Here is a 1,153,433-nt window from a genome sequence, read left to right on the forward strand (position 1 = left end):
TTTAGGGAAAGTCTTAACATTAGGTACTAAACGTCTTCCAAAACTGTTTTCTTTTTCCTTCTACTTTTCTAGGTCCTTTGTACTCCTACATAACTTTCAAATTTCAATATCCAATTCTTCATTTATAGCAAGTATACACAGACCTGAATTTTTATATATACCTTGTGTTTTCTAATCCTGCTAAATTCAAGTATAAGTTCTAGGGGCTCCTAGAGATTTCTTAGTATTTTCTCTGTAGATGATCATTTCATCTACATATAAAGATTTTACTTCTACCTTGCCAATCCCATCCTAATTGTGTCATTTTATTGCCAGACTATTTTGGATTGGGCCTATGTTTCACAGTTTAATGGACAGATGAAGAGTAGGCATATCTGCCCTTGTTCCCCACCTTAAGGAGAAAGCATTGCATCTTCTCCATTCATATAAGGCGTTTTTGCTCGAAGTATGGAGTACATGTCTTTGATCAGTTGAGAAGTTTCTGTTCTACTTCTGGTCTCCTGATAGCTTTTAGCACGAATAGCTGTAGAATGTAGTCCAATACTTTTTCTCCAACTAGTGACAGGATCATATGGCTTTTTCCTTTCCTCTGTTAAAATGATGACTTATGGGGGTGGCTCTTCCAATGCTGAACCAACACTGCCATCCCTATAATAAAATCACTTTCTACATACTACCAGATCTGACTTCTAATAGTTTGTTTTGTTAAACAAATTTCTATCTATGTTCATACTTTTTTCCTCCTATTATCTTTATCCAGATTTAGAAGTAGCACAATGTTGATTTCCTAAAATGAGGGGAGAAGTGTTCCTTCTTTTTTCTGCTTTAAATGTTTGATATAATTTATCAGTTAAAATGTATATGAGCCTGCTGTTGTCATATAGGTAGGTTTTCCAGCTAGGAATATCCTTTCTTTAATAGGTGCCATTCAAATTTTATATTTCCTCCAGAGTTAGTTTCATTAATTTGTCTTCCAAGGTACTTCTTAGAAGTTGTCAAATTTATTTCAAAAAAGATTTTTGTAATATGCTCTCTATATCCTTTTAAATTCTGTAAAATCTGTGGTAATGTCTCCTAGGTCTTGATATTGTAATTTTAAAAATGCATAATTGATATTGTGTAATAGAATGAAAAATTCTAAAGGAGCAGGGGAAGTGGGAGGGGTAAGGGAAAGGAAAGAAGGGAAAAGAAAACATATGAGAAAAGGAAAAAATGGAAACAAAGTCTTTGCAAATAGGGAAGGGTAGAAGGGGTGAAGGGAGGTCAGGGGAAGGGGAAAACATAATAACGAAGATACTCCTATAATGGTACAAGATCCCAGTGATGAATGCAACTGTATTTTATACCTAAAATGTATCAATAAACTTAATGGGAAAAAAAAGAAATTCAGATGGTCAAATACAGGAAAAGCCATCTAATCCTCAAACTTGTTTTTTTTCCCCACAGAACTCTAAATCTTAAAATTGTCCTTAATGGCAACCCAGAACCTACAGAAATGTATTTTACTTTTGGTACTAGTGATTGAATCCAGAAGTTAAGCGCTCTACCACTGAGTTACATCCCGAGCCCCTAAACTGCAGACACAACCTGGCCTTTGGGACAGCTTACTTGAGCTAGTAAAGGTGACACATCCAGAGTAGGCATCAAAGGCTAACATGATTAGGTACCAAAATACACCCCCCCAAATGTCCCAGGCATCTGATTTGGCCCAAGGAATTTAATATTTCCATATTTTAGTTTACTTCCAATTCTGGGCTTTGTTGGCTTCTTGTTCGAAGAAAAAGGTGGGGCAGTCAGGCACTGGTTAGTTTTTGCTCTGTTTTCAAAATCCTCTGGCTTTTTCCCCCTTTAAATTCTCTTTCTTCATGTGTTTTTTGGGAGCTCTTTCTTTTTACTGATTGCACAAGGCAATTTTTTGGATATATGGACTGAATACATGACCAACACTTAACACAGTCGTGCTTTCCAGGCTGGGGCCTTTGAGCATAATAATCCTATCAGAAAACATTCAGGACCATCGTATGCCATGTCACCAACACTGGCAATTGCTGCTGACCCTAGAGGGTGTATGATTCAGCTGTGTATGGGGCACAAATAATATCATCAGGAGATAAATCTTCAGCATAAACTTTCTTTAGGTGAGGTAGAAAGTAATTCAGCTTTACCATGCTTTACTTTCACACATTTTGATAGCAGTGACACACAGTGGAAGGAGCTTCATAGTCATCTCCTAGGTAAGAAACAATCTGATTCTTGGCAACAGTGATGATAGTTAACAGAGAGGAGGGCGAGTCTACCTGTGTACGCATGGAGCTGCTTTCTGAAAGCAGATGCCAGGAAAATTCAACTTCCTTTTTTATCAAATTTCCTGTTATGTTGCTCACACATTGCTTTCCAGGAGAACCAAATGAGTCCTACTGCCTTTTTTCACTCTGAGCGGATGTCTCTTTATACTGCTTTTCAAAGAAGAGAGACAAACACACAGAAATATAACTTGCTTCCTTTGGGACCCCAGAAGGTGGAGGCATCTGTGGTTCTCTGAAGACCAGAGAAGGAACAGCCTGAATCCCAGAAGAAACCGAAATCTTAGAAGGTGCCACATCCCAGAATCAGCCACATTTCACAGATCTTGGTGGGAAGGCTGGTTAGGAAAAAAAGAATTTCTGCACAACCGTATGATTAGATGAGACTTGTTTGAAATCAGTCCTATCAGTAGGCCAGGAGGATACGACTGTAGACTGTGTAGCTGAAGTTTCCTGCTGTCACCACAGTGACACTTGACACAGCCTTTGGACAACTTTCCCAGTAACAACACAACCCTGTCATCACCCTGCTTCTCCTCCCTTGGGATAAGTAGTAATTTCCATTCTCTGGTTTGACTTCAGAGTTACCTGGAGAAGATTTAACAAAAAATACCGATTATCTACCTCCCGCCCTAGACTTACTAAGTCACAGGATCTACCAATGAGGTGGGGGTGTTTGATAATTTTAAAAAATGCTTCAGCTGAGAATTATTAGGTTATTCCATTGATCTCTTCCATGAAACAGAAATGTCTTTGGTGATATCATTGCTGGAAGTGTCCCGCCAGAGATTTGTCTAGGGTTGGGACAGAGGGGTTGACTCTGATGAGAAATGGGCAGGAAAGGAGCAGAGGAAAATGCCAGCAACTCTGGATGTCAGAGGACCAAGAGAACCATGATGAAAAGCAGGGCTGAAGGCAAGGAAGATTGGACAAAAGAAGAAGAGAGGCACAGATAGATAGACAAAATTCATTTATCCCATGGCTTTGCCAAGGCAAAACTAGAAGAGATAGAGGGAGGAAGAGGAGGAGAGGGCAGTTAAATTAGCTTCTATACCTCCTAGGTTGGGGACTAGGTGGTGTCATTCAGTACGGAGACTGAAAAGGACCTTGGCAAATTATTACTCTCAAAATTTGTTTGATTGTAGGTATACCACCTAGGGAAAAACTACCTAGGATCTTTATCGCTTTCAAGGGAACGAACAATCTTCATTAACCTACTGTGGTCCAGTAATAGGAAAGAATTTCTTGTCTTTTTAGACTTTAAGGTTTAATAAAATTCCCTTTTGGAATATGGTCCTCAATTTTACAATTCTGTGTCACTAAATCAACCCTACTCAGTAATTCAATGCACGTTGGCAATTTACATCCCAAAATTTAACAGTGCTTCATTGTAATGCCAGGTTGAAGCAGAGGTCTCTGTGTATCTTGGTAAGAGCAGAAAAATCACAAAGAGCGATCATAAGCAGCGTGAAGCAAAAAGCTAAAGTCAGAGGAGCACCTGCTTTCCTGATGAGGAATTTTAGAAAATCAGCACTGTGGTTGTTGGTAGATAAATTTTCTTTCATATATGCATATATATATATATATATCAACTCCACTAGTTGTTGATTTTAATTGCTCTTATGTATTTAATTTCTCAGACAGGCTTAGACCACTGAAAATAATGATTTCAAGACACATTAAGAAAGTATCACCTCTGAAATCAGACTTCTTAAAACAGACAGGGTCTTATATTAGGAGAAACAAGGCTACTTTCCCTGGCCTCACCAATCTCTTCTTTCTTCCATGTCCAGATCCATTATGGCCCAAATCTGGGGCATATTCTTCCTATTGGCTTCTCCCTGATGGCAGCATGAGTGCATGGCAGGAGTTCTCAGAGCATAGCAGCTTCCCCTGGGCCCTCTGCTCCTCCCTTTGTCTTGCTATATCCCTGTCAGTCAGTCTTTACACCATTTGCCCTTGAGAGCAGCCCTGGACTGAAGGCTGCCCCCGGTCACAGCAGGGAGAGAGCCAGCCCACTCTCTCAGAGAAGTTATCCTCAAAGCATGCGGTTGACCTACTTTTTATATTTCAGAAGCACTTTTCTATACTTCAGTTTAAAAGCTTAGAATTCTATTAACGTCAAGCATGTGGATCTAACAGGCTTACCTGGGAAGTTTTCCTCTGGAAGTAGGAAGTGCTTCTTCAGCATCAGCAGGCATCACTTCTGCTGGGTCACCATGATGGGAACCTCTCTCTTGCTGGGGCAGTCTGTCCATCATTGGATACTTGGAAAGTTCTTCCCAAGAGAGCACATCTGGTGTTCTATCTGCGAGGAGCCCAAGTGTTCCCAAGTTTTCAGCTTGCCAGAGGCCATTCGTCCCTGTAAGCAAGCAGCAGGACCCAGGACTTCACTTGGCAGGACCAAAGGAGCCCAGTCCCTTGCCCTTGTTGAGGACCCTGAGAGTGCTCGCATTCAGTTTCACATCTCATCTCCTACCCCACAAGTCCGCTTACGACGTCTTCCGCCATTTTATGTGTGCCATCTTGGTGCGTTTTCCTCGTAGTAAACCTCTCGTGGTCCACAACACCTCATCTGGAACCATGACTTAACTCTTCCTTTAGTCCCCAGAACCTAGCTCTTATCAAGGCAGAGGCATTTAAAACACCTATTTAATCAATTAAAAAAGAAACACATTACTGAAGATTTGAGAATAGTATATGGGAATTAGCATGTGGGAAAGGACACTTTAAAATTAGATGTCATGGTGCACTTCTCCCAGTCCATCAGGTCCCTTCTGGCTGTCTTTCTCCTCAGCCTGTTTTTGTGTTTGTTTGTTTTTGAGACAAGGTCTCATTATGTAGTTCAGGCTGGGCCTTGTGCTCACTCTGAAGCCCAGGCCTCCTCAGCCTGTGTTCACAGGACCAGCGTCTCCTGTGTAGAGTCAACTTTGTCAACAGCTCTTCTCCCCTCGTCACTCCTCTTTGTTCTTCCCCCACTTTCACTGTAAAAATCTTTCAAAGATGCTTGTGATGAAGACTGGTTTTGACAGCAATAAGATGACACTTTACCATTACATTTATTGCCCAGGCTTATCTGGAATGCCTGAGATTGGGCACTGGGGTCACAGGGATGCCCCGCCGTGCCCAGATGGTGTACTTTTTTATGCCCCATTTTTCCTGTCTTTTGCTTCCAGTTGTTTTGTGTTTTCATTTTTTAGCAAACTTGTAAGCAACATATAGTAAGACTTTTCTTCTTAATTTAATGTTATAATATTTTCCTCTTTATTACAACATTTTATCTTTTCACACTTGATGTAATTACTGATGGATTTAGGTTTATAGTTACCACCTTCTGTGTTCTATTTATCCGTGATGTTTTTGTTTCTTTTTCTGTTCTCTATTAATTATTTTGTAATTTTTCATTTATTATTTCATTATACTCTATTAATTTCAGATTATGTATTTCCTTCTATTCTTTCTGTGCATATTGTAGAGTACCAAGTGCATTGTTCATTCATTAAAATAAAAATTGACTTAGTTGTACTGAGTAATCACATTAGTGTTGTGTTAGTTCACTTCCTAGTCATTGAAAATATGTTCAAAAACTTTAAATTTTAGCATTTGTGACATATGGCTTTTTGTATTATTGTCACCATAAATTTTAATTTCATATATTTTAAACTTTAGAAGACATTATTATTATCATTTTATACATTATTGGAATTCTTTTCATTTTTTTTATACTTTTTTTCCTTTTAGTACCTCCTGGCACTTCTGTATTTTTGGCTCAGTTCATGTTTCTTTTGCATGAAAAACAATCATTCCAGTTGAGAGAGGTGTAGTGGTAAAAAAAAAAAAGTCTTTATCTGAAATTTTTGTGTTTAGTTCTATGTTGGCAACTACTTTCTTTTATTATTTAAAATATATAATTACAGGGGTTTTTTTTAGCTTTAGTTATTTATACTAAGAAATCAGTTGTCCATTTTCTTGTTACTTTCCAGAAGATAATATGCCTTTTATATTCTCTAGCTAATTTAAAGATTTTTCTCATTGTCTTTAATTTGGGGCTATATGTTCTGTTAGCTTTCTGTCACTATAATGAAATACCCAAGGCAGTTCACTTACAAAGAGGTAAGGTTTATTGTGTCTCATGGCTCTGGTGGTTTTAGTCCAAGATCAAGTGGTTTCATTGCCTTCTGTCCAGCACATCATTGTGGGAGTGTGGTGGAGCCAACTGCTCTCCTGTAAGCCAGGAAGCAAAAAAGAGGAAGAGACCAGTGTCCCACAAAGCCCTTCCATGGCGGGTTCCCCAAAATAAGGACCTTCTCTAGGCCCCATTTCCTAAAGGCTGCATTACCTCCCAATGGAGCCATCTGGGCACCACGCCATTAAACACATGGACTTCTGGGGAATGATTGTCTAAGCCATAACACTGGTCCACATGTAATTTTCTATGTACTTCTACTGCCTGGGTATAATAATTAAAAAATATATGGCTATTTTTATCACTTTCAGAAAATTCACAGCCATTATTTCCTCAAATATTACTTCAGTCCTCCTTCGTCTTTCTTCTCCATTCCTGGGACACATATAATACACTTATGATATGATAGACCTTTCATCATACCCCATGATTCTCACGTCTTCTGCTCTTTTCACCTATTCTCTCAGTTCCCCTTTCTGTGCTTCAGTGATGATGCCATCCACATCACTGATCTTCTTCCTAGAGGTGTCTAATTTCCTTTGAAACATGTCTGTCTTCATATTATTTTCAGTTATTATATTTTTAAGTTTTAGAATTTCCACTTGGCTTTATTTTAATAGATTTCAGTTCTGTAGTGAAATTCTCCACCTTGCTGTCTGTTTTCTTGAAATCTGTTAATAACAGTGAAAGTCCAGGTGTCTCAACTCATTATCATTGCAGTCATTTGGAGGTATGTTTCTTTTGTTTTTTCTACTCTTGTTCCTCCTTCTTGATATATCCTATCTCTTGCTATGTCTTCTTATTTTTTTATTGAATGCTATAAATTTGAGTACATCCATATATGGGAAAAATTGTGCAGGCTCTGATTGATGTTATCTCCTTCCAGATAGGATTTTCTGTATTGTCTGATATGGAAGTAGAATAGGAGCAGATCACTTTTATTCAGTTGGGAATTGGATTGATTACAGATGTTTCATGACTTGTGATGAAGTTATATTCCAGGATTCCATCGTAAGTTCAAATCTACCAAACAGCTTAGCTTAGCAGCACCAGCACACAGAAGAGTATCAGTTGTTCCCCCTCATGACTGGATAGCTGACTGACAGCTGAAGCTAATGCCACAGCTTGGAATCACAAGCGAAGACCATACCACATAGCACTAGCCAAGGAAAAGACCAAAATTTAAAATTTGAAGTATCTTTCCTGTGAAATATGTGTCACTGTGATACTCTTGCAAAGTGGAAAGTTGTAAGTCAAACCATCATAAGGCAGGGACTCTCTGTACAGCCTAATTTCCAGTCCTTTTAGAGTCTAGTTTGTGTCTAGGTTTCCCCTACCTCAAAAATAGAGGCCTTCAGGTGTTTCAAGGACCTCTCTACTTTGTCAGTTTTTATTTCCCCAACATCATAAAGATGCCGATATCTGTTTAGTATCTTAGCCTTTTGTAAGCCCCTTTGTCTTAATTTCCCTGCATATTTCTCCCTCCATGTCTCACATTCAGAGAATGTGTTGAGGGCAAAATGACTGGGACTGTTGGATTTAGTTGTCTTCACTTTCCTTCACTCCAGGATCTTGGTATTTCAGGTCCTGACTACTTTGGTAGGATTGTGTGTCTAATCTCTTTCTCATTCCTCATGTAAGATCATCAGCCTGTGGGGTTCGGGCCCATCTTAAATCCAGGATAACATCATCCTGAGACCTTCACCTTAATTACACTTACAAGGACCCTATTTCCACATAAGGTCACATTTGCAAGTACTAGATGTTAGGATTTAGATACATCTTTTGGAGGGATAGTATTCAATCCATTAAACTCATACAGAAGTTGAGAAAATGAAAAACTTTTATGTCAACAAATGTTGGCACCTTGGGCTGAATTGGAAGAACAAGATACGAGCCTAAGAATCACGTACTCCTTGGATGGACTACAGAAGCTTGCATGCTTCTGATAGGAAATGTGCTAAACAATTATTTTATTTCTTATTAAGCTTATCTTAGCTAAGGGAACCTGATCTCATGTCAGCTGGAAGGATTCTAAGGAGTGACCTTGGTCTATAATAGTTTAGGGCTGAATGTGGATCCATTAATTGCTACACAGAATACTTATTTCCTCCCAGAGGTAAAGGCACTGCAAGTTCCAGGCCATAGCTGGATGATGACAAAACACAACCTTCTACTCCTCTCCTGAATATGTACTTCACTGTTACGGGTCGATTGTGTCACGGCTCCCAAATTGAAGTATTCAAGCCCTAGCTCCTAACACCTTAATGGAGATAGAGTGGCCTTGTTTGGAGATAGATTCTTTACAGAGGTGATGGAGTTGAAAGGAAGTCCTTAGGGTAGTTCTAATACAACATAACTGGGAACTTTATAAAAAGGTGAGATTCAGAGCCAGACATGCACAGAATGAGAAAGTCATGTAAAGATGAAGCAAAGATCTGAGTGATGCCTCTACAGCCGAGGAGCACCAAAGATTACAAGCAAATCATCAGAAGGCAGGGAAGAGAGATGGAATGGATTCCCTCTCATGGCCCCAGGAGGAAGCAACCCCACCAACACCTTAATCGCAGACTTCTGCTCCACAACTGTATTAGTCACTTTCCCTTTTCTGGGACAAATACCCGACACCTGCAGCTTATGTGAGGAGAGATTCATTTTGGCTTATGGTTTCAGAGAGCTGAACGCCTGGATACTGGCTCCAAGGAAGAAATGACATGACATGGTAGGTGGTTTGTTGGAGGAAAGCTGCTCAACCCATTGCAGGCAGCAAAAGAAAAGAGACAGAGATAATAATACGCAGTTCCCAGTCACACCCCTAGTGACCACTTCTTCCAACCAGACCCCATCTCCTAACAGCACATTCAGCTATGAACTCATCAGTGAATGACTCCACTGATGAGTACAGCACCCTATGATCCAGTCACCTTCCAAAAGCCCCACCTCTGAACACATAAGGCATTGGGGTGACAGCTAAACCACAACAACCACCGGGGAGATCTAAACCACCACAACAACTTTTAGACAACAAATTTCTCTTTTGATGAAGTCCAGTTCATGTGTGGAAAGACACTAATACACCTACCTTTTTGTTTTTCTAATTCTAGGGGTAACCATTTCCTCCCTTCATGTAATATTCAGAAATGTGGCCATTTAGGCAGGGATATGTTTTTCTTCTCTATACATTATTTAGTCATTTGGGCTTATTTTTCTGATGTGGCAACTTATTATTGTTGACACCACGCCAGCAACTTGTCAGGTGCTATGCTACCAGCTGTCACCTGAGCACATAGTTCTCACATCTCCCCAGTAATGAAGGAAGTAGGAGAGCATCTGCCGGGGTGAATTCACTCAGAATTTGTAATTCTGGAGGTTAATAAATTATATCAGGTTAGATAGGAGGGAATTTTGCACACAGTTCATGGCATAAATTACATTTCTGGAAAATTTGCTGGGATAGCTCTCATTACCAATGCTACATTTGCATGTAGAGAGACAAGTAGTTAAAATAATCACAATCCTGCCATGTTATTTATTGAGAGTCAGATCTAGGCAAGTCTTGTAGTGGTTTATGGTTGGCTGTGGAACAAGCTGCAAAGCAAATGCACTGCCAGTTACCTCTGTGTGGAAGTGAAAACTGTCTGTGACACATTAGGCCCTTAGTCCTAAAATTAGAAAAGTCCGCCTCTCAGATGGTATATTCTTTCATGCACAGTGAAAAGCACTGGAGACCATTCAGGGTGTCTGCCATGGTTTGAATGTTTCTCCCCAATTTCACGTTGGAAACTTAATGTCCAGATGTGTGTGTTAATGCCATTTGGGGGGGGGCCTTTGGCAGGTGCTTGGGTCATGAGGGCAGCTGTTAAAGGTAATGAAAAGTGAAATAAATAAAAATTATATATAATACATATGATAATATAATGATGTATATAATGATATAATAAATAAAAATGATATATAATGATAAGTAAAAGATTTTATACTACATAAGATGAAATATTCGATAATGACAAATTAGTTCTTCTTCACTAGTCACTTGGCTTTGAAGGTAGACTTTCCCCAGGTTCCTGTACCCTCTGCCAAGCTCCTGAGGTACAGATGTACAGTTTGTCCTTGAGGGAGACTGCCTGATAGAAGAAACAGCCAGGCACGCTTCTGAGCCCATGTTTCCTGTCCCTTGAACCCAGGCCTTTTAGAAGTGGGGGTGGGGAGAGCAGAGACAGTGATTGCCAGCCAATTTGTTTTGTGCTGTTTTTTGCAGTGCTAGGGATTGAAGCCTGGGCACTGAGCTACATCCCCAGTCCTTTTTCACTTTTGCATGTTGGCAAAGGCCTCTGGAAGTCCCTGAGTCGCCCAGGCTGGCCTCTAACATTCAGTCCTCCTGGCTCAGCCTCCCAGACTGCTGCGATTACAGGCACGCACCACTGTGCCCTGGTGCCAGCCTTGTATTTTAGCAGGGATTTCCTCCCTCTGTGTCACCACTTTTGAAAAGATGCCTGAAGTGCTTTCCTTGAAATGTGAGGCCAGGACAGAGTCACCAAACAAGGTTTTGGGTGGTTCATTTTTGACAGAGAAATATATATTTTTCCTGCTTTGATCAGTCTTTGAAGTTTCAAGCTCCTGATTGCATTAACACGACACACATTATCTCCCATGTTCAGTAAGAAGTTCTTTCAAGTCCTGACAACACCTACCATCTGCTAATGTACATGTTTTCCCTGCGGTAATCAATCAGGGTTCGAATCAACAGTTGTTTCCTTTGTTTAGTGGTTAAGGAAAACCTCATAATGCCAGTTTCCACCAATGCCACTCATTCGTAGTAGGCATCTGTTCTAAGGGACCATTGGGAAATCCTGGAGCTGGAGTGATAGAGGTGTTTGCGCAGGCTCTTCAGCTTAGACTTCCAGAAACCTGTGAACAGTCACCAAGAAACCATGTTCAAACTATGGTGCCTGTCTGTGAGAGTTGGGAAGGGGTGGGGTTCACAGTGCTCCCGCAGGTGACAGGGCTGCACCCAGAGGTAGGAGGGGGAGCAGCCCTCACTGCAGTATGCCTGAACCGCGCACAACTCTGAGCAGCATAAGGCCATCCCTCTGAGTTTTGCTGTCCACTCCCGAATGTGTAACCATGCTTACAAGCTTTTAGTATCACTTCAGTCTTTCCACGTTCTCAAAACGCCAGGTCTGCTTGCCCTGGCCCAGTGGCTAACAGTTCAGCATCAGTAGTAGCCAGGGTAAGCGTTGCCTCCTGCGTTACTTTTCATTGCTAGGACAAAGTACCTGACATAAACCAGTGGGGGAGAGGTTTATTTTGGCCTGTGGATTCCGAGGTTTCAGTCCATGCCTGGCTGGCTCTATTGCTTTAGGACTTTAGTGAGGCAGAAGTGTCACGGAGCGGGTTGGAAAGAGTCAGACAGCAAAGGGCCAGGGATGAGCGACACAGTCCACAGGTACGTCCCTGGGGACTTGCAACCGCAGCTGGGCCCCACCTCCTGATGGCCCATTCAGCGATGGACTCATCAGTGCCCCGTGATCCCATTACCTCTGAACACGTGAGCCTTTTGGAGACATTTCTGATCCAAACCATGACACCTCCCAGCTCCCTTTGGGCCACAGCCTCTTTACTCTCTCAGTTTCCTCGGGTGCGATGCTTGATGTGTAACATTCAACCCCAAAATCTCAGTGCTCCAGCACCACAAAAGCCCATTTCTTTGTCAGGCCAAGCCCACTGGAACTGAGTGAGTTTGGAAGGTCCTCTTCCGTCTTGAAGCTCTGCAGCCAGCCCATGTGGCCTCCCTGCCTGCTACCCTGACTTCTACCTGAAGCGAAATTTCTGTTCCTTGCCCCTTGACCAGATCGAGACCTCTGTGGTCTGGGAAATGGGAGTGAATGCACAAACTTCCGGTGGGTCATGATAACCTCTACTACAGGCCCCATTTATATTTCATCTGGATCCAAGTTAGTTTTGTACATCAAAGAAATCATTGAATGGATCTGTTTCAATTTCTCCCAACAGCTTAAGCTTTCCTTCATCTTCTCCTCTCACTTTCCTCCTCTTTCTTCCATCCCTTCACTTCCTCTTCCAGGCTTTGCTGGATGCAGCTCTTGCTTCCTACCCCTAAGGTGGTTCTCACTGGGAGAGTCACGTAGTGAGTTTCCCGAGTCTGCGCTGTGTACCTAATCTCAGTGGCTGAGTCCACCTTGAAAAACCTGTTTCTTAAACCTGTGATACTCACATCTGAATGTGTAGCAGCATCCCTGGGAGGGATTGTTAACACACAGAGTCTTGAGTCAGTTTGAGGATAGAAAATTTATTTTTTTAAACAACTCCTAGGTAAGGTTAATGCTGCTTGTTTGAAGAATCATGGACTTGAAACTGAACCTGCATTTGGGAAGCATGCTGTCTGTGTTTCCTTGGACTTCTTACTGTCTAGAAATTGACACTTTCTTTTTCTTTTTTTCTTTTTTTTGGTACTGGGGATCAAACTTGGGACCTTGCGGTTGTGAGGCAGGTGGTAGAACCACTGAGATAAATCCCTTATGAGTCTTAACTACATTTAAAAATCTTTTTTGAGTATGGTCAGATACTTTCGTTATTTTTAATTCAAAGGCTGTTGAAGTAACTATTAGGTAATGTAAAAAACATTCCCAATCTGACAGTTTTTTTGGTATGGTGACTATTCAAAAAATTCTGAAAGGATTTTCAATATTTTGCCAAACACCTATTTTTCAAAGCATAACTGTAATCCATAACCATAATCTATTGTTCATTTTCTATATTGAGATGGCAATTGTTAATTCAAGGAAAAATATTGCACAGAATATATATACCATCACTTATTAAACTGAACAGCCCCTTTCTGCCTTTCAGCCTAATCCATCTCTTTTTTCCTGGTGTTGGTGACTTTTCACTGTGCAGTGTTATGCATGTATGATCTCCTTGTGTGGAAACATCTTGGGCTACGTTTTCTAGGGTGACATGAGGGGCATGAGCATTATTGGTCCTGTTTCCACTTGCTGTCACCACACTTTACAAAATGAAGTGCCAATTTATGAGCTATCGTGGTGGCAAGTAGCCAAAATGGTGCCTTTCCGTTGGGTAATGTCTATGACAGGATGGGTTTTGCTGTCTGTCTTTTATCTCCATGCATCTTTTCCTCTGTCCCGAATGTGGAAGAGCGCTCCATGGGATAGGTGTCTGCGGTCTGATGGCTTCGAATTTCTCTAATGACAGAACTGAGTCAGGAGCAGGAGCCATTCAGCTGGGGACAGTGGGGCAGAGGCTCCTGTCTGGTGTGGTCGAGGGAGGAGAGCTCTCACTCAGGTGTGTGATGTGGCATGCTCAGGCTCCCTGTGGACCATCAGAAAAATCCCATTGTTCACCTAAGCCTCGTGCAGTCCATTTTCACTGTGGCAAATGTGAGTATCGAACAACTCTAAATTGGCACCAGATGGCTGATCCCAGGGGATGGCAGCCACATCTGACTCATGAGTGTGTGCTCAGTCTCAGGAGTCCATTTTGGTCCAAGACTGGTACTGTGGGGTTGGAACTGCAGGCCCAGTAGAGGACTCTGTATTTTGGATTCATTATCACTTTCATGACATATGTCTTTTTGTGTCTTTCCTATCTGCCCACATTTAAATTCATTCAACAGGGGGGCCAAGGATTTAGCTCAGTGGTTCCGCCACCTGTCTCAAAAGCGCAAGGACCCGAGTTTGATCCCCGGTACCAAAAAAAAAAAAATTCATTCAACATTTATTGAATCTTTGCTATGCATTAGATTTGGAAGAGAGGATAAAGATAAAAGTAGCTAATGTTTGTGTTCTTCCTACAAACTTAGAAATGCTATCACATGCATATATCAGTCTTTTGGATATGATGTGGGCCCTGCTCTCAAATAAATTAGGCTGACATTATAAAATGCCTTGTTTCACTCAATTCTGGAGTTTGAGCAAGAGGTAGAAGTGCTAATGCTACAAGGAAAGCAGGATTATAAATGATGATAATTCTTCAAAATGGCAAAATGGATGAGACTTCACGGCTCACATTAATGGATGGTTTCACATGAGTGGCTGTGTGTTTCCTAGTAAACCAAGAAAAATATTCTATTCAGAAAAATGAAGAATTGAGATGAATGACAGCTTTTCTTGCCTATTTGAATTTTTCCTAATTTACTTTTTTGCTGAGAGAGGAGCACTGATGATGAACCACAAAAGGGATGGGTACCCGGGGTCACACGGGTTTGCTTTGGGGCTGCCGGGAATCCTTCTGTTTGGATTCACTGCTGTGATCTGCAGCAAAGAGAGCATGTCATTTTAGCTCTGGAAATAGTGTTTAATTCAAGGTGAACAAAAAACGAAAAATTGAGCGTCTGTCTCTTCTGAATATATGTTGTTTTTGACAAACTCTTCCTCTTTATTCTGTGGTTCAGATGTGCTTGGGTTGCCTGGAGCTACACGAGGCGCCTTGATAATAACTCTTAAATTAAACCTCTCAGGCAAAATAACAAGGGCAAGATTGTAGGACATTTGTCTTGTGGTACTTAGGAAACAAAAATGTATTTTGTTAATATGGATAAGATAGAGTGTGCACGACAATGTATTATAGTGATTTTCCTCTGTAATTGTGATAGTGCCACATCTCAGTTTTCAAATGTGCACAGGATTCTGGTTGCTGGGCCCTAGACTGAACCCCATGGAAGGAAGGGGATGGGCTTGCTTGGCTGCCTGGTATTTGGAGAGAGGTCTGTATGGCAATCAGCCTTGGCAATTTGCAGATGACTCCTCAGATTGGGAGAACTTCAGTGTGTTGAGTAAAAAAAAGGAGGAACAAGGTCAGTTTCTCCATGAATGGGATAATAATACAAAGGAAATATCATTTAGCACATCATACTGACCTTTAGAATTCTTCCAGGTCCTGTATATCAGCAAGGACAGTCATTGGTTTGCAGCCAGTAATCAGGCAGTCGGCCATAAGGTGGGCTTTGCTAAGCTGTCACATATATGTGCACTTATACCTCCAGAGAGGGACGGTGCCAGGTTCCTTGTTTATGCCTGCAGAGCAGTCCACATGCCACACGCACCTCCTGAGAGCCAACTGCAGGTGCAGGCATAACTGTGGTGCTCGCAAAGGCTGTCGTCAGAGAATGCACAGAAGGAGCCCTTTTCTGTACCTGTACAGGAGACAGGTAGTCACTCGTGGGTAGGTCTGGTTCTCTGGCCAGAGAAGCCTCCAGTGGTCTCTTGGTTCACCACAGTCCTTTCATTTTACTCAGCGTTATTATTTCTTTGGGTACCACCACTTGAACACCACTGGGAAACACCATGGCAGAGGATAGATCCTTGGAGGAGATGAGGCTAAACTGATGCTTCACGTTCATGAAAGAGAGTTCCAGGCAGAGGCTGCAGCCCATGAAAAGGAGCAGGGCAGGTGGTGCCCTGACACCTCAGGGTGGTGTTGATGTAGGTGGAGTGACAGGGGCAGAGCAGAGGAGCATGGGAGAAGTGAGCAGTGGAGGGGTGGGAGCTTTGTGAAGCGCGTTAGCTTCCTCCCACACTCTGAGTACAGCCATTGAACAATGTGAACAGCTGGCTCTTCTGCTGGGTCTGGTTACAGGGAGAACAGAGGGCAGGAGTCCGTCAGCTCAGAAACTGAGCGAGCAGCTTGGATGGTTTTGCAGGGATCCAGGGCAGACCCGACAGAGGTCTTGCCCAAGACAATAATAACCTTTCATCAATCCAATCTCTTGCAAGTTGCAGTGCACTGCAAATGGTGATTTAAAAATATACCTGAGCAGATTACTTATACAAATTAAAATCAGACCTCTAACTATCTGCCAGAGCAATTGAACAAATTATTGATTCTTTAATTTCAGGCCACAAAGAAATCATTACATGAAGTTATGAGGGCTTAGGTGAAATTTAAAGAATGTTTTGGTACAGTTTTTAAGAGTAGATTTTGCTAGTCAAAGGAGAGTGCTGTTTGCCATCATCAGAAATGGGTGGAACAGACAACAAGATCTGACAAAGGAAGAAAAACCTCTTCATCGTTCATGGTCACGGGGGATCTAGTTCTTAGTGTACGATGGTGGATCTTTATGTAGGAATTCGTGCACCAGCTGCAGTTTTAGGCTCTTTTCCCTCTTGCCTTTAGGGACTATTAATCCTAATGCGGCACCCTGAAGTTTATGCGCCTGTGGAAACTCTGAGTACTGCTGATGTTGGAGGAGTGCAAAAACATTAGCTTTGCACTGCTCTCCTTTTGCATTTTGGAAGTTAGGGCTTGGGCCATAGTATATTTGATTTCGAGCCATGTGGCAGTGGAATTTACCAAGTCTTGATGAAGGTCTCAAGTGGTAACATTGGAGTTTTCTTGCATTTGATCAATTTTGGTGCCCAAGCCAAAAAGGGCTACACAGGTGGCAATGGCTAGGTGTGATTTCAGGGTGAGCAAGGCCCTCCTAACTGGAAGAGCGCTTGCAGAGAGTGATACCATGGTCTCTTATGAGGGTCTTCAACAACAGTGTGCTTAGCTCAGAGAGGTTAAGAGGGGTTTTACCTGAAGAAAGGGAGGTGAGACATGTGGACTTCATATTCTTTTTCCTGCCCTGTTATTCCATTTTTATGAGCTTTTTGTTCAGCCCAACACAGTATCTGTCTTAGTCTTTTTTCAGTTGCTATAAAGAAATGAGGTTCACTTAGCTCATGATTCTAGAGGCTCAAGAGCATGTGCATGGTGCTGGCGTATGTTTGCTCTGGGGAGGGTCTTGCTGCAGAAGCTGTAACAATGGTGTGAAATGAGCAGGTGGTGCATGTGGAAGACAGGCTCAGAAGAGGTGCTGGCTTCCTGTATAACAGCCCATTCTTGCGGCAACTCACCGAGTCCGGTGGGATCTGCATTAATCCCTTGGACGGGTGGTGTCCCATGCCTAAGCGCCACGCCCTAGGCTCCAGCTCTAAAATGTTCTACCATTTCCCAACATTGGGAGATCCTTTGGGGACCATGATTCTGGAACGTGAATCTATGAAGGTACATTCAAACCATACCCAAAGCATAACTAAGTCCAAAAGAATAAGGTTTTTGAGAATAAGCTTTTGAAATTATAATAAGCTAGAAGCTCTCTGAGGTAAAATTTTTTTTACTCTGTGGTAAAATTTTAATTAGGAGGGCCAGGAGGAAAACAACCACTGACTTGCTACTTTCAGGTGAAGTCGCAGAACTACCACATTTGTTACTCTTTCTGTATCTTGAAGACAGTTTTAATTACTAACTAATTAGGGGGTGGGAATGGAGACTTGTCATTTTCATTATTCTCTTGGCACACATTGTTCATAATTTTTGGCTTTTTGCATAATAGTAAAGGGCACTTCAATCAAGGTTTTAAAAAGAGGGCATATTTTGGAGGTAGATTAAATCAACATTTTATTTCTTGTCTCAGCAAAGATATGTGTCATCTTTGAGTGAGGATCATGACCACGAATAGGTTTTATAATCATCTCTGGATCAATAGGTAAGAACTAAGCATGGAAATAAACCAGAGCTGAAATCTCTTGGGGGAGATAATTATTAATTTTTACTTAGAAGATAAAGGTTTGATAAGGCAACAACTCTTGCTGTGGGCTTTGGAGATTATAGGATGGGGTAAGAGATTGGGTCTGGTAAGAGAATTTGCAATAGAGGGGACAACAGAGAAAAGCCCATGGCACGTGAGGTTGTTCAATATTTATTCCTTCTAAAAATTTCTGTGGAGGGCTGTTGGATGCCAGGCATCGTTCAAAGCTTCTGTAGGAGCCAATTAGATGGTCAAATTCCTGCTTTCCTGGGGGCCTTCTTCAAGTGGAAATGTTCTGAGAACATGAAGAAGCATCAGGAAGTTGACACTGGACTTGTGGGTTATGTCGTGAGGCCGTGGTGAAAGGATTTTACATGACAGGCCAGAAACCCGTGCTCTGGCCTCTGGCCTGCTGGCAGCAAGGACTCACAGGTAACCCCTTTGCTAACTGGCTCTATGGCTCTAGCTTTTGGTTTCCTTCAAATTTATAGGGCCTGAGCCCCGAGTGTAACTGGGTGTTTGTTTGTTTGTTTTTGTACACCAAACACTTTATTTCCTAAGGGTCAGAGATATGCGGACTCTTTTGTACAGGTCTAGAACTCATCCACGGAGGGCTACCAGGAAAATGAACTGTCTGCAAGAAGTATCTTATGAAGAATAACTTTGTTTAGCTAAGAAAAAAAAAAAGTATTTAGGATAGTTTTTAAAATTCAGGGTAGGACTAGCTGTCCATGAATTTTTTCCCATTAAGTTTATTGGTACATTTTAGGTACACATTATGATCATGTTCATCACTGGGAATTTGTACCTGTACATGACATTTCTTGGTTCTTGTTTTTTCCCCATTCCCTTGTCTCCCTTCCACCCCTCCACCCCTCCCTATTTACAACAATTTTGTTTCCATTTTTTTCCCGTATTTTTTCTTTCCCTTCTTTCCCCCATTTTCCCTTCTCTTTCCTTTTCTTCCTATTTTACGTTATGTATGATACATTTTGGTCCTCATTTACACTTTCAGTTTCTCACACCAGAGAAACTATTCGCTATTTACACATGTGTGTCCTATTTATTGCACTTAAAAGTATGGTCTCAATGTGCATCCATTTAGCTATAAATGTCTCTAGTTTCTGATTTTTTGTGGCTGAGTAGTACTCCATTTAAGAGAAAAATCACATCTTCTTTATCCAGTCAGCAGTTGATGGGCACTTGGGCTGTTTCCAAGTTTTAGCTTGGGGACTTATTTTTGAGAGTGAGCCCCATAAAGTGCCTCTCTTGTGTCTGCATAGGTTTGCAACACTGATGTTCTGCAGCCTAAAGATTGAGGACAATCCCCTTCCACTCACTCCCCACCATGAGAAACTAAAGGGTGCTTTGAATGAAAACTAGGTAGGATGTGGAAGCCAGTTACATTTCTTTGACAGTAGAGCTCATGAACTGAGGTCACCTATCTCAGTGACTTAGTCTGGAGTGATTGATCTCAGAGATTTGGCTGGACCACGGAGAGGACTTCACAGTGGTGTCTGGAAGAAAAGATGGGATGTAGAATGTCAGTCCCTTGGGCGGATTCTATCACAGATTCACAACCGCTAGGTCCTCCTTGAGGAGGTAGGAGCAATCTAGAGGGAATGGTGAGTCACAGGAACTATCGCTATTCATTTCAAGGCAACAACTCATGACCCCCAGGCCTGTTCTGTTTGCCTTTCCAATCTGATTCACAAACAGGCATGGAAGAAGGAAGATAATGAAGGGTGAATCAAGGGTAGATGGGAACAAAAGTGAAGACTGGAAAAATGGAAGGAAAGAGAAGAAAGATCTTTCTGGGACTGAGGGTCCCCGGTGAAGGGGAGCTGCTGGTTTAAGAGGAACTAGACTGTAGTTTTCTCATCTTAAAAGGTGTCAAACATTCCCTTCATGGGTTCTTTTCCTGCTACCCTTTCTGTGTAAAATTCAATTTCATGTGGCTTGCTTGGTTACTTTCCTTTCTTTTTCTTCTCCTTCCTTTTCTCCTCCCCATTCCCCTCCTTCCCCTCCTTCCCCTCCTCTCCCCCTCCACTTCTCCTTCTTTTTCCTCTTCCTCTATTTCCCCTTCCTCTCTTCTTCCTCCTCCTCCTCCTCCTCCTCCTCCTCCTCTTTTCTTCCCCTCCCTCTCCCTGTGTCTCCAGTCTAGAAAGAAGGCAGGTTCACTAAGGAGTTAAAGAGTTTTGGTTGTTTAGATATTAGGCTAATCCAGGTATTTCTATATTTCAAGTTATCAGCAATCCTGAGTATACTTTGCTTTTCTCACCAGAAGCTGTTTTTAAATTGTTACAGTTAGTTGTCTACTGTCTCACTGGTGATTTTTATTGTGTTAATCATGTAAGACCCTCCTATAAGCAAATTCAGGATATGCTTTTTCACATTTAAGGCAGCAGTAATTAGGCTCAGATTTGCTGAGCCTGTGAGAATCCCATAACCCAAGTGATCTTAATGGTGTCTTAATGTCCCAACTCTTCTACTCCTATGTGTGAGGTCACCAATTGAATAAAGGACACAGTTTCGACATCTTAGTGCTTATTGAAGTTTGGAAAATGCCCCCTAATGGTGGAAGGTTTGTGATTTAAAAAAAAAAAAATCTAAATGAGAAACAGTTAAACATTTGAACCTGCAGCACTGCCCCAATGTATTTGAGTATTTTTTGGTATCTTCCTACATCAGGTACCTTGAAATATTCCCAGGTAAATGCTCATGTAAAAGGAAGTAAGGATTTTATGGATGGCAAAACCTTGTAAATCTTAAAACAGCAAATAGAAATGGTCAATGGTCTATAGTCAGAGAGGTATTGGTATTTTGTCTTTGAAGATGTTTGCATCCTCTGATAGAGACATAGTAGTATTTTGGGTTTATTTTAGAAGACTTTACATTAAATTTATTTACTACTTTATAGAGTCTTATAAAACACCCACTTCCTGGAATGGAGGTTGATTTTATTGGTGTTACCTCTGCATATAATTTCTGATAGATAGTCTGAATAAAATGAAGAGCGAGCCAAAATAAATTAACCAAAGCATGCTATTATCAGTGTCTCACACAGCTACCTTGATTAAATTTTCCCCCACTTCAGAGACCCAAGAACCATCAGCTGGCCTTTCCCTGGAGGTCTTTGCTAGACTTCGCTTCTGGTCTCCAAATGCAAAGCTTCCTTCCAAGTCAGTAATAATAAAATTCTCTGTTAGTTGATTCCTCTTGTATGTGTGTAGGCCTTTTTCACTGTGAGACAATTTCCGACTGGAGACTCACCTCGTTACTGTTGTGTGAGCGGTTTATTATCTCAGTAACTCTTCCCCCATAATCACACAGTCCATTTTTACACCACCACACTTATTGCTCACCCATTTTGGGCCAGGCATTGTGTCAGGGCTTGAAGACCTCCAGATACCTAGGATCACCCACAAGTTGCTGCTTTCTGCTAGGACATCTGCAAAGCAAAACAAAAAGTGCTGACAACATGTGTGTTGAGGATATAATGGAGACAATGAGTGAGGGTAATAAGAGGGTCTAAACCAGATCACAGCATCAGAGAACCCTGCCTAGAGGCAATAGCATTTATCATTATTATTATTATTTATTGGGTACCTGGGATCAAACTTGGTTCCTTGCGCTTTCAAGGCAGGCAGGGTAACCACTGAGCTAAATCCCTGGCCCAAGGCAACAGCATTTAGTCGAAGGCATGAGGGAAGAGTAGGAGTTAAATGGTGGCAATGTGTATTGTAGAAGAGCAGATCCTGAAGACTTTGTGGAGTGGCCACTGGTTTGGCATGGGTGGAGGGCAGGAGTGGAAAGAAGTTGAAGGAGTTACCATGGATACACTTTGAATTGTGAAGGCTCTTGAAATTTGAACTACATTCCCAAAGATCCTAGAAATGAAAAGGAATGGAGTGGCCACGTGACTGGATGGATGCTGCAGGAGGAGAAATTCTGCATCATGTAGATGACAGGCTGGAAGAAATTATCCTATGGAAAGGGAAACCATTGCACTTGCTGCGGCAGTAATCCCGGGGGGAAGAAATACAAGCAGAGATGCTGGAAACAACTGGTCTACCTGGTGACCCATATAGGCAGGGACGCCAGGAGCAAGGGTTCTGAATGATTCCTTCTGCTGTGTGGGTGGGGTTGCAGAGGGTAGGTTTACAGGGGTTAGAGGGAAATGAATGCAGGGGGTGAGAGATTCAGCGGAGAAGTCAAAAGGCAGTCTCACATTTGAGTCTGAGTTGTGTTCCATCAGTCAACAGTGCATGGCTGAAATCCCTGACAGGACGGCACCAAGCAGGAAGTGGAGAGGTTTGAGGAAGATCAACACTTAGGGAGCGAACAGGGAGAAGACTCCAGGAAAGGAGACAGCAAGGAGACGGAGGAAGAGTCGAGGTTGTTCCAGAGCCTTCGTTCATACCCCACATTGCTCATGGGGGGCCCTGGGCCTCTCTTCTGTACTGCGGGTTCCATTTTCTCCTCTCTTCCCGGTTGCTCAAGAAGAACAGAATAGACTGAGGCAGGAGGGTCATAAGTTTGCTGTCAGCCTGGGGAATGTAAGGAGGAGACCCTATCTCAGCATTTAAAGAATAAAGGCTGGAGGTGCAGATCAGTAGTAGAGCTCTTGTCTGGCATCTGAGAAGCTCTGGGTTCCATCCCTACTACTGCAGGAGGAAGAATGAATATCTTTCATTCTTTTTTTAAAAATTAATTTTATTGGTACATGTTAGGTATACAATATAACGACAGTCATCATTGGAAATTTGCACCTTTACATAATCTCTCTGGTTCTTATTTTTCCCCCCTTCCCCTGCCCTCCCTTCAACCCCTCCATCCCTCCCTATTTACAAAGACTTTGTTTCCATTTTTTCATTTTCTCATATTAATTCCATTCCCTTCTTTCCTTTCCCCTACCCCTCCCACTTCCCCTTCCCCTTTGCCTCTTTTTTTCCTATTTCAAATAATCTATTAAAACTTTTAGTCCTTATTTACACTTTCAGTTTCTTACACTAGAGAAAGTATTCAGTATTTACACATGTGTGTCCTATTTATTTCACTTAAGAGTATTGCCTCAATGTGCATCCACTTAGCTATAAATGTCTCTAATTTCTCATTTTTTAAGGCTCAGTAATACTCCATTTTATAAAAAACCCACATTTTCTTTATCCAGTCTCCAGTTGATGGGCAATTGGACTACTTCCAACTTTTAGCTATTACAAACTGTGCTACTATGAACATGGGTGCACATATATCACTGTGGTATGATTCTTTTAATTCTTTGGGGAAGATCCCCAGCAGGGGAATAGCGAGGTCAAATGGGACTTCCAGTCCTAGTTCTTTGAGGTATCTCCATACTGATTTCCACAGTGGTTGCCCCAGTCTACACTCCCACCAGCAGTGGAGCAGGGTTCCTCTTTCCCCACAGCCCTGCCAGCATTTGTTATTGGTTGATTTCATGATAGCAGCCATTCTTTCTGGGCTGAGGTGGAATCTTAGTGTTGTTTTCATCTGCATCTCTTGATGTTGAACATTTTTTCATATGTTTATTTGCTATTTCTACTTCTTTGTCTGAGAAATGTCTGTTCATTTCAGATGCCCATTTTTGGATTGGGTCTTTAAATTTGGGAGGTCTGAGTTTTTGAAGTTCTTTATAGATTTTAGATAGTAGACCTTTGTCTGAGGAACAGCAGGTGAAAATTTTTTCCCACATTGTGGGTTGTCTCTTTGCATTGTTGGTGGTTTCTTTTGCTGTGCAGAAGCTTTTTTTTTTTTGGTAGGAGGGATCGAACTCGGGTCCTTGCACTTGCAAGGCCGGTGGCGGAACCACTGAGCTACATCCCTGGCCCTATGCAGAAGCTTTTTAATAGGAAGAGATCCCGTTTGTTGATTGTGCTAGTTCATGGGCAACTGAGGTTTTGTACATAAAATCTTTTCCTACACCAATGTCTTCAAGAGTTCTACCTAACCTCAGCCAGTTCAGCATTTCTGTTTTAATATTTAGATCTTTAATCCATTTTGATTTCATCATGGTGAGAGATACAGGTCTAGTTTTAATCTTTGGCAAGTTGAAACCCAATTTTTCCAGCACCATTTATTAAAGAGGCTATCTTTCCTCCAGCGAGGGTGTTTGACTCATTTGTCGAAGATGAGGTGGCTGAGTGTGTCTGGAGTTGTTTCTGCATCTTCTAATCTGTTCCACTGGTCCTCAGGTCTGTTTCTTTGCCAATACCATGCTGTTTGGAAGTGTTTCTTTCCGCTGTACAAGTCCCCGAATTTGGTTCACATTCTCTATAATGCTGGAAACTCTCTGAGTGGCCTTGGGTAGCCTAATGAACCCACCACTCTGACTGCTGGTTTTATACTCTAAAGAAAGACTATTTCTTCTTAGTCCTAGGATATCATTAAAATTACTATCTAGGAGCAAGTTGGGCATACACAATTCTGATCGCCAAGAGCTATTTATACATGTGCTCATATTCTGAAAGGTACTGAACCACATATGTTAAATGGGTGAAGTGTGTGAAATGGGCATTATATCTCCAAAAGGTACTATTAAAAAAAATAAAAAGAAGGCCCTGTGCAGTTGCTAAAAAGTGGAGCTCAGTTTTGAGGAAAAATGTAAGCCAATAAAAATTTGGGGACTAGGTACTTTTCCTATGTAAATTATAACTTTTCTCAATCACTGTACAACATGAAATCCACTTTCACACAAGGTGATGGAAAATTAAATCACCTTGATATAATTTCATTCCTCAGCATTTGTTTTTACCAAATTTTCCCAACTCAGTTTTTCCAGGTGTAAATGTGCTTGTAAACTTTCTTTTGCTTTTATTTGCCCCAATTTTTGCTACATTAGCAGAGCTCTGGCTCCATTATCCTGTGTTATATTCTTTGAGAACAGGCACCTTTCTCTGACTTCTTTATGCTAACCTATTATCTATGGGAGATGATCAATGAGTATAGAGTGAGTGATAAATTTATTGCTTCCAGTTTATCAGCAAAACGAATAGTCGGTTCTCCAAAGATTCCAGTTCTTCTGCTTGCTATTTCTTTTTCAGAACCTGAGGAAATAAGAATATCACATTCTAAGATATGTTGGTTTGTGTGAACATCCAAAGAGAGTTTTTTTAATCTAATAAGGCATGTATCCAAATTTTACTTATTACTGTAAAGTTTTTTTCCCCTCTGGATATATTTAAAAATTACACAACATTGCCCTTCAGCATTGAAATCCACAATTTTTATAGACATGAATAACTGAGTTCTAAGTCCATTTCTTTTTAAAGATAGCTCCCTCAATTTCAGAAAATTTCACCTTTAAGCATATTTAACCCAAACAAGTGGGTTAAATAAAATTTGAAATAGATATACAAATACGATTGCCAGTACTATTGTATTTTAACAATCTTTTCATAAATTATTCATTAAAACAGGTATGCATGGGAAACAGGTCTAGTGGCCCCAGAGAGAATAGTATCTGTATGAGTTTTTTCTTGCTGCTATAGCAACCTCTGCAGACTTAATTTCTCAAAACACTGTCATTACAGTTCTGCAGCTCAGAAGTCTGTAAAGATGCAGTGTTTCAGCAGGGTTGCATTTCTCCTGCAGACTCTAGTGGATAACCCACATGTGCCTGTCCTAGTTTCCAGAAGCCAGCAATATTTCTGGGCCAGTGACCCCTCCAGCCCACAATGTAGCCCTGCCCACTCTGATTCCATTGTCATTTCCCCTTCTCTGACTCTGTCCCTCTTGGCCCTTGTGATCACTTTTGGCCCATTTGGGTTACCCAGGTTAATCTCCCCTTCTCAAGTTCCTACTCCAAGTCACAAATGTGCGCAAGCTCACGCATTTTCATGTGTTTTAGGCATTAGGATGTGCACATCTCTGAGGCTCCCTCATTGAACCTACTGGAGTGTCCTTAGGACAGGTGTCCAACCGGAAGAGGTTCCCTGGAGCTGGGTGACCTGCGCTCAGAAGGGCCTGACTTCGTCTCCTTTCCTTCACTTCTGTCCCCAGTGGTCCATGTATCTCTGTCTCTCTCCTTTCTCCCCTTTCAATTTGCACGTGCCTTGTTTGTAGTCGTTTTGAAAGGACTGAAGCAGGAGTGATGATTATGCACCTTGAATATATCAAGGGGATATACAGCCTGTACATGATAACATGAACTGTCCATTCTGGCTGAGTTATGAGACAAGATAGGGGAGGATGCCTGGGATCCTGGAAGCCTGAAAAATGCCCCGTTGGGCTCTCAGCGGCAGGCATGATAAGTAGCCCAGTGCTATAACTCCATCGCAGTCCCAGAGCAAATGCATTATATTGATTTTTATGTTTAAAAGTCTCATCTACTCAAGTAGCATATTTGATGTTACAAGTACCATTGAAATAAGCTAAAACTCTAACAGGTCAAACAGGTCCTCCAAGATACAGAAACAGTTGTGACAAAACATGTAACTGTCTGCAAGTTTCCGTACACATGTATTGACTTCTCCATTAGCCTCTTGGTTTTTCCTGGCTTTCAGTAAGCAGTGCAAGTGCTCCCATTCCATGTAGGGCTGCTCGTTTAAAAAAATCATAGAAGGGCCTGGTGCTGGAAAATTTCTTCTCACAATGTTTATCTGAAGATGTGAGAGTTTCTAGCAGAAGAAGAAAAGACTGCTGTGAATAGTTAAAAATCATTTAAATCAAAATCAAGGCAAGCTTTTCTCATTACCAGTAATTTTTATAGAGTAAAAAAATGACTTCATTCATCTATTATTTCAAAGATTGTTCTAAGCACAATGGTGAAGTATTTCTCCACCTTGCCTTCCCTGTTTTTTGTTTGTTTTGCTTTGTCTTTTTCATCTCTGCTCACCTCCTAGCCCACTTCTCCAGGAGCCCAGGGCTATCATGCAGTTTCAAAGTCTCCAGTCCCCTCATTCCCCACGTGGAGACTCACCTGGATTTATCCTCCTTGCTGATCTCTTCCTTTCCATTTCCAGCCTCTTCCATGATGCTTCAAAAAGGTCTTTTCTTAAGAGCATTATCATCAGGTTCCCACCAGTTTTCCCTGTCTCTGATAACCTGTTTCTTGCAAAGGTACTTTCCTGTTTTCCTCTCTGAGACAGCTAGAAATGCAATGCTTTAACGAGAGTTTCCCAAGGTGAATACTTTAGAACACATTTCTTAGCCTGTTAGTAGTTGCCACATGAGGAATATGTTCTATTTGTCAAATAAGCCTGATAATTTATAATATGTAAAAACAAAGTATCCCAAATATCTTGTCTGTTGTCATTTGATACAGTACTCCCCATCATGTAGTCTATAGAACTAGGGTACCCGAGAGCACATTTGGAAGAAAGGATCTTCAAAGATGAGCTGTCTCCCTCAGTGGTGAGTGGTGTGTGTTAGGGGCAAGCAACACCAGGTGAAGCGTAAAAGCTGCCGCTCGTGTATGAGTAGAAGGCTTTCAAAGCAAGGCTTAGAAAACTTGATCTCAGAAGAAGGGAAACTATTGTTGAGAGCATTTCTACATAAATTTTGGGGAAAGATCATTTCATAATTGCAGTATGACTGTAGCTGTCTGAGGGTCAATGTCACCTTGCTCATGAGCTTGCTATGGCATGCAGAAACGTAGCTTCATTTTGCTCTGGTCACAGCTGAGGCCTCAAGGGTCCCGTGATGCTGTGTCCCTCAAGATAGCATCAGTTGAAGAGATCCTGGTTCTTTGAGAACTGAGCAGTAATCCAAAAAGAAAAAGGTTTCACTTGGGGAGGGACACATTCCTTGTCAGACTTAACTATCCCAGCCGCTACTGTAAGAATGCTCTCCGTACATTCTCCTCAAAAGAAGAACCTCGTGGCTTAAGGTCTCCATCAGCTCCTCTTATACTTTGACCGCCACACCCTAAGTCACCCCATACTCCCTCCAATATTGTGTGCACCTAGTAAATGATGGCCAGCTCGGAGAGTCCTTGTCTTTGCCCACCCTGAGGCACTGACCTCCTGGCCACCTGAACACTTTGAAATTATACACATCTCTATTGTCTTTTTTCTCTTTAGCCCTCACCATCCCCCTTTGCAGGTGGTTGGAGGATTGATCGCCCTCTGTTAAACTATGGATTCATTTATTGAAAAATGAGAACAAGTCTACTTTAGGTGAGGCTTGGTCTTTCAATAAAAAGAGTTAGAAAAGTTGACTCAAATATAAGCAAAACAAAACACAACACAACAGTACAACAAGCATTGGCTCAGGATTGACCAAGACATTCTACCATAGCCATTGGTACATCATGTTTCTTTTACCTGGCTCTGACTTCTGCTTCCTTGGCTTCATTCTTAAGACTCCACGTGGGGGTCTTTGCTAGCTTCTGGCTTGTATCTTTTTTATTCCTAAGGTAAAGTTGGAAAGAGCTCTTTGCATTTCATTGGTTCTGATAGGATGACATGATCCTCTATGAACCAATCACAGTGACCAGGGAGATGCCATATTGATTAAATCTGGAGGAAGGGCCTCTTCCACCCATGCACATGGTCAGAGAAAAATCTTGGCATAGTTACCAGAAGCACAGTGTGCTTGGTGCTTAGCGATAGACAACAAATGTGCACTGCAGCTGAGAGGGAAACATCAGCCAGCATGTGTTTTGGTCTCTGAGTATTTGAAGCAATTCAATTTTACAGCTGAGTACAAAGTTTTTACCAAAAATTCTCCCTGTGGATTAGCAAGTTCGTGCTGCAGTTATTACAGAAAATAGATGAGGAAAAAGATCTCATCAGGACATGAGTGAAGGTTATCCTTGGAAAGTATGAACAATCAAAATGCACTTCATATAGTGTGAACCAGAGCTCTGTTCCTTACTAGGTTGATTTCCATAAGGGTAAGGACCTTGTCTTAACTTCTCAATCAGCTGAATGCTTGGTGCAGAAGAGTTGATTAGAAGACCATTGTGCACTGAATCAATATATCTGCAGAAGTTACTGAAGGCATGATTGCTTTTTGGTGCATGTCCTAAGATGCTTGAGAAGTCTCATATCAAGTCAAAAGGTAAACTCTTTTGGATCACACTGTAATCACAGAGGAAATGGTAACTGGATAAATTATTTGGTCATGTGTCTGAGGATTGTGGATATTGGTCTGGGAGAAGTCTAGGAAAGGAGGACCAAGGCTGGATCTTTTTAGGTTCAGTGAAAGAGGGGCCCTGTCTAGCTGTCTAAGTCTGATTGGGCTGCTATCACAAATTACCGTGGACCAGGTGGCTTATGAACTACAAAAATTTGTGTCCCAGAATTCTAGAGGTTGGAAGTCCAAGATTAAGGACCAGCCCGGTCTGGCTCTGATGAAGGTTTTCTTCTGAGTTGTAGACTTCTCACTTTAACTGCATGTGGTAGAAGGAGCAAAGAGGACTCTGATCACCTTCCAAAGGCCCTACCTCCTAATACCATCACCTTAGAATTCCAACATACGCATTTTGGCGACCACAGACATTCAGACCATAGCTTCAGCTCACCTTTGTGTAGCTTTCCTCTTTCGGTCACACTAATCCAAGCCCTCTTGGCCTTCCCAAACTTTGGGCTGTCTCTTTTCAACTTAGACAGGTTCTGTTTGGGGTTCTCTCCCTACCTCAGGCACTGTGCTGTTGAGATCACGTGGCTCATCTTGATATTTTCTTCTACTTGGGCCTCACAGTCCTAGGCAGAGCTTTGTCCAAACCCCTGATGCCTATGATTTATCCAGTTTTCCAGACAGTTCATGTGGGAGGGTGAAACTTGGGCCAGCCCTTTGTCTTCACAGTGAATCTGTTGTGACTGGCTGGGAGGGCGGGGCTAAGGAGGTCAGCTGGGATGGACAGAAGAAACAGGCGAATCTGACTGGCTATCAAGGTCTTCACTCAGCCAGATACAGCTTCTCTTGGTCCTCTGATAAATGGCATTGAGTAAATGTGACCTCATCTGGTGCCACAGAAGAGTGGCCGAGGCTTGGTCAGCTGAACCCTGGCTAGGAACTTACCCTGTCTGTTCCCCATGCTCCCATAAACACCTCCTCTTTTTCCATGGTCAGCCAGAGTCAGCCACTCATATTTGGAAGACCCACTGTTTAGCTGAGTTACAGTGATCTGACAGAAAAAATAGGATATCACTTTAGTGAATAAAGAGAGGTTACATTTAAACAGCTGACTCCAATAGATTGAAGTCCTCACTTACACACCATCTGTGTGTTGTAGACACATGTTGAAGACCAGAGAAAAGTGAAAGCATGAATTATTGTAGGTCTTATCTTTTCCCATGGTCAACTATAATAATTTTCCGTTTGAAATGAAAATCTCCATCTCCAGTCTCGTGATCATTATTGGATATTTTAATAACCTATGGCAGCACTATACAAATCATATTTTCTGGACAAGTTTGTAGGCTTTGTCAACATTTCCATAGATGGACTTTTGTAATCAAGGTATAGTATGTGGTAAGTTGATAAAAGAATTTCTTTCAGAGCAGACTTGGAAAAGGCATCAAAAGTTAAATGTGTACCAATATGCTTGTAATTCATTCTTTTGAAAGATGAGCAGATTTGATGTAGTGAAGACACCAGGGACTTTTTTTGTTTGATAAATGTCTGTCTTTTTAAAGCAGTGTGGGGGAACAGTGGCTTGAGGTGGGAATCCTGCTAGACTCCAAGGTGAGTGCTACCTGATCCACCTGGTAGGAAGCGGCTCCCAGGAGCCAACTAGATAAGATGTGAGCTCGTTAGGTGTGAAGTGCTGTCTGATATAAAGTCCCATGACTTCTTGCCTTTTTAACAGAAAATAACTGGTACATTTCTCTTAGCAACAGGCATTAGATGGTGAGATCTTTTATAAGTTTTTTTGTGTGTTTATTTGTACTGGGGATCGAACTTGGGACTTTGTGCTTTTGAGGCAGGCGCTGGAACCACTGAACTAAATCCCCGGCCCAGATGGTGAGATGTTTATGGACAGGCAAGAAGCTACTTTGTCATGTAAGCCTTGGAAATAGGGAGTGAGAGAGGGAATGAAAAACTCAACAAGCAAATCAATGGATGAACTATAAACCTTATAGGGAAGATACTCAAGTAGCTGTTGCTTATCCTTGCAAGACATTTTGAAAATGTTTTAAAACTAATGTCTAAATTCAAAACCATTATAGCAATAAGTAAAAATTTCACTGAACTTTTTGCTATGGGAGAAGAAAAGTAGATTTCAGAGTATAAATTTGCTGGATGAGATCTTGGAAGTCTTATTTTGGCAATAGGGGTAACTGAGAAAATGAGCTTCCCCAAATCCTTTATTAGGTAGTGAAAGACTTCCATGGGTTGAATATTTTTGTCACCCCTAAATCCAAATGTTTAAATATTACTTACCAATGTGATGGTATTAAGAAGTAATACATTTAGGAGGTCAGTTAGGTCATGAAGATAAAGTCCTCATAAGTGGGATTAGAGCTGCCTTAGTTTGCTTTCTGTTGCTATGAGGAAATGCCCAAGGCTGGGTACTTCCTAAAGAATGGAAGCTCGAGGTTCTGAAGGCTGGGAAGCATGATTCTGCGTCTGTTTGGTGTCTGGTGGAGGCCTTCTTACTGCATCCTAAGAAGGGTGTCACAGCAAAGAAAGAGACTGTGCTAGCTTGTGAATGCTTCCTCTAAGTCACTAATGTCATCATGGTTGTCTTACCTTGATGACCTTCTCATCCTAATTATCTAGCAAAGTCCCACCTCTGAATGTCAACAACATATTAATTTGTGGATTAGCAACAAGTGAAATCTGGGGACACATTCAAACCATAAGAGTGCCCTCATGGAAGGTACCCTAGAGAGCTCTTTTCTCCCTTTCTACTACATGAGGAGGACACAGTGAGAAAATGGCCATCTACAAACCAGACTTGGAATCTGCCGGTGCTCTTATCTTGGACTGCCCAACCTCTAGAATTATGAGAAATAAATGCACATTGTATAAGCCAACCAGTATGTGTGTAACAGTCCAAACAGATTAAGCAAAATGTTTCAGTTTAGAAGTCCACTTTAAAGGACAGAGGGCTGTGACAAGACCGAGATGCTATTACATGTATGATGTGGCCAGTGTTGCCAGTAAAAATCTGGGGACATTTACAAGGTATGGGCCACTCTGCTTCTCCATGCTGTAAATGGAAAGTTGAGCAGTATTCTCTGCCTATAAAATGTTTGGCTCTGAACAGTTGCCTGGGCTTCTGTATCCCTGCATAGATACTTTGCTACTGAATGTGGACAGGAATGAAGTCCTACAGTGACAGGCTTTGTTGTACTGATGCTACCTCAACCCTCAACCAAAATGCAAAAAGGCAGGGTTGACTCAAGATGAAATATAGGCGCAAGTAAAAAGATCAAGTGACAGACGGGCCTGTAATCTCAGCACTCTGGGAGGCTCAGAGGAAGATCCCAAGTTTGAGCCCAGTTTGGGCAACTTAGTGCCTTAGCCAGAGCTGGGAATGTAGCTCAGTGTGAAGAAACTATTCAATCCCCAATATTAAAAGAAATGTACAGGTATAAGAAGAGAGAGGCCTGACAATAGTAATTCATATCTGCAAAAACAAAAACAAATAGTTAAAGGTCTCCAAATCTAAAAGGATTTAGATGTTTAGCTGATTCAAGCTTAGGATGCATTTAGAGTCTGATGTAACAATTGAATAAACTAAAAGAAAGCTGAATGAATTAATCAGGCTCAGGGTCTGAGAGACCTGGTGAAAGAAACTTAAAGGGAGAACAGACACAAGTTCAATATAGGAGGGAACTTTCTTACTATTTATCCTATTGATTAGGCTGACTTAACTTGGTGTGCATCCCTGGGAGTTTGTGAGCAGCTGGGTGAACATCTGTCAAGGATGTTGCAGTCTTGCTTCTTTGGGGTAGGTGGCTCCAAGTTCTCATCTAATTCAAGTGTAAGAGTCCAGAGTGTAACATTATTCTCCCGGTCCCACCACTTGCTCTATGACCTTCGATGATTCGTGTCACCCGAGGCCATCTGTCTTGATTGTAAGACCAGGAAGATCAAATATATCTCTCATGAATTGTTTTAAAAATCAATTTAAAAATGCACAGCACAGTTTATAAAATAGTACTTGGCACATGTTAATTCTTTAAAGAAATGTTTGTGTTTTCAGAGCTTCCTGGTTTTCCATCTGTGACAACTCATTCAGGAGTAGGCATATGACCTCATAACAACTAATGAGGTACCCTGAGAATTTTCCCAAAGTTTCTTGGAGTTACCCTTGCTTAATGGATTTAAGGATGAGGGGACAAATTTCCTGGAGATGTTATTACATCTGAACTGAGACTAAAATCAGGACAGCTGGAGATGGAGTTGAGAGCTAAAGAGAAACAAGCCCAGAATGACTCTGCTCCTTGAATCCAGCTGAGCCTGAAGCTTAATGAGTTCTAGACTTTTCATTTACATGTGTCAACTGATTCCACTTTGTTTCCTGCAGTCTGGGTCAGGGTTTTAGTCACATGCAACAAAAGAATGGTGACAGATGCAGTGCCCAAGAGAAACACTCTCCTGTCCTTAGAGTTTTATCGTCATTGTTTAATGTGACACCAAACCTGGCATCTCCTCGTCCTTTTTTCCATGCACAGAGCCACTGCTTTTCCTAATTATTAACCTTTCCTTAGAGTCCAGGACATCTGGCTTTGGTACATCAAGGACATGTTGACCTGAAAAGTCCACTTGATATTTTTGGCTGCTTTCAGCTTAGAGACAGAATCTTGAAGACTACAGCTGCATCTTATTCAGTTCCCTGTGAGGTGCCAAAGCTTAACCAATAATGAAAACCTAACATGTTTTCCAGCTGACATCAGCTCTGGCCCATGGAGGTGGACGCCAAGTGAGTCCCACGGCCAGCAAAAGTTGGAACAGGAATGGAAATGCTGAGGCATGCTTAGGCACAAGGCAGATTCATGAGAGTTTTTCTTTTTCTTTTTTTATGTTACATTTAAGCTATCGCCTATTTGATAATTAAGCTAGCCCTGTCCTGCTCCAACATGGGTTAAGGCTGAAGTGAAATAGCATTGAGGTTATAGTGCCATCATCGAGCAAGGTGGTTATTGTCACTGCACTGGCTCTTACTGACACCAGCTGGACTTAGTGACCTCTGAGATGCTTCTGATGAGCTCCAAGGAAGCAGGTGAGTGTTGGTACACATGAACCCAAAGTCTGGTGGCCAAGCTGCTGGAGGAAGGGCTCTCAGAGTCTACCTTTCCATGGATTTTGGTCTTTCCATGCCAATGCTCTTCCCAGAGGCAGCTCCTTCCTGTTAGTGTTGTATAGACCCCCTGCAAAAGCAAGAGGGACCCCCCTACCCAAAATCTGGCTTGGATATCGAGGTTGCTGACTCTCCATTGTGAAGGTTGTCAGAATCAGAATGGAGTCAGTTGGTCAAACTCTAATAGAAAATAAATGAAGCTGAGACTTGAGGGAGACCTCATACATATGCTCGATAACAAGAACTATCACAAAACTGTAAAGTTTAACATGAACTTTCGCAAAAGATTCTGCCAGAGGTATAAACTTGCATGAAGACCACCACAACTGTACGTGGAACCTACTTTTTGCAAAGATATATGGCTGGCGACTACTGTCTAGTTTGGTCTGATGCTACCCTTGCTATTGATCCTCCTTCCTGAATATAACTGATTCACAATGACTTATGTAACCCTTTTCTTTCTTTCTTTTTTTTTGTATTAAATTCTTTTATTGGTACATTGTAGGTATACAACACAATTACATTTCTCATTGGGAATTGTACCTTTATATAATGCATCTTGGTTCTTAGTTTTTCCCCATTCCTAGCCCTCCCTTCATGCCCTCCACCCTTTCCTATTTACAAAGACTTTATTTCCATTTTTTCCATTTCTCATCATTTTTTCCTTTCCCTTCTTTCCTTTCCCTTGCCCCTCCCACTACCCCTACCCCTTTGGACCTTTTCTTCCTATTTTACATTATCGATTATTCATTCTAATCATTGGTACATTTTAGGTATACAATATAATGACATTCATCATTGGAAATTTGCACCTTTACATAGTCTCTCTTAGTTCTTATTTTTCACCATTGCCCAGCCCTCCCTTCAACCCCTCCAGTCCTCCCTATTTACAAAGATTTTGTTTCTAGTTTTCCATTTTCTCATATTAATCCCATTCCCTTCTATCCTTTCCCTTAGCCCTCCCACTTCCTTCCCCTTTGCCCCTTTTCTTCCTATTTCACATGACCTATTATACATTTAGTCCTTATTTACACTTTCAGTTTCTCACATCAGAGAAACTATTCGGTATTTACACATGTGTGTCCTATTTATTTCACTTAAGAGTATCGCCTCAATGTGAATCCACTTAGCTATAAATGTCTCTAATTTCTCATTTTTTTATGGCTGAGTAGTACTCCATTTTATAAAAAAACCACATTTTCTTTATCCAGTCTCCAGTTGATGGGCATTTGGGCTGTTTCCAAGTTTTAGCTATTAAAACTGTGCTGCTATGAACATAGGTGCACATATATCACTGTGGTATGATTCTTTTAATTCTTTGGGGAAGATCCCCAGCAGTGGAATAGTGGGGTCAAATGGGACTTCCAGTCCTAGTTCTTTGAGGTATCTCCATACTGATTTCCACAGTGGTTGCACCAGTCTACACTCCCACCAGCAGTGGAGCAGGGTTCCTTTTTCCCCACAGCCCTGCCGGCATTTGTTATTGGTTGATTTCATGATAGCAGCCGTTCTTTCTGGAGTGAAGTGGAATCTCAGCGTTGTTTTCATTTGCATCTCTCGAATGACCAGTGATGTTGAACATTTTTTCATGTATTTATTTGCTATTTCTACTTCTTTGTGTGAGAAATGTCTGTTCATTTCAGATGCCCATTTTTGGATTGGGTCTTTAAATTTGGGAGGTCTGATCTTTTTAAGTTCTTTATAGATTCGAGATAGTAGACCTTTGTCTGAGGAAGAGCAAGTGAAGATTTTTTCCCACATTGTGGGTTGTCTCTTCACACTGCTGGTGGTTTCTCTTGCTGTGCAGAAGCTTTTTAATAAGAAGAGATCCCATTTGTTGATTGTTTGTGCTAGTTCACGGGCAACTGAGGTTTTGTTCATAAAATCTTTTCCTACACCGATGTCTTCAAGGGTTCTACCTAACCTCTGTTCCAACTGGTTCAGAGTTTCTATTTTAATATTTAGATCTTTAATCCATTTTGATTTGAGTTTAGTGCATGGTGAGAGATATAGGTCTAGTTTTAATCTTTGGCAAGTTGAAGCCCAGTTTTTCCAGCACCATTTATTAAAGAGGCTATCTTTCCTCCAGGGAGGGTGTTTGGCTCCTTTATCGAAGATGAGATGGCTGAGTGTGTCTGGCATTGTTTCTGCATCTTCTAATCTGTTCCACTGGTCCTCAAGTCTGTTTCTTTGCCAGTACCACGCTGTTTTTATCACAGTAGCTTTGTAGTAGAGTTGCAGGTTGGGGATTGTGATACCCCCTTCCATGTCTCTGTTACCTAGAATTGCTTTTGCTATTCTGGGTCTCTTCTTGCTCCAAATGAATTTTTGGATTGTTTTCTCGAGGTCTATGAAGTATGCTGCTGGGATCTCAATTGGAATTGCATTGAATCTATATAGCAGTTTTGGAAGTATGGCCATTTTCACTATATTAATCCTTCCTACCCAGGAGCAGGGGATGTCTGTCCATTTTCTGATATCATCTTCAATCTCTCTTTTCAGAGTGCCACAGTTTTCAGAGAAGAGGTCTTTGATTTCTTTCGTTAGGATGATTCCTTGGTATTTCAGTTTTTTTGGATGCTATTGTGAAAAGAATTATTTTCCCTATTTCTCTCTCAGTGAGTCTGTCATTGGTGTAGAGGAAAGCTACTGATTTTTGTGTGTGGACCTGGTAACCAGCTACTTGACTGAATTTGGTTATTAAGTCTAGAAGACTTTTTGTGGAGTTCTTGGGGTCTTCTATATAGAGTATCATGTCATCTGCAAATAATGACAATTTGACTTCTTCATTACCTATCTTTATTCCTTTTATTTCTTTCTCTTATCTAATTGCCGTGGCTAATGTTTCCAGAACTCTATTGAACAAGAGTGGTGATAGTGGACATCCTTGTCTTGTTCCTGATTTTAGAGTGAAAGATTTCAGTTTTTGACCATTTAGTATGATATTGGCTGTTGGTTTTTCATAGATGGCTTCTATCAGTTTGAGGTAGAGACCATCTATTCCAATTTTTTGTAGGGTTTTTATCATAAATGCATGTTAGATTTTGTCAAATGCTTTTTCTGCATCTATGGAGATAATCATATGGTTTTTGTCCTTGGCTCTATTGATGTAGTGTATTACATTAATTGATTTTCGTATATTGAACCATCCCTGCATCCCTGGGATGATTCCCACTTGATCAGGGTGTATGATCTTCTTGATGATCTTCTGCATTCTGTTTGCCAGTATCTTATTAAGGATTTTTGCATTTATGTTCATTAGTGAGATTGGCCTATAGTTCTCTTTTTCAGTTGGGTCTTTCTCTGCTTTGAGGATCAAGGTGATGCTTGCTTCCAGGAATGAATTTGGGAGTATTGCTTCCCTTTCAATTTCACTGAAGAGTTTAAACAGTAGTGGCAGCATTTCCTCTCTAAATATCTTGTAGAATTCAGCAGTGAAGCCATCAGGGCCCGGGCTTTTCTTAGTTGATAAGTTTTTAATTACATTTTCAATTTCATTGGTTGATATTGGGTTGTTCAGAGTTTTTAGGTCTTCTTCATTCAACTTTGGTAATTCATATGTATCTAGGAATGTGTCCATTTCTTCTGTGTTGTCCATCTTATTGGTGTATAGGTTCTGGAAGTAGGTATTGATGATCCTCTGGATTTCTGCTGGGTCTGTTGTCATTTCACCCTTTTCATTCCTAATTGCATGGATTTGGGCCTTTTCTTTCCCTTTTCTGACAAGGTTGGCTAAAGGTTTGTCAATTTTGTTGATTCTTTCGAAGAACCAACTCTTGGCTTCATTGATTTTTTTTGTATTGTTCTCTTAGTCTCCATTGCATTGATTTCTCCTCTGATCTTTATAATTTCCTCCCTTGTATGAGCTTTGGGGTTGTCCTGCTCTTCTTTTTCTAGAAGCTTGAGGTTCAGCATCAGGTTGTTTAATTGGGCTCGTTCTGTTTTCCTAATATGCGTATTCAGTGCTATGAATTTCCCTCGTAAGACTGCTTTCATTGTGTCCCATAGATTCCGATATGTTGTATTGTCATTGTGATTTAATTGAAGGAACTGTCTGATTTCTTCTTTAATTTCCTCTGTGACCCATTGGTTATTCAGAAGTGTGTTGTTCAATTTCCACATGTTTATGAAATTTTTTGAGTTTCTTTTGCTATGGATCTCCAATTTCATCACACTATGGTCTGATAATATACAGGGGATAACTTCAATTCCTTTGCACTTACTTAAACATGTTCTATGTGTGAGTATGTGGTCTATTTTGGAGAATGAACCATGTGCAGCTGAGAAGAATGTGTATTCTGCTTTGTGGGATGGAAGACTCTGTAAACATCTGTTAAGTTCATTTGTTCAAGAGTTCAATTGAGTTCTAGTATTTCATTACTTATTTTTAGTCTAGTTGATGTATCTGTTTGTGACAGTGGAGTGTTGAGGTCCCCCACTACAATTGTATTAGTGCATATATGACTTTTCATGTTCATTAGTATTTGTTTTATATAGTTGGGTGCACTAATGTTTGGTGCATAGATGTTTATGATTGTTACCTCTTCCTCTTGGATCCTTCTCTTTACAAGGATGTAGTGTCCTTCTTCACCTCTCTGAATCAGTGTTGGTTTGAAATCTACTTTATCTGCCAAGAGGATAGCTACTCCTGTTTTTTTCGGGTTCCTGTCACATGCAGTATTGTTTTCCACCCTTTAACTTTCAGTCTATGAGTTTCCTTTTGAATTAAGTGTGTTTCTTGTATGCAGCATATTGTTGGGTTTTGCTTCTTGACCCATTCTGCCAGTCTATTTCTTTTGATGGGTGAATTGAGACCATTAACTTTGATGATTATAACTGAAACGTATTGACTTGTCATTGCCATGACTTTTTCTTTTTGTTGGGTTCTCCCCCTTTACATTTAATTTCTTGTCATGCCAGATGGGTTCATTCTGCTTTGCTTCCTGGGGTTGTGATCCTCAATGTCTGTTCCTAGGCTATTGTGTAAAATTATTTGGAGTGCTGGTTTGGTATTCACAAAGTTCCTAAGGTGCTCTTTGTCATGAAAGTATCTTATTTCTCCATCCATTTTGAAAGATAGTTTTGCAGGGTACATCAATCTGGGTTGGAGGCCGTTTTCTTTTAGGGCTTGGAATATGTCACTCCAAGCTCTTCTTGCCTTGATGGTTTGTGTTGAGAAGTCTGCTGTGATTCTGATGGGCTTTCCTTTGTATGTGATTTGTTTCTTTTCTCTGACTGCTTGGAGAACTTTGTTCTTCTGTTGTGTTTCTGGAATCTTAACAATTATATGCCTATGTGTAGATTTTTTTTGAGCAAGGCTATTTGGAGTCCTATATGCTTCACTTATCTGTATGTCAAGCTCTTTTCCCCTGCTTGGGAAGTTTTCTGCCATTATTTCTGTGAAGAGGTTTTTTATGTCATCTCCACTCTCTCCTGTTTCTTCATTGAGCCCAATCAGTCTTATGTTATTCTTTTTTGCATCATCTAGCAGCTGCTGGATTGATTTCTCATGTTCCCTTATAATTTTGAAGCAATTTTTCTTTTCCTGGTCACTAATTGCAATCTTATCTTCTCTATCTGAAATTCTGTCCTCACATTGGCTCATTCTGCTGTGTAGACTTTCAATGGAGTTTTTCATGTCCTGGAAATCTGTTTGCATCTGTTTTATGGATTCCATTTGTTTCTTATGTTGGGATTCCATCATGTTCCTGAGCTCCTCTGTAGATTTATTAATCATGTCTTGCACTAGGGGCACCATTTCTCCTGTTATCTGAGAAATTATTTCTGATTTCATTTTTTCCAGATCCCCTTTTGTTTCCAGTTCAGTGGGTCCAGGTGGTTGAGTATCAGAGTGTTCCATCTCATTTCCCTTTGGGGTTGCTGTAGGTGATCTGGAAGTCTGGTTTTGAGACTTATTTATGTGTTTTCTCATTTTGACTGGCACAGGGGGCTGTTAGCGCCTGCACAGATTACCTCCTCTGAGCTGGGTGGGGTGGGACAGGGGCCAGGAGCAGCGGTAGGGATGGTGACCCAAAAGCCCTTTCCTGTGGGCTGGGAGCAGCCAGAGGGATGGTGGCTGGGAAACCCCTTCCTCTGGACCAGGAGCAGTGGGATGGTGGCTCAGAAGCCCTTCCCTCTGGCCCGGGAGTGGTGGGAGGGATGGTGGCCTGGAAGCCCCTTCCTCTGGGCTGGGAGCAGTGGGAGGGATGGTGACCGGGATGCCCCTTCTTCTGGACCAGGAGCAGTGGGACGATGGCTCAGAAGCCCCTACCTCTGGGCCGGGAACAGTGGGACTCAGTACCTTGGTCTGGTGGTCTGGTGTCCTCTGCCTCTTTGTAGTGTGGAATCAGGTGACTGCCTGTCTGCAGCGGGGTGATTCGTTCAACCCTTTTCATTTTACCTCTAGAATGTCTTCCCTTCACTTCTTGGTTATGCCTGTATGTATTCCCGTAGCAGTGCTTATTCCTAAGTGGACTAGTTATCCTTAGAGAATCTCTCTGTTTGTTATTTAAATTGACATGAGGCACCAAAAGAATTGGGGCAACGGTCTATCACTTACACCAGGGCCTGACTCCCAGGTGGAACTGGGCAGGTACAAGCAGGTCTAGGGTTGGCATGGGTAGAACAGAGAGGTTTGGTTTGGCCCTTTCATAAGTGGCTAAGAGACAGAACTGGAAAAATCTTCTTGCCCATGGGAGGTTAAATTTCTCATGTGTGCTGAAGGAGGGGTGAGCACAGGATTGTAACAGCCTGTCCAAAGGTAGGGCACAAGAGAAGGCAGGGTGAGAACTACAAGAAGTCACCAGGGAAAGATCAAGAATAAGGTCAGACTCTTTACACAAGTAGATACAATCTTATCTAAACAAAGTACGTTAGTTTCCTAGGACTGTCATAACACATTACTACAAATATGGTGGCTTCAAATAACAAACATATATCCTTTCACAGTTCTGGAGGCCAGAAGTCAGATGTTAAGGCACTAGCAGGGCTGGCCCTTTTGGCAGGATCTGAGGTAGAGTCTATTCCATGCCTCTTCCCAGCTGTTGTTCGCTGCTGACGACCTTTGGCTTATGTATCGGTTCATGATCTCCAGAGGAACAGAAGCAATGGAAAACACATGTCTAATTATGCAAGGAGATTTACTAGGTAGACTTCCGGATCAAAGCTGGGGGAGACCACCATGGGCATCTACACCATGGAGGGCCAAAGGATGCAGCAGCCACTCAGCTCAAGACGATGGAAGCCACAGAACAAGAGGGATCAAGGAGGCAGCTGCGGGCAAGGCCTGGAAGCTCCCTGGAGAGTCGCTGGTGTGAGTCTGCAGTGGAAGCTGAAGAAATGGGAGACTGATGTCCAAGGGTGATGGCAGGAAAAGACACAGCCATTCAAGATTACTGGAGCTTTTCAACAATGTGCCAACTGCCTTCTTCTCCCCCTTTATTCCATCTAGGCTACAAGCCTGTTGGTTGATGTGACCTACAGTGTCTCTGGAGACACCCCACAGAATTGTGCTTCATTCATCTGCTAAGCACTCCATAATCCAGGCACACACTGGTCCCTCCCTCCATCTTCACTTGGCCTTCTCTGTGTCTCAGTCTTACAAGGTCACCCTCCTTGGATTTAGGACCCACCCTCATCTAGTATGACCTCATCTCTTCTCTTGATTACAGGTGCAGAGACCTATTTGCAAATAAGTGTCCATTCTGAACTGGCTGTATTGTATTCTTTTTTAAAATTTATATATATATTTATTGGTACATTTTAGGTATAAAATACATCTACATTTATCATTGGGTGTTTGTACCAGAACATGATGTATCTTAGTTCTTATTTTTTCTCCCATTACCTGTGCACCCTTCACCCCTCCACCATTCCCTATTTACACAGAGTTTGATTCCATTTTTTTTTCTTTCTCATAATTTTTCCTTTCCCTTCTTCCCTTTCCCCTTCCCCTCCCACGATCCCCAAACCCTTGGACCTTTTCTTATTTCAAATTATCAGTTAATCATTTTAATCATTTTCATCCTTATTTACACTTTCAATTTCTCACTCTAGAGAAACTATTTGGTATTTACAAGTGTGTGTCTTATTTATTTCACTTTAAGCGTATTTGTGGGGGGGGCGAATTCAACTTAATGTGCAAAGTGAAAGCACGTCATTGTCACATTTAGAAACGTTACCTTCTCCATCACACTTGCCACCCCACTGAGGTTTTGCTTTCCTTAAATGAGACTGGAGGGAACTTTCACGGATTCTTGGGGTCTTCAGGAAAGACATGGCCCTTGAAGAGAATGGAAGCCTGGTGAATAGTTTGCACAAAGATAGAGCAGAAGGGGAGGGAAGACAACAAAACCAAAGACAGAGTAGATGTTGTTGAGTTATGCAGCAACTACGATGTCACTCGGAACACAAAGCATTGGGCGATGGTTGTGTTTCACTCGATCCTAGACATGTGTGGCGTAAATAGTCTGATAGTTCACACACACACAAATAACAAGTGCAAAAAGTCATGGAGAAATTTTCTTAGAGGATTGGGACTGGAACTCCTAAGAGGTCATTTACAGAAGAGGAAGAACAAGATGTTTGGAGCAGACTGGTGAACAGGCAGGTGCAGCATCACAAAGACCTATGACAACAGGAAAACCAAAAAGATGTCAACTGTGCCTCACAAAAAAGAACAGGAAAACAAAACATATATGCTGTCAGTGTAAGTGATACTTGTGCATGGAACATGCAATTGTCATGTGTGAAGACTGCTTGGGTGGGACAATTGAAGCAAAGATTATTTCTGTAGTGGACTTTTGTTTGTATTTACATTGTAATTCACACCGCACAGGTTTTTATTTCTGATGTTATCTTTCAGGTTTTGTAAGCAAGTAAACAGCTTATGTGAAAATGTTGATGTTTAGTCCTAAACTCGCAATACATATTAAGAATTTAATACTTTGTTTTATTGATATTTTATATTCCTGTTAACTACACATTGCATAATAGAACAAGAACCTCCCAACAAAAGGGCAAGACCAGTGAGATGTGAAGCATGTCCTACAAAAAGGCCAGGGAAGCAAAATATATGTGCTGTCAGTGTGATACATGTGTGTACAGAACATGCTGCTGTCATGTGTGGAGACTGCCCTGGGTGTGATAATTGAAGTAAAGATGATTTTTCTTGTAGAGTTCTATTGGTGTTTTCATTGTAGTTCATATAGGAATTTATTTCTGTTGTTATTTTTTTAGACTTTGTCACCATAGAACAGTCTGTGTTAAAAATTTTGATGCTTTTTTATAAACACTCAATAAATATTAAAAATTCAATACTTTATTTTTTGATTTTTTTGGGTTAAGTACTCATTCTTTAATATAATAAAACTGATAAAATTAAAATTAATAATTCATGAATAGAAATATTGTGAAGAATAAACATGGATATTATACACCAACAACAATGGGCCTTTGTCACAAAATTGGCCTTATACTCTGCTTAATCATGCCTCAAGCCAACAAGCCTCCAATTTACGCCCAGCTACAAAATTTGCTAGCTATGTGGTGTCACTGTACCTGTTCCTTTTATCTCTAAATTAGGGCCAATTCTACCCAAGAGCGAACAGGACAAGGAGAACAAGCGGTCATGCACTGCAAAAGCTGTCACATGCGGGCCTCATGTAGGGGCTCTCTGTAACCCACTGGCATGAGCGTGAGCCACATGGCCCTGGTTTACAGAGGCACTTGCTCCATTTGTGATGGTCTCAGGCCAGGCTCTGTCCTCAGAACCATCCGCATCCTGGGCCTGTCTCCTCTGATCCTCTTTTAAGTGGACACTCTATCCATGCCCACTCTCCAACTTTCAACCCCAAGGAACAAAGCCTAACTGTGCTTCTCTCGTTCAGAGTCCCAGGTGCATTTCCAACTCCCCACTGCAGCATTCTCCCAGAATTTACCATCAGCATCGGTGACTTCACAGGTCCAGATGGAGTGGATTTTCTCTCCTGGAAAGTTTCTCTCCTAAGGATGGGTTTTCTGCTGCTGAGCTTCTACCCACCCAGACTCACATCTCAGAGGGAGCTCTAGGGGCCCACCTTGTTCATCACATAGTAGCCAAGGGCTGTCTCGATCTACATGGGCAATATTTCACACTTGTTTTGCTTGTTTTACCTGCCCTTCTCCTAGTTCAGACCTTTATGTGCTTTCTGGATCATTGCTCTCTAACGTTGCTAGGGCTCACCTGAGAAACTTGTGAAAATACCGATTTTGATGGAGGAAGGCTGATGTGGGAGTCGCTTTGAGTAAAATCGTTTGAAGTTATTGCCACTGGTGAGTTCTCAAAGCACGGCCCCCCAGACAAGCAGTGTCCACATCATTTGGGAGGTTGTTGGAAATGCGTCTCGGAATTGTCCAGCCGGAGACTCTGTTTGAACAGGCATCTGGTGATGCTCTGTGGGTGATTCTGGTGCATGCTGGAGTGTGAGACACTGGCATAGATCCTACCCCACAGCCACCCCACACACCCTGGAGTCTTCATAAAGATGATGGAAAAAATCGTCACTGTTTCCGTGTTTCTTCTGCTCCTAATGTAAAATGAAAAGCATCACATGCTGTTTCCTGTCCCTTTTTGGTACTACCTGCATCTCCTCTCTTCTCCTTCCTTTTTCCAGAGATTTCTCCATTGGTAGTTTATCAAGTCTCCTCCATACCGTTTTCCAGGTTGTCCAGCCAGGGACACAGCTTCCCTCTCCAGTTCTCACTCAGGGCTGGTGCCTTATCCATGGGTTGGAGCAGCGCCTCTCAACTGGAACTTTGCTTTCTCTCCAGGGACACTTGGCAGAATCTGGAGACAGTTTTGATCATCACAGCTGGGTGTGGTGGTGTGATAGGTGCCAAGTGGGTAGAGGCTGGGAATCCTGAGAAGGAGCCTTCTGCACACAGAACGGCATCTCAACCCTGCCCTTCCAACTTAAAAGAATGATCCAGCACCCGCCAGTTAAGAGTGCATTGGTTGAAAAACCCTGCAGTTGAGCAGTACGAGTGGCTTCTACTTCTTCTAACAAATTGTTGTCAGCACCACCCTGAAGTTTTCTGTCTGTTATTCTAGAACAAAGTACCACAACATAAAAGGTTATTATCTTCATTTTACTGAGGACCCAGGCAACCTAGTATTTAAACGTTTTAAAGATGTGTGATGGATACTAATATGGTCATTGTTGAAGTTTATGTTGAATATTAAATTGTCTTACTGAGGCCTAAACTCTGCTTAAAACTCCATGTTCACCATTTCCTTTTGGGCTAAGGGACTTGGGAGATTTCATTTCTCCTTCATCCTCTATAGCCAATGTGACTTCCGGTCAAGGCAAGTTACTTACTAATGAACCAAAGAAGAGACTAAAGCCTGATGTCTGCCTTGCTGGTCTGGAACTGGGCGTCTGTGTCAGGAAGCACAAGAGGGCTGCCATGTGGGATGAAATATGTATGGTCCACTGCTTGGAGCATCCCATCATTAGTCACATTTATAAGCAAATGGAGGTCCTGGTCTCTTTACTTTTTGAGGCCAATGACAACCTAGCACAACCCAGAATCCCCTTGCTATTTAACTCTACAGGTTACCAAGCACGGTTTGCATTGAGGTGAGGTGATAGCTATGAGTTTCTCTTGTTCGTCAGGATGGTTCGTCTTGGTTGTCAACTTGGTTGGCTTGATTAGTAAGACATGCTTAGAATGTGTCTGGTGGGTCACAATGCTGTGATGCTGAGGACTATATCTGGTCCCTTGCCTCTTCTTCTGTGGCTCTTCCTTTGTCCTCTGCTTCCCTGATGCCATGAATTGAGCAGCTTTCCTCTGCCATACTTGTGTACCATGCAGTTTCTGCCTTGGAGCTAGCTCACCATGGACTCAACCTCTGAAACCATGAGCCCAAATAAGCCTTTTCTTCTTTAAATGATATATGTCAGATATTTTGCACCCCCTCCCCCCAAAAAACCCCAGTAAAGGGTGATGAATGCACCCACAGAACCCTCTCTGAGGTGTACTTTAATGAAGACCCTGGTTTGATCACAGGAAAGAAATTGTTTCTAAGAGCTAAACAAGGCCTTGGGGCCCCAGAAACTCTGATCCCTTATTGAAAACTCACCAGTGTCCTGTGTGAAATCTCTGGGGCAAAATGAACTGGACAATTTCAAGATTTTCTGAGATAATCCAGTATGCAGCACAAATTCCCTAACTTCTGGGCAGAATCTGAGTAGCACCGGTGCCCAACATATGTTAATGAAATAGCTCTTGGTTTTAGAGAGTTGGGAGTTTTGAGAGACCAGGATTAGTAGGCTGCCGCAAGGATGGAGGTCAGGTTGGTCTTGATTAGCTGGTTGGTCGGTACGAGTTTCAGTCCTCTTGTCTGGACCACAGTTTCGGAGTGTCCGGAAAATGCTGCTGGTGTTGGCAGGCTCAGGTCTGGGAGGAGGCAGATCTCTAAAACACCATGTGTCCCTTGATTGCTTGACTTCATTTCCTCCCCGTATCACACAGAGGTTCCAGCCCAGCCTCTGGTCTTGAGACAAGGGTAGCTTGTGAGGTTAGGTGTCGGTTCACCGCCTCACCTCGGCCTTTTCCCTCTGACATCTCAGGTGGAGGTGAGCTCACCATCTGGAGTCTTTGTATTTGGCTAGGGAGAGACCTTGGCAGCCGCAGGGACACGTTTGTAAACGGTGGTTTCCTAGGCAGGAGTTACGTGATTTCCCCCACACCCATGTGAGAATACTGAGTGTCCCCAGACAGCCAGTATCCAGACACAGCTCCCAGGAACAAGGGGACAGTGTCAGACATTGAGAGTAGCAAGTACAGAGAAACAAGACAGTCCAAATGCTTTGAGTGTTTTGGAGCGGGTTGGTTTAACGCAGCTTTGCACAATGTATGGGTCACCTCTTGTTTATCTTCCTCTTGGATAGCACCGAGCATGATGTGACATCAGTGTCATTCTGTTTGTTATAAACCTGACGTTTTGTTTTCTAAAGCACGATTGCTAACGAGGATTGAAGCATTAATGTGTGGTATTACAATTGAATCAGCATTAAAAGATTTATAAATGTTAATATTAGTCATATTGGTGTAGTTTAAGTGTTCTTTAATCAGGCCTCAGTGATCAACACTGTTATGTTAAAATAATCCACATGGTTTTCCTAACGATGCCTGGATTTTACATCTTATTAAGGGCACTGGATGTATTTATTATTGACCCTACAGGCCAAATTGGAAAACAGTTCATTTCTCCCCCCTGTTGCTCTGAAAAATCACCATTCTCATCTCAGTAGGATGACCCAGGGTCTGGATGCTTTGGCAGACTTAGGAGACAGCCAGGTCCCAGAGGGAGTTTTATTAGCACGAGGAAAGCAAAACCAAAGGAAGGTTTCTTGCCACTTGGGACTTTTATTCAACACATCCCACATTACTAGCTTACAGACCTTCTTTGCCAAGGGGGCTTCAGCCCATTTCACAGTTCAGGTAAAGCTTCATTTACCTGCTTATCTACCTACTGATCATACTTCTTCCCTCCATCCCCCTCTCCCTTCCTTCCCATAATTACTTTTCATCAACCTTTTCCCTTTCTCTGTTTACATCTGTCCTCTGTCTACCTATGTGTATGCATGTATGAAAATAAAAAAGGATTGGGTTGAATAACTACAAGCACTTTAACTTTCCTTTTTTCCTCCCCAACCTCTGATGCCAGAGGCTCTGGGTTGAACTAGTGGATCACACCCTTGCATGATGTGCCCTCACAGACAGCAAAGACATCCTTGGTCTCCAAGAGTTTGTTAATGTGGGCCATCCATGGAGACTGCAGATCATAAAGGTAATAGGCAATTCCTGCTGGAAGGGCTTTCTTAGCACGGGCATTAATTCCCCTTTGCAGGACTCTGAGAGAGGATTGCTTCCTTTTGCTCACCTCTGGAAAAGTTGACCAGCTGTTAGGTTATGGATAGCAATGTCTATCCCATGCCCTCTGCCTTCATGAACTTGACAGTTTGACTCTATGACACAGACCAAGTGCCAGCACTGTCCTCAATGCTACATATTTATCTCTCCCTAGAGGGGTGAGGTCATTTCTTTGCGGGAACCCATAAACACGAAGTCCTATAGTAAAGCAACAAGGTCCAACTTATATGTAATTTGTAGGAAAATTCATATGCCAATTTCTTTCTGCTGCTTTATTCTGGGAATCAACATTTTTATTTCCAAAGATAGGCATGAATAAAGTATCCTGTTGTTAAATTTGGAGAAGGAACCGTTGTTGTTAGCCTTTGAGTGGAATTAAACCACATAGAGTGAATGGGAGCAAGTTTTAAAGGAAGATGGCAGCCAATTTCTTTTGTTATTTATTTTTTTATTTTTTCCAATAACAGTTAACATTTACTAGGCACCTATGGCCTCAGTCACTTGCATCTAAAGAGCAAAGCTAATTTACCCACAGCCCGTGTTCTTTGAAATGGTTAGCCTTGTTTCGTAGCTCTGTTAACCACTAGTCTTTAACATTAAGCTTCAAGTTCAATTTTAATCATCTAGTCCATAATTGTCTACTGCTCCCTGCCACACGAGCAAAAGAGTTTGGGGTGAGTAAGGTGAGCAGTTTACATTTTCTGTGGATACTTCAAGTAATTGGCCCCAAAGTGAAATTATTGAGTTGGCCATGTAGTGTTTGAGGGCATAAAACGTGGAAGGAAATTGACCTGTAGGAAGAGTTGGTATCCAAGAATGTGTGAATGTGTGAAAATCCTATAACTTCACTTCAACTGGCCTAAGATCCTGAGTCACTAGATGGTCAGAAGATTAGATACAGTACAAAAGGAACAAACTGATGTACATTGATCCTAAAATCCAAAAACAAAGTTTGTACAGGATGAACAGCAAATGAAAGCGCTTCTATCAAAGCAAGATCTCACATAGGTCATTTTTATACATACGTGGACATGCGCACACCCACACACACACACACACACACAAGCAAGGATGTATGTTTTGTAGGATAGGTCCTTGGAAATAGACATTCTTTGCAAATATGGATGACAGATCAATTGTAATTTATTTTCTTTTAACACTGTATCATCATAAAGAAAACTGGTATAAATGAAAAAATCTATTTCAAATATCTACATCTAAAATTTTAGGCAGTGAAAAAGCACTTTGTTGACAAGGAGTGTGGAATGATGTATGTTAATCATCAGAAACTGCTGAATGCCTTGTTTTTAGTTGCCACTAACAAATTCACATATCAGAACGAACAATACTGCTAAATATCCTTTTTTTTTCCTGTTTTTTTTTGTGTTAAAACATACTGGGAGAAAGAAAAGAAAAGAAAAACTGGAACTCCATACATCTTTCAAAAGTCTGAAATTGAAGCAATATTTAGAACCATAGATGAGGAAACACAGCGGCGTTGGTGTAATATACACAATGCGGTTGTCTTCTTTAATCTGTAATGTACATCAAATACTTTACAACAATGCATTAACAAAAAGCAAGAAATATCTTGCTGTACAGAGGAACCTCGGTGAAACTTGAAGCCTAGAGTCACAACAGATGGAGAGAGTAAACGGAGTGTGAGAAGCCGTCCCCCATAACGTGTGTAAACTCTTCTGTCTTGTGCTTAACGGTAACCTCCCCGCCTGCCACCCTGACTGTCCTGCCCCCCTCCCGGGAGCCACATTCAGTATAAAGCACTTTTTATCCTCTACAGCTCAAACTAGAAAGGCGCTGCACATGGTCAGATCTAGGATTGCTTTAGCTTTCTATTGGTCTCCGAGTTAACTCTCAAGGCATTTAGTTCTCTAAAATAGCACTTAAGATCTCCTTACTGGTTATCACAGCCTTCCTATGGAACAGGCTTTGACAAACTAAATTTGCAGAGAAAAAAGAAACAGAAAAAGGAATGTCTCGTGGTAGGCATGCACATGCATGGTTCCCGGAGCGCCCTGTGCCCGGCTGCTCACACCCAGGAGTCGGGGGAGGCTGGGTAGTGGCTCGTTTCATAGTTCAGTTCACTGTAGGGGCGGGCAGCGGAGTAGAAGTCGACGTAGTTGCCGGTGGACTTGAGGCCCAGGTGCATGGTGTACTCGCTGGCCGGGGGGCGGTGGTGGGCCTGGTCCTCGAAGAAGGACTCATCGTAGTTTCTTGTGGAATTCTGAAACGGCTGGTAGGTCTCATAGTCTTTCCTGCTGGGCTCCTGAGGGACAGGCTGTGCGGACACCTGCAGGGAGAAGGGCCACACAAGGTTACCTTCTTCAAAGACAGGCTCTGAAGCTGGGGATGGTGGTGCAGCCTGTAATCCCAGCAATGCTTTGGGAGGCTGAGGCAGGAGGATCACAAGCCTGAGCAACTGAGAGACTTAATGAGACCCTGTTTCAAAATAAAGATAAAATTAAAAAGGGCTAGGGATATAGCTCAGTATAAGGGCTATAGGTTCAATCCTCAGGGCTGCAAAACTGAACAACATGCCCTCTGCCACAAAACTCCCCAAACAAAAAGGCAGACCATGAACCTGCATCTGCTCTCTGAATACTGCCAATGGCCATGGCCTTTCCTTCTTAATTTTATTTTATTTTTGAAATGTACATACTTATGGAGCGAAGTGAGATAACCTGACCTATGTAAACAGAGTGTCATGTTCGAGTCAGGGGAATTGACATTTCTGTCTGTCTCCTGCAGCGATCATCATTTCTTTGTGTTGGGAACCTTCAAACTCCCCTCTCCTAAGTCTTCATAAAACTTTCAGGAAGCTATGTTGCACGGTGCCCACCCTACTGTGCTGCAGAACACTAGCACTTGCTCCTCCTATCTGACGGGGTTCTGGTTCCTGTTATGCGCCCCCCCCACACACACTCTGTCACTTCTTCTGTGAAATCAACTGTAAGCTGAGAGCATGCAACACTGGTGCCTGGCTTACTCCCTGGACACAATGAGCTCTAGTCTTATCCATGTTGCTGCAAATGACAAATTTCCTTCTTTTTGTGGCTCAATAATGTCCTATTGTGTAATAGCACATCATTCTCTTTAGAATTGGTTCCTGAGCCCACGTGCTATCATTATCCATAATCCTTTTCTTTACTGTTAGTGCAGTAAAATGACATACAATTGACCATTTTAACCATCCTGAGGCATGAAACTCAGTGGCATTAAGCAAGATGGCAGTATTGGGAAATCATCATCACCACCAATTTCCATGACTGTTTCATCATCTCAAACAGGAAGGAGTCTGCACTTGTTAAATGTAAATCTCCATCCTCCTCCCATCCCCTAGCAACCTCCACCCTACTTTGTGTCTCCATGAATTTGCCCTTCTAGGAGTCTCATGTACGTGGAGTCACACAGTATTTGTTGTTGTGTGCCTGCCCTTTTGCACTCAGCATGATGTCTTCATGGTTCATACACATTGCAGCATGTGTCAGAATTCCCTTCTTTTTCACAGCTGAATAATATTCTCTTATATGGACATACCGGATTTTGTCTATCATTCACCTATGGATGGACATTTGGTTTCCTTCTACCTTTTGGCTATTGTGAATTATGCTGCCAGGAAGATGGGTGTGCCAGTACATGCTTGAGTCTCTGCTTTTGGTTCTCTAGGGTATGTGTACCTAGCAGTGATTCAAAGGGTAATTCTAAGTTGAACCTTCCAAGGAACCACCAAATAGTTTGCCATAATAGTGACACCAGTTTACTAGATAGGTTTTTTAAATTAAAGAAGTATAGACTAGAAGCTATAGAATGTGAGTAGTTTATTGTCATCTTCTTGTATTTATTTTGGTGTCATGCTCACAGAAGAGTTACCCTACCGGTGCAGAGGGATGACACCAGGTGTCTCACCTTCAAGTGCACACAGGCACTGAGGCTCCCCTGGCTTCCCCGTCACACCTTCCTAAGCAATGCTGGAGAACAGGGTGTTTCCTAACTTGCTTCACATGAGAACGGACTGAACTCCAGGACTCTGTGAGACTAGGAAGCTTCTGACTGGGGAGGGGAGGGGAGAGGGTTCTACAGAGATGACTCCTCAGTATTTCCTGTTTATGTTCTTATCATCTGCTGGCTACTGTCTGATGTAGGGGCTTAGAGGAATCAAGGGATTACAGAAGCCTTTGAGATACATGGAGTCAGGAATGAGTTCCCCTGCTTGAGAGGAAGACAAAGAGTGTCCGTGGGCCGATAATGTATATATTAGCATTTGCATCTGGGAGTTGAACCAACTCTTCCCCTTCCGATTGCCTCTGGGTTCCTTGCCGAGTACCCATCCCCAAAGTGAGCAGAGCCTCCCAAGGGATAGGGAGAAGGGGACCCCCTACAGCAGGGACACATGAAGCCCTGCTAATGTGCAGTCACTGCGGAGGGGGTCTGGCCTGAATTATGAAACACTCCTAAAGACATACCGTTTGATCATTTTCTAGCAGATTTGGTAATTCTCTATCAGTTTAACTCTAGAAATTGGCCTAAGTTAATAAATAATGATTTGTAATTAGCATGGTATGTGGACGTGAATGCCTTTAATGGACCACTAGTAACTCTTCCCTCAACTAAGTGAAACCCCATCTTTTATATGTAATTGATTTACACTCACGATCGACCAGTTCTGCAAAGTAGTGCACTTCATCTCAACAGCTGTCCAGTTTGCCCTGCACTTCTAGTTAGTAGTGTCTGAATGAATGAGGGTGCTGTCTCCCCACCAAAGTCCAAATGTCCATAGAGCATAAATAAACCTTTGTTAGCCCAAGAGCCTGAGGATGAGAGGGACATTTGGGATTAAGCCGAAATGTCTGCTCAAACCAGGTCTCTGACTGTGTGCACAGGTGGGGTGCTGTTTGCCATTCCTCAAAGGGGTGCACACCCCCTGGGGATGTCTCCACTCTGACACTGGGCTGCTGTCCAAGTGTGGAGCACACAAAGGAAAACCTGTACTAGGAAAGAACTAGAACCTACTAGAACTAGTATGTTTTAATTTCAGCAAGCCCCATATTTACTTGTTTAATCCTCAAGGGCCATATATGTACATGTATGTCTGTTTATATCTACATCTGTGTCCTCTATCTTCCTTCTTATCATCCATCTATCTAGCCTTCCGTTTATCCATCATCCATCCATCCACCTATCCACCCATCCATCCACCCACCCAGTTTCCATTTATAGGTGAACAAATTAAGCTCAGAGTAGTGAAGCAGCTTCACCATGGTGAGTGGTGCTTTGGCAATGGAATTAGAGAATGTGTGTGGCTGACCCTAAGGCCCATGTTGTCTTTACCACACTAACAGAACCATGGTTGCTAAACTTGGAGTGCGGTCCTCACTCAACTGACTGCAGGCCCTATGATAAGAAAGGAGGTCTGTGGATAAAGGAAACCAAAAGGAGGTGCATTTTTTTTTTTTTTTTGTGCTGGTCTCTGTGGCCAGAGGATGCAGTGCTGAAGGCAGGAAGGTCCTGGGGAAATCACTCACAAGGCTATGGCTTTCCTGCAGAGTGGCTGCTGGTTTCACTTTTATGGACAACTTGTTTCAAAATTTTTACTGTTGTCATATTGCCTCTGGTTGGCAGATGGTTTGGAGTTGGGCATAAGCTTTCTAGACAAATCCCTTACTTCGTCATCTACAATGTATATGGGAAGCCACACCACCTTCTCCTGAGGTCTAGCGCCCCGTCCTGAATGTGTGCAGAACACACCACCTAGGGTGATGGATGGTGTGGCCGAGGTTGCAGGGACTGGATTTGCTCACCCATCTGGTGACATGAGATTCAGCTGACGGAACACATCACAGGGGAAATGCTGGCTGCAGTTTATACATTTCTCTAGGGGAATATCTGAAAGCATTCAAAAGTTGGCAGATGAAATGCTCCCAAATATAAGCCCTCCCCATAGCATAGCTAATAATAGATGCATTTAAAGAATATTGCACAGTTTGCATAAAGCAGATGTCTATGAAGGAAGCAGAATGATGTTCCTGTGCAGCACTGGGTATTTCTAGATTTGGATGATGGCTGGGATCTAGAGAAGCCCTGGTCTTCCAGGAGCCTGAGGCAGTTGTCATTGGCTTCACCTTTAGGCAACCTTTCTTCCAGGACGGGGAAGGATGACCAGCAGCGCATGTGGGGTTAATGGGGCCCACACTGTGCTTGTCCCGTGTTCCTGTTTCCATGAAGTTCCCTTCGTTGAAATTTCCCTCAATCGTAGAATGTTTATTCTAAATTCTGAAGGATGGATCCAAAGACTTTCCAACTCCATTAGCGCACTAACAGAAGACTTCCTTGTGTGACTTCCCACCACATTTGCCAGTGCAGTGGGCTGGATGTAGTTTGTTGCCTCCCAAAGTCCCTGTGCTGGAAGCTTGGTCCCTTGGGTGCTGTGGTCCAGATGGTGCAGCCTTTAAGGTTGGGTCATGGTGGCACTGCCCCGGATGGGTAATGCTGGTTTTGCAGAGTGAGTCTCTTCTGATGAGAATGAATCTTTCTAAAGCATGACCCTACTATGTGCTTGGCCTGTTGTGATCTCCAAGGAAATCATAATTTCCTTGGAAAGTTTGAGTGGGAAAAAACTCTTTGATGGATATTTGAAAACACTGCTTGATTTTAGAATAGGGCAAACAGCCCAGTTACTTGCATTCCTTAGCTGGTACCCATGAGGGCTTATCAATGACACCAAGCTAGGACCACAGGACTCAGCTCTGCCTGAGACCTCCCAAGTGCTAGCAAGGATGTGGAACTTGTTTGAATTGTGTGTGTGTTTCCATAGCCTTCTCAGACTTCATAAAGTACAGTCCGAGAATGCCGGGGAAAAGCAACGCCCGGCTGAGCTCACTCTTGTGTCGGGAAAACCATCTCAATGCACTGATTCTCATTTGAGCGACTGCTCAGAATATTCTTAATCATGTGCCCCCCAGAGCCATTGTGGACTGGCGTCTGAATCCAGATGGGAGGCAGTTTCTTGGAACCCACCGTGACCTTACTGTGAGATGCCAAGGATCTCTGGGCCTCTCCAGCATGTGTTTTCATTGCCAAGGTAGCAGGATTCCCTGGAGATGAAAGCTGCTGTGGAGTACTCTGACTGCTGATGGCTTTCTCACAACCCGAGGAACTAAAGACTAATCTTCCACTCCTGGATGCAAAAGTATATCCTGACAGTTCTCTTGGAGAGCTGAGACAGTTTGCTCACTGCACTTACCGAATGTCATGGTATTTGCCACCGGAAAAATGGTTGATTTCCATAAAAGGAGTTGGCATTTCCAATACATTTGTGACTGCTTTTCTTTATGTTTAGGAAGGCATGTTGGCATATAAATAGTTGGGGCCGCTCTGGTGACCTCCTTTCTAGTGCTCAAGACCCAGTTTATTTATTCATTGGCTTCTCTGCTTTTAGCAAAGACCAGAACTGAGGGGTGGCTGATTAGCTGTTAGTGACATGTCAAGCAGGCCATGGGGCCTTGGTTTTACCAGGGGGTCACAAACACCAGGTGTCATCCAGAGTGGCTAAACATGGATTGGAAAATGAAAGGTAAAAGGCCAGCTCCTATGCTGACGATCATGCCTCCTGCGCACGGGTGATTAGAGGAAAAAATAATGTAAGGTATAAGGGACAGTTCAGTGACCTCCCTTGAAAATGGTCCTGCACAGATACCGGTCACAGGACACTGCCAGCTGCAGGAGCAGGACAGCAGCTGTCCCAGAGGGTGTGAAGGAGCCGCCCCAGACACTCACTTCCTCTGTGTGTTTCCTTTCCTCTGGTTCTTCGGATTAGGTACTGGCTTTCCAACTTACCTTCTCAGCCTAACTTCCCTGAAGTAGGGTGCCCACATAAGACACCCTTAGAAGCTGGTCTAGAGGGTTATTTGTGGGAAACAGCTAGGAGGAGCCACACTTGCTAGGAAGCCCATCTTGCAAGTGAGAGGAATGCAAGGTTCTTGAGGCAGAGGCTGTGGCTCTTTGCTGTCCTACTTCCCGTGGAACCACAGAGAAAATGAGTCGTCAGTGAATGTTGAATAAAATGCACACAGACAAACAAACACAAACACCCCACACCCACACCCAGATTGGTTCTTAAGTGCTGTAAAGTGCTCCTCAATCTTGAATGAGGCACGAAGCACTGAGTAATTGTTAAAATGCAGCTCTGCTGTAGGAGAGCTGGATGGGTGAGTGTGGGGCCCCCGGAGCCTCCTGTGCTTGTAACAGGCTCCATGTAAGGGCTGTGCTCGTTCCCCAGTCAGACTCTGAGGAGTGCTAACAGCAGCAGCAGCAGGGCACACTCAGGGTATTCTGTGTAGCTGTTTATATGGAATTGACGTGTCCATGTTATTGGTAACCTCCATGGATATTGAACGCTTTCTTCCTAATCAAAGTTGGCAGCATAACAGGAGCTGCTCATTACCTGCCCAGAAATCAGGCAATTGCTTTCTAGGGTCTGGTACCTTACACTTGGCTATTTGGGCAGTTCTTTTAGCTTCACACCTATGAGTCCATTTTTTCATTACTATAGCGAAACACCAGAGACTAGGTAGCTCTCTAAGGAAAGAGGTCTAAATAGATCACAGTTCTGGAGAGTCAAGGGCACAGTGCTGGCACTGGCTTAGATGTGGTGAGGACCTCGTGGCCGACGGCATGAAGTGATGTAAGGTAGATGTCACAGGGCAAGGCACAAAGTGGAGCGAGGGAAGGGCTCCTGAGTGAACTACCTCAGGGTCCACTGAGAAGTGCTCTGACCACTTACAAGGGTCCCAGAGACCTTCCCCAAGGCCAAACTTCTAAAGGTCCTGCAACCTCGACACTGGAGACTGAGACAGAGCCTCCAGGGTGTGAATGCCCGAGGGACAAACCGCATTCAGATCCCCGTGGTGGCCCCGTGGTGGACAGACGTGAGCCCAGAGCCTCAGGGAATGTTTGTTTTCAGTTCTGGATGAATATGGCATAGAAATTAATCTATTTTTTAAAATTCTAGGTCATTTCACTGTCCGAAAACAGAACATAGTCGTGCTGCCACTCCTTTACCTGGTTGTGTTTGATGTCTTCTGCGGGTGCACCATATGAATTCCTATACAAGGTTGAAATTCCAGTGTTCTGAGCTAAAAGCAAAGGAAAGCAAAAGAAAATTAGCCAAGGAAGCAAGATTTCAAGTGAGGAATGAGGGTTATGGAGGCAAATTCCTGCCCTGGAAAAGCTCAATTTCTCACAGACCATTTCAAATGGAAGAAATTCTAGGGTCCTGAGCCTCATTTCACATACAGATATACAGAACAAGGAACAGTTATTTTATAAACTCGCAAAGCTGTCAGCCTCTTCCAGTAACGTTCACATTGCAGACAGGGTCAGGGCAGGTGCAGCAAACAGATGGTCATCTTGCAAGTTTTATTGCCTTCTTTCCTACTGAAAACTGGTGGGTAATAAAAGCTTGTCACCTGCACTGAAGCATGCAGGAGTCTGTGTCAGCAGCCTAGTTTTTAGCTGGAGAATGACAAAAATAAAGTTTCTAATCTGAGCTCACAGAAGTGCTTGATCATCTTCCAGACAGCTCATTTCTTAAAGGCCCTGAGGACAGGCAGAGAGCGCCCCCCAAATGTCTCCTGCACTCCTGGAGGGCTGCAGCTTTGGAGTTCTGTTGGAGCAAGAGTCCTCAGCCTGCCTCTGGCCCAGCGGAGAGCTGGCTGAAAGGAAAGAAGGAAGACCTGTCACTTCCAGGGTCCTGGAAAAGGGGTCTACCTGCTACTTTCTCACCTGCAACCCCTGAGGCACATGCCATAGGTCCAGACAGGGGCTCGGGGTCCTACTTCCCTCAAAGTTGCTGAAAGGTCATGGTCTAAGAGTGTTCTGGCAAGAGCTGTTTGTCAAGTGTCAATGGGACATAAAAACCAAAGCGAAACAACCAACCTCAAACCTCAAGAAGCAGGAAGGGCTTATCCTTTGTGTTGTGATTTAGATCTGAAATAGTCCCCCTAAACCTCATGTTTTCAGGGGTGGACTTCAGATGGTGATTGGATAATGGGTTTGCTTATCTACTGAAGAGTTTGTGGAGGAATATGCTCTTAGGAGGTGGGGCCTGGTCAGAGCAGAGAGCTCACTGGGGCTGTGACTGGGCAGAGTGTGTCTCATTTCCTGGCTCCTCCCTTCTCTCACTCCACTTCCTGGCCGCCATGATGTGAGCAGCTTTCCTCTGCCACACCCTTGTACCATGCTATTTCTGCCTTGGAGCCAGCCAACCATGGAATGAACCCTTTAAAACTGTGAGTCAAAATAAACCTCTCTTCTTTAAGTTGTGGGAGTCTCATATTGTTTCCCGGTGATGGGACAGTAACTAAGACACTTTGCTTCCAGAATGTAAGGCATAATGAAATGTAATCACAATGCGTCTAATCTGCCAGGGATCAGACTGCTAGACACACTGAGTTAGCACAGCCTATCAAAGCTTAAGTTCACGCCACCCATGATTATTGCCTAGAGGCACATAATAGCTGTGTAACAAAACTCCTCTTAGGAAATTTAACTTAGAAAGTGAGGGTGAAAATCTTCAGTCTGCTATCTTTTCTAGTTCAACGTACATCACTTCTGTCTGTTGTATTGTGGACATTACTATCTCTCTCCTGAACCACTAAATCCTCCATGATGGTCCAGCTTCCTATCTACCCAGCTCTGCTCCATTCACTCCATTCCTAACAGGCAGAAGTATCATGGAGTTGTACAAAATGGATTACGCCACTCCTTCTTCTTCTGATGCTGCAGTGCCCTCCACCCTGTGACTGCTCCTCGCTCCACGTGACTGACCCCTGTCTAACTGTCCACAGCATTTCTCTCCCTTTTCTCTCCTTACAGAGCCCTAGCTACTGCTTCTGCTTCCTACACTGCTAAGCCAAGTTTGTATGGCTTCAGGGAGGTGGGACTTGCTCATCTTTCTCCCTGGGACTCATTGGACTGGCTGCCTCCTTGTTAGTATTTAGGTATCAGCTCTAATGTCTTTTCCTTGCCCAAGGCAGGTATTAGGTACTGGGTCACAGCGCCTGACATCCACAGCCTAAAGGAGGAGAGGTTTAATTGGGCACACAGTTTTAAGGGATTCAGTCCATGGTTGGCTGCCCTATGGCAGGACCAGCATAGCAGAGGGGCATGTTCATCTCACGGTGGCTGGGGAGTAGAGCAGGGGAACCACACCACAGAGGAAAGGACCAGGGAGCAGATATAGACCCATCAGACACACGCAGAAGTGTGTGCTTTGCTAATCCCCTGCGTGGCTCCTGAGCCTATAAAGTTGACAATTAAGTTGATCCAACCTGTCAGGAAAAGTAGCTTTGCTACCTGGCTTCCTCTGGCCTCCTTACTCTGTTTAGCTTCTTCCTCCTATGCAATGTCCTGCTGCATTACCCTGTGAGGTGACCTTGTGGATTGCCTACCTTCACCTCTAGACCAGAAGCCCCACGAGGACAGGGACTTTGTGTCTTGTCACCTTTGTGTATATCTGCAGAGCCTAGGACAGGCCTGGAATCGGCAGGTGCTCATGGACTAAGTGCTCTCTGTGCTGAATAAGTGAATGACTGAAGACAAAACCCACTAAAATCTGCCTGCAGGGCTATCATTTGATGATTGGCAATGTCACTTCAAGGATGAGGTGACCTTTTTGTCTGTTGCACTTATGGGAAAGTAGGACACTGGCACCACTCTACTCTTGGTCTCCCTCTCTGTTGTGTTTGTGGCCTCCGAGCAGAAGGTGTTCTCGGGAAGTTCTTTGCTGAACCTTCCCTGTTAAAGACGACTGTGAAGTTGAGGTGGAGCCACCCTGGCATACACATGCAGCAGAGGCCTCCGCGGATGCTCTGCCTGCTCTGTCTGAGTGAGGGGTGGACTCAGAAATGTTTCTTGCTTTTTTGTCTCATCCCTGAAGACACAATTCCCAGCTGAATCCACACTGGAGATTAGAATGGCTTTAACAGGCACATGGAGAGAGAGAGACTGGCAAAAACACCACAGACCTGATGAAAAGCATCTGGGAAGCTCAGACGGGAGGGCGAGGTTCCTGAATAGAGTTAGAAGTCAGGCCCCGTAGCTCAGGGATCCTGCAGCCCTGTGGTGAGGCAAGTTTCCACACACCAGAGGTTCCTAGGCAACCATGACCTCAGAAATAGCTGTCAAAACTGGCACGCCTGAATGAACAGCGGATTCCAGCTCCCTGAGGGCCTCTTAGTGCAGTGAGACTCAGAGGGGGAACACATTCAAGGGGCTTCATCTAAGCTGGGAAAGGAATCCAGAACAGGAGGGTAGAGGACCTCAATTTCTAGAGCTAAGTACAGACTAGGACAGCTCAGGTGAGAAAGTGCTGCCACGTTCAGCTCACATGGGGTGCATTTTGGGGCTGAGGCCTCCCCTGGCTTCCGCACAGCAGAGAGCTCGGGACCAAGGCAGACGGCAGCATTTCAGGTAGCTCCAGTGCACTCAAGACTCTGTCCCTTTGATTTATTCCCGAATGAGAAAAAAAAATTATTTTTTTGATGTGGAGTCCACAAGAAATCTGATTTTTCAGGTAAATATCTGAATGACGAGAATTTGCTAAAGGGCTCTGGAGCAGGCTTGGCAACTCAACCTTTCTATTCCTGTGAGAAATGCTGGCTCCCAACTTGCTTGACCGGGGACTTAATTCATATTGCTAGAGAAGAGGGCGAACACAACCTCTGGCTCCATCACCCTCGCTGACACCTCACCTCTGCCGTCATCATGGTCACAAAGCCACTGTGATGGCCACTTCCTTCAACAGCACCACCATTGCTGTGACAATAACTAGCTTTTATGAGCTTACGAGGAACTGTCCCTATAAACATATTCAATAAAGATCTTAATGTTCTTCTGGGCTTGCTACATGATTGAGGGTGTAATTCCGAATTACACTTTTAAGTAAGTTAGAGCAAAGCTGCTTAAGCCTCTAAATAAGTTTGAAGAATTACATACCTCTCAATTACATATATCTCAATACCAGAGTTGCCCAACCCCTTGCTCTTTCCTAGAAAGACCGAACATCAGAAACATATTAGATTTTGTGTTTTATTATGTGTGCAGGGCACAATCATGTGGCCTTGGAACTAGTTCAACATAAACACACTCACATTTAGAAGCCTTCTGAATGATTCTACTGGTTCAGAGGATTAAAGGGCAACACTAAACTTCAATGATAACAATGCCATCGATCTCACAATTATTCTTGTCACCATAACTGAATTCAGCATCTCAGACTTTGCGTGTTAAGACCACCCAGGGCCATAATAACCACAAGGTGAGTAGGTAAGGTGAATTTGGTGGCACTGCCCATTCAGGGTAATCAGTCCAAATTAGATCCTCTACTGAATGCCTCCATTCCAGAGACAGAGGATTTAGACCCACAACTTTATTTGTTCATGTTCATCAATGACTAGGGCAACATTCATGGGGGAGAACAGTGAAAGAGAATGATAAGTGATGGCCTTGCCATCAATTCAGTTCTCGCTTTCAAGGGACATTGCAGGAGCAAGGGCGAAGCACTCCCTTGTAGGGTCTGCGTGTGGAGGCAGAATGTGGACGGGGTGGGGATGAAAACCATCTTTATTATACTTTTCTGCATGCAGCTGTGCAGAGTTATCATGGAAACTCACTGCTGCTGGGGGAAATACATTTGCTATTAGAAAAATTTATCTTAGCCATCCTGGGTTTGGAAGACATTTTAATAAATCATCCAATTTGTCTATTCTGCTTCCCTGCAAATCTGCATGTAAATAATATCAGAGAACTGTGCCCAGTGCTTTCAAGATGCCCTTGATAAGAGGATCCCAGCATGTGCTTAGCGTTGTGCCTGTTGCACCCCAGTTTTATGGATGATCTAATCTGAGCCTGTTCCCTTGAAGCTTTTTTGCTCATAGTGTATTTCCAGGAGGGACAGATCTCCATGTCCAGGTGGCGAAGAAACATGTGGGTCCCTGGTTAGAAGCTCATGGCTCTGAAGTTCTGCTTTTAAGGTATAAGCCCCTCTATAGCAACATCCCCACAGGTCAGAGATATACAGAGACCCTGGAGAAGTCTGAATGCCCCAAGGAGAACCATGTGGAGCAGACGGTGAATGGAGCCCAGGCGTAATTACCAGACAGGAGGGCCAGGGCGTGCTGGGCAGGGAGCTGACAGGAGTCGTGCACTGATTTAGGCTTCCCTAGTGTCCCAACTGGGGAGTAAAAATGAACCAATGAGGAATGAAGGGCAGAAAAGAGTGATGCCTTCCCACAGAAACTCTGCTCATCAGTTCTAATTAAGCTTCATAGACGTTTGTTAGTAAATGGTTGGCATTATGCAAAAGGAGAAAATGTCTCAATGGCTCTGAGGGATTTAAGTCTCTCCTCTCCCTTCCCTTCCCTTCCCTTTTCTTCCTTTCCCTCTCTGGCCCTCTGCTTCTATTCTCTTTCCCTTCCCCCCATGCCTAAAGGGCAAGCCTAACCATACTACACCCACCATCTTGGAGTCTCCTCCTCCATGGGTTGTGCCAGTGAAGAGAAATCTGTGGTGATGCCTGTGTGCATATGAGCTGAACAAGCAGGAAGGAAAGATGGTGATAAAATGTGTGCAGAGAACCTGTTCCCATAGTTCTTGCTAGGACTGAGGTGCTGACTTTAGATACCTCCAGCTTAATGTCCTCAGTTCAGCGCATGGGGATGGTGGCTGTCAACATTTCCAGTGACCTGACAGCTACGGAGTCCTCCTGGGCTCCAAAGTGTGGTGTGCATCACAAAGCCCCAGCCTTCTGCCCTGTTCCTGCCCACCTGCTCCACAGGGGCAGAGGTGCTGGGGTGCCTCACCTGTCATGGCGTCTTTCCTGGAAGTGTGTTCGCCTTTAGTTCCATGGTAAGTGGCGTTGCTGCCAGTGGACTCGTAGTCCGTTTTCCTTTCTTTGAGGCTGATCGTTTCCCGAGGTGAAGCTGGGGCACTTGCTGCATAAAGAAACGAGAAGGATGACTTCCTGTGCCTCTGTCTCATTCCTTAGCACGTGTATCTTTTCATGCAGATTGTTAAGGTCATAAATACTCATAGCTCAACATACATCAATATGTATGCATGGATTCCTTAATTTTTTTTGTAGATTTTGCTCTTGTCCTTATCAGCTTCCTTCAGTCTGTGACAAACCAGTGTTTTGTAGTTAAGGGGGCATATGTGACCTGGAGATGGGCAGTGAAAGATTGCAGTCTGGGGCCATCTTCCTTAGAGAGAAATCCTTTGGAGACATGAGCGGCCCAACGTACCTGCAGCAGTTTTAAGAATGAGACCAATCTCATTTCTTTCTTTCTCTTTTCTCTCTCTTCCTTTCTCCCTCCCTTTATTTTTAAATTAGATGTGTTTTAGAGGAGCTATTATAGCTTGAGTATCCCTAATCTGAAAATCCAAAATCTGATCATTGATGTGATAGGTGGAAAATGCCACACCTGACCTCATAAGACAGACTGTGGTAAAATGATAAAAAAAAAAACACTATATAAAATTACCTTCAGGCTATGTATATCAGGTACATAGGAAGCATAAATGAATTATGTGGTTAGACTTGGGTCCTAGCCCCAAGATATCGCATTATATACATGCAACTATTCCAAAATTTAAAAAGAAAGACGAAAAAAAGAGAAAAGAAGCAGAAATCAAAAACATTTCTAGTTTGAAAAAGAGATATTCAACCTGTACTGGTATTGAAGAATCCATGATTAAAATAAACGCAATTTGACATAAATTTTGAGACACCTGGAAATGGCTCTAAAGGAAGGCATAAGGAAACAACTGCGCCAAAGGGAGACTTGGGCTGACAGCACCCAGCTCACCAAGTTTCTCCCAAGGTGGCCGGGGCAGGACTGAGTGAACTCCCTTTTATGCCAGGGCACCTTTGCTCCAACTCTTTGAGGGAAACCCCAACAGGCTCTTGTACACACTTTACATTTCAGCTACTCGCTCTGCCAGCCCTCTGTGTCCCCACTTCTAAAGAGATGGGCTGTAGTCCAAGGAGCACCCTCCCACCCATGCTGGGGGAATTCTGTGATTCTTTAGCAGACTGACAGCAGAAACAGAGAGAAGCTGAACTTGAAGTTTATTTGTCTTGGGAGATGGAATGGATTGATAGCAACTCATAGCCCTGTGGCTGTGAGGTGCCAGAGGAGGGGAAGCGTTCCGGGTTGGGGACCAGCCCCCTCATCCTCCTGGGGGTGTGGGACATTCTGGGTTGCAGCCAGCTCAACCTGAGCTCAGCCCAGGACCAAAGCTCCCCTGGGACAGCACCACCTCTTGCTCATCCCAGGACTTACATGGAATTTAGGGAGCCCTGGGTCTGGATTCTCAGTGGAGGATTCTCAGAATGCAAATTTAACAAGTTAAAGCCAGGATTTCCTGGGGGAAACTCTGATTTGTAGCAAAGAGCCCTCTTTTCTTTGCTGGTGTACAACTCCCTTTTTAGCCAAGCCTTGGTTAACCTTTTGTAACATCAATCCCACGGTGTGCAGGGTCCCTCCACCCCAGCACCCTGGGCCTGCCCCTACCCTGAATGCTCCCCTGTTCTCATGTCTCAGTCATGGGTTGTGTCTGTCTAACTCAGCGTCTTCTATGGAGAGAGCCCTGTGCAGGCCACCTTGGATAGCAGAGATGGGAAGCACGTATCATTCCTGAACCGGGGGGCCCCAGTCCAGTGAGGAAAGGGACGTGTAAAGAGATGGACATTTTCCAGCCCTGGCTGCTTCGTAGTGATAGGTCTCCCACTACCTCAGCAGCTGTTATGTATTGTAGCTGCCCTCTTCCTATGGTGCCTTGGCCCCTCCCCTGTGTGACGTCATGCCAAGATGGCTGCTCCCACTAAAGAATAAACCCTTCTTCCCAGCCTGCCCCTGTTCCCGCCTAGAGAGTAACCTAATACTCGCTCACCTCCTACCACCTAGTGACATCACCGGCTCCTCCATTCCCTAGTCACTACCTCACTCAACCCCACCTCAGCCCCTACAAAACCCACCCCAGTCTCTATAAAAGACTCTCCCTGCCCTGGCCATATTGCTTTTGTCTCTCCTTTGTTCAGAGACAGCCCGGCAGATCTATTCCCCTAATAAAGGCTTGTTGTGGCCTGGTCTGGTCTTGGTCTTTGGCCCTTTTACCTGACACATAGAAGGAGCTCCGAGACTACTGAAACACTGGTACTGGAGCCTCATCAACACCAGTGGGGCTGCAAGGTCTGGGTACCAGGGTAGAAGAGCCTGCAGCACCACTGGCCCAGGCACAACTGACATCACAGTGATGTGGCCCAAGGCCTGTGTGGGCCCAGCTGTGTGATGAGGGGAGAAGGTGGGACAGGACAGATCAGGCCTGGGAGTCGGCCATCTCCACCCTGGGAGGGGGACAGAGGGCGTGAGAGGCGGAGACTACAGCTCATTAACACTGGGGGTCCAGGGGCACAAAGGGGCCCCTCTGCAAGGACAACTGAGTCCCCAACAAGCCTCTGACCTGGCTGTGCCTTGTCCACTCCCTGCCTGTTCTCTCGGCACCTCACTGGCCTCCTCCTCCTGCTGCTCCGCTCCTCTCCTCCAGGAATGTCCTCCACTGTCCTTGAGTCTTTGCTCTGGGTCTTCCCGCACAGAGGCTGGCCTTTTAGGAGCCACCACTGTGCAGTCATGAAGGGATAACATTTTGGAGGCTCTTGACCAAAGCTCTTAAAATTAGAGCCTAATATCGCACAGAGGGTGGTGTTTATGAAGCCTCGCCAAGTGTGTAATTATCTCCTGAGACTTCACCCGAGGCGCTGCTCCCAGCCCCCAGTAAATCAGGATTAAGCTCTGGGAGAAATCAAATCATGCCAACAAGTGTTTAGTAGGTGTTCTTGGTGTGCCTGGCCTGGGAAACACCAAGCAAGTGCTCGCTGAATGGTTGCCTGTCGCCAGCTTTGCCTGGCCCCAGAAGAGGGCACTTGCATTCCCTGGTGCCTTCCCACTTACTCCATCAGCCCCGTTCCCTGGCATGGCTTGGTTTGCTGCAGTTCTGAATAATGAGAGCTTTTAAAGACACCCTCCTTCTGTTCCTCAGACTCAGTGTTCTTTGTCTTTCCAAGTTGGCCCCAGAATTTTGGAGTAAGAAGAAAAAGAGGCCACCTCTGTGCTTCTCTGGTGACAGGGAGGCTCCTGATTCTTTTCTTTTGGTACCAGGGATCGAACCCAGGACCTTGTGCTTTCGAGGCAAGCTCAGCACCACTGAGCTAAATGCCCAGCCCTCTTGATTCTAAACTAGGTCTGGACTAAGTGTCCTAAGCATCCATGACATCCCAGACATAAAAGCTTCCACGGCCTGGGGGAAGGCATTTTATCTCAGTCCAGAGTGCCCCATTCACTTACGGCTTTCCTCAAGATTCTGAGTAAACTTTTACAGTAGACCTCAGAGACCAGAGGCTACCCCAATGCCACGCTGCCGGAGAGTGTCCTCTACTGAGACCCCAGAGATGCTCTTTCAGGAAAAACAATCTTCTCAGCAAAGGGAGGGCGGGGCAGAGTGAAGAGCAAGCTGTCATAGAAAAGCTAAGGTATCTGGGTGCATCTGGGTGCATCGCATCCCACAGGCATCCTTCATTCTCCGAGGAAAAGCAAAATGCAGAAATTGAAAGAGAAGTTTTAAAGAATGTACACCGAGTAAAAGAAGAGTAAAATCTATGCCACTTATGTTGCGAAACAATGTGTTCACGTTTTACCTTTCATTGTTTCCTTTGGTCTTTGGCATGGTATAAAATGACTGAAAAGCATGTAAAGTATTTTTACAAAGAAAAAACTTAAGCAATAGGAATGTGAAAAAACTAGAAAAATTTAAGTGTTACAAGAAGAATTTATCAATGGCTGTAGGTGATGATAAAATGCTAACTGGATATGGAATAGTTAGGAAAGCTTCCATGACAAATGTCAAACGTATTCACACCAAAGGAGGAAACGGCACCTCCTGTCTTCTTTACTCTCGTGTTCCAATTACAGAACAGAAAATGCTACTCAAAGTTTAAGTTTCAAAAACTGCCCATGGAAACCCTGCTGTGCAAACCTGGAGAGTTTCTGGACAGTCGTTTCTCCGGCAGGAAGGTTGGTGATGGGCATTTCATGCAGACGGAAGCTGCTGGAGAGAGATTCGCCCTGACTGCATGCACACACACTCACACACACACACACACTCACACTCACACACACACACACACTCACACTCACACACACACACACACACAACTGCCGACGGCATAAAAGGAAACAGAGTCTCTTCCTATTTCTGGCCGGGCTCTGGATCAGGACGCCCTCCTCTGTGTGGGGCTCAGGAGGGAGGCCTGGGCCACCCTGGCGCCTCTTACCTGAACGGTTGTTGGGAGACACGCGCACAGGGGAGATGGAGGGCGTGCGGGAGGAAGAGTAGGGCCTTTGCCGGTCCCTCTCGATGGTTGACGACGAGGCTACAAAGTGATACTGTGACCATCCATCCTGCAAAAGACACACGGCTCCTGTTAAACGGGAAGGCAGAGCAATTCTGCCCCTCTGGACATTTCTGAGTCCCGGGCATTTGAATTTGCAAAACGTTTCTAGTTGATGTCAGAAGAGATTACGGAGCCACGGATATCATCAGGCCAACGGAGAGGCAGGAGAATGCAGACACAGCCTCCTCCCGCAGCCTGACTGCTTTTAGCTCCTGCTTTCTTTCCCAAATGTGAAGTAAACGGTCTCTTTGCAAACCTTTTTCGGCCAGAGGCTTTTATTAAATGCAATTATGATGCTCAGAATGTCAGGCCACCCTGAAGATGTCTAACTTTGCTACCTGGCTGCAGCCCTGTCCACCTCCTCCTGACCCCCTTGAGTCTTCCTGAAGTGCTCACTTCTGTCCATACAACCAACCCGTGAGCAAGTGCACAGCAGAGCCATCTTCCCTTCCCACCCACCTCCCTGGCCAGACCGTTCCAGCCTCCTACTCTGCCATAGACACCACCTCCTGTCTCTGGGTATTTGCATACCCCACTGCCACACCTTCTAGTGCCCCGCAAAGCACACTTTTCAATTTAGAGCATGTTCAGAACACATTTTGCCAACCTTTATTAGTTTCCGAACACCCAGCTAATATATGAAAAGTGTACATACCATTTTTGTGATAAAAACATATAAATATATAATGAATCATTCTGTGAATTTAGAAAGCATAACAAAGGAAATAATAACAGCAAATAAGACCCCCCAGAGAGCTCCTGTTGATATGTCCCCATATTTAAATTCCAGCCTCTTTTAAAATTTAATTGTATTTCTATCAAAGTAATGTGTCAAATAGTATTGGTATTATAATGAAGGAGATCACCTACTCCACTCCTAGTTCCTGCTTCCCAGAGAGAACTGGTTCCAACTCATTTAGATTTGGGGGTGGGGGGTGGCGAGGTGAAGTGATGTTTAGTCTTCTAAGGGATTCAGTGCTTTTTAAGGAGTCATTGCAAATATTATTAGATGAAAACTAATAAAGAACATACTTCATACTCATTTCAACATCCATGTCTCTGTCTAATTTTCACTGGTCTTGTTCTACTTGATTGGTACTATAGAGCCCAAGATGAGAAGTACATGATTTTATTTATTTTCAATTTAAATAAGATGACTTTATTAGTGCTTTTTAATCTATGATAATTACCTTCAAAACACTGGTCTAACTTATCGTTTAACCTAAAGGTTTTTATTAGTACATTGTCCATAACAATAGCATTCTTCATGGGAAGTTGGTGCAGGGACACAGCACACCCTAATTCTTTTGTTTAATCTCCATCCCCTCCCTTCCCTGTCTCCTCCCTCCATCGCCTGATCCCTTTCCCATATAATAAAGATCTTTCTATTTCCTATTTACCTTTTATTTTGCTTTTTATTTATATTTTGAGTTTCTCATATAAGAGAAACCATGCGATATTTAAGCTTATTTCACTTAACATTAAGGTCTCAAGGTGGATCCATTTCCCTGCAAATGACTCAAGTTTATCTTCATGGCAGAGTAGTACTCCACTGTGTGTGAATATCACATTTTTAATCCATTCACCTGTTGATGGACATATAGCCTACTTTAAATATTTAGCTATTACGAATTGTGCTGCTGTAAACATCAGCATGCATGGGTCACTGTAATACGATGTCTTTAACGCTTTGGGGAAGATACCTAGAAAGGAAAGAGCTGGGTCAAGAGGAATTTCTAGTTAGTTTTTTGAGGAATCTCCATAGTGGTTGAGAAGTACATTATTTTAATACCCACTACCTAGCACTTACTGGGTATTTACTATGTCATAAGAGTCTCTCAGCATCTCAAGAGGTGGAAGATATCATTATGCTGATTTTACCAAGGAGGGACTTGAGCTTTTGGAAGCGCTACTCTAAGTCAAAAAGTAAGAAGTAAAAAACGCTATTATTAAAATGTGATGAGCTAGTAAGTGTGTGGAAGAGAAAATAAAGTGGCGTCGGGGGAGAGAGGCTCTGAGTGGAGAGCGCTGGGGTGGCTGCAGATGGGGATGTGCAGGGGCTGGGACCTACACCCTGAGCACAGCGGCCGGGGCTTCCAAGCCAAGGGAAGGACAGACAGGAAGGCATGGGTGGAGACAGGTGTGGCTCAGGCGGGAACCTGAAAGGCTCCTCTGACTGCGGTGGAGAGGGAACAGGGACCAGGAAGGAAGAAGCCTTCTGAGTGTGGAAGAAGGGGCTGGGGACAGAAGCTGCAATTCCACCAGAGAGGGAGAGAACACACTGCCTCCCTTGGGGGCTGGTGGGGACTGAGGGAAGACTGGGGTCCACACCAGGGGCTCTGCTGATGAGTGGGCTGAGGAGGCTGAGTGGGAGCAGTCCAGCCTTCCCCACCTTCTGAGCTAACAACAGGGGACCACAGGAGCCATTTCTGGAGGCAGAACAATGGAGAGAAGGAGCCAGGAGGGAAACTAAGGCTGCCTCTGGGACAGGTGACGTCAGAGAACCCTGGGAGACCCTGGGAAGAGGGGACCAAGAATCAAGCAGACTCCGCAAACCAGGACCTCAGGAGCTGGAGATAAAACTGGGGTTGAGCATATACATATTACTCAGTGCAAAAGAATGGATGGAATGTTATGAATGAATGCAAAGGAAGGGAAGCAGAGGACAGAAGGAGTGAGCCCAGGACATCCTAGGAGTTAGGAGGTGCAAAGAGCCAGAGAAGCTTCCAAGGAGGCTGAGGGAGCGCTGTGAGTGGGGGGAGAATGAGCAGGTGGGACGTTAGGCAAGACCAGGAGAGCGGACTGTAGAGAGGGGAAGGAGACAACCAGACAGCCAGGACCAAGCGCTCACTGGCTCTTGGAAGATGGAAGCCACAGTGATGGGAACACACTGGCCAGCCTGGCAAATGTCTAACTCCAGAGGGCTCAGTAGATACTGCAAACAGATGAGGGGAAGACCGGAAGGACAGCCAGCCTGTGGCAAAGTGCTACTTTGAAGGGGAGAAAAGTGGGGCTTGAAATGAGCAAGGGATCCAGTGATGTATAATAATCCCCTGAAAGGGGCATCACAATCCCCAACTTGAAACTATACTACAAAGCCACTGTGATAAAAACACCCTGGTACTGGCAAAGAAACAGACCCGAGGATCAGGGGAATAGATTAGAAGATGCAGAAACAACTCTAGACACACTCAGCCACCTCATCTTCAACAAAGGAGCCAACCACCCTCACTGGAGTTTCCTCTTTAATAAATGGTGCTGGAGAAACTGGATTTCAACCTGCCACAGATTAAAACTAGACCCATACTTATCACCATGCACTAAACTAAAATTGAAGTGGATTAAAGATCTAAATATTAAAACAAACATTAAACTTGCTGGAAGATAGGTTACGTAGAACTCTTGAAGACACTGGCATAGGAAAAGACTTTATGAACAAAACCTCAGTAGCACGGGAACTAGCACAAAGAATCAACAACTGGGATCTCATCCTATTAAAAAGCTTCTGCACTGCAAGAGAAACCATCAACAGAGCTAAGAGACAACCTACAGTGTGGGAAAAAATTTTTAGCAGCTGTTCCTCAGATAAAGGACTACTATCTAGAATATATAAAGAACTTAAAAAAATCAAAACCCTAAAATTTAAAGACCTAATTCAAAAATGGCATCTGAAATGAACAGACATTTCTCAGACAAAGAAGTAAAAGCAGTAAATGAACATATGAATAAATGTTCCATATCACTGGTCGGTCATTGGAGAGATGCAGATGAAAACAACACTGAGATTCCACTTCACGCCAGAAAGAATGGCTGCTATCAAGAAATCAACCAATAACAAATGCTGGCAGGTCTGTGGGGAGAAAGGAACCCTTCTCCACAATTGGTGGGAGTGCAGACTGGTGCAACCACTGTGGAAATCAGTATGGAGATACCTCAAAGAACTAGGACTAGAGGTCCCATTTGACCCAGCTATTCCCCTGCTGGGTATCTTCCCAAAAGAATTAAAAGAATCATACCACGGTGATATATGTGCATGCATGTTTATAGCGGCACAGTCTTTAATAGCTAAAAGTTGGAAACAGCTCAATTGCCCATCAACTGGAGACTGGATAAAGAAGATGTGGGGTTTAAAAAAAAATAAAGTGGAGTACTACTCAGCCATAAAGAATGAGAAACTAGAGTCATTTATAGCTAAATGGATGCACACTAAGGCCACAGAGAAATAAATAGGACACACATGTATAAATAATAAGTAGTTTCTCTGGTGTGAGAAACTGAAAGTGTAAATAAGAATCAAAATGTATAATAGATCATGTGAAACAGGAAGAAAAGGTTTAAAGGGGAAGGGGAAGTGGGAGGGGTAGGGGAAAGGAAAGAAGGGAAAGGAAAAAATATGAGAAAAGGAAAAAATGGAAACAAAGTCTATGTAAATAGGGAAGGGTGCAGGGGGTGAAGGGAGGGCAAGGGAATGGGGAAAAATAAGAACCAAGATGCATCATGTACAGGTACAAGATCCCAATGGTGAATGGAACTGTGGTGTACACCTAAAGTGTACCAATAAACTCAATGAAAAAAAATCCCCTGGAGGACACTGTGGCACTTAGTGTGCAGCTGGGGATGACTCAATACGGAGGAAGAAAACACATGATGCAGGGGAGAGAGGGAAACATCGCAGGAGGAAACAGGGCTGATAGGTTTCACTGAATGAAGGGGTCACTGGCCACAGATGAGAGGAAGTAAGTGAGGTCATCTGCTCAAATTAAGGATGGGTAGGAACTTAGAGAACAGAAGAGGAGCAGGGAAGGGAAGGGTGGAAGGAGAACAGAAGTGTGGACTGGTTCTAGAGGTAAGGGGGCAGCAAGGTGGCAGTGGCCGGGCGGCTGGGACACTGCCCGAGGTGCGTGGCAGTGCGTTTAGAATGAGATGAGCCATCAGCAGGGCTGTTTGCTGTTCTCCTGCTGCAACCAGATGCTGTGGGGCAGGTGTGGAGTGGGCAGAATTAGAGGAAGCTGCCAGGAAGTAATGTGGAGAGTGACAGGGACAAGGGACAGCCGTGGAAGCCCATGGGCTCTGCGCTGAACAGAGAGGGAAGTGAAGAACTGAGGGAGGGGAAGGAGGGGAAGGGAGTCGGTGGAGGAGACAGCCAGTCAGAGGCTGCTGGAATCACAGATGCTGGGGCTTTCTTGAGGTAGAAGAGAAAAGAAACTTCTCAAAAGAGCAATGAGGAACAAGGAGGGGCACCTCCGCCACCTCCAGGGCTAGGGGCACAGGGGTGAGAGGAGAGAATGAGAAGAGAAACAGCACTACGCGAGGGCTGGGGAGTGTCCTGAGCTTTCTAAGCATTAGAGGAAGAAGATTAAACAGGAGGGCAGGTAATGGGCACAGAGTTGGCCACCAGCAGGGCACGCGTTGATGAGGGCAGAGGGCGGGTGCGCAGGAGGAGGATGGGCTGCTGCTGGAGTGCCTGGCTGTTCAGAGCTGACCAGTGCTGAGCCCAGGGACCTCGGGGGACCTGGGAGGCTCTGGTTACGGGTGCTCCCTGGGGCGATGAGGACTGAAGAATGTAAGGCATAGATGACTCCTCCCAGAGAAAATGTCTCCACTGGGATTCTGCGGGTCTCCCCGAAATTCCCTGGAGAGTGGTGGCAGGGACAGGTGAGGCAAAAGTGTGTGCAGTTGGCAACTGTTTCAAAGGTGGTGCACCCGCCACTCATATAGGGGAGGGTTAACATTCGTTTTATCAAAGTACCCCTTTATTTTAAGGAGAACGCTTCGTTGACAGAAAAATCCTAACTGTAGCCAAAAGAAGGCAGATCACTTTATGTTTGTTTCAGCGGCAATTTCAAAGGTACATTTTGAAGTTCTACATTGACCAGGAAACAGCTTTACTCAAAACCTGGCCTGGTTGAGTCATGAGTAGGTGATGATATTCTCATTTTACAGTAAGAACACTGGCTAGTATTTGGTAAGTCCCAAGACATAAGTAGAGAGTAGATACGTAAACGCAGGACAAGTCTAGGTTGGGTTTTACCCAGCACGACATCAGTGGGTTCCTCAGCATCTGTCTCTCTCTTGAACAGGTGACTGGGGACATGTGTTGTTCAGCAGTTCAGATTTCATGACGTTTAGGATATATTCTGACCAATAAGTGCTTCCCTCTCTGGAAATGTCAAGGAAGTGGATGTGATTACAAAATTGCTAATGAAGGAACTGTTGCGAAGACATCCCAAAAAGCTTTGAAACCCTTCATTATGCCCAATCCCGAGGATGCTAAGGCGCGACAGAAAGGAGACCCTGCATGTACCTCGCCTGCCTGTGGAGGGGAGCACGGGGTGAGCAGGTCCCTAAGCACGAGGAGGAGAGGGGAGAGTGCTAATAGACACCGAGAACACCCCCCCACACCCCGAGTTGGACACCTCTGCGCACGGCCACTTGGCACACATATGTGGGCACAAACTTGGAACAGAGGTGGGGAGAGGGGAGCTTCAGGAACTGGCCAGGAAGAAGCTTAATTAAAGCTCTTGATTAGACCAGTGACCCAAGCCACAGCGGAGGAGCCTCAGGAACAGCTGGAAGAAGAGGTGATCTGCAGCCTTCTCCCTCTCTGTTCATGGACACCGTGAAGTAGCACTTGCCCAGCTATGGAATTCAGCACCGCTGCATTCAGCAGTGCCTGGGAGAGACATTCACATTTTGGTTCTGATGATCCATGCTTGCAAATGTCACGGAAACTAGCATAACACTGGCTGCTGGAGACTCGGATGCAGCTGGGTCAGTGTATAAATCAGTGAACACTCACACACACATAGTTATGCTGAATAATTAGCTACCCTGAAGGCCCATCTCATGGCTCTCCAGGTTTTACTGTATGAAATTTTTGGTCATTCAATGGAAAAAATGTTTTGCTTCCTAAATAAGAGGAGAAATGAAGATACATTTTCTTTGGGAAAGCTATTGGTAAGCTAACGTTCAATTTCTCTCACTAGCCACATATTTGGTATCTAGGCAGCTCGCCATCAATCTATTATTCATTTACTTCCCACTGTCACTTAGAAAGGCTTGAATGTGGTTTACATAAGTATGTACAACTCTGGCACATTATCTTTTCAATCCTTATTTGCCTCTTTGATCGCTATTTTTCCTTGTTAAAATTTTAATTGCCTGTCAACCAAGGGTTTATTTGTGAATTCTGTTAAATTAGGTTCTTAGCCAGGGTTCCCCTTTGCAGCATCCCTGTGGCTTGCAGGGGTTAGTTACGAAAGCACAGGGAGAAGAATGGACCATGAATAGCCACAGTAACCAGGGAAGGGCCGTTAATCCTCAATATTGATGATAAGGAACTATTTTCACGTCTATGGCTCAGCAGCCCTCTGGCCGGACGACCCCAAAGTGATGCCCTTCAGCTCATGACCCAGCTGAGCCGTCAGAACTGTGATATAATATCTGTGCCTCAAATTGGTTTTTATTTTTAACACATGAAACTTAAAACTGGAGGCTGTTAAATTGTTCCAAGCAGATAGAGATGGAAATCCAAAGAGAAGAGGAGTTCAAAGTCATTGACTCTGAATTGTCACCAGGAATCATCTGATTTTCTTTATCATACCCTTTTCCTGTCCGTCCACCAGTTCTGGCTTCTGTGCTGAAGTTTCTGATGTGTTTTCTTTCGAAGTTTATTATTCCCTAAAGCCACAGTCTTCCTGTTGACATTTCCAAGAGTTCAGAGTGCAAGAGGACAGTCACAGCCCTTCAGTGGCAGGGTCTTCACAATGGCTGGGTCATGGCCACCCTATTTAGTTCCTCCAGAACTTGAGAACTGTGAGGCCTCTTAAATGATACTCTCCACTTGATATTTTTAAACATCCAGCAAAAATCTCCAAGCAAAGTGCTATTACCGGGGAGACTTCCATAGCAGAATTCAGATGAAGGGGCCAGCCGGCATTCAGACTGGCTAGGATGACACAAGCTTGTCCCATAGCTTCTGGTTCTGGAAACCGTGCATGGCATTCAAGTCAGATGATCACAGGGGTTGTTGGGTGCTAGTGCAAGGGATGAGCTAGAGCTGTTTGTCTAGGCTCAGCACTACTCTTGGGAATACATTCTTCCCACTGGATGCATCACCTGGGGTCTCAGCAGAGAGAGGTGGAATTACTCTGCCATAAAAAAAGATCAACTTGAGTCATTTGTAAGAAAATGGAGGGGCCAGGGATTTAGCTCGGTGGTTCTGCCATATTCCTCAGAAATGCAAGGATTCAAGTTCCATCCCCGGTACCAAAAAAAAAAAAAAAAAAAGAAAAGAAAATGGATATACTTTGAGACCATAATGTTAGGTGAAATAAATCCGACACACAAGCTTAAATATCCCATGGTATAAATAAAGAGCAAAATAGAAGACAGATGATAGGAAGTGGGGAGATGGATTTTCCTCAGAAGGGAAGGAGCTCAAGAGATGGGGAAGAGGGAGGAAGTAGAAGGAAAGAGAATGAAAAAAAGAATTAAGATGTGTTATGTGCGCCACACAAGGCATGTGCACATTATATACTGCAAACATACTCACAAAAATGAAAAAAAGGCATGAGGAGTCTGCACCTCTCTCCTGGATTCTAGTAGCATTACAGTTACAGGTAACTCTGTTTTGCCTTTTTCCCTACAACTCAAGGGCAACAGGACTCATGAGCTTAGGGAGTTTTAAGAAGTGATGCCCGGGTGCACCCTTGAGATTCTGCTTAAACTCTTCTGCCGTTGTTCGGCGTGGGGCCCGAGATCACTCTCTGCAGGAACCCTCCTTCTCACAGCTAACGCTCCTGGAACACCGGGATTGCCTTGGAAATGGTTTGCCAGGTGGGGCTGACTCCTCATTGGAAATCGCACAACATTTTTAAGGTGCTAAAGCTGAGGAAGCCCTCAGTTCCTGTTCCCTTTGGGAATGTCAGAGAAGATGTTCTCAAACTTGACTGCTATGAAACCAAAAACAGGAACAACCCCGGGCATAGGGGCCACGCCTGGGCTGAAGTCCCCTCACACTGCTCAGCCTGTGTCGCTGAGCGGAGGCGTCCCACAGCACCTTCTTGGTTTCTACCTGTCGAATCTTACCTGTTCTGCTCAGTCTTGTGCCCAACAAGCGGGAGGCAGGCAATGCATGTCCGTCAAATCATTACTGCTAACTGCACCGTGCCTCTGAGCCTCGGGGGACTTCTATTAATGCAGCAACAGCCTTCTTTCCTTCTGCTGACAGACAGAATGCTTGTGCATCATGTATGAGGCCGTGGCCATCCATGCTGGCTCCAGCTGTGCCTAAGACAGAGGTGCCTCATACATACGAGCTGGATTTAATGATTTAAGAGGATGCTGTTAATTATTGTAAAATGAAGTGCTGACCCCATCACTGGTTTTATAGCCAGCCTCTGTAGTTCTTCCACTCTGCTGTTCTACAGCAAACGAAGACGACCAGAGCCTTATGATTTTATTTTCAATTTTCGCTTAGAGCAACCTCATCAGAATGCTCTGGTGCTGCTGGTCTGTCTTTCATGACACACATGCAGGTGGGTTGAAGACAGGGTTAGTTCAAATAGTACCAAAAAATAGGGGCCTTCAGCTTTGCCTGTTTTGCAGTTGAAGCTGCAATTTCTCTCAGCTGCCTGGCTTTCAGTGCAAAGGATATGAACTCGCCTCCTCTTTAGGGAATCTTGAAAGGAATTTTGAAGCATCATTATATCTGCATATCTGACCCCAGGTTGGTGCTGATTCTGGGAAGATCTCTCTGAGCACACAGCACTGCCCCCCCATTTCTAATGACCCTTGCATCCTGCAGCACAGAAAATACAAGTTCAGGCCACAGCAACACTCAGTGCTCCCCAAAATAAGCCTGCAGGAAAACCAGGAAGAAAGAACAGGAAGCGAGAGCAGATCACCCTTCTGATTAGATACATTCCACGCTCTTTCAGAGTCGGGCCCCGCTGCCCACACTTACTGCCAGAATGTGCCCACTTGACCGAAGGGGCTGGTTCCTGAATGGGTCACCTTGTGGGACCATTATCAGGCTGGGACAAGGATGACATAATCACATTCCCGAGCGTGCACAGCAAGCGGCCAAGAGGGCTGGAGAAAGTTGGGGGATGGAATGAGAACCACTGGTGTGGGATTGTGCACCGTCTCCTGCTGGTCCCCGAGCAGGGAGCACGGGATAAAGGAGGGTACTGATGAATGGGGGAGAAAGGGGGGGATTGGGAGCAAAGCCGGCTCCATCCACAAAGTAAAGAATTGACAAAGGTGGGGAGAGAATGAACGTCTCAAGGGTGGCTAAAGTAAAAGTGATTAGGGAGGAGGGGGACGGATATATACCAAAGCCTCACTGATGAGATGAGATTGAGCAGGGAACGGGCTTTGGAATGACTATTTTGTAGCCACTGACCTCCGCTTCTGAAAGAGACCGGGGTGGTGGAGAGAGGCAACCCAGAGAAAAGTCGCAGTCGGGTAAGGAAACATTGACATTCATCACAATTCTGTTTCCAGACTAAGTTCGGGTAAGGTTGTCTTCTCTACTTAGAATTCAGAGCCAGCAGATCTTTCTTCTGGTGAGGGACATCTCTGACTTAGACACAGGGTTCGGTAAATAATTAACCTTGAGAGGGAACAATGATTTCTATTGGTAGTGGGGATATTAATTGGAATCTAACCTAAATAAAGGGCACTGATGGCTAGTGTGTGGTCACTGGCCTTTTTCTGTTTTTGAAGCAGCGGTGGAATTTTCTTAATCTAGGAGGATTTATCTGGTTGCAAAACGAGGGTTTCTCAGTGGGCCTACAGAGACGGGTGCTGAAGTAACAAATACAAGTTGGTTTTTTGGGGTTTTTTTTTTTTTTTTGCCTTAGCTGTCCTTGAAGGCTCCACAGCCCATAAAGCCTGTCAATTCTAATTTTCCTTGAGTGACTGGAGATATAAAGAAAAGTGTGGTGAAAATCCTTTGGGCTTTTAGCAGCCCAAGCTCATCTGCTCATCAGCCTCAGACACTTAGAGCTCACCCACTTGCATTCACAGACAAGAGTTCTTCATCGGGGACCTATTTTTCAAATCAAAGTGAAAACAGGTTGCTGGTATCTTCCAGGAAGAGAGCTAGCAGGGATGCTCTGCTCACCTATGGAAGACTTAATTATTCCACAGTGCGCCAGGCACGAAGCTATGAGTGTAATCACACTAAGTAGAGGAAGAAAATATATAAAAATAAGTGGTAGCTACACATCCTCCTTAATTCAATAAAAGTGATAGAAAAACGGGAGTAGACTATGCCCATGCACTGTCTGGGTGATGGAAGACCAAGCCATATTTTGCCCATCAGTGAAACCTTCAGGTCCTCTTTGGTGTAATAAAAGAAATTTCCATCTATTTTTAAGGTAAACTATTTACTAAAGATTCATTTAAGCTAATTCCATCAACAATTCCAAAAGCCATTAGAGCTAAATATTTAAACTAAATTTTAAGGGCCAAAAGGGAGTATTTGCAGTTTAATGCAGAAATAAATACCACCTGACATAACAGTTGCTTTCATTAGTTTGTTTTTTCAGCTCTGTTGCTTCTAATGAAATTTAATTAAGTTGATTTGGATGCTAAAAGGTACAGTATACACAGAGATAGGGGTCTTCCGTGGTATGTCTTTTAAAAGCCAATGCTGTATAATCCATTTATGAATTGCACTTGACCCAATTGGCCTAGTTCAAAGGCACCAATATCACCTAGAAGATTTGACAAGTTGGAAAGAAATGTCTATAATTCAGTTGAAGAAAGCAATAGCATTGTTAACTATCAGGAGTTAATTTGTATCAACAGGATGAAAAAAAAGAGAGCTTGGGAAACTGAAACAAAACCAGATCAGTCCTCTTATTTCCCCAGTGTCACTTCTGAGATCAAAGATCTGACTCGGATGGGCTTCAGCTGAGCCTTTTGTGTCCCAGTTAATACTGTAAAATTAACTTTGGAAACGAAAAATAAAAACGTCCAGCCCGCAGCTTTACAAATCCAAAGTGTCTCACATCATTGGGAAGAGTCAGCCATGTTTCATACCTGTTCATATGTGGTTAACAAGCTCGAAGCCCAGCTTGGTAAAGAGAAGTCCCGGGAAGGCTGAAACAGGTAGGGATGCGCCCCCTGTCGGGCCCAGACTCAGGTAGCCACCTGGGTGCTTTCGTGCAGTCAGCACTAACAGGTACCTCACACTGAGCGAGGGAAGACAAGAGAGGCGTGTGCTCTGGACAGACAGAGAGGGACAGACATTTAAACATGGCCATGCCATAGCCACTTGCAGTAAGAGCCATGATGGATGAGTCCAGGTTATTATGAGGGATTGTTACTGGCCTCAGGGAGCTGGAGAGAGTTAAGGAGATTTCCTAAAGGAAGCAACAGTAAATTGAGACAGAAACAGGGAGGGTTGGAGGGAGAGAGAGAGGGGAAGCCAAGGAATTAACCCAAATGCAGGTGATGCAAAGGCCCTGGGGCGGGTATAACTTTATGCCTACTGAGGAAGATAAGGCATGGAGAAAGGGTGGTGACACTGAGGAATGGAGCTGAGGGGAGAGTAGGAGGAGATGGTCCTAGAGTGGTGAGAGGACTTTATGCTGAGAGAAACTGGACACTACTGGAGAGTTTTAATCAGGAGACGGGCAACATCAGATTTGAATTTTAAAAAGTGCACTCCAAATGCTTAATGGAAAGCAGACTGAAGATGGTAAAGATGACTCCACAAGAGCAATTAGGCAAGAGTTGTCCCAGGCCCTTGGGTTACGGAGATGGAGGCAGATTTGAGAGATATTTAGGAAATAGAATGAACGGGTTTGATGCTAAACATAAGGAGACATTGACTAGATAATTCTGTTTCTGAAAAGAACAACAAAGTGGTTTTCTGAGTGGGCAACAATGGAGGAAGAATGGGCTTGGGGATGATACTGAGGGCTGAGGGTGAGGTGTGTGGCCAGCCAGGGCCTTGCAAGCTGTCTGGCTGGAAATGTCACAGAGCTGGCTGTGCGCCAGAGCCGATACACCTGCAGAGTGCAGGAGTGCGGACCCGAGAGAGAACTCAAAGTGGAAGCCAGTGGCACCCAAATGTGTTGAAAATGATGTGAGCAGATACATTCATCTATTTTAGAGGAATCAGGTGTGAAGCAGGGATGCCTCAAGGCAGCCAGGAGGCTCCAAAAGAGACAGAGAAGAGGCAGATGGCAAGGTGAGAAAAAGATGAAGTGCAGTGACAGGGCCGGGGGGACACTGTTGGCCGAAGGAGGCCAGGGCGGGGACCGGTGTGCCCAGCCTGCTTCCTCCTTTTCTCGGACAGGCACCTGGACAAGATGGCCTCTTATGGCCACGCAACAGAGACCGGGCCAATGGAGCCGAGGATTCAGGCATGCACTTTGCCAGGGCTGGCTGGGGCCCTCACACCACGCTGGAGCCGCAGGTGAAGGGGGAGGCTTCTGAGCATCCGGGTGGAGAGGGGCTGGCCACCCGCTGGACAGCTCTCCGGGATGGCTACCTGAGCAGGAAAGCTGACTTCTGTGGAGCTGGACGGTTAGACATTGAGGTTCCCACTGTGCAGCTGGGAGTGTCTCCTGCTCATCAACTCACACAGAGAGGGGAGAAGAGCAGCACTGCCCCTAGAGCAGTGGGAAGGGTGGGAAGCCTCCCGGAAGCTGACTGTGAGGGCCAGAGTAGAGAAGGATGCTCAAGATGGGATGTTCCTTTCATAAAGTCAGAGGCACAAAGAAAAATGCTTCTGCAGAGGAAGAATCCAGGGGGAGAGGCAGAGGAAGCAGCAGGGAGGAAAACAGACACATCACAGTCCCTACTCAGAGCAAAGGACTTCAGAAACCTGGACCATCAACAGCGGGGAGAACCCTCACACATTTACATAAATACAACTAACCTAAGTTGGCCCCGATTTGTTGAAAACCATTATATCATTGGGCAAAGGTGACCCATTCTGGATATTCACTTCTGTATTTCCGGAACCTGGAAGAGAGACAAGGACAGCACAGGTACTCAATAAATATGTGCTGCATGAAGGTGGAAAGGGCCATTTCCGGGGAGGTTAGGAGGACCTTGCTGAGAGGAGCCGCGTGGATCACACAAGGAGATGATGCGGCCTAGCAGGCCCCAGCACAGAGGGAAGCCCAGTTGATGTGCCTTTTGCTTTTGATGCTATGATTTCACCAGCGGTGAAGTGGAACATTTCAGCGAGCGGAGCAGAAAGGGGTTTTGCAGAGGACAGCGTGGGACCTGTGGCACAGCAAGCCCCATCATGGGGGTCTCGGCAGCCTGCCAAGGTCACTGTGCTCAGACGGCCGCAGCAGCCGTAAGACACACCCGGGCCACTTCCACATTCTGGACCTCGCTCCTCCCCTCAGCTACTGCTGATGCTTTTTATGTTGTTCAAGCTACGAGAAACAGTCTGGAAATCTCAGAGGTCTTCTTCTCCTGCTGCCTTAGCCTCTGTGAACAGCACCAAGGAGCCACAGGTGTGGGCTGGTGGTCAGAGTTGAAGCCATCTGGGAATTCTGGTTGAAGCCTTTCCAATGAGACAGAAGAGCCACAAGATCTCTCAAGAAAGTGCAGTTTTTATAAAGACTGAGCTCAGAGAGTCAAAAGGACTGCTGATGTTGGGGCACACATGACATGCACTTGGTGGCTAAGAACATCTCGGCAGCCTTTTTGTTTTTGTTCTTCCATAACAGGAACTCTGCTCTTTGGTTAGGCCACCAGGCAGAGATATCTGGCCGTGCCTGAGAGCTGCAGGGAACGTCTCTAGGTGAGAGCCCTCCCTCCCTCCTCGCTTCCCATTGTCTGGCACGGAGTGGACTGAGGGCAGGTGACAGTGCTGCAGATGGGGACAGCTCTCTGAGTGGACAGCAGCGAGGGAGGAGGACCTGTACCTGTACCTGTACCTGACTCTGACTTCGACTCGACTTCGACTCGACTCCGACTCCGGGAGGTGCAACCTCACACTTTGACTGTTACTCTTGGATTTTCTGGCCCAGAAGTACGGGAGATGACCAACAGACTCCAAAGATGTTCCTGTCCCAATCCCCAGAAACGGTGAATTTGCCACCTTCATCAATGGGAAAAGGGACTTTGCAAGTAAGACTAAGTCACAGATCATTCTGAGTAGATCAGTGGGCTCACTGTCATCACAAGGGCTGCTCCTTATAAAAGAGACTTTTTTTGGTGATGCCTTGTCTCAAAACTAAATAAAAAGGGGCTGGAGGGTAGAGCTCAGTGGTAGCACACTCCCCAGCATGCCAGGGTCCAGTCAGTACTAGGGGAAAAAGGAGGTGGAATTCAAGAAGTCACAGTTTGGGAAGGTAGTGTGAAACTGGGGGCAGAGAGAGCGGCAGAGGTGTTATGGTGCTGGTTTTGAAGGTGGAGGGAGACACCATGGGCCAAGGCATGCAGACTATCCCTGGGGGCTGGAGAAAGAAGGAAACAGATTTGCTAGAGCACACCTGGAGGTCATGCATCCTTACCACCAATTTGATTTCAGCCCAATAAAACCCATTTTGTATTTCTGGCCTCCAGAACTGTCAAATCACACACATGTGGTTTTTAAGCCACTGAGTTGGTAGGCATTTGTTAGTAACGCAACAGGCAGCCAATGCAAAGGGTAGTGACATTTCTAACTTTGAGTTATGTTCACTCTAAGGTTTATCAAACATCGGGTCTTAGAATTGTGAAAACATGCAGATGATTACATAACCGATTAGATACTATGAAAGGATATTAATGTGATTTTCCAGATTTTCTCTTTTGGCTGGAGCCCCAAGCCAGCAGATGAGATGTTCCACAGCCCACACCCTCAGAGGAAAGTACTCAGGCATCCACTGAACTTGCAAAAGTGCCAGACCAGATAGGGTTCTGCAGGATTAATGTGTGAGCCTCCTCCAGGTGATATGAGACCTGCTTTTGGATTCTCTAGAAGTGGAAAACAGTCTCCCTGGAGGTAGACAGTGGCTGAGATCCCCTGCCCCACCTCTCCTGAAGCCCAGAGAATAAACTTGACCATGAGATCACTGGGCTTGGCAGGTTTCAGAGACTCTTGTCTTGAGTAACATTAGCAGGATGATACGTGATTCCGTGTCAGAGATGAACAGAACACGGCACTCAGGAAGCTCAGGTTTCGGGTCCACCTGCTGCACTTATGCATAATTTCATAATCACAATTTTATGCTTCCTTATAAACAGCACTTCTTGCATAAAGTACAGGGACGTGAACGTGCATCTATCTGGACTGTGCACAGTGCAGTAGCAGAAGCCTGAGGCTGATGGTGGGCTGTGAGCAGCGGGCTTGAGGAAGCCAGGCCAGGTGTCCACACGCGCACACACACACACACACACACATGTGTGCACATGCAGGGAGGTCCTCAGGAGGAGGTGGTACCTCGAAGCAACCACACTGCCCCCATGGGAGGAGCTGGCATGTGGGGACATTGCCCAAGGCAGCATGGACCAGAGCCAGGGGAAGACTGCATTGGCCAGTTCAGCTCTCCTCATCATGGGTCCCCCTCCTGGCTCAGTCTGACTGGGGGCACTGGGATGGGTGATGGCACAGCCATGTGAGAGAGAGGAGAGAGATAGAGAGAGAGAGAGAGAGGGAGTGTTGACCATGCTCTGTTAGTTACTTTTCTCTTGTTGCTGAGGCACAATACCTGACACCCAAAGTTAAAGGGGGAAAGGCGTATTTGGCTCACAGTTTGTAGAGGTTCAGTCCATAGTTGGCTGGCTCCACAGCAGTGTGGCACAAGGCAGAGGAGAAATAGTTCATGGCACCCACCCAGTAGCAAAGCAACAAGGGAAGCTTAACAACATCCTTCTGCCCCTTTTATCTTATCCAGACTACAGGGATTAGGGCGGCTCCCAACCAATCAGTGCACTGGTTTAGTGATCACACACCCTGAATCCCAGCATCACACACTCTAGATTCTGCCACCTCTGACCACATGAGGCGGTGGTGCGGGACATCTAGACCCAAACCATAACATGCTCTCTCTTAAGCAAATTAAGGTCCTCATAGAAGTAACATCACCCAGTCTGCTGGGATCCACCAAAAAGGAAGAGGGTAAATTTGATTTAATCATCCCAAGCAAAAATGTATGCAAACGTACTGAACTTTGTACTTCCTGATCCAACCCCTTTTAAAATGCCTTTGTCTCTAGAGTATTTTTAAAGGGTTTGACTCAGAATGCTATGGATGAAAGCCTTGTGATGGAGTGGAATTACAGAGGAAGTGTTTAATTGGGGCCCCTTTTGCGGATTTCCCCAGACCTGGGGCTGTATCCTAGCAATAGCTAGAACTTAGTCACTTCTTGTTCAGCAGCTGCCATGTGTATCGATTTCCACTTCTGCACAATTGATTTTTGCTTCTCTTCCCATTTGTGCTTTTGTTTTTGGACAGCTATCATACGATGAGTGTCTGAGAATTGCTTTTGAGAGGTCAGGGGACCTCGTGAAGAAAGACAAGAAAGACCTTTTTTGTCAGTACAAACCTCAGGTAAGTGCCTAGATTTATAGGGGAGAAAGCACCACAGCTGAGTTTAACCTCGGCGGTCTCACTTTCTACCCCACCCTGACATCAAGGGATTTAGAAAAGAAAACATTTGAGGAGCCACACTCGAGAACCTTGAGGACTGTGGCCATGAGGTTGTTCTAGAATCTGGTCCACAGTCTTTACGTTTTTCTAATCATCCTTGGTGAAGCATTTTGCAGCACGTTAAAATGATGAATAAATTCTTGGTAAGTTCTTTGATAAAATGACAGCTCTATATTTAGTAGTTTAATTTATTTCTCTAGAGGATTCGCTCCTTTTCTGTCACTATCTTAGATGCACAGAAAGTAAAATCCATTAATTCTCAAAACAGTAACATGCTAAGGGAGTAGAAAGTATTCCTTGCTCTTCTTACTGCAAAGCTGTGTGATCAAAAATTTTCAATTTTGATTTTGTTTTGTTTGGCCCTGATGATATTCCCAAATAGATTTCTAATTCTCACTGGGACTTGGTGCTGTTCTTTACGTGTCCGGTAGAGGAGGTGATGAGGGGATGTTAAGCACGAGCCATAGCTTTAGTTTGCAGGACCAGGCTGCAGGGCCCTCCTCACACTGGCTGGTCTCCCGAAGCAGCGAGAGCTGACACAGCTGCATTCATGCTCGCATCCCTGTGACTCGGATACTGGAGGAATCCACAGGCATCCTCTTACCTATCCATAATTACTTATCGATTTCTTATTTTGTCAGGGCGGCGGTGGTGAGAGCCAATGCAATGAACACAATGCAGGGAGAAAAGAGGGCCCTGTGCGAGAGAGGCTGTGATGGGCAGGAGTCCACTCCTATCGGAGCTCATTCTTCGCCCACAGAACGGCCCCTGCAGCCTGAGAGTCCATCTTTCCTGACCAGGAAGGGAAGGACATCTGCAGATTAGTTTCATGTTTTGTTTCTTGCATCAAAATGGCAATAGTGAGTACAGTCGCATCATTCAGAGGAACACGACTCAGTTTCTAGCACAGGCAGACTGGCTTTGCAGGAGGCATCAGCTCACTGGGCAAGATACTGATGTTTCGAAGGGCAGGGGCACAATCCCCAAAGCACCAGGCTGTGAATATGGGTGGGGGAGAGTTAAGCTAATGTTTAACCTCACTGACTGTCAGCAAGAGTTTGGTTCTGATGTTTGATCTGTCTTTGATGGGATCCCTGTATTTATGAGCTAAAGATCTGAATTCTCATAGAGATACTGAAAAGATTCTGCTCTCTCTGAAGACTTTAAGTTTCTTAGAAGAAAATAATTGAGCCTCAGTAATATAACTTAAATTCTGCAAAAGCCATCTCCAGTTGACAATGGACACTGCCTGGTTCCTTCCATGGTAAGCTTGCAGGGTTTACTTAGTAAGCCTACTTAGGTTTTCTAGGAAAGCATCCCATGGAGAAGCAAGAGAATGGAAGAACAGAAGGGCGTCCCCTCTTTCAGCCCTAACACTCAGATGGTGCCCTGAGGCTTCTGGCTATTCCTTCCTCTTGATCCCAGATGGGTCAGTCTGGGTCTCAGAGGTCAAAGCAGGGCTCCTTGTACCCAAAGCTCCATGGTTGTCCTTTAAGGCAGTTACCCTGAGGAGGGTCCCATGGCAGGACGTGAGAAGGCATGGAATGACTCAGGTTGGTGCTGTGGTTGTTCCAGAAACCCTCCAGAAGATCCCTACAGGCTGTGGGGCAGAGTCACATTGAGACTCTGAGACCAGGTTGTGGGTATGGAGGTGGAAGCCGGCCATAACAGTGAGCTGCAAGGATGGGATGATGTGTCCATTAGAACTTATTAAGGATGGGTCACACAGTAGAAAGATGTCATGGGAGGTGACAGGGGAACTTGCTGGCTAGCTAGCCTTAGGTCACTCTTACCAAGCAGGAAGGATCCACCAGCCAGTGAAACCCTGGCATCTTCTCATATGAAACTCTGGAGGAACCGCTGACAACAGGGAGGCTGTGCATGAGTAGATGTGGGGGTGATGAGAAACCTCAGACTTTCTTCTTCATTTGGGTATGATCCTGACCCTGCTCTACAAATACAAAGAGCCTTTAATGGAGCAGTGCCCAGCCATAGAGAAGGATAAATCTGAGTCATTTGTAGGGAAATGGATGGCTCTTGAAACCATAATGCTAAGTGAAAATTACTCAGACACAAAAGAGTAAATATCATATGGATTCTCTAATACGAGACACCCAAAACATAAGTAATTTAAAGAACAAAAGGAAAGAGAGATGGCAGGACAGAGGAGGTAGACTGTGGAGACGGGGAGCGGGCCTGGGGCAGGAGGGAGAAAGGTGATGCAAAAATGAACAAGATACGATGTGTCCTCATTTCTCAACGTGGATGTAATTACTGCGCATCGCAAAGGTATACTCGAAAAAACAGTAAGTTTTCTAAGTGAACAACAGCAAAAAAGTTCATGCCAGGGGCCAAACCAGCTTACATTTTAAGTGACTACTGTGTAAATTATACTTTAAAGGGAAAAGGGGCCATGCAAATTTTAACACCAAGGCCCACTACCAAATTTGTATTCAGGAAGGCTCACTAAGTCGGTCACCGACCTAGTGCCTCATGAAGACCAATAAAACCTCAATTCATGTCTTTTGGGGTTGAGATGAACTTCAGTTTTCCATGTCATTAGTCTGAGGATTGTATCTTTATAAGAAACTGGTATCTGAAAGTAGAATTTTGAATTTTTGGAAAGAGTAATTGAAGCAGTTGAGATAATCTAAAAATTATGATTTTTTTTTCTTAAAGTTAAAAGCATCTGTTTTTGCCAAAGACTCAGGTATGATTACTTTCTTTTACTGTATCCCTATTTCCTAGCACATATGAAATCTCTTTCAAGAAGCACTGCTTATTTTCCCAAACAACCAAGTATTACTTATTCAACCTTATTTCAGAATTGATACTAATTGTGGTAGAGGTGGAGGTGAGCATCATTGTAGTTTTTAGGAGGAATGACTTGTAGTGTAAGTTCATGGTACAAATTCTCCTGTGGTAAATATTTGAACCCCCAAAAGGAATTGTTTTCTACTAACAGTACATCTACACCTACTATGATCATTAAATACTATAGTACCACAATGCTGCAACATCTTAGCTTTAGGTCCAAAATATATTCATAGTACTTAAAAGTCTTTCTTTTGCTTTTTAAAACAACTATCTATTCAAACTCATCTGCTCCATAATTATTTCAGATTAGTAAGAAGTGACCTTAGTTCAGATCCAAGGAGAGGTCAGAAAAATGAATTCAGAGGAGGTGACGTCAGAAATGCAGGGAGAGTGAAGACTCAGACAGGCCGAGGGTGGGCGCCCACTCATGGGGAGGTCTCGGGGTGAAGGAGGGACAGCACAATGGGACACAGGTGGGCACAGCGGGGTAAGGGGGTCAGCCCTGCAGGAGGAGGGACAGCCATCGTCAAGAAATCAAATAATAACAAATGCTGGCCAGGCTGCGGGGAAAAGAAAAGTTTCTACACTGTTGGTGGGAATACAATAATGGCTGTGGAAATCAGTACAGAAATTCCTCAAATTCTAAAGCTAGAAATTCCATTCAACCCAGCTATTCCCCTTGTAAGTATCTTTCTGAAAGAGTTAAAGACATCATATTACAGTGATCCATGCATACCCATGTTTATAGCAGGGAAATGTCTTAATAGCCACATCTCAGAAGTGGCCTATATGTCCCTCAACAGATAAATGAATAAGGAACAGGTGATATTTTCACACAGTGCAGCACTATTCTGCCATAAAGAAGGTTAAACTTGAGTCATTTGTAGGAAAATGGAGCCACTTCCAGACCGTAAAGTTAAGTGAAATAAATCAGATGCACAAGCTTAAATATCACATGGTTTCTTTCATATGAGAAACCCAGTGTAAAATAAAGAGCAAAATGAAAGATAGATACTAGGAAGTAGGGAGCTCGATCTTTCTCAGATGTGAAGGCAATCGGGAGATGCCTGGAGGGGAGGAGGGATGAAGAAAGAGAAAGGAGGTGTGTTGTGTGCACAAACCAACTCCACACAAAGAATGTAATCGCTGCTAACATGGACAAATAAAAAAACCCCAAACCAAAAAACAAAACTTCCTGGTTCCTTAAAAAAGCACAGTAGCAGTGAAGAGTGAGGGGATGATGACAAAAGGAGATCCTGAACTCAGACCTCGAGCTGCCCGGGGAGAGAAAGGCAGGGACAGTGTTTGTCAGGCAAATGGCCCCTCAAACGTGGACGGCCAGCAGCGACTCCCACAAGTACACCAGTTTGCAGTCGCAGAGCATCTTGCTAAGTGCTGTCCATCTCAGGCGATCAGTACCCTGGCGAGGCAGCGGGGGTGGCGTTTACCTCAGACACAAGGCCGCCAGGGGCTGGGCAGGGCTGGGCAGAGATTCGTGGTTGGCACGAAGGGTCTGTGATGCGGGGTCGACCACTCTGGTGCCTGAAGCAGAGGGAAGATGTGGCGCATGGGGGCCCAGGACTCCAAACCTGCCGGGCCCTGAGTGCAGGTCCAGCTGCCTTGGGAAAAGAAGCTATTGGCATGCGACTGGCCACAGTCCATGTGAAGAGGATGTGCAGTTTCCTGGAGGCTGCATCCAGAGTGGCTGCCCCTCAGGTGCAGAAAACTGGATTCCAGACACCCCAGCACGTCTACCAGCACTGGCCGTGAAGCCTGGAGAACCAAAGGTGCTCTCCCTGTGCCTGTCCCTCACCCAGAGCCACCTGTCAATTCTTACACTGATGGGCTCTGTGTCCAAGTGACTTGCCCAAAATCACACTGCGAGGCTGGGCCTTGGGCTCTGGCTCTGGGTCTCTTGATTTTTAAGTCCTGTACCTCCTTGTGCTTGCTCCAAATACCATCAGTCTGATCGCCAGCTCTGCTAGCAGAGGATGAGTGGCCAGCCCCGGGAAGCACAGCCTCCCTCTACCTTCCCTGGCTCACATGAACCCAGAAGAGGACACTCATCCAGGGAGGTCACACCGCCAGTGGCTGTTGATGAGCCTGTGCACCTATGGGACAAACAACAGCCCCTTGAAGGCTGTGGCCATGCCGACGTATTGGAGCTCTGCATGTCTGCCCTAGAGAAGGGATGACTTAATGGAGCCAGCTAGCTTCCAGACCAGCAAGGCTGGCACGAGAATTCAGCTTTGTTTGCTATGGTTTTGGAGGCAAAAGTTACAGCTCACAAAATTTGTGCTTCATACAAGTGAGAAACCCTGGGTAATCACAGCCACCCTAAACAGAACAGCATGCTCCATGAGGTCATATTTGCTACTGACATTAAACTTATTTGAACAAAAGGGAAAGCTTTGTGGAGTGGAGACCGCCGTTCTCCTGTCACACACTTTTCTGCCCATTGCCTGGTGTCTGTTGCAGAGCTTGGCACAGCTGTGGGGCTGGGTTCTAGCTCCTGGGTGTGAGCCGGGATTTGGCAGCTTCTGCATCTGCTGCCCTCCTTCACCCGCTCTCTCCCCGGGGCTTGACTTGAGAGGGGAGGAGACAGATACCACTGCCCGCACTGACTGGAGCAAGAGCAGCCCACTGGCCCAGGACCTCCTGCTGGCCCAGCTGCTGCAGCTTCTCAAAGATGTCTGTTCAGCCGGGCGTCTAAGCTTTTGAGTTTCTCAACCAGTTCATTTCCTGGTGATCTAGTGCAGATAATTAAGGTATTGCACAGTGGTTTGTACACAATAATGTGTATATTCTTTTATTCTACGCCTCTCACCAAATTTATGTTCTTTCATCCAACACCAGCCATCCCAAGGTCCCCAACCGTGGTGACTCATCATACCTTATTTCTTCAGTGAGCTTGTCTGCAAGTCCAGAGCTCTAAAAGCCCATGCACTTCTGATCTCCTCTTTCACCCCACGTCCCATCCGTTCCTAAGCCACAGTTTCCTTTTCTTTATGAAACATCCCTCTGGGGCAATAAAGATATTTTATAGCTCTCTTCGTGCTTATTTACACTTACAGACTTTAAAACACTTGCAGAGTTCTTTTGCTTGCCAATGACAAGCTTCTCCTGCAATTGTTTATTTCCCCTGAGAAGAGTGAACCCAGAAGGTCCGGCCTCACTCCGGCTGAGGTTCAGGTAACACACATGTGTTTGGGTTCCCCAGGTCTCACGAATGAGCACAGTCAGTGAGAACACGCACCTAGAAGGGCCTCCCAGCTGATGTCATGTGTCTCTCGAGGTCAAATCCAAAGCTGATGTGCCGAGTCTCCAGCCTCCAGGCCTGGGTCCAGGAGGACAGAGCCTGTTTCTCTCATGCACGTGCTGCAGCCTTTCCAGCTTCCACCTCTCCCTGATGTGTTCCCTCACCGCAATGCCTTTAGCTTTGACCTTTGAATTATGCAAACTGTAAACATTCTTCAAGATTTGGCTGTATAATTTTCCTTCCTTCAAGTCATGCTGACGGGTGTGTCCGTTCTGAGGCCTGTGGGATGCTTGCCGTGTTTTTAAAAAAAGTTACAATAAAAAACTAAAGGAAGTTTTACTACTTATATAGATAAACTATCTTGCATATTTTCTACAGAGCCGAAGAGAATATTTCTATAGTCAGTGTAGCACAGGCAAGCTAACCATCTGGACACCCAACCTGAGGTATATAATTTAGAATCTAATAAAGTTGCCAGTAATTATTCCATCTTTTATTTTTACCCACAGTAGCTGCTTCCATGTTTGAAATTTTCTTTGGAATTCTTCCTTTGCAAAGCTTAACAAATAGATTTGAAGGACAGATAATTAAAAGGTATGGATCAGACATTTTTCAATGGCGCGCGAATTGCAGATGAAACAATACAAGAGGATGAATGGACTTGGTTTTCCCACAGAAGGACTTTTCAAATGGAGAATGTTTTCGAGCTTTCAGCCCTGCTATTAGCAGTACTTATGGCATCAAGTGCAAAAGCCCTTGTTTCATTTCACAACTGCATTAATATGGAAATGATAAAGAGCAGCTCTTTCAAAATTCTTTTTGTTTGTACCAGGGATTGAACTTGGGGCCTTGCACTTGTGAGGCAGGCGCAGTGCCGCTGAGCTACATCCCAGCCCTGTCAATGTTTTTAAATCATGGGTCAACTAAAAATATCACCACTGATGTCCACAGCCCCTCTTCCTTGACTCTCTTCACATGGGAACCATCTTGAATCATCTGTAGGTCTTGCATTTTAGTTCCATTAAATTCCTGTCAACACAATCTTATTTTCATGCAAAGAAAAGATGATTACACATTTTGAACTCTACTACCAACATAGGAAGAAAAACTAAGGTAGAAAAATCACTCTACTCCTCAACAAACAGCTTGCATAGACTCTAAGAGCAGTTTTCCTCCCATGCACGGAAATATGAGCAGGTTCATTTCAGCAAAGAGGAATCTGGAACCTAGAGAAAGTGATTTCTTTGAGGCAGTAATATTTCTTTAAGCTTCTAGGGGCACTGAGTCAGAACCACCAGCTCCCTTCTAATTTACAGCATGCTCTTCATGTCTGGCTGCCTGTTTAGCCCAAGGACCCTTTCCTGGGAGGAACCTCATTTGGCTTCTGGAGGAGTCCAAGAAGGAACTAAGCAGGAATGCTGAGATCTGAATTTCAAGTAAAATAGAGCAGAACACAAAACATTTGCTCATCCTAACATGCAAAATGTTCAGAGAAGGATATGACCGGTTTAGAACACTTCTATAATAGTTAATTCCCAATCTTCACTCCAATGAAACATACCACCTCTTACAGAAAAGGACAACTTTGAAGGAGAAATAGAGAAGCCTTATAGATAAGCCTTAGTTAAGCCTTATAACCTTAAAGTGCAAAGTAATGAATGCTTAAGGGAAGTAGGAGGGTCTTGGGGGAAATCTAGAAATATATAATTTAGTAGAGTGAGTTATGCATTTACCTTTTCCCATTGGCTTAGAAGAAGACAAAATTTTCCACTGGCAAGATGGTCTCCCTACAATGCGGCCCCACACCCTTGCCCAAGGAGTTGGTTTCGGGTCAGGCTGGAGGATCAGGCTGCAGTCAGCAATGACTGTGGTGGTCCCTTCTCCATGCACAGGCAGGTGGCACCAAAGAGATGCTCAGGCAGTGGGTGAAGGATACCCATGTGCCCTTCCCCAGCCTGAATCCTGGCACTTCTCCCCTGTGTATCCATGATGTTTTCTACCACTATTTGTTAACTCAAATTTAAACCACCCACACTCACTAGACTGATAATGGCAAATAACAGCTTCTAGGAGATATTTGTTAAATATTTCTTTCCTCCTAATCAGAAAGGAAGAGTTGCACATCCTTTATTTAGCAGCATTTGGAAATGAAGTGTAGAATCCAAATCTCAAGATGTGGTGGCATTTTCATCTTAAGATTTTATTTTTGAACATTGAGGGATGAAGAATCCCTTCACTGCATGGTGTGAATTCTTGCCGGTGTTGCAGGAGTGTACTGGATATTTGGGAAGCCTCTCTGTGCTCTACGGTAGCCAGTGGGTATCTCTTTCCCTTCAGGCAACAATGTGAAGTTCTCAGGAGAGAGGGACACGGGACAGGCTACCCGGTCTTCTACTTAGTATTCCTGGGCTACAACACCACTAGACTTCCTGAACTGCTTTTTGTAATCTTTCTGTCTCCTCTCCAAAACTGACAGTTTTGGCTAAGTTTCTCATGAGTGTGGGTCTATTCTGTCCAGAAGGCTCATGGCTCGTGGACCTTGGTATGTGTTTAGGAGACCCAAGGTGAGCCTTTTATTTATTTACTTATGCTTCTTTGTGGATCCTCATTTCAGTACCCGAGGCTGTTTGCCACGTGCTCTCAGTATGTGTGACTCCTCTGCTTATGGTCACAGACTGTCTCGGGCACACTGGGTCTGGGTTCTGCCCGTGTGCAGCTCATAAGCTGAGGAGGCGAAGCAGACCTTACCTTCTTGTACAGACTCCTCAGATCTCGGTACTGCCACATGCTGTTGAGGACCTGAGATGCGGCCTTGACCACTTTCGGAGAGTGCCTGACAGAGAGAAGACAGGAAGTGTGATGGTGAGTGGCGGGTGGGCTGGCACGGATCCCACTCAGCAGGAAGTGTCAAATCCACATCCCTGGCTTCTCTGGAGCTTTGCTTCTCAGCTGGGGAGTACAGCACACTGTCCTGGCAATTCCCATCCCTGTTCTTATCAGCACACCCTTAGGGTGAGAGACAGAAGATACAGCAGTTTGGCAAAGAATTTTAAAATTGCAAACACAAGAGTAGGAGCATTTAGTGTTCAGATGTAGCATTTGACTACAGAATGGAACAGGAAGAAATAAAAACTAGTGATTAGCAGGGCCCCATTCAGGAGCTTTGATGGCGTGTTGTGCAACACTGAGTAGTGAGAGAAAAGGCATCCATTGCTTGTACGGCAGCCCGAGGGCACACATGGTGCTGGCTCTGCACCCCGTGTGATCATGGGCACCTGATCTCCACTGCTGCCAAGCCCAAGCACAAGAAAACCAATGTCAACATGCGCACACACTTTCCCACACCTTCGGGGGAAGCATGTGTGCAAGTTGCTACAAACAGAGCCGCGGGTACTTCAAATTCTGTTCTCTGGTCCACAGTGCATAGTGAGAAACCGAGGCCAGAGAAGCACGTGGAGAGAGCTTCTTAGACTTTATTCAAGACACACCTATGAAAACACAGCTAAATGTTTTGTCCCTAGCTCCAGGTCCAATCTCCATCTCAAAACAGAGAGTAGGTCAAAAAAATTCATGTTGATTTAAAGCAATCAGATTCTTGGAAGTTACTTTGCCCAGTGGTCATCAATGCTATTAAGTACCAGGAAATTCTTTATTCTAATGGTTTCACAACCAGCTGCACGATTCTGTGACTGCCACTGACATTGTGCTGTATCTTAGGGGCTAGCTCACTTGCACTGTGAAGGAGCAGACAGTGGGGAGTCATGGCTTTGGGGGCTGTATATTCTTGGTGGCAGTTGCTCAACTCCGCCACTGCAACATGATCATCAATGTATTCCAAAGAATGAGCGTGGCTGTGTTCTAATGAAACACAATTTAAAACAAATAAGAAGTGGGTAGGATCTGGCCCTTGGGCTGTAGTGTGGAGGTCTGGTCCATGTGATTGGTGACTCCAGGTATTGAGCATGGTATTGTCTTTCATGAGGACTTGGCCATGATGATCAGCCCTGAAGCTGACAGGTATGCAGTGGCTGACAGACCCACCAAGCAGAATAGCTCTGAGGCTGTGAAATAAAAAGTGAGCAGATGGTAGAGGGGCCAAGCTGAGGTTGGATTTGAGAGTCAGAGCAAATACACACTTCAAGGATGTGCATTTCACAATGACATTATGGGATGCCAATCCACAGCCCATATATTGGCTGCCAATCCACAGCCCATACATTGGCTGCCATCTTCTTGGTTCTTCATATTTGCGATTTAGAGCAACTCAGTCTAAAGCTTCAACCATTTACTGAAGGGCAACAGTAACTGTCACTCATTATTTCTGAGATGGAAATCAACTTTGGCTTTATTAGTTATCTTGATTATTTGAAAAAGAAAAAAAACACACAGAGTTCCCATAAATCTCATTATTTTCTCTAGGAAAGATTAGCTATATTAAGGTAATATTATTTTACTTTACTAAAATGAATGGTTGTGAAATTATTTCAAAATTCATGATAGTATCATGCTCCAAATGTAATTTCAAATTCCTTTCACTGAAAGACAGAGACGTTTAGACCTCTTCTTTGATACAAATAAAGGTACATTATATTCTTATATAATCAACACTGAACAAAGATTAAAGGCTCTGTTTTGTTACATTTTGTTATTGTTAGCTAGAAATTTGTCTGTGACAATAGTCACACAACCCTGGAGGAACGTCTATTAGTATTCAGGTAGTGATAGTGTACTTGAAACATTTAGCATACAAAAATTCTTCTGACATGGTGTAATTTTTTTCTACTACTTCTCACTTAGTTACAAAATAGAAAGAGGATGAATGTGTAATGAATAGCAGGATTTAACCTCTCAATTGAAATGTCAATTTACACAGTAGTATAATAACATGTGAAGGTCAAAGAAACATTACTTTGTTTCTACACTTTAATTTTGATCTATCTCTTGGACCAGTACCATAAAAACTTCTACTGAAAAGAATGTAACTATTGATTGAAGGACTTGAACAATTGAGTGTTTCTAATGTGACAAGTGATTATAATCTAAACCACAAAACAGTTCTTTACTGACAAGTAACAGTTGAGACCGTTAATAGCTTTTCTGTCTTATGACAAAATACAGTGACACATTCAGCACTATTTCCCACATAACTGTTAAAATAAAAAATGCATTCTTGAAACAGGCAGACATGATAGAATGTCCATAACGGGTATTTAAAATGATGTGGAAAGAATAAGTTATCAAGACTTTCAAGCAGCGAGTATGAGACTCCTGTGAGAGTTAATAACAATTACATGGCCCGATGTTCCCTGGACCTGTCAGCCCAGGGGTGGCTGAGGACGTCAGCTGGTGTGATTCCTCACAGCTGTTCAACACGGCCATGCCAGCCCTGGAATCCCAGGACACCGGTCCCATTGGCTGTGTTCCAAGTCACGTGAGCGATGCGGTCTCCACACTGACTGTCAATTCTCCTGTCTGACTCATTAACATCACTGCATGTCTTGCATATATTGAGAGATGAAATATATATGAACATTCAAATGGGGAATCACAGCTAGGCATATTTTTTTTCCATCTGTGTTTTTACAATTCCATCTCAAATAAAAACCAACTAGGAGTTTAACTTATTTCTGGAAGTAAATATTTAAGAACAATTTAGAGTGGACGTATTTGCAAGCATTTTATAAATTAACTAGGCTGATTGGATATTCCTGCCATTTCTAATTATTGAACCATCCCCAATTCCAAAAATTCTATTTTCAATAAGGAATTTTTATTTTATTAAAATATTTCTAGACAGTCATGGGAATCTCAATGCCTACTATCATAATCCAATTGTGTGTTAAGTGGTGAGATTCAAGCTAAGATTTGGAGCAATTCTCTTGGATTCATTTTAAGAGCTGTGAAAAGCAATAACCATACTGGAGAGTAGGTAGGAAATGAGAAGTTATAAAAACCTTACTTTGGTCCTCAAATCAGTATATAAAAAAGAGAAAAACTACATGGGAAAATGGAGTACATTAACTAAGCAGGAGAACTATAACTGAAAAGATGCTTCATTTAGCCTTATTCATCACTTCTTATTAAACCCATAAATCCAGGCTGCTGACATTGGAAAAAAATGACTGTTCCATAAAGAAATTTTTAGTCAAGTTAAAGGATATTTCTGAGATCATCGGTAGTGAAAAAATGTCTTCCCATTAACAAGAATAAAGTTTGGATGAGACCTAACAGGGCCATTTCTGGATTAGCAACAGGGATGCACACTACAGTATTTCATAGACCATCTCTTCCAATGGTTTTGAAATAGTTTCACTAAGTAGTTTCCTTTGAGGACAGGAATGATGAAGGCATCTCTGCTCTGTGGGGTCCATTTAGTGACGCTGACTACACAGAGAAGTCAAAAGTCAGAGAGAATTAGTGAACACTGAACCACTTCCCGGCTCTCGTCTGACACTGAGAGAAAGTACTGTAATTGTTTAATGCCCCCTGAAGAGAGACAGATATGATGGGGTGTTTTGTGGACTCTGGGTTATTGTGTATCTACGTGTTCATGCTTTAGAAAGTATTACTGTATTAATGTTCAATGCGCAAATCAAGGAAGCACTTCAATTAGAGATTGCAAAGGTTTACTGAAGCCATATAAAGAAGAAAACCATGTAACTTCCTTCCTACATAGTATAGCGTTAATATATGTAAAACTTAAGCCAAAGTTACATTGCACAATTATTCTATGAGCCTAATGGAGCTTCTCTACTTGATACAGGAAAGCATTGAAATTTTAATGCTGGATTGTTGATTGGCGCTATTTGGAAGTCTCAGGGTGCTTAAACAGAAATCAGGAAACTTATATCCTACATCAGCAATATCGCGAATTAAATGAAGTAATGAGAGAATTTCCAGAAAGTCTCCAAGTGCATTCCTCACCGTCTTTAATAATGAAAGAAAAATTATTTAGCATTTTGATGTAAAGGAATGGGGGAGCAGGGAATGAAAAGTCAAGAGGCAGACAGACCCTTGATAACAAAAGGTTTACTCTTTTAATCTTCTTTGATTACACTGAGAAACTTCCAGGAGGCAAAATTTAATTAAGGTTAGTGAAGGTTTCTGTAAAAATTGACAGCTCATTGATGTACTAGCACCCTGGCTGCTGAAGATATTTTTCAGGTATATATATATATATATATATATATATATATATACACACACATACACACACACACACACACACACACACACACACACAGTAAGACACCTGGCTCTTAAATCACATTAGAAGACATTCCCATTTGTGGCAGTACAATGGCCTCAATGCCACATCTTATGTCTTCTTATTCCATTTCTCCCAGAGCCCTCTTTCCTTGCTACTCTCTTCTTTCTACCTGGGACATTGCTATTCATCCTTTCAGACTTTATTATTAAATATTGCAGGAACCATGTTATGAAAGCCTCTCCTTCATTTCTAGATTAGAAAGTATGGCCATAGTGAGTTGTAAAAAATTAAACATTAGCCCTACATCTCATAGCTCATAAGAAGTGTGCTGGGTTGGAGCCGCATTCTCTCTGAGTACACTGCTCCTCTCCTGTGTGCCAAGTCGCCATGCAGAACTGAAGAGGCACAGAGGCAAAGGACGGGGGTCCATTAGCACATGGACCTGCAGCCACAGAGGGACAATAACAACAGGATACCTTCATGTGTCCAGGCTAAGCTAGTGGCTGTCTCTCCCATGTGGAAGGGCCACATCAGCATGCAGGCTGCAATGTCAAGTCTACCTTGTCGGTCTCCATGATGTAAGTTGTTCATCAGGTTAAAATCACGAGTAAGATCAGCTTTCACGGTGGGGTGGGAGGACTGGAAACCATTTTCCATTTCCCTTCTCCTGATTATGGGAACAAATGCTTTCCAGGGACATTCAACAATGCTACCCACAATCAGAAAAGGACAGACACACTTAGAAACAAGTCTACCAACAAAGAGATACGAAGTCACCAGGTCACTTACTTATCTCCTTTGCTTTTGGAGATGCCGACCAACTTCTCGATGCCGCCAGCATCCCGTAAGGCCTTGGCATTCTCCATGTTCTTGGTGATCACTTCATGTAAGGTGCAGCAGACCGCTGTCACAGTGTCATCTGACATGGTCTTGCTGGCTGCGTTGTTGCTGTTATTCCCACCGGGAAGTCTGTGGACCAGGTCTCGCATGGCGTATTTGCCTTTGGAAAAGAAAATGAAGGGAAGAGTTGAAGAGAAGTCAAGGTGGAGGAAGAGAGCAGAGGGAGAGATGGGAACAGGGAGAGGAAAAGAGAATGCAGGGGGCCACATGAATGCACAGTTTTTGATTTCCTACCACTAAATGTTCTCTATGGGGTGATTTCAAACACATAATGCCAAAAAAAAGTACAGCTATTCCATGGTATCCATGGGCCAAGGCTACCAGGAATCTCCTCACCCCAGTGGTCACCACGTCCATGGATGCCCAACTCTCTTTTGTAAGTGGCATATGAACAGCCTTACTCATAAGTTCAGTCATCATTCAATTATTTTTAATAGTTAAAGCAGTGTAAATAGTTGTTATTCCTTATTTTTGTGAAATAATGACAAGAAATAGAAGTATGTGCATGTTTAGTATAAGTGCCATTTTCAAAGAATATTTCTGATCTGCAGTTGGTTGAATCCAAGGATGAAAAACCCATGGATGTGGAGGGCTGACTGTCTTTCCTTATAGGCAATGTCTGGACTTGGGTACCAGAGAGATGTGCTTTGAGTCAATGCTTCTAAGCCTCAGGATTTTTCCAATCTGTAAAGCAAGAATGATAATGATACCTAATTTACAAGATTATTTTCCAGATTAAGTGAGCAAATGTACAGAAAACATTTGACATATATGATTAACAAAGACACAGGGCTCGACAGATGTTAACTAGTAAGTTCTTGATTGATGTATTCACTAAAGTCAAGAATATGTAGCAATTCTAACACAACCCTCAAAGACAGCTTAACAGATGCTATGGTGGGACCTATCATATTTAGCAAGAGTCAAACCACAAGTAGGCGGGGAACATGATCACATATGTGAGTTCTGAGCTCTGCAAAGCAAAGAGAAACCCTGAAAGTGGGGGAGAGGAGCCTGACAAATACCATCTAACAAGGTGTCCTTTGTATTCCAGTAACCTTGTCTCTCATGGAATTTTATTGTATGGCTCTATAATATAACATTTACTAACATGGCGTGTTTTTCTTTGTGTGAATAATAACATAAAATCCAACTCTGCTGCCTTAATTCACTTTATCATTATTAATCTTGCTACTCCCAATGATAAAGGTACTTAACAATGGCATATTTATGGAGTACTTTTCATTTACAAAGCACTTTAGGCATTGCCAATGATTCAACAAGGCAATTAATTTATCCCACCTGCAGCTTCCAATTCTCCTCCTTTAATTTACTTCTGGAAGTAGGCAAATGGATTCTTGCAGCAAAGTTGTCTATTCTTACATTTTTCAGGTAGAATTGGCAAATACACAAAGTTTGATCCCTGCTTGTCTTCCATACCCCAAGGAGACATGTGTAGCCAGAACCTAAAAGCTATTTGAGATATTTTACCCCCACCACATCTCTAAGTGATAGCTCTGGCTAAATTCTCTAGTTACACTGCCTGGGGGCAGGGAAAGAACTGCACAGGTATAGGCAATGTGTTAATTGTCGGCAGTGATAAATAAAGCATAGCCCCTTGTAATTTTGGTATCTGCTCCTATCCTATGTTTAGGAGGCTTATTTTAACTTGGAGAGAAAATGCTGATGTTTAAATTACTGAAATAGAAAAGTGTCTTCATTCACTCGATGATAGCAGCGGAGGAAGTGTGACAAAATGGTCTGCCTGAAAAAAACCCCAAATGTAGCGTATTTATTTTCTAGTGACAGCACTTAAAGAGGCTTGGAGAAGATACTTTTACATGGATAGGACTCTGTGCAACTGGCTTTATCTGTTTGTCATCAAGTCACACTCAGCCCTGGCTAAGAGTTTACTTCTGCTGGTGACAACACGCTGGCGACTGTGAGTTCATTAACCCCCATGAGGCGGCAGAAGGCAAATGTGAGATGCACAGAAGCCAGAAGATAGATGTGTTCTTTTTTCTTTGTCTTTATAAGGGAAGGGACAGAGGAAGGACAGCACGATTGAAAAATATTTCACCCATTACGCATATGCGGGTGCTCACACTCTTGACTGGGCGTGGAGGATTGCTTTTGTGACCTTGGGCATTGGCAAGGTTGGAAGAAAAGTGAGGACCAGGACAGGGTTTGGCGGTGGCATTCCTCAGTTCTGCCTGCTGTTACCACAATTAAAATTGTGTCAGGGAAACCCGAAGGTGTGGCTTCATCGTGGGCTCCCCAGCTGTGAGTCCTGAAGGGACACAGCTGTCCCTATAACCCGCAGGTGGCACATCACTACCCCGAGGAGCAGCCTCTTCCCCTCGCACTGCACAAACTGCAAACAGTGTCACTGTCCCTGTGCCCACACCATGCGGAGGACCAGGAGTCCTTCCTGTGTGCAGCCTCCCACTCCTGGACCGCTGGGACAATGCACCGCAAATAGTTTATTCCTAATATTTCCAGTGGAGTTCGCTGACATTTTGTTAGCAGTTGGATACATTCCGTTTAATCTATTTATCAAGACAGATACATTTTTGCCTATGTTTCTGATCATCTGAAGGAAGAAACAAATCAAGTAAAATTATTCCCTAAGGAAGAAGACCTCTTGGCAGGGTTTGTTAATTATTTGAGGGCATAATTTCTTTAGCCTTTGTTTATGTGCTGAAAAAAGCTGTCTTCTCACATTGGAATTTGAATCTTCACAGGAATTTTAGGTAGCAAGGAAAGCTTTTTATCTATTTCCAAGTTTTTAGAAACTCTGAGATTAATTGGAAAAAAAAAGAAAATATGGAACATAGAATAATTACAGCCACAAGGGACCGTGTTCAGTGTGCTTGTATTGGCAGCTCTGGAGGATGGAAATTCATCCTTCTGCATGGGGCTTGTTAGGGAGGCTTCATAGGGCAGGTGGGTGTCTAGGATTGGTCTGTCGTTCGGGGAGCAGCAGGATTAAGTTGCTGTTTTAAAAAGAGAATTTGGGTGCATTAAGAAGAAAAATTTCAGTACAATATGATTGAAGGTGGGAGAAACATGTGCTTATTTTATTGACAATGAAGTTCTCTATTCTGAAGTCCTTTGGAAATTATCAGCACTACTATGACTGTCAAGGTAGCTTGTCCCTATAACTGTTCCATGTCCCAGAGTTTCTATTTTCCACAGATTTCTAAACACTAGAAAAAGCTAAACAACCATTCTTGTTACCCAGTAAGAATTTTGGCTCCTCTTTTCTCTCATCCGGCAGCCACTTGTGGGCCACTGAGACCTGAGATTTCTCTCAGGGTAAAGGAGTTCATGTCCTTTTGTGTTTCAGCAGCAGTATGAAGGGGCGAGTCCAGTGGCCCCAGCTTTATTCTCAAAGCTTAACACCATCAAGGTAAAGTGTTGATTCCTTTTCTTTTTGGAGCAAGGAATGAGTTCTTCTAGGGTGAATGAGGCGGTGGCTGGACCAGCAGGTGGACACCATCTCTCTGGGAAGACGAAGGGACAAGCTGGGGTTCTCCAGGGGCCAGACAGTTCCAGGGCCCGGAGCTCAGCAGTGGTGCCGGGGGCAGGGGACGCTTCATGGATGCAGGGCAGAGCATGGAGCACAGGGCTCCCACCGTGGGGGCATGTGTGGAGCTATTATACATAATTTTGGGGGAAAAGTCGTTTCACAATTAAATTATGATCCGGGCTGTCTGAGGCCTCAATGGTCCTGTGATGCTGTCATGCTCAGGGGCAAGATTGCATCAGCTGAAGACACCCCGGTCTTTGAGAACCGAGTAGTAACACAAAAGGAGAAAAGTTTCACCTGGGGAGGGACAGATTCCTTATCAGCTCAGCTCATCCCACCTACTGTTGTGAGAACGTTTTTTCTCATCTCACAGTGCTAATCAACATCAGCGCCTCATTTACCTAAGATCCTCATTAGCACAAAATCTTCATCATCATAGGATTAGCACCACCCTCCGAGTCTTCCGTTGCTCCCTAGGAACCAAGCCAATAAACAGTGGCAAGCTCGGAGTGCCTTTGTAGTTGCCCGCTCTGAAGCACTGACCTCCTGGCCTCCTGTATACCTGGAAACTACACGTCTCCATTGTCTTCAGCACTCACTGTCCGTCCCCTTTTCTGGGTAGTCAAAGGATTGATCACCCTCCAATAGGGGCACCGAGCGAGCAAGCGGAGGGAGGTGCAGGTCTTAGGATGAACTGCCCAGGCCCCCAGCAGGGGTGGTGGTGCCAGCTCTCTCTTCTGGATTTAATTCGGTTTAACAATAAGAAAAGGGCATGCTACTGACTGAGAACCCCAGAGTGATTCCCGCCGATGGTACAGGTGGCAGGCAACTGGAACAGTTCAGGATCCAAACAATGAGCCTCTGTGACCACAAAGAGGTGGCCATGGTGAGGTGGAAGACAGGACAGCAGACCTGATGGAGATGCCAAAGATGGAATGGGTGGGGCTTGGGAATGTGCAATCTCGGGGTAGGGAGGGAATGCTGGTAGCAGAACTTTGTGCTTGTTGAAGGCTCCTGTCTCTGTGTTGGGTCTGTGATTGTTTCTGTTTCTATTCTGGACTAAGTCTATTTCTGTACTTCTGAGGGCTAACACTTAGTCTCCCGATATGCAGCAGGAATATTGAGTCATGGTTTTATGGTCTGACCATCTGCATGCTATGAGGTGACAGACAACAGCGAAGTGACTTGCATCCCTTTCTGCTCTGATTATGGATTTCATTGCATCTCACAGAGTTCTTTGTGAAGCTCATCTTTCCTGTGCACCATTCTAAACTCAGACGCTGCAGACTGATTAGAGAAAGGATCTTTTATTTTTAAGGTCAGGTAGAATATAGTGAGCAATCTAGGATCAGCTTCCCCATTTCTAGAGCTGCTAAAACTGCTCTACACATATTTGCTGAGATGCTCTGAAATTTTTAAAAACTATCTTTGCAGTAAAAATCACACCACACATATTTATGATCTCACCCATTTTAAATGTATCATTTAGTGATGTTAAGTAAGTTGATATCATTGTGCAACCACCAATCATATACAGAACTCTTCTCACCTTGCACAACTGAAATTCATACCCGCTATCAATAACACCCTCTCTCTATCCTTCCCTCAAACCCCCATTGTATTTTCAGTGCATATAAATTTGGCTATTCTAGGTTCCTTACATAAATGAAATCAGTGTTTGTCTTTTGGTGACTGGATTATTTCACTTAGCATAATGTATTTAAGGTTCATTATGCAGCATGCTTGCGGTGTACAAGCACGTGTTCACCACATTCTGCTCATTCATTCATCTGTTGATGGAAACTGCGTTGCTTGCTTTGCCGCTAGTGAATTACGCTGCTATGAGTGTGGGTGCACAAATAGCCTTTCATTGTCACTTGTGCCTTTCAATCTGAAGTTAGTTTCTTGTAGACAAGATGGAGCTAAATCATTTTTTATGCACTCTGAACATTTCCGTCTTTGCAGCATTCAACCATTTTCATTTAAAGCAAGTACTGATAAGAAAGGACTTAATTTCTTGCATTTTGCTATTTGTTTTCCATGTGCCTCATTTCTTGCCTTACTACATTACTGTCTCTTATATTTAGCTACATTTTTTTTGTGGTGAAATTTTTTTTTTTTAAACAAAGTTACCAGGGGAGAGCACAAACGCAGTCCCCCACTACCGCAAATTATGCAGTCGAGTTTCCCGCATGTGGTGAAATATTTTAACGCCCTCCTCATTCTTTTTTCTGTATGTTCTGTAACTACTGTGTGTATGTGTGTGTGGGGGGCACACATACATGTGTGGCTATCATGGGTATTACATTTATCATCTTAAAGCTGTGACACTCAAATCTGTATCAAGTTAACTTCAGTAGCATACAAAACCTCTTCTCATTTATAGTTCCATTGTAAACCTATTAGTAACTGATGTCACAAAGTCACATACTTGTATAAGTGTCAAAAATGATCATTTCTGTTTTAATGTAGTAGTCCCTGAAATTATGTAGAAAACAAAGCGTGGAATTACAAACTGATGTTACTACAAAAATGTCTTACAGGCTAATAACTTTTCCCCAGTGAAACATATTGGTCTCATAAATTATGGAGAAAAAAAAAGCAGTGGAATTATAAACCACAATAATATTAGCTTTTATAATTGCCTATGCATTTATTTTTACACAGGTATTTATTTTTTCTTATAACTTTGAATTACTACCCAGTGTTCCTTCATTTCTGCAGGACTTCTTTAGGATTTCTTATGGAAAGTTTTAGTGGTAATGAACTTTCTTAGCTCTTATTTATTGGGAAATCTTTTAAATTCTCTTTCACTTCTGAAGAACATGCTTGATGGATATGGAATATTTGGTTGATAGGTTTTTTTTTTCTTCTAGCATTGTGAATATATCAGCACACTGCCTACTGACCTCTTTTGTTTTCGATGAAAAATCTGCTAGAATTTTATTGAGGATCTCTTGTATATGATAACTTGCTTCTGCTAGTTTCAAGATTCCCTCTTTATCTCTGCCTTTTGACATTTTGATTAGAATGAGGTTTGGTGTGAGTTTCTTAAGCCTCATCATATTTGGATTTTGCTGAGCTTCTTTCATATTTAGATCCATGTCTTTCATCAAATATACTAAGTTTTGAGCCTCTATTTTTTGTAATAATTTCTCTACCCCTTTCTCTCCTTTTCCTTGTGAGTTTCTCCCTGGTATCCCACAGGTCTCTTTGCACTATTCCTTTTATTTAATCTTTTTTTTTCTGTCCTTCAGGATCAATAATTTCAATTATCTTGCCTTCAAGTTTGTTGATTCTGTTTTCTGCCTGCTCACTCAAAACTGCCTTTGAATTCCTTTAGTCAATTTTGTCATTTAAGTTATTATATTTTTCTTTTTCATTTCTTTTTAGGTTTTCTGTCTATTGGATTTCCATATTGTGTTTATACATACTTTTCTTGGCTTTTTCTGTGTCTGATTTTAATTATCTGAGCATTTTTGAGGGAGTTATTTTAAAATCTGTGTCTAGTAGGGCAGCCATCTGGCTTTTCTCAAGGAGAGTTCCTAGTGGTCAGTTTCTTTCCCTTGACTTGGCCATACTTTTCTATTTCTTTGCAGTCCTTGATTGTTGTTGAAAACTGAAAACTTGAGTCTAATGAGGTAGTAACTCTGGAAATCAGATTCTCCTTCCTCCGAGTTTGCTACTTTTCTCTTTTTGTTTGTTTTGATTGTGTCATGCCATCTCTGTACTGAGGAGCAACCTATGGTATAGGTTTAAGGTTTTTGTAGACATTTTCTGAGGCTATGTCTTTCCCTGGGCCTGCAAGTGACTTTCTAATAACTCCCATATGTGCAACTGATTTGAACATTCTAGTTTTTAATGACTGGCTTCCAGAAGAAGAGAAAAGTAATGAATTGGGGGAGGGTGGGTGCCAACCTTTCAAATCTCCTGGAAACCAGTTGGGGCAAAGGAGAGGGGCTTGCAGCCATGAAGTGTGTGTGGGCCTGCATAACAGGGGTGCCTACCTCCGGCTACGTTTCTGTGTTGGGATGGAACTATCTATAGAAAAGCACAGATCCCCAGTATGTGGATGATAGGGTCCTTCATGCCAGGCCTGGATTTTGCAGCTGCACGTAAGCTGCTTTAGAGCACATCCTCACTTCCTGCCACAGCTGAGGGCTGGGTAGCAACTGCTGAATCAAAAGCTGACACTGATCCACATTAACCAGAGTTTACTGTTTCACTGAAATTTGCAACTCTTCTTCAGTACACACCAAAGTTTCAGAACAGTTGTGTCAGACAGATTCTGTGCACATGATCGTTGTCTAGGTGAGGAGACAGGTTTCTGGTGATTTCTCCTTCTACATTATCCCTAAGTCCTCTCCCTACTCCAAGTTTACTTTCTTTAAATGGCTGAAGATATAAGAGTGGAAAGCTGATTTCCCCACAACTGGGCATAGGCAGGTAAGTGTGCAAAGAGCTTTTCTCCCTGTGTAATGGGAGCTGTCAGTTTTCCAGTGCTCTGCTGACAGTCACAGCTCTACCTGCAGTATAGTGGGAACTTTGTATCTCTCTCCTCTGGGAACTGTCTGGAGCTCATTTTATCACAAACCAGTCACTTGTGCATTATGATGATATCTAATTTACACTAATAGTCTATCATCAAAGGGGAAAAATATGCAAAAGATCTGTATTCTAACACTCGTTTCTGCAGCTCACAGACCAAACTGGTGAAGCACTGAGAAAGATCCTGTTTGGTTACTGAACAAATGTGAATGTTTCTTGACGAGGGAAAGATCTCTTTTCTTGTCTGGACGCCTCTGACCTCTGGGCACATGTAGAAAATTCTGAGTCCATGATGCTTTGCTTTTCAACTGAAAACAGATGCAATATTTCTCAGCAATAAAAAAAGAATATTGCATGCTACAAACCACCCCCATCTCAACAGCATTGTACCACATTAGAAACACCAATTGGAATAGGGTACCTACTGTAAGATTCTATATATGTTGTATTGTTGAAATAACGGAATTATAAAGATGGAGAACAAATCAGTGGTCGCCAGGAGCTTGGGATAGTGGGGCAGAGAGTGACTGTGAAGGGTGGTTCCACAAATACCGCTGGGTCAATGGGACAGATGTACAACATATCTTGAAGGCTGTGATGGTTACACAAATCTACACGTGATGGAAGGACACTGTGCTGTACAAACGTATTGCAATGATAACTTCCTGATTTCAATATTTTATCGTAGTTACATAAGAAGTAAACATCAAAGGAAACTTGATAAAGGGGGCATAGGGCCTTCCTGTGCCATCTTTGCAATTTTCCATGAATTTATAATTATTTGAAAATAAAAAATTATAAACTAGAAAAGTCCTACTGAAACACAGAATTGTGCCAGGGATTTATAAAATTGATAACGAACTGTGTTGATATTGGATGTTAATAAACTTTAAAGTTGGTCCCCTGGTTCAACCCACATTGGACTTGACAAGCATTACAAAAAACAGCGCATGTTTAATAGGGTTAAATTCAGTTATAAACTCTCCCTGAGTTCTGCAATTCACCCAAGAGACTGACGGGATTTTTCAATGTGTGTATAAACATTTTCTGTGTCAAGAGATTGGTGTAACCTTTATATTCTCTAGATGAAATTGATAAATGGAGCTCCTGGTTTAATTGCCTTAGGTAAACAATTAAGTCTCTCTATATAACACTGCAACAGAACTAAAAACATTTCAATAAAAGCATAGCCTCAGAATGCTTTAAGTTGCTGGTCCTTTGGGAAAAACATTTCTCTCACAAAAGCTTTTTTCCATGTGAAATGGAAAGAATTTAACAATGAATTAAATTAATGTCCTTGGTCACTAGGCTAAAAATTGTGAAGCACAGAATTACAAGCTGATATCAGATTTGCACAGACAAAGGAAAAAATAGTGCCAAGATGCTCCAGGATCTTTAAGAACATTTGAAGACGTTTCAGTATTTGGTATTTAAGGTAGAAAGAGTTTGTTTTAACCAAGCTGAACCTTGCAAAATCAGACTGGTTTGGTAATTTTAAGGTGAAAACAGAGATGTGTCTTCTCCCTGATTCTATTATGTCACAAATCTTTTGTTAGCATAATCTATTTTACACAAGACTTTGTTTATTTCCTCATTTGTGAATTAAGATGGACTGTGTAAATTCCTAACTTTGGTTTTATTTGGTAGATAAGCTGACACTATTGTTTTAGATGATAAAAATGTAAACAGGTGCCCATCTAGATTGAATTTTAATAACACATTTGAAATGGTTTGTTCTTTTTAGCTTTATATCATTCTAGAAATTCTGTTAACTGAGTCATTCCATTTAACTTCTTTGGGTAGAATTTTTAACGTCTTCTTTTTGCTTGAACACTGGTCATGAACACGTGCAGACACACACATACACTTCAAAGATCTGTAGATCTGCAGCTGTTTTGACCTTCTTAGTGTATACATCCATGTCGCCACCCATGAAACACAAAGGGGGAGGGAGGGCTATGGGGGGATGGACATCGTGAGCTTGTGTGAGTCACAGGTAGCTTTCTGATCTTGGCTGACATCCTGAAGCTCTGGCATATGATAATATCACTCTCAGGTACAGCTCTCCTAGCCTGCTCTACATCTGTGACAAAACTGAACTCAGGGGGCTGTGTTTAAAAGTTATCCATAGTATGATTAATGGATGCTTTATGCATTAGAATTCTATGGCTGCTATAACAAATCAGCAGATACTGAGTACTTTAAAACTACACACATTTATTATTTAGCATCTCTGTAAGTCAGCAGTACCAGATGGGTCTCACTGGGGTAAAATCATGGTGTGGACAGGGCTGCATTCTGGAAGTTCTCCGGGAGCTCTCCATTTGCTTGCCTTTTCTGGTTCCAAGAGACAATCTACATCGGTAGGCTCTGGCTTTAAAGCTAGCAGGAATGTCAGTGGAATCCTCACTCTGACTCTCTCACACTGCTCTGACCCTCTTGAAGGCGCCCTTGAGCCTTCTTCTAATTTCAAGGACCCCTGTGTTGACACTGGGTCCAGGGGAAAGTTCAGTTCTCTCCAACTCAAGATTGGCAACCTTAATTCTCCTTTGCCAGGCAAGGTGATACATTCACAGGTTCTGGAGATTAGACTAGGATAGCTGTGCTTCTGCCTGCTACACTCTACTGGTACAGCAGTTGTAAAATAATATGAATGTGCCTCTAGGATAATGGAATTTGTTTCTGTTTACAAAGGAGACTGTATAACATACAAATATCTAGATTATGCTGATATCTTAAAGAAAATAATACAAGATATTTGGGGGTGATCCATAAGTTACAGAAAGTCTGAGGAGACGTGAACCTCATTTGACTTGGGTTATAATGCCTGCAAATAATGAACTGCTAGAAAACTAAAATGTGTTAGAACCTTTATACAGTTTGCCTAGTGTTGATGAGTTTACTAATAAGGTAGAGAAAAGACTGGTGGGCTTTTTACTGCAAATGTTACCAAATGTGGCGTACAAAAATAATGAAGCATATCAGTCCCCTTCCCCATCACTTGGATAAAATACACAGCACCCAGAACATAAAGAAGGGGTTTAATTTGCCTCATCATTCCAGGGGATTTCGTCCATGGTCCACTGGCTCCAGACAGAAACATCACTGTGGAAGGCACTGTCGGGGTAAAGCTGCTTAGTTCATGGCAGTTGAGAAGCAGATGGGGAAACAGTGGTAAAGAAAAGAGACTGGGAGGACAGACAGTCCCCAAGGTTGTGCCTCTGTGACTCACCCAGATACATCAAGAAATGTGCTTTCCTCATCTTCTGGGTGGCCCCCAAGTCAGTCAAGTTGACACTTAAGCTCAAATGTCACATAAAGTTGGTACTGAGTTTTACCCTTGGTAAAATGGCACGCTGATCTCTGAATATACACTCTGCTTTCAACCAGAAACTGTATGTGCCCAAATAGCAAAGGTTTTTCTTCTCACCAAAATACTCCTACTTGAGATCTTGTCAGTTTGGGGGTGTTTTTGTTCATCCTTTCAATCACTTTAGCAAAATTTCCTCACTTGTGAAAATCTTTTAAATTAATAATTTAGCAAAAGATCCTTACTTATGAAAATGCTAGAGTTCTTAATAACTGATGAGGTTTTTTTGGGTTGCTGCTTTATTTTAAATATTATCACTCTGAACCAAGCAGAAATTAACATTTTGTCTCCAGACAATCAGGACTTACTACATTCATATCTTGTGTCCCTTGGTAGTTCTTTTTGAAATTGCCTTCTGCAAATCCACAACCCATAGCAAAAGTAATAAACTTAAAAGACTCTTTAACATGTATAACATTTGGGGCTTTCCAAGACACCAAACATTTTTTTCTGTCTCACCTTACAAAGGATGAAAATATAATTAGATATGTACAGCACTCTGTAGGTTTTAATGTAACTTACTACCATGGAGAGCACTGTCCTGTTCATATGGATCCAACACAAAATGGCATGACATGAAAAAAAAGAAGCTCAATTTCCCCTTAATTATGATGAGTAAAACATCATCCTTGTGATACCGCTTCAGCAGCGATGGGCCTTTCACACAGACAGAAGCACTGTCCTGTCACACAATGGCTCAACAGCAACCATTCTTTTAAGAGAAAGATTTCATTTATAGATCTTGAAGAGCCACATCAGTAGGCAGTAACCCTGCCATTGGATGAGACACAGTGCAGACCGTGGAGATTGCTCAGGGCCCTTTTTGTTCACAGGTCTATACTTGGTCTCATTGGAGACCATGACTGAGTACTTAGGTATGACACATGCCTCACCTTGATGTTATTGGCTGTGATGTGTATGTGACCATAGTTATCCACCCTTATCAGCACCAGGTGGTTTTGATGTTCTTCTCTCACCAGCCTAAATTCCTGTGCTAAAACCATGGCTCAGCCATTGTGTCTTCTGGAAGAAGCATCCAAGCAGCCCGATTAAAGGGCTCTTATAGGTACCCTTGACACCTACAGGCTTAGCAGGGCATGGTGGTGCAGGCCTGTAATCCCAGCACTATGGGAGGCTGAGGCAAGGGGATCACAAGTTACAGTTCAGCCTGGGCAACTGAGTGACTTAGCAAAACCCCTTTATCTGTGATTCCCGTATGTGGCCATCTGATTATCTGCCCGATCCCCATAACCTATAAGCTACGGTAACTCTGTGCTTTGTTAATCTACTCGTGGAGGGCCAGTTCCCTTGCAATAACTTTAAGTGAAAAATCCCTCTCTCTTTTTCATGCTTTGTTTTCCCATCTCCCTTTGACAAACGGGGAAGTGGAGTTGGTGGCTCCAGTCCTCCAGTCCAATCCCAACAGTCCTTTCCCAGAACTGGAGCTGCCATCTCCCTCTGCTCTTTGCGGCTGCCGGACTGGAATAAATATTTCATGAGATGCTTTATTTTGTAAACGAGGTTTTGTTTATGTATCCTATTGTTTTAACTGATTAGAGATTTAGTGAGAGAGAGAGATATCAGCTGGATCTGGTGAATCCAATGGTTGCCATGGGCAGAGATTAAGACAAATTGTAGAGAAGATGCCAAAGTTCTTGATGCTTTCTTCTAATAACTCTGATTTACAAAAAACAAGTAGTGTTATAACACGTGTGAGAACCTTTCTCATATGACCAAATTTGTAAGCAGTTGGTCTGAAGAAATGATTCAAAATTAACTCAACTTGTGAAAAGAAACAATATCAAATGAAGCGGAGTCTGAGAGGTTTACAGCACACGGTATGCAGTTCTTTCAGGAATTATTACCCCAAAATAAATCACCTATTTCATCTGTTCGGAAGACAGAAAGAATTGTATTTTCAGCACCTCGAGGTCTCACACAGGGGAATTCACTGAATTAGATTCTGAGAAATCTCTCACTGTTGAAGCGTCAAGAACTGTAAAGCAATGAGTAGGAACGGGAGCATGAAGGTGGCTCAGATAGGCATATTTAACTAGCACGGGAAGGATTCTAAAAATAAAAAATGCAGTTAATTAACTGGTTTGCTGAAGCACCTTTTTGAGCTAGAAATAAATTGATTTTTGAGAAATATTGAAAATGAAACAAGAAACTGAGATAATACATTTTAATAAGATTTAAATAATTTGATTAAATATTAAGCATGATAGCCAAAAAATAATTACCTGAACTCACTGCCTAATTTTAGCAGAATAGAAGTAAAGATGAAAATTTAAACTTAACTGATTCTAGCTTCAGGGGAGAAAACTATGAAGAGCTTTTTATTTTTAGGTCAAGAATGTTATCTATCAAAAACCAACAATCTCTCTCCTAAGACAAAAATGTTAGAAGACAATGCTTCCTGAGAAAGCTGAGATCAGTATTTCCACAAGAAAAGTTTGTTTTCTGTACTAAAGTCTGAAATTCATTCTGTGACCCCAGGACCTTGGGATAACATAGTGATGACTGCAAGTAGCCTAATGCCGAATTATAAAATCTCATTCCCTCATTCTTGGCTTTTCAAATTGATTCACACCTTTGCCAAAATAAAATAAGCCTTAATTACTGATACGGGAAAGGGAATCATCTAGAATTTTCTTCATGTGCTACTTCTGGCAGGTTGCATTACATAGTGGTCTAACTTTTTCATGAACATTCACATTTATTATTTCTATTTTTGCTTTATGTCACCCTGGGTGCATAAAAAGGGTATGTGCAATTTCCAGTTCACAGAGAAGACAAATGTGGTTCAGAGAGGTTAAGTGGCATGTGCCAGGTCACACAGCTGTGTCCTGAGCTTTGGCATGGAAACTCTCCTCTACCCTTGTGCTATCTTCTCTCTTTCTTCTGAGCTCTTTTCAGAGGTATGGCCTTTCCCACCTATGTGATACTTCTCTGTCCTTCATTTCTTCCACCAGTCATTTTACAAACATTCATCAAAGTTGTACCCAGCTAGCTGGTGGATCTCATTTCAGTTTCCAACAATATTATAAACTAAGGACAGGATGACACTGAACACCTTTTGACTACTGGTAAGCTCACGAACAGCTGAGCTAGGCACTTAGACCATGCAATGTAAGATGCAGTAGTGCTGTGACCTTTCAGAACTGAGTTCACACTTAGTCTTGCTGCTCTTGTTACCCACTTCTGTGACAGGTGCTCGAATAAAAGTTCTACAAGATGCTGCACTAGCAAGGTTTTCATATAACGGAAGTGTGGGAAATGCTGTACATGATACTCAAGTCTGACTTACAATGTATCACCAAGTTTACTTCTAATTAGCAAAGTGGAGGATCTGTGTTGTCTAACAGACAAAATGTAGCCACCTGGTTAACTTAGTTTAATCCAGGCTTCCTCAAACTTGTCTGAAGAGAGAAAACCTTTCCCCTCTCTGGAGAACTGGCATGCTGAGAGCCTCACTCTGAGTCACCCTGCTTTCCTCAGTACTATACCTACTATCATGCTTACCTTCGATCACTGGGTACCCACAGATTTTTACCACAGAAGAAACTGTAATCCATAGCAATTATTATTTTATAATATTGATTAAAAACCAGAATTTAGTGAATCACTTTGACTGTGAAAAAAAGATGAGTAAACACGGGTCGTATATTCGAAGCACTGGCCGACAGGAACAGGTCACCCTGTGCACACCTTACTCCCGAATACATCTGTCTTGTTTTGATTTCAAACATGCTTCCTTCCTCTGATTTCACAAATTTGTGCCTTGGCCACAGAGGACATCGAAGCGGGATGCTAACAGGACTTTAAGGTAGGTGAAGTCACATGCTTAAGGCCACAGAGCAAATACTGTCCAGAGATGAATGTGAGGGGTCTATCTCTGCAGTCCAGGTGTAGTCTAGGCTGGGAGCTAACAGTGCCCGAAAGGAAGTGAGCAGCCTGCTGCAGTTTGGGATGACAAGAGGGGGGAAGAAGGCAAATGGTTAATCAAAGGGCAAGCTGCTGCACGCCCTGAGGTAAGGAGCCAGGCCAAATGTGATGAGTCCAATTCAAGTATATAAATTCCACCTGCCTGAAGACACCTGCAGCTCTTTTTAAATTTCATGAATAATTAACGGCGTTCCTTTGAAGGCCTATAATGGTAACATGTCTCCTTTGAGAGGCGGTTGCTGTCTGTAGAGCAGCCATCTTTGCTGTCCTTAGCAAAGCTCTCTGCCTGGTCTGTGGAGCGTCCAACTGAATGTCTTTCTTCCGGGGCCATTCTGTGTGTGGAGCAGCCAGCTGTGTTTCTTTCCTGTGATAAACTTTTATTCTGTTTGAGCCTTGGAACTGGCCCATGGATGAGTTTCATCATATAGGTGGCTAAGAATCCACGCTAGCCAGTGACTTCATAAACTAGAGACATAAATAGCTTTAAGAGAGACATATCATTTGCCTAACATTTCATCTTGCTCCTTAGCCAATGAGATGTTCATGGAAAAAAATCCCACTACAGATTCTCAAATGGAGGAAATTCACTGTTCAAAATCCATGTAATTTCTTTGTCAAAGTTGATTTTTGTCCAGGTAACTACACAGCCCAGCCAAGCACTGGTTTCCAATAGGCAACTCTAATTCTATTTTTAATCACTGAGTTGAGCTGTGAGTTCCAGTGAGTCTTGTGTGGTTTTGGGGGATGGGTTCCCAGGGTACCATTTTGTTTAATACAGGGCCCGCAGGTGAACCTCTGGGGACAGGAGCCCAACACAGGGCACCGCTGGCCCAACTGTCCCTCACCCTCAGACTACATAACCAGGTGCCCAGATACCGGACCTCAGTTTCAGGGCAGGGCCTGAGCTCATTACAAGCTCCCTGTCCCGCATATGCTTAGGAGATGCTCCCCTAACCTAGCTAGAAGAGGATCTAGAGCAGCCTTTTCCAACCAAAGGAATACTAACTTTTTGAAAAAATGCCCTCATTTTGAGATTGATATTTAACATTAGCAATTTATAAAACTTGATGTCTAGATTAAAGCTTGTTTAGTGTATTCCTGTGGATTTAATAATTTTTTTTAAGGATAGAGAGATTTGGCATCTTTTATATTTTTATAGTACACAGAATTTCTCATTCAAGAGAAAGAGCTTTAGAACCCAAAGATATTGACAAATTATTTTAATAAAAGTTAGTTTGTGTTTGAATATTTCCCTGAATTCCCTAGCTAATGAACACAGTGCTCTTACGAACTGTTAGGCTACATAATATTGCCCGCTTCTTTGTTAATTAACCACAGTGGACATTTTGAATAAAACTGTTAACATTATTAATTTATCCAGAGTTCCAGCACTTGCACTGTAGGATTCTGTTGCATGTATAAAACTGAAATTTAGTAGGATTTATATCTGATGAATCTAAAAACTTCAATGAGAGTTTTTTTTGTACTATGGTAAAAAGATAAGTAAATATTTTAATTATAGGAACTATTCAGAACTAGGTAGGTAGAAAAAAGATGAGGTGTGAAGATGAAAAATAAAAAGAGATCAAATAAATATAAAAGAAAAACAAAAATGAGTTTAGAAGACCAAAAATGGATCAAAGTTTATTTCCACTAACCCTTTTCAATCAAAATGGCTAAATATTAAATTTGAGCCCAGCTGACAACCCACTTATTAGAAGCAATATTTAACACCACAAAATTCTAGGAAAGAAAGGAGTTGAACAGTCCTATGGCACTTTATTTATTGTGGTGGGATTTCACTTGTTGCAAAGGAGAAAGATACAATGAGCAGAAGAGATTGCATGGGAGACTTTTTTTAAAAAATCAGGAAGATGTTAGACACAGGATAACTGCAGACATAATCAAGATGATGTCATACTGGAGTGGGGTGGGCAGCCAGCCCAATGTGACAGGGCTTCTTATAAAAGGGAAAAACCTGGATTCAGAGATAGATGCACAGAGGGGGATGAAGACAGAGGTCCGGGTGATGCTTCTAGAAGCCAAGGATGCCAAAGATTGCCAGGAGCCAGGACAGACACATGGAACACATCTTCCCGGCCCTCAGGAGGTGCCAACTCCTTTGCTACCTCTACTCTCCAAAACCATGAGACAATACATGTCTACGTTTTACCTCATTTCTTCAGTGGGCACTTTGTTATGGTCTCCCATAACACTAACACTAGCAAACTAACACACTGCTCCACTTGGGATTAGGTACATGTTTAAAGCAGCCACTGTGAAGAGAAGACTGCAAATAGCAGCTAACCATCCTCTGTTCTATTTGACAAATATTCACCTATCATCAGTCATGTGTTCTTTCATGTAATCTGTCATTCCATGTTCAGCACCCTTTGAAATCTCCTTGAATGACATCTCCATTAGCCAAATATTTTAGATTAGTATTTAAGACAAAAAAGCAAAAGCAAACTAGCATGAATCAATACAAATCACGATGGGTGAGCCCATCACACTGGTGGCTGAGATCACTGCCACTGTCGCTGTGCCCAAGAGATCCTGCTCCAAGTCCCTGGAGTTAACTGAACATGGACCGCATGAGACCGCAAGCTGGGGACCCTTTCTCTAGAAATTCCTTGACAGCAACATGGAGGCCGCGTGTTTCCGTGGAGATAATCACCACCAGGATTGGGAATGGAAAAAATGTCGGATTTTGCCGTAAAGCGCCCTTCTCCCTGAGTCCCTGCATGAACTTTGGAAGAGTTAATTAGACGGCTCTCATGATCATAAACGCCTCTGCAAAACCATGATTTTCTCAGGAAAACGAGAAAGGTGCACAAGGGTCTTCGCCTTGGGAATGAAAGATCACCCTCAAGTAGTTCACTGCTTCAGAGAAGTCGGGGGAAAGCCAGGGCCATCTCTGCTGCCCAGGAAGATGAAGTCACCAGAGGGGCTGGGCCAGGTTCTAGAGGAACACAGGGAGTAACTCAAGTCCATGCAGTTGATGAAACTATCACTTGTATTTTTTACTCATAAAAGGCATTGTGCTGGGCTGTGGGTTTACGACAATTACCCACCAAGGGATTCTCTCTCTCGCTCTCTCTCCCTCTCCCTCTCTCTCTCCACACACACACACACACACACACACACACACACACACACACACACACACTCATGCTGTAATTTTTATTCATTGAAGTCAATAAACCATAGGAAGATTGATAGGTGTAATTGCTTCTTATGGTGGAATTGGTCTAGACATACCTTATTACAACTTTTTATATTTTAGTCCTGGCAGAATTGAATGCAGAGCACAAGGCTGTGTGCCCCACTCTGCTGACCATATTGGCAGCTGCCCTTGCTCACCAGAGGAGCAGCAGCTCTCTGAGACTGCCCGACAGGACCCCTGCAGTCTGGTCGAAGGTGCCCTCCTCTCCTAATGTTGTGAATATTCCATAGGAGTTGGTGCTGTCAGGGTTAACTCCTGCTGTTCTCACTTCCTACATGATTCATTCCTTTGCATGACTACCTCACTCCTCTAGGCTAGTTCTGGAGTCAGTGTCTAGGAAGGGTTTCTAAAGCCCTCTTCTCTTAAGGCTTCTTCAGTGGCTCATTCATCGCCCCAAATTGTCGCTCACCTCTTGGTTAGCTGGAGGAGCTGTTCATCTCAGCATTGCCCTCAAGGCAAAGAACACAGGTGCCACCTGCACTCCCCGGATGTCCTGCATCGAGGCAGGCCTTCCCCCAAACACAGCCCCAAATGATGCGTCAGTCCATCTCTGCATCCACTTAGCCATGCACAAACCAACTAGAACCCCATGCAAAAAACACCACAGCAAGCTCTGGTCAGCCCTGTCAAAGGAGCTGGTAAGATGGGAATGGAAGCCTTTCCTGAATGACAGTAGCTGCCTTTAGAGATTTAAACGATCCCCTGTCAGTCCTAAATTTAATGTCATGATGCTTTATTTCCTCATAAAAATCTTGCTCGCTTATATTCCTTGGTAATACGTTTGGTTGCCTGGGAAACCAGAAGAGTCTGTGCGGTAAGAGAAATAGTATTTAGGAGAGAGTTTACCACAGCAATGTTTCTGAAGTATTCTCCCATAGGGCAGTCTTCCATCCCGTGATGGACAACATACCCACCCGAGCTGCTGGAGCAGCCGCCCGCCCTGGTTCCATGGTTACAGGCAGGTGGAGTACCTATGGTGACCCACGTGCAGATCTGTTGGGGGTCACCTCAGCCCTGTGCCCAGCTAAAGTCATCTGGCTGGGTTACACAGTGGCTCTCAATGGATTTTCAGATATGTGGGGACATAACTGTATGTATTTAAAGAGACAGGAAGGAATGCTGGGAAGAGATGGAATTTTCCAGGTGTCCAGGGCTTCTTAGGAGATGTCTGTACAAGATCTGGTGCAGGGTTCCCCAGCCTTGGCACCAGGGATCTGCACACTGCAGGGTGGCCAGCAGCATCCTTGGCCTCCAGCCACTAGGTGTCAGTAGCAAGTAACTGTCCCCTTTTGAGAGCGACTGCTCTGGGCGCTCAGAGGCGAGACCAGGTAACTGCTGGCCACCCGAGCAGGCGAGTCACCTTCTGAAAGTCAAGTTATGGATGCTTGGGGAGCGGGAAGGAGCGTGTCCTGTGCGGAAGTCTCCTGATGTCTGGTCTGTACTACTCCCGGGGCCTCAGTCGCCTAAGAAGCTCCCGGAACTTCGCGCCTCATGGGCTTCTGGAGGCTTCCGAGTGATTAGAGGGGCGGGCGGCAGCTGTGATCTGGTGTAACTGACACAGTACAAATTGCTTGTCAAATTTCTCTCACTTGTTGGCAGAGTGCAACCGTGGGAACATGTACACAGAGAAAAAGAAATGTCTAAACATGCAGAGGCAGACGGCGCGCTAACTCTGAACCTGAGGAATGGAGATGCCAGGTGTGCTGTGCTGACTAACTCCCAGCCGCCCCGGAACACCACCGTCCTCCCTGGGAGGCGCTGGTGAGCGAGCCCTCGAGCTACACCCCTTCGGCCTGGTTACTGTCTTCCCTGCTTTGCAAGCGTCGGCCTCCCGTACCCAGAAGGCTTCCTGAGATTCTTGTCCATTCTCCAGACACCCAACCCCGCCCCTCGTTGCATGCTCCGTGGTCAATAAATAACTGGGTGCCATGCTAAGTAACGTAAAATGTGCTTTTTCCCTAAAGAGAAACTATCTCACCATTTCAACCTCTTGGAAGTTTCTTCCTTTACACAGACTTGTGAGGCACATGCAATCTATAGTGTTAGTGAGGGTACATTCTGCTTTTCATATGTTGCTCCTCGGTGCAGCAACCTGACTAGGGAACCAAATCTTATCCGCAGTGAACTGCTGAGGAAGCCAGTCTGAGAAAAACTATTCTTGTGAAGCTAGAATGCTGTTCCTGGTGATAACGGAGGGTGTCCATTAATAACTGACTTGAAATGGCCAGGGCTTGATTAATAATCTTTGTCCCTAATTCCAATTTAGGACCAACCAGAGAAAGCAGAATATATTCTCCTATGCAGTCACATAGGGTACTCTACTCCTACTTTGCCTGCTTCAGCTTCCATAGGTTCCAATCAGGGCTCATCTGAGACCTTTCCTTTCTTCTGCTACTGTATTTACTAGGTTCATGCCTTTGGGTCTCTGGCAAAATTCAAATGGTGGTGTGCCTGACTCAGTTTGCTGTAGCAGGCTCAGCAGGGATAACCTTCGCTTTTCTCCTCTGGTTGGTGTTTGCTCATTTCCACATCACCCTCTGTACCAGGAGGAGCACATGTACACTCTTCAGTACATGGCCCAGGGGACTGGTGCTGTCCTCAAGGGCTCAGTGGGGCTGTTTATTGAAAAATACTGCCATCTCTGTGATGGAGCATGACAGCCAATGCCCAGATGGCCAGTGGGTGGCTCTAGAGAGTAGAGGATGAAGAGAGATACAAGGCCTTCTTGAAAGTGGAGAGAATTTGGATGAGAGATGGGCAATTAGCTATATGGATTTGGGCCCAGAGCCACAAGCCTGTGAAGAATGAAGACATGACATGGCTCCCTGACTGATGGAGCAATCTTGGTAGGAATGTGAGACGCCTGACAAGAAACTTGGCCTTCATGACAAGAGCTTTACATTGTCAGCCACTGCTCCATCTCATGTTCTGGGAATTTGTCTTGATCATGTTTACAGCTCTTAGAAGAAGAATAGGAGTAGGAAAATATAGACATTAGACACTAAAAAGTAAACTTATGTGGGATATGACCATGTTCTTCTAATAACTGGGAAATCAGAATTGCAAAGGCTTTTCTGAGAATTCAGTCTTGAGTAATTCCTCTCATTTCCAGAATTATTATTATTTTGGGTATGGACCCTGTAATGTCTGTTTCCCATGTTCACTTAACAAATTACACACATTGACAGTCTGATATTTTGTTGATTTTGGACTCCTTTAAAAAGGCAAATATAAGTGACACTGTCAGTCTTCATATCCCAAACTGAGAATAAACTTCAAAAGTAACATGGGATTTTGAAAATATTAGTTTATTTTTTTTTCATAACTGGAAGCTGTGCATTTAATAAGCTTTGTCACCTTGTATGTTTCTCTCCTGTGAACTCTCTCCACACGTAAAGCATGCCCTGGAATCCCAATGTTTGTGAATGTATAAATGTGGATTCAGGTGGGCTGGGGCTTGGTCTTTACTGCCTGAGAACAGAGATTCTAGGGAGTAACAGAGTGGTGGAGATAACAGTGGGAACACTGGACCCCAAGTGCTTGTTAAGTAAAAAGGAATTTTAGATGATCATTAGCTTTGTATTATCTGTGTTGCTGCTTCCCCTCGATATCATCTGGCCACCTATCCATCACGAAACAGAACAACTTTCCAGATGCATGTATCTTTTCAGTCCATGGAGAACTAAAACTGTACCTCTGGAATCTCTTCCTCATTGTCCCTACACACACAGCTGCGACACTGAATCTGCCTGCACGTCTGACTGTCTTCATTAACATCACTTCATTATCTTTATGAGCATCATTTCCTATTCCAAGAGATCCTTGCCCAAGCAAATAATTTGACTGTTCAATGCAGAAACTTGTGGAAAGCCCTATGAACTTTTCAATGGAAACTGTCAAAGAATAGTTTGTAGCCTAAGACTCTGAATTCTTGTTTCTACCATTACCGAATGTGGTAAGTCCTAGCATTGAAAGGCCTGCCTTGGAACCTCGGCTTGGGATTCTCAACATAATCTCATTTATCCTTCCAAGGCACTACCTGAGCTCCCTCAAGTGCTGTGCAATAAATCCAGCCTTGTGTTGGAGACATTTGAGGGTCAGCTGTCCTACCACTGAGGACCATTTTCCCCCTCACTGGGAACTCAGATATGAGCATGTGAGGCAGCTAGCTTTTTGTGCTATCCCTTCATTATTATGCTATACATTTACTGCATAACATATAAAGTTTGTATGTTTTCATTAATATGACATTAATTTTGGTCTTCCCCTCCACAAAACTTGTATTCTCAGTTGCTTTATTTCTTTGTGTTATGATAAACTAGACTCAAGTAGGGCAGTGGCTAGTTGAGCTGTAGAGTTCATCAGAGCCTCCTAAGGACATGACCTAATATATGCAATTTAAGCTTCAGAGGAATTAGAATAAGGAATGGATGACAGCTATGATGTGCTATAAACTTACTACCAGGCCAGGTTAATCTCAGATGACTAATCAATTTGGTCTTCCTAGAAACTTTAAAGGTGCATTTCTCTTTTTCTTTTCCTACTATTTTTTCCTTCCAAGCTTTGATGATTTTGCAAGTGGAAGCAAGTTTATCAGAGAAGTCTGAGAGGAAATAAAAAGCTTAAGTAGTGCTATGAGTGCAACAGATGGATTTCAGTGTCTGTAGGAAGAGGTTGAGCTCTTTGGTATAAAGAAAAGCACGTTCAATACCAAAGAACGAATTCGACTACATCCGATAATGCACTCAAATCCGCCCTGAGAGTCCTCATCTCCAAGGATTTGCCTGGAAATATGCTTTCTGCCTGAGATTCTTCATGGTTCCCTGGAGATGCCCAGCAATAGCTGTGTTCTGTGAGCACCATGTGGGTGAGGCGGAGTTGACAGCAAATCGGAGATGACCCTCTCCCCCTAAAAGATGAGGTCTAATGGAGGGTCATGAAATGTATTTGATCCACTTTGTGTTCATGTTTTGAATTTGTTTAGGTGAGCTGGTTTGGGTAATTAAAGCCTAGAGTTCTTAGGAGTTTTTTCCCCTCTCAAAATAAAGGAATAGCAAATGGACTCTCCAGTCTTATCAAACTCTGCACAGGTGCAGGAGAAGGTAATTACAGGCACTCCAGATCGCGCGACTGTGTCAGCGCAGTGTGTTCGTTAAGTGTCAGCACTTGCCCTCATGATTCCATTACTCGCCAGCAGGTTTCTTGGAAGGACAGACGTGAGGCCTGAATATAAAACCCAGGTGAAAGGAGAGCATTTCTTTTTCAGGAAAAATTAAGCAGCAGCCTAAAAAAGAATTCTTCCTCCAGTAAAACTGAAAATAAAAAATGTGCTTTACAGAAAAGGCTTCATCACCATAGCCTGGAGATAACTTAATATACTGAAAAATTTGAATCTCTTTCTCACAGAGCAGAGAGGCTGAGGAACCTTTCCCTGGGAGATGTGGGGGACCTAGAGCCGCCGTGGGAGAACATCAATGTGAAGGGACAAAGCGTGGGCTCTGCACTAGGGCTGCTGCCACTGTCACCCCCAGGAGAGCAGGGCTGGCAGGGAATAGACTCAGGTCTGCCCTGAGCCCAAGTGTTGTTCTAAGTGCTCCATCATTTCTGTCTCATAACATTCTTAGGAGATCAACACCACTGTTCTCTCCTCTCCATTTAATTTTAATTTTAATTTAATTTAATTTAATTTTTTTGGTACCAGGGATCAAACTCGGGACCTTGCACTTATGAGGCAGGTGGCAGAACCACTGAAGTAAATCCCCAGCTCTTCTCTCTATTTTCGCCAAGAAGAAATAAAGGCACTAGAAAAAAATAACTAACTTGTCCAGGGATTCAAACTAGACACTGTACAGTGTCCAACACTGAGCCAGAAATAAAAGATATGAGGTGTGATAAAAAATATGGCATCTTTAGTTGCACCACTGTGGCTGCCACCATGTCCTGAATCAATTCAAATCATTTACTTCTCATGGTCATTTTGATTTTGGAGAAGAGTCAGAAGTTACAGGGGTCCAGATGCAGTGAATAAGGTGGATGAGGATGCACCATAATGTGTCTATGGGCCTGGCTCTCCATTGGATGGAACTCAGCAGCAATACTCCTTCTATTTTATATCACAACTTGTAATGACACTCCTGAAAGTGGACCTCCAGAGCTACTTCAGAAAGTGACAAGAGTGAGGGAATAAGTGTGTTCTAAGCAAGTATTCTGAGAGGGATTAATGGCAATGTGTCTTTTACTATAAGAATTTAAAAAATACTCAAACATTCACCGTGCATTTCAACCACACCTCAAAAGTGAGGAAGGTCAGCGCTTCTGAGAAGCACATTCCCCGCCCAAGCATCATTGTTCCCTGTGACCTTCATCAGAGGCTCCTGCAAACCCCAGACTGTAGTTTGGGTTCCCTGGGCTCAGCTGTCTTGTCCCCTCCTCTCAGCTGGTCCCCACCCTGGCTTCCATCTCCTTGAATCCCCCACTTCTCTTGGAAGACAGGGCTTGTTTATTTTGCCTGGTATTGTTGTAAGTAGGAGTTTAGAGCAGTGATGGCGAATCTTTGAGAGACCGAGTGCCCAAATGCAGCCCTGAACCCACTTATTTATCACAGAGTGCCAACACTGCAGTTAACCTGAGTGCTTGGCTGCTGGGGCAGTGCTGGACTTGGCTCCTGTGCTAACAGAGAGGGCTCTGTGTGCCTGCTGAGGCACGAGTGCCATGGGTTTGTCACCACTGGTTTAGAGCATTTGCTCTGTAAAAGTTGAAAGTTGTGAGAGAATAACCTTAATTTAACATTTTTTAGATGGCTCGGGGTCTTTTGGAGAGCATCATCTATTTATGTATATTCTAATAATATTCTCATAAAGAGCTTCGATTCCACAGTAAGTGACACTACTTAGTTCCGTGGTTGTATTTACACGAAGAGTGGTTACACGCCATCCCCCCAACCCCAGCCACAGTGTACTCCTGCTTCATTAGCTTCACACACTCTAATGTTAAGCATTAGACCTGGAGCCCTGGTGTGCTTTCTGAGAGCGACACCCAGCCTCATGGCAGTGATGTGCCTGGCTGAATCTCGGCAACGGGAAGAATTCTGTCTTCTACCCGCTATATGTATGCTGCTTTGATCTAGTTCATTTTCTGCACCATATGCTTGATTGAGGAACAAAAAACAGTGAAAAGGTTTGAGAAGTTAGGACTAAGAACACGGGACAAGTCTATCTAAACAGCTCTCCCGTGTCTTGAATGGGTCCACTGGAAAGGCACACAGATTAAATTAGAGAAAAAGCTTTCTCTGAGACTCCCTTATTGAAGAAAGACAGAACTTTCTGTGAATAAACCTGCCATAAAGCCTCTCTGGGGAGCATCCCCCCAGGAAGGAGATCGATCCTTATACTGACACTTGAATGAAAACAACATTATCAGAAGGCACCGTACTGCTATTTAGTCCACCCTCGAGCCCTACATATGCCTGCCTTTTCTAGGAAGCTGGCCTATAAATCATCGCCCCTGGTTCTTCAGTGAGTTACTTGTTCCTGAGCTTATCTGTGGGAATATGAGCAAGGCTTGTCTTTTCTCTTGATAATCTGTCTACTGGCAATTAATTATAGGCCATCTACCTAACCCTGTTAGGATCTGAGTTGGTAGAGGAAATGTTTTATTCCCAACAGTCTGATGCCTGGAGCTGGGTGTCCCAGGCCTGAGCTACTCAAAGAAGCTACTGCCAGATTGCTGTAGAAGACAGCTGGGCTCAGTAGTACTATGCTAAGTGGATTCTGGCTTGAGGGAGAGAAAACCACACAGGGAGGAGCATGAGACAGAGGCAGTGGTTGGCTACCAGCCTACACCTGAGAAGGCTGTGGATGGTTATGGAAGCACATTGGTGAGCCCAAGCCATGTAACCAGAGAGGACTGGCTCATGGGGTACATCCGTGTTTGCTGGGGAAGGGGTGGGATCCACCCGCAAAGCCATGGTGGGTTTGAACTGGCTTCTGCCTGCAGAGAAGTGGCTGCCATGGTCACAGCACATATGGTAGTGTGGGTTCTCAGCACTTACACGCTGAATGGCTTAGATCTAGTGTCTCCCCAAAGTCTCATGTGTTCATAGGTGGGGATTTTGGAAGGTGATTGGCTCTTGGGGGGTGCTAAACTTCTCTGTGGATGAAACCATAGATGAGTGCACATCTGAATGTGCTGTTAGGAGGCGGGGCTTGGGGTGATCACTGGCGTGTGACCGGAAGGGCGGATTCCCCCTCCCCAGCTCCTGCTTTCTGTCTTGCTTCCTGGCCAGCATGACCTGAGCCTCCTCCACTATGCTGTTTCTGTTTTGGAGCCAGCCAACTATGGGCTGAATCCTCTAAAAACTGTTCCAAATAAACCTCTCTTCCTTTAGGTTATGGGTGTCGAACACTGAGTCCCAGTGGTGAGAATGTGACTAAGACGCCCGTAAGCAAGGAGTTCCAGTAGGTTCTTGCATTTAACTGTAGCTCCTGGGACTCTGGACGGTGGAACTAGGCAGGAACATCTCCCATCATCAGGCCTTCACTATGTTCATGCCTGAATCAAGGTGAGCTATTTGAACAATGGTTTTCACTCCTGAGAATAAATTCTTCACCTTTCAGTATTATCAGGGAATCTTCTTTTAAACTGGGAATCTACACAAATGACCGGTATTGAATCACAGCACTTAGCAGGATGCTTTGAATATAGTAATCACTCAGTTAATGCTTACTGACTGAATGAACTCAGGTTACTACTGAAGAATACTGGACAGTAAGTGTAGAATAGGTCAATTTAAATGAACCCGAGAAACATTATAAATTTCTGCTTAGTGCATAATAGAACATCATACAATTCATATAACTTATTTTAAAACAGTGGTATGGTTGCCCCTCCAAATCAGTTATGTATTTTAAATGCATGGTCTTCTTGCACAGTCTTAATTGCACTTGGCCCTAGTTTCTCTATGGGGGGTTTTGAAAACCTTTGTAAAGAATAATCTAGAGCTCAGTGAGCAGGACTCCATGAGAGTGAGCCAGCAGCCTCCTTCCTAGGAGGAGAGGGTGACCTCGTGAGAGCTCACACACTGCTGGGTAGATACCTCGTAGCACCGTGCATCAAAACTGTCTGCGAAGCTTCTGGAGAAAGACTGAAGTTCAGAGCTTGTGTCAGAGCAAGATGCACATGCTCTGGGGTACAGGCAGAGCATGCATCATTCCAAATACCTCTGGAGGTGGTTACATGCTGAGTAGCTTTTCCTTCCTCGGTGTGAAGTCCTGCTTTGTGTTACACCACCATGACATTTCTCCATGTGCGATCATGACTGCCCTGCTTCACACTGCAGAAAGTCATATACCTTTGTCTCCACACTCCCTTCAGCACAGGACAACTGTCCCAGCACTGACATCCAGGCTGCCAAACCAGGAAGCAGCCCCACTGGGACAGTAGCGAGGACTCAAGAGGACACAGTTAGTTTGAGGGGGTACACTGATGGCTTAATAAGGTGAGTCGTGCAGAACATCAATACTGAAAAGCTGGGCCTCAGCTATAAGCAAACGCATGTAAAAAAAAATCTGTTGGGAATTTGAAGGCAGAGCTACCATGATTTGAAGACAAAATCAGAAAGATTTTCCATCCTGCATGAGTCATGAAAATCTCTGAAAATAGCTTGGGTCAAAAATCATGTCCTTATAAAAACTCCTGTGGTATACGAAGATATGTATAAGATTAAGGCAATCATTCACCCATAGCCAACTAAAACTCGAATGGGGCAAAAGGACTGAGTTTCAAAGAAATGGTGGGGCCGGGGATTTAGCTCAGTAGTTCTGCCTCCTGCCTCACAAGCGCAAGGTCCTGAGTTCGATCCCTGATACCAAAAATAAATAAATAAAAGAAAAGAAAAGGTAACCTCTGCGTTTTACACACACACACACACACACACACACACACACACTCCTTACATAGAATTGAAAAAGAAAGAGGAATTAAAATACTTTTTTCCACCTAGAAAATAAGGTGAGCTTGACTACGAGCTAGCTCCAGTGGTTCTCTGGCAATTAGATTTATACGCCTTAAAGCATTTTCCTCACCACAGGCTATTTTCACTTCTAAATGTTTGACAAAGTCTCCTGCCAAGATCTGCAAACAGCTGAAAAACAGAAGATAAATTCCCAACCAGAGCATTTGTATGGGTGGCGTGGAAGGGAGGTAGCTACCCTTGCTGCATTTATAAAGGTACTAGCAAGGAGGAGGCATTTCCATTTATTTTCATTATAATATACTCCATAAATAAATAAGTTGGCACTTCACAGACGGGCCTCCAAAACAATTTCTGCCACATGGAAAACCGAATGAGACACAATGGCTAGGTGTGTGGTCCAGTTCACAGGGATTCATCAAGTCCCTGAAGTGCTACACATACACACACTTCACAGATGAAAGCTGCAGTAGTAAAATGTGACCATCCAGAATAATGAACCCAAGAAAATAAAAGTAAGACAAATAATACCCAACAAGGGAGTCTAGGGAACTGCATGGGAGCCAAGACCTCCCGTCTGTCTGAGCTGACTCCCTCTGCATTATTTTTCCCGGGGATGAACCAGAAGCCACGAGGTCTCAGTTGTAGTTTAGGCACAGGCTCATGTTTAAGGGTTGTATTTAAACCAGTCAGACAACCCTCACAGTACTTCACCATATGACCTGCAGATTGTGCTAAAATTATGTGAGCATATGTGGTGTCAGATCTTTTCACAAAGAAACAACATTATCACTTTTTTATTCAAAAGTAAAAAAAAAATCAGACAAGAAACTTGTCTTTGGCTACCTGGCCACAGAATGCCTGTCCACCTGTGGCTAGACATTTTATTTTAAGATGGGACTTCCTGTAGATGTTTCTGTATTTAGAAAATTAACATAATTGGGATGGCCAGGGATTTAGCTCAGTGACACTGAGCCTGCCTTGTAAGTGCAAAGTCGTGAGTTCGATCCCCGGTATCAAAAAAAACTAACTTGAAAATTAACATATTCTGTCCAGGACTTTAACATCTCTTTTACTGCACTGACAACACAAATGATGTCTCAGTCCTGAGTTCTAAACTAACATTTTCAGCTTCCTACTTAGCATCTCCCCTTTCATATCTAATAAACATTTCAGACTCAGTCCAAGATCAGACTTCTCTTTCTACCATACTCCCTCCCCTCTATCCTTTCCCTACTTGCAACATTCTCTTCTCCATCCATCAGCATGTTCTGGTGCTTCCAACTTTAAAATTTCTTTCCCATCTCCTCTGCTACAGCCTCAATCCAGGACACCATGATTTCTTTCCCAGACTTCTGAAGTCAAGCCACCACTGGTTTCCCTCTTTATCTTTGTTTTAGCATCCAACTGGTGGCCAGAGAAGACGTTAATGTAAATCCAGTCATGTTCTCTCTAGATAAATCCCTCAGAGGGAAAATACAGATTCCTTGCCTGGGCTTAATGGCATTCCTCACCTGCCATTAGGGCCTCTGACCTTCCCCACTCACTCACCATGTACACCAGCCCTGACCTTGTTCCTATTTTTGCTGCAGGCCATGTCCCTTCTGCACCAGGGATTTTGTCCTGTCTCTGAGCTGTGTAACGACAAGCTCGGGTTTCCTGCTCAGGAATCATCTCAGTCTCCTGACCACCACATTCAGCGTTTCTTTCCTCTTGTCACTCTGCAATCCTTTGTCCAATTTTATTCACATGTAAAGCAGAAAGTAAAAATGATTTGCTTGCTTTTGAAACTCTTTTCACCACTAGCCACCAGCTCCATGAAACTTTGATATTGTAGTGAAGTTTGCACATAATAAGCACTCAATAAATACTGGCCAGATGAAGGAATGAACAAATGAGGGAAGTGAATGAATGGATAAGGAAATAAATTAATTCCACATTTTAGATGCCAACAGACAAGGAGAAAATGATGCTAAACCTTTGAAACATCCATCTTACTCCAGCATCTTGGCAAGTGAATTAAACAATCCCTTTGGTCTTCTGTGTTATGACAGCTGAATCATAGCACTTCCAGTCTGAAAGTTGGACTTCTTTATATTTAATTATTCCCGGGGAAGTTTTAAATACTGCACGCATTGTCCCAATAATGATCCTCTATATGTGGATAAGAAATTATGATCTAGCATAAAATTTGTACTCTGGTCCTAATTAGCTTCAAATGTAAACCTTAAATCTTGCCTGCTGTTTCACTCATGCATTTGGCTGCTTTTCTTTGGGTTAAGTTCCCTCCAGGGAGCTGCAACTCAAAAGTGGCAAGCACCCACATTCAAGGGAAAGACACAGTTTCCCAGCATTAACCTTTGGCTCTGTGTTATGATGTCAAGGTCACAGCTCTGGTTCTGTCAAGGTCACACAGGGTTACACGGGGGAAGTGGTCCCCCAGGGGAGTCCGAGTGCAGTAGGGCCTTCACCAAGCTTGACAGGGGCGTGCAGCACATGTGTGGGGGCTTAGAGAACCCACTTCAGAGTGTCAACTTCCTATGCACTGCTTGGGAATGTGCCCGCCTGCTCTTTCACGATTTCCCTTTTCTCGATTTACAAGACCAAGTCCGCACTCCCCCTGTTCCAGAATGGCATGGGATGAACCAGGGCACCACACAATGCCCTGGTCTGCTTTGCAAAGGGAACAACTCTAGCAATGGATGATTCATCTTTTTTTTTTTTTTTTTTTTTTTTTTACCAACAATGTGGTTGCCAATTCTTTACCTTCAACGAAATCAAAGGGGGACGAAATCAAGTTATCAGTTAAGAGATAAAGAAAAGTAACTTCTGATATAGATCCCAATGAGATATTTTAAATGAAATGCATAAGAAGTTCAAAGAATCAAGTGGCATTATGTTTTTTATTAACCTCAACCCTTTATTTCCACACATAAAAATAATTTGAAAGGATCTATGAACCTAAATATGAAAGACTAAAACTATAAAACTTCAAGAAGAAATTATAAGGGAAAATGTTCATGAATTTAGAATAGGCAAGAATTTCCTAGGATACAAAACACATGATGTATAAAAGAAAAAAACTGATAAAATTCCATCAAAATTTAGTACTTTAAAAGACATCATTAAGAAAAATGAAAAAGAGTCCTTGACCAGAACATATTTATAATGCATATAACCTATGATCAGAATATATAAAGAACTCTTACAGCTCATTAATAGATAACCCAATTAAAAAGTAGACACAAGAAGATGATAAATAGCCAGTATAGCACAAGGAAAGGTGTGCAACACTAGAATCAGAAAAATACTGGTCAGTACAATAACAAGATTGTATTATATACTCATTAGGGAGATTAAGTTAAAAGTTTTTTTTTTTTGGTACCAGGGATTGAATTCAGGTCTTTGGGCTTGTGGGGCAGGTGGCGGAACCACTGAGCTAAATCCCTGACCCCTAAGTTGAAAGTTTTAAAAAAACAAATGTCAGCTTAGGGGTGAACCATTTAGAGCTTTCTAATACTGCTAATGTGAATGTAAAATGATATAACTATTTTGGAAAACAATATAGAAATTTCTTGTATTACTGTTAAGAATCAACAGTTCTGTTCTTAAGTTTTTGTTTAAGAGAAATGAAAACACTTGTTCACAATAGATTTGTACATATGGGTTGACTGTCCCTTATCTGAAGTTCTTGGGACCAAAAGTGTTTCAGATTTTGGTTTGAAATCCACTTGATCTGCAAAGAGGATAGCTATTCTTTTTTGGGGGGGTTTCCTGTTGCATGGAGTATTGTTTTCCACCCTTTAACTTTCAGTCTCTGGGTTTGTTTTTAAATTAAGTGTTTCTTGTATGCAGCATATTGTTGGATCTTGCTTCTTGACCCATTCTGCCAGCCTATTTCTTTTGATTGGTGAATTGAGACCATTAACATTGATGGTTATAATGAATACATATTGACTTATCATTGTCATGACGTTTTCTTTTTGTTGCATTCTCCCCCTTTGCGTTTAGTTTCTTGTCATGCCCGATGGATTCATTCTGCTGGGCTTCCTGGGGTTGTGATCCCCATTGTCTTTTCCTAGGATATGGTCTAAAACATTTTTTTTTTTTTGTACTGGGGATTGAACTTGGGTCCTTGCGCTTGCACGGCAGGCAGCAGAACCACTGAGCTAAATGCCCGGCCCTGTCTAAAACTTTTTGGAGTGCTGGTTTGGTATTCATGAAGTTCCTAAGGTGCTCTTTGTCATGAAAGTATCTTATTTCTTCATCAATTTTGAAAGATAATTTTGCAGGGTACATCAATCTGGATTGGAGGCTGTTTTCCTTTAGGGCTTGAAATACATCACTCCAAGCTCTTCTTGCCTTGAGGGTTTGTGTTGAGAAGTCTGCTGTGATTCTGATGGGCCTTCCTTTGTATGTGATTTGTTTCTTTTCTCTAACTGCTTGTAGAATTTTGTTCTTTTGTTGGGTCTTTGGAATCTTAACTATTATATGCCTATGTGTAGATTGTTTTTGATCAAGGCTAGCTGGAATCCTATATGCCTCACTTATCTGTATGTCAAGTTCTTTTCCCCCTGCTTGGGAAGTTTTCTGCCATCACTTCTGTGAACAGTTTTTTTATGTCATCTGCACTCTCTCCTGCTTCTTCATTGACTCCGATCAGTTTTATGTTACTCTTCTTTGCATTGTCTAGCAGCTTCTTGATTGATTTCTCATGGCCCCTTACTATTTTAAAGAAATTTTTCTTTTCCTGGTCACTAATTGCAATCCTACCTTCTATATCTGAAATTCTGTCCTCACATTGGCTCATTCTACTGCGTAAACTTTCAATGGAGTTTTTATTCTCCTGGAAATCTGTTTGCATCTGTTTTATGGATTCCATTTGTTTCCTATGTTGGGAATCCACCATGTTCCTCAGTTCCTCTATTTTTTTTTCTGTGTCCACTCTAGATTTATTAATCATGTCTTGCACTATAGGCACAATCTCTGCTGTTATGTGAGAAATTATTTCTTATTTCATTTTTTCCAGATCCTCTTTTGTTGCCAGTTCAGGGAGTCCAGGTGGTTGAGTATCAGATTGTTCCATCTTGTTTCCCTTTGGGGTTGCCTTAGGTGATTTGGAAGTCTGGTTCTGAGACTTGTTTATGTGTCTTCTCATTTCAACAGATGCAGCCTGCTGTGCCTTAGTTGAGGCAACTTTTTGCTTGCCCAGTGGTCTTCAATTCTCAGCAAGCCACAGAGCTGCCTTTTCTCTGCTGCTCACCAGTACACTAATTCTTGGGTTCAGAAAGGTGGCCTTCTGGATCCCTGAGCTGACCTGTTGTTTGGGTGGGCTTCTGGCTGGGGCCTGTGCACACTTGGGATGGTATCTAGGTGAGCCACTGGCTAGGTCCCCTATGTAGCTATTGTCTGGGAGGGCCTTTGGCTGGGGGCTGTGCACCCCAGTTCCTGTTGTGTGAGCAGGCTTCTGGCTAGGGTCTTGTGCACTTATTGATGGTATCAGGGCGACCCTCTAGCTGTTGCTTGTGTGGCTGTACAGCTCTCTTCCAGGCAGGCCTTTGGCTTGGGCCAGTGTGCCCTAGCCTCTGGGGTCAGGGTGAAGCCCTGGCTGGGATCTGCTTGCAGCCATGCTGCTCTGGTCCACACCACTGATCCCCCAACTAAGGTGGTCTGGTGGGCCTTTATTGCAGAGATTTTCTTCACTTTTTTGGTAGGCTTTAATTTTCATCAAGGGGCCTTCTACTTTTCATCAAGTGTTCACTTCTACTCTATCTTCTCAAGCTCAGAACAATGTCCTTTAAGACCCCTGCAACTCTGTGGTATGGATCCAGGTAATGTGTCGGCACAGCTGGGGTCAGAGGGGAGGCTGCTGGTGCCTGCAAGGCTCACCTCCTCAGTGCTCTGGGGTGGAGGTATGGTGGCCGGAGAGGCTCAGCTCCTCGGCCCTCTCTCAATGGCATTATTAAGGAAAGATCTTTATGCTCTTCATCTTAGAATATGAATGATGTTCCTCAGTTTTTAAATGAGAACAGAACACTGCAGAACTCTGCTTATTCAAGCAATAAATAATATTCATTTTTGAATATATAAATTGATTGGGGAAAGAAGGCTCATCCATCTAAGGAGCGCATTTCCAATACAATATACTTTTTATATTTAATAATTTTAATCAAGATTTATGATATACATATTATGTTGATTAACTGTATTCTGGTAATAACTACAGCAATAACTTAATCCATAAGACAATTTTATACACAGCATGGTACCATAAGTATTAAAATTACATTTTAATTTGTATATATTTTGTTTGCAGAGAGAATGATCAATAAGAGACTATCAGCATAAAATACATTAATTTGGGTAAAATTTGGAGGTTGTGGAAAGGTCACATGCTCAGGGAGCAGAAGGAATGATGTAGAATTTCTAACATAATGAAGAATTTGCTCACATATTATTAAAAAGCATGATGGAGGATGTCAAACCATTGAGCTATTCAGATTTCTTCAATATTTAAAAAGAAGGACATGTCCGTTTTATTTTTAAAATGCCATGTGGAAATATATTCTTGGAATATAGTGTTTGTTGTGTGTGGAGGGTGGTAAATAGCTATGCAAAAGTCTTTTAGAAAGTTAACAGGGAAAAATCATGGCACATCCTTGTTCTCAGTGATTCTGTCAAGGATTCACAACCCTCAATTGACGGAGGCCCTTTCCAGCCACCCTGGGGGTCTGGTGGATCCTGGATAAGAACAGGGAACTTCCTCTGGTAGAGATTGCTTGGAGGGGGCACAAGCCAAGGGAGCACCAGCCAGAGAATACTGTGACTCCAGAAGTTGGGAAAGTAGGGCGAAGGGGTTTAGGTGATGAAGGGAAATATAGCCCCTCCTAGGGGTGGGAGACAGTGTGCTCACAACCATTTCGTTCTCTTCCCCTTCCTCAAGCTCACTTCAGCAAGCTATGTGGCCATTCTTAGGCACCTATCTGAGCCCTCTCACTTCTGTGTTCAAAATAAGGACTCCCACATGCCTCTGAATTCAGAAAGAAGCTGAGCAGAGACTGGACTCTTATCACTGGATAATTGGATACAGACTGGATAACAGATGTCATCTGTGGAAAGCCCTGAACCCAAAGACTTCAGAACAAACCAGTGGCTGGGAACTTCTCACCCACAGGTAAGAAGCAAGAATGTGAAAATGTGAGAAGAGACGGGAGTCACCAGAGCTGCACAGAGCTGTGTCTCCCTGAGAGACAAGGACATCTCACCCATTCACAATTCAGGATGGAACCAGCCTATGACTGTGTCAGTCTCCCACCCCCAACCTGGGTCCATCTGGCTTTGTTGCCTCTGTGACTAAGACCATGCCTGTCTGTCTTTATCAGAACAAAACAGGGACGTAGTATTCAACCCTGAAAATGCAGCAGAATATGTAAGGGAAACAAATGGTAAAGTCTGTGTATAGTTCAGTAGTGTAGTTCCTACTCAAGCCAGCTGACTTGTTTGTCTGGTTAGTGACTTGATTTTTCCTGTGCTTCGGATTAACCAGCAGGAATAGTGATTGTGGCTGTGGCTCTCACTACCCCTTGCCTGCAGGTTGCCCTCGGAAGCTTCCCTCCCATCCCAGCACCTTGGGATCCTCCTCTCCATCTCTGCCTGAAGATACTCCCTCGGGGGCTGGGGTGGCCTTTGGAGCCACCTGGGAGGCTGAAAGAGCAGGGTAGCCAGAAGTTCTGCCTTAAGCCAAAGTGGGAAGAAAACAAAGCCTGACTCACTCTGTCCCTTCCCATTTGTGTCTAATTACCACAGATAAAATCATGTTTATGCAGAGGAGGTCATTTACCCATGTAAGATGAGCTTTGTCGTAAGTCGAACTTATTACTGAGTGCCCAGCACTCCTCCTTGGCATCTGTTTTTCAGAGATCATTGCCATCCCAGTCCAGAGGAGCACAGTCACGTGGTTGCAATTTAAAACATTGATCCACGGGGCCCCTCCGCTTTGTAATTTACATGTTTTGAACTAATTCGAGTCTTTTACCTGATGAGAAGTAGATAACTGAATGATTCCCTCATTCTCCCCATGAAGATGCTCTACTCCTTTTCCTTCATTCAGCAAACATCCTTGCCAAGGTTCAGCACTTACCCTATCTGCTACCTCTTCTCCCTAAGCCTGGGTCGATAGTGAGAAAACTTGATCCCAATATTGCTCTTTTGGGTGAGTGGGTTGTTACAGTAGAGGGTAACACATGACCCGGGTGGGGCAGTATCAGCCCACTGAGGAACACTCCATGCAGACCACTGTGTGACCCCTTGGGTCTCCCCACTGTCCACCATCCCTTAGTGGATGAGCAGCCTGCCGAGAAAAGCAAGGTGAAAACTGATTGCCAAGGGCACCAGTCAGCTCCTCTCACTGCCTGAGGCGGCTCCACAGCAAATCCCAAGGCCATTCTGAGGAGCTCTGCCCTTACAGCTGGGGAAGGGGGCATGGTGGAAGAGCTGCTGAAATATCCTGTCCTGAAGACTCAAAAGCAATGAAAGCACACACTGTTGCATCTCCTCTGTACAGCAAAGAAAACATATTTTAGAAGTCTTTCCAGTTTAAGGCTTAAGAGAGCAGCAAGGAAGCCCAGTCAGCCATCCATATTCCCATCCATATTCCCAGTTCCAAACCTGCAGATTCAATAACAGAGGACTGAAAATACTGACAAGAATCGCATCGTACTGAACATGTAACCCCCCACCCCCTGTCACTATGCCCTAAGCGGTATTCCCTGAAATAACTACGTACACAGCATTGACATAGTGTTAGGTGTTACCATTAATTTATGAAGATGAAAGTTTATGAGAGGAAGTGAGTAGGCTCTGTGCAGATGATGCTGTCTTATGCAAGCAACTTGAACGCCCAAGGATTTGGGGACCCTCAGGGCCTAGGGACTAATTCCACGCAGATACAGGGGACAGCTGTATTTGGGAAGTGAGAGGTAACTTTAATGGTAAAAAATACTGTAGTTCACAGAAACGTAATGCACTTTTTGGAGCATGGTGAAGACAGGGTTGTATCTTGAAGTATTAATATGTTTGGGTTTTTTTTTGCTCATTTTTATTCTCCTTTGCTCGCACACTGGAATACCAAGAGCCACCTTTCTCTTCTTAACCATACTTAAGGGGCAGAGTATAGGAGGGAGTATCTGGACTTGCTGAGGCTTGCTTGAGGCTTTCCTGTTTCACGGAGTTGCTAAGACTGGAGCTTGTGGGTGTCTGAGGGAGGACAGCAGCAGCCCCAGACCTGAGGGCAGCCACATCCCTGAGTGGGAGGAGCTTGGACACTTGCAGTCCTCACCTTTGGAAGGACCCAGACTTCTCCATAGCCTCCCCTCTCTGCACGCTGTTGTCAGTGTCACACTTGGGTTTAATATGCTCAATGAGCTCTTTAAACCTGTCCTCTTGATTAAAGTGGTCTTTGAATATGAAGGGCTTTATAAGCAGCAAGGTAAAGTTACAATCCTTTGCTAAACTGAAGAGGTTCCTGATATATTCATGTAAGCCAGTATTACGAAAGATCGTGTGTGTGTTGAAAACAAGGTATTAATAACCCCTAGATATTCCTATTATATATTATAACATATATTATTAAATATATAGTCAATATATTATATATGACCTATGTATACACATTTATGCAACAATTAAACTTTGTTTTGGCTATGGATATTAACATCATCAGTGGCAATGTCTGCTGAAATTACCTATTCACTCAGGAGCATCTATTCACTACATATAATAATACAAGGAGGGAGTTTGGATCAGTGCAATTTCTGGAGAAAAACTGTTATCTTTTATGACCAAAGAATTGGAATATCTCAGAGAAAAATGTTTAAGTTTAAACTTTAACCATGAAATCAAAATTGGAAGGAGATAGTTTTCTAGGAGATAAGCAAGATTATTTTTTTTTTAAATCTAGGAAGGATTTTCCAGTCTCTAAATCAGTAATTCTCAAGCTTGAATATTTTAGAATCCCAGAGGGTGCCTTAACATAAGTGTTAATATTGGGGTCTCTCTTGGGATGGGCCCTGGGGAGCCTGTGTATCTAAGGTTAAGAGCCACGTTCTTCCCAAAGCACTTTTGGTCTGCTTTGGCATGCATAACCAAAGCAAGGTAGGTAGTTCTATTTTTTAGGGGCACTGTGATGGTAAGTTCCAGGTAAGGAAGAAGGGTGAGTTGGGTAGGTCTCAACTGTAAGAGAAGCTGTGGGTTATAACTGTAACCTGATTGAAAATAATTAGGAAAATCTATATATGGGAATAAATCTTGGCTTGTGAGATCACAATATTATGACTTCAGCTTACTGTGTGTTCAAATAATACTTAAAAAGTGTCTCCTGGACACCAGAACAGCCCTGTGCTAGGGACTGCAGCAGCACAGGGGAGAGACGGTGCGTGCCCCAGCGGGTGAGCACAGGTCCTAGCAGACAGAAGGTGTGCAACACGTGCCACCATCGCTGCACAATACAGTGCTCAGCAGAGTCAGGGCTTTCAAAAGAAAAACACCAGAAGTGAAGTCAGAGAAAGACACTCTTCTGGTTTCTAAGGGGCTCTTCTTCTTCCTAGCTTGGCTAAGGTGCTGACTCCACTGCAGCTGAATAATATGGACTCATGTGAATGCTGCACACAGTACTGAATCTGGAGTACACCGATAAACATGAAAGGTTCAATCAGGGCAAAAACTGGAGTTGTTACAGAAGGATTTTTTTTTTTTAAGTGGGGCAGGAATTTGTCTTTGAAGATGGATAAGGCGAGACTAGGAAAGGGAGTGAAGAAGAGATCGGGGTGGGGGATGTAGCTGAAGGGATGGCGTTGGACTGAGAAAGGTATCTGCAGGGACGGAGGGGACAGTGTCCAGTTGGAAGAAAGGCTATGAACTTAGAAATGGTAAGGATGGAAAATGGACAGAGATGGTGGAGGCAAAATTGTTTCAGCCTTGAAAATGTAGTGATGTTTTGACCCCAGAAGATGGCAACTGAGCTGCACAGAGGACAGGGGGATGCAATGGAGGGAGGGGAAAGAAAGAGGAAGAAAGCAAACTCTTTCCTGGCTCAGACAACTGGTGACTAGGCTGGCCACAATTGCAAAGGCTCTGCAATATGTAGCTGCTTGGTTTCCCCACCAAAACGTAGGCTGAATACTGATCAAACTGCTGTAGCCTCTGAACTTCGGGGTAAGCTCGATTCCACCAAGGTTAAGATATGCATTAGATCAATCCAGTCCTCCACCTTAGTGACCCAATAGAACAAATAGGATATTATTTTCTGGGAGTAAGGAATTATTTCATTTAGTCTGTTATATTATTTTAACACAAAATTCCCGGCATACAATAATAAGACATGCAGAGAAGCAAGAAAATATGAGTACAAATTAAGAGCACAAGTAGCCACTATAATCCAGGTTTTAGAATATGTACAAGAGACTTTTATGTGTATTATACATGTTAAGAGAGTAGCAGTAAGATGGACAACATGTGAGAAAAAAATGGAAAAATTCAGCAGAGAAATGAAAAGTACAAGAAAAAACAAATGGGAATTCTAGAATTAGAAAATATGGTATCATAAATGAGAGATTTACATAATGATCTTTACAGAGGTTTGGAAATAGGATTTGAATTGAAAGACAAATTTCTAGATCATTTCTAAAGCATGAAGTGAAAGAGAAGAATTCAAAATCTTGAATGGAGTAATTGAGACCTATGGAACAGTGTCACATAATGTAACATACGTGTAACCGTAGTCCCTGGAAGACAAAAGTGAGAAGGGGGTGGAAGAAATAGAATGAATAATCATCAAGAATATTAGACCCAGGCTGCATAAGAATGGACATTTGGGGGAATAATGCTAGGAATAACTAACTCCTTGTAACAACAATGAAGACAAAAGTCAATGGAATGAAAATAAAAGGAAAATTGTCTCAAAATCCTATAGAACATCCTCAGATATCCTTATTAGCTGAAAGCAAAATAAAGCTATCTTCAGATGAGAAAAGAAACAAAATTTGAGGTAATTAATTATCAGCAGACGCACACTATAAAAAAGTGTGGAAGAGATATTGTACCACATTTGTGAATTCTACACAATTGGTAGGTGGAAAGAAGAGCACCAGAAATAAAACAGGAGGTCTTCAATAGGACAGACCCTTAAAGGAGGGGATTGCTAAAAGGGTTGGGGGAAGGAAAATGGAAGGAGCAGTAGGAAAACTGTGGAAGCTGCATCTTAGGAATCACGATACACAGGCATTATGGAAGAGAGACACGCCAACTGGACTATGAAGCAGAGTCTCTTTGGGAAAAACTATTCTACTGAACAAATTTCAACATCAGGATTAATTTTGTGTCATTTGCATCAAGTGAACACTGAGTGTTCCTTCAGGGGAGCCCCTTACATGGGGTCAGCACAGCAATGGTGACATGGAGGGAGGCTGAGTGAGGAGGGCAAAGAGAAGGGACTTGGGGAGGACACCAGGGTCTGCGCTGGGTTCGACTTCCTGTGGGCTGGGACGGAAGAGGACAAGCAGAGGATACGGAAGGAGAATTCAAGGGACTCTGGGAAGACGTTTCAAGAAGACATTCTGAAGGATTTACTGCTTGGGGATAAAGACCAGGAAGAAAATAAGTCAAGGTTTTGATTCCTCTGTCACTGGAAAAATGGGGGAAAAAGTAAGATTTGGAAAGTACAGTTGATGATGAGTTGGAAGTTAGAACTATTGGGTTTCTAACATTTCGAGAATAATAAGGTCACTTTAAAGATGGTCTGACTCACCAAGACACTCGAGGTATCAGTCCACGGACCTAATAGCCAATTAAAAATTTAATAGCACCACTTTCTATTTCGTGGCTATAACTTTTCTTTCTGACAAGTAAATTAAACTGTTCTTGTCTCAAGGTGAGGACAATGGGGGATTTTTATCTTCTGATCTATCTTGCACATTGAATAACCTCTAACGTTGAAGTTGCAACATCGACTCTGAAATAAAATTAGCACATTGCACATTAGCATATGTCTGCATCAGCCCAATCTGTACTGTCCCAAGCCCTGCTACCTACATCACATGACAAAGATGGTACGATCTGGAGATGTAAAGGACATCATGCATGTTAGCACACAAATCATTCTTTAAAAAATTATTCTACTCTTCAAAGTCACTCATGTTACCTGGCATTGTGTAAACATTTATAATGAGCACAACAGAGCAAGAACATTTTACTTTAAATTAGAGAAATACCTAAGCTTTTCTGATAGACAGTAAACCTTCATGAATTTTCTAGTGTATAAGGGAAAAAAAAAATCTCTGAGGTTCAACCATGTTTCTTGAAAACACCTTTGGGACATTTTGCGGTGTTGGTGCTGGGAATTAATTACCTGATTGTTTGCCTCGCCTCTCGTCTTACTAAATGTCCTGTTGATCCCTGTCTGGCATGAGAAGGAGAACAAAATTTCTGTTCTTGATATACTGGGTTCGGGAACAAAATCTGCTTTAGCTGCTTGTGTCATTTCACAGACCAGCACTCTCTTTTGGCTTCAGGGGACTCCACCCATTGCTGGGACTGCTTCTCCCCTAACTTCCAACTCCTCCTTGGGTCTCTGCTGACCTCTCTGCTGGTGGTTTACTGTGCCCTCCTGCTGTTCATCTCTTTGTCCTCCCCGTGGCATGTGTGTCCACCAGGGCTGTGCACTGCCCATCTGGCCCACATCTTTCCTTAGCTGAGTGCTCTGCTCAAGACCCCACATGATAAATATAACCACACACACCAGGATGACTAAAAGAGGACTCATCTTTAAACTTTTAAACTCTGTTCTAATCCATTATTTTTAGTATTAGAGAGTAAAAACTACCATTTCTTCCCACATGGTTAAGACTTTAAATTTTTTTTTTTTTTTTTTTTTTTTAGCAAGGGAAGAAGATGGCAAACCACACTTTGAAGGGAATCCAATTTAAAAACATTGTCCTGCTAAAACATTATCCTGTTAAAATCCTTTTTTCTATATTTAGAGTTCCAAGATTTGGTTGGGGTATTTGATGAGGGCCATTTCATTTCCCATTCATTTTCTTCTCTAAAGCTTTTTGCTGAAATAGTTTGGCCAGGCATAGAATAAATACCTAACTGGTCAAAATAAACTTGGATGCCTCTCTCCTCCTCCGTCTCTGTCTCTGTCTGTCCTCTCTCTCAATCACTGTCTATTTCTCTATCTATCTCATCTACCTATCTCTTTGGAGGCCTTTAAATTGAGGTCCTGAATTTGAATCAACTGGAAATTTCTCAATTTTGCCTTTTCCCTACATGGGGGATTTCCAAGGAGGAATCATTAAAGTCTCGTTCAATAAAATAGTTGTTGGCTCTGATTTATTTACAACTCCCCTTCCAGGGAATTCTTATCTTCCAGGCCCAGCCACTAAAATTCCCCAATAGGTGTCCAGAGTTAATTAACAAAGAGCCCACGGCCTTGCTGGAAGGGGAGGCAACATTCAGGAGATGAGGCTCTGGCTTGAGAGATGAGGGCTCTCACACAGCCACCTAAACTGAAGATGCAGAGTTTTGGTCAAAGTACAGAGTTTTCGGCCTGTTAGAATTTGGCTTCTGAAGTCAAGTTATTAAAACGAGCTAGCAGAGAGTACTCTGATAGATCACCTTGCCTGGAAATCAGACTTCTCCTTAAAATACTAATTGAAATTGTATGTGTGTTAATTAAAACAACATCTGTCCTGGGCTGAAGAGCATGTTCTGAAAGGCAGAGAAGAAGGTAGGTTTTTAAAATTTCCTCATATTACTTAATAAAGTGAAGCTCACACTGTCCCAGGAGTAAGAACCATGCCTGCATCCCTGGGTGACATGAAGGTTCCTCCAGCCTTTCCTCGGGCATGGATGGACCAGGGTCAAGAGCGTGGGTACAGAAGTGCTATGGCATCATGTGATGAGTGACTATCAAGGGCTCCTGTCCCCAGCTGGGGGGCCTGTTGTCCAGGGAATAGTGTTCTATGCAAGCCACTGGCATAAGATGGTTTTTCCAGGAGTTCCTGGGTGTGCAGCATGGTATTCCAAATGCAGACAGGATGATGCTGAGGTTGAATTTCATTCCTAGGCTGTGGAGCTCAGACACACCTCAGGGAATGACTTTCTGAAGGGGAGTGATTCTTCACAGAGGTGGGGGGATAGCTGTAGGCAGCTGTTTATTCCCTAAGGAACATGCTCTCATGATTAAGAGTTTGGGTAAAAATATGTTCAAAGTTTGGATGAAGATAAGTATTACCAGGTCTAGACGTCCATGGATACATCGCTCAAAAATTCAGCTGTAGGATCACTGCATGAAATGAATACAAAGCTAAGCAACATGAGGACATAATGAAGATGTACTCTTCCTGTTTTTATTGCCCCCACCTTAGTTGTGCAAAGGAAAATACTTTTGTTACTGAAGTACAGACCTGGCACAGGGGAGGGGTGATTGTATTCTCTGGACAGCATTTCCACTTTTCTTATTCTAGACTGGACAGATACAATTTCTACCTGAATATTTAAAACAAGTTGGAACAGGAGCAGAATGCTAAGAAGGACTGATTTTCCACTGAGCTCTGAGCCCCCAAAAGAATGAAAGGGATGATGTGAAAGCTCTGTAGGGAGAAAGGAATAACAATGGATTTACTGCCTCAAAAGTAATTAACTCTGAGAAAGAAACTGCCCTTATTTTGTTCATGATTTCTTCAGCATGGGGAATGCACAAGAAGTGTACTTCTGGGTCCACATGAGGACTTTGAATTCTTTTCTCTTCCGTCTTTCCAGGTCCATATGGTAGAAAATGGCCTCATCCTGACCCTCGGAAAAGTCAGGTTCTGTCTTCTGCCCCTTGGAAGCTGGAACAGGGGAGAAGAAGTTCCCTGGACTGAAAGAAGCTGAGCTAGAAGGTTAGCCAGATGTGGAGAATGGCTCATATATATGAATGAGTTGGGGAGTCAGTGGGAAAGCAATTCTTGCAGACTTAGAAAGGAGGTGAATGAACAGTGCAGTGGTCACAGAAGGTGAGAAAGAGTCCGGCACAACACAGAAGGATGAGGCAAAAGCACCCGGCCACTGGGCAGGGCCGGGCTCATGAAGTGGTTGACAGGTTTTCTCCTCAGCCTAGGGAGGCACACCAGGGAGTGGAAGGTGCACATGCTTCCCAGTCCTGGCTCACATGCTAGGAAGTATGGCAGGCAGCTGACACCCAGCCAAGACAGGGGTCTGCTCTGCGGGCTCTGCCAACTCTCCCCGCAGAGGTGTGGTGGCCCTGCCAACACCAACGTCTGGCAGTGATTGAGTCACATGCAGAAAATGCAGCTATTTCCCACCCAATCTCAAATTCCTTTCAAAGTAGCAGCGTTGGCAGCAGCAGCAGAATACATTTGCTTAGAGGCCTGGGCTTGAGGGAGCATCTAAGCTGAGCATCTTTCTTCCCTGTTTCTGGACACCTTGGAAAGAAGTGGAAAAAGACATTCCCTCAGCTCCTTCCTCTCTCCCCTTGGGAATCCTCAAGTCTTCTCTAGATCTGGTCTTCTCAGTAAATAAATAACCCGTGCTATTCCTCCACCAGTTAACTTTCAGCAAATACTTTCAACAAGTATCCTCAGTACTTGTTGTGGGCATACCAGAGTTCTAGGTGCGATATGACATAGATAAATACAACCCTAACCTTAGTCAGATTCCTCTCTGGCTGTTTTAGTAGGGAAGGATGAAATGCATACATGATAAAACTAAGAGACAATGCAAGGATGAAAGCACACGCGGAAATAAAGGGAAGGAAGGAAGTCTTAGTAAGTAGGTGTTCCCAGCAGAGCTCTGAGTTGAAGGCGCATCAGTCCTCAGGAGGGCCTCTGTGAGCTGGGATCTGAATAAGTGGGAAGCCAGTTAGTGCTCTCGTGGCTTTAAGGTTCTTGTTTTGTTGGCTTGAGTTTATTTGTTGGCAGAAAAGTGTGGCTTTGGGTGCAATAAATGCCTGCCATCTGCGTCGGGAACTGTCCAAGTGCTGAAGTGGGTAGGCTCGCTAAACTGGAAGTGATACAATATTGTTGGGCCTTCTCACTGAAGTTAATTATTACCATTCTTTTTGAAAATCGTTCCTACTCAGGAAGATAATGAACACTTTTGAGGTTTCACCGAAATGTATGGATGTATATTAACCTTGGCTACTGTGCCGTGTCACTAAGAAGAACGTAAAGATCTAACTATGGGATGTTTATCACCAGCTCACAGAGACAGACACACAGCCATGGAAAGAGCCCAGATGAGAAGAGAGAGAAAGCACAGTGTGCTACATTCCTGTTAGTGCTACAGCGCACTTCTCAGTAGACAGAACAGGGCAGGGTGGTTCTTGTTCAACAGCTTCTTTGGAGTTTTCCAAGAAAGAGAAGCCATTCCTTCACTGCAATTGCCGAAGCCAGCTCACCCCTTCCTCAAGTAACACAACAATCTAGGGAGATCTGTTATTTACCATCCAGAATCAATGATGGAAATCCTGGCTGCTTTCTGACATTCTGAGTGCATGCCTACCTCTAGTGCATTTAATGAGAAGGATGAGATAGCTTTTAAATTATTTATTGATGCAAAATCCTTCAGTTAATTTTTTATTTAATTTGCTTTCCTAGGGTTTTGCTGACTTGGAGTTCATTTTAAGACCAGAAAAACCTAGTTGAGTTATTAATTCAGCAGACATTAATTCAATCCCAACTACAGATCACACACTGCATGGGGTATACTGATAAACAAACAAAACCAAGTTTCCAGCCTTCCATGGGATCACAGTCCACTGGTGGAAGGAGGCTTAGAAAAAAAACAACTAGTATTATGTTATACACAGGTGCTCCTAGATGTATCATGGGGTTAGGCCCCAATTAACTACAGTAAATTTAAAATATTGTAAGCAAAAAGTGCATTGCATACACCCTGTCTGTGGAACATCTTAGGATGCACACAGCACATGAGAGAATATGAGTTGTTTCTCCCGTGACTTCGTGGCTGGCTGGAAACTGCCACTGATAGCCACTGCCCAGTGTCAAGAGGCTCAGATTGCATGTCACTATCCTGGAGAAAAATGAAAGTTCAGAATTCAAAATAGTTTCTACTGAATGCATATTGGAGTTGAGAAATCATAAGTGGAGCCACCTTAAGCCAGACTGTGTATGTTAGAAGGTGATCAGTGCTGTGGATACAAATCAAGCAGGGCAAGAGAGTGGGGGTAGCATGTTAAGTTTGGTGTCTCATCCATCTTCTCTTGGTAAAGACCTGAGTGAGATGAGGCATGAGCTGCAGATGTCCAAAGGAACAGGACTTCCAGCAGAGGGAGCAGCAAGTGCAAAGGCCCTGAGGCAAGGTCTTGGTTCCTGTGATGAAGGAAGCACAGTAAACCAGTGGCCACAGCAGAGGTGCTGATGGTAAGAGGCACAGAAGGTGAGGATGCAGAGGTGAGAGGGAGGTGGATTTGATAGAGTTTTATGTGCCTGGAAAAGTCTGAATTTTGGACAGAGATGAGGAGTGTTTGGGACACAGAAATGGTGTTTTCCAACACATGCTTTGGCAGCACCACTATGGCTGCTGCCATGACAGCAGACTGTGGAGGGCAAGGGAAGTCCTGGGGGAGTGGGTGGGAGGCCAGGGTAATGGCCCCAGGGAGAGTTGCTGGCAGTTCCAGACCAGGAAGAAATCCAGAAAGATAAAAAAGTGTCAAGATTCTGGGAAAATCCAGAGGGAAGACTAGATTTGTTGAAGGATAGACTATGAAAGCGGGCTGTATAAGAGTCAAAGAAGACTCTAGAGTGTTTGTCCCGGGCCCCAGAAAGGACAGCTGGCCATTTGCTGTCCTGGGGAAGCCTGTGGAAGGGCCAGGCCTGTGGAGTTGTTGTATTTGAGATGCTCATTAGAAATTAAGTGGTGAAGTTGGACTGACAAGTGGCCAGGAGACCTGTGTGGGAGTCAGCATAGAGATGACTTTGAAGCCACGAAACCCGAAGAGGCCACCAAGGCTTTAGGTAAGAGTTGACAGAAAGGAAAGGGAGTCGATGCTTCATCTCTTTTCTTGTTGTTCTTGGTTGGAAGTCATTGCATCTTTCTTTTTAATGTCTAAAGTTCTGTATAGCACTTTCCTACAAAGGTCTCTACTTTGATGCAATGTTTAAAGTAAAAGAATTAGCATAAGTCACATTTCCTTCCTACTAAATAGTATCGAATGCTCTCTTAATAAATTCTGCTCTTCCCATTCAAGTGAGAAAAAATTACTGACTCTGTAAAGCCGGTGACTTAGATATTTTCACTTCTCTTTCTAAGTGACTGGCTCCATTTCCTGTCTGGTGACATTTGATAGTAAAGGCTTAATTTAACATGGGCAGTAGGGACCTCCACTAGCTAACTGGATTTTGAGAAAGAAGAGATGCCTATGAGCTAGAAAACCAATCAATAGTTCAGTATTTTGTTATATTTTAATCCACCAAAAGAAATAAAACACATAAACACACAATACCTAGCAGTTAGTATCTAGGCAGTAGACTGATTAGCTATTGATTTTTCCTCTATGTTACAGAAGAGATAGGATTTTATTGGAAGCACCCACACTATCCTGTCTGAAATAACTGCAAGAAGAAGAAAAATGTCTATGGAAAGGGTACTTTATCTTTTTAGCTAATGGCTTAGTTTAAGTATACAAAACAAAATTCACAAAAATTTTAATTAAACATAAACTAAGTATAAATATCAAACTGAGTTTATTTCCTGCAAGCATAATGACTAAATGTTTATTGAACATGGATTTGAAATCTGGGTTCCACTGTGAATAAATAAATGGCTGAAATCCTGCAAATACTTTGGTTTTTACTGGAGGATCCGATGGGTAACGTGCAATCGCAAGAGAAAAAATATCTGGTTTCCAGACCACAAAGGGCTTAGTGTATCATATCTGGGCTTCCAACTGCCCCAGGAGTGGACTCTGGCCTCTTTGTGCCTTTCTACCTCTGTCTCCTAGGTCCCTAGAAGCTCCAGATCAGCTGCACCTTGGCCACGGTGGGTGGCTCAGTTTCTCCACTTCCCAGCTTCCAGATGCCACCCATGGACACCTGCTACCTGTAGCCAGCCTCCTCCATACCAGATGCCTACCCATGGGGACAATGGTCCATGGTGACTTGTGCAGTTTCCCAGCAGGACCCTGAGGGTTCCGAATTCTCTAAGTGTCTATCAGCCTTAGCCTGAGCATCATTCTACCTGCAGAAAGAGGCACCGAATGCCTCTCTGACCTCCCAATACTCGCCTTTCCAGATACACAAGGCCCATTCAAGGACTGGAAGCCACTGGCTCGCTCCCATCTCCCACGGCAAGATCCCCCTTCAGATTGGGTTCCTCTGCCCTTAAATATCTGCATGGCCAGCCCCTCTCCCTCACCTCCTTTCAGTCTAAACCCAACCACCCCTAACTGGAGCTCTCATTTCAGATCACAACCTTAAATTGGATGTCCACATACAGAAGAATGGATCTGTGCCTCACACCATATACAAAAGTCAGCTCAAACTGGACTGTATGCTTACATATGAGACCTGAAACTAAAACTCCTGGAAAACACAGGGGAAAACTATGGAAGATTGGTTTGGGCAAGCAGCTGAGAAATCTATGGAAAGAAGGCAGCTTGTGGGAGAAGGACAGAGAGGGCCTCCTTCTTGGGTCTGAGGTTTCCTTGGGTGATGAAATTTTGGGGAACTGGACAGAAGAGGTGGTTATATTACATTGGGAATCTACCAGATGCCACTAATGGTGTACACTTAAGAATGGTTAATTTTATGTTATGCGAATTTCATTTAATTAAAAAACATGACAGTCTCCCTCACCCAGCTGCATTCTCCCCCTGCAGAACTTTTTCACCCACTGGGGGATTCATTTGTTTACTTATTGCACATCTCTCTCTCTCTCTCTCTCTCTCTCTCTCTCTCTCTCTCTCATATAAATTCCAGAAGGACAAGGCTCTGTCCGGCTCATCAGTGTAAATCTAGGCCTAGAACAGGCTTGACATAAAGTAGGCTACGAATAAATATTTGTCGAATAAATATGTATTACCACCTTAATGCATCATTAATAAAAGGTTCTCAGTATTTCCTAGGGAAACAACATAAAAAACAACAGGTAAGAAGCCAGTATGTTCTCATGCAAAATACACTGAAAGCACACATCCTGTGGGAATTCCTCAGCTCATCACATGGGGAACAAGAAGCCTGACAGAGTCCAAAGACTGAGATGACGGGATTACGGGCTGAGTGTTGTGGTCACTTCTAATTGTCAAGGATTAAAAATGTCAACAAACTGCAATTTTCCTCAAAATTCTAAAAGATCAGTCAGCTCTTTGGATTTAAAGCAAGAGAGCTGGAAAACACAAGGCCTCTCATAAATGCACTATTCCTGCACCTTTAAGTTCTGCATCTGAATTCAATCACATATATCCAGCAAGACATGTTTTCATTGAAAAGCCAAGGTTCTGTCAGCAGAAAACGTACCAATGAGCTCCTTATTTCTGACATCCAAGGCCATGTTCCGGAGCGCCGTGGCCACTGCACACACCACACGGTCGTTGTCTATTCGAAGCAGCTCCACAAGAATGGGCAGGCCTTTCTCTTTCCGGACAGCAGCTCTGATATACACTGACCACTGCCAAAAGAGGGAAGGCAAAGGATGTCAGCAACAGAGGCAGATAGTCCTCTGCGTGAATGGTTCATGTGGGCTTTCAGACGGCTGTCTACAGGAGCCAAGAAGCTGAATTATCAAGACCTGGTTATAGAACAGGTGGAATTGGTTAGACATGGCTTGAAACCTTTTAACTTTGGTTTTTGTCTTGAACATATGACAAATCAATGAATCACACTTCGTTTCTCTTGTGACCAAGACTTTAGTACTTGAGTTTGAAAGCCATTTGTGGGAAGTATAGGCTTAATGTTTTAAGGTATCAAAATTTGGGACAGGGAAGACTCCCCATGGATATTACAAGCAATAAGAAAAAGAATCCACCAAAAAGTAGGAAGTAGAATGGGCTGGATATGCATGACTTATTTTTCTAAAGAGCTATGAATTTGGAAAACATGCAAAGGAGTAAGTCCTTTGCTAAGCAATGTAGAGTAAATACAACTGAAAAAGGTAGCAGCAAGGAGAGGCAAATATGATACTGAGAATCAAAACAGAAAATTGCAAAATTGGTTTAAAAAACATTAAGATCAAAATGCATTATGTCCCGGGAAATTACTCAGTGTCTAACTTAAGACACTGAATTTATTTTGGGTTGGTGATTGGTGGCCTTAACACATGGCCAATGCTTCATAGTCCTGATTCCTGGCAGCAGCAGGAAGATAAAGCATTCAGATCGGATTCACTTAACAAAATGTAGACAGGGCTGCTTTTCAAACACATGCACATATGCTTTAGAGCCTTCTGTAGTGTCCCAGAGAAAAGTGTGAGACAGAAACATCGACAAAGGGTAAGGGTTCAGTCTGCTGCAATTTCATTTCCAGTCTGAGCGAATCACATTTCTGGAAGGAGGTCTTGGATTCCAAGGGAGGGAGCGTCCTCCTGGGGACCAGGCCTTCCCCCCACCCCACTGGGCCCTCTCCACCCCCCTCCCCCACAGGGGCAGGCACCCCAGAGCTGGCTCTCACCTGTGGCAGGCAGGGAGCCCCCTCTGGCAGTGAACGTAGGGCATACGCCATGCCTGCCACATCCTCAGCCCAGCCCTGCATGAAATATGAGATTAAAAAAACAAACAACTTCATCCCATCCTACGTTAGAAGAAGTCACATTCACAAAGTTTCTTATCACCATCACCCAACAATGCACAGTTTTCTCCTTTCTGTGTGTCAAGCTCAGGAATCTTGAGGTGGTCATCAAGCAGATAAAACTCAAGAGGGTAACTCTTGGTTGCAGGGAACTATTTTGCAGCCCCACTGTCAAGGAGCAAAGAGATGGATGCTCAGGAGTCTTAGGTATGGAAACGCATCAAGGTTTCAAAGCTACTTATTGAGATTTGGGTGTCTGGGTCTGACACTCCTTCCCAGAGAGCACAGTGCTTCCAACAAAGCATCCAGTCAACATGCTGGAAGTGGCTTTCTCTGGACACGCCTCCTTAGGCTATGACTTGTGTCCTCTGGGTTGCAAGGTCCAGCCCATAACAGACTGGAAGCCTGAGCTTCCTCGGCCTGCTGGTGGTTGGGCATTTCCCTAAAACTAGATGGGGAACACAGTACCAGAAAGAGGTTGGAAATCAGACTCTGGGGCCACACGGATGTGTTGCCAGTGGATGTGACACTGGGGAGGGAGCTGGGCCTCCTGAGTGACGACAGGGAATGTCACAGGCAACCTGAGGCTAGTGAGATGGGAGCCTTAGGGATGACTCCTCCCCAGCCCCCTGCAACTGGCTGGCATTTGTCATCTCTTCTAATTCTCCAAACCTCGTGGAGGTTGACAGTCTTATTTTATTGAAAGAAAATTTGGATACTGAGTGTTAAACAACTTGGCCATGGAGTCACCTGGACCCTTTTGCTCCATTTCTGCTTTTCTTTATACTGCTGACATTACTCCCCACTTGCTATTGTCTCATTCCCTCCTGCCTCATCCTCTGCTCAGACTCCCAGGCAGTGCCTTGTCCCCCCTCCATCCTTCCACACAGACAGGAGAACTGGCCATCTCTGAAATGAGCCAACAAAGGATGGGCACAACTCTGCCCTTGGAAGTCCAGCCATTAAATCCCCTCATGCCGGATGGGAAGATGACTTGGAGAAAAGATGTCTGGAGAAAATAATGACAGATTCTTAGCTTTGACAGGAACTGATTTGTGAATAACAACAACAATAAAACAGCAGGTATGCAGAGCCCTCAGTGTGTATGAGATATAGACACACATCTTTGGTATGGGGAAATGGTAACAGTGACATGTTCTCCCTAGGTGAAGAGGGATAAACAGACAATGCATTTGATAATTACATTATTGATACATAGAAAATAACTTTTATTTTAAAACTGTTAGTTGTGTATGTTTATGTGTGTATGGAAGATTTCCAATATTACCACAGTATATGGTGACTCAGAATAAAACAAAGGGGGTTGAAAATTTGCATAAGTGTTCTTGCCATTCAAAAACGTCTGCTGGTAATGCTCTTTAAGGTATGTGACCTATCCTGGAGTATGTCACATGTATCCCATCTGTGGTACTCAGTAAGGAGTTAGAAGGGAGGATGCAGAGTACAGAGGCAGGTATTTGAGAAATGGGGTGATGTAGAGAAGAGTGTACATAAGTCATAGGGGCTGAGGTGGAAATCTTGGGGCTGAATCTTGATGTTCTGTAAAGAGATCAAGAAGGGCATACATTGAGCAGCCAGTGTGGAGGGAATGGAAGTCAGGTATGGAGCAGGATACTGGTAGGAAGATGAGCTCATGAGCTCAAGACAGGCTGCTCAATGGGTGCAACAAAGAGAAAATAAAAGCAGCAAAGGGAAGAGGAGGAGAATGACAAAGATGAAGTAGAGGAAGAGGCTGAGGAGGAAGAGGACCTGGCCCAAAGAAAAACATCGTAGGAACTAGACTCTGGCAAAATGTTTTCACAATGAGGGGCTCAAGACGATCAGGATCCCTTAAAAGATCTCAGCTAACTAACACTTACAACGTCTGCCAGGTACTGTTGTAACATCTTCCAGGGGCCAGAGTCACTCCCATTTTACAGCAGAGAAAAGAGAGGCATAGTAAGGCAAATGCTCAACCAAGTCTTGAGCCTAGGAAGCCCAGTTTTAGAGTCAGTGTCCATGATTGCTAGTTTCTTCTGCCCTCAGACATTGACTATAAAAGCTCAGGGTCCATAGAATGCCTTACAAATGAACACATTAACCTTGGTCTTCATTTTACTGTTTTTGGTTTCAAGTAATTCATTTGGCATTCCACTGAACTCCTGAGTTGAGGACCACCGAGCATGACTAATGAAGCTACTGGGCCTTTTGACCTAGAGTCTTGAGAACAGCTTGCTCAGACTTAATAGATCTGGTCCAAGAAACCATGTATAATTGGGATTTCTTATTTGTGACAGGAAAGGAGCAGGCATATTTGCATGTGACAGAAAACGCCCTGAGCTGGTAGATGCTGTACTCCTCCTGGCCCACATCTCTTCTGAGGGAGATGGTTGGGCCATTATCTGGTGTTGTCAGAATGGGAGAGAAAAGAAAGCAACAAAAGCTGAGTGTTTAAGGCCAGAGGGCACAGGTCCAGGTGAGAAATGGGATATAATTGGAAGGGGTCAGAAGAGGTTAGAAATAATTTCCTCTCTCCTCAAGCTCCCTGCAGCACTTCCAAGCTGGGGGCAGAAGGCAGTTTTAGAAGGAAGAAAGATGAAGAGCATTGTGAGCCACCCCCCCCACCCCTGGAAATGTCCCTGGAAATCACCACCCCGCTGTGGGTGATGATGAAGTCCCCTTTGGAGATGGTAGGGTGGAGAGCAGAGAGCAACTTTGCTGCCTTTCTTGGGCTACAGAGGAGGCTGAGCAAGGTCAAGCGAAGTCTCCAGGCTCATCCTAGGTAGGTGCTTGCTGGGCTGGAGGTGGGCCCTGTGCCCTGGTGTGGCAAAGGATAGCTGCGTGTTTCATGGGCTTGAATGAGTGGTGCATAAGTTCACTGAGGAAGGGGCCAGGATCCAGTGCTGCAGAGGGGTTGCTTGGCCAGGAGGCACAAGAATGATGGGCATGGAGAGGACGTGGCTGCTCCTTGGGTTGCCCAACTGGGAGGGAGGGAGGTGTGGGCCAAGAGCGTGGTGGACTGGGACATCCACGTGTGTCCTGACCAGGTGGCAGAAGATACACACCATTCCTGACTGAGAAATGGAATCAGGTCATGACCCAGTCCCCATCCCCTCTGAGGGGTGCCAGCGTGACCCCCAAGTTTAGCTTCCACCACACAGGGAGGAGAGGCAGAGGGCTGACCACAGAGCAGTAGTCATGCCTGAAGCCTAAAGGGACTGCGAAACAGCTGAGGTTGGTTGAATTTAGAAATGTTTAGAGTAAGCACTTTTTGTTTGTTTTTGCATCAGGCAACATGAGGGCTCAGAGACAAATTAAAAGCAAATTCCACAAAACAATGTTAGTTGCACAGAAATACGTGCCCAATAAATTTCCTTGCTATATGCATCGAGATCTTGGTGACAAAGTGAAGTTGGTAACTTTTTAACCCTTTACACCCAGCCTGTCTCAGTCTTACATGGATTTACAGGCACTTTACTTTAAAAACTCTCAGCCTGTGTTTTGTTCTAAATAAATATAATTCTGCACTGCAACTTCCATATCCACACCCTCACCTCAAATAAATAAATTTAAGAGAAAGTAAAAAGGTTTAAAGGAATGTGCACTTTTTACTAGAACTGTGTACTCATGTGGATTCTGGAAGGTGTTGTACAGCTTTTTGATTTGACTGTAGGGTTATAACAATGGGGTGCATAAATTAGAAACTTCTAAGTCACTGGCTTTGGAAGAGATACATGTATAATACATTTATTCAGTCAGACTAAAAAATAAAGTATGAACTCTGACTTTCTTCCTCTAATTATAGAAAGTTAAATAATGTATTACCATGAAAAATATTTCTAATAAATAGAACATACCCCCCCCCAAAAAAAAACTCTCAGCATGGCTATAAACACAACTAATGTCTATAATTTTTGCAAAAATCTCTCCCTTGATTAAACTGAGGCAATTATATTAAAGCTGATTTATGCTCCTCAAAGAAGATTAGCAGTGTAATTTGTTTGCCTCTTTTGAAATCCTAATAATTTGCTAAATAACTAAAGATAATGTTCACTTTTAAGTACAAAATAATTTCTTCTGAGGCTGAACCCATTATAGTGCTAAAATTCTCAATTTGTTTATTAATTTTCTATTCTTTAAAAAGACACTTGCTTCAGGAGTACAGTTTGCTACTTACTGTTTTTCTGTGAGATGACCATTTTCCACTGACTTTATTAAATTAGCCATTTCCCCAGTTATTTCTTTTGAAAGAAACACACTTTAAAATCTAACTCTTCTGAACATAATCTAAGCATTCTGAAGCATTTTAACATTTTGTAGTGTCACAAGGCCACAATGCAGGAGTCCTATGCTATAAAATGAGAAACACATGGAATTTGGTACAGATTGCATGAGATTCTGAAATTTGCTTGTGAATTTACTTGCAATACCATGTTGTTTAGTGTGGTATTACAATCTCATGATCAGAGGGCAGAAAGTATCCCTCTCTTGAAAAACTATTCACTGAGTCTTATTTTGGTGGCAGTTTATTATAGAAATGCATAAATAATCAGAAACCATGTGCTTTAGATGCATGCCTCACATTATTATCTGAATCAGGGAGTTTTCAAGTTGACAAAAACACTGTAGTTGGTGGCTGCTATGAGGTTTATGAAGTAATTGAATGGTGTCAGCCCCAGGCCAGCCCTTCCCATGCCAGGGTTTCCATGCAATGGATGGAGGATTCCTGCCTCAGCTTTTTAAATTCAGAGTTATAGGACTATACATATTTGCTTTCAAAATTCCAAAATTTATTTTGAAAAGTGTTATCTCTAATCAAGAAAATTAGTGGAGAATGTGCTTCTATTGGTTAAACAATAAATCAATTTAATAAATGCAAATGTTGGTTAAGGTAATAGTAGCTACTGTATCTTTAAGTGTATGTTTTAAGTATTTTTTCACTTTGATTTTCAAAAATGTGTTTTGTTAGTGCAAAGAATGAATTTTATTGCATGTATTCATTCCAAGCTGAAAAATTAATGAAAATATTAATGTCCAATTAATTGCTGATTGAAGAGGCCTTTCCATGGGCCTTTGTGGTCAGAGCAAGTTTAAGCAAGAGCGATGCCCCTGAAATACTTCCTGTACACATAAGGACAAGTATACCTGTTCTTCTGCTCTCAAATTAGCTCAACGATCAGTAATTTTCAATTAAAAATTGTTTTAAAAAATGAACCTCTTTGAACACAGCAAGGTTACCAAACATTGGAGGTGTCTTCCCTGTGCACAGCTGGCATTTAGAAATGTCTTCTGGGGAATTGAATGTGACCCTTTTCGATGCCGGCCTGGTTTGGTATGAGGCTGAGGCTGTCCTAGATCTTGTTCAGCACCTCCTGCCTTTCCCTCACTTAGGTGTTGCAGGCACAGGGTGCTGAGAAGGTAAGGCAAATAAGACAGAGGTTCAGAATGCAGCTGCCCAAGCCTGCCCTCTAACAGTGGGTGTGACGGAGACAGGCTCGGCCCACCCTGTGTGTGCAGACAAAGCAACAAAAGTTCAGTTGTTTTCTTTCTCACTTACTAGACATCAAGCCAGAAAGCTTTTTCTTTATTATACCTAGTTTCTCTTTTTAAAAATACATCATGGGCAGATGGACTCGATTTCATGTTTTACTTGGAGCTAGAAAAAAAATTCATTTTGGGAATATTATGCAATTTTTAAAATTTTGATGGTGGGGAAAGGGAAATCTGAATTTGTCCTCAGAGCAGTCTAGAGGCCATTATGTTGAGGAAGTCTTCCAGTCCTGCAAGTATCAAACCCAGTTCTTGATGAAGCCTCAGATAGTAAGGGAACCATAATTCTATTTTAATAAGATAGTGTCTTATCTTGTAACACAAACTGAATGTATCATCAAATCTTTGTCTCATTAGAAAAGGAAACTTTATTTTTCATGCATCTGGATTTAGACGACCTTACTGAAAATCCTTTTTCATTGGTGGTGTATGGTGCTAGGAAAGAATTTATCTGCTGGAGGTTAGGAGTGGAGTGAAGATTGTAAGTAAGGACAAATAGGTGTGATATTCATTTTCATAGACCACTTTTTGCTGTTGAGTTTTTTCCTTCTTGTTTCTTACGGCTGGATGGTAATGACGAGAGTCCTCTTGGGAGTTCCATGTTAAAGAGAGCAGAATGGCTCTTAGGCGAATCAATTCTTTCAAAGCTCCCTGCCTTTGACCCCTGCCCTTTCCTGTGACACCAGAGGAAAGTAACTCCTGTCTTCTACATTTGGAACATAATTGAAGATCTCTTTGTTATAGCAGCTAGCATAATCTCTAAATAATAGTCTATGCTAGCGTAGTTAAAGGGATTCTAAATAACTGAAGCCTAGCCCTATCCATCGTGGCTGGAATGTGCTTCCTCCCTCCTCACCACTTCCTTGTTGGAATGACCTCAGGGATACCCTGGAGCTATACATCCTCCTATCACAGCATTTGTAATGGCTTGTTGAACTCTCTGCCTACATGTTTATTATACCATAAGGGAACCAAGTCCTATTCATCTCTTTATCTTAATTGTCTTCCATTTTCTGGCCTACAATGGGAGATTAAAAATGTTTAATTGATGAAAGAAGATGTCTGGTTGATTTACAACATCAAGTGCTTTATTATTTAGGAACAGCACTCCCCACTGAAAAGATCTATGCAAACAGGGTCAAGGCCACTGCTATCATTAATGGGACCAGCAAGTTCTAACCATGTCCACAAGAGTACTGCTAGGGTTTAAAGAGGCTACATGCTCCACTGGGAGCCTAAAGTCAAATAAATACCATAATCCTGTGGCCCTTGGGTATGGCACTAGAACCTTTAACTTAAGGCAGATGCTTGCTTTTCTCCATGACTGGAAGAGAAAGACACCAAGGTGGTAAGTCCTAAATCAGCACTGCTCTAATCATATTTCAACTGAAGGTTTATCTTAGAATCTCCCTCTGGTGTGGCCGCTCTGGTGGTTAGGATGTCCATTCCCAGGTTAGTCTAGGTCTGAAGCAAGACTCAAGAGTTTCATGTAGAGATACATACATTTACAACTGGTCTAAGTGTAATTGGCAGCCTGGAAATTTCCTTTAGGAACACGTTGTTTGATACTGAACTGGTTGATACTAACCCTAAACCAGTTTAGAATGTGAAGAGCCCAGCAGGCCCCCAGGTTTCTCCAGCGCTCCTTGGAAGCACCCTCCTTTCTCACTGGTCTGAAGTGGATGGGAAGTGCGCTGTCCATGGTGCCGACGGGAAACACCCTTCCTTTTTACAGGGCCCGTGCCTGTTATTAATTGGATGGCTTTTAAAATTTTTATTTTTATTACTAATTTTGAGCACTTTGATTAGGATTTGTCTTCTGTAGTTTATTTACATTTCTTGTTTCGGGGATTCTTGCATCTGTGAGTTTGTGGTTTTCATTAAATTTGGAAAAGTTTCAATCATATTCCTTTAAGTGTTTTCTTTTTCCTCTCTTTATCTCTTCTCTCATTTGGGGACTGCAATTATGCATATATCAGGCAGCTGATGCTCACTGACAAGCTGTGCTTTTTCTTTTTGTCTTGGTTTTTCATTGTGGATAGTTTCTACTGTCTTCAAGTTCACTAACCTTTTCTTTTGCAATGTCTAATTTGGTGTTAATTGCATCCCAAGTATTTTTTATTTCAAACACCATTTTTTAACACTAGAAATTTTATTTAATCCTTTTCTATATTTTCTATATTTCTATTTAACTCTCTGAACTTGCGAATGCAGTTATAAATAATTTCATGCCTGCTAGTTCTAACATCTCTGTCAATTCTGAGCCAGTTTCTCCTCATTATAGATTACACTTTCCCTTTTGCTTGATAAAAAGGTAATTTTCAAATGGATATCAGACATTCTTAATTTTAATTTGTTAGGTGCTGGATATTCTTGTATTCAAGAGTAACGCTTTCCAATTTTAGTATATATGCTGCTGAAGTGAGAACAGGAATATCATTTTTATTCCTAGTCTGTATGGGGACATAGAGTGCAGTCCATTTATTTGGCAATTGTTGTTTCTTTTGGGTCTTACTTTTCTGACTCGGTAGGAAAAACTAGAGCATATTTAGTGTAGGGCTAATTATTCACACTGAAGCAAGTTGCTTCTTCATACTCTACCAAAGGGCACACAAATTATGAGGTTTTCCTGTCTGGCTCTTGGAAACACAAACTACACTCACCCATTGTGAGAGCCATATATCACTGTTCTTATAATTTCAGGTCGTCCACCCCAGCTTTGGACATTTTCTTCATGGATGTGCTGATAGTTCACTGATATCAGGGGAATCCTCTTTGCAGTGTCCTATGTCAGGCTTTCTTCTCATGGGCATTCTGACCTATGAGCTCTGGTCACCATGACCTCTTCAGATTCCCAGCTGCAACTTGTAGATGCAGTTCATCTGCAGGCTTCATGGGCTCTCAGGCCTTGTGCTATGGCTTTCAATCTCTCAAAGCAGTGATCTGGGAATCATAGGGCTCACCGTCTTCATTTCCTGTTTCTCAGGTTCACTACTCTTCATGGACTAATGTTTGGTATCTTACAAAAATCCACTGCTTCATCTATTCTGATTTGCAGTTATTGTTTCTTTTTTCCTTGAAGGAAGGTTAGTTTGGCATCTCAACTGGAAATGAAGTTCCTCTAGCTCAGCAGTTTCTAAAACTTCTGAACAGAGATTTATAACTTAGGACTTCAGAAATAAGATTGTCCAATGACAGTGATGAAATCAAGGCCAAGCTCTCAAAAACTAGATCTATCCTATAGTTCACTTGGATGTGCATGATATTTACAACACAAACAATTTTCTGTGTTAATACAACCTCCTATATCTCGCAGACAAGAAATTGCTGGGGTCATGACTGGACTTTGGGCATGCCCCTTCCTGTCTTCTGCTGACTGGGAGGGGCCTTTCTTGTCCTGCTTCAGGCTGGTCATATGACCTCTGAGGGTACCACCCCTAGGATCTTGCCACTGGGGCAGGGTCCTCAAATAACAGTGGTTTTTTTTTTTTGGCTCTGGTTTTTACCCATTAGGCATAATGCTTCATGACCCATCTTCACCATAATTTTTCAAAATTCTGTTTCTTTGCATTTATACCTCATGCTTTGCCTCATGCTATTAACTAGGACAAAGGCAATTTGTCAAATACCTTTGACAAAGATGTCAAACGATGATTCTTTTATTTGTTGCACTCCACCTATCTGCCCTGGTTCACTTTCACCATGACACACTATGTGCTAAGCTATGCCATGGTCAGTGTCCCTCTCTAGACTGTTCTCTCTGTCTCTAAGGACAAGTCTCAAATTTCCCAGTTCTTTTACACAGTTTATTCAGTTGGATCATATGGTCAGGAATTCTGTTTCTTTCTTCACGAGATCTATGTTGCTATCATGTCATCTTTTTGAATATTTAGAGATCATCATCTTTTTTATTATATCTAATTTTCAAAATAAATGGTCAAACAACACTCTGAGAATAGCCATAGTCTAGTTGTAAAACTGATAATACTAAGATACCTAAAATGTTTGTTTTCATAGCCAGCACAGCTGTATTTCTACAGTTCCAGCCCTGGGATTTCATAAAGCTCAGTTATAGTGAAAATAATCCATAAACAAGAGTTGAAAGAGCATTCCATCACATTTTGGAAATCTTCAAACTACTATATCCAGTTGATTTAATATTTTGTTTGCAACAAACAAAATCACCACACTGTAAATGAGAAAAAGTTAACTGAAATCCAAGCCAGCTATGAAGAATATTTATCCTCTTGCTTCTGCATAATGCCATTATCTTCTTCTTCAGATGCTCATAAACCAAGCCATGAGTATTTTAAAGTTTAAAAAGTGTTTGGAGCCCTTATGAAGATTAGTTTGCTAGTCACTTAGTCACAGAAAAACTGTTGCAGGCCCTTCCCATAAAAGGAAGTTATTGTTTCAGATCATGAGGTCCATAAAATGCTGTCTCCATGCAAAATTCTGGTGTTTTACCTCTACATTCTTGTTTGTTGGGTCGTAAAAAGTTGAGGACACTAAAAAAATACCACTACATTTTGACAGATGCTATAAAAACGCATTCTCTGAACTCTAGATTTCTGATGGCGACTCTGTCAGCATGAAAGTCTGTACCATTATACATCCTAAGTCAGGATTTTGATCATTCAAGATTTTTTTGAAATTATGTTTTTTTCTCAATTTTTATTTTTCATTAGTACATGTTTATAGTGCATAATGATTACATTTCTTTTGGTGTGGGGAGTTGCTACATGAAATTATGGCTGTTAAAGTAAAGACTTTTTCACTTGGTTTGTGTTTGAGTCATTCTCAATTTCTTGAAGTCATAATAATTTATCAGTGTTTGGTTTAATCAAAATTTTCAATCTTCTCTAAGAATTGTTCACATTCCTTCCCATATAATATAGTAAGTTAATAAATTATACCATACTTTGTGCTAATGTGATCGTGTACAAGCTTGCATATTTGTATTTTGGTAAGAAACCTCTTATGTAGGCATGCATATATTTATAAACACACAGAAATACTTGTTAGCAAGCCCCATTTGCCTAGAATTATTAGGCAAGCAGTACTTACAATACCAACATCCTGAGAGTCAAAATTCAACTTTGGTCATTGGGATATAAACGTTTCTAAAATGCTTTCTATCCTGCAAAATTTACTAGTAATAATTTAATATTTTCTTGGTGACAGAAAGTCATCAATATGACTATTAATATAGCAGATATGGTACAGCTCTTGGAAGACCTCTGCTATTTTTCTCTTCTTGAGTCATTATATTTACTTAAAAAACCCTTTGTCATTTCTCTTTTCCATCAGGGCATCAACTCTTGCTTCTATGGTACATCTTAGGTATGTGTGCCTGCTTAGTTAGAAGTGAACCTCCTAGAATTTCTTATTTGTTACCTAAAATCTGATGTGAACAGGGGAATCCAGTGGCCACAGGTGCTAAACTGTGTCTATAACAGGACAGCCCTGTGATGTTGACTTGGCTCTTCCAGGATCTTCTGCCTCTTTCTTTTCTTTTTTCTTTCTTTCTTTCTTTCTCTCTTTCTTTCTTTCTTTCTTTCTTTCTTTCTTTCTTTCTTTCTTTCTTTCTTTCTTTCTTTCTTTCTTTCTTTCTTTCTTCCTTCCTTCCCCCCCCCCTTTCTTTTTCTTTCTTTCTGCCTCTCTCTCAATAGTCTCTATTTTGAATGGAAAAATTTATAAAATAAATATCCTCTGGATACACAGGCATGGATCCTATGCTGGGGATAACTATGCTGGCCCAAATTCATTTTTGTGCTGAAAACAGTCAGCAGAATGCTACCTCCAGAAAGAGCGATCCTCATACTTCTTTCATAACTGACATTGTGTAACCCAAAGCAGGAGAATTTGAAAAATATAAAAAACAGTCTCTTACTCCTCATATCTAAAAACTCAGATATACCTCAGCAGCCTTCCTCTGCCGACCCAGCTGCCCTGAGACCTTATGCCCAGGAGCCGACCCAGGACATTGGCCATTGTGGCCTGCAGGGCTGGGCAGCGCTACTGAAATCCTCAGCCTCCTGGGCATCCTTAGTCCAGACCCAGAAAAAAAAAGTGGTTTTCCTACGACTCCTTCCTATCATTTTTATATTACATATTACACTTCCATCAGAATCAAAGAACCAAGTCAAGGGTCATAAAATGGGATCATCTGAGGATGCCTGGCTCATAAGTTTCTACTGACCGATAGATGTTTGTAGAGAAAGACATGTGGATAGATGATTTTGTCAGCAAAGCACAGGCCAAATAGTGGGGTTCAAAGAGATAAGTGAGACTGGACTGCTCACGACGGGTGCAGGCACCAGACTCCCTTCCAGGGGACAGTCCTAGGAGCTCTGCATGGGCCTGAGGTGCAAATGCAAGAATGCATAATTGCTGACACTCATCTTGAATCTGGTGTTTAGATGCAGAGCAGTCCTTAACTTCACGTTCACTAATTGTTGTTCTGCACTATTTAAGGTGTTGATAATTTTGTTCCATGTAGTTTTGGTTTCAGACATTATATTTTCAACTCTAGAAGTTTGATTGGGGTATTTTACATATCATTCCTATCTCCTCTCAAAGTGTGGAACATATGGAATACAGGGCTATAAAGCTGAGGTATTACGTCAAAACTGTCTAGAGCCCAAAGGCCTTGCTTCATGTTTAAATCGTGACAATAAGGACCCAAGTAACTCTCAAGGAACGTAATAGCTGGAAAAATAACAAAGAATGTCTCGGAGTAGCACGTTTGATTTGCCACCATCATATATGGGTCAGAACCACCCAGAGCCCACTTTTCCATGACAATCCAGTTAGCGACACGAGGCAGGGGAGTGGGGTGGGGACTCGCAGCATGTGTGTGCTCATGGCCCCACACAGTGACAGCCCCTTGGGCCAACATCTTGCTCCCACCCTTGCACCCTGTGCCATGACAGAGCACGAGGTTGATCTCTTTTTAAGATGACACAGATGAGCCCCAAGAGGTGACATCGATGCCCAGAACAGGCAGAGCCTTGGTTTGATGTGGGAATGGAGTCAGAGCTTCCTAGAACTGAGCTAAGCTTAAAGGGGCCCAAGATCGGAGGTCTACTTCAGAGAACTGATTTCTATGATGACCCCATCCTGGCTACCTGAGGTCACGGCCCGCCTGCTGTGAGGCTGCTTTTGAAACTTTTCTCCACCAATCTGATTGAAAGCAAGAGACTTCTGCACTTCCAGTCCCTGGATGCTTTGGGTAGAAGCACTGGAGATGGCTTAGGGTCGGGAAGGAAAGGGACAACTGGGTTCATCCTGGAGAGAGGAGCCTGCTCACGTGTCAGCAGATGGCTACACAGACTTTGTCAGGGGCTGGGCCCGAGAGCCCCGATGTCACCAAGGCAGAAGGAGGTGCTGTAACTGCACTGCCATGCGGGAGATGAAGAAACGACAGAGGAAAAGAGAGGGAGGCGAGGAGGAGAAAGCAGACATCAGAGGGTGTAGGCAGAAGCGCACGCGCGTGAAACAGCAAGGCTGAGGCTAGTCTGTGTGACAGTGTGGCCCTGAGCTCCTGAACATTATCTGCGGCTATGTGTCAACGCTGACACCATTTTGAAGAGGACAGATGTCAGAGAAGAGAGTGATTTATGAGTGTTCCAGACCCTGAGCTTGGATAGTACGTGGATGGAACATGATGGCAAAATAAAAACCCTTTTTATTTTCTCTCTGGACAGTTTCCCCATGTGTCTTCCTTCTTCTAACAGCGGTCACACATTTTTACGTAGTAAGACCTCCATGACCGTACTTGGGACTCTTTGTTACAGTGAATCACTTCTACCCAAACTAAAGGCTCTGAGAAGTTCTGTGAAGATCAACACGAAACACTGTAAGTCTGTGAAGGTTCAGAGAAACTGGCTCTCTCTGTCGTCTCGCGTCATACATCTGCTCTAACGTTTTTGCCACAGATGACAGCAATATCCTTTCCTGGAAGCTGTGACTTAAAAATGCAAGGGGTTTTCTTCTTTGGGGACTGGAACTTGGTACAGCAATTTAAGCATTCACATGGGTTTTGATTCAGGATGTCTGGAGATCCACCTCCTTAACAGGCAGTAAGAGAGCCTTGAAAACATCAACAAATCACAGTCAGGCCTGAAAGTGGAGCAGCTCAGCTGTACACAGAGAACACTAAGCATTTTACAGCATTTTCAGTGACTGTACTCTCATCTACTCCTCCGTGTTGATGATGGTCTTTAAGGACCCCTGAGATCATAAGAAAACATCTTTAAAGTGATACCTTCCTAAGTCCAAACACTCAACGTACTAATTTTTTCTCTAATGCCCTAAAATTCTTTACCAGAATTGCTTTCTCACAACTACACTTGTATCATATCCTAAAGACTCGCTCATCATTCCAGATTTCTTTTGTATTGCAATGAACTAGCCATACCTTCCAGCTCCCTGCAGCCAAGTTCTGCAGGGCGCCTGCTGCCCCTTCCAGCGTGTCTGGGTTTGAGCACTCAGAGAGCAGCGTGAGGTAGGGTTTGACTATGGATGGGTGCCACAGCATCTGGATCCCTTTTGGTGGTTCTGCACAGTCTGGAAGAGGTCCTACTCCATCCCACTGGTGGAAGAAAAACGAGAGAGTAAACACCTTTAACATCTTCATGCTCCAGGTGTTGCCTTCTGCACACATCACAGGCACACATCACAGCATCTGTAGAACATCAGTAGCACAGATGGTCAGCAGTACGAGGGCCACCCTGGCTAGAGGGCCATTCTTGCTGCAGGGAGCTTATGGCAGAGGAGAAGGGGACTGAAGGGGACTGAAGCATGCGCAGAAGTGACTGGAACCCCAGCGGAGGGGTTATACCGCCTGAAAGGACTTCTAACACAATCTACTCTAAAGTGAGAGCGCAGACAGGTTAGGGTGGCTGGGTAGCAGGAGGCTACAATCAAGGAAACATCTTTTATAAATAGCACACATCAGCTGTTGCATGGTAGCTACCAACACTGAAATGCCTTCACTTCTTATATAGAACTATGGTTACTTATGTACAATTCCTATGCCTAACTGTGATCATTCCTATATAATTAGTAAGATGAATATCTGTTTGACTTTGGGTACCATCATTGCTTCCGACAGACAAATGACAGAATGAATGAAAGATGGAAAACTGCAAAGGTTTATTAGATGCATGGACATGAGCTGCAGGCAAATGTAGATTACATAGTAATCTTGATAGTTAAATTTGCTCTGAATTGGATATAATGAATAATGGGGGAATGTGTAATTAAAAATTAATTATACATAATTTCTGAAATTATGGCTTATGGGCACAAAAGAATAAGCACATTAAAAATAACAGTTATGAGGACTTTAGCAAGTTATCATTTGGAAAAATGATAACAATAAAAGTTACATGAACAAAGTATGGAACTTTATGCCTTATTATAAAAAGCCTGTTAATAATAATGAAAATGCATTACTAAAATGTTTCTTTCTTTTTTCCTATATTTTAAATTTATCATTCTTATATTTTTAAGAATATTAAAATGGAAATGATTCTGATCTTTGATTACATGAAGTTTTTATCCTTTATAAAAATAAAAAATGAATATAATGAGGATAGAAATAAAATATACTGTATATTTAGAAATAATATAGCCATATTCACTTCTGAGAAAAATCATAGTAAAACAAAACAATTTTTTATAATTTAAAGGTGGGAATACTAAGCTATTTAGCTTACTTATGTTCCTTAATAATTACTTAAAATATAATGTAAATATATACCCTACACTTTCTCGCAGATATTTTATGTACAAACATATGTATGCAGGTGTATATAAATGTGGGAATAAATGTGAAAACAAAACTTTATTTCACAATCTAAATTCCTTAGTTTTGAAAATTTCACTGGAAAAAATATAAGGTTGTCTCCTATCCTTGCAACACAAAAATGGAAATGTTACTACAGATACTATAAAGTTATTTAACTGCCACAAACAATTTCAGAATGTCATTATTTTCCAAGAGAAAAATAAAATATGCCTGTCTTCTTCTCAATTATAACATAGCTTAGTTTAGGTCAAAGGCCAGCCATGAATGAACATCCTGTGGACAGACATTGGACAGCACATTAGGGCATCATCAGTGAGCTTGTCATTCAACTGCAACTTTGTAACAAGGTTGTAAAATGACTGCACCTGTGAACAGCCTATCTGCCTATGAAGCCAGCACCTGTCTTATAAATATTAAAAATAAATTGAATCAGCCCTGTCACACAGCACCTGGATCATTATTGGAGACTTAGTTACTGAACTTCCCAGAAAGACAGCACTAGGAAATGATAGCAGTCGTTTTGTGGCTTTGTCAAGCTGGATGATGACGCAGTAGCAACAGTGGCTTCCCAAAGGAAACCAGTTTCTGGAGGGAGGTTTTGTGCTCATATAACAAGAAACAGGAAAACATTTCACTCGTTTTTTTTTTTTTTTACTTTCAATTTTTACTTTGCCATCTTCTTCAACATCTAAACTGCCATTTTCATATAAACATCTAATAATATCCCAACAAAACAGAATATGAACTTTCAGCTCAGCATGGATGAGATTTCTGGTGTGCACGCTAATGTGACTGCAGGAGGCTGACAGCAGTTGTGATCAGGAGCTCACTGCAAAGTGACAGCTCAAGTCTGAGGAGAGTGAAGAGCGGCCATGTTATTGTTTACTAGGTACTGTCCTGTACCTTTCTAACTTTTTCGAAATAAAGCAGGATACATGGTTAAACCAAAAGACAATTTCCTTCTGCTCTGACAGATCATCCACGTAACTCTTCGGTACTTTTTATTACAATCATTTCTTAATGGTTAACAAGAGGATCTGAAGGAAGTAGAAGCACAACTATGGATATAGAGCAGCTAGGCATGGAGGCCAAAGAGACTTCGCTGTTTCAGAACATTGATGGTGCCTAGAGAAAAAGAACGATTTCAAAGCCAGACAATGTATCCGACATGTATCTAGGTCCTTTATTCACATTTTTATTGGCTGAAGTGGCGGGAGGTATCAATCTCCACGAAAAAGAGCTTTTCTCCAACGAAAATGGTTGGAAGTCGTCTTGAAGGGTCCTATTAACACAGTGACACCCCAATGTTATTTTGTCTGGCTAAGCAGCTTTGGAGAAGGAAAGGGTGATGGTGAGGAGAGGATTGACTGGTGTCGGTGAGATAGCTCTGCACAAGCAACCCTTTCCTTTTTGTTTTTGTTCCTATTTTTCCCATTTATTTATTTACTATTGGGCATAAACCTAGGGTCTTCACACTGAGCTTTATCCCCAGCCCTTTTCTGTTTTTCATTTTGTGATAGGGTCTTGCTAAATCTCTAAATTGCCCAGGCTGGTCTCAAAACTGCCGACCCCCTTCCTCAGCCTTGCAGGGTGCTGTGATTCCCGTGTGCCTCACTGCCCAGGGCTCACCGGCAAACTCTTAATGCGAATGATTTTCTAAGTGAGAACTTAGGAGAAACTGTGCAATGTGAAACTCTTTTACCAAAATGGAGACAATTCATTTATAGGATGTTTCTTTTCTAACATTTCTACAGAACTGGATCACTGAGTGAAGGCAAGTAGTGGATAAATATTTAACACGTGAAAAATACCAGCCACACAGCTATTTAGCTCTTTAGAGCATAGGATTACATTCATAAACCTTTTGTAAACTCTGTTCTTGACCATATCTTGAACCAAAATTTCTTTAAGAGTCTGAAATAAGAAAATAATAGAGTAACATGCTATGGAGTTAGGACAGAGAAACTTCTGTGTTACAAAGAAAATGGTCCAACTAAGGAAACAAAGTATTTGTGGGAAATCAACATGGGAAAATCAGAAGAATATTTCTAATATATCTATCTGTATGATCAGGTTTTCACACACATCCATTCCATGGGCTACAGTTTAAAAATCAAGCTGAGTAGACAAAGGGAAAACAAAATTAGGAGAAGAAAGGTATTTGTCACTTAAAAAGGCTTTTCATGGGATTTCATCATGTTCTCCTCCTTCCCCAGAGTTTCTCTCTCTCGGCTGGAGAGCTAAGTGAATGTTCTGAAATTTCGTATGACATGTTTATTTTTATCTGTCACTTTTTAACAAATAAAACTCACAAATGTTGTAGCAGTAGTAGATTCTTAAGGTAGCACTTAAATGTTCAGATTATTTTGTATGGGAGGCATTCAAATGCTGCTAAGCAGGTAAAATACCAGAGAATGTACTTCTAGTGTTAACACTCCTCTTACTCATTGTCTTATTTATAGGAATTTAGGCTTTTACACACGTATTTAGAGTTCAAAAAGCTAATAATTAAGTGGGTTATAGCCAAAAAAAATTTTTTTTTGCTGATATAGTAAGCAACAACAAAACATTTCCTATTAGAGAACCCTCTCCCTACACATGACCTTCCTGCCAGGAAACTCCATTGGGGACAGGTTGGTAGACAGCAATGGATGCATGGAAAATTCTGTGGACTGTACAGCACAGAATAGTTTTTGTCACTTCCAATATGTCAATAATATATTATCAGCAGTTTCTTGACTGGCTCCACATGTATGGCTGTACAGCTAGCACTGATTTAAAAAAGTCAAACCATTTATTACATCCAACTTCTAAAATTGTAGAACTGAAAGTATGTATTCTCCCATCCAGAAGGCAATATTCAAGAGAATAACAAACTTTCCAAGTTACACATTTAGACATGATGTTTTTTGATATGGTTGTGTTGACTATTGCAAGAAATGTCAGCAAGAATGGAAACAGTTAAGATGTGTTATGAACAACTCCCCACAATGAATGTCATCATGTACAAACATGGGATAATAAAAATAACAAGTTAAAAAAAAAGGGCAGGGGAATCCCAGCTATAATCAAGACAGCAAAGTAAAAGAGGAGCACATCCCTCCAAAGAAATGCCTGCTTAAGAAGGAAGCAAGAGTAGTGCTATCTTCAATGTGTGGATGGGTTATGGGTCCTGGGGTGAAGTTGGATAGAAGTAATAACTTCTAATATTTAATACAGCACAATATACAGCAGTTGACAACAATCACTTGCATACTTTAGAATAGCTAGTAAATAGGATTATAAATGTTCTCAACACAAAGGAATGAAAAACGTTTGATGTGACCGCTATACCAATTATGTTGTCATCATTGCACATTACACATTTGTATTGAACTATTATACTGAACTCCATAAATGTGTATAACTATGTGCAAATTAAGAATTCAAAAACATTAAAAATACTTTCGGTTTCCTTACAAGGGCTCAAATTCAATTAAAAAAATTTCTATCTCAGTTGACTAGAGGATAGAATGGTGAAAGACATTTGCTCCTTATATGAAGAGAATTGCATAACCTAGGGATAAAAGTCAGGAAGTGAAAAAAATACAGGTCAAGACATCGATATACTGCTGAGCATGGTGATGCACACCTGTGATCCCAGCACTCAGGAGGCTGAGGCAGGAGGATCACTGTGGGTTTGAGGCCAGCCTGGGTTACATAGTGAGCTCAAGGCCAGCTTGAGCTACATAGTAAGACCCTGTCTAAAAAAAAAAAAAAAAAGGATACGGGTATAGTTTACAAAGTGACTCTGTAAACCCAGAGTCCCTTGTGGTATGGACTCACGGGATGATGTCGTTACTACCTTGGTAAGAGGCCCTGTTGAATGAGGAGCAGAATTACAGCTTCACCTCCCCCACAACTAGTTTACAAATGGCCCCAGCCTCTGGTCTCCAACACCCAGGGCTGGGTACCACAGGGACAAATCAGGAAGCATTTGCTGAGGGGGGACAAGACTTCCGCTGGGAGAAGTGTTAGAATCCAGGAGTTCTCTTCCAGGGGTGTCAGCCAGGCAAGGCTGCACTCAGAAAACAACTTTTCCTGATGAGCTCTGTCTCGGAAACATAAGCAGCAAAGACTGATCCTGCCACCTGCATTCAGTTCAGTCCCCAGATTTCTCTACCAATTAGGATGCCTCACGGCCACTACAAAGGCGAGGGGTAACTTTTTAAAAAGGAGCTTCAGTGACACAAACAACAGACAGGAAATGCTGCAAGATAAAGGGAGGGAACCTGCAGCACCAGGGGAATACTCTCCACTTTAAGATCCCCTTCTTCCTTCCCAGGGGAAATCGCACATTGCCAAATAGAGGCGAAGAGGTCTCTAAGTTGGTAAACCTGGAGGCAGAGTTTTTGGTTTAATTAGGCTGCAGTCAGCACTAAGTACTTTGGGAAAAAAACCAATCAAATCCCAAGTCCGTCATCTGTCTGCTGCCCTTGCTTGGCTTGCTCTGAATGGCAGAGAGACAGGTGGTTTTGTCCACACAGCGTTTCAGGACCCCTTCCAGCCTTTGGGGGTGGAGTTTAGAGGAGACCGGTCTTTAAGTTTCCAAGTAACAGAAGAGAAATGATTCTTCGTGTTGATTCTCTGGAGTTTCAAAAACAAGGGCAGCTCAGGTGTGTGAATTCCCCAAGCCCTGCTCTGCAGCCCCTGAGGCCCCTGGGGCTGAGACTGCATGGAGAGGAGGGCTGGTGGTCAATCAGCTCGGTGTCAGAGGTGCTGCATTCTCTGCAGGCTCCCTTGCAGAAGGCAGAGGATTTTAGCATTTGAGAGATTCAAAAGGAGCATTAAAGAAGAACTGGGATCCAGTGTTTTCTGTTGGGCTCACCTGTCCCTTCTCTAGTCTCTGTGATGGGACAGATTGGAGTGGCACCACTGTCATGGGGAATTCTCTCTGCTCCTACCATCCCATCCTCCTCTAGGGAAACCTGGGCTGTGGTCCCCCTGTGGTCTGGTTTCTATGTCCCTGATGTGCCTGTGTCCTTCGGATAACCCTGTGGTTTTGTGTGCTCGGTGATTCATCTCTGGCAAGACAGTCTGGGCTCAGCTGGGCTCAGATGGGTAACAGGGGGCAACTGTGTAGGTCTGCAGGGATCTTGGGAAGAGGTGCTAAGGGAGTCTGGTGGGCAGACGTCAGGGATGCTGATTCCTATGATGAACAGAACAGACCCACATCAGAGAATTATCGGCCTGAATACCTCCTGTGCCGACGCTGGCAAAGCCTGCTCTAATGGTCTGTGACAGCGAGTTCTGACATGTGGACTATGAGGTGGTAACGTGTGATCAGGAACCCAAATGGAACAGCTGAAATAGAGCTTTAAGTCTGCAAACTTGCCTAAAGTAAAAGACCAGCACTTTTAGTGCAACTGGAAGGAGAAAGAATTTAGTTCATGGGTAGAAGCAGTTGCTGCACAGGACTGCAGCAGATGCGTGCAGGTGCGTGTGGCTTGTAGCAGGGTGAACCAACCAGCTCCCCACCTGTGCCGGGGCAAGGGCCAGGCGAGACCAGCCTGGAAGCAGCCAGACGAGCAGGCGAGTGAGCAGCAGCTGAAAGAAGCAGATGGCTAGAGAGGAAATGGCACTGAGCATGGAAAGAGAAAGGGTGGTCACAAACAGGGAAAGGAAAACTGTATGGATAAAAGAAAAGGAATGGGTGACAGGAGGACATGAAAACCTAAGAGCATCCATGTCGAGAAGGCAAATCCATAAGGTGTTAATAAAACACCAAATCTATACACTTCAGCTGTCACTGACAGTGATTAAGATTAATTTTGTTCTGTGTATCCAAAACCTCAAAAAACATTCATTTGGCCTAGATAGTTCATTTTGAAGAATGCATCCGTAAGACACGATTAAGGAGGTAAGAGAGATTTAACTACTCAGATGTTTATTACAGTTTCTATTAGTGAAAGTTTGGAAACAATCTAATTTGCAAAGAAGAGGGATGGGCTCACCAGGTAATGCTCATTCTTGAGACGGGGCTGTTTTCCAGAAAGAGGTCACCCTGCGTGCAGTGACAAACTACCCTAGAAGGTCGAAGCTTTGTACTCATCTATGCCTTTGGCATCTCTAACCTAAGAAAGAGGCTGAAAAAAGAGCAAAATGTTCTCTCTTCATTTGACTACAATGCACTAATTTGTGAAGCAAAGATTATTATGAGAGAAAATCTATCAGATAAAATTACTGGAGCAAAATCACGTCTGGAGTCTGTGAATACATATATTTTTAAGCTATTTAAATTTCAAAAACTTAGAGACAGGCTTTGATTTCTCATGGATCCTGCTCATTTTGTTTGTTTTTTCTCAGGAGGCTTCTCCGTTCAGGCTGGGCTCTCTGCGTGGGCCTTGGGCCTAGGGCTGCCCTGGCCATGGTCAGCACTAGGAGGATAGTATTCCGTTCTCCGGGGCACACTGGACACCATCACAGGGTCCTGAGCCATCACAGGGTCCTGAGCCATCCAAATCTCCTTACATTTTCAAAAGATGCAAAAAGCAAATGTAGTAGTTGTATCTCCTTGCACTTTCCTGGACTCAGTCCTCAGCATGGTGCCTGCCCTGAGCTGAGAGGCTGCTGGCACAAAGCCCGGCTGAGGGCCAGGATCCTTCCTGGCAAGGCTACCTTCTTGGCACAAGACATGCATTCTGCTTGGGTAGGTTTTGCCTGAAACAGGCTAGGGGACCTAGGAAATTCTTATAATTCCAACAGACACCGAGCACAGTCTTGGCCACGAATGAGTTTGCCAAGTCCTTTCAGACCAGAGGGTGAGGCAGGCAGGTATCAAACACAGCTGCACTTGGAGGCTCAGTCTGCAGGCTCTGGTGGTTTGAATAGCAACCATTCTTGAAATAAAAGCAGGAATATGACATACAGAGGATGATGAAACAATGCAGGGTGTGTTTACGTAAAAAGACTTATTACACGAAAAGACACCTTGCCATGAATCCCCTCGAAGTACATCCTCTCACTTGGAATATACTTATCCCAGCATTCTCGGCACTTGGTAGAGCACTTCTGGAAGTCCTCGCTCACGAGTGTCTTTATAAGGTGTGATCAAAAGAACAGTGACTGCTGCTGCCAAGTGCGATCCAGGGAAAGGCAGCTCGTAAAACATTACGGTGTGTCATCACCCATCTGTTCACCAGACCGGTTACTGTACGACTGCTGGCTCTTCCCCAGAGTCCAAATGACCACGAAAGGGAAATGGTTTTAATCAGTTCGGGACATCCAGGCAACCACGACAGCACAGCAAGAGACGCTCGTGAAAGAGGATTCCAGAACTGCACAAAAAGTGGCAAGAAGGTAGGATAAACGTGTTCAAAGCAAAAGGGAGTGTTTTGAAGGGGACTAATGGCTTGTATTTCACTGGAATAAATAAAAATTTAAATATTCACTGCATTTGTTGATAACACCTTGTACTTTTGTATCATAGACAAATCCCTCTCAAGGATTTGGAAGGAAACATTTTTGGGATTTTTCTTATAACTAAAGCCGACCTGCAGAATGGTATAGTATTTTTCTAAGGTTCAAAATACCAATGCTAAGTGTAAGAGTCAACATAAATTTATAGACTAGAGCAAGCTCTGGGGCCGACATTAAACAAACGGTTTTCATCCCTTTTGCTTCCTGTTACAACACTGGCTCCTTTGTCATCTACGTCGATATCTACTTCTGTATCTGGATACCCAACATGTTTTTATACGGTGCCCTCTCCCTTTGTATTACACATTTGCTCTAATACTAAAAGGTCTTTAGAAACCCGACTTGCAGGGAGCTGGGCGGGCGTCTCAGCTTGGTCGCTCCGAGTTCTGTCTCCAATACCACAAAGATCAAACGAAACAACAACACCACGACTGCCCACAGCAGAGCCCAAGACACTGATGATATCCGCCCAGCTTCAAAGCTGGAAACCTAGAGCTCTCCAGAAGCCCTAGTCAAGTTAAATCGGTTTCCAGGCCTTGAAAATAAGCCATGGTTCAGGTGTTGGCAAAGATGGTCATCGCTCATTCTAAGAGGCCTGGTAATGTTTCCATCGCCCACTCTGCTGCAACCCGTTCAGAGCGATGAATGGGGGCCCTGACTGCCTCTTACTGGGAGCAGCTGCCTTGAATTCCTGCAGACTCCGTGTCTCTCACATTGCAAAGGTGACTTGCAAGGCACTATGGGAAATCCCTGCTCATTTTCTCAGGAGACCCAAGGCTCGCCCCAATGCCAACCTTCCCCAGCAGGTGGCGCCACCTAGATTTACTTCTCTCCCATGCAGCGACCTGCTGGATTTGGTAACATCCTCCTATTCCTTTCCTTCTTTCCCTCTGATATTCTGTCTTCTCTCCTCCCCTAAACTTCAAGACTTTCAGCTTTGCCTCCTTCCCATCAGTCTTTCCATACAAGATAGTTTCTACTTTTGACTTTTAAACTACATTGAACTTGATAAATTACACTAAATGGTTTTTCAAACAAGCATAATTGTTGTCTGTTTACATCCTCATTAAGCTTGATACTGAATTTTCTGGCACTTCAAAAATAGTTTTGTATTAATTTATAGCACATTGAAAAGCCTTTCAAAACTATCATTTGGTTGAAATCATAACTTTGAAGCTTCTTCATGAATAACAATATTGCAATGCATTTTGACTTATGGCAGTTTCAGCAAAACTTCCTAAAAGAAATACTTTTCTCCCTTAAAAGCTATCATAAGAAAAAATGGGACAAATGAATCATAGATTTTCATTTAGACTTTTTGCGAAAATCGTAACATTCTATTAATAACTACTATACTCAACTTGGAAAACAGTGTATCAATGTCAGAAAATATTGCTCGAGGGCAACAGTATCCTAAGTCTGTGAAATTTCTCACACAAGGCTCTACAGAGGGGCTGCTCGGGAAAGAAGGGCTGTATATGGGCGAGCGAGATTCTCAAATCACCCTTCTCTTTTGACTGCCCATTTCTCGGAACCCAATCATCTCCTCCTGCCCTCCGTGTAAGTAAGGGTTTCTCGGCAGCATTGAGGAGGCCAAGTCAACCTCAGAATCTTGCTAGAGTCACCCGTGACCAGCACTAGAGCCAGGACAAGGATGAAACAGTGCGAATACTGGGCACAGAACCCTGAAATCAGAGTGAGTTTAACCTCAGCGAAAAGTTTCTCAGCCAGAGCTAATGCTGTATTAGTGCAACCCCCAAATTCGCTTCCAGAGTTGCCTGGATTCCCAGGAAACTGAGTCCTTGGGTCTGGGTGAGACCTGGGGTGTTATCAAGGGGCACTGGGCAGCAACACGCTCCTGCAGAGATTCACGCCTCCTGCCGTCCTCCACGGTGTGATGCACATTTCCAGGGAAAGCTGTGAGGGTACCGGGCCCACTGCGGCAGAATACAGCAGGAAGTAAGGCTGGAATGAGCTGCCAGCTCTGGCCAGCCCATGCTGAAGCTGATCTGAATGTGAGGCTGCTCAGAACCATGACAGTGCGGCTCCCTGAAGGTCCGGGTGCAAACCCAAGGATGGGCAGGACCAGCACACCGGCAGCACTTGGTAATGTCCAGTAGACGCCTGTGGGCAGCTCTTTGCATCCCCTGGTGGAGGTTTTTAAGTGGCCTAGAATAACAGCTCAATCCTTATAGGGCCACTCCCATTAGGGAGAAGATGAGAGACACAGATCTGAGCAAAAGGAGACAAGGTGGGCAGGGTTAGCTCTCAGGGGCAGGGCACCCTCACCCAGGAAGAGTGCGGACCTCGCACTGAACACGCGTGTGCAAGCTGAACATGTGGAGCCAGAAGTCGTGGGAGGAACCCAGGTGAACCTCGGGAGCTGCAAACACCTCAGGACCCAACCCAGAACTGCTAACATTGATGCACTGGAGGAAGACTCAGGAATTCAATGTAAGAACACATTGCTAAATAGGGTGTGGTGCTGCCCAGCTGTGAACCCTGTACTCTGGGAGGCTGAGTCAGGAGGATCACAAGTTCCAGATCTGGGCAACTTAGTAAGAGCCTATCCCAAAAGAAAAGAAAAACAAAAAGGGCTGAGCAAGTAGCTCAGCGTGGAGGCCCTGGGTTCCGTCTCCAGTACTGCAGTAAATAAGTAAATAGATAAAAAAGACTAGATTCTCATTCATCTTGATTTCTAAAAAAATTAAAAGAAATCCTTTTCCTCCATGTAAAACTATTTCTCAAATGCTTTTCAAAATACTGTGCTGGCTGGGCATGGTGGCATACCTATAATCCCACAGCACTTGGGAGGCTGAAGCAGGAGGGTTTCAAAGAGTTCAAGGGAAGCCTAGGTTACATAGTAAATTCAAGGCCAGCCTGGACTACACAGGGAGATCCTGCCTCAAAAAACAAACAAATAAAAAATTACTGTGCTCGAAATTAAACAAATACTTTTGCATATTTATCTGGAATTCAAATGCTGGTGACAGGGAGAGCTGTGGGTTCTGTCCCTTCCTCAGGCAGATCCTAGATCCTGGGTCAGCATCATCCTTAGGGGTTGTGTGACCACAGGGTCCAGGGATAGCTGGACCTGTGACCCCCATGGCCAGGGGAGATCACTGGATGTGGCTGGATGTGTCCAACCTTTGTGTCCCCGTGGGGCTGCAGTGTCTGTGAGCAGCTGGACATGTGACCCACCACAGTGTCTGGGGACATGGGGAGTCCCCTGTGGCAGAGTCGGGGCGACAGCAGAATGGCAGCTCTGTTCCACCACTCCCTTTCCTGGGCTGGTGAGGCACTCAGCAGAGGTAGGCGGGGCTGTTCCCATGCTCAGGAGGCAGCTACCTGTCAGCCTTGTGCATGGCAGTAGAGCCCCGAAGCCACACCAGGTGAAGCCCCTCCATTCCCATGGAAGAAGCCCCCTTTCCTGCAGCAGTGCCCTGAATTCATCTAAATCATCCCCCACCGCCAAAGTTCTGAGGTCATGTTGTTTGAAGGGCCGTGGATTCTCTTATCCCGCTTCCAGGGGTGAATGCCAGACTGTACAACCTCGAGTTTGGAAACCTGCTGTCATATACCTGCTGGGTTTCCTTCTCCACCTCTCCTACTCCGTGCACCTCCTCCACCTGCAGGGCAGGCAGACACACAAATCCACACACGGCAGAATTGGTGCCAGCCCTACCTATGCCCTAAGAGCTGCGATGTCAGAGCTGCCTGGTGCTAGGATGGCTTTTTTCATATTTTGAAATTTCCTATCTTGGCTCAGCTGCAAGACACGGAGGAAGTTATTTAACTTCCACCTTCTCAGCTGTGCAGTTCCTGCAGGAAAACTGTGCAGGCGCCTTCGTGATTGCAGAGCCCTGCGTCTATATATACGGATGAAATAGTCAAGTGCTAACGAGGGAAGGGGATAATTGCATGCAGCTGCGAGTATCCACCATCACCTGATCCTGGGATTTCTTTTTCTTCTTTTTCTTGCCCCAGCACCCAGAGCTCTCTGTGTCTTTGCCGTTGGCCTCACCACAAAGCAGCCCGTCCAGCTCGTCTGTGCCCATGTGCTGTCCCTGAGACGTTTCTGCTGCCAGTCGGTAGGAGAGGTTCCTTAAGATGCACACACAGTTTTCAACGGTCTGCAGAGCGGAAAAGGAAAAAAAGAGGAAACAGGAGGAATCTGTAAGAACCAACCAGTGCTCCACTCCTGCACGCCGGCAAAGCGATCCGCCTTCCCCCCACACTTCTCTCCCCATGATTTTTGCTCCTGCTCCTACAGGCTCTCTTGACAGCCACCATGCAGAGAATTTAGAGTCGCTCCCCGCAAAGAACCGACTTATCAGTGACAATGACTTCTCTCAACATCTGTCACTGCTGATTGAAATGAACTTGGGAGAGGGGAGGAATTACAAGCACAGTGGTCCCACACTTCCTCCACTTACACACAATGCCTGCATGGGGCTCGGGGGTCCGAATCATGAAGAGCACAGTACTAGGTTTTGGTGAGTGCTGGTGGGTGACTCTAACTTGTGCCATCTGCCAGGGCATTTTCATGGTACAGAAAGAAGCAACAGGTGCAAGCCAGGGCTGTCCCAAGAAAGGAAGGGGTGTGGTCACAGGAGATAGGCTGCATCCTGTTGTCTTAGCAAAGGGATTCAATAGTGGCGAAGGGTGTGTGTCGTAGGGCTGGGCATCTGCAGAATCCTCGGCCTCCGACAGCTATGTGACTCTGGATGGTGCACCCGCCATTTCTAAGATTCGGGGTCCTCTTCTGCAGTGATCACAGCAGGGCATTCCCGGGCTGCTGTGTGGATCTGTGGCTGGGGTTAATGTGGGATGCTGGGCAGAACCCCCCAGCGTGTCCATGCCCCAATGGCTGGAACCTGGGAATGAGCGAGGCTCGGTGCAAGGGGAAATTAAGGCTGCTGACTGACTGACGGTCAGATGAGGAGGTGATCTGGATTACCCAGGACGCTGGCAGCCTCCAGAAACCGGGGTAGGGAGGAAACGGAGCCTCCTCCAGAGGCTTCATAAGGGACCAGCTCTGATAACATCCGATTTTAGCCCAACAAGACCCATTTGGGATTCCTGCCTCTAGAACTGTAAGACAATAAATGTGTTGTTTTTTTTAAACAATCCACTTTGTGGTCATTTGTTACAGCAGTAACAGGAAACTAGTGCATCATAACAGTACTAGGAAGAACAGTGAGACTGTAGAAAAGGTTGAGTAAGGGTCTGCACTGTTACTAATGCTGGGAGACAGCCCAGTTTGGAGAGCCAGACATGCTGTTTAGAACCATGGGCTCGGCTGGGCTTCTCCTGACTCTGCCGTTTAATCAGCTGTGTGGTCTTGTGCAGAGTGCAGAATCTCTCTGTGCCTCTCCTTCCACCTTTGAAGACAGGGTGTGATGATCAAGCATCAGCTCCCTGGGGCGACTGTGAGGCTGAATGAGTTCTAGACATAGCTCTGGGAACGGTGCCTGCTGAAAAACTATTTGCTGTCTCCTCCGAAGTGGAGTGTGGAATCCGGGAAACACCAGTTCTAAAAACTTCTGGTTGCCAAAAGGAGGGGCCAAAATCAACCTGTCGCTTGATGCACATATGGACTGCTGGACCCACCGTGGCCCGTGTTTATTATTACCTATGGCTGCCGTCATGCTGCAATGGCAGAATTAGATAATTGTAAATTAAATATAGTGAACCCTTGACTTATGAACTCAATTGGTTTGCAAGGGCTGGTTGTAACTCAAGTTGGTCAATGAAGGCTCAGGTTCCTCTACACAGCCTTCAGAGTCTCTCTCCTGTGTACAGGCAGATCTCAGGGTCCTTAGAGAGACACTGGCCCAGGATTTCTCAGTTAACCTCACACAGGAAAGGATGGTGTCATGTTCTTACCAGAGCTCTGTAAGGGTTAAGTCTGTATCTGAGACCATCTGGAAGCACAAACAGCTGGCTTTTGGGTGGTAACTCAAGACTTTGTTCATAAGTTAAAACTAAAATTCTGGTTGTAACCCAATTTGTTTGTGTGTCTGGCTGGTGGTAACTCAAGGGTCTGCTGTACTTGTGATTGGTGTATCACCCGCCAAGCCTGCAGCATTGATCTTGTGACCATCTGCAGAGGAAGGCTGCGAGCTAAGACCTGGCACCAGGGGAAGAGGGAAATAAAATACCCAATGTTGTAAAAAGGGCAAATGGTGGGGGAAATTAAAGTGAGCTACGTTTTTTTTTAAAGATCATGTCAACTTGGTCGTCATTTTTAGACATCTGTCTGGCCCCTGGCATTGAAGGCAGGAAACTTGATTCTATCCTACAGAGGGCTGTAGGGGGCTCTGACATATTCTGGCAATTCCTGCAGTCCCAGTTCTGGGCTGGAAGGCTGGGGGCCTCGGGATCTAATCCCCCACCTGATTCCCTTTCCTGGCTGGAATCCGGTAAAAGGCAGCCTGTGTACCTTATTTGATTGTGGGGAGAGAAAAATGCGCTCAGAAAATGGGAATCTCAGGATTCCTCTCTGGACCCTTTGCCATTCTAGACCTTTCTTGTAGGATTTCCAAGGTTTCACAGGCTGCTCATCCTACAGGCTTTGTGTCAACTTGATTTCCCCTCAGCATCAAAGAGGAAACCCAGCACGAAAATAGGTAAACACAAAACGATGCACGACAGACAGAAAAGTCTCTCAATGAAAGGAAAATGTTATGACATAAGTCAGAGCGATTTTTAAATCAGCTCAAAATGATTTTTCTTACATCAAAGACGGGAGAATAAACTTCCTTCTCCTCCAGCTGTTGTCTTCCCCAGGGGCTTCGCCATTCTTTTGTTTAACAGACTTTTGGGGCCTAAATCTGCAGTTCGGAGAAATGCTTCCTAATCTACCTACAGCTGGAGATGATCAAGGAGGCAGGGGGAGAAACAGGGAGGGAAGGACAGCCTGGGACTGAACTCCTGCCTCCCACTGAGCTTCCCCAAGTGTGGCGGTCTGGCCTGGTGCAGCCAGGTTCCCAAGGCAAGAGCTCTTTTATAAAGGAATGGGGCAAAGAAAAAACAGGAAGGAGCCAGGAGGCCGGCACAAGGCAGTGGCAGCTGGTGGCTTTGCTCACCACATCGACAGCCATTCCCGTCAACAGCACTTTCGGCCATTCCTCTTGGTCACCAGGGTCATTTTGACGCCTTATTTTCTGTTAGAAAGGGCTAATTTGGAAGTCGTCTGTAGAGTGCTCTACCACATGTTACCCAGTCAACAAACTGTCCCAATTACAGGAGCAGAGGTGGGAGCTCGCACGGAATCCAGGCTCCTTTATTCATTAACTTCTCTGGCCTTAAAGAGAACACCTCCTTATTTTTTCCCCTCTAACTTGTCACTGCGAAGACTCAGAAGTGCTTAAGCAGAGGGCTGAGTGGGAAATTATGGTACAGTAATAATACGTTGAAGCTCAGTAGCACAGTGCAGCCAGCAACACGCTGCTGAGTAATTGGCCGCCTCCGATCCTGTCAATAGCCCGGGCGTCCAGTGATGCTCATCCTCCAGGTCTCAGCGCTGGCATCACTTGGGCTGGAGGTGGGGAGAGCACTGTCGCACTCCATCCAATGCCAGTTCCATGCTCTTCCTACCCACCAGGGACGTCTGGGCCTTTTGACTCCAGCCCTGAAACACCCAACAATTTCAGCTTCCTCTTTGGGGGGAAATGTGGATATTAGAACAGACAATCTCTACAGTCTTCCAAGAGTATCGAACATGTGACCAAATGAGACCTCAGAGGAAAGAGATGTCTGTGCTTTGGTTCTCAAGCCAGGCTCCGGAAGATCGCCTCTGACCCCAGAGTTGGTGGCAGGGGAACACAGCCAGAGCATGAGGCTATGGACTTCTACTGTCCTCAATCTGTGAGGTCCAGATGACACTAAAGCTCTTCTGCATCCATCCTGGTAAGAGGCTGAGGGTCCCCGTGCCTCAGTCTTCCACTGCTGTGAATGCTCCGAAGCTCACACTGCGGCTTCCATCCATTACCTCCCGTAGCTCTTGTAGAGGTCATTTGTCTGTTATGCTAACAGGGCTCTGTAAATACTCAAGACATTTTGACTGGTCACTGTTTTAGGGATTAATTTTCCTGTCCGTGATATTGAAAGGTCTGAAATGGTCCTTAAGGGCTTCTACCAAAGAGCAATGCTTAAGTCTTGATTACATTATATTCCATCTTTGGAATGAACAGCATAAGGTAAATGAGTGGAGCAAAGCCAGGGAGCAGGAATATGAAGGCAGCTGTGTCTGGGACTGCAGCGAACCTGCACTCAGATGTCGCGCAGGGCATCTCGGCTGGAGTCTTTGGGGAGTAAGGCTCAGGCAGAAGTGGTTTTCTAAGTTTCTCGGTAACTGTAACATGTGGCCAAAGTGGAGAAGTGCTATGCTAACTCACCCACAAGGCCACTGAACAGCTAAGTGAGTAGAATCTTTCTTACTCCTCTTTATCTGAAATGTCAACTACTGTACATTATGGCAGAATCCCAATTAGTGCACTTCAAAGCTCCGTCTGCAGAGGCAGGTTCTTAATCCAGATGTACCAAGAGTCATTCTATCATTTTTAAAGGATCGCAGACCAGGGGACTGGACAGGTCTGCAGATGTAGTCACCAGTGCTCCAAAGGCGATTCTGACTGAGCCTGGCTGCAGACCACAGGCTACAGGGCAGGTCCACAGCCAGGGCCAGTTTTACTCCTGGCAGGACACTTGGCCGGGGCTGGGGACAGTGGTCTGGTACATGTGGGACGGCTGGGGTGGGGCCTCCACCTGTGTCTGGTGGTACAGGCTGGGGGTTTGCAACACCCCACAATCCCCAGTCCCTTAGTTGGAAGAACCATTCGGCCCCAAACGTCAGTCAGGGTGGGTGGCTCATGAGGAGCTTATGAGTGAAGCACCACGTTTATCACACGTATTCCTTCACAAGTTTGGGTACCTCTGTGCTTGTGTCAGGATATTATGAAATTATAAATTCATATTGAGTATGAACTGAAACTAACAAGACAAGGTAACCCAAACCCTGGAAAAGTCCTTTCCATCTTTGACTTGTGAACGAAAGCGTAAATAGACATCGATGACCAATCATGTTGGTAGTTTCACTAATTTAAAATAGCACACAATATAAGGTATTTTGTTCTAAAAAATTAACTTTTAGGAATATAGGATTATTCAAATCTTGGGCAGTTTTAACAGCCCCTTTTTCTTTAAGAGTGGGTGTTATAAAATAAAGCCAGATGCGAAGCATTCCCACCTGCACCTGCAGCACCTGCTGTTCTTGCTCATGGCCAGTCGAAAGCTGGGGTGCAGCTCGTGCTAAGGCTTCGAGGGAGGAGGAGGCTCACAGGGACGGTGTTGGGGTTATGTGGGAGACCAAGCCAGAGCTCAGCGCGGAAGCACCAAGGACTGGCCGCATCAGCGCTCCACCACTGTGAGCTGTGCATCCATCCCTGCCCCACGGGATCTTTATCCTCTGTGAAGCTCCCTCTACAAGCTACCAACCCCTTTACCAACCTTGCTGTCGATCTCACTGCTCCCCAGCGCAGACTGAATCACATACAGCAAGGCGTCTGTGAGTCCGTCACACTCCCGCATCCTTCTGCGGGCCTCCTCTCCGGCCGAACTCACGTTCCTGCAAGACAAAGAACACATCAGCGACCCTCACAGTGGTCACCCAGGGAATGTCCTGCTAGTGTGGAAGAAAACACATTTTCTTTTTGCACAATGTTCACTCAAAGTATAAATTCAATGAATAGAGATGGCTTCAACAAACACATCCTGAATTGAGGAGAAAACAGATATCTGTATTATAACTTGTGAAGCAGAGAATGCAGAATTCCTAGCATGGTCTGTCAGGGTCCTAGGATTGCTGAGAATGGGAGACTTGCAGAAAGTCTTCAAGGTTCACATCATTTACAATGGGAATCACGAGCTTTTTGATTCAAAGTGCTCTTCTAGAGAAGCCTGAAATGTTCCAAAGGCAGAACTTCCACCTTACTGAAATACCTTAGAGATTTAAAAAGTTAGATACACTTACCTTAGTTCAGCCAGAAGTAACTTCTAGGAATTTATTCTAAGGACATAGGGTTCTGTGACAATTTGCCACTGGGGTGTTGTTACAGCTTGTAACTAGATATCCCTGGCAAGTCTCCTGAGGTCCTAGGTGGGGCTTTTCAGAGGTGCATGGATTTAGAATGTGTGATGCTGGGATTAAGGGTGTGTGGTACTGAATTAGTCCATTGATTGGTTTAACATAGTTCTGGGTGTGGATAATGGGAAGACCCACCCTCAGTGTGGGTGACACCACCCAAAAGACGGGTAGCCTGGAAAGGATGAAAGGGAGAGACAGGCTGCTGCCGCCACTACCTGCTGCTCATTGTTTGCTGCTTTGCTGCCTTCTGCCTGCCCTGCCCTACCATGGACTGTTTCCCCTCTGTGATGCCCCTCTGCCATGCCACCCTGCCTTGGAACCAGCCAACTATAGACTGAAATCTCTACAAACTGTGAGCCAAAACAAACTTTGGCTCCTTTAATGTTGAGTGTTGGGTATTTTGTCTCAGCAATGAGAAAAGTGACCAAGACCAAGATGTTCATGGCATCTCCTATAGGATGGAATTGCTTTAAGCTCTTTTCTGTACTACACACCCCGAGATAAGGCTAATGGAAGGGGCTTGTAGCACTGGAACACACAGCCATGCAGTACAGAGATCTTCTAGCCCCAAAAGACACCAGATATCCTGGTTGGTGGTGACTCCTTGGGTTGCTGCTAGCTACTTGAAAGTATGTTTTCCCCTCCTATCCATGGTTAGGGTTTGGCTTCAGCAGAGAATTTCTTCAATGGCTATGGTCAACACAGAAGGAATGCTGGAGAAGTTGACTTAATGGCAGTTACAAAAGGACTGGGAGAACTTAGAGAACATGGAGGAGGTGACACGGAGTATTCTCTAGGTAGGGCCATGGTTTGCAGACTTCAGAAGCCCCCGAGGGACCTGAGGGGCAGGCAAAATAGAGTGTTGGACTCCATCCTGGAGTCTGACTCTGAAGGTCTGGAGCAGGGTCATCATTTTCATCACCTTGGTGATTCACAAGTTGAGAGTGAAGCTCTTGCCGGACGGGGAGGATTTGGCTGAGGGAAGGAAATGGTCTTTGCTGATGACTGGGAAAAGCAGCTCCCAAGAGTCTGTGAACTTGGACAGAGGCTGGAGACACAGAACGGAATGGATCTCCAGGCCACCGCTATGAGTGACATCGGTAGCTTTTCATTTCCTTCTCATAACATCTCTAAGTGCTATGCACTTAATTCTATTTTACTGATGAAGGAACTAAGCCTTAGAGAGGTTGTGTAGGGATGCAGGGCAGAGAGCAGAGGAGCTAAAGCAAAACTCAGGCCTGGAAAGGAGGAAGGAGCAAGGAGTTCAGCCTGATGGGGAATGAGGATGGGGAACTTTTCATTTTGGATTTTGGGGAAATTAAATACAAGAAAACAGGCCTAATGCTAAAAGGCTACTCGACATAAATATTTTCCTTGATATCTAAAAAGCTGCCTAGGATGTGTTAAAAGAGGATCTAGCCATATTTTAATGTAATACTAGGAAAGGTTATTCAATTTAAATTAGGAGTTTTGGCATTTGCTGATCCTAAAATATAAGCAAACCCCTTTAGGTCCTTAGATAATATGGCTAGGCAAATATTTACAGTGTTTTTAACATAAAATTTTATAAATTCCATCTTGTGGCAACCTTTGTGCAAGCCTCCTTTCTTTCTGATCCCTGGTGCAGATAGGGTGGGAGGAGGAACTAACTTTCTATTAGGAAAGGGTGGTAAGAGGCATCATAGTATTATTTAAAATTAGAAGGCTGGCCCTTATAAAAGAGTACTTCAGAGCATTTCTTCTTGAAATTATTTACACCAGGTTGAGCTCTGAGGCTGACATTTGTCAAAAATTCCGATCAGACTTTCCTGGCCAGAAGACTACTGGGAGACAATGTGTGACTACTTGTGAATCTGTCTAGTTTGGTGGACTAGCTTTTCTGACTGAATTATGGAATTCAGATTTAAAAACATCTTTAGGATACTCCTGGATACTCATGTCTAAAATGTCCTCTCTCCCTTCCTTGACTGAACTCAGCCTTTGCCTTGAACATCCTTACAACAGGGTCAAGCTGCCTCCTGCCTCACAAATAGGCCTTGTAATGATCAGCCCTACTTTCATTGATGATCAATAAATGTCCAGGCCAATCCAGAGGAAAGAACAGAATGAACAGCTTTATCAACATTAGACACTGTCGATGTCAATTCCAGCATTTTTCTTGACTATTCAATTTTCCTCCAGAAGTTAAAAGTTATTAATTGGCTATCATATTAAATGGGAAAGATATTGAGAAACATGAAAGATTAATCAGTTAAGGCTCAGCAGTGACAGGGAAATCATACACGTGCGTTCACACATGCCCTTATTGCCTATATGTGTGAGGAGGCTCAGTATATATTTTTAAACAGATACAAGTGTATATGTGTCTCTTTTCTATGGGTAAAAATTTCCCACCAGCCTTCCCACTCGAGTTTCCACTTTCAATCAACTATTGCTGAATGTGTGAAACACATCATAGAACCCTTGGTTTTTGCTCTGAATGTGAGGAAGGTTTCTTGCCCCTCTCTCTTCCTCTCAAACACAAGATCTATTCTCTCAACTATTATTCTAAGCTTTTTATTGTCATTGAAGACTTTTGATTAACAAATTAAGGTGCACGGATGTCATGCTTAAAATATAGTCATGGTAACAATGTATTATAAAGCAAAGCACTGTAACCCTAACACAGCTCAAACTTTTCTTCTACATGTTTACTATAATCTTACTTGCATGCTTCACTGTTTAAAAATAAAAACTCCGGTAATGTTCTGGGGTGACCACTGAATGGTTAGTTCTAACCATGGTCCTAAGCATTTGACAATGAGCTAATATGCAATCTAGAAAGTTCCTGCTTTTGATTTTTACCTAGATCATCTTCCAGGCAACACGGGAGAGGTGATTTCCATATCTGGCTTGAAACCAACACGGAACACAGCAAAATTCCATGCAAAAACAGCATTAAAATAAACACCTGTTGACTCTCTGTTAAAAGTGCAAAGAATATGTATCATATGTAATCAATCCTCAGAAATAATCTTTACAATCTTCATCAAGTTGTCAGTTGATACAGCATTTGGAAGTTTCTGTTTAAAGTAATTCTATTCACTTTTTATCTAATTGGTGAAAAATGAGACAGTTTATGTCTATATCTCTCAGCTCAAAGAGCAGTCTCCTCTGTTCCAGCGTAACCAGTTGAAGGGCTTCGTTCCCTACTGTCAGTGCTGTTGGACAGAGCCCAGGCCTCTGCAGGTCCTGGGCTGGCTCCTGAGACCACATACCTGCTGGAGGGGTGGAAACCACACACCTGCTTGGAGGGCAGCGGGGAGCACATCTGACTGTTTTTGGAAAGAGATGTTCCCACAGCAAAGCAGAGACCTGAAGCCACATGCTCAGCACAGCCTCGATGCCAAGCTAGCAAGGGAGGTGAGAGAGGAGACAGGATCCACAAGAGATGACTGGGGTGCTGCCCCCAAGTCTGGGGGTACCCGGGACAGCTGAGGGCCTCCGAACTCTGCACCTTGGAGAAGCAGAGGCTGCCTGCAGTTCTGCTGCTGCATTGGGCCCTGCCCGGGACACCCTGCCTTCTACCTTTAAGCTGTGTGCTCAGGCCACTGCGGGCCTTGACTCTGCCAGAGGCCCTCATACTCTGCCCTTGTATAGTCGGTGTCCCAGGTGCTCCCCAAGATTCTGGGAGGACAGGCGGGGAGCATCTTCTCAGTGCTTCTTTGCCCCTCGCTCCCCATTGTGTGGCACACGTAGGAGCTCACCGAGTGGGAGAGCATACAATCTTCTCAGGCCCCTTTCCTTCTGGCCCAGAAGGGTCTTACATAGGGCAACTTTCCCCTCCCCCCGCCCGGGCACTTGTGGCAATGTCTGGCACCTGGGGACATCTTGGTTGTCCTAACCGAATGAGTTGGTGGTGGGACAGGGGTGTGTACTGGTGTGCAGTAGATGGGGCGGCCAGGGCTGCTGCTGATCACTCTGTTCCACTCAGCCCAGGTCCCACAGCACACAAAGGCAGCGTGGAGGCATGTGAGGGGCTCCCTTGGGGATGTGGTTTGTGTCTCCTCAACATTCAGCTTCCACTTAGCCCAGGGCTTCTCAGACTTCTGCTGCATTGCAATTGTCTTTCACCTTGAAAAGACAGAGGCCCAGGACCCTGTCCTGCTGCAGGGAGCCGGGCCTCAGTGGGTCCTGTTGTCCAGGTGCGGCTTACATTGGCCAGGCCGGGAAGCTCAGTCTGAACCCACAGCTGGAAAATCAGCACCAGCAAATGAAATATTCATTGACTGACCAGAAGCCACGTAATGGTCTAGTACAGGGTGCTACATGACTTATGGGCTCTGAACAACACTTGCTGGGCTTCTCCTAACCAGGTGGAGGCATGGGGGTCCCCACTAGGACAGTGATGGCATTTGGACAAGGGGCCACAGGCCTGGTAGTCAACCTGTGAATGACTGAAAACATCCCTCAGCTTGTGAGGGAAGATCTCGGTACAAAATAAATATGGATCATCCTGATCCCTTGACTATGTAATTATCTCTCTCCGCAGCTAATGAATTTATCACCGATTATTGGGTGCTCGTATGTGGAGCATCACACCCACCACTCACCCGTGAAGTGTGCTTGCTTTCACTTCAGTGAAAAATACTAAATTGTAAAGGGATCTTCCTATCCATGAACTTCTAAATCAAGGGCCAGAAACTTTTTCTGTAAAGAACCAGAGAATAACCGTTTTAGCTCTTGGGATTGCATTACGGCTCTGTCATTTCTCCTGCTTTCAACCACTTTAAAAAATACAAGCCCTTCCACCTGCAGCCATACAGAAAGAGGTCCTGCTCAGGATGTGGGGATGGGCCAGGGGCTGCCTGTCTCTGCCCTGGCTTCTCCAGGGAAGGGGTCTCTGAGCACTGACACTCTGTCAAAGTTTCGTATATTTTTGTATCATGCATGGTGTTTGTTTTTTCCCATGATAGAAGTACAGAGTTTTCATCTAATTCTGAGGCTGGGCCAAAAAGTCTAAGAACTAATCAACATCAGTGGCTGGAGTGGCCCATTGGTTTCCTGACTCGCGAGTCTGGGCTGCAGAAACCAGGTGGATGCATCTGCATGGTGAAGTGCACATCCGTACTGTGTCTTCCATGAGGCACAGGGAGACTCAGCCTGTGGGTTCCAAAGCCACCCAGCCCAGTGGCTGGAGCTTTCCAGCTGGGCCAGGTGAGTGATCACCATGGCAACAGTCATCCAGCCAGGCCCCTCCCCAGGGGCAGAGTCGCAGGGGCTTGGGGATAGCGTGGCCTCACCAAGCTGGTCCCTCCCTTTATTCTTCACTCTGAGAAGCTACCACTGAAAAAATCTAGGGGTGTGGGTACCAGGGTGGGGTGACACACTTGCCATCAGTGTGCATGGCCAGGCTGTTGCTGGATGTAACTCAGAGCACGCTAAGTGTCCTGGCTGAGACACATCAATGAACTGCTGTGAAAATGCACTTTGTAAGGCAAAAGCACATCGCTGTAGGTGTTTTCTTTTTGCTCAGCAACGAATGAGCCGATCTCATTAACACAAAGAGTACTCCCAAATGTGTGGGCATCGGTCTAGTGCAGATTGCTGTCCTGCTTTGTTGGTATCCTCTACTTTTGCCAGAAGAGGCCCTGACAACCTGCCTCTGCAGCTTCTGTGGACGGGAAGCGGCATGTTGGTCTTCTTTATCTGCCCTAGAAGTGAGTACAGAGGATCGTAAGGCAGCTTCTTAGTCCTGCTCGAGTGAAGACTGCAGTGAGGCCTCATTATTTTAAGTGAATTCCCAGAACATTATCTGAAACACAAACCACGAGTAGCAAGCAGTATGAACTGTTAGGGTTAGCCACGCCTCCGTGTACTTTTAATGGGTGAATAATGCAAGGCTGAATTTGCTCGAAGAGTTCCTGACTTCTCTCTCTGAATTTGTGGTATCTCAGCACAGCCAAGTCAGAACAATTTCTGGAGAAATAAGTTTCCCTCATTTTTTTTTAAAGATTAGCACAATCCTCCTGTTTGGATTACTATGCACCTGACTGTCTTCTCCCAAGGAAGGCAATTTCTTTATAAATTAGGACAATGATGGCTTGGTAATTGCTTTGCTGAGCTGCAGGGACAGAATGCCTCGGTGGCCAAACAGCTTCCTACTGGGGCAGTCAACCCTCTGCAGAGCGGTGGTCACTACATTCACCTCCTACACTCCCCAATCCCCTGGTAAATGTAAGCCATCAGAAGGGGACAGATGAGCTCCCCCCTTGCTGGAGATTACACACTGCCTCTGTGTTAAGACTGCCTGGATCCACGCCTTCTGGAGCCAGCCATGCATCAGGGAACATTGTTCCAGAGAAGCCCAGAGCAGAAATGGAAATACCTGAGTTAAAAGATACCCTGTCGCTGTCAAGTACTACCTAGGGTTTTAGCTACATGATTCCAATTAAAACTGATGGCCGCCACAGAGTTAACTGCTCTATGAAATGTCTGCTGAAAGCTTCCCATTGGGCTAAATTACAAGGAAATCAGAGGGAAAAAGGAGTGAGTGTAGTGTGGCTAAGACCATTAACTGTGTTCTAATTGTGTGTGTGGTCCTCTGTGTTCCTCAAGCACTCTCGTGTCTTGCACAGTTAGTTGTTCTTTCCTAGCTGGTCCTGTACTCTCTGGGCTTTGGTTATTTAGTGACCATTTCTGGAGCTTGGAGAGGCGCCATGTGGTCCAGTCCCTGGGTCAGTGTCCATCTGTCCTGTATTCGACTAATGCCCACAAAGTTACATTCTAGCATATTTATAGTGGGTTCAGAAACTCAGTACCTCATACCTGGCAACTTCAGCTTCTCATCAAGCGCACCCACCATAGCCAGAACTACCAGCTATGGCCCAATTATAAATGCAGCAAAAAGAAAATGTCACAGGGCAAAAGCAAATTAACTTCAAAAAGGAAAAAAAAGCCCAGTCTTTTGTTTCTTCTCTGCTAATCCAAATTATTCTTATTAACCAGATGTAATTTCATATGAGATGTCGTAAAACCTCAGTTTTAATGCATACATAATAAATTAATATGCTAGGACACATGGTAAAATAGAAATGCAATATTCACTTCACCAAGCAGGTGGCTTCCAGGAAAACAAGCTCAATAAATAATGAGTCATGCTGATGGGATCCAGTTCACTGCATTTCAAGTCCTCATCTTCTGAGAAATGGAAGAACAGAATTGAGTAACAAGGGATTATCAGTAATTGGCTACCTGGCTTTTAAATGTCAGATTGCAGGTTTGAAGACTTTTGAGCTTTGGCATCATGCAATGGATTATTAATAGCTGTTAATAAAACAACCATTTCTAACTTTCATTTTCAATTCATTACTTAATTCCCTATATGCAGCCATATAATCTTTCAATTTACTTATTTGTCGGAAATTTTTAATAAACTGTACTTCAAAGGCTTATTAATGCTGGGAATCCGTGTGGTTTTGTATTAGCTTATCATCTAGATGGTAAGTTTTCCTCGGGGCACATTCCTGATTTTTGTGAATGCTTTGATCACTCACTGATAACTTATTGAGTACCAGTATTAACCACTGAAAAATGGAAAGCATATTGGGTGCAAAGAAATCTTATTCTCTCTTTTTGGGCAACTCTCCAGTCCTCCCAAGGATCCGTGACATGATCAGAATCTGTAGCCACAGGTAGGGAAGGAAATACAAAGACCCTGTGCTCTGTGGGTCCAGGTCAGTCCCTGCTGGTGTCCTTCCCTCTCCATATTTTTGGTCCTTGTGACTGTGTGTATCCCTCCACATCCACATGCTGAAATCCTGACAGTGTGGCAGTACTGGGAGTGGGGCCTTCTGGAGCTGATTAGGTCACACAGGTGTGGACTTCATGAATGGGGTTAGTGTCATTGTAAAAGGGACTCCTGAGAGCTAGCGGCTCTCTCTGCCTCCACACAGGAGAAGTCAGCTTGGAAGAGAACTCCTATCAGAACCCAGCCACGCTGGCACCCTGAACTTAGACTTTCAGCCTCCATAAGTGGAGGAACTTGTGGTACTTGGACGAAGCCACTGAGCCTATCGTACTTTGGAATGAATGGCACCTGAAACTGACTAAGATAGTCTTCCTACATTTCTTCTCTAGGAAAAAAGCTTCTTAAAACTTGTGCCAAAAATGTTAATAAAAACAGTTCTTAGGTCAAAACAGCCTAAGTCCCCTGTTCAAATTGGAAGGAAGTGATTAAAAATGAAAACCACCTTGACTTAAATCTCCTAGAAATTTACCCATCTTGGCAAATTTCTATCTTAGAAGTTTTGAAAACTCCCTTAGTGGTCCTTTCTATGGGACAAAGAATTTGATAAATGGTAGAAAATCCAGACTCTACTAACCTGGCCATAGATGACTGCGCTAGGAGAATACTGTACTCTACAAACAAACTTTTTGACTATTGATTAGTTAAAAGAGTGGGGAAGGTCTATGGTTCACTCTTTGTTTGAAATAAAAATACTTAGTGTGAAAGTGATGAGGAACGGAAAGGAGGAAGAAAACCTATCAGTTTATTCCTATACTTCTTATAAAAGAAAAATATAGAGAAAGCTCAGTAAAACTAAGATTACTTGGCTTTATCTTCTGAAAAAGAGGGAATATATATTTAATCTTAATTACTGAAACAGGTGCTAGAATTTCTGGAAGGAATTTCTGAAAGACTTACTAAATGAAAGGAGGGAGTTGACTTCTAAAGAGAAGTACCAATAAAATCTTTCTAGTTTATGCACGGGAGGGAATTGTACTTAGGAATAGTGGTGCAGAAGTCAGTAACAGCAACTCAAAGTCTCTACATTTTAAAATCGAGGCTGCCATAGCAACCGTGTAGTGGGTCTGCCTTTTTGTTCTTCATTTTGCTAGTGAGAATTTGGAAGATGTCCCTCCACGCCTCCTGCCCCGCTAGCTGAGTCCGAGGTGAACGCAGCTACTGGTGTGAGGGGCTCTGCAGATGGAAGTAAAGTTGCTAATAAGCTGACCTTAAGATATGAAGGTGATCTTGCGTTATCCTGCCAGGCTCCAAAGGTAGTTGAACAAACCCTTAAAAACAGAAGAGGAAGGCAGAGAGATGCGGCCCAGGAGGAGCAGGGAAGGAGGAGGGCTGCCATGATGGTGTCAGAGGATGAAGAGGGCCAGCCGTGACCAGGGAATGTGGTGGCCTCTAGAATCGGAGAACAGGTCCTGGCCAGCACCCAGCAAAGAAATGGGGCCCTCAGTCTACATCTGCATGGAGCTGAATTTGCCTGAGGCTGCAGTGAGCTTGGAAGAAGATCTTCTTCAAGTTTCCCGTAAGAGACTGAGGGCCAGCAGCCCAATTCCAGTCTTGAGCAACTCCAGAGAAACCAACTGAGCCTCATGGACCTCGGATGTACAGAACTTGAGGTAATAAACTTGTACTGTTCTAAGCCATTGAGTTGGTGGTAATTTGTTATGACAGCAAGGGAAAGCTATGACACTCACATAAGGCAAAAAACTCCACACAGTTATTTTTTGTAATTGATTGTTTGAACATTTCTGCTCGGGTGTTTAAAAAATTTAGATAAGCTTTCTGTTTCTTCATTTGGGTGCATTGTAGATGCTCTGAATAAGAGAATGAGACGTAGCCATTAGGACTTTTAGATGCCTCTTGGTGCAGGAATGGTAATCTAAATAAGTTTCTCACCATCTCTAGCTACACCTAAGAGTGACTTTCCTTGGTTTACTGCCACCAGATGGCTTGCGCTCAGTATGAGTGGAGCGTAATGGCACCATTGGGTGCACAATTTCCTTTTACTGCTGTAGATGTGAAGGGAGCAATGCTTCAAAAATCCAAGAATTATAAAGCTGCATGGAAAGGTCAACCTCCAAAGACACTTTGAGGAGCCATCACGCAACATTAAAAACAGGTCACAGGATGGCCATCAGAGCTGAGTTCCACTGCCTCTCCCTATTGCACTAAACAAGTGCTATGGCCAGAGGGCTTTCAATGTCTGCTACTGCTTTGTCACTGTTTTAGTTTTGAGCATGGTGGTGATTTTATTTAAAAACTGTACACTTAGCCAGGTTGGTGGCCTCCTTGCGAATAGCCAGAGAACAAAGGAAGACTTCTGTCCTCCACTGTCCACCAAGGATGTTCAGATCTCACCAGTCTTAGCACCTCACGGTTCTCAGAACTCTGGCACACACTATTAAATGATGTCATGGGGAAAATATCAAGCCATCGGTATGTCATAGAAATAATCTAGAAAACAGCAGCTAGAAACTCAATATTTTTCTGAAGCTTATCTTAATATAATTGCCCTGATGACCAACCCTTTTACATGTACTAAAATGGAAAGATTTTAGAGATATGTTGCTCAGCAAAGAAAAAGCAGTTACAAAAATACAGTAGGTTCTCATCTTTTGTACAAAATGGGTGCAGGAAAAGAATACTTATATACCACACAAATGCTATTAGCTATGGGACTCACAGATCTAGTGATCAAAAGATTTAATTTAATGCACTAATTTGCTAGAAATCTTCAGGAAACACATTGTACTCTTTTAATTTTAATCACAAAAATCATATTTTTATAAAACGTGCTAAAATTTAGATATAAAGTGTTAAGGTTACTCCAACTTGGAGAACTTTAGAATTGCCAGTCTTAGAACACTCGTTCTGATCTTTTATTCTCCATGGACACATCTCAAGGACACCGTGGCCATCACTGACTCCCTTGCAGCACTGGCTGCTCACCGTGTGGGGACACGGGGCAGGCTGTGGGTCACATGCAGTTACAGGCAAGCCAGCCTCAAGGGCCCTCTGCCCTCCTGCTGCTCAGCACCAGGGCAGAGGGTGGAGACACCCACCTCTAATTCAGTGTCCGTTAATGCTAAGGTCTCAGGGTTTGAGTCCCTAGAAATCCATATGCTGAAACCTAATCTCCAAGGTGATGGTGTTAAGAGGAAAAGCCTTGGGTTAGGTTGAGGGTAAAGCAATCATGAATGGGATTAGTGCTTCTATAAAAGGCTTAAGGATCTTTTTTGTCCCTTCTACCATGCAGTGACACAGCAAGGTGGCCCCATCTTAGGGGCAGAGAGTGAGCCCTCACCAGACACAGAATTTGCTAACACCTTGATCTCGGACTTTCCATCTTCCGGACCTGTGACCAATAAATTTTTGTTTCTAAACTATCCAGTCTGTGGTGTTGTGTTGTTGCAGCCTGAACAAACAGAGTCAAGCTTTTTGTTTGTTTTTCATTTTGTTGTTGTTGCAGTTGTTCTGAATTTCCTTCACTGGTGAATAAAAGATGAATAAAAATAGTAAAATGATAAGCTGCCACATGGTACACGTGTGGTTACGAAGATCAAGAGATGCAAGGGGAGGAAATGAAACAAAAAAGCAAGGGGGTAAAAGAGGAAATAAAAATGTAACGGGGAAAAAGAGCAGTGGTGTTGACTGGAACTTGATTTGGTGTTTTCCTTCCTGGTTATGTTGTCAAGCAAATCAATGCTTAACTCGCTGGGTAGACCTGGGCACTGCTCATCCTTGACTTCTTCCTTTCCCCTCACACCCACCCAACCAGTCAGACACCGTATCAATCAGCTCCAACTTCATCAGGTCCAGAATCCTCCTCTGTGGCTGTTGCCCGTCCAAGCCTACCTCCTGCCTCCCCATGTCCTCCTGCTGCTGCACTTGGTCCTCACTTCCCAGGGAGCCCAGTGCATAGCTGCAGTGACTCTGCAAGTGTACAAGTCCGCCTCCCCAACACCTTCCACTTCATTCCAAGGCAGGGCACCGTCCTTACCACAGACCTGGCAGGAGGGCTTCCTCATTCAAGATCCCCTTTCACGATTCTCATGCCACTTGCTGCTTCCTTCCTACAGACCCATAAAGGCAGAGAAAGCTCCTTTCCTGCCAGCCAGGTCACCAGCACTGAGCACAGCACCTGGTTCAGAGCAGGCACTGGATAAATGTGTGCTGAATTGAGAAGACTTCCCAGTGGAACTCCAAACAAATCCCAGAAATAGTACACATATCTCAAATTTATCTGGAGGGCTTGGATGGTAGAATCCAAGAGACACAATACTCCATTCATTACTTGATTTTATATTTATTAATAAATCTGTATCAGCTTTGTTGGTGACATGTTCCTCTACCTGCAAGAACTTTATTAACTTTGATATGTAAAATCCAAAATTATGAATTTTTCATACCAGGATAATCAAGAAGTTGTATCTACTATGAGAGATGAGGAATGGAGTCAGAGGAGGGAGAAAGAAAGGCGGGGGAAGTTTGTACCTAGTAGTATACAGTAGGGAATGATTTGGGAAAATATCCTATAAGTAGTATACAGATCTCACATATGTCAGGAGTTGCCCCTCTTTTCTTTTCTATGTCTTTTCATGTCCAAGAACAAGGTTAATCCTGACAACTCACTGGGGTAACAGCCTAAAATCTTCATTTACTATTTCTGTGTAACACATGAAAATCCCCCACCTCTTTCAGTGTGGCCAGGGAAAAGGACAGATTCAGGAGATAGGTTCACATGACTGTCTTCAAAGTACTCCCAAGCTCTTCATGAAAGAAACCATACTCCTGGGCTTTTCTTCTTTCAAAAGGAAAAAAAGGGTAAAAACATTGTTTTGTCCATTTATTTGTCTTCTATTGATTAATTTAAATGCAAGTTTACCTGATTATTTTCTAATTATTTTTGCAAACCACATGCTGAAGTTGTTCCCTAACATTACATGTGCTAATGAAGTTCAAAGTTACTTATAAGCCTAACAATGATTCTCCAGAACTAAGAATCGAGGAAACATCTGAATCTGTATTTGTCAACTCTTCCAGTTCCTACGGTGATGCCAAACTCCCATGGGAAGAAGGGGCAAGAGGTCAGGCTTATTCATTCTCCACTACAAACCAAGCAGACAACATGCCATGAGGAGAAAGATTCAGAAATAGTCTTTGCAAAAGCTCAGCTCAGAACTCACCTGCAAATACTGTTGGAGAGAAAATTTAAATAGGTATACTGGATTAACCAAAAGAATAAAATAGGACACACAGATGCACACACGCACACACATCCTGGAAATACACACAGAGAAGACTTAACTAGTTTGCCTCTGGGTTGAGAGGGTAAGGGACAAAAGGCTCATTTGATTTCTTCTGTTTGGTTCGGTTGCTTTTAGATTTCATACACACAAGGCTGTTATTTTTTCATTTTGTAAAGTGTCAGTGGATACAATAATAGAAAAGGTCAGGGTAATTAATGATAATTGCATGTTAATGTGATTGACTTTACCTCTTTCCTAAGTGCTTGGAGTTCTCTCTAGAGGGTTCTTGTTGAACAAAAGAGCTAAACTAGAAGTTCAGGGCTCCGGTCTTTGGAACACAACTTCGATAAAAATATACTTTAGGGATGCTTAATGATTCTAAGAATAGTTGGAGGTCTAATAAAGATTGCCTTTGAATAGTTTTGAGTCTGAAGATGCAAGGAGGCAAGTAATAGGACAAATGGGCAGCCATGCAAGTTGACAAGATGAGGAAACCTCTAATGGGGGATAAGAAAAGCCAACTAGGTGCCCAAGGCCAGCTGTGTCCGCATCGGGAGCAGGCAGGTGGCAGAAGGCCCATCTCTTCATCCATGGCCAACTTGGGTCTGGGAAGGAATATGCAGGGCTTCTTGTGATTGATTTCTTTGTCTGTCAGACAGATGATAAATGGGCAAAATAAAAAAGTGAAAGAAGGATGAAATGAGGCCATGTTAATGTTCCGCAGCTACAAAAAGGAAATACGATGGAAAGCCAGCAATAGAACATTTTCCTGCCGCCTGCTCCATCGTTAGTGGATTCCATAGGGAAATTAGAAACAGACCAGATAACATTCTTATCTCCAGCATGTTGCAGGAGTTTTTAAGTAAGAGTGTGGTGTTGGACTAACGAGCATTCTTGAACAGCCAGGAGAAAGGAGATGAATAGTAAGAGGAGCACACTGGGAATATATCCAGGCCCTGCTGTGGCAGGTCCGGTCTTGGGTAATAATGTGAATATGGATACTGCTTGCATCTATGAAGCATGGAGGTATCTTATACCCCATCAGACAGCCTGGGGTAATGGAAGGGCTTTGGTGTCCCATTTCAACTCTAATTATCTGCTGACTTTGGAAAACATCCTTGGCCTCTTGGATCCTCAGTTTCTCCATCTGTAAAGTGTGCTAATGCTTCGGGAAGATTAGATGAGGCCAGTTGTAATAAAGAGACCTGTAGGGTCCCTTCCCCCTTTATCACTTTTCCCCTTGATTTATGCTTACTTGGACATATGTGTCTGAGTGCAGGGCCAAGGGACTGACATTAACAGAGAGAACACAGAGGTAAAGAGCTTCATGCACTACACAGAAGTCCATTATATTAGATCACTTAATGTCTCAATGCCTTTTGGGGGACACGAACTTCTTTTCCTTTCTTTTTCTGTGCAATGCTCCAGGATTTCCTCTCCTTTTCCTATATACTTTCTTCTGTGTCAGTTTCCTGGGACAAATTTCCAAAAACTAGATGGCTTTGCAAACACTTATTGTCACATAGTTTTGGATGCTCCAAGTTCAAGATTAAAGTGTCTGCAGGGTTGGCACCTTCTGAGGGCAGTGAGGGGATCTTTGGCATTCTTGGGATTGCAGGAACATCACCCTGCTACCTGTCTTCATCCTCACAAGGTGCCTTCCCTGTGTCTGGGTCTTTGTATCCAAACTTTCCCTTGTTATAATGACCATGGTCACATTGAGCTAAAACTAAAACCCATGCTAACAACCTCGTTTGAAGCTTACATCAGCAATGATCCTCTTTCCAAATAAGATCATATTCTGAAGCACTGGATGTCAGAAAGGCAGCGTAATATAACCCACTGGAGTCCTCAGTAGTGACAGCGACTGGTGGGTGACGAAGCTGTGGCATCCTCAGGTTGACATCTCATGTCGGGTGAAGTTAATCTAATAGTCCCCTTGGGGGCTGCCTGAGTCAGTGATATAGGTGGGGACGTTGCAAAATCTTCAGATTCCAACTTTCTCAAAGAATAGTCCCCAGGTCTACACTAGGGAAGTTCCACAAGCAGATCTTTAACTCGCCATTGGCCCCAGTTGGGAAGCCAGGATCCCTATTCAGCATTCATAACAAGAAACAGGTTAGTTACTGCCACCTGTCTGTTTTGTTTGCCTTAGTTTTCAACTGGTCCTGAATCTGAGAGAAGAAAAGGGTGTGTTCATTGGACTGGATGACCAGATCCTAATATACCCCAATGAGGAGGCATCAATAAGGCAGCAGGTGCACCGGAATGTTCAGGAAGGTTCTGGAAAGCCTGGAGCTCCCACTGCCTGTGCTTTACATCCAGGCTGCCTGACAGAAGCCTGCCTCTCCCTATTTGGACCCATTGGCTGCTACTTCCTCTCCAGACTCCTCTGGTGCCCCTGTATCCTGTGGGAGGAGGGGTGGAGTGAGTCAGGTTGAGGGTCACTATGGCCTACAGACATAAGAGCTGTGGAGATCCTAGGCCCTTCCCTTCTGTCTGAAGAAACAGAGAAGATGAAGTCTTAGGGACATCAGGAGTCATTTGAGTGGGTCAGAAGACTCTGGGACTACCTTTCCCCAGAAGGAAGGGCCTCCAGTAATCCAGGTGACAAACTGCCTGTTTCACTCCAGTACTTGAATCCTATTGCTGAACAGACTTTCCCAAGGAAAGAGATGTGTATAAGAGCCAGCATCCAAGGTGAAGAGGAGGACCCAAAGCTCAGCCCCTGGCTGTCCCTTGGTCATTCCCAGCACCTCTCAAGGCTTTCATTACAATTGCATGATGGCTGTCTCAGCATAAAAAGCCAGTAGCCATCTGTTAAAATGTGTTTGCTAACAGTAAGGCCTTGTGCCAAAAACTTTATGTGCATGTTCCAAGGGCCAGCACTTCGGTGAGGCCAGTGAAGTCCTCATCTGAGTGTAAAATTTAAGAGGAGGATGATTAATCTCAGTAATTATCATGACTAATACCTGTGTTTTAGTATTGTGGTAAAATGCATGCAAAATTACCATCATAACCATGTAAAAATATCTAGTTTAGCAGTGTTAAGTGCACTCACATATTTGTGCTAAATAATGCTGTGCTATTTTAGTGTGATAATCTTGCATCAAATTAATGCAAAAAATCCATAATGAAGCTATTATCAAAATGTGAAACAAAGGTGGAATCTAATGTTGCACAGTTTACCCCCCACCTCCCCCCTGCCTGACCCTTGTCCCAGTCCTGCTTAACTGGCCCAGCCTGTCCCTATTTACAGATGGAGAAACGGAGACCCAGAGAGGTCACTTCAGGGACCCACAATCACACAGTTAGTGGGCTTCCACTTCCAAAGACATCTTGTATCAACACTGCACTGTTCTCAAAGTTCTTACTGCAACTCATAGGACACAGTCTGCAACCAGTAAAGGGGGCCAGTGCTGTCCTGGCCCCCCCAGCTCAACAGTCCCCTTGTCCCTCCTCCACCTCTGCAGTCATCCTGTGGGCACATCTGCCTTTCTGCAGCACAAGGAACATCGTGTCTTTTCGTTAACCAAGCTCCCATGGCTCCACATAGTCCACCAAAATAAGGAGACGGACTCCAGGTGACCTTCCTTCCTGACACTATGTTTAACAGTCTCCTTCCTGTGGGCTTTGCCCACACTGAGCTTCCTGCCCAGCCCCAAATATGTACTGTGCCCCTCCTGCACACAGGTCCTTTTGCCTGGACCTCCTTCTTTGCCCCTTATCTGCACACTCTCCCTCACCCGCAGAGCTCTACAGGAGGGATCCATGGGTCCCTAACCCAGGGCCTTCCCACTGCCCTGCATGTTTTCCTTTCCAGGTACTTCATATCCCCATTATGCACCATGGGTCAGGTTGCACTCTATTCTTGTAGACCAGAAGTTTCATGTTTAATTTGTCTTTGTCTCTATGGTCCCTGGCAGGGTCCTGGGGACATACTAGAACTTCAACATATGTTTGTGCAGAATAAGACACACTATTCATTTATCAAGCTGCGAATTTGCATCTGGCCAAGCAGGAGACCATGAGGTGGCTATGTCTGTTTTAATTATTTAAGAAAGGGGCAGCCTGCTGTGCAGGTGAGCACTGACGAACTGATTCCAGGTGAGAAGAGCGATCTGCCCACACTCTGAAAGCCCTGTTTGAAATCTCGACTCATAGCTCTCTGTAATGTGCTCCAGGACAAAGTACTACACCTCTAAGTTTCTTATTTGAAACTGGAGAAAAACATAACATATCATTTATAAAGTTGTCCTGAGGGTTAAGGTGTGAACAGAAGTATTAAAGAGTTAATCTGTCCTTTAAGCACTATAGTGATGTTATTGATTTTTCAACTGCATGGAAGAAGGATTGCTGCCTTCAGATGAAGTGGAAGAGGAATCCAGAATCATAAGAAGAGGAATCCAGAATCATAAGAGCCAAAAGCACTATGAGATCTGCAAGGACAAAATGTCCAAACCAGCTGGTAACAATGTCTGAGAGAAAAGATATTTGGTTGTGTGACAGAACTAATTGACGTGGTGGCTTAATTTAACAGAGATATCAAAAGAAGCCCGTATTGGGAAACAAGTAAATAGGTGAACTGAATCTCATGTCCATACTGGTATTCATGCAGGTGACCATATTTCTACAACTGGGAAGATTTTATAGCAACCAGGAGAGTTGCAAGGTTCCTTGCTGCAGTGATAATTAGACAGGATGGGTACTGGGTAGGCAGCACAGCAGCAAGAGGACTATTCATGGATTCATGGATTCATTCAGGTGCCAAATATCCTAGGAAAGAGCAACTGATGATGATAAAGACACGATCTTCACCTACTCTCGAGTGTAGCCTGCAGAGTGGCCGGGATCCAACACACAAGCGCACAGGTAAAGGCATTGTTCCAAATTACAAGACAAAATGGATCAAAAGCTCAGAGTGTTGAAAAGACATCAGAGAAGCCCACGAGATATGGGAGGAAAATGTCAAGGGAGGCCTCTCCAAGAAAGAGTCATTCTGACGGAGATGGGAAGGGAGAGGCGAGAATAAGGCTTCTGTGTGTTGGGAGACACGCGTGAAGTCCCCGAGACAGGAGAGGACACAGGTGTAGAGCAGACATGATGAGGTCACTGCCGACACACAGTGCAGGAGAGGACAGGTCTCCCCAATGGGCTGACCTGGGGGCTTGGGCCCAGCTCCGTCCACAGAGCCGGGCAAAGTCCTTTTTCCTCAGGACTCTTGGAGAGTGACAGAGAGGCAACTGGCCACAATAATCCAGTAGTTAGGGGAAAAGCCTTCTGTGGAATGGAGGAACAAGGGAGAAGGAGGCCACGGGTGGAAGAGGGATGAGCCTGCAGCAGAAAGGGCAGTGGAAATGGACACAGCTCAGAATGGCAGGGAAGGGCTGTGGTAAGGAGGTGGGCAATTCCTCAAAAAGCTGACCATGGAAATCTGCACCACCCAGCAATTCCTCTCCCAGGTGTGCGCCCTGAAGAACTGAAGCAGGCAACACAACGACCGTACACATTACTAACAGCACAACTCACTGTAGCCACGGGTGGACACAATTCAGTGTCCACGAGTGGATGGATGGGGTTGTCTGTGTGAGTATTCAGCATGGAAAGGAGTGAAGCACCGAAACACACAACACGGATAAATCTTGAACACTCTATGCAGCCCAAGACCATGTATTGTATGAGACATGTAGAACAGGTAAATCTATAGAGACAGAGGGCAGATGGGTAATGGCTGGGGCCTGGGGAAAGGGAACAGGGATAACTGCTTAAGGGGTGTGAGGGTGTCCTTTTGGGGAGATGAAGATCTTTTGGAACTAAACAGAAGTTGTTTGCTCTGTGGTTTTTCGGGTTTTTTTCGGTACTGGGGCTCAGACTTAGGACCTTGCCCTTGTGAGGCAGGTGCAGAGCCACTGAGCTAATCGCCGGCCCTGCTCTGAGTTTTGATGTACTGAATTCCGTGTTGTTCACTTTACAATGGTTAGCTGTATATTATGTGAACTTCACATGGTTTTTTTGTAAATCAAATAGAGAAAAAGTGAAGGGAAGGAAATGCCCAGGAGGTGGAGAGTCATGGCACAATCATTGGGCAGAGTCAGGTTTTGCGCCTGGAAAGATTCACTCTCAGGCCAGGCGAACCTGATCTTCATGGTTCTTTGTGCTCTTTGACCTTTGACTTCTCCTGAATTAAAGTCTTTGAGCTCAGTAAGTTTCCAAAGAAAGAAGAAAAAGCCGGGAGGGGACAAGTGAGGGTACCTCTTCCCTGACAGGATCCCTGCCTCCGTGGTCATGGGGTACCTGGGCACCGGCATGCAGGGCTACTGTCCTGGGCCCTGTGGAGGCGTGGGGGCTGAGGGTCTCCCCCGAGCCCCCAGCCCAACCTGGCTGGTGCTTGAGAGCAAACAAGAGCATAATCTGTCTGGACGACCGCCCTCAGAGAGGAACACGCCCTGGGGAATCTTAATAAACTGCACCGGCCCGTTGTGAGACTCTTACAGCAGCTCCGGCTGGGGAGATTCTGCTTTGCTCATGAGACAGCACAGGTCTCAGTCTATGTCAGCTGCACAGGAAGGACGGGTCAAGGACAAATGGCATTTATCTGTGTTTCTTATCGAGGATGACAGTGTTCCCTGCAGAGGAGGAAGAAGCACAGCTCCTTTCTGCTCCAGAAAGGAGCTCATCAGCGATGTCTTCACACATGCCAAGGAGGAAAACTGCCCTTCAGCCCCCACCAGCTGCCCAGCAAGGACTAAAGCCAGCTTCTTCCATTCAGTGGCAAACAGCCACACACTACGCCCCCTGGCAGGCCTTAAAAGGATAGGCTGCTTCTTCCTACTTGAAATAATTCTTTTTGGCAGTGAGCTCCATTTGCTCCAAACACCTGACCCACACTTGTGCAAAAGAAAGGGCATTATGCAGCAGTCCTGCAAACAAGGCTTTCATTTGGCAGGGCCTCGTTTGTTTAAATAAATTAGCCTACAATTAGCAATTACATTGTTGGTCCAAACTAAGGTCAGGGGGAAGCAACCCTGGAAAAAACCATGGTCCGGATGTGAAAGTCCCGAGAGGATTATTAAGGAGAATTATGGGGGAAGATTAATCAGTTACCTCTTCCTGGGTATTGCCATTCTCACATAAAATCCTTGTGCTAACACAGCTACTTTCTGGTAATAAGTTACCTTAAGAGAAATGTAATTAGTTGTAGAGATTCATTAACTCTAGCCGCTGCATCAAAGGCACAGCGTCTTCCTTGCTGGTTTAGAGCTTGTTAATGGGAAATAATGGTGTATCTGTACCTCTGCCAAATGTTAGCGAAGGACATGGGGTTAATCTGAAGTCCTGGTGCATCTGTCCTTTTACTTAGCAGACTGAACAACTGAAAAATGAATTCATGCACAGGCAGAGAGGCACAGCGTCCTGACAATCCAGTGCTGAAGACTGCCAGCTCATGTGCACACATTATGACTAAATGTTGCTGCTTCGCTTAAATCTTCCGGAGGCAAGAACATGCAAAATGAGCGTGAATCCTGGACAGGGCGGTCCACCCTTTGGCTCTTCTCTACTTTAGGAAAACTTTTTAATTGGTACTTCCAGAAGAGTCTGTCAGCTCAGAACAAGAACTTTCTCATACGAATTAAGGAATAATGAGTTTCTCTTCTAGGAGCTTCCTGATGCTGTGTCCACAATGAACAACTCTCGATGACACGACGTGACGATCCCATCACCAAAATGCTGCCCTGGGCTCAGCAGCACCACATGGGGTCAATGCTGATTCCTTCTCCTCCCTCCAAGTGCGCTCTGTGACCCACCCCTCTGCTGCCTGCCATTGGCAACCCACATTGGAAGACCCACAGCGCACTCCTCCATGTCACAACTCCAAAGGATGACAAGCGCAGGGATCCACCCTCCTGACCAGCCTGTGCCACACCTCAGCAGCCTGCCACATGCCCCAAAGCAACCAGGGGACTACTTTACATGTAACACAAGAAAGTCACTAACCCAGGAAAGCAGAACGGCAGTGGACACTGTTCTTTTGTTCCAAATATTCTTGGTTAACCAAGGAGTAGTGGAAATTTACTCCAAATATTCTTGAATAGTTAAGGGTCCACTAGAATGAAGAAAAAGAGTATGAAGAGACAGCAGTGCAGTGTAGACAGGGGCATCTAGCTGTCTACTTGGCACGCAGGACAGCGAGCAGGAGGCCTGTCTCTGAATTGGTGCATTTTGAGTGTTTCTGTCTCTACCATTGCTAATGTTTCTCTTCCTCCCAGGGCAATCACACTGCAAGTTGCAGCCTTTCTTCGACGTTAATGAGGGGGCCTCTGTTCCATGTGCACCCCGCTCTTCTGTAAACTGTGCTCGTCTCATTGGCTGTTTGATCCCCACCCTGGTGCTCACAGATGTTGGCCACAGTTGCTTTAAAACAAGCCACTTTGAAAAGGGAAAGGAGAAATGGCGCGCAAACGGATCTGTTAAAATACTGGAGGGGCTTAATAGGTAAACTATACATGCAGCTGTTTGGCAGGGGCATTCTTCTTCAATTTATGGTTAACAGGCTTGATCCTTTGCTCCTCTCCTGAGAGACTACTCTGTATGCAATGTAACGTGGTTTGGGAGGCAGTAGGAAGAGAAATCTTATTTTTAATACAAAGAATTTTAAGAAGAAACCAGCTTTTAATCAGAGAGTTAATGTCCTATAAAGCAATGTTTTATAAGAATAAATATTAAACACTATGATATGCCAATTGGGAACACACTGAATCTGTTTTAAAGATATAGTAATTTGTTCATATTAATATAAAGATCTGAATATTTATATTCTAAGAGAAAAAATGAGGATTTATATTGAAAAGGTAAAATTTAACATATTTGTCCCTTTAAAGAAAGTTCATATTTATAACCATATCACAAAATATATAACAAAACAGGTTTTAGTTAGAACTTGTAAGTTTTCATAATTAAGAAAATCACATTTTGGAAAAATAAGTGATAGAAACTTTAAGATGGCCACAATGGAGTATTTTATATTGATCATTCATATTTAAGATGAAATCATTTCCTCTCACTTTTTGTAGCTTATGGAAACAACATACTTAGGATGAAATGATTCCCCATTACTTTTCCTTAGAATGTAAATGCTAGGAAAAATTTTACACATTTATAGTTAGTCCTTCTGGAGGGCAGAAAGGTCTGCTGAAAAAATTGAAATATAAAGCTTTTTCAGACCTTTCTTAATAGAAAAGATAAGGAAATGTAAACTCCTGAAGACAAATTTCAAGGGATACAAGATATAAAGCATTCATCAGTTAAAAGCAGAAGCATCTTTATGTGTAAAAAACCCCAATGTGTCAGTAAGAGCTGTGGTTGGCCATCAGTAGATGAATGGATAAAGAAAATGTGATATTTACACAGCGGATGGAGTTCTACTCAGCCATAAGGAAGGATAAACTGGAGTCCTGTGTAGGAAAATGGATGTGCTTGAAACTAATGTTAAATGAAATGCATCAGACACACAAGCCTAAAAAATCACATGGCTTCTCTTACACGAGAAACCCAAAGTATAAATAAATTAAAAAGTGAAATAAAGATAGATGAATAAGAAACAGGGAGATAAAACGTTGGCGAATGGGAAGAGGGCTACGAGATAGTGGGAGGGGAAGGTGGGGAGGGAAGGCCATGGAAAAGAAGTAAGATGTGTCAGGTACGTGCACTAGCTCCGCACGATCATTGCAATTATTTGTACTGCAAACCTGAGCTAATAAAATAGAAAAACAGCCCTGTCTTTGGAGGCATGAACTAAGGGAAACGCCTGCCCACTGTCCGGTGCAGGGCCGTGTGCTGCGGGCCTGGATGTGTCCGGCTGCCTCCCAATGACAGCATGCAGAGCGCCAACCGCAGGCTCCATGGACATGCTCTTTGCTCTGCAGCACGGCACGGCACGCCTCCTTCCAGAGGCCCAAAGCATACCCGCCCAGAAGGCAAGACTTCTAGGCTGGTACAGTTCCGTCCTCTGGCTTGGACTCCACCAAGCAGCTTCCTGATTCCAGAGTGGCATCCGAGGAACTCAGTCTATAGAGTGAAAGTGCCGGTGAGAGCTTTGGCTTCGGTGTCACCCATGAAAACACACCGCTCCGATGACGGATGTAGGATGCCGCCGATGGATGGGCCCTGACAGCCACCCCGCATCTGTCCTCCTCACACCAAGGCTCCGTTTCCCTCATCTGGTCCCAGCCTGTGATGGAGTCAGCAGCAGCAATGAAGCAAACTTTCCTTCCCGGAAGATTCAGCTCCCTTAAAGGACGGCCAGGCCAGGAGCTCTCCACGGCTCTCCTTGAGCTCTGTTGGAATCCAGCTGAGTCCACTGCCTGCCCTCCCTCCCTCCCTCCCTCCCTCCCTCTCTCCTTCACTTCAGGTTAAACCTGAGTCTGTTTGATGGTTCCCCAGTTCTTCAGGATTCCTACCATTTTCCCCCGTCCAGTGTTGTCCCTAAGTAAATATTGTGCATGGATTGCTAATTCTGTCTCGGCGTCTGCTTCTCAGAGGATCTGAACTGAGCCAGGTTCTCCCTCACGGTGAGGGAACATGCGTGCATGGGGAGCCCCTTGTCTGTCTAACACGGTGGTGTGGGAGGAAGCAGCTGCAGACCAGGCAGCCTTCCTTCACTCGCTAGTTGTGTGTCTTGGGAAGTTACTTTTAATCTGAGCACCCACTTCAGAATCTTCGGAGTTCCTGCCTCGTTGGGTTTTTGGAACAGCTTCACTTGCCATATTACAGAAACAAGATTAGGACAGGCTTTGAGAAGGTGCTAGGTCAAAGCTGATCTCTTCCTAATGGTCTTACAGCTTCTGTGGGTGCAGTGTTTCACCAGCAAGGCCGGCAGCCACGCCCTAGAGCCTAGTGTTCAATGGGGACGCCCCAAGTGGCCACATCTCACCTGTGTCCCTGACTTAAGAATGCTGGGGATCGGATTGGCTGGAAAAACTCTGTTAGGCTCTGCACTTTCTTTTTCAGCTCATGGAAGACCTCTAGGCCAAGCATTCCCTTTGTAGCCGTGGAAACCGAGGTTGAGTTTGCTCTGGAACAACGAAGAAGGTGCGGCAAAGTTGGAGTCAAATGTGGATCGAAAGTCATTTCATACAAAATTAATCAAATTAAACTACTTTATCTTAAACTCTCAAAGAAATTATCTTTTATCATTAAGCTATTGATTTCATCAAAGTATAAGACTTCAAAGGATGCACTCTTAATAGCTCTTACATTGCCATAGAAGGAATTCCTTGACGTTCTCTCAGTAACTCTCTCTTCTGGGGAGAGCAAGGAGGCAATGAAGGTGTCAGCTTGTGTGCGGAGTGCTTTCAATACACTATTTTTACAACCACTTCCACTCGGAAATACAAAATAAATATTAACATTAGCTTTTCTTAGAGAATAACTATAAGTCTTATTTACATTATGTACTGAAGCAAATATGTTCATACTAGTCAATATGATCTTGCTCTAAGAATGTTTTAATTTATTAAAAATTATTTCTCAGGGCCAGGGATTTAGCTCAGTGGCACCGCACCTGCCTCGCAAGCATAAGGTCCTGAGTTCGAACCCCAGTACCAAAAGAAAAATACTTCCCAAAGTGAGAACAATGAAAGTCAACACAGTATCAGTACAGGCTGAAATGTATCTTCCTAAAATGCACGTCCTGAAGTCCTAATCTGGAGTCTCCCAGGAAGTGGCTGTACTTGAAGGAAAGGTCTTTACAGAGGAAATCAAACTGCTATGAAGTTTTATGACCCTAATCTGATCCAACTGGTATCCTTATGAGAAAAAGAACATTTGGTCACTGATGCTTGGAGAGATCTTAAGAAGAAGCAAGGAGAAGGCAGAAATCTGTCAGCTGAAGAGAGGAGCCTCAGAGAGCCCGCCATCCCCCAGGACCTGTACCCCAGACCTGCAGCTTCACACTGGGGGAGGACAGCTCCTGTCTCAGCCGCACGGCTCATGGCAGTTTTCATGGGAAGCTGAGCAAACTAATGCAAGTATAACCACGCCTTCACCTGACCCAGCTGGGGGGACTGGGCTAGAAGGTTAGTGCCCCAGGGGGCTTTGAGCCTGTCCACCAAAGGGCTGTGATGGGCAGAAACCACTCTGCCCCATGAGCTTCTCAGACCCCTGCTTCTTGGCTCCACTGAACTCTTTCCTTCCTTTAGAAGAGGACCTTCACTACTGAGTCATGCCTCAAGAAAACCGTGTCTCTCTACCCATCCACGGCCACAATTTCCCTTTCTAAGACTCTGAATGAAAGCTAGGTGGTACACACCTGTGATGCACACCTCTGGGAGGCTGAGGCAGAAGGGTCAAACCTCCATCTGGTCACAGGTAATGTCTGTACCTGGGATGTTCAGGGAGTGGCCTCAGGTACAGATGGAAACAGGTACCTGTCTGGACCTCTTGTCTGCTCTGAGGCACTGTTTTCGGACAGGACAGGTGGCTTCTTGAGTTATTTACTCATTTTTCCCATGATGCATCCTCCAATGGCTGCTGGCTTTGCAGATCCATTTCTGTTAGTGATTGGGGTGACTGTTCTCATTTCCTGGCACTGTCAGAACCAAGTATAACAAAATTTGTGGCTTTAATAACAGAAATGGATCCTTTCACGGCTGTGGAGGCCAGAACTCTGGAACACAGGCATCAGGACCACCACACCCCCTGGGAAGGTGCTGGAAGGATCTGTTTCCCCTTTCCTTTGTGGTCTCCAGCTTTGGTGGTTTCCAGCAATCCTTGACTATCCTTGGCTTGTTGCTGCATTCCTCCATCTGTTCCTGTCTTCTTATGCCCCCCCTCCCCTGGGAAGCTTTGGGTGTGCATATTCTCTTGTAAAGATGCCAGTTCTTGGAATTAAGACCCCCTGACCCAGCATGACCTGATCTTAACTAATTATATCTCCAAACACCCTATTTCCAAATAATTCACATTCCAAAGTTATAAGTAGACATGAATGAGGGGTATTTAGTCAACTTGCCACATGACTTTAGCTTCAAGCAGTTCCCGGACAGAGCCAATCCACCCTCACCACTTAGAGTACAGGCCATGGGCCATTAGTCCACATTTTCAGTTGTGGATGATGGTTATACCAGCCAAGAGTTAAGGGAAGTATTTGATTATACTGATTGCACAACAAAACAATCTTGAGCACAGAAATGAGTCTATTTCGAGTTCTAAACAGCCTGACTCAGGCCATCTGAAGTCATTTCCCTGGAGCAGTCTTTCATTAGAAAATGAAGAAGAAAAGATGAACAAAATAGCCTCACTCATATTTCTGTTCTAAAACTTTCTAACCATTTGCTACATTTATTTGAACCATATTTTAAGATAGCTTTGATTAAACATTAAAGCTTGAATGTGGCAGAACTGGAGCAAAAGAAACAACCAGCAAAGGGGAAGAAATGAAGGCGGGCAGGAGAGTGTTGGGATGCGGGAGGGGGTTGTAGGAGGAAGCCCTTCCCTGTCCAGGGTCCTGATCCCTTCCAGCTCTGATGCCTGCTCTCTTACTCCACAACCCGGCCAACACCAAATCCCTCCTCCAACAAAATTTAAGAGATTTCTTTTCCCACTTCTATCCTTTCTTTTTCGGTGAGTGACAGATACTACAGGAGCAAATCGATCTGCTTCAAAAAAATTCCATTTCCTACCCTCAAATGAATTTTAAATGGAAAAGGACTAAGGGCATTAAGTTTTCATTTTGTACTTCACAGGTGCTTACATTTTTGCTATCTCAATGTGTCATGACTCTTCCTACCAGGACTGTCCCCGCCTCATGAAAGAAGGCAGAGAGAGAAGCAGCCCTTCTCCCTGGGATGCCTCCCGGGAAGGGGGCTCCTTCTAGAATCAGGGTGGGGCAGAGCCTGCCATCAATAGCGGACAATCTCCAAACCACAGGAAGGCACAGGGAACCGGACGGAGTCTGTTAAGAGTACGAAGTTATCTAAAGCTAGGGTTTGCCAGCTCCTCAGCTTTTGCCTTACTAGAGCACAAGCTTAATTTCCTCACTTAAGTTCCTTTCCAATGAGCTTTTTGGACATTTGAAAGCAATATAATTTGCATGGTTAAAATTTATGTTTTCCTCTCTGAGAAACAAAAAAAGGTGATCTCCTTTAGAATAGTCTTTGCTTAAATTCTTATCCTTGGTTTCTTGCCCTGAAATGACACAAACAAGTTCAATTCTGCTAGGAACAAAAATCAAGACTAATGCTTTCCAAAAATAATCTAAAATTACTTTTACCTGCCATATGATGCCCCTGGTCCTACTGGGTTTAGGAAAGACTATTCTAGGAGAAGAGTTTTATTATATTTTATATTTTATTTGATTTATATATTCTTGATAAGATAGTTACAGAAACTAGTCCAAAATATCAACTCATCTTAAAGTCATCAAAGAATGGAGTAGTCTAAGTCCTGGAAAAGTTATGTCAACATGATTGTCTAGAATGCTGCTTTAAACACAGTCTGATCTTTTGGAAAAAGGCATCCATAGCTCTAATCTACATGAAGATTTAAGGCGAAGCTAACTGCCTAACTGTATGCCATTCCATACTTAAATCTTGTCTTAGTCCATTTTCTGTTGCTGTAACAAAATGCCTGATTCTGGCTACTTTATAAAGACAGGACTGTTATTTGGGTCACAGTTTTGGAGGCTGAAGGTCCATGATTGGATGGTCCCCTCCTTTTGGTCTCTGGTGAGGACTTCAGGGCATGTGGCATCACAATGGTGGCAGCATGTGTGGAAGAGATCACACAGCAAGATGGCAGGCTGGAAAGGTTCAGGGGCCACATTTCTTCTTATTACATTAATCAGTCTCAAGGGAACTAACCATAGCACTGTGAGTACCATGTTAATCCCTGCTGAATCAGTCACTTTCCAGTAGGCTGCACCTCTTAAAGATCTCTTTACCTCTGTACATTGCCATACTTGGGACTGAATTTCCAGTATGTGAATGCTGGGGGACAAATCAAGGCCTAAGGAGAGGAGCACATAAAGGAAGGGAGGGGGAGGCTATAGTGGTTAAGTGCAGCTGGTCAACTTGACTGGCTTGGGAACTGCCCACCCAGGGGATTAGTAAAGCACACTTATGAGCCATGGAAGGATGACCTTGGGTGCTATATCTGGTCCCTGGCCCCTTTCTCTCTGGCACTGTTCCTCTGCTCTGCTGTCCAGACAGCATGTACTATGCATCTTTGCTCCACCCGCCCCTTACACCATGATGTTCCTGCCTTGGAATGAGCCAACCATGGACTGATTCCCCCAAAACAGTGAGCTGAATTAAATCTCTCCTCCTTTAAGATGTGAGTGTCCATGTTCATGTTGTGTCTCAACAACATGAAAGCTAATTCAAAGGAGAAGAAAAGAGCTGTCATTTAAATGGAAGGCTGGCCAAGTGATGCCACTCATTAACTATCAAGAAGCAAATTAAAAGAACTGAGACACAGAAGAATGATGCTCGTACATCAGGTAGTTTGTTGGTTGCTGTGTATGCTTTTAAGCACAGATTTGTTGCCAATCTAATATCGTATAACTTTATATTGCTTGGCTGTGGAGTAGATAGTGTGGATAAGAATTAGGACGTGGTTCAAGTCAAGATGAGTCTTCATGACTTTCTAAACATGAGCAAGTCAATTTAATGAAAATACAACAATATGCAGTGGTACCATGGTTCACGAACTTAATTCTTTCCATGATTCTTGTTGCAAACTGAAGTGGACAAGAACCAGATCAAATTTCCCCATAAAGTCAACACTGAATTTGATTCTCATCCCATTCATCTGCACACAGCCGAGTTAGCCACTCTTTCCCAGTTTCCTCCTGCACTATCCTGGTTGTGGGATGGGTGGGACAGGAGAATATTTGCTGGGGTAGCTCATGGGTGTCGCTTTCTTCCATGAAGTTCCATCACTGTCTCCCTGGTCCCCCTTGCATACACCAGGTGCTCAGCAAATGCGCACAGGATAAAACTGCTGGAAAGCAGAAGCAGCATAGGAAGTAATTTCTTTAATAAAGATCTAGGAGTTGCTGGAAAAACCAAAAATGAATTCACATACCAAGATGAAAAATCTTTTAGCATGAGATACCACATGCAGATACTTGGGTGTGTTACCAACACACTCTCAGTAAATGGAGAGTAATAAAAATTCATCAAAACTTTACATCCTCTAGTTTTCATTTAATACATTCATTTTGGCCCCTTCTGGGGCTATTTTCTTCCTCTCCCAGTCCATCCAAGCTATTCATCAGTGTGGAGTGATTTGATTCATAAATACATTCAAATAAGAGAGGAGAAATCATGTGTCTTTCTGACGGAGGGAAAATTCTTAACGAGTTAGAAGGGAAATTGACGTTTCACTACACATTGAGGGTTTTGCTTCATCTCTCATATGACAGATAAACTCGGAAATGTGGTAAATCACTAACCATGGTTGTATCTTGGCTACAAACACCTGATTTTGGCTACAACACACTCTTTCCAAACAAGACATCCTCCTTGTTTGCTCTCTGTGATGTGGTCACTTCCAGCCAGCAGCAGAAAGCAGTGAGGGTTGGGCCTCTGTAGAGAATAATAGGTGTCATCCTGTTCTCAACTAACCTTGTTTCAGGTCACGTGCTTGATGTCAAACTCAGTCAGAAGACTTACAGAAAGGGAGCCCATGACATGTTCTCCTCCACAATGCGGACTGTACCCTTAGAATGCCAGTGCCCCACATGTATAAATACCGAATAGTTTCTCTGGTGTGAGAAACTGAAAGTGTAAATGAGGACTAAAATGTATAATAGGTAATGTGAAATAGGAAGAAAAGGGGCAAAGGGGAAGGAAGTGGGAGGGCTAGGGGAAAGGATAGAAGGGAATGGGATTAATATGAGAAAATGGAAAAATAGGAACAAAATCTTTGTTAATAGGGAGGAATGAAGGGGTTGAAGGGAGGGCTGGGCAAGGGTGAAAAATAAGAACCAAAAGAGACTATGTAAAGGTGCAAATTTCCAATGATGAATGTCATTATACTGGTACTAAAATGTACCAATGATTAGAATGAATAATCGATAATGTAAAATAAGAAGAAAAGGTCCAAAGGGGTAGGGGTAGTGGGAGGGGCAGGGGAAAGGAAATAAGGGAAAGGAAAAATGCTGAGAAATGGAAAAAATGGAAATAAAGTCTTTGTAAATAGGGAAGGGTGGAGGGGGTGAAGGGAGGGCTAGGAATAGGGAAAAAATAAGAACCAAAAAAAAAAGAATGCCAGTGCCCAACATCAGGAAGACATAATTATGCTATTATATTAGTCAGACAGAAATGCAGCTGACAGAGCTAACCAGGTCTTTCCAGACTACACTTTTACAATTGATTTGCAGACATTTGCTTCCATAGACTTTCTCAGGAGCAATGACAGGTTGTGGATGTACAGGATGCTAGGAAGGGAAAATCTACTGGGAATAGGTCCAAATAACTGAAATCAGAAAAAGCAAGCTTGGAAGGTTAGTGGTGCCTACACTCTTAGCTTTGGAAGTTATATTTCTTCAGGTGAGACAAGAGGTTTCTGATGGATAAGCGAATTTAAGAACTAATAAAATAGATGCCGCAGTAAGTATTTTGGAGAACTGTAAATTTGGCTTATACTAGAGATTATCTGGAAAAATCATATCAAAAGTTCATTATTTTGTGACCCGGAGGAAAAGCAAAATTGTCAGAGGATTCCTATTCCTGCCTGCGAATGTGTGTAGATATTCGGGGGTCTCAGCTATCTATCTCACTCCGAGCACACGCATCTGTACAAGTACAGGTGCCTTCTCAAGAATGCGGCTGACAGCGGCACTATGAATATTCATGAGATGATTATTACTAATGTCACCGAGGTGGTTCTGCCATTTCTCAGCACAGACTGGTTTTTATACCTAGGAAATGATCAACTGCAGGAGAAATGGCAGCTTTGAGCCAGCCTGGCTAAAGTAATTATGTACCTTTTGGTTTTAAAGCATAGATTATTTGACCAGGTGTTTTTAGCCCCCTCTTTTTTTGCCCCACCCCATTATTTACTTCATCTGGGAGATTTCCAACTTTGGTACGAAATACAACATTCTTAGAGGTACAGGTTCTAGGGTTTAGAATTATATTGATTATCACCTTCTTTTCAGAGAGTAAACATTACCTGAGCCATAACGATGGTTCAAAGAAACCTCAGTAGATTTCTGGGATCTGATTTTTGTAAAAATGCATTAGGGGAGAATTATCACACATTTACAACTTTCAGTATTTAAAAGAAGCATTTAATACAACAAACCTTATTTAAGAGCTATTTCTAAGAACTATAGACTCTAATGTCATGTGGGAAAAAACAATAAAAATAGCTACTGGTGACAGTTAACTAGATCCCCACATATCTGTTACAGACTCTTCCCAATCAACTGCCTGCCTGGTTATTGTACGTGAATGGCATCATTCCAAATGACTACGAAATATCATTTTCAGTTAGGAAGGTGACTTATTTGAGGTTGGAATGAAAATGTTTATTTTTGGCCCTAGGCCTAAGAAATCATGTTAAATGAGTCCACCACTGCTGTAGGTGCAGAGTAGCGGGAGATGATTACACCTTTCCAGGGCATGATTAGAAATGTTTTTCATTAGCTTCATATGCTCCACTGCCACATCAACATTGGCAGAGAAGTCTGCTCCTTAGGAAAATGGGACTTAAAGTTGTGGAAAGTGTGTGTCTAGCAGCAGGCAGGACACCAGGGGAAGGGGACAAGCAGAGGCCCCCTGCCGTAGGACTGACCTTAGGCACCCAGTGGCATTGCGCAGCACCTGTGATGAATGCAGCTGTATTTTCCGATCATCCTGAAGAGGTGAATTTTCCCAGCCTGAATGAGGGATAATCACCGCATTGGTCAGCACTGCCAGGGCGTCCTGGATGATTGGCATTTTGAGTGCATCACATGACGAGAGGTTCCAAAGGACTCCTGCAAGAGACACAAGGAGAGCTGTTGGGTGGCTATGGATCTTTCTCATCCAAGAGGTTTTTGCCTTATTGGAGTTCACAGCACTGGCCAGAAGGTGTGGGCATGAGTGCTAGAGGTTGACTTTAATTTTAGACCACCTGTATGAACTCATTAAAAGCAGGCTGGGGAAATCTGAGCAGTGGACAGAATAAGTGTGATGTGATTATCTCTGTTTCATTATGGAGAGAAAGGTTGTGAGATCTGATTGAATTGCAGCTACCTACCAGGGTTTGGTTCACTATGAATACAAGGGACCCAGGTTCCCAAATTCTAGGCAAGACCAAAGAGACAGGACGAGGCCGGAAGTTATTTGAAATGGTCCAGCAGATTGTTGTTTACCCAAGTATGCACATGTGGCCTACCTAATTCACCTAGCCTCCACATGTAAGCAACATGTAAGCAACTACCATGGAGTAGGACTGTTTGAGAACCCAGCATCACATCAGATGACAACTGGTTCACAAAGCTGTTTAAACATATTATCACTCGGACAGCTTTGTCATCTCTCTAAAAGTGCTGCTCATAGAGGACCCACAGCATGTTCTTTAAATGATGAAAAAGCAAGCAGGAGAAAGCTAGGGCATCTTGGAATGAATGGAGTACAGTGGCAATTAATGTGGACAAGAGCAAAAGCAAAGATTTTGGACACACGGGATGTTTTAGGTTTTTAAATTTGTGTTTTCTAAAATGATCTTAATTCTATGAAAAGCCGTAAGTATTGTACCTATACTATAACATCACTTGACAATGCTTTGAAAATAATTATCTGTTTTTTCAGAATAATACAAGTAAAAGAAAAAGGAAAAGAAAGAGAACATTATTCTGTTGCTCTATTACATAAAGCTTCCCTAGTCCCTCAGACTAAACAGGCACTGCCACTGCAGTTACCAGGGATAGAATACCATAGTTGTTTTAGAAAAGTGACTTCTAGCTTATTTTATTCAAGTTATTTTAATCATGCGAAATTTTGTTTCATCTACTATGTTTTAATGGAATATACAGGACACCCTTCTTTGTGAAACTGTTATTATTTTCTTGCATTGCACATGTTGAACTCACCAAGGGTACCAATAATATAAATCTGACAGTTAACTAAATAAGTGACTACAAAAGTGAGTTCAAAGCTCTGTAAAAATATGGCTATAGAAATGAATTCTTAAAACTGTCTTTTGAAATAACATTTGCTGGGAGTGTTATTGAAAATGAACATGATGGAAATAAACATTTTTTTCAGTTCCTGTTATGTATAAATCAATCCTTTAGAACAGGAAGTCAACTTGAGGGCAAATCTGGTCTATTTTTATAAATAAAGTTTTCTTGGAACACAGCAATGCCTGTTTATTCATATATTTTCTAGGTCTGCTTTTGTCCTTAAAGGAAAAGTTGATGATTTGTGACACAGACTGTATGGCCCACAAAGTCTAAAAATCTACTATCTGGGCTCCCTTAGTTCATGGATCATTTTCTACAAACTGTTTACATGTTTAGATTGATAGTTATTGAGACCCTAAATTGAGCACACAAAAATTCTCAGTGGTACACAGGATACGCTCAAAATATATTCTGATTTGTACTAATTTTGATTGCTAGCAATATTACCAGTTGCATTTACCGTTATGAAAATTAAAATGTCAAGCTGTTTATTCAACTATTAAGAAATGTTTTACCAAATTCTGATTTTATAGGTAATGGAAATGTTTGCTTTCACTCATTTACAGTCTCATGAAAATGTTATTTTTATAGCAAAATAATTGAGTTTTAACAATGCATTAAAAAGAAATTTGTAGTTACCTTAGTATTTGAGGATACCTTTTCAGAATTTCACTTTCAAGCATTTGTGTGTCCTTCTAAGCATTCTATGCAGACATAGCAACAAAACATGAATTGTTTTCATTCCCAAATCCTGATTTGAAAATACTGTCATGTGAACATTGAAGCTTGTAAGTAAATGTTTTAATATATGACCAATATATTTTGCTATAAAATATATTTCCTCTAAAAACTAAACGTAAAACAGAAAATTTGTGTTTACATGGAATGAGTATAAGAATCTGAGTGTGCATCTGCGATCCACAGCTTCATCCCAGCTTAGTGGAGCTATGATCTTCATCAAGCACAACTTTATCACCTGGATGAAGAGTTGGCAATGTGTGTGTCATGTGGTAGTATTCCTGTTGCAGGAATTCTGTGAACCAGGTGCAGAGAGCCCTCAAAACCTCAAGTTGTGTTTAGATTATCTAGACATGGACAAAATCTTGAGTGTAGAAGCAGTAGTCCCTGGGGATAACTGAGACAAAGGTTGGTATGTCCGGCAGAAGTTAAAAGTGGGAGACAGCTGGGAAGGCCATGTTTGTCCTGCTAAATACACACACGTGTGTACACACACACTCATGGGTGAGGGAAGAGACTGGCAGAGAAGACGAGACATATCTAGGCATCCTCCTGAACAAATGGAAAACACCAGTTTGCTAAAATTTCTCTTCACTCCTTCTTCCCTTTCTTCTGTTGTGTTCTAAGATACACCCACATATTACTTGATATTCCCTTCAAATGGAGGAATCTAATTCTTCTTCCTAGGACTCACTTCTGACAGTAAACATGGCGGGAGGTCATAAAACCTGAGAGAAGGTTGTAAGAAAGGTACTGCTGCTTCCTCCAAGTTTGCTCTCTGGGATTGCTTATTTGGAGAGAAGGCAACATGAGGGCTCTCAAGCAACCTTACAGAGCAGGGACTGGGTGGAGTACTGAGGCCTGTAGCCAACAGTTAGACGAGAGTGCCATTTTGGAAATGGACCTTTCAGCTCTACTCAAGCCTTCCAATGACTTGAATCTCATGAGAGACCCTGAGCCAGAATCACCCACATTGGTTGCTCCTGGATTCCTGACATTTAGATACTGTGTAAAATAAGTGTTGGTTGTTTCAAGCTGTTAAATTCTGGGGTTGAACTTGTCATGCAGCAATAGATACTACACTTTCCTTCTCTCCCAAACTCCCACACTCTCTCTTTACCCCTTTTATCTTTCTCGTCCTTCTTTTTCCTAATTTTTCCCCGGTTGGATTTCTACAACACTTTTCCTATTGCTCCTCTCATTACCTAGATCTATTTGTTCTCCTCTTCCTTCCAACTCCCCTCTCCTCTTGCTATATTCCACTGCAAGAGCACAAAACACACAAGAAGGAGGAGCTGAAGTCTGTATTGAAATTTAAAATGGTCTTAATTTCAATGACAAATATTTAGTTTTTAAATATGTATCATTCATCACATATACAACTTATTAGAAAGCTAAATACTTCCTTCAATTTTGAATAATCCTGCCTTAACTTCCCATTGGAAATCTAACAAATTGATACTTGGTGGCTCAAAGAGCACAAATTTCTTTTCTTTTTTTTTTTTTTTTTTTGGTACTGGGGGTCGAACTCAGGTCCTTAGGGTTGCAAGGCAGGTGGCGGAACCACTGAGCTAGATCCCTGGCCCACAAATTTATTTTCTTACAACTGTGGAAGTCAGGACTTTCACATGAGCTGGTGGGGCTGCCCCCACCCTGGAGGAAGCTCTTGCTGGGTCTTCCTCATCTGGTCCAGCTTCTGGAATTCCTTGGCGAAGCTTAGCTTCTACCCCACACCTCTGACTCTTAACCTTCTGCCTCTCTGTCATAGGAATTAGTGATTACACTGAGCTCACCTAGAACATTCAGCATAGTCTCACCTTCTCCAGACCTCTACTTCAATCAAAACTGCAAAGATCCCTAATTCAATCCCACTGTGTAAGGTGATGTTCAGAAGCTGTGGGAATTTGGCTGTGGACATCTGTGGGGAACCATTATTCAGTCTAATAGAAGTTCCCTTAAAACACTATTTTACTTAATAAAATTAAATTTATGATGGCTTTTCCTTAAATCTCTAAGTTCATCTTGAATCAGAGTCCTTCTTTCATTTAGTGATACTCTCATACATATAAAGCACTTACTGTATGCCAGGTTCTGTTGGATGCAGAACGGACAAACCAGGGAACAAAACTCCCTGACCCGGATCCATGCAAGACCATAACTCTGGCCATTATGTTCCAATCACAGCAGCCTCATTTCTTCTCCTTGAATACCCAAGCTCATCTGTACCACACATCTCTGAGGCTAGCTGCTTCTTCATTCTGAAACATTCTTCCCTAGACCTTTCCATGGCTAATCCTTCTGCTGTTCACATCTCCTTTCAATGTGATAAACACAGAGAGGCTTATTTGGACCAATCCAAATTACCTCCCAAGCAGTCGGTGCCAGCTCTCCTATTTTACTTTCAGCAGAGATGTCATTGCCAATTAGTATTTTTCATTACTTGTTGATTTTCTGTCATTAGTCACTGTTCCTCTCCTCAACAGGGTCCCAGCTGTGAGATGGTAGCAGACACTTGTCTGAGTGTTCAGGGCGTGCAGAACACCCACACACAGTGTGCCCAGTGTACAGGATGTGCTCTGACACCCAGGAGGAAAGCAGGAATTAACAACTCTGTGGTCTGACCTTCACCGGATGCCATGGGTTGCAAGTATTGAGCATTCTTCAATTATTATAGCGCTAGCAAAATGGTGTAATGAATTGAGAGAATAAAACAGCAGATGCAAAATGTAATTTTACAGACAACATACCCACATGAGAATATAAAAATGTGATCTACTTAAATAGGATTATATATCTTGTATCTAAGAGATTCTATTTTTAGCCAGTAGACAAAAATTGGTATCACTGCAAAACACTAACAAGTTTAGCCCTACAAGGCTTAACTCTAGTCCTTTGTTTGGGCAATTTTTCTATATTAACTCCCTGATACGTCTTAAATTAGTCAAAGTAATACTAAAATTTCAACTTTTGGAAAAACTGTGGAATACACTGAATTCACAATGGGCTTCAGCATCCATAATAAATTTCCCTGGTCATTCTTATCAGAAGGTGACAAAAATGTTTTACTGTATTTACGTTTATGGTCACTAGCAAATTTTTATTTGCCTGATGAAGATATGCTAATTTCTTTGAGATAATATGTAATAAAATTGTTTTATAGCATCTTTCCCTGAACTGTATGCATTCAATAGCTCCTTTTTATCAGTGTAAAATTATTGCTGTTCCAAATATAATTTTGACAGTACGTTTAGTTGAGAAGACATTTAAATATCTAATTATGAACACTAAATATATTTAAAGATAGTTTATTTTTATTTCAGGCATAAGATAACTCTTTTCCTTAAGACTATCCATATTCATGAGCAGTAATTGGTTTATTAAAATTTCTTTAATAAAATCTTAATTACTTTCATTTGATCATTTATTTTGTTTTGATAGAGGGTAATTGTAGTTTCCTGAAAGAGATGAAGACTATCCTGGTCTTAAAAAATTAAGAAAAAAAACCTTTATTAATAGCAAGTCTTAAGTTACAGTAAAATCAAACATGGCCTCAGGCTTATGCAAGGCTATTACAGCCTCTCACTTGCTTTCGGCTGCTAGAAGTAAAACCCAACCCTCCAAATGAAAGTTTCAAAGAAAGTTGGTTTAATTCATTTTAGATAAATGTTTTCTAAATTTTATTAAAAACCAGTAAATTAGTGAAAAGTTCATGTATTATGAGGACCTATTTTAAGCCAATTCGTCATTTATCTTGAGAGCAATGGTTTGTGAACCTAGGGAAAGCCAGAGGAAAAAGATGAATGAGACCAGAGGTCAGTTAGGCCTACTTGGTGGCAGTGAGAGGGAGACGGGGTCTCCCACCTCTGCCTTTGTTATCCCCTCCTTGCATACCCTAGCCCGTGGGTAGGCTCAGAGGGGGTGATTAAAGTCTGGGAACCATGGCGCCCTGAACGCAGGTTGTGTTGTATGTGCTGTGTGTGTACCTGCTGTCCTTGTGAACACCTGGACACACACAGATTCCCATTCCCCACCTGCGCCCAAGGAGCAATGACCCTCAGGGTACGGCTGGGAATTGGGTTTGTCTTGAGAGTCCTTCTAGATGTGAAAGATTCACATGTGACACCCATGCAATGTCTTTATAAATAAAGGTATTTATCGTGAGTCTACGCTAAAGCTTATCAAAATGTTGCTACAGCCATGGATAACTCCCCAGGTCAGAACTTTCTGAGCTTTCCTTTAGGAGTCCCAGGCCTGGTTAAACAAAATAAATGACCCTTCACTTCCCCTCCATGACATTCTCAAAGAGGAAAGGAAGTGTCCTGCACAGTGGGAAGGAGGTGGAGGTTAATCCTTTTCCAATTTCACCTCACTGAATCACTGTCAGCTGAGTGTCTCAGGAGAGCAAGGGGATGAAAAGGCTGCTGGGGGTGATAAATGTGCAGGTGGAGGGGAGAAGGATGGGCAGTCACCACGAGCAACTCAAATCCCATCCCACTACCGCCACACATGGACTCTGGTCCAGACACAGAATGGTTTTTAAATAATCACACAGACATAAACGCTGAGATTTAAACAGGACTGTTCTTGCTTATTTTCCAAATGGCTATAGAATTTAATTCCAGAGAGGGTGAAGAGTGAATTGTTCTTTTTTGTAACCCAGATCTTTGCTGTTACACAGCGAGCAAATTCTGGCCTAATCTCCTTAAATCTACCTGGTTCCCATGAGATGTTCTAATTGCTGAGGTTCTAAAGTAATTTTGTGGAAAGACAGAACCATTAATATTGAGGTTGTCTTTCTCCAAAGCCAAAACTGATCCCAGTAACACTCTTATATTCAAATTTGTGCACCACTGGCACACTCTAAATATTTAGACGAAGCTCATATGAAATTAATAGAAGAGGCCCATACATAGTTTCAAAAACTATTTTCAATGTTTTCAGAGGCTGAATTAATTTAATTTAAAATAAAACAATTTTACACATAAAAGACTATGGCTTTTTCCTAAAGAAAGATAAAAGACTCAATATCTATGGACAGGCGTGTTGGCACATGCTTGTAATCCCAGCACTCAGGAGACTGAGGCAGGAGGACAGTTTGTGCTACATAGTGAGTTCAAGTCCAGCCTAAAATATATTAGTCAGTCTAAAAACAAAAACAAAAATCCTTTAGGTATTTATGATCTTGCCATTCTAAGTTGGTGTATGCATATCTTAGTTTTTTTTTAAGAGTTCTTCCATTGAAAGTTTACAATAAAAAAGTAACAGGCAGATTCCATTCCTGGAAAATAATGTTTGTCTCCAATTGGCAACAAAGAAAGGCAGCTACTATGTAAGAATAGAAAAATTCTCTTCACAGTAATCTTTCAAGTAATTGTATATGAAAATAATTTGTAGCCATTGTTGGTAGTAGCCATCTGTGAGAATCAGAGGTTCACCTTTGATCACAACATTTTATGAATGAATCATAGAACTCTGTATTTCTCAGTTCCCAGTGGGCCAACAGTTAGGAATAAAAAATTAAGTTCGCTTAACTACAGTCTCCCTCAGGGACCTCTGTAAAATGCCATCAAGCACCCAGGATGAGTTTAATAATCTCTGGTACGTGGCTTATAGCCATTAACAATCGTGTTATTTTATCTGACAACTGTATTCCTATATATGTTGAACAAAGTGATTTCTTATAACTTGATTGTGTTTCTTGGTAGGATTTTGGTGCCTTCAAGTTACAAGAATTAATTAACTTGAATTTACCCCTTTCATAAGTGGCAGATTGCAAGGGAGAGAGAAAGGTAGGGATTAGGGTTCATGTGAGATTCAAAGACAAACACTCCCATTATTAAAAAAATGAGTTGCAGGGAGTGACACCATGCTAATTCACACCTTCTGGGCCTGGGGTAAAGATTCTGGTGTGGATATACTTTGCCATCGCTATGTTGAACAAAGCTAAGACCAAGAAACAATAACCTACTTGCTTGCTTGTGCAAATCCCAGCGTATGGAAATTCAGACTACAGACTAAATGGCAAGAGCCATCCTGTCAGGCTCTCCCCTTCCTGCAGGCCCTGTCGAAACACTGCCCCATCCCAGCAGTTGCTCAGTTTGCAAAACCCACCTAAAACCACCCAGCCAATGAAGCATACAATACTCTGCACCATTTCACCCATTTGACATTATTTCTTTCAGGCTAGAGAGCCCAGGCCTTTATGGACATAAGTCTGATAAACTTATCTTTATTGATGAACAGATTTTTCCTGCTGGCCATTTGAACAGTTGACAAACTACATAAATTACTGAACATGGATGATCTGCTACCTTCATTATCATCTTTCTTAAAACCTGACAAATTCCTGAATGTGCAGGGGGATTCATTAACCATGAGGTTGACATCTTATCTGGGGGCCAGACAGCGGATATGAAGTTGCCGGCAGCTCTACTGAGTGCTATAACCTTGAGGTCACACAGCCCACTCACATCTTGCAAAGCACCAGCCTGCTATTCCAGACTCTGAGTTTAGAGTGAGGAAGAATATATAAAATTATATAGTCTTATAAAAAATGAGATGGCACTCATCTTGGGATATCTTTTTAATACTATTTATAGCACATTTACCTCATTCTTCCTGTTGGTGGCAAAATAAAAAGAGTGACAGGAATCAAAGACAGATGCTTCAATTCCAGCTCTCACATAGTCAGGACTAAGTAGGTGCTCAATAAATGGATGAAAAACCAAGCGACTGAAGAGGGAGAGTTATTGAGTCATGCTGACTTTAAAGAACAAGAATCTCAAATAATTACAGAAAATAGCTGGGCTAGGTGTTCAAAATAAGATCCCATTGAAAATAACTTTTAAAATGGCCAAGAATAGCTCACAGTGTTGAGTTCTTATTACACTCTAGGGTCTTTGCTATCACCTTGCATGCACTGACTCGTGCAGTTCCCTTTGATAGATGAGGAAACTGAGCCCAGAGAAGTTGAGTCACTTGTGCAAAGTCATTCATCTTGTAGGTGAAAGTGAAGGTCAAGTGTGAATGTGACCATGATGCATATGCACAGTAAGTCAAATGTCAGGCACAGCCATTTGCTGCTTGAAATGGAAAGAGGTGCTGTGGTTTGCAATCCTTTGAAGCAAAGTGCATGAACACAAGAGAATGTTCTGCTTTTCATCTATTGCCAGTTTCTCTTTAGCCTCAGGACATGTAGCCCGAGAAATTTCAAGAAGTCATTTGAGTTCCCAAGAATGAAGAACATTCAGTTTTAAAACTACTTTTATAAATAAGTTTTCCTACATTTAATTCTGCTTACCTCTTCCCTAAAAGCAAAACAAAACAAAAAAACACAGATACAATCTTCCACGGCAAAACTGAACAAACACCAGACTGAGATGAGGAATAACTTTAACACTAAATTTTCCCTCCAATCACCACATTCATTTCAGAAGGAGGTCTCATTTTCAGTTAAGCCCTCATTTACCACATCACTTGTGCTATTTAAAAAATCCTGATTACAACCATAGGAGATAGCTGTTGCTAGAGGTTTTGTTTAATAGATTCATAACTAGAATGTAAAGAATTTACTGAAAAAAGCTTCCAAGGATGGGCAACAACCAAGAGAGACAGAACTGGGATACAGAAATAGGCATCACAGCCCAAAAATATTGTCACTTAAAGACATCTTTCTTGGAAAATATATGATGACAGTAAGAACATCAAAAGTCAACTATACTTTCTCTTGAGCACCCTCAAATTTATATTTCTGAATTTCATTTCCTAACTCCAAAAGTGAGCATTACTTGTCACAAATTTTCCTCCAAATGTATTCTCTTCCTTCTCAGATTCTGCGAACAAATTCTCTACTCAAATCAGAAATTTAGGGACACTTCTTGTCCTTGTGTCAGTTTTTAAGGTTTTAGTTTTTAGCAGATATTTTGTCAATACCCACGAAAACAAGGTATTGCTAGTTAGGCTGACGAATACATAAAAGATGAAGCAAAGCCTAACTAAGGATATAAAAAGCAAGTATATTTGCCCAGTAAAAAATGAAACTTACTCTACAGAGCTGTATGTGATAAAATCCAGTGTTAGAGATCATGCCATGAAATTACAGGTAACAATGTAGTTCTAGGAGGGGACCCCAGAAGGTTCTACAGCAGGGTGGATCTTGGGCTGGCCTTTGAAGGGTGAGCAGAATTAGGGTCTGAGACAGAGACTTTTAGGGGTCTTGTAGCTAGGCTTGTAGCTAGGAATGGGTAACAGATAATTAGCCTAATTGTCTTTGAGCTCAGTGCTACAGTGGATGCCAAATAGAATGTTGTGCACAAAAAATACATTTCTCAACAGTCAGAAGGATGCCTTTTACTTGGACAACCATGGCCCCACAGTAGAAAATGGTTATTCTCTCCATCATGGGGAAATCGGGGAAGCTATCGGCCTGGTCTTAATCTCTGGAAATTTGGCCATATTTTTTTTTTCAAGAGCAGTCAGAGTGACAAACCATGGGAGCTGCAAGCTATTATGTTTAGTCTTGGTTAATTCTATAGAGTTCATCACTATCTGCTTTTCCCACTGTAATATCCTACTGACGAGCACAGAAAACGTTATGACTCAAGGAACATGGTTAGGGAGACATAATTTGGATGTCACTTGGCTGGATGCTGCCTGGACTGGGTGCAAGGGAGGAGAGGCACAGACATAGGACAGGGGGAGGAAGAGGGCTGGCTGGAGTCTGGGGGCTTCATACGGGGTGTTAACTCGGACATGCCCATTAGGCATCCAGGGGCGATGTTAGGAGGCAGCTGGTGCTCTGAGTCTGCAGCCCAGCTCTGAAGATAAAAATGCACAGTCCTCAGCGATTAGGTGGTATTTAAAGCTGCAGGAGTGGATGAAGTCACAGAAATAGCGTTCAAATACAGAGCCGACAGCCCAGGGCTGGTCCTAAGCACTGCTCCATGTAAGAGTGTGAGGGTGAAGGCAGTCTGGCAGAAAGAAGAGAAGCATGATCATATTTTAGTTTCACAAACTATTAACCTTGGGACGCTTTGTGTGTCCTACATCTCAGCAGACACTTCCTCCGGTCGTTGCTGAGAATTTTAATATCACAAGTAACCTGGAAGTGTAAGTTCTCCTTTTATTGTAGACACTGACAAAAAACTGAGCTGCAATTTTCATTTAAAAGCATCTGTGTCAGGCCCATCAGTGGGCTGATTGAGGACAAACGGAAGCAAGTCAGCCAGTCGATCATTAGGGCAGGGGCTCAGTGACTAGAGGCAGAATAAATGGCAGGAAGGGATAAAATCACTTAGTTTAGGTATTTCCTGAATCAAAACTGTAGCAACATAAGCAGAGCATGGCAAAGCATGCATAATGGTAAAGCCTCTATTATGACTGGAACGTAAAGTGTAATAGGATTTTCAGAAAACAATTTAGGGAAAGTGACGATCTTGCTTATTTAAATGCTGTGTGACATTCGACAGTACTCCTCCAGGTAAAAATCACAAAATTGATAAAATGACTTTGGGAGATATTGTTGAATATGCTGAACACATGTAATACATTTATCTGCTGACTAACCCTTAGGTGAATATCACAACAGTACAGTTTCCAGAGAATTGAAGCTGACTTTTACTGAGTCATTATGCTAAAATTTTGCAGCTGGTGTTAGGATGCTTCATCTTTTTTGACACTAGTGGTTTCTCTGTATGAACACATAGAGTATAAAATAAATTTTATTCTATATTATAATTCATCTTTACTGAAGTTTAAATGACAAAAGTGGTTGTATTGGTGTATATTTTAAAGTTTTTTATATAACAAGTCTTATTTTTCTCATTATAATATCAATACATGATAACTGTAAAATCTTCAGTCTGTTAAAAAAATGAAAGATATAGTAAAAAAGAAATCCACCCATAGACAATCAGATTTTGGGGAATATGATCCTGTTTATCTCTCTAACCTTATTATACACTCACATGTGATGTCACAGAAACAGAATCACTTCACACATGTATTTTGTTAACTTGTCTTCTTCATTCAATATATGCCATGGATGTATTTTGATAGCAACAAATATCTAGCCACATCTTAATTTTCTTTTGCTTAAATTCTTTTATTGATCCATTTTAGGTATACAATATGTTAACATTTATCATTGGGCGCTTGTACCTGTACATGACGTGTCTTGGTTGTTATTTTTCCCCCTTCCCTGTGCTCCCATTCAGCCCCTTCACCCGCCTCTGGCCTCCTGGCTGTGCTGCTACCTGGTTCCACACATCTTAATTTTTAATGCCTGATAATGGCCTATTTGATGGACCATTTTTTAATCTCAATTATGCATTGACAGACATTTAGGTTTTTAAACTTTTTTTTGGCTGATATTGACTCTTTTTTTTTGCCATAGCAAAGGATAGGTATATTTATTTTTTATTTATTTTTTTTGTATTAAATTCTTTTATTGGTACATTGTAGGTATATGACTTTTACTATGTATCAGAGAGTGTTTTAGCTGCTTGTCTTATTTAAACTCATCTGCTTTGAAGAAGGTTCTGAATAGATCCTCAATATAGAATTCTAAAACTTGAATCATTCAGTAAGGAGCATGGATGCTTTAGATATTAAAATGTATCGCCAAAATGCTACTTTACAAGAATTTTCTCATGCCAATTTCATTGAATAATGCCGATTTTGAAGCTCTGCACTAACATGGGTGCTAGCAAATGTGTTCATGTTTGGAAACTGAATAGCACAAGTGGCATCTCCTTCCCTTTGGGATTCCTCTTAATTAAACTTCCTGTTATGAGCATCTTAGCTGCTCACATGCTGTTTTCTGAAATGCCAGTACATACCTGTTGTTATTTTATTTCCGCATTGGGTCTTTCATTGAGAATAAATATGTAAATAAAACCGCTAAAGGTCACAGAGTGGTGGGCCTCTGAAGAATTTAGAAAGTACAAGAACTAGTACTGATGCCTACAATCTTTCTTTTTCAAAATCTTCCTGCACAAGCGCAAGGACCCAAGTTCAATCCCTGGTACCAAAAAAAAAAAAATCTTCATATTTTGGGACTCTTAGTCTATTGACACCTACATTTCATTTTTCACACTTGCCTGAAACTTATTTGTTTGCTACAACTAATCCTACTTTAAAAAATTTTAGGGCACAGTTGTCTTTGCTGTTTCCCACTGACAGGGTTCTTCTGTCTTGGCATCCAGGAGAGAATAAACTTAGGCAATTATAAACACAACTAATGTGTCAAAGTTTCTAGAAATATGTAGCCTCTGGACATATATGTACACTACTTCTGATGGATATTAACATTTACATTGTTTCAATGGCAAACTCTTATCTCTGTTGTCAGAGTCCAAGGGTATAAAGCTGTAAGCCACTTTTGTAAGTATATCCATGTGACTGGTTTATAGGTTCATGGTGGCAGCACCGATATGCTTGATAGAAGATGAGTTCTTACTGATCCTTCAAATTATTTTGATTTCTTTCTCCAAACCACTACTCTGTGAAGATAGATTTCCTTACCCTGGTTTATGGTAATGGGAATTCAAGATCCACTTTATCACTAATTGGACTCTACTGTCATGATTCTGATTCATTGTTTCTAGTTTAAAATAACCCACTAACCTAACTGTTCTCACCACCTCTGTTTATCTCAAGGCAGGCTACTTATTCCAGTCCATCATGTAATCACTGTAAGACTAATGTTCCTACCCTGCAGGAGGGATTCATGTTTTGCCCTCCTCAACAGCCATCTGTTTGTCCCCATCATCCACATACTTAAGAACGAATGACACAATAGCATCTAAAACTCCAAGTTTGTAAGACTTAAAGACATATATTTTTTATGCAATCTCTTAATAAACTCCTAACAAGAGTAAGGGTAATAATATTAAAATATAACCTCTCCTAGGGCTGAGCTAATGAGTTACGGTACATCATCCTGTGGTTATAAATGTTATAAACAGATGGAGTATACAGTCCCATGGAGATGGGTGAGTATCACATCGTGTAGCTAAAACTCAACAAATCTTCTTGGTTTTCAGCAGTTGACGTAAAGTCTCCAAAAAAAAAAAAAAAAGAGTAGAGTGGAGATGATCTATTCTTCATACTAAGGGCGGTCCTTGTGCTTTAATTTCTATGTGTCTAGACAGGAAAACTGAGGTTCATTTGTAAAATCCCAGGTACTCAGTTTTCAGTTTCAGTCTATAATCCCATAAATGTCCAACACTGACTTGTACTCAAGATTCATTCTTCTTAGAAAATTTTAAAAAATAGAAAAAAATTCTTGGTTTACTCAAGGCAGTAAGGCACTACTTATTTGTGATGCCAGACTTTCCTTAACACAGAAATTAGCCAAATTATGTCTAAATGTATGTATAAAATACCTGCACTGCAAATTGGTAGGGAAGCTTTTATCTATCATATCATGGAGAACTAAAAATATTGAAGGAAAGTGAGATTTTTGAAAAGCATCAGTTTTTAGTCTTGCTCAGAGCTATCAGACCCACAATATACCCTCATTAAATTATAGGGAAGTAATATTAGATGGAAAACTTTGTATCATCTATTCAAATTATGAAAAATATTTTGCAGGAATAACCTTTGTGATCCCTGATATTGAATTGTTCTTTATGGCAACAATCAGAAAGAGGTACCAATTATTTCTTCAGATGAATTATGGTTTGTGATGACAAAATCATATCATCAGATGAAAAATATCCTCAATGCCATTACAGGAAAAACTTTATCAGTTAATTTTAAAACCATGCCAAGTGTTTTGTTTATACTACCAATGTACATAATGGTGACACTAGTTGATCCCCGACAGCTACTAGCATGGTGGCCAGTATATGGTGGCGTAGATGATGCTACCATCATCTATAGAGGTGTAGATGGTGCTGATGAAGGCAACAAACCTGAACATCATATGGTTTCTTTTATGTGGAAACCCAAAATATGTACAAATTTAAAAGCAAAATAAATGATAGATAATAAGAACAGGGAGACAGATCTTTTGCAAAAGGGCAGGGGATCAAGAGTAGGAAGGGGGAAGGAGGGGAGGGAAGAGGATGAAAAAAGAATTAAGATGTGTTATGTACACAGACCCACTGCCCACCATGAAAGTAATCATCATGTACTGTAAGCATATACTACTATTAAAAATGAAAAAACAAAACAAATTTTAAAAAAAGAAATAGAAGTAGAGAAGGAGGAGCTGAAGAAGACAAATGTTGGCCTAGGATTTAAGCTGGATTTATACTGTTTGAGATGGAAGTGCTTCTTCTCTCAATGCTCACTTCAGCTGGCAACATTGTGAAGACATTCACTACAGACACGTTAGCATACTGTCACCCAAGATGAATACAACTGGCAAGGTCTCACTATGAAATCAAAGAGAAATCAGCAACCAGTGAGCAGAGCCAAAGCTGGGGCCGGTCTAAGCCTTTTTCTCAGTAAGCTACAAGAAGAACATAACAATGGATAGACAGCTCCATATGGGGGATACTGGAACAGAGTTTCTAACAAACTAATCCAAGAGTATATTAGGCAGCTTTTTGTTACTGGGATAAAATACCTGCTATACAATTTAGAGGAGGGAAGGTTTATTTGTACTCATGGTTTCAGATGGTTCAGTTCATGGTTGGCTGGCTCTATGGCAGAGACAGCATGGCAGAAGGCACTGATGGAGGAAAGATGCTTATCTTATGGTAGCCAGGAAGCACAGAGAGAGTAGGTAGGAGCTGGTGACAGACACACCCTTCAAAGGCATGCTTCCAGTGACCCCCCTTCTAATAGCCAGACAGCTACGAACTCACCAATGGGTTAATCCACTGATGAGATCAGTACTCCCACAATCCAATCACCTCTCTTGGCCCTGACTCTGAACACTACTGCATTGGTGTGGGGGGGTCAGGTCCTAAAATACATGTCTCTGGAAGGCAATTCATATTTATATCCCAATAAAGAATCACTTATTAAGCACCTATGATGTGGTGAATTGAGCAGTGTGGACACAAATATGATGTGAAACTGCCCCTGCCCTCAGGGAGCTAAATAAAGATTAGTGTCTATGATAGAGAGAGATGATGTGAAACATCTGCAATATATTCTCAGTGGAGAGTGTCTCCTCTCAATCCTAGTGGGAGGAGTATCACAAATAACACCTCCTAAGGAAAGCACTATTGACGAAACAAAGGCCAGGGCAGTTGAGGCAGCCTGAATTATTTGAGATGAGAGAAGTCTTGGAACCTCATGGAACTTTACTCTTTTTTACAGTGAACATAAAATTTGAATTATATAATACATACATTTTTGTTGTTCACATTAATTAGACCAAGAAGGATCACAGCATTTAATCATTTCAATCTGGAAAAGAATGTAATGATGGTGATCTATTTATTGAACAAGGAAGACAAACAAAATAAGTTCTTGACCTTATATTTAAATGTAGCTGTTAGAAAGACATGTCTTACTGATGTTTCTGAGACTATAGAACTACAGCAGCTCACTGCTAGACAATTCTTAGATAAAATTACCCTGCTGAGATGGCTACTCATTGGGGAGATAATAGTGGAGCAATCAGCAGATAAGTTTACAAAGCTTGATTAAATTATCTCAGTTATAATCTCCTGTATGGACGTATATCAAGGTAAATCATGTGGGCATTGGTTTTTAAAACATTTTTTTTTAAAATATAAGAGCATTGTATTATGTTCTCTAAAATAATAGTATTATTTAAAATACAAACTATCTTTAAATATTCATATTTAACACGTAATATGTTAACATGTTAAATTTACATGTAATAGTGACCTCTATAATTCATTCAATAGTCTATTCTTTTCACAAAGGGATGGTTTTTCACAGAAGATATGGTTTTAAAAAGTCATTTTCTGACTTTCATTCCTAAAATTTAGTAAGTTTGAAGTATAAGAATGTATCTACCTTATACCTTACATTAAAGGCTTTCAGAATAGACAACTGTGGATAATGTTCAACGTTTAAAAAAATACATAATTGGCTTAGAGAGCACTTTTGCATTCTACAATGATTCTGTGCATTCTGGCCTGTATTTGTATTCTGTGTAAACAAGGAAGAGCTTTTAGTTAGGGACAAATGACATTAATCTTTTTAACATCTCTTCATCTTATCATGAGGATGGCAATAATGACATACTTTTCTTCTACTGAGAATAATGAACCAAGGGCTCTGCTCTTTAAGGAAATTACAGCATTGACCTTCATTGAAGGAAGGCTGAGTTCAGGGCACCAATTCTATAACTAGCAAAGAAAGTAGTAACATGGTCTTAAATGTAATGCATTTAGGATGTGGAATTCTGTGTTGCTATGTATAGTAACTGGAAGTATAAAGAAGGCCCCTGAGCTCACATAATGGAGCAACTCTATACTATGGTACCTGGAAGGGGTATGTTTGTCCTTAATGTCCTCTTTAGGTCAGATGTGGGGCAGGGAGGGACCTCAACTGGCCTAAAGGATGAAGCCTTTCTCATCTTTGTCCAAAGGCTTACAGGGGACACTTCCTTGATCCTGCCACCTTTATGCAAACACTGCAAATATGAACTGAATCCCTCGAGAACCAAACTGAAATATATGGACTTGGAATGACGTGAACCAGCATGGCTAATCCATGGATCAGGGAGTTGCCTCACATTTGAGGGAGCTGGTGACTGTTCAGCGCTGAGACCAGACACACACAGTGCCTTTGGCAGCCTGGAGACACGGGGCTCACAGAGTCTGCTCCAGGCTGAGCATCCTTCATCTGAGAATCTCAAACAGAAAATGCTCCCAAATTGGAAGCAAACATTTGAGTGTGAACATGATGTTATAAGTGGAAAATTCCACACCCGACCTTATGTACAGGATGCAGTCAAAACACAGGTGCACAACACATAGTTTATTCAGCATACCTGAGGGGAAAACGAATCTCCCAGCTCCCTTAGCTTCACTGCACAAACTCTATTTCATGCATGGAAATGTGAAAGTCTCTCCAAATAAGGTGTATAAGGTATATATGAAACATAAATGAAATTTTTGTTTAGATTTGAGTTTTATCTCCAGGGTAGCTCATTAAGTGTATGCAAACAGTCTTAAATATGAAAAATCCACAATCAAAAACACTTTTGGTCCCAAGCATTTCAGATAGGAAATACTCAACCTATAGTATGCAAACCGTGGAGGCTTTGGGCAAGAAAACTCCTAAGAGAACCGATCCGATTGAAAACCAGCCATTACACACTAGAAACAGGATGCAGTGATGGGAAGGGTGGACTCAGGTACTGCAGGAGTGGTGTTACTTGAAGCAGTCCTGGCCCAGCAACCCGAAACATGGCTCCCCCTCAGGGAAAGAGACCAAGATGGAAAAGGCTTTCTCTGTGATGCTTGCAGCCTGAGGAGCACTTCTGGGATTCTTGTACAAACTGTAATGCAAAGGGCAGTGAGCCATTCTTTCTCTCTAGCCACATACAACATCACAGCTACTGCCTCCTGGGGGCTCAGTGCAGACACCTGTGGGGTCCTTTGCCCAGAAAGCAGCAGGGGAGACCTTGGACAGCCACCAGAACTGCACTTGAGAAGCCCTGTGGAGCAGCAACAATCAGCAGGGTCAGGAGACCTGAAGCTCTCTAGGAACACTGCAGAGGCCCACGTGAGGCCTGTGTATAAAAATAATGCACAAAAAATGACAGGAAGCTGTGGACAGTCGTCCTTCAGTAAGGAACTTCATCTGTGGAGCAGAGCAGCCAGAAGGACCACAGAAGGAATGGAAATGCACGAAACCCCCAAGGGCTCCTGAAGTGGTGTATGTATATTGGTTTGTGCACACCTGCACACACAGACCTCTATGTGCACACCTGGGTGTGTATGTGTGTGTCTGTGTGGGCATGCCTGTATTGTGCAACATGCTTCCATGTGTGTTTGCCTCCCTGTATGTTCACACCTCTGTGTGCATACCTGCGTGGGTGTGCACACCTGCATATGCAATCCAGTCCCTGCTCTTTTAGAGAAGAGAGGGATGGATAGAAGACACTTGATGCTTTAAGTAGACTTTTCTTGACCTCTACCTCTCTCTTCCTCCATCCCCATCTAGGTGACTTTGTTCTTCTGCAACTCACAGGAGCCCTCAGAACTCTAACTGTAGGTAACATCTCTTCCTATCCACAATCTCACTGCTGGTGGTCTCCTCTAAGGATTCATTAATTCTATAAGACAGGCAACAAAAGAAAGTAGGGACAGCTAAAAAGGCAAAACAATATCAAGGATAGCCGTGGGCTGGAGTGTTTGTAAATTTCATGTCAGATAGAATTTCTGAGGCCTAATGATTTTTTTAAAAAGCGAATTTGCATAGATATAGCTGTTTCCATAGCAACCCAGACAGTTTTATTACATAGCTGCCCTAACACAAGTATTTGCCATGCTACCTAAAATTGGTGAGGGGTGTTTCTGGAAGTAACGAGACTTTTAATAAAACCCTGCTGGTTGGAGGCTGATCAGCAAATTCTGGAGAAGTATTCCTTTCCAATTACTGATTGTGGGGCTCATTTAGCCAGACTTAATTCTTGTTTGGGGGACAGTTCCCATTTTGGGACCACATGATTCTTTCTTTCAATCCTATTTTCATTAGATTCAAGTTATAAATACCTAGCCATGCTCAATGTGAAGTTTTTCCGTGACAATAAAATTTCTCATCTGAGTTTACACACCCCGATAACTAAGTTAATAGCAGGGGCAGTGTTGCAGAAAGCTATTAAATGGATAAATTGTTCAAAAAGTCTAAATGATCCATGCTGGTCTCATAAGCACAACTATGTGTTAAATACAAATTTCTAATTTCGGTTAATGCAACAAAGTGTTTGGAAATCTCCTGAGGGTGATGTGGAAGATAAAGTACTTTAATACCGTTCTACTCACAAATGTCCTCATCTTAGTTACTTTCCTCATCACTGGAACAAATATCTGATACCCACAACTTGGAGGAGGAGAGGTTTACTTTGGCTCACGCTTGTAGGCCATGGTGGGCTGGCTCCAAGACAGAAATGGCACAGAGGAGAAAAAGCTACTTAAGTAAGGCCTGGCATCAGAAAGCCAAGATGGGAGGAGCCTGGGTGGGAGACAGACCTGCCTCTAACCAGGCCACATTCCCAAGCAGCAAGTCAGCTACTAGAGCCTCCAAGACTCAATCACCCCTAAATACATGAGGCTTCGGGCACATTCTTGATCCAAACCATAGTAGCCCTCAGTGAAGGATGCATGTGGTGGGGTGTATGGCTATTACACAACTCAGAAATGCCCCTGGGGTCCCGAGCAGGGAGAATGGCATCTATTGTCAGCATAGACGAGGTGAAGAAGGTGAGGAAAACTCTCCTGCAGTTGTGGATCCACTGCCCGAGAAAAGCAACTGGATTTAGTTTTGTGTTCTTTCCTTCTCTTATTTTAAACTTTTTTTTTCTTTGTCGCCCTAAGCATGTTTGGAACCAGTACAAAATGAAACATCGGCTACATCAAGATTATAAAAGCACTTAAAAGGCAAACAAATAACCGAAACAACAAAAATTGCTAGAGTTAATGTCCAAGATCTTTCCTTGTTAAAAAAGTTTTCTGAATGCTTTGAAATCTGCATTTCTCAGCCCTAGATCTCCAATCGTATTACTCCTTCTTGCTAACAGCAGAAGGAAAGAATTTTGGACAACGTATGAAGGACAAAGGATCACTCTTTGTAACTATAAAAAAATCCCTTGACATAAAATCTGAAGACTGGAAAGAGCCTTTTATAGTATTGATACTTGTGAATGCAAAACGTAGTAAACTGCAAGCCAGAGTAGAGTGCCCCCTCATGCTTCCTTTTAATTAAGTAACTGCACACACAGATAAGCTTCAGAAATTACTGGTGAGTAGAGCAGGTTTGCCTCTTGAAAACAAAACTGAGTTTATGAATTAAAATTCATTCTCTAAAAAATTCAACATGCATGAAAGTCACAGAAAATATAGTGGCACTTTTTAAGCTAATACATATGATTATTTTAAGCACTAAATGTGTTTGCTATGGAAGGCAGTACTCAAAGTGCTGAAAAAGTACTTCAAGGTTTCATGTTTTTTCAATTGGTTGAAAAAAATCTCCAAACTTTTCCGTTGGACAACTGTCATTTGCAAAGTAGATTAATCCTTTTAAGCTAATTCATCTTCCTTAATTAATCCAGGTACTACATAGTTAGTAGTGGGTACAAATTTTTTTTTCTCATCGAAGAGGACACTGCTGATGCTGTGAGTGTGTTTAGCAATATTTGCGTGAAGAGTGTCAAGTTATGCAGAGTCTTACAAGCACCTCCTCATTCATTACTCCTCCACTCAAAAGTGCATGAAGAGCATCACATTCAAAGGTAGATATGGGTGGGGAGAAAAGATCATGTCCTTCAGAGAGGCAGCATTGGGTTTGGATGCAAGGACGCAGGTGATGGTGGGCGTGCAGAAGGTGCAAATGCGTGTGCATGTGTCTGGATGTGTTTGCAGGAATGCAAGCAGCAGGGTGACTCCGTCTAAATCCTGTCCTGTGAAAGGACTCCTGTGAGAGCTTACACCTATGACTTTCTTGACTCATGTTTTCTTTTCCTGCCACTACTACCTGCAGGCAGAACCCATGCACATCTTTAAAATCTGTTTCAAATACTGTTTTCTTCATGAAATCTTTGTCAATCTCTCCATTGGAGACTGCATCCTCCTCTGAGCTCTTTCTCAGTGTGCATCTTGCAGAGCAGGCATCCACCCCTCTCTCGTACTCCACTGGCCACTCCTTGAGGACAGAGCTTGGGTTTGCACCATTTTTATATCATTGATTGCAGCGCTGCTCAGGCACACCTTGGGATTGTGGGTAAGAAAGAAGGATGACAGGAAGACCAACCACGAAGTGTGATTTCCCGCTTCCTGGGGATTACAGATCTCTTAGACACGGGATCCTTGCTAAGACATTATTTTGTAGCGACTCTTCCTCCAGCCATACCCCTGTGGGGCAGTGCATGTGGCTGATGGCCTGGAGCTTCTGTGATGGAGAATACACCAGCAGTGACGACAGGCACCCACTGGAAGGGTGACCACTGCATGAAAGTAGCTTAGCACATGTGAGAGTGAAGCTGCTCCTTGGCCAGGCTGGTTTCATCCTCTAAGGCCCAACTAAGCAGGAAGTTTATTCTGGATGCTTCACTGAGAATAACAAATAAAAACATCTGTTGGGAAGGAAACCAGGTGTAGGCAAGGGATCTAGACATTCTGTAATGTGCCCCTCTCCTCCAAGATTCAGTGGGGATTTTTGTGCTGTGTTCATTAACACTAATGTGATTTTTGTGATTATTGTAGAGCAAATAGAGCAAAGTCTCAAATATAATTAAGGAAAAGTGTTTCTAATTAACTTGTAACTCGTGAGTCACAAAGTAGAGCCACAAATCAGTTAAGCATTGTCAAACCTAATGAGCAAAAAGTGCAGCATACATTTCAATCTTGACAAATAAACAACAAAAAACACTCCTACCGGTACTTTTGCTTGAACCTTCATAAAATTTCGGAGTGCTCAGAAACGTAAGTCTAAGTAAGATCAGAAACACCTCATGTCCCCAGCCATAATGGTCGTGGAGATGGATAATGACAACTTCAGGTGGCTCAGGATATTGCAACATTTCACGCTGGCCGTGTGTGAAATGGATGATGACCGCACCACATGCTCCGATGGGGGTACAGAGGGTTTTGGTGAAACCCCAAGAAGTTTTGCACGGGAGCAGTGGACCATAATAATTGCAAGCCTCACCCCAGATAGCAGCAGCATCAGTAACAGTTGTTTACTGCTGGCTGTAAGTTGGGGGGTATTACATGCAATTTCAGTCATATTCATTTGAAGCTATTTCATTTTTCTCGCTTTCGTTCAAGCAAGCATGCTAGCATATGAGATAACCTCAAATCCATCCTAATCTGCAAAAATGATAAATGGGTTAAAATTTTTCATTGGATAATTTAGTTTGTATCAGCAACAGATTGTTTCAGCATCTCTCAAGGTACCTGTCTCCTAAGCACCTCCCCATGGTGTCCCTACCAGAACTTTGTGTTGTGACAGCAGAAAATGCTGATCCTCAAACATACATGATATTAAGAACCACCAGAGGCTTGTACTAAGTGTGTCCATTCCTGAACTATTACTACAGATGTCTTGGGTACAAACATCTCTTTATTTGGTCAAGTGTCTCAAAGATCTCCTATGATCAGGAAATGGGCAAATTATTGCTATAAATCAAATTGGATCTAGGAAGAGAGGACTAGCAGTATTCCACAGACCAGCTATGTCTAAGCAAGCCTCTTACATCTGACCCATCAAGTGGATTCAAGGCAACAATAGACATGAAGGCAAACAGGACAGTAATTGGCAAGTGTGGCTGTTCAGGAATGTTTATTCTTTCTTGTTACAAATGAAATGCAGAGAAGGGCTGGGGATTTAGCTCAGTGGTTTTGTTGCCTGCTCCGCAAGTGCAAGGACCCAAGTTCAATCCCCGGTACCCCCCCCCCCCAAAAAAAAGAAATGCAGAGAATACCTTAGTTCTCATGTTAGGCACATTGAAGAGCAATAAAAATGGAAAACACAGTAAATGACATGCACAGATGTCTAGAAACATCCACCATGCTATGCCTTGTGGCACAGTTAATAAAGAAAGAAGAAAAGATCAACTTTTCCAGGCATAAATATCAACACTCCCTGCTTGGTTCCAGCTGAAACCTGTCCATGGAGAAATCTGGTTTCTCATGTGTGTGAAGCTATGGCTGTGAGCTTAGAAGCTATGGCAGGCAGAGGGTGGCATGTCACCCCTCTGCTGCTTCCCTGCCTGGGTGGGAGTAGCACGTGGGTCCACAGCTCTACAGCTCCTACCACATCTCCTCCTTCAGCTGCCCCAGGTCCAAGCCCATGTGCATCCTTGGGCACAGGGCACCAGCTTTTGGGCATCACTCCTAAAGATGAAATGCAACCAATGACAAGCAGAAAAGGGATGTAGCTTGTCCCCCAGGGTGCCAGTTGGTCCTTGACCGCCTGGGCTGCACATCCAGTTTTTCTTCCAGTTTGCTGCCTGCTGACCAAGGTCAACTTTCAGCCAGCCCATTGCTGGATGCACAGGAAAAGCCTTTCTAGCTCCCACTGTAGAGCTGGGTTGAATCCAGATAATAAATCCCTTTTCCATACCATTCATTCATAGCGCTTCTGTCTCCCTGATCAATCCATGGCTGATCAATCCAATCACCTGGTGATGGGGCTAGGGGTGCCCTCTACTGCCAAGACATAGCATTGTGAGATGGTGCCAATATCTACAATTCCACTTTTCAAAAGAAGATACAATAGGCATAGACAAACCTCCATTCAACTGGTAAATGCTTAATACCAAGATTAACCATTGTCTGGACTTTTTCTTCTGGGTTGAATTTCAATTCACAGATCATGGACACTTGAAGCCACAGTGATGCTTCTTGACTGACTGAATCCAAGGAATCTCCCTTTACTTGTCTTCCTCTAGATGCTATCGTCCCTAGAATGGTGGTCCCTCAAGGTACTCACATTCTCCCTCCCATGACAAAAGGGATGTTGCAGATGGGAGGAAGTTGTGAAGTTTGAGATGGAGAGATGATCCTGGAGATGATCTCGTCTTCACCAGTTGGGCTCAATCTGCCACACAGCTCCTTAAAAGCAGAGGATCATTCTTGGCTGTGGTCAGAGGAAAATGTGACTAAAATGGAATGACCAGAGATGCAGTGTGGCTGGCTTTAAAGACAAAGAAAGAAGTCACAAGCCAAGAAATGTAGGCATTTTTTTAGAGGTTGGAAAAGGGAAGGAAATGGATTTTCCATAAGGGTTTCCATGTTAGCGCTGGACCTGGAAGGTCCCCCAAGGGCCAGTCTGTCAACCTGTGGTGCTGTTGGAAGGTGCAGAAATTTTAGGAGTTCGGGCCCAGTGGAAAGTTGTTGGAGGTGAGCTCTTGAAGGGCATACTGGGACCCCTGCCCCCTCCCCTCTCTCTGCTTCCTGGACATCATGAGGTGAATACTTTTCCTCTGTCATCTGTTCCCACTCAAATGTGGTATCTTATCACAGGCCTAAAAATAATGAAGCCAAATGACCATGGACTGAAACTTCTGAAATCATGAGTCAAAATTAGCTTTTCTGATCTCTAGCACTGCGTGGTCTTGCATTTGTGCTGTTGTGAGCTATTGCATTTGTGGGGATTTGTTACAGCAGTGATAGGGAACCTGTACAGACTTTACAGAGTTCTTGCCACAACTGCAGCAAGGGTTGGCTTGTGGCATACACCTGTGCTTGGGATGACTTCTCCTAGGGCTGTGATGCTTTGTCTTCCGAATCTGGTGGGCAGGGAACAGTGCTCACATCCTTGAACGAAGCAGTGAGTTGGAGTTGGAGGGAAATACTGCATCTTCTCGGGCCATGAAAGTATGCAGCCAATTCTGGAGCGAGGCAGCCCAGGACTCAGCTTCTAAGAAACTGGCCCCTCAGAGACACAGGAATGCCACTGGCTGAGATTGTGCAGAGCAGGAAATCTGGGGAGGATGGTTTTACATTTACTTAACTTAGGAATTGTAGACTTTGAACTTGAACACACAATGGCAAGAGATATTGATTTTTTGACTTTCATTCCTTTGAACTTTAATGTCTTTGGACTTCAACATGAAAGGGAATTTAAACTTTGATTTTCAATTTCTCCTTGGGAATTTGATATCTGGTAGTTTATATTAACATTCAGGGCATCTCTACATTCTGGCATTTGTTATTGGAATGTCTCTATTCATTTTTATCTTTGCATTGTTGCTTAATTCTACTGTGGAATCTCTAATATGCTGTTAGACAATGTGGCTGGATATTACTTGAGATAAGAAATAAAATTAGGATTTAATTTTAAATTATGGGACCCTAGTGACCCTGAGTTTGATTTAAATAATTTTCTCTTCTGACCCATTTCAGTGCCTTCTGGTCTGAATTGCTAATCAATTGATCCCCCAAATCCCATGAAGATGGAAGAAAGATCATCTGGACAAACTGCTCAGCTCCTGCTTGGTGGAGAGCAGCCAATGCCTCTGGGTGATCACAGAAAACAGGGGAAGAGGAAAACAGGCTGGAGGTTATGGGTGGCAGGAATGCTTCTCCTCTGTGCCAATGACCCCTTCCATGTGAAGTGTTTAATGCTGCGTCATTCAGGCTTTCCTTGAATTAGCAAGCTCACTTGGCTGACAGACCCACAGCAAGGCCTCCAGGCTGGCTTCCATCAGCAAGATAATATTTAGTAATATTTACTACAAACCGCGCAGAACTCATGTAGGGAAGAGGATGTTATTTACTGGGGCTATAATGGAATAAGGAAGAAAAAGGATGTAATTCAGCAGATGAGAAATTTCATCACATTTCTCCACAAGACAGAGACAGACGGAAGTGAGCTGACTGGTGGAGCAGAAGGAGAAGCCAGCTCAGCCCGGGAGATGCACAGCGGCGGCTGCATGCCAGCTTTCTTAGGAACCTAAGAAAGAGTCATCCTCAGAGACGGCAGGCACATGGGGTGTGGAAATGGGAAGGGAGACTGCAAAGGGTTGGAAAAGACAGTGCATCACCCTCTCATTCTCCAGTCCCATGTGAGTACGAAGAATTCCCGGGAGCCAGGAAAGTGCCACAGCCTCCCTCTGCGCCAGGCAATTAACCAAGCTGACAACTCAGTGGAGTGGCCAAAGACACTGATTGCATTCGAGAGAACTCAAAAGTTCTGTGGATATCACTCTTGGAGAAAAGCGCTCCTAACTAGACCCTTACAGGACTCCTCGCCCTAAAGCTCACCCCTCCTTCTCACGTGGGACAAAGCTTCGCTTCACAGTTAACATGCTTAACTTTCTGTCTTACAAATAAGTTGTATTAGATATTGAGGTTTATATGAGATATTGAGGTTTACCACATATGTAAAGTAGGGCTGCAAAATCAATGAGAAAGGCCCACAGAAAAACAGAAAAACTGACACTAGAGAAGACTGAGATAATTTATGCTATACAAGAAAAATATCTTTGGAGCATCTCTTAGAGAAATTCCTGAATAGTTTATATTCATAAAATGAAAGTAGAAGCTACAAAAACATGGAGGTCATTTTTCAGAATTAAAAGAAAAGAGTATAGCTTCCATAGCCTCTGCCAAGAAAATAAAAGCCTTATACATCCGTTGGGGCAAATAGATGTGAGAAATAAATGCCAAGTATCGGAGAAATCACTCAGAAGTTATATGATAAAAAGACAAAGCACTCCAAGTTATACCAGAAAGTATAAGAGAGAGGAACAGTCCAAGAGGTTCCAAATATGTCTAATTCCAAAGTGAGAGGACAGAAAAGGGAGGCTTGTGAATCATTGTTTATTTATTTACTTTTTTTTTCTTTTTTGAGTCACAGTCTCACTATGTAGCTCAGGCTGGCCTTGAACTTGCTGTGATCCTCCTATCTCAGCCTCTTGAGGGCTGGGATTGCATGCGTGTGCCACCCCCCCAGCTGCTGCTACTTTTCTGTAACTGAAGAAGGTGATGCCTTAAACTGAAAGTGTTCAGTACCAACAAATTCAGAAAAAAGCATTTACTTAGATGTATCATCATATATCACTAGAGATTTTATAATATAAAAGACAAAATTATAGAAAATATTCCTGAGGAAATAATTTTCTCCTCCAAGTTCCCTATTTAGTATATTTAGTGTGTATATATGCATATATACACATATATGTATGTATGTATCCGTCATGCGTGGGAGTTTAAGACTGACTTCTTTCAGGTTTCATCTCCTGAGTGCCTCTTTTGAGGAACTTGCATGAATTCCCTTGCGAGTGCAGTTCTGACCCAGGCCCATGGGGCAGCAGGTCTAGACAGAGACATCCAAAGGTGCTCCGGGCTCAGGGTCCTGGGAGGAGATCACGGAGAAGAGGGAATGGATGAAAATTGGAGTCCTGGATAAGGCTGGGCCAATGGCTGCTGCCTCGATTAAAAGGAAAGATCACTGGGTGTACAAAGCAGAAGGTGGAAGGATACTCTCTAGGCTCGGAGAACCAGAGCTGTCAAGGATATCTGCTTTGAACCCAAATAAAACTTATTTATCAAGTTTTATGGTTTAATAAAAACTTTTATTATAATTTGTATAGCGCTCAGAAATCTGTAGTTGGGTATTTCAAAATTTAGGTCTATTATTTCCATATTTAGAGAGAAAAAAATTGTATTAGTCAAGCCTGAAGGATGGGCAGTATTTCTAATTAGTTTACTTGCTCAGGAGCATTTTGAGTAATGGCTAGTGCAGAATAGCTTCAGCTGGATTTAAATAAAATTCTGATCATCATCTCACAGTAATTATTGCACAGGAAGAAAATTATTTATTGCAAGGCCTAATAGGCAGGGGCAAAATATGTTCCACCGTGAATAGATGCTGTCTCGCAGATGGGCAGCTGTTTTTTTTCAGCATGTATGTTTATGTGTTGAATGGAAATACTTCAATTTTAACATTTTATTATTGTTCAAATGGTTTGCCAAAAAAACATTCAATAAATAATTTAAAGCTTTGCCAGATCATTTCTTTCTTTCTATTATTTATAATTTGGCATTCTCCATACCTTAAGTCCCTCTGAATAGACAGCTAGGTCTTCTAAAATTTCCTTTGTTTAAAGGAAAGCACTAAAACTGCTATTTTTAACTTTGTATTTGTTTACAACACACCCTAGTTTATAAAATATCTAAGGAGGAATTTGCAGAGGGCTTCACTGTCGCTCCCCCTGTAAACTTGCAGTGGATGTGAATTCCCATGCAGGTTGCTGGGTGAGGAGGAAGAGAAGGCAGCGGACATGCTGTTCACCCCTCAACTAGAGGGGCTTTCTGGGTGCAGCCATTCTTCCTCACTGAGCTCTGCATCAGGTCTGCCGGAAAATCACACAAAGGCACAGTTGTAACATTTAAGTCAGGATTTTATTTAACTCATGCATGGACATCTAACTTAATTCTCAAAAGGATATGCAGCAGTTCCTTGTGACAGAAGATGTGAAGTGAGCCTTTTTTCTCTTGCATTTACCTCTACCCTCCAGAGCCAACGACCCTCTTGCTGCTCACCTAGAAAGTTTATAAAACATGAGCACAGTGGCCAGGTGGCGCTTCTGAACATTTTGCAACAGTGATACACACTTCTGATCTTCCAGGGCAGAGCACGGCTGACCATGCGACAGGTCCTGGCCTAAGCATCAGTGTGGCTTCACACACCGGACACCTGGAGAAATTCACACTTGAGGAATGGATAAAGCTCCTGCCTAGGGTCACACAAGAAGGCTTTCTATAGGAACCAACCCATCAGACTGGGCCAGAGACAAGAGTCTCAGAGGAAGAAGAAACAGAATAAAAGAGAAGGGAGATGGAAGGTTTGATGACCATGAGGTTAAACTGTATAAATTTCCCCAAAGTTCTGTAGGAACCAACAGAACCCAGGCTAAGAGCTCACTAGCAAGTGACCATGGGCTGGTGCTGCAGATGAAGATGACTCATGCTACGGTTCTCTGAGGTGAATTCATTTCACCTCAGGCAGTGGAGTCAGCCTCATTCACATCATTGATGCAATAACCGATTAGAAGTCAGGTGGGTCTTGCAGGTTTACAGGCACCTCAGATTTTTGCCACTATGGAAATGGAGAATTTTGGTTACCAGATTGGCTCACAGCAATCAATCGTGTCTTTGGCACTAGAATGTCCTCAGAGATGCCATCTCCCTATGTCCTTCTCTAAGCAGGTGGCTTGGACCTAAGATACGTGGCTGTTGTTCAACAGCAGCCATGACTAACTCCAGGTACCAGGAACTCCAGCTTGCCACAGTGTTTGGACAACACGTTTGTTTTTGAGGAAGGCAAGATTCCTGCCTGAAGTTCAGCCGAGCACAACGAGACCCTGCATGTGGAAAGGCAGAGAACACCTACTGAGGTAGCATCCACTGTCACTCTTGATCGATTCAGCTGTCACAGCATTTATTCTAGGAGGGGAGAGAAAGAGAGCTTTGACCACTAGCACAAACTGATAAAAAAAAAAACAAAGCCACTGGGTCTTGGTGTGACCATGGGGACAAACCTTCGATCTTCTCGGAGAAGCTAAATAAGGGATGAAGTTCTCTCGGTCTGTGAGGTCCGAGTGGGCTCCCTGCAGCACAGTCTTTGCTGCTGAAGAAACCTTCCTGACATTCTGAACCGGTCATTTGCCTCTAAGATTTCCAAACGGACTCACATAGGGATTTCTGCTCTTGCCCTGTGCAAGGTAGGCGACCTCCAGGGTCTGTCAGAAGCAGCGCTGAGGAAGTGGTGCAGATGCCATCAGTTTCTTTCCTGCTGCCCCAGTGTTAGCAGAGCACAGGGCACAAGGCTGTCCTAGACCATGTCAGGTAGTGGGCACTACATTTTCTTCCCTTTTTAACTCCTTAATAATCTGAAGTTTTCAATGTGGCTGAGTTTTCTTGGTAATGAGATGAGCTACCCAGGACAAAGGCTCTATATTGGTGTACGCCAAACTTTTACCAAAATTCAGTTTTTTCTGAAGTGTAAAACAGAGGCACCGGGTGTGCAGAAGGCTCTCTGCTGGGGTTCTGTTCCTCTGGATTTGTGTATCCATGGGCAAGGGCTTAGTGCAAGGGCTTCATGTTTCCATTACACAGAGTGGGTCTTTTTTCTCAGAGGCATTTCCAACTTAGAACTCATGAAATTAAGCATGGGAATTCATGACCACGATGCTAGGGAACTTTCCAGTAATGTAACACATCTCAGAACTGTCCTAGACATCCAATATGTGACAGATGATAATTTTACCTTGCCTGATCTATGTTAGTTTGTCATAAAATATTAATAATATGGTAATGCTTAACAATGTTTTTTTTTTACAAAGACAATTCTCTACTTACAGAAAGAAGAGAAAAGAAAAGAAAGGAAAAATACAGGCCTAGTTGTGATTCAGCTAGACAGAAATGTGGCAACTTCAAAGGGTAAAAAATTTAAAAATTATGCTGAAGCTGGGAATTGACCCAGTACTGAATAAATATTTATGATACTGTGGCTTGTGCAACACATTTTTACAGATCAATTTGCATATACTTCATCAGCATAGATAGAAAGACATTTTAGAATTGAGACAGAAGGTATGTGGGATAGTGGATATTTAAAAGATCTTCAGGACAGTCAACTTTGCAATCCACTTAGCAATACCAGCTTATAATGGTGCTTTTGTAAACCAGAAACCACATACCATCTAGCATAGTACAACTGAGAAGAGGAAGCATTAGAACAGTTTTGAATCCCATATCAGGGCCATCTATATCATTAGCATGCCAACAAATAAAACTGCAATCAACAAATGAGACAGTATCAAATTAAAAAGCTTCTGCACAGCAAAGGAAATAACCAACAATATGAAGAGACAACCCCCAGAATGGGAAAAAAACCTGCCAGCTACATATATATTCTAGAATATATAAAGAACTCAAAAAATTAGATCCCCTTAACACAAAAGACTCCATCAAAAAATGGGCAGGTGAAATGAATAGAGACTTCTCTGAAGTACAAATAGCCAATAAATACATGAAAAATGTTAACGTTGCTGGCCATTAGGGAAATGCAAATTATAACAACATTGAGATTCCACCTTACTCCAAACAGAATAGCTATCATTAAGAAGTCAAATAACAACAAATGCTGGCAAAGTTGCGGGGGGAAAAGGAATCCTTCTATGTTATTGGTGGGAATATAAACTGGTACAACCATTATGGAAATCAGCATGGAAATTTCCCCAAAAACCCTCCAAAATTCAAAATTTCATTTGATCCAGCTCTTCACCTACTAGATATAAAATCATCGTATTACAGTGATCCATGCATACCCATGACTAAAGCAGCACAGCTCATTATAGCTAAATCTTGGAAGCAGCCTTTGTGTCCATCAACAGACAAATGGATAAAGAAAGTGTGGTATTTATCCACAGTGGAGTACTACTCTGATATACAGGATACATTTGAGTCATTTGCAGAAAAATGGATGCAACTTGAATCCATAATATTAAGTGAAATAAACCATACACACAAGCTTAAATTTTGTATTGCTTCACTTATATGGAAAACTGAAGTATAAATAAAAGGAAAATAAAATGCAGCAAATAGGAAACAAGGAGATAGATCTTTTGCAAATGGAAAGAGAACGAATACAGGGAGGGAGGGAGAGGAGGGGAAGGGACACGGATGAAAAAGAATTAAAATGTGTGTAGTACACATATCAACTCCTCACAGTAAATGTATTCATCATGTACTAATAAAAAAAGTGAGGGTTGATAGCAAATCGCTAATGTTTCCCACGTCACCGAGCATTCTAAAGAAGGTGCGTGTGCTGAACACTTTAGGTGTTCTCATTCATTAAACTCTCCTGACTCTCTAAAGCACTATAATTATCTCCATTTTACAAAAACCCAAACCCTATGATCACGAAAAGACTTTCTCTCATGTTAACTCTCAAAAAATCCCTTAATATGTAGTAATACAACCTTGTGATTTTGAGTAGGCATAAATATTTTACTTAATAAGTTAAATTCTAGGTACAATAAGCTCTCCATTGTTAACCACACTGTAAACCAGAATATATACTTTATTACCTATAACTCACATGCCTTGTCTTTTTACCAATTATTTTTAGTGTTATCCTAATAATGGCCCGCAGGTATTGTAAAATGCTCAGCTACTTGTAAATCAAATGACGAGGACTGAAATGTGATCAGAGAGTGTCAGTGAGGGCTACATTTACAGGACTTTAATTCTGCAATATGAGCAATCCATGTGTGTTACATTCGATTCTACTGTTCACTCACTTGAAAACATAAATTGAGACTGCCGATGTTATTAGCACTCTGACAGTCCCCAGGCTGTAACATTTGGTCTGCACCCTCCCGACGGGGCTGGATAACAGAAAATGTACCGTGGGGTAGGTCAGAATGTCCAGTACCTGGAGATCCTCACCTGTGACCAGCTCCTGGATCTCCAGGTCTGTGGTCTTGCGCAGCAGCCTCACAAGGGCCGGGATGCCACCGCAGTTTTTCAGGGCAATCTTGTTATCGTCGTTGGCCTTGCCATACACCAGGTTTCTCAGAGCTCCGCAGGCACTACGGTGGACTTCGGTCATCCGATGGTCCAGCAGGTCCACCAGGAGCTGGATACCTCCCTGCCTCCTTATCTGAAAGAGCAAAGAACAGCACTTTGGCCTCAGGGAGCAAGGTCGCACTGTCGAAGTCCAAAACATGTTTTTTATAAGAAGTCTCTGCCACAATTAATTGCACCGAACTGAATGAAGGTATAGAATACGAAAAGAAAGCAATTAACCATTCTCAGATTTTATTGCCTGTGCTTGCTTTAATATCCTACCAATAAAAATTTAAATGTATTTTTTCAAGCTATAGAATTTCAGAAAGGTGATTTTAACTTTATAATGAGCGTCTCAGACATTTCTTTCTTTAAAAATATGCCATATACCCATGGCATGCAACAGATGGAGGCGGAAAAGGCATTAGAATGAGGCCTGCTCCTCAGACTAATTTTAACCATTGTCTTCAAAGGCGGGGGGATTGGTGTAGAAAATGCTGAAATTATGCTTTTTAATAGGGAAACATGCCAAACATTTGAAAGGAAGCAGAAAAACTGGAAGAAGGGACGTAGGAGTTTTATCCCTGAAGGTCTGGAAACCTAGGGACGTCACCCACAGTGAGAGACAAACCGGTGAGGCCAAGGGTTGATTAACAATAACAAAAATCACATTACATTTTAGTTTTTTTTATTGGAAGAAAATTTTAAGTTTTTATAAGTAATTGCAAAATGATTTTGCAATGTGTTTCCAAATACATGTTCTACTTACTGCCCTTTGGTATCGGGACCAGTTGTAAAATGCAAACTGGGAAGAAAATGAAGTGGCTCCTTAATGCACACATCATTCCAGGAAGCCTGAACCCTTGTGCATTTCCCTCGGAAAGACAGCATAAGTCACTCAGCAATGTCATTCTCTTTTCCTTTCTCTAAACTTCAGTGGTCTCCAGGGATTGAAGGATCGGCACTCTGTCTACTTAATTGTTGTTGTTGTTGTTACTGAAAACTCGTTCATTCCACAGACATGCAGGACACAGGCAAATCGCCACATTCTCTCAATGGAGCTCAAGTGCCCACTTTTCACTGTGACTCTAGCCACACTGCTTAAAACGGCCATTTTACTGTCATGTTACAGAAGTCTTCAGAGTCCTTGATGTGTCCTAATTTGTTATATTTATTGTTATCATCTATTGTCTCCTATCCAAATGCATATTCTGGGATGCCTGGTCTTTTATTTTGTGCTCTGGTATATTCTCATTCCTAACCCAAGTGCAGTATGTACCAACCCCATAGTAGGTGCTCAGTAAATACTGTCGAATGCTTAGAGCTAATTAATACATTACTTGGTGAGATATTAGAAGTTCTCAGATTCGCTAAAACTTTGCTTTTCAAAATTGCGTAAAAATGTTTTTAAAAGGGAAGAAGAAAGCCTTTTGTGAAGAGTGAAGATTTTATCCAGGGAGCCGAGTCTGCCTCACACACCTAGGGTAATTTGCTGGCTGCCTATAGGAATTATTGTCATTCATCAAGAACATGCCCGCAGAAAAGAAAGCAAGCCTAGCCGAACTCACGGACCCTGAAGCCTTCGCCTTGAAAACAGTGTGTGCATCGCACCTTCCACGAGAAAAGTCCCCCTGAAGGAAGTGGAAAGACTGGGTACCGCATGGCTGGGATGGTATTTGCCTCCTCTGTGGGGTCTACACAGTCTGCAGAGGTGCGGGCCCCTGGCAGGCGGCTCCAGGGAGGAGAGCAGAAAAAGGAGCCGGAAAACAGCCTTGCTGACTTAGCGTTTTACCCAGTTTCCTATGGTTGGCGTCCACCTTAGAGAGATGAAGTTGTGTTGGTCTATGTGCGGCACAGACTAGATGTGTGTGCTGCACATTCATCTGTTTTACTGCTTCAGCCAGTTTGTTATAACACCTCAGAAGGGATACTCCATTTGCATTAAAAGGTCTAACTGTGGATGCCATTTTTTCTCATGTGTGTGTGTCTGCATCGTGTGCTTCACTTTAGGATTCCTTGGACTTAAATTGTGAATGATGATGAAGCCATTTAAAAAAGAGGAGGAAGTAAATCTATTCTTCAATGAATCTATCAGTTATATATTAAAAGCAGATGATGCAGTAAATCGATAAATCAGTCTATCTGTCCATATCTCTATATTTTAGCTGTCCTGGATATTATAATTAATATGTCTAATTTATGATAATATATTTTCCATTTATATGACTTAATAAATTAAGATACTAAAATATTATTCCAACTCATTAAGAGGGAAAATGAATTCAAAATGAATGCAATTTGAATTCTTAATAGTATAATGAGAACGTGGTGTTTTCAGTTTGACCCTAATTAATGCCATATACCCGAATTTACAATGAGATCGGAAGTTCTATTTTAATCTACCTAGGGAAGCACCAATGGGACAATAAACTTTTTTTCATCTGCTCTTATTTGCAGTCAGTAGACCATCTATGTGCAAAAATGCTGCTGAATTTTATCAAAGAATGAGAGAATCATCCCATTTCAGCTTTCTGAAGCCAAACGTTAGTCAGAGTTGATATGTGAACATTGGCATATGTGGAATGGAAAAGCCAGGCCCTTGGTTCTTCCTCCTTGTCCTCTGACAGTACGGGGGACGCCTGGACCTGGATGTGCAGTCCATGTCCTCCTGCAGGCCATGCAGGGGCTCCTGCTGCCCTCATCCCTGTCTCTCAGCCTTGCTTCTCGCCCGCCTCCCTCTAAATTCTCACTCAGCCCTGCTAGTTTCTTGTAACTAACCTGAAACTTTTTATTTAAATTTTATTCCTTAAGTTTATTGGTACATTTTTGGGGTACATTATGATCACATTCATTATTGGGAATCTGTACCTGTACATGATATATCTTGGTTTTTATTTTTCCCCATTCCCCTTCTCTCCCTTCAACCTCTCCATCCCTCCCTATTTAAAAAAGCTTTGTTTCCATTTTTCCTTCATTTTTTCTTTACCTTCTTTTTTTTCTCCCACTTCTCTTCCTAGTTCCCCTTCCCCTTTGAACATTTTCTTCCTGTTTCACAATATCTATTTTACATTTTGGTCCTCACTTACACTTTCAGTTTCTCACACCAGAGAAACTATTCGGTATTTACACATGTGTGTCCTATTTATTTCACTGAAGAGTATGGCCTCAAGATGCATCCATTTAGCTAGAAATGTTTCTAGTTTCTCGTTCTTTTCGGCACGACATCTTCTTTATCCGATCTTTCTCTTGGTGGTATGCCCTTAAGGTTACTTCTTCCTTTTACATGATTTGATGTTTCTTCTCAGTGCTGCATAATATTCCATTTTTCTATTTACATTAAAGTATATTTATCCACTCATCTACTAAAGGACATCTTGGTTGGTTCCAAGTTTTGATAGTTATGCACAAAGCTGTTATAAATATATGTGTGCATGTTTTCATATGGGCTTAAACTTTCAACTCTTTGCACAAACACCAGCATTTGATTGCTGGATCCTATAATAAAAATGTATTGAGTTCTACTGTCTTCTGCAGTGCATGCCATGTGCATTGTCATTGCAAGGAGAGTTCCCGTGACTCCATGTCCTCATCAACACTTGCCGTTGTCGGTGCTTAGATCTAAGCCATTCTGAGATATGTGTGGCAGCATCTTATTGTGTGTCCTGCTCTTTTTAAGACTGCATGCAAGATTCAGATTTATTTTTATTAATGCAAAAGATCGAATGAAAATCAATGTCAAAATACAAATGGGAAAATGGTAGCTTTGGTTCTGAACTGAACAAATCTCTATCTGCCACTTTCTTGGACCTAACAGAGTGAGAGAATGACCAGAAAGGGCTTTTCATACATGACTGGAACAGGCAGTCTTAGATTTGTTCATTGTTTAATTCTTTAATTCTTTGATAAGTGACCGACTTTTTCAGTCATTGCCATGTCAATAGCGTAGAACTATTTTTCTGTTTAGTTGTGGACACCAGGGAATTAACTGGTAACTGCAGTCCAGACTTGATATTTGCAACTCATTTCAGAGTAGGATACAGTTGTTTCTTCCTTACCTTTTCCTTAAAAGGGAGACTATATCTAATCTAAAACAGGAAACAAATGGATAGGTGATTAAAGTATTCAAAAAATGCAGCTATTGTCCTTTACGGTACCCAGTATCGCCTTTTACAAAAGTGTGGTCTCCACTGTGCCTGCCTGGCAAGCTCAAGTTCCTGAGTTCAATCCCTGGTACCAAAAAAAAAAAAAGAGGGAGGTCTCCCCACTTAATGAATTCACTATTCTTAACATAATCTTATGTATTAAGGATAAAATACATTTACCAATAAATTGGCTACTACCATTAAATTGATATCAACATCAATGAATAATTTATGGTATTTCCAATTATAGTAGTGTTGGTGTGTACATGACAGTCTTCATAAAATCACAATTATAATGATGATATATATATATATAGGGTCAAAAATGATTATAACAGCTTGCAACACAACTTCTTTTGGGAGGTACTTGGCTTTATTCGTATACTATAAATGTTGCTTTAAAGATAGTGACACCCTCAGGACATAGCCTTCTAGGCATTTCATAAAAACAAAGAGATTTTGGGGAAGAGGGAAGAATTTGGAGCTGGGCTACAGACCAGAGAGGAAAAGCTGGAGCTGCCTGTTGTCAAACTTCTTATTGATAAGAAAAGAACTTTTTGGTAACCATTTATGTGGCCATTGGGATCTATTTCATTGTAAGCAAAATGGATGTACCTTTGGGCTCCTGCGTTAGTGTTAATAAAACTAGGGGCCTCAGACTCAAAGTAAATTTAAATAATAGTGTGCATGCCAATTGCCATATAGCCGGTCACACACTCCGTAGATACCACGTACTGAAAGGCATCTCACTTCACATATTTATGAAACTCAAGGCACAGTGTCTGGCAACTGGTTTATAGAAAAAGCTATTAAAATGAAACACTTTGACTTACTGACTATATTAAATTCACCTGTTACTTTTCAGTGGTGTCATTTTGAAAAACAAAAGATGTAGTTGTTATATAGTCATCATTAATATTGAAAATTTAAATAATTTTCTCAGTTTAAGAGCTATTGGAAGAAACAAAGTTTGTGGATCCAGAAACACAGGCTGACTAAATCTCACTTTCCAACTGTAATGTAGAAATCACAATTATTGGTTTGTAAAGTGCCTATTTTACGACACTGAATCCTGTCATAAAGTCATTGAAACAATCAATGATTCCTGAGACTCTGAATTGGTATGTGTCACTTCTGTGTAATATGCAAGTACACTTCATAAAGGCCAAATGTCTCTATGCTTTAATGTAAAAATTATTTTGGAGAATTCTGAGAAAATTGAGAAAATCTCACTCTCTCCCTCTCCCTTTACCACTTACCCCTAATTGTGTAAAATGACTTCCTTTCTCCATTCCATTGGTGAATGAAGAAGGACAATGTTTCCTTTAAATTATACACTGGAGAGAGGGGTGTATAACACTGAAGGTTACTGGTTTTTGAGTTGTGCTCCAGGGTCTAAATCCTAGCTCCTTCAATTAAACCCATACCCCTACATCAAGTTCCTTAAATGTTCTTAACACATGAACAAAATGTGGACCAATCTCATATGATTGTTTTCAGGACTAAATGAGATTTCAAATGTGAATTGTTTAACAAAGTGCTCAATAAATACCATCTATCAAGGAACTATTCACTGGATCAACTTGCTAAAGGTCATTTGTGGTTGACTTATTATCTGGTCAATATATGAATTAATTTAATAATATGCTAATATAATGTATAGCAGCCAGTAAAAGGAATACAATTCAGAGTTACAACTTCATAAATTGGTTTTAGTTTATAAACCATATATTATCTAATAGATCCCGAATCCCATCTGGTATATAACCAATAAGGCTAAATAGAAGATACATTTATTCTAGAACAAACTGCATGGAACACTGTTGTTGTCATTTAAGAATTTTAAAATATGTTCCATCAATATTGCCCTAATGAGATATTTTGCTAAATATATTTCAAAGTACAATGAATTAATTTATATTTTTAAAAAAGGAGAATAATACGTTTTTTTCCTATTGGTACCAATTGATAAAAGTTTTTAGGAAAAGAAGACATACTTTTCTGAAATGTACACTTATTAAGTAAAAAAGAGGGCTGTTTTAAATTTTATTGACAAAGTAGTTTCTAATAAACAGAAGAAAAAATGAGATTATTAGCAAATGATGCACCATAAGGGCTTCAATGACTTGGAAGTTTCTACTCTCATGCTCATTTTCCCAGATGCCGCCCATGTGCCCTGGTGCAGGATATTAGGGCTTAGGTTTCAACTCTATCATATCTAACAGAAAGTTTCAGGTTACAAAGTTTGCACTTCAGTCCTGCCAACCTTAGAGATTTGACAGAAAAGGCAGATGAGACAATGTATTAGAATATATATGGAAAGGAAGAAAGGAGCCTACAAATAAATCATTATCGCTATTTTACTTCTCTTTCTTTATGAATAGCCAACCTAAAAGCCCCATCATGCCTAGAACTTTTGTCACCATGTACAAATTTCAAACTCTGGTCTGACCTCATGGGCACGCCCTGGGTTGGCTGCCAGATAAACCATTTGGCGGGAACAGTTCCCCCATCACCCAGTCAGCTCTGCAGGCGCTCCCTAAATCAGTCAGGTTGACAATGATGCTTCACTGTCAGGATCCTAGGAGGGTTTCACTTTTTAATGACACTATGTTGATGGCACCACACTGCATATACTTCTCTTCACACAACATTTTGTGGTGACATTTCCCAAGTCAATATGTTAGTGATATTTATCCAAAAGCAAAGTAAGCTTGGTTGCTCACGGGTTTTTTTTTTTTTTTTTTTTTTTTTTTTTACCATTCTTTATCTAGTTTCATGTTGGTAGGCAGCTGTTTGCTTCCAAAGGTTTGTTTATACCAGCAATGGTGGTGGAATGCAGTGTGTGCACAGCTAAAATGTTCTCTAGAATCAACACTTTGGATTGGTGGGTTGGATTTTGTCTATGTCTAGCCAAAAAGTTGTACTAATCTACCTTCCATTAGCAGTATGAGCTACCCTGTAGATATTATCCATTGCTAAATCATTTTTTTAATTTAACCATTTTATTGGATGCAAAATGATATCTCTTTTTAGTGTTAATTTGCATTTTCTTGAGTATGGGTAAGGTTGAGTCTTTGAATAAACTCTTCAGCAAAGAGGTGGAGAATCTACATGGACCAAATTAGAGGGTGTTCCTGAGTAACATAAAAGAAAACATTAATAAATAGAAAGAAATGCCTTGCTCTTGAGTGAAAAGAGCACACATCGAATAGGCAGTATATTTTCCAAAATTTATTTACAGTCTGAACATAATTTCAATCAAAATTAAAAAGACTACTTTTGGAACAATGTCTGACAAAATAATTCTAAGTTTTATCTGTAACCTTATGGACAAAATAAAAACTAAGACTATTCAATAAGGATGAAAGCAAGGGGGATTTTTTTTTTTATTATCTGTATTTTACAGAAAGCTTCAAAGATTCCAATATTGTGGTACGGAGATACATGTGATAGGGTGACGTAGCGGAAGAGAAGGGATGCCCAAACGAAAGCACTGTGTGACTCCAAGGCCTAATCTGATGTGTGGCAAACAGCAGAATTACAAGCTCATGCTGACAGATTGAATTCTATGAAAAGGTCACAAGGAAGGTGACTAGGTATCTTGGACATTCCAGAAATTTAAGAATTAAAAATACTTAATAAAGGCAAAGTTAATTTCAATGACTATCAATGTGATTTCAAGGATGAACAAGGAGTTTTGAACACAATAAAAGAAACAAGGTATTTCCAAAGCTTAATAATAACTGTGCACAGATAACAGCTATTGTTCCAGCTTTAGTAACCTATTTGTACTAATTTGAAAAGTTTAAGTGAGATTCTCATATATTCTCATGGGGGATCTCGTGGACACGATGAGATTAGGATGTCCTTCAGGAAGTGCTCCAGATGCTCTGATTCTCTCTCTCTTACTTCCTCCCCAGCCCACACAGAAAGAGGCCAGTGGGGCAGCACTGCACAGGTTCACAGAGGGGATTTAAGGGATCATGTTCGATGTACTGAAAACAAGTAATCTTCTAGTTCTTGTCTTATTTTAAAAATTAGTTCATTAGTCATGTCCTTTGAGTTTAAACATCTATGTTTTTAGACTAACCATTAGTAACCTAACATTTCATCTCTTCATTTGGAAAAGATGTAATCTAGTATATGTATTATGTGTAGTAAGGCCAACTCCCTATGTTGCTCCATACCTAAAAGGGAATTCTGGATGAGCTTGCATAAATTCTCAAACCACAAACCCCACAAGGTGTATATTTATTACTCCAATTATTGGACAATTACTGAATCTTCTTGGAATGTAAACACAAGAAGGCCACACATATTACCCCCAAAGCTTTCATTTGCAAGGGTCTGATAACGCTCACCTGACAAACATTTCTTGAGTGCTTTTAGAAGAGGGTGAGGTAGCCAAGACCTTCGTTTAAGGAGCCAAAAAATCTATGGAGCAGTCAGAAATTAAGTAAATAAACTAACAAAGATGTACATATGACCATTTCAATAGTGACAGTCAGATGCAGACTTATCTGAAAGAAGACTAGCAGTTTTCTAGTCATCATTTTCTATTCTTTCTCTTTAAAGAAGATCAGCCATATATATAAAGATCTTCAATGCCCGTGCCCTTCCAGGTGCTAAGAACCACACAGAAAGCAGCCAGAAAAGAGGGTTGGGGGTGGGTGATGGAGTTGGAGTGGAAGGGGTTGGGGGATTTCAGGAGAGCCCCCATGCCTGGGGAGAGCGATGCAGGGTCCCAGAGATGGAGGGTCATGGGGAGGAGCCAGGAGAGCAGGGTTGGGGTTGGGGCTGGAGTTAGGGTGCAGAGGGAGGGAGAGAATGGAGGAGGGAGAGCAGCTGAGTCGGGGGGCTGAGCTGCAGGGTTGGAGCTGAGCACGTCCAATCACTGCAGGGCACTGGGCTCACTGCGGGGCAGGCAGGAATCCGAGTTGCCCTAACTCACCGGGCTGAAGACTGCTGCAGGCACCTTGGGGAGGACACACGGGGGCCCAGATTCCAGAGCTGCTTGGCAAATAGGGCGGTAAATTGGGTCTGACCCAAAGAAAGGAATCACGAATGACTATGATTTTTGGCTTTTCATTTTTCATACACAAGAGCATTGGTAATCATTGTAACAGTCATTTTTGCTTGACTGACAGATGGCAAAGCATTTATGACAGAGTCCTTTATCTAAATTTCTATTTTATTATCTTACAAAAGCCTACATTTTAGAATTTGCTGTTATTTTGCTTATGCAAAACGGAAAAATAACATCTTTTGAAAATATAAAAATTAGGCTAAGTATTGACGTAGAAATAATAGAGAAGTTAGTTTACATCTTAGTCCATGGTTATAAAAACGGTAAGTGCTAAAGTAAAAGTAACACATTCCACCAAACGGAATTATGATGGTTATGCAGATAACACTTTTCTAAGCCTCATTTTATTTTTAGATTACATGTCTTTTCTAAAAAAAATAAGTCACTTTGAGTTAAGATTTTCATTAAAGCTACAAAAATTGTACAGAACTACAATTTGTTTTATGATATGAATTGCATGATTGAAAGTGTCTTCTTTCCATGCACACGTCACTGTCTTGCTCTTTAAGAGTATGAAACATCGTATATGTTCTGAAGATGTATTTTCTTTTGCTTTGAGTAATAGTCAATACTTAGAGGTCTAAATTCTGGGCAAGAAAATAATTCTAATTTTGTTCATTCTAATTTTGTTAAATGATGTTTATTAAGCATTGGTCAGTATTTTCTTTTCAGAATTCTATGGTTTAGTGAAGAAGAAATAAGGGCTATGTAGCTCACAAGAAAGCCTCCAAATCAACCTGTAGAGGAACTGGGTGGAGTCAGCGCCTCTGGAAGTAATAATCGTTGAACTATTTAGACTCTATAGTGCTTGGGGTGCAGTAGGTCCACACCTTTTGAAGTGGAGGACACATACGGTAGGGCTGGAGGAAAGGGTTGGCAACCCCGGGTAGTGCAGTGGTACATCTTCTTGGGCCTTAAATTTACCTAAAGATTGAGGAGAATATTCTTTAAAAATAATCATATTGGGAGGCTTTATTGAGTAGAACATAAGATTCATGGGACATTTAAAGAAAAAGCACAGAACTTCAGGGAATGGCACGCTTGGAAAGAGGTTGTTTGGCCAGCAGCATCTACTTCCTGCACACATGAGGTCCGGCTGGGAGGAGGGGGTGGGGAGAGAAGGCATCTGCTGCACAGACCACATCCCAAAGGAAGATGCGGGAGTGTTAGGGAAGCTAGAAAGACAGCAGACTCGATGGCACTGAGAACCACATAAATGTGGAGATATTGGAAGTGGTGGTATGCAGGGACCTATATATGGCTTCGAAGTGAAGCCACAGAGCCATGACAAGGAATTTGCAAGAGGGCTCCAGAACAGATACTATGAATGATCTAAAAGTGTTCCTTAGATAATGAGCATATTTTAGGTTTTTCTTGGCATATAAATATTACCAAATACAGGTGGAGGTTTCCACATCTCTCAACTGTTTAAATTGACTCTGATTTCTTCTTGTCCTGGTAGCCCTGTACTCTGAGCAATGGTAGAGCCCGTCTGGGATTCTCCTGCCCACGGGCTCAGAGCGTGGAGGCTGCAGGCAACCCAGAGGAACCGAGTCCTGAGCAAGAGGAAACCAGACTTCACCCCGCAGTGCTTCCTGGGGTTGCCCAGAAGTTCTGCTAGACTCCAATATGGTGACCAGCCCTTTGGAGGATCCACAAAGTGGAACACGTCGCCCTTATTTTCCTCCATGTTTCTATTGAACACAAAGAAATCTGTCGGTGGGGAAATCCATCTGCAACACTTCGTGTTGAAATATGAGCTTTTCGATGGTGCTGCTCACCTGCTTAAATATGATTCACTCTTCATTTTGTCTGTTACCCCAAGCAGAACATTTATACAACACTTGGATCTTGATGTAATAAGAAAATACACTTGTTTGGTGCATCTGTGACCTTTGAAATTTAAAACATTATGTACTAAAAAATTCCATCAAGTGAACTCCAGTGCATCCCCAACCTATGTGCCATTCTGGAATGAAGAAGAGATTTTATTCCAGACACCAAATGAAAGGTTACTGCAGGGATCCTGATGCTACGAAACCCTTCAGCCACTTTAAAGGCAGTAGTATAATTACCCATATCAACAGTTCAATACACACACATACATATTGTACAAGGTGATAGATATAGTGATACCTAGCATGTCTATAAACATATATGCATATTAAATGTATATGTATTTAAGAGAGACAACAAAATTCTTTACCTTTTTTTCTCACCAAAATGAAATTCATTCAGTTCTTTAAATTTCAATTTTCTTTACTCTAATTTAAAATTTCTAGCATTTGTTCCCTTGTTCTTATAACTCATCCCTTGTGGGGTCACAGTCCTGCTACTGTCCAATAAATAAAACAGCCACAGAGGTGAACACAAGTCCTCTTTCTTTAAATTGATAACTTCAGCTCAAAGACCTTCAGTTCTGGGGTTTAACAGATTAATGCCTGCAGCCCACATTATAAAGAGGAAAATGCTCTGATTTCACTCTATTTTTAGACCTTGGCTCTTGGCAGGGTTTATCAATAAACTCTTTTAAAAATCTTTAATGTATGAAGTCCTTGGTTCTAAAAAGATCAAGTTTCCTTCTTTGCTGATTCTCCTAATTATGCATTTAATACTCTCTGTATAAATGTCTTGGCTTGCATTTTGATTCTTTAAGAGACTTCAAATAACTCCCATGTGCTATTGCATGCCATTTCCCCCCTGACTAGAACCAGGCAGTGGTCACACTCTCGGTTTTACCTGACTGGTAAAGGCTGAGAACCCATACTAAAGCAAAGTCAAAAAGAAGATATTTTTTGGTTTCATTTTGTTTTAAAATTCTATACACACACAAATCAGCATCATTTATTTTAAAAACACGCATAATCAGCAGATGTCAGTCCCTGCTGAAAATCTTGTAGAGATTCCCAGCACATCCAGGAATTATTAGCCTTGGCTTCCAGTCTGGCGAGCCTTGCCCCTGGTCTTTGTCTCCATCTCATCTTTCTCCCTGACTTGACTTTCTCATCTTTCTCTTGACTTTTTTCTCCCCCTCCTCTGGGCATCTGGAAGTTGCGGAGCAGCTCGGAGGTTCTCCTGGGTCTGCAGAGCAGTTTCCTTCCACTCTTCGAGGTCAGCCGTCAGTGCCAGAACTCCCACCTCCTACACCTTCCCTCTACTTGCTCTACCCCTCCTCTAGATCCTGTTACGGCGCCCATTGGACACCTGGTGTTTTTTATGTACAGTGGACCCTCAAGTCATGATCAGCTTGACATACACAACTTTGGTTAGTTAGGTTAACAGAAGATTTCTCTACCTCTTGTTATCTATAGCATGTACCCAGGTAAACATCCAGACCTCAGCTGAATTGACTGAGTTACAACCAGTCCTCAGGAACTGATTTAGTTCGTAAGTCAAGGGTTCACTATACTTATTTACTGACTTTCTGTTTCCACCCTTGCCCAGAGGGATTAAGCACGGTGAGAACAGAGATTTGTCTGATTCAGCCAACACTAAATTCCCCAGGGCCAACAGGGGTGCCTGGAACCCAGCGGAATCTCATGCCATCTTTTCATGAATGTAGCTTTGACTATGGACTTTGAAATTGTAAAATAAGGCCAGCTTGCATAGTCTATTCTTTAGGAGAAATGTCATATACCAAGCAAAGTAGTACAGAACAAAGACTTCTGGTGTCTAAGAAGATATCTTAGAACCTTAAAATATTAAACAACCATGAATATAATAACACTAGTCCAGGCAACCATTAGGCATGTTTAGAAAATGTTTTTCTCAGAATTATCTTTGCATTTCATGAAGGGAGAGTAATTTTTCCTACAGTAAAAGCCAACACTATGTATAAAATGCTTCTATGCTATGTACACCTGCATCTTGTTTATAGAAGCTGATGCTGAATATATTAGCTAATTATAGATATGCAGATATCCTGTTTTCCTTATGCAAAAATATATAAAGGCATGTGAAATAGTGTTGCACTCAGGCCTATGGCTGAATATCCAGTTTCTATTAGGTGTACTTGGGTTAAAAGGTAAAGAGATAGGTAAAAGTCAGAACAGTAATGGAGATTATTCATAATTCAAAATCTTCACATTTGGCTGTCACTCTTCTGGATGGAAGACATTAAAATAGAAAAATTTGAATTGCAAAAGAAATTATCATCTATTGATTCATTTCTTAAGGTATTCATTGCAGAAAAAAATTAAATCTAAAGACTAGGAAAAAGGGGAGAGGCATTAGTTTTGGTTTTTCTGACAGGTAATATGAAAAATTGTGGGCCATTTTCATAAGAATACTTGGAAACTGCTTAACATATAACCAAGAACATGTGGTTATCGAGAGGGAACAGATTGGTCATAAAGCCAGCCAACTAGTCAGAGGGTAACACTGTGCTTGAGGCAAAGAATCTAGAAATTTCTCCGAGGAAAGAAAACACCACAGAGAAGAGATAATGTAGCTTCCCTGGTTCCCCAACACCATATGACGTCCGTGTATGTTATATAGCAATGGGAAACTAAGGTTGTAATGGAATAAGGGTCTTATTGTGGATTATTGTGATGAGTTCAATGGAATCATGAAATTCCTTTTAATACGATAGAAGGAGACAGAAATGCTAGAACCAGAAAGATGACAATGTGGTGAAGACTCAACCAGCCATTGATGGTTTGGAAAATGGAAGGTCCATGAATGAGGACAGGAAACTTCTAGAAGCTGCCAAAAGCAAGTAAACAGATTCTATATTAGAATTTACACCAGGGAACATAATCCTGCTAACACTACCCCAGAGAGACAATTTTTGGACTTCTTATAGCTCCCAAGCTATAAGGTAATAAATACTTTTATATAGTATTAAGATACTAGGTTTGTTGACTTTATTATAGAAGCAACAAGAAGCAAACACACAAGGATGTCATATGGGGTTGGGGAACCCTGGGAAGCTATGCTACCCCTTTTCTGTGAAGATGCTGGGTAGTCAGGTTATGTGCTCATGAGCAGCACTTCAGTCTTTATAACAAGGCTGTTGCTATTCTCAGCACAGCTGCAGAGAGCCCGGAGCTCCTATGCACAGTCATTGCAATGTCGAGTTGCTGTCTTTACGGCCATGACCTAGACATAAACCTCTCCTGCTCTGGCCACTAGGACTTATTTGGCTGCTGGGTGAGGTGTAGCCACAAATGATATAGCCAAATTTAAGTCTGGAAGGACTATAAAAATCTTAATATCTGCTATGCCTAAGGAGTATCAGGACAGGACATTCATTGCTCTTTGTCTGTTTTCATAACTCAATGACCAAGCACTGGCCACTGGCCACAAACCAATGTTAAGTAATTTTCTTTTCAGGCAATTTCAGTAAGGCAACAGAGGGTCTTGCCAAGATGGCAGTTGCACCCTGTGTGGGTGACCCTTCCACACATTCTCAGTTTAACTAGTATCTCTTTAGACAATTCATGCCAAATGATATTTGGAGTTAACTTTCCAAAAGTATTCCTCAAAACCCCTTCACAAGTGTTCCTTCTCCATCAGCTTTGCATTTCTCTGAAAGTCTTACTATTCCGATAATGAATCAGAGATTGGGCCCAAGCAATCAGTGGAGAAGAAGAAAAAACATCGGAAGATTCAGGGGCCCCTGTGTGCATCCAGTGGGCACCTTTGAGAAAGCCAGAGTTCTCAAGCAAATCCTCATATTTACGCAGAGCCTTGGAGCATGCCCTTTTTAGGGCAATGCTTCCTGATGCTCTCCAAGGTCTAACAAGTCTCAGGCCTCACAGGTCCCCCAGGGATGCAAGCACACTTTACCAGTGCTGAGCAGAAAGCCGTTAATCACTGTTCAGAAAGGAAATGGCTGGTGGTGAAGTCCAGGAACCATGGTTCGCATCCTGAGGTTGTCTTTCTGTTGTCCTTACTGCCTTTGCCATGAACTCCAATCTCTTTGGGTATTTGTTGCGGTTTAGGTAAAGGAACTGATGATCATTATGGATCCGAAGCATCCAAGAATGTGCAAGGTGTTCTTCCGCTGAGGACCCTGAAGCCTCCTTGTGGTTTGGGACCACGTTCAAAAATGGATCACTGGATTGGCCCTACCCTTCCCTTTTCCTTGCTTCCTTCCTTCCTCTTCTCTCCCTCCTTCCCTTCTTCCTCTTTCTTACTTTTTAAAATCTTTTTTCCTTTTTCTTTTCTTTTTTTCTAGTGGATCTTAATATGTCCAGATATAAGATGTAATTTCTCTAGAATTCAAAGAGTCGTACAAACTGTTGTATTTCTTAATTTCAGGGTAGAATTAAAGGAATGCTGTCTCATCAGCTGGAAAATATTTTTAATTCTTCACGTTTTCCTTAATGGGTCAGCTCTGGAGGGTTTCAGAACTGACAGGCAGGCCTCAGCTTGTTTCAATTCCGTCCGCCTTCTCCTTTGTAATTTTTTTCTTTTTTTTTTTTTTTGGTACCGGGGATAGAACTTGGGACCTTGCGCTTACGACGCAGGCGCCGGAACCACTGAGCTAAATCCCCGGCCTGCCTTCTCCTTTGTAACGGAGTGGCCATTACATCACCAACCCTGAAGGCTGGAATATCTTTAACATTAGTAAACTTGTCTCTTTTCTTGGGTAAGAGTAAGGGAATTAATATAACTTTGTGTGAAAAATTTTAAAAATAGATTTCATGATCTAAAATTAACATTGTAAAGGACAACTGAGATTGGGTTTTTCTCAGAAACTGGGATTGAAAATAAAAAACTTCTCCTGATTGATGGCAGCCCTGTAGACCCCCGCTGTCCGCGGAGCATCCACATTCACTTGGACTCTCCTGGCTGCTGCGTGAGCCATGTGCAGCCCCAGTCCATTTACACCTCAATAGTCCAGAGTCAAGCGAGAGCACCTGACGCTCTGCTCAGACAAGCTGTGCGTGTAGCAAGTGCTCTGAGATGGGGGACCCGCCCCTCTTTTTCCAGAGACGCTGCCAGCCCCTTCAGATTGCTGGGTCCGGGGCTCTCACTGAGTATGCACAGTGACAAGCGGCTTAGGCCCCCAATCTCACCACACCCTCATGTGGACTCGCACTGTGGCCCGTACAATGGTGTGTCTGGATAGGAAAAAAGACCTTTTGTCTTTGAAGAGTGCAGTCCTTCCGTACACTGGTTAGGTGTAGCTACACTGATTAAGCCCAGGAAGTAGAGCTTCTCCACCCATTGCCCTTAAATTGGTCTTAATAGGCGGCATCAGATCTCTGCCGGGAGTGACAGGATAGCCACCAGCCCTGTGGCCTGAAGGGGGGACACCTGGCTGCTCTTCCTCACCCCCTTGCACTGTACCTCCTTCCACTCTACCTGCTCCTTTCCACTACTACATGAATTGAATAAAAGCCTTTCTCCAAAATCACTGTTTCATCTCTTTCTGAGCCTCCAGCTGGGTCTAAATTAGCAAAGTTAAACATAAATCACATTTTCTAGAACATTGCAGAGGAGCGAAGAACATCAATTCTGATGTCTTTTTTCTCCCACGGTTTTAAAGTTTTCTCACTGATGGACAAGGACACAGATGGGGGATGAGTGTCCTCTCCCAAAGATGCCCATGTCCGGACTCCTGAAACCTGTGGCTGTTGCCTCACTAGCAAGAGGACTTTGCTGTGTGCTCCATGAAGTCACAAAAGTCCTTACAAGGAAAAAGCAGGACTGTCAGAGCCCTCCAAGGGAAGCGGCAGAGGAGGCAGAGGTGGAGTGAGGACCTCAAGCAGTGCGGGCAGCCTCTAGAAGTGGGAAATTCAAGGGTACAGCTTCTTCCCTAGAGCCTCCAGCAGGGGCTTTAGCTCGAGGAGAACTGACTTCCGACTCATGACCTCCGGGACTACAGACGAATCTGTGCCACACAGAGCAACTGTGTGTAGTCATTTGTTATAGTTGCAGCAGGAAATTTAAAACAATACTCAGTGTCCCCCGGCTACGTGTTTTTCCATTTCCTTAATAACCATACAAACATCTCCCTTTAATTTAACTTCATTATAACATGAAGAAATATGAGGGTCCTGAGCCAAGCATGGTGGTGTAAACCTGTAATCCCAGCACTCTGGAAGGCTGAGGTAGAAGGACTGCAAGTCCAAGTGACTTAGCTACTTAGTGAGAAGAAAGCATGCCTCAAAAAGTAAAGAAGAATATGGATGTAGCTCAGTGCAAAGGCTCTGGGTTCAATCCCTCATACAGCAAATACACAGAAAGAAAGAAAGAAAATAATACAAGAAATATGAGTGTCCTCTCAAAGGGTCTCCCCAAATCAGCACACCAACTACTGTTTGAGTCAAAGTGAATATTTCACCCTATTGGATCGAGGCATGACCACAGATCCACCCCAGTTGGCTCCAGCCCTCCTTGTTGCCACTTTTCAGGATGATGACAGGGTTGGAGGAAGCATGGATAACTCCACCTTTTGGGCTGGGCCTCACCCACCACTGCCTTTACTAGGCCAGGTCACAGACAGATTAGAGGCAAAAGCATTGGGCTGTGCCATTACCATCTATGAGTTAATTCTTATTACAAAGAACTCTGACATCCTTATTCACTGAAGGATACCAGTCTTCGGGCCATCTCATCTGAATAGCCCTGGTAATAATTTTTACTTGAATCTTTGCTATTTATTGGAAACATTGCCCATTTCTTCAGTCCCGAAACCTCTAGGGCCCATGGCCCTTTGGACGTGTGTGGAAACAATGGATGCAACCAAAGGAGAGCAGATTTCTCTTTAAAGAGGATGTCCTATTGGGAGGCAAACGTATCCATCTCTGCTCCATCTATCTGCAAACAGATATTAGCATTCTACATTTGCTTTTTATATTTTTAATATGTTACCATTTATTTCCTTGTAAAAGCCTCAGTTATCTCTGTTTATTTAGTAAGAGCCAATGGAAGAAAACTGATCTCTTTGCATCAAGAGTGCTATACAATACAATGCTGCAAGTCACCCCGAATCCTTGACACATGCAGGAGACACATTCCCCCAAAACAGTTCCCATTGCACAGATGAGCAGTTGTGCAGTCTCAGACTGAAAGTGGCCTGGCCACCTTGATGGCTTCACAGATTCATCTTTATCCCTTTGTTTTTCTCCATGTTCGTCCTGGACCATCTCCACAAACAGTCTAAAGTCTGAGTTCCAATAGAACCCTGGACGCCTACCTGCATGGCTGGTGCTATCAGCAGCTGTGAGCCCTGGAAGAGTGAAGGGCTGGGAGCTTCGGGAACAAGCAGCACCCCAGAGTCGGGTCACTCGGTCTTCCGCACTGCACAGTCACACTTCTCGGCAAAGTCAGGTAGATGTAGATGGCAAGAGGCTTGAATCTAAACGTTAGACTTCTCCTCCTCACACATAGCTGTGTGTCTAAAGGAGCTGTGGAGGCTAGGCTCCGGAAATGTGTCGTAGGAGGAACTGAGAGAAACAGGAGGTGGGCAGCTAAATCCACGGGCCAAGCCCTCCTGAGGAGGAAGAGGGGCTAATCTTGGAATATCACGGGTTTTCACCCCTGGACGGGTCCCCCTTTGAGCCTTGACTGTATAGAAATAAAGCTGGAGACTGAAGGTACAAAGAGCACCTTCTGGGTTTCACTTAGTTATTTTGAGCCATATGGCAAACAGAAGCACTATAACAGGAGTGGTGACAGCGCCTTTGATCTGCCATGGGATTTGAAGAGTCCCACGTGAGTGGTGGCAGCAGCCATGGCTGATGGGAGAAGACGGAGGGTGACAGGGCCTGCTGAGGCTTGGTGGCACACAGTGATGGCGTCAGTGTGCTTACAGCCACGCAGGAGGGAGCAAGCACCTGGCACAGCACCAGCCAATGCAGCCACCATTCCCTCCCACAGCTGCTAGGCTTGTTTCTGGGCAGAGATATTGTCCTTGTCATGACTGGAAACATGTGTGTGTGTGTGTGTGTGTGTGTGTGTGTGTGGTGAGGCAGAAAGTGGGGGGTGATTCTAGAGTTTACCAGTGGAAAGGGAAAATAGTGAAACATAGTTTACTAAAATCATCCACTGTTACGTAAATAGGGAAGGGTTTAGGGGTGAAGGGCGGACAGGTAATGGGGAAAAAATGACACCCAAGATACATCATGTACAGGTACAAGCACCCAAAGATAAATGTAAATGTATTATATACCTAAAATGTACCAAGAAAAGAATTTAAGAAAAATAAAATAAAATAAAATAAAATGGTCCACTGAAAGAGCTCTAATGAGTATTATACAGCTCTGGGTTTCCGTTGAGACAGAGTTCCTCCTTTCATGATGTGATTTCAGGAAAGCAGCCCCTCCCTCATCTAGGCTTTTAGCCTCCACCGTTTCAGTTGCCTGTGGCCAATTGTGGTCCAAAACAGAAGGAGCGCTGTACACCGATATATTTTGAGAGCGAGACATATCACATCCAAATGACTTTTATTATAGCACATTGTTAAAACTGTCTATTTTATTACTGGTTATTGTTGTTAAACTCTCACTGAGCCTAGGTACCCTGAGACCATAATGTTAAGTGAAATATGTCAGCCACAGGAGCTTCAGTATCCCATGGTTTCTCTTACCTGACAAACCTAAAATATAAAGAACAAAATAAAAGACAGATAATAGGAAACAGGGAGACAGATCTTTCTCAAATGGGAAAGGGATCAAGACATGGAGGAAGGAAGAAAGGAAAGGAGGGAAAGGGGATGAAAAAAAGGAATTAAGATGTGTTACGTACATGTAGTAACTCCATACAAGGAATGTAAACATTATGCACTGCAAATGTGTACTAAGATAAATAAATAGATTTAAAAATAAATTGAAATTTATCATTGCTGTGAATGTGTAGGGAAAACACAGTATGTCTAATGTTCACCAGCACTATCAGAAGTTTCAGGCATTCACCGGAAGTCTTGGAACATCGCCACCCCCATGGGCTGGGGGTGGGCTATGCGTCTCTTAGAACAGTTAAGTGTTACTGTTTAGCACTATGCTGTCACTCAAAGTCTCATGCACTGAGGGCTAGGCTTTGGGAAGGTGCACAGATCATGGGGCGCTGTATCTATCAGTGGAATAGTCTACTGATGAGTTCACAGCTGACTTCTTGTTAAGAGGTGGGCAAAGGGTGTCACTGGGGGCTGACCTGGAAGGGTGCGTCTCCATCCCAGAATTCTCTCTTGCTCTCTGCTTCCTGCCCACCTTCCTCCCTTTTTGGCTGTACTGCTCTGCCCTGGAGCCGGTCAACCATGGGCAGAAGGTGCAAGCCAAAAAACCTCTCCTTTCAGTTGTGGGAGTCGGGTCCTGTGTCCCATGGGTGGGACAGTCACTAAGTCTGAGAAGAGGAGACTGTTCTCATGCCACCTCTCCAGCTACACCCTGCTTCTCACCAACAGGATAGACATAGCTGAGACGAAGGAAAGGAGAACTCTGGGAGGCAGTCGGCAGGAAGCCTTCTATTCTGTGCAGAGTGATACTTGACCACTGATCAGTGCTGTTACTGATTTTCATGATATGAGGGAAACAGAGAAGGGTGATATTTATGAAGACAACATTTTACTGCTCCTATGTTTCATCATGATCGATGAAGATGGTAAAGATCTATACATGTAGAACATAAAAATGGAGAGTGCATTTGTATTCCATATAAAAGAACAGGAAATAGTTGGTAAGTGATGTTTTCTTCCCTGGAAGATAGGAATGAGAGTACTGGCTTACACACTATGTTTTTTTTTCTTTCTTTTTTTTTTTTTGGTATCGAGGATCGAACTCAGGACCGTGTGCTTGCGAGGCAGGTGCCAGAGCCACTGAGCTAAATCTCTGGCCCTTGGCTTACACTCTATGGATGACAGTGATGGAGAAGACAGCAGTTGACTTCCATAGAATGACATGAAAGAGAGGCCAGGAAGCTGGTGAGATTTGCGAAGTTCCCTTGGGATTTAAGAGGAATGGAGATAGGAGCTGCCATTCATTCCTCCTCGTGCTCCATTCAGCTGACACGGAGTCTCAAAGCTGACCAAGCCCTTCTGAAAATGGTATTGCCATTGCAACCTTGTGCCCTTTCACTGTCATCATTGTCCTGGGAATGGGCAACTTGTCTTCTTATATATATGTTAATGTTAACAGAGAACATCCACTTCAATCATATGATTCTTTCTTTTAAACAGTCTTAGAAATTGAAGACACCCTGTGCCAATCCACAGGACATACAGAAACCAACCCATACATGTAATTAAATGAAAACAAGAGAAGCGTTAATGCCTACTCAGTGTTTTACTTTTTAAGCAAGAGGCAAATTAATTAAGAAGGACTGTAAGTGCAGAAGAATAATTAGAATTTTGAAGAGCTCTTTGCAAATATATTTCTTTCTTTCACTTGCATTCTGGGTTTGGTTAAGAAATGCATAGCAGCTACTAAGTGAGAAGAGTCCTCTTACAATGATGGAGCTTTCCTTGAAACACTTAAAAACACCTGTAAAGCTGAAGTGCACCTCATATGGAAGCTATGTGATAAAACATCTGTGGTACAGTTCAGGTACAAGGACACTTTTTTTCCAATGAGATTCTGATACTGAACATCTGCCTACTAAGTCAACTGAGCTCTCATTCAATTCGGGGGTCTCCTCTTCACGGTGTCTCTCTCCAGCAATGTCAAGCATTTCCAATATGGTACATGCTGGATCCAGAGAATAGAAGCATTCCACACTGGATTTAGAATGAAATGAAACAACGGCCTTCAGGAAGTTGGGAAAGTGGTCAGGGGCTCAAAGCGGCAAGAGGAAGATCATTTACATAGGGTGGATTAATGAAAACAGAGGTTGCAGAAATAAAAGCAGACATAAAACTGAGGAAATCATAGACAGGAGAAATGTGATTCACAATCCATGCACAATCTCACATGGTACGGAGGTTCCTTGTGCTGTTTCTATTAGTACTTTGATAAGATGTTCTTGCTAGCTCTGTGTACTAGGAAATCCTGGAGAAGGTTTGGAAGGGCAAAATAGAAAAGGTAACAGATAAACAGGGTGCCTTGTCCTTGGTTCAGTGATCTAGAGATTATTTTTCACTTGGAAACAAGACCTAAGCACGGTGATTCAGCAGTAATAAGCAGTAAAGTGTTACCAGGAGGAGGGAGACTAGGGTTTTTCTGCAACTCTCCCGAAGATTAAAGAAATGGAATGACTGAAAGGTTAGCTCAAAAAGTAGAGTTGTATATAAACTTGGACTACGCCCTTGATTGAGAGCTAGTGCTTCAGCTAGAGGTCTTTTTATAAAATATGAAATAAGATAAGGAATGTACCAAGGAGACAAAGTATGGTAAGAAGCCCCGGGCTGGAGCCTGGCTCTGCTCTTGAGATGCATAGGCGAATGGACTGACATTCAGACAGGTCCCTTGCTTCTTTTGCTCATTATTGGAAAGATTACAAGCCATTTTTAGGAACTGGGCAGATTAAAAATGAAGATCTGCTGGGATAGACGTGAAGGATGGTCCAAAGAAGGAATAAGGTTAAAATAACCCAAAGTAAAATTGAGCGAATCGAGCCCAGAAACTTCAGAGATGAGAGACACCTGCTGTATCAATGCTCCCAGGTCATGGCCCAGTTTCCAAAGGGACTCTTGACTTCCCTCTCTTTTGCAAAGCATAGCTTGTGCACCTGGTGGTTTTAAGCAGGCATCACCTCTCAACGCAGGAGAGCTAAATATCCCCACAAGATCGGCAGGAGTCTTTCACTTCCATCTACTTGGTAAAAGGGCCTTGTTCCAGTTGTGCAGAATTAAGCCTCACCATGGAAAACTGGTCCTGGCCCCTTCCTGTCTCCGTGATCCCAGCCTTCTGGAGCAGGCTGGGAACCAGCTCCAGCCCTCAATGAGCCTGCCCTGCTCACCTTCCTCCCCCTTCTGCCTCCTTTGCTGCTGCGGGTGGGAGGGAGAAGGAAGTATGTTCCCTTGGACAAAGGCAGGCTATGAACGCACCATCTTTTTTCTGTGGATCGGTCTTTGAATGTTGCCAGCCTAGCTGCATGTCTTCTAGTGCTTGAACCTTGCTTTATCTACTCCTTGCTACCACAGCCTTGCACGAACCTGTCTGCATCCTGTACAGCCCTACCTAAGTCTCTTCTCTCCCCCACCACTTTGCCATGGTCCACCTTCCTTGAGGGGATCTTGACCTTGAGAAGTTACAGTCTTCAATCACAAGGTCTCACTGTACCCATGTCACCTCTCCTCCACGCTCCTGCAGCACAAGGAGAGCTGCCAGCTCGGAGACACCCTGGGAGATGACACCCTTCCTTTCTGGCTGCCTCCTACAGATTTCAGGGCTCTTCCCATCTTCGTGTCCAGTCTTCCTCCAAGTGTGGCTTCAGCCTCCCTCCCAGTTCTGACATTAAACTTGTCAATGGACAAGGCCACCAAACTAGTGAGGTGTTCACTACCCTTAGAGAGACTATTGGAGTTTTCCTATCAAGACCTGGGTCTTTGTTGAACTTTGTCCTGGTAAAGATCAACTCAGTTTTGAGTGGGGGACTACAACTGCTGAGGTCTCCATTCAGGGGCCTCTGGGCCAGGAGAAGTGCTGCTCTGGCCCCCCACGGAACTGTCCCACTGACACCCGAGGCGGCCCTGCCATCTGGGAGCAGGGTCTCTTTCCCACGAGACTTCTATCTCTTTAGCCTCTGGGATAATCGCCACGCCCAGGTTGAACTTCTGGGAGGCCTGTGAATGCTAGGACTTGCGCAGGACAAGGAAGGAAAGGAAAGAGAGAAGGGAGATGGAGACTAGAGAGAAAAAACTACGACAGAAAGGGTGTCTGCGGCACGGAAGGGAAGGGCAGACGGCCACCAGCCCCAGGCCAGCTTGCTGCTCTGTCCTCGCCGCCTGTGTGCCATGGAGTAAAAAGGGCCACCGAGTCTTTGTCCCCACTGTTCGCTTTCTCCGCAGGCGGAAGGACCACGCCTCTGACTGCCCTCCGCAGGGACACACACCTCGTGGAATCGCATTTGTCCTCCTCGGCTGTAACCGCGCCCCAGCCCGTTAGCAATACTGCCTGCCTGTTCTCTCCTCGGCTGAGGGTGACACACGGCCCTTTCCCCGGCCGGCACACTGTGCCATCACTCTCGTCCTGCCCCTCCATCACCCTTCACCCGCGAAGGACCGAGCCTTCAGGACAATAAAAGCAACGGATTGGGCTGTCTTCTTCATGCACACGGTGGGCGTGCCCGGCTGTGACTGACGGCTCTCGCTTGGTGCAGACCACGCTTCACAGCCCTCCTGGGCCTCAGGGTTGTCATCTCCGCCAGCTTCCTCCTCTCCACAGGGCAGACTCCGCCAGCCACCCAGAGAGACGGGGTGCGGCTCTCACTGCACGCCTCTCACTTCCTGCTCCTGCCCTGGCTGCATTTAAGCCTGGGGAGAGCACAGATCTCCTTGGAAGCAGTTCTTAGGACCCTGATGCTATTGGCGACACGAATACCTCACCTTTCTGAAGCACTTGTTCTGCTTGGGCAGTTTCCCTGGTTCTCTGGGAGCCATTTTACAGTCTGGATGTCCAGGCTCAGGGAAGCCAGGCAGCTGGCTCGAGGTCACAGGGCTAAGCAAGTATTTCAGTGGCCCCAGATTAAACGCGGGCCGCCAGGCTTCAGAGCCCTCGCTAGGAGCTCTGTGGAATGCTGCCTGCCGATACCTAGCAACTAAGTACAGGCTCTTTTTAAAAAATGTGGAACAATTTATGATGAAGGAAGAGAGGAAATCATTCCAAAGCAATCCTCTGAAAAGATGGATAGCACCTTTTCATGAACTATATGAGCTAGAAAGAATCAAGAAGAAAATAGAAATTATGCAGTACTCCAAGGGTAGTAGTTTCAGTTTTTTAAACATACGTAATGGTTTAAATTGGTCTGAGTAAAATTAAAATTATGGGGAAGGGGAAAGGTATGCATGCTTTTATACCCAGAAATCAATTCCTATGTTCTGATTAAAGAAAGATAATGACAAGTTATGGTCACACATATGGAGAGGGTGAAGGAGAGGAAGAGGGGGAGAGAGAGACAGAGACACACAGAGAGGACACTAAAGGAGAGATATAATTCAATCCGAGTCCTTTTTCACAAGTTATAATGGATGTGCTTTAGATTAATATTTTTTTTTGGCAACTTCTGATTTTTAAAAATTTAGTGTAAACGTTACTGTAGGAAGTAGGTAGCTTCCCTGACTCTGTGAGGCTGGATTTGAAGTAACTTTAAGTCTTCTCTGGGTGTGGATTTATCTTTTTGTGTGTTTTACAGGTGGTACTATAATTTCCTATTTACCTATCATCTCCTGGGTAGGTTATAGATTCCATCAAGGTAGGTTCTATACATTAGTAATATTTGGGCCCCCTACTACCATAAACCAGGCTAGCAATAAACATTTTTTATTCCCACTAAAACTGATAATTTCTTTTGTTTAAAAATGAAAATGCCTTATAGGATTTGAGAAGATATGGAAGTTGGGAAGAGGTTCGTGTGAGGTATGTAAAAACCATCAGGACCGGTCTGCTCAGCAACAGTCAGTATCTTGGACAATGTACGTTCACTACGTAAGATCTTCAAACACCTCTGTTGACTATCTGATAGTGAAGCTAATTTTTCATATAATAAGAAGTGATCAGGTCAAAAGTCTAAACTGAATCATTAGCCTTGATGGTACTGGCCATTTCTGTCACAAAGAAATGAATACTTGTCAATTTTCTGCTGTTTCACATAATAAAGTCTGAGGTTTTATTTTTTTTTTGGAGGGGCCTGTCGTTTAAGTGAATTGCCCTGTTTAAAAGAAAATACATCATTAAATTATTCGGACATTTATATTCTTACTAAATTAGTTTACATTTTCATTTAATGTAATTGACTTACTAATCTATAATAAAATTTTAAAAATCCCTTTTTGTCACTTGAAAATATGGAAATACTTTTAATCCTAGGAGACATATTACCTTGAATGCCGCTCCATGGAGCACGGATACACAAGTGTGTTCCCTCTGCACCCAGCTCTCTGCATGTGAAGGTGAGTGTCCATCCCCTGCCTGCTCTGGTGTGTGCTCAAGAAGTGGGGAAAATGCAGGAAGGAACAGCATAAATGCACTGAAATTGCTGCAACCCATGAACGCACTTAGAATTATCCCCAAATCAATGGAATGTTCTTAATGCTCTTAACTGAGGATGGATTGTCAGACAGAATGAAGGAGTTACGGAAAATACTCAAATGCTACCACCCTCAAGGTACCTCTCCAAAGAGGCCTGCAGTCTACGACCATAAGCAAGTTAAGCAAGTTTCTATAGCTAATAATTCCTCTGTCTAAAACTCAGTCTACTGTGACACTGCCTACAGCTTAGGAGACATTGCAGATGGCAAGTGTCATTTAAATATTACATCTACCCATGCCAATTGTGCCTCTGCCCATTAGGGCAGGAGGACCCGCCTATAACTCAGATGGCTCTGAAAACAACCATACCAACTTAGAATATTAGTGGCAATAATCAGACCTCCTCTTCACCTCTTCTGTTTCTTCTGCTCTCATTAAGTTTTCTTCAGCTGATTTTCTTGCGATCTTAGCTCAGACTGGCTGTGAATGATTGCCTCTGTGATTCTCTCCAGTTGCAACTTTGAGACCCTTGCTGACCTTCAGAATATTGGTAACGAAGTCCCCTGACCCAGGCCAGGACACTCAGTAGGACGAGAATTCCACCTGAGTGACTGGAGATCGTCAAGCTGGACTGTGCTCCCTGCTCTTTCTCAGTTCCTCCTCAGGCTAGAGGGTAGCCCAGAGACTGTCAAGCCCAAGTCCACAGAGCAGCAGGAGAAGCCAGGGACTGGGCCTTCATCTGTTGATTCGTGGAAGTGAATTTTTCACTTTGTACCTATCAGACTTGACATCATTTTAAACAAAACTGGATTTCTTGGCTTCATTATATAAAACTGTACCAAGCACTGTAATTAAGAATGAGAGACGTATGATTTATGACTCTCCACATATAGGAGATTAATTCTGCCTTTTGCTCAATGGCCTATCCATTGTGTGAGCAAAGTCAATACCAATAATGAAATAGGGACTGAAGGGGTAAATCAATTTGATAAAATGCAATAGAAAGACTGGAGGACTGAGTAAATTTGGAAAGGCTCGTGCCTGCAAGATTAGTATTTGGACAACAGGTAATTACGAAAATCAATACCTGTATATTGAAACATGACAGGCAGCCATCCGTCACGCAGCGAGAACCAATTACTGGCCGTCTGGGCCCTCAGTTAGGATGAGAGAATGAAGGAGGCCTGAGCAGAAGCCTTAGAGTGGCATCTGTGTGTGCACGTGCATGTGTGTGCATGCGCACACCTCTCCACGTGCCTGAGCTCTGCACTGCGCACTCTGGGTTTGACTGAGGCCTTCTGCACAGGTGCTGTTCCTCCAGCCCCTCACTGACTCTGACCTCAGGCCCTCAGCTGCTCTCAGGCGTCACCTGAGTCCGCACCGGAGCCTCGCTCTCCTCCCATCCGCCTCTCAGATGGAGTGAAGGCGTGCCCTCGAGAACACCAGCCCCTGCTCAGGTGCCAGCTGCCCGAGAGCACTCCACACAGTGAGCGGTGACCCCGGGGACCTCAACAGCACCCGTGGCAAAGTGAAAAAGTATGCGCACACAGACACACACTGGTGTATGCACACCCTCACAAGATAGACATGATGTTAGTGTCTTAATTATACTTTTGTCCAGAACAAATGGACAAGTGGATATTCCACCACTAAGCAATCTGCATTCACGAAGTCACTTCATTCCCACAAATCCCACAATTAGGGAATTGGTTTCTCTGTTACAAAGACAGCAGAAGCGGTTGCAGCTGACACTCGGATCGCCTCAGCGAAGACTGGCAAGCAGGCGAGGTGGCTGGGCGACGGCCTCTATGGCATAATGGATGTGCTGGCCACCTGTCCTCAGCCTCCTTTGGCCACGGGGCACTGAGGGTCACCCTGACACAGCCACAGGTCGGTCGGTGGTCACCTGTAGGAACGCCTTGCTGCTGAGAGGCCTCAGGTCAGCCCATGGAGTGAATACATGAGCCAGTTGGATAAGCAACTTCAAATGCCCGGGGCCATGATCTGTCTACAGCCTAAGAGGGTGACTCCTCATAATAAAGAATCTTGCTCTATTTTCTCATGTTTGACTCCTGACAGTTTTTAAGCCCCACTCCTCCCGCTTTGCCTTCTGGCCCCATCTGAGCAAGAGTTTGAGTGATTCCTCTTGTGCCACCAGTGGGCAAATCAAGCCACACAGGCCCTGTCCACATGTGTGAACCCATGCCCTGGCCACTGTGGAATCCCAGCAAGTTACCGTTCTGCAACTCCTGGAGCCATCTGTCCCCTGGCTGCCAGTGCCCTGCCCATTCCTGAAAGCCTCACCGACTTTCTGCTCACCCTTTTTCCACCCTCTTGGTGTGCGGGTGATGTCTCCCTCAACACTAGACTGAAAGTGGGGGTCTGTCCCACTTCTAGAGGAGCACCACGGTTCTCCTGCACCAACTTCCTGCCAACAGCGGAATGGAACCCTCTCATGTCCGCCGGAGAAACCCTCAAAGCTGTGATCTTCAAATCATTACGTGTTCCTGTGTGAGCCCTAATCCAAAATCTGTCCTTCATTTTTTGTGACCATTTTATGTTCTATTGAAAACAGGGAATGCCTAAGATGAGTTCCAAATGGAATAAGACCTTAATGTATTTTATGGAAATGGAAATGACCTTAATGACCAATGGAAATGATCAATGTAAATGACTTTAATGTATTTTAGATCATTTTAAGAATAAGTATTTTATGGCTAGGGATTTAGCTCAGTGGCACCATGCCTGCCTCGCAAGTGCAAGGTCCTGAGTTCGATCCCTGGTACTGCAAAAAAAAAAAAAAAAGTGTTTTACCACATTTTAAATTTAAATTTACTTTAAATTTACTTTAATTGGTGATGGTTTTCTGGGTCTCAACTTTGGCATAATTGACATTTGGGGCTGGATAATTCTGTATTGGGGTGTCTGCCCTGTACACTGTTGGATGTTTTGTACTCACTAGACAATCTCAAAATGTGTCTAGCCTTCAAATGTAACTAAGGGGCAATGTCACACTTGGCTGAGAACCGTGACTCTCTATATTCATTTTATAATGAAATGTGACTTCTGATAAGAATGGGTGTAAGTCAAGTCCTCTATAGTCCCAGCGGAAGACAGAACAAAGATGATGAACTGCATAGCTACATGCACCCAAATGCAAGTAAGCAAAGTCTATCATAAATTGCAATTATACCTTCAAATCTCTTCTTTACACTCTTACACTAATTTAGACTCATCTTCAAAATTGCTTACATGCTATGGAGATGACTTGTTACAGTTTATGAAATCTTTTTTTAAAAATTTGATTACTCAGCTGCTTGCATGCAAATGCTTGCTCCTCATCTTGAAAAAATCAGAGTTAGCTGCAGTGACCACAGTGATTTTGTGGAAACATTACACACCAGCACCATCATGTACTATGCACTTCAGAGCATTCCAAAAGCATGGAGCCTGCTCAGAATCATTGATGTGGTGGACACAGACAATATAGGCTCTTTAATGGATCACCAATATCCATATTATAGCGACTGTTATCTTTGTAAATGGCTCAAAACTTTTGGCTGTAAGACAAATTCAATTTACTGCCTAAAACCCCATTTTATCAGTAAGTTCTCCAAGAAGGACAGGACAGAGCATATATACTGACTGAAATCTGAACAGATAATAATTGATGTTCTGTGTTGTTTTAGAATGTATGGGCAGCGGTTTGTTGGAGAGATGGCCCTGGGTGAAGGAAGCGAAATCACACAGTGCGTGGCACCCAGCATTCCGCGATCTCTGCTGATCCTGCCACGAACTGCTGGGCTCTGTGTATTCAAATAAACACACAAGAAGGAAGCAGGCATGGATGTGCCAGTTAGATAAATAGTGCATTACTCCAAAAAATCGAATGCTCTTAATTGGACACCATTCGTGTGAGGGTCCAAGCCTCACTCACCTCAGCTTTGATTTTATTGTCTCCGAAGCAGAGGTGCTGTAAGTAGGCTGCGGCATTAGACTGGACAGAAGGAAACTGATGTTGCAACATCTGGATCACTTCAGGCAGTTCTGGGTCTCTCCATCCAAACTCTCTGAGCAAAAGGAAAACAGGAAATATGAGAAAACCTCTACCACTCTGACAACCCAGGGGTACGGCACTCATGCAATGTAGTCAATATTTACGAGGAAATATTTCAGAATGGTTGTTCTGGTTTTCTTATACACAGATCTATTTAAGAGAGAACCCCCAAAAAGATCCCGAGTACGTAGCTTTTCAGTGTATATGGTATCGATCATATAAATTACACAGGTAATTTTTTGCTATGTTTTGAGACAAGCTCTTGCTCTGTAGTGCAGGCTGGCCTTGAACTTGTGCCAATCTCCTGCCTCAGCCTCCCGAGTGCTGGGATTACAGGCATGTGCCACCATGCCTGGCATATATATGTATAATTTTAAATGTGTCAACTGAAGTTCTATGTTTATGGAGACCATGAAAAAACAACTTAAAATAGCACATGGTTTTTATGAATATATATCTTTTTCATTTGGGCTTAAATCTATCATTTATAGAGATCACATTTTTCTAATATTTCTGCAGACTGAGCCACAACATTTAGTTAAATTATCAGAGAAGAGAAAATATGATTGGATGGGTGCAATGCAAAACACTCTGATGGGTAATTTAACATCATTATTTTTATTATTATTTTCAAAATCTCTTGTAAAAAATAGAGCAATACCAGCATGGCAAAAAGGAAAATAAAGTATCAAAAAAAGAAAGAAAAGAAAAAAAACTGATTCTCTACATGATTCTCTAGAGAAAAGAGCATACTATAGCAATGAGACAACTTTATAAGTGGAAATTATTTATTTAAAGAGCTTATGCACAGAATATGAACAAATTTTATGGACCGTACATTCTCTTAACCGTACCCTCCTTTTTACAGCTGAGCTACTCCAAGAACTTGGTTGTTTATTTAATCTTAAGAAATATGCTCTAAAATATTTAAGTCTATTCAAAAACCAAGCTTGATTGCACCGTCATGAAAACAAAACTTTTGTGAAATCCCTTGGCTCAACCAGTCAGACTCTGATGTGCACAGGTCCAATTCTCTGGATTCTATTCTTACAGCAGGGAGCCAGTTTTGCAAAGAGAAATAAAAAAGCAACCTCTAAGGACACAGATAAAAACCTGACCCACAAGCCACAAAAGGGTTCTATTTATCTGAGAGATGGGCCAGGGGAGAAATGAGATGGCTTTGGAGCGAGTGCTCCTACTCTTCACTAAACAATTCTTAACTGTCTGTCCTGCTGAGGCTGGGTCACTGCTGTCATCCAGGCAGAGGAGCCATGAAAAACAGGAGGGCTTGACAAAGGCTAAAAGTTTCCTCATCGATTCTAACCTGTTCTCTTTATCTTTCCTTCAGCACATCCGGTAGAGCTGTCACGAAAACCTTGGAACATATCAGTACTTCCTTATAGCAGGCGAAGACAATAAGAAATAGGATGATTTTTTAAGTGGCTCAGTTTTTATTGGAAAGATAAAGCATTTGATTTCATGTGTGTTGAGTATTTAGTAAATCTACATTCCACTCTAGGCAGACGCATGCACGTTCTCCAGAAGGCAAACAACACACTAACATATTAGCTGAGGGCCGGGGATTTAGCTCAGTGGTTTCATCGCCTGCTGCGCAAGCGCAAGGACCTGAGATTGATCCCCAGTACCACCAAATAATAATACTAATACTACTACTACTAATAATACCATATTAGCTGAGAAAAGCCTTAAGTGACTGTGGACATCAAGTTCCTTCTTGCCATGTGATCACAGTAGAAAACAATTATGGACTGAAAACTGTGACGGTGGTGTTTCGCTTGAATTTCATTTCCTTTTTTTCTCTTTTTTGCTTGATTCCAAACCATTTCTGCCACAACAAGATAGCACGGTTCTCCTCATCACAGTGGCTCTCTAAAATATTTTTCCGTATACAAATTAAGTTAAAATCTACAGAATGTCTTTAAATTGAAATTGAGAGAGCTCTGTGAAGATACTGATGGCTCAGGTGAATCCAGGTAAGCTTACGCCTTTGGAAAGTGATTATTAGTAAAGACCTCCTTTCTGTCTATTTATTAACCAGATAGTAATTGCTTTATTAGGCAATAGCTTATAGGGCATATATCAAGAGCTCTAGGAGAGAAACCTTAGGGACTCTTGAACATCTGTATGGACAGGTGCACAACACACATGCAAACCCTAAACTCGGATGGGTCAGATGAACATTCTGAAGAATCTCGAGCCCAGTAGAGATCTAAACTCCTCACAGATTGGGTAAAAAGGGCCATTACCAGATCTACCCTGTTCCCCACCCACAAGCCTCTGAAGTCCCAAACACTCCCCTCCATCCCCACTTCCGTCCTCAAAGACTTAATTTTTCCTCTGTGCCGCATCTACCAGCTGCCAGTCAGTGTCCCTTCCGCCTCGCTGCTCTTCCCACCTACATCTAAACACGCCAACTGGAACTTGATCTGCCACTTCCTTACTTCCAACCCCCAGTGACTCCCATTTTCCTAGGATATTCCTAGGGCCTTCTCTTCCCACTGGACATACCCACCCCGCCTCAGTGGCTGTCCTCTTGCCACCCAGCTCCTCAGTTCCCCACCCTGGCAGCACAAGTGGACAGGTGGGCTGCTCCCTCCGACCTCTGGCTCTTGATAACAGTAGTGGCATCACAGCTTTTGGCACCCAAATAACCCAAAGAGTTCAGAACCAGAACATCTGGCTTTGTACCGCCTGCCCTGTAAATACAGGATAGTCTCATAGTCTTGGCTGGCTTTGGCTTCCACAAATCAAACAGAGAATAATAACCATGGATCTCACAGGACTTTCTTTCAAATGACACCATAAAATGACATATGTGTAAGTGCTCAGTGAAATGTTCGGAGATAGAATATATACTACTGTAAGAATGGTATATATACTACTGGAAGATTAGAATATATACTACTGGAAGAATGGTACGAGGAGTTACTTTTTCTTTGGAATTCACATAACACTGTTTCATTTTTTAAAAAAGCCTCACAACCTTTTACTGACTTATATCCACTTGGACATTATACTTACTTGAAGTGATGCAAGTGTAAAGAGAGACACTGCCTTATCTTGTGGTGAAGTTTGCTATTTTGAAACAATATCCTTTCCTCCTACTCCCCCTTTGGAGGAGGCTGCTCTATTGAGCAGAATTCTCCGAATGTTATCCAGATGCGATTCAAATCCTGCCGCTCCTGTGAACTCTCTCTGCAGCCTGGGGCTTGTGTCTGTGACCTCCCTGCAGCTGAGCCCCCATGGCTGGTACAGGAGGCGGGGATGGAGCGGACACTCACTTAATCCACCTGTCCTGGAGTCCCTCTGGAACTCTGGGATGGTTGGCAATCACAGATGCAGCTGACATGCACAGTGTGGCCCCCGACAAAGGTCAGGTGTTTCATATAATTAAAAAGAGAGAAGAGTAAAAAGTAAGAACCATCCATAATTTCCAAAGAAGCTGAACTCAACGTTCATTTGTTACTGGGCTTCACCTTAGAAATGTTAATGGAACTGGAGAATATGCAAATGTAACCTTTTCTCCACTGAAACTTGTCACATAGACCAACAATATTGTGACTAATCCCTCACTCATATATGGAGTGTCTGAGCTGCTAGGGTCACAAAGCCTGGTACAGAGCTAAACAGCAAACAGTTTGAAATTCTTCACAATGTTATGCTGGCACAGAATCCAAAGAGCCAGTGGACTGTCACGATATTTGACCGAGTTCCCTAGGGAAGAGGGTGCACGGGCACCCTGGGGATCCTCATAAATTTAGAATTTGCTTTTCAAAAACTTTCACGTGGAGGGGACAGTGTTCACTCTGCAACCTTTAACGCCTTCCGTTGGGGGCTCAGCAACTCCATGGACATTACCTAGGTGCACGGAAATCTCAACTCTTCATAGTTGAAGAACTATGGAACTGTAAAAGTTGTAAAGACCATACTGACTTTGACGTCTACATCCACAGTCTTGAGATAAGCTGTTTTGTTTCTATATTGCCTTGAAACTGGGAAAATTGAAGGATGCTGGATAGAAGGAAGTTAGGCAGAAGGAATTCTTTAATAACGAAAAGGAGATATTTTAGTTCTTGTTGACCAAAAGGCTCACAAGGGAGTCTTCTGCCAACATGCGCCCAGCTTCAGAGTGGCTTTACAGGCAGCCTTGCCAACAGGACAGAAGCTGACAGAGGAGAGAAGGGACGTCCTTGCTAATTAAGTGAAAGGTCAGTGCAGAGAGCCACAGGGGATAATAAGAGGCCAGTGTGGCAGAGATGGGCAGTGGATCAAGGCGGGGAAGGCCCTGGGAATGCCAGCTTCTCTCTCTAAGGACAATGGGAGCCAGTGAGGGTCTGAAGTGAGCAAAAGGCAGAGTCCCACTGGCAGTTCAGAGGGAAAAGATCTCTACCTGACCACAGGAGCACTTTGATGACGGTTACACGGATGCAGGCCTAAAAGGGTGCATTGTTGCATTTGAGTCATACCCGGATGAAGCTGAGCTTATGAAGGACAGCTCAAGCCCTGTGGCTGAGAGACTCTGAGGGGAGCGGAAGCAGGCATGGGAGGGCAGCTGCTGAGAAACGGGGAGTCTGGGTGCGCATGCAGGCACAGCTGGTTGACCCCTGATGGGCGCATGTGGAGAGAGGAGAGACAGAACCCCATATCCCCCCACATAACCTGTGCCCCCATCACTGGTTCAGGCCCAGCCCGGGGCCAGAGGAGCAGGTGGGGCAGCTGTGCTACCTTTTGGGGACTGGGGTCTAATACTGCAGACAAAGGAGGAGCAATCTGAACTAGCAAGTCTGTTACTGGTTGCTGAAGTACAGAGAAACAATAAAATAATGAGAAAATCAGTTATTTCAGAACTATAATACATATAAAATAGCTGCCAAGCAGTGGCTTTTCCCAGTTCATTAGAAATCGAGAAGGAAAAACAATGAAAAATGATTATCAAAATTTATGCTATTATTTATCATTTTAATCACGTGTAGTTTTATTATCAATGAAGACCTAAGTATCCTAAAAGACCATTAGATTACCAAGGATCATACCAATTATATCATAATAACCTGTACTGTGTAAATTAACTTTAAAATACTATTTATTCATTAATGCTACTGGGTGATTTTTCAAGAAAAATATGTTCCAGCAAGAAAAATTACCTTCACACATACACCAATGAATAAAATCTACTCCTGTCCTAACAGGTCCTGTTTGGTGACAATGGTCCAAGGGAAAAGGCTGAAAATTAGTACCCATCAAGTTTACCTGAGGATTTCCAGGAAAATGTTTATATTCCACAACTAAGCACCAATTTTAAAATTAACAGTCCGTGGTTCTCATAGAAAACCCCTTAGACCTGTGAACTTCAGGTGGGAAGAGCAAGGAAGGGATTTGATGTTTATGATGCCCGCAGTCAGAGAGTGGGGGGGTCTGAGGAGTTTGGTCAAGTTTTTACTTCGATGGTGTCAGAGAAGAACAAAGCTTTGCCTTTGAGTTAGATTAAGAATTTGAAAAAAAATCACAAAGGTCTTATTCACCTTCAGAATATTACACACATATATTATGCATATGCACACATATGCATGTCTATGTGGATGCATATGTATTGTGTATGTGCACAGATAGCATATATACAATTTATACACACATTTACATAATGCACATAAAGACTTATATTTTTCCATGGAACTTAATGCACTACAAGTACTGTGTCGAAGTCATAGATGAAGCACACTGTGCTATAAATAAGGTGATCATATATCTGGCAGTCATCAGTAAATCCTAACAATGTCCTGCTTGCTGAGCCTGTCTCTGAAGACTTCTGCACTTTGGCAGGACTCACGATGATACCGGAAGGTGCATTCTAATCACTAGAACGCTGCATCTAGGATGTCTGGCTTTCAGAAGTGAGGACCTGGCCTGTGGCTCCCTAAGAGTGCAGGGCTGAACACATACTCAGGGCCGATTGTAATGACAATACTGTAATGACAGCTCTGACCATGACATTGTAAACAATATGCATTGTTGATTTGGGGCGGGAAAATCTTTGTAGCTTATTTCACACAAACAAATTCATCTTTATCATCCTATTTTAGTTTTCCAAAGAATGCCAACTCAATTTATTTCAGATAACACCAGAAGAAATGTTTCTTTAAAGAAAATGTTAATGGAATCTAATAGAATTTCTTCTACTTTGGTGTAAAATTGGGTCATTCTGCTCTGCAAAGCTTCCAGCCTCTAGTCCAAACACTGGTTTTTGCTTTCAGATTATAGTATGCAGAGCTGTCTAACAGAAAAGCACAGCATTTAAGAAGGAGGCAGGTCCCTATCTTTCTTGATTTATGAATTAATTTCCTGTTGAACACAGGTCAGTGAGATGGTATTTGGGAAGAATAAACTTCAAAAGCGAGTTGTCAACCATGTCAGTTGCATCTATCTGAGACCACTGGCCTCTCACCTGTGGTTGGACAAAGTTGATCTACTCATAACAAGAAAGACTCCATACCACAGGGAACTAGGGTTATTTACAAAGGATGGTACTGGAAGAGATCTGCAGGATTTGGCTTGTGTTAAGTGCTCTGGGGCAGATGCAAGCTAGAGGAGCTTTTGGTGAAGTGGGTCATCCAGGATGTGGGCAGACCATGATGTGGTGTCTTGAGGAATCTCCTCTAGGAGGAGGGAAGAACAGGGCAGTGCTCAACACACGACTGACAGAAACAGCAGATGCACCCGCAAGGCAAACAAGTCGTGTGGTCATTTCTTTGTGGTCTGGATGACATTCATGTTTTGTCTCTGTTTAGAGATGGTGATGGAGGGCCTTGACTTTGTCAGATCTAACACAGGCTTGTGGCCTTGTCTGAGGCTGGCAGTGGGGAAAGTGTTTGCGTTCAACAGGAACGTCAAGACCTGCCTGTGGTACAGCTGGCTCTGCAAAGCCAGCACTCACTCCTGCTCTCATCAATGGGCATGGGGACCCCCACAGACCAGATGGGGGTGGGGGCTGGAAGGCAAGGGGAATGGCAAGGAGAGCACAGTGCTCACCACCCCTGCAGTGTCCTTCCAGGGTTATACCCTGTTCCAGCACGATAAGCAATACAAGTTAAAAATAAAAAGGAAACAAGAAAGGAAGGAAGGAGGGAAGGAGGGGAGGAAAGAAGAAAGAAAGAAAGAAAAAGAAAGAAAGAAAGAAAGGAAAGAAAGAAAGAAAAAGAAAGAAAGAAAGAAAAAGAAAGAAAGAAAATATGTTACAATAAAAATCTTCAGTTGTCATAGTATCTTGAAGTCCCTGGTGGCTGGGATAACAAAAATAGAGAACAATTTTTATCCAATCCTAATAAATATTTCAAGAGGAAAAAATAATGTTGATCGGAATGTTTCACATAGTGTCTCTAGAATAGGCTCTTGAGTCAGTTGACCATGTCAGACTAGCTGTGAGATTTTCAGCAAGTTTGTTTGTTTTTCATTTTGTTTGTACTGGGGATTGAGCCCAGGGCCTTCATACCGAGCTACACCCCGTGCCCTTTTTATTTTTTATTTTGAGGCAAGGTCTCACTAAGTTGCCCAGGCTGGGCTTCAATGTGATCCTCCTGCCTCAGCCTCCCAGAGTGCTAGGATTACAGGTGTGTGCCACCCTCCCCCATTCCAGCAATTTTTTTTTTTTAACACCTCCAGGCCTCTACTTTCTTACTAGTAAAATGAAGGCTGGACATGGTGGTGCACACCTGTGATCCCAGCACTCTGGTGGCTGAGGCAGGAGGAGAGCTGAGGATGCAAGGCCAGCCTGACTACATAGTGAGTTCAAGGTCAGCCTGACCTAAAGACCAAAATCCTGTCTCAAATCAATGAAAAGAAATAAAAATAAATAAATGAAGACGATAATACTGCCTAAACGTCATGAGATTATTGTAAGAATTATATAAAACAGCAAATGCAAGAAAGCACAGCTCCTCACATGTAAAACTTGACTGCTGTGACCGGCAGTAAGCATCACCAACCAAGAGCTAACCGGTAATGAAGAAAGCGACACTTGGGAGGAAAGGGAGCCAAAGAAGCTCTTACACCCCCTTTTCTAGGCGCTTCTCTATATTTCCAGATGTCCTATACTGGACATCTCAGAGTTTAAAGACTATTTTATTTGTTTTCGGGGTTTTTTCCAAAAAGAAGAAAAGGAAATCAGCCAGTTGTTTTGCTTCCACAAGACCCTGGTGTGTCTGTCTAACTCCTTTTTTGTTTTGTCTATTTTGAAATCCGGCAGACATCTAGTCTGACACTTTAGTGCAGCTCTTGACGGGTGGCATCATAGATTACATTGTTTCAACCTGAAATACATTAGGAATGGGAGGAAGCTGTGGAATGCTGGTGTGTTTAACTGCTAGGACAGGAAAACAACAACAATTTCCATCGAATTAGGTCTATGGTTATTAACGGCCATGTCAAAAAAACAACCCTAACACATCCAGCCATCAGTATTGTTTTCAGTTTGCCTTTAAAGAAATTCTGAGAAATATATGAGTCTTTTTTCTCATATTTACTTTTAATAAGCAGGAAAAAAAAGAACTTTAGTTTCTGTGCAGCCATTCACCATTGCTTTCTTTCTTTTCCAGACATTAAATGCAAAGAATGCCATAGCTATTTTCTTTGATCATATTTCATAGTAGTTTTGATATAAAATTATTAACTTTCCTCCATGCCCATCACTGGATTTTTCTAAATATAAAATATGGAGGATATTTTCATACATCGGTGTGAATAAAACAACCAACAATGGATATTTATTAGTAGTAGTTCTGCAGACCGTGAGTCAAAGGGGTGCGTGAAGGCAACTGAATACCACTACTCTAGGTGATTCTCACAGCTGTGCGAGTGAATAAATTAGCACGCTTTTTTCTAAAGAGCAATATAATAACGGCAAAATTCATTGCAAGGTGATAGTGTCCAATTACTTTCAACTTCTACCCCTTTATAGGTCTTAGACTAGGTTCTTTTTTTGTTTGTTTTGGTACTGGGGATCAAACTTGGGTCCTTGTGCTTGCACAGCAGGTGGTGAAACCACTGAGCTAAATCCCTGACCCTTAGACTAGGTTCTTACTGCATCCTCTCAGTAGGATGGTTGTGATTAACTTGAAAATTAACTGAAAGTTTGAAATTAGTTTAAAGTTACTTTCTGTTATTGTTGCTGTGTAATTTAAAATGAGCAGAGGGGTAGACAGGGCAGGTGGGGGAGATTTGGCTCCCAGAAAAAGAGCAAGCGAAGGATAAATACCGGTTTATTCATGCCGGTAACAAAAGCAAACATTATTTGCATTTCTCTTTGTGTGACGTGGAATTGAACACAACACAGGAGCAAAGGTTTCCAGCCGCCTGACTTTGTAAAACTCACAAAGTTCCTGACTTTATTGACTCACATGGCCTTTTGGGTCTCTGTAAATGTTTCATGTCCCCCTGGGCCAAAAGACATACATGACAACTCCATTTGCTAATGCTTAGGCCTGAGCAGCCTGAGAATGATCTATGTCCCATCAGTTTAGTGCTTTCAGATACTGCACAATTTCTCAAACCTGGGACTCTGACAATTCCATCTTCACTTTTCTTCCCTATTTTGATTGGCATTTGCTTTTTATCACAGAAATTCTGGAAAGCCAAAGTCTGGCAAAGCTATGATATCATCAAAAGGAATGTAGCACATCCAATTTTGAAACTGAACTTGAGCTCATGATTCACTCGGTGCATGCAACAGACACTGATCCCCATCCCTGGAAAATGGAAAACATCCCTCTGAGTCCCTGAGTTTGCCATGTGGCTCTGCGACACTGTTGGTACAGAGCTGGGGAGTGGGGTGAGTGAATGGTCCCCACCATAGCCAGGAAAAGATTCAGCATAATGAACAGTTCCTGGATGAAGGGCAGGTCACTCTTAAATGAATGGAGGTTGGCTACCAAAAGTTTAAATTTAGAATTTCAACTAAGTGACTCAGTAGGTAGGTCAAATGAACATAAACATTTGTCTTTTGAAAAAGAGATTTTTAGTCGTTTCTATTTCCTTTTGTAAATGTTTGGAAATGTATTATTTTATGACTGCAAAAGACTTACGTCTTAGCATTCCTTAATGATCTTTATATATTTAAAAGATACAGTGCTTGCAACAAAATTTGTGGAAAATACTAACTTTTTAAGACTCCCCTCCCCAACACACACAGAGTAGTACAGTAGGATCATGCAACACTCATAGCAAAAATGCCACTTTAGTGGCAGTGGTATTACCAAAAATAGTTGTTTTATTATATTCAGCATACTCTTCACTGTATAAAGTTGTTCTTAACGTCTTCAATTTTGCATTTGATCTTAAGGGACCTCTGTCCTACCCATTCTTGCCCTTTCTCCAGACCCTCCGTTGGGTCGCTAGGGACTTAAATTGCAGAATGAGAAACCACAGGAGGGACATTCGACCCCAAGAAAGCAAACAAATTCAGTGATGTGAAAACCCCACTCCTGGACGAGTGTAACAACTTAATTCTTTGTAGCTGTGATGCACAGGAGTGGGCAGAAATTGGAAGGAGGTGACACATTGCCCCCCACCTCTAGAGAGGATTGCAGAGCTTATGGTCAGAGTTTATCTGCCGTACACAGCACTCCTTCGCAAAGAGCAGTGGAGTAACTGCCTCTCGTACAGCAGTCAGTGTAGTGGGAGCTCGCTGTGCTGGGTGTGTTTGCTGTGTGTGGGGACCTCCCCTGTGCTCACTGGGGTGGCTCATCACTGACCCCATCTATGGATGCAGATGGGACAGAGCTGTGTGGCAGAAGCCCTCTTGTCTGAAGCCCAGAGCCGATCAGATGGTTGAGGCAGAGTTACCATGCAGATGGATGCTTCTCAGAGACCACGCTCACTTATTATTATCACTTATATTATATGACTTATTTTACTGTTACTTATGGTAAGTATTATAATCCATTATTTCTTTCATAAGCCAAGACAAGTTGGGCACAGGAATGATTGTGTACCCCTCAGATATTTCCCTGGAGTAAGGTACCATTCACCTGACACAGGATCAGCACCAGGTGCATTACAAACCTTTCAACTGCAATGTGTCTTCCTGTTAGACCAAGAGTCGTGAAATTTAAGGACCATGAGGACAGTGACACAGTGATCTCAGGTCACTGACTTTACAAAACAGTAACATGGCTTTGCCAAAAACCATCTGTGTCACGCTTTCTCTGTATAATTTCAGGTATGTTGCTGTAAGGATTCTAGGGTCCCGGATCAGGTATTGGAGCAGAGACTAAAAAGTCCTAGCTGGAGAAATAACAAAGCTCCCAACTGAATCCTAAACGACATCCTTCAGGGCTTCCCTGATCCAATGCCTACACTGCGCTTGGCTTTACTCTGGGCCTTGCCCTCCAAATTCCCTCCAAATTCATGTCCTGTATCTCTGGCTTTTGCAAGTCACCCATCATTCACTCAACAAGTGACTCTGATGTTCAAATGAAACAGAGTCCAATATCTATTTCTGTAGATTGTGCTATCTGTTGGTGCCATAAATAGAACCAGCTAAAGCAGTTTCCATCCTTGGGTTATTGTACTGATCTGAGTGTTTTCCTGTTTAGAGTTCTCCAAAAGGGACTGAGTATGGCAACCAAAATCTGCTACTTGGATCTGATACAGATATACTGGTACCTCCGTTCATAAACTTAATTCTTCCCATGATTCTGGCCTCATTTGCTTGTACAACCAGAATTGTGGGATGGAAAGAATTAAGTTCACGAACTGAAGTACTACTGCATTCTCTTTAAACACAATCTGATATAAAAACTCTTATCTTTCTGTAACCTTAATTCGTTCATCTATTTCTATTCATTTAGCTGGTGTTATATATGACCCTGGCAAAAACTACTTAGTACTTTCTATTAAAACCTACTGTAATGATCAGAAAGATGCTTTACATGGAGTGGGTATTCAGAAAATAATGACTATCTGGTCATCAAATCTAGCAAGGTAATCTTTAACTTCGGCTTTTAAATGTGCATAAATTACATATCATTCAACTGTAATTGAATCTTCATTTCAGATCAAGAATCATGTCATTTAAGAAATATAAGAAACTCACATAATGAGACCATTTAATGTATGTGGTCTTGGTAGCTACTCAATACACTTTAGTAGTCAATGTACTTATCTTCCCAACAATTCCGTGAGTTTCGTTCTATATTTTTTCTTTTTCTTTTTTTTCTTTGTTTTGCTTTTTGAGACAGGGTCACTATACAGTTTTGGCCTCAAATTCACTCCAAGCCTTTTGTTTTGCCTCCCAAGTGTTGAATTATAGGAGTGCACCACCATACCCAGCAATCTATGGTTATTTCAGCTGTACAGATGAAGCCCTTGAGCTTCAGAGAGCATAAGTGACTTCCCCCAGGTTGGTAAAAGCAGGCACCAGAGCCACCCCAGGCTTCACTAAATCCATGCCTTCCACTTCCTGCATGAAGCAGAGCCCATCCCACATGGCTGTGGATCCCAGGAATGGTTAAGGAAGCCAGATAAGATCCTTGAATTCATCCAGGCACAAGACAGTGACTGCATCACAGGTGGAGTGGAAGACAGTGTTCCTGTGCTGCCCCAGAAAACTGAGGACTCCCAAACCTTGCATTGGCCTGTAGAGTTCTGGCTGGTCTGAGCATCCGAGGTGAAGACTGCACAAAACCCCACAGAAAGCTCCACTACTTCACAAGGAGCATACATTTCCTAGAATTAGGAAATCATTCAGATTCATTCTACACCAGTGGATGTAAAGATCACGAAGCAGAAGACTCAGTCCTGGATTTTTTAACTTTAAGGAGAAGTGTGAAACTTATAAAATACTTCTCTAAGTTAGGAGAAGCAACTGTTACTCTTGTTTGCATTTGAAAATACCTATGATTGATAGCCAGGACATCAGCTGTAAGAGGTATTGCATTAGGTCAAATACATTTGAATTCAACCCAACATCTTTATTTCTCTGAGTACTGAGTGGCTTGGACTGTTGTTGTTATTTAAAATTTGTATTTCGAGCAATGCCAGAGCTAGAAGTTCGGGGATGCATTTTAAAATGCCTTCCCTTTATCTCCTATGATGAGGTGTCATCTCTGAGATTTTTCTAAATATCTTTTGACCTATTTTTGTTTTAAGATGTTATAATACTTGAGAATTTAAGTTTACTGTCTATTGTGTGAGTTACTGCTTCCTTTGCTGTGAAATAAAAGGGAAAGAGGTTTGCATCTACAGCACGAGGGGGGAATCAACACTGAATCTTACCACGTGAAGAGTGTCACTGCATCCAGACTGCAGCGAGGACTCGCCAGACCTGAGCTTTACTGAAGCCTCAAAATGAGATACCTGGCCAGGTATGATGGCCCAAGCCTGCAATCCCAGCACTCCAGGAAGTGGAGGCAGGAGGTTAGCAATTTCTGGCCCCACCTGGGCAACCCCATAACTTGGCATGACCTTATCTCAAAATAAAAATTTAAAGGAGTTCTGGGACATTTCTCAGTGCAGAGGCCTGGAGTTAAATTCCTAATACTATGGAGAGAGAAAAAGAGAGAGAAAATGATGAGAGAATGTATATTATATATGATAATTTCGTCAGCTGTTTGCGTTTTTAAAAATCATACCTCTTAGATCCCATTGAAGGGAAGAAAGAGGAGGAAGAGGAGGAAGAGAAGGAAAAGGAGGCAAAGAAGGAGAAGAGGAAGAGGAAGAAGAAAGGAGGAGGAGAAGAAAAAGGAGGAGGAAGGGACGAGAAGGAGAAGAAGGAGGAGAAAACAGACCCTAGAATGAAAGCCCTAGAGGTACCTGAAAGCAGTTTCTCTCTGCCTTTCTGTTGTCCTCCTGTCTCTTGCAACTCACTCTCCTGTAACATAAGCCACGGAAACCAGAATTCCCCTTCTTCAAAGCAGATCATAGAAACTGAATCCCTCTTACCTGAGGTCAGCCATAAAACTAAAAAAAAAAAAAAATTACTCTAATGTTCTTTCACCTTTCTGTATAAGAGCTGTGTGGTGATTAGGGTGGAGTGTCAACTGCTGTCAGCTTTGGGGTCACCCTGGGGGACTGTGAAGGAGAGGTCTGGGTGTGTCTGGTGGGTCATGGAGGTGTGTCCTTGGGGAGTGAGTATGTCTGGTCCCTCACCCCTTCCTCTCGGACAATTGTTCCCCTGGTCTGCTTCGCAACTACCATGAACTGAGCATCTTGCTCCTCCAGGCCCTTCTGCCATGATGTTCCTGCCCCAGAGCCAGCTGACCACAGACTGAATCTCCCAAAACTCTGAGTCAAATTAACCCTCTCCTCCTTTAAGTTGTTGGTATCAGGTATTATATCCAGTAATGGAAAAGCTAATACAAGCTGGCTATGAAGAAATCCTCTAATCCACTTTGTCTGACAGTAGGTCATAATACCCCCATTTCAGCAGGGGTCCTGCCCCATTCCCTAGAGGACACTGTATGAAGAGGTCAAGGAGGATCGAGAAGAGATCTTGCTGGGTCCCCCGTCTATGGCCATTAGCTCATATCCTTTATGGTCAATCAAATCTCTACATGGTTGTCCCTACTTCATCAGACCTAAGCATAAAAGTGGGAAGTTCACCCTGGATCTTTGGGTCTTCCCCTCGAAGCCTCCTACATTATACAAAACCATGATAAAATATATGCGTATGCTTTTCTCTTGTTAAAGCAACAGCCTTGATCCATTACACTCTGTAGGAGAGGAATCAACCCTTTTCTACCCTTACAGCTCCTCTCTGTGGCAGTTGGGCCCCAATCTATTTCCAAACATCATGCTCAAAGACCAGATTTCATGTCACATTGGCTTCACACAGAAACCAGCCTGAACTTTAGACAGGCCAATGTGTGATACAGAAGCTTACTGGAATCCCAGCATTTTTCTTTTGCAGCTAGAAGCCAGGAGAGTTTCAAATAGTTTTCTGAGAAATATTTTCCTAGAACTAAAATCACCAGAATATTGTAAACATAAAGAAAAACTCAATCTTGTGTAATTTTCTCTGAAATGCAAAAGCCATAGTGTTGGCAGGGCTGTACAGGTTATCCAGTCTAGCAGGACACATGGTTATCTTGGAAGAACACAAATATTTACAAGGGACCGCTTCCTCACTAAAGCTGGAAAAAATACTGGGGGTAACAGACTGGTTTAAAAGTACATCCGAGCACCCAATCCGTCACAAAGGCTATCCATTCACATTCCATCCCGTCATATTCCCGCTGCTGCCATGGCCAAAGCCTCATTTCTCATGCTTTCAAAAGCACAATGGCTGTCTAATGGGTTCTCACTGCAGGCTGTGGCCCTGTCGCTTTATCCTGCCCTCCTCCAGCCTGGGAAGCCTTCTAAAGGCGGCTCTAGCATCCCACTGGCCTCCCAGCAATCCCCACTCACCCTCTGTGGTTCACAGGGCTTGGCTCCAGGACAGTCTCACGTTCTGGCTGCTGCCTCCTCCTCCAGTGGTACAGCTTGCTCTGTGCACCCTTCTGAGCAAGTCTGTGCCCAGATCCAATTGTGTGTAGCTCCCTGAGCATGCCACGCTACGCCCTATTACTTCCTCCTTTGCTCATCTGCCTCATCTCCCAACTGCCTGGCCAAGCCATGCTGCCGGAGTGTCAGCACCTGTAAATGTCCTTTCCTTCTGACAGAGAGGGCGACGCTATTTCTAGGCCACGTAAGTGTAAAGGCACAGACTTCAAATACCATGTGCATCAGGCCAGTTTGGAGAAAACATTATCTAGGTCTTGGCACCACGGAGCCTTCCTTGGCCTCTCTTGCAGCAAGCAAGCAGCATCTGCAGCACTAGTCACACTGGAACTTTACATCTACTGTGTAACTGTGTAATGATGCTTCCTCACCGAGCCAGTAACTCCAGGGACCTCAATTCTTAACTCATCACTGTCTGTAGTGTCTAGCTCATGGCTTTGCAGAGAGCGGGCCCTTAAAGAACACACCAAACTCTTCCACGGCAAAAGCATCTCAAAGATAAAAATGATGACAGAAGGTATGTACTCAATACTAAATGTGATCATCGCTTGTTCTCTTGCTTGTCATATCTCTTTGATCCCGTTCATTGATTTACCAAACATTTACAGAATGCCAATGAGGACAGGAAATCATATAGAGTTACAGGTCCCCAGGAGCCAGGGTCCTCTAGGAGTCAGTGAGTAAGAGCATGAGTTATATTCAAGAGGCGTAAGGGCAATGTCAAGGTCAGTAAACAGGGCTTCTCTTAGACTCCGCCCTGGTGACCTTTTGGATCAGATAAATCTTGGTTGGGGTGGTGTGACTTGTCAACTGGATGGGTAAACACTACCTAGCAGGTTAGTGAAGCTCTGGGTGTGGCTGTGATGCATAGGCCTCCAACTGAGGAGGGAAGACCCACCCCGGATGTAGTGGTACCAACCAATAGGCTTGCAGCCTGCACTGAATAAAGAGGGAAAGAAGGAAGTCTTCCCTTTCACTTCTTTTTGGGAGCTCCAGTCTTCACTGCTGCCTTTGGATGTTTGTGTCCAGTTTCTTCAGCCTCCCAGCACAGACTCTGGCCTCCTGACATGAACTTGTACCAAACTGCAGTGAGCTCCAAGTCTTTGACGATCAGCAGGATCCTCTGGCTGGCATTCACATGGCGGTTTTGCATTCTCTCATCACCCATTCCCCAGGCAGCCTATCTAGAAATTCCTTTATATAATCATATACACATTTATACTCAATCTGCATCTCTAGTGAACCCTGACCCAGGGCAAGACAATGTCCTACATCACAACCTGTTTAGCAGCATCCCTGGCATCTACCAAGTAAGGTCCAATAACATCTCCTCCACTTATGTCTGCAGATATTGCCAAGTGTCCCCTGGGGGTGGGGTGGGGTGGAGTGGATCAACTGATTAAGAACCATTGATGTAAGGTCATTAGTAAGGTCCAGGACACCAATTACCCTGGTTATATTAGACAGGGTTTTGTGAACCTGCTTCTTGTGGATAGTATTGCCAAATGGTAGGGAGAACTTCTTGTAGTGGGTCTCAGTGAGTTTGGGCCTGAAATGTGAGTGTAGTAGACAGTGTACACTAATAACCTCTAGTTATCTTTGGTTCATGGAACCTAAGAAAATGTTAGCCACTGGCTTGGCATGGAGCATGGGGAACCAAATGTGATGGGGGTGCAGGTGGAGCGGGGCTTCATGGGAAGTTCAGCTACTCTTAACAGCAGCCTGGTGTCTGAGGGGCCTGCTCAGTGCTTGGTGGATCTTGTTGAGAGGATGAATGGATGCCTGTTTTATGCAGTTTCCTGATAGGGAGCTCTGCAGTGTATGCACATATTTGCAAGAAAAAGTGGCTGAGTGTCCTTGTGCTAAATGACTCTTTGCATGCATTTTAACACCGTTGTCATTCTCTTATTACCCTGTCAGGCCCTCTTCCATCAAGGAATCGAGCTGGTGTAGTGTTTTCAGTTGTTACATTCCTGGGGTGACTAATGCTCTTCAACTGCTCTGGTGTCTCAATCAAACTTAGATTTCCCTGAAAGTCAGATCCTTTCAGCATAGCATCCGTGAGCGCTGTGTCGGCGGGAAGCCAGACTGGTACCTTAGGCTTAATGGATTTCCTCTAATAAACCCCAGACATCAGACTAGCACAAATCTTTCCCTTTAGGGAACCTGGCATATGCTGCAAGCGTGACTATGTGCACAGGGCAGGAAGGCTACAAACATGTAGCTGAAAAGGCTGGAGAACTGGCAAATAACAGTGCTCAGACATCTCTTCTTTCCTCTTCCTAGCAGCACAGTGGCTTCTATCTGGTCCCCCAAAAATCTTTAAAACACTACTCCTCACAGGCATTTGCTCAGGTGCACAAATGGCTCAGTGGATTATTCAGGTAACACAGAAAATTCTCACAAATGCTGAAAAAGTCCTCCTCCAGGACAAGAGAATCTGCACAACACTCATCTTTATTAGACTAAAAGGACACAATCTTATCAGTTTCACTTTGTCTACTCTTTTTGCTTTCACACTAAAAGGTTTTTGTTTTCTGTTTTTGTTAATTGAATGAAGTTATGAAAAACATTATGAAGGACGGTTTAAGATAAATTTCCTAGAGAGGAAGAAAGTGGTTGTATCTGAAGTTGGGGAATTTAAAAAATAAAATCTCCAGAATTTTAGTTTATCTTTATCAGCATTCCTAAATTTCAGTTTTAAAAAGTCTTGCCCAAAGTGCATATAAACAGCAAAGTTCTGTACATTCTTTATAATCTTTTTTCCCTACCTTTGTAACTCCTGATTTCCCTCTGCATCCAAAAGAAGAGCTCATCAGGGGAACTTGTGTCTCTCTCCTGCTCTTCACCTAGCCTATCATTTGAATCAGCATATTCTTTCAAAAGAAGGTAATGTTTCACGTGTCAACTTGACTAGGATGGCTAGAGCACCCAGTTATTTAATGGAACTCAAATGTAGGCATGGCCCTGAAGGTGTTTGTTGAAGTAGGTGCCAACTATAATCAGCTGACTATGAGTCAAGGAGGCTCACAGTCATGTGGGTAAGTCTCATCCGGTCATTGAAAGAAGAAAAGCTGAGCTTCGTGGAAGAAGAAATTCTGCCTTTTGACTGTAGAATTGACTTCTGCCTGTTTACAACTTAGCAGCCTCACCTACAGATTTCATTTCCCACAATGTAGTGAATTCACTCCTTAAAGTCAATCCCTCTCTCTCCTCTCTCTCCACACACACACACACACACACACACACACACACACAATGCATATATGGACACATATATAACATATCCTATATAATATATATGAAACATACACAGTCTGTATCTATCTATTGGTTCCATTTCTTTGGAAAACCTTGACAGAAACAGACATCTTTCTTTTAATTTTTTTTTTTTTGGTGGCTATTAAAAGGAAGTAGTGAAAGAAAAGAGGAATCCTTTATCTCACATCTCAAATGACTCTGCTGATGCCTGTATCAGGTGCAGTGGGAAACCGAAGAATCTGCCAGTGATGCCCCTGCCCTGGACTCACAATTGCTCTTCACATTTGTGAGGTGCAGTTTCATTCCCTTCCTATGAAGTCGGGCTGACTTGATCGATCTGCTTGCACGAACAGAACATGGCTCAGAGCCCAGGTCATAAGACGTCATGCAGCTTCTACCTGGGTCGCTTGGGATTCTTACTCTTGGATCTCAGCTGCTGTCCTTTGAGGAGACCAAGCCATATGGAGCAGGTGTCTGGTCAACTGTTCCAACGGAGCTCCGAGTTAACAGCCAACCTCAACTGCCTGCGCAGGAGTGTGCCATCTGGGACATCCAGCCCTTTGGGGCCACCACATGACTGTGGTCCATGGATATCTTACTGCATCCTCATGAGACTACCCAAGAGAAATCTCCCGAGATAAGCCCAGTCTACACAGAGAACCACCAGAGGTCGTGACCCATTGTTCTTCCCAGCCACTAAGTTTGGAGGTGTTTTGTCATACAGCCATAGGTAACCAGGACAAATGGGAATAGCTTTTGTTATATTTTGGTTAAGTCATGTTTACGTTTGTTTTAACTAAGGATACTATTCACCTACATAATGAAAAATAATTTCTTTTTGAAACTGTTGAAGAAGAGAATTCAATATGTCAACAGATCCTTAATTTTGTTAAACTTTTCCCCATAAGACAGGCATAAAAGGTCTGAAAAGAGTCAACTTGAGACCAATTTGGGAGTATTGAGACTGTGAACCAAGAGGGAGCCTCATCTCATGCTTATTTGTTAATATTTTAAAATGGATAAAAACACCTTTAGCTATTTGCAATTGTCCTAAAATGGAGTTGTTGAAAATACTCCTGCCTAATTTTACTGACTCTTCTTTGCTTTTCCACATGGAGTATTGCAGGTGGTGAGAGAGAAGATACAGCAGGCTGTTTCATTAAGCTGAGATGCCCTTCCTGGAAGAATGTGTTCATGTCTCATATTGACTGCTTGGAAATGGTGCAGGTAGGAGGCAGTGAACAAAAGAAGAAAACAGAGGAGGTTGGCAAATGTAGTTTACACTAAGACTCATGAAGAGAAGTTAAAACTACAGAATGATATTTTTTATGGTTAGATTCTTTGGAAATCATGGTCCATAAGATGCTATTAAGTAAAAAACTGTCACTGTAATGTATAAAATAATGACAATTTAAATTTGTGGCTTCTAATGGGCTTACCTTATATACCAAGAAAAGGCCACAAGGTAGCACATAAAAACTCAATGAAAAAATAAAATTATTTTTACAATATGAAATATTTAAGAAATCCATGTAATATGTATTTTACATGTGTAAAAAGAGGACACCAAATAATCTGGAGAAATCAAAGGGAACTAAGATGATCATTATATTGGCAGTCAGTAGGAAAGTAACATAAACTTTAGTATTATTGGGAAGCAGATGAGTTAAAGAATCCATAGAAAAGTTATTAAATTGATTCCTATGTTCTAATCACAGTGGGCCCAGAGCAGGACCCTGAGGACTTTAGCTGTGTCTAGCTCCTTGTATGCAGGTAGATGCCAAGCAAGGGCTGACATTTTCAGTACTGCCTATAGCCATGGTCACGTGTATACCGTATGTACTTATACATCATCTCAGCTCAGAGAGGACTTTAGGTTGGCTTCTTTTCCAATAAAAACAATTATTAAAATTATGGCTTTTAATATACAGGCAAAATGACACAGTTCAGTGTCGGAGGCTGTGGCCCTGGGCTCCTGCCCCTCCCAGCTTTTCACAGATCCAGGCTATGCCTCGGTATTACCCCCAAATCAGACAAGAGGACGGACGAGCTTGAGCCTCTTTATATTCTGAGAGTTCCTTCCTCCAGAACCTGCTGACAGAATACTTTGTTTGTTATTTGTTGCCTGCTGACATTGTGCTTAGGAGCTGGCAAGCTACCCAGCGTCCTCCTGGCGATATGCAATTGAGACTGACAAAAACCCAGTTATAAAATCCACCAGCTGAAAAGGCGGTTAACTCTCCCATGCACAGAGTCACTTAGCATTTTCACACGGCCTCTGTCTCAGACACGAAAGCAGCCTCTCAGTATCCAGCTGAACAAACCAAGGGCCATTTGTTTCTCTGGCTTTTGGCAGCGGGACACCCTTAGGGCGAAGAGTCCATGGTCTCATCCACAATGTCTGCCCCGAGGCTGGAGTAGGCTGCACGGGGACCTCCTGCCACTGCAGCCCTTGTTCTTTCCAACCTACAGCTGGTGCTGGTGAGTGGGAAGAAAGGGAAAGTGAGGCATCTAATGTACGTCAGAGTTTTGTGTGTGAATGAATGGACTCTCAATTTTCCCATTACAGGAAGTCAACATGGAGCTGAAATAATGGCATAAGACACCATAAAACAACTTGATGATTGCTTAGAGCAACAGTGGTAGACAATTACTTAAAGATTAAAAGCATAAATCAATCGAGAAATCAAGGGGTGTTAAAGCATGTCCATGTATCGCTTAATTCATAGTTCACCATGAAAGATATAAGTTTGATAGGTGTATATTAAAGAAACAAGAACTGACCTCAAATGGAGCCACTTATGCTAAAGACCTACATCACCAAACCGAAGCCAGAGTTGTTTACTTGTAATATCTGAACTGAGAAATAAGGAGTGAACATGCATTCAAACCCATAGATAGACCAACTTAAACACACAAACAGAAAACAAGAAAATCCCAAAGACAACCACCACCACCACCAAGAGATTCACATTAACCCATCGAAAAGGGAGCAGGAAACCTGAGCTAGCATAACAGGTAGACCATCAGCTTCAATCCATATAGGGAAGGTAGCCTGATGATAACTAACCCATCTTTCACACTGTACAGTTTCCTTGTTCCTGCTAAAGTTTCCTTAAAACAAAACAAAAAACTGGAACTCCTTTCTGTCTTGTCAACTGGTTGTTGCATGGTTCATGAATCCATACTAAAAGCCAATTAGATCTTTCAAAACACATTTACTGAAATTTTTCGTCGACACACATTTTCCATTCAGGACTTGCTGAAGTCCTGATTTCTTTGATCCCTCCAATTCTTTTCAACCACACAGGCTTTCAGAAACTCTTCCTTGAGAAAAAAATGTTCTCGTTAGAGAATCAATTATTTTGTTTACATATGGCCTGCCATGCATCAGAAGGAATCTCTAAGAGCTCAGATAAAACCCTAACATTTTAAGGGTGAGAGATACATTAGGAGAAATTTTTACCAGAAATTAGAATGCAGGTTGTAGGATCATCATTAGTATGTGGATACGATGAGAAAATACCTCTTCCATCTGGGCAGCTCAATCTTGCAGGTGACTCTATTTTTAATTTAATTGACCTCACATGGATCAATCCGTTTGGGTTTATTCCTGACTTCAGAATCCTGTTGAGATCTCTAATATATATTTTCTATGATACATTTTAGCATGTAATTTAGCTTTTAATTACAGCCATGAAAGAGAATGATCAAAGAAGGCTATGTCCATAGAGTGGAATAATGAAGGCTTATAAATATGTTTAAAAAGAGTAATAGCATGGGCAATATTCAAGAAATAATAGTCAATGAAGAAAACCAAGATAAAGTTTACACTGGAAATATGATCATAAATGTGTAGTGGAAGAGAGTGAGAAGAAAGAAAAAGAATGGACTAAGTAAACAAAGAGAGAGACTATAAAAGGACTACAGAATAAATGAAAACATGAATAGTGTTATGCTACTGATGGGGTGTCACTAGCAGCTTGTAAAATATACCTTTCTGTTTTCCAGTGTGAGCTTTGAATGCATGCCTTTAAAGTCGGCTGCTGTAGACTATAGTCTGTGCCTACACCGACTCTACACTTTTGACAGCTTACTTCCTTAAATACCAAGGAGTCTTCTCCCAGTGTGATTTAGGGGTTTTGTCCTCTCTTCTGAACACACCACAGTTTGTACATGTGTCTGTCAGAAGCTGCTAACAATTGGGCACAGTGTACCAGGGATAGTGACAGCAGTGGCCCTCAACCCCTGGGGTGGTAGCTTAGGCTCTCCCTTTCCCAAAACGGGGTCTTTCTATCCTTGTGTCTGAAATCATGTCCCTCTGATGGCTTTTGATTGGTAGCCTCATGTTCATCTTAGAATGAACTAAATTTATATGTTCTTAGGAGAATGTGTGACTGACAGCATTTTGATCAGTCTTAGTTTTGGTTATCAAACTGACTGAAATACTTGTTTTGGTCCCTGGCTTTCATCTAATATATAGTCAAAAATATACAGGGACTCATCAGTTTTCCAAAGGACAGTTACTTGGGATTATGAGTTGAATTTTATCTCCCATGTTTGAATTCTGAAGTACCAGAATTTGTGAATGTGAGCTTTTTTGGAAATAAGGTCTCTGGAGGTGTAAGCAGGTTACAAGGTTGTACAAGATTAGGGTGGAGTCTAATCCCAGGACCAGCACCTGCATACCAAGAGAGGCCTGCGTACAGAGAAGACAGAATAATGACAGGCAGAGGGAGAAGGCCCTGTGAGTAGAGAAGCAGTGGAGCAAGAAACTAAGCAGTGTTAAGGACTGCAACCCCCAGGAGCTGGAAGACACAGGGAGGGCTCTTTCCTAGAGCCTTTGGAGGGGGTGGCCCCGTGGATCACCTGGCTGATGTTTTACCAGCCACACAACCTGGTACTAATTCATCAGGCAGCCCTGAGATACTAATATACTAGGAAAAGTGCCATGATACATATTCTTACTATTTTCATCAAACAGATATAAATGACAAAGCCTTTACTTCAGAATATACTTTCAAAGTATTTTAACTGTTACTATTTTGAGTACTTAATTTTTTTTTGTTAAATTCTTTCATCGGCACATTTTAGGTATACAACACAATTACATTTCTCATTGGGAATTGTACCTTTACATAATGCATCTTGGTTCTTATTTTTTCCCCGTTCCTAGCCCTCCCTTCACCCCCTCCACCCTTCCCTATTTACAAAGACTTTATTTCCATTTTTTCCATTTCTCAGCATTTTTCCTTTCCCTTCTTTCCTTTCCCCTGCCCCTCCCACTACCCCTACCCCTTTGGACCTTTTCTTCCTATTTTGCATTATCGATTATTCATTCTAATCATTGGTACACTTTAGGTATACAATATAATGACATTCATCATTGGAAATTTGCACCTTTACATAGTCTCTCTTGGTTCTTATTTTTCACCCTTGCCCAGCCCTCCCTTCAACCCCTCCAGTCCTCCCTATTTACAAAGATTTTCTTCCTATTTTTCCATTTTCTCATGTTAATCCCATTCCCTTCTATCCTTTCCCCTAGCCCTCCCACTTTCTTCCCCTTTGCCCCTTTTCTTTCTATTTCACATTACCTATTATACATTTTAGTCCTTATTTACACTTTCAGTTTCTCACACCAGAGAAACTATTCAGTATTTATACATGTGGGTCCTATTTATTTCACTTAAAAGAGGAACCCTTCTCCACTGCTGGTGGGAGTGCAGGCTGGTACAACCACTGTGGAAATCAGTATGGAGATACCTCAAAGAACTAGGACTGGAAGTCCCATTTGACCTCATTATTCCACTGCTGGGGATCTTCCCCAGAGAATTAAAAGCATCATACCACAGTGATATATGTGCACCCATGTTCATAGCAGCACAATTTGTAATAGCTAAAACTTGGAAACAGCCCAAATGCCCATCAACTGGAGACTGGATAAAGAAAATGTGTTTTTTTTATAAAATGGAGTACTACTCAGCCATAAAAAATGAGAAATTAGAGACATTTATAGCTAAATGGATGCCCATTGAGGCGATATCTTGAGTACTTAATTTGATACTATCTTATCCCATGTCCTCTTCTCTATTAATTTTCAAACAAATACAAATAGATTTAATTAAATAATGTTAATATTAATAGTAAATATGAAATAAATAGTAATAGTGAAAATATATTGAGTGTCTGGAATGTATCCAGCCTTGTGTGAAAGATTTTATATATAAATATTTTATATATTATATATTACATATTATGCACATGCACACACATAGGTCTTATATGTACAAATAAATGTTTTACATATGCTTATGTATAGACATAAACTTTCTGATCCAGGATTTGATTTTTTTTTCCTCTTAGGGTCAGCTAATACATATTCTTGGTTTTGCAAACCATGTGCTTTCTGTTGCAATTTCTCAACTCTGCTTTTCTCCCACCAAAGTGGCCTCGGGCAAGTTTTAAGCAAAAAATCATGGCTGTGTTTCAATAAAACTTTATTTACAGAAATAGAAAAGGGCACAGTTGGGCTCCTGGGCTGTAGCTGTTGAGTCCAGCTGAAATCATTTGAGAAATCTACAGTTTAAGAGCGACCTGAGACAGTCACACAGTTAATACAACACAGGAGGCGCTGGAACTCCAACACAGTAGGAATCACCAGAATCCACTGATGTAATCACCCAGCTACAATATTTCATGGCAAGAATAATTTCACACTTTCATCAAAAGTATATTGATTGAGTAATGAGCTTCAAAAAACTCTTCAGATACCTATTTGTCTTGATAAAAAGTAATGTAATGACATGTCAGAAGCAAAACAAAGACAGACTAAGTTGAAGTCAAAAGAAAAATTGTTGTAAGTGTTCTAAATAGCTTACATACCTGTCAGAAAAGATTTAGGAAATTCAAATTAGAATTCAGAGTTATTGATTGTGAGCGTTTCAAGCACTTGGTGAGCAAGACCAGAGAAATAATGCAAAGGAGAAAAGAGAGAAAACAGTAATTTAAAAGAGTCGGTGAGAGCTTGATGTACGTCTCAATGTTTCCATCAGTTTTCTAGCTGAAACAGCAGTTAAAGGATTTCTTTAAAGTTCCTGGAAACACAGATGGAATGGTGCAGTGTGATGCCCTGTGATGTCAGTTCTATTTCCAGGGGACAATCCCCCGCACTGGATGTGGCGTTCACTCCTTGTCACAGGGCACCCTTTCAACATTTATAGTGCTTTTCTGGATCTTTTTATTCCTTAACCAAGAATTCTCCAAACTCTATCAGTGTTTGACTGGGTGCCAAACCATTCACAGAAGGCAGACGAACATTACACTTTGCAAAATTAAGTGAAAATCGTTTAGCATCACTATATGCACCCCCCCCATTCAGCTAGTTCAGGTTTCTGTGACTGAGAATACAGGAAACTCGTCTTAATGACAGAGTTTTAGAACTTTTTAACTGATTTGAAAGCGTTGAGTAAACAATTTTGCCTTCACATTACCACAGCATGAAGATGGTGCCTCTCAGATTCTTTGAATGGATAACTTTGCCACAAAAGGCACACGTGACTACCACTTGGACTTGTTTTAATTCTAAGTAAATGGAGTTTATTTTCCAGAATTCACCTTTAGTGGAGTATGCTGAAATCACACTGGGTTGATTGGTCCTTGCCTCATTTCCGTAATCATCATCAATACACATAAAAGCATAAATAAAGTATAAATAATTACCTCCACAAATATACTTAGAATAGGACATAAAGCTGCAGACTGCCACAGCATTTAACTCTCTCTTGTAATAAGCGGCAGAGACAAATAGAGTTAAATGGGTTAATTAGTCAGAAGTGGCTACTTTAATCACAGTAATGAAAGTCGGACACCGATGGTAGAAGCAGCCTCGTTACAGGGTTACCTGGGCCTTCCTGGCAGAGTATGCAGGGGATGGTGGCATCTTGAAAACATTGCGTAACTGATTACATCTCTTCCTCCCCTTTACCTTTCATAATTAGCTGCACACTATTAAGTTAATGCACATTTATCTACAACAATTCAAGTCAGACTGTGAGAGAATCTTTCTAGTCTATAATTACACTCCAGCTTAATTAGCATAATTTCCACTGCACATATTTAATAAAGAAGCTGCCATTATGGGCTGGGTTCCCATGTGGAATCTCTTCCAGGAACATCACAAGGAGAGACAAATGCCTCCTACTAGGGAACAGCCACAAATGTAGGGAGACAATGGAAAGCTGGCTTGCAGTGGATGGAGAATGTTAGGAAGGGAGCTTCCCAGGGAGGGGAGCAGACGGAAGGAGTCTCCCACCCAAGGGCATGGGAGTTCCGGTCTCCCCACCCTAGTCCCCGAGCCCTGGGTGACTTGGCTATGGTTCCATGTGGGGCCAGGATTTGACCCCTCTGTCTGCAAAAGTCCGAGGCGTAAAAGTGTCTCTACTACAGTTCATGTTGGATCTGTCTCTCCAGAGGACAGCCAGTTGAGTGCCTGCAATCCAGCCACCACTAGATGTCACCAGGCATTAACTGAGACAGATAAATGAGCCCTTTAAGAGATTTTTATTAACTTGGGAGACCCTGAGCTACTGGGTCTCTTACGATTGATTAAAACAAGAGGGAACCAACCTCTCTGTGCAGCCCTGACATGGCAAATACATACTGTGTGATTCAATAAGATGGCACAGATTCTGGAGTTCTGACAATTCTGTTTGGATAATTATCAAAATCTACCAACATAAAGGGAAGTCTCTACTTCTAGCAGCTCATTATGTTTTACACGACCATCTAACTATTAAAATTAATTTACAAAAGAAGGTTTTACCAATGTAGAGGGGGCTAACCTTTTAATCAGCTCCCTCTTTTTTTTTTTTTTGGTACCAGGGATTGAATTCCAGTCTTTGCGCTTGCAAGGCAGGCGGCGGAACCTCTGAGCTAAATCCCCGGCCCTCCCTCTTTTTTTTTTAATTGATTTTTGCCTGTTTTGGGTTTGCAGTGTTGAAAGGAACAGCAGCAGTGGTGTGAACATGAGGATGAGCCATGGAAAAAATAAGAAATCATTTCAGTCATGCAGAAAAACTTTACTAGGAGAACTAGAAAGGAATCAGGTGGATCAACTAAATGACTATGAAGCCCCAGAATGGGTGGCTTTGAGTGTGGAAGTGGCAGAGGCAGAAGGGGACCTGGAATGACAGTGGTTTCTATAGAAGCCGCTCTCTGCATCATTTCAGGGAAACCCAGTAGATGCCTGGAGACATGGGGCCCGTGTCCTCTCTGTGTCAAACATTTCCTTTCCCAGATGTACATTTAAAAAATTAAAGCCTTGAAAGAACCATGCTGAGCAGATTTAAACAGCAATTTTAGGCAGGTATCTATTTACTTTCTCAGTCATTCAAAGTACAATTCAAAAATAACACAAGTGCACAGAAACCATTATTACACTATGAACACTAAACTGAATTAAAATGGTATATTGTAGAGGCTCATCTGTGTCATTGCAAGCTGTATTTTTTTCCCCCCTATAACTCTTTTCAGTCATTTAGCATTGATGTGCCTGTAAACACTTATATGTGTGCTTGTGTCTTCAAAATTACGGCAAAGCTTTTTTCCTTTTAAAATAAAATTTCCGTCTCCATGAGCAGTGTGTGTCCTGACCCTCTTAATCTTACACTCTGGCAAAAGTTTTCCAACAGTATTCTCATGAGTGTCCAAAGAGATGGGGGAGTTAGTTAACTTGGCTGAACTTTTCTCATTGATGAATTTAATGTTCCCTCTGCTCCTTTTCAGTATTTCTGAAAACTTTTCATTAAAAAGTGCAACACGGCATGCTGTGGCACATTCCAGCTCCTCCTGGACTGCGGGTGAGGCTATGGGCCAAGTCCATTTGCATCCTGGGACTTGGACTGCTTAGCTATAGGAGAGAGGGATGACAGCGTTTGGCCTGGGGTGGCAGAGGAGGGGATGAGGGGAGGGAATCAACTTGCTCACAGTGAGGCTCACTCCGAGACCGTAATACTCAGGTTGAACTGTCTTCTATCTTCAGTTGTCTCTGTGCCTTTGAAAATATTAGAGAATGTTTTTGTAACACTCTGGGACCCTCACATCTGAGAAATCTCTCTTTCACAATATATTCTGGTCTATTATAATGGAAACATTAGAAACTAGTTTTCTCTGATTCTTGACCTTGACCTAAATACATGCAACCTCCAACTTTAAAGGAGCACATAATCTCTTCACTTTAGAAAAACCCAAATTTCAGCCTAAACTTAGTGTCCAGACCTCATATCCCACTGGACCGCATCACATAGGTAACCAAAGCCATGGTAGTAGTGTCTGGTGAGCTGACACGGATTTATATGTTTAACAGAAAGAAATCAGAGCTTCTGGTGTTCCAAAGGTCACGGGTAGGTGAAACTGGCAGTATACGGTTGGCATAAATGTAAATACTTACAAAAATGGTGTTCATTTTGAAATCGCTGCCAGAGGCCCCTCTAGACTTGCACTTTGGACCCCTTCAGAATGGTTGTTACAGGAGTAAGTGCTCCCCCTCAGAATACGCAGGACAGCAGCAGTATGCACATTAACACAACAAAAGCCAAATGGCAGACATACTCTGAAAGATAGATAATGCTCCACAAACTCTCCCTTACAAAAAACATTCTAGAGGTTGAAAATTATAAAACCTTGAGTTGCACAATCATGTTAACCTTGGAAATATAATCACTTGACACTTATTTTTGAAAATCTTTCACCAATTCAGAGCTCCAAGTCATGGACAAAGTTCCTTCACAAGCAACTCGAATTAAACTGGTATCTAAGCCCTCAATTTTGAGTTCATTTTCCACAAATGCTGGAATTTCCTGTAATTAGTTTCTTCTAGAACTTCCCCCAAATGGAGCTTTTTATTTTTGCTCAAAAACAAAAGTTTGAGCATGATACAATTTTCTCCTTTACATTATTTCTGACGTTCTAGCAGTCAACTCTTAGTGGGCATATGCAGAAAATCACACATTAACTAGTGCGTTATGTAATTAACATACAGTGGCTAATAACTACTGGTGAACCACTCTACATAACAACCATGCAACGAGGCAGGTACATGATTGTATTTCTATAAGCCTATTAGCATACATTCAAAGGAAAACAATGTTGAAAAAAGAAATCCAGCCACTGTAAGAGTCAGTCTGTAAGAATTCTCACGCTTTTCCAGGGTCAGATTTCTGGCCGAATTGATTTCTACTCAACAGGGAGACAATAGATAATGCAATGCTCATAAAAAATACAGGATCCCTGCTTCGGCACATGGTACCATCAGAAGCAGTATTAGAGAGGATCAAGCTCTTTTCTACCTAAATCAGTGTTCAACATTAGACTTCTGGGCTATGTCTCTTAATACTGCCTTTGTTTGGCATTATTGGATTATTGCAACTCAATCCTTAGCCTTATTATGGCAAGAAAGCTTAAAATAACAGTTAAGAAGTTCAATAACCATCAGATAGAAAAAGCTAACCAAATAATAGTCTGTGTGGATGTGATGTGGAACCACACACAAAAATATTTATTGACGTTTAATTGTACGAAGTGACATGCTAATTATCATGCTTTAGCACCTAGCAATAAAATAAAAAATATCTGGGAGAATAAAAGGAACATGTCAGTCATTATTGTCACTATGAACTTAGCATGATTTTTCAACATTTAAAAAATAATTAGCCACTATATGAAATATTTGCACTTCAACCTAGTTTACACACACCCAATCACACGCCAATGTGCACATAAAATTAAGTGAAAAATAAATTATTCTTACTGCAGTAGCTGCATTTTGATAGGTCCTGGTCTGATTTGTTCCATGAAACTATTTTTTAAACATTATTCCTGACTGATAAAAACATTTTACTACTCACTAATGGGTAACAATCAGCAGTTTGAAAAAATATACAGATATGACTATGTATATATGTAATCCCCCTCCAGATACAGATACTCTCCCTAGCTTTGACCACACAACATTCTAGCCACTTTCTGAAGTGGTTCTGGAAGTCCTCTTTCATGTCTTTATGAGATGTGATCAAAAAATACAGTGAGTGCTGCTGCCAGGTGCCATCTGAAGGAAAGGCAGGCCTGTCAACATATGACAGTGTCCTCAGCCATCTGTTCACCAGCTCTGGCACTGTGGAATGTCTGGCTCTTCTTCAAAGTCAAAATCACCACAAAAAGTAAACACGGAAGCAACTGCAACCACACAACTAAAGACACTCGAGAAAGAGGACTTCCAGAACTGCCTTAGACTGGCAGGAACCATGGGATAACTGTTTGAAGCAAGAGGGATTAATGGGAATGTGTGTCTTCTGTAATAAATCTAAAAATTTTCAATATTCACTGTTTTGTAAATCACATACCATATGTCAAATGTTTGTAACCATCTGGGGCTGGATATGTAAATTGCGTGACAGTGTGTGTTTGTGGGTGTGTTTCTCCATCTTGTGAACTGACCATAATTTACTTAAATATTTAGCTATTTGTAAGTAGATATTTTTAGCTATATGTAAGTAGTTTTTCTTCTTTTGATTTTGCTACAATAAATAACAATGGATTGAAAATCTTTAGGCTAAAAATTAAATAAATAAAGGCTAAAGTTAGACCAAGGAAAAGAGCTTTCTTTGATGATTTAAATTTTAATTTCTTGATTTACTGAGCATTTCTCCTTCCCTTCCTCCATACATACGGCATACTTCTCGAAGGTAAGTGAACATGATGAAGAGACAGTGATATTGACAGTACTGCCTGTGCTCACCTGGACATCCATGTCCCTTCTCAGGATGGGCCTCACTGCCATTATGAAATATTTTATATTTAGATGAAGGTAGAATGACAGGCTTAGATGATACACTGGAAAGAATTGTGTTATCTCCTTGAATACTTCATATCATTTACAAATATGCTCTAATTACTAGATGAATCCTTATCCATCTTATCCCAAGATGGTTCCTTACCTGAATTGACCAATGAGCAGGAGGTAGAGACAGAGAAACAGAGAGATGACACTTTACTCTGAGACAGGCACCATCCTTCTTAACATAGAGTCACAAAATTTTACTGGTAGAATACAAATTGGATGTCCTAAGTTACAATTCCTAAATTATCTTCATAATGGAAACTGAAATAAAGAAATATTTCATGGAATATTTATAAAATATTATGAAAGATTTCTTTAAAATTTTAATATCCATTTCTAATAAAATAGTCATAATTCTTAAAATGACAACTCTTGAAAAATAGATTAGATGATTTCTATACTAAAATCTATAGATTAATTCAGCAAACAATTATAGCAATGTGAGATTATTTTCCTCTCTGAATTCTATCATTTCTTCAGCGGGGCACTTGTCACTTGCTGGAATCATTACTCCACGGCTACTCAAAATTTTATACTCATAATTATGATGCAATTGGCTAGCATTGAATAGCTGGGGAAATTAGACAGCAATGTCCCTTTGTCAAATCTAGGAGGTACTGATTTGAGTATATTATTTTTGGAAAGACAAATAGCTCCACATCAAGGCTTTGCATCTATTTTGTATCAAGACTCATAATGAAAATATATTTTAGACTCACATATGCCACCTACACAAGTCTCACATCCTTCTAAAACACTCAAGTGAACCAAATTTTCCTTACAATGGATATTATAATCGATTCCAGTCCATCCACTCTTTTAAGTACTTGTAAAAACCCTTTAAACTGACAACGACTCAGTCATGGTAGTCTCCAGTTGGAAAACAAAGTTGTATTAGTTCTGTCAGGCCGAAGGCTCCCAAAATGCAAATCAACTGTCTCATAAAAACATCATCAGCTTTGATGTGGGTCACTTAGACTCAAACAGCTATCTTACTCAAATATGTAAGGGCAAAGCATCTATTTTCAAAATTCAGAGAAAAATACTAGAATTATAACCATGAGTACATAAAATTAGCAGTATATTAACAGGGAGGTTAGCTCTAGGGCCAAATCTGGGCCACTCACTGTTTTTGTATGGCCTAAGAGGTAAAAATGGCTTTTCCAGATATATATTAACAATCAATTTGATAATAAGAGACACTAGCTCTGAAGTCTAGTAAGTAAAATGTTATCTCCCTAAACCCCATTCTGACTGATGGACCTGTATTACCAATCATCATTGTTACTGAGTGTGTATTTTTAACTTCATCGATGACAGCTTTGTGAAAAGTTCTTTCGTGTTCTAGTCGTACAACCCGCTGGCCCCAAACTCCCAGTCCACCTGCCTCAGGTTCCCACGTAGCTGTGATCACAGGCAGGGACCGCTGCAGCTGGCTCTAGATAATATTTTCGATTTTTTCTTTTGGTCCACCAAGCCTAGAATATTTGCTATCTGGTCCTTCCCAGAAAGCATGCTGACTTATGCACCCGAGTGGCATTTTGAAACGGTTATAATTGTTCTCATATAGTACTGTTGACTCAGAGATGGGAGCTGGCTTCAACCTTCGCCACACTCTGGCACCCAGGTAGTTGCAGCAGGTGTGCAACTGGCTGAGCACAGGACCCGCTCCTCCTGTGCTCCAGGCATGACTGTCGCGTGGCTCCAGGGAAAACCCTTCCTCTGAAGAAGAATTCCTCTCTTTTAGTTAAGGGAATGCATATATCTTTGTTAAAAATAAGTTCGCATTGTTTTATTAAGAGCCATAAGCTCAACGGAAACTTGGGCTTTTCATCCAATAAAAGTGCTTCTCACCTAATTCCCTGGAAGTTTCACACCTCCGCAGTGAGAGACTCTCTCCTTAGTGAACCTGGAGGTAAAATGAGTAGCTCTTGTTTCCTAGGCAACAGCTACTGCCTTTCCAATAACTGGCACTTGTGGGCCCACGGAAATGGTATTACAGAGCAACCTCATGTTTATTGCATTTAAGAAATTCTGCTTCGTTTTGTTGTTAACACGAAGCAGCATGGTTTAGCTTCCTCTGTGTAAATTTTATGCCAGAAAAAAAAGTTTTGCTCCAGCCTCATACATAGTAAGTTTCCCTAAAATGATCTTGTGCTCTTTTGGATATTAAGATTTTAAAATTTAGCACAGAAAAGTCACACTTTGAATGAATAAATAGGTTTCCTAGGGAGTATTTATGCTTTCTGTTTTTAATTTTTTCTACTTGATGGCTCCCGCTTCATTCTTTCTTCCTCTACTGCTGTCATAAATACTTCTCTTTAGAACATGGTTAAGCAGAAAGCTTAAACATCAATCCACATCAAGCATTCATCACTTGATCTCAAAGTAACTAGGGGCTGAGACAAGGTACATCTTATTAGTACAGTCACTGACAGTTCTACTTAGCCTATAAGCAATATTTCACAACTTTACAAAATTTTTAATTTTTCATGACATATGTTAAAGTCTTGTTTCCTAAGGCCTTTGGGTTTATGCATGCATGAAGAATTGTATGACTGCTTTGGGCTTTTATTAAATTTTTGTTGACTGTATGTCTGTTTTAGTAAAAACTAATAACTTTTTCATATGAAACTACCATCATATTAAATCTCCATTTCACATGAATACACAGTGTAGTAAATAACTCGCATCAGTAAAAATGTTAGGCAAGCCTGAGGCAGGAAAAATTCATGCTCAACACTATATTAAAATATACTTTGAGAGTAATTATAAAACCAAAACCAAAATAAAACATTTCTAGAAAAGGGTAGTTGACATAAAAAAAAGACAAGACCAAAAAGCAAAACACATTAAAAATTTCTCTGGAACAAGGTTTATCTTAAGTTTATTTAATATGGCCTTGTCATACAAATTAAATTAAACATGATTACTGGAGATAGATTACAAGCCCACAGAATTAAGCCTAATAATGAATGATTATCATTCCTTTTTATGAAATGCTACATAGCTGAGTTGTGAGCCTCTAATGAAAGATAACATTTTTTATCTGAGCAAAGGTTTACTGTGAAAACAAAGAGTTTTATTTTGTTTTGTTTTGAGATAGAGTCTCACTATGTAGTTCAGGCTGGCCTTGAACTCAGGGCAATCCTCTTGCCTCAGCCTCCCAGGTGCTGGGATAACAGGTGTGTGCCACCACGGCCAGCTACAGAGCTGTTTTTGAAGGACAAAAAATGAGCCAGGTCAGAACTGCAGATCTCCAAAACAAGTTCTAAAAAACATTAACTATTTCTTTGTCTTTAGTCAATGCGTATTTCAATACCTTTCTGTAGAAAGGAAAATAGGAACTGTGGGCTTTTCCAGTATTTGGTCAGCCCAGGATATTTCAGCAACCTTATGAGTTATGAGCAAAACCTTGTGGGCTTGCCCTGGTAGGGACCCTGGGAGCACTGTAAGGCAAGCAGATGCTCAGTAAGCACCATATCTCTCCATCACACCACATACGCTACGCCTCCGCTGCTTCCCCGCTGCTGTCTCCTATTCCTCCTCAGCTCTGCACTGGAGGGAGATGACACTTGGAAGCAGCTAGAATTAAAGACTGAAACGCCTTCATATTCCAGATTCTACTTTGTACCAATCCACGGGGGAACGTGTCGAGCAAAACTTGTTTCTTCAACCGACATTTTACTAATTGTGTTTTCTAGACTATTTAATGTCAACAAGAGAAACACACAATTTGTAGATTGCTGAATATCTGATTTTAATTCCCATATCATTTTTGGCATACGACATAGAAAATACAATTAAGGCACGGTCTAAATTGTTTCTTTAAACTCAGAACAACTTTATTTACGTAATGATTTTAAATGGTGCAACCTTTCCAAAACACAAAACAATGATGTGCTGATTTGAAACAAGTAAATCTTATCTCAAATTACAAAACAATGTGTCCTGGGAGGTAAATCGCCCCAAACCCGTACACGTAACTGCTCATCTCCAGAACTTAATGTGTTTTCACATGAAAATAGTGTCCTCGCATGAAAATAGTGTCCTTGCAATGTAATTATGAATTTCAAGACAAATCATTCTGGATTTAATGGGCCCTGAATCTAAGCATTTGTGCACTTACGAGGAAGGAGACAGAGATGTGAGAAGCAAAGATACACAGGCATCAAGGCCACAAGCAGAGGTTAGAACCATGGAAGCTGACAGAAGCCAGGATGGATCCTTCCCGGGGCCTTTAGACATGGGTCCTGCTCATGGCCTGACTTCAGACTTCTGGCCTCCAGAACTGTGAGAGAGCATATTTCTATTGCTTTATCCCATAGAATTTTGTGCTGATTTGCTATGACAGCTATAGGAAACTAACACACTATGTTTCTGAAGAGGAAAAGCACGGGATGAAAACACCTCATAATATGTACAACAATCTAAAAGCAGACCCTACACCTGTGCCTAACTTGTCCTTGCTGGAGCCTGGGCAAAAATATTTTAAATATCATCCTCACATCACAATGTAACCATAGAATTCAATAGAAGCATTGGTTCTATAACATAATTTCTGAATAAAGCAGCTTTTGCATTAGTCTGTGTTTGCAGGACATAATGAATCCATTCCTCGTGGGGAGCTGGCACCCATGCATGACACATCTTAATTCTTTTTACTTCCCTTTCTCCTGCCCTCCCTTCCTCTCCTTCCATCTCTAGGTCCTCTTCTCACTTGCAAATCTCTATCTTCTAATAAGCGTTTAAAACTTTCATTTGTACTGAAAACAGAAACTATGACTTTTTCTCAAGTTTATACCTTATTTCTTCAATGGAGAATAAATAGTGGATTCAGAAAAAAAGCTAAACTCACTTGATACCCCCCAAATGCAAGAACTTATAACACTTTTGCATCCTGGAGACTCCGTGGCCAGAAGGACCCGTGGCTCTCGGTCCTTTTGGCTGTGACATGAAAAACACTGGTGCCCACTGCTCTTTCCCCCACTACGGCCAGCCTTCCCCAGGACCTCCCCTCTCAGAGCCAGTGCACGTACAGCTCTGCCTCAAAGTTCACCTACTCAAGTCTCCTACCTCACACCTCAGCGTCCGCCTCTCTTCCTAGCAACACTGTCCCGATGTCTCTGTTCCACTTCAATCCCTTCTCAAAAACACTGCATCCCTCTACCATGCCTCCCAATGAGATTACTCTCCCTAAGCTCAGTTCTCATTGTTCCTGCCCTGTGTGAAAGGGTTTGGCCCCCACTTGGTGTTGGAAGTTTTTCGAGGTCCTTTGGCCCCCTGAAAGAGACAGTGGGAGCTCAGATTCTCCCTCTGTCTCTCTTGTATTTCCTGGCCACCAGGTGTGCAGTGTGCTCTGCCACTTCCTCTCTCACTCCCTCCTGCCAAGATGAGCCACTACACTGCCAAGTGTAATGATGCCACGCGTCATGGGCTGAACTCTGCAAAGTTGTAACCAAAAGTAACATTTTCTCTCCAGAAGCTGATTGTCTCATGTATTTGTGATGGTGACAGAAAGCTGACCGACAGTGTCCATCACCCAGTTGTCCCCGCTGAGGTCACCAGGATGCTACAGGCTGAATATGGCATCTCTACCAAAAGCCCTGCTGAGGGTTACTTGCCCATGCAGCAGTGCTGGAAGATGTTTGGGCCATGGGCACCAGGCCCTTGTGAATGGATGGACACCTTTCTTGTGTGGGTGAGTCCTCAGCTTTGGAGGACCGGGTAAGCTGTTGTGAGAGTGGGTTGTTGTAAAGCAAGTAGCCCTAGTGTTTGGTGACTTCTGCATATCCTTGCCTGCCCTTCACCACGAGCTGAAGCAGCCAGGGCAACAGGTTCTTAGACTTCTCAGGCTCCTGCATCATGAAGTAAAATGAACCTTTCTTCTTATGAATTATCTGGCCTCTGGTATTTCATTATAGCAACAGAAAGTGGACTAAGCTTTTCCTTTCCACATTTCTTTCTTTCCTTCCTCTGACTACTCACTAAGCTTCCTTTGGAGGTTTTCTCTTTCTTTCTCTCTCTCTTTTTTCTTTTTTATTAGCACAGATTTGTGATGCATAATTACATTCACTGTGTGTTGGTGGCACATGTATATAACACATCTTAATTCATTTCATCCTCTTCCCTGCCCCTTTACCTCCTCCCTCCATTTCCTGGCCCCCTTCTCAATTGTAAATGATCCATCTCATCTATTTCCCTGTTTCCTATTATTTATATTTTGTTTTTATCTTAATTTTATTTATACTTTGGGTTTCTCAAATAAGAGAAACCATGCAATATTTAAGCTTGTGTGTCCGATTGTTTTCATTTATCATTATGGTTTCAAGTGCATCCATTTTCCCATGAGCGACTCAGATGTATCTGACATTTCATACTGCTGTGGCTGACATACTAAACACCACAGGCAGGGTGTCTTCAACAGCAGAGATGAATTTCTGAATGGTTCTGGAGACTGAAAAGTACAAGGTCAAGGTCCCGCTGGGTTTGATTTCCCTGTGGGCTCTCATCCTGCTCTGCTAGGCCATCTGATTCTTGTGTCCTCACAGGGAGAGGGAGAGCTCTCTGTGTCCTCCCTGTTATGGTTTGTGTTTAGGTGTTCCCCCAAAGCCTCATGCAGATGAGGTGGGACTTTCTTTTTCAGAGGTAGTTGATACTGGAGTTAAGGGCATGTGATTATTAAACCACTACATGTGAGTGATTAGTGAGGCATGGCCCCAATCCCGGTAGTCCGAGTAAGATAAAAGGGGCAGAAAGATGCTGTTGAATCTCTTGTTACCTTTGCCTCCTTGTGTGCACCACGTTGTTTCTCCTGTGCGATGCTTGTTTGTCATCCCAGCCTCAGAACCAGCCAAGGACTGAAACCTCTAGGAACAGTAAGCCAAATAAACCCCATCCCCTCTAACTTTGGGTGTCGGGTATTTTGTCTTAGCAACAAGAGAAAAGTAACTAACACAGAAATTTGGTACCAGAGAAGTGGGGTCATTGCTGTGACATTACCTGGTCATGTGGCTCAAAAGCCTTTGGAACTGGCTTGTAGGAAAGGGAAGAGTTAGGAAAGATCCAGAGGAGGCTTTGGCTACAGAGGTAGCACCGGAATGCCTGAGGCTGTTTTTTTATGTGAGATTTTGATCAGATCTCAGAAGACCAGAAATCCAGTAAAGACCATGGTTGGGAGGTTTCTGCTGGGAAGAAGGGCTGCATTGGCTGTTACACTCCAGATGATGTGTGTTATGGCTTGACAGAAAGTTTGTCTGCATTTTGCTCATGTTCAGAGACTGCCTGAGACTGAGATTAGGGGTAGTGGACTAATTAATCTTGCAGAAGAAATTTATTTATTTATTTATTTATTGGTACTGGGGATCGAACTCAGGTCCTTGTGCTTGCGAAGCAGGCAGTGAAACCACTGAGCTAAATCCCTGGCCTGCAGAAGAAATTTAAAGGCAGTCGCATATTGAGGTGGTGGCATGGCTAGTGTTGGGAGCTTTTAGCCAGATCTATGTTGAGAATCAAGAGCAAAGAGCCTAGCAGAATGATTGAAAATATTTTGAGTTTGGCCAGAAAGGAAGCTCTAGTATCTCCAAAGATAGAGCAGAGGAGATCTTGATTGCTGAGAAGGAACCGGAGAATAGAAAAGATGGCCTGAGGGCATCACAGGAAGCAGCAGGATTCCACTCTTTGCAGCCTCAGAGTTGTAAGGGTAAAATATTTTGCTCAAAGAAGAAAGCCCTAGAGCACCATGTTCCAGAATGGCGGGGGCCTAGGGAAGTTGTACCAAAATGGCGGCTTAGGAAAGTTGTTCCTCAGAAATTGGTTGATAGGCATCGGACCCCTACAGCCAAGAGAGGGGCAAGATTGGCTACTCCTGTTCCAGCTGGCAGCAGACCTGGGGATCATCCATGTAACAATGGTTTTAGGTGCATGCAGAATGGAAGAGTTGTGAGGTCAGGAAGGCTTCCACTCAGATTTCGGAAGAAAGCCTGGGCAGTGTGCCCGACAGGGCAGTGTGTGAAGCTTTGAGTGTGACACCAAAGGTGCAGTGGAGGCCCCAGAAGTTTGGAGAAGCCAGGAACATGGATTATCTGAGGAAAGCTGCAAGAAAGGAGCAAAGCTGGCTCAAGAGAGAAGCCTTGGAAGCTACAACCACTGGAAGTACCTTAGGGGTGGAGCCACTCAAGCCCTTTGGAGTTTACAATGTGCCACAGATTGTCTGAGATGCTGGAAGCGGAACTGTGGGATTGAATGTTTTCCCTACTGGATTCTGGACTTATTTGGTCCCATTCCTTTGTATTCCTCTGTAATTTTTGGAATGGAAATGTCTACCTCGTGCTGTTAAATGTTGGAAATGTTTGACTTTCTTTTCATTTGTACAGAGGCTTGCAGCTAAGAGTTTGCCTTAAATCTCAGAGGAGACTTTGGACTTGGACTTTTCAGCAATGCTGAAACTATGAGGATTCGGCAACTCTTAGAGATGGACTGAAAATGCTTTTTTGCATAAAGGATGTACATGAGTCTTTGGGGGCCAGGGCTGGAATGCTATGGTTTGCGTCTATGGTTTGTGTTTGTGTCTATGGTTTGTGTTCGTGTTTATGGTTTGTGTTTGTGTCTATGGTTTGTGTTTGTGTTTATGGTTTGTGTTTGTGTCTATGGTTTGTGTTTGTGTCTATGGTTTGTGTTTGCGTCTATGGTTTGTGTTTGTGTTTATGGTTTGTGTTTGTGGCTGTGGTTTGTGTTTGTGTTTATGGCTTGTGTTTGTGTTTATGGTTTGTGTGTTCCCCCAAAAGCCTCATGTGGATGGAGTGTGGACTTCCTTTTTCAGAGCAGCTGAATCTGGAATGTGAGATGCTGGGGTGAAGTGTGTGTGATTACTAAGCTACTACATGTGAGTAATTAGTTTTGCACTCCCCCATCCTGGTAGTCTGAATAAGATAAAAGGGGCAGGAAGATGCTGTTAAATCTCTTGTTACCTTTGCTGCCTTGTGCATTCCATGTTGTTTCTCCTGTGTGATGCTTGTTTGCCATCCCAGCCTCAGAGCCAGCTGATTATGGACTGAAACCTCTATAAACTGTAAGCTAAATAAAATCCTTCTCCTCTAATTTGAGTGTCAAGTATTTTGTCTCAGCAACAAGAGAAAAGTAACTAACACACTCCCCTTTTGTTAGGACACCATTCCTATCTGGTTGAGGCCCAATATCCACCCCGTGACTTCATTTAACCCTGATCATCTTTTTCAAGGCCCTATTTCCAGTACAGTCTCTTGGGGCAACATGTAATGTAGGGCTTTTGGGGGATAGGGTGGGTAAGTCAGTCCAAAGCAGCAGAACAAAGTGTTTGCCAGCAGGATACTCTTTTACATACCCCACTGCAATTACCAAATACGTTCTGTTTTGCCCCCAAGAGCCTCTTCCTCTTCATTTCCCCAGAAGATCTCACTCTGCCTTAGCCTTGAAGACCTTCATACCAGATAACTGCCCCTGCAGACTGCTCCCCACTTCAAGTATCTTCAAGTCTGAGGATACAAGGAGCAAACTGAGGAGAGGGATGCAGCCAGTTTGGGAAATGATGCCTCCATCCAAGATGGTGGCAAAGCAACCTCCTTCTATTGCCCAGAATGCAGCTCCATAGAGAAAAAGAGATCAGGATTTACTTTTGATTTAGCATGGGATACATTCACCACACCATGTGAAATCCTCTCAATAAATTAATGACCCTGTCGGTGGTCTATTGCAAAAAACTGGATATCAAACATTTTATCTTTGGGGCCTTTTAAGGGCAGAGGTTTGCTCCCTGGGGCAAATGTTGTTTTCCCCTTTCAGCAATAATTACACAAGTTCTGGAGGAGAGAAGATCAGTGGATGAAAGGAAAGGTCAGGTATGTTTACATCATGGACTAAAAGAGGTCTGGGTAAGCCAAGGTTTACAAGTTTTTTGAAAATGTTCCTTTATCTGTCTGAGGTTGTGCCACAGGAAAGGCGTTAGTGCTACTGAAAGCAAACAATTATAGGAAACAGCACTGCATGAAGTGATAGCCAACAGCAAAAACTTCAAGGGCTGCCAGCCCTGTGGACCGAGGCTGCTTTGCTGGAGTACGCATCGGTATGATGGGGCTGCCATGGCGAAATAGCACAGAATGAATGGCTCAGGCAACAGATGTTTGTTTTCTTGCATCTCTGGAAGCCAGCAGACCACGCTCAAGGTGGTGACAAATTTGTTTTCTCTGAGGGCTCTCTCCTGGGCTTTGGCTTAGGATAGCCATCTCCTCTCTAAGGTCTCAGGGGTCTGTGTGCACATGTGTGTGCCTGTGTGTGCACATATGCTCCTGATACATCCTTTGTGTCCAAATTTCCTCCCCATAAAGACACTAGTCAGACTGGGTGAAGGTCCATCCTAATAGCGTTATTCTACCTTGATCACCTCTTTAATTACTTTATCTCTAAACACAATCATATTCTTTTTCTTTTTTTGGTACTGGGGATCAAACTCGGGTCCTTACACTTGTGCAGCAGGCAGCGAAACCACTGAGCTAAATCCCCAGCCCAATCATATTCTGATGCACTAACTCACTGAGCGCACTAACTCAGGAATTTTGGCAGAGTGCAATTCACATAATTCCTAACATACCACCTGAAGCTTAGTTTGAAACCACAGTCATTTATTTTGCTCACAAAGCTGATTTGGGCAGGCATCAGCGGGATGGCTTTTCTCTGCTCCAGGCAGCACAAGTGAGGAAACTCACTGGGAGATGGAGGATCCTCTGTCAAAGTGATCCCTCCCACAGCTGGCAAGCTATGGGTGGTTGGTCACCAACTGGGCACCAGCAAGGGGACAGGGACTAGGATCTTGGTTCCTATTAGCATGACAAGTCAACAGCAGGAGGTGTTCAGAAGGAGGCAGTTCACACCTTTTGTATGTAGCCTTTCTACCTTAGCACACAGCAGAGCAACCAACAGGAAGTAGATGCTAAATAATCCCTGGTTGTTGAATGAGTAAAGAAGTACTCACTAGGGAGACTCTAGAGGGCTGGGAGTTGACAGCTCTTCCTCCCAGAAGGAGCATGTGATTTCATGGCCTGAGGAAGAGAATCAAGTGTACTTCTGATTCGCTCCCAGCCCTGTCAAGGCCAATGCAGTAGCCTCGGTTTACCAAGGACCATGGCCTCAGGTTCCCATTGGGCTGCACACAGCTAATCACTGGCAGCTCTGTCCCTGTCCCTGCTAGGCAATTAGCACTGATTCAGATCACCCAGGCAGGATGATTTACATATCCTTTTTGAATCAATTAGTTGTGATCAAAATTAGGCTTTCATATGTAAATTTAAATCTTGCATTTAATATTTACAGGGCAATGAACCAGGAGTAAATGTAATACTTCTACATTATTGCTTTTTTATCTTTAACTGTTTACACAGGTTTAACTTCAATAAATTTAAGTGACAACAAGCAAGTCTTTGCTGCTCTGCCATCCTCAAAATGGTTCATCTTTGCCAGAGGATTTAAACTCCAAACCCAGGAAAACTTGTAAAGTGTGTCCCAGCCCAGCACTTCCCCATCCTCAGGACTTCTTAAGATGAAAGTCTGAAAAATTAAGGCCCCACAGGCACCGCAACAAGCTCAGCTGATTTAATCCTCAATAGCTGGTCTTATCATGCTTCAAAAAATGCTTTGATACCTTCACAATGACTTGTCAACTTTTACCACAGAGCTTATTCTTTATCATATTTGCTTGAATTCTGAGTAATTTCCAATTAGCCTGCTTAATCCATTAGTTAACTCTCAGGAAGATCCTGTGCATTTAGGAAGATGCTGTATGGATTATTTCCCCCCAGGAATTGAACTGAAATCACCTGCCCATGCCTAGCGTACAAACAGACTTCTGGTACCTTCTGTGGGAGTAGTGGGTGTTATGAAACCAGAGAGGTGTATTGACTTCCTTACTGCTGTGGACACAGGGGACAAAAAAGGGACAGGAATCAATACATTTGGAATTAAAAATTGAAGAGGCAAAGCCCTACTGAGGTCCGAGTCGTGTGGAACACACCGAATCAGCCCGCTGCAGACAGGCAGGTCTGCACACGCCCTACTGAGGTCCCAAGTCTCATGGAACATGATGAATCAGCCCGCTGCAGACAGGCAGGAGGTCTGTGCACGCCCTACCGAGGTCCCGAGTCATGCAGAAAAGGCTGAATCACCCCGCTGCAGACAGGCAGCCACCTGGTTCCACACTACAAAGACTCAGAGGACACCAGACCACCAGACCATGGTACTGAGTCCCGCTGTTCCTGGCCCAGAGGTAGGGGCTTCTGAGCTGCCGTCCCACTGCTCCTGGTCCAGAGGAAGGGGGTTCCTGGTCACCATCCCTCCTGCTGTTCCCAGCCCAGAGGAAAGGGCTTTTGGGCCACCTTCTGTCCTGCTGCTTCTGGCCCAGAAGAAGGGGCTTCCGGGCCACCATCCCTCCCACCGCTCCCGGCTCAGAGGTAGGGGCTTCTGAGTTGCCGTCCCACTGCTCCTGGTCCAGAGGAAGGGGTTTTCCAGCCACCATCCCTCCAATTGCTCCCAGCTCACAGGAAAGGGCTTTTGGGCCACCATCCCTACCGCTGCTCTGGGCCCCTGTCCCACCTCTCCCAGCTCAGAGGAGGTAATCCGTGCAGGTGCTAACAGCCCCCCGCCCCAGTCAAAATGAGAAAACATGTAAATAAGTCTCAAAACCAGACTTCCAGATCACCTACAGCAACCTCAAAGGGAAATGAGATGGAACACTCTGATACTCAACCACCTGGACCCACTCAACTGGCAACAAAAGGGGATCTGGAAAAATGGAAATCAGAAATAATTTCTCAGATAACAGGAGAAATGGTGCCCCTAGTGCAAGACATGATTAATAAATCTAGAGAGGAGCTCAGGAACGTGATGGAATCCCAATGTAGGAAACAAATGGAATCCATACAACAGATGCAAATAGATTTCCAGGACATGAAAAACTCCATTGAAAGTCTACACAGCAGAATGAGCCAATGTGAGGACAGAATTTCAGATACAGAAGATAAGACTGCAATTAGTGACCAGGAAAAGAAAAACTGCTTCAAAATTATAAGGGAACATGAGAAATCAATCCAGCAGCTGCTAGATGATGCAAAGAAGAATAACATAAGACTGATTGGACTCAATGAAGAAACAGGAGAGAGTGGAAATGACATAAAAAATCTCTTCACAGAAATAATGGCAGAAAACTTCCCAAGCAGGGGAAAAGAGCTTGACATACAGATAAGTGAGGCATATAGGACTCCAAATAGCCTTGATCAAAAAAAAATCTACACAAAGGCACATAATTGTTAAGATTCCAGAAACTCAACAGAAGAACAAAGTTCTCCAAGCAGTCAGAGAAAAGAAACAAATCACATAGAAAGGAAAGCCCATCAGAATCACAGCAGACTTCTCAACACAAATCATCAAGGCAAGAAGAGTCTGGAGTGACATATTCCAAGCCCTAAAAGAAAACAGCCTCCAACCCAGATTGATGTACCCTGCAAAACTATCTTTCAAAATGGATGGAGAAATAAGATACTTTCATGACAAAGAGCACCTTAGGAACTTTGTGAATACCAAAACAACACTCCAAAGAATTTTACACAATATCCTAGGAACAGACATGGAGGATCACAGCCCCAGGAAGCAAAGCAGAATGAACCCATCTGGCCTGACAAGAAATTAAATGTAAAGGGGGAGAACCCAACAAAAAGAAAAAGTCATGGCAATGACAAGTCAATAAGTTTCAGTTATAACCATCAATGTTAATGGTCTCAATTCACCAATCAAAAGAAATAGACTGGCAGAATGGGTCAAGAAGCAAAATCCAACAATATGCTGCATACAAGAAACACACTTAATTCAAAAGGAAACTCATAGACTGAAAGTTAAAGGGTGGAAAATAATACTGCATGCGACAGGAACCCGAAAAAAAGCAGGAGTAGCTATCCTCTTGGCAGATCAAGTAGATTTCAAACCAACACTGATTAAGAGAGATGAAGAAGGACACTACATCCTTATAAAGGGAAGAATCCAAGAGGAAGAGGTGACAATCATAAATATCTATGCACCAAACACTAGTGTGCCTAACTATATAAAACAAATACTAATGAACATGAAAAGTCATATAGGCACTAATACAATTGTAGTGGGGGACCTCAACACCCCACTGTCACAAATAGATAGATCAACTAGACTAAAAATAAGTAATGAAATACTAGAACTCAATCAAACTCTTGAACAAATGAACTTAACAGATGTTTACAGAGTCTTCCACCCACAAAATCAGAATACACATTCTTCTCAGCTACACATGGGTCATTCTCCAAAATAGACCACATACTCACACATAGAACATGTTTAAGTAAGTGCAAAGGAATTGAAGTTATCCCCTGTATATTATCAGACCATAGTGCAATGAAATTGGAGATCCATAGCAAAAGAAACTCAAAAAATTTCATAAACACATGGAAATTGAACAACACACTTCTGAATAACCAATGGGTCACAGAGAAAATTAAAGAAGCAATCAGACAGTTCCTTCAATTAAATGACAATGACAATACAACATATCGGAATATGTGGGACACGATGAAAGCAGTCTTATGAGGGAAATTCATAGCAGCGAATACTCATATTAGGAAAACAGAACAAGCCCAATTAAACAACCTGATGCTGAACCTCAAGCTTCTAGAAAAAGAAGAGCAGGACAACCCCAAAGCTCATACAAGGGAGGAAATTATAAAGATCAGAGGAGAAATCAATGCAATGGAGACTAAGAGAACGATACAAAAAATCAATGAAGCCAAGAGTTGGTTCTTCAAAAGAATCAACAAAATTGACAAATCTTTAGACAACCTTATCAGAAAAAGGAAAGAAAAGACCCAAATCCATGCAATTAGGAATGAAAAGGGTGAAATTACAACAGACCCAGCGAGGATCATCAATACCTACTTCCAGAATCTACATGCCAATAAGATGGAAAACACAGAAGAAATGGACAGATTCCTAGATACATATGAATTACTAAAGTTGAATGAAGAAGGCCTAAAAATTCTGAACAACCCAATAGCAACCAATGAAATTGAAAATGTAATTAAAAACTTATCAACTAAGAAAAGCCCGGGCCCTCATGGCTTCACTGCTGACTTCTACAAGACATTTAGAGAGGAACTGCTGCCACTACTGTTTAAACTCTTCAATGAAATTGAAAGGGAAGCAATACTCCCAAATTCATTCCTGGAAGCAAGCATCACCTTGATCCCCAAAGCAGAGAAAGACCCAACTGAAAAAGAGAACTATAGGCCAATCTCACTAATGAACATAGATGCAAAAATCCTTAATAAGATACTGGCAAACAGAATGCAGAAGATCATCAAGAAGATCATACACCCTGATCAAGTGGGATTCATCCCAGGGATGCAGGGATGGTTCAACATATGCAAATCAATCAATGTAATACACTCAATCAATAGAGCCAAGGTCAAAAATCATATGATTATCTCCATAGATACAGAAAAAGCATTTGACAAAATCCAACATGCATTTATGATAAAAACCCCACAAAAAATTGGAATAGATGATCTCTACCTCAAACTGATAGAAGCCATCTATGAAAAACCAACTGCCAATATCATACTAAATGGTCAAAAACTGAAATCCTTCATACTAAAATCAGGAACAAGACAAGGATGTCCACTATCACCACTCTTGTTCAATATAGTTCTGGAAACATTAGCCACAGCAATTAGACAAGAGAAAGAAATAAAAGGAATAAAGATAGGTAATGAAGAAGGCAAATTGTCATTATTTGCAGATGACATGATACTCTATATAGAAGACCCCAAGAACTCCACCAAAAATCTTCTAGACTTAATAACCAAATTCAGTCAAGTAGCTGGTTACAAGGTCAATACACAAAAATCAATAGCTTTCCTCTACACCAATGACAGACTCACTGAGAGAGAAATAGGGCAAATAATTCCTTTCACAATAGCATCCAAAAACTGAAATACCTAGGAATCAACCTAACAAAAGAAATCAAAGACCTCTTCTCTGAAAACTATGGCATTCTGAAAAGAGAGATTGAAGATGATATCAGAAAATGGACAGACATCCCCTGCTCCTGGGTAGGAAGGATTAATAGAGTGAAAATGGCCATACTTCCAAAACTGCTACATAGGTTGAATGCAATTCCAATTGAGATCCCAGCAGCACACTTCATGGACCTTGAGAAAACAATCCAAAAATTCATTTGGAGCAAGAAGAGACCCAGAATAGCAAAAGCAATTCTAGGTAACAGAGACATGGCAGGGGGTATCACGATCCCCAACCTGCAACTCTACTACAAAGCTACTGTGATAAAAACAGCATGGTACTGGCAAACAAACAGACCTGAGGACCAGTGGAACAGATTACAAGATGCAGAAACAATGCCAGACACATTCAGCTATCTCATCTTTGATAAAGGAGCCAAACACCCTCCCTGGAGGAAAGATAGCCTCTTTAATAAATGGTGCTGGAAAAATTGGGCTTCAATTTGCCAAAGATTGAAACTAGAACTATATCTCTCACCATGCACTAAACTAAAATCAAAATGGATTAAAGATCTAAATATTAAAATAGAAACTCTGAACCAGTTGGAACAGAGGTTAGGTAGAACCCTTGAAGACATCGGTGTAGGAAAAGATTTTATGAACAAAACCTCAGTTGCCCGTGAACTAGCACAAACAATCAACAAATGGGATCTCTTCTTATTAAAAGGCTTCTGCACAGCAAGAGAAACCACTAGCAGTGTGAAGAGACAACCCACAATGTGGGAAAAAATCTTGACCTGCTCTTCCTCAGACAAAGGTCTACTATCTCAAATCTATAAAGAACTTAAAAAGATCAGACCTCCCAAATTTAAAGACCCAATCCAAAAATGAGCATCTGAAATGAACAGACATTTCTCACACAAAGAAGTAGAAATAGCAAATAAATACATGAAAAAATGTTCAACATCACTGGTCATTCGAGAGATGCAAATGAAAACAATGCTGAGATTCCACTTCACTCCAGAAAGAATGGCTGCTATCATGAAATCAACCAATAAGAAATGCTGGTGGGGCTGTGGGGAAAGAGGAAGCCTGCTCCACTGCTGGTGGGAGTGTAGACTGGTGCAACCACTGTGGAAATCAGTATGGAGATACCTCAAAGAACTAGGACTGGAAGTCCCATTTGACCCTGCTATTCCACTGCTGGGGATCTTCCCCAAAGAATTAAAAGAATCATACCACAGTAATATATATGTGCCCATGTTCATAGCAGCACAGTTTGTAATAGCTAAAACTTGGAAACAGCCCAAATGACCATCAATTGGAGACTGGATAAAGAAAATGTGGCTTTTTAAAAAATGAAATGGAGTACTACTCAGCCATAAAAAATGAGAAATTAGAGAAATTTATAGCTAAGCGGATGCACATTGAGGGAATACTCTTAAGTGAAATAAACAGGACACACATGTGTAAATACCAAGTAGTTTCTCTGGTGTGAGAAACTGAAAGTGTAAATGAGGACTAAAATGTATAATAGGTAATGTGAAATAGGAAGAAAAGGGGCAAAGAGGAAGGAAGTAGGAGGGCTACGGGAAAGGATAGAAGGGAATGGGATTAATATGAGAAAATGGAAAATAGGAACAAAATCTTTGTTAATAGGGAGGAATGAAGGGGTTGAAGGGAGGGCTGGGCAAGGGTGAAAAATAAGAACCAAGAGAGATTATGTAAAGGTGCAAATTTCCAATGATGAATGTCATTATATTGTACACCTAAAATGTACCAATGATTAGAATGAATAATCGATAATGCAAAATAGGAAGAAAAGGTCCAAAGGGGTAGGGGTAGTGGGAGGGGCAAGGGAAAGCAAAGAAGGGAAAGGAAAAATGCTGAGAAATGAAAAAAATGGAAATAAAATCTTTGTAAATAGGGAAAGGTGGAGGGGGTGAAGGGAGGGCTAGGAATGGGGAAAAAATAAGAACCAAGACGCATCATGTAAAGGTACAATTCCCAATGAGAAAAGTAATTGTGTTGTATACCTACAGTGTACCATTAAAAGAATGTTATAAAAATAAATAAAAATTGAAGAGGCCACTGAACAAATACACATTAGATTATTCAGAAATTTCTAGAAAATAGAAAATAAGTAAATCACACAGAAAAACATTCCTTAAGTAGAGTTTTATAAAACTTTGGAAAATATGACCTCAGGTTGATGCCCGGCTGATGTAGGGTTCTGTGGAATCCTGACTACCATAGTGCTTCTCTCGTTCAGTAAGTTTGTCCTGTAGTTTCAGACCTTCATCATACAACTCTTCTTCTAACGCTCAGTGGTCACCATACCAAGACGCCCCCTCCAGGTCCCTGCTGGTACCAGGGGGGCACAGCAGGCTGCTGTGGCCACCGGGCTCTTCTCAGGAGAGTGATGTAATTTTGCACAAGTCCGGTACTCTGCATGTGTAACTCCTTAGCCACACAGTGAGCGTGAGGCTCAAGGTGTGCGCTTGCACAAGCTGATGGTAGGCAGAGCCAGCACGGGGCGGCAGCGTTGGGCAGGTGCCCACAGCTGGGAAGGTGACAAGCAGATGTCGCCGGGGGCTTTGGGCTGCGGCTGTGCCACCTCTGTTGCTTTCACTGAGAGCTGAGGCGAGCTGACAGCAGAAACTGCTTCTTTTATGTCACAAGGGGCTGGGGGCACAACAAAGACCCTCTCCTTGACCAAACTTGGGTCAGGCAGCCTGAGACCTCTTCTCATCCCGGTTTCAATCCTGGCCTTGTCTTGCCGGATCCAGAGAATTGGCAAGAATCTTACAAAATTAGTTCAGTCACCAATCCCCACTCTAGATTTCTTATCTCTCTCAATCTCTGGTCAAACTCCTCATCCTCCACTGTGCCTAGGTGCTGTCTCATCCCCATCGAATACCTCTGGGGAGGGTCCTGCTAGATCAGTTTAGCAGAGAACACTCCTGCCCTGGATATCTCTTCTCACTAATGTTCTACCCACTGACCCGCTCTCCTTGGCTTTCCCAGATTCAGAATGGAGCCCAGTCCTATACTGCAGTGTCTCCCCTAGTGCAACACTTTCTGGATACAATCTGGATTTACTGATTTTACTACTGTCCAGCCCTGGTTCCCTTTCACAAGCTAAAGGCTTTCCTGAACAAGTACAGAAGAGCACAGCAGAAGGGTAAGTCTGACTCATTAGTATCTCACCATGAGCACTGGACCTGTGCTTTTCACCTGCAGAATGGGCTTCCTCCACCCCCAAGGAAGTAGCAGTATTACAGGGAAGGAGGTCTTGACTATAAACACAGGTACAAGGCCTGCATTCTGACAGCCTGCCGGACAGTAGGAATACACATTCTAGATCATCCATCTCCAAGATATCTGCACGACCACATAAATATACCCAGCTCAGTAAAATTTCAGGTCTCCTTATATTAAATGGGATGTTTCCTATCTCAGAATGATCTCTCTCTCTCTCTCTCTCTCTCTCTCTTCTTCCCCACCCCCCGCAAACTCTACTTGAGTGTGGACCTTTTAATCTCTGCTTAATAAAACCCTTCTCATGCCTCTTACTGACTAGTCTTGAAAATTCTTTTTCTGTGACAGGAGTCAGTGAGCCTCCAAACATTCTATGTTTAAATTCCTCATCAAAGCTTCTGGAACCTTTGAGATCCATCTGGTGACAGTACCATGTAAACTTGCCACCCACCTTAGGCTTCAAAAGAGAAAGGAATATTTGGAGTGTCCATAGACGAGACACTCGTTGATAGTGGAAGTGTATTTCTTAGAAGATCTTTGATGGAAGAAGAAGAAGAGCTTTTGGAAGTCTAAAAAAGAACATGAAACAAATAAAAAATCGTGACTTCAAGTATCAAACACAGAGCCTGTTTTGGAAGAGCAAACAGAAGCCACAGCTTGAGGACCCAAGCTGGCATCATGCTGGTGGACAATAGCACTCTCTCTGGACCAGGGGAAGAGTTCTGGAAAAGGGCAGTACAGGCATACTAGTGTGAGCTGCTGGAATCATGTTTTCTGACCAAAATCCAGACAGAGGGCAATTTTACCCCAGGGATTTACCCTAGGGAGGGGAAAGCTAACTATTCTACAGCCTGGTGTGACTACAGTCAAAGGAAGAGAAGGACAGTTGTGTAGGGAGAGGACCCGAGTGTAAGCTCAGTCCCCAGTCCCCTCTTCTCCTTCTTCCTCTCCAGCTACTTTAAGCCCCCAGGTAACTTTCCTGCTACTCACAGAATTGAAGGAGGAAGCTATAAATTGAATTTCTTTGAGAACCCTGGGGGTGGGCACATATAAATGATAAACCTGATGTGATTCTAGAAGTAATTAAGGATACACATCATAATGCGTTATATGATAGTATTGGTGGGTACAGATAAATAATGATGTTACAGCGTAAATGCAAAAGTAACATTACAAATCAGAAAGGCAAAGGTACTGGAAAAATAAGGGCTTTTCCAGCAATTGATAGTCATGTAAGAAAATAGATCCTTAACTCACACTATACACAAGAATAAGTTGAAGATACATTTAAAAATCTGTAGACTTGTCTTAAATATTTTATTAAGAAAATAAGGGAGAATGATATTATCAATTTAGGACATGGAAGGATTCCTTAGACAAAGAGAAAATAATTTGAATACATTAAATTTTTGATGTTAGAAATTAACAAACATGTTACAGGTTGAAAGAATATATCAGAATCTAAATGACATCAAAAATGTAAAAATTTTTCATATATATTAATAATGGCTTTCACTTACTGAGTTAACTCCATTCATATTTTTCATGTGTATTAATTTATCATGAACTTAGAACAATTCCACAAGGTTGGTACTGGTCTTATTTTAAAGATTAAAAAGATTACAGAAAATAAAAATCAGGTTTCAGCAAATCACATGGCTGGTAGACTGTGAATCAAACCAGGTGACCTCATTCTGACACTGTCATTCACAACCCAACAGTAAAATGGGTTGTCGACTCAAGTAATTCACTCAAGTCGACTCAAGTAATTCACAGACAATTATCCCGAACACATGCAAAACCTCAGTGATGATCAGCAAAATGCAAAGTGAAGTAAACAACCCATCAAACTGGCAAAAATTTAAAAGGTTGGTAGGGGTTGGCACATACAGAAAAATAGGAACTATCATATACTAACGATGGGAACATGAAAGGAACAATTATTTCCCACAAAAAATAGAAGGCAACTCTTAAATTTGAAGGTGGCCCTTCCTCTTGTCCATCAGTTTTAATGTCTTGTAAAAACTCTTCCATATTTGCCTAAGAATACAAGCTCAAGGGTAGTCATTGATTGCTAAAAATCCATCGGTAAGAGCACAGGGATCCACCTGGATTCCACTTGGAATCCAGAGAAATTACCAACCAGACAACAGATAAATGCACAGTGGTCTAACCATGCAATGAAATGTTACAAGGAGGAGAAAAGGGAATGAAATATGTACACATACTTCCAGATGGAGAAGGCTTAACCATAATGTTGAGTCAGGAAAGTAAGTTTTTCTGCATCAAAACAGTGGATCTCTATCTCTGGTTGTATAGTATGATGCTGTGATGGTTAATTTCATGTGTCACTTAGGCAAGGCCCTGGTATCCAGATACTTGGTCCAACATTATTCTAGATACCTACATACTCTAAATACTTCCTGTGAAGGTATTTTCAGATGGGATTAATGTGTGAATCAGTAGACTTTAAGTAAAGCAGATTATCCAGAATGAGGGTGAGCCTTATCCAATCATTTGAAGCCCTCAATAGGAAAAAAAAGTACCCTTTTAGAGAGACCCATCATCCCTTTGGCCCTGAATTCTTCCATGGGTCTCCAGCCTGCTGGGCTACCCTGCAGGTTCTGGACTTGCCAAATCTCACAACTGCCTAAGCCAACACCTTAAAATACATTAGTCTCTCTTTACATTACATATCCGTGCTTTTGGTCCTATTTCTTTGGGAAATCCTAACACAAATGCAAAGATTTAAAACACACAAGGTGGTTTATGGGCAGATGCATATGTGAATAGCCTCCTTGGAGCAGTGCAAGGTGGTCACCTGCTTGATCCTCAATATCCACAAAGAGGGGTTCATGTGCAACCTTTGCCGCTTTGCTAAGGGCTGGTTTGAAAAGTCATCTCAATGCACCAGAGCAGGGGACAGGTCTAGACATTTCTGAGAGCTGCATTTCAAGTGAATTTCATTTATCAGGAAAGTGAACACACCTCATTTTCTAGCATACAAAGAGGAGTTGATTTTTTTTTCAATTATAATTTGAACCAGTGGACTAGCTCTGAAAACTATACAGAAGTGTTACATCAGAATAAAAACCCCACATCAGTCAACTGGTAAAAAAAAAAAAAAAATGAAAATTATCCATTTTTTGAGCTGTGCTTTAAAAATTTTTATTTTGAAAGAGGAAATAATTTATATTCTGATGTGAATTATAATTTACAATGTGATTTTTCATTGTGAATTAGAGAAAAATATGCCATCCTGATTTCTGGACCATGTCTGACATCATTCAGGTATGACAAATAATCAGTGCCTTCTAAGTTATTATACCACTGTAGGCAGATCGACTGCTGCAGGTCATTTCTCTTTTTGCACCAAATATTATAACAATATTTTAAGATGATATAGCATGAGAACTGCCTGCTGTATATTTAAAATCTTATGAGATTAGGATGCCAAAAGAAACACAAACACTAAATGACATTGATATACTGACAATCATCTACATCCATATTCTCCTTCATAAAGAAACAGCTCATAAAATGTTTTCTACTACACTGTCAAGGAATCTTTCTAAATAAGACTTGGGAAAACAACTGTTAATTAATTTCAGCACCTTGTCAATTATGCTAATAAAACTCTAATTAAAATCATTGTGATGTAAATCAGTCTTGTATGTGTCTGTGTGTGAATATGAGATGGTTATGAACTCATGAACTTATGCAGCTGCCTTGGTTGTATGTAGATCTGTTCACATCTCTGGTTTTATCTTCCATAGCACTGGACAAATGAATGGACAGAATACAGTACTGTATCTAAGGTACCACAGAGGTAAGCTAATGGATACCCCCTCTGGAAATTAAAGAATCCCGAGACAGAAGGGGAGTAAGGGCTAGGAATTAGCTTTCTAAAGGGAATAATGAAACAGTAATAGTACATTTTAGAACTTAGCCATTTCAAGTTAATTATATGAAAGTCTACAATGAAGGAAAACATAGCAGCTCTTGGGGTGCAAGATGCAAGGGTCCCCTGCGTATGTAAAGGATGTGTAACTTCAATTGCTGCCAAATTTGAAATGCTGGTGAGCCAATCAGCTTTCTGTCACTGTGGTAAAATAACTGAGGAAATCAATGTAGGGAGTTAGGGAGTACAGGTTCATTTTGGATTGTGGTTATGGAAGGCTCAGTCCATGGTTGCTTGGTCCTGTGACTCTAGGCCTATGATGAAAGGGGGGGGTGGGGAGAGAGAGGGAGAGAGAGAGAGAGAGAGAGAGAGAGAGAGAGAGAGAGAGAGAGAGAGAGAGAGAGAGAGAGAGAGAAACAGAGACAGACAGAGAGAAACAGACAGACCGGAGGGGACTAGGGTCCTGATACCCACTTCTTTAAGGGCATGGCCCCAAATGACCTAACTTTCTACCATTAAGTCCTACCTCTTAAAATTCCACTATCTCTCAGTAGCACCACTGGCTGGTGACCAAGCTTTCACTACATGGCCTCTTGCAGGCAATTTAAGATCTAAATCACAATACCCAATAAAGCAATTACGTCCATTGGGTGATTCCTCTGGACAGGACACAGTGTCTGAACTAGGAGGCTGCCTGGTGGGGACAAAGGCAGTACACCAGGAAGTAGACAACACTGAGAGTGTTGTGCTATGGTGGGGTGCTTCGTCTCGTCCCGATGGAGAGTCAGGGTGGTTTTCTGGAGGAGGGGATGGGATTGGAATGCAGTGCTAAAGTTTACAGGGTTGGCAAATGGGCATTTCACACCATGGCATTTTGCCTCTGTGACTACAGCCCAGCCTTAGGGGAGGGGGCCATAAAAGCAGAGGCTATGGTAGAAACAGAAGCAGGAACATGACATAATTGGACTTGAACGTCATCCCAGAGAATAAAGATTTATGTTGAGAGTTCTCCCTCTTTATTGGCCATGAATTTTCTAGGAGGCTGTTGCCTTGGGTTGTAGACAAGAAATGTTTGGTATCAGGCTTCTAACTGCCCAGCTTCCTCACCGTGTAGGGAGAATATAGGATGGGGGCAAAGAGAGCTGGGTCTGCACCTCCAAAAGCAAACCTGATTCCAACGATCAGGTGTCCACGGGGATGGTGACACAAACGCTTATTTTCAATGTGCACACCAGACATCAGCGTGACACCAGCTTGTCAGGAGTCCCAGAAGCTGGGAAGTTAACGAGGAAAATGCAAATCCCCAGCTTCTCCATCCTCCATGTGCAATTAGCGAGCCCATGTATGTCTAAAAAGCGAGCTTGGGAAAATGATGACCCACAACATACTTGTCTATAAATCTGAAAATTCTGTAATCAGGATCTCACCACTGCTAAATCCCACCGCAGGAAGAAGAAAACTCTGAAACCTAATCCAAAACAGAGGCAGAGTGCACGGCAGTAAATCTCTACATTCATAAAAGCACTTGGGTTCGAATCCTCATTTCAGGACCAGATAGGCCTGATGTATGTGTTCTCTCCAGCAAAGCCCCACTGAACCTGGCTGGCCTCCTCTGTCGGAGGAGTCCTGCTCCTAGTGATTTATCCATCCTGTCCTCAGCAGGTTTAACTCCCAGGCTGCCTTTACTACTACAGTATGTGCCTCAAGCAATCAGTCACAAGAAACCAGGATGTAAATGAACCTTTATGCTCACATTCTTCAAAGAAAAACAAATAATTCAAATGAGATTGAAAAAAATGGTCTGTTCAGGAAATAAACAATGTTCACAAGTAAATACAGTTATTGATACTGCGAAATGTGGCTGCTCAGAGGACCATCAGACAAATGAAGAGAGGAAGAAGTTAAGTTGCTTTTAAAGGAGAGGCCCTGGTGCTAGCCCTGTCTGTCAGTGGAAGGTCCAGGGTTGAGGAATCGGGGTTCTAGTTTCTGATCCCAGCTTTATAGTTTTGATGGACAGAAAGCATCCAAGGCACAACTTTGGAAGCAGCAGGTGCTTTTTGGCTCAATCCTAATTTCAGCCACCACTGCGGGGGACAGCTCCCTAGAGGTCAGATGGACACCTGAGGGCCTGTCTTGCACTTCCTGTTGCCTGGAAACCTGCACCTGCACCCTGTGGGGGTTCATTGGTCTGGGTCGCCTCCTTGGACCACCAGAGGTGGCACCGTGGATGGTTCTAAGGAGCACCACTGAGGGCAGCCTCTCTCGGTGCCCGGGGGTGACCTCCAGCAGGCTACCATCTCTCCTCTGTCACTCTCCCTGCTGGCTGGTGTCACCCTCCGAAGTCCTCATCTCGGCTTCTGCTCTTAAAGATCCCAGCTCAGGATGGCAGAGAACCTGATCCCCGAAGCCAGTGAGTAGGGTTTCGAGAGGGGCGACGGAGGAGCGACCTTGTGCAGGAGCACAGGAGGGCAGCCTGGGTGGGAAGCGGTGCCAGCTGCTGCAGGTCAGGGTTTGCCTCAGACCCCTGGGCATCGCTGGGACCTCAGAGGTGTTTCGTGTTTCCAAAGCCACCAGCACCAGTGGGGTGACCCTCTGAAAAAACATCATTTCCCACCTTGATTTCTTGCAAACTACAGTAAAATATGCACTCTCCTTTACGCCCAGAACACACACACATCACAAATGCGCCTGTTTCCTTACTAGATATTTAGTGGACATGTAAAATACTGAATACACATTGAATATATAAAGATCACCAAACATGATTCTTTCTACCTGTGAATTTTCTAAGCTGCCACATTGTGTTTTTCCCTCTCTCCTCTCCGTGTTTTACAGAGTTGATTTCGCAGTCCCCAGAATAGGTCACAGCCCTTAATCTGGAAATTGCTAGGCTACATTCATGTTCCTGGGAACCTGAATGAACCATTCATCCTCTCTGTAACTCACTGCCTTGTTTGATAACATAATGAAGAGAAGATGAAATGACAATGGAAGTCTTTTCTGCTTTTCAAAAGCATTTATAATTCTATGCCAAACTCATAATAAAACGCTAGGCTATATTCTATATTCCATTAATTTTAATAGTTAGCAGATGATACAATGCAGATAAAAAACTGTTATGTATTTTTCCAGAAAATATGGTTAATAAGATGCTGTATATTCTTTTAGTAATACACTTTACATTCAGAATTGGCATATAAATAAAATGTTACAAAATAGTTGCAAGGATATCTCTTTAGCTTAATCTCTTAGTGCACTGTAAGTCTTCCTTTTTCAACAAAATTATCGGCTGTGTTTCTTCTGCCACATTCTTCTTGCTGAGCTGCCTTGAAAGGAAGCTATGCATGCCCTGTCCTTGTGAACCCCAGCCTAAGACCCCTCCTCTTGCTATCGATGTCCTGCTAGTCTCAGCTCCTGAATGCCCCCTTCAACTTCTCCAGTCCGGTCCCGTCCCCACGCCCCTGCTTCTACCCGAGCACGGATCTCATTGGATCACTGTGCTGCTGTTAGTTTGTGTGCCTCTCACTTCAAGAAGGGAACCCATGTATTCATCTTGGCATCCAGAGCACTGACGCTGTAGCTGGTGCAAAGCAGGGGATGATGCAAATAAAATCAATCCTGTGCTTTCAATTTCCACTGAGACATTTGCATGAACTCACAGTCTAACCTCAGGCCCAGGTGCCACTTCCCTAGGCCAGAGGAACTATTGAGCAGCACGAGTGAAAACATTCCACACTGTCCAATTCCACCGCATGGGCATCCTCTCTTATCAGACTGGGATCAGCCCAAAAAATCAGCTGTTGGGCATGGGGAAAGAGACTCATGGAAAATCACTCACAAAGGAGCAAGGCATTGCTCTTCCAACAGGTCTCTGTATCATGAACAGAGGCGCATTCTCCTGTGGGTTCCAGAAGAACAGGCTCCAGGGGTAACACTCTGGGCACATACACTAAGGAATGAGTGCCACACGTTTCCTGGGAATATCTCCATTCCTCCCTGGCTTCACTACATTCACGTGTAGCAATTTCCTCCATTCACATGCAAAGATTCACTTTCTTACTGCATAAGTCCCTTTGAGCGACTTAAAGGGCTTCCTTCCCTTGGACTCAATTAGATGCTCCATGAGAACAATGTAGGCTATTACTTTAGTTTATAACTGCCTGGGAGATGTCCCACAGGATGCTCATTGCCGAGTAAGGGCTAAACCTAACACGCTTAGGACTGTATCTTTCCTCTCTTTACTTTGAATGTGTCCCTCCAGCCTGCGACCATATATTCTCTACTGTTCAGTTTCAATAATGAAAGTGATTTGCCTTTCATTATTTCTACTTCTACCATGCTTTTAGTCCTTGAAAGAACTATCACTTTTACATTGAGACTTGTACTTCAGCCATAGATGAATGACCTCAGATAAATAAACACCCACAATTTCACTGTGTCTGCTGAAGAAATGACCTCAGTTATAGCCATATTTGACCTTCAGAGGAAGCTTTTAACAAGATATGAAAGAATTATATAAAAGGATACATTTCAGTTTTGCCTATTATCCCTCCTTTTTTGTGATCTCTGAGGTCACTTGGTGCTTTGGTCTGAGTCTCATTCTCATATCCCTCTTCTACATTAAAAGGGGTGAATTAAAAGCTGAGTCTTTTTATAAGACCTTTCCAATTTTAACATGAAGTCACCTCAGTTGTTCTTTAACTGAGCATCGTGACATCCTCAAGACATACTGGGCCCCCAAGAAGGGACCTGTAAGGACAGCTGGTTTTGAGAAGTTCAATTCAACTCCTGATTTTAGCAGAGTCCTAGGGAGTGAATATATCACCTCCATCAGAGTCTTGGCAGATGATGGCAGACTGCTGGGGAGTGAGAGAAGCTGAACACATGAAGAGAAATGGTCGTGCAGTCACCCTTCAAGGAAAGGCATGTGTCCTCACTGGCCAAGGGCTGTCCTGCCAGTCCTATGCTGAGCCCCTGAGACAGGCCAGTGATTCCCCTCCACACAGGTGGGGTCAAGCGAAGGCAAACAGTCTAATTGGGGGCCACTTCTTCCCACAAATCCAGTTCTCCTCTGAATTTTCCTTTCTTCTTATTTAAAAAAATACAGAACGCTCTTTCCAAGGGACTATGTTCCAGGATCCCCAGTGGATGCCTAATAGCTTAGACAGTACCATGCCATAAACACTGTGCCTTTCCCTAGATGTACGTATACAAATTAAATCCCTTCTCCATTTAAACTAAGCATTTATGGCACACAGTGGCCTTGGCCTTTGCAGTTTGAGATGTGATAGCAAAACTAGCATGCATTTCTTTTTCCTTCTCCACAACTTCCTGGAGAGAAGATTCATTCCTAATGTGCATCTCAGCACCTTCAGCATAAAACCTCTTTCCTTTCTTTTACTAAAGTCGAGAATTGTCATCTGTGCACTGAAAGCAAACTCTTTATTCTCCCCTTTGGCATATCCAAATCACCAACATGTCCACTGTATGCTCTGGGGCCATGATTAAATAAAGTGAGAGTAACCTGGACACCAGCACTGCTATCCTGTGACAGTCGATTTTTGATCCACACAGCTGCTCAGTGAGTAACAGGAGGGGAGTGTGTGCAGCGCGATTACGCGGGACACAGCGATGATTCACACACCAGGTGCATTTCATCATGATTTTCAGAACGCTGTTCAATTTGAAACTTAGAAATTGTTTATATTTGGAATTTTCCATTTAATATTTCCACACCTCACTTGACCGCAGGTAAGAAATTGCAGAAAGAGAAGTCGAAGATAAAAGAGGACAACTGTGTCATATTTTCCTATGACCCCAGGGTAGAAATCTAGTAAATTCCGGGCCAGCACTTGCCAATTCCAATCCATTACACAATTATTTCCCAATGAGTCTCCTCAACACGCAGCCTTGCACATGCCGTTTTCTCGCTCAAAGCTCTCCGTGGTTTCCCCTTGCTTAAATGGGGAAAACAAAAACCAAAGTGAAAAACTCTGGTCTTCTGTCTGTCTCATTTCGACCTGCTCTGCAGAATTCTCTTGGGTCCTGTGTCAAACTATTCTCTTTTTCCCCCAAGACATCTATATTTACAACTCAGTAGCTCCCAAATTCTCTCAAATATTTGGTGATGTAAAATGAAGAATTACATATCTGCTACAAAGTAGACAGTTGACACATGTTGAAAGAATGATGACATATGCATGTCACATAGAGACACAGTATCTTTTTTCTGATGACTTACAACACTGTATCTTAGATCCACATTCTTCTCTGGGTTTCCTTTACAATTTTTACTTGATATACTACAAAGTATATTTTCCAAATTAAAAAAAAACTCATACCTTGACCCATCCTACTGATTCTGCTCCTCCTTTCCTGTTTCGGGCTCAGTTTATGGCAGTGCTATGTTTTTCCAGTTGTCATGAAAAATATCAAAACTATCCTCCATTCCAACTTCCCATATACATTTCTAAAATTATCTTCATGAGATCAATTTCAACAAAATCTTTCACTCACTGAGTATTACTATTGCAGGTTGAGTTAAACTTTCCCAATATCCTAATGTTGAGGTCCTAACTTCCAGTACCTCAGAATATGACTTTATTTGCAAATAGGTCATGACAGGTGTATTTAGTATGAGGCCCTACTGGAGTGGCTGCCTGGCACGCTGATGTAAAGGCAATTCAGGCACAGACAGGCACATAGTGAGAGGAACTTCAGAAATCGAGTGCTGTTGTCAGAGCCAAGGAACCACTAGAAGCCAAGAGAGGACTGGATCAGACTTCCCTAGGCTCTTTAGATGGAGTGTGACCCTGAGATTTTGACCTCAGATTTGTAGCCTTTAGAACTAAGAGACTATCACTATTTAGCATGTAATAGTTGTTTGGTTTGGCAACCATAAGGACACATGTATGCTAAGTACCAGCCAAGGTGCTGAGGTCTTTCTCAAGACTTTCTCCAAGTCATCTACTGCTCACTAGGGCCACCGAGGCATCCAAGATGTGCCAGTTAGTAATGATTATCAACTTGATTGCATTGAACGTCTCTTGGAAAGATGACTGTATTGTGAAGGCACTAACTTCACCAGTGGTCAACCTTATTGAGGAGCTCATAGCTGAATGGGTTCACAGGAGGTGGGGCCCAATTGGAAGAAGATCATAGAGGCCTGATCCTGGGGATTATGTGGTCCTGGGACTCTTCCTCTGTGGTTCTTTTCAACCCACTCTGTTTTCTCAACACCATGAGTTGAACAGCTTTCCTCCACCATTCTTTTCTACCATGATGTTTCTGCCTGGGAGCCAGCCAACCACACACTGAACCCTCTGCAACCATGAGTCAAAAATGAACTCATTCTCCTCTAAGTTGGGTATACCTGGTATTTTATCTCAGCAATGGAAAGTTGACTATTACATAAAGCTAGAGGTTCATATAATTATCACCCCATTTTACAGCTTTGGAAACAAAGACAAAAGCTAAGTATCTAGTCCAAGGTCACCCAGATAATAAATAGCAGATCAAATCCAAAGATCTATGAATCTTAGTGCAAATTCATAAGCACAATCTTGCCTGTGGAACAGCTCTCTCATCATGACTCCAGGCAGGGGCAATGCCAGTCAGGGACTCTCATACATTTCACTGCACCATACCACAGGGATTATATTTAAGATTGTCTGTAAAGTACTCCTTGGAAATGTGAATTTGAAAATAATTCATTCCATTTTAGATAAGACCATATTCATAAAAAGGTCCCAAAGGGAATCTTATTTTTATCTAATTTATTGGATGTTATTTAAAATAAAATCTCATAAACATGTCTAACATGCTTGGCTGCACATTTTTTATTGTTTCTTTTCTAATACAAACATAGTATTAATCATGTTAAAAAATGTGCAAATAGTAGAATTAAATTCTAAAAATATTTCACACTTTATATGTATTCTTAATAGTGAGCAACTGAGGGAAAAAACAGCATTAAACAACCCAGGCATTTATTACTTATTTCAAAGAATGGAATTATGTAAACTGATGGACACAGAACAGAACTATCCTTTTCTTTAAGTACTAACCAAAGGAAAAAATGATTCAAAGAAATACATGCTGCTTTCTGAAAAATGGTATTTCCCAGGACAGAGTTAAAGTGACTTCTGCAAAGTCATTTCCTTGTGTCAGAAGGAATATTAAAGCAGCACAGACTAGAATTGGTCTGCAGCAGTAATTCTCAAAGTCTGGTCCAGGAAGCTCCTGTAAAGATATCTCCAAAATTAGGAATATTTTCATAGTAATACACGATGTTGACTTTGTTCACAGTGGGTCTGAAGCTGGACATAATGGTGGTAAAACTGCTGGAATCTGAACATAAACCAAGCCAGCGGCATCAGACTATACTTGCACCACTGAATTTTTCACCACCATAGTCTTGCAAGGTTGGGGTAGGGGAACAGCTTCACACTACAATGTCCTTCACGTAGCAGTTAAAAGCGATGAATCTTATGAAATCACAACCCTGGAATGCAAGTCTTCTTAATATTCTGGGAGATGAAGTGGAACACACACGAAGCACTTCTGTTTGGGACAGTTTCCTCCTGGGAGTGTATCTGAGTGCTGACTTGTGATGTGAATTTTCCACTTTTTCATGGTCACTGTTATTCAGGCTTGGGTATTCATAAGCCATTTTCTTGGAGATGAACAAAGTGAGCTTCTTACTTGAAGGGGAATAACTGGCAGTGACTGTTGTTAACAATAAAGTGTGAGCTTTCACACAAACAAGGAAGGTTGGGAAATCAGTCTGTGGGCTTGAGCTTGAAAATTTCCCAGTACTTATATAAAGACATTCTGATGTAGTCATTGGTAATATTAACAAGTGTGACTTTAAAAAAAAACTGTAAGATGAACGATGCAGATATTTAGAAGACCTACAAGAAACTCAGTGTGACATGCACCAATGTCACACGTGGTCTTCAAAGATCTAATTATGACATTCAAGATCTGCCTAGGAGAGAGGCATAGATTTTAAGTAACAGTAAAAAAAATGTCCATTGCTAAATTTTCACCATTCCTTTAATTTTAAACTAATCTTTAAGAAAATAAAACTTACAGAATTTTTGTATAGTATAAAAGAATATGCACAATTATTTCAAAAAGCTTTGAAAATGTTCTTCCCTTTTCCAATTATGTATGTGTCTCACCATATTTTCTGCATACACTTTGAACACAAATTTTTTTTTTTTTGGTTTTTTTTGGTACTGGGGATCAAACTTGGGACCTTGCACTTTCGAGGCAGGTGGCAGAACCACTGAGCTAAATCCCTGGCCCCGAACAAAATATGTTACAACAGACTGAATACAGAGGAGATAAGGGAATGTAGCTGTTTACCATTAAGCCAGATATTCTAGATGTTTGCAACATCATAAAATAATTCTTCTCATCTGCGGAAAAACTTAGGTATTTTAAATGAAATATTTATATGCATACATAATGGGCTTAGATTTAACTTTAAAATGAATACTTGATGGAAACATAGAATCAAATATTTAAACACTGATTTTAATATCCAATGTAATAAGTCTTAATAGATGTAAGTCACATAGATCAGAGCTGTGTGAAGTCTTCTATAATTTTTAAAAGTGTAAAGGAGATCAGGAGACCAAAAAGTGTGCAAACTCCTGACCTAGTGGGTTTGAGTGGGAACAGTGGAAATGATTAAACTACGGGCTGCAGTATGCATGAGTCTGGATTTTATCCCAGGACTCAGGAATTTATTCCACCCACTATTGTCTGACAGATTTCCAACAGATCACATTTTTAGTATTTTCACTTCAAAATTCACGATGATAACTGAGGCCCAAATGAAAACACTACCATCCTAAAGTTATGTGCCCATTAGCACCTTCAGCACTGGGCTGGTGGAGAGCAGCAGTGGTGAGCACTGCCTTGTCCTGTCCTGTCCTCTGCCTTCCCCAGGTGATTCCACATTCCAAAGTCAGGAAATTTTACATGAAGAACCAGCCAGACATGGAGCCTTCATCCTCTGCCAATAGTTTTAAAATTACAATAAATCCTCAAGTAATGTATGCCTGTCCTATTTCATAAGTAGATGTTAAAGCTTGGAAATAAATGTTATCCAAATCCTTTATATTTTGCTTTAAAAAATATGCAGATAATTAGATTTAATTACATCCATCTTTGAGCTAGTTCTATTAATTCTGATCTTGGTTTCTGGTGCTTGTATCCACAGATTCTTAAGAATTGTATCACGATTCTTAAGTGACATTTTAAAAATGCTCATCCACTGCTTATTTGCTCAGTTGGTATAGAAATGTGGTTTGGAGCATGGGCTCTAACTAGGAACCCAAACTCCATTATCTATAATCTGAGTGATACCGAATAGGTTACCCATGTCTGCATGCCTCTGTTTCCTAGGCTATGAAATGGGCGTCAGCTTTTCAGAGGGTTTTGTAGGAACTAACATGAGTTACATTTGTAAAGACTTTAGAACTGTGGCTGGTGACTAGTGCTCACTTCTTAATTACACAGTTAACAAAATATATTCACTTGGGTCATCCTGTTATTCCTAGTCCACAGAAATCTGTGTGGTACAAAAGTAAATGCTCACTCTGGATATAAGCTGCAAAGAGACTCGTTAGTGAATAATTTTATTAGAGAAAAATGATAGAGATGTATATCAAACAACTATTTATTTTGCCCATTTCTTAACTTTAGTGTATTTTATTTACCTACTAGTTCTTAAGGCTTGAACTGATATTTGTGCACTGTTTTGTCTAAATTAATTGTTCAACTTGTAGAGGTTTATCTACCACTTGTGGGTTTCTAATAGGCAAGTCTGTGCCTGTATATATCACACTGGGATGCTGGTACTGCCATCCTCGTTTTAGTTGAAGAGAATGAGGCTTAAGAAAACGACTTGCCTGGAGTTGTAAAGTTCAAAGCAGCAGAATGAAGACAGACCTTGAACTTTCTGAAATCCCAATTTCACACAAGTCACGGAAGCAAGTTTGTTGTGATGGTTCCCCTGGAAAGCAACAATCATTCGTATTCACACCTCTCACGGCCTTCTGAGGATGCTTCCATTCCGTGTGCTTGTTATCTAGAGAAGCTATCATAATCCACTAGCAGGATCAGTGTCTTGCCTAGGCAGAACACTTATAATGGCCATGATATTCTGCCTTGCTGTGAAATTTCCTGCGTTGAGATGTGTCTGATCTGTTAATGAGGGCACGTCCGGATGAAGACCACTCAGAACAGCAACTGTGACACCACAGTGGAATCCCAGGAGCCTTGGCCAGGGAGGAAGAGACTTGGCATTTGCAGGTGAAAACCTTGGATGTTCAGATTGCTTGGATCTTTAAATAATCCTGGGGCTACTGAGGGAGATTCAGCAAGGGCAGAAGGCACTGGTATAAAATAGAGTCCATTGGTGTTTGGTATTTTTTAATTGATTAGTTAGAAACATACATGTGACTACATTAACTATTAATACTGTGAATATACTACACTTGATATTTTCAAAGGAAATGTAATCAGCTTTCCGGGATGTTGTGGCTCATTTGCACATACCTAAGTTTGGTGATCTAAGTGCTATGTACTCGTAATCTCTAGGAGAGAGATCCTTTTTAGGAGAGATCTCAGTACATCCATAACACAGCAAATTAACATTCACATCCCCTGCATGGGAAAACAAGACAGGATTCCCTGTTTTGGGGAGAAGGGATTCAGTTTGGCCACTGGGATAAAAGACTAGGCTAGGGGTCACAGGGAAGAGAACTGTGGTTGGGAACCAGACCTGCCTCCAATGAAAGGCAAGATAGACGGAAAAAGCACAAAGTCATTACAGCTTGGAAGGCGTAAGCACAGGAAACTATGAGATGTGACAGAAAAACTGTGGTGAATGGTCAAATTTTAAAACTATATTGGGCCAGGGATTTAGCTCAGTGGTTCTGCCACCTTCCTGGAAAGCTCAAGGTCCTGAGTTCAATCCCCGGTACCAGAAAAAAAAACAAAACTATATTACAGTAAGAGATACATTGTCATTAATCCCTCTCAAGATACTCACTCTCCCTCTGATCACACTTATCCTGTCTTGCTTAATACTTCTGAAGCAGTTCTGGAAGTCCTCTCTCGATGCTGTTAGTTGTGCTGTCCTGACTGCCTCATGTCTTGAATTGATTCAAAACATCTACCTTTCATGGTCATTTTGACTTTAAGAAGAGCCAGACACCACAGGGTGACAGGCCCAGAGAATAAGGTGGATGCAGACGAAGCATCACGTTTTAATGAGTTTGCCTTTCTGTTGGATGGTGCTCAGTAGCAGCATTCGGTATGATTTTTTATCACACCTCATAGGCAATCACGAGAGAAGACTTCCAGGTCTGCTTCAGAAAGTGGCAAGAATGATGGAGGAAGTGTTTTTGAGGAGAGAAGGAGGATTCAGAGGGGCACTAATGGCAACATGTCCTTTGATACAATTTTGGATTTAGACAGGCACTATATATTTGGATGAGCCCTCTTATTTTGGTGACCCTCTGGTCACTGTTCCTCACAAGTGACCTCAGAGATACCCACTGTTTAAGCGCTCACGGTGTACGTCCAGTCAGAGGTTGGCAACACCCACCTCCTGGAGTGAGAACAAGTCTGGGCTCTCCACTGAACGCAAACCCCTCCCCTGCCTTCCTTCCATCCTCCTTACTTTTCAGACTTATCAAATAAAAACACACAACTCCTGATTAAATTTGACTTTCAGATAAACCACAGTTTTAGTAAAAGTATATTCTGTGTAATATGTTCGACACTATTAATTGAGAAATGTATGCATTGTTGATCTCAAGCTCCAACTTAACTGGATATCTTGTGTTTATCCAGCAACCCCAGCTCTTTCTTAGTATAGCAGGGCTTCTGTTCTTCAAAGCAGTTCAATTCCTGGTCCTGTCCCCTCAAGGGCACAGACTTTGGGACATGGAAAGGAGGAAGGGAGCTATCTGCAGATGACAAGGTCTGTGGCACGATCCTTTCCAGGGATTAGAGAGCATCAGAGAAGCTACTGGGGAACACAATGAAACAGTGAAACTGGAACCCATGTCTTAACATCTGATCCTGTTCCGTCTGTTTCCTCATTCCCAGGGCCAGTAAGTGGGAAACGGCTTTGTTATTCACTGGAGGAGCTGAAATGAGCTAGGAGAGAGACAAAGTATTCCAAGGCATGTGGTTCCCAGACTGTGCGGTAAGGGGTCCAAGGATGTGCATCCTTGCATTTTAAATGCAATATGGACAACAGTGAATAACTTGGTTTTTTTTTAAGACTTCCCTAAATGTAGCTGTTATGGTTTAGAGATAAAATGTTCCCCTACATGCTCTCGTTTGGAAGCTGATTGGATCATGGCAGTGCTGTATTCATCAGTTGATGCATCCATGGATGAGTTCACGGCTGAAAGTGCTGTCAGGTGGTGCAGCCTGGCTGGAGTTGGGTCACCAGGGTGTGACCTGGAAAGGTGGCTTCTTGTCCCTAGCTCCTCCCCTCTCTCTCTGCTTCCAGTTGCCATAGGATGAGCAGCTGTCATCCACCTGGGTCCTTTAGCCACGCTGCTTCTGCCTTGGGGTCAGCCAACCATGGACTGAAACTCCTGAAATTCTGAGTCCAAATAAACTTCTCCTACTTTAAATTGTGAGTGCCTGGCATTGTGTTTTAACAACAAGGAAAGTGAGTAGGACAACTGCCATGTTTTTGTTCCTGACAGCCCCCCAAAATATTATTTTTCCCCTGAAATTTCATTGTTGAGAAAAATCACATTTCTAGATTCTTACTCCTTCCTCAGCCCTACCCTAAAGTATGCATTCTGAGCAGGCAGGGAGTAGCTGAAAACAAATCTTTTGCTTTGATCCTAAGATGTTCATTTTCATAATACAATTGCACACTGTAATTCTTTTCCAAGCATCAAGAACTTTGCCCCTTTGTGTCCCTGTCTACCCAAAGAAGAAGAAAGGGTTGTGGTCTTTGGAGACCCCATTGTCTTTGCTTCTCCTCGCATCTTCACGATGGAAGTGACACTTCTGGATCACGGTGACCTTTCACTGATCTGTTATTTTCTTTTTCAGTCTGGATTCAATCTCAATGATTGAGTGGATCCTCAGGACAGGGGGCAGATCACAGGAGGGGGCGGGGCGGGTAGATTACCGTCCATCACAAGCTTGTGCTGAATTCACTTTTCTCAGCTGGGTTTCTGGAGTTTTCATTGTGAATATCTGACATCTGCCTTTTGATTTGGATAAAATTCCTCACCCAAAGGTTGGGTCTTACTGCTCTGAGAAGTCTGAAAGGAAGGGGTGGTGTTTCTCAGGGCAGGTGGAGCTCTCTTCTCTCTGCAAGTCCAGAAAGGAAGAGACCACAGGGACAGGGTCTCTGTCCGCCTTCCGAGCAGCCCCCGCCTGGAGACAGTTCTTACGCCGAGGCTTGGCTAGGCTGTAAGTGGACAGGTGCGTGTGCCATGTTTCCAAAGTGGACCTTGTTCTCTATGCCCCACTCCTTGTGCTACTTAGCTCCATGGGGCCATCACGGAAGAGATGAAGGAATAATGTGCACTCTCGTTACAGGCGATGCTGGAGGCAGGTAACAAATCCCAGGAAGGACTAAGGACACCAGCTGAAGGATAACTCAGAGAGAGCAGCAGGGAGAAAAAGAGGCCTTCGGCTTGCTCTGAAGAGAGTTCACCTGCTGTCCAAGCTGAGTAGTCATGGCACCATCTCAAGCATGGCTGCTGCTTCCCAGCTCTGAGATGCCATCTCTGACTACTGACAGCCACCAGGTGCACAGAGAGCTTCTGGACAAAGGAGGGTGTTAAATGCAGCATGTGCCACCTTGGGTAGAAGGCATCACCTGGCAGGATCCATGAATGCAGAGAAACTAGGAGGAGAAGGGCCATTTCACGGTCCCCTTTCTCCTCTGAGAAACCTCCTGTCCCTCCTCCTCAGTGCCACGTGCCCCAGGAATGTGTGTGTCCAAACTTACAACAAGAGCTGGGCTTTGAGCCCTGGCTGAACTTGTGGGCTTGGTCACTCCTCGGGCAGTTTCAGGAAGTGCCTCGTGTGCACTCTCTTCAATCACGCAAACATCTTCAGCCTGGGGATGGGTAGACTTTTTCCACAGAATGCTCAGTCCAATCCCTGGCACTTAGCCGATTTTCAAATACACAGCTGAACTGAGCTATAATCAGATATTAGAGACATACATTGTGACCTAGGTAGGCAGAAAGCTGATTCCTGAATATTCAGCCTCATGGTGCAGGTTGACCCTGGAGCCCACAACGGTGCTGAGCACGTGGGGAGCAGATGGCGTCAGTGAATTTCGGCTCTTCCCACTGGCTCTTCTGACTTGGCCAAGTCACTCAGTGGCTGTTGCCTCAGACCCTGCTTTGTCTATAACACTGGTGATAAAATCAGTCTTTGCGCTGGGCTGTTGTGAAGACTTGGTGACATAATAAATGCAGACAGTGGAAGTGGTTGTCTGCTGCACAGTAAGTCATCAGTGAGTGTTAACCACTGTCTACTGGTCATGATGGGATGATTTCCGCTTCTCCTTTGTTCAGAAACATACTGTAAGACACAGTTTCTCCTGACCTTTCTAATTTCCATTGGAAGGGAGGGTGTGGCAATCGAAATGACCCTGGGTTCCTGCTCTTTGTATTTTCTACAGTAACCTTGAATTGGTCACTTGGGAAATCTCAGTGTTCTTTCTCAAATTAGGGCACGGCATTTGACCTACTACTAGATGTTGAGGATTAGTACTTTATAAAACATTCTTTATAAAATGTTGCACAGTGAATAATTTTGTTGTATTGTCTTCCTTACATATGAATGCACTGATACTCAAACACACACCACACACACACACACACACACACACACACACACACACGACCACTCCCTCCCCACAGCAGGCGTGTCTTTCTTTTTGATTCCTTCAAGGCTCAGATAAATGAAGTTCTCCTTCCCAGGCAGATCCAGGTTTTTGCAGATCTGAAAGTTATGTAATAATTTTGGCTTCCTCTATAAAAATATAAAATTATAGAACTATAAATACAAAGTTATTTTTAAAGCCTGTGTAATTGAACTGAGATGGTGACACAGATAGTAGTGGATGGGAGGGTTCCTGCCTAGGCCAAGTGGACCAGGTGTTTCTCCCCTGTCTCTATCCTGCCCATCTGTCACATGTCACCCCCTGACCATGTGGCTATCTCACCCCTCTTCCTCCAACTACTTCCTGTCCTTTGCCAACTCTGCTCTCTGCAGGTGAGTTCGCCTCCTCTGGGCCATGGTGGTCAGAGTTCAGCCAAGCTGTCTCCCTCTTTTTCAATATGTGTCATGCGTATTTGGGGGCACAGGAAACAATACCCGGAAGCGATGTTTTCAGAAGGAAATCTCTCCCTGACCTTCTTCTATTCTTGTATCTCTTTTTCTTTTCAGCTTTTATTTATCTTGGTTTTCAGTCCCTCCTGAGGAAAGCCACAGAAGCTAGAATTCCTCTTCCCCAGAACAGGTCAGAGAAACCCAGAACCTCTTTTCCAAAACACCTGGTCATAAAACCTAATGTTAGGGAACTAGGGAATAACCTTATGTTATTCCCCCTTCTCTGTCTTGGAGCTGGCCATAAAGAAACTTTCTGACCCGCCTAGTCAGACAGGAGCTCCGAAGGCTCCTACTTCAGAAGGGCCCTGTCCCATGCCCTAAGGAAGGGATGCCACAGAGCGGGCAAGAAGAATCAGCAGACAGGCCTTGCTGGGCTCCCCAGCCAGTCTATCACTGCTACCTCAGACTGTTTGGCCCAGTCATTTTTCTGTATTGCTGTCCTTGCTTCACTGAACCTAAACATAAAAATGGATGGTTCAACCTGGGCCTCTGGGTCCTCAATGCAAAGGCTCCTGTTACATAAAACTATTACCACATATGCTTTTCTCTTGTTTACCTGACAGCCGTGACCCCTTATGTTAGGCAGGAAAAGGATCGCCCCTCTTTCTGCCCTAAATCTCCACCCATGCTCTCACTCTGCTGGACATCTCCATGTGCCACCCACTAGTCCCAGCTCGATGAGGAGAAGAGCTAAGTTTAAGAATTGCCATGCCACAGTTTCATGCAGCATGCGGGGCTCCGTGTTTTGGATGAGTGAGTGAGTGATTGATTGATATTTCAGCATCCCAGACACTCCGCTCCCAGTAAGCAGTCTTAGGAGGGTGTCATTGCTGTGATTTTGTTCTCCAGCCCCTAGTGATTTTCAGAGCTGGTGATTTAACATTGACAGGGCTTTTAATGGAGAAACTGATAAAGACGGGCAGGTGGTGGTGGGTACTGAGAATATGATTTTCTTGCGCTCATGTGAGAGAGGAGTAGGACTGGTAAAGTGAGAGGGTTGGCACTATCTGAGGCCGAGGATGACCCACAGGAAGGCCTTGAGGTAGAAGTGAGGTCAGTCCACTCTAGGTTCTGAACAAAGACCAAGAAGGCTGGCTCACCAGGAGCAAGAAGAAGGTAAAGGGAGATCCAGGCAGGTGCTAGACCATGCAGGTTATCAGGTCTGTGGTGGGTGCTCCAAACTTGACCTTAAGCATACTGAGAAGGGAGTGGAGAACTGGAACAGAGGGTTGGCATGGTAGTTTCCATAAATGAAGAATCCACGTTCTCTTTGCAGTGAGAGGAATGAATCAGAAGGGGGCAAGACCAGGAGGATGGGGAGTCCAGGGAGGAAGCCCTTGCAGTACCAGAGGCAAAGAGCGAGGCGGAAGAACCTGGAGGAGCAGTTGGAGATGAGCGCGTGGACTCCAGACAGAGTCAGCGGGTAGGTGTGAGCGAAGAGATGCTCTCAGTAGATATTATTGATGTGCTACGGCTTGAATGTTCGTCCCCTCCAAATTGCATGTTCGATTTCAACTGCTGTTGTAACAGGATTAAAAGGTGGCACAGTTAAGAGGTGATCAGGCCCTGACCACTCTGCTCCCAGGAATGGATTAACACCATTATCATGAGAATGGCTTGGTCGTCATGAGTGGGCTCATTATGAAAGGCGAGTTTGGGCCGCTCTTCTGCCTGTCCACCATATATGGACACAACGAGAAGGCCTTTGCCAGATGCCAGATCCAGCCCCTTTACCTCAGACTTCCAGGCCTCCAGAAAGGGGCGTCCACACATTCCTGTTCATTACAAATTATCCAGGCAGTCTCAGGAGTTCTGTTACAGCGGCATAAAAGGGAGTAAAGTATCATGGAAGTTGAAGAATAGTCCTCTTCTTATCTTCTTTCCCACCCCAGTCCCAAGCCACAGCTCGTGACGGAGCACTCCTCACATAGATCCCTCTGTCACACTCTCATCTTTCTGCACCCTACATCTGCAGTCCCAACATCTTTGCCTCCAAGCTGTCCTCATCCTGCAAGGCCTGATCTGTAGTCATCTGTGATTCCCCAACTGACTGCTTTCTCTCTGCTTCGCTCCATTCATTATATGTTTTTGGGAATTTTAAAAGCAATTAAGCAAGGCATTAGAACCAATCCTATATGATTCATCAGTGAGTAAGAAATCCATAACCTTTACCATAATCTTCCTGCCTTGGAGCCAGCTGACCATGGACTGAACCCCTGGAAAGTGTGAACCAAATGAAACCTCTGTTCCTTCAAGTTGTGGTGTCTGGTATTTTGTCCCAGCAATGAGAAAGTGATTTATACATTTCTATACCTTTATTTGTTTTACAACAGATTAGAAGATGAAACCTTCTCCCAGAACATTGTCAGGGAATCTTTTTTTTTTTTTGGTACTCAGGTCCTGCGCTTACACAGCAGGCGGCGAAACCACTGAGCTAAATCCCCGGCCTGTCAGGGAATCTTTTGCAGCACTATTAGAAAAACAGGCCCTGGTGGATCCAGGAATATTCTTATTCCTACACCATTTTCAGTTGCAAAGATACTGGAGTCATCATTTATCCATTGGTTTAAGAATCAAGTTATTTGTCTCTCTGTTGCCTTGGAAACAGAAAGACTTTGTTTCCTCGCTCTGCTGTCTTTTCAGAACTCACGGGTTGCCCCTGGGCCCTGTTATGCAAGGCCAAGCTATGTTTAAAATGTCTGCATTTGCTTTAATCCACCTGTGCACGAGAAGCTTTGATTCAGTAATCATTTACCATTTTGCTGATTCAAAACGCCACATGCCTCTGAGGTCTGGTTCACATTGTGCCCCAATGGAAAGGCACAGAGAACCAAGTTTAGTCTTGAATTCATGCAAACCTGACACCTTCACCAGGATGGTCCCTGCTCTTCTGTGTGTCAGGCAGCGAGCTGCCTGTGTCTGGGTGCGGAGCTCACCTCTCAGCCTGGGTCAGGACCCAGTTCCAGATGCACATGTGGAAGCGACAGCTCTCCTCTAGGATGGACCCTGAAGCTGCCGGCTAAGTTCAATGACACCAGCTTGCTCAAAGTGTGATCCCAAAGCATTTTCCTGAGTTGCCTTCTGCTTCATTTATTAGTCCCCACGAGAAATTAATCTTTGTGGCTATAGTAATTTCCATATCCTGCACCCAGAAATGTTTTCTTTCCTTCTTTCTCTGCTTCTGAGTCATTAATGGAGTGGGGGAAGAGATCAAAGGCATATGTCCCTGAGGTCACACCCAAAGCACACAGTGGGGTGTGTGTGTGCTTGCCTGTGTGTGTTTGGGTGTGTGTACATGTGGGCCCAGGGTGCAGAACTAGGGGCCCACTGGGGAGCCACCAGGTCTTATTCCCACCTAGACACTGCCCACTTGAGGCTCCCCTGGGAGTCTATTCTGAGCACACAACAGGGGCCAAAGGGCTGAGGAAAGTTTCACTACTCAGGTGCTGCCTGCATCTTAAAATACGTTCTTACTAATAACAATTAGCACTGCATTAATTCAGTGCATAGTGAGATCATCTTGTGCTCTTTTGGACTGGTGTTTACTAAACAGTTTTATAGAAAGAATCATGGTTTTATTATAAAAGATCAGTATAACCATGAAAAAGAGTATGGACCAGAGAAGACTTTCAGTACTTTTAAACACAGACATTCATTATATGAAGACTTATAGTGTTGCCCATTAAAAGCACTGCTTCAATTACTATACAGATTCTGCATAATTAGTGTTTGCTATGCTCTGAATGTCTGTACCTCCCATCAAATTCATATGCTGCCATGCCAATCCCTAAAGTGATAGTGAGATCGAGCAGATGGGGCCTTTGAGAGTTAGTGTCCTCACAAGAGGTCCCAGAGAGCCGGCAGATCCTCTTATGCCATGAGGGCAGAGGACAAGTTTGCTGACCTTGAACCAGGAAGCTGGTCTGAACCAGACATCGAGTCTGCTGGCATTGATTTTGGATTTCTCAGTCTCCAGAACTGGGAGAAATAAATTTCTCTTGTTTATAATTCACTCAGGTTAGGGTATTGCATAAGAGCTGCTCAAACTGACTAAGACAGTGTTTTGAATCTTACAGCTAAGATTAACTGCCTGCCTCTGCTTAGATTACAATTCACTTTTCTTTTTGGAAAGAAGCTATCTGCTTATTGCATTTGCAAACAAGCTCTAACTTATCAAATACTGATTTAAAAGCAAGGGTCAATGAACCTTTTCTGTGAATGGCCAGATGGTAAATGTTTAAGGCTTTGGAGGATAAACTCTTTCATCTAGTGGGCTGAGCTACTGTGGTGCTATGAGAGCAGCCACAGCTAAAACATCAACATGTGAGCATGACAAGAAGGGTTTATTTAAAATACCAGGCTGGAGGCCACACTGGATCCTCAGGCTGTAGTTTGCTGAGCCTGATTTAGGGAAAGTAGGTTCATGGCCCTTAAATTGAAAATTGGAAATGGAGTACATTAAAGGTGAAATGTAGGTTCATTGCTTACCTATGATTTGGTTTTATTTTTATTTTCAAAAATAATGTAGCTGGGCATAGTGGCACATGCCTGTAAGCACATGATTCTTGTAGGACAAGGTAGGAGAATTGCAAGTTTGTACCCAGCCTGGGCAACTTAGCGTCTTAGTGAGACCCTGTCTCAAAATGAAAAATAAGAACAAGAACTGGCCATGTAGCTCAGTGCAAAGACCCAGGGTCCAGTTCCCAGCAGCAAATAAACAAATATATAAATGAATTAATTCAGCTTTAATCAAGGCAAAAGTAATCAGAAGCAATGCATGTTGATACAAAGCCAGGAACATTTTTTCACCGTTCAGAGCTTCCCATGCAGATGTACCACAGTCTGTTTTCATTTATTAACAAATAGTTGGGTCCTTTCAAGGGCTGGGCCCTGGGCAGAGCAGAGGCTGGAAAAAAATAACCCGCATTCACCCCAGCAGGGCCCCGCCCTCCAGAACCCGGCGCTCTGGGCGTGTTGCTCCTTACACCCCAGTGCTGGGCCAGGCCTGGCGCCCAGTAGTAGGTGTTCAAAGCATCTTTGTTGGCCAAGGGACCTGCTGACACATCTGAAGTGAACCCTTAGCTCCCCCACTTCATTTCTCCTCCTGCCTTCACCGCTTCTACTTATAACACTGTTTTCTAAGGTTCAAAACCCGAAGTCATCCTTTGTGGCAGCTCGCAGACTCATCCCTTCGTTCCATCCCACGAGTTAAGGCCACTGTAACCTTCCTGCCAAGCAGCTCCCGTCTGGGTCTGTCAATCATCCCTCCCTCCGCACCCCTGGAGCCGTGCCGGGCTGCCAACGCAGCCCCTGCCCTCTCCCCTGAGTCCCGCCGAAGCCGAAGGAGCCCCCAAACCCCAAGTGCCTCCTCCTGCAAGCCAGACTCACACCTGCACACCCCTGCCCGCACCCCACACACTCACGCTTCGCCCCTTGCACACCTGCACACGTTCAGACTCTGCACACACTCACAATGCTCTCAATCCTCCTCCTCTCACTCTCACAAACTCTTACACACTCAAGCTCAACCTCTTGCACATTCCGGCCTACACACGTCCCATAAACCCTCATCCACTCTTGCACTTCATACAATTTCACTTTCCTACACATTCATGCCCACACTTTTCACATACACACCCCCATAGCACACTCACGCACACACTCAGAGCCAGCCACACTGCCCTGTCACTTGCCTTTTCCCCACAGTCTGTAGCTCTTCTAAATGCCTTTTTGCTTGCTGTGCTTCGCCTTCGCAGAACACCTGTGCCTCCATTTCAAATGCCTTAAAACCGGTTGAAATTCATCTTCCTCCATGAATTAGGGACCCGCGGGTCCTTATCCCCCAACAAGATCAGAGTTCACTTTTTAAAATCAAAGAAGCTTGCCTTCCTACTCAAATTTAGCTATCCATTTAAAAAGTTCAGTTTGAGCAGCGCAGATGGGCAATGAGCTGCTGCACCCTGGTTGGCTTCCCCGGAGGAAATGAACACCTTGGTGGTCGGTGGGGGAAGGACGGTTGTTTCACACTGACCAGGAGCAGCTGGTAGTACTGTCAGGGAAATACAGGTCATCCTGCTACATTTAACTATTAGATAAGGAGAATGAATTCCTGTGCAAGAATGTTTCAAATATTTTAAAGAACATACTTTAAAATTCTCTCATTGTTTATCAAAAATTCCAATGGAACAAGGTGCCATGTATCTTAATCTGGTAACAAAGAATTTCTTAATCATTACTTCCCAATTTTTCCATTAGATTGTGAAAACAATAGTTGAGGAATGAAATACATCAGTTCAGTATTTTCAAAACTCTGCTCTTTCTTAGGTTCTCTGTACCAGAAAGATTAGTAGATTCAGGGATGAGTCAATATGGCAACTGTTGTAATAGGGAGAATAGCTTTTTTGCTATCATTTTATTAGTTTAAAATGATTCAATTTTAGAGCTAGCAGAGATCTTAAATTACTTTATACTCCACATCTGAAAAATAGTAAAGTAATTTATGGATAATTCTGTACTGCTGATCTCATTTTTTGTCAATATTTCTTCACTTTTGCCAAAAAATAAAAAATTTCATTTCAAAGCAATTTTTATTTTACAGTATTCACTGATGGTACAACCTAGCACCATGACTGGGAAACAGTAACTAATGATATTTTGCTTGAAACAAATGTTTAATATATCTGAATAAACAGGTCAAACAAAGCTCAGAGATCAACTGATTTTTTTGTAGTTAGGGAATACAGAAATGCTCATTTTCAACTTTCTTCCCTCAATAATTCTGAGAAAGAATTAATTTTGTTAAGTGTTCAATTCAGAAAACTGGTGTTTGGTGTTTCTGTTCAGTGACAAAGTCGTTGGTCTGGATCAGTAGGGTTTGCTTTGGCTAAGCAAATGGCTAAGCAAATGATCTTCTTTGGTTGGCTCTGTACAGTAAGTCTGACAGCAGAGTTTGACTTGTGTGAAAATATACATAACACTGGGTTGATGTGCTCAGAAATCTTATAGCAGTAGGTAGAAATTATTTTCATATCATGTTCTAAACATTTATTAATATGGACAATTTTTGACCATTACCTACCTGGACTGTAGTGTTCATAGAATTAAAAGGCATTTATCTCATTAATTATTTCTTTTATAGTACTTTTTCTGAACAAGAATTGTAAAGATTAATTCAATTCCAGAACTCAATTAAAAGATTACAGCTAAGGAAAAAATTAAAAACAAATATCTCTGGAATACATAATTTGGATCTTTTTTTTTTTTTGAAATGTAGAAAATCAGGATCAACGTTTTTCATTTATTGAACACTTACTATCTATCAGATATATTCTAAATACCTTAAATGCATTCTCTTTCTAATCCTCAAAAGGGTTCCATGATGTAGGTGTTATTATTTTTTACCCAATTAACACGTTCAGAAACTTTGGGTCAATGAGGTTTATGACTTGAACTAGGCTGTAGCTAGTTAGTAGCAATCTAGCTTTGAACTCAGTCTTCTGTATATCTGATAGGGTTAACAGTGCACCAGTATCTTTCAGAAAAGGCATTTTTAATCTATAAGTGTGATCATTTCTATAAAAGCCTAGGTGTTTAACCTGGGGTTCCTAGGTTTCTGGTCAGAATTCTCCTCTCCTCAAATAACCCTCACGTTATTCTACAAGTGTGTACATCTATGCAATGCCGGGAATATGGAGATGCCCATAGCTTGCATCACATTATTTGAAGAGTCCAAGATCTCAGATGTAGTACCAAATGGAATACGGTACTAAAATATTACCTGGTTGATGTTTCTTTGTACCAGAGCCCCTGCCAAAGCTGAACGGAGCCCTGAGCTTAGCAGTGGGACAAAATCCTTGTCCACCTGTCAGGAAGCACATTGGGGTGCTCAGAGGGGCTCAGAGATGCTAACAGAAGTCTCTGCCTCCTCCTCATGCCCACCTAAACCCTGGCCTCTTTCCTCTGTGAGAAAGCAGAAGTAGTCACAACCATCCCCTTTCCCTTCTATGCTAAATCCACTCCTTCTGCCAAGTGCAAGAACCTTACTTATAACCATTCCCTCTCTCCTTGTGGTTGTTCCCAACAGCAAAAACATGCTCTAAAATGCCTTAGTGCCCAAGTTCAAGACCAGCCTGAGAAACTTAGCAATTTAGCAAGAATTCGTATTGAAATAAAATTTTTTTAAAAACGATGAGGACATAGCTTAGCAGTAAAGCAATTGTGTAGCATTGTAAGACCTTGGATTCAATCTCCAGTACCACAACAAAAAGAAAGAAGGAAAGAAAGAAAGAAAGAAAGAAAGAAAGAAAGAAAGAAAGAAAGAGAGAGAGAAAGCAAGCATGTACTCATGGATACACTATATGAGTCTGCCTCATTTTTCCTTCTTTACTAACCTTGCAAAAAGTATCCACAGAGGAAAAAAAAAAAGTATCCACAGAGATGCCTGTGACCATATCAATATTCATATAGTAATAATGATAAACACCAAGGTAATGCGAAGCACTGCTGTAAGCATTTGACACACATTAACTTAATTATTCCACACAACAACACTGTAATTGCTGATAAAATAAGGGATTTTATTATCCCCAGAGAGCACTGGAACAAACTGAGTCACAGAGACGTGAAGTTAGTAGTGCAAGGACACAGCAGGTGGGAGCCCGATTTGAACTAGGGTAGCTCATATTTCCAACTGCATGCTGTCCTGCCTTTCTGAGTTTTATGTACACTCGATGTCTACATTTCCATGCCCTGAGATTAATAAGTAAATCAGGGTTTTAGTGTCCTACTTCCCAAATTGAGTGCTGCTCACCTCGGTGGTTAGTTACCAGCCCTCCCGTCCTGGTCATCTCAGCAGGAACTCCCTCAAGGCTGCCCCCATCCCTAGCTGCCCTCTTCAGCGGCCCTCCAGCACCCAGCACTCTCTGGATCTCCTCCTTCTTCCGTGTTGGCAGCACCTCACTTCTCTCTGCCAAATCCTTTCTTCAAAACCCTTTTTGAGCTTTGAAGGTTCTTGTCCATTTCTCCAGCTTGCTAGGAGATTGCGCTCTCATGGATTCATTTGCTGAGGAGGCCCAGTTTTCTCAAGCATTCCAAGCCATCCCCTGGGCCCCAAGTCCACATTTCCACTTGGATGGTCAAAATGGACAAATGCCAGCCTTTGCCATTAACCTCTCCTGCCGCCTAACCTGGGCATCTCCTGGAGCTACTCATCTCATCTCAGGAAATGGAATCTCCACCTGGCCCTTTAGCACACCACCACATTAGCTGTTCTGGTCTCTTTTTCCAGCACTACAAATCCAATTTATCAGCAAATTTTATGGGTTCCATTTTCAGGATATGGCCAATTGATGGCATCTCATAACCACCCATTCTGCTAACTTAGCACATAAGTTGTTTCCTTCAGACCTCAACAACAGCAATGCCTTTTATGGAGTGTCCTTGGTTCCAACCTGTCCCCATTCTACTGTCTCTAGAAGCCACAATGATCCCCTCCAATTTTCTATCTTTCCACATTGGCAAAAACATTTAATACTTCCCATCTCATTTATAACAAATCCAGAGTCCTAAGGATATCCTCCAGGGTCTCCCCAAAGTCTGGCCCTTTGCTAAAGCTGCCCACCTTCTGCTCTGTTCTGTACACCCTGATCTGTTCAGCCACACTGACCTCACCTTGGTACACATTTACCAAGCAGACTGTGCCTCAGGGCCCTTGCATTTCCAATTCCCTCCAGCCCAAAGACTTTTCTCCAGGTATCTACTGGATTACACCCACCTCTGGTTCCAGTCTCGATTCAATATCACTTCTACAGAAAGGTTTCCCCACCACCTTGTGTCAAGCAACACCCATCTTCATCCCCAGTCTCCTTACCTTTGTTTCCATCTACTCATGACTCTATTTATCTGTTTCATACCTCTTTTCTCTTACTACTATGTAAGCTCCAGAATAGAAATTGTGTGTTTTTCAATACCTGGAACAACACCAGGACCATCTTTGACAAGTAAAGATGATTAAATTCCTAATTCATGATTCTGATTAGAGATTTGTCATTACATGCAAGACAAATATGTGTGAATTAAAATGTACATTGGGCATACTATTTATATACTCTTCCCAAGTCATTGGCCACATTTTGAGAATACATCCATGGTTACATTCAGTTTGTCATGTGTTCACTCTGGATTTTCTTTAACTTATGATTAGAACATTTTAGTGATGATCTCACATGTTACTCTGAAATGGATAACATGCTTCGTATTCCTGCCATGCTGTCAGGGCTGCTTCAGTAAAATCAGAGTGAAGCTGCCTGCACACAATCACTGGCTCGTGCGTTCAAATGCGAATCCCATCTGGGGTGGCTCTGAGGCGGAGGGGTTCCAACACTGTAGGTGGGGTTCAGATCCAGGCAGTGAGGACCTGCTCACCAGTCACAGGTCTCATGCAGTTGCCCTCATGCTCATTACAGCATGTTGGATAACCCTTGTATGAGTTCAGTTGGCAGGTTTTGGTAGGAACGGAGCTGTTCCTTGAAAATATTAATATATTTCACTTTCACTCACATTAGAAAAGTTGCTTCATCTTCTAGAATTTAAGATTCCCCTAGCTTCATCTTCTGAGTAATTTGAGATTTCTTCTTAATTTCCTCTGTACTGACAGATATTCATTTCATAATACTGAAAGGCAGATTTTTTTCTCCATTGTGAAGTAGCAGTGCCTGACTGTTGGATAACATTTTATTTGGAATTATAAAAGCAACATGTATTCATTATAGAAAATTTTAGAAAAAAGAGAAAAAATTAAAACCTATAGGAAAACACAAAGACAAGATTAAGAAATCTATAATCTTATCCAGAAAGTATCCAGTATTAAAGACTTTTCCTGTTTATATGGCTTGCCTTTTAAATGTAATACGTGAACTCGAATCTTTCATTTACCTTTGAGCATTTAAAATATAGCTGTATTTTGACACAATTATATTGCAGTTAATATTGAGCACATTGGAATGATGACTAAGACTTAGTTACCCAAATTATAAATGAAGAGCAAAATAAAAGACAGGTAATAGGAAGTAGGGAGGAAGATCTTTCTCAAATGGGAAGGGGATCCAGATATGGAGGGAGTGAAGAGGAGAGGAGGGAAAACGGAAATGAGGATGTGGTGTGTGGGTGGACCGACTCCAGCAAGGAATTATGTACTGTGAACATGTACTAATAAAAATAAGAAAGGTGGCTTAACTGATTTTTTTTTTTCGAAAAGAAAAGTTGTCTCGGTTGTGTTATTTTTCCCACCAGGTTTTTTGATTATCTACATATTGGTGCCTTTCTGTAGACCAGCAACTATGCCACAGCTTTCAAGAAACCTCTGGGGGTGAGGAAGTAGTACAGAATACTGATTGCTCAATCAGCTGAATAGCTGAGAAGGAAAATGTATCTTAAAGTGAATTTTAGAAAAGCAGCATGTAGTCTTCAAAAATATGAAGTGACACCAATTCCTAGGATTAAAGGTACAGAATTTAACACAGCTTTATGTACTGTGCCTTTTTGAGTTTGATAAGCAGGAAGATATTTTCAAAATCTTATGCAATAAATTATATTTTTTCATTTCAAAATTCACACACAACATTCCCTTTTCCTCAGAGAAATGCAGAGCTTAAAAGGCATTTCAAAAATCAGCTCTACCATCTTTCTAATGACATGCAACATATACCCAAACTGATAGTGGATGCACCACCAAGCAAAAGAGAATTAAAACAGTATGAGCTATCAGAAAAGCAGATGTATAATGGTATTATTTTATAAAACAGCAATTTTAAAAATCAGTAATGTGGTGCTGTACTAAATGAAATTTAATTTCCCGTTCTTTGTCACTCATACGTGTTGTGTCAATCCTAACGATTACTGGGTCACATTTAATACTACATTCGATGGACCAACCACTGAGTTCCATGGTAGGGACGGTGGCCAGGGCTCAGGGTCTGTCTCTAACCCTTGCCCAGGTGATAATGAATCTGGCCAAGGTTTGAAGGTTACAACAGGTGCCACCAAGTCAGAGACAACAGCTGTGACTAACTGCTAGCACTACAGCCTTCTTTGTCATGCCTATGCATATTGATCTTTAAGAAAGCCCCACCATCTATAATCACTGTAAACAGCCATCCCAACTTATGACCTTATTAACATGAGGCAGTTTGATAATGATGCAATAAAAATGTGAGGTTGGAACTGTGGGAAGCTCATAAAAATGCAAAGTAATGCAATGAAGAAGGAAGTGAAAGCATGTGAGGGAACAGGCTGCTCATTTCAGAAGAGAGGGGAGAAACATAAAATCCACACACAGGTACACAAATGTCATGCATGTGCTTCTTGTTCATTTTCCCCTAGAGTCTTCAAACATCAGAGTTGGCACAGAGCCCTAACCTCCCGTGTCTGATCCTACAGTAGAGGTGGTTTCCTAAAGCTCAGCTCCATTTCCCCATCCCTTGTGGTAGTGACTGGAAGCATGATAAAGACACCCCATCGTCGGGGTCAAAGACGGCCTCAGAACAATGTAAATGTGGGAACTGGGTATCACTCTCTGCACACGGTGTCCTCGGGTGGTGTCCTGTTCTGTCCCGCCCCTCCCCACACCTGCTTCTTCCATACTGGGTACCTTCTGCCTCCCTGCAAGTACCCGGCTTTCCCCTCTGTGTGAAACTCGTCATGAACCTCACTTAGGAACTGGCTCGTCTCCAATCACCTCATGCAGTTTGCTCTAGAAAGCCTTCCTACTTCCTGTCCACATTAAATGCTCCCCTACCATCAGAGCCTAGCATTTTCACACCATGTGTTACAGGATGAACGCTGTTGGCCTGTCACTTTCCCACAGGCATCCCAGTTTCTTGCAGACATGGATGTGTCTTCCCCATCTTGGTAATTTTAATGTTATCCCACAGAATCTCTGTTGACATACTTAAGGCGCCCTTGCATAATAACATTATGTAATAAGCATTTATGAGTTGCCTCCAAAAAAGATTAGTGACAGAAAGGCTCTGTCTCACACAAGAGTTTCATTTGAGTGTCACTTCTGCATATATAAAAGCAGCAAAATGACACTGGATTGATTCAGGCTTTCAATATTTTACAGAACTGTTGTGTGCTATATATTTCGAGTGGCCTCTTGATGCATTTACTATGTAAACGCTTTCATTCTGACAGCTATTGGAGAAAAAGTGCTTCATTACAAGAAAGAGACAAAGATGTGTATGCCATTGGGCTAAATCTATATTCTAAGACAAAATGAATTCCTACACAATTACGAATGTTCTCCGTGGCAGGAGATTCTGACAGAGAAGCAGCCAGATCCCAGCCAAGAATAAGATTCCAGTCCCCAGAAGCAAAGGGGGCCACTGCAGTAGAGCACGTGCCTGGCCTGGGGGTGCAGAGCTGCGCCTTCAGGACAGGGCTTGGCCCAACAGGTGGACTGTTTTAGATGTTTGCTGACGACTATCCAGGTTTCTCCAGGGCCTGCAGGGGCTGAACCTACTTCTGGGCACAGAGGGATCTAGACAGGTCCCAGTAACCCTTTTCTCACATTGTTATGCCAAGCACCAAGACCCCAAACAACTACAAATAATAAAATCCAAACAACTACAAATAATAAAATCCAAACCACTGCAAAGGTAACCTTCCCCATCAGATTAAAAACCTGCTGCCTAATACCAGCACACAGGCTTACTCTCTGGATGCAATAGAATGTTTTCCATGTCAGACCTTGCATATCATTCTCCATGTGTAACCACTTGAAACAGAGCAGCTGGAGAAACCTTGAAGTACAAACTTTTAACAAGCAATCATAAGGACACTTTTTTTTGTTTGTTGAAAATTACCAAAGGAACTTTCCCCATCAATTGCAATGACAATCAAAGGAATGCATGTCCTCTGCCTGTACAAAGAATCTGGAGTATTTGAAAATATCTCCCTTGGCTCCTCTTTTGCAATAATAATGAAGAAATGAAATGGTATCATCTACCCTAACAAGGTCGGGGGCATCTCAGGTTACTGGCAGGGGAGAATTCTGGCTTTCTTGAAAAGATGAAACACGAAAGTCTTCCCAGTCTGAGGGCAGCCTGCCACGGCCTCCACAGTGTGCCATTGAGCATGAAGAGAGTGACAGGATGGGAAAGTGGATAGTCGGCCATTGTCTCCAAGGGACTCCAGACATTCTCCTCTGCTGGGTATTAATTGAAAGAAATCATTTGTTGTGCAGCTAAAATAGTTTGCTTCTGAAATTTGCTAAGGAATCGGTGGTGATTTCTCAGAAAACTCAAGGCCAAGTTTAATTTTTCCGGCTTTCAACCTAACACATTATCCTTTTTTTCTAAAGAGTGAAAGTCTTAAATGGAAATCAAAGTCTGTCGCCGAAGAACTGACCCTTTTTGCCTGAACCAGGGTTTGAGTAGAGCCAAGGCTCTGCTGTTTCCTTTCTTATTTCTGAAAAACTGGTTCAAAGGTCAAGCCTAATGGAAGGATTCAGAAGTTTTATTTCTCTTTTCTAGGCTTAATGAAAGGCTTAGAGCTTGACCTGATAAAAGGTAGATTATGAAGCATTCTCAGTTGCTAAAGAATTTCTATGTTTTTTTCCTTTAAAATAATCATATTCATATAAAGTGTCTTGCTATTTCATTAAAACACACACATATATACCCACAGATACATATATTCTTCATTTCCTATAACAATAAAGCACTAATTGCTTTTTCCTTTTTCATTGAGTGATCATCAAGGCTATTATTAGTACACAGATGATCAAAACATGTATCATTAAAGTACAGAATTTTGATATGCAATTATGAAGCATAAAATATAACATCTTTTAATGAGATGGATGTGGGGTTTAAAGGATTCATTTATTTTCAGCAGTGAATGTCATTTATTGCTAGAATAAGACAAGTTGACATCAACCCATTCCTATTTTTGATTTCCATCCATGCAAATATTCTAAACCTTTCTGTTAATATGCAGCAAGGGTATGCACGAGTGAGAGAGGTTGTCTGTTCATTGTGAAGAGAGTGCAGAGAAACTATGAATGGGACATAGAAAGGGCATTTGGGAAGGGCACATTGTGAGATCAAACACTGGTGGAAATGAGCCCGGGATGCTGCCTCATGCTGAAAGCTACTGGCCTAGAATTTAAGGAGTGTAACTCCTACTGCAGTACCACCACCTAGGTGTATCTGGGTTTCTCTTCTCACTCCATGGGTTCCTGAAAGCAGCTGTCCACCCCTTGTCCCTGGCCCTCTGAGTGTTCAGGCCCAGATGAAGGGTGCTCAGCTCCATAACACAGATGAGAACTGTCAAGGTCTTTTACTAATGAGGAAGAAGGAGAACAGCTGGGCAACAGCGACTTTCCAATCAGAGCTTCTTAAATTTTAATGTGAAAGCAATCTCTACTACAGGTTCTTGTTAAAATGTAGGTTCTGGTCTGAGGTTCTGTGTTTTTGACAAGAACTTCCCAAGCACAGTGAGCTGTGGAGAATGGCCTTGAGTCTGTCCCCATGCCGATGAGGTGTGCTTGGCTGAATGTCCTGAGAATTGTTCATTTGAATGGTAAAGAGCACACACCATGTGCCAGCCAAGTCATGAAGACTGGAAACATGCCCAAAGTGGCTGCCTCCATGGAGAGGGTCTTGGCTGCAGAGGTGCTGTGGGCTGAGTTAACCAGAGAAGACTGGATGTGACCATTACTCCGGGTCTCACAGCGCCAAGGGCAGACAGGCAGGGACAGAGTGGGGAAAGATCTTACAGCAAGAGGAAGAAAGGCCATGGCAAGGATGAGCAGCTCTGGGGTGAAGCACTCAGATCCCCTCAGCAAGCTGAGAGAGGCTCAGCAGCAGAAGAAAGAGACACTGGGGATTTGTCTGGGGATAAGAAAAGCGAAGGAATTGTTCAAAACCTTGGAAAGGCATGAGGACAAGTTTGACTTTTTAAAGAGAACAGAAACTGCAAAATTTTAACACAGTAAATGATGTTAATTGAAAATCTATTCTGTATTGTTTCGAAAAGAAAGTTTACATTTTGTTGGTCTTTTTTTTTTTATCAACTTCATCAAACACCTGGATTCTCAAATTCAGACTTTTGATCAAGTAAGACAAAGGCAAACAGTCCTGTGTCTCCTAATGCCACTCACTTCACAGTGTAATTCAGAGCACATTTACAGGGGACAATAATGTCACTGCTTGATTTCTAATTTCGGCAATAAAAGAAATGTGGTGGCGAGAGATTTCTCTGATTAGGAATTAGAGATTCTGACTTCCGTGTGTACGGAGGTCATTTTGAGTTTTGTTAAAATACAGACTCAGGCGTGGCTCACAGGAGGTGGGGCCTTGGATTCTGCATTTCTGACCAATGCCCACATCTTTGGAAAGCAAGGTTCTAGAGAAGTTGCAAACAAGTTTAAGTTTTGGTCATGCCAATGTTTATTTTTTAAGTATGAAGATATAGTACATTTCAATGTGAAATTCAAAAATGTAATAGAGTCAATATTTTGAGTGATTTTACAATGAAGGAATGAAATAAAAAACAATGATTATTTTATAGAAACAATTTCATTCCCGTAAGTGGGCATGTCTAATCTACCCAAACACTAGTGCCTTCTCATAGGAGACTCCTTTGCTTATATGTATAATGATGCATTTGGAAAGTTATGAAAATGCCCTTTTTCAAAATCTTATTTTCTATAACCTATACAAAACTTTCCAAATTTAGCACGGATAAATGGGCTACGTGAACTTTCACATTGCATTTTATTTTTAGAAAATGTAAAGCTTCATTAACATTATTAAGAGTGAATAAGAGGTCATATTTCATAATCTTGATGATTTAAACACCATTTTAGCCTGCTCCTGGATAGGTCAGAGGAGCTCAGCCCTGAGCTTTCACAGCAGCGCGGCTAAGATGAGCTCTGCTACCAGCACTAGCAGCACAAGTTTCACCTTTGCCATTTCCCCCGTATTTGTTCCAACTTGCATTGCTGATATTTCCTTATGTCCAATATCTCTTTGCAGATTGCATTTTTTTGTACCAGGGATCGAACTCAGGACCTGGCACTTGCCAGGCAGGTGCAGTGTCACTGAGCTAAATCCCTGGCCCCTGTATTTTAAACACTATACAAAATTTACCTTCCATAAAGGTGTATCTATCCAAGCCAAGTGTCTGGCCAGCCAGACCAGCCTCCCTCTGGGCCTTCTCAGAGAAGCTATCATGCCCGAGGGTTCCCCTTCGAAGACCCACAGGCATGGATGCCTGCAGAAATGCAGCACAGCTAAGCAACCCTGGGGTTCACACTGGCCCCGAGGCAGTTCACCTAGGGGCTAGTGAGTGGTGTGGGCTGGCAGCAGGCTCTTTCCAGTCACCCCAGACACTCACGCATGGCTCTAAAGCTAGCCTCTTGTGAGAGTCTGCTAGGCCTGCTGTCACAAGGTTCCACAGCCTGGGTGGCTTCAACCACAGGCATTTATTTCTCCACAGTTCTGGAGACTGACGGCCAAGGTCAAGGTTGCCTCAATTTTGGTTTCTCCTTGCTTGCAGGTGGGCAAGATCTCACTGTCCTCAGAGGGGCTCATTCCTGGTGTCTCCTCCTATTCTTATGAGGACCTCAGAGGCATTGGATTAGGGCCTCACTCTAATGGGCTCATTTTAACTTATCGCCTTTTAAAAGACCTTATCTCGAGATACCTTCAAGTTCTGCATTCTTGGGGCCTAGGATTTGAACAAAGGAATTTGAGGGACAGATTCAGCCCCTGAGACCTCTTTCGGACAGGCTAGAATTCGTTATACTGGAAAGCGGCACAGCAGGGGAGAGATGCAGGGCCAGGGAAGAGGCGAGAGCCAGAAGGGCAAGAGCAGACTGGGCAAGGGAGTCAGAGGGAGCCGCAGGGTGGCAGGAGAGGGAGAGGCAGAGGGACCCAGAGCCTGCACCCCAAGGTTCTGCAAGGGGGCCAAGTACACGCTCATTTCTCTGTGCCATGCTCAGAGTTCCTGCCCAGGCCCCAAAGCTACTTCTGTGTCCAGGCCCGTGAGCTGGTTTTCAATGAGGCCTGCCTGGCCAAGGCTGCTGAAATCATTTCCTGCCTCTTTCATAGCCCTCTGGAAACCTACAACAAGCTCCCATTGATGGAGATCACCAGAGTGCATTCTCATTCCTGCAACTTGTAAGTGCTCACTGCAGTGAATGAGCCGATGCAGGGTGGTACACACAGAGCTTCAGTGGGGAGCAGGGCCTGAATTACAGACACACAGCACTGGCACCGGCAGATGGGCCTAGGGGCCCCAGCACACTGTCTGTTTCGCCTTCATTGCTACTAAAGCAACAGTGTAGACGAATCACACACAAGCTCCTTTCCTGTGGAAAAATGAAAAGTCGCCGTCATGCAGTGACTTCTACAGAGCAGGTCCTGTCAGTATGTGCTTATGTGCATGTGTGCATGCATATGCATGCATATGTGTGCAGATGTAGGTATCTGTATGTCTGTATGCATCTGTGTGAATATACATAATCACACTGCTTAGCAGACTCACACAGTGTTTGTGTTGCTAAAGGCCGCATTTACAATATGAGTGCTATTGCCTGTTACTTTCAATCTGATTTATGCTAAATTTCAATCCGTTCATGTCACAGTCATCCTCAAAACAAAGGACAGCAGACACGTTATGAAGCCCCCTGCAGAAACATGATGGTTTATCTAAAGAGGCTCATGCTTTATGTTTTCCTGTTTGATGTCAGAAGCACTTTACAACGTTATAGATGTTAATTGCCATTTACCTTAACGAGTTCTTTTCTAATATAACCAAGCCTGGCTTGAAATACTGCAGACATCTAGAGACAGAGGAGTCCTGTGGGCCCTGGGAGAAATAGGATTCTTTTTCTGCCTGCTTTCTCCATGTTGGTTGGAAGCTTTCCGATTTAGGGCCTCTGTGGTGAGTAACTGCCTTCCTCCTCAGTGTGAGGGGAAATTAACCCCAGCAGAAGTCATGAAATGCAACTTTGGCTCTAAAAGCAGTAAGTGTGGTAGGAACAACTGAGGTTATTAAATAGAATTATGTGGTGGCTGGTATAAGCAGTTACTATGGGCAATTTTAAATAAAAATAGAGTAGACAGTTTTCACTTAAATTCAATTTATTTTTAAGTTTATATGATTTCAAATATGATTATTTCCTATTTATTTCCTAGTTAATAATCTAACCTCATTTCCCATGTGTAAGTTTTCAGTATCCAAAACAGTCCCTGGTAATTTGGATTTATAAATATTTGTTGAATGAATAAAGATATCTAACATTGATCACCATGAGGCATTATTTCTTGAATAATATGAATAAATATTTTTATTCTGGAGAATGATATTATACCATCTAATTTTAAAAGCTATTTTATATTTATGCTTTTAACTGAATCTTATGGTTATGATATTTAAGTGATATATTTTTATAATACATTATTGCTATTTTGGCTGGATTCTGAGAAAACATGGGCAAGAGATTAAAGAACTTACTTAGGTACTATATTTGGTCAGCAATAAGGGAGGAAGAGTAGTGTAATGTTCTCCTTTAAAGTGAACTTTGGAGCTTTCTATGAAGCAGTGGAAGACATTGTTTCAAAAATAATCATGCTGAAGAACCATGGGATTACTTCACTCATTCTACCTCCCTATAGCTTCCTCTTCCCTCCTCCATACAGCTTTAGTTTCTGTCTATCAGATGCGGTGCCTAGCTAGCATTTAGGTGGCTCTTACCTTTTTTATTGTGGTAAAATATATACAACATAAAATTTACCATACTTACTATTCCTAAGTGTAAACTTCAGTGCCATTCAAGTGTACACTTCAGTGGCATTCACTACGCTGTACAACAATCACTCCATCTCCAGCATATTTTCATCATCCCAAACAGAAAGTCTGTAGGCATCAAACACTAACTCCTGTTGGTAATCACTTTCCCATTTTCTGTCTTTATGAATTTGACATTTTAGGTACCTCGTGTAAATGTAATCATACAATATTTGTGCTTTTATGTCTGGCTTATTTCACTCAGCATAGTGTCTTTGAGGTTTACCCACACAATGGCTGAAAACAGTGATAATCATTTATTGCTTCCTAGTTTCTTTAAGCAGGAATCCAGGGCAAAGAGGAGTATGGATGGTCATCTCTGCTGCATGATGTCCAGGAGACAACCTGGAAGAACCAAAGGCTCGACGACATGGGGGATTTGCTTCAAACATGGCTGAATCAACATGGTGGGCAAGTCGGTTCCTCACCATGGTCCTGCCTGAGTTTTCTCAGAATGGTGACCTGACTTTTCTACTTCCTAAGCCACACAAGTCACTCTACTGGGTGTACAGGCCAGCTCTAATTCATTGTGGGACAGGATGACACAGGATGTGACCCTCAGGAAATGAAGTCATTGGGAGCCATCTTTGGAGGCTTGTTACTTCAAACGTTATGGCTGTGAATTTTACGTAGTATGCTGGGTATTGGGAGATTCTTTCAGAAATGATTAAGACAGAATTTTATTGCTTCTGTGAAGAACTGAAAATACTGAGAAGAAAGGCTATAGTTCTAGTCATTCACTCAGTCATCAAAGGCATTCAAAAGGGAATATCCTGGAAAAGTAAAGGCCAAGATTTCATTTTCCCATTTATGGGGACATATGTGAGTATCCCAAGCTAATTTCATGTTATGCCCTTGATCAGAGAAGCAATTGCTCCCTCACTGTGGCTTTTAAGTCAGTGGTTTCCAAACATATGTCCTCAAACCAACTTTGATTTTTCATAACGTCACTTTTTTCCATTGAAAAGACTGTCCTACATTCTGAGGTTATTTCATGTCTGCCTTTCCTGTGTATTAAGTGGTTGGAGGTGATCCTTTGCAAAGTAAAAGACTGGCTCCCCCATGCTAGTGTCCACCTACCTTTGAAATGCAATTGGTATTTGAATTCAAGAAATGTTGGAAACCACTGGACTGAGTTCCAAAGACAAGGGAACCACCCCAGGGTCTTACTGTAGCATCCTTCAGAACAGAGCAGCTTACAAGGTAGACCGAGGCCCTCACTATAGGGGTTGATCACAAATGACCCAGTTATCAAACACTGTGAAAGCTTCATCAGGGCTCTAAAGGGGTCCCCAAGCTGTTGGCCCATGGACGATGCACCACAATGAAAATCTAAACAATAGAAACAGGTAAGAACAGAGCAGTGATTGAAAAGTCTTTAAAAAAACTGTGTAGCTAATCCAATGAAAAAGTGATGATACTTCTCTCCTCTCAACCTTCAACGCACTTTAGTACACAGCACACTCTATGTGTGGAGAGGCACAGCCCACTGAACTTTCTGTGGAGGTACTCTCCTCCTTCTCCTCTTTCTTAATCTCTTTCTCATTTTTGTGATCGAATTTAGTGGCTGGTAGAGCACACTTGGTTCAGTATCCCAGTTAAAGTAGCTGAAAATGATCTTCAGTAGATGAAAAAATTAAGTCACTGGATTTGTCAAACTATAACATATCATGAGCAAAGGAATTTCAGTTTAAAATGTACTTTTTCTTACTATAAAATGATAATTTTCTTTCTATTGATGTCAGTGCCTCCAAATTAACGGCACTATTAGCTGCAAAACATCAAGAAGCAATGGGAATTAATTTCCATTAGTTAACAACCGACAGTCAACTACAACTTACCTTGCAAGACATTAAATGTTTTGAGTGCTTCATTTTCGTCCTCAATTAAATGTTCACTATCAAATGGGGATGAAAAGTAGCTGATGATATCAAGCCAATATCAATAGGGGTTTGCACACAACATGGCCAAAGGGGAGCTCAGATTTTCGCTTCTGATGGGATAAACAATGATGGCTTTGAGAATGGATTAATTGAAATATACTAAAAACGAAATAGGTTTTCGATTGTAGTATAAAGGGAACAGGGAAGGAGGGACGTTCTTTTAATTAGGAACTGGCCAAATTATTTGAAAAGCTTAGAGTATCCTGAATAGTACATGAGTCCAAAAGGTTCACAACCATGTAGATTCCCACCAAACACATACAGCCACAACCAGAAGTGTGCCCTTCAAAAACCTAGCTATTGTGACTCATTTGTTTTTCTATATAGGAAAGGGCTCTGTGTTTTTCTAACTTTACAAATGTATTATCTCAGTTTTTAATGCCCTATCAATGTTGATAAATAGAAAAGACAGGAAATTAATATCTTGTTATGATGTGTCCTCTGTATTACTAATAATCATGTGTTTATGCAAATTTTACAGATCTTATTTCTGGTTAAATGTCCAGAGAGCCCATACATAAATGCATAATATGTATATTTATACATATTTGTGTATATGCATACATACATACATACAAATACACGTATGTATGTATACACATAGTGTTTTGGTTATTTATAGGTCATAAAGACTGATCATGTGTATATACACAGATATATATGCATACATAATATATCTATACATATAATCTGTGTGTGCACATTTATTCACCCACATAATACATATATACACATATAATCTTCTGCATTTATATAAAATTAAGTGTAGGACTATTACGATTATCCCCCAAAAGACAACCCTGAAGAATGGTTGGCCACAGGCGCAAATTCTGTCATCTGAACTGTCTTGGCTTCCTTTTTTCTACAGGGGCTCTCACTCATGGGAACCAGCCTCGGGTAGCAGGGCTGCTGACCTCAGTTTCATAATCTCATTCAGGGCGAGACTCACAAAACTTTGCTTTGATTCTTCAGAGGCACAAAACCTCCTTTTGATTCCTTTAAAACCACTTCCCAAAACTCTAAAAGGTGTCAAGTGGGAAATTAATGGGAGCACACAGATGGTAAATAAAATCTGCACATAAAATCAGAGCATTTAGGGTCCACAACTTCCTTTCCAGTTTGCAAGCTGGTCTATTTCTAAGAGATTCCAGAGAAAGGAGCTTCCTTAGTTTTGGTTCTCAGCTTGTTTTGCGGGGACACCATTATTCATATTCACTCCTTTTGAATTGTAAACATTCTGATAATTTCATTCAAGTGAGGATGAAGACTCGCTTCTCTCACCTACAGAGGACATCTCTTCTCATTTGTAGATTTACACAACAGAATCATTACAAAATGGTGCAAAGATTGGTTTCACCCGCTAGACCCCAACTCTGTTTCCAGTATGAAAAGGTCCCAATCCCATAGACACTACATATGCATCACACACACGTCCTGCACAGGGTCATCATAAGATGATGAACACAAGCGCGATGCAGGAAGGCTTATGAACTACTAGCTGCAGTTTCACACAGTGTAGTGATGATATTGCAAAATAATTATTATTTTACTTGAGAATCCAACACACTATTCCTTTAAACTACCAACTATTTTTATTTTTATATCATCATTGTACTTAGGATTTATAGAAACCTCAAAATTAAGACTAAAAGTGCTGGAAATATCATAGAGTTCTGACTTCTACTGATCCAAGATACCTCTGATCCTGGATGATATCATCAGATTTTCCCTCATCTGTTTGCCTATTTGGAAAAACTTTTCATGATAACTTATAATACGGATATTCTCAGCTTTCTTGAGTCAGGAGAAAGACAATATCTTTGTTCCTAGAACTCAGAGTACAGTTGCCTTTAGGTAGAAAAGCTAAAGTAAAGCTCTGGAAAGACAGTATTAGTTTATAGAACAGATTTACCTGTAGGTCATTAGAGATATGAGTTAAGCAACCAAGGACATCTTAGCTCTGGGGTTCATAATGCAGACCAAACACGAGACTCCCACAGCCACTCCAAATGGAGCTCATGAATACAGCAACTCTATGGTTAGGGAGTTAGGGAGGAAGAGCTATCGAGAAGGAGATGTGCAGTTAGTTAGCCTGGAATTGGCTTTTCCCCAAGTGATACAAGACAGTTCAAAGGTATTTGGTCCTCTTTAGAGAGCTGGAGACGTGGGTTTCACAGACGCGGCCATGAGTAGGTGGGACCCCATGATGAGCCTTTGAACTTGGGGTAGAATTGGCATTATTGGTAGTACATGGATGAGGAGGAGACTTTCCCTAGAGGAAAACCTGTGTACAGAGTCATACAAAACAAAGAGGTGAGCCATCACAGTGAATGGAGAACCTGCTAACAATTCACCGATTTACTGGCTAACTAGTGCCTTGTGTATGGATACTCATCCTTCGAAACTGCCTCTTTCCAGACCCTTAACTACATTGTGTCCTGGAAGCCCCAGTGCCAGACCCTGCCTCAGTATAAATGAAGTGAGGGTACAGTATTAGAAATGAGTCCACAGCTTACATAGGCAGCTGGTTACTCCTCTGAGTGGTTTTGAAGACATGAAGAAAAATATTATTCTACGTACAGAAAAAAAATCAACATTGTTTATGAATACTTCTTCCCCATAAATTGATGAAAGGGATTTTGCAAAGAATTGGTTTGCAAAACAAACAAAAGGGCATTCTGTAGCGAAGCTTTCTCTTCCATCTTCCGTTCCCTCTTTTGGCTCTGAGGTCTGAGTCCTCCTCTTCCCAGTTTCCTGCTGGCCCAAGCTCGGTCCTCACTATACCTCTCCCACTGCTGCTCTCCAACAGGAAGTGCTCCAGGCAGCTGCTCCTAGTCCTCTTCTTTAGCCTTCCTACCAGAAATTCTGGGCCTGTACATTTTTCCCCACTTCCTCTGTGGCTCTGACTCCCAAGCACTGTTCTCAGCTGAAATTGAGGTCCTCTTGGGGGCAGGAGTCAGGGATTGCTGCAGAAATGGGGGTGGTATTAGGAACCAAAGCTAAAATGCGTCCTCCTCTATGCCAGGAAGTAGTTCCAAGACATTAAGGTCTTAATATATTTCATCATCATTGTAATTTCCTGAAGAGGTTACTTTCATCATTTCCACTTTACCTCACAGACACTGAGGGCAATGTAGATAAGATCATGCCCCCAGTTCCAATTTGGTAAGAATCCTTTTAGCCTCGTGTGTGATGGCCTTCACAGCACAGGACACTTCTACTGTTCCCCTGGGTGCGGGATGGGACAAGCTTCAGGGCTGGGCAAAGTCACTCCCTTGATGAGAGAGAGAACACTGGAATTTCTCCTCACATATTTTACTACACAAAGGAGGAAAACGAAACACTGTGACAGTTCTTCTTGGTGCTGGCCTTGGGCCTGCAGCCGGTTGCACATTTCGGTCAATGGCACGTCTTAGCAGGAGCTGTCATGTGGAGCAGTTGCTATAGACACCGCTGCTGGCTCCTCTCTTTGCAAAGGGAACCCTAATGCTGCTGATGTGTGTTCGTCCACGTAGGCTTTGAATCATACCATCTACCTTAACACTCCCAAAATGAACAAGATAGAACTAATAATGTAAATATGTTCCAAAGCCAGAAGTATAGCCAAGCGTGCTATCTCCCTGTGCCTGGAGTCATCAACACCAGCCACGTTAAATAGGAAACATGGAATGTTATACTCAGGTCTAAATTACTGAACTGCTTTGGTTATTATAAAGAAAGATGATCATGGTTAAAAAGCAAAATGAAATAAAAACATTGAAGTGTTATTCTTTAAAATACCCCATTTTAAGTTCTACCTTTAGTTGACAGTACTTTTGGACTATTTACAGTATATTATAGGCCAAGACATGTCTAGTCAGTTGAGCAGTGACTTAAACTAGTGTCTACCCAGAGCCTTATACTGTGACTTTATTCGGGAATAGGGTCTTTACAGATGTAACTAAATTAAGATGAGGCCATATGGGTTCACAGGGACACTAAATCCAATGAATTGTGTCCTTAGAGGAAAACGAGGAGATGGAGGGACAGAGTTGAAGATCACATGAATAGAGAGGAAGGTACTAAAGTGATACAGCAACAAGCCCAAAACAAAACAAAACAAAAAAACCATCTAGGGCCACCAGAAGCTGGAATAGGCAAAGAAGGCTTTTCCTCTCAGAAGATCTGGAGGGAAAGCAGCATTGCTGACATCACCATTTAAGACTTTTGGCCTCCAGAACTGTGAAAGTTTAAATTTCCTGTGATTTAAGGCCATCTAGTTTGTGGTAATTTGTTACAGCAGCAGCTATGTTCTGAATACCTGTTTCATCTCCAAATTCATATGCTGAAAACTAACCAGCATGTTGGCGTTAGGAGAGAGGGAAGTTTGGGAAGTCAAGGGAGTGGAGCCCCCACAAGTGGGGTTAGTACCCTTCTAAAAGAGTCCCCCAGAGCTGCCTGCCCTTACACACGAAGGGAGAAGCTGCCATCTAGGAAGAAAGGGCTGTCACTAATGATGCAATCTGGTCTCTCTTAGATTTGACTTTCCTAGACTTAGAACTATAAGAAGTTCATTTCTCTCACATATAAGTCACCCAACCTGTGGTATCTCTGTCATGATGGTGCAAACAAGCTGAGAGGAGCCCTAAGAAATCCGTGCATATGGAGGTGCAAGTTGCCATTTTATCCTGATCATGGACAGACAGGGACATTCAGAGATACCACCCTTTGTGAGCCCCAAGCCCGCTGAACTTGGCCTCAGTGTTTTAAATGGGTCCTCTCCTCTCTGCTTCCAGCCCTCTGTTCTCTCTAACTGCTGTCTTTGCTTAGAAAGGTTTTTCTGTATAAATAACTTATATCCTGGAAGGCTATGCCAGCCCCTCAACCCCTCTCCTGTGCGTCTTTGCTTGCATCTGTCTTACTGATTCGGTGCACCATGGCCATTTGTGGATAAATCTTTCTCTCTCACACAACTTGGAAAGCTCCTGAAAGAACGAAGATGTGTTCAGCCTATCGTCAAATCTGCAGAAGCCACCCTCAAACCTTTCAGAACAAAGGCACCGGGAGTACGCCTAGTGCCTTCAGACGGAGCTGGAGGGAGCGCTCCAGAGGATGCAGAGCCACGGCGCTCTGCACTGGGCCAGCTCTGGCCATGCATTAGTAAAACCTCACTGAAGACAAACAGATACCTCTCAAATCACCAAGAGACTTGGAGCAGTGACTACAGTAACTGTACGGGATAACGAAGTTAGGACTCAGAAAAGATCCCTACAGTACAAATGATGGAATCACCTTACAAAAAGTGAACACAAGGGGTAGGGATTTAGCTCAGTGATTCTGCTCCCTGCCTCGCAAGCACAAGGTTCCAAGTTTGATCCCCGTTACCAAAAAAAAAAAAAAAAAAAAGAAAAGGTGAACATAAAGCCCCTTGTTTAATTTGAAAAGAAAATTAAAAATTTGAGGTAAGGATATTTGATTCATAGCTTTGAAGAATTTATATTGAAAAGAAGTGGCATCTTGCTTAATTGGACAGTTAGTATTGGTACCAGTACTCATGATTCTAGCTAGAAACACAGGATTAGAAGTTAATCAGATTTGGATTCAATATGTAACTCTCTGAGTCTCTCCTATGTAAAAAGGCATTATAGAAAGTCATGTAGAGGCATTTGGAAAGGATTCAATTAAATAAAAATATAAAAGTTTAACCGTGAGCTTGGGCCATATTTCTAAATTACAGTACCTCGGTTTACGAATTTAATTTGTTTCACGATTTTGGGGAGGATAGCCACATTCATGTTCGTGGAGTTTGCAAAGGGAAGCAAAATTTTGCTGAATACTTCTTTCGAGAACTGAGCTGTCTGCGAACAGAAGTATTCGTGAACTGAGGTATTAATGTAATTTTAACTGTCATTGTTAATATTATCCCTGTTATAAACATTGTCATCCTAATGTCAAAAAACCCCACAAGGAGCCCGGGCTGTTACCAGGTAACATTCTTTCTATGCTTGTGTGTGTGTGTGGGGGTGGACAGAGTCTGGGGGAGACTGACCGCTCAGGCAGGGACGGAAATGACAGCTCAAAGGATTACAGGAGCTGGGGGCTGTCCTGGATGCTGGGGTACCTGACCTCAAAGAAGTCCATTCTTTGGAGTAGGAATCCAGGGAATTCATGAACTTTCAAAGCTCAGAGATAAAATGGAAAAGTGAATTTAGATGCATATTTTGCATAATATATATTAGGGAAATGTGAATTTTTCTGAAAAGAAAAAATAAGATGTTTCTAGAGTCGTGAGTGGCCAGCTGCTAGACAGGCAGAGATGCAGTGGGCTTGGGGTGGCCTGGTGAATTAAAGCCTTACAGGCGTTTTTCACACTTGGAAAGTGTTTGCACTGTGGATCCTGCATGTGTTCCTCTGACACTTCCTGTTATATGCAGGATCCAGGAGCATTTGAGGTGAAGAGCAGACTCTCCAGGGATTCCCTACCCATGAGAACTAGGCTATGAGGAATATTACAGGTTTTCATTGCAAACACTTCAGTACTGTTATTTAAGTTACATAATAAATTATGTAGTGATACTGTTTAAACTTTAAGATATAAAATCTCTTCTTTAAACTTTTTTAAAGCTTTTACCATTGTGAAAGCATTTTTACACTATATTTTGCTTCTTGAATATTCAATTTACCATCAATTACGTGAGTATATCAAAAATTGATAACAGTAAATGTATTGTATACCTAAAATGTACTAATAAAAAAATTTAAGGAAAAAAAATTCACATTAGTGAGTAAACTATTTGACTTAATATATAAAATTTTATAAAAAATAGCATTTTAAATACATTACTGAGGTTTGCTTAATGATCAAATATTTGGAAGCAATACTTTTTAATGAGATCTAATAATATGATATTGAAAATAAAAGAACTTTTAGTAATATTTCACAATGGGAAATAAAATATAGTAGAAATGTACATATAATTTTTTTAAGTACCTAATTTTACATTATTGATAAAGTTTTGTGGCTTTGAAAAAACACAGCTCCATGGAGGACACATTTAGTTGGGGGCAATTAAAAATGCAGTTGATGACTGGGGCTTAAAATCTGCATTAAAATGTGCCATTACATGGATTTTTCTGTTATGACGAATAACAAAAGTAAGTTTTATTGTAAACCATAAATGCCATGAATGAGATTTCTTTTAGCACATTTGAAAAATTGCTTTTGGGATAGTGTACAACAATGATTTCCACATCTTGAAAAGGGATTAGTCAAACATAATTTGAAGATGCTGTGACTACTATAATTTACATATTATGCCATTAAAATGTTTTTGACATAACTTTTCTTCTTTTAGAGACAAGGACATTTATAATATATTTAGTATACCCTGTATATTAATTTTGTTTTATATATTTTTCTACCTCATTAATCAAATTTTCAAAATAAGAATGTTATTATGACCTTATTTCCAACATCACTGACACCATATAATTTAAGATTTATTTTTTACTTACGTGTTTAGAAACAACAGTATACAGAACTCAATATTTGATGTAGCATCCAGAACTGTGTTAGCTATGTCAAAAATTCTAAACAGATTCACATTTCGTGGAAGATAACACTTAATTACAAAATAAAAGTGTTCTAGGAAATGTGGTCATAAAGTGAATTTTATATGTATAAAAAAATCATTATCCCAGTGATTGCTGACTTTAAAAAGAAAATTGGATTTTACCATCTCTTCGGATAAAATGTTTCTGTGCATTCCTTATTGGGATGGGCAGCTGATAGGAAAGGGAGAAGACCAAACTTTTGCCACATGGAACTGAGCCAAACATCCACAAGAAAGTGCAGCCCTTCAGCACCAGTCCTTTTATATCCTGTGGTTCGGAGTTACTCAAAGCTCTGCTTCTAGTTGGATGACTTCAAATTCTTATATTTAAATGCTGCATTTGCTTGAAAATTTTGCACTGAATAACACTAAGACTTTTGATAGCGATAAGAAACTGGTATGCAGTTAAGATGAATAAGGTTGTAAATTGGAAAAAGAAATAAAAGAACACAACAAAGATCGCAAAATAAGCAGTTATCAGGGTGTTGGAGCTACTTAGGCAATGTTCTTCACATTCTTTCCAAATCCTGCACATTGACACCTGGCACTAACCATCCACAATCATAAGCCGTGTGGGACCTAAATGCAGTATTTCTTTTTGTTTCTCCCTCTCCCTCCCCCCCTTTTTAACAAGGAATCAAACATACTCATGCCAACACACACTCCAGTATGGACTCTGTTGTATGTGCTAGAAATGGGAGTGATCACCGGTGCATCAACCTGGCAGCAGTGTGGACTTTGGGCACTCATTTCACACCCCTGCCCTTCATTTGAGGCAAAACTATGGGATATCAGAGTTTCTTTCCCAAAGGAGGCTCACGTCAAAGATGGAAGTAGAGTCTGAAGACTGTGATGTGCTGGAAACATTTGTTTCCAGTGGTAACAAGGTCTGGTGTTTAATGCCTTACATGGTCTGGCGTTTAATGATAAATAAAACTTCAACATATTCTCTCAGGTATACGTATATATAAAAGTATAAAAAAGTAAAAAGACTAAAAAGTATAAAGCATAATTCATAATGCCAAAGTAAGTAGGTGTGGGCCCTGGAAGTTAAGCACAGCAATATTTAGCACTATTTACCTGGGAAGAATCAAAATTCGTCAGTCAAAGGAAAATGAAAAAAAAGTTGTCTTAAAAGAAGTATTATATTTTGGATTTTATTTTTTAGATTTAGCACATTTTTCCACTAAGTAATACTTTAGCATGTTTTTAATAGGAAAACTCTAAGAGAAGGGCATTATTGTATTTAATACTCTATTTGTATAATGCCAGGTTTATTCATATCACTTATATTGAGGCACAAAAATCCAATGCTGGTTCTAGACACGGTTCTCTTTGCTTTGTCTGTATGTGTGAGCTTAGGATAGCAGTATGGGTTTTTTACAACGGACACATAATGCCAATAGCTGGCATTCTTAAAAATAATAAATTTATAATTCATGCAGCACTCATTTGCATACACATTTAACACATACAAAAGATTAGTGGTCAAAATTCTCTTATTCATTCAACATTACCTATTATTGTTTCTCTTTTTTTTTTGGTTCATAGCAAGCACTCAATAAATACAAATGATATCTATAACTCAAAATAGTAAGATCTGTGATAATATATTGAAAAAAGAAAGTTTATAAAAGTGACAGCAGTATAAAATGGGAAGAATATTCCATTTAATGAAATACAATGTATTTAACACACAGTATAACATGCAGAAACTAGGCTGTAGCTGGAGAAATATAAATGTGGTTTCTTACTAAGCCCATTCCCCTAATACAAAAATATAATGTCTTTCCCTTGGAGATAAAATGCTTACTCTAAATTTAAATATACAATGTTAAATATAAGCAATAACAATTCAATGATATATTTTTCTCTTTTAGCACTTCCTAAGACTTTACTTTTGTTCTACTTTTATATATTTTCAGTATTGTGTTAAGAAAAATTGCTTTAAAGTAGAGTGGTGAAACATTTTCTGAAGAATATTCTGATAAGTGTTAGCTATGCCCACAAGCTTAATTCTGTTCATGATTGTGGTCGCAAACCGAACTGGACAAGAACCAAATGAAATTCCCCAATAAGATCAACACTGAACCTAACCATTCAATTTGTTTCAGCTCTTGTTCAATTCGGTTTGCTATTAGAATCGTTGAAAGAATCAAGTTCATGAAGAGAGGTACCAAGTGCATGCCAAGAATACTTAAATACACAGGGCAGATTTCAGAATCATGAGTATAGGTTGCTGTTAAGATTGAAAATCTGGAAAACCAGTACACTGAGCACTGCAGATGCAAGTTATCTTCTGATTTCTAGCAGTTAACAATGAGCATTTACTGCAATTCAATTTTACAATGAAGGTTATATGAAATACAATATTTAGCAAGGAGTTTCCAAGTGGGTTTGATTTGTGCTGAAGTGCCATCTCAAAGAATACTATAAAATGATCCCATTCTGCTTTTTATGTTTGTAGAAGTGATTTCTTTTTGCAAAAGGATATATGTAAACTCTTTAGTACACTGAATAGGATCTGAATGTTCTGTCAGTGAAATTTCCTTGAGATGAATTTCACATCTACCATCAGAATTAAGGCATTTGTCTTTGCATACACATATACCAGAAATGTGACCTCTGTACAGTGTTCACAGATGCAGAAAAAAAATATATATATATGTATCTTGGGACTCTATCTGCATAAATACAATGGCTATGAATCTAACATCATTTAACTCTACAGGGAGTCAATTTCAACTTCAGAAGCCAAACATCCTAAATCCTCTACCACTGCTGGAAAAAAAAAAAGGGAAAAATAAACCCCATGATAACAATTTCTTTAATATACCGTGTTCAAGTTTTTATCAAGCCCCAAACAACCTAATCCTAATATTTACTTTCAGACACGGAAAAATGAAGGTCATATGGAATTTCTCAATTTTCAACTTCTAGCATACCTTGGGAGGTGTACCCTTTACACCAACAAGTAGAAATTACCCGTGGTGCCCACACATGCGTCCACGGAGATGGCAACATACCTAGATACCAAATGATATCAAATGACAGGATCTTCTGTCTCTTGTCATCAGTTTTTGCTCCATTAAAGAAGGTTTCTCTGGGTCTTATCAAATGTCTGAATTCGCCAGTACTTTCCCGCTGTTCGCATCAAAAGATGTTGATGGTTTGACACTGACCACAGAAGACACCAGTTGCCCACCCTAGGAACCCATAATGCTCCATATCAAACAACGGCCACCAAAAGTCACATTTTTCATCCTTTAGTACTTAGCCAGTGCCACGAATGCAGTAATGCAACGCAAAGAAAGGAAGAGAGAAAACAGAAACGTATAATGTGTGCTGTTACAAACTCTCTTCAGACATCACGAGAAAAAGGGTTTTACTCACCTGGGGTCTTTCTGAATGCTGTCAATGGATGGGGACCTGGCCAAGGTGGCTTCGGGTGGGAGGGCAGGGCCAGATTTGCTGTAGGGAGACTCCACGGAGGGACAATACTGGAGCTGTCGGTAGGGGTCCGCGTAGCTGGAGGCCGGGCCCGCGGCGTAGCTGGCCCTCTGGAAGGTGGCTGCAGAGCTGCTCTGAGGCCCGTGCTGGCTGCCTGTGCGCTGCAAGGGGATGGAGTCCACACCCGGGGAAGATGGGGCTAGGGGAGGAAAGTAGGCACAAAGTAAGACACTGAGGACCTGCTCACGGAAACGGCTCACCAGGTCTAGGTGGGGGGAGAATCACACACATAAAAACAATAGGGGTTTGAAAGAATGAAAAGAATTAGTCTGTCACATCTGCACCGATATATTCAATGCTATCCAGTTAAATGATACTCAGCATGGTATTTTGGAAGCACACCTTACAGGGACAGGAGGCATGCAACTGTTGCGTGTATATTGCTAAGAAACCACCACAGGAAGGCGTATTCATCTGGAATATAAATTCTGTGAAACTGAAAGCCAGCCTGGGGAGAGGTGCTGGGGTACAGCACTTGTCCAGCACATGTAAGATCCTGGGTTCCGTCCTAGAATAACTCAGAAGTAAAACCCAGATGAAATATAGAGAATATTTTATAAACAACCATGGGCAGTTTTTTGAGTTGATAAAATTCAGAATGCATTCAGGTAACATTACAATAACTGTATCAAGGGTGTAAAATAAATTTAGTATTGAAGTAATTTTCCTGCATAGAATGAAGTTGGAAAGGAAGAGGAAGTGTGCATTGAGGATGGGTGTAGGCAGAGGTGGGCTCCTGTTTCCATAACTAGCACCAGAGCATCCCATGCAAGGTGTTATGGTTTCTGTACAGTAACTTCCCAAGTAAAGGTGGACGGGATCAAATGCACTGGGTTAAATGTAGGCATGTGGGAGCAGGAGGAGAAAACTAACCCATCTGCAGAGCAGATCAAATAATGAGCTGATAGGTCTTTTCCAAAAATATTTGCATCTTTTCAGAATGTCTAGGTGGTTTTGAGATTTTATACCAGTTGCAAAAATCAGCATGGCTATTTCCACACTCAATCGTATTTTTTGCTTTCCTTCCTAGAGCCTTTTTAGACCATTTCATGTCACTATTAATGCCTGATCCTCAAAAGTATTTAATATTTACAGCTTAATTGACATACACAATGAAAATCATAGCTTTTCTATCAGTAGAATGTGATCAGTTATCTACTGCTCCAGCAATGGTTAGCCATGATCAATATCACATGGCACATTTATTTTCTGGTACTGGAGGTGAGTATGTATGCAAAATATAGCCAGTGTCTAGATACATTCACCTAGACCATAGGTGTTCTCTATGGACTTAGATTCCAACTGTAAATCCCCCCCACAATTATGACTCTTACACATTTTGAGTCATGTCACATTGAGAAAATAAGTGTTAAAAGATGTTAAGGAAATTGTGCTGAAATGGCAAAACGTGGCCGAGGGAACTGGAGGAATGCATTCTAATGCTGAGAATTGATTTTTAATTGGGAATTAGGAGTTCAGGACTTCTCTTTTCCAATGAACATTCAACACTCCATTTTATAATAAACAAAATTTAGGTTACATGATACAATGAAAACTACAAAGAAACTTTAAAGTAAAACTTTCCAAACAAAATAGCCAGAGAAGGAGTATTTGGAAATGATGAAGGTGGGCCTGATGTGTAAGTTTCGAGAACAATCGTAGTCCAATAAACATTAATCGCACAATTACAAAATATGCCTTATGCCTTTCTTGAGTTTAAATATTTTCTCCTAAATATTTCTAAGGGTTCTGATACAAACTCACATTTTCAAATTTATATACTATGTGCTTTATATATGGTGAAAGTAGTTTAAAATCAAAGCAAGTGCACAGAGGTAAAAAAAAAAATCCATTGTCTACAAGAGTTGTAATAAGATACCCAGAAAATCAAGGATGAAAAGAGAAAACCAAACGTGTGTCATTTTTCACAGAAGTGCAGTTTTTAATAAATTCAGAAAACGAAATACTAATGTTTAATCTTGCTGAAAATAGTTTCCGCAAAAGCCCCTATCTGGACAAAAGTATCTGTTATTAATACATTACACACAATGGATTAACAGGAAAGCAGGATAAAGTGAAAGGGACCAGGAAATAATATTGAAATCTAAAAAATTCACATCTATCTATTTAGAGAGATAACTAAGAAGAACAATCTATCTACCCACACACAAAACCTCTCAAAGGAGTATAAATTAAAAAGAAACTATAGTAAGATGGGAGGAGTTCGAGAAAAACACTGACAAGCAGCAGATGGAGATGTGAAGAGTTTAAGGTGGACTGGGTTAACATGTGGAAATAGGATGTGACACTCAATTAAGCAGTAACAGGAAGATAACATCTCAGTTGTAAGAAAAAAAACAGAGGAAAGCTTCATAACGTCAGGTTTCTATTTGTTCTTTACTTTGGTCTTTTTCGGGAAATGTCATGGAGATCTTTCAGAGGTTGGCTTCTAAAGTTAAAGAATTCTGGAGCTTTCCAGTTCTTCATACTGGAGAAAGTAGCTGAGCTCTTTAAGCTACAGTTTCAAAGTTATTTGTTATGGCTTCTATCTAAAATGTTCCCCCAAATTCCTGTATTCAGAGGTTGGACTTTTAGAAGGAAATTGGATTAATGGGGCACTATACCCATCAGTGATTAATACATCAGTGAGTTCATAGCTGAATGTGCTCTTAGGAAGTGGGGCCTGGTTGAAAGTGGGTTACTGGGGCTGTGACCTGGAAGGATGTATTCTGGTCCCTGGCTCCTCCTTCCTTGCTCTGCTTCCTGGCCACCATGACATGAGCATTTTTCCTATTCTAGGCTCTTCCACCATTCTGTTTCTACCTTGGAGCCACTAACCATGGACTGAACCTGCCAAAATTGTGAGCCGAAATAAACTTTTCCTCCTTTAAGTTTCAGGTGTCAGTTATTTTGTGCCAGTGACCAGAAAGCTGACTAATAATAACCAAAGTCAGCAGAATAGCTTCATGGAACCACTGTTTGATTTAAATGTATCAAAAACATAAAGTACCTAATACAGAGAAAATGTTAAGTTACTGAGTCATAACTACCACCATTATCAATGCTGAAGTCAACAATATTAGACAAAGGGGCTGTGTGTATGGCCTCATGGTGAAAGGTACTGGTTCTGGGTATCAGATAGCCTCTTCTTGGTTTTAGGTGCTGTTGTAAGTCCTTTAATTGTACAGACTCATAGTTCCTCCAACAACCCCACAAGTGGGTAAAAACATGATTCTTACCTACAAATGGGAAAACAAAGCACAGAGTGATTAAGCCATGTGCCAGAGATTGGCTGTTATCTAGTTGGAAAGGGACTCAAGTACTTTTTTGGTCTTCAGATTTTATACTTATAACCACCACAGCTGCTGAATTCGGTTTAAAACCTCAAAGATGCATATTATTTAATGACTAACCCAGTGAGAAAACTTAGCAAAATGATGAGAAGCCTGAAGTTAAGGGAAATGTCTAGTAAAGAGAGAGAAGATGGGCTTAAAATAGAAATTAGTCACCTAAATATTAGACTGAAAAACAGTTACAAATTGGTAAGTAAACTAATTGTACTCTCATTGAATAGAATTTACTTAGATATTCAGGAGAAATACACAGAAAAGTTGATGCCAAAGCATCTAACATTGTTTATTTTTTAGAAAAATCATAGACTAACAATACATATAACTGTCTTTATTTTAAAACTGTTTTGAGTGTCAGTTTTATTAATGATATCACTGTATTATGAGAAAAGGAGTTTGGGCCATGAAATCTTTCAGGGATAAACTACTTTCAGAGAGATCATATTTTAAGAACCCACAATCATTTCCGCAGTTATGTCTTCAAGCAATGCCCCTTCAGGGATATTACTCCTCAATCCATGGCTTAAACTTCTTTTAGGTGACAATCAGTAAGACAGTTGATGAGAATTTCAAAATATAAAATCAGAATACAAACTTGTACTGCTCAATTAAAATAAACTAGAGACTGACCAATGCAGTGAAAATAACACAAAGCATCAATATGAAGGAGGAGGAAAACTATTAAAGAACAGATTAATAATCATATAGAACAAAATGTGTGAGCATCTAACATCTCAAATCGACCATCAGCAATGTAACTACGTAATCCCTTATTTTTTAAGTATATACAAAAAATGATCTCATGAATCCATGGCATCATTGTTTATTTTCAATGCATAAGAAGTGTCAATAACTCATATATAGAAAATGTTAAATAAATGAGATATCATTGTTATTAATTAGCACTAAAGTGCTGAAACTGATATTTTAGGGTTTGTAAGTGCAGCATGGGGGTGAAATTCAGGTTCAATTCATCCTTTCTGCATGAACTATTCAGGTCTTGGTGTGACTTGGGCAAACCAGGCCTGCCCACTGATACAGATAAGTGAATGCTGAGGAAAGACTTTCCTTTAATATATTTTCCCTTAATTTCTGTCCACTTAAATCTTTTCTCTTATTGGAGTTTTTGAGCTCCACTGACCCTCTCCCAGCACTGCTCTATCCAACTGAACCACCTTTCAGCAAACATGTGAAGAAGGGGAAGGTGCTTCATCAGCTTTGCAAACACATTCCTGCCCTCTCTGGCTCTGCAGACAGCTCCTTCTCCCCTCAATAAGCTCTCAGAACTCAATGAACTGTGCCACAGGTCTCTTTGAGGAGATTTGACAAGTGGGTTCTTCCGCAGCTGACCTGACACTTCAACACACACCTATGCTGTTGGTGAAAATTATCTTTTTGCTTTCTGTACAGCCACACACATAAAGTCCTAGTTTATCAAGGAAAAAGAAAGAGATGCTTTATGTGTTATACTGGAAAGAGGGGGTGATGCATTGTTTTAATAAAATGAAACACTCTGCTTTATGAATGATGGTGACAAGCAAAAAAGGGCAGAAAAATGGAATAAAATATAAGAACCTGGGCACATAGTAAGAAACTTGTTGCAAGGAACATAAAGCAGGTTTCAACAAAGGGAAAGAAACACATTTTTGTTTTTGTTTTGCTTATCTTTGCATATATTCCCATGTACAGATAAATATGGAGCCATAACACACACTTATATGTGTTATCTAGATATATGCAAAATAAGCAGGCAACAAGGTCATTAAACAATGTTTCCACCACAAGCTCAGAAAATAGGGACAGCCTAAACAATGGCAGGCAGTGGGTGGAAGGATGTGGCAGACATGCCCTCAAAGAGAGATTAACTTCATTATTTCAGCGATAGGGACTCTTAAACTCCCTCCATTGTTGTTGTCAAGAACTGCAGGGTAAACATCTTTCAATTTTCTGCACTTGTCACAGACTCATCCATGCTAACCTCAATGGAAAAATATACAAGGGAGAATTTAGTATAATCTTTAATTTCACATATTGCTATTCTCGTGGGAGAGACATTCATTGCATGATTTGTAGTAATGGAGTCACTGGTGTTGATGTTGTTTTCGCTGCTTTTATTGGAAAAGACAGCACTGAAAATGTCAGTAGAGGGTTCACGCCCACACCATTGGGTCTCAAACTACATGTGAGAGTATGTGGATAAATATATTGTTGATGTATTTGAAAGAGAAAAGGATGTAAATTCCTATCCTGTTTCCATGGTTTTCTCCTTGCTATAGTCAAAAGTAATTTGAAAATTCAAGCTCTTCATTAACTACTCACAATATAAACTAATAAGAAAAACAGTAAATGACTAATAGAAGTAGGGTCTTTCTCATATTCAGCAATGGCTACTATTTTATTAACATTATAGCTATGCACAGTGTAACAGATGTAGGTCTTCCCAGTTTGGTATAAAAATTGAAATGTGAACAATGAATGCATAAAAGGAAAAGCAAAAAAATCTCCACGTTTAGTCCTGTATACATATGCTTTTATACATATTTGTATGCATATTCAATGCTATATATGTTGATTTCCTCTAATTTTTCATGTGTTTGATGGGAGTTATTCTGGATGATGGCATGGCCATGCTCTTTCAGCATCTGAGCAGATTTTCTGCTCTGAATGGAAATGCCTACATTGTCTAAAAACAAGGAAAAGGTAATAAGTGTTATATACATTTACAGACTCCTATGGTGCCAGCCACCATCATATGAGCTTACACATATGATCTCATCCAACACTCACACAGTCCAAGTGGCAGGTCAAGTTCAGGTAAAGGGCTCAGTGCACAGGGTAAGAACTAAGGATGACTATCTGACTCCAGGGCACCTGCAGAGGGGGTGCCTCTCTGATCTACACGTGGGCCCTTGACATGGCAGAATGCCCAGTTAAGTCAGCCCACACACTCTGAAACGTAGTATGTTTGGCAGAAAGGTAAAGACTAAAAATTAACGTGAGACAGTGCATCTTAAATCTTATTGCCTAGGTAATTTACTTTGATTTAGTATTCCTCAGAATCTGTTTTGCCATTTTCTTTGGCTTCTTCTTCAGAGAGAAATGAAACAAGATTGCCTTTTACTGCAAACAGAATGGACCCAGATGGACGTCCTTAGATAGAATTTTCCATAAAAGTGGAGCTGGGATGGTTGGGTGGGGAATGTTAATGTATCCATGGTGGATTCAGCAGGGCAGAACAAGAGGCTGAGCAGACCTGTCTCAGGATGACAGTGAGGAAGGCGGAGGAGAAGGCGTGCTGGTGACTCCAGTAAGTTTCCTAGCTGCCCCCTCTGGATGGTATGGACTTGTCACAGAGCCTCACAGGAGCTTAGCTCATGGAGACAGCTGGAGGCATGAAACAGTTGGCTAAAGAACAGAATTAGCCCTGGAAAATATTTGCTCCCCGGTTCTTACACTCAAAATTCCTTCCTATCAAGTAGCTAACAGTATGTAGTTGTGCTGTAAAAGGCCTGTTATAGTCTTCATGAATCCAAATGTTCACCTGTTGAAGAAAGAAGCCCCAAAGAAACCCTAAGAAAGTGCTCAAAGTAGCTTAACTGGTCGAGGCTCTGAGATTCAGGGGCACAGCCTGGAATCTGGGGGACTGGAGACCACAGGCGCCATGATACATTTTATTTAGAAAATAAGCATTTCCATTTCAAGTGAAATCCATGTGGTGATCCTGACCTTGTCATTTTTCTATAAACTTAAAACATCTAGATGAGAGTAGTAACTAGAGCATCTACAAACTAAAGCAGTAACATACATAAGTAATAGAGCTTTTTAGGTATTTTCCTTGATTGGACATGTCTGGTGTTTGGAGAGAATATGCTAATCTGTACTTATGGTTCCATGGTGGCGAGTCTTCTTCCTACATTCCAGCCTGGCATCGTATTAAGCCCCACTCAGTGTTTAGCTGACATCTCATCTTCAGCTTTTAATTCTTTTTAATATTGTCATGCTTATTGATGTAGCTGAAAGTATCAGGTGGCACATCTTCCAGGGAACTGGAGTGTATCTGTCAGAACAAAGCCAACTGTATCATTTTTCAGTATGTACAGTTCTACTTGGCATTAATTAACTTTGTCCTCATTCTTCATTTACACAACAACATGAGTTGCAATATTTTAACTTATCAACGAACTTCTCTGCTAGCAACTAGTATATATCTTCAGGTACAACTAGACATTGTATTTCCACCATTTAAAGTGAATTGAGGGCCGGAGATTTAGCTCAGTGGTTCTGCTGCCTGCTTTGCATGAGCAAGGTTCCGAGTTCAATCCTCGGTACCAAAGGAAAAAAAAAAAAGTGAATTGATATAGTTAAACAACTGAAATTTTTTTTTTTTGGTTTTCAGATAATACTTATAATTAGGCTTATTTAAAATTTATGATTGGGTGATAATATGTCTGATTCTGGACTAAAAAAGGTGAATATTTTCACCTTTATAGAGGATCTCATTTGACTTACTCTAATGAGAAGTACTCAATTTTACAGCCTGAAGTACCAATATTTAATTCTTAATAAACTGTTAATAAGACATCCTTTTGTGGGATCCAATTATGATTTTAATTGAAAGTCTTTTGATACTAGACCATTACTTATACATTATGGAACAATAATACTAAAATTTTATAAATATGAGGTCTTATGTAATCACTTTATAACTCCATTAAGTATTGGCTATTCTTGCAGAGAATCAAATGTTTAAAAAAATACTTTCTTCACATGTGCAAATACTTTCACTGCATTCTTTTTCTTTGCAGTACTTGCCAACCTCTTGAAGATATTTAGTGGGGTTCTCCTTACAAGCCACTGACAGTTCTTCCTTTGTTACACGTTGACACTCGCACAAGAGAAGCTGCTCTGTCAGCACCCCACTTACCCCAAAGGAATCTCTGTGGTACAGGGTCATGGCAGACCCGGGCCAACATCCCTGGCTTAGAAAGATGTGCTTAAAGGGTGCCAGAGTTCAGTGTACGTGTTGATTAAATGACTTCTAAGTGGTCAGTCATGCATATTTTTGAGTTTGAAATAAAAATTCCTGTTATTTTGTTTCTGCTAATAGACTTTTCCATAGCCATTCACACATTCCTTACTGTGCTGTCCTCCTGACTGCAGGCTCCCGATCTGAAGGCAGCATCGCAGATGAAATGTGCATTTCCGCTAAACAGACACCTTAGTCAACACTGTGCCTCCGGATGTCTCATGGCACAGGCAGTTAATGCCCAGGGACCAGGCTGAAGGTCCTGGAGAAGCACGTGTGCCATTTCTGCTGTGGCTCAGACTTCCGCCTCCCCATCCATGGAGGGTGGGCTCCTTCTCTGTCACCTCTCGCCCCCTTCACTGCCTCTGTGATGAAAGAGTGGTTTGCACAGCTGGTGACGGGCACTTTCTGAGAGCCCTGCTGACCAAGGACATGGTAATTCACAGAAGGACCCTTCCCCCTTCTCTAAAGTGGCCAGATCTCTAGGGCTTTTGTCTCCGTTGCTGTCCTTGGGCAGGGCGGGGGGCTTTACTTTCTGCTCCCTACCACGGCACATTAGGGCCCACAGGCTGGAAGAATTTTCACACCACTGGGATCCTGCTGGCCTGGGTGGAGGAACTGGGCTGCGGTCCTGTCCTGCAGTGGCAGGGGTGTGGGTGGGGTGGTCTGGGTGTGACAGTGGAAGAGTTAGGTCTACGGTGGGGACAGAAGACCCCTCTGTGCGGTGTGTTCCACATCCTATGACACAGCATAGTGGGGGCTGTGCCTGCTCAGCTTCATCCAGTCCTACCGATTCCAGTGAGGTTATTCTAGCTTGCATATCTCACCACCCCTAAACCTGCAGCAGAGGACAGAGGAGTAGTTGGACTTGGATCTTCCAACAGGTGCGGAATGTTCCTAAACACCTGTCCCTGAAGTTTCTAGCGAGGTTAGATAGCTTCTGGTTCAAGAAAGCAGAGAGGGCCTTTCTGAATCCCCAAAGGTAGACTGGGGGCTTCATTTGAATTGGTGCCTGAGGTTTCAATTAATCTCCACGAGAAAGTAACAGGCAAGGGAGGCTTACTGAGAGCAGGAAGGAGGAGTCCAGAGGGGGATGGAAGATGCTGGCAGGAGGGGCAAAGCCACTTGAGACGCCTTTTGGTGGGGAAGCTCAGGAGCTTCACCACAACCTTCAGTGTCTGAAGATCTCGCCTGGCCTCCTCTGTGCAGCCCTCTCCCTGAAACCTGCTGCCCAGAACAGCTTAGTTCTCAGGTTAGCTCCATGCTGTGGGGCCGTGGGAGGCCCAGGGTTAAGGGCAGCAGGGGCAGAGAGAGCGGCCATGGAGTGGGACATGAAGCTCCGGACAGCGAACTGGCAGAGTACAGCTGGGGCACTGGGCTACCAAGGATGGAAGAGGTGTGAGCACTCCTGCCCACTCCCCGCTGTCCCCCATAACTGGAGGCAGGGACTTCAGAGGGCAGGAGCAAGAGACAGGGGCAGCTAGATCCTTTGTTCTGTGTAGGGCACAATGTTGAGCTACTTGTTACCCAGCAAGGAAAGACGCAGCATGCTGCTGAGTGCTCTCATTTTGTCAGGAATATTCACTGATTCTTTAGGACTTTCCCATACATTGTCAGTCAATCTTGTACATGTTTGTGTCTTTCTCTGAGACTAAACAAAACACAATTAAGGCCATGGAGTAGATTTTGAGCTTTTTTGGATCTGCCAGAGCACCTAGCACACAATGTCTTCAACAGATATTACTCAGTTAACAGGATCGCTAAAGCATTGAATCTCCACAGATGCAGATGAAGATGTGCATTTATTTTATTTGTAAATGGTGATGTTTAGAAACATATGGTCTGCTATGCCCAGGATCTATTCTGACCCTGTGTGGGTGTGAAGGTTTAGAGACTGAGTCCACCTAATCTGTGTGACCTTGGACAATGGCTCTGTGCCTTAGTTTCCTGATCCATAAAAGGAGCAACATAATGTCATCTTTATCCTGGGGTTATTCTGCGGATTAGCAGATCTATTCGAAGCATTTAGAACAGCTCCAGAAAGTAGCTATGTGCCTGGACTTTTGTTATGCTTGACTAACTTTACTTTCTCACAGTTTTAATTCAATGCACAACTGGTTATTCTCTGATTATTGAGACATCTTCCACTTTTCTTCATTCCCCAAAGTGGACTTGTTGGTGGGAACCATCTGGTTTTCCACTACCCTGTCCTAGTCTTCTGAAGGCTTGTGTGAAATGCTCCAGTTGGAAATGAAGGAGCTCCTGCTGGGGCCTTTTACTTAAGAACAGAAAGATAAGACTAGTTGGTCAATTGCTTCAGCCACCAATCTGAGCTAACAGTCAGGTGTCCTAAACACTACAAATCTAAGCATCTTTGCAAAAATCAGTCCTCTTCTTCCAAAGGACATCTATCTACCTGGTAACCGCTCCAGGTCTGTCCAGTGGTCTCCAGTGTGGGTTGTGCAACACAGAGCACATGAAAGATGACTCTGTCACATCTTGCGAAGACACCTTAGGATATTTCCTTATATCTATTTTATAACTATTTTTAACTTCAGCTTTTTTATAATTTCTATCTTCAGGTATATGGTATTCTAAACAAAATTTAATATTGCATAGCAGGTTATAATATGTAAGCAAAAGTTACACACACACCCTTCCCCCAATAGTAGGCTCTGGCAGAGACCATTTCCAGCACAGAAAAGTGTGAGGACTTGAAGGAATCAGGAATGGATGTGCAAGGCCCAGGCAGGTCAGGGAGAGAGCATGCAGCTCATGGTTAGGCGCTCAAAAAGGTGGCTTCCCTTTCTCCACAAGTTTCCCAAAAGTCTATCCATATACTTCTGGAATTTTCCATCGTATTATATAGATCATCGTATTTTCTTAAAACTCTCCCAAGTTCAAAGGCGGAGGTTGACATCAGGTTTCGGACACTTGGATGTCACAGCCTTGGCAGCTCCTGGAGCAGCCCTGGGGGTGGACGGGCCTTCTCCTTGGAAGAGCTTTGAGGACACCGTTGCCTGGCCTCAGGGAGAAAGTAGGAAAAACACTGTTTGCTCAGGATGGCTCTCCAGGGATGGCTCTGGACAGGGGCCAGCAAACTGCTCCTGCGCAGGGTCAGGGAGGACACAACTGAGGCTGTGCCAGTCGGATGGTCTCTGCCATGGCCTCTCACTTCTCACCTCTTGCTGTGATGCCCAGGCAGCCAGGGGTACACAGAAGAGTGCGGGCCCGGGCTGTACACCAACGCTTGACGTCTGGACCCTGGGATTTGTATTTCATGTCATTTTCCCCACCCCAAAGCATTATTCATCTTTGGATCTTTCCACCAACCATTTAAACATATAACAATCATTCTTAGCTTTTAAGTGCTACAAAAGTAGGCAGTGAGCTAGATTTGGCCATTTGCTATTGCTCCCTGACCCCAGGTTTCGAGAAAACACCGTCCGCTATTTTTAATGTGTCATAGATGAATTAAATTCTTCTTTCTTATTGTAGCCAGTTTTCATTAAACTTGCAGAAGTTTATTAACAAGAGATAATTCTAAGAGCATATGAATATGGAACAGAGAATCAATAAACCTTGTTGTTGTCAGTTTTTATTCAAATTAGGTATTGAATGTCACTGAGGTTGTTACCTCTTTTTTTTTAACAAGGGATGCATGGAAATATGATTACCTTAGTTGATTATATGCAAAAACTCAATGTTCAACTAATTCAACTCCAGACAGAAGTGGATCCGGCAGGCTGAAGGTAAGAGAAATCTGGGAGAACAAGTGGGTATTCCTTTTCATCTAAACCAGGATATGTATTACTAATACTAGATGGCATGTATGATCTCAAAAATAAATAAGAAGTGTTTTGTGTCTCCCTTCTTATGCAGCGAAATTGAAAAATTTAAAAATCAATAATCAACTATAAAAGTAGCTTAGCTTGCCTGGATTTAGCATCACATTGCAGTTCAACAAAATTGCTACACTGCTGCCGGGATCTTTGTGCCAAGCTTTGGAATGAGTGCCAGCTATCCCACATGTGCCCGGATGGAAAGGAGAGAGCCACGCTGCCCAAAACCCAGCAAGGCCATCACCACTGTCTACTTAGCCATGTGAAGCTTTATAACAGATGAAATTATTGATGTTTTTAAATTGATTTAAAAAGTTGATTTTATAGTTGAGGTAAGTATTCTCTAGCAATATAATCGTGACATTAGACCAGTTACTTTGCAAAATGGCTATGCAGCCTGGAAATCACTTGTCCTTCTCCATGTACCCCACGGCTGTGTACAATTAAAAATACATATTTAATCCAGAGGAGGGACACAGTTGACTGAATCATATGCATTTGCCAGCATCCGCCCTTTCAGCAATAATTTCATATGATTCAATCTATTAGTGGGCATGAATCATTCTAGATATGTTACATTTTTATTAAATATTTTCCCCCAAGCTTGCCAAATAGGTAGACCACACCATTAAAAAACACTTACCATGATCAGGCCTTTGCATTTTTATGTCCTGTATAATGGCTGTGTTATATTGGAATACTTAATACTCATTCAGTAAGTTAGTATGGATTTATGCGGCACTAGTATTTTCTTTTAATTTTTCCTGCTTGACAAAAGAGGTTTACCATCCTCACTGCACTTCTATCATCCAGCGTATGCCCAGGCAGACAGGTGCAGGGGAGTCATATTGTGTTCCCACCATTATTAGCACGGACACTGATGGCAGAAGCAGGTCCCAGTGATTACGGGAAGAGTGCTACACACACACACACACACACACACACACACACACACACGGAACCCCACTCACCTGTGCTCGTGCGGTAGGTGCCCGTGTGTGTGGGTGGCAGAGGGTCTCCTTGGCTCTGGCTGAGACTCCTCATAGGGGGCTTCTGATAGACGCGGTCTTCATAGATGGGGTCTATGTGGTGTTCTGGGGACTGCAGGGCCCGAAGCTCAGGGCCCAGGTGCCCATGCTGGCTGCTGTACGAGGCTCGGGACCCAGCTGAAATGGATTAACAGGGTGCATTAAGGCTCAGCTAACATTCAAGCCACATCTTACCCAACAACATCTGAAGTTTTGAGGGGGTCAGAATGATTGAAATATGCACAGAACCAAATGCAGTGATGGCAGAGATCCGAGCCGTCACGCGAGTCAGCTTATTGGCATCCTCCAGCTGCCCTGCTCTGTGCCCAAAGCCGATGTCACTGAGAGGGTGGCAATGTTCCCCAGATAAACCCACACCGAACAGGAGCAGAGAACATCGCTTTGCTCAGGGCCCAACGGACATAACTGGGTTCCTCATCGAAGAAATCAGGTGCTCAGTCAACCTGAATGACCTCTTCTTATTTCATAGCCCTTCAGCTAAAACTGTACCACTGAAATTATTTTAAAGGCTGAGCAAATGAATGAGCCACAGTGGCTTAGCCATCCTGATGTTGTTCCTGAGAAGTGGCCTAGAATCTGTTTCCATCAGCACTTCCTGGGACAGTGGATGAGCCCAAATGTTTGGACTTAACAGCAGCCTAAATCCCAGAGAGAAGCCGATATCAAAGAAAAAGATGTGTGAGCTGTTTTCCTTTACTCTGACTCTCCAAATGGAAGCATTTGCATTTAGCTGTCCTCTTTGGAAAGACACAAATGGTTGTCACTAACGGGTTTGTTTATAAATTGAGGCTACAAGTCATTCTGCTTCCCAGCATTTGTGAACTCTTGCTGTGACACTTCATGCATAGTATGGAGGAAAGTGTCGCTATGAAGGACAGGAAAATGTCTCCTGAAGCAGTCTCTGTGCTTCAGAAAGTGACTTTTATGAGGGACACAGGGTGAGCTGAAAGACAGCAGAGAAGACACCGATTAAAAGCCAATATTGAAAGGAGAAATGGCAGGGGAACTGCAGCATGAGACAGACTTGGGGCAGCCAGGAGAAGCACTGTCTCTCCATGGACAACTGATGACACATGCGAGAACCAAGGAGAAAACAGCTGGCCGTACGAATGACCCTGCTGTGAAATCCCCCAAACTAATACCCATGTGGCCCATCGAGCTGTAAATACCAACCAACTTCAACAGCCTAGATCCTGAGCTCTTCATTCCAGCCTCAAGCCACAGGGTGTTGGAATTCTTTGCACTTGATGGGGTCTGTGACAGCTCCTCATCCATTCAGTTTGTTCAGTGCCTTCACCAGAGGCCACTGGAAAGCCAAAGTCTTTAAATACTTAACAATAGTGCTGTTTCTTCATGAACATATCTCCAGATAGGGTGAAGATCCTCATGTGGCCCATTTGAGTAAAAGGCATTCAAAAGTTTTCAAATCACTGACACATAAATGTTTACTGGTGCGTTTAGCACAGGCTGCATTCTATTGCAGTAAACAGAAAACCTTTCTAAATGATAGGGGCAATGCTGAGAACTCTATGAATTCCATATTAATAAAAAGCACTGAATGCTTTGAGGAAAGGAAGGAGGAGGGCAGGCAAGTTCCTTACCTTTCTCTTTGCAGTAATTAAATAATTTCTGACTTAGATAGTGTTGAGGTGAATGATAGATGTGAAACAACTGTTTTGCATAATGAGGGTTGCTGTATCTGATTTATTGAATGCCAACATCACACTGAATATTATCCATGCTTAGATTCTCCAGGAATATATTTACGGACAATACACCTTGAGTTCTTGCTGTCAATTCTTACTCCTGAAGTTCTGATAATATTCTAAGGATTCAAAAGTGTAAAAAAAGGGGGAACAAGTGGTTAGATCAAAATGTTGTGTAGTCAACCATCTCTGGTAGATTAGACCGGTAACTTTATCATCATTGCTTTATTCTAAGGCTCAAAAAACATCCAATGATGAACAAGTGGAAGAGCTGCTGAATTTCAGCGACATGATCTTAGGCCGTATGTGAAAATCCTCTTGTTACAAGCATTTACTAGGTACTAGGAACTTTTTATAAGCGCTATTAATCAAATTAATGACCATGAGTCCTAGGCAAGGCGCAAGCTTTTTAAGGTAAAGTCTACATCTGTGGCTGTCATATTTTCAATCTACTGATATCGATAAAAGAATTTTATGACTAAAATTATTAAGTATTTGAAGAGTATACTGTATATTTTTGTCCTCATAGCTTGCTGCTGGCAAAACTATAAGCTCATGGTGTTTCCCTGGGAAAACATTTGTGGAAAATACAGTTGTGCATTTCAGCATTATGCAGAGTGCTGAATGAGCACAGGCATTTTAAAAGCAGTGTTATGCTTCATTTTATCCATTGTGGTCAGGTTTCAATACTTCATGGGTGGTCAGAGGCATAGAGAGGACTAAAGGACAGAAGAAAGGCAGAGAAATCAAAGGTTAAAAGTGCCACCGCTGAAATGCATGTCTTGTACCGCCCTTGCTCAAGAAAGACTATGTCCTCAGATCCCTACTAACAAGGTCTGCTTTGTCTTGGGAAAATTCAAGCCAAAGTTTCTTACAAGCCACTTCTGGGAATATGTACCCAAGTTTCTCTAGATGGCGTATGTATTTGCTGATTCAAAGAAAATGTACGTTTCTTTAGTAGGGATTTTCTTTCATCGTTATGGTCTATTTGACAGTCCTAATCACTGCAGTGGACTCAAAACACCACTCATGAGCTTTTACATCCGTGTCAGGAGCTAGAATGGCACTATTATAATAAGAAAAGTGCTGAGGGAACTTTGACTTGGTCCAAAGAGTCACAGATGTCAAGGCCCAGTGTTCTTGCCAATTATTCTGGTGGAGAACAACTCTGGGAACTTGACCTTGGCCACGTTGAGGCTCAGAACCTCAGAATGGCAAAGTGGCTTTGAAATACGGATGGGTCAAAGAGAAGACCCAAACCACGGCGCTGAAAACCTCCCATCATTGCAGTCATATCCTGTGAGAAAAACGTCTGTTTCAGTTTCAGCAACAACCTCAGCATTAATATTTCAATTCTAGCATGTGTTTTTGCTCTTCCTATTTCTTTTCTTCACATTTCCAAGAAGGGGGGTTGAGAATTCAGGCATGGAGATTTTCACAGACAATTTTGTTTCTGAAAATGGGTTTGAAGACTCATGACGGAAACGTAAGCACTCAGCTTTCAGGATGCAGAGAGTTCAAGAAGGCCCCAGGATGTCAGAACTGCCCCGGATGGGCTCTGTGCACTTTAAGCTGCCCCAGCACTGGGTATGAAGCAGTTTCTCAGACCTGGGGCCTCAGAGCCAGCTCTTCGCTGCTGCTGGGGCTGATCCGAAGGGACGCTGGGACAGCACAGAACCCACGAGACTGCTGACCACTTGACAGAGGTGCGGGTTTGCAGGGAGAGAGGACAGACTTCAGTGCTGTGACCGAGAGGGAGACAGCCATTCGAAGGTCTCAAGGGACTGGGAAGACTGGTCAACAGGAGTAGCAAGAAACCGGAGACACCCCTACTTCTGGGTTGGTGCCATTGCTACAACTGAAGAAAAATTAAGCATCTGATGTTATTACCCTCCAATTCATAATTTCTCCCTTTATTCAAACAATATCATTTATACGAGTGACTACTACATAGAAGCCCAACATGGCTCACAGTCAGATTCTGCGCATGAAAGGTGGCTTCAGCGTGTTAATGCATAATGTTCAAAACACTGAAGAAAACAGAAGCAGATTACAGGATACTTTGTGATTTCACTGCTGCTTTTGTGCTAGTTTGCCCAAAGAACTTGTACTAAGGAGACATGAATTTTGCCCCAGATACGTCTCTCATCAGCTGGGTGAATTAAAGCAAATAAATAAAACTCTTTGAATCACAGTTTTCTCAAGAGTAAAAAAGGTGACATAATTATATGCATTTGGACAGCCTGGGATTTTGGGGGAATTTAGATGAGAGCATATGTAAAAGTGCTTTGCAATTAATAAGGTAACGTAAAACAAGCATTCTCAGGCCACTGGATTTTAGAATCGAGAAACACGTCATCTTTTCCATACATATTTTTTGATTTAAAAATGATCAAATACTTAATAAACTATCCGAATTTCAAAAGCAACGTGGAGATTTCAATTTGGAATGTCCTAAACAAAGATTTTTCTCATGATTTTGTGAAATATTATTGCAAAATATAAAACTTATGTTTCTTTTTCTTAGGAAAATATATGTTGCTTTCTAATGGATAACTGCAAAGAATGCAGCAATGAAGGAATCCAAAAGGAAGGAAAATGTTGAGATTAGTGTGAAAAGATGGAATTCTTTTTAGAATCATGTAGGGCATAAATTACACTTTCATGTTGAAGATAACAAAGCCTTGCTAATTCAGTAAGAAGCCAGCAACCGACATGCAGGATACTCTTGACTTGGAAAATAATGAAGAGGCCGAAAGGGCAAAAGAATGGCTCCCTGCCTGGTCTGTCAATCTTTCATACCATATTTTCAATGGGTCAGAGATTCCAACCAGCTAGACTCACTAGACCAGCAAAATGGAACATTTTTCATTTTTAGAACGATTTCTACAAAATTTCTGTGCACTAGATTTTATGTGTATTGTTTATGTGTGCCAATTCATACCCATTCATTCATTCATTCACTCAACACATTTACTGAGTCTTCAGCAGCCTCTAGGAACTGATATCATGTGATCAAGATAGACAAAGACCCTAGCTTTGAAAATAAGTGAGTCCCCACATTCAAGCAGGTGGAGATAAAGGTACAAAGATGTGTGGTAGGATATGAAAGGGGTGACAAAACATCAGGAGGGTGTACTGTTTGGGTAGTGTGCTTTAGAAGAGTTTTTTGAGCATCTTACATTTTAGCAGAGAACTATACAAGAAGACAGGCTGAGCCCCACTGAAGAGAGATCTGTATCTGCCTCAGACAGAGGAAACCAGCAGCAACATCAAAGGCCTCTTGTGGGAGATTCCACTCAGAATAGTCTCAGAAGTGAGTGTAGTAGTGTCTGTTTAATCCACATTGTCTTTTAAAAGAAATATCAGTAAGTATATGGACTATTCCTGGTTCATATTACAATTGAGTGTCACGGCCAGATTTCTTTACTGCTCAAAATTTCACAATCACAGCTGCCACACTCATATCGAAAGGATTTCATTCAGTAGGAGATGGCACATAACAACCATGCGGGAATTGCATAACTGATGGGTTAGCTCCAAGGAACTTCATTTTCTTTTGCATTGCATTTCCATTTCCTAGAATAATGAGTAATTCTCAAATGTTAGTTTATTCTGGGGAAGGGCTGCTTTGTATATAAAGCTTCTGAGAGATTCCGAGTGAGCCAGTACAAGTGAGGCACAGCGATGCAGGTTTCCGTGAGTGCCCAAACCTCCCGCTCTGTGAGGGACCACTGTGAACCTCCACATCGTGCATGATGAGAAGAAGAGGAAGCCAACTTAGAAGCAAAAAGTCAGCATCTAATGTTTCAGTGTTTGTTTGTTTGTTTGGTATTGGGGCTCGAACTTGGGACCTTGCGCTTGCAAGGCAGGCGGCGGAACCACTGAGCTAAATCCCCAGTGTCAGTGTCTAATGTTAAACCTTCAAATGACAATTTTTTGGCTTTATTCAAACAATTTCATTTATTTCTGTTAGGCCAGTTATTTTACTAAGTACAACAAAATGAGTGTATTCTGTTTTTCATGGGGACCTATTCATGATTTTTAATCCTTTATGATCTGTGATTTGTAACTTCAATTTAATGCAAATCCACTTGCTTTTACGAAGAAGTAAATTTTTGCATGGTTTCCTTTTGAAATATTAATATTAGGTTGCAGTTCAGTTTTAAACGTTTATTTGCAAAGAAAAAGGAGGAAGAGAATGATCTAAATGACACAGCCGTAGTCATGAGGCAACAAACAGACAAAGTGTTTGTGACCAGGTAACAGAGATACAGCCTTTCATTTCTGAGAAAAAAAACTATCTTCAGAAGAAAAAAGCTATACATTTCTATGAAGGAAAATCTAGCGTAGAATCTAGGAATGCAGTTTCTTAAAATATTATACAATCTGTAATCCCAGCACTGCGCAAGCCTGAGGCAGGAGGACTGCAACTGTGAACCCAACCTGGGCAGCTTGGTGACTTAGCTACACTCTGTCTCAAAATCAAATACTAAACAAGGGCTGCGATGCAGCTCAGTGTGAAGGCCCTAGGCTTCAATCTCCAGAACCAGGAGGAGGAAAAACAAAACAAAAATCTTGTGAAATCTGTGGGGAGCAGCCCTGCTCTGGGAGAGCTGCTGGCCTTGTCATAGTTATTTTGTGGACTCTGAACCTCTTAAAAAGTTTGGCTTGATGTCTAAATATCCTTAACTCTAGGAGAATAAGTGATATCCTCATATCATCACCTTTACAAATACAAAAACTAAATGCCGTGTTGGTTGGCAGGATGATCTCACAAAGGAAAGTTGGTGAGAGATGCAACTGTAACACCTTAGATCTGAGAAACACCTTGTCATGATGAAACCGACCTCAAAGGAAAGCACAAAAGCTGTGCCCACTGCTGCTTCAGAAATGTATCTAAGCAAGCAAGTGAAGTGGCTCCTTCCACTACAATTGACTGTTCTTAGTCTTTACTTTTGCTTCTGACTTGAATCGAATTCCAAAATCTAACTCCTACTCCTCTACTAACTCATAAATTAACCCTGAAGGACTCCAAAGTATTTCCCTGTGTCTTCAAAGCCAAGTTTAGGACCTGAATTTCATTTGCAAATGAGCCCTAATCCGTTGAGTTCATCTGACAGCATATTTCACATTGTTATACATGTAAAAATTCAGTGGTGCCTTGGTTCATGAACTCGATTCTTTCTACAATCCTGGTCACAAACCAAGTTCGATAAATTCAAGGTTAGGTTCAATGTTGACCTTTTGAGGAACTGTGATTTGGTTCTTGTCTAGTTTGGTTTGCGACCAGAACGGTAGAAGGAATTGATTTCATGAACCGAGGCACCACACTATGTGGACACATTTCCCACACAGGCTAGGAGCCATGTTTCACACTGATGTTTGGAAGCAAAATTATTAATTCATATGTATTCAACGATAAAGTTGCATTATAGCCTAATACTTTCAATGTGAGGATATAAAATGATTCTACATCATTTCAATTTTACAAAGAAAAATGCTCTCCTAGTTCATCATTCCATAAATCCTAGATTTTCATATTCTATGCTGACTTAGTTCACTCTTGTCACTGTCACTGAAGCCTTGACTACTTTTGTAGTCTCTGGTAGTGTACACAACACAGTAGGGTCGGTTCCTGTAATTTTCTGGATGAGTTTTCCAATACAATTTACTGTAACTATTAACATGTTCATGCCATACATGCATGACTGCCCCATTGGGCATCTTGTACCCCCTGATGGGACTGTCCCCATGCCACCCTATGGGACGTATGTCATACACGTACCGCCAGTGGTTCAAGCCAACAGGAATGAGTTAAACAACCTCATCCTTTTACCAGATAAATACTGTAATCTGCTGTGATCCAAGTATGTTCCAGTGAGAATAATTTACTGGACAAAATCACTACTCAGGACACAGCAGTAACTGGGTCCCTGTGCTCTCATCTCTTGAAAGGATTATGCCCCTTGCTTGTTCTTGTACTTTCTTTCTAACCACAAGCATTTCTTCCCCAGCTTTTAGGAAAACAGGCTTCTTTTGTTCAATTCTTTCTGCTGCAGACGGGCATTTGGAAAGGCAGGAGACAGTAGTAATGGGATATAACAAGCAATGTAAAGTCCAAAATCTGCATTCACAGGATGGACCATTTCCATTTTTATTTTCAGCTGAAGGTCCTGTTGCTTCCTTGCCTATCATGAAATGGATGGTATAATATCATGTCACAACTCACACTCAGCTCCAATTTAATGGGGAGCTTGTGGGAGCTATTTGTCTAAAATACCACTGGTACAGTGGAACACACTATGCCAACAGTGGTGGTGTGGCACCTGTCCCTGATAGCTGCTTTCGGTTTCTTATCTCGGGCAGTAGCTCCAAGTGTAGTCCACATGTTATTTGGTGTTTCTCAAAGTGCCATGTGCGTAGGAATGCCCTGATTGGAATTCAGGTTCTGACTCAGGAGGTTTGAGGAAAGGTCTGAGCTTGTGCATCTCTAACAAGCTCCCGGGACAAGCTGGTGCTGCGTGCCTTTTCTGAGCAGCCAGGAGCTGCAGGTTTAGCTGTGATTATGCATCTGACCGCCAGAGGACTGCAGCTTTGGCACCGGCCTGAGCCCCGAGGCAGAGATATCAATGCCACAGTCTCCCTGAGGTCCTGAGCAGACAGAAGTAGCCTGAATAAAGGCCCAGGCCAAAGAGCAGCTGGTGCTGGCCACGAGGGTGGGCCTCAGCACAGGCTCAGCAGCCCAGCTTGGCGGGCACACACTGAGGCAGCCATGATGACAGACAGGAGCCTCTGGGGCTGTTGCAGAGATCCTGGCCTTAGCTCCAGCTGGCCAGGCTCACACCAGGGGGCCACAAAGGCTCATGCAGCAGGCTGGCATTTGCCAGAGTCACTTCTAGGGAGAAAGACTGAAAAAAAGCATTATTCCATCAACAGGATGGACTTTATGGATGGACTGGCTCATTTCTGCTGTGAGTTTAGTGTTTCTCTAGCGATTATGGGAAAGTTTGTGTCTAGAGTTCCTAAACTGCCACAGTGAACACATAAGCTAGGCTCTGTGCTTCTCCTCCCTAGAGATAATGTGTGTGGGAGACTTTCTGAAAAACTTTTGAGGTGAGCGGCCCACTCCAGACCAGGACCGAGAAATGGGTCCAGGGAAGGGGAATGTTTAGTCACTCTTCAGATGATTCCATTAAGTTACCTGGCTTGGAACATCTGGGTCAGGTCTGATAGATGTGGGGCAAGATGCAAGATCTGAAGAAGTACACGTTGAGGTTTGGCCCTTAGCAGGCCTTGTAAGCCAAGGGTCTAGAGCATCTCCAGGAACATCCATTTTGGGATGTGGAGTTGGGGGCTCCCTTTGGATGGAGATTCGGTTTCTGCAGTTTGCAGGAAGGCAGCAATCAATGCCTTTGAGAGCAGGGAAGGGAGAAGCTGGATTTTGTCCTCAGCTTGCCACACTGCAGGCTGCAGTCAGCCTCTTGCTGGGGAATTCCTGGGAGCTGGGGCCTGTGGCCATTCCGATTGGGCAGGGCCTTTCCTGCCTCTCCTTGCTCCCTTCCCTTCTGCAGGTCTCTGGAAAGGGCCTTTGGGCTGCATCTGGTGTATCCTTGTCTGCGGAGGGACTTTCTGAGGGGCAGCTCCTCTGGGGCTGGAGGTGGCCCTGTGTTCTGTCCTGGGTGTGGATGTGGGGATGGAGTCAGAGCTCTGACAAGTGTGTGTGTGCTGTGAACTTGGGAATCTTTGTAAAAACAGCTTCTGATAGAACCTGGTAACGCTCTACCCAAGCACCCCAGACCCTTCTTAGCAAGACTGGGTAGAATCAAGGAAGGGGGATTTCTGAATTATAATATCTTTGTAGAGAAGGGCAAATAATTAGATTTCAGACTCGTAAAGTCTTTGGACCTGTGAGTGTAAAGCAGTGCAATATGTGAAGGTTAATTTTTACCCGGAAGGGGCCTGGTATTTAAAACTGGCTTCAAAGCCCATCTCCTACCTGGCTGGAGTAGACCGAGAATTTCAGTGCTTGCTATCTTCTTATGGTCCCAATTAACTACGGGTGCAAAGCAATCTATTATTTGGTGCTTTCTTAATTATCTGCTCACCACAGTTTTTAATGGCCAGTCTCATATTCACACACATTCTCTTCTTTATCAACAGGGGAATAAAATTCAATGACTGTCATTTTATCTCTCAACAGCTGCTTCTCAACACCCTGTCCATGCCACACTTGAACAGTGCATCTGGAGTCTGGCTTCCAGACCTGATTATTATCAATACTGACGGATTCTTCCAGGGAGAGAAACCAGATCATGGTGTTCCTGTTCCATCTTGTTGTTACACTGAGAGGCAAACAGGACAGTGAGAGAGACAGACAGACAGGCAGGCAGGCAGGCTGAGTTTTCCAAGGAGGTGCATTCTATTTTCCCAAATGCTGAGTGCTGGAGGAATTAAAGCCGAATTTTCCTGTTGGATTATATGGCTTTTACCCAAGAGCAAGGGTGGAATTCTTAACATAGGGACAAGGAGAAAGCTTTAGCCAGACAGAGTAGGCTTCACCATGCAGTTTTCTTCACAAATTTGGTGCAATATTTTGAAAAAGTATTTCAACTCAGACATTTTGCACCTCAGCATCTTAAAGAAGAGACTTTTTGCTCAGATTGCTTTAGATCTACCAGTGACAGACGGGACAGATAACCTTTCAAAATTCGGACATTTAGCTTCCAAAATGAAAAGTTAAAATGCATTATCTTTGTATCATTTTTCTGTAGTGTTATTTTTCAACACCCACAGAGTAGCCTTGGCAATAATTTCAGAAGAAAAAGATAGCATTAACTCTCAACAAAATTTATAGGGAGAAAATGACAAATAAACTGCTAAATAGATGAATCATTCTCTATATTTACATTTTATAACTCTTCTACATCAACATTTTACTAATTTTTGTTATTTTGCTCAACATAAATTTTGGCATATATAAAAAGAGTTTGAGAAGAGAGGAATTACACTGTATAATAAACAGTGCTGGGGAGATTAAATTTGCTTTGGATTCTTTTCATCTCAAAAGTTTTAATATCTGTGTATGTACATGTGCATTGTAAAGCTCTGTTCATTTCTGGGTTATGCATGCATAACTGTCATTGGGTAGTGGTTGCGGTCAGTAAAATGTTAATTCTCTAATATCACACATACTTGATGATGTCGATCTTAGCTAAAACTCTCCCAGCCATTTCTCAGGAGCCATCTTTATCTGAGGAAGACAGTATGAAGCCACCCACTGGGATGGTACCCAGTGATTGGAGCCATGCTCCTGGAGCCTAGACACTCAACTTGTGTTGATTTTTCCATTCAGAAAAACTGCAATGCATTTATAAGAATATGACCAGTGTGAAGGGTGCTGCATGTGTCTATGTGAGCAAGTGAACTGACTGCCAGGGTCTGAATGTTTGCATCTCCCCAACATTCTTATATGATGCTAAGGGGGAAAGGCTTTGAGAGGCAATGAGGTCAGAGATGCAGAGCTCTCAGGAATGGGATCTGCGAACTTACAAAAGGGGCCCCAGAGAGACCTCTGCCCCTTCTACTATGTGAGGACACAGAAGACAGACTGAGATGGGTCTCACTGGATAAAGAATCCACCAGCACCTTGATCTTGAATTTCCTAGTCTCCAGAACTGAGGGAAGTAATTTCCATTGTTTTTAAGTTTCACAGCTTACGATATTTGTTATAGCAATCCAAAAGTGAGACACTACCATGTAGTTGTGGCACTTTAGAAGGTCATGCAGCACTTGGGAAGACCTGAATGTGTGTGTGTGTGTGTGTGTGTGTGTGTGCATGTGCATGTTTCATCCTAAAGAGATATTGCATTGACTTCCGTTTCGTACTGCTGAAAGAGAAGCTTACCTCCTAAGGGAGGTTTTGACTGCATTACCATGTTGCCAGTCCAGACATAGACTGTTAAAGCTGAATTGCGGAGCATCAGGACACACTGCTAATTCCAACTTCAGCGTGAGCTCCCCCTATATAGTGACCTAGCAGCTGTGTGTTGGGGACCATCTAGGACACCGAACAAAAATATCTCTTTAAAGATATTATATTTACAGGCTGAGTTGATCAGCCTCTGTCTGTCTGTCTGTCTGTCTGTCTGTTCCTGGAAAGGTCTACAGTACACTGTAGGAGATGTGTAGACATCCAGGGCAAGGTGTTGCCTATTCTCATGATCTCTTAATTCTTAACCTCTGCTGCTTGCTCTGTATGTGAGCCTGTGAGACAACATCCTCAGCTTTCTAGGTCTGTGTGCAAAGGGCAGCTCAGCCCTAAGGAAGACAGAAAACTATTTTCCAAAGAGCCGTGAAACTCAGAGGTCGGGCAGAAGGCTCTTTCTCTTATAGATTTTCAATACTCGTGGAGCCAAGTTTTTCTGTTAACTGTTTCTAATTTCTAGACATTCTGCTCACTTCAGGGAGAATTTGTTACCTTCTTTTATTGTCATTTCACTTTGTACTAACAAAGACGTCTGGATATTGGTGGACCATAATCATTTCATCTACTGACTAGCTTTACCAGAATCAGTCATACAATTTGTTTAAATTCACTGACTGAGGCATGGTCCGGGCTCAGAAATCTGCAGGGTACTCATTTTGTACCCTGAAGGACCTCAGATGCCCAGTACTTTAAATGCTTTTCTCCTTTTACTTGCAGGGAGACTCGAGATACTTTCTTCTTGGTATTAAAGTTAGGTGCCTTAATGTGGATGGGACAATAAATACATTATGTAGCTCTCTATGGGATTAGCCTTTAGAGATTTCAGATATTTCAATTTTAGTTAATCTACAGTGAATGTGTGTGTGAAGATCTTGGCATCCATGCACCACTGACTTTAAATTTAGAGGCAAGAGCCCTGAAATGAAGGATAAACCCCACCCTGTTCCAGCACCAATAAAATTTTCCCCAGCACTGGGTGCTGGGACCCAGCATGGAGCCACAGTCCTGGCAGCCGGTCAAAGGAGGGCTCTATGTGTGTCTGAGTCTCCCTGCTCCCATTCTGCAGTTCCTTTTGTCATTCTACATGGTGTATAGAAGCAGTTCCCACTAGAATACTGATTGTTATCACCCCCGTCAGATCTGCAGGCTTAAAGAAAACGAGACAAATTCTCAGAGTTCAGTACCAGCAAACCATGGCACTGTTCACCACATAACCCATTTCTCAAAGGGAACAAGATACTGCCCGGGACTTGGTTCATTTATGGGGTCCCCAAACTAGTCCTCTTTAGTTTCCCATATACCCACAGCTTGCCTTCAGTCTCTGATTTCTCACACATTCCTGGTACCCTTATGCACAGGTCAAGAATGAAAAGCTGATATGAACTTCCAGATGATTTAGTCTTTCCAAAAAAATGGGCTCCTTACTTAAAAAAATGTGGTGGGATAATGCTTTGGTTTGTATGTGGCTTTCACGCACAGGTCATGGTTGGAAGGCTGTCCCAGTGCGGCAATGACAAAATGGGAGGAGCACAAGCTAAGGAGGTCACTAGAGGCCCTGACTTGGCAGCGACTAATGCAGTTGTTGGGGAATCCCATTTAGTTCTTCAGAGAAGGGTTGTTATGAAAGGCTCCTGAATCTCTCTGCCTTCCAGTCTTGCCGTGTGACCCATCCTCTCATCACAACGCCCTCTGCCATGTAGTGACTCAGTCACAGAGACCATCAGAAGACAAAGGAGATGAGGCCATCAATCTTGGATCTTCAGCCTCCAAACTGTGCTAACTGAACCTGTCTTTTCTTCATAAGAAACTAACTTCAGGTATTTTGTTATAGCAACAGAAAATGAACCAATGGAGATAAAATATTTTACTTGAGAAAACTCAGTGCCTCTGAATGTAGCCAGACTCCTCAGAGTCAGTGCTGGAGATCAAAACTTCACATTGGATTCAGCCTTAATATTCCTGGCGCTCCGATCTCCATATTAAACCCAACAAGATTCATAGCTCCTCTACGTATTCATTCACAATGAATACAGGACTTTCTCTAGCTCTCCTTCACTTCTATAGCACCTGTCACAAGTAGTCTCTTAAACCCACCCTGAAATGCTGCCTTTCTTCAGCAAACCTTCCCTTCCCACCTGGGTGTGCCTTTTCCTCTTGAGAGTCCCTCAGGCCTGATCCTCTCCCATACTCCAAGCATGCTATATGACTACATGCTACAAGCAACTTCTTGGTTGATGTCATTCCTACTCTCCTTCCAGTCAGATAAGTTGCTTTGTAGGTTTCATCTTCTATTTGAATTCCCATTAGAGCCTCATATTATGATTGTCCACAGTTACAAGAGTCATAATTTATAGAGTTCTCTAACAAGCGGGCCACTTAGTAAACAATGGGCAGGTACAATCTCATATGGTCTTTGTAAGACCATGTAGAACTGTCACAGCATTGTTATCCCCACTCCAGAACTTCTCTCTAAGAAGGCCCCTCTGTTCTGCAACAGGTCAAGTATGATTTTACTACAGATCCTCTGGGGCAGCTGCTCTCTCTGCCTCAGATATCCTTCCAGACACCCATATGCTGTCCTTTCTCCTTCTTTCCACTGTAGACTCAAATGTCATCTATCCTGGTGAACTACCCTGGCCTCTCCCCCGACCTCCTGTCCCCTCTTTCTCCCTGACCTCTTCTCACCATCTGCTCCTAGCTGCGGTAGAACATGAGCTCCAAAGAGAGCACCAGGGCTCTGGCCTCTGATGTTCACAGGTGAGTGTCCAGCCCTTAGAAGAGTGTCACGCAAGAAACAGGTGCTCAGTGAATGCTTGCTGATCTAACCAAACTGACATAGGTCACAGAGGAAGGAAGTGATGAACCAAGATACCCACTCACACTTATGTAGCCCTAAAACTCAACTACTGCCTTCTGAATTATTTGGGAAACTCCATGGACTACAACATCTCTTTCCTCCTCATCTGCAATTAAAGATATTCCCTTTTTTTCTTTTTTTTTTTTTACTTTTCCTGTCCTTGACAATGGAATTACCCAGACCCACTTGGATTGGCATCAACATTCACAACCATTAACTTTCTCATGCCCGGTCCTCTTTCCCTTCTTCTCAGCCTACTTCCTATTGTCCTTTTCTCCTGGAACTTCTCTTTACTACCCTGCTAGTTGGTATATGTTGTTTCTTGTATACCACATCCTCTTTTTATTTTATGGTCTTATTTAGCTGTGGTATGTCCTCCAAATACTGTATCTTTCTAGGACAATGTGCAGAGGAGATGAATCTTCTGAGTACTTGCAAGTCTAACAATATTAGATTCTCCCTTTACGATGGATAATTGGCTATGTATGGATTGAGAATGAGAATTACTTCCCCTGTGAGCTTTCTGAGCAGCATCTCATTCTCTACAATATTGTGACTGCTAAGTCAGGTGGAGTCTGTTGTTTCTCTCCATAGACTTTAGGGTCTTCTTTTATCTTGGTGCTTTGATATTTCACAATGTGGGATAAGGAATGCTGTGCAATGCAAGCAGAGGGTGTTTCCCATGTAGGCTTGTGCACTCGGCGCTGAGGAATTCTTCCCTGTGGGTTCTTTGATAATTGCCTCTCTCCACTCTCTCTGAGACTGGTAATATGGTAGATCTCAGAGACTTGTCCTTTATGGCTCTTTCTGCATTATTCTCATGTTTTCTGTCTCTTTCCTTCTATGTTCTCTCTTCTGAGTGATTTCCTTAACAATTTCCCAGTCATTCTATCATATTTTTAGCTTTGGTAGTTATATTTTGACAGCCTAGAAAGCTTTTTTTGTTCTTTGATCCTTTCGCATACCATCTAGCTTTTATTTAATAAACTCAAGATCTTCCTAAATCCTCTTCAACACCAAACCTAAAGTTTTTGCTTATTTTTTTAAATCTCTTCTATCCCAGAAATTATCTGTGTTTCTTTTGTGACACAATTTATTTCTCTATTTTTGTCTTTTTCATGCCATTAATTTTCTCCTGTTCCTCAGTAATCCTTGTGAATCTGTCATATTTGAAGGGGAAAAAGACTGGAGGCAGCTTCTTTTCACAGTGTGAATAGAAGTGTCTCCCACTAGGCATTGATCCTAACTTAGCTTGTGATGGGAAGGGAGAGGTGTACAGGCTGACTGTCCTCCCCGGGAGCACCATGCAGGAGAGAGATCCATCCTACAAGGTAGAGAAGACAGCTGTGCAGGGAGTCCAAGCTTCTGAGGAGGGGCTGGAGTCGAGCAACTTGGCCAGTGACAATGCAAGGGGTCTCTGTGGCTGGGAGAGCTCCCTAGTGAGGTCTCCTTTCAAATGTCATCTGGAAAATCCCCTTGATGGGGAGCCTCTGCCTTAGCGAGAAGGTTAAGATAGTGATCAATATCCTAAGTTGACCACATTCTAACTAGTACACCCAACTGGGATTCTTCTTGGCCTTTTTTTAAGTACATACTTGTGCATGTATTTTACTTTAACTGATGGTGGAGTATCTAGTGCTTGGGTGAGCAGAATGTTAATGAAAACTGTTCAAGAGCTCATCTATGGGCACTTGAAAGACCAACTCCAGGAAATGAGGTTTAAAGGGGCAGCAAGAGCCAGGTATCACACTGCCTTCCGACCTGTCCCAGGACCTGTGTGGTAAACAGATTCACTCACTACCTGAGTAAGTGATGCTTTCTTTGGGAACCCAATGCCAGATATTGCAAAGCTCTCATCTAGGATTAGGCATTTTTTGTTTTCTTTCCTTCCAACAGGTGCACATGGAAGCCCTAGCCAATCAATAGATGGATCTGAAATTCCCAAATATTCAGAATTCATGGTTTATAAAACACGATCCACTCTAATACTAAGAATTTAGGTCCATTTATCTGGAGTTCAAAATGGACATGCCTTGACCACATAAATTTCCATATTAGGTTAATTTTAATTGAAATCATTAGCTAAGAATTTATATTTCATTCACTTCATTTTTATGTCAAAGTGAGCTTCTAGTGTTTGAAAACTTACATATTTATAACCCAGACTTCTGTTTCTATCAGGATTAATGTTGTTCTAAACTGTGAAAGCACCACATTATTTTCTTTGCCAAAGTGAACAAAATTTGGTACTGGCAAAGTCACACTCAATGGGATGTCAACACAGTCTTGAGATGATTTTGCTTTCTTCAAAACCACATATGATTTAAATAAGTTAAAAACTTGTATTGCAGTTCTTTGTCCTTGGCATTTTCCTACACTGACATAAAGATATGCTCTACTCACGTTTCATGTGTGTTTACAATCATGAAGACTCTGGACTCAAAGAGAACTAGGTTCAAATCACATCCCTGTCATTTCTAGAGAAAGAGTTTTGGGCAAGAAATGCATTGTCGATGAACCTCAGCTTCAAATCTGGGGTATGGGTGTAAAAATTACACTTGCCCCATTAAGTTATTGGAGAGATTCCATGACGTAAAATGTGCAGTGTCTGTTGTTTACTATAGTTCTGGAAACAATAGTCACAGCAATTAGACCAGAGTAAGAAAAAGAATAAGAATAGGAAATGAAGGAGTTAAATTGTCATTGTTGTGGATGACATGATTCTCTATATTGAAGATCCCGGAAACTCCACCAAAAGACTTCTAGACTTAATAACCAAATTTAGTAGAGTAGCTGGATACAAGATCAACACTCAAAAATCACCGTCCTTCCTGTACACAAATAACAGACTCACTGAGATAGGAATTGGGAAAACAACACTTTTCACAATAGCATCCAAAAAAATGTAATACCTAGGAGTCAATCTAACAAAGGAAGTAAAAGACCTCTAATTTGAAAACCACAACATACTGAAAAAAAGAGATCAAAGAGGATATCAGAAAATGGAAAGATATCCCTTGCTTTTGGGTAGGAAGAACCAATATAGAGAAAATGGCTGTACTTCCAAAACTGTCATATAGATTTAATGTGATCTCCATCAAAATTTCAACACCATATCTCACAGAATTACAGAAAACAATCCTAAAATCATTTGGAACCAGAAGAGACCTAGAAGAGCAAAGGCAATTCTAGGCAACAAAGGCAAGGCAAGGGCTATCACAATCCCCATCTTGAAACTATACTACCAACCTGCTGTCATAAAAACAGCATAGTACTGGAAAACAATAGACCTGAGGATCAATGGAGCAGAACAGAAGATGTAGAAATAACTCCAGACATACTCAGCCACCTCATCTTTGACAAAGGAACCAAACACCCTCACTGGAGGAAAGATAGCCTCTTTAATAAATGGTGCTGGAAAAACTTGGCCTCAACTTGCTGAAGATTAAAGCTGGACCAATCGATATCTTTCAGGCACTAAACTAAAATAGAAATGGATCAAGGATCTAAATATTAAAACATAAACACTAAACCTGCCTGAAGATAGGTTAGGCAGAACTCTTAAAGACATTAGTGTAGGAAAAGATTTCATGAACAAAACTTGGTTGCATGGGAATTATCACAAAGAACAAACAACTGGGATTTTGTCTCATTAAGAAGCTTTCGCACAGCAAGAGAAACCACCAACAGAGTGAAGAGACAACCCACAACCTGGGAAAAAATTTTTTACCAGCTGTTCCTCAGACAAAGGACTACTATCTGGAATATACAAAGAACTCAAAAAGATCATACCCCCCAAATTTAAAGACCCAGTCCAAAGATGGGCATTGGAAATGAACTGACATTTCTCAGATGAAGAAGTAGAAACAGCAACTAAACATATGAAAAAATGTTCAACATCATTGGTCATTCGTGTTATGCAAATGAAGACAAAGCTGAGATTCCATCTCATTCCAGAAAGAATGGCTGCTATCGTGAAATCAACCAATAATGAAAGCTGGTGGAGCTGTGAGGAAAAAGGAACCCTTCTCTACTGTTGGTGGGAGTGTAGACTGGTGCAACCACTGAGGAAATCAGTGTGGAGATTCCTCAAGAAACTAAAACTAGAGGTTTCATTTCACCCAGCTTTCCTCCTTCTTGGTATCTTCCCAAAAGAACTAAAATCATCATATCACAGAGATGTATGTACACTCACGTTTATAGTGGCACCATTTGTAATAGCTAAATCTTGGAAACAACCCAAATGCCCATCAACCAGTGATTGGATAAAGAAGATGTGTTTTTTAAAAAATAAAATGAAGTTAAAAAAATAAATAAAATGAAGTACTACTCAGCCATAAAGAAAGATAAACTAGTCAGTTATAGCTAAATGGATACACCTTGAGACCATAGTTTTAAGTGAAATAGATAGGTCATATATGTGTAAATACCGAATTGTTTCTCTGGTGTGAGAAACTAAAAGTGTAAGTGAGGACCAAAATGTATAACAAATATTGTGAAATGAAAGAAAATAATCAAAGAGGAAGGGGAACTAAGGGGGGGGAGGGGGGGAGCAAAGGAAAGAAGGGAAAGGAAAAAATGAGAAAAGAAGGAAAAAAATGGAAACAAAGCTTTTGTAAATAGGGAGTGGTGGAGGGGTGGAAGGATGGAAGGGAGGGAAGGGGAATGGGGAAAAATCAGAAAGATACATCATGTACGGGTACTAATTTCCAATGATGAATGTGATCATAACATACACCGGAAATGCAGCCATAAACTTAATGAATAAAAAAATGTGCAGTGTCTGGCATAATGCCTGGCATAAAGCAAATGTTTTATAGTGCAATATGTTTATTCAGCATAATTTTATTCATCATTAATATTTAATATCTTTATTCATTAAAATAAATAAACTTAACCCTTAATCTATGAAAAATGAAATTAAGCAACCTTTTGGTCAGAATATTGTAAACATTGGTTATGTTTTTTCCTTAGCCTTCTTTTTCTATTGTTTTTAAGCAATCATTGTTGAATTCTCCCTCTGGGTAACGACTGGGAGTTTTAGTAACTTCAGCTGGGAGTAAAGAAAGACAAGCTCAGGGGCTTTCTGTGTCCCTGACCAGCTTCCCTGTCCATCTGTCCTCCACACAGCTCCCAGGACAGAAGATCACACCACTGGCCTGTTGGGAAGATACCACCACAAGCCCTTCACTGTGAGCCCCTCTCCTGCATCTCTCTCAGTCCTCCTTCTGTCAACACCACTGCCACTCACTTTTGCCGAAAACACTGATTTGCCAGTTGCTTTTGCTCCACTGTTTACCATGCACGCACCTCAACTTTCTGCATTTGTCTCAGCACATTTCTACTCGTTCCTACTTTATGGCTCAGTCTTGGGACCACCTCCCCAAAGGAAATGGGTGGCCGTGCAAGGTACCCCACTGACATGGCCCTCTTGAGTCTTCCCATTATAACTAAACCCCGCCTCATTCTACACCGAGTTTGGGACACAGGGAGCATGCCTCCTTATCTTTGTATGGCCAGCAGAGAAACTTGCATCTTCTGGAACTCAGTAAATTTGCTCTGTGTCTAAAGCAGAGCTGCATGACTTCTTCCATGGACATCTCAGACTGGATGGTGGGTACTTCCAAAGAAGCAATTACTGAGCCTGAAAATGCAAGTTCTATCTACACAAGGTATGATTTCCAGTAAGGTGGGTGTTTACATTAAAAAAAAAAAATGTTAGAGTAAAAGACACATTGTCATTAGTCCCACACAAAGCACTCCCCTTGCTCTGAACACAATTATCCCACTGTTTTTGCCAAGTTGTGAAGTGGTTCTGGAAGTTTTCCTTCACGAATGTTTTTAGTGTATTGTTGTGGCTGCCTCAGTGTCCTGAGTCAATTCAAAACATCTGCCCTTGGGAGTCATTTTAACCTCAAAGGGAAGAATCTAAAGTCTCACTGCACCAGATCCAATAAGTAATGAGGATGCAAACATCGTAATGTTTTTATTTAACAAAAGTTGCCAAAAACATTTTGAACTGACTCAGGACATTGAGGTATCCATGAAAAGACACTCATGAAAGAGCTCTTCCAGAACTGCTTCAGAGAATGTCAAGAACGATGGGATAAATGTATGTAAGGCAAAGGGGGAGGATTGTGAGCGGGATTAATAGTACTGTGACTTTTATTGTAATAGTTTTTTAAAAAATTAATTTAATCATTGATGATATGTTTTGACCACACCTAGATATTACCTTATTTTATGTCCAAAATTGTAAGAGTAAATATTATTCTGATCTCTTTTATGAGGGGGCAAATTGAGGCAGGTAGGCAATGTGTCTGAGGTTAGGAAGTGCTGTGTAAAGCATGTAACAAGGAAGAGCCAGGTGTCCACAGGCACCACTGTGCAATGATGGAGGTAGTATTAAAAAGGAAAAGGAAAGCTACTGAGAGATCTCTGGACTCTGGTGATTGAATATGTAAGAAATTATACTTTTCTAGGTTTAATCTGGACTTCGCCATTTCCCCAGAGAACTGGAACTCTGCAATCTAGCATAGATAGGGTCTGGCCACTGGTAAGATTTAGTGGAAAACGCAGATGTGGATATCCTGACCTCTGCTGCTGCTGCTGGGAACCCTCATATGGAATGTGGAATATCTGGAAATGCTCGTAGCTAAGCAAAACTGGTTCCTTGAAAAAACTTCCAGTGCCTGTCCAGCTGTCCACTTGTCATGCGCACTTTGATTGTGAAAGGCAGCTGTCATGCATCCCAAACCCAGATCTTACGCACTGCCTCAAAGCCCACCCAGTGCCCCCGGCAGCCCGCCCCATCTCAGTCAGGGGCCACTGCACCCTGCTGTGGGCTTAGTGGCATCCTTGTGTCCTTGTGCCATCAGCTCCCCGCCCATGGGAAAACCCCACCAGCTCTACATATATGCCCAGCGGCACACAGCTTTTCACCACCTCTGGTGTGGTCCTCCTGGCCTGGGCCGTAATCACCTCTTGCTCAGCTTATTGCCGTCATGCTCAATTTACAGCCTTGCTTTTGCCTTCAATCCCGAGTCTGCTCTCGGCACAGCAGCCGAGTAAAGCTGAGATCATACCACTCTCTGCTCCAGCCCTCAGAGGCCCATCACTGTAGCACAGCCAGTGTCCCTCGGTGCCCATCAGTACTCACCGGGCTTCCTGATCTGGCTGCCCACCCCCATCCCACTGGGCAGGCCACTGACCTGACACCAAGGCCATGTCCTTGACTGTGCATTCCCCGGGCTCCTGTTGAGAAGCCTTTGAACCTGAGTTTCCTTCTTTTCAGGACATCCATTCCCCAGATATCCACAGGGCCAGCCTGCTCACCTCTTTAAGTCTAACTCAAAAGTCACCTTCTAATTAGGGCTTTCCCTTAGCATCCTACCGGAAGTATTTATTATTACCACTATTATTATTATTTGGTGGTGGTGGAGATTAAATACAGGACCTTTCTCACACTTGGCAGGTGTTTACCATTGAGTTGTTATTTTATTTGGAGACAGAGTCTTGCTAAGTTGCCCAGCCTGCCCTAGACTTTGAGATCTTGCCTCAACCTCCTGAGTAGATGGGACTGCAGGGATGCACTGCCTTGCCTGGCAGGAAGTATTTATTCTGATGACTTTTTTCATCTTCTCCATTTGAAACAAAGCCAGGGATCACAGTTGGTATTGTATCTCCAGGGTCTAAATCAGTGGCAGTACATAAGAGATACATAATGAACAATCATGAAATGAATTGATTGTTAGTGAAAGCTGCTATCCTGTATTGATACTTCCTAATTCTTAGTGATAGATCTTCTAAAACACTTTTAATCCAAAAGCCACTTTTCAGTCTTGACATAACTTGCTCTTTCAACTAGCAAGCCAGGTGGCTCCGCACCTTGGGAGGCCTGGAATGGTATTAGATGTGGAGTCTGAAAGTTACAAGATTCCTGATTTCACAAACTCCACAGCCCCTCTCCTGAGCCCCAGTTTGCTATTTCTAAATGGGACATACAAGCTCATGGGAACCAAGTGTTTATACACCATTATAGAATAACCTCAAGCTCAAAATGCCAGTAGCAATTTGTTAAAAAAGTCTTTAAATGAATATTTCAAAGCATTCATCTTAAACAAATACATTCAACATTGTAAGTATCCATTGTAGCTCTAAAATTAAGGTTCTTCAAAGGCATGTTGATTTTTGTTTTCTCTCGCCAGGTAGCAAAATCAAATATTGTCAGGAAAAGAATCTGAGGGACAGATGGAAACGTGGAGGGAAACAAAGGCACATGAGAATGTGTGGGTCAACTGAAATTCTTTTTCTGGCCAAAAGAAGCTTCCTTGCTGGGGATTTAGCTCAGTGGTTCCACCGCCTGCCTCACAAGTGCAAGGTCCAGAGTTTGATCCCCAGTACCAAAAAAAAAAAAAAAAAAGGAAGCTTCCTTTCCCCTAAGCAACCAACTGTATACACCTGCGTGGTGTACACACAGACATACACATCCACACAGCCCTGCACACATACACCCATCCCTTTGACACGTGCACTACAGGCAGTAGAATGCAAGCAGTTTTTACAATGCATTTACTCCTAACCCCATTGCTAGTGTCACTGATTTAAGGAGCAGCTTGGCTCACGGCTATTCCATTCCAACTCCTACAGCCTCTCCTTCAGACCCAATGTACTCAGCCACGTGGCCAACTCCCTTTTCTCATGGAAGTGATGCTGAGGAACATGCACACATCTACCATACGTAACCAGAGGGAGGAAGAGCTGGCAGAAGACTCGGGATTTCTTCTACCAGGTAAGTACAGAAAATGAAACCGGATGCCCAGAGCCTCAGTTTCCTCTTCTCTTCGGTGACTAAGTGTGTGCCGTGGGGCTTCCGTCTCTCCCAGCCCTGACCACATGGCGCCTCCTTGACACGATCTAGAAATTTATGTGACAAAGTTTTGGTACCTGTTTCCTAGGACACTCTTCTAACCAGATTGTTACTCCTGACTCCCTACCTGATAGATATTTTGGTTCTGGAACAAGAGTCGGCATTAACTACTGTCTATCTCTAAAACTGTATGCTACTGGGAGAGACAGTGCGGGAGGAGACTATTTTCAGCCCAGCAAACGTACCCAGTATCATTTCCTGGGCAGCCCACATCCTGTTAAGCCAGGCCCCTCACACTGGCAATCACTGTGCTGAATTAAAGACGCCCTTGGCCACCTGCCTGGTGCCTGCAACAAGTTCCTTTTTTATCCTATTTATCTTCACAGTCATCTATTTGTGTCAGGAAAAGACACAGGAGCACAACATCTGTTAGCAGAGTGACACCGTTACCAAATACTTCCATAAGGCAAGGAACTGGCAATAAACCCTAGTTCCGCGTCAGGTGTTCTAGTAGACACAGCATCCGTCTGTCCACAATGGTGTCTGGTTTGGGGCGAGCATGTGACGCAAACAGCAAGGTTCACCAGCTCAGCCTGGTCTGGGCGTCCCCTCTTCTGCACCAGCAGAGGAAAGCACAACCCCCCCCCCCCCCCCGCCAGCCTAGCTTCCACCTCTCTAGAATAAAGCAGTGAAGAAATTCAAGGGGCTTTGCTCCTGGTTACTTTTCCACTAGTACTGAAACCTATGGAAGTCGAATGTCTAATCTTGAAAAACTCCTACTTTCTCTGACAACTAGATACTGGCAACTAAAGGTGACACCCGAATGTTGTAAGTGTTACTTGCTTCGGCCTCTTCAGAATACAGTCAACAGGTCTGTGTGATTCTTTGCTACATGTGCCTTATTTTTATGGTTTAGTCTTCAGACTGGAGAGGGAGGGACAGTGGGAGAGAGCAGATGGTAGAGGTCAAGACAGCCGGACACGTCCCCCAGTGGGCAGCCACTGACAGACACAGTTTAGGAAAGCTAAGCAGGGAGTCCTCGCGGGGAATGCCCAACACCAACAGCCTGTGAATACTGCACCTCGGCCGACCCAGGGCCCAGCCCACCTCCTTTCCGTGCCCTGGGCGGCTCCCCTCCCATGCGCCCAGGTGAGCCTCGCCAGGTGGCGGCGCCCTTTACCTGCCAGGCTGCCGGGCCTCTGGAGCGTGGCCGTGGCATACAGCTCCTGCGAGTGCTTGCTGTACTGCTCGGACGCGTGCACCAGGCGCTTGGTGGGCGACAGGGTGGCGTAGGTGCCGATGGTCGAGCTCAGCTGGTGGATGGGCGAGGAGGAGATGGTGGACTGCACGGTGGGGGGCGAGGTCACGCGGATCGGGGACAGGCCGGCCGAGGACACGACGATGTTGATGGGCGAGCTGGTGCTGTAGGACTTGGCCAGGCGGCCGGGCGACTGCTTGGGCGAGGAGCCGCGCGGCGCAGCATAGGCGGCGCCCTCGGGGGCCGAGCCTCCGCGCTGCAGCTTGGTGGGCGAGCCGCCCTGGGGCGCGGCCAGCGGGGAGCCCCCGCGCGGAGGCGCGGGCAGCGTGGAGCTGGAGTAGTAGAGCGCGGCGGCGGGCGGCGCGTCGGGCAGGTGGAAGGCGCTGCCCAGGCTGGGCGCGAACGGCTCCCGCGGCGGCGGCGGCGGCGGAGGCGCGGGCTCGGGCCCCGCCAGGTGGCCGGCGCGGCTCGTCGTGCCCTGTGCCCGGGAGAGGAGAGAGTTTAGCCGGGGAAGCAAACGGCCCGACCCCGCCGCGAGGACGACCCGGGCGCACGGGAGGCTCGGAGACCGGAGCCCACCCCCTAATCTTCCCGGGCCGGTGCCTTTCCCGGCGGAGAGAAACTCAGCCAGCGCAGCCAGCTGAGGACAGGAGGGAAGTCACGTCCCACCAGGGAGACAGGTGTGTGCTCGCAGGTCTGGGGAGCTCCCGGACCGGCAGTGGCATTGCATTACCTGCACCCAAAAAGACTTCAAAAGGCCACTCAGCGGGCAACCGTGATCTCCCTCAGGGCACTCCCTGTCTGTCTCCACGAACAATTCGGGCATTAAACATCCACCCCCCGTCATTTCGTTGGATAAAACTGGCCAAGCTGCACACTTATCTAGAGGACATCAGGAGTAAGCGTACTTAGAATTTATTCTACCGCTAGTATGTTGTAGATTCTTTGGAGAGAAGAAAAGTTAAACAGACAGAGGGAGATATAAAAACAACAACAACAAAAACTAAGCCAGAAGGACTAGGCTTGTTTTTTTCAGGACTTAATTCTAGAGGAGTCAGAGCGATCTTAAATGAAAAGCCTAAAAAAGCCTCCTTTTCTAGATTTTAACACCAAGCTCTGCCTCTTTCAGCACCGCTCCTCCTCTCCTCGTAGCTGGGTTGTAAGAACCCCCTGCAGCTGTATCTCCGGACTGAAAAGCCTGTTGCCTCTCATTTATTTACAAGAACACAAAAGACAAGGGCTGGGCTGGAGAGGGAAAGACAGTTGGAGGGGAAAGCACTTTCTTTGAATCATCCAGAGACAAATTTGCATTCGAATGAAGTTACTGTATTGTCAACTACCGCTGGGCAGGAGGTCTGGGATCTTCCCTGCTCTCCCCTTGGGGAAGAGGAAGGATTTTGAGAGCCTGCTGGTGTGAAAAGTGGCCAGGACCATACAGAGTGAGAGCGAAGCCGGCAAGTAGGGTGTTGGAATGAGGGGTGCTGGTCGGGTGGGAAGGGGGGAGGCTGGCGATGCTCCCCATTTAAGGTTTCAGTTCTGCCTCTCCCTTGTGTGGGCGTGGCACGTCCAGAGGGGAGGCTGGCACTGGCAAGGGCACAAACACAGCATTGCAGATGGTCCCTGGGATGTCCGGACCAGGGGAAGACCCGAGGCATTCGATGAGCAACGTCAAAATCCTCTACTAGCAGTGTTCCATGAGAGGGACACAGGACGTTTGTTGAAAGACTGTCCCAGTGTGTGCTAATTTGTTTATACTCTAGGTATACAGGATGTCTATATTTAATACATTTAAATACACGCATTGAACATTTTAACCCACACCGCGGTTATTCTGAGCTTATCAGTAGGAGTGAAAACAAAATGTAAACTCTATGATTTTGTCCAGGGAAATGTCTCCAGCAATCAGAACAGCTGAAACTACAGGAATTTTTGTTGGGGAATGAAGGAAAGAGTGGTGAAGAAAACCATCCCAAAGACTTTGGTGATGAAGGCTTTTATGTTCAGAGGATGGTGAACAGCTGGGCAGAACCTGTGTGCTCCCCCTAAGCCTCAGGGAAGTGGTCCAGCACCACACAGAGAGGCTTGCAGCCCCTTTCCAACACGAGTCCTGAGCACAAAACAGAAGTCTGGGTTTCTCAGATTTGGTTAGCTCACCTATATCTCTATCTAGCTATAGATACCCGTAACTATCTTTGTCTCTGTATCTCCTATCTGTCCATCTCTCTATCTAAACTCAACACCTATTACATAGCTTAGCCATTTAATAAGAATCTCTGAATCTCTGAAGATGGCACCCAAGCATGAGGCTTTTTGGAACCTCACCAGGTAATTGCAAACCGAATATGACAGAAGCATGAGAACCAGGGCTCTCTGGAGCAGTGGATTTTAGAAAGGTACTGGAGGGAGCCCCAGCAGCAAGATCACCCTACCTCTTGGGGGGGGGGCCCAGGATAGGGGTTTTAAGAAGCTTTCCAGGCAACCCTGGTGTTCCCCAAAGTTTGTGAACCATTGGTAGAAGAGACTCTGGTTCAGAAGGCGTGAAATGGGCCTGGGGGTTCATTTCTGACAGGCTCATGGGGCAGATGCAGCCGTCTGAGAAACTGCACTAAGCTATAGACCTTTCTGTTCAGGATTTCTACTGGGGCTCCCTAAGGACCAGGGCCTTGGCAACGATCAGCCATGCAGAACCCAGCTGGGAAGCGATGGAAAAGGCCCAACAGGCATTTCTGGAAACCCTTCCTAAAGAGGAGAATGGTGAGAAGGAAGTCAGATGAACTAAGGGGAGCGCCCTGCTTACCACAAAGTCAACTTCTTATGATGCCGTGGGAATACAGCATTAATAATCGCCCTATAATGCATTAATGATGCCATTACCAAATAAAAATTGTAATCAAATAAATACTAACTTAAGTATCTGATTTAGTTAATAATTTAGTAGTTTACCAATTTAAAGTAAAACGAGTAAATCAGTATTCGTTCTCTTATTTATGTATTTATTTGATACTAGGAATCAAACTCAGGACCTTGCATCCTTGAGGCAGGCACGGTGCCACTGAGCTAAATCCCCGGCCCTGTTCTCTTATTTAAACATTGGAATATAGGACCTATGTCTCAGGAAAACTTTGGATGACTTTTGCATATACTTTCTCTTTTAGACTGTTGGAAATTCTAGTCATACAGTGCCAACTCTCTGAGTAAGTATCTAGCTTCCTTAAATGGTCCTCAAAATGTAGATGTTTTGAGAAGTGTCACACTAGCTTCAGACATTTTGACAAGTGATGGTGACCAATTCAAAAATCTTTCCGATATTGTGAAACTGATTGAAAGATCTTGGTGAAATTTTGTCAGTGATTTTTTTTTTTCAAACATGGAAAAAGAAAGAAAAAACAAGCAACGAAAACTTACATACTCTTTAATAGTATAAGGGGTATTGTTCACTCCGTGCTAAAATGCAGCTCTAAAAACACCTCCTGAATCCATCTGTCTAAAAAGTTGTCATATAGCAAAGACAATGGCCAGGCATACGGCAGCAGGGCCTGTAGATTTACTGCTTCACAGGATCCTTTCTAAAACAGCTCATTCCAGCATGGCAGCCTCTGGACAAGCAGGCCTACTGAGTACTTAAAATGTGTACAGCAGTCAACCGAGTAACTAAATTTTAGTGTCCATTTACTTTTCATTAATTCAAAGTCACCTAGCCACACGTGCCTAGTGGCCATCTTATTGGGCCATCCAGCTGTGTATGACTGGCTGCCATTTACAATACATGTACAAGTGCCATACCCCATTTCAATGGTTTACATGGGAATCAATGCAAAAATACGGTTTTTGAAATTTGTTTTGTTACATCATTTGAACTAAAACTATAACCTTTTGGGAGAAATTTCCACTTGTGCATTCGTTTCTGTTCCTTGTCATTATACAGCTTCCTTTAGTAACTCTTAGCCAGTTGGGGGCACATAGGCTATACTTCAAGCCTGCTGCACAATTCACAGAACAGTTTATTATTACCTATTGCTGGATTAGAAATAACATGAACAAATATCCACAGGTAGAATTTAATCCATTTTACTCTCATGAAGGTTTAATTCTACCTTAAAACTGTATTAATACAATGTAATCATAAATCCAATTTGAAAGGTAAACTTCAGGCTAATTTTCACTTCATTTAAAGAATACTATACATATTTTCCTTAAGAATTTTGGGAATGAGTGTGTATATATAATGAGAATTGAAATAAATTCATTATTTACCAGGACTCCTTTAAAACAAAAAAAATGATATAAACATTTTTAGAACTACTTGGAGCAGTTTGGGCACCAGTACTGCTGTTGGTCACACAGTAAGGGCTACTGGCAGGGACATTTCCTGTTGGTGCCTTCAGTCTCAACCCAAAGACTACTCTGTCTTTCCCTTGCCTTCAAAGCAGGGATCCATCTCTGAAATTGACAAGGAAGCAAAACATTCACAGACAAGCAGCTCTCTTGTGTAGATGTTCTGATTAAATGCTTATCAATAGACCACGTTTGAGCACATTCAACACAGTTCTCTTTTCGCTTGGCGTTGTGGGAAATTCATCAAGAAAAACAGGAAACATTCATTCATCAAATCTTTTAAAGTTAAATATTATATAAGTTTCAGGTGAGGTAAGAGTTAGGATCTAACATAGTTGTGACTTTTATATTCTGTGTATACCTATTTTTGTGCATAGCATACTTAGTGGCATATTGAGGACTCTTGTGTAATTGTTCTGGGATTGTTTAAAGGGGAGGATGTATTTCCCAACTGAAATGGGAAGTCAGGCAATACATACATTATTCCCAATAGCCTTCAACTAAGAGTTCTTAAGCTCCAGTACACTCACTAACTCAAAAAGCCACTGACAAATGCTAGCTATATCTGAGGTACAAATAGGAGGGATGCTCCTAAGAGCTTTCAGCAGTTCTCTTCCATGGATCATTTTGCTTTGACATTATTCTGGAGCTCCATTATAGTTGCATCTTTATTTGTACAGCCTACACTGCAGCTCACAAATATGATACTGTTCTTTTTTGGGAAGAATGAGCTGAACCCCTGAAAATACGGAGCTTTTACAGTGGAGAGTGGCCTCCGTCTCAGTACGAAACACAGTTGCTTCCTGATCGTCACAAGACTCTTATACAAAGAGAAGAGAGATGGCAGAGAGGTCACAAGGGGACAATTTTTGAAACCTAAAAACTTATTTAATCCTCATTCTTTGGAGATCTGATGGTGGCTGGCAACAAAAGAAAACAAAACAAAGCAAAAGCAAGAAAGGAGGAAAAGACCCCCTACGCTTCCAGTCAGTTAATGAGAGACCTGACAGCCAGCAATCCTTAAGGAATCTTGACTTCCAATCACATGTAAGCTGTGTCACTGAGCAAAACCACAGTTTATAAAGCAGATTCATGATTTACAGGCAGCCCTTGTAAAAACACATTTAGATCTGCCAAATTTCCTGAAATGGTCAGCAAGGGCCCAGGCTCCAGGACAGGAGGGAGACTTGCCTGGAACGCTCGGCAGCCAGGCCAACAATGTCAGCATGGAGAGTGGGAGTCCCTGGTAGGTGGCTTCCCAAGGGCTTGCTTAATGACTCGCCATCAGCAGTCTGCCCTTCCATTTACTGCATTCATCCCTTCCCGTTTTCCTGTGGTTGCTGCAGACTGACAACCCTCTTGCTAATGGTGTCCCGTTGTAGATAGCATTGGCTATCTGATGGGGAATGAGGTCACTGTTGGCTGGAATGCTCCTTGTGGGCAGGCACAGGTCATGAGAGGAAGAGCTGGAGGACACACTTCAAAGGAAGGCAGAGCCTGCGGCTCGGGGCCTCAGAAGAGGCCAGCACCGAGTGCGGGAGGGGTGAAACTGACCTCTGAGGGGACTTTCTCAACACAGAGGGTTAAGTGGTGACAAAGTGGGGAGGGAGGTGAAACAGTGATGGAAATGTACTCTTCCAGGGTTCAGGAGGCCAGAAGAGATTCTGCGTACTAAAAGGACATTAAGAAAACATCTTGGAACAAGTACATTTCTGACTGACAACAACCTAGTAATGCAACTCTGTGCTGCTGAATCACCGAGAAACCACTGCACTTTTGTAGATTAAGTTTGTCTACAGCATCATGATTGCACATAAATATGGACAAAGTCACTTACTCTCAGGAGTCTCATGCCAGAAATAATCACCAACTCCAAAAGGCAAAGAATCTTATTTAGGTAAGATGCAAAATGTTCCAATAGTAATATAGTGCAATTAAACTGAATCTACATCTCAAAATAAGTTGCATTCCCTGAACTTACTTCCTGGGATGCAGTATCTTTGCATAACTACCAAGGCTCACAAGATTTTAATTAACTTCTTTTTATGACTGTTTCAAAAGGAATGCCACTTATTAATTCAAAAGGAAGAAACTCGGTACTATGAGGAAGGTCTGATTTTAGAACTAGTCAAATAAAGTCATTAGTCACTCATCTCATTGAAAAGAGATACTTTATGCACAAAGTTTTCCCTTCTTCTATGAAGTCATTACTGCTTGAGATTGTCATGGGCAGTGAGGAAACCAGGGCTGGGATTCCAGCTGGTGATATTGCACTGGCACTGAAAAGTGGTACCCAGAACACAGTATACTTTAGTACTGGACAACAAAGGCACTGGGCAGGATTTCTTTCCCTCAGATGAGAACATCTCAGTTAGAAAGGCAAGAAGGAACAACCTTGGGGATAAAGATGGGGACCATAGTCACTGCTCCCTGTTTGCCCAAGGAAATGGTAGGAGCAGGAGGGGAAGCTGGGTGGAGAGAACTCTGCAAATCTTATTCACATCATAATTGTCCCTGCCAGGACGAGGGGGCAAGTCACTAGTACAGACACAATGGTGTAGATTTTAGCATTTTTAGAAACCGATTTTTCCTTTCTTTTAACTTCCCTTTAATAAAAATTTGATAAGGGGCATCACCAATAAATACTCTGAAAATTGTTTCATATGGTCATTTCTCTGATCTCCCAGTGGAAAAAAATACAGAAAAAAATTAAATCAGTGACATAAGGATGCTATGCAAACTTATCTTAAAGAACCCATAAAGAGAGGTTTCTTGATGTCCACTCTTTCTTAAAAGCTACGTGAGCACTGGCAAAAATATACTACATAAGATTTTTATTTCAGCAAAAGGCTCCCTTAATATAACTTTAATAATCCAAATATTTGCTCAGAACAGGAAACATCATAGTAAAGCACAGACACACCCTCCTTGTAATGAAAAACATTTCACTTGTTTAAATTAAATATACCGGACAGAGAAAGTAGAAGAGGAAGTTTTAAAGATAAGCAAAGCACAGGGATTAACAATTGGCAGTCATCTTAAAGCTCTTAAAACAGATATCTTGCCAGTTGCCCACAAATATGCCACGAAAAATATGTAACATGGCAGGGTTTCTGCTCTAAATGCTACATGATACATGTATTCTATAAGAAATATATCTCCGCAATTTTGATTTCCAAGTTTACAGTGAGTTTTCTCTTGAAAATATTACCTAAAGTGCTATTATGGTAGTTGTCTCTGTACCATCATGGGAACTTATTGGGAAAGTGATTGTTGGGAACTTTCTCCTCTGTGGCATATGGGATGCCACAGTACCTCACTACCATCCACACGATTCTCTTTCCCTCATCCTTTACACAATGTTCTAGCACTGCAACAATCAACACATCACCTCTGGCAGAAGTGAGCTGATGGTGTATTTATAACCGTGACATGGCATAAATGAAGACTTTTAAGACATAAAATTCAGCACGACATTCAATAGATAGCCAAGATCAAAAAGAAATGGCAGTTTCGTTTCTCAAAAAATCTTCTTGCTTTTCTAGAATACCCAGTGTTATAGAAGTTTATTTCAGAGAACTATCATTTAGTTTTCATTTCCTGGAGCTCGCAGGTCCTTTTTCTAAGAATACAATTATATACACACTTCTGTTCTTCCAGAGAACATGTGAATGGTCTAAAAATCTTTTGCTTTCTTACTACATTGCCAGCGTTCCATCTACAGATGTGTACTTGGATATTTCTTACATATTTTTGAGGGACAAACTGCTTGGTAAGACTGCTTCATGTTTAGATGTGTGGTGAAACCCTCCTTTGTACAGGGGCTTCCCCATGACTGAACTCTTATATTCAGCATTTCCTAGAATCTGTCGGGAATTTTACCTGAGTACAAGTGGACAAAATCTGGAGGAGAGCCAGCTTATGTGTCCTATATCGCACTCAGAACCTGTGCAGTATAATTACAAATAATCTGGTTGGCGTTGGAGGAACCTGAGGAATATTTGGTTAATCCTGGCCCAGGAGACAGAGGAGACAGAGATGAATTCTGCATGGGTGTGGCTCTTGTATCCCATTGGATTAATGGGATGAAACAAATTTCTATGCAGCTAACTCTAGGACATGACACGAGAAGTGACAGAGTGGTGCTTTCAATGCATGAGGCAGGTCATGTTGCTCCTTTCCTCAAAATTCTCCATGGGTTCCTGGCTGCATTTTGAGTTAAAGGAAAGATCTGCACAATGATCAACTTTGTCTCCCAATACCTTGCAAACTCCTGTACCATGCTCTTGCTGTCCTGGCCTCCTTTCTGTTCTGTCAACCCCAAGCGCCCTCTCTGGGAGCCACTGCATTTGCCGGCATCAAGTCTGGTAGCTCCTTTGTTTAATCACGTCAGTCCTAAGTCTCTTCCATGAGGTCCCATATCACGTGTGCCTCATCTTGGCCTTTGAATCCTGCTTTTCATATTGTGTCTATTTCTTTCCCAGAGAACCTACCATCTTCTGCTGTACTATGCAATGTAATTAGCCACCATGCCAATTCTCTGAGTCTCTGTTCCTGCTGTCTTAAAGACAGGAATCCTGTGTGTTTTCTTTCCTATGTGATCCCAAGCACACAGCTTCATGGCATCAATGACCACGCAATAAACATCTTGACAGCCCCAAAGAATAACTGAGAGTTACAGAAACGTGACTGGAAGAGCAGCTGTGTTCTGATCTGGGCTCCCGAGAAGAGCCAGCATTGAGGCAAACGTTGACTGGGTGAAGGAGCCAAGGGTGGACTAATAATCTACACAGCCCATTTAGAGGCTGGCACAGCGAGCTGCTGCTTAGCCAGCCAGACAGAAGAGGGGAAAGAATAACCGTGAACGGGCTCATGTCATTTCCTAGGAGGGCCTGCCGGTCTAGTGGGAAGGGTTGTACACTTGCTCTCCACCCCAGCTTCACAAACTCAAGGAAGGGGTTTAATGAAGAGGATCATCAGAGAACTGAATTTTATGGCAATTTTTTGTGACTTGAAGTTTTGCTCTGAAACAGTACAAGGGGACAGTATAGGTTATGTGAGCATCACCAGTGCTCTTTATAGAACCTGGCAATGGCCATTCAATAAACAATATGTTTGATAAACTAGAGCTTATCAAAAATTGAAATTAGAATCTTGAACATACATGATACTTCTTTGAAATTACATTTAGACACGATTTGTGAGCCAGATAGAAAACCACTGGCTTTACTTAAAATTACACGTTTTTAAGCAACAACAACAAAAATGTTTTTGTGTTGGTTGACTATTGACCTTTAATTGGCTTGGCATCTGTTAGTCATAACTTAAACTTTACCAGCCTTGTGGCACTTTATAACTACAGGATATTCTAAAAATTAAGCTAGCTTTGAAGGAAACACTTAACATTCAGAATACTAAAACGAATGTATCATGGGCTTTGAAAAACCACTCCAAGATCAGGATGGTGGAGACATTATTAGAATGGGATGTGGCCTCCCTTCTTCCAATGGCATAAGCAGAGAAAATGCTGGTTCACTGCTTCAACATTTCTCTGGCATTGCTTTGAAGTCATAGGTACTGCAGGATGCTCAATAAGACATGCTTTGCATACAACAGTTCGCAGGTGAAGAAAATCAGGGTACCAATATCCACCACCGAACTACATGAACAAGAGTTCAGACATCCAGCAACGCACTCAATCCTGCTAGTTGAGTGCATGAGAACATTTCAACATCAGGTGTGAGCATTCGACTTGCTCATCCTACACGTGCTTGGTGAGTCTTATGACAAACTTTACCTCAGACTCAAGTTCTAGCCCTCAGCATGCACATTTATTGATGCCTTACATCTATAACTCTGATGACAGCAAATATATATCTTTGATATTTTTACATCTTAATGAGACTTTCTGATTAAACCCTAAAGCAGAATTTTAATGTGAGGTGAAGGGACAGGCCCTTTGTCCCTCAGTGGGATGCTGTTTTCCTATAGCTCAGCATCACAAGGTAAAAAGTTACAAAGCAACATGTGGACAAGGTTGTTTGAATAAGGCAGTCACTATTTCTGAAAATATTGCTAAGATGATAATTTAATCATTAAAATGCAATGAAAAATTTTAACTTATCCTTCAATAATGTTAATGTCACATATATGAGTGTGGTGTGGCTGCCCCAGGCCACTGTGACTTTCCCTGTTTCTCACTACTCTGTAGACTTTTCTTGAGGGCATGCATGTAGTCTGCTAGGTGCTGTACATGCAGAGATGAAAAGGCCCATCCTCCAGCAGCTTGTGGTTTCATTGTAAAGACATATGGGTAAGCAGCACGAACGGAGTGACAGATATGGATCAGGGGTTACAGGAGCTGGTGGAGGGTAGTAGGGCTGGCGAAGCTTATTGGCAAAGATAGTGCCTACAAAAGCACCAGAAATGAAACTAAGCTCATCAGCCTAAATGAGTGGCTTGTGTGTTGTCAGGAACAAAAGCAAAGAGATTCAAAAATGCCTTATGCCACCAAAAAGAAGTTTACATCGCATTAAACAAGATAATCCCCCAATATATTAACTCTGGTGGACTGATTAACTATATCTTGTAGCCCCAAACCACAAAACCAAAATATCAGGCAGCTACATGTTACAACTTTTAGATCTTTTTTGAAATGACTTCCAGATTAACATTGGGTCCTTTTTATCAAAAATTAATTTCAACTGCATATAATAAATGTATGCAGTGATACTATAAGAACAACTGCATGCCTTAAAAAATAATTAAGGACACATTTCAAGGTCAAAGCTGACAAAGTGCAACTATTTCTAAACAATCACAATTATCTGCAGAATAGTTCTGTATACTTCATGACACATTTATGCTATGTTCCTTGATATGGCTAACCCCAAATAAATACATGCCTTTTTTAGGAGAAAATAATACTTAGTATTTTTCTTAGATACACACACACACTCAGAAGTAATGTCACACATCACACACAGACACAGATATAGTAATAGGTGCCCATTTGCATATTCACAAGCTAAATATATACAGTGTGCACAGCATGAGCAACTGACATATTCCTGAAGAAAATGTGTTTAACACTCAATGTTACTCCACAATCCCATTTCAGTGCTCCTTGCCTTCATTCACAGCTCCAAGGGGATGTCTGTGAGTCTCAGGCCATGCCTACAGGCAGGCAGGCTGTGTCACCATGACCCTTGCTCACCCGGTCCCTGGTCCCTTGCTGCCCAGGGACATTACTCAGCAAAGGCACCTACCTGGCTGAAGCTCTGGCCAGAAGCCCGGGCTTGAGTGCTGCTTCGGGGTGGGAGCTGGGAAGGGGCTGTGTCGCCCAGGGCCAAAGTCTGGTTGCTATGGTAGCTGGCCGGATACTGGAAAGACCCTTCAGGTTTGGAATTGAGCTGAAGTGCACTCTGGGAGAGCAGGCTGGGCCCTGCATTGAAAGTCATTTAGAGCAGTCAGTGGCAGTCTCAGTGAAGCAGAAATGACATGTATTATTTATTGAGAGTAGCCTAGAATTATCACATGCACATGATTCCAGCCATCTATGCTTTAAATTCTGAGAACTAAAATGACCATATAATTTGTCTGCAGCTCTCAAATAAGATTTTTTTGGGCAGTTTCAAAGTTCTCCAAAGAGTATATTTTTCAAATGATCTCATCCTGACCTACATAGAGACATTTCTTAGGAGAGAAATTAGTTAATCAAGTAGTTATTTTTGGATCAGACAGTATCAGAAACATGAAATAATGTAAGAGTCTACTTTTTGGGTACATCTTAATTGTGTTAATGTAATTATATCTCTCTCTGGATGACCGGATGCTAAAATGCCCACAATGTCTGAATCAGTGACAAATTCTATCACATAAATAGTGATGTGAGACCTCAATGGCAGAAGGGTAGACAGTGTTTAAAATATCAATAGCTTTTTATAAAATGTAGAATTCTCCCTGACCTCACATAATCTCTGATGAGTAGTTATCGTGCCATCTCGGCAATGCTCAGTAGGAGAACAAAGAGAAGATACAGAGTTAAAATTGGTGCTGCTAACGTGGCTGATATTGCAGGGAAGGCCTTTTAATTTCATTACACGTTGCATGTGAAATTGTGTTTTACTTTCTCATGTTCTATTTAGATGGGTGGATCCTTATAAAGTTTGCCTATTGTATTTTCAGTCACATTTTACCAAGTTCCTTTAATACTCACTTTGGGGACTAAAAGGTGCACAGAGGGGTGTAAATATACTTGTCCCATTGTGCATGTTCACAGGGACTGAGGTAAGAAAGCTGAGTTAGGGGGAAGGAAAGTCAACAATGTAAGGCTTTTTATGTTTCTCTATACCATGGCGGGAGCCTCCTCTTTTTTTTCATGGAAAGTGATATGCACATGAACTATAGCATAACCATTATCTTCTTTGTTTTAGATAATAATGTCATTTCCAGTCAGTGTGAGCAATTTCAAGTTTTTTCTTTTTCTTTCTACAAATAGAACAAAGGTTTATATTTTAAATGGCACCCTAGATTTGACGCAATGTGCACCACTCTTGAATAAAAATAGAGTGTGTGTTCTCCTTTTAATAGCATCAGTTTGAGTGATTTTTGCCATTTAAGACCTTCCCTTTCCTCTGGTGCCCTGCTGGTACTTCTAAACAACCCAAAGATCCTTTTCATTTTATCATTGAATATCAAATGATATGATGTTTAACTAACTAGGTAAGACTTGCTATTTTGGAAGCAACAAATTATTAAAAAAATTCAAGCAAGTGTATAAACGTGTTTCTATCCAGCCCCAACTTCATCATGAAGGGTACAACAAAACCACAGTTGTAATTCTTTTCCTTTCCATTGAAAATATACAGTCCCAAGAAAACAGTATGTACCAGATGGTTAAATCTCCAATAGCCTGCCCAAATCCTTAAGTCTGTCCTGGCGGCTTCACAGGCCCCATCACCAGACATGTGATGTCTCTGTGGAGAGGTTCACTGGGAGTTTCACTCCGGATGCCCGGGCCACACTGTCCCCACTACTGTGGTGGAAGTGCCAGGCAGAGTGAGGTCAACGGGTGGTCTCCATGGTTCAGGCAGTGAGAAGGCTGAGATATGGAAGAGACTTTGGAAGGCAAGGAAGGAGATTCTGTTGGGGTGTGGCACATGGGGACGAACTGAAGTGGGAGAGGAGGGAGAAGAGGAGGAGGAGGAGGGCACAGGAGGGCAGTGATGAATCTGGTCTCCATTGAAGCTCACATCTTGATAGAGGACACTGAGCTATGACAGAAGAGCAAAGGCCCTTTCCGGTCCGTGGTCACCACCCTACCTGGAAACCGCGGGCTCCCACCGTGGCTTGCTTTATGTAGCTCTTGGCTCTTTCCCTCAGGACAGTCCCTCTGGACGCACTGGCCTGCACTAACCATGCCCTCCCCATGACAATGGCCCATGAGGGCAACAAAGGTTACAGTAGATGCCACAGAAGTGCCCTGGCTGTGGAAATGCCGATAGAATGAAGTCAAATGCAAGCTTTAATTCTTGTAGTTTAACAGAATCTATAAAGATAAATAGTTGCATTCCTTTATTTGCCTAGTCATCTGCCTTTCACGGAGATAATGTGAATTTGTTCTAATGAACTTAGCAAGCTAAGTACTTGGTGTATGCTGAAAAGATTCGTACAACTACGGTATCTCCAAAAACCTATAAACGGCATTTGTGCACGACTTTTAGATGGCAATGTAAAGTCACATTTCAAAAGAATTTCAATTAAAATATGGCTTATTTGCTTCTGAAAAATATCATGGAACAATCAAATCTGCTTCTTTTATAGAATCAGTATATATTTGATCAATACTCAGTGAAAACAAACCAAGATTGTCTATCTCATTACTTTGCTCATATAGCTCAAGGACTGAAATCTAGATGTACTCTGACAAAAGTAATTGGCACAATGAGCAATAAATCATCATATCGCAACACTGGCTTATCACCTGGCAAGGACAAAACAATCAGGAAAACAGCCTAAGCCCTTTATGCATTTTAGAGTGATTTTCTCCACTGCTCACTAGGTTTCAAATCAACACCATCTATGGGTTCAATTTTGGAGGGCACAGACACATTAAAATCTGAAAACGGTTAAAATTATAGGCCATTTCTTAATTACTTTATAATGGAAGCAAAATTTTGCATGTAACTATCTCTTCATTAGTTTTATTAACATTACTGTGCACTGAAGTAGAAAGCGCAAATTTGCCAAACATTTGAAAAAGCATTTATAGTTTTGAGGCTTTAAATTATGTGTATATATTTTCTTCTTCAGAACCTTTGCCTTTACAACAAGATTAGAGGTTGAATTAGGCTGCCGTCCTGAGGAAATGGAGCCCCTGAGCCGGAAGATGGGCCATGTTGGGGAAGGAGAAAGAGGTCGGGCCCTAAAATTCCACCCAGAGGAATGGAATTAATTGCTCTAGAAAAAAATGTGAACTAGGAGAGATGTTGGAGCATAATGTCCTTGTTGGCCACAGACACTCTGTTGACCTTTCTGGATTTTCCTCATCATGGGAGAGACTTCAAATCTGATCCAGGCTCTCAGAGTCTTTGGGTCAGAGAAAGGAGGGGAAACCAATTCTAGAGAGTGATTAAGCTCAGGGCAGTCTTCTGGACTCATTAGCCCTAAATGGACAAAGGGGAAAAACTCCAAAGAAACTACTGGTTGATTCTATTAATCCTATGAAGATGTATGGAGCAAAGATTTGGAGTATAATACCAATGTCTTTAAATACACGAATTGATTAGAGACTGCACAGCAACTTGTGAAAAAAAATTGTACTTGTATCTTTTGCATTATTCTTAAAAGTGAAACTAGAGGAATACAGAGGTTAAAGTAACAGCTAGTGCCATATATTTGGTAATCTGAGGATGAGACAGATCTTTGCCTTCTATCTCCAAGTCCAGGAGCTGTTACTGCTTTTTAACCCCAAGGCACTATTTAAGTCATAAGTATACACACATCAACACTTTAAGTTGGAAAAAGACTTCCTAAGTAGAGATACCCTTGTTTGCAGCAGAAGTATTCATGCCTCGAACTGCTTCTTAGAGATCTCAGGTATGGGGCAGGGGGAGCTTGCTCTCCAGTACTAGAAGACCAGATGCTCATTACGAAATTCTGACCCATGTATAGGACACATCAACATAGACACTGCACAGTCTCTTCTGATTCAATGAACTAGGTCTTTCAGAGTTTCCATGGCCATGTGCACTTATTCGCTTGCACAGATTTAAAGGGGTCTTATCTTGGACTGATAATTCTTGCCTATTTTAGCTGAACATCTGTCCCAGCACATAGAGAATGTTAATTAAGCTACACATTATGTAATAGTACAGGAAAGGCCAGAGGGCTCCAATGTGGCCTTCCCAAGCTGTTAATTAAATCACAGTCCCGTTAATGGAGTGACAGGGTGTGTGTTGAGAAAAAAGAAAACAGGACTAGAAGTCAGTGGATCTTAATCTTAGTCCTCCTTTAAGTCTATGTCGCCATGGATGATGATGATAATGGTAACATTAATAACAGCAAATCTTTCTTTTCTCTCTTTCCTTCCTTCTTTTCTTTTTTCTCTCTTTTCTTTTCTCTCTTTCTTTCTTTCTTTTCTCTTTCTTTCTTTCTTTTCTCTTTCTTTCTTTCTTTCCCTCCCTCCCTTTCCTTCCTTCCCTTCTTTCCTTCCCTTCCTTCCCTTCCTTCCCTTTCTTTCCTTCCTTCCTTTCTTCCTTTCTTCATTCCTTCCTTTCTTCTTTCCTTCTTTCCTTTCTTTCTTTCTTTCTTTCTTTCTTTCTTTCTTTCTTTCTTTCTTTCTTTCTTTCTTTCTTTCTTTCCCTCCCTCCCTTCCTTTCCTTCCTTCCCTTCTTCCCTTCCTTCCTTCCCTTTCCTTCTTTCCTTTCTTCCTTTCTTCATTCCTTCCTTTCTTTTCTTTCCTTCTTTTCTTTCTTTCTTTCTTTCTTTCTTTCTTTCTTTCTTTCTTTCTTTCTCTTTCTTTCTTCCATTTTTGTGGTACTGGGGATTGAACCTGGAGCCACTGTACTAAGCTATACTCCCTTTTAATTTTTACAGAGACAGAGTCTTGATAAGTCCCTACATTGCACAGGAACATCTGCAGTCCTCCTACCTCAGCCTCCCAGACTGCTGGGATCACAGGCGTGTGCCACCGTGTTGCCTCCTGCTCCTTCATATTGAGTCCTTATTCAGTTCCAGGGACTGTCCTAAGCAGCTGACACCGATGAACGAGCTGGCTTTTCACAGCGTCACAGAGAGGAAGGTGTTGCTGTTCTCTTCTGCTGTTGAGGGTACTCAGGGTTTCACTGGCCAAGTCTGGTCTCACAGAGTCAGTGCTGGGCCTGGGATTCAGGTGCTCCAGGCTAACTGGAGAGTGAGTGTCCTTCACCACACTTTACCTCATCCCACTCTGCACATCTTAGATTCTCCAAATTTGAGCAACTAAATGAGACAATGGCTGTGATGGTGGAAAAATCTAAACTGCCAAATTAATGTCAGTTATTACTAATATCATCTACTTACTTAATTCCATAGCTACATGCTCTGATAATAATGAAACCTTGATTGGGCTTTGTTTGTCCTGAAAATCTTATTATAGTACTGTCCCATACATCACCTATTATTTTCTTTCAACACTCTGTGAGCCTGCATTTTGCAAAGAAGGCGTCTAACACATCATTCCTTAAGACGGCCCGCTGGTTGCAATAAAAATAGAAAACAAATAAGCTTGTAATATTAGAGGCAAGAGATGGAAATTAAAATCTTTTAGCATTGAAAGACAATTTTCCCTCTTCTCTCACCCTGAAATTCTTCTCTTTGCCAAACTCAAAACTTATTCTCAAACTTCAAATGCTGTTTAAATGTCACCTCCTCCATGCAGCCTGCCCTGATACCTGGGGAAATGAAGCCAGCCCTACCATGATACCTTAACAGTAATGAGTGTTGACCTTGTATCCAGCTACTCTACTGAATCTGTCAATTAAGTCCAGAAGTCTTTTGGTAGGGTTTTTTGGGTCTGCTATGTAAAGTATCATATCATCAGCAAATAATGACAGTTTAACGTCTTCCTTTCCTATCCTTATTCCTTTTATTTCTTTCTCTCTTCTAATTGGTGTGGCTAATGTTTCCAGAACTATATTGAACAGGAGTGGTGATAGTGGGCATTCTTGTCTTGTTCCTGATTTTAGCGTGAAAGTTTTCAGTTTTTGACCATTTAGTATGATGTTGGCTGTTGGTTTTTCATAGATAGCCTTAATCAGGCTAAGATAAAGACTTATTCCAATTTTCTGTAGGGTTTTTTTTTTTATCATGAATCAGTGCTGGATTGTGTCGAATGGCTTTTCTGCATCTATTGAGATGATCATGTGGTTTTTGTCCTTGACTCTGTTAATATAGTGTATTACATTTATTGATTTATGAATGTTGAACCATCCTTGCATCCCTGGGATAAATCCGACTTGGTCAGGGTGTATGATTCTCTTGATGACCCTCTGTATTCTGTTTGCCAGTATCTTGTTGAGGATTTTTGCATCTATGTTCATTAGGGAGATTGGCCTGTTGTTCTCTTTTTGTGTTGGGTCTTTCCCTGGTTTGGGAATCAAAGTAACACTTGCTTCCAGGAATGAATTTGAAAGTATTGCTTCCCTTTCAACTTCCTTGATGAGTTTAAAGAGTAATGGTGTTAGTTCTTCTTTAAATGTCTTGTAAAATTCAGCAGTGAAGCCCTCCGGACCTGGGCTTTTCTTTGTTGGTAAATATTTTATTACATTTTCAATTTCACTCCTTGTAATTGGGGTGTTTTCTATATCTTCTTCATTTAACTTTGGCAATTCATATGAATCTAGGAATCTGCCCATTTCTTCTGTGCTTTCCATTTTATTGGAGTAGGGGTTCTCGAAGTAGGTATTGATGAACCTCTGGATTTCTGTTGGATCTGTTGTGACTTCACCTTTTTCATTCTTAATTGCATGTATTTGTGCCTTTTCTTTCCTTTTTTTGATAAGGTTGGCTAAAGGTTTATCAATTTTATTTATTCTTTCAAATAACCAACTCTTTGATTCACTGATTTTTTGTATTGTTCTCTTAGTCTCCATTGCATTGATTTCTGCCCTGATCTTTGTAATTTCCTCTCTTGTATGAGCTTTGGATTCATTATGCTCTTCTTTTTCTGGGAGCCTGAGGTTCTGCCTTTGGTTATTTATCTGAGTTTTCTCTGTTTTCCTAATATGGGCATTCACTGCTATGAATTTCCTGCATAGAACTGCTTTCATTGTGTCCCAAAGAAGTAAAAGCAGCAAACAAATATATGAAAAAATGTTCAACATCACTCGTCATTCAAGAGATGCAGATGAAAACAACATTGAGATTCCACCTCACCCCAGAAAGAATGGCTGCTATCAAGAAATCAACAAATTACAAATGCTGGCGGGGTTGTGGGGAGAAAGGAATCCTTCTCCATTGTTGGTGGGAGTGTAGACTGGTGGAACCACTGTGGAAATCAGTATGGAGATACTTCAAAGAACTAGGACTAGGGGGGGTCCTGTTTTTTTTTTTTTTTTGGTACCGGGGATTGAACTCAGGACCTCACGTTTGCGAGGGAGGTGGCGGAACCACTGAACTAAATGCCTGGCCCTAGAGGTCCCATTTGACCCAGGTATTCCCCTGCTGGGTATCTTCCCAAAAGAATTAAAAGAATCATACCACAGTGATATATGTGCACCCATGTTCATAGCGGCACGGTTCATAATAGCTAAAGCTTGGAAGCAGCCCAAGTGCCCATCAACTGGAAACTGGATAAAGAAAATATGGTTTTTTTAAATAAAATGGAGTACTACTCAGCCATAAAGAATGAAAAACTAGAGTCATTTATAGCTAAATGGATGCATATTAAGGCCATACTCTTAAGTGAAATAAATAGGACACACATGTGTAAATACCGAATAGTTTCTCTGGTGTGAGAAACTGATAGTGTAAACAAGGGTTAAAATGATTAAAATGAATAATTGATAATTTGAAATAGGAGAAAAGGTCCAAAGACAAAGGAGTGAATGGAGGGGAAGGGGAAAGGAAAAGAGGGAAAGGAAAAACTATGAGAAAAGAAAAAAATGGAAATGAAATCTATGTAAATAGGGAAGGTTGGAGGGGGTGAAGGGTGCACAGGTAATGGGGAAAAAATAGGAACCAAGATACATCATGTACAGGTACAAACACCCAATGATAAATGTAAAGGAACTGTATACCTAAAATGTACCAATAAAAGAACTAAAAAAAAAAACAACAAAAAAACCCCAGGAATGGGTCAGACTCCAAGAGACTTGAATTGTTTAGCAAATGCTTGTGCACAGGTTCACCCAGCAACAAGTTCACAGGTAACAGGATGAAAGCAGAGGTTGGTGACGTGTAAGGCGATGGGAGCAGGATGCCGTGTTTAAAGGCAGCAGAGACTATGGAGCAGGGATTTCTTGCATTGCAGAGAAAGCAAATCTTCAGCAATTGAGGAAGCCACTTCGTGTGTAAGGAAGGCATCAGGGATGGAAAGGACGGTGCATAATTAAGAGACATATTTAAGGAACACCTTGGGACTCAGTACCTGAGCAGAGAGGAAGTAAATGAGAGTATAAAATAACTCAACAGCTTCAGTGGATCGCTGGAAGAATGATTCCATCCACACTGGCAGGTGCCAGGCAGTTTCCCGTAGGGGGTCGTTCTCTCCAGTTAACCAGCCAGACAGCACTGTGCTGACAGACAGTGCTGTGTCAGGCACCCACACCTCCAGATTCTGAATGTTTCCAGGTGATTTATCCGGAGTTGCTGTCTCTGATTTGCTTTGGTTGGACATCTTTCCCTGAGCATGACAAATATGAAATAAATGGGCAGGAGAAAGCAGAAGCTGTTCGTTTGTGCATTCCCCAAGGAATGACCAGTAGGAGGTGTGCCCAGGGGACCAGTGTTTGAGGATTACTTTTTAATTATGGATTTCGAGGAGATGCTAGGAACACATCTGGTAGACAGAAAGGGAACCTGCACTCAACTTTAATACTGGTTTTAATAGAAACTGACAAGTTCAATCTTTCTAGGTCTTCAATAATTTTCCAGATTAAATTTTGATGGTACACAAATGAAATTTTAAGTCAGAGACGTAGCCATCAAAGTCATCAATAAAGCTAAAGCCACAAGAACAGGAGAAGGTCTCCAGAGAGTAAGATTTGTAAAGTTAACTCCAAAGGATTCTTTTAGCATTAATAAAAATACACCAAAAGATAAAAGCTAATAGATTTGGGTGATGTCACGAAGAGGAGCCCAGTGGATGTTTTGTGAGGCTGTTAATTCAGGGAAATCTGAAGAATAAATAATAAACACACAAATTGAGATGAGTATGTTCAGGGCTGGACATCTCACAGTGATGGCCTCGATTAAAATGTATGTTTTTCAAGAATTGTGGATATTATTTATTCTTAGGATAAACTGATTCCTGGAAAATGAGTTAAAAACTTATTTTTATGTAAGCCATGAAAAGAAAGCAATCCAAGATGCACACACATCTGTAACTGACAAGCAATTTGAATTCATTTATACCTTTTTTTTGTGGAAGGTTAGAAATGTTTGGAAGGTTTAATTTATTTAAAATGAGAGCAAATTTGTAGAGCAACATCAAATAAAGAGGAAGGGAAATATTTTGTAGAATATATTATTTAAGGATAGAGAAAAACAGGGGTGATTATATCCAAAAGGATTATTATATATTCTAAAATCCATGACAAAGTTGTTATTTATAAAATATTGAACAGATTTAAATCTATTTGGAGTATGTTAGTCATTACTAACTACGAATGAGCTCTGGAGAACAAAAAACAGTGAATTGGTTTAAACCACTATTCATCAGCATCATTTACAGCAGCAGTTTATTCTTGATGGGTTCGAGAAGAACTTGTTAATTTACAAACTTATTCAGAATAAGAGATAGCTGGTGGTGATCCACTACTGGTTGTGTTTCCTGAGCTTTGTCAGTAGCATATAAGACTCACTGGGAGGAGTCCCACAGAAGAGGCTCCCTGAAAACAGTGGCCCAGCCCATCCACCATTCCAAAACTCAGCCAAGGGGAAGGCACTAGGGTTTGCTCCGCAAGGAAGCTTAGGGTTGCTGAGGCTGTTGGATGCGAGCAGATGTGCTTTTAAGTTTCACGTCTGTGCCTCTGTCTCCACAACATCTACTTTATCCAGTCAGTCGCTTTCAATGAATGTATCATGCTTCAGGTGAAGATTAAAACTTTAATAGACCCAGGAATGTAGAATTACCCATTTAGGTTTTAAGCTGATTTATATTAAAATGATGTTATGGGCTTCCTTATTGTGAGTTTTCATTTTGACTTAGAGATGGCTAAATCTACAATTGGTAAAGTGTTCACGTTGCGCAGCAATTCACTGTTTCTTTAGATCTGTACACAACTGAGAAAAAAAGACTTATTAGGCAAACATGTATGTCAAATGTATAAGTATGGTTTGAAATGTAAGATTGTACATGATATTATAGTCATCGAATGGTATTTTTATAGCTTACTCCAGCTCCCAACTGTTTGTTTCCTTATAGTTTTATCTTTAGATTACTCATCATTAAAAATCAATGTAGCACAAACAGTGGGAAAACATTATATATATATTTGTAAATAAATAATCTAACAAGGGTAGCTTATCTGCATCAACAATTATGAAAAGAAATAGAAAAATCATACAAGTCAATTTTGAAGAAGACAAAGCTACAATTGATGTGTAGGCTTACATGAGTGTAGTCTCAAACAATGTTAGACCAGGATACTGTGCAAAACTTCTGGAAAGGAGATTGTCTTACTTGGATTTTAAAGCCTGGACTGAAAGCATATGTTGAGTAATTTCACCAGGAAGGAGCAGTCTGAAGAGTGGAAACCTAACTCACATAGATGCAGTTCCAGGAAGTGGATTCTCCAGAGGCCAGGCGACAGTCCCTGGGTTGAGAGAACTGGAATCCAGGATTTCTACCCCTTTCCAAAGCCTTTCCACCCTGTTGCATCTGAGAACCTGGTTTCCACCATAATGGAGGCAAGCAGCCATTTCTCCCAAACATAATTTGTATGTGTTGAGCCAATTATCATGTTGATTATTATTCTTTTTATGCAAACTGAGACTAGTTTGGTGTTGTCCTTATCAAAAATTATGAAAACTGAAAATAGCCCCTTCCTCGGACACCTCCTGTTGTTAATATTATTGTATAATTATATATGAAGTTATATTTTATAACATTTTAATAATGTGAACTCTCAATAACTTTCTTGTGAGTTAAGTATATTCATAGTAATGGAATGAAAACAAAGTATAAATCCACAGTGAACAATATTATTTACCTCTAGCAAACAACATGATTATTCTATTTGGATTCTCCTATTCAGAATGGTAACCTATATGATTGATTCTTGATTTCTTAAAATATATTCTGACTTGAAAACTCAAAATAAATGCATTATTTTTGAAAACCATTAATATTCAAAATTTATAAGCTCTCAAGATTTTCCTCCTCCTGGAATGGAGAAATTATCCATACTATGGCAGAAATTCAATGTTTTAATATGCACAGAAAAAAATACTGTTTCAAAACACAGTATTAAGTAACTTGAACTGTCTGGTGGTAAAATACATAAGTCATTCTCCCCAAAGCTATGCTTTGTATTGCTGATTTTTCCCACTCTATTTTTGATATCTGATTAGCTATATTTTTGTTAATTATTGGCTCAGATATAATCAGCTTTATTTCTAAGTTTTTATCTCCAACGGTGCATGGATTAAATAAATTACTTAGTCCATGTCAGTTTAGGCCAAGTTATGGGTTATGTCAGAAGCTAATGGCTGCAAATTTTGGTCAGTAAATAGTTTTTCTTGGTATTATTATGTTGTGTTTTGTTTTGTTTCACTAAAGCAACAGCAGTTTCTGAAACAATTCCCCTAGTGACTCAGTGACACGTATTTGTTAGAATTGAAGTTACACAGACAGGAGTTATGAAGAAGTGGCAGGGTGGCAAGGCTGTACACATGATTTACATATTGTTTAGAATAGCGCTTTTAAAAAACACAAAGTGCTGGAAAACATAGTCGTATGATGGCATAAAGTCAATATAGCAGAGCAGTTACTGCCTGCCATGGGATGCAGAAGATGGGGTTTTTGTGATTTAGAATTTATTTTCAGCAAATCTTGAAAAGGAAAAAGAGCAAAAGCTTTAAACACAACAAATTAAGTACTATGTGTTTAGAGCTTGAGATTGCTTTCCATTTTCATATTTTTTTCAGTCTGGATTTAGACTTATTTAATGTTGTTTTAGTCTCTTTTGAGTTCAGATTAAGAGATTGGTTCTCAAGGGCAGGGTGCCAGGTCCAATTTAGCATTAGCTAGCTCATGCTACTCTGGCTAATGAAGCCATTGATTGAATAATCACAAGGGACTAGCAGAATCTGATGTCTCTCCCTAATTTGATAAAATTTGTCAAAGAGCCACTACATATCTATTTGTGGGACCAAGAACATACACATGGTACACTGTAGCATGATGGGGTGATGACTCTCTTTTCAGTCTCTACTCACTCCTTGTCCATTCTTCCTATAGACTAGGGTGACTTGCTCTTTGGCCTCTGATTGAGTTTGTCAACAAGAGTCATGGGAAGGAAATCGGGGGACAGGAGAAGAAAGAGTTTAGAAGCCGGTATACCTTGCTGTCTCCATGCAGCTGGACCATGCTGGAGTGAATTCCTCAGCTCCTCTCCAGGTCTATGGGTGGAGAGGGCTACTTTCTGCCTGCTGCTATTCCCTGAGTATCTCAGCACACGCTCTCTTCCCCTCAGCTTGCCCATTCAGAGGTAAATAGTCTCTTAAATAAATTCTCTTCATTAAATTCTAGAATACAGTCTATCACCCATCTGGATTGTAACTATTCACATACATAAAGCAATTAAGATTATTATTTCATGAACCTTTGAATCCTGGATAACAGCAATATTAATCCTTCAAATTATACTTATCTACCCAGTATTTTCAAACTATTTCTCTAAATTTTACTCAGTGACTTTAGTCTCAAAGTGATTCTGAAAATGTTGAAAGCAAATATTTAAGCATAAAAATATTCCCTATCTCATTGTGGTTCAGAAGCCCAATGGAAAGAATTTTGGTATGGCATTTTCATTATCTGGTACTTTCTATTTGCACATTTTGTTTTGTTCCTTGTCTCTATCTTTAAACCATAATTCAGAAGCTTATAAAAGGTATAATCAACAAAAATCCTAGGGATCTTCAAATAATTCAGCACATAAGTATATAAAATGACTCATCTTTCTGAAAAATAAAAATTCAGCAGTTGAGAAACATGTTTGTAAAAAGCCCCACTGGAACATTTAACTTTCCTATGATAATAACACACCATTTATAGGTGACATTTGCAGTGCTGGAGATGGAACCAGGGCCTCCAGCATGCTGGGCAAATGCTCCACCACAGAGCTAAATCCCCAGCCCTGTAGGTGACTTCTGAATTCATGCTGCAGGGAACATCAGTGAACTCTAAAAATTATTTCCATTTCACTTAGGTGTAACAGATCTTCTCAACTAAGAAAGCTTGTTATTACCATTTGACTACAATAAAAAAACATGTATTTATTCCATTTTACTGGTTTGTGAGCATTTATCTTTTCTAGTGTATTATTTATATTATTTTATCTCATTACTGTAATCATTTCTATCTTTCTAGTTTCTTTTTATTTATTTGTCTCTAAGATTTCCCTAAGCCAAGTACAATATTCTTTCATTTTAAAAATAAAAACATTAAGATTTACTAAAATACAGTTGTTAATGATGCAATGTTCTTGTTTTATTTGCTTTCTAAATTGCATGTAATTTTCTTTTTTTGCTTTCCTTTTGATTCAGTAAACATCCAGAAGTATATTTCCTGTTTTTAATGAGGTCACATTTTTGGCTTATTATTTTCTTCTTTACTTTAATTTTAGTGAATTATAATCCAAGAGTGTAGCCTTTCTATGTGATGGCTTTTATCTTCTCGGATCTGATCAATTTTCCCCTAATATATGTGACAAATTTACAATGTCTCTCAATTGATAAAACTTGAAAATTTATTTGATACATTAACTTTTAAATTACAACTGTTTGTAGCTCTTTTATTGAGTAGTCTGTCTAAATGTGCAGTTAAATGTTCACCATCATATTTTTCTTCAACTTCTTATTTTTTGTCTGAGTATCAGAGTCTATGTTATTTGGTGCCTTTCTGTTCATTAGATTTATTGCAGCTTTATAAATTAAGATTGTTTTACCACTGAACTCCCCTCTCTGGCCATGATTAGTGTGTTTCTAAATCAAATTCTACTTTACTCACTCATTTTTCTTGTTCTACTGTTTGCATTCACTGCATTTGCTGTTGCCATTTTTTTCTAGTCCTTTCATTTTAACATTTATCTCATTAAGTGTGTTTCTTATAAATATTATAAGTTTTTAATCTTTTAGACCAAAATTTGAATTGTTATTTTTATAAAAGAGAATAATTAAATGTGCTTACACATAGATCGATATACTTAAAAGCCTTCTGTTTTGTTTCTCTTCCACTCCTTCCTTTTCTGTATTTTCCACCTATTAAAGGTTATGTTTATCCTAAACCCATAATCAAGTGTGGTGCATTATTTATATAAAAGCTGAGATAATGGGTACCATGCCCTCTTCTTCCCTGGAAGGGATACAATTCTGCCTCTGCTTTCCTTACTGTCTGATGAGTTAGGCACATTGGTTTCAAATACTACTTCAGTGAACTTCCACTGTAGCTGATCTTACAAGAGAAACATATTTAATAACTCTGAAGAAGAAGGAATAACAATTTTATATTTTAAATATAAAGTATGGAGAATTAGTATAATACCAATCATGCATCTTTTGAAGTTTTACTGAAGGGATGTATGTGGACTTAAATAAATCTGGATTTTCACAGTGACATTATCCAAAGAATAGTAAGGTTAAGAGATTATGGAGAAAGTGAGCTAGTATGTAAATGAAATGGTTTGTAAGATGACTCTAGAATCATAATCATATCTTTTTATATGGCAAAATTTGATGTGTATTTGAGGAAATTTTATTTGCGTTAAGGTCTAAGATGCTCCACTGATTTTTGGTACAGAAATTACCAGGGTACTATAGATTCTGATTTAATTTTTAACCTTTTGTGGAATTTTGTTAATTCTAGAGAAATTTATGATTTATTAAAAAGAGGCTCATTTTAATCCCTAACATTTTTCATTTCTATACTTCAACCACTCTGGTTGAAAAATATCTTATTAAGTGAAGATAAGGAAATCTTTAAATATTCTATTGGATTAATATTTTATTTTTTAAAAATACAAGGTTAAAAATAAAAACACAGGGAGTTACTGCATATTACTGTAGAATAGGACTAAGTAGTTAATTATATATATATATAACATCAATTCTTTTGTATTTTGTTATATAATTGCAGATTTTAAAGATCTGTACCATTAATGGTCCATGTGAGAAAAGCAGAGGTAATTAATTTTAAGGCAAGCATTTTGTTGATTAAATAATTATACGAGAGGTCATAAATGTGTTACTCTAGATGCTGAAGATGGGTTGGAAAAATCTAGAGAGATCAAGTGCTAACCAGAGGTTATAATTTAATGGGAGTCAGGGTCGGGTATCATAGGGAGAGAGTAGCAGAAAATGGAAAGAAATGGATAAAACAAGCATAAAGCATCTGGAGGCTTATAGTGGTTTGTGTATTAATTATATTAGAAAATAATAGCACAGTACACCGATATTTTGCAGTCTTCACGCATGACTGCCATTTGACTTACTTTCACCTGTTGAATAATCCTGTGGGTCAAGTATTCCTGACTCCTGTAGTGATCGAATGCAGGAATCCACCAGCTCCAGACCTGTGGTCAGCTCATCTTCGATATCTTTTTGACCATCTAAAAAATAATATTTTAAAGTGGTGAGCAAAAACACAGGATGAGTGAACACAAAAGCTTTAGGTTAGCTGTTCACAATCAGAAGTGTCCTAACCAAATACAGCAGCTCCATGAAGTTCTCATTAGAAACCACATTGTTATTCTGGAAAACTAACATTAAAGCCAAGGCCTGATAATTTCATGTACCCTTGGACAACATAAAATTACTAGATAAGCAAGAGAACTGAATTCCCCCCAAATGGTGAACATTATGACAATTTCACTTAATTTTCACTGTCATTTTTTTCCTATACAATTTGATGTCTTTTTCTAAAGCTCATAGCAAAATTGATCAGCAGATATATGCAGACATAAGTGCAGGTAACCAGCAAGAGGCTGTACTTTACCTTGTGACTGCCAATGAAACTGCTCTTCTGCTGAACTGTAAAAGAGAGAACACACAGGTATAATGCATTGATTACAAAAGCAAAGACTAAACTGTAAGAGACAAAGGTGCATTAGAGTGGTAAGGGTGGTTCCACATCATTTCTTAAATTCCTCTCTGGGACGACTGATTCCATTTTAATATAATCTTAATTTCAAGCCATTTGCTGTATATTGTTACCTGTATAATTCACAGGTATTAGCACGTTATAGATGGGCATTGTTCAGTAAATTTCAGGAAGACAGCTCATTAAAAGAAATACCAATTGGCTCATTTTTTAAAAAATCCACTGGTTATGTTTGTTTCTTACAATATCTTCTGTGCACATGCAGCTTTACACAATTTTATTTATTTTAAAATACGAGTCTAAAGGGTGTCACATAGGAAATAACCATCTCTTTTTATTACAAAGAAGATAAAATGAATCTTTGCCTTCACTTCGACATTTCTTATGACCATTTCCTTTCAGTTGATCATTTTGGGTTAAATTTATGAAATTTAAAAATAATAACACTTTACCACCAATTGAATATATGTTTCCAAAATTCTCACTTAACAATACATTGTATAAAATAATCAGCTAGGAAAACTTGTTCACACATATGAAATGCCAATGATATTGTCCAGAGTGGAACAGGTAGGAGACATGGATTTATTTTGAAGGTTGCATTAAACACAAAAGAGATGAATGGATTTAAAGTTTCTACATGTGAACACTTTTGTTTTATATGCAGACACTTTCTACACAGTCCTTTTTTAATATGTTAGTACTTCAGAAGAAATCTAACAGATACCATTTTGGGAATGGTTTTCTACACTTATTTCATCAGATCTTTTCGTCTGATCAAGCAGCCTGTATGAATAGCTCATCAGTTCCTCAGCAGCAAGTAGATTTTAGATCTTTAATCTGTACTTAAGAGGTGGCTTCTGAATTCATTTACAGGAGAAAAAGGAAAATCTGGTATAAATCAATGCTCAGAAAAGCCATGATTGACATAAATGAATAAAAGAATAGTCCCTTAAGAAACACATGCCTTTTATAGGGTATCTTGCTCCTGAGGCAACCCATATTAACAAACTGGAAAATGATTTTACAATAATAAGAGCTACAGAATGAACTGATACATAAAATGAGAACTTTACAAATTAAGTCCCATGCAACTCTTTCTCGCATAAGATATAGCATTAGATACATAAAAGCTATATCTAACTATATAGTAACCCTTAAAATAGAAATCTTTACAATTACAAGGCAGGTTCACTTAGTAAGTGGCCTTTAATATATGGCAGTTCCTCTTAAAATCCAAGAATCACCACAATAAGACTGAACCTTACCCATTCTAGCTATTTTAATCTAATCATTATATTTCAAGGATGTGAACAGCATAATTTTAAGTGTTTAAACATCAATCTCGTTGGTCATTTGAAAAGGCTGAAGTAGAAAGTAGGCATATTGATTCCAAGATTCATCTGCAGCAATATATATATATATTTATTATATATATATTATATATATATATTATATATATATATAATATATATATATATATATATATGTTAGGTCCCACCAGAAACTTACAAGATTGGAAACTCTGTAGGCTGGGCTAACAATCTTCTATGATGATCCTTACATGTTGCTAACTTTGGAAACCAGCAGATAGCATTTTTATTAATGTTCTACTATGAATTTAGAGCTGCCTTATAACATTATTTTTCTATATTTTAAGGCTGGAAAAATCTCAAGATGGTATAATATTTTAAGTGTATACATGCCATGGATTTATATAGGGGTAGAAAATTGTAGTGGGCTGATCAATGGCCTTATTTCCCTGAAAGATGAGTTGAAACCATAACCCTGAAACACTTTAATGGTAACTTACTTGGAAAAAGGTTTTTTGCACATGTAATTCATGGGTTTCCGCTGAGATCATCCTGGATTATCTAAGAGGGTTGTAGTTGCAATGACTAATGCTTTTATAAGAGACAGAAGAGGGGACCCACACAGGGAAGGAGGGCACGTAAAGATGGAGGCACAGATTGGGGCGATGTACTCTCAAGCCAAAGACTGACTGAAGCCACCTGTAGGTCCCCCTGATTTTGAACCTATGGCCTCTAAAACTGGGAGAATAAATTTCTATTACTTTAAGCCAACCACTTGTGGTAATTTGTTATGGAAGCCCCAGAAAACTGGTGCAACATATTTTCTGATACAATAAGAATGTTCTCATGTTAAATCCTCCAAGATTTGCTAATATCTTTTATTACTACATGCCTTTACAGTTATAGCTATTTACTACTAAATGCTCACTGTATACCAAGATCCTGCTATTTCACAGCAACCACAGGTCATTTTTGTAGATGGGACTTACAATGTTAGACAGCTTGACCACACAGCTCTTAAAAGCTCAGCAGAGATTTAAATGAATCTGTCTAAAGTGCAGACTCCTCATTCACAGTCCCCAGTTATGGTAGAAACCTTGCTTGGGTTATCACCCAGCTAAAGCAGTACAAGTAACTGAGGCACTGGAAGTCATTCCCAAGGCTCAAGAAAGTCCTGCTCTCCTTTCCTCCAGGCATCCTGACAATTACACTGCTCAGCCCCTTGCAGGAAGATGGGGCAGCGCAAAGCCTGTGAGAGGAGAGGCTGTGTGACGTTTTCATGCTGTCTCTCTTCCTTAACTCTGTGCTAATAAGGGTCCCTGAGGAACCACACAGAATGGAGACTTCTGCCAACCCACAAAGAATGGCAGAGCAAGAGTGAGAGATAAACCGTGTCTATATTAAAACTCTGAAGCTGCAGCACTGCTAGATTCTGTAGAACAAATGTGACAGTGACCAATAGAGAAATGCACATTCATATCAGTCTCATTCATGTGGCATTTCCCGCTTGTCAACTTCCCTTTCCACAGCACAGAACTGGATGAAAATGTCCTGGGCAATCCTAGTGCGAAGAAGGTGGAACCACTGCTTTAGTTCAACCTTTGGGATTTGTCTGCTCCTCTGCAATAATGGGTGATTTTATGTATATGGCTTCATATCCTGCTAGTATATAATATTTATTTTCCTTTTCATTTCTTTCAAAAGTATTTCAATTTTATGATGCAACAGAAACAAGAAGAAACATTTTTTATTACAATTGGCAATGAATATAAAACTATCCTCTCAAAGCAGGGCACCTTCCTTTTGGGCAGACAAAAATCATTTATCATTTCAGTGGTTTCCTTGATTCCTTTCACACAGTTAAAATGCATTAAAAAGTATGACTGATCATCATAGAGAATAGAAATCTCAAGACAAAGCTACTTTGGATTTTATTTCTTCAGTTGCACACTTCACTCTCTCTGCTAGGGGATTCTACACAATCACATGTTTTATGCAGTTGATTTATTCCTTTAAAATTACTCTAAGGTAGATGCTTTTAAAAAAGCAAACAAAGTATTCGTATAATAAACATGAATCACGCTTTTGTCTCAGAACTCTTCTATGAGCTGTTAGGAAGCACCGGTGGTATACCTTTGAGTTACATAATCAATGTAATATAATATAATGGAAAAGTCACTTTTGAAGCTGTTCTAACTCACTTCATATTAAATTTCAGAAAGCAATTTTGTGTGCAGTGCTGCAATGCTGTTTCTTGAAATGGAAATCACCTCTAAAGAATCACAAATAACATGTAACCCTTAAAAATACACAGACATTTGACATGTTAAGTAGGGATTTTAGAGAAATGTATTTAAAGCATAATCCTAAAGGCTAACACCTTGAAGGCTCTCTCTTTGTACCAAGCAATATTCTAATGGACTTACAGTTCATCTTCATAACCAAAATCCTTTCTTTTCTTTCTTACTTACTTATTTTTTTTTGATGCTGAGTTGACCCTAAGATCTCCTGGATGCTAAACACCCTGCTGCTGGGCTACACCTCTAGCTGAGTATGGCAAAACTTGGGAGAGAAGTAATGTTTCCCGTTTTATGGAAAATGAAACTGAGGTGAGCAGATGCTTAGGAAGTTGCCAGAGGTCTCGCCGCAGGCAAGTCAAGGAAACAGAATATGAGCTTGGGTTTCCACATTTTGAACTTTCTAGTCACACATTTGGATGCATGGAAATCAAACTCCTATGTGACTAAAACTAATAATATAAATCAAATTGAAGAAAACAACATATTTGAGAGAAGACATTGCTAAAAGGATATAATTTACAAGACATTCACTTCAAGAACATATATGTAACTCCTACAAATCAATAAGATAAAGATTTTTAAAATTAAATAAAACGAGAGGCCAACAATTGTGCACAGCTCATATGTAATAGAAAAATCAAGAATGGGTGGCCATTGAACAAAGAATTGAAAAATAAAAATTAAACACAAGCTACCTCTTTACACTCCTCACACTGTCCACCAATTTGAAAGCCTAACAGAACTAAGTGCTAGCGAAGAAATGGGAAAATGACTCATATATTCTACGTAGGAGAGGAAATTAGACAAACACTTGGACAAGCCATAAGGCAATTCCTGGTAATGTAAATCTGAATACTACTTGGCAGTTAAAATAAATTAGGTAGATGTAAAACATATGGAGTTCTCAAAACTTAGATGTAGAGAAAAACAATTCAAGTTCCACATAAGATTTGTACCATAAGATCTCAATTACACGGATTTTACACTGACTTTACACTATTGTGTATAAACACACATATATTATATGCATAGAAATATGCACACATATCATATGGATATAAATATGTGGATTGAAAAGATACCAAATTCATGACAGTCATGACCTGGGTGAAGGAGAAATGAGTGTGAGGAAAGAGTAAAGAGGAAACTTCCTTTGATTTTAATGATTTTATAAAAACTGAAGCTAAAAACTTTATTAAACTAAAAGCTTTTATAAAAACTTCAGTCATTCAGACAAAATGTTAGCTTTAATTAAAAAATATCTTTGGTAGTTCAGAAAAAACCCATAGTTCTTGCATTTGGAAATATGTTTAGTTAAATGCTCATATAACTTGATGAATTCCCTTCTACATAATATGCTTATCATTATTAGAATCACTCATAATTGTAACTAGAATGATGCCAAAATTTCTGAAAAATATAAGTACAAGGGATAGGGAAAACTAATAATTAGAGATATAATTTCTTTTCTCCCTGCATTTCACATGTGAGAAAAATGACAAAAATCACTTTTTTTTTTTGGTACCGTGATCAAACTTGGGTCCTTGCACTTGTGGGGCAGGTGATGGAACCACTGAGCTAAATCCCTGGCCCTACAAAATCACTTTTACAGTGTTTCAAGTTTGAAATAGTTTGAACATTTCTAGTAAGCAGCTAATAACTTCCAAGTTCCAAGGGCATGAAGTTGGGCAGAGGGAACTAGTTTAAACAAAGAATTGCCTCTCAGTGGCTACAGAAGTGATTCTCACCCTGGTCATTTCCAGTGCGACAGTCTTACACACCTTCAGGCTACTACTACTACTACTGCTACTACTACTACTAAATATATATATATGAAAGTTCAGAGAGTTTCCTTAATGTCAGGAGAAGACAGAAAGCAAATCATTACTTCTGTTACTCTGTCTCTTATGAACCTGCTCAAATACATTTTCTTATTTTCTTTTTCAACTTTTTGATGCCCAAAGCACTGATCTCAAACATGTGGAGATTATTGCTCCCCAATATCTTTCAAAATGAAATAAAGAAACAGAACTATGAGTTTTCTGTGAGTTGGCTTTCAAGTTAAGCAGTGTTCCTAAAACATAAGCCAGGGAAACTGTTGTAAAATGAATTGCTTCCAAATGAATGTTTGATTTTAGCCTACAGTGACAAAGATTCTTATACTGATGATATCCATCCTGACCTTGTATTCTAAAATCATTTTTAGTAGCTAGGTTTGCAAGCAACAGCTTACGTAAATAGGCAATGGCTGTGAAATAACATGACCTTAGTCAAAATCCTCAAATGCTGCAGAGGTGCAAGGTGTGCAGTAAAAATGATAAAAGGTGGTCCCCCACCCAGATCTTTGCTTTAGGCCACTGCAGCTCCTTTATAAGTGCACTTTGTCCAGTGCTCTATAGTTTGGGTTGATGAATAACCCTGTTTCCCACAGAACATTTTGTGGGGCTGGCTTACCTTTAGCCTACTGCCTTTTGGCCTCTATAACTTTCTGTGAAATATTCACAAATGGATGCTGTAATAGCTCTGCTGTACAAATGGCATGCCCATTTCTTTCTGAGAGCATATATCTTCTTTGTGATTTAACTATTTCCATCAAAAAATAGAATTTTACAGTCATTATAAACACTTCTACAGGGCAACCATGGACAGCAATCGAACCACAATGCTGCTACATAAGACTATGTGTGTGTCAGTCCAAAGTGTGCAGTATGGAGCCAGGCTTCCTGGTCTGGAATTCAGTGCTGATTCCTTCAGCCTAGAAAGCTATGGGCAACATCAGCACTCTGCAGTGGAGACACTGGGTGAACTGGATAGGTCCTTTAGTTTAGGTGATTTTATGTCAGGTGATCTGAGTGGTTGGTCCATCTTGAGGAAATATTGAACTGTGTAAATGGTTTATAAATTAAGATTAATCATGAGTAAAAGCATTATGAATGATCAACATCACTAATTATAAATTAATTATGGCTTACTATAAAATGTGTGAGATAGGACTGAAAAATATAATGGATGTTTAAATTAAAAAGTGTCTTTAGTGGCACTGTCCTGGCTGCCTTGATATCCTCTTTCAATTAAAAACATTTTCTATTTATGGTCATATTGACTTTGAGGAAGAGCTAGAAGTTGCATGGTGCCACATGCAGTGAATAAGGTGAATGAGGACACACTGTGATGTTTTTTACAAACCTGCCTTTCCACTGAATAGCACTTGCCAGGGGCAGTCATCACATTTTTTTTAATCACACTGTATAAGAATATTCAAGAAAGAAGACTTCCAGAACAGCTTTAAAAAGTGAAAAGAATGATGGGATAAGTGTGTTCAAGGTGAGGGGCAGCATTTGGAGGGGGATTAATAGCAATGTGTCATTTATTGTTCTATTTTTAAAAATGTAGACATGGTTTACTTGTTGATTACCCTGTATGTATCACAGAGTGCACTTCAGGCCAGCGTAGAGGGTCAACAAGGCAGCAGGTGTGGGGAAATGGGAAGAGAGGATATTAGTAGAATACTCAGAAATAGTGGATTCTGCATCTGGGCTGCCCAGTCATGGCAGTTCTGGGGAGAGCCAGAGGGCTGCCTCAATACCATCAGTAAGTACACACAGATCATGGCAAGCAGCCATGTGGACCAGAGTGGTGTGGCCACAGGCAGAAACCGCCAGGGCCTGCCCAGAACCGAGTGGCTGGGGAAGACAGGGCCAAGCCAAGGGCCTCTCCTGGAAAAGAGCTGCACAGGCACACTGAAACAGCCAGTGGCTCACCTCAATACCAATGGTAAGCACATAGAGACCCTAGCCAGAAGCTTGCTCAGACAGGAGGGACTGGGGTGCTCAGCTCCCAGCCAAAGGCCCTCCAGACAAAAGCTACATAGTGGGGCAGGTGCTAGACATAGGCATGCCTAGATACTATCCCAATTGTGCACAGGCCCCAGCCAGAAGCCCATCCAGACAACAAGTCAGATCAGGGATCCAGAAGGCCACCACTCTGAACCCAGGAATTGGTGTGCTGGTGATCAGCAGAGATAAGCAGCTCTGTGGCTTGCTGAGAATTGAAGACCACTGGGTGAGCAAAAGTTGCCTCAACAAAGGAATAGCAGGCTGTATCTGTTGAAATGTGAAAACACATAAACAAGGCTTAAAATCAGACTTCCAGATCACCCAAAGCAACCCCAAAGGGCAATGAGATGGAACAGTCTGATACTCAATCACCTGGACTCCCTGAACTGGCAACAAAAGAGGATCTGGAAAAAATGAAATCAGAAATAATTTCTAATGTAACAGCAGAGATTGTGCCCATAGCATAAGACATGATTAATAAATCTAGAGCAGACACAGATAAAAAAAATAGAGGAGCTGAGGAACACAATGGAATCCCAACATAGGAAGCAAATGGAATCCATAAAATGGATGCAAACAGATTTCCAGGAGATTAAAAACTCCATTGAAAGTTTACACAACAGAATGAGCCAATGTGAGGACAGAATTTCAGACCTATAGGATTGCAATTAGTGACCAGGAAAAGAAAAATTTCTTCAAAATAGTAAGGGACCACAAGAAATCAATCCAGCAGCTGCTAGATGATGCAAAGAAGAATAACATAAGACTGATTGGAGTCAATGAAGAAACAGGAGAGAGTGCAGATGACATTAAAAAAAAAACAACTGTTCTCAGAAGTAATGGCAGAAAACTTCCCAAGTATGGGAAAATAACTTGACATGCAGATAAGTGAGGAATATAGGACTCCATCTAGCCATGATAAAAAAAAACACTTCACATAGGCATATAATAGTTAAGATTCCAGAAACCCAATAGAAGAACAAAATTCTACAAGCAGTTAAAGAAAAGAAACAAATCACACACAAAGGAAAGCCCATCAGAATCACAGCAGACATCTCAACATAAGCCTTCAAGGCAAGAAGAGCTTGGAGTGAGGTATTTCAAGCCCTAAAGGAAAACAACCTCCAACCCAGATTGATGTATCCTGCAAAACTATCTTTCAAAACTGATGGAGAAATAAGATATTTTCATGACAAAGAGCACCTTAGCTTCATGAATATCAAACCCATACTCCAAAAAATTTTAAACAATATCCTAGGAGAAAACAATGAGGAAGCCCAGGAACAACCCCAGGAAGGCCATCAGGAATGATAAGAAATTAAACACAAAGGAGGAGAATCCAACAAAAACAAAACTCATGAGAAGGATAAGTCAATGCATATCAGTTATAACCATAAATGTTAAAGGTCTCAATTCACCAATCAAAAGAAATTGACTGGAAGAATGGGACAGAAAGCAAGATCCAACAATATGCTGCCTACAAGAAACACACTTAATTCAAAAAGAAACTCATAGACTGAAAGTTAAAGGGTGGAAAACAATATGCCATGCAACAGGAATCCACCCCCCCCCCAAAAAAAAGCAGGAGTAGCTATCTTCTTTGCAGATCAAATGGATTTCAAACCAACACTGATTAAGAGAGACAAAGAAGGACACTACATCCTTGTAAAGGGAACAATCCAAGAGGAAGAGATGACAATCATAAATATATATGCACCAAACAATAGTACGCCCAACTATAGAAAACAAATACCAACTGACATGAAAAATCAAATAAGCACTAATACAATAGTAGTGGGGGACCTCAACACCCCACTGTCACAGATAGATCAACTAGACAAAAAATAATGAAATGCTAGAACTTAATAAAACTTCTGAACAAATGAACTTAACAGATGTTTACACAGTGTTCCACCCTACAAAATCAGAACACACTTCCTTTTCAGCAGCACACAGGTCACTGTCCAAACTAGACCGCATACTTGGTCATAAAACATGTTTCAATAAGTCCAAAGGAACTGAAGTTATCCCCTGTATATTATCAGACCACAGTGCTATGAAATTGGAGATCAACAGCAAAAGAAACTTCAAGAATTTCATAAAAACATGGAAATTGAACAACAATGGGTCATAGAGGAAATTGAAGAAGAAATCATACCGTTTCTACAATTAAATGACAATGTCAATACAACACATCAGAATCTATGGGACATAATTAAAGCAGTCTTACAAGGGAAATTCATAGCAGTGAATACTCATATTAGGAAAACAGATGCTGAATCTCAAGCTTCTAGAAAAAGAAGAGCAGGACAAACCCAAAGCTCATACAAGGGAGGAAATTATAAAGATCAGAGGAGAAATCAATGCAATGGAGTCTAAGAGAATGATACAAAAAATCAATGAAGTAAAGTGTTGGGTCTTTGAAAGAATAAACAAAACTGACAAACCCTTAGCCAACCTTATAAAAAAGGAAAGAAAAGGCCCAAATACGTGCAATGAGGAACAAAAAGGGTGAAATTACAATGGACTCAGCAGAAATCCGGAGGATCATCAATACCTACTTCAAGAACCTATACGGCAATAAGATGAGAAACACAGAAAAAATGGACAGATTCCTAAATAGATATGGATTACCAAAGATGAATAAAGAAGACAAAAAATTCTAAACAATCCAATATAATCAACAAAATTGAAAATGTAATTAAAATCTTACCAACTAAGAAAAGCCCAGGCTCTGATGGCTTCACTCCTGAATTCTACAAGACATTTACAGAGGCACTATTGCCACTACTGTTTAAACTCTTCAATGAAATTGAAAAAGAAGCAAAACTCCCAATTCCTTCCTGGAAGTGTCACCTTGATCCCCAAAGCAGAGAAAGATCCAACTGAAAAAGAGAACTATAGGCCAATCTCACCAATGAACACAGATGCAAAAATCCTTAATAAGATACTGGCATATAAAATGCAAAAGATCATCAAGATGATCATACAACCCCTGCCAAGTGGGATTCATCTCAGGGATGCAGAGATGGTTCAACATACTCAAATCAATAAATGTAATACACTATATGAAGAGAGCCAAGGACAAAAACCATATGATCATCTCAACAGATGCAGAAAAAGCATTTGACAAAATCCAACATGCATTCATGATACAAACCCTATCTCAATCTGATAAAAGCCATCTATGAAAAACCAACAGCCAATATCATACTAAATGGTCAGAAACTGAAGCCCTTCACAATAAAATCAGGAACAAGACAAGGATGTCCACTATGACCACTCCTGTTCAATATAGTTTTGGAAACATTAGCCACAGCAATTAGAAATAAAAGGAATTAAGATAGAAAATGAAGAAGTCAAATTGTCATTATTTGCACATGACATGATACTCTATTTAGAAGACCACAAGAACTCCACCAAAAGTCTTTTAGACTTAATAATCAAATTCACTCAAGTAGCTGGTTACAAGGTCAACACACAAAAATCAACAGCTTTCCTATACATGAACAACAGACTCAATGAAAGGAGAACTGGAGAAACAACTCCCCTCACAATAGCATCCAAAAAAAAAACTGAAATAGCTAGGAATCAACCTAATGAAAGAAATCAAAGACCTCTACTCTGAAAACTATTGCACTCTGAGAAAAGAGATCAAAGGTGTTATCAGAAAACGGAAAGACACTCCTTGCTCCTGGATAGGAAGAACCAACATACTGAAAATGGCCATACTTCCAAAGCTACTGTATAGATTCAATGCAATCCCAATTGAAATTCTAGCAGCATACTTCATAGACCTTGAGAAAACAATCCAAAAATTCACTTGGAACAAGTAGAGACCTAGAATAGCAAAAGCAATTCTAGGCAATAAAGACAAGGTAGGGGGTATCACAATCCCCAATTTGAAATTATACTACAAAGCTACTGTGATAAAAACAGCATGGTACTGGCAAAGAAACAGACCTGAGGACCAGTGGAACAGATTAGAAGATGCAGAAAAAACTCCAGACACACTCAGCCACCTCTTCTTTGACAAAGGAGCCAACCATTCTCACTGGAGGAAAGATAGCCTCTTTAAGAAATGGTGCAGGAAAATTTGGGTTTCAACTTGCCAAAGATTCAAACTAGACCTATTATCTCTCATCATGCCTTAAACTAAAATCAAAATGGATTAAAAATCTAAATATTAAAACAGAAACACTAAACCGGCTGGAAGAGAGGTCAGGTAGAATTCTTTTTTTAAAATTTTTTTTAAACTTTTTAAAATTTTATTTATTTATTTTTTTAGAATTCTTGAAGACATTAATGTAGGAAAGGTTTTTATGAACAAAGCTTCAGTTACCCCTGAACTAGCACAAACAATTAAGTGGGATCTCTTCTTATTAAAAAGCTTCTGCACAGCAAGAGAAACCACCAACAGTGTGAAGAGACAACCCACAATGCAGGAAAAAATTTTCAGCAGTAGTTCCTCAGGAAAAGGTCTACTATCTAGAAGCTATAAAGAACTTATAAAAATCAGACCTCCAAGACCCAATCCAAAAATGGGCATCTTCAATGAAGAGACATTTCTCAGACAAAGAAGTAGAAATAGCAAATACACATATGAAAAAATGTTCAACATCATTGGTCTTTTGAGCAATGCAAATGAAAAGAACACTGAGATTCCACCTCATCCCAGAAAGAATGGCCACTATCATGAAATTAACCAATAATAGATGCTGGCTGGGCTGTGGGGAAAGAGGAACACTGCTCCACTGCGGGTGGAAGTGTAGACTGGTGCAACCATTGTGGAAATCAGTATGGAGATACCTCAAAGAACTAGAACTGGAAGTCCCACTTGAACCAGCTATTTCCCTGCTGGGTATCTTTCCAAAAGAATTAAAAGAATCATATCACAGCAATATATGTGCACCCATGTTCATAGCAGCACAGTTTGTAATAGCTAAAGCTTGGAAACAGCCCAATTGCCCATCACTTGGAGAGTGGATAAAGAAATGTGTTTTTTTAATAAAATGAAGTACTACTCAGCCATAAAGAATGAGAAATTAGAGACATTTATAACTAAATGGATGCACATTGAGGTGATACTCTTAAGTGAAATAAATAAGACACACGTGTAAATACCAAATAGTTTCTCTGGTATGAGAAACTTAAAGTGTAAATAAGGACTAAAAGGTATAATAGATAATGTGAAATAGGAAGAAAAGCTGCAAAGGGGAAGGGGAAGTGGGAGATAGGGGAAAGGAAAGAAGGGAAAAGAAAAATTATTGGAAAAGGAAAAAATGGAAACAAAGTCTTTGTAAATAAGGAGGGGTGGAGGGCGTGAAGGGAGGGCAGAGGAAGGGGGAATAAATAAGAACTAAGATTATGTAAAGGTGCAAATTTCCAATGATGAATGTCATCATATTGTATACCTAAAATGTACCAATAAAATTAATGAGAAAAGTTCTGGGGAACTGGGACAGTAAAGTCCTCATGTCCTCTTAGTGCGCACTCTCTGTAGCTGTGAAATGCAGGAGAGTGACACCACCAGCACTGTGTGACTTTTGCTATGGTTTGGACATTGAATGACCTCCCAGAGGCCCCTACGTGAAAGGCTTGGCTCTCATGTGGCTCTAATGGAAGGAAGTGGAACCGTGGAAGGTCCATAGGTCACTTGGGCCCCTGTGGGGATCGTGGGACTATGGCCCCTTCCCCCTCTCTTTTGTTCCCTGACTCATGAAGTGCAAGGTTCAGCTGCACTGCATGATCCTGCCATGACGTGTTTTTCCACACAGGATCAAAGCAGTTGGCCCAAGTGACTGTGTTCTGGAACCTCCAGAACTGTGGGCACGGATCATCTTTTTCTCCTTATGTGTTACTTGCCTCCAGTTCTTTGTTACAACATTGGAAACCTGACTGACATAACTGTGCAATGGGCTAGGCACATTATAGATAAGTGCACAGAACTGGGGGAACTGCTGCATTAAGACACAAATTCAAGGTACTTCTGCAGATAGGACCAAGCAACTTCCAACCAGTCACTTCCTGTCTTGAAGACTTGGTTTCCTTATGGTAACTGGTTGGTACTATTCCCATAAGGATATTATGAAAGTTAAGTATGTAAAGCTTATGAAAACTGTAGAACAGGGTCAGGAACATAGAAAGGACTACCCACTTAGCCCCGACAAGAAGAAACCAAAATTGAGCCATTGCTATTAAAAGCAGAACAGAGGCCTGAAAAGAACACCCAATTCACAGAGCTGAAAGAAGTTCAGCTTGTTGATCATATGAATTCAAGAGGTCTATACTTGGGACCAACTAATACTGTTATATACACGTCACAGGTCTGCAGAATTTATATTGTGTATCTTTTCTCCCCCACTAGAATGATGAAGAGAAAAGCCTGTCTGTGATTTACAGAGCAAAATGATTTGCTTTTAAACTGTAAGTTTTCCAATCAGTGCTGCACAGGATGCCTCTTCTGGCAACTGCCATCCTTCTTGCCACAATGAAAAAGGAAAAGACCATTTCCTCTTTTCAAAACCATGGGAGAGAATAAATCAGACTCAAATTGCTATTATTAATTTCTTTTTAGTTGGAGGCAGAGGAAATCCATATTCTTAAGCTAATTTTGTTGGTGCTGGAGACTGACAAATTATCCCAGCAATTGATACAGCTCCATGTCTCCCACACTGCAGCCTGGACGCGTGTGGCTCTTGTGTTTATCAGAGCAACATGGCATGGTCACGTTTGGGAGCGAGCCACCTAGAGCTAAACAAGGGAGGAGGAACATGCACTCCTTTGTGTTTTAATTCCTTCAAAATAAGTATCTGATTCCTAACAGCAACAGAGAGTTAACCCAAGGCCCAATAATCCTCAGTGTGCTATCTGCACAAAAGCCAATCTCTGACCCTGGGAAAGAAATATATTCAAGTTTCTCTTCTTTGTATTCTTTTTGTAATTTTGGGGTTGATTGTAGTTATATTACAAGAGATGTATTATGTATAAAATTCAGTACCAGGAGCAGCAACCAGTGGTATATTATAAAGTAGAAATATCTTATGTTAGACATTCTTCCATTGTTTCCTGGGAAACTTCTCATGCATAGGCTAGGAATTATTTTTTAAAATAATTATAGTAGTGCACAAGAAATTTATCAGAGTAAAAGCAACATTTCCAACCATATTAGAAAACACCGTGCCATAATATCTTTGCTGATGGGGATTCAAAATATTGGAATATAGTAAGCTGCAATTCTAGATGGCCCAGGATATTGTTCATCAATTGACCAGTGGGATTTATAACATTTTAAAGTGCTTTCCAAATGAAATAATCTGTGTAGTTCATGAGTTAATGTGACAGAATAACACATATTTACATTGATAGATAAACAGCATTACACATGGTTCCACTGACAGTTCAGATTTAGATGTTGATTCACTTGAACTTTTCCGTCTCTGATCCTGAGACTATGCAGAGAGCTCACTGTATTTTGTGGCTGGCTCATTTGTAAGTGGTCTTTGGTGGGAGAGGAGTAGTGAGTGTGTTTGCTCAAGGTTTGGAGATGTTCCAAGTTTCCATCTTTTACATCTTTTGCACAGAAAATTTTTGTTCCTCAAATCATCCCTGATAAATCATCTTAGTTAAGATAGATCCCGGACTTTTGGGGCAACTTCTGGGCAAAGGAATGGAGGAGACGTGTGTGTGTGTGTGCACGTGTGTGTGTGTGTGTGTGTGTGTGTGTGCGTGTGCTCCACTCTTCCTCAAAGACACACTGACTCACTCACACCTCTTTTTTCACCTGCTTTTATTTTCTATGTATATTGTTTATTACAAGTATGTCAAACCTTGTGCCTTGTATTTTACTGAAACCCATACGATTTTATAAATATGAGGCTAACTCCATTTAGAAATTTATTTTTATTTTTTTCCCATTAAGTGTATTGGTACATTTTAGGTATATAATACAGTCACATTCATCATTGGGATCTTGTACCATTACCGGAGTATCTTGGTTCTTATTTTTTCCCCTTCCCCTCCCCTCCCTTCACCCCCTCCACCCTTTCCTATTTTTGAAGACTTTGTTTCCATTTTTTTCCTTTTCTCATATTTTTTCTTTTCCCTTCTTTCCCTTCCCCTACTCCTTAAGACCTTTTCTTTCTATTACACAATATCAATGATACATTTTTAAAAGTACAATATCCACAGATTTTACAGAATTTAAAAGCATATAGAAAGCATATTACAAAAATCTTTTTTGAAGTAAATTTGACAACTCCTAAGAAGTACCTTGGAAAACAAATTAATGAAACTGACTCTGGAGGAAATATAAAATTTGAATAGCACCTATTAAAGAAAGTATATTGCTAGCTTGAAAACCTACGTATATGACAACAACAGGCTCATATACATTTTAACTGATAAATTATATCAAAAATTTAAAGCAGAAAAAAGAAGGAACACTTCTCCCCTCATTTTAGGAAATCAACATTGTGCTAATACTAAAACTTGATAAAGATAATAGAAGAAAAATGTATGAACATAGATAGAAATTTGTTTAACAAAATAAACTATTAGAAGTCAGATCTGGCAGTATGTAGAAAGTGGTTTTATTATAGGGATAGCAGTATTGTTTCAGCATTGGAAGTTCTACCCCCAAAAGTCATCATTTTAACAGAGGAAAGGAAAAAGCCATATGATCCGGTCAGTAGTTGCAGAAAAAGTATTGGACTAAATTCTACAGCTGTTCATGGTAAAAGCTATCAGGAGACTAGAAGTAGAACAGAACCTTCTCAACAGATAAGACATATACTCTGTACTTCCACCAAAAACACCTTATATGAATGGAAAATATACAATGCTTTCTCCCTGAGGTGGGGAACAAGGGCAGATATGCCCACTCTTCATCTGTCCATTAAACTTTGAAACATAGGCCCAAACCAGAATAGTCTGGCAATAAAAAGAAATAATTATCATAAGATTGGCAAGGTAGAAGTAAAATCTTTATATGTAGATGAAATGATCATCTACAGAGAAAATACTAAGAAATCTCTAGGAGCCCCTAGAGCTTGTATTTGAATTTAGCAGGATTAGAAAACACAAGGTATATATAAAAATTCAGGTCTATGTATACTTGGTATAACTGAAGAATTGGATATTGAAATTTAAAAGTTATGTAGGAGTACAAAGGACCTAGGAAAGTAAAAAAAAAAGAAGAAAAAAACAGTGTTGTAAGACATTTATTACCTAATTTTAAGACTTCCTCTAAAGGTGCAGAAATCAAGAAAGTGTTGGTGTAAGGAAAGACATATAGATAACTGGAATAAAACAGAGAATCTAGAAATAGAACCACACATATATGGTCCAGTGAGTTTTGAAAGATTATTTAACATTAACATTTTATAGAACATAAACTCAAGAGTAGAGGAAAAGATAGTGTTTTCAGCAAATGGTACTAGAACACCTGGTATCCGCATGTAAAAAAATTAACCTCAATCCTGTATTTCATACATAAAAATAACTTGAAAGGGTCTATGAACCTAAACATGAAACACTAAAACTATAAAACTTTAAGAAGAAAGTATAAGGGAAAATGTTCATGAATTTACGGTAGGCAAGAATTTCCTAGCATACAAAAAACATGATGCATAAAAGAAAAAAATTCATAAATGATATTCCATCAAAATTTAGAACTTCAAATGACAACGTTAAAAAAATGAAAAGTAGTCTTTAAACAGACCATATTCATAATACATATAACCTATGACCAGAATATATAAAGAACTCATTAATAGACAAACCAATTAAAAAGTCAACCCAAGAAGATGATAATCATAAAAATACTAATCAGTACAAAAACAAGATAGTATTATACACTCATTAGGGAGATTAAGTTAAAAGTTTCAAAAGAACAAATGTCTGCTTAGGTATGAATCAGTTAGAACTTTCTAATACTTCTAATGTGAATGTAAAATGATAAAACCATTTCGGAAAACAATATAGAAATTTCTTGTATTACTGTTAAGAACCAATAGTTCTGTTCTTAAGTTTTTACTTATGAGGAATGAAAACACATGTTCACAATAGATTTCTACATACAAGTTGACTGTCCCTTATCTGAAATTCTCGGGACCAGAATTGTTTCAGATTTTGGTTTGAAATCCACTTGATCTGCAAAGAGGATAGCTGCTCCTGTTTTTTGGGGGGGTTCGTGTCATGTGGAGTACTGTTTTCCACCCTTTAACTTTCAATCTATGAGTTTCTTTTTGAATTAAGCATATTTCTTGCATGCAGCATATTGTTGAATCTTGTTTCTTGAGCCATTCTGTCAGTCTGTTTCTTTTCATTGGTGAATTGAGACCATTAAAATTGATGGTTATAACTGATATGTATTGACTTATCATTGTCATGACTTTTTCTTTTTGTTGGATTCTCCCCCTTCTGCATTTAATTTCTTGTCCCATCTGATGGATTCATTCTGCTGGGCTTCTTGGGGTTGTGATCCTCATTGTCTTTTCCTAGGATATTGTCTAAAATCTTTTGGAGTGCTGGTTTGGTATTCATGAATTTCCTAAGGTGCCCTTCATCACAAAAGTATCTTATTTCTCCATCAATTTTGAAAAATAGTTTTCCAGGGTACATCAATCTGGGTTGGAGGCTGTTTTCCTTTAGGGCTTGAAATACATCACTCCAAACTCTTCTTGCCTTGAGGGTTTGTGTTGAGAAGTCTGCTGTGATTCTGATGGGCTTTCCTTTGTATGTGATTTGTTTCTCTTCTCTAACTTCTTGTGGAACTTTGTTCTTCTGTTGGGTTTCTGGAATCTTAACTATTATATGCCTATGTGTAGATTTTTTTTTTGATCTAGGCTAGTTGGAGTTCTATATTCCTCACTTATCTGTATGTCAACTTCTTTTTCTCTGCTTGGAAAATTTTCTGCTGTCACTTCTGTGAACAGTTTTTTTAATGTTATCTGCACTATCTCCTGTTTCTTCATTGATTCTGTTCAGTCTTATGTTATTCTTCTTTGCATCATCTATCAGCTGCTGGATTGATTTCTTGTGGTCCCTTACTATTTTAAAGAAATTTTTCTGTTCCTAGTCACTAATTGCAATCCTATCTTCTATATCTGAAATTTTTTCCTCACAGTGGCTCATTCCACTACGTAAGCTTTCAATAGAGTTTTTAATCTCCTGGAAATCTGTTTGCATATGTTTTATGGATTCCATTTGCTTCCTATGTTGCAATTCCATCATGTTCCTCAGCTCCTCTATTTTTTAAATCTGGGTCTGCTCTAGATTTATTAATCATGTCTTGCACTATGGGCACAATCTCTGCTGTTATGTGAGAAATTATTTCTTATTTCATTTTTTCCAGATCCTCTTTTGTTGCCAGTTCAGGGAGTTCAGGTGGTTGAGTATCAGAGTATTCCATCTCAAGGGGCTGGGGATTTAGATCAGTGGTTGTGACACGGGCCTTGCAAGTACAAGGTCCTGAGTTTGATCCCCAGTACAAAAACAAAACAAAACAGAGTATTCCATCATGTTGCCTTTTGGGGTTCCCTTAGGTGATCTGGAATTCTGGTTTTGAGACTTGTTTATGTGTCTTCTTATTTTGATGGAGTGGGGGGTGCTGGTGGCACCCACTTGGCTCATGTCTGTGCTGGGGGGAGTGGTACAGTGGCCCAGAAGCCTCCTCCTGGCCCCTGGGAATGGCTTACCTCCTCTGAACTGGGGGTGGGGTGGGATGGTATGGTGGCCCAGAAGCTTCCTCCTGGACGCTGTGAGTGGTTCACTTCCTCTGCACTGGGGATGGGGGGTACGGTCTCTCTTAGAAATTTAATGGAAATACATGCAAAAATTGCTTATTTCATAGGAAAGAAATGGAGTTTTTTTAAATTTTGGCTTCCAACATATGATTTTTAACAATAAATTTTAATTTTAATGCCTTCTTAGAGCAGAAATGGTATAATATTCATGTGTGAGAACTCTTTCGGTTTTATAGGCCCTTACCTGCTGAAGAATAATCACAGTCTTTTTTCTTCTTTGCATCACTGGGAATTAAACTTAGGACCTTGCGCTTGCAAGGCAGGCACAGAGCCACTGAGCTAAATCCCTGGCCCTAATCATAGTCTTTTGACCGTGAGAGCCATCTGAAACTGCCTGGTTTTGTTAGAAAGTTTAATGAATGAAGAAATTCCCATAGCAGGTCTATTCATAGTTCCCAAAGGCTAGAAATAACCAAATATCCTTCAATAAGTGAGGGGTTAAGCAAACCATACTAAGGAAACATATTTAGCAATAAAAAGGAATGGCTTGTTGATGTATGCAATAAACAAAACTCTCAAAGGAATTATGTTGAGTAAAAAGATACATTTTTGAAATATAAAATTAAAGAATTGGAGAACAGGTTGGTGCCTGTCAGGAGTTAGGGACAGGAGAGGAAGTGTATATTTAAGAAGAGGTAGGTTGAGGGAGATTTTATGTCCTGGAAAGATCCTGAATCTTGACTGTGGTGGTAGTTACCCAAAGACACTATGTGATAAATGTGCATAGTACTAACCACAGACACATACACACACACACACACACACACACACACACACACACACACAGATGAGTGGACGTAGAACTTGCAAACCCCATGAATTGTACCAATGTCAATTTCCTGGTTGGAAAAGTGTGCTGCTTATGTAAGATATTGCCACCGGCACGAATTGGGTGAACTTAGAAGTGACTTTCCTGTGTAGTTTATTCTGCATCTTCATATGAATCTACAATTATTTCCAAATAAAAAGCAAAAATAAAAAAATAGTAGAGTATGGTTTGGCAATGCTTCATTTACTTTTCCCTGAATTGATATTTTTATATTCAAGATATTACTCAAATTTTCTCATATAATAATTGAACTAGAGTAAAACAAAGATTGGAAGTAGTGGAGAGAACAAAGAGAAAGGAAGGAATGGAGACGGAAGGAGGATAAAGAAAAAAGAAAACACTGCTTATTCATTTTGTTCATTTCCTTTTGTTCTTCATTCTTATCAGCCAAAGCTCAGGGGCTCTGCTCTGGCTCATTTATGCTCTGTTCTGTGAATGGAGAGTTATGCCTGCAACATAATACAACAATTCCAGTGTCCACTGTCAATCAGATGCAAGGAATTGTGCTGTTGCTGAAGGAAAACTCACTCATTCTGTCTCAGCTTTCCTGCTCATGGAGATGCAGTATTCACATCCATTGCCGTATGTTTTCAGGAACGTGTAAAATGATGTTTTGGCTTACAGTACTAGTGCAAAGCCCACGCCTTAATGCACACACTGTGAATCCACGAGACCTCATGAAATGTTATCCATTGGCTCTCTGGAAGTATATCATTAAAGCTAGGCTGTTCCCTGGCTGCTGCTCTTTCTGTTAGTTTGCAGGGTTTGGGGTACAGCAGAGCCAGTCTGCTTGCATGTCCCCCAATTTACTATCTGACTCTTGGAAGCTGGTCCCCTTGGTTGATAACTTTTGTCTGTTGTTTTCTAAATTTTTTGTAGAGAAAATGAAGAGGGCAGCTGTGCCCATCCTGAAGTTCTCTTTTTAGTAAAGAATGAGGATTTGAGTGTGAAGTCTCATTAAACAAATGCACTACCAGTCACAGCCATAAAAATCACTTAAAAAGCCATGAATTGAAAAATCTACTCATGTTCTTAAGGTTTCTAGAGAACATCTTCCCAGAAATGGTTGTTGAGATCCTTTATACCCATTTATCCATTCACTGTTGTAAATGTTCTTTGAAACTCACTCCCTCCATTTCCTTGGAGGTTTTTTGTTGTTGTTGTTGTTAAGTCTTGACTAGTGGCATAAAGAGCTTTGCTCCTGAAAGATAACAGTAACTTCTTCGCAGCAAGGTAGTACTCCATTGTGTGTAATACCACATTTTCTTTATCCCTTCATATTTTGATGTGTATACAGGCCACTTCCAAGATTTAACTATTATGAATTTTGCTGCTATGGACATAGGTATGTGTCTATCACTGTAACATGATGTCTTTAATTCTTTCTGGAAGATACCTTGAAGGAGAATAGCTAGGTTGAATGCAATTTTTATTTAAAAAGGATAAATTTGAGTCATTCATAAGAACATGGATGCACCTCGAGTTCATAATGTTAAGTGAAATAAATCAGACGCATAAGCTTAAATATTGTATGGTTTTTTTTATAAGAGAGATCCAGAGTTTACATAAATTAAAGAGCAAAATAAAAGATAGATAGGAAATGGCATGAGGGAGTGGGGAAGTGGACATAAAAATAATTAAGATGTGTCACGTTCATGTACTAATATATACTAAAAAAGTAACTGCCAATTGACAAAGATTCTCTCTGTCCATTTATCAAAATCCCTCTTTACCCCTTGGTATTTTCTCTCAATAATTTTCCACTCAGAAAGGATCCTCCAGCTAGGTTTATGTCTGTACTGCTGCTCTCCGGAAATTCTTAATTTTGCCTTTGAGCTGTTCTGCAAGGGAAATCTGATGGAGCAGTGGCTCATGGGTGTGAGGGGTAGAGCTCGGCACCACATTTGTGTCCTCTGTTTCTTGCTGCCTCTTTCCCATAGAGCATGGGGCCCTCGTGTATGTGGGAACTGAACAAGACTGAAGGCAGGCGGAAGGCAAGCACATTAGGCTGCTGCTGTATAAACAGGACACTGACAGAACCAAGAGACCATGCTTTGCCTTGGAACCAGAACTTGCTGAGAATGAAAAATGGAAGATCAAGGACCAGTATCATTTCCTCTCTTATTCACGCTCCTTCCCTGTGTCAGCCAACCATACAAGCTGAAAATGATGAGCTAGAAGGAAGTTATGGAACTGCAGTTCCATTTCCTGTTGGATCCCTCTTACTTGTCAACAAGAGAACATAGGTAGAATGTGGGCATAACAGAAAGTGAAATAAGAAAGTCAAGGCATTATGTGCAATGTTTTCACTGCAAAAATGAAATACATGTGCACATAAGGCTCTGAAATAAGAACTCTGTACTGTCAGTGATTCTGTGCACAAGTTAAATGCTCTTATACATGTAATTAATTCTCAAATAGCAAAACATGAAGATGAGTAATAGGATTCATGGTAGTAATTTAAAATTTGATTTTTTAAAAATTAGAATTAAATAGTAAGTTGAGGGTTACATCATGAAACAAACAAAAAGGTTTTATTACTTTTTAATAATTGTTTTTGGTAGTACCAGGGATTGAACCCAGGTCCTTCACAATGAGATACATCCCCTACCCAACTCTATTTTTTTTTTTTTAATTTTGAGACAGAATGTCACTAAGTCACTAAGTTGCCCAGGAATGGGAAGGTCTCTGCCCCAGCCTCCTAAAATGCTGGGGCTGCTGGCCTGTGTCACCATGCCCAGCTCCATGGCATCTTCTCCCTGTTTTTGAACAACAGGCCCCATATTTGCTTTGGGCATTATCGACTCTGTTAACATGCTCTACCTCCGATGGCCACTGTGGGAATTACATGACAACGCATCTGAAGGTCCCTGCTGCAAGTAGGATACTAAGAAATCCTCCCAGCTTCTCTTCAGCTTCACTCCACCTCACCGCCTCTCTTCTGATCTTTAGGTGTGCAGGGATTCTGTCCAAATGAATTATCTCCAATGTCACTGGAATCTGATCACAGCAATCGTAGTTCTTGGTCTTTTTTTTTTTTTGGTACCAGGGATTGAACCCAGGACCTTGCACTTGCGAGGCAGGCAGTGGCACCACTGAGCTAAATCCCCAGCACAGCAATCCTAGTTTTAAAGCTGTCAGTGACCCCTTTCCCAATGTGGAGGTGGCTGAGTGTGTTTCAGGTTCTTTCTGTATTTTCTACTCTGTTCCATTGATCTTCAGGTCTGCTTTTTTACCAGTACCATGCTGTTTTTATCACAGAAGCACTGTAGAATAATTTCAAGTCAGGGATTGTGATGTCTCCACCTTGTCTTTGTTGCCCAGAATTTTTTTTTTTTGCTATTCTAGGTCTCTTCTGATTCCAGATGGATTTTAGGAATGATTCTCTCGTTCTGTGTGGTATGCTAATGGTATTTTGACTGGGATTGCATTAAATCTGTATAACAATTAGGAAGTATGGCCATCTTCACTATGTTGGTTCTTCCTACCCTCGAGCAAGGGATATCTTTCCATTTTCTGATATTCTCTTTGATCTCTTTTTCCAGAGTATCGTATTTTCAATGTAAAGCTCTTTTACTACTTTTGTGAGATTGATCCCTAAGTATTTCATTTTTTTTGATGCTCCTGTGAAAGGTATTGTTTCACTAATTTCTCTCTCCATGAGTTTGTTATTTGTGTACAGGAAAGCTATTGATTTTTGAATGTTGAGTTTGTATCCAGCTATGCGATTGAATTTGGCTACTAAATATAGAAGTCTTTTGGTGGAATTTTTGAGGTCTTGCATGTAAAGTATCATGTCATCCAGGAACAATGATAATTTCACTTCTTCCTTTTCTATCCTTATTCCTTTTATTTCTTTCTCTTGTATGATTGCTCTGGCTAATATTTCCAGAACTATATTGAATAGGAGTGGTGACAGTGGACATCCTTGACTTGTTCCTGATTTGGGGGGGAGAGCTTTCAATTTTTGATCATTTAGTATGATTTTGGCCGTTGGCTTCTCATAGATGGCTTTTATCAGATTGAAGTAAAGACCATCTATTCCAATTTTCTGCAGACTTTTTATCATGAATGGATTTTGGACTTTGTCAAATGGTTTTTCTGCATCTATTGACATGATCATGTGATTTTTGTCTTTGGCTATGTTGATATGGTATATTACATTTATTGATTTGCATATGTTGAATCATCCATGCATCAGTGGGATGAATCCTACTTGGTCATGGTATATGATCTTCTTGATGATTTTCTGAATTCTGCTTGCCAGTATCTTATTGGGATTTTGGCATCTATGTTCATTAGGGAAATTGGCCCATAGTTCTCTTTTTGGTTAGATCTTTCTCTGGTTTTGGTATCAGGGTAATACTTGCTTCCAGGAATGTTTTGGGGAGTACTGCTTCCCTTTTAATATCATTGAAGAGTTTGAAGAGTAGTGGCATTAGATTTTCTCTAAATTTCTTGTAGAATTCAGCAGTGAAACCATCAGGGTCTGGGGTTTTCTTTGTTGGTAGGATTTTAATTACATTTTCAATTTCATTGACAATTCAATTTCAATTTCACTGGGTTATTCAGAATTTTTATATCTTCATGATTCAGCTTTGGTAATTCATAAGTATGTAGAAATCTATCCATTTCTTATGTGTTTCCCATCTTATTAGAATATAGGTTCTCCAAGTAGGTATTGATGATCTTCTGGATTTCTACAGGATCCATTGATTTTTAACTTTTTCATTCTTTTTTCTGGTACAGGTGATCGAACTTGGGTCCTTGCACTTGCCCAGCAGGTGCCGAAACCACTGAGCTAAGTCCCCAGTCCAACTTTTTCGTTCTTAATTACATGAATTTGAGTGTTTGCTTTCCTTTTTTTGATAAGGGTGGCTAAGAGTTCATCAACATTTTTTAATCTTTGAAAGAATCAGCTCTTCAATTCATTGATTCTTTGTATTGCTTTCTTAGTCTTAATTGTGTTCATTTCTTTCCGAGCTTTGTAATTCCCTCCCTTGTACAAGCTTTCGGCTTGACTTGTTCTTCTTTTTCTAGACATCTGAGGCTCAAGATTAGGTTGTTCATTTGAGCTCATTCTGTTTTCCTGATATGAGAATTTATTGCTGTAAATTTTCCTCTTAGGACTGCCTTCATTGTGTCCCATAGGTTCCGGCATGTTGTGTCAGCATTATCATTAAATTGTATATGCTGTTTAATTTCATCTGTGACTCACTGGTTGTTCAGGAAGGTGTTGTTTAATTTCCATGTGTTTATGCAGTTCTTGTGGTTTCTTTTGCTGTTGATTTCCAATTTCATTGCACTGTGGTCAGATAATATCCATGGGATGATTTCAATTTTTTTGTATTTACTTAAACATGTTTTATGGGATAGTATGTGGTCTATTTTGGAGAATGTCCCATGTGCAGCTGAGAAGAATGTGTATTCTGATGTTGTGTGTGTGTGTGGGGGGGGTGAAATACTCTGTAGACATACAGTAAGTCCATTTGTTCACAGGTTTGATTCAGTTCTGATATTTCTTTGTTGATTTTTTGGTCTGAATATTTGTGGCAATGGGTTACTGAGGTCCTCCATTACAATAGAAGAAAGATAGCCTCTTTAATAAATGGTGCTGGAAAAAGCTGTCTTTCTACATGCTGAAGACTAAAACTAGACCCATGTCTTTCACAATGCCCAAAACTAAAATCAAAGTAGGTCAAAGATCTAAATATAAAAACACGGGAGGAGTCTGCACAGCTGGTTCATGGGGGCTTCCTCCTACATGGTAAGTGCAGCCTCTACTCACTTCACTGAATGTTGTCTTCCTTAGAATCGTTGTATGACAAAGGGGACTATAACATTTTATTATACTTGTGTCATATACAGCAGGACTGGAATAATTAATCACCTGAGTGAACAGTTTGATTTTTACAGCTTCATTTGGAAAAAAAAAAAATCACAAATCAGTGCCTGAGTTCTCACACATGCTACTTTATCCTTGTCTTACATATGAAATGAATACTTTAAGGAGACTTGTTATTTAACAGTATGCTGTAGAAAATTCATTCATTAAAAAATGCAACTTTTTTATACATCTAAATTTACATATGGCCATTTTTAAATCAAGATACACCATGATCCAAGAGAAAACCATACTAAGAAATATCATTCCCTGGTGCATGCGTGTGTGGGGGGGGGTGGGGGTATGGTGTGGTGTTCACATATAATGAAAACCTATCCTTTTCAAGTACCACTACTATTTTCCACTTGACAGCAATTGCCTCTTGTTTTTCAGCTGTTGTATTCTCTCCATCCTATAAACTGGAGCAAAGCAGTTTTTCTCCCCCTAACTAAGGCTCTGCAATTTTTCTTCCATTCAAACTTTCTCTTCAATGAAACATTGTTTTCACTTTTAAATGTTCCACGACGTGTTCCCAGTGGCTTCTAGTTGGGGATAACTGTGAGATAAATAAGAGCTCCCCAGTGTCCCTGGGCACTGCTGCGTCTCCTCCCTGCTCTTGAGGTTGCCCGGTGTTTGTTGAAGGGAATGGGGCAGACAGAGCAGATCCAGAGTCAGCTCTGATGAATCCGCTAAGGGGATTCACAGCCAGCGAGGACATCCTTCATATTTTTAATTTGTTGATTTAATCTGGCTGGCAAGGAACCGACAAAATCCTCATCACCTAATGTGCTTAATGGTCTAAATGAAATGAGTTGGTACTGTTGATTTACTTCCTGTTGGACCCATTTTGGCGTCGGGCAGGCTTACATGAGCCCTGCTCTCAGAAGGCGCAGCACAGCAGAGGACGCTTGGAGTTTTGTACAAAAGTAAAATGATGGAAGAGTCTGTAGGAAGTGCGTTCTCACTCTTCTCCAAAGACAAGTCATTATCAACCTACAAGAAAACCATACTGCAACCAGGAAGAGACAACGAGCAAAGCAAATGTAATCTCTCTTTTGTGTTAGTTGTAACAGTGATGTTGATCGGCATTTTTCCTATGAAAAATAAAGTGACATTTTTCTTTAACCGTTTTTAATTTAATATGAAAGCACAGACACAGAGAAGCAAAATGTTGATGTGGAACAGGAAACAGAATAAACCAATTGTCCAGACTGGTAAAACATACTTCTTTTGCAGCATTGTTATGTGGTTAACAGTTGAAAAATAATGGTGTAGGTGTGGACAATTTAATATACGTCTTTAAAAGGGTTAAAGAGAATAAAAATTATGTTTCCTTTTTTGTCTCCTTTGATCTTCACAATATAGGAAAATGCTAAAAAATCAAGTCCTGTGGACATTGAGAATTTTATATAATTATCACAGTATCATGGGAAATAACTTCATTTTCCTCCACAGTGAAAGACACAGGATGTCAACCTACAGAACTGATGAAAATGTGTTTTTTTATTTTGCCATTATCTACTAAAGCTCTTTTCTATTAACATATTCATGTATGTGTTCATACACATGTACCCCACCACCGCCACTATCAACAAAAACAGAAACAGCACTCTTTCTGTCTTTATTTAGAATTTGGGACAATATTTTGTGTCACAAATAGAGAACAGAAATGCCAGTATTTATCATTAAAGTTATTTCATAGAAAACACAGTTCTAGTTAATCTGGATGACATAAACTATGCATAAGGGTCATACTTTATATTCCCTTTTCTTTTCTCCTTTTTGGAGATTCAATCAAGAACCTGTCAAGCTATAAATATGAGTTGTGTGTTCCATAGGGATAAACACCATATTGTGCCTCGCTTTTTTAAGGGCACCATCATTATTTACAAGGCAGACTAAATCTATACTACTGGTTGAGAATTAGAAATCCACAGAAAGGTCAGAAAGTCAACCACAGCTGTTAAACTAATGCCCTAAAGCTCTAGTGTGGAAGTTAATCCAGGGTAAACAAGTCAAACTAGTTAAACTAAGTACACGTAGGTGAAAAATGCATGCCAAATAATTTCTCTCCACTTCCTTCACTGAAAAGAGATGTAAATGTCTCCCCTTTCTGAATCTGAACTGGCCAGGGCATAGTTTAGACCAGGGACATGCAGCATTGTAACTTTCTTACTTCTTCAGGCTGGGACTTAACAGATGTACAGCTGTACCTACTCTTCATGAGAGAATGTCCCTTGTTGGAAGCCACCCTCTAAACAAGAAGTTTGGCAACTTCCTGACAACCATATTATAAGGAAGCCCAACTAGCCAGGCAGAGAGACAAGGGCCATAGAGCAGAGCATTCAGGTACCAGTTATATGAAAGAAGCCTTCTTGAACTCTCCTTTTAAGCCTAGCCTGTAGAGCAACTGACCTCCATTAGTGCATGTGTACTAGAAGGCCTCTCTACAGATGCCCTGCCTGGGTCCCAGACCCACAGGCTCCTAAGCAAGGAAGATGGTGTTGTGAGAGCCATTGGCCATTGGGAAAATTTGTTTAACAGTAACAGATAAGCAAAACATTGTGCACAGTGTGGAGCATTCTCAGGCAGCCAACAATTGTCCATGAAGCTGATCAAATGTTTGGCTTTCAAATCTGCAAGGCATATTGCATTTCTGGATTTTATTTCTAAGGAAAAGATGATTGGAACAAGACAGGGCTAATCAGTTCCTATCTGCTTCATTGCATTCTGAGCTAATTACGATGCTACTTTATTTAATGCGTAACCAAAATTCGAATGCACACTAAATGTACTCCATACTATGAGTTTCTGAAGTTGAGATTTAAAAGAGGTTGAATGATTAAGTCTTGTTACCTTGTGGAAAATTACAGTTTGAAATAGAAACAACATATAAACTATAAACTAATAGTTGCTCACACGGACAGAGTTTTAGATTAGCATAAATGAAGTACATGAAGACATGGGCTGGGAAAAAATCCAAACAAGGTGAACTTCACCACAGCAGACACTCTGGCAGAAATGCAGTTTGGGCCAGATCTTGAAATAAATTATTAGATAAAGGTAGATAGTAGGAGGGAGAGGAATCCCACTATAGTAATGACATGGGAGATTTCTAATATGAAACAAAAATGAAAGAAAAATTAAAATCCATCACTTAAGTTTAGCATTTCAGTGGGTGGGGTTGCACCTAAAAATTTGATTCAGCCTGCGAAGTGGTTCTTGCAGTCTTGTGGTGCAGAAGGGAGGGATGAGGGTGGTAATCAATTTCAACAGCTTGGTGACATTGCAGATATTTTAGAAAGAAAGAGTCTTTCTCATAGGATAAATCAAATACAATAACACCACCCGAAAAAGCAAAGAAACAGGGATACTGTAGGAGCAGCTTGCTCTAGATTTATTATTATGCTAATTCTCTAAGTGTGCATGAGTATTTGCAACCATAGATATTTTAATATCTTAGATGTCTCTAGAAAGAAGCCTGTGGAAAATCTTACTTCATGAAATTTATAGGGAAAAAGCAACTTCTGTAGAACAAGTAGGGGAAAAAAAACTTCTGTGAAACAAAAACAAAAACATAATTTATGTGTATTTGCTCCACATCAATTTTTCATGGGGGCCTTATTTTAATCCCACTGTACCACCTTCTTTTAAGACCATCACATATATAACAAATACTTGCATTAAAATAATTAACAGTAACATAAAAGTACTGAGCATCATTGGCCAAAAAAAGGAGATGTAAATTAAACCCAAAATAAGATACTGCTTCACATCCACTTGAATTGATATATATATATATATATATATATATATATATATTTTTTTTTTTTTTTAAGTTGACACTACTAAATGTTAGCAAGACTGTAGAGCTACTAAAACTCAAATACATTGTTGGGGGAAAGGCCAAGCAGTTTATTTGAAAACTGAACATATGTTTGTGCAATGATCTGAGATATTTTATTTATTGATATATTTGTTATTTTATTTATTCTTATCCAAGTTATTTTCCCAAGAACTCCAAATCACACATATTCAAAATAATTTTTACAAGAGTGCTCTTAGCAGCTTAATTCACAATTGCCCCAAATTGGAAAATGTTCCAATATTTATTAGTAGGAGAATGGATAATCAACCTGTATTACATCCATACAATAGAACACCATTCAGCAGTGCCAAGGGCAGAACTGCTGATGCATGCAAGAACAAGGAGAAATTCAGAAGCTTCATACTTGATGAGAGAAACTTTATGCAAAATAACATGTCCAATTTTTTTCTATCAAACATGAATTCTCAAATGGGCAAAACTAATGTATGTGGGGAAATACAACAACCAACTAAATAAGCAAAGAACCTCAGCTGTGGTAAGGTGGGTTTTCCTGGGAAGAAACTAACCAACTCCCTGGAGTGATGGTATAACGTTACACCTGGTTACACCTGGACAGAAGTTTAGGTTACATGTTTGTATGCACTTGTTAAAATCTGTGGAATTGTACCCTTGAGATTTCTTCATTTCCTTATATGTACTTTACTTCAAAGGAAAAAACATTGAAACTGACGTTCAATATTGAGCTCTAGTTGACATGCATGATAGATAACATGTTTAAGGTGAAGTAAGTATACCAATATTTTCACTCTGTGTGGAGTGTAGCAAAAACTATAATGGAGAAGCACTTGAAAGAGATAGATAGGCCCATGGTTATGTGACAAATCAAGCATACTAAACTGTTAATGGTAAAATGTAGGTTACAGGTATATGGCTATTCCTTGTTAGATTCTTTCAACTTTTCTATATGTTTAATTTTTCTTTTAAAATCAGATGTTGGAAAAGAATTACCTACTATATTAAAATATGGCAAATAACGAATCCCATATTCCTGGCTCCATCATATTGTCATGTTACATGGTGCATCTGAAAGGAAAACATAAACTTGCCCAGTAAATAGTTTGCATAGTCTAACCTAATTGCATAGCTGCACAGAAAATGTAATATGCACAAGTACAGTATACATATAGATAATAATCAGCCAAATGCTTGACATCAGTTTTCTCCAGTCACTCTTCAAATAATGCACTTTAGTTTACAATATAAATATCAGAGATGTTCAGTGTCAGGAGTGGAAAGGCTTTCTTGATTGACGGGCATGTAGGAGTTGGCAAACTTTTTCTGTAAAGAGCTAGATATTTCAGACTTGCAGTGCAAGGTTTCCACCGCAGTTAAGCAACTCTGGGCCTAAACCCTAGAACATGGGCGTGGTCACATTCCCATACAAGTGTATCCATAGAGACAGATTGGGCAGATTTACCCTTGGGCAGTAGTAGTTTGCCAGCTCCTGTTCTATGGGACCATTAATTTACTTTGCAACTTTACGTCGTAGATGCCATAGTATTTGTAACAGGGACACTGGGCTCGTAGTATATTTAATGAGTACATTAACCTTAATTTTCCAAGTCTTCCAATTCAATAACTTCAGGACCATAGTTCGTACCTGAAGATTTTTTTATGGATTTTATTTTATGTTTTGTTTTTAACACGCTGGTTTCTGGTGTGGGTTGCTTTGGACCCGAGTTCTTGCTTTCAGATTCACTAGGCATCAAATGTTCACATTTCCTGGTGGGTGGAGCACTTTCCAATGGAAACTTCAGTGACCACGTATAATGACGATGATGCGGATAAAGTAATAGCTGTGAACAGAATGAAGAAGAGTGAGGGGAGAACATGCATGGAGAAAGGAGACCTGGCAGGACAGGTGTGTATGACAGGCTTGTTGGTCACAGGCAGGTGAGACTCGCTCTCTTGGTGAAGCGTCGTCCTCTTAGGTGCTGCCTGGTGCGAAGAGCAACCACTGGAGATAAAGTTCCTACTTCCAGGAACGGACACTGTTGAGGTCATGTGGGAAAAGGACCACCTGACAACAGGTGAGTGGGAGAGAAAGTGCCATGTTATAAGACCTTTCTAAAATCAGAGCTGCCTGAGTTGGCTTTTACACTTGGGGATGGGGAAAGTGCACCATCCCTAGAAGTAATCAAGAAGAGACATAATCACGTCTAACCAGGTATGTTTATTAGAGAAATTTCTCAGTTAAGAGGAGGCTTTGCAATGCAGAATCAGACACATAAAGTCACAATTTACAAATTCAGTTTGATACTGGAAGAGAGAAAAGATTTGATTATAGAAATTTAATAACATAAATGTTACCCTCAGAGTGCTGTATTTTTAAGTATTTTTAGTGTAACTATATTTCTTTATATAGAGTTTAGGGGAAGGCCGTGGTCAGTGCCTTTCTGAAGATGTTCACTATACTCCCCTTATGTTTTGATTAATTTATAAAACAAGAATGAAATATTATAAAACATCCAGCCCTTCACCTCAAATTAAGGATTAAAATATAAGGTATTTCATTTAGAAAATGGAATTTTAAAAATGTTCCCATCATTTTTGCTGCCAGCTTTAAAATGACAAAGCTCTTTTAGTTGTTTTTTTTTTTACATCTCTCAGGAATTAAAGATAAATAACAGGAATAAAAGAACTATAGCACCATCCAATTTTTTTTGGTTGGTGGTGGTATTGAGGATTGAACACACGGCCTTCACAATGAGCTAAATCCCGGCCCTTTAAAAATTTTTAAAAGTTTGAGACAAGGTCTCGTGGAGTGACCACATTGCCTAGGCTGGGCTCAAACTTGTGACCCTTCTGCGCTGGCCTCCCACAGGGCTAGGATTGCAGGCAGACACATCTGGCTGGCTTAAATTGATTGTCATGATTGCATCTTATTGATTACTTAATTAGTCATGCCTTATAATCTGGATTTACATGTAAGAAGCGTGGATATCTGGAAGTACAGGCTGGCCTCTTCCACTGAACTTAAGTATGCTTGAAGTCATATGTTTTCCTAATATTATGACATGAACTCACTACTTTGTAAGAAAGTTCGAGAGCACCAACTGGAAATACTGAAGCATTATAAAAACCCAACAATGTGTCTTTCGCTGTGTGCATTTTCACTCTATTACTATCACTATGTATTTTGGGATTTATAAGGATGAGTCACCTAACTCTTTCCTGGTGTTTGTGCATTACTGTGTTTTCATGGCAGGAATTCCCAATTCCATGTGAAAGAAACCAAGTTGGGTTTATGGGACTCCTGACTTTTGAGAGAGCATCTTCTGAGGAGAGTATAAGTAGAGTTCAGGACATCTACCAATCTGTGCCCACCACGGTATAGGAGAGGAGGGAACAGCACCCCTGTCCTCAGGTCCACAGGAATTCAAGGACCAGGTGTCTCAGTTACTGTTCTCCTTGCTGACACAAAATAACGGGCACTCAAAGTTAAAGGAGGAAAGGTGTATTTAGCTCACAGTTCATAGAGGTTTCACTCCATAGATGGCTGGCTCCAAGGCAGAATGGCACATGGCAGAGGAGTGTTGCAGAGGAGAAACAGGTCATGGTGGCAGATAGGAGGTAACAAAACAAGCAAGGGACCTTCACAGCATTTTTCGGACCCTTTTATATTATCCAGGCTACTTAAGGCAGGCAGCACTCACACCCTCAATCCTAGTGCCCTTGATCCTAGCATTGTACCATGAATGTGAATCAGTTCCAGCTTCACACACTCTAGATTCAGCCACCAATGAAAAAGCCCCACCTGTGACCAACTGCATGAAGATTTGCAGGGAAATCTAGACACAAGCCATACCAGGACAGTGCTGTAGCTGGGAACCACATCTAATAAGCTGACACCAGTAAGTGTTGGGAACGATTTCATGCTAAGCAATGCCACAGGGGAGCTGGCATGTGAGATGGTCTGCAAAGGTTGAGAGGGATTTAGATGAGAATGGTGATAATAGTAGATAGATGCAGCGAAGGTCAGAGCATTTCATGCTGAATGAGGACTGAGTTTAAATCCACAGGACAAGTGTGAGACAGGGACAGTGTCCTGCTGTGCCTAGAACCAAGATGACCTTGGAGAAGGAAGCTGAGTGAGGGGTAGGAGGAGAAGGTCCTGCATGACCAACTGGGGCCAGTTTGCAAGAAATCCTAAAGGCCAATATTTGGCAAATAGTTTGGAAATACTCGGGTATCACTGCAGATGACACAGTGGCCTGATTCAAGAATGATTTCAAAGGATTTCCCGCAAGTGCCTGTACAGGAGCGTTGCAAGCTTGTCTGCAGCTGAGCCTCTTCTGAGGCACCAGCTTGCAAAATATGTGGCTGCACAGTTCACTGAGGGCTCAGTACAGGCTGCTGTGCAGTCTCTCTGCTCAGCAGGCTTAGGTGCAAATAGTGTGGTGACCACAGTGTGGAAGACCCTAAGAGTCTGTCCCAAACTGGTGCTGAGCAGTCTGGCTGGGAAGGAATGTTAAGGAAGATCTCAAATGTCCAGCAAAACATCCAGGGGCCTGTTGCCAGACTGGACATACAAAACTGGGCAAACAGGATGTTATCCTCAAAGGATTTCAGTATCGTGAAGACAATCCAATAAAGAAAATACAACTCAAATGTATCAACTATATATTTAATTTCTGGTTCACTCATTCATTCAATCAACAAGTGAATCTATGCATGTCTACCATGTACTCTCTTAGCTGCTGAGGATTCCAAGGCAAAGATACAAAGAGGTGGCAGGACGAATATAGATTCAACAGAGATGATTAGGGTGGCTGTGTGGGAAAGGTTCCAGGAACTGTTTGGGAAAAGCCAATTTCTCATACAAGAACTATAAACGGTTTTGGGAATACACATGGTTCCACATAAAAATATGTACCCAGGATGGAGATGTAGCTTAGGGATAGAGTGCATTCCCAGCATCACTGAACCCTGAGTTCAATCCCAGAGCAACTCCTATCTCAGATCTGTATCTAATTTCACCATCACATGTGACAAAAGGTGTGAGTTTTAAAAGCTTATTAAAATGAATGAGAAGATTTTAAAAATGTAAGGAGAAACAGGTTACCAAGGAAAACACTACACTTTGTGCTCTACAGATTAGGAAGGAAGATTATTTGAGTGGTCTCATAAACAGAATAGATTATTACTATCAATGCCCATACTTAGTTAAGAGCAGATAGTTTAATCAGTATCTACAAAAACATATAAATTTAGTCTTTTCCAAACTTATGTTTTACCTGCAACTTAGGATAGGTTTTACTTTTAACTTAGGATAGGATACTTAAAGGACTGCTTCTCTTTCTCCCCATGTGTTTATCGGTTATACCGACCAACAGGTTACATTTTGGCAGATTCTTGCAAGTGCTAATAATTTTCACCACCCATCAACTTCCTTCTCTGCCCTCCTCCCCTACTTTCACATGTTTTGGGGGTCAGGGTTTCGATGTATATAATGTGCTTGTATTTGTCCCTCCATTACCCTGACACCCCTCCACCTATCTTTTATTCCTTCCCTCTTGTCTAAAATAATCTCCCTTCTACTTTTTTTGTCCTCCCTTTTAGATTCCACTCCATTCCATTCCAGTGCATTCCACTCCATTCCATTCCATTCCACTCCACTCCATTATGGGGAACATTTGATATTGTCTTTCTGAATCTGGCTTATTTCACTCATCAGGATGAAGATCTCCATTTCCATCCTTCAAGATGACACTGGAAGATGGCAAGACCTCCAATGTTCATAGATTGCAGAGTTAATATTGCCAATATGGCCACATTACCACATGTGACCTACAGATTAAATGCAGGGCTCATCAAAATACCAATAATGTTCTCCAAAGACATAAAAATTATCCTAAAATTCATATTGAAACACAAAAGATCAAGAATAGTCAAAACAATCCTAAACCAAAAGAGAAAAGCTGGAGACATTAAAATACTCAATTTCAAATTATACTACAAATTCATAATAACAAAAACAGCATGGTACTGGACAAAAACAGACACACAGACCAATGAAATAAAATAGAGGACATAGGAACAAACCATCTTATTGCAGCCATCTTATTGTGGACAAGGGAGCCAAAGATATACAATGGAGTAAAGACTGCCTCTTCAACAAACTGTACCAGGAAAACGGGATATACACTTCTAGAAGATTGAAACTAAATCCCCATCTCTGACCCTGAACAAAGATCAATTCAAAAAGAATTGAAGACCTACATGAAAGACCAGAAACTTTGAAACTGCTCAAAGAAAACATAGGTGAAACACCTGAAGTCATAGGTACAAGAGAAGACCACCTGAATAGGACTCCAATAACAGAGGAAATAACAGCAAGAATCAACCAAGGGAATGGGGCAGCCCACTTTCTGGTCCCCCTTCTATCTCTCTTAGACAGACACTATCTTTCTCTCAATACATTTCCCTACTTTTAACCTCCATCGTTCCTAGGATTCATTCTTTGATTTTGGAGAACAGGAACTCATGCTTCAGGTACCTAGCAGGTTTGGGAACTATATCTATTTCCCTATCCCATGTTGGAGTTCTTCCCTGGAGGGAGATTACTGGATGGAGGTAAGAGTTTGCATTTGTTTCGTAAGTTCTGACTTTCTGGTCTTTCTGCTTCATGATTTCTAACTTTTTGTTTCATAAGTTCCAGTTCTGGTCTTTGTTTCATAGATTTCTGGCTTTTGCTTCAAAACTGTCTTAATTTTAAGTTAAAGAAAACCAAATGGGGTAACATCAAATTAAAAATTCATTGCACAGCAAGAGAAAAAACTAAGACAGTGAAGAGATTTGCTTCTTTTATGGAAAGCTTACTCTACATGTCATTCATCTTTGTGTTCTTTATTCTTTCCCCTAAGAATCGCACTTTCACACTTGTTTATGTGAAGGTCAAGCTATGTGAGCATTTCCTGATGCCATTCAACACGTTTGGATTTGTATCCAGTTTCTTAGGGAGCGGCATAGCCTGTCAAGGGAAATCCTTGTGAGGAAAGTGAGAAGGTCCCCAAAGACCATATGGCCACAGGGCATGGGTCTCCTGTGCAGGGTGAGGGCAGAACCCCCTCCTTAGCCACAGAGGGAAAGCCAAACAGCCTTTCTTTTTCATTCCTTTAAACTGTCATTGATGAAGTACACAGATGAGGGGGGATACACAAATGTGGATTGTTCCACACTAATAATTCGAATTATGGTCCAAAGTGGACCACTTTAAAGTTGAAGGAGGGGGATCTATCTAGTCATACTAGGATAACTGGCAGAAATCAGCACTATCCAGAGCAAACCAGGAAGAGAATCCTTTCCTTTTAGATAACCAAAAGTCCAATTTAATGTTACTTAGGTGGTCATTTGCCCAACATAATATACTTCCCCTCATTCCTGCCTGTTCTCTCATAGATTCTAATATGTATTAAACAGTGACTTTGCAACTATCCCAGATGATACAGGGCATTGTTCCCGACATCAACGTTCTCTGTGATCAATGTTTCACTGTATCTTTAGAAGAAATTGTGTATGCTTTTATTTTCCTCAAATTCAATTGCAAACTTTCCCAGCCAACTGACTGCATGGAGCTTTGGCTCTGATAAGTTATGATCCTGGGGTGTGAGTTTTTAAAGCTATTTAATAAGACAGGTTATTTACCTTGAGAATATTGGAATGGTTATGAAAAATCTTGAGCAAATAGAATGTATTTCCAAATACTTATATACTACTATTGAATGAGAACAGACTGGCTGTAGAGAATCCCCAAATGAGAATTACTAGGAAAGAATCTAACTTTATATTCAGAAGTTGAGAAGGTTAAAATATATTTTAATTTCAAAATAATGTTTGAAAGCTCCAAATATTAGAATTGTAAAATATAGTAACTAATATTCAATGCCAGAATGAATATAGAGGGCCTATTTGTATAGCCTTACATACTTATGATAAAGTACAAATATGTCAAGAAATGTGATGCAGGAAAAGATATGAAACCTCCAAAAATTAAAATTTAATTTCCAGGTATCACAGACAGTGTTATTATTGAAGCTACTATTTAATCTATAAAATTATCAAGTTGTATTTTAGCTTTATAGGCTAAATTTAAATATAGTGCAAATATTATTGTGAAGAGGGAGAATCTATTTTGTCAATGTCTGATTAGCTTTCATTGAAAGACAGAAAATAGAAAATAACTATGGTTACCAGAAGATAGAATTTTAGGCCTAGAAGAATGTATTTTCATTCATCTAAAGAGCAGGGAACATGTTTTTATTAAATAGGGTTTTTAAGGATGATAATTTTACTTTGATGCAAAGTTAAAAATAACACTATCAGGATCATGTTTGGTAATTATTTTTCATTTGTTATTGACATGTATGTCATGGCATTAATACAAAAAAAACTAGTGATATTTTAGAATTTTTCTTACAACTGTGTATAATCTTGCAATGCATAATTTCACTTACACTGATATAAATGTAAAACCTGCTCATCAAGCCATTTCATTATTGATCTCACTATGTTTACAATTAAAAAAAAGAAAAATGCTTAAATCTCTAACAAAGGAGTTGAAATCCTCTCTCATTGGACCAGGGAAGCGCTGGGGGATGTTTCAGCTCTGTCACACCAGTCAGAGAGTCTTCTTCCTTAATCATCAGTTAATGTGACTATTAACAAGATATTTCTTCCCATATGTGCTTCTATTAGCATAATTCTGGGCCCTAATTACTTTATGCTTTTTTTCATCTTTAAATATCTGACATAAAAATTGCAGTAGCAAATAGGCCGGTGAGGCTTTCCAATCTAGTTTTTTTCCGCACTTGTCAGAGATGATATTCTTTTCTGTGCCTCTTCATACACTTTTTAAACTACTTTTTTTTTTTTTGGCTTAAATTCTTTTATTGGTACATTTTAGGTATACAATACGTTTACATTTATCATTGGGTGCTTGTACCTGTACATGATGCATCTTGGTTCTTATTTTTTTCCCCATTACTTGTGCACCCTTCACCCCCTCCACCCTTCCCCATTTACGTAGACTTTGTTTCCATTTTTTTCTTTTCTCATAATTTTTCCTTTCCCTTCTTTCCTTTCCCCTTCCACTTCCTTCCACTTCCCCTACCACTTCCCCTACCCTTCCTATTTCAAATTATCAATTATTCATTTTAATAATTTTAAATCTTAAGTTTAAAAAATGTGATATACATACATGGTAAAATTTTAGAAATTCAATTGAAAAATTAAAAAGTAAATCACTTAAAATCCCATAAGTGAGAGAGAATATTTGTGGACATTTCTTTATACTATATTCCATTTCTTCTAGTTAATGTAGTTCTCAGACTATTATTGGACAAAATATAAAACCATAGCACTTTTTAACTAGCTACTGTTTTGTTAGCATTTCTCCCTGAATTTATTCCTTGGTAAAATAATTTATAATAGCTATAGACCAGATTATTATGAATATACTGCAAAATTCAAATTTTCTTTATATTTTAATGTTAACTTATTTCCAATTCTGAATATATATATTTAATAAACAACACATCAGACTATGTGCACATAAGTATATATTTCTAATAAATATATCTGTAGAGTCGTGTTTATTTTGGACAAATTTTTAGAAATGGCACTGAAATTATTGGAAGAAAACAATGAAACTATTTTAGTGTTCTTGACTCATTTTATAAATTTCTTTCCTAAAAATACTCTTTACAAGTAGTCTGGCAAAGATTCAAGTACAAATTGGATAAGGGATTTTTAAAGTCTGAATTTAGTATTAAGAATTGAGCATAGGGCTGGGGATTTAACTCAGTGGTTCCACTGCCTGCCTTGCAAGCACAAGGTCCCAAGTTCGATCCCTGGTACCAAAAAAAAAAAGGTCAGTTTAAGAATTGAGTATTGAAATTCTAAATAAGTAAGTTTCCTAATTGCATAGAATAGATGAAATATAAAATCAAGAAGTTATATACATAGATTAGGTCCAAGGAGATATGATGTTGAATAATATCCAGCTTTTAGAAAGCATACAATAAATGTACTTTTTGTCAGCCCTATTTTCCTCAAGAGAACATTAAAGCAACCTTCCTCCTTCCTAAATATTAAAAACTCCATACGTATCTATCTATAATTTACTTAATTTGTTTTATGCTGATCAGATTCAATTAAATATAGTGAGAGTGAATAACTGGATTTTTCATGAGTTGTTTCCTTCTTCATAATAATTATTGTAGATGAGTATTCCACAATAGTTCCATTAGTTGTTCAAATCTTGAAGTCTGTATAAAACATCTCAAATTTGAATGTAAATTATATGAGTATAAAACTCATTTAACAAGAGTTCAATTTCTCCTATTTATTTATCTGTTTGTTCATTTGGTTGGTTGGTTTTGAGACAGGGTCTTACTGTGTAGTACAGAGTGTCCTTGAACTCACTAGGTAGTCCAGGCTGGCTTCAAACTCATGACAATCCCCCTGCTTCAGCCTCCCAATTATATGTATGTGCCACCATAAAAGGCTGTCTCTTTGTTTTAGTAAGGAGATAAGCATCCAATAAGCTATAACTTTTAAGAACCTCAAAAAGGGTAGTATATATGTAGTACACAGAAACAAATTATTCTGTTTAACAGAAAGGGAAATAGTATATGAATGTTTAAAAAATAGTTTATATATTGATATTTTTATGTAATTAATTTTTATATTAAAAAGAATATAGATATAGCTACAGCTATAGATATGTTTTTATTAGATTTTCAACTTAGAATCTTTTGTGAATACCTAAAAGGATTCTCTAGTTTGTGGTAGATTTGGCCTAGTGACTCAAAATTATGAAAATACACTGATGTTGAATAAATAAACACAGAGAATTGTTAGTGTTCTTAGAAACATTTGGTACAATACCTAAATGATATTTCATTTACTCTTGATAAAAGAAGAAAGTTAGTTTGAGCAACTAAGTTTTCGTTATTGTATTTAGAAAGTAGTTGGGGAAACCTGATTGTTTTTCCTGAAGATTTTCTCAGTGCTCAAGAGATGAACATTGGTTAAACTTCAGATGCACTGGGTTCTAGTTTTGAACCAAAATCATTTCTGAAATTTAAGATGGAGTCACTGATTAGCATGATTATAAAAGGAAATACATTCTATTTTATTGCATTGTACATCTTATTGCATTGAAAATATATATACTTCAAAACGGTTTAGGGCCGGGGATTTAGCTCAGTGATTTCGCCACCTGCTGCGAAAGTGCAAGGACCCGAGTTCGATCCCTGGTACCCAAAAAAAAAAACAAAAAAACCCCTTTTCTTTCATTTCTCAGGAGAAGAAGGAGGAGTAGGGAAGGAACAGAATAAACAAAAAGTATGTTGGTTTTACTGGCATTTTCCCACAGCAAGTACATGGAAGAAAACCCACTGATGTGACCCAATGAAAATCTACTGTTAGTATAAAGCTGGCGTACAAAACAGGTCACCTGTTTACCACAACAAATCCAGACTTTGACTCTGACTTCAGTCTCCAAAAACATGTGTGTGAGTATATGTGTGCATCTTTATATATGTGTTGATACACACAGTTAATTTAAATTCTTTAGTTAAAAATGTTTCCTCAGAAATTTTATGTTTATTTTTTTCTGTATTTGGTTGCTCTACTTTCTTACACATCTGTATCTTCCCTTAAGTTGTAAATTATTATTCCAGGAAAAATAAATATGACATGAAATTTACCAGCATTCTAAACAATGGAAACAATGTTCCATGGAAGGAAACTCTTTTTAAAATTTGGAAGTCTATAAATCCAGGTTCAACCTCAGTATCTATTTTAAACATATGGGATTTTTCACCACTATGAGTTTTGGGTTTCTTTGCCAAGTTCTCATTATAGTATCAGTGTTATTGGATGCACAAGAACAACTTGGCATTGGCTATTAATCATTTATTCCACCTTGGCAGCACCTGTTTATTGGCTGCTTTATAATGTCACAATTTCCTTTATATGTGTGGATAAGAAAAGGGATTAACTACTCTCCATCAGCAGTGTAGACTGCTGGCTTTGTTTAACTCGGTTCAGAAACATTAAGTTGAAAAGGTACTAATGGGGTTATGATGGCACTGACCTAAAACTGAGATTCAGGAAAACCAAGACACTTTGAAACACATAGCAGAGAACAAGTAACTGAGTCCACTGTAGATGTGAAAGGGCTTCCACTAAACTACCAGGCTGCTAGAGAACTCCTCCCACATGACGGCTTTGAGATTCTATCAATACACAATGCATTTTCTCCAGACTTTTATTCCCAAAAATCATTGACTGAATTGTTTTTCCACAATGGGCAGCCTCAAAGGAACTGACAAGGTGGGTAAACCAGGAGAAAATTGTGAACATTCATGTAAACCAAACGAGTCTGTAAACAGCTGGTCAAACACTCCAAACACTCAACCAGTGTACATTCAGTTGCTCTTAGGCCCCAGTGGCTGTGCTCATGCTGAAAACAATGGAAAAACCAGGAAGCACACGAGGAAGGGTGGCCAGTACCCCGAAGTGAAGACCAGCGATCAAATCTTCCTAAAACTCTGTGATCTGCAGAACTGTTCCCTGTTATCTTCTGAGGTGTGCGTGGCTGCTGGAATCTGCAGATGACAGCAGGGCAGGGAGAACTGTGAGCTGTACCCCAGCCCTGTATGGAGTTCCATGCCTCAGGCACACTGCACAATGGGGTCTGGCAAGAGTGGCGTGTGGGATCGACGGAGGGTAAACAGCCCCACTCAACCCCATGTGAATGTAAGAACTTCTTGCTCTGAAAGCCTAGAAGGAACTCTGTTGTCTCAGGCTGCAGGATCACAAACACAGTGGCCTCCACCAGCGGAAATGTATTTTCTCAAGCATTCTGGAGGCTGAAAGTTTTAAATCGGCTGTTGGCTGGACCATGTCCTCCCGGGTGCCTCTGTGGGAGAGCTTTCCACTTAGGCTTGTGGTGGCTACCAGCCACCCTCAGCGTTTTGTGACTTACAAACGCGTCACTTCAGCTGTGACTGTGTGTCCCACCTGGCACTGTTCTCTGAGGATCTGTGTGTCCCCCTCTTCTTATAAGGACCCCACCCATACTGGACAAGGGCTCATGCTCATCCTGCAGGATCTCATCCTAACTGGATTACATCCACGTTGACCCCACTTCCAAGTAAGGCCATGTGGCTTCTGAGAATTAGACTTCAGTGTATTGTTTTAGGGCACACAGTTCACCCCCAGTAGGAACTCAATAGCAGGTTACATCTCCCTTTCCCTGTGGCTGTGACAGGAGTCGGGGCACTGCTGCCTGGCTTTGCCTAATTTGTTCCATGTGAGCTTCTCCAGACTTTTCTAGGGAGGGTTCCCTCGGGGAAGATAGGTGCACACTAAGACCTTGCCTTAGTGAACAATGGGAAAATAAAGTTAAAGTCCACCCCAGGGGCCTCAGTCAGAGGACAACATTTGATCCAATGGTCTAAACACAGGGCTTTGAGGTGGAACAACCAGAAGGCAGCATTAAAAAGAAGTGAGCATTGTAGGATACCTGTAGATTTTTAAGAAGTCAGGCAACAAATTCTATAAATAACAATAAAAGCCATTTTCCAAAATAAAACTTTAATTATTCTCAATCGCTGCATGTAGATGTAACTGTGTTTAAATGGAAATTTGCAGATGGAAAGTGAGATGGGAACTTCCGTGTGGATTGTCCATGAAGCGGCTGTGCGATTCATGGTGGTCACCCATGATATTAATAATGACTGTAGCTCTCCTGAGGAGGGGAAGATTGGGATTTCCCACCCTAATAGGAGAAGAGGAACCATGTGACATCCTGTGGCCAATGAGATGTGGGAAGGGGCGCTGTGCTTTCAGTGATTCTGGGAGATGACACTGTGTGTCTTCAAGCAGAGTGAGACTATTTGAGGTGACTCAGACTCTTCCTTTGAAATGGAAAAATTAAAAGGTGAAAGGCGTGATGTCTGGCTGCAGATTTAGGGGCTGAAGGGGAGGTGCTTGCCTAGGACTCAGTCTGTACCTCAGAACTGGAGAGAACTAGAGAGCAAGGAGGTGGAGTCCCTGGCGTAGCTCAGTGGCACTGCACCTGCCTGGCAAGAGAAAGGTCCTGAGTTCGATCTCTGGTACAGGGAGGAAAATCTAGTGTGGCCCGACTACTAATCAACTGAAGGGACACTAGGAATGTTGGGATGGGCTTAGGTGCCATCACCTAACATCAGTTTAATTTGTCAGACACAGAGCTCTGCAGTGAGGTCACAGGGGAGAGCACAGGGTGGCCATTGCTGGGGTGGATGAATCAGGTCGTCAGGCAGAAAGCAACAACCATCCACACAGACACAGGTATTTGAACACGCCACGAAGTGAGCAGGGGTCGCCTGAGACACAGGGGCCACTGGAGGAGTCTCCAACTGAAGGTGTTTGATGGACAGTTCAGATTGGACAAGCCATGGGCTGGTATTGTGGAAAGCAAGAGAAAGAAGGGAGAAGCAGAATCTTCTAAGTGGAGAAAATGAAGAGCTGATTCAATCACTGTGTGGAATCACACAGCTGCAATTTTTCCCTAACTGTGCATATCTAAGGATTAGCCTTTCTGTTCAACTGTTATTATTATTGATATCACTTGGTATTAAATGGTATATATGAAGCTAGTAAGAATGTATTACATTAATAATGACCAATGACTTATAATATCATCAGTTTGGATAGTGAATTTATGAATTTAAATACTAAGCTTATTAAATAATTACTTAAAATTATTCAGAGGGTTAAAATTGTTTTAAAAATTCAGTAGCCAACAGATGGGCCACATCCATCTTTCCCACAAGCCAGAAAAAAAAGACAACATCATGATATTTTCATGTCTCAGAGATGTTAAATTTCATGGATCTATTAACGTTTTATTGTTTGTATTAAATATTTTTAAGAGAATTATGTTATGGTCCAAGTAGTGCTAGGCAAATGCAAGTAGAAAGATATAATTTTTTAAAACTTCGAGGTCAGAGGTGGCTCATGGTGTTGTTCATTCCCACATCTAGCGCTTTGTGGGTCCAGTGGCTGGCAGGCGCCCCAGGCAGCATGTACCATGGCCCGGAGCTTCAGTCACGGCCTGGAGTGGGTTCCACCTAGAGCCTGACGTGCCTGGGGACTCCAGGTGGGGTCCTAGAGCTGAGTGGGAGTGGCAGCCACTGCCAAAGCATGAAGAAGGGGTAAGGCTCAAGCCCCCCATGGTGAACTGGCTCAGAAGTTGAACTCAAGATGCCATTAGTGAAAAGAAACATTGATCCTAGGCACTTGTGCCACTCAGCACTGACTAGGGGCATTAAGGTGAACTGGAAAGTGTAGCCTAAGTGCTTCACGTTTGGAATCAGAGGCCAGATAGGCATTTTCTAAGCGGTTTGTAGAAATTCAAAAATAAAGAGGAAAACACAAAGTATCACAGCAAAGTGGAACAATAGTTTACTGCCCTGAAATTAGCTTATTTCCTGGCAGTTTTCCTACTTGAGAGAGTGAGAACCTGGACTTAAATTTAAAAGGCCTCTGGATAGAATAAATAAGCCCATGTGAGAATCCAGCAAAAAAAAAAAGTCATGCCAGGGATTTAGCTCAGTGGCACTGCGCCTGCCTTGCAAGCACAAGGTCCTAAGTTTGATCCCCAGTACTGCAAATAAATAAATAAATAAATAAATAAATAAATAAAATTTAAAAAAAGAAAAAGAAATATACTGGCAGAATGGGTCAAGAAGCAAGATCCAACAATGTGCTGCATACAAGAAACACACTTAATTCAAAAAGAAACTCACAGACTGAAAGTTAAAGGGTGGAAAATAATACTCGATGTGACAGAAACCTGAAAAAAAGCAGGAGTAGCTATCCTCTTTGCTGATCAAATGGATTTCAAACCAACACTGATTAAGAGGGACAAAGTAGAACACTACATCCTTGTAAAGGGAAAAATCCAAGAGGAAGAGATGACAGTCATAAATATATATATATGCACCAAATACTAGTGTGCCCAACTATACAAAACAAATACTAATGGACATGAAAAATCAAATAAGCACTAATACAATAGTAGTGGGGGACCTCAATACCTCACTATCAAAAATAGATAGATCAACTAGATAGAAAATAAACAAAGAGCTGGGGATTTAGCTCAGTGGTTCCACCACCTGCCTTGCAAGTGCAAGGTCCTGAGTTCAATACCTGGTACCAAAAAAAATAAACAAATAAACAACGAAATAGCAGATCTCAGTAAAATAGGAACAAATGAACTTAACAGGTGTTTACAGAGTGTTCCACCCCACAAAATCAGAGTACACATTCTTTTCGGCTGCTCACGGGTTGTTCTCCAAAATAGACCACATACTTGCTCACAGAACATGCTTAAGTAAGTGCAAAGGAACTGAAGCTATCCTCTGTATATTATCAGACCATACTGTGATGAAATTGGAGATCAATAGCAAAAGAAACCACAAGAATTTTATAAACACATGGAAATCGAACAACACAATTCTGAATAACCAATGGGTCACAGAAAAAATTAAAGAAGAAATTAAACAATTTCTACAATCAAATGAAATGTCAATATAACATATAGGTATTTGTGGGACACAATGAAAGCAGTTTTATTAGGGAAATTGATAGCAGTGAATACTCCTATCAGGAAAACAGAGCAAGCTCAAATAAACAACCTGATGCTGAACCTCAAGCTTCTAGAAAAATAAGAGCAGGATAAACACAAAGCTCATACAAGAGAGGACATTATAAAGATCAGCAGAAAACAGTGCAATGGAGACTAAGAAAATGATACAAAAAAACCAATGAAGCAAAGAGTTGGTTCTTCGAAAGAATAAGCAAAATTGACAAACCCTTAGCCAACCTTATAAAAAAAGGAAAGAAAAGGCCCAAATCCATGTAATTAGGAATGAAAAGGGTGAAATTACAATGGACCCAGCAGAAATCCAGAGGATCAATACCTGCTTCGAGAACCTATACCCAATAAGATGGAAAACACAGAAGAAATGGACACGTATGAATTACCTAGATATGTATGAATTACCAAAGGTGAATGAAGAAGACTAAAATTCTAAACAACCCAATATCAATCAATGAAATTGAAAACACAATTAAAAACTTACAAAATAAGAAAAGCCGAGGCCCTGATGGCTTATTGCTGAGTTCAACAAGAACTATTGCCACTATAGTTTAAACTCTTCAATGAAATTGAAAGGGAAGCAATACTACCAAATTCATTCTTGGGAGCAAGCACCACCTTGATGCCCAAAGCAGAGAAAGACCCAACCGAAAAAGAGAGCTATAGGCCAATCTCACTAATGAACATAGATGCAAAAATCCTTAATAAGATACTGGCAAGTAGAATGCAGAAAATCATCAAGAAGATCATACACCCTGACCAAGTGGGATTCATCCCAGGGAGGCAGGGATGGTTTAACATATGCAAATAAGCTCATGTATTAAAGTACGATGCATATAAAATAATCAATTAATGCTGCTTTCAGAGCCTGTTTACTTTTACTTTGATAATTCAGATTTGATGATATGGTTTCCAAACATTTGTGCTTCCAAGAATTGAAAGAAGTAGAAAGAACATAATAGAATGAGGCATGTAACTAAATAAATAGTTTATCAACTAAAACAAATAGTTTACAGCAAAGGAAGAATTGACTAAGATAAAATTGAAGAACTGAAATAACATAAAAACTGGAAAGAAGCCATTTAGTGTAAAGGAAATTGTGTGTTGGTCCAAAGTCTTTGTAAATAGGGAGGGATGGTGTGGTTGAAGGGAGGGCAGAGGAATGGGGAAAACATAAGAACCAAGAGAGATTATGTAAAGGTGCAAATTCCCAATGATGAATGTCACTATATTGCATACTCAAAATGTACCAATAAAATTAATTAAAAGAAAATTTTTTAAAATTTCACTGACAAAACTAATATTGAATAGTAAATAATGCTTCTCCTATCCTTACATTGGTTGAAAAATATTTCTTATTATAATTCTGACTCATTTTGTAAGAAAACACAAAGAATAAACTGAACATTAAAATTGTCCAGGTATCCAAAATGTTATTTAAAATTAATTTTAATCAAAATGCAAGAGAAACAAACCTTTTGAATGTTGTTATAAAATTTTCCATTTATATACTTTAAGGTATATGCACAGATTGCAGATCTGATTGTATAGAAAAGAAACCTATGCTTTTGTCTCATTAATGATTCATTGTCCTCAGATCTGAAAGCCAATTAATTGTCCGTTTGGAATGAATCGTGACTTTGTGGTAGAATTTGGCATCTTCATTCAGGCTTGGACAATAAATACATTTGATGGCATTGTCGCTGCCAAGGCTGCATTGTTCCTGGATGTTCTAGTGCCTGACCAGATTGCCACTGGCCTTGCATCAAGATGACAGTCCCTCCCCTTTAACATGACCACCCCACTGGGAGGCAGCCCAAGACCGCAGTGGTGGAGGTGGGGACTGCTCATCCTAGGATCAAGACAACAGAAAATATCTGGCTACTAATGGCTCTGCTGCCTGAAAATCAACCTCGAGAGAAGTGACCCAAGTCAATCTGTAGCACTGATGTCTCAGGCTCTGTTACTTGCAGCTGAAAGCATCCAAATAGGAAATTAATATTTTTTTTGATGTTATTTATCTCTATGTGGAATGATATTATTTACTGCTCAGTTACCTCTTATATGTATCATTCACTAGAATATTACATCCCTGGGAGTGAAGAAAGTTCTTACCTCATTTGCTGCTGCATTTCCAGTATCTACCACCACATCCATCACACAGACATTGAATAAACACAGGCTGTACAGAAGACAGATGTCCATGGATTTTCTGATTGTAATTTTAGCCCAAGGAACTCAACATCTGCACAGTTGCCAGACAATATGGTCTGCCACAGTGTTCTTCCAAGGGATTTTGAAAAGCCCTGTCTTTTTTAGAATTAGCATAAACAGAGTGCTAGCAAAACCCGTTGCAGCTCTAGCAAGGTCTGCATCCCTGCATCTTCTTCTGCTCCCATTCTGTGCCTTCTGCAGGCCCTGGCTCCAAACGCTCTCTCCATCTACAAAGCATTTCTAAAGTCATTTCTATCCAGCAGGCTGCTTCCTACATTTCTAGGCCATGCAAGAAACCACACTAGTGAGGTGTCTTTGGTTGCATCAGGGGCAATCCTGGGCCAGCCACAGGTGCTACTGGTTCAGTTTGACAGTAAAATCTATAAAGATGTTTTTCTAAATGCTCCTGGGACTAAGATGTCAAGCTGTATGTCACCCTCTGCCAGGGGACAGTTGTGCCCACGGTGATGGGGGCAACGGTTAAACTCCAAGAAGACTCACCTGTCGGACGGAATCAAGTAGCTAATTACCAAATGCATTCATCCAGGTTTGCTAATGCAGTACTCAGAGCACACCAAGCTTAGCAAGGTTATTGGTAGGGCCTTGTATTATAACTTAAAGACAAACAAGCGTTTCTGGAAAAAGTCTGATTCCAAATGTAAAAATATGTTCCAATGTGGCCACTGATGGACAGGTTCCTTCATGTTTTTGAAGAAAAAAAATTATGTGTTCAATCATTCTCAGTATCACGGAGCAAATTATGTTCAAGAGTCTCCTTTTTTCAGACTACCAAATCATGATATGCTAGTAGTGAAACTCTAACTTTTGAAAATCAGTTTTATTGGTATATTTTAGATACACATAATGAGCATTCATCGTAGAGAACTTGTACGTGTACAGGATATATCTCGATTCTTCTTTTCTCCCATTCCCCTCCCTCCCTTCAACCCTTCTTTCCCTCCTTATTTACAAAAGCATCGTTTCCATGTTTTTTCCTTCTATTCTTTTTTTCCTGTTCTTTTCTTTCCCTTCCCTCTCTCCTCTCCCTTGCTCCCCTTCCCATTTGAATATTTAATAACTTTAATAACTACACAATTTATGTTTTATATAAAATAACCATATCCCACAATCAAGAGATGTAAATGTAAATGTATATTAATGTAAAAATTAATCAGAGATAACTTGTTGTTCATGTGTATATCCTAACTGGTACCTGCAGTATTGTCCCTTTAACATGACTGTCATTTGTTTTGTTTTTTTGGTGTGTTTTTTTTTTTTGTAGTACTGGGGATTGAACCCAGGCCCTCTACATTCCAGCCATTTGTTTGTTTATTTGTTTTTGGCAGGGTCTTGATAAGCTGGTAAATTGCCACGGTAGGACTTGAACATGTGATCATTGGACCTCAGCCTCCCAGACTGAGGACTCATAGGCATGCACCACCATGCCAGGCCATTACTGTCAATATTTTCCCTCCATCAGCACATTAAAATGTCCATATTTAATACAGGCAGCATAGTCCCCTCCCATCACACTACGTTTGTAGTAGAACCACCGTGAGAAACAGGAACCTTAAAGCCACATGAACTACAGTATAATTCTTCTCCAGCTATGTTTTCCCAAAGACTACAATTCCTAACATACAATTACGTTAGGAATTATAATATTACAGTAGCGACAGACTAAAATACTAAATTCTAAGGGTTGTTGAGGCCCAGGAAAAGAGTCCACAGAGTATGGTGCTTCAGTGTGCTGAGTCCTCTGAAGCAAAGTCGCTCTGACTTCTGTTCACCTTCTATCTCTTGTCATCCTTTCTCCTCAGGACTGAGTCTTAGAAATCAGAATTCCTCCTCCACAAGGCAGGTCCCAGCAACCGAATGCAAGACACAAAACTGAGCAAGGGCCCCCTCTCCCTTCCTCCTGCCCCTTTGAAGGTCCTCACTCAGTGGGAGGAAGAACCTGAACACACAGACCGCTGGGAGACCCCACTCGTTCCACCACCACGAGAGACGCCCCTGTCCCCTGACATTTCCATCACTGTCCTTTCTTCATCCAACTAAGAGAGAAACGCTTTTCTCTGTGTCTTTGGGTCTTCATCTCTGTAGTCTCCCTTGTTGCACAAAACTTTGAGAAAATAAACTTATTACACTTTTCTCCTATTAACCCATCTTTTGTTATAGGAATGTCATATCATTAGGATGGGCGATGAAAAGTATTGTGTCTTTTGACTCCTGTAGGCAGTTTATTACAGAAGGCAAAATCCACATTTATTTTTATTTGTGTGGTTCTCACTCACATTCAGAATCTAATATATTTGCCTAAATCCTATAATATGACTACTTTTCATTTGAAACAGAAAATGGATTAAGACTTAGTTGGATTGAAAAACACAAGCGAGTGAGACATTCTTCCATTTACAAAACCAAACGAAGTGGCATATCCTTCTATTTAGCATTAGCTTTTCGTCCTTTATATTTGAACAAATACAACTGGCAGCCACAGAATCCCAGACTGTCTTGTTCTGTTGTTTGCTTCAATAGTGACACATTCCATGGTGATTACAAGGATAATCCTAGGCATAATTGTCCATGTTAAGGCTAAACACGCTGGAGGGAGAAGCTTTTCAAAAATGAAGTATTTATCCTAATGATGTCACATGTTTGCAAGGATAAGGGTTGTTCCAGCCCCCTGGGCTGAGCATGCAAGAGTGGCAGAGGCAGCATGAAAAGCAGGGCTACAGAGCAGCAATCAAAAGTGCAAATGCAATTCGGTATTTGCTTTTGAAGTCCTAATCTTTCAACAATTACGGCTGATATAGTTTTACTACAAGCCTCTGAATTAAAGAAGGCTGTATACTGGTAAACAAAAATGTGTTTCATGGTCCAGAAGGAGAAACTAGGTTGTCACGGGAAAATATACCGCAAAATAAAAGTACAATTTTATGATTTTTATTTAAAAAGTATACAAAACCAGTATGACTTATAAACCTTTCCAAAAATGCCAGGTAATGTGAAATTATTTAGAAATTCAAATATTTTAGTTCACAGAACTTTTAATAATCCTATGGCACAATTTTGGTTTTTTAAAGTGAATGGAAACAACGTTCAGGGAGAGCTGGAAAATTGTTGGAGGGTTGCTCCTTCTCTCAAAAAGTTTATTTTTTGTCAGTCAGCTCTGTTAAAACAAAAAGAGCTTTGGGGTTTCAAATACCATTGTCTGACAATATCTCATCTGCTTTTTTTTGGTACCAGGATTGAACTCAGGACCTTGCCCTTGCCAGGCAGACATGGCGCCACTGAGCTACATCCCCGGCCCTCTCATCTGTCTTTTAGTAAGTCGAAACACAGACAAATTTTGCCAGGCATCTCGATGTTCAGGGTTCTGTGGATTCTATCTGGCCTAAGCAGCTTGTGTACCAACAACTGTTCTGATCTGTACCCAGCAGTGTACACAGTATTAGCCTCTTGCAGCAATGTGAACTTCTCCCCTAAGAGTTCATTTAAATGTCAAGACATCTGGAGCTTGAGGCACGCACAATACGTGTGCATTTTTCTTTGAAGTGCCCTTGGAAAGGCATCAGAACATACCCCTATTCCATTGATCAGGTTCAGGCTGAGGAAAAGCTTCCTAGAGAAAAGGCTAACCTCCCACCCATCAGTGCTGCACCTCAGGCTCTTACTGCCCTGAAAGCCAGCGGCATCATCTCCATTTCACTCTCGAGAGGATGGAAGACACTCATCAGCTGCAGACCCACGTGCAAAGGGAGCTCCAGCTGAACCTAGACCTTCCAGATCTTCAGAACCTGTGCCCTCTGGATGATTACTCTTCTCTTTGTTTTTTTCTGGTACTGGAGATTAAATACAGGGCATTCACACTGGCTAGACCCCTAGCTGTTTCTATTTTATCTTTTTATTTTGAGAAATGGTCTCAATGGGTTGCTAAGTTGTCAAGGGTGGAATTGAACTTGTAACCCTCCTGCCTCAACCTCCCACCATACTGGGATTGCCAGTGTGTGCCACCATGCCTGGCTGTAGAACCACTCTACTGACGAATCATCAGCTCCATAACAAATCAGCATGGGAATGGTGGTGACAGTTAATATTAGTGGCTGATTTCTAAGCCTAACACCATGGTATTTACAGTAGTGTCAGCAGCCAGAGCATTATCAACTGTCCCAGTATTTTGCAAAGCATGTTAGCTCTTTTTGAGGAAAGGACACTTTAAGGATGAGGAACTACACCATGTCTAGATTTAGTTAGACTTAGTCACAATGGCGTGTGTCCCACAATGCTCCATTCATCAGAAAATTCATCACTACTTATTGTAAATCACATGGGGTTTAACCCAAAATATTAGAGACTCTGAATATCAAGGAGTCAGGTATCCTTTATAATAAACAGAGATGGCTATCTGAAAGGCTCTATTCTAGTTTTAGGATTTTCAAAGACTATATAACCCAGTTTTATCAGTTGTGATATATTCCCTCAAAAGAAATCTTTATGGAAACAAATCCAGGGCTTGGAATATTGCTCAGAGGTAGAGGACTTGCCCAACATGCCTGACACCCTGAGTTCAATCCTGGCACCACAAAACAAAAACACAACAAATAAAAAATTAAATTTTTCACTTGTGAAATTCAGGCATTTTATTTCCAATCAGGTGAAAATATAATGTGAATATCTTGTTTTCCCATATACACTTGTATGCTTTTGAAAATCATTCCACTGGTTTCTGCTGGATTTATACTACTCTGCTTGATACTCCTGTATTATTTCATAATGTGTAACTTTAAAAATGGAAATGGGAATGCAATTTTACATGGAGAATTGAGCATCTTTCTCTTGTGGAGGAAAAAATTACTTACCCTGTCATCATTAATCCTTTGTATGCTGGTATAGTTTAGATCTAGAATGCCTCTCCAAAAGGCCGCTGTATTCAGAGGCGGGACTTTTAAAGGGTGATTGGATGGCTTTAGGCTCCTCCTCTCCCCCTGCCTGTTGGCTGCCATGGACTGAGCGCCTTGTCCTCTGCTACGCCTCTCTGGTGCCCTGTTTCTGGTTTGGAGCCAGCTGTCCATGGGCTGAAATCATGAGCCAAAACAAACCTCTCTTCCTTTAAGCTGTGGTTCCTGAATATTTTGTCTCAATGACAAAAAAGTGACTAAGACACAAGCTTTAATATATTCAAAAGAAATTACAGACAGAATTACCTATCCTTAGTAGCAAACTTTTTACTTCACTTTTATGTGGCTTCACTACATTTCCTATTATATTTCTTAAATGACATCAGTATTCTGGTTACTTAAAAAACATATTTAATGTGTAAAAATAAATTTTATTTATGTTCAAATGAAGCATATTCTTTGTTTATAGGAATCTTTCACTTACACCATGCTATGTACTCTTAAGATGCAGTAAAATAGAATATACACAAGCAGAGATTTTGTGCGTGTGTGTGTGTCTTTGCTTTTAATGCTGTTGAGTTTTCCTTTTTTCTTCTTCTTCTTCTTTTCCTTTTTTTTTTGGTACCGGGGATCGAACTTGGGACCTTGCTCTTGCGAGGCAGGTGGCACAACCACTGCGCTAAATCCCTGGCCCTCCTTTTTTCTTTTTTGGGGGGGTGGGGGGAGTACAGAGGATTGAACCTAAAGAGTGCTGAGACATCCCCAGATTTTTTGTTATTTTTTGGGGTCTTGAGACCTTCTTGCTTCAGCTTCTTGTGTAGGTGAGATTACAGGTGTGCACCACCACTCTAGGCTTTTTTTTTTTTAACAAGAGTAATCTTTTGGATATTTCCTCAAAAAAAAATAGAGAATTTCTGAGCATTGAGAAAATGAATATTGTCAAATCAGGTAACTCTTCTATTTGTATCACAACATTTAGGATGAAAGAATTTCTTTGTCCAAGGTCTAGTCTGGACAGGCAGGGAATGAATTTGAGGGTCCTGTTCGGTTTTAGGGTTGGATTAGGAAGAATGCAGGGCACCGGATTTTCAACCCAGTCACAGTTGATAATGTAAAAGGCCAAGCAGAGGCATGAAACATGGTGTTGAAGGGGGTACAGGAAGCTGCTTTAGTCACACGCAGAGTAGGAAGAGAAAATCAGTAGTATTTTCTATTTTTGTTTCCAAAATGACATTTTAGTTATTGTTATTTTGCCAGGTAATGTAATCACACTCTTCTCTGGACCCCTTTTAATTTTTTTTTTTTTGGTTTATTTAATTTCAGGGTGTGTATGCTGTGATCAGGATGATTCTGTTGTTAGTGGAGATAATTTGTGTAAGCCATGCATATTCCTGTGGAACACAAGCTGCACACAGAGCTGACATGCATGTGTCTCTTAGGATGAGACTGATCTCCATTTACATTTCCAAGTGTGCCCCAGGAATTTTGATGAAATGGCAAGAGGTGACCTTTAAAGTCTCTTTTCAGAGACAGCTTAGAAAGTTCTATGAGAATCAGTTCCTCCTCCCTTTTCCCTTCCGCCTTCTAGTTTTTGACGTGTTGGTTTAAAATCAATCATTTTGTCATTCAAGAAGCAATCATACATTTCTAACAGCAGAGAAAATAAGGGCAGGAGAAAAGATGACTTTTTACTTTAAATAATACTAACTGATGCTTATCAAGGAAGGTTTGTTCTGCTCAGAATTAAAGTGATCATATGTAATAAGAGTTAAGCATTTTGCTTTCCATCCAAACCAAGAATACTTGTTCAAGTGCCTTTGAAAAATAACATAAGAGTACTTATGCTAATAAGATTCTGTCAGCATAAATCTTCCCCATTGGCAATGGGAAAATATTTATTTTTATTTTATTTAGAAACAAAATCTTTCATGTGCCATGAGAATGAATACTTCTAAATTAATACAATTAAAAGCAGTGAAACTTTAGCCATTGGTATGCATTAGTCTTTGTATGACACAGCATTCATAAGACTGCAAATTATATTTTAGTCTTTACTGAATTGGGCAAATAAGGACTTACTAATTTTCATAACTCATTTATAATCTAATGCAATCATCTGGCCAGTAGGTTTTAATGGGTTCTTCTACTTCTTGCCATGTCTTAAGGGAGAAAGGACCATGTTCGATTTTCCTCCTTGCATCAAGGAGACAGAGTTGGTGCTGCCAACGTGTAAATGTGCTCAGTTGTGCTAGCCTGCTGTGGCAGGGAGGGCATGGTGGAGACGGATGGTTTTGGGGACACGCCCAGCGTCACCTTATTCTCCATTCATAGCAGCATGAAGTCAGACACAGAGGTATGTGCTATGATCCAGTGGAAAGCCAGATCATGTGGGACTGACAGAGATTCACCACCTACTACTGAAGTAGTTGCACACTTCTACATCTCAATCTCAGTACTTTTGGTCTTAGTTGCTTTCTTCACTGCTGAGACCCAACACCAGACACCCACAAGCTAAAAGAGGAAAGTTCTATTGTGGCTCACATTTTGTACAGGTTTCAGCCCACAGTCAGCTGGCTCCAAAGCAGGGCAGCATAGCAGAGGGCCATGGCAGAGGAGACACAGCTCATGATAGAGTAGCAGGAAGCAGAGAGGGATCAAGGGAGAAAGAAGAACATAAACACTTCCAGGTCACGCCCACAGTGTCAGGTTTCTCCACCAAGCTTCAGCTCCCAGCATCACATCCAGCTAAACACTCATCAATGGGCTAATCTAGTATCACACACCCATGATCCAGTCCCTTTCCCACAACCTCACCTAAGAGCACATGAGGCTTGGAGTACATCTAGATGTAAACCACCACTGCCAAAGTGGCCCAACACATTGTCTGTTATTAAATACCTTATCATAAATCACTTTTTCCACATACGTTATCTAAGGTAAACACCTAGGAACTACTTTGTACAGACAATCTCAAAACTTGAAGTTTTCTTCCTTAACTATGTAATAGAGAGAATATGTATATGGCAATTAACACGAGGCATTGCATTAATCCACACAAAATTCTCCATAGTATTAGTCATATTTTTAAAATATTTGAAGAGGAACTATTACTTTTACCCATTTTGTTTTTATTAGTATAGGTTTGCATACACAATAATCACATTCATTTTGGGGAACTGGCACACACACAGCACGTCTTCATCATGGTTACTTCCTCCTCCACCCTCAGATCCCTTTCCCATCTCCACAAAGTCTACCTCCCTTTTTGCTATTGTCTCTCTTTTATTTTGTCCCTTAAATTATTTATATTTTGGGTTTCTCATATAAGAGAAACTATGTGCTAGTGTGTGTCTCATTTCACTGGCATTATCGTCTTAAAGCACCTTCATTTTCCTTCAAGTGACTCAAATTTATCCTTCTTCGTGACTCACTAGTTCTCCTGGTGTATTTATACCACATTTTGAAAGAGGTGACATTATTTGTTCAAGGTCACAGAGCTAATTACTGGTGATACCAGGACTCTTGACTCCAGGGTTGGCATTCTTCCCACTTTAGTTTCTAAAGAAAACTGAATATTCTTTGAATCTGCATTAGTCAAGAAGACGCAAGTGGACTGCAGCTCCTCAGAGATGTGCTGGGCTATTATTAAACTGTGAGCATCGGGACCACTCTGGTCATCCACAGGAGCCCTACACAGCATCCCCCAGATGAGACTTTAGCCCTCACTGTGGGTGACTTCAAAACCAAACCACAGGGCAGATCAGTGTCATGCCTGCCTTGCTACTGGGACATCCACTTCTGTTCTGCATCTGCTGTCCACTGAGGTCCCCGTCTCCTCTCTGACTGGAGCTTGAATGTTGCAAGTCCCTCAGAAACTCAACAACCACGAGACCCAACGAGAGGCGGAGCAGAGCGTGACACTATCATAGGCTCTGGACTCTGAGCCTTGGGTTTCAACCCAGTCCCAGCTCTTCTAGCTGGGTATGTTTTCTTGTCATGGTAACAGTGTAGACCCAAAGGAGCTGCTGCAAATCCGATGCTGGCCTGGACAATTTGGCAAGACTGTGTCTCAAAACAAAAAGAGCTAAGATAGAACCTAGGGGATGAGCACTTGTCTAGCTGTGTGCGAAGCCCTCAGTTTACCTGTCAGCATTGAAAAAGAAAAGATTAAATGAGTGAACATCATGGATTAAATGAGTTCATGATATCAATATGAAGTGAGTTTACCAAACACATAAAGAGTCAAACTAAAGAACAGTGAGTTTCTTGCTTTGTTCATTGCTCAGTCTCCAGCTTCTAGGAGTCTATGGAATGAAGGTGGCCCAAGTAAGTGTGCTACATGGACATGAATGAGTGGAAGAGTGAAGGATCCACATCTCACCTGCACGGGGACCTGTATATGCACACAGGTGGCAGAGGGCACACTTCCAACCTCAGCTCACACCGAGCCCTTTCACAAGGTCCTCAATGTGGTATTAAATGCACTGCAAACCCCAGGAGTGAGGACAGGCCAGTGGGAGTCATTCCAGTAAGATAAGGTAGGGTCAAGGGTTACTAGTGAATGTCTCAGCTATTACACCTATACTTGTCTCAAGCTGGGATGGTTTTGTGAACTTCTGATTGACTTTTATTTGGGCCATTATAAAGCCTGAGACAGCAGGTCAAGGTCACTGTGGAATGTGCCACTTCTGCTCTCCCAGTGAAACCCACCCAAGTCATCTGGAGCGTGTTTTGGCATCTTTTTTTTTGGTACTGGGGATCAAACTCGGGTCCTTGTGCTTGCGCAGCAGGCGGTGAAACGACTGAGCTAAATCCCTGGCCCTGTTTTGACATCTTAAGCAAGTATCCCCAAATTATTCCCTTTCAAAACTGGAATTAATTTTCTGCATAGTTCTGCCAATGCTCCTCATAAATAAAAAAGTCATAAAATGACATTTAAGAAAGATTCAGATGTTTGCACTCAAAGTTTGGTAAAATTATTTCCCAAGAAATGATTTTAGATAGAAAGCAATAAAGATGGGGTCATTGTTTCTGGGAGAGGCTGCATAGCATCTATATTAATTCTGGGTGACACTTCGAATTTAATGCAGGAAAAAAAGCAATATTAGTATCTCTGTTCTATCATTATTTTTTCTTTGGTACTTCTTAACTAGGTTATTTTGATGCCTATGGCTGGACTGATCTGGAAATTTGTCACAAATGAGGACAAGGCCAGAAGTTAGCTGGTATTTATTGATCAGACCGTGGAGTTTTCAGGGCCTCCATAGACCACTGCTGATCAGGATTTGGCCTCGGTGCTGAGGAATGAATATCTCCACTGCCGCAGCCCCTATAACCCAATGGCATCTGATGACACTCATATTGTGCCCTGCCATAGCAAAGAAAGGGCACAATTCCTGGCCAAAACCAAAGTGATGTGGTTAGAAAGGTCACAGTTTCAATTCTGATGTCTAGGGTTGTTTATTACTTGTTTGTGATGCTCCCTCAGGCATAGGACTCAGGGGAATGGCTCTTTCTCTTTCTTGTAGGCATAGCCTGGTTTTCTGGCATTTACTTTGGATTTGACCTGCTGAGAAGCACTGATACATGCTGGGCGTCTCCTCTCTACTGGGGTGCTGGCTTTGGTCTTTCCCAGTTTCTTGTCCTTTGCCACCCATTTCCTGGTGGGGCAGCAGATACAAGTCTGATAGTGACAATGTTTATTATTTGTAGCCTCAGGCTTTATTCTTAGAATACTGAAGTTGTATCTATGGAAGAAAGAGTCTACTTAATTTTTTTAGACAAAGAAATCAGCATGTTATAGAAACAGGCTATGATGAAGAAAAATATCAACATGAATCTAAAGCAAAAAAAAGAAATAAAAATAAAAAGTGAAGTTAGAAATATAAATGAATACATTCCATTACCGAGGTCTTGGAAACTAACTTATTTTTATGTTATGTCACCTTGATGTTGATAGGGAAATCAGCAGCTATGGCTCTAATCCATGGGTTTTGTAACACTGGTTTGCAGCAAAGAAATCACAGGGTAACCAAACGGGAAAAAAAGACAATAGAATTAAACATCCAGAAACCATCTCTGTTTTGCGTAAGACTTTGCATGGTTGCTCTCTTATCCCAAATTCGCATCCTCCCCAATCTTGATACTAAGTGTGGGCTATACATTAATCTTACTCCTACATTTAAAACTCATTAAAAATCTGTTTGCCATTCCTCTCAAAGATTAATCACGCAAGTCCAACGTAATAGCTTTGGCAATTTTAATGCTCCCGCTCACAATTCAAGTGTACTGTAATTACATTATATTGCTTCTGGACAAGTTAGAAAATGTATTCAAATAATAATACTATTTTTGGTATCTGATGCACTCTTAGGAATATCCCTTATGTTAATTATCTACAAAAGTTGAAAATGAACTTATAAGTGTCTTCATAAGTAAGAGTAATCCATCCATCCATCCATGCAGCCATCCATCTTTTAAATTTAGTCACACAAAAATGCACAAATTCACAAAAAGGAATAATTACTTTCTATCTTTCTGTTCTGCATGTGTATTTTTAGGGTTTTTTTTGGTACCGGGTATCGAACTCGGGTCCTTGTGCTTGCGCAGCAGGCGACGAAACCACTAAGCTAAATCCCTGGCCCCTCTGCATGTGTACTTTCAATAAAAAATGACACCAGAGATCTCAGTTTTTGGCTTCCTCAGGTGTATAAATATGCACACGATGGTAACATGCCTCTCAGCAATGTAACTCTAACTACAATAGTCATTTGTAGTTATTTGATCCTAGTAAGTTATAGAGCACAATGCTACCCAGCAACACACACTGTCTACCCCCCAGGTTTGGGCTTCCTCTTTGCTAGGGGTTGGGAGTGATTAAAGCAAAGAAAAAACTCTGGAGATAGCTGTATGAGACACCCAAGAAAACATATGCAGATGTGTTTTAAATATAAAAATAAGTTCTCTTTAAGCATTTGTCATTCTCTTTTATTATGCAATGAGCAAACATGTTGCTTCTATTTATCAGATTTTAAAAAAGGAATTGGAAAAGCACTGGGCAAAGGAGGCAGTTGTTTATGAACCTTAGCTGTAGCTAAACTTTGGTAGTTAGGCAAGTGTTCCATATATATAGAGAGAGGGTGATTCCATATATACATATATATAAATAATACATAAATATATAAAAAATATATGTGTGTATATATATATATATAGAGAGAGAGAGAGAGAGAGAGAAAGAGAGAGACAGAGAGAGAGAGTTTATTTGAAATAAAATAGACAGATTTCTGGTTTCTTTTTCCATTCTTTTCTGAATCATGAAGTAGACTCTACCAAAACTGCCAAATTTAGTGTTAGTTTCAAAGCAATTTAATTGGTCACTTTTTGTCAACTTTTGTTAACTAGTGGTGACCCAGTATTGAAACTGACTTCTAGGAATATACCTAAGGGATATAATTAAGAAATTAAATTGCAGCACTGGCCCCACCCCTTCGGCACAGAGGGGCACCAACACACGTCCCCTCCTCCCCGCCTCTGGCCACTGGGCCAAGCCAGCACTTGGATCCACACCACAGAGGAGCAGTGGGTCAGAAAAGACATTGATCTGAGCTCCAGAAGATAGAACAGAAGTGAACAAGAGAAAGAGGCCCTCTCTCAGGCTCATTGATTAAAAACTGAAGCCCACTGGAAAAGTGAAGAAAATCTCTGCAATAAAGGCACACCAGACCACCATAGTGAGTAAGTTGTTGGGATCACCACCTCCCATTGGAACCTGAACTAAGTTCAGGGAAAAGGCAGCTGGAACGTGCAGTAGAACCTTGCAGAGTTCAACCCAACAGGCGGTCAGAGATCCCAACTTGGGCCTTGAAGGCATAAATCAGCCTGAAACTCAGGGGACAGCTGCTGGCTTGCTGAGACTAATTGACTTAGATCTGCACACTGCTGCCAAGCTGTTTATAGACAGCAGAGACATACCCTGAGGGAGGCCCTTTATTTTTATTTTTTATCTTCAAAGTAATTTTTTCTCTTATTTTTAATATTTTCTGTAATTTTTATCTATTTTAATTTTTTCTCTTTTCAAATTTTTCCCTTCTTTTCTTTTCTTTTTTCCTTTTCTTTCTCTTTCTCTTGTGCTCTCTCTCCCACCTTGTTCTTAATTTCTCTCCCTTTTCATTCTCCTTCCTGTCCTAATTCAAATTTCTTTTTTTCTTAATTTTTCCTTCACTTGATTGTTATTAGTTTTAAAGGAAAGTGAATATAATTTCTAGCATCCCTATTGCTGTTAGGCTGTTCTGTTTTTTTTTTTTTTTGGTACCAGGGATTGAACTTGGGTCCTTGCCCTTGCAAGGCAAGTGGCAAAACCACTGAGCTAAATCCCCAGGCCCAGGTTGTTCTGTTTTTGTGTTTGTTCTTTCATTCTGTCTTCTCTTCTTCTCTTCAACAGCTTCCTAGAATTTGTGTGATCTTCCTCTGCCCTCTGGCCTCACTTCTGACCTTTCCCTATCATACCTATCTATCCCTCCCTCCCCAACTCCTTCTAAGTCTCCATCCGGAAGAATAAAGTTGCTATATTGAAGAGTTCATTCACTATAGACATATTCTGGGCTGGTCCTCAATTTTGATTTAATTACCATGTTTAAAAGTAATAGATTAATAACTACCACAAATTGTCATTTTCTAAACTGTGCTTCATGCTCTTGTTGTTGCTGATTGTATCACTTGGGCTAAGGTGTCATGACTGATCGAATCAGTTGTCCTTCCTGGTATACTGAAATCATGATGTCCTAAGAGTCATTAGAGACTCAAAACCTAGAGGTCAAATATATCTGGAAGGCACTTCTGAGAAACAATCTTTCCATAAAGGTTCTAAATGCAAGCAACAAAGATACTTACAATACGCAATATTGAAGTATCAACCCAGGAATTAAACCAAAAACAGTACCAACAACAAAAATAAAAATGAGAAGACACCTATGCAAGACACTAAATCAGGCTGCCAGCTCACCAAAGTCAAATTATGGGGGAAATGAAGTGGAAAAGTCTGATAATCAATCACCTGGACACTCTACACTAATGACATAAGAAGTAACAAAACAGACGAATGAAGCTCTAGAAAAATTCAAAACAGAAATAATTTCCCAGATAACCACAGAGATGGTAAGCAGAATGAAAGACATATTTAGAGCCTCTAGAACAGAAACATATGAAAAAATAGATGAGCTCAGGACCATGATGGAAACCATGAATGCCCAGCATAGGAAAGAAATGGAATCCACGAAACAGATTCAAACAGATATCCAGATTAAAAACTCTACGGAAAGCATCTGCAGCAGAATGAGCAAATGTGAAGACAGAATATCAGATATAGAAGACAGGATTGTGTTCAGTGATCATGAAAAGAAAGATCTCTTAAAAACAGTAAGGGACCATGACAAATTGATCCAGTGACTCCTAGATGATGCAAAGAAGAATAATATAAGACTGATAGGAATCCATGAAAAACCAGGAGAAAGTACAAATGACATTAAAAAAAACTTCACAGAATTAACATCAGAAAACTACCCAAATAGAGCAAAAGAATTTGACATACAGATGAGTGAGGCATATAGGACTCCAAATAGCTGTGATCAAAAAAACTCTACACCTAGACATATAATAATCAAGATCCCTGAAACCCAACAGAAGAACAAAATACTACAAACAGTTAGAGAAGAGAAACAAATCACATACAAAGGGAAGCCCATCAGAATCACAGCAGACTTTTCAACACAAATCCTCAAGTCCAGTAGATCCTGGAGTGAGGTATTTCAAGCCCTAAAAGAAAACAACCTCCAACCTAGACTGATGTATTTTGCAAAACTATCTTTCAAAATTGATGGGGAAATAAGATACTTCCATGACAAAGAACACCTGAGAATTTTCATGAATACCAAAGCAGCACACCAAATAATTCTAAACAAAATTCTGGAAAAAGAAAATGAAGTTTGCAACTCCATAAGGCCCAAAAGAGCAAATCCACCAGGCAAGGCAAGAAATTAAAGGGAGAGAGGAGAAATAAAAATAAATAAAAGAGCCAACAACAGGAAAATAACATGACAAGAATAAACCAATTCATATCAGTCACAACCATCAATGTTGAAGGCCTCAATTCATCAATCAAAAGACATAGACTGGTAGAATGGATTAAGAAGCAAAACGCAACATTACACTGTATAGAAGAAACCCACTTAGTTCACAAAGAAATTCATAGACTGAAAGTAAAAGGATGAAAAACAGTTCTCCACACAACAGGAGCCCAGCAAAAAGTGGGGATAGTTATCTTATTTGCAGACAAAATAGATTTTAAACCAAAACTAATTAAGAGAGACAAAGAAGGCCACTACATTCTTGTAAAGGGAACAATCCAAGAGGAAGAGATGACAATCATAAATATATATGCACCAAATACCAATGCCTCCAGCCATACAAAACAAATATTAATGGACATGAAAAACCAAATAAGCACTAATACAATTGTAGTGGGGGACTGCAGTAGCCCATTGTCACAAATAGACAGATCATCTAGACAAAAAATCAACAACAAAATAACAGAACTTAACCAAGCTCTTGAAGAAATGGATTTAATAGATGTCTACAGTGTTCCACCCCACAAAATCAAAATATACATTATTCTGATTACAGAATACACGGGCCATTCTCCAAAATAGACCACATGTTAGCTCATAGAACATATTTAAGTAAATGCAAAGGAATTACAGTTATCCTCTGTATATTATCAGATAATAGTGCAATTAAACTGGAGATCAATAGCATAAGAAACTGCAAGAATTGCACAAACACATGGAAATTGAATAACACCCTCCTGAACAACCAATCAGTCACAGAGGAAATTAAAGAAGAAATTAGACAGTTTCTACAATTAAATGATAATGCCAGTACAACATACAGGAATCTATGGGACACAATGAAAGCAGTTCTATGAGGGAAATTCATAGCAGTAAATGCCCATATTAGGAAAACAGGGCAAGCTCAAATAAACAACCTAATGCTGAACCTTAAGCTCTTAGAAAAAGAAGAGCAAGACAAACCCAAAGCTCATACAAGGGAGGAAATTGTAAAGATCAGAGCAGAAATCAATGGAATGGAGCCTAAGAGAACAATACAATAAATCAACAAATTGAAGAGTTGGTTTTTTGAAAGAATAAGTAAAATTGATAAATCCTTAGCTAACCTTATCAAAAAAGGAAAGAAAAGACCCAAATTCATCCAATTAGGAATGAAAAAGGTGAAGTCACAACAGATCCACAGAAATCCAGAGGACCATCAATAACTACTTCAAGAACTTGGACTCTAATAAAATGGAAAACACAGAATGGACAGATTCTTAGATATATATGAATTATCAAAGTTGAATGAAGAAGATATAAAAAGTCTAAACACCCCAATTACAATCAGTGAAATTGAAAATGTAATTAAAACTTTACCAACAAAGAAAAGCACAGGTCCTGATGGCTTCACTGCTGAATTCTACAAGACATTTAGAGAAGATCTATTGCCACCACTCTTTAAACTCTTCCATGAAATTGAAAGGGAAGCAATACTTTCAAATTCATTCCTGGAAGCAACTGTTATTTTGATTCCAAAACCAGGGAAAGACCCAACCAAAAGAGAGCTACAGGCCAATCTCCTTAATGAATATAGATACAAAAATCTTCAATAAGATACTGGCAAACAGAATACAGAGGGTCATCAAGAAGATCATACACCCTGACCAAGTCAGATTTATCCCAGGAATGCAAGGATGGTTCAGCATATGTAAATCAATAAATGTAATACATTATATTAACAGAGTCAAGGACAAAAAACATATGCTCATCTCAATAGATGCAGAAAAAGCATTCGACAAAATCCAACACCCATTCATAATAAAAACCCTACAGAAAATTGGAATAGATGATCTTTATCACAAGCTAATAAAGGCTATCTAAGAAAAACCAACAGCCAATATCATACTAAATGGTTAAAAACTGAAAACCTTCATGTTACAATCAGGAACAAGACAAGGATGTCCATTATCACCACTCCTGTTCAATATAGTTCTGGAAACATTAGCCACAGCTATTAGACAAGAGAAAGAAATAAAAGGAATAAAAATAGGAAAGGAAGAAGTTAAACTGTCATTATTTGCTGATGATATGATAGTCTACCTAGAAGACCCCCAAAATTCTGCCAAAATACTTCTAGTCTTAATTGACAGATTCAGTAGGCTAGCTGGGTACAAGGTAAACACTCAAAAATCAATAGCCTTCTTGTACACACATAACAGACTCACTGAGAGAGAAATTATGGAAACAATGGCACCCCCAAAAAATGAAATATCTAGGAATCAATCTAACAAAGGAGACAAAAGAACTCTACACTGAAAACTACAGCACTGTGAAAAAGGAGATCTAAGAGGATATAAGAAAATGGAAAGAAATCCCTTGCTCATGGGTAGGAAGAATCAACATAGCGAAAATGGCCATACTTCCAAAACTGCTATACAGATTCAATGCAATCCCAATTGAAATCCTAACAGTATATTTCACAGAACTAGAGAATACAATCCAAAAATTCATTTGGAGCCAGAAGATACCTAGAATAGGAAATGCAATTCTAGGCAACAGAGACATGGCTGGGGTATCACAGTCTCCAACTTGAAACTATACTACAAAGCCACTGTGATAAAAACAGCATGGAACTGGCAAAGAAACAGACCCGAGGATCAGTAGAATAGATTAGAAGATACAGAAACAACTCTAGACATACTCAGCTACCTCATCTTTGACAAAGGAGCCAACCATCCTCACTGGAGGAAAGATAGCCTCTTTAATAAATGGTATTGGAAAAACTGGATTTCAACCTGCCAAAGATTAAAACTAGACCCCTATCTTTCACCAAGCACTAAACTAAAATCAAAGTGCATTAAAGAACTAAATATTAAGGCAGAAACACTAAGCTTTTTTTCCTTAAATTCTTTTATTGGTACATTTTAGGTATAAAATACATTTACATTTATCACTGGGTGCTTGTACCTGTTCATGATGTATCTTGGTTCTTATTTTTTCCCCCATTACCTGTGTGCCCTTTACCCTCTCCACCCTTCCCTATTTACATAGACTTCATTTCCATTTTTTTTTCTTTTCTCATAATTCAGAAACACTAAACTTAGGGGAAGGTAAGTTAGGTAGAACTCTTGAAGACATTGGCATAGGAAAAGATTTTATGAAGAAATCCTCAGTAGCATGTGAATGTCCACAAAGAGTTAATAACTGGGATCTCATCTTATTAAAAAGCTTCTGCACTGCAAGGAATAATACCAACAGAGCTAAGAGACAACCTACAATGTGGGAAAAAAACTTTTACCTGCTGTTCCTCAGACAAAGGTCTACCATCTAGAATATATAAAGAACTAAAAAAAATCAGATCCCTCAAAATTAGAGACCCAATTAAAAATGGGCATCTGAAACGAACAGACATTTCTCAGACAAACAAGTAAAAGCAGCAAATAAATATATGAAAAATGTTCCACATCACTGGTCATTCCAGAGATGCAGATGAAAACAACATTGAGATTCCGCCTCACTCTAGAAAGAATGACTGCTATCAAGAAATCAACCAATAACAAGTGCTGGCAGGCCTTTAGGGAGAAAGGAACCCTTCTCCATTGTTGTTGGGAGTGTAGAGTGGTGTAACCACTGTGGTAATCAGTATGAAAATACCTCAAAGAACTAGGAGTGGAAGTCCCATTTGAAGCAGCTGTTCCCTTGCTGGGTATCTTCCCAAAAGAATTAAAAGAATCATACTACAGCAATATATGTGCACCCACGTTAATAGCAGCACAGTTTTTAATAGCTAAAACTTTGAAAGAGCCCTATTGCTCATTACTTGGAGAGTGGATAAAGAAAATGTGGTTTTTTAGTAAAATGGAGTACTACTCAGCCATAAAGAATGAGAAATTAGAGATGTTTATAGCTAAATGGATGTACATTGAGGTGATACTCTTATGTGAAATAAATAGGACACACATGTGTAAATACCAAATAGTTTCTCTGGTGTGAAAATACTAAAAGTGTAAATAAGGTTCAAATGGTATAATTGATAATGTGAAATAGGAAGGAAAGGTAAATGAGTTGGGGAAGGATAGGGGAAAGGAAAGAAAGGAAAAGAAAAAATGAGATGAGGAAAAAATGGAAACAAAGTCTCTGTAAATAGGGAAGGGTGGAGGGGGTGAAGGGAGGGCAGGGGAATGGGGAAAAAATAAGAACCAACATACATTATGTACAGGTACAAGATCCCAATGGTGAATGCAACTGTATTTTATACCTAAAATGTATCAAAAAACTTAATTTAAATTAAAAAAAAGAAATTAAATTGCAAATATGTTGGTTATTTTCTTCATTTACTCTTTAGATATTTTCTGACTGCTTATAATCTACTTAGACCTTTTTAGGCACTGGAAAATGCAGCCATGGACAAGAGACAAAAATTTCTCCATTTATAGTTTGGCAAGAAAGATAATAAACAAATAAATAAGTAAATAAATATATAGAAATGGCAAGGTAATAAAAAGGTATTAAGGATAGTACTGTTAAGGATTCAAGTCTAAAAAAATGTGTGTTGGAGGAGGGTCTCCTTTAAGCAGGTACTTAGAGGGAATAAGGAAAAGTGATCATTGTGAAGAGAATCCTGGGTGTCTGCAAGGATCCTGAAGGGGAAGAGCACTTTTACCTGATGAGAAGGCAGTGAGCCTGCTGCCCAGGGGTGATGATCATCAGGAGAGGAACTGAGTAGGTCACTAGGTTCCCAATCTGTGAGTAAGCTGCCTACTGCCAGCCTTTCCCATTTACTCCAAGAGACCTCGGCAAGGAGCTGATGTAGAAAGTGAAGTGATCCGACTTATGCTATCAGGCTGATGCCTGCGCTGAGTATGGTCTATTGGGGAACTGAAGCTGCTGGCCAGTTGTGAGGAAAAGTGACATGCAGGTGAGAGAGCACAGTGGACCAGGGGAGAGAAGTGGTTCATCCTGAGTAGATTATGAAAATAAGGGTGATAAAATTGGTGATTGCAAAGAAATGAAATTTAAGGGATTAAAAAGAGTCATGCTTGCTTCATGAACTTTATTAACTGAAATTCCAGGAATATTCAATAATGAATTTAATGTAATGTTCAATAATTTTGTACATGGTGGAGCAAAGACAGCCAAAGTTCAGACTAATGACATATAAACTTTATTTAATGAAATAATAACATAAAACCCAGTAATGGTATACATTTATATTGAGGGAGAAATAAAGACCTTCCAAGATAAGTATAAACTGAAGCAATTCATAAGCATTAAACTAGCATTGCAGAAAATACTTAAAAGGAATCTACATAAAAATATCCCTTAGTTATATTCTCAGAAGTCCATTTCAATACTGGCTCACTACTAGTTAACAAGAAGAGAAGTTATTGAGAATTAAGAAGGACTCAAAGATTAGAAAAACAACAACACCACAAAAATTAGTACATACCTTTCTATGATAACTGAATACATATGGTATTAATTCTTCATTTAAACGACGCAAACAGGTAGACTGGATTACAAAACAAGACCCAACTATTTACTGCTTGACAGAAACACACCTCACTAGCAAAAACATAGAGGCTGAAAGTGACAGAACAGAAAAAATATTCTATGCAAAAAAAGCTCTCAAAAGCAACTGCAGATGCATGCAAGAGTAGCTGTACTTATGTCAGACAAAGCACACTTCAAGACAAGATTAGTCAGATGAGACAAAGGTTGCTATGAATTGGTAAAGGGAATAATTCACTAAGAAGATATCACAATTGTAAATATATATGCACTGGACATCAGTGTACCTAATTTCATAACACAAACACTGCTCATCATAAAGGGACACAGGTCCAAATAAAATAATAGTGGGTGACTTCAATAAACCACTCTTACCAACAAATAGGTCATCCAGACCAAAAATCAACCAACAAACATCAGAGTTAAACTATAAAATACTTTACTCTCAGTACTTCACAAAACATGCTTGAAAATAAGTAATATTTTAGGACCTAATACAATCCTTAACATAAAACAACCCAAAATCAGCAACAAAAATAATTTCTTGCATGTTATTAGACCATAGTGGGATGAAACTAGAAATCATTGGCAAGAGAAACCACAGAAAGTATACACAAACACAGACTGAACAATTCACTTTTGAAGGATCAATGGGTCATTGAATAAATCAGAGGGAAAATTAAAGATCTTTAACATCAAATGAAAATAGAAATACAACAAAAAGAATTTCTGGGATATGGCTAAAGTAGTTCTAAGAGGGACATTTACAGCTATGAGTTCTTACATCAAAGAATCAGAGCGATCTCAAATAAATAACCTAGTCATGCATCTCATGGTCTTAGACAAACAGAGTAAACCAAACCCAAGAGAATGAAAGAAATAACAAAGATCAAAGATAAAATTAATGAGAGTCTAAGAAAACAATGCACAAGATCAATAAAACAGTTCATTTCTTTGAAAAAATAAACAAAACTACTAAATCTTTACTTAGAAAAATAAGCCCCCCCAAAAAAAGCCCCCAAACAAACCAGGAGCAAAGACTCAAATCAATAAAAATAAAGATGAAAACCAGAAGAATACAACAGATACCATAAAAACTGAGAAGATCATTAGGGGATAATTTTAAGACCTTTATTCTAATAAACTGGAGAATCATGAAGGGATGAATTTCTATACACACATGGTCTACCAAAACAGAATCAAGAGGATACAAAACACCTAAATAGATCAATAACAAGCAGTAAGATTGAAGCCATAGTCTCCCAAGAAGGAAAATCCCAGGACTAGCCAGATTCACTGCTAAATTTTAGCAAACCTTTAAATAAGATATAACACCAATGTTCTCAAAGTATTCTGTGAAACAGAAAGGAAAATGACACTTTCCAACTCATTCTACAAGGCCAAGAATACAACAAAAAAAGAAAACTAAGGACCAATTTCCTTAATGAAATAGATGTAAGAATTCTTAATAAAATATTGGGAAACCAAACTCAAGAACACATCAAAAATTCATACATCTTTATCAAATTGGCTTCATTCCACAGATGCTAGGACAGTTCAATATACTGAAAATGGATACTGCAATGCACTATATAAATAGAATCAAGGATAAAACCACATAATCATCTCAACTGATACAGAAAAAGCCTTTAAACAATTCAATACTTGATTATGAACACTTTCAAGAAACTGAATACTGAAGGATCGCTGTGTAACTTCTTTATAAGCACTCTGAAGAAACTTGATATCGAAGGATCATTCCTCAATATAGTAAAGGCCACATACAACAAACTCACAACCAAGATCATTCTGAATGAAGAATAACAAAGCATTTTCTCTAAAACCAGGAAGAAAGCTAGACTGTCCACTCTTTCCACTCTTGTTCAATACAGGTTTTGAAATTTTAGCTAGAACAATTAGATAAGAGAAAGAAATAAAAGTAATATAAGTAAGAAAATAAGCCAAATTACCCTTGTTTGAAGATGATACGATCCTATAGAGGGAAAAACCTAAAGACTCCAATATTTCAGAGCTGATAAACAAATTCAGCAATGCAGTAGCACACAACATTAACATTAAAACATCAATAGTTCTTCTATACATCAATAACTGACTAGCTGAGAAAGAAATCAGGGAAAAATTCCATTCACAATATCTTCAAAATTATCTATGTATCTGTCTAACCAAGGAGAAGAAAGACCTCTACAACGAAAAATTTCAGAACACTATAAAAGAAATTGAAAAAGATAACAGAAGATGGAAAGACCTCCCATGTTCATGGACAGGCAGAATTCATATTATTAAAATATCTATATGACCAAAAAGATTCAACAGATTCAATTTAATGCTTATAAAAATATCAATGAAATTTTCACAGGATAAGAAAAGAATCCTAAAATTCACATAGAAACACAAAATACCCAGAAGAGCCAAAGTAATTCTAAGAAAAAAAAGCAAGGCTGGATGTATCCAAAAGCTGCTTTCAAATTGTGCTATAAGTCCATAGTAACAAAAACAGAATGATGCTGGCAAAAACAAACAAACAAACAAAAACAGACACACAGACAGGGGAACAGAATAAGGACACACAAATAAAGTCATGCTATACAGTCATTTTATTCTGAACAAAGGAGCCAAAAATAGACACTGAAGAAAAGACAGCCTCTTTTACAAATGGTGATGGGAAAACTGGATATCCACTTGTAGGAGGTTAAACTAGATTCCTGCCTCTTGCCCTGTACAAAAATGAATTCAAAATGAACCAAAGACTTAGGTATGAGATCTGAAACTTTGAAAATGCTAAAAGAAGACACAAGGGAAACACCTGAAGCCATGAACCAGGCAAAGATCTCCTGAACAAAACCCCACAGCATAGAAAATAATAGCAAGAGTCAACAAAGGGGACTACATCAAATTGAAAAGTTTTTGCATAGTGAGGGAAATAACCTACAGAGTGAAGAGACAACCTATGGAAGGGGGAAAAATCTTTACCAGCTATTTTTTTCAACCGAAGATTAATATCAAAATATATAAAGAACACCAAAAAAAGTAACACCAAGAAATAAAATGGATTAATGAATAAATGGGCAAATGAATTGAATAGACACTTTTCAAAAGAAGTACAAATGGCCAAATATGTAGCATCTTTATCCAATGGGGGAATGCAAGTCAAAACTCAACTACCTTTAGTCAGAATAGCTACTATCAAGAATACAAAAAAAAAAAAAAGATAAATGCTTGTAAGGACAGAAGAAAAAAGAACCATTCTATTCTGTTGGTGGGAAAGTAAATTAGTACACATGATGGCAATGATGAAAATCAGTATGGAAGTTCCTCAAAATCTAAAAATAGAGAAGCCATTTGATGTAGCTATGCCACTCCTTGGTGTACACTTGAAGGAATTAAAGCCAGCATACTGTAGTATACCTGAAATCCACCAGTTTATAATTGATAGATAAGTGGATAAAGAAAATATATTAGTTATACACAATGGAGTATTACTCAGCCATTAAGAACAAAGTCATGCCATCTGCAGGAAAATGGATGGATCTGAAAACCATCATACTGAATAAAATAACTAGATGAAGAAAGACAAAAGTTTCACATTTTCACAACCGTTATTGCTTACATTGCTATTAATTTATATAACTGTCCATCAGACAATATTAAAATATTTTCCAAAAAAATCAATCTTCTGCTATGTATACTCATTCAGAGATTTTCTTGAAATACTAAAAATATTCCATACTGGACTGTTCTTTTTTGCATTCTCTTTCTGTGCCTAATGACAGCTTCACAAAATTGAGTATAATTAATAAGTTGCTTCCAATTATTATGGATGGGTACGCACATTTTGGCAAGTTGTAAAAAATGGAAACATAATAAATGTGGGAACTGTGCACCTGGGTGTCCTCAGGTGATCTGTTGTCTAGTACTTTTAAATACAAGCATTAAGCAGACAGACAAAAGTAGGGCCACTTTCCGGCCACCTTTATTCTTGACACTTACTCAAAGGAAGTTCACTTTTTTTTTTAAGTTTACTTTTGATTGTGTGGTTCCTGATCTGTAATTATTTCATCTGCAGCTACTGAAAAACCTAGAGCTGTAGCTCAACATCTGTTTCCTCATCCAAAATGGCCAAGACCCAATTAAAAATATGAAACCCAATTAAGGCGATTAAATCAACTTAGTAGTGATCCATTTTAGCTTTTCCAAAAATACTGGTGAAAAGATGACCAAATCTATCTGGAGTTTGCTGTCATTTCTTGGAATTTCATTATAAAAATGTGGGTGTTGTCACAATAGACTTGGCTTACTCCCACCCGAACACAGTTGAAGACAACAGTCAACTTTAATCTCCAAGGGGCAGATGGCCATTTTTGGATATTCTTCCCTAAGAGCAGATTTTATGAACATAGACCTGTGGTACAAGTAGAAGTGAACTTAACACAAAACCTTTTTTTTCTCATTTAAAGTGATAAAACAATTTTTAAACAAAAGAGAGAGTTCCACGCTACAGCCATCTACCTGGAAGCAGCATCTTATTTTCATGCACTTTTACAAAAGCATGCCTCTGGAAGTGACAGCTGCAAATTTATTTTGCTGTAAAATATTCCTATACTCAATTCCTGAGATACTCATGAGCTTGCTATGGTTTATATACAATCTGTCCTGTCCAGAAACACATACTGAGCTCTGATCCCTACTGTGAGGTATTAAGAGGTAGACACATAATCTAACTGTGGTATCTATAGGCAGGCCTTTGGAAGGTGATTCAGATTAGATAAAGTCATCAGCAGAGCCCCCTTTAGGGAGTCAGGTGGCTTTACAGGAGGACAGAGAGGGACCAGATAGACACACATACACACAAGTGCTCCTCGTTTCTTCCATGTCTTTCCCTGTACCACCTTAAGATTCTGTCATACAAATGTGGCCACTCAACACTGAACTAGAACCATGAATGGAAATAAACTCTCTTCATAACATACCCAGACGTTACTGTGTTATTAGCAACAGAAAATGGACTGAGACAGTGAAGGAAACATTTTCAAGACCCAGGGCAGTAGTGGTTCTGTGAGACTAACAGTAGGAAAGCGGGTGATGCCTTCTCTTCCCATTATCTATCTTCCCACCCACCCACAAAATCTATTTCTTTTGACAACCTCTTTGGGAGAACAATATTCTACATGGTGGTGAGGTTTCCACACATGCGTGTAGTAAATAAAAAACATGATACATGTACAATTAATCAACAAAGAAAACTGCACTGTGTCCCTCTTTCCAGGTAAGAGTGTAGTGAAGAAGTTGTGCTGAACCTAGCAAAAACACAAATCCAGACCAGGGTTCTTCTGCCCTGGAACTATGTGGTCCTGCTTACAAGAGAACTCACTTCAGTCCTACATTGAGCTTCTTTACAGCTTCAACTAGCCACTTTCCCATTACTGAGACAAAATATTTGAGAACAACAAAGTAAAGAAAGAGAGGTTTATTTTGGCTTATGATTCCAATGGGTTCAGTCTAAAGTCAGCTGGCTGTAAGGCAGAAATGGAATAGTGGAAAGGCCTGGTGGAAGAAAGCTGGTCATCACTTTGTAACCAGGAAGCAGAAAGAAAAAGGGAGGGGCTGGGAACAAGAATACACCCTTCCAAGCTATACCCTCAGTGACCCACTCCCTCCAACAAGGTCCCACCTGTGAACATGAGACTTTAGGGGATATTTTAGATCTAAACCATAAGAATGGCCAACCTACAGGGCTGTGCACGCATGCTTGTCTGTGGGGAGCCACATGTGGCTCTGAATGTGCATAAGGTCACTCACTGCCCACCACACAATGTTGCTGTGTGGTTGATGTCTGGCCTGGTTCCTGGCAGATGGGCAGTTTCGAGGAGTTTCTATGTCCTTGTCCCACGTTGGGTACAGGTTGTGCCTACATCCGAAGCTTACACGGACCTTTTCACTCATGAGGCCCTTTGGGATAAATTGCTATGCTGTAAGTGTCTGTGCTTGATTTATTCTGCTTTGCTTTGATTACAACCTCATATCCAGTTTAAGTGAGGCCTGTCCATACTCAGAATATTCAATGAATATAAATATTTTTAACATGTGCTAGCCTTTTTAATATAATTTTCTTTTCTTTTGTTTGTATTTTTTTGGTAACAGTAAATAACTGGACTACATATCTATTTTTATTACATTTTTAAAAAGGTGATCTTTGCTCCAGAGAGTATCATTTTACTTAGAAAAATTTTACTGCTACTTAAGTGGTAAATATTGGGGATTTAGTTCTAGTGATCAGGGAGGCAATCTTCAAATGAATTTTGATAAATTAACTGTATTATGTAACTAATATTCATGTTTTTCTTATACATGCAAAACTATTTGAGACTTCTAATAAATGTCTTTAATTATATAACCTGTATGTGTTAGTTTTAGAGGGGAATAAGGATTAAAGAGAAAATTTTCCTGCCTTAAATTTAGTTTAAAATAGAACAAGATAAAAAGCATGCTTTAGCTTTTAGAGATACTGTCTATTTTTCCTCTTGATTAAAGCATTTATAAATTCCATCCTCTTCCTACTTCTCTCCTCCCCTCCCTCCTCCTTTTCTTCCTCCTCTTCTCCCTTCTCCCTGTCCTTCTTCTTCAAATTCAAATTGGAGAGTTAAAAATGTGTCATATAAATTCAAACCTGGAAATCACTACAATAAGAAATGGCAAAGACAGCAGAGAATGACACTAAGGTATAATTAACCATAAAACTGCATTATTCCCATATTTCCAGGGTGACAATCTTCAGAGCAAAGTGGTCCCTGGCCTCGGAATAAGTGATTAATGTTGTAGGATTGTTCAAACATTCCCATGAGGCTTAAAATTTAATGGTAATACTAGTTCATTTCTTGAAATTCCAAATGGACTTCTTTCAAAGTTTTTATTCCCTTATTTTATTGTTTTGGGATCTGTTTGTTTTCCAATTTATTATTTTGGGGTTGTTTGCTGTTTACACAACTCAGAGCGTAACCTGTAACACTGAGGTACATCCCTAACCTTCTCTTTTAAAATTCCTTATTTTGAGACAATGTCTTGCTAAGTTGCCAGGCTGTCTTTGAACTTTTGGTCCTCCTGCTTCGGCCTCCCAAGTAGATGGAATGACAGGCCTACACCATTTTTTTTTTATTGTTTCTTGCACTTTGTTCAAGTAATTTAAATTCCTGAATTGCTAAGTACGCTGTTAAATTTCTGACTTCTGTGTGGTGACTTAGTCATTCAGCCACTTGAAAGTTTTACTCAGCTCATTTTCAGTAGGCTTTCTCTTCTCACTCTTGGGGTTCCTGCATGATCTGGTTTGTAGAAGGGGCCTCCAGAGGTGCCACACTTGCCTATGCTGTGGTCCTAAGGGTCTCAGGATATGTCTTCAGCTAAACTTGCTCAGCTTGCAGACATGTGTACGTTTGGGCTCTGCTTTCAGACAGGTCTAGGGCCTGGGGTTCTCACAGAAGAACGTGTCCCCATCAGAAGTCCCTGAGATGACCCTAAAATATGTTAATCCCACACCAGTAATCAGAGAATTTCTAGCTCTTTCCACCATCATGGCTGCTCTGCACTTTTAGGCACTGTGCAGAGAGTCAATGTAGCAGCTCTGATCTCATCCTTCCTGGGGCCATGTCCTTCCACTGGGAGAAACAGCACCTCTTCTCTTCACTCTAATCCATGATCCTGCTAACCCACTCTCCTTGGCACAGGAAAATGTACAGCTGCTGCCTTTATTGGAGCAAGAGGACACTGAAACTGGATTCACTCTCAGACAAGTCTGTCAATCAACTGACAGTGTTCCTCACAGCAGGAAGTATTACATCACGGTAGCTGACAGAAGACAAGCTCTAAGTTTTGACTGTCAGAGTTCAGAAATTCCAGTCACATATTCAAGTCCAGTTATCCAGAAAATTCTATAGCTCTGTAGATTTCCACTTACGACATTTTCAGCATATTACTTTTCCTCAGAGAATTTTAAATATTTATATAATTATCCATTCTTCAGCACACTTTTTTCAATGTTCCGTTTTCAGTGCCATTGTGGTTGTTATGGTTTCTATCTAGATGTTTTTTATGTGCTCATAGGTGGGGCTTCTGGTCAGTGACTGGATTATGGGGGTGTGACACTCATCTGTCAACTAGTCTATTGATGAGTTTATAGCTACATGTGATTTGGGAGGTAAAACCTGGTCGGAGGAGAAGGGTCACTGAGCATGTGGCCTGGAAGGAGGGTCTACCGCTCTCTCTCTCCCCTTGATTACTCTCCTCCTCCTGTCTGCCATGCCATGAACTGTCTCTCCTCTGCCGTGCTGCTCTGCTTTGCTAACAGCCTACTACAGACTGAAAGCTCTACAAACCACGAGCCAACCTAAGCCCTTCTTCCCTTCATTTGTGGGTGTCAGTACTGTGGCTCAGCAACCAGAAAGTAACTAAGACAGTGGCATACTTTTCCTGTTTTGGCCACTCTGCCCCCACAGTCAGGGGTCACATGTTGTTAATCCCAGGGTTTTACTGTCTGTCTCTTGCTTCCTCACACTGCTACCGCCTGGTTCACCACTGCCTGGACCTTCTGGCCTCTGTACATCCCCTGCGGGACCCAAGCCCTTACAGGACTACCCGAGGGTGTGGTTTACAGCTCTATCCTGCAAAGCTCCCAGACGCAGCCCCAGTGCACCCAACTCGCTCAGTACAGCAAACAGCAGTGCTATGCTACCCCCTCTGCTCCCCCACTGCTTTATTAAATGGAGTAGTTTTAGGATAGTTTTAGATTTAGAGAAATATGAAGAAGATAGTAAGGAGTGTTCCTGTATGTTCCACATCTAGTTTATCCAACTCTCAATCTTATAGTGACATGGTTTATTTGTCATGATTACTGGATGCATACTGATATAGCATCATTAATTAAAGTCTTTGGTTTATTTAGATTTGTGTGTGTTTCCATATGTGTGAGTGTGGTGCTATGGATTGAACCTATAGCCTTTGCACCGAGCTACATCCTGCCATTTTTTAAATTATTTTTTGAAGTTTTGAGACAGGGTCTCTTTAAGTCACTAAATTGCTCAGACTGGCCTCAAACTTGGGACCCTCCTGCCTCAGCCTCCCAAAGTGCTGAGATTACAGGCATGAACCAGCACCCTCAGCTAGATTTCCTTTGTTTGTAATCTAATGTACTTTATCTATCTGCTCCAGGATGCCATCCAAATTTCTGGATTATACTTCATCATCATATCTCTGAGGGTCCTTTAGCTGTTGATAGTTTCTCAGATATTGCTTGTTTTTTCTTTAATTTTTATTAAATCTTTTATTGGTACATTGTAGGTATACAACACAATTACATTTCTCATTGGGAATTGTACCTTTACATAATGCATCTTGGTTCTTATTTTTTCCCCATTCCTAGCCCTCCCTTCACCCCCTCCACCTCTCCCTATTTACAAAGACTTTATTTCCATTTTTTCCATTTCTCAGCATTTTTCCTTTCCCTTCTTTCCTTTCCCCTGCCCCTCCCACTACCCCTACCCCTTTGGACCTTTTCTTCCTATTTTGCATTATTGATTATTCATTCTAATCATTGGTACATTTTAGGTATACAACATAATGACATTCATCATTGGAAATTTGCACCTTTACATAGTCTCTCTTGGTTCTTATTTTTCACCCTTGCCCAGCCCTCCCTTCAACCCCTCCAGTCCTATTTACAAAGATTTTGTTCCTATTTTTCCATTTTCTCATATTAATCCCATTCCCTTCTATCCTTTCCCCTAGCCCTCCCACTTCCTTTCCCTTTGCCCCTTTCTTCCTATTTCACATTACCTATTATACATTTAGTCCTTATTTACACTTTCAGTTTCTCACACCAGAGAAACTATTCGGTATTTATACATGTGTGTCCTATTTATTTCACTTAATAGTATAGCCTCAATGTGCACCACTTAGCTATAAATGTCTCTAATTTCTCATTTTTTTGTGGCTGAGTAGTACTCGATTTTTTTTAAAAATCCCATTTTCTTTATCCAGTCTCCAGTTGATGGGCATTTGGGCTGTTTCCAAGTTTTAGCTATCACAAACTGTGCTGCTATGAACATGGGCACACATATATCACTGTGGTATGATTCTTTTAATTCTTTGGGGAAGATCCCCAGCAGTGGAATAGTGGGGTCAAATGGGACTTCCAGTCCTAGTTCTTTGAGGTATCTCCATACTGATTTCCACAGTGCTTGCACCAGTCTACACTCCCACCAGCAATGGAGCAGGGTTCCTCTTTCCCCACAGCCCCGCCAGCATTTGTTATTGGTTGATTTCATGATAGCAGGCATTCTTTCTGGAGTGAAGTGGAATCTCAGCGTTGTTTTCATTTGCATCTCTTGAATGACCAGTGATGTTGAACATTTCTTCATGTATTTATTTGCTATTTCTACTTCTTTGTGTGAGAAATGTCTGTTCATTTCAGATGCCCATTTTCGGATTGGGTCTTTCAATTTGGGAGGTCTGATCTTTTTATGTTCTTTATAGATTCGAGATAGTAGACCTTTGTCTGAGGAAAACCAAGTGAAGATTTTTTCCCATATTGTGGGTTATCTCTTCACACTGCTGGTGGTTTCTCTTGCTGTGCAGAAGCCTTTTAATAAGAAGAGATCCCACTTGTTGATTGTTTGTGCTAGTTCACGGGCAACTGAGGTTTTGTTCATAAAATCTTTTCGTACACCGATGTCTTCAAGGGTTCTAGCTAACCTCTGTTCCAACTGGTTCAGAGTTTCTATTTTAATATTTAGATCTTCAATACATTTTGATTTTAGTTTAGTGCATGGTGAGAGATATTGGTCTAGTTTTAATCTTTGGCAAGTTGAAGCCCAATTTTTCCAGCACCATTTATTAAAGAGGCTATCTTTCCTCCAGTGAGGGTGTTTGGCTCCTTTATCGAAGATGAGATGGCTGAGTGTGTCTGGCGTTGTTTCTGCATCTTCTAATCTGTTCCACTGGTCTTCAGGTCTGTTTGTTTGTCAGTACCATGCTGTTTTTGTCACAGTAGCTTTGTAGTAGAGTTGCAGGTTGGGGATTGTGATACCCCCTGCCATGTCTCTGTTCCCTAGAATTGCTTTTGCTATTCTGGGTCTCTTCTTGTTCCAAATGAATTTTTGGATTGTTTTCTCAAGGTCCATGAAGTGTGCTGCTGGGATCTCAATTGGAATTGCATTAAATCTATGTAGCAGTTTTGGAAGTATGGCCATTTTCACTATATTAATCATTCCTACCCAGGAGCAGGGGATGTCTGTCCATTTTCTGATGTCATCTTCAATCTCTCTTTTCAGAGTGCCATAGTTTTCAGAGAAGAGGTCTTTGATTTCTTTCGTTAGGTTGATTCCTAGGTATTTCAGATTTTTGGATGCTATTGTGAAAGGAATTATTTGCCCTATTTCTCTCTCAGTGAGTCTGTCATTTGTGTAGAGGAAAGCTATTGATTTTTGTGTGTTGACCTTGTAACCAGCTACTTGATTGAATTTGGTTATTAAGTCTAGAAGACTTTTGGTGGAGTTCTTGGGGTCTTCTATATAGAGTATCATGTCATCTGCAAATAATGACAATTTGACTTCTTCATTTCCTATCTTTATTCCTTTTATTTCTTGCTCTTGTCTAATTGCTGTGGCTAATGTTTCCAGAACTATATTGAACAAGAGTGGTGATAGTGGACATCCTTGTCTTGTTCCTGATTAGACGTTGCTTGTTTTTGATGACACTGACAGTTTTGGTGAGTGGTGATTGGTTGTTTAATAGAATGCCCCTCTGTTGGGATCCATTTGCTGTTTGCTTTGCGCTTCCGCTGGCAATCCGGGTTTTGGGGAGGAAGAAGGGAGAAGTGAAATGGCAGTTTCACTGCAGACTGACAGGAGACAAACTCCCAATGCGGCTTTTCCTTGTGGACGCAGATCTTGACCTCCTTGCAGGTGAGGTTTCCCCTCCTGTTTTCACAGTTCCCGGTGCTGACATGTACTCATCACATGGCGCTGTCTGTGAAGTCCTTCCTTTATTATTTGCCTTCTTTTGTCCTGTATTCCCACATCAATCCATGCCTTAACTGCCCCACCACACCCTCTCTAATAAAGAAAACATAACGTCCTCCTTTAAATCTCTGCCGTTCATTGGAAACATGATGGTGTTCTTGCATGTGTAATTGAAATAAAACAACAGTATTGATTAGCGTACATTTTCAATGTAGGTCTAAGAAGTAGCAATGATTCTTACCCTCACCTGAAGCTTGTCCAAACTCGAGCAGTTAATAAGTAAGTGGAAAGGCAGGGATCTGAACCTAAGGTATTTAAAGAGAACACCTATGTTCATATCGTTGTTCTCCTTCCATTACTGGGTCAACGCAGAGAAATAAGATGATGCCCACAAGATGTGTACCACAGTGCTCAGTAATTATTATTTGCCCTGACACTGAAACATGGAATTCAGGGTGGCATATCTCACAACCTCAGGGGCCCCAGTGGCTTTGTGACAGGTAACATAGATGGAACATTTTATGGGAAGTAAGAAATTCACCCTCCTTATCTGAATAAAGGCATGAAAACAATATGCGTTCCAAGGCATTGAGGGCTTACATTTTTTTTACAAGGCCCCATGCTAAGCATGCTATCATTCTAATGTAGAAAACATTTTTATTCCTGAAAATACATTTCCAGGGATCAAATTCCCCCGAATTACACAACTAGCACGGGCAAAGTTGGCTTTCACTCCTGAAGTCTCTGTCTCTAAATCATATCCTGACCATGACTGATTCAAAGTCTATAATTTAATATAGTATCTAGCTTTTAATTTAATTTTCTGTTTTTCTTGTTAAACCATTTTAATATGCACTTTAGCCTTTTTCCCCCATGGAGAAGAATGAACCCACGTCCTCTCACATGCTAGACAAATGTTCTGCCTCTGAGCTCTGTCCCGTCTCCCAACCCTCGATATGCTTCTTCTAATCTAAGAAATGAGCATAAACAAACTGAATGTTTTCACTGCATTTAAAATGTTTCTCCATTTTTTATTTAACAAGGGGAAAATAGGACTGAATATACTCAGAATGTATTTTATTCTTATTTTTAAAAAAATCACAGTGATGTTATCAATGTTTGTAAATAACAAATTCCAGGAGGGGAACATTGCTTTTAATAAAGATATTTACCAACAACAAATGCTAAACAAATCAGGAGGACATACAGCTAATTAGTGTGTCCCTTTCTATCTGAGGAACACATATTAACTGACTTTTAAAAGCTCAGACAGTTCATTCTCAAAAGGCCAAAAACTGGTCCATTAAATATCATGCCAAAATCCTTCCGGGGAAAACTGACATAGGAGCTTATTGTCATTGTAAAGAATTAATTTACAAGTAGGAGTTACCAATGCCCAAAAAAGTCACTCTCGAGAAGAATAAGACTTAGGTTCACTACAGCTTTAATTCCCAAACTAAAGCCTCAAGGTTCTGGAATTTGGGACTGTGCAAATATTAATGTAGTTAAGATGTATCAATTTATGTCTGTTTCCATTTTGTTTGTAATAAAGGCTTGCCAGGCCACTTGTCCATCCTGTAAAATCATATATAGAAAAACTCAGCCTTTAATGTATTTTAGGAAGCAAATATCATAATATGCAAAGATATCTTAAAATCAAGTTGAATTTCTTGTCTTTAATTTTAAGTGTCAACGAAGCTAAAAGAGTCTTTGTGAGAGGTCTTCATTTTACAGAATTGCTTATTCATCCTATTGTTTTTCCCCCAGGCAGATTCTCATTTAACTCTTATAGTTACTGTACAGCTTTATGGATAATAGAACCTTTCCTATAGTATACTCTTATTTTTATAGCTGATGCGATAACTACCAGTATCTTCCAATAAAATTTTCTCATTATTCATCATAGCTTTGATTCAAATTATTGGCATCAGTACCATACAGATTTCATTACTTTAGCATTTTGCTTTTATAATTGAAGGGGAATTTTATTTCTCATTAACATTTTCCTGAAATCTTTCAGTTTCATTCATTGACTTTTCAAGATAAATTTTAGATTAATTTTTCTTTTTACGGCTTTGCCTCACCCTTAATGAATTGATTTTAAATTGGAATTGTATCGAGTCTGCAAGTGTGTTTGGGAAGAACTTACATCATTAAGTGATCAGAATTTACATAAATTATGTCAACTGTACTTTTCATTTTTAATCACTTCTATAAGTTTCTGGATTTTTATCTGAAGCTAGTTGTTTGAATTAACTTTTAAGAATGTTATGGTTTTGAGATGTTTTTTCTAAGTTTTGAGATTTTGTACTGTTAAACTTTCTAACAATTTCTTATAGCTGGGACTGCTATCAATTTTTATATCACACTATATTTTCTAATTTGGAAAAGATGTACAAAATGAAAGTATTAGGCTGGCCAGCAATTATGTAACTTAAAGTTCAGTTTCAGTACAGACAGTGAGATGGATCAAACCAAAATGCTCCCCAGCCTCATGTCTGAAGAGAGACCTTTATGGTCTAAATTGGAAAAGTGCCACTTCCCCTCAAAATTTAGTGGTATGGGGCCGGGAATTTAGCTCAGTGGTTCTGGTGCCTGCCTCCCAAGCCCAAGGTCCCGAGTTTGATCCCTGGCACCAAAAAAAAAATTTAGTGGTACGGTAAAGTACTCAGTAGAAAATACAGAATGGATTGGCATATCTCAAAAGCTAAAATAAGAGGATTGCTTTAATAACTAGATCATTTGACTACAGAACGTAAGGAGAGTGGATGACAATAACACTCTCAAAGATTTTACAGTGCTCAACAGAAGAAAGCCAATTGGTGGATACTCTTCTTTCTTTCTTCCCTTCCTTCCTTCCTTCCTTCCTTCCCTCTCTCTCTCTCTTTTTTTTAAAATTTTTTTGTACCAGGGATTGTACTCAAAACCTCAAGCTTGCCAGGCAGGTGCTGTGATGCTGAGCTAAATCCCAGGCCCTAGAAGAGAGCAAATTGGGAAGAGGCAGGGCAGAAATAGTAAAATCAATAAAAAGCAGTAGTGGCTTTTAGCCCCTTCCTTGCACTGAATACCCATGCAGTTCACTGTAAGTACTACAGTTTCCCTAGTCCAAGCAATAAAGACATAAGCAGCACACACACAGCCTCCCAAGGACATGCGAGGAGAAGCAGAGACTGATTTCTGGAGGGGTCAGTATTATCAGTGGCTTCCAGAGAAAAGGAGGAGGTCCTTCTAGGTTTGTCCTCTCCACTTCTCAGGAGAAGCTAGGCGTATAACTACCAAAAATAGGAGGAGATGGTGCCATCACTACTCCAAAGAAAGATGTTCATACCCATGCAAAGCTAACAACCTTCCTGTAGCTCAGTGACAGAAAGACAGAAGGAAGGATACGGGCAAAATACTGCAACATGACAAACAACCAAGCTGGGAACTGGGGAGGAGGTTAGGCAGGTGTCACTGTGAATATCAGGACAAGGTCTGAGATCAGAGTGTGGAAGCAGAGTTTCTGGAGGGCCCACTGTTATTCCTACATGGACGCTGGTCATAGACCGAGGGAACAGGGCGTAGTGAAGTCCTCCTGAAGCCGCATTAGGCAGTCAGAGCTTGCCCTTTACCTTCTTATACTCTGAAGCTTTTGCAGCTTCACTTCTAGTCTGGCTGGAATTTAACCACCCTTTTTACCTTGGTAACCAGCAACCAAGCCCCTTAAGAGTAGCATTTTATGCTGTTTGGAAAAGAGCATCCAGAAAAAAATACCCACACATATCACTATTTGCTTTGCATTCCAATAGTCTAGAGAAAAACCGTGAACCTTTAAAACCACACATTTTTGCATTCTATCCATGTGAGATTAGGGAAATCCAACATAATTTATATGGATTACATTTCAATTACTTATGCATACAATTATTTATGTATCTACTAATTAAATTATTTCTTAGCCCTAACTTCATGCATTGGAGCAAGTTTTGTGACCCTTTATCCCCTCTTTCCCCAAATAAGCAAGGCTTATCAAGGATCTTCTAATCTAGTTAAGAAAGACAGAAAAGAAGTTAAATATTGTACAATAATAGAAAAAATGTTCTTACAACAGTAAAGCTTAGTATTTGGAAATGATACTGCGAGAACCCAGAAGGTAGAGAGAATAATAGCTGATTGGAAAAGTGAGAGGTAAGCAGACATCTTAAGGGAGGTTATGCTGGCCTTGGCTTTGGTCCCTGCGGAGCCTTCAAAGGCAGTGGAGGGAACTGGGGGTTTTCTTGGACGGAATAGCAGAAAGAGTACCAGGATGGAGTGCCAGAACCCATGTCTGCTCAGAGACAGCACAGCCAGGGCTTGGCTTGAGGCATCACTGTGAATACTGGATGGGAAAATAAATGCATTCTTAGGAGGTACTTTTGCTGAGCATTCTAACTGCAATTGCTCCAGCCTGTGACATCTTGTGCATTTAGTCTGAGCCCCTTAGATTGAGCCTCATTAACTCCAAAGTAGCCTACGGCTCCTCTTTGCAGCTCTTGTTGTCTTTCTTACCAGATCCCTATCACGGTTCCCTGGGTGAGTTCTCAGCAACTGCCTGTAGACAGCTGCCCCTCATAGGTTCAGCACGGTACAGGCTCATATCTGCAACATTTGCCGTCACCCGCTTTTGCATTTCCCCTGGAAATGTCCCTAAGTAAACCTGGAGCTGTGCTGCCTCCGTGGGGGATGATACTCTTCACCCCCAGCCAGACCTCTACCACCAGCCCTCTGAGAGAAAGAAATCAGCATCTTAGGTGCCACCCCCGCTCTCTGGAGACTTTGATGAGCCAGTCTGGCTCAGAGGCTTTACTTCCCCTTTACTGTCTGTGAACTATGTCAGATGTTGGCAGAAACGGAGAGGGTGCCAAATTGACGGCAGTTGCTTTTTGCCAACCAGACCAAGGGATTAAATGAGTTGTCAAAGCTTGTTCAAGTAGCCATATTCTTAGGAATTAAGTTTAGGATTTTGGATCCTCCAGGAATAGTGGGATAACAAATTCTTACTCTGTTTTATCAACTTACTCCCTTCAAGTAGCAGCCAGAGAGGAGAGTTACTAACATCCAGTGCATCACCATCTTTAATTGGTTGGCTTTAATAGTATTTACTGTGTGCTAAATTAGGGTTACCAAACATTTTTTTAGGCTCTTGCTCTCAAGAAGTTGAGAGGATCTATATCTAAATCTGTCTGTCTGCCTGCTTGTCTGCCTGTCTGTCTGGCTGTCTCTCTATCTGTTGAGAGAACACTCACCACCGAGAAGGAATGTCAAACTTAATTTCCTAATATTTTCCAATGTTACCAAGGCAGCCTGTGAACCTAAGACACTGAGGTCTGTGTCGTTGATCTTATAAACATGGGGGAGTTCTCTGAGCTCTCACACACATGGCAGGGAAGAGGCATAATGAGCATGACATATTCTTCTACTTTCTACATCTAACAAGAGGGTTGCTTCGAGCATATTATATCCAATCACATAAAGGAAAGAAATAGATGCCTTCATGTTGCTAAACCTAGCTGGATACAAACCAGACGATTTGGGGGATTAATTAACTTGGAAAATCCATTTAAGGACTTGTAACTCTATCAATAGTCTTACATTATTAATGACTTTTCAGAATTTCCCACTTTGCCGTTCTGTGATCACCTATAATCACCAATGAGGGTTATTCCTTGGACAATTTACTAGGTGCCAGGCTATGTAAGTTGCGTACACAGTTGCACTCAAATGTCTCAATGACAATGAAAGATAGATATTATCATAGACATTTTATGTGAGGAGGTGAAGGCCCAGATGGCTGGAGATACTTTCCAATGGTCCCATGTGGCACGTGGAGGCCAAAGTGAACACACACATGGCTGATTCCACAGCCCCTTGCATTACAAATTCCACATCCCACACAACCAACAATCTTCCCCATCTGACCAGCTTCCTCCTGTAATAATAACATGAATTCCCTTCTCAGTTGGGGAATAGCCCCATAGGCAAATGTTTATGGATACAGCAAGAGACATACACTAAACTCACATGATGATTATTAGATTTAATTTAATATATAGCCTTAAACACTTACAAATTGTAAAGTACAATATAAATGTATGGGATTTTAAAACTCCTTTTGGTAAAAATAATATTAGACAATTGCGTACTAATGAGATAACAGTTGTATGGTTAGAATTATTTCTGTATTCGCCTTTTCCCTACAAGTAAATTATAATATTGTGTTGGAAGGAAATAGATCTTAACACTAAATTGCCTGAAGAAAACCCCTCCTTTTTATACAAGGATTCCATTTTTAACATAAAAAACTGGAAATTCACAATTGTGAGTATGTAAGAAAATGACAGGCCTTCAGTTATGTTTTTTTCTTAGTTAATTGGAAAAAGCTGAAGATCAAGAGTGAAATGGCTAAATGGTATTGAATGGCTATTCTGTGAATTCTGTACCACAGCTTTATAAGTAGCTCTTTTATATTATATATTTCACGTTTTATCATCAGGTCATGATCTATACCACAGTTTCAGGATAATTAACTCCCATAAACCTTTAGTAACTCTCAATTCTATGATACCTATTCTTAAAAACACATTTTTTTAAAGGACCATGAGGATGTAGTTTTAGACAGGAAAGTAAAGTCAACCCATGGGAAAATGTTTATGAGCTGCACACATTCATCCATCTCAACTGTACCGCAAGCCACTTCTTACCAGTTTCTTTCCATTCTGGTTACAACGATCTATGATGAATTTCTTTCCATGAGGTTGTGACATGCATTTTCCTTAGAAAAGTTGGGGTGGGGCAAAGAAGACATCGAAGTACATGGTGAGCCACTAGAACTTAACTCTTGTCTTGTTCTTAGGGATGTAAGATCTAACAAATAAATATGACAAGGCCACATAGTAAGAAATTTGTTAAATAATTCAGCTTTGAATGATAGTCTTGTTTTAAATTCACTCGAACAACAATAGGAGTTTAGTAAGAATGTGTAGGAGTGTTTTTCATTTCCTGCTTATATAAGATTCTCACTCCAGACTTTTGTCATATTAATGTATGTGTGTGTGTGTGTGTGTGTGTGTGTGTTTGGTTTTACCTATTTCAAAGAAGACTTCAAATTCTTTTAAATTTCTCCCACTTTGTTCTATCTATCTATTTATATATCAATTTTATCACAGATCCACTACTTTTGCTATGCTTGGGGGACATATGAACTTGTTATCTATTTTAGCAAGGTAGTTTTTATAACCACTGATTGAATGTAAAATCCTGTATTTTACTCCGAATTCTGAAATTGCCTGTGTCCCCTGCACTTCCATAAAGTGCTTTCATTTCCTGCATGAGGTCTGTGAAATCTGGCAGCGTGACTTTTAGAAGACCACATTGCCATTGTGCTGGCTTCTCAGCCTTTTAAGCACTGTGTCTTTGGAACACTTTGTCAAAACACATCATAGCAACCACATCTGTTCATTTATTTGAACCAGAGAAAGCAGCTTTTCTTTTAAGATCTTCTTAAATCAGGCATATTGCTGCTTGATTACTTCCCAAAGGTATAAGCCATCATTCCCTGGCAGCCTGAACTTATCATTGACCTGTGATAATTATGCATTTTCTTTCAGTCCTGTGAAATCTGTACTGGTCTTTGAGTGTGCTGGCTCCTGAAAGCAGTGTTTGTCATCGCCAGTGCAGTTAATCATGAACTTGGTCTGTTTCCCAGGATCTGATAAACTTATCTGAATATAAAAATGCACTTATGATTAAAGTTAAGGGTAGGTAACATTTGATAGAAATATAAGCCCCATGCTATCTTCACAATTTTACTGTCATCAAAGCAAGTTTCACCATATCAACATTTAAACAATGCTTGAAGAAATTCTGCTACGTGAAATACTAGCAGGGAAACCACACTTGGGATTTTAACCCACCAAGGCCCTCTGAGCAACCTTGGGTAATCACCTCTTCCTGATTCAGGTTTCCACCAGTAGAGTGCAGACTGTATTGTATTTGTGTTTCCTGTGTTGTCATTTTAACAGGCTGATGGTAGAATCTTGCCAACATGCTTCTCCCACAGTGTACGTTAGATGCTTTAAAAAAAAATCTCCCTGTAGACCTCCAGCATATTACTGACTGAAGCCAATTAAGTGAGTTTTCTATTCTGTTGAAATTATTCCAACCTGTTTCTGCTCACTAACCCTCCATGCATATTTTTTATGTTTCAAAAATATGTGTGTAACTAAATAGGTTAATTTTTAAAAAGCACACAGAACTTGAGGTAGGTAAACAGAGTACCTGGAAGGCAGGTGGGTAAGGGACAGTATGAATGCCAAGTGAGCTGAACCTGCCGGGAAGACCTGCAGACCTAGGGAGGCAGGGTGTTTACTAGAGATATTTTTTCCAGCTGATGTCATAAGAAATGAAGGTAGTGGGCAGTCAAGCAGAAGAGCATTGTGAACTATACTGGACCTGGAGGCAAATGGGGAAATGTGCTGTTATTCACACTCATCAAATTACACCCTCCTGTTGGGAAGCAATTGGAAAGTTGATAAAAGCTCTACAATCAAAAGCTCACAATTACACAAAGCCTCACACTGGCCAGGTCCTGCCAATACTGTCGTTGACCTTCATAAACCCACCTGGCAGGAGACTCATGGACAGTTGTAAAGGACACAGTAACATAAAGGGACAAAATAATGCAGGGTCACAGAACAACACATAACTATTTGTTTTTACTTACAAATCGAATGCACTCATATCTTGGTAGCCAGCTGCTTTGAACCCATTGGATTTGGTACTTGACACATTTTGAGGTGAAAATTTTTTCTCCAGTACTCATTGTCTGATTGATACTTGATACCCAAGCCAGAACTTGTTGGTGTTCATTGCCTGGCAATTTGATGCCATTTCCAGCCAAAATAATTGGTTTGGTACTTTTATTTTTTGGCACTTGTTGCATCTCTCAGAACCAATTAGCAACAAGTACCAAGGTACCATTGTGTGTTATTCATCATGGATTGTCTGTTTTAATTAGTATTTTTACAAACTGCCTTAGTATGCTGTCTTGACTGAATGACATTTGGGTTCCCTTGCAAGTTGTGTCTTTGATCAATTCCTCATCTGCCTCATCTTTAAACTTGATTGGATCAGCTGACATTGAAAATATTAATAAAAGTGAATCAAATAGAACTGAATGAGTGTTTCATACCAAGGAAGACTGAGTATTATTTAATTGTAATTGTCACATTTGCGTGGATTGGGTTGGGATAGGGAATATTTTCCTTCCTGTAGGTCATAGCCAGAAAGGTGGAAAAACCACTGGCTGAGAGAACCCAAAATAAGACACAGGCATCACAAACCCAAGCATCCTTGTGAGCTCCAGAATGCACACCTTAGGAAGTTCTGAATGATGCCATTTGCTTCTGAATTGCTCTGCATAGCTTTTTGACTGTAAGGCTTAAAGAACAGCAAATACCCTTGGGGTTTGGAGAAAAGTACTTGATCCCTTGCTACTGACTCTTGGAGTCTTTGACACACTTTTTTTTACCAGTTCAATAGGTAAATGGAAAGTCTAACTCTTTCCCATCACTGAAGCCCAGACTCACACATTTATTGAGTAGTGCAGACCTCGCTGTGACAGGAGTGTGTGTTTGGGGTTCCCAGGATCCTCCCTAGGCACACTCCAATCCATCACATCTCCACTATTTGAGAAGCTTCCGTCTCCCATATATCACTTCTACAGACAGCAGTCTGGACAGTGAGGTCTCCTGTGAAATTCCCCCTTGCCCCTGCACATACATATCTGAATGACAAACATTCTGAAGACCGACCCCAAGAATATTCATGGTTTGATGGACAGAGATTGCCTGGAATGGATCCATATATTCATCCAGTAAGCAAAGAAGTACTGAGAGTCTTTCTTGTTCCAGGCAATGTTCCAGGTGCTGGAAAGGGAGCAGTGAAGAAGAGAATCTGAAATCTCCATTCTCAAGGTGATCTCAAGGTGATGACACCAATGAGGGGTGGGTAATAAACAGGTGAATGTAAAACAGCATGCCAGAGAGAAACAAGTGCTAGCAGGAAAAGTGAAGAGGGAATGGTGGGCAGAGTGGCAGGGATGGGAGGATGATGTTTTAATGTGGTTGATGAGAGGGAAGGCCTGGGTACCATGAATGGTGGTGGAATCTTCTAGCAAATGAGATGTCACTGATGACAGAGCTTGGCTGGAATCTTCAGGAAAAGCCAGGAGATAAAGATGCTAGAGCACAGCTAGGGCATAGGCATGAGGATGGCATGCGGGAAGGGAGTGAGCAGAAAGAACAGGAGGCCAGGTAGCAACAGGGCGAGGAAAGAGCAGACAGTGTGTGCGGGGTCATGCAGATAACTGTAAGGCATTCGGCATTTCTCAGAGATGACAACCTACAGACAGGCCCTGGCTGGAAGATGATGTGGTCTGACTACCTTCCTGCAGCCACTGAGCAGAGTTTGTGGGTCAAAGGCTGAAGCAGATAGAGGACCACCGTGGTGGAACCCAGGTGGGAGCAGAGGAAGCAGAAAGAATTAGCTGGATTCTGGATAATATTTGCTATTAGAGCCAATGGGCCTCATGAATGAACCTACAATATGGTAAAAACAAAATTGTGAGTCAGAGATATGACCTGAGTTTTCACATCTGTGCGTCTGGAAGTAGGGAACTGTCTTCCCTGACTAGAAGAAAGCTGCCTTCTTGGGAAGATGAGGAGGACGAGATGGAAGCTTTGCTTTCAGTGTGGTTGAGTGTGAGGTATCTCTGAGGCTTCCCAGGGGCCACAGGAGTTAGGAGCTGAAGAGTGCATTGGAGAACTCAGGGCTGGAGACAGATATTTGGCACTTGGCAGCAAGCAGATGGCATTTAAAGCTGGAGTGGACCCAAGTTGTAGATCTGTTTCATTTTGCTGCCCAGGGTTTGAAAAAAGAGGAATTGTGTGCCTTTAGATGGAGCATATAATGTCCAATTTCTATGCCATTATTCTTCTCTTGTCTGATTCTCATTCTACTTCATTCTACTTCATTCTCCACCTCTAGAGGGGAGAACCTTGGTTTTGATAGTTCAGAGATGCATGGTTTTGGCACAGAGTCTGATATCAGAAAATGTCTGGCAAACGAATGGTTTCTGGTACAAAAAAGTGGTATATGCTCAACACAGAAAAAGGAAAGTCAACTCCCCAGAGAACACTGGAAGATTAGAAAATGAGGGAGGAAATGGAAGAAAAAAATGTATGTATGTTTTACTACCAGGCAGATGGGGTGGAAGGAAACTAGAGGGTAGTACAAGTGACTCAGGAGGGAGGAATTGAGAGTGGTGGTTGAAACCAGGCACTGAAGTAGAGATTAGAACCCAACTGTGCCAACATGGCGGCACAGGGCTTCTTGGGCCATGCTTTCCAGTTGCAATTCTTCCACTTCCATGAAGCTGTAGTGGCCCAACTGAGGACTACTCCACATTCCACAGGTGCAACAAGCTCTCTAACATTTCCTCAGCTTTGATCGCACTCTTCTCTGTGCCCTTTTCTCACAGTCTTTGGTATCTTACTTGATATTCAGAAATCTAATTAGTTTTGCATCTGTAACCTCCCATTATTACTTCACAAAGCCTAAAGGATCTCTTACGTTATGTTACATATAGCTATTACTGGCTTAGAATCTGCTTCATGGCTCCTATACCCCTAGCACTAACATGATGTCTGTGTACAAGCTACTCAAATTACATTATGTTTGATGTCACACAGAACGTAGAAGCAGAGAACTGCAAATGATACAGCCTAACTTTGTCATGGGAATGTGCTCTATCCAAAGGAAATTAGCACTTACTCATTGGGCAAGGTAGCATCTATAACCTGCAGAGCACAGTCTTCGGATTATAGCATATCCGAGTAACAAGACACCAAGATGAACTATGTCCAACTCCATGTTTGATTTGGTTTTGATTTTGAATTTCACGTTCATAAAGGAATCTTTCGATTATTAATTTAATTGTAGATCCTATGTGCTGTAAAATGCTCACAGTTGCTGAAAGATCAATACTTGGTGAGTGGATATGCTCTCCATTTCGAAAAGACACTTAAAACTATGAGCTATGATTTAAAAATTAGTTTTCTTGTTTTGGATAGAAGTAACTACAGTTAACTGATTTTGATAAATTAACAAAATGATCTCTACAAGCAAAAGAATCAGAACCTGGAAAAGAAGTGAAAAAAAGAAAAAATTCTGGAATTTAATTATTTAGACAATATATCACTGTATTCTCTGTAGGTTACGAATTTTAGGGCATTCAAAATAATCCTAGGATACGGAAGCATCTTATAATCAAACTGAGAACACTATAAATGATAGATATGAAAAATACATAAGGCTGTGTTGATGTCTAACTGAAAAAAATAGATAAAAGTAACTCAGAAAAATCAGTAGTGTCTGAAAGAGACAGGGAGGATGTTAGCTAGGCTTAGAATGATGGGAAATTCCAGGATAATATAAACCATAATAACAAATAAGTTTCAGTCAGTATCACCATATGCCAAACCCTGTGTTTTTTTCATAGAGTATCCAACACAATCCTCATAGACTCTATAAAAGATTGATATATTTTTACCTGCACATAGAGCCCATAAAGTGATCGCTTACAGAAGGTAAACAGCACAAGGTTAATTAAACTGGGAGTCAAAGGCTGATCAAAATTTAAACCAAGATCTGTTTTCACATGGCATGCACTTCTACTTTACTATAGAAATCCTATATTCCAGAAACCGTAGTTATCAATAATAATGTTACATATTTTATTCCATTATTTGAACTATTCCAAAATATAAACAATAATAGAAGGTTTTCACAAGTATTATGGGGAGGAAGCATGAACTCATTAATACCAGACAAATAAAAATAATTCTCTTCACAAAAATAAAAGCAAAGATTCTACTAAAGATAGTAGCAAACCAAACAGCAGTGTATACAATGAAAAGCACAATGTGTTCAAGAGCCTTGCTCACAGTGTCAGCCGTCTTGACTTTGAGGGTATTCAATCTTGTCCTCTAGAGCCTACCACACATTCTAAATAAGGGATAAGTATAAAAAATACAAAATGCTCACTATTTACACTTGCCTTTCCAATACATGTATGAGAGAACAAAGCAGCAACAAATATATCTTCTACAACTTTCCAAAAGTAGGTCATATAATGTACATAAAAATGATTACAGTTTCTCTTTAAGTTGGCAAGAAAGGCACAACCTAAGTGGAGGAAAATTCACCATCAAATATTGTAGTGTCTAGAATGGGTTTGACAAAAAAGGTGAAAGAAACATAATATTAAGTTTAAAATTTGTATTCATGCAGTGAAACCCAAAAAGAAATATTTCATGCACTCAGAACAAAAGGTTATAAATGGGAAGACAATATTTCTAAAGTAGTGTATTTTACCAGAAGTGTGTGTGTGCTTAATGCATTCCCAAATATATATCTATTCAGATTCTATTTTTCATTTGAAAAGTCAAGTCTAGATGAATCTGAAAGAATACCTGCAGAAATCTGGCAAATCTTTTAAAAATTAAAACCTATCAATACATCTTTTAAAATAATGAGCCTGTTACGAGTACATGAACATTTAGTAGGGTACAGCTGAGATCTAGATGACATGATAAACGTATGATAACATATATGACATTATGTGGTTAACAGTAATACTCAGCAAATAAGACATCCGAATAAGATTGTGTATTAATATTTGAAGGAAAATAGATCACTGCCTCATATGATATTGAAAATATGTCTCCAGAGACCAAATACGAGACAAAATTTCAATCAACAAATACTTGTGAAAGTAGCTTAAAATATACGAGGCCATTGCTTTTATTCCATGATCTTTCATTGAGAAAGATCTTGCTAAACAAGATGAAAAGGCAACAGTTTAGTAAATACAAGGATACCATCAACAACTTAAACTAGAAAAAGGGATAGATGGAATAAAAAGAGAGAGGAGAAGGAAGTCATGTTGCTTCCTGCCTGCCATGCCATGGTGTTTCTCCTCTGCCATGCCCCTCTGCCTCTACAAACTGTGAACCAAAATAAACCTTTCTTCCTTTAAATTGTAGGCGTTGGATATTGTGTCACAGCAACAAGAAAGCAATTAAAGCAAAGAGGAAGAGAAAAAGAGAGATGGATTATAAAGAAATCAACAGTCATCACTAGTTTATCTCCAGTGGTGCCAAACATAAAGAGTCTTTATTATTACAATGCGAAATTATCTTTTGAAAAAAATTTCTAATTTAAAATACATTTCATCATGATAGTCCACAAATAATTTGAAAATTGAGTGTAATTAATCAACTGTTGAGTAGCAATATTCTGCTACTTATTCCTTATGAGTAGTTTGAAATATAATTTATAGTACTCATAGTTATCAGAAGCAGCTGTCATATATAGCAGTAGCCCAAAGCTTTGGATAGCATGTAAAACTCTTCAGTTCTTTTAATGTCTCTATTTATGTTCACATAAAAACAACTCTTGGTTCAGTGAAAACAAGAAACAATTTAAATATTTTTACTCACTTGTATATACGTAAGATTTTGTCTTCTTTATCAAAACATTCACCACCAAATACTGAATGACAATATAAATGGTGATGTTGGAAATAATTTAAAAGAGAGAAACCAAGGCAATGCAGCCATTGTAGTTTTTACTTTATAAAATATAAAATTAGGTTTCTTTTGCCTGTTCCCCATTTTATAGTTTGATGTTACAATGTATGCACACACAGACAATAAAAATTCAACAATAGAAATTCTCAGTATAATACTGTCTTCTATTTTCAGAATCGAACTACTTCTAACTTAAATATCTGACCATATTATCATGTTCTTGTGATCTTTTCTTTCCTACTGCATGAGTAAAATTTGATTACTTCAGAAAATACTGACATTCTCAGTGTTTTAACTTTTGGCTTATCTTTGAATCATGCACTATAAATATACTTTTAAAAATTATCTTTAAATTATTTCAAAAATTTTAATGTTGCCTACTTTTAAGCAACACTATCCTTGAGATGAATTTCATGTGTTATTTATGCTTTTTAAATAGGTATTTAACTATTAAGATGAAAATGTCCAACCGGGGCCGCCACCAAGCCATCTCCTGACACTCCACCCTTCTGATCTATCCCCTCTCCTCCCATAGTCCCTGTTGTCAGTAAACTGCTTCCCAACCTTATGGCTTTGTCCTTAGAATGTTATCTGGAATCCGACACTGTGGAATCTTTTCCAGCTGGAATTTATCACCCCACGTACTCTCCCTGGGTTTCCTTGAGGTTGTTGTATGTATCCACTGTTTGTCCTTCCCTTATTGCTGAGAAGTGTTCCATGGTATGAATGTACACCGTGTAAGCATTCACTTGTCGTGGAGCATCTGGCTTGTTTCCAGGTCTGGGTAATCATAAGTAAATCTAGTGTGAGCAATTCTGCCATAAACACAGGTTTTCACTTATCTAGGATAAATATCCACAAGTCAGATTCTCATCCAGACAATAAGTTTGTGTTTATAAGAAATTACCAAACTTTTTCAAGGCCAGGAGCATTTTGCATTCCTATCAGTAATGAACAAGAGTTCAAGTCTGTCTACATTCTTACCAGAACCTGGTGCGGTGAGTTTGTTGCTGTTGTTTTAAAATTTAGCCATCATCAGAAGAGGTGGTGTTCTCTCCTTTGTGGCTTGTAGTTCCCCAGTGGTCAATGAGGTTGGACATCTTCCCATGTGCTCATTTGCCATCTTTCTGTCCTTCAATTCCTCTCATTTTCTACTGAAGAGACATTTCTTGATGGTGTTGCTAGATACAACTTGCAGGATATAAAAATTAGGCCAGATTTGTTTGAATTTCTTATGCTGTCAACTCATTTTCTTTTAAAGAAATTCACTAAATATGATCTGAAAGTCATAAGGCAGGAATGAACGTGTGAATAGAGAAAGCCTTTCAGAACACAGTTTCACTTCCCAGGAGTGAAATGAAGACAGAATGAGTCAGGAGGTGCATTGTGGGTGAAGCAGCCTGGGGTGCAAAGAGGAGCAAAGTTGGTGAATGACAATGTAGGGAGTGCTGCCACATGGCTTCCCCATTCGCACACATTTATTCTCTATGCAAGCTCTCTGAGGTGTCCTCATGCACATACAGTTGTCATTCATCTTATTTAGAGTCTTTTCATAAACAAGATTTGTTATTAGGATGACATTTGCTCATCTGCAGGCACAGCTGTGTCTGAAATGAGAACCAGTGGATGTGTACAGACACTGCAAATTTCGCTCCCCACTGTGTTTATTCCAATGTACCAGGTCTCCACCTGTTCTAGCAATGGCTCAGACTACCAGTCTAGAGAGGGCTGTGTAGCCAGCCCAGAGTCAGCCCCAACCAGTGCTGCAGGAATACAAAACCCTCATGCGAATGTATGCTTAGGCTTGATATAGGGACATCTCAAGATAAACCAAAGTCTAATTTCTTAGGGTCTTCCTTTCTACTTTATTGTGTTAACATTTGATTTTTGGTACACAGAGATTACAACATCCCTTTTGACACTCATAGTTAATGAGATTTTAAAAAATTTATACAATGGAGTACTACTCAGCCATAAAGAAGGATGAATTTGAGACATTTACAGCTAAACAGATGCACCCAGGGACCATACTCTCACGTGAAATAAACTGGACACATATGTGTAAATATCACATCGTTTTTCTGGTGTGAAAAACTGAAAGTGTAAATAAGGACCAAAATGTATCATAGATATTGTGAAATAGGAAGAAAAGGTTCAAATGGGAAGGGGGGTAAAAGAGGAAGGAGAGGGAAAGGAAGGAAAGGGAAAGAAAAAAACGAGAAAAGAAAGATAAAATGGAATCCAAGCTCTTTAAATAAGAAAGGGAAGTAGGGTAGAAGTGAAGGGAATGGGAAAAAATAAGAATCAAGATATATCACGTCCAGATACAAATTCCATATGATGAATGTGATCATCATGCATATTTAATTGTACCAATAAACTTAATTAATAAGAATAAAATTTCCATATGAAAAATGATTCACATGTTTTTGAAGCCAGATATTAACAGCCATATATTTTAAAAAATGGTTCAAAATTGTTTTACCTACTAAAAATTGTAATATACTATGAGAAATATGGTAAATTTTCTCTTTGTGCTGCATATGAAACATAAATCCTAAAATGATACATAAATTTAGTTTCCATACCTTTAATTTATTTCATAGCTTTTGAAATTAAATCAATTTATTATGCCTGTTAGTTTTGGCCAATATGGGCTAGACACAAACTGTAAGATATTTAAAGAGTTGTTAAATATTGGAATGATCAAAATGTCAGACAGATTTATTGAGGACTATTTAAATATCTCAAGCCATTTCATTTTGAATTTTATATCCCATTTTTGTGCCTGACAACAAATACTAACTTTAAGAAAGAAACAAACAGGGCTGGAAAAGTAGCTCAGTGGTAGAGGATTTGTTTAGCATTTGTGAGGTCCTGGGTTCAAAACTCAACAAGTACTGGAAAAACAAACGAAAAGAACAAGAATCTCCTGTCTCTCTTGTCTCTGCTCTCTCTCTCTCTCTCTGTCTCTCTCTCTCTCCTTTTCTCCCTCTCTTCCTCCCTTCCTCACTCCCTCCTAAATTTGTTTTGACGCTGCTGAGACAATGTGAATCCTCAAAATGTTAATAAATGTATCAAGATGTATGGCCATAGTTTGACCAAAGCCTTGAATAATTTCTAGTAAACTCTTTCTGTGAGATAAAATATGTAAAATAAATGAACATTAAATAAAAACATGAGTCTGTTTATGATGGGAACTGTATGACTGAGACATCAAAGCGCAGGGTGATTTTGACTATCAATTCCAAGATTTTCTAAAAAGCAGAAAGAGTGAAGTTTTAGAAGGCCTGAGGCTTTTTACAATGCCGCAGAACTACAATCCTGGAGACAAGTACCAGTATCCCGGACTCAGCTGCCCCGCTACTAGCTCGTTGCCCCAGTGACAGCTGGCCACCTCCTGGCTCGCTTGGGAGCTCACCTGGATGACAGAATTTGGGAAAGTTATGAGGCTGAGTCATTTACTGCAGAAGTGGTAACAGTTAAACAGCACTGATGGGCATCATGACCCATTCTAAGCAGTTTTCACACAGGATCCCATTCTTTCACCCACACTAGGAGGTAGGTACATTTTTACCATCATCCCCAACTTATGTGGATAAGCTAACTACAGCATAGAGAGGTTAAATCATTTCTTCTGGGTCCCAGAGCTGGGAGAGAGCAGAGCTGGGATTGCAACCCAGGTGGTCTGGTTCCAGACTCTGAAATCTCAACCCTACTGTGCTGTCTACAAAGACAGACGTGCAGAGCAACCAGCCTGCACATCCCTGTGAATTTTCCGGGAAGGTGGAAGGCTCCCTGCCCTGTCATCATCACAGCCTTTGCAAGAGCTTGGTTCCCAGTCAGAGCAGAAACCCTGGCAGCAGTTACTGAGGCCAAAATGGAAAGAGGCTATAGTGACAAGTCTGATTTCCAAGCAGAGTCCCAGTCAATGTTTGAAATCACATATTTTAGACAGAATTCAGCAACTTGGCCACTACGTGTGATGCCTTCTTTCTAATTACCATCGAACATTTGGTGCTCTAGACACTCTGCTGCCACTAAACTACTGTGATTTCATGCATGAGAACTTGCTTCGCAAAAATGTTTTCAAAAAGAACAAGGACAGCAGTCAAAGATGATCTTGACCTTTGCCATCTGAAGCATGGGGAAAGGAGCTACTGGGTACCTCGACTTGGCAGATGGAAGCTGGGTCTAGCACCTGGGTGTGTACCTGGAGCCACCTGGAGCTTTCTCACACACCTACCCTCTCTCACACATCGCATACCTGGTGGACGGCATTCACAAACCACATGCATGGCCATGTGATTTCACTCAGATGCCAAAGCATCCCATAAGCTGGGGAAAATGGCCATTCTTGTAGGCTTTTCCTCAGAAAAGGCTTCATGGCTTGAAAAGGTGAGAACATTAATTCAGTGTTATATAAGACATGAATGAGCTTCTAAATCGGTATTCCTCACTTCACCAAAGGCTGCATTCTTCATTCCCTGGGGTCTCGGAGTTCAGCATGTTTTCTCCAAAGGTATGGGTATTCATTACAAATACTCCAAAGTATGTATAAATATCTGAAAATGCATATGCAGATATCTGTACATATGTCTTCGGGGTAAATTATATATTGAGTGTTTGAAAAAAATTCCGATTGCAAGGATGAAAGCAGATGTGAAAATTTCTGACCTTTAAACAGATGTGAGCACCTCTGATGTTAAAGATCCCATATAGCTGTGCATTTTAAAAATTTAATTCCTTAAAGAGACACATTAACCTTTAAATTTATTGTGATCTTATATGCAAAGGCATCTTCATTTTCTATACATCTGTGCAAAACACAGACAACTATAATATTGCTGTTTTAATGGAGCTATCAAAGTGTCTAGAAGTCATTTATACCGATCTATAATTTATGTGCCAAAGCAAGTCTTTGACAGGAGCTGCTACCTTACTTAGCTTAATTTCAGTGAACTATAAGTACCTAACAGTATAGAAATTCCATTACACAGAACTCTAATCTTCAGACTTAATCTGAATGAAGTTGTACTTAAGGTCTTATCTCAGAAAGCAAACCATTATTTTAAGGAAGCTTTAATTTGGATTTACTAATTTTCAGTAAATATAAATATTCTGCTTATGAAAAAAAGTAAAGGACTTGAAAAAGGCTAAATGTATAAGTATTCGAGATCATTCAGAATTATGGATGTCTTAATTATTTTTACAATATACATTTACATATTTAAAGAGTTTTAAAATATTACAATGATCAAAAAACTGCTCTATAATATATGATAAAATTTGGGCTTAAGAAAATTTATCTAGATTTAGAGGAATATTAATCCCTCAGGGAAAAAAAAATCAGTGATCCTTAAAAGGCTATTAGTTTTCAGAATGTCTTGACTAGCAAGCTTGTAAACCTCCCAGGGGACGGACACTAAGATCAATGCTAACAGATAAGGTAACTATATGAAAATCTTCAAGGGCCAGGGATTTAGCTCAGTGGTTCCGTTGCTTGCCTTGCAAGCACAAGGACCCGAGTTCGATCCCTGGTACCAAAAGAAAAACAACAACAACAACAACAAAAATCTTCTGACACTGAAGATGGAGTCACTCTATTGCTATATAATCAATCATGATGGAACATCTGGTCTCATACAGCTAAAGACAAGGACAAATCACAGGAAACTTTGGAAGCTCAATTTCATCAATAGCCATTACTACAACATTCATCTTATCTGCAGAAGGGAGATTTCTGATCTATAAATGTCTATCATCCCAGAGCTCAAATCTCAAATACTTGTGTGTGGTAAAATTTTGACCTGAAATAAATATAAATAATTTTCAAAGAGGTGCTGCCACCTTTTGGCTGCTCTTTCGCGAAGCATCCTCTTATTGAAATTTTGCCTTGTGCATGAGAAACGCTCAGTTGAAAGGGCTGTGAAAATAGCAGAATAATAAGCAATCCCATTACATCTCTTATTTGGATGACACCCACTATTTTTTACAGGTTTCCAAAAAGATTCGTTTTATATGAGGCATTTTTTCCAAGTGTTAATATGGCAGTCGAAAAGATCCATTTCAGAAATGGAGAAGTATCCCGTGTTTTATTGAGGTGAGGCATGTTAACGCTCTGCCTATCATACCAATGGAGACAATAAAAAGTAACTTTATTGTATTGAGCAAATGACCAGTTTTCTACTCAGACTCAACGTTTCATTTCATCACTGCTCATCTGTCATGTTCGTGAATACCGTTTTACTAGTCTCACTGTTTACATAGTAGAGGTCATGTCTCTCTTTACTGCTTTACTTATAAGTTATTTAAAATTTCTTTCACTCCTAACAAATTCATCTGGTTTAGGGTTGAAAGAACAGATGACCCCTAAGGAAATAATTTACTGACTGTAATTATTATAGTTAAATCGATAATTATAAGAGTAGCTTGCATAATTTTTAACAACTTCAATAACCCTGACTTGAAATTGGATATAGTTTTGAAGCCAAGGATCATCTTCATTCTTTATTCAAATATTTAAGGAATTAAAATACTCATCACAATTTCCCAAATGCTAACAATTTCACTTTAAAAAATTGGCTGTAAGGAATGTTCAGTAGTATTGCTAATGTTTGCAGGATTTCTTTTATCGCCTTTAACATTATTACTTACAAAAATTGATAACTTTAAAATGAAAGATGTAAGAGTTCCCAAAATGCGCCTGCAGCCTAAATGAATAGAATCCAAACGTGTGAGCCCGGGTCTGATTCAAAGGACCTAGGCAGCGGCAACTTAACCCAGGTTAGGAGCATTAACCCTGAGCTGCCCTTGCACGCACAGTGCAAGAACAAGTGGAGATCATTGCCCTGCAGGTCTGCAGAACAGGGCTTTAGGCTCCTCAGTTGCAAGGGGTACTTTCACATTTCAGGGTGGAGCAGGGCAGGGCTGGCACCCAGGGTTCTGCTTTCCCCCTACTTCTGTGCTCCCACTGCCACCTCCCTCCTGCTTGCTGCAGATGAAGGCTTGAAGCTCAGCCCTTATGTGACTTTTTCAACAGTTCTGACCCAGGCAGCCCTTGCTGACTCCTGAGGAAGTGTAGGGACACAGATTCATTCCCCAGCTTCCCTCTTCCTCACAAACCCCATGCCTACTCCACCGCTCCCCAACCCAGTGGCCCCAAACATACTTCTCCTCCAAAGGACACTGCAGCAGGCAGCATCTCAAGTCATTCCCTGTGCTAGTGCTCCAAGTCCTTTCTTCTCCTCGTCTCTCCTCCATTCTGCCACATTTTCTTATTTCCACACTCCATGTCCTTCATCACGTCCATTCTGAATTAAACACAGGTGAACACAACCCCTAACATGTCTTCCCATTGTGTCTCCTTACTTTAGAAAAACAGCATCATCGATACTCTGCCAAGGCTATTTTCTACATGTATTAATTTACTATTGTAATGCATGGAAAGCAGCAGGCAGCATGGAAGTGTACATGCTGACCCCAGGACACTCAGGAAAGGACCCGATCCAGATGGTGGGACAGGCTCAGCGCTGGTGAGCTCACGGTCACAATGGCTCCGCTGAACACACATTTACTTTCCATCCTAGCATGATACAAGCCATCAGATTTCATTGTAAGATTTCTTCATGGGATTGTTCTGATTGGAGTTGTTCTTTAGGCACAGGATGCATAAACTAGGACTGACCTGGAGAGGTGACACTGGTTATGCTGCCTTTCATCAGAAAAGGCACCCAGGAGGTTTAGAGTTTGCCTCCCTCCTGAGGTCGGAACTCAGATGAAACACTGCACATGCACACGATGCACTTGGGAGAGTCTGGTGTAATTTGGAAAGGCAACACATTCCTTCATTATTGTCAGTACAGGGAACTCAACAGGAAGCCTCTGCATACATACCGCATTCTGAAAGTTTTGAATTCCAAGTTCTATTTTCCCATAGAAACAGCATTATGATGATGATTAATTCCAAGCTCTGCTGATAGTATCACTGCAGTATTTAAGGGCACTATTTGGACTACACGAAGCAGTGAGTGTGCCCAGGGCTCTAAAATGCTGGTGACACAGATGACAGGAAATGTGGGACCCACACCTGGGGAAGGAGAAAGAGTCAACCCCACGTGGCTTCCAGAGCTTTGACTGCCCAGCGTAGGCACAGCAGTGGGCAATCCTCTGTGGGATTTTTGTCTTTTCCCCAGCAAGATTCTATTCTTACACTCAAAATGATGCTGGCACTTAACATTGTTACCATTGTTCCCTTGTGCACAGCACGGGGATTTTTATGTTTCAGTAATGCTTTGCACTTCTTAAGAGTTATTTATTCATTTTTGAGGCACATCTTTTAACAATGAGGCTTCACTCCATAGACTTCCCGATGACAGTGTGTGGCATCTAAGAGAAAATTGCACTGATAGATTTGTCCATTGTGTTAATGGCAGAACCAGTCTGAGACCTAAACATGATCTTTTGTTTAAAGATATTTGAGTCCTTTGAACATTCTCCTTTCCTATGAATGTGGATACATTAAAATGCAGAGTCCAAGAGATTTAGAGTCCTTTCCATGGCACACACAGAGTTCTTAAAATAGAACAATTAAATGTCTTATTCTCAGACATATGGCTTTATAGAATTTTACAGCAGGAAAAGGCTCTGCAACTCCTGGAACCTAGTGTATTCTAGATATCCAGAGCCATGAATGCCTGTGAGGGTTTAGGGAAATCAATGAAATATCTACAGAAAATGTTTTCAGTCAAAGTTCAGTAAGTATTTTCATGGTGTTCAGATACCCTGGAAACCCACTTAAGGATGCCTGTTAACTCGGTCTCTAGAATAGACACTCTGATCTCCTCCATATTCTGTTAGAAGCATTTTCCTCCCTGTCCATCCATGTCTCTGTTGCTCTGCAGGCAGTGGCTACCACCAGCATCGCGAGGCCAAATATCTGCAGGGCTCCTGTTTGTCAGTGTGTGTCTGGCTTATCTGGAACACATGTAAAGAAAGCAGGATGAAATTTACTGGACTTCGGTGTATGTATAACACAGCTTTAACAGTTGCTCACATTTTGGTTGTCTACCTAGCCTCTCTTACTCTTCTGTTGAAGGGTTTGAAAACAAATCCAAGGCATCTGACTATTTCATCAATGACTACTGCAGGGTGCATCCTCAGATGAGAAGGACAATGAATCAGATATTCTCAGCCTGATTTCCAGTATCTAACTCAAAATGCACTTTTTAAAATTAGTTTGTTTGGATCAGAATTTTAAAAATCTACATGTTTGTTAGTTTTGCTTTATCTACTAAATCTCTTTTATTAATAGTAGCCTCTTGGATTCTCTTTTTCCTGACTTGCTTTTATTTTTTTAATTTTTATTTTTTTCTTGAAGGCTCTTGCGCACTGTAGGTTTGGCTAATTGTATCCTTGAGCTATTGTTCAATTTGTTCCTCCATCCAATGGATGCCCTCACACCTGGCAGTTAGATGTAGGTGATCTTTATTTCTCTTGCTCTATTCCATTCCATCCCACATGGGAACAAGAGTGTCTAGGGGGCTCACGGAGAGGAAGGTCAGTGGAGGACACACTTCTTTCTTCCAGTCTGAAGTCCCCTTAGCTCTACTATAATGTGAGCTGTCGCGTTGATTTCTCTCTGTGCTCAGCACCCTCCTCTGCATACGCTCCATCTCTGAAGAGCAGGTAGGCTGTGGTGACAGATGCTGCAGGTCTTGAGCTCAGCACTATGCACAAAAGCATGGAGCATGATCCAGACACACAGCACGTTCTCACAGTTAAAACTGAATTGAAACAGGTCTCACTTCTCACTCACAGTAACTGTCCATCGGGTATTAAATAACCGCTTTCTGGATTGAGGTGCACACAATCCTTTCTAATCCATCACAGTTTAAAACAAGATAATCTCTGCTTTGTCAGTGGAATAAGAATATCTCTTCCCTTTCATTGCCAAAGACTGTACCAGCTTCTACAGGATTTTGTCCTCATCTCATACCAAAAGGCTGACAATTAAAATATATAAACAACAATAACATATTAGCCAGTCAAAAGGCTGCTATAAAGAAGACCTACCTTGTCCTACAGAAGTGGAAGTGGCCTCTGAACTGTGTGTTTTTGGAGAGTCTCCACCTCTTGCCAGTGGGAAGGGACCATGGGGTCTCCCAACAGACCAATGACCACCCAAGTTTGCCCAAGGGAGAAGCCACCGAGAAGCCCTGCCTCTGAACTCAGAGAAGTCTTCACAGCACAAGGTGAAGCCACCACTAGAGGTTTAAACCAATTCAACAGACATTTATTGCAATGGACTGAGTGCTGGTGTCCCTCAGAAATTCTTAGGTTCAATTTTAATGTTATTTGAATGTGGGCCTTTGGGGAGTTTCTAGATCAAGAAGGCAAAACCCTCATGAATGACATGAGTAACCTTATAAAAAGAGGATGGAGAGTTAGCTAGCTCTCTTTCTGCCATGTGAGGACCCAGTAAGAAGGCAGCTATGTATAACCCAGGAAGAGAGTTTGTGAAGAACCCGACTTGACTCTACCCTGGCTTCACACTTCCAACCTCCAGACTATAGAAGCAAATGTTTATTTTTTTAAGCCATGAGGTATATGATATTTTGTTACCATTGCCCAAGGTGACTCTAATATTAATTATGGAACACTATTTGCTGAGGATTAATCTAGATACTATATGCACAATGATAAACAAACTGCTAACATTCTTCTAGGAAATTAAACTCAAAGAATCTAGGAGAAAATAGAATTCCATATCATTCATAATGCATGAATAGGTCTACCTGATGCTTGCTTTGGGTTGAGAGATGGAAGACTGGTCAAGAGATTTAACAACAGCAACACTATATTCAATTGAAGCAGTGACTAGCTACTTAGCTTCTTGGCAAGTGGCTGAGACCATGTCTGTGAATTACTTATATGATTTAAGTTATATATGTATACACTGAGACTTAGAAAAACACAATGAAAATCTTTGGCCCACGCTTCCTTATCCTCAACACGATTACGATCTGTGTCATCACCACTGTCTACCATGAGACCCTTGGCAGTCAACTGTCTGAGCTTTTGCTCTACATCCCTGTTTATGTCTGCCACCTCAAAAGGCCCAGGAACCAATATTTATCCTCACAAATATTTAACCATCATTTTTCTAGAGCGTCACATATCCTCTTTTATAAGTCTGTCTTCCAACTTTACCCACTCTAAAACCTTTCCACTGTCTTCTCTCCCACGGGGTCTTCATGGAAAGGTGAAGTCAGAAACTCTCAATCTCAAAGAAGTTTACTGAAGACAACATCATGAAAGTGAGCACCTTGAAATACAGGTGGAAATGCACAGTCAAAAATCAAGGTCAGGCATATTTCACATGACGGGAACAGAATGAATAGAATGCTGGAAATGTGAATTCATGAACAAGGATCTACCTTGTGTTTTACCCTCAAACCTAAGCTCTGGTGAAAGTTTTCATCATGTTCATAGCACATGGAAATTTAATTCACATACAATTATATTTACATATATAAACAGCCTAATCCCCAAAATGCAGTGCTGAAGTATTTATGATTTCACAGGGCTCAGCTTACACCTGTCCCTTCAGCACCCTCAGGTCATCTGTTCTCTCTGCCATTACACAAGGGTAGCTGCAAACCCATCTGCCATGCAAGGAGGACAAAGCTTATCAAAAGTTCCTCCCTATTAATTTGCTGGACAAAGTTAGGGTCTACAGTCATGTTTAAACAGGTTGAAAAGTCTTAACTTCTTTTCATATGGTTCTGTAACAAAAATAAACTATGACTCTAAATTCTAATTTCTTCTAGGCCTCGATACTTAGCTTGAGAATCTTGTCCTGAATTGAAAGATCTATTGCCTGTGTACATTAGTCATTTTCCTGTTGCTGGGACAAAATAGCAGCCACTTAAAGAAGGAGAGGTACTTTTGGATCATGACTTCAGTCCATGGCTGGCTGGTTCCAATGCAGAAACAATGGCAGAAGGGAATAGTGGAGGAGAGCTGCTCATATCATGGCGCCCAACAAGCAGAGAGAAAAGGTACAAGAACGCACTCCTCCAGGTCACATCCTAGTGTCCCCCTCCATCCAGGCCCCACCTCCTCACAGCATATTCAGCCATGAACTCGACCTGCTGATGAATGCAGCACCCCCATGAGCCCTTCGCCTTCCCAAACCCCGACCTCTGAACATAAAACTTTTCCGGGACATTTTAGATCTAAACCGTAACACCAAATGTCACAGGTGGCTCCTTCGATGTTTTCACATTCAAAGGTTTTGCTTTTAGCTTTCCTTTTAAACCAGTTTCACAAGATGTCAACCCTGTGTTAACAGCCCTTCAACCAACCAACCAATAAATGCATAATGCATCATTTCTAGGGATTCAAATGGCATAATGATATTGTTTGTTTTCAAAAACAGCAATTCTGCACAAGTTTATTAACTCTGCTATGGTGCAAGCACATGTGTGCAAACACACACACACACAAGCACACACACGCACACATACACACCATTCACCCAAACTTCAGAAATCAGAGAGTGGAAGAGCATAATAAACTGTGCGACTAGACTGAGCATTATCTATTCTTTCTCTAAACATTTCATCCACGCTGTGCCCTCCATGATGCCTTTACATATCTTGTGTTGGTTTTTTATGTAACAAATAAGGATACTTCAAGAAGCAGGAGGTAGAAGAACATCCTAACCTACGTATGAACCTTCTTTACCTATTTCTGGTCTTGGGAGAAGGAACAATTCACAGCCGTACAGTGTGGAAATAACTTATAGAAAATCAACCTTTTCATTGAAATAGATTACTATTTCCTCATTCTGAAAGATAATTATCAAAGCACAAAAGGCATGAATGAAGTTGCAAAAGAATTATTAGTAATCAACATTTTCTGGAGGCAAAACTAAATTTTGGGCAGTGTTTGCAACCTTCTGATGAGAGTAGAATGACTACCAATAATGTAAGCAGGACACTTCATTCTTGCTGGCCACTCCCCACCCTCTGGGCAGAGCCAGATCCACTCCTTGGTAAACCTGTGGGCCTGCCTGATGCTGAGGACAATGGTACAAAGACAACATACTTCTGCAAATTTAATGATCACTGCTAATCATAGAAGCAAGACAATTTCAGCAACTAAAATGTTCAGTCCTTTTAAGAGTCCAAATGCCAAGATAAATATAAAATTTCATCTCCTCTCTGCCCTAGTTAGGAACTGCTTCATCTGAGAAGCCACCTGTCATAAAGAGCACATGCAGCACATGTAGCCTAATCAATGCCCTGCCTGACCATTCTCTTCCCTCAGGCTGCACCTGCTGCTGCCAGGGCTCCCCACTCCTCCAGTTGAGGTGGCTGAGGAGGGGAAAGCCTTACTTGAGTGAGCAAGTAAGTAAGTAAGCCTTACTTGAGTGTGTCCATCACAGCTCAGCCTTCACACCCTCTGTACAGATGACTTTTGGAGGTTGACTCTTCCCCCTGATGGGTGCATCCCACAGGTTTCCTTGAGGGCCTCTGCTGGCGGCATCTGACAGCACCCTGGACACATCACCTGGTGATACCTCTTTATTTTGCCTCACGACTCACCCAGCAGTTCTCTCCCAACAGTAGTCCTGCAGCTCCTTAGCTCCTGTCCTTGGCAGGTCTCTTCAGCAAGCTCCTTTCCAAAATGTGTAGAAGGCTCACACCAGAGTCTACATCTACCCTTCCTCTTTCCCCCTTCCCATCCCTCTCTCACTAAGCTACATCCCCAGCCCGTTTCTTATTTTAATTATTTTGAGACAGTATCTTGTAATACAGTTATGTTATCCAAGGTGGTCTCGAACTTGCAATCTTCCTGTCTCAGCCTCTCAAAGTGCTGGAAATATCATCATGTTCCACCAAGTCTCTGGGGGCATTTACTAAAGGTCCATTTTCTCTCCTGTGGCCCTCTGGTGCCATGGCCCACTTCCACCTGACTGGAGGCTGATGTAGGCTTGAGTCATGGTATAAGCTGCAAAAATATTGCTGTGAAGAGAGTTGATCCTTCTATGAAAACTAGGTCAAATGCTTCAGAAGGCAACATCAAAAGTTTTTGAATTATGCATGAAAAAGAAAATGGTAAAAGATAGAATCATTCAAGAACAAGTGTGTATTCAGTTTGCTGCACAAATAACTCTACATCTCTCTTTACTTTTAAAACACAAATTGGGGTGGCAGTAGCTACACTGCAGGTAAAATTTTTGCTCTGGACAGTTTATGAGGAAACAGTCACTGTCCACATAATGAAAGGGCACAGTTCCACCCCCACCCCAGCAAAAAGTTGGTAAATAAATCCACATATACATGGTTTGTGTTAAAAAGAATATGTCTATTGAACCAACATACCATATCTATGATTTTCTGTTTCAGTTAACTTTTTCAACTGATCGATCATCTCAACCCACCATTTCTGACCTCATAAAAACAAGTGCTTCCATTGTGTTATATTATCTCCTCCCTTCCAGTTGGAGAGGTAAAAACTAAAGAGAAAACTAAAAAATCTCGAGACACAAAACAAAAAACCAAACCTTCTCCTAAATTTGGCTTCTTCCATAAACCACTCTTTTCAAGCCCACAGATTCTAAACTGGTTTATGTTCCACATTTGCACTTCATAATGTCCTAGAAAGCTGTCATAGACTTGTTTTCAGGTGACTCACCTGCCCCACTCCCCCACCATCCTGTGAGAACCTGACAGCTCCTTGCCATCTTCTGCCATGCACCTGTGTTCCAAGAGCACAGACTCGGGTTCACACCCTTTTTCTTGGTTCCTGTACCGATTGGCTTTTCCTTCCTGTTTCCCTGACTACAAAATTTTCCTCTCTCCACTGCTGTCTCTTCATTGGCCCAACCCTAAGATCCTTTGCTTCAGCCTCTTCTCTTCCTTTTCCTCACAAAGCCTTGATTCCAGAACCTGACTTAGGTCAGTCCTCTTCTAGGGCGATGCTATTCCACATCCGACAGCACTTCACTTGCTCCCCGGTGCGGGCTCAGAGAAGGCTTACAGAATCACAGGTTTGCTTTCAAGCCTACATCGTCATCGTCATCTATGCCTGGTACACAAGCTCCAAACCTACAAAGTAGGGGGCTCTCCCTGGGAAGAGGGCAAATGGGGTGCATTCACACTTTATGCCAGCAAATTTTGAGAAAAGGAAATAAGAAAGGTTACTTGACTGAGACTTTTTTTCTTAGAGAAATACAGAAGTGATAATAAAATGCCAGAAATGATAAACATTGTATTGCTTATTTGATTTTTGCTTGTGTTTCTTCATGCCAGAAGCTTTGTTATGACAAATAATCACAGCAACCCTTCAACACAGGCATTGCGTAGGCCACAGGGCACAGAGTAGCAAATGTGTAGGATGAATACGTCCACAGATCTCACGTATCTCACAATATTGTTCTCACAACATTGTTCACACAACTAACCACATTCGGGATTTCTGCTAAATGAGTAGATTTTGGTTATACTTGCCACAAACCCCAAACAGGAAAGGGTCACTGTGAGATGATGAATATGCTGCTATGCTTCACTATAATAACTATTTATATTTTCAATAATATCATATTGCATACCTGAAATGTGCAGGACCACCTTTAGTTTTACAAAGATAAGCTTTACATTAGAAAGAATTTAATGTATAACAAAAGCTTAGCAATTCCTTTGCAAAGGATAGCTGTTTTTACCTCCTGAGAGTGCTCCACCGTTGTCCCTCCTATAGGTCACGTTTGTCTGAAACTTTACCCATTACCTTAAACTTAGACACTGTTTCTCCTTCTGGGTCCTACTTCAGCCTCAGAATTACCTCAGATTCAGCCACTGAGAATAGTAATCAATGTCCAAGTCATTTCCACTTTCCTCTCCATCCCTACATCCAATCAATTGCCAAGCCCTGCCCTCTGGGGCCCATAAAAATCTACAAATTGAAGGTTAAAATTGAGCTGCAGCCTTTTTTCTCCCCGCACAGTCACTGGCCTACTTTGGGGCTCATCTTCATTCACCAGGGCCACTGCATGGGCCCCTGACTGAGCTAGTGCGCATGGATGACCCATGACGATTCCATTCCTTCATAGAGATGCCAATTGTGTTCCTGCATAGTACACTCCTGAAGTGGCTCAGAAACTTTCCATGGCTGTCTGCTGCCTTTTCCAGTCCAGGCTTCTAAAACGGGACGATCCCCGTCAACATCCCCTTCCAATCTGCTTTCCCACAGTGCTGGCTTCTCAGGCGCAGACAGACACTTGTGTTCCTTGAACAGTGCACTGTCTCATGTTTCCGTCCATCATGGCTCCATCATGTACCACACACTGTGCTTCTGTTTCTCACCATGAAAGCAAACCTCTGCGTGTCCTGATGTTCTCCTTAATAAACTCCTTTGGAACGGAAGGCTTCCTTTCCACCTTTCCATAATACCCCCTCAAAACTGTTTCAAAATGTTTATATGTTTAACAATAGTTGTGTACGTGCCTGTCACTGCTAAGAGTGTAGAGTCATCAAGGATTTTACTTCTCAATATTCCTTAACAAAGTGGATTGAAAGAAGAAATGAATGAATGTATGAACATATTCTACTGCATATAAATCTAATCATGAGTGAATCTAATCGTGAGTGATGGTATTTTGAAATAGGTTATAAAATACATGGCAGGAACCATGCACTTTTCAAAAATCATATAAAATGAGTACCAAAAGCCATTATACAATGCTGGACTATGCATGATTATACATTTATTATAATCTAAATGAATATTTTGGTAAAAAAATAGAGATCAGAATTCAGACATATCTGAATTAGGCTCATTATTATTATTATTATTATTATTATTATTATTAATTAATTTATTTTTTTTGGTACCAGGGATTGAACTCAGGACCTTGTGCTTGAAAGGCAGGCAGTGGAACCACCGAGCTAAATCCCCAGCTGAATTAGGCTCATTTTATGTGAGATTGTTCACATATTCTTGTTACAGGGACATTAATCATGTAAAATATTTTAATGCTTATTAAAGAATTCGTCTGTGTCTACTTCTGAATTCTGAGAATTCCACGCATTATGGTTGTTCCAGGTTCAATCTTACTGGGATTTTCATAGTTTCTTCCTTTCTCTCCAAGCTGATCAGACTCTTACCCAAGGAACAGCACACCTGACACTTCTATCTGGATTTTCCTTTACTGTATCTCCTCACCTTAACATACAACAGGCTTAGGGCCAGCAAATTTCACCAAATTAAATTTCCATAGACCAAATTTTCTCCAAGAACTTAACATCCTATTCTCCCTAGATGCCTGCAGCCTGTTTACCTAACGTAAATCCCTAGTGACAAATTGTAGTGTTTTGGAATGATCCCCATTCATATAATCCAAGGAATGATCTGACCAGAAAGCCACTCTCCATATAAACAGGAAGTAAAGTTTAGACATCCTTAATAAAAATCCATGTAGAAAACAGGTGTCAAAGCTTCATCAAAATGGATCCCTGCAGAAGGAAGCTCTAATTACAATTTTTGTGCATGGTTCAGTGAAAGTCCCACAGCTCATTAAAGTATGTAAAGACATATAATGTTTTGATTCTACATTTCTAGTGATTCTTTTTGTTCTGTACCAACATACAAAGTCAGCATGCTACCTGGAGATATCTTCTCTTTCAACATTCTCTTCCAACTGTATGACTGATACTGTCTCCAGCCGGCCCTGGGGTCTCCACTGTGCTTTATTCCATGCCTTTATTCTAATATTCATCACCTATTTTTGCATTATACACCTGACTCTCTTTTCCACTAGGAGATTTTGAGTTCTCCAGGAATAGAAACTGTTTTCATTGTTATGTGTGTATCTCCTACTGTTACTAAGATCCTCAGCACAGTCTTCAGCACTTTGATGTTTATGGAATGACTGCTGGAAAGGATAAAGTGTTTGGTATCATCTAAATGAGTAGATTTCAAACAGGAAAATAACAGCTTAGTTTTCATCTTGACAACTGTTCCAGAACCCCTAAACGGCTGATTCATACTTGAAGAACAGGTTAAATCCATTTGGAAAACGTAGTCATTTTCCTTCTTTGGCTGAGTAATATCCTGAACTGATTATGGTGCTGCGGTTCCATCAGGACAGAGGGTTGGCTGGGGAAAGCATCTTGCAAGTTTTGAAGCTGGAACGTTGCCATCTTAAATACTGCAGGCCCTGTATTTGATGCTAGCAAACAGAATTTGACTTTGTGATGTGTTTCCCTCTTGGGCATGGGGTGATGCTATTTTGGGGAGCTGTTATGGTTATGAAGACAGTAGGCATATGTAGACTCAGCAGGTGCTTCTGCCCATGACTTTATGTGTTGTTTATGAAGTGAGTGGGTTTTTTAGTTAGTTTTTTTTTTTTTTTAGCAGATTATGCCTATGCAGATACAAGAAAAACACCCTAAGTCTGAGGTCACTGTTATGTTTGCAAGATGGTCACAATTACTCTAAACAATTAGAGGGTCCTGTTCCACCGCCCAGTGCCACAAGATGAGTGGCATAAGAATGGGAAAGAACCATGCACAGCAGGAGCAGATGCCTGGGGATGCCAGGAGTCAAAGGGCAAGTAGTGGAGAGGTCTGTCCCACAGCCTGGCCAGGAGGTGCCAGGTGCAATGGGCAAAAATCATCTGGTCAGGACAGGCAAGTGCTATGCTATGATGCTTGGGACACAGAGAGAAATAAAATTTCACTTTGTCTCACTAACTATGATGCTTGGGACACAGAGAGAAATAAAATTTCACTCTGTCTTACTAACTATGGAGGGAGGTGACACACAGTTACACTACTTATCCTATATATTTGACCTATGATCTTCAATTTTAATTGATGTTTGTTAAGACTGAGAATTACTTCAAGGATATAAAATAATATTCTACTATCTTTTAGGAGTTATTCTAAGGAAACAATTCAGCTACTGGAAAAACCAGGTCTGTCTTCAGTCCAAAACAATTTTGCTATTAAACTGTTCTATTTCATAAGGAGAAAACCAAGCATCTGTTTTGCAGCAAAGTTTCTCTCTTTCTCACAGGCACTTGAGTCCAAATTTTTACTCTGATATGGGATCCGGCTTTCCCCTTGTATTTCTGTTGACACTTTACTAAGCAAACAACTGTCACATTCCAAAGACTTCAGGTTGAAGCAACAGATGTGGAGCCAGAGAGGAAAAGTGTTTCCCTTCTGTTTCTGACACGATAATGCCAACTAGAAAATTGGTTTTCTTTAAGGTAGCCCCAAACGTCATATTTCAACACATTATCAAGTGAAATAATCTTTTATGTTGCACTCTGAAGAAGTTTTGATATTCACGTAGAAATAGAAAATGCTTAGCATTAGAATAAAACCCAAATATACCATGAAAACATTTCCCAGGAGGCAGCACAGTTTCCAGGTCATCATTAAAACTACAGAATAGGTAGGACTAGCATTCAAGTGTAAGATGCAAGCTAGAAATATAATTAATTTGGTGGTAACTTCAAAATGGTATTAACATGATTTGCCTCTGACAGAAGTGACCTTTTGATAGCTTTTGACTGTAAGACAAAGATCAAGAAACAGCTTTAAAATAGAAGACTAAAATATAAAAAAGAAGACAAAAGAAGAGCAAATCACCAAGTGATAATAAAATGGAACAGGGCTGGGGATTTAGCTCGGTGGTGCCGATGCCTGCCTTGCAAGCACAAGGTCCTGAGTTCGATCCCTGGTACAAAAAAAATAAATAAATAAAAATAAATAAAATAAAATAGAACACATTTCCAGGAATTCTAAGGTCTAGTATTTAGTTGTTTGCTCTGAGGCACTGCATCAGTGAACAGATTTTACTTTTATTGGCTAAAGGGAACAATTCTCTGTAAATACAGGCATTTAGACTTATAAAAGACGCTTATAAAACAGCGAGAAAGTGTCACAAATTACACACATTGCAGAACTATTAAGAAAACTATTTAAAAAGCCATCCCTTAGGATGTTTTATGACATTTATCTAATCCAAAACAGCTTTCCATTTCCCCTGTATCTACCATCTAACACTACTCTTTTAGGGGAGAAAAATAAAGTGAAGAATAGAAAAGTGGAAGGAAAATAGGAGGGTCAAAGAATGAACATAAAAGGGGAACTTGAAAGCAGAATATTTAGTATCATAGGATAGAGAAATGGAGCACTCGGCAAAGATGCTAGAAAGAGTATCAAAGTGAAATAAATAAGAAATAAGGAAAATAAGAAAGAAGGAAAAATGTAACTAAATAAGAAATAAGTGTCCTGTTCATTTTTTAAATGGATAATTCATATAGATACTCCAAGGTGGGAAAAATATTGAAAGTGCATCTAATCCCTTTATGCTTACCTTTCTTTATGCAGAAATGTGTTTAAATTTTGGCACAGTGTTGCTCCAAACAGACATTTCTAGGGAAAGTGCTCAAATTTCTTACTTTTTCTAGAGGATTTCCCTACTCTATCAAAGCAGAAATATTTATTACAATGTTTAGGAACAGAATCAAAGCTTCACAAGGTGGAGAAGAGAAGATAATTTAAAGCCCCGCATTTTACCCTAAGACCTGAATCTTTGCCAATTATGCATGATCATGGCAATATGAGCACCACCTAAAAGACTGTTCGAAATGCAGAATTTCAGACCCTACCCTAAACTACTCAGTTGGAATCTGCATTTAATATGAGCCCCAATTCTCTTGTTCACTAAGACCTAAATGCTGGTCTAAATAACTGCTGTGAGAGGTAAACTCAGTCTAGGTAGCATTTCTGACATGTTTTACTTTGTGGTCATGTCTGTGTAACTGAATCATCTCATTTTGTATTAGTATTCATTATTACTTGGGGTTTCTATATTTGTACAGATTTGTAAGTGACACTGAAAATTATGTATGATACAAAGTATGCAAAAGTAGACAGACTTACATTTAAAATGTGTTTTGGATAGAAACTCTGTCTCCTGCTGTCATTATTATACCTTGAAAGAGAAACCTATGGTGGAGTTTCCACACGACCAAACAGGAAGCTTTGGCAATGTGGTACCACGTCTAAGAATTTGAGCTTTATGATAATAAGGCCTTGCACATAGAAGCCTGGTGGCATTTCACATTGTCTTGCTGAGAGGTGACTGGAATTATTCTTTAAAGGAATCATTACTCTTGGCATTTCTGCCATGTTTCCTTCGACAATGTTAAAGGTTATTCCACTTTCTTAAGAGAAAATCTCTTACACTTAATGAGTCACTGACAGACCGGTTCTATTTGGTTTCTATGTGTAGTAGACAAAGATCAAAACCATAGTTTGAACCCCAGAATATGTCAGGGGAGTAGAATAATGGATCTATAGCCCTGGCTCTGGGAGAAGCAGAGAAGGTAGGAGTCCTTCTCTAATGCCTTGCTTAAAACAAAGAGGACCTTGAGGCAGGGAGGGTGAAGGGTGTACCCCAGCATGGTGAGTAAGGAGCCAAGACGAATACCCAGAGCTTCTAACTTCAAGAGTTTCCCACTCCATTTCATTGCTCTTCCTCCCAAATTTGGGAAGTGATAAGCCCATTTGGGGGTGTTTAATAGATGGATCACTTAATTTCTAGACATGTAATGAAAGCACGCATCTTGTCCCAAATGATCATTTTATCTTTTACTTTTCTCCCGTCTTTTAATGAACTCTTTATATGTTAAATAGTGGGCTTTAGGTTGAAATGCTGAGAATAAAAGAGGTCTTTCAACATCCTCCCCCATTTTGGAGTATGGTTTTTCACAGGTTCTGTCCTTGGCCTTATTCCCTCTCAACCTATATTCCTCATAGTCTTTCTGATGCTTCTTTCTTTCAAAGTCTCACCTCTCTTGTGGGCTCTGGATTCAAACTTCTGATTGTCCTTGCACTTATCAAAAAATATTTTTTGAAATCACCTCAAACTCCTTAGAACAAATCTACTTTTCATCCAGATGGACCAGATTCTGTCCCTGAACCTCATACTCTGTATGGGGATGACAGCACCATCAACCATTCCAACACAAACACTCATGTCACCTTCTACTTTTCCCCCAGTCCAGTCAGTCTCCAAACACCCATACTCAGAAGAATGCTGTGCTTTGTGTGTTGACACTCTACTGTTGCCATCTTAAATTTCTCAACGTTTAACAAGACGCCCTCCACATTCACTTTGAATTGAGCCCTGTAAACCACGAGTGCTCTTGTTCCCAACCCTATATTCTACTCTTAGTCCTGCTTCTCTATAAGCCTTTCCAACAAATGGTGATTGGAATTATTTTCCTAACTCTAGAAAGTTAACAACTACATTACGAGATTTTTTTTAAAGGCCAAAATACTGCTGTCTATTCACTTCTCAGAGAATAAAGGTAAAATAAGGGTCTTCGTGTCTTGACTGCAGTTAATTTGCCAGCATAAATTTCTGTGCATTTTTATTTTCCCCACCTCTCGCTCTTTGTGAATGCTAAAATATCATGGACTTAAAGTCACTTCCTGCTTTTTGTATCTGGCTCATTCTACTCATTCATCAAGCTTCAGTTTTATGTCTCTTCTGCACCTCCTGTCACCCCTTCTGGGTGGGCCCAACACTCTGGTCATTGGAGTTAGCCTGGGAAGTGGCTGCCAGCTGATTTATGGAGCATTTTGGATAATAAGAAATGACTCTTCCGCTCCAGGATTTCTTCCAGCAGCATCTCTGATGAGAACAGGGGAGACAACATGGGTGTGTGACTGCATGGTTCATTAACTACACTGGGTTTGAGAACAGTCAGCAGGAGGGAAGACAGATGCTCCCAAATCACACATTATCTCCAGCACACAGTTCAGGTTGGTTTTCATACAAATCGCAAACTCATCCTTTGTTGTTGACGCCATTCCTTCTACATACATTCCTCCCTTCTTTTCCAGTAGGTGGCGTGAACACACTCACTTCTGAACATGGCCACGGTCTTCACCATTTTGTACACAAAGCTGTTCATCCGCATAGGGATTCCCAACATAAGCATCCAAGAATGGGTACAGGGACATCCGCAGACACCAGGAGGCATCTGGCTTTGTCGGGCCACACTCCAGCTCTGCGTGCCACTCACCACATTCCCTCCCAGGGTACAGGGCCGTCCCGTGTGCACCGGGGCTCCTACCTACTTTGCTTTTCTTTCTAAAATATCAGGCTGCTTTCCCCAAAGAAGGGAAAGGAAAAATTACGAGAAAAGAAAAGGATGGAAACGAAATCTATGTAAATAGGGAAGGGTGGAGGGGGTGAAGGGCGGACAGGTAATGGGGGAAAAAAATAAGAACCAAGATACATCATGTACAGGTACAAACACCCAATGATAAATGTAAACGTATTGTATACCTAAAATGTACCAATAAAAGAATTTAAGCAAAAAGAAAAAGAAATTGGGCGTTTGAATTGATGACTAACACCATACTTATGCCACAAACATGATCCAGCTAACAATAAATAGTGGCCATCCTTGACAGCAAGGGACACATCTGCTATTTCCGAGGGCTCTCAAGATCTGTTCACAGCTACTTCATTAGATTGGCTGCAGAAGGTTTGGTCCATGTGATCAAGAAAGCATTAGGATCAATTCATATTCTCATGTTTCTATTCACTTACTCTCAATTTTCTTGCATTTCATTACTTCATTTTAAAAGTAACCTTTCCAAGGAAGTAGAACATAGTTAAAAACACGGAATTGATGATTCCCAAATAGGTATTTAAATATCATTTAAATTTGATTTTTTGGCTGCTAGAGCAGTTTTCAAAATCTCCTCAAATATGTCCTAATTTACAAAAATGTCTAACTATAAGTGGAATCATTCAATTAACAGATGCTTATTAAGTCCATACTATATACTATTATTCAAGGTTCAATATTCTCAATATTCTGAGAGCAATAGCTATATTAGCATACATATTATACGACCATAAAGTTATATGTAAGTACTGAATCCAATAAAGATAAAGCCTACTACCTGGCTAAACATGCAAGATTATTCAGTCTTTAAGAATAATGTGGTATAAATAAATATGTCTCTTGTTCTGGAAAGAAGGTAGTTGTGTGTGTTTTTTTCTGACAGCTGACCAAATTCATGTGGTAGATTTTGAGTTACTGACATGTTTAAGCATATGAATGTAATACAAATACTTAAAAATCACTTTTTCTGCATATAAGTGCACAGCACATTTTTTTGTGAGTGATCAGCTGTCAAGTTTATTTTACACTGTCCTTTAAACTGTCTACAAACTAAAATGTTTCACATCTTTAAATGTCGTAATGTGACCTCAAAAAGCAATGTTGCATGAATGTGTGGTGCCAGCTTACCCACAGGAGCCAGAATTTCACGCATCTGCACAGGAAGTACAAAAACCTCTGAAGTAACCATTTGCTGAGGCTCTGAATTTACTTCCACATGAGACGCAAACACAAATGCAAACACACTCTTCAAAAAAATCACCAACAGTGATATTTCTCTAAAACACATTCATAGTACAATACTGAAAAGAAAGTGTTCCAGGGTTTGTGTCACACAAGTTGATCACGAAAAAAGAATCAATCAAGTTTCTATAAAGGCAGAACAAATAAACAAACCAGAAACATGCATGCCATTAATTCACACCAACAAATAGATTCCTTAGTGAAAAGGAGACCTTCTCTTTGCTAAAGCATCGTGGTCAACACAGTCTTAAAGTGTATTTTCTCAGCACGGGAAATACTGCAAAGTTTTTCCTCAAATATTAGTCCATTCATTTTCCTTGAATAATAAAAGTGACACTGGAAGGTTAATGATGTGAAACTCTGCAGACAAAATTGAGCTACTATCCTCTTTCTGCTGAGAAGACCATAATAATGCAATGTGAAAAATTAGAAAGAGAGGAATAGAGTCTCAGGTGGAAATTTGCTTTATGATGTATTTTAACCGGCAGGGGCTCCACTTTGCTAGGTACCTCATAGAAGTGCATATAGTAATTTAATTATAGCTAAGAGTATTCAAGATGCTATAATCAAGGGGCAAACTTGGTTGAGCTATACCGTATTTCACATCAAAATGTATCTTTGAATTGCTTTGTATTTGGGAGTTCTTGACATAAATGCAAACCACAAGTACACAATTACATGACTTTTACAACACTACAAATTACCCTTTTTATGAAGGCAGCACCACATTGGGAATTTAAATAACAGTCATGTTTCAGTTTCACCAGAAGTGTATGTGTTCTACATATGGGAAATCTAAATATTCAAAGGTACAATTTTTCTGTTAAGGCTCCAAAGATAGTAATAGAATCTATAATAAAATCTTAGCACTTTAATATAAAACTTCTTAATGGTTTAATTCAAGTAGAATATTAACTTATAAAGTACAATAATTGAAGATTATCAAATAATAAAACGAACAGAATTTTCAGAGTCACCATGAATTACTTATACATAATTATATGTAATCACTTCTTAAATCATAACCACTAAAATCAGGAAACTCTCACGGTTTCTACTCAACATGGCAACAGAAGTCTTGGAAAAAGCAATTAGACGTGAAGAAAATGAAATAAAAGGCATTCAGGAAGGAGTGGAAAAACAAAGCCTATGTTTATCACAGATGATATGATCTTGCATGTCGAAAATCCTAAAAATCCACACAATGACTTGTTGAACTCAAGATCATATTCAAGGAGGTTGTAGGACACAAGGTCAGTATAGAAAAATTATCTGTATTTGCATACACTAGAAATTAAAGAAATCCAAAAATGAATTTGATTGTACAATTTCATTTATAACAGTATAAAATGGTTGGGAGTAAATTTAACAAAACAAGTGCAAAAAATACACCATGAAAATGAAAAAAATAGTGTCGGAAAAATTGAAGATAATCTATGTTAGTGTAAAGACGTGCCATGTTCATAGATTGATATTTCAATATTTATAAGATTGGAATACTCTAAAGATTAATCTACAGATTTGACAAAATTTTTATCAAATGTTGGCTCTTTTTTTTTGCTGGAATTTATAAGCTGATTCTAAAATTTATATGGAAATACAAGGATCCAGAATAGCTAAGCAAACTTAAGAAAGAAGACTGAATTTGGAGAATCCCACTTCCTAATTTCAGAACTTCTGGTTGATATTTATATAAATATTACAATCCTAAAATGAATTTTTCATACAGAATATATATTTCAGACAAATATATTATAATAATTACTACCCAGAGTCAAAAGAAATTCTTGTTTTCCAGATTTCAGAAATTCCTAAAACAAGGTCTACTACCATTGTAGGTTCCCTATGAGATATATGAAATATATGCTGCTGAGTACCGCAGAAAGTACACCGAAATCACATGATTATCCTATTTCTTAAATTCATGTCTTAATTTCATTTTCTATAATTTTATATCTCCTTTAATTACACTTCCAAGATTTAAATTTATTAATCTAAGAAAAATGTTAAAAAGTCAAGCTTTAATGTCTAGTCTCATCAAAACTAAATTACTTGCATGCAAAATCAAATTAAAATAATTCTCAAAATGTCTAAATTCTTGTCCTTATGACAAGGTAACACTAAACGATTATATTACTCAGTGAATTTTAACAGCTTTATTAATTTAAAATTGACCAAAAGTGTGCATATTCAAGACATTAAACGGAATGTCCTAATAAACATATGCCTTGTGAAATAACTGCCAACTCAAGTTAATTAGTTAAGAGCCATTATCTTGCATAGTTTTCTTTTGTGTGTGTCATATAAACACTTAAGAATTTCCTTTTAAGAAATTTCAAGTAAACAGTAGAGTATGGTATTATTAATTATGGTCACCATGCCATGTGTTAGATCTACAGACACAGAAAAATAAAGACTGTATGAGATCATTTATATTTGGAATACAAAATAGTCACTGAAGTACAGAGAGTAGAACAGTGGTTGGGAGGAGGTGCTAATGGGATGATGTTGAAGAGTATAAAATTTCAGTAATTGAACACTGAAAGAAAAAGAGAAAGTATTTAGTCCCGTATGTTCTTCCTTACTAGGTTATTGAAAACCTCACTGCATGGATGAAATGAATGACTGAGGTCACTAAGGGTAGCAGTGCATTCTCTGTAATGTGATCAGCATACACAGCATACACAGCATACACATTCTCACTTGCAGACCACTGGCTTGACTGTTACATACTCAAGAGCAAACCTTTACTTCTTTTTGCAGCAAAACTTTTCAAAAACACTTGCAATTCTTTAAGTGCCATTCACCTACTTTAACTGGACTTCCATTCAATTATTTAATTGAAATTTATCTTGACAAGGTTACCAATGGCTTCTAGGTCAGCACATTCAATAGTCCCTGCTCCTGACTCTTCTACACATCTTCTTAGAAGCACTGAATGTGGCTGACAGCCTCTTCTTCAAAGTCTTCGCTTCTTCATCACTGGGAATTAAAGGCTTCTATGTTTATTTTCATTCTCTTTTTTGAGTTCTTTCTTTCTGTTCTTCTACACATTAGAGTATTTAGACATACATCATTGCATTTTCTGCAACTGCATTTTCTGAAGCACCATGAGATACAGTTTGATGTTGTCTGTATTTAATTTCCTCATTTACTAATTTATTTTTCTCTTAATATTGGAATGTGGCCATTTGTGCTACAGCACATAGGAAATATTTAATAATTACTTGTTAGCTTGGTGGCTGGCTGGCTGGCTGGATGAAAGGATGAAGGGTTGGGTGGATGGATGGATGAAGGGATGGATGGATGGATGGGTGGATGAAGGATGGAGGATTGGATGGATGGATGAATGGTTAGATGGATGGAAAGATGGATGGACATATGGAAGGATGAATGGATACATGGATGGTTGAATGGATGGATGGATGAATGGAGAGAAGAAAGGAAAAATGTGTGTCATGGATGTAAACTTTAATCCCTTGTTCCTGGGAAAATGGACTTGCCTTGGTAAAGAGTGGTGACTGAAAATTATCTCCACTTAGTGTTCTCTTTCCTGACAAGATTTGGATCTGTTTTGTTTGCACTTTTCGTCCGACTGCATTCTACCTCCTAGGCCAATTGCATCAGGATTATTGACATGAAATATTACCATGGACTTGTCACCTGGAATCTTAAGAGTAACCAAGATTACAGAAAAGAAACAAGCCAGACTCTGATCCTTGCTATGAGTATAAACACTCCAGAGGGGATTCGACCACCCTCTGCTTGAGCAGGAAAGCCAAAACTTACAGAGGCAGAGTGATATTTTCACTAGTCCTAAAGCAACTGAGCTCGTAGTAACAGAATCTCATGTACAGGTGTTTCTGAGAAGCCTACAGTTTAGCACCAGACTTTGATTTCAGTCCTAGCAACTATCAACATGGGGCTCTCTAAGACCTTATTTCATTTCCGTCCTGTCCTCTCCGATGCTGTCAAGATTGCTCTTGAACCGTGCCTCTCCTAGTTGTCACTGCCTTCATCCAGTGCCAACTGGTCGGCTGCCATGCCTCCTGCTCTCCCTGGTCAGATGGGCAGCTCCAGTCTCTCAGTAGCTTTTGTGGGGAAGCTGTGTGTTTTCAACTACCATACGCCAGAGCTCAGCACCTAGCAGTCTGCGATAAATCCACATAATATAGTCAGGATCTCTGCTTAGGAGAAATGCTAATGATGACAAAGATGTACATTTCTCAATGAAACAGTGTGATTATATGAACCTAAGGAAACAAATGAAAATAAATTACTCTGTATTATGTGGTTTATCATGTACTTAATGCAATTTTCATTGTTTTCCTATTTTCCATATCAGCTATTTTAAGTAATGGAAAAATACAAGGGTAATTTCAAGCTTTCGTTTTCAAGCAGATGATGTACTTATTACCACCAGGAAATACAATAAAATTCATATCAAAAGAAGGTTTGGCATTTTAGAAAAATAGCATATTAAAATATTTTCAAAGTTGAAGTGACCATCCATTTCTTAATGTTACTCATCTTTAATGACACCTTCACATTTGCCCGCTCTTCTGTCGTCACAATGTAAAAAAAAAAAAAAAAAATCTTGTCTCAACATCAAGAATCTTTCTCTGTAATTGAGCTTTCCCTGATTATTCTCAGGCAATTTACTGAATCTATTTTAACCTCTATTTCCTTTTCATTGTTCTTACAGGGGAATAATAGCATGTCTTACCTTAGAAAGCTATTTTATGGATTGATTGAAATAATCCATGCAAAATGTTGACCATAATGCTTGGCTCATAGTAAATGCTTAATATACTTGTCTTAATCACCTTCACCTTCATCACTATCAAACAAATAAATCAATGCCAATTTTAATTTTCTTAGCATTCTTTAAAACAGCCTGCTATGCATAGCAGCATTCAGATCCAAACACAGTATCTGTTAGGAATTAGGTATTTAGTATATGCATACTAAGCACTGGTGACATATTGTCCCCTCTTACAGTTCCTGGGAAACAGTATCATGTTTCATACTTCTCGACCTGGACATAATGTTGGGGATAGCAGCAGACACAAGACATGCTCTTTGCTGAACAGTGCATAGCCACGGTTAAACACCCATTAGGATGTGACAGAGAGAGATACATTCCATTATGACAGCAAGTGTCACCAAATGCACACTCCATAAGAATAATTTATAAATGCTCCTTTTTGGCCTTTTATTGATAATTGACATGTTTGAAGAGTACTGCTGTAACCTGGAAATTCTTTCCAGCTGTGTGAAGTCAGCTTCACAAGACCAAGGTAAAATAGAGTGGAGAGAGAGATCCATCTCAAATGAAACAGAAAGTGCATGAGTATTGCTATTAATTCTGTCATCTCAGAATGTGAGAATTAAAAATATTAAGTAGGCAGATGTTAAGTAGACTATGATCTATTTGATATTGTTGTAAACAGATTTTTGAGTCTGTGTGTGCTGTTGGATTAAAGACTATAAATGTTGTATGACAGACAACATGATTGAAGTATCATTTATTATTCAATCTTTGCTTTGTGCAGTGTAGGGGAAAGGGCATTGGACTAAAGTCCCAGAACTCCAACAGGAGTCTTGCCTTTGGAATTTTGAACAAGACACCTTATAACCGGGCTTTAATTTTCATCTGCAACCTGTCAGCTTTCTTCCAGCTGTGAAATCCTAAATTTCTAATAATAAGCCATTATCACAATCCGGTGTTTTGTTAGTATCTTTCTCCCAAAGCATTGCCACAGACTACAATCAGCTCTATTATCCATGTTAGAATTCAACACTCTACCCAGGCTCCATCTACAGGAGACAATGTCAAATCAGCACTCACAATGAGGATGTGCAGTATGGAGCAGCCCCCAGCTCTGTCTCCCTGTGAATGAGGCTCTCGTGGAGCACACTGAAATCACAGTCCAGAGACATGGGAAAACAGTATCCCTCCTCTGTTCTCATCACAGCACCCTCAAGACAAAATGGCAGACAGGAACACCTCAGGCATCCGACTGCTGTACCCATGATGAAGTACAGCCTGCCGTTCTACAGGACAACACCACTCCTGGATGGCAAAGAAGCAAGTTTCTGGATACGAGAAAAAATATGTCTTGTCTCTAAGAGCTACACATTCACAAATACTTTTGTAGAGAAGCACATGTATTTTATTACTTTTAAAACCACGTTTCTTTGGGAAAACTAGTAATTTCTAACATATATCATCTGAATTTATGATACAAAAATTATGAAAATTATAAAGAAACTATTTGTTATGTTTACTTACAATGAATGGGTGGCTTGTCCACATTATATGCTCTTTTATAAGTAGTTTTTAAAAAACCAATACCACAACCGATACTAATTTTATCCTACATCCACAAACGCTAGCCATGCTGAAAGCTTAGTATACAACATATTTATGAAAGACAGCAAACAGGTCTTCCCTGTTTATTCCAGTTCTAATGAAAATAATACCATAATATCTATGGTAAAAGTACAATAGTGGTTTTTTCATTCACATGAGTTTCTGATTTGGAGTTGTTTCTAGGCCTTAAAAAATTTCATATATTTAACAGAACATAAATGTAATGTAAGTGCATATTCAACAGAAGCAACAGAATGTACATATGGGGCTGTAGTTGTGCAGACATCAAATCCCTCAAGAACTGATAACCCTAAGCATCCAGAAGAGGAACTTGCACTGCTGTATTTATACTGTATGAGTCTACACCAGGATAATCACAGACTTACAAGGAGCAGTTCTCAGGTGTGCACAGGTGTAGTGGTTCAGTGCAGAATACCACAGGCTGCAAGCCAGGCCACTGCAGAGCGGGATTTTAGATGAGCATAAAAGAGTGACGATCCTCGGTCATTTCCCAGTGCAGGATAATGAAGAGAATGGATTGGCCCCTTCTCTGGGGTTTGAAAAGAAAGATCCGGAGCCAGAGCACTTCCTGCATTGCCCTGCCCCTCCCTCTCCTCTGGCTGGAATGGCCCCTGTTCCTGTACAGAAATCTGCCCAGCCCTCCTGCCCTCCCTGGAGCGGACTAGCACACCATGTGCCCTCCTGGTGGGAGGCAGGGTGCATGTCCTGGACTGCTCATCCCCCTCCCAGCCACAGCCCTGGATTCCAGGGCTCTATCTGTGTTATTGTCACAGCGATTCCTCAGCTAATTAATCCCCTGCTTATACAAATTCAACCGTGTTTCAAAAGTGATCCTCATAAATCATGATGGGCAGAAATGGTTGTTTGAAAAAAAAAATCCCTTCAAGATTGCCTCCTTTAGGGACTGCTTCAGCTAAAGTTCAGAGGACAGACAGGAAGCTGCTGTAAAGCCCCCTGCTGGCCTCCTGCTGTCCTGGCAACACACCCCTCCCAGACCTACCCTAGCCTCTACTTTCCTTTCCCCAGTGCCCAGCTGCTCCTCATTTAGGTGCTCAGGACAACACGTGCTTTTTTACCTCCTAACAAATCAGAGGTGTTTGAATTGTTTCTTTGACTTATATTACATCCCGACTTAAACAATCACAAGGCATGAAATCCAAAAGTACTTCTGTGGTAAGTTGCAGAATGAAATGCTTTTGTTTTTGGCTAAGGGAATTTCAAGCATCAGCAGCCAGGGGACTTCTATTGTTCTTTTGTGTCTGGATCAGGCAAGGGACACTCCGGTCCGCTCTGCTTTAATGGGGCTGAATGAGGGAGGACATGGGCAGTGAGATGGAGAACCCTGTTTTAATAGTCTCTTCCCCCACAAAGCCCTCATTCCTGGAAAGGATTTGAGGTAATTTGAAGATTGGTGCTGGAGGCAAACTGGAGGGGAGAGGCTTTTATCTATTCCCCTCAATAAATCCATCTCTCTAAAAACACATTTTTTTCTATTTTCAACAAAATACCTACACACTTCACTTCAACACAATTACTGTCCCTATCAAAATAAATGTACTATGAATCTCTTCTGGTGGCAATGTACACCGGATCGCCTGTCATATATTAAAGTGCATGTGTATAATCAATTCATTTTGCAGAACTTATTTTGTTCCTCATGATATGAAGAAAGCAAACAGTAAAAGAAAAGACAACACTGTCCTTTTACCTGAAACCTTTATGTACTGTGTATTCATCAATCCATAGCTTACTCAAAATTCTCAAAATTCTTTGTATGATATTTGACACAGGAATTGCAATAGGACATTCAATTAATTTTAACTAGTTTAGAAATGCAGGCTGTGGAAAGGGTCTGAGCGTGGTTTCTGTGGTTTTGCAAGATGACCTTTCCCCAGTGACAGCAAGCAGCACATCTGCGGTACTAACTTCCTCATAAAAATGTATGCTAGAGAGAGCTTCAGTGCTTTCAGCCAGGGCCAGACATCCACGCTGTAGTTACGTATCAAAGGAGAGTTTTCATACTTAGCCAAATTCGTAGCATTTCGAGTACACAGTGCTGAGTTTTTAACAGGACGCTCCTCTGCACCAGGAGGCTCCTGCCACACATAGGATATTTCAGAGTAAAATTTATGATATGCTCAAAATGATATGCTGTCCTTATACAGTGAGTGACATTTTCAAATCAAAAACAGAGTCATATCTCCTCAGGGAGGTTAGGCAGAGTTTAAATTTAATAATTTTGATTTCAGATTTACCTTTTTTTGATAAGAATGCCTAATATTCCACCCCCTACCTATGAGATACTAGAATTACTGAAAGCTGGAGGAAGAACTTTGCACTGTGAACTACACACAGCTACAAAAGATCGACTGCCCAACATTACAAGTAGGTGCAGGATGCCTTGTTGTGGACCATGCTGGCCAGGTGTCACGGATGGGGCTCCAGGTAAAATTACAGCAGCCAACAGGCACCTAAAGCTTCCTCTGAGCTAACACTTTCCAAAACGTGCCTAAGAATTTCGTACCTATTAAAATTTAATCCTCAGAATGTGGCTACTCACAAGGAGCTATCAATAGCCCCATGTGTTCAGTAGAACAATAAGGTGCAGAGTTAAACCCAGAATTAACATGGATCCGGCAATTCCACTGCTGGGCACACGCCCAGAAGAACTGAAAGCGAGACCTGAGCCAGACCCTTGGACATCAATGCTCCAGCAGCAGTATTTTCAGTGCCAAAAAATGAAAGCAACCCATGTGTCCTTCAGGAAATGAATGGATAAGCAAAGTATGAATGGAATAATATTTAATTTCGCAAAGGAATGAAATTATATGTTACAACATGGATGGATTTTCAAGACATTAGGCTCGATGAAAGAAGTCATCATGGAAGCACAAATATGTTCATTGGATTCTATTTATGCTGGGGGTGATGGCTGAGGTGGAGTGTCAGCTTGATTGGCTTTGATCAATTTGGTCAATCAAATTGACGATCAATTTGATTGTCCCCATCCAGGGACAGGTGGAGCACACTTCTGGGTATGTCTGTGTGGGTCATGGATGCATGAATTTGAGGGCTACATGTATTCTCTCACTCCTTCCTCTGTCGCACTATTCTCCTGCTCTGCTTCTGGGATACCAGAAACTAATCACCTTTGCTTCACTATGTTTCCCCACCATTATGTTTCTGCCTTGGAACCAGCTGGCCATGCATTGAAATCCCCTGAAACTATAAGCCAAATTAAATCTCTCCTTTTTAAAGTTGTGGGTGGCTCAGCAACAGGAATACTGACTAATACATGAGCTACCTACAACAGGCAAAACTGTAGTCACAGAAAAAAGATGATCAGGTGCCCAAGAAAGGGTACATGGGGAATTACGGCTTTCTGCTTGGTCTTAGTCCATTTTTTTGATGCTGTCACTGACTACCTGACACTGGGTGGTTTTTAAAGAATAAGGATTTATTTAGGCTCAGAGCTATGGAGGCTGAGAAATCCAAGAGCATGGTACCAGTTGAGATTTTTGCAGTTAATCTCACGGCAGAAAGTAGAAGTGGAAATGGGAGCATGCAGAGGGTACAAACACAAGGGCAACCTTGCTTTATAACATCTCACTCTCTCAAGACCTAACCCCAAGGGAAAGGCAACCAGATCAATCTCTCCATTTTCTCTTCAAAGCCACCCTGCCCAACAGTGCCACAGTGGCTGGCGATCAAAATCCAACAGGAGTTTCAGAGGGGACATGTCATATTATGTGTAAGTACTTTACAATAAAAAGTCACAAGAAAACTAAGACAAAAGAAGTAGAATATCATACTCAAACCCATGATTCTGGAGCTGTCAGGTGGGTGGTGCCAGGGGCCTTGACTTCCTCTCCGAGCAAGCAGCACTCCCACTCAGGATGCACTCACATTTGCTGTCCTGGCAGTTGTGTGAAGGGGTCGAGACACTCACGCACTGTGCACACAGTCCCTGACTACACGTCACATGGGCACACTGGCTCAGTGTGACAGGAACCCCACACGGCAGTCTGCAAACCTGCCCCAGACCCTGGCGCTGGCCTGCAGCCACCTGTGCATGGGGATCAGAATCACTGACTCCTTGCATTCACCCTGTGTCAGCAAACTCCTGTCCCCTCCTCTCCACCTCCCCAGTCTTAAAGATCGTCTTTCCATACTTCCTGCATTTTTCAGATTGGATACAGACAGGAGCAAAGGTTGAACACTCCAGTGCATCTCTGGGACTGTTTATTTGTTGCTCTAGTTAGTTTTTCCTGAAAAGTCCAAGCCATGACATCAGTATATTTAACATTTCAGATAAACCTGGCTTCTAAACTTTCTCGTATACTCTTGGTGAGAGTGGGTTACCTTATACTCTACTTTTCCCTCAGCACTTAATAGAGAACAGAGCACATGAGTGCAGAATGAAAAGGGTAGTAAGTGTGCTCTAAACAGGGGCCCCACAGGTAGTCAATACAACGGCAATGGCTTAGGCCTTGGAAAGTCAGATACATCTGACTTCTTTGTTTCTCTAAACAGATTTAAACAGATTTTTCTAGAAAAGTAAATACATTAGAATAACATAACAACAATATTAATCGACCCAATTAGAGAAAAGACCCAGGCAGGATGAGTGTTCGTGTAAAGAGAGGCACATTTAAAAGTTCCCAGGGGACTGATCCATCAATGTCATTTTCCAAATCGGTCTCTGAGCCCGGGCATCTCATACAGGGTTCAGAAAGAATGAACATATTGTTCCTCCTGCAACTCGAGTTGGTGTCAAATGACAATATCATCCATCAAGCAGGGCTCATGGTAATGTAAGGCCAAAGCCAGCACAAGTTGTATGCAGAGAGGCTTTTTGGAATCATCATTATTCTCAGAGGCACAAAGCAAAGCTTTTAAGTTCTGACTTGCCAGCTTTTCATTTGTATATTCACTTGGGGTTCATCAAGTAAAATGCAGCAACTCATGACACAGAGAGCTTTAATTTCCAGTGGGTCATGTAAAAAAAATAAAATGCCTTATTATATATATTCAAGAGTTCGCCCTGTATTTCATGGAGATTTGGGAAAGCCAATGTAATTGAAATATATAAGAAAGCGTGGGCCAGCTCTGACTGGAATGGCAAATAAAGTCTATTGGAAACCAGCAAAAGGGAGAAAGGAGAGTCTGAGGAGAAATGAGAAAAAGAGAAGAAAGCAGAGTCCTGGGTTGGTGACAGGGACTCTCAAGCAGTGTGCAGGTTGTCTTAAGACTCTGTCCCAGACATTCAATCACAAACTGATGCCAAACCCATCCAAACCGGCCCAAGCCTACTTCATGAAAATGGCTATGGGGAACAGGATGAGCTGGCCATTCCACAGTGGATATCCGGGGAGGGACCTGGACAGAGGAGGCATCTTATTGGCCAGGCATCTGCCAGGCTGCAGTGGGATCCATAGGGCTTCTCCTATCAGCAGCACCAACCTGGCCCTGGAGGCTGCTGGGACCGAGCAGAGCTGGATGAGGTTGGTGATTGACACCACTCTCTTCGAGGGAAATATTCAAGTACTGCCTTCTGCTGGTTGTCTATGTTGACATGAGTCAGGTGATGAAAATGTTTGAGAAGAGAAGCCCCAGGATCACACTGCTCACCTGGACAGATGGGCGCTTGCAGTCAGTGGTGACCTAAGGATATTTTGAAGTCACTGGTTATGAGACCTGCAGAAGCCAGCATTGTTCATCATCACTGGCCAGAGAAACTGAAATCAAGGCTTGACCCCAAGGCAGTATATCCTTCATCCTACTGAGCATTATTCTTCTGTTAAGTGTGTAAAGAACAGTATTAAAAAAAAAGATATATCATTATATATGGGGATATTATTAAGCAAATTATTTTCGTTAAGAAATCAAGTGATCTTTATGATCAAAGACTCTTTCAATGAAGTAATTCAGTTTTTAGGCATTCAAAAAAAGAGACAAATAAGGGCAAGTTTCCTATAGTTCATAAATAAGAAATACACACTATGGTTCTACATAATTTGAGGCATCTTTGCTCTATTTTTAACTTTCCTTCGGCACTTGAAAGAAACTCACAGGGAAAAATGATTCAATAAAAAGCAATATCCTCCTGGGAGTATTATCAAATAAAGCTTAGTTGGGAAACGGGTTTTGTAGTCTCCTAAATACAAAGCATGCAATGGATTTGCTACTCTTTAGCGTAACTATGAATATGAATGGAGTCTTCAGAGTCAACCAAGATTATGTAGATAGCTTAAAGCTTTATTCAAGGCAAAATTTCAAATAGATTTAGAAATATTTTCATAAAAAAGGGCTGTAAAGAATTAATGATATTTTCAAACAATCTAAAATCATGGATTTGTGAGATCTGACTTTGCCTTACTGTCTTTAAAGTTACTGAGAACCATAGGCATCTAGGTATCTAGAACAGAATTATCAAAATCCTCTTGTTTGAATAACTCCATCATTCCAATATTACTTAGAAATACTAATTTATCTTGGAAGTTACATTCAGATGCTCTAAGATTGCTTTTTAAAGCTGTACTTAATGTGAGCTTTAAGCTTACCTTGCAGTAAGCTTAGTCTCAGACACCAAACTTCTCTATCAATTGGTATCCTAGATTCCCTCTGATGGCAACAGTTCCTTTGGTTTGAAGTCTCCAAATGCCCATCTAACAGCTTTCAAGATTAAAGTAGCTGGTGCAACTCGAGCCAAGAAGTAATTGTGAGAGGAGGATTTCAGAATGACTGCTCTCATGTAAATACACAAAGAATGCAGCAACTGAAAGATTCAGTCAGTGAATATCAGTACCTGATGATGGTCAGAAATGTGCAGGAGATGAATAATCCCTACAGTCCTCACCTATCTTAAAAGAATCCAGTTTTAGACCCAATTTGTTCTTATGTCCAGGTACTCATCACCCAGCAACCATAAAGGTCTCAAAGCTTGAGTCTGCGACAGGCAGAGCATCCTTCTCTGTTTCCAGGCCCTGGGGTTGACCTTGCACTATTCAGGAGAGCAGGGAGGCTCATTTTAGAGTGGGTGCTGCAGCACTGGCTGCAGGAACAGCCAGTATCCAAGTCAGTTCAGGAGCCGAGAAGTCTCGAGCTGGGGTGTGCCACGTACAGGGCTTCAGACCTTGAATCCTTAGACCATGGTGGAAATACTAAAATATAGCATGTCCCAGAATCCTACACCTCTCTTACATAAAAGTGGCAGTCCCTTGATAATATTGCTAACCACAGATGTATCTTAACACCACCCATTTCATCAATGACTCCATGTCTCCAGCATCCTTTTTGCCAATTTGCAAACCTGATAAGGATTTTGAGCACCAATTTTACAAGAGCTGAGTGACTGTTATGGACTCCTGACTGAGGTCTAGCCACTGACAATTATCTGACTCTGGTGTAAAAAACAATGTTAGCCTACAAGTGCACACAACCAGCAGCACTTTACTTACACTGAAGTATCCTTAAAGCAAGTGACTCTATGGACAATATAACTAATGGCTTTCTCTCTGGCAAGCAATGGAAATGGTATCCAGCAGACATAATCGTCTTTACTGTTTTACTCCAAAGCCAGGCATGGAAGAGATGAGAAATGTTGATGTCTTGTTAGAAGTGGTCATATTGAATTTATAAAAGAAGTCAGTCTGGTCTTGTCAGCTAAGGGTGTTCAGTATGAGTGTCTCCAAAAAGGCAGGCCTAGACAAGCAACATCAGCATGGAGCTGTGGTGGCAGGAATGAAATTTTATCAGGTTAGGGATGAAGGAAATGGGGTAGGGCATGGTACCTAGACCACCCAGAGTGAACGCAAAAGGTTTAGGTGAGCCAGTGCCATGGGGGAACTTCTAACACAAAGTAATAAATATTAATTACTAAAACAGGGCAGCTCAAGAAAGGATAAAGAACAAAATTAACATCACCATATATGTTCATGAGATGGGTGGTGTTAAGATACTTCTGTGGTGAGTGCATTGACATGAGTAGTTTACAGAGTCTAGAAAACCTTAAAATATTGCATGGAATCCATAAAATTGACAGGAAGTGAGAGAACCCTACAGATAAAGTCAGTTGTTTTATCATTTCAAATTAGTTCTACAGCCTGAAAAATAGGGGGAAAAATAACAAAGGGCCTTGGAAAAAACGGAAATCTGTTAGTTCAGGAAATAACATTGATCAACATTTCACAGAGTAAATTTCCCATTATCAGAGGAGAGTGGGATGGTATAGCAAGAGGCTTCGTGTTGCCACCCAGGAAAGTGCTTGTTTCTCTACTGGAAGGGGAGGAGATTGGGATCGAATTAGAAGTGGTCACTTTGCATAAAAGTAGGCAATTCAGAAGAGAAGGAAAATTATGTCAGCAATTAATTCTTCTTAATAATAGAGCAGTTAGTCCAAACTTGAACACAGCTCCCATGCAGTGGCGCCCCAGGGAACTGGGGAGGGAGAGGTGGCTCTGCAAGAGCACAGACTCTGGTGAGTGACCGAGAGGAGCTTGTGTGTCTAAAGGTCAGCTTCCTCTTCCTGCAATATTGAATTAATATTAATTCTTGCAATGAACAAAGGACTCCCAGGGCAAACAAAAAGAACATAATAATCCGTGCTTACATTTCTGGGTGACAAGGGAATGACCCTCAACAACCTGATAATGTAAGTCATACTCAAGAAGGTCCCTGAAGTCCTAAGAGGACTTGGCTTCATGACTCCTTCCACAGGGGGTGAGCCCCGGTAGCTCACAGTTGCCCAGGGAGAAAATGATCCCTAGCAGAAGGCCAGCTGGGCCGCAAGCACAGAGCACCGGAAGCTCTGACCATGGCAAAAGGTTTCATCAGGAGCCAGCAGACATGGGGACAGTCTTCAGCACTACTCCATGGTGCCCAGGGAGTTCTGTAGGCTTGAGATCCACATATCTAACAAGCCCAGGGGGCTCACAGCTGCCCTTTGAAAAGTCAGGGCTCCGAAACTTAGACTGAAGAGAGTGGGGCACCCCGGCTGTCATTCTGGGGAGCACCTACCTTCACACTGCATGCAACAATGAAACGCACTGGCTTCTGTGCAGCAGGCAGTGGATTGTACAGGGTCATCTCCTGCAAACAAGTTTTCCCAACTTGCCCCAAACAAAACAAAACAAAACAAAACAAAACAGATTCAACATCTGTCTTCTCCTCCGCAAAGAATGGGAATATATTAACCATTTTCCCAGCCCACTTTCATGCTGTTTCTATTTTGCAAACCATTTACACCTTCCTTAGTTAATGTAATGAGTAGGAACATCTTGTGGAAAAATTGGAAACCCGAGGTTATTGCCAAAACCTGCTGATCCCCTTGATCTCCCTGTCATGCTGCACACACTTGCAAGGAAGCCTGAGGACAGAGCAGCTCGTAAGGAAGGGCAGGGGACAGAACGCAGGGCTGATCTTCTGCGTTGAGATCTGGTGACTTCCATTTAAAACTCAAAGCTAGGTTCTGTCTGAAAATGGGAGCGATGCCTGCCTCTTCAGAAAATTTCATCAGAGTGAAGTGAAGAGTGGAGAGCTGCCTGAGAGCCACACATTCTCAGGGACACATAAAATACAGCTTCCTCCAAGACTTTTCTGACAGCTCACTCTCTCTCCTCTGCCTTTCTTTCTAGAGTAAATTTGGGAAGAGTATGAAACATTAAAAAAAAGACCTTTCTCTGAAACATTCACTCATTCATACATTAATTTACAAAGCAAAAGCCCTTCTGATAAAATGATTCACTTTATCAATCAAATATAGATCCTATACTTCTTGTCAAAAGAAGACAAACAGCCTTTAATATGGCATAAAACATGCTTCAAAAATCCCTCCTAGGTAATATGTATCACTCTTGCTTCTGGGTGTTTGGAATATGGTATATTTTCTTCTCAAGTTTGTTTGTTTCCCAGGCATACATTTTCCTATATATAGCATCATGCTGTGTGTGAAATTTTCTCTCCATCAAAACAAGAACACTTTTTACAAGTGTAATTTTGGAAGAGGTAGTTTTTTTTTTCCTTGTTTACTCCCTGGATATATAAAGATTGAACGAAAACTAAAAGCATTATTGCATTTGCCACTGCACAGAATATTATTTAAAAATATGGCAGTTCTACCCTTGATATGTCTTAGAAAAATAGAACTGGAGAGATATGAAAACTGTGCACAGGGAAAAAACACACAATCAGTAAATATGTAGAAGTGTAAATATGTAGATGTGACATACAAAGTTATTTTTTCTCCTGGTGCTATAAGCATGCTGTCTGGACCCAGAGTACAGGGTTTGAATCCCAGATCTGCCACATAATAAATACCAGGTGGCTCAGGAATGTAGCTTGAACTCTTCCATTTCCCTCATCTAAAAAACAAAAGCCAAATCCAAGCTTATCTTGCAGACTTGTTGTAGAATTAGATATAATTACTATGTAATGTGTTCAGTAGGCTTTGATCCATAGTATAAACATCCATTCTATTAAATAAATAATATATTAGCTCTTATTTTTAAAAGATGTCTAATAAGTTAAAGCAGTCATTTTTAAAGTGTGGATCCCAGATCTACTATGTCAGCATCATCTGGGGTCTGAGAAATACAAATTCTAGGGCTCCATCCAAAACTAGCTGAATTAGAACCTCGGGGAGGGGCGAACCGAAATTACAGTAACACATCCAGGTCAGTCTGATATGTTCCCAAGTTTACAAATCACTTGGATAAAAGCAAAATATACCTTTGCTTTTTAAACGATACAAATTTCCCTGGTTTCCCATTTTATCATACATATTAATTAATTTAATTAATTTGGGAAAGGCAGGCTAACAGCTATAAAGCACTACTTAAAGATGGCCCACGAATCTTTAACCTTGATTCGAGATCTTTATGAGACAGCTATTCTGAAACAAAATTTGCACTTTTATTAATAAATCAAGCATTTAACAACAATGTTAAAATGATCTATTTCTGTTATAACTTCTCATATATAAGAACAAAAATAAGCTGTAGAGATCTACTGCATAGAATGAGCACTACAGTAATTAATAATGCATTGTGCACTACAAAATTGCTGAAAAAGTACTTTTTGAATGTTCTCACCAAAAATAAACATAATTGTGCAAGGTGATGCATTTGATCATCTACACTGTGACATATCAAACTATCACACTGTACCCCATAAATATATACAATTATGATTTGTTAAAATTTTAAAGCATTTGAACAAGTAAGTCTTTTACAGACAGTGGCACATGGCGACCATGCAATTAGTATTACTTACTATTAAATACAATTTGCACAGCTGCTAATCTACCGCTAGCACAGTCCCATGGGGTGAATAATGGGCAGTGGCCCTAAAAGATCCACATGTCAAAGGCTTGCTACTGAAGGATGCTGTGGACTTGAAGGAGGTGGCTCTTCAGGTCACTGGGCAGTGTTTTAAAAAGGGACACTGGGATCCTAGCTCTTTGCTATTGTTCTCTTTGGACTTTGGAATCTCAGTGTAAGAGGTTTATTCTGCTACCCGCTGCCACCAGGATGTGGGGCCCTTGCCAGGTGCCCAAAACAGTAGAGCCACTTGATCTTTGATTGGGACCTACAGACCACAATAACTTTTTATCTTTATAGGTTAATTGCCTCAGATATTTCACTGGAGTGATGCAAAACATATACACACAAAAGCAAAGCTTTTTTTCCAAGATCAAAACAATTAACAAACTAAATTAGCATTAAAGCATATTTTTAAAAATTTTGGAGTTGAATAGAATTTACTGTACATACATTGCACAATTTATACTTTTGTAAATATATTCATTCTTAGATGTACGATTCTTTGAATTGAGCAGTAGTATCCTATAGTCCCAGGGTAGTTACATTAGCATTTTTATTTCCTTATATTCTAATATGGAAAAGGAAGCCAACAATAAAATAATAAAATTACACTTCAGTGGGGCACAGGGTGGAAGGTGGAAGGAGAGTAATCTTCCTAAGTACAAGAAGAAGGCTGGCAGAGAAGCTTCAAGCATTGTACAGACTTTACTGAAGAGGGTTATGTAAAACATACTCTCACACCCTACATAACTAAAATCAATGCAAACTTAATCATACATACTTATAAACAATTTGATAAACATTTTCCATTATATTCTCCTAGAAAATAAGAGAGTTTCAAGTTGTAAGTGCTATTTTGGAGCTAATTAATCACCAACTCAAGATTCCCTGTATTAACCTACTATTCTCCTGCAATATTCTGAAGCCACTCAAAAGAGTGTCTCTAATTTGGTGGATTCAAAATGGGGGTTTAATATGAAGAAATGTCCTGCATGAGGACAATTTTGGAACAGATTTTTCTTTCTTATACTGCTTTATTCCAAACAAGAAAATAGCAACATCTTCATGAACCAATGCCTTCCCTAGGACCAGCTGATGACCACAGTCTCAAATCCCACAGGATTTAGAAAGATGTAATTTTCAGCTTCATTCAAAGGGTTTAGAGGTCAGGATTTTCATCTAACAGAAGACTAAAGGAATAAAATCATAGGGATTTTTGCAAGATGCTGAATATGTACAATAATTGTTAACAAGCAATACTCTTAAAAAAAGCATAGCTGCAACTTATGATCATTTTAACCTTTTTATTAACCTAATAGCTTTATCATTTGACTAGTGGTCACTATGGCCATTTGACTATGGTGTTCCTAGCACATCACAGTAAGGAATGCTACATAAACAGGGTAAAGAGAGATTCATTGTAATACTTTTTCCAGATCTAAATTACAAAGATTAATTACTGCTGCTTTTGCTTCTTTCATAACACTTTCTGCATGCCTGGGAAGTCAGCACCAGCAATTGAGTTCCTTAATGTATTCTATACATTTCATCATTGCTTAAGGACACTCTGTTGAGGTATAGATGCTTCTTGAGAAGAAATGTAAGCAATCTACATCTTGGTGTGTTGTTATTTTCTGTGAAGAGTGCTTTCCTAATCAGACTGGCTGGGCCCACTTAGGTCAATGTATTCTGTTTTGTAGAGCTCTCCAGCAATTCACAGGATGTTATTTTTAACGACAAAATTCTCATAAACAATTCTCAATAGTTTTCCAGTAGATTCATAAGATTGTTCATCTGGCTCTCTGTCAGAAGAATTGAGTAGATAAAAATGATGTGTATTATGTACATTCTTTAAATGAAATCTCTGTACTTTTGCTATTAGAATGAACTACAGTTATTACTATTAATACTAACTGTTGCTCGCCAGGTGAATGCTATGTATTTCAGGTCAGTTAAACAGCCAAGTGTGCAAGACTCGCTGATGTCCTGTTTTACACTGTGGGTGACCCATTGATGGACACGGGAGTGCACCCCTCTCCAGGTTCACTTCAAGAAGGAGATTCTGGAAGCACTGCACATGGCAGTCAAGGTCAGAGGAGGGTGTGGCTCCGTGTGAGAGCTCTTCAGTGACTAGAACATCCGTATGTGCATTAGTCACACCCTTCCTGGTGATTGGTAGCATGGGAAAAAGCTGGGCCCCATATCTCTGACCTAGGGCCCAACCTGTGGTCTGCTTACAGGATTTAGTCCTACAATCCTTCCCCACCACTCTCTGAAGTTCTAGAGCTCTCATCAACATGTAAGTGTTGTCTCCCCATAGCTACTGATCACCTTTCTAAACTTGTCATGCGCAGAGCCAGAGAGGAAGGGGCCAGGAACCAGACATAGACCCCAAGACCACAGCTCCATCAACCACCCAACACCCTCAGAAGTGAGCTCCACCAATCCTCCAGGCAGAACCCAAAGCAATCAAGTTGACCCTGCACCCTAATTACCACATCAGCCTGATACCGAAAAGAGCATTGTTTTCAAAACAACGCTTCCCCTGTTCCCAGGACATTCTACCAACCTAGTCATACTCTGAAAGTATTTGTGTTGTGTGGCCTATGGAGGATCCCAAACCACAATGATATCTAAGGATTTTGGCACACATACCTACACACACACAGAACAGAAAACAATTTTTGTCCCCTTAGAGCCACCGTTCCCCATTAAGAAAGCACTCTGTAACTTAAAAGCCAGCAGCATGAGCTGTAGGGTTTACTTTATAGGTAACCCCAAGCACATGCCCTCAAACCACCAGTCAGTAAATACAATCGATAATCAGTTGCTTCAAATTCTAAATCTTCCCCTTCATCACGCTGCACGCTCAACAATTGTTCAGACAAAACCATCTCCATTGAGAGAATCTAAAATGATGGAGAGTTGTAAAATAAAGAATGACTTTATTCATGATTTCAAATGTCCTTTTAACTAATTATTCCAGATTTTTCTTCTCATTTTTGGGGTAGACTTTCAGGAGAATTCTGAGTATTAATTTTGGTTAGTATTAAAAACTGATGTCACGTCTATAAGCAAGCAGCATAAGTTGGTGGACCATGAAGCAGTCAGTAATGCAAAATGTTTTAATCACTAAATATAATAACTTTCATTTACATAATGCTTTGCCATTCAAACATACATTCTTATTTAAATAACTGGAAGGTGGTAAAATGATGTATATGTTTAATAATCTACTTAAGAAGGCATGTAATCCAGTCTAGTATTACACTTGAGCTACTGAAAGTCACGGACTACGCAACTCTTAATCAGGCTCTTTCCTAATAAACTTAAGAAAGACAGTGACTTTCAGTTTTGCTACTAAACTGTCAACCAAAACCCCATGCCATGTCTTGATCATGAAAAACTCTTGGTAAATCAACAGCTGAACTCCACTTTATATACATCCCGCAAAACCAACAGCAATGAGAGGGAAGCTAAACATTTCATGAAAGAGAGGAGTATGACAGACACTATTTCTGAATTCACTCATTGATTAACATCGTTGTTTCATACCAAGGTCTCAGGACATAATGGCATTGGAGTGTCTAGCATCAGATAAACATGCTTGTAACTCTTCTAATTGAGTAGTGCACAAGTTTTCAAGTAGGTAGAATCAACTATTGCCCCTGATATTCTCAACCAACTGCAGTGTTCATCACCTCATTCTTTTCAGGTCTATCTTTGAAATCATATGGCCAGGGTCTTCTCAGCATTTTCTACACAGATTGTCTTTATGCATTCTAATCTTATCTTCTTTACATCAGATTATGATAGAAACTGATCAGAAATCTTATGGCAGCGTGTCTGCCATTCAAGGTAACTGTTCCTGTCCCCTACCTCCACAGTATGCCATGACATGAGGTAGACTGCAGGCGTCAAGGTGAAAGGAGAAGATAATTCTCCTAAATGTTTGCGAATAAAAAGCAGCCCACTATTGTTTGCATAAATGTGTCTGTAACAAAAAATATAACTTGAGTTTCTTGTTGTCTTCTTCTGGTCTATGGTATTTTGCTGTATCTGGACAATTCACTGATAAAGTGACAGATAATAACAACTTCTGTTAAAGCCACAAAATGTGTACAGTAACCCTCATCCAAAGCTGTGCTCACCACAGCTCGGTTACCCAGGTCATTTAACACCATCACAACTCATTCGTCCCTCTGGCTAATCATCAGGAGGCCAAGGGTAACTTAGTACTGCATCACAATGCCTCCTGATTCACCTTACTTTAGTCATCACATAGTACTGTATCAATTGACATTCTCACGGGAAGGGTGAAGGATTTGGGAGAGAAAAAACTGCATATCACTTTGATTGGAGTATGTAACTGTCCAACTGTCCTAGTTCATTCTTGTTGTTAATCTTTTACAGTGCCTAAAGTACAGGTTAAGCCTTATCATCAAATATGCACAGAGGAAAACCAAGAATACAGAAGGTTTGGAACTACCTGGAGTTCCAGGCATTCACTGAGGGTGTTATAATGTATATCCTATGGAAAGGGGAGACTATCATGGTGGAGTGACAAAAGTGAGGATGTCAGACCTCCACCAACAGCTGAATATAAACAGGGAGGAGTCAGGTTTTGCAAAAGAGGAAGAGCCCTTACTTGTGTGCTTCTCATGCAGTGTTTGTATTACTTGTGTGGCTTCCTCAGTGAGGATCAATGATTTTGTTCAAATGGTCCTATGTCAGTAGTATGTCCTCATACTTGGCAAAAGAAAAGACCCATTGGCCTTGGAAAAGCATATCTTAAGGTCAGCCTTCAAATAATTCGCACAGATAAGTTCTAAGGAACAGGAACCCATAATCAGAAGTCTTATAGAGATGAGAAAATATATCTACATGAGCAGGCTTTTGTGAAAAACAAGTAAAGAAATCAAATTGAAGAATGCAGACAGTGAATTATGGGATTCAAAATAAGACAAAAACATACTTAATATGACTAAAATATAAAGGGGAGTTTTAAATTAGAAAGATCATCTAACATTCCACAGTAGATTTGAATAAGAACAAATTGAGCTTCTAGAAATGAAAAGTTGAATTTATTGATATATTTGAAATAATTACTAGAACACTACTAGGTTGCTGATATAATTAGAAAATGGAACCCTGAGTTTGGGAAATAATTCGTCAGTGTCTCTGAGGGTTAAGTGTATTTACAGTAGCTTCATTTTAAAATCTAACCATAAACATTCTGTTCTCTGATGGGTGGAATAAACACACAAATTAAAGTCCATCCAGACAGTGGAATATTACTCACCCAAAACAAAAAAAACCCTGATACATGAAACAATTAAAATTAAGTAGTTATTTAAGACAAAATACGTAGCAATTGAAAAATCAGGAGTGCCCCAAACTAGATAAAATGAACCTATAAGAAAAGTGGATTAAACACAATGACCCAATAACTACATTTGTAGCCATATAGGCAAATAAATGTGAAAATATTTTAAATAAAATGATTAACATAATAAAATGTATGGTATAGCCATAAAAGGTAAAATTGCTAGACAATAAAAATAAATGAAGTACTTACATTTAGCATAGCATGAATAAACTTTGAAAACATTATGCTAAATGAAAGGAGAAAATAATTAAAGGCCACATTAGATGATTCCATTTACATGAAACACTCAGAATAGGCACATAGAGGCAGAAAGTTCAGGGTTAGAAAGGGCATGGGGTATCTTTTGGGGTGATGAAAATGTCTAAAAATTGATTGTTGTAATAGTTTCCAAACTCTGTGAATATACAAATTATTAATTTTGTACTTTATATGGGTGAGTTACATGACATACAGATTATATCTTAATATAACTGTCATCAAAACATACAAAAGTTTTTATAATGATAAAGATGAATGGAATTTTATTAAACAATGTTACATACTTTCCCACACTTTCTACTACCATGAAAAGACAAAACAGAATAAGAATGATAAGATTTTAAAAGAAAACACAGTAAATTTCACAGCTTGGTCATATAAAATCCCTAAAGGAACCTACAAATAAATCACTAGAAATAACTTCAGAGTTATTAGCATCAGATCAATATGTAAAATTAATTGCAATATTTTATAAAAAGGAAATATAAGGTATATCTTATTAAAAATACACCATTTTCAAGGGGAACAAAAACTGTAAGACTCCTAGGAATGAAACAAAGGATAGTCCAAAGCCTTGAAAAAGAAATGTTTAAATTTCACTGAATGTGATTCAAAAAGAATAAAATAAATGGACATCAAGCTCATGAACTGTAAGATGTAAAATCATAAGCCTGTAATTCTTTCCCAATTTCCTGGGTGTAGATCGCACATTCATTAAAATTTTCATATTACAGACATGCTATTGTAGTTTATGGGTCAAATGCTAGTCTACTCAATATCAAGTATTAACACAATCAGATATTTAGATGTACAAAGGAAAGAAAATTGAATCTATAGATCATGACCTAAAAAAAAAGAAATCAAGTGCAAATAGATCAGAGACTTCAATGAACAAAGATACAGGTTTACAACTAACAGAAAAACATATAGAATGTTGTTTTGATGCTTAGGACTTTTCAAAGATTTCTCAGCTGTAAGGAAAACAGACTCGATGGCTACATGGTGTTAAAATAAATCACTTCTGGGTGGTTGATGCTCACAGGTTTACCTAAAATGGACAAGGCCCTGTGCTCGATCCTAACACCATAAATAAATAACCACCTCTATTCCTCCTAGGACAACATGACAAAGTAAACTAAACAGACTACAAACTTGGAAAACAGGGTTGTACTATCTTCACGTGACTATACAGAAAATTAAAGTATTAAAGCAAAAGAAAATTGCCAAGAATACATAAAGGACAAGGAGAGGTATTTAATAGAATGATAAACATGAATACCTAACAAGTGTTAAAAATGTTCTTTTACTGCAGCAATAGGAGAAAGGTAAACAGCACACCCACCAGATTTGAACGAGTAACCGCAAAATAATCTGGGAGATATTAAAGTTTGCTGAGAACATGGAACACTGGACTACACATCGCTCATAGGAGGGAAATTCCTACAACTTCTCCCAAAAGTCCTTTATTATTATTGAAAGCAGTTGAAGACATTCCCATCCTGCACCCTAGGTGTTGCTTCTTCACTGCACACCCAAGGGAACCTCTGCTGCCACATAATGTCCCTAAGCATATGCTTCCAGAAGCAGACTCAGCAGACTTCACAAATGCCCCGTAGCATATTCTGATGTTCATGAGGAACAATGCCGGAATTACCAGCACACAGGCCAGCGTGGGGATGGGAGACAGGCAGGGTGGAGTGCAGAAAGCACCTTGCAAAGAATATACACCAGATTCATGTGAAGTGCAAGCCAGGCAAACCAAGTTATATTTGGTGTACTGGATGCATACATATGGGGAAATATGAAGGACTTCAAGGGAATTAATAAACACAAAATTAAGGAAAATATTAATCTCTGATAGAGTGCGAGAGAGACAATGAAGGGCAGAGAATGGGCTCCAATGGTTATTGGTAGGCAGAACTGTGGCATTTTCTAAAACCATGAATAACAAATCCTGTATATTCTCAATTATGAATACTATAGTCCTGTAAGACATAAACTTAACATAAAATCTTAAATATAAGATTTATTTAAATTCGCTTCACTTTATAAATGAATAGACAGTAACATTTTTAAAGTAGTCTGCCATCAAATCCACCATAACAGAATATTTTATTTGGAAGTAGCACATCATTGAGTCCAATTATCAGCTCAGAGATTTATTTTCTTTTCTACTTTTTGGACTTGAAAGAATTCTCCCTTGAATTATGAGTTAAATCTTTTGTAAAAATGGCAAGTCCAATCCTTTGACAGAACTACCACTAGTTTTTTTGTATTTTATCTTATAAAGCTCCCTTATTTTGAAGTTTTTATTATTTCTATAACATCATTTAAATATTCTGTGGAGCTTTATTTCTTCAACAGTTTAACACTTCTATGTTCTGATTCCAAGAGTTGCACACAAAACTAGGTTCTGACTAATTTTCTCCCTCTGGAATGCTGGTTCATTAGCCACCAAAACAACTGTTTGAAAGGGTCAGATGTAAGACTAAAATACACCTCTTTCCTCATCCTAACAGGTAGTTTGAATAGAACTGACCTAATTTAATTCCCTCCCTTGAATTTTGATCTCACCCTTGCTGTTTTATCTCAGGATCAAGAGGTCTGCCACACACTTGCTGGTTTGTTGGATTGTCTCGTTACAGACGCTTGAGAGAGCAGTTTTAACCAGGGCAGGATCTTAACATCCGTGCTCAGTCACACCCTTAAAGTAGCATTAAGATTGTAAAAGTTGTCATAGGTATGTACTAATATAACAACATGAAATCCATTATTCTGTGCAATCATATGCACTAAAAAAAAAATTACAAGGATGCATGAGGGTACATTGTTTTCCAGATTGGCCTTAAAATAATGGTCCTCCTGTCCCAGCCTCCAGAGTAGCTGGGATTACAGGTGTGCACCACCACAACTACTTCTGCTTTTCCCATCTACAGCTGTGATCTCTGCATCTATTACATTGTGTGTCACATAGTATGTCCATGATTTATATGTGTTAAATGAATGAATGGATGGATGAAATCTTATACTCTTACTTTTCATAACAGAAGACATCAAAAATCCATAGTCCTGTTCATTTATCCTTGATATTTGACCCCAGCCCTGACCCACATGCCCAGCAACAGATGGTAGTTTTTAGATATAAGCCCTAGAGGATGCCCTGAGCTTCCATCATCCCCTGAAGCACTCTTAAGGCTTTAAGAGAATGTCAACAAATCCATAACTTAGAGAACATTGAGTATTTTCTATATTTCACATTAAGTTTTTGGTAAAATTCTTCTTAACACTGGGTTACACAATAATTAAATGAAGCTCATTAATAAAGGAACATAGACCTCAAAATTGCAGTGACATTGAGCAACTATCCACTTGAGGGCAAATATAATTTTTGTGGTGCTGAGACAGTGTGACAGTCCAATGCACATGGCTGTGTTATTGTACACACACATTACTCCTACATTAAGAACAACTCTTCATTACAGTGTTCCTGGCAGAACATGACAATAGTTAAAATAATGTGTTTAGTTAATTTGGTATCATCATAATCACTCAGTAAATAAAAGAGTAAATAAATCATATTCTTCAGTGAAAATCAAGGCACTATTTATCTGCCTATGTATGTGATATGTGATTCATCATTAAAATGTGTAGTGAAATTATCTAATTAATTAAGGACTAGTCCACACGTATTAAACACTTTTTTCAGTGACAAACACTGTGCTTTGTCTAAAGATGCTTCTGTATTTAATCAATGCAACACACTTTTAAGGGAAGAGTCAGTCTCCCAAATTCAGATAGGTGAGTGGCATTTCCAAAGGACCAGTGTATTTTCCATTTGTACACAGCTAGTAATATACAGAGCCGAGAGCCAAACCCAGATTTTACCTGTTTGAAACGCCACTGTTTTCACAACCACCCTATGTTACCTCCTTAAATCAGAGCTTAGAAATTAAATCTTTGGACTCTTTTGGTGTGACATGCAATATGTGAGTTTAAGAAGACAGAATTCAATTCTCTGCCTTAAATGAGCCATGCTAAAATGACAATGAGTTCTCCACAGGTGGATACCATCACTTACACATCAGGTAGAGAAGGTTAATTGCTAAATTTTGAGTAAAGTTAGTAGTCAATTCCTTGGACACATCTTTTCAATAAAATCTTGCTGAGAATTACATTCTTAAATAAGTGCACAAGACTAAGCAACAATATGTGGCAATTTTTAAACTTCCTCAGCTCTTGAGGTACTAAACAAACAGATGTTTGGGAAGACTGGGGCTTATGAATACTGCTGTACTGTCAACAAATTAGGCAACATCTTTGCTGCCTGCTGCTAACGCAGCAATCTTTTAAATTTAAAATTCTATGATAGTTTCTCCTGGATGAAAGGGAATTAGAATACATTCACCCACCATGAAGTAAAACAAATCAAAGGGTTCTTGATGAAATGGGTAAGGCTGTGGTAAAAGCTAAGCTCACAGCATTGGCGTAGCCTACCAAACATTTGATTTAAAAAAAATCAGTTTGCTTATCCTGCTCTGCATTCTTTATCCCAAATGAATTTGCAGAACCTCTTGATTCTAACTCTGAAGCCTCTGCAAACAATCAACATGCAGACTTCAGTTTGCATGACCTGTCTTCGGGGCAAGGGCTGGATCTCTAACTCAGTTTGCTTCCCACAGCCTCTGCAGGCTTCCTGCCACCCATCCTTGTTAACGTCTCTTGCCTGCTCCCTGATACGCACACCTTCTAGCTTGACACATGGGACTGCTGGGAGAATGCCCACGCTTCAGTCTCTGCCCTTCTCCAACACCAAACAGTCTACCCAGTGGACTTTGTATACAACCATGCTGACCCCAAATTGATCCCTGTCTTTTGTTCATTCTATACTTTCGCATGGAGTAAATCTCCCCATCCTCAGGGCTTTCCACCTGAGCAACCTCCCTGGCCCCTTTTCATTATTTACTTTGAGAAAGGATCTCTCCAAGGGGTTAAGCTGCCCAGGCTGGAGCTTCAACTTGGGATCCTTCTGCCTCAGTCTTCCCCTCTGAGTAACCTTTAACACACTTCCTTTCAGTGTGTCACACCCTTTCCACAGAATTATCCTTTGGTGCAACCCTTCCCACCACCTCCTCCAGCAGTCTTGCCAGCACCCACATATCCTGTCACACTCTACCTATTTGTACACAGCTCTCTGTGTTTGACAATAAACCCCTGGAGGGCAGGAGCCAGGTCACAGTGATGTACATTTGCAGCACAAGGACTACTTATTAACATGCAAAAGGCCTGGAAAGTACTTTGTAGGCATATTCTGTTTTAAAGAACCCAGCCCTTATTCTTAAAAGTTCCATCCCAAGTGACCTTTCAGCGCCAAACTGTTTCAGGGCCTTCCTTTCATGTAAGATGGTAGCAAACATGAAAAGGTGAATGACATGGAAGAGGGTGCAGCATTGAAGGCATCTTACACTATACGTATAAAATTCTCAGCTGTGTTTCCAAGATGCTAAACCTATGCCTTGACACAACTGAAGGCTCCTGTTGTAATGTTATCATGCATACAGGGACACCTAATTCTCATGACTTCATCGTGTCAATCTGCTACTCAAGCTTGAGTAATGCTCTCATGTTAAAATATTCAGATGTGACTCATTTTCTATAATAGGAAACTGGAATGAAATAGAGAATGGCAGAGTAAAGAACTGGAAAAGCCTAATCCTTCACTGCTTGCTGTTTTATAGGCGAGGAAAACTGAGGCCCGATATCTAAGTGATTCACCCTCACGTCACACCTGCAGTTGTTCTTGCCAAGCCCAGAACCTTCTGGCACTACAGCATGCTGATACACTCACGCTCCCTTCACTGTCTGATAATTTGAATTCGTAGGAAACCGTGCACTCTGTTCAGCGAGCTGTCGTCATCCCAGTGTTGACTGACGAAGCAATTTCCTCTGAAGTAGTGAAACGCTCATTGCCATTTTGTCAGATGCAATATCACTGGTTTCCAATCGTTTATAATTTTCATGAAAATGCAAACAAATATAAACACATAAGTTGACAAAATATTTTGGACGCACAGCATCTAAAGGAAGGCAGAGTGGACGTGAGGGACACACAAATGCTTTCATCAGCAGATGCGTCTCTATCTCATCCTATTTGCACATTTGCATGTATCAGGGAGCAGAACAAACTTGCATTTTTTGGTCAATAATCTCTTGCTGCTCTCTGATTGAATAATATCTATGCAAAGCATCATTGGGTTCTATGCTTCAGTTTACTGTCTACTCCCTGCCACACTTGTGTGACCCCTGGACAACGCTCCTCTTCAGTGACCACACAGGATCACAGAGCCCATCCTCATGGGCAGTAGTGGCCCAGACACACACTGAGCTGCTTCCTGTGGCAGGGAAATGGATTTGAGCTTTCTTCCACTTCCCCTTGTCGATTTCCTTGTGGTTGTCTGGTCTACGTTGTGAAGTAGCAAGCGCAGTGCTGTCCTGATACATATTTTTAGCCCACAGTGAGAGGATCCTTTTTATAATCTGTTGTAGAAAAAATTAGGAGTCAGACTGCAATGAAAAGACTTTCTGTATATTTGCCAAGAAGGAAAAATATATGTGATTTGCTAGTAATAGTCTGTATGCAAGATGGTTCACTTATTTTTCTCATTTAATCTTTGTGGAGTGATAGGACAGTATGACTTGGAGATAAAAAGTGAAATTCAGAGGAAATAAAAACATTTTCCAAGCCAAAGCTAGAAATCCTATAGAAAAACAATGGTGAAATTTAATTATAATTCATAGACCTACAAAATCTCTTTCACATCCATGAGAAGAAAAAACTGCTGTAAAGAGAGGAGAAATAATGAATCTTCTAGAATAATTAATTTTTTAGTTCTCTATTGATCAGAATATTAAATTTGAAAATTCATTAGTTTGTTTTTCTAAAATGTCTATTTTACAATGCAGTATCTCTAAACAAAATTCCTTATATTGAATATTTTTAGATGCAAAATGTATATCAGTTTTTTGAAGTGATGTGTTGAAAAGAAGCTAAATTTAAAAAGTGATAGAAAGATGTTAAAATATATTTGTTCCTATAAGAAGTATACTAAATAACTATAAGCCCTAGGTTTTCAAACTTTTTAAGAAATAAATTCTTAGGACACATAATTACTCATTATTTATAGGCTTTTAGAACAATGTGCTTATTATAGTAACTTGTATTTTATAGACACATATATTAGCAGAATTATCAATCAGCAATGGATAATTTGAGAGAGAACTGGAAATTTGCCAATGAATACTGAACAATTACTATGGATACATTTAATAATAATGATAACCTATTAATTTCTTGACTTTATTTGTATAATATGAATCTCAGAAACATTTTCAGATAAAGAATCTCAAAATAGCTATAAACATTGCAGCAAATGGAGAAGGGCAAAAACATAATGTCTGCTTAAAAATGTTTGCAACCCTAGGATGAAAATGGAGCAGAGACAGGTGGTTGTTTACAGCACAATTCAAGAAAGCAGGCTAAGAGCGAAGGCCCCAGTTGCTGTGTGGCATTTAGACGTGCGCTGCGAGAGTGATGTCTGGGTTCAACCATCAATGTCTAGACACTGCTGGACTTCTGGAAAGTGAATTTCTTCTCTGTATCTCAATGTTCACACCTATAAATTAAAAGCTAAGACCTAACTAAGGATAGCCATACTTAGTAGACTACTTATTCAGTGTTGTGCCTGGCCTATGGAAATTATTCAGTAAATTCTGTCATTGATTATTACTAAAATCCTTACTACTATTACAAACTATCATCAAACTGTCATCATTCTTAAGATCAAAGTGAAAGGATGAGACAAGATTAGAATAATTTCATACACAGAGTACATCGAGCCAACTGGCCCTAAATCTCAGGTTTATCATTTTAACAAATAGATATTTTCATAAAAACTAAATGGAACTCATATTGAACTGTAGCATTAGATAATATTATCTAGCCAAATTGGATAATATATTTTATGTACTACATACAGTAAGAAATATATATATATTAATTTATTTTATAAACTTAAATATATAATACACATAAATATACAGAGTCATCCATTACTTAATAACAGGGGCAAGTTGTAAGAAATGTGTTAACAGGTAATTTTGTCATTGTGCAAGCAAGCATCATAGTGTGTACTTACACAACTAAGGTGGCTCTAACGTCACTAGGCAATTCACTACCTAGTTACACACGCACCACTACTGCTATATATGCAGTGTGTTATTGACTAAAATGCCATTGTTCAGTGAATGACAATATTAGAAGTAATATGTCATTAAAGAACAAATAGGGATATACTGTATGTTTTGTATTCTGAAAGATGGAAATATTAATAGATCAATAAGAACAGTGATTTTTGCCAAAATAATAGCACCGTGAGACTATGGTAATGAAAGCAGTATATGTTCATTCCTCCACTTACTCACTTGGCAGTCACTGCACAGCTAATGTGTGCTGGCTGCTGCTGTTGGCATACACTCAAGTGCCTGCCTTGGCGGATTCCTTGTAGACCAGTGGGAGAACTGAGGAAGTCCTGCAACTACTTCTGAGTCCTGATGTAGGTGAGGAGGAGGCAGCAGCTTTAATCCAGGTTGTAAATTTGTTTCGGGATTAAGAGTTCAAAGAGTCTGGGTTCTGTGGGGTGAGGGCTGGAGGACAGACTACAGGAGAGAAGCGCAGGGGGTGAGGACTGGGGAATAGAGATGAGGTGCTAAGTGCTGCCCCGTTAACTGGGCAAAAGCAGCAAAAGCTCCTGCTCTTTCTGGATGAGGAAGGCCTGAGTGGAAACCTGGGCAGAAAGCTGATGTGCTGAGAAGCATGGGGATGAACCTTGAGGGCCCAGAAGGTATTCTGGACTGTTTCTCCTAATTTATGTAGAAAAAGGAAAAACTATAATATAGAATTCTAAAAACCAATCTCAGCTTTGAAAGGCAAGACATAAGAAGGCAGGAAATTGGCAAAAAAGCAGCAAGAAAGAGGGTAGTTGAAGGGTGAAAAGAACATCAGTTCATGAAGGAACACCGGGAAATTAGGGAAGTTCTGTTAGATTTCTGTTCCAGCATTTACACTGAACGGAAAGAGGGAGAGAAATGTTTTCTTTCTAAACAAAATTAACAATAGAGAAAAATATTGCCAATAGAGGGTCTACAATCCCTTTATTTTCTCTTTCTTTTTAGAATGGAGCAGGCATTCTAAAAGGGTTGAGAAATGACGACTGCAGTATCAATTTTGATCACCGTTTCAGTAACTAATGGTTGTGTTTAAATGAGCCTAACTCTCATTTGCTTTTATTTTTATTTAATTTTCTGGACTTGTATTAGGGCATGTTTGCTGCACATAATGATTATAGGCATTACAGGGGACTGCTACACGTACATGACCTACCTCAGTTCCCTTCTTTTCTCCCTCCATCCCTGTTTTATTTTTCCAGCATCAAATTCATTTATTTATCTTGTAAGACTTAATGGAGGGTTTAATGATCATATAGACAACTAACTTTGTTGGGAGAGTGACACTTTATCTCATTGAGATGTGATTATTTCCCAGCATGGTTACTGTTAGGATTTGAATGCTTTTGTCCCCACCAGACTACCTATGTAGGAACTTAATCCCTTAAGCCCTGGTGAGAAGTGGAGCCTACAGGGAGGTGTTTTAGTCAGGAGAATTCTTCCCTCCTAAATGGACCAACAGTGCTGTGAACACTGCTTTCAATCTCCTTCTGCCTTTTGGTCTGTGATGACCCTCCCCAGATATCAGCACCTCCATCTCAGACTTCCCAGCCTCCAGAACTGTGAGAAATACATTTCCTTTCTCACAAGTTATCAAGTTTTGATATTCTGTTATAGCAGCAAAGAACAGGCGAAGACAGGAACTGTCTGGAGAGGCCCCTGACTGCAGTCCCCCTACATTGACCCTTCTCAGCTCAAAGCAGCCAGACAGAAACTATGCCCATTCTCCCCTAGCCACAGGTAGGGTTATCTCTTCAGAGGGGAGACTATTACAGACATCCAAGTTAGGAAGAAATATTATACGGAGTCAGACAGGGCTAGCCCTCGGAATCAATGCAAAGGATGAGAACATATTAGAGCTTTGCTGGAAACAGAAGATTAAAGCCACAATGGCCAGATTTACAAACCTTGCTAAAGGATAAACCAAAGCTTAAGATTATTGGTGCCACCCTTTAGAGATTTCTCCTATAAATAAGACCATCATCTCATTAGGGGTGGGCCATCCTCTCCCACCAAGACTAAGGCTACTAAGATTAAAGACAAAACTAACCCCACAAATTTTGGACCAAGGTTAATGATGCCATCCATATGCCCTTGCTACTATTGATCAACATTAGCCAAAAAGCTACACTTGTAGTCTTATTAGTTGCTTATAGTTTTGATTCTGCTCTATAAAACTTTCTCAAAGAAACGGGCTCATTGGCAACCCATTCGGGACCCCTCCTGTCTCCAAGGAGCTATTCCTGTTCCCCAATAAATTTTCCTACTCTTAAAAAAAATAAAATAAATAAAATAAAATAAAACTGAAAACTGTGTTTTGTGAAAAAATAAAATTCTAGGGCCAGGGATTTGGCTCAGTGGTTCTGCTGCCTGCCTCATAAGTGCAAGGTCCCGAGTTTGATCCCTGGCACCAGAAGACAAAAACAAATTCTAAAAAACGGTCAAAATCTTGGTAATTGTATTTTTCTCTAGCTGGAGAGCAGGTAAATTCTGTAGTAAGTATTTAAATCCTATGGATATGAGTGACTTTTTTTTTATATTTAGCTAAATGTCTATTTTTGATAATATGTGAATTTGTAAAAATATCTACACTGTAAGAAAAAAAATTTGACAAAAGTTAAAAAGCAAGTATTTTAATATGTAAAATTCCTAGTTTCCAAAATGAAATATTTTGGCAAATATATTTTGTCTTTATTTAAAAAGAATAAATGTAACTGTTTGTTTAAATATCACAGTTTTACAGGACTATAAAGATATAAAATTCTTTACTTTGAAAACAATTATATTTATATGTCATTTATTTTCTTAATAGAATTCACAGATCATATTTTTAAAAATTTTCATTCTGACATAAAATATGGGACTACTTGACTTATGCTCCTTCACTAAATATTGTGTGTTATTCAGCTTTCCTCTGGGTGTAGGACAAAATATCAGACAGCTACAGCTTCCAGGAGGAGAAGCTTATTTTGACTCCTGGTTTCAGCAGGTTCAGTCCATGGTCAGCTGGCTCAAAGGCAGAAACTCACAGTGGAAGGGTGAGGTGGAGGAAGGCTCTTCAGCCCTGGGAACCATGAAACAGAGAGCGAAAGGAGGAGCTAGGAACAAGAATACACCCTGCTAAATTATGCTCCTGTAAACTGCCTCTTTCAACTATGTCCCACATCTGAATACATGAGACTTTGGGGGAACTTTTTAGATCTAATCACAGCATTCTGATGATAAAATTATACACATTTTCCATCCAGACTCTTGGGTATTTGTACTATAAAATGGACACTAAAGATGAATACTTTATTTACTTGTCCTTATTATACAGTAAACCTTTAGTCCATTTAACACTCAAATACCTCCACTTCTTAGAATCAAGGCTACAGATTAATTTCTGAGTCTTAAGGCATATATATATATATATATATATATATATATATATAAAAATACACACAAAAAATAATTATACACAAAAATAAAATAGGCTTACATGTACTAACATTTGAATGGAATACATATCATCATACAATAAAATTCAGCCTGTTGTAGCATGCATATATAATATATATGATATGATATATATGTACATGATATATATGATATATATGTATGTGATAGATAGATATATATATGTCTCCATTAAAAAGCATTCTATTAGTTTTCTATTGCTGCATAACCAACTACCATAAATGCAGCAACTTACAACAGCACCCTCTGTTTCAGTTAACATAATGTTTTTATAAGGTTTATAAAGTTCACTGTTGGTCAGGTTCTCTGCTCAGGGATTTGTAAGGCTATCAGGAAAATTTCTGCAGGGCTGCTTCCATTCTGGGAGGATTCTAGAAAACAATTCTCTTCTAATTTCATTCAGTTTCTAGGCTGAATAGAATCCCTTTCAGTTACAGGACTGAAATTCTGGTTTATTTGTTGGCTGTCAGTTCAGGATTATTCTCAGCATTTAGCTGTCATCTGCATTGCTAGATATTTAGGCCTTTCGGCTTCAAAGCCAGGTACAGAAAAAATTATCTTGAGTCAAATATCTGTAGCTCCAATTGAAGTTCTGTCTTCCTTTATCTCTTTCTTCTAAACCTAGACTTACAGGGCTGATATGGTGAGGTCTGGTACACCTAGAGAGTCTGTTTTAAAATAAACAGTGCATGTAACATAACTTAACTGTGTCCTAAGACCTCTTGATATTCACACCCTTCGTATTATATGGGCATCAACACCAAGTTATGATGGAAATTATGGTGAAGATCTTCGAATTCTCCCTGGTTCATGCAGTCATCAACTCTCTACCTGCTCACAGTTTTGGGGGTCAGGCTGGGAAACAGTGGGCAACTGGAGAGATGTCCCCATCTGGAGCCCTTGAATGAGCCGAGAGTTAAGCAAACTGGTAGAGCTAAACATTCTACAGAACTTTTTTTTTAAGTTTTAGTAGGGGAATGTGTTGCTGTTCAGGAGCAGCACATATCAAAGATAATTTCCAAATAAACCACAGGAACTATTAAAATAATGTGAAAAGGAGGTGCTTGCCAGAAATCTAAGCTAGCCTGGTTAGTTTCAGAGGTATGTAATGGACAAGTGCTACAAATTCCAAGACTGCATTTCTGAAACTACACTGGCTATTTATTAGATCAATTTAATAAGCATTTATTGAGCAACAGTTGCACGGCCGTGGCCATCTTGAGGCAGAGGCTACATGAATATATATGTCCAGGCCACTGTTCTAGAAGGGTTCATCATCTAAGGGAAGATAAAACTATATATACAGATAATGTTAATACTGTGGCTGTGAGAAATATAAGATTAATACAATGCCAGGTAGGAGTCAGAAAGACCAGCAAAACCAAGCTGGATCTTAAAGTTGAAATTCAAGGAGTTTAGTATCTGCAACCTATGTCTGGACCCTAGCTATGCGTTTACTCTCTGTAGGACTTTGATCAAGTTATTTACCCCCTTAAACCTGTTTCCTTATCTACATAATGTAAGAAATGGTATTTTCCTTTCAAGTGGTTGTGAGGTCTAAATAAGTAAACAAACTAAGGAGCTTTCAGGTCTAGCTTAACTCTGTCTCCTTCTTTCTATCAAATGCACACCAGGGTGTGTCTTCATCATGGAGGGCTCTGGAATTTTTGAAATCCCCCAGGGCCACAGTTGGGCATGAGAAGACATCTGCAAAATAGTTTTCATGTATATTTATATCATTAACAATTCATCTCTTTAATATTTGTGTTAATAATAATAAATGCGATTAATAAACAAGTTATATAAGGCTTACCTATATATTAATAAGATTATGGCAAGATATATGTTTGGCTCCCTTCTTGTGTAAGACCTTTCCCTCCTTTCCCTCTCTGCATACTCATGGGTTAGATGCACTGCTTAGAGATGAGGCCATTTGCTTACGGACATCAGTGAAATGCATTGGCACACCCAGAAAAGTTAACTAGGGTCATGGTGTCTTTGACACACCAGAAAAACTCTGCCCACCTTCAGACTTCATATCACCTGAGAAAATAAATGCCTCTATTACTCAAATTCATTTCATTCTGATATCTACTCACCACTTTTCCCTTCATGCAACATACAATGCATCTAGCACAGGGACTCAAGCAGCAGCCGCTCTAGCAGTGAAGCTGCTGCTGCTATATCTTCTGTACCTGAGTGTACAGTGACGAGGAGTCACCTGTGTCAGAGCACCGCAAATCTGCACACTCTGACGCTGCTCTCCTGTCCTTCCTCCTCTATTGATCCCCACACAGGCCTTCCAAGAGTGGCCAGAGGGCGCGCAGAGGTGGGTAGCATGTAATCACGGTGCCACCTGCTCCCCTGCGGCCTGCTGTCATCTTTTTCCTTCAGTGTAGGTTATGGCTCTGCGGTCCTTGGGTAATGACTCCTGTCCTCACTGCTGGACAGTGTACAGTCAAGCTCCCTCCTGATGCCCAGAACTGACTGTTAGATGAGTTTCCTGAGCAAAGCCCTGAGGCCCCTAGTGTTCCAGCAGCAGAGGAAGTCACACGGGGTCTGAGTTCACCTTTCCCCCAAGCTGCCACCTACTTTGTTCTACTTGGTAAGGGCAGCCAGACACCTCTTGTGCTGACGCACAGCAATGGAACTCATTCTTCCTGCCTGGCTCTACCTTGGTTTTCTCACTGACAAAGTGGAAAGAGTGATGACACTTACTTGAAAGGCTTATTGTAAGTATGAAATGAGGTGACGTGTAAGCTTCTCAGAAGAGTAGCAGCCCACAGAAAGAATACAACATATGGTAGTTGTACTTCTCATATTGTCACCCTTGTCATAAATCTCATTACGTCATCACTGTCGTGACCATCATCCTCAACATCAATCTTCCAAGATTTAGTTCTCCCTCGGGAGCAGCCCAAAGATACCTACAACTCTGATTTGAATTTTTCATCTATCTAGTACGTCCCTGCGGACCACAAAAATCAAGTAATTGGAGTAGCCATGTATTTGGATGCCCTAAAACTTTCAGTAGCACTTGTGAAAATCCTCATATTGTTTGATGAGAGGTTGAAACATTCTACAACAGGGTATTTGCAGATGGAATATGCTGGATTAAGAAGAAGAAATACGTGCAATATGTAGTTGGGATATGTAGAAGGAATGTGTTGGTCCAAACTTATCTCCAGAAGTTTATTAAGCTCTGATGTCTCCCAAAGGAGGGAGACCCAGCATGACCCAGCATGGACTAACCATAAAGACATTCATATGTATAAACTCTTGGCTGAGTACCTGGAGCCAGGGGAGGAGACAGCACAGCAATAGAGGAAGCAAACAGTCATGGGCATATTCATGAAATTGCAAAAGTTAGGAAATGCCCTTCACAGAGCAGGATACCATGCAGGTCAAATTCAGGCCATGTAAAGGATGCACGTGGGATGACTGCAAGCAGAAGGATGTTTGGATGCTGTTATGGGGTCTTAAAGAGTAAGACAAGGGTGCAGTCTCCGGGAGGGCTCCAGACCTTGGGATCTGCAAGAACAATGCAGATCCTTGACGTGGAAAGGACTGGATAGCTCAGCAGCTGCCACCCGAGCCCTGGGGCCTGATGGATGGGCTTTGGGGTAACAAAAGCCAGGTCAGCACAACTGCCATAGGTTATGGGTAGATTCTTACCAAAAGGGATTCTGCCAGGCTCCTAAAAAAGAAGGGCTTGATCATGGCCTCAAATAAAGACCATTATTCATATAACATTCGTGCCTCCAGTTAGGATGATTCTGAGAACCAGGGGAAGATAGAGGACCAAACATTGGAGTGATAGGAAAGAAGAAGAACCCAGAAGCTTGGAAAGGTTCAGTTTGCAAACAGGTTCTGGGTGAGAAAAGCTAACATAAGCAAGAAATAAGGTTCAAGGTGGGACTTCCCAGCTTTAGTAAAAAGAACCCCAAACTCCTTTCCAGATAACTGAGAAGACTTAGACAATCACTCATCAGTTTGAATTCTAGAACCTACCATATGCATTTGGATATTTAGAATGTCTTTAAAGACTTTAAGAGATCTCAATGCTCCTATCTCCAGGTACCTACCATCTAGAGAGTTGGATGTAGAACCAGATCTGCTGCAACAATAAATAGCTCCAGAACCCCCCACCTCCAATTTGCAACATTCTCGTTATTCCCAGAGCTTTTACTATTTGACAGGATACTAGTAAGGATGGCTGCTATGAGTGCACAGTAATAAGATGTTTTTTCAGTAAGTATGAATGTTGACGTGACTACCAGAAAAAAGGGCAAAGTAATCAGATGAAACAGTCTCCTACCACCAAGCAAGGCAGAAGAACCACCAATATAATTAGAAGTTATTCATACCTATTATATAATATATGTCTGAAAATATTACTTGATTGCAATTATTCTAAGAAACTCTCCCTCCTACTCTTTGGTATCACTAAGAAGTATGAGTCAACATCCAAATCATCACACACCTCTATAACTGTCCTCCTTCTGAAATTATTTATACTCTATTTTTGCTAAATATTGCTTTTGCTGTTCTCAGTAGGGTCAGTCTCTTACCTTTAATGAAGATTTAAGTTTCCAAAGGTGCACTTCTGAAGCTAAGCAGACAAGTAGGTTATGACAAAAAAAGAGAGTAGGAGCTGTGTGGGTTTTCCTTTAAATTGAAAGATCAATTATACCAATGAAATGTTTGTATGTTGTATGATCAAAAATACAGTGATTATTAAAAAAATAAAGAAATTTATTAAAGCAAAAGATACATGTTCAGTAATTATTCTCAAAATACTCTCCCTTGCTTATAGACACTTATCCCATAGTGTCCTTCTGAAGCATTTCTGGAAGTCTTCTTTCATAAGTGTCTTAGTCATGCTGTCCTAGCTGCCTGGATGTCCTGAATCAATTAAAATAGTTTACCTTTTATGGTTATTTTGACTTTGGAGAAGAGCCAGAAGCACAAAGTGCCAGATCTGTTGAATAAGGTGGGTGAAGACACACTGTCATAGTTTCAGGAGCTTGACTTCCCGTTGGATGCACTCGGTAGTATCTTTCAGTGGTTCTTTTGTTCACATCCCATAAAGACATGAGAGAGGATTTCTAGAACTGCTTCAGGAAGTGGCAAGAATGTTGGAATAAGTGTATTTAAAGCAAAGGGGATTAAACTTGGGGCATTAATGGAAATATGTCTTTTGATGTAATAGATTTTAAAAATTTAATATACTTCCCATATATTTTGGTCATATTTTATATTATATGGGTGTAAACTTGTACATTATGTAGAGCTAAAAAATGCAAAATTATCAAGCTTGCTGAAAACTGCTGTTATACATGGTAAGGGGAAACAGTATCATCTTCACTCAACACTCATATTTAATACAGATTTGTTGATATTATACCATGGGTTATGAGCCAGAGATGTATGATCTAGTACAAAAAACAATTGCCATGGGATCATTTTTTCATCTACATTGGTAGTTCAATGATATGTTTTGTTGAAGACACTTTGGACCTTAGAAAAGAAATCAACTCAAGATAAATCAAATCACGTGAAGGAAGAAGAAACTGTTCAAGAAGCTCACAGGTAACTTCACAGACACAACAGATGTAATGCAGCCAGTCCTGGTGAAAAAGAAACTAAGTCTCACCTGTCTCTCTCCTAGGCTGCCACCCTTCACTGGAGTCCTCCAGGAGCACCCAAGCCACTAAGGCCACTACCCCCTACAGCAGTCATTGGATGAGTCACTCTCGGGTAGATACCATTTCTGGTCCAGTTGGCAGCTGGGAAATGAGGCACAGACTACAGACCTACTCCTGCAAGGGCTATGTGAGTGAACAGGGTAAAAGATGGACAGTGTGCAAAACTATTACACCAAAAGAAAGATCAGGAACAGGCATACTAATGATAAACAGACTGATGTTGAAATACTAGGCTTGAAACCAAAGCAGATGTCACTTCAGGCTGCATAAGGCCCCATCTGAGTGTTAGCTGCTTAGGTGTTCGGCTTTAACCACAAGATCTTCAGATACACGTAACCACCTCTAATGAAGCAAATACGCCCTTAATGTTCTCTCTACTTCAGGCTCACCTTCAACTACTCAACTTCTGAATCTAATTTAAAGTGACAACAATTCACTTCCCTTCCTCTTACCCATCTTGCTTTGGCTAATCTGGATGTTTCGATAATGCTGTGATGAGTTTAAGAGAGGACAGTGTACCTATCTGCAGCTCCATGTACACTAGGTATTTGTTTGTAGAAGTTCATACATGCTTGCACATGTCCTACGTACACCTGGTCATGGACAGTGATGTACCATCCATGCTGGTAACCTAGCCTAACAACACTGGGAGCAAAGAGTTCCACTTAAAGGTTTATCACATTCAATCAAGAAGAGAACAATATTAAAAGACTCATATCACCACACATTTCAATTCTTTTGTGGCAGCAAGTGTTAGAGCCCACCAAACTCATCTTTCAACTTCCAGAGTAAAGTGGCTGCTGAACCCAGGAGCAAGATTCCTGCCACATCTCCCTCCATTTAGGACAGGCCACAGGACCGGTCATTGCCGGTGGATGGTGAGTGCAGTGACACAACTAACCACGAGGATGAGACCTCAAGGGACACAAGTCCCTTACCACAGACTGAGCCTTCCCACCTCAGCTTATATCATGAATGAGAAACAAACTGCTACTGAGTTAAGTCACTGAAACAGCAGAGTACATTTTCGACCGTGGATACTGTTTTCTTACCTAAGACATCACCTGAAAAATGTGGAGTGTCAAAAAACAGCATCAAGTGAGATAACGGGAAATTATGTTTGAGAGCAGTAAAAAATTAAACTTAATAGAACTTCATTTCTGTTGCATTCACACAAATATCCACACACTCTTACATTCTTATATATGAAAATATAGTCCTCAGCAGGATAACTGATTTTGTGGTCAAGTAACCAAAGAGCTGTTTTTTTTCTTTAACATTTCATAGTCTCAAGAATCATCTTCATCTGTGGATGACAAAGTATTCTCACATATGGAGAACTGCATGTGTGGTTGATATTTGAGAGGCAATTTATAGCTTATCATTGCATATTATCAAGCAATATATTTATGCCAAAATCTTTCTTTTTGATTTCAGAAACCTGTAACTGTGGATTATTTAGGAATTAAAAAAAACAAAAAGAACCAAGCTGGGAGCATGTGATTTGGCGTCTCCTAATTCCCAGTAAGTTGACTAAAAGCAAAGTTTCACTTTGTGTGAAATTATGCAGAATCTGCATTCAGGGCAGGCATTAATTTTGTTAAAAGAGTTTCAAGTACAAATCAGGCTATTCTGGACACCTTTTCAACATCTTAAATCAGGTCAGTTATGATTTCTTTCCAACATCTGACTGAACGTTCCAATTCCCTGGCTGGGTTTGAAAGGAGGAGATAAACACCACACTTTACTGTCAATGGTGACTGAAGTCCAGAAAATGGAGAGCATAGAATGCCCGTACCTGATGCTGTTCATGCTGCCCGCCTCCGATCCAAGCTTGCATCGCTCTAGTTGGCTGGCGACGATTTGGCGTTCGGCCTCCAGCTCTCGGGTCAGCCTTTCAAACTGTAATTCCTGAAAGAAACCCACCGAAGAGATGAATGCTATCAACCACAGGAGATGTGGGATTCAGAACAAAATGACAGGATGGGGGAAGGATGCTCATCATTTAACAAAGTGCCAAAATTTGAGCAACAAAGGATGCTGCTATGAAATAACAATTTGAAGCTGTACTTGGGGCCCCACTAGCTGTGAGACACCCAATAACTTGTTTAAGATTCTGTTTCATCATCTGCAAAATTAGTGTAAAATGCTTATTTCATAAGTTGGAGCAGAAGATTCAGTGAGATACACTCTGGGAAAAATCATCCTTGCCACTTGTGGCAACTGATCAGTATTCAACAGATATTAATAATCTTTACACCCAAAGTGGAGCATTTAATAAAGAAACAATTCACACATTATCATCACTTGCGTATTGTCTTTATTCCCTATTGGACTTCTAGCTGCTTCTGTATATTAATTTGGTCTTCAAATTACCTCCACGTTATAGACTGAAGAAAATGCTTTAAATTCCAGCACAATGATAATGAAACTGATTCTGTGCAGTCTAATAGCTACACACAAAATCTTTGAGATATTTGACATATCACCTTAAAAATCGTCAATTAAATAAATACAAATGCTTCTACAATGCTGGCTAAAGTTTTGAATTAATTTTAATGAAAAATGATTCAATCAGAACTTCAAAGATCTTAGCCGCCCCAACTACAGCACTTTTATACCATATTTTATTTTTTCAATATACCATATTTTAGCCATTTATTTTATTTTTCACTATGCTATTGTTTTTACAAACAATTGTAGCAAGTTACATTTAAATTAAAAGTGTCGGGAAACTTTTACAATTGTACATTTAACTTCTTTTAAAAATACATTATCTGTATAGTTATATTTCAGGGATAAAAAATAAGAATGCTATCTCATACTAAAAAGTAGGTATGGGTATATTTTGGAGAACTATAATTCCCAAAATTGCACAGATTTGTCTTCCAAAAGATAACACTTTAATAGCTACCCTCGATGCTCTTTAAAATGTAGGCTATGATGTACCTTCTCTCTATATAACAAATACTCTAGATTTTTTATAGGTTTTTTTTCTTTTCTTTTTTTATGTTGACATTATTTCAGAGAATGAAGCAGAAGACACTGCAAATGAGAACTTGACTTTGGCCTTTTGGGGGTAAACTGAGAAGGCATGTTGTTGTTTAAGTGCAGACTTTCATTAGGGCATATTCAGAAGGGCACCAGGACTCAGAAAGAAATGATAACAAGGCCTCTGCGAATGCACCTTAGCCATCCAACCTCCCCTTCTTCTGTCTCAAAGTCTACTGCTTAAGCTGTTCTCTCTCACAAAAATACCCAAGTTCTAGAAGACTTTTCATTGCCAAGTTTTAAAATATACTGTGCTTTGAATCTGTCTGTGAATAGGAGCCTAGCTCATACTTCTGCCTTAACAATGCCTTAAAAACCTAATGTTCACATTCCTTGTGTGGAGTTGGGATATGGAAATAACACAATTCCTTTTTTCTCATCCCCTTTCCCTTCCCACATGCCTTCATATCTTGATCCCTTTCCTCTTTGAGAAAGATTTATCAACCCTACATCCTATTATCTTTTATTTTGCTTTTTATTTATAACGTGGGTTTCTCATTTAAGAGAAACTATGTAATATTTAAGTTTGTATGACTGGTTGATTTCACTTAACATTTTGGTTTCAAGGTGCATCCATTTTCATACAAATAACCCGATGATCTTTATGACAGAGTATTATACTATTGTGTGCAAATTCCACATTTTCTTTATCCATTCATCTGTTGATGGGCATATAGGCCACTTCCAAGATGTTTCTTTTATGAACTGTGCTGCTGTGAAACATGCTATGGATGTAAAAGGAAGGGCATCAAGAGATGCGTGGGGAGGAGGGAGAGAATGGAATGGGGATTGCAAAAAAGAATTAAGATATATTATGTACATACACTAATTCCCCACAAGGAATGTAAGCATTATGTTTTATAAACAGGTACTAATGAGGAAAATGATCTGAAAAAATACTCTAATATTTAAAAACCATACACAAAGCAGCCACAGCTGGATGGAAATTCATGACTTGTGTTATCTAAACAGAAATCTTTAAATTTCTGCTTCTCCTCCACTAGTAAAAGACCACCGTGGTGACACAGTGTGACAATCTGATTCAGAATTTGGAAGCCCTGGGTCTCTGGTAGGACACAGGGCACCCTGGGGTGCACATGTGTCAATCTGGGCCTCAGCACCCTTTCTCTGCCCTAGACCTAAGGCTGGATGGGAGGTGGGTTTCTCATTTGCAAACTCTCTTCTCAACAGACAGGCAGAATTTGCAGTGTTCTGCAAGCCTTTGTGTAGAACTTATTTCCATTTGATTTTATCTTCCTTCCATTTAAAGGACTTGCTGGAATATTTCTTGCCCTGTGGATCTCCAGGCCATGAATATTTTCAGCCTGACACGACCCCCCCCACACACACCTTTTTGTAGTATTGGGTACCGAACAGGGGGGTGCTTTACCATGGAGCGACATCCCTATCCCTTTTTGTTTTTATTTTTTGTTTTGACACAAGGTCTCAGTAAATTACCTAGCTGGCATCAAACCTGTGATCCTCCTGCCTCTCTCTCCCAAGTAGCTGGGATGGGAGGCTGGCGCAATACCTGGCTTGATGTGCCTTTTAGGAGTCTTTATTTAGCCCTAATTTTTTGGAAATACATATTTCCTCCAATGTCCTCTCCCTTGTACTGTTGTTAAAATCTAAAAACAAACAAACAAACAAATAAATAAAACTATACAGCAGTTTTTACCACAAGTACTGAAGATAAGCCCAGGACTTTTGCACTGAGCTATACCCCAGCCCTTGATTAATTAAATACTTTCTTTCCTTTCCTTCTTTCTTCCTTTCTCTCTCTTCCTTTCTCTTCTTCCTTACTCCCCTCCCTTCCCCTCCCCGCCTCTTCTCTTTTCCTTTCCATCACACCAAATTGCTAAATTGCTTAGCATGGACTCGAACTTGCAATCCATCTGCCTCTGTCCCCCACAGTGCTAGGATTACAGGCATCCACAACCATGTCTACTTTACGGTAAACTTTATTTATATAGTGTCCTCTTCTCTGCTTTTAAGACTTTTCTGACCATTACTGAAAACTTTCAATCAATTCTGCACAAATTGTTGGTGATGTTCCTTGGGGAGGTTTTCTTCATATTTCCTATGAATGGGGTTTGTTGGACTTCTGTGGGTATATAGTTTCCATCAAATATATAAAATTTCAGCTATTAGTTCTTTTAAAAATGTTTTTTTCTTCTCTACTATCAACTCTCCTTTGGTGAGTCAAATTAAGTGTTTGTAATGCCACTTGGAATTGTCCTGCAGCTCACACACTGTTTTTCTATTTAAGTGTGTGTGTGTGTGTGTGTGTGTGTGTGCACGCGCGCGCGCGCGATTTTGGGTAGCCTCTGAAGGTAATTTGGGTTAAATAATCTTTTCATCTGAAATGCTTAACTTACCATTAATCCTATCCAGTGTAGTTTTATGTCAGATGCTGATGATTTAAACATTTGTAGAAGTTTCATTTGGTTTTTTTTTTACATCTTTTATGACTGTATTCAACTTTTTAAAAATATAGAATCCACTACAGTAACTGTTTTAATGCCCTTATTCGCTAATTCTAAAACAAGTGTGAATTTCGGCTGATTTTTTGCCTCAGTATAGGTCACAGTCATTCTGATCTTTGAACATAAAACATTTACAATAGTTGGGCTCTGGATATCTTTGTATTCTTATGAATATTTGGGACTTTGTTTTAGGACACCACTGAGTAAGTTGGAAGAAACATGATACTTTTGAATCTTACTTAAGATCTGTTAGGGGAAACACGGTAACAGTGAATCTCAGGCTAATTATTCTGCTCTGCTTAGGCCTTTCTGCCTTTCTCAGCTCTACAAGCAAGTTGGCTTTCCCAACTTCACTGGTGGCTGCTGCCTTATATTTCCAGTACTGTGTATCAGAAACCATCTCCTTTAATCGTTTCAGGCAGGTTCTTTGCAGGCCTCTGGTAGTTTTCTTCCATAGTGGAATGTTCTGCTTCCTGCTAAATAGGAGGAAGAGCCCCTTGAAGTTTGCCTTCCTGATTCAGAGCTCCCGCCACCTTTATCTCCCAGCACTGTCTCACCCACTCAGGCTCTGTCTGGATTCCACTTCCTGCATCACAGTGGGGGAAGTGTCTCAAGGCAGTAAATTCTTACCTCCTTCCAAGCAAATGTTCTGATATTTATAAGGAGGGCTGTCTCTGTCACTCCACATCTCTGGAGCTGGGAACTCTCAGGATATAACCACCCTACCCTGGCATAGCATTATGCTTGGAATTGAAAACTGAGCTTGTGATTTTCAACAAGGAAAGCTACAGTGGAAGCTCTCAAGCTTAGGACAAGTGATTAATTTTTCAACTAAGGATTGATTTTTATCCTTGGTATGGACCACTCTTGTGGCCAAAAACAAATGAAGAGGGATCGGAACATATTCCCAACAGGGGCTAAGGTCTTGTGTTCCTATAGATACTTAAACTGGGTATGGGTGGAAGGATGAATTCTGTAGTAATAAGTCAATTTATTATTTATAAATCAATTTGTTATTTGGAGGAAAACAGATCCTTCGAAACCGAGAAGACTCTGAGTTCCTTAGAAAATGTGAATAGGAAGAGCATTCAAGACAAGAGTTGTTGCTAACAAGGGCAGATGAATACATGTGAAATCAACTGGGAAATCAATGTAGATATACTCCATAAAATGTATAAAACTGGTTATACATAAATGTGTGGCACTGAGATTAATTCAGAGGAGGTGAGACTATGGGGAAAGAAGAATGATGAAAGATGTTGGAAGACTGTCTAGATTTGGAAGGAGGAAAATAAGTAGAGAAATAATTCTGAGAGAAAGACCACAGGTAAGATCTTCTGGACAATGGAAGAGTCCATTATAAATCAGGCTATAAAATATGAGACACAGGGACTGTTGAGAAACACCAGAGTTATATAGGAACGCAGAGCATGGGAGAATTAGAAAGGATATCCTGCAGTAAAAGATGCTGTTACAGCTTGTATCTAGATGTCCCCATAGAGCCTCATGCACTCATAGGTGGGCCTTTTTGCAGCTGGCAGGATCTAAGGTGTGTGATGCTGGGATTAAGGGTGCCCCACTCTGGGTGTGAGTGGCAACACCCAAAAGTCAGGTTGGCTGGAAAGGATAAAAGAGAAAGAAGGCAGGCCTGCTGCGGCTTCTTCTGCCTGCTGCTGCTTGCTGCTTTGCTGTCTCCTGTTTGCTTGCCATGGACTGTTTCTATGGCTCTCTGCTATACCACCCTGCCTAGGAACCAGCTGACTATGGATTGAAACCTCTACACACTGTGAGGCAAAAAAACCTTTCCTCCTTCAACTTTGGTGCTGGGTATTTTGATTGAGTAATGAGAAGAGTAACTAAGATAGATGCTTTTAGAAAAAGCGAAGTAACGATAAGGTCTATGCCTCTCCACTCTGTGGGAATCATATTGTTTTAGAGGTTATAAAGATTCATAAAAGTATCAGAGATATGATGCTCATGTTCATTAAAAATTACTAGCCGCCAGATTTAAATAGTTTCATTCCTAGAATAGAACAACATTGAGTCATATAATACATTAGGATTATTATAAGAAAAAATATCATATAGTTTTATAACTTTGCCCTGAAGAGCCTAAATTAATAATTTATTTACTTTAATTAAATGGAGTTTATTAAATGATTTTAAGTGTTTAAAGGCATGTAAAGTCTCTTGAGGGGACTTAACTAACTTAATATGAAAACTGAAATCAGAAAGCTCATAGTTTCATTAACTGCTCCAATAAATATTTTATTTAAGCTCATGGTGTAGCATCATTTGGGACAGTACAAGCTAGTTTGAAGATGGGAGAAAATTAAAACGGATAATGAATTAAGTAAAAACGAATGTGTGATGACTTCACTAGTCAAATGAAAAAGAAACTTCACCCCAGAAGTGGATAACAAAGATGAGTGAGGCACTGCATAGGATATCATGGTTTTCTGCAGTTTAGACCTGACTGCTAGAAATCAATGAAGTGAGCTTCAAACTGCCCACACCCAGGCTCTTCACCAGATGAAGTGGCAGGTGGCCCCCAACAAACCCCGAGAGTGTTTGTGTGGACAGTAATGCTGAGGTGTTGGTGATTTCTTTGACATCTTCCCTTCTTATAAAGAAAAAGAATACCATGGACTACACCCCTCCAGGCACAATGGGAGCATTAGGCAAAGTATTCATGTTCGCTGAGAGAGTGGCAGGCAGGAGGGTACAATGTCAAAAAAGCCTGGGGTTTGCTAGGATTAACCACACTGGTGAAGGCTTGGGAGCTTTCCTCCCTGAGATCTCAAAAAGCAAAGCAAAACAAACAAACAAAAACACTTTGTCCCTCCTGCTGTGTCACTTTAGATGAGAAAGGAAAATCTAGCAATGTGGTACATATGTCAGCCCCTAAAGAGACGGAAACGCTGTCCTTTGGGATGATGTAATGAACCTGAAGGAGACTATATTAGGTGAAATCAGCCAGGCACAAGTGAAAAAATTACTCACTTTTGTATGGAATCTAAAGAAGCTGAAATCAAGGAGGCAGAACAGTGGTTACCACGGGTGAGGAGGGAAAATGGATTTGTGGAGATGTTGGTTCAGGAACATAAATCTTTGGTTAGAATGAGCAAGTTTGAGGGGTCTAATGTACAACATGTGTCTATAGTTAATAACAATAGCTTTTATTCTTGAAAGTTGATGAGAAGAAATTTACTTGTCTTACTAGAAAAAGTGATGAGTGAGGAAAGGTTTGTGCTAATTAACTTAAGGTATTCCATAATGTATATTTCAAAATAACATGTTGTTCATACTGAATTTTTATTTATATAAATAAAATTTTATTTATTTTTTATTTATTTTATTTAAAAATTTATATAAATAGTATGAAAAAAGAGTGCAAAATGTATCCCTTGCCATACAAGCATCCAGTTATAGTTTACACCCTATTTCTTGTACATCACTTATTTTTTAATAATTATCTATTCAAGAGTTTGTATGCCTGCTGGATTGAGAAAACTGTAAGGGGAGGGGACTGGGATCTAATATATAGTTTTACATCTGAGCAAAGTTCTCTATTTAGGAAAATATTTGTTTTGACCCACGATCCTGTCACAGCTTTCTGAATGAAGGTAACAAGTTGTTTGTTATACAACAATTTATCCACAGAAATTATTTCATGATCACAAGCATGTGCAATCACACTAGTATCATGCAGGAGTTCTACAAAATTAGGAGCTCTATGAAATGTCTTCATCACCATGTTGTTCTCAGGACCTATTTATTAGTCTAAAAGCATGAGACAGAAATGCACAATCATTACTTGAAGAAACTTATAGTTATCTATTCCTGTTGCTTAAATTTCCTCTTCTTTTTTAATCATTGCCTCTGATATTACATAAACACACACACACACACACACACACACACATACAATGGCCATATTTGCCATATTTCCAATTGCATAAGGGAAAATAACAGCCATTGTTTCAAAATTCAATGTCCATACACAAATTGAAATGGGTCAGATATTCATCAGGCTTATATCAAAAATAGTTTTATATCAAAAAATCAGGTTTATATCAAATTTCTTCTTCTTCAGAGTTAGCAGTTTTGAGTCTTTTATCTGATTTTTAAAATTTGCCACTATTTCCCAATTACCATTCCTTTAGTGTTATTCCTAAAGTATAAGATGAGAATTTCATACCATTCCTCTGTCATCATGCCTACGCACTGTTCCCATCTTCTTCAATCTACACTAATTCTAGGCAGAATAATATGATAATTGCTGTGGCCTGAATGTCACATGTTGAAGTCTTAATTTCCTGGGGGTCATGATATAAGGAGTTTGGCCTTTGGAAATCAGGACATCAGAACTCTTATGGGTGCGACTGGGGCCTAGTCACCCATGGACGAGGCCTTAGAGGAGGGGAAGAGACCCCCGGGAGATGAAGAGGCTCAGGGGATGGTTCAGCCTCACTACCACGGAGGTGCGTAGGCAACAGGCCCCCATCTATGAAGTAGCGGAGAGGCCTCCCCAGACACCTGCTCCCTTCCAACCTCACTCTTGAGCTTCTCAACCTCTACAACTGTGAGAAATCAATTTCTCTTGTTGAGCCACACAGTCTACGGGGCTAAAGCCCCCAGAATATGACTAACACAGAATGTAAATATGAATGACTGTATGATTTTGTTTCAAATCCTGTACAACATTTGGATCTCCTGAAGTTCACAGCTTCCATTTTCTTCCTTTGTTTAGTTGCCTATGTACTTACCACTAATCTAATCCCAAACTCCTTCAATTTGTACAAATCTTTTGGCAGAGCAATAAAACCCATGAAATGATGTCATTATCACCTAAATGAAGAAATCGTCAGAGCTTCCTGACCTTCCCCAATCGTCCTTCCTTGTGTAGCTGTCCGTTGAGATGTCCCCTCGCTGACACAAGGCTGCTTTCCTTTGTCCCTCTCTTTCATAAATTCTCTGACTCCTCACCAGGGGCCTTCTTCACTTTACTCCTTTGGTTCCTTTCCCGGTGAAAACTTTCTTCCCAGAAAGTGAAAGAGAGGCTTTTTTTTTTTTGAGACTTCACACATATTTATGTTTTCTATTTTACTTACACAGTTTGTGAGTAACATGCCTGCTTTTAGAAGTCAGAATTGTAGGTTGAAATCATTTCCCCTCAAAGTTTGAGATAAAGCTTCATTATCTTCTACTCGCGAGCTTTTACTTCCTCCCAGAACACTTGCTGAATTTTCTTTTGGTCTCCAGCTTTCTAAACTTTTAATGTGATCTGCCTTGATTAAGTTTTATGTTTGATCTTGTGCTGAACATTAGTGGGAACTTTCAATATAGAAACATGATGTTTAGTTCTAGGCAGGTTTATTAATTATTGAATACATTTTAAATGATTTTCTCTTTCCTCTTTTTAATAATTCTTGTTAATTTTTTCCTTTACCTTTCATTATTTACATATTAAAATCAACATCTGTCCTGAAAGTTTCTTCTTTTAAAATTTTTTTCTTCTTCCGTCTGCTTATCTCCTGCTCCACTTTCTGGGAAGTTTCCTCAATTTAGTTATGTAAGTCTCTAATGATTGATTTCTTATGCTTTTAAATTCTAAGAGTTAGATTTCATTTCTAAATATGTCTTTCATTTTGTGGATCTAGAATCATCTCTTTTTGTCCTGTATGATATTAACACTATGGTGGTTATTTTCGTTTCACCACTACGTGCTGTTTAGAATCTCGTCATGTTTCGGGTTCTGTGAAATACCTCCAGTGCTCTGGCCATTGGTTCATATTTGAGGGTCAGAGTGAGAGTGCTGAACGCACTCTTGGTTTTAGTGTGGTCTATCAGAGCACCATGCAGAATTCCCAAGAAAGTCTCTTTCCAGTTCAGGCTCCAGGTTTGAGTATAAACACCTGGCCGTCCCTCTCCTAAAAACTGTATTGGACTAAAGCTGGGTTGAAGTGAAGGGAGGCTCAACGTTTAGTAAGCAAAATTGCTATTCAATGTTGTCTCAACAGCCTGCTTGACGTCTGTAAGTCAAGACTCTCAAAATTTAACTTTCTCCAGAGAACACATCGGGCGTTTGCACTCTCGTCTTTGCTATGACGGGATCTAATTTATACCTAAACAAGTTTCCAGACTCTCTCTCACTTGTTTCTGTATTTTCTGCCACTTGTGCCTTTAAAAGAGTTTCCTATATCAACTGGCCTATGACCTACGTTTTTCCCACTGCGTAGAAAGAGCTCCACTTTCTTGGGTAGGATGTCACTGAGCACTTTGTCCACCCACCACACTTTATTGGTTCCAAGACATGCTTTTTTTTTTGCTTAAATTCTTTTATTGGTACATTTTAGGTATACAATACATTTACATTTATCATTGGGTGCTTGTACCTGAACATGATGTATCTTGGTTCTTATTTTTTTCCCATTACCTGTGTGCCCTTCACCCCCTCCAACCTTCCCTATTTACATAGACTTTGTTTCCATGTATTTCTTTTCTCGTAATTTTTCCTTTCCCCTTCCCCTCCCACCTCCCCTACCCCTTTGGACCTTTTCTTCCTATTTCAAATTATCAGTTATTCATTTTAATCCTTATTTACACTTTCACTTTCTCACACTAGAGAAACTATTTGGTATTTACACACGTGTGTCCTATTTATTTCACTTAAGAGTATCACCTCAGTGTGCATCCATTTAGCTATAAATGTCTCTAGTTTCTCATTCTTTATGGCTGAGTAGTGCTCCATTTTATAAAAAAGACTACATCTCTATCCAGTTTGCAGTTGATGGGTACTTGAGCTGTTTCTAAGCTTTAGTTGTTACAAACTGTGCCACTATAAATATGCGTGCACATATATCGCTGTGGTATGATTCTTTTAATTCTTTGAGGAAGATCCCCAGCAGGGGAATAGCGGGGTCAAATGGGACTTCCAGTCCTAGTTCTTTGCGGTATCTCCATACTGATTTCCACAGTGCTTGCACCAGTCTACACTCCCACTAGCAGTGGAGCAGGGTTCCTCTTTCCCCACAGCCCCGCCAGCATTTGTTACTGGTTGATTTCATGATAGCAGCCATTCTTTCTGGGTTGAGGTGGAATCTCAGTGTTGTTTTCATTTGCATTTCTCGAATGACCAGTGATGTTGAACATTTTTTCATACATTTATTTGCTGCTTTTACTTCTTTAAGACACTCATTTTTGACACTCTAATACCTACAGATCTACTCTTCAATTGTGAAGAGTTACATTCAATAGTGTGAGACAGTCTAAGTGGGAGTAATGTTGCTTTCTTCATTGGTCTTAAAGTAATTCTGACAACTGATGATCTCTTAAGGTTGGTGAAGTGTGGATCTTTGCCCTTTCATTCTTTATGTCAATGGGGTTATTATTAAAAGTTTCCTTGCTATTTTGGAAAGGAAGCAAGGTTAACACAAAGGTTCAACCCATCTTCTTTATTTGGTGGCCAGGTAATTTTCTAAATGAACATGGAGAACTCAGAGCAGAGAGGATTTACCAGAGTAAGATGAGTCTGAAACACCTCTGGTCTCTGTGCCTTCTGCTGAACTTTCTGAGTGAGAATAGTTTAGTTTGCACAGGGTCGTGTCTCTGATCTCCTTCCAAACATAACCCACATCTCACATCAAGGTGCTGGTCATGTTCCTGGTTATGAAGACTTAAAAATACCCAAACTCATGGGCTGGGGATTTAGTTGAGTAGTGCCGCACCTGCCTGGCAAGCACAAGGTCCTGAGTTTGACCCCCAGCATTGGAAAAAAAAAAAACACCCAAAACTCAAAGCTTCAATTTTCCTGTTGTGTCCTCTATTTCTGTAATTTGGGTCCAAGTCTAGTATAATTTTGAGCAAATCTGTGGGTGTGAAACAGTTAGCAATCATTCCTTGGACGTGCAGTCTTTGGAGGAGCTTTCTTCCTTCCTTCCTTCCTTCCGTCCTTCCTTCTTCCTTCCTTCCTTCCTTCCTTCCTTCCTCCCTCCCTCCCTCTCTCTCTTTTCTTTCTTTCTTTTCTTTCTTTCTTGTACCGGGGATCGAACTCACAACCTTTCAAGGAGGACCATTTTTCTAACAACTCTTTCCTGCCTCACTACACCATTTCTGGGCCTGCTGTTGGCTGCATTAAATGAGAGCTTCACCCATCTAGTGAGTTTTCCGCCTGCTGTGCACCCCTGCTGTCTCATGACCCCTTAATGCCTGCTTGTCTACGGACTGCTTGTTGTCTCGATCCCCATTGGCTTCTGGACTGGATCCTAACCAACTGTCCACTTCCTCCAGAGGTTTTCTGAAGTCTCCATGTTTCTTCCCCTCCCACCATGCCTCTGGCCATCCCATCTACAGAGGAGACCAATGCCAAGACAATCAAATCAGCTCCATGTGAAATGAAAGAATAAAAGATCACTGCTGTTTTTCTCAGTGCTGAGATTCCATGATTTTATGGCATCGGACAGTAACTCGGCTTGCAATCCTGAGGCACTGTGGCTACTTCAGTGAATTCTGGTCATTATCACTGCCAGACCTTACTCTTGCATGCGTTTCTACCCAGACGAGGGTCAGAGTACAGGACTGGGGCTTCTCTGCCCCAGCTTCCCCCTGCACGGATGAGCTCTTGCTCCCCAGTAGCCCTCATTTGTACTCATCAAGGATTTGAACTATCAAATGATCCTCCGTGATCTCTTTTTCTCACATCACTTTGAATTCCTGTTTCACATGAATGAGTTGACGTGGTGACCACCCTCCTTGGCAATGTTAAATTCATCCCACTGAGACATGTGGCAAGCCAAGTCTGAAGGGAAAGTGGCAAAATGACAGGGTAATAACAGGAAGCCTCCAGGAAAATGTCCAACAAATCTGGGAAGAACAAGCTACAGTGTCAAGATGGAATGGGACAAATCAATGTCAACTGTACAGCTGCGTAGATCTTACTGGTGAGTCAAAAACTATGGCAAAGAGCTGTCCATGAAAGTTTACAAAACTGACAGATTAATGTTTTAAAACAACCGCGGTGTTATTCTGGGTCACCAAGCAAGACAGCAGATGACAGGAATCAGCACTCTGAAGCGGAATCATAGGCACCTTTCCAGAATAGTTTCAATAAAGTACAACAAAAACATCCTTTTCTGACCAGCTCCTTCATTCTGCAGAATCTCATTTCTTTGCTCTGCAATTTCATCTTGCTAAATGTCTTGTAGCCAAATAAAGTATTTTTACCAGTTTATTTGAGTCACCTGAAAGACAGGACTCCAGAAAAGTATGGAGGACCCATTTCTTGGTAGGTTTAAATGGTGCTAAATTCCATTAGGTTTCATTAAGAGTTTAGTAGTACTTCTACATTCGTGACCCTTAACTACATTGAAATAATCTCTAGACATTTTTTTAATGTCTGGTATTTTACTACAAACTCCAGAATAAAATCTTATTGGTAGCAGGACTCCAACATATCCATTTTGAAAATTTCCTACCTGTGATTTTTAAGTGCATACCTGCTTGAGAATGACTATTGTACTCACAGCTATAGCACATAGTAACGGCAGTCAATATTTTACATATTGATTGACCATATGCCCTACTTAGCTAAGTGCTGTACATGCCTTAACCTGTTTATTCCTCACATTCAGCCAGCCAGGTAGTCACTGTATTGACCGAGACACTTCAAAACTGAAGGTGTTAAGTAGCTTCCTCAAGGATTAGTTGGGATTGGAATGACAAGTCTAAGCCAGTCTATCTGCTCAGAACCCCACTGCCTCAAAATTCTAGGACACATATTCACTGTATTAATGGAGGCAACAGAACCAGGAATAATACAGCCAAAATAATAATATAAATTTCTCTAATGAGAAAGAACTAAGGCTCATAATTCCATGCTCTCCTTTTAGTTTTCCCCACCTGCCTAGGGGGAAAGCATTAGTATCATTATGTCCAACCACAGGAAGAATTATACTCATTGTAATGTTGAAGTTCACAATGTAATAGAAATCATTCTAGTAATGGTCTTTAACATTTAAGAAGAACACTGCCAAACTCAGGCATACCCAACAAAGGCAGGGACGAAAAGCAGTAGATGTGCTCCAACATCCTTGCCTACATGAACACTGTCATGGAAACAGCAACTGTTAGGGTTTAGATCTAAAATTGCAGCTGTTAGGGTTTAGATCTAGAATCCCCCCAAAAGCATTATGTGTTCAAAGGTGTGACTTTTGAAAGATACCCGGATCATGAGGGGACTCTAGCTGACTTACAGATAGGAGCTCTACAAAACAAGTCACTGCCAGTGTGTGCACACCACTCCAACTCTGGCCCCTGCTATCCCCTGCCTGGACCTCTGATCTCAGGGTCGTAAAGAGTCACACCCTCTCTTCTCTCGCTTTCAATCTGCTTCCACAAAATAGCCAAAACTTACTTTAAAATAACAGATAGGATCGTTGCTTATATATTTAAAAAGTACATGGTCTTTCTATTTCCTGAGGATATAAATCGATAGGATTTAGCATTTAATACTCTGACGATTTGACATTTTATAACATGAAAAGAAATATTCTGCAGCACATGTATCAAAATGTCACTTAAATCTTTATATTAATTTGAGGTATTGAGTCCATTGAACATATCTTACCGAGAATTCCTAATCATGTTTAAATACATAAAAACATTGACTTGGGGACATTAGCTAGTGCTAGTGACTTGAAATTACAGACATAGCCTAAAAAGTTAAACTTCTGCCCATCTCTTCTTCCAAACTTTACTATTGCTTAATAGTTTTTTAAAAATTCTTTTATTGGTACATTTTAGGTATACAACACGTTTACATTTATCATTCATTGGGTGCTTGTCCCTGTACATGATGTATCTTAGTTCTTATGTTTTTCCCCATTACCTGTGTGCCCTTCACCCCTTTCACCCTTCCCTATTTACATAGATTTCATTTCCCTTTTTTTTCTTTTCTCATAATTTTTCCTTTCCCTTCTTCCCTTTCCCCTTCCCCTTCCCATCACTCCTACACCTTTGGACCTTTTCCTATTTCAAATTATCAATTATTCATTTTAATCATTTTAATCCTTATTTACACTCTCAGTTTCTCACACTAGAGAAACTATTCGGTATTTACACATGTGTGTCCTATTTATTTCACTTAAGAGTATGGCCTCGTTACGCATCCATTTAGCTATAAATGTCTCTAGTTTCTCATTCTTTATGGCTGAGTAGTACTCCATTTTATAAAAAAACCACATCTTCTTTATTCAGTTTCCAGTTGATTTTCACTTGGGCTGTTTCCAAGCTTTAGCTATTACAAACTGTATAGTTTTTACAGTTACTGACTACAATCCAGTTATTCCTAACTTCAAAGATATTCTTCTTTTGCTTGAAAACAGAGAAATAAATATAACAATTTTCAGAGTGAGGGGATATCCTGTTCTGACTTGGAGAAAAGCACCAGGACATGCTTGTGTTCTACTGACAAGGGCCCCAAAGTGCTCTGTACAAACTGAAATCCGCATATAAAAAAATAAATTCATTGCAAAACTAACATTTTCAGGTGCTATTATCCTATGTCATTTCCATAAAAAAATGATCCATTTTCCAATACCTTCCCCTTTTCTTAACACAAAGCTCTATTACAAACTTTACTGGTAGCTCTTTGGGAAGTGAGCACTGGGTAGTATTTTCAGACTAAGAAATGTTAAGTTCTCTTTGGTGGCTCCACAATTCCTAGAGAGTTCTCTCATTTGATCATTTTCTTCCCAACAATGTGGTGAATTTCTCTTCGATGCCATGACTATTGGAGAGTTTTATTAACATAAGCAAAACAGCAAAAGAATAGGAAACTTCTCACTAACAGCAAACATAGGAAGGTACTGAGCTTTTTTGTTTGTACTTGTCTGGCAGCAAATCTCAAGTTTCAATCATTCTGGACTTATCATTAGCTTTTATTCCAATGCAAAAATTTGATTCTATCTTCCTCATTCAAATCTTCAATACCTACCACATATTAGTTACCATTTAAACATTTATAATATGAATAAATGACACTAGGTCAACAGGTTTTATTTGTAAATTATCCTAAAGATGTTGATTTATACAGCAGGGAAGACAAGAGTATAAAATTAATTCAGCTGCAGATACTGTTGACAGATTTAAGTCTAAAATTAGAGTTGAATCTATACAACATTCACCAGAATTCAAAGGCTGGATTACAATGAAAAGGATGTAAGTGAATTCTAAAGCTTACTTCTCTTTGGGAAGATGGGAGAGGAAAAGGAAGAAATGAAAAACAATGTCGTGTGAAGAAAAGAGCATTTGAGAAGAACAATGAGAAGTTAGGGATTGCCCTTGTGAAAGGATGGAAGGGAGACATTCATCACACATGGAAAAAAAAAGCATGAGTCAACACACAGCAATGGGCACTGAACGTGCGTGGATGTGTTTCAGAAACCAATTAGAGTTCAGTTTAATTGCATTGTAGGGCCAAATTGAGTAACAGGCTGACTGGAAGTCTGACTCAAAGTGCAAGGTTAATATTCAACAATAAGCTAGAGTTTTCTCACTATTAAATGTGAAGCACTATTTTACCATTTTCCATATGTCAAGTAAAAATCCCTCAGAAATTTTAATTGAACTTGTTTCTTTTTTTTTTTTTTTTAGTTTGCAGAATTTTATTAAAATTGATAACATGTTTAATCTTCTCTTCAATAAGTATACATCCAGCTTCCTGGAATAAAAACACTGCTTTTAGCCCTGTTTCTAGATTAACTCATAAATACATGAGGAACACAGAATATCAGAGCTTTTCTCATTATCAAGTATGAACTTGTTTCTGTAGCAATAAAATAGTTAATACAATTTAACCATTTTGGACATCTGAAAGTCAACAGTTTCAACATGGACCTTGTACTGTTCCATGCTGTGAAGACATTGTTCCTAAATATCCCTGTCAGCTGCTAAGCTCTTTCATAATTAGGTAGAAACAGTACTGGGGGTTGTATACACAGACTTTTACAATTGAAGAAATAGTTTACTTTTCTTCTCCTTTATGAACATTTTTGCCAAATTTTTCAATCAGTTTTTGTGTGTAAGTTACAGACCCCCTTTCTTCACTGACTCCAAAGTCGTTCATTGTTAGTTACATCTACTACTGACTGAGGGCCCTGAGGTCACCAAAGGGCTAGTGTTGGGTAATAATAGTGAGCAGCAGCTTGACTATTTGTACAATAACAGTTGTGTTATCACTGTGTCTTATCTCCATAGTGACCCAGTGAAGAACTTCAACTGTGGAACATAAACCATGTGTAAAGTCAACTAATGTGGAAATCAGAGAAGTTAAACAAATGATTTTAGAATACTCAGTGATACAGCAGAAATGACAAAATGACCACTAGCCCAGGGGTCGTTCATGTTCTTGATAAGGTATTTAATATACATATACATACCAACTTGTGCATTTTATCTGTGAAATATATTTCCCCACTGCTTAGATAATAACAGTCAAAACATGAACATTCTAATATTAACATGTCAAAATCTAAATCGGAGCATAGGATTTGACTTATTGTTCATTTAAAAAAATAATGTACATTCATTTTTTAAAAAGGCAGTCTAAAGCAGCATCATGGTTTGAACATTTCAGTGTGATCTGTTCTCAGATCAACTTCAAAAGACTGAATTTAAACCTGTCTTCAAACTGTGAAGGTTTTAGTTCCTTTTTTTTTATTATTATTTTTTTTCTTTTAGAAATTCCTCTGCTGGGAATAAATTAAGCTCAGTCTAACAAGGAATACATCCATATTTACTTCCTGATAATCAGACAAGAACTTGTAAGAATGTAGTGATGTTGAATGTACCACTATTTGAATAGTTAACATTGGAGGAAAATGAATTGTGACCAATAGATTCATTCCACAGCCATACCCTTCCACGTTTCCCCAATATGGGAAGTCTTGATGGATATGTAATATTATGTTTACGGGCTTATATTTTCAGTCATAAAGAATGGTGTACCAGATGTTCCTGGTACACTGAATTTGTCACAGTGCAGACAAGCTAATATCATTATGCAAGACCACAGGGGGAAAAATAAAAGATTCACATTTAATCCATATTAACTACCAGGAGACCCATCAAGGCAGTGAGGCTAGCTCATGATACAGCAGCTTCTAGCAAATTAGCAGCCCATAACAACTTAGTTATAATGAGCTGCAAGATCTTACACCATAAGCTCAACTTCATTAAAGTGAATTCAAGTACATGAATTCATGTACAAAGTATAACCTTAACATCTGTCTGTGCTTAGCCAATATTTTGTTTATGCCTTTTTAGGAACAGCCAAATTATCCCCGTGTTTCCTGAAACTGAGCACTAAAATCTCTATCAAGTACAGTTTACCTGACAGAGAAGGCAGGACCGATCAACATTCGCCTTCTTGGCCACAGCATGGGCAGCGGGCTGCTCATGATTTCAGCAGCCTTCTCTCATGCATGTTAGGCCTATTTCCCAATTTCCTGTTGCTACTCAAGTGGAAAAAGCAACAGTCTGGTCAGAATTTAAACAGTCAACAAGATGTCTGTATCTAATAAATACTCTAGAACATGTATTTAGTTAAATCACATGTCTTAAATTGTATCCCACCTTACGAAGACAGAAAACCTTTCTATTCTAATAAGATTAGGCTATATTTTTCCCATAAACTCAATGCTTTCCTTCCCTCTGCAAGTGGCATGAATACTCTGTAAGTTCTCAAGAGATAACATCACTATTTTAACCTTATTACTGATTTACAGAGGAGGACTAGAATACCCATGGCTAACCAGTTAGGAAGTGAGGAAACAACTACGTATAGATATTTTTCATAGAATTTCATGTATAGTATGAGTAAGTATTTATGTGACTATACTAACTTTCCTACTCCTTTTCTGTCTTAAACAGCCAGTGTACATGAATGACTTTGACACTGTTTTCAAAATTCTCACCTGAAACCTTAGCCTGCACAAATAGGGATACTACAGATATCACAGGGTCTTTTTCAGATTTTTACATGGCCAATCCACATCTTATCCTAAGCGGTCAGATGGCAGGTCTCATAAAATTATACATGTGGATGCGATCTAGAGGGTCATTTTGTTCATTTTCCTCTTTTCAGTCAGCCACTCTGATGGTGCCTGAGTTACCAAGAACTCATACTCAGAGGCACAAGTTTCCATTGAAGAGAAGCTCTGCTCATCAAAATCATGATACGCCTTCATATAAAAAACCTTTCTAATAACTGATTCTGAGTCTGATGTCTGTTCTAGCCTGTCCTTTGATCCACCAGAGAAACACATTTTTACATTGATAGGACATATTGCCCACTACTTAAAAACCCACTCATTCTGGCAACACCTTTGCATTTTCTTTCTAGTTTGTTGATACACTCTTCACAGCCCACCCCCAACATTTACACACTTTTCTAGATAGTCCTTAAAAGCGTCAAGTACTAACTCATCTTGTAACTTTGAAATTGAACTTCTCTCAATGTAACCTAGGACTACATTAGCTTCCTTAACCTTCCCAAATAGTTACTTTATATAAAACCTGAATTCAAGTAAACAAACATTTTTTTCTAAATCATTGCCAAAACATACTTTCCTACAATATGTACCTCTGATACTTTTGGGCCTATAGACAAAGATGCACACATACCTCAATTTTCTCTTTTTGTTTTTATCTTACATTTTTCAGCTTCTTACATTCTTCTTGAAAACTAATGCTGTATCAAACATATGCATTTTTTTACCCTTGTGTAATCTGAAAATTCTAAAAGCTTACTTTGAAGATACTAGTCAAATTCTGTGATTAGAGTTTTGAGTAGAAACTACAGAGTTCAGTACTTCATACAAGGTCCTTTTCATGATGATTATGACTCTCTCAGGTGTGTCCAAAGTGCTGTCCCAGGATTGGACAGGCCTGACATACCTAGGCTGCACTGAGTGAAGCGGAATTGTCAAAAGTTGCATATAAAATATATAACCTTGTTAATGTACACAACTAACAAAAGTTTCTGCGTTTTCTCATGTGACTTATTATAACAAAGGTATATGCAACCCACAGGACATAAGACAGACATACTGTATGGGATATATAAACATCTGCCTAACACATGATGCTAACACCCACCTTGGGTCTTTCTCTAGCACTTACATGTACTGCACTGTGATGTCAGCCTGGTCCTACCCCCCCCCCCACCATCTGCAGAAAGCCTGGGTATCACACTCACTTGAAAATGAGGAACAATCACTTGTGATTGTATAATCATCTTTTTTCTCAGTGACCCTCAATTCCAATTATAATCAACACAGACAGTCTCATCCACACAAGCATCTAAGCTTCCTAAATTCCCTATTTCTCAATCTCACTTTATGAATTTGATTGGAAATTTCCTTGCCATATGCTGAGCTGTGTAACTCAGCAGTTACTTTTGAAGTACGGTGCACAACGCAATCCAGTGGCATATGGGAGGTAAAGACTTGAACCTCTATTTAAATGGACTATTCTCCTATGCTAAAATTTGGGTTTTTAAAAAGTGTGCCAACATACAAATTTTAGCACAGTGGTACACTCATATGTACATAAGTAAGCATATAATAGATATACTTGTTAAAAAGACCTACTGAATGAGAAGTGAAATTAACAAAGGGTGGAGCTTTCTGGGAGCAAGACCTAAAATGACTGGGCAGGGGATTCATGTGACAGCCTGCCTTAGTCAGTCTGGTCTGAAATGTACACCTTCAACTACCTCTAATCCCACAGTAAGATGCCCTGTAGGAAAGACAATAAAATACAATTCATTTATAAGGAATCAGAGAGCAAAGCTTTTAATTTAGAAGTTGTGAAAACTGAGGTAGAGAGGGACTAAAGGATGAGAAAGAAAAGCTTTAAGCCCATATCGGGCACAGCCAGGGAAAAGAAAATGAAATCTAGTAAAGTTAAGACTAGCATTAGATCAGATTCTAGTCCACTAGTCTTTCTGAAAATACATTACCCCAACAAAAATAAACAATACATCAAGAGCCAAAACCAAAAACAAAGAAAGCAGAAGAAACAAGTGAGTGACAGTAGACTACATATTGTGTCACCAGGCTTATGTTGATGGATTTTCTGGAGAGAGCACTGAGCACCATGAACCAACACCCCTGATGAGCTCTGCTAAAACGAGCTGCATTCCCCATGTAGAGCAAGTATCTAATTTGAAATTCCTTTAGGATCCCACCTCCAAAAATTGTGAATATCCACACTGCTCTAAGAGGAATGACATTATTAAAAGATTATCAAACGTCCTTGTTACTGTCTCATTGTTGGAACAAAATACCTGACACCCACAAGTTAAAGAAGGAAAGGTTAATTTCAGCTCACAGTTTATGGAGCTTTCAGTCCATACTGGTTCCACATGGTGGCATGGCTCAGGGCCATGGCAGAGGAGAAACAGTCCATGGCAGGTAGGCAGGAGGCAGCAGCAGCAGCTGCTGCAAATCTCCCTTTATATTCCATCCAGGGTACAAGCCTATAGGTTAGTCCCACCCACACCTGGTGTGGGGCTCTTAGTAAATTCCTTCAGCAATGCCCAGAACTATGCTAATTCAATCAGTGGGCTGATCCATTTATCACACATCCATAATCCTTATATACACACCATAGATCAGTCACTTCCAAAAAGCCACACCTATGAGCACATGAGGCTTTAGGAAAACATCTAGATACAACCCATAACAAGGAATGAAATAATAATAAAACATTATCAAACAACAGAGATTATAGCACAGGAACATATACTCCTCATCTTGTTCCAGTAAAATGTTCTACAGATGGAAAAGAAGGATACAATCATACAAAACTGAGCTTTCTGACCTCCGCCGCCATAATCTTTCCACCACACCACAGCTATTTTATACCAGATGAAATGCACTACAAATGTTATCTCCAGTCAAAACTCACATCCTCAAAGATTCTTGAATACATTGATATTACCTGTAAAAAAGGGTAGATAATAAAATTTCCTTCACTTCCTTTTAGAGTAAGCTTTTAAATAAAACTGATGATGATAAACCCATTTTGGTCTCCTTCAGATAGATGTAGCCTGCATGTAACCATAATGTTCTTTCTTCCTGGATCTTTTTTCTTTGGACAGAAGGTGGAGTGGGTGGTAATAATAATCACTGACTTATTGGCTGGTCCCTACAAGGATAGATCCATAAGGGCTTTGTCTTTGTCATCTCTTCATTCTTAGCTTTCAGGACAGTGGTTGGCAAATCAAAGTTGAGCAAACAGGGATGAAACAATAACTGTGCCATACCATCAAAATAAAAATATGTTTCTGTGAAGCTTTGGAAATGATAAACAGCCAACTTGATAACTACACTGAAAATGATAAGCAAAGCTGCAGAAAAAAACCAACCGACCGCCAGCCATTTTCTTTGCCCTGAGTGGAACATCTGTTAAGCTCCACTTGGCCTGCCCACCTCACTGTCTCTATACTTTGTGAGCACGCACAAATGTAGTAGAGGTTGGTGGCAGTGTGGGGTGGAAAAATACAAGACTGAGACTAATTGCATGCCCAGTGACCCATCCAATCTCTTCATCCTGAACCCTGCACCTGTACTGGTCTCCAATGTGGCTGGCTTGTTTTCACCTCTGTTCTTCCCTGAACACCCTACACAGAGCTTTAGTACCACTCTTGAACTCGTTCCTCCACCTCCCTCCCAGCCAGTTTCTGCATCTGTAAAACCAGATAGGTGGTTCTGGGATGTTCATGGGTCTTGAGCTCCTCTAGAGAACCTACTAGAAATGAAGATGTCTAACACCAGGCTTTGCAATTAAGCCTGGAAGCTAGATTTAAGATAGTTCCCCTGGAGATTCTGTTCCCATAGCACCCACTACCAATCACACTCCAGGCTTTGCAGAATTCCTTATACAAACATGCAGATTAGGGGACCAAGTGTTTGCAATAAAAGGGAAAAGCACTTGCAGCACCTTGGTGGAGATGAAGAGCTAACAGCAGTGCAAGGAGCACACAGGGAGTGGAAACTGTATGAACAGGCAGGAATCTATGAAGGGCTGTGAAAATGTAAGTGACCTGGTGACACTGAGCAGTGGTATTGTGTAAAAGGCTGATGAGAGTTGAGCAACACTGTTGAAGACATATGAGTTCACGATCTTGCACCTATTTAGTTCTGTGGTCTTGGAAATATCACATACTGAAATAATTCGCTTAATGACTCATATTTACAGCACAGGGATAATATCTAAAACATAGGGTCCTTTTAAGGATTTAATGAGATACTGCAAGTAATCAGAACCACCCTGGATATGCTCAATAATTTTACCAACTATTATTTCAGAAGAGTAATAAAATAAAAGGAGAGGTTGTTTTAAGAAATCATTAAATGAAAAAATGCAAATTTTCTCTTTAATTCTACATTCTCAGAGATGAAGCTCCTAAATGGGAATGTATAGCATTTGGCCAATATTTGTACCCAGTATTTGCCAAAATCATGCCCAAATATACCTGAGTCTGTGAAGTAATGTCAGGTCCAGGACAGAAGTGGACAACTACAAAAATGTCAGCATGTAACTCTGTGGTAGAGCAGCTAAACCAAATGACCCCAGGCCCTCTGTTAAACGAACATCTCCTTCTTTCATTCTTTTTTGCCTCCACTGCTGTATTTACAGTTTCCAAATTTTAGCAGAAATAATATATGATAATGTATATGTAGTGAACCCCTAACTTCAGTGACTAAATTTAATTACATTTAACATTTCACTGCTGAATATAGTATCTCTTGAAGAAACTCCATTAACGCTGATGAAAATTCCCAGAAATTGGCTCAGAAGTGCGTGAGGGCTTGAAATGAAGTGAAGCAGATGAAATCCATGAAGAGGTAATGTGTGACTAATGTGGAGGCCTTGCAATAAGTAATCTTATTTGGAGGCGCTCTCCTTGTAGGAGCAAGCACTCCAGCACTTCACCATATGTACAAAACAGTAGCTGCCATCTTCAAGATGCAGAAAGCTGTTAGTAATCTATTTGCTTCATACTGAAACAATCAGAAAGTTGACCAACACTTAAAATTAGCTTTTCTTCTTAAAAAAAGAGCTAGATCATTGGAAGGAACACACTAACTCAATATTTTTATGCCTAGAAAAAGTAATTCTCATTTCTCCGAAAAATATTTAGAAACTGTAGTAGGGTACCGTGCAATTAGCCACAATGCAGTGTTTATTAAAGTCCAGAGCTTGTAGAGTTTATTTTTAAAATCACATGTGCAGAGTTTAGTTAAACTTGTTAAATGCAGTATGAACTTGATGGGACAGAACCAGTAATTTGATCCACAAATGACAAAAACATATTTGTTATTATACTTTCCAGGTAAGTATCAGCATGAGATATAGCGAAAGAATTTCAGGTAGCACCATGGATAGGATTAATATTGATGGGTGATTCTTAGGACCCTAAGGACGGATTTTAGGATTTTCTAAACTGAAACTTGAATGCAGCTGTTGGATGAATATAAATAATCCAAGATACTCAATCATTTTCCTCATCTTAATGGAGATTACAAACATGAATGCATCACATAATATTTTAGAGGCTACACTTTTTTGCACATTTAAAAAAATGTTTTGGAGAATATGTAGGTCATTCACAGACTCTTAGGAAGGAGAGCTGGGGTATTAGAGTAACAGCCATGATTTTTGAGGGTGAAAGAAAAAATTTGGCAAAACAGTAGCTGAGACATCGGTCAAGTTCCCATAGCCAGGGCATGACCAAAGGGGTCATGATTTTGGGTGTTCTCAGAGAATCCCTCTGATGCCACATACCACGGATGGGAATTCTAAATCCCATTCTGCTGTGACACAGGAGACATGGGTAAGAGTCCTGGGGCATAGGCAGCTATAAATCTGCTGCTTTGAAGCAGCTACTTTCACCCCCACTTATGACTGGGCATTGACTGCAAATAACAACCCTGAAGACTCACTTTATTTTTATAGATATAGAAAGAAATCAGAACACTCTTCATGAGTTCATTCAACAAATATGCCAGGCATGGGTCTAGATTCCTTGAATGCATCAGTGAAAAACAAATGAAATCAAAGTCTCAGCCCTCATGGAGTTTACCTCCCAGAGGAGAAAACTCTGAAGGAAATGAATGGATCGAGGACACAGAGTGCCATTTGGAGTGAAGGCAGAAGAGAGAGATAACTCAGCAAGAGAAGATGGTGGGGAAGAAATGTAATGCGGACCGCCAAGAATAGCCTCTTTTCCAGGGCCACTGGAGCACAGAGCTGAGGAATGGAGGCTGTGAGCAGTGTGCCTCTGTGGGCTGAGGCTGAAGGAGCAAAGGGAGCTGTGATGTTGCTTCCAGCAAAAAATAAACACAGATACATAGCCACGGGCTGCAAGCATGATCCTGGAGAGGCAAGGGTTTCCTATGTTTTAGCAAACTGGGCAAGAGACAAGAATGTTAGGAGACAGAAAAGAGGAAGTGGTGAGCAACAGATCATGGAGGCTCTTTTGAGCCACTACAGAGACTTTCACTTTTACTCTGCTTTAAGAATTAACATGGGAGGGGGAGGAAGGAGGATTTGAAAGTCTGAGCCCAGCCTAGGAAATTTAGTGACTTAAACTGGGACCCTGTTTCAAAAAAGGGGTGGAAGGAAGGTGGGAATGTAGATCAGTTAGAAGGCCCTAGGTTCAATCCCCAGAATATCCGCCCAACACAACACACACACACACACACACACACACACACACACACACACACACACACTGCGTTTTTATAGAACTCTTTGGCTGCTATCTGGAAATAACCTTTATTGTCATTTCTAGTGGATATTTTTGGATATCACAATTTTTCTTTATCTCACCTAGATGGGGAGGATTAAATAAACATATTTAAATGCACTTATTTAATAAACTATCACACTGTTCATGCTGTCTTCGGCCATGGTGCCATTACAGCAATTATTTTACTACATCACAGTTACTACTTCGAATATTCGGATCCCCAACAGACTATTTGTTCCCAAGGCCTAGGGAACGCCTCCATCTGTTTTCACATACCGTGTGTCAATGTTTAGCACACAGAGGGACTCACAAACATTTACTGAACACAAAATACTGCAAAATACAAGAATTACAAAAGCTATGAACAAAGCTCATGACCAGAAATCATGTCCTAGTAAGTTACTTGGAGAAACACAAACAGAAATCCCTCTCCTAAAGCTCTTCCAGGTAGAACATTTTTTCAGACTAGGATTCTCAAACTCAGCAGGGTTAGACAACTGGTCCAGATTTGGGATTGTTCTGGAAAATTTATTTCTTTAAACAACTGAAACCATTTTGTCTTAATTATGTGTCCAATATTTACAGGTAAAATAGCCCAGACTGCAGCTTGCAACTTGCATTTGAAAATCTCCAGAAATGTATTTTCTTTATGAATCATTTTAACCATCTGCTTATGTTTTAAAATGTTATCTAAAAATAGCTATTTAATAAGTCTTTAGATGTATTCACCTGATATCAAAAGTTGGACTTAAAAAAACAACAAAAATAGTTCAAATTTCCTACTCAGAAAAAAATATTTACATTTTGTGACATAAGGTACTAGGTAATCATGCCATCTAATTAGTTAACATTAAAAAAGACCTATTTGGAATATACGCAAATGCCATGTCCTACAATTTGTAATTTTTATGTCACATATCAATTACAGTCAAAATGTGAATGTGTAGATCGTATATACCTAAAATGAAACTTCACAGTTCTTTCCTTATACATTCAGGTGATACTATGAAATAATAGTCAATGTGGAACATACCTCCCAAAGTGAAAGTTTTCTTAAATCACTATTCTTCATCTGTATCATTGACATTTACTTTCATTTCTTAAAAATAAGACTTCACAGGCTTAATGTGATTAAAACAAAGCTTTAAGTTTTAATTAAAGTAAATATTTAGTAAGAGATGAACCCCAGAGGATATGCGGGATTTCCTTGTGAAACAAACATATCCATGCCATCAATAGAAATATTAATATGTGACAATAAGTTTGATAAAAACAAACCATGTTTAAGTCAATATGGATATTTTTGTATTTAATGACTGAGATACAAAAGTCATTCATATTTCAAATATTGTCATAATCAGGATGAATATTATTCTATCACTACTGTTACCCATTTGAAAACATTTAAAAGTTAAAAACCTAAAGACTTTCTGAGCCATTCTATGGTACTGTAATCACAGCTCCACAAGACACACCTCTCTAACAAATATATGGCAATCTACCGTACCACTCCATAGACAGGAATCTTGCTTTAAAACTAGTTTTCTGTGATCAGTTTCTCTCTTTAATCTGTAAAGTATCACAGTCTTAACTGCAGTGGTGGCACAAGTGAAATCTGTGAAGTGGTCTTGGTCAATGATTCTCCCAATGAGTTATTTCAATGAAAGCAAGCTGCAAATATTTGAATGGTAAAAGTTTTCTATAATCATGGGACGTGTGCATCCCATTTACACCTGCACCATTTGGAATGATCAAAACATGTAATTATTGCATTCTGCTCCTAATATAAAACTCACTGAGAGCCAAATAACCTGTAAGAAAAGGGGAGATGCAATGCAACAAGTTAACTGTCCAATATATTGAAATTTTAGTCACTTTACATGGTGCCATTAGTTGGCTGATTTTTATGCCTTTCTTCTCTATAAATAATTTCCTTTGGGATGAGGTTATTCACCCAATTGCACATTGAAGGAAAAAAGACTCAATTTCCAAATCAACTCTTAATTCTTACTGAAGTATATAACTATTGACATGGAAAATCATAACTTTCATAAATTCTAAAGTATGTGTCCATGACACATGTTTTACTAAAAACAATTATTAAACAGATACAATGGTTAATGAAAGTGCCACAGAAAACCTAATATCCACTTTATGTCTAATTTAGTCATATTTGGTTTATGACTTCAGTGTTCACATGCTAAATAAACTGACAATTGTGAGGTGAGAAACAAATTTTTGCCATATTTTCTAAACATATCTCACAAACTACAGTGTTAAAAGTTGAGCAAAAATCATCACGAAACAACATGAATAATGAAAGCATTGAAAAACCAAATTAGGTTAGTTTTCACTTTGTTAATTTTTACCTTTGCTGTACCTTTGGAAATAAATGATCCTTAAACACTTGAAAACTGGTCTAGGCAAACAAGTCGACTAGTCCCAAAGATGAGGAAGAGGAAGGGTTACTCTGCCCTCCTTCCCGGGGCACGCTGTGCAGCGGTTCCTGGCTCCTTCCTTCCTAGACCATGGCTAAAAGGAGCCACAGATGCGCTCACAAACCACAAAGAGAGTGAAAAGCAGCCTCAGAATAGTCTGGATGCTGAATTATCATAGCTGAATTTCTGCTTTCATTCGCAAACAGTTTAAAAGAAAGCAAAGCAAGACACATCTGAGACACCACAAGCCTAGTGGTTGCAGTCTTAAAAGAGAATAGGGTTCAGCCAGGCACAAAGGTCTCCATGGCAACAGTGAATTTAGACCCCCACCGGCATTATTTATGCAACATTTCATCACAAAAGGACCCTCCCACTAGCCTGCCTGGCAAATTCTAGTTTTCTAGTATTCCTTTGCACTGACCTGGATTTGTAGCTAGATTTGTAGTTATTCCTATTTCAATATGAAAAAAATAAAAACAACACGAGGAAATGACAATAAAACAGAAATCTTGAAACGACTCTCAAACTGATTCTAGACTTTGTCTCCCTGGTGAATTCAAAAGTAAGAAACAGCTTCAAGATGTTTCAAGCTCAGATTAAACCTGGTCTACTTTTGATTTCGAAGACAGACAGCTCTTCAATAAACAAAAAATTTATTCTAATCATTTCTTTTCTGAAATGAGATTGTAACTTAAAAGAGTATAAAATGTGGCAAAGTCTAAGAAGCCCAGAAAAGAGAAATTTTCTAGATGCTGATTTGAGGCTGAATCATATTCTGCTATAAACTCTACTCTGCCCTAGCTATTACAGTACTTCAAACAACCCCTTGGAGTCTTATACCTGATTATCTTTGCTTTTGCCATAACCTCCCAGAACTTTTTCGTCAAGTTTTTTAAACACTTTTTTATTGAACTGTTTACCAAATGAATTTCAGGTCCATCTGGTATAATTAGATGACACAGCACAAGATATTTAAAACAGAAATAGTATTCTAATGTAATCTGGTTTCTATGAATACTAATTTGATGAATCTTAAAGAGTATTTTTTGCAATTTTAAAACAGTATACAAATGTGTACTGTTTAAATAATATTTGATGATATTGAAGGGAAATACTATTTATTAAGTCCTCATCTTAAGTGTTGTTTTCAGTATCGGATCAAATAAGAGCAAAATAAAGTGACTTTTTAAAAATGAGGTTTTGAGTTTTAAAACAATATAAGCTTAAAGTTAGTAATTCAAGACTGGAGGAGCATAGCTCAGTGGTAGAGAATTTGTGTACCACACAAGGCCCTGAGTTAACCTCCATCCCCTGTACCAGGAAAAAAAGAAAAAAAAAAAAGGAAGGAAGGAAGGAAGGAAGGCAGAGGCAGGGAAAAGAGAGGAAAGAGGGAGGAACAGGGAGGCTCACGGTACCTACAAAGTGTGGTGCAGTTTTTATTCCACACATTCTCAACCCCAATCTCATCACCCACTTAATAGAACTGCAAGTCTAGACGGAAATCACTCATCTTTAGGTCTTGAGTGGTTTTGTGCCATCTTTCATGGCAGTTTTGCAAGAAGTGTTCATGGCTGTCTGTATTTTCTGCTAATTCAAACTCATGGGGCAAATGTCAGTTTAGGTCATGCCAAGAGACAGGATTCACCAACCCTGGGACCCCACCCATAGGACCTCCAGAAACACAACTGGGCTTCAATCCCAGGAAGGTACTTCTTCAATTGTGCCTGACCTAGAAAGTACAAAATTTAGAAAATACACAACTTTGGGGTCACAGTTTTCTTCATCCTAATTCTGAAGAAATCACTCAGATGCCTTCTGGTCCTGAAAACCAAAGGTGAGAATTCAAAAGCTAGGCTCATACGTCCCTCTTAGAGGCAATTATTTACCCAGATAAGAACTAGTGTAATAATAACAACATACTCATTTGCTTCCAGTCATCTTTCCCTCATCTATTACCTTCTTTTCAGGTGTTTTTATGCCATTTTTTCTCTTTTCTGCTTTGTGCCTTCATACTGGTCCTCTTCATTTCTGGACTCTTTTAATTCTTGAAGCTTCTAATGTGGTTCCATTTCAGCAACGGCATTATTTTTCTTCCCTGTATTTTCAGGAGTTTTGCCAACTCACTGTTACTCTTTTCGTACCTTGTCTTATGATATCTTCTTTAATTTGCATTTTTTCCTGATTTAAAAGTTTTGTGAGACTATAAAAACGAATATGGTTAACTTTCTCTCCCGTTACCACAGGCGACTCTGTTTTCTGCACTTACGCTTTCTCAATGTTTTGAACATCACTGTGGCATTCTCTTTTTTAATTGCTTTTACTTTTGCTGATAGTGTCAACCCACTGCCTTATATTTAAACCTTTTGGTATATTACTTGTTTTTTAATTAGAAGTAAATTTATCTTGGCGCGACTTCCCCTTAATAATAGATTGGGAAGAGCAGGGTGTTTAGTTAGGGCAGTGATAGCTGTTGGTAGTGAACAGAGAAGATCTTGTGCTATTCCTACCATCTCCAACTCTGACTTTATTCTGTGTCCTTAGAGTTTAGAAGGAGGCTTCTTGAATCTCCTGTGTCCTCTCATCTCTTCAGAACATGATTTTCCTCTAATATCGTACATCTGGTCAAGAACCAATGTAATTTCTTTCTTTTCTTTCTTTCTTTCTTTCTTTCTTTCTTTCTTTCTTTCTTTTTTCTTTCTTTCTTTCTTTCTTTCTTTTTTTTCTTTCTTTCTTTCTTTCTTTTCTTTCTCTCTCTCTTTCTTCCTTCTTTCCTTCCTTCCTTTCTTTCTTCCTTTCTTTCTTTCTTTCTTTTCTTTCTCTCTCTCTTTCTTTCTTCCTTCTTTCCTTCCTTCCTTTCTTTCTTCCTTTCTTTCTTTTCTCTCCCTTCTTTCCTTCCTTTTCCCTTTTCCTCTTTCATCTCCTTTCCCTCTTCATCTCGCTCCTTTCACACGAATTATATTTGATGCACAGTCTTGACTTAACTTGATTGGCTTGGTAAATGCCTAGGAAATCAGTATAGCACAGTTCTGGGACTACCTGCCAGGGGTTTTCAGAGACACTGACATGCAGGACAAGACAGCAAGCTGATGGGGGACACCGGCCCAGAATGTGGTCAGCACCAACTGGTAGGATGAAGACCTGGATGGACAGGTGCTCAAGGACAAGAAAGCCCCTTAGCAAGGGTCCGCAGTCCTCTCTCCTCCCCGCTGCCTTGAGGAGTGCAGCTTTCCTCGGCCACACCCTCCTCCCACCAGATTCTTCCTCTGCATGGGCTCAGAGCCATGGGCCTAGCTGACCGTGGACTGAAACTTCTGAAACAGGGAGCCAAACTAAACCTTTCCTCTTTGAATTGTTTTTCTCTTGTATTTCATCACAGCAAGGGAAAGCTAGCACAACATGTATCCTGTATGCTATCCAGAAAAAAACATCTAAACTCTGCATAGTACCTTTGTATGAGCCTGCAGGGGATTCAGTTCTTAGGATGGTTATAAATGGAATTTTATGCCCATTTTTAATATTTTTATTCCTTTTGGTGTTGATATGAAATAAGCAGAATAAATTCAACCCTGTGAGATATATGCATGAGGTATCATTCACTGATATCACTTTTATTTAATATTGTATTGCAGATTCTAGGCAATAAAAAGACAAGAAAAAATTTTTCCAATGCATCTATTTTCTCAGCAATAGGTAATTAAAATAAAAATAGCATTTATAATATTGAAAAACATCCAATACCTAGAAATAAATCTCACAGAGTATGGAAAACATACTCAGTAATGAATATGCAACCCTACTATTACTAAGATAGACATAGAAGATTGCATGGGAATTCCAAATACACAGATTGATAGCGTTAACTTTTCAAGGATTATGTTTTTTGTGGATTCACTGTCAGATTTAACAAAATTCCAAGGAAAACCTCAGGATGATTTGTTTCTTTTTTTGTCGTTTTTTGAAAGCAGGTCTCACTGTATATTCTAGGCTGGCCTTGAACTCACTATGTAGCCAGGCTGGCCTGGAACTTGAATCCTCCTGCTTCAGTCTCTAGAGTGCTGGGACTACAGGCGTGCACTACCACACCCAGCTAACCTCAGCATGACTTCTTAAGAGAAAGAGTGGCTGAGGTAATGGGTAGTGGATTCCAAGTTATATAAAGACATGCAGAGTCCCAGGAAGAGCAAGTCCTCGGAAAGTAACACCAAGTGTGGATGGATGAACCTGCCAGGCAACATGGGGGACTGGGGAACTGCAATACTAAGACCCCGCAGTACACATGTCAGGAAAAGGAAGCAGACACCCGGCCACATGTCTGCCTGATTGATGAGAATCGTGCCCTAGCAGGGCACAGGGAAAGGTGATGCCCTCATTCTGTGAAAATAAAAATTTATTCTGAAATTGTTTCCTTAAAAAGTATACAAAACAATCAGTTCTATATAGATGAAGATCCAGACGTGAAAAAGTAAGTGAGAAAGCTTTCAAAGTAAATTATGAAACACATGTGGTGCCTTGAAGTAGCTAAGGTATTCTTTTGTGGAACACAAAATGTGTTGAACATAAAAGGAAATAAAAAGTTATAAATTGGACTGTATTAAAATTGAGAAATTCTGTTTACCAAAGACACTGTGAGGAAATTAAAAGTTTCCACAGGAAGAAAATACTTTCATCCTCTCTTTCTGTATATGCACAGTCTGGAATGCAACATATTACTAAGCTAATGGCATCTCCCAAAAAAGTGCAAAGTAGTAGAACAAGTGTTGCATAAAATAGGATAGTCATGCGATACACATGGCAAACAAACAAACAACTGCGGTACTCATCATAATACAGGTTGTAACACAATGGGATACCACTACATACCTGTGAGAATGATTAAGGGAGAGAAAGAGAAACAGAGAATATCAATATATTACAGTACCAAGTGCTGGCATGGTAAGAGCTTTCATAAACTGGAAGTGGGGATGTAAAAGGTCAGTTACACTTGGAGTTTGGTAATCTCTGCCAAAACTCTTTATATGCACACTCTTGTCAGTAATACACTACTAGGTATGGAACCGAAATGTGCACACAGGTATACCTGAAAACGGCTCCTTGCAAGCTCATGTCAGTCCCATGTGCACAGTGCTAACAGGTCCAGCTACTACAATGGATGTGGTATATGTATGTGAACAGTGAAACATTACTCAGTAAAGAAACTTTACTACCGGTAATCTCACCCTAGCAAGGAAACTAAACTTGATGACAAATATGTTTTATATGCATATTATATTTTAAAATAAAGTCCTAAATTACTTTCCATTCTAAATGTTTGAAAGATATAACATACACATATTCTATTTTTTCCCCAAGGTTCAAATTCAGGACCTTGCACTTCATGTATTCTATTTTTAAAAGAAACATTTCACTTTTAAAATTCTATTTTTGGGGGGGGGGGTAGTACCGGGGATCGAACTGGGATCCTTGTGCTTGTGCAGCAGGTGGCAAAACCACTGAGCTAAATCCCTGGCCCTTAAAATTCTATTTTTAAAAGAAAAGTAAAAGATTTTTCTGTTTTACAAAACAAATGAGAATTTAAGAAAAGAAGAATCACTATTTAGTACAGTAACATTAATTTTAAAACAATTCACTTTGCAGTAGCCGTCTTGGAGCCCCTGCCCCCCAAAAACAAAACAAAACAAAACAAAACACCAAACAACAACACCAGCAACACCAAAACAAATAAAGAAAGCTATATTCACTATCCTGGCCATTTTATCCACGAATATTGCAACTAGCACTAACATAAAAACTAACATTATAAACTGGTGACTCTGTACTGATTTACAAATACATTTAATATCAATACTTTACATTTCTGTTTTAATAAAACAGGATATTTAGAAGAGATTTTTTTAAAAAGCACTGGACTCCTTCCTGAGATTTTGGCTTTTCATTTCGTGAGACTCAGCAATCTGATATAGTCTATAATTCTATTTATTATCCTTCCAGACTCTAAGGTATAAAATTACACATAATAGACAGCCAAATTACTGAGCCTGCCTTCCAAGGAGTACGGTGAAACTCGAACACGGAGATTCTGTGGCAATTAAATAGTTGCAAGGGGTAATATTTTTAGGGCCTGCTCTGCTTTTCATTTGCAGTGGAGCAGTTATCTCTGCTGTCCATGGCCAAGACAGATTGTAGGGGTTGGCAAAGAAACGATGGAGAAAAAGGAGAAGACGGACGCAACAAACAATGCTGAACTTCAGCCGAGACCCGGGCGGCGACAGCCAGTCAGAACCGCAATTCCAGAGCAGCTCCTGCTGCCCTGAACTCCCAAGACCTCCTGTTGGACTCCAGATTAGGACCCTTGGTCGTGAGAGACTAGAAATACATGTCATCACACACAGCTCATGTCCCTCAATCAATATAACTTGAACTTCCTCACTAGCGGTGTCAGGCATACTAGATCCCACTAATGAAATATGTTCTGGTTGCTATTTGCGCAATCAGGGTCTAAACCTCTCCTTTGGGCGCCTTGCACGCCTCCCTCCACTCTATCTCAAACTAAAGCTCATGCAATGACAGATTAAGACTAAAGAATTGCAAGGCCAGCTCTCCATTCTGCCATGAAATGAATTTCACCGTCTTCAAAGCGCCCTCGGTTTCTCACACATGAGGCGAGGTTGACCATCCCGGTGACAGTGATAGCTCAGCAAACCCCGTGGCACTCCCGATGTAAATTATCAGTCCGTGAAATTCACAGGATTTTACATTTTGGTCATAAAGAAAGCTTGAAGGCAAGAACCCCTGTGTGACTAAATACATGGGGGCACTGGTTGCAGGGAATGAATTTAGAGCACACTTGGAAAATGTATTAATTGATTAAAGGCAAAGGAACACAGGCTGTGAGCCAGTTTTACTACAACATATGCCCTCACCAAATAACACCAGCAATAAGAAATGGAGAAATCTCATTTCTAAAGTAATCTCTCTCTTTCCTTCTCTGTCTCTCCCACACAGACACACGCTTGCACGTCTTGGAAGAATGAAACATTTTAAATCACAAAGGACAGTTTCCTTATGGCAGAACTGGGGGCATTTTCTCTTTACTACAGATGGAAAGTGTCTATCATCTTTCGCCCGTTTCCACATCCCAGGCATATATTTAGGGCATTATCTTAAAAAAAGTAACCTTAATTACCCTTAGACTATTGTATCTTAATCTCCTAGCACTAAGAGTGGCATTTGCTTCCAATTTCTGGCATAATTAGTTCACGTCTTTATTTGATGTTCTTTTAACATTTCTATAAAGCAGTGAGCATGAATAACAGTCTCTCACAACAGAGCAGGCCCTGTTTTCCTTGGCTGGAGTTAGGTATGATGTCACTGCTCTTGGCTGAGGCACCCAAGGAATGCCAATAAGAAAACACACATGACTCAGCATTTTAAATTCTTACCACACTGTGTTCGTCAAGACAGTAGATGCTATGTGAAAAATATCACTGCACCACTGAAAAATAAGTAAGTAAGTAAGTAAATAAATAAATATCTCAAAGAACTAGGACTGGAAGTCCCATTTGGCCCAGCTATTCCCCTGCTGGGTATCTTCCCCAAAGAATTAAAAGCATCATACCACAGTGATATATGTGCACCCATGTTCATAGTAGCACAGTCTGTAATAGCTAAAACTTGGAAGCAGCCCAAATGCCCATCAACTGGGGACTGGATAAACAAAATGTGGTTTTTTTAATAAAATGGAGTACTACTCAGCCATGAAAAATGAGAAATTAGAGGCATTTATAGCTAAATGGATACACATTGAGGCGATACTCTTAAGTGAAATAAACAGGACACACATGTGTAAATACCAAATAGTTTCTCTAGTGTGAGAAACTGAAAGTGTAAATAAGGACTAAAAGGTATAATAGACAATGTGAAATAGGAAGAAAAGGGGCAAAGGGGAAGGGGGAGTGGGAGGGGTAGGGGAAAGGAAAGAAGGGAATGGAATTAATATGAGAAATTGAAAAAGTGAAAGCAAAGTCTTTGTAAATAGGGCGGGATGGAGGGGTTGAAGGGAGGGCAGGGGGAGGGTAAAAATAAGAACCAAGAGAGTATGCAAAGGTGCATATCTCCAATGATGAACATCATTATATTGTATACCTAAAATGTACCAATAAAATAAAAATTTTGAAAAATAAATAAATAAATGGCAAGAAATTAAATTCAGATTCAAAGAAATAAAAGGGTCTTATTTAAAACAGAAATGCATAAATTCTTGAAAACATTTCAATACACTAAATTTCATCCATCTAAATATGTTTGTATGATTTCCTTGGATGTTATCACACTTCCCGACAATGAACCTGGGACACTGTGTCCTCACGTCCTGAGGAGTTAACTTTGCCTTTGGAAGTCAGATGCAGAGAACCAGGGTTTAAGGGTGCCTGGTCATGAAGAGGGAGCGTTATCGATGGCCCAAGAGGCTCACCGGTAGGATGTTCCCATAATTTTAGGAGTCTGGTGTGCTCTTGATGCTTTTACTTTGCTTGTCAGTATTTTTGAAAAATCTGGTAGCAGCATTCAAATATCTGATCAGCAATCTTTCATGAATGAACACGAGTATATTTATTACAAGTCTCCTTTAATGCCTGAGAACAAGCTCTAAATTCCTTCTTTGTCCTTGGGTGAAAACTCCTATATGTGGGGCAGAGGGGGGGATTCAACAAAGCCAAAGTGACCTCTAATAAAAGACCTTTGCTTACAGATGTGGTATCACCGAACACTAAGTCAGTGTGAATCACAACAGGATCCACCTTGTTATTTGTCGAAATACTACATTTTCCTTTGAGAAGTTTGAGGATCTTTGTAGAAGGATTTTTGAATACACTGCTCTTTACTTCTGAACATTGCCTGTAGCACTGGCATCCTAAAAAGGAAGGCAATGACTAAATGTTACAACGTAGGTTGATTCTGAAGTGATAGTGCGTTGGTAACAATGAGAGTTCATTTAGATTTGCTTATTGCTCTTGAAAACTTTTAAATACCAAGGTTGCTCACTTTTTAACTTCAGCATGCCTGGAATGAAATGATTCCTTGGCAATTTCAAAACTGCTCACGTCATCTGAGAGATGGATGAGAAACTAAGTCTCATTTGGTTCTGTATATTTATGCTCTGTTCTCTATTTCTTGCCCTAACTTTAAAATTTGGCCTCAGTCAATAATGTATCTTCCTTAATTAACAAATGAGAACCTTGGGCTGGGTGAAATTTTAAAAAATAATGAGGACAGGATGAGCTGGTAATTTATTGGTAGGTAAATCATCACTGGATAACAGAAGTAACTTAACTTCCCATTCCGCTGAAACCGCCTCTGTCCATATATTCATGTGATTTTTCAAAAAGCTGCATTTTCATTGTATCAAAAAAGCAGTTCAGATATAGGATGGCATTTTGCCATAGTTTCTCTGCACACCCCAATGGGGCAGGTTATTACCTCATTTTATAGATGAAGAAACAAAGTTAAAGAGATGAAATAACTGGCCCACATCATACAGATTTTAAATGGTACAACGGGAACACACACTTAAGCAGTCTGACTTCATAACTTGAATTCCTAATGACTAAAGAGCCATAATAATTTACAAGGTTTTACTTTATCTTCTGAGAGCCATGCCTAAAACCTGCCACATCACTTTCTTATGAGGTTTGCATAACACTGAAGAATTAGATTCTCTACCTACTCCCACCTCTCCCCTTCCCCTACAAAAGAAAGTTCTGATGAGGAGAATTTCTAGCTCCCTAAGAATCAACCAAGCTCCTAAGGGAATCAACATCCCCAGGCTGTCTCCCATCCAATGCACACTTGAAGCTATCTTCAGCAACTGTGGATGTGCCAACCATTCTAAAAAGAACAATGTTCAACATTACACACAAAAGTTTAAAATCCTTAATCAGAGTGCACTTGAATAGTATAATTGTACTTTCTTAAATAAAAGGAAATACACATCACCTTTCCTTTCAATAAGTGGGGAGAGAGGAAGTGTCTATTACTTCCAGTCTTTTAGTAAATGGATGAAAGATGAACAGCTGAAAGTCACCTCCAATCCTCATGATGATTTATGAAAAATACAGGTATTAACCAAAACATCTGACCAGCCAGTGGAAACATAAACTTTCCATATTCATTAAAATTAATATTTGTTAATGACTTGCTTAATAAATCAAAAGAACGTATCACCAAAAATGTACTGAACAATATGCTGTAGCAGGTCATTTCCCTACTCATTTACTAGAAAACTAAAGAAAAGAAAAAAATGTTAAAGGAGTAAAGTTACCTATTCTGGAAAATTTTACCTTGAATAGATATTTTGCCTCTCACAGACAGTTTTTGGAAGCCACTGTCTTCCAGAACTTTTGAGAGGAACATGCACACTTATGTATACTTACTGAGCAATACTTATGAGTTTTTCATTAACTCCTAGTGTTTATGATTCTTGAAGTTGCCAAGAGCAGTTTTTGCATACGTAGTATTTTTCTCTCAAATATGAGCATCCATAGTGGAAAAGAATTTCATTTTTATGCCTTTGTTTTAGTTCTGCTAGTTCCTAAAGTCTGAAAAAGTTGGTGCCTCTCACCTAGTCTGTGAGGAAAGAGTGGGCAAAGACAACTCAGGGTAGAGAAGCAGTTCCATGATGAGTCAGGACAATTGGACTTCTCACTGGGTTCCTGAGGCACAGAGTTTATTATTTTGAACACAGGCATGCCATACAGACATGGGTATCAAATTTCTTACGAATCATACCACTGCCTGGGAACCTTAAAGGGAGAAGTTTCTTCTGATCTTTTGATGCTTTTCTATTATCATCCAATTGATACTTGAGTAATATGCTGAGGAATTCCAAAGGGGCTGTAAGACTCGTCAACTGCACCTACTTTTAGGACATTCCAAATATTGAGACCATAATTGTTTTCTACGCAGTTCTGAAGCAAAACCATGAATATGGATCTGAGCTTAGATGATCTGTGATTGGATATGTGTTTCACATTTTTTCTTCACCATTTACCATATATGGTTTCCTTATCTGCCATTGTTGAATGTCTTAAGACAACTACTGAAGTGTTTATCTACACATCTGGGTTATATACATTCACTAAGGTAGTGAATGATGTGTGGATATATTCAGAGTGTGAAAAGCATTTACTGACCCCTAAATTCTAAACAATATTTGGGACATACTAAAGCAAAAACAAATCTATGTGCAAAATGTACCAAATATTTTCTATAAATACATCAAGTACACTGCGTTTTGTTTTTCTAAATTGAAAGCCTATGCCAACAACTGACCCAATTTAAAATGAAGAGCAGCCAAGGAAATTATATTTCAAAATTATTGAGCAGAACTTTCAGACAATGATGTTAGTAATGAAAGGTTTGATCTGGAAAGAAATGTAAGCAATTAGCACAGCTGAAAAAGCACACAAGTCAGAAGGAAATGAAGAAAGGCAATGGGAGTAACAACTATGCAAATATCCAAGAGTGCCTGTCTCCTGATGAGCCTGTAGGGACACAGATGAAGGTCTGAATCAGATGAAAGGTAAGTAAATAATTCTAAATACGCACTGATTCTCCACAACGAATGTGTTTATTATGTATTGCAAACATATACTAATCAATAAATTGAAAAGTAAATGAATAAATCAGAATTATCCTAGATTAATAAATCATATGACTTTACTTAAAGCAGCAAGGACTTTTTAAATAAGTAATACACGATTTTAGTAATACCACAGAGAGATGTAGAGATATTTTAGAATACCTCATTTCTGAAAAGGAAAGTATATCTAAGGAATATGTAAATGTGTGCATTGGCATATGTACAAATCAGAACATGCATGAGAACATTCCATAATGCTGAGTAACACATTATTTGCGAACTATAGAAAATTAATATCACAGTATTTTTATCTTTTCAATTATGTTCTTCTTTTTTTCCATTTATGATATATTGAAAATGAGCTATCTTTAGTTTCTTTTCTTCGGTATGGATTTTTTTCAATATTATGGAAAATGTCATATTGTTTGCTATGAATTTTATTTTTTTATACAAAACGTTTTCTTGGAAAGCAAGACATATCATAAGCCATAAAGAACTGTAACAAATTTAATTCAGGATATAAAAAATAAAATTTAGCTATTTAAATTCTAATTGGAAATCCTTAATCACCTTAAATTTATTGAAATTATTTCATTATATTTAATTGGTAACATTTAATTGCTCACTTCTCAAACTCATTATGATTTTAAGAACTCAGACTTTTTAAATGAGAAAATATATCATAATGATAATATATAAACATATTGGCTTATGGTTTATAAATGACTTTACACAAGTTGTCATTTTTGGTCTTAATAACCTCTCAAGTAGCTATTAATATCTGAAACCTGAAAGATATTATGAATTTAATAACAGAAACCTAATTTAGATCAGCATCCTTATTTGGGATGCTAACTTGCCCGGGTAATTACAAAAAAGGCTCAGGCACATACTAACATATACCTGGGTACTTAGGGATGGCTCATTAGTGAACACACTCAGGTAGCGTTAGGACTCAAACCATTCGCTAGATCCCTGGCTACTCACTCACCCCAGAACTCTCTAGAGAGCTTCGCCAACTGGGGTAAGTGAACCCCTCCCGACTAACCTTTGTACCCAAGGTTCACAAGGCAAGAGCAGGCCTCCACGAATGCTGTGATTAAGGGCCTCCGACAAACTTGTACATGGTGCTAAGGTTCAATTCATCTTCTTACGATAGCCAGTGATATCACAATAATTAGAAATTACAGGTGGACATTTTTAGGGTTGTTTTCTTTTCTCATTGCTGATACCAAGAATAGCTCCATGATTTCTGTCATCTGGGAAGATTTGAGAATCCAAAGTGACACAAATGAGTATCCTTTCAGGCAACCTCCCCATGGCCGTGTGTCAGGACGCATAATGAGCACGATGACACTCGACAGCGCCACGCAAACACTTTCTTGGCAGTCACAGCAAGGATCAGGGGCACCGCCCTTTGGCCACCGAGAGGGCGGTGTCCCACGGCATCATCTGTCCAGGTGGGAGAGTGACACAGAGCCACTGGGGACATGGGCGGAATGACTTTACCCATTCACAGCTGAAACAGCAGAAACAAGCAGTCTTGCTTTCTGTGTAAATATGTTTTTAAATCAATAATCCAGAATAGCATTTTTCACTTTTCAATTGAAAAAACATGAAACTAACAATATGGCTTGAAGCAATCCTGACATTCTCCTAGGGTAGCCGGAAATCAACGAGGGGATAAATCTGACATATTAGGACATAATGTATTTTAACAATTTATTAAATTATTTTTGATACACGAATCACTTGGCAGTTTACAAGTAAAAATACTCAGGGTTATTCACTATGCTTTCGTGGAGTAGAGAGGAATAAGGAGAGGGGACTTCACAATGGGAATCTTAACAACAACCACCACCACAAACTGTGGACCGTTTACGCCTTTAACTTCAAACTGTGGCATGTGCTTATCATTAGGATATCATGAATGTCACTGCATCCTCAGTGCATTTAACACATTGCCATCTCATTAGCATATTGAGAGGGGCCCATCTCTTTGGCAATATGATCACTGTCAGCTTCTAGTTTCCATAACAGACCCCAAATATATGTCAACACTGCCGCCTCACGAAGAGAACACAATTAGTGCGTTGCCAATTTACTTGGTAATAATGCCACAATTGTAGCACTAGGTAGCTTTTCACCTTACTATGCATCTTTTGCTGGTGTCATTGTCAGGACCTCATGTGCTACACCCGCACTCATAAAATCTTTTTCGTGCTTAGGTAACCAAGGTTATCACTGCACAAATCTGCTTTGAAAGTGAAATCGAGGCCTGCAGGCCCCAAAGGAACCCAGAGTAAATGCCTAATTACAGAGTTTGCTGCATATGGCTCTATTATCATATTATTTTAATACAAAACGTAAAACCCAGGAAGATTAATTTTCCTAAAAAATATAAGGCGGTGAATACGCACAGAGCTTGAATTACAGTAAATTGTACACTTTACAGAGAAGTCTGTTACACAGCCTCACAAATTATTAATTGAGAAGTCTAGGATGATTCACACATCTATTCATTCAACAAATAGTTATTAAACCCCCATTATGTTTTGGGCACTCTTCTGAAAAGCAGTAAAACAGACAGATGTGACCCCATTCTCAGGGAACTTACACTCCAGGTTTATTTTGGAAACACTTAATATATCTCTTGCTGCTGGTTCTTGAAACAATTTTATCCTGTTAAGTGTATTACTACACTGACTTTCACACAGTAAATATTTAATTGTGGTCTAACAGACTGAATTAGTATTTTCCTTTTCAATTGATAAATGAACAGTATTAAGACATATCTCAAAGATCTAATGCTATTGATTACTGTGACCCACAGAGGGTGGAAAGAACACAGATATTTACTACTGCTTGTCTGCATGTTTATATTAACAGGGTGGTTACCTTAATACAGCCTGTGGGGGTCTGATTTTGGAATAAAGGTGTTCTATTTATGCGGTACTCAACTGAGGCAATTTGTGACTTCATGTTTTCACTGCCATCCATTCGGTCCAAAACAATTACAAAGGCTCAACTTTTTATCATAGGTTGGACAGTGTCTATGATCAAGTTATTGTGAAGATTCCTTCACGTACCTTAACAATAACTTTCACCACTGCAAAGACAAGTATTACTTCTCTCTTTAATGGAAGAGTTAGATTCAAGATTAGGTGTTACTTGTGCCCAGCCACCAGGAAAATACATGTGGACCATGAGCTAGGGCCTAGCTCTTCTTTCAAAGCATGTGAATGCCATGCTTTGCCAGCCCCCACCCACTTTCTTTATGCAGTGGTCCATGTTCTCCTACCCTGTGCCTTGATACTCCCTGGCTTTCCAAATCCTAGTTCTTCTCTCCAGGAAAATATCTGGAGCTCACATTCTCCAAATATTTCCAATGTTCTATTACTTAAACCCAATGAACACCCATGACCTCAAATCACACACACACACACACACACACACACACACACAGAGCACTAAAATAATTGCCTTTGTATTACCATGTTATATGGAAAAATTAAATGAGGCATTTATAATGTCAAGTATGTCCTTAGGGGGATGAGAAAGACATTTAGAGGACTACTTGCATGCTTGCCTCTCTGGAGACTAGCAAATATGTAGTTGGAAGTACAGGAACACAGTCAGGACTGGGTCCTAAGCTGTGAAGGAATGAGTACCTGCCTGCTATTGAGTCCCTGCAAATAGTGGAGAAAAGAAGGACCAGGTTTAGGTGCTGACTCCAAGCCCCTGAGCAAATCACTTCCCCTTTCTAACCTTCCTTCTTTTGTAATCTGGAAAAATTTTTTTAGGTATGTGGTCTGAAGATTGTCAGTCAATTCTAGGCATCATCCATGCAATTTAATATTTAACTTTAAAAATTTCAAGAAAAGACATTAAATAACGTGAAGATAATTTATATTCTCTTTTGGAAAAATATTGAATAGTTTGTGCATTTACGTTGGGAGTGATTAAGAATTTTGTGTCATGCATAAAGGAATTTGCAGCAGGAACAACTGAGTGGATTTTAGTTATTGCACCAGGATCCTGGGTGGGGATATAAACTTGTTTTAAATACAAGTCCTTTATTTATAAAATTGGAATAACACATGTATAGTAGAATAAACACTTATAGGAATGTAATGAGATAAAGGTGTAAATGCTTTGGAGTCAAGGGCTTAGTCAGACATGTCCAGAGTCCTCACAGTGCCTAGGGGAACTCTAAGAAAAGCACCCTGTGCTGAAGGAACCATCAGAAACACACAAAAGCCATTCATTTGTACAGGCATACAAGCACGCGCCATGATCACCATGCCAATATGCTGTAAGGTCTGTAAATCCGAGGCTGCAGAAAGCAGAGAAGAGTCCACATGAACAGCCACTATGAATGAACGAGATGGCTTCTCAGTGTGGTAAGTGCTGCAAAGAAAGTAAAATAGTCCAAAAAGAAGACAGAGACTTCCTAGGCATAAACAGGTACTTGTAGACCACAGTAAGGTTTGGAATTTATTCTAAGCACTACAGGAAGTCAAAGGACAGATCTAAGTGACATGATCTGGCTGGCATTGTTTTTAAAAAGATCGACATAGTGTTATAAGCTAAACTTAATGTGACCCTAACTAGAACAACAAAAGATAGGAAGAAATGGCCTTGATTGGATCTGAAAAGTCATGGTTCACAGATATCATCTAAGGAGCCATGGAGGAGTCTACTATAATTATCCAGAAGTAGTAGTGGTGGTGGAAATATGGTACTAACATTGGAGGGAAGAGAAGAATGAATGTGCTGAAATGGAGCAAACAAGGCTTATCAGCTATGAGAGGAAGAATTCTGATGATGATTGCTTGTCCAAGATCTCTACCTATGGTTATTCAATCAAATACTCACTGAGGTTCTGAGGTGAAAGGACTTTGAACATCAACCTAAGGTTATTGGTCACTGTACCTGGAATAAGGAAACGCCCTGGAATCTTCCAGATCACAGGAGCCTGTAAAACTGAGAATGTTCTTTGACTACATCAAGAGAGATATGGCAGAGAGAAAAGGGTTGAGGTGAAAAGGGAATCAGAGATTCACATCCAAAGTGGAGGAAGAAGAATATGAGCCACAGACGAAAAGTGGATTCTGCAAAATGAGAATGACCCTCAGTCTCAGCAAGGAACCCAGGACCTCTGCAGTGGTGGGGCACAGAAGTGGAGTTAGCCAAGTACCTGAATAAACCTGGAGTGGATTTTGCCCACAAGCTTCCAGAAAGGAACGCAAGCCTGCTGCTACCTTGAGTTCATGTCAGTGAGAACAGTGTTGGATTTCAGAGACAGGGAAGGGAGGTCATTAAATTCGTGCTATTTGAAGTCACTAAAGTAGTAGTAATTTACTACAGCAGCAATACAAAATTCATGCAGCAGTGGAATAGTATCAGAAGGAAGTCAGGGAAGAAACATCTAGGATGATTCAGCACTAAGGACAGAGTTCAAGGTGCTGGAGGGCTCATTTACTGAGATGGAAGAATATTAAAGGAGGGAGACAAAAACACAAGTTTAGTTTTGAACACATTTAGCTTGAGGTGTCTATCACTTATGCAGCTGGAAGCAACTAGAATGCAAGTGAAAATACAAATTTAGAGTTCAGTGAGTCATTAAGGGCTGGAAACATTAACTGATTTCATAAATGTGCAATAAACATACACATGATATGTTAAAATAGAGCAATACATTTTATCTTAAGCAATACTGGTGAAGAATGAATGTCTTCAGAATTTTTTTATTAGTAATTCCTAAGGAATTTTGAGTAATCTCTTTTCCTTCCATTGTTATGGATTGAATTGTACCAATTCCCCCCCCCCCCAAAAAAAGATATCTTGGTATGGTAATTCACAAAACATGTGAATGTAACTGTATCTGAGGATTATACCTTTACAGGAATAATCAAATTAAAAGTAAGTCACTAGGTAACTCACTCGATATGACTCATGTATAAAAGGAAATATGGCTAGAGACCTGCTCACAGGGGGAACACTGCAGAGGTATGAAGACAGGTATCAGCAAGATGCCAAAGACTGGCAATAATTTCCACACAACCATCAAAGCTAGGGGAGTGGGGTAGAACAGATTCATCCCGACATCCTCAGAAGGAACCAACCTTCCTAGCATCTAGAAGTCAGACTCCTGGCTTCCAGATTGTCAGATGCCAAAGTGTTGTTGTTTAAGTTACTCATTTAGTAGTGTTTTGTCATAGCATCCCCAAAAATGTGACTTACACACAGAATGCAGTGAAACTGACGTCTGAGACAGCTACACAGATTTTGACCACCATGATCTCCATGTCTGGCAAACGTTATATTATCATCCACTTTAAAATAAAGAAAATAGACAAACATATGGCAAGAAAAAATAATTTACTATAACACAACAATAATCATACTGTTTTAATCAGTTTTTAATAGAGGGCAAACATATATTCATCATCAAGCATAAGTTCACTCAGAAGTTCAACTTTCTTTTATTAGATGATCTTAAAATCCATTGCAATTCAATGGACACAAATGACTGTTATTGAATATTAATCTTCCATGAAAAATTTTAGAAAGAAAAGTGTTCAAGAATATCAGTTAGAAACTCACACCTGCATGATACTTCCTGTGTTTACTAAAATAATGTTTTATTTAACTTAGGCTGTTAAAAATGTCAAACTGTCAACATCTTGAATGGAAGAAACTCAAAACTTGGGCTGCAAGTCTGTGAACACGGCAGGCATCTAACCCCCTTCAACTTGAAAGGAGCACACTGTCTACTTTAAACAGAAATTGATATATAATTAGGCCCCATGCAAGGAATGTGTTTAAGGTTGACACCATGCAGTATAATACATTCTCAAGTTCATTATCAACCATAAAAAAGAATCCAGGGGAAAAGTGCTCATAAAATAGAACCCCTCCGAATTCTATCAACGATTTGCAACAAACCTAGAAATATAAGCTGCCAGCTTAATGTATTATGCTAAATACAATGTGGACTGACCCAAAGCAATGGAAATATGGAAAGTCCTGTTAAATTCTGAATCATCATGATTCATAGAAACCTAGAAAATACCTACATGAAAGCAGAAAGTTAATGCAGCGTTATCTTAGGCCCAAGGCTTTCACCATCGTGTACGTGCCGATGATTCCCAAGGCTCCCATCTCTAGCGCTACCCCCTAGTCTCATGCAGCCGAGCATCCTCTTCCCATTCCCAGTGGCTATTTATCCGTCAGTCTTCACTACGTTTGCACAGCCAGGATAGGATCATTATTTCTCTCCCTATCCCAGGACTTTCTCCTCCAGCCTTCATTCATTCCCAATCATCCTCACATCTATAAAAGGAACCAGGAACATAATGGCCCTCTGGGATAAGAACATAGATTCTGGTCCAGCCACTTTTCTTTGTAGCCCACAAAAAATACAACAGCCCCACTCTGTTGCCTCTGTTCTCCTGATAACTATATCCTGAGGCCCTCCAGTTCACATTATCCCTACAGATGCTAAAGAATCCATCTTCTCTAGTCTAGATTTCTAGCCTGGTGTGGGGACACAGGCCTGTAGTCCTGGCTACTCAGGAGGCTGAGGCAAGAGGATCTCTTGAGCCCAGGAGTTTGTGACCATCCTGGGTCACACAGTGAGATCTTGTTCCAAAAATAAATAGAACAAATTTTTGCAACTGCGTTTTCCTTAATTTGGCCACTTCCCTTCTTGCTCCTGGCTCCAATCTACTGGCGAGAGCCTTTGTTTTCCACAAAGGAGTCAGAGTTGTCCCAAATGTCAATCATATCTTTTCCCTCTTGCTGAAAATGTTCAAATGACCTCCCATGAACTCATCATCACCCTCACCATCAGCACCATCCTGGTCATCATCTTCATCCACAAGGTGGCTGCAGATCCGGGTTTCACAAGGCCAGGTCTCCTCCTTGGACTCCGCTCCTTCTTAGCAAGCCTAGAGTATGTGGAACTTTCCCCTTTTCAGAGCCCTGACAGGCAGGATCCTCTCAACCTGCTCCGTGGTTCCCTGACTGGCAGGTGGCTTCCTCCAGTTCCTCCCTCCGGTCGGAGCACAGGGTGGCTCCTCGGTGTCACGTGGTCCTGGCCAGCACTGCCCAGCTCATCCCCCTCACTCTGCACGACTCTGCCCCACACCACTCCTCCTGACCTGAGACTCCAGGTATTGCTCCTGAGCTTTTTATTGCTTTTCCTTACACCTTTACTTCTTGTCTATGCTAGTAAGTCAATATGGTTCAGAAATGTGCCTTCCTATTTACTTTCCACAAAATTGGAGGGTTTATTATTTCTTTTTCACTTGTTATGAGTAGGTAATTGAAGTCTGCAGTTTATTTTCTACTAACACAGAAAACTGTGCTTTTCAAGGATGTGAATTTCTTTCCAAATCAGTGCATCTCCATGGACTCTCTGTCTCTAGGCCATCTGTGTTAACAGAGGAAGAATTATTAGCCACTCAACACCCTAATGAAAGAATGGCATTTCTAGAAATTTTAACACCCATAATGGACAAATTTTCAATACTTATTTTTTTATTTTAGTTTATTAGTATCTGTGTGTAGTACTTAATGCTCACATTCCTTGTGTGGTGTTGGTACATGTACGGGACACATCCCAATTCCTTTTTTCATCCCTTATCTCTTTCTTCCTTCCCTTCCCTCTATCTCTTGATCCTTTCCCCTTTGAGAACATTAAAAGAGTGGTAATTACACACCCTGGAGTACTACTCTGTCATTAAGAAGGATAACCTTGAGGCACTTGTATGCAAATGGATGGGCCTTGAGGCCATATATTTAAGTGAAATAAATACACTGGTATTTCAGTTCTCAAACTTAATTCTTTCCATCATTTGTGTTGCAAATTGAATTGGACAAGAACCGAATCAAATTCAACAGTTAGTTTCAGTGTTGACCTTACAGAGAAATTTAATTCTCAGTTCTCATCCAATTCGGTTTGCAACCAGATACATGGAAAGAATTAAGTTCGTGAACCAAGCTGCCACTGCAAATCACACAGGCAAGCTTAAATATCACATGGTTTCTCTCTCTTATATGAGAAACCCAGAGTAAAAATACTTCCATTTGGCTGAGTAGAGACTAATAATGGCAAAGTGACAAGAAGGAAAGTCTTATCCGTGGTACGAGTGTGCTCAGTCCTGGAAGGATGCATCCAGGGGTGGCCTGACCTGTCCCAGGTAGGCTTGAAGCCACCTGGCACATGGAAGTGGAGGCCTGAACCGAGAGCCCTCTCCCTCTGCCAGCCAGCAATGGGATCTCGACCTCATAGATAAATGATAATAAAAGCCTTCTCCTCAGCCAGTATCATTAGGGCATTTTGTGTTTTTTTTTTTTATGTTAGCTAAATCACGCCCAGAATCCTTTAACCTACACTATGACCTCCTTTAAATAGGAGGAGAAATTTAGAATTGATTTATTTGACAGCAATTTGGTTTGACTCCTAGTATTAGCTATGTTGATTTATGATAACAATAGAAGTGCCCAGGACACAGTTTTACAACTTGTTCTGGACACAAAGTACCACTTTAGCTCTCGCACACTGAGTGCTTCCTGCATGCAGGCTGCAGCTGCTGGCCACTGCAAGAGAACTAAGATGAGTAAAGTCTGACAAAGCCCAGTGGCACAGTGACCTTCATAAATGGCTCCACAGCAAAGTCTCAAGCCTTGCTTAGGACGGAAAGGACGAACATTTGGTTTCTATCATCAAGAAAATGACACCCAGAAGCTTCATTTTTTCTTGTACATTTTGAAATACTAAAGATTTGAAATATTTATCCTAAAACTGTGGAGGAATTTATTTGTAAGAACACCTGATTTTGACCACAACCCTCAGGCACGATAAGGCAGGTAATAAACTAGTAGTAGCCATTCTAGTGTTGAGAAAATAAAGCATTAAGAAGTAAAGTGACTGGTCTCAGGTTTATAAATGACTAAATTTTAATGCCAGAAGGCTACCTGTATTTTTACTCTCAGCCAGAGAAAGTAACTTTCCATAATTCATTCTCCTTCCTCTACTTACAAAAGCAAATCCTTTGGGCTCAAATTGAAATTCATAACTTTTAAGTAACACAATGTTATGATCACAGAAGTTGCTCAAATCAATTATAGCAAAACTATGTTCATCCAAAAGTATCATTTGCAGAGCTCTGATTATCTAGAAAAAAGATACATTCATATTTCTGATATGAATGCTACGTATAATGTTTCCTTGTCAAACTTTGCCTTTGTTTAGGGTTAAAATATTCTTGTAAGCTCTAAAAGAAATGTTTACTGCTTTACCTAAGGTAAATAGTTTAGAGAATCACTGGAATGCCAAGCCAAGAATTAGGACATGAATATCGTATCTAAGATAATAGAAAAAGTCTAACAGAAAAGTCTGTTAACTCTGAATCCCAGCTCTGAAAGAAGCTCAGGTAGGAAGCTGGAAGTTCAAGTCCTGCCTGGGCAACTTAGGTTGGCCTTGTCTCAGAAATAAACAGATGATAAAAAGCTAACTAGGCAAACAGTCAGGCAGACAAGAGGTATGGAGATGAAGCTTAATGGTAAAGTACCCTTGGGTATGATCCCTGATACCAATGAAAAAAATAAGAAACATGATTTTACAAAAAGAACATTTTGTTTCAGAAAATTGTTACTCATGTCTTCTGGCTTGGAAGTTTGGCCTGCATAGGAACCAAAACTGTTCATAAGAAATAGTTAATTAGCGGGGCCGGGGATTTAGCTCAGTGACGCCATGCCTGCCTTGCAAGCACAAGGTCCTGAGTTCAATCCCCAGTAGCAAAAAAAAAAAAAAAAGAAATAGTTAATTATATTTAAAGAATAATTAAGCACATAAGTAACCCTAACAGATATTTAAATTATGAATGGTCTAAAGAAGTATACTTGTGGCTTGATATACTGAATCCTAGTAATACACCTTCCTAATTTTTCAAGGTACATACTTTGAGTAAAATTCAATGTGAAGGAAAAGTTATTCACTGAAAAAGACACAGCTGCAAAAAAACAGCAGTAAGAGATTACAATGCTGACTAAAGTGTTACATCTGAAAACAATACAAAGAAAATTTCTCTAAGGGTCAATTAACAACAGCTTAAACTAACTTTTATACTTAATAGAGCCACAGAATTTCTCCCTTACGTTCGTGGTATCTGTACTATGACTACACAGTCTTCTGCTTTGGGCTGAATCACGTTATCAGTGAGGTACACGGACCGTACCAACCTGTTTTTTTGTGACATTTTCTAAGACATTTTTTGTCAGTGTCAAGATTTCTTACTTAAAATCTGTTTTGCTTCGGGGTTGTTTTCATTTTAATGTCAAGATAGTATTCATAGAGTAATTATCCTGTTTCAAGTAGTACCTCTAAATAATGAAATTACACTTTGACCTGCCTTTTGACCACAATTCTGTAGATATGTACATATGTGCATTTGTCTTATTGAAGCTTAAAAACATCTTTTAAAATGTTCTTCTTACTAGACCATTTTTGACATTTATGAGAGATATAGGCAAATCTTAATGTTTCTTTCAAAGTGATAAAATAAGTCACAAGAACCATCATTCTTGTGGCATGCAGAATTTAAGAAATAAATCACTACTAGGAACAATGGAACAGCTCATACCGTTATGTTTATATCTAGCTGTCCCCTCAAGCCCTCATGTGCTCATAAGTGGGGCTGTGGAAGGTGACTGGATCACAGGATCATAGGATACTCAGCAGTGGATTAGTCCACTGATGAGTTTATGGCTAAATGTGATGTGGGGAGGCGAACCTGGTTGGAGGAAGTGGTCACTGGGGGCGTGGCTTAGGAGGGTCTACCTCTCACCTTTCCCCTTCCTTGATTTTGCTCTACTCCCCACTACCCTGCCATGGACTGTTTCTCCTCTTTGATGCCCTCCAGGCTCAGCTTCCCACCCCATCCCATATTCTCCATAGTGCAGGTAGGGCTGAATCAGGATCATACTTTGCTTTTCTTCAACAGTTAGTGCATGTCTGTAGCTTCATAGAAACCCATCAGAGTCTCATAACTTGCTCTCTCTTCTGACTCTCCTCTCAAAATTCCCATTTCTACTTTGGTTTACCAACTTGTTCATCACTGCACCTACGGTGACTCACTAGAACTATACTTTAAAAAACTGATGTGTTTATATAGTAAAAAAGAAAATGTGAACTATTTTAAAATGTTTCAATATTTGTGATAAACAGCTTGGGTAATTTACTTTTAGGGAATGGTCCTTTCCTTATACTTGTGTTTTAGAAAGCTGTGTGATTATTTTGGAGGTAACTTGCTTCCTGTTGAGAGTCGCTTAGGACTATTTGAATACCCTTCATATTTTTGATGCCCTATTATAGAGAGAATATGGTTGGAAGGTGAAATAAAATAATTTTCAAAAGTGCACTGGGCTGGGGATTTAGCTCAGTGGTGCTGTGTCTGCCTCACAAGTACAAGGTCCTGAGTTCGATCGCTGGTACCAAAAAAAAAAAAAGTGTACAGTGATATTCAGAAAGATTAAAAATTGTACCTGAGGTCTGGCTTCTGAGAACCTTAAAAACACAAATTTTCTGCCTCCCCTTGTCCTTCCTTATGAATTCTTTTCTTTTTAGTCGACCAGGTTTCAGCAACTCAGGTGATGCAGGAAACATGAATCAACAGAATCATTTCCATTGGCAATGGGAAAATCACTTAGGGAACCACTTTAGAAAATAATTTGGCAATAGCTTATTAAAGATGATCTTCACTTCCTTTTATATAATGAAAAAAAAGTCTTGAAAAATGTAAATCCAGAGACACGTACAGGCTGCTTGGAAGCACTGTTTACAATAGCAACAGGTCAAAAAACAGTGCAAATGCACATCAAGGAGAGAACAGGAAAATGTCTGTATAGTTGTACTTCTGTACAACTATCCCAGGGGAGTGAGTGGACAGCGGGTGACACAGCATCCAGGTTCCAGCCTGCGGTTCACTACTGAATGGGTAATGTAACCCAGAAAGCAGAGATTGGACAGGGGCCAAGGCCAATGGTGGAAGCAATGTCAGTGTTACCTTCTTCTGTGACCTCTTGGGTCCTTAGTTTCACCATCTCTAGGGTGCAGATGACGGTATCTACATGACAGGTTTATCATGAGAAATATACACATCTATCTCTCTATGTCTCCACATATCGATATATCCATCTATCTATCTCTATATATCTGTGTGTATATAAAATGAATCTCGGCAGTGATGCTATTTTATGCATTGTATGTATTTGCTCTTGTTAAATTTATCTGCTAAATACCATAGGATTTCAGTAAGAACTGAAATATAGTCAGTGTTCATATTAGTATGCACATGCAGAAGAGATCATTTGTATCTTATAGCATAACTAGATTAGCTATATTCAACATATTAATGCCTGATTATTTAAGTGGAACAATAGCAGCTATAAAGCACTGAAGGATAATATTTGCTATTATGTGTTGTCAGTCACTTATAGAAAGAGGCAGACATTCAGTATTTGCCAATATTAGTTGAGTTTAAATTTAATACACTATTCTTAAAAATGATGTATAGTCACTCATCAAAAAAGCAGGCTAGTATAAATATTCATTTTAAACTAAATACTAAAATTAGAAATGATGTAACTATTTTTCAGAAACACCAAAAAAAAAAAAAAAAAGAAACTAGCGTGGCTCCTCAAAATCTTCTTTTCAAAGCCTTGGTTTTCCAAGTGAGGAAATCTATGATACAGGGACATAGAACAAATGATGTAAAAATTACAAACATTCCAGTGGAGACATTGGGGTAGAAAACCTCATTATGGCTGTTAGTTATCTTTTTGGTGTGTGATATAAATGCATTTTAAGTAAGTATAGGAAGTAGCACAATAATTGTGTGCACAACCGAAACAGCTGACATCTCCTTCCATGGTCTGGGGCTCTGTGGTTCATGATAGGATGCCTCAAGGTCACGAGGGAGGAAGCCTGATACCCACTCAGGCAGAAGTCCCTAGGGCCCTGGGGCAGGCCACAGTGAGGGGCTGAGAAGAAGCCTCTCTCCCTGGGTCCACGGGACCGCCCACTGTCACCTCACTTCTGTTGTCAACAGAGCTGTGTGCCTCCACTTAAGAGAAGGTCCACACACAACAGCAATCCGTAACATTCCTCCACTTCAGAACCCTCTTGGGCTTAAACAACTGCATTTTCCTCCCGGAGCCAAGGTTTTTCTCCTCCTTGTTCCCCCCCTTCTCACTCTCCTGCTGGCCTCCTACAGGGCTTGGCTGGCTGAGTGATCCCACGTCTTTTCTTTTATACTTAGTCTCATTCTTTCCACTGAGCCACTTTCTTATGACAAAAATTCTCACTTTTTACAGTTTTATTTGACCCCTTTGTCAAAAACACTATGAGGTTTCGTCAAGCACCTCAAGATAGTTCCTTCTGTTCCTTGTGTTCATCCATGTTTTATTCTGCTGCAAAAGATTTATCAGCACCACTCCACACAAATGTTTTGTCAAACTTGGCCCACAGTTTCTGGGCTCTCTGCACCTGCTTTTCTGAGACACTTACCTCAAGCTGCAGTACTGACTCTTGAGTACCGCTTCTACTAGACACAGTTCATACACTTGATGGTAGCACTATTCTAACTTCTGCTCTTTGTGATTTCCTTCTGGCAATTTCTTTGTCTCTCCCTGCTTTCCTTTAAATATACTCACACTCCTGTGTTCTGCCTATAAGGATTGATTCTTCTTCATAGTTTTGTTATTTTGCCTGCTCCAAGGGCATCATCCATACTAGTTACCTGCACAAGCCTTTTGACTTGCTTGCTGTCCAAGTGCTCCATAAAATTCTAGGAAGACATTTCCAATTGCTCATGACCTCCATGGATGGTCTAGTCCTTTCCAGAAATTAGATTCATAATAATGTTTCCCCTTAAGCAAATATTCTCATTTCTGACTTTCCTGTCTTTGTTCATGATGTTGTATTTTCTCTGATACCCAAGGTCAAAGCCTTGAAGTTATCTTCACGTCTTCTTACTCATCTGCCTACTGTGTATTTCTTTCCAAGCCCAAGAGTGTATGTCAGACATGACCTTTTATTACTTCTATTGACTCTGGCTTTGTTACTTTTCAACCCTGTAAAGAGTTTCTTTGTGCATCTTCACTACCTGGGTCCTCGCTTCCATTCCAGTCTTCTCTCTTCTAATAATCACAAGGTCCTTGACACAGACCTTAAGCCTGATTTATGTTCTTCCATTCATGTTGCCACTTTTGGCATGTTCATCATTATCATTCATTGAATATGTATACTGCAACAGATCCCTTGATAGAAACATTTTTTTTGCACACATAAACATTTACTGAATAGATATTATCCTAGGGTCTTTGCGGGTCATAAGTACAATCATATGAATATGAATACGAGTGGTTCCTGGCATTAATTCCTGTTTAATACTGGTACACTGGGGATTCTGAGTGATTTCTAAAATGTCTTATAGGAAAAATAATTCCACAACTGATACATACAGTGAGTCAAAGCTAAACAAGGGTTTTTATTACATGAAACTTAGAGCTGTTTATACGCTCAGAGATATTGTAAATTTCTTAGAAAGTAAAGGGGGATATAGAACCATGAAATTATTATAGCAAACATTGCTTTATTTTACTCAGCCTAGGTATGCAGGATTGTCCATACTTTATGGATGGCGAAACTGATGTCAGGGAACTCAGTTACAGTACATCTATCCCTAAAAATCTGCTAAGAGTTTTTGCTTTTATGTTTGACATATATTTAACACTTTGACAACATGCTGTATACCCTCACCTTACTCTGTTCCCCTCTATCTAAGCCTGTCTGTTCTTTTTATTCTCTTCATATCAGACCACATTTAAGATGTTCATTTGAGAATCTTTGAAAAATCATAAAACATACACTGGACCAATTTTAGGATTGTGATTTCTATGAAAAATACTTGCAGCTAGATATGTATCTGAATTGAGAGTTTTTAATACACTGTATTCCTATTCATATACTGAATGAAAAAGCAGATGCATCTAGAATAAGCACATTAAAATATCTGCAGAAAATAGGTGTGATTACTCACATAGAGTGAAATTAATAGCACCAAAGTTTCCGGTCAGGTTTGGACACAAAAAGCAAAAAACATTTGGTTACCTTTCTTCTTAGCACTCTTCCCACCCTGTTAATTGTCCTAAAAGCGTATGTGCAGCATTCTCTACACAGATGGGCACGAACACACACACACACACACACACACACACACACACACACACACGCCCTTATCCTTATGGATTTTGGAGTCAGATGATAAGTGTCATTTCATAAAAATATTACCTAAGCCTCTCACCTTTTATACACTTTTCACTATTTGATAAATTACTTGAAATAATTATAATCCCATGGAACAATTTACCACAAATAGATTGTTTTGTAGTCAAATCAATCACCATACTGTTATGGTTTAGATCTAAAATGTCCCCTGAAGTCTTGTGAGTTTGAGTCTTGGGTGTTAAAGCAAGTAACTGTGACTGCCTTCTCCACAGGAACAAGGTGAGCTTCTGCACACCATGCACACTGTTTCATCTTCATTTTATCTCTAAACCTGTTTTAGCTCATTTTTGAGCTAAAACAAAATAATTTTAATAGAGACATTTTTGAGTAACAAAGTAACTAAAAACTCTATTATCTTTACCTCCAACTAATATTTTCTAAATTATGTAACTTTAACTGTTGTATAAATCCAAGCAAGTATTTTGCAAAATTAATAGGCACTCATTTTTAAAAATCAACATCTTGTTTAGGGAGGGTTGGTGTTGTATGGCTTTTATTTATATCCACTACTGACATAAAGGACCTGCAAATGCAAACAACTGAAAATTTATTCTCAATACATTTTCCTTCCTTTTTTTGACCTTGCATGTGATCTGAGAGTAGAGGTGATTTGTAGTCTTGGTGGGTAATTTATTATTTAGTTGTTTAAACTCCTACACACAAGAGTCTCTGTTGACCAGAAGTAATCTGCCCTCTCGACACGGGTTGTAATTAATACATTTTAAATTTCTGAATCTGTTTTCATGATGGCAGAGGAAGATATTTAAACATTTCAAACAGATGGTATAAGCATTTTGGCTAAGGTGAGTATATAAAAATGCTATTATCTAAAATATTCCAGTTTCTTAATACTGAAAAAGTAGTAGGGAAACTCTAATCTGTGCTTATCTCAGCTAGAGTCATAACCCTTCTCCACTAAGTACTGGTGTCATCTGTTGGTGCTAAAGAAGTGACATCCAAATTTGTGGGGGTTTAGACATTTCACAAAAGAAAAATCATGTGATTTAACTTACTATTTGAAGTTGGACAGTATCACCCTATGAAACTTCTCAATGGTTTAATATTCCTGAATTGTTTCACAAGGTATGTACATTAGCCACCTTTCCTGTCCATGGAACAAAATACCCAACACCCACAACTTAAAGGAGCAAAGGATTAACTAGGCTCACAGTTTTGTGGGGTTCAGTCTATGGTTAGCCGGCTCCAAGGCTGAAACAGCATGGTGGAAGGGCCTGGCAGAGGACAGCAACTCATCTCATGGTAGCCAGGAAGCAGAGAGAGAGGGAGAGAGTCAGGGAAAGAACACACCCTGCCAGCTCAAGCCTCCTATGACACAACTCTTCTGACAAGTTCTGGCCTCCTAATGGCACATTCAGCTCTGAACTCATCAGTGGGTGTGTGCAGCACCCTGCCCCATGACCCAGTCACCTTTCCAAAGCCCCACCTCTGCACACATGAGACTTTGAGGGACATTTGAGATCATAACAGCATGACCTGCTTTTTGTTCACATATTCTTTTCCATGGCACAACTCATTTCCAGTCCATTTGCCATTGAGGTTAAACATTGAGCTCTATGTTTGTTTTCAGATATATTTTCAATAAACGTATAAGATAATGTGTCTGTGCAGTTCAGTATCAGAAAATTTTAATCAATGATATTTGGCATTTCCTTTTAAAATACCATAAATCTTAGAGCAGTAGTTTCTACATTCATATCGTTCATCCCTGCCACAGCACTGTACATCACAGGAATAACACACATGCCTTCTGGTGCTTTGTACTTCTGTTGCTTTGCTCACCCAGGGACACCGTCCCTTCCGGAGCCGGTCGGCCAGGGTGCACCCTTCATATGGATGTGCGACAATCCGGAGCCCCTCACAGGCGGAGCCAGTTTTCCCTGCCCAAATCCTAGGGCCTGGAAGCAAACTCGGGCGCCTCTACACTCTCAGCCTGCTGCAATCATGAGAAATAGTCACTCCTAAGCCCACCTACCCTGCCTCAATGCTCCTTTTTATCTAAAGCGCCCTGAGGGCTCTTCCTGTGCTCCCTCCTTGCTGCTGCCTGCTGAGTGGCCCTGTGTCTTCCCTGTGCCCTAGATAGCGCCCTGTGCCCCTCCCCTTGCGGACTGTGCAGCTGTCTTCTCAGCAGTAATTGTCCTCTGCTCTGTTGGCCTCACTGTATGTGGATAATAATAAAAAAGGAACGAACACACCCAAGGCACAGACCACTGGGCCCACATCTTATCGGCTTCCGTTTCAGCCCCCACATTACTGCCTGTGCCTTGTGTGAAGAGGCTGAAATTGCTCTTCCTACTTTCAGATGTGAGTGCCAGGTGACAATCAGCCCCGAGGCTCCGACATCTGCCCACAGTGGCTTCCTATGCCAAGGGCTTCAATGGTCTATTTAGTGCTCAAGCAAGGAATACCCAGGCCAATACGGCGCCATGGCTGCTGTTTATATTCATAGGAAACATGACCTGGTAGCCAAAATTTCACATTTCAGATTTTCCAATTCACACTGTGTTTCAGGTTCAGATCAGAGGTCAAGGGCAACTCAGGCACTGGCTGGTCATGTTGTTCACTCAGCTACTCTCGGGGGCTTCTGAAAGGACTGTGTGTTCAAGTGAGGCGGCATCTGTGTGTCAGACGTCCACACACAAATACACACCGTCATAAAGTCACAAGCATCCAGCTAGAATAGCTGCACTACCTGCACATATACAAAACCAATATTAAAAATGTGTACAATGAACGTTAGCTTACCATGCTTTTCCTTATTAGGAAATAACGTGTTATATATATTATGCATACACATTGGTGGGTAATTACAGTACTGGTAACTACATTTTGGTAATGCAAAAATATGTTACATACAAATTCTGTGTTGATAAATGCAACCATTATATCATATTTGTACAGTGGAATTATAATGTAAATGCATAAAACATTGTTTTTCCAGGAGTATGCTTGCTGTTAAGAATAAATGGGGAGATAGTTCCAGAATTTCAGTTTATATTTGTAGTGGTCTTTGTTAGGTAAAAGGTTACTCTGACTCCCGAGCTTATAATTTTTGGTTAAGAAAACTACTATAAATAACATACATCTGTTATTTATATAAATATGCTAAAATAACATAAAACCATAAACTATATTAAATATAAAACAAATACTGTATAGTGCAGCTTACTTTATTTAGATGTGTATGGATGATGCACCAAAATACACCTAGCTTTCCTCTTGCACAAAAGGGGATATGGTAAGAAGTGTGATTCAGCAGAGCAAGCAGATGTACTACAGTTTTTAAGCATTTATGCCACGGATAGAACCAAGTCTACTTGCTTCCTGAGGATTTTAGATACTTAACCTATTTCCTAATAAGAAGGATCAATTCATTAAACCTGCGAGATTGCTTGCAGTGACTGGCTGGCTCCACGAGTTGCCTTTGCTTGACTTGTCCCCTAATTTCTAGAGCTTGCACATGAGATCTACAGACAAAAATGCACTACTTTCAAAAAGAAATATTTATTATCATTTAAAAATAAAATGAAACTCAGATTTGTCAAGTGAGTGTTCAAAACTATGATGAAAGATAAAGATGAATAACTGGGCCCCAGTATGAGGTTTAAATTGCTAAGGTTTGAATCAGGTTTAATGCTAAGAAGAAAGAACATCTGTACTTTCTTGCAGATTTGCCAACAATTATCTGAAATAAATTTCTGGTAAGGAATCGTGTATTTTAAAATTATAATTTTCCTTATAAATTTATATTGAATAGTCTATTTTGCAAACTCAGAATCACTTTAAATGGAAACTAAAAAAGTAAATGAACTTGTTTTCTTAGAAATATAAACACAATGAATGTACCATCGACTGGGAATGAGAGATTAGCCAGTCTAGTATGAATCAGCAATCAAAACCAACTACATACAATAGCTCTTACAGTAAACACAATAATAATGTAAGATAGCACAGATGATTTTCTTAAAAAGAGTACCTTGTCAGAAAGAGAGATCACTACTGCATTCATGTGGATTCATAAACTGAATGGCTTCTCAGCATTTGATTTTATTCAACCAACCTAAATGACAATTGATTGCACTGACCATGCAGTTACAATGGCCAAATGATCTGACAGACAATAGTTCTCTCTTTTCATGTCCCTCATGCTTTTTAGAACTACATGCTCTTACAGAGACATTGTTCCCATAAAAACATGGCTCAAAAATGTTTCCTAACTTTGTACAAAGGTACCCTTCAGCAATATACTTTCAATATTTATTTAAATCCTGTCTCTACTTCAACATGGAGTCAAGATGCTTATGCTACGGCACAGAAAATCCTAGTGCAAACCAACAAATAACATTAATTCCATTCACATTAATTTCAGAATGTCTCAAACAGCTGTTTTGTCTCCAAAACTTGGAAGAATTCATATAACTTTCTCTCTTTTTTGTGGCAGTAGGAATTGAACCCAGGGCCTTTGCTACCTTCCTGTGGGAAATTGTAGAATTCAGCTATCTAGTTGTAAGAATTGATCACAAGAAGTTTGTTAACTGAGAAAATTAAGTCGTTTCTGGGAAATTCCACAAGTCTGTTTGTTAAAAGAATGCCAGAAAACTTTAAGAGATGTTGTAAAAGTCTCATGGGAGAAAAATGGGTTTTCCTAGTTTTCTTATTTACCGTTTCCTGGGATCAGAGGACCGCGACCCAGTGACTCTACAGGTGGTGAGAGACATAGGACTCACTGTGCACATCTGTGACGTTGCTGGTGGGCCGGTGGGCTTGATTTTGGCTGAAATCGTCCTGCTCTCTTGATACCATCTGACAGGAAGAGGGCTGTGGTGTGCTCTCTGATGTACGGGATTGGTGAGCGGAAACAGGGGACTTGTGAATTCCCCCGTAGCTTTTATGAGCCACTTAAAGTCACTGGTTAAGTCCAGAGGTTAAAATCAGAAAGACAATAGCCAGAATAACTAAGCTGCTTTCCTACATGTATAAAAGCCTTGCTTCTTCCCTTTGTGATGGTCGAATAGTGTCAGAGGAATTAAATTGCTGTTCGTCCCCCAGTCCCCCAGGCTGTCTCCTTTTCTTTCTTCAAAGGTCAGTGCTCTCCGGGGTCTCAGGTCTCCCTCTAGAGATACCACCCACACCTTCCCATCCCTTTCATTTTTTTTTTTTTCTTTTGGGACAAGATCTCTCTAAGTCTCCAAATTCCCCATATTGGGCTCCAACTTGTGGTCTTCCTGCCTCAGCTTCCTAGAGTGCTAGTATTACAGGCCTGTGCACCATACCCAGCTATATATTTTTTTGAATTCCAGTTGTGAAAACATGGCAGGCTTATTTTTGACTACAGGAGAAAACTTCTGGCTAACTGCTCTCACTGAATGAGAATAGAAACTTTATTATCCTGTTGAGCTTTGAAAAATTTCCATTGGAAATATTCCTTCCTCCATATAGTATAGAAGACTTTTAGCCTTCAGGCAGATGATTCTTTACAGGAAAAAAGAATTTAAAGTTAGAAGCATGCATTCATGAATTTGGTTTAGATTATTTTTATTTCCTGGCTCAAAAAAAAGTGGAAACTTTAAAGGCATATGAGCACACTCACACATTTTAAGGATTTATTATGTGTTAGATTCTGGGTAAAGGGTTTTAACCTAAGTTCTCCCTGCATCCTCAGGACAGATCTATTATTCTCTCCGTGGTAAAGAAAAAGCTACTAAAGTTCATTATGTTCACACTTTTTGACCCAAACTGACCACTGAGCAACATAGAATTCTCAGGCCATTTCCTTTATTCTAAAGAAAAAGCTTGCATCAACCAGCCTGGGAGAGGAAAGAGGAATGCATTTGGCATGTGAGTATCTCTACTGATGATTAAAGACTCTGAATAACTCTGTTGTTTTCATTTATATAAAACAGCACAGAATTCCTTCTTAGTACTTGGTGATAATAGTCTTACTGTATTAATTGACAAAGACCAGTCAAAATATACAATGTAGGTTGTATTTTACTAAAATGACTTAACTTCATGTGAAATTTTGTTAAACATGCAATTTCAACTACAAAACAAAAAAGAGATCTAGAACAAATGGAGTGAAAACATTTGAAAAAAAATTATCATGATCAACTTCTTGAAGAAAACGTAGTTTTTGTGACTGTAAGTTAGAAAAAAACCACAAATGACTCTTTTTTATCCAATGTATGCAGTTAGAGTAGCCAAATGATCTGATGGGCAATAGCATTCTTTTTATGGCTCTAGTGCTTTTTAGAAAAACAAAACAGTTTTACCCAGGGAACATTACCAGTTAGAATTGCCACAGTGGTAGGTTCTTTTCCTCCTCTGACAATGCAGATATATCAAATGTTTACCAAAAAATCTAAATTAAAGCATAATGATCTAACTAAAATTGCTAAAACTGAACCTAGCAACTGTGCATTAATTCTGCTTATAGGTGTTTAGCATCTATTGTACTCCAGGTGCTATGCTTGAAGCTACATCTAATCTACTACAGCTTGTGATATATATTTTGAAGCAGTTATCTCTAAAATGAAAGCAAGCCCCCCAAAATGTAGCAACAACTATAGCAACCAAAATTCCACAATATTTTGTAAACTTAAACACATGTCAGCAATATGCGCTGTAAATATCACAGAGAAATAGCTACATGGCTGAAACTGTTAGAGCCTAATAGGAGATAAAAATATTTAATCAATGACTTTTCACAAAATTGTTAGGAATCAGTGTGCCCTTTGTATTTATTATACTTCTTGTCTTCATAGGAAAGCAAGTTTGTCCTCAAAAATTCATTCCACCAATTCTTTTTAGAGTGAGAGGAAACATTGTGTCTAAAATGTAGATAATCATGTACACATGGCAAATGATATTCAATAAATTAGTCAACCCAATACAATAAGGAAAGGATAATGTTTTCAGTAAAAGGCAATGGGGAAAATAGGTAGACATATGCAAAAAGATAAAATAATAAATCTGTACCTTATTGTTATTCCACACCATTAACAAAAATTAACTTGAAATGAATCATAGCCTTAAATGTAGGGCATAAAACTATAAAACTTTTATAATTAAATATAGATAAACCATTATAATCATATTTTGGCAAAGATTTCTTTAGAATGATATAAACATATAAAAGTGAATATATTGTATTCTATCATGATTATGAACTTCGGCTCTTAATAAAACTTTTGCAAAAATGAAACAGGAAGCTTTAAACTGGACAAAAATATATGCAAAACACATACCTGAGAAAGGATTTGTCTCCAGTATACATGAAGAACTTTCATGACTCAATAATACTAATAACTCAATTAAAAACTATTTGAATAAACTTTTTGGCAGATAAGGTTCATAGATGGGAATAAGCCTATGAAGAGACTCCTTGGCTACTTAACCATTAGAGAAATGTGTGGTAAAACTCTAATGAGATAGCACAGCAAAGCTCTAGAAGAGCTAACGTGGAAAAGACCAATGATCTTAAGTGAGGTGAGGACCTGCAGCAGCTGATGTTCCTGCCTCTGCAGGTGGGAAGGCAAAGACCTGGGGTTCTCTGCAGAACAGCTTGGAGATGTCTTTCAGAGCTGGACATGCACTTAGCAAGGGATCCCACAATCTCACCTCTAGGTGTCCACTCAAGAAGATGAAAGCACATGCCACACAGACTTGGACACGTGTATTCAAAACTGTGTTATTCGTTATGGCAAGAAATGGTAATAAACAAATGCACTAAAATACTCTAAAAAATAACAAGGAACACAGCATCAATTCACTCAGTAACATGTGCGAATGTCAAAACCATCCTAACAGGAGTCAGATTCAAAAGACCAAATGTGAGTCTATTTATACGAAATTTTATAGGAGTCACAACTACTGTGACAGTAAATGGATCAATAGCTGTCAAAAATGCAGGGGATACAGGAGGGCACTGGTCATTAAGAGGCACAAGGGAGCACTTCAAGTGACAGAGATGATTTCCTGCCATGGCTAGGTGCTTGTTACAAGGCTGAATTAAGTTTGTCTAAACTCCTTAAATTGTATGGTTAAAGTTGGTCAGTTTTGCAATTTGTAAAGTCCTCAAAGAAATTTAATAGCACAAGTTTTTTGCCAGAGATTAGCCACAAATTGTAAGTGAATTTAACTAGAATTGTGAGGATGTTCTTTCCATTTCAAGCATTTTTGCTAACAAGTACTCGAGAGTAATAGCAGGTTCCTTCAAAGACTAAGAATACAATAACAAATGTAGTGGACACCTGATTTTAGACAAACTAAAGGTCCCAACAGATATTATGAGGTCATAATGGGAATACAACTCAACTGCACTATCTGAACCCATTTGGTTACAGTGCTTTGCATTGTAAATCCAGAGAGGAGACATTCTTCTTCCACCTCCGGTCTTTCCCTGAATGGTAATACCTACTGGTCCACATTCCCCCAAACACTCAGCAGTGTTTGCTTCTTATTCCATTTGATTGCATAATATTTAAGGCTGATTGCTTGTTGTAGCCTACTGATTACTTCATTTAAAGATTTTAATTGCATTGTCTTAAAAGTGAACACTATACCATGTGTGATATTTAGTAATGAGGCAAAAACTAAAACATAAACTTACAGGTAAAAGAAATTTACATAACTCATCAAGAGTATGTGAAACACTAACATATTAGGAATGTACACATTGTTAATTACAAAATTATATTCTGTCAACCATCACAAATTGAAGAGTCAGGGTGTTTAAGTCTCTTAAGTTGTTAAGTGGTTGAGTCTTAGAATGTGGTTTCATTTTTGCTAGACTCTGACCTTGTCTCTGGAGGCGGCCACAGTGTCATTAACGTTTATAGCAGCAAAGACAGGGAGATGAACACTATTTCTAGTACAGGAAGCTAGGGCATGCCACAAATCCCATCCCCCAAAAGTGTGCTCATTCGGGATTTTTCTACAACGGTACAGGAAAATACATCAGTGGAGTTACACAAACACATGTGGAGAAAACATGGAAGAACCCAGTGGTGAATCAATTGTAAGTTTTAAAGATTGTGTGTTGTTCTTATGTTTCCTCTCTGGTGTGCCAGGGACTCCTTCACTGTTTCTTCCTAATCCAGGAACCAGTTTCATCTATTTTTGACTGCCAGGTAGAAGATGCATAATGAATATAATTTGAGTTAATTTCCAGAGGTATTTGAGGAGCATTTGAAAAATTACTGGTGATCACTATGCTCCAAAATTGGGTCACGAAGAGTTGAGTCTCATAAGACAGATCTTTTGTCTTTTTGAGAGAGCTGTCAGCAGTGAAAGAACAGGGGAATTTGGGGAAAACAATGCCTCTGGTATATGAGAAGGCTGGCCCTACTGTCCTGGAATGCCTTTCTCCCTCTCCTCATTTCTGACTCTTCTTCAGGACCTAACCAGATACCACAGTTCTACAAAGCAGACCCTAGTTAATGAAGGTCTCCAGCAGTTCTACAAAACAGATACCCTCTAGTATTCCTGTATTGCTCAGCTTTGTGTGCACGGAAACGCAAAACCCAACACCCATAAATTAAAGGAAGGTTTAACTTGCCCGAGCCTTCAGTCCATGATTGCTGGCTCCAAGTCAGAGACATCAAGGCAGAAGGACAAGGCCTGGAAAGGCTGCTCCACTCATGGGGGTGGGGAAGCAGAGCAGGGACCAGTTCCAGGGACGAAGGGGCAAGGGACAGACGCAGACACTGAGGCCTCACATCTATGACCCCCACATGGCAGACGCAAGGAGAAGTGTGCCCCACCCACCTCCAGCTGAACCCCAATGCCAGTCAAGCTGACACGCCCCCCCCAACAGACACAGTGCCCTCTTATCAAATGTTTGTAACAATTTGTTGAACGCCAGCCTCCTCCACCACTAGAACAGGAGGCCACAATATGACACAGTGGCTGACTTGTATTAATATATCAAATATTTGATGAAAGCTGTAATCGAGTTCCTGCAGATAAGACAGAAAAATTTACTATGGGTAACAGTTGCTCTAAGTGTGGATCTTAATAGAGACAAAGTACTGACTATTTCAAATGATGGGAGTTCCCATCAGTCAGCACCAAACTGACTTTCTTACGTTTTTAGTTTGGATTTCAATAGCTGTTATTTGGATGAAAAAGTAATTTAACCATTTTTCACCATGCTGGAACAACGAGTCAATTCTACCAAAAATGAAGATTAATCAGGAAAAATTTTAAAAATTCTAATCTCATTTTAACATATTGCATGCATCAGTGTCAAGTAGGCTTAATATCATAATATCCATTTAAGACCACAAGACAATGGGTGATATCTCCTTTGAACACTTGCTCTGCCTCTGCTTCAGTGCTAAGCATTGCACAGGTATCGCACAACTCAATCCTCTGAACTCGAGAAGGTAGTAACATCAGGACATGCGTGTAAACGATGAGGCAACTGAAATTCAGAGCGCTTAAGCACAAGCACTCTGCTCAAGGTCACGCAGATAAATAGCTGGTGACACAAAGCAAAGTGAGATCCTTAGCTCTCTGGGTTTAAAGGGTATGGTCTTGCTCTCATAAGAGGCTGAAGTGAGGCTTGGCCTTTAAAAATGTGAATGAAATTTCATGCTGTACTAATAGACATACTTAGGTCCAGACTGAAGGAGGTGATTGTTCTTCATTAACTTAATTACTTTTGTAATGTTAATTATCCAAACTACAGCATCTCCCGGATGAAAACAGAGTCCAAAAAGAAAACATGGTTAAAACTTTTGAAAATACTCAAGAGAATATAATATAATATAACCATTTAAAAGGGCCCAAGAACTGTTCTGTGCAAACTAGATTTTCACTTTTATCCATTGTTCCAAAAGCAGGGACACAGGATGGAAGGAAAATTTTTTAGCAATTGCAAGTGTCCAAAAATAGACTAGAGTAATTATAATATGGTAAACTCCTCTCTATGGGAAGTCACTCAGATGCAGAGTAGAAGGTGCATGGTCCAGGGTGCTGAATGGAGCTAGCACTTTTGAGCAGGGGCCCACAGAGTTCTCCCACTCTATGTATCCGTAACTCTCTGCCCAATTATCTAATTAGCAGAACAAATGAAAACATTAAAGCTGTGTTTCAAGAACTAAGTTTCACACCAATATTTTTTAATAATGCAGATCATATTTAACTATGTTCCTACTACCTAAGTCAGGAAAGTAGAAAATTCACGCAAGAGTCAATAATCCAGGAAACAATAAAGCCAGAAGATGTGACAGATTTTAGAGGGGAGGCACACATGACAGGTATTCTCCACAGCTACTTCATGATATAGCCCACCCAGCTCCCCTGCAGGCATCTTGAAATTCTCCAGTCCCAACGTGACAAAGAATGATACTCATTTTTGTTTAGAAGTAATACTTCTACCTCTAAAATCTGATAGTTTGGATATTAGTATTAATTTTCAAATTAAAACTACCTGCAATTAGAGGAATCATAAATAGCAGCACTAAGTTGGAGCAACCTCCTACCCAGTCTTTCACTATTTTATAATTTTATTTACTTTATGGTAGGTACACATCATCCATGTCCGAATTGGTCCTTATGCCAATCAGACAATGATATAATTAATATATTACTTTAATTATTGAAAATACAATGAATCAAAAGCAAAAATACACAATTTATGAAAAAAATAGAAGTCTATATTTATATTATTTCTGCTAAACTCTTATTGTTGGTTTTCTTAAAAAATATATTTTTTACATGTCTGCTTTTACTTGTGGCTTGTTTTAATTCTCTTCCCAATCATCTCCTATCTTTAATTCAACCCCCTTCCTTAATACAAATTAAATTTTATGCACTTAATATATATTCTTTGAATTCATTCACCATGTGATTTTCTACTTCTGTTTATGTGGCATATTTGAAAAATACATTGTGCCTTTTGAATCTGGTTTGGTTTCCTATTTTTCCTCTCAACATGGGACCTGTGAGTCCCTGTGTCTGCAGAGATACCCCATTCCTGAGCCAGGGATTTAGCTCAGTGGTTCTGGCGCCTGCCTCGCAAGCGCAAGGTCCCAAGTTCGATCCCCGGTACCAAAAAAAAAAAAAAAAAGACACAGATACCCCATTCATCCATTCCCGGGGGAATTTCTGCTGTGCTCTCCCACCCCAACAATGCTGCCATGAGTCCCCGGCACACAGGCCTCCCTGAAGAGAGAGCAGCAGCAGGATGTACCGCACACCAGAGTAGACGCAGGTGTGGCAGCCTGCTTTCCATGACCATAATGAAATTCTTCAGGCAGGTTACTCTGTAAGAGAAGAGGTTTATTTTGGCTCATACTTTTGAAGCCTGAAAGTCAACAAAGCAGCGCACAGGTTCTGGTGAGGGCTCCCCTTGGCTTGATCACATGATGACTTAGCCAAGCACAGTGACTTCCACAGTGCTAATCCCTTCAAGGTCCCATCACTCAACACTCAAATTAAGCTTGCATCCTCTTAATATCGTTAACAAATGACCTTGGGGGTTAAATTCTACATGCATGCAGGGGGACAGATCACATTTAAACAACATGACATAACCAGAAGGGCAGTGAGTTTCTATTTCTTCTATTCTTGACATGGTACTTAAACAACTGAGAAGGGTTTCTGGTGTCTACTTCAGCAACTTCTCTAGTATTATGCTCTGCCCATATTTTTCCTAAAATAAAAATTTCCTTTTGCATTTGTATTTTATTTGTTTTGTTTCCCTGTCTATTCTAGGCACAAGTTACCTACAGGTTAATAAGGATGTCTTCTCCCAACCATCTATTTCATGTATCACATACACTGTCCTTCACTAAACAGAAATATTAATATTGAAGTAGACACAGATTATAAGTTTTTCCTCAGGATATTTGCATTCAGTAAAAAAGATCTTGTTCAAGAAAGCTTTTCCTCTCCTAATGTCACTAAGATATTCTCCAACATTATTCCAGATAATTTATAGGATTCTGCTGTAGTGTGGATGTTTTCTCTCCACTCAGAATCATGTGTTGTGAGCTTGGTCACCATGATGGAGATGTTCCTGGTACTGGAACCTCTGCAATGGAGGACCTAGTAAGAGATCCAAGGATCATTGGGGACAGGCCCACAAAAGGGGATTGATGTCTTTCTCCAGGAAGGGGAGTTCCCGCCTAGTGCCTGGCAGAGGATTGTTGCAAAGGCCTGACTCTGGCCACAACCAGTCCTGGATTCTGGTTTGGTAATGGAGGTGCCAGCTGCCACCCCTGCCCCTGCCAGTGCCGCACACGATGATGTGACGCAGGGCACCCCTCACCCCACCGGAGCTGAGGCTAGTGCCATGCCTTTGAACCTCCCAACTGAGCTAATGAACCTTATTTTGTTCATAAGTTGTCTGCTTCAAGTATTTTATGATAGCAACAAGAAACTGACTAATGAAGATTAAGAAGGGAAGGGAAAAAATGTGAGAAAAGGAAAAAAAGGAAACAAAGTCTTTGTAAATAGGGGCGGGTGGAGGGGTTGAAGGGAGGGCAGGGGAATGGGGAAAAAATAAGAGCCAAGATACATCATGTAAAGGTACAAGATCCCAATGACGAATGTCATCATATTGTATACCTAAAATGTATCAATAAATTTAATGAATAAAAAAAAATCAGAAGTTCATATGATGCAATAGTAAGCCAAATTTTCTTTCGATTATGTCGTATGGGTCATTAAATCAGGCCACATATATTCAAGGGAATACCTCCTGAACTCTTTTATAGCAGTGATCTGTTTGTTTTTGCCTAATCAAGTATACACAGATTTTCAATATGAAAAATTTATTATTTCATGAGGCCCTACAATTTAATTAAATATTGAAGATAAGATACTTTCAAACATTCTATTCCATATATATTTTATAACACCAAATAAAAGCCTTACAGTATTTATAATATTCAAGTTCTATTAAAAGACATATTAAGTTACTACAAAGATATCCAAATATTATCATTATGAAAAGAGCATATTCACCATGTTTGTTCTGAAAAATTTTCTTTTCTTTTTTAAAAATTCTTTTATTGGTACATTTTAGGTATACAATACGTTTACATTTATCATTGGGTGCTTGTACCTGTGCATGATGTATCTTGGTTCTTATTTTTTCCCCATTACCTGTGCACCCTTCACCCCCTCCACCCTCCCTATTTACATAGACTTTGTTTCCGTTTTTTTCTTTTCTCATAATTTTTCCTTTCCCTTCTTTCCTTTCCTCTTCCCCTCCCACCACCCCTACACCTTTGGACCTCTTCCTATTTCATATTATCCTTTTATTTTTAATACTGGGGAAGATTTGTAAGACTCAAAGTCCCTTTTTGAATATAATCTGATGCCAAGGCAGAGGATCCGTATTTCTAAAATAAAATGGATAGGCAGGATGATGTTGAAAGTGTGTGTAAGCTCTAATCTTTTTATGAGGCTATAAAAATCACCAAAATAGAAATTTTAGTGAAAAAAGGTAATCTCCATGTCTCTATTACTGGACAAACGTTTTGGAAGGCAGGCTTCGCTTGTGCATTCACCTTCACACCTTGCCGTAAACATCATGTGCACATCTGCCATGGATACAGAAACATCTTCCACAGTAAAGTGAGGTGCTCAGTGTCAACCTAACACAGAAGATACTATCCTGTGTTAATGCCAAAATGATTCAAGACTGAAGACAAGCACCTCAATAAAGTATAAGCTAACAGGAGCAAGCATACCTCGTCAGACAAGACCCATATTCCTAAAGATGATAATGCCACTTTTAGGATATATGATTATTTCAATAATGTTATATTTATCATCACTTAATTTTAGAGGAAATTTATTATAATTTGCCAAAATATGTAAGATTTTATTTAGAGCCAACTAAAAGCTATTTAATTATTGCAATTTAAAAATGAGAATATATTACACACTCACTAGAACTGCCCCAACAGAGACACAATAACAAATGCTGCCTCGGATGTAAGAAAATTTCCTCAGTCCTGCCTGGTGGGAATATAAAATGATATAGGTGCTTTGAAAAATAGTGAAGCAGTTTCTTAAAATTTAAACATAATTTAGCTAAATAGATTTGTGCTGTTTTAAACATGGGTATGCATGTATAACTATAAAATGATGACTTTAACTCTTAAGAATGGCTGCTATCAAGAAATCAACCAATAACAAATGCTGGCGGGGGTGTGGTGAGAAAGGAACCCTTCTCCATTGTTGGTGGGAGTGCAGACTGGTGCAACCACTGTGGAAATCAGTATGGAGATACCTCAAAGAACTAGGACTAGAAGTCCCATTTGAGCCAGCTATTCCCCTGCTGAGTATTTTCCCCAAAGAATTAAAAGAATCATACCACAGCGATATATGTGCACCCACGTTTACAGTGGCACAGTTTGTAATAGCTAAGGTTTGGAAACAGCCCAAGTGCTCATCAACTGGAAACTGGATAAAGAAGATGTGGGTTTTTGTTTTTTTTTTATAAAATGGAGTACTACTCAGCCATGAAGAACAAAACACTAGAGTCATTTATAGCTAAATGGATGCATACTGAGGCCATACTCTTAAGTGAAATAAATAGGACACACGTGTGTAAATACCAAATAGTATCTCTAGTGTGAGAAACTGAAAGTATAAATAAGGATGAAAATGATTAAAATGAATAATTGATAATTTGAAATAGGAAAAGGTCCAAAGGTGGAAGGGTGGTGGGAGGGGAAGGGGAAAGGGAAGAAGGGAAAGGAAAAACTATGAGGAAAGAAAAAAAAATGGAAACAAAGTCTATGTAAACAGGGAAGGGTGGAGGGGGGAAGGGCGCACAGGTAATGGGGGAAAAAATAAGAACCAAAATGCATCATGTTCAGGTACAAACACCCAATGATAAATGTACATGTGTCGTATACCTAAAAAGTACCAATAAATATATAAATTTAAAAAATAAATAAATATAAAATAAAAAATAAAAGCTGAGTGATAAAAAAAAAGATACAGAGAAGTATAGCTGGATCAAATGAAATTGCTATTTTTACTTTTTAAAATTTCTTCATACTGATTTCCATAGTGCTTACCCTATTTTACATTCCTGACATGCTCATCAACAAATGAATGGATAAAGAAATATTATATACATACAAATATTGTGTGTGTGTATATATATATATATATACACAATTTTCTTATATATACATATACAAGCAATGGAGTACTACTCAGCCATAAAGGATAAAGTGAGTCATGTGTAGGAAAATGGATGGATCTTGAGACTATAATATTAAGTGAAATAAATCAGACACAGAAAGTTAAATTTGGCATGATTTCTTTAATATGAGAATCAAAATATAAATTAAAGAGCAATGATAAGAAAAAAGGAGGTAGACTACATGGAAATGAAGAGGGGATCTGAGGGTTAGGGATAAAGGAAGATGAGCTGCAGAGGAATATAAATAACCAAGATATGCTATGTCTGTGTACCAGCTCTCCAAGGAGAAGGTAATTGCTATATTTTTCAAACATATATTAATAAAAAGTAAAAGAAGTTACACATAAACTCAGCTCACAAAGAAATTAACTCTTTTTTGAGTCTACCCCCAAAACATCGAAATCTGCATTTATGCAACGTTATGGCTGCAGATTTTCATAGAAACATTATTCCTAACAGTCCAAACTAGGAACAGTACAAATTTCCATTGAGTGCTGAATGGGCAAACCTAGTAAGGAATATTCTTCCAGAGGGATGCTACTCAGCAATCAAAGGGAATGAGCTGTCCCACCCACAACCAGGGGACTCTCAGAAGGGTGATGGTAGGGAAAAGAACATAGGAAGAAAAAGATCACATGGTGTATGACACCACTCTAACGCAAAGTCTCAACAGGCAGCTAGAGAGTGAAAGGGCACTTCCGTGGCTGTGTAGGGCTGGGTTGGGAGTAGAGATGAACTAGCAAAGGGCAAAAAGGTGCTACAAAAATGGACTTTTAACAGTTAGTTCTTCCAAGATGGGAACTGAGGAGTTCCAAAAACCTTCGACTCAATGACACAACTATTATTGTTAAGAATTTTTTATATAAAACATTTAAAATCTCTAGAAATTTACTTGCAAGCATATAGCAAGTGCATAAACATTTTTCTCAAGATACCAGGTAAGTCTTGGTAAGAAAGAATCCCATGGCTTTTGGGCAACCACACGCCCAGCTCCCTGCTCACCACCACAAGGGAAGATCTACTCTCTGTGGCTGGGGCAGGAGGACAGGGCTCCACCCCTCACCACCTCCAAGTTTAGGGCTGTCATCCCAGGAGGGGAAAACCACCAGCATTTCTGATGCTCTGCAGTTCCATGACACTGGAGCGCTATCTCAGACAAATGTGACCAAGAGGCAAGAGCCCCCTTCCTTCTCCTATCCCCTTTGTAGGGTGGAAGTGCTACCTAGCAGCAGCAAACTGAAAGTAGTTGACTCAGATGGGGCTCACGACATATTGCTTGTAAGGAGAAGAGTCCATCCTTGGAGAGGCACACTGAGATCAGGAGATGCCATCTCAGGTCAGTGCTGCACTTAGCAATCGTGGGGGCACTCAGAGATCAATGAGCCATGATCCTGGCTCCTGGCTCCAGGACAGGGGCAAAGATCCCACTGCTCAAAGGGACAGACAATGTGCAAGAACAGAGCACTCCAATGGCCTCCCTAATGAGACTGACTGCATTTGAAACAGCATGGAAAATTAAGCCAAATGAATTAAAATAATTGAAAATAATGAAAGTCTGGATGGTGAACATTTAAGAGAAGAATGTCAGCTCCATGATGGTGATAAATGCAATGACAGACCAATGAAAAGTTGACTACAGATAATCCAAGAAAGAGGTAGGTATGGAGATCCTTCCTGAGGTGGGAGCAAATCTCAAAGACTAGTAGACAGTGACACTGACAGAGTTATACCAGTGTGAAGCTTATCAGCAAGATCAGAGGAAGGAAGGGAGAGAGGGTAGGAGGGGAAGGAAGGAAGGAAGGAGAGAGAGAGAGAGAGAAGGAGGCCTTGCTAAAATCACATTGCAGTCAATCATAGGATCATAGGGTGGTGGGTAGTGGGGTCAGGCATTAAGGAAGTCTGCATAAATGTCTAAATAAGTACTCTGGAAGGAATGACTGGATAGTCTGAATACAGAAAACATACTTAATACACTGTGTAACCATGTTATCAAAGAAATAACCAAACAACAAGCCCAGGCTAGGGGTGGGAGGAGCAGTCAGTACCCAGAATTGCTGCAACACACCATTTACAGGGTCCAGTTTTCAACCAAAAATAGTTGTGAGACATAAAAGAAAACAGAAGTCACTCACACAAAGGAATGCAAAGCACAGACATTAGAAACTTCTTCTGAAGGTGTACAGATGGCAGATTTAGGAACTATTATAAATATGTTTAAGGAACTTAAGAAAACCATGCTTAAATAACTCAAGGAAGGCATGATGGCAATGACTCACCAAATATATGATGTCAATTAAGAAGGAGAAATTGTATAAAAAAGCTAAATTGAAATCTTTGGGTAGAAAAGGACAATAAATGAAATGAAAATCTCCCTAGACGATATCTACAGTATATTTAAGAGTTCAGAAGAAACACCCAGTGAACTTGAAGACAGACCAGGAGAGACTATGCAACCTTGAGACCAGAGACAAAAAATCATGAAGAAATTGAACAAAAACACAGAGACATGTGGGACATTTGGCATGACTGTGAGAATACCAGAAGGGAGGAAAGAAGAGGGAAAAAGTCAAATGAATAATGGCTGTTCATTTCCCAAATCCAATGAGAATCTAACTAACACATCCAAGAAGGTCAATAAACTCTAAGTACCATAAATACAGAGATCCACAAATAGATATGTTACAGTTAAAATTTTGAAAAGGGAAGAAAATAAGAAATATTAAAAAAACAAGAGACAATTAGTCCTCATTTATAAGCAAATGACAACAAAGTTAACAACTGACTTTAAACCAGAAATAAAGAGATATTACGAGACACATACCTACAAACAACTTAAAAAATACACAAAACAAAAGAGCATAGAAGTGAAAGGACCCTGACAATTCAGCAATAGTGGATGGAGATTTAAATATCTCACTTGAAATGTCTGAATAAACTTGATATAAACTTGGATTAGTGGAACAGAGCTGAAAGCCAAAAAATACACCAGACCATTCATGGTTAATGCAGGTATCCTTTCTAATGCTCTTTTCACATGGAGGCAGGCTGTTTTCAAAATTTCAGTCTGAATTCATGACTTACTAATAATGTTAGGTTACTAAAAATAATGTCTTTCAGCCTAAGATTGTGTTCTATCCATTTTTTTTAAAGTCTACATTTGGAATCGAATGAAAGTCTGATTCAGCCTTAAATGAAGATTCTATAGGAGGCTCTGGTGATTTTGAATGGACAGGCATAGAGTCCATTTTATTACACTTCCTCTTTCTCCTTAGGTAATGTGCAAGGGCAAAGGGGAAGAGAGAGAAGTCTCCTTATGGGGCTTTTATTGAAAATGGGTGTTCTTATCATTAATCACTCATAAACACAGGAAAAATTCCAGTATGGGCCATGGAAAGATGGCTACTGCCTTGTGCTGCTCATCAAGGCACATCCAGAAATTTGAGAAAAGTCTGTGCAATTTGGTGGACTCTGAGAGCTGAGGAGGGGCTTAGTCCCAGGTAGCATTCACTAGCAGTGCCTCATGAAATCCATTTGTGCTTTCTGGCCCATTCCAAGTTGGTAAAATCAGAAATGTGCTTCTGATCCACATAACTCTATGCCTCATGTCTTGGATAGAAATACAGCCAGCCCGATCTCATCTAACCTTTTTTCATAACATTTTGACCTTGGCCATAATGAGATCCATTTCTACTTCCAAAGGATCATACATTCAGTAGAAGAAGAAAATCTCCCCTTTCTTTGTCTGGTTGGACAGAACACCATATTTCTCCAAACTTGTTCTTCAGCCTCAGTGGCGTATGAGCAGGACCACAAGCACACACACAGGCCAGCTCCTCTCTGGTGGAAAGGCCTGAACTTCATAAGGATTCAGGATCACAGTTCAGGACCTTGGAGAGCAGAACCCAGATTAAACACCTGGTTGATCTGCATACAAGAGAATGTGCAATCTTCTGACTTTCTTCTGTCTCTGTTTACTTGCTCTCCAGCTCTCCCTCCTGCTCTAGCTAAAGTAGGTAGCAAACCAGGAGTCTCTTGTAAAATAACTTAGGTTCTTCTTCAGATGTTGCTCTTTCTATGCAATCTCACACTGAATCTTGAAAGAGACCAGGAGAGCTGAATATTTTCCACTCTGTATAGGTAGTAGTTCAGCACTAGATGAAATGCCCCAGAAATTGCAGAACGAAGAGAGTATTCAAGTTAGAATGATAGGGCACAATAATATTTAAGAGGATGATAGAAGAAAATGATCCTAGCTGAAAGAGAGAAGAACTTTAGAAAAGAGGGAGAACACGAAAAATGGAATGAGAAAATCTGGGATGAAAAAAATAGTATCCTAAAGGTTCAGCCCACAGGATCATATTCTCTGCATACATAACATCAATTAAGAAATAGAAAGGCCAGTTCCTTTAGCAGAATGGGGACCATGAACATTTAGAGCAATTTTAATACCATAGTGTATGTTATAGTTATAGTCAATGGGTTGAAAGATCAATATTAAATGAGAAATGAGAGGGTGAGATTTTACAGCAGTCTCTTAAAACATGTATAGAGATTTTTAAAAGAAAAATTAGAAGGATAGTTTATGAAGCAAGATTTCAAACTGTATGGAACAAAAAGAACATGTGGAAGTGTGTTTACTTTTTATCTTTGGGAAGAGTAAATCACCACCCATGAGATTGCTGAACAGATTGAATGGTGAGACGTTGAAGTCTTGAGGGAATCTACTCAGACAAAAGGAAATAGAAAGGGAAGGAAGCTCCAAGGCAGCAGGGTCCAGAGCAGGAGAATGGAACTCTTTTCACAGGAGTTTAAGAGTCCGAGTTAGATTGGAAAGGCTGGAAATTCACCACTCTAGAATTGATCTTACAGATACTACATTTCTATTATTAACTTCTATAGGTATCCACATTGTTCCACATTTTTTTCAGAATCCCCACCATTTCTCAGCCAGACTTTAATACTCTAAAAATGCAAATCTCACTTCTGCCCTCTAACAGCTTCACATGCCAATTTACTATTGTACCATAGTCCTTGGTGTTCTACACAGGAAAGAACATTTTAAGTAGCATAAACAGGCTGTTTCCACCCCTTGCTTCAGGCTCTTCTGCTCTTGCCTTGAAGACATCCTGCCCAGGGAATCTGAAGCTGCTGAGGCTTCTACCCGCAGATCAAGCCAACCTCTATGTCCTCTGAAAATTCCTTCTGCATGCAGTCTGGGTCTCTTTTCCCCTCTACTTTTCATGACAAACTTAAACTCTTCCATTGATTTCCAGTCCACAGAAATATGTTCAAAGTCTTCATCTCCTAAAGCCCTGTCAGCAAGAAGGGCTTAAACCTACTGTCCCCATTTATGACTCTACTATTACTTTTACAAATGCTAGATAAGAAGAGAGGAATTATGAGGGGGAAAAAAACCTGCCTTCTTTAAGCACTGAAAATGATCCTTTGGAACATTTCCTATTTAGTATGCATATTATTATACCAACAAATTAAATTCATATATACACTCAACCTGTTTATAATTTGGCGATAGAACAAGTATTGCCAATTTCAAAGCTACTCTTGCCCCAGGATAATTGTACAGGTGTCTGGAATCTGGAAATAGGATTGTGTTCCACTCTCTTCCAGGATAAAACAACTATTAACAGAGTAATGTTGTGCAAGAGTGTGGAGCTTTTTTATACACATGGAGATTTTGGCCATAACAGACTTCATGTCCTCAGTAATTATGCAAGTAAAGCTTTCACTAGTAATAAAATGCAGAAATGTGGTGGGGGAAGTTGTGCAAATGCATGAAATACACTAAGAGCAAGGCACTTGTGATCACACAGGCAAGCTTCAGTAAGCATTTCTATCTCCCGATTGTTTCTTATCCTCCAATACCACTTGTCAAGCTCACTCTACAGCCCAGAAAAAGAGAAAGCTGTTAATCAAAGGATATCAGATCCAATGTACAAGTCTTGAAGACCTTCTGAAGCATTATAAAGTGTGTCATCTTGGCAACCAGCTGAAGTGCAACCACTTGGAGCAGATCCATTTATCAACATGCAGAGAGGAAGTTTAAGACTTGCACGTTGGTGTTGAATGGAGCATGAAGAAGGAGTAGTGGAGATCACATAAATATTAAGCAATGACCTTCCGTTTGGAAGTTGGAGGCAATTCCTCACATGGGCTTTATGCATTTAGAATTTATTTCTCAGGGTTCCAAGGTTCAGTCAGATTGTAAGAGGAATAAATAATATCAGCATCTAGAAAACCATGAAGAAAAGCTACCAAAAGAAAAAGGAGCCACTATCTTAAGTAGATGCCTATTTCCGAATAATATGACAGTCTTTAATTTATCAGTTGGTAAATCTTTTAAAAAAACATTTAAAAAACACCTTCAGAATACAACCACATTAAAAAAATATTCACTTTAATTTTCTCTGTATAAATGGCTAATGCATGCTTAAAAATGAATAGAGGAAATGTGTGTCCTCCTAAATGTACTGTTATTTCCAATGAACATTTCGATAGAAGATGCAGCCCACAGATACATTATTTGTGACAGACTCTTGCTAACAGGTACCTTGGAAAAATGAAAACAGATGGCCCAAACAGTTGAAAAGACAGTCTTTGCTCCAGAAAAATGCACTTGAGAAATATTTTCATATTTGGAACATGCAAAGTGATATTTTATACTTCATTTCCTTCAAGTTATCACTTCTGCAAAATTTTATATGCCCGTGTTACTCTTATTTAAGTTGCTTCTTTTTTTTTTAAAGTTGCTTCTTGTTTATCAAAATTGCCTGGTATAAAATTATACCTTTTTAGCCTGAGAACAGTCTCACTGAAAATTAGACTAAAACACAAAAACTTCTGTAGTATCAATATCTAGCTCATTTTGAAAATCATGATGACTTTTCCATAGTAACAAAAAAGTAGATCTTAAAAAATTGCCCATCAATCTTTTCATCCAATAATAATATATAACACACAAATTTATATATTTAAAAATTATGTGATTCCATCTTCAAACGCAATTTAATTTTTTCACCTTCCACCAAATGCATTTTAGAATCACTGAATCATGTTCTCCTGAAATGGGAGGAGACCTTAGAGAGCATTTTCTCTGATCCTCACTTTATAGATGAAAAAGTGAAGCACAGAAAAGTGATATAAAGTGGACACAGGATTAATAAGTTTAAGAAAACCAATACCTTACACCAAGCCATCAGTAAAATCTAATGTAAAGAACTGCTCTCTGAAGTCTTTCATGTTAATGAGGAAAGATAATAGCCTCTCTCTTTTTGTGTCAAATGAATTAGTTCCAGATCGATTAAAGTTTTAAAACATTCTTAGAACTTTAGACTGGATGTGTCAGGGGAGGAGTAGCTTCTTCCTTTTCCTTGCTGCCCCTCTGGGGAACCCTGGGCTCCCCTCCATGCCTCATCAGAGTGTCCCTGACACATGAGTCTGTGACACATGAGCCTCTAGACTATGTTACCTGTCCCAGACACGTGCCCAGGCTCCCTGAGGAGAGAGTTCAGCTCTTCAGAAGCTAGCAACAATTTTGTATGTATTTTATCTTATTTTTGCCAATATTTTGTTTCTGGCATAATTCTGATTTTATTTTTATATAAAAATAGCAAAAAGGTAGTATTAAGAGAACCACAGAGAGTCCAGTAGCAGAACTTAGGGCTTCTTGCTAGCTCTGCTGGGGCCCTGCAGTCCTCAGAAAGCTGTCTCCTCACGTGGTCATGGAAAGCCTTCTTATATCATAAACAGATTCCTCGGACAGAAGTCAGTAAGTGCACACCAACTATCACTGTAGCTCAACAGAACCACAGATCCCCACACTCTGATCTCTTTCCAGTAACCCCAAATTCTTCCTCCCCAAACCTACTTCTTCCCTTTTTTGTCACACTGAGGAACAAAGACAGGAGCTCATGCATGCTAGGCAGGCACTCTACCACTGAGCTACATCTCCAGCCTTTCTATTTCTTCATAAGAAAAAAATTCCACACTCTATCAATGTGAACAGACTTCTGGTTGGGGCCATTCTGTTCCATTATAATGGAGGTGAAATGTTTGGGAAGTCAAAGACAAGACTGCAATTCATTGGTTTGCTGTGGTTTTGTACCACAGCCCCAGGGGATATTTGGTAATGTCTGTCGTCATTTTGGGCTATTATAAGTGGGATGAGATGGCCCCATACTCATACAGTCATGGAGCTGTTAAAGGCCAGCAATGCTACTCAGCATCCTATAATGGCACAGAACACCACACACAGCGAATTATTATCTAGTCCTAGATGTCAACAGTGCCAAGGATGAAAGCATTGATCTAAATTTGTGGTACGCAAAGTGTCATCTTCATATGGACACCTTTGGCCTCTTCTAGGAGCTTGTTTGGGCTACAATGGACTTACTTAATAAACCCACATTTGCAAGATTGCTGAGTGATTCTTCTATTTGGTCAAGTTTGAGAAGCACTGATTATACTACACTTACATAATTCTTAAATGTTCTAAAGACTGTCTCGTAGCACTGAAGAATACCTGTAAATTAAATAACAGAGATATTGTTACAGTATCACGTATCTAACATAATATTTCCAATATCTCCACTAGTGCCACTGAATAGTAATATTAAAACACAAAACAAAAATCTCCATTGTTCAATACATATGGAAAATTCTATGTAGGTCAAACAAACATAATGGAACCACTAAGAGGCTAAATATGCACCTTAAGAATCTCCTAGCAAGGGCTACCATATGTACCATTATCCCCAAAATATTTAGCTCTAGGATCTATTTTTCCTCAGAGTATTTAGTAAGCCAGAGATTTTAAAGAAACTATTTTTCATTTTTTCTGCATAGAAGTGAAACGGAAACTAAATAAAGTTTAAATCTCTCTCAATAGCAACTTGAATTAGTTATTGTCAATGATGTATATTCCTTCAACCAAAGACAGTATCACAAGCCTGCCTTGACAGTAAGAAACTAGAAAGAGCACCACAGAATTTCAGCAGACAGAACCTTTATTAAGTGTCAACCACGTCCAAGTAGAACCTTGGAGTGGGAAAATTTTACATACAAAAATCCAGGTGAGAAAAATATGCTGTGCACTGCTGGATATTGAAGTAATGGACAAAGCTTAGGGCTAAAGATGAATTCTTCCAATTCAGAAATCATATTACAAAAACATGAGCATTTCTCACATTATCTGACTGCTTACACAATAAAACGCTTTCTTTGGTCCTGTATGTAAAATCATTTAACAAGCAACTCTTGGGAACAACTACACAAACAGAAGGCAAAAAATAAGTAATACCATGTCAGCGGTGACTTTATTATGCACATAAATTATATGGAGTCGCAGACTGTCTATTTTCATCCTTAATTATATTAAGGGTTACTGAAGGTTCACTTAATGAAGAGAACTGCCTTGGTGTGGACAGCTCTGCAAAACCGTGAACATTTCCCTAGCAATTAACAATTCCTCAGGGTTGTCATACAGACTGGCTTCCCATGTCTGGCATTTCACACTGACATATAGTTATCTATAAATAGATGTAGTGTTACACTCACAAGAAAAAAGCAACCACACAAAGCAACCTGTGTGTGATTCATCATCAAGACAGTGGGACTGGAGTCATGCACACCTGCTTTCACACTTGAGGACTTCATGTGCCACACCCCAGGAACATGAGGGCAAGAGCAGCATCAACCAAACTCATTCTCTTGGAAAAACTAGAAGGAATAGTGAACCCAATCAACTCTGCTCCATTCACAATGTGATAAAGGAATGAGTCTGATTACTTCTGCTGATCAACAGATTGATAAATGCTGGACCCATAGAGCCACAAAGTATACCTTAAGCGTACTTGAACTTTGTGAGTATAACATTCATTTAGTGACCCCTCCAAAAAAACCTGTTTACTATGAAGCAAATGGTGGGTTCAAAAAGCTGAAAACAGGATTGTGTGTGCACCCATTGAAGGTCATTCTGAGAACAAGATTTTGGAAAAGATAGGACATCCTCACTTCCTAGGAGTCCATATGAAATTAATAAAAAGCTTCATCGCATAGCATAGAACCATCAGGTATAGACCTTTTTCAATTTTCTCAGACTTTCTGTTCCAATGTATGCAATGCAAAAATTAAAGGAATACACTAACAACACTGTGAGTGTAGGAACAAGATAAACTGCAGTCCAACCTCAGTTTTGCTATCAGAATCAATTTCCCATTGGAAAAGATATTTAATCACTCCTTTCAGCGATTTCCTTCTCAGAACAAGAGGAGGAAATCTTTTTTATTTTTCTCACCTCACTCTCGAGGTAATTTAAAGGATTCATTTAGGTAATATAAAACAATTTATATGTTTTAAAATGATAAATCTGTTCTCTGATTCCACTGCATTCCCAATAGTCTTTTCTTTATGATGCATAACATAATCACAGCTTTCTCCCAAAGCTTAGGGTAGTTGTTTGTTTTTCCAAGTGAATATTAAATTGTATAAGGCTGGTAGGTGATATCAGTGAAGTTGTTTCTTAAAAGTGAAAAAAAAGGACACTAAGTTTTGAAAACGATGTTTTCTCTAGTTACATATAATAAAAAGAAGTGCATCCATTGGAGACAGGACAGCATCTCTAACAGATGGTGCCGAAAACCTAGATATCTTCATGCAGAAGATTGAAACTTGACCCCCAGCTCTCACCTAGCAAAAAAAAAAATCCACTCACAATGGATCAGAGACTTTAATACAAGAGCCGAAACTCTGAAACTACTAGAAGAAAACACAGGGGACATACTTCAAGATATTGGTACAAGCAATGAATGTTTGGACAGGATTCCAAAAGCATAGGAAACAAAAGCAAAAGTTGACAAGTGAAATTATATAAAACTAAAAAGCTTCTGCACAACAAAGAAAAACAACAACAGAGTGAAGAGATAACGTACAGAATGAGCGGAAATATCTGCCTGCTATTCATCTGTCAGAAGAGTAATACTATCTATAGTAGATAAAGAATGCAAAAAAACTTAACAAAAAACAAGTAATCCATTTAAACAATGGGAAAATGATGTGAAATAGACCCTTCTCAAAAGAAAAACAAGTAGTCAATAAATTACATGAAAAAGTTCCATATCATTAGTCATCAGAGAAATGCAAATCAAAACTATAATAAGTTAACATTCACTCCAGTTACAAGGGCTATTTTTTTTTTTAAGTAACAAATGTTGGGGAGGATGTAGAGAAAAAGGAATCCTTATGTACCACTCTAGGAAATATAATTTAGTAGAGTTGTTATGAAAATATATGGAGATTCCTTAAAAAAACTAAAATTATAAATACCATATGACACAGCTATACCACTTCCAGGCATATACGTAAGGAAATCAAAGCCAGTACACACAAGATGCACGCCTACCTTTATTGCAGCTCTTTTCATGGAATCTAAGATAGGAAATCAACCTGGGTTCCCATCAACAGATGAATGGATAAAGAAAATATGGTATACATGTACAATGGAGTATTATTCAAGAGTTAAGAATGAAAATTCAGTCACTTGTAGAAAAATAGATGGAAACAGAGGACGTTATGTTAAACAAAATAAGCCAGACACAGAAATACAATTATCTCGTGTTCACACTTTCATGTGCAAACAAAAAGTCTGCTTGAAAATAGAAAAAGGATTACTAGATACTGAGAAGTCTGAGGGGCATGGTGGAAGGACCACAGAAGGAGATGATCAATCCAGGATGCATACATTATGGAAATATCAGGTGAAACCCATTAACTTCCACAATTTCAATTAGGAATGATAACAGTAAATGTTATTAAGCACCCAATACTTTACAGTAGTCTGGAATATATCACTCATGAAAATAAAGATCCCTGTCCTTATGGAGTTTAGATTTTAGCAGCAAGAGGTAGAAAATAAATACTGAGGAAACTTTTAATAAATCAACAAATTATATATCCGGTTGGGAGATGATAATCATATCATTTAAAGACCAGAAGAATATGAGAAACAGGGAGGTTGCAATGTGAAGCAGGAGTTATCAAAACATGTGTGTCTTTGAGAAGGTTTTACTAAGCATAGAATTAGAAGAGGGGAGGATGCCAGCTTAGCACAATGTGCTTGCATTTCTAATCCAAGTCATCGACAAAAAGCTCCTTAAATGCTGCATTTTTATTGGCCCAAATTGTACACAATTGCTATGGTTACTGTGAAGTTTTAATCAAACATCATTATATATATAAAGCTTTCTGCTGTACAGCCAGCCTGGAAAGCATGCATTTGAATCCAGAAGAAGCAGGTAACAATCCAGAGCGGTTTGAATTGTATAAGGTGGAGCCTGTGATTCCAAACTGTGTGGGGCTATGCAGTCTTGCCTTTAGACTCAGTGTGATGATAATGTCATGATTGCAATGCCAAAGAAGCACATCTTGAGTTATATTTTATGTGAGACCCTGGGTTATTTTTGTTCTGTTTTGATTTGACTTTTGGTGCTAAGGGTCTAGCTAAGGTCTTGCTTATGCTAAATACACATGCATTTAAGTTCACGACCTTGGCATTGTTCTCACAGTGCTGGTTTTACTGGTATGAAGGATACAAGAGTTTGGGGATCAGGAAAATTTCAAAGGCAGGTCTGGGAGGCCAAGCAAGGAGCACCTAAAGGGGTAATGCAAGTAGCTACAGGAAGGACGCCAATGGTGCGATGTTAAAGTTGTATGTGTGTTGTACCATGTAAAGCAGAATGACCTTCTGTTTACTGGAGATTAAGTACGGTTTAAGGAGATGTGCTTGGGTGTCAAGGTGACAAGGTTGTGATATGGTGGTTAAGGTGGATGTGAACTTGATTGCCTTTGGGATATATCTGAGGGATTAGTAAAGCTCACACTGGGTGTACATGAGGGGGGAAAAAGTGTGTGTCCTTGCTGGTCTATGTCTGGTTCTTCACCCACTCCTCTCTAGTGCTGCTGCCTACTGTGCCTCTCTGCCACTATGAACTCGACATCTTTGTTCTGTCGCACCCTTGAGCCAATGATGTATGTGCCATGAAGCCAGCCGACCAGGGACTGAATTCCTTTAGAAATGTGAGACAAATAAAACTTCTCTTTCTCTCAACTGTGGGTGTCAGGTATCCCAGTGAAAGGAAAGGCAAGGAAAATTGACTAATACATGTACTGAAAAAATATATATGGGGAGAGAGAAGAGAGAGAGGGAGAGAGAGAGAGGGATGGAGAGAGAGAGAGAAATGTATATATGTTTCAGCAGTTTGCTATGCTAACAAATATTTGGAAGCTCATGGCCACCAACGTGAGCACCTGTCATAACTTGTATTAATCTGTCTCAATAAATTGTATTAAAATATGTACACAAGTTTTTTTCTTTTCCTGATGTATACATTTTTGATGTAATATATGTATGACATATATGAAAGAAATGTTCATTTATATACATGAAAGAAATGTTCATTCTCTTTTTTCCAGATCATTAGTATTATTCATTTGTTTTCACAATTATTATTGAAAAAAGCTTCATGTATAGAGGTAGGAATGTTTGAAAAATGATCTGCTCCAGATATCAAATACATAAAGCTGGTCAGTGATTGGAAGCACCCGCTTGATTATGTTTCTTAAATATTCAGTGCACAGAGCATAATAAAACCACTTAGTCTAGGGCCAAGCTTATTACTTTGGGCTGTTCTTCACAGTGGGAAAGTTTCATTAATAGGTGAATCAATACACAAGTCAATAAGAAAAAGTGAAAATAACCTGGATAATAGTATTTGAAAGGCTGATAGAAACATGTCATGCCAGGTGTAGGACACAGATACCAAGGTGGCAGTAATATGTGCTACATTTTCTGATTTTAAACATCTAGAACACAGTTTTAAACAACAATGGTAATTGTTATATACAACTACTAAACATTTATATCTCCTGAAGGATATCCAGCAATATATATTTTTTAATTCTGCTAGTTTTATCAAACCTTAACAACAGAAGTCAGTCATAATTGCTCATATGTTCATTATATAGACCGCTTTGTGCATAAAATTGGACAACTGATGCTTGTGTCCTATAAACCAAATTGAATATACACATGGAAATATACTCCTTTTAATGGATGCTTTTGTCAAGAAAAGGTATGAGAAGTAGTTTACCTTAACGTCAGAATCATAGAACGTGTGGTTGAGAACCATTAACTAACAAAATTCTGATTATTTTTGATACATATTTATAAACTTTAATCTATAGTGATTTATTTCACACATTTTATGATCCAGCAGAATATGAAACAGGTGCATAAAACATAAAACTATATTCTAGAAATTTTGTCCATTTTCTCAAAAACATTTTTAGAAGGTGACATGAAAACCATTTTTGGTAGTTATTTATATTAAATTATGGGCCAGGAATTTAGCTCAGCGGCACTGCACCTGCCTCACAAGTGCAAGGTCCTGAGTTGAATCCCCAGTACCGGAAAAAAAAAGACCAAGAATTCAATGTATTAAAGTAAACTGTACACTAACAATGTTTATCTAGATATTTAAATATCTCAGTAATTATTATAGCCTCTGAGTTACTAACTTGTTTTCAGTGTGACAAGAAAAGTTTGACAGCACTTCCAGACATCTTTACTGTATTACTTGTGCACTTATAATTATTTCCTTTAAAGAATAGGGAGATAAAAATTTCTTATACTTACTGACTACATACATATTCTTAAAAATGTTTGGAAAGGTAAAAATTATAGATAAGAAAATAGTCATATTACTTGTCAAAAGAACAGTAGACAATTTCATTGATATGTTTATTTTACAAAAAGTAATAATGTTTAACTTTTAAACAAAAAAGGGTATAATAATATTTGTTTAGCTTTATAACATGATTTGTTCGTATTTTCTCCCATTCCACAGGTTGCCATTTTAATTTGTTGATTGTTTCTTTTGCTATTTAGAAATGTTTTGGTTGGAAGTTCTCTCGCTCATTTTTTTTTCTAGTATCATATTCACAAGATCACCATAAGACTGACTTGAAAGAATTTTTTTTATATGGACTCTAGGAGATGTATAGCTTTGGTTCTTATGTTAAAGTCTTAATTTCCTTTGAGTTGATATTTGCATCTGATGTACACTAATGACTCAATTTCTGTTTGAAGATGGATATGCAGTTTCCATAGCATCATTTTTGAAAATACTCTATTCTTTTTTATGCTCTCATGAATAGAATCATATGGTTAATTTCCTTAGGGAAATTCACTGTTAATTCCCTGTTAAAGTTTAGAAATGTAACTGATCCTGGTATGTTGATTTTTTAAAATCAGAAACTTCACTGAATTCATGTATCAGCTGTAAGATTTTCTGAAGAAAGCTTCAGGATTCTGTATACACAAGATCAGGTCCAGAAGCAGTGTTACTCTGTCCTTTCTTTTTATTTTGTAATTGCTTTGAATTGGAATTTCTAAACTATGTTGAACAGAAGCAGTGAGAGCTGGCATCCTTATCTTTTCCAGAGTTTAGAGGTTAAGTTTTCACCTTTTCACCAGTGAGTGCAGTTCAAACTCTGCAGATGTCACATACAGCCTTTTTTACGTTGGGGTACAATTCTATGCCTAACTGGCTAAGAGTTTGGATAATGAGAAAATAAGGAATTGTGTTAACTGTGAGAGAGCACTGGTTTTTGTATACTATTTTGCTGCTATATTGAAAGGCTATGAATTTCAATCATTTATCAGGCAATTATTCTAGACAATTTAGGGAGATCAAAATATCTAGATTTTGTTGTTCAATATTTAGAATTTATCACCTTATAGTTTTAAGAAATGTTTTGGTTAGCACTTTCGAAACAATTTTGAACAAATAGTTTTGTGTTAGACATATTTGTCTTATATTGAATGCTTTCTACTTTTTCACCAATAAGGGAAATTTTGCTATGTTTTTATTTGGATACTGTTTACTCTTAAGGGAATAAACAAACATTGAAATCTCTGTATTCAATCAGCTACTGACTGCCATTTCCTGAATCTTTCATTACTCAAGGTACAAAAGTTCTCCAAAGCCCTCAAAAGGAGAGATCCATATTCCATTGAGAAGACAGTAGTATATTACAAAGCAGAACTCTGCTTTCTATAATGTAGATATACCACAATAAGTATTTGAAACTAACAGAAATAAGATTAAGAAAAGCATATTATTTCTGTCATGATCAATCCTTCCAAGTTTATTTAAAAATCATTCTATGTTAAATTGTATTAATAAGTAATTTTTAAGGAATACATTAATTATTCAGTTCAAGGTCATGTGTTTGTTCATTGAAATAAAAAACAAGAAACATGGAAGAAAGCATTGCTTTTACTAATTTATTATTTTCATTCAGAGCTTAGGAATTAAATAAGATCAATCCAAATGCACCAGAAATAGCCCTAAGTAGCTTTCATACATCTCATCTATGGTTACCCAGGAAGCAATCATCTCACTCACTTATGGATTCAGTAATTGAAGTGGTCACTAATGTGGCTCCTACTTTCCTAAGGTGCTATTTTTTCTTTCATTGATGACACACTTCATTTAGTTTCTAATATCGGATGTACTGAGTCAATAATATTTAACTTATTTCCATTACAAGGTCCTAAGAGTTGTACTTATAGCAGATTATTCTTTGATTTAGTTAAAAAATAAATAATCTCAGCTTTAAAGTAGCCGAGAATAATTCCATTCTAAATTTGTTTCAGTTTTGTGCTGATACATGTACACAGACAATTTAAAAACAGCACAAGACTATGAATAACAATTAAAGAAGACCAATGCATGAAGCAAAATGAATCTAGATTTGGTAAGTCCTTATGTATGCGTAGTTTCTCAATTGTAACTCAGAAATATAATCGATAAGTGTTTTGATGTCCATGCTTATTCCATAATTCTGTTTGCAATATTAGTCTTTGCAATGGGCTTGTGAAACGCTTGAGGAAAATCACAGTGGTGTGGCCCTTTGGAGACTTGCTTTACAAAACCTTTACCTTTGACCAGTCTAAAGTGTAGTTTCTCTGCTTCTGGACCCTCTGCCAAATGAGCCAGAGAAAAACCACACATCAGCATAAACCAGAGCCAGCATACAACCTCATTTTGACCCTCAGAATATTTGGTGTAGCTTCTCTATGTTCCAGATTCTCTATCTCATTACTATGGCTTATTCCAAACAAACTTATTATTCCATTATTATCTCATTATTATCTCATTATCATCTCATTACTGTGCCTTATTCCAAACCAGCTTATTCCAAATGCTTTTCTCAAGAGATAACTTTTGTTTCCATTGATCGAGAAACTGTGCAAACCCACAGATAGAAAATCCCTAGCCTCTCTGGGTGAGCTGGTGCAGGTGAACTTTGAAGTAGAGCCCAGTAAGATATACCACAAGGATCTTTGATTCTGAATTTGAATTCAGTAACAGTAACCAAAATATGTTAATGATAAACAATGCATGCCAACAATTCCAGGTTGTTTCATGCTTTTTCATATGTTCCCATCTCTGAAAATAAATTTAGCTTACAGCTTTGACTCTTACAATTGCCACTGGCCAGATGGTGGCCATGGAAAACTTGAAAAAATCCCACACTTGTCCTCTGCGTTTCATTAAAAAGACCCTGGAAGAACTCTGAGGAATGAGTATCAATGATGAGTGCTGTCTGAAAGCCTTCCACTGCCGTGTTCTGGTAAGTTCAGGAAGACAAACCTTGTGGAATATGTCCCAACAGCTGGAAAGACAATCAGAGCAGCAAAGCTCTGATGATCACGAAGGTGTCCTGTACCCTCACCACTAATGAGGTCACTAAAGAAGGTGAATACAGAAAATAGGAAGCCAGATGATGGAGAAGCAAAAGAGAATCAGAAAAGAGATGGCAGAAATGTTTTGTGGACACCCAATCACTTATTGAACTCGTACTTCCACTTTATAAGAAATACAGTAACAATTATATATGACAAGGATTTTCTATCATATGAGTTTAAACAAGCTTTTAATAAAAATCTTAGGTGACAACAACACATTGTGTCTTAATTTATTTGACTGACTCTCTTCTTCCCTCCAGGTGCTCTCCCCTTTCCTTACCTCTCCGCCCATCCTTCCTTCCTTCCTTTTTGTTTCCTTTCATTCTTTTGTACTTTATCAAAAATACATAAAAACAGCATGTCCTACCTTTAGAAAGTCTCAGATTTTTTTGAACTTTGCTAACATTTTAAACAGTGCAAGAGATTCTAACAATTTTTAAATATTAAGGACAATTGGTCTAACAACTGGCAAAACAAAAATCACTTTTTCAGGTTAATATATTTTTCACAAGTAAATTTCAAATTACTTCAACTGACACACCAATTAAAGTATTTTCAAAGTCATTTTGATAAGACAATTATTCATAAAATTATAATATTAATAAACTTCATTTTTAATATTTTGAATGATATAAATACTTACTTTTCTTATTAACTTTTTATTTATTTCCATATGAATAGTTATGATTACCCTTGAAATGGTAGAAAATCATTTTCTTGAGGTCACTATCCAGGAAAATACTCTTTATTTTTATTACTAAATTCAAAGTTCTGTTTGTTAAAGTTTATTATTATTGTATATTTCTCCTTTGAATCTATTTGTCACAGAATAAGTCTTTTCTAAATATTTGTATGTAATAATAAGCTTATTCACCCAGTTTTATAAAGATACTAAAATATACATTGTTACTTTTTAAGCCAATGAGAATAGCAGATATTTCCTGCAAATGTCTTCTGTATATGTGTTTATGTTGACAATGTCTTTGATACAGTTGAAGCCACTTGCCTAGTCCAACTAAATGGTCAAAATGAGGAAGAATATAATCATTAGAAAGTGAAGAGCAAGAATACAAGGAATAAATAAGAACGCATTAGGGGAAGCAACTCTGAACATCACAGGTAGCATGGTGGTAGCGGTGCATCCTGAATCTATATGATGCTCCAGAGTGGATCAGATGCAGTCGTGTCAAATTACTGACAATCAACAAATAAAAAGAAGCCATTATTGGAAACTTTGTTGTTCCTGGCTTCCTGTGTTATCTCTATTGCTATATTCAGTGGAAAACTAATTAAATTGAAAAAAAAAAAAGGAAAGAACAACTTTGACATTTCTCATTTTTGTCAAAGCCCTAAAAATATTACAGTTAATGTCTTGAAGTCATTTAAGCCCTCTGGCTCCATGGCTGTGTGCACTCAAGTTGTAAACTTTCCAATGATGTGACTGCTGATGGGTGGAAGTGACAAATTAGTGAACTAAAAATTTACGTTGCACTACATGGATACATTTCCTGACAACCGGTATTATTGGCTGACAAAATGAGTTTCAAAAAGAGGTACAGAATGTAAAATTTCAAAAATCACAGTTCTACCTAATATAAATTTCATCTTTTTGTTCTTTACAAAGTACGAGTGAAAAGCATTTAGGTACAGCCACCTGATTCCACACTACAAAGACACAGAGGAAACCAGACCACCAGACCACAGTACTGAGTCCCGCCACTCCTGGCCCAGAGGTAGGGGCTTCTGAGACGCCATCCCACAGCTCTTGGTCCAGAGGAAGGGGCTTCCCAGCCACCATCCCTCCGGCTGCTCCCAGCCCACAGGAAAGAGCTTTTGGGTCATCATCCCTACTGCTTCTCGCAGCCCCTGTCCCACCTGACCCAGCTCAGAGGAGGTAATCTGTGCAGGCGCTAACAGCCCCCCACCCCAGTCAAAATGAGAAAACACGTAAATAAGTCTTAAAACCAGACTTCCAGATCACCTATAGCAAACCCAAAGGGAAATGAGATGGGACACTCTGATACTCAACCAACTGGACCCACTGAACTGGCAACAAAAGGGGATCTGGAAAAAATGAAATCAGAAATAATTTCTCAGATAACAGGAGAAATTGTGCCCCTAGTGCAAGACATGATTAATAAATCTAGAGAGGAGCTCAGGAATATGATGGAATCCCAACATAAGAAAAAAATGGAATCCATAAAACACATGCAAATAGATTTCCAGGACATGAAAAACTCCATTGAAAGTCTACACAGCAGAATGAGCCAATGTGAGGACAGAATTTCAGATATAGAAGAAAAGATTGGAATTAGTGACCAGGAAAAGAAAAATTGCTTCAAAATTATAAGGGAACATGAGAAATCAATCCAGCAGATGCTAGATGATGCAAAAAAGAATAACATAAGACTGATTGGGCTCAATGAAGAAACAGGAGAGAGTGCAGATGACATAAAAAACCTCTTCACAGAAATAATGGCAGAAAACTTCCCAAGCAGGGGAAAAGAGCTTGACATACAGATAAGTGAGGCATATAGGACTCCAAATAGCCTTCATCAAAAAAAAATCTACACATAGGCATATAATTGTTAAGATTCCAGAAACACAACAGAAGAACAAAGTTCTCCAAGCAGTCAGAGAAAAGAAACAAATCACATAGAAAGGAAAGCCCATCAGAATCACAGCAGACTTCTCAACACAAACCATCAAGGCAAGAAGAGCTTGGAATGACATATTCCAAGCCCTAAAGGAAACAGCCTCCAACCCAGAATAATGTACCCTGCAAAACTATGTTTCAAAATGGATAGAGAAATAAGATACTTTCATGACAAAGAGCACCTTAGGAACTTCGTGAATACCAAACCAGCACTCCAAAGAATTTTACACAATAGCCTAGGAACAGACATTGAGGATCACAACCCCAGCAAGCAAAGCAGAATGAACCCATCTGGCATGACAAGAAATTAAATGGAAAGGGGGAGAACCCAACAAAAACAAAAAGTCATGGCAATGACAAGTTAATACATTTCAGTTATAACCATCAACCAACGTTAATGGTCTCAACTCACCAATCAAAAGAAATAGACTGGCAGAATGGGTCAAGAAGCAAAATCCAACAATATGCTGCATACAAGAAACACACTTAATTCAAAAGGAAACTCATAGACTGAAAGTTAAAGGGTGGAAAACAATACTCCATGAGACTGGAACCTGAAAAAAAGCAGGAGTAGCTATCCTCTTGGCAGATCAAGTAGATTTCAAACCAACACTGATTAAGAGAGATGAAGAAGGACTCTATATCCTTGTAAAGGGAAGAATCCAAGAGGAAGAGATGACAATCATAAATATCTATGCACCAAACACTAGTGCACCCAACTATATAAAACAAATACTAACGGACATGAAAAGTCATATAGGCACTAATACAATTGTAGTGGGGGACCTCAACACGCCACTGTCACAAATAGATAATCAACTAGACTAAAAATAAGTAATGAAATACTGGAACACAATCGAACTCTTGAACAAATGAACTTAATAGATGTTTACAGAGCCTTCCACCTCACAAAATCAGAATACACATTCTTTTCAGCTGCACATGGGTCATTCTCAAAAATAGACCACATACTCACACATAGAACATGTTTAAGTGCAAAGGAATTGAAGTTATCCCCTGTACATTATCAGACCAGAGTGCGATGAAATTGGAGATCCATAGCAAAAGAAACTCAAAAAATTTCATAAACATGTGGAAATTGAACAACACACTTCTGAATAACCAATGGGTCACAGAGGAAATTAAAGAAGAAATCAGACAGTTCCTTCAATTAAATGACAATGACAATACAACATATCAGAATCTATGGGACACAATGAAAGCAGTCTTACGAGGGAAATTCATAGCACTGAATACGCATATTAGGAAAACAGAACGAGCCCAATTAAACAACCTGATGCTGAACCTCAAGCTTCTAGAAAAAGAAGAGCAGGACAACCCCAAAGCTCATACAAGGGAGGAAATTATAAAGATCAGAGGAGAAATCAATGCAATGGAGACTAAGAGAATGATACAAAAAATCAATGAGGCCAAGAGTTGGATCTTAGAAAGAATCAACAAAATTGACAAACCTTTAGCCAACCTTGTCAGAAAAAGGAAAGAAAAGGCCCAAATCCATGCAATTAGGAATGAAAAGGGTGAAATGACAACAGAAATCCAGAGGATCATCAATACCTACTTCCAGAACCTATACGCCAATAAGATGGACAACACAGAAGAAATGGACAGATTCCTAGATACATATGAATTACCAAAGTTGAACAAAGAAGACCTAAAAATTCTGAACAACCAAATATCAACCAATGAAATTAAAAATGTAATTAAAAACTTATCAACCAAGAAAAGCCCAGGCCCTCATGGCTTCACTGCTGAATTCTACAAGACATTTAGAGAGGAACTGCTGCCACTACTGTTTAAACTCTTCAATGAAATTGAAAGGGAAGGAATACTCCCAAATTCATTGCTGGAAGCAAGCATCGCCTTGATCCCCAAAGCAGAGAAAGACCCAACCGAAAAGGAGAACTACAGGCCAATCTCACTAATGAACATAGATGCAAAAATCCTTAATAAGGTACTGGCAAACAGAATGCAGAAGATCATCAAGAAGATCATACACCCTGATCAAGTGGGATTCATCCCAGGGATGCAGGGATGGTTCAATATACGAAAATCAATTAATGTAATATACTATATCAATAGAGCCAAGGACAAAAACCATATGATTATCTCCATAGATGCAGAAAAAGCATTTGACAAAATCCAACATGCATTTATGATAAAAACCCTATAAAAAATTGGAATAGATGGTCTCTACCTCAAACTGATAGAAGCCATCTATGAAAAACCAACAGCCAATATCATACTAAATGGTCACAAACTGAAATCCTTCACACTCAAATCAGGAACAAGACAAGGATGTCCACTATCACCACTCGTGTTCAATATAGTTCTGGAAACATTAGCCATGGCAATTAGACAAGAGAAAGAAATAAAAGGAATAGAGATAGGTAATGAAGAAGTCAAATTGTCATTATTTGCAGATGACATGATACTCTATATAGAAGACCCCAAGAACTCCACCAAAAGTCTTCTAGACTTAATCACCAAATTCAGTCAAGTAGCTGGTTACAAAGTCAACACAGAAAAATCAATAGCTTTCCTCTACACAAATGACAGACTCATTGAGAGAGAAATAGGGCAAATAATTCCTTTCACAATAGCATCCAAAAAACTGAAATACCTAGGAATCATCCTAACAAAACAAATCAAAGACCTCTTCTCTGAAAACTATGGCACTCTGAAAAGAGAGATTGAAGATGATATCAGAAAATGGACAGATATCCCCTGCTCCTGGGTAGGAAGGATTAATATAGTGAAAATGGCCATACTTCCAAAACTGCTATATAGATTTAATGCAACTCCAATTGAGATCCCAGCAGCATACTTCATGGACCTTCAGAAAACAATCCAAAAATTCATTTGGAACAAGAAGAGACCCAGAACAGCAAAAGCAATTCTAGGTAACAGAGACATGGCAGGGGGTATCACAATCCCCAACCTGCAACTCTACTACAAAGCTACTGTGATAAAAACAGCATGGTACTGGCAAAGAAACAGACCTGAGAACCAGTGGAACAGACTAGAAGATGCAGAAACAACACCAGACACAAGCAGCCATCTCATCTTCAATAAAGGAGCCAAACACCCTCACTGGAGGAAAGACAGCCTCTTTAATAAATGGTGCTGGAAATATTGGGCTTCAATTTGCCAAAGATTGAAACTATACCTGTATCTCTCACCATGCACTAAACTAAAATCAAAATGGATTAAAGATCTAAATATTAAAATAGATACTCTGAACCAGTTGGAACAGAGGTTAAGTAGAACTCTTGAAGACATAAGTGTAGGAAAAGATTTTATGAACAAAACCTCAGTTGCCCATGAACTAGCACAAACAATCAACAAATGGGATTTCTTCTTATTAAAAAGCTTCTGCACAGCAAGGGAAACCACCAGCAGTGTGAAGAGTCAACCCACAATGTGGGAAAAAATCTTCACCTGCTTTTCCTCAGACAAAGGTCTACTATCTCGAATCTATAAAGAACTTAAAAAGATCAGACCTCCCAAATTGAAAGACCCAATCCGAAAATGGGCATCTGAAATGAACAGACATTTCTCAGACAAAGAAGTAGAAATAGTAAATAAATACAGGAAAAAATGTTCAACATCACTGGTCATTCGAGAGATGCAAATGAAAACAATGCTGAGATTCCACCTCACTCCAGAAAGAATGGCTGCTATCATGAAATCAACCAGTAACAAATGCTGGTGGGGCTGTGGGGAAAGAGGAACACTGCTCCATTGCTGGTAGGAGTGTAGATTGGTGCAAGCACTGTGGAAATCAGTATGGAGATACCTCAAAGAACTAGTACTGGAAGGCCCATTTGACCCCACTATTCCACTGCTGGGGATCTTCCCCAAAGAATTAAAAGAATCATACCACAGTGATATATGTGTGCCCATGTTCATAGCAGCACAGTTTGTGATAGCTAAAACTTGGAAACAGCCCAAATGCCCATCAACTGGAGACTGGATAAAGAAAATGGGTTTTTTTTAAAAATCAAGTACTACTCAGCCATAAAAAATGAGAAATTAGAGACATTTATAGCTAAGTGGATGCACATTGAGGCGATACTCTGAAGTGAAATAAATAGGACACACATGTATAAATACCGAATAGTTTCTCTGGTGTGAGAAACTGAAAGTGTAAATCAGGACTGAACTGTAGGTAATGTGAAAAATAGGTAATGTGAAATAGGAAGAAAAGGGGCAAAGAGGAATGAAGCGGGAGGGCTAGGGAAAAGGATAGAAGGGAATGGGATTAATATGAGAAAATGGAAAAATAGGACCAAAATCTTTGTAAATAGGGAGGAATGGGGGTTTGAAGGGAGGGCTGTGCAAGGGTGAAAAATAAGAACCAAGAGAGACTAGCTAAAGGTGCAAATTTCCAATGATGAATGTCATTATATTGTATACCTAAAATGTACCAATGAATAGAATGAATAATCAATAATGCAAAATAGGAAGAAAAGGTCCAAAGGGGTAGGGGTAGTGGGAGGGGCAGGGGAAAGGAAAGAAGGGAAAGGAAAAATGCTGAGAAATGGAAAAAGTGGAAATAAAGTCTTTGTAAATAGGGAACGGTGGAGGGGGTGAAGGGAGGGCTAAGAATGGGGGAAAAAATAACCAAGCATTTAGAGATCTATTAAAAATTAACTATCATCATAAAACCAATTATAATTAGATAACACAAATCATTTAAATTTAATAAAACATTTTAATACATACAGTAGATTGTGCATTACTACCACATTATTTCTTACATATATTAATATATTATATACAATAAGAATGAATTCTTAATTCCTACAAAAAAAGAAGCTTTCTTCCTTCTGGAGTGGGACTATTCACCCTGTGCCATTGTATGTCAACAGCACTTAACTTTCTGATTTTTACAGGGCTTCACAGCTAATGATTTTCCTTGAGTCTCAGAGCAGACTTTGCACTCAGATTTTTCAGTAATGCTGAAACTGTAAAAACTAGATTACTTTTAGAAACAAACGAAATGCATTTTGCATAAAGAGATGCCTATGAGTTTTTTGGAGGTCAAGGGCACAATGCTATAGTTTAGCTCAAGAATCTTCCTCAAAGGCTTCATGCATTCTTAGGAGGGGATTTTGGACACTGATTAAATCACAGAGGCTCTGCTGTTAGGGGGTGAGGTCTGGTAAGAAGAGGCAGGTCACTGAGGGTGTTAGCTGAAAGGGTCTATCACCCTCCTCAGCTCTTCCTGCTCTCTCTGCTTCCTGTCTACCATGAAATGAGCAGCTTTCCTCTGCCCAGGTCCTTCTACCATGCTGCATCGACCTTGGAGCCAGCCGACCATGGAAAGCAAATGTGAGCCAAAAATAAAACTCTCCTCTTTTTAAATTGTAGGCATCAGGTGTTGTGTCCCAGCAATAACAGTAAGATTAGGCAGGCACCTACCTGGTTTATTGGTCTTCATCTAGAATTGGAAGAAGAAAGAGGACATGAGAACAAGAACTAGTGACACCTGTTCAGTAGACTTGCTATACAGGTGCACTGGTCCCTCCATACTACACAGAAAATGTATCTCTGATCACAACCACCATTTCTTCTATTAGGGCTTGATGGTTTAATGCCTTCCCCTTCTTGTTTCCTAATTTTTTTTCTTGTCATTGTCATCCTGTAATTAATGGGTACTTGCTGGGTTCTGTAATTTTGATCTTGGATATCAATCTATTTCAGTTTTCAGCACAGGGTTCAGCCTTACTGGCTGAACTAAATTTTTCAGTTTTCTGAATATGTTCCTGCCCTCAACATACTATCTGGATGCTCTAAAAAATTGGTTGTGAAGGTGGGGTTAGTTTTTCAACTTCATTATGTTTCATAGATACATTGTCTATCCTGATACCAAACCATACTGCTGGTTCTAATATTATATGTTTATTGATTTTTCCTTTATTTGTTGTATCAGTTCTTGAGAGACAGGTGTTAATATTTCCAGACATGATTACACTTTTGGAATTTTTTAATTCTATCATGTTTTGATTCATCTATTTTAAATTTCTGTTATTAGCACACATTTTCTGATTGTTATGTCTGTCTTTAGGTAAATATCTACTTGATCTCTTTTGGTTTCCTTGACATCTTTTTTGTCTGACAATAAATTAAATTAATTCTCTGCCATAATTTCTTTGGTTTTCATTTTTTTCTAATATGTGTTTGCAATATATAATGATTACATTTCTCAAGATTTGGTATATATACACAACACATCTTAATTCTTTTTATGTCCTTTTCCCTTCCTCTTTCTTCCTTCTCTATGTTTTGATCTCCTTTTCTTTTTGGCATAATCTATCCCCCTTTGACTTTTATTTTATTTTCAAAATATGTCTTACTTTACATGTCAAATGTAAACTGTTGTAGGTAAAATATTTGGGTCTTTTTTCCATTCAATATAACAAATTTTGCCCTCTCAATACAATGTGTAGTACATTATATTTAATAAAATTACAAAGCGTATTTTTATCTTTGAAATTTCTATATTTACTATCTGTCAATGCTTCATTGCAGCAAGTGTAGGTTACATTGTTACCTTCTAAAATGTGTTAACTTTTTATTTATCAGCTAGTTGAGTTACATGTGAACATTCTGCTTCTGTCTAGTTTGCCTTTATGCTTTCTTGGGGTCAATTATTCTGTTTTTCTCCTTAGACCTAGGAGATCACTTTTACTCTAGGCTGTGGTTCTTCCTCCCACAATGTCTTTTTTGGTGGCCTTCTAGAGTGGCCAAGTTGATCAGCAAGGTTATTTCATCCTAGGTGCCCCAGAGCTCCAACATCTCTCATCACCACACAACCTCTGATACCTCCATTCTACTCTCAGCTGTATGAGAGCTGCTCTGTCCAAAACCTTTTATAGTCTTGTCCTGTGCATGATGTGTCAGCTCTCAGCCAAAGACCTAAAGGGAATTCCCTTTAGGTCTCTTCTTTGCACCTGCACCAAACCCTGACCTCTGCTCTTTAACATACAAAAACCTTCTTTTTCCACTTTATGATTCCCTCCAGTGTCAGACTGGGAAACTATTCTGTGCACCTAAGACCAATGTGAGAATCACCTTCTATGCTTCCTTTTTCTCAAGAATCAAGTCCTATGGCACTGTTGTCCAAAGTGTGAAAGCAGTGGTGTCACTGAGGTGTCCAGTTTTATAACTGCTTGTGTCATGCACATGTGTTGCAAGGCACTTCCTTTTTTTGTTTTTGTTTTTGTTTTTTTTTTGGTACCAGGGATCGAACTCGGGTCTTTGCACTTGCACAGCAGGCAGCAAAACCACTGAGCTAAATCCCCGGCCCAAAGTTTTTGTTTTTTTTTTTTGGTACAGGGGATCGAACTCGGGACCTTGTGCTTGCGAGGCAGGCACCAGAACCACTTAGCTAAATCCCCAGCCCGCAAGGCACTTCTTTATGGACAGAGGCAGAATTCTAGTCAAGTACATGTTAAGAACGGTAGTCAGTGTTGTAGTAATAGTATATAGCTGACATTAGTGAGTGCTTTCTGGAAAATAGCAAAGATCAAATAGGTTGAAGACTGAATACTCTTAATGAAGTCATAGGAATCAGATTTGGGACTTTCTAAGCAGCCCATTGAGACATTTTATTGGATTGGCAGTGGGAGAATGCTGAAGAGTTTTGAGCTGATGGGATGAGACTGGCAACTTGTGCTTGAGGAAATTTAATCTGGTTGAGCTTTACCAGGTGGCTGGGACGGGATGAGATCTGTAGGGACAGAGGAGGCAGGTGCTGCTACCTGAGCTTACAGGGCTGTGAGTGAGGCTTGAGCAGTGGGACAGACATGTAATGAGAGGACAGGGATATGCTACCTGCAGAAGGTCTAGAAATGAGTTAATATGGCATAAGAGATGTGCAAGTCAAAAATGAATCAAAAATTTTTAAATTGCTTGAAATCGAAAGTGGAAAAGTACAATCGCACTTGAAGGGGAAGCAGCACTTGATTTCAGGAACAATTACATTAATGGTGTCATTTTGAGTGTGAGGACAAAGGGTGAAAGAGGAGACACCCATTTGGAAGTGATCAGCAGATCACTAAAAATACAAGCCATTGGAGAAAGCTGAGCACTATCTGCACATACGTAGGAAAAGAGTGACACACATAGGAGAAACTCAGATCATGAGAATCACACAGAATTTTAGGGAAGAAAACCCAAGATAGAAAAGAGAAGATGGTGGTAATTTTAGTGTTTGCATTTTTCATATTTCTTCTGAAACCATTAGAAAAATTGTATATTTTAAAGTTTATCCAATTTGCATCACAAATTGACATTTTAAGCATGAAAACATCTTTGTTATATGGCACAAAATTATCTAAGTGATAATAAAATTGCACAAACCTTTGTTTTGTTAATGCCAATAAAAGCATCATTTAATTTTAAAAAACTGAGAAAAAATAAATGAAGTATTTTAAAGAATGTCACAAAGAGTTGAAAATGTAACTGATTATCTGAAAATGGGTACTCAACTACTGAATTGGAATTGTTCAAGGTTTATTTATTAAAACAGCAATAACATTTTCATGAAACATATAAAACCAGGAGTATCATGAAAAATAAAAATCAGTAAAGCTTATCAAAAAAGAAAGGAAGACCTCCAAGGGAAGAGAAATGCAAATATATGATGGCTTATTTTTGTTTATACTAAGCCCAAAGTTTCAAAAGTTCTTGGGAAATCAATGATTTTTTTTTTAAAAGACTGATTAAATTATAAAAAAGAGTTAGGTGTGGACACAAGATTTTTTATTGTGAAAGAGTAACGGACAAGGCAAAAAATTCTCTGTTTTATCACATTAATCTGATGATGCTACTTGGAAGGAATCTTAGAGGTCAGTTTTTCTAGACATAGTAACCAAGGACAGAAAGATGAGTAAATTCTGAAAAACTCAAGCCCTGAAAAAGTAGGACTAAAACTAAAGTCTTCACTTTCTTAGTAACTGCCCTCTGGATCTTTTAGAAAATCAGTTGCCTCATGTGCTAAAGGACTCACAAAGTCTTATGGATTTGATTCCTAAGACTGCTTTGGAATGTCAACTTTTGTGAATCTTATGGTTTTCTTTCATGGAATCTCTTCAGTAGTTCATATTTCTCAAAAGTTATCTTCCCAAAACCCAATTAAAGCAAATTAGAGCAATGTTGAAAATATATGGACAGGAGCATTTTAAAGAACTACATATCTAAATTTGGTGAGAAGTTATATCTTTGTTAGGCCACTGAGAAAGCCAGTCATTCTGGATACCAAAACTGGAAAGAGATATTTCCTACCTCTTCAAAATGCAATCATTTCTTTTTGATTGGAAAGACCAAATGAAAGAGATACTCACATTTCTTATTCAGAGATCCAAGTGCATACTTTTTTGTCTTCCTACTATGGTGGGGAAGCCTAAATAAATGGTCAGAGTGAAAATTAAGTCCTCCTAATTGATACTGACAATAAGAAAGCAAACTAAAAGTCTTGTTTTTAATTTGTTCAAAAAGCATAACAAAACTAGTAGACAACTGTTTAAATGAATCCACCAACAAACAGATAAAAAAGCAGTCTGCACTCACTTGAGGAGGGCTACAGAGCATGATGGCAAGATCTGGATTTGATTAAATTACAAATAAAAGGGAGTAATAGCAACGAGGAAGGCATCCAATGGTTCCTAGCTCTTTTTAAGACTTTCATTTTACAAAAATGACCCTAGGTTGATTAGGAAAAGCAAGAATCAAAACTAGCACCCACAGGGTTTTCTCTGCATCTGCACCTTCTCGAGGATAGCTGCTCCTGCCGTGGGGAAAGTGGGCTCACTTTACTGGCTGAAATATGAAATTTTAATCAGAATTAACTTACCCTTATGCTCTACACTTGCCTGTGAATTGATTTATAGTGAGAAGAGAATCCAGTTTTCCTACCAAAAAGCATCCATTTAACCATGAACTTTAATTACCCTTGCTGTCTGCCAACATTGTAATGCAGCCTTAAAATATGTACTATACTATTATAGTACATATATAGCCAATATGTACAAAACAATTATATAACTAATGAGTTGTTTCAGGAGTAGGATGCAGACATTCTTTGAAGAAAAGATACTCACTCCTGGACAACAACATTTTTCTTTACAACACCAAAGAAACCATTAAATTAGGATGTTGTCCTAACATCCTGAATTAAAATATATGTGCGTAAAAAGTCTGCCTCTTTAATTGATGCAATAATTTTTTTTTTTTTTTTGAGATCCAACTCAGGCCCTTATGCTTGTGAGGCAGGAGCAGTGCCCCTGAACTACATCCCTGGCCCTAAAACTGTTTTTCTTAATTTACCATTCTAAACTACTACATTGTATTGCAGTTGTTAGAAATAGAATTATTAAATTTTAAGCTTTCCAAAAGCTAAAAATACACTTACTCAAATAAAAACCTGTGGATATCAATGACCAGTTCTAAGAAAATCAAGGAAGAGGTAATAATTTGACCTAGAAGACTAGGAACAAAATTATAATAAAAGGTAGTCAATATGCAATACAAGAATATTTAAAAATATTCTTTATTTTATCACCATATTCATAGCTAATAGCACTAAATAATGTAAGTTATTATGTCTCTAGATTATATTAATTATAGAATTTGTTTTAATGTCGGTAGAGGGACTTGATTGGCAACACACCATGGCAGCATTTCATTGTGAACCACGATGGCAGAAACCAACTCAAGACCAGATGCTATTCCCTCTCAAATTCTATTAGCTGCCAACATAACTCAAAGCTACAGAGGAGTTAATTAATTTAAAAGGTTTATTTTTGAAATTCATTCATATCTGAACATCTTAATTGAAGCTGCTAATTAAAATGCTATTCTATACTAATATAAATTGGCTGGTAACGTTGAAACCTTTAGCAAAATGTCATCTACATATATCAAATACTTATGTACATACCATGTTATTATCAAAACAGTGTTTTAAGAAAAGATCACATCTGTGTTATACTTTGAGAAAAATAACATTTTCAAGGCTGATTTTTTAAAAAAATTAACATAATTTAAATATAATAAAGTAAACTCCAGAAAGCACTAAAATGATTTCTCACAGAAAGATGCATTTATGGCTATGCCTGTGACCATGCGTGTGCAGGTGTCATCTTCATACAAACTATTAGCATCAATTCATCAGGCTCCCTCTCCACTGCCCCCAGATGCTTTACCAAGGACATCTGGAACTGAAGGCTCGCTTGTAAGTCCTCTGCAGAGCTAAGTGCTCCAAGAGATCTTGCCCTGGGAATGAGCTCTGACGTCATTCTTCATTGCAGGATTAAGTAGATAATTGTAGAATGAAAGCAAATTAACTACACTGTGAAATCATGGCCTTGAAGAGAGAATCCAAGTGAAAGGAGGGCACCTCAGGATGAAAAGTCAGTGACATTTTTATATTTAGGGTCACTCGGGTTTCTAGTACTCAAGACATTGGCCCTGTTTGGGTGGTAAGCACTAAGTTGAACCAGAAAAACAGATTTCCTATAAATACCTGAAATCACATTAGGGTTTTCAGGTCAGTGAGTTCCTAGGTGCAGCTGGTGCTGGTGCTCTTTGTCCAGAGCTGAGTGGGGAGGGAGGGTGCACGGGCTGTCGTGGGTTGCCTGGGAACCTGTCCGTGAGAAGGTTGTTCCAGCCAGCGGCTGCATGGCAGCGATAGCCACAGCACAGTGGTAGAGTGCCCGTTCAGATACGCCATTCTGAGTGGCGTTCAGTTCTAGCGGATAGCGGGTTACTTAATAAAAAACAGGACTGCTGAGACATGTGTGGAATTCTTCCCGTATTTCCACAAACACAAGGTCACCATCTTCAGGGATTTCACTTGAGAAGAAAATAGACTGAGTGACATAAGGGCTTTCTCTATTTCCGGGGCTATAATTTCATTTTATAGTTCAATGCTGTCTGGTGTGCTACATTCAGGCATGCTTACTTCTTGGTGGTTTTAACATCCCAGAATGACAGATTTACATAATTGTTTTTATCCTGAATGAATGATATCCATTTCTTCTACCTTAATATTGATAGGGGACTAAGAATAGAGCATTTGAACATGTGCATTTAGGGGGCAGCTGGGTGACAAGATGGGGCAACCAGGCACAGTGGTGCAGACCCATAATTGCAGCATTTGGGAGGCTGAGGCATTTGCGAGTATCACAAGTTCAAGACCTGCCTGAGTAATTTAGCCAGGGTCTCAAAATTTAAAGGCGGGGGGCGGGCATTGGGGAACTAGTTCAGAAGGAAGGCTATTTTTATTTTAGTTAAAAAATGTAAGACAAAGGGTAATTACGCACCCTGTCTATTCTGCCTCACTTGCTTCTCTTTGTTTTGTCCTTTCAAAGCCAAATGGACCACACAGGTGACACTCTTGCTCCGCATGTGCCACGATTAAAATGCGACAGCCAAAACAACAGGCATCACATTTTTTTCTTGCATTATCCAATGAGGAATCGGAAATTTTATAAGCAAAGAAACAGATGATTTTCAATGATCTCAGCTCTCCAGTGGAATTGCCCACAGTAACTATTTGATTATTAAATTTACTTAGTCAAGCTGAGTATGTATTATAAAAGCATGAAAAAGGATGAGACTTAAGTCGCAAACCTAAGGTTTAGGAGAATAAAGGTTTGCATACAGATTGCAGCCCACAATGAAAGCATAGCCTCTAGGTCTGGTTGCTCAGTTTCAACACTGTCAAGGATGTGGAGGAAGAGGCAATTAGGAACTAACATCTGAACCTCTTTACCCCGGCAAAGCAATGCACTCCAGGGTGCCACTACAACTTCTTGAAAGAAGTAACATCCCAAATCGTGAGGTTTACGTCAGCCTGGAGGAATAATCACTTCAAGAAAAAGACAAAGAGAGGAAGAGAAAAATTATATTCACTAGAAAGATCAATGCACTCTTCAGAGAGCAAGATTAAAGAGTTTTCATAGATCGGATTGTTTCAGCAGTCAGAAATCACAAAATGAATAAATTCTCAGACTAAATTGGAGGAATATGGTTGGGTAAAAATAAAAGTGCAGTGTAATGAAATTGCAGGATGGAACTAATTGTCTCATCATAGGAATTGTTTTCTTTTTGCATCTTTACGGTAGAGATAGCTTGTTGGCTGGCCTGTTTCTGTACTGCACAAAAGAAGCCAAGCACTGGAGATGCTGAACTCTTGTAATGCAAAGTAAATAAATATCTGAACATCTCAAATGCAGAGAATCTGATTTCTGTGAAACTGACTGGAAGTCCACAAACTTGCCATCAATGGTGACCAAATCTCCTCCAATGTTCTAGTTGATCACTAGATCAATTCTTTGAAATTCACAGGTTCTACAAGAAATCCAGGTTTTGAAAACACATTATTCTTTAATTTTCTAGAGTCTGGAATTTGTGAATTTTTTACATGGGTGACTGTTGCACTCAAAAAGGGGAGCAGGGGACTGAAAGTACTTCTGGATGATTTTTTGCTGCCTGTATTTATCACTCCATATATCTTGATCTCCTTACAGATACAGCTCTTGTTATATGGATAAAGATAGAGATATAAATGCCACTGCATTACTAATGCATATTTTTGGTTTTTGTGGTTTTTTTTTTTAAAAGCATTTCCAATGTTGAATGAAGACTTATTTCAAATTGTAGTCAATAATTATGCAGGATGCCTTGGATTTTATGAGTTAAAATTAACTTGGATGTTGTTGATTTCCATTTGGGAATTTAATCTTCTTTTTCTCATATTTTAAAATCCTTTCTAAAGGCCATGTTTTATTGTTTTGGAAGTTCTGAAATGGCCCCAGGCCAAAAGCATCAAGCATCGGAGTCACTACCAGCTGACTTACTTGTTCAATATTAGTAGTGAACTGATTATTACCTTAAAAGAAGTGACAACTTATTGGGTTTTTAATTCATAACTTCAGATAAAAGAGAAAAGGAGTTAACAACATTGAAAACAAAAACTAGAAATGTTAGCTTGAGGCTATGTCATTGAGTAGCTAGAGACCTAAACTGGGGTTAGAAAACTGGGGTGTCACTAGTACAGGCAGAGAAATAGGGGTTCTAATCTGTACTGGTACATCTCTTCCAACCCGTAATTATGTCTGAGAGAATTAAAGATTTAGGGAAGATTAATCTAATCTAAACAATATTGACTAGATCTGGACATGTTCATCCTCATTAAAAAAAGGAAGTCATATTTATTCACAGAGGTACAGGAAATAAATGTAAGTATGTCATTACCAGAAAAAACATCATCCATAAATTATGAGTGAAAGCAGTGACATTTCCGTCTTCCAAACAACTATATTTTGGTTAGTATAGGTGTTGACTCTTTGAATAGTTTTTGAATTCTAAATATGCTATACCAGAAGATCTCAAAGTAGAACAATATACACAGGATTTTTCTTCTCATTGAAACAATTCATTAGCTTTCAAAACTTATAGTGAATTTAAAAGAGTGTATTTGATATGACACATTATTAAGGGTTTTTTATGCTATGTAACGCAGGGAGAATTTTTGAGGTAACACCAAAGTAAGACTGCAGGTGGAATTCTTTATTTACCTTTTAAAATTTTTTATTAGTCCATGTTTTCAGTACATAATGATTACATTCATCATGGGGCATTGGTACATGTACATAACACATCTTAATTTGTTTTCTTCTCCTTCCCTTTTCTACCTTCTCTCCTTCCTCCATCTCTTGGTCCTAACTACTTTGAAAGACACAGAAATAAAGAAAATAGAAGCATTTACTAAAAAAAAATACAGAGAAGACATTTGATATGCTATACTTATACTACAAACGTAAACCAAATAAATTAGGTAAAATAACATGTAGCCAGTATATAATAGGGAGTTAGAGACAAAAAGTACAGATTCTTCACCCAGGCCTGCAAATGCCTAATAGTTAAGTAAGAGCAGAATAAAAGTTGGCAGCGCTGCCTTCAATTTGCATCTCTCTCCCTTCCTACTTTAAACTCTGGGTCAGATTTCCACTCAACTCCACATGCAGACATGCCAGTCATTTGGAGAATATTCTTCTAAAGCTTGTAATCTTCATCCTTCAAGGCTGACAGCACCAAGATAAGAGAAAATCATATCTTCAAGATTGTCAAGGTGATGAAAAGCAACAGATTGTCAACTGCCAGCTTTTACAATCTGTTCCAGACCCCCAAGGGGTGCTTAGAAGTGCCCAGTCCCTGCCCTAAACCTGAAGGAACTAACTCCTTCTTGCCTTTTCTGACTTGTGCTTTTCTCTGAGCCACTTTTTCTCCAAGCCACTTTTTCTCCAGTCACACTGGACAGGAAGAACAACAATTCTGATTGATAAACACTCTGTGACAAGAGGCAAACTATCCCCAGGCAGCACAACTTTTTTTTTTAAATCACTGACAATGATCAACCAGACCACAGTTTGACCAAGAGTGCTTGAGTACTCCAAACTTCTTGCTCCTGGCTTTTGTTCTTTCTCCCTGTTTAAATGCAGTGCTTTTATTGGCTCTGAAGACAGGGCTGAAAATGTTAGTCGTTCTGCTGTCCGGTATGACTGAACTAAATAAATTCCTTTCCATCTTCATCATCATTATTTTTTTGTTTGTTGTTTTTACTTTCTTTTGGTTTTAGGGTAGTGGCCATATCTGGTCTGCTGGCACTCTCCAAAGTCAGATCACTCTCTGACCTAGGAGTCCAGAAATAAATGTGGCGAGACAGGAATGAGGCCCATAAAACGGTTGTCACTCACAGCTAGCCAACCCTGGTGGAAGAGGGTAGAAAAGAAGGTCACATGCAACTGCAGAAATCAGTTTCATTTTGAGGTCCAACCCTTTCTTTTCAGTGTGGGCCAACATTGGCTGCTTTTGACCATCATTGGTGAAGCAGCCCTGAAATCTTACTTCTGGTACATTCTCCCCAACAGTGCACACTGGGCCCTGCTGGGGTTGTTTTAAGCTGATTTTGGTAATGCTGGACCATTTCAAGCTTTGGCCAGTTGTCTAAGAGGGAAGTTTGGCTTCTGTAATTTTGTGGTGCCCACTAGCAGAAGACTCACAGAAAATCCAGAGTGATGAGGAGATCTCTGATGTGATTTACTTAGAAATGGAAAGTATAAACTCTACCTCAAAGCCTGCTAGGGAGAATTCTGGATGATTGGTTTATTTCTATCACCAATTCTATAAAACCCTATTACTCTCCAATTTTAATTCCTTTTTAATTTTCCTGCTTTTATACCTGAATTTGCATTGGCTAGTCCTTCAAATCTTGTGTGACTCTGAGAAGATTTTATTGTGTAAACCATCAAAACTTTCTCCTGTGCATTAAATGTTCATCAGTTCACTAAATATGAATTTTAAAAGAACATACATCTCATATATCTGTATCTATATATACATGTATATGTTTCTTTCAGTTATTGCTGCTCAAAATGTGAAAAGGAACATTATAAGTAAATCCTGTTTTTGCTTGAGGAATGTGTAGTTTCCATATAAATTCCTAGATTTCATTGGTATTCATCTAGTATTATTATTGACACTTCCAACAAAATGTCCAGATTTGTGGCAAATGTCAAGTGAATGTGATCCAGGTTGCATCAAGCAGAACCCTGCAGGCATCTTGTTTATGTTAGAAATGCATTTTGTTCTTAATTCCTATCCTGTCAAGATATTCTGGTCCAACATTCCATAAACAGGTAGTGAACCAAAAGAAGGAGAGAAGCTTATTCCTGACAGCAAGAAAGGCATTCACTCTCCCACAGATTATGGATGAGTCTCACATACCTGAAAGTACTTAGAAAATAAGCAGTTAAACAATACTTGGCATTGACAATGAAGGAAATATTTAATGTTGGAATTTACTTCATTATCAAGAAAATCATCTAGACAGGTACTTTACAAAACTAATGTGATCAACCTGCTATATTCCAGCTGGAAGTTACCTCCTACTCTGACAGAAATGTGCTCTTACTGACTAGTCAGACTGCTGTAGTTCAACAAATCCAATATGTACCAGGAGGAGTTTGGGTTTTCAGACGGTAACTTGAGAATTTCAGACTGTATTTTACATTAATAGAATTCCCATAGCTCCAGATCTGTTGAGTCAACATGTCTAATAAAACTCCCCATAAGAAATTCTTTGCCTGAATCGTGTAGGTGGCCACAATGCTGATGGCAGAGGCTCTGACAGATGACAACTGGGATACAGAGGCTTAGTTAATGCTCCAATAATGATTAACCTTGATTAGGAAATTAAATCTTACTAAAATAAAGCCCTCTAGCACTATTGACTATATGAGGTATGAAATGAGTTTAATATGAACTATTGCACCAAAACTACAAATTAATCCAGCTAAAATTATGCAAACTATGTACATTATAAAATAGTTAAGGTAAACATTGCTTTTGTAATGAGTAACGAACATTAGAATATTGCATCAAAACCACAGAAAATTACAGAGTAGCTTAAGGAAAGATAGTGGAATTTATGACACATATAAATAAAAAGTCCAGAGTATTCCAATTTCTGGCACAGTCGGCTCCAGGAACAAGGCACAAATGTGTGTACCCCTGGGTCCTTCGTCCTTCACTTCCATTTCTTTTTTTTGAGCTGCCTCTTCTTGGCTACATGACAGACAGGCATATTTTACGCAGTGCCAAGCATACTGTTGAGTTGGGGACTGCACCATTCTCAAATTTGAGATTCCCAAAGGAAGACAGGAACTTTGGTTTCTTAGGATTTCTGTTATTCCATGGAGGATTCTGTTGGTTCCTCCTGGAATCATGCTCTTCCACAAACCAATCATTGTGACTGGAGAGATGTCCTGAATTGGCCAGCACAGATCTAATTACTGTTCTCGAGGATAGGGGTGAGCCATCCCAACAGAACACACAGAATGAGTAGCAACATACAGAAAAAGGGCACTGCAGACAATTCATCTGTTTGGATAGTATTCATTGATGCCTTAGTATGGACCAACCTCCTCCACCCCACACTACTGGAAACAGTGATAAAATTAATGGTGCTTGCCAGGGATTTAGCTCAGTGGTTCCGTCGCCTGCCTCACAAGCGCAAAGTCCCAAGCTTGATCCCCAGTACCAAAAAAAAAAAATTAATAGTGTTTTCCATTAGTATCTGAATTACAATTGACTGAAGTTCAGTTTTATACCATTTTTGAGCAACACTGCTAGAGAATATTATTAGCGGGCATGTTTGAAACAAAGACTGTAAAACGAAAAAAGTCCGAGAACTATCATCCAGGCTGAATCATATTCCCTCAAATGTTAATAATGTCAACCATAACGCAAAGCTTCTCAAATCATTGCCTTATTGGGTGTCATCAGTGGGCTGATTTAGTATTTCCTTTACTTCCTCACTCTCATCAATCTAAGTATGTTTAAGTCTCTCACATATGACTTCCTTAAACATGCCGACAGACAGGGCTCTATACTTGATGATTTGTTGAAGTGAAGCCAATAGCATAATCCCCCTAGTGATAGCTAATGGTAGTTACAAGATGTGATTGGAAACTATAGTGAATATTTACAATTTTTAAAATTGTTACAGTAAAAACATGTAATTAATCTCCTTCAAAATATACCAATCTTTGCTCTGAACACAATTTTGTCCTTCTTGCCATTTTCTGAAATAGTTCTGGAGGTTTTCTTTCATAGGTATCTTCAGTGGTGGGGTTGTGGCTGCCTTGATGTCCTGAACTGATTCAAAATGTTTACCTGTGATGTTCATTCTGATTTGGGGAAAACTCAGAATCCACAGCACCAGATTCGGTGAATAAGTAAATGGGGACAATCTGCCATGTTTCTACAGGCCTGCTTTTCTGTTGGATGGCACTCAGGAGTGATATTCACTTTGTAACGGTATGAAAGAATACTTCCAAAGCTGCTTCATAAAGTACCAAGGATGATGGGATTAGTGTGTATGAAGAAAGGGCCAGTATTCTGAGTATTCATCACAGTGTGTCTTTTAATGCAATAATTTTTAAAAATTTAAACACCATATATTTCAATGAAAGCTTTTATAACAGGCAATTGGCTGGCCACCAGGGAAACAGTGGTAAACAAGAAAGACCTGATTGCTTCCTTCAAGTAGGACAGACAGAAACAAAACAACTGCATTGCACATTCATTAATGATTAGACTGTGATGAATGTTCTAAACCACAATTACTGGATCTTCAAGTGTATAATTCAAGTACACTACTTATTCTGGAAGATTAGAGAGTGCTTCTCTCTGTTTCTGTAGAGAAAGTCATATTATGATTGTAATGTGAAAGAAACCCAGGACTGGGGAATGGTGTTGGGGAGTGAAGGAGAAGGATCCACAGAACTGGGACAGCCCAAGGAAAGTCTAAGGTGTAAAGACCATGATATGCTGCAAAACATAAAAGGCCAGAGCAGAAAAACTGAGCAAACAATGGTTGGGTGACACGAAGCAATTCTGATGAGCCATGGTACGGGTTAAATAATTGAGACACAGGCTTATACTAAAAAAGAGCAGAGGTTCCCAAACAGAGTGATTTTGACTGCTGCCCCACCACCAACTTGTGGCACTGAGTGGAGACTCTTCAGTTGTCTAAAGTAAAGGTGGGAGTAGGATGTAATGAGCATCTAGTGGTAGAGTGTAGAGGCACCATTCCTAAATATCCCCCAATACAGAAGTTAGTTTGCCTGCAGAGAATTATCTGGCTTGTATCTCAACAGTGTCTTGAAACAACAGGAAGATCGGCCAAGGTCCTCACAGCAGAGAAATACCATACTAAAATATACAGAATATGCACTGAAGACAATCAAAATAGTGTAGCTTCTACGGGGAAAGCCACAGGTGGACAGTGAGATGTGTAAGCAGAACAGAGAAATAATCCAGGAAACCAGGACAGAACAAGGGTACAGACCGGCATGGTGGCTGCAGAGGAGGGTGACAAGGACAGAGGTCAGGTGCAGAAGATGAAGGGGCAAAGGAAACAGAAGACAGAGCAGAGTGGCAAAAGGAAAACTGGAGAAGAATGTCACCCCACAAAGAAAGAAGTTCAAGCAGGATGGAGTACTCAACTGTGCAGAATCGAGCATGACGGTGAATTATGAGAGCATGGAACCAAGTGCAGAGCTGATGCTTCGGTGTTCTCAAATGAATTAAGCTTGAGATTAACTTCTTCTGAATTTAAGAAAACTTTTTTTAAAATTTAGGTCAAAAACTTGTTTCTTTTCTGACATAAATCCTGCCTTTTCAGGTCAACTTTCTGTTTCTTACACAAACTTGATGTTGGTACCTGTTCCTATGCCTTCTACCTTGAACTTGTTAATGGATTCTAAGCTGTCCTGCTCTTGAGGAAACAAAATACTGTCTTTTCCATTTCCAACAGGGAAAGTTAATGAAGGGATAATATATGCAATGGAAGGTATCAATACTAATTCTTTGTCTAAATCAACAAATTTTATAACTACACAATAATCTTAGAGTCATTTATCACAATGTAATTACCACTGACTATGCTACGTAGATACATGTCATAATCATATGCATAATTCCTTAAAACCAATTGGTTTTCAACTGTCAGAAAGGTAAAGCCTGCCAGCTACCTGTGAGTTTACTAATTACCTGTTAGAAAACTCCTGACCTATTAGGAAAGGGTTAATTTTTCTCAGCAGTACTCCTATGGTCACCATTTGAAGCAATTACAACAGAGTAAGAAAAAGACAAGCTGTCTACATAAGAGGTGACTGGAACAGCATGCTGCCCTTCTGTACTGGCACGGGCCAGCTTGTACTCCTCCAGGAACCTGGGAACAGCAAGTGGCTTATCTGTCACGGGACAGGTAACACAGCCTATCTGTCACGGGACAGGTAACAGCATTTCAATTATCTTGGGTTTATACAGAAAACACGTATGGAGACTACACTAAGGTTTAGCATAATGCAATTGCGTATTGCATTTAGTAGTAGACCTCGGATCTTTATATTGAAGGAATTCGCTGTACCCAAAGCCCTGGACATCTCCGTTGGGCTGGGGACAACATTTATTAGAAATCAGCAGATGTGGAATCAAAGTGACAGAGCCAGGCCTCGGTGTTGAGGACCGCCCTTGCAGATTAACGTGCAACACTGCACAGATGAGCAAACACAATTCACTCAGAACTGTTTGCACACTGTACCAATAACATCTGGACAGACTCATAAAAATGTGAGAATGTCTACTCTGGGTAGTGAATATGTTCAAAATAAAAGGATCCGATCCAGCGTATGCTGCAAGAACATTTCTTAGTGCAAATTCAGAGGAAAATAAAGGGGATCCTTTTAAAATTTCTTTTCAACAGTCCTTTAGCTGTGCATATAAAGATGTCACATATTTGGCGATCCATAAATCATAGTGCATTTTAGGATATATACTCAATGCCAGAATGTTCGTCAATTTTCCCTCAGAATAAGGGCCATCTGAGATTATGAACTTGCACAGAGCAGAGGTTTTGGATGATTCAGTTATGATCAACAGAACCTGTGCTGGTGGGTGTCAGTGAGGCAGCGCATCACACCTAGCAGCAGCACGTATCAGTGCCACAGCAAAACCAAGAGGAGCTGGAGTGCTGGGGTCTCCCAGTGTCCCCCAAGGTCCTGCTTCTAAAGACTGGGAGACCTCAGGGGAGCCCCTGCCACTTGAAAGTTCTACCACTTCCCGACAGCACCTCAGGAGAATGTGTGACCATGGGCCCTGGACAGAAGTCGAAGAATCTGCACTGAAACGATTGAGCACCCAATAAACAGGCACCATGATGAGTGCCGTGAAGATAAAGGGTCCTTTCTCTTGGATGGAAATTCGACAAATAATCAGATCAACAGGGTTCATAAGTTGTCATATGGTTTGCTGTTTAATAAGGTTAAAAGTCAAAATAAAAAAGAAAATCCTGACACTTCAAATATGACAAAATGAGAAACTATGAACAAGTAAGAAAATAGATTGGAATTTACAAACTAAATGTGTGGAAAACATAATAATTAAATAAGGATGATCATTAAATTTCCTGGAATGAAATACATAGCCCCCAAACACAATGTAAACCACATTTTCCACACCACCTCTTTGCCAGTCAATTGGGCATTGGTTTGTAACATTTTCTGTGTTTTCTAGTGGTTCAGTTTGCACACTGGTCTATCCTGTACTTGAGGTTTATCTCTCTAACTAGTTTCTAACATATCCTAACCTTTACTTAGAAATCCACAGACAAATAGTGAAGATTTATATTATATTCTTATATCCTTTATAAAGCAGAGCATTAAATAGATTATTAAGTGTTCAGCCAGAATGTAAATTCCAATGAAGTAATAAAAATTTCACTGGAAGAATTTTAAGTATTCTCAGGATTGCATATGCTTCTTTTCAAACAGCAGTAGAAACTAAATGAGTTTCATTTGCTCCTAACATTTTTCTCTCTTAAGTCACATATTTAAATTTCAGTTCATAATCCATGACAAAGCCATCAATAGAATACAACATAAAGACAATGTTTTTATTCCCAAATCCAAATTAATGTATTTTTTATGATTCATTAACCTAAGTTAATAGCCCTGTAACTTTTGTCTTTGCATGTACAAAGGACTTTGCTATTAATTAACTTTCCTCATTTCTTGTCTACAAGATTGCTCTTTATAAAGTGCTCAGAAAATGAATGTGTATCATTTTACACTTTAAATTGAAGCCAAATGTGCATGGGAAGGTGAGTTTCTAATCTCTTTTAAAAAGACAGTTGGGATCACATAGAGTGAACTGAAATTCTCTGCCGAAACCCCACGGAGAAACAATATACCAAGCTCCAGGCAGCTTGACACTGTGTTTTCCTCACAGTGATTGAGTGACAAACTTAGGTCAAAGCCCGGAGTCACCATGTCCTGCAATGTCTCCATTTCCTCGCTGTAACATGAAAGGTTCGAAGAAAAAAACTCTTAGTTCTCTACAGTCCTAAAATCTTATGACAGTAAAAGTGGTAGGATTCTATAGTTTCAGGGAAAAGAATAAAAAAGAATACAGATCTAATAATATACCATTATGATGTCTATCCACTTTTAGTCTAGAAAGACAGCCTCAGTTAGGTTTTAGCAGATTGTTTTAATCGAAAAGTAAAACCCTCCACATATTTAATAAAAAGTATTTGAAAAGATCTTGTTTTGTTTACCAAATTGATTATTTTAATCTGGGATAGAATATCAATACAATTTTCAAATTTTTTGTTTAAAATATATTTTTTCCAAACTATATTTACACAAAATCAAATCAGGTATAGTAAGTCATCTATCAGGTCAGCAAATTGTCATGGTAAAGCTATTGCACATACGTTACCTCCTATGTGCTAACAGAAGTAGGAATTGGAGTCCTACCTGGTGGATATGTGTGGAAATACACAGTATATGTTTCTCTGGAAAAGAACAAAATGGTGTACAGATAAAAAGGCATTACACGAAGTCAGATCTTAATTGTCTTTAATAACCTGATGTATACAGCATTCAATGAGCAAGTAAAGTTACTACCAAAAAGTAATCACATAAAAAACTTCATATGGAATCTAGAGGCTTCAAACTCTCACTCTCTCCTTCTCTAGGTTGGAAACTGAGAGCCTTTGAGCTTAAATGACATTCATAAGCTGGTGCTGAGAAACTGCTTCAGCCACGTGGAGAAGGACCTCGTAGCCCTTGTCTCTCTAAGTGCCTCCTATAAACACAAAATGTGCTGAACAAAATGTTTTGAACCGAGAGAGAAATGTCCTACATTACTTCAATTAAGAACCTGAAATATAAGCTTTACAATGTGAACTAAAGTAGTGGAGTGAGTTTAGGGCCATTAGACTTTCAGAGATATATGTTGCTGGGAAAACTTATGAGGTCCTTTCCATTTGGAGCTGCTGGTAGCTGTGCCCATCCCTGTGACCTTCACCTATACAATAAATTAAAAGCAAATGAATGGCTAATAAATATATAGCATGTATAATTAGGAATAATATGTTAGAAGGTTTTGTAGCTGTGCCTTTGTTTGGTGTGGGGTTTTGTTTGTTTGCTTATTTCCCATTGACCTGGGTTTAACTCACTGGGGAAGCACAGGTCCCAGGGAATGAGGTCATTCATGGATTCAACTTTCAGGGAGAAGCAGCCATCTTAGAGACTGTACTTCACATAACAAAGTAATTCTTAGACAGAGGATCGCTTTCAATTTTCTTTCTAGAAAGTCCCCTTCCAATGACAAAAGTCAAAATGATATCAGCTATATTGACAATGGAAACCAGGAAGAGTGGTTACCAAACTTTTTACAGTTCACAATTTGACTCTGCTAGTAAGACGTGTAGAGAGAAGGATAGAGTGAAGACTTGAGAAGAACCCCTACTACAAGCTGCAGCAAGACAAAAAAAAAAACAGTTCAGAGAATTACATTTATATTAAATATCAAGCCACAGCACAAAATGAGCTGCAAAATGGTCTGATGTTGGGGAGTATAATAAAAGTACTATGGTAGGTTTTACTGTGATACCCTGACATGCACCCTGTTGACTGCCCCATAATAATTACTATGTGCTTCGTCAATCTCTTTGTTAAGTCACTGCACTCACACTTCTGAAAGTTTTTATGTAAATCAGTTCCCATTTTGACTACAATAAGCCAGAAAGGTTTTCTCCATTTTTGAAATTCTTTGAATTTCCACCATTAGACGTTTTCTATTAGCAACGGTCAAACAAATACAAATAGAGAACCATGTACTCTGCCCTCTACCTATTAATATGAGGGTGTATTTATCATCCTCATGAAATCATTAGTGCACTGGGATTTCATAATGTGTTATCTTTGCCTCTTTCATAGTGGAAATTAACAAACTGCTATTTTGTAGTCTAAAACCATCAAATCCTATGATTTAACTATGTGGATTATTATTTTTAACAGTAGTTTATTACAAAAAAATCTAATTGTATACAAGAATATCAATATGATGTCAACCGTAAGATATCATGTCTATACCTGCTATCAGAACTTCAAATGAGGGCAGCAGATGAAGTCTACGTGTGAAGATCCTGGCAGGAGAAATGGAAGGGGCAGGGAGACAAAAGCTAACCGATATTTAGCCCAAGCTGGTTCAACCTTCTACAACATGACAGAAAAACAACAGCTCTCACACCATACCTGGAATTAGTACACGCAGTCTCACTTCTCATGAACTTCTTACAACAAATACAATAGTATTTGAGCTCTTTGATTTGTGAAATACTGGATTGTATGTGAACTACAACGTTCTTAATGGTTTTGTATTGCTACAATACAGATTTATATGTATATATGTAAATATTATATAACCATGTATAAGTCATATATAAAATAGATATGTACTATGCAAAAACACATATTAGACATATTTTTATCTAATATAAAAGTGAATGCGAGATGTGATACAAAAGGCAAGGAAATCGTACATTTCACATCTCATTCCTCCCATACATGTGCCATCCTGGGATCCCTTTCTCATGTGCCCTTTACATCTACTTTTACCAAGATTCAGTCCATTTTGCCTTCAAGGTTTCTTTTAAATTCATCTGACCTCTCCATTTCTCCATCCTCACTCATCCCGTTTAATTCTCTGTCAATTTTTTTTGCTGGAATTCTTCCTATAACCTCCTAATTGGTTTCCTGAACATACTGATTTCCTCCGATTTACTCTTTATGCTATTGCCAGCGTGATTGTCCTATAACACGAATCTAATCATATTCCCACCCTCCCCAAGCACTGGCAGTAGCTGCCATAGAAACCCAACTCAGGACAACACCAAGAAGGGGCCTTCTCATTGGCTGAGTGCAGCACGTGGGTTCAGCGGTGAGTGCTATCAAGATCCAAAATCTACTTCCACCACTCCCTACCTGAGGCCTGGCCCAGCTATCTACGGAAGAGACAGATTTTGCTCCCTCTGTCTCTGCTCCCTAAGACACTTGACACCTCTCACTACACTTAATATAGCAGCCCTCCTCACTCCTCAGCAGAACTAGAGAAATCAAGGCTTGGGCATTCATTTTTAATATCACCAGAGCCACAGGGTAGCTGTGGAAAAAGTCTAATAAAGAATGGATGGATAAATGTGTTGAAAGAACAAATGAAAAATAAACCATGCACTCTGAGAATACCAACAAAATATGAGGATGACACAGTGAGCTGCGAACACAATGAAAGCTCCTGAAAATAGTCCTGGTGAGCATAAGCCTTCCACTGACATCAAGTTTGAATTTTCAGCAATGTCAGCAATAAGGCTCAGTAAATCTGGGCTACTTCACTGCAATTATTTCATCTTATAATTTTCAAAATTCTTACATGTGTTATCTAAATCTGTTTCAAAAATAACTTCACGCTCTTGAGATTGAGTATCTCCACTTTCCAAGTAAGGAAAATGAAGACCAAAATATCAAATGACTAATGGAAGACAGTCCTCTAAGTCAGCAGTCCGCCTGCTGTGAGCAATCTGCCTCTTGGCCGCTGCATGCAACAGTGTGGTTTGTACAGCACGGAGAGAATCCCCACCCAAAGGGCTGCAGCGGGCTGCAATGAGGCAGGCAGGAAAACTTAGGATAGACCGAAACGATGAAGCAATCCTCGGGGCAGAGAGGAGAGAACAGAAGTGGAAAATAATCCCACTTTATATTCACTGGTCACAGACACAGGCATCCCTTTGATGGATGAGACCGTGAGGACCACAAAACAAGAGTTGTTGCCAAGTGAAATCAAGATGTCTTGCAAAGAACAGGATCGACACCAACGTTACTACTGATGATGCCTATTTTCCATGTCGCTGTTTTGTTAAGTGGCATTTTTGGCAAATTATAATCCTTCAGTAGCAGTGCTATTTATAACATATAATACGGGGCAGCTTTAGTAAAAAATTAATGAGCACTGTATTTGGACCGAGAAGAGACACTGCATTTACCACATAGGAGATTTTCATCATTTTAATTTCTTTGTAATCCTGAGACTTGTTTTTTATGTGCAAAATGGAGAAGACAATGTCTATTTTTAAATATATGTTCCAGGATGAATATGATGGTAGAATATTAAAAATGAAGAAATATTCTATTCAGATGAGTGAAATGAAAACTCTCTCCATATATACTGATGAATTGTACTCCCTGAAAATTAAGTAATATTTTACTATAATTATACCCTATTTATTAAAATGTTTCTCCCATTTAAGTAGCTATCAACATTTAGAAGCAGAACAACAACTCATAGCTATTCATGTCTTATTGTCACATTTAAGTAAATACATCAATTTGTGAATGTCATTGTTGAGAGTACTGGAAATTACTTTTTTCCCACATACGCTGCCACAGTTCCATGTAGCTAATAGTCATTACATTGTAGAAATGGCCCAATAGGTATTATATTCAGCAACAGCATTTCTATATTTTATTATGGTGACACTGTGACATTTGACAAGAAGCATTAAAAGTCTGCTATCATAAAGCAATATGGGATCAGTTACATCAAATTACCTTGAAAGCTGAAATAATGAAATTGATTTCCTCTAACTTAATCTGAGGGTCTGGATCCTATCATCTCTTTTCAATAGTGCACATTATAACCAGTTTAAGCTATTTTGTTACAGCTGCATTACAATCCATGGCCTTGAATCTAGGATAGTAAATGAATGGCATCAATGTATCACCATTTTTCCTTCCAACACAAAACTGTAAAGACTATTTAGCTCAGGGAAATACCAGGGGAAGGCTGTCTTGTTCTCTTAAAACTAATAACCTGGGTATAAATTTTAAAATATTAATATTCCAAGTTTGGAGACTTCAAATTGTCACAACTGTAAAACGAATTAAACAAAAATGACAAAGTCAAAGAAAACTGCACTTTGATGGGAAAATAAAAATAGAGCAGAAACCAGTTGGAAGAAAATGGAATGGGGTGTATCAAGCCACTGGCACAGGGATTCAAAATCATGTAATAGTTGACAAACATTTAAACAGCAACATGTTATCAGCTTAAATGGACAACTAGAAATAAAAACCAAAGAAATCTGTCGGACAATGTTTCAGACAAATAAGAAAGCACAGTGACTGAAAGCTCTATAGCCCTGGAAAGCTTCGTGTTTATAGAGAAAAAAGATAACTTAAAAAGCACTCAGGTAATGTCCTTCTACTCTCTCAGAATGCCAGAGGCTCTCAGCAGTATCCCCTTCCCAAATCAGAAAGCTTGAGTGCTTCTGCTTAATATATAAAATGTTCCTCTATGTAATATGGTTCAGTAGGAAATTAGCAACTCCTTATAGATAAAGCTCTGCATACTAACAAGAAAACATGATGAAAAGTAAAAGTAAACTTTATTTAACAAAATATAATGATTTCTACCATAAAACAGCCACATTGGTTTGATATTTTAAAATCTATCAGTGACTCTCTAGAAGACAAAGGCAAGGGAATGTGAATAAAGCAAATGCCTTGAGACAAATGATACGTTTGACTAACAGAGCAATGAAGTGAGAATTAGTGAGAATACTGAAAATGATAGTTTCCCCAAACATATAAGTCATTGCAAAAAAAAAAAACAGTGATTGGAAAGTGATTTTCATCACAAGAATACACATTTCAGAAATAAATCATATTGTTTTTAAGAAAACTTTTAAATTTTATAATAAAGAAAAATAAGAAACATTTTGTTTCCTAATTACATTTCTTAAATTTGTTCTGTACTTTTCCACATTTTTGTTAACATTTTCATGTAACTGGTTCTCTTAAAATTTGAAGTTTATAGAAAAAATGATCAAAAAAGGTACATGGTTGAAATTTTGGTTCTAAAAGTTTACCTAAGTCAGATGTGGTAGTGTATACCTGCAATCCCAGCACTCTAAGAGGGTGAGATAGTAAGATCATGAATTAAGATCAGCCCGGGGCCACACAGCAAACTGAAGACCAGCCTGTAACATAGTGAGACCCTGTTTCTAAAAACAACACCTACAGAAAGTTCTACAGGTGAGAAATACAATGAATATATTCTCTGGAAGATAATGAAATCATTAAAGCATAATGTTGTAGTAGAAATATATGTAATATATAAAATATATAATATATAATTATAAAATAATAATAAATACATATAATACATATAAAAATTTTTTTTCTGGTGCCAGGGATTGAACTTAGGACCTTGTGCTCATGAGGCTGGTGCAGTACCACTGAGGAAATATATGTAATATTTTGAAAGCACAGCCGCAATATATTTGTAAATTTTAATCTCAGTTTATTCTGAAGATGTAACACTTGCGATTTTTTTCTCACCCTTTTTCAAAAATTTTCACCAAATAATTTATTCTTAAAAGTATGGAATTATATTTTTAAGCCATCATAATAACACAAAATTCAACCTGGAACAATACCGGTAAATGCAATGTGTTTAGCCAGAGGCACAATGACCGTGGCTGCCAATTCCACTGACCCTGCTGAAATTTCATTGGTTAGGATTTGTCTTACTGGACAGATAAGAAAACAAATGTTGACATGAAAACATAAGGTCGAGAATAACCCCGGAGACATGGAATGCTTCCAGAGTCAGATGGGGATGTGCCAACGTGACATACGCCCTGCGTGAAATTTAGCAAATTATATCAATATTTGAAAAGATTTTTAGAAAGTTTAACTGGGAGGTAGGTGGTAAAAACCCCTTCATATCTCCCCAAAGATTCTGAAAGAGAAAAAGAAATATCTCTATCCATCTTCAAAGTAGAATCCTGAAATCCCTAGGCTGTCCCTTTTCATACACTGCTTTGGTCCATGTAAATTTAGTCCTAAAACTAAGAACATGTACAAACTTGCTCCATATCCCAGAGTATAATAATATATTAAAGGCAAAAAATAATTATACAATGTAAGAGGCACCTAAATTATTAAATCCGAGTAAGTGTTGTTCTCTAACGTTGACTGCATGGAATTTAAATACAGTCATGTGGATTTTAATATGACTCTACTTTGAGCATACTGTTTTAGGTAATTAAAAAGATGATATAATAGTATGGTATTTGAAAACTTAGTGCTCTGAAATGAATGCTTATGATCCTTCAAACATTATATGTTGAAATCCTAACCTCCGAAGTGATGGTTCAGAAAGTAGGGTCTTGGGAGGTGAACAGGTCACGAGGGAGGGGTCCTCATGAGTGGGATTAGTGCCCTCATAAAAGGGGCTAACAGAGCTTATTTGCCTCTTCCACTCTATGGAGGACACAACAAGAACACTGTCTCTGACCCACAAAGTGAAGCTTACCGAACCCTGCATCTTCCAGCACCTTGATCTTGAATTTTTCAGCCTCCAGAACCATTAGAAATAAACCTCTATGATTTATAAGCCATGCAGTTTATAAAATATAAAATACTGTAACAGCTCCAATGGACCAAGACATAGAGTCTGAATTCAAATGAACGTAAGTTTGAAACTCAGTTTTGCAAGATACTACATTTCACATCCAACAAGTTCTTTAAATTACATCAATCACAGATTCCTTTCCTTTAAGATGAGTTAAAACCTTTTATCCTTTCCTCTAGCCCTCCCACTTCCTTCCCCTTTGCCCCTTTTCTTCCTATTTCACATTAACTATTATACATTTAGTCCTTATTTACACTTTCAGTTTCTCACACCAGAGAAACTATTCGGTATTTACACGTGTGTCCTATTTATTTCACTTAAGAGTATCACCTCAATGTGCATCCACTTAGCTATAAATGTCTCTAATTTCTCATTTGAGTAGTACTCCATTTTATAAAAAAAACACATTTTCTTTATCCAGTCTCCAGTTGATGGGCATTTGGGCTGTTTCCAAGTTTTAGCTATTACAAACTGCGTTGTTATGAACATGGGTGCACATATATCACTGTGGTATGATCCTTTTAATTCTTTGGGGAAGATCCCCAGCAGTGGAATAGCGGGGTCAAATGGGACTTCCAGTCCTATTTCTTTGAGGTATCTCCATACTGATTTCCACAGTGCTTGCACCAGTCTACACTTCCACCAGCAGTGAAGCAGGGTTCCTCTTTCCCCACAGCCCCGCCAGCATTGGTTATTGGTTGATTTCATGATAGCAGCCATTCTTTCTGGAGTGAAGTGGAAATAAAGTCTTTGTAAATAGGGAAGGGTGGAGGGCATGAAAGGAGGGCTAGGAATGGGGAAAAAATAAGAACCAAGATGCATTATGTAAAGGTACAATTCCCAATGAGAAATGTAATTGTGTTGTATACCTACAATGTACCAATAAAAGAATTTAATACAAAAAAAAAAAAAAGATGAGTTAAGACACCTGCTTCCTAGGACTGCTGAAAGGATATGATACATCCTTTGTGATACAGATTATGATACAGCTGAAGTACTTGGCAGGGGCCTTTAAAAATCAACATATCTTAAATGTAATGAGGGCAGGATTCTTTGCTTCTTTAGACCACATGGAAATGTTCAATAATTAACAGGTGAATGAATGAATGAATAACTTGTTATTATCAATAACTATTTTAATAATTTCCCATAAACATAAATAGCAGCCTGAACACAAACCAGTAGATTCTCCTTATCTGCAGTAGTTAAGTGCTCTAAAGTCAGTGGGAACACCGACTTAGCAAATACCGATTCACTGCTCTTGGAGAAATAACAGGTTACATCTCTGGAAGCCTCTGCTCAGTACATTTTCATCCAGTGAAGAATACACAACCTTGTGTGTGTGTATTTCTGTTTAAAGACATTTTACTGAATCTATATTGCTGATTCTTTACCACTGAACTCACAGCCAACAGTTCTATAGCTCAACCCCAAACAAAGCTTATCTAACACGTATTTTCTTCACATGCACATCACAGTTTTCCTGCACTTAGGAACACTGAATAGTATGTTAGCACAGCATTTTGGGGCCTCTTTAAGTAAACAAACAACAAATCCCCTCAAAGTTTGATTTTTTAAAAAGCTACAGAACTAAGTAGAAAGTGAGAAGGGACATTCGTCTTTAACATGGGAGCTGAAAGGAAAGCAGAACATTGCTTTGTTGACCCCAGCTGGCCCAGGGCCGGTTCCTAATCTGTGCTGGGTCCCTAACAGCAAAGACACTGAGCATTCATTTTGGAAGCACAAATGCATTCTCACAAGTAGACAAGCACAAAAGTGGATGCATACACAATGAGGATTCATTATATATCTAACAAGAAATATACAGTATTTCTATGACTACCATTCCTTCTAATTCTGCATATATCTCCTCCCCTCCCTTTAACACTATCATAAATCCAGATTTGCAATAAGTAAACACATAGTGCTTGCTAAAAAGAACAACTAATGAATGATCTGAGAATTTTGAGCCCTAAGGAAGCTCCATACAACAAAAGCACTGAGAATCCCACTATTTTGTCATCATATATACATATATATACACATTTATACATATATACACATATATACATATATGTCATCCAAAACTACTGCTTATAGCCAATGAATGCTACTGAGTTGCAGAATAACAGACAAAACTGAAGTATGAGATATAAAACTATAAGCTTCTATCAAGGTCTAGAGCAGACTATAGAATAGTTTCCTCTTATCTGTGGTTTTTCTTTCTGCATTTTCAGTTATGGTCAACCATAGTCAGAAAACACTAAATGGAAAATTCCAGGCATCATAAACAATTCGTAAGTTTTAAATGACAGGCCTTTGAGTGGTGTGATAAAATCTCACACTGTCCCGTTCTATCTGCCCAGAACATAAATCATCACTTTGCCAACGTATTCACATTGTATATGTTACCCATCCGTGTGTCACTTAGTAGCCTTCATGGTATCAGACTGTCTTTCACAGCATCACGATACTTGTATTCAAGCAAATCTTACTCAAAAATGTATCCAAATACAAAAGTAGTGGTACAAAGAAGGCACCAGGGCATACAACATAGAAGGACAGATTAATTTTGATAATATGTGGCAATGATGCAGGTTATATAGGAAAAAACAGTACATAAATAATTTGGTACTATTCACAGTTACAAGCATCTACTGGGGGTCTTGGAATGTATCCCTCACCAAAAAGGGGTATCTTATAATAATAACAAGACAGTCTGAAAGAAGGAGAATCACACAATGGAGAAAACTGGTTTATACAGTGTTATTAAATGCCATTTCTGTCATATCATGTCATACTGCTTATTGTTCAAGACAAATATCTAGCAACAGGCCATAGAGGAAATTAATACCCTATCATAATCTATCTGATCTATTATTAAGTGGTGAGCAATGAGGGGAGAACTTTTTTGTCCTGTCAGCTCTGTGGCCTGTTTATTGGTTTATTACTTCTAATTTCATTCAAACTCAAGGGGTTGAATTATTCTCTACAGAATCATTAAGAGCTAGAGACAGAATGTCCTACCATTTCCCTTTTCTTCTGCTACAATGGAACAGATACATAACAAGATATTCAGAGCTGTTTTCCTATTTATGTATTATAACAATGCTTTCCTATTTCTTGAGAATAAATGGAATATTTTTATTCCATAACAATGGCAAATTTATGTTTACTTCACTAATGAAGATGACGCAAGCTTCCTTTTACTTAGCTTTGGTCTGAATTTGATGTCCCATATTATGTAGTATTGTTATTTTAAAATGGATCCAAGTTTATTTAGAATTGTTAGGCAATAAATAAAACTACTGTTATCTATAATCCCTTAATCTGACCCATTGCTTCCTCTATAAACATTCATAGTAGTAAATAACCATTTATATGAGGAGTAATCTGATACACTTTTAATCACAGTACATAAGGAGTATTGTCATTAAATGAGCTCCAAAACCTGAACCTGAGTTAAAACATTTGCCACATCTATTGCAAAGATTTTTATACATTTTGCGAACCTCTATGATGTATTTAAAAATACTTAGCACTGATAGAGTGATACTGCCCAAGTATTGGTTTAAGCCAGGGCCAGAGAGTACATTTGTTTTGGATGTGTGGACAATGAGATCACTGCTGCTACTACCCAACAGCCATGGGAGTGTAACAAAGCAGTTACACACAGCATGACTGAATGTGTGCATTGTGTTATAATAAAAAAGTTATAGACATTAAGGTCTAAAATGCACACAACTATATTCTTTTGAATCTTTCCAAATACTTAAAACTTGAAAATCATCCTTAGCTCTTAGACCCTAGAACAACAGCCAGCAGACAGGACTGGAAAGTTTTCACATCCCTTGTTTAAGTCTCCTGCAGATTTACACAATTTCTGTTAAGAAGCTATCTCACTCCAGATTAGCCAAGTCCCTTCCAATCTGAACTCCCTTCCTCCAGGAAAGGGCTAACACAAGGGTTTTAGCTATCTTTAAATCTGATCAACAGCAGATACTCTGATAATTTGCATTAGAATAAGTTTTCAAGGGTGAAATTATTGGCTTGTTAACAGATGCTAGAGATAAGCGCTCATGTTTGAAATTCATGGTGTTCAGAAGCAGCTTTTAACCCTGGTTTGGGTATTTAAGTTAAGCACCTTAGATCCTAGGGGAGGAACCTGGGCAGTAACTATGCACCAACAAGTATGGACAGGGAGTACTTAGCAACTGATGCTGTTGGTCAGTGCACAGGCTTGAGACCAGAAAAAGCCCCTGAAAGTGCAGTCTGAGAAGCAAAGGCTCAGCGCAGACATCAGAAAGTTGTAATGATTAATGCAGAAAGCTGCAGGCAAAGAGCAAAAGAACTCAACAAGGAGGCCATGCAGGTTACAATTAGCAAGGCCACAGGGCTGGGGCAGCCCAGGCCCTTTGAAATGCATATCTCACTCTCCTGTGCCCTGGGTGCTGGACATGGAGCTGCAGGACTTAATGTTGGCTCCATGGGGCTTTGGTCTTCCTCTGGTGCTATTTTTCTAGCCCCCATTGTTCCCTCTGTAATGGGAATGCTGACCCTGTGTCATTGCATTTTGGGATTAAGTGACTTGCTTTCTGAATTTTACGTGGTTTCATGGCTAAGAGTTTGTTTTGAATCTAACAAGAGACTTTAGACTTAAATTTTTGAGAACTTTTAGAAACACTAAAAGAGATTAGTACAGTTTGTGTTATACACAAGGTAGTTTTATCATGGTCTGGTGGAATTAGAAATTCGTTATTGTCTCTGGAGACTAAGTATAGTTTAAAGAGATGTGTTTGGGTGCCAAGCTGACAAGGAGTGGAATAACAGTGAAGCTGCATTGTCAACTCGACTGCCCTGGGGGCTACCTAGGGGATTAGTCAAACATTTCCAAGCATATCTGGGTGGGTCATGAAGGTAAGACCCTGGGTCTCTATCTGGTCCCTGTCCCTTTCTCCTTTGGCATTCTTTCCAACTCACTTTGCTTCTCAGTCACATGAAAGAAGCAGTGTTCCTCCATCAAGCTCCTCTGCCTTCTTCAGAGCCTGCCAACCATGGACTAAACCTCCTGAAATCATGAGCCAAATAACCCTTTTCTTCTTTAAATGGTGCGTATCAGGTATTGCATCCCACTGATGGGAAAGATGGTCAATACAATAATTGGCTGTGAGCAGTAAAGGGAGGGTACACTAGGGCCCAGTACAGCCCTGCAAATATTTCCTGGGATCTGCAAGGATGATGGTATTATCTAAGGATTCCCAGTAAGGATAACAAGAGGAGAATGATGAGGATGAAGAGGATATGACATTAGTCATGATGTGTAGAGTTCCATATGTTCATGGGTCATGAACAGTTTAATAAAAGAAAGCATAAATTAATGAACAGATTGTTCAGCCATACTTTGCACACTGTCAGCATGTAACTGCAAATAAATAAGGAAGGGATAACATTTCTAGAGGGATATAGTGAGAGAGAGAGAGAGAGAAAGAGAGGAGAGAGAGAAAGACAGAGAGAGCGAGCCCAAGATGAAAAGAATATTTGACGGATTAAAAGAGTAAAAGGAGACTCAAAGTACATTTCCTCACTTTTCCTCCCTCTTATTGCCATCTATTTAAAACACTGTCATAGGGATAGGTGGATATTTCATGAGCTTTTTTCCAAAATGAAATTATTTGTATAATCATACTAACTTGTACTTTTCTAAGAAATTTAATTAGTTCTTCATGAAGTTAGAAATTATAAAGGTGCGCATGAAATGAATACAATACAGCAGAGTGTAAATTCAATCAACTCCCTGGAGGCAGTTTCCCTTTGGCCCAGCCTCATTCTTTAGTAACAGAACTCTGGTGCTTTGTTGAAATCCATTTTGCTGAGTTTGGAGGCTTCACCTAAATTACTTAAATGTTGTGTTTTACAGTGTGTGTGTGTGTGTGTATGTGTGTGTGTGTGTGTGTGTGTGTGTGTGCGTTTCTGGGGTGCGTTTGGAAATAACTTCCAGGGGAATGTCACTATATGGTGATATGCATTGGTGAGTTCCCTTAGGCCATACCGTCCAGCTGTATTCTGTGTCACCCTTTTCCATGACAGCGCATTTTCTGTTTCCTGTTTGCTCACTGAAGCCTATAGCCAACAGCGACGCGAGCTGAATAGAAGATTTCTCCACCGAGAATACTCTTAGATCTCAGGAAATTTCTGAAAGATGCAACACTGCTGGGTAGTTGACAAAAAAGAGCAGACAAGTTCCAAAGATAAGGATCTCTGAACAACTGGCTAAAGAGGGAGAAAGACATTTGAAAGCATGTGATCTACTTGAATTGAGGATTTAGGCTACAATGTATACCTCTCATGTTGAGAAAATACTTGAGTTGGTGAAGATGAAGGATCTGGGCTAATCAGTGTTACTCTATGATGCTTATCTTTTTCTCACTGACATTTTTGTATGTATACAAAAGGCAGTTGTTTTACTACAGAGGTGCTCACTTGGGATACATATTCTGTGGGTACCTGAGGCCTGTTCAATATAGAATAATCTTTACAGTGTCTAAATGAACTGTCAAAATCTTAGACAAATATTAATGATATAGGACATATGATCTATGGACCTCCAAATAATGTAATATTATATATACAATATTATAACTCCCAAACTGCTAGATGTCCTGCACGAAGAGTTCCTGTTCTCTAAAATCAAAGAATGAATTCTAGGAACAATGAAGGTTAAGAATGGGAAGAATTTATTGATAGAAAGATAGCTTCTGACTAAGAGAGACACAAGGGGGCCCAGAAAGTGAGTTGCCCATCCACCCCTCTTCTCAAGGGTGTTTTATTGAGCAAAGCCATGAAGTGAGGTGGGTTCAACATGGGACAAAACTATAGTCAACTAATAAGATTAGAAGAATAGTCACTTAAATAATACTGATCTAATGGGAAATCATAAGGCAGGTATGTGGTGGGACAAAACTATGATCAAGCAATAAGATTACAAGTATAGTCGCTTAGGTAATATTGATTAAATGATGATCAAATGGGGAAGCAAGTCACGTAGCAAGCATGCATGAAATGAACACGGATTTTCCGGGAAGGAATGGGTTAGGGAGGTTTTGTTCCCCACCGAAGGTGATTGATCCCTATTTAGAACATAGATCACTGCTGTCATTCCCTAGGGGAGGTATGTCGGTGTAGTCATTCCTCTTTTTCTTGAAGCCTGCCCTTCAGTGAATGTGCCTCCAGCCACAGCGGTCCTCTGTATGGACTTCTTTGGGGGCCAGCCCTGCCGGAGTACCTATAATATTTCTAATTTACTTACTCGTCTACAATATTAAGAGAGTCATGGGCCACAGGTGGAGAATAATTCTCTTTATTTAGAGGTATAACAGGCTTTCTGAGTACCCGTTTCTGCATTAATAGGAGCTGATCCCCTTGAGGATTTCTTCTAAGAGTAGCCCCAGAGATGTCTCACCCACTGGGAACTTTCTACACAAAGAATGCCATCTGTGGATGTCAGAGAAAATGGCTATACTTCAGAAAGGCTGCTGGATGCTGAGCATAAACGTCTGTGAAGTATAAGTCACACTGAATGTAACTGACAGCCAAATAATAACAACTTAGGCAACAGACACTTTCCATAAAATGATTATACAAACCTTTCAAAGAATATCTATAGATTCAATATTTACACTGAATATATTTGGAGCTAAATTACTGCAATTATTACCGCAAAACTGTCATTGATCAGTTTTATACGTGATTACAAAGGTGTTGAAAAACTATGAGGTTAAGATGTTGCCCACTTCATTTACTGTAACTCAATCTGTGTACTAGAACTCAAAAAGAACATACTGTACCCATGGGTCAAAGTTTAAGAGAGTAGAAAGATTATAAATACTCCTTTGAGTCTCTTGTAGTATGTATAGGCAATTTGAGGCAAAATCTTATTAACTTATGGCAAGAAGTATTAGTCACTTTAAAAACTTTACATCAGCCGTGACACAAAAATGCTGAAAATATAAAGGTTCTTTTCAGTCAAGGTACCCTGAATTGACTTAAGTCGATAAGAGTTTGATGAGAATTAACTTGCAAGCACCCTCCAGTCTGAGTCTGCATCCCGCCATCTACCTGTCGTAACGTGGAACATGACAGAAACAGAGGCTCAACTGGCACATACACAGCTGGGTTTGTCCCCTTCCTCATGCTCCCACCTTTGCTGAGAGATCCTGCGAGGACTGTCTTCCTGCAGACTGAAAACCAGGGAGCACAGCCTGGGTGTCCAGCTGCCCCAGCGGCTATTCAGTTGGCTCCGATACATAAGACTAAATCCAGCTAGGATCAGCAGAGTGGATTTAGTCCTGTGAAGAATAAACACTTCCTGTTGTATACCTCTGCGGCTTTGTGCTTGTTCAACACAGCATATGCCTTGGTCTATTTTTGCTGCTATAACAAAATACCTGACACCAATTCATTTACAAAGGAAAGAGGTTTATTTTGGCTCATGATTTTGGAAGCTCAAGAGCATGTGCTGGCTTCTATTCAGCTTCTGCTGACGTCCTCACGGAGGTAAGCCTGAGGCAAAGGGCACATGTGAATGAGGAAGGGGAGGTGCTGGGTTCATTTTAACATAACGGAGTCTTGCAAAAACCAATTCTGTTCTGAGAGAGCTATAACTTACACCCATGAGGAAAGCATTAATCTCCCTTAGAAAATTAGTTACCTGTTAAGTGTGGCAATACTTGACATGGCCACAGAGGGAACACGCCTGAACATGAGCTTGGATGAAGACACGTCTTATTCAAAGCAACCAGAATAAGGGCAGTGATGCAGCTGTCAAGGCCTGGCTATCCGGCAGGTCCAGTTTAGCTTCCTGTTTGGATGGACTCTGTTCAACTTTAGTTCCCACTAATGTAGTTTCCACAACACCATCCAGATTTTGGATGTGGTACTTGAAGGTGGTACTCGGAGAGTGGTTTTTTTTTTGTATTTACTGACAACATGGCACAAGTTAAAATGAGCTGTTCTCCTTGACCCAGTTCTACTCTTCTTTTTCAATACCAATCAATGCTTTGATCCATCGGGAATACTGGTCCTTCTATCTCCTCCCTACAAGACTTCAAAGATAGCAACAGGTTGTGGATTCCAAGCTACTTTGCACACGTCAAGGACGGCAACACTGGATCCTGGATGTGCAGATAGGAAGAGAAGGCCTTGACTGGCTGTCTGGAGGGACCTGAGGGCAATGCTCAAGAACACAGAGGCCGTTCACTCCATTTCTAGCTCTCTATGTAGAAACTAAACCCCGACTCCCCTTTCCTGGGATGCGGTCTTCCGTTCCTCCTTGTATAAACCCACAGAAGCAAAGCAGTCCTGACCCCGTGCACTGCACACAGGGAAAGAAAGCCATGCCGCTTACACAATTTAAAAGACAAGCTGTATCTGACCATGACAACTGAAGTAAAAACATCCCTGACGCGCAGATGCTTCAGTTACCCCCAGTATGTGGCAGGAGAAGAAACCTGACGCAAAGAAATCTGGGATGCAGCACTCAGGGGTCACTAAGGTGGGTCCCCACAGGACCAGGAACACAGCACACGGTGCAGTGGGCAGGCTGGGGCTAGAGCTGACTGGAATCGGCACTCTCCATCCAAGGAGCTGAGAGCTACTCAACTTACGACAATTCTTTCCAAGAAGAAAGTGTTTTATCTTCCAAAATTTTAAAAGAAATTTTAAAAAAATGAAGTTGGCAAATTAATGCTTCATAAAAATTTGTAATATGGTCTAAACAAAATATATCTTCAGGCTATAGATGCATGTTATATCAGAAGATGAGGACAAACTATGAAGGTTTCATCTATTTGGTGGTTTGAACAGGAAAACAGACTTTCCAATCAGGACACTGCAGTGGTACCAGACCATGCAGTTCACTGAGAGCAACACTCTCTCCTTGCCTCGAACTAGGACTGTACAGTGGGGATGAATCAGAGAGGGTGGGGCCACACAAACTCGTACTGTCTCTTTGGATTATAACTGAAATAAGTTTGACCCTCATTGTAAAGTTAATTCTGCACTACTAGGCTCCAAATATGACTTCAGTTGTCTCAGGGATTTAAAGTGAATAAAATATTGTCTCTACCCTCAGGGAGCAAACAGATAATTTCACAGGAATATTTAGTAAATAAATGATCAAATGACTAAGTCTTTGGGGTTTGAAAAAGCTAATTTTTAAGAGGACTGGATTTGAATTATTTAGGTGGATTCCTTGTATATTTGCCAAACAATTAGAATATGGAATAAAGATAAAAAATACAATTTGATCAAACCCAGTATCTTTGACCAGAATCAATTAGTAACTGGAATAATTAAGAAGGGGGAAAAAATATTATCCAGAAGGTAGAAAATTAAATTAATTATCCCTTGTCTGAGAGATACTTGTGGAATCTTAAAAGGCCATAGTGTCTTTACATGTCCTGTAATCCTTATCTCAAAGTGTCGTTAGTCCACAGTCCTATAGTTTTTGCATCTTTCATAAAGAGTTAAGAAAAGAAGGGTAATGACTTTTGATAAAGACATTGAACATGCTCCTTTAACTGCAGGGACCAGAAGCCTAGATGTTGTGAAACTCATTTGAAATTAATTATTGAAGAAGCCTCAATAGAAAGCCTCCCATCAATCTTGTTGGAGCCTGACCCCAGAGGACCAGCTACAAAGGTGTGAAGACAGCTCCCACTTCAAAACGATTCAACTCATGGCCCTGGCTGACATCTACTCCACGAAGATTAATTAAGAGACTTCGCTCCATCCAGGTGCCTATCTAATGACAGCCCACGTGACACACACCATTTTTCACTTTGGCCAAGAAACAGATGCCAGAGAGCAGCAGATGGTTAACTTTAACAAGTGCCTGAAAAACAATGTGAGTATCTCTTGGCTCCCCCCCTGGCGGAGTGCAGAAGGTACCTCAGTCACAGGGAAGGATCCTAGATCCGAGCCCTGAGTGCCAGGGATGCACCCTGCACTCTGGTTTCCTCCATGCAACCGGAATTCACTTAGGTTTAGAACTGAATGTGTTGGTCCTAGAGGAGTCCATTTATATTGGTTTTAAGGCATTTCACCCCATCTTTAACTCAGAATAAAATACATGCATTTCAGCTCACATCAAAATGAATGTAAGTTCAGCTGGGCCCTATGTCCAGCCCATTATAATACAGCTGTTGGCAGCTCAGTTGTACCTCAGAGCTGAGAAAAAGAGAAAAGGTGCCTACATAAAGTATCCTTCTTTGGCCCCTCCCCTGGATCCCAGGGAATGGAGGAAAATAATAAAACCACCTGTAATGACATGGAAAGTATCTAAAGGTAGAAACTCACATTGCCAATGTGTTTCTCCACAGAACTTGAGCGGTCAGCAAATTTCATTAGAATTACATGAGAAAATCTTGAGAATCTAAACCACTGATCTCAGAAATGAGAGAACATTGTTTGACAATTAAATAGGAGAAATTATCAGAAGACAAAGCCACAGGGGGACGAAAGAAAAATATAGCCATGAGCTCTTGACAAACTGCCACTGGTCACAGTGCAGGAATAAAATATCTCCAAGTATCTCATCCAACAGCTGTAAGGGACAAATATGACACTGCCTCTTGGCTGGCATGTCTGGCTCCTGCACCGGGAGATGGGTCTCAAACAAAGGAAGCTACGGACCGTATCTGGAGAATAGCATTCATGGGGCCAGTGCACCACCTCACACTACCCACCCAATTCCAGGCTTGAGCAAAATAATTATGGGCCAGACCTGTGTTCAAAGGACAACAAGATATTATTATTATAAAAAAAAAGGATTGGAGAGAAACAAAATGGAAAAAAATGAAAGCTTGAGAGAGAAATAATTTAACAAGCTGCCAAACAGGCTTTAGAGTCAGATCCTACTTTTTAAAAACTATGTGGATATGTAAAAACAGTAACATCAGGGATGAGACATGCAAACACATAAATAGTATACATCTGAGAAGTGAGAGGAAGAACGTGAAACTTCTACTCTTTGCTTTATTTCTGTACATGTTTTTTATCTTCAAATATCATTTTTAAAAAGACCTGAGTTGAGCTTGCACTGCAGAGAAAGGGAACCTTCCTCCAAGGAAGTACATGCTGGATCTAACGCGAGCTCTACCCTATCCTGCTCCTAGACGTGTCGGGCCCTCCCAACATACCCTGAACCTCTCTCCTAGCATAACCAGCAGGCTCTACTTTACCTTCCCCTAGGCTTGATGCAAAGACTTCAAGGTGTCCCCCATTGATGTCTGCTTACACTTTTATGCAACCTGTCTTCCTACCCTGCCCCTGGCCAGGGCCTGTTGGTTTTAACCAACAGAATATAGCAAAGTGACGGGAGATCATGGTGGTGATTACAATTCATCATACACACTTGCAGATGAGACTCTGTCTGTCCAACAAGACTGGCTTTTCAGCCTTGCCCGGTTGGCTTGATGCTGGCTGCTGGCAGTGCTGGGTGTGCCTAGAAATGTGAGGAATCGTTAGGAACAAGCACCCTCTAAGAGCTGAGGGCAGCCTCTAGGCTTGGACCAGCAAGTAGGTCTCCACCTATGGGTCCCAGCGAATTCTGTCAAAAACCTGTGTGAACTTGGAGCAGATTCTTTTTCAGCTGCCTGTAAATGAAAACCTCACTGAGGTGCCTGGCACCTGGACAGGTGAGACCTGGTGCAGAAAAACCAGCCAAGCTTAGGCCTTAGCCAGCCTTAGCCCCTGACTGGCAAACTGGGAATGATGCATGTGTGTTATTTTAGGCCAAACCCCAACCAAAAGAAAATCCTGACATCACTTACCCAGATGTGATCTCTGAATCATTGGGTAAATTATAGGCCGGAGAGGGGAAGGACGTGGAGGCTTTCTCAAATTGTGATCTCCAAACATTTAAAAAAGTATATTGTGCAGTATATTCCATGAACAGGCATAAAGAAAGAGAAACTAGAGACATTTACAGTTAAACAGATCCACATTGAGGCCATACTCTTAAGTGAAATAAATAGGACACACATGTGAAAATACCGAATAGTTTCTCTGGTGTGAGAAACTGAGAGTGTGAATGAGGAACAAAATATATAATTGATAATGTGAAATAGAAAGAAAAGGCCTAAAGGGGTAGGGGAAGTGGGAGGGGTGGGGAAAGGAAAGAAGGGAAAGGAAAATTGGAAACAAAGTCTCTGTAAATAGGGAGGGGTGGAAGGGTTGAAGGGAGGGCAGGGGAATGGGAAAAAATAAGAACCAAGATACTCATGCAAAGGTACAAGAGTCCAATGATGAATGTAACTGCATTGTACAACTAAAATGTACCAATACATTTAATGAGAAAAAAGTATACCAAGTAAAAAGTTACATACAGAAATGTTCACCCATATATAGCAATACAAAGTTTAACAAATTTTGGCAAATGTATACCAGTGTGTAAGAACCAGCCAATTAAAAGCCTCTTGTAGCTGTCTCTTTTAACCTAACAATGATTTGAGATTCATAATATGCCACAGGTATCAGCAAATTTTGTTTCTGAACTTTGTACTAGAGAAGGCGCTGCAGCAAGATGACATGAGGCGTCTCATCACTGCGACTCTGACAGCGGCTAACTTCAGAAAGACCACAGCCCTGCCAGCCCACCTTCTTGGTGTTTACAACCTCCTGATGATCCTGTCCAATATCCTTCCCATCTCCACCAGCAGGCGGCGTGCCATCCCTTATGCCATTCTACCTTATCTCAGGCAACTGATCCAACCCATGAAACCGGAAACAAACCCAGAAGCCTACATGACAAGATATCCAGGACATGTATTTTCACTTCCTGTGCCTCTGTGGGGGGTCAAGAAAAGGCTACCATGGATGACGAGTGACCACTCACCATGCAGAAAACCGAAAACACAAGACATGCAACTGTCGCAGCACCAGCACGGACTAAACGTTAGAAGTTCCATTAGGGTTTAGAGTAGACTGAAATACAAGGAGAAGTTTTAATATTTTCTTCTCATTGTTATATAAATCACTTTCATGAGCCAAGAATTTAGAGTAGCAACAACTTAGCATTACACAGTCTGTTGGAAAAGAAGGTAGCTTCAAATAAAAAGCCTTGGAGTGTCCTCAGGTGTCAACACCGTGACAGCTGTCATTGTCTGACCCTCATTAACCTGGTGGAGCATTTCTACAACTTTAATGTAGAGACAGTTAAATATTTCTAAAAGATTTCTAATTCTAAGTATCTGCACTCGGCCAATTCTAAGACAGTTGTGGCATTAAATGGTGACTCATATATGTTCAGAGAAAATAAATTCATGTTACTAAAATATGTTTTAAAAGGGATTCTTAAAATATAAGGAATAGTTAAATAGATTTATCAAGGGTAAAATGTAAAAATGTCCAGTGGAGAGTACTGTGTTGTATTTCATTTCTAGAATAATATAAAATGGACCTCAGTTTACCCATGAAAGAAAGCCATTAAACATTACTGAAGGATCCTGAGAATACTCTGAAAATGAAAGGCTTTAATTAGGAAAGATGACATTTCTCTGCATGGGTTTAATTGTGGTTCTCTCCAGATGTTAGAACAACTTAAGTATTTTTAATGACTTTAGCACTAGCGATGACTTTTTGATGTATGCACTATTGTATTTTCTAGGGCGTAGCTATGTGTGGAGCCTAAATCACACTGTCAGTTATACAGAGCTTTATGTCTGTGCCTGACAAGCATAGACACTTGTAGTCCCAGACTTCTACAGCGTAGTTCGAGGAGGCCGAAGACTCCAGTTTCGTCTTCTAGGATGCTTCTCCACCTGTGCAGCTTCCTCAGAAGTGAGAGGGGCGGGTGGTAAGCTGGTGCTGCTGTCCAGATATCAGGCCACACCGGAGCAGCGGGTATGAGGAATGGTAGCCCATCAACCCTTTCCATGACAGCAAGAACTGTGTCCAAAAAGTTCCAGGAGGTTTGTGCTTGTATTTATCAGGGCTATGCCTCTCAACACACCTGGTTACAGAAGAGGCTGGAAGGGTAAGACTCAGAATTACCATTTGAGAGTGGAATCCAAAAAGGGACAAGTTGGCTTCACTGGGCCAATGGCAGTGTCTGCCGGGGACTTTGCAAGATCCTGCTGTTTCACAGCTGTTATTCTGTAAAAGTATTAGCAGCCAGGGCTGACTCCAGGCCCAGGTATGTAGAGGTGTCAATGATCTCTTATTCAGTGATTACTGACTCCAGCAAAATGCTCAGCTGCTGCAACATGGCTTGAATGTGTGCTTCTTAGTATAATTTATTCATGTAAAAGCATCTCTTTTCTCCAATCTGTTAAGACACTTGTCAAAATGTCACATAAAATAAGATGATGAATTAATATTGTATTCTAAAATTATACACAATAATGCCAAACACTTTCCTATTTAAATTTATTTTTCCTGCTTGCTTAGAACATACAGGGATCTACAAAAACAATGTAAAAAGTTAAAAATTATGCAGAAAGAGGGAAAAGCACTAGAGAAGGAATTGCTTCTGTCATTTGAAGAAATGGTAGACAAAGGATTCAGGGGACTTAAAAAGAATGCAAACGGTATTGTCAGCAAGGATAAGGTTGGGTTCCTTTCAATATGGAGAGATTTTGTAGAGAAAAATGTTAACGTTAAAATTTTGCTTTGTTAGTTAAACATGTTATGGTTAAACTGTCAGCTAAATATATTTTAAAAACAGAGAATATGCTCATTTTGTAAAATTAAATGAAGATACAAAAAAATCATTTGTTGATTATTACAAAGAAATAATGACTTAGGAAAATGATTGCACTGTTTCAGTTCAAATTCTTGGATGCATGGAATATAAAACATTTTCATTTAAAAAAGTTACCTGACCCGCCATGGCTTTTTCATTTTGAAAGAGAGAAAACTCTGCCAGTTAGAAAGTATGAAAGGTCCCTAAAGAGGTGCAAGCAAGGGAGAGGTGATTGGCCCCTGGTTTAAGGAGCCTAGAATAATTAAATTTGATCTTGACCTTCTTCAGTTTGCCTCCATTTCCTAAATCAGATGAAAGTTTAAAGAAGCCCTCAGTTCTGTAGGTAGAAGTATGTACTCATGCGACTGTCAATAATCACCAAACCTGTTCATTAAATCTTTTGTTTTTAATTTTTTATTCATTATGTTTATTGGTACATTTTAGGTACACAGTATGATGACATTCATCATTGGGAATTCGTACCTTTACATGATGTATCTTGGTTCTTATTTTTTCCCCATTCCCCTGCTCTCCCTTCAACCCCTCCACCCCTCCTTATTTACATATGTCTTGTAACCCATTCCCTCCCCCGGGGTATCTCCTTGGAAGGTTACTGTCATATTTCTCCTGGACTTTTGCAAAAACCCTTACCCTATCCACTAGATCCTCTGAAAGACTTCTGGTGCCATGGTTTTCCTAAAAGACAAACTGATCATAGCATCTTCCTGCTTTCAAACCCAATCACTGCTGCTCTAACAATCACCACTACTGCTGTCAGTTTTTCAGGGTCTAAAGAAGAAATGAAAATTCCTATGTCCGTCCACGTGGTCTTTCACTATCACTTGGAAAATGACTCAGTTCTCAGAATGGAGTGATAGGCAAGATGACTCAGAAAATCAGGAGACAGGAGAGGAGCAGGCGGTGGTCCCAAGCCCTGTAGTTCTGGATATCTCACCCCCCTGAGCCCTGGCCTGTTTGTGACACTACAAAACACAACAATGGCAGCACTCTGTCAAAGAATTCCCAAAGCTAAGAGTGAAGTCTTGCTGTGAACTGCAAGTAGCTACCCGATCTCTTCTTGAAATCAGCAGTCTGTGAGCTCACTGCAGTGGGGCAGCCAGAATCCTGAACCCTAACAATGGGACAGTGACAAGAAGAAAGGTGGAGAGAAACTTTCATAGTCCACCTCTTCCACTCCAAAAGAAGACACCAGGTAACACATATGGCTTTATTATGGTACCAAGTTCACCTGCAGGTAGAAGCAATGCATCTCCTCTTGAACAGACTGTTTCTTCAATTTAAGCAAATCTGTCAAAAGAAACTCCAAGCTGCAGTGAATTGGATGGTGGCTAAAGGAACTACATTAAGAAGGTACCTTGTGAACTTCTAGTCTTCCCACACCCCTTGCCTCCACTAAGTCATAAGGCCCACATTCATTCCCACTCTCATGTCCTGGTTCATCCAGTTGAGAATTAACCCTTTCTCTTTCTGTGCTGTCATGTAGCACATGTGTTATAGTTTTTAATCCTACAATGTTTTCAGCTGTTAAGACTTTTCTGCTGTACTATTATACACTTGTCAAAAGGAGCACACTTTTTCATTATTCTTTCTAGTTCTGGTACACAAGAGAAACTCAATGAATATTTTTGGCGTGAATCTATACATACTCAAATAAATTACTGAATGAATTTTCTCAAGACATGGTATTCCCAACCTGCTGTTTCTTTTCCTACATGATGTAAATGATCTCATTTAACAAATCTTTTGTAATGTTCTCAAAAGCTTAGACCAATAAATGTGAAGAGATAAAGGAGTTCAGCCCAATTTTAACTAGGTGGAGTCTTCCATAGTTTTAAGAAATTTGTTCTTGAGCTTTGAGATAGGAATCTCTGGCTATGTATAGAGGGTAAATATTTTCCAGAGATTACAAAAAAGGGGTTGATGATTAAATAATTTTAAAGGTAAAGGTACCTAAAATATTTTCCTTGGGAACCGATCTCAGATATAGCAAAACCAGTAGAAAAGATGTCTAAGCATTCTCCTTTGTTGCCTTACAGATAAAACTCCTTCAGTGTAGACCAAGCAAATAAGTTAGAGAAAACGTAATTTTTAATTCTATGCACTTTGAGCTTTCCCTAAATACATTAACCTGCTCTCCTTTCCAGTGGCTGAAGCTGAAGCTCAAGGCAGTGGACCATCTTTGCAGCATTTTCAACAGATGGGAGATGGGAGATCGTCAAGTGTGAGTTACCTACTTACAATGAAGTTGCACTTAATCATTCTTTTACTTTTTGTCTCTGAGAAATAAAATAGCCTACAATCTGATGCTTTCCTACTAACCTTAAGTATATGAAAGAAAAGTGGTTTGATCATCTGCCATTTTAAATACCTGTACAGATGTTACTGTTCTTTAGCTGCCTTTGAAAATTCTTCTTATAAGTTCTCAAATCACTGAGATTCACATTCTTCTTAATAAAACACGACTATTTAATATCATTGCTTTTAAAATTTAATTGGTTTGTCCTAATTCCCATGTATGATCCTTTAATTACATGCCACTTTTATATGGGAAGCTATGTCTATCCATTTCAGCTGGTTAAATGTCAAGTTGAAGTATACAAATATCCAAGTTTCATGATTGTCTTTTATACCAAAAACTAGATGACACCATAATAGTAGTTGATCTTGAGTTCTGACTCATGCACCGTTTTAAGTTCTTTATAAATGCTAACTTTGAATTCCTCACAACTCTAGGAGAGAAACTGTTGCCAATTAGACTTTAAGAGATGAGAAGATTGAAGCATAAATGTCAAATAACTTTATAAAGTATGTTTTTACAACACGTTCAGTTGTGATTAAAATGCAGTCATGCATAATTCTGTTCACTGATAATCTTCCCATTTTGAACATGCTCTGCCATGTAGTGGCCACATGGCCTTAGTCAAGTTAACATATCTAGTTAAGCCTCAAGTAACTCATCTGTAAAACAGACCCTGTGACTGCACCTGATCCTATGTGGGGAAGACAGATAATGTGTTAGGGGTGGTACCTGGATCTAAGTAAGTCCTCACCAGTTTTTAATTAATATTAATATTAGTATTATTACTAAGAATTTAAAAACACACAGGTTTGGATCGAGAGTTTATAACTAAAGCACTGTTGGAGAAGAAGCTCAAGACCTTTGTTTCCCTGCCTTCTTGACCTATGCAGGGAGATTAACTAAATGTCTCCTGTGTACCACATGATGTAGTACAAGGTTAAATCAAACACTGTTTGCAGAAGTAGTGAGCAAAGTGTAAAGACCTATACACATACAAACTATTACTTTTATTAAATCAACAGGGAGAAAATAGCCTTGACTTTTCATTCCACAATAACCACTTCAGAAATTTTCAGGGTCCCTAAACTCATAGAGATAAATATTTTCACTACATTTTTAAAAAAATGACAAAAGTGCACAAGACTTTTAAAAACATCAGGCAGGAGTATTTGCTGTACAGACCTGCCCTTCAAGTTTCATAGCACTTGCTTCTATAACTATGGATGAGTTCCATTTATGTAGTATTTCCACTAGTAATGCTAATAACATTAAAGTAATGAGAAAATGTTGCAATATTTTCATCGCTGTGTTCTTGGTTCACTTAAGGTCAGAGAGCAAGATTAAGTTAAAAGTAATTATATAAAGATAATTTCAATAAACTATCATAGCATTTTATAAAGGTCAAACTGTAATGTAAATTCTCTTATTTCTTTAAAACTCTTTTTGAAAAGAAGCTTAATAATAAATGTAACTTATATAATATTTTTATGAATTGAGGGATATAAAGATTGCTTTTATAAATAGCAAATGGGGTAAAATAAAACTAAGGTGTCATTTTAGAAGTTCAGTAACTTCCCAAAGTTATCATACCAGGTGTCTTACAATAAGTTTGAGATAAAATCAAGTACCCTAGTTCGAGAAGATAAGTTTGTGTAAGGTTAATTTGGAAATAAGTATATGCCACAGTGAAAATAGAGAAATGGTACAGAACAACAGCATTTGAAAGTATAGTTACTTTTTTTTTTTTAATAAAGTCTTATATGTTACACCCTGGGGATCATACTGAAATAAATGAAAATAAAATTACAACCCAGTTATCTGTCATAAAGTAGTGATCTGTACACACTGCTGGAAACTGGGTAAAGGAGGAAGAAATAAGAAATTAAGATCTTCTTATGAACACTAATATTGACTGTGAGCTGAATGAAACAATATAGTTAGCATTAAAATAAATGTGAATGGGAAATTTCACCAGTATCACTTGCTTTTGTTGCTAATTTCATGCTTATTGTGATTATAAGGGCTAGATATAAATTCTTTTTTCCTTAAAGAGACCTTTAGTATCTAGTTCCATCAGAAATGTAAATGTACACATAAACAGAGCAGGACTGCTTCCTAAAATTTTCATCATAAAGACAAAGCATTCTATAACAATAATCTCAATATCATTACAATATTTAAAAAAATCAGCTACAGGTCAATCAGGAAAAGTAAAATTTAACATAAAGCTACAATTCTACAATTTTCTTAGACAGAAAATTACAATGAAATTTGGGAAGGTTTTTCAAAACCCATGAACTACATCCACCGTGCTTAGTGATCAAGGCTTTCTGACCTCTCCTCTGTAGGAGGCAGGGAGGGAGGGAGTCCCCCTGAGGACTCCCACGTCACAGCCATTCAAACACGGCAGGTCTGAAAGAAGGCTGCAGCATTGACAGCACGTTCAATATTAATTTAATTGTAAATTTCACTCCGCGCTTAATTTCCTTACTTGGGGAGTGCACTTTGCTGTGAGTGATGGCTGGATTTATTCTTAAAGAGAACTTGAAAGATTTTTCTTGCAATTGTATCTGAAAACAAACCAAATGTATGTGTTGGAAAGAGAGCTCCTAAGGAGATAAAACCGGTTTAAAAAAAAAGGAAAAAAGGAAACCCCAGCAAAAATGGACTGAAGTTGATCTTTCAGACAGTAAGACACAAGTCTCAACAAACCTTTCAATGTTTTTATCTTCCTAGGAATAATGATATGTTTTTATGAACAACCTCTTTTTTTTCCCTAAAAAATGTGGCCTTGATTTTTCAGTCTTCTGTCTAATACTTTCTTAAAGCAAAATTACAACACATTAAATGGGTTGTTTTGATAGTTTACTCTGTTTACATACATTGATACAGTTGCTTCAATTCATTACTAGGATCTTACAGGCATCTTATATGCGTTTTAGGGTAGAAAAGGAAATGTCCTGGTCCGCCTTTGAAGGATGGCCCGCCAAGTCCTTCTTTAAAGGAAAGGAAGACTCATCAACTGGTAAGTGCGTGGCTTAATTAGAACTCATTTGGGTGTGACAGAAGATCAATTTGAATTAGTTTAAGCAAAAAATAAAAAACTTTAAAGAAAAGAATTTGATAGAAGGATACTTACTTGCATTTCTCAATGCATTTTTCCAATAGTTGACCAATCATGCCATCTGGCTTTGTTCACAGATTTAAAAGCAAGGATTCCAATGATTCAAACTATTACATCATACCCCATTGTCTCCTACTCAATACATAACACAAGGCAAAAGGACTCAGAGAAGTGTGCTAATGTGTCCACAGCACCTCCAATGACCACTGTGGGGCCAGCAACCCTCTAGGGCCAGCATGAACCCTGGGCATCTGGTACTTGGCCGTGTGCTCAAGCCTGGCAGCCACCTCTAAGACGTCTTTAATGGGAACTTTTGGATTCCTTTGTACCAAACTCGGTAGGATTCTCTTTCATTATAAAGTCAAAATTCTCCTTTAAAAAAACAATGTAAATCCTAGCCATAAAAAGCATGGTAATTAGGTTATACACTTAGCTAAATAAATACTTTAAATAATGAAATAAATGAAAGTTAACGAAAGGAAAATGTAATTTCTCATTCATTTATTTATGTGCACAGTCAAAAAGGTCAAAGTCAAGCAAACACCCAGGGGATCCTATTTTATGAAGAAGAAAGAGGATTTACTTGGATTAATTTTTTTTAGAATTAAATGTGAGGTACAGTTGTTACTGAGCAACACATGAATCAAAATATATTAAATTTCATTTACTAATTTTCTCTCTACTTACAATCTGTAACAGTTATTTATTAAATCATTCATTCATTCATTTACCTAAAATTGAATCACTAGCATTGGGGAAATTGGAAAGCACTAAGTCTTGACTGTAAGAATTTTTTTATCAATGGGGAATTTTTGAAAATGTAGAAAATTAGTTCCACCATACTATAAATTCTTTCTTAAATATTCCAACAATTTGAAGGGACTGGATGGACTTATTCACTGACATTAAATACTCTAAAGGCAATGTAATATTAGAACGTGTTTCACATACTCACTTCAATCTCAGTGGTTAAGTATGAATCTCATTGTTATTTTACTCTTGTTATTGCTAACAAAATAATTTCAATTTCCTTAAATGTAACTATTCTGCAAAGAGCAGGGTTTATTGACTAACAAGTTGAAGTCAGAGTTCAAAAATATCTAAAATTTGAAGGCCTGAGAATATTTAGTTAAACTTTCTATCCAATGTGAATCCCAGAAAGATCCTTAGTGGCCCACACCTTGCTGAATCCCATTGGCCAGAACTTCACTGTTTCTTTCCTTTAATGTGTGAGTGCCTTGGTTGTTTGTATAAGTTATGCTCAGGACACATTTTTATATGCTAGGTGAATTTTTTCATATACTTGTATCCTATCCTAGTGTCCTGTACTACTTGGAACAGTGTGTTTTGAGTGTGCTGTACAAAGTGAAAGAATGAAGCAGGCAGCAAAGTCAGCACCCAGCCCCACCCCTGGAGGACAGGTTCAAGAAATCAGCACTTTTGTAGGTAAGCCATGGTACACCTCTGTACTGCCACCCACTGGTCAAAAGGCCACTGATCATTGTTGGTGAATTTCCTGAACTGACAGGAGTATCCAGCCTATCTCTTGGGACTCTGCTTAATTCCTCATACGCCAGCATCTTGGAGAAACCTTCTTCCATTTTAAACGTGGCTCCCACCTTGTGAATACACACCCAGGTGTGCCTAGGGTAAAGCTGGAGCTTGTTCCCAGCAAGGTCCACTGCAAAAACCACTCTTCCGACCTTCCAAATGTTTCTGAGTTACCTACATATTTGGGTTATTCCTTTCAGTTTAAAGCTGGTTGAGTTATAACTTTTCCACAATGTTCATCATTACCTGCTTCCCCTAAATCTTATTCTTTATCCTAATTCTCTGCTCTTGTAAACCACTTTCCAATAGAACTTTATTTCTTTTGCGTGCCTTCTTTCCCACCCTACCCAACTCCACAGTTAGCAAGCCAAACTTCACTGGTCTTCCCACCTGCAGCACACATAACTAGGCTCTGCACGGGCATGGAGACGCTGCCTACAAATACTGAAGCTTACAAAGTTTCATGCTCTGGGACTTATTTTGTCTGCTGAATAAATATACTGCCAAATATTGGATAAATATGGCATTTTCATGTTTTGAATTTTATTACTGATCTGCCATAGGACTTGCGGTGTATTTCTTTAGGCTCTGGTCTAACATCTAATTTCAGACCACTATTATGGTAATAATAAGAAAGACATACTATATCAAATGTTTGCAATATGTGAAGAAACTGGAATCCTCATAGGTACACATTAGTCTCTTCCCTAAAAATTTTGTCAGTTCCTCCAACTTTTAAGCCTGCAGTTGTTATATGACCCTGCATTTCCACTCATACATATTTACCAAGGAGAAGTGAAAACAGAAGCCCACAAAAAAGTTAGTCACAAACATTCACAACATTATTCCCCCAAATCAATAAGTGAAAGCAACTCAAATGACCATAATAGACAGCCAAATCAATGAAATGAGGTATTTCTGTACAACTAAATATTACTTGGCAATAAAAATAATAAAATCAAGATGCATACCAAAACACCAATGAAACCTGAAACAGTATGAGTGAAAGAAGCCATTTATAAGAGACAACATGAATTAGTCAGATTGAGAGTATCTATAGAAGCAGAAAGTATATCATAGTTTTCTAGGGCTGTGGAGTTTGGGGGAAATGAAGAGTGGCTATTAAAGAGCACAGAGCTCCTTTCTGAGAGGGTTTCAAAGTTAGATGTAATGGTGGCTGCACAGCACCGTGAATACAGTGAAACAACAGAAATGCATTAGTTAGATGGTCATGCAAGCTATGCCTCAGGAAATTATTTCTTAGAGAATGTTGCCTTAAGATACATAGATTCATAAGACTTAGAAGTGTAAAAAACTATAGCGATGGTCACATGGGACTGATTCTTTATTAATATGGGAAATGAGTGAACCGGCTATATACTGTTGTGTAATCAATCACCTCGGCAATGACAGTCTTAAAAGTACTACTCCTTAAGTGGCCCATCCATAGCCAAATATCAATGGGACCACTCATCTCTGCTTCACACATACCCTGGGGCCGGGGCTTGGGGCCTGGGCCCTGGGCCCTGGGCCCCACCGAGGATGACTCACTGCAAAGGCAGGTGAGTTAGTGGTGGTGGAAGCTGGGGACTTGGGCCATGGTGTACACTGGGAGATGAATGACCATCCATGTAGCCTCCTGGAAGGCACTGGGGCATCTGCACTCCATATGGCCAGTCTCCAGGCAGAAGCCTCTCCAAAGCACCAGGTAGGAGGCTCAATACCCTCCAGCTCCTATGAAATGCTGTCACTTCCAGCCTGTACCAAGCTTATCTGAAATGAAGGAGGGGGAAATACAGAGTGCATGTGTTGGCAGCAAAGGGTTAGGTTTAACCTGTAGGGAGGGACCAGAGTGGGGAAATAATTTTTCGGACACTGTGAACCAACACAATCAGCAATCCAGAGTCCTAGGGCAGGTACACTGTCAAAATCCCCTGCTTACTTCACCATATAGCAAGGCTTATACTATAGGATCCATATTTCTAACAAAAACAAGCTACTCACTTCCTGTGTTGACATAAGAAAAGTATACTCATATTTTACATTTCAGTTAAATGGCTTTTGATAACAATGTTTTAATACACTTGAATCACTTTGAGGAATTTTGTCCTTAAAAATGTTGAGAACTTAACCCCTTGAAGAGGGGGTTCTTACTTGTTCTTACTATCAGTGCTATGTATCTGTTACTGCAATGTGTCACTGATATAAAATCAACTGATAATAATGTAGGAAAAGTGTTCAATACCAGCCTTTCATACAATCCAGAAAAACTGCCAGTATGACCATTCCTTATTTGGAGTCTCCATGAAGGTAGCTTCATCCTTCTACTGGAGCAGGATTAAAGCCATGTTCTTGAGGGCATTCCATGGAGGGGTGAGGTGCTGCTCACAATATGTGCAGAGCTCCCCAAAGAGGGAATATTTATGGTCCAGATTATTAATTTTAAAAATAAATTGCCTATGCCTTTTGACGGGAAGTCAATAGCAGGCAATTTCAGGTCTCTGACAAGTACTTAGAGTGTGCACTATTATTTATTAAAAGTGTTTGCTTTGGCAAATAGGTGGGCTAAGAATGAATTGATATTTTGTTGGGATGGAGGCCTTTTCCTCTCTTGTGGATGGTGTGGGTATAGATGCCAGCATTTCTTCAGGGCTATGATTGCACCTAAAATGCTTCAATCAACTCAGACTTAAACACCTCTGATTAATATCTTATGGTTCTACTTCCCAGGACAGAAGAGATGGCCGCATCAGAACTATGCATGCAACAGTGGAATAACCATAGACTGACTTTTAAGTAGTTGTAATTTTTCAAGTAGCTGCTTAATCCAGTGGACCTTCCAGGATGTGTAACTTGAACAGTGCATCCCCAGATGACTAAATTATTCACTTAGTGAACAGAGTTACCTAGTATTGCCTACCTATGTGCTGAAGATCACCTGTCCAAACTGATTTTTGTTTTACTTGACACTGAGTCATTCTTTTTCACAGTAATTAGGCATGTGGTCCAATTCTTTCCTGGGGCCAGGAGAAGAATGTGAAAGTCAGAGTCTGTCAGCAGTGAAAAGGGAGAAAAAAAGGCGGGGAGAACGTGATCTTTACTTTTCCGTGGCACTGGGCTGCAGAGCGAGCTCGTTTAGAATCCAGGGCATGAACTCGCACATGGCTTTTATGGTGGCAGGCAAGTGAGAGCAACTTGAATGTGATCGATGGGCTGCCTGGGGCATGTTTACCTATGTCACCAGTGCATGCAAGAGATGACTGCAGTCCAAGCACTGACTCCAGCAACAGGGACGCTGGACTAAAGCAGAACTGTGCTCAACCCACAGTATTTCCTCAGTCTCACTTTTCCTCCACACACACTAATAACCAACAGGGAGGCACAGAAGATCTTTGAATTTCCATTTAGATTCTCATGAATGATTCCTTCAGATTCCTAAAACATGCTGCAGACCAAACTGATGTAGTTTTCCCCCTCCCTTTCCCTAGTGAAGGAGAATTATAAACTCAAGGATGTAATCTATCTTGATCATAACAAAACTTTGGTGATAGAAAAATGTATCTCCTGGAAGGAATAATAGACTACATATTGTAAGTCAATTATTACATCTTAATTATGAAGCAGTGTAAAGCAGTGGGGAAAAAGCACTGGATTCAGAATAGAACCATCTAATTTCACATTTCTTCAGTAATGTCCTATACAGGTTTTGGCAGATAAACAATATACACTAGTTTAGTCTCAGTTTCTTTGGTCATAAACAAAAAAAATAAGAAAAGAATTACTAAAGAAAGTCATTGTTTAGTTATATAAATGATTAAATATCTCACATATAAAATGTAACTATTAAGTTTTTAACTTTTAAAAAATATATATATGTCTTTTAAAAATGTATCTTGAGACACTATTCAATGTTGTTTCCCTGTTCTGTGCTAATTCGTGTATTTACCTTGACTATGAATACCAAAATTTTATTTGAAATAGTTCCTAATTTTGAATAATTCGGCTCATCTGCTCTGAATAATGACGGTCTTCCACACTAACTCTCTAAAATGTTCTATTAGTTAATTTCCCACTCAGTGCAAACCATGCACAATGCTGTGATTATTATACTCCAAGAGTCCTTACTTTGCTGTCTTGCCAAAGGTCCCTATCAGTAATTAATTATGACACATTTTCCTAGTGAGTCTGTAAGTGTTCCTAAACTTTTTTTCAAAACTTTGCTCCAGGCAGCCTCTGTCAAAGCAGACCCAATGATTTATGTACAAGGAAGAACGACATATTATTTTATTTTCATGCTGAGAAAACTGAATCAACCTAAAAGATCAACAAAGGTAGAAAAAATAAAATTATAGTATCAAAGAAATTACAGTGGGTCTATTATATTCTTATTGGAAAATGTTTAAAATAATACTCAGCGTTATGAAAAATGCCTCTGATATAATATTAAATGTACAAAGATGTATTGTTACGAAGCAAACAAATATTACACCTAAATGCTCACATATGCATATAAAAATGCTTGGAGGGACTATTTATAGCTAGCTCTGTGTGTAGTGTATTCTCTAAAATTTTCACTTTTTTCCCTGTGTGATGTTATAACTTTTCCACAATGTCCATCTATTAACTGTATAATGAAAAATTCATAACAATTACTAAAACATCACATTTAAAATATTCAGTGTGATTTCACATATGAATCTTTAACAGTAAATTCTAATGATGAATATGAAATAAGTATGAGAAGCACTCTAATGTCATGTTACAAAACCCTCTGTACTATAGCCTGTGCTCTTCGCTAGCACACAAAAGCGTGGCCCACTTCCACTTCTCCCCAGAATGGCTCCCGGTACCCTGTAAGCTAAAAGGGAACACAGCAGAAGCCGATCGAGGCAGGTATTTTTTAGAAAGGAATTCGGGATTTTTGAAAAGTGCCCTAAGAGTTGTGTTCCACAATTTTAAGGGAAAATTAAGTTTTAAGGTAAAAGGTTAAAAATAAACTTACAGAAAAGAATATAATACATACAGGCAGCAAGAAGTGTGACAAGGGAAGAGCAATGATGAATCCACATTTCCAGCGTTATTCTTCCATAAATGAAACTCACTGCATTAACTCCCAGGATCATAATAGTAGTTCATTGCCCTATTTTCCCTTGATCTCTAGCCTTGATTTTCTGTGATGCATCAGATCCACAAGGAAATAAACTCACTTCAAACCCAGCAAGACCCCTCAGCGTGATTCCAGGGCGACATCCCTTTACCTCACAGAGGGGCTCCAGCTACGCACACCTCCACCGCCTCCACCGCCACCACCAGTCACCATCATGACCCTCATCTTCCGTCCCCGACATTCCCAAGTCATTCCTGTGACTCCAGGGTCCTTGCTGAAAACTAGCAACTACCAGACACAGCTGGTGCGGACTGCTAGATTGTGACTTCATTCCTCAACTCACACCTTGAAACAGGCAGTCACTGCTGAGAGAGCTGACGTTCTAGCAAAGAAAGTTAGGGGAAAATCAGGCTTTGGTTTGCACTGTCAGTCCGTACTTGGCTTGAAACGAGAAATAAAATTATAAAGTAGTCATCAAGCAATTTGTATTTAATTCTCATTAGAAAGTGAAAAAAGTTCAACTAGTAGCACTGAGGTATGTATAATTCTTGTCTTTTCTGACTAAATGAATCTAAAGTTCACTGGTCTTTCAGATAATCCTTTATCTTCTTGACCTTTGTCAAAGGTGTTTTAATTTCCTTTTCTTCATGGATGATAATTCTATCATTACTTTCCTATAATCCTTTTCCAAAATACTATTTGGAAACTGATTAATATTTATAGGTCATACTCCACATTGTGTTATCAGAAACTGTTGTTGCATGTTATAGTAACACTAATAATGCTAAAAGGTTTTTCAAAGACATATAGCACTATAAGAATATTAATTAAAAGAGTTATGTTATAGTATGCTCCTTCCAAACAGTGTCCTTGTTACATGGAGCTAAATTACTTTAAAAACTTATAAATATAGAAGTTAAATATAAAAGAAGATATGTTATCACAGGAGTCAATGTAAGAGATATCTTTAGATTTTACATAAGATGAATTTTTAAAAATTCTTTTGTAATGCCTTTGTATAACCTAACACATGTAAAAAAAATTCATGCAATAGATTTCCTGAGGATGGAAGTGCCTTTATTCCTACTTTCTCTTAAATAGAATAGTGAATATGACTAAAAACAAGAGAACAATTTTTCTTACTATCTAGACATCAATGAAATCCTAAATAACATTACTTAAAACCTCTCTAAAATCAAGAATATTGGGCCGGGGAAATAGCTGGGCCAGGGACATAACTCGGTGGTACAGCACCTGCCTGGCAAGTGTGAGGTCCTGAGTTTGATCCCTGGTACCAAAAGTAAAAGGATATTATTTACAATGCTGGTCGAATTTTAAGAACAAGAAAAATTAGTGTAGCAATAACACATCTGGGGCTCTACATGCTCACGATTTTAAGGAGTGTTTTTTGCTATATAAATTATTTTATATTTCAAAAGCTTTACAGATGTTTGTCTTATATTTTTAACTCTGTTGTTAAGTACCTGAAAGATACCCCAAAGCAGAGTATCACCTATGTACACAGAAACTTAATAAATACTACTGAATAAATTTAAGACAATGGCACATCTGCATAGACCGCTATGTACCTAGACATTTTTGACATAATGTATTCATTATTAAATGTATTTGGATGGTAGAATTATTTTTTTAAACTTTTATCTGAACTATAACACTTTATAAATATCAATAAACTAAAGATTCTAAAAATGCCCCAGTAATCTCTATAGCTCATAGGAGCCCTTTTGGATACTAATTTTTGGAAGCATGTTATCACCAAATAAAACACTAGGCAACTGAAAGTTCAAGAAATATTATTTTGAAACACTGTTTTCAGAAATCTTATAGTTTTCCTTGGGACCAAGTAGTATTCTGGTTTAGTAAAGATAAAATAGACCAATGTGATACGGCCTGACTGAACAGAAATTACAGTGTAAGAGAATAGGTTAACATTACACCTCAAATCCAAAAAAAAAAAAGAAGGTCCTCATATGACGATTAGGACCAGTGTCCTTGGGCAAACTGCAAGAAAAATGTCTGCATTTCCCGCGGCCAGGAAGCAAATGCCAGCCTCCTGTCTGCTAGCCAGTGGCTGGAGCTGGTTCTTGCTTTCTCCGTGTCCTGCTTACGTTACCAACCTCATGCCACTGTCAGAGGTGACCCCGACAACAAACTCTCTTCCTTTCCTGTTCTGATTTCCTCATTTCCCAGGGTCTCAATCTAAGTGTTCACATCATCAACAGTTACGGTCAAACTCTGGTTTAAGGCACCTGGGTGTCACGCTTACAGCAGCCGTCTTTGTTCTCACTGGAGGTGGTGGCCCTGCCAACTCTCCTGTCACTGAACTCCACTGATTCCAAGACCCAGCACTGTAATCACTTCCTGTGCCCCTCCCTCTCGCCTGTGTCTCTTTCTACATCCTGGCTCCACTCAGCTCTCCACAGACTGCACAGGATGAACTCAAACACACTGACTGGGCCTACGTGACCAGCTCAGAAGGAACACACCACACATCCTTGGAGGAGCCGCAGCCCGCCTGCCTGGGCATCACATGCTTGGTCTCGGTCCTGCGTGAAGGGACAAATGGTCCTCCTTCCACCTGCACGCTGGATCCTGTTCAACCTCATCTCCTCAGTGGCCATCCCCCTCCATCTCTCTGGATCACCATTAGTGCCTCCTTTCATGGGTTACTGCCATCATCACAAGTCTACTTCCCTGGTCAAAAAGAATCTTCTGACCCTGCTCAACCCTCAGTCACCAAGCCATCTCTGCTTTCTCATTCTAATGAGAATGAATGGGTATCAGATCGGCAACTGAATCATACACACCCAACCTCCATCTTCCCCTCCCCTTCAGAGAGACACTGAATTACAGGGTTGGAAACAGGGGTAAGGTCCTCTGTCTTCAAACCCCGTAGGATGGGAGACTTGATAACTGTAGAAAATGAGACCCGTGTATCTGAAATAGAGAAAATTACCCATAGAATGTAGCACACATCACGGCTGTACTTATGTCAATAGGAAACTGTAAAATTCAACAGTTAAAAAGCAATTAAGATAGGAAATTAGAACAAAGAGAAAAATCAATGAACACCTTTGTGGTGAGCAATACCTGATGGCTATGTTCAATTACTTGGTTTATAAATATTTCTGTCATGCCATGGAGGGACAGAGGATGCATTTCATGGCTTAAAGCAGTGATGGCAAGCGTTTTAGAGCTTTCAGTGGTACAAAAGCCCACTGTGGTATGTGTGCCTAGGTTCACCACCACTGGGTTACAGTGCATCACAAGTTAAGTTTCAGTGTATAGTCATAAACTACAATTTATGTGTATGCAGTGTTAACTACCTGTGGAAGAACCTTTGTTCTTAGTCTCATTAACTTACTCTGATGAACACTATCAGATTGAGTGTTCTTTATGTGCGCATTACTCTTGATTATGACTTGCCTATCTTAGACGCTCAATTTGCTTACTGAATGAGCACATAAATAATGCAGCTTATTATTTGACATCTCAGAATTATTCATGCTATACAAAAGAATTACTTTCCTCCAGCAGAAATGACTTCTAAGAAGGTAGGACTAGAGTAGGACAAATGTGATACCATAAAATTTCCTACTAGAAATTAATAAATAGAACTTTCACTTAGGCTACTTCCTATTCTAAATTAATAAACAGAACATCTACTCAAGAAAACTATTCTAATAAGTATCAAAAAAGAGAAAGGAAATGGCTATGTTTTTAAGTGAACAGATTTACAGATACATCGTGCATATAATTACGAAGAATCGGAGACAGCACAAACTGCCAGTCAGTTTGTCTTAATCTCAGCTATTATTTCACAGAAACATCTTGGACTTAGCTTCAAGTCCACAGATAATCTATACTTGAGCAAAAAGGGGAAGCAAACCTCCAGATTGATCTAGGACTAAAAGCCCCAGTGCAGGAGAGGCTGCTAGATGTATCCAGACACTTCCAGAAGGTTCACAGGACTGACTGCCAGTGATTTTTCATCTCACATGGGCAGGCAAGACACATGGGACCTGACTCTGAGTTTTGAATGCAGTACTTCAGGTTCCAAGGACAGATTTTAATTCTTTCTCCACGTAGTTTTGTGCCACCAAGAATCTCAGTGCTGAGGCTCCCAAAGAAATAATGAATTTTTTTTAATTACTTAGAAAAAATCTTTCTCAAGTTCCCATTAAATTCTCATCAATAATTCTGAGGGTTAGAAATTCTGAATTCAGAGAAGAGTGCATTCCTAACATCCACAAGGCTCCCCATTATCCCCAGTACTGCCTCTGTCCAAAAGAAAGAAAGGAGAATTTTGAAAAGCCATTTTATGTTCGGCAATGAAGTTTCGCCTCAAGCATTTCATCTCTATGCTCCGGACATTCAAACACCACCATTTCAGCTACTAAAGAAGTAACCTCTGCTACCCACACTCACTTGACATTTACTCCAGCCCCCCATGATTCTCTCCCCCTTATGATTCTCTTCTCCGTCCTGCATGTGTTCAGTGCACTCCCACCTCTATCTACCTGAAATAATCAACATTAAGTTTGCTTTTTCTTTTCTAACTTTTCTAGATGATCATAAGCTGGTACAAACAAAACAATAAATAGACTATTTCATTTTAACAACACAGTCTAATACCATTCTATATCATTTCCTTCATAAAAGTCTCATGATTTTTCCCAAATGTTACACATACAGCTTTCGACACATTTTTATTGTTAACTACATGCTGTTTTACAGAAAGGTTTTATCATTTTTCAACTCTTCACCAAGAAATATTTTTCTTTTTTTTCACTATCCCAAATAAATGTGGAAATAAATGCCACTCATTTCTGTGGAACCTATATCCAAGTATGACCAGGTCAATGACTATTACTGGACATTTCAAAGGTCAATTTATAGGAAAAGATTTTCTGGACAAAGGGAAAAGACCGTAATAATGCTAGGATTCTGCTCAGTGGTGAAGTGTGAGGAGCTCAGTTCATTCTCCAGCAAGGAGAAAGGAAAGAGAAGTGGAAGGGGTAGGAGAAGAAATGAAAGGGAAAGGAAAGGGAAAAATACTACAGCCATTCACATTCTCATTTGAAATGGAAAAGAACACAGATTTCTCCAAACATTAACCATGAGCTATCATACAACACACATTCTTTTTCTGCCTTTTATCTACTTGGTACACTAAAAGGAAATTTGATTTTTATGTAAAATTTAATGTTCATGATGAGTACATTCAAGTGAAAAATATTTCTATACAATCACAGTTTGTTTGTACTTTTCTTCTATGAACTCCCTGTACAGATCCTGTGCCTAGTTCTCTATTTTTTCCCATTAGCATTACAAAGCCTTATATTAATCTTGTCAACACTGTCATATATATATGGCATGTATTTTCTCTCAGCTTAGTTTTTCCCCCACTTTTTTGTGTCTAATTTTGTCTCACTATTAATGTTAGCATTTATATGGTAAAAATGCATCAACCCTTTTACGATGACTTCTGAGTATCCTGCCTTTCTTAACTCCTGCCTCCCCTTTAGTTTATATGGGGGTATTTTCACAATGTTTCTCCAAACATGTTTACTGATTACATTTTAAAGTTGCACTGCTTTTCCTTTGAGATTTATTTCTGTATATGTTGTGAGTTAACAACTTTTAATTTTCTTCCAGATGTTGAGTCAGTTATGCTAGCACCATTGAAACCATGAAACTGAATACTGGCTTTAAATGAATTAGGATCGATGAATCTGTTCTAAACCCTCAATTATGTTTTATACATAGATCTTTCTTCCTATTTTTGGCCAATTGTTTGCTACTGTGATTAGTACGTTTGGTAAAGTAAATTCTATCAATTTAACTTGAATACTCAAATTGTTATACTTCCATATGATCTGTAAAATACTAGTTAGCTCCAGTTTGCCAAACAAACAACCAGCCACACAATGCTGATTATGATTCCTTAAAGTTTACATATTAATTTAGGACAGTATAATACTTAGATGACATCAATCTTCTCTACACAAGACAATGGAGTGTCATTTCACTTATTCTGAATTACAGTAAGTCTTTTGACAAAACGTTACCATTTTCATCAGAGAGGGTTTGCAGTTTTCTTGTTATATTTATCCCTCCTATTTGATATTCTTTCATTACATTAAAGCTAGTGCCTAGCAAGCCTTGTGATCATACAGAGTAAGAATCATGAATAACCAATCAGTACCTTGAATATGGGGAGGGGCCTCGTTTACATTACTTCTTAAAAATAATCAGAGAGTTCCTGAGTGGCAGCTTGAAAGCAGACCAATTAAACAGTACATCCTAAACCTCCGCCCAATTTTCTGACCTGACTGTAAGTATTCTCAAGCTTCAGCCAATCTGCTGGGGTCTCTCTTGTGAACCAACCTGAATGCACACTTTGAAACAGATACATTTTTTTTTCTTTTGCACCACTAGGGATGGAACCCAGGTCCTTTACCCAGAGCTACATCCCTAACACTTCTATTAACTTTTCAATATTGAAACAGGGTCTCCCTAGGTTGCCCCATATGGGCTGAAATTTGCAATCCTCCACACCCTGGTGGTGCTGGTGGCACACTTTTGACTGGTAGCATCATTATTCCTTTCTATCAGTGACATCTTCCCCTGGCTTTATGGATAGGTGGTTTCATACCTTACCAAATCAGTCCCCACTCCTTAGTGTGTTTCCTTAAAGGTCTTCTGTTTTCATAGCCACTGTCTTTAATTGCTCAGTTTTGGGCTACGCTCTGCTGGAATGTTCCTGGAGCCAGGTAAATATGTCACTTTCCCCTGTGCCATTATTAAGTAAGTACAACTGCACAAAATGACCCAACTCAGTAGAGAGTAGAATAGGAGTCACTACAGGTAGGGAAGGAGAGAGTAGAGACAGAAGGAGATGAGACCATAGGTACCCAAATACTCATGAAGGAATTAGTGCTAATTTCTATAGCCTGACGGAGTAAGTAAAGTCTATAAAAATGTATTATACATTTCAAAATAACTAGAAAAGAAGAATTTGAAGGTTCCCAATAGATACATGTAATAATGGAGGTGGACATGCTAATTACCCTGATTTTATCATTATAGATTATAGAGTACATGTTTCAAATTACAATACTGTATCCCATAAATTAGTTGTATGGACCACGGTCATACATGCAGACTTTAGGGACTAAAATATTGTTATGTGGTATATACTGTACTAGGTTCATGAATATTAATGGGAGCAGAACATTAAACTTAAAATTCTCTTGCAAATGAGCAGCAACTTAAAAAGCAATAGGGGTCTTCCTAGAATTTTTTAAAAAATTAAAGCACAAGAATACTCATCTATTTTTCACACATGCTCAGAAAAAGAAAATTAAAATATCTTCATCACTTAACTTTGTTAAATCACTTACCACTTTTTATGTATAAGAAGCATCAATTTCATCAAACAATTTCTTTAAAATTCTCAGATTCAATTTTTATTTTATGTCTATTTTTATGGCAAAGTAGTATTGGAGAAGACATCAAATTTTAATTCACTTAAGAAGGAGAGTTCTGGAATGTATCCTTCCAGATCTACCTCAGAAACACTGGGGAGACCAATTTACCTTGACTTAATATGATATCCGGTTGCTGTCAATAATGTGACATTCAGTTCCTGTCGATACACACTAACTTTTTACCCTCCTAAATATATGTGGGCAGCTTATTTGACTTCATATTTTCTAAAGACCATCTACTTGCTTCATACATTTAAGAGTATTGCCATGTTCATTAACAAATCTACTAAAACGTCACCTATGAGGAAGAACTTTTCCCTCTATGGAATTTTGTTTTGCAAAGAAAGCTGCCTAATCAATAATATGATGAAGCCAAAGCAACTGTAACTATATTTCACTATTATCTGTATAATGAATAGCAACATTCTGCTAGAAAATTATGATATTCTTCCAACAAAATTTAACCATAATTGTTCATCTGTAAAGGCGACTTTTTCAATGTTCTGATACCCAAGTTACAAAAATGGAATGTTTCTACCTGTTCTTTGACTGAGGCGAGGATGGCTGAGGTGGTTTCTGTTTCAGAGCCATCCCCGTTGGAGGTGTTTAAGCTGGGGCTCAGAGAGCTGGTCTTCTCAGAGGCTGACGGAGGCTGGTCTGGGACAGGCATAGCTCCTAAAATACAAGAGGACAGGCTCAGTGCAACTGGATGTCACCATCACGAACATCTCTCAGACAACCCTAGGGAACACACCATGGGAAGATGAGGGCTATGAACTGTGAAGGCAGAATGTGATACAATTATAGAAGAGGAAAAATGCAAGGAGAGAAAATATTTTCTCCTCATGTCAAGCCCAACCAAATCTGAGACACCACACTCTCACACTGTGCTTTCTCTTTGAGATAAGTGAGGGAAACGCTGAGAAGAAAATGATGAGCAAGAGTAAAGAGATAAAGAAGTTTTGGGTCCAAGAAACTAGTCCAGCTCCAAATTTGTATCTATCTTAGGCAAATTTATTGTCTTCTGGCATATTTCCAACTTAAAAGAAAATCTTCCTCTTTGTAAGGTAGTCATACAATGCCATGATCAAAAATTCACCAACAATTAATGAGATTTCCGAATTAACGTGGGAAGCTTACTTAGTACTGTGAAATACAGTAAAATAACTAGTCCATCCCACAAATATTTACCGAGCTCTTTCTCTGTGACCATCAGAAAAAAAAAACAACTTAAAACTGTGAAGGTCCATTTTCCACCATTTTCATCATTTATTTTGTCTCGCTTTACATAGAAAAAGAAAAAGTAGAAACCTCAAGTTGCATTATCCCCAATACATAAATGAACGTATACGTACAGCTTAACAACAAAATCACCAAGTCATTTTGCCCTGTGGTAATGTCTCTCACGCGCCAAGGAGACTGCGGTGACCTGAATGTCTGTGCCCTTCCAATTCATATGCTGTAATCTCACCACCCAAGCTGAGGGGGTCAGGGGATGGGGTCAGTGGGGGTGACTAGGTCAGGGAGGAAGGGTACTGTACTCACGCACTGGATCAGTGCTCGCATAAAAGAGGTAGAGCGGAGACTCCAATCCCAACCCCTTCCATTTATGAGGACACAGCCAGGAGGCACCACATGTAAACCGGGAACCAAGCCCTCCCAGGACTCAGAACCTGCCAGGGCCTTAACTTTGGGCTTCTCAGCCTCCCAAACTATGACAGATAACAGTGTTTTCATAGTAGTCTGAGTGGATCAAGACATTTGCCACCTGCATCATCTGGCAATGATCATCAATAGAGTAACCAATAGTTTACTGTGGGCTACTTTACTAAGGCACTAGAGAACTCACTCTCAATAAAAGGTTGGGAGCAGAAAAGAAAAAAGAAAAGTTATTTTCTTGCCCAAAGCTACTCTTTTGCAGATCTATCTAGGAACTAGTGTTGTGTGAAGATTAAAAGATATTTCCTGTTTTATGATGTGAGCATCATGGGTTCCATAATATGTGACAATTCTGGAAGAAGCCATTGCCCTATGTTAAGTTATTTAGTTAATAGATTCATTTAGCGATAAGGATATGCAAAGGAAAAGAAGCTAAATTAAACTATTTCACTTAAAATGCATAAGAAAAAAATTGCCATTCAGATTTTCATTGAACATTCCAACTAACTTTTGCTTTGTTTTTATTGTTTAAAGTAAGTTATTTATATCACCACAGGGGTTTAGAATAGCACTGGGAAAATGAATGTTACAAACACAATATGGGAGAGTGTTTGAGAAAATAATATTTACAAAACAATTTAAGGAAAGAATAAGGATCCAATTAAATATGATTTGCCAAAAATGTTCAAAGTATTGAGAGGATAGAAACTCACAGGATGTAGGACAGAGATTTACGTGATTATGGCGGTGGGGCTGGGAAGACCATGCTGAAGTGTATTTCTGTATTTTCCTTGCTTTCTCGTGTGGCTTCTTATTTGATCAAGTCTCTTAGTTGTGCAGAAGGTAGACACACAGGTCAACAAACATTGTCCCACGTAAAGTAGATGCAACCTATGGTGTTGCATTTAAGAGGGGTTGGAGAGTTGGAAGGGGCAGGGGCAGAAAGTAAAAAGAAAGGGAGAGAGCACAGCTGTGTACACAATCAACTTCCTCAATGACAATGTGCCTGGCCCCTGGCTTCTCCATCTGCTCCATCCTGATGGCTTCCAACAAGGACTCTACACAGGAGTCCCTTCTGTGAGAAGGGAATACTACATATCTGCAGTGTTAATTCTAGTGTTTCTGTTCTCCAAATTTTATTCAACCCATGTTAATCCAGGTTCTGGGCTAGTACAGTATTATCATCAACCTATTTTTGGACCAAGAAATTGTCTAAGGACTCAAAGTTATAAAGTAACATAAGTGAGTCAGAAACTCAAGTTTTCTGCTTTTTCACTCCCCATTTTAGTGTCCTTTGATGTGTTAGCCTATTTTCCATAACCTGTACTGCCTCCTAAATGCCGGTCTCCCAACTAATTCTTATCAAATAGGACTTTCAAAAGCATGGCAGTGACCTGTCATGGTATAATATGCCTTAAGAGGCATAGAACCACAGTTTACCCATAGGCACTTCACAAATTTGACCAAAACAGTATAATGGAGATTTGGGCCTGTTTATCCACCCCTTTTTCTATCCTTCTCCTATATCAAGAACAGGAAGAGAGGTGAAATCCCTACGGCTTCCTCCAACACACAGAGTCCCAGTGACCTAAGGCAATATCCACGCCTGAGTGCAGATGAGTTGGACTAACTGCCATGGTCTGATCTTTAAAGTCCAGATTTAGTTTCACCACCGCTCTTCACTGTGTCTGGACAGCAGAGACTGTCACCTTCCACTCCCAATCTTCTTAGCTCGCAGCACACAGGGACGGAGGAGTCGCACCCCAAAACTGCCACAAATGAGCCCTGCACGGCCTCACATTAAGGGTCTGAGCCTCCAGACACTGTGATAATGTGGCCAGGTAGGTTCGTCTCAATAAGAGCTAATCCAGAAAAACTGAGTATTGAATCTGAGCTAAGCCCAGAAAATCTGGAAAATACACCAAAATAAAGAAAAATAAAAACAACTAAAGGAAAAGCAATTATCAGTATTTCTGCAACCCCAGATAAGCATATTTACTTTGACTGGGATTTGGGTAATTTATTTTTCTGTATAATGATTTTATAGAAAAAGAACTAATTTAATACTTTTGAAAAAAATTTTTTCAGTGCTCAGCAATATCTCCTGAACAATTATTTTCCCATGTCAATAGCAAGTATTCTATACATTAACTGTACAATAAACACTTAGTATTCAATAGTCTGTATACACCAATATTTACTAACATCTTATTTGAAAATGTGATAACATTTTTAAAATTTATGACATTTTCAGTAGACAAACTCCTAGGTGCATAATAACTGGAATGAGAATATATGTAGTTTTCAGACTTCTGAGAGCCAAATTATCCTGCTGCACAGCTGGTCCAACATATCTGCCCAATAGGGGTATCCAAAAAATGTCATTTCCCGATCATGCTAACAGCAGGGATCTTTGTTATTCTCTCAGCAATATTTCCTTATGCTTCTGACAACTTGATACACAAAAATGCATCTCTTTGATTTTGCTTTATCTATAAGGGTACTGGACACCTCCAATAGATTTGTTCCCTTTTGTATAATATTGTTCATATAATCGCACAATGTATATGCAAGACATCTCTCTATATATAATAGAATTATAATCTGCAAATATTCAGGTGGTATTGTAGACAGACCCATTTACCACATGAGGGAAAGAGACAGTAGTGACAGATTTGAGGTGGGTCCGTTCTAGCAGAATTTGGCACTCAAAAGCCCTGTGTCTATAAAATAACAAAATTAGTTGCTTTCAGGCCAAGTCACATCATTGAATGTCCACATGAGCACGAGCAGTGGTGTATGGTGAATCATGTTGCCTCAAACACATAACTGGAATTCAGCACTAATTCCCAGTGTGACCACAGTCAGGGCCTCTAGGAGGCAATTACCACGAAGTAGGCTACAAGACTGGATCACTAATACAGCAGGATTCATGTCCTTACAACAGGAAGAGGACACAGCCAAGATCTCTCTCCCTCTACACTCAGAGCAGATGAAAGCCTTTATGAAGACACATCAAGAATGCACCAGCCACACATTAGGAAAATCAGTCCTGATGGCATCTTAACTTGCAACTCCTGGTCATCAAAACTATGGAGCAATAATTTCTGAGGTCAAAGTCACAGAGTCTGTGGTATTTTTTTTTATGACATCCTGAGCAGACTAATACAAGAAGGGCTTGATTATTTGCAGGTTTTTGTCCTAAATTCTTCTGGAGCTAGGGGTGGGTAAGAAGTCCCTGGACATGGCAGTGGCAGGCTGTGCTGTTTTGTACAGCTCTTTGGTGACATCGTCATCTACAAGGAATTACAAGTGTTGGAGAAGACGCATGTTCCACCCCCTGCTTCAAATAAGCATATCTGCGTAAGTCAAAGCTAATAAAGGGTGTGTCCCACTGGTATAAAATAAGCCTGGAGAAACAACAACAACAAACCCTACCATACAAACATCCATAATACTCACAGATGAAGTAACTAGAAATACAGAAAAGGTGGCTGGGTGACAGTAACAGGGAAGGAAGTCAGCCCCACAAGCAAAGCCTACTTTTCAATTTGAACTCCTATATACACTATAATACGAGTTTATGATGGCCAGGAGAATATTGTAAACTTTTCTTTCCCAAACATGGAGTACTATATTACGCATAGTAACTCTAAAATTTTATCTGCAGTGTGGAAGGCCAAATTCACTTGCTCTCAATTCAGGGACCATATCAAATGTCATATTTTACTGACACCTACCATACGGGAAAAAAAGCCACATTTTTACGTTAGTTTGAAATACTGAAACTCATTTCCTCTTTAGCCATTTCTGCCCAGCAAGTGATGACTCTGGCTATTGTCAACAAAATAACTGATGCACTCAGTGTCATATAACTGTCCAATTAAATGACCCATCTGGTAGTCTCATGTGACAGTTACTTGATCCCCTCTTCTCCAATTCAGTAACAAGCTCCTGTGGACACCGTATGGCCTTCGCTCCTCCTGAGCTGCCCACCCCCTCTCTGCTTCCTGCTCTCCCAAACTGTCAAGTCTCCTCACTTTGTCATTCCCAGGGCCACCCCACTCTGACATCACAGCGACCTGCTTCTTACCCCCGACTTGTTCATAGGTCCCACTTGCTGCAGACACCAAAGTTTCCAAATCTCTTGCATGCTGCTGCATTCAAAAGATATTTCATTACTTAGACTTGCACTGTCCAGGATGGACACCTAGCCACCGGTGGCCATTTACATTTTAATTAAACATTGACACTAAATGTTAGCTCCTTGGTTGCACTATTCATATTTTAGGGGCTTAACGGCCACTTTGCCCAATGGCTCCTGCATTTGGATGGGGAAAAGTAGAGGACTTCTGTCATTGCACACAGTTCCATTAATAGTCCTGATCTATAAGCAACACTCAACTCCTTGATGTAATCTTTACCTGAAGCTTTAATCCCGGGCAGCGGGAGCTGTGAGAAGAGGTCAGATTATGAATACAGTTTGAAGGTAGAACTTTCAGGATTGCTGATAGACTCCATGTGGTGTGTGAGACAGAGAAGTCCATATAATGAGTTGGTTTGATCAACAGTCCATCATGTGGGATGTTTAGACTGTCAGTGGAACAAATTTGGGGCAGGGAAAGAAGACCTCGACTATAAATTTCAAATCTACTCACTTTTTTCCATGTTAATTAGCTTGCTGTCAAAATACGTGATATCTTATAAGGCATTCAGGAAGTGGAAGTCAGACACTACTCATAGAGTAACTTATAGGAGAGATTTGTTTAGCTCACAGTTCTGGAGGTTCCATTCCTATTGTTTTCAGGCTTCTGTTGGGGGTGTCAGGTGATATAGGCACTGGAACAAACTGCTCATCTCATGAGCCAGTAAGCAAAACTGGAAGAGAAAGATAGCAGGATCCCCTGTTCCCCCATCCTGAATGACTTCCTTCCAGGGCCCAGCTCTAAAGGTTCCACCACCTCCCAAGATGGCCCACCTGGGAACTCAGCCTTTAACATATGGGCATCTGCAGGACACTCAAGATTCAAACTATAACAGAAAATAGTCTTATCTACAAACCATGGCCTTCAAATCCATCACCTGTGCTTTTTGGTGATCATATCTGGACAGCTGAAGGTGCTATCCTGAATCCATCATGGTCTGATATGAATCAGGGAACACAAAAGTTGATAATTTCTAAACTTATACTGTTAAGTTTTCCCCCCTATTTTCTTTTTTCAGGAAAATTCCATTTACCTTCTACTTTATTGTTGTTAGAGACTTCTATAAATCTCATACTTCATCCATTACCTTTAACTGAGAACTTCAATTCCAAGGCTCTGATGTTACCTTTCAGGACTTCACCCATCAAACATTACACCCTATGGATACACCAGATCTTATTTCCTTCTCTCATGCAGATGAAGGAAAGTATTTCCAATCTGTGGCACTTACGCTTAATTGTTAATTTGATTGGCTCAGGAGCTACCTAGGAAAGTAGTAAAGCACATTTCTGGGTGTGTCTGCATGACTCACGCAGTTGAGACCTTGGGGTGTGTGTCTGGTCCTTGGCTCCTCCCTCTCTGGCTCTGCTCCTGTGCTGTGATTCCAGGCTTCCATGAATTAAGCATTTTGCTTCTCCGTGCTCTTCTGCTATGATTTTGTCTTGAAGCCAGCCAACCATGAACTGAATCCTCTGAAACCATGACTCAAATAAACTATATCCTCCTTTAATTTGTAGGAGTCAAGTATTTGGTTCCAGAAGTGGGAAAGTTGACTAACACATTTCGTCTTCAAGGCAGTCCCCTCCCTCCTCTTGATCCTATGCTCCAAAACACAAAAATAGCACGGCTTTGGCTTAACTTCCAATAGTATGCATCACTTTCAAAATCTGTCATCATCTTACAGGAAGTTAATAATAGGCCAATAAAACATTTCAATTTTGTCACTTAAAATACATATGCGAATAGAAACAGTTTAATGTTACAAAAATTTGGTATTTTCAAAATATTTGATCTATATAATCTTACACTCCATAAGTAATATTTAAATGACTGTGTAAGAATAAGCATAAATATCTTTCTGTTATATTAAGGGGTGGAGAATGCATAGATTAGTACAAATAAGTGACATGAACACCAATGCTGAGTACCTCCTGTGTAATCACTGTGACCACTCAAACTGCAATTCCGTATCTGTAACTAATAAGTCACTACCAGAAGAAGCCATAGCATGACTCTCATTCAGATGTGCTCTATACACCAAAAAATATATCTACCCTTGCTTCTTACTTTTAAAAGAGAAATGTAAAAATAGTGCTTGTCACAACATACACAATGTATGAATTAATCATTGTCAAAAGTAAATACAATTAGGACAGAAACTCAATCTGTCTTGATTTATGTTCAATTTGCCACACCTAGCTCAGTAGCTGATACACAGCATCCAGTTAATAAATATTTGTTGAGTTAATGTATGAACTGTTAAAATGAAATCAACAATGGTTGCTTAGTAAAGAACTAACATGAGTAAAATGTGCTTTGAATTAGGATTGTTTCTCTGCATGGTATCTGAATGATTTATTTAAACATAAGAACGTTGCTTTTCAGAAATACTAGGACTACTCTAAACCTTTTGTCTCAGTTTCAAAATGGTATACCCTGGGTACTGAGATCCTAAAGCAGGCTTCGAGAACTTGATACTTGCAACTAGCAATTTGTAAATGGAATCTGGCAAAAATGTAGGAAGTTGCACCATGCAAGGACAGGAGGAAGCAGTATTGACCCGTGTTCAGGACCTGCAATTACAAGGGCTCCAGCAGGCAAAGCCAAGAGGTGAGAAATGGCCAATTCTACCTGAGAAGCTGGGGGTGAGGTGTCAGGTTACCCACGGACTCAGAGATGCGACTGCCATTGGCTACAGCAGTGGACACCATGAAGAGAGCATGGGGACCTGCCAGGAGCTGAATGCTGATTACCTTCAACATCAAACACAGGGATGTTTGCTCTACCTCCGTGGTCAGAGAAGCAGGGACAGTGAGAGGCTAAACACAGCTTGGATAGCCTACAATCCCTTCTGTGTCCCCGGATGAGCTATTAATCACTGAGAAGGAGGGAACTAATCCGAACAGACTAAAGGCCTCCCCGAATGAGTATTCTTTGAGACATAAATCACTTCTGATGGAAAAGACGGAATGGCTGTGTCCGCGTTGAGATTCACAAGCAGCCAATTTCCAGCAGAATGAGGCCAGTGAAGAGTGGAGTTGGTCTTCCTGTGCTTATTTTCTCTGAGGGTATCCCAGATTTCTTTCTTTTCTTAAAACATGAGCTCAGATATTTTCATCTGGTCTTTCAAACAGTGTATGTCAGAAATTTATCTTTTCAAATATGTTACTGATAAGGTGGTACTTCTGGAAAACAAGCCAGTAGATGATGGTGAATGGTTGCTACCCCTGAGCCAACAGCAGAGGTGATACAAGGTGTATCACTGGGCAAGACTGTGATGCAAAGGGCTGACAATGCCTTAGCTGCAACCAGGGTTCCATTAGAATCCAAGGAGTGAGGGCACAAGACCAAAGAAGGGAGGTGTGTGGATGCCTGACAGTGGAAAAGCAAGCATTACGAGCAGAGAGGAAAGATTCAGGATAAAGACACAAAGTGGGAAGCAACAAGAGGGGTAGTCAAGTGGGCAACTGGGCTGGGATCCAGAGCACATCAGAGACAAGCCTCAAATCACGGGGTGGAGAGTGGGTTGGGTAGTTGTTATTTGCTAAAGATCTTTAAAGAGGAATTTTTTAAAGTTTAGTGATAATCTTGAATTTGTGAATAATCTTCATTTTGAAATTGCTAATTGTTTTAGTCTGCTTTTCACTGCTATGCCAAAATGCCTGGCAATGACCACTTCAAGGAAGAAAGGTTTATTTTCGCTTATGGTTTCAGAGGTTTTAGTCCATGGTCAGCTGGCTCCATTATTCTTAGGCCTGTGATGAGGCAGCATATTGTGACAGAAGGGTGCGATGGAGGAAAGCTGCTATCATGACCACCAGAACAAAGAATGGAGGGGGAGCCAGGGAAAGGAAGGGGCCAGGGACAAGACACCCCATTAAAGGCCCACCTCTAATGACCTACTTTCTCCAAATGGGCCCCAGCTCCCAAAGACCTAATCAACCATGAACTCATCAATGGATTAAACCACTGATGGGACCAGAATCCTCATGATGAAATCACTTCCAAAAAGACATCACTTGGGGGACATTTTGTTCCAAACCACACAACTGATTTTAGAAAATAATGCATTTGTAAAACATGGTATATTATTTTAAAATGACATGTTCTCTCAACTGTAGAATCCCAGTGGGCCCATATAGTGAGGATGAGAAGGACTACACAAAAAGTGAAAGTTTTTAAGCAGTTTACACCCTCTATTTCCTGTCAATGAACACTGTCTATACTTCTCTTTGGCAAGGCCACATCTGAGAATGAATGTGCAAATTATGACTAAGGTGTTTCCTATAATGAAGGCTTCACATTTGACATCCAAACAGACCACTATCTATTAGAAATGGCTTCATGAGAACCCTACAACCCATCAAATCCAGCATGAATCCTTGTCTCTTGCCAGGAATCTCAAAAAGTTTTCTAGCCTGCCTGACTTTCGCCAATACTGCCTCTTGCAATGAATTCTCTTCACTATTTATTTGGAGAGTCAACCTTCTTCAACAATCTGACTGTGATGGCCTGTTCTCCTAATAACTCGGTGGCTCTCAGCCTGTAGAACAGAGGCTTACAAACTTTATTTCAGGTAGGAAATGTATCTTATATCACAACCCAGTGACACAAAGTCACAAAATCACTTTGAAACAAAATGCTATGAAAAGGGATATGTTACAACATGCAATGCACTGTACTTTCAATTCTATTTTATTTCATTAAATATGCTAGTGGCTACCCATAAACTAATGGAAGTAAAGCAGATGGGAAGCCATTCACAATAAAGGATGATGTCTGATCGCTTCACATGATGCAGGAGGCTGTTCATACCTGGGTCATACTTAATTCTTCATTCTGAAATCCTTTAGCTCCACCCTTCCCCACACCTTATGCTAAAAAATACAACAAACTTCCTATAGTCCCTGTGCATCAAAACCACTGAACTGAATTTTGCACACATAGTGTTTCCTCCCCTACGTCTTTATCATTCCCAAGACCGCCTGGCTGTTACACTCCCTCTCTCATAACCCTTCCTAGTCTCATTCACACATTTCTCCCTCTCTTCACCCCTTCCAGGCAAGCCAGAAAATATGAATCTCTTCCTCTTCATGGTTACCTTGATGGTATGAATCTTTCCTCAGGCACTGCACTTATCACTATGAGCTGCATGATCTTACCTCTAATGGGATGTTAAAAAAATCTTTTAATGGTTTTAAAATTGGAACACTTCTTGATGTGACTATAGTCCCTCTTTCCTTTAAGCTATTTGGGATAGATTTTTCTGTCACTTGCAACAAAAAGTGTTATTAAGTAATATACTTAGATTTATGAAACCATCATATTTTATGTTTTCTAATTAAGTCATGAATTCATTGATCTCAGAAACTCTCTTATACATGTTTATACCTCAGTGCCTAAAATAGGGCCTGGCAAAATGGGTTGGCATCAATAATGCTTATTGAATAACTCAAAATTAAAGAATCTGTATAATTCATTGTCAGCCCTATTTTAAAATGTCAAGGAATTTTACTCAAGCAACACTGGTACACAAGTGTCCTATAAATCTTCCCAGGTGAGTAAAGTAGAAATATTCAAACTAATAAATTTGGGCAATATATACATGACATTAAAGTAGGCAAACAGTGTATATTTGTGCCAGTTACACCAGTGTCTACAAAATGGAACTATCTGGATAAAATTAGTCACTATGATAAGATAAATTCCAAAGGTGCATACTTACTAACAGTTAGGTAATGACCCATTTCAGAAATCAATAACCATCCTAGTTGCCCTAGACAAAACATATATGTTTCAACAGCTGGATTGATGGATTTACTCAGCTTCCAGGACACTTCTTCTCATACCAGAGAAATGAAGTCCAGCATTCTGGGAGTACAAACCCATCACGGTCACAGTAGTCAGAATAGAAATTGAAACAGACATAAGGTATACCCTATGATGCTCCCTGTGGATGAGGGGAAGTTCTAATAGGTTCTGTAGTAAAAGGGCTCCGAGTAGGCCAAATACTCTTTTAACTGAAACTTGAAAAACAGTGCTCATCACACAGCAAGTATCAGTAAAAGTGCTTCACTGTCAAATATCTCAGAGGACAGATCTTCACACAGCTGCTCCAGACGGAATCCATCTCCTATGCAAATCTGTGTAAGACACCGAGCAGTATCCAAGTTTGTCAGTGATAAACAACTTCCCAAATACTGTCCCTAATAGCATTTCAAGCAAATACGTAGTTTCCCATTTTATATTACTTTACTCAATCACAGATTTACATGATAAAATGTAGTACAAAAAAAATCATGCTCTACAGCCAGTCCACAACAACTTAACCACCATGATTACCAACTCTAGCTGTCACAATGTCTTAAAGAGAAAGTCCCACAGTGCCAGCCACACACTGGCCTGCAACATGTTCTTACTGCATAGCACTTGAAAGTGTCCACTCAAATTACGGCAATTTGTCCTTCATACTGATTGCAAATATGTATCTGACACTTCACAATTTCTTAAGATACTGAAGCTCAACCACTTTTCCCGCCAAGAATGGCTATCCACAGGAAGTCAAGCACAAAATCTAACACTGTAAATAGATAACTGCAGTCAGCCAATATGTCTAACTTATCACAGCAGAGAAATTGTAAATCAGAGCTTTTTATTTAATTGTAGCACACAGTTTCAATAACACTTATACAACTTTGGTTGTATTACTGATTTGGAAATTTTTCAAATAAATTTTGCTTCTGACCTTTTTTTTCTTTTAAAATTAAATTTTTTAAATTTTTTTTTAATTAAAAAATGAAAATAGGCATAATCATTTTTGATAGCTTCTGAAGAAATGTACTCAGACAAATGTTTTTGAAATCTTAAATGATATAATTTGACTATTGTAACGTAACTTCAAGGAAAGAGCAAGCATTGTTGAGAGTGTCAAATCTAAACTGTATGTGTACATGAGGTTGTATTGTACTTGTAAAGGCAACACAATAAAAATCTTTTTATGTGTCCATATAAATTCATATATACATATGTTCATTAAGTATCATAATTTAAGGGTTTAACAATCCTGGCATATGATCAGCAAATTAAATAGGCCAATAATTGGACATCAGAAAAGGTGATTCTCAATCTTTAATTCTATTTTTTCAACATTTTAAAAATTTTCATTTTGTACTAATCAAAATATTATTCCTGCCAAGCCCAAATAACAGTGTTTTTTATCATCAAATCGCCTTTTCCCCCAAAATAACACTTTCAATTATTGTCACTTTCTGCAAGTAGGTCTTAATAAAAACGTATTACTTTACCTGCACATATATTTTATCTGCTTAGCAGTTATAACTATCCCTGTTAGGGTGGTTTGGCAGAGTGTGATGATTTTACATTATTTACATTATGTCCAAATGTTGATACGTCTCTCTTCAGAAAGTAAAGCTTAATCATTATCTCCCATTACGTGTGGGTTAGAATTAGTATGTCTTAAAAGAAAGATGGGCCCGAAAGGAAGCTCCCCCGCCACCATCCCACGCTCCTAGGGCAGAGAAGCTGAGCCAGTCCCAGCACCCAGAAGGAAGCTCCTTCACCACCATCCGACGCTCCTAGAGCAAAGAGGCTGAGCTGATCCCAGCACCCGGAAGGAAGCTCCTCTGCCACCATCCCACACTCCTAGAGCAAAGAGGCTGAGCTGGTCCCAGCACCTGGAAGGAAGCTCCCCTGCTGCCATCCCAAGCTCCTGGGGCAGAGAAGGTGAGCCTCGTGGGTGCCAGAAGCACCTCCCCACCCCGCCGTGGAAATGAGAAGACATGTAAACAAGCCTCAGAAACAGACTTCTGGATCACCTACAGCAACCCCAAAGGGAAAGGTGATGGAACAAGCTGATACTCAACTACCTGGACTCTCTGAACTGGCAACAAAAGAGGATCTGGGGAAAATGAAATCAGGGATAATTACTCAGATAACAGCAAAGATTGCGCTCATGGTGCAAGACATGATTAATAAATCTAGGGAGGACACATAAAAAAATAGAGGAGCTGAGGAACATGATGGAATCCCAACAAAGGAAACAAATGGAATCTATAAAACAGATGCAAACAGACTTCCAGGAGATTAAAAACTCCATCGAAGGTCTGCACAGCAGAATGAACCAATGTGAGGATAGAATTTCAGATATAGAAGAAAAGATTGCAATTAGTGACCAGGAAAAGAAAAATTGCTTTAAAATCATAAAGGAACATGAGAAATCAATCCAGCAGCTGCTAGACAATGCAAAGAAGAATAACATAAGACTGCAGTCAATGAAGAAAGAGGAGAGAATGAAGATGACATAAAAAAAAACGTTCACAGAAGTGATGGCAGAAAACTTCCCAAGGAGGGGAAAAGAACTTCACATACAGATAAGTGAGGCATATAGGACTCCAACTAGCCTAGATAAAAACAAATCTACACATAGGCATATAATAGTTAGGATTCCAGAAATCCAACAGAAGAACAAAATTCTATAAGCAGTGAGAGAAAAGAAACAAATCACATACAAAGGAAAGCCCATCAGAATCACAGCAGACTTCTCAATGCAAACCCTCAAGGCAAGAAGAGCTTGGAGTGATGTATTTCAAGCCCTAAAGGAAAACAGCCCCCAACCCAGACTGATGTACCCTGCAAAACTATCTTTCAAAATGGATGGAGAAATAAGATACTTTCTTGATAAAGAGCACCTCAAGAACTTCATGAATATCAAACTGGCACTCCAAAAAATTTTAGACAATGCCCTAGGAAAAGCCAATGAGGATCACAACCGCAGGAAATCCAGCAGAATGAATCCATTGGGTGTGACAAATTAAACGCAAAGGGGGAGAATCCAACAAAAAGAAAAAGTCATGACAAGGCTTTTAAAACTTTTAACTTCATTTCACTAATGATTATATAATTCAATCTTGTTATTGTACTGATTAGCATTTTTCTGATTCTAGAGTTGCACACCTTTCCTTATGGTATACTGGCTATTTATCATCTTCTTATGGCTACTTTTTAATTGGGTTGTCTATTAATGAGCTCTAAGAATTCTTTATATATTCTGGTCATAGGTTATATGCATTGTAAATATGGTCTGTTTAAGGACTACTTTTCATTTTAATGATGTCATTTAAAGTTCTAAATTTTGATGGAATCTCATTTTTCAATTTTTTTCTTTTATACATCATGTCTTTTGTATCCTAGGTAGTTCTTGCCTACCCTGAATTCATAAAGATTTCCCCTTATAATTTCTCCTTAAAGTTTTATAATTTTAGGCTTTCTTATTTAGGTTCATAGATCCCTTCAAGTTATTTTCATGTATGGAAATAAAGGTTTGAGGTTAATTTTTTATAAACGGATACCAGGTGTTCTAGTGATGTTTGCTGAAAACACTCTCTCTTCCTCGGCTCTTGAATTGAGTGTATATTCTATAAAATGCTAATGTTAAATAATCTTTCAAACCTCAGTGGAACATATACGTGTGGTTCTATCTCTAGATTCTCTGTTTTATTCCAATGATCTATATGTCTTTCCTTACACCAATACTGCCTTGATCACTGTAGCTTTAGAAGAAGTCTTAAAATTAGGTACTAAATGTCTTCCAACACTGTTTTTGTTTCTGTTTTTTTTCATCTTTTCTAGGTCCTTTGTACTCCTATATAACTTTTAAATTTCAATATCCAATTCTTGATTTATAGCAAGTATACACAGACTTGAATTTTGATATACACCTTGGGTTTTCTAATCCTGCTAAATTCAAGTACAAGTTTTAGGGGCTCCTAGAGATTTCTTAGTATTTTCTGTGTAGATGATCATTTCATCTACATATAAAGATTTTGCTTCTACCTTGCCAATCCTATCCTAATTGTGTCATTTTATTGCCAGACTATTTTGATGTGGCCTAGGTTTCAAAGTTTAATGGACAGATAAAGAGTAAGCATATCTGCCCTTGTTCCCCACCTCAGGGAGAAAGCATTGTATCTTCTCCATTCATATAAGGCGTTCTCACTGGAAGTACGGAGTACATGGCTTTAATCTGTTGAGAAGGTTCTGTTCTACTTCTAGTCTTCTGACAGCTTTTAGCATGAACAGCTGTAGAATTTAGTCCAATACTTTTTCTCCAAATAGTGACAGGATCATGTGATTTTTTCCTTTCTTCTGTTAAAACAATGACTTTTGGGGGTAGATCTTCCAATGCTGAATCAACACTGCCATCCCTATAACAAACCCGCTTTCTACACACTGCCAGATCTGACTTCTAATACTTTGTTTTGTTAAACAACTTTCTATCTATGTTCATACATTTTTCTTCTATTATCTTTATCCAGTTTTAGGGTTAGCACAATGTTGAGTTCCTAAATGAAGGGAGAAGTGTTCCTTTTTTCTGCTTTAATTGTTTGATATAATTTATCAGTTAAAATGTATATGAGCCTGCTGTTGTCATATAGGTAGGTTTTCAAGCTAGGAATATACTTTCTTTAATAGGTTCTATTCAAATTTTATATTTCCTCCAGAGTTAGTTTCATTAATTTGTCTTCCAAGGTACTTCTTAGAGGTTGTCAAATTTATTTCAAAAAAGATTTTTGTAATATGCCTTCTATATCCTTTTAAAATCTGTAAAATCTGTGGTAATGTCTCCTAGATCTTGATATTGTAATTTAAAAAATGTATAACCGATAACGTGTAACAGGAAGAAAAGGTCTAAAAAAGCAAGGGAATTGGGAGGGGTAAGGGAAGGGAAAAAAGGGAAAGGAAAAAGTATGAGAAAAGGAAAAAAATGGAAACATAGTCTTTGCAAATAGGGAAGGGTGGAGGGGGTGAAGGGAGGGCAGGGGAAGGGGAAAAAATAAGAACCAAGACACTCATGTAATGGTACAAGATCCCAATGATGTATGTAACTGTATTTTATACCTAAAATGTACCAATAAACTTAATGGGGAAAAAAAAGAAAGATGGATGTTACAGCATGTGATTTCTGAGACGATCTCATAAAAAAAAGATTGTGATTTTTTTCATCTTGATCTCTCTTAGATCATTTTCTCTAGAGATTTCAGCTGTCCTATTGAGCGGAATTCTCAAGTAGCCCTTTAATGAAGTACATCCAAAAGGTTTGATACCTACAGGTCACAGCCACATGTTGTGTGGTCAAAAACTATGCTGTGTGCTATGTTTCAATTAAAAGACAATTATTACAGTAAAAAACACATTGCCCGTAATGAACTTCAATATTGCCCTTCACTTTGAACACACTTAACTCATAGTTCTTGCCACTTTCTGAAGCAGTCTAGAGGTCATTTTTTCATTAGTGTCTTTAATTGTGATATCCTACAGTAATTCAAAGCATTTATCTCATTCTAAACATTCATGGTCATTTTGACTTTGGGCAATCGTGCCATATCTGGTGATTAAGGTGGATGGGACACAAGATAACATTTTAATAAGCTTGAATTTCCTTTAGGTGTAATTGGACAGAAGCACTGACTGATTTTTTTTTTTTTTGTACTGGGGATCGAACTCAGGTCCTTGTGCTTGCGCAGCAGGCAATGAAACCACCGAGCTAAATCCCCGGACCACTCACTGATATTTTAATCACTCTTCCTAAAGACACTCCTGTAAGCAGACTTTCAGAACTGCTTGAGAAAGAGGCAAGAACTATGGGATGAGTGTGTCTGAAGTGAAGGGGAATATTTTAAGATAGATTCATGGCAAGAGTCTTTTAGTGTAATAAATTCTTTTAAATTTAAGCATTCATCGCATATTTTGATAACCTCTCACATGAGTGGGCCCTGATAGGAGCTGATTTGCAGCCCCAGACATGCCTTCAGAAAGAAGACATGGCTTTGCTGAAACTTTGTAAGAAACTCTGAATCAGACACACCTAACCAAGCTGCTCCTAAATTCTTGACCAACAGAAACCACAGTATAAATAGTAGTTTCTTCAGCCGGTAGGTTGTAGGGCAATGTGTTTTATAATAATACCTAACTAATGGTGAATGTAGTGGTCATCTTCATGTATTAACTAACAGTGAGAATAGTGGCAATCTTCATGTCCTTTTGGGGTTCATTCTGTAGTGCTGACATTACAGTGATTTCATGACGGTTGTGACCCATCAGTCAGACTCATCTGGAATGAACCATAAATAACTCATGCCAAAAACTTTGATCCCATACCCCAAACTTATTCTATATGGTACCTGACAGTTTATGATATAGCACAGACTTCTGGTTGCTTGCAGACAATCATTTCCAAGAAAAGTTAACATGCTAGCAAGAAATCATGCAAAAGAATATATTGATGATTTAGCATGAAAATAATTGTGCTTTTACAATACACTTTGCCTAATTAAAGAGCTTCAAAGATGTTAAAATATTTTACTAGGTATACAATATAATGACATTCATCATTGGAAATTTGCACCTTTACATAATCTCTCTTGGTTCTTATTTTTCACCCTCGCCCAGCCCTCCCTTCAACCCCTCCATTCCTCCCTATTTACAAAGATTTTGTTCCTATTTTTCCATTTTCTCATATTAATCCCATTGCCCTCTATCCTTTCCCCTAGCCCTCCCACTTCCTTCCCCTTTGCCCCTTTTCTTCCTATTTCACATTACCTATTATTTACACTTTCAGTTTCTCACACCAGAGAAACTATTCGGTATTTATACATGTGTGTCCTATTTATTTCACTTAAGAGTATCGCCTCAATGTGCATCCACTTAGCTATAAATGTCTCTAATTTCTCATTTTTTATGGCTGAGTAGTACTCCATACTTTATAAAAATGTACCAATGATTAGAATGAATAATCAATAATGCAAAATAGGAAGAAAAGGTCCAAAGGGGTAGGGGTAGTGGGAGGGGCAGGGGAAAGGAAAGAAGGGAGAGGAAAAATGATGAGAAATGGAAAAAATGGAAATGAAGTCTTTGTAAATAGGGAAGGGTGGAGGGGGTGAAGGGAGGGCTAGGAATGGGGAAAAAATAAGAACCAAGATGCATTATGTAAAGGTACAATTCCCAATGAGAAATGTAATTGTGTTGTATACCTACAATGTACCAATAAAAGAACTTAATAAAAAATAAATAAAAATAAAATAAAATAAAATATTTTACTAAATAGTGCACCCAGATATTTTTCAAATTAAGAATTTCACATTACTGAAGTTTAGTGTGTTATTTTTGGACATCCTGTTAAATCAGATGAATTTTGTCTATAATTTTTATAAAATATGCATAAAGCAGTAATAGTCTTATATCCCAGTGGTGGTGAGGACAAAATGTTTTAATATCATGAGATGATCTAATCTTATTTATACATTGTACCTCATTACTTAAAAACATATCCTTGTACATTCAGCTTATAGCTGTTTTCCTTCATGAATGCCCACTGTAACACCCAATCATCTGGCAATGTGTTGTCACATTCTCTTGGCAAGTCCTTCTGATTGCTTCTTATATATGCACATTCGAGGCAGTTCCCCACATGTGCCCTTCCTCTCATTCTTCCCCTACTGTCTTTCTACTCTGGGTCAGAGCCAGCTACATTCTTCCCCAACTCAAGGTGGGGTGGCTTAAGTCTTTCTTAGTAAATGTTAATGCTGCTCAACAGTTTTACATTTTTCTTCTTTATCTAGAAAGACATTTAATTAAGATTAATCCTGTCATTCTGTCTTGTTTTCATAAACAAATTATGATCGAGTGCAAGCATTTGAAACCCAGTGCATAAGGCTCTCCATTCTCTATTCCATTTTTTTTACTTTGGGAAACCCTGTCCGTTGTCTTAGTGAGGCAGAGGCATAAGAAGTTGCAGATGGAGGAAGTTTGCTGCTTCTGTGGTGAAGTACACTTTGCCTGGAGTAAGCCATGGAGATGTCCATACTATTTGTTACTGTGGCACACCCAGCCCAACCTGACTAATCAACCAGAGTGTATGATGGGGCATATTTACAAAAGTTTTTCAGTAAAAAAGATCTGGTAATATGAATTTATCTTAGAAAACAAATTATGTTCTAGCTCGTTTTTCAAATATTTTCTTTGGCTCTAAGGCAGCAGAGGCCTGTGGCAGCAAAGTATGTCAAACCTAAGATTGAAAAAGAATTTGGTCTTATTTCTTGTTTAATTGGGTGAATATTTTTCTGGAATCTGTGTAGGGAACTTGCTTTGTTCAAGGTTTGTGTCATACTCAAAAATGTTAATTCTTATTATTATTGGACTTTGAAAATGATAACATGCTTGGTGGCATTAGTACATTAGTTTAAAATTGATTTTTTTTTTTTGGTACCGGGGATCGAACTCGGGTCCTTGTGCTTGTGAGGCAGGTGGCGAAACCACTGAGCTAAATCCCCGGCCCCTTTAAAATTGATTTTTAAAATTGCCTTTTGTTTGGGGCCTGGGATTTAGCTCAGTAGTTCTGCCGCCTGCCTCGCAAGCGCAAGGACCCGAGTTTGATCCCCAGTACCAAAGAGAAAAAAAAAAATTTGCCTTTTGTGAAATGTCTTTTCAATTATCTTACTCATTAGGATGTAATCAATAGTTAATGATAAATGAACAACAGTAACACATCATATATTACACCACAATTTAAATTTTTATTTCCATCACACATTTTTAAAAATCAGAATGCATTTCTTAACTTCTTGATATGATGAAATTCAGATCACATAGAAACTGTACTTGCCTGTTTGGGGTAAAATTTAAGCAAACAGCCTCATCATATGAGGCAATTAAAGAAACACACCACTTAAATGTATACCTGAAATCTCCACTTAGGGAAATAATCAAAAGTAATTCAAAAGTGATTTATACATGCATCTTGTTGATGAGCTTATAGCTTAACCAATACTAATCATCTTCTCTACAATTCTTTGTGAAATTTCTCAAAGATAAAGTAGGAGAAAAGCCTGCTTTTATGTGCTAACAGTTTTGTATTTGTATTCATGAATAAGATCCAGAAATGGAAAGCAAAATAATTTAAGGATTTTATAAATCCTATACTATAAACATTAAAAATTATTACAAAATGAGGCTAATCCAGAGCTATAGAAAAATTAAAGAAAAACTTATAACTACTATGTCCTTGTGATCTGAATGAAAAAGATAAAAGAAAAGTGAAAAGCACATATAATGTATCGTACTGATGGTGTAAAAAGAATCTATACACAGACTAAATATTTTGAGAATCATGTATTTAAACCAAGTTAAAGAAAATGTAACTATTACAGTGGTACACTGGTACAATAATACAATAAAAATTATTAATACATTTTTAAATTACACATTGATTGTCAAATACTAAAAGTATAAGAAAAAAAAATTCAAATTTTTCAGCAGTCACATTATTAGGAATACTGTCAGTTCTCAAATATACATTAACATATTTACATATATGTTGAATATTTACACAAGTACACATACAAACATATATACATAAGGATACACACAACTCTGCATATACATACATATAACAAAAATGAGATTATCCACATATACATATAATTTTTTCCTGTCTGTTTAGGAAAATACTGCAGTTCAGAATGTATGGAGTTTTCAGATTTCTTTATCTAGGCACAGTATTCCACCTTACTGACATAGCATATTTTCAATCTCTTCCTCTATAACGCATGAATTTATAGTTTTCTCTTTTTTGCTCTTACTTAAGTGTTGACATCAGGACTGCTCTTTGACCCTGTCTATGTGCATATACATATCATTTTGGAATAGATTCTGAGAACTGAATTACTGCATCTATGAACACGGGCAGCCTAAGCAGTGGCGACTGCTGCACATTGTCCCAGAAGCCTTCCCAATGGGAACTCTGCCAACACAAAAAGGTGCCAATTTCCATGCCCTATAGCAAACATAGCTATGAATAATCACTTAAAGTTTTGATACTACCACAGTTAAAATGTAACAATTGTTTTCTTTTGCACACATTGACATTTTAAACTGACGGATTCATCAGACAAACGCTGATTTCAACCACTCAGACACAAGTCATCCTTTGCTCTATGACTCGTCATGTGAGCCAGCACTGCCTTATTTCCCGAATAGCACTTTATCCACTTCACTGAAATTACAGATAAAAATTTTCTGGCCCCTACAGTAAATGAATTAAGGAACTACTACTTTCATTTTACAAATGAAAAAAAAACACAAAGGAAAATATAACAGGTCTTGTCTCAGAAGGGCTGTGAGCAGTGGGAAAGGATTTAAACTAAAATTCTAAATTTCTGTCATTTATCATTTTGATTAGCTCCCAGGATTGTCAATGTTTAGATACAATATTTACTTTATATTTCAAATTCTATTATATAACAATACACATTAGTTTCAAGGAAGTTTGATTCTTAAAAATGTAGATAAATCCTTTGGTTACTAAGATGAAAATTAGTTTTGAGAACATGAGATAAGATGCCATTTTTTAAATTACCATGATATCAATATTTTTATAAATTATTTTATTTGAAAAATAATGATTCTATATATTTATGAAATATACTATGATGTTTTGATATATGTTTATACTGTGGAATGATTTCATCAAGCTAAACAGCAGATTCATCACCTCACATACATATTATTTTGTGCTGAAACTACTGGAAATACACAATGCGTTAATATACAGAGTACACCAAAGCTGTATACATCAGGAAAAGAAAAATTTGTATAAATATTTTAATACAAAATTTAACATCATGAGATTCATACAAGTTACCTTTGGCCTCTACAATTACAAGAGGTGCTCAAAGAGGTGACCATGAGCTGCCAGACGCTTATTCGTATGGCGAACTGCTGAAGTGGGTGTCCATTTGTTTGGCAGACTCTGTATATTATAGTCAGCAACCTACGCAATACACTCAAGTGTATTGGTCTTGTTTATCTGAAACTTTCTGTCCTTTGATATCTTCCCTCGCCCCGTTCACCTGCTTCCCCATACCTCTGGTAACCAGGGTACAATATCTTTTTAATGTACTGTGAAATATATAATTTTCTAAGAGATTAAGGTTGATCATACTCCTAAAGCCAAATTTCAGCAAAGCTATTAAAAAAGCAAATTCTCCATATGTTTACAATTATTTTATGTGATCATACCACATTTTAAATCTTAGATATAATAGTTTTATGACAATATATTCTCAATTTTAAAACAATAACATTTAACATTTAAATTTATTTTTGTATCACTTTCCTACTGTATTTTTGAAGTACCATTAAATTATTCTTCATTTGGGAAAACTCTCCTTCCAGCTTTATGTTTTTCCTTGTCTACTTACTTCCTTCTTCCTTTTTTAAGAGTATTTACAATGCTTCACATAATCAGCCATATCCTCTAATACACAAACTGCTAAATCAAATTTCAAATATTTTAATATTTATTTGTGATCAAGTTAGCCAGGAATATGTTCAAATATATGAAACAAATTTAAAATAAGCATAATCTCTAGAAAAAGAAACTATGGCTTTATTCTCAAGCCTTCCCTCAAAAAAACCTCAAAGCAAAATTTCTGAAAGTTAGGCATGAAGCACGTACCACTTTACATGGAAATATTTTAGCATTATTACTCTTTCTGGAGAGAAATGGCCAAGAGTGAATTTATAATTATCTAGCTTTTCCTGTCTCTGTTGAGCTGATAAGCTTTCCTCATTTCTAAAAGATGATCAACAGATGAAATTTCAATTAAGAGTGATAATATTTTTAAAGATAGTAGAAAACAAAGGTTTTAAATCATTTCCAATGTGAAAATCATATTTACCAGCAAGGGTTTTTTAAAGCACAAGAAAAAAATTCTTGAAATCAAAATTTGTTTTGTAATATAAATGTTCACAAATATCAAGGAAACAATAATCAAAAATAAATCAAGGTGGTTCTTTAATAATCTCAATTATGTAAGCACTGTAGACATAGGGACTTGATTAAAAAAATAAACATTCAACCATAAAAATTTTTTCTTATGTTTACTGTTTCTCCAATCAGGCTTCCTGCCAAATAATTTCTGTCTTAGTTGAAAAAGCAATGAAAAATACATACTAGTGTTATGCTAGTTCTACCAGATATACTAAAGAATACTACTATCTTTACATGGGTAGTTTTACAAATGAGACAAAAGCTATGAGAGCATATTTAAAATTTTAAGTTGCAGTTGAACAAGCATTTTCTACAACACAGTGTAACCATAGCTGTACACTTACTATGTGCAAGGCACTGTTCTAAGGTCTTCACTGAGGTTGACTTAATTAATACAGCGACTTGAAGCTGCATTTCTATCATCCCCTTCCACATTCTGAAATTCAGCCACAGAGCACCACCCTCTCCAAGGCAGCAGAGTAGAACCAAGGTTTAAACACACGGCTTACCTTTCTCAATCCTCTCTGTGCTGCAATTCCATGACGCCAACATGGAACATCATTCATTAATTTAAAAACTGGCTCACTGACCACAGAATATGCCATGTCCAGGCATAGGCACTGAATCCTGGATGCAAAAGATAAATAGCAAATGGTTTCTTCCCACTCAGGAGGAGCCCCAGGGAAGAATAATGTGCACAGAGATTAGATCAAAAGTGTAAATTTTTGTTGTAAAGACAGCCAGTTCATAGGTAGGAAGGCCTCAGAGAACCTAATAGTTTGGTGTTCCAGTTCCTACCAGAAAGACCAGCGAGTACTAGAAGCCTCTTAACGGACTGCATGGTGTAGCTCTCTGACCACTTCCCCACACCTGTGGCCATCTGTCCACTTCACAGCAAGCTGGGGCCCTCCTGCTCTCACTGGTTAAGAGGCAGATTACCAAAGACTAGTTCTGTTGCTCCCATACCCATCCATTCCAGCTTAAGTCATAATTATACTTTTTAGCCCAAACATATATAAACCCATGACATCAACGTATAAGAGGGCATTTTATTTTTAGTTCTTTTTGTAATATTCTAGATATTAACCCTCTGTCAGAGCGTAGCTGCTGAAGATTTTCTCCTACTCTGTTTACTATTTCCATTGCTATATAGAAGCTTCTTCAGTTTGTGTAGTCACATTGTTGGTTCTTGCTATTCTTCCCTGTGCTACTGGAGTCCTATTCAGGATATCTCTGTGCCTATGATTTCAAGGGTTACCCCTATGTTTGCTTCTAGCAGTTTCAGAGTTTCAGGTTTTATATCTATGTTTTGGTCCATTTTGAATTAATTTTAATGCAGAGTGAGATAGGGATCTGGTTCAAATTTCTACACAGGGACATCCACTCTTCCAGCACCATATGTTTAGGATGGAGGGGAGAGGGAGATAATGTGAGTGTGGACATAAAGTATGCTATAGAGTATGCATGTCCCAATATGCCAAAGCAACACCTATTATTCTGTATATCAAATATGCGCTAATAAAATTTTTTTAAAAAATAAGAGGGTGTTTTGTTTTATTTTGTCTTGAAACGCCTTTAAAATACGGTATTAGGAATGCTGCAAAATTAATTGTAGATGAGATGACTATAAGGGCTAAAGGAAAATTATAAGCATCTAGAAGGATGCTTCTTAAAATGCTTTACAGGTATCTAAATTCCTCACTCACATGAAAGACACATAATCTGTAAAGCTGAAAAGATTAGGGTGGGGAGACCAGGCAGAGACATGAGTCAGCAAGCACATACACTCGGCACTGTTGTCAGCAGACCCAAGCAAGACGTGACTTAGGCCCCACAAGATTAATAAATGCAGTGACAGTCAAGATGGCACAAAATGTACACACCGCTTATGGAGTTACGATTTCGCATTTTAAATGACACCTTAAACTGGTGGCAATCGCTTGGTTAAGAGTTTTTACCGCAAAGAGACTCCATAAATACTTGCCGAGTGAAGAAAAGAATGAAAGACTGAAATGCGTAGCAAGTTCACTGATCATGTTGAAAGCTAGTTCGTTGAAAAGCTCGTTTGCCAGGTGATGGCTTAGTTGTTCCCTTTTTCATTGTATGAGCATTTGTTTTGTTTGGAATCATTTGCTTACTGGATCAATTAGTCCTTTATTAACTTAATTAAGAAACAAGTGGCTACTGGCACTTGGTGGTGTCAATAATTCCACCAAAGAACAATGTGGGGTTTGAGAGCCTTTTGTTTCTCCTGGGTCCTGCCTATGCTGCTGGTGATGCCTCAGCATCCAAGAGAGGCAAGGCAGGCAGAGAGGCTGAGTTTATGGAATGGTAATTACTCCACAAACGATGCTAAATTTAAATGGTACGAGTGACTGAATTTCAATTTAGAATAACCAATCTACACATCATCTTATTGGGAAATCATTATCTAATTTCTGTGTACCACACATATAATTTACACAATTGAGAAAAAATGTCTCTCAATTAGCTATTTTTAAAAGTGGAGCAGATCTCTGAACTTTGAACACAGGATTAAAATTCCATTGATGTGTTGAGAACATTGAACAAAACAGGAAGATGAACACCAATCAGAAATTAATCTGTAAATCTGATTTTCAAGATGATACAATGAGTCACAATTTAATCATTACATAGGCTCTGATAGAAACATTAGGTATTGGATTTTTTTATACTTAAATTCACATCATACTGCACAAGCACTTCACTAAATTCAAGTTGTTCGGATTCCTACACAATGACTCAGGAAAAAAACACCTGCAGGGCAGGTGCTAAACATGATCTCAGAATGGCAAATTCAGCTCTGGCTGCATGAGACCTCACTCATCAAGTTACCATGTAACGTACACAGGACCTAAAACCAATTATCTCTGACATGCACACAGACAGCCACAAAAATACGAAGCTTATGTTGGCCGCCAAAGACTTCTAATTTAAAATTTAAACAGATGGCACTAGTCAAGGTAATGAGTAAATCTGGAAAACAGGACTCCATCACGATTAGAAAACTGTGCACACTGAAAACTGAAGGGACTGAATCACATAAATTAAGTCATACTGGTAAAGTTTGTGCATGAAAAAAACTGTTATCTACCTGCATCTGTGACTTCTAAGACATTTAGTTTCCATCAGAGGCAAGATGAAATGCCACCTTTAAATATTAAAAATGTATTTGTTGGTGTAACTCTGTGAAATTTCAATTTTCCTGTGTCGATTCTAGAGTCCTCTAAAATAATGAGAGCCATTTGTTCTACGTTTCTTCTTGGCACAGAATGAAAAGTACAGAAGCACATGAGTAGCCCTTGAGCAGCCCAAGGGAGCACAAGGACTCTGCAGAGACATGTTATAAGTGGGAAGGTAATGAGGCATAAAGGAATTAAGTAATATGTTCAAGGTCATACCCTGAGTCTTTCATAGAGCAGAGGGTAAAACTGTAAGTTCTGGCTATTAGATACATTCTGTAATCTCTAGAGCACGCTTCCAATCTTGCACTTTGCACAGTGATCCAAAATAAAGTACTTGGCACCGGACAAGGCTCATGTATGTAATAAGAAACACTTGCTTATCCAAGAGGGTTAAATGATCCAGAAAAACTATTACTTCAAAAATGCAAGATGAAATAAAGGTATATAACAATCTCCAAATGACAGATGACAAACTCCAGCACATTTCTCCCTTGCCTGCTTTTATTCATATACTTTTAAATGATCTTGTGAGTTTGGTCCAAGCCTTCTTCAATTACTCCACGAGCTTAGCAGTCTTGGGGTTGCCCAGGAGCAACTCCAAATAGGACACATATCTTCTATGTGGACCAGTCAAAGCCAAATACTTCTTGCTCTTTTGGTGTTTTCTCTTGCTTTTGTGTGAGTTTGAATCTGACACCCCAGAATTTGCAAAAAAGATAATTCATCAATTGAATCTTGACCAGACATCTGTTCTTAATCTATGATACTGAACCCATTTCCACCTACTGCTAGTGAAATCTCAGGGGAAAAAGAAATAGGACAGAACTACTGTTAGTCAGAGCCATTATATTTTCTGCCTGGTTAACAAAGTAAATATAATCCTGTGAAAATCAAAATCCTTCAGTTATTTTACTGTGGTATGGCAAGCTGTTCTCTACTAGTTATTAGCTTATTAGTGTGCAACCTGCCTGTGGTTCAAGGAGACTTGCACAAGAAATGCTGAATTGGCTTTAACGATCTGCCAAACCTGCCCGATGACTACTACAACAGCTTCCAAAGTGAGTGATGAGGAATTAAGAAGAAATGGCTCACTCAAATGCTCTAGACTGCTTTCTTTAGTGCCCAGACTTGACAAGGTGAGACTTGGTGTGTGCAGGAGGAATTTGGATCTGTCTGAGCAGTAGCCTTCTTCCTGTTGTTAAATGAACCTTAATTTTCCTTGATGGACTTACCCATCTTGTGTTGCATGAATTTTGCAGCACGGGGGTAGGGTTCTTGAACAAAAGTCCTTATCTATGGAAAGCAGACCTATGCCTGCCTCCAAATCCCTGGAATATGCTCATATGAAATGGCAAGGGAGAAGGTGTGCAGAAGGAAGTAAGGTTGCTAACAGTGAGTTTATGCTAGACTGATTATCCGGATGGGCCTGATGTGATCACAAGTGTCCTTATAAGTAGAAGAGAAAGGCAGGGGGTCAGAGGCAGAGGAAGAGACAACACAGCTGGAGAAGAAACTGGAATGACATAACTGCTGGCTTTGAAGGCAGAAAAGAGTCAGGAGCCGAGGAATGCAGGCAGTGGGAGAAGACAAGAACGTGGATTCTCCCATGGAGTCCTCAAAAGTGATGCAGACTCCTTGACTGTAGCCTAGTCCACACGTACTTCAGACTCCTGGCCTTAAGGGTATAAACAATAAATCCATGTTGTTTGAAGCCACCAAATCTGTGACAGCTATAAGAAGCAACACTACCTCCTCCCCTAGCCAACTGTGGTCTAATCCAATGGGCTCCTCTTCAAATCTGAAGTTTGGGGTAGCAGCACAGGGAGACAAAACAGCTGCATTCGCTCCTGCCCATGGAGAGACCCTAAAGGCACAGCCAATTAGTCCCTGCTGTTAATGACCCTGGAGTTCTCCTATGTCCTGCCATTCCTAAACCCTGGTTTTTGCACAAAGGTTCTCTTATGAGCATCTTCTATCATTCCAACAAATGCCTTTTCTTTTCTCCCTTAAGTGAATCTGTAGTTTCTTTCAGTTGTGACCAAAGACCCCAACTGATGCAGTTAATTCAGTCAAGTACTTAACCCAATTGCAGCAAGGCCACTGGCCAACTGCGCCATTAAAAACGTACTTTTTGAGGGCCAGACACTATGTAGCAAGAAGTCAGCAACAGCAGTAGTTTTTACTACATGAGCGTTTATGATCTAGTAGCCAATACTGCAGACTTAATTAACACGAAATTAAGCTCATAACAAGAAAAAGTATCCAGATAAAAAGCAAGGACCATTATCCAACTGGCACCAACTCAGACTGCAATTTATCAAGATTTTACTGGCCATGAGATGCTGTAACTACAGGGAGATCTGACCTCAGGAAGGGAGCCACAAAATCTCTCACTAGGTGGGGCACTTCCATCCTTTCCTTCTTCATCTTCCTCATACAGCAAGTGCTCAAAGAGCCTCTGAGGCACTGAGCTTGTGTGAGGCCAGGACAATGAACCAGAGAAGCAGTCAGACCATCTTTCAGTTCTCTGGGCCTGGGTGGGCCCCAAGAATAAAGAACGAGTGGTTGCCGTGATAAAGATCTCAGGAGTCAATATACAGAAGCCCATGTGACAGATGGGCGCTTTCTCAAGATGACCGAGCCAGCTTAAGGTCAGATCACAATTCAAATGCTCTATTAACAATAACTTATTAAAATGTGTTTTGAACATATTTCATTTAAAATATTAAAATAAACTTTCATTACATTAATAACACTGTGAATTTTACATTATCTCCTTATTTTTGACAACACTGCTGTTTGAACCCAGAGCCCTTACACTGAGCTACATCTGCACCCTTTTTTATTTTTTATTTTAAGACAGGCTGTCATAAATTGCTAAATTGCCCAGGCTGGACTTGAACTTGCATTCCTCCAATCTCAGCCTTCTAGAGTTCTGGGGTTACAGGTGCGTGCCACCATGCCCAGCTACATTATTTCTTAATAATTACAGTTGGTATAAAACAAGAAGAAAGTCTTGGGTTTGCTAAAGGACATAGCATGACTCTTGCACTGTAATATTCAATCCCAGAGCACATATACCGGGTATATAAACCATTTCACTCCCATATGGAAGACTTAACTTTTACATGATTTTTATTTTCCCAATTAATTTACACTGATTAATAGCTGCCTCTATTTGGGCCTCTAACATCTCCTTGGCTGACATGGATACAGAGTACATGAGGCAACGAAGTGGAGCAAATACCACAGGATAATAATGCAAGTTCCAGTGGTATCAGTGTTGGTGGCTGAGAGCCCTTTGGAGTTCAGGATGGGTGGCCTGAGTTACTTCACTGCCACCAGTTCGACCAGAGTCCTGTTGACGCCCCACACAAATCACAGAGGGAAACCTTTCTATCCTGTCCCACTACAGTGGCACCTCGAAAGCAACTTGGTTCACAAACAGAAGCATTTGGCAAAGTTTTGCTTTTGTTTGTAAACTGCACAGGGTGACCAACACGACCACAGGCATCTTTCCCACATGAACACAAGCGTGGACTCTCTTCCAGAATGGTAAAATAATCAAGTTCGTGAACCAAGGCACCACCGTACTGTGGTTTGGACACGGTTTAAGTGTGTCCCCCAGAGTTTCACGTATTAAAATTTAATCTTGCTGCGAGGAGCTGAGAAGATGGAAACTCAATACGACAGTGGCATTTGGGGGGTCAGGGAGGTGAGGAGGACCAGATGAGGTATTAGAGTGGCGCCCCCATGACTGAATCCTGGCAGCTTCATGAGGAGAGGGCGAGAGAACACAAGAGACAAACACATGCACTTCCTCCCTCTGGCTCAGGTGACTCCATTGCTTTTGGATGCTGCCAGCAAGGCCATTACCAGGTGAGCCTCTTTACCTGAGGCCTCCAGACCTGTGAGCCAAAACCACCCTCTTTTCTTTACAAAGTTACCCAGTCTGCATTCAGTTACCAGCAATAAAAATGCAGTTTTGCGCACACACACACACACACACACGCACACACTAGACTAGTGTGCTCTGAATTCTATTCCCCCTTCCCTCTCCTTGATAACATAAAAATCTCAAACCTGCCCTGTTCTTCACAGCTACACTTGTCAGTAGTAAGTATCCACAGCAATACACACTTTACGAAGGAGAAGCAGGAAACTGGCTCATCTCTACAGCACGCAGTGGTGGCCAGGAATGTCAGGCCACACAACTCTGAGGGCACACACAGCATCATCTGGATCTGCACTACTCAGTGTAGCCAGTAAGCCAGCCATGTGGGCAACCGCCCTAGAGCTCAGGGAAAATTACAAATTTCACTGAATGGAATCCACACTGCAGCAAGCTCATAACACACCTAAGGAGCACTGGAGAGATGAAAAGCTAGAGGTGTGCAGTATACAACGTACAACACAACCCCTGGGGCTGTATATGGTGGTCTCAACGCCATCGCCCCTTCAACATTGCCTTGCATCAGCACCAACCATGGCTATACACGTACACTGATCACGATGGCAGGTGGGTGGATGCCGGTGGGTCCGTGCCTCCATAGCATCCACTGAACTTCATCAATTCTACTTCCGGAAAAGCAGACCTCATGCCTGAGCCCCACCGTCTCTATGAAATAATACTACTGAGTGCATATGTTTGTATGGCTCAGATCTATAATTTCCCCCACATTCTCATCGGCGTGGAAGGTGAGTGGATGATGCAGGTGCTGCGCTCATTCAGATTCACCCACAGCTATAGGTGCTGCCAGAAGGTGAGGTCCTGCTGGCTGCAGGTCACTGGGGGTGTGTCCTGGAAGGGTGTGTTCTCCTTTCCGCCTCCTCCCTTCTCTCTCTGCTTTTTTGGCTGCCGTGGGTTGAGCACCTTTTGCATCCACCAGGCCCTCCCATCATACCATTTCTGCCTTAGACCCAGCCAACCATGGACTAAAAATGTGGGCCGTTAATAGAACTATCCTTCTTTCAATTGTGGGTCTTGGGTATTTTGTCTCAGTGACAAAAAAAGTGACTAAGACAATGTTACACACCAGAGATGATTTACAAATTAGTACAAATGGGAATTATATATCCTCTGAAGAGCAGATCAGATGAACGCCCACTTTCTACCTTACTTTTAGTAAACCTCCAATATGTTTCTAGCCCGTCTTTAAGTTTAACAGAAATGAACTCCATTGGATGGATATGAGACCAGACGGCCACAAGGCACAATTCTCCTCTAGTGTGTGCTCATTTTCAGCTGACACTTTTGAAGGTGTGGCTACAGGCAGGTGAAGTCAGCCTGTTATTTGGCAAATGTCTACTAGAGAGCACTAAGAGGCCTGTTGCTTAAGCCTTTGCTGCTAGGCCCCTGGATACTTCATCCTACATTCCTTCGATAATATTTGCCAAATTCGGTAAAAAGAAAAATAGAAATATTACTCATAATACCCTACAGTCATTTGTCAACTAAGAGAATTCTCTGATCATGTTTTACTAAATACCCAGTTAACATATAAAAATTCTGGCCCAAAATGACAGACTCCTTCATTTCTATTAATAACTCAAAATGGGGCTGACATGTCTTATCAAACCTAATTTTCCCCCAATTACATTATCAAGCACAAAAAAGCTCTTTAATGAAGCTGCATAAAATTAAACAAATCAGGTTTGCTGCAGCCTCATTAGCTCTTTGCCTTTCTGTATTACGGACACAGGATTACAGCACATTATATTAAATCATAGGCAGGGCGGGGCATCCAATAATCCAGGTAGCCTCCCTAAAGCCCCAGTGATCTCGGGACGTCATGATTTACAAATGCAGGGTATTGTGTTGTTTAGCTTGCTGCATGGGTGCTGTGTCAGGCTAAGCCACTCTTTGTTTATATCAATTTTGGCCATGTCTCTTAGGATCCCAGACAACTGCTTCCTTAATTAAATTTTCTAAATACGAGGGATACTTTCTCTAAGAGCCCTGGTTGCCAATGTCTTCAGGATTCAGGTCCCTTCCAGTCCTCCACACAGTTAGAGAACTCCTTGGGGAAATGTGGCACAGAGTCATTCTCCTCTACTAACACAGTAAATTCAGCTTCTCTTACAGAAGAAAGACTGCTCATTCTTTGACTTCCTTATGCTATACAGTGGATGTCTGTCTTTTCAGAAGCAAGCCAGTGCCTCCCAAACTTCAGTGTGCTTCCCACTGTCCTGGCTACCTTGTTAAAAATGCGCAATTCGAGGCAGCATGCTCAGAAAATCTGGTCTATAAGTTCTGGAAATCCTTTAGGACTGAGTCACTTCAGGGACCACCTGCTCTATCCCTTTCTTGAAAGCCCAGAGGCAGAAACTGGAGGGGGGCTGACTCTGCTGGCCACTCTATGGGGTGCCCTGCTCTGGTCCCCAGGACCTGTCTGAAAGCTGACACTGCTGGGTACCTGACCACATCAACATGGATAACAAAGGACATGGATAACACACAGTGTGTATAATTAACTCCAAGAACAACACAGCAATAGAAGATAATAATTTCACATTTATGATCTTAACAACTGCATCCTTAAAAGAACTCCATTTAACGTGCCTTTTCAACAATCCTCACAATGAACTTACAGTGTATATAATACATACTTATTAGAATACTGTAAAATACAGCATTCTTCTAGAGCTTAAACATGGCAAGTTATTTCACTAGTCACTTACATAGTATCCATTTGCCTATAGCACTAGAGCAGACACTTAATTCACTAGCATCTGAATTACAGTAATGAAGGTTTAAAGATCAAATGAGATGGTGACTAGAGATATTGTACCTTGTACCATTGGCAGTATAAATGTGCAAATTTACACACACATAAAATACAAGCCCCAGGATAAGGCATTCAATTGAAATCATTACATTATAAATGATTAATAATTATATTTTCAAAGCCCAGTAATAAGATGATTTGGCCATTCATAAATATGTATAATCTTTCTGTACCAACACTGTCGACACATAATTTGTTTTCCAACCCCACTAATTTTCTCCAGGCAGATGTATCATTTTCCAATTATGAAATTAAACATTCGATTTGAAAATATGTTGGCAGCCTAATTCCAGGTTTAATGACTTTCTGTGTATTTCGGGGAATATATTCTGCCTAAATTCAGGAGGAAATTGTAAAATTCAAAATGTTGAATAAATGTAAAAGAATATATATCAGTGTCTGGGAACTATAAGCACCATGGTATGAAAAGTATAATCTTTTCAGGCTGGGAAAGTCTTCAGAGAGGAAACTGCCAGAGTCGCTGTCTCAAGCAGAGCCGGAGAAACAGACTCCTTAGCAGACGTCACCAGCATCACAGATTTAGGGAGAGACAGAAGAAAGCTGGAACCTTGTTACATTTAAAATACTGAAAAAATATTCGCAGAATCTGACTCCAGTTTATTATTGCTGTCTTCTGTTTGACTGTTGTTTTGCTGGAACTGGGGATTGAACTCAGGGCCATCACACTGAGCTATATCCCACACCTTTTTAAAAAATTCCTTTTGAGACAGGTTCTCACTAAGTTGCTAAGTTGCCCAGGCTGGGCTCAAACATGGGACCCTCCTACCTCAGCCTCCCAGAGTGTTGAGGGTACAGGCGTGCGTCCCCAGGCCCTGCTTATTATTCTAATCATAATAATGTGAATATTCTGTTCGGAACTAATATTACCTGAAGTGAACATAATTACAATATATAAGGACCCTGAAATGCTATTGAAGATTCAGGCTTAGTTTCCACGGTTGTACATACAGAATTAGAAGGACTGCTCCACAGAGTGAATACAGTTTTAATTCGGTGGACCATCTCTGAATATTCAGGGAACTACTCAGATGCTCCCTGAGGCCCTCAGGAGCAGGAAGGAGCTGATGTCCTCTGTTTCTACCCTCGCCTGTATGCTGAACAGGCGGGTCTTGATTTGAAACCACTGGATTTGGGGCGCAGGGCGTTACCCACTCTTTCTCCAAGGAACGCAGCTGTAGGATGCCAAGTCTTCGAGTAGCATAGCGAGTAGAGTAGCGAGTAGCGTTCGCATTCACCACCATGTGGGTTAGAAAAGAGAGAGGGAGGGAGCGAGGAAGTGGAGCCGATTAAGAGGGGGAACACATCGTGTGCACAAAAGGAAAAGGACGGTGACTAGTTTCTGTAATTCTAGACATTTGTGTCCTCCTCCTTTTCCTCCTCCTTTTGTGACTGGAGAGAAATAACTATATCGTTGCTGTATAAAACAAAACAACAACAGGGGCCGGGGATTTGGCTCAGTGGTTTCGAAGCCTGCTGCACAAGCGGAAGGATCTGAGTTTGATCCTCGGCGCCAAAAAAAAAAGACCCAAAAAAACCCCCAACAATTTTGTCCCTTAAACGTGCTAGGTGTACGCTGTCAGAATCAAATATTCCCACTAGCATACTAATAAAGTCCCAACAGGTTCATGAAGTGAAAACCTTTATTGTATTTTTCCAGTCCCAGTAATGAATTTGCTGTTCATAAATGCGTATAATTTTTCTGTACAAGGCAAGTCGTCCAAATTTCTTACCACACTAAAAATATCTACATTTTTCATGGATCCACATTGTTAGCATTATGTTTAGAATTTGATTTGAACTTTAAAAAAATTTTTGAATCATCTAATTAGTGCAGGACTACAATAGAAAGCATAAATTATAGTTAAGGGACATAATGAGGTAGAGTAGATTTAAAACACATAAAATGCTGCCATTTAGAGAGAAACAATATAAACGGTTGAGAAATATCAGATTTTCTTTCACAGACACACACACCAGTGTTATTCTATAATGTTGCTCCGTAACATGTAATCTTTCAGTCCATATCTTCTCCTGATCCCTTTCCACACAGGTAACTGTTAAGAGTCATTTTAATGACACTATAGTCTCTAATTATCTCATACCTTATAATTTATTCACCTGATTTACTGTTCTGAATATCTGAGATATCTCTATTTCCCACCATTAGAAGACAGTGCAGTGGGAGCCTTTAGTTACATGTAATTTTACTTAAGAGAAATTCTTTGAGATGGAATTATCACCTTAAAGACCTGTACCATTTCAGGCTTTAAAACAGAAAAATTCATCCAGGATGGGGTTGTTCAGATTTATGAGCTCAGTCCACAGATCAGAAGGTCTTGCTTTCTCATCAAATTTGCTATCTGGAAGACAGTTACGCCTCCCAGTTTTAATTACTAGGGAATATGATCATTTTGATCCCTCTTGGTCATCTGTATTTCTTATTTTACAATTTGTACATCCATGATCTTTGCCCATTTTTAAATTATGGAGGCTGTTGTTTTCTCATAAGACTATTTCTTCTATAGGAGATTAACTTTCTAACTGCCATATGCATCAACCATGTTTTTAAAATTTTTTATATATATTATGTTTTACAGTGATTTTGCTACTTAGGAGACTGAAGTTTTAATCTTGATTAAATCTTGGACTTTTTAATTCTTTTTTAATTATTCCTGCCTTTGCTTCTCCAAGAATAAACAAATAATTACTTAATCCTTTAATTGTTTCTACCATTTTTAGAAAAAATTACATCCCTCTAGAATTCATTTGGCAGGGTATAAAGCTAACTCAAGAGTCTTTTTTCTGAGGTTTTCTGGTGTTGGAATTCATAGTAACAAGGCTATAAAACCTAGGAATTCTTAATGTGGTTCATCAAAGAGCTTACAGAGAACTTTGGGTATTTATTTTAAATTGTGTCTGAAAAATTGGGTACCTATGCATTTGTCAAATTTTCTCAGAAGTCCCATGACATATTCAATATTGTTCAAGAAATAACCCCAGAAAGTGAAGAAATGCTTTTAAGAGCCAACTGTCCAACTGGAGCAGAATCTGCTAACTTCTCCTAGCCAAGTGGAGCAGAATTAGAAAACACTTATTTGAATATACCCCATGATGGCAAAACACATGTCATCTGAATTCAAGTGGACCTCCAATGAAAGTTCCCAGAATGATTCATCATAACTCAAATTTGCAGTGGTTATGGAATTGGAAATAAACCGTGTTGCAGACTTCTTAACAGAAAGGCGCTCTCTCTTCAAACAACAAGATAGAAAAGTGGCCAGAGAGGGCTTCCGATGTCAGCCTGTCCAGAACCGGTGGAGCGTAAAGGGAGCCTCTTGGGCTGAGCAGTCCCTGACTGCCACACGGTCGACCACAAAGGCCGTGGAGGACACTGAACACCTTCATCTCCTCTCAATAATCTGCTAGCACTCACTCACCCATTTTAGAAAGTGGCAGGGAAAAAAGCATATAAATTTCAGCATGTTTATTAATCTATATAAATGTAATGATTTCCTTAAGCAATAAAATTCAAGTTTTGATGTTTCCTAATTTATGAAGGATTAGAAATTGTTCAGATTACTAATAACATTTCTGAAAATAGCTAAATACTGTTAGTGACCACTATACCCAAATAAGCTTGAAGTCGTGTTGACGCGGGATCCCTTACACCAACCGTCGCCTCAGGCCACAATGCCTTTATAGGGTAGAACACTGAAAACCTTCTTCCGCTTTACAACAAGTTACCATATCACAGCATTTCAACAAAAGCATGCAGCAAACATACAAATATATACAAACCAATTTTAAAAGAAAATCCCGAGCAGTAGAGTTGACCCACTGAAATTTTTTTAAAATTTGCACTCACTGTCCTGAACAATTTTTCAGAGACAAAATATTGAATGTTGTCAACAAGAAGAGTGGGTACATTAATCTGTAAAACTTAAACTGATTATCAAATAAGGCTGAGGAGAAGGAAATTCAAGTAGGAATTTAAGAAAACAACTACTAAACCTTAATACTGTTCCTCATTTATTGTTTTAAAATACACATTATTTTAATGGGAAATATTTCAAGTACACGTTAGTTTGTTACTTGTTGATAGAGAAGAAAACATTGTGGGTCTGAGTTGGAAACACTGGTTGGTCTGGCAGCCTGGCAGATCATTAGACAGTCATGTCTCATCTGCAAAATGGGAATAATAGACATGTCCATCTTGATATAAGGAATGCATTATTTGAAACTCTGAAAAATGCATGTTTCCATTCATATTCCCATTCATATGCTTATCGCTAGTTAATGAAGTCAATTCTCTTCATGTTTGGCTGGACGATGTTCTAAGACCAGGAAGACACAGTAGATTGAACTGCAAGGCTTAGGTCGAAGTTCCACTCCTGAATTTTACTCAAAGGCCAGCACAGAAATGGGAAAGTGGAAGGAGGGGCTTCTCTAATCAATACTTGTGTCTGCACCAGGAGAACTGGGTGCATGGCAGGCACAGCAAAATTATCTGCATCCAACGTTTTATTTTTAGTCCTGAAATGTGACCCCTATAAGAATTTCTCTGGAAAAGGAGTAAAACCAATACAATTCCAGGGACCCAGACTCTGCCAATGGCCCGAGGTTCCCCAGTTCTTCACTAGCTCTCCCAGGTGGCTCGGGCCTGCCTACTTGTTTGACAGCCACCAGACAAGGCCATAAACCCACATCTTAGCACCTGGTTGTTGGTGCTGAGATGGTTCGACAGTAACATTTTCAAAGGCAAAAAATCTTTCTTTTCCCTTTAAGAAATTATTATATAATTTCAATACATAACAAACATGTTTGTCATGGGGAATTGGTACCAGAGCCATATAATCTTAATACAGTTTATTACGTGCCATTTCTTGCACTGTTTGTCCCAGGCCACCTGTGATCTATATATCTTTTCATTTTGGAATCAACATTCCCCAACCCTGGGCTTTTTGGGACATAAAGTACTCTAGGTGATTCAGATCAGCATCCCAACCAGGTGACTGCTGTCAACATCCACAGAGATGCTGAGCTGACAGTGAGTACCCATAATGTGATGTGATGAGAAAGGAACTTACTCTGTAGATTTCTTCCCCAAACCCATAACCCCAGACTAATCATGAGAGAAATATCAGCAGATCTCAATTGTTGGACAGTCTACAAACATCTGACTGGCACTCCCAAAAAACTGTCATCAAAAAGAAGCAACGTCTGAGGCAGACACGCTCACTAGATGTCATGAGCAATACTGGATGGGATCCTGGGACAGAAAAACAACACTAGAAAAAAATGAAGGAAATCTGAATAAACTATGGGCTAAGTTATTAATAATGCATCAACACAGCTCATTAATCAGGACACATGTACCATATGGATGTACGATGTTAATAACAAGGGGAAAAGTGTGTGAGCCCTTATGGGAACCCTCCACACTATCTTCACCATTACCTTGCAAATCTAAAACACTTCCAAATGTAACAGTTAACCATATGCGCAAAAATCAATGAAAACAAACAATTGATAAAAATTGTCACTGACTTTAAACATGTTTCTGAGGCCCTTTCTGGGCCTAAGCCTGAGGTCCAATGGCCACATCAGCCTCACACACAAGACAAAACTGTGTGGCAAATTCCCTGTGAGTTCGTGTCTCACACATGACTCTGCAACAGGCCAACTGCAGACCAACTTTGGATCGTGATGTGAGCAGGACAGAAGCCATCTTATGCATCCGTCTGGTTCTAAACTTACTTTCCGAGTCTACACTCCCCTGTGATAACCATGCGACGGGTGGGCCTGTGACGGTAACCTGTGTGGTAACCATGTAGTGTGACAGTCATACAGCCTGTGTCCCCAAAAACTTATCTTGTAAACCCTTTCAAGAAACTTATAAAAATATCTTTTGTAAAGAAATACATTTTTACCATAAAGAAAAATGCTTTCACCACCATAGGATCAGCACATGCTATTTATATCAAACTCCCCACTGCATGAAAGAGGGCGCCTCCGGCTGCTCTTTGGCTCAGTCTTCCGGCTCCATGCTCGGGCTCTGCCATGGGCGCTGCTCTCCACACTGCTGCCCCTTGGCCTGTCCACAGCGTCCCACTTACTCCCGGGCTGCACTGGTGTCCGCTTCGCCATGAGTTCCAGTGCCCAGTCCCCAGATCACTGTGAGTTCCAAAGTCGCCCTTGGGCCCTGGTGTCCTCACGGACTGTTGGCCGGGTAGAAGAAAGGTCCTGCACCAACCCTATCGCCACCTCCAGCTTCCAGCTTATGCTGTGGGTGGGCTCCCTTCTGTTTTGCTGTAAAGGTGATAAATGCACAATAAACAGTTGCGTTCAGGAGGCCACTCCACTCCTGGAGTCTTGGTTTGGCAGATGCACCAAGTCCCGTTGGCTCCTCCGAGCTCCAGGTGGGCTGACTGAGAGGCCTTTTGGCCTCCAGAGTGGCCTTGATTTCTGCTTGTGACACACTGTGACTGTGCTTAACTATCTTTTTTTCCTGCTTTCTCACACACTCTAACCCAACAGCGATTTATTATCTTCACCTTTAATTATGTCTCATAGCTTGCACTGAAAAAGGAGTTGTATTTCACATTTTATCCTCATATCCCATTGCTTAGCTCTGCTTAGCTGAATGACCCACTGAGAATAACACAACAGGCACAGACAGTGTGCAGCAAGCGCTGTTGACTTCACTCACCGAGTGTGGAAAAGGAGCAGAGAGAGCACCGAACAAGCTGCTGCCTCTGTTCACCTCGACGCGGCTTCCAGTATGAGTTACAGCAGGGTTAGAACAAGGGGTGGTAGACCTGCAAGTCCCTCCGATGGAGGTCACCTGCTTCCACAGCTTCTCCCGCACTTGAAATATCCATCCTGGTTATATAAGGAGTCACCACTTGTTGATGTATAAATAGCAAATGGTTTTATTTTTTCCAATAACTGCAACCTGCTGTGATTTGTCAAACTTCCCTTTCCTGCTGGGTGGCTGGCTTCCTCAGTCCAACTTATTAAATTTCCAGGGACTTTGGCTGCGAGAGCACTGTCATTTCAGCTGTAGGACTTCACACCTGAGAATTTTAAGAGTTCAACATCCTCTCAACTCTGTCCTCCCCTCACCAGCACACAGTAGGTGGAGCAAGGGCTCCACTCCTACATCCTCCATCTTCTCTACTGCATCTAGGATTTGGAAAATGTCAGTGAAGGACAAAAAGAGTGGCACCCAGGTGATTTTCCTTGTTGAGTGTGACGTCTTCTTTCTAGGACAGTCTCTACCAACCTCACTCCTGGGAAGATGAGGTCACTCCTGCCTCGTGCAAGGAGCCTGGACCACAGCATCTGGTGTGAGCGTGAGAGGCCCTCTGGAAGCAGAGCTACATCCTCTACTGAGCACCTGTGTGCCCTTGAACACATGCAGTGAGCACACACTTTAGGGTCCCTACATGTCCTCAGCTCCAATCTCACCTGCCCTCACCTGCCCACTGCTGAGCCCCCAGGCAGGGTGACCCCATCATTCTCACCGCTCACAATGCAGGAAGTGAATGCAAGCTGGCCAGCCGCCCTGCCACGACCCCCACCATCAGCATAAGCAGCCTGGGCAAAAGAGATACAGTCCTCCACACCATGCCTGCATCCCCCGCCCCTGCTGGGGACAGTCATGATCTTAGAAATAGAATACACTCTAGTTTTCCTACCTCCTCTCTTCGGCCCAGAAAGAGAATGAGGAATGGTTCCTGCTCACAGGGAACTCCCCCAAGGCCACCTGACATCTTTCCTGTGCCCTCTTACCTGGGGAACCGTGGGGCTCTGGTGGCCATTCTGTGACACTTCTTTCATCAGAACTAAGTTAGACCCCGTGGTTAGCGAAACTCTGAAGTTAGAATGTGATCAGAAGAATGGATCCCATTCCCATGTCCAGAAAATACAAGATGCCACCTAACACTCCACCCTCAGTTACACAGACATTTCTATAGTGTCAGGCATGATCCAAAGAGTCCAACCCCAAATAGCTGGTGATTTCAGCAATGGGTATAAAATAATGTGGCTGGGATCACAGATTTCTATGAGAATTTCTTTACCCAATAAAGGACTCTCCATTTGGTTCCTATTTAAATGCTGTCTCCTCCCTCAATGTTTGTTCCAAGCCTACTAGTTTACTTCCTTTCAACAGGCACTGCTTTAACTAAATGGACCTAAGGCTTGTTTTGAAGCTAGCAGATGGAAGAGGAGAACTCTTATTAACACACACCTGTTGCTAGCGGGCTCTGAGAGTTTGACAAAGGCTATCTTGCTTAACCGAGAGCACTTATCCTTTACATAGGAAGGAACTAAGGAGTATTAGATGGGATGAAGTCCAGCTAAATGGAAAAAATAGCCTATGCCTTTCCAACTTTCTTTTCTTCATTGCAGTGTGTTAATACATAAATTTCCCAATATGATCTGTAGTAAGCTAAATTGAGTCAACTTGATTGGCTTGTGAGCCTCTCAGGTGATAAATAAAGCACATTTCTGGGTATGTCTGAGAGGGTCATGGAGCCATGACCCTGGGTGCTCTACATGGTCCCTCACCTCTTCTTCTCTAGCGCTATTCCCTCACTCTGCTTCCTGGCTGCATCAACGCAGCCTGTGTTCCTCTATGCTCTTCTGCCATGTTGCTGCTGCCTTAGAGCCTGACAACCATGGACTGATGCCTCTGAAACCATGAGCCAAATTAAACCTTCTTCCTCCAAGTTGTGGTGTCAGATATTGTATCCCAGGTACAGAAAATCTACTAACACATGATCACTTCCAAAATACTGAGTTTAATAAACTAGAGTTTAGCAAAGACACAAGGAACTACTAAGGCTTCTAAGCAGCCTCCCCTCCAGGGAGCTTATAATCAAATATCAAGGTTTTCTCTCACCCATGGACCATGCTTTTGCTTTTTATTGTACTGCAACTGTCTCTGTGCACTGAGACAGTTCTACAATTTGAAGGATATTCCATAAAATCAGAGGGTACCCTTTGAACATGCCCTATGTTAAGGTTTTGAAACAAAGAGTAGCATGTAAGAGCAAATCTCTGCTTTCCACTGAAATACATGTAACATAATTTACACAATAAATAATTCACACATATTTACAACTGATTTATTAACCGCAAACATAGGTAAAACAAACACTTGCCTGTGATCTTTTTTCCTTTAAAATCCTCCACATTATTTACACTCACAGTGAAACCCAATGACTCCCCTTGATAAATCCATATATTTGTTTCCTACTGTCTCTAATTTTTAAATGCAATTTGTAATGTATTTACCTGTACATTATGGCTACATGCTTTTTCAACTTGTCTGTTCTGGAAGATCATCTGAGCTCCTAAACTATACAGACAGCTGAGATTACAGAGCAACTGGGCCAGGCTGGAGTCTGCAGTCAGGGAGGTAGTTTTAATTTGTCGCAATGTTGGAAAAACCACTGAACTTGCCCTTTAACTGATTCCATTTAAATTTTCCTCTTCAAGAAATGGGGTTGAAGGCCGGGAAGGCTTGAGAGAATGACTCTGATGGACAATTTACCTGACTGCATCCCTGAGCAGCCTGATGCCCAAGGACCCACCTATGAGTATGTGGCTATTTGTTGTAAAATTTCATCCTTTATCATGTACTGCTGGAGTATTTCACCCATAGTTATATACCACTACCACCAATTTATGTTCAAGAATAATTCAACTTTTTTTTTCTTTTTAAACTGCTTGGTTTCACCATGAGAGTCTCAGTATCTTTCACATCCTCCATCATTTTCCATTATGACATTCGGATTTCATTTCTCTTCTACATGTGATCTTTCTTTTCTATGAGTATAAACAATTCCTGAATTTCTATGGTATTAATATTTCAAGGAAAGTGGTAAATTATCCACTCATGTTCAGTGGCCCAGGTTAGAACAGAGCATAGGACTGAGAAAGGATTCAGGCACATGGACATGAAAAAGTTACTCTCCGTGCTAGTCTGGTGCACATTACAAAATGAGGCTTAGAACTCTGCCCCAGAGGGAATCCTAATGGTGCACAGCTTGGCCAATCAACTAAGGCTGCCTTCAGACAACGTGATGAATTATAAAGCAAAGAACCTAAAGAGAAGGGAGAGGGGTAGGATCTCATATTCCCAGCTCCTTTCTCGGGATTCTCAGTCATCTCAAAGACAGACAGGGAGGAATCCAGAGAAGTCAGGCACATTGACTAGCTGGTGTGCCTACAAGTGAATGAGAACACCAGGCACAGGAAGTTTCTCCTGCCCTGTACACACATGCTCAGTATGGTGCAGATCTGCTCCTGATCAAACTGGCCACTGACAAAGATGTACTATTAACTCATCTTGGCAGCTCTTTCCACTTGTCATCTGCAATGATGTTGTCTACTCTATTACAAACAAACAAACAAACAAAAAATTATCTTGCCCCACTGCTTGAGCAAGTTCTAGTCTCCTTCCCAGAGCCTTCAAGGAAGCAGGTAAGGTCCTGACCAGTAGCTACAGGTCCCCTTTCCCAAGACAACATGGCATTTGGGAAGGGAGAAGAACAGGAAGTAGATGCCTGAACCACCTGCATGGCAGGGGATCCCAGCCATGTGCAGCTCGTGGACCACACACTACACTCTGAAGGTTGCTGTTGGAAAAGAAAACAGAATGGAAACAACAGTTCATAAAACACACTAGGGACTACGTCAACTTTTGACTTACACGTAAAAAAAATCAACAGAAAAAATGCAGAACAGACCCTGTACAAGTGGTGTTGCTGTCCCAACAAAAATGACACATGCTCTGGAAAATCAGAAATGGTGGTAAATACACAGACAGGGAATCAAGCATTCATTCATGGAAATCAAATAGACAATGGAACAATACAAGGGAAGTGAAAATACTTAAAATTGTTCTGGAAAATAACTTGATTTTAAGTAATTAGTAGATGAAAATAATGCCAATGGTAACTGATGTTAGGTTTTCTTGGTAAGAGGGATCTGATAAGCATAATTCTAAAATGACACCCTAATGATCCATATCCTATCCTGTTCCCTTCCATTTTGGGCACAAGAAAGACCTATGAATATAATGAATGTCACCCCGGTTATTAATTAAATGACAAAGGCAAGGAAATTTTTTTCTAAGTGGAATTAAGGTCCCCTGGTAACTGATTCTCAGTTAATCGAAAGGCTATCCTAGTGGACCTAACTCTTTAACAGTGAGGAGCTAAGCTACTTGAAGGAGCAGACTGTTTCCCCTGCTGTCTTTGAAGAAATGAGACCCACAGCCTCAACTGCCAAATGGATGTGAATTCTGCCAACACACAGAGAGAGCATGGGGGAGGATCCTTTCCTAGTGGAGCCCGCAGAAGAGATGGCAGCCCAGCTGATGCTGTGGTTTCAGCCTGACGTCACCCCCAGCACAGGGCCAGCTGGGCCATGACCAGACTCCCAGTACTCAGAAACTGCAAGGTGACAGACTTGTGTAAGGCCCTAACTCTGTAGAACTTCACTGTGCCATGAAAATTTGTATCAAAGTTTTCGTCTGTTGTTCACACACACTGATTCCATGTCTGTCTTTCTTGGTCCTGCTGTGTACACAAGAAGTAAAAGTTAAAAATTATCCTTGATTACAGTTGCTCAAATTGCAACACTTTCAGGGCTGGGGATTTAGCTCAGTGGTTCCGGTGCCTGCCTCGCAAGCCCAAGGACCTGAGTTTGATCCCCGGTACAAAAAAAAAAAAAAATTGCAACACTATCTACAGGCACGCACCACTTCATAATGATACAATCTGAGAAAGTGTTGCTGGCCATCTCATCATCATGTAAACATCATACAATGTACTTGCAGAAACCAAGAAGACTGCCACATAGCAGGAGATGGCCACCACATGTAATCTCCTGGGTCCAATACAGCAGATGGAGGCTACTGTTGACCTGTCGGTTGTTACACGGTGTGTGACTGTACACAGTTTCCTTCTACCAGTAAAACAGTAAATATTGGAAATTATAATTACTCGAAGCAATGAATGCATGCCAACTTCACAGTATTCATATACACCAAGAAGATGAATATGACAATGTATTAGTCAAAACTAGGAGTAGTTACTAGATATTTTAAAAGCCATCTCTTTAGAAGCAGAATATACAGAGATTTGAAAAGGATACATAATCAGAATGGCTAACATCAAGAACACAAAAATCAACAAGTACTCCTGAAGCTGTGGGGGAAAAGGAACCCTTCTGTCTTGTTGGTGGGAACATAAACTAGTAAAACTGATATGGAAATCAGTATGGAGAGACCTCACAATATTAAAAATAGAAATTCCATTTGACCTACCTATGACTCTCCTGGGTACAGTCCTGAAAGCACTAAAGACATCATACTATAGTGACTGATGCATATCCGCGTTTATAGCAGTGTGATTTATAATATCAAGCTATGGAAACAGCATGTATCCACCATAAAGAAGAATGAAATCATGTCATTTGCAGAGAAAGGTATGGAGCTGAAGACCATAATGTTAAATGAAATAAGGACACAGAAGGTTAGACATTACATAATTTCTCTTATATGAGTAACTTAAATCATGACTAAAGAAAAGAGTAAACTAAAGAAGGGATGGTAGACATAAAAAAGATTATTTTTGTAAATGTGGAAAGGGAGAAGGTAAAAGGATCAAACATAATGAAGATGTGCTTCATACATGTACCGGTTTCCCAAAATGAATGTAACTGTTTTGTACTGCAAACATAAACTAATAATAAATAAGGCCTACTGCTCTATCTAAGAATTTTCTTGATAAAGAAGCATCTGCATCACTATAAAAGAAAGAAATATAAATCATAGTGCCTGCAAAATAATAGCTCACCCAGACCCCAACCAAGTCAATGCATTCTGCAGATCAACTTTGATACCAGTGGACACAATAAATGCTACTGTGGCTCTAACAAGCATTTGAAGTATCTCTAGTAACTTAAACATCAAATATAAAAAGTTATTTCAAAATATTAAGATCCAATTTAAAGTGAATAAAATATGAATTGACTGTATAATGCATGTTCTATCAAAATATGTCTATACTACTTAACACTGGGGAAGAAAGAGAGGGAATATGCTAATAACATTTTGTCAGTGGGGGCGGGGAGGAATGTGTAAATACAACGTATACAGTGTCCCACCATTGCAGGTTAAGTAGTAAAAACATCTTAACTACCATCAAAGTTGATCTTGCAGAAAGAATTGCCTAGGTTGAGACTAGGTTGGGCAAGCTATTATTCTGCAGGACTTTCTCCTGGGGCCCGGCTCAGGAGGCTTAACCCCCGTTAGCCAGCTCATCCACCTGCAGGGAGAAGACAAGCACAAGGCTGTGCTATGGATGCCAGGCCAGCCAACAGGCCCCACAGACACAGCCACCGCCAAAGAGCAGGGGCTGGCTTTTTCCCTCTCAGTAATGAGGATGCGCTTCCACAGCTGTCATAATTCCATTTTAGAAAAGCAAAGTGGAAGATTTCTCTCTCTCCCAGGAGGGAATTCTTCAATTTGCATAGTTCCTGGAGACTTCTTTCTGTTACTCTATTAATTTATTAACACTTTTAAAGCAAGGCAGCCTCCCAAGATGCTCTCTGTCAGATGAATCATTGAGGTGGTTATAAATAAAGCATCACACCTTAAGTCCCTCGGTACCTAACCCAGAAAACTAAATGTGGCTGATTTTCCAGCGAGATGTTATGAAAATTAATTGATGTTGATAATTCAATTCTTTCTCAAACTTAGGGAATGTTTGATCAAGACAGACAGATGAAATGCTTTCCACAGCTAGACAGAACAAAAACGACAGCCAATGTGAAACTATGCTAAGATCATTAAGGCAAACTGATAGTTTATTTTGGATGACAAGAATTAAACTATGGAGGAAAATGAACTTTTCCTAAACATTTCTTTCCTTCAAACTTTGGCATTATTTCCCCCTCAAAGAACACTTAGCTTTAATCATCTAGAGTTCTCACATCTGTGCTAAGAAAATAAATATGAGTGTCCCAGGGAATATTTTATTGTCATATTATAGTTACAATATTTTCTCTAACATTCAAGTTGAGTCAGAAGTCAGGAAGAATTAGAATTTGAAAGTATCCCAGCTCATGTTTCGTTTCCCCAAAGGACCTAAGTGCTTCAATCCTGAGGGCACATGACATCAACAACATACATTCGCCCAGAGCTGGAGCTGACCATGTATTAGTGATATGTTACAGACGGAATGGTCCCATCATCCTAAGGTAGGACTTCTGGACGATGCAACAGTGGGCAAACTCTTAAAACCCTGAAGTGCGGAGAAGAAGAGCAAGCCTTGATTAATATCTACAAATTTTCTCAACTCATGCAATGGTATCTCTGCCCAATATTCTGGATGAACAAAGCTGAGATTGTTAAATCAGTATCATTATACAATATTCTAGCTAAATAGAGTTACGATTATAACAGTCTGTGTGTAATTAAGATATAGTAAATGTCTCCAACTATATTATCAACTCAGCAAAAGACCTGAATGCTAACATAAATCATAGTTACAATAAATGTAGTTGGAATAACTGTGATTCATGATTTATTAAGTACCGTACTTCAGTTGCTCTTCCAAGGAATTACTTACAGGCTACACATGTAGTCACCACCATGACCACATCACAAGGTAGACTTTATAGTCATGACTGTCCCATAATCAATCTACAACTGATATACTTGTTATGCAGGCCATTTTATAGTTTGCTTTTTATTTCTTAGAAGGCTGGATTTTGAGCATTTTAAGATGTTTAATTAATAAAAGGAATTATGAGCAATCACTTTGAAATATCTGACTGCTTATATTGCAAATTACTGGACCTGATGCAAACTCCTATATTTTAATAAAGGACTGGTGGTGTGGACATAGGCCAATGTATACCTGTGTGTATGTGCATGAACAAAATTCACCCTAGGTTTAAGAAGGATCAGGAAGGATTATTTCTAGAAAGACTATTTTCTATAGCCTCTGGAGTAGCAATGAGAAAGGTGTGATATGTCTGCATTTTGTTTGGGACCATTTCTATTTCCTATAGAGAATGTGTTCAATTGTTAATGTATGTTTATCTGAAAAGGAAATAAATGAATATGTATTAACAGGGTTCTATAAATTAATAAGATTGATTGCCTAACAAATACATATTAGTGATTACTGTATAGAACATTGCTTCCTTCATGTTTGGCTTTGGCAGAAGATATGCTTAAAATTCAATGATATGTCTCTTCAAATGGTATTTGAAAGTGTTTTTAGATTTCAAAGCAGAAGTCATGATATACACATATGATATTTAGGATTTCAGACTTTCACAGTGTATTACAGTTCTTTCCACACATTAACATTTAATCAGTCTAATAACTTCGTGTCCCATACAGTGCTAAGGGCTCTTCATGCTATGCATGGATCTCTAAGACAGCTGCCACTAACTCCAGCAAGGACCACGTGACCACAACTGCACCCAATATTTTAGACTTTAAAATATTTAGGCCTGAATCAACTTGGAATTTGTGTTTCTGGTATGAAGACAGACATCCTATTTTACTTTGCTTCCCGTATAGACAGACATCTAGTGATTCGCCATTAAGACCACGGCACTGATTGACAAAGTTACATTTTTTTTTCTCCCACATACGAAATTCTCACATATGCAGACATGTAGTACTAGTCTTATGGTATCATTTTAAGGACTTAATGAAGTAATTCATTCCAACAAAAACCAGCACGATGTCTGTGCATACTTTGTCTTATTAATATTATTGTTACTTTGCAAATAGTCTTGGATTAGTTTGTTCAATTTTATTGACATGTAATTTTTGAATCGTTTTTTTCACCTCTAAAAAATCTTGTTGGGGTTTTTTGAGTGACAGAGCATTACTTTTGATTATTAAGTCTAATTCTCTCCTTTATGTACATAACTTGTACAGTGAGCCTTTTTATTCATGAACCCTTGTATTGTTTCTTTTTATTCTAGATTTTTATAGGCATCCATAAAATGTATTTTGGCATCTGTTGAGATGACCATAAATTTTTTTTCTGATGAACATTAAAGTACTACATTTCACTCATTAGTCTTTAAAGTTGAGTCATCCTTTTGTATCTGAAATAACTCACTTTGCTAGGATTACACTTAAAGAACAGAATTTTATTTGGGGTTATTGTGCCAATGTTTCAAAGTAAGGCTGATCTATAATTTAATATACTGTTTTTCATGTCTGGTTGGGATACTGGAGTCTGATAATGTTTATATAAAATTATACTTCTCTGAAATGATTTTCCCTGGTCACTCAGCTTGAATCACATCATGTCATTGGTTTATGTTTCCATGCACCTGCCCCAGATTCTGTGTCATCCACTTAGCGCCCACCTCATGCCTGTCAGTGACAACCAGGAAAACATTCAACATGTAGTCCGGACCCTATGGATGAGTGGGAATGTCATAAATTAGTGGACTAAGCATGAGCTCTTGCTTCAGTTGTGATGTGACCCATGACTGCGTGAATTTGGCCTTTTGTTGTCCTCCTCTTCAAAATGGATAGGATTCCTTTTCTGTAGGCTGCTGTATGGCTGAATAAATTAATGCTCACAGAGTACATGGTGTACACAGTTTTCCATAACTACTGAGAGTGATGAGTTTTCCTGGTGAACATGAACATAAACACTTATTTTTGTTCATATGTCCACCTTAGTCTCTCTGTATTGAATGATGCATAAAGTTTACACAAGAAATGCACAAACGTGGTTAGCTGCTAGGTCTATATCATCAGACATAATCACCTAAGCTTTAAGGAAAAAAGCTGCTAGCCTTTTAAATGACTTAAATCTGCTTCTAAAGTTTCTTTCTGTTTCATTTAAGGTCCTTCAGAGAAACTTACAAGGTGAGTGACCTCTGTCCTGTCCTTTCAGGTGACCTAGAAGTGAAATTGCTTCTTATAATACTGAATTCCCTACCCAGAGCCACTCCCATCTACTATTTTCTGAGCACTCAATGCAGCAGGCATGATGTTCTTCTGGGCATGCTCAGGAATGCGCCCGCCTCTACTGGGGGCTGAGCCTATCTTGCATGAATATGTATGAGATTCTCCTATAAAATCTCCTTGCTTTGTTTGCTGGAGGAGACATCATTTTGGGAACTGTCCTCCCAGCTCTCCTTCCTTACTGGAGGTAATAAACCTCTCTTGACTCTTTTATCTCCTGGTTGTGTTCATGGGCTTTGTGTGAACCAAGAGATGAACCTTCTGTCTCCTTACAGCATTTCTCTGAAAACAAAACAAAACCCTCTTGCTGGTTGTCTTGTGAGAATAAACTGGTACCAGAATCTGATGTGGCTCCTGGGACAGCCTGACAATCGGGGGAATGAAAGCCATCTAGTAAAGTAGGAGCCAAGCGGGCAAGTGAATGGGTTGAAAGTTGCCCCTGAAAAGGATTCTGTGGAGGGCTGAGCTCCCGGTGCCTGTGAGTGTGACAGCAGGATGGGCCTGATGCAACCTGACTGAGGAAGACAGTGATGCATAGGAGGCGGCCAAAAGAAGAAGGAGCCAGAGCCTGAAGCGAAACAGCCACAAACCGGGGAGTAGCTGGGGCTGCCAGAGGCTGCGAAAGGACTCATCCTTCTTTACAGGCTTCAGAGGCAACGTCGCGAGGCCGACACTTTGATTTCAGACTTATAGATGCCAGAAGGCTAAGACAACAAATCGCGGCTGTTTTAAACACTCAGTTGGTGGTACTGTGCTCCAGTAGACACAGGGAGGGCAAGTCATGGGTCACAGCCAGGAAATCAACAGCTTAGAGGTTCAGGTTGTCAATGAAGTAAACAAAGAGGATGATGGCACAGCGCTAGCGTGACTACCTTAGGTCAAACGTTGTCTGAGGTAGGATGAAAGCAGGAAGGAGCTCTGAGTCCAGCAGCAAACCGAGCCCATGGCTGAGACTGGACAGAGAACGGAGCCATTCATTCATGCCACGACAGCTGACTGTCATGAAAAGGTACTAACATTCTATCAGACATTTGCCAGTTCACTGGTAATGGGTACAATTTTAAATGCTAAAAAGATTTGATACTGTATTTGGCAAACAGTGCAATAGAAACACAATTTTGTGGGGCACAGTAACACGAGCATCATCTCCGACATAACTCTGCTATGAACGTGGTTCACAGAAATGCATCCCGTGCGCTGAGACTTGTTCTTGCTTTGTAATTCCTATTCATCCTATCCATTCCTTACCAGTAGACCTTGAGATCCCGAACCTTTCTTGGATAGCACCCATGTCCATCTTTGGAATTTCATCCTTCTCATCACTCCTTAGTTTCTGACTGATGAGGAAAGCAAGACCATTTGTTACCACACTGATCAGTCCCACAAGGCGAGCAAAGGCAGTCATGCTAGTTTCACTCTGGTCAAACAGGATCAAAGATGCAGATGTCATGCCAAGGAAGTAGGCGACTGCATTTCCCATTCTACAAACAGAATTAACTGACCTGTTCTCAAAGTCATATGACAGGGCCATTCTAATCTGGGAATGAACCCAGAATTCCCCGTCAATTCTCTATTCTCTTCTGTAGACCATGCAGTCTCAAAGTTTTTATTCTCTGATGATAATCAGTGTTGGTAAGGGAACTCCCGACAAAGTCAATACTCTAATTACACAGTTAGGAAGGACTGATAGTAATTACCACCATGTTCTACCCTCAAAAGCCGTCAGACAATGGTGACTGTTTTAGACACCAAGATCCAATTTTCTTTAACAATAACAAAATATATATATATATTTTAAGTCATCTAAATGTGTATGCATCAAAATATCCACCATAAATGATTAAATGATTGCTAGCACAAACTATGGAAATTAGTTCTGAGGCTTATGTTGCACCTTCCACTTCCAAGTAATTCAAAAATATTGGTTAAATCAATGAACACATAAGTATTTTACCATCACATGGTCTATAGAGAGAGAGGAAGCCCTGAGACATCCCTTCCTGTATCTTTTCGTGCAAGCGAGAAAGCTTTCAGACATTTAAATATGATTAGAGCAGGGGGTCTAAAAGGAAGCATATCAAAGCCAATGAATTGAGCGGTCAAGATATTATTCATGCTTGACATAGCTTTTTATAACATTCTCACTTCTTGTCACCTAGAATTTTGCTTATTCTTTCATTTAATTGTCAAATTCCATGGTTACTTCCACCAATAAAACAGCAATGTCCTCTTGAAAGAAAAATATTCCAGCAGAGCACAATAGCTCTATTCTGCTTCTACTTCCTCATTCCCTAAGGAAAGCATCCCTGCCAGGCCCCATTCACAGCCAACAAAGTTGTGCCAAAAAGGTTTGGACTGATAAACTAACCAAGACAAAAATACATAGGCCACATTTACTCAGGGAGGGAAAAGTCCACATTCGCAGAACTCTCTAATATGTATTATTATTTGCTAGGAATGCCTCTATGTCAAATTACAAATGCTTCAGATAGCTGAAAATTATCTGATGCAATCAATTTCATATTTTTTCCATGGAATACATATTGAGTTATTGATATATATTTCAAGAGACAGACGATTAAAATATTTTCTGATTCACTGTTTTATTGGTTTACAGTGCCCCCTGCCCTTGGTATAGACATAAACTTTTCCATCCAGGGCAGCCTTTCTGAGGCCCCAGCTTGGACAGTCTCTCCTACTTGCTCCTCTGGATTTTCCCTTTCTCAGTAAATCTCAATGTCATTCTTCTACTTGCTCAGTCCAAAAAGTTCTGCACTCATCTTTCATTTCTTAGTTTCACACCCACAGTACTGCTTACAGGCCAAACTGTATTTCTTCACCCATTTTCTATGTTGAGTTCCTAACCCCCAACACATCAGAATGTAGGCTAATTTGGAAAAGGTCTTGCTGCAGATGGAATTACTTAAGAAACAGTCATAGTGGGGTAGATTGAGCCCTTAATCCAATATGACTGGTGTCCTTATGAAAATGGGAGACATGGACACAGCCATACAAGGGCAGAATACCACTTTGCATTGCCAAAGAGCTACCATAAGCACAGAGAGAGAGACAGAGAGAGAGACAGAGAGAGGGAGAGAAAGAGAGAGAGAGAGCACGCTGAAACAGATCCTTCCCTCGTACCTCCAGAGGAAGAACTGCACTGCTGTTACCTTGACTTTGAACTTCTGTGCACCAGACTGTGAGATAAATTTCTATTCGGAGCTACTCATAGTCCTTTAACAGAGCAGCCATACCAAACTTAGAGAGTGCTGAATTCATCAGCCCATCCTATTGAATTTAGAGACCCCTGAAATTACTTGCAAACGTTCACTTCTAGCACTAGGATGATTCCTAGACTTTACCTCTCATGAAGAATTTTTCAAGAAAATAATTTCAACTTGACTCCCATTCTCATGGCATATGATTATTTTAAATGTACTGAGAAAACTATTGTAAGGTGCAAAGCATGTTGCTTAGGGTTCTCTCCACCTCCACAGACCCAAAACCACCTGTCCACTCACTTGGGCCCAGCAAACATTGGGTCGCTCACTGTGGAGGCTGCTCTCTGCCTTACTCCAACTCCTGAAATTAGTATTCTTCATTCACTCTCCAGTTGCCCACATTCATTTCTTTCCCAAGGAGTTTTACTTTGGAAATGGTACAAGCAAATACCTCAAGTGAAGTCCTCAACACCCACTAGGTTTATACTTTTTCTATTAGTTTGTTAAAAATTTAGTAATTAAACTAAACTTAGAAAACACTGTTTGTGAACCTAAAAAATGCAGTAACTACTGAGAGGGATGCTATGTAATTAGGGGGCAAATTGTGTGCACAGATGTTCCACACTGTAAGAGCTGAGAGCAGCCTCGGAGATCAATGAGCACTGGCCAGAGGACTGGAGTCTTGCTGTGTGAGTTTGTGTTTCTCTCTCTGGTTTGCTTTGGCATCTGTAGACTCTCTGCCTGGGATAGTTTTTTTAAGTACTTAGAATCAATTTAACATTTGAAAGCTTACTTTAACATCTTTGTCCACGAGGAATGCTGATTATTCAACAGGACTGAAAGATGAGAACTTGCAAATCAAATCAGTAGGGAGCAAAATAATCAACAGCAGTCGTTTACAAAATTAGATTTTATATAATCTTTTCCAGTAGGATATGAAACAAATGTTTAGGAACCACGGAGATGGGTTTTTCCCATTTGCTTGGTTCTGAATCTTTCTGGGTAAAGACTATTCACTTACATGAACTTGTGTATTTATATAACACTTGTATTAATGATTAGCGGATCCCATAAAAATTAATTGCTATTATTTCCTTCCCAAACACTACTATATTTGTATTTGTTTACAACAGTCTTTCTGTTTCTGGGAGGTATGTCCACAGAAAACCTCGGTGGATGCCTAGAAGTGTAGATAGTGCCAAACTCTATGTATACTGCTCTTCCCTCTACTTACACAACTCTAACACAGACTAATGGCACCGAAAGGGCAAATCAACCAGGGAAAGAACCACTGAAGCTTTTCTAGGTCATAACTTTATCAAAGAAAAACAGCATATTTTTTAAAACTCAGATTTATTTACAAATATTTTTCCCAAAGATCTCTTGATGAAACACATGGAAAAGGTCACCTTCATCCCTTGCAACTGAGTAAGCGCCCCTTGGACATTCTGGTGTGAGAAGCCTACGTGTGTACACACAGCCGCACCTGCCTGGGGCTCCCCTGAGGCTGAGCAGTCCCGGCTCCCGCCAGAACTTCGGAATTGGACTGAGGATCAAGGGAATTAATTTTTCCAATACTTTGAGTTGATTCCCAGATTAAAGTTTCAGTGGTATCATTAGTATAAAGTTATGATCAAGGCTAAAAATGCGTAAATGTTATTCAATAATCCATGGTACGAAGGCTAGCCCAAACTAACACATTCTGTATGAAATGTTATCCTCAGATAATTCTCTTCTAAACCAGCATCTTATTAGTTATGTACAAGATTAATTTCATATAAAAACATTTGCTTATGTATGTGGAAACTTTCACAGAAATACAATTATGAAAACAGTGAATTGCTTTCAAATGTACTTGGCAATAAATATTTGCTTGCATCCCAGAAATTTAAGATTGTGTAATTTGGGGGTTTAAATTTTAAATATTTTCCACCACATTTTCATAGTTTAAATTTTTCATTTTCTTAGTTTAAATTTGTAGCCTGATTGCTAGACTTATAAATTTACTTCCCTCCTCAGTAAAACATGTAATAATGTAATTAATTGTTTTGTACATTTACATATAACTTTCAAAAGATTTCGAAAGTAGTTTCAATATACCATAGAGAAAGAATGAATGGAGGTAATTGCTTGTTTTCTTCAAACCAAGATAGTAACTTACTATTTAAAATATTTTAGTGATATTTTCTTTTAGTGAAAACTATTTTCTGTATGGCGCACTCTCTATTCTTGCAATGGTCACTAATTATGAATGTACATATGTGTGCAAAACATGACTCCCACATCCTTTAAGGACATTTTCTACAAAAATAGAGGATTTCCATGGTTGTAAATGTGTCTTTGAAATAAATAGTAGGCAGAAGAAACATTTAAAGATTTTTTATTAAAACATACCATAAACATTTTACAAAGAAAATAAAATATAGTATAAATCATGGATACAGATGTTTGTGTCTTTTGTGGTCTAAGTGAGCACTATTTTAACCCTCAGCACTGAGAGGATGTAGGAGGCAGTTTCTCCCATGGATAAGAGTGCTGTCTCAGAAATCTGAAATATCTGAAAGTGAATTCTGGTTTTTCAATTATTTTCTCTGCTGAGTGTTTCTTGAATAAGTTAACCTCGATTAACCTCAATTTACTCATTTGTACAGTCTGTGATATTCTAAGCATTTGTTTGTAAATTTGAATAATAATGTAAAGCTATTTCAATGGACCATTAATAGGTAGCATGAATTATGAAATATATTATACTAATATATTCAATTAAAAGGAAAATTACATTTAGAATTTGGTATATTCATGAAAAATACATCTCGAAAACGTACATTAATTAGACTATCACTAGCAAATATGAGCACCAGGATTTTCAATGCAAATTAAAATGGCGAATGAGTAAGCTAAAACATAATTATTTACCCACAAGAATCTAGTGCTTAAATGGATAGAATTTTATGGAGTACCTCAGAAGAAGAGAGAAAATGTATACAGATATTTTTCTTCAATGAAATCTAGCAAAGATAGGCTTTAATTTAAGATAAATATACCTATGAAATTGATAAACATATTTACGATCTGGCTTATATTTTAGAAATGTATTGGCACAGAAAAAATAATCTTAACCTCAAAGTATTTTTAAAACATTAAATGGAAATTTTCTCATGAAACATTAATAGCAGCATTCAAAGATAAGTGTGTTAGCTTTCCTACGTGCATTTTATCTCCATCATTGTTCCCCAAGGAATTTAGCACTATACACACTGAAAAGACTGTTCCACATTTCAAGTTGGTTACATTTGTAGTAAAGATGTTATTTTTTCCCTAAGAAACTACCCTTGGTTTCAACCAAATTAACGTGTTAAAATTTAGATATTTAAGAACTCCATTTTGAATTGTTTTCCTAAATAGAGGTACTTACAATTTTAATCATTATTATTCATGCGTAAACACAGAATAGTTTCTCTAGTGTGAAAAACTAAAAGTGTAAATAAGGATCAAAATATATAATTGATATTATGAAATAGGAAGAAAAGGTCTAAAGGGGTAGGGGAAGTGGGAGGAGTAGGGGAAAGAAAAGAAGGGAAAAGAAAAAATACGAGAAGAGGAAAAAAATGGAAACAAAGTCTTTGTAAATAGGGAAGGGTGGAGGGGGTGAAGGGAGGGCAGGGGAATGGGGAAAAAAATAAGAACCAAGATATATCATGTAAAGGTAAAAGATCCCAATGAAGAACGTAACTATTGTATACCTAAAATATTCCCATGAGCTTAATGGAAATTATTATTTTTGATATGTTACGGGTTCATGTCTACAGTACATAATGAACACATTCAGTGTGGGGAGTTGGTACATAACACATCTTCGCTCATTCTCCATGCTCTTCTCCTGCCCGCCCCTCTCCCTCCCTTCATCTCCTGGTCTCCTTCCCTTTTACAAAAGATCCACCCCTCTTTGTCCTATTATCTACCTTTCACCACTCTGCACTTTATTTATACTTTGGGCTTCTCATCTAAGAGAAACCATGTGATATTTAAGCTGTGTGCCTGATTTGTTTCACTTTGCATTATGGTCTCCAGGTGCGTCCATTTTCCTACACATGGCTCTACCTGTTCTTCAAGGCACGTAACAGGTGCACAGCACACTTGGGTACAAGGACAAATGGCGTGGACCATGTAAAATGCTACTGAGAAAAAAAAGCATATAAATAATTTCCAACTAATTTTGTTTTCTAAATGTAGACCACATGTATAACTGCAATTAACTTTACTATGTATTTCTTCCTATTTTAGTGACTATGATGAGCAAGTCCTCTGTTGGTTGATAAAAGAGACCTCTACTGAGTTAACACATCCCCTTATAATACACTATGGAAAAGAAGTTATATGATTGCCTTTGCCACTATTAAATCCTTTGGAAAAATACTGCTAAATTATATTTTTGCTTTTGTTACTATATCACGGTACCCTATGTCCATATGTAAAAAATGGTATCATTATAAAAGCTGCCTGAGTGACTAATATATTTTCACAACAATACCAAAACCTTCCACTAAGAATTAAAGTGGCTCTGAACATCTGGAGAATCATGTCTATTACATCAATTTATTTAAGTAAAATGATACGAGAATACATGTAAATACATAATTTAGATGTATTATCACTTATATTTATATATTCCCAATTGATATATAATGCATATAACATATTTATATTTACAATATATATATCTATAGTTCCAGTCAATTATACAAGAGTATCATCCAAAATAGCGGCTTTATACATATTGTGCATTTGTCAATTGTACACAAATATTTCCATTTACTCACTTAACACTAATTCTCTATTGGTTTATGCTTTTTATTTTTTTCTGACTATAATGACCTCAAGCTGAAAACTCAGTTTCTCTTTCTACTTTGGAAATGCTTGGCTATTTAATTTGTGATAATTGTTCTGTAACTTTGAAAACTTGTATACCATGTCTGACCTTCAGTGCTTCTTTCTGTAGGTCCTAAGTCATCTGTCACATATTTGGTTGTTCATTTTTTTAAGGAGGTTTTGCACGTTCTCCAGTTGCTTCATAACTATTTTCTACTTTACTAATTTAATTCCTCTTCTGTGACTTTAATTTCTCAGCAATTTTATGCCTCTGGTGATTTGTTAAATCCTATACTGTTTGTGTTTCCAAATGCTTTGTTCTCTTCTACCTCTTAGAATGACAATTGGGTTCTTTGCTGGTTCTTATGTCTATGTTTTGTGCCAGAGTTTCATAGCTTAGAGTTAATCTCCAAAGTTTTACTGTTTTTTTTTCTTTCTTGGAAATGTGTTTTCAAAACTTTCAGTCGTGTCCTAAGGCTTTCTATCAACTTCTCCTCCTCCTCCTCTGTTAGATTATTTTCTATGCACTTATTTCCTTTGAAGCAAAGCATATATGATTATGTAGGATTTAACAGAAAAAGATCAATTAGAGATGTTATTACTACAATACTATGGAATATCCCTCATTTTGTATCCAAATGTCTACTTGGATGAAGAGGAAAACATCTAAGGTTTTGTATGTGTTATCAATATCTCAAAACACAATAAAACAGAGCCTAGCAGTCTACAGCACTAAACAGTATTTATGTCTATAGCACTAAACAGTCTAGAGCACTTAAACAGCACTAAATTTGTGCCAGACAAGGAACTATTTGCAGATGAAAACAGACTTGAACCATGCGTGTAGTCTACCCTATGTCATGGAACCCACAAACAGCACTAGATTCAGACTCATGTCAAACACCCTGCTTCCCTCTCTCCCAAATTATTTCAAGGAGAAATAGAAGGGGATGCTTGGGTTTGGCGTTTCAGAAGCTTGGATGGACCATCCACTCAGGTACTCATGACTTCATCTAAGTCAACTGAATTAATTTCTCTTAGCTTCTGTTGTATTTTCCCCAACATGTGAGTGATATTATCAATTTCATAGGTCATTGGCAGGATGAAATGGAGTAAATTATGCCGCAGCACCAGCGGTAAATGGAATTACTGAATGGAATTCAAGTCTTCACACAATTACAGAGTGTCAACTAGGCTCTCTTTATGGAGTACTCACCTACCAACTGATAAGCAACTTTTCAGAAGAACTGAATGCAAAGGTGATGTAGTGTCATCTGGTTTAAAAATATCAGGGTTCCTAACATTGGATACTGTGTGTGATTCAAAATGACATAAATCACCAGGAGATAGACCCTTCAAAATTAAACATAAATACTCAGTACTTGGTACTGAGGTCATGAAGCCATATAACACATATTAAGTTGAGCTTATCATCAAATTAGGAGAAGTAATAAAGAGAAACAGGCCAACATAAGCCCTTTGATCTAGTCATCCATGCAGACAGCATTCGCTGTGGTGCCACTGTGGGCCACACACAGCAAAGGTACCAGATGACAGTGGAGAAAAACATGCCCTGCCAGCCATTTAGGGAGCCCCTACAACAGCTCTGCCATTGCCTCTTCTGCAATATGTGAAATAGTGACTGATGAAAATGGAATCGGTTGCAATAGACACAGTTTCTTAGAGGAGAAAAAAATGGCATTTTCTCCTAATTTTTTCAGCTTTGAGAAACTTGATTATTCTCATTTAAAATTGAGTGTTATCCCTGAATTCCAAATGTGAAGTTCTGTGGTAGACACTTTATAAATCATAAAAACGCTTCAGAATTCCCTTCTTCTTTCAGCACTTGCAGAAAGCACTGCTGTTAACTCGGAGTAAAGAGCTAATTTTCTAATGAGAAGGTGCAGACAGAGCTTCATGACTGTTTTTCACCAGGCTGTTCTTTGCATCTCTCAGAGATAAAAGAAAGAAGGTCTTTAAAAGCTAATTTCCTACAGGAATAATGTAAGGTTTAGACACTTTCAGGGTTGCTCTTCCATAATGATCTTTTACAATGTTATCTTCCCAAATGAACACATTCTTTTGCTGTTGTTCCTTATGTTAAACAACATGCTGGCAAAACATCCTGGTAGCTGATAGGTACCAGTTAAGCATGGTGCTTTTCTGTACATGTGCACAGTGGTTTTATTTGCTCAGCCAAAAGAGAAGAAGTGTAGTGACAAGCAAATTCATACTCACCTAGGGTGAGCACCCGTGTCTGCTACACTAACCAGGGGCAGAGCACAGAACTGATGACACAGCTGCTTTGGGATCTCTTTTAACTCACACTTGCTTGGGCTCTGTGTTCAACAACAAAAGCTGAGCTTGGCCTTAGTTGTCAATGGCCTGATCTGAGTAGCTACAGAGACATGTAAAGTCAGCAGTGGTTTTTCTCACTTATGATAATTCAATGATTATAGTTTCCATTTTTGCAAGCTACTGGGAGGGGGCCGCTATAGCTGAGAGCATTTGGAATCAGAATGGCTGGCACCCTCTAGGTATGAAATTATGAAATCTTCACAGGCAGCCACTGCGTTTCTCTTTTGCATTTGCTTATATACCCTTAGGTACACTATGCTTTCATTCTATGTGCAAGAGTACACATAAAGCTAGTATATTATTATGAAAATAAAATGCAATCTCACACCATCAAATAACTGGACCATAATCTGTAATTTTCAGTAGAATTTAGTGGTTCAAAAAACAATCATATATATTGCATTGAACTTTTACATCTTCTGAGACAAAGTTTGCTCTGTTGTCCAGGTCAGCTTCAAGCTCAGTCTTTCTGCTTCAGCCTCCCAAGTCACAGTATTTTAAATAAGCAATTCCATTATTAATCATATAATATTTGGAAAATATCAAAAATATATTTAAAAGAAAATACTTCTGGTACTCTGAGGTTTGAACTATTTTACCTAAACTTTCTGCAGGCCTATGTGTCTATGTTAATAATCCTGGACTCACACAATATAAATATACAGGTTTGTTTTAATTTGTTATAGTTCCTCTCCTTTAACTAGTCATAGTGAATGAAAGTATGATTTCATTTGCAATACAGAAATCCACTATACAAATCTATCCTAATTTAACAATTTCCCATTATTATCTACTTGAGCATTTTTTTCTTTTTATCATAAAGGGCATTATATTGAACATTATTCAATCAAATAGGAGTCCCAGGACTCCTATTATTTATGTTCTTTCCAGAATTCAATGTGCTATTGCCAGTACCCTCCCCGTTCCCTATATGTAATCTCTCACGTTGTTAAATTCATTTCTCTCTTTTTTATTCATTTTTTTCTGCTTCAATATAATCAGTGAAAAAAGTCATATGAAATTCTAGCTACTGGTCTTAGTTCTGAGATTACATGTGCGTTTCTCAATTTTCAGAGTATGTGTATTTTCTGGAGTAAGATTTGTACAGACTGATTCAGGGACCTCTAGGCAGACGGTATTTCAAGTTGAAGTACTGGTTTCTGTTTATACTACACTATCTATTCAAATAACAATGAGGTGGCATTAGACAGCTAACAGAATGGCTAAAATAATAATAGTAAAACACCACCAATTGCTTTCCAAGATTAAAATAATGGGAATCCTTATTCACTGCTGGTGAGAACACAAAATGGTAGACCCATTTTGGGAGACTTTTTCGCAGTTGTCTGTCAGTATTTATGCTATCAGTGTGCTGTCCATAACTATACTTCTAGAAGTTCATCCAATGTACTTGAAAACACATATACACAAAAATCTATGCAGAAAGATTTACAGTACCTTACTTTTTACTCCCCAAACTGGAAGTAACCAAGTTTGTCCTTCAGAAAATTAATGGGTAAATGTGCTGTGGTACATCCATACAGAGGAATATTATTCAGTGTCTAAAAAGAAATTAGCTACCAAGTCTTGAAAAGAAATGAGAGAAACTTTGAGGCATATTGCCACTTAAAGGAAACCAATTTCAAGATGTTATGTACTGTGTTAGGGAATGATGTTCTTTTAGTACTGGAATTAAACTCAGGACTTTCACTATGAGCTATATACACAGCAAGCCCCACCCACATACTTTTATGAGTTGAGAATCTCATTGTCACTAAATTACCCAAGATGAGCTTGAACTTGTGATCCTCTTGTCTCTGAAATTATTCTTATGGATCTGTAACATTAGACAAATAATAGAATGGATTTGCCAAAGCTCATACAGCACAATAAAGAATGAAACTTAACATATGCAACTTGTAAAATAATAAATCAGAATATCAAGTAACCTGAGGAGGGAATGCCAAATGTGACAGTCATGTGCCTGCAGGATGCACTCTCATTAAAGTGGACAGAGAAGGACATGGTTAGTTAAGAAACTTTAGAAATGAGTGGGCTAAAGGGAAAATAAGCCATTTTAATTTCAAAGCTAAATTATAAAATAAATTAATCATTGCAACCCTGTTGGTGGTGCTTCTCAGAGAGGTCAGGTTTAACCACAGAGACCCTGCTGTGCGGGTTCACTGCAACTGGACTATTAAGGAAAGGGTTGTCAGGGTTTGAGCCAGGCTCTCAGTTTGAGAGCAGAAAGACACCTGTAAGGGGAAAGACTACAATTAAGCAACTGGCAACAGACTACAGGGGGGATATCACTATGAACTCACATAGATGGAGATGGTTGCATAAATGAATATTTACAAATATCAAAAGTTTCAGAGACTAAAATAAGGAAAGTCTGAGAAACTTCCTGAGACAAGAGAAATCTAAAGCAACATGACAACTAAATGTAATCTGGCATCCTGGATAGCAACCTGAAATAGAGAAAGGCATTAGGTAAAACCTACGAAAATTATAAATAAAGTATGGACTTTAGTTCATAATAGTGCATCACTACTGATCTGTAATTATAACAAACGTATCATACTAATGTCAGATGTATGTGGTAGGGAAAACTGACTGTCGGGTACATGGGAACTCAAAGTAGTATCTTTGCGACTTCTCTGTAGATCTAAAACAGTTCAAAAATGTCTTTAAATACATGTTTAAAGGTGTACCCCATGACTACTCATTCAAAGCAAAAAATCAACAGGAACTGAGAACCAAAGTCAAACTGTTATTCTGAAAACAGAATACTGTAAACACCTCAAGGGAATTTAAGATCATCGAAGACACCGGTATCTAATTTATATTTAATAAAGTCGAACACATTCAGTCAAAATTTAGTTGCTAATATCCCACTTCTCCTGCTTACTCCTGCCCAGGGTTCACTTCCTGAGCCTGCCACCCTCTGGCAATGTCTCTTCGCAATGCTAGGGGTTTGGGTTACCTCATTTCCAACAGGAGGACTATAAAAGCACTTATCTCAGTGGCTGCTAGGGAAATAAGTTGATATAAATATTTAAGGCACCTCTGAGGATGCCTATCACAATGAACACAAATGTTAGCTATTGGTGTGATTACGTTTAGTATCATGAAGATGTTATCCTAAAAGAAAAGATAATCAACAGTTACTCCCATAATTCTATCTTTATTTAGTAAACTGTGGGAGGAGGTGTGGAACAAGTATAATTACCTTTGACGGAAGCAATCACAGGTGATTTTCTTTGTCTTTATGAGCTCCTGATATTCTGCAGATGCTAATGGATATGAATTAACTTGTGATGAAAATAAATTTAAACTCTAAAGTCAATTTGCTATACTAGATCAGTGCTTGTATCAAATTTCATATTATTAAAATATTGAATGGATATATTTAAATGCTATACAGTACCGGAGGACTGTATATTGAAAAACAATTCTTCCTTTCTTCCCCTCCTTTTCTTATTTCAGTGCTAGTGACTTAAATATTTTCTGCTTGTGTGTTTTCTAATGGTAACTATTACATCCCTAAATAATATACTCATATCAAGACCATTTGCTTTCGCCAACTAGACATTGACTTTTGACTTCCTACTTTGATACCCGAAAAATTTAGCTTGTCTAAATCAGCATCTCTGCCATGTGCTTCCCAAATGATGATCCTTACAACATAAAAGTCCCTGTATCAGTTAGATCTTTAAATTCAAGCGATATTCATAAACTTTCATTTCTTCTGCCATTGACGTTATTTAGTTCTACTTCAGCAGATAGGACACATGATCCCAACGTCATCAAGTTCACAGAAAGTAGGGTATACAACATGACGTTCAGAGCTGCAATCTACATGGTAGGATTTACTGGTGATTCTGGAAAAGAACAACCTAAAAATTGTTAACTGAGTGATCGTTATAGATTTGGGTTTGCAGAGTCAACTTGAAAACATTATAACCCCCCAAAACTCTGCATCTGCAGGCTCAGATATTCATATGCAGAGTCAAAGCAGTTATGGCTGCTTGCTTCCAAAGATCTCTCTCACCAAAAGGAAACGTATGGCGTGGTCTTTCTTTCCAACATTTATTACAACAATCATCACGACAAAGTAACTTTCACTACCTATGATGGTGTTCTTTTTTGGGGGAGGGTACTGGGGATCGAACTCAGGACCTTGTGCTTGCAAGGCATGTGGCGGCACCACTGAGCTAAATTCCCGGCTGACTGTGTTCTTATAACAAGTTGTAAGCTCTTTGCAAGAGTGGTTTTCCCCCTTTTCATCTTGGCACACACACAAAAAGTAGGAAATACTCCACCAGCAACAGTGGCTCCCTACAAGAGGAATTCTCAACAGGCGGAAGGCACCACACTAGAATCTGGATGGGAAGTCATGAGCAGTGACATTTTTAGAAAAGGAACTCTTCTCCACCATTGGTGGGAGTGCATACTGGTGCAACCACTGTGGAAATCAGTGTGGAGATACCTCAAAGAACTAGGATTAGAGGTCCCATTTGACCCAGCTATTCCCCTGCTGGGTATCTCCCAAAAGAATTAAAAGAATCATACTACAGTGATACATGCTCACCCATGTTTAGAGCGGCACAGTTTGTAATAGCTAAAGCTTGGAAACAACCCAAATGCCCACCAACTGATGAATGGATAAAAAAGATGTGGGGTTTTTTATACAATGGAGTACTACTCAGCCATAAAGAAGGATAAACTTAAGACATTTATAGCTAAATGGACATGTGCCTTGAGACTCTTAAGTGAAATAAATCGGACACACATGTGTAAATATCACATTGTATCTCTGGTATGAGAAACTGAAAGGGTAAAGAGCAAAATGTATAGTAGATAAGGAGAAATAGGAAGAAATGGTTCAAAAAGTAAAGGGAACTATGAAGGGGGAAGGGAAAAAGAAGGAAGAGCAAAGAAAAACAACAGAAGGAAAAGATGGAAACAAAGCTTTTGTAAATAAAAAGAAGAAGAGGAATGGAAGCAAGGGGAGGGGACTAGGAAATAAAAGAGGAATCAGGATATATCAGATGCAGGTACAAACTCCCTACAATGAATGTGATCATTATGTATATATAAATTGTACCAATAAAAATAATAAAAGTTTTTAAAATAAAAAAAAAACAAGTCCCACTCTTCTATCTAAACGGCTTGTGCTACAGCTTCTAAGTAGAAGCACATGGCCTCCTTGCCTTTCCCCACTGCAACCCTCATATTAACCAGCGTAGGTGCTGCCTTGGCAGCCCCTGGACCATAGCCAACCATACTCTGTTAACATGTTGCCAAATGTTTAATGAACACTACCACCTGCCAGCGAGGGCTGAGAAGACCCCGCCCTCTTCAGCACAGACGAAAGGGGCCTGGATCCCAGCGCTCAGTCCAGAGGGTGCGGAGATAAACAGGCAATTACAGGCCAGAATGAGATCAATCAGCACTTAACTAACCCTGCTTTCACTGGGAATGCTCTCGTTCACGTTCCGCCTCTTGCAGGGCTTTTCTGGAGCTCTGGGTCTCCAAGCAGTTTCACACCAACTGTTCTCAGAGCTGCCAGAAGTTGGTTTTTTGTTATAACTGGATGGTTTCTATTTTAATGCTTCCCTTCCAGTTGGTCTGCCCGCCACCTTTGATTCACCTGCCTCTGCTTTCTTCCATCTCTACCAGAGGCACAGGCATTGAGAAAATACACAGTGCAGCTGTTCACTGCAGTGAGAAACATGAATCAAAATTTCTGCCTTTCCCTTAACACAGTAACATTTATTGATGCCTGATTAGGACTCTGTCATTTTCTTAACACAAACAACTATCGACCTCCATGCTTTCAAAGGGCCCCCAGCTGGTTATCTGAGTCCTTGGACTTACATGTGTTTCCATGTTCACATTGTTTTTAAATATTTGGGACTTAGAAAGCTGCATCTACTGTTTTTTATGTAACACTCCCAGTAGAGTCTGGGGACGCACTCATAGTCAAGTATGTTGCTATTTCTGAAGCAAAAATATGAGTGCTCTTGTTATGCAGGGTACACAATGCCTCAGTGCAGGTCAAGCTTTGCCATCTAATGACTTCCATTCTTTTCAGAGCTTTTGCTGTTCAAGCTGCAGTTTAAGCAGTGAGGCCCCACACTCCTGGTACAGGTGGGCTCATGAACCACTGCCCGAACATGTCAAACCTAATATCAAGACTTCCTTAAAAAGATTACAAGCTCTTGGGGCTGGGGATTTAGCTCAGTGGTTCTGCCGCCAGCCTCGCAAGCGCAAGGTCCCGAGTTCAATCCCCGGTACCAAATAAAAATAAAAAGATTACAAGCTCCTTTTTCTTTATTCAAATACAGCGGACTCATTATGCCACAGATTTTTAAAATTTATGAATCAATTTATTCCTCAGGAATAGGAAGCATGTTTCACCACATTAGATTCATCTGTTCAGAAATTCAGTGGTTAAAAATAAATTTCCTTACGTGTACCATTAAGAAAGATGTTGAGAGGGAAGCATGGCCCAGGATTCTAGGAGGCTGAAGCAGGAGAACTGCAAACTCGAGCCCAGATTTAGCACCTTATTGAGAACCTGTCTCAACACAAAAAATAAAAGTGCTGGGGGATGTAGCTCAGTATGAATTTCCTGGGTTCAATCCCCAGTCCTGGCAAAAAGAGAGAAAAAATAAACAAAACAACTATTTAAAGTAGAAACAAGAGTACTGACAACTACAGAGAAAACATCCAAGAAGATGCCAAGGAAACTAACTTTAGCCCCCCAGGGCACAAGTCCAATCAGCAGGGAAATCTGCAGGGCTCATCTCTGCCCAAGGATGTTTCGGTCTGTGTGTGGTTTCAATGCAAATAGGATTCTCAGAATTTGCTAAATTCTAAATGATTGGGTGAAATGTGAAAGCATAAAATTTTTTTTGATGTGGATGGGGAAATGGGATATTTTCATAATCAAGTTTTTAACTCCAGCTGCCTTATTCTAAAGCCTCTAGGGACAACTGAAAGCCAGATTCTAAAGGCAATGTCCATTTATTCTAGCATTCCACAGAATTACATCACTCTCAAAGTGACACAAAGCCATCCGCGACACAACAGGAATAAAAGCTGAAGTCTGACTGTCTTACAGAGTTTTTCCAGCTCCACATCTTAAAAACATATGCATGTAGCAATAAGTTGGCAAGACTCTAAATTGGTAATCTTCACTTAAAATAAATACAAAGACGCTTATTTCAAAAATTAAGGCACATGCTCATAAAATCTAACTCTGAATTTCCTCAGTACCACAGATACCCATGAAGCATGAATCTAACACATGAAGGAAGAATAAGTTAAGAAAAACTGAGTAAGTATGGACCACAAGTTTCCAAACCTCACGTGATACCTTGTCATCCTCTAACTGTTGACTTATCACCAGACATACATGAGAAAGTAAACAGGTAAAGCTCTCTTCTATACCGGGATATATCGGTCACAACTTATAGACGGTTTACAACTTAGTAAGCAAAAATGAAAAATACTACACACAACTATTGTTAGTATCTTTTCTCAGATGCATTATGCAACAAACAATGATTAAAAGGGTACAGGGTGTCAGGGGCACTGCTGGGTCCTATAGTAAAAATAAAAATATCATGTGAGGAGGGAGGGCTTGGACCAGTCTCCAACTAAAGAACAGAAGCAGGAAACAATGTCAACTGCAAATCCTGGTGTGCACAACTCAGCAGACTTGTCAAAGAAAGTGCCAGTCCCTGAAGCAAGGGTGGGGAACATGACAATATCTGAAATTTTAAATACTGAGAAAGCCACGACCCCTAAAACTCCTGGCATCTTAAATATAAAAACTTAAAATTAAGATCATAGGTATCCAATGTGAACCTCATGTTCTTCGACATTCTAAATATTTGCATGTAGGATGCAAATTTATACAGAAAACCACGTAACTGGTATCTACTGTAGCACTTTCACTGGCATTAAGTGGATTTCCTGAGCAATTGCTGGTGTTGCCATCTAAGCCAGCATGTTAATTTGAGTTGAATTGATAAGATTATGACATAAGCTTAAAAACTAATTAACGAGCACTGTGACGCTGACAATGAAAGAGCAGAAAGACCTTCTCTGAGGATGGCTGTGAAGTTTGGTATGAAGTTCATAATTTTTTAAGTATTTACCATAGAAAATTAATTTTTTAGCTTAATCCTGAAAAGCAATTTGATAAATTATAAGAAAATGTCAGACCATTGCCTGAAGCAATGTTTTGAAAAGTAAATGTGCACTGCATTAAATGTTTAAATGTGGATTACTACTTTTAACAAATGTCGATACTACAAAACATAATTTGCAATTATATCAATTATGTCACACCAGAAAAATCATTAAGTTAAAAAACAATTTTGATTCTAATGCTTAGTATAAGGCATGATTATAATTTAAGAAGTAACCAAATTGCTGATGTGTGTGTGTGTGTGTGTGTGTGTGTGTATACACAGGTATGTTGGTATTGATCACAATGAAAAGCAATGAACTTTTTAAACTACCTAATTAAATACTGTCATACCAGTTGAAATATAAGCTTAAAGTTCTAGGGTAAATTAGTCAACACCTCCTTTAGCGCTTAGGAAGCTATTTTTATGGAAAGACAGTATTTGTGGCATGCAATGGAGGAAATGATTATGATCTGTGTCTTCATAATACTGTATTTTATAGTGATCATCTGAACTTTGCTGTAGTTTGTGTAATGTTATATATGTTTATCATACTTTAAGCCATGAGAAGTCATTTTAAAAATGAAATACATGTATTTAAAAGCCATTACTCTAAATATGTGAAGATTATGCATATAGTCAACACATATTTATTGGATGCTGTAGGAAACAATCATTCTAGGGCCTGTAAGACATATTGAGGAAACTTAGCCTGATGTAATCAACTACTTTTCTGTACAAACCACCTCACACAGCTTCCAGCTGAGCTAAAATTTGACCTTGCCCTTCCAGCTCCAAATAACACGGTCTCCATACTTCCACTCTGCTGGTTAATGAAGAATTATGCAGACAATATTAAATGGGACAAAGCGAGTAAATACTGTTTGGAGTGCTTAAAACACTGATTCCAGGGGTCAGTATAATGCGCCAATGAAGCTGGATTTGACTATTTCATTTTCATTCTGATTTCTCTGCTTGAATACACACATAACTTGACCGCCCTGGATGAGATTTTTAAGGCTCTGATGAAGTAAGATGGTGTGTTAACATAAATAACTTCTGTAGTGTATTCAAAGTTCTCTTGCATAAATGAAGACATTGCAAAGGTGACAAAGGTTTTCATCTTCTATACTGAAAATCTAGATCCATCCAATTCCCAATTTATGTTAGACAGGATCCAACTGATGCCCTAGTTTTACATTATGAGATCCTTTTAAGTGCAAAAGAGTAAAGCTTCTGATCTATTTTCATTTTGGCATTTAAAGGTAAAGAGGAACGACTATTCATGAAGTCCCATTTCTACAGTGGGAGGATGTGATTAGCAAGAACACAGCATATGAAATGCGCTGCCTCTAATTTCCATATTGGTAGCAGCCGCGACACTTCCTCAACAGTAGAACTGCAGGTGAGCTGCCCCTGGCTGAACACTAGGAACTGGGCCAGGGTCTAGGTTAGAGGAGCTGGAGAAAAAACTCCCCTCACAATAGCATCCAAAAAACTGAAATACCTAGGAATCAACCTCACAAAAGAAATCAAAGACCTCTACTCTGAAAACCACAGCACTCTGAAAAAAGAGATCAAAGAGGATATCAGAAAATGGACAGACATTCCTTGCTCCTGGGTAGAAAGAACCAACATAGTGAAAATGGCCATACTTCCAAAACTGCTATATAGATTCAATGCAATCCCGATTGAAATTCCAACAGCATACTTCATGGACCTTGAGAAAACAATCCAAAATTTCATTTGGAACAAGAAGAGACTCAGATGATACATGACGCATTCAGTAGTCTTCTTTAAAAATCTTTATCAAAACACCATCCTCGTAAACTTAAGTGCTAATATAATAAAATGAGATGTGGTAATACATCCATCAAAAATTCATCAAGCTCCTAACCAAATGGAAGCCTTATCCCCTCAGTACTCAAAACAGTCAAACATCCCCACCCAGGTGGCACCTTCTAGAGGACTGAAACACATGATAAACATGGAAATAAATTGGCAAAGTATAAATGTCTTCTCTCAGGGGAAATCACAAAATAGAAGTGAATGGGAATTACTCGGCAAGAACAACTGAACTGCTATTTCAACTGGAGTAGATCTCCTCACGGAGGCGGCATCTGAGGGTGAGGAATCCAAAATATTACAGTCCCATATCATCATTATTACCGATCCTTTTCAATTCATGCTATTCTTAGCTCTATTTTAATTATCAGGTTAAATTAGAACATTTTTAATTTTGTTGGTTGAGAAGTCAGTTTGGAAATCTACCCTCTGAAAACACTGCCAGCTTGGAAACCGTCCCGGGGCTGATACAGCACTCCCCTCTCTGTCCTCCTGCCTCCTACTCCGGATTCTCCCAATCACAGATATTTCAGGGCTTGCCCACAATCTATTCCTTTTCTATCCCTCTTTCCAGTGTCTGTGGCTTTTGCAATGAACTGATGTGATCGCCAGACAGGAGTTGGGGTGCATAAATATCCCAACACCGAACAAGTCCCACAGATCATTTGACTGATGGTTCAGACACAGGCAAAACATAAGAAAGGAAGATAACAATAAAAGTGAATCCTTTTACTTAAAGATCAAGAAGCAGAAAGTTCCTTTTAGTGGATGATGAACTCGAAGATGTGAAAATCAGAATGGTAGGGGCCCTTACAATATAGGAATTCAACCTAGGATCTAACTGACCCACAAGAGAGGGAAAGGGAAAGGCACAGAGAAAAGTGACCGAAGCCCTGATCAAACTATGCCTGAAGCCCACGACACCATTTTCAGAAATGTCAAACAATGAATTCTCGTAATTAAATGTGTGCTTTTTCCTGCTTTATGGAACCAAAACGAATCTTCCACTGTTCCACACACATCCTCACAATACACACCACCATACAACCATATAATCAGATTTCTTATAGAATCTTATTTATACTGTGTTCTCCAGAATAGAGTCAAATGTTAAATTCTGCCTTGCCCACCCCAACCCTGGAATGTTTTCAAAATCTTAAGTGATTTCTATTAACTTTTCATTTCAGAAGCTTGAATAACCCTCTCCTACTCCAATTTGCTGCAGAAATGTATTCAACTATTTCTGCTTTTAATTGGATCTTGCATAAACTGAAATGCATATCCACATATCTCCTTAGCAACTGATGTTTTTGGTGACATATATATCTCATTTTATGTCAGTATCCACTTTCTAAAATAGTCCACATCTGTTTTAGAACAAACATTTTAATAAGCATTTTAAATGAAAAATTAACAGGGCTTTACATGAAGCTGTAATTTTCACACTTTACTGAAATTCACTGAAAGGCACATTGATCCAGGTAAATCCTGTAAGAATCTACATAATTATTTGAAAACTATAATCTGTATAGTTACCATAAAGTTGCTAATAGAAAAGGGCATTATTTTCATCTTTAGATATTTTTACTTTTATGCTCGTTTATGTACCTGGCAAATAATTTTTCATCAACTACATATTTTATTTACTTTCTATATCTACTATTTCTAGCAAGGTTCAGTGAAGGTTTTCCTAAAACATTTTAAATCGTGACCATGCAGACTTTTAAATGAGTATTAAGGGCATCACTACTTTGAAACCAAATACATCACTATGTGCCTATGGAGAGCAATCCGGAACTTCCTGCATGAGAGTGAGGACATCCTGACATCACACAGCATACTCTTTACTGGTGGGCACACACTTCATTAAAAGATGTGGCAGACAACATCAGTTCAAGTCCAGGTGGACGGGAAATCACTGATGGATGTATCAACACGGGAATGGGTTGCTCATTTAAATAGCTCTATGGCAGTAAGGCAGACATGTCTACAATTTCCCTTAAAGTTTGCAAGCAGTGATGACAGCATGGGGCTAATGGGGACAGCGAGCTCTAATGCACTGCAGAAAGGCAAAGTGAGTGGCAGCCTACCAGCTGAGAGGGAAGGCCCCCGGCAAGGGAGGAGCCACTGCTCCTGAAGGCTGGGTGACTTTGAATTATCGCCAACCTGCAGTTTTTACTGGGCAGATGTCAAGGATCTTGCTAGTCATCCCTGGCTCACCCTCTGAATAGGGCTATGCAATGTTACCCAAGTATAAAACATCAAATGAAAGTGTAGCAGAAATAGTAGCACGTATCTAGTTGCGAGGTTACAATGTACACGATTATACTGAAGGCTTCTAAACAAGATAACTGAACCGGTTTTGCCATTATTCTCGTCAGTAGGAGCTTAGTTATATTCAAACACAGAAGACTGTATTATAAAAGTGAACACCATTCAAAGAACTTATTTTAAAACTCCTTTCTCATTTTGGAGGCTTCTCATTAAAGAGAATTTTGTGGATGCCAGAATCATACTTGCTAAGGGAAAGTTATATCCTTAAATTATTCCTACAACCCCAAATCCCTACAAAATGCAGGTTCCTGAATAAAGAATAGATATCACCAAGAATTAACATGTGGCCAAATATGGAAATCACCTGAAAATTGCTGTGAGTGAAATTAAAAGAAAAATTTAAATTAATTCAAAACCGTAGAGAAACTTTCAGTTTTTGAACTGATAAGTTAAATATTAAGTGTAGATTAAAATTAAGTGTAAAATTTTCTCTTACATTATGTTACCTTATATATTGAATTAGGAGGAAATATTGTCATCCTTATGCCTACTTTCATAATATGATAATAAAAGCAAATGTTTTCATCAAAGATGTCATTTGATAAATTCTGTTTTAACTGATTAAGAACTATTAAGAAATTTTGTCTTATAAAATCCTTATGAGACTCAAACAGTTCTTCTGATAATAGATCAGTTGGTTTTTATTCTATATAATCAACATTAACTGGATTACAATCCCATAAATTTTTTTCTGTTTAATTCTGCTCAGTGGTTATTACATCCTTACAGGAAAGTGATAATATCTGATTACAGGCTTGGTCAAATTGAGGATGCTGTTCAAGTTACATCCTGTGCCAGTGATTGTCGGTATGACAGGATAAGGAGTGGGCTCTTCCTTGATTGCATGGACAGTTCAGCAAAAGCCCAAAGCAGATTCCCATCCTCACGAGAACAGCTGAGAGGAATGGCCACTGTCTTCCCCAAGACTTCTAAGGTTGGAGCAGCAGACAGTGAGGCTCCTCCTCCACCTCCCATGCCACTGATGGGGTCTCCAAGTAACCCACCAAGATGCAGGGGGTGCATATGAGAGAAGGGAGGGCTTCCCATTGTCCCCAGTTGCTAACTGAGCTGCAAGGCCATGAGCCCTCCCTGGTGCTGCTGCAGAGTGCACAATTCAAATACTGTTGGGACAGATGGCAGGTGGCCCTGGGTGGGGGGTGTCACACATACACCTGGAGGCTGATGCCTGACCCCCTTGGAGCAATCTTAAAACATATGCATGGGCGCAGCCCATATAAATGGACAGGGTGAGGAGAGAGGGCTTGACTCCAGGTAAGTCTGCCTCCCTTTCCTTGGTGAGACAAGTACACAAGTGTGAAGTCCGGCTGGCTCCCTGGACAACACAAAAGTCAACTGTGCTTGAGGCTGTGGGTGAGATCCCAGGTCTGACTGTTGGGATAAGGAGATCACAGAAATCAGACATGGATGGGGAGTGTTCTGTGGTAGAAGGGGTTTGGAGAGGAAATGTCATTCAGGAATACTATAGAGGAGAGGACAGCCATCACCACCAGCATGCTAGGTTTGCTAGGTTCCTGACGGCACCAATGCAAGACCCACAGGTCAGGCCAGGGACAGTGAGTGTGGGGAGAGAGACAGCAGCTTTGACTGGCAGCTGTCCTGGAAATTCTAAATACAACGAGACAATACAGGGAAGGTGCATGTGATTATTAAAACCAGACTGAATTCATATCTGAAGGGGACTCTGGGTGCTCTGTCTCTACAGGTCAGAGAAGGGAACAGAATACGACCAGGCTGCTGAGAGCAGCTGGACAAGGCAGAGCCCTGGGAGCCCTGTGGACGGGAGTCTGTTCACCCAGCTGGCTGCAACCTGCAGCTCGATCCAACCTCGCAGGTGATGCTGAACAGCTTCGGGAAGACATTCTACACAGTTAAGCAAACATGATTATAAAATAAGAAAATCCATGCTTGGGAAGAAGCACATGACCTAAAAATAGAGACAGAAGACCCAGCTAAATTACTATTTTAATAAAAAAAAAATCACCCAAAGGAGTCTCAAAATTTGATTTAGGGGAGACATGTGTTACTGGGTGTTGCTTATCATTTCTCTTCCCCCAGTATCAAACCCCACATTATGTATCCTTTCTGGTCATAGAAGTATCATTAATTTGGTAGGCAATTATGGCTCTTTAACACATGCTTACTAATTAAACAGCATGGAAATCAATTAGCAATCATAAAAATGTAGGAGGAAGGGAAGGATAGACAGATGGAAAGAAGGAAATTTGATTATGCTATGTGTAGATATTCTGTAGGGGCTTTAACATGTATATCAGCATGCCCATGAATTCATTAATTCATTAGCTAAATGCATTAACGAGTCACAGAGTGCTTAAATCACACAGCTGGTAAGTAGTGGAACTTGCTCTGAACCAGGCAGGTTGGCCGCTCTACATTCTTACCCTCTAAGCCCTATTGCAATGAAGCAGTATGGAAATATTGGAATAAACAAGCTGTACAGAAAAATAAAAGAGTGCTCCAAGGAATCTTTCTAGGAGAGAACATTATCTGCATTCCAATGGGAAAGCCCATCCACGAGCTGAAACTCAGCATTGAGTGAGAGTAACATACAGAGGAAAATTACAAACAAAACGTCCGTATTTGGTTACAACAGGTATTCTCTCAGCATCAGGAACTTGTGGCCATGTAGCCGATAAGTGAAAGGAAGGAGGCAAAATTTGTCTCAAAGACCAGTTTGTCTTCCTATTCTGAATCCATTAAGCTTGCCTGCAGACCCTTTTTTAACATATATGTAGAGCAGTAATTCAATAAGTTTTCCATTAATACAATCAGACTAGGCTTAGGGAAGGTGACACAAAAAAGTATGTGGAATTTAAAAAAAAACAAAACTCTTCTTATTAGTGGAAAAATGATTTGCAAAACCTCCAATAATTTTCCATCCTGATGCTTATGGAAAAGCAAACACTGGGGTAGTGGATCCACTTTTGTTCTGGCTCAGTAGCTGTGAGGCAGCAGTAACTGAGACTTCACCATTTTCCTCTCCAGTGGGGTCTTCCAAAAATACAATGAGGAATGCAGTGAGGCGAAGAGCAGAATTCAGAAGGGTCTTCTAGTTTCTAATAGACTTTGGATGTATGCAAAGGAAAGTACCTATGGTTTTCACTGTAATACAATAAATATAGTTTCGAATAATTTAACTATAAAAAACAAAGAAAAACGCTAGAGAGGTCTCACATGTGCTCATACCCTGCATGACAGAATAAATGTTGTGTGTGTATACACAACTTCTCCATAACAACTGATACTCCTGTGCCATACCCACCAGTTGTGGGAAATCAAATCTTACTGCAGTGATGTGGTCCTTGTTGGACTAAATCATTCCAACTGGTTAGTGCAGTCTTTGCTTTTCTGTCTAGAATCAGTGCTCAGTATTCCAGAGTCCTGCCTTCACCTGTTCCTACCCAACTTGGTACTTACTGCTTCTGCAACCGGAATGCAAGAGCAGGGAGGTGGGTTCTCTGATCCCTAATTTTCTTGTTCATAGCTGTTCCCCAGCTGGGATCCTGAAGGGCTGCTCCTGATGCCCCTTGGTATTCTGTCAGGTTTGGCTATCTAGTTAGCCTGAAGACGGTGGCAAGTCTCACTCACAGTGGCACAAGAGAGCTGAGCCCAGTCAGTTTTGTTCTGTGTTCTATGTTCTGTGGTCGAACCTGCCAATCTTGGTTACTGATTTGGTACTTGGAAGGTAAAGGAAACTGTAAATTCTTTTTTGACTATCCACCCTATGGCACCAATGATGCCACTGTGTCCAAAGTTAACAAAGTCAACCTGAGATTCAAAGCTGCCTCTTTTCCCTCTCGCATCTCTAACATCTTCCATGGGGCTCCAGCCCATAAGGCGCGGACTTAGAAGTTCTAAAAAAGGCAAAAGACAACAGGCCGGCAGGTAGAAATTAAAATGCATTTCTCTAATATTTGCAAAACTTTATCCATATTTTTGCTCCGAAACTGCTAGCACAGCTTGTGTTCAGAATGAAGAGTTAACTCTATGGTAGATTAGCATAATGACACCATTCTGAACTCTTAAATTAAGATCATGGAGAGTTTTTTATATTTACATGAAATTCTCCTGGCCACTGATCCTACCTACAAGATTTCCCGTCTGACAGTTTAAAGAATTGCTCCAATGCATTTTTCTTCTTTTTGGTCTGTTCAATGTGCTGCTTTGACATGAGGTCTTCTGTTAATAGAAAAATCACTAATAGTTGTTTTTTCTATCTCCATTAAATAAGTTGAATAAATTCTCCAAAACTTCAGGCACTGCAGGATGTGGGTTATAAAACGTGTTCGATGTTGGCAAGTGAAGCAAAGCCAGGCTCTGATCATCCCATGGGCTACTGAGCAACAGTCTGGTAATCTCAGGATTATTAGGGTAACAGAAATCATCATTAATAGGAAGTCAGGCTTTCAGAGGAATGTACATCTCTCAAACTAGACATCACTGGTCAAATCTAATGTCTAGGGTACTCTCTGACAGTGCCTTTCGCATACCATCAAACACGTCTACTTATGTCTGTAATGATTTATATCACTTTCCACAATGTTAGCCAGTTATCAAAATACCTTTCTCTGAAATTTACACACTGATTTTTAGCATATAAGAAATTACACATAAACTTAGGTCCACAATTCATTCTCAGAAGTTTTCTAATAATATGCTTAACATTATTCATCTAATTTCGGTAAAATTTACCTGACAAAGAAACATGAAGAAATACTGTGTTCTAGTTAACAGCATGTACGTTGAAATGTTTGAATTCGTGGTGTAGATCATGTATTTCTTGTGCACAGCTTTGAAAGCAACAACAAGGGACCGATAGAAGATAAAAAAAATAGCAAGGTGCGTGGGTATGTGAAAAACAGTAACAGAGCAAATAATTACTTGTAGAACCCAGGTGAGGGTATGGTTGCTCACAGTAAAAACCTTTCAAAATTTCTGTAGCTTGAAAGTTTTCATAGTAAAACACCAGGAAATTTATTTCTAATTAATCATGAAAATTTAAATAAAAATTTCATTAGAAGCTAAACTTTATTATCTCTACAAATGATCTGTTAATTACTATTTGGTCAGTACTACTCTGTGTTAAGTTGCTTAACTTTCGATATAGGAAGATTTACCCTCATGATAAACAAGATATCCCTCCCGATAAACAATTTCAGAAATTACTTCTGAGAAAACCATCAGTGGCAATGAGTTAAATCTATATGAGAGCTACTTAAATTCAAAGTTATATTAATTAGAGATACTGATATTTCTATTTAGTGTAGAAAGACTAAATCAATTCTAACTTCAATTAGTAGCATATTATTTTAAAAGTTTAATTTCATAATGCATATGCTGAAAATATTTCCTAACAATCAATTTTAGAAGTTTCCCCATATAAGCAAGTCACGCATCCAGTTTACTAAGACTAGACAATTGCTCACCAATAGATAGGATTCCTCATTTTCAAAGTAATGATATACATAATAGTAAAAATCTAGGGGCTGGGGATTTAGCTCAGTAGTGCCACCGCTTGCCCCTCAAGCTCAAGGTCCCGAGTTCAATCTCCGGTACAAAAAAAAAAATCCAATTTCTATGTAGGAGTAATATATTAAAGTCTTTATTTTTGTTTTCTTATGTAAACTATAAAATTATCAAATAGGATTCCACTGTTATCTCTGTTTGAAAGAGAAAATGAGTCTTAGAGGTATTAAAGATAAGAATTTGAATACAATTATATTTTCACCTCCATATTATGTCATTAATTTCACAATAATTGGCTCTTGTTCTATATTCTTATCAGGTTTTGATGGATAAATTATCATTCAGTAACACCTTTGGACAAGAGAATTCTTTCTAACCGACTACACAACACAAAGAGGATGTCGTTCCCACGACGAGGTCTTCCATATGGTCGGCCGACTCGCTCCAGTGCTGCTTGGCTTGCTCACTTTGATGACACCAGCAGTCATCCTGGAGAGCCACATGGCAAGGATCTCGAAAGCCTCCGGCCAGCAGTGAGGGAGGATGTGAAGACTTCAGCTCCAAACCTGTGAGGCGCTGAATGCTGCCAAGGACCATGGAGTGAGAACGGAAATGGATTCCTCCCCACTCAAGCCTATAAATGAGACTGCAGATACTGATTCGGACCCTGGGAGAGACCACCAAGTAGAGGACCCTCCTGAGACGTGCTGGATTCCTCACCCACAGGAACCTTCAAAAGATGCGTGCATGTTGTCTTAAACCACTGAGTTTGAGAGTCTTTTTGTTACATAGTAATAAATCACTATACATTCGTTTGTGTATGTTAAAATGATTCGATTATTCTATATTGTTAACTTATACTTAATTTTACTTTCCTTGAATCCATGTTGTATGCATAATTGTTTTGGGTTTTTTTTTTTTTTTGGTACGGGGAATCAAACTTAGGACCTGCACTTGCCAGGCAGGGGCTGTGCAGCTGAGCTACATCTCAGGCCCTGCAAAATTTAAATCTTCATATCAACAGTTCAAACATTTTCAGTAACAATGAGAATGAGATTCAGAAAAAAAAACTGAATTAAATGAGGATTATAGCTACATGTGATGAAAACTTCAAACTCTAACACTTAGTGACTTCCAAGAAGTTGATAAAACAATCAACACAAAGAAAGCCACTAATGCTGCAGGCATTTTCTTTTCCAATTACCATGCTTAGGGATTGTACTATGTGTGGATTAGGAAGATTATTACAGTCAAATGGAAAACTTATTGACTCAAAATTTTTCTCAAATATTTTCAGTTACTGAGGTGTAGCTCAGTGGTGAAGCATGTGCAAGGCCCTGAGTTCAAATCCCAGGACCACCAATACACTTATTATTTCTTGATCATGATGAAAAACCACCAATCTCTACAGTATATTATGTTGCCACCATTTTAAAATGCAGGTAGTGAGTGATACATGAGACATTCAGCATGTTGTTATATAACAGGTTTTTCATTAGATGTTAGGGTAATGTAAATACTTTGAGCATATCTGAGATAGGGCTGGCTAAGCTATGTTGTTGGTAGGTTAGGTATATGAAATGCATTTTCAACATATGATATCAAACTTACAATGGATTTATCACAATGTAACTCATCATAAATCAAACAGCATCTGCAAAATGATTACATGGAATATATATGATTTATACACCCACAAATAAAAGGAAGAGACTGTTATATTAGATAAAAAGTGATGTAAGACCTCATGTGGTCAACATGAAGTCAAATTTTAAAAAAAACACAACTATAAGTTAAAAGAAAAGGAATGGAAGAGATACGTCTTTAAACACTAGTCAAAAGAAATCAAGAGTGGTTATATTATCTAAGGTGGGATATATTTCAAGGTAATAAATAATTACAAAGACTAATGATAAAGGGGTCAATTCATCAAGAAGACATAAATATCTTACCTATATACTGACATGAAATTCAAAATATATAAAATACAATGAATAGTAATTAAAGAGGAAAATGACAATATCCACTTTTGTAGCTGGGTAGTTCAGTACTTCTGTACCAGTAATTAATAAAAGTAGTAGACAAAAAATCACTAAGGTCAAAGGTGACCCACAAAACACTATCAATCAAAATGAAGTACCTGATATGTGAAATATACTCTACACCAAAAGCAAAATAAATATTATCTGAAAGCAACTGGACACGGACCAAGATAAACCATAATTAGTAATCAAACACAAATACAATAAATTTCAAAGAATTTAAATAAGAAAATATTTGTTCTAACCAAAATGAGTTCACCATAAAAATAATAATAAAGAATCTGCTACATCTCTAAACACACAGAAATTAAAACTGAGGTGGAAACAACTCATTGATTGTTAAAGAAGAAATCAAAGAGAAATAGGATATTATGAATGGAAAACACAACATAGCATCATATCTTGGACTCAAACAACTGAACTCAGAAAACTGTGCAGCTTTAGAAGATTTTGCTAGAAAGACAAACTAGAAACCAATAATCCAAACTTCTACTTTCAAAGTAGATTTTAAAAATAAATAATTATATGTGAAATATGAAAAAAGAGAAATATGTCATAAGGTTAGAAAGTGTTAATATAGATAAGTCAAGGAAAACTATTTTTTAAACAATAAAATTGTTTTTATTCTTTTCTTCATGATAAAGAAAAACAAGAATATACAAAATAACAATATCAGGATATTAAAAGATGACACAGGGAGCCAGGGATTTAGCTCAGTGGTGCTGCCCCTGCCTTGCAAGCTTAAGGTCCTGAGTTTGAGCCCTGGTACCAAGAAAAAAAAAAAAAGATACAACTACAGATCTTGAAGACTTTAAAAGGAAGTTAGGGAAAATTACTAAGTTTTATGCCAACAATTTTGGTAACAGATGAAACTGTGAACTCGAGAGACAACAAGGGCCCAAGCTCCCCCAAGAGGAATTATATAACAACAATAAGTCTATCTGTCACAGAAGGCTAAATTCTTTATTAAAATCCATCTGCCAAGCCAAAAGAAAAAAGAAAAAAGAAAAGTAAAAAGAAAAAAAAACAGACAATATTGCAAAATATTAAAGAAGAAACCATACCTACCATATACAATATTTTCTAAAGTATACAAAAGAGCATTAAACCCCTCCTAAGACATTTTATGAGTTAATAATTACCTTGATAGCAAAACCCAGATACAAACATCAGAAAACTATAGTCCAATTCAGTAGTCTCAAATCCCTATGCAAATAAACTTTAACGTATCTTTAACATACTGAATCCAGAAATGTACACTAAGGATAATATATCTTAATGAATTAAGGCATATGGCAGAATGATTGTTCAGAATTTAAAAATTAATAAACATAATTTATATTATAGAACAAATGAACAAAAACATTACAACTATTTCAATAGTAGAAGAAAAAATGCTTGATGAATCAAAGTAATAAAAACTCTCCGCAAAGCAGGCCTCACAGGAAATGATACAGTTGACAAATTCTACTTGGAAACTCACATAGGTAAAAGCACACGTAGTGAGGAAAGTCAGAATGAAGCCCCCTAAGGGTGGATACAGTGAAAGGATGTGCACTCTTACTACTTTACTGAACAATGCATCGGAGATGCACAATAGTAACATGAAAGAAAGAACATAAAAGTTACATTTTTAAAATTAATAAAGCAAGAATTACGGACACTATAATTATACATAGATTTGGAAGGAATCTACCAAGAAATTATTAGAACTAAGTTTAGTAACTTAGTTCTAACTTTACAGGAAACAAGCTCAATATAGAAAAATCTATTTTTAAAAATATATATTTGCAATGAATGACTGAAATAAAAATTTAAAAGAGCATTTATATTACTCAACTGTGAGACTATTTGTTGGGATAAATGTAATAAAATATCTTTGAGATAGATGCAGTAAAATTTCTAAGACAATGCTGTGAGGAATTAAAGGGAAGTGCATCTGCGTGTGTGTGTGTGTGTGCGTGTGTGTGTGTGCATGCGCGCGCATGTGTATGTGAGGGTGTGAGTGAATTGAAAGATTCACTATTGTCTGGATGTTATTTCTTTCCAAATTGTTGATTTTTACATTTAATGTAATCATAATAAAAATTCCAGTCTGTGTTTTCATATATTTGTATAAGTGGACAGGCTGATCATAAATTTTATATGGTTAGGACAGAGGCCTAAGTATTAAAAAAGTTTTAAAAAGAACAAATTCAGAGAACTTAAACTGCCTCATTCAAGTCCCAATATGAAACGAGAGCAACCCAGACAGTATCTTTTTGATATTAGGGTAGAAAAATAGAATGAAGGTCCAAAGAGAGTTTGGAAATATGTCCCCTCCAGTGGGGTCAGCTGCCTTTTGACTACTGGGCCAATACAGCTCACTGGAGACTGCAGCATCTTCCCAACAGCTGACTGAAATGAAGAAATGCATTTTGGGGATATATGCATAAAAGTAGCTCACCCTATAAACAACATATCAACTTGAAAAGATTAAATATTAACTGTAAAACAATGTGCAAAGTTCTAGATGAAAATAAGTTACCCAAAGATTTCTTCCTGATAACGCAAAAGTCATGAATCAGCCATGAATTTAAAAAGCAAAAGATCATTAAAACACAAATGTTCTGCTCTTTGAAACAGACTGTCAAGAAAAATGAAAAGGTAAGCCACAAAGACACTTTCAAAACACATATCTGATTAAAAAAAAAAACTGTTTCCAGGAGACAGAAAAAAATATCTCTTACCATGCTTAGAATGGTTCAATTAAAAACTTGGCAAAGAATCTGAAATGACACTTTGCTGAAGAAAAGATACAGATGGAGAACAGCACATATAAAAATTCTCAATATCGGTAGCCATTAGAAATTCAAAGTCAAACCACAATGCAACCACACTTCATCTATTAGAATGAATAAAATAAGAATCTAATGAAGCAATACAGTACTGATGATGATTTGGGGAAACTGGAACCCTAACACATTGGTGTAGGAATGGAAAAGTATACAGAGATTTTGGAAGGCTTTGTAAGTTTTAAAAAGTTAAGGACACCCTGAAGAATGTGTATTCCATTCTTAGCATTTACCTGAGAAATGAAAACATGTTTGGTATCTGTAAGAAAATGTTTATATAAATTTATTCATAATAGCTAAAAACTGGAAACTGTAAAAGTCAGTTAACTTGTGGATGGATAAACAAGCTGTGATACATCCACATAATTGTTTAACTATGTGGTACTTGGTAATTAATGCCTTATTAATGTATGATACAACACAGCTGAATGTCAAATGTGTTGCATTAAGTGAAAGCAGCAGGCACAAAAGGCTACTATGATTCTACTCATGTGACACTTTGCCAAAGGCAAAGAGGAAAGGGGTAATGACAACAAAGCAGGAAGGAACTTTGTGAGATAATATCCTCATTTCTTCTCTCCTTTTTTAGCTGTAGTTACATGACCTCACAACTTTGCCAAAACTCATAACCCCTCAGCGAGCTTTGTGGTACATACATTACACATCAAATTCTCAATGTATCATGAACTTTGAACATTACTACTCACTTGACAGAGCAAAATGACAACTTTCATGATAGCAACTGTGAAATTTGTACTTTTATATGTTCCATTATCCTTTTCATCACCTGTAATTTAACTTGTGTTAGCCTCATTCTTGAACCTCGGGCAAAATAACAACACCCACAAATTAAAGGAAGACAGCTTGATCTGAGCTCATGGTTTCAATTCTCAGTCTGTACTGAAATTCTTCAAAATTAACCTCTTTCATAAAATATAGCTAGTTTGCTTTTTCAGATACTGTAGATTTTAGAATCAACATACGTAAATTGTCCTCCCAGGATTTGATCAGAATTAAATGAGACCTAACAGATCAACTTGGGTAGCACTATCTCTACTCTCATTTCTATGTTGAGTCTTCTAATTTACAAACATGAATCTGACTACCTATTTCTTTCAGGTTTTTCGACTTCTTTCGTAGTCACTCTATGATTTTTATCATAAATATTTCATTTTTTTCAATTTATACACAAGGCTGTCAAATTTAATTTTATTTCTAATATCCAATTTTTGTACAGAAAAATATAAGGAAATTTGTGTGACATTGCAGCCAATGTCTACAATAAACTAACTTAATTTTTGTCGATGACTTATTATTTCCTAGACAGACAATCCTGTCTTCTGTCATAATTGTATTTCTTCATTTTAATGTTTGGCTTTTACTAATTTTTATTGCTTCCCTACAGTGGGTAGAACTTCAAATAAGATACTGAATAGTACCACTGAGACTGAACATCCTTCCCTTGTTTCAGCCTCAGGGGGAAAAGCGTGTTGTCTTTCACTGTAAACAGCTACAGGTTGTGCTTGCTTCGGCAGCAATACAATTAACAGCTACAGGTTTTGGTTTTGTTGTCTGTTCTGTGTTTGTATACGCCTCCCTTTCAAATAGAGTTCTCTTCTACTCATGAATATTTACCTGATGAACAAGCACTGGATTTTGCCAATTCATTTTCTGCAAATTACACAAATTTTCCTCTTTCAACAGATAATAATATGGTGCATTACACTGATAGGTTTTCAAATATTGAACCAATATTGAATAAAAGTCAGTTGGCCATAATAAATTATTCTTTTCTATATGCTGGTGGATTTGATAATTTTTAAGGATTCTTTTACATCTATATTAAAGTGGTACACTGGCCTGTGATTTTATTTTCTTCTATGGTCTTTGGGTTGGTATCTGGGTAATGTGGCCTAGTGACGTAAGTTGGAAAGTTTATCTTCTCTTTTATGTACAAAGGAAGATATGTAAAATTACAATTATTTGTTATTTTTTCTTCAAATGTGCTGTAGAGTTCTTTATCTGGAAAGCTTTTACCTATGAGTTCAATTTTTTTAATATCTGCAGGAGTATTCAGGCTATCTAGCAGATCTGTTAATCAGTATTTTCAGTTTTTGTTTCTAGAGAATGCATTCCATTTCATCTAAGTTTGCAAATTTATGTGTGCAGCGATACTTGTCACATTCTCTTATTATCATTTGAATATCTGCAGGATGTGGTATAACATTTCCTTTTTTGTCCTTGGTATTGACAATCTGTATCTTCTCTTCCTTTTTCTTCATCAGTCAATGTTAAAAACTTGTCAATCTTATTTATCATTCCTATTAAGGTTTGGATCTTAAATGTTCCCCCCAAAACCATATGCTAATGGCTCTGTCCCCAGCCTTTGGTGCTACTGGAATACAGGGACGCCTACAGAACATGGGTCCACTGGAAGGAAGTCAAGTTATTGAGGGCAAACTCCAGAAGGACATACCTGGGGCTCCAGCCCATTCCTCCCTCTTTTTGCTCCTGGGTCACTATGAGGTGAGTAGGTTGGCTCCACAACCCACTCAGAGCCATTATGTTCTGCCTCACCACGGGGTCAAAATCAGAAGACTCAGACAGCTGTGGGCTGAAACCAGCAGCCACAATACAGTGCATATTTCATCCTTTTTAAGTCAGTTTCCTAAGGGTTTTTTTGTTCACAGTGATAGAAATCTGCCTAACACAATTTCAAAGATCGAGCTTTTTGCTTTGATTTTTCCCTAACATTTGCCCTTTTTAAAATGTCATTGGTTTTTGTATTATCTCCCTCATTCTGTTTGCTTTTTAGTTTATTTTCTTTTTCTGGGTTCTTTAGCTGGCAGATCAAATTACTGTTTGAGGCATGTTTTCTAATGGTATGTGTTTAGAGCTATAAAGTCCCCTCTCAGCACTGTTTTAGTTGTGTTCTACAAATTTTGATGTGATGTATTTTTATTTTCATTCACTTTAATGTATATATTATATATATAATATATATGTGTGTGTGTATTTTTTAAACTTTCCTTGAGCCTTTCAATCTGATCCAGGGATTATTTAGAAGTGTGCTGTTTAGTTTCCAAATACTTGGCAATACTCTCCCCCTTTAAATCAACAGATAAATGGATCTGGACCATGTCAAGGACAGATTGAGAAGTTTTATTGATGGAAAAATTTTTACACAAAATTTATACAGAAAATTTAGAATACCATTAAAGACTGTAAGAGGGTGCTGATTGTGATCTCTGGATTTGGAGAGAAATTAGCCATGGAAAATGGAGAACAGGCCAATCTAGCCAGATCTGTGAATTGGAGAATCACAAACGGGTCTTTGCTAGGGTCTACTTAGTTCATCAGAATGCCTGGTAGGAAGAAGTGAGCAGACTTTCTGCCTCCTACTGGCTCAAGAGTGCATAAAAGTGTAACTGATTCTGCAAAACCTCATTCTGCTTTCATTTTTTAAACAGTGAAATAATACCACTATAGAGAACCAAACTAATGAAAATTATTCACTTACAATTTATTTTCCATTATGCAAATATTATGTAATTTAAAATTCAAGCAAAGAAATGATGTTCCCATAAAGAAGTCATTTGAAAACAGAGATACATTATTTCATTGCTGGGTGATTTTTTAAAAATCTCAATTCGTTAAAAACCCCATAAAAGCACCAAATTGAAAGCCTTGAGATAGACTTATTTTGAAACAACATATTTTAGTGTTACACTGTACAGTATTTACCTATAATAAAGATAGGTTTATTGGCAACAGAAATACATGTGACATAAATCAGAAGACAGATGACAAATTATGCTGTTTCTGGGCCTGTATTTGGGGGGAATGGGAAGAAATGAATCCATGGAGAATATATCCATTGTCACCAAGGGTGCAATTCCCAAGGCCATAGCTCCGGGGAGGAAGCTGTGGAAAAGACGGCAAGTGTTCGTAAGCAGAAGGGGCACAGAGCTCGAGTACCAGCAGAGGAAATGAAAGCAGCTTTTGTTTCACAGTTATCAGGGGAATCACCTGTGGTAACTCCCTTTGTAATTCTGGTTAAACCACCACCTTTCTCATGGTACCGATACCACCAGCGCTGAAGAAGAAAGAACATACATACGTACAGGTTCATGCCACACAAAAAATATTACGATACTGTGATTCAAATGTGTATTTTTCATCTACTTCCAAGGACATGGAAAAGCTGGTGAGAAAGGGGAGAAAATAAAGCTTGTAAAGACCTCAGAACACACTGAAATAATCAGTTTGAAATGACGGACAAACTAAGTCTGCTGAATTGATCGATATACTATGTATAAATTAACTGATGCATCACAAAAATGTGTAATTATTCTCTGTCAAAAACAAACCCAAAATAACCTAGGATCAGACCCTCACTTTACATTTCACCCATGTAACTTCAGCACATCATTAGAATATGAAATTTTTCTTACTCAACACTGAAGGACTGTTAGAAAAGTAAACGTGGCAATGTGAATTAAAATGATTTTTAAATTGTAACTAGACGTCATTAGTGCATTATCACCAGTGATCAATACTTGAAAAACAGACTTGCTAACCCTCATAACAGACCGCATAACCCAGAGACAGGTAAGAGGTGTGAAGTAGATGCACGAGCCTCCATTCACAGCTGAACGGCTCCACCCCTGGTTGTTGGGTTTTACGTAACAGATCTGGGTTTTTCATTTTCTCAATATGAGTATCTCTTACACCCATGAGACTTCTGAAAATATTTTCCCTTTTTTTAAAAAAAAACTAATGTTTTGTGTTGTTTGTGTTTTGTTTTTCAACTCAGATTCTTGAACATACTCAAAAGAGTGAGATAATAAGTACTAATTTGTGCTCCCTACCATCCTCAAAGCAGTTGGTGACTGGGACTCTGGGTTATCTTTCGAGGACAGATTGATTCTGAAGACAACCAAACGAATGTACTTTTGCTCTGTGTTCCCAGACCCTTAACTCTCCTCCATTAGAGCAGCTGCTACCTTATGACAAGCTCTCATCACCGCCGGCTCCATGGGCACCACCAGCCCCGTATGACTGGTTTCCCAGACTCCAGCTTCTCACTGTGCCATGACAATCAATTTTACACACCGTTTCTGTTTAGAAACACTAAGCCTTCTTTGCACTTCCTCACCTTTATATCTTTGCAGAAAATGTGTCCTTTCCGATGCCAAAAGAAACTCATTGACTATTAGATGTTTCCTACCCCCACCAAGGAATACCCTAATTTTCCACACACTGAATTTGCATGTTCACTGTGGAATTTCTTACCTTTCCTGAATTTACATTTTGGGAATCCTGAAGCTACCACTGAAAATTTTCAAGGACATTTATTTTCAATTTTATCTAAATGATTTTAAAGCAAGTATGTTGGAGAATAGTGGTTCTCATATTTTGATGAGTGTCAGTGTCACCTGGGGAATTTGGTAGAGACACAAGGGACCAGGCCCTCTTCTGAGTGTGCTCCATCTTCTTGTGATGGATGAGTCTGGAGGTACGTATTCTGATGCGTATGGGCACCTGAAAGGTACTCCTGGGATGGGGTAATGTGATTCAGCTGCCAGATTCAGGCAGATTCAGTTCTGAATAACTGACAATTCAAGTTCTACATTTTAGAATAATGGCAAGGATTGGTAATTTCTTTAAATATCCACTGATAAAATATGAGAGTATTGGTATTAAATATAATGTTGCATTTACTTAAGATATATGCTTTCACAATTTAATGTCTTTAATATCAGGTCATATCTTAGAATCTACATCTTCACATTATCTTTCAGGAGCTTTCTTTTCCCACTAGCACTTAATAGTGCACCTTACAGTCAAATATTCTTGAATTTGATGAGACAGCAAAGATTTGAGATAAGAAAATGCTATTCTAATTCAAAATTAAGAAGCACTCATCAAAAAATTCAATTACTGTAACTGGAATAGGGTGGTAGAATGATAATAACAAACGATTAACTGAATTCAGTCTAAGACACAAAAATAAGACTATATTGATGAGAGTTGGTATCATGGTGATGTAGTATCTAATAACCCACAGTAGTCAACTCATTCTGTCAGAGCTATGACAAGGTAGGGTTTGGACCAAAGCCCATCTCTCAACTGATTCTTGATTTGTGGATCAAAAGAAGCAGATTCAGGGGAAGATACCCAGCAGGGGAATATGGGTCAGATGGGACTTCCAGTCCTGCTTCTTTGAGGCATCTCCATATTGATTTCCACAGTGGTTACACTCCCACCAGCAGTGGAGCAGGGTCCCTCTTTCCTCACAGCCCAGCTAGCATTTATTGGTTGATTTCTTGATAGCAGCCATTTTTTCTGGGGTGAGGTGGAATCTCAGCCTTGTTTTCATTTGCATCTCTTGAATGACCAGTGATGTTGAACATTTTGTCATATGTTTATTTGCCATTTTTACTTCTTTGTCTGAGAAATGTCTGTCCATTTCAGAGGCTTATTTTTGGATTGGGTCTTTAAATTTGGGAGGTCTGATTTTTTTTGAGTTCTTCATAGATTCGAGATAGTAGACCTTTGTCTGAGGGACAGCTAGTTAAAATGTTTTCCCACTTTGTGGGTTGTCTCTTCACACTGTTGGTGGTTTCTCTTGCTGTGCAGAAGCTTTTTAGTAAGAAGAGATCCTGCTGGGTATCTTCACTGAAGAATTAAAAGAATCATACAGTGATATATGTGCACCCATGTTCATAGCAGCACAATTTGTAATAGTTAAAACTTGGAAACAGCCCAATTGCCCATCAACTGGAGACTGGATATAGAAAAAGTGTTTTTTTTAAATAAAATGGAGTACTACTTAGCCATAAAAAATGAGAAATTAGAGACATTTATTGCTAAATGGATGCACATTGAGGCGATACTCTCAAGTGAAATAAATAGGACACACATATGGAAATACTGAATAGTTTCTCTGGTGCGTGAAACTGGAAGTGTAAATAAGGATTAAAAGGTATAATAGATAATGTGAAATAGGAAGAAAAGGGGCAAAGGGGAAGGGGAAGTGAGAGGGGTAGGGGAAAGGAAAGAAGGGAATGGAATTAATATGAGAAAATGAAAAAATGGAAACAAAGTCTTTGTAAATAGGGAGGGATGGAGGGGTTGAAGGGAGGGCGGGGGAAGGGGGAAAAAATAAGAACCAAGAGAGATTATGTAAAGGTGCAAATTTCCAATGATGAACATCATTATATTGGATGCCTAAAATGCACCAATAAAATTAAAAAATTTAAAAAAAGGACCCAGGTTCATCATGAGGACGCTTCAAAAGCAGTGTGCCAGCTCCTGTGTAACAAACTACCTGGCTTAATGGAACAAAGCAATGTATTTTATTTCTGCTGTCTGCCACAGCTCCGGGGCTACTTGGACTCAGCTAGGCGGAGTTCCTTCTGGGGACTGCAGTGGTGCAGTGAGACCATGAGCCGCTGGGGCTGCAGATAGCTGGCAGAATTCATGTACAATGCCTGGGCTGGAAGACGCAAAGCTGGGGCTAGAATATTGGGCTCCTTTGGTGTCTCCATCTTGATGCAGCCTATTCACGATGTCTTTAAAGAAGCCTGGGCTACTGGTAGTCACACTTCCATATGCAAGCTCACACTGAAAAGGCTAGTGTCTCCAGAAACATAGAGGAACCAAGAGAAACAGTGCAGTCTCGTGAGCCAACCCAGGCAACCATGAGTCTGTGGCACCATATTGCCCAGTGAGCTCAATATTCAAGGTAGTAAATATGCCCTACGTTTTTATGTTTTTCAAAGAAATAACCATTCAATGGACTTCTTCTCTGTGGATTCTGGACTCAGATTTAAGAACTGTGGGTTCAAATGGTACAAACTGGACTCATCAAAAGAGCTCTGCATGTCCTCATGCTATTTAAGAACTATGGTTGCACATGCACAAGAGTCCATGCTACAATTTAGTAAAATAGTCTATATTTTTAAAAGATATTTAAATTTACATATGTGTGAAAACAACCACAAAGAGGTACTTCTAAATATAAGTGACCATTCTCTGATACTAATGCAAACCTTCCATTTGAATCATCTCTAATGGGACATTTGATTATTTATTATTATTAAATAAGTTATACATTTTATTATTAAATAAGTTATAAAAGTTACTCCAGTGTGTTCAATTAATAGGAAAAGGTCATGTAAGCATGCAACTAGCAAAAACAGAAGTCCAAAGAACTTAAACACAACATATACATATACACACATACATATATATATACATATATATATATACACATACACACACTGCATGTATAATAACTTTCCTAAATAAAAAATCTCTCAAAAAAGCTGCTTAAAGTACCATAAATAATGTTTCATATAAAGTATTAACTGTTTGCTGGCACATGTTGAAGATACTTTTCAGAATGTATTATGAAAGGACTCCTATCCCTCACAATGATCTTAGGCTAATAGATCATTTTATTCTTACCTATGAACTCCATGCGGAGATAAGTGAAACCTAGTGATTGGAATATACAAGATAGTAAACACGCTCTATGTTTTTATATTTTTCAAAGAAATAAACATTAAGTGAGCTCACTGTCTATGATTTCTGGACTCAGATTTAAGAACTTTGGATTCAGGTACTACAAACTGACCTGGTCAAAATAATTATGTATATTTTCACACTATTTAAGAATCACAGGCACATGTGCATTGCAGTCCATGCTGGTTAGTGTAAAAAGTCTCCAGAATTAACAATTTATAGGTTGTTATCAGTGAGAAATAGGCTGAAGCAGAAAATGCAGATTTAGTAAGAGGTAACAGTGGTAAATAGTGTTTCTAATTTTAAACAAAGAAATACCCCAAATCTATCTGTCCATGTATCTATCCATTAATTTGGAAACTCTACTTTTTAAAGTGCATACACATTCTATCAGGCAAGTCACTGCCAACCTTTAAAAACATATTTTTTCCTGTGCAACAAAGTGATAAAATAATTAATTTTAAATGTTTTCATGTCATCAGTGTTAACGTGTCACATTTTATTTCAACTGCCATTCTGAGTGCCAGGAACACATTAATTCAATGAATTCATAAACTCCTAAGACAGCTGACCTTCTCTCTACTTTGGACCTGAAATGCCCACTGTACAAATCACTCAGTAGTTCAAACACACTCCAGGACTCATTCTAATTGTTTGTAATAAACAATAAATGAAAAAAATCAAGATGAATCCCCAGGGTCCAATCTCCAACCACTCTTTCCCACCATCACTTTAAAAATGTTTTTCTCATGACAGTCCCTTACTGATTTTTAGCACATCACCAGCCATATAAAATTTCCCAAGAGCAGCTTTTAATTAATCCCAGATCAAAAAAATCAAAAGGCTAATAAAACATCTCTCCCTCAGCCCACTATGGCACTACAGTTAAAAGAATTATCTAAAGTTGTAACATGTATCCCTGTATATAAGTTAATAGGTCGATGAAAAAATTTTGACCATACATGTTATACCAGGCACCAGAATAAAACATTTAAAAGGACAAGGTGAGGGACCTCACGTGCTAGAGGATAAGGACAGAACAAAGTGACAAAGTGAAGACAAACCATGCTAGCAGCTCATGATCAGAAGGGAGATGAAGCAGGGCCAGAGGGTGGAGAAATGATGCTGACAGGGATGGGTTCCCCAGGGTGGTGACATTTCGGCAAAGGGAACTTTATAACTTATCTAGAAACCGACTGGCTGTCTCTGGACAAATCATGCAACTGTTTTATATCCAAGTTTCCTGATCTGTAAAATTAGGGATAGGACTAGAATGGCATAGATGGACCTTCAGGCTGGGGAGTTCTGTGGCTTTGCCATATTTCATTCACAAAACTTTAAAAGGAACAGCAGCTCCCCTGGCCCATCAGATGGTCTCTCAGATGCCAGTGCAGCCAACGTTATCAGCCAAACACATCTATCAACATCATCTTCCCCCACCCCCAGAGGTGAATGTCACTCTGCTTTAACTTACCAAGGCTTTCTAGTAAATACTACAATGTAAGAGACACAATTTTTCTGAATATCAAAGGAATTGGGATTCCACACTGGTTGACCTTCATTTCTTTACTCGGGGAGATATAATTCAGTCAATTATTTACTGCCCAAATCCTCACAACCAGAAAAATATATGTGAATCAAGGTCAATGCAGAAAATCTTGACCTTTATTTTTTTTTTTACATAATAATATTGAGTAAACAGTACCAGGATGTAGGGGGAGTGATTCTGAATCCACCCATTGAAAAACTTAGACCCACAGCGACCCCGCAAGCCCAGCTTGACAAACTGAATCTAGAAAGAAGTACAAAATAATCTGAGAACATGACAACAGGCATGAAACAAGAAAACCTCACCAAAAACCAATGTCTCAGGATCAGCTCCCAGGCTATGGTCTCTTTTCCTCCGGAGAAGAACTACAACTCATTTTACTTCCTCATTGGAGAATCGTGGTTGGACATACAGATTGGCAATAATGTCAGCAGAGGAAATGACGGTCATGCTTGCAGATGAACATCCTCCTGAAGAGGCCACTTACACTTGCTAAACTTCCTCATGGATAAATTCCAGATCATCTGTTGGAACACATACTTGCAGAGTTGAGTCTGTCCAGGTTCCCAGCCTGCCTACTTCAGAAGTGCAGGAGGGTAAAAACAATACATAAAACTCCCATTTCCACAAATCTCAGTTCAACAAAATATCCTCCAGTCTGACAAAAGAGTTGAATAAAAATATCGAATTGATCCTTATGGTGCTAAAGACAATTTCCCAAAAAGTAACGAGCTCATCTTTATTACAAGTATACCTACAATATTTTGGCTCATATTTCACTAGTTCTACGGAGTCCATCTTGTACATAACATTAGAAATGCTACAAGATTATATGGTCCTAAGACAGTTAACTCTTTGATCTTATTTGGATCAATGAAATCTGAAAAATGTAAATTTTTTAGGAGTTATGGCTGGAGTTTTTAAAAATAAAAATAAGCTTTTAAAGAAAGAATATTTTATTTAATATTAAATTTATTAAATTTATTTAATATTAAATATTAAAGAATATTTTATTTAAAGAAAGAATATTTATTTTGGGAGCACACAGAAAATCTTCAAGGTAGATTGATCTACTTCCGAATTTGAAAATATCAGTAGCTTCAAGTGCTTCAAACACTGTTGCCTTTAAGATGATTCAGATTCAAGAGAATTCAGTTTGACTCCCAGCTTTCATCATGCTCAATCTGTCTTTGGGATTTTAGTTTGCCCATCACTTAGTGAAGGCACTGGCTGTTATATTACAATTCCTCCCGGCTCTAACTTCCCATATCCCATATTTTTACATAAATAGAAAGGAGAAAAAGTACTTCCTGTTTAACCAAATAAAGATCGCATCTACCCAATGAAACCTAGGTGATATCTGAGAATGAATATCCTTACACAAATTTTTAACACCTATTTCTAAGAAGCTGTATACAGGGTCCCTAAAGATTTTTTAAAATGTATAAAGCTGTCTACCTTAAGTGCATTATAAATCCCCCATGTAAGGAATGGATACACAGAAATACATACACACAAATATTCCTTGCCAGGTTTTGAAGTCTAATAAGGCAACTCTTAAAGCCAAATTAGGATCTGCATTTTCAGACTCCCATTACAATGAAAGCAACCTCCAGGTACAATTATTTCACTCATTCTACAAATTGGAAAATCTGTTGTAATGTAAAGTAGCAGAGCCCAGAACTTCTGCATCACTTTGCTTTTAATTGTAGAACTAATGGATTCACCAGCACCTGTTGTTTACTTTAATCTGAATTCTTAGAGATGCCACACAGATCCCTTGCCAGACTTTTGATGAATTAGTGGCTTTAAAAAAAATCTCAATAATGAGCTCCTTTTCCTAATGAGTCATTATGTTTTCCTGGGAAGCTACATTGTACTAGTAAATGTCATACATGGTCAGTCATGTCCTGTCCATATCTTTAATCAAGCTCTCCAGCACATCATGAGGTTGGCTGGAGGCAAAGGCCAGAAGAAGACCTGGGAAGGGAAGTGTCTGTTACTGAGTGGGGTGGCAGGGAGCCCCATGAATAGATACCAAGCTCCTATTGGAGTCACTTAATGTGACATAGCTAGGGACCTCACTCTCCAGCGCCTCTGAACCCAGGACAAGGAATCCACAGCTGCTAGGACAGCATCTTCTAATTGGGAAGCAGCTTCTGATCTTGGCTTTTGGGATGGAGAACAGCCAGGTCACCTTCCTCACCAAGACTGTGAATGTGGCCAACCATTGGCTTTCTGAAGCAAGACCCTCCACATGTATTTTTCTTTTTAACAACTGCCGCATTGCCTATCCCGAGCGGAGTACTCAGTGGGTGATCATTTGTTCTGTGAAGAATACATTATATCCACTCCAGGGTGACTGTTATCAGCTGAATGATGCCCACTCTCCCAAATCCATAGGAATGCATCCCAGTCTCCAGGACCTCCAGATGTGCCGTACGTGGAAACGGGTGCCCTGAAGACGTCCTTCATGAGGGTGAGGTCACACTGGCAGAGAGGCAGTGATTGGTGTCCTTACAGAAAGGATCAACATCAAGATGACCACAGAGGCTGGGTCAAGGCAGCTCAGCCCAGAGTCACCTAACAAGGCCAGCAACTGCCACAAGGGAGGAAAGGCCTGGAGCAGAGCCCTTCCTGGTCTTCTGAATGACTCGGATCTAGGATTTGCATCTCCAGACTGTGAGGTAATAAATTTCTGGATTTAAACCACCTAGCTTGTGGTATTTTGTTTGTGGTAGATTAACACAGTGCTCTAGAAAATCTATGGTTTGATATTTATAAATAAATAATGCAAAGTTTAAATTCAAATAAAATTAATAGGCTAGCTTAGCAAAGAAAATGTTTTCAAGTTAGGTGAATCACTGTACTTAATGTTTTGATTCCTAATAAACTGTTGCTAGTTTATATTAAGAGAAGCATGAACAAATCAAATAAATTAAACAAGGACATTTAAAACACAGCCCTGTGAAGGGAAAAACAAAACAAAACAAAACAAAACTTTGATTTATATAGTGACAAACCCCTAGAACCTAAAGTACAAGCTAGCACAGTATGGCCACAAATGATGGTAATTTGTTTAATGAATGAATGGCTAATACACAGAAGTATAATTTAAAATACAGAAGCAATCTGGTGAACTTGCTTCACAAAACATTAAAAACTGAAAATTGAAACCAGAAATGGGCCTAAAACACAACTGTTTCCTCACTATTTCTACATGAAGAAATTTGTGATTTCTTTTTATCAAGTATATGCTAGTCGCCAACAAAGAAATCCTAGTGGAAAAAATTAGAAATACGCCATATGTTGTCGGCTTCAGAAAAATACATGTACAATGGCATTTTCAGTATTTCAAAGAACTATTTATCAACTTTCGCCTAATGCTATGCAGATGGCGAAGTTGCTGGGTTTTTAAAGGGTGATTAGAAACAAGCAATGTGGAAACAGAGGCTGGGTTTTTTTTAAAATAAGAAGCATAATTTTGCTAAAGTATATATATATATATATATATATATATATATATATATATATATATGTAGTTTCCTTAATAATAGTAGTTTCCTGGTAAATAGCACTGTCAAGTGACAGAAAATCTTTTGGTAACAATATAATTGTGTTAAAAACTGGCCATGGTTTAGAATCCATCTTAAAAAGTTATTTAATGCTTATCTTTAACATACCTTGGTACCAATGAGAATCCAGTATTATCATTGCTGGCAAATTTTATCTATTTCTATACATAATTTTCCTCCCTCTTATGGTAAAATTTTGCCCTCTACTCTTTTTATCTTAATTTCTTTGATTTTTTTTTGAATAAGCTATTCACAGATATCTGTGTTCTTTCCTACAAAAGAAGTGATTCCACCAGTTGTCAAAAAATAAATAAATGAATAAAACCAAACAAGAAGAAGAAAAAGCCTGCAGCAAATGCAGGGCACAGTCCCTGCCTGGGGCAGCCCTCTGGCCTCTCCCACATGGCTAACCAGGACTCTGTGCCCACATCGCAGGCTGGCCCTGGCCCCTAACCCTGACACACACCATCAGTCTCCCCAAACACCCCCGGCAGCCTTAGAAAGCCCCCAAATGCTCCCCATGAAATCCTCTAGATTCCAGGGCACACCCCACCCTGTTGCTCCTCCTCTACCTCCTTGTCATCCTACCCTCTCTGCTCCTTCACCAGGTCCCCCTTCCCATCTCATGGGAGTATTGAAAAGTCTCCGTCATACACCACCCGGTGCCCTAGGCTCACTGGTTCTGCCCACAGCTTCTGGTGTAAAGAACTTACACACACACACATCCCCTACTGGCAATGACGGAAGATGCTGGGGGAGATGGCTGAATCACGGGTGATGCCTGCTGGGTCAGAATATTTCATCCTCTTGGCCAGAATGATTCCCATGAGATCTAAACTGGACCAAGTGAAGTTAGTCCTCAGGGAGCTTTAGAAGCCATTAGGGAAAAAGCAGACTCTTCCTAGTGGTTCCTCAGCTTCAAGATTACAGTCGGAGTTCCTATCAGCACATTGATACTACTTGTAAAAATCCCGCCACAGATGTAGTTAATAAAGAAGAAAGATGGGCTGATCAGTAAGGCATAAAACCAACTAAAACTTTTAGAATGTTTGTGTATGAGAAGTAATAAATTCCATTCTTCTCATAAATCTAGTCTTAGCTGGTTTGCAAAGAAGTCCCAACTAACCAAACAACAGTACCTGGCAGTAGGAGCTGTGGCTAGAACCTCGTCTAGACAATGAGGATTCCCTACCCTTCACCAGAAAGGTGAACATTCACTCTGCTTGCAGAAGAGCTAAGACAATCCTGTCTCTGTGCTTCAGACCTCAGGCTGGAAGTCAGAGGATGTGAGGCTATGCTGGATGTTTCCCACAGCCTGTGGTAAAGTCTTCTATGGAACAGGCAACCTCATGTCCAGACTGGCACACTGAGAAGCAGAGAAAATAAGTGCACAACCACGGAGGCCAGTTCTGGTCATGGCCTGCAACCCAGAACAGCTGAATCAAAGCTCATGGGTCTCTTGGGATTAAATAGTCACATCTGATTCGAGGGTCACATCTCTTTCTCCAGCAGTCTGGATATAAAACATAAGCTTTAAAATATACCCAGCATCTGAGGGAACAATACGGACAAAGCTGAGTGAATAAAGAGCTCACATCCATGCTCTGAGACGAAGGCACAGGAACCCCACTGTGGAAGGACACTTTCGTCCACTGCACCAACACTCCCTGGAGATGTGAAATAGGAGATAAAAAGTAAGCTCAGGCTTTGTGTCAAATTTCAAATGACGAATATATTTTGTTTTGTAAAGACAGATATATTCCCTGGAGATGAAATTCCAAGATAGATCATTGGTAATAAAAGAAATTCTAAGATAATAAATACAGTGGTTATAAAATAGCTACTAACAATCAACTTCTCATCTCTGAAGAAAGCATGGGCTCATCTGCATTATTTGTACCAAATAAATAGCTTTAAGTCCTTTGTGAACATGAGTATTATTCCTACTCCACATTTTTAATAAATGGCTAAATTGGCAGAGCACATTGCACTGGAGAATGGGAAGGGAGACAAATGTCATTAATGCAGAAAGTATATTTTTCTTAAGATAATGGAATTATTTTCCTCATTTTTTTCAAATCCATTATGCTTCTGAGTACTCATAAAGATAATAATACCCAGAGTGCCAATTCAAGATCACAGTACTGCGCTCATACATATCTGTATCCCATTAATGAAAAACAAAAGTGCTTTTGAAGTATATTTTATGTTATCGAAGATGAATTTCCTTGTGGTTCAAACATAGTATTTGTTTAAAGTGAATAAATACCAAAAGCTTCCATGTTTACTGTGATAGGTAATTTTATGTGTCAGCTTGGCTGGGAGATGATGCCTAGTCATTAGGTCAAGAATGAGCTTGGATAGTGCTATGAAATAAAGTTATCTGTGAATCTGATTAAGATTTACATTCAGCTGACTGTAACTAAAGCAGATTTCCCTCCAGAAAGCGGTGTCCTCATCCATTCAGCTGAAGGACTCAAGAGAAAAAGATAGAGGTTTCCTAAAGAAGCAGAAATTCTGCTTCAAGACTACAACACAAATAACTTACTTTGGTTCCCAATGCCCTGGCCTGGCTTATAGATTTGGACTTCAGACTGCAACACCAACTCCTACCTGAATTTCCAGTCTATCTCCTTGCCCTACAGATTTTGAACTTGCCATTCCCAATAACTGTGCGAGCCAATTTCTTCAAATAATATTCACCTCCCTGAAAAAAAAATAAATAATTACATAGTCATGCATATGATTTGTGTGTGCAGGTGTGTTTCTCTGGAGTTGATAATGCTTACTAGCACCATGTTTAAATCCCACCAAAGAGATTACGGCTTAGCTCTCCCTGACAGGAGAAGAAAAATCTTTGCTCCAAATGACCAAACAAATGAAGTAAGCTGATTCCAGGTCTGTCTTCTCCACCCTGGTCATTTCTTAGAGACATTTCCTGACTTTGAGGCTTGGTACTAACTGACTTCACCCATCCGTGGATAAACAGAAGCAGTTGGCTTTATGCTGCACTGTTAACCCACATGGAGCCCGACGGGTGAGCCTACATTTTAAAGTCATAAGCCAGGTCTCTCCAGGACCTGCTCTCAGCCGTGCTGTCTCCTGCGTGTGGTACTGAGTCAGTGTTTATATTCCTGGGATTTCACTCTGCCGGCTGCTGCTGCCAAGTCTCTCTCCACTTTGGCATCATACAATTCCATTTGTGATCTTGGTAAACACAATATGTTTCATAAGGTGCTAGTGGTAAAAAGGAATCCTGAAAACTAAGACTTGATATTCATAAACCTGGCCAAAACAAACTATTTATTTTTCAATCGACAGTAGACAATTTGGTTAGGACAAAGGGCAGCTGGATGTATTCCATGCTTTCAGAAAGGGCAACTAAAAGATTTTGAGTGTAATTTCCAGTCAACCAGTCGTGGTGGATTTTTTGAATTTTTTCTTCCATCTCAAGTCAGCCACAAACTTTCTTCCCTTCTCCGTCTCCTCCTGTACTTCCTGTATACACTCAAAATTAGCTTATACACTTAATTATTCCCTTGCCTTAACTGTACCCAGTGGGATCCACTGCATATTCCCTCTGCCCCACCTTTTTTTGGTTCAATTGGCATCCACTTAACTTCATCTTTTTTTTTTTGGTACCAGGAATCGAACTCGGGTCCTTGCGCTTGCACAGCAGGCTGTGCAACCACTGAGCTAAATCCCTGACCCTACTTAACTTCATCTTTTTAAGTACCTACCATAACCCCTGGCAGAGACCCAAGGATGCCACAAGAATGTCCCCCAGCAAATGACCTCAAATGTTCACACTAAAGCCATTCATTATAACCAAAGGTGATATAAAAGCCCCCAAAAAGAGTTTTAAAAGTCCGTTCTTAAAATTAGAAAAACTAACACAATGTTTGCTTAAAAATGAAGACGAAAGGTGATCAAGCACAATTCTAAACCATTTTCTCACCCTGGCCCTCAGTGAGGGTTTAATGGCAGGAAAGAACAAACAACAAGAATTTACAGAAAGTGGAGGAAGACAACGTGAAAAGACTAATTTTAGTAAATGTAGGAAACCTATACATGCACAGTATATTTAAAAGGAAGTTGTGACACTGACAATATCACTGGCCATAAAATACAAGCCCTCAGGATGAGCCAAACATTATTGAGTTTGGAAATACACACTATTTAAATTTTAAAGGTAGTATTTAAATTTTAAAATCTGAACTTCCTATTAACTTGCAGTGGGAGAGTTTCTTAGATCTTGGAATTATACCATACTGGCTTGTGGTTTATACATCTGAAACATGAGCAACAAGGAAGAAAAGTAACACGGGACCAAATAAATGTATGTGAATTATGTGCTCATGGAAGAATCCATTAATTATTCATCAGAAAGAGACGAGGCAGTTGGAAAGGAGCAACAGGAAACCAATTTGATAAAGTGGGTGTCTTTAATCTCCGCACCGAACAGATGACAGTCCCATGTGATCTCTCTGAGAATCACTTTCTCCGTCTCTCCTTTGACTTTTTATGTTTTCTCTCTCTTCCGACGTACTTCTTTCTCTTTAGATCTCGCTCAAATAAGAGAATCACGTTCAAACCTGGGGAATTTAAAGTCTCTCAAAACTGGAAAATAGTTAAAATTCTGTAACTTGTGCCCCAACTTCTCCCAGAGTTCCCCACCCTATAGGAAACTCACTCTGGGACATCTTTGTCCTCACCGCTCCACTAAAACCACTTTTGTCAGGGTCTCCAAAAACTGTCCCCTGATGAATCCCTAGACAACTCTTAGGCCTTCCTCACTCTATCTACCTGTAGGGCTTGACAGGTTTAGTTAGACATAACCAAGTTCTTGCCGAGTCTTCTGTATTGCCTTCAAGTACAGTAAACTCCACTAGTTTCTCTTGCTTGACTGGCCACTCCGGCTCACTCTTCTGATATTGCCCTCTCTCTTTCTCTCTGATGCATACTACACTTGCACCATAGTTCAGCAGTCCACAATGCCTCCCGTATGTATGCTCCTTCCCTTTGGTGGCTTCAAATATCACACATAAGCTGATGAGTCACTAATCAATGTCCTCCCTAGACCCAGCTGCTATATCCACCTGTCCCCTCCACAGGCAACATGCATGCCTGGTGAGATTTCCCAAATGAAAACTGATTTCTGAAGCTGATCCACTCTCAGAAGTGCTTCCCCTGCATTTTTCTCAATTGGTCCCAACTCCACCCCTCACAGCTTCTCAGGCAAAAACCTTGGGAATCATTCCACATTCATTGTTTTCTCTCCCATTCTGCAGCCCAACAGCTGACTGAGTTGACTCTACCTTCCTGACATCACCAGCACACCGTCACATTCTGCCACTTCCACTGCCCTGTCATCAAGGTCTGAGCTGCTGTCATCACTGAGACCAGTGACACAGTCCCTTAAGGGGTCTCCCTGTGCCCACCATGCCCTCCAAGAGTTTACACTGCACAGAGTTCAGACTGCTCTGTGGCTGCATCAGATGATGCCACTCAGCTCAAATCTTCCATGTGTGGCAAGGCCCTAGGAGATATGGCTGCATGATGGTACCCTCAAATACTCTCCTCGTGGCCAGAGCATTCTCCACCCTACTCCAGAAGCACACTAAACACGTGACCACGTGGCCATGGCCCTCCTTGCCCTCTTTACCTGACCAGTCTTCCCCAGGCAGTCAGGGCTAACTTCCCCACCTACTTTGCTTCTTTTATTTAATGAACTTATTTTTCATTAGTGCATGCTTGCTGTACACAGAATTTACATTCATCTTAGGGAGTAGGTTACATACATTAAACATATCTTGATTATTTTTATTCTTTTACCCTTTTCCTTCCTCCCTGCATCTTTAGATCTTTTTCCCCATTTTTATTATCATTATTATTCTTAGTTCACGTTTTCAACATATGATTAAAGTCACTGTGGGTAGCTGGTATACGCATGTGACACATCTTAAATCTTTCTATGTCCTTACTGCCCTCATCCTCAGACTCTTGGTATCCTCCCTTCCCATTTGTGAAACATCCATCTCTGTGTTTTCTTTTATCAATCTTTTATTTTGCTCTTTATTTGTACCTTGTATTACTCAAATGAGAGAAACCACATGGTATTTAAGCTTGTGTGTCTGGTTTATTTCACTTAAAAATTATGTTTTCAAGGTGCATCCATTTTCCTACACATGTCTCAAATATATTCTCCTTTATGGCTGAGTATACCGCATCTGTATCTGGGATGTCCATCTGCGGATGGGCGTACATACAGGCTGCTTGGATCCCTCTCTTACAATGTCACTTTGAATTTCTTCAACCTCTCTGGAATCAGTTCTTCGGAAAATCAGGAAAACTTTTCATTTGGATTTGTTGTTGTTGTTTTTGTTTTTAAACTAAATGTGATGATACGTGTAAAAGTTTGCATTCAAAATAGCAAGCAGGACCCTCTACTGCCTCTGAAGTGATCCACTTGTGAAGTCCTGTCATTTTTCATAAAGCAAAGGGTAAAAACACACTGTAACTGTGATGTGCAGCTGTGCTCAGAGACCTAAATAAATCTGATTAAGACACAGTTTCTTAAAGAGTGACAGTTACTTGTGTTTTCCCATTCAAGTATAAAACTCCTGTGCTGCCCAGAGGACATCCTTAGACCAGGGATTAACTAGAGACATCAAAAGAATTTGAGGAAAAGGCATCAACCCGGAGGTTGCAACAAGGACAACAGTAGTTTATTCGACCCAAGGAGATACTGGAGGAGAGTGGTGAGGTGTATGGGCCACAGAGCCAATCTTGAAAGCTGCAAACACTGACTCTTCTGCCTCTCTCGTGTGTCTAAGCCTGGACCAAAGACCTAACCTCTCCTCATCTGAAAAACGGAAACAATTCACGGGATTATTGTGAGGATTCAATGAAATGTCAAATACTTAGAAGATCAATGTTAAACAGCAACTCTTTGGGGCAACCATAGATGGGGGGGGTGTTAATGTATGTATCCAACAAGTTAAAGCTTTATCTTTTCCAAGTAAAGACTATGGAAAGGAAGCCCATAAGCAGTTTTTTGTTTGCTAGGGAAATAAAGTAAAGCTAAAGCCAAGGAGGCATATGAAATATTCACCACTCAAGGCCATTTAACTCTCATTTTGAAATCATCCACAGAGTGAGTGCTTTCTGACTCGGTGACTTTCAGGTGACAGGCCAGTGACTCCAGGTCACCCGGCATGCAGGCTCCCTAAGAAGGGTCCTAGCTGGGCAGCCCCCACCTCACCCAGCAACTTGCCAGACACCCACATTCCTAAGCAGCATCACTCCCAACCTGCAGAATCGGGAGACTCTGGACCCATGCCTAAACATTCTGAGTTCTAACAATTCCCCCAGAGGACAAAGACTGGGCCAAAATCTAAGAACTCTTATCCTAGGCCATCAACTCCTGAGAGAGAATAAAAAAAAAATTGGCGGAGAACTGTAGTTGATTTTTCACTGCTTTAAGTTATTAGCGTCTAAAGTTTCATTGCGAGCAAATACCTTTAGAAAAACACTTAGTGAATACAATATTCATTAATATATTATATTCTTTCGGCAGGAGACATAATCTTCAACTCACAAATATACAGCTGGCAATACATAAGCCACCATTGCATACACCGGAACTTGTGCCCTGAGATTTTATAATAGAATGAAGTTTCAGGAAGAACTAACAAAAACACAAAGCCAAATTTAGCTCCTGCTGCAACAACTAAGAAATCTATCAAAGATCTGGAGATTGAATTTATGATATGATAAAAACAGTGGTTTGATTTGTAAGGCAGGAGGAAAGAAGGTAACAAGGAATACTGGGGGGAGAAGAGGCTGAACATTTCAGGCCTGTACTCCTCCTCAGCACGAGGTTGTTAAAGATTTTAGAAAAAGCTGAGCTTCTCTATAACCAAAACACTTGGCTTAGGACCATAGGTTAGCAGCAATCTGACCTCAGCAATGAGACCCGGGTTAGGGAGAATGGGTAACTATCCTGATCAGAGAGCTGAGTGAGATGAAATGAAGGAGAAATGTAAGAAACATGGTCAGAATACACTATAAATGGGAAAGAGATCTGAGTCAAATATGGTCAAAGGTTTAAAATAGAAAACAACAACAAAAATGTATCTCCTTTCAATATGTGCTATAAGATACAATCCATTTACTGATAACATGGCTACAACTGAATGATGTATAATACTTTAAAAATGTATACTTGGATTGAAATAAATTTGAGCTTTACATGATGAGTTACTGGCAAAAGGGATAAAATCAAACTTGCATCAGTTTAGAATGTCAAACAAACAGGGAAACAAGATTATGGAAATTCCTTTCATATTAAGTTAAGGCTTTTTATTCCCAAGTTTATTAAGTTCCCCAAGAAAACAACTGACACTGTTGAAATGTGTGTGCAAAGATATCAATGTCCATTTAGTTGATATGAAGTCATGCACTATTAAAATCTCCTACCTGTCACATTAGAAAGCTACACATAAACCCATTCTTAGCATATGTACTCATATCAGAGTCAGATTCCTAAATTCAAAAACTCATACTAAATATTAGAAACATTGTTTTCCATAATTCAATTGTTTGTACTCTCACATTCTTAGTTTAAAACTGGGGTAAAGAGAGAGAAATGGGCCTAATTATGGAAGAAATTTTTAAAGAGCTTCAGATGATAAGGGTGAGCCAACCATATAAAACATGAAGTTAAGGTGATCTAAAAATGATTAAGAAGTGATGTGGGAGCTAAACCCAGCACCAAGGACGAGGCTCCTGGGCCACCATAGCACTGCTCCCAGTGCAGAGCAGGTGAGCCACAGGGGCAACAGCAGCACACACACACACCTCCCGTTGGAATGAGAAGACACATAAATAAGCCTCAAATCAGACTTCCAGATCACCTAAGGCAACCCCAAAGGGAAAGGAGATGGAACAATCTGATACTCAACCACCTGGACTCTCTGAACTGGCAACAAAAGAGGATCTGGAAAAAATGAAATCAGAAAGAATTTCTCAGATAGCAACAGAGATTGTGCCCATAGTGTAAGACATGATTAATAAATCTAGAGAGGACACAGATAAAAAAAAATAGAGGAGCTGAGGAACATGATGGAATTCCAATATAGGAAACAAATGGAATCCATAAAACAGATACAAACAGATATTCAGGAGATTAAAAACTGAATTGAAAGTTAATGCAGCAGAATGAGCCAATGTGAGGACAGAATTTCAGATATAGAAGATAAGACTGCAATTAGTGACCAGGAAAAGAAAAATTTCTTTAAAATTCTAAGGAACCACGAGAAATTAATCCAGCAGCTGCTAGACAATGTAAAGAATAACGTAAGACTGATCGGAATCAATGAAGAAACAGGAGAGTACAGATGACATAAAAAAACTTTTCACAGAAGTGATGGCGGAAAACTTCCCAAGCAGGGGAAAAGAGCTTGACATACAGATAAGTGAGGCATATAGGACTCCAACTAGCCTAGATCAAAAAATATCTACACACAGGTATATAATAGTTAGGATTCCAGAAACCCAAAAGAAGAACAAAATTCTACAAGCAGTGAGAGAAAAGAAACAAACCACATACAAAGGAAAGCCCGTCAGAATCACAGTAGACTTCTCAATGCAAACCCTCAAGGAAAGAAGAGCTTGGAGTGAAGTATTTAAAAGCCCTAAAGGAAAAAGCCTCCAACCCAGATTGATGTACCTGCAAAACTATCTTTCAAAATTGATGGAGAAATAACATACTTTCATGACAAAGAGCACCTTCGGAACTTCATGAATGCCAAACCAGCACTCCAAAAAATTTTAGATAATATCCTAGGAAAAGACAATGAGGATCACAACCCCAGGAAGGCCAGCAGAATGAATCCGTTGGGTGTGACAAGAAATTAAATGCAACAGGGGAGAATCCAACAAAAAGAAAAATTCACGACAATGATAAGTCAATATGTATTCACTATAACCATCAATGTTAATGGTCTCCATTCACCATTCAGAAGAAATAGACTGGCAGAATGGGTCAAGAAGCAAGATCCAACAATATGCTGCATACAAGAAACACACTTAATTCAAAAAGAAACTCATAGACAGAAAGTTAAAGGGTGGAAAACAATACTCCATGTGACAAGAACCTGAAAAAAAGCAGGAGTAGCTACCCTCTTTGGAGATCAAGTGGATTTCAAACTAAAACCTGAAAGACTTCTGGTCCCAAGAATTTCAGATAAGGGATAGTCAACTTCTATGTACCAATCTATTGTGAACATGTGTTTTCATTCCTCTTAAGTAAAAACTTAAAAACAGACTATTGGTTCTTAACAGCAATACAAGCAATTTCTACATTGTTTTCCAAAATGGTTTTATCATCTTACATTCACATTAGCAGTATTCGAAAGTTCTGACTGGTTCACACCTAAGCTGACCTCTGTTCTTTTAATACTTTTAACTTCATCTCCTTACTGAGTGTATAATACGATCATGTTATTGTACTGATTAGTATTTTTCTGATTCTACTGTTGCATACCTTTCCTTGTGCTGTACTGGCTATTTATCATCTTCTTGTATATACTTTTTAATTAGGTTATCTATTAATGAGTATAAGAGTTCTTTATATTTTCTGGCCATAGGTTATATGTATTATAAATATGGTCTGTTTAAGGACTACTTTTCATTTTCTTAATGATTTCATTTAAAGTTCTAAATTTTGATGGAATCTCATTTATCAATTTTTTTCTTTTATACCTCATGGCTTTTGTATCCTAGGAAATTCTTGTCTACCCTAAATTCATGAACATTTTCCCTTATAATTTCTTCTTAAAAGATTTATAGTTTTAGTCTTTCATATTTAGGTTCATAGATCCTTTCAAGTTATCTTTATGTATGGAAATAAAGGGTTGAGGTTAATTTTTTACATACAGATAACAGGTGTTCTAGTACCATTTGCTGAAAATACTATCTTTTCCTCTGCTCTTGAGTTTTTATATTCTATAAAATGTTAATGTTAAATAATCTTTCAAAACTCAGTGGACCATATATGTGTGGTTCTATTTCTAGATTTTCTGTTTTATTCCAATGATCTATATGTCTTTCCTCATGCCAACACTGCCTTGACTACTGTAGCTTTACAGGAAGTCTTAAAATTAGGTAATAAGGGCCGGGGATTTAGCTCAGTGGTTCGGCCGCCTGCCTCATAAGCACAAGGTCCTGAGTTTGATCCCTGGTACCCCCCCACAAAAAAATTAGGTACTAAATGTCTTCCAATACTGTTTTTTTTTCTTTTTACTTTTCTAGGTCCTTTGTACTCCTACATAACTTTTAAATTTCAATATCCAATTCTTCAGTTATAGCAAGTATACATAGACCGAATTTTTATATATACCTTGTGTTTTCTAATCCTGCTAAATTCAAATATAAATTCTGGGTGCTCCTAGAGATCTCTTAGTATTTTCTCTGTAGATGATCATTTCATCTACATACAAAGATTTTACTTCTACCTTGCCAATCCTATGATAATTATTTCTTTTTATTGCCAGACTATTTTGGTTTGGGCCTATGTTTCAAAGTTTAATGGACAGATGAAGAATATGCATATCTGCCCTTGTTCCCCACCTTAGGGAGAAAGCACTGTATCTTTTCCATTCATATTAGGCATTTTTGCTGAAGTATGGAGTATATGTCTTATCTGTTGAGAAGGTTCTGTTCTACTTCTAGTCTCCTGATAGCTTTTACCATGAACAGCTGTAGAATTTAGTCCAATAGTTTTTCTTCAACTACTAACAGGATCATAAGGCTTTTTCCTTTCCTCTGTTAAAATGATGAATTCTGGGGGTGGATCTTCCAATGCTGAATCAACACTGCCATCCCTATAATAAAACCACTTTCAACATCCTGCCAGATCTGACTTCCAATAGTTTGTTTTGTTAAACAAATTTTTATCTATGTTCTTACTTTTTTCTTCTATTATCTTTATCCAGTTTTAGTATTAGCACAATGTTGATTTCCTAAGATGAGGGGAGAAGTGTTCCTTTTTTCTGCTTTAAATGTTTGATATAATTCATCAGGTAAAATGTATATGAGCCTGCTGTTGTCATATAGGTAGGTTTTCAAGCTAGGAATATACTTTCTTTAATAGGTGCTATTCAAATTTTATATTTCCTCCAGAGTTAGTTTCATTAATTTGTCTTCCAAGGTACTTCTTAGAAGTTGTCAAATTTATTTCAAAAATGATTTTTGTAATATGCTTTCTATATCCTTTTAAATTCTGTAAAATCTGTGGTAATGTCCTCTAAATTTTGATATAGTAATTTTAAAAATGTATAATTGATATTGTGTAATAGGAAGAAAAGGTCTAAAGGAGCAGGGGAAGTGGGAGGGGTAGGGGAAAGAAAAGAAAGGAAAAGAAAAAATATGAGAAAAGGAAAAAAAGGCAAACAAAGTCTTTGCAAATAGAGAAGGGTGGAGGGGGTGAAGGGAGGGCAGGGGAAAGGGAAAAAAATAAGAACCAAGATACTCACGTAAAGGTAAAAGATCCCAATGATGAATGTAACTGTATTTTATACCTAAAATGTATCAATAAAGTTAATGGGAAAAAAAAGAGAAGTGATACGGTTATGTACCAATTCCCCATGATGAAGGTAATTACTATGCACCACAAACTTATAATAATAATAATAATAACAATAATAATAATAAGACAATGGCAGTGGGAATCTGTGGCAGATGTAAAGGCACTCACTGAAGCAAGAATGCAGCTGGTTTGTGTGAGAAACAGGAAATCAGCACTGGGGCTGGGACACCGCAGTTAAGGGGCTTAGGTCCTTCCGGTGACAGTGAAAATACTCTTCCTGTACACACAAGTGCCGGGGTGGAGGACTGTGAATGAGAGGATAATACCATCTGATGACCCTCTCCCAATGATTTTACATTCATCAACTAATGAGCCATGCAAATCTCGTTATCTGGACCCAAAATAATGTAAAGCTCTTGACTCATAAGCGTCTATGATCTTTAGGGTCAATATGTAGAAGAGCTAATGTACATTAAGTATGGGTTAACCTACTTAGTATCATATTGAATACATTTGAGCTGTGCTACAAATAATGCATATTTGATCAGGGACTACCTATGTTATTAAGGAAGAAGGTCATGTCTGTAAGAGACAAGTCATGCCAGTCTGTTCCCCGATGTGTCTGGAGATGGTGTTCGTGCACACAGGAAAAGGAAGAATAATATATGACATAAACCCTAATATATTATGATTCAGGACTTTCCTTCCAGCCAGGATTCACAAAAGGCTGACAAGTTTTGCTCATAGTGAGCCCCATCCTGCGGAGACAGAGAGAACTTGCAGACAGGAAATATGTAAGGTATCGTTTCCTTAGGATAGGTGCTTCGCAGCCTGCAGAAACTCTGGGATCGGGATGGCATATGTTTGGCTGTTAGACTGATTCCTTCAAAACGACTGTGATAGAAGGAAATTACTGACAGTGTAAACTTTAACCAGCTATGCACCACCTTAAAGTAACTTTTCCCTAGCAGTATTCACATGTGTTTCATTCTCATCTCCCTCCCAAACCCTGCAAAAGCATCTGCTTCGGGTTTGTCTGCCGGGACATAGCGCAAGCCTCATTCCTGTAGAGTCCTCTCTTTCCTTCAACACTAACAGCTCTGCCCCAGGAAAGACTGGAGCAGTTCCTTTGGTCCAACATCCCACTGTCTGTTACACTTAACATATGGTGCCTTATAATGTCGCTGACACTCTCTCTCCTCGAGTTGACTTCTACATGCGGGCCTTCCTACAGTAACAGGTCTAGAAAACAACACAAAATAGGATAAACAACTGCAGCAGGAATTAAAACATCTTTCTATCAAGCACCAGACCCAATCATCGTGAAGTTACTATAAGAAGAATGAATCACCAGTTCTTACAAAAAACAGATCTTGCATGATCAGGCTCTCCCACCCAGGATACCCACCCAGAGCTGGGAACCTGGATCAGTGCTCACCCAGTTTCTCATGAACCTCCTTTCAACTCGATGAAGGGCTCGAGCTTTGCCCAGACCCAGAATTGCTTTCCAAGAATTTGTTCTTAACCTTGATGACTAGTGTTCATCCATTCGACCTACTTATATGTCTCTTACATACACACACCTCACACATTATCCTTCATCACAAATACTCTCTTTCCCAGTCTCCTGCTCTCTTCCCACTTGCATTCTTTGTCAGTAGTAAGCATTCATTCATTACTGTGCTGAAATCTGACTCTCGATAAAACTGGAACATAAGGGCAGGTACCACACCTATTTGTATTCAGCACTGTCCTTACCATCTGCCCTAACTACACTATAAACATAGTATAAATTCTATCAGAAACAGAGTAGCCAATTTTTCCCTAACCCTTCGTTCATCATTTATTTAAGGAATCCTCACAATGGGAAAAAGATAAGATAGTTTGAACTGTTGCTATATATTTGTACAATTGGTAATCATAGTTTGGTCCATCCTATAAATTAAATCAGTCAGATTAAATCTCTAAAATATTTAAAGTCCAATTGGATTTTATGCAGTAAAAAATGTGAAAACTATATTGGACCATAAACGCCATGTGAGGTACAAATTCACTGAAAAACTAGACTGTGCTTTGTTAAGTTGTAGGTTCCTAATCTGCCAGCAAATGCTAAAGGAATAGTAATTCTATCAATATTTCAGCAATTCCACTTCAATTTCCTGTGAAAATAAAAACTGCAGAAGAACTGAGAAATAAAAAATTGCTACTTGCCACTTCTTGCAACCAAATCTTGTTCTAAGACCTACTCCTTGAGCGATGTTCTTATTTGATTATACTTGCTTACTCACACTGAAATTAACTAGCAAGTGATTTTATTAAGCATTATGTGTACTGTAATGTTTCCGAATCCTTAGAGAATATGAATGTACACACAGTGTGTTTATGATAACATACATCATACTTTTAAATAGGGATTTTTATAATTAAGACTTACTGGCCATAACAATATTTTAATCTCATTTTCAATTCTTCTATTGGGGACCACTGAGCATTCTAAGCAAAAGAGCACTCCTAATACAACTGTTTTTTTGCAGATTTACAACTCTTTCAACCAGCAGACAATTCTGTAATCACATTTGCTGGACAACTCCTTTCTTAGTAAATTTTAGAGCTCAGTTGTGAATGTTATTATTTTATAATACTGTATTTTGGAACATTTCAAAATATACACAGTCTGTAATTTTCAGTAAAGATTCATAACAACTTCTGCACTTTTAATTTCACTTGCAAATTTTACTTTTAGCAATTTATTTTAATTGGATTTCATGTGATTATAGTTCAAATGCTCTAATGTACACAAGCATTCCAATTAAAAAATAGGAGAAAAGTAAAACAAACATACATGTGCCTTTACTGTTTCTAACAATTACACCCTATGGAAACAAAAGGCTGTTTGTTTGTGTTTAACAAGTGCTATAATTTACTTTACAACACACATATAAAGAAGCTAAACCAGGTAATTTATATACCAATTACAACCTTTAATTTACTTTTATTCAAAGAGTGACCTCAACTACTGTGATGAAGCATGTAAATATAATAGCTCTGAAAGAAGTTTGGCAAATCTCCCAAACTCCAAGATCTCTTCCAAAATATTCATAAAAGTAATCAGTATTGAGCATCACAGAGAGTTTGTCTAAATTGTCAATGACATGTCAGTACTTCAGTAGAATTTTTCTCTCCATAAAACAAAATTTCCATTTGTTTTAAAAAGAGAAATACAGATGTTTTCAGAAATCTCTTTCTAATGCAAATCACATTCTGAATCACGTTTTTCAGTGATGGTGTTGTAAGAGGTAACCGAGGCTCTTATGGTCAATGTTCTCTAAATTGTAAACTGTAGATGATGACTGGAAGAGAAATCAACCCCACTGCATTCTGACAAATACAGTCCACTTCAGTTTGTGCATGACACGGTCGCCCACTGTATGCCCTTATGTTTCAGTGTCACTGGGCCCTCTCTGCTTAACTCCAGTGGTCTAATCTACCCTTCACATCACAGAAGCATCTGAGAGTAACCCAGCACAACATAACACAGTACAGCTGCGACATAGTGACTTTGAGGTGACCCACTGAATCTCTCTCCTTCAAAACTTCACACTCCCCTCTCAACTCTCAATGGACAGCAACTACATCCTCCCATCTGCTGTACCAAAAACTTGGAGCCATCCTTTGTCTTTCCATGTAATCCATCCTACACACTTGAAGAGCAAGTCTCTTGACCTGGAGAACATATCCAAAATACAATCACTTCTATGGTACAAAAAGATCTCCTTTAGATCCCTGCCACTCTCTTCATTAAGCTCCTGCCTCCACTCCCACCCCGACACGACTGAGCTGGGCAATCAGAAGAGTGAACCAAATCACAAATGTGAAGACTGGAAGCCACGGGACCTTTCGATGGTCTACGAAGTCCTCTTGGTGTGAGCTGCCACTGTAACTCTGACATCATGACAACACTTCCTGGTATTGGTGCAGCCTCCCATGGTCCAGCGACAGTTGGCCTTCTCAGGACTCTGTGAGAACATCCAACATTTTCACCCCACTTTCTTTAAAATCTCTCTCAAATGACATGTCAGTGTAGCTTCCTGCCTCCCCTATGCAGAACTTCAAACAAAAGGCTCAACATTTCTTACCCAATCTCTATAAACTTGCTCTATGTTTTCCCATCACATTTTTCACCTCCTAAAGTACTCCACCCTCAACCTATGTGAAATGAAATAAAATTAAAAATGCAAGTCAAGACTTCTTTCAACTGCTGATGTAACCATATTTGCATATTTGTACCATATACAAAAATATCAATTGTTTTGGAACTTTCCTTACTGCCCTGATTAATCCAATATAATATTAGTGATTGTTCACTGAAAATATTTGGTCCAGCAATTTATGTTTATGACAGTATTTTCAGAATAGCAGGGTTCCCTTTCAAATTGTGGAAACTGTTCCTATATGCGATAATAATGTTACCTCTTCCTAACTTTGAAGGTACCACGGCTTTGAAAAAGAACTTACATTCCATCTACCCCAAAAGTGCATTTGTAGAGTACAGCATTAGGAAACTGAAGATTTTGATGCATTTCTTATAATTAGCATTAAAATAGATATTTAAATGCTTTACCCTTTAATACTAAAACAGTAACATGTTTAAAAATCACCCCCCCAAAATCATAATTACCCTACTGTTGCTGCATCTTCCTTCTCACTCCTAGCCCTCCTTTCCAAAGGCTCTTCCTTCTGTCAGGGTTATCAGAATACTGCCTCTGGTTTGCTCCGTCAATTTTCTCTGACTTTAATCAACTCTTCTATTCTTAGCCTCCTGACAGTTCTCAAACTCCTTTATAGTTATTGTAAATCCATTTTGAATATATTTAAAGTCATCCAAACAAGAGCTTTATTAAATTGAACATGAATGAAACACAGTAAATGTCATTTGAAGACAGGTTAAAAACAAAAAGCCTTCTGTACATATACCATACAAGAGAAAAATTAGGGCTAAAATAAAATGTAGATTTCAAGACTACAGTTACCCACTTCAGAAAGCAATATGGAGGCTCTATATCACCACGTTCTCCCTAGTTTAACAATGCAGCCCGATTCCCTCTATTTTCTCATATTTCAGTTAACCCATAAATTTATATGAAATTTTTCATGTGTTGAAATTATGTCCTCCTAATACAGTAGAGAGTTTTCTCTTTAAGAAAACAAATCATATACTGATATTCATTTGCATTCTCAACATTAGCCAGAACACTGTGATGCAAATAGTGCTTAATAATAAAATGTTGATTGCCAAACAATTGGTGTTCTTTAGCATAAATGATACACCCTGAAAATATTCTCTTTTAGAACTTGAAGGCTGTAGGTTTCAAAGGATTTCACTCAATGGAAATAAATTGAATTATGGGGCCAGAAATATCACACCACGATCCCACGCACAATAGCTTCCCTGGCTTAGAAGCCAATTATTTTTGATTGGTGCAAGCATTACATGGACAGATGCTACCAGGACAATAAAATTATTAATAACTTCCAGCAGTAAATTTAATTATTAGGAAAATAGGTGCCTGTATATGTGCTACATAGACAAAGCAAGAACAAAGAGGAGTTCTTCCCTTTTAATGCTGATTTTTATGAAAATAATCAAATCTATGCCCTAGAAGCCCAACTCAACAATTGCTAGGCAAATATCAACATGTTCCAAGCACATAATAAGCCTAAAATTATAATCACCATCTATGCCTTGCTTCTCTTGTCAAAGTACCAATTCTGTCCGACCTACATCTGAGAACAAACATAATCACATAGTTGAAGGTAACATAATAAACACAAGATAATACACAATTAAGGATATCCTAGTATGAGGTTATTCGAGACAAAAGGATGGTTTTACACCCTCAAATGCTAGAATTCTCTTCAACATTCTCAATGACAGAAGAATAACAGATATTTGAAATTAACAGTACACCTAAGATCCTATCCACTTACTTCAGGATTTACTTACCATCTACCTCCAACAGAACTCTCAAATCCTTGACCAATATAGCCCTGCTGTACTGGTCCATAATAGCCAGCTCACAGATTGATCACCATGGTGAACTGGTTGTTTGTTTGTTTGTTTGTTTGCTTTTTAACTGCAGTGCTCAGACCAACCAGCTGTTCCCTGACCAGATCTGCCTTCATCAATCCCAGGAAGACACTGCCCTCAAAGGAAAAGTAAGGTTCAGAGAACCTGCCCCAGGGATGCCATTAGGGCCTTTATGGACTTCCAATTCTTCAAAAAAAGGTCCCATTCAGAGGCAAATAGTTATTTAATGATGCTTCTCTTCTTAGAAATTTCTCTTGCAGCTATTTAGCAGAAATCATTATTGTACTACAAAGAAATGTGAAAGCCACATCAAGCCTGCCTTTTTTAATGACACATCCTCTGACCATGAGTCATGAAAATGAGTATGATAATCTTATAACCAAGAAAAGTTGAATTATTTTCTTGTCTTGAAAGGCAACAGGTTTCTGTTCTCAGCCCCTATGTGGCTGCCTGGTATTCAGACTGACTTTCCTGGATCGAGCATTTGGCTCCACAGTCTATGCCTGAGCACTCCTAACATTACAGGTAGGTAATACTTTCCTGCACAAGGTCCCCTGTGCACTACAGGGTGTGGTAGGGCCTCTGGACTCTACAACCTAGATGCCAGTAGCACTGCAACCCCTAGGACACAGCTGTGACAAGCTGCTTCTGTCAGGGCTTCTGTCAGTGGCAAGAATCCTCTAGGTGACAAAAGCACCCTCCAAGTGGGAACCAAGAGTCTATGTCAAATTACTAACCTGTCTGGTCTCAGCTGTTTTCCTTGTTTTGTTGTTCTGAATCTGTAAAATGAACTAATAAGAGATGGAAAAAGCACGTCAAAAAAGTTCCTTCCAAGACATCTACTGCACTGTTCTAAAGTACTTTTTTTCCTTCTGGGTAGCCCACCTGTGACTGGAAGGAAGAGATTTCTAAAGAACTGAGATGGAAAGAAATGTTTGGTTTGCAAAGGACGAAGCAATTACTAATAGCCCCAGAGATAAGGAGACCAGGGAGAAACTGAAGGGGAGCAGGGGATAATCATCAACCTTTCCAGGCTTTTAGGAACTAAATAACTCTTGTCATGATTGAGATAAAATGGGGTTTTTTTCAGAGGAGACCAATTGTCACTTCCAGGTTAAATGAGTATGGAAAGCAGATGCATGCCCCCAAAATATACATGTCCTTATTCCTGGAACCTGTGTGCATGTCATCTTACTTACAAAAATGAATTAAGGTTGCAGATGGAATTAAGGTGCTAATCAGCTGAACTTAAAAGAGAAATATTTTCCTGGATTATTCAGGGGGCCAAGGGTAATCATAACCATTGGAGAAGTACACAGAAAAAAAAGCCAAAAGGAGTCCAAATGGATGTGACATACAGAGGACTCCACTGGTCCACCAGCTGTGGTGGCACTCAGCTGTATTCCCTGCACTCAGGGATCGTAAGCTTGAGACTAGTCTTGGTCACTTCTTGCAAGACCTTGTCTCAAATCTTAATTAAGCTAAATGGAGCTGGAATTTTCCAGTAATAAATAAATAAACCTAGTCGCTGACTTTGAGGGAGAGAAAAGGGCTATACACATCAACGAAAGCAGTAGCCTCTTAAAGCCAGAGGAAGCAAGAAATGAATTTTCCCCTAGAAGGACCACAGCCCTGAGACCTCAATTTTAGAGGAGATAAATCCATGTGGCTCTAAGTCACTAAATTTATGGTGATTTGTTACAGAAGCAGCAGAAATTGATTGGCTATACAGTCAGGTCTAACCGGTGCAGCAGGAGAGTGCACAGGGTTTGGCTATTGGGAGACCCAGCAAGGGAACCCTCAGCAATTTACAGACACTGCAAGGTGTGGGATCCTCAAATCTGCACAGCCACAGAAATGGTAGCATGGGCTAAAGTCACCCATTGATGACAATCAGGAAATTCTCCCTGACACGTGTGATACAGGAATAAAGAATCCTATCTCAGAAAGCCACTGAGATAATTTAAAGAGATTTTTTTAATGTACATTGTACAGCACAGTGTCTGGCACATCCTAAGTGCTAACAAAATGTGAATAGCCTACTACATTGTCCCTATGGGGAATTAGGAAAGCTCTCGCCCCAGTGGAATAGGCTTTCCTGTGTTGGCTTCACCACAAGCTACTACTGCTCATGCCAAATGCACAGGGAGAGAGGGAAGTCACGTGCCATTAAGCCTCTCTTAGAGTTCTTAGAATGATCAATAACTGTGTGGTCCCGATCAATACATGATTCCAGTCATCATGAACTCACTCCAAGTTGCTGCTTCTCTGACACCTTATCAGAAGCACTACATAAACTGTAACAATTTTTTCTAGGTATCGGTGAGCACACCTACCACTGTGACAAAAGCATGACATGGCGTTGTTGCCCTTTCTCTTCCTAGTTTCCTTCTTTTCTTTTGGTACCACAAGTCTGTTTGCAACACTACAGGATTTCAATCTCAGCCCGTGTTTTTAGGCTCCCCAGACTGCCAGCGCATAACTGTCCAGCTGGTCGGTGGATGTAAGATACACTGAAGCCAGGGACAGCTGCAACAAGTCGAGTTCTTTCAGAGAAGCATGAACTTGCTAGAGACCGCAGAGCTAATTTTATATCGTGTTAATTCTAGCCAGGAAAATTGCCCTTTGCTCAGACTTTGGACTGATTTCAGAAGGAAAGTCCAATAATTATTTGAAGGAAGAAATAATTGCTGTTTTTGTTTTGATTTGGGGCTACGAAAATACAAAATCACAGAAAACACTCCAGGTGCAGAATAATCTCAGATTAATGTAATCGGCCAATGAGAACGTTAATGAGCTGTGGGAGCTTTTTTTCTCTCTCTCCTTTCTGCGTGGAGATGGTAGCTCTTCCATTAACAGGATGCTTGGCCACCCTGGAGGGACACTTGGTGGCTTCGTGGTGGCTCATGCTCAGTGAGACCAGCAAACGTCACTTTTAGAAGTATGTGCATTAGAGCTGAAAGAAACTCAACACACCAGTCACTTTTGCTGTTAGAGTGAGAGGCTCATTTATTAATTCCTTGAACAATAACATTCATGCTTTATAAGGCCTGCACAATTCTCAACCCGTCACCCATTGAAACTGAATTATCTAGCAAAGCTGTGATCCTAAATCAATAACGTCTATAGGTCACAACAATCACCATACCGATTAAAATGCAAATTTATATTGCGCTTATATAGATGTACGTATACATTATTATACATCTATATGTATATGTATGTTCATATACATATAGTAGAATATTATTTAGCCATAAAAAGGATCAAATTCTGATACACACAATAACATGTGTGTTGAAATCACCATGCCAGAAGGTCTCAGAATAGTCAAATCTCTAGAGTTAGTAAGTAGAATGATGTTTTCCAGGGCCTGGAAGGATGGGGCAATGAGGACTTGTTATTGAATGGGTACAAAGCTCTTCTCTGAAATGATGAAAAAGTTCAGAAGTAGATGGTGGTTATGCTTATACAACACTGCCAATGTCTATAACGCCACTGAACTGTATAGTTCCCAATGGCAAAATTGGTAAACTTTATGTAATGTACAATGTTACCACAATTTTTTAAAAGAAAGTATTTTAGAACCATTCCACCACAAAGGGGACTAGAGAGTGAGGAGATAGTTTAAATGAGACAGTGCAGTGCACTTTCTTTTCTAGGGCCAGAATGGGGCACTAAGGCATTACGAACAAAATAAGGAAAAAATAAGGAAGCATGAAATACTCTGATTCCCTTGATGCAGAAGCGAGTAGGTATTAGAATGAAATTTTCCTTCCCAAACTTGGTCTGCACATTGAGGAGGCCTGGGAGACCCTAGAGCAAGGCAAAGGTAACACCTGGGCAGACACTCACACGCTGCGACCTGGGACAGAAAGTGTCCACACTGCGCCCACTCTGCCCAGTGCCACAGCCCCAGGGAGGCCCAAAGTCTGGTCCACCTGAGGGCCCCGGAATCCTCACCAGCCATGCTCCTCCACAGGTGGCCAGGTGGCGATCGATCCCTAACAACGGAAGGAGGGTTCCATGGGCATCAAGGGCCAGAGGCTGGGGATGCTGCTCGGCCCCTCCAAGGCGAAGTGCAAGCCCTCAAGGAAGGGACATCCAAACCATAAAGTCAGTTGCCTGGGGCTGGAGAGCCTGGGGGTCCAGGAAATCGGAACCTTCTCTACACTGGCCAATCAGTTAAAGTGAAATGACAGCAGCACTTCTGACCACGCTGCGCAGTCTGAAAACACTGGGGACCAGGGTCTGCTCCCCAAATCCATGCCTTTGCAACATTCCCTGACTTAGATACACCTGATGACAAACAGAAGCTCCCTTGCCTAGATTCCCTGCAAAAAGGAAGCGCTAAGAGTGCATCAGGTGCCAGGTTGGCTCTGGCAGGGCAAAGCAAGAAACTGTCACCTCCTGAAGAGCAGAGGATCCTTTCTCCTACCTGTTGCAACTGCTCTGCTCCCTCAGTGGACAATGAGCTCCAGCACCCACCGGACAGCAGCCTGGACTGTCTGAAAAACAGAAGCTAGTGTCTCGGGTAACACTTCCACCAATGCAGTCAGTTGCAGAGATCCAATTTACCACATACTGAACAATATGAACGTGTATAACAGTGATTTGCAGAAAATGATCCTTTAGTGCATACTTAGGAATAGGGTTTCTGCAACTGACTCAGTGTCTCTGTCTCCCCAAAATTCATAAGTTGATCCTAACTCCCAAAGCAGTGGTGTCAGGAGATGGAGCCTTGAGGAGCTCGTGATGGTGGGGCTCTCCTGAATGGGATTAGTGCCCTTTTACGAAGAGATGAGAGTCAGCCAGCCCTTTCCCCCATATGAGACCACAGCGCAAATCAGCTGACTGCAACCCCAAACACCCTCACCAGAACCTCACTGCAATGGCACCCGAAACTCAGATTCTCAGCCTCCAGAATAAGGAGACATACATTTCCCTACTTAAGATACCCCGTCCACGGTACTTTTTATAGCAAAACAAACTCACTAAGACAGACTCCATCGGAGCCATCTCTCATGCTCATATGGCTTCATATCCAGAGGACATCACAAAGACATTTCTTCAATTCTCTGTGTCTCAGCCTCCTCCTCTGCATAACAGAGACGTGGAAATGCAGCATCTCTCCAAAGGAGACTCTCAGATCCTACTGGTCAGTGGCAAACAGAACATTGAGCGCTTTTACAGACTGACCAAAGGAAAAGAGAAAAAAACAGAAATGTATGAATTCATTAACCACACACTAAAACCTTATCCCTCTCTCATTAGTAAGTTAAAATAGCGATTTTAATAGTTATAAAGTACTCTCATATCACATCTTTGATAGAAACATTTTATAATCTCTACACTGCACAAAATTACAGCTCCAGGATCAAATAGCACTGAGCCAGTAAACTGTAACGTTTAACTCAGGAAATCAGCACCCCAATCTGCCAGCCAGGCATCAATTTTCAGAAGAAAACATAATCCAGAAACCAATTTAAGTTAGATATGCAAGGATATGTATGTAGCAATAATCAATTTTATTCTTTCAACAATTACGAAAAAACTACAAATTATCTAATCCCAAATTGGTTTGCAAAGGTGGGAAACAAATACAATTTTTGACTTCGCATCATATTCATGGCTATATCCTTTCATTTAAATGGACAGCTTTAAAATAATTTTCTTGTATAACTGCAAAGACTACATTCCTGTAGAAACCAAGGTTTCCAAACTATTAAATCACTCTAGTAAAAACCTTCATTCCTCTGAGTTTCAAACTCTAGATGCAGAGTAGCTATTAGTCTATTGTTGTATCCAGTTCTTCTGCCTAGACATTATCTCCATTACCCCACAGCCTCACTTTCTGCTCATTAACCCCTAATTCACCACTGGGTTTGTGCAAGTACACTGCATCTTAGGTTTGTTTCTCTACCCAACCCCAAATCCTCCCACTCTGAGAAAGAAAAACTGATGAGCAAAACACTTTAACTTCTGAAATTAGTGACTGAAGTGGAAGGAACGTGTTTATCCCCAATTCATATGCTGAAGCCCTAACTCCACGTGGTAACATCTGTAAGTACAGCCTCTGAGAGAACTATGTTAATGCTATGAATTAGAATATGAATATAATGTTAAATTATGTGTAACCCCTGATGGTGGTTTCCTTCATAGTGGGATCCTGTCCTTCTAAGGAGAGGAAGAAACACCACGATGCACTCTCTCTCCTTGCTCTTCCCAGCCTGAAAAACTGTGAGAAATAAATGTCACTTGTGAGCCACCCAGTGCACAGTATTTTGCTGTGACAGCCTGAACACAGATATTAATTGGGACCCTGGACAGAGTACCAAGATTTTGACCACATGCAATTTCCAATCTGTGAACACTGATAAGAAAATAATCAAGCTTCCTAAGACCAACTATGTTGGTTCACCATCAGGTTTGTGTTTTTCTCTTAAAGAAAATTCAGATTTTATTTAGATTGAAATAAATGTACAAAACTGATTTACTTCACCCAAAGTAACAGCAATATTTTCTGTATTATTTCTAGATAAATCAAAAACACTCATTGTGTAGGTTTTGCAAGATTTGCTTATAAATCAAGATAAAGGAGTAGACAGAGTCATGAAAAAGACAGAAGAAAAGAGTTGAGTCATGGATGCCCTCTGACTCTGTCTTGACCACGAAGCCAAAGTGCTCAACATTTACCTGCTAAGAAACTTATTAAGATGTAGGCTCAACAAAAGAATGTAAACAGCAATAACCAGATATGGAATAACAATGGCAAGCTCTTTCATCCAAGCTTTAAATGTAACATTTTCTAAATTGGTTTGATAAACATAAAATCCATACAGTTTGCTTCCACACAGTCTTCCAAGGAACACTCTTCATAAGAAATGAAATAGACAAAACTGTGAAGAAAGCATATAAATTCTCCATTTTATAATATCAATATTAATGAGTAAGGTTATTTAATGACTTTCAGGTATATGATATTCAACCTGGTATCATTCATATAAATGAAGCAGAAGAAAACATACATTTCTTACCCCAAGTCTGTTGAGAGAATAGACAGACCATGTCATGCTACAATGACAGACAGATAGATAGGTAGACAGATAGATAAGAGTTATATTTAGATACAAAATTTTCCCCCAAAAGACTCATGTGTTTGGAAAGTGATTAGACAGTAAGGATGCTATACTCAATGGTGGATTACTACACAGATGAGTTCATAGTTGACAGTACTGATGGGAAGTAAGAACTGATGAGAAGGGATAGGTCACCTGGAGGCATGATCTGAAAGGGTGTGTTCTTTTCCCCAGATCCTTCCTTCTCTCTCTGCTCCCTGGCTGCCATGATGCGAGCAGCTGTCCTCTGCCAGGCCCTTTCACCACTCCATTTCTGCCTCGGAGTCTGCCAACAATAGACTGAAACCATTGAAACTGTTGAGTCAAAATAAGCCTCTCCTCTTCAAGCTGCAGAATCTGGGTATTTTGTCTCAGTGATAAGATAATTGACTAATACGAAAAATGGTACTAAAAGTAGGCTCATTGCTGTGGCTCTATTTGACCGTGTGGTTTAGATGAGTTTGGAATTGGTTTATGAGAGTTACTTGGAAAGGTCTGAAGAACCGTCTCCTGCTAGAGAAACACTAGAGAAACGCTACAATGCTGTAAGCCACACTTGCTAAGTGTGGTCAGGGCTCAGAAAACCAGAATATTGACAGGAACAGAGATACTAAAGGCCAGGATCATGAGGTTTCCATTGGAAACAAGAACTCTGTTGAAAACTGGACTACAGGACAAGTGTGTTTTATTATGGTAAATAATTTTTCTATGGTTTGTCCATGTTCTAAAACTTTGTGTGAAGCTGAAACTAAAGGTGGCAGATTAATTGATCTGATGTTGTAAACTTCAAAGTGGCTCAATGTTCAGGCTGCGGCATGAGTACCATTGGCTGCTTTTCGCCAGATCTACAGTGAAAATTAGGACAAAAAAAACAAACACGAATGATCTGAAAATTTCCCAGCTTGGTCCAAAAAGAAGCACCTGTAAAGCTGGAGGTCCAGAATAGCATAGTTGCTAAAAAGGTCACCCTCCAAAAGAAGCCATGTACATTACATCAGGCATCTCAGTAATGGGCCACACCCCAACTTTTGCAGGCTCAAAGGTAAAAAACTGTACAGCTTTCATTTGAAAAGACTGTCCATAGTATGCCTGTTCAAGAAGGTCTACCTAGGGAATTGGTTCCACAGGATTCATTTCACTCTTCTCAGCCATCAAGGCACCCAGTAGTCACTGCAGCCATGGTCCAGAGAGGCCAGGCTACTGCTCAAGGTCTGGCCGACTTTGGTGTCATTTACACGGTGCTGGTTTTTCAGGCATGAAGAATGCAAGAGTTATGGAATCAGGGAGGCTTCCACCCAGATTTTAAAGCAACCATCATGACACCAGACTGTGTGCCTGAGAGGGCAGTGTGCACAGCTGTGACAGTGAAGCCAAAGGTGCTTAGCAACAACTATAATATGCACATTTGTAAGAGCTGCTATCTGCTTTATTTTCATCTACTGTCTTTTTTTTCTAATTTTTTGGGATGAGCACTTAGTTCATCACTTATGAGCTGTTCTTCTTTTCCAACATATGCATTAAATACTATGTATTAAATGGCTCTTCATGTACTTAGCAACAACTAAGGTGTTTAGCAACCACTATAATGTGCACATTTTTAAGAGTTGCTTTTTATCTGCTTTCTTCTATTTTCAATTCTATTTTTTGAGATAAGCACTGTTCTTTTCCAATATATGCATTAAATGCTATGTATTAAATGGTTCTTCATGCCCCACACTGGCTACTTTCTTTGAGTGCTACTATTTACTGTTTAAAGGACATTCAGTTAACAGATTCTAAAATATATTATAACTTAAACTTAATTTTTAAAAGTAAACTTTTAAATTATCATTATATTAAACATACAAGAAATAAGTTAAAATTACTCTTTAAAAGAAGTATTTTTGAAAAATGAAATAATTTTTAAACTGTCAGTGATACCAATATGTATATAGTTTGGAGATGCTCCCTGTTTATCTACATTTAGGAATCTTTTATTTCATATTACTGCATCTGGAAAAATAGTAGTTTGAGAAAAAATCTTCACTTTCAATTATGATCATTATCATCACAATCATCATTACCAGATTCTATTTAGGGGTCTCACTTATCTTTGAAGGAAAGACATAAAAGAAGAAGTACTATAGATATATACAGTACTATATAGTAGTAGTATAGTATATATAGAGTATGGTAGCATATACATAGTATTAGTTTAGTGTGTGTGTGTGTGTGTGTGTGTATAGTACTATATAGTATAGTGCTACAGTAGAAAAATAGAATTTTAAATAATAAACAAAATTCCATAAATCTATATATAAAATCAAATAACAACTAAAATTATTTAAGCACCAAAGAACAACATGCAACATTAAGAAATTTTTCTTACAGCAGAACTAAGTAAATGAATCTTGTATATAAGAAAAACAGGCAGAAGACAAGTATCTTCTATTTAAAGGTCCTTTTAGATGTTCTGTATAGGATTGTTTCGTACGTGTAGACACACACAAAAGAACAAAATTTAAAAGCAATCAGAAACAACTCAAAAATGCAATTATCTTATCAGAATTGGTTTTCATTCCACATGTGAACAATTACAGCAATATGTATTAGTAAACATGGTAGAATAAATTTATGTACAGTCTATCTTTGAAACTATTATGAATACTGCATGTTTTCCTTGGTTTAGTCCCTAAAGAATTTCTTCTCTCTCTTCTTTGCTCCTTCTTCTCACCAATGTGTTATTTCTTCTAGAAGTCTGCTGGCTCACCTCTGGCATGAGCCTTCTAGAGAAGGGTCAAGCAAAGAAGGCAGAAGAGCCCAAGACGCAGACGTGTTTGTACTTCAGCATACAACACATCTCTAGGACAGATCGATGCTGAGAGGAAGCAGGAAACGCAAATGCTTTGCACTCTTCTATATCCCAGATCTCAAACTGAGCATCATCACATCAAAAGTCTCCTTTAAAGCTTGTACAGCTACAAAAGTGACTAGAAGTTATTTCGAGAATCCTAGGCTGAAGTTTGCAACTAAGAGTCACTGACCTTGAAATTTGGTCCCTACACCATTAGAGATTATTTCATAAGAGCCCTCACTGCTCTGTGCATGTGAGCTGTCGCCCAATGCACAGATCCACTCCTGCCCAGTCGCAAATCTGCCTACTCTATATTTCCTCACCCACCAACAGAGAAGAGCAGCCATGGGGGAAAAAGAAACACGTGGGCACGAATGCTCCATGGTCCACAAGGTGCAGAGGAGAGACAGGCCCCCGGGGAGTTTCACCACTAACCTGGATGTCTCAAATTAATAACATTTTTCATTTCTGTCCTCGCAATTACACGAGAAGCTTTTTTCCAGGGCTCTTCAAGGCCTCCTCGCTCTTTGATTGCCTCTGCCAGCTCCAGCCGCCCCACATGGCAGAGCTGCCTGTGGAGCAGCCCACAGTTGCCATGGAGACAGTGCCCGAATGGAAGAGGAGGGCTAGAAGGATGCCAGGCTGCAGAGCCACCACCCAAAGGCCTGGGGAGGGACACTGAGGAGCAGCTGCAGGGGGTGGTGATGACCGGCCGGGGCAGTGGGAAAACAAAGTGAGATGACAGAGACACATTTAAAATTGGCAAGTGTCTGGCTATGATGCACTGTTTCTACCACAGCAAAACAAACATCAGCCCCTCGGGCTTATTCAAAAAATATAGGGGCTGGGGATTTAGCTCAGTGGTTCTGCTGCCTGCTTCGCAAAGGCAAGGACCCGAGTTCGATCCCCAATACCAAAAAAACAAAAACAAACAAACAAAATATATACACATATACTGAATATATATATTATATATAGAGGGGGGAATATATATATATATTTTGAATAAATATATATACATACATATTTGATCTTTTGTAATAACGGAATAGCATTTCCTGAAAACAGCAAGATGACTTTGGAGCACAATACTAACTCATATGAGCACTTTATCATAATACTGATTCCACATCATGATTCACATCCTATTGTGTGCCATTACCACAGCCCTCTCTGCCTGAAGAAATGTGATTCTGTGATATTTCACTCAGTTTTCCACTTTATTTTCCTATCTCAACAGTAATGGAAGACATTGACAAGACAGAAGACCCCTTGGCCTGGATCCCAGAGTGTCTAGGAGTGTCCAAATATCCACCCCACCTCTTAACAACCCATTCTGAAAATGTAACAACCTTTGTTCTTTTGAACCACTGACATTAGGAACTTCTTATTACTATGGCTTGTATTTAGATGTCCCCCCGAAGAAGCCTCATGAGAATGAGGTAGGGCTATTTTGGAGGTGGCTGAATCTAGAGTGTGTGACGTTGGGATTAGGGGTGTGTGATTACTAAACCACTACACAAGAATAACTGCTTTGGCACAGCCCTAATCTGGGTAGTCTGAATAGGACAAAAGGGGCAGAAAGAGGCTTTTAAGGTTCCTTGTTGCTTCTGCTGTCTTCCACCACCATGAACTGTTGCCCCTCTGCCACCCTGCCTTGGAGTCAGCCGACTGTGGACTGAAACCTCTTTGAATTGTAAGCCAAATAAAACTTCCCCCATTTAACTGTGGGTGTCGGGTACTGTGTCTTAGAGAAAAGTAGCTAAGACACTTTTATTAAAGCAGCATAATTTAGTTTATTCTGATATGCAACCTTCTTATTCAGTTATAAAATAGTTTCATCTTCATTAATGTTTTAATTTATACTAGGAGTCCAGACAGTTAGAACAGTTTCTCCCTGCAAAGTTTACAAAGTTAGCACATGATTACAGTAACAAGCAATACAAAAAATATTCCATAGTACACAGAAAGAGATCTATAAGAGTTCATACCAGGTTGAGGTTAAGACTGCAAAGTTGAGCAGAAGAAAGGGGCGTTTAGGTTACAGATATTGAAGGATCAGTGAACCAAGAAAATTGCCTTCTATCATAAGCAAAATACAGAGGGCTGATGTGGGGTAAGGCTCAACAACTGCCATTACCATTATCATTACCATGATTATCAGTAGTGGAATTAAAGGTGGAGATTCCAAATCACTTAGGGCTCAAGGGACAGGTCAAATTGAATTTGGATTTCAGAAAAAAAAAAATCAAGTAAGTTTTTAGTATAAGCATATCCTATGCAGTATTAGGACATACTTATACTGAAAAAAATGTATTACTTATTTGTTTATAAATTCAAAATTGTTAAAATTACTTTAGTCTTCCTATATTTCATTTGCTAAATCTAGCAACTCTGATCATGTGTACCTGCTAAAGACCTCACGGATTGTGTAAAGGGGCAATTGGGGAAGGATTAGAAGTTTCTCTTTGAATATCAGTTAAATGAATAATAACAAAGACTAATCACACTTCTTGTTTCCTAAATACAAGGATAAATCATTCCTACTCATTTAATGAAATAATTTCAACATAAAATGCTAGAAACGCCCTTTGCTTCCAGAAAACCCACAGTCTAAGAAAATAGTTTAAGAAAATGTGTAACTTTGGAATTATCTATTTTTTTATGATCCAAATGATCATCAACAAGATAATTAGTGGGATTCTTTTTTTAAACTCCTTTTCAAAATACTGTTTTAGTATTCTTCCTCCGCTGGCCTTAACCAGAAATCCCTGGCATAAATGACAAATATTTTATGCTGGTTTACTATTTTAAAACTACCAAATCAATTTGAATAACAATTGTCAAATATTAGGGCACAGGCCAAGCCTATTAAAATAAAAACAAAATGCCCTTCCCTTCTTAAAAACTTTGAGCAGGCATGTAACAACTTTCAGTGTTCAAAATTACACTTATAAAAGAAATAACCTTTATCATGAAGGACCCAATTTTCCTTACAATGACTGTTGTACGTTAACAGGGCACATTTGTTACAATTAATGAACCAGTACCGATGCATTATTATTAACAGAAGTCCTTACTTAATTCAGATTTACTTAATTTTTCCCGAAAGTCCTTTTGCTGTTCTAGACCCATCGGAGACCTGACACTACTGTCAGTCACCCTACTTCCATGGGCTCCTTTTGGCTGTGAGAGTTCCTCACACTGCATTTTTGCAGACCCCAACAGCTTTTAGAAGCACTGGGCAGGTATTATGGGAAATGTTTTCCACATGATTAGAATGAAGTTGTGGGCCTTCAGAGGAAGCCATGGAGGTCAAATGCCATTACTAACACATCATATTAAAGGTATAAAGTAGAGTTTTTTATTGATAATTTTTAGGAATTGCTTCCTCATATTCTTGGACATTAAATTATAATTTAATGCCCCTATATTAATAAAGTAGTCTATCGGTATCCACAGGGTACTGGCTGAAGACCCCTCGCAGTACACAGATGCTCAGTCCCTTACATAAAATGGTGCCTGACTGGCACATGATCTGTGCACATCCTACTGTACCTCGTCATCCTAGACAGGTTAAAACACCTAACACAATGTAAATGCTCTCTGATATGTAGTTCTATGATATTGTTTAAGGGGTAATGAACTATAGAAATGATCCCTGTCTGCATATTCAGGACAGATGCAATTTGTGGATGTATTTTTGATTCAGGGTTTTTTGCATCCAGGAGTCCAGAACTTGCAGAAAGAAAGGACCATGTACATTGCCAATTTGTGCAGTTTGGACAACATTCATTTTGGAAGTGAACAGAACCCTATTTGAACTGCAACTCCATTTAGAATGATCAGATGACACCTTAAAGTACAAAAGTCAAAAAAATACTGAAACTTGGAAAAGAGTCTCATGAAAATAGTGAGTATTACATTGGCCCTTTAATTAAATCCTGCATAATTAAAGGCTAAAGTTATAGTTATAGCTGGGCTAAGAAATCCAGGAAACACAGAATTGTTGTGAAAGATAAGGAGAGTCCCCTGTGGCTGAGGGAATGCCTGCCACCTGGTCCTTCGAGGCCAAACATCAGCCACAAGTTCTTTAAGTTGCTCGGGGACTTAATTCTTTCCAACCATGCCAACCTTAATCCAACCAACGGTTTCCCCCATGACCTAAGAGTTGGCACATCTCCCTTAGTACTTGAAAACACGAGTGAATTCAATTTTGTTATTTGTGAAGCCTCCAAATGCAAAATTTCAGGGGCTGGGGGAAGCAAATCCATTATTTTTCAAATATTAAATAGTTCATCAATAAAGAAGAATGATGACACCCTACCAAGGTCCCCAGTCATGCAGAACACATGCCAAATCAGCCCACTGCAGACAGGCAGGTCTGTGCACACCCTACTGAGGTCCTGAGTCACGCAGAAGACACCGAATCACCCCGCTGCAGACAGGCAGCCACCTGATTCCACAATACAAAGACGCAGAGGACACCAGACCACCAGACCAAGGTACTGAGTCCCACTGTTCCCGGCCCAGAGGTAGGGGCTTCTGAGCCATCATCCCACTGCTCCTGGTCCAGAGGAAGGGGCTTCCTGGTCACCATTCCTCCCACTGCTCCCAGCCCAGAGGAAAGGGATTTTGGGCCACCTTCTGTCCTGCTGCTCCTGGCCCAGAGGGAGGGGCTTCTGAGCCACCAGCTCACTGCTCCTGGTCCAGAGGAAGGGGCTTCCAAGGCACCATCCCTCCCGCTGCTCCCAGCCCACAGGAAAGGGCTTTTGGGTCACCATCCCTACCGCTGCTCCTGGCCCCTGTCCCACCTCTCCCAGCTCAGAGGAGATAATCCCTGCAGGCGCTAACAGACCCCCACCCCAGTCAAAATGAGAAAACACGTAAGTAAGTCTTAAAACCAGACTTCCAGATCACCTACAGCAAACCCAAAGGGAAATGCGATGGGACACTCTGATACTCAACCACCTGGACCCACTGAACTGGCAACAAAAGGGGATCTGGAAAAAATGAAATCAGAAATAATTTCTCAGAAAACAAGAGAAATTGTACCCCTAGTGCAAGACATGATTAATAAATCTAGAGAGGAGCTGAGGAACATGATGGAATCCCAACATAAGAAAAAAATGGAATCCATAAAACAGATGCAAATAGATTTCCAGGAGATGAAAAACTCCATTGAAAGTCTACACAGCAGAATGAGCCAATGTGAGGACAGAATTTCAGATATAGAAGAGAAGATTGGAATTAGTGACCAGGAAAAGAAAAATTGCTTCAAAATTATAAGGGAACATGAGAAATCAATCCAGCAGCTGCTAGATGATGCAAAAAAGAATAACGTAAGACTGATTGGGCTCAATGAAGAAACAGGAGAGAGTGCAGATGACATAAAAAAATCTCTTCACAGAAATAATGGCAGAAAACTTCCCAAGCAGGGGAAAAGAGCTTGACATACAGATAAGTGAGGCATATAGGACTCCAAATAGCCTTCATCAAAAAAAAAATCTACACATAGGCATATAATTGTTAAGATTCCAGAAACACAACAGAAGAACAAAGTTCTCCAAGCAGTCAGAGAAAAGAAACAAATCACATACAAAGGAAAGCCCATCAGAATCACAGCAGACTTCTCAACACAAACCATCAAGGCAAGAAGAGCTTGGAATGACATATTCCAAGCCCTAAAGGAAACAGCCTCCAACCCAGAATAATGTACCCTGCAAAACTATGTTTCAAAATGGATAGAGAAATATGATACTTTCATGACAAAGAGCACCTTAGGAACTTCGTGAATACCAAACCAGCACTCCAAAGAATTTTACACAATAGCCTAGGAACAGACATTGAGGATCACAACCCCAGCAAGCAAAGCAGAATGAACCCATCTGGCCTGACAAGAAATTAAATGTAAAAGGGGAGAACCCAACAAAAAGAAAAAGTCATGGCAATGACAAGTCAAAACGTTTCAGTTATAACCATCAACGTTAATGGTCTCAATTCACCAATCAAAAGAAATAGACTGGCAGAATGGGTCAAGAAGCAAAACCCAACAATATGCTGCATACAAGAAACACACTTAATTTAAAAGGAAACTCATAGACTGAAAGTTAAAGGGTGGTGACAGGAACTCCATGCGACAGGAACCTGAAAAAAAGCAGGAGTAGCTATCCTCTTGGCAGATCAAGTAGATTTCAAACCAACACTGATTAAGAGAGATGAAAACGGTCACTACATCCTTGTAAAGGGAAGAATCCAAGAGGAAGAGATGACAATCATAAATATCTATGCTCCAAACACTAGTGCTCCCAACTATATAAAACAAATACTAACGGACATGAAAAGTCATATAGGCACTAATACAATTGTAGTGGGGGACCTCAACACCCCACTGTCACAAATAGATAGATCAACTAGACTAAAAATTAGTAATGAAATACTAGAACACAAACGAACTCTTGAACAAATGAACTTAACAGATGTTTACAGAGTCTTCCACCCCACAAAATCAGAATACACATTCTTCTCAGCTGCACATGGGTCATTCTCCAAAATAGACCACATACTCACACATAGAACATGTTTAAATAAGTGCAAAGGAAATGAAGTTATCCCTTGTATATTATCAGACCATAGTGAGATGAAATTGGAGATCCATAGCAAAAGAAACTCAAAAAATTTCATAAACACATGGAAATTGAACAACACACTTCTGAATAACCAATGGGTCACAGAGGAAATTAAAGAAGAAATCAGACAGTTCCTTCAATTAAATGACAATGACAATACAACATATCGGAATATGTGGGACATAATGAAAGCAGTCTTAAGAGGGAAATTCATAGCAGTGAATACGCATATTAGGAAAACAGAACGAGCCCAATTAAACAACCTGATGCTGAGCCTCAAGCTTCTAGAAAAAGAAGAGCAGGACAACCCCAAAGCTCATAAAAGGGAGGAAATTATAAAGATCAGAGGAGAAATCAATGCAATGGAGACTAAGAGAACAATACAAAAAAAAATCAATGAAGCCAAGAGTTGGTTCTTCGAAAGAATCAACAAAATTGACAAACCCTTAGCCAACCTTATCAGAAAAAGGAAAGAAAAGGTGCAAATCCATGCAATTAGGAATGAAAAGGGTGAAATTACAACAGACCCAGCAGAAATCCAGAGGATCATCAATACCTACTTCCAGAACCTATATGCCAATAAGATGGACAACACAGAAGAAATGGACAGATTCCTAGATACATATGAATTACCAAAGTTGAACGAAGAAGACCTAAAAATTCTGAACAACCCAATATCAACCAATGAAATTGAAAATGTAATTAAAAACTTATCAACTAAGAAAAGCCCAGGCCCTCATGGCTTCACTGCTGACTTCTACAAGACATTTAGAGAGGAACTGCTGCCACTACTGTTTAAACTCTTCAAGGAAATTGAAAGGGAAGCAATACTCCCAAATTCATTCCTGGAAGCAAGCATCACCTTGATCCCCAAAGCAGAGAAAGACCCAACTGAAAAAGAGAACTATAGGCCAATCTCACTAATGAACATAGATGCAAAAATCCTTAATAAGATACTGGCAAACAGAATGCAGAAGATCATCAAGAAGATCATACACCCTGATCAAGTGGGATTCATCCCAGGGATGCAGGGATGGTTCAATATATGAAAATCAATTAATGTAATACACTATATCCATAGAGCCAGGGACAAAAACCATATGATTATCTTCATAGACGCAGAAAAAGCATTTGACAAAATCCAACATGCATTTATGATAAAAACCCTACAAAAAATTGGAATAGATGGTCTCTACCTCAAACTGATAGAAGCCATCTATGAAAAATCAACAGCCAATATCATACTAAATGGTGAAAAACTGAAATCCTTCACACTAAAATCAGGAACAAGACAAGGATGTCCACTATCACCACTCTTGTTCAATATAGTTCTGGAAACATTAGCCACGGCAATTAGACAAGAGAAAGAAATAAAAGGAATAAAGATAGGTAATGAAGAAGTCAAATTGTCATTATTTGCAGATGACATGATACTCTATATAGAAGACCCCAAGAACTCCACCAAAAGTCTTCTAGACTTAATCACCAAATTCAGTCAAGTAGCTGGTTACAAGGTCAACACAAAAAAATCAATAGCTTTCCTCTACACCAATGACAGACTCACTGAGAGAGAAATAGGGAAAATAATTCCTTTCACAATAGCATCCAAAAAACTGAAATACCTAGGAATCAACCTAACGAAAGAAATCAAAGACCTCTTCTCTGAAAACTATGGCACTCTGAAAAGAGAGATTGAAGATGATATCAGAAAATGGACAGACATCCCCTGCTCCTGGGTAGGAAGGATTAATATAGTGAAAATGGCCATACTTCCAAAACTGCTATATAGATTTAATGCAATTACAATTGAGATCCCAGCAGCATATTTCATGGACCTCGAGAATACAATCCAAAAATTCATTTGGAGGAAGAAGAGACCCCGAATAGCAAAAGCAATTCTAGGTAACAGAGACATGGCAGAGGGTATCACAATCCCCAAACTGCAACTCTACTAAAAAGCTGTGATAAAAACAGCATGGTACTGGCAAAGAAACAGACCTGAGGACCAGTGGAACAGATTAGAAGATGCAGAAACAACGCCAGACACACTCAGTCATCTCATCTTTAACAAAGGAGCCAAACACCCTCAGTGGAGGAAAGATAGCCTCTTTAATAAATGGTGCTGGAAAAATTGGGCTTTAACTTGCCAAAGATTGAAACTAGACCATGCACTAAACTAAAATCAAAATGGATTAAAGATCTAAATATTAAAATAGAAACTCTGAACCAGTTGGAACAGAGGTTAGGTAGAACCCTTGAAGACATCGGTGTAGGAAAAGATTTTATGAACAAAACCTCAGTTGCCCGTGAACTACCACAAACAATCGACAAGTGGGATCTCTTCTTATTAAAAAGCTTCTGCACAGCAAGAGAAACCACCAGCAGTGTGAAGAGACAACCCACAATGTGGGAAAAAATCTTCACCTCCTCTTCCTCAGACAAAGGTCTACTATCTAGAATCTATAAAGAACTTAAAAAGATCAGACCTCCCAAATTTAAAGACCCAATCTGAAAATGGGCATCTGAAATGAACAGACATTTCTCAGACAAAGAAGTAGAAATAGTAAATAAATACATGAAAAAATGTTCAACATCACTGGTCATTCGAGAGATGCAAATGAAAACAACACATCTGGGCTGTTTCCAAGTTTTAGCTATTACAAACTGCACTGCTGTGAACATGGGTGCACATATATCACTGTATGATTCTTTTAATTCTTCAGTGACGATACCCAGCAGGATCTCTTCTTACTAAACAAAATCTTCGTAATTAGGGAGGGACGCAGGGGTTGAAGGGAGGGCAGGGGAAGGGGAAAAATATAAGAACCAAGAGATTATGGAAAGGTGCAAATTTCCAATGATGAATGTCATTATATTGTATACCTAAAATGTACCAATAAAAAAAAACAGATTCTTTAATTCTTTGGGGAATGAAAACCATTATGCCGAAGTTGCCATTTTTGTAGATCAAAGATGGCTGCTTACCAGGAATTCCACATAGTCCTATCTAATATTCTTAACAGCAGAGTGGCAATGTAGGCTTGGTAATGTACTTTTCAAATTCCCAAAAGGACTCTTAAATAGAAACTTTTAAAGTATGTGCTACTTTTGGCAAAAAGTCAAGTGAGGATACCTTTTCCCTCTTTCTATAAGACCCAAAGGCAGAAACTGAAATAATTAATATGTAGAATATAAACAGGGCATTTGAAAATGGTAAAGAGCCAGAATACCTCCTTCCACCAAACCCTAAGGCGATCATCATCTAGAAGCGACCACCAAAGGCACAAATTCAGCTACAAACCTCCAAACTGCTCTCCCAAGACAAGACAGAGTCAGTGATTTTAATACCTGGGCAGCAGATGGATTCAAATGCTAACAACACTTAAATATGTAGCCAATACATTGCTCCAAAGGGGAAATAATTTAATCTAAATTATTGTTTCCATGGATAACCACAATTTAAAAGTCAAGATGATACCACCATAAAATACATTTGTTAGGTTTTAGGGACCTCTCCTTCCCAGTGTGCAAGTTTTACATTTCAAAGACATTTTAAGGAAAGCATAGCAATTTAAGTGACACAGTGCATTCTATAACAGTGGAGATATTAATTTCATAAAAGCAAGTATTGTATTTTCAGTTAATATTAACTGAGTTACAGGCATTTTGTATATGAGATGAAATAAAAGTAAACATGAAATTACCATAATTTTACTCTTTTTTTGGCATACTGAGGATTGAACCCAGGGCCTCCTGCATGCCAGGCAGGTACTGTGCCACTGAGCCACACCCCTAAGTCTAGAATTCCACTCCTGATGACACGTAATTAGGTTCTAACATTGTACTATGTTTCATTTATTTTTAAATATCCAAAACAAATTAATGTTCATTCGTTATAAAAGACATCACAATGCTTTCAACATATATATTCAAGGTCTTATCTCCAAATTAGTATTTGGATAATTGTGCAACAGTTTAAAATAATTTTCTTTCAGTTTATGACATCCCAAATCATAGACAGTATCTTTAATTTAAATATAATGGTTATTATATATTCATTTTTAAAAATAAACCTACTTTTGATAATTACATATGGTAGTTACTTCCAATTTTTCCATTTTTTTCATGTACACTTTCTCTTATGATTCTGTCTTTTAAAAAAATCTGAAAATTTTCCTGCATGGCAACATTTCCCTGTGTTTCATAGTCCACTACTTTTCTTTAACAGGATGGTTACTGTTCCATAAAAACATAAACTGGTGATAGCTATATTATTTTGTTCCAAAGGTAGCTTAGTATCACCCCACAGCAAACTACCTAGAGATCTGAACTCCATTTATTATGAAATATTCTGCCTTTGAAAAACAATCTGCCATACTTGAGGTTGCCAGGAAACACATGGCAACTAACTTCATTGGTAAAAGCCAATGGATCTGTACATGGAAGCACAGAGCCCTTGCCAACTTATCATCAAACTAATCTCTCATATACATTCAGTGATGAATTATCTGTCTCCCACCTTGTTTTGTCTTTTCAATATATATCCATGAGATGACTTGATGGTGATCATATGCTAAAAAATGTATTTTCCACAAGGTATCTCCCTAGACACTAAGCATTCACCGATGCTCAGGAGTTCTTATTGGTACTTTATCAGTGTAGATCCATTTTACAGTCATTTTAACGCCAACCCTTGAGGCAGTTGCACCCTAACAGAGACTCATGAAGATAACTTTGTAAACCAGTAAATGAATGAGTTCACTTGTAGTGTGCATTCATGTTATAACAGAGATGAAGCAGGCCAGGATGGTAAGGAGAGACTAAAAAACAGCCAAAGTAGCCACAGCTCAATAAACCAAAGAGATAAAGATGGGAGATGAGATAAAGCATTGTTCTGAGTCACTATCTATATTTTATAAATCAAAGCAAAACATTCAAAGTTAACTGAAGAACAGTTTAGAACACCTCAAAGAATAACCCATATTATCCACAGGAAATTCTCATTTATTTAGGAACAAATTCAATATTAAAGTCTCAAAATCTGCCATAGGGAATAGCCTTCCTTCCCCTTGGAGACCACGTCGGTATTGTCCTGGGATCTCTAGTATGGACTACACCCCCTCCCATACCCTGAATTCATACCATGGAGCTCTAACTGTTGGCAGGATGGTATTCAAAGATAGGGCCTCTCGGGGGTAATTAGGATTAGCTAAAATCATTACATGAGAAGGACAAAGAGAGACTCAGGAAAGACCACATGAGGATAAAGCTAGACAGCAACTGGCTGTGAGCCAGCAAGAGAGGCCTTCCAGAAACCAAACCTGCAAATTGATCTTAGACTTTGTGCCTGGAAGAAATATATATCTGCTATTTAAGCCACCCATTCTATAGTACTTTGTTACGAGAGCCTGATCTACAAAGAGTCCTGTTGTAGTTTAGATCTAAATGTCCCCCAAAATACTCATGTGTGAAGGTGACTGAATCATGGGGTGCCATGCTCACCAGTGGATTCATCCATTGATGAGTATAGTAGCCAAAATAAAATTTCTCTTAAGTTGTAGGTATTGAACATTTTGTCCCAGGAACAAGAAAGACACTAAGATAAGTCTTTTACAGTGTGCTGATTTAGTGGAGCCCTTCAAAAGTCAGGTTGCATTCATACAACACAAATGCCATTGGATATGGATTCCCTAAATTCTGTGGTTTAGGAATACATAGTATGATCTTGGCATTCAGTATGGTACTGGATAACCTCCACAGTGCTCTAGGGCACGATGGAGTTCTGTTGCTAAAATGCCTTACCATCTTCTCCTGGTGATCCCTAATCCTTAACAAATTCTTCTATCATCATGAAATTCTCTGTAATGTCACACATCTGCACACCACAATACCTGATACTATATATCATTCATGTATTTTCTAACCCAATACACCTGTACAGCTTCCCTTCTTGATATGAGGATGACAAATTCTTCCACGTTCTAATAGCTTCACTGCAAAATGCTGAGCAGCACAAGCACAGCCCAGTACACACTTAGTGTCTTTCCCAATGCCTCATAGTGGATGTGGAAGCTCTACATTTGCCAAAGGACCAGTGTTATCTATGTTCAGAGACAAATCAGCAATTAATGTATAGGTAACAACGTTGCATTTATATGAAAAATATTCAACTCAGAAAACCAGAATCTTTTCCATGGTAAACATAAATCATGGGTATAAGTAATAAGAAATAATATTTCCCTTCAACATCCATAGAAAAATTTGCTTTAAACACTGAGGAGAAAGAAAGGTAATGGGCAACAAATACAACTATGCAAGGATAAAAGATATTCAGAGAAACTGAAAATAACTCTCACTGATGGCATCCTCATCAGGTCAGTGCTGGAAATCTTATAGAGCCACCAAATCTGGTCCACCCACTCTCAATCAGCTAAGATGATACACAAGTGTAAGGAAGGAACAGCATGCAATTTACAAGCAGAAAAACACCACCTAAGGGTATTCTGAGAATTGGAGAACATGACAAATCCTATTGGTCCAAACATCTGGCATGATGCTTTTGAAATGCTCATCTTCACTTTCAAGATGTAAAAGAGAGACAGCACACGTGAAGGCTAACATGCTATACAACATAAAGGAAAAACTTTGCTTGTATTTCCTCCCACACTCCGCTCAGCCCAAGACGGCGCTTTCTCAGCTTTGTCACCTGCACGCCCACTTGCACTTTTGCCTTTCCCACCATGTTATAGATAAATCTGAGCCTCATAAAAGTACAGCTTGTCAGGCCAGGAGGAAGCCACGGAGACTCATTATACTGTAAGCATATAGTATGTTAAGAATGAAAAACTGGAAGTTCTACTGGCAATTACTGCATTTTAGGGGAACTGGCATATAGAGAAAGGAAGGATTTCAGAAATGTGCAGGGAGATAAGCCTGGAGACCCACCTGATTTTGAAATTTGAATGTGAAAAGGACAAACACTGCTACTCTTCCATCAGAAGAAACAGCTAACCTACTCAAAGGGGCGTAGATTACCTAGTTTTGGAGGTACAGACCCAGAGCATTTGCTTGCTGCTCTTCACAACTTCTTGGTTTCTGAAAACTTATATTCTGTGCAGTTTATCGAATGAATAGGTAAATCAATGATAAATCCATCAGCCCATCATACAAAGAATTCTGTTGCTATACTAGCTTAAGCTATCTGCTCCTTCCTACTTCTTCCAATTCCTACAGGTTTTACCAAGTACTACGGACCCTCAGCACGCAGCTCAACACTCACCAGGACATACTCAGTCTTGTGTGTCCACAGCAAAAGTTTTCAGGGGAAGAAGGGTTGCCACCTGAGTGTGGATTTCCCCCATGTTCCTTTCTCCTGCTTCTCTCTTGGGTCCATAAGTATAAGCTGAGAACACTCTTTCCCTCTCCTCTACTGCACAAATCAGAAGGGTGTGTCACTACATAGTTTCTCAGACAACCCTGAACAGCAGAAAGACTTCAGGTTTACAGGCAGAAAGGACCACGTCTTAAATTGCTATAAAAAGCAAGCAAAGCCTTGATTGATATCTCTTCTCAAATACTTGCTAAGTAGCACACTCAATGGGGAATTTTAACTTCCCTTCTCTATTTCTTTTAAAAGATTGGAGAACATGAAACAAATTAAATTTTTGTAACTTACACATGATTCCTTCCTAGTGACAAGCTACAATTGGAGCGGTAAGAATTCTCTGCAATTTTGTCCAAGTAGTTAAGGAAATATGCTCAAAAGAAAATGGAAGCCAACTACAGTTCACACTTCTAAAATTGTTCTGATAAAGTCTCATAGGCGCCAGACTCGGCAGCCCACTGGGAGAGAAAGTAATGTTCTGCAGACAGCTCTTCAGACTCCACTGTGGAAGAAAAAAGGGCTTTGTGCTACCCCCTTCTTTAAGCAGCAAACATCTGTGCAAGAAGATATACATACAGGGAAGCTTCTTGAGCCACTCTGGTATGAGTTGCAATCTTTGAAGTGTACAGAGAAGTAACAAATGACTTCCAGCTATGGCTACAGGAGAATTCTCCTTTTAGGGAGTACCCAGTGGTGTGGGATGCAGTACTACCTTTAGAACCACTGAGAAAGTGGGCAGTTTATATCCGCATCAGTCAGGCACTTCAGAGATCTAGTTTGAAGGCAAGCAAATCTTTTGACTCCTACTCATTTAAAAACAAAAAACTGCCAGGGATTTAGCTCAGTGGTTTTGCTGCCTACTGAGCAAGCATAAGGACCCGAGTTCCATCCCTGGTACCAAAAAATACAGAAAGTAAAAACAAAAAACTTTCATTTGAAGTACATAAAAGCTACAACGAATATATTTCATACTTAACTGTTTGTTATACTCTGCTTCGCATAGCATTTCACATGAATTGCAGTATTACATTCATAAAAACTCTTGGAGTTTTGATCTGAACAAGCCAGTAACAAAATATGCCACAAGAAAAAAAATGCCAACTGCGATTTGGATCTCAGAACTTGGAAACCTCATCCAGTGCTCCTTCCATCCAGTGTTCCCTTCAAAGGATCCAGCGACCAGGACTCAAAACGAACTCAAAGCAAACAACAAACAATGGTTCATGAATCATTTTTGATAACACACACACACACACACAATCACAAAAATGATTAACTGACCATTTACTATGTCCCAGTTACTATCCTAGATTTGAAGACTAATGATAAAAAAGGCATAACCAATATGTGCATGATCCTTTGTGACCAAGGGAAAAGGTATACTTCCCTGAATATGGGATAGAATACGGAAAAATAATACATTTATTTGCCTAAGATCAGTGTCTTTACTGACTCTTCCCAGTGACATGGATTTGTGAAGTAAAGCACTCCTGGAGAACACACAGAAAGTGTGTAAGCATTCCATACACAAACACCAGCCGCCCATGAGCACACAGTGTCACAGGCACTTGCCCTTCATCCAGAGTTTTGTACAGACACTAAACTATTCTTTATGTGTGAAAAGCAAAGGCTAGAACTAGAGAAGATGACCTGGCATCTCTATTATTTTATAGTAGAAGTAGCTACTCTATTTAAGGTTTCATTATGAAGATACCAAGAATTTTGCTAATAATCTTTTAATTTACCATCACAGTCTGAACACTCAAGAATTATAGCCCCGTATCAACAATGACACTCAGTAGTAACCCACCCGCTTGCTAAAACATGGTAAATTTGGGGCATTAACTCATTAAGTTGAGACTATATTCTCAAGCTGCTCCTTCAACTAATTGCACCATTGCCTTATTTACTGTGGAGACACACAAAAAATCAGTGTTCAATAAAATGTTTTCTTAAAGAACAACCCCTCCAGGACAAAATGGATAAATTTAATATAAAGCTCTAGAACAATGTTCGCAAAAGAAGACAATAAAATCAGGCACATAATGTTAAAGACATGACAAAGAGTGAAGTAACGGTTATCAACAAAAAATATAAATCAACAGACGTAACTAGCTCAAGTGAGAAATATGCATAAGATAGAAAAAGATAATTCATGGAAGACTTAAGAATACAGCTAACCAGTGAGACATTTAACCTTAGCCCAAGTCAAAGAGAAGTAAGTTAAATCACAATAAAACATAATTTTCCCCCATGTAATTAGAAGGCTTTTTAAAAAATTACAATACCCATGTTGTAAAAGTCATGAGAAAAGTGGCAAATCCATGCCTGGCTAAGAGAATATAATCCACAGACCTTCTCTGGAGATACCTTGTAAATTTATCAATGGGCATGAAAATGGCATCCTAGGAGGTAATCTACAGCAAGTGAGCTAATGAAGAGAACTGAGCTAACAGGATCATAATCACAGCGTCAAAAAGATGCCAAAAAATTGAAATGTCATCAATCTATAAAAATAGTTATTTAAGGAAATGATGTTGCATAAAGGTATGGGAAACACACTAAAAATGAATACTGAAAATAAGTAGAACTGTCTTGCACATTAAGAGGTAACAAAACAGAATATGAGCCACCTTCTTCCAAACTTAAATATGACCATGGCTTATGATTTCTGCCAAAGTTAGGGTCATTTCTGAGATCTGAGGCCATGCATACACTTTAGCTTTTTATTTATATGTTTTCAACATTGTAATGAGCATGCATTTTTTAAAAAATAAAAAATTAATGAAACATTATTTGGAAAGGAGAAAGCCACTTTCCAAATGAGCTACTGAATTCTCAAGAAGATACTGTCTTGCAAAACCTACTCAATACAACTCAAACGTTTAACAGAAAAAATATAATTGTAACAGACTGAGCTATGTATAATAAAATCCCATGAAGGCTGAATCTTAACTTTAAGTCACATATTTCAGCTAAATAATGAGACTTATTCCCTAGCAAATGTAGGATATTCTTTTCAAAAATGAAAAGGCATGATTTTTCTGTGTAGTGGTGTAATATGTTGTAAAAAAATAATATATTTAGTGGAAAATACTATTTGTAGAATAAAGCACTTGAAATCCTGCCATAAACGTTGTGACCTTCCATTGGTGTGAGTATGTGGGTGGGTAGGTATGCTGGTATCATATTAAGCATAGTTTGGGGCCTTAATTTTCTTTTTCACCTCAGCTATCATGAATACTGCCCATATAAGTAACTGTCCTTTGAAATATAACTCATACCTACATATTTCTTTAGTTAACTGTAGCATAATATATCAAAGAACCGACTATGGACTTTATACTATTACTCTTTTCTTAACCAACTCAAGCAATACCAACAGCATGATGTACACATTACCAGCCCTGGATACACACACTACCACACTGCTGCCCACGACCTGGATAAATGTGACAGGATTTGTACTGCTCCTGACATTGTTTGTACTTCCTCCATCTGCGTTTCTGGGCAATTTCTCTTCCTCTTTATCCACTCTCCCGAAGACTTTAAGAAGCATGCTCTGTACTAGCAAGGGCTATGTTAACAATGAGACACAAGACAGTAGCTCTGTTATACTTGGACAATGTGCTTTGCCAAAGATGTTCCTTTCTATAAATTAAATAATTCTGTACAGCTGAAGGTAATGACTGCTACGTTAGTCTAATGTTTGGAAGTCCAAATAAAATATTTGATTGAGAAGAATAACATTTGTTTTATAAGTGGGCATTTTTAGGTTGAGTAGTCATGCTGAGTTAAATAAAACATAGTACCTATTTGGAAATTCAATGTTTTCTTCTTTCTTAACTGTGTCCATGATTGGTCCTGTTAATACTGAGACATGAAACACGAGCCTAACTCTAATGATCTACACTGAGGTAGAACATGCCATGGATAACAGCCAGCCTGGATCATCATTTTTATATGGCTTGGGAAGTCAGATTCTGACACTGCCCTTTATATGCTCAATTCTCACCATTTACACAGCCATCCAATTATTGCCAGTTAGAAACTAACAGGGAGAGTAGGGAAGAAACACTAAGAGTGAGTTATTTTAAACTTAGCTTTAAAATAAATCAGTTGAATTTCATGGATCATCCTCATTGTAAATCATCCAGGGCACTAGACACTCCCCTGATAACTCCTGTTACGTGTCAAAATACCACGAAATATTTAAAGTGCTCAACTACTAAGTGAAGTACGGTGAAAGCTACTATATCCAGAATTCTTTATAAACCATGTCAATGGGGAACACTTCTTCCTTATTTCTGATACTTCCTTCCAGGTAAAGGGAACTTAAATAATGAAACACTTCTGGCTTCTCTCCAACCCTTCATTCTCTCTGCCTGTAAAGACTAATGGAGCAGCCTCCCTCGCTCCTTTCTTCTTCCTCTGGAGAGCTCCATGCCTGCACAGAGCAAGGTGGGATGCCACCATCTTAGAAGCAGCTCTGTCCCTGAGAGGAGAGAGGGAGGACGCAAGGCCAAGGACCTGGGATGCCATTCAGCTCCTGCGAAAAGCAACGTCTATCAATGCTGACCAGTCCTTTATCTTTTTTCCTTTTAATTCTCCAATTTGCCCACACCCTAGGGAGAAGGGGGATTAGACATTCACTTGGCTCCTTAAAGATCAACAATCCAAACCAGGAGTGATTGTGTAGAGGTGCAAGTTTCCAATGACGAATGTCATTATATGGTATACCTAAAATGTAGCAATAAAATAAATAAAAAAGATATCAACAATCCACATCTGCATATTTTATAATTTTTGAAGTAATTATATACATTTCTGAGATTTATATTTCAGCACCAACAAATGAGAAAAGATATTACAATATACACTACAAGATTATTGGAGGTTCCTAAACCAAAAGAATGAATTATATGCAGCATGTACAAAATACATTTAACTAATATGATTTTTTTTAACCTATGGCCTTGTGTAGTCAGGCAAGAACTCTGCCACTCAGCTACATCCCCAGCTCTATAGCTTCTTAATCAGATTTCTAATGATAGTTGTGATAATCAGATCTATTAAACCCCCCAAAACATGCATGAGAAGGTTCTAGCCCTTACCTATGTAAGATAAATGTATTTACTAATTTCAATGATAAAATTATGTTCCCCATTATTTAATGCTATAAACTAACCATTCCTTCTAGTAAGTGGCTCGTCTGCATCATTCAAAACTTGTAGAAATTCTTGGTGCTTGTATTTAACTAAATATAGTAGGTAAGCTCACCTGGGTTCTTTGATCCAAATAATCGAAATATCTTTTACAATACTGCGAATTTTATTCTAGCAACATAATTGGCAGTTTCCCCCAAAAATCTCATAAATTTGAAATAACCTCATTTATTATCAAAATATTTTTCTGACTGAAGATGAACTGGTCCTCTATACATGGGCCATATTCTATGATGAGTTCAAAGCCACATCAAAGTGTGATTATCCTAAATTTACCAGGCTGAGGACCACAGGTCGGACCCAACTCCTCTGGGGTTGAGGACCCCAAGGAGCTGGACATCTTCAAACCTAGAGAAGTCCCACCCTGTGGACCCTCACCATATATCCTAAGAGTGAAGGTACAAGACATCATGACCACTTATTTCCAAAAACGTACCAATGATATTATTTATTCATTATTTCTGATTTGTCAAAAATGAATTGATACACTGTATAACTTCAGCATCCTAATACAGGTAAGATACTTCCTACAAATAAATTAACCATGATACAGAGCTTGGAATTACATTTAACTGCTACGCGGTCAAAGGATAAACAACTGCAAGTGTTACCAATACACATTTTGGTTGTGAATCTTAACATTTAATAGACTAAAGACAGGGTATGGTGAAATATTTCTGTGAGTTTCCTGTGTTGGAAGTACTGTTTGTGAATATAATTGGGTTCACTAAACCCAAGCAGGCAGATTATTATTAATCAGTAGGCTGTACTGGCAGACAATGTGATAGAAACTATTTATCTATGACACGTTTAATACTTTATAGTAATGTAGAAAGCTGCTGCTTTGGCATAAAATGAGATAAACTTGAGGCTACCAACCAACAAGTATCGTGAACTTGAACTGTTGCATTCAAATTAAATTTTTATGTACAAGGGTGTATCTCACCTCAAAGCCATCAAGTATCATAGCCCTGAGATCCCCTGTTATGGTTTAGATCTAAATGTCTCATGTATGGAGAGGTGGAGCTACTGGTAGGTGATTAGACCCTCGGGGTGCTATATGCATCAGTGGATTCATCCATTGATGGGTCCCTAAGCGAAATTTCTGTTAAGAGGTAGGGCCTGTTGGAGGGGGTGGATCACTGGAGATGTAGCCTGGGAGGCTGTGTTCTTTATCCTGGGTCCTTGCATCTCTCTGGTTGCTTCCTGGCTGCCATGAATTAACAGCTCTCCTCCACCAGGCCCTTCTACCCTGCCATTTCTGCCTTGGAGCCAGCCGACCATGGACTGAATCCGCTGAAATCAAGAGCCAAAGAAATCTCTTTTCATTTCAGGTGTCAGGTATTTTGCCCCAGTGACAAGAAGGCTAAGAGAACACCTTTGGAATGCTGATGATAAACACCGTCGTGGAAGCCAACTGAAGAATTTGACTTGAACATGTACTTCTGATTTGTAAGCCAGACATTGAGACTCACCATACCTTCACCCAAGGTTCTGAACTTCAGTGATGTGCAGTCTATACTCGTAGCTTGGTCATGGCATTGGAGCACAAATATTTCTAACAATGTGAGAGCTTTTAAAAATGAAAACCATACTGAGAGAAGAGTTATTAGCATCATCAGATCCCTTTTAAAGTAGTGGAAATAATTTTCACAAACAAAAAACAACAAAAAGGAGTATTTCTATCTTCTGTGAATAACCATGGAAGGAGTGACTCTGAGAAGTCCAAAATGTAATAGTTTCTACTTTCATTCAACTAGCTTGTTACAATGAAATACATTGATCTATAGTAATACACTTGACCTTACAAACAAATTAGAATAATTTATTTCAAATGTAACTGAAATGCTGTCTTATATTAGGACAACCTGATGAGATTACTCCACAAAACTCTTGAACAATTTCACATAAATGTCTACCATATGAAAGGAAACTTTGAGAAAGCACAAGAGAAAATAGTAAATTCGCTAACACTTTCAGGAAAGGTACTGCATCCTCAATTATGTGCCAAAAGTAATATTATATTTGAGAACAAGATAAGCTTATTTTTAATTTTAGAAGTCATTGTGAAAATGGTATTATCCTTAGAAATTACTTAGCAAAACTATGAATTGCATTTTTTTAAAAATTCTTTTATTGGTACATTTTAGGTATACAATAAGTTTACATTTATCATTGGGTGCTTGTACCTGTACATGATGTATCTTGGTTCTTATTTTTTTCCCCATTACCTGTTAAATTGCATTTTTGAACTAACAGTATTTGAATTTCTTTTTTCTCCCTGATGAACCATTTCACTGGGAGAAAAAACTGGCTTCTACTCTATTGTGAAAGACGTGACATGGATGGAAATACTGTCGTTTGATAATGCACGGCTTTTATTACTAACAGTGAAAACATTAGTGGCATTTATAATCATTGTGTTCTACAACTATGCAAACATACACCAAATTAAGTAACTCTGGTCCATAAAACTATGACAATTTTAGTAAACCAACGTCCTCAGGTGCTCACTACAATTGCCATTCAATCAGATACTATCATTTTCAGCCCACAGTACAGCATAAAACCATACATGCAGTACATGTGCTTTTTCTCAGCTGCTCTCTGGATACACACACAGGCACAACGTAACAAGAACTAGGGCTTAAGAATCATATTTAAAATGGAAAGAGTAGAATCAAAAGCAGGGGAAAGAATGGAAAAATGCATGTCTGCTTTAGCCTATGCTGCTTCTTGGAAAACAATGTGAGGGGCAAAACAGTGTATCCAAAGAGAACTCAAAAAGTTCTCTGAATGAGAATAAGCTGAAACCAAAGCAATACAGGTAAAACTAATCACAGTGTTCAGCTAACTTGAGCCACACGGACCCGGCTAGTCTTTCTGCACCAGTGACTTGTTATTAGTTTAATTATAGGGCTCCCCAATTTCAACAGCTAACTCTGAACATAATCATCTTCATTCAAGCCCTGAGATCTTGTAACCCCCAGACAAGTGAGCCCAGACCACTTAACATTTTTGCCCAGCAACATTAACAATGCTTTTCTCCATGTGGCAGAGATGTGTTAAAGCCAGAGATCTCAGGCGGTTTAAAGCCTCTGGTCCCTGTGCGGGTATCTGCCATACTCCTCACCGATCGAACCCCCAAAGCACTCACAGGTACATCTCCACGATCCAATATGAATCACATCAAGCTCTTCTCCGTGGGATTTTAGAACTAGTCTGGCTCTGAAGCCCTTTAATTTATGTAGCTGAAAGCCCACCAGCAGAGACTTCCTGAACTCCCATTAGCAGAAGAATGTACAGTGAGGTAATCCAAGGGTTGTTTTAGGACCTCCCCATTTTCATGGAAGTCATTGCAGAAAAATCCCAGCACCTTCAATATTGGTCACGTAGTTCCTAAAAGTGCAAGTCTACCCCGATCAGGCCTGATATTAGAATTATGAGATATCTCTTTTCTAAGCCAACACATTTGCTTGAGGACATTAGGCAGACACCTTCCTAACACCTTTCAGAGCTAAAGCAAATCAGATCGACTGCATTGAGTTGAACACCTTGCAACCACAATCTGCCTTTCATTTTTCTGATCTTCTACTCCCTTCGTTACCCCTGTGTATACCGGAAAATACAACTTTGGGCTTTTTAGAAGTAACTGCTCTTTTGTGAGAACCACTCATTCGCACACCTCCCAAAATTCCTAAGTCTGTTTTTCTCTACCACCCAGACCAAGGAGGCTGCACCACCTCTCCAGTGACTTTAATTCTGAGCGTAGTGGCTCAAACCTGCTGAGTAGCAATCGATAAAAACACATTACACACCAGAAGAAAAGAAAGGTCGAGGAAAAAGAAAAGCAGCGTTGCGTTCAGCCATTAATTACGAACTACCCAAATATCGCATCGCAGCTCCCTCGCATGCACAGCTTTCCAAACCTGGATTTCAGGCGGCGCTTTCCAGAGCCTCACTATCTATTGTCAGGACGCAGAAGCCCCAGAAAATTGTGAATCGCGCTGAAAATGCGTTCTCAAAAACTGCTAAAAATAGACCAAGGGGTCTCGGGTCTGCCGAGCAGCGGGAGACCGAAGACTGGGCCATGGACGTGTACGACTAAGTCTCTCGGTTTTGTTCTAGCCAAACATCGTAATGACATTGAACATAAGGGCAAAAGACTGGAGGGAAGCGCTCCCCGCCCCCACCCAGTCCTCGCCCGTGTATCAGGGACGTCATGAAAGCACCGGGTATGCTTTCGGGGTGGCGAGGAGCGCTTTGTCGGTGTTGCCCTATATACGCCTCCTCTGAGGAGAAGGGTGGCAGGGAGGGGAGCGCGCAGAGAGGCCACCTGGTAACCGCTCCGAGGAAGGCACTAACCCCGGACCCCATTCCAGGCTCCGCCGTCTTCCGAGAGGGACGGGCGGCGCGATCGCGTTCCCCCAGCCCGGCCAGGCAGCGCCGCGCAGCAGCCGCCGGGAGCCAGGCCAGCCCCCACCGGCGGCGCGGAGGAGGAGGAGGCGGAGGAGGCGGAGGAGGCGGAGGAGGAGAGGAGAAGAGGGCGACGCCGAGCCCGAGGCTGCGCGGGCCCCAGCCTGGCCGGGGACTCACCGAGAGGCGCGGCGCCCGACTGCTTCCTGGCGAACATGCACCGGCCGCGGGCGACTGCTGCTCAGTCCGGGGAAGGCGTGCGCGCCGCCGCCGGCTTCAGGGCAAGGTCCTGACCTTGCCCAGCTGCAGCATCTTCCGCTTTTGTTGTCTGAGCGCGGCCGCCGGGCCCGGGAAGCCGGCGGGGAGCAGGGACGAGCGCGGCGGCGAGAGGCGGCTCCCGACGCGAGTGCGCAGCGCCCGGCCCGGCCGCGCTTCCTAGCGCTTCCTAGCGCTTCCGAGCGCAGCGCCCCCTGCCCGGCTCCGCGGGCGCTTCCGGGCTCCGCGGGCGCCTCCGGGCTTCGGGCTCCTCTGGGCGCCGCCGCCGCCGGCCGGGCTAGGACAGCAGCCGTCGCGAGCGCGAGCCTGGGGCCGCCCCGGCGCCCGGCGCCGTGCGCTCCCGAGCTGCGCTCCGCGCCACCTGTGTCCCCGCCGCCGCCGCCGCCGCCGAAGGCGAGGCTCCTCCCGCGCGCAGCAGCCTCAGCTCCCCCTCCGCCTCGGCCGCGGCTCCGGCGCCCGGCTACTGAGGCAGCGTCCGCCCCGCCACCGAAACCTGCCCTGGGTACCGAGCATGCCCAGTGCCGCCGCCGGAGCGCCGCGCCTCGCCGCGCGCGCTCCACTTCTCCTGGTTTTCGCGGCAGCAGCGGAAAGGGGAGGAGGCCGCGGGCTGGGCGAGGGCCGAGCATCCTCGGGAACGCACGCCCTGGACCCGAGAGGGGAGGATGCGCGGGAGCCAGGCGAAAGCTGGCAGGGACCAGCGAGGAGGGGACGGAGCAGAGTTGGAACGATGCTCCTCAGAGGCGGCTCTGGTTCCCCGCGGCCCGGCCCGGCCCGGCCCTCGGCCGGCCTGAGGAGGGCCGGGGTGCAGAGGGCCGGGTGCACAGGGCAGCGGGCAGGGCGTGCAGATGTTGTGGTTCTAGAGCAGAGGCCTGGTCTGTGGGCATCTTCTCCTCAGCTACCCCATCTCACCACCACCTCCAGCGACCTGAGAGTACAGCTACAGTCCTCCTCCTCCGCCTGCACAGGCGTTCTGGCCTGGAATCTGGAATTTGTGTAAACTTCCTCCGACTAAGACCTTTGTCCAGTGTGGGGTTGAACAGATGTGTTCTCCTCCTTGACCTCTTGGGCTACTTCCTTCTTAGACATCTTTTGCACCTCTGCCTCCCTCTCTTCCCCTTGGCCCCCTTCGCTGAGCTGAAATGGAAATATGCCTTCCTTCCCCCAGAGTCTTCCTATGCAGCCAGCAGTGCCTTCTCCACTTCCTGATGGGTTCCCCACAGCGCCCTCGCCTAAGTTTCGCGCGAAGGCCTCCTCCATGCTCCCCAGGAAGCCCAGTGAGTCACCCCATTGAAAGTCTTACTGGAAAGCAAGACTCCTGCCATGGGCCCAGGAAGTCCTCTAGTTCAGGAGTCCTGAGGGGCCTCATTCCTACTGCTCACTAGGCTTGGCTATAGAGCACTAAGTGGCAGGCCGGCCGAGACAAATGCCCCTCCTAGGGATGCCTCCGCTCAGTGTCCCTGACCAGAAGGTCCCAGACCATGTGAGGTTGTGATCCTCAGAGCTGGTTTTAGAGACACGGATAGGCATGACAGAGGACAGGAGATTGGAATGAGAGGGGTTTGGGACTTAGGAATCTCAGTAACAATGTGCTGCTACTTTGTGTTAGAAGAGATTATCCAACAGAGTTAGATGACTTGAATATTTACCGTGGAGTCAGTTAAAAGATAAATTGAAGAAGCAAAGTTTTAGACGGGTTAAATAGGCCAAAAAGAATGAACAGAGCAGCAGATCCATTGGGGACACCGCAGGTGTACACTTATCTTCCCCCAACCTCGGGTTGACCGTGGGTGTATAGGCTTGCTCTCATCTGCAAAAGCTGTTCTCCAGCGGGGCTCCAAGCTCTCAAACTGATTTGATAGTAAAATATCCCGATTATGTGTCGAACTATAATGTGTGTTTGCTTTTCTCTCTTAGAAAGGCAGGTCCGTTCCTTGCCTTGCATAATGGGCCCAAGACAGATAGGCAGCATCATACCCATTAAGCCTTATTAGATTTTAAAGGATACTTTTATTCCCAGACTTAGCTCTGTCAGTTCGTTATTTGTTTATTTTTTGTTTTGCATCTTTTAAATGAAGAAGACCTGAAGACACAGCAATAAGGCCCCTGAGATGCCCATCTCATTTGCTCTGTGCTCCATTTCATTGAAACGTTGACGATTTCTCTTCTTCTAGAATAACGTGTAATGTGGGCTATTATTAAATTCACAATTAGATAACACTGAAAAGTGAAGTGAAATGCTTCCGTGCTGAGCTCCTCTTAGAATGACTCACTGCTGCCATCTTTCGCCTCGTGTTTCCGGTCCTTCCTGCAAGAAGGAATATGATGAATTCACTCAGCCACTGTGAGACCACCAGACGATGATTTTATTATTTTCACATTAAAACAACCCGTGTCAAATGAAAATTGTGTTTTTCCTCTTAAGTCATTACTAGACTTCTGCGATAAAGAAATCACATCGAAATACTAAGCACAGTGGTATTGAGTTGTTTTTTCAACTCATGTTCACTTCAAAATTTGAAGCAAAAGTATTTTATGTGGAATTTTTAATTAATTTTTAGGAATACAATCTAATAATCCAAAATATATTTATAAATTAATCATATTTTATAGTTCAGGGTATATCAATTTTAAGAGAATGGCATCTTTGTGTGAATCAAAGCTATTTAAATATAGCATTGTATCGTTTTTAGCATTATATCTTGCTATTGAGGTTTAAATATACAATAGTACTTCTGTAATTTTAGAGTGCTTTATTCATAAGCAAGCAAAATTTTCAAATTGTGAAATAAAACTATTGTTGCTAACCTAGATTTAGAATAATGACACTCTTTCAAAATTCAGTTTAAATTTTAAATCAAAATATCGGACCCAGGACCCCAGCAGTGTCACGGCAATGATGTATTTGTGTGTGCAGGGGACTGATAAACACCACTGGACATGATCATTAACGACAGAACATTGTTAGCCAGGTGTGGTAACACATCTGTAATCTCAACATTCTGGGAGGCTGATACAGGAGGACCAAAAGTTTGAGCTCAGTCCTGGGTACAACTTAGGGATTTAGGGATACCCTGTCTCAAAAAGAAAATTTTTTTGTTTTGTTTCTGTTTTGTTTAGTATATTATGGATATATATGCAAATATATATTTAAATATATAGAGAGAGAAAGAGAATGATAAAGAAAACTTGTTAAAATATTAACATTTGAGGAATCTGAAAAATGAGTCTATATAGGTCTTAGAATTTTTCTGTAACTCTGAAATCTCCAAATCAATATATTTGGGGGAAGGGAACAGTGAACTATAGGTTATCTGTGTTCTCTCCCCGCTGCTTGGTATAGACACATACCAAGCACTTTTAGTGCTTCTTTCACAACGTACTGTTTCCCAGAAAATCAAGCCTTTTTTCAAAGAAATGAGTAAAAATGGTCTAAAATCTTGTGTATGAGAAGATAAATCAGTGAGTGATTTATAATGAGGGTTCTTTTGGTCACTGACCAATAGATGAAATCACTTCAGAGCTTTGTTAATGAGTCCACCTCGATGATTATTATACTGCCTTCCAAAATGAATATTTCATTTTGAATCATTGGTTTCCTTAATGTTCTCTACCCACTCAAATGCTACTCTCAAGTTTGTATACAATGCATTTTCTGAAATCAATTTACTCATTAAAATAAAATCCTTCAAGATTAGATTTTATTATCCATAAAAAGCAAAATATTGCCTCTTGATTTTTGTGTGAAAGAAACGAATGAATCAGTCTATAGTAAGACAATGGCACTATCCTGGCTCAGTGGGAAACTAATAGATGATAGCTGATGTGAGGAATAATGTTGAAATGCCCGGGAGTTTCAGTGTTCTAGCCTTCTTGCTATACCAGAGCACACTCTTTATCTGATCATGCATGTCTTATTCCATTATCAAGACACAGAAGAGATACTATTTTGCAATAAAGTCTTTTCCTATTCACTTTTCTCAAATAAGCATTAACTGAATTTCTCCTAAAGATAGGCAATCATATTGCACACACGATTGATGAGAGTTTACAGTGATATCCATTTTCTAAATTGGTAGTGTGTAATAACCTTTGCTAAATTTTATGGAATTCAAAAATGCATAAAACCAGACCACAGTGTGTATATTCTCAGGTTATATTTATATATATATAGAATATGTGTAAGGGTTTGATTATGTATCTCTTATAGTCACATATATATGTATGCTTGTGTAAATATTTTAACACTTGGTTTTATTAATTACAAAAATAAGCTGTCATTTGAATACATTAGGAATTACAGAAATTTATGAAAAAGTCATAATTCTACCAGCCAGAATTAAAGTTTTGCTCAATTTCTCTTCAGTTGTTTTCTTAACTTGAGTTATATTGTAAAAAGCCCACTCTCTTATTCACTTACGGTTATATGCCTGCCGTTTCCCATTCTATTTCTTATTGTTTCCTATGACAATTGTGCATCATCCTTTAAATAGCATATTTCCCATTTAATGTATTTTGGCTAATATTACATGATTTCTCCTATGGTAAATAAAAGTTCAGTCAACACAGTTTTCTCAAATTGTTTGAGAAGGTAAAGACCCAAGTGAGAAATAGATCAGACTTCTGCTTCAGTGCAAGTTGCAAAGACATGTGACATCTCTCTGCTTCTGCCAAGAATAAACAGAAATTTTGAATCAAGAAGAAAATATGAAGGATCAGAATCCCACTGAAGCAAAAAGACCCAGAGGAGCCAAGATCCGGGAGAGAAGGAAAGAGGAGGACAGAGCTAAGAAGGAGGAGCCAGTTTTCCACTGGGAGACTGCAGATCTGAATGCCTAGTTTAGAAGTCTTTCCAAGTAGAAAACCACTCCTTGAGAGAGATCGCTGCAGAGACACTGTTGGTCTCACCAGACTCAAATTCAACTCTGAGAGTGTAGGACCCAGATGTGAACGGGAATGCAGGGAACTGAGCCGGAAACGTGACTAATACCCCTTTAAACTCCTAAATTCTGAAGCTGCACATGGCTAAACAGCTAAGCGATAGGCCTCCATAACCTCAGAATATAACTGTAACAACCTTGAAGTGTGGAGGAGAAAATCACGTTGAGGTAGTGGCCTTGGAATACTTCAAATTCTCATTTTAAATCCCCAATGGATTGCGTTCTGAAAACTGAAAAGACAAATGTGGATGAACACTTATGAGTAAAATGGCTACACCCCAATTTAGTGAGGTTTCTGCTTGGATTAAAGATGATCAGGTGACCCATTTGCTTACAGAAGGAGTGAACCCATTTAGCCATACCTCCACAATTTTTAGACACCTTACCCTCATTCAGCATTATGCAGAGATAGGAAAAATTTTCACATAATAATGAACAATAACCAATTAACATGTAATAGAAATAGATCCACAAGTGATATGACCCTTGGAATTAGTAGGCGAAGTACTTAAAATGAAAATCATCAATATGTGCAAAAGTACATAGACATATAGGAAGAGATGGAAAAAAACGTGAAAAGACTGATAAATTCATGAAAAGAATAGAATCTATGAGAATTAACCCACCATGAATCCAAGAACTTAAAAATACAACTGAAATTAATTTACTAATGCACTGTTTACTGCCTTATATAAAAATTATTGTTAGTGTGCATATAACATTCAACAAAATCAGCCACGTACTGAATCGTAAGGAAAATAACAAGAATTTTGAAGCAATGGGACTCGTTCAATGCATATTTTCTGACAATACTATAATTAAACCAGAAAGTAATAACTAAAATGAAATAAAAATTCTCCCTGTAGGAATTTAATTTATACTACTTCAAATTAAATATACTTAGAAAGTTGAATTATTTTAATATAAATGAAGAAGTTTATAAGAAAATCTGTGACATGCAGTGAAAACAATCTTCATAATATCTATAAAACTTATATCAGATATAAAATATATGACATACTAATCGCAGACTCTGGACAGCCACCAATATAAACCTGCTACCCTCGAGCAGGAGGTGACAGTAAGTGAATGCTCTAGTTTTGCACAAGCTTTCTCTAGGAAAATTTTCTGGTATGTGGTACATTTACTCAGAATGCAAGCAAAAGTTGTATTTTTTTTTTCTGACAGAGAAATCAGGGGTTCAAATTTGGATTTACTACAGTGGCTTTGCTGTATGAATGAGGGTCTGGAGAAGGAGGAGCCATGGAGAAGGAAGTCCAGAATTTTAAACAGAAATGAACCCTGGGTCCTTTGAACACATTCTGAACTCATGACAGTGGAATAAGACTCTGAGAAGTTAGTAGAGAGTAACTGCTGAGAGGCAGAGACTTGGACAACACAAGAAATCCTTTCAGCGATAGAGAAATTTTAGCAGTCAGGCCCAACCAGAGTGAACAAGTCAGAGATTGAGTTGAGATGTCATAAAGGCCAACTGATTGGAGTGCCAGGGACATCATTGTGTTTCTGCCAGTTTGATATGGTGAAGCCCTAATCCCAAAGTGACTATATTTGAAGATGAGAGCATCTAAAGAGATAATAAAGGTTAAAGGAGATCATAAGTGTGCACCTCGTCAGAAAGGAAGACATCACAGATGTGTGCACAAGAAAGGTCACATGAGGACACAAGGCGAAGGGGGTAGCTGCAAGCCAAGGTGGGGGAACCCTGAGAAACCCAGCCTGCCAATATCTTGATCTCAGACATCCATCCTCCACAGCTCCGAGAATAAATCTCTGTTGTTCAGGCCAAAGCCCCAATAATACTGTTGATATAATAACTAGACAAAAACCTAAGTACCCTCCATGGAGTGTAGGCTGGACCTAACAACCCACTTTGACAGAAGAGAATACAAAGAAGGAGATGGTATTGCCCATCTGAGATCACTAAAAGACTATACTGTCAATCTTGTTTAAATTCTTCCTTTCTCCAGTTTAGTCCAACTCATGAAACATAACACCATGTGTTGAGATGTTCTTTGGATAGATCCACAAGACAAGGAATTGGGTTTGGCTTCTGGTCCACGGTCAGTGAGGAATGGAGAATATTACTCAAACTGACCCAAAGGGACTGGATTTTGCTAACAACCCCAAGCAAGCATGGAGTGGACTCTTCAAAGTCAATATGTTAGGTGTCTACAGCCCTGGCCAACAACTTCATTGAACTTGTGATAGACCTCAAGTCATTGGGGTAAGCTAAAACACATTTGAGTCCCTGAACCACAGAAACTATGAGATCATAGTTGTTTTAAGTCACAAAGTTTGGGAGGAATTAGTTATAAACAATAGATTACTCATTAACCCATACCTGGATAAAGTCTAGTTCAATGTTAAATTATTTTAAAAATGAAGATGGAAAAATTATTTGTCTTTAAACTTATTGTTTTAAAATTATATTTAGATATTGATTCCAAAAGCAATACAAAATCCAAAAAATACAAAAACATCTTACATAAATTGAACCCAAAGTATGAATTTTTTCACAAAGAAATGCCTTCCAAATTGAATTATCTTTCAAATACTTAAGGAAAAAATTGTTCTGGTCTTAAGGAAATTTTTCATGGAAAAGAAAAAAGGAAGTGATTCTTATAACTCATTGTATGAGGTCATTATCAGCTTGACAAAAACATCTAGTGAAAACTTCACAAGAAAGTGAAAATATGGGCCTATCTCGTAAATGTAAGCACTAAACTCCTCAAGAAAATAAATTTGTTCAAATTGAATTAACTGATAAAATAATACCTCACATCTAAGTGAGGTTTATGTCCGAAGGATAAGAGCTTTTAAAACCCTTGAATATAAGCTGACAAATTTATTATGTTAATAGAAAAAAACAGAAAATTTATATGATCATTTCCTAGATTCAGAGAAGATATTAAATTACAACATCTATTTATGGTGAAGAAAAAAATCAATTTTGCAAATTAGGATTAGAAAGAATCTACATTAATCTGATAAAGCTTATGGAAAAACACCCACAGCTTTCCCTTTGAGGTTTAGAAAATAAGATAAAGCTGTCCACTCTCACTACTTGTATTCAACATTTTATCATAAATGTTAGCCAGTAGGATAAAGCAATAAGCAGAATTAAAAGTTATAAAAATAGAAAGTCTGATGAGAAGAATAACGGTTCTCTAAAGACGTCTGCATGCTGATCCCTGCAATGTATAAATATGTTCTGTACATGGCAAAACGGACTTTTCAGATGTAGTTAAATTTAAGGATCTTGAGATGAGGAGATAATCACAGATTAGCTAGCTGGGCTCAGTATAATCACAAAGATCCTTACAGATGATAACGTGAGACAGGAAAGCCAGAGAGACAGAGATTCAAAGATACTAATGATTATGAAGATGGAAGAAGTAGGAGTGGACGTGAGCTTAGGAATGAAAGCAGTCCTAAAAGATGGAAGACAAGGAAGTAGAATCTTCCCTATTGGCTCTACAGGGAAATCTATCCCTGCTAACATCTTGGTTTTACACCTGTGTAAATCATTTTGGATTTCTGGGCATCAACAATACAAGCTAATGAATACATGTTATTTGATGTCACCACATTGTTAGGAATTTGTTACAGGCCAACAGAAAACTAACAGTAAAAGTACTGTGTTATGGTTTGGGTCTAGATCTCTCCCCAAAGCCTCATGTGGTCATAGGTGGGGCTTTTTCAGAAGTGGCTGAATCTAAAGTGTGTGATGATGAGATTAAGGGTGTGTGAGTACTAAACCAGTACGTTGGTTTGGTCCCACCCTAGAAGCCTGGAAATAATATAAGGGACAGAAAGTCTCCCTTGCTTTCTTGCTTTTGCTGTCTTCTGCCTGCCATGAGCCCTTTCTCCTCTGCTATGCCCCTCTGCCAGGCCACTCTGCCTTGGAGCCAACTGATTGTGGACTGAAGCCTCTACAAATTGTGAGCTAAATAAACATTTCCTCCTTTAACTTTGGGTGTTGAGTATTTTCTCTTAGCAGAAAGAGAAAAGTAACTACAAAAGCTAGTTATATAAAAAAAATGAAGAATTTATAATTCAGATTTGAAATGTGAATTTATCAAAAACAATAGATTCACAGTCAAGAAGAAATCAATTGTATTTCAATAAACTTGCAGAAAACAATTACAAAATAAAATTAAAGTTCCTTAAACACCATAGTTTCTTCAATAGCTTATGTGTATTCATAGCTATGAATTAGAAGAATCAGTAATGTTTGAATATCAATTCTTTAAAAACTTATCTATATATCCTGTGTAACACCAATAAAACTTCATGGGATTTTAAAAAATTAACATGTAGTTTCTTTTATTTTTATGAGAGTGAATAATTTCTGGGAAAACCAAATCAATCTTAAATTTGAAGAATAAAGTTCTAGTACATAAGATTCCCAAATATAAGATTTACTTTAGTTCTATAGTAATTAAGAGAGTGTGATATTTGTACAAGAATAGAAAAGAGACAACAGAAGGGGAGTTCAGAAACCAATATACACATACAGTCCCCTGACTGATGCGAAAAGTGTCACGGAACACCAATGAACAATCACAGTAGCAGTATTAGGATTGAACGACTGTAGCACCTTCCTTTGTAGAAATGGAGAAGGAAAACTTGAAAGTAGGGAAGAAAACTCTCCCCTGTGGCAAAGATATGTTATTGGAGATATAAATTTTAAGGAAAAAGCATAGAGATAGCCCAAGACTTACAGTGGGGTTATATCCTGATAACCCCATCATAAATTGAAAATGCTGTGAGCAAAATGCATTCAGGACACCTACCCTACCAAGCTCAGCTTAGCAATACAGCGCAGTATGGTGACCTGATGGTGGGACTGACTGGGAGCTGTGCCTTGCCGCTGCTTCCCAGCATGTGAGAAAATTTCCTACTGCTAGTCCCAGAGAAGATCAAAATTCAAAGTGTGACAGTTTCTCCTGAGTGCTTGTCACTTTCCCTCTATCATAAAGTTGAAAAATTGGAAGTGAAATCATTGTCAAGTTGGGGAAGCTATGCTTACGTGGAGTATGTTTGAGAAGAAAATCTCAAAACATTTTTCAGGAGATGAATACCATGTTTGAAAGTTAATAAAGTGAAATCCACTAGAGAGAAAAATGAAGTTCCCTCCTTAATATAAAACACTGGTGTGAGTAAGCTGTGAGTTTTGTGGAGGATCTTTGTTTGTTTGTTTTGGTACCAGGGATTGAACTCGGGTCCTTCCACTTACAAGGCAGGCAGGCGCCGGAACCACTGAGCTAAATCCCTGGCCCAGGAAGCTGTGAATTTTGAACTGTGATTCTCATGAACCAGGGCTACATTGTCAAGAACGTACTGTGGAATGAATCTCCTCCCATTTTGCTCAAACTGTCCAGGGAAATTTCCCTTAAGATCTTTCAAGGAAAGATTGTATTTCCTAACTACAATAAGTTACTGCTAACTCTATTCAGAGGTGAACATCAGTGACATCAGCTAATTTAATTCCCCACCTGCCTGGAAAGCTATCTTCAAGTCCTTGGAGATAAATTTAAATACCACTTACAGTCGACTATGCCTACCATAGTCCATGGAGCCCTCTGACTCCACTTAGAATCTCACTTAGAGTCTCCCTCATGATATTTAGTACTGCCCCCTCCAGCTACCACTTGAAATTCAAGTCCTCTGATCACTTCACTTCACATTAATTTCTACTCTTTGACAAGTCTATATTCTTCCCTGAGTCTTTTCACTTGAGCATAAATAAACACTCCTCAATTATTTGTTTTATTATTCAAACTCCATTAGTTTGTGGAAGTTGCTATAAAATTTTTCTTTAGGTTGACATCTACATAGTAAGTCTAATTCTTTTCCTGTAATTTAGCATTGCTCAACACTCAACATATATTACTCTTATTTTCCTACATTGTTTAGTATACAGATGTATTTGGAAGGAACTTAAATATTAACTTTACACAAAAATTTATAGTAGCAATTGCATTGCTCTGCATCAGGAAATGACATCCCAATTGTGCTTATTTTATTCAGTTTACTTTAATTAAAATTAAAGTCTCTTCTAATATGAAGTGATAATTTAACAATAGGTCATTCATGTGCCTTTTACTCAGAAGCATATTACGTTATTTTCTGATAAAACTATGTCAGAACTTTGTTTTCTCTAATTTACTGAAGTTTAGTTTATACTTAAAATTTCAGGTGAATATGCCTACCTACACTGAAAATTAATACTTTCATCCATTTTACTGTGCTCACTTCTGTATGTTACAGTTGGGTTCTATTATGATTTAGATCTCCAGTGTCGTGTCAAACCCTCATGCACTGAGAGGGACTTTTGCAAGGTGATAGGATCATGGGGAACACTATATCATGAGTAGATTAGTTTAGAGATGAATTCATAGCTGAATAGAAGAGGTGGGTCCCTGGGGGCCTGGCCTGGAAGGCTCTCTCCCCTTCTCTGGCTGCTTCCTTCTCTCTCTGCTTCCTGGGCTCCATGATGTGAGCAGCTTTCTTCCGCCAGGCCTTTTCACTGTGCCATTTCTGCCTTGTGAGCCAGCCAACCATGGACTCATGCTCTCAAAACTGTGAGCTAAAATAAACTTCTCCTCCTTTAAATCATGGCTGTTGGATATTGTGTCCCAATAAAGAAGAAACTGACTAAGACAGGTTCCCCCCTACTAATTCTTGTTTATCCAGTTTAGCTATTGTGTTAATTTGCTAAGGTCACCATAGTTAAAATACCAGACCAGATGGCCAGAAGTCCAAGAGCCAGGCTTCTCCAGAGCCTCTCCCCTTTGCTTGCAGTCTGTGCCTTCTCACTATTTCGCATGTCCATTCACATCCCTGGTCCCTGTTGCCTTGTCCTCTTTTTATGAGGACACCAGGCAGAGTGGACTGATGGCCCTATCCCAACTTCTTCATTTTAATTTAATTACTTCTTTAAAGGCTCTGTCTCCAAATGCAGTCACTTTCTAAGGTATTCAGGATTAGGACTTCAATTTGGGAGTGGGCATAGGGTCACAATTCAAACTGTAACAGTTATCATCACTTGGTGTTACAATGGTAACCGAGGGCTCAGTTCTCTATCAGCTACCTTGGTGACTCATCATTCATTCATTCATCAGCTCATCAAACACTGATTAAATGCCTACCCTCCAGGACTCTATGTCTGGGCCACAGGCAAGACAGACATCACTGCTCTCCTGGAACTGATATGCTGGAGAAGAGGAACACAGTGAACCCAGAAACACACTCTTCCAAAAATGAAGCCTCAGGGTGCAAGTGCTAAGGTCTCAGAGAAAAAAGATGGAAGGAAATATTGCTAGAGATCAAAGCACACTGTTTTCAAAGGTGTGTTCTGGAGACAAATTTCTAAACAGAAACTATCAATACAGATTTGAATAGTGTGAGAGAGAAAGCATTAGGAATATCTAGGATGCAGGAATATCTAGGATTCTAGGTAGAGGACACAGCAATGGCAAAAGCCATATGTAAGAATTTTCTTAGTAAATATAAAGAATGGAAGAAAGCCAGTGAGCAGGCTGGGACCAGATCAGAGAAGGGGAGTCTTTAGGGAAATACTTTTACAATGTAAGGAAGGAGAAAATCCACTGGAGAAGTGGAAAGAGCAAGAAATGTCAGATCCAGGATTCTCCAGAAAAGGCAAATTGTGTTTGAGGGAATCTTTGAGCCATGATAGGAATTCACAGGGCCAGGTTAGGTCTGTCATTTGTGGTGTGGCAATGAGCTGCTTCCCTTTGCCAGGCAATGACATCAGCTAAACTAGTGGATCAGGGAGTGGCAAAGGAGCTGGACAAAGGAGCTGGACGCCACCCCACCTTGTCCCCATGATCCCAAAGGAGTTATTACTTCAGTGCCTTACAGTGTTTCCAGTTGTGTGCCCATGGTAGTTTTAGAGGGAACCCCACCCACCCCCGAAAACAATTCTGCACAAACTTATCCATGTTTCTGAACCATAAGGGCTTTCTGAAGTAGAATTACTGGTAACCTGGGTTAAAGCATAATTGAGGGCTAAACATGCCTTGGAGGGTAGAAATAATGTATCGCCCAGGGGTTGTCTGCTTACTTTCTACCATGACAAACTACAGTACTTGCCCAACCTGGAAGCATTGTCTTCTAGTAAAGGTTAATGATCTTCAACTGCTTTCTCTGGAGATGATTTGTTTGCATTCCAGAGGCAAATCCTGCTCTCCCTGTTTTTCTGTCTCTGTCTCTCAGGAGAGACAGATGTGAAAGCCACCTGACATGTGTCTTCAGTTTCGTAACCTTGAAGTTCTTCCCTTCCTGATCAGGTGGTACTGAGAATTAATTTTGCTCCCCCTGGAGGAATTACAAACTGGAAACCAGTACGTACTAAGACTGGTGATTTTTAGAACCAGGACTCTTGTATTTCTTGTTATGATAAATAAATATGTGTACTAAAATATAACAGATTCTGCACAGGGGCTAATTACAATGTGTGTAAAGTATCAGATTCTGAAATTCTAAGATAAATGAAATTTACATAATCTGGATGGACAGTCATGATTGGTCTTGGGGGAAACAAAATATCCATAATATTCTAGTTTTACTTTGGCCATAGGCTTGAGATTAGTGACAATCACTGTTAGTTCTTTTATAGAGATTAGGGGGGAAAATACCAAGGAAGAGTCAACAGATTGGAAAGGAAAACATGTAGTACTACAAGTATGAACCACCATGCTAGGCTTGAATTCACTTTTATATAAGAAAAAGATGGGCTGATCAGTCCTACAAATGTTTTCCTGACATATAGAAAGTTTTGGAAATGATGCTATACAAAATGAAATTTATATTGGAAAGTTGAGCTGCTCATACTGGACAGTGAAGTGAGGAAGGAAAATATTGAATTGAGAAAGGATTAAAATTGGAAGATGAATATCACCAACAACCACGAGTCACACACCAAACAGTAACCTTGCTGAATTTTCTATTTCTGAGAATTGATTGTGGAATATTTGCTTGAACTTTGTCAGGTGATAGTTAAATAGACAATTGTAATTTTACACATTAGCTTGGTATCTTCCCATTCGAAATCTTCTGCATTTTGTTTTATTATTATTAGTTGTAAAAAATGTCATTATTTTCATTGGGAATTCCAGTACAATGCTGGAAAGAAATAGTAACAGTTGTCAACTTACTCTGTCCTTGATTGGAATACCTCCAAAATTTTCTCACAAATTGTGATGATCTATATAAGATTTTCTCATCAGATTTTGCATTGGGGGATGTCGTGATTTTTGGTGTAATTTTTAAAGATTTTTCTCTGTGCAAAATGCTCTTCTGCAACCCAGTCTGATTCGGTTATTTGGACCAATACAGCTTCTTTCATTCCCAAGTCAAATTTTGTTTTTCCCTTTGTCAAAGTGTTTCTTGTTATCAGGGAATTCTTGTATTTTAACACTCAATGACACTAGTTTGTTTTTTATATTTAAAGTTTTAAATACTATACTCCTTCTACCTATGTTTGTGGTCTTGGTATCTTGAAAAATCCCTGAATACCATAAACACCTCACTTTTACTTGTGGAGTGAAAGAAATATGGATTTTCTGTATAGAGTTGTGCATTAGGGTGAGGGGTTACAATACTCAATGTAAACAGATATGTAGGTGGCAGATTTTCAACTTCTTAGTAAATGGGACGTTAAAACTTGACCTTGTATTTTCTATTACATTTGTTTCTTCTTTGAGTTTTGTTAGGTTTCAGATCTGGAATGGTCCCCTAAAGGCCTATGTGTTTAAAACTTTGTGTCCAGCTGGTGGTGATACTGGGGGATGATGGAAACTTTAGTTCGCCTATAGTCTTTGCAGGGTGTATTTCCCTCCTAGGCCCTCCTTCTCTCTCTACATCCTGTCCACCATGAGAGGAGCAGCTTTCTCCAGAGCCTGCTTTCCAGTGTAATGTTGTAGCTGGTCTCAGGCTCAGAGCAATGGGACCAAGCAACTGTGGAATGCCACCTCTGGAACTGAGCCATAATACATTTTTCCTCTTTAAGTTGATTTTTTTCAGTTACTTTGCCACAGCTATGGAAAGCTGACTAACACAGGCTTAAAAAACAAAATTCTGGATCTTTCATATAGAAAGAGTAAAAATGAGCTAATGTCTTCTCTGATTGTTGCTGTCTTGCATTCTTTTCTATAAAATTGTTTTAAAGAAACTTCACTCTTTAAATCTTAGTTGCACCTTGTCTCTATGAGCAAGCATGGGGCAAGATATTGCCAGTATAGAGGAGCATTAACACTTGAAAGGTAACTGCTCAAAAGGCTAACTTGCCAGTGAACTGGTTCCAGTGCTTTGCACGGGAAGGGTTAGTTTGAAGGCCACTTTGGGGAGCAGTTCCTGGGAATCCACTGACACATCATTAATACAAGCAGTGCCAGAGTCTTTTCACATAATTTTGAGGCCACTTTTCTCTGAATGGGATCAGGCTATTTGTTGACAAAGCTATAAGTGGGTAGCAAAGAGGAGTGTATTTATGGCATCCAAGCTCATAGCTGTGCAAGAATATGAGGAAGAACCTGTATTTCTGTACTGTATCTGGGTAGAATTATTATCAGGAAGCCTGACCCCATGTGCGAATGCAGTTTTTAATATCAATTCCCTTTGGTTTGGAGCATGGCTTTTGCAGGTTTCAACAATATGACATGAGCGTCCTGCCTTGAAATACTGGCTACCACTACAGTAAACACCATAGGAGCCACTCGGATGATTTAAAGCTACAAAGTAGTGTTTCACTTATAAAACCCTGGAAGTTACATTTTTCTTTTGAGCTAACAAAATTTTCCAATAAATTTGTCAAAACTCAGAGACCTAGATCCTTCAAATTAACTTTGCTGTATATAAATAATGTCTCAATAGAAAAAATATAGGTTTAGGTATGTCTAAATATACCAATGTTAATGACATACTAATACAATCATAACATATATCTATATGGATTTCTTAAATTTTGTTACTTTTTTTCTGCATATTGATTGTGTTGCACATCCCTAAATATCTGATAGCCAGTAAGTTGCCCCAGCAGGACAATGACTTCTTCCATTGGGTTGAATAGAGTCCCTGTCTGTAAATCTGAGTTCTGTAGAGAAATAGAATCTGTAGATATGCATTGATGCAAATTTTCCTTAACCTGGAGAGGGGTTTACATCCATTAAACCTATTGTGAACCCATGTGTTGTTGTGACTCCAGAACTATGGGAGACTAAACTTAGGCTTTTTAAACCACTCAGTTGGTGGTAACATTTTATGGTTCCCTAGTTCAGTCTTCTTGTGCAAAAGGTGTAGGGAAAAGTGGTGACAATGACATGCTCCCTGATAGCAGTGCTCTCATTTGAGAACCAGGCCTTCCATGACAGAAAACACAAATCAAAAAAGAAATATATATATATGTGTATTTCTCTTACAGGACACATATATGCCATTGATTAAAAGTGTATAGAGTCAGTCCCTGGCTCAATCACAGGATTGAGTACAATCTTTTCCCCAATCAATAGCAAAATCTATAGATGCTAAAGTCCACACAGTATTTGTATATAATCTATCCTTTCTTATACATCTCTACATGGCTGACAATACCTAATAAAATGTATATGCTCTATAAGTAGTTGTTACAGTGTATCATTTAGAAAAGAATGACAAAAAGGCCTATACATGCTCAGTAGAGATACAATGTTCGTAAGTTGGTTGGCCTCATGCATACGGAAGTCATGGGTGTGGAGGGCCAACTGCACCAAACCCAAGTACAAAGTGCTCATCCTTACACTTCAGCTTTCACACATCTGTCCAGCTGTGGTAAGGCAGCTCTTCCCTTTCTCTGCCATCACTCCTGGGTGGTGGAGAAGGTGACAGGATGAGTTGATCCCACGGACAAGGCCTACTCTTGCTCTTCCTTTGCTGTCAAGTGGATTCTCTGGTGGCACCTGAGGTTCTATGAGGTACCCAGAGGCTAGAGTGATACTGGCTGTGTCCCGAGATGGTGGCGAAAGAGTAGAGAAAGTATGCATTAAAGTGTTATTTTTATCAGTAATACTTAGACCCAGCTATTTTCCTTCTAGGTGTCTTCCTGAGAGAGCTAATGTCATCATATTACAGTGACCCAAGTACATCCATGTTTATAGCAGCAGAATTCATAACAGCTAATCATGGAAGCAGCCTCTATCTCCAACAACAGATGAACATGAATGGATAAAGAAAATGTGGTATTTACACACAATGGAGTACTACTCTGACATAAAGAAGGATAAAGTTGAGTCATTTGTAGAAACGTGGATGCAACTTGAGACCATAATCTTGAGTGAAATACAGCAGACACGCAAGCTTAAATATTGCATAGTTTATTTTATATGAGAAACCCAAATTATAAGTGAAGAGCAAAATTAAAAGATTGATAATGGGAAGTAAGAAGATAGATCTTTCTCAAATGAGAAGGGGAACAAGATATGGAGAGAGGAAAAAAGGAATGAGGAAGTGTTATGAACATGTACCAAATCCACACAAGGAATGTGAACATTATGTACCATTATGTACTGCAAACATGGACTAATAAAGAATTGAGTGAAATGACAATGTGATTATTGTTGAGTGTATATTGCAAATATATATATATATATATATTCACAGTGATAAAATGTACCTTTATTTACTTTTTTGAGTCAGAAGGTACTAAAAAAAATGATTGCTAAAGTAGACATCAGGCAAACAGAAAGGTGCTTTAGAAATCCAGTTACCTTTGAATTTATTTAAACTAAGAGGAAAAGGTCATAATGTTTTCATGCAATATATACTTGGTTCTTTAAATAACAATTGTGACAAAAAGCAAAAAGAATTAAGGACTGCTACACTTGTGATCCATACAAAATACCAACAGTTTGAGTTGTACATAATTAAAGAAATACCTCACTTTCAAAATACTGTAAAAGCCAATACATAGAGGCATGGCTTAGGTGGGCATAGGAATGCAATTTAGAAAAGAAAAAAAAATCACACTGGAGCTATACAATTTCTTTAAAATCACTGAGCAAGAAAAGCAACATCGAACTTTCATACCGATTTTACATAACTTCTATACAGTACCTTGATTTAAATCCAAGAGCAAAAGTTAAGACCAAAAGTCATGTAAATAGAAATAGAAATTGAAAATGTACTGAATGAATAGAAAATGTATTGAATGAATAGAAAATGTATATTGTAAATATAAATAGAAATAAAAAATGTATTGAATGAAGAGAAAATGTATATTGTAAATATAAATATAAATAGAAAATGTTTCTGAACAGCTCCCAGCAAGGAAAGCTTGCCTCTGCTCCAAGATTGGAAACTTGACCATGGAGACGGGGACCAGGCACTGGAGGGCTCGTTGTCTGTGGGGTGTGTGTGGTGCTGGCTGCCCCTGGAATTTGTTGGTCACTGTCTGCCAGGACACTCCATGTGGCTGCTCCATGCATGCCGGGCTTCCTCACACTGTGAGGTACAGAGACCCAGTGGGAGCCTAAAGGGACTGTGTTCCAGGGATGAGTTCTTGGAAGACAGACAGCTTCATTTCTGTTGTAAAATCCTCCCTCCTTATCCACCAGGGATGCATCCTGAGACCTTCAGCAGATGCCTGAAAGCAAGACAGTATCAAAGTCTACAAATAGCTTTTTCCTCCACATACATACCTATGATAAAGTTTAGTTTATAAGTCAGGCACAGTAAGAAATGAATAGCAATAACTAATAGAGCAGTGAAAGAATCTATTGTATGAACAGTTATTTAACATTTATGGACTGTTTACTTGTGGAATTTCCATTTAATATTTTCAAATGTATTTAACCATGGGTAAGTTAAATTGCAGAAAGTACAAGTGCAAAGCAGGGAGCACTAGTGTGCTCTTCCAGTCTGAGGAGCCAGAAGCCCCAGTGTCAGGAGGAAGAAGAAGCATAGATTGCCCTTGGCTGGAAGACCAGCATGGGTCCCACCCCGGAGCAAGAGGGAAGTGATGGGATGATGTACTGATGTGGCCAGGGTTGGAGGACACCTTCTGCCACAGGAATGAAAGAACTTACACTCAGCATGAGGCTGCACTGAGTATGTTAAGTATATTTCTCACCCAGTCCCTAAAAATGCCTCCTTAGGAAGAGTATTCAGAGATTTCTTTCAAACATTTAGGCAAAGTTGCATATAAAACTATAACTTATATGGAAGCACCAGAAATATTTCACACTCCAGCATCTTTCCCAAGGCTGAGAATGAGGGGAGCCATTAAGAGCCTCACCTCTTTCCAGTCCCTCCTGAAAGGAGGTGAAATCCAGGCAAGACAAATGGGCATCCAGTCAGTTCTTACTGTTTTATTTTAGACTGCCATTTTGATTAGATTTGATATAAGTGTAGGTAGTAATTTGTGTACTTATTATTTTTAAAATAAAAGATACAGGTTGAATGAAGTCTCACAATTCTGTTACAGATGCCATTAAACAGACTTTTTGTATGAATGTGAAGTAAATTAGTTTTTAATTTCACAAGGTTGTCATGGGCTGGTTTATCACAAAAGGATATTATAAATCATTTGCATAAACTCCTTTGTTTTGCATCTAAAGCATAAAGGAAATAAATTATTTGTCTGAGATGACAAGAGGTAGGATGAGACCTCACATCCAAAGTTATGGAGCAATTATAATTTCTTTTTAATTAAGTATTTTTAGATAAATAAAAGTATGCTTAAAAATACCACACTGGCCTTGGTATTCCTCCTATAATTTGCTAGACCTGCTATTGAATAATAGAAAGAACTTATTGAATAATACTACCTGTTCTCAATCAAAAGCACTATATAAAATTTTTAAATGGGTGATAAGAGCAGAAAACTACTATGAAAATAATTAATTGCTGTTAATATTTTAGGTTTCAGCATGCCATTTAATGTAACCACATAATATTTAGAAACCAGATCATCACTGGAAGCTCTGTTAGTAAGTGGTATAAATATGCTGGAAAAATAACAGTATATATAAACACAGATATTTCCAGATATTGATGGAAGCTTCATTAGAGCCAATTTGCCTTAATTACCAGAAACAGCTTAGTAAATATCTTACCCATATCACAGTGTTTTACTTTGTCAAATAATATTTTCCAGAACACACATGAAATATTAATTTATTGCCCAAAGGAAAAAATGTTAAAATAAGTAAACATTGATTATAATATTAAATTATAAACAGTATATAAAATATCAAATATACTTAACACATGTGAATACTCATAGAAAACCAAGAGATATTTTTACCAACATTAAGAAATAGGTTTATAAGCTTTATTTTAAATATTCATTATTAATATAAGCTACAGAAAGATTATCCTTCTTAAACATCAAATATATCTGATATGCAACACAAACTAGAAAAAAAGATTTTTCCAATTTTATAATTTGATCTGTTATAATTCAGATTATTTCATTATAATTAAAATAGGAATCAAATACTTGCTTTAAATTTTGAACACATTGTGAGGATATGCTAATATTGGTTGATGAATATTAATATATCAGCATGGAGGGAAATATTGTTAACTAGATAACAAGCACCTAGTTGGAAATTGTAGATGGCTACTGTTTGTACCCTGATATTATGTGATCAATAAAGTTGAAAAATCACAACTTGAATCATGTATAATTACCCCCAGAGAATTCTTGAATTTTGTTATGCACTGAACTATGACCTTCAAAGTATTCCTATTTTGAAACTTCAGATCTCAATGTAATAGTATTTGGGAAAAAGTCTTTTGGGAGGGTAAAGACTGGCAACTGAGATAATGAGAATGGAATCTAATCTGATAAGACTGGTAAAAGTCTCCCCCCACACACCATGCACAGAAATAAAAAGTCCACATGAGGACACTATTAAGAGGTGTCCAACTGCAAGCCAGGAAGGGAGCCCTGATGAGGAACTGACCCCCTGAACTTCTTCCTGGACTCTCACTATCCAGAACTGTGAGAGGGTAAATTTCTGCTGTTTAAGCCACCCAGCTAAATGGTATTTTGTTATGGTAGCCTGAGAGAGCTAAAGCACATTTCTTTTTAGGGTAGTTAAGATAATAGGGGATTTAAAAATGTATGAAAGGAGTATCAGTCCATGTTTTTTACAAGTCTAACATTTTTACAGTCAGAATTTATGGAGTCCATTACAATATTACATAACAATCTCTAGAAGAATATGAACTGGGGGTACAGGAAAATAGAGTTAAACTGTATGGTGAGCAGGGACCTGATTCAGCAGCACACCACAGGAAACAAGAAGCTCACTTAACCACAGCAGTAAGGATAGCCTTCAGCAAGAGGACAGATAAAGAATTCTTAACTAATTCTCCCAAGGAAACATCAAGTTAACAACTCAATATGGAGCAAATACCATCGGGTTCTACACCTTCATAACAAAGCCAGAATCCAGTTAAGAAATTCAAATGATCTCTAGGATTTGTCCTTTACCTGCGTAAGAAAAGGACTGCGATGTTAAATCACTAATAGAACTTGCCAATAAAGTTGAAGTAAACTCAAAAAAAAAAAAATTCAAATGAACACATTCGAATGAACACAAGGCCAAAAACAGCTGCACTGCACCAGGTAACACAAATTTTACATTATCAGTGTCAGGTCCTCCTCCAAGCCACATGACTCAGCACCAAGAGAAGAAGCCTCCACTCATAATTTCTCTCTCAGACATGAGGGAAGAGCGTGGAGTGTGCCTTGAACACCTATGGCCTTTCCTTCCACTGCCTATGGGCAGATACTGTCTCACCTCACAAGAACTGACATATCAGAGGCCCAGAGACACTTAAGAACAGAAAAGTGGGGTGGCAGCCTGCTGCTGCTGACAAGGCTCCATGACACTGATAGAAGGCACAGGACTTAAGACCTCCTCCCTTGGGGAGGAAGAAAGAGAGATTATGCTTCCCACCCAGGGCCTTCACTTCCCACAGAGGGGACTTCTGAATAAAACATGGAGCACTGATGGCACTACCATAATCTGGTGGCATCAGCCAAGAACCCAGGAAAAGGGGCACATAACCGGCTGCAAGATAGGAAGAAGGAGGTGTCCCTAGAGGGAATGAAAGAAGTAGAATGTGCCTCCATGTCTCAGCCAATGCACATCTGTGAGGCCACGGAGTGACCAAGAAGTCTCAGATCCCTGGAAAACAAAATCTAAAGCACACCCTCAAACACACACTCACAATAAAGCTCCTTTTTAGGAATTTACACTAATGCACTAATCCAAAGGATACACATCCACAGAAAAGGTGTGAGAGGCTGTCATAAAGTCTTCTGAGGCTGACCCATGAAAGTCTGCCCCTAGGCGAGATCAATTTTTAAAGACTAGGAAAGGTAGCTGCCTCTTCAAATGCACCAACACTAATGTGAAGTTACAAGGAACACAAATAATCAGGAAGAGATAACATAATCAAAGCAACGAAATAAATCTGTAGCAACTGACCCTAAAGAACTGTCTGACAAAGAGTTCAATAACAATATCTGGAAGTTCAGTAAGTTATGAAAGAATACAGATAAACAACTAAACAATATCAAGAAAACAACACACGAATTAAATGAAAATATCAACAAAGGGATAGAAAACACATAAGGAACCAAACAAATTCTGGAGCTAAAGAATGTAATAACAGAACCAAAAAGTCAATAAATAGCTTCAATAGATGACTTGATCAAGCAGAAGAACCAGAGAATCATAAAACATATTAATTGAAATTGCCTGTTCAGAGGAGAAAAAAAATAAAAAGGAGAAACAGTTAAGGAACAAATGGAACCCCATCACGTGAACCAACATACACCCTGCAGCATTCTGGGGAAGTGTGGAAAGAGAGGGAAGAAAGCACACTTAAGGAAATAATGGCTGAAAACTTCTCATATTTGATAACATCTTCATTTGTGAAGCACAAAGGGTCCCAAAGTTATGAACGCAAAGAAATGTGCACAAAGACACATTGCAGTTAGATTGTGAAATGTCAAAAACAAGGGAGAATTTTGAAAGTAACCAGAGAAGAGCAATTTATCACAGACAAAGTGGCCCCCAAAGAGTATCAGTTAATTTCTTATCAAAAAAGATTGAGTGGGACAGAATATTCAAAGTAATGGTAGAAAAAAGTGAGTTGACAATAAGAATACATAGCAAAATTATTCTTCAAACATGAACCTGAGATAAGAAAAAAATTTTTCAGAGATAAACATAAACTTGATGAATGTAGATGCAGAAAGTCCTCAACAATATACTAACAATTGAAATTGAAGAAATCATTAAAAATATCATATATCATGATCAAGTAAGTTTTATTCCTGGAATGAGAGTGCTTTCACATACACAAATCTGTAATATAACATTCACCCAGGAATAAAGAATAAAATAATCTGATCATTTGCATAGATCTAGATACAGTACTTGATGACATTCAATATGCTCTTTTCATAAGAACTCTCAACTAAATATATAAGGATTAACTTAAACATAATAAACCCTCTATAGGATAAGCCTACAACCAACCTCATACCTGGTGCTGAAAAACTGAAAAATTCTCCTTTAAGTTCAGAAAACATTCATGTACCTCCTCCGGCCTGTATTTAATATGATATTGAAAGTTCTAAACTATGTAATTAGGTAAGAAAAAGTATTCAAACAGTAAAGGAAGATGTAAACATATTTCTGCTTTTGCAGGACATGATTTTATATTTAGAATACCTTAAAGTCTCCACCCAACTCATTAAAACTAACAGGTAAATTCAATAAAATTGCAGGATGAAAGATAAACCTAAAAAGTCAGTTGTTGTTACACCAATGAAGAGCTAGTTGGGAGGAAAATGTTGAAAACAATCCCATTTAGAATAATGTAATGAAGGATGAAATATTGTCTTTTAAACCCAAATAAACTTAAGCCAAAATGAACTAACTTATAATGACATGACAGGTATTCTAATTCTATAAGGGGCTCTTAATATCTGTGGGTGACAGACTTTTTCAAACTGAATCTAACTTTCCAGATGTCTATGTCTCACCCAATTTATGTGCTTTTTGTGGTGCTCAAAATGTTCCTCGCAGTAGTTATATTAACAGTAGCTCTCAGCTGTATGACCCAGGTTGAAAGCTGGGCTCTTCCTCCTGAACCACCAGGAGTACTTCCCATACCTCAGTTTCCTTATTTTTTCAAGTGAGAACGAAATAGTATCTGCCACATAACATCATTCTATCAGGATTCAGTGAGAATTGGTTTATGAAAAGTGCTTTGGACTGCACTCCATACTAAGGTCATTTAAAGTTACTTTCAAAAAACTATTAATATCACCATCATCTTTGTGGAAGTCCTGACCAGAGGCCCATGAGTTTATTGGGTTCTCAACCCTTTCTTAATAAATTGAATTGGAAATAAGGATTTCAAGATTGTCAGAATTTTGCGGAAAACTGAAAGTTTATACTTTATCTACTTGGACTTGATGCTGATATAAAATGAAAACTAAGTTAGAGTGGATTTAGTAGTTTTAAAAATTATTACGTGAGGAGACTATTTTAATAATTGATTTAAATATGCCTTGGAGTCAGACAAAAAGAATACAACCAGTAAAAGAAAAGCTGTTGAATTTCAGCATTGTTTTTGTTAGTGTAATTACCACAAAAAGCAATATAACCAAAAGGAACACTTGAACAAATTGTAAAGGAGTTATTATTGTAATTTGGCTCTCACTTTTATAGCAAATGTGATTATTAAAAGGGAAAGAAATATTTGACACAGGCTTTTGTTATTAACATGGACACTAAACCAAGGATTATATAAATACGGCAAAGTTTTAAGTGGATTTTTTTCACACAAAATTAATTCAGTTTTGTGGTTCCAATATATAGGAATAAAAGTCACAGTGACTAAAGTATGAGATGACAGACTGTCTTCCAAAGAGATTATTAAAATCTTTTAAACCAGTGAACAATAGTAAAAATTTGCATTAATATAATCCCTGCTGCATAACTATAAAACCATAAGCTTATGGAGGTAAATAAAATTTCAATATCTACATGAAAATTATACTATAAACCCATATTTAAAGTTAACTTATTAGCAAAAATACAATAGTTAAACATCATTATGCATATTTATTTTGTAGAAATATGTCTGTCTTATACTTAATTTAATATCTGCTTAGGAAATAGGCACTTGAGAGAGTCATTTTCCTTTCTTACAGCCTTCTGTGCTAATTGAAGCCCTACAGCTTTTGAAATTCTTGATGTAGAGCTGCAAGATACCCAGATGCTGAGTGAGGTGCAAAAGCTGAATTATGGCTCAGCAGTGCGAATGATACAGCCTGCCCATGAAATAAAGTTTGTAAGAAAATTCCTGTCCATGTGGAGTGAGAGAGTGATTGTCTTGGCCCAGGCTCATCTCCTGTGTTGTCTTTTGATCCATTTATCCTGAGTTCTTCATTTTACAGAAGGAGAAAATAAAAAAACAGAACCTGGAGAAAGAAGTTATTTGTCCTGAGACTTGGAGATAATTAATCAGAGGATCCCAGAATCCTGCACTGTAACTCCATGTTCTTTTTGTTGTACTCTCTTATGACTATCCAAGATAAATGATTAGGAGAAATTTTGAAGACATACATAGAGGTAAAGCCACCAGCAGCTTTATTTCCTAAAAGGAGAAATATTATTGAACCAAAGAAACTACTGTGACATAATACTGTAACATAATAATGTGAAGAATCAGAACAAAATTCAGACTTCTTTAGCAGCACATAGACCCATGGATTAGCATAAAAAATCCAACTGGATTACTAAATCAAATGCTTTTAAAATTGCAGAGTTTTTTCACATCAGTAAAAAGTTTAAAATATTTTAAAAAGTGAATCCTTCATTTGTTGTTTATGACATAAGTGCTTCTAAAGAGAAGTCACTGAAGCAAACTGAGAGATACTTTATGTTATACAGAACCATTAAAATATAGAGGAGAAATGTTATGATTTAAATTTTCAACACAGTAAGAGCAATGTCTTGTGCTTAGAAGGACCCTGGTTTGAGATTATCTAGATCCAAATCTCAACTTCTTTTCTTACTAGCAGCTTGAATGTGGACAAATCTAAGTTGTTTGCTTCAAAGAGTGAGGATAATAATAGCACAGTATTCTATGGGATGAAATGAATATACATACATAGCAGGGTAGTGCTTGTGGGAATTCTGAAAATGTACCTTCTTTTAGTTTGCTACTGTTGCATAACAAATACTATTGATTAGGTGGACTTAAACAACAGCTTTATGTCACTGTGACAAAATATTTGTGATAAACAACTTATAGGGACGGAAGATTCATTTTGGCTTATGGTTTCAGTCCATGGTTAGGTGGCTTTTTTGCTTTGGGGCCTATATCCAGGCAGACTGTCCTGCTGGAATGCATTGCAGAGGAAAGTGCAGCTCTGATTCGAAGAGAGAGAGAGGAAGGGGCTAGGTTTCCAATATCCCTTCAAGAAAGAGTTCCACTGACCTTACTTCTTCCACATAGATCCCACCTTTATACTACATGCTCACATGGCTTTTCTTTTGAGTATGTATTTCTCTGGTCCCTCTCCCTTGTCTTATAAGGACTAAGGTGTTGGACTAAGGTTTCAGTTTAATGACAATCCTAATCCATTCATCTCCTTAAACACCTTACTCCAAGTATGATCACATTCTGAAATACCAGGGGTTGGGACTTTAACATATGGATTTTGGGGGCTACAATTTAGCCATAATACACTTTTTAGCCTCTTCCTTTATACAGTATATTTGGCCAAAGGCCCAAGCTGCACTCTGAAATCTAAAATATATTTACTTGAGGATAAATTTCTGAAAGGAGGGCTGATCCTGGCCGATGGCTGAGCTTAGCAGGCATCTTAACAAAGACCCAATTCTGCAAGACCTAAGGATTCCTCCTAATTTTGTGGAAATTTTACAAGAACTGCACTGGACTCTATGTTTTCTCCCTTCCACCCCTCTTTCCATTCTCCTTTCTGTTGTCTCTCCCTCTCTCCTTCCCTTCCTTCTCTCTCATCTATATTAGTTGCAGTAGCCAGACCACTGTACTAATCAGCAGCCTGTTGCCATAAATATACCTGACCCCCACAACTTAAAGAGAGGAAGAGTTAAATTTGGCTCACAGTTTCAGATTAGCTGCACTGATCATGGAACATCATAGTGGAAAAGTGTGATGGAGCCAAGCTGCTCACTTTTTGTGCCCAGGACGCAAAGCACAGGGGCAGAGCTCCGGAGATAGACATGCCCTCCAAAGGCACACTGTGGTGACCCATTGCCAACTGGACCCTACCTCCTAACTGTGCAGTTGCTCTGAGAAGCACTGAGTTAAACCTCTGATAAATGTAGCAGTTCCACGGTCCAATCACCTCTCCAGGAGCCTCATAGTCCATTCAGGTTGAAAGCTGACATAACTGTCACAAATCAGTATTACTGTCTTAGACCTTTCCTAGCCTGTCTAGCTCTCTCCTCACTTTCCTGAATAACTCTCCAAATAAATCTCTCACATGTTTAATCCCATCGTGGCACCCACTTTTCAGAAGACACTTGACATCATGCCTGGCCTGTAATGTGTCCTCCTCATTTGGCAGAGACTCAAAGTCCAGCAGAGGAGAGAGAATGATGGATAATGAACACAGGGGAAAGCTTCAGAGGTGCTCTGATTGGAGGGTGTGGTTATGGTGAGCCTGGAGGTAAGCTAGCTGGAAGTGACTGATCCTGAGTTATAAGCAGAGGCAAAATTCGGGAAGCTGGCAGTTCCTGAAGAAATTCTGACTGTTCTGGGCTGATTGCTTCAGTGATTGTCGTTTAGCTTTCTGAAGTAGAAGTTGGGAGTCTAACAATCTTGCTTGTGAGAAGATGACCATTTCAGGGAAAGATAAACATCTAGATCTTTACTGCTCGGGGATGGTGAATCTGTGTTTTAGCAAGCTTTTTGTGAAAGACCTTGTTGGCCTTTTTTTGGTGTATCACCATGATGATCATCTGCAGAGAACAATTGCATGGGAGAGCTGTGTTTCTGGGATAGAATGCGTTAGATCAACATCATGATCATCTGATAAATTATAAACAAATACTATGCACTGTAGGATGCTTTGGAAGCAATAATCTCCATTTTGCAGCCCAAATCAAGTAAACAGTCTCACTGGTCATGAAGATCAACTTTAGAGAAACAAACAGCTTTTTCCTTAAGGCACTATGTAGTTTTTTCTCTGTTTCATTTATCCAGGTGCATCAAAATATTGGCTATAGCACAGACACCACTATGACTCATCAACAAGAAGATCAGAGTGATATAATCTTTCATCATGACTTTTATTAACCAAGTGAGGCTGATGATTCTACATATCGCATTACCATTAACGTTGTAACATCTGACAGTGTTGATCATAAACTTCTATCTTCCTCTTTTTTTTTTTTCATCTTCCTCCTTTTGTGTGACACCACTGAGAACACTGATCTAACTGTTGTATAAATAAGTCAGCATTTCTCTCAGGCAGAATGACTCAGCAGGCAAAATTGGCCTTGTTTTGGACCTAATATTCCAGCTACAATTTCTAGAGCTGGCTCTTTATGGAATTAATTTATCTGTACATAAAGGAACCATCAGAATTCCATCCAAAGTGCATGAGATTTAAGGACAAGACAAACAGATCCCAGTATCGCGGACACAAAGGAAGTAGTGTCAGGTAGGGGTGCTTGGAGATCCATGGCAGGAGATGGTCATTACATGAGTTCAGATCAACCCATTATCTACGTTTTATATATATAAATTTCCTTTAGTTTCTTCCCAGTGACAAGTAATTAGCTCCTTGTCCTATGAAGATTATATATTTAGAATTATCAAGGGTGTAATAAATATGTCATAAAATTGTCTTTTCTTGTTTTGCTTATTGTTATGTCCCCACAAAAATGTAAATAGAAATGTCATCAGCTCGTCTCCTTTGATGAGACAAGAATTGCTCAGAGGCAATTTTATCACCAGGGTCTGGTGATAGATAGCTCATCCTGCAGTCTGTCAGAATGAGGGCAGTGGGTACTGTCTGGGATAATCTAAGAATGGTGCTAGAATGAGGATGTCTGGCCTAACAATTGTAATATGGGGAAAAGAGAAATAAAGAACTAAAAAGTCTAAGGGCTTTCATGGGTGGATGCAACAGAGTTCTATAGAAAAAGAGAAGTGTGATTTTAAACAAAAAATAGTAAATATAGGGGAATCCTGGTCTGTTTTTGTCAAAGCTGTTCACTATCAGAAGTCATCAGTTTGCTTGGAAAGTTTTGAAGCTGTTGCTCTCAAATATCAGCTGCTCCTAAGCATTTCTGGGACTCTTCTGTGTATACTCCCTCTTGGAAGAGCCTTTACACTGTGTTGAACTCTGAATTGATTCTTCAGTAAAACATGTACCTAATAATTGGCTCTCTGGAACTTCACTCACGTTTTTGTTGTTAACAGTGCCAAAGAGGTACAGTAGTTAAAACATATTCAAATCCCAAGGAAAATGGAAACTGAATAATGTCTATTTAAAGTGTTCAATGATTCATTCAGTGAAGTTCGAGAGGAATTTCTCTGCTGTCTCTGACAACATAGGGAATCCCCTTCTTGAAGATTATGAGGAGTCTTAGGGAAAATTATTATGGGAAGATGACAGGATTGGGCATAGGGCAATATTTCATCACGTTAGTGTTCAGCAGGAAGAGGCTAGGATTGGAAGGGAGACTTCCAAAAGTCTGGCTTTTCCATCTACCAACTCACAGAGGGATAACTGATATGAATTCAGTTAAGTGATCCATGTGAGAGTGAAGTAGAGTGGGAATCTTTTTGGACAAGAGAGCTCAAAGATTTCTGAAAATTTTCCTGATTGTAATTAAGAATGTCATTAGTTCTTTCAGCCTGTCTAGAAAATTGTAGATGGTAAGAGTAGTCCAGCTCCTGAATAAGTGATAATACTTTTAAAAGGTCTTTTAAAATTGTTGTCTTAAAAGATATTCCTTGGTCACTTGATATTCAAGTCCAGCTCCAGGTTGGGAAGAAAATCAAGCAACTCCTTAGCAACTGTAATTGGTGTAGCTCTTTAGTAAGAAAATGCTAAAATATATTCTGAAAATAGATTTATAGTAACTAGGGTATATTCAATGTCCATGTAGAATGGAACCCTGGATAAATATCAAGGTGAAGGTGTTCAAAGGGACCTAGACATGTTGGTTCTTGACTGTGTATCACATTTATAGTTGATACATGATACATGCCATGAAAATGACCTCATCAGTCTTTCTAAAGTTTTTTCACCAACGTTGATCAAAAGTGGTTACAAATCTGTACCATGTTGAGTAGACTTTATGAATAAATTTATCTGCTATCCTTTTGAAATCTTCTGGTGCCCCCGTGAGGCTATCTTAGTAGTGTCAGAGATTACCTGAGTGAAGGGTACAACCAGATACTTTCACCTTTTCCTTTACAAAATCAGAGACAAAACAATTGGAATGTTATAACGGTCTGTTAGAATCCCCAGAGAGATTTAAAGCTTTAGATAAGTTCATACCCTTGATAAAAGTACTTACATGATGTAATGATCTTCAAGAAAATTTCTTTTAATCTCCATATTACTCTTTTTGCATGGGCATAAATCTTAGCTATCTCTCCAGACAATAAGAATACATATAAATGTTCATTAACTACAATCCATTTTAATTGGGATTTCCAGCTAATGAGAAATTCTCTTGTTTCCAAAGTACCACAAAACTTTTCCTACTCCAAAAGTAAGCCCCCTCCCCAACCTGTGTATGTCATATTCTGGAGTTGGCCACTTGAAAAACTTTAGCCCCCTTAGTAACTCCTGGGATGATTATATCTCAGGAAGAAGATTGCATTCTAAAGGTCCTGTGAAGATCTCCATTAGGCATATGCCTCAAATACAATAGGGATGGTAAAGGTATATACAGGTATAACCCACAACTTGGTCCCAAGTAGAAGGGACCTCTGGAAACCCAAGAAATACCCAGACCTTCTTATGTACATGTAATATCACAATTTGATCTGTTACATAAGTATCTTCCTATCAAATCTTCATGGGTGTTATCAACAGGAAGTAATATAGTTCAGTAGGAGGTAAGGCTTAAGAGTTAAAGTTAAGGGTGAGAGGTAGGAAGAATCTCTGTGTTATTTGAAATAGCTCCTGGTTGTGTGGAACATCTGCGCTAAGCAAGTGGCAGGCTTTGGTGCAGAAAGAGCTGCATCTGTATCTACAGGGATTGATAAATTGACCATGTTTATTTGTAGCAATTTCATTTTCATTCTTTAATAGTATGACAGGATAGTTGACCATTTTTTTCTTTCTTGAAGTAAATTTTTTTCATAAACTGGAATAATTTTTCTTTGCCTTTGTTTTTCTTTATAAGTTGAAATGAATTCTATTGGAGTGTACCTTCTGTTACATCTCCAAGCTTTCCCGTCAGTAGATGATCAGTTGGGAAGCATGCCATCCTACTGTTGGATCTACAAGTCATTAGCTTTATTTTGTCTCTTGGCTTGATTTTTGTTGTAAAATTCTTTCAACATGTTTAAAATCTATACAAAAATTAGGATTACAGTGAGAATGTGTGTAAGTAGGAGAGTTTTTCCTGGAGGGGGAGAGGGTTTGGATGACCCTAGAGGAGATGGAAATGCTTGGTCCAAAGTGGTGCTATGCACACTCTGTCCTTGGTCCTGAACTTTATGATGTCCGCCTCCACCTGCGCACTTGACAAACTGCTTTCCTTATAGGTGGAAAGCAAGTGAGAAGATACTGTCTAGATCATAGCCACTACCTTAGGACAAATATTTGAGAGGGAAAGAGAATTTAATCCATATTACTGGTGATGAGTAGGAATATTTGGATGGATGCCGATCTGGTGAGAACTAAAGCTCAGCTATCTTCTGAAGCCACCTTCGATAACACGGGGACTGGGAATATGCATTCTATGCCGTGGTTCCTTTCCTTATGGAAAATAACACTTTTAGACATACAATACAAAATGGAAATACAAAAGAAGAGCAGAAGGGGCTGAAAAGGAATGGGCTGATTCTACCAAAGGTTAACAAGTGGGCATCAGTAACAATACCTGGCTACCAACCTGCATACTGGAGGATCCCAGCACAAAGTGATGGGACTGCAGATCTATGCTGGGTTTCTAGGTTGACATATGGGTTGCTGGTTGACTTGACAAGGTGAAAGGGCCTTCCATGGGTCCTGCACTCCCTTGCAGAGTGGGGTTACCAGCTGAAGGAAGTACAGCTTGTTTCTTGATGGGCTTCCAGGAAAACTCTGGAAATAAACAAAACTCATTATTCAGAGGACAAAACTCATTATTCAGAGGAAGCTAAAGCAAGACAACTACTATCACTGTTATTTGGCAGAGATTAAGAGGCAGGAGGAGATATAGGAAAGCTTGGTAGTTGAAACAACAGCAACAAAAAGAAGGAAACAGAAATGTCAGGAGCTGGGGGAGGAGAGCCTCAGGGTGCTCTCTGATAGGAGGTTGCTGATGGGAGGAGACCAGAGGCAGGTGAGTAAAAATGGAACATATGTTTGGTTTGGGGAGCATTGTGGCAGTTTGCAGTTCATTCTGGTTTGGAAACAACAGCAACAAATGAGAAAGCTGACAGTTGTTGACTGAATCCTTATATTTCTGGGTCTGGGCTGGCTGCTGTCGGGTTATGAATCAGAGTTCTGTTGTCATCATGGTCTGGCTCTTAGCCTCTTCTTTACTCATTCTCGCCATTGTCATTATTAGTAATGTCACAAACAAGATATTATGGCCCCAGTCTTGTTGCAAAAAAGAAGCAAACATTGGAGGAGAAACATCTGGAGCACAGCCTAGCTATTGCTAATTGCTCTGTAACAACATATATAAAATCCTTGGCATGTAGTTCGAAATGACTAAATACCATAAACATGTTTTGAAAGTCTGCCATTCAAAATCTCTCAAAAGTCAATACCATTGGTCCTTGCCTTTTAATAAGCAGATCATCCCAGGGGTAAAATCATTATCATTTTCCTTGTAAAACACTCCCCCCCCACCACACACACACAACAGGAAGTCTTTGGTTCACTTCTTTCTTTGTCCACATGGGCCTTAGATGTTTGGTATATTATAGTTTCACCTCTGTAGATTTTAAATTTCTGCCTGCATTTTGGAGGGAAGTACATACATATTTGTAAAAATTTGAATGTATACTAACATTCATTCTTGTGTGTCCTATCTGAATTGCGTGTTTTCTAGAATATTATTGTGTGTGTGTGTGTGTGTGTGTGTGTAACTAGGGATTGAACTCATGACCATCACATTGAGCTACATCCCCAGATCCTTTAAATTTTTTAAAAAAATTTTGTGATAAGTTCTTATTATGTCATTAAGTTGCCTGGGATTGCAGACCTGTGCTACCATGCCTGGGTTAGAATAGGCATTTCTCATCTTTCCAATTCTTTTCCCCATAAATCTTTGTCACCCAATTCACAGAACTGGAGGCAGGTGCCTGCCCCTTGAGGCAAGGTAGTGTCCCTACCCTGTCTCCAATGCCCTGTTATTAGCCTGTGTTTGAGTTCAGCTAAGTGTACCTATAAAGTATATCATGTGTCCACTTCTTCCTCTGTAGTTGCATTGACATTTTTTAAATTTAGGTTTTCATTAAATTCAGCCAGGATAATGCACCTCAACATTCTGAGCCTCATTCTGATTCAACATCACCATCTCTACTAGATTTATTTTTCTTCAGCCTGGGCCTGACCATTTCACTTTCCTCTTGGAAAACTTCACTTTTTCTTATCACTATGCAAAGTAAAACTCAGACTTCCTGGCCACGTGGTACTGGCCACGTGGTACTGCCTGTTCTTCACTGTCTTCTGAAACACCCTTTCTCTGCCTACTCTGATCTCTTATGTTACTTTGGATCCTGAAGTCCACATCAAAGGAATTAATGTACGTGTTTTATCTTTCATATTAAATAAAAGGTGCATGAGTATCATATGCGTGTAGGACTCACCTTATTGGCTTTGTCGTCTTTAGAATAATTAATGGCATTTGTTAAACAGTAACAATTGAATAACTGATTGAAAAATGCATATAGGTGAAAATTATGGAAAATGTAGTGATAGTAGCAAAATGCCAACTTTGACAAATCTTATGACTTAGCAAAAATTAAATGCTGCTTCATAATGGTTGGTTTCTATGCTGAAGACATTGAATGGAGTTTGAATTTGAAGGAAATCTTGAATATTTTGTAGAATTTTCTAGACAAAAATAACACAAACACCATGCTGAGGAGAGGACACAATTTCAGGGACACTTAAAGAGCCCCTTTATCTAGTAAAATAACAGAGAATCTTGGATATTGTTGAGATTCATCCCTATTTCTCATCTCTTTGCCTCATTCCATTTACTTTTTACAGTTCTTATTTTTCTTTTCTGGGTTTTTTTACTGGTACATGTTTGTGGTACATGATGATTACATTCATTGTAGGGGGTTGGTGCATGTACATGACATTTCTTAATTCTTTTTTTTAACCTCGTCCCCTTTCTACCCTCCTTCCATCTCTTCAATCACTTCTGCATTTTTTGTACATGTTTGTAGCACATACTGGTGATGTTCCTTGTAGGGACTTGGTATCTGCTCACAACACTTTTACAATTTCCTTTTTGTTTTTACCACATTTTCCTCGCCTCCCACTCCCTCCCTCCATCTCCTGGTTTCCACCCCTTTAAAGTGTTGGAATGGGTACAGGAAAAACCAAAGTTGCAGAGAATAAACTATCAAGGGTCATGATAATTGAATTGGAGCTTATATTTAAATATTCAAACTGGTAAAAAGCAGTAATTGAAGTGTTAAAAAATAACTTTATTCTCTGGAAGAATAATGAAGGACCTAGGAAATATGTTTCCTCTTTACCTGAGCTCAACAAAAGAGTGAAGACTCGCTGACTGTGAAGAGTGGTGTAAGGAAGAGCTTTATAGTAATACCTTTACCTTCTTCATGTTTTGATCTATGTTTTGGCATAAATGAAAAATATATGCAAGATTAGACTCTTATCTTATTTTTTAAATTTAGTATAAAACAAGTGTTTTTTAAAACTTAATTTTGCTTAACCAGAATATTCATTTGTAAAACAATGGGCAAGGTTATATTGTTGTGAAAACAGAGTTTTTAGTCTTTCCACTAACCTTTTTCTTTTCTTTCTTTTTTGTATGCTGGAAAGCATACTCTGCCACATAATGATTTTGAACACTGCTGGCTCAGGGGAGAAATCAGAAGCCAGTTGGATCAATATCTGGAGAGGAAGCTCTTGGGTAAAACAAAATGCACAGCTGTGATATTTTAGATTGTTTTTCCATTTTGGGAATTTTTAACCAGTGGAATTGTATTCCACAAAATGAAGAAATGACTACAACACACATGTGAACCCAGCCAGCATTTACTAAGGCTATTCCACTTATTGATAAGGAAGTGGTTACTTTTCTTAGAAATAAGAATCAGTTCTAAGCCATGAAGTTTCAAATAAATGGGTTTGATTCTCACATTTATCACAAGAAATGTTATGTAACATGGCCTATCAGAGGTGGTACAGGATGATCTTTTGGCCTCTGTCAATGAGAGGCTCCTATGTTCTTTAACACCATACACCTATGGGCTCTTAATAATTGAGAACTTCAGCTGTATAGCATTCCTAAAATTAATGTGGCAATACTTTTCCAGAATAGCCTGAAAAAGAGAAGTAGGCAGATCTTAGGGGTTCCTCTTCATTCTGACCCGCATCACAAACTGCACTGAGATAAATTTATCTTGTCTATGTATCTTCGAGATTCACCCAAAAAGGTTAAAATTCAGAGGTGGTGTTTCTTCTTTTATTACATGTTTCCCGCTATTCTGATAGGAGTGATTTAAGTGACAATAACTGCCCAGCACAGTTTGGCCCACTTACGGAACTTAATCCCTCTGACCTTGAAGTCATTACCTGTATGATCTGCTCCTCACTAAGTCCCCTGAGAGGTAAAGGTCTGCTTTTAACTTGTAGGCTTCAGCGGCTTCAGCACCCAATTGTGCTTTGCGTATGATATGCACACTGCATGTTTTCTATGCATGGATAATCACAAGTGAATTCTTGTTCTTTCTCTCACAAATCTCCCATTTATATCCATATAATTAGTACATGTTTGCTCATATTTTCAGAGTGCATTTTCAGTACGATTTCATCCATTTTACATACTTACTTGAGTATTCTGGGCAACCTATTTTGAGACATGTGTCTTTATTTCGTGAGTGGGCTTGGCTGAGCTTCCTTTCCATTGTGGTGGCTCATCTCTGAAGGATGTGTCGGGAGGGAGCTCATGTGTTTAAGGAGGTCCATGACCATGAACAATCCTCAGAGGGGAAAGTGGGATAATGGATTATAATTGCTGCTGATTGCAAAAATAGATTTTCACCCTTCCATGAGATAACAGTGAGTGTTGTTTAATTGCTATAAATGTGTCCTATCCCTTCAGGAATTGGATTCAGAAGATATGGCAACATTACACCTGGGAGACTAAATATGGGTTTGAACTGATTGCTGATTACTATTTTTAGGTCTCTGTAATCTCCTGTCTTAATGCACTGCTGCAGAAATATTCTGATAACACCGCAGAACGATTCCATTAACATCATTAATGTCATGCCCGTATTCATAAGAAGGGTCAATATATTTGGTACACTTAAGTTTTTATTTTAAGAAAAATGACATGGTCTGGTATGCGTAGAACATGGGGTTATCAAATCAATTAATGAGACAGCAGCAATATTTGTTTCAGAACTTGCTGTTATTATATAAAACCTCAAAAAAATGTGGAGCAATGCATTGAGAGCAAATCTGTAAATTTAGGTTCTTGCACAGTGCAGATGTTAAACAAAAAATAATTTTATAGACATTATTTAATAGCCAGTTTATAATTAAATTTATTTTAAGAGCACTAAGATGTAATTCTTACTTGAATCCTTACTATTGATCTTTTCCTACAGTTGTTCTCTTATTTTTCCACCTCTGAAAAATGTATATTTTCATTTCAAACACGTTTGTGACATAATTCTGAAGCAAAACAAACACAAAAGATAAACAGCATGAAGCAAATTATGGTAACTATTCTCAACACTTGTCAAATCATACAAAAATTTCATTGGTAGCATATATTTTATCATTAAACACTAAAGTGAACACTGTATTCGAAATTTATTACATTCTGGTCTTTGTCAGTAGCAACCTCAGTACATATTCAAGTGATTTTATCTCTTTATGCTTCAATTTTCCTGCCAATACAATAATGGTTTCAGATTTAGAGGGCAATATTTACATCCATACATCTGTACTTACGGTGTTTATGTAGGAATGTGTGTATGCCTTTTAATAAAAAAAAAATATAGGTAGCAAATATTTGTTACAGTATTTAGTGGAAATAGTGGTTTTGAGGGAAATTCAACTTGTTTTTAAAACAAACAAGTAATAATACTTTAAAACCAATATCAGAGAAAATTTTGTTTTTCGAGGTAAGGAAAATTTGCTGCTAAGGAAAATATTCAGAATGCCCAGAAGGTTACAATCTAAGCCATTCCTGAAATTGTGGCTATTGCACACATGGCTCTTGGTCCACTTCCATTGCATTATTTCCTTTTAACAGAGATTACAAAATTTTAACTTCTTTCTGCAAATATTATTAAAGGTGAAATTTCAATTTTGCTATTATTCATATATTTTGTATAGGGAAATATCAGGACTTAGGATGTTCATAGAAAGTCAAACAATCTCAATGTATGATTCGTGTAAATTGAGTTAATTTTATGATCTGTAGAAGTATAAGGAGAAGGAAGTCAGAATTAATTTTATTTTGGTGATTTCATCTTTGACATCTAATTGTGTGGGAAAATGATTTTCATTTACTCCTATCCCCTTTTAAACAAGTGAGCATTTGGGGCTGACGGCCAAATTCCACTGACACAGAAATTGCTAGAAAACAGCCTTGGGGCAGAAATGTCAAACACCAGAAAGCCTGATGCTATCTGGTACTCAGATTAAATTCTCTCTCATGAAACTCTGTATAAAGTGTTCTTTTGTAAATAAGTAGTTTCTGTTCTATTGTCACTGCTTAAAGGAAGGAAATAAATATACAAATACGATATCCCAGCTCACAAAAGAAAACAATGCTTTCTTCGGGGTGAGGGAGCTATAATATCAGTTTTTACTTTTGTGACTTTTGTGGATAGTTTTTTTCCTAAGTTTTTCTTTGGAACTTCATTTTAAAATATAAGAATATTTCTATGGTTTGGATTTGAATAAAATAATTGAGAAAATTAAGTATATACTTGAAGGGATGGAGGCTACATGGAAATCCTTTTCAGAAAATTGGCTTAAAACATGTACTTCCAAAGAGAGAACATTTCTCATTATACCATCCTTGGAGAAAACCATGGATTTAGGCTGGTTTTTCACAGAGGGGAAAAGATCAATTAACTTGTAATCACTGAAGCAGCATAAGTTTTAGAAAGCTAAAGCAGGGACTGCATTGTGTTTAAAAAAAAATTGATTCTTGTTTTTGATTTATAACAAAGGAGCTTTTGATTTCCATGGATACCTGCCAGTCACTTAGAGATTGTCCACCCAAAATTGCATCCTCAAAATGAATTTGAAGTGTGGTTTTAGGAGTAGGAATGCCACTAGTGTGTTAGGATGTGAGTTAGTATAATTTGTTTCAGACAGCTACACCAAGAAAAATTTAGTAATTTTCACATTTTTATGGGTATTCTATTTAACAATTTTTACTAACATTGTAGAGATGTCAAAATGTTGTAAGTATATTTTCTATAATATTCTCAAAGTATGATATATCATGACTCCAAGCTTTAAAACATGTAAATTACTTCCTTTCCATAGAGCTTGTACAGTAGTTCTCTTTATTTTAATATTTCTCAATTTTATCTCTGCTTTTAAAAGATGTAAAGCTCCACAGATGTACTTTACTAGTTTATTTTTTTTTAATTGTAGAATCTCCAGCTGTGTTTAATGTAATTCTTCATACCCTTGACATGACTAATGAATGATCCTTAATATAATAGGTTACTCAGGTAAAACATTACTTTTAAGAATGCAAATGAAACTTTCACAATTAATTTTCCTCCAGAATCACCTATAGAATATACTGATCCTGTTGCTTTTAATTTGTCTTGCAACTGATTGGAATTGTTTTTAATTAGTATTCTAGAAATCCACCAGTTCTCACTGAATATGTTTAATCACATTTTGATGTCTCCACATTGTTGTCAACTCCTCTGGATTGTGCTCAACTTTGGGGGAATGGTCATTTCTTCTTCATTTCTGGGGTACAAGTGGAAGATTTCTTAAATTTGTTATTCATAAATTTTTGAATACTCATAATTTCTTATGTATAAAAAGTCATATGTAACAAATAGAATAAAATATATGACAGACATCCTGTCTCAAGAGAATATTATTCACTTTTTTCATTTCTTAAGAAAATCAAAATTGTAAATAAATTAAAATCAAATCCAAGGATTACATTACAAATGTAATAGCTATAAATTTGTTAGAACCATTTAAAGCATATCCATTTTATGTATTCTTACTTACTATTTCAGGTTATCTGTGAAAGAAGGGTAAATTAAGAAATTGAATAAATTAAAAAGTTTTGTATTTTACTGCTTCAAAAATGATATTCCCATGATTAGGAAAACTGAACCTAACTAGGAATTAGTAATGCCATCATCTCATTTGTACATTTTTGAGCAGAAGCATTTTAGATGAATGAACTCCTGCACAGAGTGACATTGATTACAGTATTGAAGGGGAAACACATTAAGGCACTAAGGGGATGACAAAGGATTCTTGCAACGTAGATTATGTAAATATAAGTCAGCCAGCCAAACTTTTCTTAAATCTTCACCGTGTCAAACTGTTTTGAAATAATTCATCTAACCCTAACCCTAACTTTATCAAAAAATTTACATGTCGTAACAATGAAAAGTGAATTTTGTCTCTTCTAGAAACAAGAAAATACACACCAACTATATATGACTCTTCTTTTTGAAGAGGTTCAAAATTGGTTTGAAATAATTTGAAAGCAGCCTGCCTTACCACACATTAAATTTTCATGATCTCTTAGTGCAAAGGGCTGTGTTCATTGTCATGTGTGTAAGCGCATGTGCACACAAATTGCATTTTCTAGTTCACGCTGGATTTGAGTTTAAAATCTCTAAGTTGTTATTTGATCAAATTGCTAGTGTGGAAATGGATAAAATTCTCATTTCCAATGAAAAACTTCCTGAATTTTTGTTAAGACATTTAAATGAATCATTAAAAGCTGGAGACACATCTTCTGAAAACATATACTTTTCGTCTAGTTTTTAATTTTTATGTTGTAGATTCATAGGTTTTTTATACAGGAAAATATTATTTAATAAAAAACCACATACCTCAGTTTTGAGGAAAGTAAGGAAATAAATGTCTGCATAAATCACTAAACAAAAAGTCAGTGGTACCTCTCAAATTACCTGTTTGTTAAAGATCCACTCTGTAGAGGTGGAGAATTTATTTATAGGAAACATTCCAAAAAAATATTTGTTGATGTGGAGTGATGTTATCCATCAAAACTTGCTCCCCTTAGAGTGGCCACCTTTGAACTTGTGCGTTGATCCAGTGGGTAGAATCTCTCCTTGGCGCCTCTTGTGAGAATTCCCTCCAGAGCCAAGTACTTAGCGGTGCTGCGGCTCTTCAGAGAGGAGACAGCGAAGCTGCACAGAGCACTGGCCAAGCAGCCGGCGGGCCTCAGCTCTCGGGGAACCACCGCGAGGGAACGCCAAGGTCTTGGAATTTTGTACAGACCAGAACGGAAAAATGGGAGAGTGGAACTGCAGACATTGCGGTTGTGTGTTGAGGATAAATCAGCATGAGAGGTGCCAACCTGATTTGGGAATATTCAGTAAACAGATCCCAGACGGTAGCTCAACTGAGGCATGTAGGTTTGGAAGTCAGCAGACAATATTTTGCAGAACTTTCCACCAACACCTATGAATTAAATAATTCATCTCAGATTGAAATCTCTCTCTCTCTCTCTCTCTCTCTCTCTCTCTCTCTCTCTCCACATTGCTTTCTGGGAGGCAAGTTCCAGTTCAGCGTGGACAACTTAGCGACTTAGCAAGACCCTGTCGAAAACAAAAGTGCTGAGCGCGTAGGTCAGTGGTCAGTGTGAAGGCCTTTACTCGGCCCTCAGTTTGCAAAGCACAACACAAAATTTTAAAAACCCTACATTATGCAGTGTGTTACTTTTGGTGAAGCATTGTTTTCAATCTTTTTTTAAATTAATTATATTGGTACATTTTAGGTACACAATATACTGACATTCATCATTGGGAATTTGCACCTTTACATAATCTCTCTCGGTTCTTATTTTTCCCCCTCCCCCTGCCCTCCCTTCAACCCCTCCACCCCTCCCTATTTACAAAGACTTTGTTTCCATTGACACCCTTGGTATTCAGTCATCAGCACCCTTCACATGTTCTGATATTGCCACTAATAGCTACTTTAAAACTACCTCAAGGTCTCCAATGGAATTTTCAAATAGAAAATTTCCCAATTCCAATAACACAATGCATCTATAAGTTTTGATATTATACTCATCTTTGGATTTTATAATTTCTTTTATGAAAGTTTGATGTATCATTTATTAAGATTTACCTTTAAGTGACTTCTATTTTATGTTGTGATCAGAATGAGATATTTATTTTATTGAATAAATTTTCTCGTGACAATTGCTTTATCTATGGCTGTTTATTTGAATCTATGCATTCTGTATCCTTATTTTTACATAGTAACTTTGTAACTAGCAACTTTGATGAAAGCCATAGTTTCATTCATTTCTAATGCTCTCATATAAGCAATTTTTTCTTAGCAATTACAGTTTTATTTATTTATTTATTTTGGTACGCAGGATCGAACTCGGGTCCTTGCGCTTGCGAGGCAGGCGGCGGAACCACTGAGTTAAATCCCTGGCTACAGTTTTATTTTTAATTTTCCCATCTCAGATAGTCCATTGAACTTTGTGTTTTATTGTATAGGGTGTTCTTTGTTGCCTTTTATGGTGCTACTCTTTACCAAAGGGGTCATCTGGGGCTTCTTGCTGAGATTAAAAAAAATGCTTCTGTTTTGCCCCATTAAGTGAGGTCTTTACCGTAGCTTTTCATGGAAAGTAATTGTAGGAAAGTTTGTCCATTCCTTTGTAACTTATATCATGAATAGGTGGTACATATTTCCCAGTAATTTTTCTACCTCTCATGAATGTTTTATTATTATTATTTCCATGGCTTTTTAAAAAAATTGTTAACATGAGATATTGTCTGAGTAGTTTCTTAAATGTTTACCTATCTCTGTCTTCCTGGAGTAAAATTTAACTTGTTATATACTTTTGAAAAGCCTGCTGGATTTAAATTCCTGACTTTAGTTTATATTTCTTGATTATTTATATATATATATATATTATATATGGTACTGGAATATATTTTTCTGTAAATTGGGGCCTGTTTTATCTTGAAAAAAATTTCACAATTATTTGTCTTGTTTTCTTTTTTATTATTTGATTTCAAGGAAACAGCCACTAGACATTTTTTCTGAAATACTTCCAGCTTTACTGACATACACTTCACAAATTGAAATTACGTATATTTAAGATGTACAATAGGATGTTTTGATACATATATGTACTGAAATATCACTCTCAGTCTAAATAACATATTTAGTAATAACATAGCTACTATTGTTAACTCTAGTCACTATTGTTAACTCTAGTCACTCTCTCCAGACCATATTCTTCTTCTTTTTTTTTGGTACTGGGTACAGAACTCAGGACCTTGTACTTGCAAGGCAGGCGGCCAGTACTTCTGAGCTAAATCCCATATTCTTTTCATACAATTGAAACTCTGCCTATTGAGGAAATATCCCTTGAGTTTTGTATTATTCTTAATAAATATCTTTTCTTCCTATTATTTTCTGTTTCAATCTTTACTAATTTGTTTCTCTTGCTTTTCTTGGGTCTAGTTTATGGTTGTTTCTAACTTTTGAAATTAAATTGATATATTTCAGTTCAACTTAATTGATACATTTCTATCCATTTTTATTAATAAATGCATATTTGCCTGGATATTCCTCTGAGCTCTGCTTTGTTGTTATTTCACAATTTATAATAGGTAATATTGTTAAAATTGTTACTTTCTACATATTGTGAAACTAAAGTTTGAATTCCTTTGCACTTGGAATTCCCTAGTTGAAATTTTTTTTAAGTAATTCACTTTTTACATTTTTCTTAGTTTCCTGACTTATTAAAGAATCTGGTGAAGGATTTGTGTGTGTTATTACATGGCCATTTAAAAATATTTGAAAATAGATAATTGCTGAGAAGTAATATCTGTTAGTACAAATAGATCAGTTAATGTAAATACATTGATTAGATTTGCCTAATTAATTACTTTATGTGCCTAAGTCATGTATTTCCCAGTTACTACAGGTCAATAGAAATGTTACATGGTTTCTCACTTCTTTATGTTACCTAAAATTTCCACTTCATGAATAATAATGCTACCTAATTCAATAACTAATACTGTTAGATTCTAATGCAAATTGTAGTATTTATCATTGTATAGCTTTTTTTCATCTTTTGGTTAATGCTTTTGTGCTATAGTGAATACTGATAGATAGCCTCATACCTACTTTCTTAGAAAAAGAAAGGATTTTACCCCAATCATGCTTAGCACCCCTTCAGTTATCTGCAGACATCCTCAATATATCACTCTGGCAATGTGGGCATTGTCCAGAAACATGAGAAGTCTTTTTGTCTCACTGTGGAAAATGTAAACTAAGCCAGTCAAGTGTGTGTGTGTGTGTGGGGGGGAATGTAGTTTTACTCCTCTTCAGCTAACTGGAGTAATTATTTACATCAATATTTTTTTAAGTACTCTGTTTCTCAATGTTCAGTTCTCAATATTCAATCTATAGCTCCTCCTTAGAGTGAGTGAAATTTACAGAAATCTCCTTGTTGGCTCTAGGTATCAGTTCTCCACATTTTCCCCACTTCTCGTACAAGTGACATAGAATTTGAAACACTCCCAGTTCTGCCCAGGAGCTGAAGACGCCTGCATTATCTCTTCTTGTGTTTGATTATCCTACTCTGATTGGGCCCTGAGATGACTTCCTCATAATTAAATATTAATAGCAGTTCCTAATTATGTTGACTACAGAATCTCTTTTCCTATTCTGTATTATCTTTATTGGTTCCTTTATTTCAGAGGAGAATGGAAATGTTTTCTGACAAAATTAATCTGAAGTTTTCCCCATTTTTTTAAAAGGTCAGAGTTGTAGCCTGGAGATAAACAGGTGTACAAAATTAACAGTTTACAAAATAATCCACACAGTAAGATGTTTTTCATGTATAAAAGCTACATAATGTGCTTAGTAAATATTTAGTCATGAAGGATAACCTGCAGGATATTATTTGGCCCAAGTTTTAAAGATAACTAAAAATACTTGAATTAACATACTGTTTTAAAATGTGATATTACAAATATTACATGAGAAAGCTTGAAGCAATAAATATATCATTATGATAAAAGCAAACATATTAAAATTACTTACAATAGTCATTTCTATTTCAGTGAAGTAGAGTGAAATCCAATTTAAAATAAATCCCTAACCCTTTTCTGCAGGTTAAAGCTCATCTTTTTTTTTTTTTTTTTTTTTTTGGTACTGGGGATCGAACTTGGGACCTCTTGCAAGGCACAACTGAACTAAATTCCCAGCCCTAAATCTCATCTTTTTCCCTACTAATCCAAGGAAATGTCATACATTTTAAAAACGTGAAGTAAATTGTTTTCTAATTTACATACAATCTGTGATAGTTAACTGATTGTGCCAATGTGAGCAAGAAATACTGTGGACAGAAGACACCCTGGTGTGAGTGACACCACCAGTAACTTCGTCGCCTGAATGGAGAATGGAATAAACAGGAAATGAAGAAGGAAGCCTCGCTGCTGCCTCTTGGAGAAGCTCTGGTCTTCACCTTCACCTTGGAAGTCCTCTCCTGGCCTCCAGCACACAACCTTCAGCTTCCTGTTATGAACAAGAATGGGACACTACAGTGCACACACTGGAGTCCTTCGGCTCTGCCCCGCGCAACCTACCCTTTCCACTTTTCCACATCTGACTCTGTGGGCGAGCATTGTAAACCCATCTTGTAAATTCTTATATATTTGTATATTTTGCATTTTTCTCTAGTAAGCACTGACTGACACACTATCTTACCAATATATTGGTGAATTACCAATTAGGAATATATCTCATTTATTAATGCTTCATTGATTTCAAAGAGACAACCTTGTACTTACGATGTTTGGCTAAAAAATTATAACTTCCTTCTCAGATGAATATGATTTCTAATTTATATCAATATTTTACCAGGTTTCTCTCTCAGATGTTAAATTTCAAATTTAGCCAGTGTTTTAAAAAATCAATATTTGTATAATTTGTAAATGTTTATATAAAGTTTTTTAAAATTATTCTTAATTTTATACAATCCTACACAAGATGCCGTTAATTTATGTTTGGTTCAAAGAATGTGCAACTTATTATTTTATAATGGTCACAATCATTGGGCATTTTGCTCACTTTCTGTGTAGCTGGAGTAGGGTTTTATTTTAATAATGCTCAATATTGTTTACAATGAAATTACTCTACTATTTTAATTCCTGAATATCTATGGGAAAAGATGAGAGATTGTTGTTTCTTACTAGCAAATAATAATGAACAAAACTGTGGTGAGTTTAGAATTTTATTTCTGAAAATAAAGCAACAACTCAAACCTATTTATCTTAAAATAACTCAAATTATTATATACCCTATCTACTTGGAAGAGTAAAGTCTATAAAATTTTAATTTTATGTTGGCTAAATTATGCTTGCTTATATTGAGTTATAGTTTGAAATATCTCAGGACTAAATTGAAGATCGAACATTAAATCAGTCAAAGACATTCTTTCTCATATGTGCAGTACTATTTTTTTGCACATTTTAGAACCATAGAAAACATTTTTATGCATTTTACCTTTTTTCTTCTCAAATGAATTGTGAGCACATTAATGAGAGCACAAAGGACATAATGTATTGCCAATGTTTATTATAATTTTACAGGAATATATCTCACTTTATTACCTATATTCTTACTGATAAACATTGTTATTTTTTCTGATATTTTCCCACCACAATATGTGTTTGTTATGAACATTCTTATTTATGTTGTTTGTTTGCAGGAGATTCTTTAGTATATATTGAAGTCTGTAATTTTTAAATTAATGTGTGTGGGTGTTTTCAGATTTCCAGATACCATGAAATTGGCCTGCAAACATCTTGTATCATTTAATACTTCCAACAGTAGCCTAGATGGAGAATGTCACTGGGCTGAGTTTGTAGCTCCGTGGTACAGGACTTGCCTAGCCTGGGCAAGAGCCTAAATTTGATCTCCAGCATGTCAAAAAATAAATCTGATTGCTTCTTATATCATCACATACACAACGTTTGTCTTCAGATTTGATCCTTGCCAACCTGCCTGTGGTTCCATTGCAGTGTTCTCTAGTTCTAATTTACTTGTCTTTTTTCTTTTTCTGACAAAAGAGTGAAATAACAACTTTTTGAATGATTATTAGTCATTTGTTTTTCCTTTCCTGTGAACTGCTTGAATTTTGCCTATTGATTACTCTGCTGAATTAAATGTTGATTGTTCTTTGTTTACAAATTATTCATTACTTTTGAGAAATGACTTGTTTTAGTAAATATTACAAATATTTTAATATGAATGTTCCTTCCTCATATATCAAAAAACTCTCTTTCTAGACAAAGCTGTTTTAAATTTTATTGTTATTGTTCTTGTTTTGCTGTATCTTCAAAAACATTTCCTCACTAAAGAAAATAAAAGTATTTTTCATATTTTCAAATTTTTCTAGAAATCTGCCTGTAATTATGCATCACTTGTGGGTATCTGATATCTTAAGAAATGTCAGTATTCCAGTTGTTCAATTCATGTAGTAAAATTATTTAAATGTGACTCATATCCACAAAATGCATATGAATCTTTAATTATGTTGCAAATAGCATTCCAAAAATATTTTATACTTTCTAATTTTTTCTTCCAAGTTATAGTGTGCTATCATTCTAAACATATTCATCTATTATCTAAAAATTTTGATCAATTATCCTAATTATAAACCTTGTGAAAATTCATTATTGTTTAATTTTTTGGTACCGGAGATCAAACTCTGCTCCTTGTGCTTGCATAGCAGGCGGCGAAACCACTGAGCTAAATCCCGGCTCCATTTTTGTTTAGTTTTATAGTTAATCTGAAAATGAGGTAATTCATTACATCAATTTATTTTTTCTCATTTTTATTTCATTTCTTTTTTCCTTTAACTTCCAATCTTAAAATCTTAAGAACAAGGCTGAATAGTAACGGCTATTTACTTTTAATTTTTTATATGGAATGCTTTTAAACTAATTTGTCCTTATTTTTGTGTTGCCATTGTCCAACATTACTTTTAGTTTTACCTTGTGTTTGACTACCCAACTCATATTCATTTATATTTCTCTATATTCATCTTTTTCTTTTTCCCTTTTCTTGGGGGTGGCACAATTCTTCTTGTGCATTAAATCTTCCCTCTGGAATTGCTCTCCTCAAAGTACAAATTTGAGAATAGCCTCAGTTATATATTTGTTGATAAAAAACCTCTTAGATTTGTTTTCTAAAAAATGTCATTATTTCAACTTGGTTAATGAATGACAATTTAACTGAATATAAACACTAAGTTGTCTTATTTTTCAGCATTTTGAAACTTTCATTCCATCATCTTCTGGATTCACCTACTGCTGTTGAAAAGTATGTTGACATTTCTATTTTTCATTCAAATATATTCTTTCTGTTTTGTCTTCTGGTTTTGTAAAAATTGCTTTCTCTTTCGTTTGTTTTGTTTTATTTTACTACAATCAAGTCAGGTGCTGCAAACCGTTGAAGGTAAAACTGCGTTAAAGATCTTATGTTCAAGTCTTTACACAATTAAGAAATTGAAACCTAATCAGCAATATGAAGATATTTAGAGGTGGAACCTTCGGGAGGTGATTAAGTCGTGAGGAGGAGCCATGATGAGTGGAATTAGGGAACTTGTAGAAGGGACCGCAGAGAGCTCAGTTCTTCCCTCTGCTACATGAAGACATGGCCTGAGATGGCAAGTATGAAGCAGGAAGTGGCCCTCACCACATGCCAAGTCTGTCTGCGTCAACCTCATAGTCTGTTGTAACGGCCCAAATGGATGAAGATGTAAATCGCTAGTGAGAAGTGCAATTCTGCTGTAGCAAATATCTCAACTTGGGGCAGCTGCTTTGGAAATAATGGATCATTATGGACTGCAAACCAAGAAACAGTTCTCAACAAACAGCAGAAACTTAGAACTTTCAGTTTGAGATTCTCACCATCCAGAACTGTGAGAAAATAATATCTTTTTTCCTTAAATTCTTTTATTGGTACATTTTAGGTATATAATACATTTACATTTATCATTGGGTGCTTGTACCTGTACATGATGTGTCTTGGTTCTTATTTTTTCCCCATTATCTGTGCACCCTTCACCCCTCCACCCTTCCCTATTTACATAGATTTCGTTTCCATTTTTTCCTTTTCTCATAATTTTTCCTTTCTCTTCTTTCCTTTCCCCTTCCCCTCCCTACCCCTTTGGACCTTTTCTTCCTATTTCAATTTATCAATTATTCTTTTTAATCATTTAAATCATTATTTACACTTTCAGTTTCTCACACTAGAGAAATTATTCAGTATTTAAACATCTGTGTCTTATTTACTTCACTTAAGAGTGTGGCCTCAATATGCATCCATTTAGCTATAAATGTCTCTTGTTTCTCATTCTTTATGGCTGAGTAGTACTCCATTTTATAAAAAAACCACATCTTCTTTATCCAGTTTAAAGTTGATGGGCACTTGGGCTGTTTCCAAACTTTAGCTATTACAAACTGTGCTGCTATAAACATGGGTGCACATATATCACTGTGGTATGATTCTTTTAATTCTTTTGGGAAGATACCCAGCTGGGTCAAATGGGAATAGCTGGGTCAAATGGGACCTCTAGCCCTAGTACTTTGAGGTATCTCCACACTGATCTCCACAGTGGTTACACCATTCTACACTCTCACCAACAATGGAGAAGCGTTCCTTTCTCTCCACACCCCCGCCAGCATTTGTAATTGGTTGATTTCTTGATAGCAGCCATTCTTTCTGGGGTGAGGTGGAATCTCAGTGTTGTTTTCACCTGCATCTCTTGAATGATCAGTGATGTTGAACATTTTTTCATATATTTGCTGCTTTTACTTCTTTGTCTGAGAAGTGTCTGTTCATTTCAGATGCCCATTTTTGAGTTGGGTCTTTGAATTTGGGGGTTCTGATTTTATTCAGTTCTTGATATATTCTAGATAGTAGTCCTTCATCTGAGGTACAGCTGCTAAAATGTTTTGCCCAGATTGTAGGTTGTCTCTTAGCTCTGTTGGTGGCTTCTGTTGCAGTGCAGAAGCATTTTAATAAGATGAGATACCAATTGTTGATTCATTCTGCTAGTTCCAATGCTACTGAGGTTTTGCTCATAAAGTCTTTTCCTATGCCAATGTCTTCAAGAGTTCTACCTAACTTATCTTCCAGCAAGTTTAGTGTTTCTCTCTTAATATTTAGATCTTTAATTCACCTTGATCTTAGTTTAGTGCATGGTGATAGGTATGGGTCTAGTTTTAATCTTTGGCAGGTTGGAATCCAGTTTTTCTGACATCATTTATTAAATAGGCTATTTTTACTCCAATGAGGGTAGTTGGCTCCTTTGTCAAAGATGAGGTGACTGAGTATGTCTGAAGTTGTTTTGGCATCTTCTAATCTATTCCACTGATCCTTGGGTCTGTTTCTTTGCCAGTACCATGCTGTTTTTATCACAGTAGCTTTGTAGTATACTTTCAAGTTGGGGACTGTGATACTCCCAGCCATGTCTCTATTGCCTAGAATTGCTATTCCTATTCTAGGTCTCTTCTGGTTCCAAATGAATTTTTGGATTATTTTCTCTAGTTCTGTGAAGTATATTGTTGGGATTTCAATTGGCATTGCATTAAATCTATATAGTAGTGTTGGAAATATGGCCATTTTCACTATATTGGTTCTTTCTACCCAGGAACAAGGGATGTCTTTCCATTTTCTTATATCCTATTCGATCTCCGTTTTCAGAGTGCTGTAGCTTTCAGTGTAGAGGTTTTTGCTTCATTTGTTGGATTGATTCCTAGATATTTCATTTTTGTGGATGCTATTGTAAAAGGAATTGTTTCCCTAATTTCTCTCTCAATGAGTCTGTAATTTGTGTATAAGAAGGCTATTTTTTTTTTGAGTGTTGACCTCGTATCTAGTCAATTACATCTAGAAGTCTTTTGCCAAGTTTCTTGGGTATTCTGTGTAAAGTATCATAACATCACCAAGTAATGACAGTTTAACTTCTTCCTTTCCTATCTTTATTCCTTTTATTTCTTTCTCTTTTCTAATTGCTGTGGCTAATGTTTCCAGAACTATATTGAACAGGAGTGGTGATATTGGACATTCTTGTCTTGTACTTGATTTTAGTGTGAAAGTTTTCAGGTTTTGACCATTTAGTATGATGTTGACTGTTGGTTTTTCATAGATAGCCATAATCAGGTTGAGATAAAGACCTTCTATTCCAATTTTCTGTAGCATTTTTATCATGAATGGGTGTTGGATTTTGTCAAATACCTTTTCTGCATCTATTGAGATGAACATATGTTTTTGTCCTTGGCTGTGTTAATATAGTGTATTACATTTACTGATTTATGAATGTTGAACAATTCTTGCATTCCTGGGACAAATCCAAGTTGGTCATGGTGTATGATCTTCTTGATGACCCTTTGTATTCTGTTTGCCAGTATCTTGTTCAGGATTTTTGCATCTATGTTCATTAGGGACATTGGCCTATTGTTCTCTTTTTTGTTTGGGGCTTTCCCTGGTTTTGGAATCAAAGTAACCCTTCCTTCCAGGAATGAATTTGGAAGCCTTGCTTCCCTTTCAATTTCCTTGATGACTTTAAAGAGTAATGGTGATAGTTCTTCTTTAAATGTCTTGTAGAATTCAGCAGTGAAGCCATCAGGACCTGGGCTTTTCTTTGCTGGTAAATTTTTTATTACATTTCCAATTTCACTCATTATAATTGAGGTGTTTAGAATTTCTATACCTTCTTTATTTAACTTTGGCAATTCATATGTAACAGGCATTTGTCCATTTCTTCTGTGTTTTCCATTTTATTAGAGTACAGGTTCTGGAAGCAGTTATTGATGATACTCTGGATTTCTGCTCAGTGTGTTGTGACTTCAACTTTTTCATTCTTAAATTGCATGGATTTGAGCCTTTTCTTTACTTTTTTTGATAAGGTTGGCTAAAGGTTTATCAATCTTATTTATTCTTTTGAAAAACCAACTCTTTGATTTTTTTGTATCATTCTCTTAGTCTCCATTGCATTGATTTTTGGTCCAATCTTTATAATTTCCTATCTTGTATGAGCTTTGGGTTTGTTATGCTCTTCTTTTTCTAGGAGCTTGAGGTTCTGCATTAGGTTATTTATTTGAGTTCTCTGTGTTTTCCTAATATAGGCATTCACTGCTATGTATTTTCCCTGTAGACCTGTTTTCATTGTGTCCCGTATATTCCTGTATGTTGTACTGGCATTATCATTTACTTGTAGAAACTGTCTAATTTCATCTTTAATTGCCTCTGTGACCCATTGGTTGTTCAGGAGCGTGTTATTCAATTTCCTTGTGTTTGTGGGAGTTTTGTGGTTTCTTATTTTATAGATCTCCAATTTTATTGCACTATGGTCTGATAATATACAGGGGGTAACTTCAATTCTTTTACATTTACTTAGACATGTCCTATGAGCTAGCATGTTCTATTTTGGAGAATTACCCATGTGCAGCTGAAAAGAATGTGTATTCTGATTTTGTGGGGTGGAACACTCTGTAACATCTATTAAGTCCATTTGTTCAAGAGCTTGGTTCAGTTCTAGAATTCCGTTGTTAATTTTTTGTCTAGATGATCTGTCTATTTGTGATAGTGGGGTATTGAGGTCTCCCACTACAATTGTGTTAATGCTTATTTGGTTTTTCATGTCCATTAATATTTATTTTGTATAGTTGGGGGCATTCGTATTTGGTGTATATGTATTTAGGATTGTCATCTCTTTCTCTTGGATTGTTCCTTTCACAAGGATGTAGTGACCATCTTTGTCTCTCTTAATTAGTTGTGGTTTGAAATCTACTTTGTCTGCAAATAAGATTGCTACCCCTGCTTTCTTCTGGGTTCCTGTGGCATGGAGAACTGTTTTCAATCCTTTTACTTTCAGTCTATGGATTTCTTTTTGAGTTAGGTGTGTTTCTTGTATACAGCATATTGTTGGATTTTGCTTCTTAATCCTTTCTGTCAATTTCTTTTGATTGGTGAATTGAGACTATTAACATAGAGAGTTATAATTGATACATATTGACTTGTCCTTGTCATGATGTTTTACTGTTGTTCACTCTTTTATTTCTGATTTTTTCCATCCTTTCCCTTTAGTTTCTTACCTTGACTGGTGGCTTCCCTCTGTTGGGCCTCATGGAGTTGTGACCTTCATTGTCTTTTTCTAGGATGTTGTTTAGAATTGTTTAGGGTGCTTTTTGTCATGGAAGTATCTACTTTCCCTATTGATTTTGAAAGATAATTTTGCAGGATACAACAGTCTAAGATGGAAGTTATTTTCTTTTAGGGCTTGAAATACATCACTCCAGGCTCTCCTTGATTTGAGGGTTTGTGTTGAGAAGTCTGCCGTGACTCTGATGGGCTTTCCTTTGTAGGTGATTTATTTCTTTTCTCTAACTGCCTGTAGAATTTTGTTCTTCTGTTGGGTTTCTGGGATCTTGACTATTATATGTCTAGGTGTAGATTTTTTTTGATCATGGCTAGTTGGAGTTGTATATGGCTCACTTATCTGTATATCTAATTCTCCACCTCTATCTGGGAACTTTTCTACTATTCTATTACTTACTTGCTACTATTAGTATTACATCTGTGAACAGTTTTTTATGTCAATTGTACTTTCTCCTGTTTTTTCATAGACTCCTGTCTCATATTATTCTTTGCATCATCTAGCAGCTGCTGCATTGATTTCTCATGGTCTCTTACTATTTTGAATAAATCTCTGTTTTCATGGTCCTTAACCCCAATCCTGTCTTCTATAGCTGATATTTTATCTTCAGATTCCCTTAATCTGCTCTGTATGCTTTCAATGGAGATTTAATTTCCTGAATATCTGTTTGAATCTGTTTCATGGTTTCCATTTCTTTCTTATGTTGGGCAATCATGGTTTCCATTTCTTTCTTTCCTGGGCATTCATGGCTTCCAGCATGTTTCTGAGCTCATCTATTTTTTTTAATCTGTTTCTGTTCTAGAACCTCTAATCATGTCTTTCACTCTGCTCACCATCTCTGCTGCAGTTATCTGAGAGATTATTTCTGCTTTGAATTTTTCTAGAGCCTCATTTATCTGTTTTGTTATTTCCTGTGCTATCAGTTCAGGGTGTCCAGGTGGTTGATTATCAGACTTTCCACCTTGTTTTCCCCAGAAATTGCCTTTTGTGGGGTGGAAGCCTGGGTTTTTGCCTTGCTTAAATGTCTTCTCATTTTTGTTTTTGGTACTGTCCTTGGTTTAGTTCCTGGATTGATACTTGGTTTATTGAAAGTAACTTTGTTGATGTTTTTAGAATCCTTATGGAATGATTGCTTCTGAGGGGAGTCTTGCAGATATAGCTGGTCTTTAGGTTTTGCGTCTCTTAATCTCTCTGAGGGTATGTCATTTTCATTATACCAGGAAGGACAACTGAGTAGATCAGTCACAACACCTTAGCCCAAGTGATAAAATTAGCAACACCATAGTATCAAGCACAGATTAGAAAATGACAAATTGTGGTAGTTATTAATTTATCACCTTTAACTGTGTGTATTAAATCAAAATTGAGGACCAACCCATATTTTTATAGTAAATAAACTCTTCAATATAGCAACTTTAGCCTTTGGGATGGGGAGTTAGAAGGAGTTGGGGAGGGAGGGATATGTAGGTAGAAGGATAGGGGAAGGTTAGCAGTGAGGCCAGAGGACACAGGTGAGAGAAGGAAAAAGAAGAAAAAAAAAGATAAAGAAGAAATATGAATTAGGGCCAGGACAGGAACACAAAGGGAGATGAAGAACAATATGGGAAAGCAAGGGAGTGAGGGAGAGAGAGAGAGAAAGAAAAGAGAAAAGAAAAAAAAAATAAAAATTTTAAGAGACTAGAAAAAGAAGAAAAAAATTAAAAATAAGAGCAAACAAAAAAGTAATGGTAATTTTGAAAATAACAAATAAAAGACAAAAATGAAAGTCCTCCTTCAGGGTATGTCTCTGCTGTCACAATAGACAAAATGGGCAGCAGTGTGCAGTTATAAGTCAATGAGCCTCAGTAAGTCAGTCACAGACCCGTGAGATTCAGGCAGATTTCTGGCTGCAAGTCCCAAGTTGAGCTCCCTGACCTCCTGCAGGGTTGAACTCTGCCAGGTTCTACAGCAGGTTCCAGCTGCCTTCCCCTGAAGATAGTTCAGATTCTGATGGGAGGTGATGATCCCTCCAACTTACCATGCATGGTGGTCTGCTCTGCCTTTATTGCAGAGATTCTCTTCACTTTTCAAGTGGGTTTCTCTTTTCATCAGGGAGCCTGAGAGAGGCCCTGTCTCTGTTGTTCACTTCTGCAGCTCAGGACAATGGCCTTCATGTGCCCCTGTGCCTCTGTAGTGTGGAAACAAGTAGCTGCACAGCCAATAGTCCAGAGGCGGGGGGCAGGGGGGTGGCAGGGCCTGTTGTTGCAGACATCTGTGTGGCTACTCTGGCAGCTGGTGGGCATGCCCGGGGGGGTCCTCACCGTCTCGTCTCCTGGTCACAAGTGGACTTGGTGCCCTGGACTGAGCGGGGCCCCAGTCAGCCCGGAACTGCTCTGCCTGTACTGGTTTGCTGGCAGCTGGTTGAGCAAATAATATTTTTTTTAAAAAAATTAAGCCACCCAGTCTGTGATATTTGTGTGAAAGCTGTTTCTTCCACAACTCTAAGATCCACCTCCTATTTTGTTTTTGTTACACTTGCAAAAGCAGTGGACTGCATATTCATAGCAATTGTTTAAGAGCACTCCCTGTCTAGTCTTCCTTTATTTTTTGTATGCTTACGAGGTGCCATGGGCCTTTTGGAATCAGGCAAATACAACAATAAATTGTGGAATCATTTTAATTTGAGTAATCAGTTGTATTCATGATTTGGCAGTCTTTTATCTGCTTAATTCTGTAATTGCGAGCCATCCTGATGTGGACTAGCTTCCAGACGAACATCTACTGCCCACTGAGCTGTCTCAGTGAAATTAAGATGTGCAGGTGCACGTCCAGAGGTTGTATTGTGATGGGAAAGGGTTATTTGTCAACTGGTGATACAAAGATTTGAGCAATGAGTGAGGAAAAAGTTGAAACAAATTGAGTCAGGAGTTAGTCTGTAACAATTTTTTTCTGACAATCAAATGTGTAAAGTTCTGACCATGTAATTTGTTTTTCAATAATACTAGTAAAACCAAATTCATCTCTTGATGGGATAGTACTTCACATTTTATTTTATACAATACTATTTTCTTTTAGGTCGGAATCCATGAAATAGAATTTATCCATTCCTGTGCTGGTATTCTCCAAATATATAAGAATACATTAAGTAGAGTATATTTATATGAAAAGTGCCATGTTTATTCACACTATAATTAATAACAAGCGAAAATAAATATGGGTAATTCTCCTAAAGAAATAACTTTCAGCAGAGTTTGGTTTTGCCCTCAAGTCCACCTGGGGACATATGACAATGTCTAGATATATTTTGAATTGTTACAATTGGTATCTATTGGTCAGAGTTCAGGGATGCTGGTGAACATCCTACAATGTACAAAGCAGCTTTCCACAACCAAGAATTATCTGGCTCAGTGTGTCCATAGTTTTGAGTTTGAAAAGATTGTGTTACAGAAAACTGTCAATGAAACTATTACAAATTTATTGCCATGAAAAATAATGTATGAGAAAGTAGCCACATATACGTGTGTGATCGATATATTATTATTTTTTCATTGTGTGATATTTGCAACATTTATTACAACCTAAAATTTAGTTTTCTCATTCAAAATACATATTTACTTTAACATTTACATTTGTATTTATGTTTATAATTTTCTTAAATGCCCAAATTTACAACCCTATGAAACTTGGATGTATTCCTGATTTTTACTGTGTCTAATCTATTTATTTATTTTTTTCTTACTTGGTATTAATGGTTGGTATTAATTAATTGGTGGTAATTTTGGAGACATTTTTCAATTCTAGAATATTAACAAATACTTCATTTATCTTTTGCTAAGTAACATATTGTCCCAAACTTTTTTGATTTTCAAACAACACTTATTTATTAATGGTTCTGTGGTCAGTAATTGGCCTGGAATCAGCTAGATGTTCCTTCTCCCTGAGTCCACAGTTGCAGCCATTTGGGAGACTAGGAGGAGCTTCCTGGCTATGAGCCTTTGAGAGTCATCTGGCAGATAGCACTGGCAACCAATCAGGCACTTTAGTTTTCCTCCACTGTGGCTTCCCAACCCCATGGCCTCATGTGAATTTGTTTTACGTTGAAGTCTCAGGGCAGTGATTCAATGGACCAAGAGGAGAAGCCACCCTGTAGCTCACACTTTGTCACTTCTGCCACATTTTCCTGCTCAAAGTTATTCAAGAGGCCGGGCCCCATACAAGGAATTTGGAAACAGATTCACCTCTTCATGGAGCAACAAAAGAACTTTGCAAAGTAGTGTGACTATAAGGCAACCCCGCTTTTACTACAGACATGTACACATACACTCTAATCAACGAGGTAAGATAACGGCTTTTATTCTGTTTGACATTAAAAAAACCCACTGTTTTTTTCATCTCTGATTCTCTAGGCTGCATTCTGGATTATTTATTCAATTATAGTCTTAAATCTACAAGTTTTTTTACTCTTCCAGTCAAATGTTTAACATTGTCACTGAATTTTCAATTTTGATGACATTATTCATTTCCAGTCATAATGGCTATTTTTCATGTACTCCTATTCTTTTTTGACAATATTCATTCTTTTTACATTGTTTTATATTTTAAAAAATATTTTTCCCATATCATTTAATAGATGAAAATTTCATTGTCTGAAGTTCTTGAGAGGGTGAATTTGTGCTTTATTATTTCTATTGACTCTCATTGATGGCTTGCTTTCTTTCGCTTTTCTAATTTTTTTTATTGCAGACTTATGTTTGGTGGGATTGCATTAATGGGAAGGCTGCAGGGCTGGCTGTGAAACTGTCCTTCTTTGGAGGCTTTCTTTGACTCACTCTGCTGACCCTCAGTGGCTTGGCTAATGTGTATCAGGCATTTAGACTGATGTGGGAGAGTCTACAGGATGAGGATCTTTCAGACAAAAACCTGTTTTGCTTTTCCACCCAGAGGTAGAAAAATGTCTTTTCTCCCTTTACAAAAGGTATACTTCTTTTCCTTCCTGATATCCACTCTTTCACCAAGGGCCATTTCTTTAGAGGAGTCTTAGTTCCAACTTTTCACTTTGCATGCCCAAAGATATGTCACATATATTACAGGACAATTTAAATTCCAGCATTTTGCTAATGAAGTCACAAAATGGCAGAAATCAGGGCACCCTCGAGGTTTTATGGTTAGTTTCCAGTTCCCTCTGATTGTTTGATAGTATATTCTATTCCCTTAGCTATACATCTAAAACCATGTTTACCTACAACAATGCTAGAAATGCCAGTTGTATATTACTCTTATGTAGGAGGTGTTTTTTACATGAAAACACTAGAGCCTATTGAAATTAAAAGTTTTAAATTAATACCAATATAATATGAAGAATATCTTTTGAAATGGCTTTTCTGTTTTCATTAGTTATACTTTTTTTTTTTAAAAGATACTTCTGTGTTGGTTTTGTCCCTATTTCATTATTCCTCACATATTAGCTACCAAATAAATCTTTGAAAGTGCTGTTCTTAGTGTAAGGTAATGGATACTCATTGCTTAAAATTTGGAAATCATAGAGGACATTATAAATTAATTTTAATATTATCTGTAATTTGCTTACCTTTGTGTGCCTTTATATTGATTCTTTCAGTAACTATTTTACATTTTTATGCTATAATATTCAATCAGTCCTTTTATTAAAGAGTTGTGCCTTTTAATTGTTAAGGATATTCTATAAATGAACATTTTACAAATGCAATTGTAGGCAGGTGAGCACATGCAATCTAACTGAAATTTCTCAGAAGGAAGAAATTCAGATAGACTTTTTTTTGTTCTTTGTTACCACAGTATTGCTGAAAATAGATTTTTTGGTAAAATGTATACCATCCTATGCTTCAGTCTGTAGCTATATCTTGTAGATATGACAAGACGTCAGATATCTGTTTCCAATTATAAAAATGGTTTTTAATTTTTATAAAGTCTTTAATCAAAATATGTATATAAAATGTAATGTTATGCAACACATGTTACTTATTATTAATTTAAGAAAGCAAAACCTATAGTTTAAAAATAATACAAATTGATAGAAAAATCACAATATCTTTTCAGTTTTTTCAAGCAATATGGGTCACTGTTCAACAGTGCCTGAACTGCAACTGCCAACACTGGTTAAAATTGTTGTAATTTGACAATTGTTTTATCCTGCTGAGTCAGGAAAAATAAATAAATAATTTTATCTTAATCATAGATTTCATCAACATAGATCAAGTCTTACACCACTGAACTTAGAATGTTAGACTGTTTTAAAGCCCCAATTATACTTGCACTGTACTGTGGATAGGAAGATGTAATTTTATTGGCTGTCTCATTCCTCTCATAGTTTTACAGACAGGTATGAGCAAATGTTCTTGTGGGTGGACACCCAGTGGAGGACAATGTGCAAGGAGGTCTCTGGGTGTGGCTGGGGCTGAGGAGCTGCTTTCCTGGTGACCCATTGACCAGGGCAGGTGGGGAAGGGAGTGTTGGCACCACCAAGTGGACGCAGTTATTATCGATTGTATATTATTGTGTAAAGCCTTTTGAATGAATTATTAATAGACTCCCCATATTTATCTTGAAGATCTGGAAGATCAGACATACAGATTTTTCTCACTGCAAAAATAACAACAAAACTCTACCATGATACTGTATTATACAATATAATTATATTATTAATTTAATGATCTTTGTTGTAGTTTTTGCTATACAAACACCGTTACAAGTAATTGATTCATTTTTCTCAACACACAAATATGAACACTGGATTTGTGCCAGTTTCTGGTAGAAGACTGGCAAGGAATGAGCAGACAAAGCTTTTGCTCACAGTTTCTGCTATCAGGAAAGAGATGTTCTTAAGGTACCATTGAGATTAAACAAACGTAAATTTCTAGCAAGGGAGCTATTGCATTAATGAATATGTGCATTTAAATTTCTGTTAAATACTGTTAAATTGCCCAATAAGATGGTCACCTACAAGGGCTGATCAAACAAGATAGTGTGTTTAAATAAAATAGGATTTATTACAGTAAAAGATTCATTGCCATTAGTCTCTCAAAATACCCCCCTTCTCTTTGAATATAATGATTCTCATTCTTGCCACCTTCTGAAGCAGTTCTGGAAGTCCTTTTTCATGAGTGTCCTTACAAGGTGTGATTCAAAAAAAAGAGGTGAATGCTGCTACAGAATTCCATCTAACAGAACGTCAGGCAAGTAAAAGCATTAGCGTGTGTCCTCATCCACCTTAGTCACTGGAGCTGGCACGATGTAACCTCTAGCTCTTTCCCCAAGTCAAAATAACCATGAAAGGTAAATATGTTGAATGGATTCAGGATGCGGAAGCAGCCACAATGTTCAACGAAAGACTCACGGAAAAGGACTTCAAGAACTGCTTCAATAAGTGGCAAGAAGGATGGGATACGTGTATTCACAGCAAGAGGGAATATTCTGAAAGGGATTAATGGCTGTGCCTTTTCTTATAAATTTCCAAAGGCATTTAAACGCTCACCGTAGTTTTCAATCACACACCCTATATTGTTGAGACTGTCAACCCTGTGGAGAGTCGCACACTCCCAAACATCGCACCTAAACCAGCCATTTCACTTTGGCCAACTTGATTCCAAAAAGTAGCTGCTTTTTCAATCTTAAATGACAACAAGGCTCATGTGTTAAAGGTTTAGTCCTCAACGTAGTGCTTTGGGAGGTGGTGTAAACTTCGGGAGTTAAGGTCCAGCAGGAAGGCTTCTGGTCCTTGAGGACCTGCCTTTGAAGGGGTGGGTGGGACCCCTGGCCGCCTCTCCTCGTCTCTCTTTTCTGTTCCATCCATGAAGGATATGGCTTCGCTATATCAGGTACTGTGCTCCAAGAAGTACTGTTTTGCCATAGGCCTCACAGCACGGGAGCCTTTTGACAGTGGACTTAAACTTCCAAAACTGTGAGCTAAAATAAACCTTTTTTCTTTATAATTTGAGTACCTTAGGTCTTTGTTACAGTAATGGAAAGCTGATTAATACACTAGCATCTCAGTGTCATGTTATATTGTACTTAGTTCACTATGAGGAAATTTGAACATCATTTAATAAATTATTTTCCCATGAAATTTTGTCTCTGATACACCACTTCAAAGCCTTTAGCCTTACATTATCTCCTATCAGACTATTCATTTTTCTCTATAATCTTTCATCAAAATTTTACATTTGTTTTCCATATTGTCTGCTGTAATTTTAAATTGTCTATCTTGAAGGGCTTCCTTCACTTCATATTTATAAATACACTTTGTAATTATAGTTAATTTTATTAATTTAAATCCCGCAGCAGTTTTTTTTCATTCTAAATAGCTAGTGCATTTGCTGTTACCATGAAATAATCTTTTTTTCCACAATGAATTGAACAGTCATTTTTATCATAGTCTCAATTTCCATTTGTGTTTGGATTGTTTCCAGTTAATTCTTCTTCATAATTCCAAATATATCTGATATATATATATATATATATATATATATATATATATATATATCTCAACATAGTTTTTCAAAGAAGGCCATTTAAAATCTACTTTGTCTTGAAGTAATTTCAGACCCTTAAAAAGTTACAGAGATAATACAAAAGAGTTTCTTTATGCCTTCACTCAGCTTCTTCAACGTTAAAAATCTGAAAAACCATTGTATAATTAATAAAACCAGGGAGTTACCATTGATAGAAAGCTATTAATTAACAGTAAGGGCTTTATTCTCATTGTGACTCTTCATTGCAGTTACTGGCCCAAATTCCTATCCAGCATCTTATGTTGCATTTGTCTCCTGTCTTCCCCAGCCTCTCTCCATATCAGCTATTTGTCTTTCATGACCTTGACACTTTTGTAAAGTACTGTTATTTTATTAGATGTATCTAAATTCAGATTTGTCTGAAATTTCTTTATGGTTAAATTCAGGTTATTTACATTGGGCACAAATTCTATGAAGCAATAAGTATCTGAGTAATGATTTTGGGGAGAACATATGATTCTTTCTACATATAATTTCTAACCACTTTTTATCATTTGGTGATGTTTCCAAGTTCAACCACTGTTTTATTATTGTTTTCCTCTCTCTAATTATTAATATCTTGTAGGACAATACTTTGAGATTATGCAAATATCCTGATCCTCATAATACTATTTAATCCACTGATTTTAGCTTCCACTCATTGATCTTGGCTACAACACTTATTACTGTGGCATTTTGCCAAATGGTAGTATCTTTACCGGTATCCCGCTTTTAAATTTTAATGTTCTCACACAACAGCCAACAATGAAGCCAAAACAGAATCTGGTGTTTTGGTGCAATTTGCTCAGCTGGACAAATCTGTGAGAGTAAAAGTTATATTTCAGATTTTATGAATAAGTAGTATGATTTAATGGCTCCCAAAAGCCTGGATGTTAAATTCTTTGTTGCCAGCTTTGGTTGTGATCAGGGTGGTGGAACCTTTACTGTAAGGAGGTGGTGCCTCATGGGAGGGAGTTAGATTATAAGGGGTAAACCCTTGAAATGGGTGTTGCAGCCTCATCTTCCTCTAATCTTTCTTTTTGCTTCCTGGCCACCACGTGGTGAGCAGTTATTACTATAACATGCTTCTACTGCGAGGCACTCTTTTACCACAGGTCCAAGCTGTAGGGATCAAGCAACTGTGGACTAAACTCTCTGAAATAGTGACCCAAAATAAATTACTCTTCCTTATAAGTTGATTATCTCAGGTGGTTCCACAGTTATGGGAAGCTGACAAACACAATAAATATATCCAAAGAAATGTCAAAGCTTTGAAGTGTTCTTTCAGTGACACCTTCAAAAGATCAGTTTTGGGGGGCTGGAGACTTAGCTCAGTGGTTTTGCCGCTTGCTGTGCAAGCACAAGGACCTGAGTTCGATCCCCGGTACCTAAAAAAAAAAAAAAAATCAGTTTTGAGCCGGGGATTTAGCTCCGTGTTTCCAGCACCTGCCTTGCAAGCACAAGGTCCCGAGTTCGATCCCCAGTACAAAAAAAAAAAAAAAAAATCAGTATTGCCATGATTCTTCCATGACAATTTGGTATATGATATGATTTGAAAATCTAAAATTATTTTGGAGAGTTTTAATATTTTTGTGATTTACATGCATGTGGCTGGCTGGTAAGTTACTTTCTGATTTGAGCATTGAATTAATGAATAAAGTCTTAGGGAAAACATTGGTATCTTCCACCCTAAAAGTGGAATTTTAGGATGAAAAACAATTGAAAATTTCATGCTCTGAAAAACTTACCATTATGCAAAAATATGTCAACCATTTTCTCTCGTATCAACAATAGACTGCTAGATAGAAGCAGTTAAGAACTTTTAGACCTGTCATTTGTACAATTTTCTTTGCTTTATTGGCTTAAAAAACATCTACTGATAGCAATTGCCAGTCTGAAACTTAAATACACATTTCAAATTTAATTATTTGTCAGAACCACTTTGCAAAAGTATTGTTTTTTGAACTTCATCCAAAATCTTCAGTCTAAAATACGTTTCTCTTAAAATTTATCTAACACAAAAGACAAGTATGGGTACATGTGCAGAGTGTTATTCAAAGAGAAAGAAAATGAAATATTCAGATCAATGCATTAAAGAATAAGCAACTGACAATAGCGGAGATTTCCACCTAAAATTGCTTGTTAAAAACCCTAAAACTTTTCTTTTTAAGCCCCTTTATATGAACTAATATTACTGCAATATTTATATTTTATACTTGAGTATTTTTTAAAGTAAGAAATGTATCAGTACTAACTTTTTCCATAATTTACTTTTTACATTTATAACTAAACTGGCAAGTATCTGAAGAGTTGTTAATTATTTTCTTGGACTCTGGGTGGGTATTTGGAACAGAGTACCCCAGAACCTCACTGTGGGCATGCAGCTTTAAGAGGCCATAATGTTTTGGCTTTGAAGTATTTATAGTTTGGATTTTGTTTTTATAAGAGTAAGCTCAGCTTTCCCTGACTGATGGAGCAACTAAGCTTTTTTCCTCTATCTCCCATAGGCACTTGATATCTTTAGATTGAATATCCAAACAGGGGTTGCTGAATCAAAGGCATGAAATTCTTAAATTCTATACATTGCTAGAGTATAGTTACAAAATCAACACATATTTGACTATAAAATATGTTCCATCTAGGAAACTATTAAAACATCTACTAAAGGAAAAATTTGGATTAGTTCTCCAATGTTTTAGTCTCAGAATTAAGTTGCAATCTTAATATTTAGAACCCAAAAAACTTTTGTTTAAATGGTTTGTGTCTATCAATATTTATCAAACATATCATTAATATTGGAACATTAAAGAAACCACTATGTACTGTATTAAGTTAAAAATACCAATAATAAATCTAGTACATGTTAGGATAAATAACATAGTGAAGTTTTCCAAAATGAAAAATAATGGTGGGAATTGTTTAATTTTGAAAAAAATCTCTGTAATTCCTACATTTGTAGAAGGCAACTGAATTCTCAGAGATTCATCGATATTTAACTTTTTGTGATATCACATCCCAGAAGCCTCTGCAACTCTCTGTTCTGTGTCTGTGAGAGAATGAGGTTGAGAAAACGAAGTGATGCATTAGTGTTATGAAAATATTTTTCTGTTGCTTTCAATCATGTAAAAAAATGTACAGAACTTTGCCATGTCAGAATGTACCCTCATAATTCATAGACTGATATCCTCACATTCAAGCTAATGGTACTGGGAAGAGGAGTTTTGAGGAGGTAGTTAATGTCCTTAAAATGAGATTAGTTCTCCGATAAAAGAGGCTTGATGGGAACCTTTGTCCTTTTTACCAAGGGAGTTATTATTCCTTGTATCTAGATGTCCTCCTACAGCCTTATGCACGCATAGGTGGAGTTTTTCAGAACTGACTGGATCTAGAGTGTGTGATGCTGGGATTAAGGGTGTGTGGTACTAAATTAGTCCACTGATTGATTTAGTATAGTTAAGAGTGTGGATAATGGGAAGCCCTACCCTAAGTGTGGGCAGCACAAATCAATAGGTTTATTCCTGGATGAAATACAAAGTGAAAAGAAGGAAGACAGGCTTACTGTTTGTTGGTGCTCTCTTCTGCCTACCATGCCATTGACTGTTTCTCCTCTGTGACACACTTCTGCTATGTCACCCTGTTTTGGAACCAGCTGACCATGGACTCAATTCTCTAAAACTGTGAGCCAAAATAAACTTTTCCTTCTTTAATGTTTGGTTGTCAGTTATTTTGTCTCAGCAGTGAGTAACTAAGACAGGAGGGTTCAACAATCAGACACCGTCTATAACCAGAAACCAGACCATCAACAAACAGCAAGTGATGTTGGACATTCCAGTGTCTAGAGCTTTGAAAAACTAAATTTCTGTTGCTTATAACCTACTTAGTTTCTGAGAGTCTGTTTTAGCAACCCAAATAAATTAAGAAAATACTACTGATTTAGATCATTAACTAGCAACTTGGAGGAATGGTCAGGTTGCAAATGAATAAGAAAGCAATTCTCAGAGATAAATAAAAAATAGCTATAAATTTATTTGTTTAAAATATTGGCTATATTGTCAGATACGTATTTCTGCTTGTCCATGTGTGTGTATATATGTATGTGTATAATTCTAATATATACTATTAATTATTTCATTTAAAAATCTAAAACAAAACTACAAAGACATTTATCTTTGTACAGGATTGTCTCAACACTAAAGAATCTCTAGGGAAAATTTGCCTCAGTAGGTTCCATTGTTTACCAGGGTACATTCATTTTTATTACCATATAATAAGTTCTCACCAAGTTAGTGCCTTAAAACAGACTTTTATGTTCTCAGAGTTTTGTTAAGTCTGAAGCTGGGTACAGTGCAGGTTCTCTGCTGCAAAGATGGCAAGACTGAAGTCGAAGGTGAGTGAAGTCCTCGTCTGGAGGCAGTGGAAGGCTGTGCTTCTAAGCTCATTCTCGCTGTTGGCAGAATCTGTCGCCTGTGGCTGAAAGACTGAGGGCCCCTGCTCTTCATAAGATACTCACTGTGCGGCTGGGCCTCCTTGCGATCCTCACAGGCTGCTCTGTATTTTCGTGCAGCCTCCTTCATCATCAAAGACGATGACTTCTCATGCTTCCAATCCCTTACTATGTTTCTGCTTTAACAAGCTCCAATCGTTTGAATATATCCACACATGTAATCTTCCCTTCTTACCGCCAACTCTGCCCCGTAATGTAGGATAAAGCCTGGACTGGTGTCTTATCATATCGGTAGGATCCGTTCACGTTAAAGAGAAAATTACCTAGATCACGGGCACTGGAGTCATTTCAGTTTTTCATTACCTCCCTGAGAAAGAGAATCTGGCCTATAGGGGCTGGCCGGCTTCTACGGTGGCCCTTGGTGATCTCCGCTCTGCATTCACGCCCTGATTCAATCTCCTGCTCTTGAGTGAGTTCTGTGACTCAGGCATAGCAACTAGAATATGGTAAAAGGGTAAGATGAACTCTGGATAAAAATTGGACTCAAAGATCACATGGACATAGTGCATTTAAAGAACATTACTGTGAGGGAACTAATGGCTACACGCTAGCAGAAGGTGTAGAAATATTTGCCATTATCTCACTGTGGAGACTGGTGTGATATTCATCACATACTCACTTACACAGTTGCCCACACAGCTCTTAGTGCAGAGCATCAGGAGAGGACTGAGTGCTCCACAGTGGAAAGAGGAGCTGTAACTAGAGTAGAAATGTACCTGTCAGCAAAGAGATAAAATATATTTAGGGGCGGAGGGGTCATTTGGGGTTAAGGAAAATGGTAGGAGTGTAGGAACTGTAAAAGCAAGGCAAGTAAACTTACTATGATGAACTCTTAAGCACTGGCAGTTGAAATCATGGATGGTTATTCTTATTAAGAATGTCTGCAGAGTTTATTGCCTGGTGATGTTGAATCAAAAGTGATCAAATAATAATCATATATTTTGCTTAGATTTCATCAAAATTAAATTAATCATGAAAGCTAAGCTGTGCCTTTAGATACATTGCTTGAAAATGTTGAGAGGTAGTTTGTTTCTTTAAAAAATTATATTTTATAGAAAAGCCTAGAATTAAACTCCTGTCTTAAGTTTGAATTTCATAAAAACAAGAGCAGCAGAGCTCTTTCTACACATGACTGTTGTGTGTAAAAAATTTTATTTTATTTGCTTCTGTGCATCTCCACCTTATGAAACTGGACTTTTTAAAAATTAAACTTAGATTCCAAACTATGAGAATCTACCCAGCATATTGTCTCTCTCTGCTTCTTTGCTTATGTTACTCCCCAGGTCATCTTCCTCTCTTCTCCATGGCCGGCCAAGACATGATATATCAAATTTACCGTCTTTCTGTGTTATTGCTCAGCTTCATTGCTCTATTAATGTTTACAGTTGCCACCAAACCCTCCCCTTTTTATAATTGTATACTTCTCTTCTACAGAGGGCACTTTTTCCTTTTCCTATGTTTTATATTGAGTTTTTATTTTTTAAAAATCTGTTGTGTCTTTTTCTTAATCAAGGGTTAGCTGGAACTTTCATATATATTCTCAGTGGTTGTCAGCTGACTTTATTGATCTCTGAAAAGCACCTTTCAGCTGTGAATTTTGTGTCACTATCTCTTGGGCAGTGGGTGACTGGCCAGTGCTTTTTCTGAGAACAATTGGCAGCAGATGGTTTAATCAAATTGTAGCCTTCATTAGAGTCCCTAAGAAGGCAGCTAAGTCTCTTTGGGCTCAAGCATTTAGAATTATAAGTTTCCTTGGATTTTTAAGCCATTAAATTTGGTCGTAATTCTGTTGCATTATAAAAATTCTGAATAATGAGTGCTTTCCTTACACTCTTATTTTCTCATAATACTTGCAATCTCCCCTATGGTTTTATATAGGATCTATGCTAATATTCAGTGGGTCTGATGGTTTTAGACAAGAAAATGTTCCAAAATATTTGTTGCCATGTATATGGAAAAATGATGCTGGTAATAAAAGTAACTAAATTCTAAGAATTCACAAGAATTTTCAAAAGATATTTCTAGGAAAAAAGCAAGATGTTACCCAGACAAATTGATTTATTTTCTTTTTCCTGTTAATATTCTTCCAAATAATATTGCATCTCTCACTCAAGCATGATAATATATAGATGTTTATGGTATTGAAATGGGGGTAAATTGACAAGGACTACAGACTTATTTGAAAATGTGCACCAATTATACAGGCTTTGAAGAGCTTATGAGCAATAAAATGTCTTCAAATCACTGTCAGACCATTAATGTAAACGTTTTGCTGATACCTCAAAACTCTACTGTGACTGTGACAAAGGCAGTCTTGGAAAGAGGTCCTCTTTGGCCTACTGCACTTTAGAATGTTGGCTTTAGTATATCATATGGTTAATTCAAGCTATGTCTTATCATGGGTTTGATTTCCATAGCAAGTTCCCTCTTCTTCTGATAACCAAGTGCCACTCCCCATATTCATACTCTAAGTTACTGATTTAAACTGGGCTTGGAATTGAGTGTGTCACATGAGAACAAACTACATAATTTACTGACAGATAAGAGTTAATGTAGAAAATGGTGCCATACTATGGAAGGCAACTGGAAAACGGCACATGACAAAGTCAGTGGTGCCACCGTCATGGGGTAGCCCATGATAAGCCCTAGAAAGTAGCATAGAGGTGATAGGCAAGACAGATAACATTACAAAATCACACTGCAGACCTTCTGGGATTTATATGGGAAAGTGAATTCAAAGTGGCATGCATACAAATATTGAAGGATAGAGTGATGTTTGTGGAAAAATAATGTGAAAATAATTTTTAAAAAGAAAACTGTAAGAAACATAAAATCAGATGGTTTTATTTTCAGAAAACTTGAAGGGGAATTTGATCACTAGTTTAATCAAAATAGTAGTTTAATAATACCAACATTAAAATTCCACAGTGTACCATAAGTTACAAGTAAAGCATGATTTCCAGTAGTTTACTTTTACATAAATGGAATCATAATTGTGTGGTATTTTGATTCAAACTTTACATCAAAGTATGGAAAAATACAAAATATTTTAAGGAGAAAATCTCTTCTGCTATGAGTATATAAAGGACAATGGACAACAGATAGCTCTGCAGATAAAATCTTATTATTTACATATTTCAAGACTCAGGACCTGGAGAGAGATGAGGTCATTGGCAACTCAGAGTAAAAAAAATATACAAAAATAATAAAGAACATAAAACAAGTAAACAAACAAAACTTTGGGGAGGAAAACTGAAATATTTCTGGAATTTATCCAAGGATTATGCATACTTGGCTCTCCAGGGAAACACATTTTTCATTTAGACTGACTTGGGAAATCAGCAGGACAGCTTTTATGAAACATATCTTTGTGTCATTTAGCAAAAACCATGTCCAAAGAAAAGTTTAGGCATGGACAATAACTACTATAGGATAGAGAAGTGGTTGAACAAATATCTTTATGGAATTACTTGTATACAGCCTAGCATAATCTGGGGGAGAACAGAGAGAAGGGTCCTATTGAAGGGCAAATGTAGGTTTTGGTAGTTCTGGATGAGAAAGACATTAGCCATCCTCCTATTGAGCTTCCTTATCCCCTTCTGCTAGAGTACTAGAACCCCTGACTGTTAGCTAGATCCATGGATGTCCACAACAAAGACTGCTTGCCCAGGCTTGTAGACAGTTGAATGAGACCATGTCACCAGGACTGCTTAAAGTGATGTGAGGAGGAAGAGGGATTCAATATATACAGTGTTTGCACGCTTAAAGGAAAGACTATCTTCTCCTTTCCTTCCTTGCCTTCCTGCTGTGTGGTATAATGCAGACATGGTCTTGGGATACCTTGAATCATATGTGTGGCCTTGAAGATTGTCCAGGACAGAAGGAGTGAGTCCTTGATGGCCTCCTAAAGCATAACTGCGATATTGCCCTTGACTACATATGTCAAGATAAATGTGAGAGAAAGGTCCGTTTCCTCCAAGTTTAAACCATTGTTAATTTGGATTTCTATTAAGGTAGTGCAGGTACCTATGTCTTAACTACTGTAGCACTGATATCTTAAAAGTTTCCCAGATTTTCTTTGTTTAATTACATGCCAAAGGACATAGGCTGTGGAGAATACTGGCATTCAGGTCTGTAGGCAAACTTTATTTTCTTCTTTTTTTATTCAGTAATTTTATTGGTACATTTTAGGTGTACAATATGATGACATTCATCATTGGGAATTTGTACCTTTACATGATATATCTTGGTTCTTACTTTTTTTCCCCATTCCCCTGCCCTCCCTTCAACCACTCTGCCCTCCCTATTTACAAAGACTTTTGTTTCCATTTTTTCCTTTTCTTGTATGTATTCCTTTCCCTTCTTCTTATTGCAAGTGGATGCCATGCAAGTATGCAAAGGGATACTAAAGAAAAGAAAAAAATCCCTCAAAAATTCATCTCTGTCTTTAAGCTACATTTTGATAAACCGTCCTTGGGTACCATGGAAATTCATGGTGACTCTCTCATCATGAAAAGTGGGGAATTATTGAAGACACTTGAGGATGGATATGGCAAATATAATCTTTAAACAAAGAGAAGAATGAAAGCATGGTTTAACTGCAAGGCAAGTTGGAGCTAGAATTAGGTCAATGTTGTTGGTTATTATGGATCTGTCAGAATGACAAAGCTTTTATAATACTAAAAAGAATAAAGAGGATATGAAAAAGTGTCCCTCTAGGAATGCCTGAATTTTTGGACATAAATAAAGGAAGTAAATTAAAAAATAAGCAGTGTATTAGTGTAATCTGGTGTCACGTAATTGCAGTCGAATACCAAAAAAATAAAAAAATAAAAAATCAAGGAATAGCACAAAGACAAAGAAATGGAAAAGACATTACTAGGCAAGTAAAATTAACAAACTTTTATCACTTGTGAAAATTATTAGTCTATATAAAATTAAGGTTGTGTGACAATAAAGATATATAAAGTTTAGTTGTTGGTGTCTAAAGCACATTCTCTAGTGAAAAGGAACAGAGCAACTTGTAGAGATAGATTACAGACAGGGAAAATACAAGGGAAGTCTGGAGTGTCTTGTGGTCTGCAAAACACAGCTTAAAAATTAAAAAAAAAAAAAGGCCAAGGAAAGAGAAAGTAAAGATTATCATGTTCAAAACATAAGAAATAACCCCAAAGAGCTCTCAATGGATTAATGTGAATTTTGAGTCCTAAAGTGAATATCCATGAGTGTATGATAATAAAACAATGAATGAACAAATGAATGCATGCATGCATGAGTGAATGGGGGCACTCACTTTTCTTACAGAAACATTTCTTTCACTAAATTTAGAAGAAAAATAGAAAATCACCATTTGAACATTATAATAATAATTGCATTAGTCAAGGTTCAGAGGAATGTTAAAATGATGAGGCCACATTTTAAAGTGAAATGATATTTTTAGCCTCAAAGCTTTGTTCCCCAAATATTAATTAGTTCCTGTGGCATAGTTTTTATATATTCCACTGACACTTTGAAACTTCTTTCAAAAGGTGGAGCTCACCTTCCCTATGAATGTGGGGGGAGCTTAGTGACCTGTTTCTGATGACTGGGGGATGCAACAGAAAAAATATCTTAACCTTCTAATGAACCTGGTAGATGCCTTCCTTACCACGTGATCAAGATTAACATCACTGATAATAAGCCAGATTAACATCATGTGTCCCTAGTAAGACATGATCAGGACATATTATTTCTATTGTATTCTTTCCAAAAATCCTACAACCTGCCTCATCACCAGAAAAAATCTGACAAATGCGAATTTAAAAATATTTTGACCAGCATCTTGTCTAAATATCAATGTTATGAAAAAAAAGAAAGACTCAAGGACTATTATTGATTGGAGAAGACAAACGAAAATGATGACTAAATGTAATGTGATATCCCTGGTTGAATCCAGTAACAGAAAAAGAACATTAGTGGAAACTCTTGGAAAATCAGAATAAAGTCAATAGTTCAGTTAAAAATGTTATGTCAATATTTATTTCTTACTTTTAATGATACCATGAATTTACACTGTTACACGAAAAGAATATGTATAAACAGTACACAGGAAATATCTTTCTGATAGTTGGAATTATTTTGAAAGTATAAAATGATTTCATGTTAATAATTTATGAAAATAAACATATTTCAAAAATATTTATGAGACTAGGGTGAATGCCTTGTCTCTCCACACCAAATGCAACTCTAATTCTCACCTGTAAATTATATGTGGAGAGGTGATAAAATGGAATTGAAAGAAAATGACCCAAATTGTGCACTCTGATAACATTATGATTGAGTGTGGGGCTTAAAATACTAGCTAATTAAAGTAGGTGCAAAAGATACAAAGAAAAAGACAAAAGACACGTAGCAAGATAAATGGCATCTTGAATAGATAGTAATGAGTGGTTAGAGGCCAAAAAATAATTACACACAGGCAACAGCAATTTTAATTAAACTCTAAATTTGAAAGATATTATGTTCTTGCACTGTGAGGTAAAATATCAAAGAGGCATTTATTACATGTGAACACAAGTTCTGAAGGCAATACTACCATCATTTGGAAAGTAAAACGAAAGGAAAAGGGAGGAAATGGAACCCAACATGGAAACAGTGATTTCTAGAGAGAAATATTTTCATTTTCCTTCCTGATCACACAATGGGCAAGTGCACACAGTTGCAAGAGTCTGCCGTCTCTGAAGCTGATCCTCCTCTTTGAAGGCCACAGCCATGCATGGAGCTGCAGTGACACTGGATACCTGCTCAAATGTGTGGCTTCATCCTTGTTTAAAGGCAGTGAGATCTTATTAATTTCTGTGGCTTTATCACATTCTTTTCAATGTAAAAATAAAAGAAATAAAACTTCTTTTAACAAAAAATTTCATTCCATCTAACTAGAGTTTTTCTCTGAAGAGCCATATGGATTCATGTCACTTCACACACCGAAATGAATTTGCTGTATTTTACAAATTTCATTTATAAACTCAAAAAATGATTGATATTAAGATTACATTAAAGTAATATAATGGAATAATGACATTTTTGGAAGAGATTGAGGGAATGTGGAACTCAATTAGTCCATTTAAAATTTTTAAATTATACTGAAAATATATGAGTCTTCCAGAAAAGAAGGGGGTGAAGTAGAGGAGACATTTTCAAGGTCACTTAGAGTTCATATATGTGACATTTGACTTTCTAAGCTGGTCTCTTTTTATTACAATACAGAATATTATACAATTTACAGATTATCCCCTAATGTACAAACAATATTAAACAAAAATTTTAAAGTTTTATATTTCACAGACAGTTTATAACACATTGGAGCTGCAATAAAGCAAAAAAAAAAATCACTATTAGTAAAACTATCTGGCCAGTTATCAGTTTAAAATAACAGAACAATTTCAAATATCTATTGAATTTAAGCAAGATAACTTAAATGTACAAGTATATAAATATACACTGTAATGCATGGTAACCTACTCTACTGCTACTTTTCAATTCATTATTAAAACTTCAATATTTAGGTTCATTACCACTACCCCCAAATTCCTAAGTAACTCTAAATATAATGTTGTTTTTTGTTTATACTAGCAAGAAATAAATCTAATAATACTTCTAGCAGAATTTTAATATTTTAGCAAAAATATTAATATTAACATTAATTGTTATTGCATGGTTGAAATATTTGTCTGATTTTGCTATATGTATATGAAGTTTAGAATATCTTATGGAGAGGCTAAAAATATAAACCAGTGTACTAAAAGTAAATCTCAGTATGGATTGATTTTTCTTCTTTTCTCTTATCATAATACATTTGCTTACAAGTAACTGAAAATATACCATATTCATACCAGTTATGTTTACTTAATTTTTGTTCAGAAGTCTTTGAAAAGCAATAAATGCCAGAGATTGTTTGGAAGCCAGTTGGAGACAGGCAGATCTTTCAGAACTCTTGTTCTCATAACCCACCTGAATTGAATGGAGAATTTGCTGTAAAGGTAGTGCATTGGGGCATAAAGAGAAAGACAGGTATGTCTTTTGTCCACAAGCTGTAAAAATACATTTGGATTTAGAAAAAAGAATTTTGAAGGGCTCCATTATGCCACAGTCACTCAGTATCTGTTGCCTCATAAGAAAAAAGATAAAATAGATAATGTGAAACAGGAAGAAAAGGTCTAAAGGGGAGGAGGAAGTGGGAGGAGTAGGGGAAAGGAAAGAAGGGAAAGGAATAAATACGAGAAAAGGAAAAAGTGGAAACAAAGTCTTTATAAATAGGGAGAAGTGGAAAGGTTGAAGGGAGGACAGGGGAATGGGAAAAAATAAGAACCAAGATACATCCTATAAAGTTACAAATTCCCAGTGATGAATGTCATCATATTGTACACCTAAAATATACCAATAAACTTAATGAAAAAAAAAAAGAAATATGTTAGAATTTAAAAAAAAAGAAGGAAGAGAAAAGAACAGAGGAGAAAACAGCAGGAAAGTCAAAGGATGAAAGAAGAGAAACACGTTCAAGAAAAGAATGCTATTGGGCTGGGAATTTAGCTCAGGGGTTCGGCTGCCTGCCTCGCAAGCACAAGGTCCCGAGTTGGCTGCCCGGCACTTAAAAAAAAAAAAAGAAAGAAAGAAAGAAAGAAAGAAAGAAAAGAATGCTCTTGATCAGGACAGGAAGAACATTTACTAGAACTAAATTAGAGACTACGTGTCTCTGTATTCCTACCTTAAAACCGTGGAGTAAAATTAACAATGAAAACAAAACAAAACCCAAAAATAGTAGTTTTGAGGTAGTTTTGTAGTTTATGGTTGATCCAGCATTATCCATGATTGGATTTTCAACATGTCATTTGGAATATTAATTAATTTAGAGTCAATTCAGACACATTAGAATATTTTACATGTCTTTTAAACAAAGGGAAAGCATTTTATAATTAATTCTGTGTGATTTTCATAGAGTATAAAAAAGCGCTGAGACAGGCCTAAATGTGGCTACAGGTGATGCCATCCTTTGTTCTGGATTTCCAGTCATTATCAGTGAGAAGTCCAGGAAGGGAGCTGATGAGAATTATAGAAGGCAGCAAACATTCTAGAATCTGTGATCTATTAAGAGTGACTGATTTTAAGTGATATTCTGCTAAAAATACTAAAGGGATAAAATAAAAAGATCCTGGAATGTAGAAATTTATTTGATTATTATTCTATTCTGTTAACATTTTTTTTCTTGGATTTTGCCTCATGAGATTCTGAAATCAAAGATCTAAACTGGCATTTGAACATTAGTTCTCTCTCAATTTATACTAGATACTCCCTATTGATAATGGTAGTCAATGCTAAATAGTTTGAACAAAAAATATTAACCATTATCTCCTTTTTTATTAATTTAATCGTTTTGGTTGTCAAGGCAGTATCATTTCCAAAAACCTCATATTTTAATGATTTGGAGGTGTTTTAACCATTAGCTAAATAGGCAGCTAGATGAAATACATTTAAAAATGTCTTTAGCTAGAGAGGGAATTTACTAGGAGGAAGGAGAAAAATGTAAGAGAAAAAGAAGAAGAAGGAGGAGAAGATGGAGAAGAAGAAAGAAGAAGATGAAGAAAAAGGAGAAGCAGAAGAGAGAGGGGAAAGGAGGAGGAGAAGGGGAGGAGGAGGGGACAGGGAAGGGGAGAGAGAAGTAGGAAGAGGTGTCAGGGAAGGACTAAAAGAGGAGGATGCTCTAGTTGGTCAATCAGCAACATGCTTATCACAAACATACATTTTAGTTTTCTTCTGTCCCTGTAAAGTTCAAAGACTCAAATGGATAGTAAGCCTGGAAAAAATACTGAAAATGATTGAAAATCAAATATCAATTACTGTAATGTGCCTGGAAGACAGGATCAGGAATGGAGAGAAATCCAAGGTGGCAAACTGGATTGAAAAGTTTCCAAGCCCAAGGTTTCATGGGCAAAAATCCCATGGTGAGGTAGTCAGGAGGTCACTACTGTAGTTATTCTTTGCAACTGAGTAGACTGTTTCCCCTGAAAGATTAGTGATTTTTCCACCTTTGTCCTGTCTCCAAGTGGTGAATTTTCAATGCAAACCCAGTTCCTATGACTCCAAACTTGGAATTCTGTCTCCTGGAAAGAAGGATAATTAAATTTACTCATTGTTTGTATTCATTTATGCATCTGTTCTTCTGATGCTAATTAAAGTTAGTACTACATGTTCAATTTTATTTCCAAGAGAGAATCTTTCATTATTTTTTCTAGATATTTTTTCAGTTTTTTTTTAAAGGAAAAAAACTTAGTTTCTGATACAATAAATTATGATTACCTCAGAACAATTATGCCTCTGAATGGTGAATTTTCAGTTAAAAGAAAAAACATATCTCCTTTTAGGTCTACTGATTAAACAGTTGGGGTGTGTGGGTGCATGTGTGCCTTTTTAAGTATCAGGCAGAATACAGCTCTCAAATTTTAATCAGTCCAGTAAAACAACTGAGACTTGCTCTATCAGATTTGGTTACCTACTCATTCATGTGCTTCTCAGAATTTTGTCTTCATGGCCAGTAAACATTGCTGCAATGGTATAATAAAATATGCACATTTATTTTATTTTGGAAAGTGACATTACACACACGTATTTCCTTATTCCATATTTTGAAGTTGTCCTTTGCTTAATCGTTTTATCTATATTCTTGGAAGACAGAATAGCTAAAAAGAGATTTTGCAAGAAATTAATGTGAAGCTTTCCAGGTAATGATATTGCATCATTCAATTTATGAACTTGATGTTCCAAAGCTTTAGCATCATTTTAGATTTCTTTGAAAATTATGAAAATATTTCTATTACTTCCAAGGACTATAAATATATATATAATGCTTTAATTTCAAAACTGGATAATAAATAAACTTCAGTGATTTTTGAATGTCAGTTTCCCTTTAGCCATTTCTTTGATGTCTTTTATTTTTTATTTTATGAGTCTTAAATATAGATGCTATTGCTAAACAAAAGTACTCAATATTCTAAAATGATTTGTCTTCTTAAGATAAACATGCTTTCATTGTTTTTTTTAATTCCCTAATAGGAACAAATAGAAGCAATATATATTTATTTGTCTGACAATTCCAGAGAAAATCCATTTGGAGACTGGATTCATAGATTTAATAGTCATAAGTAATTATTTTAGTTAAAAAATGTCTGCACCAAATTAAATTCTAAATAAGCATTACTTTTGGCAATAGTGTGGATATTTCCATTCTTTCTGTTCTTTCTCTTTCATATTTGTGTTTAGTTCTGGTAAGTTGGCTAATATTTAAATAATTCATGCAAAATATACTAGTACTAACAGATTTCTCTTGCAAATATGTTAGGAATATAGAATAATAGTGGACTGAAAAATGTCCAGGTTGCCTAAAGTTGTTTTTGAAATGTAGATTCTCATTCAGTAGCCTTTGGATGGGTGTTGTGGCTTCTATCTAGCTGTTCCCCCAAAGCCTTACGTGCTCCTATGTGGGACTTTTCAAGGTGGCTGGATCTAGGGTGTGTAAATACGGACTAAGGGTGTAATAAGTAAATTAGTAAATGAGTACAATGATGGGGTTAGCATAGTTCTGAGTGTGGACAATGGGAAGGCCCACCCTGGGTGTGGGTGGATGGGATAAAAGGGAAAGGTGGGCTTGCTGCTGCCTGGCTTCCTCTGTGTGATGCCATGAACTGTTTTCCTCTGCCATCCACCTTGCTTTGGAGCCAGCTGACTGCTGACCAAAACAACTATGACCTTCATTGAAATAATCCTTTCCTCCTTTACTTTTTAATGTCAGTTATTTTGTCTCAGCAATTATAAAGGTAACTGAGAGAGGAGGTCAGGAAGTTCTACTATGTTCTCAGATGTTGTGACTATATGTGTTTACTGTTTAGTAGGAAGGCCATAAGTTGTGGGAAGTAGGATTGGATATCTTCCATGGCAGAGTGTATCGGTCAGCTTTCCTGCTGTTGGGATGAAATTTCTGATACCTGCAGATTAACAGAGTGAGGTTTATTTTGGCTCATGGATTCAGAAGTTTCAGTCCATGCTCAGCTGGCTCCAAGTCAGAAACATGGCAGAGCAAAGCTGCTGACTTCATGACATCCAGGAAACAGAGTGCAGGGAAAAGCCAAGAGAGAAGGGGTCATGCCCAAGGTAGTGCTTCCTTGATCCATTGAGGCACAATCAGCTCTGTACTTTACAAATCTCCTAGGCTTCTCTGAAGCCAGTCAGGTTAACAGTCAAGATTAACTGTCACAGGGTTTTGCAGGGTTTTTTCCCCATTGATTTGTACCACGGATCCATTGACAAGCTCATGAAATCTATGGACTCTTCTCAAAGTAATGTAATAAAACCCACAAAATAAGCAAGCTTACAAAATGAATGACCACATAGAAATGGGAGTCCAGAATACTGTTTGTTACATAGTAATATATATACTTGGTAAGAAACATGAAATAACAAGACCTGGCAAAGGATCTAATAACTACTGTAATTCAAAAGTGTGATATTTTGAGATATCCGAAGCCCCTGAAACAGGATGTAACAATATCTGTGATTTCTATTTACGAAACTGTCTCATACCACTGTGGTTTGCTGCCCACATTTTAATAAAAGAAAATGGCATATTTTAGTTGGTGGTTAATGAAAATAAAGATGTTAGTTTCTTCAAAGCAAGTGCTCCAAGTTCTTTTGCAGCAATTTCATTACTCGTAACCAACACAAACATCTGATTCTCTTTATGTAACAGATTATGAATTTTGAAGTATAGAAGGGAAAACTCAGAATATTTGTACCACATCATCAATGGCTCTTCATTCATGCTTTTGTAACTTTTCATAATACATTTTTGTAAGTATTTATTGAATATATGACTGTGTAGTTTTTAAAATATTTTAAAATGTAAAACCTTCCAAAGACATGTGATAGGAATTGGAGCATATGTGGCATTTATGAAATTTTAATGGTAATACATGCTTATAATAAGAATCAAAAATTAGCCATATGTTTATATAAGTTTGAGTATTGGGATATGTATCATTAATAACAATAGAATCTATAGTGATAAAACTATGGAACATTACAAAGCTCACATTGGATGAAACCAAGCATCTGGGGTGTGGATTGCAGTTGACAGCATACCTCACACATGACCCTGGGCTTCTCCATTACCAACTTGGACTACAGGACCCACAGAATCTTTGGCCATATATGGAAAGGGGAGAATTGATGTTAAGTAATTCACATACCCAGATGAGATCTTCAACCTAGGACATTTTTATATGTCTACTTAGCACTTATCCTCTGCTAGCCACACTTGTAAGAGACAAAGTAATAAAAGACACTACAGAAGAGTTTCTTGAGTTTATGGGGGGGATGAGATGTAATGTGATTGATATGGCATATTCTGGTTAGTTTACAAGTTATCAGGTGCCCGTCCCAGCCTAGAAAGAGTGGAAATATTGGATGAAGTGGCTCATTAAATCACCTGGGATATGATAGGACTAGTGATTTGGGAATTAACTGTATAGTTAGCTTTTAAAAGTCATATTGCACAGATTTGAATGAGCTTGTCACATCTTTTAAACACATTTTGTTAATCTCCCTTGTCCTAGGATAAACAACTCTTTAACATAAGTTGAACAAAATGTCCTAGAATTAGAATCAAGCAAAGTATTTGGAATGGAAAACAACTCCTTGTTTTACACAAAGAATGGAGAGATTTGAGAAAGTGTTTTTCTGTCTATTTGAGTCTCTCTTCATGTCACTCAGAACAGTTTTATAATCTCTGTAGAGTTCTTGTATAACTTTTATTGAATTTATTTGTAGCTGAATTTTTGTCATTATTAAGTACAATATATGCCACATGTTTTTGTTTTCTTGTGTTCAGTAGTGCAAATTCTGTTTCAAGTTTCTATAAGACATTTTTTTGTTTTGATTTTCTTAGTAAAATGATTTCTATTCAAAGGAGTCAAAGGACAGATGTTTAAACTTTTGAGGGGTATGAGGTATGAGATATGACCAAAAATATTTTATCTAGTCAAGAAAAAAATAAAAATGGAAAAATGACTTATATTTAGGCTGTTAGTCAAAAATAATGTGTGCATGAAATAGATGTTTTGAAACAAAGACACTCAGGCTACCAATAAACCCACTTGGTTACACAAACAAGAGAAAAAACAAAAGCAAAAAACATTCACAAAAATAACAACAGCAAAAGAGCCTATCGATCCTAACATTCACCAATGAAAAGTTGTGTAAAAGAAATTCAGAGTCAATAAGATATGGTGAGAACATTACTAAATATTGTAATAATTTAGCTGTCTATTTGGGATGATACAAAAGTACGTAAACTGGGTAACAGAAATGTATTTCTTATAGTGCTGAAGGCTAAGTTCCACACCAAGCACTGGAGTGGACTTGGTGTTTACTTCCTGGTTCCTACACAGCATCTTTCCTGTGTCCTCACATGTTGGAAGATATGAAGGAGATGTTTTGGGCTTCTTTGCCTTTATAAGAGAGGAATAGTTCCTTTTTTCTTGAGGGTACTACATCTAGAGCATAATCACTTCCCCAAAATTCTCATCTTCTACCATCATGATTTTGAGGGTGAAATTTCAACATTTGAATTTTGAGGAAGCATAAACATTCAAACCATAGCACTAGATTTGTCAAATTTAGGTATAACTTAACAACTATGAAAATTATGACTTTAAAAGAGAACAGAAGTGTAGCAAACTTTGAAAATGATCTCATTTTATGAAGTTGTATTTATTTTAGAAATATTTATATAGTGTTCATTAAGTGAAAAAATAGGTTTTCAGTGTTTTAGAAATTTAACTCTCATAATGTGGAATAAATAAAAACTATCAAATGAAGAGATAAAATGAAGGAATAAGGGTACAAAATGCTTCAATAGCCAGGTGTTTTCAAAAAGCTTGTTAAGCTTGAAGATTTAAAGACGAAATGTATGATACAAACATAATTCAAATGAGAGTTGTAAAAAAATTATAAAACAGTATTGTCTTTAATAATTAGGCATTTATATGAAGTTAGCTTTCCAGTAATTTATATTTGTTTTTTTGTTACAGTTAAATTTAATGTACTTTGCTGTAATAGCATATATGGTTACTTTTTATAATAAAATGTATTTGTATCTATATATGTATTTATCAGTCTGAATGTTTGTCTGCCTGCATATATGTCTGTGAATGTATTAGGTAAGTCTTTTGTTTTGTTTTGTTTTGTTTTGTTTTTATTTGGTACCGGTGATCGAACTTGGGTCCTTGTGCTTGCAAGGCAGGCTGTGGTACCACTGAACTAAATCCCCAGCCCTAAGTGAGAGTCTTAATGATGATGTTGGTTAGTCCTGGATGCAAGGATCCTGAGTGACTTTACATTGGCCCTTGCAAATTCTTTATTATATTAAAAACATATGAAAATTTATATTAGTTACCAAAAGCTGTGATTAAAAAAAGAAAAAAGAAAAATGCAGCCTTTATGGGAATTTCTAAGAAAAATAAAAAATAGAGCTACTGATTATCTAGTAATCACACTATTGGGCACATATCCAAGATAAGCTAAATTTTAAGAAGAAACACACCTGGGCTTTCATGTTCATTGCTACACTTTTCACAAAAGCAAAGATATGGAAGCAGCCTAAGTGTCAGCTGATGAGTGGATAAAGGGAGGGCGGTCCGTACACAGGACAGAATACCATTCAGACATAAACAGGAATGCAATCCTGCCATTTCTAGTGTCATGGAAGGAACTCATGATGACTAAGAGAATGTCAAACACAGAAACTACTGCATGATCACATTCCTCTGCGGAATCTAAAAGGCTTTCTTATGGAAGGCGACAGTAAAATGGCGGTCACCAGAGAATGGGAAAGGCCGGTCATCGGGTACTAAGTCAGACAAGAGTCAGAAGTGCTTGTGTGCTACTGCTCAGTGGAGTGACCACACATAACAATAATGTCATCATACACTCCAAAGAAGAAAGGATTTTGAAAATTTTCCTACTGAAGAAATGATAAATATTTGGGGAGAACAATATCATTAACCCAATTCAAACATGCAATGCATACATGTATCAAAATATTACACTGCATCTCATTAACATGTACAATTTTGTGTTTCTATGTATACTTTGGAAACAAGTTTCAAAATGTAAAAAATAATAAGATGATTTTTTTTTTTTGGTACAGAGGATCGAACTTGGGACTTTGCGCTTGTGAGGCAGGCACCAGAACCACTGAGCTAAATCCCCAGCCTTAATAAGATGAAGTTTTAAAAGGAAAGAAAAGAAAATTTAAGTCATGAGAAGCAGCAATAAATCAAGATAAATTCTAGTGTGTGAGAATATTAGTGTTCGTTTTCTAGACATTTGTCTACATTTTTAATTCTCCCTCTGAGTATGAACAAACAATAAATAATTAAACCTATTCTGACTCTGTATGTGTTAACCATAATTAAAAATTTTTGAAGAACTTTAAAGGAGGAGAAACTAAAGTATCCTCAAAGAATTTTACTTCACAATAAGGCACTTGGATGAGTAGTCAAGGAATCAAGAGACATAACAACTTCCTTTTCTTATTTTGTCAGAATCTTGCTAAATTGCCTGGGCTGGGCTCCATCTCATGAGCTACCTGCTCACGAGCCTCCCAGGTAGATGGGGCATTTTTATATATGTATTAGAAATATTTTTATTGCTTCTACAAGAGTGTAGTTATGCTTTGCACTCATTTTTTCTATCCAGTAAGGTTTCTCTTAATGATTTGCAGTATTTTAGTTCATTCTGGATACTAATTTAATCAGCTAACTTGGCTGAAATTACCATTTCCTAGAGAATCTTTTTACTTTCTTTTTAAATTAAAAATTTTAAATTAATAGTCAAATATATTATTTTAATTTATTGTTAATTTTTCAGTACTATGTAATCTTAACCTAAACCATGAACATAAAATACTTTCCTACATTCTCTTTCATAAAATACATAGTTTGATAGATAAATAAATACAAAGAAATGAAGGAAAACAAGGAGGTCGACTTTGGGAGGCAGCAGGAGCTCAATGGGAGAGGGGGAAAGGGAGAAGGGTGTAATAAAATAGAATCTGGTCAAGATATGTTCTAAGTATATACAATTTCCCTCAATGATCCTCTCCATTCTGCATTATTAACATGCTCTAATAAAAAATTATCAAATGTTATATTTTCAACTTTTAATATTTAATCTAATTCATTTGAACTTGATTGAGAAAAATGAGAAAGAGTTTCATGTGTTTTTTTTTTGTCTCTAGCATCAATGATGCTAACGCTCTATATTTTACTGTATTTTGTGACCTCATCTATTTACTTCTGGACGGATTCTCTTATACTAAGTGTCTATATTTTCTGTTTTATTTCTCTATGTTATTTTTTCTTTTCGAGCCACACATCTGTATTATATGTCATTGTTTGTCAGGCAAATCCATTTACTTCATGTTCCTTGGGAGTACTTAGGCCTCTGTGGGCATTTGAATATTTAGACTTATTTTAGATACAGCTATTCAAGTTTCAGTTCAGACTTGAGTTTAAATTGCTTTCATACATAGATAAAAGTGGTTATAAGACCTTTTGAGGCCTATTATAAAAAAACACTAGCCTGGGGCTGGGGATTTAGCTCAGTGGCACCACACCTGCCTCACAAGCACAAGGACCCAAGTTTGATCCCTGGTAACAAAAACAAAAAAAGAAAAAGAAAAGGAAACAGAAAAAAAAACCCACTAGTCTGATCATAAAGATCTTTTTGTTCTTTAAAAGTTATTATATAGAATTCTTGATCAACTTCTATTTGACTTTTTTCCTCAGATTGCTGTATTTTTGTTGTTATGGTATAAGAGCATTCTTAATTAGATTTTCTACTTATTGCTTTGTTGAGAAATGTAATTTTTCTATTGATATTTTACACAGCAGGTATTATTCATGATACTTTGTAGATAAAATATGTTAGATTTTCCATGTAGGTAGTAATTTTTTCCTGCAGATTAGACAGTTTTGTTTTCCTTTTGGAATTTTTCTCCTTAATTTTATTTTTGTTTTTTTGGGTTTTTTTGATACTGGGGATCGAACTCAGGTCCTTGTGCTTGTGAGGCAGGCAGGGAAACCACTGAGCTAAATCCCTGGCCCTATTTTTGTTTTTCTTTTCATTTACTTGTTGAAAGAAATCATATTGTTTGTGCTTAACCACAAAATGGATTCAGCTGTGATGTGTAATTTGATGTTCTGTCTCTTGAATTTCCTACCTCCAGATTAGTTAGTTAGATCTGAAAACTGGTCAGATTTAGATTCTATTTTGTTTCTTTTTGGTTTTATTGAGACAGAGTCTCATTATGTAGCCCAGGCTGGGTTCAAGCTCACCATAACCTTACTGTCTCAGCTTCCAAAGTGCTGGGATTGCAGGCCTGCACCACCACACCCATCTTGGTGTTAAGTGTGTTGTTTATTTCTACTAAGAGACTCATACATAAAATTTCTTTGTTCCACTTCTTGAGGTGCTAGTCACACCCAATGATCATTACCTAGAACAGTTTTGCAGATTTCAGAAAGAGGCCATTGCTTCTTCTCATTCTTTATTGTTTGATCCTCTTCACAAAGGAGATATAGGATTCACCTTCTGTCCAGTACACTCTGGCTGCCATTATGAACTGCTTTGATCAACATAATTTAGTGAATGTGAATTTGGGGGACATTAAGCCTAACTAACAGGACAGACCTTCTATTATTGTTCTTTTGCTGTCCTGAAATGATTAGATGAAAAGTATAGGGAATTCTCCTTTGTTGCAGTTTAGATATAAACTGTCACTCAAAATTCTCATGTTTAGAAGAGGGTCTTGTCAGAAAAGGTGGGCCAGTGGGGGCATGATTTGGGGTTGTCTCATCATCAGCTTCTCCCTTCTCTCTCTGCTTCCTGGCTGCCATTATTTGAATCTTTTTACCATGTTGTTTCTGCCTTGAAGACAGTGAACCATAAAGTGAAACAATGAGCAAAATAAATCTTTCCTCCTTTAAGTCATGGGGTCAGGTATTTCATCTCAGAGACAGGAAAGTCTAAGACAGATTTTGGTACCAGGAGTGGGGTTGCTGCTATGACTGCACTTGGCCATATGGTTTAGAAGTCAATTTTCAATAAGAGTTTGAAAACCAATTTTCAATGAGAGTTTGAAAATGTTTGGAGATGCTGCAGAGAGACACCCTAGAATGTAAAATGAGCATGATGTAAATTATAATAGGAGCTCTGAAGACTACAGTGCTGATAGGAATTAATATATTCAAGGCCAGGTTCATTTCAACTGGCAATAGGGATTCCACTGGCAAGTGGACTAGAGGCCATGTGTGCTATACCCTGGCAGAAAGTTTGTCTTCATTTTGACAGTATCCTGAGACTTTGTGGGACATTAAGATTATGGGCAGAAGAGTAATCTCGAAGAGAAAATGTCAAAGCAACCTCATGTTCATGCTGTGGCATAGGTACTGCTGGCTGTCTTTAGCTAGGTGTGTAGTGGGAATCAGCAGCAAATCGCAGAGCTGAATGATTTGAAAAGTCTGCAGTTTCTTCAGAAGTGACCTACAGAGTTGGTGTCACATAGAGTTTGGTTGCTGAAAATAATTCACATTAAAAAGTTAAGTATTTTGGATCAGGACAATGGGAAAGATGGCTCAAATGCATCTCAGGAATCAGAAAGAACTTACCCATCACAGACTCGAAGGATAAAACTATAAATATTTCCTTTGAGAAGGGAGCCTCTGGGCACCTGAGACTTCTAAATAATTGGTTCTCTAGGATTATTTTCACAGTGCTCAGCCATCTGTGGCCATCAGAGGCCACTGCAGTCATGGTCAAGGAGGCCAGGTTACTGCCCAAGGTAGCTGCAGACCTTGGCAACATCTACATGTTGCTGTTTTAGCAGGCATGCAGAATGCAAGAATTATAGTGTCCAGGGGGCTTCCACTCAGATTTGAGTAAAAGGACTGAAAGGTCAGGGAATATGTTTCTGAGAGAGGAGTGAGATTGGAGCTGAAACTACAGTGGAGCCCCTAGGAAACTTGAGATACCAGGAACACAAAACATCTGAGGAAAGCCACAAGCAGTGAGTAGAGCCACATGGAAAGAGGGGGCATGAGGGCCTCGGGCGAGGTCACCCAAGTTCTTTGGAGTTCACATCTCACCATAACTTGTGTCAGGTGCTGGATATGGAACTGCAAGATTTAATGTTTGTCCTGCTGGGCTTTGGTCTTATTTTGGTCCAATTCCTTTCTACTCCCTTCTTCCTCCCTTTTGGAATAAGAATGTGCCATTGTATGTTGGAAACATTTAGCTTTCTTTTTGATTTTTTAAAGGGGTTCACAGCTAAGAATTTGCCTTAAGTCTCCAAGGAATCTTTGCCCTTGGACTTTTCAGCAATGTTGGAACAGTTACAATTTTGACAACTCAGAGATGAACTAAATGCATCTGTGTAACAGTGTGTGGAAGGTGCTATACTTATCAGTAGGTTTATTGATTAATGATTTTAGTAGCTAAATATGCTGTTAGAAGTGGGGCCTGGTTGGAAGTGGGTCCTTGGGGCTGTGACCTGAGACAGTGGCTTCTGATCTCAGGCTCTACCCTTCTCTCTTTGCTTCCTGGCTGCCATGAAGTCGAGAGCTCCTTTTCCTCTGCCAGGTCTTCCTGCCATTCTGTTTCTGTTTGGAGCCAGCTGGCCACGGTGAAACCATGATCCCAAACAAGCCTCTCTTCCTTTAAATTGTGGGTGTTGGGAATTTTGCCCTGGTAATGGGCAAGAAACCAAGGTATCCTTCAAAATGCTATGTAGACAGGCTGAGCTGGGAGTATCGGTTGACAGATCAACTGATATATATGAATGAAAGTCCTCTTGGACCATCATATTTGACTCCTTATGTACCATTAAAGAGATACCAGCAGAATATTTGCCTGGCTCCTGGAATTCCCCATCCAAAGAACTAAAATCTGAAACAAGACTGTTCTTTCAGATGAATGTGTTTTGAGAAGATATGTTACATGATAATGGACAAGTAATACAATCCCTTAATGCATAGTGGATTATCAAATAATAGCATTCTACTTCTATCGGTACTTTGCTCTCTGGAATACTTTTGCAATAAAGAAACTTCCTCACATCAATTAGTCAGTTACCATAAGATATTGTTCATATAGGAAAGGAAAAGATAGAAAATAAATCAGTTCCTTCTCTTATCTGTATGTTTTGAAACTAATTAGTAGGATTTATTAATACCTTTTAAAGATAGCTCATGAAATTGTCCCTCTCATTATGAACTAATGGATTTAAACATATTTAATGCATTTGTTCTTCAAGAGATATTCTGATATTTTTATCAGTCATAGGTGGGATCTGGCAACCTTTGCTTGCTACTTTCTCAATCAATTTCCTAAAGAATAGAGTTGACTTCCAAAATCCTAGAATGTCAAAGTTGTTTTTCTGATAACACTGAGGTAACAAAACAGCTGCCCTTTGCTTTGGCAATAGCAGCTTTAAAATGGCTTATTGGTTATCCAAGAGTGGTGTCAAACAATGACAAGAGACAAACAGTCTCCCATGTTATAATGTCAAATGTTGAAATTCTGAAAGATCAATACCCCAAAATTTAACAATCTGATATTCTAAAACCCTGAAGATCATAATCCTAAAATATTAAAATCATTAATGCTAAAACTCTGAGACCTGAATGACAATCATTACTGGGGGAAAATGCTTTATGAAAGGGGTAGTTGTGTGCAGGATAGTGCTGTCATGTTAGGTGTGGTGAATTCTGAGACACCTGGTACCTAGAGAGCAGCCTCACAGTGGGCAGGCGCCACCTGATATGCTAGCCCAGAGAAGAAAACACAGAAGGCTAATGGATCCCTCTCAGAGAGCTGGGACAGAGCTGGCTTCTGCTGCTTTGGATGCCAGTGCTCCAGTTTCTCTGGCCTTTGTTCCCCAGGACTTACACCTCCACCTCTCAGAGGCTCCCATCCTCAGACTTAGAGTTCAGAGTTGCACCACAGACTTCCCTGGTTTTGGGTCCTGACTTGGACTGAGTGACACTACTGGGATCCTAGTGTGTCCAGCCTGCAGGTGGCCTGAGTTGATCACTCAGGCCAAAAGACTTAGGGTGCTCTTCACAGAGTTTCAAATGAGTAGTTATAAATCCGGATGCACACAATTACCAGCCATAGTGACACATTATATACATTTTGGTTTTGGCATATTTCTTTATGAATACATTTGTCTGCTCATATCTATTATACCCTTACAACTTTCATTAGTATGCTGGAATGTAGGCTTGCAAAAAACACGTAGGCTAGTATTGCCTTTTTTGTTGCATAAATTGGCCTATTACGTGTTCTGTTGTATTTTTATGTTTCTCAAATAAATTGCCTTTACAAAATGAAAATAAATGTCTGTTAAAATTTTTTAAAATTATTTTTTCCAGAATTATATTTCTGAGACATGCTACTTCTGGATTTGAAACATTAAAGATTTTTAGACTTTAGAGATTTTGATCTTTTGGGATTTCAGTATTTGAGATGGCCTCTTTTCAGAACATAGTCCCAAAATGGTCTAGACATTCCTGAATATTATTTTTTAAAAGTTTAGCCATGTGCTGGTACCTCTGTGATCTATGCCAGTCCTTTAAATTTTATGAGTCTCACTTCAGTAGTCTATAAAATGGGATAAATATACGAAATAAACTGTATAAGTTCCTCCTTGGGAAGAATCACTTAATTTTTGATCTATCCTAGCCATGTTTGGGTTTCTACTTGTTTAAGTCCACTTGGAACTTCTTGAAACCTATAAAAATTTTAGAAATTTAATATGTTCCCAGTTTAATGTAGTATGCATTCTTTTTAAAAATGTATGTGAAAAACATATTTGAATGTTATATTTTGGGGCCCAGTTTTCCTCTGTTAATTAAATATTCTCAAGCATAGTCATTATATTTTGGATGAATTATCAAGGTTAAAGAAGAGAAAAGGACCCTTGCTCCCCTTCATGCCCCCTCCAGGTGCCACGCTCTGTGACCTTTCAGCCATCTCCATCCAGATCATGCCACACGGTAACAAGGAGAGAGAGAACACAGAGGTCCAACCTCAAATATCCCTGCCCAGGCTGGGTTGTAACCAGCCCCAACTTCAAGGTGAAGGAAGTTCATGATAAGGGCTTAATGAGGCCTAATGAATATCTGAGGGGTTTGATGATCTTTGATTTTGAGATTAATGCTCTGAATTTTTAATGAAAATGTAAACGCAAAAAAGAAATCAAATTGTGATTATCTCTCAGTTCCCAAATTGCCTTGAATATTGTAGATCTAGTTAACTCATTAGATATTTAGATTATCGGATTGAGATTAGCTGCTCTCAGTAGCATTAAAAGCATTTGGGATCAAACAGAGACTGAACAGGTGAGGCAAGAGCATGACCGTGGGCTCATCACGGAAGCCAGCGTAAGAACGAAGGGGTCCTGGGGGGATCTGGGATGCACCACCGCGAGTTAGCTCAGGTGCTCCCCGAACTTCTTCCTTGGCCCCCACTGTGCCTTGGATGTTTGGCTTCTCATGTTTGTAGAGGGACCTTTCTTCCTTCCAGTCTCCTCTGAGACCTCACTATCTTTCTACCCGCAAGTGCTTTAAGGGATTCCCTTTTTGCTACCTACATGGGAACACCTTATATAGTAGAAAACATTTGGATTTTGAAAATATTTGTACTGTGGGGACTTTGCAAAGAGGCTTACAAATCTTATAATGTTCATAGATTTAAAATTTCTCCTTTTAGTAGGTGTTTGTGGGGGAGGAGTCTTTTGTGTTTGTGTTGTAACTTATATAAACAAGGGCAATGGTCCTCTTTTTTTTGTTGTGCTGGGCCCTGTGGGTGGTCTGCAGTGGTTTTCTCCCCAGCGATACTCCCAGCCCCTCAGTGGATTCTGAGAGGCTATTTTATCACACTGCACAGAAGCCTGCTACGTATTAAGTATTTAATGAGTATTTTTGTCTGATTAAAATGAATATGTCTACTATAATGTAAATATGCCTAAGTAGATATATTTATGGCTAGAATTTTCTTTATATATTTCTAAGTACATTGCTATACATATATATTACAACCAAACACTTAAGCAGCTAAATATTCTGTAGTCAAGAAAAAAATAAATTAAAAAAAATAAACATGCTAATTAATGCATGACTTTTTTCTGCAAGCTGTGAGACCCTCTTGAGGTAGCTCAAGCAAAACCAGGAAGGGACTCATTGAAAGAATTCCTTAGCAGTCTCAGGAGTGGGATAAGAAGGTCAGAGACACGTCACAGGGCTTGGAGCTTAGGCCCATGGACCGTCCTCACATCATGCAAGTATGGATAATCTCTTCTGATTTTGCTTTTGGCTGTTTGTCTTTGCATGTATTATACATTTTTGTCTCTTTTGCCCAAATTTCTCTGAAGCTAAACAATGAATAGCTTCTTCCTGATTCTGAAATAGTTCAATGAAAAAATTCAACCCTTGCCATTAGAGATATGCAAATTGAAACAGCAGGGGACTCTATCTTACCCCAGAAATAATGGTCATCATCAAGAAATAATATAATAATAAGGCTACAAGGAAAAAGGAACCCTTTATATGTATAAACCAGTACAATCTCTATAGAAATCGGTATGGAGATTCTTCAAATCAACTAAAACTCAAAATTCCATTTGACCCAGCTATTCCCCTTCTAGATATCTTCCTGAAGGATTTAAAGATAGCATATTACAGTGATCCATGCATACTCATGTTTATAGCAGTGCAATTCATAATAGCTAGATCTTGGAAGCAGCCTGTATGTCCATCAGCAAATGAATGGATAAGGAAAATGTGGTATTTACACATGGTGGAGCACTATTCTGCTTACAAAAAAAGATAAACTTAAGTCACTTGTAGGAAAATCGGTGTACATTGAGACCACAATGTCAAATGAAATAAGTCAGACACACAAGCTTAAATTTCACAGAGCTTCTCTTATATGAAAAAACTCAAATTATAAATGAAAAGCAAAACAAAAAATAGATAATAGGAAGTGGGGAGATAGATCTTTCTCAGATAGGAGGGGGTTCCTGCATTCAAGCAAGAAGGGAGGAGAGGGAGGGAAGGGGGTAAAAAGGAATGAAGATGTGTTATGTACACAACCCCCCACTATGAATATAATCATTATATACTGCACACATGCACTAATAAAACAAAGAAATGTTTATAAATCTATCCCACAGATGAGCAGCTGGTATGGTCTCAATGTGTCACCCCCAAATTCATTTGATGAAATCCTAGCCTCTTAAAATGACAATTTAAGGAAGGGAGCTTTTTCAGGGGTCACAAGGGGTCAATTATGTCAGGAGGGTAGACTACAAGAGCGGAATTAGTGTCTTTACATGAGAAAACTCCAAGAGGTCCCTTCCCCCTTTTGCCATGTGAGGACAGAGGAAAAAGAATAAGAGCAGGAGGTCAGCAATCTCTAGCCCAAAAGAGGGCCCACATCACCCTGGTCATGGACTTCCAGGCCCGTTGATTTGTGCACAAAACACTGGTGTTCATAAGCTGCCAGTCCGTCTGACTATGTCACCGAGTGACGGCAGCTTGAACAGACTAAGACCACATTGTTATTTTCATCTCGTTTACTCACGAGCTCCCCCTGTCTCTGTGCATCTACCGTGGGTCTTTCTCCTTCCCGCTACTTTCCTGGGCCCTCTGCTTCCTAGGCCTGTTCCATTCTTAAAGCGTCCTGACTTAACCGCTCAAGTTCTCATTCCAACTCATCTTCCTGTTGGGTTCTGGCTCACATGGGAGAGAATATAGTCGTCTCTGCTTAACCTTGGGAAGTAGGTTTCACATTGCAGATGAATGGCAGCATTGGCACATCTAAAGTAGCTGGCTGGTTTGCAGGCTATACCCCGAGAAACAGGAGAGGTGTCCTCAGAAGAGGACGTGAGAAGGATGAGGAATGATGGAATGCTGGGTAGAAAAGCGTTGGGTCTCTCCTTCCGAGGGACGTAGCCATACTATCTTGGATACATTGTCAAATCTTTAAGAATCATATAGAACAACAAAAGAAAGAAGAGACTGAATTATCAGTGGACAGATTTGGTTAATTTAGAGTCAGTCTTCAGCAAAGAGCACATCCTGGATTCTCTCAATTTAACATTATCCTAAGATGATCAGAGAGAAGTTATAATTACGGATGGCTCTGGCAGATCAAGCTGACTCTGAATCTCTTGAGATTTCATCCATTAATTAAGTCAGATCACCCGAGAATTACATCCTGGGACCATATGGTCCTGAAAGCTTGCAGAATTGTAGCTGCATTTGGCAGCATTTCTCCTGACTTCATGAAAAGCTGCTGTGGAAACAGTGCCTGGGAAGGATGCACGATATGGTCTTCACAGCAGCACAGCCTTCCCTCCTACTTCCGCACTAAAATCCACGACAGGACAGCTACATCAGAGATAATATCCAGAGAATGCCCTGCTTTTCTGGGAAAATGCTTTCTCCTCAGTGACAATGAGAATCACCCAGGTAACTATAGCAGCCCTTGTTCACTTTGCAGCCAGTAAATTCAGAACCCTAACCTGGACTGAGATGGTTATCTCCTTGATCTCCTTTATTTATCATTGAAACTCTTCTTGCCCTTCCTGCAGCATCATAGACCCAGCCTGATATGTTAATGCATACTTTCACGGTAGACTTTCGGGTAGAATAATACTTGCTGTTTCACTATCTGGAGCCTTAGGTCAGGTGTTCATACACATATAGCCTAAGACTCTGAGGTCACTCAAAGAGAACCATTGTAGGATCCAGCCAGGTGTATTTCTCTCTAACATCAATTTCATATGAGTTCCATTATACCTCTGACCTATAAAAAGGTTTCTTACCTGCCTTTGCTTCCAGCAGAATGCCAAAATTTATCCTTCAGCATTGCTTTCTATTGGATCTATGAATTTTTAACACAACCCTAAGCTTCTTCAGACAATTCCATTTTTCTAGAATGGTTTTTATTTTTTGCCTGAAAACAGACTCGCATGCAGATCATCATGAGTGAGCTTTTGCTGTTTTATCCTTCTTTAAATTATTTTATTCTTTACCTATGTTTCAAAATTGAAGGAAAAACACCGAAGATTTAACCTTGGTAACCTAGGTCAAGATAATTTCCCATCCACTTATCTGATTTTCTATGAATATATCATGAATGTTAGCCTGAATTCATTGTAGCATAAACTTTTCATTTGAGTGGCTTTCTAAATCAAGTGTTTTTCGTCTTGTTAATAAAATTACTTCATACACATCTATCTCCCTGTTGGGTGTTAACACAGTGGGACTGAGACTGATCTTTCAATTGTTCTGCGGGGAAGGCTGGCATTTGGTTGGCAGTTGGAGACTTGATTGTCATGATGGTTTGTGTATTCTTCACTGCTAAGTGTATTTTGCTGTGTCTGCTTTATTTGTCTTAATAATGTGATTTGCAGCATACATCTGGACAGAGGGTACGTATGTGAACAGCTCTTGGTAATAAACTACCTAAATAGCAAAGCAGAGAGTTATGGTAAGTCAGAAAGGAGCACAATGCAGAGGGACAGATTAAAAACAAAATAAAAGAAACCACCCAATAGCCATGAGTACAAAAGCTCCAGTCTTCTGAGTCATCCTGGGGATCGCCACACTGGTGGTTGGTCTCCAGGACCCTTAAGTTCCATCTGCAATGAATAATGTTAAAGAACAAAAAGAAACAGAGGAGGCATCATGTTGGTCTAATCTCACCATGACAAGAAGGGGTGGGAGAGCAACACCACCAGGAGAGCAGTGTGGGAGAAGGAAGGTATGCAGATGAGGGGTCAGTACAAAGTGCGCCATGGCGAGCTGGGGTTAGTGCTGCAAGAGTTCGCTGTGCAACCTTCAAAAAAGTCAGGATGGCAAAGCGCCTGCACAGGGGTCATAGGGTGGCAGAAAAGGGCAGCAGAAGAATTACAACCCCATGAGATGGTTCTCCAGCTCATCTCTGCTCAAACCCAGTGCTCAGAAGCCCACCTCTGAGGGAAAAGAGAAGTGACTCCAGGTAGGGCCACCATATTGTGCCATTTACTGCTCCTGCTGATTTGCAACTGTCTGCCTCTCAGGTCCACCCTTGACAAAGTCCTCCCAGGTACTATAGGTTTTAAGCAGCATTTGACCCCTCATTCTTCTACCATATAATCCAGGCACACCATGCATCTGAGGAGAATTCTACCACATCTAAGATTTATGTAGATCATCCTTTAAGAAAAGCGACAGCTCCAGTTTTGTATTGAATTCTTCTCCGATATAGCAAAGGCCACAGACAGCCCTCTGATGCACTGCATCCCCTACACAGCGCAGGCCAAGAGTGCTTTCCTCGTACTCTGGTCCATCTATGTCTGTACGTTTGGCAAGGGAGGGAACATTTGTTTCTATCTTCCGTATGCCAGGAGAAAAAAAAGGGAAGAAGGAGGAAAAGAAGAAGAAGAGGAAGCAGCAGCAGCAGCACCAGCAGCAGCAGCAAAGCTGCTATAAAGGAGGAGATTAAATCAAAGAGGCTGAGAGGAGCCAGGAAAGGAGTAGAAACCAGGAAGGAAGCCAGCCGCCGGGCTTCCTGGGGGCCTGATGGCCTCGCTCTCTGGGTCCCGGGACTCGGGGTCCCCTCTGCGTGTGTTCCCTGCTCTGGGTACACTGGGTCCTACGGCAGAGAAATGAGAACCTTATATACTGCCTTGCTTTGATTTCTAATTGGATTACAATTAAATTCCATCTCAAACTTATGTATCAGAAATGTTCATTTTTATTTTAAAACGATCACCACCTAGAATGCTGTTCGCCTGACTCTTAAATCTTCACATCATCGCATGATAAACGTGTCATATATAATATATTACGTATATGCAACTCGGTGAGAACAGACATTTTCCCTCTTACTTGGCTAAGTTTTGCTTTGTCCTCTGAGAATCTCACAAGTCAGTAACTCTATCCCTAAAGCCTGGAGCCAGGGCAACACAAATGGTTTTATTACACCCTTTCCAACTGGGCGCTGGCCTTGTCACACTCTGCCTCACCACAGGAGTGGTACATGTTCATTCTCTCCGGTCTGACATGACAAAACTGCCACCAGTCTCTCCCTCAGGACGCGTTCTCCCTTACACTACACTGCTATTTCCACCTGGTAAACTCGGGCAGGGTGTCCTTCCTTACCCTCCCTGGGCTCTCTGTGTCCTACAGGCTGGCCGGTGGCTTCAGGCTTTCTGCTCTCTCTGAATAAAGATTTCACAGCACAAGGCCAGCTCTGCATCTTTCCAGATTCACCCAAGCTCTGCTCCTCCTTCCCCCAAGCCTTCTGCCAGTTTCACCTGGGCTCCACCACAAGACCTCCTCAGAGAACACTCTAGTCCTACATTGACTTAGCAAAGCCAGGGCTGCTTTGCAGACAGGAATGTGAAGATGGCGCTGAACAAGTCAAGCCACACTAATGTATTTATTTCAACTAGCATTCTGTGCAGCTTTGGCATGTATGGTGATAGAATTTTCAAAGTTGGATGCTATTCTGTGCAAGGTCAATCAGCAAAATTTAGTCAAGAGAGTTGTGATTAAACAGAAAGCATGGGTCAGTTTACATGAGAAAGTATTAAGATTTTGCCAAAGGAAGATAAAAATGAACATTTTCAACAAGTCAGATAATATTTGAAAAGATAAAAGGTGATCTCAAGAAAAGATGTTAATTTTGGCACCTACTTATGGTGAGAAATACTGTGAATCTAACATATATTTTCCTCTTAGGCAGTGTTGTTTATTTCCTATTACCCTGTTCTTGCCCAGGTATTAAAACTTGGCATTTTTACTCAAATTTCTTGTGTAAAAATATATAAATAAGTTGAGCTTCCTAGTGCACATAGTATCATCTGTTTTTCCTTTTTCAACTAAAATTACTGCATTGACTTCTTTATAATTTCCAGGCATCTTGCCCATCTTTCAAATTCTTAAAATTAGCTAGAAGCCTTGCAGTGACTTTTGCCAACACCTAAGTGCCTCATTAATTGGGTTTGAAAAATTGTATCTAGGCTGGACAGTGAATTCATTCAATTAAAATTAATGAATATCCATGGGGCTGCCAGTTTAGAGTCGAGTTCTTGCTAACCCATTTCTAACCCAAAGTGAAATACTCCCCCGCTTTGGACAAGATTTCTGTTGCGATCAGCAAATGATTGTTAAGCTCTTCATAACTCCAGTGATACTCAACACCCACTTCCCACTGTCAACAGTATCTACTCCCCCACTGAACTGGTGAATAGCGCTACTTCTTGGCCGTAGCTTTGACGCACAGGCTGGTATATTTGACTGTACCATGATGCCTGTTCTTTTGCAGATGACTAGGTAACATTGGACTGATGATTGAAAAGACTTATCTGAAATTATAGGAACAGATATTTGAAAAAAATGCCTAAAACTTTATGAAATATTTTGCATTCTTGATGTTCTTTAGAATCTAAACCCCACCATTTAGAAACTATTATCACAGTTCTAATTGAAGACATAGCAGTACTGGACAGGAACATTGAAAGACAATTATTTAAATTGACCATTAATAAACATAATTGTAATATTACTTAATTCTTAGCTAACTAAGTGATAGTAATTTTCTTCTCCTTTTTTGACACTGCAACAGTATCTATGTGCATGATGTCAAGAGGTTACGAATAAATGTAAAAGAAGGGAAAAGTGCATACCATACCATTCTTTCAGTTTTTATAATGCAATTTGGATACCAAGATCATGTATTGTTTGCATTTTTCCTCCTGCATAGCTTTTATTCCAATGTGTTGTATGTAGATTTGGCTATCCAAACATTACTCAAGTAAGTGAAATAAAGGGAATGGTATGGAATTCACCATTATACCTAAGGAGCAAAGCACACAGTAGCAAGTGTATTCCGATCACAACATTTTGAATGTCACAAACTTAAAGTCCATGAAGACAGAAATTTTTGTCTCCGTCTAGTCTTGGAACTGACTCTGTGACGAAAATGGAATAGTTATGGGAGAAGTTGGGGGGGTGCCATTGTCACATTAGTGTAGAATTCCTTCTGTTCTGAAACAAATACCCAGACGTTATTTTTAGCTTGTATTATACATAACTTGCAAAGAGCTGTGCTTGGATTTGGACCAAATGAGAAATGTAAGTATAGCTGTAGGAACTGTTTCTTATTTTGAAGAATAAAGGAGTATCATCAAAATTGATTAGAATTGCATGGTTTTAGGGAATGTGATTTAAGTAGTTGAAGGAGTATTTGTAAAACAAGGCTATTTTGCTTCTTGTTCCCTTTAAAGTGCTGAAAAATGTATTACAAATGCCAATAAGCCCTTCAATCATTGGTGAGAAATTTGGTGACTTGAGGGGATGGATCTTTGTTTCAGTCTCTTACCCATCTGCAGTGTTCCTGGTTAGCAGGGGCAAACACAAAGCTCACTGCTTCATAATTCCTTATTGCACTAAGCAGCGGCTGAACAGGTGACTGTCCATGGAGCATACTTCATTAATTTTGGTTCTATCTTACTCAATTATTATATTTTGCATCCAGACAAAGTTCATTAAGATAAATGAGCATCTCTATTTAGCTGCTGAGAGAAGGCATCACTTATGACTATTTTCTACCAAGCATTCTTTTACCATTTTTCTGGACAGTCATGCTCTGCCCCTCCCCTCTAGTAGATGTGGACCTTTCCATCCTCCACCGTGCTTTGATCTCACTTTGTTATCCCACCTTTCTACCATCCTTCCTTTCTTTTGCAGTTCTCCATAGGAGTTACTATTTATTTTTTCCACATCGTTTTTCTTCCTAAAGCATGATGATCTTCTAGCTTTTCATAGCATCTGATGCTACTGCACACATCTTCCACTACATATATGACCTCAAATATTTTATGACTTCTCAGTTTACTTCCTTTTTAATTTCTTAGCCATAAAGCAGACCCATGATACTTTTTTGTTTTTTAAAATGGGACACAGGAATCTGAAAGTTTTGCAAAAGTGAATTCTTGCTTCCTTAATTAAAATGGCTGTACCTCTCAACTTCATTTATCCAGCAGTATTTACCAATTGCTGACATGAAGCTGGCACTGTGCAAAAGTCTCTAAACATAACAAGGACAAAATAGATACCAGCCCAGCCTTTTATGTGCTTCCAGTTGAAGGGTAATACACAATGACTCATAAATTAGCTGTATGGGAATGAAATGCAGGTAGGAACCCAAGGGAGGCTCTCCTCCAGCATAGCCGGCCCCAATAACAGGAGCCAGACCTTCACACAAGGGAGCCCATTCCAGGTAGCACAAGCAGGAAGCTAATCAGGACTGTGGTAGGAAGTAGCTTGTGTGTCTCAGGAACTGAAAGACAAGTATTCTTTTTTTTTTTTTTTTTTGGTACCAGGGATCAAACTTAGGACCTTGTGCTTCTTGCTAGGCAGGCAGAGGAACCACTGAGTTAATTCCCCAGCCCTCAAAAATATGTATTCTTAAGTGTAACAAGGAAAGCTGTACCTTACGCATGTGCTGAAAATGACACAGTGATTTTCAAGCAGCTGCACTTACTGAGAGAGCTGATGTCATCATCTACTGTATCTTTGAGAGGACAGCTCATACAGATCTCTGCCCTTGCCCTTCTCTGGAGCATTTCCTCATCAGGATACACAGTCTCTTTGTTGGTACTTTTGTCCTCATGAATGTGAACCATTAGAGGGAGGAGCTAAGGAAGGTAAAGCCTTTGAAATTTCACAAGTTTCAAGTCTGTGTGTTTATCTGTCTGTCTATCATCTACCATCTACCATCTCTAAATAGGTCAGTGTGATCTCTGTCTCTGAGTCTAGAAGTTGGGAATTTCTAAATTAATCAAGTAAACTGATAGACTTGTCAATTAAGTATTACTAATGCTCCCCAGCTGCTGCTGATGTTTGTTTAAGCAGAGAAATTATCTTTTTGTAATCCAGCTGCAGAGGGCAGTTCCAACTGGCCACTCAGAGGACAGGGGTTGGAGGTATGGCTGTCCACAGAAGAGGCTCCGAAAGGAGCTTAAAGGCTTGGCTTCTCCACACTTTTCTTCTGAGATGGTCCTCAGGAAGGACTTAGCTCTTCATGGCGCCTGGCACGTGATGACACCCTCCAGAAGGTGTACGATGGAGCTTTCTAAATTTTTGTTACTCTCTTCAGAGACAAGAAATTTATAGCACCTATGTCACCCATGCTTGAAAACAAAAGCCACAAAAAACTCTCAACTATGACAGATCTTAAAAGTAAAACTGTAAATACATCTTGGGACTTGTGTGCTTGGGCATTCAGTCAACACTATCAGTTCTGATCCACTACATCAATCTGTCAGTGTTCAGACAGCACTGAAAATGTAAACATAATTTCTACAAAACAAATACAAATTATCATGGTGTTTTAAATAATGATCTGCTCTTTATAAGCCAACATAAACTGTTTATTCAAAATGATCTTTCTACACAATTGCTACAGAAAATGGAGTATGCATTAGAGTGTTTCTCATGCCAATTTTAATTTCTGTATATATTTTTAATTAATTATATATCCTAATATTTTTACAACACTTGGTCACTTGAACAGTTTTTCACCTTTGTTAATTTATTTCCAAATAATAACATTCGTAAGATAGATCGGCATTATATAGTAATTACAAGTTGAAGGATGAATAAGAGATTCAAAGACATTAACAATTTGTCCAACATCAAATAAAAAGTACTTTGAAGAACTAATAAGATTCATCAGCATTTACCAATCAACAAATTCCTTCTGCTCATGACAGGCATTTCATATATATTTACCAGAAATGGCTTGCATCAACCTTCCAAGTAAGATACTGTGTGATCAATTATCTTATTTTTTTAAATTTTATTTTATTGGTACACTTTAGGTATACAATATAATGACATTCTTCATTGGAAATTTGCACCTTTACATAATCTCTCTTGGTTCTTATTTTTTCCCCATTCCCCTGCCCTCCCTTCAACCCCCCCACCCTCTCTATTTACAAAGACTTTGTTTCTATGTTTTCAATTTCTCATATTAATTCCATTCCCTTCTTTCCTTTCCCCTACCCCTCCCAGTTCCCCTTCCCCTTTGCCCCTTTTCTTCCTATTTCACAGTATCTATTATACCTTTTAGTCCTTGTTTACACTTTCAGTTTCTCACACTAAAGAAACTATTCGGAATTTTCACATGTGTGTCCTATTTATTTCACTTAAGAGTATCGCCTAAATGTGCATCCATTTAGCAATAAATGTCTCTAATTTCTCATTTTTTTTGGCTGAGTAGTACTCCATTTTATTAAAAAACCCCACATTTTCTTGATCCAGTCTCCAGTTGATGGGCATTTGGGCTGTTTCCAAGTTTTAGCTATTACAAATTGTGCTGCTATGAACATGGGTGCACATATATCACTGTGGTATGATTCTTTTAATTCTTTGGGGAAGATCCCCAGCAGGGGAATAGCTGGGTCAAATGGGACTTCCCGTCCTAGTTCTTTGAGGTATCTCCATACTGATTTCCACAGTGGTTGCACCAGTCTACACTCCCACCAGCAGTGGAGCAGGGTTCCTCTTTCCCCACAGCCCAGCCAGCATTTGTTGTTGGTTGATTTCATGATAGCAGTCATTCTTTCTGGGGTAAGGTGGAATCTCAGTGTTGTTTTCATTTGCATCTCTCAAATGACTGGTGATGTTGAACATTTCTTCATATGTTTATTTGCCATTTCTACTTCTTTGTCTGAGAAATGTCTGTTCATTTCAGCTGCCCATTTTCGGATTGGGTCTTTAAATTTGGGAGGTCTGATTTTTTAAAGTTCTTTATAGATTCGAGATAGTAGACCTTTTTCTGAGGAAGAGCAGGTGAAGATTTTTTCCCACATTGTGGGTTGTCTCTTCACACTGCTGGTGGTTTCTCTTGCTGTGTGGAAGTCTTTTAGTCAGAAGAGATTCCACTTGTTGATTGTGCTAGTTCACGGGCAACTGAAGTTTTGTTCATAAAATCTTTTCCTCCACCATTGTCTTCAAGAGTTCTACCTAACCTCTGTTCCAGGTGATTAAGCATTTCTGTTTTAATTCAGTTACCTTATTTTGAAAGTAAGTGAGAAAACCTGGGTCTAAAGTAGGAGCATCGCGCTGTAAGTTATAAATTAGCCTCTATCATTCAGATTAGCCATTTCTTTCCTCCTTAAATAGTCTATATAATGACTTTTATGGTAGCAGAAGAACAAGAGTTCATATTTTTTGGGCCAAATGATTAAATGTAAAATAATATATAGCTGGTTCTTAGATATTTCCGTAGATTTCAGTATGCTTTTTAAAAACTAGCTATTTTAGCTGGTAACTTCCTGTTAAACTACTCCTGCCTGCAGAGTGCTGTAAAGAAGAATGGCACATGGTAGTGTTGATTTTCGTGTTGCAAAGTAAACTAGCTGGAAATTCTTACTCACACTTAACTGTTTTAGACATATTTGTATTCAAAATATAAATTATGGAGTAGATAAACCCTTTGGAGATTTCATCATCATCTTCATCAAGTATTCACTTCTGACACTTCACACATTAAAGGACAAACAATTCTTTCTTCCTAAATCTTAATTTGTGAAAGAATGTCTAAAAACCAAACAATCAGAATAAATATTTTTTCAAAGAATTCATTACATTTCTTGTTACAGATAAAAAATCAAGTAGGTTTTATAGGAATTATTAAAAGTAAGAACTATGAGAGGAACGCTTATAGGCAGATATTCTAGTCCAGATGATGTGTGTCTAAATTACATAACTGACAAATTAATACAGCAACTTTTAGGAGCTGGATAGATAAATGTATAGAGTGGGTATAAACTGAAATATATACAGTAGAAAAGAGAAGATATGCTTGCTTTAAATATCAGACATGAATACAATTCCAGAATTTTTAAGTAAGATATTCAGATGTTGAAAAATATCTGTTCAGTTATTATTTTAACATCTCTGAGAAGGAGGTTTATTATTTCATTTTTTAAGGCTGGCATATCGATACTATAATAAAGTATAATACACGATGAACTAAAACTGGATCATATATTTTGAACTTTTGATTCAAAGAATGAATCAATCACTGTACAGAGTCAACTACAATAAAATCTTCAATAACCAAAAGTTACATCATCTCATATCATGAAGCCACTCAGTACCAGTCCTCAATAACTGCACCTATTTTTACTTTTAGTAAGCACAAATGAAATAAGATAAAGCGAGATAATTTATAATTTTTCCAACACTGTTTCTGAATATGAATTCTGAAGGACAAATATCTGACTTTTATTTGACTTACTATTGGAAAATTCTCCTGTAAGTCTCATTCAGTGATCATATATTACCAATACTGCACTGGTCTGTAGTTGTTACTTAGTGATGTGCCTATTTTACTTTGCGATATCTCTATTGCCACTTAGCTCCTTTGAAGTGTTCTATTTCAAGAAGCAAAATTGATTATTCCAGGTACAGGAGCAGAAGGGGTCATTCATTACCACCTCTTGAAGAACCCAGCACTGTGATGTGTTGGTTTCCATATGTAGCACTGCCCTCTACTGGACAAAGAAAAATCTGTCGTTATTAATGGATTTCTAATTGCTGAGGGGTAACTTGGTAGAAAACGTGAAGAGATCATTTAAATTGAACTGCCTGATATTTTTAAAGCCAACATGGCTGAGAATTATTATCACAGAATATGACAATTTTCAACTTATTCATATGTACGTTTTTACTTCTTTTTGCTCTTGCTCTGAATAAGCTACTTTGATTTGATTGTGAGAAGGACTAGATTTGACCTTAGATCATTTTTAGTTTTAAATCTTTGAGGGTTAGCTGGTATATTGTATTATTAACTATTTAATTGATGGTGAAATTAAAATCAATTTGACATTAATTTCCAGGACTTGTTATTTGAGCTCACATTTGAAATGGAGGTAAAGAATGCATTTATCTTTTATTTTTTTTGTTGTTTATACCTTTAACATGGGATCAGCTAATTTAGGATTGTCATTTAGGATTAGCTTATATATGGATGACGACAGGATGTATTTGCCTTTAAATATACTTTCTGTAGGATACAGATGAGAGACAGTGGCATATTTCTTCTCTTTTTCTCCTTACTCTGTTAAATTGTAGGGCAGGGTTTTAGAAATTAATACCATAGTTTCTAGGGATGTAGCTCAATAGTAGGGTGTTTGCCTAGTGTGTATGAGGTCCTGGGTTCAATGGCCTGAACTCCAGGAAAAGAAGTCAGTGAATTTAAGAAAAAAGAAGTTAACGCTTTAAGCAGACTGTACTAATTACCTCATTATCCAAATGACCAAATTTTAATAAAAAACTTCAGTGTGATATAAGTTTTAAGTGGAAGTAATACTGAATAGTGAGTGAAAATATGATACATTATGTCAGTAAATGAAAAAAATTGGACCAAACTGGGCAATATGGCAATTTTATATATTAAAACACACAGAGATGTCAAAAAACTTATGAGTAATAGTTTTCCACAATATTTCTATGATCTAAAAGTAAATTACATCTATGTCTATTTACATGTCAAATCAATATTTGTTTCAACCAAATGTTTAGAAGCTGTGTAATGACAGTTCTGTGTCCTATTCCCTTATGGTACACCTATAATTATATTCCATAGTACTTTTGAGATAGCAAAAGGTTTTTTATAAAAATAGCTGAAATAAGGTAGAATCAAGGAGAAAATAGGATGCAACAAAAGGATTTGCCTGCCAGGAGCAAAATGGTGTCTGACAGTAGGGTCAAGATTACTATCTGAAGTAGTTTTGTTGAATCTACTCTTAATTAAGGAAAATATACTTTTCAAATGAAAGGTAATAAATTCTTTTCATTGAGGATACCTCCCTCCCCATGATTTGCAAAAGTAATTGAGATGATGGCAATCAAATAGAATTGTATTCCAAATAGAGCTAATTATGTTATAAGAATTTCAGAGAAATATAACTGTTGGTTTTATCAGCAAGTCACATAGCTGGTGGGGGTGCAATGGAATTGCCTTGCATTTTTGACAGGAGAAATTCCCACCTACTGAGCTTATAATAGACAGTGACCTTTATTTTTACTTTGTTTTCTGGGGACAATCTTACCTTCAGTAATCATTCTGAAAATAAAGAATTCACCATGACATTAGTGACATGAGCTCTTCCCACCCATATCCAATGATGTTTGCTGGTCACCCAGTTCAAGCCTAAGGTTGCATCCGTGGCAGGAGACCCTGCAGTATCTTGCCACTGTTACGTCGCCCTCAGCATCCACCACGAAGCAGCCTTGTGTGCCCAAAGTCACTCACTTCCAGAGATGGAGCCATTGAAACTTGTTTTCTATTTCTCTACAGCAGGGATTCTTTGCTGGGAGTAGACAGGGAGACACCGAGAAAAGTTAGGTGATATACAGTATAATAAATACGAATTGGGAACACTTCATATCTATTTTTTCTTAACAATCTTTAATGGCAACTTGGCATTTCCTTTATTTACAACTCTGAGCAAACAGCCATCACAAAAAATATTTGAGACTTTATCACCATTAAAATCACTTAAAAATGTTTAAGGTTTACTGATCATTTTACTATATTCCAGATACAGGGCGGAGCATAGTTTAAAACAATCTCTCAATATTAAAAGTCTTTCTGAGGTAGTAGCATCTGAAGCAAAATGAGTAATACCAAAGTTATACACAGCAAGTTAACCGGAGAATCAATCACCTTTGCTTCAAAGCCATTTTTTCCCTTTTTAAATAACATACTTAAGTCATTTGTAGAATTTTTAAAATGACAAGTAAATAGAGAAGACACTCTTATTATCAAGAAGAAGGGAATCAGGGAGGGGCAGAAGATGCAGGGACAATTAATGGGGGAAAGCATATAATCATCTGTATTTGTTACTTATATTTGTTTCTAAAACTCAAATTTTCATTGACCCATAATTACTTTAAAATTACAGTTATAATAAGAGCCAACACTAGAGTTTATTATTTAATGTGCTAATAATAATGCACTTACTTCATCATACTTGTTTTTTAGTTACTGGATCCTTGTATTTATAATTGATTTTCTATGTCATCATGTTTATTTTAGTAACTCATGTTTATGCAACATTTCTATTGAAAGGAACTAGAAAACCTGTTTGAAGATTCTTTAAAAGGAATAAAAAATTAGAAGTAATTAAAAATTAAATAATCAGGGCTGAGAATTAAGCTTTGTGGTTCCACTGCCTGCCTCAAAAGCGCAAAGTCCCAAGTTCAATCCCTGGTACCAAAAAAAAAAAAAAAAGAAAGAAATTAAATAATCAAATTGCTGAAAAATGAGACCAAAAAGAAAATATTAAAATCCACCAGAAACAAACAAACAAACAGAACTATTTTACCTTAAGAGTGCAGCCTGACTTCTGGATATATACTATAATTTCCAGGCAACTATTACAAGGACATCAAATAATGTGTAATTAATATAATTGTGGGAAAATGAACAGTAAAAATAAATTTGATGAATTTGAACAAGGCAAGTAACGAGGAAAAAAGGGTTAGGCTTGCAAGACAATATCACCATGCAGTGTAGGCAGTATCACAGCTTCGATAAATAGGAAGCTGAAATTGGAGGAACTTAAAGAGGAAAGGGCAAATTCACAGAGCAGCTAGTTCAACAGTTGGCTGGATTAGTGATGGAGAGTAGGTTAGATGGTAGACATCAAAGGCCAAGTTAACAAATATGACCTATTCCGTGTGTGTGTGTGTGTGTGTGTGTGTGTGTAAGAGACCCCAATATCCCAATAATCCCAATAATCACAAAACCCCAATAATCACAAAATTCATATTTTCTTAGAAAATATGATTATTTTACAAGCTGGAAAAATATAGTATATTTACAACAAAATTGAAAAAAATTAAATTTTAGTACAAGAATTTCTTGGAAGAGAGAACTTACTAAAGCTGACAGAAGAAGAGGCAGAAAATCTGAACAAGCTAATATCTGTTATTACACATAGTAGATCGGGTACAAAAGCTTTCTTATACTTTAGGCCTCTGTTTTGTGAGGTGTCTTGCTATCTGAAGAAATTTGTGATCTTTGTTACCTCTCATTTCTTTTTCTTTACAGTGGCAAATGCCTATTAAAAGCAGTGGAAATTTACAGGAAAATAAAAAAGTAAAGATTTTAACAAACCAGGAAAATAAGCCCACAGTGGTTTTGCATGCAGTCATCCCAGCACTCTGGGAGGCTGACCGGAGGATGTTAAGTTTGACTTCAGCCTGGGAAACTCAGAGACTTAACAAGACTTTATTTCAACATATAAAGGGTAAGGATGTAACTCATGGTAGGCCCCTGGTTTGATCTTCTGTAAAACACACACACACACACACACAGAAAAAGGGAAAATAAAGATAACCTTAAAATGTGTTGGACTAACAATAGAGTACCACGAATAATAAGGGATGGCTAAAAATAATTTATTTTAGAGGAAAAACTGCAAAGCAAGCTATACTTTTAGGAAATTCGGCAGCTCAAATAAAGTAAGTTTTAAAATGTGTTGGGAGCTAAAAGTACAGACAGTAACAAGCGACAGCTGAAAAGCATGCAGATCTATGGAGAATACATTCCCCTGAGAAAAAAGACAACTCAAATTCATTTCCTGATAGATTATTTGGAATATTGATCCAACTCTAAAGGTTCTGCAATTTCCGGAGAGCAGGACAGACTTCAAGTGGAAATCCTACTGAGACCCTGTTACTTGGTTGTTTATGTAGAGAAATAAGGGAAGCTCAGTAAATCTAATCAGGAGTTTTATATTTTACCCCAGGTTATTCGAAGCAGATTTCATTTACTCATTAATTCTTTTGTTCAAAGTACTTGAATAGGGTCACACATTATCATAAATATGTCTATAAAAATTTTAAATCTTAAATTTAATATAATCTGCCCCCCCAAAAAAACCCAAGAATAAGGTTTTTGTTAGAATTAAGTATTTGCAAAAATAAGGTTTTTGTTAGAATTAAGTATTTGCAAACTTAAGAAATTTTTAGGAAATGGATGAACCTGGAGAATATACTTTTAAGTGAAATCAGATACACGTGTTTAAATACTGCAGTGTTTTTCTTGTGAGATCTTGCATATTTAAGGGAGGTAAAGTGGGATATCTTTGTGTTAGATGCCTTAAGATTAGGTACAGTCGCATCTCTGTGTGGAGTGTGTGGTTAGGTGAGCCTTTTCCATTGTTGAGGTGTCCTAGCTTTCCAGTCTCTGGAACAAAATACTTGACACCCACAACTTAAGGGAGAAAAGCTTTAAGTTGACTCAAGGTTTAGTTGGCAGTCAGCTGGCTCCAAAGCAGAAACACATTGGTGGCAGACATGGCAGCAGATTGTGGGGTATGGCTTCTGATTATACTCAAAGCCTGGGAAATGTAGGGGCACTCGAGAACACTTAAGCACAGGGCACCACTATCAGGGATCCACATAATGGGCCACAGTGACATAAGGATGACTTAGCATACTCAGCCAGGGGTGTACCACCCAGCCCGGCAAGGTCCTGGAAGTGTTTTCCCATCATGTCCTGGGAAGCTGATAAAGCACTGTAAGCTAGACAGCACTGTAGCTGTTTTTGCTGAAGGAACAGTCAAACAGTTCTTGAGCTCTTGAGCTCTGGCTCTGGCTGCTTTCACAGATCTTGTCTCTGTGTCTTCTCTTTATCGGGGAATTAACTCGCTACCGGTACCAAAGACTATACGGACTAAACAAGCCCCTCTCTGGTGCCTCCTGGGGAGGCTTGGGGTTGATAAGGACAGCCAGCTCATTGCAGACAGGAGAGAGAGGGGGGAGAGAGGGAGGAGGAAGAAGGAAGAGGAGGAGGAGGAGAGAGAGACACACACACTGAGACAAAGGAGAAGCTGAGGACAAAAATAGAACCTTCCAGGCTGGCCAGGATTCCAGGGACCCCTCTCTCACCAGAACCCCACCTCCTAACAGACATTCAGCCGTGGTGAGGACAGGGCCCCCATGATTCCATCACCTTCCAAAAAGCCCTCCTCTGAATAATGAGACTTTTGGGGGACATTTTAGATTTTAGCCATAATGTGAGCTGAAGTGACACTCATCTCATATTTGTGCATTGTAAATGAATTTCTCAAGATTATTTAAATAACTATTGTCAAATTAGAAAGAAAGAAACTCCTCAACTATCAGCAATGAGAGCAGTAGAAAAACAGAGATGACCCCATGGCTATAACGTAGTTTCTAATTCATAGTAAGGTCTGAAGGCTGGTGCCTGGGAAGTTATTCTAAGAAGAGTCAAGAGAAAATCCTTGGTTCTGCATGGGCTGAAGGTGGGGGGAGGTGTTTAAAATAAAATCCTTATCTAAAGATGAATTTCTGAATGTGCTGCCTTGTTCACAACAAGAAGACTAGAGAAATGATATACACTAGCACAGCAAAATACCTGGGTGGTTGTCAAGAAATAGATCCTTTAGTGAAATGTAGGAAATGGCCAAGTGCAGGGCTTGTAACACACTAGGTATGTGTTGCTGCGTGTAAAACTAACACAGCAGTAAATGAAAAGACCAGAGAAACCTCATGCTTTGCATAGGGAGCAAAATAGCTTTCAGACACGTGTCTTTCCAAAATCCATCAGTGAATAGATCAGTAAATAAGTAAAACTGTCTTCAGTTGAAAATGAATGCAGATCTAAAAATTGTAGAAATAATCAAATTCACATAAAAGAACTATCAGTCAAACCATAGACACTTATGAAAGATTATGGACTAAAGTGGATGAAGTGATAAAAGCAGAAACAGCTGTCCCAGTTTTAACAGTTGCTAGGTAAAAATCCACTCTACTAAAACTGATGTCTTGGAATAGTCAGTTTATTTTGTTTACATTATGGAGAATTAGAAAATGTGGAAGAGTTCAAGGTGGGAAGAATTTAACTGTGGCCTACACTGAGGGCTGGAACTGGAGGATCCACTTTCAGTATGGCTCTGCACTGAAGAGTCTGGCTTTGGCTTGGCTGTCAAGAGGAGGTATTTTAGTCAACTTTCCTTTTCTGTGATAAAATTTCTGACAAAATCAACTTCAAGGAGGAAAGGTATTTTTCCTGGCTCACGGTTTCAGAAGGCTCAGTCTGTGGCTAGTTGGGTTTATTGTTTCTGAGCCTTCACTGGTAAAGAATCATGTGATACAGCACAGCTACTGCTGCTGATGTCATGGCATCTGGAAAAGAGAAAGAGAGAGGCTTCCAGGGAAGGGTTGCAGACAAACATATATTTCAAAGGCACCCCACGGACCTACTTATTTCCAGTAGCCCTCACCTCTCTTAATAGTTCATTCAACTATGAATCTGGGAGTAGACCAGCTTTAAGTCTCAGATTAGAAGACAGGTGAAAAAAATTCACTGCCCTGAGTGCACATTTTCTAAGTGTCTCACTTGAACATAGTAGAATATATTATTAATTTGATAAAGGTAATAGTGATAGTTAAAATTCATTCAATGTTCATAAATGCAAGATTTTTTAGGGGCATTTTAGACACTATGTCATTTAATCCTTAAAGTCATGCTGGGAGATGGCTATTATTTCCCTCATGTTATATAGACAGCAAAACAATTTAATCACTAAAGATAACAGTAAGTGGAAGAATCGACATTAAACCACAGGTCTGTTTCTCACTAAAGTTTAGGATGTTAATGATCACACAATATTCCTCAGAAGAGATCAGGAATTCAGGCTTTCTGAAGCATCCGTGCCATGCTTGCTTTCTACGAGTTTGGCCAGGGTTTGCTGTATGTGAATGTGCAACCAGGGAATGTGATTTCTCCTGAAATGCAACTGGGCCCACAGAACAGCAAAAACCCTTATGATGGGATGTTAGTAGGATTTTGCTTTTATTCTTGCTTTCCTAATAACAGTGAACCTCTGAAAAATAAATCTCTGATGAAATTTTCTTTACAGAGCAGAAAGTACCTTGCCTTGCTACATTAAAGCTGATGGAAGAAGATTAATGTTTTCATTCTTTAGTTTTATTCACTCTTCTTTCTATGCTGTTTAAAAAATAATGGATATCAAAAATTGCTTTAACACTTCAGTGTAACCCAAACTGTCGTCTTTGCAAACAGAAGCCAGCTTTCCTTTCTCACCAATCACACAACTGGCAGTGAAGTTATTGAAATGTTGCTATGCCTCTCAGATTAATAATTTAGACATATTCTTATTTTGTTTTATTGTACATGTTTGCAGTATATAATGATTACATTCATCATTCATCATGCGGAGTTGTTACAGGTATATAAAACACCTTCATTCTTTAAAAAAAATTTTTATCCTCTGTTCCCCTCCATCTCTAGGTCTCCCTCTTTTTTTTTTTTTTTTTTTTTTTACAAAAGAGGCATATTCTTAAATGTGCCCTTATAGACTGAATTTTCACCTCATACATAGGAAACATTATTAGTTTTTTGAAGTATGTTAGCCTGACTGAAATGTATGCCTCTGCTGTGGTGAAGTGATGTAATAGACTTGCAGCCACATTCTCAAGCCTACACAGTTTGGACACACACACAGGTAGAGTATACTGCCAAACCTCCCCTTCACTAACTCATAACTTGGAATCATGAGGCAGAAACATTTGTATGCTTTTTGTATCCTGACTGGCATGCAGAATAAGTTCAGAAGGGAAGCTCAATTTTTTTCTCTTCCTTTTACTACTTTTTGTTTTCCTCCTGGATGACTTACATACATCCTATCTCTGTCCTTAAAGGCTAATTTATAAACCCACTTGCTCCGTGTCTGGGGTGAGGATACTCACTTTGGCTCTACGGAAACGTGTGGTGGGTTCTTGTACTCTTCAGAAAGGAGCACCAATAGAACATCTACCTTTCATATACTCTCTGCTTCCAGCACGGATTCATTCACTAGATTATTGTTCATCACAATTGTAGCTCATATATTTGCAGTCATTTGTCATTTTCTCCTGGAATATGGATGGGAATCAATAAATAGCTTATAAGTGAATGAAAATATTGGAATGTGAATGCAATACGTTTGCTGCATTGGCAAGGGTAAAAATGTAATCAGTGTTATTAAAAAAAGCATTAGGGAAGCAAAAAAGTAACTTCTTGTCTTAACTCTATTCTTGATTTGTTACATAATAATGAGGTCTTGAGGGTCATTTGGATTTCATTAATCTCTTCTATGGAAGTAAAATTAACAACAAAATAGCCACTATTTTGACAACCTACTACGTGCCAGGCACATTTCAGACTGTCACATTCGTGAATACATTTAACTTTAATCACTACTATGTGGGGTAGTGAAATTATGGCCTCCTTGATTTGTGAAGCCTGAGACAGAGAGTTGGATGTCTTTCTGAGAAGCGCTTACGCCCAGGAGGGGTAGGCTAGAGTCTCAGCCTGGAGCATCTGTCCTAACTGCCTCCCAGAAGTGGTGGGGTGGGGGAGATGCCTCTCCCATCTTGGCACTCTTTCCTGTTTGAATATAGTATAATTCTTAATTTCCTTAGATGTCAGTAAATAGAATAATCATGTGGGAAGTGGAATCTTTACAAGATCAAATGCTGAAAACATCAGGAAATCTAGTCAGGACAAATCTGAAATATGTACCTAATATGTACATTTTCCAGAATAAATACCATTTAATTAAGAAATAATACTAGAGTCTGTACTGCCAATAATTTATCATGTACTTTCACATATTCAAGTAATATTCATCCCGTAACATTTTCCCTTAGCGGCAAGTGCACGGAGTACAGGGACAATTAGAAAATACAAATGAGTCTTTGCCATAGCAAACCATATTTTTTCCAGTGAATTAACAACTCCTACTCTAACATTGGCTGACTCACAAATTCCTTCTTTTAAGTAACAGATATTCTTTTTGGATTTTCTATCTCCAATAATGACATTCATGTATTGTTTCAACAAGAACATAGAAGTCGTCTTTCCCTCACCAAATATGTCCAACCAGGCACTGTGTCTATCCTAGGTCCTGAATATCCACTGTGTTCATTTCTCCACCATCCTCGCCCTAGTCCCGACTGCCTCACGGTGTTCTTGGCTGACTTTCTCCATCACTTCCTCACACTCGCTTTTAGCCCTCCTGTGACAATCAGTAATGCTTTAAAGTAGCAAGTTTTAATACGCCTCCAAGGGAAGAAGAAAAGTTGAGGGGAGTTGTCTCCTAGCCATAAAGATGAGTTATCAACTTTGGTGATTAGGACACTTTGGAAATGGCCCACCAATGGGCAAACTGATCGAAAGGATAAAGCAGGCTTAAAATGGCACAGGTGCACAGAAATACTGAGCATGGTCAGATGGGAAGGGCTATGGTACTCAGTGAAGAGTTCTGGGTCAATCAGGAACCCACAGGAGAAACAATGAAATCCACTACTTCCTGAAGTGCCAGTGTTTCCTCACGGTGTGTGTGTGAGGCGTGCTTATTTCTGCTTTTCCCTTGCAAAATCTTTTGCAATAGCTCCAGAAACTGACATACCTCAGGGAAATGATGAGGAAATACTGACTTTTTGTGCTTAATTTAGAAGGAAAGTAAATTGTTCCTGCGGAAGTGACCTGGAAGTGTAAGCAGGACAAACCACTTGGCCTATGACTGTCCCCGGGCTCCACACTGCCTTGATTTCTATGGTTAGGACACATTTAAAGAATTTGGATAAATTTTGTGACTTATCTTTCTCATTGTCTACTGTTTAGCTCAAATTCATAGCTGAATGAACCATAGTAATGGCAAGACAGACTGCAAATGAGCAAGCAAACAAGAAAGGAAAGCACTATGAGAGAAACCGTAGGGAGTGGTTATTTTATGTGAGAGAAGTAACCTGGTACCTCAGTTCATGAACTTAATTCTTTCAGTGATTCTGGTCACAGTCCGAATCGGATGAGAACCAAATCAAATTCAATGTTTAGGTTCAGTGTTAACCTTATGGGGAAATTTGATTCGGTTCTTGTCCAATTCAGTTTGCCACCAGAATTTTGGAGAGAATTGAGTTCATGAACCAAGGTGCCACTTTTATACTTTACATTTAAGATCTGAGGAAAATATTCACCCTGTAGTTTCCCAGGGAATTTTATAATATAATCATTATAAATAACTAAACCTAGGAGCATCTTTTTAAACTGTTGCCAGTATACTGTCAAGTAAGAAGACATGAAGAGTATTATCGCTTGGTGACAATGAGATGCTGCTTTATACTTCTGCATTTTGAAATCTTGTTGCATGGCTTTCTGTTGTCATTGAGGAATGAAGGTGAATCCAAGCTTAAATATATTTGTGTGATTTTTACGGCAAGCAACACATGAATAGAAACATATTGATGTATTAATCTTTCACTTTCAGTTCTCAGTAAATTCTTTACTCCTCATCTATGGAATTTAAAAGTTTGGTCTTCATATCTGGCTGGATATTCGTAGAAATTATCTTAGTACAGAAAAAATATTCAGTAATATTCTAGAATAAATGAATATCTATAATTGTTATAATGTGCTGATTTAGATGAGGAAAAGAATACTAATTCTGTATTAACAAGAAATCTCATGAATAAAACTAATCTATGAGAGTTAGCTCTCTAAATTTAAATTATATTTATGTGAATAATCATCATGTAAAACTCTAAAATTAATCATATCAATTCTTCTAAGAAGGAAAATATCATTAGCATTGAGAGATACTCCTAAAATAATCTCTGCCAAAATTTTACTTTGCATTTTAATTTGTTATATGAACAATGGCTAGGATGGTTCACTCTAGGTTTTGGAACTGAGAATGTAGGTACAATAAACTCTGATGATTTAGGGCACTAGCAGATCAAGCATCTGATAGCAGCTTGGATTCAGAAGTAAGAGAGTCTAGATTCCAAACATGCAAAATATATTAACAACGTAATCCAAACAAGAAAACTTCCCAACCTTCAGTTTCTCATCTGAAAAAAAGGGAACACTAATATGGCCTATTTTATAACATTGCTTTGAATTTGTAGATAAAAGGCTTATCATGAAGCATAGCAACTGACATTCTCTATATATGTGATCAATAATGATTATATCATTAGTATTTTTGCTGCAGCACACTGTCTTGCCAATAATGGGAATTTAGGATTAAATATGTTGATAGACTTGAGAAATACTTGTTAGTATATAGTCATAGCTACCAAATATGAATAACAACTTATAACATAGTTTTTCTAAATATAAAGAAGAATGCATGCAACTTTTTTACAAGTTCATTCAAGTTAATAATTAATGAAACATTTTTTTGTTGCTTTGTATAACCATTTCAAACCTCTGAACTTTTTTGTTAGTATCTTCCCTTTTATTAAGCTTTTGAGGATTCTAAACTGTCAGTAATGGTATGTCACTAACTTCTGTTACGACAAGAATTGGAAAATATTTGACAAGACAAACTGCAAGCACCAAATACTTGTTGTTCACTGTTAATATTTTTTAAAAAGAAATTTCCCTGCAGACTTGTAAAGTACAATTAAATTAGACTGAAGTAATGTTCAATATAGACTTTGACACAAATTGAAGAACATAACATTTAAGGTTGACTTGTAGAAAGAATTCATATAAAATCATGTTAAACTGTATTTATTCAAATAGTAATATGATGATCAATTTGAATATCTTTCAAAAATATTAGCATTATTTCTTTCAAATGTAGATTTCACCAAAAAAGTTTCTTAGAACTGACAACCTAACATTTTGTTGAGTGTAGAGAAGTCTAAAATGAGGTATATTGAGTCCATACTCTTAAGTGAAATAAATAGGACACACATGAGTAAATACCGAATAGTTTCTCTAGTGTGAGAAATTCAAAGTGTAAATAAGGATTAAAACAATTAAAATGAATAATTGATGATTTGAAATAGGAAGAAAAGGTCCAGAGCGGTAGGGAAAGTGGGAGGGGAAGGGGAAAGGAAAGAAGCAAAAGGAAAAATTATAAGAAAAGAAAAAAAAATGGAAACAAAGTCTATGTAAATAGGGAAGGGTGCACAGGTAATAGGTAAAAAATAAGAACCAAGATACATCATGTACAGGTACAAGCACCCAATGATAAGTGTAAATGTATTGTATACCTAAAATGTACCAATAAAAGAATTTAAGAAAAAAAAAGATTTCTTTGTCACACACTAGTATACAGGTATGTTTTAAAATTTTCATCCATAAAACCAAACAAAGATCAGTAGCAAATAGTATTTTAATTTAATAGGGATATAGCAGAATTATTAAAATTCCTTCTCAGTTTTTCTAAATTGCTCATAATGCAGATAGAATACTGAAAACTGTAAGGAAGTAATATTTCTATTACTGTGTTCTCATAATGGTATAATGTATTACCTCATAATTATTTATATATCCTTTTCGCCTGTAGACTATAAGAGACATAATAGGATTCTGCTCTTTTTGCTTCCCTATCTCTGTTATATTTCAAAGGGGACATTTCATTCTCTGTATGTTGAATAAATGAGGAGCCTATAAATTTGTCATTTGCAAGTAGTTCGCTACTAATTTAAATAAAAGTATACTTTTCCCACATTTTTATTGCACCATGTGACATCTTTCCTCTCTCTCTCCACATAAAAATCCATAAATCTTCTATGTAGTGATGTTTCAACAATACTTCATTTGTTTATTTATTTTTTTCTCATTCCTGATTTTATTTTTTTACAAATTCTTTTATTGGTACATTTTAGGTATACAATACATTTACATTTATCATTGGGTGCTTGTACCTGTACATGATGTATCTTGGTTCTTATTTTTTTCCCATTACCTGTGCGCCCTTCACCCTCTCCACCCTTCCCTATTTACATAGATTTCTTTTCCATTTTTTTTCTTTCTTATAATTTTTCCTTTCCCTTCTTTCCTTTTCCCTTCCCCTCCCACCACCCCTACACCTTTGGACATTTTAATATTTCAAATTATCAGTTATTCATTTTAATTATTTTAATCCTTATTTACACATTCGGTTTCTCACACTAAAGAAACTACTCAGTATTTACACGTGTCCTATTTATTTCACTTAAGAGTATGGCCTCAAAATGGATCCATTTAGCTGTAAATGTCTCTAGTTTCTCATTCTTCATGGCTGAGTAGTACTCCATTTTATATAAAAAAAGCACATCTTCTTTATTCAGTTTCCAGTTGATGGGCACTTGGGCTGTTTCCAAGCTTTAGCTATAATGAACTGTGCTGCTATAAACATGGGTGCAATCTATCACTGTGGTATGATTCTGTTAATTCTTTGGGGAAGATACTCAGCAGGGGAATAGGCTGGGTCAAATGGGACCTCTAGCCCTAGTACTTTGAGGTATCTCCATACTGATTTCCACAGTGGTTGCACCAGTCTGCACTCCACCAACAATGGAGAAGGGTTCCTTTCTCTCTGCACCCCCGCCAGCATTTGTTATTGGTTGATTTCTTGATAGCAGCCATTCTTTGTGGGGTGAGGTGGAATCTCAGTGTTGTTTTCATCTGCATCTCTCAAATGACCAGTGATGTTGAACATTTTTTCATATATTTATCTGCCGATTTTACTTCTTTGTCTGAGAAATGTCTGTTCATTTCAGATGCCCATTTCTGAATTGGGTCTTTGAATTTGGGGGGTCTGATTTTTTTCAATTCTTTATATATTCTAGATAATAGACCTTTGTCTGAGGTACAGCTGCTAAAATTTTTTTACCACATTGTAGGTTATCTCTTAGCTCTGTTGGTGGTTTCTCTTGCAGTGCAAAAGCTTTTGAATAAGATGAGATCCCAGTTGTTGATTCTTTGTGCTAGCTCCCGTGCTACTGACGTTTTTTTCATAAAGTCTTTTCCCATGCCAATGTCTTCAAGAGTTCCACCTAACTTATCTTCCAGCAAGTTTAGTGTTTCTGTCTTAATATTTAGATCTTTAATCCACTTTGATCTTAGTTTAGTGCATGGTGATAGGTATGGGTCTAGTTTTAATCTTTGGCAGGTTGAAATCCAGTTTAGCCAACACCGTTTATTAAATAGGCTATCTTTCCTCCAATGAGGGTGCTTGGCTTCTTTGTTAAAGATGAGGTAGCTGAGTATGTCTGAAGTTGTTTCTGGATCTTTTAATCTATTCCACTGATCCTTGGGTCTGTTTCTTTGCCAGTACCATGCTGTTTTTATCAAAGTAGCTCTGTAGTGTAGTTTCAAGTTGGGGATTGTGATATTCCCGGCCATGTCTCTGTTGCTTAGAATTGCTATTGCTATTCTAAGTCTCTTCTGATTTCAAATGAATTTTTGGACTGTTTTCTTTAGTTCTGTGAAGTATATTGTTGGAATTTGAATGGGCATTGCATTAAATCTATATAGTAGTGTTGGAAATATGGCCATTTTCACTATATTGGTTCTTCCTACCCAGGAACAAGCAATGTCTTTCCATTTTCTTATATCCTCCTTGATCTTTTTCAGAGTACTGTAGTTTTCAGTATAGAGGTCTTTTGCTTCCTTTGTGCGGTTGATTCCTAGATATTTCATTTTTGGGGGGTGCTATTGTAAAAGGAATTGTTTCCTGAATTTCTCTCTCAGTGAGTCTGCTATTTGTGTATGAGAAGGCTGTTGTTTTTTGACTGTTGACCTTATATTCAGCTACTCTACTGAATCTGTCAATTAGGTCTAGAAGCCTTTTGGCTGAGTTTTTTGGGTCTTCTATGTAAAGTATCATATCATCAGCAAATAATGACAGTTTAACTTCTTCCTTTCCTATCTTTATTCCTTTTATTTCTTTCTCTTTTCTAATTGCTGTTTTGTGGCTAATGTTTCCAGAACTATATTGAACAGCAGTGGTGATAGTGGGCATCCTTTTCATGTCCTTGATTTTAGCATGAAAGTTTTCAATTTTTGACCATTTAGTATGATGTTGGCTGTTGGTTTTTCATAGATAGCCATAATAACATTGAGATAAAGACCTTTATTCCAATTTTCTGTAGGATTTTTATCATGAATGGGTGTTGAATTTTGTCCAATGCCCTTTCCGCATCTATTGAGATGATCATATGGTTTTTGTCCTTGACTCTGTTAATATAGTGTATTACATTTTTTGATTTACGAATGCTGAACAATCCTTGCATCCTTTGGATAAATCCAACTTAGTCAGGGTGTATGATCTTCTTGATGACCATCTGTATTCTGTTTGCCAGTATCTTGTTGAGGATTTTTGGATCTATGTTCATTAGGGACATTGGCCTGTAGTTCTCTTTTTGGGGTGAGTCTTTCCCTGGTTTTGGAATCAAAGTAACACTTGCTTCAAGGAATGAATTTGGAAGCCTTGCTTCCCTTTCAATTTCCTTGATGAGTTTAAAGAGTAATGGCAATAGTTCTTCTTTAAGTGTCTTGAGGAATTCAGCAGTGAAACCATCAGGACCTGGGCTTTTCTTTGTTGGTAAATTTTTTATTAAATTTTCAATTTCACTCATTGTAATTGGGGTGTTTAGAATTTCTATATCTTCTTCATTTAACTTCGGCAATTCGCAATCTGTCCTTTTCTTCTGTTTTCCATCTTATTAGAGTATAGGTTCTTGAAGTAGGTATTGATGATCCTCTGGATTTCTGCTGGGTCTCTTGTGACTTCACCTTTTTCATTCTTAATTGCATGGATTTGAGCCTTTTCTTTCCTTTTTTTGATAAGCTTGGCTAAACTTTATCGATTTTATTTATTCTTTTAAAAAAACAACTCTTTGATTCATTTTTTTCTATCGTTCTTTTAGTCTCCATTGCATTGATTTCTACTCTGATCTTTATTATTTCCTCTCTTGTGTGAGCTTTGGGTTTGTTATGCTCTTCTATTTCTAGGAACTTGAAGTTCTGCATTAGATTATTTATCTGAGTTCTCTCTGTTTCCCTAATATGATTGTTCACTGCTATGAATTTCCCCTGTAGAACTGCTTTCATTGTGTCCCATAAATTCGTGTATGTTGTACTGGCATTGTCATTTACTTGTTGAAACTGTCTAATTTCTTCTTTAATTTCCTCTGTGACCCATTGGTTGTTCAGGAGGGTGTTATTCAATTTCCATGTGTCTGTGGAAGTTTTCCGGTTTCTTATTTTAGTGCTCTCCAATTTTATTGCACTATGGTCTGATAATATACAGGGGGTAACTTCAATTCTTTTATATTGACTTAGACATGTGCAAGGAGCTACCATGTGGTCTATTTTGGAGAATGACCCATGTGCAGCTGAAAAGAATGTATATTCTGATTTTGTGATTTTTGTGGGGGAGGAACACTCTGTAACATCTATTAAGTCCATTTGTTCAATAGCTTGGTTCAGTTCTAGAATTTCATTGTTAATTTTTTGTCTAGATGATCTGTCTATTTGTCATAGTGGGGTATTGAAGTCCGCCACTATAATTGTATTAGTGCTTATTTGATTTTTCATGTCTATTAATATTTGTTTTGTATAGTTGGGAGGATTCATATTTGGTGCATATATATTTAGGATTGTCATCTCTTCTTCTTGGATTGCTCCCTTCACAGGGATGTAGTGACCATCTTTGTCTCTCTTAATTAGTTTTGGTCTGAAATCTACTTTGTCTGCAAATAAGATTGCCACCCATGTTTTTTCTGGGTTCCTTTTGCACGGAGAACTGTTTTCTGTCCTTTTACTTTCAGTCTATGAATTTCTTTTTGAGCTAGGTGTGTTTCTTGTATACAGCATATTGCTGGATTTTGCTTCTTAATCCATCCTGTCAGTCTATTTCTTTTGATTGGTGAATTGAGGCCATTAACATTGAGAGTTATAATTGATTGATATTGATTCATCCTTGTCATGGTATTTTGCTGTTGTTGGCTCTTTTATTTCTTATTTTTTCCCCATTTCCCTTAACTTTCTTACCTTGCCTGGTGGCTTCGCTCTGTTGGGCCTCATGGATTTGTGACTTTCATTGTCTTTTTCTAGGATATTGTTTAGAATTATTTGGAGTGTTGGTTTTGGTGTTCATGAAATTTCTCAGGTGTAATTTGTTGTGGAAATATCCAATTTCCCTATCGATTTTGAAAGATAATTTTGCAGGATACAACAGTCTAGGTTGGAAGCTATTTTCTTTTAGGGCTTGAAATACTTCACTCCAGGCTCTCCTTGATTTGTGGGTTTGTATTGAGAAGTATGCTGTGACTCTGATGGGCCTTCCATTGTAGGTGATTTGTTTCTGTTCTCTAACTGCCTGTAGAATTTTGTTCTTCTGTTGGGTTTCTGGGATCTTGACTATTATATATCTATGTGTAGATTTTTTTTATCATAGTTAGTTGCAATTCTATATGCCTCACTTATCTGTATGTCCAATTCTCCACCTCTGTCTGGGAAGTTTTCTACTATTACTTCTGTAAACAGTGTTTTTTATGTCAATTGTACTTTCTCCTGTTTTGTCATGGACTCCTATCTGTCTTATGTTATTCTTCTTTGCATCATCTAGCAGCTGCTGGATTGATTTCTCATGGTCCCTTACTATTTTTGAAGAGATCTCTGTTTTCATGGTCTTTAACCCCAATCCTGTCTTCTATATCTGATATTTTATCTTCAGATTCCCTTAATCTGCTCTGCATGCTTTCAATGGAAATTTAATCTCCTGAATATCTGTTTGAATCTGTTTCATGGTTTCCATTTCTTTCTTATGTTGGGCAATCATGGTTTCCATTTCTTTCTTTCCTGGGCATTCATGGCTTCCAGCATGTTTCTGAGCTCATCTATTTTTTTTATCTGTTTCTGTTCTAGAGCCTCTAATAATGTCTTTCACTCTGCTCACCATCTCTGTAGTTATCTGGGAAATTATTCCTGTTTTGAATTTTTTCTACAGCCTCATTCATCTCTTTTGTTAGTTCCTGTTTTATCAATTCAGTGTGTCTAGGTGGTTGATTATCAGACTTTTCCAGCTCTTTTTCCCCAGAATTTGCCTTTTGTAGGAAGGAAGTCTGAGTTTGTGCTTTACTTAAATGTCTTCTCATTTTTGTTTTTGGTACTGTCCTTGGTTTAGTTCCTGGGTTGATACTTTGAAGTTGTTTATTGTAAGTATTTTTGTTGATGTATTTAGAACATTTATGGAATGATTGCTTCTGAGAGGTGTCTTCCAGATATAGCTGGTCTTTAGGTTTTGAGTCTCTAATGACTCTGAGACTATCTCATTTTCATTATACCAGGAAGGACAACTGATTAGATCTATCACAACACCTTAGCCCAAATGATACAATCAGCAACGAAATAGCATTAAGTACCTATTATAAAATGGCAATTTGTGGTAGTTATTAATCTATCACCTTTAACTGTGTGAATTAAATCAAAAACTAGGACCAACCCAACATATGTTTATAGTGAATAAACTCTTCAGTATAGCAACTTTACCCTTTGGGATGGGGAGTTAGAAGGTGCTGGGGAGGGAGGAATAGGTAAGTAGAAGGATAGGGGAAGGTTATCAGTGAGGCCAGAGGGCACACGCAAGAGAAGGAAAGAGAAGAAAAGAAAAACAAAGAAAAAATACTAATTAGGGGCAGAATAGGAACACAAAGGAAGATGAAGAACAATGTGGGACAGCAAGGGAGCGAGGAGGAGAGGAGAAAGAAAAGAGAAAACAAAGAAAAAAGAGAAAAATAAAAATTTTAAAAGAGTAGAAAATGGGCCGTGGATTTAGCTCAGTGGTTTTGCCACCTGCTGCACAAGAGCAAGGACCCGAGTTCAATCCCTGGTACCAAAACAAACAAACAATAAAAGTGGCAAATAAGAAAAAAATTAAAAATAAGAGCAAAAAAAATAGTGGTAATTTTGAAAATAACAAATAAAAGATAAAAATGAAGGGCCTCCTTCAGGGTATGTCTCTGCTATCACAATAGACAAAGTGGGCAGCAGTGTGCAGTTTTAAGTCAATGAGTCTCAGTAAGCTAGTCACAGACTTGTGAGATTCAGGCAGATTTCTGGCTGCAAGTCCCAAGTTGAGCTCCCTGACCTCCTGCAGGGTTGAACTCTGCCAGGTTCTACAGCAGGTTCCAGCTGCCCTTCCCCTGAAGATAGTCCAGGTTCCGATGGGAGGTGATGATCCCTCCAACTTACCAAGCACGGTGGTCTGCTGTGCCTTTATTGCAGAGATTCTCCTTACTTTTCAAGTGGGCTTCAGTTTTCATCAGGGAGCCTGAGAGAGGCCCTGTCTCCATGGTTCACTTCTGCAGCTCAGGACAACGGCCTTCATGTCCACCTGTGCCTCTGTAGTGTGGGTCCAAGTAGCTGCACAGCCAAGAGGCTGGGGGGAGGGGGCTGTTGTTGCAGGTGGCCGCCTGGCTATGCTGGTGGCTGGTGGGAGTGCCCAGGGGTCCTCACCTGTTCCATTTCCTCCACTTCTTTTGTTTATTAAGACACATGAAACTTAAATGATTTTCTTTCGCCCCCCCAGTACTGGGGATCAAACTTAGGATTTTGTGCTTGCCATGCTGACGTGGCATTACTGAGCTACATCTCAGGCCCTCATTTTCTATTTAGTGTGGCTTTTACCCATAGAAAATTTAGTTCAATTAAAAACTACACCAACACCACAACAAAAACCAGCCACTCTAAAGTTTAGAAGGGTCTAATTGCATTTTTCGTGTAGGGAATCACCAGACTGTTACTCCTACAACAAGGACTTAGAGCTGGATCTGCAGATGCCCTGTGAATAACTAAAAGGAGGACAAAGCTTGGTATCTCCTCCTTATTGTATCTCTTATCTTGATTACCTTAGAACTTAGAGTCAGATACTTGTTGAGCTCTGTATGTAGGTGCATTAACCTCTCAAGGAGTGTTGCTCTAACTACTCATAACACATGGTTTATTAACCTTGAATTTACCAAGCTCATGTCATTCCCCTTGAAGGTGAAGGCAAGATTTGCAGGGTTTTTCAGTCCACACCTTTCCACTGTCCTGTTTCTGATCCCCTGAAGCGATGCCTAGAAGTCTCCAATCATTCTTCCTGAACATGCAGGAAGAGCAGATGTGCAGACCATGCACGGCAAGGTGATCCTCCCCAAGTGGGAGCAGTCGTGTCCTGGGAACCAAACTGTCCAACAAATCACAAGTTCCTCTTAGATTCAACTTTGTAGAACCAGTCCTGAAAGGTCTTGGATTCAATTCCCCAAATCACAAAAAGGAAAAAAAAAAAAAAGAAACTTAGGTTTAGAAACTTTAGAAGCCTGAGGTTTTCAGTAACTAGGAGATGGGTCTCCGCCCTCCAGCTTCTTCCATAAGCTTCTGCCCAGTGTTTTTGAGGAGAAGGGTAGAGCAAAAGATCCAAGTGTCTCCTTTCCCCTACAGGAGCAGAGGCACTAGGACTCATCCCTTCCCCACTTTTCTTTTAAAAGCAAAACTCATCTGTACTATAAAAAAGGCAGAAACCCAGTGAATCTCTCCAACCCAACAATCCCAGTTGCTAAGGAAGGAATCGAAGCAAAAGTTGGTAACTGTGGAGGGAGGATAGAGATCCTGTCCTTGTGCATGGGGTTCTGCAGGCATCAAAGCAAAGAGCAGCTGCCCGCAGAGGAGGCGAAGTCTCCCCAACGCTGTTCTTTGGCTGCCATGGACAGGTGAGAAAACTGCCCTGAGATTCGTCACACAGGGCCTGACAGTGTCTAGACCTGGACACTGGACTCTAGAAACCTCTCCTTTGTGCAAAAGAGCCTGTGCCAAAAACAAGCAACAGCCCTTTTTTTTTTTTGTGGGAGGAGCCAAGATATGGAGAGTAAATCTTACGTGAAAGTCTGTGTGGGGCCTGGTGAAAGTAGAGGCACAAACATGGAAAAAACCCCCTGACGGTGCAGCTGTCCCATGGAGCATAGAAAGTGGTAGTCCACAGCTGGGGACATTTTTCTTCTCAATGCATCAAAGCATGGATGCCCAACCTTTCTTGCACCAGGGACCAGTTTTGTGGAAGACAAATTTTCCTCAGACTAGGAGTGGGGTTGCTTCTTGGAAATTCAAGTGCATTACAGTTATTTGCACTTTGTTTCTATTATTAATTGTAATATATGATGAAATCATTGTACAACTCACCATAAAACAGAATCAATTGGAGCCCAGAGGTTGTTTTTCTGAAACTAGGTGGTCCTCTCTAGGGTTAATGGGAGACAGTGACCCTGAAGTGTTTTGCTTATGTACGTTATTCTCTGTAATCTTGTGTAATCTTGTTTGCTGTCACTGCTGAAAATCCTGCTTCACAAAGATAGAATGTTGGAAATGGAAGCAGGGTTTTCACTGCTTTTGTGGTAACACTTGAGTTTAATCCAGATGTATGGAGATTTGAAGTTGTAATGAGAACTTCACCCTGTGCCCCTGGCTCATCTCTTATTTAATGGCCAGATTCCTAACAGGCCAGGGACTGATAGTGGCCCAAGGCCAGGGGCTATCTTCATTAAAAATAACATTAGTAATAAAATATGAAACATATCCCAGCCTCTGAGAAGACAGGCTCATCTCCTTCTACAAACAGCTTGCAAAAAAGCAGTGGCATAATCATCTCTGGATATAAACAAATTTACTTCAATATGTAAATAATGAACATTCAATAAAAAGATGCTGAGGTAAAAACAAATTAAAAGTGGTACCAATTCTCAAGAAATAAACCAATCAACTGACCTGGACAGACAGATGATCTACACGCTGGAATTATCATATAGACAATCTAAAGTACTTGTGATTTGTATTTTACAGGATGTAGGTGAAAAGTTGAGCAATTTACAGGAATACTGGAAATCTAAGCAAGGAGATTCAAATTATAAAGAAGGAACATTTTTTAAAACTTCACACTATCACAGTTTATGATTTTAATTTTATGGAATTATTCCAACACTTTCCACAGCTCGGGGTAGAATTGGTAAACTTAAAGGCAGGTGCAATAAAATGAAACATAAAGTACAAATGTGGCCAAATATACAAACAACAAACAAACAAACAAAGAAACATACAAACAACCACAACAAAAGAAACCTCAGAGCATTTGAGAGCTATGGAACAATATCAATGAATAGATGCATATACAATTGTGCTTTTAGCAGTAGGGCACAAAAATGGGACAAAAGAAGTATTCGTGAGAAAAGATACATACAAAACAGCAATTAAACAGACAAAAAATCCATGTCTGAGCACATCACAGTTGAACTAAAAACAAAATATAAAGAGAATATCATGAAGATATAGGATGAAAATGAAATATTACAAAGAAAAAAACATATTTCTTGGGAGAAAATATGTAAGCCAGGAAACAATGAAGCGACATATTTAAAGTTTCCCAAAAATAATAATAAAGTACTCCTGATCTAGAATTTCTTATCTAGAAGAAATGCAATATGTGACATCTGGGATCTGTATTGTCAATGTAGGGACAGTGGATTTTGTTGGCATCAATTCTTAGATATTAGACATATTCACATTGGTTGCTATCCATAACTGAAGCTCAAAACATGTGTGTCTGACTCCCCAGTGTCCTCCTTTAGGGTGAAGACAGGATCTATGACTTGCTTTCAACTGAAAGAATATGACTAAAAAGATAGGACATCATATTACATAAGACTGTGAGTTCCATCTGGCTCTCAGACCCTCTCAATTGCCTTCTTGTCTTCCATATGGGAATGGACTGAGAGTGGTCTCCAGGTAACTGCCACTGAGGAGCTGAGGGAAGCCTCCAGCTGATGAATAGAAAAGGACAAAGTCCCTCTTCCTAACTCAGCAACTCAACATAATGTACAGCATGTTGACAACCACATGAGCTTAGAAGAGAATCCATCTATGTTTGAGTTTGTAGCTAAGACTCCAGCCCTAGTTACACCCTGATTGCCACCATGGGGAAGACCATGAAACAAGGCCTACATAGGTGTCTCACATGTTTTTTCATTGCTGGGACAAAACACTCAACACTTTCAATTTAAAGGAGGAGAAGTTTATTTGGCTCATGATTTTGGTGAGATTAGTCCATGGTTGCTTAGCTCCAAGCCAGAAAAGCAGCATAGTAGAAAGGCACAGTGGAGAAAAGCAGTCCAATCCCAAGCACCCAAAGAAGAGGAAGAGGAAGAGGGGGAGGAGGAGGAGTGGGGGAGGGAGAGGGAGAGAGAGGGAGAGAGGAAGAAGAAGAAGAAAAGAAGAAGAAGAAGAAGGAGGAGGAGGAGAGGAGGAGGAGGAAGAGGAGGAGGAAGAGGAGGAAGAGGAGTTAGGGACAAGAATAGATGTTGGCCTTAGTGATCCACGTATTTTGTCCAGGTCCCACCTCTGAACATAAATAAAAATTTTGGGGGAAATTTTAGATTGAAACCATAATACTAGATCTTGGCAAATTTATGACTCCTAGAAACTGTAAGACAATTTAGCAGTATGCATGTTGTTTAAGCCACTGTGTGTGGTTTATCTTCACATGATTTAATTTTACTCATTGCTCTGAATTCTAGATATTATAGTTTTATATTTTAGATGCCAAAGTTGGGAATTCTGGAGTAAAGTAGGAAGTGTATGTGGGGTCTGATAAAAAGAGACTGAAGAACTTAGGAGAAACTGAAGGATATAAGGTGAGTGCTGTAGTGTGTATTTGGGCAATACCTGTCCTTTACTAGTATCCACATCTGCTTGGAAAAGTCCAGTAGAGTCTGTCTTAGAAATGAAGTACCTATGCTATATCCTGCTCCCATTCTCTGCAGAGTGTTACTTAAGTGATCATTTTCTGCCACCTGCACATTCTCTTATCTCACTGGAGTTTCTCACAAATCCAGCCATTCCAGACCACTTATATTTCTTTCTTTCCTTATATCTCAGAATGCCCTGATAATTGGTCTTCATCTTGATGATAAAGAAGTCCAGTTCACACTTCATCTCAGAATACACCTTGATTATTAAGTCATGTCTGATGCTAAGACAGGACTCAAACCTGTATTTGATGTTGCTGTAGCAAGTTTCCTGCTACTTACTTCTGTTTAGAACCAGTTTGCAAATTTTATGTCTGCTGGTCTCACTAGAGTTCATGCTTCTTGATAGAAAATTACTCTTTCATTTTCTTCTGTACAGAGCCTAATGTTGTAGATTTTATAAGGTATTAGCTAAATATTTTCTTGATGCAAATTCATCTACAAAACTTAAAGTAAAAACACTTTCCTCACAAAAAGGGTAATTTATTTTAAACTGGCAAATAAACATGCGACTTTGTGTGTGAAATTGTTAAAAAATCAATATTAATAAATCAAATATACCAATTGAAGCTATTTTTCCCAAGCAATTGAACAATAATTTCCCAGCTCTATTTTTTCCAAGCCATTCTCTACCACATAGAATTGGAAAGCCTGTGAAATTTAGGTCAATTTACCTTTGGTGCAGCTGGAATACAATTGTGAAGTTAGGTAACTTGCAGAACAAAAATGCTCTCACATTTTCTTTAGGAGTCTTTATAAAGTTTTATACCTTATTTTTTATGGTTGGCACTTCATATTCTTTTGTTATGGTTTAAATACTTATCCTCCTTACTATCACTTTTAAAAAGTTCTTTGGAAATAAACAATATGTAAACTTTTATAAAGTTTACAATATCAATTTAAATGATATCAAGTAGATGCTACTTGAAAAACTAATCAGTAAAAATGTATAAACAAAAAATACCAGTTTTACAATCTCATTATTATCTCACCACTTTTATTTATGTAGATGTGTCACATTTTTATTGTTACACTTCTTAAAATAAGCCAATCACAGGGTTAACTCTTTGCAGTTTGCACTGCTTACAGCCTGCTTTGGGAATGATCGATGGGACAGTTCTCCACAGAATTCATTCCCCTTTGGCTTAGTGTATGTCATAGTTTAATTGTGTCTCCCAAAATTTATACATTAGAAACTTTTAATCCAATGCAAGAGTTTGAGGGTCATGGGACCTTTAAGAGAGGTTGTGCTGTGCTCAGAAATGGGCTGAGGCTGTGATATTCAGAAGTGGGTTAATTATGGAAGGGGGGACTTGGGACCCCTCTTCTCCACTGGTAGAAACATACATATGCATAGTGTCTCACCATGTGATATCTTCTGGCATGAAGTTTCTGCGATAGCAAGAAATTCCTCAAGGTTTTGCTCTTTTGATCTTGACTTTCTTTGTGGGAAATAAGCTTCTTGCTTTCAAATTACCTGATCTCTGGTATTTTGTTACAAGAGAAGAACAGAGGCTAAGGGAATTATTTAATAAATTTGTTAACTCAGTGAGTATCTACTTGATTTAATCTTAAGGAATAATTTACAGGAAAATATATGCTATTAAAATTTTGAAAACAAATTGAAATTTACTGTGTTTTTTTACTAAGCAATTTTCCAGCACAGAGGTTTACAGATATTTAATTAAGTTCAGATTCAAAATAATCGTAACTATAAGAATTCCATGAATTTTTAACAAACATTGGAATAATTCTTTAAACATTTGGTTACATAAGCTATATAATTCCCTTATGTATAATTGTCTGCTTGGGAACTTATCAAGAATAGCAAACTGTCCATAAACATTCTTAGAGCCTCTCTAAGTAGAGCCTCAGTTCCAATACAACAGGACAGTTTTCTGACCAAGCTCCTATGCACGAGGGACTTCTCACTGCTGCAAGCTATTCAAGACCTCCACATACACAGTATGGATGATCATAGAACACCCCTCCAAAATTCACAGGAAGGGATGCTGATGCATGGCACATGCTATGAGTGTACCTACTAATCAGAAACTAGGTCACTTGTTGCACTTGTTGTCACAGTTGCAAGGGAAGGGGCATTTTATTATTATTTTTATCTTCCATAATTCTTGAATTTGGGGTCTTTAATAGATTGGCATCAAGCCCGTGCTAGGCTTCAGAGGAACAAAACCAACAGAATTAGATTAGATTAGCCATCTGAGCATGGGCAGTCCCACAGTGGGTATCTGTGGAATGGATTGAGCAGGGACTCAGTGTAAGAAGCTGGAAGCCTTGGAGCCAGAGGGATAAATGATGGAGCCCAGTGGGATTCTGAAGCCTGGAAGCCTTGGAGAGAGATAAGTTTGCACAGTGATCATTATTATAAGGAAAGGAAGTAGGTTCACGGAGTAGCGATTGGGGAATTTGAGAGAACATCTTTGATAATTTGGTTCTGGACAACCTGTGTGTAAATGGAACACATGAGCAAAGATTTGAAGGGTTAGAAACATCTAGTTCTAGGGAGACTGAGAAGAAAATGTGTGTGTAGAATTTGCAGCCATTTACAGGCCATGTGGAAGAGACAGAAAGGATTATGCTGGGAAATGTTAAAGATGAGAAGATAGAACTGAGAGTTTAACAGAGATGCATACTGATGCAGGACTTAGGGGGCCACGGGTATGTGTTTGAATTTTATTTCACGTATGATGTTGCATACAATAGAAAGCCATTCAAGAGTTAGGAGCAGGAAGATTGAGCACACAAGATAATCCACAATTTACATTATTCCTTTTGGTGGTCATGTAGAGAATGGGCTATAATGAGGACTTAGAAAGAGGCTTTTATACAGCAGACCACAATATTGACTCTGCCCAAATCAGGCTGTAAGCAGTGCAGGGTGTAAAGAGTTAACTCCACAATTGGCTTGTTTAGAGAAGTGAGTCTTGCCAAAGCCCATACATGCTGAGGTCAGGGTGACTTGCACCCAAATTCTGTTCTCATAATTAAAACCTCCTTAACTAGAAGGACAATGCTCTAATTTTAACCATATATTTGGTCTATTCTGCTCCTAATTTGAGAATGCTTTGTCTTGTCTTTTATGAATCTTGCCTCAGTTAATTTCCATAGAAACCACATGACTGTGCATCTTCTCACATACTCCTGCCCTTACACATAGCTTGTCTTTACCCCAATTGATTGCTAATAGAAATCAGTGGTTTGGATGGACCAGTGCCTTTGTTGCTAGCACCAGCACTGGTTGTCCTGGATTCCTGGAACTCTGTCTCTTTTAGTTCTTTTAGTTTTTAGTCTTTTTTCTTTCCTCAGGCTCATGTCAAACACCGAGCAGGGTACTGCAGCCTGCTATAGAGGTTTCTGGTAATGTTTCAGGGGTTTCCAGCACTGTTAGAAGCTGAGCATGTGACAGATGATGAACTTCAGTTAGGTCCAGTTTCTCAAAGGGTGAGGCATGATTAGATGAATACGTATTTTGGATTTTTTTTTTCCAGTACCAGGGATCGAACTCGTGTCCTTGCACTTGCGCAGCAGGCAGTGAAACCACTGAGGTCAATCCCCGGCCCTGATGAACATGTATTTTGAAGGCAGAGCATTTTGATGGTTTGGGTATGAGAGATCAGAAATTAAATTGAGCTTTGGGAATAATCATCTAGTTCAATTACATTACACATAACAAGATACGAAGATGCTGACAACTGAAGTTAAACACATTTGGAGAGTCGGGTTATGGTGTTGATGGAACACGGTGTGAGTTTCAGTATGCAAAAAATCATAGGTTAAAATGTATATGTAATTTAGTTCAGCTACTTAATAATAAATATATGTATATATGTAATGGAGAGAGAAACTGCTGAGGTTATGTTGGATTTTATGGAAAGTGAAAACCAAAATTTTGTCTAAAGATGGAAAAGTTTGGACTTTGAGTTACTTAAACAGTTCGATTATCTCAAAATTGTAATGCTAGCTTGTCTTCAGGATACCGTATCCTACAAGGACCCCAAGGCCTAAAGAAAAACCGAGTAAGTTAAAATTCAAGGGTGTCAGCACACTAGTATATTCCTACACCTTTATTCTTACACATGAAGTTAATTCGATTTAACAGTAAGGAACTGGTTCTACATTAAGGGTGTGCAGTCTGTGGTTCCACAATTTATCAAGTAATAAATAACTCAGCAAAGGGGACAAGAGTACTTCATTTGAAGCTTAAAGAGCCAGTTCCTGTAAATTATAACCTTATGAACTGAGGAAGTTTAAATTTCTTTATAATTAATTAGAGGTGAAAATATGGACATCTTATTCGATCCAAAATAATTTATAGTAGTAGATACTATAAAGGTGATTCTTCCAACCATGCATATATGCCATTTTATGATGCTTTCTCTGACTAATTAGAATTAGGAGCTCAAGGAGTCTTGGTCCAGCCTGACTTCCTGCTTTGCATGACCTCTTTTTATTTCCAGTCATTCCCCAAGGCTGGCTAGTTCCTCAAGTGCCAGCCTCTTGGAAATGAAACCTGACAATTCTTGAAACTGTTTCCCCATTTCTTTTGGACCACCTGATAAAGGAGACTGGCTTGGGGTGCATTCTTTTCAGCCATTCCCAAAGCACTGTTAGTGTGTGTGATTGATATTTATTTGCCTTAAGCTTTATCCTCAGTGAGTAAAATATCAAACGACACTCACAGGTTGATTTATAAATATATTGACATTAAAATTCAGAGCATTCCCTCAGTGGTGCTCTGTGTGCTTTAAGATGGACAACTTTATGTGTTGGGGTGTGGGTCAGGGAAAGAGTGCTTGCTTAGCATGCACAAGGCCCTATTGGATGTGGGATGGGAGGGATGGCAGGGGAGAGAAGGAATCTAGATGTCCACTGCTGTTTTGCAAATTCTAGCTCCATCACTAAACATTTGATCAGAGTGAAATTTCCTGAGCCCCATTTCATTCTTTGTAAAATTTACTGATCAAAAAGCAAAGCACAAACTTGAGATTATTGAAAACATAGCAACATAGAGAACCTCAAATATATATGTGTGTGTGTGTGTGTGTGTATACATATATATATATATGGAAATACTGGAAGAATGGTGTACTGAGGTCCAGTGAAAAGGAACCTATGGGAAATTTTGCATTTTACTATTTTTCATGACATGACTACATATTTTTTCATCTGACATTTTTTTATTACTAAAAATATGGAGTCATTCTTTTCCTTAGGTGTCAGGAGAGAGATCTGAATTCAGTTCTTTGCATTTATTTTAAATTTGAGCTGCTGCTTATTAGGCCTTTAGTTATCTAGCCTATGTAACATGACTAGAAGTTGTCAGTATTTGGCTAGTCAATCCCTTATAAAACAAAAGCATGTTAAAATGTGCATATACCTGCACATCTGTCTTGTATGTATGCATGCATCTATCAGCTATCCATAGCTATCCATAAGGTAATTTTTACTCATGTGTCAACCTGACTACATTTAGTCAACGTAGTTAACATTTCTAATTTCTGGTATATAGTTGGAGAACTCACTTTTCAAGACAAATAAATGTTTCTTTACAATTTCACCTGTGTTTGCAAATTTAGTTTGTCAGTTATCATTTTCTGTTTCTATTTTTAAGTCAAGGTGAAACAGATACAGTTAAATTCAGACATTTTAGTTTAATTTTTGTGTTTTGACAAGAGTTTGATAGCGTTTTGGCAATCATATAAACACACCATCATAAAAATATAGAACACTTCCATCAAATCAAGAAATTTCCCTGGGATTTTATTTTAACCATTATACTAGATGTGTTAAGGCATTATGCTATGGTTTTTGTTTGCATTTCTTTAGAGGCTAATGATGTTGAGGCTTAATGTATTTTTGCCCATTTTTAATTGAGTACCTTGCCTTCTGATTACTGAACTTTGATAATTTTTTTGTATTTTTGATATAAATCTGTCTTCCAATAAGCAATTTACTAATATTTTGTCATCTATGTCTTCTCTCTATATTCTATTTATACTCTAAATAAATCTATATGCTTTCCTTATTACTGATTGGTTTTTTGTATCACATCTAAGTAATCTTTTCCTACTCATAGGTACAATGATGTTATTTTGTCTTTTGTTGAAAAATTGGATTTAGATTTTATATTTACATTTATAAAGCAATGTAACTTTTCAGTAAGTTTTAAAATCGGAAATAACTTTGGTCTCCTTTGTCCAAAATGGTTTAGGCTATTCTAATTCTCCTTTCCAAATAAACTACAATCAACTTGTTAATATCAAAATGACTTTCTTTGGAATTTTAGTAAGAATTAAATTGAATATATAGATCAGTTGATGACACTATTCATATATTAACAAATAATTGGTCTTCCAAAGCATGACACAGTATATTTGTCTATTTTATTTAGGTAATTTATTATTTTTCCTCAGTGTTTTCCAGCATTTGACATTTGCCTATAATTTTTCTTACTTACCCTTAAATATTTCACTTTTTATGGTATTATAAATTATACTTTTTCTCTAATACTACTTTATAATTTTTCATCACTTGTCAGAAGGAATGACAAGTGATTTTGTATTTTAGTCACATATCCTGCACTATTGCTAAACTCTTTATCATTTAAAATAACTCTTTTTAGATTCTTTAGAATTTTTCCTGTAAAAATTTATAATGTCTAAAGAAGAGTCTTTATTTTTCCTTTCAACTTAAGACATTTTATTGTTATTCTTCTGTTATTCCATTGGGTCATGCAATTCTTATGTATAAATGTTATATAAGAGTGACAAAGAAGGACATTCTTGACCTGTTACTGACCCAAAAGTAAAACTGTCATTCTTCCATAGGTGTGATGTCAACTATAAGTTTTCTTTTTATGTTCTTTATCAGGGTAAAGGATTTTTTGTTGTTGAAAAGGAATTGAGATCTATTATGCACACATTCCAGCTCCACACAAGAAATGTTAACTTTATGTACCGCAAACACATATGAATGAAAAAGAAAAAAACTAGAGAACAACTAAAAACAAAGAATTTTTTGTTGTTAAATCTCTGAAACTTTAAAATTTTTCTAAAACTGTTTTTTCCTTTATAAAGAGGATTACATTTTTTTTCTATTTAGAGGGTTGATATAGTCAATTACATTAATGTTTGAAATTCAAACTAGTACTGCACTATTGGGATAAAGCCTTCTTATTCCTTATCATTACCTTTTTACACTTTTAAATTGTGGGTTTGGTTTGCCAGGTATTTACTAAAGATGGGCCCTCTTTTGTTGTTGTTATTTAAATTAAATTATTCTGGATTTTCATTTCTTATAATGTTTTCTGGTTTTAGTGCAAGGTCTTGCTGTATTAACAAAATGAGTTTAGAGGTATTCCTTTGTTTTATTCTATTCTGGAAGAGATTGTGAAGAATGAGTACTAATTTTTTTCTTCAGCATTTGCAGGGTTTACAAGGGAATTCATCTTAACCTAAACTTTTCTTTGTTGATTACTTGGGACCCCTGAACATTCCAGAACGTTATCAGAAACCCCTGCAGTAGGCTCCAGTCTCCTGCCCAGTGTATGATGCAGGCCTGAGGGGAGAGGGAGAGACAGAAAGTCCAAAGGGGTAGGGGTAGTGGGAGGGGCAGGGGAAAGGAAAGAAGGGAAAGGAAAAATGATGAGAGATGGAAAAAATGGAAATAAAGTCTTTGTAAATAGGGAAGGGTGGAGGGCGTGAAGGGAGGGCTAGGAATGGGGAAAAAAATAAGAACCAAGCTGCATTATATAAAGGTACAATTCCCAATGAGAAATGTAATTGTGTTGTATACCTACAATGTACCAATAAAAGAATTTAATAAAAAAAAAAAAGAAAGCGAGGTGCTAGGATGAACAATGCCAGTGCAACTGACAAAGGCACTGGCCAGTCCAAGCCACTAATTTTTATTGGTACTCAATTGGGGGTAAAGGCGAGCTACGTGTAGGGGCAGGACTATGTGAGAAGATGCTCAGTCATGCAGTTTCTATGGAAATTAATGTAAACAAGGCTTGCAAAAGACAAGACAGCATTCTCAAGTTAGGAATAGAATAGACAAAATATATGGTTGTAATTAGAACATTGCCCTTCTAGTTAAGAAGATTTTAGTTGTGGGAATGGAATTTCAGTTTGAGTTACTCTGACCTCAGGACATAGACTTTGGCCAGACTCACTTCTATAAACAAGCCAATTGTGGAGTTACCTCTTTACAGCCTTCAGTGCTCACAGCCTGCTTTGAGCATAATCAATATTGCAGTCTCTGGCAGTTGAGACTTTTGCTGCTTTCTGTATTCTTTATTCTACTTATTTTCACTACAAATTCCACAGGTTTGATAAAAGGGTGACCAAATGTATCTATTTATTCTTGAATGAGCTTGAATATATTGTATCTTTCAGGGAATGTGTCTATTTCATCCAATTTGTTGAAGTTATTGAATGTGTTGTAGTTTGTCCATATACAATTTGCATTGTTTAAGGAAGTACAGTCATAGTCTTGCTTTCATTCCTTTTTACGATTTGTTTTCTTCTCTGTCTCTCAAAGAGGCTGGCTAGAAACGTGTGTATCAGCTTCACCAATTGTTTCAAAGGATCAGTTGTAAATTGATCTCAATGTTCTTGTGTTCAATTGCATTAATTTCTTGAATTCTGCCATAATATTATTACATTTCTTTTACTCTGAATTACATTGCCTTTCCTTTCTTCTATTCTTACAGTGTAGACTAAGTTATCTATTTCAACCATATTTTAGTTCCTACTGTAAGCATTTTATGATATCATTTTTTCTCTAAGAAGTATTTCCAATGCCTCACAGTTTAAATGTAATGGAATCTTAGAATAGTTTAGTTAAAAATTCCTAAGTGTTCCATATGTTCTGCTTTGTCTTTTTCTACTTTTTCAATTGAGTCTATTTGGATTTAATTTTATCCCCTTGTTTAATTACTATTCATATCTTTTAGAAATCATTTTTATTGGTTATTGTACTTTAAAATATGTATATTTAATTAGTAGCTTAGTTTCACTCATTATGTGACCTAATAAAGTCTAGTAAACTTATAACCATGTATTATTACTGACAAAAATTATGTGTATTGAAGATGAAAAGCTTGATATTTTGGCTATCATAATCAAGTGATTTATCATGTTGCATGTCCTTTCTTTCTTTTGTAACAAACCAAGTGACAATACAGTACTTTTCACTGTAATCACCAACTGCTCCATACATCTTCAGAACTTATTCATCATGTGCAACTGAAACTTTGTGTCCTTTGATCAAATCTTCCCATTTCTTTCTCCCCAGGCCCTTGCAGCTGCCATTTTACACTTTCTGGGTTTGACTATCGGGAGTCCACATACAGATATGATCCTGTTGAATATGTCCTTACTTCACTTAGCCTTATGCTCTTCCTGTTCAACTATCATGTCACCACGGGCAAGTGTTCCTTCTTTTTATAAGTTGAATTATATTATCTTGAATATATACCACACTTTCTCTGTATGTTCACTGAAAAAAATTTAAGTTGCTTTCATATCTTGGGTATTACAAATAATGCTGCAGCGAACCTGCAATGTCGACACTTCTTTTAGGAAACAAATTTCATTTCCTTTGGATAGATGCTCAGATGCAGGACTGCAGGGTCACATGCTAGCTTTATTCTTAATTTTTTGAGGAATTTCCAAACTGCTGTCCATATAGGCTATGCTAACTTACATCACTGTTAACAATGTACAAAGATTCCTTTTTCTCTGTATCCTGATCAATATTTGCATTGTTTTGATAATATCCATTCTAACAAGTGGATATGTAATTGTGGCTCGGTGTCAGATTTCCTTGAAAATTTGTGGTGTAGGGCACCTTTTCATATATCTGTTGACAATTTATATGGCTTCTTTTGAGAAATTTCTGTTCAGATACGTTGGATATTTTGAAAAATTGAATTCATTTTACTATTTAATTGTATGTCTTAAAAAATATATTTTAGATGGTAACCTCTTTCTCAGGTTCATGACTGGCCAGTATTGATCACCCTGCAGTCATTTCTTCACTCTGTGGATGGCCTACTGTGCAGAAGCTTTTAAAGAGGAAGCAATCTCATTTGTTTAATTTTGTTGCCTGCATTTTTGGTGTCACATCTGAAATATTGTTACATTGCTGCCAGGTACAATGTAAGTAAGCTTTACCTTTAATTTTCTTCTAGTTTTATAGTTTCCAATCTTGGGTTTATCTTTGGCCTATTCTAAATTGAATTTGGCTGCAAAATGAAATCAAGGTCCAGTTTTATTCTTCTGCAATGTGAATGTCCGATTTTCCTGATGTCATTTAATATTTTTCCTTGATTTTGTAAACATGGCACCCTTGTTAAATGTCTATGGGCCATAAATGTGTAGATTTATTTCTGGGTTCTCTATTCCATTCCATTGGTATATAGTGGTACTTCTTGGTCAACAAAGTTAATTCTTTCCACGGTTCTGGTCACAAGCCGAACTGGACGAGAACCCAATCAAATTCAGTGGTTAGATTCAGTGTTGACCTTATGGAGAAATTCAATTCGATTCTCTTCCAATTCGGTTTGTGACCAGAATCATGGAAAGAATTAAATTCATGAACTGAAGTACCACTGTATGTCGATTTTAATGCCAACACCATGCTATGCAGATTACTGTAGCTGTTTAATACAGGAAGCCTCCAGTGGCCATGGGTTCTACATCCATGAATTCAACTGAATAGGCACAAAAACTTCAGGAAAAAAACCATTTGTATTGAATATATACTTTATTCTTCTTATTTCCCTAAGTAATATACCAACTATTTGCGTAGCATTTACATTTTTTTAGGCACCACAAGTAATATAGGGGTAATTTAAAGTATATGGAAGGATGAGCCTAGATGATATGCAAATGCTGCCATTTTCTATAAGGACAAGAGCAGCCATAGATCTTGGTCTCCTGGGAAGTCCTGTCCCAGTGCCCCATGAATATCAAGGGAGGACTGAGTCTGATGCTTAATCCATCCCTCTTACTTTTGTGCCTTTGTTGTCATACACTTTACATAGTACTACAAGGACACAACGTATTAGTGCTTTTCCCTTTTTCTGCTCCTATTTTAAAGCAATTAAAGATGAAAAAGTACATTTTATAACTTAGTTTGCTTAACTGTAAAACACACGATTCCTTCTTTCTGAAGAAGTTCTTGTAGCATTTCTTCTAAGGTGGGTTTGTTGCTACGGAATTCTGCCTTTTTCATTTTATTTTTGTCTTTAATTTCCTTTCACTATTGAAGGTTGGTTTTCTCTGGTTATAAAATTTTGAATTATTTCTCATTCAGCAATTCACTTTTGCTACCCCACTGTCAAATGAGCTGGATATTTTCAGATTAGTAGAAATGTATGATGTTTATTCTTCTGTATACAATATGCTCTTTGTTCTTGCTTCCTTGAAAGTCTTCTCTTTGGCTTTCAGTAATTTTAATATCATGTCTGGATTTTTATTCGTTGAGGTAAATAATTTTTATTCATGAAAATTGTGCTTTGTTTATTCTTACATTTTTCTGAAAGGGGTCTTTGCAGTGTTCTGTAGGAGGTGGCTTTTGTTGCTGTCCCCATAGTGACTTAAGACTTTGTCATTTCCAAGCTACTCTATTCTCTGTCCCATAGCTTCCATCATTAGAGACAACCTTTCTCATGGGTAACCAGTAGACAGGGCAAAAGAGCTCCTGAATGGGTGCAAATTCCTCTGCATCAGTAACCTTGAGGAGTCTCACACTAACCCCCAATTACTTAGCCATATGCTACAACACTTAGCTGACTGTACCAGCTCAGTGGATGCCCTTTGCCTGCCTGGACATACTGAATGCTCATGTGGCTGGCTGTAACTGCCAGGAATATAGTCTATGTGACAGCCAAGTCCTTCTTTTCATTTTTGTATTGCCCTAGCTTTCTGGAAAAGTAGTAAAATTGTCAAATACATCAAAATATCTTTGTTTTGGAAACAAAATTTATTGGATATCTTGAAAAAGCAAACACAATATTGCCACATTGGAATGATTTTCTTCCTACTGTCATCTCTTCTAACAGGCGTGTCCTCCCCTTCTAGAAATCACACTTTCAAATAACTTCTCTAGCTCTAGAGACAAATCCCCTTTCCTTGCACCAGGCCTGTCACCAGGCGGTATTCACTCAGGTAGGGCTCTTGGATTCTCCCTCGGGGTTCTCCAGCAGGCATTTTGCTGCAGGCTTCATTTTCCTTCCAGGGACACTAACCCATGTGAAGATGAGTGGATAGCTCTTGATAGTCATGGTTTCTGTGATATAAAATATTGCCACAAAATGCAGAATAATGCAAACCAGAATTTTAGAGATTATGAAATATCAAAAATGCATGAAAATCAAATGGCCAAATGCCAGTTTGTCATTCTGTGTAATCCCATTTATATAAATTTCTAGAATGGGCAAAACTTATTTTGATTGAAAGTTATGGTTCTTAGAGGATGACTTGCAGAGGACATATGCACAAAAGGGTTCATACAGCACCCTGAGACCCCACTGGCAAAGTTGGTATTGGCTGGCATAATTTGCTAATGAGCAAGGTTCACTGAACTAAACTGATTGTGCAAACAACTGATTTATGCTGAATAGTGCAGACCAGGGGCACTGAGTCCCTTGTGTGTTTCACACGTGCTACTGGGGCAATTGAGCTGTGCAACTTCAATGGGATCAGATTTGTGGAAGTGTGCACCTGGTTTCTTCCAGACATCACTACCTGCATCTGTTCCCTTGCCTGATTTTGCTTTTGCACTATCTTTTTGGTAATAAATCACTGCCATGAGAAGGACTACATGCTGAGTTGTAAGAATCCTTCTAGCTAATCCCACAACCTGAGGGTGGGCTTGGGAACTTGTGATACATTATAAAGGAGCTTTTCATCTGCATAGGAATGTGGTTAAAGTGTGTGTGCTCCTCCATCAAACATAACTGATGATGTACTTCAGATCTGTGTCTTATACTCAATAAAATTACCAGGAAGATAGAATTAACAAAAATATTTCAGAAAATTAAAAGCATGCTGGATGTTATTCTTTAGTTACATGCTCCTTCCAATGAGAAATTGTGATAGCATGATAGGAGGGAGAGCAAAGCTGCAAATAATGACAAGGACAGGTCCCATTACAAAGGCAGCTTATTCTGTCCTCTGTACAATGAAGTACATTCCTCTGAGAGGACCTCTGTAATTAATCAATCCCCAAATCCATGAGACATAACATTCAGGTAGTTCTCACGGATGTTTGTTCTACTCAGTCACATGAATATTTAGAAAAATGTTTACTTAGCATTCCACTGGGATCATTTTAAAATATTTTATGTGGGAGAAACCAAGGATGAAAAGTTGAAATATACGATCTGATTAGATTGAGATCTTTGAGACTAGCTTTACAGCTGCTTGGCGTTGGAGGTGTTTCATCCATCTCATCATATTACCCAAGGCATGACACCCGATCAGGCACAGCAACGTGCCATCACTCAGGGAGCAAATTAATTTCACTACATGGGAGTCTTGTTTGTAAATATTAAATAAATCAAGTTCAGTGAACATCTAGACTAGTTTTTACCACAGTTTATTCTTCTAAAATGTATTCCATTGAAATAAAAAGCAATATGATCAAAACCAGGACTCATTATCATAACAATTCTTGTGGATATTAATATACACTATGAAAGGTGAATATTAAAGAAGGGAAAATAATTTTATGCTTAAAATCCTATTTGAATATAAAAAACTTTTTTCAGAGCAGTTTTCTTAGATATAGAGTCATATGGGGTCATTTTTGGAATGTATTTCTTAAGAAAGAGGTAACATTACAGAGAGCAAAAATAATTGACCTTATTAAAGTATTGTAAATTTTAAAAAGGCTACATACTGTATTTAGTAATTAAATAATAAAACTGATATGCAAAATGTGGTCTATATTTGCACTTTAAGCATTAGGAAAAGGAGTTGACATTAACTTTTAAAGGAATTGCAGGGCAGTTCAAGGCCTACATTTAAACTCATATTTCTCATTTCAGTGTCTGTCCTAAGGTTTAGAAGGAAAGCAGATAGGTACACTTTTCAATTGCTAAAACTTCTCCTTGTTATGTAGTTTAGTGAGGAATTTGCAGGTGTCAGATGGGTGAGCAGTAAAAGAATCTTTTCCTGCTGTGTTTGCTTAATTAGGGTTGGTACCTCCAGATGTTATCTATTGGTTGTAAGAAGTTTCACACAACACTGATGAAAACCTAAAATTTACAGCATTCTTTTATTCATGTATTTAATGCAAACTACCTTGTATAATATCTTGCCCAGGAAATTGTTATACACAGTGTTATGTTTTAAGACAAAATGGTGATAATTAAATGGAAAAAACTTAGAACCCATGTTTTGCATAGGGCACAGAAAGAAATGTATTCTTCTAAAAACCAGCTCAGCATCCACTGTTCCGATGGATGTTTGAAAGAAACTTCATAAAAATTCAGCAGTTAGGCTATATATTAGAGTGAAAAATAAACCTATAGGAAAAAAATTTTCGTCTCAGAAAGCATCAAAAGTCAGTGAGAAATAACAAGTTTGATTAGAAATATAAGACCCCAGTGCTGTCCTGGAATGTAAAGGTTATAAACAGTAATGTCAAAATATCATATTTTCAGTCTTAGGAACTTCTGTGATCTCATGATAAAAGGAAATGGACTACATTGCTTTTAGGTAAATCACTTATTTTATGATACAGTATATATTTTGAGCATGGTGATATTGTAAATCCATTTTATTAATCATATCTGTAAAAACCCTAAAATTTCAAAGATACAGAGGTTTCATGATTGATTACAACTATTTAACTTCTAAAAAGATAAATTTACATAAATCTTCATTCTCAGCAAAAGCTCTGGAATTTCAGGGATTTACAGTTCAGTGGATTTTAATGGTTGTAAAAGGAGGAAATTATGTGTAAAATAACCAAAATGTACCAATTAGGAGCTTACAGAAAATCGTGCAATCTATAACACTCAGATATCATGCTTTCCATTCAATTTACTAATTCTTTCCGGAAACATGTGGCTGCCTATGTGGCAGTGTGGCTGGCCTCATCTTTAAGGCATTGAGCAGCCTGAGACTTGTGATCCAAACACTTTCCTTCGCACTTTCCCTCCCTCTATTTAATAATCACACATTGAGAAGTGCTTATGCAATCTGGTGATTATGGAAATGAAGCCATTTTAATGATGAAACAGATGACAGATGATTTGGGGTGACAGGTTCATTACTGCCTATTTTATAACTACCTGTAGACAGGCACACATCCTCAGCATGATATCTGCCAGCTTTCTTTGTTTGAGCAATGAAACTTGCAATAAACCTTTAGAAGTATATTGAAATCTGTTAGTGAGGGTAGGCAGGATTTCTTTTGGGTACTTAATATGGAAATCAGATTGTACTCTTTTTACCTCCCACTAGAACTGTAAATGCAAGAGGTAGTCTTTGCACTGGCAAACTCACAAGACTACAGCTCCTCAGTAACTAGATCAAAATTCTGTTCTTTGTGAATGGTACCATGAAGGGTTACAACTCAGTCAGAAGTTGCTGCACTGAAGGATCGGAACTATAGTGTGAGTTATTTTACACAGTGGTAATTATCTGTACTCTGTGATTATTGGTACAGAAGAACATTTTTCAAAGAATGAGTCCTTAGATAAGTGTATCTGTGGTCATGCAAGAATTTCAGATGATGTATCACTCCTTCCAGCATCGGCAAATTGGGTTACACTGGAAATAGAATGTCTTTGCTTAAATCAGTGTAGCTACTTTTATCAGGGACAGTGACACACTGCTAAGTCCAGAGTCCTCCTGCTCTCACACATACTTGGATGAAGCTTAAAGGGTGTTAAAGATCAACTACTGTGTAAAGGTGAATTTTTGTACTCTCATCTTACATGGTGGATAACTGAAAGTATGTCTCTTATCTCACCCAATTTTGACTCTTGGACTGGATGCTTTCCTCTATACCTACACTGTGGAATTATTAAACAAAGAATTATTTTTTCCTCCCTCACTCCTTTTTATCCTTTTTTCCTTCCTTTCCTTTTCTATTTTTCTCTCTTTCTTAAATTTGACTATAGCATTTAACAGTATCCCCACTCAGAAGTTTACAGTTTAATGCACATAAGCACAATAGATAGAATAATAGATAAAGTTTTGATATATTTTTTGAGAAATCACACATCTCTACTTATATTCTTAGAATTAAAGGGCTTATTTATATTTTTTATTTATCCCAGTGACCTCCTAATGGGTCTCACCTTCCTGTGAATATCAACTAGGAACTCAAGATAACATACACAAATGATAACACCATATGAATCATCAAAAATGTCACAAAGCACAAGTAATTGATAAAAAGCAGACAGATGATGGGCCGTAATATTTGAAAGGAGTAATAGCACATGATTTCTATGTTTATGTGATTTTTTTAGCTAAAGGATAAATGCCTGGAGAGTCTGTAATGTGGTGAAATCTCCAGTACGTCATTTGAAGAACTTTTGGCTCCAAAAATCAAAAGACAAAACCTGGAACAACCGTGGGTACTTGAATGGTGAGACCATATATGAAGAGTCTCAAATTCTGTGAGCAAATACTGACCATGATTCAGGCGTATGCAGGGTCAACTCAAAGGAATCAGTAAACTTGAATATAAAACAGTAAAACAGTAACATTTTCTAAGTCCAACAAGAGAAAGGCAAAGCTTGAGAACAAAATTATTTGGGCTCATAGAACAATTATCTACCATTCTTTATTATTATTATTATTATTATTATTATTACTGTTATTATTATTACTTGTACATATTTGAAATTACATAATGATTGTATTCCTTGTGTGGAGTTGGTCCATGTACATAACACATCTTAATTGAGTTTTTCACATTTTATTCTGTATGATAAAAGGAAATGCTTCATGAATAAGTATTTTCTTAATATTTTCATATAGCTGTTGGAAGTACTTCATTGTGGAAAGAGCTAATTATTTTCATTATTGTTTTACATAGTTAAATAACTATCACCACCATTGAGTATGTAGTCTTAATATTCACCAAAATTATAAATATAGATTTTAGCTACTCACATGTGCTGAGAATGCAAATAACAAAAATTGTCTTTCTTTTCATCTCACACCAATTCTGCTCTTCATTCAGTGCCACCTCCTAGAAAAGACCTTAATATATAGAGTTGACCAGAGGGTCAGCTGTGGGACCGAAGAACCTTAATTTCTTGTCCACTGCTTGGTAAAGTTTAAGTGGATGGTGAATAAATAATAGATCACTTTTTTGTCTCTTTGTTTCAATGAACAATTTTAAAATTCCCAAATCTTCATTTTGTGACATGTAATTTCTACACAACTTAGAAAGTTAAATGCTATTGGACTATGGAAAAATATGGAAAATAAAGAACATTACACTGTTTTCCAGAAATGAATAACTATTGAATATGTGCACTGAATTTAAATTCTATTAGAAGCTATCTTTTGTTCTATCATAACTTTATCAACAACTCAACCATATTTCCTTTGAGTCATAGAAACATATAGCTAACTCTAATTATCCAAGATTACAAGAAAGTCTGTTAAAATGAATTGAAATTCTCAAATAATTCCCTAGTCACCTTTCAGCCAGTAAATTAAATGTCTCTACTTCCTAACTTTTAACTGGAGCTGCCAGAAAGAAGTATTTCTACTTCTCTGGCCCTCTCTTCCCCAGAGGAGTTAAAAAAGTATAACAAGTTTAAATGGCAATCGGGAGGAAGAGATATTAAAAAAGGGCATTGCTGATCCACAGAAAATCCCTAAGTAATTAAATATGCACTTGAATGAAAAATTCATGTCATATACAAGACTGTGTTCCAAGCACGCTGTAGCCCTAACAGTTGGCCATGGATCTTAAAATTCTATTCTTTAATATTTTCATATTTATTATTTCTTTTCTACAAAATATGTTGTACATATTTTGGAGACTGATGTGTATATACCAAATACTAAACACACAAATAGATGGGTACCAAATAGCACATAAATATCCTTTTTTCTTATTAATAAGATGCAGTGTGATAACTGTGTCACAATTTTCTGAAGGATATTAGAATACCTTTCATTTGTAAACCTGAAGCTTTTGTTAACTTTCAGGACGTTTCCTAAATTATACGCTTGTTTTTTTGTCTCATTTCTTTTGCATTTAGTAGGGTTCCAGCTATGCATATTTAATTTCTCTTATCTGTCTGTTCATTTGTCTTTAACTCACTTTCTTACTTTTACTGGCCATAAGTTTGCTTTCTAAGGTGAGGATGCCTGTGAGAAGATGCCATATATTCCATTGAAGTCTAGTAGCAATGGGGGGGAGGGTAAGAGCTACTTGCCTACTACATTGGCACATGATACATATTTGAATACATATAGGCATCAAGTGGATGAGTGAAATGAATCAGCTTTGGTAAATCTCAGATGACTAAGCATAGGGAAAAACTTGCATTCAGCATGGTCCTGTCCATCCCCGGCTCTGCACAGTCTTGCTTTGCAGGCATTTATATTTGTGTTTGTACTAAATACTAATCATCCTTTATGACCAGGGTGAGAGAAAATGAACTGGTGTCACCAGTGTGACTTAGATTTCCATACAGTGCTGATCTCCAGGAGATCTCCAGTAGGGCCTGAAGAGTAGGAGACTGTCCAACACAGAAGGCAGAGCAGCCTGGCAGAGAGCCTGGCTTCAGGAGAGCTTGCCTGGGCTTCCAGAGCTTCGGCCTCTCTCCCAGCTCTCCAACGATGCAGCTGAGACTGGGAAGGGAAGGGGGGACAGGGTCCTACCATCCATCACTTTCTATGTCTTCTCAGGCTCCGGAATTGGTCAAGTATCAAATGCCACACCAGCTAGGATAACGGCAGAAGCCAAATGCACAGTAAAGGAAGAAAGATGTGAGAAAGGAAATGGATTTTGGCATCCATAAGGGCTGATTGTTAAGGAGGAGTCAGAAATTAAACCATGGACTGGGGGGAAAAGTGTCAGCAAAGGCTCAAATGACTGCTTCCAGAGTGTTCCAGCAGGATGAGGAGGAGGGCAGATGCAGCTACTGCAATTCATATAGCAACTGGCCATTCATCCTGAAAATAAATCTGTTCTGGTCTTTAACCCAGGGCGGGGTGGGGGAGGGGAGGGGAGTCCTACCGTTGCTCTCAGAGGGTGAGGGGAGGGGTGAGGGAGGTGGATCAGTTCTTCTTATCTTCTTTGGGGCCATCACGTTGTGTGACTTCAAAGTTGAAAGTCCAAGTATTTCTGCTCCTATTGTCCTCCACAAACAGGCCAGACTGGCCAAATCTGTTCAAGATAGGTTCTAGCATATTCTATATATCCAGATCCTGCTTCTAGTTGTCACTAGGATGAAGCCATGTACTGTGGAGCTCACTTTTCTGAGAGGCAAGGGATTCTCTCTTGCCCTTGGCAGCCTTTCTATATAAATGTTGTGTTTGGGTTCTAAATTCTGTAAATTTGCCTTTTCCATTTCCCTCACAGTTCATTATTTGCAGTGAGGAGAAGAGGAAATGGCTACAGTCTTCATTATATTAAGGACATCATTTCTCTCTTTTACATACTTTCTGGTATGCATCATTATCATTTGAAATAACTGTACATTTATAGGGATTAGAATGATACATATTTTTATACTGATGAAAGAGGAATTACTTCAATAAATACATGACTTTGACTAAGTATTTTCAGCAAGAATGTATCAACTAATCCCCGAATTAGCTGTATTGTAAATATTGCTCTGTATTTCCTACTTTGTGTGTAATCTAAATACAGTGGAAATGAGCAAAAAAATTTCACTGGTGTCTTACTTTTGGAAATATAATGAACAGAGTCCAAATTTAGATGAGCTCATTAATTGGAGTTTTCTAGTACCAGGCCTCTTGACAAGTAACACTTGCTTAAATGTTTGCCAAATATTTCAAGTTGGAATGTCAGGTGTGAAACTGTAAGGATTTTTAATCATTTGTTCAGTTTGTATGGACTCAGAAGGATCATCCATGTATCTCACCACCTGAGGAAGGTAAGGATCATTTACTGATCTAAAAGTCATGGTTGCAGGTTCTAATGACTGGTTTGAACCTTATTACCTGTACTTCTTTGTGATACTTCACATGTATGAAATTATCCTTCCCCAACAACATAGATGATCTTTACACTAGACCCTCAAAAAAGAACTTTTTAGTCTTATGCTCTAAATTATAGCAAAGCATATTTTTTTAAAAGTTAAGAAAATTGCTTTTTTTTGTAAAGGTTTGAGCACACACAAGAAATCAGGTGATTAAGAACCACACTAACAGAGATTGCATAATTTTTAAAGGTAATGGAATGTTACTGAATCATTAGATGCCTTAAGTTGCAGAGTGGATGATAGCAATGCACTAAAATGAAAGAGTTTGGTAGACTTACTTGAAAAAAAAGTGAAGTTGAAAATGTGGTCATCCAAAAGACACGAACTACGGTCCTGAGCCAGGCAAGGGGCAAAAGTCATGGCAAGTAAAAAAGAATATACAGGTGATAAATTATACGAGAAGAAAAATACAAAGGTTTTGGTGGTTGGCTTACTTTGATCTGCTATAACAAAATACCCTAGAATGAGTAGATGATAAGCAATGGAAATTTATTTCTCACAGTTCTGGATCCTGTAAATGTAAGATCCCAAATGCTTGTTTGGGATCTGGTGAGGGACTTTATCTTCCTTCAGATGGGAGACTTTGTATCTTCTTCACACAGTAGAAAGGCTCTGTCTTGTAGAGACCAATCCAATCACCAGGTTTCCAGTCATGAGTTTTCCATCCTCATGAACTCATCTAACCACCCTGATTACACTCAAAGGCCTCCCCTCTGACTAACAACACATTCAAGGGATAGATGTCAATGTAGGAGGTTTTGAGGGACACAAATATTCAGTGCATAACAGCAGTGGATAAATGGATAAAGGAGATTAGGGAAGTGAAGGGGTATATAATGACTTCCATGTTTTTGGCTTTGGTTGCTAAAAACATAGTGACACCTCCAGCAGCAGTAGCTATATAGGAAGAGGGCAGTGAGAACACTTTAGACTGTTAGGCTCCACATTATGGTGGAGCCCTCCAATAAATACAGGGACCTGAAGCTTCCAGGAACTCCAGGTATGATGAGGAGATGAACTACATAGGAATCTGAGAACCGAGGGATACTGGAGAGTGAAGAGGGCCTAATGTTGGAATTAAAAGGAACCTAAATATTTTGGGGCAGGAGGGATGTTCTGAACCAATACTACTATTTTCTAAAATAAAATTTAAAAATACTTATTTGCTAAAATCTGATCTCAGACCCTTGAAAGAGAACTTTTTAATCTTACACTCTAAATTATAACAAAAGCATATCTCAAGTAGCTTAAAATAAATAACTATGGTGGAGTTGACTTATGTGCGTTCATAAATGCAGTGGATTTTGAAGGGTGACTTGACATTTGTGTGAGCCTGTCTGACAAACACTGGGAAAGAAGAAAGTATTTTTAGGGGAAGGAGAAGAGGGAGCAAATACACACTGAGAGAAAATTTAAAGAATCTTTCTAGGATAATTAATATTTTGACTACAGGTTTGCTAGAATAGATAAGCAAAAAGAAATATTTGATGGAAAAACAGATGTTGAAAAGCCAACAAGTCTGAATATTTTTGTTATTTAGACCTTAATTAAACAACAAACATTTTGCTACATATTATAAATTCAGATAATGCAAAAACTGCTTTGATAATTAATTTACTTGCCACCACATACTTAGGAGCAGAAATCCCTTTTTGGCCTGCTATTCATTTTGACTTTAATATTACAGCTTACATGCCTTGGAAGTAAATTAAAATCTAAATTCAGAGATAAAGAAATATTTTGGCCCATGTTATCATCTTTCCCTTCAAAGGAGGGTGGTGAATAGAATTTTATTACCGAGAATCATCTGGTTTAGCATCGAGAGCAATAAGTCTCAAGACTACTGAAGCATCTCAAAAGCAAGTTAACATATTTAGGGCACTGATGTTTTAAACACCAAATAAAATACATTTCAGGTAGTTATTTATTGTTTAACATTGAAATGCATGTCACTTTTATGAACTCCTTACACTTTGTGCTTTAAAGTGCAATTCTTTATGAGTATATTTTAATAAATGCTGGCATATTTATGGAAAGAATAATCAGAATTCTGAAGGTGTCACATTCCCATTCTTACAGCACTAAATTGAAAGGCTTGATAGCAGAAGATTTTAAGACTCAAAAGGCTGTTTTTATCTGTTGATTATCACTGCAATTCTGTAAGTAGGCCATTTGAAAAAGCATGTCATTTTATCACAAAATATTAAATAGACAATCTATTTGTTTGCATATTAAACGTTACATGAATCTGGAACAAAACTTAAGCAACAACACCTTTGGGAAAAGGTACAGTTAAACTAAAATCAGTGAAATGTATTAAATGGTTATTGACATGTATTTTAAATAGTGGTAACATTTAACTTTGGATAACACCTATAAAGCAAATTTAAAACCTAATAAAATACATGAATGTTTTGATGAAGTATCATTATTTAAGTGCATAGCCAAATTCCTTTTTACAGTCAGATGTACCTGCAAAATTAAAAGAAAGAAAAATGCAAATAATTCTTATAATTTTCAAACAAATATTGACATGATATTCTCAAGATGATAATGTTTTACAGACTAAAATTGTATCTCTATGTAAATTAATTTATTTTCCTAAAATAATTATTAACTGTGCATAAAAATACAAATATTTCTTAAAGGCTGGGAACAGAAAGTTATGCCTAATATTATGGCTCTTATTAAATATCATTTTTAGGAATGGTAAGATAATAAAGTCTAAAGAAGATATGAGGTATAAGTTCAAATACAATTTAGAGAGATATGAAAATCATAAAATTAGGAAAATCTACAACATACTAATACTAAGAAAATTTAATGAATATACAAAGGACAATAAACAAGCATCATTAATATTTTATACCAAGAATGATCAATGAGAAAATTCAATATTATCTTTATTTTTACATCTGCTGTGAAGAATAAAACTGGATGGTTGCTATGTAAAAAATATATGCATAGTTGCTTAAAACTGAAACACATGTCATTGAAGCTTTTGAAATTGCAAATGAATCTATAAAATAAATGTAAGTTTTAGTCAAATCTCAATAGAAACTTCAGTGGGACATGAGACATTGGCTTGAAATTGGTCAGAAATTGTTCAGAACACGTGGGCAGTGTGAGGGGAATGCAGGTTGTCACCCAAGGCTTCAGGCAGAACTGGAAGCTCTATGGTGGAAGGGAGTATGACGTGGACAACTGCATCGATCAAGTGGAATCTACAGAGTGAATACTGTAGGACATAAAATTCACCTATGGCAGAGGTAGGTTTATAAATCACGGGAGGAGGGTTACCTGTTCAAGAGGTGGTACTGGAATAATTTGTTATATATGGGGGGAAATTAAATTAGATTTCTACCTCACTTGTGCATACATGAAAATTCAAACTGAACATATAGCTAATGCATAATATATATCTAAGTTGCAATTACAATATAAGTAATAAGAAATAAGTTCAGATGTCCTATTACACAGTAGAGTAACTATCAATAATAATGCACACAGGGCCAGGGATTTAGCTCATTGGTTCTGGTGCCTGCCACGCAAGCGCAAGGTCCCGAGTTCAATCCCTGGTACCAAAAACAAACAAAAACAAAACAAAACAAAAATAATAATAATAATGCACACGGTTTCAAAAAAGCTGGAAGAAAGGATTTTGAAAGTATTAAACACAAAGAAATGATAAATGCCTGAGGGGTTATGTAGCATTATGCTATATATTCATATATTGCAACATCAGATTCTCCTATAAATATATACGATTTTATGTGTCCATTAAAAAGTTGAAGAAAACAGATGAGAATATGTTTTGTATTTATCTCGAGGTTGAAAGAGACTTTCTAACCATGGCATGCATATAAAGCATAAACTTTAAAGGAACAATTTGATATATTTATCTTAAAAATAAGTACAATTTCTATTTCGGGTTCTATTCTACTCTGTATGGCATTATTAAGTTGTTCATGATAAAAGAAGAAAAAATGAAAACAGACCATAGTCATTAATAAAGAAAGAAATGCAGGTGTTATCTGTGTATTATATGCATTTCTCTTTTTTTTTTTTTGATACCAGGAAATGAACGCAGGACCTTGCACCTTGTTTTGTTGTTGTTAAATTCTTTTATTGGTACATTTTAGGTCTACAACACAATTACATTTCTCATTGGGAATTGTACCTTTACATAATGCATCTTGGTTCTTATTTTTTCCCCATTCCTAGCCCTCTCTTTACCCCCTCCACCCTTCCCTATTTACAAAGACTTTATTTCCATTTTTTCCATTTCTCATCATTTTTCCTTTCCCTTCTTTCCTTTCCCCTGCCCCTCCCACTACCCCTACCCCTTTGGACCTTTTCTTTCTATTTTGCATTATCGATTATTCATTCTAATCATTGATACATTTTAGGTATACAATATAATGACATTCATCATTGGAAATTTGCATCTTTCCATAATCTCCCCTGGTTCTTATTTTTCACCCTTGCCCAGCCTTCCATTCAACCCCTCCATTCCTCCCTATTTACAAAGATTTTGTTCCTGTTTTTCCATTTTCTCATATTAATCCCATTCCCTTCTATCCTTTCCCCTAGCCCTCGCACTTCCTTCCCCTTTGCCCCCTTTCTTCCTATTTCACATTACCTATATTACACATTTTAGTCCTTATTTACACTTTCAGTTTCTCACACCAGAGAAACTATTTGGTATTTATACATGTGTGTCCTATTTATTTCACTTAGGAGTATTGCCTCAATGTGCATCCACTTAGCTATAAATGTCTCTAATTTCTCAATTTTTATGGCTGAGTAGTACTCCATTTTATAAAAAAAAACCCCACATTTTCTTTGTCCAGTCTCCAGTTGATGGGCATTTGGGCTGTTTCCAAGTTTTAGCTCTCACAAACTGTGCTGCTAGGAACATGGGCACACATATATCATTGTGGTATGATTCTTTTAATTCTTTGGGGAAGATCTCCCGCAGTGGAATAGCAGGGTCATATGGGACTACCAGTCCTAGTTCTTTGAGGTATCTCCATAATGATTTACACAGTGGTTGCACCAGTCTACACTCCCACCAGCAGTGGAGCAGGGTTCTTGTTTCCCCACAGCCCTGGCAGCATTTGTTATTGGTTGATTTCATGATAGCAGCCATTCTTTCTGGAGTGAGGTGGAATCTTAGCGTTGTTTTCATTTGCATCTCTCGAATGACCAGTGATGTTGAACATTTTTTCATGTATTTATTTGCTATTTCTACTTCTTTGTCTGAGAAATGTCTGTTCATTTCAGATGCCCATTTTCGGATTGGGTCTTTAAATTTGGGAGATCTGATCTTTTTATGTTCTTTATAGACTCGAGACAGTAGACCTTTGTCTGAGGAACAGCAGGTGAAGATTTTTTCCCACATTGTGGGTTGTCTCTTCACACTGCTGGTGGTTTCTCTTGCTGTGCAGAAGCTTTTTAATAAGAAGAGATCCCACTTGTTGATTGTTTGTGCTAGTTCACAGGCAACTGAAGTTTTGTTCATAAAATCTTTTCCTACACCAATGTCTTCAATAGTTCTACCTAACCTCTGTTCTAATTGGTTCAGAGCTTCTATTTTGATATTTAGATCTTTAATCCATTTTGATTTTAGTTTAGTGCGTGGTGAGAGATACAGGTCTAGTTTTAATCTTTGGCAAGTTGAAGCCCGATTTTTCCAGCACCATTTATTAAAGAGGCTGTCTTTCCTCCAGTGAGGGTGTTTGGCTCCTTTATCAAAGATGAGATAGCTGAGTGTGTCTGGCTTTGTTTCTGCATCTTCTAATCTGTTCCTCTGGTCCTCAGGTCTGTTTCTTTGCCAGTACCATGCTGTTTTTATCACAGTAGCTTTGTAGTAGAGTTGCAGGTTGGGGATTGTGATACCCCCTGCCATGTCTCTGTTACCTAGAATTGCTTTTGCTATTCTGGGTCTCTTCTTGTTCCAAATGAATTTTTGGATTGTTTTCTCAAGGTCCGTGAAGTATGCTGCTGGGATCTCAATTGGAATTGCATTAAATCTATATAGCAGTTTTGGAAGTATGGCCATTTTCACTATATTAATCCTTCCTACCCAGGAGCAGAGGATCTGTCCATTTTCTGATATCATCTTCAATCTCTCTTTTCAGAGTGCTATAGTTTTCAGAGAAGAGGTCTTTGATTTCTTTTGTTAGGTTGATTCCTAGGTATCAGTTTTTTGGATGCTATTGTGAAAGGAATTATTTGCCCTGTTTCTCTCTCAGTGAGTCTGTCATTCATGTAGAGGAAAGCTATTGATTTTTGTATGTTGACCTCATAACCAGATACTTGAGCGAATTTGGTTATTAAGTCTAGAAGACTTTTGGTGGAGTTCTTGGGGTCTTCTATATAGAGTATCATGTCATCTGCAAATAATGACAAGTTGACTTCTTCATTACCTATCTTTATTCCTTTTATTTCTTTCTCTTGTCTAATTGCTGTGGCTAATGTTTCCAGAACTATATTTAACAAGAGTGTTGATAGTGGACATAATTGTCTTATTCCTGATTTTAGTGTGAAGGATTTCAGTTTTTGACCATTTAGTATGATATTGGCTGTTAGTTTTACATAGATGGCTTTTATCAGTTTGTGGTAGAGACCATGTATTCCAATTTTTTGTAGGGTTTTTATCATAAATGCATGTTGGATTTTGTCAAATGCTTTTTCTGAGTCTATGGAGATAATCATATGGTTTTTGTCCTTGGCTCTATGGATATAGTGTATTACATTGATTGATTTGTGTGTGTTGAACCATCCCTGTATCCCTGGGATGAATCCCACTTGATCAGGGTGTATGATCTTTTTGATGATCTTCTGCATTCTGTTTGCGAGTATCTTATTAAGGATTTTTGCATCTATGTTCATTAGTGAGATTGGCCTATAGTTCTCCTTTTCAGTTGGGCCTTTCTTTGCTTTGGGGATCAAGGTGATGCTTGCTTCCAAGAATGAATTTGGGAGTATTGCTTCCCTTTCAATTTCATTGAAGAGTTTAAACAGTAGTGGCAGTAGTTCCTCTCTAAATGTCTTCTAGAATTCAACATTGAAGCCACCAGGGCCCTGGCTTTTCTTAGTTGATAAGTTTTTAATCATGTTTTCAATTTCATTGGTTGATATTGGGTTGTTTAGAATTTTTAGGTCTTCTTCGTTCAACTTTGGTAATTCATATGTATCTAGGAATCTGTCCATTTCTTCTGTGTTGTCCATCTTATTGGCATATAGGTTCTGGAAGTGGGTATTGATGATCCTCTGGATTTCTGCTGGGTCTGTTGTAATTTCACCCTTTTCATTCCTAATGGCATAGATTTGGGCCTTTTCTTTCCTTTTTCTGATAAGGTTGGCTAACGGTTTGTCAATTTTGTTGATTCTTTCAAAGAACCAACTCTTGGCTTCATTGATTTTTTTGTATCATTCTCTTACTCTCCATTGCATTGATTTCTCCTAAGATCTTTATAATTTCCTCCCTTGTATGAGCTCTGGGGTTGTCCTGCTCTTCTTTTTCTAGAAGCTTGAGGTTCAGCATCAGGTTTTTTAATTGTGCTCATTCTGTTTTCCTAATATGCATCTTCACTGCTATGAATTTCCCTCATAAGACTGCTTTCATTGTGTCCCATAGAGTTTGATATGTTGTATTGTCATTGTCATTTAATTGAAGGAATTATCTGATTTCTTCTTTAATTTTCTCTGTGACCCATTGGTTATTCAGAAGTGTGTTGTTCAATTTCCACATGTTTATGAAATTTTTCCAGTTTTTTCTGCTATGGATCTCCAATTTCATTGCACTATGGTCTGATAATATACAGAGGATAACTTCAATTCATTTGCACTTACTTAAACATGTTGTATGTGTGAGTATGTGGTCTATTTTGGAGAATGACCCATGTGCAGCTGAGAAGAATGTGTATTCTGATTTTGTGTGGTGGAAGATTCTGTAAACAACTGTTAAGTTCATTTGTTCAAGAGTTTGATTGAGCTCTAGTATTTCATTACTTATTTTTTTGTCTAGTTGATCTACCTATTTGTGACAGTGGGGTGTTGAGGTCCCCCACTACAATTGTATTAGTGCATATATGACTTTTCATGTCTGTTAGTATTTGTTTTATATAGTTGGGCACACTAGTTTTTGATGCATAGATATTTATGATTGTCATCTCTTCCTCTTGGATCATTCACTTTATAAGGATGTAGTGTCCTTCTTCATCTCTCTTAATCAGTGTTGGTTTAAAATCTACTTGATCTGCAAAGAGGATAGCTACTCCTGCTTTTTTGGGGGGGTTCCCATCGCATGGAGTATTGTTTTCCACCCTTTAACTTTCAGTCTATGAGTTTCTTTTTGAATTAAGTGTGATTCTTGTATGCAGCATATTGTTGGATTTTGCTTCTTGACCCATTCTGCCAGTCTGTTTCTTTTGATGGGTGAATTGAGGCCATTAATGTTGATGGTTATAACTGAAACATATTTGAAACATATTGACTTGTCATTGCCATGACTTTTTCTTTTTGTTGGGTTCTTCTCCTTTACATTTAATTTCTTATTGTGCCAGATGGGTTCAGTCTGCTTTACTTCCTGGGGTTGTGATCCTCAATGTCTGTTCCTAGGATATTGTGTAAAAGTTTTTGGAGTGCTGGTTTGGTATTCACGAAGTTCCTAAGGTGCTCTTTGTCATGAAAGTATCTTATTTCTCCATCCATTTTGAAAGATAGTTTTGCAGGGTACATCAATCTGGGTTGGAGGTTGTTTTGTTTTACTGCTTGGAATATGTCACTCCAAGCTCTTCTTGCCTTGATGGTTTGTGTTGAGAAGTCTGCTGTCATTCTGATGGGCTTTCCTTTGTATGTGATTTCTTTCTTTTCTCTAACTGCTTGTAGAACTTTGTTCTTCTGTTGAGTTTCTGGAATCTTAACAATTATAGGCCTATGTGTAGATTTTTTTTTGATCAAGGCTATTTGGAGTCCTATATGCCTCACTTATCTGTATGTCAAGCTCTTTTCCCCTGCTTGGGAAGTTTTCTGCCATTATTTTTGTGAAGAGTTTTTTATGTCACCTGCACTCTCTCCTCTTTCTTCATTGACTCCAATCAGTCTTATGTTATTCTTCTTTGCATCATCTAGCAGATGCTGGATTGATTTCTCATGTTCCTTTACAATTTTGAAGCAATTTTTCTTTTCCTAGTCACTAATTGCAATCTTATCTTCTATATCTGAAATTCTGTCCTCACATTGGCTCATTCTGATGTGTGGACTTTCAATGGAGATTTTCATGTCCTGGAAATCTATTTGCATCTGTTGTATGGATTCCATTTGTTTCCTATGTTGGGATTCCATCATGTGCCTGAGATCCTCTCTAGATTTATTAATCATGTCTTGCACTAGGGGCACAATTTCTCCTGTTATCTGAGAAATTATTTCTGATTTCATTTTTTCCAGATTCCCTTTTGTTGCCAGTTCAGTGGGTCCAGGTGGTTGAGTATCAGAGTGTTCCATCTCATTTCCCTTTGGGGTTGCTGTAGGTGATCTGGAAATCTGATTTTGAGACTTATTTATGTGTTTTCTCATTTTGACTGGGTGGTGGTGGTGGGGGGTTGCTATTGGCACCTGCATGGATTACCTCCTCTGAGTTGGGAGAGGTGGGACGGGGCCGGGAGAAGCAGTAGGGATGGTGGCCTAAAAGCCCTTTCCTGTGGGCTGGGAGCAGTGGGAGGGATGGTGGCTGGGAAGCCCCTTCCTCTGGACCAGGAGCAGTGGGACAGCTGGTCAGAAGCCCCTCCCTCTGGGCCGGGAGCATTGTGAGTTATGGTGGCCCGGAAGCCCCTTCCTCTGGGCCAGGAGTGGCGGGACAGATGGTAACCCAAAAGCTCTTTCCTCTGGGCTGGGAGCAGTGGGAGGGATTGTGGCCGGGGAGCCCCTTCCTCTGGACCAGGCGAAGTGGAGCAGTGTCTCAGAAGCCCCTTCCTCTGGGCTGGGAGTGGCGGGACCCAGTACCATGGTCTGGTGGTCCAGTGTCCTCTGTGTCTTCGTAGTGTGGAACCAGGTGGCTGTACAGAGGAGCAGTGGTGTGTGTCCAGTGGATTGCTGCTGGGGTGCGGGCTGATTCAGCATGTTCTGTGTGACTCGCGGCCTCGGTAGGTGTCCACAGACCTGCCTATCTGCAGTGGGCTGATCCCATGTGTTCTGCATGACTCTCAACCTGGGTAGGGCATGCACAGACCTGCCTGTCTGCAGCGGGCTGATTCAGTGTGTTCCACGTGACTGGTGACCTCGGTAGGGCCAGGACCTTGCACTTGTTAAGCAAGCACAGGCCCACTAAGCTAAATCCCCAGCCCTATATTATATGTTAATATGAGGTACTATATTAATATGAGAAAATATTCCATAGCAGATTATAGGAATAAAAATATATATTTGGTAAACATGGTAGATATCAGGAATTAAAATTTAAATCAATATATGTACAATACAGGTTAGACTAAAGAAACGTATTTACTAAAAACAGAAAAATTGCAGGATAATACAAACAGTGAGAAGTATTTATATGATGTAGAAACAAAGAAGATAACATTTATCCTTTTATTTTATCTTCCTCTGTGTTAGCACATTTATGGGGGCAGGCAGATTTTCATCTGTAAAACCGTAAGCAAAAGAAAATTGCTGATTGAGGTAGGGATAAATAAAATGACTCCAAGTTTATCTGTAATGTTTTCTAGAAAAATCTTACAAAGATTTCTTTTGAGAGTATAATGATACAAATATAAATGAACACAAATTTATAATTGTTGGTAAATAGGGTGGTATACTATTTTTGTGCTTTGTAGTATATTTCTTAATTTTCTTCAAATGAAATCTCATGTGATGTTTAGAAATGATGGGTGATAAGATGCGAATCTGGGAGTGGAAAGCTTTGATTCTTCTTTCAAGAACAGCAAATATTCAGCCTCACAAAGTTGTTCAAATAAAACCTTTGTGAAAAGCAAATACTACTGTCACTGATGGATCAGAAACAGAAAAATATACTCAGCCCACACACAGCACACCACTTTGTGGTTATTGTTGGGTCTTCAAAACTTTCCCATGAAAGGAAGAAACTAAATTGACTAAAGTTATATGTTCTTCACCCCAAGAGACAGAGATCAAAATAGGATTTAAGTGTCATTTCATAATATGAGGAAATCATATTTTTGTAGAGTCAGGTTTGTGTACTGATTTGCGACTCTTATGATCTATAATTTTTTCTACTTATTTTTTATTGTTTTGTTTATTTGTAGTTTGGCTAATATATTTTGGTTGCTTTAAAAATATGATATATGATGGTGGAAGTATGTACATGTACATAAATGATGCGTGTTTATCATACACATAGATAAATGTACATAAATGATTCATGTTGATCATGCATATAGAAGAGTTTGGATCTCACAAGGTAGACGTGGAAATTCTGTGCAGTCTGAAACCTGGTTTTTCACTGAAATATACTTGAAGTCTCATAGTACGTACAGCCAACATTTAATAGTGTAAGCTCCAATTTTTGTCTTTCAAGGTCATACTTATAATAGAAATACTAATTAATAGTTAGCACTTATGGGCTTTTAAAAAAATCTCTAAGGGCATTACCAACAATTAATGTAATTCCCAAAGAACCACTCAGCCCACCTTCAGTAGGATGAAAGGAAGGTTACACTAGGCCCTTTGGAGAAGAAGCTCCATCCAGATATGTCTTCACATAGATTTTCTGCTTTCATTAATACTTGCTGGGAAAATAAAAGGGAAAGGAAAAACATATAACTCAGCTTTTTCTTTTTCCATCACAAATGTTTTGTTTTCTAGAAAACACCCTTACTTTCTTTTTCCAAAATTAAAGTGAAATAAATCAAAGTTAAATAATTTGTAGAATTTAGTTATTCTGCTTAATATGTCCTTAAAATAAAGCCCTAAAAGGGCTATAGATCTATGTATAACATCACAGGAGTTCACAAGGTATTCCTAATATGTATACTTAATTTAAAGATTACTTATTCCTGATTTTAATTTTTAAGCCAGAGGCAAATTGTATATTTTGAAGCACTAGTCATATCGTTTCTTTTTTTGGTAATGGCTGTTTTGAGCACTGAGAACATTGTAGGATCATTGCTATAATGTACAATTCTCACTATCCTGTTGGCTATTGACTATGAAGATACACTGAACATTTCAGGATACAGTTGTACATAGAAAATGCCTCACTGTGGTCTGCCTTCTTATTCATATTGTGCCTACAAACTTTGGTAACGTGGTGTACTTGGGGAGAATGTTAATTGTGAAGAGCTGTATTTATTAGCCATTTTTTTTTAACTTTCAGGGGATCTGAGACTTACCATTTTTCTTTTTGATATCTCACTGAGAGATATTTCTGCTTTGCTTTATCAGAACTGATGGATCTATGTGTTGCATATCATAAATGCACATACTGGATTCACCTGACTGTTTTGGATGGATTCACCTCCAAAATTAACTTGGCGTATGAATAACATGAGAAACACGGCTCTCTTCTCCACCAGTAGAAACAGTTGTCTACCATGCTCCTAGGAGAAGCCATTCTTCTCTAGGAATCTGACTGTCCGAAGCCATTGAAGATGCTTGCTTTGCTTCGAAAGAGCCAGGCAATAGTCTCCTGGAGGATTCCGACTTAGTTCATCACTCGTACGGTTAGACCAGGAACACCTCCTCTACCCTCGCTTCTTCCTTCTCTCCCTTCTCTTTGTGCTCTTTCTCCTGTTCCTCTTCTCTATAAAAAAATGACTCCCAGTCAATCAGCCTCCAGTTTCAGCCCTGCGCCCTGGCTTTGCTGGTATTAACTCAGAACCATCATAGGTGGCTTCGTACTGCACTGTATACTTTGAGCCTGCATTTGCAAATGGGAGCCTCTAATATAATTGGGGATCTTTTGTTTCTGTACTAGGGATTGAACCCAGGGCACACACGTGAGCTCCATCCCCAGCCATTTATTTGTCTTGTATTTTGAGGGAAGATCTTGGTAAGTCACTAACTTGCCTAAGCTGGGCTCAAACTTGTGATTTTCCTGCTTCAGCTTCCAAGAGAGCTTGGATTCCAGGTGTGCACCACCGTTCCAGGATTAGGGAAATGTTTAATGTGTTTTGCTAAAGATGTTCCCAAGGAAAAAGTGAAAAATTGAAGCATCTTAAAGGAAAAATAACTATTACTGAACAGAAGCTAATTTTTCACGTGAAATTATCATGCATAGTTATCAAAATTTTCAGTTTACTGTATAATTTTTTGACAGTTCAATACTCACTTACCTCTAAAGTGTATGGCCTAGACATCTTTTACCTCTTACCTATACAATCAAATATTTTAATTAGCTTACGCTTTAGTTAAAAATAAAAGAAAATTAGATAATTATGATTATTTTGCCATTGATACATTTGTCCAAAAGTACAGTTTATTTCTCAGGTTTTGCATCATTTGTCTACTTTCATCAGCATTGAGGATGTATTGTTTCAGTAAGGAGATGCTCACATGTCAATAATGAGTTTGCTAATGAGTAGCTTCCAAAGATTGATCCATTTTAGGATTCTCTCAATGTAGTTCACAAAGGTCTCGCACGGGTTTATCTAGGAAGAGAGTTAAAGGTAAATAATGTACTGTTTTCTGGAAAAAAGTTGTTTCTAGTGATGGTGTAAATTTAATAAATTTTTGACATAAAGCTAAAAACAATTTTCAACATTACCAATGCTATTTACTGATGGACATGGAGACAGACGTGGAATTTCCCACTTGGTTAGAGACTTTAGGGAATACGAACTGCATCTTTTAAACTGATTAATTGGGAATAATCCTGAAATTTCTCTGATAAGCTAAACAATGATCCCATGTTATTCACGGTTTAGTTTCTGAAACATGTAACTGTTTCCTATTAGGACCATGGGGACTTAATAGCTCTGATTAAGTATAGGGAGTTTATCTTGAATTATCCAGGTAGATCCTAAATGTGATCACACGTGTCCTTAAAAGCAAGAGACAGAGGGAAAATTGCTCCCAGGAGAAGACAGTGTGATCACAGAAACAGAGAATGGAATGGGTCAGCCAAAAGACAAGGAAGGTGGGCAGTTCTCTGAGGTGGAACAGTGACGGGACAGAGACTCTTAGAGACTTGCCGGCTGGAACAGCCCGGTTGACAACTTAGCTTTGTCTGGGTGAAGCTGATTTCAGAGTTTAGCCCCCTAAAATGGTAAGAAAATACATTTATGTTGTTTCAAGCCATCACATTTGAGGCAATTTGTTATAGCAGGCATAGAAAATTAGTACAATATTCTTTAATACCCCCTTTCTTCTCAATTTATAGGCACCATTTAAACCTACAAATAACTGATCACATGAGTATGTGTAGAACACTTGTTTAATTACATATCTAGAATTTATATATTGATAAGTGATTTTTTGTGCTAGCACTTCATTGTACAGTGGGCTTGGAGTTTTAACTTGCATTTATTCCCTTAGCTTTTCATGAAGCAGTCACCAACATTTCTGTCTATCTGTAATGCAATAACTTGCCTTATTCTTAGCATAACTCATTTTCTAAATGACTCTGCACAATTAAAGGAGTTTTAATAATATATTCATAACCAAGAAATTTGGTTCCATACAATGAAAGCTATTCTGCTTTGCACAGAGAATATTTAAAATTCACACAAGAGAGATTTCTGTTTTAAAATCTGCCTGACATTTCAATATCCATATTTGGTTGGGTAAATTTTAGTAAGTTAAAAAAAAAAAGATGCAAGGCCCAAGGTACCATCTTGGAAGCAGAATAGGAAGTTTCTGATAACATCTATCATAGAAAACTCTTGTTTCATCACTCTGGTTCTAGATTCCCAGGCTCGAAGTGTTAATACATTAAAAAATATATTCATAAGACAATTTAACAATTACGTAAAGCATAGAAGTCTAAAGTGTGTTTAATCTTATTTCATAAACACTACTGATTAGATGCAGAAAAAGACAGTATCTATCCCAGATTTAATTCCCCTTGAGCTGAGTAATATGTCTTTATACCTCAGTTTTTTCCCCATATAGGGGGAAGAATGGACTATATTACCTCCATTATTTATAAAGATTCTTTGGAGACTATTGTTATTATATGGTCAAACTAATAACAAATTTCATTGTAAATGTTACCTCCAAACTCTAGTGCTTGCCACATAAGGGTACTTGAAATCTTGAACAAACTGTTCATTAGGTTCCAAAACCAATAGCATAGTTGGCTGGTTATTCTCTTAGAGTTGGTTAATATTGTTCTTATTATGCATACAAAAGGTAGAAGCAAATCCTTCTAAGTGGGCCTGCTTACACTGATGGTGCAACTACAACTGTTCAAAACGTCACACACACTTCATTATAAGTGATGAATGTCAGGTGTTATGAATTCTCAGGTCAAGCATCCATGAGCAATTCAGAAATGGAAGCTCAATGGGAATTTGCATGGTATTATGTACTCTTCAGCACTTTCAGCCTGGAGGCAAAACCTCAGCAAGTTTTGCTTGACTACGTGTGTGTGTATGTGTACCCCCAAGAGGTGAGAGCTTGAGTGCAAGAGGACTGTTCATACAAGAATGTAATTTATACCGACAATGTAAACCAACATTTGCCCATGATTTTGAGTTGGGTTATTCAGGCTGAGTGCTAGAGAACAAGGAAAGAAGATGAAGAACTCTGAAGGGAATTTGGTTTCCATGAGTAAGCCAGCACAAAAAGATGAGCTGCAGACAACTGTTGCATAAAGTATCTAGCAAAACATGGGCCTTAGCCATGATGGCGTGCAGTGCTGCGTGTAGATGTTCCTGTTCCTGGTGGAATCCTGTCCTCTGAGAAGGTGAGAGTGTCCTGTGTGGTCCATTCTCTTGATTCCCTTCCTCACTAAACTGAATGTTTCTTCTCTTGTGCGAAAGTCCACTGGTGCCACTGAGCTTGGGAGCATTTCTATCAGGAGGCCTAAAACTGCCTTGTGATCTACACAGTCTATATTTGCTTCTGACATGCTTATTGTCTGAGTGGCTTGTGTCCCAGGCAATTCGAGCATAGCATAAGTGATAATGACTAAAACTGACTGCTTTCAGGCACAAGGAGCCCCATGAGTTGGATACACTAATATTTTGAACAATTGCAAAGGAGATAAAATCACGATGACATTTTATCTGTTGTTTTATTCAGAGGAGAACTGTTTACCCACCAAAGTTTAAAACCTTGAGTAGGGGCTCTCATTTCTTGTTGTTCCTTCTTAGGTGATCAAAAGTCTGATTGTCACTACATATCACAAACACAGTCTCATTGCAAGTTGCCTTTATAATTTTCATGCTGAGATGCTGATCAACACCCGAACCTTATGCCAGGTTCTGTTTTCTCTTTGCAGCTCTTCGCCTGCCTGAGTTTGGGCAACAGCACTGTAAAGGTGCAGAACTGGCCTCTTTTCTGCTATTCCTTTTGTTGATTTACTTTACCTCCTACCACAAGCCTAGTGGCCTTTTTAGGACCTTTCCAGGGAGAGCAGGAATGAGAAGAGTGCAAGCTTTTGCTTGAACTGGTGGATATTGGAACTGGCATTCTTTTGTCAAATTAGGGAACTCTGATATTTCCATCACTCCTATCTCTTCTCAGTCACTTTGCCTGGATCCATGCTCCTGTGGTTGGGGGATTAGTTTGGTAGTCATGCCCAACGTCTAGGATGCATTCTGTCCTGGCCTCTTGTATTGCGTTGTGACCTTTAATTGTGATATGTTAGCTTGACTTCAGTAAGAGCCACCTAGCCAATTAGGAAAGCTCTAGGTGTGCCTGAGAATGATTGATGTGTGAGTTGCAAACTGAGTAGAGGAGACCCACCCAGGATGTGGTGGCACCAACCAAGAGGGTTGTAGCCTGGACAGAATAAAAAAGGAATGGAGAAGAAACTCTTCCCTTTTCTTCTTCTTCAGAGGCAGAACTTTGTTCTTCATTGTCACCTTTAAAAGCTGGCCTCTAGCTCCTTCAGATTTCCAGCACAGACTCACCAACCTTCCACTACAGACCCTTTGGCTTTCAATCATTCACACTCACTCTCTGCAGTGAGCTCTAGACTTTTGTCCAGAGACTAGACCCTCCCTCTGTCTCTTCAGTGCACAAGCAGCAATTTTGTATCCTTCCACCTCTGATTCACAGGTGGACATTACAAACCTATGTAGCAAAAAGCCTTTATATAATCACATGTGCAATACATATAAAATCTGTTTCTCTAATGAACCCTAACTACTACACCTACTGAACAGAACCCAAGACCATCTCTATCTCTATAGCTTCACACCTACCCACTTGGCCTATTTTAATTTTCTCCTGTTGGCTACCATAGAAACATAGCAGTCATCTTCATTTTCTGACTGCAGAGAACTCATGTCCAGGCAGTTGCAAAGAGGCTACGCGCTCCCATCCATTTGTCTTATGTGAATTAGTCAGTTTAACCTTGTATGAAAAATACTTCTCTCCAAAAGAGAGACCTTTAATTTTGATCTGCAATTTCTGACCACTTTTTGTAGCTTGGATATTGCCACTGATTTGCCGAGACACAAAACAGTTATAAACATCTTTGTATAAATTCTGCTTTAGAAGATATTTTCCCCACTCGATTTCCTATCTGATATCCACTCTATTAATACCTTAGTCTAAACAGAGGAAAGATAATTCTTAGCATCCTATTAATAAACAACTGTAACAGAATGCAGAAAGTGAAACAATGGGTATACCAGCAGGCTTACTAGGATGGAGACAAGGAGAAAAAGTCTGACATGGCCTTGGAGTGAGTGTCCAAAGTGCAGAGCTGAAACAATGCGGAAGAAAACCAGACATTTCAGAAAGCCCCTGGAGGATGACTTTTTTGGCTTGAAACAAGTTCTGTACCAGTGACCATGTCACCAAGTAGATAATGACTATACAGCTCGGGATTCCTTCAGGTATGATTTGAGAGATTAAACAAAAGACTTCTCCCATCCTAGAACTTCTTTCTACTTGCCATGTTAAAATGGACCAATTTCTGTTAAGCTAGCAATTCCTCCAGGTTCATGCATGTGTTCATAAGGCCAATAATAATTCAGTTTGAATCAATAACATAGTATTGGATAGCCAATATATTTACAGTACAATATATGCCACTCCAAGGCATTCTACCCTAAATAAAAAGCAGCGTAGTTGGACAGAAGTGGATAATTCAGGACTGAAATCATTTGGATGGACAAAGAAAAAGAAATGTCCTTGAGAATTTAAGTGGCCCTAAATGTTTTCTGTTCTATTTCAGATGGAGTATTATTTATTATCTGCATCTTACAGGTGAGGAAAATAATAGATGGATAACTGAAGTAGTTGCCTAGATCCCAGGTGGAAGAGCCCAGTTGAGCCTGAATCTTCATGAGACTTTTGCAATCTCCTTTCCTCTCCACTATGAATTGCTTGCCTGAAATGCGTAAAAGGCAAGCTGTCATCAGGGGGACATCTTCACAAGCACATTGATCATTGGGCTCCATACATCTTCAAGAGAGGAAGGTGGTCTTGGCTTGTGGGGAGATGGCATATGAAGGATGGAAAGAAGGAGCCCTGTGTTGGTCAGAGAAGTCAGCTGGGGCAGGAGGAGGAGAATGTTCAGCCTAATGAACACAGCAAAAGCCGTGAGCTGTTGTGTAGGGAAAGAAGAAGGCCATGCAAATGTTCCAGGAAGAAAAGCATCTGGTTTGAGTTCTGAGGGTCACGAGGGTGGTATATTTAGAAGACTTGTAAGCAATCAAGCTCTCATGTCAAGCCAAATGCTTTCTTAACTGGGTTGCAAAATGTGGATATAGTAACATTTTTGTAGGGTGATATAATTACAAAACCCATGATTTATGGAGAATAGTGTAGCTGCAGTGTGAAGCATTAGCAAACACACACATACACATGGATGCACCACAGTAAGCTTGGTAAAGTCAAGGACTAAAATATTACTTGACTTTGTTCAGCAGGAGCTTATGTTGACTATACATATGGCATTGGGATCAAAAATATTTCTGAAAATATTAAAGGAATGACAGCATGAGATAAAGAAAAGAAGCTTTGAACCAAGTCACTTAAAACCAATTAAGACAGAGAAGGAGAGACACAGCAAAATATGGAAATAGGGGAGATAAGAAATATTTAGTCTATGAACTAGTAACCAAGTGGATATCAAGAGAATGGAGCACTGACTCAAAGTGACTTTAAATACTCTGACGCCAGACTTCACAGCACAGCTGTGAGAAATGAGAAGGTGAGAAAGGAGGCTTGCTTTGGATTGGAAGGGTACAGCTGTTATTCCTGTTTACATTCACAAGATTAGAGACACTGGTGGGAAGAATGAGTTGACAAGGGAAAAGAAGACCATGACTAGGTAGTATGAGTCTTGTGGAGCTGGGGCTGGGAGGAGCAAGGGTCTCAAAGGAAAACCTTCTAGATACAGCTTATTGTCTTGGCAGGAATCAGCACCAGGAAGAGCAATGAAAAGCAAACCTAGAAGTGCTGCAGGCCCTTTTCAGGAAGAATCAATCACTTTTCTGAAGCAAGAAGGAAGCAAGCATTGATATTTAAAATTGTCTTTAAACAACAGTGAGAAATGATGTATGATTGGAGACCTGAAAAGCAGAAAAAGAAAATGAATTATTATTGGCCGGCACAAGTACAACAAATACAACTTGATTAATTCTGAATACACTGTGGAGCATGGCATCACCACTTTCCATGCTCTGATCAGAACAGCATGAGGGACACAGGAAGGAGGGCAGTGTTGTAATCCAGAAAAGCAGCGATGTAGCAGACCATACCCTTAGTAGATCAGAAGGAGTGCTTCTTATAAAAGTGACAAAAGTAAAGCAAAGTTTAGAATCCTCAAATATAGAAGGCACATTAATTTTATTTTACATCATTACAATGCGATAGAAGGTGCTGTGTGCCAAAGTTGCAAAAAAGGCCACCCTGTATCTCAGCACAAGAAGTTATGAGCATGAGTTCTGAGGACACATTGCCTGGACGACACTAAAAGCTTGAGGACCTGGAAGACAGTGACCCAATCTCTGTTCCTCCAATTGATTTTTAATCTGTAAAATGGAAATACAATGGCACCCACACCAAAATTGTGATGGTCAAGTTTCATATATATATATATACACATACATATATATATATGTATGTATATATATATATATGTATGTATATGTGTGTGTGTGTGTGTCTGTGTATGTTTAGAATAGACACTTTTAAAATAAACATGAGTAAAGTGGAAAAGTGAATAGTGGGGAAAAGTGTGAGCCCAAATGCAGAAAATACATTTTGGTATGAAGAGGAGTTAACAAAGACTCTCCTTTTTTCTCAGCAATAACTCCAGTCCCAAGAGCTACCCAAATATACACCATTCTCAAACTTTCCATCTGGAGATTGTCTGTAGTCCAGAGAAACCAGGTTGATTCTGAGTGACAGGATGGGTCCTTTAGGTTATTCCTCATGTCCCCATAATGTTTACAGTATTTCTTGGGCTTTCATTCCTGCCAAAGAAAAAGGAAAGATCAGAGAAAAGAATTAAGAAGAAAGTGATAAAATAGAAAATGAAATTGTATGTGTGTGCTGCTGCCATTACTTCTCCACTCCTTTATTCTTTCCATATTTCTATTATAAGCCACAAAGATCTCATTTTGAGTCAGTCCTGAGGGTTAAGCAAAATCGGTAAGGAACTTCAGTAAAATCGGTAAGGAGAGAATTTAAACCACCAATATTCTCTGGGACTGTGGAATTTATCACTGTCTGCCTAGAGCAGAATTTCCTTACTTAAAGATTATCAAAAATATAAATTATGAAGATTCATTCCACAGAGATTCATATTGATCTCATTTTCAAAACGTAAAAGATTTTTGTAGATTAAAAACCCAAGGTATAAGTATTCTCCAAATGCAGACATTAAATGAGCTATGATAACTTTTGGAAGGCATATACTTTTAGAAATGTTAGAGTCATACATTTCTAAGAAGAAAACCTTAAGAGGCATTAAACCATTTAACTTGATTATTTGGATTTTCCACTAGTGTCTGCTATTTCACACAGTGATATTTTAAATGTCCTTGGTCTGACCTCAATATTTCTATTGGTGTCTTAATTGTAAATATAATACAGAACAAATTTTATGATTCTGGGTTCATTCGTTGTAAGGCAAAATGACTTAAGTTAATAAAGCCTTTTCTTCCTAAGTACAATTTCTTTATCAACTACATCTCCTAGGAAACATTTATGGCATAGGAGAGTAGGGAAACACTAAAAGAGGGGTGTGGTAGAGACATGAACAAAACACATGGGGTGATATTAACCATGGCATGAAAACATTTTCATTTTAAGAACTCTTGTGGAATGTGAGTGAATATACCTGTCTAACTGCAGGCTTCTGTATGATAAAAAAAGTATGATAAAAAAGTCAGTGAATGCTGCTGCTTAGTGCCATCGAATGGAAAACCAGGCTCACAAAAATATTAATATGTGTCCTCATCCACCTTATTTCACAGATCTGGCACCATGAATCTATTGGTGCTTCCCCAAAGTCAAAATGACCATGAAAGGTAAACATTTGGAATAGATTCAGGACATCAAGGCAGCCATGATAGCACATCTAAAAACTCACATGAAAGAGGACTTCAGAACTGCTTCAGAAAGTGGCAAGAATTATAGCATAAGTGTTCTTGAGACCAGGAGATTGGTTTGAAGGGAGATATGGCCATGTGTCTTTTACTGTAATAATTTTTAAAGTTTAAACAGACATCATATTTTTTGATTATCCCTTATATGGAAATCAATAAATATGGCCAACCACATTATTTGAAGGATTATAAACCAAAAAATCAGTTGAGTTTGGTGTTCAAATCTGTAATTCTAGTCTCACAAGGCTGAGGGAGGATTGGAAGTTCCAAGATAGTGTGGGCAACATAGCAAAATCTATGTCGAAACAAAATAAAGAAGGGTTCAGGATGTGGCTCAGTGGTGGAGAGCTTGTCTGGCATGATTTAAAGCCCTGAATTCAATCTTGACTATGAAAAACAACCACATAAGCAAACAAAAAAACTCAGAAATTTATCATTTTAAATGACCCAGGAAGGGCATGTGATACAATACAACATCTCTCATGGTAAAATCTCAATATGTTTTACCACTTTCATTTGATATGTTCTTGTGATTCCTAGCCAGAGTGATCAGACAAATAAAGAGGACAATAAAAAAACAGAAGTCCAGTTGTCACTATTGGTAGATGACCTGCTCTTATAGATAATACACTCTTCCAAAAACATTAAAACTAATGAGCGAATTTAGCAAAGTTACATGATACAAAATCAACATACAAAAGGCAATAACATTGCTATATGCCAACAATTAATTATCTGAAATAGAAATCAAGAAACCAAAAGATGCAAAAGACAGTTACAAAAGATAAAATACCTAGGAAAAGCTTAGCCGGTGAAGTGAAAGATCTTTATAATAAAGGCTATAAAATATTGATGAATGAAATACAAGAAGAAACAAAAAAACATAGAATGACAACTCTTATTCATGATTGTAAGAATTTTGAAAAGAACATTGTTAAAATATCCATACTAAACAAATCAATCTACATTTCAGTACAAGCCCTATCAAAATTTCCATGATATTTTTCACAGAATGAGAAAAACAAATTCTAAAATTTGTATGGAATCATAAATAATCCCAGATGTTCAAACTCATCTTGAGCAAACAGAAAACAGTTGGAGACATAACATTACCTGACTTGAAAATATGTTAGAAAGCTACCATCATTAAAATAGCATGGGATTTAGCTCACTGGTTTCGGTGCCTGCCTCACAAGCAGAAGGTCTCGAGTTCGATCCCCTGTACAAAAAAAAAAAGCATATCCTGTATAATTTTGGGGCCGGGGATTTAGCTCAGTGGTTTTGCCGCCTGCTGTGCAAGTGCAAGGACCCGAGTTCGATCCCTGGTACCAAAAAAAAAAAAAAAAAAAGCAGCATGGTATCAGCATAAAGGCAGCTACATAGACTAGACTAGTGGAACAGGATGAAGAGTCTGGAAGTAAACTTGATTATCTGTAGCAAACTGATCATTGACAAAGGCACAAAGAACAAACATTGGAGAAAGGGCAGTCTTCAGAAATAGTTGCTGGGAAAATGGGATATCCACATGTAAAAAAAATGAAACTAGACCACTGTCTCTCACTAGATAAAAAAATCATGTTAAAATGGATTAAATAACTAAATTTAGAATCTTCACTATGAAACTAAAAGAATAAGACATAACAGAAGCCCTTTAGGACACTGGGATGGGCAAGGATTAGGGGGACAATGTCCAAATAGCACAGAAAATAATATCCAGAATCAACAAACGGTACTACATCAAATTAAAAACTTCTGCAAAACAAAGGAAATAATGAACAAGGTAAAAACAAAAACTTATAGAACTGGAAAAATATTTTCAAGCTAAGCATCTGGCAAGTTATTCATGATATATAATGAACTCCAAAAACTCAAAAATAACAACAATAAAAACACAAATATATTTAAAAATGAGCCATTCCTCAAAAGAACACATACAAATGGCCAACAATGAATTTAAAAATGCTCAGCATCTCAAGAATCAACAAATGGGATTAAAAAATTTAAAATTTTCTGTACAGCAATGAAAACAGAGTGTAGAGACAACATACAGAATTGGAAAAAATTTTTACCAGCTACACCTTGGACAGAGGATTAATGTCTGGAATATAGAAAGAATTATAAAAATAGATGCTCCAGAATAAAAGACCTGTTATATAACGCACAACTGAAATGAATAGATCTTTCTCAGAAGTACAAATGGTCAATAAATATATGAAAAAATGTTCAACATTGCCGGCCATTAGAGAAATGCAAATCAAAACCCTGAGATTAAGTCTTACTCTAGAAAATTGGCTATCATCAAGAAATTAAGTAATAACAAACTCTAGTGAGGGAGGCACTGGGGATAAAGAACCCTTCTATGTTGTTATGTAGAACTAGTACAACCACTATGAAAATCATGTTAGAAAACCACTATGTATTCTCCACTACGTGGAGATTCCACAAAAAACTAAAAGTAAAAATTCCATTAGATATGGCTATCCTACTTCTAGGTATCTTCCCCAAAGAGTTAAATATATCATAGTACAGTGATCCATGCATACATGATCCATGCATCCACACATGTTAATAACAGCCCAACTTATAACACCTATGTCTTAGAAATGGTATACACATCTATCAACAGAAGAATAGATAATGAAAACAAGGTATTTATGCACAGTGACAGTGGATACATCTTGAATTCATAATGTTAAGTGAAATAAATCAGATAAACTGAGGTTTCTTTTTTATGAGAAACCCAAAGTATAAATAAATTAAAGAGCAAAATAGAAGATAGATCATGGAGAACATGGAGACAGATCTTTTGCAAAAGGGAGGGGATCAAGAGCTATTGGGAGGGGAGAAAGAGAAGGAGATGTAAAAAGAATTAAGATGTGTCATCTATTAAGATGTGTTCATTATGTGCTGCAAACATGCATTGGTTTAAAAAAAGGAAAATGAACCTAGAGAAAAAATGCTCAGCACCACTAATTACCATGGATTTGTAGATAAAAATGAAAACAAGCTTGCTGCATATTCCAGTAAGAATGTCTGTTATCACAAACACAATTGCATGTGGAGAGCTTGGAGAGAAAGGGAAACCCTTGCACTCTGCTAGCAGAAATATAAACTGGTACAGTCATTATACAAAAAGTGTGTACATTTTTCAAAACTAAAATTTCATAGGATCCAGCAGTCTCACTCTTGCATAAATATCCAAAGAAAATGAAATCAGCATGTTAGACATCTGCACTCCTGTATCTATTGCACCATTATGCACATAGTCAAGAAATGGAAATTAACAGTGTGTCAATCAAGTACATAACAAAAAATGTAGTATATATACACACTGGCATATGGTTCAGTTTGGAAAAGAATGGAATTTCATCATTCGTGGCAACACAAATGGAAATGGAGACCATTATGTTAAGTGAAATAGACTAGGCACAAAAAGATAAGTACTGCATGATCTCACTCATAGTGCAATCCAATGAAAGTGAGAACAGAATGGTCGTTATCAGATGCCTGGAAGAGTAGAAGGAAAGGAGACATGGGGAAAAGTTGGTAAATGGGTGCTGAGCTACATTTAGAAAAGAGTGAGAAATTCTGGTCTGCTGCTGCACAATTGGGTGCCTATAGATAAAGATAATATGTGGTTCAAAAAGCTATAAGAAAGGATTTTGAATGTTTTCACCATAAGGAAATGATGTTTGAGGAGATATATATGTTTAACCTGATTTAAACATTATATAATATATACATATATCAAAAGATTAGATGGTACCTCATAAATATGTATAATTTTATGTATTTTTAAAAATATGAATTTAAATTAAAAATGACAAGATTGACTATTCAGTGTGGAATTATTTGGACTGTATATCTTTCCCAGGGCTGCAATGAAAAATGTTACAAACTCAGCAACTTAAACCAACAAAAATTATTCTTTCACAATTATGGTATTTTGGGGGCCATGTTTACTCTGTTTTCTCTAGGCAAATATCTTTACTTATAGTTTCCAGCTTCAGGAGGTGTAGGTAACTTTTTGGATTTCAATGACATAACCCCAAAGCCTGACTGTCCACTTGTGGACTTCTCTGTATGTGTCCATCTTAGTTACTTTTCTTGTTGTTGAAACAAAAAAACCTGACACCTACAAGTTAAAGGAGGAAAAGTTTATTTGGTTCACAGTTTGTAGAGGCTTCATTCCACAGTTGGCTAGCTCCAAGGCAGAGGAGCATTGCAGAGGAGAAACAGTCCATGGAAGAGCAGGCAGGAGGCAGCAGCAAAGCAGCCAGCCTACCTTTCTTTTATCCAAGACAGACTACAAGCCTTTTGAGTGTTGCTACCCACATCCAGAGCAGGGCTTCCCATTGCTCATACTCAGAACTATGATAAACCAATTAGTGGACTAATCAAATACCACACACGCTTTATCCCAGTATCACAGACTTAGTCCACATTCACACACCCTAATCCAGCCACCTCTGAAAATCCCACCTATGACTGTATGAGGCTTTGGGGGACATCTAGACACAAGCCATAATAGTGTCTTCTCATGATATGCTCCTATATATGTGCGTGCATATGTAGGTCCAGTTTCCCATTTAGAAAGTCCAATCCCAGTGGATCCAGGATCCTTTCTTCAGTGATATTTTTTCCAAAAGAAGTTTATATTTGGAGATCTTGGCGCTTAGGAGTTCAACCTTTTTTTTATGAGACAAAATTTAAGAATAACAGATGGCTAATATATTAAATGTTGATTACTAATTACTAGGTATGTGAAGGGTCAATTATAAATCACATTTTGTGTAGAGTAGAATAAAGTTACTTGTTTTTGCAATCTAGAGATTCATAACATGTAAAAATGTTTGCTCAATTTACCCAAATAATAGTATGTATACACAATTTGCAAATAAACTTGCTCCATGCTATTCATCAACTCAGTCAGGAAAACACCCATAAAATTACTATCACTCAGTGATCAACTAATTATCATTCCTTAATAATTCGTTGCTACAGTGTTCTTTAGTTTGTTAAAGTGAAATAAACCTGATGGCATCCTCATCACAGTATTATTGTACTGTGCCACTGAGAATACTCAATAGCAGTGTTTACAAATCTTTTGGAGCTTTCAGTGATGGAAAGAGCTCACTGTGGCACAGGTGCCGTAGCTTCACCACCACTGCTCTATAGATTAAAAGCAGCATTGCAAAGTCAGGCTGCATGATTTGGAATCCAAACTCTGTCACTCACAATACTGCAAACTTGAGCAGTTTGCTTACCCTCTCCCCACTTCTATTTGCTTAAATGTACAATGAGAATAATCATAGTCATTTGCTGACAAGATCACTTCTAAATAAGGGAAATCTTTGGAATTATGCAGAAAAGATCTGAAAAATAGAAACTTCTTTATAAGTGTTTATTTTTTATTCTGGTTATTAGTAAAATAACTGATCCTCATTTGATATGTGAAAAAATATTATTTAGATAAATAACACATAATCTAATTACACTTAGGTAGAAACCTGGAACAACTTCCATACGTTTCACCAGTGCTATCCATGCTTGTCCCTGGTGAGACTGCTACTAACTTAGAGACCTTTCCACCTTTTTCATCTTCTAGCTGTTCCACATCTTTTGCACGGTATGTGGTATGACTAAATGAATGTGGTAATTCCTTCCTTGAACCAGTGCATTGTAATTTGTTTTCCTGTACTCCCTCCACTAGCTCCATACCAGGCCTTGAAAACATGTCGATGGCTGTATATTCTTTTAAAATCCTGACTTAATAGTTCACAATATAGAATAATGGGTTAATTTGAACTCTCTTATGAGTTCAGGGTGGCTTTTACACTTACATATAATCTTTGTTATGGCTTAGATCTCTGGGTGTCCCCCCAAAAGCCTCTTGTGTTTGGAAGGTGATAAGACCATGGTGGCCTTCTACACACATTAGCATTTTAGTCCATGAATGAGTTCATAGGTGACTTGCTATTAGGAGGTGAAGTCTGGTCAGGAGGGGGGCGTCACTGGAGGTAGGACCTGGAAGGGTGCATCTCCCGCCTGGGTTCCACCCTTCTTGCTCCCTGCTTCCTGGCAACTGTAATGTGAGCAGCTGTCCTCTACCCAAGATCCCTCCGCCATGATGTCCCTGTATTTGAGCTAGCCCAGCACGGACTCTTCTGTAAGTATCTTGTCATGTACATATTTTTAACTGCAGTAAATTTCTGTTAGCAAATTATATCAGGTTACAAACTTTGATTGTTAATTTTACAAATGCTCTTAAATTGGCTTCCAAAATTAAATAAGCCTCTTAAATATTTACTTTTCTTTATGGCCTGGTGTCTCTTTAATATCTGCTAAAATATTTTTCTAGACATTCTTCAGAACTACTTGACAGTCTCCAAATATTTATGTTTGGAAATATGATGTTAGCACAGCTATTTTGCTATTTTCCCATTACATTGCTCTAAATGTTAAGAATATTGAAGATAACTTTCTAGATTAATTGGTCATGATATTTTTTACAAATTGATTGATCAAATATTTTGGTAAGGTTTTATATTGAGTCATCTATCATCAATTTGTACATTTTTGTCAGCTTCCTTTTTTCCTGTAACAGACTAATCTTTGTTTTTATCTGTTAATTGTTTTAGCTCTTGTTTTATCATAGAGATCAGCTTTAATTCATATTTGGGAACATTGTTGATTTTCATGCTTTCACAAATTTCACAAAAGAAAATCAAACTCTTTTTATAACATTATCTAGTATTTTTCATGCACCTATTTATTCACATAAAAATTTAATGTACCTGAAAATAAAATTTGAAAAATTTGAGATATTACTTAACTATACTTTAAAAACACATAAGTCTTATGTGTTATATCTGTGTATAATTTGTGTTCAAATACATAAACTCTTGACTTTTATCATTCTGATTTGGTCAATTCTTTTCACCACCCATGTCACTGGCCCTCCATAAGCTGTCTCACACAGAACCCCTTTCCTGCAGTAACTCTGCTCAGCATATACTAACATAAATATACTGGTCAACATCACTCTCCTCACAATTGGGGCAAAAGATCTGACACCTGCAAAATAAGGGGGAGTGCTTTTCTCTCACCCATGTTGCAGAAGTTTCAGTCCCTTGCCAGCAGTGTGGTCGAAAGGCCTGGGTAGAGGAAAGCTGCCATGCCATGAGGGTCAGGAAGCCCAGAGAGGGTGGAGGAGCAGAGGGGAGATGCACCCTTTCAGGCCACACCCCAGTGACCTCACATCTTGACAAGACATCATCCCAAACCCATGTGGACCAATCCACTGACAAGTACCGTGCTTCCATGAGCCAATTGCCTTCTAAAACACAAAATGTGAGCCTTTGGTGAGACATTTCACACCAAAATCATAACAGTCAGTATCATCTATCTATCTATCATCTATCTATCTATCTATCTATCTATCTATCTATCTATCAATCAATCAATCATCTATGTATCTATCCATCTGCCATCGTCTACCTGTCATCTATATAGCATGGATCTATCTACTAGTGTGTATATATATTATTTTTGATGGTCTTTTGGTTGAGTCATCAGTTAAAAACTTATTTTCTAGGCTGGAAGTTCATCTCACCAGTTCATTGTAGGCTTCTATATGTAGGTATAAAGTATATAGGCATTTTAGATAATTTATACCATGTCTCTCATTATATTAAAAAATGTTAAGACCCTTTGCTGTACCTGTATCACTCAACTATAAAAAAATCAACGTTGATAAGTTCATGGCTAAAATAAAGTTCTTAAGAATAAGACGGTTTGCTGTAGTAGAAGAGAGGCCTTTTCTTCCCATTCTTGAAAGGAGTAAGAGGCTTACATAAATGCTCCCACGGAAGGGCATTGACGTCCTTTGCTGTGTCTACTTTCTCGCTATCTATCCCTGCTGTTATGAAGGGCAAATGGAAGGGTGATTCCCTCTCTTAGGTACCCCTGACCACCAAAGGAGCACAGACCTACAGTGGCCCTTTTTATGAGAGCTAAAGACACCCGCTTCCTCTTCAATGAAAAAGGCAAGAAGGCCTTTGGTGTTGGCCTTTGTCAGCTCTCTCACTGCTGAGACCAGATGCCTGACACTCGTAATTTAAGGAAGAGGTTTAGTTCGCTCCTGGTTCCAGGGATTCACTCTAGGGTGGGCTGGCTCCAAGGCAAAAGCATTATGGGAGAAGGGTAAGGTGAAGCAAAGCTGCTTATTCCATGGCATCTGGGAGGCAGAACAGGGAACACCACCAGAGAGGAAGGGGTCAGGGACCAAACACAATGCCTAAGGTTGCACCAGCACGAGCCACCCAGACACACCCAGAAGTGTGTTTCACCAGTGCCCTGAGTGGCTTCCAAGCCAAACAAGTTGATGCAGTCAAGCTTAACCAGTGTCCACTCATTATTCAGCCTAATTGGCTGAAGCAAGAATCTAGGTTACATCCTAACAGAAATCCCCATCTCAGTAGTGCTCTTTTCACCAATAACCTTCAGGACTCCGGGGTGAATGAGAGATCTTGATCATAGCCATTAACTAATAGGACTTGTGCTGAGGCTTTGACTCATTCCATGCAAAGTACCAGTTATTTGACAAATCGTAGTATTTGGAAATGAACCTTTAAATTATTAAATTATTAAAATGTAGGCATTTGTTAAATTCTCAAAGTACCACCAAATCCATTTTTCTCTATTGAAAAGAACATTTATGAGTCAGGAGCTATTACATACTCAAAGAGTTGGCTTTAGAAAATACTTGTCAAAACGTGTGTATGTCCAAAAGAGCCATTTGTGAGTCCTAGATTTCAGCAACAATTTACACAGCTAAAGCAAATATAAATTGGCCTCTAAAGAGACTAAAAATTCACAATGGACTTTCCTTTGGAGAACTGTTTCTTCATGATTGAAACAGTGATAATTATTAGGACTGACCATCCCTGTTATCTAACGAAGCACCTCACCATAGGAACACCCTTGATAACCTTAGATCACTTCCATTCTAATTTTACTGATTACTGTGTGTTGAATGTCATACAACTCAGCCACAGTGAATTAAATTACTAACTGGAAATTTTAGAAATAGAAAGTGATGTCATATTTGTTTTAAAAAAAGATTTAAAAATAAGTTTCAAAGCCAAAATTTTAGTTTAGAAGAGTATTAGTATTATGACTACTAAGCAATATGTATATTAGGCATTTCATATTTTTAATCTTATAAAATTTTAAGAAGATTGTGAAAACTTTGAGTTTATTCTAAAACAAATAAAGAAAAAGTTAAAAATGAGTTTGATTTCTTTACAATCTCCTCACAGATTATATTTTGAACTATTACGGTTCTATAAGGTAAACATAAAGTGTGATAGTTAAGGTGAAGCATTAACTTGATTAGCATGGGATCCACTGTGGGGATTAGTAAAGCATGTTCCAGATGTGTCTGGGTGGCTAATGGAGTCATGACCCTGGGGTCTGTATCTGGTCCCTCTTCTCTCTTCTGCTGTTCCCTTGATCTGCTTCCTAGCCACCATGAACTAAGCATCTTGGTTGTGCCATGCCTTTCTGCCATGATGCTCTTGTCTTGGAGACAGCTGACCATGGACGGAATCTCCTGAAACCATGAACCACATAAATCTCTCCTTTAAGATGTGGATGTTGGGTAACTTGTCCCAGAGAAAAAAAGCCAACTAATATACAAAATATGTTTCCATATTCTATAGCACATATTTGAACAATAAAGAAATTATTTTGATTCAAATTAAAATTTCCTTTAAGTTACTACAACTGTGAAGTACTTAAAATTAAAGGTTTACTTCATTAAAGCTGAGTTTTTAAAAGACTACAAATGTTTTGTGCTGTCATTTAAATACCACAATTTCACATGGTGATGGAGATGAACGACACAAGCTAGTTCTCCATGGTGATAATAAAGGGGAAAGAAGATCTCAGATATGGATGTGCAAGGCAACAGTTTGGGTGTGGTTTGCTTGTGGTCCTCAAAGTCCCGTGGGTTGGATTTCTGGGCCCCAGTGCACTGATGTGAGAAGTGGTGGAACCTTTAGGAGATGAGACTTAATGGAAAGTGATTAGGTCACTGGGCACCACACTCAGAAGGAAGGGAGCTAATTCTCATGGGATCCTGGCTGACTCCCACTAGAATGAGTCATTATGACAGACCCAGGCTGGCTGCTCCCCAGCCTCCAACTTCCTGCTCACTGTGTGACCTGTTGCACACACTCCTACCAGAGTTGTGTTGCCTACCATGAGTCCTTCAGGGCCAGGGCAGAGGCTATATTCCTGCCCCCCCAGAACTGTGAATTTTTAAAAAAATCTCTTTTCAATTATGCAGACTTTTTCATTTATTTATTAAAGAAATGCTTTTCTAATGTATGTGATATATAGTAAAGGACATTTTGGATACTGAACAGTCTTGGTTCTCAAATATATTACAATCCAGCAAAGACAACAACATATTAGTTAGGTAAATCTTGCTTGGGTAATATAATCTCGGTTTGAAGGAGTCCAAGGCAGGAAGAAAGCACTCTGAGTGTTGCAGAAATACCTCAGGGAAGGTGGCATATGGAATAAGGAGTTTCTATGGATGAGTCATCAAGAGAGAGGTCTTATGAAATATGTATAATAGGTAAACTTTAGATTTGATGGTGTGTTTGTCAGGATTCTCCAAAAATATATGTTTGTGTATTTTTCATTAATTACAGTAATTGGCTCACTCAGTTGTTAACACTGGAGTCTGCTCTCTGTAAACTGAAGAACAGGTTAGGATGGCAGGGTGCCTTGCTGGTATAAATCCCAGAATCTGAAGGTCCAAGAACCAGGAATTCCGATGTCTGAGAGCAAGACAAGAGTGACATCCTAGGTCAAGCAGGCAGAAGGAATTTACTCTTCCTCTGCCTTTTGGGAAGGGCCATCTGCTTTGTAAATTCTTCTGATTCACATTTGCCAATCTCTTCCATAAAACCCTTACACACAGATACTCTTCCCGAAAGTGCTTTTCCAGGAATCTGGGGATTCTTTAGCCTACACTAATTGACACATAAAATCATTCATTGTGGGTATACTGAGGGTTGCTGTGCCTGCAGTGGGCAGGAGTGCTCCAGGCAGGACTGGAGAAGTGTTTTGATTAGACATTCAATGTAGTAGAGAAACACTGTATTTTAAAATGTAAACTTAGCCTCTTCTTAAATATATCATATATCAAATATATAAATAATACTTGAATTGACACATGAAATGCTGACACATAGTAGGGATTTAAGAAACTTTTCTTGACTTTTATCTAAAAGGAATGCTTTCTCAACTTAGTACATTGTTGCACCACAGGGGACGTTTAAGAATAACTAGAGATATTCCAGCTGTTCCAATGGAATGGCATCTACTAATTGGAGGCCAAGGATGCCAATGTCCCTTACATGAAGAAAACCTCAGTTATACATATCTGTGAGCTCTGTGTCAAGCCTGTATTCCTTGTAAAACTTCTCTTTACGTCATAGTGTTAATAGTAAACTTTCTGAATTTGTGATCATTACACAAATAACCACTTAACATTTAGAGAAGATATTTAGTAACTCTTAATTGTGACTGCAACTGTACTTCCATTTTTGACTCTGATCCACTTCCTGATCAATGGTGTTTTACATAATTCAAGTATCAACAGCCCTCAAGTTAATGAATATTGCTCTGGTCTTGGGAAAATGTGCACACCAGTGATCTTTGCCTTTCTGTAATACAGCAGGTGATTCCTAGTGACTAAACTCAATTACCCTAAATCATCCATATTTCTGAAGCCGTTACCCTGAACTCCAAATATTTATTGAGTTGATGTAATTTAATCATTTAATTGAGCCACCAACACAGGGTCTAAAACTGAGCATAGATTAGAAATGAAACATTGTACATTAAAAGGGTACATACAGTATTTTGGACTAAGAGTACCTCTTGACACATAAACAATTTTGGAATAAAGTTTAAACTTGCACTCTTACTAGAAATGAAATTGACAGCCGAAAGCACATGATCTATAAATCTTGAAACAGTCCTACAATTTTCTGAGGGTGAGTTAATTTTCTTTTACCTTATCAGGCAGCTGAGATAATCAGCTAAAGACATAGTCTAGGAAGCTTCGCTCATGGCATCTTGGCCCTATTGCTCTCGTTTCTGTGGTGAGACCTCACATCATAGGAGGGAGCACAGGGCAGAATGAGCTGCTTACCTCATCTTTATCACTAAATTTGTATCACTCAATTTGGAGAGAACTTTGTTTTAATTGAGAGGATAGAATGATTATCCATTAGAAACTGCAGTATATGTGTCAAACTGGAAAGAGTAGACTGGAACAAACAGTCCCAATATATTAGTAGAGTGCAGACCTAAAGGGAGAAAATGATAGTCACTTTTTAAAAAGCTATAAGAAAATCAGAGTTTGGACAGCTCTCAGTGGGAGACTGATATGCTCAATATTATATTTTAGTTATTATAGTAAAATAAATGGTTAGAAAAATAATGACTCATAGGGAAATTCTGGATGCTCTCTGGATGCTGAAAACAAGTGACAGTAAGACTTAGAAATGACCAGACCCTGGGAGCTCTGAATTTAGAAGAAAGTATTTTTAGATTTACATATTGAATATATGAGGACTTTGTAATTACACAGTAGCCTAATTGCTTATTGAACATATTGCTCATTGTAGAAGAAAGGTTAACATTGAACATAAATATAATTTATAACATGTATATAAAATATATAAATACAACTCAAGTTTACGTTTGAGTTGAACTATTCCTCTGCTTCTATGCATCTCATTATTTTATTTGTTTTATCAACGTATTGATAAATTGCTTAAACTTATTAATTACCTTTAAAAAATCTTCTCTCTGTGTTTAAATCAAGCCAGGGTTTAGCTGCCCGTGTTGTTCTCTCGCACCTAAATGAGGTTTTAGTTAATTTGTTTGTTTTTTGGTACCGGGGATCAAACTCGGTACCTTGCGCTTCCAAGGCAGGCACTGGAACCACTGAGCTAAATGCCCGGCTCTATAAATGAGATTTTTACAGCCCTTCCAGCAGCAGGGAAGCAAGAGCTGATGGTGGGATCCGCACCAAACTTTTAAAAGTTTAGAAGCCCTGAACGTAGAATCACGCTCACGGGTTGAACCCGTACCGCACAAACCCACTGAGGACACAGTGCAAACCGAGGGAGGTCTTGAGCGCGTTCACAATCCTCGTCCTCATGTGACAGAACTTGGTGACGAGTGCTGGTCAGTTACTCGGATGCTTCTCATGTTTGGTAACCAGGACTTCACTAATAATCGGAAGGCATATGTGGATGGCTTGTGCTTAAATAACAATAATGCCATTATCAAAGCTGGCCAGTAGTTTTAATAAGCGTTATGAACAAAGGCATACATTGCGATCGATTGGCCAATTTTATTTGAGAAAATGTCCAGTGGATTTTCTTTGAGGAAATCTTGAATGAAGGTTATCATTTTGGACATAAATAGCAGGAGATTCTGATTAAACTCCCCTTATAAATAAGATGAGAGGGCGCCCAGCAGCCCCAGAAACACAGAGCGTGTGGTGGAGAAGCAGCCAGGCTTCCGGGTTTCTTCCCTAGCAGATTTCCATCCAGCACAGGCGCCCTCTCTCATGGATTGGTAAAGTGCTGGGGACTGGCTCGATTTAGTCCAATAGCTTCTTTTTCTTTGCAATCTCCTCGGAATGAATTATAAGCTGGAAAGCATATTCCTGAGATTTGTAGGACACATCCACTTGCAGAAATCTTTTTTAAAGCCAGATATAAAAGACCCAGAACTTGAAGGGAACAGCAGGATGGCCACGTCACACTTCCCTCCAGAAGCAGGGGGAACTGGAAGAAAACATGGAGATGTCTTCCGGGGTGGAACACAGAGGTCTGTCAACTCAGCCTTCTAAGCCCATCACATCGTTCACAAAGTCCATTTCAGGAAAACGAAATTGAACAGGATTTGTCACTAAAAGAACTAGCTTTGTGAACACTATCTTTAAGATAGAAAGAATATGGTCAAGTTTGAAAACTCAAAGATGAAAATTTGAAAGGTCATTCAAGATGGCAGACCTGTCAATATCTATCAGTGGACACTGTTAAAAAGTACGCTGAGCAGGACTTGTGGGATTTACAGTGGGGAGAATAAATCAGATGACAAAGGTGGGGTATGAGTAGAGAGAGGATAAAAGTAATTAAGGTGCTTAGAGATCATTGCCTGATAGCAGAAGCAGTAGAAGTGCTACAGTTTTGTAATTCAAGGACATGTCTTATACTTTCTGAGTAATCATTAAAAAGAACAATAAAAGGATCTTGTAATCTCATAAATCTAACAAGCCAATAGGAGAGTAAAATAGTGGAAAACAACTCAAGAGAAGTTAAAAAAAGACAAAGAAACGGATGAATCAAAGAAAAAGGTAAGACTAAGAGAAAGGGATATGAATCTGTATGCAAATAAATAGGTTAGTCAGTCCAGTTAAAGGGCAATCTTATCAGATTGGCAATACACACCTAGAATGTAAAGAATAAGCAATTTGAAAATATTGGATAAGCAGGCATGGTGGTGCATGCCTGTAATCCCAGCACTTGGGAGGTTGAGGCAGGAGGATCACTGTGAGTTCAAGGCTAGCCTGAACTACTAGACCCTATCTCAGAAAAAACAAAACAAAACAAAACAAATCCCCCCAAAATATTGGATAATGCAGATCTACATTTTGAGACATAATTACATTGATAAAAATCTATTTATACCCCAACAATGAAAGGATATGTACATAAATCTTTCTAAAACTTTTTCAAAAGCATTTGTGAACTTTCACTACATACCTTTCCAAATGTGCAGAGTACCAACAATCAGCTATTATACTCAAGATCTAAATCTACTCACTACTGCCTGCTAGTAATAGTACTGAATTTCATGTTTGTTTTAGTTATTTTCTTTTTACTGAGGGATGAAACCTGACACCCATAACTTAAAGAGGAGAGGTTTATTTTGGCTCAAGGTTTGTAAAGGTTCAGTCCATGGTCTGCTGGCTCCAAGGCAGGGATCATGGCAGAGGGGCATCACAGGAGAAACAGCTCAGGGTAAGGCAGGCAGAAAGCACAGAGGGATCAAGGGAGGAGGAGCGAGACAGCCCCTCCCAGGCCACACCCCTAGTGACCACCTCCTCCAAACTGGCTTTGCCTCCCAACATCACAGTACTTACAAACTCACCAGTGGACTGATCCACTAATGAGCATCATGCTCCCATTATCCAGTCACCTCCAAAAGCCCCATCTATGAGCAGATCAGGCTTTGGGGGGACATCTAGATATAACTGCAATGATGTTCCATTTGAATTCAGAATGTTTAGACTGAACCAGCATCCACCATACTCTGTATAACTTCATGGCACCATTCACTTGGTGAACAAGACTAGAATTTGAGTGTTATTTTTTTAAAAAGTTTTCTTTTCTCTCTAACCTTAACAGTCTTTCAAAAATGCTTATCACAAACACTCAGCCCCCAGACTGTGGTTGGAGTTATTTGAATGAAGAGAAATCATGACTGTTTTGAGTCTGTATAGAAGAAGGTCATGTGCTTTATTGCAGTCCATTTGTGCTGCTATAATGAAATACCTGAGACTGGGTAGTTTATAAACAATAGAAGTGAATTTCTTACAGTTCCCAAGACTGGGAAGTCCAAGATCAGGCATCAGCGAGCTTGGAGTCTAGTGAAGAGCTGCCCCTCATAGGTCATGCCACCTAGGTGTCCTCACAAGGAGAAAGACCCAAAGGATAAGTGAGGATGTTGAGCCTCTGCTGCCTTCATCAAAGTATAAGTTGAAGAATCTGACCAGACTGATGCTAGGCGTGTGATATGTATTACAGCTTGCTGAAGTTGACTGAGTAAAATTGTAATATGTATGTAAAGCTGAGACAATAAAAAATGGTAGTTTTTCTCTACCATAAAACTTCTTTGCATCACTGTCATTTCTAGATCTGCTCTCAAATCATAACATAGGAGAGGAGGAGATATGAGAGCATTTTTCACTCCATGGGCCCCATTTTTTGAGCATTTAATGTCTATGTCAAATCTTTCTTTTGTGTCTCCCTCCCTTAATCTTCTTCTGCTTCCATCCCTTTCGGCTTTTTTCTCTCTCAGATAAGAACATGCCTACAGGTATTTGCACAATTGGCACAAAGACAGAAACACAGAGAATGAGGAGAGGGACACAGAACATAAGGACCGTGAATCAGCCAATCCAGAATTATGCTAAAACTAATGCCCCACAGTAGCATAATTCATGGTAAGGGAATACCACAAGATACAAGTTCATCAAAAGATACACGTGTGTGTATAAAAATTAGATACTGCCCCCTGCCTTCCTGTCCTCTAATTTCTCTTTGGCCTTTTCATTACAAATATGTGCAAAAGTGGCCATTATGCTGTTTTACTTGATTTAATGAACTAGATACCTGCTTACTTTTGTAGAAACAATTATGTGTCAAACACCCAATTATATATTTTTGATAAACCATGTTTTATGCTTATGAACATAAAATTAGCTTTTTTTCCATTGATCTTAGTATTCAAATACTAATTGTACAGGCTGAAGTTCTATGTTTTCAATATTATTATTGTAGTAATTAAGCTAATGTGTTTCTTATATAATCTGTATTTCTGGATTGACCAAAATGAAGTTGTATTTTTAAAAAAAGATATACAAAAAAGTCTGTAGAGCTCGGGATTAGATCTGTGGTTCTAGCACCTGCCTCGAAAGGGCAAGGTCTGAATTTGATCCCAAGTACAAAAAAAAAAAATTCATAGAGGAATTAAGTCTTTTCTTCAGTCTTTCTTTTTAAATTTTGTAATTAAAATATGGTCACCTCTGCTGACGTGGACTGGCAAGGAGGTGTCAGTCATGACGGATTGTCTATGTTCTGAACATGGAACATGGTTGCTGTCCGAGCAGGAGGCCTAGAAACCCCTGGGAACACTGAATGTCTCCTTAGAATACGAAGCAAGGAATGCTGCAGCTGTGCTACAGACAGGTATGGAAAGAGAAGATTCAGAACATTTTACTTTTATCAAAGTAATTACTTGAGTAGCCAATCACAGAGGAAAGGTGCAAAAATGAATACTTTATATTCAATAATCATCCCTGCATATCCTGTGTGTAGTCAACCGAAGACCACTAAAACAGTTCAGAGATAGAAATAGAGCCCTCTCTGGAGTAGCATTGAGTCAGGATTTGATACCCCCATATCAAATACATCTTGGCAGGGGAAGGGTAAGTCTCTTTAGCTTTGGAAATTACTGTAACAGTTTGGTTGCTATAAAGTAACTACTGTACTGAGTGAGCACTGGGGTGAGTGATTGCATTCTGGGATACCTTCTTTATTTTAGGAAAAAATGAAGTCACTGATCACTTTCAAGTGGGTTTTCTTAAAGTTCCCAGTCAATTTCTTCCAAACAAATTGAATGCAGCAATATATTAAGGAATGCTTTGTAAATACCAAGATTCAAGGCAAACATTTGATTGCAATTTATTATAATTATTTCACAACACTTGTGAAACAGAATCTCTACCTTTACTGGTACAGAATCTAACTACCAGTAAAATTATTGAAAGAGACTATAAAATAATTACCTTATTATTTATGACCTTGAAACACTTCATTTGATGGCAAATTAATACTATTTTATTTTTTCTGCATTAAATATGTGTGCATAATTAAAGACTCAGTTTTAGAAGCCCTAGATGGAAAATTGCACCCCTTTAAAAAGCATTCATAGAGCAAGGTAATTTGTATGCTGAGATTTCTACTAAAGTTCATGTGAGAAGTTCATCTCATGTGTGGTTGGTTGGGACCTTTCTCAGTTTCAGAAATTCAGATAACTCAGGTTACCTAGCTTTCCGTAATTATTGTGACTATTTCAACCTATTATCTTGAAATATTCATAAGGTCCCTCCTTCAATATTCCCTTGTGTTCTGTGGCCTTTTCCCAACCCAGGTGGGAAAAATCCCTTCTCTGAGAAGGGATTACATAGGAGAATATCCAGCCAATGATTATTGAAATATTTTAAAGATGCTGTCATTGAAGGAGGAAGAGGTTAGGGACAACTTCTTGGGCTTGGGTGACATATTTTATAAAATAATTAATGGAGGATTCCTGCTCCCTAGTCAGGAAAATAATCCCAGGTTGGCAAGATTAAGAGTTCAGCTGGACTGTGGTGATATTGAAGAAATGCTGTGTCATCCAGGATAAAAGATGCTGATCTCTGCCAGCCAACTCCCTACCCAATGAAGTGTCACCCCCAGCTTTAGTGAGAGGGAATCAATCAGGTAACTGGAAATGCAAGGAGAATGCAAGGAAAATGTCCACCTCAGCATGGTAGAAGGTAGGAATGTCCCAGGAAGTATGACTCCTGTTATGTCTAAAGCAGTTATGACCTCGGACAGCGATGGTTTAGAAGAAGCTGAAAGAGGTGAAAAGATCTCATGATTCAAGAGGATATGATGTGTGGATCCATGATCCAATGCTCTGTACCTACATTTACACACATGTGCATGTATCCACACACACGTGTGTGTTTGTACATGTACATGTACATCAGTGGAAGTCAGTGAACACACATTTCCCAGTCACTCATTCACTGTTATTCTCACTGGCAGTGAGGCCAACATCCTTGTCTCACTTAAACTTCCAAGAACTTGACACAATCTCAGGGAAAGAGTGGAGAATGGATTGGAAATTGACTGAGTCTAAATTTCCACCATGCAACTAAATGGGAGCTATGAGTAGAAATAATTCCAACTATGGTAAAAATAGTAAATGATGCCATTGGAGTTTGTGTTCTAAGCTGCAATCTTGTCAGTATGAACAAAGGTTCTGGGCACAGGAAATGGTCTCAGAGAGAGCCTTAGGCAGGATGGCTCCTCATCAGGGCACTGTGGCTGGTGACGGTCAGTCAGAGGCCCTGGTAACACAGTGGTAGCTCCGGAAGTGGTTTCATCAGCCATTCTGTGTCTCCTACTCACTGCGCTAGTCTTCACCTGCATCGTAGCCCAATTTATGCCTTGATGTTTCTGGCCAATCATGGAGAGCCTCTTACCTTCTCCCTGCCTCAGGAGTTTACTTACGGCTTTGCTATGGATAGATGGATGTCCTCTTGCTGCTTCTCTACTTTAACACCTGCATCTTCTTTTTCTCCATTTGTGTGATATTCAACGTTTCTTAGAAATTGGATCAAGAAACCAGACACCACACTGTATTGGTTTCTGCTATCGGCTAGAACATTCTTTTCAGCCTGTGCTTGAGCTAAATTCCCTTCTTTGACCATTGATGCAGTGGTGTAGGTTCTTAGCTCATGGCAGGTTCTTATGGAAAAGTAAACCCCAGGGTGTCCTCGAGAAGTTTAACACTCAGATATCACCCGTGATTGCCTTTGATAACCTGGGAAGTTGGAAGTCTTTCTGAGTCTCACCTATCACCTACTAAGCTCAGAGTTCTCAGATGATGATGTCGGATGCTGTACTGACTTTCAAGGGCTGGGTATAGGCACCTGCAGGTATTTGGTCTTGCTAAATGAGCTTGTCCAATCTTTGGCGAGTCTGAACGTAAGGAAGGGAGTCTTCGTTTGTGGCTGTTCCTGCTGCTGGAACAAATGTTCACAAATGTGTTGATTTAAAACAACACAGCAGGGGCCGGGGACTTAGCTCAGTGGTTTCACAGCCTGCCTTGCAAGTGCAAGGTCCTGAGTTCGATCCCCGGTACCAAAAAAACAAAAACCACAAATGTATTAACTTACTGCTCTGCAGGTCAGAAGTCCAAAGTGGGTTGGCAGGGCCTCTGAATATTATGGAGAGCCCGATCTGTTTCTTTGCTTTTGGCTATTTCTAGAAGCCAGCAATGCCATCCTTCCAATCTCTCTTTCCATCACTACATCACACTCTCTGAGTAATTCTCCTGCCTCCCTCCTCCAAGGACTCCTATGATTATACACAGCCATAATTATCTTTCCATAGTAATTCAGAATAATCTCATTTTAAACTCTGTAACTTAAATATATTTGGGAAGTTCCCTATGCCATATAAGATAACATAGTGACAGGACCTGATGGCACTGTGATGTTGTCTCTAGATTTTCTGAGCCAATCATTTATAATTATCTCTCTCTCTATCTATCTATCCATCATTTTTCTATCTAGCTATCCATTTATCTTTGTATCTCATAATCTACATGTACCCAATTAGTTTTGTGTCTCTGGAGAATCCTTACTAGTACATGCAGTGAATGCTACTTGAACCTTTCCTTAATGAGACAGTTTAGAGAATCTATCCGAAGCCTTCTGAGTTGCTTGGTGTAGGCAGTGGAAGGTTGTTCAGGCTCCATATCTGAAAGGAATTGGTTTGTAACTGTTCAGGGGTTTTCTTGTTTCCTTAGGATGCTCAGGACAGCAGGTACCTCTTGCGTGCCACCTGACCCCTGCTCTGTCCTCTGTTTACTCACTGTCCCTTGCCTCACCCAGCTTCACAAAGGAAATTCACCAGCTTCTTGTCTCAGATGAAGTGTACATCAACACTCCCAGTCCTGCACCTCCTTTGATGCAGCTCTCTGGGGGAACCAGGTTGGCATTGAAGCCGCACATGTGTGCAGTGGAACCCGCCCTTAACTAACCCAATGAAGAACTGTGGTGGGAACTGACGGGGAATGTTCCCCTTACTGTTCCCTGGCCAGTGGAGCCTCTGATGCATTCACACGGATTATTGTCTTTCCCACAGTCCTGGTGCTGGTACAGTGGAGGACGTTGCCGAGAGACCTGTAGCGGTGGCCAACTTGAAGCCCTTAACATTGTTTTGGTCTTTACACTTTCTTCATCTTAGTCTTCCCAGTTTCCTGCTTTTATTAGCTGATATTAATTCCCAAAATAAGTTGCTCATGTATGAGCCCTAGTCTTAGGGAGAAAACATGGCAAAAGCACACGTTATCTGTGCTTCTTTCCTCTTGGCTTCTTTGTGCTTTACTAATTCTTTGGATACATTTTTACTTTTCCGATTTTTAAAAAATGTTTTACTATCAGTTTTGTTTTGATATTATCATGTTTGGGGATATAAAAATGATTTTTCATTTTAAAAGGACAGCATAAGGGATGCTTGGCATAATGCACCTGTTCTGTGTATTCACTGTGGGGGGAGAAATGGACAGCTCACCTGGTAAAACAAATAAATAGAGCTAAACACACAGACACACACACACACACATCAGTACCACTAAGTTAAAATAGGATCTAAGGATTGAATCAATGCCAGTATAGTGGTTATAATGTTATAGTTCTGCCAAGATCTACCACTGTACAACTGGTACAGAGCACACAATATCTCTTTCTATTGTTACCTGGAATTGGGTATGAATCTACAATCATAATAAAAGGAAAAAAATTGAAAAACAAAAGCTGTTTTGTTTTTCTTTGACCCAACCCACTCACATTATACACATACAAATTTCATTGCTTCAACAGGTTAACAGCCAGGTTAAATACTAATGTATGCATTTGTAACTGTATCTTCCTTAAGTTATAAACCTATTTGGAAGCCTGTTTGACTTTTAAATAAAAGCTGTCTTTACACTTTTGTGCTTTGAAAAACTTGCAATCTAGTAGAAATAATGCATATTCTATCCAGGATTAAATTAAATATAAATGTTCTCAATTAATGCTTTTAATGTTCATAAAGAAGAAAAGCACCCTGAGTTGTCTAATCTGTGTTAACAGATATACCAGGTATAAAGAGGACTTCATAAAAGTGTATTTAGTTTAGACAGTGTTATTTCCTTCTGTGTGTTTGTTTTGGACAAGAATGACTTAGGACTCATTCCAATGATTTCCAATGGTAGATATTAGTAGCCATTTACATTAGAAGAACAACACCATCTGGATTGATTATCTACCTATGTGTTTCCTAAATGTCCATTTCAGAGGCTGAATTTGTAGTATTTAAAATTATACTTGTCTGTCTTAAAATCTTCCTGCATATGAACAAAATAAAAATTCTATGTGCGAAGTACAATAATTTTAGAGACTTTCTTTAGAATCATTTTTAGAACCCAGGACAACTTTAAGAACAAGAAAAAAAATTAGTTAATAAACAGAACCAGTACTTTATCTTGTGACCATTTGTTTAAAATGAGGCCTGTTGTATTTTTCTGTAAATGCATACTCCCTTCCAACCCCCAAAGCTTGCCTAGGGGATGAAGGTTGCATTTGTCTACATCTCTTGCAAACGCCCTATTTCTCTGGCTTAGTTACCCTTGGCCTGTACCTTGACCTTCTGCTGCCATCTTGATAAATTCAGAACACAAGCATTTACCTGCAGCAAACGCAAACGGCTCCTCCAGAAATATAGCACCCTATAAAAACTAAAGCCAAAGGAAATATGAAGGTGAGGTCAGGTATAATTTTCTCATCACAACCTCCCTCACTTTTTCCTTTTAGGCTCAGACACTATGCTGACCCCTTGTCTGCTTTTATGGCTAAATTAATTCTGCTATTTCAATAGGTCTAAATTTTCAGAGTCATACAGTTGGGATGACCACAAAAAGTGCTGATCTCTAAAAAGATTATGTGAAAAAATGATAGAAAGCTGAAAGAAATTGAGAGATGTAGGCCAAAGGGGTACCTTAGAGATCATCTTATTCAGCTTTGTAGTTTTATAAAGAATGCGAGGAGAGGACAATTGTTCGGCTTGGATCTCTCTCATGTTAGTAGAACTGCAGACTCAGGGTCAACCCTTCCCCAAGTTGGGAAGCAGAGGGAATCTCAGGCTAAGGGCTGAATAATTCAGATGAAAATTAAGTGAGTCTTGGGAATTTAGCCTGGGACCAAATCCCTGCTGTGGGCATTGAAAGTGTCCATGACTGGGTGACATTTTGGTCTTCTTATCCAAAATGTCACCCTGTCGCACTGCATGATTTCCTGCAGGACTTTGATTCTGGCTTTTGCTCCCCTCTCTCTGCTGTGACCTGGCCCCTGGGGATGAGCAATAGAAGGACTCATGCGCACGCCCAGTGGATGGAGGCATGGCTTGTCCCCAGACTCTTTGATGTTCACGGTCTGGCTAAACACTGGTTGTGTTCTTCAGACAGGACCTTCCACCCCTGTGGCCCTGCACTGGGCCAGGCCCCACTCTCCTTGATATGACCTTCTACTACTAGCTAAGGGCATTCCATGAATGAGTGACAGTGTAGAGACATTTGTCTTTCAAAAATTTATCTTTGGGTTTAGAGTCCTACCTGAAAATAGTTTTCTACTATTTTGTAACTGACTAGTTTCCCTTCTGCCTCAATCCTGGAGAAACCCAAGCTCAAAATACAATTTAGAGAATTATGCAAGAGGAACAAGGGTGAGGACAGCCAGTATGTCAAAGTGACACTTTCAAAACACAGAAAGAGAATTGAAGCTATTATGAAACAGAACTACTGTTTTCTCCCAATTCCATTCCTTAGTTCTCCTACTCCTGTCTCCCAGGGGTGCTTTAGCCATGTTTGGTTCCTGAAATTACTTCCCTCCCTTAAGCATAATAACTATGGGAGAATTATTTTGTGATTGTTATGTTTGCTTTTAAAAAAATACCACACTATTGTTAGTATTGTACAAGACACATTAGAGGCACTTAAAATAAACACCTTCTCTGAGTTTCAGACTATAACTGAAAAGAATGCTTATTACCTCTCAGGAATCACACAAACATAAAATGTAAGACTTCCTTATAATGAAAAGAATAAACATAACACCAACCAAGCAACATTATAAACTTGAAATGTAATTACTTGAATATAGCACAATTTGAATACTTACTTTGGAGTTGGTTAACAGATATTTTCAATTTTTTTCTTTTATAGAACCTGTTTATAATTCTAGTTACTCAGAATGTAAGAGAAAAACAGTAAGAATGCCGTAGTACACAGTAGATAATAGAATGTGTTTTATTTTTATTTCAAGCTATCATTTGGCAATACAATCACATCATCACAGAACATACTCATGTGAAAAAAATGTAATTTGCATAATCAAAAAGTCTTTAAAAATCCTTGAAGTTTTTTTTTTTTTCTGGTACTGGGGATCGAACTCAGGACCTTGCATTTGCCAGGCAGGCGAGGCACCACTGAGATACATCCTCAGGCCAAAAAATCCCTGAAGTTTTGTCTGGACTCTTTCAGGAAAAGAAGAAAAGATATACCATGATTCATTTTAAAAACAAGAAGAGTGACACCACAAATACATTACATTTATACTGAAGGCTGTGGACAGTATAAGGTAGGTGTGATCTTTGGAGTTTGTGGAATAAAGTGTATGGCCAAGTGAAAATATGCAGGTCCCTGTGTTAGTAATATGTATGGTGACATTTATGTGTGAAACAAACAGAAAATTTCACATCTTTGTTTATAGGTAGTCATATTTTTATAGAAGGATTATTAATCTTTGAATAGTTTAATACTACAAATAATGAAATAGCTGGATATTGATCTGGGTAAATTACTCATCCAAGAGATTAGAAAGACAAAATAGAATGAAGCAGCAGAACAAAATTAATGTTTTAGTTTTTTCTCTTTTAGTGATAGCAAATCTATGCAATCCTGTGAGGAGTAACATTTTCAATCACTTCTGTGAATCTAAATATAAATTTACATGAAAATTGGGTGCCCAAGAGCAATATAAAAATAGAATATTAAAAAAGTTATAGTAATATTAGAAAATGAGCTAAGAGATTAACAAATGAAAATATATTCTTTTAAGATCATGATGCAGTAAAAACAAAAAAAGATCATGATACAGTGTATTTACCTTTGTTATTTGCTAATAATATTTATTATGAAAAATTATTTTTTCATACAATGGTTTTTATATTTTCTTTATTAAGATCTACTTGTACGATATTAAAATAAAAAATTTAAAAATAGAGTATTGATATAGTGCTTAGATTCTTATGCATAAAATTATTTTATCATGAAATTATTTTACATAAATATAAAGCCCTGGTACCTAAAAAAAATACTACTAAGGTATAGTAGAATTAATTATTTTTCACAGAATTATTTGAGAAAAATATTCTCATGAAAAATAATATGATATTATTTTATTTTAACCTAGTTTATATACTAATTTATACTTAGTGCTATGCCATGAACATATTTCTATTTTTATTTAAATTTTTATTCAAATTTTATATATATTTATATATATTTATATTTAAATTTTAAAAATTTTACATTAACAATATTTGGTTCCTAACATAAGGAGATGTTCTTGGTCTCCTCTTAAAACATCTATACTGTTTTGTGTCAGTAAACTGTTGCTGGATAATAATCTATCCAAAACTTAGTGACTTCACACAATAAAAAGTTATCATTTCGAAAACTCACGTGTGTGCTGTCTTGGTGGTTTGAATGGTTGGGAATGACTTGGCTGGGTGGGCTGGATTTGATTCACCATCATTTGCTTATCTGGGGCCTGGTGCTGGGTCAACTAGGAACTAACTAGTCTGAGCAATCCTTGGCTGAGAGAACCCAGTCCAGGCAGCCTCGCGTGGTTGCTGGGAGCAGGTTTTTCGTGGGCTTATTTCTCCTCGGGAGCCGGGCTGCACGGGGAGCGGAAACCAGCGCTCAAGGGACTGATGCAAACTGCAGTTAGTGCAGGTTCAAAGGGAAGAATTGCGAAGGTGCATTGCGGAAGGGTAGATGACACAGGAATGTCTGGACAACAGAGAACTTACTTTTGCATTATCAAACACATATTTTATGGTTTAATTAATGGGTTACAAATTTTTCAGGAATTGAGAAGGAAGGGATTTTTATAAAGAGAGTAACAGTGTCAAAGAACTTACACTTATTTTAATATTTTCTTTATTTTTTAATTCTCTTGACAGTTGCAAATTAGCGTTTCAAGTGTTTTATATCATTTGCAAATACTGATATCCTATTATTTCTGACCATCTAAAGCAATATACTTTGCAGACATGCGCTCAGTTTATCAGGGAGACAATAAAGACATAAGAAAGAAATACATCGGTAAAATTGGCCGTGGAAGCTCAAACCTGAGGGTTGCCAGGGGGCTGGGAGGTGTTTTCCAGCTGGGACTTTCATCTGCCCCCAGGAGAAGAGTGGTTCCTCCCTGTGGAAGGGAAGATAGGACCTGACAAGGCAGGGAGGCACAGGGAGCAGGCCACGACTGAGCGGCCAAACCATTAGGGAGCGGTCGGAAGGCATGAGAGGGACGATGGAAAGCCAGTGGGACTGGAACGAGAGCCGGAAAGACCTGGTGAGGATACAGACTCAGGAGGCCTGGCCAAATCTGCGCATGCGCAGACATTCAACCTGGGACTGAAGGTCGTGAAAAACCACACGCTCCTTGTAACTTCAAGAAAGTGTATGTTTTCCTATCCCACCAGACTTTTCTCGTAAATCTTTACTAATCTGGTTTTAGACTTCAAAAATGCAATCGGGTCATTTTAACGGCTTTTTTTCTTTTCTTTTTAATAGTGTACTTTGAACATACTTAATTGAGAAAATCTGAACTCCAAATGCTCCAAAACCTAAAACTTTTTGAATGCCAACACAGTGCCACAAGTGAAAAGTTGCACACCTGACTGCATATGACAGGTCGCAGTCAAAAAACAGGGGTGCCGATTGTATAAAATTGCTTCAAACTTCATTTACAAAGTATAGAATGAAATGTAAATGGATTTTGTGTTTAGAATTGGGGCCTATCCATAAGTCATTTTATTAATTGCTAATAACTGTGGCTCAGATGAGCTCACGTATGACTTGTGATCCTCGCGGCTTCAGCTGTTATCTCCTGCTGCTAGCCTGACAGCAGAAGGATCCAATTTGCTTTTGGGCCTTAGAAGTCAAGCATTGTAAGTCTGTAAATATATTTCACGTTCAGTAATACAGCTTTGCCACAGCCTCGCATTGAGGTTTCAGCCCTTGTTCCATTAGTAGAAAGTGTCAACTCGATACCAGAGTTAAATTTGGCATGTGGTGAAAGTAGACCTCAGACTGTTATAGTGAAGGCCTCTCATATCAAGGCAGATGAGAGAATCTCAAGCAATGGGGAATTGTGTCCAATATCTCCCTCAATATTAGCATTTTGTTAAGTACATGGGTTAGAACTTTGGAGCGGGAAGAAATGCTATTTTTCAATTTTGAGCTCCCTGATATCCAGGGCGGTGTCTTTTATTATTATTATTATTATTAGCATTAGCATTTCATTTTGGCTCTAAGCTAATTGTCTTGCACATAGTATTGAATAAATACCTATCACATGAATTCAGCTGAATGTTCACATAAAAAATGGGTATATGTCAAGGTCACGAGGTCCTGATTTTATCATGTCACTCACTGAGATTTAATTGCTAGAAATTTTTCCTGGGTATATTTCCTCAAATTCTTTTGTCAGTTTGTACCTCTTTCCTGTTATATGATGAGCATTTTGGTGTTGTTCTAATTTTGGTCAGTATTACCATTTACAGATCACTTTTCTCTGAAGCTTTTGGTAATCTTTAAAAATTACTGTATTATAGTGTAGTTATGTATATGTAATTTTACCAAGCGTGTCTTGACTACAGATCATAATCCAGCCCCCTATTGTTCAACAGGCGAGGCCGGTAGGACAGTAATCTCTTTTCTATCCTAAATTTGCTTAACTAATTTTAGTAGAGAAGCTAATGATGACTTCTATACCTCTACCTGCTCTGTAGATAATATGCAGCCAATTAAAGTTCCAATAATCTTTGTTTTTCATCTGCTTTTTAGTAGAATGTAAATCTTTGAATATCATAATAAGAGTATCTTAATCCGGGCTGGGGATTTAGCTCAGTGGTGCCACTGCCTGCCTCTCAAGTGCAAGGTCCTGAGTTTGATCCCCAGTATAAAAAAAAAAAAAAAGAATACCTTAATCTATAAAACCTAATCTATGTGCTATGGAGTGTGATTTATTCTGATGCTATAGGCATTTGAACTTGTGTCCCTAGACTAGATTGCTAGGTGATGAACTTGTGTGAGCATTTTGTTGTCAAGCCAGAGTAGATATTATTATATGTATATGTCACCTTTCCCATTGCTGAAACACAACACCTGACACCTACAACTTAAAGGGAGAGGGGTCTAGTGTAACTCAAGGTTTCAGGGGATCCAGTCCATGGCCAGCTCACTTCAAGGCAGAAGCAACATAGTGGGTGAAAGAGTGAGGGAGAGTAAATATACTTAGTTCATAGTGGATGGGAAAAAGCAGAACAGTGCCAGAGAGGAAGGGGCCAGCGACCAGATCTAGCACTCAAGGTCACATTGCCTTGACCACCCAGCCACAGAGAGAAGCGTAATTTACTAGACCCTAGGTGGCTCCCAACCCAGTCAAGTTGACTCAGTTAAGCTTGACCACCACAATATGATGAAGCCATTGAGCACCTGAAAAGATATAACTCATCAATGAACTGGTGATTGGAGAGTAGAAAAAGGCACTAACAACACAGTGAGCAACAGAAATGAAAAAGAGAGGGGACTTCAGTTTTTCTCCAATTAGAATCTCCTATTCTGAAATATTTTGCATATATTTCTATTGTTCATTTGTAGAGAGAATTAGTATTGCTGAAGGTGGAGTTCTTCAAACCACTCTTTTTCCCCCAGCTTTCACGTGACTTTGGTGATGAAGGCACTTCCACTGGACTCTGGGACCTTGATAACGCACTCTCTAGGTGAGCCACCAGGGATTGCCAGGCTACCTTAGGGAAGCAGACTTCTTGCTCGATTTTCCATTCTGCAAATATGCAGCAGCTTTAAAGGTCAAGAGTGGTACCACAGGGACTTCTGATTGCATTACCCTGATTTCTTAGCTATGAATCACTTTCGTTCCAAAGCTTTGGAAGCCAGGGCTCTAAAATAAATTTAGTCATTACCCCTTATGATATTACCTCTATGTCTTTGCCTGTTTGAGAAAATACCTGATATTGGTTGACATTAGAAAAGAGCTTTCAATTTTTTCCAGAAAGAAAAAGACAGGAAATAAAATATAGTACAATTAATTTTCACCTTTCTCCCTTCTATTATTGCTAATGACTGATTTTAGAATATGGATTATATCTGCTTTAAAAGGCCAAATCATAACACCTATACAGTTTACAGTATTGTAAATCAACCAGTTCATTCATTTATTAAGACATACTATTTTAATATGTCATCATTTCTGCAGGGTCAATCACCCCTTAGCTCATTTATTTTATTATAGATAATACATATATATGACATGAAAATAGCAGAACAGATGTTTGTATATATGCTTGTGTATAATATAAAATTAATATTTGATCTAGTCACATAGTTTAAGATGTCTTTAAAATAAAAGTAAATCAGGTATCCATGCTTAAGATGTAATTCATTCTTGTATGTGTCTTTTACAAAAGTTTATTTACTGCATTTCTTTTAGTTGATGCAAATATCAGAAGTTCAACAGCTCATATAACGCATGAATCATTAGTTGGCTTTTTTTAATAAAAAGAACTAACCTATTCATAATTTTGCTCAAGTTCTTTGCTATTCATATATCCATCCCTAAAATCTTGTGTACAGAAATAGTATTCCTATATAGTACTTTCTAGGAATATATTTTCACAAGATTATTGGGATTTTTTTTTGGCCTGATCTGGTAAATTCTAAATTTCAACATAATCTGCCATGGCTTAGTGTGGTTTCCATCTTTCCCTTTGTCATTGTGGGCATTCACATGCAGAAACACCCCTTCCTCAACTCATGTATTTTTGGTAGAAGAATCACGAATGGTACTTACTGCCCACTGACTAAAGAATAGGTACTAAATTCAAGTCACGCCATTGGTTAGCAAATATGAATTTGAAATGAACTTTAATAAACAAAATATTAGAAGGTAGAACATTTTGTTTGCTTCCAATTATTAGCATCTCATTTCTGATCCAATCTTGATTTATTTTTATTCAATTTCATTCAGTCTCAGTTTCCCCTTGGGCTGAGGCTTTTGAGACTGTTGACATCACTGATTGTAACAGTGATGAGTGTGTAGACATTTACCCCACAGAAATGTGTTCCTCTCCCTGGATTCTCATGGGAATGTATTTTAGGAAGAGGAAATAGAAAGCAATGGACTCTATTCAGGGTGTGAATAGGAGTTCTCTTGTTGTAGGTTTTCTTCCTACAAAAGAATTCTGGAGAGGAAAAAGAGCAAATGGAGAACAGCATCCTACCTGCTTCTCACTCACATGTGGAGGAAACAGAAGAAAAAGGAACAGGAGGCCAAAATACATTGTGAATCCTGTATTGTCAAAGTAGAGAGTCTATCCTCCTGACATCAGAAAATTCTTTGTAAAATGGTAAGAACTTTGTTTCTCAACTTGGATGTATTTTGTATTGGATGTTCTGTGTAAGTTTCTAAATTGAATAAGAATATACTAGAAAGTGTGTGCTTTGAAAATGCATAATTTGAGGAAAGAGCATGGAAAAAAAGATCTGTACATCCTCAAAATACAAGGTATGATTGAAATATTTGGTGAATGCTTGAATCTAAACAAACATTGTTGTGGTCAAAGACAACTTGTCATGAATCCCCTTCAAAATGGTCACTTCTCGTTGGACTCATTAATCCCATCATTCTTGTCATTTTTTGACGCAGTTCTGCAATTTCTCTTTTGTGAGTGTCTTTACAAGGTATGATCACAAATGCAGTGAATGCTGTGCCCAGTGTCATTCCAAGGAAAGGCAGACTTGTAAAAACAAGACAGTGTGTCCTTATCCACCTTATTCACCGGATCTGGCCCTGTACAACTTCTGGTCTTTAAGGACATGGGGTCTACCACCACAGGAAAACCATAAAGACACTCGTGAAAGAGGAATTCCAGAGCTGCTTCAGAAAGTAGCAAGAATGATGGGATAAGTGTGTTTGAGGTAAGAAGGGTATTTTTAGAGGGATTAATGGTAATGTATCTTTTACTGTAGTAGAATTTAAAAAATGCTAACATGTTCTATATTTGTCAGTCACACCTAGTAGAGCAGATGCAGAAAGCCTGAGAAGAAATCAAGGACCAGAGGTGACTTACACTTTGAGTGTTCCTGTCAGACCCTGGAAACCTAGAATTTTGACTACAATGGCACAAACTATGACAAGAGAAAACAGCAATGGGATGAAAAAATTAGATCTTGCCACCAAAGAGACACAAATCAAACTCACCTCTATTAAATTTAGAGGCAGATAATCTCACATGAGCACACATGGATAATGTCCCAGACAATGATAGAAGTAAATAAGAACACCAAAAGAATCCAACTTCAGCTTTAGCCTTAATATGTTGTCCCTAGTGAAGTTTAAGAAAAACAATAAGATCAAACTAAAAATAAAAAAGTATCAGAAGTTTAGAGAGGCAATAATAGTACCAGTCCTCTGAAACAAGGTGGCTTAAGATTTACAAGGGTTCCAGTTGATGTGATTATAATATAAATATAAATATAGTCATATGTTAGAAGAATTGCTAGAGAAACTAGAAAATGAAAGTAGGAAAAACAGGGTTTATAAAATGACCAGGCAGGTATGAAAGGGAAAAGAAGCCTTCTAGAAAAAAATTGAATTAACATAGTATTAATTTAAATTTAATTGTTAGATTTGAAATACATTGTGATTCAAGCACCAAATTTAATCACTCAGTTGAAAAGACAGTTTGAAAACTCTGAAATCTGATGCTCTAAAATCTAAAATCTGATGCTATTATTACAAATGACACCAGAGGCACAAGATGGAAAAATTGACATGAATTTTGGAAATCTGAATAATTTTTGGCTACCCAGGGAAGTTCCTGAAAGAGCTAGATAATCAAGAGAATGAAGTTGACAAGTCTGAATAATATAAATTTTTCCAGTCTTGACATATTCCAGAGAAATTGCAGGACACCAAAGCCAGTACAAATTTAAAAGCTGTGAATAAAGTTGGGGAGGTGGCTACCTTAAGATAAAGCAGGATTATTTCATTTAACATTATGTCTTCATGGTGAACCCATTTTGCTACAAAGATCTCAAATCTATCCCTTTTCATAGCTGAGTAATATTCCATTATGGACAGATACCACATTTTTTATTTATTTGACTACTGATGGACATATAAACTGCTACCAAGATTTAGCTATTATGAATTGTGCTGCTATAAACATGGGCATGCATGTATCTCTGCAATATGATTCTATTTAGCTATTTTGGGGACTAGCTAGGTCAAATGAAATTTCTGTTTTTATTTTCTTTTGAGAAATCTCCGTAATGATTTCCATAGTATGATGATTGTACTAATTTACATTCCCACCAACAGTGTAGAAGCTTTCTTTTTCCTCCACAGCCACATCGGCCTTTGTTATTACTTGATTGTACCAACTACTCACAATCCCTATAATCTGTACATGCCATACACTAAAATAATAATCAGAATGAAAGTAGGGAAAGGGGATCAAGAGACAGAGGGAGGTCAGCAGGTAAGGAGAGGAAGGGGGATAAAATTCAAGATTTATTAAGTAGATGGCCCACTCCATAAGATGAAAATAAATACCACATACTCCAAACATACACTAATTAAAACAAGCAGGATTAGGTCTCAATAGCAACAATCAAAGCAGGGCATCATGGAATTTCTTGTATGCTGAATGACCCCCAAAATAGCTGTACACCTAGAATTCTATTTGATACATTGCCTTTCAGAAAAGAAAGACATTTTCAGATAGAAACACTAAGCTTACCATGAACCATTCTGGCCAGACAAGGAAAAGGATGGTCTCCAGCAAGGGAAGGTCTAACTAAGCAAAAGTATTTCTAAAAATTGGGGGTATGATCTAGTAAACACTGACTCCATAAAAGCAAGAACAAAAGTGACAAGCAAAAGATAATTTGATGTGAACTAAATTAAAGAGTATGCTAAAACATAAACTCTAGCAAAGCTGAGTATACTGTATACCAAGAAGTAGAGGAGAAAGGTTAACATTCGAGAAAGGAAACAGTGCCCCTCTATCAACACAGAAGCTGGGAAAGATGAGGGTGGGAGGTGGGGTGCAAATCATGGTCCTGCTGAAAAGACAGGTATCCCAAGCCCCCCAGGAGCTGCCAGGGACCTCACCTGGTACTCTGCAATTAGAACCAGAGAACTCAGGAAAAACAGCTGTGCTACCATTCTCTGAAATTAATTGAGAAGCAGTAATTAATTGGGAATAAATAATTTTTGGTAGAATGGGTTAATGATAATGTAAGTATGAGTTAGATGAGCTAAGTCTCTAGAGCTTAGTTTTATCTTTCATGTCTGCCTTTTAAGAAAATGTAGAGGCATTTTTTTTTTTTGGTACCGGGGATCGAACTCGGGTCTTTGCGCTTGCGCAGAAGGCGGTAAAAACCACTAAGCTAAATCCCTCACCCTGTAGAGGCATTTTTAATTGAAAAGTGTTTCATACTATAATGGTATGTAATATTGGGGGTATTCTTATTTCTACAGGAAATACAAAATAAAAGTTATTGGACTTTATCCTGTCCTATAAGTCAAATATCCCTCATACCACATGAGCTTCCTTCTGTGTGTTTCAGGGCACTTTTTCTTAAAATAAAGGACTGCTGTGTAATACTGTCCTCAGAATTTGTGCTACTAGAAGTAGGTGCTGCTATTACTAAAAGCCCCTTTCAATGTCAACAAAATATCAGAGCCAAAAAGGGAAGAGTTCTTTTCCACAAGTATTTAGAATTTAAATGTTATTCTACTCCATTAGGCATCTTTCATTTTCATCTGATGAATACATAACAATATATTTAGTGAAATGAGTTTAGAAAACTGCCCTTTTATATTTATTTGTTTTTCTATATTGGTGACAGTAATCGATTAGATAATGAAAATCTACTTTATAATATAAAGGACTTAATTAAAATAATTAGAATGCTGAATGATTTATTTAATTTGATGAATTATAATGCTTTTATTTAGAGAAATAATAAAAGTCGGTGAAATTAGCTGGATATATGGAGCATTGTAGAAATTAAATAGAGATTTTAGAAAGGTGAAATATTAAAATGTATTTGGCTGTAATATTAGAATATTTTACTTCTAGCAAGAATATCATTGAATTTTCCAGCTTTAAAAAATGTAATTGGTAAACAATTATATTTGTGATATAGAAAATGTTTTGATACGTGTGCATATTACTGTGAAATGATTACAGTATAGTTAATTAAGATATCAACAAACTAACTTTGTTATCACTTTTTTTGTGTGTGTAGTGAGAAAAAAAACATAAGAGCTGTTCTTTCAGCAGTTTTACAGTCGATTACCAGTAACTGTAGCCAGCATGCTATACAGTTGATCTGTAGAACACACTCATCCTCGGTATTTACACCCTTGGATCAATGTCTCTTCTATCCCTCTCTCCCACACTTAGCCCTGGAAGCCATCACTCTACTCTCTGTTTCTAAGATTTTTCTTTTTTTAAATTCCACTTATAAGTGATTCATATAATATGTGTCTATCTGTGCCTGGCTTGCTCCACTCAGCATAATATCCTCCAATTTCATCCATGTGATCGAAGGATATTCTTGATTTTTGTGGCTGAATAGTGTTGAACAGTATTCTATTTGTATGGATATGTTTTATCCATTCATCTGTTGATTGATTCCATACCTTGGCTATAATAAAGAATGCCACTGTATATATGAAAGTGCAAATATTTCTTTAACTTATATATTACACATCTTTCATATATATATTTTAATTTTTTAGTGGAGTTCATGATACATTAGTTATAGTTTTAACTTTTCAAGGAACTTCCACAGTTTTCTCTAGTGGCTATGCTAACTTACATTCTCACCAACAGCATACAGTGATTCAATTTTCTCAGCATCTTTTCTAGCACTTGATAGCTTTCATCAGGTTATGACTAGGTATTCTGCCAGGTGTGAGGTGCTGCCTCATTCTAGCTCTACTTTGCATTTCCCTGATGACAAGTGATATTTCATGCATTCTTTGTCCATTTGACTACTTTTGAGAAATGTCCGCTCAAGTCTTTTAATTCCTTTTAAATGAGGTTTCACTTATTGTTGAGTTTTTAAATTTTTATGCAGCTTGAACATTTGCCTTTTATTAGATGTGCGGTTTGCAAATATTTTCTCTTGATTCTTATGATTTGATTTGATTAATCAAACTCTCTTTTGAGTGTGTCCTTTGCTATTCAGTAGCTTTTTAATTGGACAGAATCTCATTGGTATTTTTGCTTTTGTTACCTGTGCATTTGTGGTCATATTAAAAAAAAAATTTCCCAGGACAATAGCAACATGCCCCCTATGTTTTCTTCTGACCACTTATTACATGTTTAAGTCTTGTCATCTTCAAAGTGATTTTTTGTAATACCTGAGGTTAGGGTCCACTTTCATCCTTCTGAATGTGGAGATCTAGCTTTCCCAACACCATTTTCTGTAGAGGATGTCATTTCCTCATTGTGTATTCTGGTAACCTGTGTGGAAGATCAGTTACGTAAAAATGTATAGTTTATTTTCGGCCTTTCTGCTGCATTCCTGGTCTACATGTCTGTATTTGTTTGCTAGTAGTGTGATATTTTGTTTCTTAAACTTTTATTACATTTTAAGGTCAGAAAATGTAATGATTCCACCTTTGATCTTTCTGCTCAAGATCAAATCAGCTATTTGGGGCTTTTGTGGTGCAAAGAATTTTAGTATTTTCCTATTTCTGTGAGAAATATAGTGATATCTCCATTGTCTAATGGTTCCTAGCTCAAACTTTCCACTACATAAACAGCAAAGTTCAAAAAGATCTACTCGGTGTTTGTAACTTTGCTTGATAGTAGAACTGAAAATCCAACTTAGAAAACTCTGCATGGGCCAAGAGTGAGTCACACTCACTTCTCGCTGCAGTCACGAAGGGGTTGAGGCTTCTGTCTGAGCTCAAGTCTCACCCAGATAAATTTTTAGTGAGAAAAGGGGAAAAAGGCCAAGAGAGAAGCATTTCTCCTCTTCCTCCGATTTCTCTGCCACTTCCAGCAAGCCAGGAGGTCTCCAAGTCAAAGGAAAACCTGCACAAATTAAAATTTTTTTTTACTGTACTGTGTTTTGATATTTAATATACTGTTGTTACTATGTTTCGATGTCTTGGGAGGAATTTCCACAACCCAAGGCTGCTAACTGTGTGTTAAAGTCCTGGAAAAGTGACTTTAAAAGTGTAACTTTTTTTGGCCTCTGAATCATTTCTTTGGTTTCCCCTTATTTCGTACTGGAAAATATGTTCAGATCTAGAACATTTTGCTGTTTACATACGAATCTGAAATGAAGTTGAGTTCGATAACAGAGGTATCACTGTATGTGCAAAAGTATCATAATCATATGTCCATAATTTCATTTATGTAAGCATATTTATATGTTAATTCATAGTATACCTTTAGAGAGTACTTATTTCTCTCTGCGTATGTGCTTTCAGTGCTAATTAAATAATGCACCAGAGTACTATCTGTGCAATAATATAATCTTGCCTTTTGACAGGATGTAGTTGTGCTCCATGATTCTCAAGGTGAATTTTGCCTCCCAGTGCAACAATTTGAAGAGGTGCTGGGAGCTTTAAGAGATAATTTGTGCACACAGGCTCCGCCCTCATGAAAGGATTGTCCTTTTGAAGAGATCAGACCAGGTCTCAGAGGAGCAGGCGGGCTCTCACAGGCAGGAATTGTGCTCCCAGAGCAGGCGCACCTACGCTGCGTTGTCCCTCCCCTCGCCCTGGGCACTGCTCTGCCCTCTTCGGCACACACCTGCTCTCCACGCCTCCTGCATGCCCAGCTGTGATGCCATCTGCCAGGAGGCCTGCAGCAGAAGCCCAGTGGAGACTGGCAGCAGCTCTTGCACCTCTATAACTGGGAGCTAAAGAAATGCCTTTATCAATCACCCGGCCTCAGGTACTTTACTAGCAACACGTATCAGCCTAGTTTCCTCAAAATCACCAGCATAGTCTTAAATTTTATATGAATCCTATCTAAGCCTCTTTCCCTGAAGTGGTCTATAGTTCGGTAAGAGTGGTATTCGTGCTTTCTGTGCTCCAATAAAAAACCTGACTTTATTTATGCATTTATGCACAATTCTACTCTAGGCTGGACCCTCATTCAATTAAGCAGATCAGCTCTTCAGTCTCAAGCATAATATTCATCTCTGTGCCTCCTCTGCAAGGCACCCTGCACCCACTCCAACTGGAGAGTCCCCATCCGCAATGTGGGGACCACAGTGTCAACACTTCCTTGTATGGATTTCAGTATCAAATTGCCTGTGAATTGTAAAATGCTATGCAAATGTTAGCTGCCAGTGTTATGGTAGTTCATTATCCTGTTATTTATGCAGAATTCCATCCCACTCATCCCGCTGTCCAGGATTTCTGGCCTTTTGGGCTCCCCTCACTCTTGGAAAATGCTATCTTCTGCACTGTGACCTTGGGAAAAGTCTGATTGTTTGATAAGTGCAGTCATCAATGCCTTACCAAAGAGGTTGTGCCCAAGTCAATTGCTGTGGATTCTGCACAAGCAGCCCTGATCTTTGTGGCCATTGTGTGTGTGTGTGTGTGTGTGTGTGTGTGTATTCCATCATCCTGTTGTTTAAGCAGATCATAAAGTAGAGAACAATCAACCGGTTCTCCAATAAAAAGAGTATTACGGGGTGAATATTATGTGGAGCTCAGTCCACCTGCCTAGCATGGGTAAAGCCCTAGGTTTGATTCCCAGTCCAGCAAAACCAAAACCAAAAGTGAATAGCAATAACGAGTAAGAATTTCATGTTTCCTGAATGTTTTATTTCAAACAATGTACTCAAGAATAGCAGATTTTATAGTCACATTTCCCCTCCAGATCTAATAATTCGATGTCTCTGGGGAATAAGAACTATTATCTGTGTTTCAAAAGTACCCCAGGTTCCCAAGTGCAACGAAGTGCATTCTAAGGTCCAGACACAGTCCTGGAGGAAAAATCTCATCTGCTGCTTAAATTAAGAGAAAAAAGTTTTACCTATGGCATAAAAGTTTACCTTCCAATCACAGAAGAAAAATTCTTGATGAATTAAAAATTTAACAAATGACCTGAACACTTTTTAATTTCTTTTTTTTCTTTTTCTTTTTTTGGTACCAGGGATCTAACTCGGGTCCTTACGCTTGCGCAGCAGGCGAGGAAACCACTGAGCTAAATCCCCGGCCCGAACACTTTCTAATTTCTAAAAAAACCCCAGAGCATTTTAAAGGAAAAAAGTACTGAGGAAAATTAGAGGCATTTTACTGCAAAAGTGATACAATTATTCAGATGTGATTTGTAACATCTGTAGTGCATTGATTTTTGAAAAATGATCTGAATTCTCTAACAGTCTTTGTAATAATGAACTTTGCATTATTAATCCTCCCAAAAAGTGTTACAGAGACGCTTTTTATTGTAACTTTTAACATCTGTGGAAGATGGATTACAGAATCCTTCGGTTCTTCAATTTTCCCTCAATTCTGAACTGAGGTATAAAGAGGCTCTTCATGCTTCTGCTCTCCTTGGTTTCCTGCCAAATAGTAAGAGAAGAGGAAAGCATGTGATTGTTAAAGGAGAATCTCCTGACCCCACCCCTCCCCAGCCCAGCTGCCACCTGACTGCACATGAACACACTGGCAAGAGATCCGCGGACGTAGCCAATCAGTGCTGTCCAGCCCACCTGCAAAATCTTAAGCCATAATAATGTTCATTGTTCTATGCTGCTGACCTTTCAGGTTGTTTAGAACATAGTCACAGTCAATTCATATATCTGTTTTAAAATTTAGAAGAAAATTTATATATAACTAAGTTATCTCATCAAAGCAATTAATATTAAAATTTATAATTGTATATGTATGTGTATAAATTCTCCATATGTAACAAAAATATTGTTTGACCTTCAGAGAAGAAAATAGAAAAAATATGAATAACACTGTCTAAGGATGTTTTACTCAGATTCTCAAACAACCGTACTATGGTTTATATCAACTTTAAAATTTATTGTGTTTACTATTGAACAGGCAGCAGAAAGGTTTTTGTTTGGCACTGATGGTCAAACAGTAAATATTTTAGGCTTTTTAGACTCTGCAATATCACGACTATGCAATGGTGTCACGTTAGCACAAAAGCATGTTGTAACCATACATGAGTACTGTTGCAATCCAATAAAAATTAGTTTGGTAAAACATGCATAGGCTCTCATTCCTGACCCTTGATGCAAGAGTTAATCTTTTTAAGGTATACAGCTATGAATTTTACATCCACTGGAATTTTTAAGACCACATGCAACTTTGGCATATCACGGAGTGCCTAAGGAATAATGGATGAATCCCAGAAGTTAACATTCTTAGGACACATATTTCCTAATTTTTTCTCTAAGAAGCACTGTATTGTTCTATTTTTTGTTTCCTTAGCATTTATCTTATCTTAAATCCAGCATATTACAATAATTATAAGGCAAATATTATAGCTAGAAGAGAATAGTTGTTTGCCAATACTTTGCAATGTTTCTGCATGAGCTAATTTAGTCATAAGCAAAACAGGTCTTTGATGAACATTATTTGCTTATCCAACATCACTTCAGTGAGTTAGTTTCATGGATGCTAGCACTTCAGCATTAAATACTGACCTAGATGTTAATCTTTCACTGTATTTAAAATATTTGAAAATAATGTATTGTGGCTCAGAATTGGATCATGTAAATATTTAGATTATGTGTCAAATTTTATAATTTCTCAGTTGAAAATATTTTCAGGATTATGAAAAAAAGAAAACAAGAATGTCATTTCCTTTGCCTCAGCTATGTGGACTATACGGAGGGGGAGAGGAAGCGGAAGTACAAAGGGCCAAGATTCAAAATATATATATATATATTCCTCACAGTGAATGTGTTCACTATGTGCCACAAATGTATACTAATAAAGAAAAAAAGCTCCAGAGAACACATTCTAAAAATCTTGCATTCTGATGCAAGTCACAAATAAAAAGAACTTTCTAAAGGTCTTATGTTATCCAATCACAATTTTCAAATTTTATACAATAATTTTTGAATTGTAGATGATGCTTTCTGTCTTTGTTCAGGAAGCCATGAGCTCTTTAAATCGAACTCCTTCATAATAAACATTACCATTACAAGTTGAAATTTCACTCTTTATTAAATCATGATTTTTTTCTCTGATGGGAAACTTGGAAGCTCCTTCAAAAGCACCTATGTGCTACTCACCCCACAGCTACCTACAGTGCTCAGCCTGGTAAGCTCCTCAAGCCCTGGGGTTTTGTGTCTCCAGTGGGGATCTGATGTGTATCAGGAAAGTTTTCTCTTGCTAAGTCTGTTTCTGTGACTGTTTTGGAAACATTAATGTCTAGTTGCATGATCTAATCTCCTTTCCTACCAGGCTGGAGGTCAACTGCTACTCTCCAGAAATCACAACTCCTGAGAAGTTGGAATCTGCTTTTTCAGTATTATCTCTCTGCAAGAGTCTAAAGAATATTGAAAGACCTAGATGAGGTGAGTCAGAATAGGAGTTCACTGGAATTCTAGGTTGTCTCAACTGCACAGCTGAGGATTTACATTGTGTCAGTTCTTATGCCAACGCTAAGGATCTATTTGGGCAGCAAAGCAATTATTGAATTGTCTTCTCTTTATTTGCATATTTGTCCTACAGGGGTTTTTCTCTTATGGCTTGTATCTGGGTTTCTTTTGCCTAGGGCTAGAGTTATAGAAATAAGACCCTGAGTTCTCTATGGTTTTATACTGATGAACAACTTCCTCCTATTAAAGAGGGATGTTAATTAGTAATCCACAAAGCTCTCTTTGCAAACATAGCCTTTTATTGCTGTAGACTGTTCTTCTAGATAATTTTGAGGTTAATTGTCAGGTATGCTTATTATGGAAATGTCCCTCAAAAAGTCATTTTAAAGAAAAGGAAGTGCATCCAAAGGTATAAAGTATGAATTTCCTTCCTACTCTTAGAAGTGCTGAAAGCTCGGATTTCTTATGGTTTTTTTCTGTCTTCTATAACCATTGTATGAAATAGCTTATGTGTGTGTGTTTTATACTTTGAATTATATTTTATTTTCTTAAATATAAAATGTTATGTATTTATGTACTTATGCCCATTTAAAATACTTTCATTAGTGTCCACTAATTTTACAAAATCTTAGGTTTCAATGTGGTATTTTCATAGATGCACGTATCTTGATCATATCCATTCCACTGTCATTTTCCCTTATAACCTCCTACCCACTCCCCTTAGTCCCTTCCTCTTATCTAATAATAGTCCCCTGTCTACTTCATGAAACCTTTTGTAGATTCCACACATTAGGGAAGACATATATTCCGTGTCTGTCTGATTCTGGCTTATTTTGCTTAACACAATGATTATCTTTTCTATACATTTTCCTGTAAATGGTATAATTTTTTTTTTTTTACAGCTGGATAACACTCATTGTGTATAAACACTACATTTTCTTTATCCATTTGCCTATTTATTTATCCCCGTTTTTCAGATTAGGAAGCAGAGTTACTAGGGTTAAATAATTTGTCCAAGATCATGTAAGAGTTTAATAGTGCAGCTGAGATCCTAGCCCAAGCGGTCTGGCCTCTAAATGGAAGGGTGTCTTTGCTTATTTGTTTGTTTGTTTGGTTGATTGCTTTTAATAGTTTTGTTCTGTTCTGTGATGGTACTGGGGATAAACCCAGGCCTTTTATACTGAGTGACATGGCCAGTTCTTTTAAAATTGTTATTTATTTTCAAAATTTAGAGATGGGGCTCCCTAGATTGTTAAGCTGTCCATGCTGGGCTCACGCTTGTAATCCTCCAGGTTCAGCCTCCCAGAGTGCTGGGATTACAGGCGTGACCACCACACCCACCCTCAAACTGGGCTCTTAATGCTAAAGATCTATTTTAGCAGCAAAGAAATTACTAAATGTCTTCTATCTATTTACATATTTTTCAATTTAAAGAGGTCATGGCTTCCTTAATAAAAACAGAAAACATCATCTACAATTCAAAAATTATTGTGCAAAAATTGAAAATTGTGATTGGATAACATAAGACCTTAGAAAGTCCTTTTTATTTGTGGCTTGCATCAGAACAAAAGATTTTTAGAAAGTGTTCTCTGGATTTTTTTTTCTTTATTAGTATACATTTGAGGTACATAATAAATACATTCATTGTGAGGATCTGGTACATATAGTTATATCAGTCAAGTAGGGGACTTGCTGAGATTTCTGTTCTCATGTCTTTGGTGAGTGTGTTTCTCAATCATAGCCTCTCATTAGAATCATCCAGGGAGATTTTAAAATAAAAGGTGACCTCCAGGGAGTCCAGCCCAGGTCTGGGTGCTTTTCCAAGCTCCTCTGGAGCTCCCAGTGTGCAGCCAAGGCTAATAAGCTCTGCTCCCACCCTTAAAGTGGGAGTTGCTCTCACCTGCATCCTCTCTGTGCCATTGTGCACTGTTTCTACACAATGTGAAGGCAGCTTAGCAGCCTGTGGGTTGCAGGTCCTCTGCACACTCCAGGCCTCTGCATCTGTGAATAGAACAAAGCTATGAAGATGATCTCAGCACAGATCAGACATCAGCCTTCTTAAATGACTCACCCAATTTACCACTGGTCTTGCTTTAACAACTTTCTGTCCCTGGGAGCCTCAGGCTTTATGTCCTTTCCCTACCCAGCTATTCCCTGTATCCTTGCCTTTTAATGCTCACTTGTACTTTCCCAGTCTATGGAGGAACCTTTGTGGTTGGATGGCTTGTCAAATTTATTGGCTTTGGGATCCACCTGAAGGATCGATGCAACATGCTTCTGGGTGTGTCTGGCTTGGCAATGAAGGCATGGCCTTAGAGCTATATTGCTGTCCCTTCCCCCTTTCCCCCTAGCACTCTTCACTTTCTGTGCTTTTCTGCCATCATGAACCCAGCACCTTAGCTTCACCATGCCCTTCCACCATGATGTTTCTGCCTTGGAGTCAGTTGACTATCAACTGAATTCCCTGTAGGAATGAGCTAAATTAAATCATTCCTCCTTTACATTGTGGGAGTTGGATATTAGAAAGCTAATACAGAAAACTGAGGATAAGACCTTCCTAGTAGGTAAATATGTGCACATCCTCATCATTTGATTTATTGTAAAGGATTAATCATTTCTTAAGAGAGAAAACAACAAACCATTAACACATTCAGTGTAATTTTACAAATTCTTTACTGTCATGATTGTCAAATTGTAGAAGTGTCAAATTGTAGACGTGTTTGAATCCCGATCTAAATAAATTCTACACCTTGCATTTGGCCAGTGTGAGTATAATGTGTCCTGATGTTAGCAACTTTCTGCTCTCTATCATACTATTTGTTAAAGAAAGTGGGGAGGGGCATTTGAATTTTAGGTTGAGATATTTCTGTTCTCTTGTCATTTAGGATGCTTTCTCTTCACTGTCCTTTGTGTACATTTTTAATGAGACCTAGGGCCTCTATTGCATTTAGATGTTGAGTTTTAGCAAGTGAGCTTTATAAGTATGTGTATTTCCTACAGTAGCACTGCAGGAGGTTCATAATGTTGGTGAATAAAACCAATCCTTTATCACCAGTCTGAAACCTCCATTGTACACTTCCCGATCAACCTGTTAATAATGAATGACTTCAGGAGCCATAAGATAGTTGCAAGATCAGTTAATTCATTGGATCTTGTAAATGGTGATATTCTACTCCTGGATTTATTGGCCAGATTTCTTCTATACAGGAGAACTTCTTACTCTTCAACTACATCATTAATTGCAATCAGTTGGTACTGAAACTGCAGTAAATATTTGATATTTTCTTGACTACTAATTTTCAGAGCACTGAATTTTACATCCTGGAAACTTTTAAAGTGAACAATTTGTATGTGTGTAGGAGCACTTAAACACCCCCCTTTAAGTGCACTGGAGCTGTTCTTCCTTCTGATGTCCTCATAGACCCATGTTCAGGTGAGGAGGCCCCTTCCAGCCGACTTGCATGTCCTTTTTTTTTTTTTTATTAATTTCCTATTTTGCATGTCCTTTTGACTTAACTCTGGTAGACTCTGGAAGTATCCGTGCTTTGAGGCACAAGAGTCCCTCGGTACATTCTGAGTAATTTCTGCTCCAGCCCTGGAATCTGCCTTGGTTCCTTTTGTCAAGAAGTGGAATTAAAAGATTGTACTCAGGGCTTTAGAGATGCACATTGCTACTGGGTTGTCCTTGATTTTAAATCTTTTTAATTGGCAGATGGGACATGATTTTTTTTTAATTCTTAAAAAAATTTATATTTATTGGTACATGTTTGCAGTTCATAATGATTACATTCCTCTTGGGTAGTTGGTCCATGTATATAACAGATTTCAATTCTTTTATTCATCCCTTGCCATTCCCTTCCCTCTATCTCTTGGCTTCCTTCCCTTTTGCAAAACATCTATCTCCCTGTTTCCTCCTATTATCTATCATTTGTTTTGTACTTTATTTATATTTTGGGTTTCTCATATAAAAGAAATCATGTGCTATTTAATCTTGTGTCTGATTTATTTCACTTAATGCTATGATCTCCAGAAGTGTCCATTTTACTATAAAGGATGCAAGTATATCCTTCTTTATGATAGAGTACTACTCCATTGTGTATAACTACCACATTTTCTTTATTCATTCATCTGTTGGTGGATATATAGGCTTCCAGGATCTAGCTGTCATGAGGTGTGCTACTATAAACATGGATATGCATGCATCACTGTAATATGATAACTTTAAATCTTTTGGGAAGATATTTAGAAGGGGAATAGCTGAGAAAAATGGAAATTTTATTTTTAATTTCCTGAGGAATCTTCACATTGATCTACATAGTAATAGCTTGCTGCCCACACTTGCAATAAAATTTTAAATCTCCTGGATTTCATCCCAGTATCTTTTCATGGGCTCAGATTATCTTTTAAACTCATCATTTGTGTTTTGTATTATTTTGATTAGCTTGTCTAATTTTTTATTAAGTGTTTTATAAACTCACTGATGATTTTCTTTATTAAGTCTAATAACAATCAACTTTTGGAGAGCTGTTAGTTTTTGGAGGCATTTTGTTGTCTTGTCTTCTCATATTGCTATTGTTGGTTTTTTTTGCGGGTGCTGAGGTTTGTGGGTACTTATAGTGGAAAGAATGTTTTGCTAGTACGGAGATCTCTTTGGTTAGTGTTTGCTTTTCAGTGATGCATTCTGGGCATGATTCACTATAGGCATTTGTCTCTGTCCTAAGATCCACCCAACTCTGTTAACTTGGGAGGGTAAGGTGCCATGTCACTTTCCTAGCACCCAATTTTCTGGAAATAGACCACAGTATTGTTAATCATGTGAAAGCAGTCTAGATATTGGGATACAGAGAAAACCTATCAATGTCAATAACTATGATTCCTGGCAATAGCAACTAAATCAGCAAAAATAATACTATCAAAGGCAAATTCATATTGACATGCTATAGAACTAATAATTAACCAGCCTTAACAATAAATAAAAAATATAATTTATAGTATAAACACTAAGGCAAATGAAATATGGACATACAGTAAATATCTACTAAATGCAACAACTATACCTCAAATAACAATAGAAATAAATTCAACAGTAATAGCATAGAGTTATCTATCTAATGATTAATAAAGCTTATGGTTACACTAGTAAAGATGGAGTAGGAAGTGGTAGAATAAATGAAGAACTATATGAAAACTTAGGCAATGGATGATAAAAACAAGGAAAGAAGAGTCCTATTAAAGATTAAAAATAAATAAATAGAATTAGGTAAAGGTAACAAAATACCAAACAATAAAATGATGAAAAAAGATAAAAGAGAAAACATAAGAAGAAAAAAGAAAGAAAAAAAAGAACACCAAACCTCAAAAAACAAGGAAGAAGGAAGAGAAAATGAGTCTAAAAAAAAAAATCCCTCTATATTTTTTCAAAGAGTGATTGTTTTCCAGGACTCACAGTTTTGAGATCCAGCAAGTCAGTTTTCCCAACCTAGCCTTTCAGTCTGTGGTTTTGTGAGGTCCTCCCTGTTTCAGAGGACCCTTTTTCCATTCACCCAAGGATGTGGCAACCATCCAAGCCAAGGCTCATCCTTGCTTACTTAGCTTGGTAGTTGGGGAAAGCAATCAGACCTCTGATCTGTGCTACATGTAGGCAGCAGGCTGAGAGTTCAAGTAGACTACTATACTTATTACCATCACTTTCAGCCCTGGTCACCAGTGAAAGGCACACATGCTGGGCCTATCTTCTCACCATTGAAGATGGAGCCCTGTCTTTCCCAGCCTCAGGTTAAACATCTCAGAGGGATTATCTCTAGCCTGCATCCTCACTGCGACTGTCTTCTGCTGCTTTCTTCCAATCACTGTGGGAGAGTAACACTGGCAACCCTGAAGTGGAGTTGTTTTGCAGTTTTTCTGTGTCTCAGTTTTAAATAAATCATCCTTTTCCCCAAATGACACTTGATTAAACTTTCTCTGGAAATATGGTGGGTGCTGTGTTAGATTTCTTCTCTAATTCTGGCCTGCTGTGTGGAAGGAGTCATTTTTGGAGTAAAACCACACATGGTTTGTGCAGTTTAGAATAACCATGGGCTTTTGGGAAACTAGTACTGCTGACCTAGTCCATTGTTTCTCCCTGCAGTGTCTGATCTGGGTGCTTCCCTTGTGTCTGAAGAGACAGGTTTACCTTTCCAGTAGCTGGAGTGAACTTCCAGGCTGCTGTGTACTTTTCTCTGCACTGTGCTGCATTTCTTTGGTTTCTCTGTAGCTTCTAAATTTCCTGTCAGATCCCATAAATCTATTTGTGTGGTTTTTTTGTAGGGTAGGGATTTGTTTGTTTGTTTGTTTTTTCTCTTCATCAAGTTCTTATTTTTTATGTCTCTGGATTCTGGGTCCCAGAGGGGCTGGATTTTGCCGCTGCTTGCTACTCTGCTATTTTGGTTCTTCTATATTTTGAATTTAAATTTGAAAAGCTGAGGGGAAAGGATGATTTATTTTTTTCTAGCTTTGCTATATTTTTCAATTACCAACCTAGGAGCAGAAAAGTACTGAATGTATTTTTCTTTTTTCATCTGTTTTAAGTTTTTCACAAATAAGAAAATACAAAATAAACATAGAAATTAGAGAAGTCAAGACATGAGGCAAACTTCAGCTATTTGGGAAATGGTGTTCAGTTCTAGAGTTAAGCTCCAGCTCAAATCACACCTGGACAGATATAACTCACACAAAGAAAAAAAAGCATAAGGAGAGAGAGAGAGAGAGAGAGAGAGAGAGAGAGAGAGAGAGAGATTAAAAAAAATAAATGAAGCAGTTAAGTAGTTATCTACTTCTGTGAGTTTTGCTTCATACCAAGGAATTTTGTGAAATTCTTTCATGTAGTAAGTGTAAAATAATTTCTGATAAATAGATTAGTCATCTTTTTCCAACAGGAACTCATAAAGTACATTGTAAAATCTCTCAAAGCCAAAAAAGATCTCCTGTCCTGATTAGCTTAAAAAAAACTGATAAGAATTCATTGAGTTTAGGATAGAAAAGTCTGTAATTCTCAGAAAAGAAATTGAAGATAGTTTAAATATGAAACCATATGACAAATACTCTTTTGATAGAAATTTCCTCCTCATGCTATGATAATTTAATGGTGACATCCCTTTGGTGGTCTGAAAGATAAAGATGATTATTAACATTATTACATTAGAAGTTAGTAGTCATAAAATTGTACAATAAAATTTCTAAGATATTTTGATGTAGAGGAAATAAAGAAGACAAAAATTATGCGGTAAGAGTTGATAAATACTTCTAGTCCAGGTTAAATCCTTGAACAATACTACATTAATAATATTGGTTTAAAACATATACATCTCTTTTGTCACAATGTGGAATAAGATATAGACCTGACATACTAATTTTGTAGCATTGAAGTTTTTTTTTTCATGGAAAGCCTTATTACTTTGAGCTTTTTAAAGTTCCTATACAGTTTTTGAAGTGTAATATAGTTGTTTTGTTACCATAAAATATTTGACATTATACTACATTAATATTTAGAATTCAGTATAAATGTCTTTTGGAAGTATGGATTTCTGTGATCATCAGTTAAAGCTGAAAATGACATCGGATTCTTTCATTCACCTATTCTACTGGATAGTGGCAAACACTTGCCATTTCAGCACAGTACACCCCAGCTGCCACCTGCCAGCATCTGTGATTATTTGCCTAAGTTTCTTCTTGCTTCCTGAGTCTGTTGTGCCACCCATGTACAATATGGAAAGCCATGGAATTGACACTTTCTAGGAGCAGCCTTTTTGCAGTGCCTGATTGGAATTGATGAAAAATAGCTTTCTTTTTTGCTCTTTGAATATGATAACACCAAGGAATTTGCTAGTTATTGATTCCCAGAAATTCATAGGCAGATTTAAACTCTATTGCCCCTTACCTGGTTTGATAAGGAAAATTTTATTATCTCCCTGTTTCTATATCATTCCCAGACTCCTGTTTCCTTCAATTCTCAAATAACCTACTTGAGCTTCTGTCTTTGGGCATTTGTTTCTGGTGGAACTAAGTCACAGTGTAAAATTTGTAAATCTCTGTCTTACACAAATTGTGTTAGTCTGACAAACCAAAACCAAATATAAATTTAAATTGATTTTATAATTTTGGACTATAAATTAAGTAAACATTGTCTATTTGGGCAACTTCTAAAGGAGAATAAAATGTGTCAAGAGAGAAAACCAAAGAATTTTGTCACCAAGAAAATTATTTATTATAAATAAGAAAGAGAAAAATTTAGCTTAGAGGAAAATTTGAATAATAACTGAACATACCATTAGAAAACTAATTTCCTGAAAAAAATTTAATTTATTTTGTTTCTAATATGAACTTTGTCCTGTTATTGAATCATTTAAATAAAAGTTTCTGGCTCTGCAACAGAAAAAATGTATAATTATTGGTTTTCTTGACAAAAAATGTTGAATAACAAATTAATTATGTCAATACGCCTGCAACCATTTCTTGTTCTGAGGCATCTGCAATGTGTACATATCTGTCAACATCAACAGGGCTCCTCTGATTGCCTTTTGATATTGTCTTTCAGAAATCAAGCTTTGAAGTTTTAAAAAGCTTCCAATAAGCACCAGATGCTCACTCTAGGTAACATGGAACTGTGCAGCATGACACTCATGAGCAGGAATGATGCTCAAAAAAGCAGGTATAAAAAATATCTGTATTATTGCTAAAGACAATTGTTTCCTCCCCAAATTCTGAAGACTTATCCAAACATGATAGCATTTGCAGATGGGAGCATTGGGAAATCACTAGGATTACATGTGGTCATGAAGGCTTTTCCCTTATGACCAGATTACTGGCCACACAATTTGCAAGTCAGAGAGAAGGCCCTCACAGCGTACTGAATAAGCCAGTATCTGACTCTGGACTGCCCAAGCTCCAGAACAGCAGGAATGAAGTCTGTTGTCCAAGTGACCTGTGCGAGCATGTTTTGTTATAGCAGCCCAGAGGGAGGCAGATTTTGGTACTGAGTAGTGGCGTTCTAGGACCTAATCATCTGGGACAGTCTTTGGAGCTGGGTGACTGATGAAAAGGGTACTGAGCTTCAAGCCAGCAATACATGTTAAAATGTGACTCTGGTGAAGTCTCAGGAGGCAACAAAGAATAGATTTTTGGAAACTAACTCTTGTAGTGGCAGAGAACTAAGTTATCCTGTGTTTTCCTGACAGTAGAATTTGGGAGTGATATTTAGATGAGGTTATTGTGAAGAAAGGTATTGAAGGAGTACATTGATTTCCTCTGATTGTTTACAGTAAATTGTGAAAAGAAAGCTGAACTAAAGAAGAAATTGTTAAGCAGAAAGAATAAGAACTTGCAGATTTGGAAAATTTTTAATATATCCTTATCATGAAAAATGAGGAGCCTTTTAATGAAAAGAACATGAAGGGTATCACTGAACATCCATTTGATTAGTTACTGAAACAGAAGCCAGGATAAACATGTGGCCACAGCAGCAAAGAGACTGCTAGTTTGAAAAACAGGGGACATAAAACCTAAGTGAGGCAAGGTTGAGAGAGCACCTAGAGTCTCCAGGCTTGTATCACAGAGACATTTGGAGGAAAACATACACCGTTCTTCAAGAAAAATGAAGAAAGACCCTGAAGCATAATTTGGAGAACATCTGGACTGATCCTCAGTGTCAGCACATCAGATGTCTTCTGCCCCAAGTTTTGGAAGTGCCACCCAGAAGCTGGGGTGGGGACACACACACACACATCTGTGTGTGCAGGGAGGTGGGGATGGGACAGCTCCCCCAGTGGGTACTAAATGAAAAGCATTGAATTGAAGAGAATTGCTCTTGAGTCTTTAAATACAGTAGAATTTTCCCTGCTGTGTTTTAGAATATCTAGGGAACGGTCAGCCTTTCTTTTTTTCTTTTCTTCTCTTTTCTTTTCTTTTCCTTTCCTTTCCACCTCTTCCCTCCCCTCCCCTCCCCTCTCCTCCCCTCCCCTCCTTCCCTCCTTTCCTTCCTTCCCCTCCCTCCCTCCCTCCCTCCCTCCCTCCCTTCCTTCCTTCCTTCCTTCCTTCCTTCCTTCCTTTGCTTCCTTCCTTCTTTCCTTTCGGCAGGTTAATGCTTCTGGATCCTTGTCACACCAAAGTATTGGGAAGTGCATAACTTGTTTGGATTCACAGGCCCAAAGCCGGGGCAATTTTTTTTTTTTTTCTAGATGAATCATACTTCGCATCTACTCATACAGGGTTTAGATTTTTAGATATTTAGAAAAGAATTTAGGCTTAAGAGTTGATATGACAATATATTCAAGCTTTTGTAATTTAGGGAGAGGAATTAATATAATTTGTATACATGAAGGAAATGAATTTCTAGTGGAAGAGATGTAATATTATAAACGAAGTTCTGTCCTCCAAAAATTCATGGAACTTGATGGTATTTGGAGTTGGTGCCTTTGGAAGTAAATTGGGATTAAATGCATTCATGAGAGGGAGTGCTTCTGGATGTCAAAAGTGGGTATGTGAGAAGAAGTATGGAGAAAGACAGCTTCTCTTCTACTATATGTGGACAGAGCAAGACCATAGCATCTACTAGCCATGAAGAAGGACCTCAGAAAGAAAACAGTCCATGCTGTTCTGCTGTGTCAGCCCAAGCAGGCTAACACAATTTTGTGAATTCCAATTCACTACAACAGGCAATGAAAAGTTTGTAAAAAAACCCACACTATAATTATAATACACATACATATATCAGTTATTTTATATTTTAAAAAATGATAACTGCATATTCATCACAATTTACCTAGAAGGTAGAGCAAAATGTCAGCAAATTGACTTTTAAGAAAATTTTGTTTCTAAAACTAAAATATACTTGTAAATATTCAAAAGCTTAACATGTACTCCATAGAATAGAAAGCCAGAGAGCTTTGCAAATGCCCTTACTGATTATAATGTCTTTTTTTATCCTCAGGGTAGCCATTGATTATAACATAATAAAAGATGCTATTTCCCTCCCTCTGACCCTGAGTAGGTCATCAGCATTCTTTTCTTACTTCTCAAAGTTTCTGCTACACATTACAAAGTAGAGGTTGGATTTCTTGGGGGTATCAATGAATACAGCTTGTACCAAATAGTCTTGATGATTGATACAAGATGTAGAATCTTGGGTTTGGATTCTCAATACCAGATGACATGGTCACCAGAAACAGGTATCTCATACTGGAGCTAGGTCAGGCTGTCCAGAAATATGGAGGAAGCTGCTGCTTTCATGGATTAAACTGTTATCTGAAGATCAGAAGAATAAATACTAGTTATATAGGTTTTAAGGGAACTGAAGGGGAGAATTATTGGTTTTAAAATATTATTGATTTATCTATTTATTTTTTACAGGAGAAAGCTTTACCCATAAAGCTTATACTTTAGAAAAGTGGTAAGAAACTTCAGTTTGAGGGGCTGACAAAGATCAGTCTGGCTGTTGACTAAGTAAAGTAAGGAAAATAGAAAAGTTCTCCAGCTTGAGCAGTGGGGCACAGGGACACTTTGATGAAGGGTTCAGACTGGGTTCTCAGCAAAGGCAAAAGGCCAGCTTTAAGAGTCAGTGGGTTGACTGGGGACCATTGATCATTGTCTCTCTCAGTTCTGGTTCACAGCAGCCCCTTGAAATGGATGTTTGTTCCTGGTGCTTTCTGCCTCAGGGACTTTGCTTTTCCTGGAATCCAGGTGATGCCAGGCATAAGATCCTGGCTGGAGCTTTCTGCAATAGTTGAATGTCCTTGTAAAGGCCTTATGTTGGTGGCTTCATTCTTGGAGGGGAAGAAGATTATTTGTATTCTGGATTAATCAACCTTGTTTTGCCAACTTTTAGACAGACACTCTCTAAATAATGAACATACTGTATGTTTATGCAAAGCTGAAAATGGATTTGACCTTAAGTTTTACTCTAACAAAGGATAAAAAGGACAGTCAAGTTTAAGTTGCCTTTAGTTCTTCACTGGGTATCTGTAGCCCCAAGTGATAAGTCACAGTTTTTAGCCAGAGTGGCTTTTAGGTCCCTCACTGTCTCAGGAAATCTGCAAACCATGCTTATAATCAGCAGCAGGCCCTGAAGGGAGGTCATGACTTCCCTGATACTTTATCCTCCCGAATTTTGAGAAGGAGTAGACAACGATCAGTTTCCTTTGTTTTTCATGTTCTTAAGCATTTTACTCTATACTTTCCTGGCTGTTGTTTTAGACAAAGTAGGCAATTAAAATTACCTGTTTTTACTATTAATCCCAGTTGAGCCTCTTCAGGTGCTGCTTTTGGAGTCTGTGCAGAGCCTTTTGCTTCTCTCATTTTTTTTTCTTTAAGTAATTGTGTCACTTTCCGGGATAGGTCATAATCTTGCTTGACTGTAAAGGCCTCTCTTGGAGGCATGAGGCCATTTCCCTCTATAGTGATCCTCCTTTTTGTAGAATATACACTGGTTGATTCATCTTTTGCAGGGCCCAACAATAACTCAGTTTGGGAGGTTGAGTGACTCACCAGAGTTGCAAGGCACTTTCAGGAGGGTCCAGTTGTGCTCTTGATCCTGGTTGAACTTGGGAGGCAGGGAACAAAATATTGAATGTCCTCTGAACCCCTCTTTTTGTTTAGCTTTGGTCTCCGAGCCCCACCTGTTGAACATGCAGAGGATCAACTTTGGGTTTTGTAATGATCCCTCTTTCTGTATGCATACTAGACAGAAACAAAGTGTGACAAAGAGACAGAATGAGAGGTTAGTGTAATAATGCTGACCTGAACAATGGTTATTTGTGGGCCACGAGGTGTATGTAGGATTCCTAAGCATGAAGTATGACTTTGATAAACATATTACTTATTTCACAGGTATGAAAAATAACCTGAATAACAATTGTTGATAGTGTTGTTATTTAAAATTAATATTAAAATCTTTATAATCATACATAAGTTAGGATCGATATTAGTTACAGAAATATTTTATAATTACAGAGATTATTAGAGTGTCAAGCAATAGTAGTTTGCTTCCTAACTTGTTTTTCATATTTGGGCTGGAGATTTAGCTCAGTAGTTATGGGTCCTGCCTTGCAAGCCCAAGGTTCTGAGTTTGATCACCGGTACAAAAAAATCAAAGCAAAACTTTTTCATATTCCATGGGGGTGTGGAATATGCTTTTTGTTAATATTTTCTTATTTTAAAAATATTTAAAATGTTTTGTTTAACTTTTTATATATGTAGGTATAGAAAAGCATATGAAAGAATCTCTTTTAGCTAAAAAACAAAGTTTGCTCAACTTACATATGCAAAAATCAAAATTAACAATACAAGAACAGAATTATCCAAGTTATGTAACATGATATTTTCTCTGTAGCATTCCCACAATGTTATTTCCTACATCCCATACTTAATTCTATGAAAGAAAGAAATCACATATGCAGTCGCATATTTTTACATTTTTACACTGTCCTTATAGGAGTTGGCATGTTGTCACTCTCCACTAGGTAAATATTCTGAACTCCCTTTGATTATTGACAATGTACCTAATTTAAACGTTAATTTTCTCTTCCTCTCAGTGGTTTCTACCATCATCAAAGCTTTTAGAGAATGAATGCTATTAGAGACAAATACTAGAATTTATCCTATGAATGTTCAAATATTAAATATGGTAGAATTTTAAGTGGGAAACTACTGAATTTATGGAGTGAGGCAGTTGCACCATATCCTGAAAGGTGTGGAGAATTTATTTATTTATTTAGTTTGGGTACCAGGGATTGAACTTGGAGAATTTAGATAAGCAGACATTAGTTGAATTCCAAATGTTTAGTTCTAGTTCAGCTTAACTGGTTCAAAAAAGGGGGAAGATTTGTTTTTCAGTTAAAATGCCTAGCATGTTCCCATTTTCCAGTTTATAATACTGATCTTGGATATCTTATCTCCCATGGGATTCTAGCTCTAAAACATTAACTGCTTATTTAAAATTCATTAATTTGGATGATTGGAACTTTTTGCTACTGGATTCTATTTCATGTAGAAAATCTCATCTTTTTGTCACCATTTCATTTCCATTGATTATGACTTTTTAGGCTCTGCCACCCTTTGCCTTATCCAGCACAAGTGGAGGGAGGGTGGGCAGCACCCCCAGAAGTTTCTGGGTGATTGGATCAGGGCTGAGGATTAAACCAAGAAGAGAGTAGGGTATCTGGATTCATATCTAAGAAACTTCTTACTTCTGTCTCATTCTGCCATCAATTTAGGCAAGTCCTTCATTATTTTTCTGAGATTTAAAAAATTGACCATAACCATGAAAGAAGTCTACTTGAAATTGTGCCAAAGATGATATATTCCTAATTCAGAGCAGTAACTTAGCAGAGTTTCATTTTTGGCACATTGCTGGCATTCAAAAGATGCACTTTGAAATTATCCCATTGCCTTTCTAGTAGGTTTTATTTTAATGGAGAAATATTTTATAATTGGTGAATTGAAATAAAAACTGAAGCAATGTTTGGTCAGTTTTAATATGAAATTGTATGAGAATAGAAATTTTTAAGGAGTTTGAGAGTATGGTTTCCCTAAAATAATACTTTTTCATTAAATATCTGAAAGACACTCTTATTGGCTTTTGAAAGTTTCATGCAAAATAGGATATTTTTTCCCTTAAATTCTTTTATTGGTACATTTTAGGTATACAATACATTTACATTTATTGGGTACTTGCACCTGTACATGATGTATCCTGGTTCTTATTTTTTTCCCATTACCTGTGCACCCTTCACCCCCTCCACCCTTCCCTATTTACAAAGACTTTGTTTCCATTTTTTTCTTTTCTCATAATTTTTCCTTTCCCTTCTTTCCTTTCCCCTTCCCCTCCCACCACCCCTACCCCTTTGGACCTTTTCTTCCTATTTCAAACTATCAATTATTCATTTTAATCATTTTAATCCTTATTTACACTTTCAGTTTCTCACACTAGAGAAACTATTTGGTATTTACATATGTATCTTATTTATTCATTAATTTTAATTTTTAAGATAGGACAAAATTGGGCCAGAATAATCACTTAAGTCACTTAATATAATCCAACATTAGTAGACCTGGGTTCTAAATCAAGTTTGTTGCTTTCAGGTTAGCACTGTTACCATAAATGTGTCTTCAAATTAATGAAAATTCAGTTGATAAACTAGATTATATTCAATAATATATTCTAAAAATTCCAAGTGAAGGCATTATAAGATATGGTACATCTTAAGAGAAACAGTGAATAATAAGAAAGACTGTTATTCTGGTTATTTTCACGACCACTGTTCTAAAATCTGACAGTTTACTTTTACAGATTAAAAACTTGAATTCTCAGATTTTTCTATTCAGTATTTTCTATGGAGTTAACAATTTGCATGTCATTTATATTCTAAAAAGCTCAACATCACTTTACTACAGCAAAAGTTGAGACATTATCATTCTTAAAGAAATGTTAATATCTCCAATACCCTCTAGAAATTCTGTCAATATTAAACTAATATGGTTGACTGATTTTGTACAGAAAGCTGAAAATTCATTTAGATGCCCTCCATGAAACAATTTCGTGATTTACTTAGTCAATGGAAAATCATTTTCAAAGTCATATAACTAAAAGTTTTAAGCAATCAACAGTTACTAGTTGACTTCCAGCTATAATGCAAAAAAAAAAAAAAACCCTCCCTTTCTATAGAGCTGTCCAATTAATGTGCTGTTCTGTGGATTCTACTTCTTAAACTGTCAGACCAACTTTTGGAATTAGGGGGAGGAATACATTTTATAGGTGGAAAGCACTCTGAAAATGAGCTATGTTGCATATTCCTGGTTTTTTCCTTTTTTCACTTCAAACCAATTTGTTTTCTCTCTCTTTTATATCATGGCATAACTCAGTACTGGCCTTTGCACTGTGATGACAGTCAGTAACTTAACGATGTTTTTCATCCAGTAGGTGAGGTGCATCTCTCGCATATGAAATCATAATTAGGAAGTGATTTCCCTAGTGATTGCACTGGTCAAGAAAGGCTAAATAGAAGATGCAAACCTTTAGGCAGCACTTTCTTGAAGAACCTGTAGAGATTTATGTAACTCAGATTAATCTCACCTTCAATGACACCCCCACATGCAGTGTTTGCACTTAAACATCAAACTCATCCTTCCAACTCCATCAAGAACGTGGTCAGTCCCGTTTGTGTCATGAGTCTCTTACTAGGACCACAGCTATGGACCAGGAGGGAGTTCAGCATGAACCACTGGGGAAGCACTGGGGTATATACTGTCTAATAACTGGTTCAGGTCATCTGCAGCTAGTTCTACTCTATCAGCCTTTGCGATGTTCTAAATAGTTTGAATTAGGTATCAATCATTTAAAAACAGAAGGTTCCATGTAAATCATTTGATAACTCAGTAATCCAAAAATATTGAGTTGTTATTTCCACATGTCCACCAGGACAGAACTCAAGTGGAACTGCCTTTCAGAAACTGCCTTTGTGCCCCCCCGAGAAGGAGGTCCTCCTGGAGTCTCTTGCCTGGAGTATGTGATCTCATTTATGTCAGTGAGGTGATTCTTTTTTTTTGGTCCCAGGGATCGAACTCAGGTCCTTGTGCTTGCGGGGCAGGCGGGGGGACAAGTGAGCTAAATGCCTGGTCCAGTGAAGTGATTCTTAAATGTGTCATTTTGCTGTGATGGACAAAGGACAACACCAATGCAAATTAATTATAAATTTCCTCTAAAGATTTGTGTAAATTCAGAGAAGAAAATCTTATACAAACACACACACACACACTAAAAAAGTGTGGCTTTAATCTCATCTATGTCACCATTATTTCTCTAGATTTAAAAAAAAAAAACTACAATTTTTTCTAAATTTAGACAGAAAAGGAAAATATGTTGATTTTCAAGAAATAGCCATATACTATTTATAAAGTCTTGAAAGAGCAAATGAGTTTCTGGAATGTGCTGATGCCCTGAATTGGGAAGCGCTCTTCTGTCCATTAGCCACCTCACAATAAGGAACGTGAGAAGCTGGCTGTGTACCTACTAATTCATTAGAGGATGTATTGCATTTTCATCTTCTCCTTTTTGTGCTTTCAGATGCATATTTATTTCCACAAAAATGTCTTCACTTGTCTATTTCACTCCTGGTTTCTATTTTAAGCAAAATATTACTTCTTAAGAACATTTGACTTAGCTCTTTGCTTAGATTGGCACAGTAGAATAATTTTTGCTGTATTCTTATTTTTCTATATTTTTAGCAAGTTTAAAACAGTTGATAAGTACGTTTTACAAAGAGCATGACTTAGGGCATTTGAATTTCCAAGCGAAATAGAAATTCTTAAAAATTTACCCTGCAATTGAAATGACTTGATGTGATAAAATTTCTTGTGCACAATTATCATATTCATAATATCAAGATTTAAGATAGATTTTTAAAAGATAGAGTGGTTTGTACTTTGCCTTACTCAAATGAGAGAGATATTATGTGATATTTAAGCAAAAGCACAAATAAAGAGCACAATCAAGTTTGGATAACAAGAGACAAGGGGGTGGATCTCTTCAAATGGGAAGGGGTCCAAGAGAAAAGGAGTGAGAGGAGAGGGAGAGGGAAATGAACACAATAAAGATAAGCCCTATACAGGAACCTAATGACCTCAGTGAACGTAAGCATTTCATGTTTTCCGCATAAGCTAAGATTAATAATAGCAACAAGAATAAAAATCGAAAAGGGGATTTACAGGAGGAGGCAGGGAGGGGAGAAGGAGAGGGAAGAAAAAGAACCCAACCACTTTATGTACATGTGCCCACTCCCCAAAATGATTGTAAACTACATGTACTGCAAACATGTACTAATTTTAAAAAGATAAAATGGTTGCTCTGGTTCTTCGTTATGAAGATATACCACAGTTAGGGGCAGAAAAAGAGAAACAAAAGTAACACTGAACTCTGATACACTCCTCTAAAAATCTAACTATGTTCACCATGTAAAAAGGGACTGAGTGAATGCTGAATTTGAACAGTTTTGAAATTGCAAGAATATGCCATGTAGCACTTTATTGCTTAAGCTGATGAACAGAAATATGGATGAGGTAATTGCATAGTTATATGGTTAATTTGGGGAACTGAAATAGTGGGAAGTTTCATCAGAACATTCATTTTCTTTAATACTGTTTATTGATACAAAGTTGATTGAATCCATAAAATTATTTTGATTACTCCTAATCAATATTAACAATTAATTTCCTATTAAAGAGTCGATCACGAGGTAGTATTACTTTGATGAGAAGCAAAATATACTTAGCATCTTATGATCTTGCACTAGTGCTGACTTTAACTTCTTTTTGGCAAGAATCACTATTTTATGAAATCTTGCAATGAATCTGTATTGATCTTTCACCCACTGAAGGGACATACATGCAGTTTAGTAATTGGCATAAAAGTGAGTTTTTCTTTGCATTAGCACTCTGCTGCTGACTAACAAGTCATAAAAATTAACAACTTAAAACTCTACGTACTTGGGGCCTGAAGTCCAGGCCTGGCTTGGATGGAGTCAATGTTGTGTTTCTCATGAAGCTGACACTGAGCTATCCACTCAGTTAGGGTATCAGCTTGTTATTCAACTGGGGAAGGATCTATCTCCAAGTTCACGAAGTTCTCTGCAGAATTCATTTTTGAGGGGCTGCTGGCATGAGAGCTGAAGTCCCTATGTGGATACTGGTCTGAGGTCAGTTTTAGTTCTTTGCCACAGGACCCTCCCAATAAGATTTACTACATCTGGTCTACAGGGTGGGAAGTAGGCTGTTAAGAAAGAAGGTGCGCTGTTATGTTACGTAACTGTGGAAGGACTACCCCGTACTTTCGCCGGTTTCCAATGGTTTGGTGTTACTTAGGGTAGACTCACTGTTAGTCAAGGGACGGAAGTATGTCGAGTATGAATATCAATAAGTGGGGACTTTTGAGATTTCCCCCCGAGCCCACATACCTCACTATTAGGCACACTGAATGGTTAACTGCTTTGCAGTTACTGCAAAATTCAAATTAAAAGATTAAAATATGAAAATTAAATTGAAGTACTTTTCCTGCTATTAAAATTTACACTAAACAAACACAATAGAGCACTGAATCAAATTTACTACTGCATGTGATATTACAATTTATTTGAGCAATGCTTTGTTTAAATTCTATGCTATATGGAGATTTTTGACGTTGGTAATAGTAAATCAAATGCATAATAAATAAAACTTATCTGTAAACTTCATGACCATGCCCATGATATTCTTCAGAAGAAAATTATGAAGAACTTCCAAATTTATGCATAGATTGATAGATACTGGAATTGATAATTTTGATCAAAGTAGGGAAAGGCTTATTTTGATTAGTGAAGATGGCTCAACTTTCAAATTTCATGACTATTTTCAGCTCAGCTGCAAATCTCATGACATTGTTAGTACATTAGGGTGTTAAAAGCATGAGCCTTCAATGACATGTTCAGAAACATGAACTTTGAAAGAACTTCCGATTCCCAAATATAAAATCTGCTTTATGAGGATCAAATTAAGTGCTATCATTTTGGGTTAAATCAGCTAAGGTTGAATGAGGAGAATCCAAAATGTTTTCCACCTAATAGACAACTTTTCTTGGTTAGCATGTTATTTGGCATGAATACGGTGATTTTAAGATCAAATTAAAAGGAATAACAAATACTCCAGATAAATTAATCCTTTTACAAAATACTGTAATCTTCTTTTAGTGTTATTAGATATAGTACTAGAAAAACCACAAAGTTTCATATTTATCAAATTTCCTGTTTAATGAATTCTGCCAACCAAGTAGCATTTGCTTTTGGTGTTTATTTCAATGGAAATATTGCCACAAATAAACTAGAATTTTAACTCTACCAGCCATATACTACTCACTTGATGCATTCATTTTAAATAACTTGAATTTATATAACCAATTAAATTCACAAGTTTATAGTCTAGATATTCATTTATACAGTTGTTAAGGTCATTTTACAGATAAATAGGTGATATATCGGCAAATTTCCCAACCATACTGACTAGGTATTTTGCTATTGTATCCAACTATTCACATATTTACTGAATCAAAAAAAACCCTCTAAAAATTGAAAAGTTAATCTAATGCAATATATGGTATCAGTCATTCAATTGTCAAACATAGCTTAGGACCTTGCACTACATTCAAATATTTGAACTTTTTGAAAATAATTTTTTATCAATTGCAGATTTTGCCTTAGTATGAAGTATAACTTATTTATAACTTCTTTGCATGTACTCTCAAAGTAATGTATGATTTAAATAACACAAATTCACAGTTCTACATAAAACACAGAAGTTTCTAAGGGATTAGATAATCATAAGCATATATTCATATGTTTTTCTTCAACCTATTGCACTGTTTTTCATATCCATCTTTGGGAATTGATGTAACCCCTCTGAAATAAGTGACTAGAATTATTAGCTTGTGTGTTTTCAAGAGGTCATTATGTTATTTTATATTTACTGAAATGCGGTCATTAAGAAACATGTCAAATGCAATTCTTGTAAGAAAATTAAACATTTACATTAGAAATTTTGATTCATAATATTTTAAACTTGAAATATGACATGACAATTTACAAAGTATTTATTTAAATTGGCAACGAATTTTAAGTTTCAGAATATAACATTTTTAATGTAAAGTATAAAGCAGTTATTAAAATGTTTATCTGATTTCCATAAAAATGGTTTTTAAATTATAGATTAGTTCATTTGACTTTCAAAACCAAGGCTGTCATGCAGAATAGATATTTGAAGCCATATTTGTATAATGTAATACACTGATTGGCACATTGCCTTACCTGGCTTGTCTTCCCCTATGTTCATTAAGTTATGGTTCATGCCAGCTGTCTTTGAAGCCTGTACTTTCTTTCTCCATATGAATCCATTTGCATTAGTGTAAAGTGTCTCATCTGGAAGTTCCAACTGAAGTTACAAGTTTCGCTTGGAGTCATATTCTTATTGTTCAGAATTCTTTCTCTGCTGTGTATTACCATTAGACATTTTGTTTTCAAATTATGTGCACCATCACTCTGAAATATATGCACAATGGCACATGCAGGAATCTATTAGGACCATACGAACATAGTATCACCACTGGCTAATTGATTGTAATTTATGTACAAAAATTATTATTTCACTCTAGCTGTGTGACTCACTAATTCTAGCATTTGCCCTACTAGAAGCAGAGACTGTGATAGGCAGAGTGTTATTCAAGGGTTAGATATGGCTTCCTGTTAAGGCAGCCTTCTGGTCTACAGCCGTCCAGTCTCACTTAGACTCTCTTTGCTGCGGTGAAGTAAGACTAAGAATTTTCTCATGAAATAGAAAGACAATATATTAAAAATGATTGCTTATACATTTGGGGGATTAAATTAATTTAACAAATCTTTTTTTTTTGAAAATGAGATTCAGAAAAAGAGCAAATAGGGAGAAGCAGCACTACACTCAGCATGAGGTGTACAGTAGTGGGTTATGACTAAGGTTTAATAGATCTTTTGCAAAGAAGAAGGGAACCAAGAGATATAGGGAGGGAAGAAACAGGACAAAAAACGGTGAAAAGAGAACTGAGATGTGTTATATGCTTGCACTCTATCAATTCCCCATGAGGATATGACATTTGTCTACTAAAACATAAACTAATAAAAAATAGAAATTGAAGGAAAATAAAGAATGGATCTGAAAAGATAATAAATATAAAAATATGTATTTTTACAGTAAAAGCCTAAACTTATAATACTTAATACTCTTAAGCTTAAAAATCATGTTGCTTGGCAGCATAGTGTGAAAGATGAATAAATTTTTTCTTTTCTGTGAAATCTATATACTTCTTTTATTAATAGAGCTCAGTCCTTTAGATTTACTTGATAATGTACAAATTTGGAGTCTGATAAATGGGGCCCTGAGATTAATCTACCATACTCATGATTTTTGAAACTATATATGTTTCTTGCTTTATATAGTAATAGTTGTCAAAAGGCGATTTAGATGTACAATGCTAGAGAATAGTGTGCAAAATTGGTTTTCTTATCTAGTGAATTTTAAATAGCACTTTAAACTGGGATATCTTTGTGATTTGTAGAAAGAAAATAATTTGATTCCTATAATAAAGTCCAGGCTTTAAATAGAAACCCAAATTATCAGGTGACATTTAATTGAATCCAAGATTGAATCAGAGGTAGGAGAATCAGGGTACTCGAGTGATGTTCCTTATCAGTGGCTGTTAATTTATTCTTCAGCTTTGTCTAATAAAACCTCTTATGTATATAGAAAAGGTTAACAAATTTGCATTTCATAGACTGTTTGCCTTGTTGCAAAATACTGATCTAAATATTATTTGAAAAATTTAAAATGAGTTTTCAGTAATTAGCAAATTCATAGTATGTTAGCTATATGATGATTTACTTTCTATAAAAAAACTGTCATGTGTTCTATTATTTTGATGAATCATGGACTTTAACTTGTGGCCTATAAGGGAACTGAAAAACTGTATAATGACCTTTGTATTTTCAGTAACTAAATATATTCATATCTGTATCTAAATATCTATATCTCTTTACCTATCTATCATCTATCTTCATCTATCTATCTATCTACTTATCTCTCTATCTACCTATTTATCTATCTATCTCAGTAAAGAGATTTTCACTTCTGGATCTATCTAGCAATAAAGGTACAGTTTAATCAGAATGTGTGCTTTTAACTTTATAAATATTAAATCTTTCACTCTAGATATTGATTGATATTTAACTGATAAATACAAGTTTATACTTTTATAGTTCATGCTTGCTCTGTGGGAGCAATGATTATCCTGTCCGGAAGCAGAATTCAGGTCATGACTTGTATTTTATGATCAAGACATTATCAAAATGACACTTTTGTACATAATTCAGTTTACATACCTAAGATATGAAACCTATGAGTTAGCTTAAATGTAAAAAAGTATAAAATGTATGCATTTTCTATTACGAGACTGTTTTATGTGTTTTTTAAATGTCAGAAATACCCAGTTTACTGTGACCCAGGGAGATGTTCATATATGCTCAAAAACACAGTTAAAGGAAAAA

General features: G+C 39.5%; 1 protein-coding gene and 1 long non-coding RNA gene across 7 annotated transcripts; one reads left to right on the forward strand and one right to left on the reverse strand.

Annotated features, from left to right (window-relative positions):
- Window positions 1-49,298: 49,298 nt before the first annotated feature.
- Ctnnd2 (catenin delta 2) lies at window positions 49,299-921,177 on the reverse strand. Of its 6 annotated transcripts, none has more exons than XM_004845188.4 (23): window positions 920,953-921,177; window positions 771,396-771,532; window positions 612,404-612,516; window positions 449,269-449,303; window positions 448,766-448,882; window positions 433,118-433,293; window positions 421,437-421,992; window positions 396,759-396,953; window positions 383,453-383,708; window positions 279,246-279,378; window positions 248,883-249,096; window positions 215,706-215,889; window positions 183,236-183,353; window positions 177,670-177,855; window positions 164,870-165,043; window positions 150,781-150,855; window positions 149,632-149,782; window positions 99,394-99,604; window positions 94,143-94,227; window positions 67,579-67,705; window positions 63,050-63,181; window positions 57,249-57,322; window positions 49,299-50,481 (listed from the first exon to the last, which is right to left on the reverse strand). In XM_004845188.4, the coding sequence occupies exons 1-23, from the start codon at window positions 920,987-920,989 to the stop codon at window positions 50,221-50,223; spliced, it is 3,747 nt and encodes a 1,248-aa protein (XP_004845245.2). In that variant the 5' UTR covers window positions 920,990-921,177; the 3' UTR covers window positions 49,299-50,220. The 6 variants fall into 6 exon arrangements, with proteins under 6 accessions (XP_004845245.2, XP_087045552.1, XP_004845246.2 ...); XM_087189426.1 differs by lacking the exon at window positions 920,953-921,177 and adding an exon at window positions 897,554-897,661; XM_004845189.4 differs by lacking the exon at window positions 150,781-150,855.
- Window positions 119,141-120,063, forward strand: LOC110349280 (uncharacterized). The gene is made up of 2 exons (XR_002395136.2): window positions 119,141-119,562; window positions 119,728-120,063. It is a non-coding gene; the product is annotated as an uncharacterized LOC110349280 (long non-coding RNA).
- Window positions 921,178-1,153,433: the final 232,256 nt, after the last annotated feature.

The sequence above is a fragment of the Heterocephalus glaber genome, unplaced genomic scaffold (genome assembly GCF_053883595.1).
Source record: "Heterocephalus glaber isolate CG9 unplaced genomic scaffold, H.glaber_assembly_v1.0 deba00001538, whole genome shotgun sequence".
Classification (NCBI taxonomy): domain Eukaryota; kingdom Metazoa; phylum Chordata; class Mammalia; order Rodentia; family Bathyergidae; genus Heterocephalus; species Heterocephalus glaber.

Excerpts from the sequence above, each read along its gene's own strand:
- Ctnnd2 (XM_004845188.4), bottom strand. The coding sequence starts at position 920,989 with ATGTTCGCCAGGAAGCAGTCGGGCGCCGCGCCTCTCG. Across the intron at positions 67,706-94,142 it reads TGAGGAGTCTGTACAAGAAG|GATGGATGGTCACAGTATCA; the intron begins GTAAGGTCTGCT and ends TGTCTTTTGCAG. Across the intron at positions 57,323-63,049 it reads CAGGAAAGACGCCATGACAG|CTCAGAACACTGGAATTTCA; the intron begins GTGAGGCACCCC and ends CTTTGCTTTTAG.